The 1,153,433-nt window shown below is 47.4% G+C and overlaps 14 protein-coding genes, 4 long non-coding RNA genes, 2 other non-coding genes and 2 pseudogenes across 76 annotated transcripts; 13 read left to right on the top strand and 9 right to left on the bottom strand.

The window, feature by feature from the left end:
- Positions 1 to 121,447: 121,447 nt before the first annotated feature.
- On the top strand, positions 121,448 to 122,350 carry LOC119848489 (E3 ubiquitin-protein ligase ZNRF4-like). Its single transcript, XM_038384428.1, has one exon. The coding sequence runs from the start codon at positions 121,448 to 121,450 to the stop codon at positions 122,348 to 122,350; it is 903 nt and encodes a 300-aa protein (XP_038240356.1).
- Positions 122,351 to 124,262: 1,912 nt separating this feature from the next.
- LOC119848521 (E3 ubiquitin-protein ligase RNF167-like) lies at positions 124,263 to 125,342 on the top strand. Its single transcript, XM_038384482.1, has one exon. It carries the CDS (start codon positions 124,263 to 124,265, stop codon positions 125,340 to 125,342), a length of 1,080 nt encoding a protein of 359 aa, XP_038240410.1.
- Positions 125,343 to 134,231: 8,889 nt separating this feature from the next.
- Positions 134,232 to 136,088, top strand: LOC119848520 (E3 ubiquitin-protein ligase RNF167-like). Its single transcript, XM_038384481.2, has one exon. It carries the CDS (start codon positions 134,480 to 134,482, stop codon positions 135,506 to 135,508), a length of 1,029 nt encoding a protein of 342 aa, XP_038240409.1. The 5' UTR covers positions 134,232 to 134,479; the 3' UTR covers positions 135,509 to 136,088.
- Positions 136,089 to 303,862: 167,774 nt separating this feature from the next.
- Positions 303,863 to 304,072, bottom strand: LOC119848541 (annotated as a pseudogene).
- An 11,592-nt stretch (positions 304,073 to 315,664) lies between these two features.
- PTPRS (protein tyrosine phosphatase receptor type S) lies at positions 315,665 to 567,358 on the top strand. 32 transcript variants are annotated; one of them, XM_043502564.1, is made up of 38 exons: positions 315,680 to 315,884; positions 426,511 to 426,678; positions 459,991 to 460,136; positions 461,331 to 461,472; positions 477,475 to 477,663; positions 483,090 to 483,098; positions 487,285 to 487,302; positions 489,874 to 489,984; positions 492,579 to 492,590; positions 505,844 to 506,113; positions 508,213 to 508,794; positions 510,712 to 510,845; positions 511,041 to 511,185; positions 516,996 to 517,301; positions 519,011 to 519,204; positions 519,668 to 519,694; positions 522,568 to 522,685; positions 527,789 to 528,379; positions 529,068 to 529,165; positions 530,005 to 530,258; positions 531,817 to 531,910; positions 532,192 to 532,407; positions 535,410 to 535,567; positions 536,654 to 536,677; positions 539,361 to 539,473; positions 542,432 to 542,479; positions 546,531 to 546,628; positions 549,452 to 549,575; positions 553,254 to 553,429; positions 554,054 to 554,173; positions 554,303 to 554,457; positions 558,409 to 558,694; positions 559,745 to 559,923; positions 561,008 to 561,134; positions 561,257 to 561,382; positions 562,962 to 563,116; positions 563,901 to 564,036; positions 565,054 to 567,358. In XM_043502564.1, the coding sequence occupies exons 2-38, from the start codon at positions 426,591 to 426,593 to the stop codon at positions 565,120 to 565,122; spliced, it is 5,838 nt and encodes a 1,945-aa protein (XP_043358499.1). In that variant the 5' UTR covers positions 315,680 to 315,884; positions 426,511 to 426,590; the 3' UTR covers positions 565,123 to 567,358. The 32 variants fall into 32 exon arrangements, with proteins under 32 accessions (XP_043358512.1, XP_038239727.1, XP_043358499.1 ...); XM_038383776.2 differs by having other exon boundaries at positions 315,681 to 315,884; positions 536,666 to 536,677; XM_043502565.1 differs by lacking the exon at positions 315,680 to 315,884 and adding an exon at positions 367,826 to 368,005.
- A 2,586-nt stretch (positions 567,359 to 569,944) lies between these two features.
- On the bottom strand, positions 569,945 to 794,795 carry KDM4B (lysine demethylase 4B). 9 transcript variants are annotated; one of them, XM_038383771.2, is made up of 28 exons: positions 794,409 to 794,703; positions 762,009 to 762,171; positions 751,853 to 752,028; positions 748,988 to 749,102; positions 744,874 to 745,067; positions 710,301 to 710,350; positions 705,106 to 705,209; positions 696,295 to 696,432; positions 669,025 to 669,221; positions 663,852 to 663,890; positions 658,932 to 659,104; positions 650,197 to 650,711; positions 643,318 to 643,438; positions 640,676 to 640,854; positions 637,283 to 637,505; positions 630,470 to 630,546; positions 630,213 to 630,268; positions 629,416 to 629,524; positions 619,776 to 619,961; positions 619,521 to 619,685; positions 617,823 to 617,942; positions 614,789 to 614,881; positions 607,601 to 610,856; positions 601,094 to 601,202; positions 597,907 to 597,985; positions 593,954 to 594,175; positions 571,783 to 571,872; positions 569,945 to 571,707 (listed from the first exon to the last, which is right to left on the bottom strand). In XM_038383771.2, the coding sequence occupies exons 2-23, from the start codon at positions 762,147 to 762,149 to the stop codon at positions 610,671 to 610,673; spliced, it is 3,357 nt and encodes a 1,118-aa protein (XP_038239699.1). In that variant the 5' UTR covers positions 762,150 to 762,171; positions 794,409 to 794,703; the 3' UTR covers positions 569,945 to 571,707; positions 571,783 to 571,872; positions 593,954 to 594,175; positions 597,907 to 597,985; positions 601,094 to 601,202; positions 607,601 to 610,670. The 9 variants fall into 9 exon arrangements, with proteins under 9 accessions (XP_038239699.1, XP_043358518.1, XP_038239700.1 ...); XM_043502583.1 differs by lacking the exon at positions 663,852 to 663,890 and adding an exon at positions 780,149 to 780,370 and having other exon boundaries at positions 794,409 to 794,600; XM_038383772.2 differs by lacking the exon at positions 663,852 to 663,890 and having other exon boundaries at positions 794,409 to 794,584.
- Positions 624,012 to 624,263, top strand: LOC119848241 (annotated as a pseudogene).
- Positions 794,796 to 798,381: 3,586 nt separating the features above from the next.
- On the bottom strand, positions 798,382 to 833,201 carry UHRF1 (ubiquitin like with PHD and ring finger domains 1). 6 transcript variants are annotated; one of them, XM_043502589.1, is made up of 17 exons: positions 833,070 to 833,201; positions 823,026 to 823,194; positions 815,514 to 815,777; positions 814,918 to 815,093; positions 814,073 to 814,288; positions 810,076 to 810,182; positions 809,690 to 809,876; positions 807,235 to 807,358; positions 807,036 to 807,143; positions 805,842 to 805,946; positions 804,367 to 804,473; positions 803,168 to 803,330; positions 802,922 to 803,059; positions 801,237 to 801,351; positions 800,976 to 801,133; positions 800,373 to 800,471; positions 798,382 to 799,608 (listed from the first exon to the last, which is right to left on the bottom strand). In XM_043502589.1, the coding sequence occupies exons 2-17, from the start codon at positions 823,182 to 823,184 to the stop codon at positions 799,462 to 799,464; spliced, it is 2,373 nt and encodes a 790-aa protein (XP_043358524.1). In that variant the 5' UTR covers positions 823,185 to 823,194; positions 833,070 to 833,201; the 3' UTR covers positions 798,382 to 799,461. The 6 variants fall into 6 exon arrangements, with proteins under 6 accessions (XP_043358524.1, XP_043358525.1, XP_038240335.1 ...); XM_043502590.1 differs by lacking the exon at positions 833,070 to 833,201 and adding an exon at positions 828,627 to 828,762; XM_038384407.2 differs by lacking the exon at positions 833,070 to 833,201 and adding an exon at positions 826,426 to 826,675.
- ARRDC5 (arrestin domain containing 5) lies at positions 828,695 to 837,193 on the top strand. The gene is made up of 3 exons (XM_043502597.1): positions 828,695 to 828,947; positions 833,019 to 833,227; positions 836,644 to 837,193. Exons 1-3 carry the CDS (start codon positions 828,695 to 828,697, stop codon positions 837,124 to 837,126), a joined length of 945 nt encoding a protein of 314 aa, XP_043358532.1. The 3' UTR covers positions 837,127 to 837,193.
- A 5,491-nt stretch (positions 837,194 to 842,684) lies between these two features.
- On the top strand, positions 842,685 to 858,471 carry LOC119848468 (perilipin-3-like). Of its 5 annotated transcripts, XM_043502594.1 has the most exons (9): positions 842,702 to 842,795; positions 850,311 to 850,390; positions 851,555 to 851,750; positions 854,029 to 854,111; positions 854,563 to 854,691; positions 854,824 to 855,238; positions 856,081 to 856,418; positions 856,662 to 856,790; positions 856,880 to 858,471. In XM_043502594.1, the coding sequence occupies exons 2-9, from the start codon at positions 850,328 to 850,330 to the stop codon at positions 857,453 to 857,455; spliced, it is 1,929 nt and encodes a 642-aa protein (XP_043358529.1). In that variant the 5' UTR covers positions 842,702 to 842,795; positions 850,311 to 850,327; the 3' UTR covers positions 857,456 to 858,471. The 5 variants fall into 5 exon arrangements, with proteins under 5 accessions (XP_043358530.1, XP_043358529.1, XP_038240296.1 ...); XM_043502595.1 differs by having other exon boundaries at positions 842,685 to 842,795; positions 854,563 to 855,238; positions 856,219 to 856,418; XM_038384368.2 differs by having other exon boundaries at positions 854,563 to 855,238; positions 856,219 to 856,418; positions 856,883 to 858,471.
- A 2,091-nt stretch (positions 858,472 to 860,562) lies between these two features.
- On the top strand, positions 860,563 to 865,723 carry TICAM1 (toll like receptor adaptor molecule 1). The gene is made up of 2 exons (XM_038384366.2): positions 860,563 to 860,799; positions 863,075 to 865,723. Exon 2 carries the CDS (start codon positions 863,313 to 863,315, stop codon positions 865,428 to 865,430), a length of 2,118 nt encoding a protein of 705 aa, XP_038240294.1. The 5' UTR covers positions 860,563 to 860,799; positions 863,075 to 863,312; the 3' UTR covers positions 865,431 to 865,723.
- Positions 865,724 to 869,941: 4,218 nt separating this feature from the next.
- Positions 869,942 to 874,514, bottom strand: LOC122457465. The gene is made up of 3 exons (XR_006276988.1): positions 874,502 to 874,514; positions 871,463 to 871,525; positions 869,942 to 871,380 (listed from the first exon to the last, which is right to left on the bottom strand). It is a non-coding gene; the product is annotated as an uncharacterized LOC122457465 (long non-coding RNA).
- A 3,124-nt stretch (positions 874,515 to 877,638) lies between these two features.
- Positions 877,639 to 881,807, bottom strand: FEM1A (fem-1 homolog A). The gene has a single exon (XM_038384367.2). It carries the CDS (start codon positions 881,626 to 881,628, stop codon positions 879,589 to 879,591), a length of 2,040 nt encoding a protein of 679 aa, XP_038240295.1. The 5' UTR covers positions 881,629 to 881,807; the 3' UTR covers positions 877,639 to 879,588.
- A 9,922-nt stretch (positions 881,808 to 891,729) lies between these two features.
- Positions 891,730 to 902,441, top strand: LOC122457463. The gene is made up of 3 exons (XR_006276986.1): positions 891,730 to 891,742; positions 899,343 to 899,345; positions 902,326 to 902,441. It is a non-coding gene; the product is annotated as an uncharacterized LOC122457463 (long non-coding RNA).
- On the bottom strand, positions 894,461 to 918,239 carry LOC119848475. 2 transcript variants are annotated; one of them, XR_006276985.1, is made up of 4 exons: positions 918,123 to 918,239; positions 916,925 to 917,146; positions 899,617 to 899,748; positions 894,461 to 895,004 (listed from the first exon to the last, which is right to left on the bottom strand). It is a non-coding gene; the product is annotated as an uncharacterized LOC119848475 (long non-coding RNA). The 2 variants fall into 2 exon arrangements; XR_005290265.2 differs by having other exon boundaries at positions 917,030 to 917,146.
- Positions 918,240 to 945,140: 26,901 nt separating this feature from the next.
- On the top strand, positions 945,141 to 945,213 carry TRNAV-CAC. Its single transcript has one exon. It is a non-coding gene; the product is annotated as a tRNA-Val (tRNA).
- Positions 945,214 to 945,346: 133 nt separating this feature from the next.
- TRNAG-UCC lies at positions 945,347 to 945,418 on the bottom strand. The gene has a single exon. It is a non-coding gene; the product is annotated as a tRNA-Gly (tRNA).
- A 259-nt stretch (positions 945,419 to 945,677) lies between these two features.
- On the top strand, positions 945,678 to 970,420 carry DPP9 (dipeptidyl peptidase 9). 4 transcript variants are annotated; one of them, XM_038384365.2, is made up of 21 exons: positions 945,678 to 945,989; positions 947,931 to 948,020; positions 951,793 to 952,046; positions 955,427 to 955,539; positions 956,670 to 956,843; positions 957,069 to 957,237; positions 957,422 to 957,535; positions 957,799 to 957,927; positions 958,431 to 958,492; positions 958,763 to 958,863; positions 960,821 to 960,998; positions 961,874 to 962,039; positions 962,186 to 962,265; positions 963,943 to 964,095; positions 964,577 to 964,712; positions 965,770 to 965,915; positions 966,347 to 966,493; positions 966,663 to 966,815; positions 967,559 to 967,701; positions 968,409 to 968,520; positions 969,085 to 970,420. In XM_038384365.2, exons 2-21 carry the CDS (start codon positions 947,965 to 947,967, stop codon positions 969,175 to 969,177), a joined length of 2,679 nt encoding a protein of 892 aa, XP_038240293.1. In that variant the 5' UTR covers positions 945,678 to 945,989; positions 947,931 to 947,964; the 3' UTR covers positions 969,178 to 970,420. The 4 variants fall into 4 exon arrangements, with proteins under 4 accessions (XP_038240293.1, XP_043358346.1, XP_043358347.1 ...); XM_043502411.1 differs by having other exon boundaries at positions 945,802 to 945,989; positions 962,189 to 962,265; XM_043502412.1 differs by having other exon boundaries at positions 945,810 to 945,989; positions 969,765 to 970,420.
- On the bottom strand, positions 951,811 to 988,180 carry LOC122457444. Of its 2 annotated transcripts, none has more exons than XR_006276962.1 (3): positions 988,048 to 988,180; positions 971,583 to 971,769; positions 951,811 to 953,231 (listed from the first exon to the last, which is right to left on the bottom strand). It is a non-coding gene; the product is annotated as an uncharacterized LOC122457444 (long non-coding RNA). The 2 variants fall into 2 exon arrangements; XR_006276963.1 differs by lacking the exon at positions 988,048 to 988,180 and adding an exon at positions 976,492 to 976,670.
- Positions 971,171 to 984,192, top strand: LOC119848472 (procathepsin L-like). Its single transcript, XM_038384380.2, has 8 exons — positions 971,171 to 971,327; positions 978,076 to 978,208; positions 978,877 to 978,999; positions 979,543 to 979,692; positions 980,621 to 980,845; positions 980,936 to 981,104; positions 982,232 to 982,346; positions 983,767 to 984,192. The coding sequence occupies exons 2-8, from the start codon at positions 978,086 to 978,088 to the stop codon at positions 983,864 to 983,866; spliced, it is 1,005 nt and encodes a 334-aa protein (XP_038240308.1). The 5' UTR covers positions 971,171 to 971,327; positions 978,076 to 978,085; the 3' UTR covers positions 983,867 to 984,192.
- On the top strand, positions 988,120 to 996,287 carry MYDGF (myeloid derived growth factor). The gene is made up of 6 exons (XM_038384385.2): positions 988,120 to 988,306; positions 990,328 to 990,378; positions 991,891 to 991,952; positions 993,164 to 993,245; positions 994,136 to 994,208; positions 995,407 to 996,287. Exons 1-6 carry the CDS (start codon positions 988,157 to 988,159, stop codon positions 995,484 to 995,486), a joined length of 498 nt encoding a protein of 165 aa, XP_038240313.1. The 5' UTR covers positions 988,120 to 988,156; the 3' UTR covers positions 995,487 to 996,287.
- A 2,586-nt stretch (positions 996,288 to 998,873) lies between these two features.
- Positions 998,874 to 1,018,469, bottom strand: TNFAIP8L1 (TNF alpha induced protein 8 like 1). Of its 4 annotated transcripts, none has more exons than XM_038384381.2 (2): positions 1,018,250 to 1,018,469; positions 998,874 to 1,000,985 (listed from the first exon to the last, which is right to left on the bottom strand). In XM_038384381.2, exon 2 carries the CDS (start codon positions 1,000,978 to 1,000,980, stop codon positions 1,000,420 to 1,000,422), a length of 561 nt encoding a protein of 186 aa, XP_038240309.1. In that variant the 5' UTR covers positions 1,000,981 to 1,000,985; positions 1,018,250 to 1,018,469; the 3' UTR covers positions 998,874 to 1,000,419. The 4 variants fall into 4 exon arrangements, with proteins under 4 accessions (XP_038240309.1, XP_043358350.1, XP_038240311.1 ...); XM_043502415.1 differs by lacking the exon at positions 1,018,250 to 1,018,469 and adding an exon at positions 1,012,546 to 1,012,900; XM_038384383.2 differs by lacking the exon at positions 1,018,250 to 1,018,469 and adding an exon at positions 1,010,400 to 1,010,527.
- Positions 1,018,470 to 1,153,433: the final 134,964 nt, after the last annotated feature.

The following is a 1,153,433-nucleotide window of genomic DNA, read 5'->3' as shown; positions in this document are numbered from 1 at the left end:
AGGAGTTTAAGGTGCAAGAGGGGACTCTGTGCTGAGGCTGAGGGATTCGGAGGGCTGGACGGGGCTCAGGGCTGTGGCAGGGGGTTTGGGCATGGGAGGGGTGCAGGGTGTGGGCTCCAGGAGGGAGTTTGGGTGTGGGAGGAGGCTCAGGGTTGGGGCAGGGGGTTGGGGTGCAGGAGGTGGAGAGGAGTGTGGGCTCCGGGTGGCGCTTACCTCAGGTGGCTCCCGGGAAGCGGCCGGCTCCTAGGCGGAGGTATGGCCAGGCGGTTCTGCGCACTGCTCCCGCCCAGAAGTGCCACCCCTCCCAGAAAATGGGAGGTTCCCAGACAATGGGAGCTGTGGAGCCAGTGCTCAGGGTGAGGCAGCCCACAGAGGCCCCGTGACCACCCCTTTGCCTAGGAGCCAGAGGGACATGCTGGCCGCTTCCCAGGAGCCGCGTGGAGCCGGGCAGGGAGCCTGCCAGCCCCACGCCAACCGGACTTTTAATGGCCTGGTCAGTGGTGCTGACTGGAGCCACCAGGGTCCCTTTTCGACTGGGTGTTCAGATCGAAAACTGGACACCTGGTCACCCTCGTCTTGGCTGAGGAGAGAAAGAGAAAGTTGTGGAGTGAGGCCTGCCAGTGTTCAGTTCACCAGTCCCTGCTGCTTTCCCAAGCCTTGATCCCTCCTGCTTATTTAGGGTTTGGGACCCAAGGTACTTTCTGAGACACTGGGGATCTCCAGCTCCATAGCAATTGCCCGACTGGACCAGCCCAGTGGTCCATCTAGCTCAGTATCCTGTCCCCAACAGTGGCTGCTTCAGAGGAAAGGGCAAGAAACCCAACAGCAGGCAGCTATGGGCTAAACTGCCCCCAGGGAAGTTTCCCCTGACCAGATAGTTTACGCCCTGAACCATGAAGGTGCTCCAGTGAAACTACCAGGCCCTCAGTATTTTGCCACAGCAGGATTAAAGGGAATGTCCAACTATTGCATGGAGGACCATCTGTTTTCAAGATGCCCCAACTGGAAATTAAGATGACCTGAAAATGATTGACAGGGGAAGGCCTAACCCTTGCTGGAAAAGAAGAGCCTCTACTAGCTATCGTCTGGATAATGTGAAGCCAAGCCCTGTTCTCTGGAGACTAATGGAGAAATAACAGAGGCATGAGACTTCCTCCTGCTGCTAAATAATAATTAAACATTCCTAAAGAACAAATGACGCCAGCATTGTGGGGGTCAGAGGAGGACGGGAAACTTTTCGCTCTTGCATCTAACATGTTTTCCAGATGAATTTTTCAATGATCCGATTCAATCTACTGTGAAAACTTCTTAGGGAGAGAAACCCTCAGCGCGTGAACCAAAAACAACAATCTGTGAAACATATTAATCTTGGGGGGGCGGGGGAATATGTGGTTTCACCTTTGTCCTCCCACTTTTATTATTTACAAGATATGCAAATTCCTTTGTTTCTCCTCTGTAGCAAGGCGACAGGGCCTTTGTTTGACTCATAGAAGAGCTCTGTACCAGCCAAAGGACTGGGTATTTAAGGTCCTTGACCAACATTGTCTCGTTGTTTTCTTGTATTCCCCCATCTGCCTGTATCCATCTGTTGTCTTTTGTCTTTTTGTAGTTAGGTTAGTCTGTACTTCAAGCAGAGGGGGTGTAATTCCCATCTTGCAGGGATGTAACCACACTAGCTCTGATCAAGTTAGCAAGATAAAAACACAAGTGTAGCCCTGGTGACACAAGCGGTGAGAAAGGCCAGCTGCTGAGACTCCGTACCTAACACCTCGGTCGGGATTATATTTGGGGTATCTAGCCCCTTGCATCGGTGCAGCTGCACTTCTGTTTTCAGTTGCGCTAGCTCGGTCAGCCAATGAATGTCTCCTTGAGCTGGAAATTACTCCTTGTGGTGTAGATATTCTTTTAGACTGTAAGCTTTTTGGGGGCAGGGATCATCTGTTCTGTGTTTGTACAGCACCCAGAACAAGTGGGTTCTCGTCCATGATTGGGGCTCCTAGGCACAAATTTATCTCAAAAATAGACCATCCCTCATAGGAACAATGGAATGGCCAATCTGGATCAGGCCCGAGGTTCATCTAGCTTAGTAGCCCATCTCTGACAGTGACCGGCACCAGATGCTCCAGAGGAAGATGTAAGAACCCACAGTAGCAGATGTGGGATAATCTGTCCTTCACATTAGGTCTCACCCTGATCTGTAATAGTTGGAGATCAGTTTAAGCCCCAAAGCCTGAGTTTTAATATCCCTTACAAAATGTTGATCATCATTAGTTATGAGAAAAGGAGTACTTGTGGCACCTTAGAGACTAACAAATTTATTTGAGCATAAGCTTTCGTGAGCTACAGCTCACTTCGGATGCTGTAGCTCACGAAAGCTTATGCTCAAATAAATTTGTTAGTCTCTAAGGTGCCACAAGTACTCCTTTTCTTTTTGCGAATACAGACTAACACGGCTGCTACTCTGAAACCTGTCATTAGTTATGATAATTCTATTTGTTCCTGTTATCCATACAAACATCCAACTTCTTTTTGAATCTTGTTAAATTCTTGGCCTCAGCAACTTCTTGTGGCAGCAAGTTCACAGTCCAATTACGCATGCTATTCAAAAGTATTGCCTGATATCGTTTTGAAATTCCCACCTTTTAATTTAATTGCACGTCCCCTTGATCTTGTGTTATGAGCCGGGGAGAACAGAAATTCCTGCTCTCCCTTCTCTAGACCAGTCAGAATTTTGTAGATGTTATCATTATATTTGTCTTGTTTCTAAGGTAACTATCCCAATCTTTTCAATCTCTCTTGCTACAAGTTTTCCTAGGCACTCGTTCATCACCTTTCTCTTCACCCCCACTCTAAATCTGTAATATCCTTTTTGAGATGGGGTGGCCAGCATCACACACAGTATTGCAGGTTAGGCTGTAACTTTATATAAAGACATTATGTTATTCCCCATATTATATTCCCGAGCATTCTTGTGGATCCTAACAGCTTCTTCGTTTTTTTGACCGCAGCTGCACTCTGAGCACAGGTTTCATCGAGTTGTCTGCAATGTCACCCAAATTCATCCACTAGCAATGTAACAACACTGGCAGACATTTATATATCACTTTTCATGTGGCAGGACTTTTCAAAGTGCCTTCATTTAGAGATAGCATCACAGCCCTTCTCTCTGATGGCACGTGACAGCTGTTTAACAGAGCATGGAAACGCTATGCAACAGTTTGGGCATGGCTAGGCCCGGTAGTTGCCCTGTTTTACTTGGGTCTGGTCTACATTACAAGGGTAAGTCAACACAAGGCAGCTTACATCGACCTAGCTGTGGATGTGTCTACCCTTAAATTTCACTCCAGCCGATGTAACTGCCCCACTACACTGACTTTATAGCCTCACTTCTCTGAGCAGCATAGAGTCGAAGTCGGATGAAGTTAGGTTGATGTAGTGTCAGCGTAGACACTGGTGTAGAAGCTGCTGCAACGTTATGTGTGGATGCTCTTATATTGTTTTAGCTTGCAAGCTGAACTGATATAAACTGGGTTTAAACCGATATAAGTGTGTCCACACATAAAGCTCCATTGGATTAACTAAACTGCTTCAAATTTCACCTTTCTGATACAATGATATGCAGCACTGATACCAGCAGCCAAGTGTTCAGATGCTCCAGCAACATACAAATGTCGGTGGCTGTAAGCCCAATTAACGCCAATCAACCAAGCTTTGTAGTGTAGATGCAGCCTTAATGAAACCAGATCAACATTGCATGCCGGCCAGGTTAGATCTTCAGCAGTGTAGCTGCCTCGACTGAAATGGAGCTATGCTAGTCACAGTAGCTGAGGATCTGGCCCAGGAAGTGAAGAATATCACTCATTCGCCATGCCTTGTATCCTCTGCAGCCAGTCATACTAGTGCAAAGCGAGGGGGAAATGCTGCCTACTCAGAATGGTGGCATTTTGTCCTCCCTTGGTGCTGTGTGAATGACAGGATAAGGTACCATGTAACAGACAAGGAAGCCCTGTATTCAATTAAAGACCCCACAACAACCTGCATTAGCAGCTGCTCATCTGCAAGATGGAGCCTTCGATGCCTCCTAGTCCCACACTCAGCCATTGGTTCAGCAGTGACCCAGCGGGAAGATCGCGGCTGTCTGAATCACGCAGGCAGTGCTTGGAAGTCACCCATCCAGGTAATGAGACAAGCAGAGTGCTGTTTAGTTTGTGAGAGGTTCATCACTCACTGTAGTACAGGTGCTGAATGTAGAAAGAGCTTCTCAAAGTTTGCGATATAGAACAGAAGATTGGTGTGACTCGTCCTATCAATGGCCTCCAACGCTGTCAGTGTAGGGGACTGGAGGGGGCTGTCCCGTGAATAATGGGCGCCGTGATGTCGGCCTTGAAATTCACATTGCAAGTGTGACCTGCTGGGGTGTGTGTGTAGCAGGTCCACCTTTGTGCCTGGCAGCCCCAGCCAGGGTGCTTTAGCTCCAGAAACCCCTGATTCAGTGCACCAAGCTCCAAAAGTCCTGGCCTTTTGTTATGGTGCAGGTCTGTGTTCCGGTGCCCTCCTGTCTGCTCTAATCCCTCCAGACCCCTTGTTGTTCATTTCAGAACCCGCCTCCCCAAGCTGGGGAAGGGTGTCTCATGCAGCTAAAGGACACACAGCCCTAGCTGTCAAGTGGGATCAGGAGGTCTGTCAGGGGAAGGATCCTGCTGCCCCCAAGGGGGACACTGAGTCAAAGGCAACCTCTACCAGTGACTCAGATGTTCCCAGAGGCAGGGAGCAAGCCTCAGGTGTATCCCCCTGTTTTTGATCCTGCTGTCATTGGAATGGGAACCTCGCTGGAGCGCAGTGTGTACCTTTCTCATCTGCTTTGGTCACACTTATTCATAATCAGGCCTTTGAATGTGATTCCGCGACCAGTGCCCTTTGCTCTTTTCATACCTGGGCACTGACGGGCACTGGCTTGGCTGACTGATGTTTGGGTCTGAGTCATTCTTTCCTCCTCCAGCACTAAAGCAAATTCCGCACTGGCTCCAGAGTCCGAGGAGATGGTTTGGTATTGTGGTGTCGCATAGTTAGCAGCTCGCCCCATGATTGCATAGTCCTGGCCAGGACTCAGGCAGACCCTATGTGTTGAAACCACACAAGGCAGCACAGGCTGGGAGCAAGAGAACCAGAGAGACCCACAAGGTCTGTCTGTGTCCAGCAGCATTAGCACAGAATTCCAATTACAACCGAATCTTGATTCCTCTCTATCACAAGAGATCTGCCATGCCCACACCTGCCTCCTCCTTCATTCTGGATGGGGGGCCTGCCCTGATGCACTAGCATCCTTGGTGGGGCTAATGCTCTCCTCCAGGAACCGCTATATTGGATCCCAAAACATTTCCCTGCACACAGTTTTTAAAAATTCTTTCAGGCTTAGTGATCTCAGGTGTGATTAGTGACCCAAATTAGGTGGATTTCTGTGTATTACAGAAGCACCGGTCACAGCGCTGTGGTTCAGGTCACATTTTGCACTAGATAGATAGTATTATTTTAATCTCCATCATGCCCTTTCAGGTTGCAGCCTCAAGCTCAGAATACAGCTCTGAGTCTTGGATGCACCTTCACAAATACCATCTTTCACGCTGTTTACGTTGGCATTTTCAGTTGCAGTGGCTGGTCCTCTGGAGCTACCGAAATGGCTTTTTTAAAATTGCAGGCACTTGGACTCACCTTGGTTCATGGCTTCTGCGTTTTTCCCCTGCGCCCTCCTGATAATCCCTTAAAGCCACTGGACACCTGCAGTCACTGTTCCTCAAAGTGTCTGTGCCACATTTCGTAGTGTCTGGGAGGTCCTCGGTAAGAGAACAAAGGGCCAGTCAATGGAATGGAAAGGGAACAAACTCAGAGAGCACTTAAGAAGCTGCTTAACTTTAAGCACATGCTGCAACCTGGGACTTAAGCACATGTTTGAAGTTAAGTGCCTGCTTTGTGTTTTGCTGAACTGGAGGCTTAAAACTGGTACAAATACTTTTCATACAATGCACACTTAACCTGTGGAATTCATTGCCACAGGATTTCCTTAACGACTAGAGTTTAGCAGGCTTAGCAGAAAAAGAATTAGACATGTAAATTTTCAGAATGGAGAGGGGTAACTAGTGGTGTTCCCCAAGGGCCAGTCCGAGGACCAAACCTATTCAACTTATTAAATGATCTGGAGAAAGGAGTAAACAGTGAGGTGGCAAAGTTTGCAGACGATACTAAACTGCTCAGTATAGTCAAGACCAAAGCAGACTGTGAAGAACTTCAAAAAGATCTCACCAAACTAAGTGACTGGGCAACAAAATGGCAAATGAACTTAATGTGGATAAACGTAACACACACTGGAAAAAATAACCCCAACTATACATACAATATGATGGGGGGTTAGCTACAACTAATCAGGAAAAAGATCTTGGAGTCATGTGGATAGTTCTCTGAGGACGTCCACGCAGCGTGCAGCGGCAGTCAAAAAAGCAAATGGAATGTTAGGAATCATTAAAAAGGGGATAGAGAATAAGATGGAGAATATCTTATTGCCCTTATACAAATCCATGGTATGCCCACATCTTGAATACTGTGTACAGATGTGGTCCCCTCATCTCAAAAAAGATATACTGGCATTAGAAAAGGTTCAGAAAAGGGCAACTAAAATGCTTAGGGGTTTGGAACGGGTCCCATATGAGGAGAGATTAAAGAGGCTAGGACTTTTCAGCTTGGCAAAGAGGAGACTAAGGGGGGATATGATAGAGGTGCTCAGGGTTTAGCTGATTGCCATATTTGGGGTCGGGAAGGAATTTTCCTCCAGGGCAGATTGGAGAGGCCCTGGAGGTTTTTTTGCCTTCCTCTGTAGCATGGGGCATGGTTGACTGGAGGGAGGCTTCTCTGCTCCTTGAAGTTTTGAACCATGATTTAAGGACTTCAATAGCTCAGACATGGGTGAGGTTTTTCATAGGAGTGGGTGGGTGAGATTCTGTGGCCTGCGCTGTGCAGGAGGTCGGACTAGATGATCAGAATGGTCCCTTCTGACCTTAGTATCTATGAATCTATGAATCTATGAAAATCATGAGAAAGTGAATAAGGAAAAGTTATTTACTTGTTCCCATAATATAAGAACTAGGGGCCACCAAATGAAATTAATGGGCAGCAGGTTTAAAACAAATAAAAGGAAGTTCTTCTTAACACAGCGCATAGTCAACCTGTGGAACTCCTTGCCTGAGGAGGTTGTGAAGGTTAGGACTATAACAGGGTTTAAAAGAGAACTGGATACATTCATGGAGGTTAAGTCCATTAATGGCTATTAGCCAGGATGGGTAAGAAATGGTGTCCCTAGCTTCTGTTTGTCAGAGGGTGGAGCTGGATGGCAGGAGAGAGATCATTGATCATTACCTATTAGGTTCACTCCCTCTGGGGCACCTGGCATTGGCCACTGTCAGCAGACAGGATACTGAGCTGGATGGACCTTTGGTCTGACCCAGTATGGCCGTTCTTATGTTCTTATGTATTTGGGTCGTGAGAGCATCCGGAGTTATATTAATAAGGATGAATAAAAAGTAAAGATGAGTTTTGGCATGGGCAGCGGGTGAACCCCCCCTTTGAGAATGCTAGTCCCCTGGCCCCGCCCCTTCCACCTGAGGCACTGCCCATACCCCACCAATTCCCCCCCCTTGCCCGCTGGAGCCCTGAGCTGCCCCCTGCCCATGACTCCCGGGCCAGCTCAACCCATGGGGCTGAGCCAGCCCTGGCTGCTGGCCAGCCCGAACCACCCACTGGCCTGAGCCAACATGGGCTGCTGGCCAGCCAAGCCCCAATCTCCAGGCTGCCGGCCTGAGCTAAGCCCCTGCTGGCTTCAGGGAACTGAGGGCGGGGCCTCGGGGTGCAGCATGGGCTGGGCCACGGCCTGGGTTAGGGGAGGTTTAGCCTCCCTTGGCCTATTGTACCGGCCACCCATGAATTTTGGGAGAGTTATACACCCTCCTCCTTATCCATTTATGCCTAGGTAAGGCTGGTAGGGAAAATCACCCATTGCAATGTCCTAGGCCTGTTTATATAATATATTCATGATTATTATTATTGATGCTGTAGTAGCACCTAGAGACCACAATGAAGCTCAGATCCCCCACTGTGCCAGGCACTGTGCAGATGTACCCCATACACCTAATGGGTTTGGTGTTTTGTCCCCTCTAGTGGCATTGAGACCCCTTAGCGAGAGAGAGAAAGAGATTAATGAGTCTGCTCAGGCAGTTGGCTTTTAGCTCATGCTGTAGAGGCTCATGCACTAAGCTCCAGAGGTCCCTGGTTCGATCCTGCCCACCAATGACCGGGGTCTGTCGGCGTTATACAGACACATAGCAAAGGACAGCTCCTGCCCTCAAAGAACTTACAACGCCAAAGGTTGGGATGGGACACAAGCACAAACTCGCCCAAGGTCCCGCAGCCAGGAGCAGAACCCGGGACACAAGCACAAACTCATCCAAGGTCCCACAGCTAGGAGCAGAACCTAGGTCAATTGACTTCTAGTCAAGTACGCTAGTCACTGGATCATGTTTCCACTCATAGATTCATAGATACTAAAGTCAGAAGGGACCATTCTGATCATCTAGTCCGACCTCCTGCACAGCGCAGGCCACAGAATCTCACCCACCCACTCCTACGAAAAACCTCACATATGTCTGAGCTATTGAAGTCCTCTAATCGTGGTTTAAAGACTTCAAGGCGTGGAGAATCCTCCCTCAAGTGACCTGTGCCCCATGCTACAGAGGAAGGTGAAAAACCTCCAGGGCCTCTTCCAATCTGCCCTGGAAGAAAATTCCTTCCCGACCCCAAATATGGTGATCAGCTAAACTCTGAGCATAAGGGCAAGATTCACCAGCCAGATACTACAGAAAATTCTTTCCTGGGTAACTCAGATCCCATCCATCTAATATCCCATCTCAGGGGATTAGGCCTATTTACCCTGAATATTTAAAGATCAATTAATTACCAAAATCACATTATCCTATCATACCATCTCCTCCATAAACTCATCCAGTAGAATCTTAAAGCCAGATAGATCTTTTGCCCCCACTGCTTCTCTTGGAAGGCTATTCCAAAACTTCACTCCTCTGATGGTTAGAAACCTTCATCTAATTTCAAGTCTAAACTTCCTGGTTGCCAGTTTATACCCATTTGTTCTTGTGTCCACTCCATGGAAGAGGCAGCCATTCATCTTGGAATTCCCATCTGCCATGGGTCTTTAAAGACATTTTAATGCCGTTTCCCTGTATTTACTCACCTCCCTGAAAGAAAGTGTTTGGTGTTTGTTTAAGTATCTTTATTAGACCTGAAACAAATACTGCATCATTTAACTTTGAGGCTTTTGTTGCTGGTATCAGTCTTGTTCGGCAAATCACAGACTTGAGACTGCCTCTAACCCCTAATAAGCAAGCAAACTGTTATTCGTCCACCTCCCCACTTCCCCACAGCTGCTGTTATCTCTGTGTGAAACTGGGAATTGGAGGAAAGAATGACCTAGTGATTGTCTAAATCAGACTGGCTCTAATTTACAGGAATATGTTTTGAGCAACTAATGTAGCACCTACTGCGAGGGAGATGGAACTATCACCATGACTTCTGTGGGCTAGGAACATTCACTGAAATGGCATTGTCTGGCTGCAGCTCACTGGAGGAGCTGCGGCACCGCAGAGAGCAGTTAACCCTTGGAGTAGGAAATTAGGTCAGAAGAACGAAGCTTTCAACTGCAATTGGAAAACTTTACTTTTTACAGCAAATCGGGCCGCCTGGTTGCCTGTGTCAGTTTCCAGGCTGCCTCACACAATGAACAGCAAAAGCGTTTGTGGAAGGCACACAGAGCTACAATAACAAAGCTTTCCTAAAAATCCCCAAAGCTGGCACACCCTTGTTGCCCACTTCCCTAGTGTAGCACCGGCTCAGGAGTTTGTCGGTTTCACAGGGCTGAATTAAGCAGCTGATTTCTCTCCAGAGAGGAAGGACATTCTTAAGTTTCAAGCACTGGATTAGAAGGTGCCCTGGGCTCAGTTCCTGGATCTACTATAGACTTCCTGTGTGACCTCAGGCGACTCACTTCACCTCCATTCTTCAGTTCCCTGCCCGTAAAATAAAATGTGGGTAATAATTCGGTTTATATTGTAAACTCTTTGAGGCAGAGATTGGCCTTTATTATGTCCTTGTACAGCACCTAGTGCAATGGGGCACCAATATCTGTTGCAGGCTCTGGAGGCTTTTGTAATATAAATAAAAAATGTCAGTAAGGAAGGCCAGTTCAAGGTGTTGTCAACCCTATGCTCACAACAAGTCTTGAGGGGCTGACAGAGAAGAAGGAAATCTTGCCCGTTTTTTCAGGTTTTGATAGAAAATGATTTATTTATAATCACAAACTGTAGCTCTTTTAAAGGCATGTGTCAGCTGAAGCTTTCAAAGCACTTCACGTAGGCGGGTTTGTATCAGCAGCCCCATTTTACAGATGGGGAAACTGAGGCACAGAGCGAGGTGGAAGGAGGGGGCAGTGACTGACAGGAAATCACACAGTGAGTCACAGCTGGGAATAGAACGCTGACCCAAACGGGTCGCCAAAAACCAGCAGCCACTTTTAAAACCATTGGGTTCGATGGGCCTGATATGGCGCTAGGCCAAATCACACCAGTGGAGGATCTGGGCTAGGGTATGTTAACAAGGGGTTTGATGCCATTTAGCAGCTGGAAAAAGTGGGAGAAAAGCCAGAACCATGGACCAGCCAGTTCTCTGAGAACCTTCCACAGGGCTAGCCTAATCTACAGCCCACACGCACAGCATCACTGACTTGTGTATATATATAATAAAGGGCCATGGCTGAGACTCTAAGAAGTGTCCCAGCTATTCAGAGCCGAGCAAGAAAGCCTGATTCTCATCTCACTTGTCCTAACTGGACATCCAGTGCAAGCTGAAGCAGAATGAAGCCCTGAATCATTTCTAATTGTTTTTACCTGCTGTAAAGGTGGTTGCACCTCTTTAGAAAGAAAGGTGCGTGTGTCAACACAAGAGAGATGAAAGGCTTTTAAGAAATGCAGAAAAAATTACTGTCTCTTACAGGGCTGATTCCAATGAAAGGAGACGAAAACTATTTTAGTGGCTATGGCATCCTAAGGCCCTGGCTCCTCAGCCCTGTGAATTTCATGTAGATCCACTGCTGTGATGTGCGTCTGGCTTGCTTTGGGGGGTGAGGCTAGAAAGTGGAGGAGGATGAGGCATGCCCTCTTCCTCTATCCAGGAAATGAAAGGTACCCCTCTGCAGAGTGGTGCTAGTGCATGAGACCCACAAGTGCAAGGGAGATAGTGTAGAGTAATGGTTAAAGCACAGGAGCAAGCATCAGGAGATGTGGGCTTAATTCCCAGCTCTGCCACTGGTTTGCTGGGTGACTTTGGTTGCCCCTCTCTGTGCCTCAGTTTCCCCCTCTGTTATATGCAGATAATCTTTCGTAGTGATTTGAGATCTATTGATGAAATGCGCTAGCTAAGAGCTAGGGATTGAGCACAAACAGACGGGGATACCGATTAAGCCAGCATCATTGTACGAACCAAGGAAAGTGCAAAAAGTCAGTGCTTGTTGTGTGAAGCAGTATAGCCCAGTGGAGAGAACACAGGCGCCTGGGTTCTATAACCACTGATCTGCTGGGTGACCTTGAGCAAGTCATCTCCCCTTCAACCATTTGCCTGTCTTGTCTATTTAGACTAAAGCTCTTTGGGGCAGAGGGTGGTCTCTCAGTTCGTGCATGAACAGCGCCAGCACAATGGGGCCCCTGATCTTGGTTGGAGCCTCTAGGCACTACCATAACGGCTCATTAAAATACTTCAAAACCCTTCCCAGCTTGATAGCTTGAGTTAGTATTAGCAGCATGTCTTTGTCCCTGTAATGACTTTTACTGAGCTGATGGGGAGGAGTCAAGTGTGGTACTTTCTGCTCCCTCTAGCAAGCAGGATCCTCAATGCTTTCCTGAAGTTTTCAACTCAAAAGGGTAATCCAGGTCCCATGGAAGGCAATGGCAGAATTTCTCTTGATTTAAGCAAGGCCAGCATTTGACCCCAGATCCAAATTCAAAAAAGATATAGGCCAAAGGAAGATAGGAATCACCACACTGGATCAGCCCAACAGCCCAGCTGGTCTAGTGTCCTGTCTTTGACAGTAGCCAAAATATTTGAGAGGAAGGTGCAAGAATCCACTTAGAAGGCAGGTACCTGTCCAGGACAGATTCTTTCTGAGCCCCCATCAGTTAGAGTTTGGCTTCTATCTTGAAGGACAAGGGCTTACACCCCAACCCCTAAGAGGGGTTATGTCCATTTCCATAGGTTAAAAGCCGAATAGCCCTGGGACTTGTCTATCTTTTCCCGACAATGATGTAAGTAAATGTACCACTGTACTGTCTGCAAGGCTGCCTTCCCACACAGTGATTTTGTGCGGTAGCTTATTCCTGCTGCTTTCAGGATTTAGCTGCAGGTAATGTTCATGTACCCTCCTTAATGAAGAGCAAATGGCAACACAAGTAACGTCGCACTTGCAACATGAACTTTCATAGTCAGGAAATAGCTGGAGTTTAATCTTCTACAGAGCCAGAGTTCCAGATTAAACTATTTGTAATCCTTTTACCTTGCAATACACCAGGTTATGTGCAGGTACTGTATAACCCTCCAATTTATAGCCTGCCTTCCAGCAAACACATGAGCAGCTCCCACTAGCCTCTGAGGTTTAGGAAAGCATGAGCTCTTAAGAGCAAGTCTACACTGCATACTAAACCCAGGCTCTGACTCAGGTTTGAGCCCAAGTGTCTCTTCTGTCCACACACAAATCAATCTGACTTGGGTCAGCAAGCACTCAGTCAGGTGCTAGGATTCAGCTACAGGGGTGGGTCAGAGACAGTCCCACTGTGACTCAGGTCCAAGCCCTGTCATTTTGCAGTGTGGACACAACTCAAGCCACAGACCTGAGTCAGAAGGGCTGTGTAGTCCAGTGTGGACAAGTTAGCACAGCTGTGAGACCCAGGTCCAGAAGTTGTAAACCAAGGTGTACAATGCAGAGTGGATGTTCAAGCACGGATTTGGAAACATCGAGTCCACAAGCCCAGGTCCCACAAGCAATGCATGAAGCCATATCAATGAAGCGCACTGCTTGTGCTGTCCCAGTTCCCATTTGAGAGTAGTCTCACATCTACATTGCAAAAAAAACACCCTGTGGCAACAAGTCTCAGAGTCTGCTCATAGAGCTCATGCTAGGTGGCTAAAAATAGCAGTGTAGATGTTCTATCACTAGGGATGGAGCCCAGGATCTGAGATCCACTCCCCTTGCTGGGAAGGTCTACACTGCTGTTTTTAGCTCTATAGTGTGAGCCCTGCAAGCCCAAGTCAGCAACTTGGGGTGTAAACTTCACTGCTGTGGGGTCTTTTTTGCAGTGTAGGTGTACTCTCCATTCCCTTTACAGCTCTGATGGGAACATCCATGGGAACATCCAGGAAATTAATCCAAATTTACTAACAGGGTGAATTTGAAGTGGATTAGTTAAACCCCATTAAACCCCTGTGTGAACAACTTCATTCAAAATTAAAGTGGCCTTAATTCGGGTTAGTTTAATTGAAGTGAAGTGAATTAAAATAAGACCAAGTAAGATCACTTTAATTCTGAATAACAGCCCATTGAGGTCAGTGGCAGGAATAGAGGGCCAGATTCTGGCCCATATTAAGTTCCCTTTCCACTGCTTTGTGGCACAAAATGGGACTTACCCTCAACTTGCAATAAGGTTTCATAGTTCACCTCAACTAATGTAAATATTGTTAATAGCTCTCTCACTCTTGTCTGCATCCACTAGGGAAGAATAATCTCTATGCCCTGGTTTACACTAGGAGTTGAGGTCGAATTTAGCAGCGTTAAATCAATTTAACCCTGCACCTGTCCACATGATGAAGCCCTTTTTTTCGACTTAAAGGGCTCTTAAAATTGATTTCCTTACTCCACCCCTGACAAGGGGATTAGTGCTGAAATCGGCCTTGCTGGGTCGAATTTGGGGTACTGTGGATGCAATTAGATGGTATTGGCCTCCAGGAGCTATCCCAGAGTGCTCCACTGTGACTGCTCTGGACAGCACTCTCAACTCAGATGCACTGGCCAGGTAGACAGGAAAAGGCCTGCGAACTTTTGAATTTCAATTTCCTGTTTGGCCAGCATGGCAAGCTGCAGGTGAGTGCAGAGTTCATCAGCAGAGGTGACCATAGTCACCTCATCAGCAGAGGGGACCATGATGGAGTCCCAGAATCGCAAAAGAGCTCCAGCATGGCCTGAACGGAAGGTACGGGATCTGATCGCTGTATGGGGAGAGGAATCCATGCTATCAGAACTCCGTTCCAGTTTTCGAAATGCCAAAACATTTGTCAAAATCTTCCAGGGCATGAAGGACAGAGGCCAGGGACCTGAAGCAGTGCCGCTTGAAACTTAAGGAGCTGAGGCAAGCCTACCAGAAAACCAGAGAGGCAAAGGCCACTCCAGGTCAGAGCCCCAATCATGCCACTTCTGTGATGTGCTGCATGCCATTTTAGGGGGTTCAGCCATCACTATCCCAGCCGTGTTGTTTGACTCCTTCAATGGAGATGGAGGCAACATGGAATCAGGTTTTGGGGATGAGGAAGATGATGATGATGAAGTTGTAGATAGCTCACAGCAAGCAAGTGGAGAAACTGGTTTTCCTGACAGCCAGGAACTGTTTCTCACCCTGGACCTGGAGCCAGTACCCCCTGAATCCACCCAAGGCTGCCTCCCAGACCCGCCAGGTGGAGAAGGGACCTCTGGTGAGTGTACCTTTTAAAATAGTATACATGATTTAAAAGCAAGCATGTTTAATGATTAATTTGCCCTGGCATTTGCGGCTCTCCTGGATGTACTCCCAAAGCCTTTGCAAAAGGTTTCTGGGGAAGGCAGCCTTATTCTGTCCACCATGGTAGGACACTTTACCACACCAGGCCAGTAGCAAGTACTCGGGAATCATTGTAGAACAAAGCATTGCAGTGTATGTTTGCTGGCATTCAAACAACATCCGTTCTTTATCTCTCTGTGTTATCTTCAGGAGAGTGATATCATTCATGGTCACCTGGTTGAAATGGGGTGCTTTTCTTAAGGGGACATTCAGAGGTGCCCGTTCCTGCTGGGCTGTTTGCCTGTGGCTGAACAGAAATGTTCCCCACTGTTAGCCACAGGGAGGGGGGAGGGCAGAGGGGCTAGCCATGCACTGGGGGGGAGGCAAAATGCGATCTTGGAACAAAAGCACATGTGCTATGTATGTAATGTTAACAGCAAGGTTTACCATGAAAGAGTGTACCCATTGTTCTATAAAATGTGACTTTTTAAATACCACTGTCCCTTTTTTTTTCTCCACCAGCAGCATGTGTTTTAAGGATCACAGGATCTTCTCCTTCCCAGAGGCTAGTGAAGATTAGAAGGCGAAAAAAATGCACTCGTGATGAAATGTTCTCTGAACTCATGCTGTCCTCCCACACTGACAGAGCACAGACGAATGCGTGGAGGCAGACAGTGTCAGAGTGCAGGAAAGCACAAAATGACTGGGAGGAGAGGTGGCGGGCTGAGGAGAGTAAGCGGAGAGCTGAAGAGAGGGCTGAAGCTGAAAGGTGGCAGCAGTGTGATGAGAGGAGGCAGGATTCAACGCTGAGGCTGCTGGAGGATCAAACTAATACGCTCCAGCATATGGCTGAGCTGCAGGAAAGGCAGCTGGAGCACAGACCGCCGCTACAGCCCCTGTGTAACCAACTGCCCTCCTCCCCAAGTTCCATAGCCACCTCACCCAGACGCCCAAGAACGTGGTGAGGGGGCCTCCAGACACCCAGCCACTCCACCCCAGAGGATTGCCCAAGCAACAGAAAGCTGGCATTCAATACGTTTTAAAGTTTTAAACTTTTAAAGTACTGTGTGGCCTTGTCCTTCCCTCCTCCACCACCCCTCCCGGTGCTTCTCTCCTCCACCACCCCTCCTGGGCTACCTTGGCAGTTATCCCCCTATTTGTGTGATGAATTAATAAAGAATGCATGAATGTGAAGCAACAATGACTTTATTGCCTCTGCAAGCGGTGATCGAAGGGAGGAGGGGAGGGTGGTTAGCTTACAGGGAAGTAGAGTGAACCAAGAGGCAGGGGTTTCATCAAGGAGAAACAAACAGAACTTTCACACCGTAGCCTGGCCAGTCATGAAACTGGTTTTCAAAGCTTCTCTGATGCGCACTGCACCCTCCTGTGCTCTTCTAACGGTCCTGGTGTCTGGCTGCGCGTAACCAGAGGCCAGGCAATTTGCCTCAACCTCCCACCCCGCCGTAAACGTCTCCCCCTTACTCTCACAGATATTGTGGAGCGCACAGCAAGCAGTAATAACAGTGGGAATATTGGTTTCGCTGAGGTCTAAATGAGTCAGTAAACTGCACCAGCGCGCTTTTAAACATCCAAATGCACATTCTACCACCATTCTGCATTTGCTCAGCCTGTAGTTGAACAACTCCTGTCTACTGTCCAGGCTGACTGTATGTGGCTTCATGAGCCACGGCATTAAGGGGTAGGCTGGGTCCCCAAGGATAACTATAGGCATTTCAACATCCCCAACGGTTATTTTCTGGTCTGGGAATAAAGTCCCTTCCTGCAGCTTTTGAAACAGACAAAAGTTCTTGAAGATGCGAGCGTCATGTACCTTTCCCGACCATCCCATGTTGATGTTGGTGAAATGTTCCTTGTGATCCACCAGTGCTTGCAGCACTATTGAAAAGTACCCCTTGCGGTTTATGTACTTGCCTGCTTGGTGCTCCGGTGCCAACATAGGGATATGGGTTCTGTCTATGGCCCCACCACAGTTAGGGAATCCCATTGCAGCAAAGCCATCCACTATGACCTGCCCATTTCCCAGGGTCACTGCCCTTGATATCAGCAGATCTTTGATTGCGTTGGCTACTTGCATCACAGCAGCCCCCACAGTAGATTTGCCCACTCCAAATTGATTCCCAACTGACCAGTAGCTGTCTGGCGTTGCAAGCTTCCATAGGGCTATTGCCACTCACTTCTCAACTGTGAGGGCTGCTCTCATCTTGGTATTCATGCGCTTCAGGGCAGGGGAAAGCAAGTCACAAAGTTCCATGAAAGTGCCCTTACGCATGTGAAAGTTTCACAGCCACTGGGAATCATCCCAGACCTGCAACACTATGCGGTCCCACCAGTCTGTACTTGTTTCCCAGGCCCAGAATTGGCATTCCACGGCATGAACCTGCCCCATTAGCACCACTTGGCAGGGCCCGTGCTTTGAGAGAAGTCTGTGTCCATGTCCTCATCACTCTCGTCACCGCGCTGCCATCGCCTACTCGCCCGGTTTCACTTTGTCAGGTTCTGGTGCTGCATATACTGCTGGATAATGCACATGGTGTTTAATGTGCTCCTAATTGCCAAAGTCATCTGAGCGGGCTCCATGCTTGCTGTGGTATGGCGTCTGCACAGAAAAAAGGCGAGGTACAATTGTCTGCCGTAGGAAGGGGCGACTGACGACATGGCTTACAGGGTTGGCTTACAGGGAATTAAAATCAACAAAGAGGATGGCTTTACATCAAGGAGAAACAAGAACAACTGTCACACAGAATGGCCCCCTCAAGGATTGAACTCAAAACCCTGGGTTTAGCAGGCCAATGCTCAACCCACTAAGCTATCCCTCCCTCTGATATTTCAGGCAGGACTTCATGGAGGGAGGGAGGAGCAAATGAATACAAAACAAATCTGGTCTATTTCTTCTTTTGATCCACTCCATCTATCTTTTACATCTTTGGCTGGCAGAAGATGGTGCAATAGGACTGTCTGCAGGATTAAATAGAATGACCTGGTCGAGTCACTCCTCATTTAGTCCCTGCACCCATATCTGCCCAGGCGCTCCTGACCTATCTTACCGAGGCGGCCAGGAGCACCTCGGACATGATGAGGATGGTTTTCAGGCCTATTGCACCATCTGCTTCCACAAGGAAATGGGTTGCTGCTGCTGTGTAGCAATGCAGTACCACCTCTGCCAGCACCCAGGAGACATATGGTAACAGTGAGCTGAACAGGCTCCATGCTTGCCGTGGTATGGTGTCTGCACAGGTAACTCAGGAAAAAAGGTGCAAAACGATTGTCTACATTGCTTTCACAGAGGGAGGGAGGGAGGGAGGGCCTGATGACATGTACCCAGAACCACGCGTAAAAATGTTTTTTGCCCCATCAGGCATTGGGATCTCAACCCAGAATTCCAATGGGCAGCGGAGACTGCGGGAACTGTGGGATAGCTACCCACAGTGCAACACTCCAGAAGTCGTCGCTAGCATCAGTACTGTGGAAGCACTCCGCCGAGTTAATCCACTTAATGCACTTAGAGCATTTTGTGTGGGGACACACACAATCGACTATATAAAAATGATTTTTAAAAAACCAACTTCTATAAATTCAACCTAATTTCGTAGTGTAGACATACCCTATGTAAAATAAGGTGCAGTAGTCAAAACACTAGACGTCGACTGCAATTTTGTTTAAGTTACACATACAGTAAGATACGTCTAGATGCTACAGTGATGGCTGTAGAGATGCCATAATAGACCGATAGATGGAGAGAGAGAGGTTTATTGCAGGTGAATGGATTCAAGGTGAAATTTGCAAAAAATGCCTAAGTGACTTAGACGCTAATGGGTACATCTGCACGGCAACGCCCTTGCAGCAACGAATGTAGATGTTTGGGCTCACAGCATGAGCCCCACAAGCCGGAGTCAGCTGACCCCGGCTCTGAGCCTTGCTGCGGTGGGTTGATGTATTGCTGTGTTGATGTACTCTGAGAACAGAGCCTTCACGCTCCTCCAGAACTTCCTTCCACTCTGCATGGTTGGTTTCCTCCTTGCCACACATCCAGTCCCCAGGCACAATGCCCACTAATTGTCAGCTGGATAGCACCTGGCTGGGATTATTTAGTTGGGGATTGGTCCTGCTTTGAGCAGGAGGTTGGACTAGATGACCTCCTGAGGTCCCTTCCAACCCTGATAGTCTATGATTCTATGATCTCCCCTATTGATTCCTGCCCAGTGGGCTGAGACGGTTACCTTGGCATTGAACCAAGGTGGATCTATCATCAGCAGTTGCCCAGCTTCCTCAAAACCCACATGTTACCCCTCTCCTGAAGAAATCCAGCAACCAGGTGTAAATAAGGAAGAATGGGTGATGATGTTAGGTGGGATGTTACTTGAAAAGAAAACAACACACCATACAGCATCCCAGACTGTACGCTAATTCTCCCAGGAAATAATGATTTTCTGTTATTAAATAATGTAAAATGACTGAGGTGATTCACAAAGCATTTCTATTAACACTAATGGATCCGTGATTAATTTTTTCTTTATTTTATTATTATTATAAAACTTGTCTCCAATCTCCCCCCCACCCCCTGCAACCCAATCATGTCTCACTTCTCAGGGGAGCTAATCAAGTCTTCACTTGCATGTTTCATTATTCAAAAGGCTCCGCATCACAATATGATAATGGGACAGTTTCATAATTATGCTTGGAAAAAAATCAGAAAGAGAGAGAGAGAGAAAAAAAGAATGGTGAGAAAGAGAGAGATTTCTAGCAGCTTTTGTCTCTTTCAATCACCCAGCAACTAAGCTATGGTTTAAAAACGGAGAGGACAATTTCCACTTAATATTGTTCAAGGGGCTGCATCTTCATGAAGTTCACTGCAGAAATCTCGTCCTTTCATTTAACCTGCTCTCATTGCCTGTGACAGCTTAGTACTTTCGATTTCACCTCGCCTCTTGACCGCTGTGCATCGTCTTTGGTTTCTCATGCTTCCCCAGCCCCAATCCAGTCAACAGGGTGCTAGGGTTGGATTTAAGAGACAAGCATTCTATTTCTAGCTCTGCCTCTGATCTGCCTTGGGGCAAGTCACTCCACCAATCTGTGCCTCGGTTTCCCCATTTGTAAAACAGGGATAATGCAGGATTCTTAAGCCTTGCTTTGTAAAGCGCTTTAAGCTCTATGAATAAAAAGTGCTAAGCATTATTATTATGGTCTCAAAGGTAGCTGCATAATTGCCTATGGAATCAGCATCCTGAATTCAGTGCCAGTTTTCGGGTGTGAAAGGAAAGCAGAATCAACGCATTCTTTGTTAATATGCGGTGGGATCCTTCAGGATGTAAAGTGCTGTAGTCATGACAATTATGAATGATGGTTAGTATTATTTCTGCTAGAGCCATGCTAAAATATTGCCAGATATTGCTAGAGATGTGGCATATTGGCAAGAAATTACATTTTTGTTGTGTCTAGGAAGAAGCAGGAATTTCTGCCTGGAAATTATCATTCAAATGAAAGGCCTTAGCTGAAGGGTGAAAAGGATGTTGGAGGCAGAAAACAGCTAGAGTGCAGAGAAAAGTATGTTTATCTGCAGGTGACTACTGCATGTTTGAAGGCAAATATAGTTCTCCCTGTCCCAGTCTCAATTCCCCAGGCAGGGCTGTCTAGTGGTTAGACCAGAGACCTAGGAGTTGAGACTCCTGGAGTTTAGGCCCAGATTTGCTAGCAACTCTCTTATGTGATCTTAGGCAACCAGGTTTAACTGCTCATGCCTTAGTTTACCCTCTGCTTCCTCTGCAAAATGGGTGTAATAATATATTTATCTGCCTCACTGGGGGATGGGCTGTGAGGCTTAATTTATGAATGTCTGTAAAGTGCTTTGAGATCCACAGATGACAGGTGCTATGAAGGGCAAAAGCCTAGAGCCTAACACACTGTGGCTGCTGCTTTTTCTCAAGCATGTTGCTAAGGTGCTGTTAATAACCCATAACTAAACAGGGAGCCACTCCATTAAGCATTCCCTTGTGTGGTTCTTGCAAGGAGGGCAATGCATCACAGCCCGGTCTGGCTAGGCCAGGGTTAATGATTGCACAGGTTGCCTGCCCTTTGCTTCATTCCTCAAGACTGAAAAGGAAATTACAGGTCACCCGATACATCACGTGTTCATCCCATCAAACCCAATAATAGGTCTGCCCTCCATGTCTCTGGTCATCTGCCTGCTTGGTCAGGGGCTGCCTTTCCCAGCCCTTGCACCAGTTCCCATTTAGTAGCAAGTGCCCAACTCTGCTTTGTTTCGGTGCCAGGAGACACCTGGGTGTCCCCCTCAGGCTACTCTCCAGTGGCTATTCTCTCCTTGTGGATGAATACACTTCTTGTTGCCGGCAGGCATCTTGGCAGTAAATGGGCTCTAAGGGAAAAAGCAACCTGGTTTTCAGAAGTCCCAGCTGCTTCTCCCTAAATTCCCTTCTGCACCAGGGACGGTTGGTTTCTTGTGAACAGCCAGATTCTTGGCCCTGTACTACCAGGACCATGCAGTAGACACAACTCCTGGGCAAATCCCAGTACTGAGACTCCCACCTCTGGATCCTCCAGCATGATAAGCACTGACCATTGCAAAGTAGAGGTAACCCTAGACCAGAACCACAGATCCAAACCTCAGGGCTGTTTGACCCAGATCCAAATGCTGTGGGCCAGGGCCTGCCTAGTCAGATATTTGTCATACTTTCCCCCTTGTTAGCACCAGGCATTCAAGACTCTGAAAGCATTTTTACCTCAATGGGTCAGTATCATGATCCCCCTTCTGAGGGTGGGGAAATTGAGGCACAGAGGGGCCATGATTTCTCTGAACCCACACAGCCACTTCAGCAGCAGAGCCTGATAACAAGCCCCCTACCTGATCACTAGGCAGACCCAGTTGGAGAACCTGTGGGAGAATAAAAGCGCCTCCCTGGGGTAAGACAGGACAGGGCTAGGAGCAGTTTGGTGCAGGATGGGACCCAGTAAGGGCTTCTAGGAGCTGTCTGTGCTATCACAGGCTCAGATCCTTGAAAGTCATCTTCTTTGTGCTGCAGTAGCTCCTAAAGGCTCTGATAAGCATAGGATCTGGGCTCCAATCCAACCTTTCCCATCCCCCGCGTGTGTGCTTCAATCCTGTTCCATGGTTCAGACACTGGACAGGGACTCAGGAGCCCTGGGTTTAATTCCCTGCTCTGCTACTGACTCCTTGGGTGACCTGGGGGCAAGTCCCTTCACCTCTCTGTGCCTCCATTTCCCATCTGTGAAACCGAGATACAAATCCTGTCTTGCCTATCGTGCTTCTGCTGCTAGGTGTATGTACAGCACCGAGCACAGCAGGGGCCTGGCCGCAGTTAGATGCTGCTGTAATACAAAGAACAATACAATCTAAATAGGGCTGAAGTGAATTCTTGTCTACATTTGAACTAATATTCACAGCAAACTGTTTGCATCATTCACTCAGCTCTTCTCTGTCCCCTGCCTGCTTTTCCGCCCTTCACTTTCACCATCCTTTCCTTCCACCCATCTAGCACTGTCACTCTTTCTCTCCCTCACATTCACTCCACAGGGGCTGCTCTAAGTTATGACCAACTGACCACCTAGAATAGCTACACTTTTGGCTACACCTCCTCCTTCTTCCAACATGCCCATCCTCTGCCCTCACCCCCAGTAAGCCCTGCAGGTGGAGAGGGGAAGATATAGGGCATTTTAATTGGTTCAGCACTACCAGAAAGTGTTCTTTATTCTAGGCACATTCCCCAGGGGCAAGATGTGGTTCGTTTCCAGCTCCTTTGCACCAGAATGTCTCTGTGTAAGAGTACTGAGACATTCAATGATAGTGAAAGGCAGCACATTTAAAACTCATAGTAGGAAAGACTTTTTCATATGCTACACAGTTAGCCTGTGGAACTCACTGCCACAAGATAGCTTATTAAGGCCAAAAGTTTAGTGATTTTAAAAAAGATTAGCTTAGCAGGATTTAAAAAAAAAATTGTCCATTTACATAGAGAACAAGAACACCCAGGGCACTAATAGTGAGGATTTTTAAAAAGCAGGGACCTAATACCCCATTGCCCTGCACCTTGTGCTGTCACTTACACCAGTGCAAAGTGGTTGTAAAATATTACCCAGGCAGCATGATAGTGTTTATCCCATTTTGCACTAATGTCAGCGACTGCACAAGGTGGAGAATCAAGTCCCAAGAGCTTTGGAAGGATTATAAACTCTCATGCTTCAGGACATAAACCAACCTCTAAGTAATAAGGGTCAGGAAGAAATATGCCCCATGAGAAGATTTTCTCATAATGGCCTGTTGCAGGATTTCCTGCACCTTCCTCTTAAGCAGCTGGCATTGGCCACTGTCAGAGACAGGAGAGTGGCCTAGATAGACCACTGAGTCAATGCAGTCTGGCAAGTCCTACAAAGGGGCTGACACAGAACAGAATCAGGGCCTGTGCCTCAGGAGAATGAAACAAAAAGGTTGGCTTGTTGGCTGATGATCAATCCTCCTTGCCCAGACACATTCCTCAGGCTCTGTTTCAGCAGAGGCTAATGTTGTAAAAAGCTGGTGCCCTTTTCCCTGGTGATTTAAATATAGTGAAACAACTACATGATATCCACATAAAGCTGTCTGGAGAATAAACTGACTGTGCATCTCCCCCACAAATACTCCAGGGTAAAATCTGTTTAGATTGAGGTGCGACAAAGGAACAAACCTGTTGCCTGAATGGAACGGCTGCCAGTGCAATAGATACCGCAGCAGGTATCAGCCCTGCTGAACAAAGAAAGCTGTGAAGTGCAGCAAGGCTTTCTGAAGCACACACCACTTGCAAGGTGCCATGATCTTCTTAAGGAATAGCTGATAAAGGAAGAGGCCTGTTCGAGATAACAGGTATCCTAAGGCTATGCTTTAAGAGGAGAGCAGAATTGTACTATGATCTTTACCATAAATGCAGGTGTGCAAATCCCCTCCCCTTGCACTAATACCTGCTCACATTTGCAGGAACAAATCTACCTTCAGGTGTGTGCAGGTCTGCCGGAGGCATTGCAGGAGTGTAACAGAAGTCAGAGGCGGCTGCGTGAGCATCTGCTGCTCCCACCTGAAGTCAAAAGGCACTGCGGGTGCTCAGCACCAAAGCAGTCCCAAGGGGCTAGATTCTTCAAAGCCTGAGCTAAAACCTCCGTTCGCCCGTCTTCTGTCCCCAGTCCCTGCCCGCTTGCTTGGCTCATCTATCTGCTGTTTTGTCTTATAGGTAGGTCTACACAGCAGCGGGGGCGGGTAATTCCCAGCCTGAGTAGACATACCTGTGCTTGCTCAGATCTAGCGAGCATGCTCAAAATAGAAGTGGCAGCACAGACGGTGACTCACCCAGGTACAAACCCAGGGGTCGGACGGGATTGTACTCAGGTGACTAGCCTGAGCTGCTGACTATGTTGCCGTGTCCACACTGCTATCTCTAGCACGCTAATTGGAGCAACGCTCGAGCGGGTCTGTCTGTCCGAGCTGGGAATCTCCCTCCCAGCTGCTGTGTAGCTGTACCCTTAGACCAGGGATCCCAAACTCAAATCATCACGAGGGCCACATGAGGACTGGTACATTGGCCCGAGGGCCGCATCACTGACACCTTTTCAACAAAGATACAAAAGCTCCACCTCCACCCCTCTGTCCCCGCCCCTGCTCCACCCCTTCCATGAGGCCCTGCCCCTGCCCCACCTCTTCTCCGCCTCCTCCCCTGAGGGCGCTGGGTCCCCGCTCCTCCCCCCTCCCTCCAGGAAAGTCCTAAGCTCCGCCAAACAGCTGTTTGGTGGTGGGACGCACTTGGAGGTAGGCGGAGAAGTGGGGACACAGCGCCCTCGGGGAGGCGGACGCAGGAGGTGAGGGGAACTCTGGCGGGCCGCAGAAAATAACTGGCCCACAGACAGCGTGTTTGAGACCCCCGCCTTAGACTGTAAGCAGTTTGCAGCAGGGGCTGTCAGTTCCTGCATGGATGTACAGCACCTAGCACAATGACCCCCTGATCTGGTTGAGGCCTTTAGGTGATGCCACAATAAATAATAATAATAATAATAATAATTAATAAATTGGCTGAATTATTCCCAGTCAAGGTGCAGTCAGCCATGGTTGGCCCAAACACCCGAATGTGTGAACAACCATGTTCTACATTACTAGCTCCTAGCCCACGACTGCTTGGAGGAAGGTGGTCTTATGGTCAAGGTGATAGACTCAGAGTTAGGAGTTCTGGGTTTAATTCCCAGCCCTGTGTGACCATGGGCAAGTCACTTAATTGTTCTGTGCCTCAGTTTCCCCATCTGTAAAGCATGGCTAATAATTCTGCCTTGTCAATTTCAGTTGTAAAATATTGTAGGAACTGTCTCTTACAATCTGTTTGAACAGCACCCAGCACAAATGGGACCTAGACTTTTGTGGGAGGCGGGTTTCTAGGTGCTTTTGTAATACAAATAATTGTAATAACAACTGCAGGCCTGATTCACAACTCATGCTACCTTTACACCAGTGTCACTCCATGGACATCACTGCAGTCCCTCCTGATTTACACCAGTTTGAATGAGAGGCGAAGCAGCTCCCCTTCGCTTTGTTTCTAGCAGCATCACAGGGCACAGTTATTTCACTGCAGTGTTTTCCTGGAGAAAATAACACCATTTGTTTGCCCGCCCATGACAAATAGAATTTCTCATGCTAATGTCAGCCCCAGAGTTCAAACATTCACCTATTGGAAAGATGTCCAGCTCCAGAGGACAGTTAATCTTATTTGAAAAGATATAATTAGAAAAACACACATGCAAAGTCTCATTAGAGATTGAATTCCTCTTCAGCCAGGGAAGGATTTATTTATAAAGCAGCGAAGAGAGAAAGGTTTCTGTGTGTGCGTGTATGGGGGGAGGTTTTGAACTCTTCCAGATCTGTGAAATTTTTGGTCCCGGTTCCATTTCTGGCATCGGATTTTTGATGAGATTTCTCCCTGTCATGGCACAAAAGTGAGCTTTTAATCACCCAATACACAGGCAGCCACAACTGACAACATGTCTCCTTGTTCCAGAAGAAGGAGGGGCGGGGAGGGGAATGAATAATTCAAATGATAATTAGCAGCATAATTATTCCCATTTTTAAAGTAACCTATGGGACAGAACATCAACGAGTGACTCACTGGCAAAGTATAAACAGAACCCGCTTGCACGATGCAGCCCTTCTGCTTAGAAAGGGCTGGTCCCGGTACAATGGAAATGGTCCTCTGGTTTCACATGGCACTGGGAAGCTCTCCCACCAGCTGCCAGTGGGATCGCAATTGACCTGCTGCTTTTGAGCTCGCCTAAGGAAGGAAAGGGAACTCCAGAAAAGAAGAAAGTGGGGGGTGGAGTCGGGGGGCTCCTGGAAAGATTCAGAATTCCTACTATGATTCTCAGGCGATGTCGGTGCAGCAAGCCGAGGTGGGACTGCAGCGTCCATCGACTGACCCAAGCTAGCTTTGATCTAGCTAGCTCGAGTAACAATACAAAGCCGGTGCAGTACAGGCTTCAGCAGAGGCTGTGCAGGACCCTGGGTATGTATTTGAGTGGCTTGCCCTCGCTGCCGGGGTTTCACCCACCACTAGCTAGATCAAAGTTAGCTCAGATATGGCTATACGTCCTGCAGTCAACCTTTTGATTGCAGTGTAGACATACACAGTGTATGAGGCCAGGCCGGGGCACATCAGGGCCTTGCGGCTAGGGAAACTGTTCCTGCTTCTGCTACAGATTTCCTGTGTGACCTTGAGCAAGTCACTTGATGTCTTGGCCTCATCTGAAAAAGAGGGGCTACTAATCCTTCCTTTCTCCGGAGGGTCTATTGAGATTGGAAAGCCTTTGGGGCCAGGAGCTCTCTCTTGCTATGCGTGTGTGCAGAACCTAGCCCAGCTGGAGCTTCAAGGTGCTGCCATCACACAAACAATAATACTCAGAAATGGATCCAAGCTACCCTTGGATAGCAAGGAAATCAGGAGGTGGTTTAGGCAGGTGCATTTTGTGCAGACTGAAGTGGGAGGTGAGATGAGGGTCTGGGGGTGCGGCTACACTACACACTAAGCCTGGTTCTGTGGGACCCGAGCTTGTGGATTCAATTTCCAAGTCTGTGCTTGAGTGTCCACACTGCACTGTAAACCTGGTTTTACACTTGCTGGACCCAGGTCTCACAGTCACGCTAGTGCGCCCAGACGGCACTACTCAGAGCTTCTGATTTGGGTCTGTGAGTAGTGCTGCGTTCACACTGCAAAATGACCGGGCTAGGACCTGAATCGCAGTGGGACTCAGGCTCTGACCCAGGCCCCCTAACAGGCTTCTTGGAACCAGGTCCTGAGTGCTTGCTGATGGGAATCAGACTGATTTGTGGGTGGAGAAAATGGGGGTTTGGGCTCAAACCAGAGTCAGAGCCCATGCTTAGTGTACAATGTAGACATATCTGGGAATCCAAAGAGCAGATCATTCGGGTGCAGGCAAAGAGCTGGCAAATCACCTATGTACTCGGTGGGACGGGGGGAGGAGAGGGCTGTAGTTTTGTCAATTACATACCTGGCCAATAGGGGCTATCAGCCATGTCAGTCTCCCAAACCTGCTGCTTTATGATCAATAGCTTATTTAGGCCAGGTGCATTTTGTGCAGACTGAAGTGGGAGGTGAGATGAGGGTCTGGGGGTGTGGCTACACTACACACTAAGCATACCTAGTCCCTTTATAGCGCCTTTCTTCAGTAGATCTCCAGGTACTTTACAAAGGAGGTCAGTAGCATTATCCCCATTTTACAAAAGGGGAAACTGAGGCACAAAGGGCAGTTACTTGCCCAAGGTCACCCAGCAGACTAGTGGGAGAGTGAGGCATAGCACCCAGGTTTCTTGAATCCAGCCTAGTGCTTTATACATTTGTATAAACCGTTTTGGAGCGGGTTCATCAGCTGATACAACCAATGCTTTACCCTGAGCCCCACTTCAACAACCCTTCCTGCTTTCTCTGCAATGGTCCTAGTCCATTGGTTACAGGACAGTCAGTTCATGGCTGCCACGCAGTGCAGTCACCTCGCCAGCTGTCACCACAGAGCCCCCTCTGTGCCTCAGTTTCCCCTCAGTGATCCAACCCAATTTCACCTGGGTGACCCAACCTGCTCCACTCAGGGCAGATCTCAGGGCAACCGTGTGGAAGAGAACAGCTGGAGGTCTCCAGGTACTTGCACAAGAAGAAAGATGTCTTTAATTTGCCTGGTAATGATCAATATGAAATCAAATCAGACCTTGCATTTTAACGGCGGTGTTCTAATAGAACTCTGCTCACAGCTGAGTGGAGGGTGATCGGAATAATGGGGATTTGGGTGGGGTGAAGTACAGCAGCCAGCAGCCTCTTTTCAGGTCATCAAGCACCAGAATTGTACAGTGTATGCTGAGCTAGGCTCAACTCATCAAAGGAATTTAGGTGCCTAACTCCAATGGGAATTAGACACCTAAATACCTTTGAGGATCCAGGCCCTGCTGCCATGCACTTCTAATGCAATCACAATGGCACGAGGAGGAATCATTATGAGATCACAATGGCTGTTTTGGTATCTAGTCAATGGCACAAGGAACCACCACGCTCATGATCCACTGTATAAGGGCCAAGAACCACAGGAGCTCACTAGTTAACAGCCAGTTTTTCTAACTGCAATTCAGGTCCCACCCTCAGAGATGCCTGTTGATTTCAATAGGCTTTTGCTTAGGCCATACAGTGGGTTTTCAGCCACAGCTTTCAAAGCTTGAGTTAACAGAAGCACTTCCCCCATTGCACAAATGGAGAAACTGAGGCACGATGACTTGCCCAAAGGAACACAGCTGAGGCAGGAACAGAATCCAGGTCTCCTGATTCCACAACCACTGCCCTGCTCACTAGATCTCACCAGCACTTTCGTTGACAGTGATATCATGAATGCTTCAAAATGTGTCGGATGCTGCACAAACACGAGACAATACAGCCCCCGCTCCAAAGAACTGATATGCGTTTCCAGCAGGCAGTGCTCCCTTAAAAAAATAATTAAAGGGGAAAAAAAAAACCTTCCGATGAAATGGACCAATTGAAATTATACAGCAGCTGTTAACATCAACGTCTGTGTTTGCTTCATTTATTGTATTCGGTTTAATCTTGTTCCTGCAACGCTGAAAACATTTGACTCACCTTCTGTTTTTTTATTGGTATAGTATCATTTTGACAGCTATCCTGTTGGCTGTTAATAAATATCTGCTCTTTCTATAATCAATCATAAAACAAATCAAATGGCCGTTTCACTTTTTATTGACTTTAAGCCTAACAAATCTTTTACAGCCTTATTGAATTTCCTCATGTATTAGCAGCAAAGGGAGAGAAAAGCAACCATCACTGGCTATCTCTAGTAAGCACAAAAGGCACAGCCTGGGGGAAAGGGAGGCAAATGTTGCTGTGAGGACACTGGGCTGGGAGTCAGGGGATTTGGAATCTATTCCTGGCTCTGCCACCAACCTGCTGTATCAAAGAATCATAGAAGATTAGGGTTGGAAGAGACCCAGGAGGTATCAAGTCCAATCCCCTGTTGGCAGGACTAACACCAACTAAATTATCCCAGCCAGGGCTTTGTCAAGCTGGGCCTTAAAAACCTCCAAGGATGGAGATTCCACCACCTCCCTAGAGAACCCATTCCAGTGCTTCACCACCCTCCTAGTGAAACAGTGTTTCCTAATATCCAATCGAGACCTCCCCCACTGCAACTTGAGACCATTACTCCTTGTTCTGTCATCTGCCACCACTGAGAACAGCCGAGCTCCCTCCTCTTTGGAACCCCCTTCAGGCAGTTGAAGCCTGCTGTCAAATCCCCCCTCACTCTTCTCTCCTGCAGACTAAATAACCCCAGTTCCCTCAGCCTCTCCTCGTAAGTCACGTGCCACAGCCCCCTGATCATTTTCGTTGCCCTCCACTGGACTCTCTCCAATTTGTCCACATGCCTTCTGTAGTGGGGGGCCCAAAACTGGACACAGTACTCAAGGTGAGGCCTCACCAGTACCGAATAGAGGGGAATCATCACTTCCCTCGGTCTGCTGGCAATGCTCCTACTAATACAGCCCAATATGCCATTGGCCTTCTTGGCAACATGTCACCTGGGGCAGGTCACTTCCTCTCTCTGTTTGTTTCCCCTCCCACTCTTAGTCTGTCTTCTCTAGCCAGAGTGTAAATTCTTTGGGGCAGGGACTCTCTCCGTACAGCGTCTAGCACAATGGGCCCTGATTTCAATTGGGGCTTCTAGGCGCTACTGAAATATATATCATCATTAGGTAGCCTTAAAATGCCTCTTAAGGCCTAGAAATTCTCATGAGACACCTAGGGACATAGATTTGCCAAAGCAGAACAGAGCGAAGATCCTTCTAGGCCAGCCTCCAATATTAGAGATTTCAGAGGAGATTGTAAAGCCCCACGAAACAGAGAGCTAGGTACATATCTAGCCTATGCTAGGGATTTCTGGGTGTCTGGGCCCTGCTCCCTGCTGCCTTTACAGATGAGCCGAGTCTCGTGGGCCACAGCCAACAAAGGTAAAATATGGGGCAGGGGGGCAGTTTGCACCTCGTCTTTTCAGGAGCAGCTGGGAGCTCCAACGTCCTCCTCTGTTTCAGTGGCCCCAGAGGGCGTGCCTACAATGCATTGTGAATCTGGGTCTGTGGGGCCCAGGCTTGTGGGTTCGGTATTTCTGGTGCATCTACACTTGGAGCTGGGGGTGTGATTCCCAGCTTGAAGAGATGTACCCAGGCTAGCTCTGATTGAGCTAGTTCGCTAAAAGTAGAATGTAGCTGTACCAAGACAGGCTAGCCACTCCAAGTGGGTACCCATCCCAGACACTAGACACATGCTTGGGGAAGCTAGCACCTCCTGAGTGCTGCAGCTCAATCGGAGCAAGTGCGGGTGTGTCTTCTCAAGCTGGGAATTACACCTCAGCTCCAAGTATAGACATAGCCTTGGTGGCATTCAAGGCTGCTTCTGATGTGAGACAAGGAAGGGCCCCCTGGGTTCCGCTGGTGAGGGTCAGTGCGGGAGAGGACACAGGAAGGACACAGACTTCAGCGTCTCCTGTGAGGAATCAAGCAGAGACTGTCAGCAGCAGCCCCAGGTGGGCTCCATGCAGGGGACATGCTAAGGTCACACATCAAGTCCAGGACAAGATAGAAATAGGAATAGAACATAGATCTCCTGAGTCCCAGGGCCATGACCCACCCATGGGTTAGGGCCCTAGCCTCAGGAAACATAAATTCAGTTCCTGTCTCTGCCACTGACTCCCTGTGTGCCCTTAAGCAAGTCACTTAGCTGCTCCATCCCTCAATTTCCCCAACTGTAAAATGGGGTGATATCACTGCCCTCCCTTACAGGGATGTGGTGAGGTGCTCAGATACTATGGTGATGGGTGCCAGATCAGTACCATAGATAGACAGACTGCACCATGCTGGCTCTCCAGAGTGAAGGGCCCTCAGTACCTCCCAGGATCAGGCCCATTCTAAGTCAAGAACTACCCTGTAAGCCTCACTCTCTCTATTCCAATGGCTTTGGGGGCTCTCTGGTGCTCCTTGTCATTGCCTGTCACTAACTCCATGGCCCTAGCTCACCCCTCGCCCATCAAGCAGGGCCATTGCCCGCCCCAGCCGTCAGGAGAGGAGCATGTGGAAGAGCGAAGAGGAGTCTGCGAGATGGCTCCTTGGAACACAGAGAGCTGAAAGCACCAGAAATAGCAACACCAGGACATGAATTAAACACGCAGCCGTCTCTTGCCTGTCTCCACAAACGAGTTCAGCTCAGGGCAAATTGCTCTTTTTTCTCCCTGGATGGGGGAAGGAAGGCAGCCAGGGTGAGCGACCAAAGGAAGATGCAATTAACAAGCAAAGCCTACTGTAAACACACAGCAATAGCTCTTTCAGAAGGGGTGTGTGGCAAAGGGAACCACTCCCTTCATGAGGCTCAGCACACTTACACCAAGTTGCTGGACAGGCTGGCAGTTTCTTACCGTGTTTTCATAGGGCCGGACAGATGCAGATCTCCCCGTCTCATCCCCCTAAGGCCAAACAAGCCAGTGGCCCAGTTGGGATTAGAACCCAGGAATCCTGTTCCCTAGTTCTGTTCAGCTAGACTTCAATGGCTGTGGCCTGAGTTTGTGTGATCATACTGACAGGTTTCAGAGTAGCAGCCGTGTTAGTCTGTATTCGCAAAAAGACAAGGAGTACTTGTGGCACCTTAGAGACTAACAAATTTATCCTCTAATAAATTTGTTAGTCTCTAAGGTGCCACAAGTACTCCTTTTCTTTTTGTGATCATACTGTATCTCCTCTTTAAGAGCCGGCTCCAGGAAGGATAAGGCCCTGGGCCCAGATCTTCAAATGTATGTAGGCTCCTAACAGGTGCTACCTTTGAGGACCCTGGGTGCTACCTTTGGGCCCTGCTGCCTACGTCCTAGTACAAGACTGGCCCCATTAGTTCAGATGAGAGTGGCTTGGGTTGACGGTTGCAGCTGCAATCCCGAGTTACCCCAGGGAGGAATTTACCCTGTGACAATTGAGATGAAGTACCCCTTAGGGGCTCAATGCACACTTGGGATTCTCTCGCACTCAGAGGCAATAACAGAAAGCTATTTCAGCCAGGGTACTGTCCTCTCCTACCCGGCCATGCTGGCTTCCCACACACCGAAAGGGGACTGGAAGTATTGGCTGTGTGCAGTACACTCCCCAATTCCTGCGATCCTGCAGTTGTCCATCTCAGGGGGCCTCCTGGTGCAGGGGCTCTGCCAACCAGGGGGAGGCCATGGGGCATGGTATTGACCCCATGCAAACTCACTGGGCTGTCACCCTGCATGATAATGCTGTGAAGACCACATGGAGAGGGATTCTCAAGACACCTACAGTTTAGAGGGGCCCAAACCCCTGCCCAGGTTTTTTTGGGGGCAGGATAAATCCCTCCCATCAACAGGACAATTCAAAGGAAATCTGGCAGTGGGATTTCTCCCCTGTAGGGTCCCTCGAGGTACAGAACAGAACTCAGATGTAGTGACTATCAAGGGCATTCTTCACTGAAGCTGCTGGACATGGACAGACCTTGTGGTTCTCCCTGGATCTCCAGCTTCCAGCCTGCACTGCCTAGTGTCGCCCCATGGGGTCTCCCTCAGGCCCGGCTTGAACTCTGCTGTCACGGAAAGGACGGCAGCTGTCTCTGCCACATCCCTGTTTGCAGGTTCCTCCAGGGAAGGGGGTGACAGCACCCTGTTATTTAGGAAGCTCCTGCCCCTGCAGTCTCACATACTGGGCAAGATCTTAATTGAGACTTGCTGTGATTCTTGCTCTCATGCACAGTACTTCCTGCCCTCTCCTGGGCATCCTGTGAGCTCTGAGCAGGGATCATCCACAGGTGGGTGTACGCCATGTCCTCAGTTTTCCATGGTTACATGAAAGACAGCTGGCCTGGGTGGGGCTCAGTCCCTGCTGCACTGTAGGAGAAGAGATGGAAAGATCTGGATCGGGAAAAATTCAGGGTCTGCTCTCACACCTGTGACACGCCACCCCCAGGTGCCCCTTCCTGCCACATGTAATCTGCTGCCAGCAAATGTCTTGATTCCATTCAAAGACCCGGCGGAATATCAACTTCTCCTGGGAGTTGCCGGACCCGGGTGGATGCCTGGAGAGCCGCGTCTCCTATGCCGAGCTGGGCGGCGGATGATTAGCTTTGCTGACAGTAGTCTTGAGTGGATGTGATGGATAGTGCCTCAATCTGCCTGAAATTCAGAGTCTATCCTTGTCTCGGAAGCTCCACCAGGCAGTAGTGCTCGCTAAGGATTAGCCTGATGCTTGTCTGCAGCTCCAGGGTTCTAGGCAGCTCAGGGAGTGATGGTGGAAATGAAAGAAGTAATTTAACGAGTTAGAGCTTAATGGGGTGGGGGATCCAGGAAAGCATGACTGAGAACTAATGACTCAAGCTGCTGAGAATGGCCTAGATTGGCTCCTGGCTTTGCATTGGACCAGAGGAGCGTCCCCATTGTCTAAAGGGAAATCCATGGGAATTCTCTGCTTGAGCCAGTGTCTCCTCCAATATGTCCAGGCAAGAGACAATTTCTATATCGCTCACATACATACACAGTTAGTAGACAGAATCACAATTATTAGATAAATCACATACATCTACACAATTAGTGTATGGCTCATACACATAATTAGGAGACAGAAGCACAACGATCACATAGATTGCAAATGCCTACACAATTAGTGTGCAGAACACACACAATTAATAGATAGAAACACAATTATACAGCTCACACAAACATACACAATAAATGTGTGGAGCCTATTATTCTATGCATCACACACAAATGCACAATTAGTATATAGATCCCACGCAGTTAGTATATATAGATGTGGTTGTTATCTAGATTACACGCACCATTAGCGTACAGATCACACACAGAATTAGTATATGGAGGCGCACACATGACATAAATTTTACACAAAACCACACACAATAAGTATACAAAGACACCGCTATTATATATGTTGGATATAGACACAATTATATAGACCACACTCACACACTTGGTGAGCTATGGTTAGAACCCCTGCTTCTTCAGCCCTGAAAGACACAGGCCTCTAGACCCTGAGCTAAAGAAGACCATGTGGCATGGATGCCTAATAGCAGGTCCCTTATCTTCTGTGTGGCTCAGGCACTGGAGGGCAACTTTGCGCACAGTCACAAAACTGGCCTGTTACCGAGGCAGGAGGCAGACACGGCTTTGCAGCAGGGCTCAGTGCTTTATTAGCCTCTATTCCATCTCCCTGCCATGGCAAGGAGCTGGTGTAGCTTCAGCCCGACACGCGGGCACATAAGTCAGGAAGGTCATAGAGCCCGTTGTCAGGATGCCTTTTGCCCCCAACAGGCATAGCCAATCAGTCCTCTTTGCCCACTCCCACCCAGACTGGCCACTTGCCTTTGTTTTCTATGAGAGCTGTACTGCAATGGTGTGCAGAGAAGAGAGGGATCCTGCAGGGCGGATGAGGGGGGATGGATGCACAAGGCACTAGGGATTTCCCAGTTCCTAGATGCGCCCGCTGCCTGTTGCTTTTCCCATTCCTGCCACTCACAGGAGCTCCCCTGACCCATGCCATGCCTGGTGCATCCCCCTCCCTTTCCTGCTGCTGCCTTGCCCAGGGAACCCTCACCCTGCTGGGCAGCTCAGAGATTCAGTTAGCGTGCGGCTGAAAGCTAAAGGAAGGGCTTTTCACCCATCACCCTGTAGCTGGGAACAGGGATTCTGCTGCCTCTAATCCAGGACCACCGAACCCCTGTTCTCCACAACAGTGGAGATTTTTGCTCTTTCTGGGAAAAGGTTAAGTTCTGCTGTGGATGGAGGGCTTTGGGTTAGTTGCTGGGCCTTCTCCAAGGAAGCCGAATTTTTCCCCTTTCTTTGAAAGTCCTTCCATTCCTGGGCTCGCCAAGCTGGTTCTGCCCCACTAATGAGGCAGCATTATCCCCCTGTTGCAGGTAGGGAAACTGAGGCATAAAACTGGGAAGTAACTTTCCCATGATCACCCAGCAGGTCAGAACCGGGAATCAAATCCAGGTCTCAGCCCAGTTTCCAGTCCACCAGACTGTACTGTTTTGCTAAATGAAGTGGCTTTCCATTGAATTGTCACAAATTAACAAGGAGCTACTTGGGAAGTCAAATGTGCTTCTTCTTCGGACAGCATGCGAAACCCAGACCAAACTCAGCCCTTCCTGTTACAAAGCCAAAATACAATCCGTCAGCTCTTCCAAAGCCCCTATCGCAGGTTTGGACCACCCTTCCCGCAAATCCCCCTTCTCTAAATCTCATGTCGCTTTCCCCAGAAACTCACAGCAAACATCAGACTAGATGGCTGGAGAAGCTTCTCCAGAGATGCCACAAATCACAGCAGAATATTTCTGATGACTCAGGGTTGCATCTTTGTCGGTTGATTCATCCAGACATGCTCTTTGCATGCATTGTGCCTGGAACTCCCTCCGGCAAACTCCAGGATCTGGTATTTTAGAGGGGGAGAGAATTTTTTTTTTTAAAGCCTCTTGTTTCAGCTCAGCAGTTCACAATCAAACTTTCCCTGAGTGCTGGCAGCAGCCTTGCAAGCCATTTCTGTTTGATAGCTCAAGGTTTTATTCACCTAGATAATGAGTTTGGCAGGAGTTTAGTAAGTGTCAACTGAAAGGGAATTTAGGAGTTGTAAAGATAAATTTGGTGTGGTGTTTTTTTTAAAAAAAATCTCAATATTCACTCAGACAATGCAAGAGGCAGGCTTCTAAGTCCATATTCTATTTATTTGCAGTAGGCTCTTTCAGGCACTGTAAATATTTCAAAGTCCCAGCAAAAATCCCACTGCATGTAAATTCTATTTTTTTTTTCCTTCCTGGATGACATGATTAGATTAACATGGGGGGGAAAGGGAAAAGAAAAAAAGAACAAAGCTTTAGCAACCCAGCTTTTCCTTTCCAGCACAATGCAGTCATGCAAAGAGAGAATTCTTTCGCTGGCAAGACAAAAATACAGGGCCCTTGTGCAAAGTTCTGAGATAAAAAGGGAGACTTAGAAAAGGCTCAGCTGGGTTTAAGCACCTGCTTTTTTTTTTTTCTTCATGCTCCATAATTTTAAAAATCCCCTCTCTTCTTAAAGGTGCCCTGAGCAGAATTCTGCAAAGATGCATCAGGTGCACTGGCTGGCCATGTGGCTCCTTGGGATCTGAGGCCAGGCCCATCAAGAGAAATTCTGGCCCCTGGTACATCATGTTCGCTGGGGCCCCACCCCTCCCATTTCACCCCAGTTCCTGACTATGGCTGAGGGTTCTGCTACCCAAGGGATTTAGATGCCTAGTTCCTCTAGGCAGATTTCAACACTACAGCTTGTGTCTGTTTTCCAGGTAGAATCTCTCTTTAATAATAAAGGGGCATTAAACCTACTCCCAAAGCTCTTGTTTCAATGCAGCCATTTTGTGCAATGTGTGAAAGGTACGTGCAGGGGCTATATTGCCTGGTGTTTTCCTCTGAGCCTTGCAGGCTTTCCCCAGCCTACACAGACAGGTTCCAGGTGCCACGATCTAAGGGACACTAGGAGTCAGATTCAACCATCTCTCTTATCCAGGCATTGCAATACAACTCCCAGCAAAGGTTAGAGCAGCCCTATGGAGCTTTGCAGGGGCTCAGAATTGCCGAGGCTACATCCACCCTGGCTACGTCCTTCCCATCTCCAATCTGTCCCCTCTTCTCTGTCTTTGCTCTGCTCCCTGGGCCCGGGGCTGCTGTACAGATGGTGCAGGCTGGTGGTACCGATTCTGCACCTGAACATAGGAGCGCCGCAAGCTGAGGGAATTCCCTGGGGTCTCCTTAAGCCAACAATGAATAGTGCCCTATCTGATGTCACTCTTGATATACCCCAGCATAACTCCAGGGTCTCCAGCGGAAGGAGAGTAGACACGGACTCCCAGGTCTCCAAAGTACCATCTGACTGGCCAGCTGAGTTTTCCAGGTGATGTCGCAGCCCTGCCCTCGGCTTCCAGGGGCACCTCATCACAGGGGAAAGAAATCCTTAGGCCAGTGATGTGAAATCCCTGGTGCAGACATGGCCTAGGTTCCTTCTGCTCAATGCAGCAGCCCAGAGCATCACATGTCAGTTTTAAACCAGCCCAGGCTGCTTGGAAACATTCTTCCCTGCTAAATGACATCCACGATGTCAGAGATAGTCTGGGCATTTGAGGAGGTGGGGGAGAAAATTAGTGAGAGTTGGGAAATACCCTCTCCCTCTCCCCGAAGTGTCTCTGCTCCAGCAGCAGTTTTAGCAGCTATGGTCTACTGCAAATACCTGAAACTCAGGGCTTGAATCGGGACCTCAACTTTGGGCAGGGCCAGCTCTAGGTTTTTTGCCACACCAAGCGGAATGCTGCCGAAGCAAAAAAAAAAAAAAGGGGGGGGGGGATGTGGAATGCTGCTCCTTGAAAAGCGCTGCTCCAAGCATGGGCTTGGTTTGCTTGTGCCTAGAGCTGGCCCTGACTTCGGGTCAGGAAGGAATTTTCTCTCAGGCGGGAATTTCACCTTCCTGTGAAGCATGGGACAGGACTGATCTATTAGGATCAAGTGGGCATATTCCATAGGATTGATCGTTTCCTGTAGTGGCAGGCATGGGGAGTCGATGCTGGTCTTTCATGCTGAGCTCACGGTAGGGTCTTGCCTACCCACCACCGTCACTGCACCAATGCAGACTCAGCATAGACGGGCGAAGCTGCTTTTGGCACGGGGGCAGTTTATCCTGGTTTCAAGCCCTGGTGCAAATTGTGGTGCAGGACGATTTAGCCCCTGAGCACTAGGTGTTTGCACTACATCTGTACTCGAAATCCCTGCTGCAGACATGACCTAGGTTCCTTCTGCTCAATGTAGCAGCCCAGAGCATCACACATCAGTTTCAAACCAACCCAGGCTGCTTGGAAGCATTCTTCCCTGCTAAATGATGCTTTCTGCCTCTCTGAACACTCTGTTACAGACCCAGCCACCATGTTTTAAACATCAGGATCAATAAAATACGTAGCCAAAGGCATAATGCCATTTACACACGGACAGATACAAACATCCAGGCCCAGAAGGAAATAAGCCATCAGAGCTCAGGGGAATGTTATTGCCATGAAACATCACAAGGGTAGAGGGTTCTTTCCAACAATACAGACTCTCTGCCTGCCTTCCGCTCACTGTGAGTGGCTAATTAGTGCTAAAACACTACGTCGCGGCACCGATTTCATACTCCGTCCCAATCCATTTTCCACCCCCCCCCCAAGCCCTTTAAAGTGGAACATTTTTAAGAAGGATTTGGGGAGAGGTATGGGGGAACCGCGTTTTGAGTCAAGTATCAATATGTTTCTATTCCATAAAACAAACCCCCCTGAAGTTAAAGATTATTTACATTTTAGATACGGGTAACAACCATAATCTATTTGATTAGGCGAGGCTTGAATTAAGTACCAAATTTATCTCTTTACATTGTCAAACTTAATAGTAGCTTAAAGATAAACCTCATTGAAACTCCGGCTTCCCTGCTGGGCTAATTAACACCCATTTAGTCTCTTAAACCTTTGATGGGTGTTGCTGTTCCAGAGCATTGGCAACAGGCAGAGCTGTTCTAATAAATCAGAGCAAAATCTAGGCCAAGCGGCGCAAGCCAAAAAACTCTCCAACCAGGTGCAAAGGGTTTCCAATGCAATTAAGGAGATAAAAGCACGCGGCTGATTAAACACTGCTACTGGTTCAGTGTCTCCGTTTCAGGGCCCGGCACCAATGCAGCTGATAGCATGAAGCATGGCCTGCCTCCTGACTTCCTTGTGTTTCACCTAAAGCTTGAGTGCTGCCGCGACAGGGCCATGTATTGGGTCAGATTCTTCCCTCCTTTGGCCCTTGATCTTCCCCGCTCCAGTGCCGATCAGGAACTCGGTTGAAATCAATGGCGTTACATCAGGCACGAGATGTGGGATCAAGCCCATTGTCTTCACCCCCAGCAGGCGCTAGATTGATTACTTGGACAAAGATGAACAAAGACTCAAGGACTGTAGGAACTGTCCCATCAGAATATACCAAACACCCATCGAATCCGTATGGTGCCTGAGATTGGACTCCTCAGAGGAAGGCGCAAAGCCTGCGCGGTGCATTGCACAGGGCAGAGCAACAGGAGTAATAATTTACCATTCTTCGCACACCTGCACCGCCCCCAGGTAGGGGGAGCACCAGGGCAAGAGTTTGGTGCGAGGGGCCCTGGGCTGCAATCACAACTGTGCCGCTTGCCACCTGCAGCTGCGGGGAAGCATCCTGATTCCAGTGCATCCAGTCGGTGTGTAGGGGACAATGACTGAGCCCAAACCAATTAACCCTTTGAAAGATGAGAATTGGTGGGCAGAATTATCCTTGACCCAGAGGCCGTGATTCTGGGTTGCATTCGGGTCTCTGCGGGATGCTGGAATCTGAGCTCTACCCACTGGGAAATCCTCCTGATGGGTGCGTGTGTTGGGCATCCCTCCTCCACTTCCCTACATTGCACCGGGGTTAGCCTCATAATCTAGAGACCTAAAGGTGGTTTAAACCCACCTCCCTGTCCTGCCTGGGCCGTTCAGCACAGGATCAGGGCCACATTCTTTCCCTTGCACCAATGGATGACAGCGGAGGAGCAGTCGAGGGAGAGTCAAAGCTTGAGATGTGCTGTGCATGCAGGAGGGGGCCGTGGAGAGCGCCAGGCCAGGGAAAGAAGATGCCACATTTAATTAGCTTTCTGTAAAACTAGATTATTTTTAGCATTCATCTCAAAAAGGGAACTCCTCCAAATGAACAAAAGAGAACGCGCAGGGCAAGGAAACCATTAATTGATTCCCTATTAATCAACCTCTGCAAACCACTTGGAAGATCTGAAAACTACTTCCTCTTGAGCAAAGGACTTATCCCTGGGTTTAAAGGAAGCTGCCTTTACCTTGAATCTGCCAGGTCAGAGGAGGGAAAGGACTAAACCGCTCCTTAATTTCTCTTATCAGAGAACCAATTCCTCACCTCACTGCCCTGCTCTTAACACGGTTGCATTCTGACCATTCCAGGCTATTTCTGGAACTGACAGCAGCTTTCCTGACATGAGCAGGAGGAGTCAGTTATTAGACGATTCAGAGTAGCAGCCATGTTAGTCTGTATCCGCAAAAAGAACAGGACGACTTGTGACACCTTAGAGACTAACAAATTTATTAGAGCATAAGCTTTCGTGGCCTACAGCCCACTTCATCGGATGCATAGAATGGAACATATAGTAAGAAGATATATATAATAGATACCATTAACTTGGGTTTGAATAGAGACTGGGAGTGGCTGGGTCATTACACATATTGAATCTATTTCCCTAAGTTAAGTATCCTCACTCCTTCTTGTCAACTGTCTAAATGGGCCATCTTGATTATCACTACAAAAGGTTTTTTCTCCTGCTGATAATAGCTCATCTTAACTGATTAGCATCTCACAGTTTGTATGGCAACTTCCAATTTATCTGTATGTATATATATATCTTCTTACTATATGTTCCATTCTATGCATCCGATGAAGTGGGCTATAGCCCCACGAAAGCTTATGCTCTATTTGTCTCTAAGGTGCCACAAGTACTCCTGTTCTTTTTTCAGTTATTAGAGGTTGTTTCTGGGATTTAATCTATAAACCAACCTACATTCGAGGCCTGGTTCTTCTCCCTCTTCTTCCCGTGACTACCCACACCCGTGATGGTATTGTGAGTCTCATGATTATTTGGTCCCAACTCCTGGAGTCATGGGAATAGGTGAGATTTTCAGTTGTCATTTAAAAACAAAAATAAGTTTCTAGCCCGCCTGGTTGCAAAGACAAGCCTGAAAACATGTCTTGGGTGTGGCCTAAAGGTTCAAAAACAAGAAGGAAAGAAAGTGAATCCAAAATTGTTACTTTTTAAAAAATCTCATGATTTTTTTAGCCAGTCTCATGATTTTGGAACATTTGGGGTTGGCACTGTCCCCAGTGTGAATTGGAAGTAACTCCAGTGCAGTTGATGGAACTCCCCCCATGTAAACACACAATCACATCCACTGCATTCCACGAGAAGCAGACAGCAAGTGATTCTGATCTCATGCTGGCACAGACTCCAGTGAAGTTACCCTTGATTTACACTATTGTAAGTAGAATACTTAGCAGAGTTGGTCAACAATTTTCCATCAAAGTGTTTTTCTCAAATCAGGTTAAGCCAGGAAGAGCTCCAAAATCAAGCGAATGTACAACAGTGTCCTATCCTCCAGACCATATTGCTCCTCGGGCAAAAAGCACCCCAAGAAGTACTTATCTCCCCTACCTTCTGGAGCAACCAAAACAATTTGGGCTCAAGATAGCAGGCGGTGGATAGAAGAGGTTCTGGATTGCTGGCCCCAGAACCAGTCTTTTTTCCATCAAGTCAGCAATATCCTGTAAAAGGAGACTTTAGCCAACAGGCAAGTGAAATGGAATCAACTATCTTTTATGCTGCCCAGGGATGCCAGGGTTTGAAATTGTTGCATGAACCTGGCTTCCATCCATGGTGCAGCTCTTCCAGATACACATGGATATTTCATTCCCCCTATTTGCCCACTGATGATCCCGTGGTAACATGATTTAATAGTAAGCACAGGACTGGGGAACCAGTAGAGGTGGGGTCTATTCCCAGCAATACCACTGACTTGCTGTGCAACCAGGGGCAAACCATTTATCCCCCTTATGCCTCAGTGTCTTCACTCATAAAAAAGAATAACAATTTACACCTCCAGATTTGTCATAACACATTTCCATAATGGACCTGCCATCGGCCACCCTTGGGAATTGAACCAGTGACCTTTCCCACCCTAAGTCCAAAGGAAAGGCATCAGCCTCTTCATTATGAGGAATTGTCAGGCTTTTATCCCAGCCACTAGAGGGCACCATGTCCTCAGGCACTTACTGTGCTACGGTTCCATCCAAACCTGGCAATTTAGCCAACAGAGAGAGTTTCGTTTTCATTCCTCTGCAGTTTCCAAGCACCATCTCACACCTCGTCAGCTCTCTCTTTTCTAAACCGCCTCTGCTCTGCTGCAGTTCTCATCCCTCTCAACAATCCCACCCTTGGAGGCAAAGAAAATATGGCTCTTTATTTCCCTTCCTGGGGGTCATTTGCGATAAAAATTATACATTCAGCCATCAAAATTATCACCCTCAAGGTTTTATATCCTACTTGCTGGCTGAGGAGTTCTGGAATGAGTTCCCTTTGGGCTTCAATCCACATGCCCTATAGAGCAAGCAGAAGACCGAACCAGGGTTCTGAATGGGCCACATCTACCGGCTACGCAGGCCAGACTAACTCAGCCAGCAAAGTCAGCTATCCAACCTTTGTCTCCTCCCACCAGCCCTGCTAAACCTTTCTTTCCTGGGAGCCGGCACTGTTTGATTTCAGCCCAGGCTGTGTTCAAGACCGGACACATTTTCGTGAATGGGTCTGCAAGCTGTGGTGTCAATTTTTCAGAGGAGAGAGAGCGAGACAGGGAAAGAAATGACACGTTTCAGTGCTTCATTCATATGTCTTCCTTGGCTTTGATTAAGCCCATCTCAGGCTCACCAAGTGCGTAGGTGGGAAGACACCGGGGACTGAATTCAAAGCTGACGCACGGGCACCATAAGCTACATGTCAGCGAGTGTCAATCGGCGCCGGTTACATGCTGAGGAGGTGGAAAAGCAGGGTTCTAGCAGGACAAGCATCTCGCAGAAGGGAATTAGATAAAACACAGCATCAACTTCCCTATGCGTCCATATTGGATTCACTTTGTTAACCTGTTCCAATTTCCTTCTAAATTGCAGGGTTCTATTTCCATTCTTAGCTCTTTCTTTCTCATTTATTACTGTTATTAACCATGTTCATTACCGTAAAGCCAAAGGGCCAACCAAAAATGGGGCCCCATCATGCTAGGTTCTATACAAACTCATAGTAGCAGATGGTCACTACCCCAAAGCGCTTGCAATTAGTCTTACTTGTCCATCAAAGACCCTTTAAAATCTTTACCCTTATCCAGTCTTTTTCACTGAGTGTGCCAAGCCTGCACATAGCAAACAGCTAAGGGTGTTTGTTGGGATTATTACTGCAGTATTTTCTTGAGGCCCCAGCCAAGATCATGTGCTAGATGCTGTACGGACGTCAGGAGAGCTTACAATCTCAGTAGCTAAAATGGAGAAAGGAAGGATAGTTCTCCCCTTTTTTCAGATGAGGCACAGAGAGATCAAGGGACTTGCCCGTGGTCACACAGGTAGTCTGTGATAGAGACAAATCAGACCAAGGGAGGAAGAAAGAAAGGATTATCATCCCCATTTTACACATGAGGATCTGACACCCAGAGAGATACATGCCTGGCCCATGATCATACAAGCGGGATGATTCTCTACAACCCTACAGGACCTTGTGTCCTCACACACAGCAGTGCAAAAGGCCTGCAGCACACTAGCAAATCAGAACAGTCAACCACTTTTCATGGGTGTAAAGGAGGACAAGTGATATGCGGCAATGAAGGATCAGTCCCAACATGTGGTAGAGGCAGAATTGAATTGAATTGCAGACCTCCTGCATCCCAGTGCAGGGCGTTAAAGATTGACTCCCAGTGTTGACTCCCAGGGTTCTCTTTGCACTGGTGCAGCTGTACCAGTGTAAACGCTAGTGCAGACCTGATAGTGATGCATATGCTCTGTCTTCCAGAGCATTCTGACCATTGGCCCTTCAATGGTGCTAGTGCAACGGTGGGAGATTTCCCCCAAAATAAGAGTCTGTCATTGTCAACTCAGACACTCTGCAATTTCCTATAGAGCCCCGGTGTGGATCTGAGCAAGCAGATACGAAGCATAACCAACACAGTTTGAAGTTTCAGAGTAGCAGCCGTGTTAGTCTGTATTCGCAAAAAGAAAAGGAGTACTTGTGGCACCTTAGAGACTAACAAATTTATTAGAGCATAAGCTTTCGTGAGCTACAGCTCACTTCATCGGATGCATTTGGTGGAAAAAACAGAGGAGAGATTTATATACACACACACAGAGAACATGAAACAATGGGTTTATCATACACACTGTAAGGAGAGTGATCACTTAAGATAAGCCATCACCAGCAGCGGGGGGGGGGGGGGAAAGGAGGAAAACCTTTTATGGTGACAAGCAAGGTAGGTTTCAGAGTAGAAACCTGTGATTATGCAAGGCACTGAATTTAGCCGTATAGAGTGAAGCAAGGTAGGCTAATTCCAGCAGTTAACAAGAATATCAGAGGAACAGTGGGGGGTGGGGTGGGAGGGAGAAATACCACAGTTTGAAGTGTTGACTCGATTGTCAGTTGTAATTTGTTCTGCATTGGTTAGGGAAGATACCTAAAGTTCTCCAATGAAGGAACAGAAACAATGTTGTGTGACTTACATAACCAATGAGCATTCACACAAGTAAAGTTCAGCACTTGGACTTTTGATGAAAATGAGTGAACCTGGTCAATCCAGAATGAGCTTTGGCATTCAAATGAACATAGGCAGAATAAGAATAATTCTCTGCCCAGCATTGGTGACGGTGCCCTCTCTTTATGCTGCTTTCCCAAAAAGAACACAATAGGAATTGTTCACGAATGAAAGAATTGCCACAGTATAGAATTCGGATTCATGAAAACGCACGAGCTCTGGTTGCCCGTACCAATGAAGAGGGGACGTGGAGGGAGATGAAGGAAGTTTGCAGTAAGGTTCACCTTCCCTGAAGCAGCCAGTTGTCCCAGGATCTGGGCTGAAGCTCGTCAGTTTCCATTTACATGGGGCTTCACTGGAGTGGAGGAGGGCACTTTGATTGGTTTCCTAATTTGCTTTCAGTTTGAGGTTGGACCCCCCCCCCGTAAATTTAACCACTAAATGAAATTCCATTGTTTTTAATATTCTTTATTATTTGCATTACAGGCAGTCATGGACTAGAGCCCCAGTCTAAGTAATTCAACCAAATTCACCCAAATCAAATGAGTTTCACCTGGTTCTAAATGAAACTAGAAATCCCTTCCCACGATACTCAGAGAAGGCTTCAGTCAAACCTCAGCCCTGGTTCATCCTAAAGATTTGTTATGGCAGGGGCTTCAGGCTTTGACAGACCTTGATCCCTCTTGTTCTCTGCCTGGGGCACACAACTGTTTAGTAGCCTGAGGCCATTAATACTTTGGTCTAATTACAGTTGTTGGGTTCAGTGTGTGGGAGGCTGCCTGGCTGGTGTTGGTGGCCTGTGACATACAGAGGTCAGATGATCTGGAGATTCCTTCTGGCCTTAAACTCTATGACCTGAACTCTCGGAAAAAGGCTATTGCAATTCAAAAAAAATCAGACTTTAACTCAGAGAAATATTAGGTCGCATCCCATGCGAGAAAAATCTAAAGGACCAAGGAGTTGAGGAGAGCTGGCAGTTTCTCAAAGAGACAATATTAAAACCACAACAACAAACTATCCCAGTGCGAAGGAAAGATCAGAAGAATAATAAGAGGCCAATATGGCTCCATCAGGAGCTCTGTATTGACCTGAAAATCAAAAAGGAATCCTGAAAAAAGTGGAAACGCGGACAAATTGCTAGGGAGGAGCACAAAAGAACAGCACAAGGATGTAGGGACAAAATCAGAAAGGCTAAGGCACAAAATAAGTTACACCTAGCAAGGGACCTAAAAGGCAGTAAGAAGAGGTTCAATAAAAACATTAGAAGCAAGAAAAAGATAAGCAAAGTGTAGGCCCACTGCTTGGCGAGGTTAATGAGCTAATAACTGATGACACCAGGAAGGTGGAGGTGTTTAATACCTATTTTGCTTCAGTCTTCTCTAAAAAGGTTAATTGTGATGAGACACTTAACACAATTAGTATTAATAACAAGGGGGCAGGAACACAAGTTATAATAGGATAAGAATGGATTAAAGAATATTTAGATACTTAGGATACTTAAGAAACTAGCTGAAGCAATTTTGGAACTGTTAGCAATTATCTTTGAGTATCTTTCTTTAAAAAGAGAAACCAACAGGACCTGGGGAATTATAAACCAGTCAGCCTAATTTTATATATGGAAACGTACTAGAATAAATTATTAAACAACCAATTTGTAAGCACCTAGAGGACAATAGAGTTGTCAGGAATAACCAACGTGGATTTGTCAAGAATGAATCATGCTAAACCAACCTAATTTCCCTTTCCCACAGTGCTGCTAGCCCAGCGGATGGGGGACCTGTAGATGTGATATATCCTGATTTTAGTAAGGCTTTGACACAAGTCCCACATGATATTCTCATAAGCAAACTAGGGAAATATGATCTAGATGAAATTACTATAAGGTGGGTGCAGAACTGGTTGAAAGTCCATACTCAAAGAGTAGTTATCAATGGTTCACTATCATATTGGGGGCATATATCTAGTAGAGTATCTCAGAGGTCAGTTCTTGGTCTGTTACTATTCAATATTTTCATTAATGACTTGGATAATGGAATGGAGAGGATGCCTATAACATTTGCATATGACACCAAGCTGGGGAGGATTGCAAGCAATTTGGAGGACAGATTAGAATTCAAAACGACCTTGACAAATTGGAGAAATGGCCTGAAACCAATGAGATGACATTCAGTAGAGACAAGTGCAAAGTACTACACTTAGGAAGAAAAAAATCAAATGCACAACTACAAAATGAGAAATATCTGGTTTAAATGTGGGTAGTGCTGCTGAAAAGGATCCGGGGGTGAGAGTGGATCACAAATTGAATATGAGTCCACTTTAGGAAATTTATGTACAAACTGGAGAGAGTTCAGAGGAGAGCAACAAAAAATGATCAAAGGTTCAGAAAACCTGACCTGTACAGAATGGTTAAAAAGCTGGGTATGTTTAATCTTGAGGAAAGAAGATGGAGGGGGGACCTGGTAACAGTCTTCAGATATGTTAAGGACTGTTATAAAGAAGACTGTGACCAATTGTCTCCATGTCCAGTGAAGGTAAGACCAGAAGTAATGGGCTTAATCTGCAGCAAGGGAAATTTAGGTTACCTATTAGGAAAAACTTTCTCTCAGGGTGGTTAAACTCTGGAACAGGCTCCCAAGAGAGGTTGTGGAATCCTCATCAATGGAGGTTTTTAAGAACAGGTTGGACAAACACCTGTCAGGGACAGTCTAGGGTTACTTGGTCCTGCTTCAGTGCAGGGGGCTGGACTAGGTGACCTTTCGAGGTCCTTCCAACCCTGCGTTTCTATGATTCTATGACTCTATGGCTTTGGGTTCTATAATGCAAAGATCCTGATGGGGATAAGCCTGGAATGGAGACCAGAGCCAAATCTCTACAGATATTGGGGTAGATCCATTCCTAATCCCGATCCAGGTCTGAGCTTCGCGGCTGGGAAGATAGATTCTGTCAGAACATTGGAGCTAAATCTCCTTGAGCTTAGGGGTAGTTTGGATCCAGAGGCAAACATCATGCCTCCAGTCCTTCTCTTGGGCTGGGAGCAGATTGAGAGAGGAGCCAGGACCCCACTACCCCCTCCACTCTGTTCTGTAGTTCCCAGCTTGGAGGATGTGCTGCACCTTCCCCGCATGTGGTGGGATTACTACGGGCACCAGGTCACCTGGAGCCACATGAAGAATTCTGGCTGAATAAACTGCAATGCAACCCCATCTTGCCCCTCCTAGCATGCCTCCTGGCACAAGCTGCAGCCTTCCCTCTGCACAGCTCCAAACCAAGGGCCAGATGCCTTGTGTAAATACGGACCAGTGTAAATACGGACTAACTCCACCACAGCTGGGGAAGTTGCTCCATTTTTATAGCCATGTGAGCAAGGGCAAAATGTGTCCCCACATCTTCAGCACAGAAATAATTCATGCCCAAAGTCCCTTCTCCCATGAGCCATCATCAGACTTGGGGATGGCTGGTGCCCCTCACCAGTATACATATTGCTTGGTGGCTACTTTGCTGACAAACCCAGCCTCACCCGCCCCCATCCTGGCAAACTCCCAGAGCAGGCCGGTGGAGATGGGCGTTGATCCCAGTGCACGGCCAACTCATGGGAGTTTTTGAATGGGTGGGGGCGTTGATGGCTTCAGTCTTCCCACAGAGAGTAGAGCTTTGCAAGCTGTTTCTGGTGCTAGAATAGACATGGATGGAGGGAGGTAGGGAGCAGAGAAGGCAGGTGATGCAGCGCTTGTGAGGCTGGTGCAGCCTTTGGTTGTTAAAACAAGAGAGAAAGAGAGAGAGTGAAATAGACCAAAAGGGGGAAAATGTCCCCCCGTTCCCCTTAGATTTGCTTTTTTCTTTTTCTTTCTTTCTTTCTTTTTTTTTTTTTAAGCTCTTGGCTCAAATGTATCCAAAAGGGAAGAAAAAAAAATAAATGAAGCAGAAAGCTGTTAGGATTCCCTCTGCCTCTTTTCAACCTCGTTCGTTTCTAGCCACCGCCTGAATGAAGCGGAGCTAATGTCCCAGTGCATTCCAGATTAAGCACAAATGCTTGGTGCAGATAAATTGAAAAACCTCAGCCCTGGAATACAGACTTGTGTACTGGTGCTGTCAGGTTATAAAGAGAGAGAGAGAGAGGCTGTCTACAGAAGAGCAGATAAAAAAGAGAGAGCAGTTTGTTGGATGCTTTTATGTCTTGCCGTAGGCAAGAGATGGCTTTCTAATGGGAAAACATGAAACTATGCAACACAAACACATATATACACACACACACACAGTACAATGTATATACATATGTACATACATATATACACAGAGTACAAGCTATGTACATACTATATCTAAATATATACACAGAGTATACTCTATAAATACTATATAGAAACACAGAGCAGGCAAAATACATACACACAGAGTACAATACACACACAAAGTACACTGTCTCTATATATAACACACACACAGAGTACAGTCTATGTACATGCTCACCACAGAGGTTCCCAAACTGTGGAGTGTACTCCCCTAGGAGGGCACAGAGGAACATTCGGAGTGGGGCGCAGCTTTCTGGAATGTTGCGGTGTGACACCACTTCATTTCTTACATTCCAGAAGCCGAATGCACAAGAACCAAAAACAGAGAGAGAGAAAGCAGACTGTTCCCTAAGGCCAAAAGGCACAACTCCCCCCATCTTGCTCTAACTGGCCCTTTGCAGACTGAACACTGAGGACACAGATTGCACGCTACCCTCTGAACCTCCTACCCTGCAAACAGAACCAGGAAACTCCTTGAAATTTAAAGTGACAGCTGGTCATTTAAACAATTTTTAAGGCACCACAGGTAGTGGCAAGAATGTGTAGTGCACAAATTCCCACCCTATGGGCAGGGATGGCCCTGCCTTTCCCATCTTGCTAGATTCCAGACAGGTGGCTGTCAGAGTATCTGGGGACAGAAGATGAGTCACTGGGTGCAGAGGAAGAGACAAGGAGCCAGTGCTGGGTGGAGGTGTTTGAGCAATGAGCGATTAACTGGAGTAGGTGTCTGAAGAGAGCATGAAGGGCTGTATTGAACTGGAACCAGAGAGGAACAGGGGAAATGGCAGAGCTGCGTGGAGAGGTGGGCACGTTCCACTCCCCGCAGGAGCCCCCCTTGCTAGCAACAGTGAGGGCTGCATTCCTACTTTAACTGCAATTTAATTAACTCTCTGTTTCAATTAACTCCTCCATTTGCCTCATCTCCCTTTGATTGAACTAAACTGGTCCCACAGTCCCCTTTAAAAACTGCTTCTGGGCTGCGTGGTGGGGGTAATAGAAATGACCCATTTCTAGGCTGGCTCGGCCCCCACTGGGCTCAGACCCAAAGAGTGGCCTATTGGATCCCAGGTAGCTGTTCTGAAGAAAGGGGCACGGGTGGGGCTTGGGGGAAGGGTCCCAGTGGGGGCCAGTTTCCCACTTGGAGGGTTGCAAGTTAGCACGTCACGGTGGGGAAAGGTCAGAGGACTGGGGCGCAAATGAAATCATTTCCCATCCTCGGCGCTAACTTCCCCCATATAGAAATAACATCAATCTAGCCCAGGATCTTTAAGTGAAACCGACTTTGATCGTTACCCGTTCGAACTTTCAATCAACATTTCAATTCGTGCCGGAGAAGTATCATGCCGTTCAGCACAGAGAGACAGACAGACAGACAGAGAGACAGAGAGACAGATTGTAAAAAAAACCCACCCTCCCCCCTTACACACAGCCATGAGACAAGACGCTTAAACCATGCAGCTTCTCTCGGTGCATGAGCGAGGCAGACGGGCTTGGAGAACTGATACCTCGCAGGGACTAGGTGTGCAACCCACTGCTGCATTTTTAAGAAAGAGAGAGTGAATCTTGCCTGTGGGGGGTTTCCCCTCCCTAAATACTTTGGGCTGGATTCATCCCCATGTTGTCAGAGAGACTGAGCGCAGGTAGCTTGTGCCTTTCCTAGTCAGGAGTTGTGGCCCCGATTCTGCAAAGGGCAGCCTGCAGCATCTGGTTCAGTGGTTCCTGGGGAATCTTGCAAGGGGGCAGAATCGCTACCCTGGCCACACCGGCTCCCGTCCCTGTTCCACCCCCTCCTCTAATCCATCCCTTAATGCCTCCTGTGCCCAGAGCTGGTTCTATGCCTGGGCATATTCCCCGGAGGGGCCCTTCCACCTCCTGCTTTGTGACAGTCTTAGGACACCGGCCACATGGCAGAGATGGGCTAATCAAAAACATTTATTGAAGCCAGCTTGCACCTTTCCCAGCTCTTCCGAACTGCAGGTGAGAGCCGTTATTGGCGGTAAGGAGCCGCGGAGGCTAACACCACCCAGTTAACCAAATGCAGCAGCAAGAGCGCGCGGGACCAGTTCAATGCCCATTGAGATCAGTGGGAGTTTTTCCATTGTCTTCAGCGGGAATTGGATCAGGCCCCAAATCAACAGTGATGATGCATGGCTTGGACTCCTGGCTGTGGAATACTGTAACATTTTGGTTGCTAAGAGAAATCTGGTCCTGGATTTCCCTTCCCCACACACCCGGGCATCAGGTGTAGCTTGGCCTGCAGGGCCCAAGGTCACCTGGACCCAGCTGAGCTATCATCCTCACCGCCCGAGGAATGGGAGAAGTGAGGGCTTAGGTGGGAGGGAGGGTGGAGGGCGCTTTTAGGAGAAGAATCCATTTGTAATTACTGAAATAAACAAGAGTCAGGAAGAAATGCAAATGGCTTGTGTTGTGAATTACATGACAGAAGAAGTGACAGCTTTTTATTAGTGTGATAACAGCAAGGAGTTTTAAAATAGAATAATCGGTGCAACAAAAGCAATTTTCATTCTGAATTTTCATTTTAAATGGCTGATCTCGTTTTAATCAAGCGAGTCATCATGCTTTTAATTACCAAAAGTCAAGAGCTATATTGTAATTTTAATGTCTACTTTCTGACTGGTGATTAGATTTATACAAAACAGGGTTGTTGGGTTTTTTTGTTTTGTTTTTTGCAGACACACTCAAAGTCTGTGTTTGCCATTAAGAAGAACAGTTGTTTATTATGAAGTGTTCTCACCTCGCCAGCAAATGCAGAATGAGCTTTAAAGCAAAGATATTTTTTAAAAAAAATCTGGGTTTGTTTATTTTTTCTGTATCCTGTGTTTTTTGGAGCAGCCTCGCTGCTAACTTATAGTTTGACTTTTTGTTCTTTTAAAGGCATTCTGGAAAGCTGCAATGAACAGAGGGGTTGGAATATTTCCCATAGGAAAGGAGAGACGGATTTTATTTCACCAGCTACTGTAATGCCAATGAAAAGGCTAATCTCAGGCTGGGTTCCAAGCGTAAGCAGCTCTTTAGAAGGAAATGGCTAAGGCTGTATCTGTTTTTGGGGTTAGAACAAGGACTGGGGAATCAAGGGGCTCTGCCATGAACTCAGTGGACTGTATTGTCCCCTGTCTCGCATTGTCAGTTACACCTGCGCACATCATTACCATTCAGACGTCAAAGTGCTTTACTCACACTCTGCACAGGTGTCAGTGACCACACAAGGTGCAGGTTAATGTAGAATCTGGCCCACCGTGCTCTTGGAGACATCTGCTCGATGGCTCTCTGTCACAAATTGCCCCATCTACAAATGGGAGAGAATAATAATTTCCTACATCAAGGGGTGCAGTGAGGCCAAATCATGAGCAGATAAGACACACCCAGATAAAAAGCACTATAGAGGGATTGTGTGTTCCACTTATTTGACAATTCAGATGTGGGCATGTTGACTGGAAGGGGTCTTTCCTGCTTTGGGGGCTAAAGGGAGGGACACACTCTGTTTGCTGCCCTTCCTTCAAAGCATCCAGGGCCACCAATGTTGTTTTCACCTAGCAGGTCCTTCAAGGCCTCGGCGTAATGAAAAGGGCTTTGTATCTAGTGTAAACCATATGGGTGCTCCTCCACCAGAAACAGGAAGGAGGGAGGTGGTGGCAATTGGTGCTTGCAGACATCAGCTACCAGAGAGATGGCTAGAGATTGCATCAAGGAGGATGAATCTCCCATGCTGCTTAGTCACCCCGAACTGGTCAGGAGCAAGTCCAAGCAGCAAGGGGTGACTCTAGACATGCGTCCAAGAGAAACTGCAGCCCCAGCCGTTGGCTTTTCCTATCCCAGTTCAGATGACCATGTGTCTGAATCAGGGGAGGGGCCTGTCATTTCGGGATGGCAAAGAAGGTCTGATCACCATACCTGCTCTTCAGGGCCAGGTCTTGGCAAGACACAAACGTTCTTTACTTGCAAGCGTTCAGCTAGGCACAGTCATCCCTTCAAAAATGGCACGATGACTTTCACTGAGCTCACTCCCAATACCCTTCACTTATTAAACACTCTGCCTTATTCCAAGCCAGACCCAACCCAAGCAGAAGTGCAGAGTGTCCTTCAGAGGAAAAATACTGGCTCGCAATTGGGAGGGTCCTTTTCTGCCTGGTATGAGCTCACAGCTCTTTATTGTGAAATTCTCTTCCACTGTTCCAAAAGGAAGAATGATCTTGAGGTTAGAGCAGTGGGGCATAAGTCAAGAGACCTGGGGGCTAATCCTCTGTCTGCCAGGGGCTCCATGTGTCACCCCGCTCAAGCGACTTCATAGAAATGTAGGCTTGGCAGGCAGTCATCAAGTCCAGCCCGCTGCACTGAAACAGGAACAAGTAAACTTAGACTAGTCCTGACAGGGGGTTGTTCTTAAAAGCCTCCAATGATGTGGATTCCACAACCTCCCTCGGAAGCCTGTTCCAGAGTTTACCTATCCACACAATCTCCTTTGCTGCAGATTAAACTCATTACTTCTGGTCCTACCTTCACTGGACATGGAGAACAGTTGATCACCGTCCTCTTTATACCAGTCCTTAACATATGTGCAGACTGTTCTCAGGTCCCCTCCACCCCCACCCCCGAGCCTTCTTTTCTCAAGACTAAACACGCCCAGTTTTTGACCCTTTCCTCATCAGTCAGGTTTTCTGAACCTTTGATCATATGGACTGTCTCCAATTTGGCCACATCTTTCCTGACATGTGGTGCCCAGAATTGGACACAGTGCTCCAGCTGAGGCCTCACCTGTGCTGAGTAGAGTGGGACAATTACCTCCCTTGTCTTACATATTAGACTCTTGTTTATACACCCCAAAATGATATTAGCCATTTTTGCAACTACATCACTTTGTTGACTCAAATTCAATTTGTGGGACACTATAAGACCCAACAGTATTATCATCTAGCTAATAATTCCCCATTTTGTAGTTGTGCATTTCATTTGTCCTTCTTAAGTGAAGTACTTTGCACTTTTCTTTACTGAATTTTATCTAATCAAATTCAGACCAATTCTCCAATTTGTCAAGGTCTTTTTGAATTCTAATCCTGCCCTCCAAAGTGCTAGCAACCTCTCCCAGCTTGGTGTCATCTGCAAATGTTATAAGTGCTTGCAACCCCCCTTCTCCACTCCATTATCCAAGTCATTAATGAAACTATTGAATAGGACCAGACCCAGGACTGACCTCTGTGGGACCCCACTAGATACACCCTGCCAATTTCAAAGCAAACCATTCATAACTATTCTTGGAATATGGATCTTTCAAGCAGTTGAGCACCCACTTTTCAGTAATTTCATCTAGACTGCATTTCCCTAGTATTTTTATGAGAATGTCATGTGGGGCTGTGTCAAAAGCCATACTAAAATCAAGATATATCATGTCTACTGCTTCCCCACCATCTACTAGGCCAGTAACCCTGTCAACAAAGGTAATTATGTTTGGTGTGGCATGATTTTTTCTTGACAAATCCATGCTGGCTATTCCTTAAAACACTATTGTCCTCCAGGTGCTTACAAATGGATTGTTTAATGATTTGTTCCAGTATCTTTTCAAGCTGACTGGTCTATAGTTCCCTGGGTCCTCTAAATTCTCTCCTTAAAGACAGGTGTTAGGTTTGCCCTTCTCAGGTCCTCTGGGATCTCACCTGTCCTCCAGGAACTCTCAAATAGCATTGCTAATGGTTCTGAGATTGCTAAATACCTTAGGGTGAATTTCATCAGGCCCTGCCAATTTGAATACTTCCAGTGTATTTAAATATTCTTTAACCTCTTGTTTCCCTATTTTGGCTTGCGTTTCCCCCCACCTTTTTGTTAATATTAATTGAATATATTGAGAACACGGTCACCATCAATCCTGTTAGTGAAGACTGAAACAAAATAGGCATTAAACACCTCCACCTTCTTGATGTCATCAGTTCTTAGCTCTCCTTCCCCGCTAAGTAGAGAACCTCCACTTCTCTTAGTCATTCTTTTGCTCCTAATATATTTTAAGAATTCCTTCTTATTGCCTTTTAGGTCCCTTGCTAGGTCTAACTTATTTTGTGCCTTAGTCTTTCTGATTTTGTCCCTACGTGCTAGTGCTGTTCTTTTGCACTCCTCCTTAGTAATTTGTCCACATTTCCACTTTTTAAAAGATTCCTTTTTGATTTTCAGATCATTGAATTCATGTCACTTGATCTTGCTGCACCTCACTTTCTCTGTCTGTAAAATGTGGACAATTAGCTGCAACATGGGAGAGGAATGTTGTCTAGTGGTTACAGCAGAGGGCTGTGAGTCGGGATTCCTGGTCTCTGTTCCTGGCTCTGCCATGGACTCACTGTGTGCCCTTGGTCAAATTTCTTAATGTCTTCCTCCACTCCAAAACCAAGGGGATAATCCTGGTAAGCTCTTTGGAACACTGACCATTTTTTCATTGTACACCTACAGTGCCAAGCACAAGGCCCCACTCTGGCTTTCTAGGCACTATCAGGTTAGTACTAATACCATTCACCATGCAGGGATGTGGTGAGGCAGAAGGCCTCAGTCCGGCAAGTGTCTCTGTACAGGCTCAGTGCACAATGCCACTTGCAGGACTGGATAGAACCTAGAATCACCAAGGTTTCGAAGGCAGTTTAAACTCTATGCAGGTAGGAAATGCAAGCTATTGTCATGAGTATCCTACGCTGCCAGCCCCAAGATAGGGAAAGCCACACAATACTTCTCTAAACCCCAAACTCAGCGGTGACAGCAATTTAAACACCGGCATCACAAGGTACCTCCAACTTTTTTGCTTTGTGCGCTCCCCCGGTGCAGCTCCTTCTGTTCTTTGCCCTCTGCGATTCAGACCCGGCACAGAAGAGTGAGGAAAGGCGCTTGCAAATATATTTTTGGAAGGGAATCTTATTAAGCCATTCCCAGCGCTGTGCACTGCTTGAAAGCCACATGGAGCAGAGTGACAAGCTGCGCTTCTGAATTCTCCACGGAGGCGGGGACTAGGCTAGCACTGCGACACAATGCAAAGCTCATTAGGTAGGAGAAAACTGGCACCTTTAACCTTGAGTGGGCTGGGGAAGAGAGAACCTGGAGAAACAGCCTGGAATGAAAGCAGCTCGAAGACACACTGCCGTGCCACAGGGCTGGAGCAACAAAATGTCCTTGGGATGGCCTCATTCATTTCAGTGAGGGTGATGGAGGAGAAAGCTGAGTCTGCTAGTCAACATTGGCTCATGAAGGGTTCTTTTCCCCATCCTCCACCCCCTCCAATCGTGAGGGCCTCATTCAGGCTTAGCTCAGGCAAACTCCCATTCCAAGCAATCACCCATCACCTCACCCATCCCACCTGGTCCCTGAGCTTGTATTGAGCCAAGCTAACTCTCCGGATGTCTGTTTGGGGGCTGTGGAGGGAGCAGAGCCCCAAAACCACAGAGAACTCACTCACCATCCTTCCTCCCTCTCAAAAGCGTCTTTAGTTGTGCAGGGGTCCTGATTGGGAAGGAGTCTGCCCTCGCCCCTCTTGCCATATAGGTCCCCCTGCACGGCCTGTCTACTGTAGAGCTTTGGACCTGAGATAAGGGTCTGGATCATTATGCAGCCTCTGCAGTGCACCTAGAACAACCAAGTTTGGACCTGTCTCCAAGCCCCTACAACGTGGCTTGTGCTGCTACTGATTTATTTAGCTGGCCCTAAATGTTCTTCCATGAAATAAGACCTTCCCTTGCTCCATTTGAAGTCATTTCAGTATGTGCAAAATCAAACATTGTCCTCACCCTGCCTTCTCTCTCCTTTCCTCCCATTCCCTCCTATACGTCTCCAAGAGCATTAGAAAGGGATGAATTGCATTAAGGTTTCCAATTTTAAATCAAAATGGGGTGCTTGGGTTGCAAAAGTTTGAGAATCGCTGATCTATGACATACGTGTCAGTAACAGAAGAGTGAAGCCGATGGTGGGGGGAGGCGGTGTATAAGCGGTGATGGTAGGAAGTTATAAGGAGATGCTGTGGGGACTGATGGATCAGCAGTACCCTAAACCCTGGCAGGTTTTGCTGGCAAGTCCATGGAGGAAGCTGATTTGCAAGGATAGAGCATCCAGCCTCACTTAGTCAGAACGACTGTGGAAACTTACCAACCTGACTCAGGTTGACGCTGTAAATGCAGGACACGGTGGCAAGAGCTCAGCCCTGTAGCACAGACGACAGCCTCCTATAGTTTTGTCATGGCAACAAATCTGAAAGATGGACCTCCCACTGGCCATTTCCAGCCACAAACCTTTCATTCAGGGCCTCCCAGGGAGGAGATTGGCCAACTGTGCTGAACTATAGAGATAATTTAGTCTCTGTGACTGGTACTTGACAGGGATTAAATTGAGGTCATTTACCAAGGCTCTGATTTAACCATGGCAAGTGAATGCCCACAAATTTGAAAATACCAGCCTGGCTGGAGCTGCCTGCACCTGGTCCCTTGTTATTCTCCAAATTTTTCCAGGGTACATTTATTCTTGAGTCAAAAAAGAGACACTCCGAGCCCCGGTGTGTCTGGAGAAGTGAGATACCAGCCTATTTGTATTTCGAAACAAAAGGACATTAGGTTCTCTCTGTCTCTCTGGGCCTCGGAGTGCAGAGAAATTAGGCCATTCAACTGCCCAGATAGCAGCCTGTTACCCTTCCTCAACCCGTCAGCCTCTTGATTGGTCTTTTGGCCTCTTCTCTTTAACCTGTGGCTCAGCAATAGATCTTAACTCCAGGACTGGGTTCTGATTGATGCTGCGTGCAATCATTCTTCCAAAAATAATTCCTTCCCCTTCACTGCACCTTAGCAAGGTAGCTGAGGTACAGAGAGGTGTTTGCTCCAGTAGTCTGTGATCAAAGACTCCTAATTTCTTCTCCTGGTTTTAACATTGGCTCTCACTGTGACCCTGGGAAAGTCACTGAAGCCCAAATTGATCATGGATTATAGGCGCCTCTGTTTTTCTGAGAGTAAGTATATGGTTACGCTTGGAACCTGTCTACATGCTGCCTTAGTCCGCACCAGCTGAGGGGTAAATTCATACATGCACCAGCATATTGCACACTAACATGTTGTACCCTAAAAGTTTACTAGAGTGAGTTCATGGAGTCCCAAGTGCTACATTAATGTCCACTAGGGAACTTTTAGTGTGTGCCAGCGGGGTCACAGGGGCCAGTTTGCGTGCAACATACTCGTGCACATTAGAATTTCCACCCCAGCTAATGAGGACTAAGGAAACATGTAGACAAGTTCCAAGTGTAGACATCTACTTCCTGGGTGAATGTCTATGGCCTCTTATTCAGATCATAGGCCTTTTGTCTAGATTAGGCAAATGAGCAGTGTTTTAAAACAAGTTTGTGGACATGTCCAGCTACACTAGGAGGCGAGTGATTAAAAATGTGTTGGCTGGCTGAGGTCAAGTATAAGTTCCTCCATAACGTTGATCATGACTAGCTAACATGTTCTTAAGGGTGTTGAGCGAGCCCAGAGTAGGCCAGTGTTTTAAAGCATGTTATCTGACACAACTGTAAACACAATTTATTTTCCTAGTCTAGAATGGGACCCCCACGACCCTTCTTCCTTGGCGATGGAGCCAAAACTTTCCTGATTACTTTTTAAAAATTCATTCTTCTTTTTTTTTAAATAAAGAAACAAGTATTCAAACAATGCAGAAGCATCAGACATGAAAATTAATTGAGCCTTCAGAGGGCAGATTTCTCCCTCCATTAACACCAATAATAACCATAGAACTTAATTTATATTCCTGGAAGATGAATTTTGGACAGACACTGAAGGTAGAAAAGGGAGAAGTTTTCTGAAATTCAGAACCTCACGTGGGGGGACTGTGTTAGGAGATGGGAGTCGTTGGAATATGACTTCCAACAGTGCTTTGTGTCTCTTTCTATAGGCGTTCCCCATTCCCCCTTAGATGTCCAGTGTTTATATCCCTGAGAAGCAAATCTCTCAATAATGCTTAGAAAGAAACCGGGGCCATTGAGGGCACATTTTCCTTGTGCTTGAGAGCCAGATCTTTGGATATCAGACACAAGTCCCCAAGACGAAGGCACTTATTGTCCTGTTCAAGGCCAAGCAGCAAGTGAATCACTTCTAAAGAACTCAATAGGAGGGTAATGCAGCCTGCAGCCATCAGGCAACCCCGAGCTGGGATCAAATTCTGCCTCACTAGCTAAGTGGACTAGGGCCTAGTCAGGATTTAGGTAGGAAACATCTCTGGGAAAAACTGGAATCAGGCCCAGATTTGGGTTGAGAATGGGAGCAAACGGCAGGAGGAATGTAGATTTGGATTCGACCCCTGGCCATCTCTAGACCTTCAGAAAGTCTCAGAGATTCATTTTGAGGCAAAAGTTTGGGCTGGGTCTTCTATCACCTTGGTTCTTCTGACTCCACTATCCTAGTCCTGGGGCACTTTGACATTTGGACAAGGAAACTCGGGGAGTTCCCCTCGAGCCAACAGCTGGCTTAGTCTGATCAGCAAAGGACTTTCACCTGATGGAAGGAGGGGAGTTCTCCGGCCTGTGTTATGCAGGAGGCCAGACAGATGATCACAACACTCCCTGGAACCTACGAATCCTTTCCACGGTGAGGTCAGATTTATTTCTTTTCAGGAGCTATTGCTTGGGAAGGAGGCAATTCTTGGTGCTTTCCCTCACTGCTTCCATTTTCTTCCCCCAACACTGGGCTCTCCATTGCAATGGAAAACTGCGTCATGCATGCCTGGGCACATGTCTGCCTGTCTCTGTGTGTCTAGGTATTCGTAGGCATGTGTCTTGGTGTCTCTCATTTCTGGAACGATTTCACTCTCCACTTTCCTGATTTCATGCCCAGAATCGAAAAGATCTGGCTTTTTATCTGCTGTGCTGTTTGAATTACTGACTGGGTTTCACTCTCCCTACTCTCTCTGGGAATGGAGAAGACACTACACGTGCTTTTTGAGCCACAATTTATTTTTATGTATTTATTTATTTATTTTGCACAGAAAAAAGCTGGGGCAATTCTTTTTCTCCCCCAAAAAGTGTCAACTTGAGATGTGATGCTCCCCGGGGCTCCCAAAAGCTTTGATATTGTAATGCCAGCTCCATTTGAGCTGGGGCTTTGAACTCTGCATTCTTCTTTTTTATACTGTACTTGTGACTATTTGTCCTCTTTCACCCCACCCGGATCCCTCAGAAACCCTGTTATCAACTTCTTCTCACCAAAGGCCTGATCCAAAACCCAGTGGAGATTTTCTATTGACTCCAATGGACTTTGGATCAAGCCAATAGCTTATGCTCTCCCACCCCCAGACAGACAGACACACACACACACACACACACACACATACACTACAGTTGCATGATCTTATACTGCCTCCTTTGTTATTATTACTGTGATACCTAGAGATCCCATCGGAGAACAGTTGTGCTGGATGCACTGTACAGATAAATGGCGAGAGACAGTCTCTGCCACCAAAGAGTTTACGGATTGAAGAGACAAAAGTTGAAGCACAGGCACTGAGAGACGAAGGGATTTAGTCTGTGGCAAAACTGGGATTATAACCCCTATTTCCTAACTCCCAATCCACATTCCTACCCATTACACCACACTCCTCTCCACTCTATTCACTTTCCTCCACTATATTTGTAAGAACATAAGAACGGCCATAGTAGGTCAGACCAATGGTCCATCTAGCCAGAGGCGGATTAGGGGTTTGTGGGGCTCTGAGCCAGAGCAAGTGGGGACCCTTCCCCACACCTCCACCTTTTCTGCCTGCAGTCCCCCCCGTCCCTGCACCCAGCACTGCTGCCGGGGAGCAGGGTTGGGGCACAGGGGCTCCCCATGCTCCCCGGCAGGAGCGCTGGGTGAGAGGAGCAGGCTGGGGCACAGGCATCCATTTTTCCTGGGGCCCCCCAATTGGCCAGGGCCCCTGGCCACAGGCCCCGTTGGCCCAGTGGCTAATCCGCCACTGGATCTAGCCCAGTATTATCCAACAGTATCCAACAGTGGCCAGATGCTTCAGAGGGAATGAACAGAACACAGCAATTTCAAATAATCCATCCCTTGTAACCCCATCCCAGCTTCTGGCAGTTGGAGGTTTAGGGACACCTGGAGCATGGGGTTGCATCCCAAACCATCTTAGCCAACTGCTGTTGATGAACCCATCCTTCTTGAGCTTATCTGATTCTCATTCAGCTTCTCCCCTTTTTTTACATTGAAATCTTCTCTCCCTCCCTGTCAGGGATGGTCTATATTTACTTGCTCCTGCCTTAGTGACAGTGCTGGACTAGATGGTCTCTGGAGTCCCTTCCAGCCCTTCCTTTCTATGAGTGTGTGAAAGTCAGTCCTTCAGCTCGTGCAATGTCATGGAACGAATGGGAGCCATGAGTACTCTAGGGCTGGCAGCCGTGTGGACATAAAGATTTCGCTTTGGAGGATTAAAATTGAATGAGGTCATTTAGCATTGAAATGATTCAAAACACATTCAGCAAGAGGGAAAAGAAAAGTGTCTGATTTCCCCCCCCCCCCGACTCCAATCGAGCTTTCTGTGCATTGTAAAGGATCAAGGTCATTTCAAGATGAAAAATTTCACGTTGAAAAAGTCTTCCCAGTGTTAAAGATCTGTCTGTTCTTTTGGTGTTATCACAGGAACACCAGCAGTGCCATACCCCATCACACCACGATGGTCCATCTAGCTCAGGTTCCTGCCTCTGATTAGTGGTCACTACCCGAGACTTCAGAATCGAGTTGGTCAGAATCTCCCAGCTGAAAAAAATTCCCACTCAAAAATGGTGTTTCATTAATAAAAAAGCCATTTTCCATAGATCATAAAACCAGAGATGCTCATTGTGATCATGTAGTCTGACATACTGTATGCAATACAAGACATAGGATGTCCCTGATAATTCCTCTTTGATCTAGAGCATATCTTTCAGTAAAGCTTCTAACTGTGATTTTAAAATTTCCAAAGTGATGGAGTACCCACTATAACACTTGGTAACTTGTTCCAGTGGTTAATTACCCTCACTGTTAAAAATCTGTGGGGTTGTTAGACCTTTGGGAAGTTGTTGGACCTTTGACTGCTAAATTGAAGAGCCCTTTATTGTCAAATTTTTGTTTCCCATGTATGTACTTATAGACTATGATCAAGTCACCCCTTAAGATAAACAGATTGAGCTCCTTGAATCTATAATGAAGGGGTTGTCAAACTTCATTGCACCACGACCTCCTTCTGACAACAAAAATTGCTACATGACCCCAGGAACGGGGACCGAAGCCTGAGTCCCACTGCTCCAGGAAGGGGGGCCAGGGCCAAAGCCAAAACTAGAGCTCCACCACTCTGAATCTCTACGGCAGCCCTGCAGGTGGCTCCAGGTAGGATCAGGACATGCACCTCTTTGCACAATCTATCACAGAAGAAGACATCTTAATAGCCAAGCCAAAGTGGAAGGGCTTCAGCCCCAGGAGGGCCTGTAACCTGAGCGCCCCCCCCCCCCCACACACACCCTGGGACTGAAGCCCAAGGGATTCAGCCCCAGGCAGTGGGTCTCGGGCTTTGGCCCTGGGCCCCAGAAAGGCTAATGCCAGCCCTTGGTGACCCCATTAAAACAGGGTTGCGACCCACTTTGGGGTCCTGACCCAATGTTTGGAACCACGGGTCTAAAGGTTATGTCTGTCCTGCAGTCACAGGTGTGACTGCAGCTCAAGTAGTGCAACCCAGCTGCCTATAGGGGTTACTATCTCATGGCAGAGGACCAAGGTCCAGAAACTTGGAGCTGGGCCACCAGAACCCCCAGGTGCAGGTGGGATCGAATATCCTGGAGAGTGCGGAGTTCATCTATCTAGGCTGCAAGCGGAGTTCAAAGAGTCATTGCAAACCAAATGTTCTTCGGTGAATAGGTCTTGCTGCCTCCTACATGAAGTCCATGTCTCATTTATGGGTGCAGAAATGCCTTTGCGCTGAGACAAAGTTCAGGATCTATCAAGCGTGTGAATGACCTGTGTCACTCTACAGGTCAGAAACCCGGACCCTCCGACAGGCAGATTGGAGGAGCTCCTTGCACTCCACATGCACTAGCAGTGCCAAACCCTGAGTATAAAGTAGTTTGATATTGTGCAATGTGTCACGATCCTGATGAAATCCGGCCTTCCTTCAGTCGCCCATCAGATCCTAAAGCAGCATTGCTGGCTCTTCAGCCATATCACTAGGACATCATGCACACCGTGTGTTCAAGCACTCCACTGATGTGCAAAAGGGTGCATGTCCTGATCCTACCTGGAGCTGCCTGCAGGGCTGCCGTAGAGATACGTGGATTCGTAGGATTGAGCCAGATCTGGGCTCTTTGCTACACAACACCTGGTGCGACACCATCATTCATGGTCCCTCTGGCTGGCGCAATGGACCTTAGTAGACTCTGCGTGTGTATGTGTGTGGTGAGAGGTAGATATACATGAGCTAGCTTCAATCTTGGAGCAATGAAGTCGGCAGTATCATCTAGCCCATAGAAGCTGGGAATGAGCGACAGGGGATGGATCACTTGATGATTACCTGTTCTGTTCATTCCCTCTGGGGCACCTGGCACTGGCCGCTGTCAGAAGACAGGTTTCAAAGTAGCAGCCATGTTAGTTTGTATTCGCAAAAAGAAAAGGAGTACTTGTGGCACCTTAGAGACTAACAAATTATTTGAGCATAAGCTTTCGTGAGCTACAGCTCACTTCATCCGATGAAGTGAGCTGTAGCTCACGAAAGCTTATGCTCAAATAAATTTGTTAGTCTCTAAGGTGCCACAAGTACTCCTTTTCTTTTGTCAGAAGACAGGATACTGGGCTAGATGGACCTTTGGTCTGACCCAGTAGGGCCATTCTTATGTTCTTATTTGAATGGTTCAGAGACAGACAAATGTGAGGTTGTCGATCCATTACTGATCCCTGTGCAGAGCTATAAATACAGTAGAAGCCACCCAAGTAACCAATACAGGAGCTCCTGCTTTCAGCCACCACTTAGAAGTACAATCCGTGGTTTTTATTATCATTTTTGTTTGATCTTTTAATTAAAGAGTTGCTCTAACAGGCAGCCATTTTTTAAAATTTCATGACAGGTTTCTTTGCACCATCAATTGTGGGTAATTTGTAAAAGAGAAATCAGGTGGGCAGCTTCCATTCATGGAAAAAAACCTTACAAAGAAGAGTGTAGAAATTACACCAGGAATTCCTCTAATCATTCATTTTCAGCTGCTAAAATGCCTGGAGGGGTTTGCATTTAGAGGAAACCTTTGTAAGTATCAGGTGATGATATCTCATGGGGCCGAAGAAAAAAACAGAGTTGATATTACTCTTTGTGCTGTACCTGAATGGCTGATTATTACTGATAGATTTCTATATAGCATCTTTTGCAAAAAAACAAAACAAAAAAAACCCCATAAAAACCTCAAAGCATTTTGCAGAATAGCAAATTATACACTCAGAGGCATTACTCCATTTTCCCTACCAGTGAAAAATGCAGCCACCTCTGGTGTGGAAGCTCCTGTAGTGTTGCCAACAACACTACAATACAAATTAGGACAGGCAGTGCAGAATGTCTCGTCTGGTTAAAGCAATGGGGAGTTTAAATGGGCAGAGGATCTACCCAAAATGGAAGCAGGCATGCACTATGGCTCCTGCCCAGCAGAGGTGAATTGCTTGGAATCTGAAAAATCTAGCCCTTTAAAAAACAGATTCACAACAGACATCCACAACTGTTCCTTCAAAATGCACGGGTGCGTGGGTGCACACCTGCAGAGGCAGTGCGGTCTAGTGGGCAAGTCAGTCGACGTTGGCATCAGGAGACCTAAGGGACGTCTACACAGCAAAGAAAAACCTGCGGTAGCAAGTTTCAGAGCCTGCGGCAAATTATTCAGGCTCTCGGGCTAAAAATAGCAGTGTAGACATTCCGAGACCCTTCCTGGGTATCAGAGCCCGGACAGGAACATCTACACTGCTTCAAGCAGAAGGCAGCAAGACCTATTCGCCACAGAATGTCCGGTTTGCTACGACTGTTTCAACTCTGCTTGTAGCCTAGGTAGGTGAATTCACCAACGCTCTCCACACTACTCAATCCTCCCTGCATCTGGTGGCCTACCTCCAATGTGGGCATGGAGACATGACATCCCAGGTGGTTTTTTTGCAGTGCAGACATACCTCTGCGTTCTAATCCTGGCTCCGCTCCTTGACCTCAGGCAGGTCGCTTCCCCTTCGTTGCCCTACAGTTTTCAGAACTGACCATTGATTTGAGCGCACGAAGCTCGGGCTGGTTGTCGGAGAGCTGAGCACTGACGTTGAAAGAACCACCAAAAATCAGGCCCCAGCGTGTCTCAGGTTGGGCACTCCAAAATCAGCTCTTCCTTTTGCAAGTTGGGTTTAAGAACAGAACCAAAACTGAAGTGTTGGGGCATCCCTCTCTTCTGTTAGTCATATTAGCTCACAGAGCCATGCTCGGGTTTAATTGAGGATCATTAGTTGAGGATCATTACTACGCTTCAGAGAAGGTAACATGTTTAAGGTAAGGTCTTTTCGACAATTTGTCCTGTGAAAAAGACAAGGACCAGTTGCTGTCCTTCCCCTGGTGACTGTGGCTTGGCTGCAGTCAGATCTGGAAGTCTATAACAGGTTCTGCTCTGTTTTGGGATCCTCTGGTGGCTTACAGCAAAGCAGTTAAAAGACGATTTACTCTGGTAGGGAACTGAACTGTCTTGTTCCTCGACAGATGCTCAGAGTGCACCTGGCTGACATATATTACAATTAGTACAGGCTTGATTGCATGCTACAGTTGGCTCTAATTAGCCTCTAAACACCTTCAGAAAGGTGAGTTTTAGAACCACAGGTTGGCTGGCCCTTAGTAACTACAGAATGACCCTGCTATACAGGCACAAATGATGAGCAGAGGCTTTTGATCATGTGAAAGCAATCTTTATGGCCAACTCATCCTCATCTCTCTGCAGTGATTGCCAATTTTGAATTCCACTGCAATTAACCAGTGAAACTCATTGTTGCAGGAATTGGGGGGGGGCAGTAAAATTCAAAACAGGATTGGGCATTTATAGATAAATCCTGCCCCTTAGGTGCATGTGTACAACAGCCACTCACTTCAATGGGACTAGCCCATGCATATCAAAAGACCTCTAAAGCCTGGGAACAAGAATAGCAGTTGAGTTTATGCTACCAAAGTGCTAGTAAAATTAAAAGGGTTGACAATCCTCATATTTCAGGGCATAAAATGGTCACTAGCCAGGGTCAGGAAGGAAGCTTACTTCATGGTACCCTATTGATTAGGTGCATGACAGGGGACATACACCCTCCTCTGAAGTATCTGGCGTTAGCCACAGGTTATTAGACTAAGTGATATTTAGGCACCTAGAGATGAAAATAGTAGCCTAGTGGGATTTTCAAGAGCACCTATCTTCACCTTTAAGTACCTAAATACCTTTAGAAATCTGGCCCTAATCTCCAATTCGTGGGTTCACTGAAATCACCTGGTATTTCACTTGAAGCTGCCAAATGAAGATTAATGCCCATGAAAGCTGCAGTGTTTAGATCTCACGATAAAGCATTAAAAGGCTGAACCAACCAAATAATTACCCTCAGATGACATGGTGTTAAGCAAGCCCCCCCATGGGCACCGTTTAACCATAACAACGGTCACACCCCGATTCCCAGCAATCAGGTGACAACGGATAGGCAGGACAATGGTTAGTGTGTTAAGGCCACTGCTCACCATGCTGACTACTTTCAGAGTAGCAGCTGTGTTAGTCTGTATTCGCAAGAAGAAAAGGAGTACTTGTGGCACCTTAGAGACTAACAAATTTATTAGAGCATAAGCTTTCGTGAGCTACAGCTCACTTCATCGGATGCACTGAATTTAGCCGTATAGAGTGGAAATCTGTTCTCCTTACAGTGTGTATGATAAACCCATTGTTTCATGTTCTCTGTGTGTGTGTATATAAATCTCTCCTCTGTTTTTTCCACCAAATGCATCCGATGAAGTGAGCTGTAGCTCACGAAAGCTTATGCTCTAATAAATTTGTTAGTCTCTAAGGTGCCACAAGTACTCCTTTTCTTTAGGCAGGAAACAGAATCCACTGGGTCCATTTCCTAAAAGGCTGCCATTCCTAGTGGCAACCGACCAACTGACTGCAAAGGCTTGCATCAGTCCCCACTCAGGAAGCTTAAACAATATGCATCATTTATGCAGCTTGAGGAGCAGGGGGAAAAAAAATCTGAATTGAAAACAGGCTGGTGTTTCTGTCTGCATGAAATATTCAGCACAACTCTGAATCTTGCTGCGTGTCAGGGCTCAGGAGCGCTGCATCGCCTCACTCCACAATCAGACACCGTGACAGCTCACAAAAAATAACAGATGCACAAGGCGAGAGATACCAGTTCAGGTCAACTGCTACGATGAAGAGGTGTTTCTCAGCCTCTTCAATATTTAAACTGGGAATGAGACACAGTGAAACCTGATCGCTAATGGTTTCCTGCCTTGCATCGCTGCAGTGACACTGGTAAATTGGAGGAGCCGCTGTGGTAGCTAAAGACACTCAGTGAGGATCAGGGAAGGAGTGTATTCCACTGCAGCCGCTGGAGGTCCAAATCTGGAGCTTCCCTGCCCTGCCTGGCGCTAAGGCAGCTCAGGAATGGGGAACAAAATGTATGCTGTCTCCCAAGCAATCTGCAGAACTCCAAGGAAAACCCTTCGCTATATGAATAGACTGTATGGGCCAGATTCTGGTGTCAGTTACATTGATGGAAAGCCAAAGCAAGTCGATAGGGGTAACTGAGAGCAAAACCTGGCCCTTTAATGAGTAAGGTCCCTGGGCCAGATCCTCAGGCCCCCTCCCCGAGGGCTGCTCTCAGTTACCCCAGCAGTAACGGTGCTGGAGGGACATTTCTGTTGGCTGAGTGTTGCCAGAGCACAGGGCGTCCTGCTCATGCAGGGTGTGTAGGGAGGGTTCCCCAAGGCAGCTTTCTGGCTTGGTTGTGCACCCTGACCTCCCATTCTGGCTATGTAGGGAGAAAGAACCCGTAGCAGGAACCTGCCCCTGCTACAGCCACGTTAGCAACCACTGTGATCGAAACAACAGCCACCAAGCATGCCCTGCCTGCCAACTGCTTCCTGCCATATTGTTGCTAACACACGTCAAGCTGGAGTGCAGATGCGGTGTCCTGAATTCTAACAGCAATTTAAGACCATTTTATTTTTTCGGATTGAATTCTCCTGGTGCATTTCCTCTTCCCCGTTCCCCCGAGGAAGTGCCACTAATAATGATTTTATCCATATACTCGCATCTACCCCTCCTCCCCGCAAAATCCCTCAGAGTGGATGGGAGAATTAAAAATCACCTGTCAATTTCTCAGTTATTGCAAACAAAATGTCCTTTACGGAAATGGGAAAAGTAAAACCACATATTGTGTGTGCTTATTCCCATAAAATATTTAGAAAGCGCCTAACGCTTTTATGGCTGTAATTAATCTTGTGTCTTGTTGGTGGAGAGCAGAACATAAAAAAAATTACTCCAGGATCTGACAGCTTGCTGGATTTTCCAGAGCTGACATCTCATGGGCCCCACGCTCCCCTGGGACTGAGGAGCGGGGTGCAACTGCACTCTGAGCTTGATCCTGGGAACCTTGGAAGGACGGTTTGGGATTAAAGGGGCCCTTGATTAGGCTTCAATAAGGCCAGAGGTCCATTCCTGGTTGCATTATTGGCTCCCTTTGTGATCTTGGGCAAACGGCTTAGGGTCGGCTTTGTGCTGCTTGAATCCTGGGCTGATTTGGCACCTGAGACAGCCCCTGGTGGAAGTTAGAGCAGCCCCCAGTTGCTCTAACTGATGGCAGTTCATCCTGACTTGCCAAAGGCCCAGCCCAGAATGCTCCTTGCCCTATGCACAGTCCTCAGTCCACACTCTCTTGCCCTCCCGTGCCAGAGATTTTTGAGGGGACAGCATAAGGCCATTTACAGAAGCCCTGCATGGGGGGAGTTCTACCTTGGCCAGTTGTGGCCCCTGCATGGCCCATATGCTTCTGGAGCAGCACATGGGGCTAGAATCTGTGTCAGTCTCCCTGGGTGAAACAGATCCCACCAGATCTATACCCCACTTACGCCCTATACAGAGCTGGCCCTCTGCACAGAGGTCAGTTTCACACGAGATGCCTCAATTCCCCAGGGGGACAATACATCCCTACCTTGCAGAGGGTGTCATGAAGCTCGTTCCATTAATGCATATGAGGCACTCATGCCCGGCAGTGATGAGGCCCCTGGAAAAAAGCCTATAAATAAAAAAAGCAATAATATTTCAAAATTGCTTTTGAAGAAATATTGGTTTATAATAAAGCATGAGAACAATCTCATATGTTCTCTGCATTATCGAGAGAATCACAGAGTTGCTTCAGCATCGACACCAAACAAAGAATTTTATTAGATAAAGGACAAGAAAATAGTGTGGTTAAAACCATGGTGTGGTTAAAACCATAGGGTTGGGAATCAGGACAGCTGGGCTCTCTTCTCTCACCAAGACGGGGAATGCTAATATGATCCATAACTGGCATCATCGGACAGAGCATGGCTTTGGTTCATGGTGTAGATGGACCTATCATGCCAAAGATGCCCTGACCATTACCATTTTACACATTTAATGGAAACATGACCTGAGGAGGAGCTCAGTAAAATCAGGTTTTAACCCCCCACTGAAATGCAGCCACCGCTGGGATGCAGCGTGTTAATAGTTACAGGTCAGTTGCCTCCTAAAGCTCTCATTATTAGCCTAACTTGCCTCCCACTGAAGCCAGTGAGACTTTTTCCATGGACTTGGGGGCGGGAGGAGGAGAGGAGAGGGGGCCAGGCTGAGCTTAGCCATTGCTGATCACTTTGGTAAATTCGACCCCATGACCCCACATTTCAGATCTCCATTCTTCAATCCCCTCGCTCTCCTTCCCTCTTGTAAATGTATCGGATTCTATATGTGTCCATTTGACCCTGCAAATCTGAAAAGCAAAGACTCATGAGCTGCAATCCTCATGTCCCCTCTCGGTGGGAGCGTTGTGAGGGTGAGTTAATGAACATACGGAGAGACAAGGGTGGGTTAGGTCAGATCTTTTATTGGTCCAGCTCCTGTTGGGGAGAGAAAAAAGCTATTGTGTCTCCACAGAGCTCTTCTTCTGGTCAGAGGCCTTCTTCAGTGCTGCGTAGCTCGAAAGTATGTCTCTCTCCAGCAGGAGTTGGTCTTACCTCACCACACCCATCTCTCTAATATCCTGGGACTAATATCCTGTACAGGGCTACAACAACACTGCCTGCATTAATGAATGTTTGTCACAGTCCACGAGAGGGCTCGGCAGGGAGGAGGGGGATGCTGCGCTATGCTATCTGGGACAAAGCTGAGTTGAGCCAACCCCTAGTGCACATTCCAGACCCATGTTTTGGGCCATGCAGGGAGCAGAGAGTGGAGACTGATCAGGAATTAAGGTAGAGCAACATGATCTGTCTCAACAGCTCAATTCCAACTCCCTGCTAGATGGGAGGGTAACCATGGACCGGGGACGGGGGAACACATAACAGACCACAGCGTGGTTTCCAGCCAAGTGCCAGCTTGCAGATTGGTAAATACCGCAAGCACCATGTAAATTTATAGCCTTGTTTATTATTCCAAGACATCTGAGCTTTAATCTTCCTTCCGAACCAAACGAAAGGACTCAGATAACGGCGCAGGGCCCAGGGGGCCGGTTATGAGGCCATCACGCATGTCAGGAATGGCAGATGGGCAGCACGGAAAATAAATGAGGTAAAACAAGAGCAGGTGATGCATTACATAGCCCAGCGAACAGCCCCGGAGGAGGGACCCGGAAGCAAGGGCTGACTTTTCCAAGGGTGGGATGTGGAGCTAGCACTGCAGAAGCCCCTCTAAAGCACAAATCCCTCCTCCTCCACTTGGCTCTCACAGGTTCCCATTGGGTGCGTGTGTTTCTATTTTTTTAATGCAGCTGAACACTGAAGCTGGCTCTCTCGCCTGCAGATGCTCAGCATCAGCTGCCTCCGGGTCCCTTTAAATAGCCACGGCTAAATCACAGCTCTGTCAGGCGATGCTCTATTTAACTGAAACAGAAGCTGCCCGCCTCCTCCTGCAGCACGGCCCAGGGAATCTCTTCCTAAGTCCATTTTCTCAGTGAGTGGCAGCAATAAATAAAATCCATCCACTCAGGCCTTGAAGTGCCATCATCGCCTCCCGCTTGATTACTTCTGCCGAGGCTTTCGCCCAATGCACGGCGGCCCTGCTGCTAGCAGTATGTCCCTCGCCCCCTGTTACAGGCTGGGAAAGAAAGGCAGCAGCAACAGTGACTGAAATGGGAATCAGGCACTGTAGCCGGAAGGGGCTAAGCAGTGATCGGAGCCTGTGGTTTCCTATGGCCCAATAAGGCAGAGGGGGGTCGGAGTTACACCCAGAAGGATATGCCAGTCAGAGCCTCCTGGGTGGTGAGATGCACAGTCAAAGCAAGGTCCTGATCATTAAAGCTCTCACGTGGCTTTTTGCAAGAGCAAGGAATGTCAACCCCCGTCTTGGCCAGATTTCAGCAAGGTTAATGGCATTCCACTTGCCTGATGTTCATTAATTTTGTGGTGTGCGGAGGCGTCGTGAGAAGGTGTATTCTCAAAAAAGTCGCCACATAAAACTGCAGGAGGGAGCAGGGTCTAGGGATTTGCTCGGAGGCCTGGCAGGCAGGACCAGTGGGTTCCACACTTAACTGGGTTGACAACAGGGAAATCCCTGGCTCTTTTGATGCCTGTATTCACCCATCTCTGCCAGTCATAGAATCATAGAAGATTAGGGTTGGAAAAGACCTCAGGAGGTCATCTAGTCCAATCCCCTGCTCAAAGCAGGACTAACACCAACTAAATCATCCCAGCCAGGGCTTTGTCAAGCCGAGCTTTAAAAACCTCTAAGGACGGAGATTCCAGCACCTCCATAGGTAACCCATTCCAGTGCTTCACCACCCTCCTAGTGAAACAGTGTTTCCTAATATCCAGTTGCTGAATCTGGTCCATTAACTCTATCACCAGTTCACGCTCACCACAGAGAAAATTATCAGAACAACAGGAAAACACATTATATTATTTATCATCACTACCAGCCCCAACCAAGAGCTTCGCCAGACATCTCATCTCCCTGAAGAGACAGTGATAATGGTACCTACCTCTTATCTAGCGCTTTTCATCCAGAAATCTCAAAGCACCTTGCAAAGGAGGTCAGTCTCATTATCCTCATTTTACAGATGGGGAAAGTGAGGCACAGGGTAATGAAATGACTTGCCTAAGGTCACCCAGCAAAGCAGTGGCAGAACTCGAAAAAGAGCCCAGCACACTCTATCCATTAGGCCATACCACTCCCACCTATAGTTTTCTGGTTAGGAGGAAGTTGAGCTTTCAGCTAATCCAAGGCCTGGTCAACTCTGACCATGGAGGGATGTGGCCCCTCAGCGCTCTGATGTAAATACAAGATGCCTTATCTCTTAGGCCATGTGGTCGCTTTTTCACTCTGTCCATCCATCCAGGTACTTATATGTCTCCCTCATCACTATTGTATCTGAGCACTTCCCATTATTTAGCAGATGACAATGGTCTCTCTCTCTCTCTCTCTCTCTCATCTTTCTTAGGGGTTTGTCTGCTTGTGATTTTGTTCTTTTAACAAATTAATCTCTGTGTGTGAGGGTGCTATTAGAGGAAGCCAGCTCTGAACATTTCCCATCTGGAAAAGACAGACATTTTCCATGGAAAGAAAAGGAGTACTTGTGTCACCTTAGAGACTAACAAATTTATTTGAGCATAAGCTTTCGTGAGCTACAGCTCAGTTCATCGATGCATTTGATGAAGGGAACTGTAGCTCACGAAAGCTTATGCTCAAATAAATTTGTTAGTCTCTAAGGTGACACAAGTACTCCTTTTCTTTTTGCGGATACAGACTAACAAGGCTGCTACTCTGAAACCTGTCATTTTCCACGGACTTATCCAAAGCTACACAGCGCAAAGTAAAGATTCGCCTAATTTGTTATTTAAACATATGCGTGGCATGAACCGACAGTGAATCCAACTGTGACCCAGAATCCCGGCTCTGAATCCCCTTCCCCTGCACAAAGATCTGGATCTGAGCATCACCACGGGAAACCCAAACGTAGGACTTTCCAGAGCACTCCCTCTGCTCCCATGGAAGCCAACGGGTAGAATTCCCATTGACTTCTGTCACAGCAGAGTCAAGCCAACATCCAGCTCACTGGGAAATCCTGCTCTACATCTGAATGACCCCCACCAAACTCTGGAGCCGTTTGGACTGAGGTCCGGCTCTGGTTCCCAAACCCAGCGGCTCAGCCCCATCCCCGTTTAAAGAATACTTTAAATAACATCAGTGCAATCGTATTTGGAAGAGCGCCACTTCCTTCCCAGGCTATGTATTTTTGGTGGATTGAAGCGGAGTTAATTCTGTAGATGTCACAGGCTCTTCGTACGTAAATGCAGTATATTTAGAGAGCTGTAGTGAGCACTGGTTGAGTAATGTAAGGGTTTCCATCTTCCATTAGGACCCATTTATCACACTTTGTAGAGAAGACACAAGGCTGCAGAGTATAGAACGAGGGTTTATTAATAAGGCTGCTGGACACAGGTTCCCAGACTGACCAAAACAGCATGTGGTGCCCAGACTCACCACTCGGGGTCTCCCTAATGCCTTGCCTGGACCCAGCGGTGCATGACACACTTTCAGATTCTGTCCCCTGCCATGTTCATTTGCACTCCTCCCAGTGCCCCCACTAATTAAAAGCACATGCCCACGAGGGCCTTCTTTCGGTGGCTTTTTGGAAGGCACCTTTGGGAGTGCAAAGCACCCATCCAGCTTTAGCTTTTCTTCTGCCAGTCCCATCTGTCAAAGACATAGAGGTCAAGATGGAAATACCTTCCCTCAGAGTCCTTGAAAGATTGTTACTCTGGTTATACTAACGAGGACATTTCTAGGAGGCCAGGGTCGCAGGGGGAAACCCCAGGCAGTGTCCAATCTGCAAAGAGCCTCATTTGCAGTGGATCCCATGCTCAAATAAATTTGTTAGTCTCTAAGGTGTCACAATACTCCTTTTCTTTTTGCGAATACAGACTAACACGGCTGCTACTCTGAAACATGTAGGAACAGGAAGGATTTCACAGAGGGGGACTCCAGAGGAGGGCAGCCAGTGCAGGCCCATCCCCTCTGTCTAGTAAACCCCCCACAGCCGCAGAGGAGCAAGAGAGCAGAGCAGTGCAAACACCAGAGAGCGGCACCAATGCAGCCAGCTGCCGGGCATGGTTTTGTTTTGAAATCAGTGCTGTGGTGGCAGAGCCCTGGATCATGCAAAGAACAGATGCTGGTTATTTTAAACCCTACTGTAAACTCATTAAAGCAGCTGTCTGCCATCCCCCGAAGATGACTGAATTAGAATTCAACTCATCCAAGAATATCACAAAAATATATGTGACCATTTGGAAGCAAACTTGTTAGCATTTCAACAAGCTACATCTGGGAGCCCAGGGACCAGAGGTTTTTTTGGGGGGGAGGGGATGAGGGGATTGTTTCTCATTGTCAAGTTAGGACACAATTCAGTGGTTTTCAAACAAACCACACCACGACCTACTTCTAATTTAACCTCTCTGGCTCTTTTTGCAGTAATGAGGCCAGATGTTTCTGCATCACTGTGGGAATCTTGAGCACTAGAGAAACTCACTACAGATAACCTGGTGCTCCTCAGAAGGTGTGGACTGGCAGAGGGGAAGCCCTCCTGATCTCCTGGGAATTCCTCTCCGGGGATCAAAGGGTTAAAAAAAATCTCCTTCCAAATCTAGATGTAAACATAATAGCCCCAAGAGGGCAGAGGGGAGCCGCTGCTGGCAGAGAAATGAAAGCATCTCACACACCCACTGGGGTTCTTGGAATACAAGGCAACTTAAATATGTTGGATTTAGACCACACATTCTGGCTACGGATCCCACAGTGCTTTTATTAGGTCTATTACATAGATTACAGTAGCATCTAGTAGCCCCAGCTGAGATCAGACCCCCATTTTGCTAGGGGCTGTACCAGAGATGGACCCTTACAGTGTGAATAGACAAACGTAGACTCTCCCAGCACTCCGCTGAGAAGGGTATCATAGTCCCCATTTTACAGATGAGGAAAAACTGAGTTCCACAAGAAGTCAACCTACAGCCATGGGCTTAGAACCCAAGAGTCCTGACTCCTGGTCCCCCTGGTCTCACAATTCAACAATACTCTCTCCCAGATACAGAACACAGGAGTCCTGACTCTTCCCCTCCCGACCCCACCCCTCCAGCATTCTAACCACTAGGCCCCACTTTCCCAGAGCAAAGACAGTTGGGTAAACTGAGTCACGGAAAGGTGAAATGAGTTGCCCAAAGTCACACATTGTCAGTGGCAAAGGGCGGGATAAAATGAACTAAATGATTGGCATTAATACTATGCCCTTCTCTCGCACCTTGCCTCTGAAGAGTCTGAAGTGCTGTACAAATATTAATGCATTCAGTTCCAGCGCACCCTGAGGAGGTAGGTAGGCGCTGTACAGGGGTGGAAACCAACACAAAGAGAAGTGAAGCGACTTGCTCAGGATCACCCAGGGGATCCACAGCACAAGTCCAGTACTCTGACTGCTTCCTGCCTGTCCTTTTCACAGTGACGTTTTCCTGCTGACCGAGAGGCTGGATCCCATGGTCTGCACAGGGTCATAGGGAAGAACCTTTACTGCACACTGAAAAGATGAAGTGATAGATTTCCAGCTCAGGCTCATGAAAGGAAATCACGATGCCTCTTGATTCCTTGCCCTAGAACCCGGAGCACTGTTTTACACCGGTGCAAAGTGAGTGCCCTTCAGAATGGTAGCATTTTACACCCACTTTGCCCAGCTGTCAATGACAAGGTGATGGTGAATTGGGCCCAACATCTGCAATAGCTAAACTGCCAACTGGTCAGTAAGAGGACCTGTTATATGGTAGCAGGTCATTCATATTCCAGGGCATCCCCTGTAAAGACGCTATGATAAGGAGCCACCCAGGTAACCATGATCTTTTGCATTGTGGTGGTGCCTAGAGGCAAGGGTGACCACCTTTTTAAAAGGCAAAAGTGGGACACCTGCAGGAGCCCTACCCACTCTGTGGCCCCATCCTCCTCTTCTCCCGAGACCCCGTCCCTGCCCCTCTTCATCCCCTGAGCCCCCACCCCTCGCTTCTCCTCTTCATCTCCCCCCCACAAGGCCCTGCTCCCTGCCGAGGCCAGAAGCCAGAGCTGGGCCGTGGTAAGAGCCACCAAAGAAGCCCAGGCTGCTGTGGGGAGCCCCAGACCCCCCGCCTTCTCTGCAGTGAAGATTAATACAAAGAATCCATTTAGCTTCTCTGCAATGGCCTTGTCTTCTTTGAGCGCTCACTGACTGTTTGGCAGGTATTCTGCTTCTGATGTACTTAAAAAATAATTGTTGTTAGTCTTTGTGCCCTTTGCTAGTTGCTCTTCACATCCTTTCTTGGCCTGCCTCATTACACTTGTAGTCTTGACTAGCCAGAGTTTTTGCTCCTGTCTATTTTTTTCAGTAGGATGTGACTTCCATGTTTTGGATGTTTTGATTCTAACCACCCAGGGCCACCCAGAGGATTCAGGGGGCCTGGGGTCTTCGGCAGCGGGGGTTCTTCCGCTCTGAGTCTTCGGTGCACTTCGGCGAAGACATGAAGCGGAAGGACCCACGCTGCCGAATTGCCGCTGAAGACCCAGAGCAAAAGAAGCGGCGGCGGGTCCTTTACTCCAGGTGTGTTCGGTGGCACTGAAAGACACCCCCCCCCCGCCACCGAATTGCCACCAAAACTCTTGTGGGGTCCCATGCGGGGCCCGGGGCAAATTGCCCCACTTTCGGCCCCCCCCCCCGGACGGCCCTGTAACCACCTTTTTTACTCTGCTGTTTAGCCATGGTGGCTTTTTTTGGTCCTCTTACTGTTCTTTTTATTTGGGGTATACCTTTAGTTTGAGCCTCTATTGTGGTGTTTTTAAATAATTTCCATGCAGTTTGCAGGCATTTCACTCTTGTGACTGTTCTTTTTAATTTCCATTTAACTAGCTTCCTCATTTTTGTGTCATTCCCCTTTTTGAAGTTAAATGCTACTGTGATGGGTTTCTTTGGCATTTTCCCCCCTACAAGGGTGTTAATCTAATTACATTACGGTCACTATTACCGAGCAGTTCAGCTATATTCACCCTCAGACCAGATCCTGTGCTCCACTTGGGACTAAATGAAGAAGTGCTTCTTCCCTTGTGGCATCCACGACAAGCTATTCTGAGAATCAATCATTTAGGATGACTATAAATTTTATCTCTGAATCCCATCCTGAGGTGACATATCCTCAATATGAGGATAGTTGAAATTCCCCTTTATTATTGCCTTTGGAGCCTCTCTAATCTCCCTGAACATTTCACAATCACCGTCACCAGCCTGGTCAGGTGGTCGGTAGTAGATTCCCACTGCTGGCCTTGAGCTTTTCCAGGAGGGGAAAAGTCCCTTTGTCTTCACCTTGGAGCTAAGGGCTGTGGGAGGCAGGTGTCAGGAGCAAAAGAATCTAGGAATCTCCATCTCGCCCCTGGCACCAGGGAGGCAGAGCTTTGAGCTGACTCAATTTAGACATCCAAATATTTAAACAGCAGAGAAGCTGTGGGGGAGGGATTAGGTGGGTTTCATTTCAGGATCAGTTAATAGTTAAGGAATCCAAGTAACTGTTTAAAAGCTCCCACAAGTTACAGCAGACGGCTTCTGAGACCTTCCTCTCTCTAACAGAGACGTTAACCTTTCAAAGCAACTCCCAGCCTCCCACCTGGAGCCGTCCAGGGACAGTCTATTGTGCTATTGAACAAAGAGCCCTGGTTATTACTCGCAAGTGAATGACAAGGATGAGCTTTAAATAAAAGAGATCAATAATAATATATCAACAGCTCTCACAGGGCCTTAGAGGGTGGGGGAGGGGAGGAGAGGAGGTCGGGGGAAGGGGGAAGGAAATATCTAATCAGTGGGTCACTGTGATCACAGGAGTTATTAAAGGAGTAGTTAAGAAGACACTGATTGGGCTTTTAATCTCTCCTCATTGCATGTAGGTCCCCAGGGCTGCGCATTCATTTAACTCCAGAATTCAGTTATGGCAAAGCCACACACAGCGATCGGGGGAGAGCCAGGAGACTTCTGTGCAGAAAGCGCCTGCATGATAAATGCCAGGCAGAACGCTCGGAGGAGGGTGGTATCTCCAGCAGGTGTAAACTAGCGTCGCTCCAGCTGGATCCACCTGCTGAGGATCTGGCCCCTAGATTATATTAGCTACCACAAGTCTGCATGCTGAGGCCCCTTGACTCCACTCTGGCAGCATACAGGGGATGGAAACATCCCCCTAGAAATACCCCCCAGGACTTCCCTGGCTAGTTATGGGTCTACACTGGTCATGCGCTGAGTCCCCACTGTGGGGGTGGATCAAAGGCAGGGCTGGAGTGTGCTGCACAGTGATAATTCTCTGCTTGCCAGGCCCCAGAGGGGCCCATGTGATGCAGAGTGTAAGTCGCAGCAGCCCTACGGCTGCTCTAACTTACATCAGGGGGCCAGCAGGTCACATTAAACGCACTCACACCCAGTCCCTGCCCCCGCCCCCCAACACAGAAATGGAAGAGCTGAGACTCAGGCCCCACCGGTCCGGTAGCATGACGATAAACGAAGAAGCTTCCCATACTCGTCTTTTTTCCCACAGTGAAAGCTCAGCGCGATAGTGCCCATGGGTGTAACAAGTTGGATGGATCTCAGCCTGGGCCCCGGTGGGCAAAGTGTCCCACAAAAGCACCACTACCACTGGCCCCCCTCGATGACACTCCTGAGAGAAAGGCCTGACCGGGCCAAAGAAATCAAAGTCTTCTCAACCGCCAAGACGTGATCACTCTGGGTCAGGCCTGCTGCCCACTGGCAGGGTAGTAGAGGAGGATGCTGCAGCTGCCCTTCTGGCACCTGGTCTGTGAATAAACAGGACTCCAGTCTCCGCACCAGCACTGAGCTCACTTTATGCTGCGCAGAGAGTTAAAAACTTTCCTCAGGAGTGACTCAGCATTGGAGCCTGGCCCATATCAGTGTGGAAGGGAGATGAGACAACAATAGGATTTCACCCTTCCCGACAACAGAAAAGCTTCCAAGAGACTGTGTCCTATCTGAAAGTGGATCCGGTGGATGTGAACTGGCAGAGAAGGCAGGCAGCTCTCCTGCGCTGATTTCACCATGTGGGGTTATTATCTAGATCAGATTAGAGAAGCAAAAAGCAGGAAGGGCAACTCCAGCAAACAGCAAAGGCTGCCAGAGCAGAGCAGGAAAAGAAAAAGCTGATAACAACAGGATGGTTCTGTCTCCCTGAGCAGAAGGGGGACGTGGAATGATAAAAGTGGTGCTCAATTTACAGAGCTACTTAAAGAACCCAGACAAATAATAACAATCCCTTGATCTTATATAGTATTTTCCATTTCAAAGCGCTTTTCAAAGCAGGTCAGTGTCATTATCCCATTTTACAGATGGAGAAACTGAGGCACCGAGCAGGACAGGACTTGACCAAGGTCACCCAGCAAAGCAGTGGTAGAGTCAGGGGCTGAATTGAGGCCTTCTGAACCTGAGTTCAGTGCTCTGACCATTTGGCTACAGTGCGTTCCCCATGTGCAGACTAGTTTCTATGTCAATCCATGTGAGCTGGGCTGGAAGCAACTAGGAAGCCACAACAGCCATCCAGAAGGTGGGGCAAATTCTCTTCTCAGTGACACAGCTGCAGCCTCTGGAGGGCTGGGAGTATAATCTGGAGCAGCAGAGAAAGGCTGCAGTGAAATTCCTTTGTGAGGGAGCCGCCCCATGCAGCATGGAGGCACGCAAACACCACAGAAAGTTATGAAAGAAGAGAAGAAGGCTGCAGTGGGAGAGGAAGGGTGGACCAATGGTGATGGAATAAGCCTGGGATTCAGGAGGCCAAGGCTCAGCTTGCCGCTCGGCAAACCGTGACTCCTATGTGACTTCATACCTCAGTTTCCCACCTGTAAAACAGAGATAAAAGCCCTGCCCTTCTCATGGGGATATTGTGAGCTCCTCAGATACTGTAGTAATAGGTGCTGGATAAGTGTCATAGACAGCCACAAGCCTATCACTTGCAGGGAGGCGTTTATTTAAGAGATAAAGTCCACAGGAAGAGAATGTTGTCACAGGATAATAGTCTCCTGCTGCTAGATAAGTGACAAGAGGGGGAAAAAAAAAGCCCAAGACCTCCCAGGGGCCCTGATCTTCTGACAGAGTTCTGCTGGGATGACTATTTTTGCTAAACCGGATAAGGAACGCGGAGAGCATCGCTTACTTTTGTCTGATGATGCTGAAGAATGGCCACGCCTCCTCCCAGCCTGATGGAACAGTAGGCATTCTGATTGGCTCAGAGAGGCCAGCTGGCTCCTCCCATCGACAGCAATGGGATTACTCGGCTGTGGAATGGCACACTTTCTGCTCTGGGTTGAATCGCTTGGTTTCGAGTTCATAAAATAACAACATTTAGGTTCTGTCACAGCTGTCACAATGCTGCACATGGCAGCTGCTTGGAACCTCAGTAGGACTTAGATCCTCCAGCTCAGAAAGCACAGGCCCTGCCATTTGAGATAAAGCAGAATCTCCACTAGTAGCTAACAGTCTAGAACCTATGACAAACACGTCAAGCAGCATTTCCAAAGGAGATATCACTTCTGCAGAAGACTCCGTCTTATTAGAGGAGACCAGCTCAGCCCAGGGATTGATAGGAAGCTGCACAGGGCCTTATACCCATAGGTCACTGGTTTGGATCTGGCTCAAGTCATTAGGAGTTGGAAATCTTTATGGTCTTTGTGGGAAATGATGTGATAGTCTCCCTGCCCATTCCTAGCAGACTGGGGGGGGGGGGGTCCACGTCACAAAACATGGCCTCCTCATTGACAAAGACTGGATGTGGGTGAATCCTGGACTGCTCTCCTAAGCCCCAGTGCTGCAAAGAGAACTATGTGGGAACAGCATTTATTTCAATGGGAGTATGAAGGTAGGCTCTGTTTGAGATCAGGGTCTTATGTGGGAAAATCAGACTGCTTTGTGGGAGAATTCAAACTCTTTCCCTGAACCTGAGCTCATTTCTAGAGCCGATGCACCAGATTCTCAGCTGGTGCAAATTAATGTAGCTCCATTGACTTTAACAGAGTTCAAGCAATTTACATCAGCTATGGACCAAGACTGATTTTTTTTTCATGCCTCTGAAATATTTTGACACAATCCCCGCCCATGTGTGCGCCTAGTTTCCAGCGAGGACCAAAGACTCAGAACATCTGTCTTGTGAGCAAAAATTCACAGCGAAGCGGGGAACCTTGGGCCCAAGTTTCATCTCACACTGGTTCATAGCTCCAGCGCAGGTGCTCCTGATTTACTCTGCCGTGGCAAGGCCTAGGGCTCTTCATTCATGCCTGCAAAAGCCCCTAAAACCTGATTGGCACCATAAACATAGACAAGAAATGATAAAATTCACCCCAGACAAGCGCAGCAAGGAAGTTGCAGATATTAGTAAGGACTGGATTCCTCCTTCCTACCGCAAAGCAGATTCTGAAACAACCTCAGTGGCCCCCACCTGCACCGCCAAAGAGCTCATAAAGTGCAGACATAGGTGCTGACTCTGTGGGTGCTCCAGGGTGGTAGCACCCAGGGGGAAAAAATAGTGGGTGCTCAGCACCCACCAGCGGGCCCCACCGATCAGCTCCTCCCCCTGCCCGCCAGCGCCTCTCACTTGCCAGTGATCAGCTGTTCAGCAGCATGCAGGAGGCGCTGGGGGGGAAGGAGCAGGGGCAGGAAGAGGCAGAGCGGTGATGGGGCACACTCAGGGGAGGGGGCGGAGTGGGGGCAGGAAGAGGTGGGGTGAGGCCTTGGGGGAAGGGGTGTAGTGGGGGTGGGCCCTGGGGTGGAGCAGGGGTCCAGCACCCCTGGGGAAATTAGAAAGTTAGTGCCTCTGAGCGCAGACAAGAGAAGTCCATTGTTCCAGAGCCCAAGGGTCAGGAATCCTGCGAGCAGCAGGCAGAAGTATGCATGATAAGGGGCAGAGTTGGTCGGAGAAACACTAGCCATGGGTCTGTCTCCTTTTTATTATTGGCCTAACCCAGAGATCACCGAGTCCTTTCCACTGACTTCAACGGGCTTCGGCTAGAGCGGCATGTCCCGGCTGCACAAGCTCCCTGAGCAGGCGTGTGCTACTCAGCTGCCGGACCGGCCTGAGCTGTGGGCAGTGCTACAAGAGGAAGCGTGCCAAGTGAGGGTGGCCTGAGCAGTGGTGGTCCCACCTCATCTGCGGCAGACGCACACGCACCATGCTGAGATTTTCTGTATATGCTGCTGCTGACCCAGCAGCAGCCTCAGCTATTTCCTGCAGAGACCCCCTTCTCAGGCCTCCCTGTTGCAGGGATCAGCAGCTATCTGCAGGTTCTAAACAGTGCAACGTCATGGATTCACCTTCCGCGTTGGCTTCACCCATTGTCCTCCTCCTGAGCACGGCCATTTCTTCAGAGCACAACCCATTCATATGGATTTCCCCGGGAGATACTGTATTATATCCTGCAGTGTAGCCCAAAAGGGTGTGTCTACACTGCAAGATAAGTCCATGGTTCAAACTCAGGTCCAAAGCTAACGCAGGGCTCGGACCCAGGACCCCATGGGGGTAGAGGGTCCAAGCCTGAGTCAAGCTATATTGCTTTGCAGTGTAGACATAGCCCCACTGGACTGATTCTCTAGGAGTCCAGCAAAAGTATCCCACAATCCCACAGGACAACTTTCTTAGTCCTCTGGACAGTCAGGTTTGGTGAACAATCAAGTTTTCCCCAAGCGCATCATGAACAAAGGGCCAGAGCGGCCACACTTTGGGAGGGCGCTAGGAAGTTTGTGATATGGGTGGTTCGACTCAGGCCCGCATAATTCAGCATAGATGCTGGTTGGGATCCAATATTCATCAATTCCTAACTTGGGGTTACAAATCTGTGTAGACACTCAAGCCTAGATTAACAAATCCAGAGCCTGCTAACTAGAGTTCATCTAACTCTGGCTTCCATTGCAGTGTAGACATACACAGAGCGACCTCAGTCTCCACAGGGTTCTCTTCTAAGGCTTTACCTTACCCACCATCACCACATGTCCAGAATGCCATTACTCTGCTGCACATGGGGCTACAATTTGACCCCAGAAGTGGCTGCACAAAGATGCCTGAGGAAAGGTCATTCTTGGGAAACTGAGACAAGAACTTTAAGAAGAGCATGCAAACTGCACCTGTGTCCTGGCCCTGATCCTGAGAGCTGTCTGGTAGACAACAATTCTATTCCACGGGTATTTTTGAGGCTCAGAAATTTGGCTTTGTTCCTCATCGGAACAAAAATAAAACATTTCCACTAGCTTCACAGAACAGAATTGTGTTAAAACATCTGTACTTGGATTGAAAAACCTGAGCTTTACGATTTGGGTTTCCCACCCATCCCCGAACAGAAATGACCCAACCCCCCCCCCCTTCCAGACGAAAATTTCATTGAAACCGCTCCATCTCCACAAAAGGTTTTGGCTTTGATGAAATGGCATATTTCCACAACATTTCATGAAGTGGAAACTGTTCCAACCAGCTCTACTGGTTATTCAGGGTACAGCCTAGGAGGAATAAACGTGTACTGGGCGAATTTCACCTCTTTTTCCATTTATGGAGCATCCCTGAAAAGATCATGATTTTCTTTGGTATATTTACTAAGCCAGCCCCCAAGTATACTGGGCTGCAAATGAAACCTAATTAAGGGCCAGCCTGGGACCCCCCTGACTCAGATAGCTCAGCATCTCTTTCTACAAATAGTGCCAGTGAAGTTAACGGGATTAGAAAATGCTTGCCAGTGTGATAAAGGTGTTCTTCCTAACTGAGAGGAGAAGTGATTTTTATTCACTTTTATTTTATAGCCCTCTTTATTTTAATATATATTTAATGGAAACACCTGAGAAACATTCATTGTTAAAGTTTCAACCCTCCCTTTGGTATGTTAGGGATTCTATTTGGGGAAAGAGGAAAAAAGAAAATGCAAAATCACTTGAGATAGAATAGAATTCGTTTGTACATCTGAAATACTATCCGGTACCGGTTCTTATACAGCCCTCATCAACATGGTGTCTGAGTGCCTTCCACTAGTGTATTATGGGTATATATCCTCTGGAGCTGAATGTGTAAATTCCAGCTTGGGCACACATCCCTGTACTAGCTTTGATCAAGTTAGTGAACTAAAAATAGCAACATAGCCGCAGGTGCACGGGTGGCAGGACTGGGAGCTGCCCTGAGTATGCCACTAGGGTTTCAGATGGGCTTGTACTCGGGGTAGCTAGCACATCATGCAGCCATGGCTATACTGTTAATCTTTAGCACTCTAGCCTGATCAGAGCTAGCACTGGTAAGTTGGCTTTTATTAGAGGAGGCAGGTCGGAGCAGTGTGCTGCCGGCTTGGAAAGGAAGATTGGGAGGAATGTGATGCTCCTGTGTTCCTGGGGAGTTCATTCTACGGTCTTGGACTGCAATACAAGAAAAAAAAAAGTCTATGGGCCAGGTCCCCAGCTGGTGTAAATCAGCAGAACTCCATTGACTCAAATGGAGTTACACTCATTTGCACCAACTGAAGATCTAGCTCCATTTCCTCTTTCAGCAAAAGCTTTTTTAAATTTTTCTCTACCCTTTCCCCTCTGCCCCCCAAAAATGAAGAGAAGCTGCATTGTTTTAGATAATGGCACGGGAAGGTCTCCCTGTGGTGGAACGCAATGAGCCGAGCTGCAATGTGAGAGAAGTGGGGATGCTGTTGTGGTTGCGGATAAGTGCACACAAAAAAGGACTTACTCATACCTCCCCCCCCGCAAAAAAACCCAAACTATTGCTTTAGCCAGAGCTTTGAATGAATCACACCCTGCTGAGCAAAGACTCTGGGCTGGAAATTGCATATGGAGCCAAACAGTTCGGGATTCTGTCGGCTTTTAAGAGTGGGAGGGAGGGAGGCAGGAGAACTAGAGTTGTTGGGGGAAAAGATAGCAGGATGGCAGCTGTCAATAACCCATCAGGCAAATTAACATGAGGGGCAGGGGCACGTGGGGAATATAATCCTAATAACATGCATGTGGGTCATCCACGGGAATGGACCCTGGGGCCTACAGTGCTGGGCTAGAGCACTCGCTCCATCAGCAAGGAGCAGCTCCGTCTCGTCTGCAGCGGGGGATACAAGCACGTCTGGCCACACAACAGAACATCTCTCTGCATCTCCGGACAGCTTTCTAATGGCACAAAGCATGAGATTCTATCCTAGGTGGTTCAGGAGACAGCTGTACCCTAACATGGTGGCTGCATCCACGGTCGGTCTTTCATCAGACAGGCCAGAAACCTTTCGCCTATTTCACCCCTAGCTGTGGAGCTTTCCCACAGCAGGGCTGAGTGTTGTTTGGATGCAAAAAGACAGAGATGGGGAAGGAAATAGAGCTGCAGCGGGAGGACAGACGGGGACAGCGTTTTTGCCATGTGGTATCAGAATAATCTCCACTAGACCATCATTGGTTTTATGCGCTCACAAACTGGCAGAGTGGTTTAAGTGGAGCCTGACAGCTGAGCCTTGTGCAGGGAAATTTTTCGCTCCCGTTTTCACTGCCAGGAAGCGTCAGCAAACCAACCTGCGGTGGCGAATCTATTGCTTTGCACTGATTAATGAGATAGGCCCCAGATCAGAACCACCAGAGCCAATCTCTGGATTTCAGGGTGTTTGGATTCCAAAACTGGATCCAGGTGGGATTTTAAACAGCCAAACACAGCTTCTAGAATGGGACATTCCTGTCAGGACCTGGGGACTAGAATTCCCACAGATTCCCACCGGGCGGCCATGCCGAGGCACAGCCAGTGAGCAGTGCGGAGAGTGGGCGCTGCAGGAAGTACCGCCCAAGAGACCCAGGGTGACAGCACGCTGCAGCCCTCTGATTGGCCAAGTGCCCCTACTTAACTCTCGGGGTTGCCCCTGAAAATGACTGGGCAACCACACAGACTTCATCTTGTCTCCTGATCTCCGGTCTCCAACTCCCACCTGGCTCTGACCCCGATTCCTGCCTCTCACTTCTAGCCTGGTACTGCCTCCGGCCTCCAGTCTCCGACCCCGACCTGACTCTCGTTTACAGGAACCAGCCTTGCGATTCCCCCAACTCCTGCCCAGCCACTCCAGTCCCTGGTAGGCAGACCTCAGCCCAGCTGTGACCGCCCTGGTCCCTTACAATTCCTAATTGTAGGTTCAAAATCCTAATCTGGATTCGGAATCACCACAGTGGAGGGCAGGCATGCCACATACACAAACCAGTTCATTACAACATCATGATCCCCATTTTATAGAGAGAGAAACTGAAGCACAGTGGGAAAGTGACTTGTCCCAAAGCCAAAGAGCGACTCGGGGTCAAAGCTGAGATTCGACTCAAAAGCCTCAGCTCCCAGGGCCATGCTCAAACTCTACCATGTATCTCTCTCTCTGTCTCTGTATGTTAATGATCTCTAGTATGAATTCATGTGACAAGATAATAGCCTCGGGTGTTACATCAGCAGATGGCCCATGTAATATCCCCCCTGTATGGTGAACAGCAATGAGATGACAGGCAAATAATTTCTAGGATGGCACAATGCAAGCCCTTGGGGATAGCCCAGCATCGTATTGCTTGTCCTCAGCAATTTTATCAGCTACATTAACAAATCCACAACCCCGTACATTAATAGACAACACTGTCACCAGCTAAACAGCCAAACGTTCATCTTTTACTCTAATCCTAATGCAGTTCCCCAAGAGTGAAATTCACCCCTGTGCAGTGGGTCAGCAAAAGACCTCTGCCCTACCTACCTCAAAGCCATAAGAAGGAGGTAAGTGATGCCTAGATTTTTTGCAGAGGGGTGAACTTTACCCCAGCAACATGTGCCCATTCTACATACTGGCACTCAGGCCATCAGGGTGGGTATCACCAAAGCCCTAATGTCTATTCCTGGCTCTTCCATTGACACCATTGACCTTAGGCAAGTCTCTTCACTGTTCTGTGCCTCTGTTTCCCCCTCTGTAATGGTAGTTACCTTCCTTTGTAAAACACTGTGAGATTTAAGGATCAAGAGTACTAAATTTTTAAATTATATAAAATAATAACAGCTCAATCATATAAATAATATGATGCGAGTACTAAATATTAATTATAATGACAATACATATAAGTAATACATTTATTAATTTATTATTAATAATAATCTTCACCTGATTTACTCGTGCCATCCAAGTAGCTCTGATTCAACTCAGCTGGACCCTAACACGACATATCCAGCCAATGCTGTAGTTTTCAGGAAGTAATCCCTGATTAAAAGTGATCTGCTTATGAAAATTCTCATAAGCAGCAAATCAACTGAGATTAGAGGAATAACACAATGACATTTTTTTATAACATCTCATAGATTATGTAGAGTTTTAGGCCAGAATCGTGTAATTATCTAGTGAAGGGTTTCTCAACCAAAGGGTTTTGATCCTCCTGGGAAGAGTCACAAAATGCAATTGTGGGGAATCACAAGGGAAATATATATTTCATGAAATCTACTGCAAAGAAAATCTGCACCCTCTAGGTCCCAGATTCCTTGACCCTTCAAAGTCAAGTGTTCTGTGCCAAGCTGCCAGTACACACACACACACACACACACATACACACCAATAAATGATAGGCAATAGGCTTAACATTGCTACATATTTTAATCTTAGGCCCAGCCTATGCCTGAAATTTAGGTCAACCTGGCTACCTCGCGGAGGGCTATGACAAATTTCACACCCTATGACTCAACCCCCACCCACTCAACCCTCTCTGCTCCCACTTTTCAAGGGGATGGATTAACAACAGAAAAACCCCTTTCATCACTGCAGTAAGTGTCTACACTACAGCAACTCAAGCTGAACTGCTTGGCATGCAGAGACACACTGAGAATAAAGGGTGGCCAAAGACTGAGATGCACTAATCTAGTGGAACTTCCTTCACCGCACAAACCAGAGAACTTCACATCCTAGCCCAGCAGCTTGTGGCCTGTTCAGTTTAAGTCGCAGGTTCAGTTTAAATCTGTTCGATGAGGCCAAACAAAAACGAGCTCTGGAGGATTGTAATTGTCAAAGCTTTAGCAGAGGAGCGCTTCATTTAAAACCTTTAAAAGATATAGCCCATGTTGCTGCTCCTTACAAGGATCAGTGTTGTGTTCTTTTGAAAAGCAGACATGTTTTAAAGCCTCTGCCAACCTTTATTAAATTAGCCTCAGACTTGCAAATGTACCTTGCCCTTATTGATCCTGGTTATATTTATCTCTTGAATTCTGATATGCACGTAACACACACATGGAGGGGTGGGAAAAAAAATCCTTTTATTGTGAATCGTGTGAACATGTTAGCTCAGCCTGAGCGGTGCAGGGAAATGGTGCTGTAATTAAAATGACTGCCAGGCTATTTCAAACAGGAGAGAATAAATAGACATTTCTCTGTGTGGCCTTTCACTTGAAAACTTCGTGACAGAAGATGATTAAAAGTATCGTATGGTGTGTTGGAAACCTGGGAGCTTTGATGAGAAAAACGGTCTCAGGAATGAAAGGAGATCAAGTGAAGGAGAAACAGACTCTTCTAAGAGAATTCTGTAGAGCCCAATTCATGACTGCAGATGTAGGGGTGGAAAAACATGCTGCTTTTCTTTCCTTTTTTTTTTGTTTTTTGCTACCTAATGGAACATGTCAAATTGTGGCGCCTCCTATGGCGAAAAGGATCTCTTTACTCTGATTCTTGGCTTGCATCGTTTGATACCACAAAGCCAAATGCTCTGGGAAACCATGGCAATATACATGGAGTTCCTGTGCATTTGCCTAGAGATGTCACTCCAGAGTTACAAAGGAAGGCAGGGTTGGAAATATTACACTGTGTAGAATTCACTTGCTGCTGTCTTTGCACAGGGGTGGTGACGGAGAGCAAAACGTTCTCTCCCAGAGACGATCCTCTTGCTGCTGATGGGAATGATGTGTGTATATCAAGAGGGAGATACAGATATTTTTTCCCCAGCCATAGCTATTAAACTAGGATTCCTCCAGCACCATCGCCCCCTGAGCACGGAGCTCCTGCAACGTACCCCAAGTTCTTCTGGGCAAAAAAGAGTGACAGCACCTTCTCTGAGGACCTGTTGAAAGAAGACCAATTTCTGTAAGCCGAAGGGCTGGCAGCTTCTCCCAGCATGAGACCAGCTACTGATCCCAGTGACTGGACTTTTCTGAATGTGGACCATGCAAATCCTCCCTCCCCATTCATACATGTGTGTTTTGGCCACACTAGCCCCATCTCAGTGCTCAAGATCTCCCTCGATGTGCAGTTGAACCCATTCCTTGCTGCAGTGTAGGGCGGATCACAGATCATTGGAGAGGTTAGTCAGCAGAGAAGCCTTAGCTGTCCGGTCCGCTCTCTTCTCCCCCTGGCAGGGCTCACTGGGCAGCTGCTGAGCAGCAGCAACTCTGGCCCATTGCACCACGGGAGACTTTGCACTCCAGTTTGCTGCCAGCATTCCATCTTTGCTCCCATCTGTTCGACAGAGCGAGCCCCCTTCTTCTGTGACACATAGAGGGCTCTGACAGACGGGGCCGAGAAAACTGAAGCCCGCGCAGGTTGGGTTGGTTTGTATGGTCACCTGGCCCCATTTTCATGTTAACAGCAGACACGGGAAGTAACAAACACACCTGGGACAGAGGTGTGGAGATCGGGACTTGCCAGGCTTCTCACATTGGGGTTGGGATTTCTGCAAAACACGCAGCCTTTTCTCCTGCCATTTAAACCCATTGAGACTCCCAGCATGATTGAATTTTTGAGAGCCACACCAACATGCCCTACAAAGGCAGTATTGACAAATCATCCTGCATGAAGAGGAGGATATCTGCATGCAGGTGACCCTGGCCACACCTGGAACCCAAGGGGGTAATCTGGGCTCATGGGATAAATTCCTCTATTTCTGCACACACATGCAGTAAACTGCATTGATAATGCACCATTGGCCATCTCACCTGTACTCTGCCCACAGACCTATCTCACCTGCACTCTGCCCATCAACTCATCTCACCTGTCCTTCGACCTGTCTCACCTGCATTCTAACCTGTCTCACCTGCACTCTGCACAGACCTATCTCACCTGCACTGGGCCCACTGACCCATCTCTGTTAGGACTACTAGTAACATACCAAACAGCCGTTCTTTGTCTTTTTTTTTAATGAGGCTCCCATGAAAATATTCCCTTCTTTCCCTGAAAATGTGGGTTGGGTAAAAGTAGAGATTGAAAAATAGCACTGATCAGCAGCCCCAAACTAGTTATATCCCTCCTGGGCTAATGACATGCTTCAGCTGGATAACGTAACTCGTAACCCCTGCTTTATCCCACTGAAGAACTGGGTTTTCCCCCTGCAGCAACCTGCATGGAACTTGGAGGAAGGAGCACAGGTTGAAGGAGAGAAGAGTTTGGAGGAGGCACCACAAAGTCAGTCTGAAGGTGCTGCACCTCTGCAAATAGTTCTGTTAATAAAGAACCAGTTTAGTTTTAGAAACATGGAGGCCTCTCAGGTTATTACCCAGCACACAGTGCATGAAACACCTTCCACGCTCTTCCAGTGCAAGGATGCAAAGCATCCATCCCTAGCCCCAATAGTCTCAAAGAACTTGACCTTAATACTGAAAACCTGTGACTTGCAGAAAAGTTATTTTAAATAATTTTGTGGAGGCTTTTTTTACTTTTATTTTATTCTATTTTTTTCTGTCACTCAGAGACCTGGACACGGTAACCACGGTAACTCAGCTCCACAGACAGATGGGTTCGAAACATATAGTAGCACTGATAAGTATGGAATCTGAAAATCATTTTTCTTTAAACTACAGCATTAAAAAAACCACACACATGGTGCATGGCTGGGGTAAAAGGGTTTCATTGCTAACAGCTTGGGCAGAACTTTATAAGACATATCTATTAGTATTCCAATAGCACCTAGAAGCCTCAGCTGAACTTGAGGCCCATTATGCTAGGTGCTGAACATACACAGAGTCAGAGAGTATCCCTGACCAGAAGCGTGTACAATCTAACTAGACAAGACAGACCAAAGGTGGGAGAGGTAATGAGACTATCTCAAACAAGTGCCAATGACACCTTTATACTACCAACACTCTATTAATCCAGTTTTACTCCACTAATTCCAGAGTCACACCAGCATCAAATTGGTGTGACGGAGCAGAAAATCAGTCCCCATGCATTCATTTGCACATCCATCTGGTCTCTGCATCTGCGCTGGGTCCCTTTCCAGCGATGCTTAGGTGTCACATCACCCTGCCTCATGGTATAATGGGTGGAAGATTCCTCCATCATGGTAAGGCAGTTAGGTAAAGTCACTGGCCTAAATTTTCATATTTCTGGATGCCCCCATTTTGGGCGCTCAACCTGAGACTAGGGCTGGCTGAAAAACAAGGATTTCGTTTCATGAAAAATGTGGACATTGTGAAATTTATTTTCCTTCCACATCCGTGCAGAGACTCAAAGCTGGGTCTCCCCCTTCCCAGGTAAGGACCCTATCACAAGGGTCTTCTGAAAGCTCTGGCTCACTCTTTCTCTTACATGAAATTCCATCCCAGACCTGAGACTCCTTCCTGCCAAAATTGCCACCTAAACCAATCCTGCAAAATGAAATGACGTTTTTTGTCGGAAAAAAGTTTCGCCAGAACTTTTTTGACCAGCTCTACCTGAGACCCCTGAACCCAGATTTTCAGAGGTGCTGAGCACCAGCAGCTCTTGCTGACTCCAACTCCAACAGCGGCTGATCAGTAATTTAGAAAAATCAGGCCCAAGGTGTCTCAGTTTGGGCCCACAAAATCAGCTGGCCACTTCTGAAAGTTTCCATTCCCTTTCTGGGCAGCTCTTGAAAATACCAATTATGGACCTGCCTGGGTACTAACAAAGGTGAATTGTGTCAGCCACTGTGGGTTGCCTCTAGTATTCAGTAGTGGACATTACACCACAACCAGCTCGACATACCTCAAATAAAACACTGCACTATAGTATCCAACAAGCTTGCACTCTCTGTGTTGGGAGGAAGCCACTAGCCTCGGGTTGGCCCTGGGATTTGTTTGGATGCTACAGAAAACAGCTTTTGACAGGTTTTGTCCAGATAGCATCATGGAAGGGAATGTGGTATACCAGTTAAGTGGGGGTGCTGGGATTGACTGGTTAAACAGTGGGGACCCTGGGTTCTATTTTGGACTCTGGGAGGGCAATGTTGTCTAGTGGGTACACCTTTGTGACTGGGATTCCTGACTCTTCAGTTCTAAGCTTGGCTCAACCCCTGACACACTTTGTGACCTTGCTCAAGTCACTTCTACTTTCTGTTCCTCCATTTCCCCATTTGTTAAAAATAAAAGAAAGGGAGGGAGCCAGGCTAGCTCTCTCAGAGGAGATGGTGTGAGGGTTTAGCTCATTAACGTTGGTAAAGTGCCTTGCGATCTTCGGAGGGAAGGGGCGAGAGTAGTGCAAATTATCACCCTCATCATCACCGTCACCGCTGGGCCCGTGCTGCTTGATACACGGAGCTGAAGGGAAATTGGTAGCATCTGGGCCTGCTGTTTGTTGGCACTGCTGACTGTGCCGCTACTCCGGCTCTTCGGAACCTCGGGATACAAAGCGTCTGCTCCGCCAGTGCATTTCATTTCCAGCTAGCCACATTTCCTTTCGGCTCACATCAAAGTCAACACGGAGCTGGATCATGTCCAAAGTCTTAATTGTTAACCTGCACCCTTCCCCAGCAAATAGGCCCCCCTCTGCACGCATGCGCCCCCCTCTCCCACGGAGATCTGCTGCTCGTCCAGGCAGTCTACAGGCCGGCCCATGATATGAGGCCAGGCAGCAACTCAATCAAGCTATTGATAAAGGCACTCAAGTGTGCAGTGTTCATAACATATTGCAGATTGAGCGGTTGTGTCAGGGACTCCCGCTCCCGGGAAACAGATTCCTGTCTCCCAAATTTAATTGTAATGTTATTGAAAGCTAAACCTTGAAAAAAAGATGCCCAGCCCTCTCAACATCCCTCCCCCCCCATACACACACACCAACACACCTGCTTCCAGCCATGCCCGTGAACATGGCTGGCCCTGCGCTCTGGCTCTAGGGCAGAGAGGAGCAGGCTGAAGGGAGGACCAGGAGAAGAGCAGGGAAGGAAACGGATGAAGAGAATGAGAGGAGACCAGAGAGAAAGTTGGGAGCAGACAGGAATAGAGAGTCAGAGTATGGAGAGGTTGGGCCAGAAAAAGAAGTGAGGGGAGAAAAGAAGAGAAGGGGTGCAGCAGAGATGGCATGAAAGGAGATAAGGCAACCTGCTCCCAATCCCAGCTGTCTAAGCACCGCCCATCTGAATGCCTAGGTGTGTGGGTTGGGGGAGCATCACATGTCCCTGTCCCCCCTGCTACTTGGCACATGCTGGTTTATCCATCTAATTAGGACAGTTTCAGCACAGGCATTGGCCAAGTTTTCTCACAGGCCAGTGGTTCCTGCTTCTTATCCAATCCACACACATGCTGCTCCTGGACCAGGCTCAGCTCGCCTCAATCCCTTGCCTAAAATCCCGGGGGGTGGGGGTGGATGGGACAGCAGCAGCAGAGAGGAAACATTGGCAGTGTTTGCCACTGTCACATTGCAAGCAAGGACACAGCCTGGGAGAGACCGGGGGAGAGGGGCTTGAGAAGCAGAAACGGAGGGAGATGGATGGCAGAGGTGACTTCATCCCACACAACAGAAAGCAGGCTGCTGCCAGAGCCAGGCAAAGGCTAAAGAGACAGGGAGCCCTCTGATCCATTAAGTAGTGTATGCGAGGGGGCCCTGGGTTTGAATTGCAAACTCCACCCCTGACTTTCTCTTGCCAGCGAGAATCCAGAGAGCATGCGGCCATAATTCCGGGAAGGAGGGAGAACTGCTCCTGCTGCAGAGCAACTCCGGCTGCCCATTTGATGCCCAACCAGCTTCCTCCTCCCTGGCTGCTGACTGGCAGCCAGGGGGAGCCAAATATTGCTGTTGTGGGTGGGAGAGCCTTCTCCTCTGCAACTCTGGGGTGTGACTCATCTCTAGGCTCCTGTCATGTTGGTCTTGTATAATCAATTCCTCTTTTCTCCCTTGCCTGGAGCAGTACCTTTTAATTTCACCATCTCCCCCTACCATTGTCTTCATGTCCAAATACTTTAATTGGCATACAATGGGCTAGCATCTGCTCTTGGTCTTAAGTTAGGGGGAAGTCACTCCAGTTTTATAGCAGTGTGAATGAGATCAGACTCCAACTCACTGTCTTTCTACTGCTTCTTTCTATCATGTATACTATGAGCTTGCCTCGTGTGCTTTAATTTTTATGAAATACCTTGAGAGGCAGTCCTCAGAGCAGATATACAACAGGAAGTTCTGGATGGGATGGGAAACCCAGGACAGACCATTTGGAGTCATTAAAGACCCCCTGCCTGCAGGGCACTTGAACACAAGTAATGGTGTAGTCCTGATGCCAGGGCCAAACTCCACTTTGAGTGGCTTCTTGACTTCAGTTCTCCCTTATAATTACAGTGGCCTAGGGGATACGTCTTCACTTCCGGTCCCACAATGCGACGTAGTGTTCTGCGGGTTTACTATTATTTATGACAGCCTATTCTAGAGGCTCTGACCAAGTTTTGGACCCCATTGTGCCAGGTTCTGTCCACACAAAACACAAGGCCAGTCCTTGAAGAAGTTACACTGTAAACAGACAACACAGAGAAAGGATATGTCACAACCTTCATTTTGCAGGTGGGTCACGAAGAGGTGAGATGATAGTCTCAAGAAAATGTATAGCACAGCTGGGAATAGAGCCAAAGTCTTCTCAGCATTAGGCTAGTACCATAACCACAAAACTATCCTTCCTCTCACTGTTAAAACCCCAGAGGTGGCTGACTTTGTAAGTGCTTCCTGTGTTGTGAGAGGAGGAATCACTGATTTGCAATTGAGTCCCATCTCTAACATCCTGCTGCAGAGATTGAGGATGGAGTAGAATATAACAGGATTTTCTTTGCAATACAGGTTTGTACAGCACCTAACACAATGGGATCCAGGACTGCAGCTCCTAGGCACTATGATAATACAAATAAATAATAAGGCAGTGGAGTTAAATGCCTAAATAAACGTAGTTATTGTTTTTCTAACTCCCCGCTGCTCTCTAAACTCCAGGGCAGTACACAGGCCTTCCGTGTACAGCCAGTCCCACCCACTCACCTTAATTTGAAGCAAATATAATCAAAGATAATTAACCCCCTCAAATTCATGCTAACCAATGATACAATTAATCTGTGCACGCACACACACACACACATACACACACACACACACAAAGAAATCATCAGCAATTAGAATTGGGAGCACAGGTTTCTAATGAATCAGGAATAGTGTACCTCTGTTACATGTTTAATTAGCTGATGGAGTTTGTCCCTCCCCAGCTATTTTTTTCATCTCTCGAGAATCTTTTTCAAACTAATTCTGCCTCCAAAAAAAGAAAAACGCATCCATAATTTAAAAACGGATTATGGCTCCTTTTCAGGCTGATGCTGCTCGTTTGTGTGTGTGTGTGTGTGTGTACAAAACTTCAGGAAGCTACTGTTTTCCTTTTTCTTTCTTTTCACATTCTCTTCTGTTTGTTGTATGTGTTTTATTACAGAGCTTGTCTCTTCAGTTCAACATCCTCCTCAGAACTCTGCTGGCCTCCAGATACCCCTGGGATACTCCCATGGCAGAAAGAGAAGCCATGCCTTAATGCACCTTTGGATGCATTCATTTAAGCACTTTCTTTGCAATGGTTCTACATTTGATCCATGCACAATGATGCTGTTTTGCATATCGCTAGCAGTCCTTTATCCAGCGATCTCCGTATACTTTACCAAGGGTTAATTAATTCTCAGACTGCCCTCGTGATGTCAGTAAGTCTTATCATCTTTGTTGGTGAAGGGGTAAACTGAGGCATGGAGCATTTAAATGGAATGCTCAGCCAGTGAGTCGGAGTGATGACTGCAACTCTGGCTCCCAGACCCCTGCTCTAAGTATAAGGGCCCAGATCCACAAAAAGATGCATCCGATGAAGTGAGCTGTAGCTCACAAAAGCTTATGCTTAAATAAATTTGTTAGTCTCTAAGGTGCCACAAGTACTCCTTTTCTTTCTGCGAATACAGACTAATACGGCTGCTACTCTGAAAAAGGACTTAGGCTCCTAGAAAATCACAGAACTAACCCTGTGATCCACAGAGCCTGAGCTAGGTGCGTAGGCTCCTGTGCAGTGAATGGGGATAGAGATACACAGAGATACACACCTTAGAATGAGATCCGCAAAGCCAGCACACTAGGTGGGGAGCCACCTAAGCTAGCCAATGGAAGGTGCCAGCAAGAGTGGGGTGTGCTAAGCCCTGCCCCTTTCTCGGAGTTCAGTGCCTAAATCCAGGCTGGAGGGAGCACCTATCTCTGCCAGCAAATCACAAATCACCTTTCCCTAGACTTTTGTGGGGTTAGGTGGCCTCTTAGCACCCCTACTGGATCAAGCCCCTCTCGTGACTTAGGCAGCCAAACCTGTCTTCCCCCGGTTCATGGATCGTTCTGGGGCTCAGGCAGGAGATGAGCATCTGGACGCCCTAGAGTGAGACAGACGTGCCGATGCCCTGAGGTAGGAACATAGGCTGCAAGGGAAATTTTACTGCAAAAACTGAAGGCCTTGAATGAGTTTAGGTGCCCACAGAGTCAGGCAGAAGCTGAGTGTGAATTTTGTGGATTACACTAGCACCGAAAAATGGGGCTTGGGTGCCTAAAAACAGGATGCAGGCCCCTAAGTACTTTTGTGGGTCCAAGCCTAAATCATTCAAGCCTCCACAGACTTGCCTTCTAAGGCAGAGCAAAGTTAATACATTTAAGGAGCAGCACTGGCTGCCGACCAGAGAAAAGCTGGGCTCCGCATAAATCTGCATCCAAACTTATCCCAAAGTTCGGGCTTGCAGCACTAGCATTTTGGTTCCATCCATCTAAGCATTTATACCACACCCATCACCTTAGTATCTGGACATCACGTATTCTGTGCTGTAGCTCTGGAATTGTAGTGCCTTTGGGGGGGGTTTGGGTAGTGCACTTTTACCTTTCTAAGCAGTCTCCTTGGGCTTGTCTTCACAAGAAATTTAGGTCATTACAGAAGAGGAATCCTGTTAGCTAATGTGATGTTAGGAAGATTTTGCAGTCAGTGGAGACACAGACAAATCATGTTTAACATTATCTCAACTGGTCACTATGAACCCGCATGGGTGCAGTATGGTCAACCGCGGTCAACTGACATTGTGTTAAACATGACTTGTCATTGTCAACCATGTCATATTTATCAGTGTTAGTTAACGTGACGCCTCAAGATCACATTCTGACATGACCTAATTTGAACACATGCCCCCTATGTGCAGAGTTCAGCCTCCATCTTGTCCTCAGAGCTAAGGGCAGACTGCTGGAAGAGGTGCACACTGGGTGCTCTCTCTCAGTTAGGCAGACATTCCTTTTGTCTCCTCTTGTATTGTTGTGTTCTTAATCTAAAATAAAGGCAGGTTTAGATCAAAAGGATCTGATTCTTCACCCACTTACCTGGGTGGTAAATCAGGAGTAACTACACTGAAGTCAAGAGAGTGACAACAGAGCGAGACCAGGCCTAAACTATCTCTCCACTCTTTATGTATCGATAAACACAACAGAGTCTTTCTCTAACACATGCTGAGCATAGTTACTGTGATACAGAAAATATGTTACAGGTGGTATGTAAGGCCCTATCTGCCAATTCCATCAAGGCCAGACATTTCCTAACTCAGCTCCAGGAAGAAAATGACTTGCCAAAATAATATCACTTCAAGCAGAAAGATCCCGTTTACAGGAACTCAACATACTAAATGCCCAAGAGGCTGCTGGAGCAACAAAAAACGGTGGAAAGCAAAGCTGGCAAGAACGAGATTGCAAAGGCAGCTGTTGTCCTTACCTCAACTCTTCAGAATGTGTTCCCTATTTTAATGAACATCATCCACCAATTTGAACGGCCTATGTAGGAAGCCAGCCCTCATGCCACAATCAGAAGCTTTGTGTTGCCTCTCGCATCTCTGACACTTGTGCTGTTTGCAGGAAAAGAAACACCCAAGTGCATCTGAAACCGAAGGAGGAGGCACCTCAACAATTGTGCTGAAGGAAATTTCACCTTCGGACCAGCTCCCGCACCAACCAGTAAGCTGTGTGATTTTGTTTAGTGTTGTAGGACCTGAGTCAAAAGGCATGGAAGTCATTGGGCTTTGGATCAGCCCACGGACCATGTGGCTGGCCGTCTCTTGGGCAGGGCCAGTCCAAGCAAACTTCCATCTCCCTCTCTCTCAACAGAAAACTATTTCTATTAAAATGAAAATCTGGCCCTTATTTAGACTAAATGGGAGCTGAGCTCTTTTGAAAATCTACTGCCAATTGTGCGTGCTGAACACTTTTGAAAATACGGCCATTTGTTCTGCCTTGAAAAGCACTGGGGATAACGATGGATTCACGGCTGCTTCTTAAGGCTCTGCTGCCAACTTTGTTTCTCTCCCAAATTGGATCCACCTCTCAGCCCAACCAAGTCAGGCTCTGTGGAGTGCGTTCTGCAAACAAACAGCTGCGGAACACATACGGCTGTGTCTGCTTTGTACACCAGCAGAGTTGGAGACTTGCCAGGCACTGGTTGGATCGTTAATATTTTTCATCTTGGAGTGTGGGGAAATCGCTTGCAGATATTACACAGACCCAAAGATGGTCTAAGGTGATTAGATGACTCAAGGCATCGTAATGGATTATAAGGCCTGATTTTCAATTGCTCAGCCTCTGCAATCAGGGCCAGATTTTCAAAAGAGCTAAGTAGTCATTTAGGCATCCAAAAGAAAGGGACAAAGTTTCAAAAGTTGACTGCTGAGCTCTTTTGAGAATCTGGTCATTAGTGTTCGCAGGGGAGCTAGATTGGGTGGACCACTTTTGTAAACCTGGGCCTGTCTTCCTCTGTGTTTGACAAATACCTTGTACATGTGGGGAGCTACCGCTATCTGATTCAACAATAATTCTACAGAAGGGAATAAAGCAGAACATAGAAGTGAAGGTGACGGGCCCAAGGATACATGGCAGAGTTGGAAATAGAAACCAGGAGTACAGCTGGCTCAAATTTTTCAGCCGAAACTTTTTGTGGTGAAAAATGCAGATTCAGTGACACCAAAACTCCCTGCGAATTTGCCTCAGTTTCACCAAATTGTTTTAGTTGAACAAACCTTTTAAAAATCCCGCCCCCACATTAAAACATTGTGCTGACCTTTTCTAAATGAAATAAGAAGAAGAGTATTTGTGGCACCTTAGAGACTAACTAATTTATAGATTTCCACTCTATAAGGCTAAATTCAGTGCCTTGCATAATGACAGGTTTCAGAGTAGCAGCCGTGTTAGTCTGTATTCGCAAAAAGAAAAAGAGCACTTGTGGCACCTTAGAGACAAATTTGTTAGTCTCTAAGGTGCCACAAGTACTCTTTTTCTTTTTGCGAATACAGACTAACACGGCTGCTACTCTGAAACCTGTCTAAATGAAATGTTTCACTCTTTCACTGTGAAACAACTTTTTGCTTAAAAAAATGCCTTTAATTTTATTTTAAAAGTAAAAGGGTCAAAATCTAAATGAAACTTGTCAATTCTGTTAAAGCAAAATGTTTTGTTTGACCCAAACCAAATGGGTTTATCTTTACTTTTTGATACACCGAAAATTTTGAAAACCACTGTTTACAGTTCCACCTAAAACTTTTTGTTTGTTTGTTTTTGGCAAATAGCCAGCAAATCAAAAAATCTGTCAGTCACTAGCTCTATCCAGGACCCCTGACTTTCAGCCCTGTGTCCTGTCTACAGGGTCGCACTAATTTCATTTAGAGAAACACACAGCAATTGAGACCCAAAGGTCATCAATCCTGGCTCTGCCTTCTGGTCTATCAAACCCAAAACTCTCCCTTCTCTCCCACCTTCCTGCTCATTCCTCAGTGGAACGAATGGGAGAACAGAGGGGCCTGTTATCAAGCCCTTTCTGTGAGGCCAAGATTTAGGGAGACTCTGTGGTGACGCCAGGCTTCACAAGCTGGAAGCTATACAACAAGAGAGACCCCCCAGGGTCTCTCTGTGTCCAACAGTCCAAGAATCCCCTTTTGATTATTTATAGCCACATCCTGTCTTACGCGCCAACTCTGCTATGGAAAAGCAGTAGAATATTAATTCTTATTAAACTGATGTAAAATGCACCCAGCAGATACAGTGGTGCCGCCTTCAAAGTACTTGCAATAATACTAAATCATCCAGCCTTCCACGCTGGAGCAGCGCTTCCCTGTAGTCCAGTAGCCTTCCCTGGGTAACCACCACGGATACTGCCGAGGATTCATAGAATCATAGAATATCAGGGTTGGAAGGGACCTCAGGAGGTCATCTAGTCCAACTCCCTGCTCAAATCAGGACCAATGCCCAACTAAATCATCCCAGCCAGGGCTTTGTCAAGCCTGACCTTAAAAACCTGTAAGTAAGGAGATTCTACCACCTTCCTAGGTAACCCATTCCAGTGCTTCACCACCCTCCTAGTAAAAAAGTTTTTCCTAATATCCAACCTAGACCTCCACCACTGCAACTTGAGACCATTACTCCTTGTTCTGTCATCTGCCACCACTGAGAACAGTCTAGATCCATCCTCTTTGGAACCCCCTTTCAGGTAGTTAAAAGCAGCTATCAAATCCCCCCTCATTCTTTTCTTCTGCAGACTAAATAATCCCAGTTCCCTCAGCCTCTCCTCATAAGTCATATGCTTCAGCACCCTAACTATTTTTGTTGCCCTCTGCTGGACTCTTTCTAATTTTTCTACATCCTTCTTGTAGTGAGGGGCCCAAAACTGGTCACAGTACTCCAGATGAGGCCTCACCAACACTAAGTACACCTCACCATACTTCATTATACCATAATGCAAGGCTGTGAGATACAAAGTGCTGTGCACAGAGTTACCAGATTGTTCTCTTCCCTTTATGTGTGTACAATGCAGGATGGCAGGCAGAGCTTGGAAAAGCCAATCCTGGACCCTGGCTGGGAGGGATGGGAGTGCTTAGCTCCTCAGCCCTGTTTCCATTTTTAGTAGCTGCCATTCCCAGGTTTCGCCTCCTGGGAGCTTGGACCAGAATCTGTGCTGAGAGCTGCCATGCGGATCTGGAAGCAGAAGTTTGTCTAGAAATAAGAGGCTGAACGCCTCTTGGAAAAATTTTTGTTTTTGATGGAAGACATACTCCCAGTGTAAGGTGACCGTCCCTGCCCTGGCAGTAATGGCAAACAGAGGCTGAGTGCAGGGCCCCGTTGTACTGGGTGCTGTACTACAAATATAGGAGGAGAAAACCTGGCCCTGAAGAGCTTGTGGTCTAATCCAGCAGTTCTCAAACTTCATTGCCCTGTGACCCCCTTCTGACAACAAAAATTACTACACAACCCCAGGAGGGGGGACTGAAGCCCAAGCCCACCCAAACCCCACTGTCTCAGGTAGGGGGACCAAGCTGCCCCAGGGCTCCTGCCCTGGGCCGGGGGCATGTAACCTTAGTCCCCCTGCCTAAGGATGAAGCCCTCGGGCTTCAGCTTCAAGCCTGGGTGGTGGGGCTCAGGCTTCGGTTTCAGCCCCGGGCGGTGGGGCTCCGGCTTCAGCCTTGGGCCCCAGCAAGTCTAAAACTAGCCTTGGTGACCCCATTAAAATGGGGTCATGACCCACAGTTTGAGAACCCCTGGTCTAATCAAACAAAAGGGAGGGACCAAAAAAGGGAAGTGTTTTGCTCAAGGTCACCTAGCGGGTTAGTGGCAGAGCAGAGAATAGAACCCAGGTCTCTTGGAGCTGATCTTTTCTAGAAAATTAGATCAACCCAGCTACGTCACTCAGGGACGTGAAAAATCCAAGCCCCTGAGCGACGCAGTTAAGCCAGCCTAAGTATCCATGTAGACAGCATTAGGCAGATGCAAGAATTCTTCTGTTGAGCCTCTCGGGGAGGTGATAAACTACAACACGGGGAGAATTCCTCCTGTCGCTGTAATAAGTGTCTACACTGAAGTGCCACAGCAACGCTGCCGCTGTAGTATTTTAAGTGTAGACATAGCCTGGGTTTTTAAGCCAACGGCCTGTAAAAATGGACAACATTGCCTCTCAGCTGGGGAGTTTGGCAGTTGAGATTATTAGTGATAAAGCCAGGAAAAAGCCCTTGGTTCGCCTGACTCCTGCCATCATAGGTGACTGGTGAAAATATTATTTGTGGGGGCTGAGCAAAACTTAATAGCTCTTGGCAGGGAGGGTGGCAGGGCTCACTCTCCAGTGTGTGTTGGCGGTTCGCTGTCTCTAACCCAGGCGGTGTGGAGATGAAGCCCTAAGGGGAGTAGGGGGGGTTGGAGAGCGAGCCCGCCCCGTACTCACCCCATAGCAGCAGCTCCTGTCTTGAAGGGCTGGGCCTGGCTCTGCACTTCCCCGCCCCCCCAAGATGCTCCATGCTGCCCCCCTTCCAGATGTGGGGCTTCACCTACTGAGCTGGGCATGGGTGAAAGGTGGCTCAGAGATGCATTTGGGAAGCTGATCCCCCTCTAGCCCTACCCACACGCCACCTATGCTGCACACCATGTAAACCCTTCCCTCCCCCTCACCAAATCCAAGCTGCACAAAGACCAGAACCACTGAAAAAGACCATAGCTGGGCTTGACAGCATCTTTTCAAATGGCTCAATTACATCTAATGCCATATTTCCTGTAATATCTAATTCTCCTTGCTCTTAACTTTCATAGATTTCAGGGCCAGAAGGGACTACCGTGATTCAGAACTATCCTGAATTAATTCCTGTTGGAACTAGAGCATACCTTTTAGAAACCTTTCCAGTCTTGATGTAAAAGTTGCCATCGATGGACACTCTATGACAACCCTTGACAGGTTTTTCCTCACCGTTAATTACCATCACTGTTAAACATTTGCACCTTATTTGAAGTCTAAATTCAACTAGTTTCAACTTCCACTCATTGGATCTTGTTAGACTTTTGTACACTAGATTTAAGAGCCTCCTGTTAAGAAATTTCTCTTCCTCATGCAGGTACTCATAGACTGTGATCAAGTTCCCTCTTAACCTTCTGCTTGTTGGCTAAATAGCTTGAGCTCCTTGAGTATTTTATGGCATGTTTTCCAATTCTGCCATCATTCTCATGGCTCTTCTCTGAATCCTCTCCAATTTATCAACGTCCTCTTGAATTGTGGGCACCAGAATTGGACACTATCCCAGTAGCTGTTGTACCAATACCAAATACAGAGCTAATATAACTTCTCTGCTCCTATTAGATATTTCCCTGTTGATACATCTAAGGATCACATTAGACATTTAGATCGCTTGACAAGAAGTTACATTTGACCATATTGAAATGTGTATTGTTTGATTGTGCCCAGCCTATCAGGCAATTCAGATCACTCTGTGTCAGTGACCCATCCTCTTCATTATTTACCACTTCCACAAGTGTTGTGTAAACTTTGTCAGTGATAATTTTATGTTTCCTTCCATGTCATTCATGGAAATGTTAACGAGCATAGAGCCAGGGACTGATCCATGTGGGATCCCACTGGAAACAAACCTGCTCAATGAAGGTCCCCCATTTCCAATTACATTTTAAGACCTATCAGTTAGCTTTGAGGGCCAGTGAAGTTTGGATCGAGAAACAGACAAACATTTGAAGGAGAACTGGGGGAGTCTTATTTTTTCAGAACGAGCTCACACACATACTTTATTGGCCCCCCCAAACTTTATTATAACAATGGCATATACATCTACGCTCACACTCTCTGTTCTTTATTGTGTTGTACGATCTCCATAAAGCTACATCAATACACACGCACACACCCACTTGTCACTATTATACACTAACCTGCAGGAGCCTCCGGTGAATTTTATGCATACCCACACCCACACCCATACTCCCTGAATTTTATTCTAGCTCTTATTCTATATTCATCTGGGCCCCACCCCCATCTGACACATCTTTAATGCACGTACACACATACACACTTTTGGTCTATGTTACATTCTCCCACATTCTCTTCTGATCTCTGGTTGCACTTTCCCTGCACACATAAGCATACACACACACAGGCACATACAAACACCCTTCTGGTCTTCATTACACTTTCCCTGCAGACACACACACACACACAGAGCCACTCCAGTCGCTCACCAATGTTTCTGTTTCCTGTCCTGCATTTCAGATCCCCAGCGATGTCTTACCCAGCTGTCCAAGAGGATTCTAGATGTTGATTTCTGCTGGTGGCAAGTGGGGCGGAAGAAGGTGGGGAGTATGGAAAAGAGAGGAAGGAAAAAATTGGAAAATACGGTGGTGTTTGCTTCGGGGTTAACCAGATGATGAATTATGACAGGTACACACTGAAGTGAATCATATGAGGAGAGGTCTCTTTTCTCTCTGCCTACTGCTGTGCCAGTCTGGTTGCTCCATCACAATGAAAGCTGTTTCAAGGTTACTTAAGCAATAAATTATGTTATATGCTTAATGTCCCCACCAATAACACCCACCCAGGACTTGCTCACCCTCCATTTATTTTCTCTTTCCAGATGCATGGCTGGGAAAGCTGCTCCTTCCCTCTCACCTCATTAAGGGCAAGAAGGGGCTACAGCCATTAAATAACCCATTGAAAGGCGACCGTTGATTATTCAAAGAGCAGGTGCCAGATCCTCAGTGGGTGTCTATCTGGTGAAGTCAATGGTGCTATTCTGATTTACACCTGCTGGGAGGGTCTGGCCCCAGAAGCAGCGTGGGAGCTGGTGGGGGAATCTGAAGTGAAATCAGACCTGAGGCAGAAATTACAGGGATGTGGCAGAGACGCCAAAGGAGAAGTCATCACAGAGAGTCAAAGCTACTCAGCAGCTCTCTCGTTCATTAGGCCCAATTTTCCATTCCCTGCTCCTCGTGCAGTCACTGAGGGCTGGGCACAGTGGGCGTAAAGCACTGCCAAACCAGAGGGCATCCTCTTTGCACTGGAGTCAGCGCCCACACAAGGTGCAGGGCAAGGTAGAGGCAGACCCAAGATCTCCATGGACCACCCAAGAGTATTCATCTGGGAGAGAGCAGAAATGTTGCCATTGGGCCTGATTCTGCTTTAGTTACACTGGTGTAAATCTGGAGGAACTCGACTCATATCCAGCATAATCAGGAACAGGCATGATGGGCATTTGCTGGGTCTTACTGGCATTTCCTTGAATATCCCTCAGCCAATACAAGCTCCATGCCTCCTCTTTTCTCTTCCTTTTACATCAAACTGCTTTCAGAACAACATCTGCTAGCCCCAGGGAGCCTGACTCCCTACGTCCTAGGTGTGAATGGACTTAGCCCGAAAGAGAAACATTCAATCTGGATTTACCCAGGGATGGAATCTTTTTTTTTTCCCTAACCCTAAACTACTGGGTGAGCTCCAAGCCAGATGTGCAGGGAGCGTAGCCTCAAGATTCTTATGGCACTTCCCATTCACAAAAATGCCCCTCTCCTAACCACAGCAGTATACACAGAAATGGGTTCACAGATTCCAAGGCCACTGTGATCATCTAGTCTCACCTCCTACAACACCAGCCAGAGAACTGCCCCAAATAATTCCCAGAGCAGATCTTTTAGAAAAACCTCCCATCTTGATTTGAAAGCTGTCAGTGATGGAGAATCCACCACGACCCTTGGTAAATTTTTCCGATGGTTAATTACTCTCACCATTAACAATTTATGCCTTATTCTCAGTCTGAATTTGTCTAGCTTCAACTTCCAGCCATTGGATGGTGTTAGACCTTTCTCTCCTCGATGAAAGAGACCATTATTAAATATTTATTCCGCACAAATATATATTGTAGACTGTAATCAAGTCTATAATCCCTTAACCTTCTCTTTGTTAAGATAACTAGATTCAGCTCTTTGAGTCTACCACTATAAGGCAGATTTTCTAATCCTTTAATAATTTTCATGGCTCTTCTCTGAACCTTCTCCAATTTACCAACATCCTTCTTGAATTGGGGCACCAGAACTGGACACAGAATTCCAGCAGCAGTTACACCAGTGTTAAATATAGAGATAAAATAACCTCTCTGCTCCTACTCAGGATTCCCATGTTTATGTATCCCAGGATCACATTAGCTCTTTTGGCCACAGAGTCACCCTGGGAGCTCATGTTCAAGTTATTATCCACCAACCCCCAAATTTTTTGAAGAGTCCCTGTTTCCCAGGATAGAATCCCTCATCCTCTAAGTATGGCCTACATTCTTTGTTCCTTGATGTATACATTTACATTTAGCTGTATTAAATTGCACATTGTTTGCTTGCGCCCAGTTTACCAAGTGATCTAGATCGCTCTGGATCAGTGACCTGTCCTCCCCATTATTTACTATTCCCCCCCACCTCCATTTGCAAACGTTACCAAAAATGATTTTATGCTTCTTTCTAGGTGACTGATGAAAATGTTAAATATTGTAGGGCCAAGAGCCAATCCCTCTGAGACCCCACTAGAAACACATCACTCAATGATGATTCCCTGTTTACAGTTACATTTGGAGACCTGTCAGTTAGCCAGCTGTGGATCCATTTATTGTGTGCCCTGTTAATTGAATATTGTTCTATTTTTTTAATCAAAGTGTCATGCTCTAGCAAGTCAAGTACCTAACAGAAGTCTATTATATCAACACTATTGCCTTTTTCAACCAAACTTGTAATCTCATTAAACAAAGATACCAAGTTAGTTTGACAGGATCTATTTCCCATAAACCCATGATGATTTTCATTAATTACATTACCCTCCTTTAATTCTTTATTAATCGAGTCCTGTATCAGCCACTCCATTATCTTGCCCAGGATCAATGTCAGGTTGACAAGCCTATAATTATCTGGGTCATCCCTTTTTTCCCTTTTTAAAAATTGGCACAACATTAGCTGTCTTCCAGTCTTCTGGAACTTCTCCAGCGTCCCAAGACTTATTGAAAATCAACATTAACGGTCCAGTGAGTGCCTCAGCCAAGAGAATAACTATGGATCCAAGTGAGTATATCTATGAAAAGTTCTGACTCAGGTACAGTCCTCTGCCTCCTGGAGGTGCAGCGAAGAAAGAGGAAGGAAGGATGGAAGACACAGGAAGCTTTAAGCTACATTTTGGTCCTCTGGCTTCTGGGCTGCTCCAGGGGCCTAAATGAACCCTAGTGTGAAACAGACAGTCTGCTTTACAGTCATCTGATGAATGCTGCTTCGCTATCCCGAGTGGCCTCTGTAGTGCTATATGCCTTGGGCCCACCCCCTATTCCTACAAGCTCCGTCCCCAGATGGGTCCCTCAGCCAAGGCTTGCAGTGGAAGTTGTATGGGAGACTGGAGTCTCTGGTGCCCAACTTTCCCATAGAAAGTCTTCTTCAAAAGCTGAAGGGGGCCTGATCCAAAAAAAAAACCTTGCTGCCGAATGGGGAGGCGGAATCCTGCCCACCGAACACGGAGGCGGAGTGATGGTGCGGCCGCTGAATTGCCGCCGGTGACCGAAGAAGAGCCGCGTCCCCACCGCCAAATTGCCGACGAGCACGAAACGCGCTCTGACGGAGCGGCCGCCAAATTCCCGCCGCTGTCGAGGGCAGATTGCCGCCCCAGAGCCCGACGTCCTGCCACCCCTTTACATTGGCTGCCCTAGGCACCTGCTTGGTTCGCTGGTGCCTGGAGGCTGCCCTGGACCTGATGCACTATGGCCTTTGTGCAGCCATTTACATCAGTGCAAAGTGAGTGTAAAGTGCTCCCCTTTGGATTTCCTTTGCACTGGTGTTAATGGATGCACATGGTACAGGCCAATAGGGAATTAGGGCCTTTGATCTATAGCTCACCTATGCAGTGCAGTCAGCAACTTAGGCCATGACTGCTGCTTCCGTGCGGGGACATAGGGAAATCCTGACACTAACCACCACAGGCTGCATTAGCCAGTCTGGGTGATACAGGAAGCGAGAACTACAGAGTCTATCTGTGGGCAGCTGCCTTGATAACAAATCCCCTTTATGTTCATTGCAGCTGAGTCCTATCTCTCCCTTACTGCACATCGCACTGCGGGGCCCTCTGTGACCACACCCAGCTCGCTATGTTCTCAAACCTTTGTGTGCCAGATGCCCTTGTTGTCAGCTGCACACAGAATTGGATGCCACATGCTCAAACCATGTACAATTAAGTGCAACTCTTTCTCCACTCCAGAAAGATGGAGCATCAATGGAGCAGCAGTTACAGTCGTGCACCAGTAATTTTCAAAGGACAATCATGTGTCCATTGTCCATTACGGCCGGAGCAAATGAAGACGAATGAAAACATTGATTAAGTAAGTTTAGATGCTCCATATGCCTCTATTTACTTACTGCAAGGAGGCCAGGATTACGAGAAGCATCAGAAGAGAAAATTTCCACAGGGCAAATTGATACTTAGTCAGATTTTCACTCCATATCCCACAGTCTAACTTATTTCAGAGGCAGATACAAAAATCAGGTCATCTAAGATTTGGGTAAAGATTTTAAAAGTTGAGAAATGGGCCTTGGCCGTCCTCATAAAACAAAAATAAGGACTAACCCTGTCCTCCAATAACATTTCTCTTTCTCTTTTCATCCAAGGAGCTTCATGCACTTTACAAACATCATGTAAGTAATCCTCCCACAAGCTCTGGGAGAAGTGACATTTACAAAAGTGAATTTGGGTTTCCTTCTTGAGAGACTTAGGACCTGGCTTTCAGAGCTGCTGAGCACTCACAGCACCCATTGACTGCAAGTGGATTTGTGGGTGCTCAGCTCCCATGGAAATCAGGCCCTTGGTGTCCCAAACTGGGCACCTAAAAACTAAGGCACAATAAAATGAGCTGTAGCTCATGAAAGTTTATGCTCAAATAAATTTGTTAGTCTCTAAGGTGCCACAAGTATTCCTTTTCTTTAATAAAATGAGTGGCCACTTTTGAAAATTTTTGCCTAACTGACATCTTCAAGGTCACTCATGGCAGAGCTGGGGAGAATACCCAGAAGTCCTGATATTTGTCCCTCGTAGCTCTAATCCATACTGGCTCTCATAACCATCAGAACAATAGGGTTATTTCACAGAGTGACTTATCACTGTTATTCGAAGGAGAGCTAGTCAATATATTTGTTTTTCTGTTGATATACAGTGGCGATAGGAAGCCAGGCATGAACTTTATTAAACCTGGCTAATTTTTTATCAGTTCTGTGAACTACTGATTCCATCCCTATAGTTATGTGGCTCGGCTTCAACCTGAAAAAAAAAATCATTTAAAAATGCCCCAGAAATGCAGCTAATCCAGAAGGCAAATGTCACAGTTTGGATGCACAAGGAGAATCCTTCTGATCTATTGGCCAAAGACAAGCGTGTTATTTAGGAGCCATTTGCAAACAGGCAAATTAAACCAGGATCACTTTTTTAAAAAAGAGAAAACAGCTTGACAATGGATCTGAAGCATCTAAATGGCTTTTCTGAGCACATCTAGGGCTAGATTATGACTGTCTCTTGGACGGATGCACAAGGAAGGGGAGGACAAAAGGATCTTGCTTTCTCTTGTGCCCCCTCTCTACATTCGACTGAGCACAAGGAGCCACTGCACCCCCGCTCCCAGGGAGAAAGAGGGCACAGCTGGCTGGGCATACGCTGCATCGTTCTAAGGGGAGTAGCAATGGGTCACTGCCTGGGATCCCCAAGAGAGACTGTATCTCCTTGAATCCCGATGCCACCTGGGGATCCCTAGGTGCAACTCCATCATGCCTCTCAGTTCTGGGCCACGTCCATCCAGCACAATCTGGCTCATAACATCCACATGTGGGATAATGACACAGTGAGCCTAAACTATATCCCCAGCTCCAAACACCCTGAGCCTTGAGGCAGTCTGGGTTTGAACTGTGTGGCTCAGATCCCCCGTCCAAACGGCACACAGCACCCTGTGGGCCCGTCCCGAGCTCACAAAAGAGCCAGTCAAAGGGCTTTGCTTACAGAACCAGCGAGAGAGCTGGGGGAGGGAATCCGCACCATCAAGACAGAACCTATGTCAGAAACATCCAAGCGACTGGGCTATACCCAACTATTCGTGGGTGTTGGGGAAGGTGGCACCGGCAATTACCTTCCTACACAATGTGGGCCTGTGTCAGTGAAGTCCTTGGCGTGCACACATTCCCCAGGTTTGGCAGAGCGCAGCTCCAGGGAAATGTGCTCAGGAGCAGACATAGGGAGCCGGCTTCCCGCAGTGGGAGAGTTCTGCTACATCTCGGCAGACACCAGCTCCCTTTAGGTACCAAAAGAAGTGAGCGGGTTTTCAAAAGAGCTCAGCCTGTTGGGTGCTGAGTGATTGGGACAATCTGGCCACCAAATGTCCATCTGGCAGCACACCCTGCTGTAAACGATAAGCAATCTGTAAGGCAGCAGGGAACCAGCTCCAACATAGGGGTGCCTGATCAGCTGCATTTGCCTACCAGTGCTGTTTTCACACCCACAAACATGGCTGACACTGGGACTCTGATATACTGGGAAGGGGCACATCTAGCCTTTGATAGTGTGATTGAACAATAGCAGTCTGGGCGGCCTTCTAGTTAACATTCCAAAGTAAACAGCTGATTCTCTTGCTTTCTCAAAGTTTTTGCATTGTAAACTAAAGGTTTTTTCTTTTCGTTTTTTTAATCTTTAAATCTTCATGGTTACACGATACGCTGTACAAACAAACCCTGAGTGTGCCTATCTTGTGACGGGGATGGCAACAAGCATAAAGATGCTTATCTGCAATAATAGGGCAACACGCTTTGCCCCATCAATATCATAGCGCTTACACTTGGATTAGTATGTCAGGGTGGCTTTGATAGACTTCCTTTGGTTTAAACTTAATCCGCTGGTGCTCCTCTGCCATGGGTTGCTTGAGACCAGCTGTGAAGCATCATCGTACAAGACAGAACATATGCCCGAGTAAACAAATTAAGGCTATCTCCAAAACAACAGGCCTGTGGCTTCCTGGAAGAGCAGCAAAGAGAAACTTAATCAACAGCAGCGGGTGAAATGGTAAAGGGGAGGAGACAGACCTCTGCTAATGAAGGTGATGCTTTCTGATTGCAAATGCTCGCTCCCAGAACTCAAGTAGGAAATCCACAGGTTGGCTTCCCAGGGTAATGATGCAGAACAGTACACTGTGCCTGATGGAATTTGACCAGGACTGGCTCCATGTAGTCAGCTTTAGGGGATGTATAAAAGGTATGTCTCCACTGCAATCAGAGGTGTGAATGCAGCAGGTGTAGACACACCCAAGCTAGCTTTTATCTAGCTAGCTCAAATAACGGTAGCAGTGAAGCTGCAGCTGCACAGCCTAGCCACTCAAGTACATACCCAGGCCAGGTCTACTCGAAAAAGTTAGGCCAACCCAGCTACATCACACAGGGGTGTGAAAAATCTGCCAACCTCAAACTTGGTATAACAGAGCTAGGACAAGAATTCTTTCATCAACCGAGCTATCACTTCTCGGGAGGTGAATTAACTACAGCAAGGGGAGAACCCCTCCTGTCACTGTAATAAATCTTTACGCTGAAGGGCTACAGCAGTGTTGCTGTAGTGATTTAAGTGTAAGGCCCTGGCTGGCCTTGTACACTGCTATTGTTATTCACACTAGTTATATCAAAGCTTTGGCAGTCACACCTCTGATTGCAGCGCAGACGCGGCCTCTGAACCCTATCTCGTTTATACCGACTTCTTGCCATCCTGCAGGCCCAAACTGGGCTTCAGGCATCTGTGTTTCTTCCCTTCAGGAATGTATGACCTATGAGATTAACCAACAGCCTTCTTGAAACAAAGTCTATTTATTTAGCAGTTGGAACCAAGCATTGGAGAAAAAAGAATTTTAAAATAACGCACAGCCTACACGCATCTTTAGACTCATCTGAGCTTACTTTTCATGACAAGCTAGGCTTTCCTCCTAAGTTACAGGAGCAGAAAAGATCCAACTTCTAGGCAGCGCAAAGTCTTTTGAATGTCGGTGTGTGACTTATCTGGTTCTCCCAGTCTGACCAACTCTGTTCAAACTGGTGTTGGTGAACCCCATGGGCCACTAGAGGCATAAAAGGTTACTCATTCTGACCTGAAGAAGAACTCTATGTAGCTTGAAAGCTTGTCTCTGTCCCCAACAGAAGTTGGCCCAATGAAAGATATTATCTCCCCCATCTTGTCTCTCTGTTAGAAAGGTTATTAGGTGGCTATGCTCTACTACCTAGTCAGACCACTATACGGTACAAAAATAGCACCCAAGTAACAAATCCAAACATAACATTCATCATTCTTAAGTAACCGTCCAACATTTGTACCTGCACCATAAGCTATTTTGGTGCAAATCTGGGTGGGCACTCTGATTTTGGGCAACATGTGTCCTACTTTGATTGAACTTAAGTAAGTAAAAACAGACTTTGGCCAAGATCAAAAGAGGTTTGAGTTCAAAATGACTTCATGAGTTTGGTTCCAGTTTGGGTGTAGACCAGTCCTAGTGTACAGGTTCAAGCTAAACCGATAGACGGCAAGTTTCAACTGATATTGGGGCATCCATACAACAAATTGTCAGCAGTTTACCTAAATTGGTTTAAAATCACACCTTTAGTTAAATTGGAGCAACCCTGTGTGTAGACCAGAACTTACGTCCTGTAGTCACATGCAAGACTCCTCTGCTGAGTCATTCTAGTTTCAGGTGCTAAAAACCTAAATTAAGATTCAAGCCACTGCTAAGCCACCCTGGTGAATGGGTCCAATCAGCCCCAACCCAGATATGGACGGGGTGAGAGTGTGTCTTTGGGTCCAGAGGAAACTAGGACGGAGGAGACGCTGGGTGGAAAATCCTAGGGACAGTTTGGAACACAGAAATTGCTAGTATCTTGCCTCTGGTATTGGCCAGTGTGAGATGTTTCAGATACGTGTAGGAAATGCCACAATGCCTAATTATGGAATAACTGACCTGCAGTGGAAGTGTCTTCTTTATCCCAGGCTGTTAGTGGTTGGCACCCAACGGGCAGACATACTTACGGATGAGTGTAATGAAGCCAGAGTTGCTGGATGCCAAGTGGACCTTCTACAGAGAGACACATGTTTCAGGCTCGGCCCTGATCAAATGACCGATTGGTACATCTCCCGGGAGAGAAGGCCCAAAGAGTGCAGGCCATGTTTTAAAATCGACAATGATGTGTTATGGCAGGTCAGAGCCCAACACGGCACAGGTGAAAGCCTCTGGCTACTGAAATATTATTGTCTGTGATCTCTTTCCTGTGAGCAAAAGAGCAAAGCAGAGATCCAGCCACATTAATCCTTGGGCAATGGGAGACTGCACACGCGGCCACTTCATCAGCCTGGAAATTCTACACCGCTCCGTGGAGGAGGGCCCTGCCGTTCAGCTATAACTTGCAAGGGCAGGGCCATAACCAGGATGGGGCAAGCAGGGCAGCTGCCCAGGGTGCAAAGACACAGGGGCGGAAAAGGGGTGGAAAACGACTGGGAAAAAAAGGTAGGGGGCGCAAATATGCTTGCTCACCCCGGACACTAAAAAATGCCTAGTTACAGCTCTGTGCAGGAGGTTGCGTCTGTAACCTACAGTGGCACTGTCAATTAAATACGGGGGCACTGAAGACTTTAGCATTCTCTGCTTCTCTCCTACCCAGAAAGGCTTTGGATCCAATACATGCATATGCATTTAAGCAACACTGCTCCCTGGTCCTGTGGAACAATGCTATATATCCTGGTGGCCACTGCCAAGCTCTCTGAGCTGACAGCAGCGCTCCCTCTTCCCAGTCAGGTTCAGAGATGAAGGGGCTCTGCCCCAGGAGATCATGAGTGGCACCAGCACAGTGTGCTATGGCTTTTCTCTGCTTCCCAAGGCCTACAGCAGATGGAAGAAAGATGACCAGCACCTTATATAGCCAGATTGGGCTTAATCTTTGGTTCACTTTGCAGCACCCAGCTATAAGCACTTGCCCTCCAACAGGAAAGACAGTTCGTGGCTTCTGGAGCCACCTAAGGGCTCGGAACATCGCTGAAGTTTTACATCAGAAAATAAATAAACACACACCCACACTGTGTTAGGTCTAAATATGGACCACAGCCATAAAGTACAGATCTGCAGCCTGATAGCTGAGAAACTCAAAGTCTGGGGTTCTCATATCCAAGGTTTTGTCTCTTCTCGTTATCACCCCGATTCAGCAAGGGATTTAAGCACATTTAACTTTCAGCACTTGAGTGGTGTAATTGAAATCAGTGCAATTGCTCACATGCTTCAAGTCAGTCATGTGCTTAAGTACTTTGCTGAACTGGTGTGACTACAAGGAGCATTTGGCATCTGGCAATGCAAAATCTAGATCTGGGTCTCGATTCCGGTATGCACACCCACTTCCCAGATTAGATGATTTTCAGATCCAGGCTTTAGCTCTGGCCTCCTCTCTCATTAGAATTGGATTGTGTGGGCTAAACTCCTTTCAGAAAGTAGCTATTCCATTTTCCTCTGGTCTTAAGCAGCTTCAATCCATCTTACTGCATTACAAAATCTGTGTTGATTGTTCTACTGTACTGAGTAATAACAACTTGTACTTTCCAGATTACCCCAGGGAACTGTATTCACAGTTTAGCTGCACCATGTATTCGGGAGGGCACGCACACAACGGGGTAATTTGATTTGTCACAACAATGCAGAGAGCTTCTCAGAGGGAAGGGAGGGGGATGAGGGAGCAGGAACAAAAGGAGATAGGGAGGGGGATTGGCTGCACAGGGAAGGAGCCATGAAGGCAGAGAAGGAAGAAGGGGACAGGACTTTGGCAAGGAGCAAGGATGGGGGGGGGGAAAGCCAGTGAAAGGATTCTAGGGGCCCAATTCTCCTGCGGCAGAGTGCGAATAACTCCCACATCAGTGGGGAGCACTTGACCCTGTGTGTGGAGAGACAGATGAGGCAGTGGCAAGCGGAGAAGTAGTGGGAGGGGGATGAGAAATGGGGCATCTAGACCAAAGAGGGGAGGGGAAATCAGAGATTGCTAAGGAGATTTATGCTTCCATGCACCCCAAGCTTTCCCATCAGTCAATAAACTCTCCCTCCTGGGAAAGAAAGCCTGCAAGAGGCTGGAATGATAGTCAATGGAATAGCGAGCCATAATATAAACCATTGGTTGGCGCAATGGACTGAAGCAGTTTAAGACTTAGTCAAATTGAATTTCAAAGGTCTGTGATCCCTATCGTGTTTAGTTATTTCTCCCCAAACCCTGAGGCACAGGTGCTGAGATGTGTAGTGGTAGGGAAAGGCAGTGTAAGATGGGGGGGTTGCTGGACTCAGGTTCCTGGAGTTCTACTCCCATCTCTGCCACTGACTCAGTGTGTGAACGTCAGCAGGTCACGTCCCTTCTCCATGCCTCAGTTTCCCATCTGTTAAATGGGGAGGATACTTGCCATCCAAACTGGTCTGAGATCCTGGGATGTATAGCATAAGGGCAAGATATTATTTCTCTCCAGTACAAATATCATCAAGAAAAAAGAACCCCCTCGCTGGCACTCTCTGGTGACACTGGTTACAGAGTACACTGATATCACAGGAGTCCAGTTGCCTGATGTAGGAGCTCAAATTATGCTCAGTGCAACTGACTTCAGCAGAGCTACCTCTGAGTTTGGCCCAGTGGGCTACTCACTTTTTAACTATACCCTTAAGAGACATCTCGGCAGATCAATGGTACATGTGAGCAGGTCCAGAAGTTACCGTCATGTAGAGACAAGATCATTTAGAGACAAGATAATAATGTGTGTAACTCTGTAATAAACTGGAAGGGGGATTTTGTCTCCTCCCATGGGAAATGCAGGCAAGAGCCAGAGGCAGAGGAAATCCCTCTTTGTACATGTGCTGTGGGGAGGGAAGTGAACGGGATTGCTGGGTGTGGGGGGGGGGACCGAGTTAACAGGGACTGTAGCTCACAAGCAAATCTTGCTTTCTTTCTCTGAGCTTGATTCTGGTCTCCTTCCCAACAGGGTAAATCCAATGGTTTCAGTGATGTTATTCCTGATTTACGCTGGTGTATATGAGCCCAGAATCTCTCTCTCTCTCTCTCTCTCCCTCTAATGGATATTTGAGATAGAGGGCCAGATCTTCAGCTGACGTAACGCAACATCGTTTCACTGAAGTCCATCTAGCTACAATGACTTGCACTAGCTGAGAACCTGGCCTGACACCTTTCACCACACTACAGTGAAAGTGAACATCTGTGCAGAAGTGGTCAGGTGAGTTATAGGCTAGTTGACCATAATGGTCCCTTCCTGTCGGAAAATCTATTAATCTATATCAAAGCCTCACTCTTTAGATGGACAAAATAACTCAACCCCTGATCCTACAGTGGTGTCCCTCCATTCAGAACCTTATGTTTCTGCTGAACCCCATAGACCTCAGTGGGGTTCTGCAGGACTCCACCCGGAGAAGCTTGCTACAGGACAGGGAGTAGATTAGTCAGTGTGTCCGCAGGGGTAGTCAATTATTTTTTGTCACAGTCCAGATTTCTTGGTCAAGGTATAATCAAGGTCCAGACTCCAGAGAAAATAATTAAAAACTAATAACAATCATTATAATAATAAGTAAATAAAAAGATTTTGGGGTCTGTTCAAAAGCCTCTGGCAGTGCAGATCTGGCCCGCGGTCTGCCTATTGACTGCCCTGTGGGGTGAGTTACACCGGCTGATCCAACTACTGTTAGCACTATAATGCCACGGATTTCACCAGGAGATCATCAAAAGCTCACCACCCCCCCAGCCCCATACGACAAATCATCATAATCCTAAAAATCATCCTACTGAATAGTAAAAATATATATTTTATCTATGAAATACTACACACACCCCACCTCTTGCTAAAAGAGACCTATATGGAGAGGTGGTCAGGAATTATTTTTGACAAATGTTTTTTCCTCAGAAAATGCCAATTTGTTGAGAAAGTTTCTCAGGTCCAGGATGGAGAGAGAGAGAGAGAGACCCCAGAATAGCCAGAAGCCCACTGTCTGATTTAGAGCAGAGACTTGAATCTGAATCTCTCACATCCCATGTAGGTGCCTTAACCACTTGGCTATACTCTCTGGCCCAATTAACATTTATTTATACAAAGTGAAACAGCATCAACAGGTGAGTTTGAGAGACAGGGCCCCAAATCAGGCACAGCAGGGACTTGAACCAGACTCTCACACGTTCCAGGTAAGCACCCTAAACCAATTAGCTATCCTGAGCTAGGTCTCTTGCTGTTTTTTTTCTTTTTTTGCAAAAATAAAACATTCAAAAGGCCTAGATTTTCTTCCAATGCAGAATGAAAACAAAGGCCCATTACTCAATTTTCATTTTTGTGTGTGTGTGTGTGTGTGTGTGTGTGTGTGTGAAATGGAATTCTTGTTTTCCGGTCAGCCCTAGCTATGAGTCTGCATTGGAAGCTGGCTGTTGGTGGATATAATACATGCAGTGAATTTAGGTTTATGAGCGCAGGGAGTGAGGAATAGGGAAGTCCCCAGAAAGCCAGAAGAATGTCAGTCATTTTATTCCAGTGTATCAGCTCTCGCCATTAGCGTTATGAGCTCAGTATAAACACAGAGAACCAGCGTGGTCCAGAATGTAGGATAATGGACCTAATATATATGCACCCCGCTGGGATGCTAAATACAACCATAATGCAAATAATAAAGAACAATGAGACACATTAGTTATGAACCCACATCACACACCTGGCTGGGCTGCTTTTCTAGTGCTGCAAAAGCCTCTGAATAAAACATCCAGATCTATTTCACCCTTGAAGCAGCTCCAATTGACGTTGGATCTGAGGCCAGAAATACAATCTTTGCTAGAGTTACATTGATGTCCATGTGACAGCGCCAGTCACCTCGATATCTCAGTTGCTGATTGAGTCTTCCTGGCAGGACCAGTCTCCTGTAAACTAGATGCTGGTGGCAATTACACTGGTGTAAATCCAGAGTAACTCCATGGACTTCACAGGAGTCGCTCAGGATTTCCACTGGGATAAGTGAAAGCAATATCTGGTCTTGGGTTTCTGTATCTACAGAGGGTTCCAGCCCAACAATGGATTGTAAGAGAATAGTATAGGAAGTAAAAAGAAAAGGAGTACTTGTGGCACCTTAGAGACTAACAAATTTATTTGAGCATAAGCTTTTGTGAGCTACAGCTCACTTCGTCAGATGCTGTAGCTCATGAAAGCTTATGCTCAAATAAATTTGTTAGTCTCTAAGGTGCCACAAGTACTCCCTTTCTTTTTGCGAATACAGACTAACACGGCTGCTACTCTGAAACCTGTCATTAGTATAGGAAGTGTAAGTGATCGGTTAATAGAGAGGTAAATGGTCTCTTCCTTTCCTCTAGTTTAGATCTTTGTTCGAGTGGTGAAATGGGACCGGTTCCCTGTAATTGCTCTGCTCTCTCACATAACTGCTGCCTCCCATGTGTGGCTTGTTAACATTTAAATAAGTCGCAATTACATTGAGGAAGTAGATTGCACAGACCCCAGAGGATATGGGTAGAGGACACATCCAGGAGTGGCTGTAACATATTTAACACATGAATGCATGACTCACGCAGGTTTGCACTGAATATATCTGGGAGTGCAGGGCAGAAGGGTGGGGGGGAGGAGACACAGTTTATCCTAAATGCTGGTTGTAAGGAATACAGCATGTTCCTCGAGCGGTTTCTCTTGCAAACCATGTGAATTGCATCAGTGAATTTCAATGGGATTTCGGTGCCTAACTCGCTTCAGCTCCATTGAAAATCTCAGCCTCTGTTCCCTTTTCTTGCTCCCCTAGACCCTCCCTTCTCCATACGCTAAGCCTGGCCTCATTTCCCCTCTCTCTCACTCCTGCTCTCCAGCCACTTCTCCTTCGCCTTCCAGAAAGGATCCCTCCTCTCTGACGCTTGTCCCTCCAGTCTTACACTTGCTGCTCCATGCTCTGTGTCCATTTCCCCCAAACGCTGGCCTCCTCTCTGCTTTAGTCCCTTCCCCACTCCCCTTTCTGCTCCCAGGTCCCCTCTTTCCAGTTAGGCTCTAAGCCCACCAGTCTTCTTAGTGCCAAAAACCTTCCTGCTAATGGCACTAGTTACCCAACCTATGATGGCACCCTGGTGTAACAACTTCTCTGTGCAACAGTTGTTGTTGCAACAGGTGTTGTCATAGAAATTAGAAAGATCTATCAGGTTTCCTAACCCAGTTATTCCTATTATAGACCACTCTATAAGGGAGGGCGTACTGGCCAGCACTTAGGGAACGGGACTGGGACTCATGAGACCCGGGATCTATTGCTGGCTCTGCTGCGTGGCCTTGGGAAGGTCACTTCTGATCGACCCGGGCTGGGAGGCTTGCTGTCGCGGGCTGTGTAAACGTACCCGACGTGTTACTCTAATATGAAGCAATAAGAATGATCATTTCTAAAGACAAATCCACTCATGGACCTAATTGTAGCTCAGCCTCCCAGTCTTACATGCATGCCATGGCTGTAACACCTACGGAGCTTGGAGACCTCAAAAAGTAATATCAGGGTAGTATTAAGGAAACCAGAATAAAATAAACTCCTTGAAATCCGATGAGCCATTTGGTCTCTGTGCTGCATGCTTCTCTCCTCGATTGCAGGATTATATGTGGAATGAAGCTTCGCTCCTTGCCTGCAGTTGCATCTGAACTCTCCAGACCCTCTGCCAATCTGATCACAGATGAATTGGAGAATGGGGAAGGCTGCTAGGGACTCTCTCTCTCCGACTGTGTGTCTGTACAGCCTCTGGCATAATGGGGCCTTGACCTTGGTTGGCATTGCAAGGTGCTACTGTAATACAAGTTTCAGAGTAGCAGCAGTGTTAGTCTGTATTTGCAAAAAGAAAAGGAGTACTTGTGGCACCTTAGAGACTAACAAATTTATTTGAGCATAAGCTTTCGTGAGCTACAGCTCACTTCATCGGATGCATTTGGTGGACTTGCCCACTGTATTTTCCACCAAATGCATCTGATGAAGTGAGCTGTAGCTCACAAAAGCTTATGCTCAAATAAATTTGTTAGTCTCTAAGGTGCCACAAATACTCCTTTTCTTACTGTAATACAAGATGATGTCACACAACCTAGCGTCAATATTGCAAAAACACACACCGGAATATGCCTCAAACCCAGCGCAAGCGTGTAAAAATATGCACAAGCGGGCAAATAGTCATATGAGAAATGAAGGAAGGTTCCAGGTTTTAGAATAAACTCACCCAAAACCTTAGAGGCCTATTTAGTCCTTCAGATGTTCCCACAAGACCACCCTGCTGCCTAGGCTCTTTATAAGAGCACCCATCACTACGGTGTCTGTCCAGTCTCACGGGGTCCTCTTCACAACTAGCCCATGCCCTCTAAGAGGCTCCGGTTCCTGCGGCTTTCTGTCGTCGTCTAGAACTAAGGAATGCTGGATTGCTACTACTTTCTTCCACCGTCAGGGCTGGATGACATCTCATCTCAGTCTTCTCGCTTCTCTGCTTTTGGCACTTCCGAAGTTCCCTTCTCTCTCTCTCCCCCCCTCCCTTGCACAAAAGCCTTGACTCTTACTGGGGCCCAGAGACAGGGTCTGGGAAAAGCACAGCAAACAGTGCGTGATGTCACAAAGAGTTGGGCAGCTGCATGCAGCTAATCAGAAAGGGAGGCATCAGCTGGAAGCCACCCAGCTGGACTATGCAGTGAAAGAAGAAGCTGACAGTAGCTCTAAGGGAAGGGACTGGGAGACAATCACCGGCCTCGTCCTGTTGTTGTTATTGCCTTAGAAGGCTTCAGCATGTCTCACTGATGACATCAAAGAAGATGAGCAGAGCTGAGTTCTCCTGCTGTTCCCCATAGAGTCCTCTGAAGCCAGCGGCTGCGATTAGATAGGAACTAGGTCAGCACACTGAGAGACCACCAGCAGCTGCCAGCATGTGGTCTCTGCTGTGGATGCCTCTCTGCCTGATCACTGTATTCCTGCTCTTAGAAGCGCCCATGGCTGAAGTCTTTGTTTACGTGGTCTACAAGCAGAACTCCACCTGCATAGATTTTAGAGCGATATCTGCATGCCTGGGGCCTCCTATCCCGAAAGAGGGCCTGAGGGGTTATCTGATTGAGGCAGCACCTGTAAATGCCTGTCACTCTATCAGAGGTCCACCAGCAGGCAGCAATTCCTCGGCAGCCTTCATCGCACTCATAAGTAGGTATGACTGCCCTCTGGGGGTTAAGATCCTTCATGCTCAGCAAGCAGGCTATCAAGCTGCTATTGTCCACAATGTGAACTCAGAGAAACTGGTGACAATGGTGACTAATGTTGAAGAGATCAGGCAGAAGGTTGGAATTCCTTCCGTCTTCACCGGGGAATCAGCCTCCAAGCAGCTAAGAAGGGTTATGGACTCTGAAAAAGTCATTCATGTTACTCTAGTGGTACCTGAACATTATCATAATCCCTGCTGGGACAATGCAAAGTTCTCCATCGGGGACACTGCTAGGCAGTACTGGGATCTCCAGTTTGGATATTGCTCCAAACACATGATTTCTCTTTTCATCCGGGAGTTTGGCATGGCAATCGGCATGATCGTGTGCACCCTGCTGGTTGTGGGCTGCATGAGATGGTGTTGGAAGAGGCAGAAAATAACCATGAGCATGTTCAAAACGGGAGACAAATATGTTACATGTGTGATCTGCATGGCCGAGTATGAAGAAGGAGACCAGCTGAAGATCCTCCCTTGTTCTCATGTCTATCATGGCACGTGCATAGACTCATGGCTCCTCATCCAGCCCCAATGTAAGACTTGTCCAGTATGCAAACAGCAAGTGACTGTTGCCAAATAGACCTTTGACATGGACATGCATTGAAAAGTCCCTCTGCAAGTGTAAAATGTTTTAGATGAGGGAAAATAAAATGAGTTTGAGATCACAGCTGCTGGAAGTTTCTGGTGTACACACACAAACACACACAGAGAGAGAGAGAGAGAGAGAGAGAGAGATCACTAACATTTCCTGTAGATTTCTCCAGGAGGAAAATATATACAATGAAACCTGTTTTACACAGAGCCCATGGGGCCAGTAACAATCAGTTGCCTAGTACAGGTGAGTCTTTAATTAACTACAGGGCTAACAAAACCATATTGGGCCACTGGGGATACTTTAAAGGGGATAGTTCAGCAAGGGGTTGCCCACTGAAGGTGCAGCTCTTTAGGAGCTGAATGCCAGAGACTCTGAGCATCCACAGCGCCAGCTGAATTCAGTGGGAGACTGAGAACCTCTGGATATCAGGCTCATGTAGGCAGGTATTCCAAAGAGCTCAAAGCCAGAATTTCAAGTGCTCCATTCCCACAGTAGAGCCAGCAGCACTGTTAGCCCTACACTTTCAAAATTCATGTGTCAGAATACATCCAAAAATCATGAGGTTGGCTTACAGATCATGAGACTTTTCTGAATAATAAATGTTTGGGATCTTCTTATTCACCTTCCAGTTTCTGAGCCTTTGGGGACACATTTTAAATCTTTCTCTGCCCCCATGAGGGCTAGAAATTTAAATGAAAGCTGAGATTCTCTTTCAATCCCTTGACTCCAGCAGTTGGAGCTTTGAGGTAAACAACAAATAGCATGAGGCTTGCAATAAAATCACAAGAATTGGCAGCATTGCCAGATCTTTTGGTGGCCAGCAGCTCCCACTGTGACCCCTGAGGCCACAATTTCAGAAAAGTTCAGTCAACACCCAGCATGAATCCAGTGTTCTGCGCACTTGGAAAATTTGACCACTTGTTTTGGTACCTTAAATGGAACCTACGTGCTTTTGCCAATCTCGACAACAGCGTATCGGGTTTTTTCGCTCTGCGTGGATGGAGAGATGGATGTCATTTCAAGTTCTGCTGGTTTTATTTTGAATGATGACTTACTTGTTTAGATTATTTATTTCCATTATCTAATGACAAAAACCTCTGGCCTTGTAGCTGTAGGTGCTTTGACGTCCACTAGATGATCGCACTCGTAGAAAGAAAAAGGTGGGGCTTTTTGTTTTTAAAGCAGAAAGCAAATTCAGCCACCAACCTGGGCTGATATCTCCCCTCCCGCATGGGAGAGGATGATCCTAACAGATCATTCCTTCTGTGCAGTGTTCTCCAGGCATCACGTCCATACCCAAGGTAAAGAATTTCTGTTTGCAGTGGAAGGACTGTCAAGAGAAGGGGCATTTATCCCTCAGAAGGATGTGAGCAACTCCCCTTGAGTGCAGCAGGAGATACTGATAACTTACCAGAGATTAGACTGGGACAGAACTGGGTCCAAGAAAGATGGAAGAGTGGCGGTCAGGAGAGAACTAGGGAAGAGAGGAGGAGGGAAGGATGCAAGGCATATTGGCAGTGATGTTACAGAGACCGAGTCCTGGGGACGTGCAGCAGTCACTGGGTGATGTCACAAAGCCCTGGGGAGGTGGGGAGGAAAGGTTGCCTAGCAGCTGGAGACAAGGAGCATGAGAGAGAGAGGGTGGAGCCCAGGGAACCAGCACACCGGCATGGTGAACTGAAAGAAGTCTTTTGCAGAAGCTTCCAGGGAAGAGGTGGGGTATAGTTATCATCCTGCTGCTGCTGCTGTCTTCTGCAAAGACTCCAGGAGCGTTATGTTGATACCACTCAGACAGACTGATAAGTGTGTATTTGCCTCCTAAGATCCTTCACAGTTACACCTTTCCTCATTGCCCAGCCCCAGCACTTGCACAGAGAGATACCCATCAGCGTTCAGCATGAGGCCCCCGCTCCCTCTCGCTCTCCGTGTGGTCGCTGCACTCCTGCTCGTGGACGTTGCTGTCATGGACGCCTTCGGACATGTGGTTTACAACCACGGCTCCACCTGCGTAGGTTACAATGCACTGCCTGCGTGCTTTGGACCGCCCCTCCCGAGTGAAGGGCTGATGGGGTACTTGATTGAGGCCATGCCTGCAAATGCCTGTGATCCTATAGAAGGCCCGCCGGCATCCTCCAACTCCTCTGAGGCTTTCATCGCACTCATCCGTCGGTCTGACTGCCCCTTTGGTGTCAAGGTCCTTCACGCACAGCAAGCCGGATACCAAGCCGCTGTTGTGCACAACGTAAATGCAGAGCATCTGGTGAACATGGTAACTGACGACAAAGAAATCAGGCAGCAGATTGCGATCCAGTCTGTCTTCACAGGGCAGTCGGCCTACAGGCATCTGAGAAGGGCTTCACGTTATGAAAAAGGGGCTTATGTCACCCTGGTGGCACCCAAAAATCCTCATAACTCTTGCCAGGATGCTGCTACGCCCTCCATGTGGGCTACTGCTAAGCAGCACTGGCCACGCACGTTTAAATATTCCGCATACCATGTCATTCCTTATGTCCTCCAGGAGTTTGGGTTCATGATCAACGTGATCATTTGCAGTATCCCGCTTGTGGTCTGCATGCGATGGTGCACGAAGGGCCGGAAGATAACCCTGTGCACCTTCAAAAGGGGAGACCGGTATGAGATGTGTGTGATCTGCATGGCTGAGTATGAAGAAGGAGATCAGCTTAAGATCCTCCCTTGTTCTCATGCCTATCACTGCGTGTGTATCGATACCTGGCTTCACACCCAGCCCAGGAATAAAATCTGCCCCTTTTGCAAGCAGCAGGTGACAGGTGAAGCTCAGGATGTCAGTCTGCACAGAGGGAGGAACCCACAGGAGCAAGCGGCAGGAGAGGACCACGCAGAGGATGGGGAAGATGAAGATGGTCATGATGACGAGTATATTGAGGGAGAGGAAGAAGACAATCAAAGTGCAGACACTGAGGAAGGGTCTGATGAGCTGGAGAATGACCCCCATTGAGTAATAGACTCAAACCAAACCAATATCAGCCCAAGCCACACAGCCCCCAGCTTTTGCCCATCACTAGCTCCAGCCTGTCTATTGAGAAACGTTTAGCTCAGTTCAGTTTTGGCTCCTTTCTCTCACTCCCCACAATAAAAGGCATAAAATGTCTGCTGCAAATGTAACTCTCCTTAGGCTGGGGGAAATTAAATGCATTTGATACCACTGAGTTCCTGGGAATTTCTGGTCCCCATCCGCTCACATTTCCTATTGCTTTTGTCTAGCTGGAATAGACATACACAAATACATGCAGTGAATCTTAGTTTAAGGAATTGCATTGTGGCAGTGCATAGAGGCCCCTCCTGAGACTGGAGTCCCATTTGCGGGATGCTGTGTAGATATAGCGAGCCATTGCCTGTCATGACAAGCTCCAACCTAAAGAGAACAACAGAGAAACAGAACCTGACTGTTGGCTGAAGTGACTGGCGCAGATCAGTGGGAGAACTGGGATTAGAATGTAGCTCTTCTAGCTTCCAGGCCAGCGTTCTGTCCCCTGAACTATGCTGCCTCACCTGAGCTACCCTTTGGCAGCAACTCAAGAGCCCAGTAACAATTCCTTGCAGAGTACAGGTTAGTCTGTAGCGACAGGTGCAGCCGAACTGTACAGGGGTACTCTGAGGATACTTTAAAATGGTCCCTTAAGACGGGGTGGTGACGACTGGAGGTGAAAATCATTCAAGTAGGATTTACTCCATGCAGGTGGGCAGAGAGAAAAGATACAAAACATTTCCAAGGGCTGCATAATCGGCTGCATTTTGAAGGCTGGCTGATCACTCTATGCACTCAGCAGAGGCAGACATGACAGGTACGTGTAAGCTCCTGCTCTCCAGGGTTTTCCAGGTCATTTTCCAAACATTTCTAAACACCGTAAGAAGGGCAGGATTTATGTACTAACATGCCCCAAATCAAATATTCTTCTCCTCTCTCTCTTGGTTACAGGAAGAGCAATTTGTTCATTTTGGAGAGCCTCTGAGTGCATCTCCTGTTCAGTTTGAAAGAGCCGCAGAGTAGCAAAGGATTCAGTCCACAGTCAATTAACACCCTATGACCAGCTACGCTAGCCGGTCATGTAGAGACAGTCTCCTGATCATCATCAGCCCTCAATCTCACACTAAAAAATAAAGCATAGAAACTCTTTATGCATTAACACCCTTCATGCAAAAGAGTCTGACCTGACATACCAGGACTGAGAGATCAACAGGCACTGTTACACCAGTACCAGAGCCAAGGGCTCTTTACTGGGTGTGAATATCTCTCTACCAATTGTCAGCATTCAGGTCATTGGGCTGTTGAGAGATCTCAATCATCAGGGTCACATGGAGGAATGAAGGTCTATGGCCTTTTCCAAAGAGGCTAGTGACTTTGGGTACCTCTGGTTCTAGGTGTCTATTTTGAGACAAATAAAATGGCTTGATTTTCAGAAAACGCAGTCTGAAAATTAAGCCCATATCTCAAGTTTGGCACTCACAATCACTAAGGACTTTGTAAGATTTTGGCAGGAGTTCAAAGCTAGTCAGAGCCTAGTCCCTGTAGCACTGTATAGATGAGAGCCAACGTCTTGAATTGCACCCAGTACAGGAAAGCAGGAAAATATCCTGCTGTTTTCTACATTGTTTGAAGCTTCAGGGTATCGCAAGGTATGACACATTGCAGTAATCCAGCTGAGTAACGCATGGATAAATGCAGTGAGGTGTTTAGCCGAGTGGAAAAGTCATAACTGGAGCTGAACAAAATTTGGAATTTCCATCCCACTGAAAATTCCCACATTTGTTTTCATCCCAAATAGGATGAAATGTTGAAATGTTGAATTTTTTCATGGAATGGAAGTTCTGAAAAATTTCAATTTGGAAAATGCTGAAAGGTTTAATTTCAACATTTTCGTTTGAAGGGAAACATTCTGACATTCTTGAAATGGAAATGTTTTATTTCGGGGTATTGAACTGGCCCAAAATGCTTCAAGAGAAGTAAGATCTGGACATGAAAGGAAGAGATGGGTTCTCCACTCTGCTTACCATTATCAAAGACTATCATACTGTAAATCTAAAGCATCTGCCACAGATGCCTTGACCTCCTGCACTGTAGCTGTCTGATCTGCCACCCTCCATCAAATATTAATAACTGTCTGCAGAGCCAGGTTGGCTTATTGCTGGGATGGGACGTGCTCCTATTTGCCACAGGTTGATTATTAGTAACTTCTTTAGAGATTGCTTTATCCAAGTTACAATCAGTATGTAGGATAAATTGTAGAGAGGCTGCACAAGGAAATGCACCAGAGAAAAATATGGAGAAGCTAGATCCTCAGCTTGAGTAAATCGGTGAAACTCCATTGTCTGTCTTCAGATTTACCCTGGCTTAGGATCTGGCCAGTGTGACAGTGAAACCAAGTTCAATTAATGTTCTGGTTTAATCATTAATTAGGAGCGAAGTTGGGGAGAGCATGGTTAGAGGAGGGGCTGGAAAAGGAAGGGCAAGGCTTATGTGGAGAGTACAGAAACGCAGGCAGCTATATTACAGCAGCTTCTGGAAGTGCTCTCTCTTTTCCTTGAAATCCATGCAATCTGCTGTCTTGGTATAATTGCTGTTAATTTAAATGTCAGCAAGCCACACAGGGGAGTCAGCAGTTTTAAGAGTGAGCAGAGCACTTACCAGGAAGGAGTCCCCATTTCACCACTTGAACTGAGAACCAAAGTAGAGGCAAGCAAGAGACCATTTTTACCTCTACATTTAACTGACTTCTAACACCTTCCATACCAAAAAGGCCAGAACAACCCGAAAATATTTGAGACAAGGGCCGAAGCAGAACGACAGAGGTGTTCTGCATCCAACTAGAAACAATAGCGAGGGATCCTGTAATCAGCGGGGAGACAGGAAAGATCCCATCAGAAAGCTGGTCCTGAGTTTTTCATCAGAACGGTTATTTTTGTTTTATTTTTGGAAAATGTCAATTGGTTGAAACTGAAACTTTTCATGGGAAATGGGTGGTTTTGACAAATTTTTCTACTGGATAAAATTTTGAGAATTTTTTTTATCAACTCCTGAAATGAAAATATCCAGTTTTCTGGTTCAAAATGATGCTTTGTTTTGAAAACGAAACCAATTACGATAAAAAAAGTTTTTAAAATGATCAACATTGAAACAAAATGTTGCGACTGACCCAAACCATTTCTTTTTCAGATTTTTGGTTCGAGAAAAACGTCAATATTTTGACTTTTTGTCCTGATCTGAGACAGGAACATTTGTCACAATCTCAAAAACTTTTTGTGGGATAGGAAAACCGTTTCCCTCCCAGCTGCAGCTCCAAGGCTCCAATGAGAAGCAGAGCTAAAGAGGAATCCTGTTGGAAATATTCCCAGGCAGAAAGAGATTGGAAGGTGATCAGTTCCAAAAGATCCAGTCAGAGACAGATAGAATCTTGCTAAGTGAGATATAGATGGGATCCAGTCAGGAGGCTCTACAATATTTTCAACTTCCTGTCAAAGAGCCCTTTTGCCCCCTTTGGCATATTCCCTGCTCCCATAAACCAAGCTTCACTGCGCATATTCTATTAAGCAATAACCAGATTCAAGCACAGAACCAAAGAATGATTTATAGATCTCATTGGTGAGAGCTTTATTTTTGTCATTTTTCTCATGCATTTTATTGAAGGGCTTGTGTGTGTGTGTGTGTGCATGCGTAGTTTATTATATTGCTAGGAGTTTTACCAGACCTACAGAAGAAAATGCTGATGACCTGACCCAGTGCAGAGAACTATCGCACTTAGACAACCAGAAAATGTAAGCACTATAGATCACAGGGAGCAATTCAGGCTACATACAGGATAATCAGCCACCTAAATGCAACCTTTCAGTAAGGATGAAACTCATCCCTGTGCAAAGAGCCAACCCTAGGAAAGGAACTACTCTCAGGGTTTAAGGGGGACATAAGTGATGGATAGGTCTTGTGATGGCTGATGCACGGGAGTGAATTTCAGACTGATATATAATATCTACTATAGTTAAAGGGGATGTGCCACATGCCCCACTGGCAGAACTCTAGTGACTTCAGTGGAATTACACCAGCCGAGAATTTTGCCTTGCATCCCTAATAACCACCTGGGGGAGGAGGGATGGGGAAGGAGAGAATCAATTTGGGCCGCAGAACCAGAGACCTCTACTCTTCACCAAGGCTGTATGGAGCTTGGAGTCCCTCCTGCAATATGGGGATTTTCCCTACATTCCCATCCATCATCGTGCAGGGTGGGTTTTAGCTCCTAGAGTCCAATCCTGCACCCGATGACTTCAATGAGAATAGGACCAATGTGATTTCTTCCATGGAAGCAACCCTTCCTGCTCACTGATTATTAGACATGGTCAGAAAACAGAATTTCCATCCCAGGGAACTTTGTAAGATTTCAACCCTTTTTTTTTTTGGTCCTGCATCAATATGGCAAGCCAAAAATTTTGATTTTTTTGGCAAAACAAAATTGCAAAAATAATTTAGATTAGGGTTAATTAAAACATTTAATTTGGCTAAATTTGAAACATTTCATTTTGATTTCAACCCTTTATTTATTTATAAATGAAATACAGACAATTTCAAAGCAAAAAAAATCAAAATTTTTGTTTTGATAACTTCTAAAAACAAGACAGTTTGACATTTTTGAAGCTTTTTTCCATTTTTTCTCCTAAATGAAATTTTGTCAAAATCAATAGTTTCTCAAAAAAAAAACCCCAAAAAACAGTTTTGTCAAAATGGCATTTTCCAACTAGCTCTATTGGTTATAAGTCCACATGAATGGGGAGAGGTGAAATTAAAAGGAAAGACCTTGGAAACTGGAGCAAAATTTAACTACTTGGGGAATGATGCTCGATCAGTCCTCAGTGCCCCTCCCTACTCTCCATTTCATTCTCAGTGGCCTCTCGAGAGATTCTCTCTCTTCCTCGTGACTGGTATAGATTCTCCAAGCATCACCAATTTGAGTCACAATTAAATCCTGTGTGACCTCCCTTCATACAAGCTTACACCTGCATAGACAGATTGGGAAGACAACCCTCAGCCCTGCATACTTTGTACGAACAAAAGAGGTTCAATCTGGGGTCAGTGCGAACCAATCCAGCTTTACCTTCTGGATGCAGTCACCAATTCCCCTTGTCATGATTGGGTTTGGGGCCAGGCATTGCTGGCACTGACAACTCTGATTTCATTGTACTGAGCAGGGCTTCTTTTTTGGGAGTGCAGGGGCAAGAGAAGGGGAGACTTAGACAGATAATTTCACTAACAAAACCCCTGGTTGTCACCTGGACACTTTGTATGTATGAAAACATACAACTTGTCTTTCCCCTGTTCTCCTTAAGGCTTATCTCCTGCTCCATCTCTCTTTGCCCCCATCAAGACCCCATTTCTTTTTCTTTTTTCCTTTCTCCTCCAACTCTGTTCCTGAATTTCCAGAGCCCATTCTTCCACTGTTGAAATTTTTACTGAGTCAGTCCACACCCCTTTCTCCTTTTCTCTCTTTCTCTGCCTCCAAATCCCCCTCTTTCTGACCCACTCCTCTGCCTTTTTACATCCGCACCACTTCTCTCTCTCTCTGCTCTCAGAGAAGTTTTTATGCATTGTGACAAATCAAGGTGTCTTTGCACTCATTAATGTGTGGTACAGCTAAGCCGTGGAAATAGTTCTCTGGGGTAATCTGTAAAGTACAAGTTGTTATTACTCACCACAGTAGAACAATCAACACAGTTTCTGTAATGCAGTAAGATGGATTGAAGCTGCTTAAGAACACAGGAAAATGGAATCAGTGCTTTGGAAAAAAATAGTTTGGCTCACAAAATCCGCTTCGCATAACTCTTGTGTGGTCCTAGATGTCACACTCTGATGTGCTCCAGGGCATTTGCTCATAGCTGGCAGCAGTGTTAATCCTGCTGCATGATCAAAGTCCACTCTATGGGCCAAGTCCTGCTTTCATTTATATGGGTGTAAATCCAGAGTCACTCCACTGAACTCCAGGGTCTGTCCATAAATTAAGTAACACATGTTTGGGTGATTTTCAAGACCCACTCACCCCTTGCCACATTTTGTAACAGTGAAAAAAACATGGAAAATTAAGGACCCTGACATACTTTGTCATTTATGGACAGCCAAAGTTATTTTGGGTTTATGCCAGCGTAACTTGGAGCAGAATTTGGCTATACAATTGCAGCTATACATCCTATTGACCACTTTTCTCCACCGTCCCTAGATAGGACCTTCCTCTTACTTTGTGTCCTACCTTTGCACTGCCTGCTGTTCAGTACTTCAGAGCCACATATATATTCTGAAAGCCAACATCCAAGTATTCCAGTTCTATTTGCAATGGGTGAGCTGAGCCAATAGCAAATCTAACAAGCTTCAAACTATTTATTCTCAATCAGTTAACTACAAGGACTGATTTTACACCCACTGTAAAAGATGAAGATTAGTTACTAAGCCACCTCCTCCCATCCCATCTCCCATGCTAGCCCTGAGCACGTCTCAAATCTTTTTTCATGCATTTATCCTCACAACACCCTGTGAGGTAACTTTCTATTCCTGGCTCCTGCTCCTCCCTTACCCTGCTGCACAATACCAAGCAAGTCACGTGACTCTGTTTCCCCTCCTACTCTTGCCTATTTAGATTGCAAACTTTTCAGGGTAGGGACTGTTTCTCTTGTATGTACAGCACCTGTTGGGATGATGCCGTACTGAATGAATGGTGTGAGCATAACTTGACATGACTTAAACATGGCTGAAGAACTGCAGAGGATCCTGGGAGCAAGGTCCCTTTAAGCAGAAGCAGATTTGATAAAGGATGGACAAATCCTGCATGTGCGATTGATATTGAACCTATTGTTTGGCAACTACGGGCCTGTGCAAAAGTAAATATCACATGCATACAGTTCCAGCATGGAGCGTAGGCGTACCTGGTTATAGTGACCCTACAGCAAGGATACCATGCAGAGAGCCAGAGTGAATGATTGATGAGTGAGTAAACATGGAGTGGTCTTTGTTCGGCACCCCCCACCCCACACACACACACAGCCCCTTCTAAAATACTAATCAGACAAAAGTAATAACCACACGCTCACTGGGCATGCTTTTCAGACATGTGACTCCTCTGAGGAAAAAGAGTGTAAGAATCAAGCAAAGTAAATTGCTATCAGAGAGAGAGCGGGGATTCCTTAATTGATGCTTGAAGAAGCTGCTAGACAGAGTAGCCAAAACTCTGCTCCGTGGGCTCGAGTAGGACTGTGACCAGAGGAGTTTCCAGGTAGCCAAGGCCTGGCCTTGAGGGAATCCAAGACAGACCAGAGAACTGCGGAGACCAGACCTCGAGAGAAGAAGTTGTCCATATAATTGGTAACCACCTTCTCTGTTTGCCAAGCAGGAACTGTGTGAGGCTAGCACAGGGCCTGCTTGTGTATGTTTGTGAAAGAGATGCTCGCTAAGAGGAATGTATAGCTCTTAATGTATAGTTCTTAAATGTCTAACATAGGAGTTATGTGCTTAATGTAACCCTTTACCGCTTGTGTAATTCCTTCTTGAATAAACTGCAGTGTGTGCAAGTTAATTACTGTGGACCTTTTTCACTGGTATGACAGTAATCTGCCCTATTGGGAGCCATTAAAGATCCACTTCAGAGGTAGTACCCCCTGGTGCCAAAAGCACCAAGCACAATGGGACCTGATCTTGGCTGGGGCCCTGTAGGTGCTACTGTTATAAAAATAACTACTAGTCACAAATCATCCCCTATGATTTGCCTTGGAACTGGGTAAGTGGCATAGATGGAAACAATAATAAGAAATGCAGCCCTTCCAAGCCCACAGATGGAGCAGGGAATTACCTCTGCACTATAACATGAGCCGGGATCTGCAATTCTGAGTGGATGGGGATGACTCAACAGATTCCCCCTCTTCCCTCTGCAGGGGATTCCCATTAGAAATGCCTCAAGCCCTGCCAAAGAATGGGAACTTGTAATCAGAGACTTGCAAACAGGATGGGAGGGAAAAATATGGTGTAAGGGCTGGGGTGGACATGAGAAAGAGAGAGAGAGACTGGACAAGGCAGTGAAGCAGTGATGTAATCCAGGCCGGGCGAGAAGTCTATTCTACAGCACTAAGCCACAACAGGTACATGTCGTGCTGCAATATGACCCATGCCACGGTTATGGTGCAGAGGACAAGACCAAAGGGTCTGCCGAGAGCCAGCCCTAACCAGGGAAGAAAAGCTACCATTCATCCAAGCCATTTCTGGCAGAGCTTCATTGGTGGGTTTGATCATTTATATGCCTCTCCTCAGGAAGAGATTGGAAACCAGACAAGGGTGTTGGGGTGGGGCCGGGGAGGGGGCGGAGGGAGAGAGAGGAGGAACCAAGGGCAGATAGAGAGCAGAGGACTCAGGAAAGAGCCAGAGAGGTGACAGGGCAAAGTGGGACCAAAGGAAAAGCCAGGTAAGGGGCAGCCCCTAAATAAGATACAGTGCAGGAGAGAGGGCCAAGGGGTGAGCCATGGAGAGAGACGTGGAGGAGACACGGAAACAAAGGTGGGGTGAAACCAAGAACGGGAAAGAGGAAGTTACTGGGGGAGAGAGGGAAGCTTGAGAGGGGAAGAGGACAGAGGGAGGCAGAGAACGGAAGGATCAGGGAGGCAAGAAGGGATAGCAGGCACAGAGGGCAAAGGTGGAGGTGACTCCAGCCTGCCCAGGAGAAGAGTCACCAGGGAGAGAGAAAGGACAAATGTCTGCAACTGCAGGACAGCTGGGCAGTGAGGTCATAAAGACCTGGGGAGAAGGTTCTGGAAGGTTGCTTGGCAGCTGGAAGCAGAAGCTAAGAATCAGTTGGGAGCAAACAGATCAGCTTGACAAGCAAAGGAAGCTGCAACCAGAAGCTTGAAGGCTTGGGTATAACCCAACACCCACTACATCTTGTCGAGTCCTGCTGCTATCACTGCCCAGCGGGAAGGGTCCAGTCTGTTCTGACACATGGAAGATCCAGTAGTCACCTTCAGTCCACTGTTCCCCATAAAGGCCTCTGAAGCCAGAGCTTCCTCTTAGACAAGACCCAGGCCAGCACCGGTACAGAGAGTTCTCCATTAGCCGCCAGCATGCGGCCACTGCTCCCATCTCCTTTCCACATGGCCACTGTAGTCCTGCTCTTCCTGGTGCCCAATGGCAAAGCCTTTATCCGTGCAATTTACAACCGTAACTCCACCAGCCAAGATTTCACTGCTCTCCCTGCACTCTTTGGGCCTCCGCTCCCCAGCAAGGGACTTACAGGTTATCTGATCGAGGCGATGCCTGCCAACGCCTGTCACCCTATCAAAAGCCCGCCAGCACCTCGCAACTCCTCCATGGACTTCATTGCGCTCATCCGCCGCTACGACTGCACTTTTGGTGCCAAGGTCCGACATGCTCAGCAAGCCGGGTACCGAGCTGCCATCGTGCACAATGTGAACTCACAAGCCCTTGTGGATATGGCAATTGGCATGGAAGAGATTGGGCAGCGGATCGAGATACCTTCTGTCTTCACTGGGGAAGCAACCTCCAAGCTCTTGAGAAAGGTTTGCAGCTCTGAGGAAGGAGCTCACATCATCCTTGTCCCTGAATACTATCACTTTGCCTGGGAGGAGGATGCGGGGAACGGCTGCCCGCGTGATTGCAGGTGCCGGCTGCAGCTGCTGGGACACTGCTCCCATGTCCCGATTCTTCCAGTCTGCAGGGCAATTAGCATCCTGGTGGCCATAGTGACAGGCATCCTGCTCATTGTGAAATACATAATGGGGTACCACATCTGGAGGAAGAGGAGAAACCCGCGAAGAGAGGAGCAGGGGAAGGAGTCCTCCACCAACACGTTTAACAGAGGCGCCAAGTACACAGAATGTGCCATCTGCCTGGAGACATATGAAAAGGGAGACATGCTGAAGATCCTGTCTTGCTCCCATGCCTATCACAGCAAATGCATAGACCAATGGCTCTTAACCCAGACCTGGAATAAGACCTGCCCTCTCTGCATGCAGAGGGTGACTGTGGCAACAGAAAGTCCTGACTTGTACATAGAGGGATGTATAGAGGAGGAGGGGGATGAGGGCAACCAGGAGGAGGAGGAAGATGGACACAACAGGGAATGGCACTAATGGAGCCACTCCCAGGACGGCCAAACCAAAATCTGACTAACATAGTTCTGCCAAACGCAGACTCCCCCATACTCTCAGCTTCCCCTTCCATCCTCCCTCTCCACTCTAGCTCTGGCCTAACTTTATTGGGAATCATTTTAGCTCAGCATGGACCCAGAAAGACATGGAAAGGGAAGAGCAGCAGAGGCAGATGGTGATGAGCAGTGGAACACCTAATGCACTTCCTTTGCTCTGCTTATCTTGGGCAGCAGGTTGAATCCAAGCTGGTTTTAGGACGGTGAGACTCTGCTGAAGTCAACTGGAGTCACACCAGGTCTGGCTACCAGAACCCCCAGCAGTGGCCTGCAATATCAGCTGTCAAACCATGAGGAAGAGTGGCTTGAAGCCACCACCAGATCCTCTGCTTTTCCTCAAGTTCTCCCTAACAACAGTCTTCCTGCACATGCCTCACACTCTTGCAGGTAGTTTATTCCACACAGATTTTTCTGGGTAATTTCTAGCACCAGTTTGGGTTTGGTTAAATGAGATCAGCTGGCAAGATGTAAAAACCCATTAGATTGGGGGAAAATAAAATGCATCAGAAATCACCCCATTCCTGTGAGCATCTCTGTTTAGATGGCCCACCACCATCTCCTACTGCAACTCCTCAAATGGACCAAAAATCTACTAACAACAAACAATGAGGACAATAATAATAATAATAAACAACAAAAGATTTATTATTAATATTAATTATGCTTTGCACTCTCGTGGTAATAATGATAACAATTACTGGGGTCCTTTCCAACCATAGATCTCAAAGGATTTTACCTAGGAAGTTCAGTATCATTATCCCCATTTTAGATGTGGCGAAACAGGCACAGAGATGGGAAGTGACGTGCCCAAGGTTCCCTGTTTATCTGTCTCTCACTGTGCTTCTTTCGCAATCATTCTTCCTTTTGTTTTTCTGCTGAACCAAATTTTCTGCTGTTGTAAATGAGTGTGGCTTCATAGACTTTATTGGAGCCATCTTGGTTTCCACCATCTGAGAACAAGGATCTATGCATCTTTTGTATTTAAATTGTCTCTATCTCTGTCTACATACCACAAGCGTGGGGAAAAGCCAACCCAGTTGGCCCAACTGCCCTGATTAACTGGAGTCCTGCTTGATTTTGATATGTAGCTATGTTACCATCCTTCAACGGAACATTTACATGGATAGGCAGACCGACTCACTGCGTTATCAAGCCAGCTCACCATTAGCAGGCACAGGGCTTGTTTAAAGTGAATTAACAACATGCTTTGAATTCCCACTATGCAAATGCTGCATTTAATATACCTCTTTAAATGATTAAGCTTCATCATCTTTCTGCTTCCATTATATATTTTCCCCTCAAAGATCTTACAAGATCAAAATTCCACCTTCTACAGTAAAATTTATCCCTCAGAGGGTTTGTCCTTATTACACTACAAATTTGCTGCTGCAGCACAATTTGGCTTAATCAAAACAAATTAGAAAGCCATCTTGACAAGGTCCTGATAATTTCAGCCTGTCTCCATGATGGGATTGAAGGAGAACCACTTCCTTCTAGACACATAACGGGGACAGTCTGGGGATCTAAACTGAAGGTCATTACGTAGAATGGAATGGGGAGATTTGAGGCAGATTGCAAATCTTGTTGGAAGGCACAAGATGAAGATCTTGATTAAGGGAAATAAAATCACTTGAAGGAAGATTGGAATTCTCCACTGAGGGCCACTCTAGAAGACTTCAGGTCTGAATGGGAGGGACTCCAATCATTTTCCCCATCAAATTTGAAAAACCTTTTAACTATTAGCTCTGGCTTTGCTCTGCTTTGAATGTCTCCCAAAGCAAAAAATGACCTTAAGTACCCACCACTTTGGCTCTGATAAGGGTTGCCAAGAGAAAGAATGAATATAAAAAGGAGAGACACTGTTGATTTAATTGCCAGCATCCGTCACAGCAGAGGCGCTGGCTGAATGACATGCATTTAATTAGAATAAGAGATGCTTTGGCTTTGGTCAATGAAACATACATAAAAGCCTGTACAAAACCTGACCTCTCTTATGAACATTGCCTTCTAAATAATGTGTTAGTTTGCAGCCAGCTGTCCCTTGCCTCACACCATTCCAAGCAGCTGAACTTCCCCACATTTGCTTCACCAATGTACATCAGCACTGATTCTCTTTCCATTAAGCCTCCATGCTCATCTGATTCTTGACTTCTTACACTCCTGCCTCAAGAATTTCCAACTTTGAGCTGCTTCTTACTATGGGCAGAGACTTCAAGCTTTGTATCCATTCAGTGTTGAGCCTTTTCACCACGCTATGCCTCACCTAGAGGGACCAAGCTGTACTGGGATGATAGTCAACCCCAAAAGCTAGGTTGCAAGTCATATCGAGTGACTGGGGCTGGTCTTGCAAGGTGCTGAATGCCTCCTGCCAGTTGCTAAGCACCCTTAATTCTTGAGCTGGTCAAAACATTTTTGTCCAAATGGCTCTTCAACAGAAAATACCATTTTCATCTATATGTTTTGAAAAAGGTGTCAATTTTGATGAAGTTTCATTTTAAAAAAAACCCTCAAAGTGCTTTGATAATGTAGAAACATCATCCGGTTTTGACTTTTTCAGAATGGAACATTTTGATTTTTCATTTTTTGAAATGACTTTTCAAAACAAAATTCATTGTTTTTTTAATCAAAAATTATTTTAAATATTTTTAAAGATCAAAATCAAAAGGAAATATTTTGATTGACCCGAAACAAACTTTTTTTCAGAGAACTTTCTTTTTCATTTGCTTGCTTTTATTCATTCTGTTTCAGACTGGAAACATTTTTGGAAGGGCAGAATTTGCCACGAAATGGAAAATCTGGTCACTCCCTGGCTCTCCTCCATTCTTGCTGAAGTCAATGAGCTCAGTACATCTTTCCCTTCAACCTTGCAAAATCAAAAGGAGTGGAAAATGCTAACCACTTAGAATGGTAGTGTTTTGCATCCATGCCACACTGGGCTACATGACCACACAAGCGAATGGTGAACTGGTACATATGGGCGTTGAGAATGGTCCATTCCATGCAGGTGGTACTGAGCCTTTTGTAGGAGGAGGAGCACTGGGAATTGCCCAAACCCTGTTCGCTTCCACCCTATGCTGGGTGGGATTTCCAGAAGCATGCACACCGCCCTAACTTTGCTCCCACCCAAACCAGTGGGAGTTTTACAGAGTCAGGCTAATACTAAGCCCTCCTGCTGTCTTTAAATACAAAGGGGAGGAGGCTAATACACAGCTCCATAACCTTCTCCCTAGTAAACGCTTGCAGAGACCATGGGCAGAATTCATTGGTTTCCTCTTCCAAGGGATTTTGTTTCCTGATCAAATATTTCTTAAACTTTCAGGGATTCTCCATGGAAGGAGACACAACTGCAAGAAACCGTTACTGACAAGCTATTCCTTTTAGCCTTCACCCCCTTCCGGAAGAGAGGTATAGCCCAAGTATTTTACTGAACCTTCCTAGCACTCCTTCCCAATGTGGCCTTAAAGATTATTTACCGTCCTGTCCTGGGGGCTTTTGCTGGAAAAGCAGGAGCAGTGTGCAGGAAGTATTGGACGGAAATTAGTTGGAGTCTTGCCTCTGAGAAAGCAACAGGGGCTCCCACGGCAGGAAAATAAAGAGCTCCAGGAAACAAATTGCTTTTAATTAGAGAAGGTGCGCAGTGCCTAAGGAGTGTCATTGTGTAAACATTTATTCAAGTCTTTAAAAGGACTGAAAGGCAAAATGTCATGCCCGCCCCCACTCCTCGCCCAAGGTCCTTGCAGCCCAGAGCACAGGCAATGCAAAACAATTTGTCATAGGCAGTGTCAGAGAAATTTCACTCTCAGACAAAAGCCATGCATTTTTCATGCCTCTCCAAGGGGAAGGATTCCTGATGCCTTGATGATGGCATGTTTCTTTGCTACAAGAGTTCAAACAAACTGTTTCCTGCTTGCCCAAGGATCTGGCTGTAATTCCATTGATTTCGATGGAGGGATTGGATTCCAGGGCTTCTCCTTTCTAGCCCCTTGACAGGGTGTTAAGAACTACATTTGGCAAAACAGATCCACACTTGGAAATCCGGTCTCAGGTCGTTTCATTTCCATTAGCCCTCGTAAGCAGATGACAGGAGCGCATGAACATAGACAGCATGGGATGAGAGCATTCACCCAGCTGCTAGCTCAAAGCCAGGTAATCATTTATTACATTCCCCAGCATTCCAGCTGTCTCCTCCTTGCACTGAGGGGGGAAAAAAGACGATTCCAAGTTCCATTGTTTAGCTTTCTGGGAGATGTTAATACTTTAGCGCCTTCATTTTCTCAGCCACTGTGCTCCCCACTCTTCAAATGTCATCCTCAAACCTCCACAGCTGGGACTACTCTTTTCCCATTCAAGATCCTCCGTACCAGATCAGCTCAATAATCTATCCACGCCAGCATCTTGCCTCCAACCATGGCCAGGGCTAACTAAGGCAAGAAACCCCACCATGGACAATTATGGAACAATCTGTCCCCCCAGACACTTTCTTCCTAACCCCATTACTTAGCACAGGCCTATGTCCTGAAACATGAGGGCATTTCCTCCCTGGATAGGAGGGCTAGAACCCAACATAGAACTTGAGCCAACAGAATTTCTCTAATCCACCACTAACAATGGATATACAATGCATCTAGTACCTCGGACAAGTTAGGTTGATCAGCATTCTTAAGGCCAAGAAGTTACAGCGTTGTTATTATTTATTACGTGTGTTACGGTAACACCTTGGAGACACAATCATGGACCAGAACCCACAGTGCTTGGCACTGTACAAATACAGAGCAAAAAGACAGACCCTTCTCCCAAAGAGCTTACAGTCTAGACAAGAGACAACAGACAGGCAGGGAGCACAAGGAAACGAGGGACCTATATTGGTCAGGTGGATGGCCAGCGATCTCAGCTAACCATTGCCATTTTTTCTTGGCGGCATCACAGAAAAGGGGAGTTTTAAGAAGGGATTTCCAGGAGGACAATGTGGCTTTGTGGATGCTGACTGGGAGCTCTTCCGATGCGTTGACCTGGGGGGGAGGGGTGCAGGGCGAAAGGAAAGCAGAGGGAAAGCACGAAGGTGCTTGTTTGAAAATGTAACAAATGGACGATGTAAGCTGCACCCTGGCTGGATCAGAGGCAGGAGTCAACATCTGGAGAAATGATGGGTAAGGGGAGGGGATAGGCCAGGGTGCCTTTGAAAGTGAAAACAAGTGGCCTATCCCAGAAGATTTCCCTCTGCCTTTTGGACAGTGCATCCCTGCAGTGGTTCTAGGTGAAATGACATGATTCCGTTTCAAGTTCCCAACAGGCTTTGGGTCTGGCCAGCCCCCGCAGGGAGAAAAGACCTCAATTTTAAAAACGCGTCAGGGAGGCTCTTTGCCAGGGCTGGCGCTAGACACTCTGGTGCTTTTGGGAGCTGTTCCCTAAACGTGTGGGGTGGGGGCAGCCTACAAGAGGCCAAAACTGTCCCAGCTGGTGGAGAGGTGACAGTAGCCCATGCAACCCACCCCTATTGGCAGCCCTGAGCTCTCTTCCTCTCTCTTGCTGCAGGCTTCCCCCGAAGCTCTGCCTTTCAGAATCTGCTGTGGTAGGGGAATCTCATTAGGTAAAGTACGTGGTGTGCTGGGCTGGCCAGAATGCTCTTGGACTCTTTCTTCCCCTCCAGCATTCATTCCGCTTGCAGTCCCGCTCAGCTTGCCAGGTCTCCAGAGCAGTCATAGATAAGAGAACCCTCCTTTCCCAGGTACCGGGAAAGAGTTCAAAACCAACATGGAATCCATCCTCTGAAAAGCCTTTTATCTCCATTGGGCTGGCATCTTCCCAGGGTCAGGCAGTGGGCACCTCCCGCATTTAATCAGACGCTTACAAGCAGAGGCAGGTACATCCACTTTGTGAATGAAGTCGGCTCGAGAACATTCCCAGCAGTACATTGGGGAGAGGAAGGGGGAGGAGGACACAGCACTGCTGGGTCATTACCAGGGCCTGTGACATCATTCCCCTTTCTGGGGCTCTGAAGCCATCTGGCAGGCAGCAGAAGAGACAGGAGTCTGCTGCGGCAAATGCAAGGGGAAGTTTCCTTAGGCAGCTGGGCAGACTGAGATCCAGTGCTGTGGGTTTGTGCATCAAGTACATCAGTGCCCTGGGGGCAGTAGTACCAATTCCCTTGGGGTGGGACTTGCTATCCTGATGCTGCTTCCCGGCCACGCCCCAAAAAAAAACCAGCACAGGCAAGGGGGTGCCTCGTGTATAGCCCCAGCCCTGACCCTGCTGATGTCCTGACTGAGTCCATGAGGGGGACTGCTGAGCATTTGTCTCACTCCAAAAAGGGCAAGAGCAACTTCTTCAAAGTCAAGTGAATTTATTTTCATCCCCGAGCCCGGGTGCCACCAACAGCTCGGTCGTCAGGAAGGCAGCCAGCACAATGCACAAAGAGCACTCCTCGAGGGGACCCCATAACAGCAGGGCGACAGAACAGCTTGGCAGCCACAGAAGAGTAAAAAGGGGGATCCACATAGAATTTTCATCTCAACCGCTTCAGGCAGCCTTGGGTGCCCGGCAACATATCCAGGGCCATATTCAGCAGTGCCTCCCAAGATGGATTTAGGGAGACCCTGTGTGGTGACCCCAGGCAGCACAGGTTGGGGGGCTAAAGAGCCAGAGAGACCCCCGGGATTTGTCTGCGTCCAGCAGACAACCTCCGTAACAAATCCCATTTGCATGAAATACAGCCGAGCCCTGTCTCTTCCCTCCTGTGAGGGACATTGTAGCTTGGAGTCCCACAGTCCTGGAAAGGGACTGACCCTTCGTTCAGTCTCCCAGGCCAGGAGTCTGTCCTTTAATGGCCAGTCCTCTGTGCATTTCAGCAGCAGCACGCACTACAGTTCATGCTGCAGCTGGCAGAGGGACTGCTGGGGCCCCCAAGGTATCAGCTCCACAGCTTTCCCATGGCTTTGAGCCATCATGGCTTGGCCCACCTTTGTCCCTGCTCCTGCTGTTTTCAGGGCACAGCGACAGCCTGCCCCAAATCAGACTGACACACAAAAGGAACACAGTGGCCTGCCAATATTTTCCACTGAGCTAACGGCCCCAGGGTGCAGCCACCACCGTTCTGAACGATGTGGGAAACCCTCTCGCCTGGCCAGGGGTTCGGAGCTTTGAAACAGCAGCCTGCCCTCATTAGCAGGTGCCAGAGCTGCCTTCTCCATGCCTGTTTGATGCTGGGCACACCCAAAGCAGCTTTAATGTGTGAAAAATGGGAGAGGGGGTGCATAGAATTTAAGAAAAACGTGTCACATCAATTCCAAGATCCCTGTGAGAATGGAAATGCTTCCAGTTTGTCCTAGCAATAATCATCATTGAGTGTAAGAATTTGCTCATTCATATCCTACCTATCTAGTATGTTAAGCTCAGTTTAGGGTTTTATCTATGAATCTATAAGTAGTGGCGATACCGACTTTTATTCCTTGAAACGCAGGGCCTGACCTTTAGTTCATTGACGTCAATGGAAAGACTATCACTTGGGTTTGGCTCAGGCCTTTAGCAGTCAGTTGTTCTAAGCAAGCCCTTTCAATCTGAGGATCTCAAAGCCTTTGTACAAGGAAATTAAATCTGAGCAGTTCTGAACTAGGTAAATATCCCCATTTTCCAGGTGGAAAAACTGAGGCAGCCAAGAGGTTAAAGCCTAATATTTTCAAACTTGAGACACCAAAGGCCTGATTTTCAAAGGTGCTGAGCGCACTCAACTCCCACCAACTTCTGTCAGGTTTCCTCTGGATTTACAGCCATGTAACCAAGGATTTGGTCCTAAGAAAAAGAGGGTGTCCTACTGGTTAAGGCATTGGACTGGGACTTTGAAGAGCTGCATTTAGTTTCTGGCTCTGCCCTGTGTGACCTTGGGCGAGTTACTGAATCTCTCAGTGTCTCTGTTCCCCATGTGTAAAATGGATAGAACAAATCTTTCCTTTCTCTCACAGTTTGTGGTCTTGCCTGTTTAGACTGCAGGCTCTTTGGGGTGGGGACCTTCACTGTATCTATATACAGCACCTAGCACAAAGGGGTCCTAATCACAGCTGGGACTACCATCATACAAAAAACAATGTCTCACTCCCTCTCCCTCTCCTCCTCATGGAGCAAAATTGTTCCTCTACAAGACTTCAGAAGCATTGGAACCCATGCAAAGGTTAAACGTTTGGGTTTTTCTGAGTTCTCTGCCAACAAGGTTCTATCTCCCCTGATCCAGCCTGATCTTTCAGTCTGTCTCATCCCATCCACCCTCCCCGTGTTTTGCATCTGTGGTTGTCTCACAATCCAGCTGTATTTTCTATTGCACAGATCTTTCAAACTCCATTTTCCACCTTGTCTTTGCAGAGCTAAATAACACAGTTAATATGTTAAAGTAAGCAAGCCAGATTTGGTTCTTGTCTCTGCAAGTGTCTTCCTCTAACCCTGTCACATTTTTACCGGGTGCAGTATTTTTCTACATTAATGTTATCAACCCTGTGACAAACTTAGGACTTCACACGTGTCACTATGCTGCTTGCTGTGGCCTTTCAGAACTCCATAAGAGCAGCAGGGACAGAACTCAGATTTCCTGTGCTTCATAAACCAATTGAACTAAAGGAGAATCTCTGTTCAGTGAGAAGTATGGGATTATGACACACAGTAGATTAGTTCTGGTTCTGTCCAACAGGGGGCAGTGGTGCCATTTACACACTACCCAGTTCATGGCAGTAATAATACCTAGCACTCACATAGTGCTTTACAACTTCAAAGTGCCTTATGCACATTAACTACTCCTCAGAGTACCCCGGAGAGGGGAGTATTATCTACCCCCATTTCACAGCTGGGTGAACCGAGGCTCAGAATATTTGAGTGACTGACCCAAAGCACACACAGCGATCCAATGGAGTAGCCAGAATCAGAACCCAAGCCCCCTGTCCTATTCATTCCATCTGCTATAAAGCCTGCTTAGCTGAGCTCTTCCTCTGTCATAAACCTGCACGGCAGCTGTACCTGCCCTTCCTCCTCCATCTCTGCAGCTCCTACTTATTACAGTAATAACAAGACACAGTTAATGTAGAAATACAACCTTCTGCTAGGCTGTTTCACATAAAAGCACCTGATACTCCGGTAAGCGTGTGTTTAATTAACACTCTCACTTGCCAGAATTCTTCCCACAATCCCCTGACCCCCATGCCTTGGCTGGGAGCTTCTCGCTGAGTTCTAATGAAGAGACACCCCTTGCTGGAGTCTGGTGCTCACTAACCTTTAAGCAGGGTCAGGAAGGTGGGGAGTTATTAGGAGTAAAGCCAAGGAAGTGGTACCCTCTGGTTTATATTTCTTCCAACACCAGAAGGCAATTGGGTCCATGTAGCCTCCTCTCCACTGGAGAATTGCACTGTGTGTAATCAAGATAGGACTGGCGCATGTGTTGTTGGTTTGTGGCACCCAACCAGCAATCTTATTTCAGTTGTGTTGATTCCCTATGGTGATGCACAGCAGGGTAGCAAAGCAGTGCAACTGTATTTGCCCAACACAGTTGTTATACTGGTTTGTGGGAGTTACCAGTGCATTGTGGGACAATGGAAGAATTATTCTTTGTAAGGTACAAACTAGATCATTCCTGCACTAGGCCATTAAAAGCCAGCCTATGCATAGACCTAGGGCTGGCTGGAAAACGAGAATTCCATCTCACAAAAACTTTCAAAGTTTAGATCTTCATTTTCATTCCACATCGGAATGAATATCTTGACCTTTTCAGAAATGTTTCATGACAAAACATGAGAGAGACTGAGATCCTAGAACAGCCAAAAGCCCAGCAGCTGAGGCACTCACCTGAGAGATGGGAAACCCAGGCTCAGGTTGCTGCTCCAAATCAGGTAGAGTAGGGATTTTAACATCGGTCCCTGAATTTCCATGGAAGTACCCTGCCCACTGGGCTATTAACTGTTCTGGGGTTTTCCTGCAGAAATTTGATCCTGGACCTGAAAAACCTTCCTGACAAAATTTTGGTCAAAACCAAAGAGTTTCCATTTCAAGAAATCAGCATGCTTTGCCCAAATAAATGTTTTTACCTAAAAACTCCTAATCATCTCGACTTAGAACAAATGTAACAGATTTACTGGCAGCCGGGCAAGCAGAAAAAGTACACAGCCACCTCTAGACCTGCCCACGGACACTCAGCATGACGGAGCTGAGAATGCTACTTAAAATGCTCCATTTTCGACACAACTTGGTGACATCTTGGCCACACTGGAGTCAATAGTGAATCTCCCATTGACTTAACTGGAGCCAGCATTTCACCCTGGCTATCTCCCAGGAGTAATGCATGGTTCTCTAATTTGATTATAACCTGGGTAGTGTCTGGTTTATTCTGTCCTCGTTGGCAAAACCAAAACGAGTTATGACACTGCCTCGCTGCACGGTCCTATTTAAACATCATTATCTTCAGAGCTGGTTGTAATTTTTCAAATTCAGATCAAATTTGTCAATATTTTTAATCAGGGAAAAAAAAACAAAATAGGAAAATAAATGACCTTTCCCCCCAGTGCCAGTTTTAACTCCAATTCTAGTTATTTTTGTACAGCAGTTGGAGACACAGTTGCAACTTCTGTGAAACAGCTGTCCTGACCATGTTACACAGCTCCTACATGTAGAAACTTAACCACAGTCCCCCTAAATGGGCTAACTGGAATTGGGTTGTAACCAGGCTCTCCTGACTGTTGCAGAGTTGGATCCAAAGTGCCTTTCCTTCTCCCAGCTTGGGGAAGCATTGTGTAATAAATCTAGGGAATCGACAGTGAACTAAGCCAAGAGAGAAGCAACTGGGATGCTGTGTTTTATTCTGGACACCTCCCTAAAAAGAACAATGTAAACAAAGTGGAAGGAGTTGAGGAAAGAGCCCCAAAAATGATTAAGAAGCAAGTAGGAGTGTCTTCTGGGAAAGATGAAGTGTGTAGAGCAAGGCTAAATGATAACTAATGACCTAGGGTGGAAGCAGATTATTTTGAGAGCAACATCAGCATTATGCTTCTTTGACAAAATCTTCCCATGGTTGCTACTAGTAGTTCAACTCACCCAGTGGGAACGCTGGCCCAGGTAGGCCTCCATTTGGCCATTGGTGTTTTTGCCACTGTGCCATCCTACCCTGGAGGTAATAGACTTCGGTACTTTGGCCGGAGCTCCCACCACTGGCGGAGCTGAACAGGTACTTTGCAGCTGGAATTCCCCATTTTAATGCATAGTCCAGACCCTCTCTGTGTATATGTGTGTGTGTAAAAGGTTAGGATTCAAATTCATGTAACACCTGTTGGATGGAGGGCAGGGATTAAGGTAACCTTGCTTGGTGTGCGAAGTGGAGTCCCAGCGACTGTTATTGTTAAATAGTAATAGGCACAATGGCTGTCATCATGGATTGTCACTGGGAATTGAACCCCTGCACTAAAAGGATGAGCCAAAGGAGCAACTCCTTGAGTGGGAAGCTGCCGTAGACTCTGACCTGCTGGGGCCCAGTTACTCCTAGCAGGGATACATAACAAGCACTGAACAGTGGGCTACATTTGCAGAGCGCTTTTTTAGAGAGAAGGCCCCACAGCAGACCCCAGCCAGCTAGGTGGGCCAAGGGTAAATGAACCCCCAGGAGCAGGGCCAGTCGCTGGGGAATCAGAAACTCCACCAGCAACAGCCAGAACTTCTGCACCTGTGGCGCAGGTAGGAGAACAGCCCAGCAGGGCATCCCAGATCCTGCACAAGAAACATTAAGAAGCCCCTGTCAGGTACATCCCAGAGCTGCAAGCAGAGCTTGAGGCCCAATCTCCCTCATAGTTCGGGATGCTGGGATCTATTAAAACCTGTCAGGTTCTGAAAGCCAGCAGCTGGGATGAGGTGGGAGAGATTATTCTGACCAGAGGAATTCCCTCCCACCAGCAGCCACGTAACACAGTTCAAAGCCCTCAAGCTGGGGGCTTGGCCAGGAGCCTGCGGGTCTGGATTGTCTCTCTGCAGGGCATGTTTTTATTTTATTCTGGATTTAGATGAAAAGATCAAAGCAGCTGCACTCTGCGGTTAGACAGGGTTTATTTATTGGGGGAGGGAGGTTGGCTTAAACAGCTTGGTCCCCTTCTCTGTTTCACCCCCACTGGTGGGGAGGAGGGCTAGATTTTGTTTGTTCTTAGCCCATTGCATCGTAATTAGAGAGCAGCCTGTCTGCAAACCGCAGTGGGGGCTAAATATGCCTCCAGCCAGTGGATCATACAAGCCAGGGATGTGGTGCCCAGGCCAGCTCACGAATGGGGTGTACTCCTAACGCTGTCTTGAGTGTTACAGAAGAATTGTACTTTTTTGATTGAAGAGGGTAGAAAAGGTTCCTTACCCTCATCTTCCCCTCTCTCACACACATGCTTGTACCCGGACACAGCACAAGATAGGGTTGAACTGAGCCTTAAAGAAATTGCAGAAAACAAAATAAAACTTAAAAGACAGGAAGAAAGAAAATGACTAAAAAGTGGGTGACTTGAATGGAGAAGCTGGAATCCAAGAATAATTCCTCTGCGCTAGAGAAATTAGCGGCTTCTTTATAATTAGAAATTGGCCCCAACCAAAACAAACTTCAGTCACCTTTGGAGTGCCCCAAAACCTGAATTTAGCTGCTGATCAGAAGTTTGGATCTGGTCCCTATCTTTGTAACTCTGGATCCACAATCTACCCAAACACTGGAGAGTTTTGAAATCCAAATACAAATTGTGTGTCTTGAGCCCATGTTTCAAGACAAAATTAGTCCCAGGACTTGTCTACACTGGAAATCCAGCTACAAGAATAGCTGCACCAGTGCAAATCTCTAGTGAAGACATGACTTACCCTAGTGTAAACCATGCTGCATTGTGTCTAATAATAAATAATAATAATAGTAATAGGGGACCTGATTTCCCATTACTCTGGATCTTAGGCAGCCATTTACATGACTGTAAAGTGGGTGTAAAACACCACCATTCTGATTCCCTTTTGCACAGGCAATGGAGAATCAGGACCAAGGTATCTGCACCAAAAGAGCTATCCCAGGATTGGATTTTGTGGTGCATCTCTAGGAAATGCAACACCCAAGAGAAAGGGGGCAAAGTCACATTGATGCCACTTTTGCACCCTCCTGATACTAGATTATTTCAGCCCCTGGCTACTACAATATGAACCAGCCTGTCCCAGGCTGGCTGCACAAAATTCAGAGTAATGGGGAGTAAGGCCCCCTAGTGTAGATACTATCTGTGTAGTGTGATTTGCACTGGTATAAGCCATGTCTACACTAGAGATCTGCACCAGTGCAGCTCTACAAATGCCTGGATTTCCAGTATAAACAACTCCTAGGACTAGTTTTGTCCCTGCATGCTAGAATCCCTGGAGCTCTGTGTGCTACAGGCCCACACCTTGCATGCCCTCTATGCTGGGTCTTGCAAGGGGAGCATCACAGATAGGGTCAGATGTGTCTCTTCGTAACAGTCTGCACTCAGCTGAACACAAAATGGCTGTCTGTCTCTGTAGACCAAGTCTGAGATTTAAAGGTGCAGTGCACAGTTAAGTAAACTATATAGATCTTTGGCGTTTCATCTACTGCTTGTGTCCAAACAGTGTAAGACAACTAAAGAGAACCCCACACAAGCACACAAGCAAATGGATAATACATGATGGATGATACTGCAGGAGAACTTTCCTGAATTAACATTGGAGAGGACTGTAAGAAGTGTAACGAATCCATGTTATCAAACGCTGATTGCTATGTGGTAGCAGCTCCAGGAATCATCCACGGCATTTGGCCCTCTATATAAAGTGAGGGATGAACTCTTCCTAGAGTGGTGGCAGTTGCATTGTGTCTAATGTAACAACCTCCACGGCAACAAAATTATTAGGGGCTGAAATTTGGGGGAGGCGGTGTTAAGAACAGATGGTCTCACTTTAGTATCGCAACACACTGCCAGTTAATTAATGCTAGCTGTAATTAAACTTTACACAAATTAGCTGTCAGCAATGCTAAAGGGAATCATTTCTCTCAAATGCCACCTTGAATCGCTGAGTTGTGAGACTTTTCTACAACGTAATTAAAGGAAGGAGGGGGCATGGGGAGGAGGGGAGACAGGAGACGGGGGAGGGAATAGTCAGGAGATCAAAGCGCAGGCTGGAAAAGCAGATGTACTGCTCCTCCCTGCATAGGTATATTACAGATGGACTAACTCACCGAGTACCTTTGAACACAAAAGGTGCATGTCCCTCTGTATGCAGGGCATCCCTGTGGATGGGAACTTTGGACTGCACATTGCAACCAGCAGTGAAAGCGTTAAAAGTAAATTTGTCTCTACCACCTTCCACAGGTTACGACAGGCCCACAGTTCTCAGTCTTACTCTCTGAAAGTAGTCCCTTACTTTCTCAACAAGCCAGGTTTTTGGCTTAGCACTTTGGTTCCCACTCACATGGGGCTTACATATAAAGTTCTTCCTGTGATCAGCAAAGGTAGCAAAACACCCTGAGAGGCAGATGAAAGTAGTGCCAGCTGGGAATTTTCCAATTAAATGTTTCTTTGTCAGAAAATGCTAATTAGTCCCAAAACCAAAACTGTTTAACAGAAAGGGTCTGTTTGGAGAGATCTTCCAACTCAAACATTTTTTGGAAGAAAAGAAGTTTAGAACTTGTTGAAACAGGATGTTTTGGCATTCTCTAAATGGAAAGATTCATTTTTCAATTCAAAATGACTTTTTGGTTTGAAATTTTAGTTAATTTACATTACAAAAAAGAGTTCAAACAGAAAAAGAGATCAAATTTGAAACAAAACGTTTCAATTAACTGAATCCCCACACACACAAATTTCAAATTATTGGTTTTCAAATTTTTTTGAGATTTTGACTTTTTGTTAGGTTTCAGAGTAGCAGCCTTGTTAGTCTGTATTCGCAAAAAGAAAAGGAGTACTTGTGGCACCTTAGAGGCTAACAAATTTATTAGAGCATAAGCTTTCGTGAGCTACAGCTCACTTCATCGGATGCCTCCAATGAAGTGAGCTGTAGCTCACGAAAGCTTATGCTCTAATAAATTTGTTAGTCTCTAAGGTGCCACAAGTACTCCTTTTCTTTTGACTTTTTGTTGCAAGTCAAGACAGGAGAAATTTTCAAAATCTCAAAAATTCTCACAGACTGGGAAAATCATTTCATGTCCAGCTCTAGATGATGACAGTTCAGTGAGGTTATGTTTTAAAATCAGATGCATCTGAGAGACAACCTTTGTCACTGAGTATGGAAGAGAAATATTTTATATGCATATGACAGAGAGAGAAAGAGCGAGAGAGAGATGTTTTGGGGCAAGGACCATGTCTGCCCACTCAGATGTGATTGCATCTAACATGCGAGTTTCTAGCTATATCTATAGATATATTATTTTATTTATTTATTTATTTATTTAAACAAGGCCTGGATTCGCTGGTTTGCTAAGGCCACTTTGCACCATGAAAGCAGTACGACACTTAAAGTCGCCGCAGATAGCCAATGGAGAATTCCCCATGAAGGAGGATTCTCTTCCTTTGTTAAATGGACCTGGGATGGAGTGCAGAATTGAGCATTAGTTCTTTACCAGCACTTTACACTTCTAGATCCTCTTTCATCCAAAAATCTCACAGGCTTTACATTAGCAATATATTTATTAAATATTTGTATTACAATAGTGCCCAGGGGCTCCAATCTGGATCAGGCCCAATTAAGCTATGTGCTATACATATATATGAAGACATGCTCCCTCCCTCAAAGAGTTTACAATCTAAGGCTTCATTCCTGCAAAGATTTCCACGTTTGCTTAACTGTAACCAAGCCAATACCCTCATCAGGTCTGAGCTTGCAATCACAACAGAGCAGGCAGACTTCTATACCTGGGCGGAATCCCACTGACTTCAATGGAGCTGTCCAGGGGCAAAAGGGACCACCGACACAGATCCCATAGTTGCCTCGAGGCCTAAGAATACAAGTGGCATATGGGCGGTGGAGGAGAGAGATACAATTATATATGTATGCTATCTGCATCCATACTGACTGCTCAAGTGGATTAATCCAGAGTTGGTAGAAAGGGCTTTTAAAGTGCTAGTCCCATCTCTCCCACTCCAAAGCCAAATGTTATTTACTAGGTAACTATCACTATCCTCATTTTACAGAAGCAGACATTGTGACTCACACTGCAATCCAAAGTGTGAATGGAGCATGCGTAGACATACCTGAGCTAGCTTTGATCCAGCAAGATCTAGACTATCTTGAATGACAATAGCAGCGAAGCAGCAGCAGCATGGGGTGTACAAGTCCACCTGCGACCCTGGACTTGTGTGTGTGCTAGCCCATGCTACCATGGTATCAAATCTAGCTAGAGCAAAGCTAGCTCAGGTATATCTATAGGTGCTGCAGTCACATATCTGATTGCAGTATAGACATAAACTGAGACTCACCCAAGGTCATCTAGTACTAGGATTAGAACCCAGGATTAGTAGCTCATAGTTTGGCATCTAACCCACTAAACCGCCATACCTATCCAGGCAAGTCATCTCACTTGGGCAAAATTAATTTCCCTACTTCATTCTCTCCCCCCCCGCCCCCGCTGCCAATTGCCAAACTGAGGGAAACAGCTGTGCAACTGAGAAGCACAGAAGACTCCTCTCTGCCCCCCTCCCACACTGGCTCAGTGTTTTTAGTCTGCAAACAACAAGGTAGTGTAGCAACAAGACTGAGAGAATTCAGAGTGCATGGTCCCACCTCGTGCATGTCTCATTCCCCCCCCCCACCTCCGCCCAGTTGTAGAAGAGAGATAATGCATGCATCTGTATGTGTAAAGAAAGAGTAGCAAAGCAGCATCTGCTGTTGCAAAGTGAAGAGAAGTTTATTTAATACCATGGCCTTCCAATGGAAGGAGGGCCTCTCACCCTAGAGTACCCATGAAAGCTTATGCCCTAATAAATTTGTTAGTCTCTAAGTTGCCACAAGGACTCCTCGTTTTTTGCTGATACAGACTAACACGGCTACCACTCTGAAACTTCAGTGGGGTTACTCCTGATTTACATCTGTAGAAGCAAGAACAGAATCAGACCTGTAAGATACTCTTCCCCCTTACCCCAAAGCCAACTCCCAAGGAGTGGCTTATAGCTGGCTAGCGAACAAAGACACACTAGAAGCCCCTCTGTGCCCACACATGCCCAGCACATTTGTCACCGCCAGCACTTTGTTCCACATGCCAGTTCCTTTGCTCAGGGTAGATGAAGAGGGTGGGATCTTGTAAAAAAACCCAACCCCCATAGCACAATCAAGAGGCGACTCCTCACACTGCCTAGTATGTGCAGCGCAGGGGGGGAGGCAAAGCCAATATATGCACATATTGTGCATTTGCTCTTGTACTTGCCTATCAATCCATCATTCCTGCATGATAGTCAATGAGAGGCGGCCCCCAAACTCCCCCCTGATGCAGAAAGAGAAAGAGATAGATCCGTCGGAGCTCTCCTAAGCTAAGCGCTGCAGGCTCTGTCATCTGTCTTCCCCCACCACCTCTGGCTCAATTAAGAAACAGCATGTTTTCCTACTCACTGCTTCCATTGCATCTCCAGCTCCTTCTCAGATTTCCATGTTGTTTCTCCCTTTGTGAGATGGCAGTGCTGTTGAATGCTGATCAAACAATATACGGGGCAAACCCAGGCAGGGCTTTTTGTAGCCTCTTCAGAGTATAAGACAAATTAGGGTACCCATTTACCAAGTGGCATTCTGTTGGTGCTAGGAATTGCATGGTTGTGTTTTGATTGTACCCCAGCGGTTGCATTTCAGCCCGGGGCCATCTCTTCACTAGGCTACGATTGGGAAGGTAGATTGCAGGATGTATGAGCATCAGTGTGATTCAATAAAGCATCTTGCAGTAATAGAAAAGGAACATGGGGTTTGTTAGGTCCATGTTTCATAGATTCATAGATATTAAGATCAGAAGGGACCATTATGATCATCTAATCTGACCTCCTGCACACTGCAGGCCACCGAATCTCACCCACCCACTCCTACAATAAACCTCTCACTTATGTTTGAGCTATTGAAGTCCTCAAATCATGATTTAAAGACTTCAGGGAGCAGAGAATCCTCCAGCAAGTGACCCCCATGCTACAGAGGAAGGCAAAAAACCTCCAGGGCCTCTTCCAATCTGCCTTAGAGGAAAATTCCTTCCCGACCCCAAATATGGCGATCAGCTGAACCCTGAGCATATGGGCAAGATTCACCAGCCAGATACCCAGGAAAGTATTCTCTGTTGTAACTCAGATCCCACCCCATCTAACATCCCATCACAGGCCACTGGGCCTATTTACCATGAATATTTAAAGATCAATTAATTGCCAAAATCATGTTATCCTATCAGAGCATCTCCTCCATAAACTTATTGAGTTTAATCTTAAAGCCAGATAGGTCTTTTGCCCCCATGACTGCTTGTGCATGGTGCTGGAGCATGGTGCTGGATTTCACTGGATTCATCCAGGATCATTTCCCAATCAATGCACCGACAAGAAAAAGCACCCGTGAAAATGATCGGCTGTTAGAAATATCCCATTACCTAACAAAAATATAACAAACATATCTACCAGACAGCAGTGCGAATGGGACTTGCACGGTAACATCTACCTTGGCCACACAGCTATGCCAGTTTGAATGATGCACTAGTGTCTGTACGCTCTATAGTAGGAATCCCCATTCTCAGCCACCCAGTCAAACCCTATGCAGCAGCACATGACACACAGGCCATCCAGTGACACTGTCTGAATCCATTCACTGATATTCATGCCCAGCTGACGACAGACACTAAACCCAACCTGCACGGTGATGTATCCATCGTGCTAATCGCAGGGAAAATATTAACCTGGGTTTTGCATGTGAGTGTGATAAGGGAGGGCCTACATATGCAATTGTGCATTGGTGAGCAGGTAAATACTTGTGCCTGGAGAGTAAAATACACCTCTGGGCTGGGCCAATCCCCATTTAAATCTCACTTAAGGGGATTTTGCCGACTTAAAAAGTTCATACACCGTTCACAGAGGGATTTATGCAAGATGTGTCCATCTTGGCCTCTGTCGTCCTTTCTCAAGGCAACAAAAGTTGTACCTGGATACCGAATAAAACCTGAAGTAAAACTCTTCAGCATTTAGTTACCAAAGTGGCAGCTGTCATAGAAACACCACAGAGTAGATGAGATGAAAGGATTTGACCCTCTAGGCAGATTCATAACAATTTGCTAATATCACAATAAAAGATGACAGAGTTGACAGAAAATAACTTAAAGACTTCGCAATAGAGACTAAAACTACCCAAGCGTCATGCATCGGCTGCTCTAATAATGGCTAAATATATTCATAGAGCTTAAGGCCAGAAGGGACCATTAGATCATCTTGTCTGACCTCTTGTATATCATGGGCCCTTACATTTCACCCAGTTACCCCTATATTGAGCCCAATAACTCATGTTTGATTGAAGCATGTCTTCCAGAAGGGAAGATATCCATCAATTTCCTTGGTAGTTCACTCCAATGGCTAATGACCCTCCCTGTTAAAAATTCATAACTTCTTATTCATTTGAATTTGTCTGGCTTCAGCTAGTAGTACCTGGTATTTTCTCCTCGTACTTGTACATATACATATACTTGTCAAGTCACTTTTCAGTCTTCTTTCTGACAAGCTACAAAGATTGACCTTTTTAAGTGTCTCACCGTAAGGTATTTTTTCCAGCCCTTGAATCATTTTTGTGGCTCTTTTCTGCATCCTCTCCAATTTTTCAACATTCTTTTTTAAAACTATCTATGAATATAAGAATGGCTATACTGGGTCTGACAAATGGTCCATCCAGTCCAGTATCCTTCTGATAGTGGTTGGTACCAGATGCTTCAGAGGGAATTAAAAGAACAGGGCAATTATCGAGTGATCCATTCTGGGTCTTCCAATCCCAGCCTCTGGCAGTCAGAGGTTTAGGGATACCATGAGCATGGGTTGCATCCTGACCATCTTGGCCAACAGCCATTGATGGACCTGCCCTCCATGAATTTATCTCATTCTCTTTTGAACACAATTATTCTTTTGGCCTTACAACATCCACTGGGCAATGAGTTCCACAGTTGACTGTGCATTGTATGAAGAAATACTTCCTTTTGTTTTAAAACCTGCTGCATGTTAATTTCATTAGGTGACTCCTGGGTTCTTGTGTTATGTAAAGGAATAAGCAGCATTTACTTTCTTCACATCAGTCATGATTTTATAGACATCTATCATATCCCCCCTTAGTCGTCTCTTTTCCAGGCTGAACAATCCCAGTCTTATTCATCTCTCCTCATATGGAAGTTGTTCCATACCCCTAATAATTTTTGTTGCCCTTTTCTGTATTTTCTGATATATTTATGTATATATCTTTTTTGAGATGGGGTGACCAGAACTGCACACAGTATTTAAGATACCATGAATTTATATATAGCATTATGATATTTTCTATCTTATTATCTATCCCTTTCTTAATGGTTCCTAATATTCTGTTACCTTTTTTGACTGCCTCTGCACATTGAGCAAATGTTTTCAGAGAACTATCCATGATGACTCCAAGACCTCTTTCTTGAGTGGTAACAGCTAATTTAGACCCCATCATTTTGTATGTATTGTTGGAATTATGTTTTCCAATAATGTGCATTACTTTGCACTTATCAAAATTGACTTTCATCTGCCATTTTGTTGCCCAGTCACCCAGTTTTGTGAGATCCCTTTGTAACTTTTCACAGTCTGCTATGGACTTAACTATTTTTAAGTAATTTTGTATCATCTGCAAACTTTGCCACCTTACTGTTTACCACCTTTTTCCAGATCATTTATGTATATGTTGAACAGCACTGGTCCCAGTACAGATCCTTGGCGAACACCACTATTTACCTCTCCACTATGAAAATTGACCATTTATTCCTACCCTTTGTTTCCTATCTTTTAACCAGTTACTGATCCATGAGAAGACCTTCCTTCTTATCCCATGAGAGCTTGCTTTTCTTAAGAGCCTTTGGTGAGGGACCTTGTCAAAGGCTTTCTGGAAATCCAAGTACACCATATCCACTGATATCACACATTTGTTGTCACTCTCAAAGAATTCTAATAGATTGGTGAGGCATGATGTCCCTTAACAAGAGCATGTTGACTCTCCCCTAACATATTGTGTTTATCTATGAGTCTGATAAGTCTGTTCTTTACTATAGTTTCAACCAATTTGCCTGGTACTGAAGTTAGGCTGACTGGCCTGTAATTGCCAGGATCGCCCCTGGAGCCTTTTAACCCATTTAACATGTGCTTCATTGACACTGCATAGTGGTCATAAATCAGAATGTTGTGCGGCACTAAGTCAAATGCCCTACAAAAGTCCATATATATTGCATCTATGCTGCTATCTTTATCAACCAAACTTTTTATTTCTTCAAAGAATGTAATCATGTTTATTTGATAAGACCTATTTACCATAATGTCATGTTGATAGGAATATAATTAAAGCCAATCAATTAATTTTTTATTAATTCTTTATTAATTAAAGCCTATATCAACTTTTCTATTATTTTGCCCAGAACCGATGTCAGGCTAATCAGCCTATAGTTACCTAAGCCATCCCACTTGTCATCTAGAATTTCATGGATATACCAAGTTTTATTAAAATTTAACATCAGGGGGCCGTAAATTTCTTCGGCCAACTCTTTTAGGACTCTTGGATGCAAGTTATTGGGGCTTACTGGTTTAAAAATGTTTATTCCTAGTAGATGTTGTTTAACATCCTCTTTAGTTACTACTGTACAGGAAAGTACTTAATCATTTTCATGTGATATGAGTACACATGAGAATGATGAAGTACTTTCCTCTTTCCAAATACAGAAAATAAATATTTATTTAATACTTCTCCCTTTACTGCATCACTGACATTTTACAATCCCCATCTAGTGATGGGTCTCTACTATTGCTAAAATTTATTTTATTACAAATATAATTTAAAAAACTCCTTCTGATTGTCCATACCTGTGTGAGCTATAGATTTTTCCCTGTTGTCTTTAGCTTCCCTTATCAATTTTCAACACTTCATAACTTCTAATTTACATTGGCTGCAATCTATTTCCTTTTTTCCATTTGATATATTTTGTTATTTTTTATTTCTAATTGCTGCCTTCACATTGCTACTGAACCAGGATAGGCTTTTAACCAATGTTGTTCATCTTCTTGATTGTAGAATCATGGGATTTGGGCCATCTAATAAACTCTTCTTAAAGTACACTCAATTTTCATTCACAATTTTCTGTCTAATGTTTCCTCTCAATCAATGTCACTCATAATTTTCATCCACTTTGGGAAATTAGCTCTTTTGAAGCAACAAGTATATAGATAGATTCCTGCTGGATGATTTGCAACACAGGTCACGCAATGGTTCTAACACCCTACTTGGTACAACTGTCACACTACTACTTAATTGGGGCACTATGGTGCTGTGTCTATACTAAGCCTACTTTTCAAATTTCCCACTGTTGTTTTAGAATTGACGCAGCTCCACCAGTGATAGCAATATTGGGCACACTAGGATATATAAGGGAATGTCTTTTTTTACCACCATGTGGAGATCTGCTCAAAGCAGAGTAGGTAACTTGATTGCATCAAGAGGATGACTGATCTCCTCCAACTCCCTGCCTATGACTACATGGGCTAATGTGCATGGATATAGAACTGCATGCATTTGTTTGTCTAAGGGCTCTGATAAAGATAATGGGCCAAATCTTCAATTGGTGTAAATCAGCATAACTCCTCTGATGCCAGTGGAGTTATGCTAAATTTATACCAGCTGAGTTTCTCACCCATTGCCTAAAACAAGAGAAGAATATTTTGGGAGAGTCACTGAGGTCAAAATCTGATTTTGCTTACAGTGGGTTTATCCCCATGTGACTCTATTGACTTCAAAGGAGTTACTTCTGATTGACACTAGTGTAAGAGATGAATCGGGACCACATGGTCATTCAATGGGATAAATGACTCCATCAATGCCAGAGAAATGAATAACTAGGTTCTTTCCCAACTGCTCATAAAGGAAACAAGGAAGTGGGGTGACTAGGAATCTCACCCCTACTTCTGCCCAATAGAATGACCAAGAATAGGGAAAGCCCCTGAAGCTATAGGGCCAGGTTTTGATCTCAGTTACACCAGTGTAAACCCTGAGAAATTCCACTGACAACAATAGAGTTATTCTGAATTTACACCTATGAAATCCAAGAGCAGAATCAGGGTTGTACACAGAGAGAGCCAAAAAAGGAATAACTGTCAAAGCCCTTCACACTTTGGAGTGTTCTTGGATCTGAACCAAAATGCTCAGTTTGTGTCTTTTTCAGAACCAAAACCCTCCTATATATTTCCCCATCTCCAGTAGCATCTCCACCTGTCTGCTACTGTAGAATGACATAGTTACGTCAGCCCGTTTGGATGTTTGTATTTATGAGAGGTAGTGTGATCTAATGAGTAGGGCAGAGACATGGGTTCTAGTTCCAACTATGCCATTAACTCCTGTGTAAGCCACACCACTTCTCTGTTCTTCGGTGTCTCCATCTATAAAATGGGAATAACAATTTACTGCAATTATGAAAAGGAGTACTTGTGGCATCTTAGAGACTAACAAATTTATTTGAGCATAAGCTTTCGTGAGATGCATCCGATGAAGTGGGCTGTAGCTCACGAAAGCTTATGCTCAAATAAATTTGTTAGTCTCTAAGGTGCCACAAGTATTCCTTTTCTTTTTTGCGAATACAGACTAACACGGCTGCTACTCTGAAACCTACTGCAATTATGTTTACTTGTAGTTATATTATTCAGCCACTAGATTTCTCTGTGTGCAGTATTGAATTCCATACAGGGGCTGGTCGCTGGTAAATAAAGTCATACTGAGTTGGAACTCAAGCTGCGTGGAAACCCATTTGTCTATGTCTGTAGTTGTAGCTGTTTTGTTCAATAAATGCCTCCTGTTTAAGCAAAACTGTGATTCCATGGTTCTATAAATCATGCCGCTTACCTTTCCTTTGTAAAGTGCTTTAAGGTCTATGGATGACAAAATCGATGTTATATTATATATCCGTGTGTGTGCCTGCATACTGGCTCATGTATATATCAGTCAGAACAAATTATGGAGAAACAGGGTGAGGGAATGTTGCTTTTTATAAAAGCACCACTTTTCATTTACAATGGGAGTTTCGCTTGTTAGAAGTCAAACTGCACATCCGACACTTGCTAATTGCACTTTTTTGGCATCAAAGGCCTTAGCCAAAGGGATAAATATATAAAATTGCTAGGAAGGAAACATTTACTTCTTGAATTCCAAGTGAAAACTGAGCTAATACAGACTCTTTTGATAATAAAAGCAGCAGAAACATATATCTGATCCCCTCGGTTAGAGGCAGCTTTTTCAAAAAAGAATTCTCTTATGGGGCCAGGTAGACTGTTCTAGGTGACTGAAATTACATAGGAAAATCATGTCCCTGCCTTCTTCTATAATTGTCTCTTGTTCTCTCAACTTCTTTTCTGGATAACTCATTCACTAGAACTTGTGTGTAGTCTCTGCTCTCTCCTTTTTCTCAGATCATCTTGCCAGAGGGGCCATCAAAACATCAATAAGGCAACCCATTGTACACAAATCCATTCATATTCAACATACATCCCAGTACTAACTCCTAATAGCACCATTCTTCTGTATTGTTAGTTCAGAACCAAGTTCTTCTTCCCAGCAACGTTGGGGCATCTGTATTATTTCATAAATTACATGTCATAGTCCAGGTACCTCCTTTTTAAACAGCAAAACCTCGGTCATTCCTCACTCCTCAGTCCCTCTTGGGTAGGGAGATAGAAGACAGAGTCATGCATTGTTAACCCCCACTTTCCTGTGGCTGCTGGTGATTTATTATGAGCAACCAGGCATGATGACAGCAAGGCAAGGAATAAGACGCATATTCACTCCATCCAGCTCAGGACTGTTTAATAAGCCATTTACAGGGGAAAGGGAGTGGAAAACGGCAAGAAAGTGGATGTTAGATTTCTCTGTGCCTTGGTTTTAAAACAAGAAAAATGTGAGCATAGCAACCCACCAACTTGGAAATGCAGTGCGTCCAGCAAGCACAGAATGCCTCACTTCAGAATCTACAGAACAGATTCTGCTCTCAATTTCAGCAGCGCAATGCAACTCACATTGGAGTAAATTTCAATTACCCCATGATGTTTGCAATAGAATAGATTTACACTGGTAAAAGTAAGAGTAAAATCTGGCCCATAACATGCAAGGAGAATGCCCAGTTGGTTATGAATTTTCACCAGTTTTTCGCCGGTGGTGTTTTGCTTGGCTCTCTTTCACTTGCTTGTTTTCTTTTCATCATGAGAAAAAGTTAGTAGTTGTTTTTTTTAAATTAAAAGTTATAACTACAGGAAACTTTGTAGCATTTTGCAAACACAACTGTGAAATTTATGGAATGAAAACAAAGCTGAATGAGAATAGGAAAGAAAAGGGATTGGAAATTTATATCAAGTTTATCCAAAGCTACCATAATTAAATATAGAGACAAGGTAGGTGAGGTAATATGTTTCATTGGAGCAACTTCTGTTGGTGAGAGAGACACGCTTTCGAGCCACACAGAGCTCTTCTTCAGCTCTAAAATCCTGGGACTGACACAGCTACAACTACACTGCCTACTGTGACAAGGTCAAGCCAGATGGCTATAGGAGAGTAATAGAAGGCAGATATATAAGCCCCAGGCTAAGTAGGTCACTTTTCCCTGGGTAAGGTAACAGGGAAGGTTCCAGAACAATCAGGAACCTTCTGGAGACAATTAAGACAGGCTGATTAGAACAACACCTGCAGCCAATCAAGAAGCTGCTAGAATCAATTAAGGGAGGCTAATCAGGGCACCTGGGTTTTAAAAAGGAGCTCACTTCAGTTTGTGGTGTGCATGTGAAGAGCTGGGAGCAAGAGGCCACTAGGAGCAGAGAGTGAGAATGCGGACTGAGGAGTACAAACATTATCAGACACCAGGAGGAAGGTCCTATGGTGAGAATAAAGAAGATGTTGGGAGGAGGCCATAGGGAAGTAGCTCAGGGAGTTGTAGCTGTTGCACAGCTGTTCCAGGAGGCTCTCTAGACAGCTGCATTCCATGAGGCCCTGGGCTGGAACTCGGAGTGGAGGACGGGCCCGGGTTTTTCCCAAATCCTCCCAACTCCTGGTCAGACACAAGAGGAGTCTACGTGGACTGTGAATTCAGAAAAATGGCCAAGCTGAGGGCTACTATGAAGCTCCAAGGCAAGCAAATCCGCCAATAAGCGCAAGACCCACCAAGGTAGAGCAGGAACTTTGTCACACTACATAATTAATTATAACAAACATATTGTAAGGGATATTCAATCTCAGGCTTCAGGCCTTAAGCCAGTCTCTAACTATTAGAGATCAGGAATCAAATAAGACCTCATGTGAGGGACAGATTATCTCACATCTGCCTCCCATGAGGTTCTTACACACCTTCACCCAAAGCATCTGGTGCTGTCCCCTGTCAGGGACAGGAAAATGGGCTAATGGACCTTGGGTCTGATCCAGGCTGGCAATTCCTGTGCTTCTAGCCAAGACTTTATTTGTTATTGGTTGAAAGGGTTTTTGTGATCTTCCAGTAAGACATGTTACACAGGTACAGAACAGTCATGCTGCGCCACAGAACTTTACATTGGACCCAGCCGTTGTGTTCTGCCTGGCTGTGAAAATCTCACCCAGCTGAATATATTGGTTTATCCAGATCTGAGCCCGACCGATACAAGAAACATTCCCTGTATGTACAGTGGGAAGGCATCTTTGCTGGCCATGGCAGCAGGCACAGCCCTGCTGGGCTAAAATCTAGGCTAGGGGAAGCAGGTGAGACACCTTTGGGAGTCTTTGAAACCAGTTCAGCAGTGGTGTAAATTACCAGGCCCACTGAGCCAGATTCAGCCTTGTGCAGCTTTTGTCTCTCCCCAGCTATTTAGAAGCGGCAGGGGCCAGTATGGGACACTGTAGAGTAGAGAATGGCCAAGAGGCAAGTCTGCCCTCTGCCAGGCCCCCCCGCACCTGACCCATACCCAGTCGTATGAGAGCGATAAATGGGTGCACCTTGCACAAGATGGACATTTGGGGGATGTGCAACATGAACATGTCATTTGCACCATCTCTTGGGCCGTGAGCCTTAATGACTGTTAGAGCTGGTCAGGAAATGGGCTTCCCATCTCATGAGAATTTGAGATTTCCAAAAAAAATGCCCCATCCCAAATTGGGACAAAGAGTCAGAATCTCAAAAATTTTCTCAAACTGTTAATCTGAACAACAATTGGGAATCAGGTCAATCAAAATGTTTCATTTCAATAATTTCTAAACATTTTGGGTTTGATCTCTTTTTTTCTTTTTTTTTTTTTTTAGATTTTTTAGTATAAATTAATTTAAAATTTCAACACAAAGAACCATTTTGAACTGAAAAGCAAAATTTTTCTTTCCGAAAATATAAAAACGGGACATGTCAACAATTTAAAAAAAAATTTCAACTTTGTTTTGAATAGGGAAATTCGTTGAAACTGACTCTTTCCTGCAAACAGTTTCAGTTTAAACTAAATCAGCATTTTCCAACAAAATACATTCTGTTGGAAAATTCCCAACCAGTTCTACTGACTATGACTCATCCTTCCATGAGAGATACACCTAGTAAAGTTTGTCCCATGTGGCCCTAGTACCTATTCCATTTAGAAAACAACCTACTACTGATTCCCCCGCCCCAAAGGAATGACTCCTTTAGCTCACACAGCAGAGGTTTGTGCTGCAGTGCAGAAAGCCCAACACTCAAATCCTGCTGGTAAGCTGTGGTGAGAATGCTATGTTCCCATTTTACTCCAAACTGGATATGGCCCATAGGGCCAAATCCTGCCCTGAATTATGGCACTTTGAAGTCAGTGCAATTCCACAGGGTATAAATTAGGGCAGAATTTGGCCCATAATGGGAATGCACTCTGGTGGATTTGAGTTTTCCATGGTCTAATGCACATCCCCTCCATCAAGGATCTTCAGGCTATTGGCTGAAGTCGAGAGACTGGCATGAATGACTCCAGCTCTACTTGTTAAGATTTAATTAGATACTGACAGCTGTGGATCTGGTCCCACTTGAGCCTGCTGAAGCTGCTACAAGATGTTAACTCCTGACATGTAACAGCCTATGGAAAAGCTTTGCTCTCTCACTGCTGCCTAAATTGGAGAGGGAGGCGGGGGGAGAAAGGGATTTGCAAAGAGAGCCAGAAAAACCAAGCAGAACAGAGAGCTCAGGGTAACTTGGATGGCTGAGAGCTCACTAAAAGAAAATGGCTTCTCAGCACTGAGCAAACCTGACAGGGAATAAGATCTAAATCTCCTTTCCTCCACACTTTAACTACCGTCTAAGCCATGAGAATTACAGAGATGAGGCTGCCTTCCCTTCGACAGGCAACAATATTGACCAAAGCCCAGACTCCACTGTGGATACAGATCGGAACTAAAATTTGCATGTGACCCAGTTAAGATGAGCAGGGTTTTATCAAAGAGGTCCCACCTGGGCTCTTCCCTGTTCTGTTTTACAAATTAGCTGTGGGCTTGTGCGCTCTGAAATCCTGGGTCTGATTTTGCTGCTGAACACAGATCCCTGAATCTACAGATGCTGTCACCCATAGGTGAATGATAATGTCACAGATGGGCAGATAGCCAAGCGTGTTTGTGACCACACCTATGCTTGCGTGGGGCATGCTATCATGTGCACAGATCGTGTTTATATGTTTGTAGGGACATGCCTACCAAAAGCCAGTTGCACAATCAACATTCACACCCATACAGACATTTGCACACACTAGTACTCACTTAAGTACATGGTCACATGCACACTGACCAAGGCAAACTTGCACACACACCCCCAACATGCTCAAGGTATGTTTGTCCACACGTGGAGAAATGCTCACGGGTGTGCACAAACACACACACTAATGCCCATGCACAAGCACAGATGCAGCTGCCGATCAGCACCGGCACACTGTGATGCTCCACAATATTTTGACATTAACATGGCAAGCTTTAAAGGCAGTGCAAGATTTTAAACTCCACTGATATCAGAAAAGCTGCAGCCACTGACCTCAGATCTGGCCCCCAGTGCTTTGCCCATCTGCTTTCACTCAAAGATCTTAGAGCATTTAAACCTCACATCAGTCTTCTGAGGTAGGTTCATGCTACTGTCTCCATCTTGCAGCAGAGACTAGGGGGGAAAGTTTGCCAGTCTTCTGGCACCATACACACAATATACTGTGACAGAATGAAAGGGAAACCCAGCATACTTCAGTCATGGCTCTTCTCTGTTGCAGAACCATGTGGCAATTCCACCACCACTTGAGCTGATGGAGAATCTCTATTAGTAGATCAGGGCTTATGACACACAGCAGAGCAGTTCTGATTCTATTCAACAGAGGGCAGTGATGCCACACAGACACTAGCCAGTTCATTACAGAATTAAAAGCCAAATTATTTTCTCGTTTTCCCTTGTTACCACCCCCCGACCCTTACACTCCAGTTTTTACAGCCATACACATGTCCATGCATGGAACTGTGTTCTGTTTATCTTCCTTCTGCTCCTACCATTTGTGTCTCCCCATACAAGCCCTTTCCTCCAGGGACATGAATTCACATCTCTTCCAGATGAGAAGGGATGTTCTTCTGGGCCGGGACAGTATCTTGCTCTGTGTATGTACAGCACCTTGCACAATGAGGCCCCAGTTCTGATAGGGGCCTCAGAGCTCAAGAGTAGTAAGTCATGACTCCTTCAGGGCCCAGCTCCCCACAGTGTACATGCAGGTCAGGTCAGAACTCCACAGAGCTAATTTTAAACTAGTCCCTTCAGAGGCCGAGTACATGGCTTGGTCACCTGGAGGAATTTTCACCTGAAATGCCCCCTCAGTACCTGCTCCACTGCAGGGCTCGGGCTGCTGCTGCACATGCTGTGAAGGGGACTCAGAGTCAAGTGTGGGCTAGCTGACACCTACCCTGATGCCAGCCTGCCAGATCAAAGCAAGGGAAGGAGCGAGTAGAAGGCTGGTCCTTGGAGCAGGGTCAGGAAGGAAACAGTGAGCAGCTTTGAACCCAGGTTCAGGTGGGGGAAGGAGCTGGATTGAGGGGGAAGGAAGAAGCAGAGAGAGAGAGAGTGTGTCAGTCCTTCTGAGAAGGGAGGACTGGAAAGCAGGCATTGGGCAGGTAGGATTTCAACCCGAATGTTTATTTCTGGTACCTACCAATGTCAGGCAGGAGAGGTCGGAGTAGAGGGGAGACTCACTGGGCCTTCTCTGTCTAATTTCTGTTGAATGCACAGAATATTTATGGGGGAAGTTGAGGGTGGAGGACAGAATAGAAACAGCCCCGGCAGCAGCTGAGCAAGCTTCCCATAGATTCTGGCATCTGCCCACATGCCCCTTTGCACCTGACCCTGGGGGGATTCCCCACTGCTGACAAATGGATTGTTCTGTCTCAGCAGCTGTTTGGTCCTTGGAGAAGTCCGGCAACTTGCCTAAGGTCCATCAGTAGATCAATGGCAGAGCTAGGGAAAGAACCCAGTTCTCCTGGCATCCGACTAAGGCATTTAAGTCCACATGGTATAGCTCTGGATCTTGACTGGGTGATGAACATTTTGGCTGGTGTAATGATGATGTATGGGAGTAGTGGTAAGAGACCAATCTTTATTTTCTGACCCCAGAGCTACAAAGGGTTCAAAGCTTATTTAAAAAAAAAAGTGTGTGTGGGGGGGAAAGAGTCACAAAAACGTGACCGATCTTTTCCTCCTGTGGTTTCCTTTGAAATTTGAACTAAATGGAAAGCTCTACTTTAACCATTGCATGACAACAGGGCAGTAAACACTGGGTACCGATCCACCTGGGAGAACAACAACTGGCAACCAATAAACACCATGCACCCAGGGCGAATCATCCTTCACGGTCAACATCAGGAAACTGTCAAAATTTGTGGAAACGTTGCCACAGACAAACATCGGTCAGGGATGGTCTAGGTGGACTTGGGTTCTGCCTCAGTGCAGGTGGAGGTGGACGACATGATAGAATCACAGAAAATTAGGGTTGGAAGAGACCTCAGAAGGTCATCTAGTCCAACCCCCTGCTCAAAGCAGGACTAACACCAACTAAATCATCCCAGTCAAGGCTTTGTCAAGCCGGGCCTTAAAAACCTCTAAGGATGGAGATTCCACTGCCTCCCTAGGTAACCCATTCTGATGCTTCACCACCCTCCTAGTGAAAGTGTTTCCAATATGATAGATCGCTTTTTGTATCATTACGATGTTTCCATACAGCACCTTGCACAACAGGGCCCTGATCTTGGCGAGGGTCTCTACATGCTACTACAGTGCAGACACCCAATAATCATCCCCCAGAAAGGGAAATGATGTTCTCCCTCTTCTCTGCCTCTCCCTAATGGTTTAACCAGGTCTCCCTCCAACCACTGAAGTAGTCTTAGGGGCCTCTCTCAAAATCCACACTTCGTCCTTGCTGCGTTGCACGGTTTTGCCAGCTGCACAGGGGAGCAAGAGAAACAGAGGAGGATGCAGGGAAGGTCTGATGTTTCCTCATTGCCCCCAGGTTTATGAATGTGTCCCTGAGTTACAGCTATTGATGTCTGAGGGCAGCGAGAGGTTATGATTCACATACACACACACAATCACAAAATCTACTGAGAGAATTAAAAAAAATAATAATACAGGCTTGTTTGTCTCTCTCTCTCTCTCTCACAGTCTCTCATGTTAAGAAGCGTCAAGCTCAATATCTTACCTGGCCGTGCGGCTCTGGGAAATGGGCCCTTTCTCACCTCTGGAAGAAGTCAAAAGCTCAAGGTAAGTCTTGACAATTAGACTCATTTCCAAAGGGTGGCAGAGGCTGGCATCTTGCCCAATGCACAACCCTCGGCTTTCTCCTGAAAGCACTCATTTATTAAAACCTCGGTGGGTTTTTTGATCTATAGATTATTATTTGGGGGCTTGTTTTCATTTTTTTTTAAAGCAAAAGATAAAAAAAAAATCAATGTGTCTGCTTCCTCCAGCACAGCTTCACCCAGGAGAATTACGATGCTGAGCATTAATTAACCCTTGCCCTGCCCACTGCCAGGCTCAGCTCTCCCAGAATGCAAGCTGAACACTTCGGTCACAATAGCGTCTTACATTTCTATACAGCCTTTGATGATAATCACACGGGGATCATCCCATCCATTGCTGAACTGCAGTCCCTGGTTTAGTGAGTAGGGCCAGATTTAGGGGCAGGTGACTCAGACAACAGCTTGGGGTGCTGGGCTTGGGGGATGCTGTTTTTGTTGTACAGACCCTAGCGTGCATATGTGTCGTCTTATATGACAGGGATAAATCATGCATGCAAATTGCACATTAAAGTCATGAAATGGGCTACAAACAATAAAAAGAGCTGGAGTGCTAGGCCATGCTGTATCCATTAGGCCATACTGCCTCTCCTCTGTAAAGAGACAGGATTGTGTTGCAATGACTATAGAGGGGGGAATTCACTCCTGAGACTGCTGGACACAGATAGACCCTGTGGTTCTCTCGAGCTCCTAATGTCATCACACAAGGTCTCCCTAACTCCTGGCCCGGAAAAGGCAGTTGTGGCTATAGAATCAAGGACAGGACTCATTGGCACACCCCATTTCTAAACTGGGACACACTGGCAATACCATAGCCATGTGCTATGCTGACTGTCCCAGTCCCCTAACCTGGACTGAAATTGTGTGCTGGATATTGCTCAGAAGGATGCACAAATTTAGCCAGGCCCTGACCAACAATATTAGAACTTGTAACTAACGTCACTGCTGCTGTCCAGCAACACCCTGTGCTGCAGGGTAGAGCATCCAGGCTAAAGGGGCCAGGTTTACAACGATCTGATCCCCCAGTCTGAGCTCCGGAGGTCTGGTCCTCCCTCTGCTGCAAGGCTTTGCAGCATTGTGCTGCTGTCTTCCTCTGACAACAGCAGTAACACCCTGGTTTCCATGGCACTACTCCAAATGGACTCGCGTCTGGCAGCTGATTGGCTGTTGCCTGCAGGCCTCGACCCGCTGTGCCAGGGAGTAAATCATTAGAACTTTTTCTTTAAAAAAAAAAAAAAAGAGAGAGAGAGAGAGAGAAAAGGGAGAAAGGAAGGGAAAAAAAAATTAAACACACACCTTTCTGCTTCCCAGCCGGAGATGCAGGATGTTAATTATTAGTGCCATGGCAAGGTCATAAACCGCCGAAGAGCAACAATCGACCTCAGCTGCAGTGTGCAAAGGTTCGGCTCTGTGTGTGGATCGCGAATGCCTTTTTTTAATAAAACTGAAATGCAGCTGTGCTGAAACCTACAGGCCTTGGGGCCTTGGCCATTGACAGCATCCTTGTAAGCTCCGCTCATTTGAAGCATTGGATTGGAAAGACCTAGGCTACCTGCCAAATGTAGATTCAAATCCTGCTGGGGTCAAGCCGGCCCTTCATCTTTTCGATAGACAGGGCGGTTTAAAATATACCATGGAGGAGACTTTAAAAATAGAGCCTGTCAAAATAATTGATGGAATAGTTTTCTGTCAGAAAAATTCAATTTCAGCTGAATCAAAACGGTGAGTGGGGAATGTGAGGATTCCAACAACATTTTCTATGGGAAACATTGACACACTGCTTTCACTTTCTCGTTGCATTTCAATGATGTCGGAACATTTCACTTCAGCTGTATATTTTATTTAAATATTCGTATTTATTGTTCTATTTACGATTATATTTTAATATAAAAGCCTAACCAAAAGGTTTCGCAGTTACTAAAACAACCCAAGTTGTTCCAAATCAACATTTTTCGGAACTTTCATCCCGCTGGAAATTGGAAAATTCAGGCTTTTTTGCTCCCGTTTGGAATGGATTTTTTTCTTTTTACTTTCAGAATTTCCCAGGGAACAGAAATTTTGGTTTCTGACCAGCTCTGCTTAAAACCCAAATCTTTTCTGGAATTAAAACTCTTCTGGCAAAACCCTTGAATGGGGCCAGGATTTCACCCCACATTTCCCCAGGGGTGCTCGACCCCTGCTCTGCCCTAGGCCCCACCCCCACTCTACCCCTTCTACCAAAGCCCTGCCTCTTCTCACCCCTGCCCCGCCTCTTCCGGCCCCGTTCCGCCCCCTCCCCCAAGCACGCCCTGCCCGTGCTTGGCCTCTCCTGCCCCTGCTCCTCCTGCTCTCCCCCAGTGCCTACTTCACATGACTGAATAGCTGATCGCTGGTGGGTGGGAGGCGCTGTGGGCAAGAGAAGGAAGAGCTGATCTGAGGGGCCGTAGACAGGTGCTGAACACCCACTGTTTTTTTCCATGGGTGCTCCAGCCCCGGAGCACCCACAGAGTCAGTGCCTATGGAACAGGAACCTTCTCTACAACATGTAGCGGGCCTGACTGTTGACTGGGGCCTCTATGCCTTGTCTGCAGGGTTACAGAGGGGCAGTAGCACCAGTCTAGTTAAGATTCAGACTAGCTTACTATTAACAGCCAGTTTTGTTAAGTGCTCTAGATGCATACTTAGATTGCCTTGAAAACAGCTGTGCATCATCAGGGTGTGGGGAAGGTTTGGTTGTCCAAATTGGGGGTCATTAAAGCAAGGGGTTCCCAAGAAACTGCCCCCCCACCAAACGTGAAATCAACATTTCCTGGTACTTCTAGCTTGCTTCCTTCCCCACCACATCATATATCCGGGGCTCAAACTATTGCACAAGAGCAACAACAGGGTTAACCCAAGCCCCACAACACACTTGGCTCCACAAAGTTGTTGTGGGGTTTGTTTGTTTATTTGTTTTTGGTATGGGGCACTATCGGAAGCTATTTGGAGCTGAGATTTTGATTCAGCCTCATCCCTGGTGTTAAACAGACCTGTACAAAAATGTTTGCATCAGACCTCATAGTAATGTACATTGCTACAAAACTTATGATTTTTCTCTGTACTGCGTCTTTAAATTCCTAAGGAGCCTGTCTGTGTGTCAGCATAAGTCAGCCTGGAGTTGATGCAGCATGTTTCAGAGGAGACACACACACTGCGCTCTCCAATCAAAACTTTGGTCTCTCATTTGCCAATGACAAGCAAAAAGGAAAAATACACATTAGATTCTCATTAGCACAATAACTTTCCCAACATTTAAAGAAAATGAGCCAAGCTACACCAGAACAATCCTAGTGAGAGAGAAAAAAAATACCACATGGAATCAGCCACCTTGATTGACATATGGATGAAATAAAATCTATCCAGGAAAAGCCACATATGCTTTTCTTCATTTGCAAATGATCTTTCAGCTCAACCTTCCTGCACTGATTATGGAACACAAATCTTTTGGTTTCTGTAATCCAGAAATAAAAAAGCAATGGCATAAAATCTAAATATTGGGGGAAGTTATATCTACCGTCCATTAAGACTTTATACAAAATAAAATCTTTCCTATTTATCAGACACTGTCTTACAAACCCCCAAAGTAAAAACAAAAATTAAAATAAATAAACAAACCATGAATCAGGCTTCAAGAAATCACAAAACTGACCCCCAAAATCATGAGATTTTTAAAAAAAAGATGAAATCATGTTTTTGATCTGTCTTCTGATGTTTGAATGCCCCAAATCTGTGTAAGATAATGGCAGCATTGTCAACTCTTATAATTTAATATCATAATGAATTTTAGAATAGAATCCAACTGTCACAAGTCTGATTTGCCAGCTGGTGTAAATCAGTGTCACTCCATTGACTTCATGCAGCGAGGCAGATTTACATCATCTGAGGATCACAACCACATATGTTTTTCTCTTATGCAAAATATTGATGGAGGAGGAAGACAGATTGTCAGAAACTCTGCTATTTCAAATGCATTTAAATTTCCCCCAGCATAAGAAAAATTCCACATGCAACAGACATTTTATACCTTTTGTTTAAGTGAGCAGGGAGTGAACATTAAGCTAAATGCCTCCCCAAGAAGCTTGGCTGGATCTTAATCTGCCCTGATCACATTATCCAAAAAGATCCCAAAAATTGTAGTTCCTCTGCCTCTCTTCCTCCCTATCATCAAACTTCTCTTTAGTCCCATCTCCACCTTCCGCATCCTCAGAGAGACCCTTTTCCTCACTGTTCTTCTTAGTCCATGCCCGTCCTCTGGATTTATCTCTGGTCCTGATCTTCAAGAGGCAACTCCCAGTTAAACAATGGTGTGATACTCTGTACCTCAAAGTAGCATCATGGGGCCCCCATATTCACCATAGTGATACAATAATGATATATTTTTGTGTGGTATCATTTTAAATGGCTTGGTCTGCTGAACATTTATATCCTGTTGGATGTTATGTACTATCATTGTATGTGAAGTTACGAAGTATTGCTATATGTTACTGAAATGTGTTGTGAATTTGGGAACACCCACAACCAGCCTTTCAGTTACAACAATAGCCAGGCAGCATTAAAGGCTCATCAACACCCATCAAGAAATGAATCTGCTATCCCAGAGACTCCTTAGAGAAAGCACATAGACAATAGAGACTGCTTGACCAATGGGGACTGCCTGATCCCCTCGTCACAGCCAGGATCTTTCCAGCAAGCAAGAAGAAAGTATAACGGGAAGTGATATCATCATTGGCCTCCCCCCACCTCAGCTCAACATCTGGAAGAACGTCTGGAGGACAAAGACATTGAACTGGGGAAGTTTGGTCTCAGGCTGGAAGGGAGTCCCAGCCTGTGTATTGAGGAACTGTGACCTGCTTGTACCATCTGTCAGGGTGAGACATTGTTTGATTCAACTCTTGCTCAGACTAAAAGTTTAAGATTTAGAATGCATGTTTACTTTTCATTTTCTTAAGGTTACTAGCACGGACCTTTATGCCTACCACTTATAATCACTTAAAAATCTCTCTTTCTGTAGTTAATAAATCTGTTTTCTAATTTACCTAAAACAGTGTGTTTTGATTGAAGTGCCAGGGAAATCTCAGTTCAGTTTACAAAGGCCAGTGCATGTCCCCTTCACAGCAAGAGAGGGGCGAACTAAGTAATGAACTTACACTGGCCAGGCTTCTGACCAGTGCACGACAGTACAGTTCTGGGGTGCAAGGCTGGGGGGAACTGCCTGGAGTCTCCCTATTGTTGGTTCATGAGCTGCCGGGAGATCATTCATATAACACAGCTGGGTGTGTCCCTGTCTGTAGATGTCTGTGTAAGTGCAGAACCTGTCGGAGGGTTGTAGCTTGACACCAGCATCACAGTGTGAGAGGCAACTCAGCAGTCCCACAGTCCAGACTGCCGCCCGGGGACCCTGTTACAAATGGCCAGTAGGTTCTCTAGCAGACTGGGCATAGAGCCATGTGTCTATGCATAGAGCATAATAGGCATGAGAACAAGGGAGAATCTTTATTTTGCCTTCTCCTTCCTACTGAGCCATGCAGCTCAAGCTGCTATCACAGGTGTTACCTCAGCCAAATATCTCAACAATCCATATTTCAAGACAGGTGGCATGAAGAACGCAGGTTGTGCTTTAAAAATTACCTAGAGTCCAGTGGCAAACTGCATGACTGAAGGCATCTGCTGTGATAACAACAAAGAGGATGAATAGGGTGTCCGACCGTGGGATGCAGGAAGCCTGCAAAGAGGCCAGGTGCTGAGAGCTGCTGGAGACTTCTCTCTACAAAGCTGGGCGGGGCTATGGAGGCTGATGTGGGACAAACACAAACTTATCGGCCCATCGGAATGGAATCAACATGACATTCCTGGAGCCTTTCCAGAGGGTGATAGCAACAGGATGGTGCCTATGCTCAGTCGCTTGGAGCTTTTGTGATAGTTTCCTTCCATCTCTAGACTGGTCTGGTGGCTCCCTGGGTTCCACCTTCTCCCTCTCACTAGTCGTCCCCAGCTGCTAAACAACTTTCCCACACTACTTCCCCAGGTCTATGTAACATCACCCAGTGACTGCTACACTTCTCCAGAACTGAGTCTGCAACATGACCGCTAAACTGCCTTGCAATGTTTTCTCCTTCCCTCTGTTCCATCTTCCTTGGGCTCAGCTCTGCCCAGTGCCCCCCACTGCAGTCGGGGGGGAGTCAGTTGTGTCCTTCAGGGGCACAAACGAGGCTTTTCTATGAACAGTTCTCCCTCTGCAAACCGCAATTCATCTCGCTGTGTGAAGATACCTGGAAAACCCCGCACAGCCCGAATGCCCTGCAAGGCTCATCCTCACCCATCCAGGAGGGGATATACCAGCTCAGATTGTATTATAAGGGTGGATCACTGTGTTGCTACAGGATTGGGGATGGGTCATGGCTATGTTTCTACTGTGTGGCATATTTGCCGTAGAGGGCACTAGGCTGAGAGGAAACTCTGTTCATGTTTAGGGGATACTGTGTCAAAGTATGGCCTGGAAAAGGCATCCCCTCACCTTACTGCTCGAGAGTAGACTACCTTAGAGAGGATATTGCCGCAGGAACAGATGGAGGATGGGCTACCTCTGCAACAGACTTCTTCTGTGACCTTGGGTGAGTCACTTAACCTTTCTGTGTCTCATTTCCCAACCTGGCGGTGGGGGGGGGGGGTGGAATAATATTTCCTCCCCACCACCTTGGTCTAGCTTGACTGTAAGCTCTTCAGGGCATGGATGGTCTCTCTCCATATGTAAGTAAAGCAATTTGCACAATAAGTCCTTAACCTCATTTTTGGGGAGAAGGGGCAGTCTAGGAACCACCGTAATACAAAATGATCAAAAGACTCCCAAGAGATTAGGTATCATAGAATCATAAAATATCAGGGTTGGAAGGGACCTCAGGAGGTCATCTAGTCCAACTCCCTGCTCAAAGCAGGATCAATCCCCAACTAAATCATCCCAGCCAGGGCTTTGTCAAGCCTGACCTTAAAAATGTCTAAGGAATGAGATTCCACCACCTCCTTAGGTAACGCATTCCAGTGTTTCACCACCCTCCTAGTGAAAAAGTTTGTCCTAATATCCAGCCTAAATCTCCCCCACTGCAACTTGAGACCATTACTCCTTGTTGTGTCATCTGCCACCACTGAGAACAGTCTAGATCCATCCTCTTTGGAATCCCCTTTCAGGTAGTTGAAAGCAGCTATCAAATCCCCCCTCATTCTTCTCTTCCACAGACTAAACAATCCCAGTTCCCTCAGCCTCTCCTCAAAAGTCATGTGTTCCAGTCCACTAATCTTTTTTGTTGCCCTCCGCTGGACTGTTTCCAATTTTTCCACATCCTTCTTGTAGTGTGGGGCCCAAAACTGGACACAGTACTCCAGATGAGGCCTCACCAATGTCGAATAGAGGGGAACGATCACGTCCCTCGATCTGCTGGCAATGCCCCTACTTATACATCCCAAAATGCCATTGGCCTTCTTGGCAACAAGGGCACGCTGTTGACTCATATCCAGCTTCTCGTCCACTGTAACCCCTAGGTCCTTTTCTGCAGAACTGCTGCCGAGCCATTCGGTCCCTAGTCTGTAGCGGTGCATAGGATTCTTCCTTCCTAAGTGCAGGACTCTGCACTTGTCCTTGTTGAACCTCATCAGATTTCTTTTGGCCCAATCCTCTAATTTGTTTAGGTCCTTCTATATCCTATCCCTACCCTCCAGCGTATCTACCTCTCCTCCCAGTTTCGTGTCATCTGCAAACTTGGTGAGGGTGCAATCCACACCATCCTCCAGATCATTTATGAAGATATTGAACAAAACCGGCCCGAGGACCAACCCTTGGGGCACTCCACTTGATACCAGCTGCCAACTAGACATGGAGCCACTGATCACTATCCATTGAGCCTGACAATCTAGCCAACTTTCTATCCACCTTATAGTCCATTCATCCAGCCCATACTTCTTTAACTTGCTGGCAAGAATACTGTGGGAGACCGTGTCAAAAGCTTTGCTAAAGTCAAGGAACAACACGTCCGCAGCTTTCCCCTCATCCACAGAGCCAGTTATCTCGTCATAGAAGGCAATTAGATTAGTCAGGCATGACTTGCCCTTGGTGAATCCATACTGACTGTTCTGATGACTTTCCTCTCTTCTAAGTGCTTCAGAATTGATTCCTTGAGGACCTGCTCCATGATTTTTCCAGGGACTGAGGTGAGGCTGACTGGCCTATAGTTCCCAGGATCCTCCTTCTTCCCTTTTTTAAAGATAGGCACTACATTAGCCTTTTTCCAATCGTCCGGGACTTCCCCCAATCGCCATGAGTTTTCAAAGATAATGGCCAATGGCTCTGCAATCACATCCGCCAACTCCTTTCGCATTCTCGGATGCAACGCATCCGGCCCCATGGACTTGTGCTTGTCCAGCTTTTCTAAATAGTCCCGAACCACTTCTTTCTCCACAGAGGGCTGGTCACCTCCTCCCCATCCTGTGCTGCCCAGTGCAGTAGTCTGGGAGCTGACCTTGTTCGTGAAGACAGAGGTTTACATTATAGCACAGGTTTGTGAGTGCCTTCTAATTCATCGCGTATTCTAGTGTAGAGAACAGTTTATTAAAAGACACTTTTGAATTGCGTATGTTTTCTATTATACCGAGGCTATTTCACATGAGTTTCTATGATAGCACCATTGTTAAAACTCCCCTAGCTATGTATCGGAACCTGCACTGTATTTCAGAGCTGTGCCTAATACAATGCACTAGGGAAATTCAGTGTAACTGGAGAAACATCTGCTCCAGCTGAACTTAAACTTACCTTCTTTGCAAAGTCACGTTATTCAAAGGTCCTCACACTTTTCAGTCTTTGGTGGGGTGATGTAATCGGTGAGCTGGAATGCTGCATTAAATAGAAAACAGACCATCACTCTCAAAACACCTAATCAAGGATTGATCTCTATTGTCTCTCCACCTAAAAATTATATTCCTCTGTGCCATGCAAGACAGACACTAGCAGATGTCTCACCCCCAGGGTAAAGTCCTCCCCCCCGGAGAGGATCAGGATGGGCCAATGCATAAATTAAAGTCCCACTTAAACCCTATTTTGAGGACTGAAGTGCTGCACAGGCCTTGTATTGACTCTCCACTCTAGGTCCTTGAAAGCACAAGAACTGAATCTATACGATACAGGTGAACGTTCCAGGTCTGTTATTGCCTCTTAATTTCTATTCCATGGACCACATCTGAGCAGGAATGTCAGGTATCAGAGAGAAACATGATGTTGTGACCTGAGCAAAGGGCTTGGAATTAGGAACTCCCAAGGTCTAATACCAACTCTGGCAATGACTTCCTAACCACTGTGCCTCAAGTTCCCCATATCTAAAATGGAGGCTAATGCCTATTTCATGGGGCGGGGAGGGAAGAGGGAGGAGGGAAGGGAAATGTGAGGAATAATTAATTTTCAGAAGGTGAAACCTCGCTAGAGTCTACACGGATTTATGCTGTGTATATATGCAGATCGATAAGGGGTCAGCGTCAGAGAATTACTGAAAAGGTTCATCCGAGGTACTGGTTTAGATCAGAAAACCATAGTCCAATAGTGTTTCCAAACATGTTGCTTTAAAAAAAAAATCAAAATGCTCTTTTTGACACAGCTCCACACACACACACACACACACACACACCCCATCCCATCAATTTTCTTGGGTGGCATTTGATATTGAAGGGGCAGATTTGGACAGGTACCATTTGTGAACCTCAAAAAATCAGCAGCAGTATATGCCTCCCACTCTGCATTTAAAACTCCAGCCCTTTCCTCCGAGGTGACATCTTTTGCTCAGTCCATGGAGGTTAACAGAGACATCCCTCCCCCACTCTAGGAAACAAATCCATTATGTAAATAGAGAGCTGCCTTTGAGTCATCAGCTTGTACCTTTTATGCATTTTGGCAAAGCAGCGTAATTGACTCATATTATAAATCAAACATGCCTCTGTATGAAGTTCCAGCAGCGGCTGCCTTGGTTTAAACAGTTACATTAGCTCAGTAAGGAACAGAGTTTAGGGACACTAAGTCCTGGTCAGCATGGACTGGGCCAAAATTTTCCTCTCTGAATTGCACGATCAGAGATAAAAAATGGCAGGAGCTTGGTTCAAACATTCGAACACTACGAGCTAAGGCACAAGCTTCTCCCTTAGCACGGTCCATGGCAACTTCCTATTTCAAAGTGACCTCTGCCTTCATTATGGCATCATCTTTGGGAGTATTCAGCTGACAGACCAAAGCGCTGGGACTTGGTAGAACATGCTACAGCAGCCTTCTCCCTCAGACTGCCCCTGAATTCTGATGGTTAAAGACTTCTTAGATTTGGCACCTCTCAGACTCGCATCCTTTAAGGATAGTTAAATTCTGGAATAGATTTCCAAGGGAGGTTGTGAAATCCCTATCACTGGAAGTTTTTAAGAACAAGTTAGACAAGCACTTCTCAGGGAAGGTTTACATTTACTTGGTCCTGCCTGAGTGCAGGGGACTGGACTAGATGACCTCTCGAGGTCCCTTCCAGTCCTACATTTCTATGAGTCTATGAGTCTATGAGCCGGAGAGCGTGGTTAATGATTACAGCAGGAGACTGGGATCCAGGACTCCTGGATTCTACTCAAACACTGCCACCTGTTTGCTGGCTTAATTTTGACAGGGCATTTCATCTCCCCAGGCTCTGTTGATACTTGCCTGCCTCAGAGGCGTATTGTCAAGGGTAATGTTCTCTTCACGGCGTTCAGATGAAAGTCCCCAAACAAGGGCAAAATATTATTGTAATAAAAAGGTTGGGGTCGATTCTTTGCTCCCAAAATGACCTTGCTTCCAGCTGACACGTTCTTTTGGCTGCCGAGCTAGCTCTTTCCCTAGTCCATCAATATTAAAAACCCAGGGCTGGCTTCTACAGACTCCTCAGCCCAGGTGGGCTAAGGAGAAAGGAGCCTGCTGTGCTCAGAACAGCTGCTGCCACCCACATCCCAGCAGCGGCCTTTCATTCTGGGTACTTCCATTGAGAGCGACCAACATTTTCAAACTGGCGTGCCTAAAATTAGGCACCCAAACCCATATTCAGGCACCTAAATAAATAGCTTCTCTCCCCCCAGCCCCGGGGTGGAGGAACCCAATATTAGAAGCTCCTTTAGAAAATTTGAGCCTAAGAATCTGGAAGCAAATTAAACGGGCGGGGGGAATCCCTACGTTTAACAAGAGTGTCACTGGATTCCATGGTGGACAGAAAGCTGTTTTAACTCCCAGCAAACTCCACCCCAGCAGGGGAACTAGTCGCAACACCCCCCACCAATGAAATATGTAGGCAGCAGTACTGTGTCATCAAAATAAACTCTGATTGGACAATCACATCAGCAGCCTCCACCCACCCCTTTCTATTAAAGGGTGAATTTGCAGGATCTTACACATGACAGCCTATTCCCACTTTACCCACACACCTTTCTGAGTTTATCTTGGGACCCCCAGCCTGGAAAAAAGGGCACGACCGCAGAGCTCGAACATGGCAACATTCTGCTCTGCACTGAACTTTCCTAGCCAGAGAAATCCTCTGACGGAGCATAGGTTAAATATCTTATATGACATTCTCTCAGAGCTTTGTTTCTGGAGTGCAATAATCCCAACCTGTGAGTGCATACTGAAGCAAACCTGTTCTAAAGCACTTGACAGTAGCTGTCCCAGAGAGGAGGCGGGCTGGGGGAGATTACTCGTGCTATTCTATGCTCCGTGTGGATCTGTGTCCTAGTTTTACTGCTATTTGAGATGACAAAGGGGGAGGGGGATCTGTAGGTTTTGAACAGTTAGAGAATATTCCCCCATGATTCTGTGCTCTACCTTGGGAGTCCTTTCAATTCCCGGGGGGTGCTTCCTCCATACAGAAGGTGATACATTCAGAACAAATCTGCTGCAAGCCTTCATTCACGTGAAAAGCACCACTTCCCCCAGCGTTGTTTGCACCCTCCGCCGTGTTCATTCTCTGCACAAGCTTCTGGCAAACATGCTGGCTGGCAGGAAGGTTTATGCAAATTTAAAAATGCAAAAATGTCAAGTGACTATTGAATATTCATTCACAAAGAGTGGGACACGGGGACACCTGGGTTCCATTCTCAGCTCTGGCATAGAGTCCACGTGAGGAGAGCCACGCTGCGTTGAGTGAAGTGCAGAGCCCCCACCTATAGCCAGGCTTTGGCTCTGAGACTTGTTGCCAAAGGTTTTAAAATGCAGCGTAGACATGGCCAGGGTGACCCTGGCCCAGTCACTTCACCTTTCTGTGCCTCGTTTTCCCCCTCTGTAAAATCATACTTCATCTGGGTTTTGTGGGGATAAATTCATTAATATTTATGAAGCACCCAGATACTACAGTGATGAGTGCCATATACATAAATAGATTTTCACAGGGAGCCCAATTCTAATAGCTATGCTCCTCCAGTTAGGAAACAGGACTGATACTAGGGGACTTCCAGTTCCAATCAGCAAATAACTGGGAATAAAGAATATATCTGAGACAATCAAAAGCTGCTCATTGGACAATTTGCTCAAGCAGAGAAAGGGGCTACATTTCTTTCTCTCTATCATTCACTTAGTCCCTACCTGTGATTGTAGCTCTTGATTTAGGAGTGTGGCAGTTGAAGGTTGCAGCCACTGATTTAGCAATTCCTGTGGGTAGCCTTCGCAGCAGTAAGGAGATCTCATGTATGAGCAAACTGAGACCCCAAAGGATGCGTGTCCTGTGTGGTCACCAGCTGCCCCATGTCCATATAACCGATGATCTCTTATCTCATCCCAATGCTGTGACGCACTGTCTCTCAGTTCCGAAGTTGGATCCTCTAGGACTATTAAAAAAAAACAAAAAACAAACGAGGAGTCCTTGTGGCACTTTAGAGACTAACAAATTTATTTGGGCATAAGCTTTCATGGGCTAGAACCCACTTCATCAGATGCATGTGATGGTGTCCAGTTTTCAAAAAACAGACTCCAACGTGAAACTGCAGAACTGGAGTTAATTTGCAAACTGCACATTTCGCCCGAATAAAGACTGGCAGTGGTTGGGTCATTACAAACCTAAACCTAATTTCCCCCATACTAATTTCCCCCTACTGTTACTCACACCTTCTTAAAAAGAAAAGGAGTACTTGTGGCACCTTAGAGACTAACAAATTTATTAGAGCATAAGCTTTCGTGAGCTACAGCTCACTTCATCGGATGCATTTGGTGGAAAAAACAGAGGAGAGATTTATATACACACACACAGAGAACATGAAACAATGGGTTTATCATACACACTGTAAGGAGAGTGATCACTTAAGATAAGTCATTATCATATGACTTATCTTAAGTGATCACTCTCCTTACAGTGTGTATGATAAACCCATTGTTTCATGTTCTCTGTGTGTGTGTATATAAATCTCTCCTCTGTTTTTTCCACCAAATGCATCCGATGAAGTGAGCTGTAGCTCACGAAAGCTTATGCTCTAATAAATTTGTTAGTCTCTAAGGTGCCACAAGTACTCCTTTTCTTTTTGCGAATACAGACTAACACGGCTGCTACTCTGAAACCTGTCACACCTTCTTGTCAACTGTTTGAAATGGGCCACTCATTACCACTACAAAAGTTATTTTTCCTCCCTTGGTATCCTACTGTTAATTGAATTGTCTCGTTAGACTGACCTCCCACTTGGAAAGGCAACTCCCATCTTTTCATGTATTTATATCTGCTCCTGTATTTTCCACTCCAGGCATCTGATGAAGTGGGTTCTAGCCCACAAAAGCTTATGCCCAAATAAGTGTGTTAGTCTCTAAGGTGCCACAAGGACTCCTCATTGTTTTTGCTGATACAGACTAACACGGCTACCACTCTGAAACCTAGGACTCTACTAATGATCTGAATTCTTCCCTTTCCAGTTATAAAGCCTGATCCTGCAATCAGATTTTAGCACAGACCCCTGAACCCCTGTGGAGTTCCACTGACTTAGAGCTCCACTCTATTGGATCTGATGGCAGAACTTGGGCCAAAGCCTGCACTGCTTCCCCATGTTCCCACCCAACATCCGTACTTGATTACTAGTTTCCCCGAAGTAGGTACGAGAGCTCATGCACACAGCACTGATTTTCAGAGGGTAGAACAGGAAGCATACAATGAACCTCTCCAACAAGGCTGATGGGAACATACCTGGAAGATGTTTGCCTGACCAACTCTCATTCCCCCGCACTCTTGCCCTTGTTTATGGGGCCCTCCTCCCTGAAAGATCCATCTGGACTCCTCATAGCTGCACTGAACAGGGACTAGCTAGCTGTTACTCCACTGACACTAGCACTTCGCCCTCATCTTTACCCATTCACTCACTCTCCAAACGGGACAGCGTCGTTACCTTGCGCTTTCCCTGATTGACCCGCACCAGCTACAAATAAAAAAATCTATGAAGCAAAGCTGCATTAAATCAATGAGTCAATGTGCTTGCTGCTAAGATAAGTACAGCTACCAGGGTCTCTGGCTTCGTCATTAGTTCTGTAGGTTTCTCAGAGCCAGAAAACCCAGGGAGACTCATTAGGAGAAGCAGCACTTCTGGCTGGATTTACTGAGTCTCTCTCTCTCCAGCCCTGCCGTTCCCCTTTTTCACTGCAGGAAGCCCTGCCCTTGCTCTGATCTGTTATGCAGCGTGTAGAGCCCATAAGGCTTTCAAAAATAACATGCTATTAAAATAGTTTTAATCAGAATTCCTCCAGCCAAGACACAGCAGCCAGAAATCCTGCTGTCTCTGGCAGGAAGGAGCCCAGAGAAATTAAGTGATAATGGGAAAAGAGAATGGCTTCTTCAATCACTTCCTCCCATCCAGATGTAGGTGGAGTTTGAGTCATGGGGTTTAAGCCCAGACATTGAAGAAAGGGTCTTGTTGCAATTAAGCTTCTAGGTTAGGACACTTGGTTTCCATAGCTGCTTCTGCCACAGGCTTCCTCTGTGACCTTGGGCAAGTCACATGATGCCCCCTTTGGGGCAAGGAATCTCCCAGTATATATTTGTACAGCACCCAACACAACAGACTTCTGCTCCTAGTTGTAGCCTCTGGGTGTCCCTGTAATGTTTTTATATTTTTATAACATTACAAGGACACCCAGAGGCTATATCCATCCATCCATCCATCCATCCATCCATCCATCCATCCATCCAAATAAGAAAATACTTCTGTTCCAAAGGTGCTATAAATGTAAATGCTATAAAAACCTGAGGAGGTATTGGAAGCCCTATTGCTTAAAGAATTAAATCTAAACAAAGCCCTTTACATATGCTGTAAGGAACAATCCCACAATGGCTGGGTGTTTGGACCATAGTTTCCCCTCCCCGGCTCCTGGTGGTAGTCAGAGGGGATGTTGTAAGTATGTAGCTACACCATTTGAGGCTGTGATCAGCCCATCTCTCACTAACTACGCAGGGTTAATCCCCAAAGAGAGGAACTTCATTACCTTGGATGGGAGACCTTCAAGGTATACCTAGGCTGCTGCAGGAACTGATGTTGGTGACGCAGGAAGTGGCACTCTTCCGCTGTGCTGGAGACTGTAGAATAAGCAGCAGCCCAAATAAAAGAATCCCCTTTATGGGTCTGGTTCTGCTCCTAGGTCAGTGGAAATCAAAGTAACTGCAATGATGTCAACGGGCCTGATTTTCCATTGCCTTGTGCTGCCCTTTAGAGCTGCACAGAGTGGAGGTAGCATGTGAACAGCTCAGAAAGGGAGCGTTTTACACTAATTTCACAGATGTTAATGACTGTCCAAAGTGCAAGGCAATGGGGAATCAGGCTCAGCGGAGTCATGCCTGTGTAAAGCAAGATCAGAATCACTTTAGAATGAATGACTTTAGGATGAATCATAAACCAAATTTCTGACCACTTGTGATCTCTCACATGAGAATACAGAAGCTTGTCTGTTTCTTGGCTGAAATCCAGTTTTGGTAATTACATTCTGCCTACCTAACTTTCCCTTGTTACTTCAGATGGATAGGATATTCTTCACCAAGCCCCTTTCGTAGCACTGCTGCATGCTGTTCTCTAGCTAACTCATTCTAGCACTGATTGCAGCGATCCCTAGGTATGGGGTGGACAGTGTACATGACAACAGAGGGTAGGGGAACTTTTGGCTAAAGACAATGGAGCTAGGGAATCTTTAAAGTCACAGCAGAGAAGACAGGAGCTCTGTTTTTAAGGGCTCCTTTGAAAGGCACACAAAGCAAACATAATGGACCTCAGTTCATCAGTCAGAGGTTGCAGCAGAGTTGTCACTAGCAGGATTTTAACCTGTAGTCCCAAGGAGTCTCTGCTTCACATACAAGGCTGCAGTGCTAAACCATCCTTCTTTGGCAGGGAAATGAAAAGGAGCTTTCGCCCTCCCAAATACCATAACAGAAAACTCCCACCAGAACAATTCTTTCCTGAAAGTCTCACCTAAGTTTCTCACTTGAGCCATCAACTCCTTCTCAGAATACCTCTAGGCCAACACGTTCAAAAATGGGCACCCTTTGAATGGGTACTTTAGACACCTGGGGCCTTCAATTGGAATTACAAGTGCTCAGCACTTCTCAGAAGTCAGGCCCTAGACTGAGAAGTCACATCCAGCAAAACCACCAAAACAAATACAAATGAATCAATACAAAAATAAAAATAGGGGCACCAAAAATCAGAGGCCACTTTTCAAAAGTTGGGCCCAAGATGTCTGAAGTTGGACTTGAAGCACCCAACATTAGTGCATGTGCATTTGAAGATGTGGGCTTGAATTCCCCCACCATGGGGAGATGTTTGTGTCTTTGAGACAGACACAATTCAGAAATGCGTTGAAAGGTGGATTAGTGGGGCACACTTGTATTAAAAATCTCTAGCTGTTAGAGATTTACTAAAAATCTCCATCAGAAAGGGTTGGATGGAAGATGAACTATCTGGTGCCGTTAGCTGCAGCATGGTCTGACTTATCTACAGCGTCAATGGTAGAAAACATTGACTTCCTCTGCTGGGCATATTAAGAAAATAGCTCTTGAGGAGGGATTTTGAGATTCTGTACTGGTGGGTTTAAAACTTTGTTTCTCCTCTTTGAGGAGAAGAGTGAGATTAGGAAAAACTGCTCCAGCCTGTATTTCCTCTTGGTGAGGGGTGGTGGAAAAGGATAAGGCGGGGAGAAACCTCTACACACCCTCTTCTTCCCTGGGAAGGAAAGATTTAAGGCCTATTCTCTCTTTATCCTTTCAGGAGTGCAGAGAGAAAAACTCAGCCCTGTAAAGGAACCCTTCCCCGCTTGGAGGGAGGATTGGACGGAGAGAAGTCACCCTTGGGCTGCTGCTTCCCTTCTGCCCTCTCCCATTTCATGGATCTGCCGTGGGGAGTTTGCTGTCCATTCCCAGGAGTATATATGCTCTGCTAATACAGTGCCAAGCTGGCCTGTGTGGTCCTAAGTCACACCATGTTATACTGTGCCTCTCAAGTAGGGACCTTAGGAAATCCCTGTATAATGCAAAGACTACACTCAGCTGCCTGTTTCCCCTGAACCATAGCCTTCATTGTCTTTACCATCTCCTTGTGATTCCCTGCTGTCCTGCTTCCTAATCCCCTCCTAGCCCCTTATGATTTGCAGTTTCCCCAGCCTAGTCTCCTCCTAAATGTGTAACCCTCTCTTTTCCTTAGCCTGCTCATAACTCCAGTCTCCCTTACTAAGGACCTCAGACACCTCAATCCCCTTCTCAACTTATTTATTTCCTCCAAACACTCCAGCTTTTCCCTTTGGTCCCAGATATCTTTTTTGTACCACCACTTCCCCGCTAGAATTGTATAGTCTGCTCATCTTCCGTAGACCTGTTGCAAGCCTAGATCCCTATAGGTGACAGGGTCATCATTAACGCAACTAGCCACTAATCTAGAGTCTTTGCTAGTGTTCCCCTTTTGAAAACTGATTGACTAACAGCTGCCAGATTAATGAGTAATTATTTGCGTATCATTTCTTGCAGACGTGGAAAACTAGATTCCCATCCAATTACAATTAAATACTTGATATGACATAACCACAAAGCCCTTTCTTTCCCTACCTCCTGTCCCCCTTGTTTCCTCTGTATGTCACAAGGTTCTCCAGTGTGTCCATTACACTAGAACAGAGGTTCTCAAACTTATTTGATCACATCCACGTTCTTTGTGCCTGCAATTTATCCCCCACCCCCACCCCCACCCCCACCCCCACCCCTTCTGGGCGCCCAGCCTACCGCTCTCCAGCCACCCAGCTCTGAGAGTGGCACCAACAATGCAATCCTTACTTCTCCGCTACTGCTGGCCACAGTACTGCCTTCAGAGCTGGTTGCCCAGCCAGCAGCCACTGGTCTCTGGCCACCCAGCTCTGAATGTGCACAGGAAGGTTTTTTTCCCCTAAAGCTTCTCACACCCCCAGAATACATTACAGTCCCCCCAGTTTGAGAATGTCTGGACTAGAACATCTCTGAGGCAGATACTGTGATTACATTTGCATATTGTCTGATGCCAATCACAAAGTCAGTGCTAAATGAGTGATAGATAATTATCTCCCTTGTGTGGACGGAGCATGGAAAGGATTGACATTAGTAATGGATATTTTCTTCTGCCACAGACCAGGCTGCCTGAAAGGAAAAGCTGTGGGGGAATGTAAACAACCAGAAATAGCGGGAAGACCAACCCTTAGAAGTCCAGATCTAAAAGCAGATTTCCTCAAAGTCCACAGGTGGTTAGAGATAAGGATGGCCAGAAAAAAAACATATTTCAAAAAAACACACCAAAAACACACCTATATTATAACAGCCATCACCACAGACTGCATAACCACAGCCACCAACCACTATTGTCTTTGCTTCGTTAACAGGAAGTTTTAAGGAGATGCTGGTAGCACTGCGTCCTTCTTTGCCCTCTTGAAGAATCCAGTTCATACCCAAACCAGCAATTCCACCGATTTCCAGGCCCTAGAGCAGTGGGTCAGTTCCATTCTAGAGTGGGTAAGTTCCACCAAATCATAACCCAGTGAGAGGAGTGCAACCTCCTCACGAATAAAAGAAAGGGAAAAACCAGAACACATACTGGGAACTAATAATATGCACCAGCTGGCTGGGCCTGCAGCAGTCACATACAAAATAGCCACCTTAATGTTTCAGCCGGCTGCCTCTCCCAGGTTTAAAGACCCAGATAACAGAAGAGCATACTGGGAAATTTCCCCTCGAAGAACTAATGGAAAGCTCAGGGTGATTATTGCAGGTAATCATGGGGGAAATAGCTCTTGTAAAGAGGCCCGGATGCAGAGACTGAACGGGTATTTAGGCTCCTAACTTCCTTTTAAATCAGCTGGCTTAAATCAGCATCGTTCTCTTTGAGTCAATGGAGCTATGGCTACTTGCACCAGCTAAGGATCTGGCCCTATGTTTCTATAATAAATATTCTAAATGAACACACACACACACCCCCCTTCATATCAGTTGTTTAAAGTTTGCCCAGTTACCACCAGAAGCCACTTCAGAAGAGCTCTTTATGGTTTCAAATACCTTCTTGAACTTGTCCCAGCCTGCCTCATGGAACTGGTCTCTCTCAGTCCTCCGCTTCTCCTTCCATGTCTTTGTTTAGAAAAGGTCTCCTTCTCCTCGGTGACCATCTCACCAGTTTCAGTACAAGAGACTTCTCCAGTATAGTACCTGCCTTTGAGACCAGCGCTTGCAGTACTTCTCTGCCTCATCTACACCCCATCTGTCCTCAGGGCTGAGTTCAAAAAAGGTAATTGCTTCCCCCTCCATCCTTAGCCACTCCACCAGACAGCCCTTCTGCAACAGTGTTTAATCGCTGTATCCTATATAAATTCTGATGTTGTCTTGCCAGTTTCAATACTGAAAAAGCAGATTAGGATCTAGGTGCTAGAACTGTCACACCCCATGTCTTGAAGTGGTTTCCATTATATACCGGGTTTACAGTTTGGTTCAATGGCTCTCAGCATCTCCACTATAAAAATTGTTCCAGCACCTTGGGTTAGTATACAGTTTATATGCAATTAAATGCTGAATGTATTATGGCCTGCCAAAAAGGTAGCTTCTTGTAATAACCCTGAGCTCTTTGTGGGCACAGTTGTTTGCATTTGCAAAAGACCATATCTGTGTGGGAAACAGATAATTGTGCTAGGAAGTGCCCATTTACACAACCAACTTGGTATTTGCACGTGCAGCCATCTGATTTGCACATTCAAATGCAGAGGGACATGCAGGTTAGTGTCTAAATCAAGCAGCGCAGGCTCATTCAGGATCCAATTTCTACTGAAGTCACTGGAAACACTCCCAGTGATTTCAACGGGAGTTGGATCCAGCCCTCAGGGAGGCCCGCAGCACACATGCCTGTTGCTGGCCAGGGTATTGTTCTCAAAAGACTGCACCCAGCCCTGTGAACTCATTTCACATCCACCACCCAATTCCACCCCCGTCACGAACAGAGAAGCGGCAGCTCAGTGCTTGATTGCCAAAGCTGCACCAAGAGAGGATTGAAACATCACAGCTGGTGGGAGGAGAAATCTGCTACGCCAAGAGTGCCTGTTAGATCAGCATCGTGATAAGGCAGTGTATCCTTAACTTCCCCATTTATCAATAATGCATCAGGAATATACATACCTGAATTGCCCATCTCTCTGTGCTGCAGCCCTTTTGGCTTGTGAGCTCTTTGGGGGAGAGGAATGAGTGGGATTAGCTACATGCAGAAATATAATTTTTAAATTCCAGTGCTTTAATCATGGTACATTGGGTCCCCAAGGAGCTGAAAGCCACTTTAACTGTCAGCTCCAATCCAATGAATATGAAGACAAACTCATCATTACACAAACATGGCCAAGGAAATGAAAGAATGACCTGTCATTCCAAAGCCGCTTCCCCAGCTGTCAGTCAGCACCTGACAAACACCAAGAGCTGACAGCTCCCTAAGCTTTCAATGGAAATGAGCAGTGACCAGGACTGGCATAGAATGGAACCTATACAGCTGGCAATAGGATTTGAATGCCAGTCTCACAGACTGGGGTAAACAGATGCCAGTTCCCTACAATGCACCAAACATGCAGTGGTTCCAGCATAATAGGGCAAGTCAGAGAAATGCAAGTGGACCTGTCAAACTTAAGGAGGAAAAAAATAAACTTAGGGTGAAATCCTGGGGCCACTGAAGTCAATGGCAAATCTCCCCTTGGCTTCAGTGAGGCCAGAATTTTACCTTTGGTTTTCATTCAGCCCAAGTCTGAATGACTCCGGCTCATAAATTTTAGAGGCATTTCATGAGACTGCTCATCTGGGAGTTCAAGAGCCAGACTTTCACATGTTCAGCACCCACCGCTCGGGCTAGATTTTCAAGTGAGCTCAGCCCCCAATGCACCAAGTTCTTTGCAGAAATCTAGCTCCCAGTTATGGGTGCTGAGTGCTTATGAAAACCTGCCGTGAGCTGTACAGCTCCCATTTGGTCTAACATCACGTTGCACTGTGCAGCCGCATGACCACGCACAGTACATGCATTGGGAAGGAGGAAATGGACGAAGGAGCCAATACCAGTTGTTCGAGAAGCACATCAGCGGGTTATCAGAGTTCTGCACTGGAGTTATCTGCAAGCCTATGGCTCCCCATGCCTGCATTAGATACAGAACCCAAAGTATGCCACGCACAGGAGGAGTTGACTGCAAAATACTGGCTTGTGGGTGTATGTGAAGCACTGCCCTCACAGTATGGAATATGAGCATTTGCTGCAGATTTCAAACAGTTGCATCTGGAAGAGCTCACTTAACTGTCTCCCCAGTGTATCCTTGGTCTTGCTAGGTACAGGCCTGTTTATACTGGAGCAAGTCACAAATTCAGTTCCTAGCAGGTACCATGAATGCTACATGCAGAATGGCTGATAACTATGATCCCAATGTTCAGTTCTGACCAGAATAGGGAGGCAGGACAACGCAGCGGGGAGGGGAAGGGTTGTTTTTACTACATGAAGAATTAATTTGCATCCCTTCCTTTAGGTATGGGTCTCCCAGTCCTGCCCAGAGGGGATGTGTGCAGGCTAGTGGTTAGAGCAGGGAACCAGGATCCCTGTGTTCTACTACTGCCGATCCCGAGAGTTCAAACCTCGTGAGTCAGGCTCCTCAAAAGCCTCATGAGATATATGCGCCAGAAACACCATAACCAGAACAACATTCATACGCTTCCCCTATTTAAAACATACAACAGACAGTTTAAAAGTCACAATTAAATATTCAGACCATAAATGGGATTAAAAAAAAAGCCTAAAATAAAAAATAAAATAAATAAAATAAAAAAAGCCTAAAATTTGAATAACCCCTTCAACCTAGAATTTTTCATTCATAAATCAATTGGCCTCCCTCTTCCCCTTCCACAAACTTGGAGAGCTGGGGCCAGTTCCCACACACGTTCTCATTCGAGGGGGATGAGCCTCTTTCTACCCCCTCTGTTCCTTAGTGGGGGGAAGGGCTCAGCCCTCTCTCCAACTGCATTCCCACTCTCCATACCCTTCCCCAATTAGTGAGGAGTGGCCTGGTCTCTCTCCTTCTTCCTCTCTCCCTGATCAGGGAAGAGTTGGGGCATCTCTCCCCTCCCAGTGGAGAACTTGTTTCCCACCCTCACCACCTGTTCTCACCTCGTGGTGCTGGTGCTGATGTCTGTAACCATCACCAGCCAGGTCCCATTCCTACCAGCCTGGTGGTACCAATCTGGCCAGCCAAGTGCTGGGAACCAAGTCACAGTACCAACCTGGTACCACCACCAGCCATGGCCTAGAAGCACTTTGATGGCTGGTCCAGAGCCTCCAGCAGCACCTCCTGCTAGAGAGGAGGAATGAGGGGAGTAGCTGAGCACAAACACAGAGGTGTCCAACTCCACGAGAAGCCACTGGAAAATGGGACCATCCTGGGAAAAATGGGACATTCGGTCAATAGATCATTTCTGTGTCTGTTTGCTTCTTTCTGGGGGTGCCTTTTTAAGGACTATGGGGCTCCAGGGGAATCTAGTCCCTTTATTATTTCGGTCTCAACTTTAACTTTAAAAAACCTCAACTGATGGTGTCTAATTGTCTTTCAGTGCTGGTGCAATAATTATAAAATAAATTGCACCTTTCATCCAAGGATCTCAAAGTGCTTTACAAGCATTAATTAATTTAGCTTTTAACAACCCTTTCCCTCTGATGTAATTGTGTAGCAGAATCATTTTACAAATGGGCAGATGGTAGCATGGAAAGAGAATGATCTGTTCAAGGTCATGCAGCAGGTGAGTGACAGAGTCAGAAAGAGAACCCAGGAGTCCTGATTCTGCTTTGCCTACTCAAACCAGCAGAACACATTGTCTCTATCTTATTTATGTTGCAGCAGCATCCAGAGGCTTCAGTTAGGATCAGGGTCCCATTGGGCTAGGGGAGGTACAAGCACACAGGAACATGCAGTCCCTGCTGTGAAGAGTTTAAGATGAAAACAAACTGGTCCTTATTTTCAGAGTTGCTGGTCATCCATGCTGCTCATTGACTTAGTCTGGGTGCTGGATGCTCCACATAGTGTGAAAATCAGCCCCTAGTTGTCTCCCTTGGGCCTCCAGAGAATAGAGGGAGCCCAGAACGAGTGGAAACTTGAAATATGTGAACTTAAATGAGTTTTCTAAGGTCGCCCAGCAAGTCAGTGAGAGAGCTGGAAAGAGAACAGAGGAATCCTGGTTTTCAAACCCTTCCTTCAGCCTCGGTACCACACTCCCTACCTCGAGCTGGGAACAGACCCCAAGAATTCTGACTCAGAACCCAAGAATCCTGAGTCAGTTCCCTGCTTCACCCACTTCACCACTTTCAGATGAGCGTGTCATCATGACTGAACAGCATTGGCCTTCATTTTGGATCAAACGTTCTCCCACATTATGTGCTCCTCAACAAAACCAGCTCATCCTCCCCCGCCTGCTGCTGGTCGCTGGCTGAAAACAGGACCGTCTGTTGTTTTGATCTGCAGCTTGGCTTGGAGTTCCCAAAAAGCAAGAGAAATCCTACCTGGAAAGGGGGAAGTCTGGGCTGTGAGTGTCAGGAGCTGTTAAGGCACATGACATATTGAGGGAATTAAAACACGTTTAGGGAAATCTCCAAATAGTTTTTCAGCTTTAAAGAATAACACTGACTGTCTCAAGCTGTGGTAATGTATTCAGGCAACACAACTGAGTCAGAGCTAATTGAATTTAAAAGCAGGTATTACATCTGTGCCTTCGGAGCAAGCACATTCTGAAAATCACTTCAGTGATGAAGTGTTTTACCCAACTACTACTTAATCTTTTTACATAGAAAGAAGAATTAACCCTGCTGTGAAGCCTTCATTAAAGAAACCAAATGAAGTTACCTGGTGAGGTTCAAATTTGCTGGAACTGCAAGTGGTAAAACTTAAGCTGAAGTTTCTTAAATCCGGAGAGACCCACAAAGTGGCTTAAACCAGGTCAGTTATCTAGGTCTCTTTCCTCTATCCTCACTTTAAATTTAAGAGAAAACAAGTATCCCTGTCCCTGTGTATAGCTACATACATACCTGGATATAGAGAAATATAGGTCACTTTCCTACATATCTGCCCAAAACGTAGGTTGCTGCTCTCTTTTCTTTGATGGGTATGCAGATTTCTTACCTACACTTTCTTTCAGTTCTCTTCCCACTTTTTCATTCCCTCTTCTTAAACTGCTCTCTCCCTAGAAAGAAATTAAGAAGTGTTCCCAAAAAGAATTCCAAAAAGATAAGATAAGGGCTTTCTCCAGTGCCTTCCTACAATCTGACCATGGATGGCACAAGAACCTTCTCCTCTTCAGCCACTACTAGCTGGCACAAGCCTTCTTGTATCTTCCTGTGTCTCTTCAAAGCCTCTACTGAAAGCATTCTTTTCTCACCTGCTTAGACAATGATACTCCACAGGTTGCATCATCAATGGGGTGGGGCTTGAATCCCAGGCCTTCAGTGCTAAAGGAAGAAGCCGCAATCACCATAGCAAAGAATGTAAATCCACCAGCTGTAGTAGGCTCTTATCCTCTTATGTGGGCTAGACACGAGAGGGGGACACAGACCCACATTATTCTTGCGTAGGTGACAGTTCCCCTTCTTAATTCCACTCTCCTCTGCTATTAGGGAGGTTACAGAATCTCCATCATTGGGGATTTTTAAGAGTAGGTTGGACAAACATCTGTCAGGGATGGTTTAGATAATACTTGGTCCTGCCTTGAATGCAGGGAACTGGACAAGATGACCTCTCAAGGTCCCATCCAGTTCTATGATTCGGTGATTATTTGACTCTCAAGCGCTATGAGATATCACTAAAAGATACTCTACAAAACTCTACTCTTCTGCAACCTTTACTCATGTTGAGTAGCATTGACTTGTGCTATTGGCTGGCATGAGAAGGCTCACTGAAGTCAGTGCTTCTCAAGGTGAATGAAAGCTGCAGAACGAATGGATCCCTAAAGTTGGACTGAGGAGCTGATTTCAATGGGAATGGTGCAGAATCAAGGAACAAATAACCCTATCTTGATTCAGACTCACTGCAACCGATGCTCAAGACCCGCAGAGGCCCATTTGAGACATTTTCAATAAGAAGCCCTATCATGGGAGCAAAATAAGGAAACGTGTAGACATGGGGAAGTGATCCACAAATCCCAGTACAAGAGCTGGCAGGTGACAACTCAGCGTTGCTACCAAGAGCCGCAGGCACATCAGTTCAGCAGCAGCAGCGAGCAGGTGATGGGAAGCAAACTGGCTCCTGGACAGCAAGTGGAATCTCCAATCAATTAGAAACAGGGGACTTCAGGGCATGTCGTTATCGCTTCTCTCCCCACTTCCTGAGAATACCTCAGGAAGGTTTCAGAGCTTCCTTCTCCAGGCTTCAGAGCAGGGCTGGTTGACGCCACAAAAAAAGCCATTTGCAAATATTCTGGCCAATAAAGTGGAGGGTCACACTATGTTATCTGAGAGTCAGCCAGCCCCGGGGGAGTCACAAAAATCCTTGTAGATGCCCTAAACGGCTAAATTTGTGAATTTTAAGCACAAACAGTTGATTCTTCATCCAGAAATTTGCACTGGAAAATGAGCAGTTCATCATTCATTCATTTTGGCTCGGGGTGGGAGAGAATGTGTCATTCATCCGGTTCAGAAGCAGGAACAATGCCTTGGGATTGGAGGACCTGTAAGACTGCATGGAAAAGAACAGCTAATAACTGGAGAGAGCAATATGAGACTAAATTCCAGCCTGTGGGCTGCTCATAAACTAATTGGCAAATCCTTATGAACAATGAAAACATTCCGAGAAGTCAGGAGGGATTCACAAACAAACAATTTGACCAGCTCAGCTCTGGAATATCAGATTCTCAGCTAGGCTTACCTGACATGGGCTCGTGCCAGTTTATGCTAGCTGAGAATCTGGCCTGATGGAGTTACACCGCAGTAAAACTGGTGTGAGTGAGAGGAGAATCAGGCCTTCTATGTATGGTTAAGAAAACACCCAGGAAAGGTTCACACGCTTCTCCGTTCAGTTTCTCCATTTTCAATTTCAATAACTTTATTAGCAAGGAAAGGCGCTGGGTACAAGCGTTGCCAAAGTCAATAAATCAAGTATATGCTGCAGAGGGCAGGTTTTGAGAGGAGGTGATATGCTGCCCATTTTGCCTTAACATTCATTGCAATCTTCTGACTGAGATGAAAGGGAATCTTATTATTATAATAAAGCATTCTGCACTAAAGCTCTTAAAGCAGTCTATAAACAATAACCGAGCCACACGATAAGAAGGAGGCATCATCCTACCCATTCTATAGATGAGGAAACTGAGGAACACAGAGGCAAGACACCCTCCCCCACCCAACATTTTCAAATGTTTAAAGTTAAGCTCCTAAATCAGTATTTAGGTAACTCAATGTGTGGTTCTGATTTTCCAGAGGTGATGAGCATCCTACATCCTTTACTGGCACCCGTGGGAGTTGTGGATGCTTAGCACGTCCGAAAACATAAATAGGCCACTTATTTAGGGGTCTGAATATTTATTTAGTTGCTGAATTTTAAACCCCCAGGTGTGAAAATCTTGGCCTATTTGACTTTCCCAGGACCACAGAGTGAGTCAGTCACAGAGCTGGAAAGAGAATCCAGGAGTTTTGACTTCTCCGATGACCATTACACCCTGCTGTCTTACAGAGCAGTTGGCTGAAGCATTTGTTAGGTGCACATATGTATGTACATATGGCTTCCATCACTATAATGGTTAAGCACTCCTCGGGTATTTACGGATTTAACTCCACAGCACCCTGTTAGGTAAAGAAGCGTCGTCCCCTTTTTACAGAGACAACTTGGACAAAGATTAAATGACTTGCCCAACATAGTGAATTTGTGACAGACCAAGGAATCAAACCCACATCTCCGGATTCCCAGTCATGCGCCTTAGGAGATGTTGTGACTATCAGCTGGTAGCCACTCAGTCTGCAATAGGTTGATATGAAGCCAGGCCCCAATGAGTTGCCTGCCTCTCCACCAAAAAAAGTCACCCTTTACCCCAGACTGCATTTCTTTGATAGCCCTGCATAAGGACTGATCATTCCAGTAACAGCATCATGGTCTTCTCATCTAAAGATCCTAGTGGAGGGTCAGGATGGAGAAAGCCTTGACACTGGTCACCTTATGTGCAATCTGCTCTTTCCTTTAATGAAAGCCTTTGACACAGGTACATCTCAGGGTGAAGAAACAACTTTAATCAAGGCACAGAAATGCATAATGAAAGTCTGGGGAAAATAAATGCCGGCTGCCAGACCCTCTGTTAGCCCCATTTCCCACCAGTAAAAGTAAGAAGTAAATAAATTTCACTGAGCCTTACGAAAACGCTGTAATTGTCTTTGTGGTCTAATTGCTCTTGGTTTTACAGCCTCATTTCTTGCCATAAAGCGAGTCCCACTTTTTATGTTTTTCCTTTACTGCCAATCTGTGATTATTTTTTTAATTGGTTTTGTATGTTGATCTCCTCCAAATCTCCCTTGAGGGGAGCCCAATCCTGCTGCCCTTCCTCATGTGGGTTGCCCCACTGACTCCAGCAGCATGAATCATACAAGAATGGCCTGCAGGAATGATATAGCAGTTCGCCCCTCTGTTTTTCACATCTGTTTCTTAGTGTTCATGTTGCAGATAGGGGTGGTAATTCCTAACAGAGTTTAGCAGTGGCTGCAAATCAAGAAGCTCTCTGGCATGTCTGTTTGCAACATCTTCCCTCAGTCTTGTCTACCCCCAGTCAACCACTGGCAACCTGAACAACTTCCTTTTATTGCGTTTGTATTTTCCATCTCCTGGGAAATGGCACCAGGATCAAGTATCAAGCACATTTATAATTCTTTCTGCCCATTGCCAACTCTCCTAGTCATCCACCAGCCTTACAGAAAGTGACACATACCCACATTGCATACATACCAGCAGAGTAATGTTCACTCTCACTTACAACCTTGCAAAACAACAAAGTCAATGCACTATACAAAACTACAGGCACCACTATACAAAACTACAGGCACTTAAGTAAGGGTTTAAGTGTTTACCTGGTTTGAAGTTTAAGTGGGAAGCACAAATCCCAATTTGGAAACTCTACCAAGGTGTACCCAGCATATATTTCCTGCAGGGGCCCTGAGCCATACTACGTGAGCTGTGTCTGTCTGTCCTTATCTATCATGGTTACCACCATTAGCAACTTTGTCCCATTGTGGGTCTCTAAATAAGGGAAAGATTTTGTCCATAAAAATGCATGCACTAATCGGAGCAAATCATTCTTGCTGAATAATTTATTCAGTGAATTTCATTTCTTTTCCTACTGAGAAATAATTCACAAGAAATTTACAACTTCCTTGAATGTATTTGTTATTCAATGTTTTTCCCCAATTGATTTCTTCAAATGAAGTTTGACCCCCTTACTCACTTACCCAAACAGTTAATTGGGTGCATTTGATATTCAATATTCAAGCTGAGTAAGTTTGGATTGAATGCATAGGCCACGTGGCATCATTCCTGTTCCCCTACTGGATGAGTCTTATGAGTGTGATTTCCAACTCAGGTAGATGTACGCATATTACCATCAATCTGATTGAGCTAGTGCGCTCAAAATAGAAGTGTAGCCAAAGTGGCATGAGCTAGCCGCCCGGAGTACAATCCTACCCAGGATGCTAGATACTTATTCAGGCGGCTAGCCTGTCCAGCTACCCACACTTCTATGGCTACACTGCTACTTTTAGCATGCTAGCTCAAAAAGAGCTAGTCTGTCTCGGAGATGGAAATTACACCTGCCTCTCCTGTGAAGATGGATCCTTAGATCCTGGTGCCATGACCCACAGGAATGAATACAAAATTGAATTTCCACAAATATTTGCTTTAAAATGTTCCGTTTCTGTCAAATGCTCTTGCCTTGTTCACTGGAATATTTGTGGGCTGCATGCCCCAGTGAAGAGGGAGCCCAGCTGAAGCTAATACAATCTTTAAAATAGTAGGTGAAATTTTCAGAAGCACCTAAGTCACTTGGAGAACAGCTGTCATAGCCTTTCAATGGGACTTGTGCTCCTAAATCACCAAATGCTTTTGAAATGTCCACAAATGGTCACAAAAAATGTTTCACCATATTTTCCTTGCTAAAAAGCACATAAATGGTTATGGATGTATGTAAATACACATGCATATGCCTTCACATATGTATGTTTACATAAACAAGCCAAATTTGGAGAACATAGGTGGAAACCTGGAATAGTTAGATTGAAGTCTATGGTATAATACTCTATGGTGTATGCTCGGTAAGAAGCTGGTAGAGATGTGGATGCAAAATACAGCTTCTGGGTCAAATTCTGCTCACATACACCCATGAAGACTGCATGTTATGGGGCAAATTCTCCTCTCCATTATACTGGTATAAGACTGGAGTAATTCCAGAGATGTTCTTGGAGCTACTCTGTTGTGATAACAGAGCAGAATTTGGTCCACTGTGTGAACAGAGTATATGTATGCAGAGAAAGGCAATAGTGGGCAATACATTAAGTGGGCAAATGGACACCTGGGGACTATAGCAACTCCTATCAGGTCTCTGAAGGCAAAGCTGAGACCAAGACACAAGATATTGATAGTTGGGAACTTAATAAGAGAATATAAGAAAAATAAAACCACAGAAGTCCCCCTTTATCTGAAAAGATAAAACCTGCCTCAACTGTTACCCTTTTAATAGACATCTTATTTCAAACAGCAGCAACTTCCAGGGGCTGGCTCTCCGGGGCAGCATCTATATTTGTTTTCTTTTTGATATACAGCTTCAATAGGGAGCCAAGTGTGAAGTTTATGAAGCCTGGGTAATTTTCTATCAGTTCTGCGAGCTATTGATTTCATCTATACAGTTGCTATAGTCCATCAATTCCATCTATCTGGCACAGCCTGCACCTGAGAAGTCATTTACAAACAAACAAACAAGCATCTAATTCTTCAAAAATGCAGCTATTATGGGATGTAAAGTGTCACCATTTTTGGATGCGTTAACAACAGTCTTAGAACAAATGAGTCAAGATACACATCTTATTAGGGAACCTTTGAAGATTCATAAACCCAAGAGGGTGGAGCAGTTTGAGCTGAACCAGGGCACAGCTCTAGATCTGAACTTCACAGATCAAACGTCTTTCTCTAGGGATGAGCCAGACCACTGGGAGTGAAACCTGCTTCTGTGCTGTCACTCACACCAGTTTTACACTGGGGCTATTCCACTGCCCAGTTTAAGCCTGTGTAAACAAGAATATGATCAGACCTAGTGAATCCAAACAGGGAACTTTGGGGATGCTCCAGCTTGACTTAAGCCCACCATGTGTGTGAACGCCTTGCAGTGTGTCAAAAGTCTTATATTACTTATAGATAGGATCAAGTTCTGAATCCTTCCCTGTCTGCCACAGAGTGGCTGCAAAGGTTCTCTGGGGTCATCATTTTAGCCACGAGTCTTAACATGCTCCTCTGTGGAGTGGGAGAACATTGGATACATGCCGTGTAGGGGCTTTCGACCATCTTTGAGCTCCTGCCTCTCCTATCTTGCACATCATAGAATATCAGGGTTGGAAGAGACCTCAGGAGGTCATCTAGTCCAACCACAATCCCCAATTTTTGCCCCAGATCCCTAACTGGCCCCCTCAAGGATTGAACTCACAACCCTGGGTTTAGCAGGCCAATGCTCAAACCACTGAGCTATCCCTCCCCACCACAGGGACTCTACTGAGAGTAAGGTCGCATATTGGTATCTCAAGGAGGTGGAGCTTATTTTGTGGGTGGAGCTTAGAGTACCACGGCCTCTACCTGGCCAGAGGGGACTGTTAAATCCATGGAGAAGTAACAGAAATTGCCCCGCTGTTAATAGGTGTACACTCTAAAAAAACAGTAATGAAAGAACAACCTAGAGATGGGCTCTAGTCAGGTTTCTTAAGCCAGATCCAAACTTTCCCAGAGTTCCTAGCATACCTAGATGCCAGGTTTCAGGTCAGGGCCATCCCGAATAAATTCACCAGCTACATCATAAAACTTGCACAAACCATCTTGCAATGAATTTAAACCATATTAATTAACTAAGAAATCAAAATGTATTAGTCTAATTTAGAAGGTTCTCCAAACGCAGCTACCTGTCAATCACTGTGACTGACACAAGCTGCCTGTCTCCAATCACAAATATCCAGTATGAGTTTTCCTGGCTGCTCTTCCCACACTCTCTTTCTGCCTTGCCATCACTATATATGCCTCTGTTTCATCAAATCTGTGGCTCTCTCGTGACTCTATATGGCATTTAAAGTCCCTGTTACACCAGTGCAACTCCAGAGAAAACTACTGAATTATGCCAGTGTAAGGGGAGAATTTATCCCAGCTGGGTTCAGAAAGGCAAGGTACAGCTGCAGACTGTAAAATGAGTTACTGGGGTGAGATTGCTTGGTGGGACACAATCCAATTTCTACTAGACAAAAATTCATCATCCCAATTGGCATTTTACTGGCCTCTTTGTTGGCAGGCCCAGCAGAGAAGTCAGGGATAACAGGAAACTTAGAGTCTTTACTCCCCTATAGAAGTCAGGTTAAGATGGAGGCATATTGGTGGGGAAGCATGCCCAGCTCCTATTCTGTGCGTGAAGGGCTACAGTTCCCAGGGCTCTGCAGCCATGGCTAGCTGGGTTTTAAACATACATTGCTCCTATATAGACTTGAAAAGAAAAGAAAAGAAAAGAAAAGAAAAGAAAAGAAAAGAAAAGAAAAGGAGGACTTGTGGCATCTTAGAGACTAACAAATTTATTTGAGCGTAAGCTTTCGTGAGCTACAGCTCACTTCATCGATGCAACATATATAGACTGTGCCTTTCATCCATAGATCTCAAAGTGCTTCACAAAAGTGGTCACTATCATTATCACCCTCATGAAGATGAGGAAAACTAAGGCACGGGAGGGGGAAGTGACTTGTCTACAGTCACCCAGCAAACTAGTGCTGGGAATTGAACCCAGGACTCCTGAATTCTGGTCCAGTGCCCTACTCAGCAGGAAATACTGCCAACCTCATCATAAGTCACTTATAGCTACCCTATGCACATCTTTTTTAAGGGAGAAAAAAAAACAAAATAGTTTTTGTACAACCCTCTTCCAAGGATTTTCTCTGTCACCAGTTTGCATCACATACGGGTCTCCTCTTGGCCCTGCATTTGCTCCATGTTTTGTAAAAAAAAAAAAAAAAAGGGACAAAATAATCCCCACTCAGTAAACACCCCAAATGAACCAGCTGCAGGTTGGGGAGACCTGCAGAATCCTGTGGAGGGAACGACAGGAGCAGCCAGGAACCTCTGTTGCTGCTACACTCCCTCTCCCTCTCCACCTTAGTGGATTCATTGAATAAGTTAGTATTATGGACCTAATTATATTACAAATAGATACACCAGTGCAGAGGGGTGCACTGGGAGCAGGCTATGGGGTGGGTTAACAAAGGGCTTCTGGGTCCACTGGTTCACTCTCCTCCATGCTGCTTGACCCCAGCACCAGCCTATCCATAGAAAATATAAATCATGTAACAAAATGTAATGGATCCACTAGGGCAGTGATTCTCAAACTTTTGTACTGGTGACCCCTTTCACATAGCAAGCCTCTGAGCTGCAAACCCCCTTATAAATTAAACACATTTTTAGAATACTTAACACCATTATAAATGTTGGAGGCAAAGCGGGGTTTGGGATGGAAGCTGACAGCTTGCGACCCCCCACATAATAACCTCACGACCCCCTGAGGGGTCCCAACCCCCAGTTTGAGAACCCCTGCACTAGCATTTCTAGATCAACATTCATGTAGACCCAGGGGGCTAAATTCCCCACACGGGGGTGCAGAAGGACTGCAGGCCCTATTCCAGCCCATAGTCTGGATAAGCACCTGCAGACTGGCTATGTCACAACCAGGGTGCTTCCCTGAGGTTTGGGAGTGGTGGGATCATTCTCCCAACCACACCCAGATCTTCATGGAGCTTCCTGCACTGATTACTCAGTCTTTGTGCTGCAAGAGGAAGGGAAGTAGCAACCTTCATTCTTAATTCTCCACTGAAATCAACCCAAGGCACCCAGTCACTTCCCAAAGGGTGAAGGAGCAGTCCCATGGCTGTGACATTTTCACTGCATTAAGTTTAAACATTTTCAATAAAGAAAAACAATCCATTCAGACCAGCTTTATGATTCATAGTAATTGCAAATAGAAGTAGTTAATATAATTGTCCAGCTGAGACCAGCAGGCTGGGAGCATGCAGCAGTGAGATGTACAATCAGGGAAGGTTAGGAGGGAATTTAAGTGCAAGTTAAGCAAATGAATTACTTTATAACTGCAAGGGCTGTCTCTGTATGTTATTAAAGAGGACAAAATAAAGATTGTACCAGGAATCGACAGAATGGGAGGGTTTATCACTAAGAATTGCCCGCTTGCTATTTACTTTCAATTTAGATTTTCCAAAAGCCGCGCTTGCCATGTTTTCCCTGTACAGAGGAGAAATGACTTGCTCTGAAAAATGACGTTATTTCTCCACCAGTTTTAAAAGGGAGCCTCAGTGTCTCAAAGAAAAATAATCACAGTCACCAGCATTTGTCCTGGGGGGTGGAGAGAGAGAGAGAGATGCTCTTCCCCCACCTCCAGTAAGAGTATAATTCAAAAAGGAGATGGTGCCTCTGCTTCTCTCTGTGTCTCTGGGAAATGGGCCAATTTCTTTGACTTCAAGTCGTCTCCAAATCATGGAGACAGGAGCATGCTGTCTCTCCAGTGGCTTTCCATCGACCCATCTTCTATCAATCTCTCCGCTTCCAATGCAGCCAGAACAGCTAGGCAGGCTGGTGAAGTTCAACCCCGTGCAGAGGGCCAGCACAAGGTCTATGCACCTTTTAAGGCCCTATTCAGCCTCCCTTAAAAGGCCTGCACCTCATTACACACCCCTCAACCTCTCCTAAAAGGTGGAACTGTGGGGTTTTACCCACTCCCCTTTGTCAAACCCTCTCCTAGCAGGGCAAACCCTTCTGACTCCCCATCACAGACATGATCCTTCTCCCCCAGTTGCTAAAAAATAAATCTCTACATCCCCTAATGTGAATTATCCCCACCTGCCAAATCACCAAGCACTCCCACACCAAAGTGTGCGACATAAGTCTGCCGGGAGCAGTGGGAAGCTTACTCTGTACAGAGCCCTGCAAAGAACTGGGGTGCAGAGTGCGACACCTAGCTCCATCCATTCATCCCGAGGAGCGGCCTTCTGGCTCCCTATTACCCTCACTGCACTGGCATTACTCCTGATGTCACCACTGGGAGAGGAGAAACAGTCCAACCATAATTATTTAAACTGCTGGTAGCCCTTATTATGCCAACCCTTAGAGGCCCCAACCAAGAGCAGAGCCCCATCTGTGATGGGTCTTCCCCACCCCCAGGTGCTTCCTGGAACTGGGGTACTACTGAGCCCGCCTGACCCACCAGCCTAGGCTCCCTCTCACACTGTGCTACTGAGACAAGTTGCTATGCCCTCCAAGCTTGTTCTTTCACCAGCGTACACACAAGTAGGGATACACAGCTGCAGCACTACACACACAGATTCTTCAACCAGCCCCTGAATAGGAAGGCACAACTAAGGCACCTCCCAGTTCTTAAGGTATGCAACCCCCTTTGGAGGATAAATCCAAAATTGTACCATTTTGCACTGCACAGGAAACTGTACAGCGTAAGCTCATAAAATTCACCCCCTCCTCAAGCTGGAGAAAGATATGCAATAGCTTTCTGCCCCAAGTTATAATTGCCACACACTGATTTTAGACAAAACAAAAACAAGTTTATTAACTGCTAAAGGTAAATTTTAAGTGATTATAAGTGACAGCAAACAGATCAAAGCAGATAAAACAGTAAACTGAGTTTGTTTATTTACTAAGGTAAACACACTAGATAGGTAGGATATAAATTAGCAAATTCTCACTCTGAATGATAAACAGGCTGGCAGATTCTTAAGGCACAAACTGCCTTGGCCTAGCAGCTTGGCTTTCCCAGGTTTTCATACACAGGCTAGAAATCCCTTAGCCTGGGACCATCACTTTCCCCCTGTTCAGTCTTTGTTCCTCAGGTGTTTCCAAGTGTGTTGTTGTAGGAAGAGTGAGGTACCATCATGATGTCATATTCTCACTTTTATATCTGCTTCCCAGTTGCTGGAAAACTCTTTTGCTGTAACCTGGGTCAAAACAGTTCCCATGGTGTAAAGCTATCTCTGAGAGGTTTCTATTGTACACAGTTCCTGGAGTAATCCTTGTGCTTGTGTGCATTTCCTCAATGAACCATTCACACGGGTTGGCCTTTTTAGTGTTGTAGCTGAAAGGCTGCTTGTGGGGGTTTTCAACCTCACAACGTGTTTCAGTAACACCTACCTAGCCAAACTTCATAACTTCACCTACGCCGATAGCACCTACACTCCAACGAGATGTTAATGTCGAGCAGATCAAGACTTTTAGAATGATAATTCACAAGGCATACTTTGTATAAAACATATCCTAATGACTTGGCAGTGGTGAATACTGGGGTTCCAGGGTGTCACACCATCATTATTAAGCATTTGTATTACTGTAGTGCCTATGAGTCCCAGTCAGGGACCAAGAGCCCATGTTGCCAGGCACTGCACAAAACAGAACAAAGGGACAAATCCTGCCCCACAGAGCTTACACACTCTGGGAAATGGGCCAATTTCTTTGACTTCAAGTCATCAGGGCTTGTCTTCACATACAGCACTACAGCAGCACAGCCACACTAGCTAGGTCGACGGAGACGCTCTTGCATCAAAGCGATGTCTACGTATGGGGGGGGGGGGTTAGTCAGTAAAACTGTGTCACTCAGGGATGTGGATTTTTCACCCTTCTGAGCGATGTAGTTACACCAATATAGGCCTGTAGTATAGACCTGGCCTAAATTGTTTTAGGCGCTGTACAAACATGTAGCAAGGGAGACTAAGCAAGTAGAGCAGGGACTATCTAAATAGATAGACAAAGGGTGAGAGGGGATAAAGAGGGGGAGACAGCAGGTCAGGGGTAGACCAAGAATGAAGCCCAAGTCTCCTGGGTTCTTCTTCATAGTTCTTGTTTCTATTACTCATTGCACTTGTTTTCCACAGCTGTCCAGGGTTATCCATCCTCAAAGGAGGATTGAGAGAGCATTTACACCTCGTTAGCATCCCCTTTAAATAATTAACTCTGGCTGGTTGAGTTTTAAGCATGTCCGGGGGCGGGAGGGGGGAAGGGGGGAAAGAGAAGCTATTGAAAGGCATCATCATTTTACGGCCTAACCAACGCCTGGCTCTCCAGAGAAGAACTCCAATGCTTTTATTTATTAAAAGATATTTCTGAGGGCAACATTACTCTTAAAGTATCTTGTTCACAGCCTCCCAACTTAACAACACACAAACAGCTAAACAAAACAGAACATCGGCTCATTATAACCATTTATAAAATATTAAAGGATTGAAAAATAAATTATTCACAGGCACCTTCCACTAGTTTATATGGGGCATATTAGGATGCAGAGGATGGCATGGGCCACCGACAACTCTGGAAGAGAAATACCATCTCGCAGTGGGGAACTTCTGCTGGTGTTAGCTGGAATCCCCTGATTATTCTGCTGGAAGATGGTGTTATTAGTATTGTTTGTTTGTATTGCAGCACACCTGAAAGGGGACATTCACTCCTGTGCAGAGTACCAGGGCACCAATGAAGGCCTCAAAACAGGGCCCACGGGGAACTTAATTGGTGCAGAGACCTACTACGCTGCTCCTCTGCCCAGGACTGAATTTCACCCCCAGTTCATGTCTACACTGCAGAGTTAACCTCAGCTCTAGCCTTAAACACACTCCTGTCCACAGAAAGGCCTTTTACCTGGGTTTGGAGGTGCTTTAAGCCAAGGATAGCTTACCTGGCTGGAGGTGTGGGTTAGACCTGGGCTCTGTTTTAATTCAGGCTGGCACCTGCTCCCTTTGCAGTGAGGATGCAAGCTAAACTATTCAGTGCCTTCCACAATTCCCCCGAATTCTCCCAGAGCTGACAGGGAAAGAATCCTAGTGCACATGTCCCCAGGCACACACAGAAGGGGCAGGAACAGTGAGGACTCAGTAACCCATCAGATGCTCACCCCCAGGCTAGGCTAACACAGGTACCAATCACACACCTAAGCCATGCAGCCATAGCCAAAGTTCCCAGGACAGGTTCAAGGCCCTGTTGCCACCCATGAACCAAGGACCAGGTTTGGACACCCTAGCCATGTTGGATCTGCATGCAGTCAATGGAAAATCTGTGGAGTAAGCCACCGCACAAATCAGGGTATCACAATCCAGCCCTTAAATCAGCACAAACTGGAGCCTTCATCACCTCATGTGTTAACCAGAGCTAAACACTAGGGTCAAACTCTAGGTCCCACTGCTCAGCCTAAGGAGCCAAATTGTACACGAGGAAGTCCTGCAGGTTACGGATTAAGGATCCTCCTTCCTCCCCACACCAGCCAAGGCTTGGAGTATCAGTGGAGCCATTTCACAGCTGTTTCTCCAGCCTAAGGCCTGGACTTGTCACAGCTTAAGCCAAGGAAGAGAAAAGGGATCCAGATAATGATGTCAACTGGACGCTCTCCTGCCTTTCCCACAAATCCCCATTGCATTGTGGTATATCCAAAGCTGGGTTCTATAGTGCATACAGAGTATACCCCTCCTCTGCAGTCTTCTCCTTCTCCCACACAGACAGTGGAAATGCAGCAAGTCTTGCTCCTTGGCAGCCAGAGAGAAAATTAGAGGGTTTGCTGGGTTCCCGCAGTTCCCAGCTGGCAAACCAAGGGCCCTGATTCTCCTCTCACACATGGTTGAGAAATTGGAGTAACTCAAGTCTCCAAAAGGAGTTGTCACTGGTGTAAAACCCATTGAGAAATTAGCTCATATCTTCCATAACCACCATAGTATGGAAGTCATCTGATGCACCGCAACCTTGTCGTGGTGGAGAGCTTGTATGGGCTAAAGACCCTCAGAGCTATATTGTCCGGAGCTTTTATACTCCTAGTAGGTGAACAGGTCTGAGGCGAGGCTCCGGACTAACCATGGTCCAAACTTCAAAAGACCCCAACGGTGGATTGGGTGCATACAGAGGACTTTCTAGTACTCTGGGACTGTGAAGGCAGATGAGGGCTCCAGCAGAAGGAAGACCCCTGGTTGTCTTGGATCTCCTTGCCACTGGGTCAGGGTTTTTCTCCTGTCAAGTTTCATGTGGTTACCGCCTGTGCACCTGTTTCCCCAGGTTAAAAGATTTCACACGCAGGCCTCTGCCAAAAGGTTCTCACCCGTGCAAAGTCCTGCGGTGACAGATGAGTCACGGGAAAGACAGGAGCAGTGATCTCTGGGAGTCTTCTGTCACAAATCTGCATGCAGGTGGCAGCTGTGTGATGGTCATCTTGTGCTCGGTGAGACAGAAGTGCATTTCAGCAGCAGCGGCTGTGACTGAGTAGGCCTTTTGGGGATCCCCTCTGCTCACCCCAAATGGGGAAGGGTCTAGAAAAGGTGTCCCAAACATAGGTTGTCTCACACTCTTCCAAATGGGATGGCCGTATCCAGTGGGATCACTCAACTCCGCGGCCAAAACAAGAACTATAAGACAACAAATTTCACCACCTGGAATGTCCGCACCCTTATGGACTCTCAGTATGGTGAATGCCCAGAAAGAAGAACTGCCGTAATTGCCAGAGAACTGGCAAGAGTCATCATTGACATTGCAGCTCTTAGTGAGACCTACCTGGCCCATGAGTGTCAATTAAAAGAGGATGGAGGTGGCTACACCTTCTTTTGGAAAGAAAATCCACCCGAAGAGAGACACAGTCACAGGTTTGGCTTTGCCATCAAAAATAAGATCACCAGTCAGCTTTTGGAGCTTCCCGTAGGGATCAAACGAGTGTTTCATGATGCTTCGGCTCAAGCTTATCAACAACCAACATGCCATGGTCATTAGCGCATACGCCCCAATACTCGATGATGAGGAAAACAATAAGGAGCAGTTTTATAGAACTCTTGATGCAGTCCTCACAACCACATGTAAGGCAGACAAATTCATCCTCCTGGGAGATTTCAATGCCAGAGCTGGACGGGATTCCCAACTCTGGAGAGGCACAATCGGCAAGAAGGGGTGGGAAATGTAAACCCCAGTGGTATTCTCCTCCTCAGCAAATGTGTGGAGCATGACTTGCTCACCACAAATACCATCTTTAGGCAGAGTAACAAATTTAAGACTACCTGGAAACATCCTCAGTCCAAACACTGGCACCTCCTTGATTATGTCAGAGGCCAAGACTACACCAACGTCCGTATAACATGAGCTATGAGAGGTACCAATCGCTGTTGGACAGACCATTGATTAGTAAGATGAATCAGGTGCCTGCAGCTTGCTCCACCACACCGCAAACACACAAAGGCTAACCAAAAGCTATATGTCAAAGCACTTCAAGACCAAGCCAGCTGCAAGACATTCCAGCAACATCTGTGGAGAAACTCTCTAGCCTGCCTGACAACATCATTGACATTCAAGAGCACTGGGATCAACTTAAAAATTCTATTCACAATACATGTGCTGAAACCATAGGGTATTCCACTTATCGGAACCAAGACTAGTTTGATGGAAACAACGAGAAAATCCTAGCATTAATTCAACAGAAGAGAAATGCATTTTGTAACCAGCAAAATGATTCCTCTAACAAATGAGAACGAGGCCTATCACCTGCTTAAAGCTAAAGTCAGCTATGTGGCAAGAGAAGGTCTCTGAGATCCAGGGTTTTGTAGACCAGGATGACATGAGAAGCTTTTTTCAAGCAACAAAAGCTTGAGCCAAACTCCAAAGACCCAACCCCCTTATGTTCTCAGGATGGCTTCACCCTCCTCAAGGACAATGCAGCCATTAAACAATGCTAGAAGGAGCACTTTGAGAGCCTACTAAACCGTGAATCCACGGTCTCTGAAGATACCATTGAGTTTATTCCACAACGCTCAGCAATGGAAACCTTGCTGATCCCCCATTTTCTGAGGAAGTCTGGTGTGACATCACTCAGTCAAAAAACAAAAAAAATCACCAAAAGGCACCAGGCCCAGATGGCATCCCAGCTGAGGTTTTTAAAACTGGTGGAACAATGCTCCAGCACAAACTTTGCCAAATACTCGACAAAATCTGGACCTGCAAAGAAATTCCACCTGACTTTAAGAACGCCAACATTGTTACAATATTCAAGAAAGGGAACAAATCTTTGTGTGGGAACTACAGAGGTATTGCTCTCCTCTCCATCACAGGGAAGATTCTTGCCCGGATCCTACTAAACCGCCTCCTCCTCCTTGCCGAGGAACTCCCCCCCACCCCCCGAATCACAGTGTGGCTTCAGGCACAACCAACATGAGTTTTGTGGCACAACAGATTCAGGAGATGTGCAGAGAGCAACACCAGGAACTATTCATGGCATTCATTAACCTAACCAAGGCCTTTGACTCTATCAACCATGACAGAGTTTATAGGTTTGGCTGTCCACAGAAATTCATTTCCATCATCAGACCACTCCATGATGGGATGACTGCCACCATTTTGTGCAACGGCTCAGAGACCGAACTATTCACACCAGTGTCAAGCAGGGCTGTGTCATTGCTCCAACACTCTTCTCCATTTACCTTGCCGAGATTCTGATTCTCAGTCGCGACTGCCTTCTTGACAGAATCGGGATTGAGTATCATATGGCTGGCCAACTCCTTCTATGTCTCCAAACAAAATCTCAGAACATGAGAATTGGCATCACTGATCTTCAGTATGCAGATGACTGTGTCATTGTTGCGCGCACACACACAGGCCGACCTGCAAAGCACCCTAAATCTTTTTGCAGATGCCTATCACAGCCTGGGTCTCTCTCAATATTGGGAAAACCAAGGTACTTTACCAGTCCTCAGCTGCACAAACTACTATTCATACTCCACAAATCACCATCAGTGGAGAACCCCTAGAAAATGTGGACCATTTTCCATACCTTGGCAGCCACCAGCATTGACACAGAAATTGAATACAGGATCTGCTGTGCCAGCACATCTTTTGGAAGACTACTCAAATGAGTCTTCAATGAGAGGGATCTGCAAACAGGTACCAAGATCTTGGTTTACAAGGCAATTGTCATCTCCATCTTTCTCTGTGGATGTGAGACCTGGGTAACCTACAGATAACATATCAAGCAGCTGGAGTGGTTCCAGCAGTAATGCCTCAGCAGGATTCTCAGGATCAGCTGGGAAGACCGATGCACTAACATCAGCGTTCTCTCTGCAGCCAACATCAGCTGTAGAGAAGCGCAGGTCATGAAATGCCAACTCTGCTGAGCTGGCCACTGGGTACATATGCTTGACACTCACCTCCCAAAGTAAGTACTCTTCTCTCAGTTAAGTCAGGGAAGAAGGGCTCATGGAAGGCAACAGAAGCATTTCCAAGACATACTGAAAGTACATCTTAAAAAGGGAGGCATCAACCCAACAAACTGGGAGGACTTGGTGCGGAACAGAACACAGCGGCGCCACACCATACACCAAGCCACAGCTCACTTTGAGGAGGGCAGACGTGCTCATGAGACAGAGAAGCAACAAAGGAGGAAAGAAAGGGCACAACACTCCAGCCAACAACTACGTCTCCTCCAAGATTACACCGGTCACTTCTATGGGAAAATCTGCAGGGCAAGAACTGGGCTCCTCAGGCACCTAAAAACTCACCAATGAACCCCTTTGGCAGACATCATCCTCACTTGCAGGGATCACCGAAGAAGGAGGAGTATGGTGGTGTGCCAGACTCTGCTCTCGGTGACAAAGGTAAATCTGGAGTCACTTCATTCCCTTCTGTGGAGTGATTCCAGATGTACATGAGTGTAAATGAGAGCAGAGTCTGGCACACTCCCATAATACAGTGCTTATTGAAGATCTGAGCTGGTTTCTCAATGGCTTTTACACCAGTGATAGCTCATCAGAGAGTGGAGTTACTGGTATAAATTCAGAATATCAGTGAGAGGAAAATGAGGCTTTATGAATTTGGATCACAGCAAAAAAATGGAGGCACCTACAATAGCCGGTGACTGGCCTCAGTGAGCCAGGAGATCCCTTCCAGTCCTATGTAAAAGTCCAGTCCTACATACATAGTCTGCTCTTACAGGGCACGATCGTGCTGTACATTACAGTGCTGGATTAGAAATCTAGTAAACCTCTGTGAGGAGGGTGCAGCACAAGCAGAGTGGAGAGAGAGAATGCAATTTTAAAGTCACAGATCTGAGCATAAGAAGGTAATGGGACTGCAGAGGCTTTCCAGCAAATGTCACTGCTGTAATTAGGAGAACAATTATTGTCAACCAGCAGAATTCTCCCCTATCTGTCATTTCAGCAAAAACAGCCAGAACGACAATTAACACACATGCAGGTGGGTGGCCTTGTTAAAATGCCTCTAAATGGGATCACCATATAAGAGTACAAGATGAGCACAGCAGCTGTCCAGGCTCCATGAAACCACCCTTGTATTTCAGCATCTTGGACAGGAAGGAAGCCCCCTGCAACACAAGTTAAACCAGGATCTGATTTTCTTTGGCTTACTGTGATTTTACACTGGTGTTGCTCCATTGGCTTAAATGGATGGCTCCTGATTTACACCAGTGTGTGTGAGCAGAATCATGCCCCATCTCTCTGGCTAAACGCAGCAGAGACTCAAATGATGGTGCAAGTCATACACTGAGGTTGATGCTCCACTGAATCATACCCAGTGTCCTCATTTCCATCTATGCAAAGAGGGTGGGAAATGCAAGCACTGGTGTAAGGGAGAACAGAATTCTGATCTGGCAGCTGCTTGCACTCATCTTCCACAGGTGTGTAAACAGTGACACTAAGTGTAAGGCAGAGGAGGATCAGACCTGTCAAGTGCAAGAGAATGGAATGAGGTAGAGTTGTGTAACTTGCACCAATTTTTTACCTAGTGGGATGAATGCAAAATAGTTAGAATTTGATATGCAGTGAGCTCAGATTCAATCCATTGCACAGGAGAATATCATTCCCCTGGAGTTCACTAGGCTTAGGCCAGAACTGCATTTAAAACCAGGAGCGCTGAGGATGATGTGACAGAAGTTAAAGTAGGGAGGAGTCTGCTTTATTATTATTAATTTGGATTGCCATAGTGTGACTTTTGGGGGTCAACCCAGACCACAGAGGGGTTGTGTCATCACCTGCCCTGCAACTCTGGGTGCTTTAGATGCTGTGGTTCACAGCCCAGACACCAACAGCCAGCAGACCTGCACACAGGTCACCCTCTGGTTTTCACTGCCCAGTTCCCATTTGCAGAGTGACTCCAGCACCCACCCTCCCCCAGTCCTGAATTTCCATAATGTAGTTTCCCTGCAGCCCTCCCCTGTAAGTTTTAAAGGAGCAGCACACTTAGAGACAGAAACTGCAGCTTGTTATCTTGACCAGAGTTAACAAACACTTCAATTCCATCAGAGCACTGGGTTGGTTTAGCTAAAAAGTAAAACAAGGCTGTTCAATTAAAAAGAGAGGCTTTAATTGAGTTCAGGTATGAGGGTTAGGGATAGAAAGGGTTACAAACAAACACGAGTAAAAATACCCTTTATAAAGGGGAAGACCTAACTTAACAAGCTGCAGTCTTTGTTCAAAGTAGTTTCCTCACCAGTTGTCCTTTTCCAGCAATGGCTGACTGTTCAGGATCCCGGCAGAGTCCAAGGTGCTGGTGGGGTTTTTTTTTTGGTTCCTCAGGTGATGGATAACATAGGGGTTCTCTGCCCCTCCCTTTATACTTCTGTAAAGCCGTGAAAAAGTCTCTCTCAAAGTCCATTGACTATGCTTCAAGAGGTAAGAAGGCTTCCTGAAGGAGCAGTCATCATGCGCCATTGAGATTAAGTGATTACTTCACACACACACACACACACACACACTTGGGGCTTGTCTACATTTAAAACACTGCAGTGGTACAGCTGTTGTGCTTCAGTGAAAAAGCTCCCTATGCCAACAGGAGGGGTTCTCCCATCGGCATAGGTACTCTCCCGCCACAAGAGGCAGTAGCTCGGTTGACGGGAGCATTCTGTTGACCTAGTGCTGTCTACACCAAGTTGGTTTAACTGTGTCACTCAGGAGCAGTGTTTAATTTGTGCCAGGGATTGCCAGGCCTGAGACCTGGCACCTCTGGGCTTGCTGCATCAGTTAGGAATGTAAAAAAATTGCTTGAGCCCTGGCACCTCTTTCATTACAAAATAAGCACTGCTCAGGGGTGTGGGCACCCTGAGAAACAGTTATATACCGACCTAATTTCCTCATGTAGACCAGGCTTGCTCTCCTGATGGCTGTTTGCGCCTGGCGTACAAATATGCTTCTCTTTAGTCACAGCTTGCTCAATTTACATGGGAGACATATTCGAGCAGGTGGAACCACAGTCCTTTGGGAAAAAAAAGAAACTATGTATGAACTTCCCCTGACATACCTGGTTTAAACATATTTCAGTCACAACTCCAGCATATCTGTATAAACCTTTGTGTACTGAGCATGAATACATCGTGCAAGCATTCAGTGATTGGTGAGTTATTACTTTTCCAAAGACATATTATGGGACACCTTTTAGATACAGACAGGGTGGATTTGATTTAAATCAAATTGATTGATTTAAATCACTAGTCAGGAAGACTCAGTTTAATAATGGATTTCTACATAAAAGTGCATTCTGGAATGTGCTGCTCAAACAGTTTCACTTTTGTTTCTACTGCCTGTCCCTCCCTTCTCACATTTATCTCCAGACTTCTTCTCCTGGTCCAGATCTATTCCGCCCCCAACAATTTTCTATTCACTGAACTTTCTGAAACTTTTAGAGAGAGGTAAAGGATTGATTTTATGTACACAAATTTACAGAGGGACAATAGGGCTGAGGTCTATTATTTCTCACCTCTATATATTGTTTATTTATTTTAAAACATTTATGCTGTTAACAAGCATGTTATCTCTGGAGACACAAATCCACAGTTTGAGAACTGCAAAACTAAACATCTCTGGTATCATGGCATCTTCTAGACTGAGCACTAAGTCCCATTGTGTAGATAGAAAGATTAACCTAAATAATCTATACAGAAGCCCCTGGAACCGCCATAAGATTGGGTTCCTAATCCATGAACTATTGGAACTCGTTTACAAAACTTTTCTTAACCATTAAATAAATATATTGTCTCATACTATAGAATTAATAATCCCTATTCCATGATGAAAAGGAGGACTTGTGGCATCTTAGAGACTAACACATTTATTTGACCATAAGCTTTCGTGAGCTACAGCTCACTTCATCAGATGCATTCAGTGGAAAATACAGTGGGGAGATTTATATACACACACAGAGAACTTGAAACAGTGGGTTTTATCATACACACTGTAAGGAGAGTGATCACTGAAGATGAGCTATTACCAGCGGGGGGATGAGGGGGAGGAGGAAAATCTTTTATGGTGATAATCAAGATGGGCCATTTCCAGCAGTTAACAAGAACGTCTGAGGAACAGTGGGGGGTGGGGTGGGGGGGAGAAATAACATGGGGAAATAGTTTTACTTTGTGTAATGACCCATCCACTCCCAGTCTCTATTCAAGCCTAAAGTTAATTGTATCCAGTTTGCAAATAATTCCAATTCAGCAGTTACTCGTTGGAGTCTGGTTTTTGAAGTTTTTTCGTTGAAGGATAGCCACTCTCAGGTCTGTAATCGAGTGACCGGAGAGATTGAAGTGTTTTCCAACTGGTTTTTGAAAGTTATAATTCTTGATGTCTGATTTGTGTCCATTTATTCTTTTACGTAGAGACTGTCCAGTTTGACCGATGTACCTGGCAGAGAGGCATTGCTGGCACATATCACATTGGTAGATGCGCAGGTGAACGAGCCTCTGATAGTGTGGCTGATGTGATTAGGCCCTATGATGGTGTCCCCTGAATAGATATGTGGACAGAGTTGGCAACGGGCTTTGTTGCAAGGATAGGTTCCTGGGTTAGTGGTTCTGTTGTGTAGTGTGTGGTTGCTGGTGAGTATTTGCTTCAGGTTGGGGGGCTGTCTGTAAGCAAGGACTGGCCTGTCTCCCAAGATCTGTGAGAGTGATGGGTCGTCCTTCAGGATAGGTTGTAGATCCTTGATGATGCGTTGGAGAGGTCTTAGTTGGGGGCTGAAGGTGATGGCTAGTGGTCCTGTAGTAGGTGACTTCTGGGTACTCTTCTGGCTCTGTCAATCTGTTTCTTCACTTCAGCAGGTGGGTATTGTAGTTGTAAGAATGCATGATAGAGATCTTGTAGGTGTTTGTCTCTGTCAGAGGGGTTGGAGCAAATGCAGTTATATCGTAGAGCTTGGCTGTAGACAATGGATCGTGTGGTATGATCTGGATGAAAGCTAGAGGCATGTAGGTAGGAATAGCGGTCAGTAGGTTTCCGATATAGGGTGGTGTTTATGTGACCATCGCTTATTAGCACCGTAGTGTCCAGGAAGTGGATCCCTTGTGTGGACTGGTCCAGGCTGAGGTTGATGGTGGGATGGAAATTGTTGAAATCCTGGTGGAATTCCTCAAGGGCTTCTTTTCCATGGGTCCAGATGATGAAGATGTCATCAATGTAGCGCAAGTAGAGTAAGGGCATTAGGGGACGAGAACTGAGGAAGCGTTGTTCTAAGTCAGCCATAAAAATGTTGGCATACTGTGGGGCCATGTGGGTACCCATCGCAGTGCCGCTGATTTGAAGGTATACATTGTCCCCAAATCATTCAACAAAAAAAACTTCAGAAACAGACTTCAACGAGAGACTGCTGAATTGGAATTAATTTGCAAACTGGATACAATTAATTTAGGCTTAAATAGTGACTGGGAGTGGATGGGTCATTACACAAAGTAAAACTATTTCCACATGTTATTTCTCCCCCCCACCCCCACCCCCCACTGTTCCTCAGACGTTCTTGTTAACTGCTGGAAATGGCTCACCTTGATTATCACCATAAAAGGTTTTCCCTCTTTCCCCCACCCCTTGCTGGTAATAGCTTATCTTAAGTGATCACTCTCCTTACAGTGTGTATGATAAAACCCATTGTTTCACGTTCTCTGTGTGTGTATATAAATCTCCCCACTGTATTTTCCACTGAATGCATCCGATGAAGTGAGCTGTAGCTCACAAAAGCTTATGGTCAAATAAATGTGTTAGTCTCTAAGGTGCCACAAGTACTCCTTTTCTTTTTGCGAATACAGACTAACACGGCTGCTACTCTGAAACCTATTCCATGATGAGATCTCTTTGAGCTATAGTGTATCTTTAGATTGGTTTTTTTCCTCAAAAAGCGTTTTGTCAAAAAAATCCAATTTAAATTAAAAATCCAATTTTTTTTAATTATTGATTTTTATCCACCCTGGATACAGATTATAGTGAGCTGGGGTACAGAGTGGGTCAGGCCAGCTGAAACTCATTTCTGGATATCAGTCCCTTGCCTTCTGGCACAGCGATGCTCTTAGGTGTCACACATGGGACCTAGGAGTTCCAGGCATGAACCAGGACCCCATTGGGCTCGGATTTGCACAAGCACAGTACGAAAAGATGGTCACTGGCCCAAAGAGCGTCCAATCCAAGTATAAGACCAGAGGCGCGTACAGATCAACAGATGGAGAAGCACAAGACCACCATGCTGACCAGTGTTCTCATTCTCAGCATTGGTCCCCATAAGCCTAACCATTGTCAAGGTTTATGTAGGCACCGTGGCAAAGGAGAGTTTTAAAGATGGATTTGAAGGAGCACAATCCAATTAGTTGCTTTTACTGAGACAACCTTCCTCCCCAAACTTCAGTTCCCTCTGCTCCCTTAGCATGTAAATCACACCCGGTTTGCACATTTAGGCCCCATTCAGTAAAGCACAGAAGCATCTTTTTAATGGTTAAAAATGGGGGGGGCACTTAAGTCCTATTGATGGGCTTTGCTAAATTGGGGCCTTGGAGCTAAATTCTGCCTAAACCTACATCAGCACGAACCTGGGAGAGATGCCACAGAAGATCAGACTAGATGATCATAATGGTCCCTTCTGACCTTAGTATCTTTGAAGTCGGTGGTGTTATGCTGGGAACGAATCTGGCCCAGGAACGTGAGTGCTATTTCAAGATTGCCCCCCACCATTTATTTTCCAGCAAGCATGCGGCTTTATTGAACGCAGAGCTGAAACAAAAGGACATCAATGAATAAAAGGAAGCTCTTGCAATACTAAATAAAGAAGGAGGTTGCATCAGTTCGGAGGCTCAGCCTGGAATTAGAAAGGCTCCCGAGAATCCTTTATTCAGGGGCTCATGCCTGCCACTTCCAGGTACATGGGCCTAAGCTCCAGAATCTCTCTCTCCCGCACCATACAACCCGAGATAAACAGCGATGTTGTTTTTCAACTGCCATGCAAATTGGGCTCTGTGTGGCACAGCCCTTCCCTGATTGCATAGAGATGTCATCGCAAGAGAAGTCAATGTAGAAAAAAAAAATCATGCGTTTAAAGATCTCCACCAGGATATAAGAGATTGCCTGCCAAAGGGTGGGGGTGTGGGGGAGATTACATCTGCTAAAAGCAGTTTCAGCATCTCTCCAGCTCACCATGATTAACCATGGCCGGAGTACTATTAGCAGGCTGGCGCAGATGATTAACAGGCTCTGCTAATAGCGGTTTTTAAACCTGCTTAAAAAAAAAGTAGTAATAATGAACGTAGCCGGGGAGGATGAAGTCTCCAAGGAAACCAGAAATGAAATGGGCTTTGGCACATCGCGAAACCAGTCGGGTAATCAAAGATTACAACCGTTTTTAATTTAAGGTTAATTTTTGTTTACTCCCAGGAGATCACCTAATCTTAAACCTGCAGTATGCATGACCTTCACCAACACATGGCATGTTTCTGCCTGCTCTCTCTGGAAGCGAGGGTAGCCCTTAAAGCACATCTCCCAGATAAAGAGAGGGGGGAAAGAACCAGTAGCTGTGAAAGGGGAGATTGCTTTTTTTAACCTCCTTCCCTTCATCAACAGGCACCAAGAGCTGAGAGGAATCCCAAACCAGACGCACAATGAAAAGCTTCATTCAGCTTTATTTAAATGGTCACCTCCATTGCAGACACTGTAACTAATATTGGAGTGCTATTGATTTCCCATTCAGTGAAATCACTCTGACATTTTCTCATGAAAGCATCCCCATTTTTATCAATGAAAATCCCATGTGCATGTGTGGAGGACTCTTCCCCTAAATGAATTACCATATATACCCATGTATAAGAGGAAACGTTTATGCTAGCATGTCTAGGTCAGGGTTAGCGAGGGAGTCCAGTTCAGAGGTGGGGTCAGTTTTGTGGGTTCAATACTATGACTGGGATGAGACGAAAAAGGGGAGGGTGTCGGAGAAACAAGGGAGAATATGAAGCCATGTGACATCTGGAGATGCTCAGGGAAGCAGCGCTGGGAGCCAGAAAAGGACATGAAGCACTGTCTGAGCAGAGGCTTACAGAGGTAGGTCAAAGTCTTAGATCTGCATTATTACTTAAATTACATGACACCTTCACCTGAATCAGGATCTGCTGCACAGACACATACGGCATGTCTGTACTGCAATCCAAGGAGTGAGTGCAGCTTGGATATACACAGCCACACTGGCACTCCTAAAAGAGCAGTGTAGATACAGCACCATGGGCTGCATCAACTCCCCTGCAACCCTGAGTACATATTTCCATTCCTGAAGCCCATGCCACCACATCTACACTGCTATTTTGGAGAGTGTTAGCAGGAATGTGTCTATCCAAGCTACATTCGTTATGCCTATAGTTCAATTCAAGGTGGGAGAGACCCCTACCCCAAAGGGCTCACAATCTGAATAGACAAGACAAAAGGTGAGTGAAAGGATGCATCAAGCCAGATGGGAAACAGTGGCCTGGAGAGATCAAACAGCTTACCAAAAAGTCAAGCAGAGAGTTGGTGGGTCAGCTGGGAACCGACCCCAGATCTCCTGAGCCCCTGTCCAATGCCTTAAATCACCAGACCATCTTTCCTATTCAAAGCTGCATAAATGACAGACTGCGGGGAAGAAAGTGTTTTAGGACAGAGGGCTGGACAATCCTCTTAATTTTTAAGAATAAATGAAGGGAGTCTGCTTATACGGAACTCATGACCGCATCGTCATCATATAGATGAGCACATATAGTACCATAATGCACAGGCGCCGACTTTCTTCTTTCCGGGTGGGTGCTCCACCCACAGTCTGCCGTGAGGCCCCGCCTCCACTCTCCCCCTTCCTCCAAAACCCCACCCTTGCTGCCCTCTTCCCTCCCCTGCTCCTCCCATCCACCGGGCCCCCCAGCTTATTGGCTGTGGGTGCTGAGCATCCACTATTTTCTTCTGGGGGTGCTCCAGCACCAGAGCACCCACAGAGTCGGCACCTATGCCATAATGAACCCGCGGGCAGGTTAATGTGCCAAATCTCCCAGTAGCAGCAGCGAATGGGGGAGAAGCAACCGTCTCTACTGCTTGCCTTTGGTTAGATGGGAGCAGTTTCCAGCACTCCTCGCCTTCTTCTCTCCTCCCCCTCTATCTAGCAGATCAGATGAGGCCATGATCAGAGAACTAACCTGAAACGCACTGAGTTCAAAAGTTGGAATCGGCTTTTAAACCACTCCAGGGAGGTCTGAGAAACATTCTCTTAAAAAAAAAAATTCAAGTGGCGAGACGAAACACCTTGAGAAGTGATGTTTGGGCTTTAATCCTGAACACACACAAACCCACAAAGCTGTTCCTCTTGCCTCAAGATAACGAGCTGAAAGGAAGAAGCTCGAGGACTTCCTAGGGAGGAGAAAAGGGGCTGGCAACCTCTCTATAAAAGTGTCCTTCATTCTTCCCAAAGACAGGCAGTTCCATTCTGTGCACTACGCCAGGCAGGCCGAGCCTCTGCTCGAAACAAAGTGTCCTCCCTAGTTAGACTTGAAACGCTGGCATCCCTGCCTTCCTCCTACCAGCGTAACCTTGCTAGCAAGCACCCGCATAGCACAATAGGCCCCAGCTGGGATATGAGAAGAAACAGCAGCAAATAAAAGGAACTGGGAGTCTTTTGAGGTGTTGGTGAACTTACGCGACATAAAAGGACAGCTCCTTGCCATGCCACTGAATGTCAGCGTTCTGAACCAAACGAGAAGCGACATATTGCTCAGAGCCTCAGGTGCTGGCTCCTCGGAGCCTGGGCTCCGAAGGATGAGCAGTGACCCACGCACAGCTCCTTCTGCTATCTTTGGTTGTCGTTTAAATACTTCCAAGGTAAAACAAAGCATGTTCTTTTAAAAAAAAAACACACACACACGCTTTCCTTGCCTGGGTTAAAATAATGCCTTTTATTATTGTTTTGCAGTAGCGCCTAGAGGCTCCCGCCACGATCTCTGTGCTAGGCGCTGTACATGCATATGGTAAGAGAGAGCACCTGCCTCACTGAGCTTCTACAGGCTAAGCAAAGATGGGTATTGGAAGTATTATCCCCACTTTACAGATGGAGAACCAAGGAACTGAAAGAGAACGTGACTTGCCAAAGGTCACACAGAAAGTCTGTGGTACAGCTGGGAATTGAGCCTAATCTTTCTTAGTGCTAGCCCAGTGCTTTAACCTCAGTCTTGTTTTTCTGCATTCCCAGCCAGTACATTAAGCACAGTCTCTGTAAGGGTAGAGGATTAGACTGTGGTTGTGCCCTGAAAAGTGACCCTAAGTATGACACAGTAGGGTTCCATGTTTATTGCCTCACAATGATTTCTACCTCTGCTGTGCTCACTTTACAAGTAAGATGAAAGGAAGAAGACCTCAGCTTGACTCTCAGATCCCAGGCAGTTTTCTTGATCAGCATCACCAGCAACAAAGGTGCCGCTGCCCAACATATGCAACCTATTACAGGAGGCCTTCTCAAACACCAGTGCCACCCCACTGCTTTGAGGGTGGGGGGAGCAGGGGAAGTTGTACAGGTGAAATTTGACTAGCTCTAAAATTGGATTGTAGTGGCCAATTCTCCTGTGGCACAAGAGGGAACAGATTCCCATTTATCTTCTACTGCAGTAATACCCAAGGACTGTCTACAGGGATCAGAGCCCCTTGATTTACACAGCATAAGGGAGAGAGGAATCAAGCCAATAGTGTGACATAGGGAGATATTCACTCCTGTGCACAGAATTAGCCCCAGGCTTCTGCAGCATATAGCCCTCAAAATAGGTCTATGCACCATTTATGCTTGATCTGCCCAGGAGCAAATTTTGTCCTAAAGGATGGACCTAAATAGCAGAGTTCAGATCTCAAGCCAATCTTTCCCAAAGTTCAAGGTTGTTTGGATCCTGCCTTTTGGTTTGGGTCATTCTAAAGATAAGGGAACAGTTACAGTTTGGATCCAGGTGCAGATTGAAATGTGAACTGGGCAGGGGGGGCGGGAGGCTGTAGTGTCACAGCTGCAGGTTTTATTTTGGGTCTATCTGTATTTCACACTGAAGCTTCCACTACACAGAAGGGATTGAATCCACCATGAGCAGAAACAACATTATCTAACACCAGAGGAAAAGACACACTCCTTGAAATAGAACCAATAAAAGCCAGAGAGGTGAGAGATGGAGAGAGATAAATGAAAACATAAGAAAAGAGATTGAAAAGTGGCCGCACAGAGAGCTAATTGTTTCCCCCCACATCCATTTCCCCTCCTCACCTAAACCTGCACTTTGGACATTAGTAAAGGATTTTTTTCTGTGCACTGAACAGAATGAAGTTATCAAAACCCTTTCACAATTATTTTTTATACCTGTCTTTCTGATGTCCCCAAGTGCTTTCTAGATAAAAAACACAGAGTGAATAAACCACAGAAACTGTCTAAACAAGCCTGAACAGATTGGGAACTCAAATCTCAAAAACTGTATGCGGCTTCACGCTTCAAATCACCTTAAGTATTTGCAGCGCACATTAGGATTCTCCTTTCTGTCATAATTAAATAGGTCTGGCTTTGCACACATAGAGGGGAGCTTAGGGGAAGTTGTCACCATGAGTAATCATAGTGTCGCTGAGAAATGGCAGCTATCTGGAAATCAAGGAAGCACCTGAAAGCAGGGGCCCATTGCACTGGGAGCTGTTCACCCAGCAAAGCAGCCCGTCCCTGAAGAGCTTACAGTCGACGTAAACAAAGGCAAAGGACAGACTGTCGTTCCATTCTACAGATGGGAAAGGTAGGCGGAGTCAAATTTTCAAAAGCCTGTGAGTGATGGAGTCTATGTTCTATGGAAGATGCGAATGCCTCTCTTACGTAGCACTTCTCATCAGTAGATCTCGAAGGGCTTCATTGTCTTGAATATACTGATCGTCACAAAACCCTGTGACCATTATTATCCTCAGTTCACAGATGGGGAACCGAGGCATAGGCAGGGATACACAGGCAGTGCAGGGAATTGAATTCACGTCTCCAGCATCCTAGGACAGGGGCCCAACCCCTGAACCATCCTTCCTTGCCCAGTGGGACTTGGATGCTGATGGGACTTAGGTGCTTTTGAAAATTTTACCCGGAGAAGTTAAGCAGCCTAAGCCCTGGTCTACACTAGGCGTTGAGGTCGAATTTAGCAGCATTAAATCAATGTAACCCTGCACCCGTCCACATGACGAAGCCCTTTTTTTCGACTTAAAGGGCTCTTAAAATCGATTTCCTTACTCCACCCCCGACAAGGGGATTAGCGCTGAAATCGGTTTTGCTGGGTCGAATTTGGGGTACTGTGGACACAATTAGATGGTATTGGCCTTCGGGAGCTATCCCAGAGTGCTCCATTGTGACCACTCTGGACAGCACTCTCAACTCAGATGCACTGACCAGGTAGACAGGAAAAGGCCCGCAAACTTTTGAATTTCAATTTCCTATTTGGCCAGTGTGGCAAGCTGCAGGTGACCATGCAGAGCTCATCAGCAGAGGTGACCATGATGGAGTCCCAGAATCGCAAAAGAGCTCCAGCATGGACCAAACGGGAGGTACGGGATCTGATTGCTATATGGGGAGAGGAATCCATGCTATCAGAACTACGTTCCAGTTTTCGAAATGCCAAAACATTTGTGAAAATCTCCCAGGGCATGAAGGACAGAGGCCATAACAGGGACCTGAAGCAGTGCCGCGTGAAACTTAAGGAGCTGAGGCAAGCCTACCAGAAAACCAGAGAGGCGAACAGCTGCTCCGGGTCAGAGCCCCAAACATGCCGCTTTTATGATGAGCTGCATGTTGTTTTAGGGGGTTCAGCCACCACTACCCCAGCCATGTTGTTTGACTCCTTCAATGGAGATGGAGGCAACACGGAAGCAGGTTTTGGGGATGAGGAAGACGATAATGGGGAGGCTGTAGATAGCTCACAGCAAACAAGCGGAGAAACCGGTTTTCCCGACAGCCAGGAACTGTTTCTCACCCTGGACCTGGAGCCAGTACACCCCGAACCCACCCAAGGCTGCCTCCTGGACCCACCAGGCAGAGAAGGGATCTCTGGTGAGTGTACCTTTTAAAATACTATAAAAGGTTTAAAAGCCAGCATGTTTAATGATTAATTTGCCCTGGCATTTGTGGCTCTCCTGGATATACTCCCAAAGCCTTTGCAAAAGGTTTCTGGGGAGGGCAGCCTTATTCCATCCACCATGGTAGGACACTTTACCACTCCAGGCCAGTAGCACGTACTCAGGAATCATTGTAGAACAAAGCATTGCAGTGTATGTTTGCTGGCATTCAAACAACATCCGTTCTTTATCTCTCTGTATTATCCTCAGGAGAGTGATATCATTCATGGTCACCTGGTTGAAATAGGGTGCTTTTCTTAAGGGAACATTCAGAGGTGCCCGTTCCTGCTGGGCTGTTTGCCTGTGGCTGAACAGAAATGTTCCCCGCTGTTAGCCATGGGGAGGGGGGAGGGGAGAGGGGCTAGCCATGCACTGGGGGGAGGCAAAATGCGATCTTGGAACGAAAGCACATGTGCTATGTATGTAATGTTAACAGCAAGGTTTACTGTGAAAGAGTATACCCATTGTTCTATAAAATGTGTCTTTTCAAATATCACTGTCCCTTTTTTTTCCTCCACCAGCTGCATGTGTTTCAAGGATCACAGGATCTTCTCCTTCCCAGAGGCTAGCGAAAATTAGAAGGCGAAAAAAATGCACTTGCAATGAAATGTTCTCTGAGCTCATGCTGTCCTCCCACACTGACAGAGCACAGACGAATGCATGGAGGCAGACAATGTCAGAGTGCAGGAAAACACAAAATGACCGGGAGGAGAGGTGGCGGGCTGAAGAGAGGGCTGAAGCTGAAAGGTGGCGGCAGTGTGATGAGAGGAGGCAGTCTTCAATGCTGAGGCTGCTGAAGGATCAAACTAATATGCTCCAGCATATGGTTGAGCTGCAGGAAAGGCATCAGGAGCACAGACCGCCGCTACAGCACCTGTGTAACCAACCGCCCTCCTCCCCAAGTTCCATAGCCTCCTCACCCAGATGCCCAAGAACGCGTTGGGGGGCCTCCAGCCACCCAGCCACTCCACCCCAGAGGATTGCCCAAGTAACAGAAGGCTGGCATTCAATAAGTTTTAAACTTTTAAAGTGCTGTGTGGTCTTGTCCTTCCCTCCTCCACCACCCCTCCTGGGCTACCTTGGTAATTATCCCCCTAATTGTGTGATGAATTAATAAAGAATGCATGAATGTGAAGCAACAATGACTTTATTGCCTCTGCAAGCGGTGATCGAAGGGAGGTGGGGAGGGTGGTTAGCTTACAGGGAAGTAGAGTGAACCAAGGGGCGGGGGGTTTCATCAAGGAGAAACAAACAGAACTTTCACACCATAGCCTGGCCAGTCATGAAACTGGTTTTCAAAGCTTCTCTGATGCGCACCGCACCCTCCTGTGCTCTTCTAACCGCCCTGGTGTCTGGCTGTGCGTAACCAGCAGCCAGGCGATTTGCCTCAACCTTCCACCCCGCCATAAACGTCTCCCCCTTACTCTCACAGATATTGTGGAGCGCACAGTAAGCAGTAATAACAGTGGGAATATTGGTTTCGCTGAGGTCTAACCGAGTCAGTAAACTGCACCAGCGCACTTTTAAACGTCCAAATGCACATTCTACCACCATTCTGCACTTGCTCAGTTGCTGTAGTTGAACAGCTCCTGACTACTCTCCAGGCTGCCTATGTATGGCTTCATGAGCCATGGCATTAAGGGGTAGGCTGGGTCCCCAAGGATAACTATAGGCATTTCAACATCCCCAACGGTTATTTTCTGGTCTGGGAAGAAAGTCCCTTCCTGCAGCTTTTGAAACAGACCAGAGTTCCTGAAGATGCGAGCGTCATGTACCTTTCCCGGCCATCCCACATTGATGTTGGTGAAACGTCCCTTGTGATCCACCAATGCTTGCAGCACTATTGAAAAGTACCCCTTGCGGTTTATGTACTCACTGGCTGGGTGCTCTGATGCCAAGATAGGGATATGGGTTCCGTCTATGGCCCCACCACAGTTAGGGAATCCCATTGCAGCAAAGCCATCCACTATGACCTGCCCATTTCCCAGGGTCACTGCCCTTGATATCAGCAGATCTTTGATTGCGTTGGCTACTTGCATCACAGCAGCCCCCACAGTAGATTTGCCCACTCCAAATTGATTCCCAACTGACCAGTAGCTGTCTGGCGTTGCAAGCTTCCATAGGGCTATTGCCACTCACTTCTCAACTGTGAGGGCTGCTCTCATCTTGGTGTTCTTGCGCCTCAGGGCAGGGGAAAGCAAGTCACAAAGTTCCATGAAAGTGCCCTTACGCATGCGAAAGTTTCGCAGCCACTGGGAATCGTCCCAGACCTGCAACACTATGCGGTCCCACCCAAGCCCAGAATCGGCGTTCCACCGCATGAACCTGCCCCATTAGCACCACAATGCCCACATTGGCAGGGCCCGTGCTTTGAGAGAAGTCTGGGTCCATGTCCTCATCACTCTCGTCACCGCGCTGATGTCGCCTACTCGCCCGGTTTCGCTTTGCCAGGTTCTGGTGCTGCATATACTGCTGGATAATGAGTGTGGTGTTTAATGTGCTCCTAATTGCCAAAGTGATCTGAACGGGCTCTATGCTTGCCGTGGTATGGCATCTGCACAGAAAAAAGGTGCGGAACGATTGTCTGCTGTTGCCCTGACGGAGGGAGGGGCAACTGACAACATGGCTTACAGGGTTGGCTTACAGGGAATTAAAATCAACAAAGTGGGTGGCTTTGCGAGAAACTGAATGGCCGCCTCAAGGATAGAACTCAAAACTGGGTTTAGCAGGCTGTCGATTTCACAGAGGGAGGGAGGAGAAAATGAATACAAAACAAATCTGGTCTATTTCTTGATTTGAGCCACTTCATCTATCTGTATACATCATGCTGGAGGCAGACTGTGCAGTACAACCGCTAGCCATCGTCACCTCCTGGGTGCTCGGCAGAAGACGGTGCAGTATGACTACTGGCCATCGTCTTCTGCTGGCTGCAAATTAAAAGACAGTGCACTGCCGGTAGGACTCAATCACCATGAGATGAAACAAGGGAAATGACCTGGCTGAGTCACTCCCATGTTTGCCCAGGCACCCAGTTAAAAGAGCACCTAGGACTATGTCAATGACGGCTACCAGTCATACTGCACTGTCTGCTGCCAAAAGGCAATAAATTGCTGCTGTGTAGCAATGCAGTACCATGTCCGCCAGCACCCAGGAGACGTACGGTGACGGTTAGCTGAGCGGGCTCCATGTTTGCCGTGGTATGGCGTCTGCACAGGTAACTCAAGAAAAAAGGTGCAAAACGATTGTCTGCTCTTGCTTTTACGGAGGGAGGGAGGGAACGGGGACCTGACGATATGTGCCCAGAACCACCCGCGACAATGTCTTAGCCCCATCAGGCACTGGGATTTCTACCCAGAATTCAAATGGGCGGTGGAGACTGCGGGAACTGTGGGATAGCTACCCACAGTGCAAAGCTCCGGAAGTCGACTGTTGCCTCGGTACACAGTCCGCCGACTATATGCACTTAGAGCATTTGTGTGGGGATACACACACTCAACTGTATAAAAACGCTTTCTACAAAACGGACTTCTATAAATTCAACCTAATTTCGTAGTGTAGACATACCCTAAGTACCCACACGGAATCCCCTCAGTCACAGGGCAGCTCTTTAACCGCTTCGCCATCCTTCTAAGATGCTGCCTCTTGCTGCAAATCATTCTGAAGGGGCTTTTTGTCCAGTCTCCTGAGGCAGCTGGTACTGGCTCCTGCCAGAGACAGGATACCAGTTTAGATGGAGCATGGGTCTGGTCTGGTTATGACAATTCCTCTAATAATAAGTCGTAGGTCTGAAGACCAAGGGGAAGCTTCTGACAGTGCATTTTCATAGAGTAACATGCTGCCTATACATTCCACTCCCTTCTACTGGATGGAATCAGAAGTGCTTATCCATGTATCATAGGTCCTATACTGCTGATAGCTAATGGTGATTCTCTGTTGGCTCAAGCATCAGCATCTGAGATTTGTAGCAACAGGGGGATCTGAGCACTGTCCCCATCTTTTCCATGATGTTTCAAAAGGCCACAATGTGCAACATAGCAACCATGGAATCCTGGGTCACCTCTGACTGCAATATACACCCAGTATTGAGAAAATGCTCAGTTGTATGGTAAATATGCTCTGTTATTCCCAAGGAAAAGGGGAACCAATAAGGACAGGTCTAAGCCACAGAGTTTGGATCCCAATTAGACCAGCACACCAAATCCAAACTTCAGTGAAGCTCTAACCCATTAGGAATGTAGCCCTAACCCAGGAAATCTGCATTCAGATCTGAAAGTTTGCAGCAGCTGTTTAGGTCTCTTTCTGCCCCGAGTGAGCTGTGCTAGTGTAACACCAACAGATCCCAGTCATTGGTGGGCAGGATTGAACCTGGGACCTCTGGAGCTAAATACCACATGATTCTTAGCTAAGGCTGTAGCAGACTCATTAATCTCTAAAGTGGTCTTGATGTCACTAGACAGCGACAGGACACCATACCCAGGAGGTGTGTGGGTTACACTAGGAAACCCTGTAATAATCTGAATGGAGAAGCAAAGCCATTCCCCATTATCCCCACGTAGAACATCCTGCAAACCCATGTCCGGCAGCATTTCCCATCCCAAACAGGTTGTTGTCCAGCCATGCAGTTTGCAGGTGGCGTCAGAATGAGGATGCAACCAGTCAATTCATTAGGTGTCTGGCAGCATGGCATGTTAGTACTGAGCTAGCAGAGAGCAACATAGCTGTTTGCTTTGGATCGAGGCGTGAAATGACTGATGGCAGATTTCAGACACAGATAAGAACAGTTTTAGATCCTGTGCTCTGGGAGGCATTGCTAGCATGTGAGAAAATACAATGAATTACTTGTTTCAGAGTAGCAGCCGTGTTAGTCTGTATTCGCAAAAAGAAAAGGAGTACTTGTGGCACCTTAGAGACTAACAAATTTATTAGAGCATAAGCTTTCGTGAGCTACAGCTCACTTCATCGATGCATTTGGTGGAAAAAACAGAGGAGAGATTTATATACACACACACACACAGAGAACATGAAACAATGGGTTTATCATACACACTGTAAGGAGAGTGATCACTTAAGATAAGCCATCACCAACAGCAGGGGGGGGAAGGAGGAAAACCTTTCATGGTGACAAGCAGGTAGGCTAATTCCAGCAGTTAACAAGAATATCAGAGGAACAGTGGGGGGTGGGGTGGGAGGGAGAAATACCATGGGGAAATAGTTTTACTTTGTGTAATGACTCATCCATTCCCAGTCTCTATTCAAGCCTAAGTTAATTGTATCCAGTTTGCAAATTAATTCCAATTCAGCAGTCTCTCGTTGGAGTCTGTTTTTGAAGCTTTTTTGTTGAAGTATAGCCACTCTTAGGTCTGTGATCGAGTGACCAGAGAGATTGAAGTGTTCTCCAACTGGTTTTTGAATGTTATAATTCTTGACGTCTGATTTGTGTCCATTCATTCTTTTACGTAGAGACTGTCCAGTTTGGCCAATGTACATGGCAGAGGGGCATTGCTGGCACATGATGGCATATATCACATTGGTAGATGCACAGGTGAACGAGCCTCTGATGGTGGGGCTGATGTGATTAGGCCCTATGATGGTATCCCCTGAATAGATATGTGGACAGAGTTGGCAACGGGCTTTGTTGCAAGAATAGGTTCCTGGGTTAGTGGTTCTGTTGTGTGGTGTGTGGTTGCTGGTGAGTATTTGCTTCAGATTGGGGGGCTGTCTGTAAGCAAGGACTGGTCTGTCTCCCAAGATCTGAGAGAGCGATGGCTCGTCCTTCAGGATAGGTTGTAGATCCTTGATGATGCGTTGGAGGGGTTTTAGTTGGGGGGCTGAAGGTGATGGCTAGTGGCGTTCTGTTGTTTTCTTTGTTGGGCCTGTCCTGTAGTAGGTGACTTCTGGGTACTCTTCTGGCTCTGTCAATCTGCTTCTTCACTTCAGCAGGTGGGTACTGTAGTTGTAGGAATGCATGATAGAGATCTTGTAGGTGTTTGTCTCTGTCTGAGGGGTTGGAGCAAATGCGGTTACGGCTAACCTGGTGGCAGAACTTTGTGACTTTGTCCTGACCCATAACTATTTCACATTTGGTGACAATGTATACCTTCAAATCAGCGGCACTGCGATGGGTACCCGCATGGCCCCACAGTATGCCAACATTTTTATGGCTGACTTAGAACAACGCTTCCTCAGCTCTCGTTCCCTAATGCCCCTACTCTACTTGCGCTACATTGATGACATCTTCATCATCTGGACCCATGGAAAAGAAGCTCTTGAGGAATTCCACCATGATTTCAACAATTTCCATCCCACCATCAACCTCAGCCTGGACCAGTCCACACAAGAGATCCACTTCCTGGACACTACGGTGCTAATAAGCGATGGTCACATAAACACCACCCTATATCGGAAACCTACTGACCGCTATTCCTACCTACATGCCTCTAGCTTTCATCCAGATCATACCACTCGATCCATTGTCTACAGCCAAGCGCTACGATATAACCGCATTTGCTCCAACCCCTCAGACAGAGACAAACACCTACAAGATCTCTATCATGCATTCCTACAACTACAGTACCCACCTGCTGAAGTGAAGAAGCAGATTGACAGAGCCAGAAGAGTACCCAGAAGTCACCTACTACAGGACAGGCCCAACAAAGAAAACAACAGAACGCCACTAGCCATCACCTTCAGCCCCCAACTAAAACCCCTCCAACGCATCATCAAGGATCTACAACCTATCCTGAAGGACGAGCCATCGCTCTCTCAGATCTTGGGAGACAGACCAGTCCTTGCTTACAGACAGCCCCCCAATCTGAAGCAAATACTCACCAGCAACCACACACCACACAACAGAACCACTAACCCAGGAACCTATTCTTGCAACAAAGCCCGTTGCCAACTCTGTCCACATATCTATTCAGGGGATACCATCATAGGGCCTAATCACATCAGCCACACCATCAGAGGCTCGTTCACCTGTGCATCTACCAATGTGATATATGCCATCATGTGCCAGCAATGCCCCTCTGCCATGTACATTGGCCAAACTGGACAGTCTCTACGTAAAAGAATGAATGGACACAAATCAGACGTCAAGAATTATAACATTCAAAAACCAGTTGGAGAACACTTCAATCTCTCTGGTCACTCGATCACAGACCTAAGAGTGGCTATACTTCAACAAAAAAGCTTCAAAAACAGACTCCAACGAGAGACTGCTGAATTGGAATTAATTTGCAAACTGGATACAATTAACTTAGGCTTGAATAGAGACTGGGAATGGATGAGTCATTACACAAAGTAAAACTATTTCCCCATGGTATTTCTCCCTCCCACCCCACCCCCCACTGTTCCTCTGATATTCTTGTTAACTGCTGGAATTAGCCTACCTGCTTGTCACCATGAAAGGTTTTCCTCCTTCCCCCCCCTGCTGTTGGTGATGGCTTATCTTAAGTGATCACTCTCCTTACAGTGTGTATGATAAACCCATTGTTTCATGTTCTCTGTGTGTGTGTGTGTATATAAATCTCTCCTCTGTTTTTTCCACCAAATGCATCCGATGAAGTGAGCTGTAGCTCACGAAAGCTTATGCTCTAATAAATTTGTTAGTCTCTAAGGTGCCACAAGTACTCCTTTTCTTTTTAATGAATTACTTGCTGGTGTTAAATATTTAACAGGGGGTTCAAATTATTAAACTATAAACACCTCAGAAATGGTCTTTTAGAAAGTCCCTATCTATCATGGGTATTTATCTAGCCCCCCCACGGCCATATCTGAACACTTCACAATCTTTAGTATATTTATCGTTGCAATACCCCTGTGAAGTAGGGCAGTGTTATTTTTCCCTGTTCCCCATCTGTAAAACAGAGGCACAAGAAGGAGAAGTAACTTTCTCAATGTCACAGAAGAAGTCTGTGGTTGAGCAAGGACTTGAACCCAGGGCTCCCAAATCCTAAGCAATTGCCAACCATTGGATAATCCTGCCTGCTCTCCCAACCCTGCAAATATTGACACCCAATTTAGTCCCATATCTGCACCTTCCTCCCCCCGCTCCCTATTCCCAATGCATTCTAGGGGCTATTCAGGAGCCAGCATCAGGCCCAGACACCATTTAAATTCCACGTACACCCTACAAGGCCTAGGCCCAGAGGGCTGAAGTGGGGCTTAATGATATCTTGGCCCATGATGAGCCTCTGCACAGAGAGGCATTTTCACTGCAGTGCCCACCACATCTTTTTCCTCCAAGTCCCCTCACGCTCCTCGAAACTCAATCCTGATCATCTTCAAGAAGTGATTTACTCCATTTAAAAAAAATAAAATCAAACTACTCCAAGTTCTTCCCACTCTGGGCTTTGCAGTGCGTCCGCCCTTGTCTGTGGTGGAGACTGTAAGCTCCTTGGAGCGGGGATGGTCTTTGGTTTGTGCTCTGAACAGCACCGAGAGTGTTGTCTGCATTTACCAAATAATAATCATGATGTCTTGGGAGCAGGCCTCTTTTCCAACCTTCGCTTCAGCAAAGTGAGCACTAGAGTCTAAACTCACCCCCTTCCTGGGGTTTGGCTTTGTTCAATAAAATAATCTGAACTCTTTCTCCCCCAGGCTTGCCTGCTCCTAGGGTTCCTCCTTCAGGACTGCACAGCACACAACCTAAGTCCTCCCTTCCCACCTCCCTCAGATCTAGGCTGGTTAACAAGTCACCTGACTCAGTGGAACCTACATAAGCATGTAACCTTGCATGGCAAGGCGTGGCAAGATCCACACCTGCCACCAGAGTGGGGTGTTTCAGTCAGACACTGCCTGTTACCAAACAATAAGGCCCAAGTGGTTCTCTCGGTTGGGTGATGTAGAAAGGTGCAATAATTACAAGATGGCCCCCCAAAACACATGAGTACCCCCACATGCAGTGCTTATGGGGTGGGCCTCAAAGTCATTAGATGCTATAAAATTGAGGATAACATGCTGAGATGGTCTCGATCCTAAAGAGCTTACCATCTAAATAGACAAAGTAAGGAGTATTATCTTCATTTTACTGATGAGGAAGGGTCCAGAGATTCAGCCATTTGCCCAAGAAGCCTGCAATAGACCCATGCCTCATACAAGGATCTGCTGCATCGCAGTGTAGCAATTTAATCTCAAGCCCATCTTTCCTTTCAGAAAGCACAGAGCTATGAAGTCATGTCCTACTTTGTTGCAATGTTATTTTACCTTCATTTTCAAAGATGCACTCAGTTAACGGCAGGTTCTAAGCAAGTTTTAAGGTATTTAAAAATACTTAATTAAATCTTATAGATCCTCTCAGTATTTCTGTAGACACATTTCCCACAGGGATCTGTTGTGCTTTCCTAGAGAGTAGTGTCTATAGACACCCTATTAAAATTTACCGGATTTCCATTATTTTTTCATACAGACCTGCCATGATTCCTTAGACTAGAGCGTCATTCAGATTGTTTTAATCTCTACTCAATTCTGCAGGAGTTGACCATGACCATGACAGCGGTCCCTGTGTTCTGCAAATTCTAAGCATCAACTAAGGATGGAAGAATATAACCAAGTAGAGATGGGACACCTTGGGCTCCTCCCAATGGAAAAGAGCCAGGCCTTGGTCATAATGAATATGAGATGGATTCCTTAGAGTCAGACAAACTCTGTGGTTCTCTCTAGCTCCCAGGGCGTAGCACTCTGGCCCTGAACCTGTTGGCTTATGTGTAAACAGATGGTTAGTCCCATTGGAGTCTACGTACGTGCTTAACGGTTAAGCATGTGCTCAAGTGCTTTGCTGGATCGGGGCCAGAGTCCTCTGCCCGTTTGCAGGACTGGATGGCCATACTGCAGTGGACGAGGGTTGTCAACAGCCCCTTTTATATGGGACATCCCTTATTTAAATAAAAAACTGTCTGTACTAAATCAGGATGGGACGCCTTTTAGCCCATATTTCTAGGCCCTGTGGAAATCACAGGGAGGAGGAAGCAGGCAGCTGCTTGTGGGGGGTTAGCAGGCCAATTCCATCCCAAAGGGGCAGTGCACCATCATGCTAGGCCTGGGGTTGTCTCACCCGTGGTTGGAGAGATGAACCATGTGGTGCCAGTGGGTTGGGCCCTGCCTGGCCTAGGGCAGGGATTGGGGCCCAACTTGCTCCAGGCTCAGCTCTGCCCCAGGCTGCTGCTGCAGCTGATTCCTGTCCAGTCAGCGGGGAGAGAGGGGCAGTGTTGACCACGTGGCAATTAGGAGCCCTGGCCCCATCAATGTTGGCAACCTTACAGTGGACAGATGCTCTATGTGGTTCCCTTTCAGGACAGTGTATCAAGCTACTGCTTGAAGAGTGGCATTCCCATACATGGAGAGGCAGGGAGGCAGAGAGCCAATGGTCCTAGCACTGCAGAATCTGATCAAGACTAGCATTAAAGACTATAATAAACAGCTATTGACTTTGATTGAACCAGCATTTTAACTCAACTGCAGGTGTTGACTGAGGTGAAGCCAAGACCAATATTTTCCCTGGGGGTGGGGGGAGTAACTCTTAATATTCACAAAATCCAAGAAGTCAATAATGTATTAACAGAGAGATTGGGCTAAATCCTCCCCTCAGATATGCACATGCAGCCTCCATCAAACCCACAGGGGCTTCCCACACAGAACTCCAGCTGAAATCTGAACATTTCTGACGCTAATCCAAAAATCACTGGACAATTGCTCTTCATCACAATGTCACAGGTTTTCCTTCGAAACAAATATTTTGAAAGGACAGCCAGGAAAAGAAATACTGACTACCTAACCCCATGGAAAGTAAATAATTAAGTAGTTAGCTTCAGACATTCAGGAGGCACCATTTGCAGGTGCAATCAGATTGACTAAAATCTCACTCTCAGGTACCTCCACTGAGGACAATAGTATAACATTAGCCAATCAGACTACAGTATTTCTCCTCTCTATGTAACAATCAAATACAGGCAGAATGGAAGTCTTTTAGTTTATAAAGAAAGTTTACATCCATCGGGTTGAAAAAGTAAACTCAGATGTGCAACAAGGTCCCCTCCCTGTAATCTGGATATTATAACCCATTGCTGGTCTCTCATAAGTGTTAGGTATTAAATTACTGTTATTCTCCATTCCACAGAACAATACTTTTCTACTACAGACCTCAACTTCAGTTCATAATATTTATACTCCATACTGTCAGCTATCCAAAAAGGGATGATAGCTGGTAAATCCAACTAGAAGAATAAGAATCATTTACATTTCTATAGCATCTGAGACTCAAAGTATTTTTTCAATATTACCGAATTAAACTTCACCACACTTCGAGATAATATCTATCTGCTCTTTATGGATGGAAAACAGAGACTCAGAGGGTAAGGCCCAAATATTCAACAGTGGCCTCTAAATTTGTGTCTCAGTTTCAGATGCCCACATTTAGACACCCGATTTTCACAAGGGCCGAGCACCCACCCCTCCACCTGAAGGCGATGGGAGCTGCAGGTGCTCAGCTCCTCTGAAACATCAAGCCCCAAGGATCTACGGCTGGGCTCCCAAGAACCGGGAGTCAGCGATATTCATAGAAAGAACCCAGGCATCCTGACTCCGTGTCCTGGGCATTAGCCACAACACCCTGCTTCCCCTCTATGCTGGGTTAGGCAGCTAGTGCCCATCATTTTCACATGCCCAACGGCAGAGGGGTCACTCACCGGCCAGTGCACTCCCTCGTGGCCAGGCATGGTGCTGCAGCCTCTTCCGCTCCCGCGCCCCGCTCGACGGTCCCTCCGAGCCCACGGTGCTTTGCCCTTTCTCACCGCTCAGCCCTCCAGCCAGGCCGCTTACAATCCCCACCCCTTCCGGGGTAACGGAGAGTCCAATGGAGCAGCAGTCTAGTGACCTTGCCCCCGGCCTTCAGCCCCACGCTGGACTCGACAGTCCTTGTCCCTCCTTGCATGGGGGGAAAGGGGTTTACATCCGCTTCCCTGGGGGTCAGCTGGGCACCCCAGGCCTTTCCTCTACTCTGGGCTCTGGTCCAGAGACCCCGTATTGAGAAGCTAAGGGCTGCTTCCTCAGACTCCGTGCTGGTTCCCTGGGCCACTGGCTACCGTCCTCTGCCTCCACGTCTCTTTCACAGAGCGACTCCCGCCAGTGCGCTCTCTGGAGGGTCTGGCTTCTTGTACCTCTTCCTATCAGCTTGTGTCCCCTCAGGTTCCCTAACAGCAGATAGCTCCTTACAGGCTGGGCCTCCTGCAACTATCTAGGCCTCCAGGTGGGCCACAATGGGCTCACTCTCCCTACAGAAGCCTGTGGCAAGTGGACTGAGCCCTAGATCCTCTTAAAGGGGCCTGCCAGCCCATGACACCCCAGAAAATGCATCCCCCCCATATTTGCACAGGCATATACCTGTATGTGCAAGTAACTGCATTGCACCCACACAGAAAGGTCAATATAACTATTTTCTATGCATAAAGCACCTTCCCTCTGATGGACCCCAAAGTACTTTGCACACTACAGGCAGCCTGGTGATTCAGAGGGAATCTGTATGCATAGAAAGGAGGAGTTCTGTCTCTGTGCCATGCTGCAGTCCTCCCCCTCGCCCAAGGAGCCTCTTGTCCCTTAAATCGTTTTAAAACGAGAACACAGAGTGCATCTCTTCTGCAACAAGCTGCAGCCACCCGGAGAACAAAATGGCTGCTGGACACTGCAATTTAAAGGTACAACACATGGACAAGAAACCAGTTGTATAGAGACACCCCCACATACACACACCCACCTAACACGCAGGCTTGGTTGGTTAGCTAGCTGTCTAAGTGACACCAATTATGCCTTCAGTTATTTACACCTACTAAATGAAAGATGAAAAATGAAATCCAGCTTCTTAAAAGTTGGCCCAAAGAGACAGAAAAAGGGGGACGGGGCGGGGGGAGAGGTTGTAGAGGGAGGGACTTCTTTGGTTTTGTTTTTTAAACAGTGGTTGTGCATCTCCTTGTTGTCAACCTGAGCTCTGTTGCCATGGCAGCAACAGAGAGGACAGTACACTGGCAAGTTTCACAGGCTTTTCATAGCAGACAGAGCTGGGTGCTTTGCTAATCAGTGACAGACATCAGACCTAGATCCGGCTGAAGTTTTCTGACTAGACATTTTTTCACTGGAAAATTCCAATTTGTCAAAATCGAAATGGTTTGAGGAAACAGGTTGGACTGTTCTGATTCGAAACAATTTTTCTTAAGAAAATGTTTCTGAATTGTCAAAATGGGACTTTTAGACATTTTCTAAATGAAAAGTTTCATTTTTCAGTTTGACCGTTTTGTTTCAAAATTTTAGTTATTTTATACCAAAAGGTTAAAAAAATAACAAGAGGTCAAAACAGAAATAAAACATTTTGAAATTATCTAAAAGAAATATTTTGATTGACCTGATATGAAATGTTTTTTATGAAAAATTTTGAGATCTCAAAGTCTGATTCTGATTCGAGACAGGAAAACTCTTGCAAGGTTGGAAAACTGCTTCCCACCCTCCTCTATTTAGGACCCCAATCGCTATAGGATCCCACAAGCTGAGACATTTGGATTTCAATTAGAAAACCTGGGATGCCAATTTGAAAAAATTCTAGGCATGAGCTAGACACACCATAGTGGCTCACTCCTGCTGTCAATTACACCAGTGATTCCAAAGTAACACTATTGGTTTCAGTGGAACCAGGATCTGGTTCTTCATGCTTGTGAGGCAGTTTGAGATGCTTAGACAGAAGGCTCAGTTTCAGTGCAAAGTGTTCTTACCCCATATGTATATGTGTATGATTAACACACATCTAACATATGCACAGAAAAGGCCAAGATAGGCAGAGAAAAGGTCAGCCATATGGGGTGTGATAAACCATGCTAGAGATGGTGCTTGCTATTTAAATAATCCTCTTAAAATACTACTGGGTCCAACTTTCCTCCCTACACATTTACACTCCTCTAAGTTCTTCGACCCACATTTAGAAGCAGTGGGTGGAGTAGAATAAAATGTGATCTGATTGCAGAGTTGCAACCCCAAAAAGGGAGAAGTGCCAGAGACACCCTGAAGTCCACCAGACACTTCGCTACTGTTATTGATTTTACATGGAAGGAATTCAGATACGGTGACAGGCAGCAGGATGAACCACAACGGTACACAGAATCCATTGCCCTTTCATATACCCCAGAATAGCAGATGGTCATAAGATACTGGTTGTGCTGTATGACAGCCCCATTTGGGCTGACACACTGGGATTGAACTGGCGAACCTCCCGGTTGAAAAGCCTGAGTTACAGTGGGTTACACATATGTAAGCGGGGGAATAGTCCCGCTATTGTGGGGAACTTTCCTGGCTTCTGCACTACCCCGCTGAAGTGGGCGAGCGAAAGGATCTGAGTCCTCACTCCCACTTCCTTTACCCAGTGGCCTCCCTGCCCTTGAGGACTCCCCTTCCCCTCTCCTGTCTGGCAGAGTCCTCGTAACCCCAAAAAGGCTGGGCCCAGGATTCCTGGGGGGCTTGACCCCCAACCCTGCTGTGGTCACCTAGGACGGGCTAGGGTGTCCCCACTCCAGGATGCTCTCTCTGCACTGGGCACTTCTCTGACCCACTGACCATTACATACAAGTTATTTAATCAACAATTAATTTTAAAAAGAATAAGGAAAAATGGGAAAGGTTAAAGGAAAGACATCAACCCGCTCTGTGGCAGGGAACATCACAAACAGTGTCTCTGGAATGTCAGGGCAGTTCACAGTCTGTTCCTTGTAAGTCTCAGGCCTTCTTCTCAGGCCCTGGCTGGGCTGCAGGGATGCTGTGGCTTGGACACTCGCTCTGGTGGTGGCCACATGCTCTCAGGCTCTAAGTGGTAGGACCCTTCTTCTCAGTGTCGCCCCCGCCCTGTCGGGTTTATGATCCAAGCCTGGCCTGCGGAGCTTCTTGGCTGAGGCGCCTCCCTGTGCTGGGCCTGCTGCCCAAGGTCCCCCTCGGTCTCCCCAGCTGCTCACCGCACCCAGCTCCAGACTGCTCTAGCCCCAGCTGCACCACTCTGTCTCAGCACTGCTGCTGCTGCTGCTCTGCCTCCAGCTCCCTGGGCTGCTTCTCTGGCACCTCTGCCTCTGGTTGCTGCAGCTCTGCTCCCAGGACAGGTCTGCTCTGCAGGCTGCTTCTGTGACTCTGCTCCCAGCACTGACCTGCTTCCTGGGCTGCTTTTCTGGCCCCTCTGGCTCTGGTTGCTGCAGCTCTGCTCCCAGGGCAAGTCTGCTCTCTCTGGGCTGTGCCTCTGGCTGTGGGGCTGCAGCTCTGCTCCCAGCACAGGGGCTGCTCTCTCTGGGCTGCTTTTCTGGTCCCTCTGGATCCGGCACAGCTCTGCTCGGGCCCCTGCTTTCTCCTTAGCTCGGCCCCACTCTGTCTGACCAAGGCAATTCCAGCTCACACAGAGGATGGGACCTCCCTGGCCCCCTGACTCCCTGATTAGCCTGCCCGCCCTATCATTCAGGCTGACCTGGAGCATTGGCCTCTCCCCATTGTTCCTGGGGGCTGTCAGTCTCAGGGTCCTGATTCCCCATCCACCCTTCCCCCTTTTTAGTACGGGGAGCTAGCAACTAAAACACCCCCACTGAATGTAGTAAGGGGGCAACAGTCCCCTTACACATAGGCTGGGTTGGGTGGCCATATTCTAATTTACCCTGATGAGCATCTGGTCCAGGCAGAGCTAAAGGCAACATTCTACCTCACGCCTGCAGTAGGGTGCATTCAGGCCAAGGAGAGGCTCCTGCTACCATTCCCCTGTCCACCCATACAGCACTAGCCCCCACTGAGCTCTGAGTATTACTCTCTGCCTACCTATCCCAAGAGGAAGCATGAAAGAGGTTAGAGGGTCTATTACAGGAGTGGGTGGATGAGATTCTGTGGCCTGCAATGTGCAGGAGGTCAGACAATATCATCATGGGAAATGACTGCCTAGGAAGGAGTACTGCGGAAAGCTTTAAATATGAGTCAACAGTGTAACACTGTTGCAAAAAAAAGGGAATGTCGTTCTGGGATGTATCAGCAGGAGTGCTGTAAGCAAGATATGAGAAGTAATTCTTCCGCTCTACTCCACGCTGATTAGGGCTCAACTGGAGTATTGTGTCCAGTTCTGGGCACCCCATTTCAGGAAAGAGGTGGACAAATTGGAGAAAGTCCAGAAAAGAGCAACAAAAACGATCACAGATCTAGAAAACATGACCTATGAGGGAAGATTGAAAAAAATTGGGCTTGTTTAGTCTGGAAAAGAAAAGACTGAAAGGGGACATAAAAGATTGTTACAAGGAGGAGGGAGAAGAATTGTTCTTCTTAACCTCTGAGGATAGGACAAGAAGTAATGGGCTTAAATTTCAGCAAGGGAAGTTTAGCTTGGGCATTAGGAAAAACTTCCTAACTGTCAGGGTGGTTAAGGACTGGAATAAATTGCCTAGGGAGGTTGTGGAATCTCCATCATTGGAGATTTTTAAAAGCAGGTTAGACAAACACCTGTCAGGGATGGTCTAATCCTGCCATGAGTGCAGGGGATTGGACCAGATGACCTCTCAAGGTCCCTTCCAGTCCTCTGATTCTATGATCATGATAGACCTTTCTGGCCTTAAAGTCTATGGGAAACTATGAGCCGCGGTCCATCACGTGACAGCACCTTTCCGTTCCATCAACCCCTTCCTCCTTCCCTTCATCACCATCGCCAGGTGGCACCAAAGGAGAAGAGATGAGCATGCCACCCTATCAGTGGTTAAGGAATCACATCAGGGAGTGGGTCAGAGCAGGACCCATTCTCCATCCAAGTGGCTGTGCTGAGCTACTACCCGCAGCTAAATCTGTTCCTCTCCATGACACACTAAGCAGAGCTGTCACCGAGAGGATGCTTTGTTTCTATCCGGGCACTATTCTCCTGCCACAAGATGTTACTCTCCACAACACCACACCTGGCTCTTCCCGAGTGATGATTTCCTACTGTCCAGGAGGCTACGCAGGGCTGATTGATGCTCCACTTCCTGTCTTGGGGAAAGGCAGTGACTGGGTCAGATGCTGAGATAGATTTGTCAGCCAGTTATGGATCACAACTGAAAACTTTGACCAGACGTGACTTCACCACTGGGCATTAATCGCCTCTCTCCCTTCTGCCTGCTCATGGCAGAAAGCAGAGACTCAGTGGCCAGATCCTTGAAGTCAAAGAAGCTGCACTGATTGACACCTGCTAAGGATCTGGCCCTCAGATCTTCTTGATGATAATCTGTATTACAATGGCACCTAGAGACTCCAGCAGAAATGAGGGGTCCATTGTGCTATCCAATGTGTATATACAAATAGGAAGAGACAGTCCCTGCCCTATGCAGCTGCAAGCTACACAAATAAGTGACAGGAGGAGGAACAGAGTTTTACTCATGTACCAGAGCGGGGAACAGAACCTAGGTCTCTGGAGTCCCACTCTGGACCATTGGACCACAATGGACCACGTTGATCTCTGAGTAGAGGTCCCCTTCGAGCTGCAAGCTAATTTCCAGATCAGATAGACATACCCACACTAGCCCTGATGGAGCCATTTTGAGCATGCTAGCTCGGCCAGAGCTAGTGTGCATACATCCGTCTACATGAGCTGCAGATTCCACCTCCAGCACAATGTGTTGAAGTACCCTCAGCTGCAAAACCTCTATAACCCCACACCGCCTCGACTTTTCCTTGTAGATATTTACAGCACCTCTACCCTTCCGTATTTATTTATCCCAAATTCTTCCTCTCATTCTCCCCTTTACCTTGAGAGCTTCTCTTTATTGTCCTAAAAGAAAAGGAGTACTTGTAGCACCTTAGAGACTAACAAATTTATTTGAGCATAAGCATGTAGCTCACGAAAGCTTATGCTCAAATAAATTTGTTAGTCTCTAAGGTGCCACAAGTACTCCTTTTCTTTCTGCAAATATAGACTAACATGGCTGCTACTCTGAAACCAGTCTTTATTGTCCTGTTTGTCTCCTCTTCACAACGTAATTTTATCTTGTTAGAGTGACATCTCTCCATGTTTACTCTGTTTTACTTTTGTGGGGCTTTTTATTCTAAAATCTCTTCATCTGGGAAGCGCTTTATCTGTCCGGGGAAGCTATCTTTCATCCTTATCAAGCTCCCTTTCCCTTTCATTATCTCCTACACGGCTTCGGAGTATCAAAAAGGGCATCTTTGTTCTTGCAATCTAATGTAATTTAGAATATAGCAATTCAAGCCTTTTGAGAAAATTATGTACGCAAACACACATCCATTACCGCCTCCCCACAGACACACACACCTCTGTTAGATCCAGCCAAATGTATAAAGGCTACTGCAAACAAATTGGCAAGTGTTTTAATTGAAGACAGGCAAGGTGTGGGTGTTGTCCTGGGATATAGCCACTCCATGGCTGTCATGTTAGGACCCAGGCCAACGGCTGAGCGCTACAACTACCTCATAAGTGCAATGCCCCTCCATGGGATACACACCCTACAGTGTTATACTGGGATCAAGCAGCCCTGAATTAATATCATGAGAAGCAAGAGTTGGCTGCAGCTGAGGGTGGCATCCATCAGGGTAATTGCCAATGATATTACTGTTTTGGGGTCAAGTCGTGCCCCCTAGATCTGTGCACGGCAGGGAGACCCCGTGCAAAAATGGGAGCTCAGCTGCTTCCATAGCACCATCACCTGCGGTGACTTCTCCATATAGCCCGTGCTGAGGGATGGGCAGAGACTCTGTGGGCTGAGTGTAGGAACTGGCAGGATGGGGTAGGGGAAAGGGGACCCACATCTTCCCCTGCAAAAATTAGTCAGCACTGATCATCCAGCCTGGAGCTCTGTTCTCTTTCCTGCATAAGGGGGGAATATCCTGATGTCCTGGCTCAGTCTGAACCTGATAGGAGTTAGCACCAAGTAAGGGCATTGGGGTTTGGCTCATTGGCTTCAGTGAGAGTTTTACTGGACTGAGAATTAGCCAGTTGCTTTGTGAAGCCTCAGCTTCCTAATCTGAACTGTGTTTCACGCGGTAAAGCTCTGATAGATACAATGCTGGGATGCCACAGGCCTGAATCCCTTCCCCCATACACTGGCCTAGATTGGGAGTAGCCCCACTGCAGTGAGAGAAGAGACATCAGCATAAGACTGGGAGAGGGGAATCTATGGGGTCTGATTCTCATTTCCACCACAGCCCTTGTACACCTTTCTGCTTTGCAAAAGGGTCTTAGTGCAACTGAAAAGGCCCTCAGTGTCTGTAGTAGCAAAAGATCCAGCTAGCCCCCTAGTGAGGTTCTATCGGGGACCTTCTTCCAGTAGCAGAACAACTAACCCTGAGAAGGTCCACAGCCGTAATGACCAGAGTTCCCTTCCTGGCAGAAGGAAGAGACATCTTTCAAATATTCAGTTTGTCCCATCACAGGCTTATCCCCGACACGCTTTACTTCTGAAACCTTTATTCTGGTGGGGGCTAGCCCCCACTGGAGTGGCAGGTCTGGAAAAGGCTTAAATTGGCCCAAGCAGATCTTTGTCCCAGATTGGTGATGTCTCCGACACAGATGGAACTGGCTCTGATACAGCGGGGGCCTTCCTGCTGGCAGGCATCTCTAGAAGCAGATTGGCTCTGTGTGACATAGAGGGGGCATTATCGGACCAGGATGATCACAGACAATGTGGCCCATGACCATCCAGGCTCTGGAAAGCCATCCAAGTCAAGCAGAGACTTGTCCAAAGCAATGGAAAATCCAGTCTGACTCCCACCATGATCTATCCAATGCTTAGGGCAGGTGCAGGCTGATGTCAGGCTAGTGGTTTCTGCGGACCACTCAAGGGCATGTGGCTTTGGGAAAGAACAGAGATGAGCCTGCATCAAAACCCAAATGTGGGGGAAGTTTTGATCCGCATCCTGGCCTTGTAACACAGGCCCACCTGGAAAGAAGACACCTGAAGAAGAGCTCTGTGTAGCTCAAAAGCTTGTCTCCTTCACCAACAGAAGTTGGTCCAATAAAAGTTATTGCCTCACCCATCCTGTGTCTCTCACATTTGTTCATGTCCGTCTGGGGCTAAGGCGACAAATGAACATGGACACAAGCTGCAAACTTTGGATGCAAATTTAAACTTCAGCAGTAGCCAGGAGCATTTGGATTCAAGGTGTCAGGCCCCACTCAGATCAGCCAAGCGTGTAATCACATCTCATTTGCTGGATCACAACCTCCGTTTGGGCTCCATCCCTGATTTCAAAGAGATTCCACGGCCAGTAAAACTGAACTCCACTTGCTTTCATGTAAGTGCATTATCTCAGGGTTTCCATTCTCCCCACATACTAAAGGAACCGCAGAACAAAATTACCCGATAAAGCCTTCCATTGGAGGGAAGCCCAAAGCATCCATCCAAAACACATACCAGATTCTTGAGCCCCTCTGCAAAGAGAAACTCACTTCCACCTGGTGGCCGCGGAACCTCATGGAGAGAACAGAGGACACCTTTACAACCCCCTCAACTCCTGATTTGTTCTGATCCTCACATCCAGGACCAAGCAATTGCCTCAATCCAAGCAAGGTCCGCTGGGAGGTACTTGTGGGGACAGCAGATGGCACAAACCAGGAGCTGGCATTGGGCAGTTTTTCTTCCGCTAATGTCACCGCACTCCATTTGAAATGCAGCTCCATGCCAGATGCCTGCAAGATTGCCCAGATGTTTCACCCCCACTACATCTGTGTAGAAGCCTTCTGGAGTAATTGATCTCATTTTGTCTTCAACACTAAGAGAGGCAGCTACGCATGGGCCGAGAGCTGGGGGTAAGGACGGAGAGAGGGCAGAGAAAACAGCTAGTGTTGATCTAATGGAGAAGCAGGGAGAGCCAGCCAGCCTGGCTGGAAGGGGAGCTCCCTTTCAAAGTGTAGCTGCCATTCCCACACTGGCACAGGGACATTCAGATCTTTCGTTGCAGACAGAAAAGGGAGCAAGGCAGGAAGCCAAGAGGAGCTGGAGGAAGCAGAGAAGGACTAGGGTTTCTGACAGTGTTTTCACTGGGAATGTATCCTCGGGGAAAGGATTCGCCAGATCAGACTCATCTGAGGCCGCTTTCCCAGGCCATGGGCTCATGTTGTTCCAGTGTTGTGTCCTTTGACATTATAGGGGCAGGACGCTCTCTGTATGTGCTGGACACCTCACACAGCCCCCAGGACACACGTGTGGCTCTCTGCCACTGCCTCAGATGAAATTCACCCTGGTGCAGCACGGCCAGCACAAGGTTTCTGCAATACTCAAGTCCCACCTCAGCCATATTGTGGGGGGCCAGGGGGAAAGGGGCCGTAACATGGTGTATAGGCCTCATCCTGGTGACTGTCTGCCCCTAGGACTTAATTTTAAGCTCAGTGAAATCACTGGAAAAATTCTCATTGATGTCAAGGAACTTTGGATCAGGCCTCTAGTGAGCAGAAAATACAAACCCCTCTCTCCTACTAGCCAGCACAACACACACCCCAAATCGCACACACACACACACCTCTCTCTCCTACTAGCCAGCACAACACACACTTCAAATTGCACATCCGCACACACTCCTCTCTCCCCTAGACAGCACAACACACACACACACATCCCTCTCTCCCCCCAGCCAGCACAATGCACACCCCAAATTGCTCACACACACGACACCTCTCCCCCAGCCAGCACAATGCAACCCCAATGCATGCACACACACACACACCTGTCTCCCCCTAGCTCACAGAACACACATCCCAATTCACACACACACACACACACACACACACCATGCATCTACCCCAGCATATCTATTCACTTCTATTCCCCTCCATCCAATAGGCCCCCATCCAATAGAAAGTCTCCTATTCACTTCAACAGGGGCTAGATTGGCTCTTACAGTGAAGGCTGAAGTGGTGCACAGATTTTGCCGGCTGGCTGGCTGGCAACCTCTGCTTTGCAGGCCAGCCCCGTGCCACTTACCACCAGTCAATCCAGCAGCCCTGCCACTGGCACAGTGATATCTGTTGGTACCCAGAAGGAATCACAGCTGCTACATCCAGAATGCTTAGCGCCCTTTCCAGCTTATGAAATCATAGAACAAAATTCTGCTCGCCGTGATACCAATGCAGACCCAGAGCAGGGTGACCAGAGAGCAAGTGTGAAAAATTGGGGAACTTTTTTGGGAGGGGAAGAGAGGGGGTACAGTTGCTTATATAAGACAAAGCCCCTAATATCAGGATGGTCCCGATAATATAAGGACATCTGGTCACCCTAACCCAGCGTAAGTACTATTACATCAATGGAGTCACTCCGGATTTATACTTATACATCTCAGAGTGTAATTTGATATTTTCTAGAACTCGGTGAACACTGCAAATGAAAATATCCCCGACTTCATCCAAACACATATGGAGCCCCTCCTGTTTTAATCATTAGACTGCACTCCTTCCTATAAGCAAGCATAGAACCCAGGAGCCTGCTGGCTCTTGTTGTAACTCCTAATCCACATTTCTTCCTAGCACTCGGAATAGAACCCAGGCGTCCTGTTCTAACCACTAGACCACGTGTTTCTAGAGCCAGAAATAGAACCCAAGAGTCCTAACTCCCCAGCTCCTTTTTAGCCACAAGCAAAAACGGAAAGACTTGAAGCAAAATGCCAGTTACAGTTAAAGTCAGAGCAATCCTCTCACTGTGATCTCTGTGGCTCTAATTTTCCTGGAGCAGTGAAACGGGGCTATTCACAGCCTGCCTTTCTGGTGAGTTCTCAAATCTATCCATCCTCTCTCCTGTCTTTTTCTCTCCTCCTCTCCTCTTATGGGGCAATCCGGCCAGGTGCAAAGCACCTTCCACTCCTATCTAAGTCAAGGTTAGCTGCGGGTGCTGACTCAACCATGTCAGAACTGAGAACAACAAAATAACTTGTCTCCTGTTGCTCCACTCCCACCTCCTCCCTGCCCTGTCCACTCCCACCCCAATTCCCAGCCCCTTCAGCTGATCCCAGGCTTTTCCCCCTGACCTCTCTCTTCTCTCTCACATTTCAAAGATAACCCAGTGTGAAGGTAGAAAAGCATTCTAAAGCTCCTGGAATTAAGGAACATGATGGTTTTCGATAGGTTTTGGAGTAAATTGCCCATGAAAGTGCTGGGGAAAACCTATCTGGGGAAAAAAATATGATGATATATCTATGGAATGAAAAAAGAAAGAGAGAGATTAGGAGGCTGACTGGCTGATTGTTCCATAAGCACCTCTTAAAAGCAAACACAATAGACATGAGCAGTTTTTTAAATGACAGACAATACAATGGGAGATAATATATTTAAAACCCATATCAGTTGTTAACAGACCATAAAAACGCTGGTACATTAATCTATGCTGTCTGTCATAGCCTCATGAAGCAGCTGTGTTATTTTATAGTTTCATTCCTGAGGGCTTCTCTGACACTTCCACAAATACATCTCAATTTATTTGGATAAGAACAAATAGAAATATTGAATTCTTCTTTCTCTGCCTTTTTTTCCCCCTTTCCCAAGTCCTAAAAGCAGCAGACGACGCGCTTTATAGGCTTGTGTGTATTTTTATCTGCCAGCTGATTGTTTTAGAGGCAATGCACCAGGCACAGGCTTGCACTGGCATCCCTTATATTTGGACTACGCTGAGATCCTTTCCCATCTTCAAACAACAAAGGCCATCGGTCCTGTTCTCACAGCTTTTTCAGATGCCAAACTTCTGCCCAGGCTGAAATGCTACAGCCAAATGATCAACCCCCTAAGACTAACAGAGGGGAGTGAGTGTGACCAGGCGAAAGCAGGCATAGACTTGACTACTATGGAGGTGCCAATGAGCTGCTATAAATAGGACCTGTGCTATCTTCAAGGTTTTTCCTCATCACTCCTGGAATAGCATCCCCAGTAAAGTACCATTCCCCCTGCCCTGTGAATCTCCCGCTTCCGAGCCATCAGCAAAAGTAACATTTGCCAGGGTGGAGGATTCTCCCTGAGAGAATACAAGCTTCCACTGAGGTTGATGGCAAAGCTCCCGTTGACTTCCATGAGGAGCAGGTGTGAGGGCCAAATTGAAGGGCCAATCCTGAAAGCGGAATGGAAGAAGCAGGATGGTTAAGGCTGGGATTCAGGAAAGCTGGCCTCAATTCCCGGCTCTGCTCTGGTCTGCCTGGGTAGCCTTGGGCAAGTCACTTTATCACAATGGGAGTTAGGCGCCTAATCCCTTTGAGGATCTGGGCCTTAATCCTTCTGTGTCTGAGTTTTCCCATGTGTAAAGTGAGGTTAATGGTACTTCCCTGCCTGATTGGGCTGCTGTGAGAATAAATGCCTTCGTGACTGAGTCACTATGGTGATGGCTTACATACCATCGAGCGACGGCAATAAAGGAATCTGTCAGGAAGTATGAAAAATAACCCATTTAGCACAGGGAGTGGTGCTCGTTGGGTTGCATAGTATCACTGGAATCACTGTGGGTAGGCACAGCTGTTGGCATTACAGCCCCAATCCCGCTGCCCTGGAATTCAGCAGCCAAACTCCCCCTTGATTTCAGTGGAACCAGTATGCAGAGACGACATCAGGCTTGACTCTGCAAAGTGCTCAGCACCCTGATCTCCCAGTGAAACCAGGGGGATTTGAGAGCACTCAGCTCCTCAGAGGATCAGGCCCTTGTTAGGAGTGACTTCTTTGTTAATTTCTTGATAGCACTGGCTCATACAGCTATTTTCCTTTAGAAACACCACAGATATTAATGTAACCTCCTGCCCCCCAGGAGTTTGCCGGCTCCTGGAAAACTGGGCTGAGACTCGAGGGGGTACATCTACATGGCATTTTGGAGCTAATCTCCCAGCCTGAACGGACAGACTCAAACTAGCAGGGCTCAGGCAAATGCTCTAAACACAGCTGTATAGACGGTGCTGTACTTTGATGTCGGGCTCCGAAGACCATTCCCCTCCCAGGTTCGGAGCTCAAGGTCCTGCGTGAGCCACAGCTAACAAGCACGGCCTACACAGCTGTTTTTAGAGCGTTAGCGCTGGTTGAGTGGCTCACACCAACATGCTATTTGGACAAACCCCAGTCCCTTAAGGCCGTGGCTCTCAACCAGGGGTACGTGCACCCCTGCGGATACACAGAGGTCTTTCAGGGGATACATCAACCCATCTAGCTATTTGCCTAGTTGTACAACAGGCGACATAAAAAGCACCAGTGAAGTCAGTACGAACTAAAATGTCTTCCAGACAATAACTTCTTTATACTGAAAATAAGTATGATATTCATGTTCCTATTGATTTATTTTATAATTATATGGTAAAAATGAGAAAGTCAGACATTTTTCAGCACTGTGACACTTTTGTATTTTTAGATCTGATTTTGTAAGAAAGTAGATTTTAGTAGCTGTTTAATTGCACCGTGGACCTACCGTGGGTGACGTTTTAGTGCTGTCTTATAAGTCTGGAGAGACCTTACTAAAGCAGGTCTACCATGCTGTCTTTATGTGTGATAATGCAGAGGGCTCAATTCTCAGTTCCACTGTACTTTGTCTGGTCATGTACGCCAATGCAAGGGATGTGCAAAGCGGGTGGAAGATATTACCAATCCAACTTCCTTTACACTCACTTTGTCCTGGGGTAAAGGCTTGCGTAAGGTACAGGGCCATAGAATTAGGGCTAGAATCTTTTTCAAACTTAAGGAAAGCCGGGGAGGCACTTGCGCCCAAGCAAACTCCCCAGAGAGATATAATCACTAGGCTACCTACCCGCTGCTCGGGTGTGATCTGCATGCTAATCTGCCCACTATCCTCAGTGTACTAACCTGATTTCCCTCATGCCCCTAAGAATCCGAATCAACTGATAAACTAGACACTGTCTGCACGCTAACCATATAATCTGTATTCTGCTATTTGGCTAAATGTATAATCTGCTCGCTGCCAGAGCCTTAGTGACTTGCAATGCCCACTCCCCCTTGCCACCAGTTCTGCAATCCACAGAAAAATTATGATTCTTCTGCTTCCACCCTCCAAGCTGAGGTCACTGCAAAATTCAAGGGCTGTGCAAAAAGGGCATGCAGTGCATGCTGCATTGTGATGTGGCATCAGTTTGTGATGATGTTGTGCCATGACGCAACTGTGCGGCATCCTCGCACACTGATTTAACACATGCTGGGATGACATAAGCATCAGCGGTGGGAAAACTTCTCAGGAACTCACAAAATCCTAATAGTGGTGATGCTAACCAGACCATCTGTCCACTCCACCGTCCATTTGCAGCCCAAGGCTATAAGGCACCTGGCACTCTGGCCCTGCCCAGCAAAACCCTTGATTATTTGCTGAACCTTAAGTGCTTGCGTAGACCTATTCTCTTCAACAGAGCTACTAAGGTGTTTAAAGTTAAGCACATGCTTTAAATTCTTTGCTGGATTGGGCCAGAATGCTCATCATCTTGCAGGATTGAGCCTTTATACAGCACCTTGAATCTATGGATCTCAAACTCTTTCCAGTGGTGGGTCAGTGTCATCATCCCATTTTATGGTAGAGGAAACTGAGGCAGGGTCAGGGAATAGATCCCAGATCTCCTGGGGTTCTGTGCTTGAAAGGCGAGACAAGCTGCCTCTCTTCATGCATTCTCCTGCACACTAATTTGATAACCTGCAAGCAATTTGCACACTGATTTGATGTTGTACATGCTTACCATGTAATTTCTATTGATTTACATTAGAAGCTCCCAGCAAAGATCTCTTGAGCTATTAAAATACCCTTGCATGTGCAGGTTAGGCAGACTACAGAGGACTGCAGGAACAGGGCAGGTCACTCTGTCTGTTCCAAATGGAGAAAGTTGTTGTCAGAAATACTTGGATCTTTAATTTTTAAAAAGATAAATACAGTTATCAGCATTATCATATTGTAATTAACTTGGGGGGAGGGGTATATCACTGCCCCTTACTGCATGAGACCAGAACTGCTCAGCCATGTGCCATAGGCCCCATACTGGTAACTGCAATTCTTTAGCTTCTGTGGCAGAATCCTGGGCTTTTGGAGTCAGAGCATTTGGGTTCTGCTGTTCTGCAGCTGTGTAACAACCTGAAATCCTTGAAAAGAACAGGAGTACTTGTGGCACCTTAGGGACTAACAAATTTATGCTCACATAAATTTGCTAGTCTCTAAGGTGTCACAAGTACTCCTTTTCTTTTTGTGGATACAGACTAACACGGCTGCTACTCTGAAACCTGAAATCCTTGGTGACTGGAATTTGTTACAGTAGGTCCAATTCTCTGCTGTACCTCCAGGAGGCACAACTCTGGGGTTGGGGCAAGTGTGGCTTTACACCCTCCAAATTCTTGCTGGTCATGTGATAACCACATTAGCTACCCACCCAACCATGGGTAAAGGAGGAAGTGGGCTTATTTGCCTTCAAGAAAAAGCAGCGTTTGATGATAATGCACTACTGCTCAAGCATTTGGGAGGTCAATGCCTTGTCTGATACAAGAAGCAAGTCAGTGTTTGTTGAAGTGAGGGCACGCTGCAAGATATGGCGCTCCAGGCCATATTTACCAACAACGGATGCATTCAAGGAATGTGCATGTAGATGAGAGTTTGACCAGAACACCTTCACCCCAGGATACTCACAGTGTGGTGCTAAGGTCGAATCAGCTGTGAAATCAGCTGAGAGATTGTTACATGATGCTGTTTCTTCTGGTTCCAGACCCCTTGTTAGTATTTTTGGCATTCAGAACATCCCATCACAGGGATGCTAAAATAATCCAGCACAGTCACTGATGGGACAAAGGACCAAAAACCTACTGCCCATGCAGGGAGACCTGTTACAGCCAGAAGGACAGAGACACCATCAATAGGAGAAGGTCACCAAGCAAAGAAAGCAGGCACAGAATACAATAGCCAAAAACCTGCCAGTCCTGGAGACAGGCCGTCTTGTGGGGATCCAGCCATTAGAGGGACACCAGAAGGAGCAGGCTGAAGGAGTTGGGCACTGGCACCTGGGTCATACAAAGTGACTGCAGAAGAGGGACAAATGATCTGAAGGAACAGGAGCTGGCAGACAACACCCAGAGAGAGCCTACAGAGATCATCACAGAGCGGAGAGACAGACAACCACCCACAGGCCGACCCAACAGGCCAGGACAAGACTCCACAGACTCAGAGCCAGGTGACGGGAGACAGAGATGCTGCACCAGGAGTGACCTGAGTGTCTGTAGAGGAGACCAGACTATCTCAAAGACTATGTCCCTGGCTGAGTCTGTGGTAAAGACATGACTCCAACTTGGCCATGTGGAGCAACCTCTGGCCGAAAGGAAACAGGGTGGGAGCTGTGGGTGTCAATGATTGCTTTGTAATGTTTCTGTTCAAATATTTGGAAAATAGGGACAATGCATCATGATCTGTGGGACTGAAGCCAGAGGGCCCATGGGGGAGTGTTACTGAGGGGATGCCAGGGAATGCATAGTGTTAGGCTGGAACCAATTCAGGGGACAGAGCAGTGCACCGTGTTTAATAAAATCCCATTTGTTCTGGTTAACCTGAATTCAGCGTCACTCTTTGCAAACAAAACATAAAGCAAGTCACCTTCAGGTACCTATAGCATTAGGTCCCTAATTCTGTCTACGGACCTGCCACTTAAAGGGGTCAGATCCCAGCCAGTGGAGCATCCACAGGTGAGAAAAACTGCTGACTAAAGGAGAAATTCTGTCTTACGTCTTTTTCAAATCCTCATCATAAAAAGTTCCTGATGAAAGCTAAGATTTTGAAAGACACCTAAGGTATATGGATACCCAACTCCCATTAAAACAAATCCTTTGGGTCAGTAGTTCTCACTCTTTACCATACAGGGAACCCCACACCCCCATGTAGCCCTTGTGGTTACCGAGAAAAACTTTAAAACGTGACTTGAGTCCATCCTAAAGGCTCAGAGACCAGAAGGCAAAGTAAAATCCACCCAGATTTATTATTATTTTTAAATCTCATGATTTTAAGACAATCTCATGATTTGGGGCGGACCTGACTCCTTATATTTGAATGCTTGGCAATGCGGCAGCCTCGGAGGGGTAGGCTGATTGCAGCCCCTTGGCTTTTGTTCAGGAAGGTGTTGACCCATCCTAGGCAGCTTTGAAAAACCTCAGCCATCATGATCTGAAGTACCAAAGTGGGATATGATTTCTGCATTTAATAAACATTTCTTTTTCCCCTTTGGTTTTAGAACCTCCCACCCCACCCCTTCCTTTTACTTCTCTTGCACTGTGGAATCAGCGGGTCATTAAACCATGCAATTACAGCCCATTGCATTTCCTGCCTTTTACCTTTTTGCTTTTTAAAAAGGAATGAAATGACCTTTTGTTCCCAGGGAAGAGAGAGAGCCCGGATGATACAGGAGATATTTGTTCGTCACTGCGATTCTGTTTTCCCTTGGAAGCTGGATCCAGCTTTTCTTTATAGATTGATCACTAAAATCTATCTGTGGTTTGTTCTGCCCTGAAGCGAAACACACAACATTATCCAGAGACGCTCTTTGGTGACAGAGTTGTCATTAAAGTAGCAGATCCTCCTGGCCTGGCGTTTACCACCCCCCGTGGGGAGAGTCACTCAGAGCTGTTCACTACTGATGCTGCTCAGAGGGCTTCTGCTCGGAAGCAATACCCCTGCCTGAAGCAAAACGCCTCCGTAAAACCTGCATGGGCTCCATTTTTCACACTGTTTACACCCAGGAGCAGAGAATATGGCTGACCCACGTTCTGTCCTCGGGGTGGGAGAGGAGGCTGCATTCATGGGAAGAACAACAGGCTACAGCAGGGCAAATACATTGTGCTTTCCTGCTCCCAGACAGCTAGCAATGGCCCCCGGCCAGATCTGCTCATGGCCAAATGCTCTCTTATTCTGCATCTGGCAAAACAAATCAGGGGATGTTCTCTCCCTGCTCCTGGTGCCAGAGATGGTCCCTATGTGAGCACATGAAAGCGGCTCCAGGCCCAGCTGAGCAACCTTGGTTCATTTTTGTGGGCTAACAATTCTCAGGCCAGACTGTGGCTGTTTGCAAGGACAAGTTCTAGACCTCAGGGCTGGGCACTGGAGGGAGGGAAAGCAGGCTCAGTGCACCCACCTCTCCCCTGTCCCAACTGTCTGGATGGAGAGGGGCAAGGAGTGGAGAGAGCTTTGGCTGCATCTGCAGCCACCACCCTCTCCCATGTGCCAGCCAGCACAGCTAAAAAGTGCAAAAAATTGCTGGCCAGAACAGTCCTGTGGGAAGAACAGCCACTGGGCTCAAGAGATCTGGGATCAGCCACAGATGCCTTGTGACCCCTTGGGCAAGCCACTTAATCTACCCAGCTTTCTATTCCCAATCTGTAACATGGGATAACACTCCCCCGCCTCCCAGGGGTGTTGGGAGGATAGAATATGAGACTAATGATACAGGGCATTATCAGATTGCTATCCCCAATGAGCCTCAGTGAGCACTGCATTGACAATGCCTGATATTGTGCACATCATCTGACCCGCACTGTGCCTTGGTTTCCCCTATTGTAAAATGGGGATGATGACACCAGCCCTTCCACCGCTTGTCCAAGGGTTGGGCACGCCCAGCTCCTTTGTGCCCTTTTGAAAATCCCAGTCTAACCCCGCAGCCTTCCCCTCATCCTCCTGTATTTTTAAAATGTTTTCTCTCTCGCCTGTCACCATGGGAAAGATCCAGACAAACAGCAGAAGAAACAGACGTCGGACCCGACCCTCCCCAGTATTCACGTGCTTGTAGCAGTGTGGCTATTCGCGAGGTGCCTCTTGGGGCCAGAGGTTTTTTCTGCAGAGCCCTTGCTCTGCTCCATCGCTTCAGGGGCTGTTGGGAGTGGCATATAATCTCTCCCAGGACTATCCCAAGCCCCCCCAGAAGCTGAGTCAGGAACCCTTCCCCATCCATCCCTCCCTGTCCCCTAACCGCCCCCAGACCCCCTGCCCCTGACTGCCCCCCGCCACCCCATCCAACCCCACCGCTCATTCCTGACTGCCCCCCAGGACCCCTGCCCCATCCAACCCATCATCCTCTGACTGCCCCAACTCCTATCCACACCGCCGCCTCCTGACCACCACCCCGAACTCCGCTGCCCCTTATCCAACCCCCCCTGCTCCTTGCCCCCTTACCGCGCTGCCTGGAGGCGCTACAGCCACATCACCCAGAGCGTTGCACCGGCGGTACAGCAAGCTGAGGCTGCGGGGGAGAGGGAACAGCAGGGGAGAGGCTGAGGGCAAGCCTCCTGGACAAGGAGCTCAGGGGCCAGGCAGGAGGGTCCCGCGGGCCGGATGTGGCCTGCAGGCCGTAGTTTGCCCACCTCCGCCATACAGCATGGGAAATAACTATATTGGTATCAGGCACTTTTATACTGGTATGACTGGGTCCACACTTTACTGCTATAATTTATTTAGGTTAAAAATATATATATCACACCCTCACCAACATACTGGGAAAACTCCTAAGTCTAGACCAGGTCCAAGAGAAGGAATTCCCCACCACTTTTTAAAGTACCCTGCCTGAATAATTCTTGTGTCTCTCGCGGTGGGTGTTTGGCTCTGTCTATAGACTTCTGCCAGCACAATACTGTCAGTCAGGAGTGTAAAGAGGTGTGATCCCTGAATGACATAGCAATGCCCACAGCAATCCCTCTTGTAGACGCAGTTGAGTTTTTACCGGTATAGCTTTTTTCAGTCATATTGGCATGGTTTTACCAGACTGGTACAACTTTGCTGGTATAGCTACATCTGCACAAGGAGCAATTTACTGGTACGGTATACAGGTACTGTATTCCTATAGAGATCAAATGCTTCTCGGGTAAACATCGTATTTGTCCCACATGTGAGAAGGGGAGATCTGCAGGGAGTAGAACAGAGTGAAAAAAAGAAATAAAGAAAAAAACCTCTTTTTCCCCTCTAATTTCATTTCCTTTCATTTCCAGTCACTAGAGTTGTTATTTGTAACCGCACTTAAAAACATTTTCAGACACAAGGTCCCTTTTACCTCACTCCTGGGATAATGCAGAATACTTGCCCACCTTTGCAAAGTGCTTTGAGATCTCAGGATAAAAAGCAATTTACATGAGTGCTGAGGATTATTATTATGGACAAAACATAACAACCACCTTTTGCTTTCCCCCGCCAAAGAGGACACAGAAGGAAAACAGAACTTATGTCTTCTAAGTAGTGTCCCTAGCTGCCACAGTCTCTCTAATAGGGACCCAGAGCTCCCGTCTTCTCTGTGCTCCAGGTCCACAATGCACCAAGAAGCCAGGAAAACTCCAGCTCTGTACTGTTTATCAGCAAACTTTTCAACATTAATTATTCTAGGTGACGATGCATTGTAGATTTCAAAGTCGCTGCACATCCTTTGTTGTGGTCCTTTCAAAGAGCAGGCATTTTGCTCTGGTCCCAGCTGAAAGTGGTCGGGGGTAGCTTAAGAAACCGCAAAGCACTGTGCGCACACCTTTAATTAAGGCTAAGAGACAACACTGGCAACCGGCTCTAGGGAAAAGGCCCGAGGAGGGCTGACATGACTAGAAAGTACCTGTAACTGGAGAACAATAGTAAATAGCATCTTCATGTCTTATTTGATGGATGCTTTGCTCTTCCCTCAGATGTGATTTAAACCTGTCTCCTGCTCCTGTCTGCCAACTGAGCGCACGGGGGAGTCACTACCTACACAGCAAAACTGCATTTAGTCCAGTCTGCAAAGCTCAGCATGAAAACTGGTCACAGCATAACCCCCGCTCTCCTCTGCACGGGGGCTGAGTTTGATGCAGCATCCTCTGGGGCGGGGACAAGGGTGACTTGACCTGGATGGTCTGAAGTCCCTTGCTTCTTGGCCACCGTTCTCAGGCCCTGCAGAGCTTCTCCTACAACTGCTTCCTCCCTGCAGGTCCCCGCCCCCATTGCATCCCCTCCTCAGACTCCAGCAGCTTTTGTCAGGGATCTGCCTGCTCCTTCTGGGTGGATCACAGGCAGACAGCTCCTTGGTTCCACATCACCTCCCCAGAGTTCACAGCTCTGTCAGTCGCCCTCCCAGGGATCCCTCTCGCAGCTGGGATCAGTCACTGTAATGAGATCACCATCATACAGGGATAGCTGTCTGGTCACAGGCAAGGCTGAACCCGCTTGCCACAAAGAGCTAGCTAGCCTGGGAGGGGCATAAAACCTTGCTCACCCCCGCCGTAGGCCCCCCATTTTGGCAATGGCCTTGCATTCTTGTCAGGTGTTCTCTTTCTATGAGCAACGGATCCTTTTCATTCAGGGCTTGTAAATAATACATCAAGACAAAAGTGTGAATGATCCTGTATTAATTGACACTTCACGTGGCGTTAGGCATCTCATCTGATGTCACCAAAGCATATAAGTGCAAATTAATGCCCTGTAACTACATTCAAACTGAGGCGTGTCTGAACGCGGCTATAACATTTTCTTTTATATCTGTCTCTGTATGCCTACATATCTCTATATCAGGGGTTCTCAAACTGGGGGTCGGGACCCCTCAGGGAGTCATGAGGTAATTACATGGGGGGGGGTCACGAGCTGTCAACCTCCACCACAAACCCCGCTTGCCTCCAGCATGTATAATGGTGTTAAATATATTAAAAAGCGTGTTTAATTTATTAGGGGGGTCGCACTCAGAGTCTTGCTGTGTGAAAGGGGTCACCAGTAAAAAAGTTTGAGACCCACTGCTCTATATAGAGATACGTGGGGGGGGGATAAACCCCCACTGGCTCTGAAAGGGTAAGGGAGCTGGATAGTTTAATTAATGCACCCGGTTGCTCCTGGAGAATGGGCCAAGCCCAATGGGAAGGAGTTGGGTGCGTACTAGGAAGCCTAGAGTAGGAGTAGGTTGTATGGAGGCAGGGGAAGACTTCTGAAATTCTTCTCTCGTTAATTGTGAGAGGAAGAGAGACAGGGAGAAGCTTCAGGGTGGGGCAAGCTCTGGGGGTGAGCCTTGGACAAAAGGATAGGACCCTAGCCTCCAGGGAGGCACTCAAGTTGGAAGTGGTGCACTGGGGGAATGGAAAAGGGGTGAAAGCTCAAGCCTAAGGAGGACGGAAGTGGTTTCAGTTGATGTTTTTGATTGGGATTTGGGGGATGGGACTCTAGGGCAGCGGTGGGCAAACTTTCTGGCCCAAGGGCCACATCTGGGAATAGAAATTGTACGGCAGGCCGTGGATGCTCACGCAATTGAGGCTGGGGTGTGGGAGGGGGTGAGGGCTTTGGTTGGGGGTGTGGGATCTGGCCAGAAATGAGGAGTTCAGGGTGCAGGAGGGGGCTCTGGGATGGAGGAGAGGGATGAGGGAGAGAGGTGCCGGTTTGGGGGGGGGAGTGAGGGCTCTGGCTGGAGGTGCAGGCACTGAGGTGGGGGTGAGGGGTTTGGAGCGCAGGAGGGTGCTCTGGGCTGGGATTGAGTGGTTCAGAGGGCAGGAGAGGGATCAGGGGGTTGGGGCACAGGGAGAGGCTCAGGGGTGCAGGCTCCGGGGCAGCACTTACCCCAAGTGGCTCCTGGAAGCAATGTCGTGTCCCTTCTCCAGCTCCTATGCAAGGTGCGTTCTGGCGGCTAGAGCAGGGCAAGCCCCGGACTCCGCTCCCCAGCGGGAACTTGAGGGCTGGATTAAAACGGCTGGTGGGCCGTAGTTTGCCTACCCCTGCTCTAGGGGAAGCCCTGTGAAACCCAGCCCCGAACGAAGGGTGAGCCTCCAGCAGCCTGGGAAGGTAGCGGGTTGAGGAGACTAGTGGGTCGCAGCAGGTCTAGGAAGGGGCTGAGAAATCTCTGGGTAGGCTGAGGCAGGAAGAAGCCCAGAGGGGCAGCAGCGGGTTATCTGACTAGACAGGCCCAGCTTACTCGCTACAGGGCTGGAATCTGGAGGCGAGGGAGTGCCTGGGTTCCCCTATCCGCCACTGGGGAAGGTGGTGTGAAGCTGTCATGATATAAGGAGACTGTAGAAAGCCCAGAGACAAGAGGATATAAGGACTATGGGGCTCAGGGTCAGGGGCTGAAGACCTGATGTAAGGACACTGGACTACTGTTGCTGGCACTCTGTTGCCCCAAAAGCGGGGGGAGCTATAAGCGACCTGACCCACAGCTAAGCCATAAGAAGAGGCAGACCACGCGCAGGGCCAGAGTGGCTCTTGGCTGGGGCGCTCGGTGAGGAGAACCAGCTACACCGCACTCGGCCGCCAGCGGTGAGTCAACTCTGACCATATAGACTGCTTATTAGAAATGAGGATGAGGCTAAAAAGTTGCAAACTGTGAATTGTGGTATATGGACTTCCTTGCTCAGTGCTTCAAATTTCTATTCACCACTTGGATGCTTTTGCTTCACCATATAATGATGCTGATAGTTACATTCTGGAAGATAATTCTAGCTGCAGATTTTTAGCTGTGTTTTCACTGGAGGTCAACTCAAGATGAATGAGGTCTTCTGGTCAAATCAGAAGACTGGGATTCAGGGAAGCAATCTTCCTGGAACTTTGAGGGAGGGGCACAGGTTGCAGAAGGGAAGGGTTTAGAGGAGGCACCTGGAAGGCACTGTATGTGCACATGGCTGCAATTGAAATAGCTGTAAATAGCTCTCTTGATAAAGAGCCAATTTAGTTTTACAAGCTTGGAGTCCTTTCATGTTACCCAGCATGTAGGCCATGAAATACTCAGGGCTCCTGGCTTCCTTTCCCAGCCCTGCCACCGACTTGCTGTGATATACCCACTCCCCTGCCCTGAACAAAACACTTAATTGTTCTGTGCCTCAGTTTCCCCATCTGTAAAATGGGGTAGAAATAGCAACTCCAGGGGTGAGCGGTGCAACCATATGCATTTAGACTGGGATGTCCAAAATGGCACAAGGGACTGACGCATCCAATTCCTGTTGAAAGTCAGAGGGAGCTGGGCGTCAAATTCCCTTAGATCGCTTTGGCATTCTCATCCCTTTTAATTCTGGGATCATCAGAGGTAAGCAGTGCTTAATTTGTGCCAGGGCAGGGCTGAGCCCCAGCACCTCTATTCTTGGCAGTTCATAACCCCAGCACCTTTGGGCTTGCCACGTCCATTATGAAAGTTAAAAAAAAAAAAATTCTGGAGCCCTGGCACCTCTTTCATTACAAATTAAGTATGGGGTGTAAGGTACTCTGCCATGGATTAAATTCACCCCCTAGTACTTTTATCCAAGGATCTTAAATAGCTACATTCTCCTACCCAGGCTTTAGTCAAATGCAAGTTATCCTGCTCAATAGAAGGGTATCTGGTGAAATTGAATGGCCTGTGATATACAGGCGGTCAGGCTAGATCTAATGGTCCCTTCTGGCCTTAAATGCTATGAAAACACACATGGACAGCAGTTTATTCCATTAGACTCAATGGATTTATTAGTGGGGCAACGGTACTACTCAACAGGAAAAAGGGGTCAGGATGTGGCTGGGAATTAACTGCTGCCCCAGAGGGTGGCCCATGTGAGCGAGGGGGTGAATCCCATCCCTCCCAACTCTAGGTGGGTCCCCTGCACAAAACCTGGTTGACCCAGACCTTGCTCAGGCAGGTGGAATCTGCCCTCTGTCATATTTGTGTATAAAGTGTTATTCCAAAGCAAAAGAATCAGGAAGGAAATGAGCAAGGCCTCAGCCCGTTTGGCAGCATGGAGTGGACACCAAGTTACAAAGCAGCTGACTCATCTTCCTATGGAATTTCCCAACCCCCTACTCTTATCAGAGTTCATGAGGGGTCTCTTCTAACTGAGCCCAGGGAGGAACAGAAGTGGATGGGAGAGGGGTGGGAGGAGGTAAAGTTAATCCACAATGCCTACAGAAAGCTTGGCAACCGTTAGGCAGCCGAGGTTCTGATCATGCTGACCCGTGTTTTCTTGTGATGCTTCTGTCTTCGCCTGTGGACTCTTTTCCCTTATACAGTAGAACCTCAGAGTTATGAACACCAGCGTTACGAACTGACCAGTCAATCACACACCTCATGTGGAACTGCAAGTACGCAATCAGGCAGCAGCAGAGACAAAAAAAAGCAAATATAGTACTGTGTTAAATGTAAAGTACTAAAAAAAACCAGGAAAGCAGCATTTTTCTTCTGCATAGTAGAGTTTCAAAGCTGTATTCAGTCAATGTTCAGTTGTGACCTTTTGAAAGAACCACGTTTTGTTGAGAGTTACGAACATTTCAGAGTTACAAACAACCTCTATGCCCGAGCTGTTAGCAACTCCAAGGCTCTGCTGTGCTTTGACTGTAAGCCTTTCTGTTCTGTTTTTGTACAGCACCTGGCGCAATGCCCAGCTGGTCTATGCCTGGGGCTCCCCGGCACTACTGTAATATCAATAATAACCCCAGAGACCTAGAAAAGATTGTAGCGAGTGCATATGGTGCAGATAAAGGGTACAACTAGTGCATAATCATACACACTCTTAGGGAACTAGGACTAGAAGCTTCATCACTTGGTTCTATATATACACAGGTCCCTGCCACCAGAGCTAAGGGAAATTGTCTTCAGCTAGAACAGTAGCTAATCAACTGCAGTCACTTCCGGCCCAGCCCTGAGTGGTTAATATCAGTCACCTGCACATGTTACAGGCGTGCTCTAAAGCTGTATATATGTAAATAATTAGTCAAGGGGCCAGTAGATGGTGCTCAAAAACACTTGGCGTAGCTCTTGGGTTTTTGTAGAACCCCTAAAACTTGCTTGTTGCGTGCACTGCAAACGCCTTTCTCTGTGCCGCTCTTTACATGAGCACTTCACAGCGCGCACAAGTGTACGTGCCAGGCCGGTAGGCTACAAAGGAGCAATTGTGTTGGTGCTAGGAGTCTAGCTGTCCGCTGAGTGTCCTTGCTTTTGGAAGCTGTTCTTGTAGCTCGGGCATCATAAAGGGAGTTTCCAAAACTCCCTTTTCCTTGCAGCAGATTGTATCAATTGAGCCAAAGTGCCCACTGGGGTACCATGAGTCCTCCAAACGAAGTCCGAGCCCAAAAGAAGGGCAAATTATTCAAGGTGAGTAGCTCATTATCTGGCACCAGACCCATGGCATTTCCCATTGCCCCTAGGAGAACCCCCTTCACTATTCTCAACTCATTTCCCCCATGGGAAATACTCTCACAGGAGCTTAGAAATAGCAAAGTCCTTTGCAAACACTGATTTCTCTCCTCCCTTCCCTGAAATAAAGTCCATAGGCCTCATATTCCTCTCTTTAGCTCCAGTGTAAATCAGGAGCAATTCCATTGAAGTCAATGGTTTCAGAGTAGTCCACCAAATGCATCCGATGAAGTGAGCTGTAGCTCACGAAAGCTTATGCTCTAATAAATTTGTTAGTCTCTAAGGTGCCACAAGTACTCCTTTTCTTTTTGCGAATACAGACTAACACAGCTGCTAGTCCACCAAATGCATCCGATGAAGTGAGCTGTAGCTCACGAAAGCTTATGCTCTAATAAATTTGTTAGTCTCTAAGGTGCCACAAGTACTCCTTTTTTTTATTGAAGTCAATGGAGTCACACTGATGTAAAAGAAAGGGGGAATTACACCACTAGTTTCCATCCCTGGCAATGATGTACTTCTCAGCATTAGGGCTGTGAATACTATTCCACATTATCTTGGAGTTTGTTGTACTTCTCTGTTGTGGGGTTGGGAGGGACTTAGCAATTCACAGGAGTCAAAATAACATGTGGTGGGGGTTGTTACACTTCTTCCAAAGGATTTCAGTTCCTGGATGATGTAAATACCCCTGAGAAGCGCAGGGGGTCTTAACCCACCCACCCCCAAACACCCCTTTTTGCCACATTTACCAAAAAAAAATCCTCAGGGAACAAGATCTGATGGCTGGAAGTTGAAATCAGCAGAGGTCAAACTGGAAATAGGCACAGAGATTTAACAGTGAAGGTAATCAACCCTTGGGGCAGATTACCATGGGAACTCAAAAGCCTCCAAGTGAAGGAGGCTTCACTAAGACTGGCTATCTTTCCAAGCAATCTGCTCTAACTCAGCCAGAGGCTGTTAAACTAGATGCTTGAGTTAAGGGGGCAGTTCTCTGATCAGACTAGATGATCGGGCTAAATGATCAGAATGGTCCATTCTGAATTTAAAATCTCTGAAAACAAATCCTTGTGAATTGATACGCTGTGCTGCTTTGCGTCTGATGAGGCCCAATTTAACCATCTATTTAAAATTATAGGAACACAGCAGCCACCTTCAGCTTTTCTGCAGAGACAAGCAACTTAATAAAGGAGGCATTTGTTGCTAACCTCCAAGCTGCTGTGTCCTTGTATTGATGAGAGTCTGTTTAGCCCATGCTGCTACAAAGAAATGCATACAGGAAGCTACCGTACAGATGCCAGGACCTGCACATCCTGGTAGCCTGCAGCAGAACCCTTAAGTGGAGCTGTTTGAAAAATAGGATTTTCCTTTTGGAGGAAATTGCACCATTTTGCGATCACTTTCCCTTCTGTGTTGAAACAAGGCATTGAACTTGTGAAAATTTTCACAAATCAAGATAACTGGGAAGAGTTTAAGAATGGCCATACTGGGTCAGAGCAAAGGTCCATCTATCCCAGTCTCCTGTTTTCAAACAGTGGCCAATGCCAGGCACCCCAGAGGGAATGAACAGAACAGGTCATCATCAAGTGATCCATCCCCTGTCGCCCATTCCCAGCTTCTGGCAAACAGGCTAGGGACACCATCCCTGTCCATCCTGGCTAATAGCCATCGATGGCCCTATCCTGCATGAACTTATCTAGTACTTTTTTGAACCCTGTTATAGTCTTGGCCTTCACAACATCCTCTGGCAAGGAGTTCCACAGGTTGACTGCATTGTGTGGAAAAAATACTTTTTCTTTTGTTTGTTTTTAAACCTGTTTTAAAGTTTCAGTTTGGAAGTACCCAACTGAAAAGTGGTGACATTGTTGATTGAAACAAACATATTTCAATATAGACATGTAAAAATGTAGGGCTGGAAGGGCCCTCAAGAGGCTACCTAGCTCATCCCTCCCTCTCCCCCCCCCCACCCTCACCCTCCCCGCTGAGGCAGGGTTACATAGAACCAGGCCCTCCTTGCCGGATTCAAAATGAAATGTTTTGTTTAGATTCTCCTGGTTGTCAGACACATCACATAAGTGAGAGGAGGTGGCTGAATGGTTAAGGGTTGGGCCTGCTAATTGGTTGTGCTCTGTCTGTGACTTCAAATCCCACCTCAGCAAAGTCTTTCTTATTTCAATGAAATTATATGGCCTAGAATCCAATGGTCTCTTCTGGCCTAAATCTCATCCACATCTACGTTTTTCTACAATAATTGATTTTTAACAAAATTATATCTTCTGAGGGGAGAAGGGGGAACTTTCTGGTGGAAAAATTTTGACCAACTCTGTTCTTGGGAATAATGGGCTTGACCTGGCAGCCATGCATAGAGACCATAGAGCTCCAGGGGACGTCACTAATGAGTTCTGTAGGCAATATGGCTACAAGCTAAGGGTCGAAAGGATGTCAGTCAGTGACTGCTGCAGAGCCAACAGGAAGAGCTTGCAACGTGGCACAGGGACTGGAATGGATACTGGGTTATTGTTTTATGTTTAATTACTGTCTGATGGGGTGGGGCAAAATGTTGAGATGGGAGGGGGATGTTACATTTGCACTCAGACTCCCACCCCCGACCAACGAGTAAGAGTCTCAATGGGTGTCATTGACAATCAAAGGCATAGGAAAAGGTGTAACGAATAGCAGGCCACCTACTTTAACCCCCTGCCCCTTCTTACTTACAGGAGGGTGTTCCTTTCTGGGTTACACTACTCACTTCCGACTCTTTGGCGTCAGAATTACCATCTTAACCTCCCTGACACTGTGGTAGCCCCAAGAGGCTGAACTCGGAGTTCACCTGTATGCTGTAGATGTACATTCTATGGGTGTGAGTCTAAGGACCAGATTCTGACACCAATATGCCTATTCTCTGCTTCCCAGCTCCCAGAAGGGTCCATGGGAAGTGGAACGTAAGCTAGAGCAGCCCCCAGGCTGCCCTGATTTGCAGCAGGAATTGACAGGCCTTCAACATGGCCCCAGAATACAGGGAATGGAAAGGTGGCTTAAGCTGCCACTCTGTATCTGCCTTTAGCTCAGGAATGGGGGAGCTGAGAATTGGACACGCAGGGGCTGGTTCTCAGTTCTACATGGGGCTGCTTTACATGGCTCTGACAGTGAGAAGGAGCCTTAAAGTGAGTGTAATTCACACCCCTTTGCATGCCCAGAGCAGTGCAAAGCAGCCTGAATGTAAATAAATGAAGCAAACCTAAACTATCCCCATTGACAGATGTGCCTGTCCCTTTAAAACAGCTGCCCTTTACCCTGCTGAGCCAACACAATTACAATTGCAATTACTTTCTATTTTTTAAAAAAAAAAGATACAAATCAACATCTGTCATGAGCACATAACCTTTTTATTTGTCACTTGAAATACGATCACTGTCCCCAGTGTATTTTTATGCACTAACCCAGCACCATCCCTGCTGGCTCCAGCCCCCGGGACTGCCAGTCTAGTGAAATTTCCTTCTCCTGCCCTCATGGGAAGAGAAACTCTGAACCCTCCAGCGCTGTCCGGACAGCGTTAACCTTTGCTTTGGATTTAAATGGTCTCATCTTGCCGGTTCAAAGCTGCGCAGCCGTTTTCTTCTGGCCTCCTTGGCCTCAGCCCTTTGGAGCCGCAAAAGGTTGTTGGCGCATTGCGTTAACTCTGTCTCATTGCAGCTGTGCATACACAATCACACAGCACCCGAACACACACCCACCAGCTTTGTCACCAGCCTCTGAAATCTCTTCCTTCATTTCTGAGGACAGAAACCCTACCACAGACTGAAAGGGGATTTCCAAAGAGACAAGGCTCCATCCTTTCTCTGTGATGGGTGAAATTCACCCAGAGAAGGACCCAAGTGGTACCTAGATCTATGCTAACTGGCTGCAGAAAACTGAACATCACCCTTATTTCCTTTAAGCTCCTCCTATCTGAATTAGAGGTTGTGCCCACGTCAGCACTCCAGAAAACACACATGGGCTCACGTGGCACTTTGAGAAACCGCAAACCTAGATCCAAACATTGCCGCTGAGCCCCTGGGTCAAAGCCTGAATCAAAACCCCAGATTCAAACACCACAGCCTGGGAAAGTCTAGCTCATGACTCATTTAAGTCAATGCAGCTTTGCCCCATCCCTCACTTCAGCATAATCCGATACTGCTTAAATGTTCCCTTCTTCAGCACCAGCTTTCAGAGAATGTCAATGGTAGTACAGCTTTGGGTGTTTGCTCTGCTTTTCCATACCCAAGGACTAACCATTCGCTTTCAATTTGAATAGATTTTTATTTCAGATTAAGGAAAAAGAAACAAAAGTGAGGCTATCATGGGGGCAGTGCTAGAGGGGAGTGTATGAGGATGGGCAGTCATGAGACTAACCCATTCATGGTTGTGGACTCATGAGTAATGCAGTCATCGCAAACTCTTTAAGTCAATGGAACAAGGCTAACCTACACCCTACGCACACACTTGTACGCTCTGTGACGCTTCACCTACAAAATATATAGTACTGATTTAGTACTTGAAAGTTCATTATATGGTGACAGTCTTGTCAATCCCAACCACCCAAAAATTATGAGATTGTCTTAAAACTCATGAAATTTTATACAAACAATACATTTTGGGTGCTTTTGATTTGCCTTGCTTTTGGGTGCATTTTGGTCAATTTTTCAGCCTTTAGCTGTATCCTGGAGGGGTAGAAATGTCCCTTTTTTCCCCCATGAAAACTGATTCTCAGCTAAACCCATGAATCCAGGAGCTAGGGTTTTAAGAAGTACACCGCCTATCCCAAGAGTCTAAATCTTTACATTCCAAAAGTCAGGTACGTCAAAAGAAGGATGGGAGAGTTACATTCTGCTCTCAGCTACACCCGTAGGTGCCTGATCCTCCATTATGGAAGTGAATGGGAGGTGTGCTATTGACCTCTCTGGGAACAGAGGCAGACCCTAAGGGCTTGATCCTGACAGGCCGAGCATTCTGTTCCCAATACAACACATGCTCAACTCTAAGCCGATGAGTATTTCCATTGAAGTCAACGGGCCAGATTCTCCACTGCCCTGCACTCGTACAGCCTTGCCCACTATTACAAAGCGGGCATGTGATTAGACCACTAGGATTGAGTAGCATTTTGCATCCCCTTTGCACGGGTGTGAGCAACTGCATAAGGTGCAGACAATGGTGACTCAGGCCTTCACGTGCTTTAAGCTGAATATGTGCTGAAGACCTTCCCTTGATCATGGTGAGAATACTCTGGGTCTTGCAGGACTGACCCCTAAACTGCACAATCACTCCACTGAAGCCACTCCACGAACCAGTTCTACCACAAACTGAGAATTTGGCCCAGATGACCTTGGGTAGGGCCCTGAAAGCAAGGAGATTCAAGTTTAAGACCCACATCCTGACCTTCGCGAGTGCTTTTGTGTCTGGAAATTGGTACACAGCTGCTACCGGCCATTCTGTTTCCAGCACTCATGGCAATTTGCAGGCTCAGCTGGGTACATTAAGGACTCAATTTCTGCCTGAGCTCAGAATTGCCTCCCCTTTGTGTGTATAAATTAGACCCTCAGTGCTATCTTTGGTGTGCTTTTTTTTCCCCCCTCTCTCCCCACTTTTATCTTGATTTGTTCTCATTGCCCTGAGCTCCCGATGACAAACCAAGCTGTGGAGGCAACAAATTTCCAAGCCTCCAATTTGTTGTTTTTTCCCCTGACTGCCCCTATTTTTCTCTCTTCCCTACCCCCATCCATATAACTCTTTTAATTACGCAAGTAGTGGCAGCCGAAAGAAGAAATTGACCAGGAGCATGGAAGTAGGACTCAGTTACAAACATTGGCCTTTTCTTCCCATAAATCACTCCTGCATTCCTTAGTGTTTTACCAAGGAACCAGCATCAGGATGCTGGTGACTAGAATTGCAATCGTGCTGCTGTTATTGAAGAGATTGGGGTTTAGCTCTGCCGGTGTCACTGAAGCAGCAGCATCCTGGACCCAAAACCAGGTCCTGGGTGACTCTCCTCTTTCGGTGTCAAAGGAGGCTGGGAGTGTTGCTGGCACAGCCCTACACCAATCAGAGCCGTGGTGGTGAGGGATGAACCCACAACCGTTCAGAGAGCAGCACGCGTCAGGAGAACAACGCTGAGACAGTGGAGAGCTGTCAGAGCAGTTCCCATGGACTTCCAGCAGAGTGGCCGATGCTCAGCACTCCCTGGAAAGCAGACCCAGAGTGATTCAAGTCAGGTGCCCAAAAACAGACGCAGCTAAAATCACTGGCCACTGTCGAAAATGTTGGGCTAAATGATGTGACCATGGTCACAAGGCAACACGAGAAAAGGGAAGGGAACCCAGGAGTCATGACTGTCGCTCACCTAGTCTTGCCATTAGACCGCACCATCTTGTGTTCATTCACGTAGGTTAGGGGCCTTTCTGCTGAACAAGTCCTGTATTTCAACCCTTTCCTCTGGGATTTGGGGGAAATAAGTGTCAAGCTTTAATTTACAAAGCTCGGTTAGGGCTGAGCTAGGGGCATCTCTTTGGAGAATGGGTGGTTGGGTTGCGCTAGGGTAGGCATTAGTCATAGAGTTTATGGCCAGCGGGGTTCATTACAATAATCTAACCTGTTTCAGAGTAGCATCCGTGTTAGTCTGTATTCGCAAAAAAGAAAAGGAGCACTTGTGGCACCTTAGAGACTAACAAATTTATTTGAGCATAAGCATCCGATGAAGTGAGCTGTAGCTCATGAAAGCTTATGCTCAAATAAATTTGATAGTCTCTAAAGTGCCACAAGTACTCCTTTTTTTTTAATAATCTAACCTGACTCCCTGCATGAGACAGGCCAAAGCACCTAACCTACATAGCTTCTGTCTGAGCTAGAGCATCTCTTTGAGAAAAACATCTGAGTCTTGATTGAATTTATAGGAGAGGCTCCATTCTCAATCAGGTTGTGTAAGTTCTTCACCTCTCAGGGTCCCTCTGCAGGTTTAACAGGTGTCGCTGCTAACAAGGAGGGTATCAAGCATGTAAAATGAGTGATTTTTTTCAAAACCCAGGGGGAAGCCTGATTCTCTGCCACCTTTCACACTGTGCAGTCACTTACCCTGGTGCCAAGTGGTTGTAAAATGGCTCTGCTTTGATTTGATAGAGTAACATTGCGCCTCTCGGGGGGGTCAGCAGCAGCAGGGGTTGAATCTGGGACCTGCAGATCTGAATTTCAACTGCTGAGCTAAAACACCCAGCTCAGTTAGCCAAGGCTGCAGCAGGCTCCACAACCACTATCTATTGCCCAGCCACCACTGGTGGGGACCCTGAATGATTGTGGGGTACAGGAGCATTTCACACCCACATTGCACTAGTGTGAATAACAGCACAAGGTGCAGGGCAACTGAGAATCGGGGCCCCTTTCTCTCAGCACCATATAAGGGCATGAGCATCATGCTCGGCCTGCAATCACAGTGAGTTACTCTCCGCAGCAAGCATTTCCTGGCTTTAAAATAGATGTGGCTTGAATGATCCGGAGGGATCAAGATAGGGGGGACCTACTGGAGATGGAATGAGGTCCAAGAGCCTCTATATCAAGCTCCCAAAGACCGTCATTCTCCGAGTCCTTTTTAAAAAAAAAAACAAAAAAACCAACCTTTAGCAGCGATCATATAGTGTTAAACTGCATGTATCAAATCACACTCTGGAGAGCTGGGAGCGATCAGATCTCATGGACAAATTAAAAGGCCAGGCGGCGCATCCATCAGCTTCAGAAATTAATGGGGAGACAACCAGGAAAATGTTGCAAAGGCTGGAGATGTGCCACGGCTTTGCAGTCACTTACACCGGTGCAAAATGGATGTAAAATGACTTTGATTTGGTAGCGTAACACCGCACCTCTGGGCAGGGTCGTCATCAGCAGTCTAGGAGGAATCACACCCATCCTATGGAAAGGGCCAGACTGTGGCAGATCCTTCGGGATCTTGTGTCATTAAAAATCCCCTTGATAATGGTGTTGCTCACCCTGGTGGTCAAGGCTGCTACCAGAGTTCCATTGTATATCGTATTCTCTCCCTCTCTCACATCCACACTCCAACTTGCACAGGACACGTAGGCTCAGCTTGAAAATGATGTGAATGCTGTACGGGTAAGGTTGATTTTTTTTTTCATCCCAGTCAAACACTGATGTGTGTCAGTAACTTTGACCCAGATCCCTGAAGGTATTTAGGCTCCTAACTAGCTTTGAAATCAATGGAAGTTAGGAGCCTAAATACCTTTTGAGGATCTGGGACTTTATGCCCATGAGCTAACGGTTGTGGGGTTCAAGTGGAGAAGGGGGTTCGGCTTTGGCCCATCTCAGATCTCCTTATCATGTGTCCCGTGCACACAGAGAGCTGCCATCTGACAGCAGCTAGACAGTTGTGGTGTGTTGTACTCTCTGTTCCTAAACAGCTAAGAATTGTATACATCCTTTTAATTTTCTTACCTTATTCCCTATCCTCCTCCCTGGCTTGCTTTTTTGTCTTATCTTTTAGACTATAAGCACTTTGGGGCTGGGACTGTCTCCTGCTACATGTATGTACTGCGCCTAGCACAATGGAGCCCTGATCTCAGTTGACGCTCCTAGCCACTACCACTCTCCAGATGTTACATGAGCATAAAATCTAATAAGGAATGAGGGAAGCGGGAGGGGAGGGTGACTAGCAAATCCAGGACAGTAGCCAAACAGTTTGCAGAGAATGTGTTTCTTTGAGTTTTCCCATGAAGCTATCACAGCTCTTTGAGTCTCTGCAATCTTTGGAGGGTCTTTGGTTTTGTTTTTAAACAAAGAAGCGAGATCTGTCGAGCAAAGAATTGTCCTTGCTCATTGGATGCCAAGCAGTTAAGTCAAGAATACACAAGTCTATACAAGTTCCATATTTGCCAAGGTTACAAGTCCCCCAGGAAAAGTAAATGTGACAGTGCCTTGGGAAGAGGAATCCAGGCATTCCCTGGAACTATTTACTGGCCTGCGAGACTCAGGGGGATGTTCAGAACAGATGGAGAATCACGCCCAGTGAACTGCTCCTGATGTCAGCTGCCTTCCCATCTCTACTCCTTCCCCCCCCCCCCCAGGAGTCTGAGGGCTTGTGACTGTTGCTCTACAGATACAGCCAAGCTGCCAGCGACACATTGCTCTGCTCCGTGACATTCAGCATCCTTCGGTATAATCGAATCAAAGAATAATTACATACAGGGGGCGCAATTTCCATGCCTGGCCTTGGCGGTGAAACAGACATTTTGTGTGTTGATTTCCTCTACCAAACACACGTGCACACACACACACATGTGTGTGTGTGTGTGCACAGTGCACCCACAGCATGAAGATCGCAGCTTGGCAAAACAGCCTGGCAGATGAGATGATTTGCAATCAGCTGGGATTTGTTTCTTTAGTATCATCATGTTTCCCGTCCGATAATGGGTGTTTCTGACGCTGGGTAATGTAACCAGGTCCATATGGGCCAGACAGCCTCAGAAGCCTTGGGGACTCAGGCCCTGGGGCTGGATGGAGTTTGGGTACAGCAGAGAGGCAGGATCTGGGCAGCAGGTGGTGGTTCAGCTTACAACTCATTGCAGCCTGCTAGGCTCCTTTGGGAGGCAGGGCAAGGACTGAGGTGCAGGATCAAGATAAGAGTCCGTCCAGGTAAGGGGACAGGGAGGGAGAGTCTATCTAGAAAAGGAGGAGCTAAGCCCAAGAGTGAACCTGTCTGGGGTCTTGATGGAGCTGGGCTCTGTCCAGCCTCAGTGTGATTGGGAGTCCAAAGTAGGGGATGTCCTACACTCCAAGATGATGATGGTTATCAATGGAAGCGTGTCTTTTTCCTGATATTTGCCATCTGTGCAAGCTTCAGAGTCAAAGACAAGGCTAATGTATCTTAATAAGCCAGGATGGGCCATGATCACTGACCCTGGCTCAGCTCCAGTCAAGTCACGGAAACTGTGTCTACACTAGGCTTTTCCTGACCAAAAAAATCCCACGCTTGACACCATCAGTGCAGCTCAAGCAGCAGTAACAAGCGTGGGAGCCCTAATGTAGTCAAGACAGTACTTCAGAAGCCATCACGTTGTCTAGACCTGCTGCATTAGACAACAGTGGTGAAAATGCTGGTGACCACCTCGAGTCCCAGTCCACATTAGCACTTCACCATGGAGCTGACCCAGTAGCTCAAGTATGAGAGAGTCTAGTGCAAACACAGCTGAGACTGCATCCAGGCGGCTGAGAACATAATTTAGCCCAGATAATTTCCTTCCACTTCCATGCATCACACTCAGTAGCAAGGCAGGTGGAACATAAGGATGCTAATGCTGGGGCAGATGATGTGTAACAGGCATTAAGAGTCAGGATGCAGGGTTCATAATAGGTGCCAACCCTAGGGCTGAAGATGCCTAACAGATGTTCAGAGCCAGGATGATGGAGGCACAAGAGCCACTGGGCACCAGTTTGCATGGTACCTGTTAGGTACAAAGCCCCATGGCAGACGGCACAGAAGCAGAACGAAGATGGTGCACCAGAGGCACGAAACACCAAGCTGAATGGTCCATAACAGGTGCAAATGCTGGAGCAAATGGTATATAAAGGGCACTAAAGTTGTCTATGCATAGCAGGCACCAACTGCCTGGGTTGAGCAAGCACTAGTATGCAGAGGGGCAGGCATTTATGCTGCGGGGAGCAGTGCTGAATGGGCGCGGGCATGTATCGCAGAAGGGGAACCAGCACAAATGGCATCAGGGGCTAAGATCTGTGCGGAACATGCATGGCTGGTGCTAAGCACTGGGATCAACGATGCAGAGCGGCACCACTGACAAGGCAGAGGGTACATAACCGTGCTAATGCTGACACAAGTATATAACGGGTATTCATGCCAGAGGTGAGAGGGAAGGGGTGCACAATGGGCGACGGCACAGATGCAGGCAGTGTGTAACTGGCATTTACCCCGGAGGCCGATATGTGTAATGGAGTTGAAGGCAGGCAGTGGTGGCTGAATGGGTGCTACTGCCGCACGATAGGTGCTGACTGCTGATTGCAAATGGCACTTTTCTGGGGGGGGGGGGACAGATGCACATGAATTCCCCCATCTTGGTGGCCAGCTCAGTAGAATTTCAGGCAAGAAATTGCCCAGAAAGCAACCTCCCTGCTAACCCACCCAGTAATCAGAACCAGGGGAGACCATGGGACTGGTCCTCATTGAGGTAGTAGGGCATGGGATGGCTCAGGTGACAGCTGTGTGAACATAAGGGAGAAACAGAGCTAAAAAATATGCCGTCATGCCCTTTAAGGCTGTTTCCAAAACTCCCAGTGTTCATTATTCCCAGTGAAATTTAGTGCATGGCATTTCCCTGCTTGATAAGGGAGCAACTTGACCTTCAATCTATTGCAGACAAAAACCATCTCATAAAGATGCCATGAATTGAAACAGGTAAACAAGCAATAAGCAGGTCCTCCAGCGATGGTTTCAAAGTCTAATAGGCCTGGCCACACAACACATCTGTGATTCTCTTTGAGCTAGGGCACTAAGAATAGAGGATAGCCGAGGAGTTGCAAGCGGCAGGAGGGTTTACCTGTCCTGAGTCCATGCCTAGGACCTTGCACGAGTATGTACTCAGTACCCATCCTACCCCTCTGCTGCCATGGCAACACTATTTTTTATTTCGCTAGATTGGTCAGAGCTAGTGCGAGTATTTCTGCTCAAACTGGGAATCGCTCTCCCAGCTCCAAGTGCAGACATGCCCGACGTCGCCCAGCAAGTCAGCGGAGAAATTGGCGCTTGAATGTAGATCTCCTGAGTCAGTCCAGTCCCTAAATCATTATTCTAATTATAATTTATTAGTTGTACTGCAGTAATGTCTAGGAGCCACAGTCACGGACCAGGATTGTGGCGCTAGGCCCTGCACACACTAGTACTGGATGGGAAAGGGTTTTCCAGTCCCACAAAAATTGCAAAAGTTTAAAAAAAGAAATCCCATCCTAAATCAGGATGAAGAGCAGAAATCTTTAAAGATTTCTGAGAACTGGAGGAGAACCATCCGTTTGGGTCAGCTGAGATGGTTTGTTTCGATAATTTCAAAACATTTTGATTTTCACCATTTCTTAATTTGTTTAAATTCTATTTAGCACACATTTCAAGACAAAAGTTGGTTTGAACTGTGGAAACCTGGAATCTTTCATTTAGAAAAGTCAAAACAAAACATGTTGGCCATTTTGAAACTTTGGTGGGGCTTTTCAAAGTATTTTTTTGAGTCGAGAAACACTGTCAAAGCTGGACCTTTCTTGCGAAAAGTTTCAGTTCCAATGAACTGGCATTTTATGGTGAAGAAACATTTCACTGAAAATTCCCACCCAGCTTTAATACTAACACAGAGCACCTAGAAAAGGAGTACTTGTGGCACCTTAGAGACTAACAAATTTATTGGAGCATAAGCTTTTGTGAGCTACAGCTCACTTCATCGGATGCATCCGATGAAGTGAGCTGTAGCTCACGAAAGCTTATGCTCCAATAAATTTGTTAGTCTCTAAGGTGCCACAAGTACTCCTTTTCTTTTTGCGAATACAGACTAACACAGCTGCTACTCTGAAACCTGTCACAGAGCACCTAGTGAGCATTTGTCCCCTCTTAAGCATGATCAGCGTTTACCCATTTTACTGATGGGAAACCTGACGCATAGTGACATAAGATTACACAGGAAACCAGTGGCAGAGCTGGGAACAGACCCCAGAAGTCTTGACTCTGGGCTTGATTCTCCATTGCCCAACACTGTGTAGTCATTGATCGCAGTGCAACGTGGATGCAAAACATTACCAAGGGGCAGGACAGTGGGGAATCTGGCCCTACATATCTCTGCCCTGGTCCTGCCAAACCCCAGGGACTGAGTCAGGTATTCAGTTGTAGGGGAGGATCGTGTCTCAGATTGAGGTACAAAATAAGATGAAGGAAGGGGAGGATGCGGAATCTCTCTGCCCCATTTTGGAACCACTTTACCCAGAATTGGTCACTGGTGTGAGAGGAGATGGCTAAGGAGGTTGCTTTGCGTTGCTGAGCAATGGAAATTGGACCAGTTAAAATTCCACGTGTGTTTGTGGGACAGAGTTTCTCTGCAGTGTGATCCTCCCAGATTGTTAGAAGAAAACAATTACTATGCAAATCTTAATGAATCATGGACACATCCCGTGACTGGGAGCATAAATATCAAAGCACGGGCTCCAGCTGAAGGAAAACCCCCCCGAAGTTTAATTAATTCCATCAAGAACAGTTATCATCCTCAGACGGAAGGAAGGAGGGTGAGGACACAGCTGGGTGGGGGAGCCAGGTACAGAATCGATCGTGACCCCAGCATGGCATTTTGCAGGCTGTGCTGTGGTGCTACAGGTGTACAGCTGCCAGCCCCCCAAGCCAGGTTAACAGCTACTCACACGTCGGCTCTTGGCTCCCATCTCGGAATTAAAAGGTTATTTGAGACTTTGCCAATTGCTTTTGATCTGCTGATGAAAGACAACGATAAATCTTAAGAGACCAAAATTAACAGAAAGGAAATTGATTTTGTAACGTGTGGCCCTGTTTTATTAGACTCCTGCCATCTGGGTGAGACGGGGAAGCCACCGCAGCAGCATGTGCCAGCTGAGAAAGAGAGGACCAGGTGGATAATGACACCAGAGCCGCACCGCGGTCCTGATTCAGAAAAAGTTTAGCCGACAATGTTACATTAGACATGTGCTCTGAGCCCCCCACTGCCTACACATTTACATAGACAGGGAGAGAAGAACCTTGCCTCTCTGTGCATATCCCCCCGCCCACCCACTGCACCGTGCACACCCTCTGCCGCACTCACCAGAGGCTTTAGCCTCCATGGCCTCACACCCTGTCAAGTTGCACCCCGTGGAACGTGGGTGCAAAAATGCTGGCAAAACTGAACTCTCCAGTTGCACAGAGGGAAGGGTTTGCATGGGGTGTGAGCGGCAGGAAAGAGTGCAAAGCAATGGAGACTCAGAGCCTGTGATGTACGACTCCTCCCCACCATCCCCTTCGGCAATGAACAGGCTACGTTTTCACAACTGACTAGAGATTTTGGGTGCTTCACTGGAGACACCTTTATTAAAGAGGCCTGGTTTGCAAACAGCACGGAGCCCCTCAGAAAATCAGCCCCCTGTAAGGTATTGCAAGTTGGGCACCCAATGTCACACTTCTCTTGAGAAATCCTGGCCTGAGGACCTCTGTCTGAATGGCAGAGGCAGCCCCACAAAGCCATGTAGCTCCAATCCAGCCTCCCCCACAGTTTGGACCAAGCTCATCTCCAGCGATGACTGTCCACCACCCACCCCGGGGAAGAGGAGGAGGATTTTGCCTATCCCAGGATAGGCTGTGGCTTACTTCTGATTTCACCCCGCTCGAAGCACAAGCAGGTGCTCTGTGGAAACTGATCCTGCTGTGACCAAAGGGCAGCCCCCGACCGGCCTTTCCCATCCCTGACCACTCAACAAGGAGTGAAATATTCCACTGCCACCTAGAGACAGGCTGGAGCCAAATCTCTGCCTCTCACTGTAACGACATCCCTGTGGCTGGGACATCAGCAGGGCTTGGACCAAGGACCTCTGAAAGCAGAAGCAGCTCCTGCTGATGCTACAGAACCAGCTCTGGCAGTTCATTGTCTGAAGCAAACTCATCAACCTCTATGTGACCCAGCCGCTTCAGGAGGATAAAGAGCATCACTGGTTCTCCTATGGGTGACAGGGCGCCCCCTGAAAGTTAATTACACAGGTGTGTTTGTGAGTGGACCCTCCCTGTCTCTGATGAAAAGGGCCCGATCCTGCTTCTTGAAGAACACCTTCTGACTTCAATGGAGCAAGATTGGGCCCAAGTCTGTTCTATTCTATATAGCTTCTCAAACCCCCCTCATTACCGTCAGATATAAGCACCTTCCAGTATGTAAAAAGAAAAGGAGAACTTGTGGCACCTTAGAGACTAACAAATTTATTAGAGCATAAGCTTTTGTGAGCTACAGCTCACTTCATACAGACTAACACGGCTGCTACTCTGAAACCTTCCAGTATGTGCGGTTCCGGCATGTGAATTCTTGACTCCTTGGGGCCAGGATTCTGGTGTAAATCCAGAGGAGCCTCCTTCACTTCAGATGAATTACTTCAGATTGATCCCACTGTCCCTGGGAGCAGAATCCAGCCCTGTGCTGGTGAATCTGAGTGTTTGGTGATATTCTCCCAGCTCCAAGTCACATTATGCACTTCAGTAAATGCCCTTTTGATCTTGCCCTGATCATTAGCCGCGAGTATTCTGTGCCAGAGCTTTGTGCTAATGAAAGGCACTGAATGTGGGGATCTCAATTAACTAGAGCAAATGCTCTAGTCTAGAACCTAGGAAAACACTTTGCTCATTTTATATTGTATTAATAATCTGTACATCTATTTACATGGAGTGGAGCGAGCATGCACTGTGTATCTCAGTTTTGCTCCTCTCTCATGTCGTTAGCTTGATACGTAAATCTCTTTCCCGCCCAGTGCACAGAGTCGTTCCTAATTCCTGGGCTCCTCAGCTGTCTCGCAAAACAAAACTGAACCCCAATGCTGCAAGGCCTATCCACGAATTATACTGAGTCATCCTAACCAACAGAAAGGGGGGGCCTGTCACAATGGCTAGGATTCTGCAAGCTGTCATTGTAGCAACCAGGCATCTCTGCACCTTCAGATGCTGTGGTAGCGCCTTTCTGGTCATCTCCTGCCCATTACTCTTGGAGAAAGCATGTGCCGACCCATCCCCAGGTCTGTGCTCCCAGCACATAGCAGACAGGAGATTCCATTACCCCTCCCCAAACACATTTGTTGAACTGACGCTAGACCATGTTGTCGACCCACAAGGCCGGGCTGCCCTATTTGTCTCAGCACGGTGTTAACTCTGAATTCTAATGAGCGCTGCTGGGTGGGTGGCTAAACCAGGGCTTGCAATCTCCAGGTCGAGCACTTTTTGCCAGCACTGAACTGACTCCAAAGAAATTGCAAACCGAAATGAGTCAGATGCTCAGCTGGCATAAATCTCTATAGCCCCATTGACCTGGATTGACATAAACTGAGGATCTGGCCCAATAGCTAAACCCTAATCCCCCCAAGGGCAGGGAGGCTCCAGTGTTTTCCCTGATCGGCAATAAGCACAGTAAAGAAGGCAGCATTTGCAGCGCTGCAGGGATCAGCAGAATTCACCTGTTGTCAGAGAGACAGACACCTGCAGGGCCTGAGCTCAGGTTTTGATTAATGACTGGAGAGCTCTCTTCCTCTGGTTGCACACTGCCGTGGCTCTGCTGACTTTACAGATCTACTCCTGGTTTACAGTGGTGAAACAAAGAGCAGGATTGGGCGCTAGGGAGCTGATTTTCCACTTCCTTGCACCTCAAGGGCCTGATTCCCAGGTGCTTTACACCACATGCAGCCATTTGCACTGGTGCCAAGCAGGTGTGAAATGCTACTGGATCAATTCTGGACACACTTTGCCCTGATTTTGCACAAGCATTAGGGGCCTCAATTGTTTCTGCCCGGCGCCTCGGGGAGCCATTTACTCTCGTGCAATCAAATCAGAGTGTTGATGCTCACCCACATTGCACTGGTGTAAAGGGCTGCCCAAGGTGCAGAATGGGGCCTGATGTGCAGGGCAGTGGAGAACGAGACCTAGATTGTGCAAAGGGCTTTTGAGGCCTTGTGAGCCAAAGAATCCCCCGCGAAATGCAAGCCCTCAATCACTGTGATGTGTCCACCTAGGCTCCTGCCATCCCTCCCATCCTACCTGTGCACAGCAGGCTTCACTTTTCATTAGCAATAAAAATGTCAGAAGTTTCTTCCTGGTTGAACGTGAAGGCAGGAGACGAGTCCTGACTCAGCCGGGGGGCCCATAGCAAGGCTGGAAGCTGAAGAATTTCTCTGGAGTTTTTCTAGGGTTAGCGAGGTGGAAAGTAGACAAGGAGAACACAAAAGCAAAGGCCGTCACTCAAGCTAACTTTATCTCAAATTAATCCTGCCGAAATGTGACAAGGGGGAACGGGCCGAGGGGCAAAAATAAAGCAAGAAGCACTAATAAAAGAAAGGTCATTCTTCCCTTGATAAGCAGGAGTGTCTCACCTGGGTTTTATGGGCCTAGGAGGGGGTCTATCCTTCAGCTTAATTTCAACACTCAAAAATATTCATCCCTCCCTATCCTGGACTCTCCAGCTCCCAGAATGCAGAAGAGCCCAGTTACCGTTTCTTCCAGAATGGGTTTGTAGAGCGCCTAGCACTCTGGGGCCAGGCTTCTGGGTGCTACTGTAATACAAATACTATTGACAAAGGCAAATTTCTTCTTAATCCTAATGAATGACTAATGACAGTATTCAGGGGGGCTGGCGGGTCGGTGATCTATAGGCGGGGGGGGGCACCAGCTGCCCTGCATTCAGGATAAATGTCACAAGCAGTTGAGCTCCTCGTGATGGGGCGTATAAACCCCCCTCGGTAGCAGCCACAAAGGGGTTCCTGGACAGAGCAGTTCCTTGCCTCAACTGGGTGACTGACCAACAGCAGCTGAGATAAATGGCTGCTCCTCGAGAGAAAGCAGAAGGGCTCCCAGGGAACAGAACTTCAGGCAAAGGGACTTCAGGTGAGACCTCCCAGAAAGCTGGAGGAGGCAGTGGCAGCCTGACCCAGCCCATCCCAGCTTCCAAGGGGCTGCCCGCTGTCAGGAAGCCTGAGGGGAGTCTGCATCAGCCTGAAGGTGGGAAGCGGCCCAGGGAAACTCACGTCCATGGAAGCAGACTCAGGTTGCTTAGTACAAGGTCCCTGGTCTGGATCCCAGAAGGGAGGTAGACCCTGGGTTCCCCTACCAACTCCCAAGGAAGGGGAGGCAAAAAACCCAAAAACTCTGTCCCAAAGGAGGACCAGGACTATCAAACCCAGGGTGAGGCTGGAGGCCTGAGTCATTCAATTTCTGCGCCATCTCCCCGGAAGGGGTGGGACCAAACGTGACCCGGCTGGAGGGTTGAGCTGTGAAAAGGAACAAGCCACCGCCAGGCTCAGCATAGCCATTGACTGGGGAGGACGCTATGCTCAGCCATAAGGGGGTGCACCAGCTGGTGAGTGACCCCTCTAGGTTCCTCATGGGGGAAGGTGGCTGAAACAATAGGCGCCACCACCCAAGACACAGGCCACGTGCAAGGCCGGTCAGCTGAGCTCTGTGGACAGAGGGGTTTTACTGGGGGCTGACTGCAAACGCAGGTGGCTGTGGGTCAGGAGCAGGCAGAGAGAAAGGAGCAAGGAAAGCATTGGTAATGCAGCCCTGTGAGAATGCACAGAGAGAGCTTTTAGGGCAGAGTGCTGGCTGGGAAGAGACTCGTGAGCCAAGAAACTGCCTGGCTCCTGTGGTTTGATTCCTTCTGCATTTGGGGAAGCAGGACTTTTGTGCAGATTCTTTGATGCAGTCCTCTTTATTTACAAAGAAATACCTGGGTCTCTCATCAATTTCTCCTCCTAGTGGAAGCAACCTGCCAGAGTCCAAATACAGGCATAATACTCAGGTCAAAAGCCATAAGGATAATAACGGAAGAGACCCTGTAAAATGCCAGCGCAGCCCAGGCTCTGGGATTCCCTGTGCCCTGTTGGGGTAGAATAGAAGTTGGGGAGAACGAGAGGGTGCATTTCTGGGGTGCAGGATTAGGTGGGGGATGAGCATAGCTCTCTCTCTCTCTCTCTGTTGCTCTCTCTCTGGTTCCTTACTCTAACTGCTAAACCTCACTTGCTTCCCTCTTTACTATAGAGGGAAAGGTGGTGGCTGCACAGAAGAAGCAGATCTGATCTCTCTGCACCAGGCTCTATCTGCCCCATGCTACCAGAGACCTGGGTATGTCTCTCCTCGCCAGCTATTCTCTCATTGGGAGCCCTCGAACAAGAGCAAGGCTGGGGCTTAGCTGGGAAAGCAGGTTTGCTATCCCTAACTAGCCCCCTACCCGTCAGCCTTGCCCCCGGCGGAGAAGCCAGGCTTATCGGCTTAGGCGCTCGTCTTTGTAGAACCTTTCAGAAGTTTCTTGCTGGAAGCCTAGATCAGCCTCGGCGTCATTAGAGACCTGGAGAGAGAAACAACAATAAAGAGGCGAGCAGTGCTGGCAACGTTGGGGTGCTCGGGGCGCTGAGATGCAAGTAAAGGAGATATCCCGCCTCTCCTCACCTACTGCCCCAGCCTGTGAGCCTGCACCCCCCACATGGCCACACATGACCAGAGATGGGCCCAGTACTGTAAACTGGATCCAATGGCCCCCCACCCCTTTCAGGGAAGGTCAGCATCCAGAGACCCCAAGCCACATCAGAGACACTTTGTGCTACATGCGGCAGACGCATGGAGGCACTGCCCTGCAAAGGCAATGGTCTGAGTAAGGGAGAGAGACAAACGGTGGGAGGGGAAACCGAGGCACAGAGCTGGGAGATGACTCACAAATGGTCAATGGCAAAGGCAGGTTACATGACTCCAAGGCCCAGGCCCTATACAGCAGCCAAGCTGCCTCTCTGTCCAATGGTACCTGGAGCCAAACTTCAGAGTTCACTGTTATGGGACCCTCTCTCCTCCCTTCCTCCTTCTCCGCTCCCTCCACCACATGCACAATCGCCCTCAGCTCCAGCCTCCAGGGACTCAGCGAAGAAGAGCCATCTCCCAGCGTGGACCCGATGGGAACACATCGCCCTGGCACTATTCGTCATTTATTCTGTATTATTGCAATGCGTAGGAGCCCCAGTCACGGTCCAGGACTCCATGGCGGCCTTGTGTTTTGAATGTCCCCCATTGCATTAGCACCAGCACAGTTCCAGGAGTGGTAGCCGCGGTGGGGAACATAGCCTAGACCTGCTTATGGGGTTTTGGCCCCCCAGCCTTGCTCTAAGCAGGGTGACTTCCAGCAAACTCAGAGAACAGCAGGCCTTGTGCCGTGGAGCTCCAAGAATAAACCGGAGAGCGCTGGAAGAGCCAGCAGTGCACTGTGGGATGGTAGTGGGAGGATGGGGCAGGCTTGGTGCGGTTATACCAGCAGTCCCCATCCACACTAGCCCATCACTGAGGCTCAAGGCAGGGCCACACGTTGGCGAGCGTGTTGCAAAGCACGGTGGTGCAGCTGCTTGAGCGTGTGTGTGGGAGGGTGTGGTTAGCTCCCCACCTTTCTTTAGTAGAGATAGGGCACTAGGGTAACCAGATGTCCTCATTTTATAGGGACAGTCCCAATTTTTGGGGCTTTTTCTTATATAGGCACCTATTCCCCCCCACCCCCTGTCCTCATTTTTTTTCACTTGCTATCTGGTCACCCTACAGGGCACAGATGCCTCTGCTGCTTTGTGGCAGTGCCATGTTCCCTGGACCCGCAGGGGGTCCTCACAGGAGTGCCAGCTAAGATCCCGGAAATGCGATCTGGGCAACAGCATCTAGAAGGGGCCTTCCCCCCCACCCTGCACCACCTGCACTCATTTATACCAGGGCAAAGCGGGTGCATGGTGCCACCAGATCTGAATATTGGAATCTTGCAACCACTTTATACTCCCTTTGCCCTGGTGTACATCACAGCGCGGGGCGATGGCAAACCAAACCCAAGGACTCCACCAAGATGAGCGTCCTTCCCAGAGTATCCTATTAGTGCTCGGCAGGGGTGGGAACGAGTGACATAAGCTTCTTCCCAGCACTGACCCAGTTAGCAGCATCTGGACCTCCTATCCATAGATGTGCTAGCTAAGAGGTACTTTCCCGCAACGGCCAGCTGCATTGGTCTAGGATTATAGGATGCACCTGCCATCGGCTCAGGAATGGAGTCTGTTCTCACTCCCAACCCAGACTGGACTCCTGAGCCATGCAGCTATTATTCAGCAAATGCCCACTGAAGTTAAGTCACCTGATTCTGCCCTGCTTGGTGCCTTGTGCTCTCACTGATAACGATGCACAGTGGGGATAAAATGTTGCTTTGCCAATTTGGAGGCATTTCTATACCTATTTTGCAAGGGGGTGAATGACTTGCACATGGTGCAAGCGAGGATCCAAGCCAAGATGCGAAGCAGAGGAGGATCGGGTGGAGGAAGAGCAAATTGATGCTGCAGATCTGTAGTTGGGGCTCCGGGCTCTGGCACTGTCTTTCCCCATCCCTGTGTCAGAGTGGCTGCGCTTCTGGCATCTGAGAGGCAGCTTGCCGGCAGCCAGGAAATGGAGGCGGCATGAGTTACCGCTATCGAGGGAGCCGTCGTAAATTCACTGGCCGGGTTTTATTTACTAGAGCGAGCGAGGAGCATGAGCCAGGCCCCGTTTCTGATCATTGCTGAGCCACGTTCCTCCTTCTGTCCAGGCTGACGTAACAGCACGGGGGGCCTCCCCAAATGCAAAATAACCTTTTAAATGCATGAAAACCTCCGCTACCAAATGCCAGGGTGTAAACAACAGCTGAGCGGTGCTAAACACAGTGGAGGGGGAAAGGAGAGGCGAGAGCAGAATGTGTGTGAGGAGCTTCCCTCCAACACCCTGGAATCCTCTCTGCTAAACCTCATCTGGCTCCTTCCAGCTCAGTTCCCAAATACTCACCCAACTGGAAGTTGATGGAGAATTATTGTGCCTGGCTTCCTTTTAAGGCCTAAAATGCTGCACAATTAGCTTCTTTAACTAACTCCTGGAAATGTTGCACTATCCCCACCCTTACGAATCAGACAGTCATGCAGCCCTTAGCAGGAGGTGGCCATTTTCATGGTGCTTCCAGCAGCAAACGCAGCCTGAAGACATGAAAACAGGAAGATCAGGGCTATAGTCAGAGACCAGGAGGCAGCAGGAGAATGCAATTAAATTAAGCCTCACAACCACACTGCAAGGTAGTCAGATAACTCTTATAATGACTTCTTCAGGTGGATAAAGTGAGGCACAGAGAACTTGAATGTCTAGGAGCATTCGCGGGTTTGTAGGATCAGGGTCAAGGTTTATTTTAGGGTAGTGAGTTGTGAGGATGTTTCCCCTACTGCTCCCAATGCTGTGCCTATCCTATAAATGGAGGACTCCAGGCTCTGGGGTTGCCACCATGGCCTCTTTCTCCAGTGCTCACAATATAAGTAAAGGGCTGGATTCTCCGATGACTTCCAACATAGGGAGGCAGTGTGGCCTAGCAGATAGAGCACAGGATCAGGACTCAGACCTGGAGTCTATTCCCACCTCTGCCACTGACCCTCTGAGCAACCTTGGGCAAGTCCCTTCACCGCTCTGGGCTTCCCTGTCTCCATCTGTAAAATGGGGATAAAGATACTGGCCTTCTTTGTAACATGCTTTGAGATCTACTGATGTGTGGCACAGGATAGTATTATATTCCACTAGAGCGCAGTGGGTGTAAAGCACTGCTAGCCTGATTCCACACGTAGTGCCACTTTAAAACCCTTTGACTCTGCCAGAGCAGTGTAAAGGGGCCGGAATGTTAGGCAACGTCTACACTGGAACTGGAAGGGGTAATTTCCAGCTCTGCGAATTGTACCCATGCTAGCACTGATCAAGCTAGTGTGCTAAAAATAGAGGTGTGGCCACCATGGCACAAGGGTGGGCAAGGCTAGCTGCCCGAGAACATACCTAGCATCTTGGATGGGATTGATTCCCTGAGGCAATCACAGTGAGACACTGCCCTGCACCAACCTTGCTTCCTCCTGTTTTCCTCCGGCTTGTCATTCTCTCTCCAACTTCTTTCTTTCCTTGTCATTCCTCCATCCCTCCTTTGTTATCACTCTCCTGGCTTCTCTTTCGATTCTCCCTTTTCTGATCTCCAGATGCTTTTATTCCTCCCCCCCTTCTCACCCCCAACTTCCCAGCCTGGTTGCTATAGCACCTCACATATCAGAAGGAGCTTCCTTGCCCTCCAAATCTGTGTGATTACAGTTTAAAGGGTGTTTCTGAAAGACAGGGACACTTGCAGCTTTTTTACATACACTGTCTTGAGGTGTCTGAGGCATTGTACATACTAGGATTTAAAGGGGTGATGTTAGTCTGTGTTAGCTAACACAGGCTAAGGGTCTGTCTATGCTGCAAAAAAGGAGTGTTTTTAATTTGGGTAAATTAACTCAGGTTAAAATAGCAGTGAAGACCAGAACTGAGCAAATAATGGCTTTTTCAGTTCAGCGTCATAAGAACTTAAGAATGGCCATACTGGGTCAGACCAAAGGTCCAGCTAGCCCAGTATCCTGTCTTCCGACAATGGCCAATGCCAGGTGCCCCAGAGGGAATGAACAGAACAGGGAATCATCAAGTGATCCATTCCCTGTCACTCATTCCCAGCTTCTGAGTTCGGCAGCAGTTCTGCGGAAAAGGACCTAGGGGTGACAGTGGACGAGAAGCTGGATATGAGTCAGCAGTGTGCCCTTGTTGCCAAGAAGGCCAATGGCATTTTGGGTTGTATAAGTAGGGGCATAGCGAGCAGATCGAGGGACGTGATCGTTCCCCTCTATTCGACACTGGTGAGGCCTCATCTGGAGTACTGTGTCCAGTTTTGGGCCCCACACTACAGGAAGGATGTGGATAAATTGGAAAGAGTACAACGAAGGGCAACGAAAATGATTAGGGGTCTAGAGCACATGACTTATGAGGAGAGGCTGAGGGAGCTGGGATTGTTTAGTCTGGAGAAGAGAAGAATGAGGGGGGATTTGATAGCTGCTTTCAACTACCTGAAAGGGGGTTTCAAAGAGGATGGCTCTAGACTGTTCTCAATGGTAGCAGATGACAGAACGAGGAGTAATGGTCTCAAGTTGCAATGGGGGAGGTTTAGATTGGATATTAGGAAAAACTTTTTCACTAAGAGGGTGGTGAAACACTGGAATGCGTTACCTAGGGAGGTGGTAGAATCTCCTTCCTTAGAGGTTTTTAAGGTCAGGCTTGACAAAGCCCTAGCTGGGATGATTTAACTGGGACTTGGTCCTGCTTTGAGCAGGGGGTTGGACTAGATGACCTTCTGGGGTCCCTTCCAACCCTGATATTCTATGATTCTATGATTCTATGATTCTATGATTCTGGCAAACAGAAGCTAGGGACACCATCCCTGCCCATCCTGGCTAATAGCCATTGATGGACCTATGCTCCAGGAACTTATCTAGTTCTTTTTTGAACCCTGTTATAGTCTTGGCATTCACAACATCCTCTGGTAAAGAGTTCCACAGGTTGACTGTGTTGTGTGAAGAAATACTTCCTTTTGTTGTTTTTAAACCTCCTGCCTATTAATTTCATTTGGTGACCCCTAGTTCTTGTGTTATGAGAAGGAGTAAATAACACTTCCTTGTTGACTTTCTCCACCCCAGTCATGATTTTATAGACCTCCATCATATCCCCCCTTAGTCGTCTCTTTTCCAAGCTGAAAAGTCCCAGTTTTATTAATCTCTCCTCATACGGAAGCTGTTCCATGCCCCTAATCACTTTTGTTGCCCTTTTCTGAACCATTTCCAATTCCAATATACCTTTTTTGAGACGGGGTGACCACATCTGCCCGCAGTATTAAGATGCGGGCGTACCAGGGATTTATATAGAGGCAATATGATATTTTCTATCTTATTATCTATCCCTTTCCTAATGATTCCCAACATTCTGTTAGCTTTGTTGACTGCCGCTACACATTGAGTCAAACCAACAAATCCCCAAAAATGTGTTTCAATTTGAGTGAAAGGTTTAGTCTGACCTGAAACAATTTTTCATTTTGTTTCGGGTTGGTTTTTGGGTGTGTTTCACCCCTTTTTCACAATGAACTGAATTTTGAAATGAAACACTGATTTGAAATGAAAAGTTCAAACGTTTCATTTCAAGACCATTGAAACAAAATGTTTTCATGTTTCCAAAATAAAATTGCCAGGTTTTTTTGTGTAGCATTTTGGTGCCCTGCAAAATGCATTTTTTGGCAAATGTACTATTTGCTGGGGGAAAAGAATTCACCCAGCTCTAGTGAAGACACAGGAACACGACTTTTAACTTGGGAAACAGCCTGAGCTAAAGCCTGTAGGGAGCCTGGGTTGGATGCAAATTGATAATCCAAGTTAATAGTTTATTTGGCCTGTCTCCATTGCTTATTTTTAACCCAAATTAGCTGGCCCAAATTAAGAACATACCTATTTCTACAGTGTAGATTTGTTTGGAATGCATAGTGTAGACACTCCTTTAACGCATGCTAAACTGATTGGGTTAAAACCGCATGGTGGGGAGGTGTGGGGGGATGTCTTGGCTTTAATTTTACCAGGTTAGCACTTGTTAGAGTATCCATTAGACTCTTCAAATGTGTTAGTTAGCATGTTAGCTAGCATCACACCTTTAAATCTTAGATATGTCTATACTACAAGCACTACAGGGGACACTTGCTACAGCGACAGAAGAGGGTCAGGTTGGCTTAACTATGGTGTGAATTATTCACAGTTCTGAGCAACATAGTGAAGTCAACCTATGCTTTAGTGTAGACCAGGGGTCAGCAACCTTTGAGAAGTGGCATGCCAAGTCTTCATTAATTTAAGTTTTTGCGTGCCAGTAATAAATTTTACATTTACAGGGGCCCCCTGACGGAACCCCAGACTGGCAGCGGGCTGAGCGGTGCAGGCGGCCGGGACCCCGGCTGGCAGGGGCCAGCGGCCGGAACCCCAGACCAGCAGCACAGGCAACAGATGGAACCCCAGATCAGTTGTCGGTGCTGAGCCGCTCAGCCCACTGCCGTTCTGGGGTTCCGTCCGCTGGCCCCTGCCAGCCGGGATCCCGGCCACTGGCCCCGCTCAGCCCACTGCCGGCCCAGGGTTCCATCCATCCAGGCCAGCAGCGGGCTAAGCAGGGCCAGCAGCCGGGACCCTGGCAGCAGAGTACCACTAAAAATCAGCTTGCGTGCCGCCTTTGGCACACATGCAGCAGGTTGCCGACCCCTGGTGTAGACAAAGCCTAGGTGTATGAGAAGGATAGAGGCATACATGTGAGTCTGTGCACCGCAGGCCATGGGAGGGATGTGTGTCCTTCTTAGAACGACAGGGGTGTTGAGAGTATGTGGTACACATGTCAGAATTCAGGTGTGCTTAACTGGGCAGGGAGCGAGCGGGGATTTCTGTAAGCGTTTTCCAGAGAGACGGACAGTATGAGTTAAAGTCCCATTTTCACCACTCCACCTGCAGAAAAGGGCCTTAACATGGGCATAAATTCTGCTTGCGCTGCCAGAGCAGTGTCAAATGGTCTTAGGCCTGGTCCATATGAGACAGGCTGCGTGTCCACTAGGAAACAGAGTGTGATGTTTACAATGAGACAGCAACCTCAAGTTAGCTATTGCTCCAGAGACTCCAACCCCTTGGGTCTCTTTTATCCTCCTAATCTAGCTGGAGCTATCTCAGGTTAGTCATCTCATAAAAACTGGTTCTTTGTGGCTGGTGAAGGCAAGCCCCCTCCTTGCCCTGGTTTAACCAAAAATGCGACTTTTGAACAGGTTTAGTTGAATTGGCACAGACCCCAGCGTGCATGATATTATTTCAGTTTGGCTTAAGTCAATTAAGGAAGACATTTAAGCTAAACTGAAATATCTGTTGCCACATGGGAGTTTAAAAATTGATTTTTAAGTTAAACCAATTCAGCTTTCTCATGTAGACAAGGCCTTGGTGTAAAGGGGAATTGGGCTCTTTGCCTCTTTCTCCTGTTTTCTTCATGTTTTCCTTTGCTTCTCCCCTGTTTATCTTGTCCCTACCCGGTACTCCTCTGTTCCCTTCTCCCCGCATTTCTCTCTTCCACCCACTGTCTGTGCAGCCATACCCTCTGTGTGTGTCCTTGTATTCCTCCATTCCTCTCTATCTCTCTGTCCCCATGTCTCCTGTCTCCTCCAACTGTCCCATTCCCCTGACGTGTGCATATGCCAAGCAGAATCTGTTCACCTGCAGACAGTGGCTCCGGGGATGGCTTGAGCCTGCCCTTGCTGAGACAGGATGCATCCAGCCAAGCCACTTGCGATTAGCCAATCAGCAGAATGAGCAATATCTGCATGGTGTCTGGGGGAGACACAGGGCTCCCCTTCCTGCTTTGCAAGGCTCCTGAGACTCCATCTCTCCAGGTCCCCCCATCTCTAGATGGAGCAATATAACACCAGCAGGAGCCAGGGGATTTGTTCCAGATCGGCTGCCCAGCTCCAGCAACGCCCTGAGCTGCCTTGTGCCTTGACAGGCTGTGGCAGAACTTCAGTTTCAAAGGTTTAAGCATCAAAGTACAGTTCTTAACAGCTCCCAAACAAATGTGCTCAGAAGTCCTGGGCCAGATTTTTCTCCTGTTACACCAGTGCAAGTAAATCCAATGGATTTCATTGCTGTCATCATGGACCTGATTCTCCGCAGCTGGACTCAATTCTCCACTGGGCCGGTGCAGAGCTGATTGCTTATGTGGAGCAATATGAACTGTGCCAAGCAGAGACTCCAGCACCTTGTGCAGTCATTTACACCAATGCAAAGTGGTATCAAACCGCTATCAGAATGGAACAGTAGCTTTTTTTTTACTTTCGCTTTGTGCTGGGGCAAAAGACTGCACATGGTACATGGGAACAAGGTTGGAAAGGGCCATAGAAACACAAAGCGTCTCTAGTATTAGATTCAGTAATTCACAAGGGGTGGGAGGTGGGGGATGAGGTTACCACGAGGAAACCAGGGGCCTAATTTCCTTCTTGCTTAACCCAATCTTACAGAGGGCAGACTTGGGCAGAATCTTTCCTGATTTACGCCCACCCAGCCCCACTAGGGCATGGTTGTCTGTTACCCTAAAGCCCGTTTACACCACTCTGGCCTTAAACTGGGTGAGAATTACAAGCTGCACTGCTAGAGTGGTATAAACGGGGCTTAGTTTAGGTGAGATTCGGCCCCCTAATGCTTAGCTGTTGTTCCTCGCTAAGGACCGTAGCTACGAGTAATGAGCCCAAGTCCCAAGTGCATTGGGGGGCAGGCTCTGAGTGTGGGAGTTGGAGTCATGCCAGAGTCTCCTCCGCTTGCAGTGTGGACGAAGCTCCCTGGAAGACTGGAGGGCCAGGCTCTGCAGCCGATGTGGAATGGCCCTGGTAAGGGCACATGCGGACAGCTTAGTGTGTGTCTGACAGACTCCATCAGGTGCATTCTGTCACAGGGAGCAGACGGGGCATCTCCTCAATGGCAGCAGATGCCCTGCATGCCGAATTAGCCCCATAGGCGCTGGGATCTGGCGAAACAGGTTTTAAAAAAACAAACGACAATGTAGCTCAGTAAATAAGGGACGTGCAGGCAGCGGCATCTTCAGAGCCGCGGATTTGGGCACTGGTTGAGCAGAGACGGCCAAGCTGTGTCAGCCATTCCTTAGGGAGGGCTGTGTGGAGAGATCAGTTCCTTGGGATGTGAGAGTTGGTAGCACCAAGTTAAAAATGAGGTTATTTCCTCTTGGTTTCGTAGCAAATCTCTCCTTGATGCGCCTAATGATGATTTCTAAACAGGGCACGCTCCCCCTCAGGGCAGCAACCAGGACTGATTGGACCCTTTGGAATCGAATTAGCATCCTGCAGTTGCTCAAAGTGCACAAGGGAACTGGAGGCAGGGCAAGGAGTTGCTTTGTCTCCCTGAGCGCCCTTGCTTCTCTATGGCAGCATCAGCCTCAGCTGGGGGCCTTCGCATAGATCATGCAGGAGCATGCAGCGGCGATGTACAGAATCCCAGGGAAGTGAGATCTCGCCACCTCCTGCAAACCCCAGGCAGATGACGGGTCCCCTCAATGCATGGCTTTATGTATGTGGTTTTTTGGATGCATGAAAATGCTACAAAGGGCCCCGGTCCTCGTGCTTTAGGTGCCCAGGGCATCACTTAAAACTTATCCCCAGGGTGATTTAAGATAACCCACCCTCAGTAAGCAACTTAAAAATTCAAGTCCCCCTCCCACGGGACAATCCTCTCCTTCTTCACATGGCTGGGGGGAAAGATGCACCTTGCCACATGGCCCCAAAATGAGCAGGTTCAGGCTGTTTCAGACCAAGGCTGAACTGCAAAGCTGTAGAGCCCGCACATAGAACCTCTGGCTCAGCACTGACATCTGCTACCTACAGCTCAGCAAAGGGTCCACAACATTTGGCTTGCATTATTCACCCAGGAAAGGGGGTGGCGGAGGACTGAAATGCCTGCTGGTCCAGATAAGAGACAGCCCTGCTCAAATTAACCAGCAATCCCATATTTAATAGATTATAAAAAGTGATTAAAGAATCTCTTTGTGGCTATGGGATGCAGCATGTCTGGGGAGGCATATTCTATATAGGTTTTTATACCACGCTCATTAGCATCGTATCAGAGCTCCTCGGATTCTGGGGCTAATGTCCGTTCATCGTGCTGTACTCTTGTTGTCTGTGCTTGCCTGAATGCATTTGCAGTGTTTCCCACATTGAGTCAGGCCCCCAAAATGGTGAAATTGACTTAAAAAGCACGAGTGTTTTAAAAACAGTAATGAATCTCGAATCTTTTTATTTGCTGTCTGCTTTCTGGCTTCATTTGCAAGCTTTTCTCTGCAACCATGAGAGCTAGAGACTTACGATTTATTTTGTAAATGAAAGCTGAGATTCTTATGCAATCTCCTGATTCCAGAACCTGGGACACTAAGAAAAAGGTCAAATATCATGATACAACCGTGAGAGCCGGCAATGCTGCATTATATGGTTGCGTGGGTTAATGCCTCTTTTGGGGGTGAAAGTTTTCATGCTTTGTCTAATCCCAGGGCTTGAGTTATTCTGGAAAGAATGAGTCAAAGACTATCAACTTGTTTATGAAGATGGAGGGCCAGATTTCTCTGAAGTGCCTAGCACCCAGTAAGAAAGGTGAGGATTCATCCCAACCCACTGTCTGCTGAGAACAATGGGAGGTCTTGAATGCTCTGTTTTTTTCAAAATCAGACCATGTTGCAAGCACTCACACATTGGGACCGATACTTGGTCACTTTGCATCACTTTTGAGGTGAAAGCCTGGATCTACTGAAGGGAATGGGAGTTTTGCCGTTGACTTTAATGGGCCGAGCATTTCAACCTGACAGTGTAAAATTGCCTCAAAGTAGGTGTTAGTGTAAGGGTAATTGCCAAAGCAGCATCAAGGAGGCCTAGCATAACGGAGCAGCAGGCTCTCTGCGTTCATTGCAACATACAGATTTAGTTTATTTTTCTTTTAAATAAAGCTTTTTTTTTTTTTTAAATTTCTTTGGAAAACACCTGCATCTCAGGATGTACACTTGCAAGCTGCACGATTTCCACCAAGTGCAGAGCCATAACATTATTTGCAGGACTCAGGAATGACATGAGCACATGCGGGCAGGGCCAGATTCTGCTCTTTGTTATGCCAGGGAGGAATCCTATTGAAGTTAATGGCGTCAATCTGGATTAACGTGAGGATGAACACTGAATGTGGTTTGAATATGTAGGTTACTAGGAGCCTTTAGCTTTTGCACTTCCTGACTTCAGAGCATTTAATTTGTAATCAGAGCATTGTATAACTATACAGGTTAGGGTATGATTCACCTTTACACCACCACTCTAGAAAAGTGGGAGTGAATTAGATTTCTCCCCAACTTTCAGACCCTATTACTTGACTAGAATGGTGTAAACTGGCCTTAGTGTAAAGGAGAATCAGGGCCTTTTGTAGATTTGGGCATCTAACCCCCTTATGTGCTTTTAAAAGAACCAGCAGTGGTGTATTTAAGTGTATGTGTGCATGTAGCCAGAGGGTGCCTGGGTCTATGTATGTTTTGTGTGCATTTGGCATGTGTTTGTGTGTGCACAAGTGTTAGGATCTGCATAAGCATATGTCGTGTATGTGTGATTATGCTAGTCTGGATGTAGATTTTTCAGTGTGCAGGTATGGACCCATTTATGTGTGTGTTTGCACAATTGTGTGTGTATCTGTACATATCTAGTCCTTGAATTTGAGTGCATGATTATGTCTCCATATCCACTCACACACAGGGAAAAAACTTAGAGCTTTCTGAGCTAGTTCAGTTGACGTTGCCAACAGGTCACTTCTCAGCACTGGCAGGGACAAGAGAAGTTGATCTACCCCATGAACAGGTTGAACTTTCTGAGTTGCTTCAGTGCCTGTGACTGAGTATTTCTATTCACTAATTAAGCCCAGAAAATTAGAAACTGCCCTAAATATAGCTGTCCAATCAGACCGCTCTACAGAAGGAAAACATTGTTCAAAAGAGCTCTGCAGTCTTGCCCACTCACTCAGAAAGAAAAACAAAATAGAGAGAGAAATTCAGATGTAAGCTACACTTCCCAAGTGCGTGACTGAGCATTAGGGAACCTAGAGCCTGGGAGAATAAAACATTTGTTTTACAAAGGAGTGAGATATTAGTAAAGTCATTGATCTCCTTTTTCCAGCCACGCCGGGGAGGCCTGATTGACTGCAGGTTAAAGTGCTCAAGATGCTAGGTTTCTCTGATTGAATCCCACTCTCCGCCAGGAGAGAGAAACCTTCACCTCTCTCATTCGGCATTAATATGTGATCTCGATTACCAAATCACGTGCCTGCAGCCTGCTACGGAAGGTCTTTTGGGTACCTTGCTTGAAGTCAGATCACCTGGCTGTGATCTGTGAAAGATTAACAATCTTTCACATCACCTTGGGACAGGACAATAGAAACTGGAGCCAGTCCAAAAACAATGATACGAGAGAAAGATCCTTGATGTCCTATCTAGTTGAGAGATGGCTACTGAAGTGTCATCCACAGCATAGATAGATAGATCAGTCACTGTGGCTCGATACAGTCCATTTGCCCCCAGGCTGGTTTCCTACAGTATATTCTCTAGAACTTTGTACAATCTAACTTTTAATAATTCCAGACAAAGACTTCCATCGTTTCCCCGGGCAGATTATTCCAGGGGATCAGTTACATACTGAAACATCCGCTTGGAAAAATACTTGTCAAAAGCAAATTTCAGATTTGGTTGCAATATTTCCAATTCATGTTGTCAGCCAGCCAATCAGGGAATAGGAAAAATACCTTGTGATTTATAGCATAGATAATTCTCTATGAAATTAAAGGATGCTGTTTAAAAAATCTACTGAAATATGATCCTTTCCTATTAATTTTTATATGATATTTCCTTAAAGGCGTGTCTGATTCAAAACCAATGAAATTACACCAAGGATAGATTTGGCCATTGGGATTGCAGAGGAGTAAGTGGGAGCTGAATCTGCCCCATACCATTGCATGTTTCACACTAGCTGTTCCTTGGTAACAGAATTACAAATTTCAGAGTAGCAGCCGCGTTAGTCTGTATTCGCAAAAAGAAAAGGAGTACTTGTGGCACCTTAGAGACTAATAAATTTATTTGAGCATAAGCTTTCATGAGCTACAGCTCATTTCATCGGATGCATCCGATGAAGTGAGCTGTAGCTCATGAAAGCTTATGCTCAAATAGAATTACAAATGCAGTCTCTGTGGAAGTATGTTTCTGACCTTTTAACCCCGATATAGCTGGAGTTGGTGGGTTTTTGTGCATCACCACTCCACGCTGCACATTAGCCATTGGCCCCTCGGGAGCAAGGCCATTCCCATAAGAGACAGCCACAGCTCTGTTAGAAGCTAAATCACCTGGCTTGTGCTTTGTAGGAGGTGTCAATAGGTTACTGACTCTCTGCAGATGAAGATGGTTCTGCCTCATTATCTGCCCCCTTCAGCAGTTCACATTATGTCAGATCTTTTGTTTTCACCATTGTTTTCTCCTGTTCTGATGGCATCGCATGATCACAGTGGAGGTAAAGGGCCAGATTCTGATCTCAGGGACATTGATCTCAATCTGGAGTCACTCCAGAGTCACTCCATTGACTTCTGTGGAGTGACTCCAGATTTACAATGCTGTATGTGAGAACAACAGGATCTGGCCCAAGATCTTTCCAGTTTTGTTGTCACATATTTCATTGCAGCTTAGTGTGTTTCAATTTATATATAGCCCAAATTCGGCATTGGCTTAAGCAGGTGCAACGCCCCTTGACTTCAATTGTATACACAACCCACCCGTATGACTGGGATGCAGAGAGAGAGACAGAGATTCTGACAGAGCAGCACAGTTTGCACGTTACCTGGATCACAGACTCTGCTCCAGCACTATGGTGGCAGGATTCCTGCAGCCTAATCCAGGAGGCAAGATCGTTCAGCAATACAAGACGGTCCAGGTGGCCACGGTACCCGGATGTCTGCTGGCAACCCCGCAGGCTGAGAACCTATGGCCCGGGCTCTGGTGTTTCAGAGTTGTCCAAGAGGAATATGGGGGCCTTGGAGAGGCCACTCTGGTATCTTGCAAGAGATCTGGAGCTGCTAAACAGGAATAGTTCCTAGGAATAAAAAAACCCTCTGTCTGTCTCTGGTAGCAGGTCACCTGTGTTATAAGATGAGCAATGCTGGCATCAAAGGATTCAACCTGAGAACTGATGTTACTCCTAAGGGAAAGGTCCTCCTAGTGGTTGATGCTTCATAGTTGGACCTCGGTGCAGTGCAACTAGTTGGGGGGAAGTTTGGTCCAGTGGTTAGGGTGCTAGCTCTAGAAGACCTTGGTTTTATTCTCTTCTCTACCACAAATGTAAACTGGGTGACTTTTGCCAGGTCATTTAGGCCCAGACCCACAAAGGTGTTTCTCAGTCAATGGAAATTAGGAGTCTAAATACCTCTGAGGAAGTGGGCCTTAATCTCTCAGTTCACAGACGGCACAATGGCTTTTCCCTACCTCACCTGTGTGCAGGAAGGGTACGTGCATTAATTATTGGGAGCATGCTGGTGCAAGGGTAATGGGAGCCAGAGAAGGACTTAAGACTGATGGGCCACCATTCCCCCCACGGAGGAAAAGCAAAGACGGTTGGATTAACTACTTTCCTTTGGGCCAAATCCTCCATCCTCACTGGGCAAAGTCAACGGGCCCAATTCAAGGAGGTTCTCAGCAGCTCCCTCCTGCTCACTTCACTGGGGTGCCCCCACCTTTGGTCTAACAAGACCAAAATTTCTCTTTCTCTCATGTTTCTCTGGTTCAGCAACCCCCGTTAGTATCTTGCCATGCTGAGATGTTATTGACATGGCCCATTTGGCATCATGAGCCTATCTGTCTCTTCCTCTTTTTTGCTGCCAGGACCCGCGAGAACAAAGACGAGCATGGGGGAACGGATGAGTGACACCCATAAAGACAGGCCTGTTAGCTTTGGGTGCTTAAGTGCTGATGCCAGGAGTGAGTCAGCGACCAGGTGCCAGGAGTATTTTAGTAGCTCAATTAGCAGCCACTCCAGAAGGTGAAATGACTAACGACTAATCTCACCCAGCTATTCCAGCCGGTCTTGTTCTTGTTTCGTTCAGACAATAAGACTCCACTGCTGCCTATGCTGGACAGCGATGCGTGATAATAATAATCATAATAAGAGTCATGCAGAAAACTCCTCATTCCGAGAGCGCTTGGCCCACGTGGCCGAGCGACTTCATTGTTGGTCGTCTCTGCGCAGCACTAGGGGCTCCTGCCCACCTGTCAGCCCCGCACAAAGGAGAGGTGAAGTGCAAATGGTTGATGCTTAATAAGACTTCAGAAAAGAACTGAGGCTGGGGGAATCTTCCGAGGGGCCCGATCCTGCACATAGCTGAGCGCCTCCAGCAACAGAAGCAGAGGGGAGTCTTAGCGCATGGCTGGAGGGGTTACGCACAGCACAGGATCAGGCCCTGGAAATTCATGGGCTCTGAGTGAGGAAAGGAAAGAGAGAGACAGAGGAAGCCGTCACTAAACAATGGGAGAGGGACACCAAAGAAGAAACAGCTAGGGAGAGAAAGTGGTATGGCCATAGAGATAGACAGGAAATGGGCAGAGAGAAGACAGACAGACAGACAAAGGAAAGAGGGAGACATTGGGGAAGATGGATGGATAGATACAAGGCAAATATGAAAAACAGAGAGACTCCTAGCACTGTTTCCACCTCCCTTCCCTGCTAACTTCTGAGATGGTGCTGGTGGCAGGTTCACTGTTCATGGGGTCACAGGCCGGATGGATGTACACAGGATCTGTTTCCAGTTCCAGTGGAAGTCCAGATTACTTCCTTGGGTCCATGGTGCTAAGGCCACACTTCCTGGCTTTTCCTGCCCTAAGGAAGGCTCAGGTTTGGCATGTCAGGCAGCCAATGGCTGCACAGTACAAAGAAGGAGGTGCTTCGGGGCCCTTTTAGTGAGAGTAGTCTGCCATCAAGGGCAGTGGCACCTAGTGGTCAGCTAACACAGCCACCTGGCATGATCTTTAAGAGTTCAGCAAGGTCCAGCAGACACACAGAGAGACCTAAGGATCCTGGAAATGAAGAGCGCTTGGGGAAGCACTGTACATTTAAGGGACCAAAACCTTGCAGAGAGAGGGAGGCCAGGCTCCCCTCTCACCCAACCAAGGAGTTGAGAGAAGGGAATCAGCAAAAAGACTGCCTCCCTCCTCAGAGCTGGCAGATAGTGATGGGAGAAGGCTGGCCTGGTGAACCCTGCATAGAGGAGGCTAATTTGAAAGGGTGTTCAGCTAAAGGGAACTGGCAACAGCCTGACAACTGATGTAAGTCACAACCCCAGCTCCAGAAAAAAGAAAAGGAGTACTTGTGGCACCTTAGAGACTAACAAATTTATGTTTCATTGGATGCATCCAATGAAATGAGCTGTAGCTCACGAAAGCTTATGCTCAAATAAATTTGTTAGTCTCTAAGGTGCCATAAGTACTCCTTTTCTTTTTGCCAATACAGACTAACACGGCTGCTACTCTGAGCTCCAGGAAGAGCTTGGACAGGGAACTCCTGCTCGAAGCAGGATAAGACTGATTAGCCTACAGCAAAGAGGCCGGAGAGAGATCCTAGCTCCAGAGAGAGGGCTGAGGGGAACTCCTGTTTAAAGACAGGATCGGACAGTCTACCCTAACGCAAAAATCAGTCCAGCTCCAGGAAGAAGCCTGAAGAAGGGAAACTCCTTCTCAGCGGAGGGAAAGACTGACTAGTCCCAGAAAAGAGTCACAAGAATCACTCTTACAGCCCAGCTGCCGGGAGCACTTTAAGGAGATACCAGCATTCAGGTTGACAAAGAAGAAGTGGGGAGGAGCCATAGATTCCAGAGACCAGGGGAAAGATGCTGACAAGTTGGACAAAGGAAAGAGCAGCTCATGGAACATGGTGGAGGGATTGAAGGAGCAGTCCCTACCTGCCTACACAGGGTCCCTGGTCTGGAACCCAGAGGAGAGGGCAGGCCTGGGTTTCCTTACCTCTCCCCCAGACCAAGCACGGGCAACAAGAGTAAAAGAAGCCAAAGATGGAAAGTGCCCAATAAAGGTTGGGAGGTAGGTCTGCAGGCCATTAGATTTTGAGTTTCCTATTTTCTGGGTAGTTTTTTTCTGTTAATCCCCTGGAGGGAAATGGACGGAGCAGTGACCTGGCCAGAGGGGTAGGCTATGTACAATGACAGACTGCTGTGGCATCAAACCAACTGAAGGGGGCCCTAGACTGAAAGAACCACAGCCAAGATGCTAGGAGACACACATGCAACAAGTACACCAAAACCCTTGCAACGAAATACACACATACAGCGTAATGTCTTCCTACCTTCTGGCTTTATCTTAAATAACGCAACATTAATGGGCCTACGAGAAAATCTTGTGATGGGGAAGAACACACAGCACTCTTTTACAAGGCAATGTGTCCCCTTTCCCACTGTCCCAGCCCAGCTTCACTGGCTAGCGAAGACTATGTCATGGCCCCACCCGTTCCCTGTTGAGTTTCTAGTGCCACTCCTGGAGCTGCTGTCCCCCCAGTCCTTGCACAGCAAGAACACAGGAAGACAGGTTTGTCAACCACAATGGAGGGGAGATTCTTATTACCATCTTTCCCATGACCTCTGCATACTTGCTAGTCTGGGCACAGTCCTTTCATTCCTAGGCAATTCCTCTGAGCACAGCACATGATACATCTGGCTTAATTTGCCTGAAACACTCCATCCCATTAGCAGGTATGGATCCCACTGAGAAAGAGTTAGTGGGTTTTTGCTCACTCAATGAGGTTAAATGGGAGGTGGTAATGGCTCGTTGGGGAGAGAGGATCTAGGGTGTGGGCTGAGCAGTCTGCAGGGAGGAGCCCTAGGAACAGCTATGATTGGAGAGAAGGCTTGAGCTGGACTTTGCTATGTTATTGTTGTTAAAGAGTTGGACTCTGTTACATACAGTGTGGACTGCATTTGGAGAGCAGTTTGGGAAAGGCACTTGTTCACAGCATCCCACTCAGCTGTTCCATATTTAGAGTGCTCAGTATTTCTCATGTAGGCTCAGCTTCCCCTGCCTAAACTTTCTCAATTTATTCGCTGCATATTAGCAGGTAAACTCCAGTCCCACTGAATGGCTGAGGGAAAAAATCATTCTGATGGCTGCAGATGTAAATGTCCCTCTTGGAAATGAAACTGAAGAGAAATCAGATGATTCATTATTTCCCCAACAAATGTAACAAGTTGCTTTTAGCATCAGGCAAAATAGCACTGCCTAGGTCCAAACCACCTGCATTTCCTCAGAATCTGTGCTAGAGCTTGTGGCACCTTAGAGACTAACAAATTTATCCGATGAAGTGAGCTGTAGCTCACGAAAGCTTATGCTCTAATAAATTTGTTAGTCTCTAAGGTGCCACAAGTACTCCTTTTCCTTTTGCGAATACAGACTAACATGGCTGCTACTCTGAAACCTGTGCTAGAGCTGTATCTGATCACAAATGGCCATTGTCCTGTTTGGAAGCTAAAAACAACCATGGACATTTTGCAGCACGTGCCAAGAGCCAGAAAGTCCCTGCTCTGCTGATATGGAATGGTGATACTGGGCCAAATTTTGCAGTCAATTACACTGATGCAACTCTGTTGACTTCAAGGGAACAATCTTGATGTAACCAAGAGCAGAATTCAGCCCTTTTTTTCCCTCCTAAGGCAGAATTCGGATCATAATGTTTATGATAAGGCAAAGTACCAATGACACAGCTGAAAAACATCAGAGGGGCAGAAAGCTATTCAAGTTTCCCTAGGCTTCCATCATGGCATACCCCCATCTTGAGCAGAGTTGTTGTAGTCTATCCACCTTTAACTGCTTTTTGTGTTAGCTGATGCTGAGAAAATGTTGAGGTGTAAGAATCCAGTGCAGACACTTGGCACTTCTCTGCCGCCAGCAGGATCTGCATTTGTATTCTCCCCAGTCCTGCAACACTTTCCAAATGTTTTGTTAAGTTAATTTGTAGCTGCAGCCACTTGTGAATCTTTTCCCCGATTATTTGATCTGTAATTGAGCTAACATGGAGAGTAACTATTGTTCTTGGACAATGTTCTCCAGGAGCAGAGTGTCTCTCATGTGTTTAATGTGTGCCCACCCTGTAACCCAGAAAGAAGTCCCACAGCTCCCCACAATGATACTGCCCCTCCTCCCCCCCACTCTCCTGCTGGTAATAGCTCATCTTAAGTGATCACTCTCCTTACAGTGTGTATGGTAACACCCATTGTTTCGTGTTCTCTATGTATATAAATCTCCCCACTGTATTTTCCACTGAATGCATCCGATGAAGTGAGCCGTAGCTCATGAAAGCTTATGCTCAAATAAATTTTTAGTCTCTAAGGTGCCACAAGTCCTCCTTTTCTTTTTGCGAATACAGACTAACATGGCTGCTACTCTGAAACCTGTCAAAATACCATGACAATCAAAAGAATTTCCACACCAGCAAAACAATCAAACCAGTCCCCGAGAGACCATTCCAGCTGGGCAGCCTACTGGCAGAGGAATGCTGTTATTGTCAGACAGGATCAGATCAGTAGCCCACATAGACTGGTATCCAGTGAGTATGTCCACACTGCCATCAGAGGTGTGACGGCTGCATGTGTAGACATACCCAAGTTAGCTTTAATCTAGTTTGCTTAAGCCACAATAACAGTGAGGCATTGACTGTACAGATCTGCCTGGAACCCAGGGTATGTGCCCAAGCAGCTAGCCCATGCTGCCACCTGTGCTACTGAGGCTTCATTGCTATTGTTACTCAAGCTAGTTATCCCCGAGCTCGCTATGATCTCTCTCTGGGTGCTGCACTCACACCTCTAATTGCAGCCCAGACACTCCCTGTGTCTGACAGTGCCCAGTGTCAATTGCTTGAGAGGAAGGTGCAAGAAACCTATTCCCCAGTGGACAACTATGGAATAATCTATCCTGAGTTGAAAGTTTCTTCCTAACCCTGTTATTGATGGACTTCTGCCCTGAAGCCAGAGGGTTTATATCCTTCATTTATATTTCACCCTGTCTAATGTAGCTGTGGATGTTATCACTTGCCATTTAGAGCTCCATTCCTTTCTCTAAATCCTCCCAAGCGCCTGGCTTCAATAATATCTTGCAGCAGTGAGTTCCAGGGTTATTTTTGTGGGAGAAGCACGGCCTTTCATCACTTTGAGCTAAGTTGCTGTACCAGACTTCTGCTGTGTTGCACTGTCCCCTTTCCATCAGTGCCCCGAGGTCTGCAGATGGAGGGGACAACACAAATGCAAAGTTTTGTGATCAGGCTTATTCCTGATCCTACAAGTTGCTCCGCTCCTCTTGAAATCAGGGAGACATTCAGCACTCCAGAGGAGGGCATGGGGTCAGCATTATGTCCCCTGGGAATTCCTAGGGAGTTGCTAAAGGGCGATACCAGGAAAAGTTATTGCTTCCCAACCATCTGGCGACACAGCTCCAACCAGCTGCTGGGAGGGATGTTACTTAGGCTATTCTTGCTATTGAAAGACTCTCAGCCTAATCTGGTGTTCGTAAGGTCAATGAGAGACACTCGTTGACTTCAGTAGCCATTGGATCTAGCTCTTAATGCACAGGTTGGTAACCAGTCTAGCAACTTGATCGCATGGGCAGAAAGAAAGGCACATAGGGTGCAACCCCATGGAGTCCCATTGACCTCAGTGAGGCTCTGTACCGGTGCCAGGGTTTAGCCCTGGGAATCAGCTGACAAGATCAGGGCTTTGGCTTGCATTTGCATTCTTATCACCCCCCCTGCACAACCAAGCACTTGAGCAGATGATGTAGCCCCAAGTTAGCAGGAGTGGATTTACCATTAGAATCTATATGAGGCTGAGCTGGTTAGGAAATCTGTGACTCCGCCCATATAAACCAGAACTTTACAACTCAGTGCTTTTTGCACGTACAGAACTATTCAGTATATTAGGTGCTCCATTGATAGAGAAAGGGAGAGATGACATTGGGGCAATTCTTCTCATGTTCTGTTTTATTCTGTGCAACAAATGAAATCCCCTTTTCACTGAATTTTGTATGACTATGGATCTCGTTATGGATTAGGACGCACACTGTATCGGCTGTCTAGTTCTGTTCAGCTACGCAGAGTCCTGTGTGGCCATGCCTTCTGTTCCCACCTATCCTACACAACTTCGCTACAGGGGTTTAAGTCTTTGCATTGGCCCTCCATACCTGTGTATATTGCATCTTAGCATTTTGATAGTGCCACAGGTACAACAGACAAACTATGCTAAGCAAATGATCCCGGGCCCCAGAAAGCTTTCACACTCAATGCACAGGCCAGTCCAATGCACCACAAAACAAACACAGCACTCACTGTGAGAGGAGAGAGGGTCTCATGGTTGAGGCTGGGCTGGACTGGGAGCCAGGCAAGTGGGGTTCAATTTCAGGCTCTGCCAGAGGTGACCCTGGCCCAAGATTTTCAAAAGCGACTAGCAGTTTTGCGTGCCTACCTTAAAACACCTTCAAGGATGCTGATTTTCACAGGGCCAGTGCTAGGCCCCTTCTAAAAAGCAGGCCCTTTCAAGGCAGGGCATCCAAAATCACTCGTTACCTTTGAAAATCTTGGCCTGAGTCTCTGAGCCTCAGTTTCCCATCTGTAAAATGGGTTGCAGTGATCCTGCCTTGGTCTGGCTTGTCTATTTGGACTGTGAACTGGGCAGAGACTCTCACTCTCTCTAGGCCAGGTGCAAAGGGGAATCTAGGTACTGCCGCAATACGAACAGTGGCATGTGCATGAAAGTGCTGGCTGAACAGCCCAGGACACCGAAGGAGCAAGCTGGAGCTATAAGGCTCTAAACCAGCTGAGCATCTGACCTGAGGCCTGTCTGGATCCCTAGAACAGGGATTGCTTGTACTGCTAATTACCCCCCATCTCCCTCCACTTTTGTGCCTCAGTCTTCTTCTAAAGTCTAGGGAATTTTTCAAAGAAGGGTCCGATCCTGGTAGCTAAAATGCTTCACGAAGCCCGAGATTACTTGGAGAGTTTCCCTTCCACAGCCCAACAGAAGTTCTGCAGTGACCCTTTTCAGTGGAAGAGGCAAAACATAACACAGAGGTCCAGGTCTAGTTGCCTTGAGCTTCAGCCTCGGGGTTGTGCTTCGCAGTGTATCCTCGAGGGCTCCGCACAGCCACATTAAACATGAATTAGCCGTTTGTTTGAACATGGCAGCGGTTTTAATTTTTCTTTGTCAATATCAATGTGTCCTTTGCATTCATGCAGCTCTGGGTGGCGGCTGGATTGCAGCCTTCCAATTTCCCATCATTTCCACTGATGCTGTTTTCATTAGAATCTCTATTAACTTTCCCTCCCCCTCCTTCCCCATCAGCATGATTCTAGATGCATTTATTCCTTTACCAGCTTTCCAAAGGGGGGCGGAGAAGGAAAGGTTAAAAGATATAATTTCCTGCTCTTATTTCTCCTCTGTTTAAAGCTGTTTTGTGTGATAGGCCATCTCCTCTCTGCCTTTCTCAGACAGGGTGGTGCACAGTGTGTTTCTTTGTATTATGATGTGTGCTGGTGCCAGGATGGGGATTCACCCCTAGGAGAAACCAAGCACTGATTCTACCTGTGCTATCACCCTCCACTGCTGCTCCCCAACTCAGAGTCAGGCTGAGATGGAACTGAGAATGGAAATGGCTGCAAGAGCCGGAGACCTGTCTACACTAGGATCCCACCTCTACTAACACTGGTGCAGCTGAACCAGTAGTAGCATAAATAAATTTGTTAGTATCTAAGGTGCCACAAGTACTCCTTTTCTTTTTGTGAACCAGTAGTAGCAATGATGGGAATTTAGGGCCTGATTTAACCATTGAGTTCAAAGGGCTCCAGATCAGATCCTTATTAGAAAAATATTCCCTGGGGCTTTAGGGTTGGTCGCCTAAAACAAGACTGAGGCACCATAGAGGAAGGAGATATAGGGACAACAGCACAAGCAAACCCTTTATTATGCATACACAGGGCTTAGGCCAGGTCCTTGGCTGGTACAAATCAGCACAGATCCATGAGAGTCAATGTATGGCAATTTACCCCAGTTGGGTATCTGACCCAGTTTTCAAAAGTAACGAGTGATTTTAACGCTTCTCTGGCTGGGCCCTCAAAAGCTGACATACACACACACACCACACGATCACAAGGTCACTGCTAAAAATATTGGTCCTAAAGTTCCATAATTAAAAATAAATTAAAAACCCACTTATTCCTCTTCTCCCCCCCCCCCCCACAAGCCTATTCTATGTGGATGATGTCTATGTATCCAACAGCTGCCAGGAGAGATAACAGGGAAAATAATCGCAAAAAGAAAAGGAGAACTTGTGGCACCTTAGAGACTAACAAATTTATTTGAGCACAAGCTTTCGTGAACTACAGCTCACTTCATCGGATGCATGTCAAGATTGTCACCTGTTGAAAACACACACACACTAGTCCTCTCCACCTCCACACCCTCCCCCACAAATGATACAGGATTATTTGCAATGCAGGAAAATGCACAAAGCAAAATGTTCAGTTTCCTTCAAGTGTTCCAGAGATTCCCAATGAAACGTGAGACCCCCTTGTTGTAAATGCTCTGGATCAGAGAAATAGACCCTAATTTTTAAGTCTGATATTTGCCTGCCTGTTGTATTTTGCGTTTGGTCTCTGTGCCTCCTGTTGTTGTTTCCACTGGGGCAATCAGATTGCAAGATAGGTGTCAAATGCCTGATCTGGCAGCATTTTACACCTGCGTTTGACAGGTATAAACAACAGCACAACACAGGAGAATGGAGAAGCTGTCCCAGGAATGCTGCATTATCATGGGGATCCACAAGATCCCAGGCCAGGGATTAGCGGTGCAGATAAATGTTTTGTTTTTTGGGGTTTTTTTGGTTTTTTGTTCCTGGAGACACTGCAATACAAGGTCAATGCATGGGGTGGACAAAGCAAGCTCCTATTCCAGCCCCCTGTTTCAAAAATCAATTTAATATACAGTCCTCAAATAAAGGACATATCAGATATTAAACAGATAAGAACAGAGACGACACTTGGATCTTAGCTTGCTTGTGGCTCCCTGTGCTCATGCAGAGGAACAATGCAATGGTGGAATTTAAAAAACTTCCACATGGGGCCCAATTTTGGGGCTGCAGTTGGAAGAGCGAGTAAAGCGTCCTTTCTGCCTGGATTTACAGGAAGCTGGTGATCTGATTGCATCAGCTAAGGAGGGGGAGCTGTGAACAGCGCTGCTTACCCAAGTCAGAGAGATGGAGAGCCATGCTCCCCCCTGCTGCCTCCTTGAATCCCGTCCCCGTCCCATGTTAAACCTCCAGCGCCTGTTCCCTACATCTGGATTCTGCCAAGAACCCTCCACCGAGTATGGGGATCTGGGATGTGTGGCTGGAGAGGACGTGGGGGGCAGGGGGGGCACATCACCCTCCCCCACACCCAACAGAATAGAGCCAAAATGTCAATGCAGCCTAAAATGTATTAACATTTTCCAACCTCCATCCATGCTGGGGAAACACGCTCCCCCCTTAAATGGGGTTGCTGGGACCTCTTGTGCACCATCAGAGAGCCAGAGGCATCAGGGCTGGCAGGAAGGTCCATGCCTCTGTGACTCCCCCAGGATGTGGGAGTTCTGTGCAGAGCTGCTGCCCCTGCAAGGGCGTGGGGACAGTCCAGGCTCGACAAGGAATTTATGGATTGACTCGCGCCCTTTTGACTCCAGAGCGGCGAGGTGCCATCGATCTGGCCCTATGCTTGTTCTTTAACGTGTTGTTTTGCCTAGCTTTAATTTAAGAACTGAATTCAAATATCACAGAGGACAGATCAATGCCTTTTCATAACTCAGCAATGACAACACTCAAGCTTTTCATATGTAAAACTACGGGAAGCAATCTGCCTGGCCCCAAGACATACCAAAGATGGAATTAAGCTGAAAATTCATTTTCACCCTTCCCCCACCCCCCGCCATGAAATCCTGATCACCATTATCTGCTGGGCATGCAACTCACGGCTCTTTGCACAGAAGCATATTTTACCCACCCTTGGGTTCTCTGCAGTAGTTCTCATATGGGTTAATAGCTACAATGACAACAGGTGGGAAAGGAAGCTCAGAACAATGTAGGATTCAGCATGGACCCAGGAACCAAAATTCTAAAGCAAGGGGTTCTCAGGCCCCTCCCACAGGCCCATCCAACAGACCTACCTGTGCCACAACTGTTTTTCTGCATCTCCGGTAGATTAAAAGCCAGGACTGGCATTATTAGGTTGGAGCAAGCAGGGTAATTGCCCAGGGCCCCACACCATAGGGAGCCCCAAGAAGCAGTGGGGATCAGGCTTCAGCTTTCAGCCATAGACCCCAGAGAGTCTAATGCCGACCCAGCTCTCTGGTTTATTTTGGCGGACCCCCTGAAACCTGCTCATGGGCCCCCAGGCGGCCCCGGATCCCTGGTTGAGAACCACTCCCTTATACGATTCCATCACTGTAATATATAAGTACCTGTCGCTTCCATTTTCCTGAGCTAGGTTTTCATATGTAATATCCTGGGGACCTCCCTTCTGTATTCCTGACCAGGACATTGGCTCAACCAGCAAAGAGATTGTCTTAGAGAATCCATTTCAAGTTTTAACCTCAAGTCCAGTGCAGGTTGGGCCAGGACTCAGGGAATTCACTGAGAATGGGATACCTGTGTGGTGCAGATATAGGGTGTGATTTTCACCTGGCTGATTTTCACAATGTGATTGACACACACACACCCCACCACCACCCCGTAAACAGTTTTGTCTCACTTTGGAGGACCCGCAAGACATCGCGGATTGAAACATGTCGTTCTGACAAACCCGAAATGTTTTGTTGTGATTTTGGCTTTTTTTCATTTTATGTTTCAATGCACCATAAAAAAATGAAAATGAAGAGCCACTTCAAAACTGAATATTGAAATATTCCATTCCAAAAAGGTCGGAATTGAATGTTTCAACCTCGTGGAAACGCTTTCTTTCCATTTTCATTTCAAAACGCATTGTTGTCACAGGTTTCAGAGTAGAGCCGTGTTAGTCTGTATTCGCAAAAAGAAAAGGAGTACTTGTGGCACCTTAGAGACTAACAAATTTATTTAAGCATAAGCTTTCATGAGCTACAGCTCACTTCATCGGATGCATTCAGTGGAATGTGTTTTCAGGAAACGTTTCACTTTTGACGAATCGGCATTTTTCAAAGGCAAAAGCATCATGGTGGAAAATTTCCAACCAGCCCTGCATTTTGCATCCACGCTGCACACTGTTGTGCCAGCGAAAATGATTTGCACCAGGTGAAGGGCACCAGAGAATTAGGCCAATAAGATTTTAAACAGCAATATACCACTCATCTATGTACAAGCTTTTACCAGCTCTATTTACTTTACATTTCCCTTCACACATCTCCTTCAGCTGCAAAGTATACAATGATGTGTTGATTGGTCACCAGGGCAAATTCCTTTTCCTTCAAGAATATAGTGCATCAGGATATTTGAGCTTCCTAATTAAAAATATGTTTGAGAATAGAATTGTAAATGAATCAATTTCTCCTTTAACTCCCCTCCCCCCCAAAAAACCTGGTCAAGCAAGACCAAAATGGGTATTGTTAATAATTGCTATTTCTATTTCTCCTATGTCTGATCAAAAGATTTGATTGCATGACAAATGAGCAAATTACTGTAAAATATTATACATCCCTCCAGAACACTGATGCACGAGTTACAGTAACTAGAGTAATGTTTGCCACATGAAAAAGTTTTGAATGGCTATGTAACAAATTCAAGAAATAAGATAGGGCTCTTGGACAGAGGGTGAGGAAACTAGATATAGCAAAGACAGCTATTAGGGACTGGAACAAAATAAGCCAGCCCCATTTTGCAACAGGCACTAATGCATAAGAGCATGCCAGGTTATAGGGATTAGGGAGAGGCTGTGCAGATCCCAGCATGGAATTCTGCATTAGAAGTGGCATTCGCCTCTGGATGTAGGGTCTATGGAAGAGCAGAACTGGGCAGTTTCCAGTGCAGAGAAGGTGAGAGGCTGTGGAGCAAGCACCGCAGGATCTTATACCCTGCCCTCGGGAGAACACTGCATCACCTTTGCATAAATTAACTTGGGAAGGGGCAATTCAGTGACAGGCAGGGGATTTGGACACTGGGTCCGTGATTACTTGGCCACTGACTCCTTGCATACAGGAATGCAATCCAATGAAGTGAGCTGTAACTCACAAAGCTTATGCTCAAATAAATTTGTTAGTCTCTAAGGTGCCACAAGTACTCCTTTTCTTTTTGCGAATACAGACTAACACGGCTGCTACTCTGAAACCTTGCATACAGGGTGCACCTGGGTTGCAGCCACTCATCCGTCCCAGGGACTGGATCCTGGAGCAGCAGCTTGGAATAGCAGCTGTAAAAGGGGCTTTGGAGCCCTGCTGGTGGGTTGGGCTCCATCCACCACAGCCTGAGTTAGGTTCTACACACAAACCCTCTCCTCGGAAAGTTTTGAGCCATATTCAGAAAAGCTCGCCATTCTGCTTCTTCCATCACCATTGGGGAGAAGCTAGGAAGTTACTGTCTTCTGCATACAAGATAATGTCTCTACTGTATCAAACTGAAGCCAGTACTGAAGCCAAGTGCCAGTTATGATGGGCAAAAGTCCCTAGCCAGTCATTTCTCAGACAAACCTACCTTTGGACCAAATCCTGAGAGATGCTGGGAACTTGCAACTTCTGTTGGATCAGTTATTCAGCCTGATGGTGATTGGGTGATTGCAAGCATGAATTTGTCACACAAACAAGAGACACAATGGACCAGGTTCTCTGTTGCCTGGGTCCTTGTGTGGTCAATTACACCACTGCAAAGGGAGTGCAACATACTACCCTGTAGCATCTTACACGGGTGTAACTGACCACACAAATATAGGTCAATGAAGAATCTGACCCAATCACTATATAAATCACAATCACCCACATGGAGAGCTGGCTTTAAATCCCCACTCCTTCATCGCCAAGCGCGCACCCCTCTACCACCTGAATGAAGAAAGAACTTAAGAGTTTGCAGAAGCAGGTCCCTTAGCTGCTCTGTATGCCAGCCACGAGAGGGCAGAGTCACTCATCCACCATGCTAGTACATTGTACTCAATCACTTAGGGTTTTCCCCCTCTCAATAAGGACTTTACGATTTGGCAGGGCTGATGCTCCATTGCCCTGCACCTTTCTGAGTTATATATTTCAGGGCAAAATGCACCATTCTGACTGGCACTGAAATGTGACTAGAACTGGTTTTAGAAATGGTTTTCCTGACCTGTGAGAATTTTTGAGATAGCGAAAAACTTTCCTGCCCCAAAGCAGGATGAAAAGTCAAACTCTTGAACATTTTTGTGAATGGATAATCCCCAAAATGTTTTGGATCAAATAAATCAAAATGATTCATTTAGATATGATGAAACAATTTGTTTTGATTTTGGCCTTTTAAAAATATATTAACCTTATTTGTAGTATAAATTAACTACTTTTTTTTTTTTGAAACAAAGTTGTTTTGTAGTTGAAAAACTAACATTTTCATGTTTAAAATGTCAAAACATCCCATTTTGACAATTAAAACAAATCCAAACTCTTTTAACTGGGAGATTTGTCAAAATTGACCCTTTCCCAAAATCAGTGTCCGTTTTGACAATTTGGCATTTGCCAGCAAACAAATGTTGAGTTAGAAATGTTTCAGCCAGTAATATGTACGACTATACTTGTGCGGTGCAACAATTAGTTGAACCCAGGGTATCTAAGTTCAGACACACATCCTTACACCTCTAATGCTCCTAATCTATTTCCATATCCTCAGAGATAAGAACGTTTAAGTTAAAAACATATTTATAAAGTTCCTCACGCAATTATAAGTACTGTGCAGTGCTAGTACCTCTTTGGAGCTGAAATAAAGCAAGCCGGTGCTTCAAGGTAAACATGCCTACCTAGCTTATTAATCATATCAGTCCCTCCACACTCGCTGACAGCTTTGATGTGTGTTTGTATTTCTTCTGTTGAGAAACCCAGAGCAGATTCAACACCCACAATTTTTTTTCAAGGCTGTAGCAATGGCAACCTCTTGACTGCACAAAAGATATCTATATCTATATCTATATGGCAATGGATGGCATTGAAGTGGCAATGTATTCTGAATCTAGGGCTGCTGCCCTGGCAATTAGTTGTATTTTTGTTGCATATGATCTGTTTGGAGGAGAATAATCAACATATGATCTCATGGATGGAGAACTATCTAGTGAAGTTGGCAGGTGAAAAGAGACCATCAGAAATGCTCTTGCTAAAACTCTCCTCCAGCCCTTTGATAAATAAGGACTGAGATGCTGGATTTATCATTATAGAGTCTTAAAATCAGGCATTGACCCAACCTGCACCTGGATGGACACAGTTTCTGAAATGGGGGATTTTATTTTCACTCAGGTGATTTTGCATCGAAGTCAGTGGAAATTTTCACCCGAGTTAATCAATGAGTAAACACTGAGTAAAGGCCTTGGAATTGATCCCAAATATTATGATGATCATTTATAATTTTTATTATAGTACTGCCTAGGGAGCCTTATTCTTGACAACTCTTGACAGTGGCTAGGCAGCTGGTGTGCTGAGATTGCTGCCTGTCTTGCTGACCAATATTATCTCATTGTTTCCTTGTGCTCCCTCCTCTGTCTGTCTGCATCCACCTGTTATCTCTTGTCTTATACTCAGGGCATGTCTAAACACTGATGTTGTACCATTTTAACTATAGCAGTAGAATTAAAGTGGTACATACAACCCTGCCAGTGCGGATGCACTTATACTGGTATAAATGTGCTTATAACAGCATAGATAGTTCTGATAGGGAAGGGGAATAATCCCCATGAGTATTAGGCAGCTTTATACTAGTTTAATTGATTCCACACTAGGGATCATCCTGGTATAGTTATGTTAAGAAAAAATCACAGTCCTATCCAACATAGTTATACTGTTATGTAAACTGCATGTAAACTTGGACTTAGATGTTAAGCTGTTTGAAGGGAGGAATTTCTCTTTGTTCTGTGTTTGTACATCACCTAGCACAGGGGGTTCTGGTCCATGACTGAGGCTCTCAGTTGCTACTGCAATAGAAATGAATGAATAATAACAGTAATAATTCATTAAGGGATCAGGCCTCTGGTTCCAGGCACTTTAAGTCTGGGAAAAACAGAATTTCTGCCTAATAGAGCCCACAAGCTAGGGAGGGTTATGGCAAGATGACAGGTAGGCAGTCAAACTGAATCATGTTCTTAAGTGGTGGCGTTCTTAGTTGGTGGAACGATTTGTATGTTCTTAAGTGTCACCCAAGTGTCACAAAGTGTGGGGGAGTCAGGGCCCTGCACCCCCCACTTCCTGCGATTCACTGTGACTCTCAGCCAGCCAGTAAAACAGAAGGTTTATTAGACGACAGGAACACAGTCCAAAACAGAGCTTGTAGATACAGGAAACAGGACCCCTCAGTCCGGTCCATCTTGGGGGGGTAGGGAGCCCAGACCCCGGTTTGGCCTCCCTCCATTTCCCCAGCCAGCTCCCAACTGAAAACCCCCTTCAGCCGTCTCACCTAGCCATACCCCCCCCCCCCCGGCTCCTCCTCCAGCCTTTGTCCAGCTTCCTGGGTAGAAGGTGTCACCTGGTCTTGACCCCCTCCTGGGCTCAGGTTACGTGCTCAGGTATCATCCCTCAAGGGAAGTCACAGGCTGATATCCCACCACCATCCAGCACCAATGCGGCCAGTACCAGTAAAACTCCCCCGCAACATTACCAGGTCAATACTCCCCATTCCCTACTCCATCACCCCAAGTCAATTACCTAACTGGGACCAAGCAGTAAGCTCTGAGTAAGAACAAAATAAAGCTGAGTATGGCTGTTGGGATTTGATCTCGTTATGCTATGGTGGAGTGGCTCTGTTTATCTCTCACATATTGCCCAACCTGCTGAGGAGCTAAATAATAATATTTTCCTGTTGGTTTTCACTGAAGCAATTAAAACTCATATATGGACTGACATTTGGTCAGTATCCTAGATGCCCACATCAGGATCAAGCAAAAGTTCAGAGAGCAACAGATGCTTTACAGTGTAATATTTACTCTTCTGACAAGAGTTCCCTGCTTTTTCTCAAAAGAGCAAAATGTTGTGCAATGAAGCAGGAGCCATTCAGTATGCTGAACCTTCTAAGGGCTGTGTTCGAGAGGTTCTGGAAGACAGGAAGTACTTTTATCTCCTTCAAAAATTAAAAGTCAAGGGTCTGATTCACTTATATAGTGCAAATAAGAGGAACTCCAGTTAAGTCAGTGAAGCTACACTTGGGTAAAATGAATGTAAGTGAAAGGAGGATCAGGACTCAAAATCCTTAGTGGAAATGTTTCCCATAAAGATGTATAGTGGTTTGGAAAGGTAGAGGAAAATCATAATGTATATGCACAAGGGGCCCAAATTAAGGTTGCACAGGCAACCTTAATTCTGGTATTCCCTAGCTTTTGAGTGCTTGGCTTTGCAGCTTGAATAGTGTTATTTTAAAGTAGGTTGTTGTCATTGTGGTGTGTGTGTGTAACCTAGATCTATAATGAGTGGGAGGAGCTCTTATGGTTCTACATGAACCACCTCTTTGAGAGTGAGGCTCCCTGTTCCCTAAACTCTTCTCACTCTATTTTAATAAAATACAAATATTTAAAACCAAACATTATCCAAGGTGCATTGAGGTTCAAACAGCACCAGTAATGGCCTGTTGGCTACTACTATGCTAGGACTAGGAATTGTCAAAATCAAGTGAGAAACTTTACACCTCAAAACAGGAGTGATGGCCAGAATGTTCAGAAGAGACTAGTGATTTAGGATGTCTCCATTTATGGGTGCCCAAATTGAGATAACTTAAAGAGGCTTTATTTTCAGAGGTTAGGTGCTGAGCACTTTCTGAAAATCAGGTCAATTGAAGGGGTTTCCAGTTGTGCACCTAAAAACTGAACTACCCAAATCACTAGTCATCTTGGAAAATCTTGACCAATGCTTCTACATGCCAGGTGATTTTATGATCATATCCCTAACTGTCTGTCTGACCTGGAACCCTATAAAGTTAGCATCCACTCCTATTTTTGCAACCCTTCTCAGCATGATTGCTGCCTCAGTCCTTCTGCTGTCCCTTCCAGGTGCTATTGATTCTTCAGTATTTTCAGAACTAACTAAACACAGGCTTCATAATAAAACAGGGGAGGGCGGGGGCTCCTTCTTTTCAAGATGTGCTTCTGTGTTAAAGTGTTTTCTCTTCATTACTTCTCCAGTTTGGGAAATTGAGCCATTCAGTGATCAATATTCTTCTCTTTTGCTGAAGCGTGGCAGGTTGCATCTTTATGACAGGGTTCCTCAGGTGATAAAATGAAAATGCCTCAGGGTCTTGGTACTAGTGCCCCTGTTTCCAACCAGTAAGGGCACAAATGAACTAATGCAGAGGGTGCCGAGAGCCAGCCTAGAGGACACACACAGTCCTCAGAGATCCATAATGCTGCCCCTGACCACTCTTCGGCAGGATTCTCCTTTCATTGGTGTAAATCATAGTCTCTCCACTGAAACCAATGGCGCTTCACCAGATTAAGTCAGATTCAGCCCTGATTTTTCTGACGAGCACTGATTGACAGGTCCTTTCCATTTTGGCTTTAAGTCACAGCATTGGTGTGCAAGGCAGATGTGCTCCAGCATGGTTGTGAGTGGAGGCAAAGGGTGAGTAGAAATAAGGCTGAACACTAGTAATAGCCTCCACACTGAATGGAAATGTAAGACTCAGGGGCACTCCCTTACACACACACAAGTGAAAGGTTCTAAGGGGGCAACGTGCGGATGGAAAATGGACATGCCTGGAGAGATGTGGGCTTAGCATCCTCCTCAGCACTAACAAAGTGCTTCGCTACACACTCATTCCAAACCTCACTCTCCCTACTAGGCAGCTGTAACTTGGCAAGTGCACCTCAGGGTCTCAAAATGTCCCCAATTCAGCAGTCAACCCCTGTTGAGCAAAGCACGGACTGCTTCTTAAGCATCTACTTAAAGTTAAGCATGTGCTTTGGAGAATAAGGATGGACTTGCCTAAAATGCTTTACTGAATTGAGGGCTATGATTGGGTGTAGCAGACATTTGCTGCCCACTGCCAGAGGCCCCACCACTGCCTTGACACACCCTTCCCTAAGAAGGTGTCCTTCTGGAAGGAAAGACTGGCAAGGACAGACCTCCAGGGGTTGCCTAGAGAGGCTTCCCTTTCCCATAATCAGCTGCAGGCAAAATCAGCGAGAGTTGGTCCTCTGGCAGCTAGAAGAGCCAGGAGCAGGTGGAAGCCAATCAGAGCCCAGCAGGTCAGACTGGCTGTTTCTCTTAGGGGTCAGTTCTGGGTAAAGCCAGGGCATGGAAGGAAGGCTCTCCTAGCCCTAATCCAAGTATTGTGGCTCAGTTAGGGGCTTAACTTTGACAACATTGGCCTTGGACCTCTGTGATGGATGACTGTCTGTACTATGAACTTTAAAGCCTGAGGCTATTTTCATTTCAGATTTAATTTGCCTTCTGGTAATGCTGGAATGGGCATTGAGCGCTGACCTGGCTGAAGGGTGAGGCCATGGAAACAGTGGACCATTGTGGAAGTAGGATGTGAAGGGGGCACTAGAGGAAGAACCCCTGCAATGCTGCGTCCTGACACAAAGGGATATGCTGGTGGTGAGTATATGTGATAACAGAGGCCTAATACAGAACCAGGGCCGCCTGTAGGTAGCACTTTTCTTTTCATGTATACACAGTGCATATACACATAGCACTCCATGAGTAACAGGAATGACGATAATGCTTTTATTTGCTTCCCAAAGGTTACATTTAAGGGGCTTGAGACTTAACTTTCATTACAGAGGGCTACACCAAGCACTTAACTTTACATGCCCCTGTGCTAAACCTCCTCTTGCTTGCACTGGAGTTTGTCTGCAGGTTCGAGACTTTAAATACGATGGTGGTAGCATTTGCTTCATTTTATGGAAACGTGATGGGCTCCCTATCTATCTGTTGTCTCTGTCTAGGTACGTATATTGCCCGCATCATCTCCCAACAAGATGGCAATATAAATGGGGAGAATCCAGATACTCCCTGAAATAGAAAATCTAGATCTGGTCACAAAAGTGCTGACATGCCAGAAGGACATAAATGTTTTAGTCTTTGCACTGATGGTGACAGATGTCAAGCCAGCCAGCCAGGGTACAAAATATACTGCAGCAAACAATCCCACATTGGCTGAGGGATGGCCTAGAGGAATTAGCAGGTCGTTTCTGCCTCTGCTTCTAATGATTCTGTGATTAAGTAACCAAAGTCCCTTTGCCCAGACCTCAGCACCCTCAGGAAAGTGGATGATGAGTGCATCTGTAGAGCTCTCAATAAGCCATCCCCGTGTTGCGTTTGATGAAAATAAATATGAACATGGGGATGCAATTATGGGATTGGAAGCCTTGAACTGCAGTGTTTTTTGTTTTCCTGACAGCTGGCATCTCTGGCAGGACTTCAAAACCTGCAATGGGCACCGAGGGCTCTGTCAATATGTGACTATATGAATACGGGAGATTAAAAAAATAATAATGATGGTGATTGATTTAGTTGGGGATTGGTCCTGCTTTGAGCAGGGGGTGGGAGTAGATGACCTCCTGAGGTCCCTTCCAACCCTGATCTTCTATGATGAGAATTCTGAAACGCCTCATTGAAAGGCACATGAGGGGAAATACCTCCAGATCAAAGTGACTATCCTGGGTTGTGGTTTTGTGTTGGCTCCCTCATTATTTTCTTTGAGTGAAATTCACCCCTCTGTGGAGAGCTAGCATAAGGTCTATGTAGCTCTTAAGTCCCTGCAGGGGTTAAAGGGGATGTAAGTGATGCTTAGGGTATGAGCTGTCTTTCCGCACAAGGGTGAGGAGCAGACAGGGAGTTAGCTATTAGTAGATGATCTTGTGCAGGTTACCTATGTGTGATCAATTAAAAGCAATACTACAACCCTGGGTCAAAGCCAAAGCTGAAGTCAGGCAATCTCCCTTGCAAATGAGGGCGTGCAGGCCGCTGCTGCAGGACCACAAGCTTGGCCAACAGGCTGGACCCACTGTGGCCCTCCGCCAGTGAACTGCCTTATTCACACCAGGTGCTCTCCCTGGCTTTAACCCCCTCCCCCGGCCTTTGCCCCCTGTCCTGGCTCTTCCTCCCCCCCCTTTGATCCGGGATCAAACCCCCCCCCGCCTTGAAAAACTTCCTTCTCGCCTCCTCCCCCCTGCTCTTTAACCGCACCCGCCTGCAGCAGGGGGCCCCACCCTCTGCCTTTAAAATCCCCCTCCCGCAATGTGCCCCCGTCCCTTTAAATCCTCTTTGCACCATGAGGTCTCTTCCCCGGCCCTCCCAGCCCCGCCCCTCCTTCGAATCCCCCCTCGCGCCACGTGCTCCCGCGCCCACGTGCGCCGCGTCCGCCTCGCCCTTTAAATCTCCCCCTCCCGCCCCCGCCTCCCGCCCGGCCCGCGTGACGGCGGCGCCGCCCTCCCATTGGCCGGCCTCGCGGCGCCGGCTTCCCTCGCCTCCGCGGTGACGTTGGCCGCCCCGCCCCCTCGCCCGCCCCCGCCTTTGGGCCCCGCCCCCCGGTGACGTCAGGCGGCGGAGGCTCGGGGAATGACATCACCTGTGAGAGTGGCTGGAGCCCGGGAGGGAGCTGGAGCCGCAGTGTCCCCCGCGCGCCCCCTCCTCCGCGCAGCATCCTCAGCCGGGAGCCGAGCGGGTCCGGGGGAGGAGGGGGCTGCCCGGGATTAATGCGCCTCCTCCGGCCGGACGGCGGGCGAGGATGTGAGCGGGCAGCCCAGCCGCCAGGTAAGGGGTGGGGGATGCGCTGGAGCCTTGGGGGGTGTGGGGCAGGTTGCACGGGAGCGGCGGGAGTTGCAGTGGAGCAGCAGCAGCAGCAGCAGCAGCAGCAGCAGGAGGAGGAGGGGTGCACTGGGAGGGGTTTGCAATGGAGCCTTAGGGGCGTGGGGAGGTTGCAATAGAGCAGGAGGAGGGGGTGCACTGGGGGGGTTGCAATGGAGCCTTAGCGGCGTGGGGAGGTTGCAATGGAGCAGGAGGAGGGGGTGCACTGGGGGGGGTTGCAATGGAGCCTTAGAGGCGTGGGGAGGTTGCATTGGAGCAGCAGGGGGATTGCAATGGAGCAGGACAGGGGGTTGCATGGGGGGCAGACTGGGGTGTGGGGAGGTTGCAATGGAGCAGGAGAGGGGGATTACATGGGGGGGCAGATTGCAATGGAGCCCTGAGCGGGTGTTGGGCCAGGGTGGATTGGAGCAGCAGGGCAGGGTGCATTGCGGGGGGAGAGGAAGCAATGGAGCAGAAGTGGGGAGGTTGTAGCGGAGCATCGGGAGTTTAGGGGGAGGGCAGGTTGCAATGGAGAATTGGGGTGGGGCTTCGTTGGGGACAGGGTCAGGCAGCGCCCGAGCTCTGGAGATATGGGGAGTGGGGGAATTGAACTCGGGTCAGATTGCAGTGGGTGGAGGTGAGAATTGCGCTGGGAGAGGGGGAGGGTAGATGTGCTGGGCAGGAGGCAGGTTGGGGTGAGGCTGTACTGAGGAGACAGGAAAATCGCGCTCAAGCATCGGGGGGTTCACTCCAGATAGGACGCAGGAAAGCGCTGGGGAGGGGCTCACCGCGGCTGGAGGCAGGGTGCATCCGAGTCCAGGGGGGATTGCACCGGGCAGGGGAGGTTCCGGAGCGCTCGGCGCTCGCTCTGGCAGGCTCGGGAAGGATACGCTGGGGACAGCCAAGCGCTGGATACAAAGGGACGGGAGAGGGGAAGCTCCGCCGGGGAGCCCTGAGCATTGCACGAGGGATTCGGGAGAGGGGAAGCTCCGCTGGGACCCGGCCGTGGCGGCGGAGGAGGCTGGCTCCGGGCTTGCGCTGAGCTGGGCGCTGAAGATGCGCCGCTGGCGCAACCGGCCATTGCGCTGGCGGGGGTGGGGAGCTGTATCCTTGGCAGGCGTTGCACTTGGGTACCAGGGAGGAGGCTGCTGGCAAGGAGCTCCTCCCAGTGCCCTGACTGCTACAGGCAATGCTGCTGGGAGAGGTTGCAATGCCTGAGGTCTGTGGATAGGTCCCAGGAGGGAAACCCCTCCTCGCCTCCCCACACCCCACCAGTCCTGAGGATCCCCCCAGTGCTTCTCCTCCCTCCCTGCTGCCCCGCTGTCCTCCCTTTCCGCACAGCGAAGCAGCCTCCCACTCTCCAGAAACATCCCTTCTCCAGCCACGATGTGCATAGCCCAGCTTGTCCCCCATGTTCCAGCTTCCACGCACAGCCTCCAGTGCCTGGCTTTGCTCCCCAGCCTGTGGGCATCCTGCCCCCTTCTGTTGACTCAGCGCCTCTTCCCCTGGGCACCAAAAATCCTGCTCAACTCACCTGCTGCCTCGTTAGCTCCATTGCCCGCTGTGCTCTGGTTGTGTTGACGTGTTGCCACATGGTGATGCCTTTCCCATGTCTCATGCCTCTTATGGCATGCGTGTGGCCTGCCTCTACTCCGCAGGCCTGCACCCTTGTGGTGCACCCTGGCTTGTTGTGTCACATTGTTCCCCACATCTCCTTGCAGGCTGTGCCTTATGGGCAGAGGTGATGTTAACCCACTGGAGACTTTAAACAGGAATATTTTGCGGGTCCTGATCCCTTTTATCTTTCACCTGCCCCCTAAAAATATTAATTGCATTATTTCCATGAACTAAAAAATATAACAACCCAGCACATGGAAATACTCTTCTTTAGTCTGCGTTAAAAGAGAGGAACAGTATTTTGGGGGTAATACTAAATTGGGGCTTCCTTGAGCTGCTTGGGGCCCTAAGCAATTGCTTCGTCTGCTTACACCTAGTGCCACCACTGCTTGTGGGTCCTGTTGTGGCATCATGTAGCTCATGCCATCCTGTGCACAAGTAGGTCTCTTTCCCCTATGTGATTTTTCTACCCCCGCCCAAGCATGTATCGTCGCTGCCACAGATCACAGCTTTCCTTTCCGTCACGTAGACACCAAGCCTGGTCTCCATTTCTCCACTCCCCAGAGGCATTGTAAATGGCCTGTCCATTTTGCTGATCAGAAGGTGGCTTCAAAAAATCATGGTACGTGCCCAGGCACTTGCAGCGGGGGTGTGAAAAATCCCTTCTTAGAGGAGATCTTGGGGTGATATTCCTCCCCAATGGGTAGTTTAATACGTGATATCTGGTGTATTTCAAAAGGAGGGGGAATTGTTCCTCTGAAATACCTTTATGAGCCCCAAATGGCTTAGCCGTGTGCAGGAAAAGGGAACGAATCACATAAGAGATGCAGAAATAACCCCGACATCTCACTTTAGTGTAGACGCTGCTTAACTTGGGGCTGGAGCAGTAAACGTTTTGAAAAGCGGAAACTCTTGATGTGTAACCAAGTATCTTGTTCATCTTTTAACAGAAGGGCTGCTGCTGTGTGTCCCCTGCCTTTTACCGCTGTAAGCAGCGTCCAAAGAGCCTCATTTCCTCTGCTTGTTTGGAACGGTTGCTCTCGCTCATCCTTGCTCATCGCAGCTCCGTGTGACTTGTAGGACCCTCCCTAATTGTATCGTCTCTTATCGGCAGGCTTGGTGGAAACAGACACCATCTGTCCTGTTATCTTTTTAGTTACCTTGTGTGGCCACCCCCTAAATCACCATACGGCTCTGCCCAAGGGTGGGGGGTGGGAACATGGATCCCTCCCTCCAGCTTTCCTGAAAACTGCTCCTGCCTGTGTTCACTGTGTGTCTGGGTGTGTTTGGATTGATTGCATTGTTCCCAAGGGGGCGTTCTGGGTCTCCGTTCAGCTTGGTAGCTGTGCCTCTTGCTCTGGCTTTTTTTTTATTCCGTTTGTTCTTGCTGTTTGGTTCATCGTTAAACGACACCTGTGGTTTCTTGAGTTGCACTTCTTAATTTCTCTGTGGTTTGGGTTTTATGTATTTATTTGGCATGGCTTAACTGAACAGGAAATGGGACATGGCACATGCTGAGAGGGACCCTATCTTCCCAAATTGGGATTTGGTTATCTTCAGCCCTGAATAAGAGAGCTTAATCTGCTTCCCACTGACCCCTCCCTCTAGGCTGACTCTCTAGGAGATCCGCGTTCTCTCCTTCTCTCCTTCAATCGGAGAAACAGCCTGCTGTTTGCCTGGTGTATTTTACCTGCTGCTGCACCTGTATATAGGGTCTGAAAAGCCTCTGCCGGCAAGTTGGTTCATTCAGGCTGGCTTTCTGTGTAGCCAGCCTTCGACTGGAATCCTGGATTTCCCTGGCGCTGAGTCGATGTGATTGCTAGACCTTTGTAGTGTTGGGGGGAAGAGGGGGGCAGCTGGTCTTTGATTACCGTATATATTCTACTAAATAGTCCGTTTTATCCAAGCTGCATTCATATTTCCGTTCTGGATCTGAGAGACCTGCGTGTGTGGCTTTTGAATTGTGCGTTTTAATCTCACGGAAATTGGGTGTGACACCAGCATCCCTGGGAGAGGCCTCCAGCTTTAGCCATACACTGTTAAAACACCTGATTGATTTGGGCAGCCCTTTTGAGGGAAAAATGAGGCAAACGGTCAATTCTTTCCCCTGTTAGGCACTTGCTGCTTCAGCCAAGGGGGTTATTAATGGGTTCTGGGAATCCAGGCTCTTTTTATATTCCTGTTTAACAGGTGTGTGATGCTTTGTGTCTGTGCTTGCTCACTGCAAAGCTATTTGAGATTTCATATGACTGTGAATAAAGAGAGTCTACGGTCAAACTGGGAGTCAGAAAAGTGTCACAGGCATTTGCATATGGTCCATTTAAAAAGGTATGGTGCGCTTTGTGTGTGTGCACATACACACAAATCCGAAGCAAGTAAGTGCAACGGGTGACATTCTTGTAGGATTACAGCCACCTGCAAGGTAGGATCTAACAAAATAAAATCAACAAAAGCTCAGAGTTATAGAGATGCCAGAAGCCCAGGTTACAAAACCTGGATTTTACAGTATCACTTATTATCTGGGTTTCCGATACCAACAGTAGTGCAACTGTTCCTCTCCAAAGGAGGGGTGGGTGAAATACCATGATGGAGGGAGACAGGCAACTGATGACAATTGCAATCTCTCAGAGCCAAGTTCCAGAATTGTAGTCTGAAGCTGCCCCCACACCCTTGGTAATAGGATTTCTACCTGCTGTGTCTAATGGTGCTCTAATCTTATGGAGGATTGGCATAATTAGGTGCAATGTGGAGAAAGGGGATGGAGAGGATTGAGAAACCGCCTAGGAAAGTGAGGCACTACGTAGAGAGATGCCATGATCTCAACTCCGCAGCATCACAGAGAAATCATTGCGTCATTGTGGGGAGATGGTTCCACCCTTCTTCCCGCCTCACTTAGTTTGAAAACTAACTTCTTCTTCACCCTTGGACGCCAATTTGTAACGTTTCAGGTTGCTCCTCTTGCAGCTGACTGACAGACAGCAGAGCCAATTCCTCTTTAACTTCTTGTCTTGAAGACTTAAGAGACTTCCCCTACCCCCCTCACTCTCCATCAGCAATGCACTGCATGTAAATTGGCACTTCAGTGGTTCCCCTTTGTTTTTAGGTGCGTGGGGTGGCCGGGTGGGGGAAGCTGCTGGATGCAGCCAGGTGATGAGTAAAACTATCTGTAGTGTTTGAGGGGTTTGAGTGGTAGAATATTGTCAGAACCAAATGGATTTATCACAGGATAAGGTCTCCAGGCCTGCCTCCGGTAGTACCTACTCTGCCAACGGCATTGGTCTGTGGTGTTCAACTGGAAATGCTGATGGATTAAAAAACATCCTCTTCTCTGTCAGTTCCGCACAGAAGGATGGCTCTCAGGTGTGTTGTCTTGCTTTTTGCATGTGACGGTGACTGGCTATGGGGAGGAGGGGAAGAGAGTATTAGGGTAGCTTCTTCTCTTTAAGGGAACCCCCATATCCCTCGTGCTCAAGATCTTTTATTCCTTTGTGTGAGGTTGTTTGCCCACTACGTTATCCCTTGTCAGTCTGTTGTATTGATACATTCTGCGTAGTTCTGGGGCTGAAGAAACCCCGATCTTTAAGGAAATCGACTTTTTGGGGGCAGTGTGGGTGAGGGGGTGGAAGGTAATTGGCCCACCAAGCTTTCTGAGCCGCAAAGATGCCACTCGCTGCTCCCAGCCATGACTTTTGAGCTAATGCCACATCCCAATTCATGGCCATTCTGGATCCTGCCAGTGCAGGGTTTTTACCGGGCTGGGACCTCAGGCGTGTATTGGTGTAGTGAGTGTACGTGCTTTTCTGTCTGTAAGTGTTGGTGGGAAAGGGGAGTGCTGAGAGCTCATCCATCGACGTGCTTCATCCCTTTTTCTTGGAATTGAAACTAAACGCTGTTGAGAGAATGTGCTGGTTTCTGTTGTGTTTGTGGCTTCTTGTGTGGTGGAGCAGCTGGGTGTGAGATGGAAGGTACGGTATATATTGGAGAATCTCTTCTTTCCAAGAAAAGTCTGGGGGCTATGAGTGGGAGCAGTAGCAGTTGATGAGTGACTAGATCTTCTGTTACCTCTGTGCTGCATATTAACTGTCAGCCAAACCCTCATATTTGGTTCCCTTCCTTAATGACAGCCTCATTCTGGGAGGCTCAGTTGTCTCATTAGCCTCTGGACTCCTGGGCTCTGCCGCTGACTCCCGGTGTGATTTTGGGCAAGTTGCTTCTGCCTTGCACCAGATCTGTAAAGTGGGTGTATCCGAGTGATGCTGCCATGGCTAAGAGGGAGTGCTGACAATCAGTCGACGTTTCTGAAGTGCTCTGATCCTTGGATGAGAAGGACAAAGTGAAATTATGGGTCTGCTTTTAGTGGTACTTCTGCTGTCTCGGTTTGGAGGGGAATTGGCTCTGCCCCAGTCCCAGAAGACAGGACTGCACAAAACCTCTGGTTTACTGGGGTGGGGGGGAAATGTAAGTCGTGTTGACTCTTGGATCCCTGAAGCCTATTGTTACATCTGTGATGCCTGTGTCTTACCAATGCAGAGTGGAGGAACATACTAAAGCTGAAGAGAAGTAAACCGAACGTGTTTGGGGGATAATTGACAATTCTTTAATGTTTTCAGCTTGGAGCAATTTTCTCCTGACTGCATTAAAGCACAATTTACAGAATCAATCAAAACCAATTGAAAATATTAGGATGTGGAGTCTGTGTGTTTGGCTTGGATTTTTTTTATTAGGATTTTTTTTTTATTTTTGCAGAGCTATCCAAGTATTCAGGGAGTGTAGCTTCTCCTGCTCTGCAAGAAAATGCTCTTGCTTTTAGTCTTTGGCATTGCTGTTAGAATAATAGTATAAAACATTAACATGCAGCCGTGCTTTGTTCCAAGGGCGATGAGGAACTAGGAACAAATGCTAAGAGAATCGGGGCAAGCATCTCTAAAAGGCAAAGGGTTGATGAAAACCGTGCAGAGATGCTGCCTGCACTGTCTGGCTTCTGATCCTGGTTCTGTGTCCTTCCCTGCCTCCTCCCCCCCCCCCCCCCCCGCCATGTTTGCAGCATGGGCGGTTTACATTTTCCATCCACAGCTGAATCCTTCCCCCTTGGTTTAAAGCGGTTGCATCTGACTTCTGACAGACTTGCAACTGCTGCTTGCCTAACGCTGGGCGCTAAAAGCTTGCGTACCCTCCTCCCCCGGCTTCTGGCTGCTTGCTCTTGCTAAGAGATGCAGCTGGGTTCCCCTCTCTTTCCCTGGGGAAGCTGAGCTCTCCAGGGAAGTGGGGTTGTCAGAGGAGTGCAGCCTGCTGGCTAGCTGAACAGAAACGAACACTGTGTGCTTTCCAAACCCCCATCCCCCAAAAAAAACTTTTCCAAAGGGGAATGATAAAAGGCAGCATCTTCGTGTTGTGTCCCCTATGTCTGAAATTATTGATGGAGCTTCCCAATGCCATTTCTCTTTCTACCCATCGTGTGTGTGTGCGCGCTTTTTAATTTGCACTCAGCTGAAGCAGTGGGCAAGCCCAGCTCCAGCCTGACCCGTTTGCAAGACAAGCAGGGGATGGCTGTGAAAAGTACCTCCAATGTCTTGGTGACGGCGTGCCCATCCCTTTACCCTGAGGGTGATGTGCCCCCTGCAGAGTCTGACCCCAAAAAACCCCATTGACATGGCAACTTCATCTTTCCGAGGAGATGGTACCAGGCACAGCGTTTGGATTTGCATGGGCGGGGTTTGAATCTTAAACACTGAGTCACGTCAAATTGGAATATAGTCCACCCCTGTTTGCAAAAGCCACGTGGCTTGATGGTTGTGTAGGAGACCTCCAGTGAAGCGCTGCTGACGGGATGGGGGTGGTAAAATGCTCTTTAATCTGGAGAAGATGCTGAAGGGGTGGGGAGGAGTTTGATTTCTGAATGAAATACACGATCTTGATCAGTTAAGAGGTGGATTCTGTGTGTGTCACCGGGCCGGAACATGGAACTCTGGGTGTGTCGTGGTGGGACAGCTGCTGCTCCCCCTGGCGTGATGCTGGTTGCTGTGCTGGGAGGCAGATGAATATGGAATGTCTTGGGGGGATAGTGGCTGATACAAGCTGCGGGTCACCATCAAGAATGGGACTGAACATCAGGTAGCCAATCAATCTAACGCTGCAGCAGCTGTGGAACAGTTGCCTAGAAGCCACACAAAGCAAAATGCTCTGGAGACAGAGTTAACGGGATTCTCTTGTTTTTTCATTCAGTGCTCTTGAACCGTGTTTCAGGAACTTCAGGGGAAAACTGTAAAACCAGTCAATTTTTCATTTCTCATAGGGAGCAAATTAACCAGTGACTCACGGTGCAGAACTGTGTCGCACCTCAGATCCCACGTGTGCTTGCTGTGAGTGGAAGGAGCTTGGTCTGAGCAGGAGGTGGAATTCAGTGGCTTGTACACGTCTGCTCCTTCAGCTAAGCCCTCGACAAACTGAGCTCTGACCTGCTTGGATGCTAAAGGTGCCAAGGCCCAGGTGTCGTTGGCCAGACTCTCCCTTTCTTCCTTTCTCTCCTTTTCTCTTTGCTGTGCATAATTACTGCGCTCCACCAGCGAGGTGGCTGCATTTCAGTGCTTCTGTAGGCATGTGCTCTGGATTCTTTGAGCTGGCAGGCACTAAAGAAATTACTGGCCACAAGTATAAGCTTGTGTGTTTAATTCCATTTCCCTCCCCATCACCAAGAGACTGAGACTGTGTGAGAAGCAGATGCTGGGGTCGCTAAGCCTATGGGGGAGAGCTGTGGACTTAGTGACTTTAAAGACAGGAGGTCTCTGGTCCCCCTGGACTGATGGGGAGGCGGAAGGCTCTGGGAAATGAGTGGCTGTTCTGAATCACCAAGGATGGGCCCCTGGAGGAGGAGCCTCCTGGGTTCAGCACTTTTGCAGGCAAGAACATCGGTGTAGGATGTGAAAAAACCTCTGGCTGCAAACGCCTGGGAGGCAGGGGAGCCTTTCCGCTCGGAGCAATGCCAACCAGCAGTGTGTTCCATCTCCTGTGGGGAGCGCTACCCCATCCCAGCCTGCCTCCTTCAGCTTTTCCACTTCCCACCCCCTTGCTTGCTTTCCCATCTCGTCACAGACCCACATCTTTGGGCAAGTGCCCTTATTGGGTGATGTCCTCTTGTATCTGCTCTACTTAATATGCTTCTGTGTGTAGTATCGAGTACCTTGCAGTCTTTAATGCTAGCATCCCTGTGAGGTGGGGCAGTGCTATTAGCCCCACGTTACAGGGGACAGGCAGAAACTTAAGTGACATTCCCACAGTCACCCAGGAAGTCTGTGGCGGAGCTGGGAATCTAGCCTAGGTCTCAAGTCCTAGCTTAGCATCATAACCATCCTTCATCTGCGTTTGGCATGACTCGCTATCGCTTCTCTCTGCGCTGGGTGGGACCATACCGGCCAGCCGCTTCTCTCCTTTTCCTGGGCCCTCTCTTGAGTGGGGGGCAGGTATGCGCATGTCGAGGGGGTAGAGAAGATATTTTTCCATTCTCTTTCCTTCTACCTCAGTGCTCCAATGGCATCCCTCCTCCCCAGCCTTATTGCCTGGAAGGGGGATGAAGGCAGAAAAAGTGGGTGTCCACCTTTTCCTTCCCATGTTCAGATTCTGGATGTCCTCCGAGTACAGTGGATTCCAGTGCTCAGCGTTTGGAGAGGTGCTGGCTCAGGGAGGGAGGGAGGGATCAAGAAGACTTTATAGAAAGGGGTCATTCTGATTACCTTCTTGTGAACCCCATGCAGGCTGCATCGACCCCAAAGGGAGGATTGTTTTGTGCTTGGGGCTGAAATGATTGATTTTCTTGCAGCCTGTCTGCAGTGTGGTTGTGGGAAGCAATTGGTCATTGCCTGCTTGGACCAAAACTACTTCTAGGTGTTTCTGGGCCTAGGACAGTGCATCTTGCTCCCTGCTGAGAGGTCGCTCATGAAGTAGTAGGGTCGAGAAGGAGAATCCTTGTTCTCTGAAGTCCTGCATCCCAAAGAGCAGGATGCATCGCAGAGCTATTTGTTTGCAGGCAACATCCGGTGTTTTGCATGTACTGCTGTCATATGCGCCTGTCGTATGCGGTCTGGTGGCGAAAGCACAGAACCAGGAGTCGTGAGCTCTGGTTTTAATCACAACCTGCCTGTTGACTTACTGCGTGACCGTGGGCATATTGCTTGGTTTACCCCCTGCCTCTGCTTTCCTCGTATGTAAAATGGGTGTAACGTATTTACCCATGAGGTACTGGGAAGCTGACCTTACACTTGTGAAAGGCTTCAAGATCCTCGGATGCAGGCCAGAGAGAAGTACAAAGTACTGCTATGGTTTGCCTGGCTTCCAGGAGTGCCTTGATCCTAAACAGGAGGCTGAATGCCAGTCCCCTGCATTCGTGTCTCCCTTTGCTGTCGAAATATAAGGCCTGGCTTGGGGTCAGGGTGTGACTCGTGAGCAACGACACGCCCCCAGCCTGATTCTCGGTGCATCCAGAGTGGGCTGCCAAGCCTGCAGCCATTAGCTGGCCGTGCACTGTTCTGAAGCACACCCAACTGGCGGTAATTACAAAAGGGGCCATATTTCAGATCAATTGCTGGATGGGAAAGAATTGCTGCTCCTGCCTAATTGATTATTGGAAACTGTTAATTGTTCCCTGCCAGATTGATTGATTAACCAATGAGTTTGCGGGCACTTGCCTTCTTCCTGTATGCAGCGAGGTCCCGTATTTCACAAGGGGAAAGGCATCCACTTTTCTAGTGGAGTAATGGGCGCCTCGAATTGAAATAATACCTCTGCTTTGCTTTGCTAACAGACTCCAGTTAAATGTCCTGGGAAGGAGACGGAGCAGGCCAGATTGCATGTGAAAAATCCTCTTTATAGAACAGTCACATTTTAATCTTCACTACTAGGAGGAGGCAGGCGGAGTAGTGAGCACTGAGAAGCAGTGTGGTCAGTGGGTAGAGCAGGATATGGACAGGACTGGCTCCTGGGTTGAACTCCCTGCTCTGTCAAAGGGGAGCCTGTTCGAGAGACTAGGGCAGGACGACTGGGAGTCAGGATTCCTGTGCGCTGTTCCCGACTGGCTTACTGTGAGAACTTGAGCAAGTCACTCGGCCTCTCTGGGTGTCGGTAAACCCATCTGTAAAAGGGGGCTACTGCTTACCAGCCTTGCAGCAGTAGGGGTAAGTCTTAGCTAATGTTTGTAAACCCCTTCTAAGACAATTCGGTGAGACTGCATTTCCCTAGCATCTATGGATTGATTATTTCTATTATTGGAGCCCCCATCATGGCCCAGGCCCCCATTGCGTGAGGCGCTGTACAAACACAGAACAAAAAGATGGTTCCTGCTCCAAGGGACTTACAATTTAACCATCTCAGTCCGGTATGGAAGAATGGCTGAATGCAGCTTGTATTCTAAAGGAGAAGGGGTCTGGTTTTTCTCTCAATGGCAATGAATAACATTCACATGATTTTTTTTTTTTAATTTTTTAGTGGGAAATATCCCTTTCTTCATGCAGTGTGAATTGTCGCAGTGAAATGCACGCTTAATTCTGTTGTCTTTATCTTCACCTGGGATAAAGAGATCTCAGAGATCCAACTAGGCAGTCATTAGAGCAGCTGATATATTGTTATTGATTCAGGACACTGTCCCAGGTCTCTGTGTTTAAAAGGTATTTATGGAAAGGGATGGTTTAGGATTGATTGCTCCCATCCCAGGTCTGTTCAGGAGGCTTGACACAGACTGACTCAAATATCCCAAATCAGCTGCAAACTGGACATTCTCCAAATCCAGTTTGAGGCCTGACATGCGGAGTTAATCACCTGGTGGTGGTAAGTCCAGTTTTCCTGATTTGGCAGGTAATGATGAAGAAAGGCCTGACTAGTTCACTGCAGCATAACACAGTGTTTGGTCCTACAGCTTACCGGGCTCGTGTGGCGTAACCCAACAGGGACACCCTGAAGCACTTGGCCCAGGTGGCTAAATAAACTAACAATTTGACACCACACAGTGGGCTGAGACCATGATAAGCATGGGGTTAGCTATAGATGGGCATCTGGATGGGAATCCTTTCTGGTGCTAGTTTGCCTTGTGCCCCTGGTAGGTTCAACATTCTGAAAAAAAATCTACCTACCTGATGCAACTGTACAAGTCCCATCTAACTGCTTTGCTTACTATAAAGTAAAGGTATATGACTTCCACAGCTGTTCATCCACTATTCCATGCTGTTTGGGGACTGAGTGGGCAGGGAGATGAAACATAGCTTGTCCACTGGAGTGATCTCCTTTGGCCCACCACAGCATATGGATTGTATCCTGAACCTTAGTTTCTAATTAAAATATAATTTTGTAGCAATTACAAGACTACAGGGTAAGGTACAGTGAAGCCAGCCCTAACCACGTCCGCATTGGCAATCCGGATCTGTGGCAGAGAGAGGTTATTCCGTTGCATTAAATGGGTACTACTGACTTTTGAATTCTGAGTCTAAAGGGTGTTACGAAACCTGATGGAACTTATAAATGTCTGCATGATTTAAAAAACAAAGTATTCCACAAATAACGTTTTTTACCATGAGTTTGTGGAGGGCGAGGGTAGGGAGATCTCAAACGCTCCCAGGCTGCATGGAAAGTCCAAATGCATCATGAGAAATCAAATAGTGAAAGTGATCATGAGCAAATGTGAAATTGACCAGTCTAGTTTCACTGCCTAAACAGTGTGAAAATGTAAAATATTGGTGAAAAGTAAATTTAGTGTCACATCTTCCAGTTTTACTAATGAGCCTTACTCCCTCCCCCACCCCCCGTCTGAAGATCCCAGTGCTTTGACTTTAATCTAGAGATTGTGATCTAATCCTGGGGTCCAGGGCCCCCTATGGGGGCTGTGAACAGCTAGCAGGGCCAGTGTTACACTCGCTGGGGTCCAGGGCAGAAAGCTGAAGCCTCACCATGAGGGCTTGAAGGCCGGGGCCCTGAACTCTGCCACCTGGGGCTGAAGTGGAACTAAGCAACTTAGCTTTGTGGGGCCCCCTGTGATGTGGGGTCTTGGGCAATAGCCTTGCTTGCTGCTCCCTAATGCCGACTCTGGTTTTTATATGTAGAAAAAAGTTGTGGCACAGGTGGGCTGTGGAGTCTTTATAGCATGTTGGGGAGGGGCTCAGAAAGAAAAAGGTTGAGAACCTGTGATCGAATGCATCACACGCAGGTCTAGACATTTGGAAACTTGAGTTCCCTGCCCAGCTTTGACACGGGCCTGCTGTGTGACCCTGGGCAAGTCACTTCTCTGTCTGCTCTTCCCCTGCCACTCTGACTTCTGCTTGGAACGTCAGCTCTGTGAGGCAGGCCCTGTCTCTTGCTGTCTGGGCAGTGCTAGCACAACAGGGCCCTGGTCTTGGTTGGGGTCTCTAGATATTGCGGTAATATACCCACAAACAAGCTGGGTGTGTTCCAAACCAGCTTCCTTTTCCCAACTGAAGTGTAATGTTTTGTGGGGCCCACTACTTCATGCTGATGAGCATGTCCATTTAGATCTGATGGGTTCCTCTGAACTGCCCTGGAAGAGCTCTGCCAAAATCCAATTAATGACCATGTTAGTAACTATTTTCCCTGGCAGCTTGTTTACAGAGAGGAATGGGATGGGTGACAAGGGGTTACTGGAGTCCAGCTGTTGGCTTTCAGAAGAGGGGCCCCTACACTGAAGTGCTGGGATATGTGCCTCTCTTGAGGGCTTGGAAGGCACATCAGTATGTACCTCCCTTCTGGATCCTGACCATACCTTTTGTGGTCCCTCTGCTAGGGATGTAATATCCTGCCTTTCAGCAGAATGCTCCTTGCCAGAACCAGTTTTTCCATCTCTGACTACTGTGGTCTCTCTTGTCCTGCTCCCCCTGTCTGTTGAATCATTTGTCTTACACTTGGATTATGAGCTTTTCAAGGCAGAGACCAACTTTGTTTGTACAGCTCCTAGCACAACAAGGCCGGGGCCTCTGGCTGCTATTATGATGCAAATAACTAATAGTACAGCCTGTTTCAGTTTTCCATGGCAGTGTTTGCAAGTGTAAGGATTGGGGTACATTAGAAAACTTGTCGTGGTTTAACTGAATGGGGTTTTTAATCAATTTAGCTAAACTGGACAAACCACTAATGTAATGTAGATGCACCTAAACTGGCTTAAGCTTTGGTTTAAATCAGTTTAGTTTAATTTGGTGTCTTGCTAAACTGATTTACAGTGAGTGTTAAGATAGTTTAAGGGCATCTGTTACATTACAAGTTTTCATGGGTGTAAATAAACTTACTTTAAATACCTGTTCTGGTAAACCCATGCAAGTCTTCTGATGTAAACCAGTTCTAAATAGTATGTGTGTATCTCTCGCGCGTGCGTGTACACCCACACCCACCCACCAACATTATGGGCATTGTAATATACTCATTTGTGCTGTCTTTGTGTTTAGGTTTTAATAAACTTTCTAAATGATCTGGGTTATCTCCCCTTTTCCCTCCCACCCAGGTGACATTTGTGCTCCTCGGTGCATCCATCAGCAATGGGTTCAAAGGGGCCCGGAATTAAGCAGCATGTGGTGGAGCCTGAATTCAAGAATGTCCTGACTCTTCATGGGCTTCATTTTCTTTTCCGTTTGCAAACAGTAAACGTGTGAGGAGATGTGTGGTTACATGAGTTAACCCCATGCTCTGGGTACATAAGTCCCAAAACTGGAGGCAAAGTGCTCTCCATCTCTGGAGGCAAGTACCTGTGCCTATGTGGTTGTTTACCCTCTCTCAATAAACTCAGCAGTTTCAGCGTTCAAAATAGCTTTAAGGGGCAGGGGAAGGGGCGATAATATTTTGGTACGTGCATGATTCCTCAATGGAATAAACTCTTGTTTAAAATTCAGTATTTGAGATGGTTAAATCTTTACATCTCTTTGAACTAACTGCTCAAAGGGGTACTATAAAGAAGAAAAAATGTATTAAAAATCCTTGTGTTGCTGATAACTTCATAGAGCATTGAAGCTGAGAGACGTTCTTATAAAAATCTAATTTATTGTTCCTCCCTTCCCCCCCCCCGCCACCAACATCTTAGTTTTTCCTGCGTTTCATGCTCACTGCCACAATTAAACTGTATTGATCAGTTTCACTTTTGTGGAAAGTCAGTTTCATTTGCTGGTTTTCCAACGTCACCGTGGTGCTTGTATGTGGATTGCAAACTTTGCAGGGATTGATTGATTTGATTGATTGATTTATTTTAAAAAGCTTCAATAGAGCTTAAATTTTAATCGTGCTCTCCATCTACCACCCTTGTATTTGGTTTCCTTTTTATGCTCATGAGATCTAAATTAAGTGGATGGTGTTTCTTGGAGCCCGCTGATCGGGTTTTCTTCTTCCTGGCTTCTCTCTGTTAACAGCTGCTTGCCTGCTTTACTGTCACTCACGTGAGGAAGGGTTTTCATCCTTTCCTCTCTGGCCGTTGGAAAGGCAGAGGTCATAGGAAACTGGGCAGCAGGTCCCAACTCTCCACGAGATGTTCCTGTTCCACCCCGACAGGAATCGTGGATGCTGAGAAAGCGATGGCAACGGACAGGTCACTGAGTGAATGGAGCAGTGCAGTCAGGCCTTTTTCCACGGGGAATTCTGACATGGGATAAGTGGGTGGGGTGTAGTTCTCCCTCATCTGTTGGGAGTTCAGAATAGAAAAGGGAAATTTTTAATTGAAGATCAAGCAAGAGGAAGAGATGGGGGAGGGGGGGGGGCTTTCCCCCAGGGTTTTCATAGCCATGGATACATTGTAGGGCAACTGGATTACTGCTACTATCACCTCTTCCTTTGTAAAAAGAAAAGGAGTACTTGTGGCACCTTAGAGACTAACAAATTTATTAGAGCATAAGCTTTCGTGAGCTACAGCTCACTTCATCGGATGCTCTAATAAATTTGTTAGTCTTTAAGGTGCCACAAGTACTCCTTTTCTTTTTGTGAATACAGACTAACACGGCTGCTACTCTGAAACTCTTCCTTTGTAGCATTCATATAAATCAGTCTCTTGCTCCCCTGGCTGGCCCTCTTGGACACCTTACTCGTGTTCAGTAACGAATCCCTTTTTTTTTTTTTTTTTTTTTTTTTTTTTTTTTTTTTTTTTTTTTTTTTTTTTGAGACCTTCCTTGTGCCCCAAAATTCTTCCCTGTTCCAGCTGCCTCCCTCAAAGTGCCACAGTGGCTCAGCCGAGGGACTGAGGTACTTTTGTCCCTTGGTGGGGGGGAAGCTCTGTGCTCTGTGGTAAATTAGCCGTTCGTCGTAAACCGGCAGGAATCAGGTGTGCGCAGAACAACCTGTGGCGACAACCCTCATTTGCGGATCAGAAGCGGCGTGGTTCAGCTAAATGCTTGGCAAGAAGAGGCTGCCACCCACCAATTACTGCTGCACGGGGTGACTCTCTTCATGGCAATGGGAGGGCACTAACCTGTGGTGTTATGCTGGACCCCCACATAGGGGAGCAATCTGTAAGGCAAAACAATACCCTAAAATGGAATCTTTCGTCACTCTCCTTAAACTGTGTGTTCCTCGGAGCAGGGACCACAACTCCCCCTCTCTTCATACTGCACTTTCCATGCTGTGATCACAGAACAGGAGAAGCCAGCTAGTTGGATCCTTCCTTTTTCTTCATCCCCAGTTTATTTTATTTTTAAACATTTACATATAACATATACACAAACATTAAAAAATTATTTTAGGACTGCTGCCAAGAAAAATCTCTCCCTCTGCAGGGCCTTCTGGGTAACTCCCTGAAAATTACCATAAAAGCCGTAGTGCTGAGGCTGCTGGTCTGACGTTGCTGCTGTGACAGTTGCTCGAACGCCACTGGTAACGCTCTGTATTTAAAATTCAGTTGAACGTGTAGTGAATTCAACTCCGGATTGCAGCAGCCTGTCACTTTTCTGGCTTCCGTGCCCTGCACTACGGAGTTGAACCCTTGTTGAAAGTTCTGCATTTTGTAACACGCGACCCCACCAAAAAGCAACGGGTAACCCAAATGTAGACTAGGCATGATCAAAAAGAGAGAGATTTCCTATAGCTTCCTCCCAAGAGCAGGGTAACCTGTCTGCCTGCCTCAGACTGGGGAGTGAGTCTTCACTTCAGAGTTATGGAATGGCTTTCCCTCATTTCCCCCTTTCTGCTCCAAATGAGCCTTTGGATATAGGAGATAGTTATCTCCCTGGGGTGTCTGGTGAATCCCATAACCTAGATGGAAAATACTTCAATTAAAACCAGTTTATTAAGAATTCAGGCTTGATAGCCCTGGTCTAGTGTTTAGAACAGGGGAAAGAAATTCTGGACTCCTGGGTTCTGTTTACACCTCTGCTTGTTTTTGGACCTTGGGCAAGTCACTTTCCCTTCTCCATATCTTAATTGTCCCCATCTCTGAAAGGAGGATATTTACATACCAAACAGGTGATGCTGTGAAGCTTGGCTTGATCTTTGTCAAACTCAAGTGAAAAGTGCCGGCTTATGGAGAGATTGTATGTGAGAAACTATTAAATGACTATGAAATATAAGAAGACTGCATTTACCTATCCCTACCTGCTTTCATTGTAAGTAGGAAGCCAAGGTGACTGGCTCATTTGCAGCTCTATACCTGAGAGCCCTTATCCCCAAGCCACTCTGATAATTGGCAGCAGGCATTGCTGATCTATCATTTGGGATGATGGATCATTTCATTTAAATCTTGCTGAAATATAATATTAATCACAGTGTCAGTGTCCCACCTTCATTATAGTTTCCTGATAAACATCTCCTAATCAGGGAGCGATCTCTCTGCTCTGCCAGAAGCCACCCAGGGATAATTAATACATTTTGGAGCTGGAAGAGGGAACTGGCGATGTGTTCCTTGTCTTTCCACCCACATCTCTCACCTTGTAGGTAGAGATTGCTCACTCAACCGATAACTAAAGCAATAAGCAAACCTCATCTTTCCTGGCCAGCTCACTGCATTAGCGTGCATGGTCCCCCTGTTCAGGGTCTTAAGGCCCATTTCTGGGTGATGCCTTTTTCCCTTTTTAAACCTGTTCGGGAGCATTAGAGTTGTGTCTTACCAGCAGGGGCTCCAAAAGGTCACTGAACGCCACCTTGTGCCTTTTTTATCTGAGTGAGCTGTGCGAACACAGCCTCTCCACAGCCCTGCCAGATGCCAAGTGTTCTCCCCAACCTTGCAAATGGGCACCCGAGGGGCAAAAGGACCTGTGACTTTCCCATGATCAGCAGATATTAGAGCTGGGAATAGAGCCCAGGTCTCCAGAGCCCCCACCCTCATGCCACAACCCCACTGCCTGACACAGGTGGTCCGTCAACAGCTCGGCTTTTCCCCTGACTCCCCCGCTTCAAGTGGCTGTGGGAGCTGGGGCTAAGGATTCTGGGGGGCACTCAAGAAAGCAGACTCATGCTAGGAGAAAGGCTGGTCTCTTTCATACCTGTGCATATACAGAGACGTATTGCAGCTACATCATTAGTGTCTCCCTCTTGAAGCAGGGTATTGCTCATGGTAGAGTTAGAGCTAGGGCGTCCGATTGAATGCAGTGTAATAGCCTTTGAAGCCCGTGCTTTCCTGCCGATGGGAGGCTTGCTTCATTCCACTCTTGATTTGGATTTACTATCACGGAAGGTTCTGCTGCTTCACCGGAGACACTGATCACGAGAGCGAGGCATCCGGCTCCGTCAGCCAGCCAGATTGGAGGAGCAGCCGCAGTGAAGTGGGAACGAAGACACCCCTCTGAAAGCAGAGTGGGGTGTGTAAAGCAGGGGACCAGCAGGAGTCAGGATTCCTGGGGGCTATTTCCATCTCTGCCACTGACTCTGCCTCCATCCCCTCCCTCCCCCGGCTCTCTTCTGCAGGTGGTGACGCCTGCCTCCCTGGCAGGATGAAGCACATGGAGTTCCTTGATTTGAAATGCACTGTGGGACTGTAAATGGCTGCTAATATTTGGAGGAGTGACAACATCAGAGTGACAGCATGGTTCTGCTTCACCAGGAGAAACCAGAGCTGGAGAGCAAGCGCGAGGTTGCTTATTAAATATCCCACAGCTCTTCTTTAGAGGAGAGATGGAGCGCTTTCTGCAGCTGGGTCCTGCAGCTTCTCTGTTTGACCTTCAGCATCAGAGTCAACCAGTTAGAAGTCCCCAGAGGGCTCTGGGACAAACTTGACCTCCTCAGTTTTTATTTTATAAAAAAACAAACAAACAAAAACCTTTCCTGTTTCTGCAGCATCTCTTCCTCCTTGGCTGATGCTGGATCGTGTGCAGAATTTCCCTTTTTCAATTGAGATTTCCTGTTGTCTTTTGTACCTCTGGGTTCCGTGTTCTGAAAATTGTCTCTCCCCCCTGCCACAAAGCTCTTTGGACCAGGGAGAGAAATTTCCACAGGTCAGCAGGAGCCTAGACCTGTTTCTAGATTAAAAATCTGTTTATACAGTCTCAGCTGTTAGTTTTGGTTTGCTGGGCCGGACTGTGTTTTTTTTTTTTTTTTTTTTTTTTTTAGCATCTCTGCTCTAATCCATCAGAGAAAATATGGCCAGGGAAATATTGTCCCTGCTGAGCTCTTAATCCTTCTAATCATGGGCTGGAGACCTGTTTGTTAAAGTCCAGGAAGACAAAGGAAAAACGTCAGACCCCTCACGCAATCCTGAGTGGAGGGTTCCTCCAGGTGGCCCAAGCACAAGGGATTCAGTTAGGGGTTTCTGCTCCGTTCTTGGTGGCCTTGGGGCTAATGCTGTGAACTAATAAGGGGAAGGGGCCGCCTGTGGGGTTGGAAATGGCTTTGTCTTTAAAGCCTGGGTGTTTGCTTCCAGCTCAGTGCTCCAATACTGGGTAACTAAATTCTGTTGTGCAGGCTGCACTCCGTAGTGCATCTCGCCCTCTATTTGCTCTTCAACTGTGATGCAGTGGGTATTGTCCGCTTCTGTGCTTGAATATGCAGTGCCTGCCCTGAGGAGCTTACAGACCAATCAAACACACGGGGCTGCAGCTCAGAGGAGAGAGGGCTGGGGAGATGATTGACAAGGTAGGGGACGATTTGCTAGTCGGGCTCTGTGGACCTCTGGAGGAGCCCCGACTGTTCCAGCCCAGCACTGGCTAACCCCAGCAGGGCTGCTATTGCAGAGCTAGAGAGGGAAGACTTGGGCTTGGTCTACATTGGCATGAATTATGTTGGCATGACTACGGGGGGGGGCAGGGAAAAACACATACCCCTGCCCGATATAGCTATGGGGACCAGAGCTTAGACCAGGGGTCTCAAACATGTGGCCCAGGGGGTTACTTTCTGCGGCCCACCAGCTCCCTGCGGAGGGGGGCCCCCCCAGCGTTTACCTAGAGTGGTTCCAGCCTGGCTCACACCGGGGGCAGGGAAAGGGTGGGAAGAGGTGGGGCGGGGCCTCCATGGAAGGGGTGGAATGGGGGCGGGCGGGGGTCAGTGATGCGGCCCTAGGACCAATGTACTAGTCCTCATGGTCATTTGAATTTGAGACCCCTGGCTTAGAAGTTCCTGGCTCCCAGAACCGTGCTTCGACTACTAGACTGTACACCTCTCTTGCCATTGGTTCCTAAGAGGGTGAGATGAAACCCTCATGTGCCCCCAACGTGAGGCAGAGTGGATACCCAGGAGTACCCTTAACGCTGAAGGGAGAATGGCTGGCAGGCTGCCATGGGATCCCTAGGTTTTTATACCTCGAAGAATAGGCAACAGCTCCATTTCCTGGTGGCTTTTATCCTGTATCTCTCCCTCACCCCGCAGCCTAGACCTTGCAACTTCTGGCCTGACCAGCTGCCTAGGTTAACATGAGACGGGTTCCCAATCCTGGCACAGCTGGAGAGGACAGAAGGGATGTTGGTCCAGTCCCCCAGTAAATGAAGGAATTTTGTCTGAGGTGATAAATTCCAAATCCAGGTCTTTTGATGTCCTTGGTCACACAGATTCCTTCCCCAATCCCCCATGCCCACTCGTCTCCAATGGCTCTTAACAAGTGCATGGAGGAAATCTCTCTCGCCATGCTCTCCCCCTGGCTCGGAGGGTGGGAACAGGAGCACAACTTTCCTCGCCTGACCCAAACAGCATTGGATTTCGTTACTGGCCTCGCGTGCCTCCAGCCTTTGGGGCGTGCTAGCATCTGGAGGGCAAGGAGATACTTCCCATCCCAGACACCCTAGAAACAGTAGCAAGTCTTCTCCTTTAAGCAAGCAAGGAAGGGGCGGGGGAGATGTCTGAATATTCAAGATTTTCTCAGAAAATCTGAGGAATAAGAGAGGAAGGTCCATCAAAAATTAAATGGCCCTTGCACATAAGAATTCTCTCCTTTTCCAATCCCAACAGCCTCTTGGAAATCTGGGGGGGAAGGAGGGAGAAGAATGCTGACTCCAACTGCATTTCGATATTTAGTGGGGACAGGGAAGAGTATTGAGTCTGGTTCCAAGGGGGTCGCTGCTCTGATAGGATTCCCAGGCCAGGTTAGAGATGATAATAGCAACTCTTTCATACGGCATTCATCATCCATAGATCTTGAAGTGTTTTACGAAGGAGGGAAGTTTCACTGTCCCCAGGCTGGGGACCTGAGGCTGAGAGAGGGGAAGGGACGTGTCCAAGTGAGAGGCAGAGCTGTCTAACAGGGCTGTGACCTGGAAGATGAGTCCCGGCTCTGCTGACTTACCCAAGGCCACAGAGCAAGTCACTTCACCATTCTGTGCTAGTTTCTCCTCCCACCCTTTGTCTTGTCTCCTTAGAGTATAAACTCCCTCAGGTAGGGGCTGTCTTTTATATGATGTGTACAATACAGTGCTTGGCATAATAGAGACCCCAGCAGAGACCAGGGCCCTAAGTGCTGCTGTAATAAGCATTTACCTGTGCCTTCCACTACAGGTTTTTTCCTAAGAAATGGCATTAAAATGTGCTCATACAGCTAGTATGTAGGGTGATTTGCATAAGGCCACCCAGAATGCTTTGCACAGCTCTTTAATCTTCAGAATCTAATTAAAGCGATGCTATCAACTGGATTTTTTTTCTGATCATTTATTTTAAAAATACCATTGTTGGATAGACCCTTCTAAACAAAATTTCAGTATATTGTCTTTAAATTTAAAAACCCCTCAGTCATTTAAACTTTGTAGAAATACATTTCCCCCCCTCCCCCCGCTCTTACTCTTGGTGGCTCTTATAAAGGTGTTACTGAGAGCAGCAGCAAAAATACCGTTTCCCACCCATTCTTTCTTTCTGTCCACATGCTTACCTGGTGCTTCTTCAGTTCCAGCTTTTTGCTGCTGCTGTTACTGGGGAAAACTCCCACTGGCTGAGTCTGGGGGGGAGCATGCCCGTCAACTCCTGAGACAGGAAGTGCAACGGAGCAGCACGATCATGTAGATTCAGTTGCACAGAGTGCTGTCATTCATCTTTTTTTTTTCTTTGATCTCACCCATTCTTGTCATCGGTCACTAGAGCGGCAACAGAATCTTCGCTCGCGTGACTTTTTGATGATCTAGATTGGCTTGCAGTGGGTATGATGAAGGGCTGGGGGGAGGAGTAGAAAGCTTAGCTGAGGGCCCATCTCCACTTAAAATGCGGCACTGGCGCAGCTGCACCATGGTCATGCTTTAATGCAGACACTCTAGGCCAGTGGCGCTCAAATGTTTGTATTGACCCCTTTTGCACAGCAAGCCTCGGAGTGGAAACCTCCCTTATGAATTGATACCTTTTTGTTATATATGTAACACGGATTCTCAAAGTTCATTGCACCACGGCCTCCTTCTGACAACAAAAATTGCTATATGACCCCAGGAGGTCATGTACCCACTGCCTGAGCCCACCCAAGCCTGCCCCCCAAAGCCTGAGCCCCACCACTCCGGGCAGGGAGCTGTAGGGAGGTGGGGGCTGTAACCTGAGCCCCATCACCCAAGGCTGAAGTCCTTGGGCTTCACCCCCGAGCCCCAGCAAGTCTAAGGCTAGCCCTGGCGACCGCCTTAAAATGGAATCACGCCCCAGTTTGGGGTCCTGACCCACAGTGTGAGAACCACTGCCTAAGCCAGTGGGGGGAGTGTCTCCCATCAGCATCATTAATCCACCTCCCCGAGAGGCAGTAGCCATGTCAGCGATAGAAACCATCCCATTGACAAAGCTCTGTCTATACAGGGCGTTGGGTCAGTATAAATGCGTTGCTCAGGGGAATGGATTTTTCAAACAGAGATGGATTCGGGTCTCGTCTACGCTACTGACCTAAGTGTAGCCCTGGGAGAGAGAGGAAGCCATCGGTGGAGCTGCCTGCCGAATGGGCTCTCGTCACCGAGAATTGGAGGCGAAGAGCCTCCTGTAACTCCCTGAAAGGTCGCAGTGGACTCTCTGAACAGAAGAGTGAGGCTGGGAGTGGTAGGGGAGCCGATGGGGATGCCTGCGTGGGGGAAGCTGTCTGGTGAGAAGCAGGCATAGGGATGAATGCCAGCCGTCCGGAACAGCATGTCCAGAGAGGCAGATGGTGCAGAAGGGAAATACAGATCACTGCCAACCTGCCCTCTACCGCCACACATCCGTCCTCTTCCTTCATTCTTCAGGGGTTCAGGAGCACTGCTTATTCAAGCACAGAGGCTGACAATACCCACAGCATCACAGTTGAAGAGCGTATAGCAGACTTTGTGGCAGGGGGGAGAGACCATTTTCAGAACACGGAACCCAGAAAAGAAAATTCTGCATGATCCAGCATTGGCCAAGGACGAAGAGATGCTGCAGAAACGGGAAAGTGGGTTTTTTTTTTAATATATAAGAAAAAGGGAGGCTGTCAAGTTTGTCCCAGAGCCCTCTAGGGACTTCTAACTGGTTGACTCCCATGCTGTAGGTCAAACAGAGAAGCTGCAGGAGCCAGCCGCAGAAAGCGTTCAGTCCCCCAAAGCCCTTTGGACCAGGGAGAGAAATTTTCAGAGGTCAGCATCACTAGGAGCCTAGACCTGTTTCTCATCACAGTGGAATGGGTTCAGGAGCCAAATTGGCCATCAGCATTGCCCTAAAGAGCCACAGTCATGTGAATTCATTGTTTCATTTACTGTTTATATAGCTATAATAATTTTTCTTGCAGTAAAATGACTGACCAAGTGTTTTATCAACTATGATTGGCTAATAACATAGTAAAAGCACCCTGATTGGCTAATAACTTAGCTTGGTTAATAATTAAATCAGTGTTTTAATATCATGTGCTGCGAAGAGCCATAGGAGACATGTTAAAGAGCCACGTGCGGCCCGTGAGCTGCAGTCTGAGTATTCACTGTGCTAGAGGGAGCAAAGACCAGACCCTAGTTTTGGGGGAGCTGGCGAGTGACTGCAGTGGGTACTTGGCTGCAGAAGCTCTCTGTGCAGACAGCCTCCTCTGCCCACCCTCCCGATCCGGAGCTTGCTATGTGTTTGCCTACAGTTAGGCAATTGCAACCAGGGAGGCCAAGGGGCCCAATCCTCCTTGCATTGAAGTGGATAGCAGTTTTTTTTCCACTGACTTCCGTGGGATCAAGTCAGGGAATGCACAAGGGGAAAAAGGGGCAAGGCTACTTGGGAATCCTCTCTGTAAATTCTCAAGCCTTTATTTTTATTTCCTGGGGGAACTTCCTTACACAGAGGGAAGGAGCGAATAACCCAGCTAGCTGCAGAAACCGGGGCATGATGGGAATTTTGTCAGCTTTCCGTCCAGTGATCTTTTTGGCCTCAGACAAAAGTTTCTGCAGCTCCTTGTCCACGGGGGGCCCGCTGCTGTGGAAGTAAGCGGGCCTCCTGCTGCTTCCTCGGAAGGACTGATTCAGTGTTAACAGCAGCACGGTTTGTTTCGCATCCCTGCCTCTCGTCCTCGGAACAAGCTGGCTGTTTATCATCCTTTTCAAATTTTACATCTTATTTTGAAATGTGGACGTGGAGATGCTGGTACCTGGGCTCCAGTCAGTCCAATAGCGTGGTGCTGACTGGGTCAGCTCTGGCATCTCTGCATTGCCAGGTTAGTTTCCAATTTCCCCTGCTCCATGCACATGCTGCAGATCAAGCATGGAGACCATGAGCCAACAGCAGAGGCCCCTTTGCCTCCTGGGGCGGCATCTGCAGAAGGCTTGTTTACTGAGAGTAACCATGTGGCCCGTGTCGCCCCAATAGAGATCCCCACCGCAGTAAACATCCTGCTGCAGGGGACGTACCGTGTTTAATCTAATCACCAGGCTGCCGTGCCTCCCGAGCCTGGCTCCGCACACTCTGGCCAAAGGGACAAATTGGAACGGAGTGCCTGTCTGTTCCGAGCTGTCACTCCATGCAGCCTCAGCTGTTTCACCGAGGAGAGGCTTACTGGGGCAGACGAAACTGCAGCCATTGGCGGTGGGGACCAGAAATCGTCTGGGCAGAACTGACAGGTCAGCATTGGAAAGACCTTTCAGTCCCCCAGCCTGGGGCCTGCCTCGTTGTGACGCTGGATGCTATAAATTGGGGAAAGTGACCCAGAATATCCCAGCTCTGCTCCCGGTTGTGCACGTTCCTTTGAATGTATGCAGGGCACCCTGACCCTCGGTGCGGTGTGAGGGAGGAGAGAGCGGCTTTGACCTGCCACCTGAAGGAGAATAAACCCTGTGGGACCAGACTTCTGCCATTGACTGCGAACCTGGCCCGTTGGGGCTTGCTTGCCTTCCCCATCCCACGACCACGGTGGTGAGGAACTGCTTAGCTGTAAGGAGGCATAGTGGGTTGAAGTAAAGGAGTTCGGTGCTGTGCCTCTGAGGTACAGCCTGCGGTGTGGATCAAAGGTGGTTTCATCTCTTTCCCCACCCCCTGCTTCACCCTTCTGGGAATCTAGCCAGCATAAATTGGAGCAGCCCTGGGGACTGCTCTAACGTAGGCTGCCTGCCTTGAGCAGCCCAGAATATCCAGAGCGCTTGGGCCACATGTGCGCCTGCCTACATTGAGGGCTGCTGGTGGGGGAAGACCTAGGCCTGGTGCAATGACTCAGGGAGTCCTGTGTGCTCCCTGGTAGCCAATGAACCATCTTTGGGGCCCCTCATTGGAACCTTGGTCAGTATGGGCCTTTCAGCCAAAGCTTCCTGCTGCTGAGAACTATGAGGCAATGGTGGAATGCCTTCTTCAGGAAGATGCGGAAGAGCTAATGCTTGGGTCACTTAAAACCGGAGGGGACAAAGTGCTGGAGAATCATATGGCAGAGAGAGATCGTGCACCGGCTGCTGGGGACTGGTCAAGAGAGAGCAACCAGCTCGCTTGCTCGCTCACTCGTACCTCTCAGGATCATGCCCAAATGGAGATGTTTCAGGCGAGTACCAGTTTGGTGTTCAACGGAAGGCGACACCAGGCGGTGGGTGAAGAACAGAAATCTGGAGCCAGCTAATCCCCCTGCAGTTAAACATCTGACATTGCAGGAATGGTGCATCTGCAATAAACAGTCAATGGGCTTGAAGGATCTGGCCTGGGGACCGGAGGCCCTGTATGGGGAGCTTAGCTAATGCTGCTAGCCAGACAGGAATTATTAGTCACTTCCGGGGCCCTTCATAATTGATGAAGCTGGGACTGCAACTGTGGGATACAAAAATAAAGTGTCAGCTTTGCCAAGCATGGGATAGTCTGTCCCTGGCTGTTGATAAATCCAAGAGAGAGAGCTCCGATTCCCTTCCCCACCCCCAGGAGATCGGTTGCAGTTCTCTGTTGGCTTCATATTAGAAAAGTTCTTAGTGACGAGGTGCTTTGGGACTGGTAATGACTGTTCCCGGGGCCTTTCATCTCTAGGGGGCTGGCCTGAACGTGACCCAAAGTCTTGTGTTGTCTGGTGTGTGCTTGGCCTCTCTGCAATGAGCTTGGTCCCCGTCCCAGCGGACGGGCATACACGTCACAATCCTGCAGCCTCTGCCAAGGATGGAACTTGAGTTCCCACTCACCCAGTGCAGGGTGGGTGGGTGGGTGTGAACCTTGCAAGAGAAATAGAGAACATTTGGGGGGGGGGGAATCGAAAAATCTGTTTTAAAAGCCTTGTTTTTAAACCCCACCATGTAACATTTTCAGTCAGCCTGCTATCTATTGGATAAAAGGCCGACTGTATGTAAAGTTACCGTCGGTGTGTACTTCTGTTCTGAAATCGTCAGGCGAGCTCTGCTTTTATTAACCATTCTCTCTCTCTCTCCCCCAGATTCTCTGTGTGTGTGTGTGGGGGGGGGGGGGGGGATTGACAGGGATCTTCCCCTGTGCGTGGAGGAGGGTAGAGGGGAATTTTTCTCCTTCCCATGGGAGTGGGGATTCCTTCCTTCTCTCTCCTTGCCCTCAAACTCTATGCCTATGTGGGAGGCACACACAGGGTGCCTGACCCCTGTGGGGCTGGCATGCCTTTCACACTGAACCTGCAGCTGGGGATGGAGAATCTCCGGATTTGAGGCCTTTCCCTCTAGGGGGTGCCAGCTCCCATCTGCCCCCCAGAATATTGGCATTAAAGATATACTGGCATTAGAAGAGGTTCAGAGGAGGGCAACTAAAATGATTAGGGGTTTGGAATGGGTCCCATATGAGAAGAGATTAAAGAGGCTAGGATTTTTAAGCTTGGAAAAGAGGAGACTAAGGGGGGGAATATGATAGAGGTATATAAAATCATGAGTGGTGTAGAGAAAGTGAATAAGGAAAAGTAATTTACTTGTTTCCATAATATAAGAATTAGGGGCCACCAAATGAAAGTAATGGGTAGCAGGTTTAGAAGAAATAAAAGGAAGTTCTTCACAGAACGCACAGTCAATCTGTGGAACTCCTTGCCTGAGGAGGTTGTGAAGGCTAGGACTATAACAGGGTCTAAAAGAGAACTGGATAAATTCATGGAGGTTAAGTCCATTAACGACTATTAGCCAAAATGGGTAAGGGAGGGTGTCCCTAGCCTCTGTTTGTCAGAGGGTGGAGATGGATGGTAGGAGAGAGCTCACTTGGTCATTACCTATTAGGTTCATTTTCTCTGGGGCACCTGGCATTGTCCACTGGCGGCAGACAGGATACTGGGCTGGATGGACCTATGGTCTGACCCAGTATGGCCGTTCTTACGTTCTTATTGGTGGGGCCCAGGTCCCACATGTCCATATAACAATCCCGGAAAGTAGCAACACCAAAGACGTTGGGGGTGAGAGTACACAACAAATCAGACAGGAGTTTGTCATGGGATGTGAGCGATCAATGGCGCAGCATTTCAGGGGGAGTTCCATTGCACTGCAGGGCGGCAGTGCTCCATCTCTGCCTGGTGTCATGCATCATCAGGCGGTTGAACCTGGGACCTTTGGATCTGCTTGAGCCACAGAACTGGAATCCTTAACCAAAAGGTGAAGCACAGCCATGAACATCTATGGGTGGACGGTCCACGGGAAGGGAACAGAGTGCCACACGGCTAGTGTGGGTTAAATATAGGTGGCTCCGGTGTGATGGATCTGCTTCATCCAACTCTCAGTACCACCTTACCAGAAAAGTGTGAACCAGCTAGGCAGAGGTTACAGCAATCGAGGTGATGGGCTGAGCAGAGACCAAACAAGTGAAATGCTGAGCAGCTAAAGCCATGACGGGCAGGGAGGGGGTGCTACAAACCGCGTACGACTGCTCGGTAGATGTGAATACCAAGGATCGAGGGAAATTCCGGATGGGGCCATAACTAGGAGAGATAGCATGAAACTAAGGGAAACTTAAGCCAAATAGCCCTCTTTCTGCCAGGAGGGGGAATTCGTCTCCCCAAAAGAAAGTAACGGAAGCCCGATTGCTTGGGACATTTGTACTGGACAGAGCATTGTGGGATGGGCTGCAGAGGGCAGTCCTGCATGGAAAGATGGATTGGATAGGACCTGTTAGGTCCCTGCCTTTTTCTAACCTCTGGTCTAGTTGTAGGCAGGGGGTGGCAGGTACTTGCCTTGGAGCAGGGTACCATGCGCAGGGCAGCTCTTTTCCCCTTCCCTTCCTTTGTTCAATGAGCAGAAACTGTGGGATTGAGTAGAGCTGGAACTGCAGGGTTCAGATAACCAAGTGATGTACCCAGGCTTTGTTTCCATGTCCCCCATCTGATAAGAGCAAGAACATTTGACTGCTTCTGGGGAGCACTGGGATTTGGGATGCATGCTGTAAGGGCCACCCTGCTGCCTTTGCTAGAGAAGATGTGTCTCACCATCTTTTTGCCTTCTCCGGGTGGATGGGTTTGGTGGGTGAGGGGCTGAGTTACTTCTGCCCTAGAAACCAGCACTTCAGAGGCAGCTGAGCTTCTGGCCTTCTTGCCAGGGGTGGTGGGGAGGGACTCAAAATGGACCTTTGCCTACATGTGCCTCAGGATGGTTGGCTTGGTCATGTAGCCACTAGCAGATTGAGTCTCCATTGGATGTCCGGTTATTTTGGATTATTGATTTGTACTGCAGGTGCACCTGGGAACCCCAGTCATGGTCCTAGGACCATGTGGTGCTGGGTGCTGTACAAACAGAAGCAAGCAATGGTCCCTGCCCCATGGAGCCTCCAGTCTTAAGTCTAAGACGAGAGATGACAAATGCCTACAGAAAGGGAAGCACAAGGAAACAATCCTCGTCAGCATGATCTGCGGTTTCAGCACAGTAGCTGCCTGACCATTATGGGTGTGATAGGTATCAAGGCAGAGTGGGGGAAGGAGGACTAGGGGGGAGGTGGCTCTGAGGATGTTTTCTGAACATCCCATGGGCCAGGGCGGGTCCTTTTTATTCAGTGTTTGTACAGCACCTAGCCCAGTGCGGTTCTGGTCAGGGAGAGGGGGATCCTGGGTGCTGCAGATGTACAAATAATTTAATGTGTAAGGGGCCACGGGAGAAAGCAGGCAGGTGCTCGTTTGAAAACATAACAAGCAGGTGCCGAAGGCTGGCATCTTTGGCAGAGAAGAGGTGGGGGTTGATATGAAAGCCTGAGTCGGGGCTTGGCCCCGAAAAAGAGATGCAAAGAATCCAGGCCTCATGCTGTCCAGTGCTCAGTCCCCCACCCAGGCCAGGGGGAGGGGGAGATGCAGTTGAATGCATTTCCCTTCCTTTTTTGCTTTCTACTGCTGTCCCCTGCTCTGCCATGGAGTGACTTGGTGACATGGCACGTTTGAAATGTCTGAGCAATTTCCTCAAGAAAAGAGCCAGCATAAATGAAACGTTTTGCCTCTTGTGTCTGACAAATTGGATTTGTTAACCTGCAGCTTCCGGGGCCTTCTCTGGGCGGCTGATGGGACATAGGATCGGGGGGGGGAAGGGAAGGGGCAGCATGTGTGCAGGGCGTGGGGGGGAATCCAAAGCACCATATAACATGCTGATCTTCTGGAAACGCTCTCTGGGGCTCTTTCCTTCTCTGTGGCTTTGGGGGAAGGCCTGAACTTTGCATTGCTCTGGGTTTTCGCTGTGGCCCTAGTGGGCAGCCGCAGTAGATGCCCTCCTTCATGCTGTTCTTCTCCAGAGGCAAGAGCATCCGTGGATGTCTCTGCCTCTTACAGCCTGGTCAAGAACTCTAGACACCTGCAATCTGTCGGTGTGGATGGGATGGGGAATCCACAGCTGGAGGTGGGGCAAGGCGCCACGGCAAGGGGCTAGTTCCCCATGATAAGGGGAAGGGGATTTACTCCGCTGGTGATATGGGAGAATTGTAGAGTAACTCAGTTTTGCTGCTCGAAGATGGGAAATTCACCAATCTGGGGTTTGAGTTGCCTCTGCTTGAGTGGCCAGGCTGCCTCCTAGCTGTGGATCAGCTGCCGGTGGTGGTGGGGCTCTTTCTCATAGACTTTAAGGTCAGAAGGGACCATCATGATCCTCTAGTGTGACCTGCCCCTTGCAGGCCACAGAACCTCCTCCCCCTTCTGTAATAGACCCTAACCTCTGGCTTAGTTACAAATGTCCTCAAATCATGATTTAAAGACTTCAAGTTACAGAGACTCCACCCTTTACGCTAGTTTAAACTTGCGAGTGACCTATTTCCCATGCTGTAGAGGAAGGCAAAAAAACCCCCAGGCTCTCTGCCAATCTGACCCAGGGGAATATTCCCTCCCAATCCCAAATATGGCAACAAGTTAGCACTGAGCATGTGGACAGGACCCACCAGCCGGACACCTGGCAAAGAACTCTGTAGTAACTCGGAGCCCTCCCCAGCTAGTGTCCCGTCACTGGCATTTGGAGATATTTGTTGATAGCTGTTGCAGATCGTCTACATGCCATTGTAGGGAGTCTCATCATCCCATTCTCTCCATAAACTTACCAGGCTCAGTCTTGAAGCCAGTTAGGTTTTTTGCCCTATGGCTCCCTTCTGATGGTTAGAAGCCTTCATCTAATTTCAAGCATAAAGATGTTGATGGCCAGTTTATATAGAGAGCAATCATATCTTCCCTCTGCCTTTGTTTGGTTAGGCTAAACAAGCCAAGCTCCTTAAGTCTCCTCTCATAAGGTAGGTTTTCCATTCCTTGGATCACCCTAGTAGCCCTTCTCCACCTATTCTAGTTTGCATTCATCTTTATACAGTATTCCAGATGAGGTCTCACTAGTGCCTTGTATAATGGTACTAAAACTTCCCTGTCTCTACTGGAAATACCTTGCCTGGTGCATCCTAGGGCTGCATTAGGCTTTTTCATGGCCGCATCATAGCAGCGGCTCATAATCATCCTGTGATCAACCAATACACCCAGGTCTTTCTCCTCCTCTGTCACTTCAGATTGATACGGCCCCAGTTTATAGCAAAAATTCTTGTTGTTAGTCCCTAAATACATGACTTTGCACTGCACTATTAAATTTCATCCCATTTCTATTGCTCCAGTTTACAAGGTCATTTAAATCTTGTACGATATTCTGGTCCTCCTCTGTATTGGCAATACCTCTCAACTTTGTGTCATGTGCTAATAAAATTTGCAGATCTCCACTTTTTGTGCCAAGGTCAGTAATAAAAATATTAAATAAGATTGGTCCCAACACCAATCCCTGAGCAACTCCACTAGTACACTCCCTCCAGCCTGACTGTTCTCCGCACTCTCCTCCCTTGACTCTATTTGTATTACTGAACTCGCCTCCAAACCCTAACCAGGGAAAGAAGGGGGACCCAGATGGACACATCTTCCATCTCCTCCACATCTATGGCATGGAGATTGATGTTGAACAGTGCCCTAGTTTGGAGACGGCTCCCCTTCTCCACCCAGTCATGAACTTCAGGCCTCCCTCGTACAGTACTCTGTCGCCCTCGGCTGGTCTCCTGGTCCCCTCCCAGGCTCTGGTGTGTACATGCAGGCTGTTAGGTCTCCCTTGTTGACACGGTGAAAGGCCCCATGGGAGAAGACCGAGCAGGCCATGCAGTGTAGGAGCTACCTAGCAGAGGCTCTTTCTCACCCCTAGAGTAAAGGTTTAGTGGGTCCATGAGACTGATGACAGAAGCACTCTGATGTGGCAGGTTGCTATAAAATGCCAGAACTGAGCTAAGAAACGAGCCACCAGAGTGAGGAGCTATGCACCATGCAGGACCCTTGATGGGGTTATAAATTGGTTCTTGTCACACAGACAGAAAGCGGAAGACCAGGAGTCCAAAATGCAGGCAATGCAATGTTTATTGGGGTTAGTTTCCAGCAAGCATGTATACCATAACTGTTACGCCGCAGAGCCTTATTTCCCAGTGTCCCATCTCTCCCCCCCCCCCCCCCCCCGTCATCAGCAGACATAATTATACCTGAAATGCACACCCACAGTCCCACCCCTTATAATTTATGGTCATGTTCCATTTTGGGTCTTGGGTCTTTGTCCCACCTTCTTTGGACCCCGTGGAAGGATAAGGAGTGAGGTTGTGCTACAGTCAGGGGCAGGCATTTCTCTGGCCTTTTTAGTGTTTTACCTCCCCCACCCTTGCCCCTCCTGACTAGTTGCTTGACTTGCCTTGAGATAGGAGTTGAGGCAGTCTTCAAGTGTGCGCTCATATGATATTCCCACCATGCCCAGTAATACTTTAACTGCTCTTTTCTGTTCCCATTATACTAACAAACCCATCTGGCTTAAGCAAAAGCAACATACACAGTGTCTTTATTTACACATATTAGTAAGAATGTGTACGTACCAAAAAATCAAACAGGCAAGCAAAACCCAAAATACTATCTCGGGCAAAAATATAGGCCTGGATCCTACATGGGCACTAGCATTCCTAATGCTCAGCATACATGCTGGACTCATTGGCAGCTGTGTCCCCATATTTCTCCAGTCTGGGGTGCCTCTTGCACTGCTTCACTATGAGAGCAACCCCTCCTGGTCTGCTCACATACAACTTCCAGCATGTAAATCACTCTCCGCTATGTTGTTTGAGTGCTATAGCCAGCCATTCATTAATTACACTGTGTGGTAACACCAGCAAACACCCAGTCCCAGCGTTTTCCCCCAGAAATGGGCATGTAGTACTTCCCAGCACCCTCCTGGACAATACAAGCTCGTATAAAGTCTGTCGTTTCATTAATAGAAAATGATATGCACAAATCTTGTTATCTCGAATGGAATTTCCCAAACACTGGTTTAGATAAAACAATAAAATAAGTTCATTAACAACAGAAAGATTTTAAGTGATTATAAGTAATGAGGCATGGAAATCAGAATTGGTTACAAAGAAATAAAAGGTAAAATGCAACTAACTCCTAATTTAACAAGCTGAATGAATTCAAAGCAAAGGTTTCTCTCACCATATGCTATCAGCAGTCTTACTGGCTGGATTCCTTTCGGCCAGGATCCCTCCCCCACATCAGTGTTAATTTCCCTGTCCTTCAGGTGGGGTTAATGCCGTGGGCGGAGACAAAGGGAGGAGTATTTTGGGGCATCCGTTTCTCTTTCTTACAGTTGGTGTTTTTGTGTTTTGGGTTTTTTTTTCTTTGAGAATCATCTCCAGCTGAAGTTCAGGAGACAGAAAGTCTGTGGCAACGGGAAACTCCAGCTGCTTCTTTGCCAAAATGTAGATTTTTTTTTTTTTTCACTCACACCCTTTTTATCCTACAAAAGCATTGCCCCTTAACCAGGTGGTGATGGTCCATTTGATTTTGCTGATACCAGGCTGAGGCATCAGTTCACCTTTTGTCTCTGATGAACTGTTTTGTAGCTGCTTTTCTAAACTTGGAACATGTCTCAGGAATGTCATATAATAGAATCTTATAACTTTATTTACAATGTTGCCACACATATTTTATTGGGACAATAATGATCAGAAAATTATGAGTTTTCAAGTGATACCTCACAAGGCATATTTTGTACAAAACACATTGTAGCTTTGTAAAGGGAGTGAACATAGGGATACAGACTGTTTATAGCATGTATTTACCTAGCACATTACAAAGCCCGAGTAAAACTCTCTTTGTCCTGGACAGCTCATGCGTTGGGATGCGTATTGTATACTGCATAGTATTTAAACACAGCATAAGCTCAGATGTATTTAACAGGGAAACAGCAGGTTTCCAGTTGCATTGGCTGGCAGGAGCTGCACTCAGAATGTATAGCCCCGGGCCTGAGCGTGTTGTGTTTGCATGGAGGAGAGAGCTTGCAGTACAGCTGGAAGAGTTGGAGTGGGGGAAGGGAGAAATCCACAGTTGCCGCAATTGGTGGAGTTGGCACAATACTAAGCTTTGAGCTCTGACACGCCGCTCTTGGAGTGCGGCTATTTCAGGGAGAGGGAGAGTGCAGTCGCCCAAGCACTTTCTCTTACAGTATGTTACGTATCACATTATTTATAGTGTGTGTGTGTGTGTGTGTGTGTGTGTGTGTGAGATATTCAGTTACAAGATATCAAACCCCTGAGGGTCAGTGGAGAGCGCGGGAGGAGGGGGAGGTCACTTCCTCTGGTGTGGCACTCTTGGGAGAGCGCCGTTTTGGCTCTCACTTGGTGTGACCCCTGTTGCAGGATTTGCACAGAGAGACTTGTGCCACCAGGAGAAACTGCAGCAGTTTCTTTTATTTAAAAAGAAAAATGCAAACAAACACAAACGGATGCTTTAAAAGCGCAAGAGACGAGTTTCCCAAAGCTGCTTCCCGGCCGAATTCTTGCAGGAGGCTGCTGCTGCCCCAGTGTGTTCAGGTCTTCCTGGTGAGATGCTTGGCTAAGCAGAACTTCACTGCTCCACCTAATGCAGGGAATGGGGGCAATGTCCTGGTGAGAAGTTCGGCTTCTGAGAAGAGACAGGCCTGTGGGAATGCGGGAGGGAGGGAGTTCTTGAAGACTATCCTAACCTGTCACAGGCGTTTCTGGCTTACGTCACTCTGGGATCGCTGCACGTTGGAGGCTCTGAAACGCAGCCTGGCTCTCTGAGCATGGCTGAAGGCGAAGACTATGCAAGGAACTTATTTCTGGGAACGCTTGAAGAGGGTAGGGGGTGCAGGATATTACTGTTTTTCTCTCCCCCCCCATAACCTCTCCACCTGTGTAAAGGGCTTTGGGGAGGCTTGTACTGTGTGTGTGTGGTTTTCAGTGTGCTGCTAGATGGAGCTTAACATTTACCAGACTCCTCCCGGTCAAGGCACTGTGACCTCAGTACCAGCCACCGGTAGATACCAAAGCCAGGGCAGGGAGGGGCTCCAGCAAGAGCAACATCCTGGCGAGAAGCTCGGCTTCCGAGAAGGGAAGGGGGTAGTGCTTGGCTATCTAGGAAAGGGCTGTCCCTGTTTCCATCATCTGTATTACTCTGACTTGCAGGGGTCTGGCAAATCTGCAGCTCCACCCCCTCTAGCTGCAGATGGGCTCTGCTCCCTCCCTCCAACATCTCCAGACCCTTGCAAGGGGTGGGAACAGCCTCCCCATCTCCGTTCCCCCCGTCTCTGTGCGTGGAGGTCTGCTCACTGGTGAACAATGCCTGGGGCTAACTCAGCTGTTGCCCAGAGCTTTCCCAAGCAGGGAGGCTGATGTGATCCTTGACCGATTCACTGCTCCCCACGAGGTTCTGAACAGCTGGGAAGCTGCATTGAGTCTTGTTAGCATCGCTCCGTGGCTGCACAGCAAATCTTTAAGCAGCTGCTGAGGTGCTGGAATGAGCTGACTGCAGATTCTGGAAATCTGCACCGCTCTGCATTCGCTGCACATATGAAAGGCACTCTGTCTGCAACCGGAAAGGCTGGAAAATAGAATACATCTAAACATAAACTTAAATCTGCACAGCTGTAGCTGTAGGGTCTCCTGCTTGCTGGGGAAGGCTCAGTGGGGAATCTGGGAATGGGCATGTCTTATCCTGATTGTTAATTTCTGCTGGGTTCCTGCATTCTCTGAGCTACTGCTGTCCCGAGCAAGCAGGACAAGGGTTAGATATACGCAAAAAGAAAAGGAGTACTTGTGGCACCTTAGAGACTAACAAATTTATTAGAGCATAAGCTTTCGTGAGCTACAGCTCACTTCATCGGATGCATTTGGTGGAAAAAAAGTTTTTTTCCACCAAATGCATCCGATGAAGTGAGCTGTAGCTCACGAAAGCTTATGCTCTAATAAATTTGTTAGTCTCTAAGGTGCCACAAGTACTCCTTTTCTTTTTGCGAATACAGACTAACACGGCTGCTACTCTGAAACCAAGGGTTAGATATGTCATTCTGTGCACACTGCAGCCAGGACCACATGCTTCCTCTTCCAGGACCGCTCTGTCTGTGATAGCGCTCTAAAGCTACCACGTGCGGGATCCTAATTTGGGACTCTAAGGATTGCCCCTCCTGAGGACTAATTAATCCTGTTTTTCAATAGCCTGCCTCCTGGAGGATCAGCCGTTGCATCAGATATGCCACCGGGCCTCCAGATGCTACGTTTCTTACCACAGGGGGAACTGCTCATGGAAATGCTGCAGGAGGCAAAACGCTAATCATCCTGCTCCACCACCTTTAGAGAGGCTAGCAGCTGCGGGGGGCTGGGAGGAGGAGAGAAGAGTCCCACCCGCGGATGGAAACAAAATGCAACAGGCAGCTCCCATTCCTGCGTGCTGAATGAGTCTCTCAGGAAGAGTCTGGGTCATGATGGTGAGCGCTAGCAGCACCATGGCTCCAGCCTAGCACCTCCTTCCTCTTCATCCTACTTTCCTCCTGGGTGTATGTAGCCAGGAGAGCCATGTCCCTGGGTGAGGCCAGCCCCTTCTCCAGGGTCCGAGGCTCTAGCACCTCCCCTCCTGCTGCAATTGCTGGAGAAGCCCACTGCCTTCTGAGGGGAGGGGGAACGGCAGCAGCTCCTCTGCTGTAGAAGCTCCGTCCTACCCCTGCCGCTTTAGCTTCTCTTCTATAAGAACAGGCATCCTGGGTCAGGCTAAAGGTCCATCTAGCCCAGTATCCAGTCGTGCCAGGTGCCCCAGAGGCAATGAACAGAACAGGGAATCATCGAGTCATCCATCCATCCCCCGTCGCCCATTCACAGCTTCTGGCAAACAGAAGCTAGGGACACCGTCCCTGCCCATCCTGGCTAATAGCCATTGATGGACCTATGCTCCATGAACTTATCTAGTTTCTTTTTGAACCCTGTTACAGTCTTGGCCTTCACAACATTCTCTAGCAAGGCGTTCCACAGGTTGGCTCATGTTGTGTGAAGAAATACTCCCTTTTGTTTGTTTTAAACCTGCTGCCTATTAATTTCATTGGGTGACTCCCTAGTTCTTGTGTTCTGAGAAGGAGTAAATAACGCTTCCTTGTTGACTTTCTCCACACCAGTCATGATTTTATAGCCCTCAATCATATGCCCCCCTTAGTCGTCTCTTTTCCAAGATGAAAAGTCCCAGTCCCTTTAATCTCCTCTAATTATTTCACTTGTCCCAGCAAGTGAAAGGTGACGGTGCTGTGGACAGCAGAGGAAAGGATTAGAGATGATTTCACTGGGGCAGGGGGAATTTCTCTCTCTCACTCGCTCTCTCACTCTCTCAATAAAGAGGCTTTGAAGGGATTTGGAGAAATCTGTTAAAACCTTAAATCCCCCCCCACTTGCCCAGCCCCCAACACTGTTCTCCAAGGTGCTGCTCAGAGCCATTCCCTTTCCCTGTATGTTATGGTGTCTCCAAAGCCGCACCCTTCGCCGATTACGGAGACTGGCACACAACCTGCCCTTCGTGTTCCCTCCTGCCCTAGCATCACCTGGAAACGTGCAGGAAGCTGCGTAAGGAGTATCGTCCCTGGGGGAAACCGGCGTAAATGCTCTAACCCCAGCTGCTGTCCCTGGGAACCCCTGCTCTTGCAGGGGAGGGAGGGTAGAAAGCCATCAGTGGTGTCATTCCATGAATGGAGAAAAACCTGGTGTGGTAGCATTTTGGGGTGAGTCCATGACACCTTGCACTCCTTTGAAAAATCCCAGTCTCCCTCCTTCCTATGTCGGGTGGGGATACTTGGACCCAAACTCCCCTTGAGATGGGAGGTAGATGGAAGTGTCTGAATGCCTGCGTCTTGGAGACTGACTTCACATGGATGTTTTGAATGTGGCCAAGACCTGTCCCCGGGAACTCCCCAGTCCTTCTGACTCTGTAGTTCAGATTTTGAGACCTTAACGCATCCTGCAGTTTACAAAGAAGTAGCTCGTTGCTTTGGGCTGGGGAGGCAAACGAATCAACAAGCCAGCGATTTCTTCAACCATCCTGCTCATTACACAGGGGAAAAATTAATACAGTGCCTGCCATCCCCAGAAGCTATTTGTTAAAGCCAAAGATAATGATGGGCAAAATTGAGCCTGGCTCAGCTGCATGTTGTCTTTTAAGAATCCTTCCAAGAAAGAGGCTCTGTTTTTTGTGAGCTCCAAAATCTGTATACAAGCCTTTCAGCCCCATAGGGGATAAGCCACTTTGGGCGGGGGGAGGGGAAGAGGAGGGAGCAGGACTTCCAAAAAAAAAAAAAAAAACCAACAAAAAATCCAAATCCTATTTGAATGTCCAACTTAAGACACCGACTAAGGCCCTTTTAAAGAAAAATGCCAAGTAACCGTGCCCTGAAAATTGGGCCCCTTAAGGCGTCTCAAAAATCTTGAAAATTATGGACTAGCACTGTCAATCAATCACAGTTAATGCATGTGATTAATGCAAAACAAATTAACTTCATTAAAAAAAAGCTGTGGTTCATCGCAGTTTTAATTGCACCGTTAACAATAGAATACCAATTTAAATGTATTTTAAATATTATTGGAAGTTTTTTCTACATGTTTCAAATATATTGATTTCAGTTACAGCACAGAATACTAAAACAACGGAGGAGTCCTTGTGGCACCTCCAGAGACTAACCCATTTATTTGGGCATAATTCAATTAAGGTGGAAGTGGCCTGTTCTCAACAGTTGACAAGAAGGGTTGAATGTCAAAGAAGGAAAATTACTTTTGTAGTGCTAATGAGGCCATTGCAATCAAGGTCGCCCATTTAAAGTCTCTAAGGTGCCCCAAGGACTCCTCGTTGTTTTTGCTGATTCAGACTAACATGGCTACCCATCTGAAACAGACTACTAAGTGCACCATGCTCACTTTATTTTATTTTTTATTACAAATATTTGCAGTGTAAAAAAGGTAAACAAAAGAAATAGTATTTTTCAATTCACCTCATACAAGTCCAATTGCCAAGACAAACAAGTTTGTTTACATATAGGAGATAATGCGCCTGCTTCTTTCTTACAGTGTCACCTGAAAGTGAGAACAGGCGTTCTTATGGCCTTATTGTAGCCGGCACTGCGAGGTATTTACGTGCCAGAGATGCTAAACATTTGTATGCCCCTTCATGGTTCGACTTCTAGGCTTTAAAGTGTTCCAGGTTTTGTTTTTAAGTGCAATTATGTTTAAAATAAATAAATAAATAAAAATTCTGCATTTGTAAGTTGCACTTTCACGTTCAAGGTTGCACTCCAATACTTGTATTGCGGTTCATAGACCTGAAGTGTCATGTGAACGTTAACCAAGAAATCCTGCTGTGACTTCCAGAGTTAACTTCCTGGTTTTTCAGGACTTCAGAACAACCAGTGCCCACCATCTGGCTGGCACAAGAAGTGGGACCACATCATCCCATCCTCCGGCACCTTTACTGGCTACCTGTTCCCTGTCAGCTCTTTCTGAAATCATTCTCTATCCTACCTCGCAGAATGTCTCTTTCACAGTTTCTGCTCATATCTCTTCTTCCATGCGGTCTAGCCAGTTGAGTGAGTGCCACCTTCTTTGCAGCTCCTGCCGTTTGGAACAACCTTCATAAGTCAGTCTCTCTCTCTCTCTCTCTCTCTCGCTTCAAATCTCAGCTGGAAAAAACATCTCTTCTCACTACCCAGCCCTCTGCTGTTTGGTCTCACGAATGGATGCTTTAATTTTCACTGCACAAACTGCTTTAACCCTAATTTACGTTAGGCGTTTGAGTCTCTTATGCCGCCGCAGACTCTCTGGCGATTGGAGAACTAGTGGAATTCTTAACTTGCAAGAGGCCCGGTGGGCTTTTCTAAATACAAAGTTTCACTGTTTAACTAAAAGAGTGATATTGTACCACTTAAACTGGTGCATAGACCCTGTCTATAAACTTGGCTTATGTTATTTTAGCTTGTTTCTAGTTAAATAACCAGCCTAACGACATCAATGCAATATCCCACCTTTTAGTTAAACTGGTGCAACTTTGGGTATAGCCCAGACCTGTAAACTTTGGGAGTGGGCAGGGGGAGCTATGAGCTAATGAACACTTAGGCTGTCTTTGCAGATTCATCATTCTTGCCCCATTTGCCTTAAGGCTGAGAGCTCTGAGTGCATTTCCACCCCTTTCCCCCAGAATCACTCCAGCAAAACCAAGGACAACTGGAGCTGATATTTCTGGTATTTTAAAGGTATGATGCAGAAAATAAATCTTTACAGGCCGTCTTTATATCAGAAGAGAGAGAGGCAGAGTCTCCCTTTAGATAAAACCAGTTGCAGAGCACTTCTACTGGTGAGTGGAAGAGAAGAGGGTCTTGATGTAGCACAGGGTTCTGGCAATGCGGCTCTTCTACCACTAGAAAGAGCAAAGATGGTCCCTTCTAGTTCACTGTTGCTGTAGGAGACCTTCTCTGCTGTGACTCACAGAGGAATATCGCTGACCGTTCTTACAAAATAACCTTTCAGCGGAAGATAGCAGAGGTGGCTGTAAGCCCTGTTTTATTATTTGGCCTATGCAATCCGGTCAAGCCAAGCCACGGAGTTCTTATCAGTGATGTTCAAAGGTGCAAAAACTTCCAGGAAGTTGAGTCATTTTGCAGCCCTCGAGAATATGTGTCACGGTTTGTGGCTGCCCATATTGACGTAGCGGATGGTCTCTCAGACGCCACCGAAATTCTGCTGCAGCACAAATTCCGTGTCTGGTACGAAACCGGTTCAGCAGGCTCCATTGCCTTCGCAGCAAATCAAACCCTGTTGACATTGAGTGGAGTCCAAGACAAGATAATTATTTGTCACTTTCTCTGCGGACCATGAAGCTGTGCCTCCTCTACTGTAAATCCCTCACTCGATTAAACTTACCCACAGCAGGCAACGTGAGGACAAACGGCCACGTGGTGGATTAAGCAAGTCTTTAATTGACGGTAGATGTGACCTATCACACAAGTTCGTCACGAGCTTTGCTTTGCTTTAGCCCCACGTTGCAGCGAGACAATCCTTCCCATCCATTAATCAATGGGCGATCAGTTCCCATAGAGGCTACCATAAATATTGAGCCGAGAGTTAATTGGTGTTCAAAGCATTTTTAAATGGATTTTGTGTGTGTGTTACCGCTTTTTAAACTAGGGTCTACAAGTCTGTGTAACTTGCAGAGGGACAGTGGAAAACTGTGTGGTAAAAAACATTGATCGCCTCTTCAAGGCAGCAGTGTTTCTGTTCTCCTTGCTGGGCCTCTTAGCTTTGCCAGGGCATGTGTTGGTTCCTCTGAACATCATCGGCAGCCCATTGGGATTGAACAGGGAGTAGACTCCACAAATATATGCAAGCACTCCCGTGCCGAGGCTGAGCCTATGGGCAAATAGCGCACCGCTTTTTCTGTCCTTGGACACTGGGGTATTTACTGGCTATAACTGTACTAAGCCATCACCCTTTATAGAGAGGAAATTGAGGCGAAGAGAAGGGAATTCATGTGCACCACAGCATGTTGTGAATGACAAAGCTGCTGATTGAACCCAGGAGATCTGACTCTAATGCCCAGCACAGCAGTCCCATCTCTCCCCTGGGGCTGCGGGGATTGGTGCCCTGTTTCATCTTAACCCCACCCCTGTCAGTTTCTATTAGGACAGCCTAGACCCTCAGTGAATGTTTCCTCCTCTTCCATACTGTCCCCTCGCTGCTTCCATTTTGTAACAGACCAGGGAAGTAGCCATGTATACACGTGATAATGCCATGTGGCAGTCACTCCAAGCAGCGGTGGGCCTTTTCTGGCCTAAAAAGGACAAATTAAATAAACATGCGTGATTGCTTAAACATTTGTTTTTTAAATTAGCAGCATCTTTTTCTTTTTCTTTTTTTTTTTTTTTTAATTAAAGTATTTGGATATGCGGCTATGGAACATTTTGAACAATCTTTTTCTCTGACACAATTTTTCCAGAATCATTGCTGATTTTTAAAAAGCAGATGCAAAAGTGGGGCCAGGTTTTCGGCTTAATCCTGTCAGAGCCATGGAGGGGAAGAAACGGCCCCGTTTGGAGCTGGAGGGGTCCGGGCAAGTGTCCAGCAGGTTAGCATTGGCTGGAGGCAGGGGTACCGGTGCTAAGACGATGCAAAAAGCTGAGATGAGGCACATCTGTGTCTCGTGGGAGAGTCAGGAAAGCCCAGAGCTTACTTCTAATGGTGAGAGCTGGCCCTGGGGTTCCCTCCGTCCTCAAGACATAAGGGAAGGGTGAGGGAAAACTAGATTGAGCTTGCAGTGCGGCCTAGCGGATTGGAGACTGGCTACAGACTCAGGAGAACCAGCTTCTATTCCTTGTTCTGCCACTGATCTTCTGGGTGACCCTTTCCCTTTCATGCCTTTGTCTTTTTCTTGTCTGCATAGATGGTAAGAGACGGTTGCTGGCCAAAGAGCTTGCAATGTGTATGTACAACGCCTAGCATAATAGGATCCTAAATCTAGGTAGGACCTTTGATGCTACTGGAATATGACCAAGGATCTCTAAGCGGACTATCTCAGCAGTGTGGGCTGCTAGACTAATACAGCTGACGAGTTAGGGTTGTTAATGACTTTTTTGGGCGCCTTTTACCTCATTTGATTTGAATGCAAAAATTATACCTCACCCCAGCTATAGGTTCCCTGTCCTTTAAAATGACATTCCATGCAAGGAGGAACCACCGTCTGGCTAACAGGGATGCCTACGTGCCGCTCCGCTACCGTGAACTGCAGTTTAAATAGCAAAAGGTTATCTGAGCCCACCCAAACTCTCAGCACTTCCCAAAAGTCCTATCAAAACAAAGCGGGTCCTCGCAGCTTGCTCTGACGGTCCACAGGCCTGGGTTATTTTGGCTCTAAGGTGTCTTTGAAAGTTTCAGCTCATTTAAAGGTGGGAAGGCGCAGAGGAGCCCAACATAAGGCTGGAGCTTTTGGGGAAATCAGTGGTGGCCCTAACATTCTATAACCGCATCTGCCAGCACTGGAACACTTGGCTAGACCAGGCTGGCTAGCGAGAGGTTCCTTTCAAACTTGGAGGATTCAGGTGCAGGAGAGAGCCTCAGCTACTCCCGATTAAACTCCTATAGTTAAGAGTTCAGGTGGGAAAGGTGGAAAGAGAACTGGGAGCAGGTCAGGGAGGCCTGTGGGTACTGAATCTATAGACGAGCATGCAGTTAAATTCATGGGCTCCCAGGGCATGTCACTGCTGCAGTGGTGAGTACATGTTTTGTGGGAGGGTAGGGCTGGTGCTCTATTGCACACCGATAGGTGTGCGAGAACAAAGATGGGCCTTTCCTGGAAGAGTTCATAAGAACGGCCACACTGGGTCCATCTAGTCCAGTGTCTTGTCTTCCGACAGTGCCCAGTGCCAGATGCTTCAGAGGGAATGAATTTATCGACTGATTCATCCCCTCTCATGTAGTCCCAGCTACTGGCAGTCAGAGGTTTAGGGATACTCAGAGCATGGGGTTGCTTCCCTGACCATCTTGGCCAATAGCCAGTGATGGACCTATCCTCCAGGAACTTATCTAGTTCTTTTTTGAACTCCGTTATACTTCTGGCCTTCACAACATCCCCTTGCAGTGAGTTTCACTGGTTGACTCTACGTTGTGTGAAGTAGTAGCTCACATACCCAGGCCCTGATCCTTCAATTGGATCCATGCAGAGGAATCCTTGCTCCTGACTTTGAGCTCTCCATTGCAGTCGGCTGGGTCCATGTGGATCCAATTGCAGGATCAGGACCTTTGCATGGACAAAATGCAACCAGTGGAAAGTAGATGGGTGTGGATGGTTATGCAATAGGAGTGCAGTTTCCCAGTCTTGCTCTGCATACTTCCCTGGAGGTTTCAGGGAGTATTTTTTTTAATAATAAAAACTTAATAAATCAGTTAAATCCAGTGAAACTTGAAGTAATTAACTGTTGTAAGAGGGGATGGGAGTTTGTAGAGCATCCTCTCCCAGAAACTAATAGACCCTGTGCCTCCTTATCTTGATGATTTTCATAATTTAACTGAATGCTGAGGTAATGGATCTGATGAACTTTTATGGAGCTAATTTTAGATTTAATGGACTTCTTGGGTTGTTTTTATAAAGGTACTGTTTTTAAAATGTTGATGCACTCGGAAGGTAAGATAAGAGCAATAGAAGCTGAAATAAATCTCTGAAGAATCTTCCAGGGTTTTTGGCTAGCAGCAGGTCCACTCTAAGTGCACCGACCTTGCCACCTGAAACTGCCATCTTAAGAATCCAGGTGCTTTTCCCCCTGGGCAGTGAGCTGAGCACATGAAAGGAAAGAAGCCGTGACCCTGCCTTCATGCCAGAGCATCACTGCCAGTGTTTTTTGCCTTTCTTGAATAACCGTTGACCCCCTGCCACCACCCCCCTCCACCCCCCACCCCCCCGGAATGAGAGAGCTGCAAAGCCGGGATCATCTATGTTAATCTGGTCTCATTGAGGCAGGATCAGTGAAACCACCTCACAGATTCACTGTATTATGGAGCAGATTGAGGGACTTAGAGAGCAAATTTAATAAATATCATTTCGATATGACTTGATGGAAAAAAATCCTTGGAGCAGCTGATGTCGGAAGCGCTGTGGTGAACGCTGAGGGAACGGGGGCTGATTATGATGGGGTCTGTGTTGGGGATAAGGGTGGAAACGCCACCAGCATCTCTCTCCCTCTCCTCCCCCCATCCCATGCCTTTAGAAATGGGGCTTGGGGGTGAGGTTCACTTGGGTCAGAGGGAGAGGATGAGCCGACAGAGCAGATGGCACGTGTTTGAGCTAGGAGCCAGGGCCGAGTGGTGTGCGCCTAATGGTGGGGCAGGGCTGTATGGGTGCTGGGCAAGGCCTGGGTGGAGACATGTCTTTCAAATGAATTGGAAGTGATACGGGATTTGGTGATGTTCTCTGGCAATGTGAGGACATGGGCGAGGGGGGCTGTTTGAAGGATGCACTGTCCCTTTAAAAAAAAAAGTTTATGCCCTAATCCTGCTGCAAGGTGCTCTGCATAGTTTGACCCCCTCTACCCACTCAGAGTCCCCCAGAGGCTCCAGCAATGCTCCGCACAAGAGTACGGATCTGTCCGTCTGAGGCAGCTTGCAGGATCAGGGCCCTTGGAAGTGCTAGAGCTGGAGGTATTGTTTTTCAGTATTAAAAGGACACGTTGAGCCAGATCATTGGCGGGTGGGAATCTGTGTATCTCCATTAAAGCTATGTCCGTTTACACTAGCCGCTGAAGTCAGTGGAGCGACATGGATTTACACTGGCAGGGGCGTGGGATTTCCCCAAGAGTGGGGAAGGGTTACGGATCTCTTTGGTAGCAGGAGAGAGGTTATTTTTTCCCTGCTCTGTCCTTTGTCTTATAAGGTTCCTTGTAGTTCCTGGTAGAGTCTTTGAGTTGTGCTCTAACATGCCTGAAATGTCTTTGTTGAGCTTTCCAGTGGAAAAATCAGTGTTGCCTTGACAGGCTCTAGGGGCAGGGGAATGGAAGGGAGGGGCTCAAACACTCATCACATTCAGATATAGCTTTTAAGCTATACACTTCAGCTCCATGGTGGGTGTCTGAGGCAGGTAGACGTATTTATCTTTCTGTGGGAGGAGGTTTGGAGGAGAAGGAAGCAGGTTTGTGTCTGTTACGATAACAAGAGCATTGATTTAGCCAGAGTCTGTTCTCTGCATTAATCATAGCTCATCGCTAGACTGGGTGTTGTTGACGATGCCCAGGGAAAGTGCCAGTTGCAAAGGGTGGACAGCTGTAAGAAACCTCTCTTCTGAGACCAGCTTGGTTCACTCCACTATACAGAGAGAGATGGAGGCAGCAACTCATCTGGGGTGCTGATTGTAGCTTCTCTTGCAGATGCCCTGTTCTGGAAGCGATCTTTTACCCTGTGTAAACTAGTTTGCTGAGATGCACTGCAAATCTCAGCTCCAGCCTCTGGAAGCCCTTGAGTGGAAGGTGTAGTGCTTGCAGGCAGAGAAATTGACTGACCGCTTTGTCTTTGTCTCTTGCAGGACCCCCCGCCTGCTGGAAAAACACTTGGTTTAGAATAAATATTTGACCTCTTGCTAACCCCTCTTTCCTCCCAATCTTATTCAGTGAAGAGTGAAAAAGGCTGCGGCCAATCCAAGAAGGGCAAGAGCTGGGGACCGTATCATTAAAATGCTAAAAATGAATGTGCTGAAAACGGACACAATTGGGTATTTAAATCCCTGAATGAAAAGAGTGTGTGTTACAGGGCTTGCAGGGAGCTGGTCTCCCAGAGCCCCTGGAAAGTATGCGGTCAGGCCTGCGCTATTAATTTTTTGTTTCTGGTTTTCAAAGGAACTGCAAAACCCACGAGGGAGGCAGATGCCCTCACCTCAGCCATGGGCTGAAAAACCGGAGAGGGAGTTTTCACTTGTCCCTGGTGGTGTCAACTGGGTCGGGGGAGAGGATAATTGCCAATCACTAGATGTGTGCAAGGATTGTGTATACATGCTCTGTCTACGAGTGTTCCCATGCTCAGGCTTCAGCTGTTTCACCCTCACTCCTTCATGGTTGAACACTTGTCCTCTTTGTCCTGGCATATGCAGACTTTGGGCACACGGGCCCCCGGATTCCCTCTTGAGCCATCAGCTCTCTCTGTTTGTCACTCCAGCTATCGTGCTTGTACCTTGATTACCTTGGTCATCACAACTAATGTGCATTGGCAAAACCCTCTTTGGGCTTTGTAGGCGCTTGTGTGCCACTCTTAATTGTGCTCCTTGCACTTTTTAGTGCAAGACAGTAGCAGTCAGGGCTAGAAAAAACAGCTAGGCCTCGTTAACCCACCCTGCTGTCTCTTGCCTTATTCTTCCTCCTTCAAAATCCTGCCACCCCTTTGGCAAGCCCCTGGATGCAACTACATTGTCACCCCTTCCTGTAAAATCACCCATTTGCATTTAGCATTTGCTTTACTCAGTATTCTTTTGGGGGTGGGATGCGTGTGGTTTAAAAAAAAAAACACAGCTTTCCCTCACTTCTCTTTGCATGTGTGTAAGGACCTTTTGTGGGACCTGAATGCCCATGGAGCTGCCCCTAAGTCAAGTATTAACTGGCTGGCTGGGCTTTGGGCCAGCAGCATGGAGCAGATCCATTGGCTGTTGGATACTTAATGATCAAATAAAACATTTCAAAGTTTTAAAAACAACACCATCAAACTGCAGGCCCGTCTGCTGCCAGAAACGCTGCTTCCCATCAACCCCAGGCAGTGAGAGAGAGTGGGGATTTTAAACCAAACAATTTCCCCCCCCCCCCGACGGTGGATTGGCTGCCAAGGTTCTCTGAACGGGAAGTTCTGACCCGCCTCTCTCTGTATCGGATGTCAGGTTGGCATGGAAAATCCCATCTGTTTTCAATCTGGATCCCCCTTCGCATCTCTTAAGCATCTTCTCCCTGCTCCCGCTCCTCCATTCCCTCCTCCACATCCGCTGGGGCACACACATCAAGGGAGTCTGCTTGGGTGACTTTTTTTTTTTTCCCCCCTCCTAAAAATTAATGTGACCTCCCTTATGCCCTGCTCCTCCCTTTCCCTAAATACTCAATGCTAAGGCACATGCAGCCCTTCCACATATGACTGCCTTGTATATATACACACAGGCTTGCCAAGAGAACCTCTAAGCCCTGGGACTACTCCAGTCTTCGGCTTGCAGAATTTCCAAATGACCAAGATTTTTAAACTTGGATCCATCAAGAAATAGTAAAATCAAGGACTGGGATGGAGGGGGATCCAGGATGTTACTTTTTCAGGGCTGGAAGGGACCTCAAGTGGCTATCAAGTCCAGCCCCCTGCACTGAGGCAGGGCCAAGTAAACCTTGATCAGTCCTGACAGAGGTTTGTCAACTGGTCTTGAAAACCTCCAGTGATGGGGATTCCACAGCCTCCCTTGGGAGCCTGTTACAGTATTTAACTATCCTTAAAGTCTGAATGTTGCTCATTTGCTACAGATTAAGCCAATTACTATTTGTCCTACCTTCAGTGGACATGGAGAACAATTAGAGAGACAAAGGTGGGGGAGGTAATTTTTTTTATTGGACCAATTTCTGTTGGGGTGAGAGAGAAGCTTTTGAGCTTACACAGTTCTTTTTCAGGCCTGGGAAACCAACTCAGAGTACCACAGAACAATTGACCGCTGTCCTCTTAATAACAGTCCTTAATGTGTTTGAAGACTGTTACCAGGACCCCTTTTGTCTTCTTTTCTAAAGACTAAACATGCCTGTTTTTTTAACTTTCCTCATAGGTCGGATTTTCCAAACCTTTTTATCATTTTTGTTGCTCTCTTCTGGAATCTCTCTCCAATTTATCCACATCTTTCTTAGAGTGGCAACCAGAATTGGACACACTACTCCAGCTGAGACTCACCAGTACTGAGTAGAGCAGGACAGTTACCTCCTGTGTCATGCATAAGACACTCCTGTTAATACACCCCAGAATATTAGCCTTTTTCACAACTGCATCACAGTGTTGGCTCATATTCAGTTTGTGATCTGTTGTAACCCCAGATCCCTTCCCGCGGTACTATCACCTAGCCAGTTATTCCTAATTTTGTAGTTGTGTGTTTGATTTTTACTTCCTAAATGTGGTACTTTGCACTTGTCTTTATTGAATATCCTCTTGTTGATTTCAGACCAATTCCCTGATTTGTCAAGGTTGTTTTAATTCTAATCCTGTCCTCCAAAGTGCTTGTCACCCCTCCCAGCTTGCTGTCATCCACAGATTTTATAAGCATACTCTCCATTATGCAAGTCGTGAATGAAGAGATTGAATAGTACTGGACCCAGGACTGGATCCTGCAAGATCCCCTGAGAAACATCTCTGCCAGTTTGATAGTGAACCACTGAGAACTGTTCTTTGAGAACAATCTTTTATCCAGTTGTTCACCCACCTGATAGTAATTTTATCTAGATCACATTTCCCTAGTTTCCTTGTGAGAATAGTATGTGATGCTGTGTCAAAGCCTTACTGAAATAAAGAGATATCATGTCTACTGCTTCACACCATCCACTTGGTCCTGCTTTGAGCAGGGGGTTGGACTAGATGACCTTCTGGGGTCCCTTCCAACCCTGATATTCTATGATTCTATGATTCTATGATAGGCCAGGAACCCTGTCAACAAAGGAAATTGGGTTAGTTTGGTTATTCTTGACAAATACAAGTTGGCTATTCCTTATAACCCTGTTATCCTCTAGGGGCTTACAAATTGGTTTGTTTAATAACTTTCCCCAGTGTCTTTCCAGATCTCGAGGGCAGGCAGGCTGGTCTAGAATTCCCCAGGTCCTCTTTGTTCCCTGTTTTTAAAGTCTGGTACTATTTTTGTGCCCTTTTCTAGTCCTCTGGGACCTCACGCGCCCTTGATGATGATGGCTAATGGCTCCGAGATTGCTTCAGCTAGTTCCTTAAGTACCATCGGATGAATTTCATCAGGCTCTGCTGCCTCGACTACGTCCAGTTTATATCAATATTCTTTAATCTGTTCTTTCCGGGTTTTGGGTTGCGTCCCCTCCCCCATGTTATCAATATTAATTTTGTCGAGTATCTGATGGCCATCAACCTTCTTAGTAAACACTGAAACAAAATAGGCATGAAGCGCTTCTGCCTTCTTGATGTCATCTGTCATTAGCTTTCTTTCCCTGCTAAGTAGAGAACCTACCCTTTCCTTCGTCTTTCTCTTGCTCCTATTTAAATAATCTCTCCCTGCTGCCTTTTATGCCCCTTGCAAGGGGTAACTCATTTTGTCCCTAGGCCTTTCTGATTTTGTCCCTACGTGCTTGTGCTACTCTTTTGTGCTCCTCCGTAGCCATTTGTCCACATGTCTGCTTTCTGTAGGATTCCTTTTTTGATTTTCTAGTCATTAAAACAGGGAATACACAATGATTTGCTTCCACCCCGAAGCAAAGCATAGCATCTCTATGGGATTTCAGATTAACTTGAACACACATAGGTAACAATAAGTGTATCATGGTCTTTCTCTGCAGAAGCCCTCTTTTGTCCCAGATCCCCTTCTGTAATCTTTTGTTTGTCATCCCATGGTGTGTTATGTCTTATTTAGACTATAAAGTCCTCAGGCCAGGGATTATCATCACTTTTTTTTTATGCCTGTAAAGAGCCATGCACACCTATGGTGCTTCATAAATAACAAATGGGTTTTAAAAAAATCTCCAGGCTTTTTAGTCCAATAAAGTTTGCCTCCACAGTACCAAAAAATTGATGTTTAGTTTGTTTGTTTCGCCTTGTCGAAATGTGTAGCGGCGATTATTCTGTAGCCATTCCCCTTTCACCCTTCCTAGGCCATGGTTGTCATGACGTGTGTCTGAAGTAGGCTTTTGTACCAAGGTTTCTCATTGTTGCTATTGCCAGTGCTAGTGCAGAGAAGATACCGGCAGCTTAACTGTGATGGTGTCTAACCAAGCTCGGAGCAAATCTGTGTGACGCTCGTAGACTGCAGTTAAAGCACCAGTGACTGCCTGCTGCCCTGTTGGTTTGTCTGGTCTCTGCTTGGATTGCAACAGTATTGGCTAACCTGTATTGAAAGACGCACCTTCTTTCTCTAGCGGGGACCAGGCCTGAACGAAGGGAGATCTGAATTCTAGTGCTGGCTGCTCTGTTAACTGTGCGCCCTTGGAAGGTTAGTCCATCTTTGTACCTCAGTTTCCCTTCAGTATAAGAGGTAAATAATTAACTGCCCTGCAGAGGGGGCATGTGAGGCTCAGCTGTTTGCCCGTGGCTTGGAGATTCTCCAGCTGGCAGTAGCCAAGATAGGGAAGCAACAAATAAAAAAGGGAGCTGGAAGACTTTCTTAAATAATAATAATAATAATAATAATTAATAATAATAAGCCCCTAGAAACAATAACACAGTGTATGTCTTGCTCTCCTTGCCCTGGTTCTCGCCTTTTGGGGCATGAGGCTAGCAGCCAGTTTGGAACGGGAAATGTGTGAGCTGTCTCTATTTGCTATGTTGCAGCTGGACCAGGCTGGGGCCCAGGTATATGTCACCCCCTCCCTCAAAAACAAAATCCCAACCTTCTCTGCTGCTTCAAACTCATGGATGGAAGGGATATTTAGCCTGGGGAGCTAAAGGTGTTACTGGCTGCTACGCCCTGGGGGCGGGTGGGAGGGGCTTCCTGCCCCCCTCCCACCAAGGCAGCACATCTCTGTGGGGCTTCCCCCAAATCCATCCCTATCCCTCACACCATCATCCCTTACAGGGCCATGCCAGCTCCAGTCCCCCTCCATCCCACCTTCCCCAAGGGCTCTCCCTTCCCTCTCTCACACCCATTCCCCTATGGAGCTCCTCCTCTTCTTCCCGAAGACCTTCCACTATGGATTTTCTTCCTCCCTCCATCCCACACATGTTCCCCTATAGATCTCCCCACTCCATGGATCAGCTCTCCCTCCCCCAGGGGGGCTGGAACAATGTGTGCAGTGGGGGTACTGAGAGCCATTGAACCAAACTGTAAACCCTGTATATGCAGGGAGTGTTGCAGCAGCCCCAGTTCCAGCACCCATGCCCTGCCCTAGGGATCTCTTCCCCCCCGGATCTGCTCCCCCCCTGCCCTTCCCACACCCTGTCCCCTATGGAACTCCCCCACCTATGGATCTGTGCCCCCCTCCTCCCCTGTCCCTGATGGATTTTCCCCTACAGACTTTGTCCTGCTTCCCCTCCTCCCCCCCCCACCCACACCTCTGTCTCACTCTGTATGCTCCCTGCCCCTCCCCTGGCTCCTCCCAGCCTTTGCCCCCCCTTCCCCTCCCGGTCCCATCTCGTGTCTTGCTCCAGACCCTGCAGGAAGTGTCACCCCCTACCCCCTTCCGAACCCAGGTTGGATTAACGGGGACCAGGCGCCTCATGGATCCCTAGCCGCTGCCTCTTGGCCACCAGTGCTGCAGCCGGGGGCCCCTCTCGGGGGCTCCGATGGGAAGGCTCCAGCCCACACGGTGAGTCCTGCAGCCCGACTGGGTCTGAAGTGTGTGTGGGGTGGCTCCTGGCACCCTGGGGCTTGGGTTCTGCATGGGGCTGTTCTCCGTCCTCTGCTCCCCCCATTTCACCCCTTTGCCCCTGCTCTGTGTCCTCTTCTTGCCCCATCACCCGCTTCCCATCCTCTGCTCCCCCATTCCTTCCCCCTCTCCAAGTTCTCTCCCCACCGCTTCCTTTCCTTCCCCGTCCCTGCCCCCTTTCCCCTCTCCACATTCTTTGCTGTCGCCTCATTCCCCCTCTCCTTTTAACCCTTCTGGTGCTCAGCTCAGTAACTGCCACTTTAGGAGCTAGCCCCCATTGCTTTCCTGGTGCAGGATAAATAGAGACCCCCTTTCGCCTCTGCCCCCCCACTCGAGATGTTCCCAAGAGCTCCTCCACACCCCAGTCCACCAGGACCCCTAGGGCTGCTCCCCTGGCTCTGTGCTAGATTAGACCCAGAGCAGATTTTACTGTTACTTTACTTTCTGGTGGCTGAGTTTAAAACATCAGTCCAGAGTTTCCTTTTTAAGGGAATAATTCCCTTCTCCAGTTTGGGAACATCCAGAGCCAGTTACAGTTCAGAGAGCTTCCCTTGGGCTGCTTGTTAATCCATCTCTTGCCTTCTTTAATTTTGTGGTTGATCCTGCCTGTCTGCATGTGTCTCTCTCTTTTAAACTGGAGATGAAGGGGTTTTTTTCACCCCCATTTATTTTCTGTGTGTTGATTGTGTTTCAGCAAAGATCCCTTCCTTCCCCCTCCCCCCATGTCTGTAAATACCCCTTGGTCTGTGTCTGGCATGTTGCATCTGGTATCAAAATATAAGGTTTAAAAATAAAGTTAAAGAATCCTCCTTGAGCCAGCTGCTCCCAGACTTTAGGGGAAAGGTGGATTTGTTTTGTGTGGGGTCAGACTGGGAACTGGCTTGCTGCTGCTTGTAGATTTCAATGGAATCCAAATTATAACATAGAGGTTTCCTCACTTTTTGTTTTAGGGCTTTGGGGGATTGATAACGTTTTTTAATTGAAAGGGGGGAATTCTGTGCAGTAAAGATTGTGTAGGTCAGCATTATTTTGAAATCATTAAAGGCACATTGATTCTCCCCCAATCCTACCCCCACCGCTTTTAAATCTGCCCAATCATTTATTGGTGCGTTTATTTGCAAAACAAGGGACAAATAAATGACTAACTGTGTCAAGCTTCCCCAATTTGTGCAAAACTCCTCTCTTTCCTTTATAAAAGTGTACAAAGGACTGGCTTCTTCTGTTTAAAGAGCAACATTTTCCAAATCATCCTTTTGATTACTTATTTTTCCAATCTCTCCAGCTCCTCCATGAGATTTCCTCTTTTTTTTTTTTTTCCCCTGACAAAGGGCGGGCTAGATGAAGGCACGATACACAGTTAACACATGCATAACACTGGAACTTGATTGATACTGTCTCTTTTATGTACGGGGCTAATGTGGATATTTACAAGGTGTAATTTTTGTACAGTTTCTGTATCCTGCTGCAATAAAATGTAACTGTTTTTTTGCTGCTTATAGAGCTGCGTGGATGCAATATCTATTACACCACTATTTCCATTGCAAAAATGTAATCCTTTTTTTCGATCAAGAGGTAGAATAGACTAAAACCCTTCACTTTAGAAATGTGAAGTTGAACGGGAGCAGCTTTGTTGGAAAATTTCAGAGAGAAGTGACCATTTTCCATCCTTTTCTGATTTATATCTTCTCTCCTCCCTCCCCCCACCTTGAAACCCCCTGGAGTTCCCACTCCAGCAAGGATTAATACCCTTCTGTTAGAAGGAAGTTTTCACAGCAAAACTCCAACTGGAGTTCTCAGCAGCTGGGCCGTTAGAGGAACACTTCAAATTTAAATTTAAATTTATGTTGTTTGCTGTCTGAGAACTCTCCTGCAGTTAAAGAGGAAAATGTAAAGATTAAGCAGATCTTTGCTATTTATGAAAAGCACTTTCAAACATTAACATTTTATGGTACTTTTTTAAAAAAAGAATTCTCTAGACTGTATTTTGCCAAGTAACGTCTGTGCTTACTTTCCATTCCTCTTCTGAAAATACCAGCTAGAAGCAGGCAAATCACAAATTCAGCTGCACTGAGATCACCACATGTGATAGAGAATAAAATCCCTAATAATATCATAGTAGCATGCTAAAAAAGAGACTTTCCCTAAATAGCCCTCCACCTGTATTGTGTGATCTTTCTTCTTTTTTAACTGGTTTGATGTACATCAGGCATGCTTTTGTTCACCCACTGACAATCAGTTATGCAGTCTGTGAAGGTGCTTGTCAGTTCCAGAATTTTACAAAATGGATATTTATAACTGATGCTGTTTGGTTTGTTCCCCGAAGGGGGGGAATCTTTACTTAACTGCTGATTTTCTTGTTTAAAATGTGTCGTCTTGATAGTTTTTTCCTTAGATTCATTTTAGTATAGGATGCCTAGTATTTGAGCATTTAAAATAGACCTCACACGTGTTGGGTGTTAGTGTGTAGGTCTCTGGGGGAGGTGAATGGGGTTCTGTTTACCCCACAGTGGTTCCGGTTAAATCTGTGCTGGATTGAACTGTGATGTATCAGAAACTGCGCAGGGGATCACCATTTTGAGGGTGTCTTGTCCCTTTCTCCTGTCTATCCCCCCCCACCGCCCCAGGAATAAAATCAGTTCCACTCACAATTCTTTCACGTTGACCATCCAGGAATGGCAAGGAACTTCACAAATATTAACAAAAATATCTTTGTCAGGTAGGAAATGTGTCATAATCCCCATTTTATAGACAGGCAAACTCGGGCACAGAACAGTGAAGTTACTTGCTTGGGCTCACACTGCCAGACAGAGGTGTAGAAATGAATCAGGGAGTCCTGATTCCCAGCCCCTGGGTGTAACCCCTAGACATCCTCCTTTCACAGCAGAGACACAAGGCAATGATGGTTGTAGTAGTTAATAGGATTGCCAACTTTCCAGTCGCACAAAACTGAACACCTTGCCCCGCCCCTTCCCTGAGGCCCTGCCCCCGCTCACTACGTTCCCCCTCCCTTGGTGGCTCGCTCTCCGCACCCTCACGTTCACTGAACCGGGGCAAGAGGTTGGGGTGAGGGCTCTAACTGGGGTGTGGGGTTCAGGGTGTGGGAGGGGGCTCTGGGCTGGGGCAGGGAGTTGGGGTGCAGGAGGGGGTGAGGGCTCCAGATGAGGGTGCGGTCTCTGGGGTGGGGCTGGAGATGAGGGGTTTAAGGTGCAGGAAAGGGCCCCAGGCTGGGGTTGGGGCCGAGGGATTTAGAGTGTGGGAGGGGGTTGCAGGTTAAAGCAGGGGATTGGGGTTCAGGCTGTGGGGGGAAGCTCTGGGCTGGGGTAGGGGGTTGGGGTGCAGGGGAGTGAGGGCTCTGGGCTGGGGCCAGGGATGAGGAGTTTGGGTGCAGGAGGGTGCTCCGGGTTTTGCGCGGGAGGGGTTGGCGCCCGGTCAGCGGTGCAGCGGGAGGGCTAAGGCAGGCTGCCTGTCCTGCGCGTGCCCTGGAAGCTGCCAGCAGGTCTGGGTCCTAGATGGAGGGGCCAGGAGGCTTCACACGGTGCTCTCGCCCCTAGCCCCCCCCCCAGCTCCCATTGGCTAGTTCCCAGCCAATGGGAGTGTGGAGCTGGTGCTTGGGGAGGGGCGCAGCGCGTGGAGCCCTGTGGTCCCCCCCGCCTAGGAGCCAGACCTGCTGGCCGCTTCCCGGGTGCAGCGCGGTGCCAGGACAGGTAGGGACTAGCCTGCCTTAGCACCGCCAACTGGGCTTTTAACGGCCCGGTCGGTGGTGTTGACCGGCGCCTCCAGGGTCCCTTTTCGACTGGATGTTCTGATCGAAAATTGGACACCTGGTCATCCTAGTACTTAAACCTATTGACCCTCAGACCAGAGAAGACGGAATTGTGTATTCATCTGGGGAAAGAAGTGCCTGATTTGGGTGTTCCAAAACTCAGAAGAGACACTTGGAGAGTTCAGAGTGGGGATGGGTTAAATACAGTTGGAGTTGCCTGCTCATTTCCTGGAAAGGCGATAGTTACATTATATACTTAAATCCCTCCTTATCACATAATATGTTATCCTGTTTCTTAACCTCAGTCCTGGAGAGTTCCAATCCTCTTCTTTTCCTAGTCTGTTTGGTAGAGGCCATCCCAGAATTCTGCCTATAGTTACCTCTTCTTCCTAAGGTATGGCTATTTAGTCCTGGAGAAATGTGCCAGAATAACAGCCTGGGAAATTGAAACCTATCTTAGGGTGAGATCAGAGCATCAAAAGTGTCCCTGCCCCAAAGGTAGTGTGCTGTATAATAGCAGAGAGTATTGTTACGGATAAACCACAGATACGGACTGAGGAATGGGGTTATGTTCCTGGTTCTGCCACTGGTTTGCTGGGTGACCTTGGGCAAGTCGCTTACTCTTTCAGTGCCTCACTTTCTCCATCTGTTAAATGGGTATGATGATGCTGGCCTTCTTTGTAAAGTGCTTTGAGATCTCATGGAAAGCACTGTATGAGAGCTAGGTATTATAAAACAGCCAAGACGAAAGGTGGGCACAGATGGATAAAATGACTTGCTGAAGCTTGCAGAAGGTTGGTGGCAGGGTCAGGTATAGAACCCAGGTCTTCTGATTTCTAGTCCAGTGCTTCTGGCATCTTGCCTCAGTCTGTAGAGTGGGTGCAGGCCAGCAGTGCGTCTTGTCCATGCTACCTTGCCATCCAAAGGACTCCCCTGTAGCATAAGAATAGAAAATTTGAGCTGCATAGCCAGTCAGGTCTTGGCACTTCTGCTGAGACTGCCTAAGAGGATGCCAAGCGCAAGAGTGGGGGTTTTTTGTGTGTGTGACACCTGTCCATTAGAAACTAGATTGAAGCCATCCGTGCATTTAACATTGGTCTTTGTATAGCCATCTCGTTGTAGCCGTTACTCACTTAGGATGGATTTTAACCAGTGACCCAGAGATGAAAGGCTCTGTCATTACCTGCTTCCCCTGAGCCATCCTGTGCCCCTGTATCTGAAGAGATTTTTGTACATGCCAGGTACGTTTTATTTCTGCGCAGGGCTTTGCTATTGGACTGAGCAGAGAGATTGCACCAGGTCCTTTGGCAGCAAGCGAGTGTAATCTTGTTACATTTGAATTTGTTTCATTCTGCGTTTGTGGGTGTGAAAAATGAACTAGTAAAATTAGGGACTCTGGAGAGTGTAAGACATTGTGTTTGTTCAAATGCTGACTGTAGGAAAACATCTGTCAAAAGCTCTCTTTGAAGGAGTATCTGCCCTTCCAGAAGTATTTTGTAGGAGTAATAATAACTGTTTCAATATATGAAACCACCTGAATCAAGAGGCACCGGGGAGATGTTACAGCAGTAAATGCAGCCTGGCTGATGTAGGTATGGAGATGTATCAAACAGAACCATGCAACACCATTACTTTCACTAAGCCCACACATCCTGTGACATTTGCATCGTGACTCACTGCTTAGCTTGGTACAAGCTCACTTGCTGGGACATGTATAAACAGTCATGGCAAGAAGGGTTTAAGGAATACTATTTGGAACTGACTTTTTCTTTACAAAGCACTTCAGGCATGCTTATGAGGGGTGCATGAGTTTCCTTGCGTGCTGATTGGTGTTCAGATTACTATGGTAATGGCAGCATTTAAAAACCAAGGACCGGATTCTGCAACCTTCACACACAGGAATAGCCCGTACTCAAATAAGTCGTACAAGTTAGGGTTTCAGGATCAGTGCCTGAGTCTGTAGGGTGACTTTCCTACTGTTTCTGATCTGTTAAATGTCCTTAACTGTCTGACCTGATAGATGGGCTGTTTGCTTCTCTGTAACTGTAGCCAAAGAATCGGAGCCAGCCCCTGTTTTGATCATTTTTCAATAGTTCATTTGGGTTTAATGCCTCTCTTACAATTGATTCTCTATTACAAACAGATTCTCTGATAATGGCACCTGTGCCATTCTGATGGGACCATTAGTATAATAGCAAAGAGTATTGTTACGGAATCAGGATATGGAATTTATATAGAATCATTATACTGACAGAAGTCATACCATAAATAAAACGATGCTGTAACACAAGCACTAAACTCGCATGTAATAGAGAAAACGACAGTAGATGCTTCCCCCAAGCCTGGCACTTTGAGATTTCGTCGTCGAATGGTGACAGAGGACTTTCACGTGTGACCGCTGCCCCGGAGAGTGGAAAGGTTATTCCCCACTGCCAATGCAGGGCTAATGAAGATCTGCTTTTTCCAGGGATCTGTTCCAGTATGGTTGTGATGCTGTTGGAAGTGGGAGGGGAAAGCGCTTGCAATGTGATGCATTGCCCATACAAATCAGGAAAACCGTCACTGGAGCCTTTTCAAAACCCAGCCTAGGAGATTGTTACAAATAATGAGTGGTATAAATGGGCTGTCGCTTTTCTCCTGCAGGCCATTCAGTTTTGCTCTTGGGCTGGCTGTGTAGCCCCGTAATGTTCCAGGACTAATTTGCGACGGGACTTCTGTACACATGCTCTTCTTGGGTTGTGGGCAAACAATATACATCTGCATCGGTGCTCCTGCCTTTGTGCTGTGAATGGGGGAGAAAGCTAGCAATTACGTTTGTGGAATTCTCAGAACAGGGGGGAAATAAACCACCCAGAAGTCTTGACATTGCAGGCTGATAAACCTGTCATGCCCTGATGCAGCAAACGAGAATGTAAAAGACTACCCCGTTCCCCCCCGCCTCAAAAAAAAATTTGAGTGAAGGGGAGAGTGAAAATAGATGTATTTGGGGGAAATTATTACATGTTCGGGGGGGAGGGGGAATTTTCTTTTCGCTTCCCTCCCTACAAATAAATCCCTGGAGAAAGGCATGTGGCAGGCCAGTCTTCAGACTTTTTTTTTTTTTTTAAATATAGATAATCCAGATGACTAATCCTGTGTCTTCATTTGGCTAGCAAGACCCTCTTGGGGAGGGCACAGGAAGATTCTGGGAAGCAGTGCTTGCAACAGCAGTGTTTAAACAAAGTAACTGCTAAGGCTATTTCATGTGGACAGAGCATAGAGGTCTTGGGGGGGTTTTTTTGTTTTTTTTTTTTTAATTCTTTTTTAAATGGTGACTCCTGCCTTCTGTACATCCTATCCTCCCCGCCCCTTGGGCTGGGATATTTTAGCAAAGAGTAAAACAGGGGACACTCTCTCAGATGTGGTTTTGGTTTTGTTGGCGTGTCCTCTGGCAAGAGACACAGCCCCTTTATGGCAAGACCATACATCTTGCTGAGATTGGCTAGGGCATTTTAGCTGTGGGGTTGGGAGCAGAGGGAAGGTTAGTTGATCGGACGGTAGCCGGGTCCAGTGTGTGCTTTGAATTTCTCTTGCCAGAGGCTCCAGTTGGGATACGAAAGGTGGAGGGGTTAATTTTTTTTTTTTATAGCTCATTCTCCCTTTGTCAGTGAACATCTGGTGGCTGGAGGGGGGAGGGTGGCCTTTGACTCTAGAGAATTTGATGGAGGGGGGCAGTTTGGGAGGTGGGTGGAGGGGGAGTGATGGCAGTAAGTCAGGGCTTCTTGCAGGTATAAAGAATGCTGGGATTCAGGTAGCCTTGAGATTAACTGTGAAGGAGAGGGAAGGGAGGAAGAAAAAGCGAAAACGTCCCAATAAGTGATTTCCCCCCCTCCTCTTTAAAAAAAAATCACTTTTTTCACTGTGTGCATGGGGTGAGACCGACCATCAAAACAAATCTGTTGTCAGTGTCCTCCTCTTCTGGCTGCCCCTCCCCACCGACTCAGGCTTGGAACCAGCCCTTTGTAATCTCAGTTAGTTCTCCCCAGTTTTAGGACCTCTTGTTCTTCGTTTGCTCCATGCAGCCGCACACGCTCCAGATTCAGTAACCTCCTCCCTTCCCCGAGATGAGCTCTAATTAAAACTTCATCCTCTTACTTAAATAAGAAAGAAGAAAGCCTCCAAATCTTTGGTCATCGGATCTGGGTAGTTTTGTGCATCATCTTCCCTTCTGCTGACAGATGGATGGGGGATTCCAGACAGGGAAACAGCCTGACTGCAAGCAGGAGGGGGTGAATCGATGCTAGGTTCCTACTGCCCCTACTTCATTTGGTAGAGGAGTGGGTGAGCAGATTTTTTTTTTTTTGAGCCTTCCTCCAAGGGTAGATCTTTCAGTACACTTTCTCCTCTGCCTCCTGTTCGGTGATTTCGGGTTGGTGTGGGAGACTTGCACCAAGTCCCTGGCAATAAAAGTGGACTCTCCCATTTCATTGCTTTTAACCCCTTCCACTAGAAACTCCCCCCAATCCACCATTATGGTCTGTGTGCGCAAAAGGGAATGTTTATGTAGCAGTGGGAGCTACTTAAAATGGGGCCTCTAGGAAGAGTCCTGGTGAAATCCAATATCCTGCCACCACTCTCAGTGGAAGGATCAAACCTTTGTGTAAAAACTGCTTGCAAGATTTAACGTCTATTAGACCTGTCTTTTGGAAACTCTACCCCTGGGGAGTTGAGCACTCTGGGGTGCTGTTGGGGCTTTGATTCATGGGGTTTTTTGGGGAGGGGATATAGATCATAGCCTGAAATCGTACACCCCCAGAAAGCATTGATCATGTACTGAAAGGCATATGTTTACTTTATACAGTGAAACATACACAGCTGTACTCTGGACTCTTCCTCTCTACCTGCTGTGTGTGATAAAGACCCAAAAAAGGAGGTAGACAAATTATTCACGCTGGAAACTTAAAATGCCTTGGGAGTCTCTCCCATTTGTGTAAATAGTTTTTTCTGTAAGACCAGCTTCATTATTGTTTCTGCTGGGGGAAAAAGTCCACTAATAACAAGGGTGGGGGGCAGAGTATAAAATTTGTGCAGGAAACTGGGATGAAAACGAATGATGTATCTTAAAACATGAGGGACAGTTGAGAGGCATGTGCTGTACAAGGGTAAATGTACTAGTCTGAGATGCCAGCAGCTGAAATTTGCATTCATGATTGTATAGTGAATAAGATACTATGCATATTAAAGGTGATTTTCACTAATTTTTTAAAAAGTGTGGTTTTAGTAGAGCTGATCAAAATTTTTAATTCACAACTTTGAATGACCTTTTCTGAAACCGATCCGCTTTCATGAGCAGCTTTTAGTTTATTTAATTTTTGTTTAGTTTTTCATTTTAAAACAATTTTTAAATTTGTGAGGTTTTCTTTGCTCGTTTTTTGGGAGGGGGAGTTTTCCCTCATTGCCACTGAATGAAACAGAATGATGTCGAGATTATTTTACTTTTTTCTTTTTTCCTTTTGCCACTTTGACTTTTTAGACTTCCTGTATTTGAGATTTGCAAAGAATTATAGAATGTGTTAGTTACAGAATAACAGAAGGAGAAACAAAAATCTGTAATTCTGCCATTCTATATATTTTTAAAAAGTTGGCAAAGGTTTGAAATGTTCGGGTAGCAAAGGGAAAAGTTTAAAAGTGGGGTTAATTTATTTGAGCTCAGTGACCAAAAAAAAAAAAGAGGATAATACAAAAGTTAAAAAAATAGATTTTTATTTTTTTAAAAAATGGTTTTACAAGATTAAAAATGAAACAACATAGAAAATTTGATTATTTTGGAAAATTTATTTATTTTCATTTTTTTTAACCAGCTCTGATTATCTTGTGTGTGGGAAAGGTGCAGTCGTGGAAACTGAGCAAATTCAGACTAGGCCAGATGCCGGTGGTAACAGCAGGATGGACTACCCTGTGCTGCATTATTCGTACGCTTTAACCCTACACTGGAGGGTCCTCCATTGTTTGGGAGGGGAGTTCAGTCTCCAAAGCCCATCAGCCTTTGAGCTCGGCTACGACTGCCGATGATGGCTTGAGCTTTCCCCCCACCTCGTTAGGAATGGCTCTGAAGTCACCAATTCATTGCATATAGGCCACCAAACAGCTATCTCATTTGAATGACTTGTTACCATGGAATGAATTTGAACTGGTGTCTTGGGCCCTGAATGGTGCAGGGTGCCTGAGAACCAGAACTCCCTTGATTCCCAGTGAAGACAGGGCTCAGTCCTTTGCAGAATTGAGCCCCTCCTGCTTCAGGGTTTCAGATAAGCATTAGCTGTTTGGAGTTAGAAAGAAACTTCTCTATGGACAGATCATTCCAACAGGGTTTCTTGCCCCTTTTTGTGAAGCCTCTTTCCTCTGCCTCGTGGAGAAAGGCTTCTGGACTTGATGGACCATTTGTCAGATCTGGCCTGGTATGTTTGATGGGTGTAGTACAAGGCTCTCCGTGAGGGAGGGCTCATATTGCATTGCCACTAGTCCATTTCTTTGTTTACAGAAAGAGGAGCGTGGCTCGATGAGTGTGCCAGTGCTAATCCCTGAATGTGCATAGATCCATAGAGCCAAACTGCTTGTGTGGATTGAAATGCTTATTTCATAAGAGGTGCCTGAGCTATGTACTGATATGGATCATATGGACTAGAAATTGGAAGTTCTCAAACTCTGGGTCGGGACCCCATTTTAATGGGCTCGCCAGGGATGGTGTTAGATTTGCTGGGGCCCAGGGCCGAAGCCTCAGCCCCACCACTCGGGGCTGAAGCCAAAGCACTCGGGCTTCGGCTTTGCCACACACCCCTCCCCCCATGTCGTACAGGTCGGTGGGCTTGAGCTTTGGTCCCCCCGTCTGGGGTGGTGGAGCTCAGACGGGCTCCGGCTTTGGTCCCCCCTCCTGGAGTTGTGTCATAATTTTTGTTGTCAGAAGGGAGTTGCGGTGTAGTGAAGTTTGAGAACGGCTGGAGATTGTGCATTAGGCACAGTTGTGGGCAAGAGATGGTTTGTAAACTGCACCGCCTAAAGGAGTAGCTCCAGGAGCTATTGACTCTGAGGGCATGCAGGGTGGATAAAAATCAATTATTTAAAAAAATAAATAATAAAAAAATCAGGTTTTTTTTAAATTTAAATTGGATTTTTGAGGGAAAAAACCTATCTAAAGATAGTTTTAATTAAGATACATTATAGCTCAAAGATATCTCATCATGGAATAGGGATTATAAATTCTAATTCTATAGTATGAGACAATATATGCATGTAACATTTAAAGAAAGTTTTGTTAATGAGTTCCAGTAGTTCATGGATTAGCGACCCAATCTTTTGGGGTTCCAGGGGCTTCTGTATACATTATTTAGGTTAATCTTTCTATCTACCCAATGGGACTCAGTGCTCAGGCTAGAAGATATCATCAGAGATGCTGAGTTTTGCAGTTCTCAAACTGGTTTTGTGTCTCCAGAGGTAACATGCTTGTTAACAGCAAAAATGTTTTAAATAAATAATATATAGAGGTGAGAAATAGTTAAATAAAACAATTTGAATGTCTGTCTGGTGATGTTCTCCTCCTAATACAGCATGGCAAGAAAATCCTCCAAATATTAATGATTAACCCGTTGAATTGGAGATAGTTCACCTCCCAATGACTTCATAATATCTGCTTCAATTACTTTTGATAAATGAAATAACCAAACAATAATTCATTTTCTGATATAGCTGTAAAACTAATCTGAAAAGTTTTCAAAATCACTGTTTAAAAATCTATAGTGTGTACCTTCTAAAAATGAAACCCACATCTATCTCTGAGCTGTGAAGAATATGTATTAAGGTTATAACAACCAACAAGAATGCACTTTTATGTAGAAATCCATGATTAAATAGAGTCTTCCTGACTAGTGATTTAAATCATGATTTAAATCAAATTCACCCTGAGGGCATGTCTACGCTGCAGTCAAAACCCATGGCTAGCCCTTGTCAGCTGATTCGGGCTTGCGGGTCTCGGCCTAGGGACTGTTTAATTGGGGTGTAAACGTTCAGGCTCAGGCTGCAAGCTCTGGGATCCTCTCCCCTTGCAGGGTCCTAGATCCCGGCCTCTAGGCTGAGCCCGAATGTCTACCCCGCAATTAAACAGCCCCTTAGCCCGAGTCCAGTGAGCCCGAGTCAGCTGGTTCAGGCCAGCCACGGGTTTTCAATTGTAGCATAGGCCTCCCCTGAGACACAATTCCCTCCCTGCTCCCCCCTTACTCCAGCAATGTAGTAACTTGCTATTTGTGCAGACTTCAGTGGGAGTTAGGTGCCTAAGTACCTTTGAAGATCTGAGCGATTTTAGGTACTTTTTGAAAAGTTTACCCTTGATGTCATTGAACATTGAGCTTCTAAGTCATCTAGGGAAACATTTTCAAATGCACCCATGTGTCTAAACTAGAGTTGGTTGGGAATTTTGTGATTGGGCTGTGTGTGTGTGTGTGTGTGTGAGTGAGTGAGTGAGAAATTACTTTTCCATGAAATGTTTCAATTTCAATGAATTATCATCCGGTCCAATGAAAACCTTATTGGAAGGTTTCTCAGGTCCAGGCTGGAATTTCTGGTAGGGAAGTAGAGAGAGAGAGAGAGAGAGAGAGAGAGAGAGAGAGAGAGAGAGAGAGAACACCCCACCCCAGAACAGACAATGGTCCAGTTCCGGGCAGAGCAGGGACTTGAACCTCGGACTCCCAGGTGTGGAAAGAAAACAAATGTCACAACTTCACTTTTTTGCTAACTGAAATTCTTGTTTCCTGGTCAGCGCTAGTCTCAACCTCCTAAACTACTTTGAAAGTCTCATCCCATATGATTCTACTAAAAGGCACAACACATGGATTCCACTGCCTCCTGCTTTCTGAAAGTCCTCTGTTGTAGATGTGTATGCTTCTCATGGCAGCAGCCTTCTGAAATATGTATATGTTTTGTTTGTGTTTTGAAGAGCTCCATAGTGCTGCCTGACATTCTAGATTCAAGTGCTTTTAAACGTAGAGGTCATAGATATTCTTGAAAAAAAATCAGGCTAAACAAAACAAAAAGTATCCTCAGAGTGTGTGGACCTCTCCATTTAATGTAGAAGAGGATGTGATCTTCCCCCGAGAGTTCTTAAATCCACCTCTATGACTGATTTCACTGTTTTGATTAATGAGGACTATAGCAATTAAAACATGGCTGTAGTTTCTGCAGACAAATGGGAGATTGACTGCTCTCTCCCTGTTACGAAGTACCATTCTGTAGCTGGTTGAATAAAATTCTCAGTTCAATATATTTCTGTAATGCACTAAAGTTTATGGAGCATTGAACAAACTTTTTTTTGTGTGTGTGTGTGTGTGTAATAGTTTACAGTACCAGCAAACAGCAAGGTAAGAACCCAAGCTTCACACTATGGCATCAGGTTATTTTCACTACACACCAAACACACCACACTGGTATCTTCAGTTTATCTTGGGTGTATTTTTAATGCTCAGCCGAATACGCAAATGTGTACTTAAAAGCTAGAAGGCGCATTGTGAATGGCTGAATTTTTGAGAATGTATTCGGTGAGCTACTTATACGTATCTCTAGATTTAAGCATGTGAGTAATCTCATTGACTTCAGTGGGGGCTATAACTTGCTTAAGCACTATACTGACCTGGGGTACAAATACAATCCCATCTGAAACCCTAAGTACATGCTTGTGTCAGCTAGTCTGTCTCGTGGCTGCATTGCTGATTTTAGCATGCTAGTTTTGAACAGAGCTAGTCTGGGTATGCCTACCTGAGCTGGCAATAACACCTCCAGTTGCAGTGCAGCCTTAGGGTGAGATCCTGGCTCTGTTGAAGTCAGTGGTTTTGCCCTGGACTTCTTTGTGGCCACAATTTGCCCTTAATGCACAAATTTGTGTGAGGGCCCCCCAGCTTTGGGGTTTGCTCTGGTCTTGGACTGAAACAGCCTGGATCCGATGAGCTCCAGGGAATGTTGCAAGGTCTCAACATGGTCTCCCCACAGCATTTGAAAATGGGTGTGGGGGGGGGGTGATGGGGATTGTAAATTAGAGAACAGGGGAATTTGTGCTAGGTTGTCTTAATTTAAACATCCAAGTTTAGCAGTTTGTCAGGGGTGCCTAGACTGTGTGTCTATTCCTTGTATACAGTCAAAATAGATAGGTGCAGAAACTCAATAACACAGCCACAATAATGCGTCACAAAATGTGCTTTATTCATTTATTTTAGGTTTAAATTTATTATGATGCTATTTCAGGGTTAATGTACTTTTTGTATGTGCATGCATATATAGTGTGTGTAAATAGCATATGTTCTTAAAAAATGAAACCTTAGTTGAACTGAGTCCTCACTGTGACATACACTATCATATCTTGGCTGACAAGTGGAAGGGCGTATCTTTTGTGCAGATTATGAAGTGTACAGATTATTGAGGTTCAGCTATTATAAGGGATTTGGTACGTGGTTCAGGATGTGAATTTCATCACGCCGCGTGCATTCACTCTGTTTGCTTCTGAAATTTCCTGTGGAGCAGGAGACAGCATAAAATGTTATTAATGTTGATGTGATCTGTCATCAGCGCTAACCAGTGATTTGGTATATGACCGTGGCATGTAAACAAATTTGAAGCAGAAATAATCTGACTTTATATTAAAAACAAAACTAATATGCAGCAATATAATACGAGGAAATTCCATTTTGAGGTTCTAACGGCAAATCTTTCTAGCTCCCTCTCTTGATTAATATAATTGCCAGATTACTCTGATGGTTTGATGGAATTATGGCCCTGTATTACATGATGGATAATCATTCACAATAGAGTGGGTTTACCCTTTTGCTATAGCATGTGTATGAAACAGATACATTATAGCGTGAAACATTCTTTAATGCTGGTATTCTCATTCAGTGGTGTATGTGATTTCGGGCTCTGATAGTTGCGTGAACCTGACCTCACCGTGTAGACTTTAGAATCTTGCAGGTTTTGGAAGCTGCTTAGTAACTTGCTGCTTCTATCGAGAACCCAGGAGCATTTGTGCTTAAATATGCAGTATGCATGTTTGTATAAATATCACAATAAAATCGCAGCAGCAGTGAAATGAAAGCTGCCAACCCCAGAGCGCTTCATAAGCATTAGCTAAGACTTGTGGATAGTATTTTTGCCTCACTAGTCAAGGTTAGAGTTTAAACATTTGATACTTGATAGGATGTTCCCAGCCTCATTTGGTGCACAAGTTATTCCATTTTTAGTCAATGGGTCTAGAGTAATTCCTTGCTTAATTGCCGGATGCTTTGCTGTGACATTTTCTTACACTAGAGTTCAGTCTAAGAGGAGTTCTAATGGTTTCTGGATTAAAAAAAAAATCTTCCTAATGAACGGTGTCAATTATGATAAATTGTGTCTGGCATATATATTTTTTAATAGGCTGAATTGGAATTTGGGGGAAACTATCTGATTTCTTATAGCAAAAGACAAGGATCAAGAGTATGTGTTTCCATGGTCTCTTAGCGTTTTTTTCCAACCCTCATTGTTTTCCTAATTACGCTGCAGGATTTTTGCACAATTTGTTTGATGAGGTTAAGCTTTGCTTATTCAAATGGCATCCTCAGTTTTCTGTCTCCTGTATGCACAGAAACCCTCCACTTTCTCTTATCTGTGTATAAAAACCTTTCAAATCTGTATGAAGGGGGAATAAAATGGATTAGACTTTTGGTTTTCTGCCGAGGGTCTGTACCCTTTGCCTAAGCTGCAAGAATGGTACTCCCCATCTCTTTATCGTATTATTCTCTGGGTGGGGTTTAGTTTTGGTCTAACGGGATTCTTTCTCTGGCAGGCAGATGGATCTCCTGGTTCCTTTCCCCTGGAGAATCCCCCCTGGTGCTGTAACGGGATCACAGCTGTTGAGTAAATGTTAAGATAATAGTGTTATTACGGAGTAATTATACAGCAAGTTATTGAATTAACGGTGATGAAGATGACCCATAATTCTGAATGATAGGGGTGGGAGGAAGAGGAGAGTTGGGAAGATGAAGAGAGTCTACAGCACCTAATAAATTTCCCCTTGTTGAGAGCCCCTCACTGCTGGGAGTCAGACTGAAAATAAATGAAAGAGAAGCTCAAAGAGCTAATAAATAAACAATTTCCCTGAGAATAGAGGGGATAATTAGAAACCGTGGCCCCGTGGTTTTGTGTCTGCCCTGGGGTGGAATCTGTTCAGAGCTGTACCGTGGTGATAAAACAGGGAGACAATACAGAGATGATGTTGTGCTGTTGTTAACATTTGAGGGGAAAGGTGTATTGCTCTTCCTTTTCGTTGTTTTGTTTTTTCTTTTTAAAGTTTCATGTTGCAAAACTTTAACAGGCTGCACACTGGAGCCTCTGCCTTGATCAATAACCTTGGTGGAGCCTAAATTTTTATTTTTAAATCATTGGGTTTTTGTTTCCTCTGGGGTTTCCTTTTGTTTAATAAACCCAACAAAACTTTTCTCCCATCTTGGGCTGGTATTTAACTACAAATGCAGCCTCCTTGATTCCTTTTAACCTCTTGGCATCGCCTTATTTCTCAGGGTAGCCTCACCGTGTACAGCACAATTTCCCCTTAGTCGGTTTAGTTTTAGTTTTTCCCTGCTGCATCTGCCTGCCCGTCCTTTTAGACAAGGATGGGCAGTGCCTACAGGCAATTGATTAGATGAGCTCTGGCTCAGAGCTGGCTTTTTGTGCATCTGCCCTTGGAGGGAATCTACCATGTTGTTACGATGCCACCATCTTGGGTGGCACACTGGGGATTGAACCAGGGACTTCTAGAGCTCAAACTGTGAGGTGCTGCAGGTTGAGCTAAAAGGGGAGGCACAGTCCAGTGGCTATGGTGTTAGTCTGGGACGCGAGAGACTCAGGCCAGGTCTACGCTATAGAATTAGGTTGACTGAACTCTGTAACTGTCTATGCTACCGCATTGCTCCCGGCGATGTAAGTCCACTACACCGACCTAATAATGCCACCTCCACGAGAGAAGTAGCACTCAGGTCGATGTAGTTAAGGCGACGCAGTGTCTGTGTAGAGACCACGTTACTTACATCGCCTGTCAGCTCTGCATCGAGCTCCCAGCTGGACACCCCGCTGCCTGGTGCTGACAGCCTGGGCTGTAAGCTAGCCATTGCAAGTGCTCCTGGGGAGGATGTGCACCACTGGCAGAAGGAGGGTAGCATGGACATGAAAAACCACAGTAATTACTACAGCGGCTGTACGTCGACTGTAATTGCGTTGGTGGACAAGGCCTCTGGTTCAGTTCTGTGCTCCAACACAAACTTCCTCTGTGATTTTGGGAAAATTACCTGGCCTCAGTTGTTCACCAGTAAAATGGGGATAATAGAACTGCCCTAGCTCATAGAGGTCTTGGGTGTTGAAGATTGCGAGGTGCTCACATACTACAGTAATGGAGGGGAGAGAGAAGGAGGACTTGTGGCACCTAGTCTCTAAGGTACCACAAGTCCTCCTTTTCTTTTGGCGGACTAACTTTTTGCAGACTTTTTGCAGATTAACACGGCTGCTACTCTGAAACCTGTCATTATGGCAGGGAGAGAGGGGCAGATAAGTATCACAGATATCTAGAGAGATAGTCAGGCTCGCAATAGACTTACAAGCTTGCTGGAGCGGATGTAGGAGGAGAATGCACAATGTACACTATCGAGTTGGTTTAATTCTCTCAGCCTGAACATAGCTTTATTCTTTAGCTGGGGGGTTACTAGGAGGATTGTGCACAAGGCATCATTACTCCCAACCCCCAAGTAATGAAGTTGCATCATCTTCCCTTCCATGGTTGGCTTCTCTGATGTGAATCCCTTGTGTGGTCTGGTCTGAGACGGGGGTCAGGAGTTGGCACCCACCTTGCTCATCGCAGGAAGGTAAGTGGCATTTTTTATTTTGTATTGTAGTAAGCTGTCTTTCTGAGCCTCCAGCCCCAAGCGGTGGCTAGGACACTTGCTGTTTGGCAGCCCACTGAGAAAATATTTTCTTTCTGCTGTTAATAATCACAGGACCTTTTAGGAGGGCAGGCATTGTCTGGTATGGAAAGCACAGGACAGGGAGTCAGGAGATCTGGGCTCTGTTCCTGGCTTAAGCCCAAGATTGCCTGTGCGACTCAAAGCAGGTTACTTAACCTCTCCTCTGTGTTCCGCCATCTGTTTAAAAAAAAAAAAAAAAAAGGGGGGGGATAATACTTTCTTCACAGGGGCTTAGATTGTCTTTTCTGTGAAGCGCTTTGGAATCCTCCGATGGACAGGACTGAAGAAGTGCAGCTTTTAAAATAAATAACAAGAGTATTAACAATGAAGCTATCTTGGGGATTGTTGAATCATTATAAAAGCAGGGAAGCGATTCTATCTGACGCGGAGTTCCTAGACTGCCAGGTTTTTAATAAATAGGAATAATAATATGCCTATAGCGGCCCCTTCCAAGGCTCTCAGATCACTTTACAAACTTGAACAAATTAAGCCTCTCAGTATCTCAGTTCAGTAGAACTTTTTTGTTGCCTCCATTCTGCAGCTGGGAAAACTGAAGCAAAGTGACTTGCTCGAGGTCAAATGGGGAGTGAGTGGTGGAGTTGGGATTAGAACTCGGGAGCCTGGATTGCTAGGTCGGTGTTTTAACTACTGGGCCATGCTGCTGCTTACCACTACATTTGTTGGGGGGAGGAGGAGATGCTGTTAAACTAATATGAAAGCAAGAGTAATGTCCTGATATTTTTTTCTAATCGATTCTCGCTCTGCTGATGTCCCACGCTCCATTTTAGCCACAAGGCTGCTGCCAATAGCTGGCCTAGAATTTCCAGTTGTCAGTGTATTTACTGGTCAGTGTGAAAACACGTGCCCATCGCGCTGTATCTGATTCAGAAACTGCTGAGCAAACCGGATTCCCTGCCTGGGCTACTGGATGCAAACCCGCCCCCATCCTCCTGGTGTGGCAAAAGTTAAATAAGGAAGTGTTATTTACTCCTTCTCATAACAAAAGAACTAGGGGTCACCAAATTAAATTAATAGGCAACAGGTTAAAGCAAACAAAAGGAAGTATTTTTTCACACCACGCACAGTCAACCTGTGGAACTCCTTGCCAGAGGATGTTATGAAGGCTAAGACTACAACAGGGTTCAAAAAAGAACTAGATAAATTCATGGAGGATATGTCCATTAATGGTTATTAGCCAGGATGGGCAGGAATGGTGTCCTTAGCCTCTGTTTGCCAGGAGCTGGGAATGGGCGACTGGATGGATCTCTTGATGATTACCTGTTCTGTTCAATCCCTCTGAAGCATCTGGCATTGGCCACTGTCAGAAGACTGGATACTAGGCTAGATGGACCTTTGGTCTGACCCAGTATGGCCGTTCTTATGTTGCTAACAGCCTGAACCAACAGGTGAGCCTTAACCTTTGGGACTTGGTGCAACGCATTCAGGTTCCGTCAGACCAGCAGAGGCAGCGCCTTCCATCTGCCTGTTGTCCATGTTCTGCATTTGGACGTTTAACACCCTCCTCCCTCCATAAATTGCCAAGTGCGGCTGAGTCCCCATTTTGAAAGGAGCCGCTGAATTTTGAGGCTAGAGGGAGCGCTGTCCAATTCTGCTGGAAAGCTGCCGTGCCTCAGGACTGGCATGCCCTGCAGCTATGGCCTGTGTCCGTTTGTAGCTCGTGCCATGGAAGAGACAAGTGGGGTGGTGCTCTGAGTGCCGCTGGAAAGCAGTCACTTGTGGGGCTGCTCTGTGGTCCATGACAGCCTTGTGGACTCATGAACCCTCCTGCATCCTGATGCTGTTTTCCGCGTTGGAATTTTGTGGCTCTCCCTTTCTGGAGGAGTTGGGTGACTTCATTTGCCTTTTCCTGGCTGGCTGCCCCTCTCGTGCCTTCCCCGGTCCCTAGCTCTTGGTTAATGGTATTTGTAACCTTCTCAGCTGCTTTGGTGCCAGCCTTCCTAGCTGTCCTCCACAGTCTGCAACTGCAGTCAACCAGGTTGGTCCATTCCTGCTTTCTTGGTGCTTTCACTCATGGCATGTGGGCCTATTGCTGTATAGAACAGACAGATGGATGAGGTAATATCTTGTATTGGACCAACTTCTGTTGGTGAGAGACAAGCTTTTGTGTTACACAGAGCTCTTCTTCAGGTCTAACCCACCTTGTCTTTCTAATATCCTGGGACCAACACGACCACAACAAGCTGTGTAGAATGGACATTTTGTTACACCAGTTCTAAAGGCATCACTACTGGCTTTCTACCAAGCTGAGACCTCTTGTTTCCTCCCTTTTGCTTTGCAGGAAACGCTTGAATTTGGGAAGTAGGATGGGATTCCCGAAGGGGTCACAGGGGTTAACCACCCAAATCCCACTGAAAATTAATAGCTGGACTCCAGCTCCCTGAGGTTCCTCCTGAAAATCTCAGCCTGAGTATAACTAGGTTTGGAAGAGTTAGATTTTTATTGGCAAATGTTGATTTCACCGTACTTAAACTCACAAACAAATTTTTCCTTTGATAATAATCAAAATGTACAGATAGGCAAGGTTAGAAAAATGCTGCTTAAGAACTTGTTAAATTCCAAATCCAGTGATTTAGATTTTGAATTGGGCTTGTTACAAATGGGCTAGCGACTTACTAGTAAAAACAGGTATAATTTGTTGATTGAGGCATTTGTCCATTTTGGCATGTGATGTTGACAATTTGTGTTTTAACAGTTATAAAGTGCTAACTTTTTTGGAATCTGAGCATCTGCTGTCATTGGATAATTGTTTGAGCCCCACACACATTAATTTCCTACAACGGTGAACGTTCAAATCAATAAAAATAAAAAAATGCATAGAAATTAACATTGATATTAGCCATCAGTTTTTTTTAAATCGAATTCTGCCAAACTTAAATATATAATATAATACTACTACTTCATCACCACCTTCCAGTTTACAGGACATAACCCCCTTCGTCAGGGAGGGAGGAGGCTATGTGGAAAAGGCCAGTTCCTATTCAGTCCTGCGCCTCTCTCTGTTTAAAGGACACCTGGCTTGCTGTCTGTCCCCGAAAGGTCCCCCCACTCTCTCGATCACCACCAACACAGCCTTGCGCAGATTCTACGGCTATGGAGGAAGGAGGGATGAGTCGGATTGATTTGTCAGGCAGACTTGATGTCTCCTTATGACTCAGCCCTCATCGATTTCCATGAAGGCTCATTGGCCTCAGAGGAATAGCTTAGCCTAGCCTTCCCTACATAGCTCAGGTCTGAGTCTACGCTGAGTTGGGTCAGTTCTGAAGGTTGGTCAGTTGGGTCAGTGAAGGTTTTGGGCCTGGTTCCAGCTGAGGTAGAATATTCTGGGTGCCCGACCTGCCCTCTCTAGCCTTTGGTGGGGCAGTGAGTTCTGGTGAGCAGTGGAGTGAGTGGTGCTGGTACAGAAGAGGTCTAGACAGAGCACTCTCCAAACTCGCTTGATCTGATTCCCCTTTAGCCCCAGTTTTTCTCCCTGATGCTGAGAGGGCTCCCTGGATAGCCAGACTCTGGAGAAGCCAAGCAGTGCACTGTGGGTCTCCATCCTTCTGCCGAGCGTTAATCAGCTGGCCCATCCTTGGGACAGGGAGGTCGAGGATCAGCTGACGCTGGGTCAGAGAACAGCTCTGCCAGCACTAATTGGAACCTCTGGGGATTAGCCTTGCCATGTGCTCTAGCGTCTTCTCTCTTGGATGCTTCCCCCACCCCCACCCCTCTAAATGGGGAAATAATAATAATCCAGATGGCAGCCAAAAACCCCAAAGGAAAATGTCCCTCCAGTGAGCTGGAGGAGGGAAGGGCCAGAGAGCATCCTTTTACTTTATGCAGTCTCTGCTAAATACTGCATGATGGTTGGCAGGATCTCATCTGGGAGCAGAGGTCAGGATCACCCAATGTTCACTCTGGCTAATAAATTTATTTGCCGCTATATGTGTTTAAACTGCAGGGAATTGTCCTTGTAAAACAGGGCTGTTATGAATATTTCTGTCCTAATATCATGCAATAGCTGGTCATCATTAACTAGTAACTGTCTCAGACCAGGCCAGGGCACTTTGGGGATAACACAGATCTTCACAGTTGTTGTCCAACATAATACATTTGCCCCATTTGACTTTTCAGCCCTGTGCAATTAGCTAGTTGCACCATTCTCAAGGTGCAGTACTGGTGTAAATCAGAACGGGGCAAGCCCCACTTTGCACCATCCCAGTGCATTTATATTAGGAGTTTGCACCATTGTCAGTGCAGTTGCACACATGCTGACTTTATTACATAGACAGGCTGTGGGATGCCCTGGCTGAGTGAAGCTAGAGGTGGAATTTAGCAGTGTGGGGTAAAAAGAAAAGGAGTACTTGTGGCACCTTAGAGATTAACAAATTTATTTGAGCGTAAGCTTTCGTGAGCTACAGCTCACTGCATCGGATGCATTCAGTGGAAAATACCGTGGGGAGATCTCTGTGTATATAAATCTCCCCACTGTATTTTCCACTGAATGCATCCGATGAAGTGAGCTGTAGCTCACGAAAGCTTATGCTCAAATAAATTTGTTAGTCTCTGAGGTGCCACAAGTATTCCTTTTCTTTTTGCGGATACAGACTAACACAGCTGCTACTCTGAAACCAGTATGGGGTAGTGCATCGGTAACCCTTCCACTTCTGGTGTCTGGTAGGATATGGCTGCAAATGGAGATGGGAAGCCATTTGAGTCTAGTTGGATGTGCTGGCTGGTTCAGGCTTGATCCAAAAGTCCATTGAGGTCAGTGGAAAGATTCCAAATAATGTCGGTAGGTTTTGAATCTGGCCCTAAGTGCACCCAGGATTTAGGTGCAGGCCAAGAGCTCCTTTGACATAGTGAGCATTTGAAATTTCACTGGGACCGTTGATTGCTTTGGGATTCCAGACAATACCATTATTTCCCCCTTAGTGGCTCCCATCTCCTCCTCCTTCCCAGATGGGAGCCATATGGTGATTGCCATGAAACTCTTTACAGTTCTGTCTTTTGCCTCATTAACACTGCCACAGTGTTTATGATGCTGCCTTTACTCAGCACAGAGAAGGCGATAAACACTAGTACTAATGTTATTTACTTGCAAAAGGCCACTTGTAACGATCTGGCTGTTTGGCATGTCCACCCATTTCCACGGGGTCTCTTTCCATTGCTGTTCATTTCTCTCGCCTCTCTCTTCCTTTCAGTTGTACGCTGGGAGTCGGTGGTCCCTGGGGTGTTTCCGAGGCCATTCGGAACGGTAGAGGTATTCTGCAAAGCTGATGCTGCCAAAGTGGCCCCAGTTTGATGCCTTGATGGGAGAGGGGTCAGGCTGTGATGTCAGATGGGGCATCTGAATCCTGGACTTTGATATGCTGTCAAGGGCCGAAGGAGGGGAATGGAGCTTCTCAGAGTCAGCTGGGGGTTGGTTGTTTAAAGGTGAAGCTTTTTTCCTTCCCTTTCTATTTGGATGGAATATCCCTATGAAAGGGAAGTATTGGGTTAGTAGGATCCATGCTGGAGCGGGAGAGTTAAAGGACCCCTTGCAGCTCTTAATGCCAGCACACGGGAATATCTGAGTGTAAGGATAAGACTGGGGGAGCGGGGACAGCATTGATATGCTGTTGTGGCAACTTTCTGGTGATGGCAGGGACCATATGTGTTGGTGGGCAGAAGGAGGCAGAGTTCTCTTGTTCTGTTGAGGGTGATGGGGGAGGAGTTGATGTGCTTTCCAGGATTGGGAAAGCGGCATTGGAGCAGGGGTTGTTTTCAATACAGGTTTTTTGGACAGCAGCGGGAAAGCAACCGTGCCTTTTTCTTTCCCTTGCCGCGCTTCTTGGTCTGGCCACGAGGGGTATGTCTGCCCTGCAGCTGGGAGCATGCCTCGCAGCCCAAGTAGACAGATTCATGTTAGTTTGAGCAGAGCTAGTGCGCTTAAAAATAGCTATGTGGCACAGGCTAGCCATCGACGTATGGACCCTGGGGGCCAGGAGAGGTTGGGCTCGGGTAGCTAACCAGTGCAGCTGCGTTTGCACTGCTATTTTTAGTGTACTTGCTGGAGCAGAGCTAGCACGTATGTGTCTACCCCAGCTGAGAGGTACGCACCAATTGCAGTGTAGATGTACTTATGTGATTTACCCAAGACCCTGCCTCAGTCTGTGAGACTGCAAAGCCCACCCATGATCCAATGGCCCTTGGCCCTCATTTGGCTTCGTATCTTCCCTGCTCTATATAAACATTCTCTTTTCTCTTCCCCTCTTCTTGTCTCAGGCTAGCTAAGGGAGGGGGGCTGGAGCTGCAGAGTCCCGATCTGAACTGGCCTGGAATCCAGGTTGGTTTCGATGGGGGGTTTTAACATGGGCCTATCTCAAGTTATTAATGCGGGGAATTGCGACATTGGAGGGGATCCTGCATTAGCTACAGATCGTGGGAGCAGGTTCCAGGCACGCCGTCTGGCGTGGTCACTGATATCTGTCTTGGTTTTGCCTGTTCATTTGTAATGAGAAAGTTATCAGTAAGCTGCTGTCTTCCTGATCCCTATGGGAGCACCGTACTGGGAGGTGGGGGTGAGAGACGACGACGATGATGTCTTGATCAGCAGTTTAATCAGCCAATCAAGATAGGTGGTTTGCATCCCGAATCCCAGATGATAGAGGAGTTCATTAGAGACTGAGTCATTTTGAGTGTGTTGCTGTTATGTCTACACTACATATGCCATAGCTACGGCGTGTCGGAAGGGGTTTTTGCTACAGTGTCAGAAAGGGTTTTTCCAACTGAGAGGTGGTAGCTAGGTTGACAGACGCTTCTGTGGACCTAGCAGTGTCTACGACCAGGCTCAGATTGACTTAACTCAGCGGTTCTCAAACTGTGGGTCGGGACTCCATTTTAATGGTGTCACCGTTAACCAAAGGGCTTCAGCCCCAGGCGAGGGGCTTGTAACCTGAGCCTCACTGCCCAGGGCTGGCATTAGACTTGCTAGGGCCCTGGGCCGAAGCCTGAGCCCCACTGCCCAAAGCCCGAGGGCTTCAGCCCTGGTTGGCGGGGCTCCGGTTACAGGCTCCTTGCCCGGGGCTGAAGCCCTTTGGTTTTGGCCTTCCCACCTTGGGTTGCGGGGCTCAGGCAGGCTCAGCCCCCCTACTCCTGAGCTCATGTAGTAATTTTTGTTGTCAGAAGGAGGTCAATTTTTTTCACACTCCTCAGCTATATAGCTAGGTTAACCTAGGGGTTAGGTATAGACCTGGCCTTCGTCCCAGATCTCTGCTGGTACTGGAGAGATCCAGCCATCCAGAATGCAGCCTTGGGGCAATTTGGATCCCTAATATCAGGCTTCCTGCTGGAATTACCCCAGCCCTGAGTGACCTGTGCCACCCGGTCCTGGAGTGCTGGGATGTCTCCTTTCTATGATCTGTCTCGCAGTCAGACTTGTGGATGGTGCGCTGGTAGATTATGGCTTGCAGAAGGGGTGTTATGCACTCGCAGCTATTTTGGCTAAGCAAGGCCAGGATGTATCTGGCTGCATCAAAGGATGCAGTGGCGGCTCTTTGGCCAGGTTGGCCGTGGCATTTGGCAGTTAAGGTGGAGCCGTTTGCTTTGTGCCTGAATTTTCTCAGTCTTGTGTGTGTAAATTCTCCTCCTGAAATTTGAGTGACTCACGTTTTCGTTGGAGAAATGTCCTAGGTTCAATGACACGCATTGTTTTGTTCTTCTGGGGTGTGTGTGTTTTGTTTTAAAGGGGTGGTTCCCCACTGGATTCTTGCTTGGCAGCTGGCTTTTGGTTTGGGGTCTGTTCCTGTGTTGCATTGTTAATTTATGGTGCCTCCAGCAATGGGGAGGCATCCAATAACTCCAGCATTGATAAATAACAGAGATCATTGTGGAAGGGTTTCTGGTCATCCACTCAAGCTACACTTGCTTAAATGCCTTGTGGCTGTGGAGGTGGAGAGGACTGAAAATATAATTTTTATTATTCTCGTGGTTCCAGTCAGGAAAAGGGCTCTGTTCTGCTATGTGGTGTACATATACATTGTGAGAGATTATCTGTGCCCCGAAACACTTGCTATCTACATGAAATGGAGACATGAAGTGTCTTGCCCAGGACAGTCAGTAGCAGAGCTGGGAGTAGACCCCCAGGTCTCCTGAGTCCCATTCCAGTGCCATAGTCACTACTAGAAAACACTGCCTCTGGCTCATTCTGCAAGAGAGATGGCCAGAAAAGCATAGGTCCCAAACATGGACATCGGAAATTCTTGTCATGGTGGCTGCTGACAACATGTGACCCAGGGGCATTCTCTCCTAGAAACACTTAAGAGAAGAACTTCTAAATGATAGAGTCTTTTGATTCTTTGAGGAACATAGGGTAGATATTTTAAAAAATAAAATCAAATAGAAAAACAGTTGCATGACAGTCTTTGAAAACTGTTCAAAGGGAGGTTGTCAACTTGAAACTTCTATTTCATGGTTTGTTTTTCTAAGCTTCTGTTACTATCACCTTGGGTGGCTGGGGGGGAATATGATTTACAAAACTGCACCCATAGTAAAATGTCTTAGTTGGAAATTTTTTGTCTTATTCGTTGTGTACATGGGCAAACTGACAAATACAGAAACCAGCTCCTTGACCCTCCAAAAAAAAAAACCTTTTGCACTAATCAATGAAGAACAAAAGGACTTGAAAACCTAATTGGAATTTCTGGCATGCTGTACTTTACAGACAGAGGATATGCACTCACAGCGCATAGGTTTGCACTTTCAAATGTGTCTGGATGATTTTTGGGGTGCCCAATCTGAGATGCTTTGAAGGGGCCCGATTTTCAGAGGATGGATGCTCAGCACTTTCTGTTTAAAATCATGCCACTTTGGCTATGTCTACACTGCAGCTAGGGGTGTGACTGCAGTACCTGTAGGCATGCTTGAGCTAGCTAGCGTGAGTAACAATAGCAGCAAAGCTGCTACAACATGGGTTAGCCACCCGCGTGTGTACTTTGGCTCCCGGGCAGGCTTGTACTCCAGCAGTTAGCCTGTTCTGCGTCAGCTTCGCTGCTATCAGTACCCGGAGTAGTTAGAGTCATAGATATCAAGGTCAGAAGGGACCACTATGATCATCTAGTCTGACCTCCTGCACAATGCAGGCCACAGAATCTCACCTACCCGATCTCAAAGCTCGCTTCGGTTTGTCTACACGTGCTGCAATCAATCTGACTGCAACACAGACAGGCACTTTGAGGCGTCTCCAGTTGGGCACTCCACTGTTTAGAAATCACTAGCCGCTTTTGGAAATGTAGGCCATTAGCCCTGCCCAGGTGAGCTTCCGGTCTGCTTCAGACTGACACATGCAATCCATCGGGTTAAAAATGCAAATGCAAGACAGTGAGGGGTAATGTTGGTGCAGTGCCAGTGTAAGGAGGGTTGTACAGAAGGGTCTCAGGGGGAAGAACTACACAAGAGAAACTTTTTAAAAACTCCCCTTCCCCACCCCCGGTTAATTTAATTTCCTGGGCAATAGCAATATTGAGGGAGTCCTGGTAGTAGATGGGCCGGTGGCACTTTCAGCTTCCACAGTTGACTTATTCAGGGGAGCGCCGAGTGCATTTGAAAATTTCATGTCGAGTTGCACCAGTTTGAAAATCACACAGTTAAACTCACTTGCTTAAATTGGTGCATAAGACCATGTGAATGCCCTTATTTTGGTTTGAGTGGCTAATCGCGGCTTAGCTAGAGGATGTCTCGTCACTGGGGGAAATGTGGGCTCTTAACTCGAGTGAACATCCTAGGCTATGTCTGCACTACGAGTCAAGGGTGTGATTCTTGAAACCAGCAGATATGGACTTCGCACAGTTCAGCTGCTCCAGCAGGAGAATCACACCCTGGCTCATAGCGTAGAAGAGGTTCTAGTAGAGACAAGGCAGTTTGTAGTTTTCACACAAATTAGCAGGCCGAGTAAAAGATTAGGCTTCTCCCTAGGCTTTATCTCGACCTGCTAACTCATGTGAAAACGACAAACTGCCTTGTCTTCACTGGGATATTACCTCGAGGTAGCTAACCCAAGTTAAGAATACACCTCTTTCCCTGGTGAAGAGGAGACTTAAACTGATTAGAAACAGGTTTAACCTGACCCAAATAAACCACTCTCAAGCTGAAATAAGTGTGTCTGCATAGGGCTTTTTACTGTTTTTAGTAAACTAGTACAGATTTGTGTGTAGACAAGATCGTGGCTGTCTAACGCTGCAATGAGCTGGTCTAACCAACATAGTGTTTAATGGCCATGGCAGCAGCAGCTGACAGCCATCAGTTCTGGGACCTCCGATGTCGCCAACATCAGTGAAGCTGAACAGGCTTTAGCAAAAGAAAAGGAATTGCAAAATATCCCTTGTGTGGCCCAGAGCTACGTGGATCGGCCATGGGCGGGTGGTCCACATAGCATGTGAAAGCTGAGAGTGGGAGAGACAGCTGAATGGGAGCAAGTAGTGGGAAGGATGTGGAAACTGAGGCATGAAAGGTGAAATGAGATGCCCAAGGACACAAAGGGAGCTGGTGGCACGGCTGGCATTAGAACAAAGGAGTCCTTGGTTCTTTGTCCTGTGCTTAACTCATCAGTCCATGTTGGTTGTTGCATGGGGAAACAGTCCTGCATTACACCCTTCTCCCTGAAGAGCTCAAGTTCAGATGACTGGTCTGAGTGGCCCTGGGAGCTATGGAAAACACTTGCCATCCTGTTTGAACTTGTTGTTTGAGAAGTTGGAAAGGTTGTTTTGACGCTGCAGGGTAGATCTTTACCCTCCACCCCCTGTTTTTTACGGGAAGGCAGAGCTGAGAATTTTGTATTTGGAAGCAGGCTTATAATTACAGCAAGTCCAGGCGAGTGCCTGATCCTCTCCAGTGGTGGTTGCGTAGCCAGGCTCTTCCCCCTTTCTGTCTTCCCCCGGTTGGTGCCACAGCATCTGTGTCACCGCTACTCCCACCAGGCCCATATGGGAGCAGTCAGGGGTTTAGTCGGAGACGTGGCCACAGGAAGCACAAGGGCTTGGGGAAGCAGCTTAGGCAAACTAGGAGCTGGAAAGGAGCAGCCGTGAGTGGGGTCTACAGCCAATCTACCCCGAACCAGATTAGAGGATTGGCTGGCCTGGACCCAGCGCAGCTGCTCTGACCGGTGGATCTCTGGCCAGCTTTCACTCAGCACGTCTGTGCAGAATTGAACAGGACTGTAATCTCTGTTTCCCTGGTAGTTAGCCATTAATGAAGCAGATCCAAGATCTCTGAGCTCAATGGAGAACTGAACACCGACCCACAGTCAGACCTGTGGGGTGGGTGTGATGGGGTGCGTTCTGCCTCCTTTCTCTTGCCCCCCAGGACATTGTTGTTACCCCTGCAGTCTCAGCTGCCTGCTTGCTTCCCCCCTCTGCCTGTGGCAGTGTGTTGGTTGCTTTGATTATTTAAATTGTATGTTCCTGATGGGGATTTTAAATTTTTTTTTTGGTTCCCTGTCGTGTCTTTGCAAATGTTTAATTCCCATGGAGATTGTGCTGTCTTGACATCTGTTGTCCTGAGGATCCTTGAACATATCAGCATCTCCCCTCTGTAGGCAAACACCTTTGTTAGGCAAGAAGACTACTTGCACAATCAGACTTGGGGAACATTCACTATTTCCCTTGCCTGTAGTGTTCTCTTCCTGTCCGACACAGCTGTGCAGTGTTGCTACATGACTGTTGAACATCCACCATAATCCACCCCAGAAGTGGCTGCATTTTCAATGCCAGAAAGAAGTGATCTCTCTCTCTCTCTCTCTCTCTCTCTCTCTCTCTCTCTCTCTCTCTCCTGTCTTGGAAGATTGTTGTGTGACTGACTTGATGTTTACAAAGCATTTCCAGATTCTTGGAAAAGAGCAAAGTAACAATATGAACTATTGGGACTTAAAAAACCAGGAGGCTATTCTCAGCTCTGCCACTTCCATGTTGTGTGTCCTTGGTCAAGTTGTTTAGTCTCTGTGCCTCAGTTTCCCATCTGTAACATAAGGATAATAGCCTTGTCTTGCTTTACATCTCAGTGGTGATGTGAAAATAAATCAATTTAAAGATTGTGAGGTGCTCAGATACTATGGTGATAGGGGACATATAAGTACCTAAATTAGATTGCTCAGTGAGCTACATTTCCTCATGAAGACACAGCCCATAAGGACTTGTGTACATGGAGAGTGGCATCACTTTAACGTAACTTGTGACTTTTTTAAAACCAGTTCAGCTAAATTGGTGCAAAAAACCAGTTTGGATGCACTTATTTCAGTATAAGTACCTCATTCTAGTTTAGCTTAAAGCAGAGGTTTTCAACCTATTTTCATTTGTGGAGCTCTAAAAATTTTCGAATGGTGGAGCAGACTCTTTTGGAACTAGAAAAGGAGGACTTGTGGCACCTTAGAAACTAACAAATTTATTTGAGCATAAGCTTTCGTGAGCTACAGAAACCTGTCTTCTGGAACTGTTAATAGTCTGCGGGTGCCCAAGTGTCTGCAGACCACAGGTTGGAAACCATTGTTCTGTGGTAACGACAACCTTTCATGGACCCCTTAGAACCTGGAAATGCTTTGTAAACATCAAGTCAGTCACACAATAATCTTCCAAGACAGGTTGAAAACCACTGGTTTAAAGAGTTCAGGACCGGGCTTAACATAAAAGAAAGTAAGTCACTTTTAAACTAAAATAAAAGAGCATACGGGGGTTTACACTGGTTTAACTGAACTGATGCCGGGGTATGGAGACCAGGTCCCATTCGGCAGCTAGACATTGTTTTCCCCATATTTTAGCTGGGGAAAGTGAGGCACAACTAGGTGAAATTACTTGCCCCAAAGTTGCAGAGCAAGGAAAGGAACCCTGATTTCCAAACCCTGCTCCCTCCACACGAGAGTGATCCCGTGCGAGTCTTTCCAGTGGCTTGAGTGGGGGCTAGCTTGGGCCCTGAGACAGTAGGGAAGACATATTAGGAATGCTGGGGAAAGAAATCCAAAATGCTCTGGCTCTTCTACAGAGATGGGACAGGCCAGCAATGGAAGCCCTGCAGCGACCCTACCATGCTGTAGTTTGCCCATGACTGTAGCTATGGGGTACGAGAGATCTTGTCATCCAGGTGTCAAAGCATCTTCAGTTCCCATTTTCAGGCTGGTGAATCCAGCGTACAGTGAGACAGGATGGCTGAATGTCAGTCTGGAGCTTTCTGGGTTTGCAGAGCTGAGGTTCTCTAGACTCTTCTCCCTACCCCTTTACGCCCGTATCCGGCCATCTCTGATGTCCACGCAACCCCTTCTGCTGGCTCAGGAGAGTGGGATTGGTTTGCCTGTTCGTCCTTTGAGTGTTGGCCAGTAACAAGGTGACTGGAAAGGCAGGGATGTCTGAACCCAGTGGACATACTTTTGTGTCTTGGTACAGCCTGCAAATCCCCTTAGACTAAACACACAGGGCAGGCTTAGATCTCCACCATTTCCTGAGATCTGGACATGTATTGACCTCTTTACTTGCAGGCACGGGTCAGATACAGCATCCCAGGAGCCTTGCTGTGATTTCCCAGCTCACGGGTGATGGCTCTAAGCACAGAGGACTGTCCCTCCCCCGGCCTAGGCTTCAGTGAGGGGCTGCGGGATGCAGCTACAATCCTAGGGGTCCCTTGATCCTCATGGGCCCCTGGGTGTGGTTGGGGAAAGGGAACAGGCAGGGCTCTCTACAGAAGGCTCCCACGTCAGTGCCTTCCAGCCTGGCTGCCAATTCTAAATACCCTGTATTAGGTCTTGTCTACCTGGGCGAACTTGATTGGCTTAGCTATTCCAGAGTGACTCCCCAGTGTGGACACTCCATTCTGGAATAACCACTGTGCTCACAGAGTGGAGTAATTATTCCAGCGTAAATCACTTTTATTTCAGAGTAGTGGGTCCACATGGGTGAGTTCTTACAGAATAACTGAAATGTATCGGGATAGTTATTCCAGAACAGCTATGCCGGTCGGTTTCTCCCCATGTAGACAAGGCTTTACAGCCTCCTCCCTCCTCCCAACCTAACTGGAAACAAAGAGGAGCTCATCAAGGGGCAGTGTGCCCCCCCCTTCTGATCATTCCCTGCCCTTCTCCAGAACTGAACCAAAGGCTCTGGGGCAATGTTCCCTCTAATTTTTGACAGGCCGTGTGCGCAAAAATTTTCTTCTGTGCAAATTGTTGTGCTTCTGTGCAAATTTTTGTGTGCGCGGTGATTCGCCATGTGCGCGAGGTTTAGGATCTCTGTGCGCATGCACACGTGCACAGCTTAGAGGGAACAGTGCTCTCGGGTCTATTCCTAGTCCAAGCTGAGTTGTTGCATCAGGGCTGCTCCTTCCCTGTGGACCCAGCCCCCTCCTTGAGCTGGCCCTTGGCGTGAAGAGGGCTGGCTGGGGTATATTTTTAGCAAAGATAGGAGGGAGATGGCAGGGCAGAGGGCTCCGTTCCAGGAAGCTCTGGCTCTTTAATTATGTTTCTGGTCTAGAAAATTATATGGTTCCTCGAGCGTAAATAGAGAATGTATGGAAGGTAATTGTACCTCTGGGTGCAGATTAGCCAATGTCAGGGAGAGGCAGTGTTTGTTTGGAGCCTGGGATCAGGAGGGGCAGGGCTGGCGGAGAGAGGAGAGTAGCCGCCCTCCAGAAGAGGAGTCAGAAATCTCTGAGGCTTGGTGTGGCCATGCATGGCCTTTGCTTTTCTCCTTGTATTCGGTTTTCCTGTCCCCACGCTTGTTAAGCTCGCTATGGGGCCATAGGAAGGTAAGGGTTGAGGGGTGGTGGGGCCCGGCTGCGAGCCAGAGGACTCGTTGTTGAACCCCCCTCTGGCTGGGTTAAGGGTGCAACATTCAACAGAGCTGGGGCTGATACCCATACCGTGACCCCTTGTTGCAATGGGAAAGAAGTTTTGGGAACCATCCCCTCCCATCGAAGGCGCCCAGGGCCCTCGAAACATGTCTGGGATTCCCCCCCCCCACATTGAGAACCTGTGAAACAGACATTTTATCCTAAGCTGCTGTGTCTTTGTCTCGGCTGTGCAGATGAAAGCGAGGCACCCAAAGGGGAGGAGATGACTTTCCTGAGGTCACACAGTAAGTCGGTGGCAAAGACAGAACAGAACCTAGGAATCCTGCCTCCCAGCCTGGGTTTCTATCCGCTGAGCCCCGCTGCCTCGGGGTTTTGCTCTGCAGGTTCCGTCATCAGTGGTCTTCTCGGGGAAGCATTGGAAATGGAGCTTCAAGGTGGGAGGTGTCTCTGTGCTCCCCCAGCTCATGGGCTGGAGGATGTGTGTGTGATGGCTCTGAGCACAAAAGACAGTCTCTCCCCCTGCCAAGGCTGCAGTGAGGGGCTCTCTCCTGCCCTCCCCCAACTGTGCCGTACAGCACCCCTTAACCCAGGTGTGCACCTGGCATCTCATGGCTCCACATAGCAAGAAGGAGGTTTGGAAGAAGTGTTGTTATGCTTCTGGGTTTTGCCCACATAGCATCTCTGGGAGGGGGATGCATGCGGGAGATGGGGTCCTTGTATTTCTTTGCCTCTTCCCATCTCCCCTTGACCTGGCAGTGGCTCTGATCAGTGCATATGTCCGTAATCTTGGGGAGTTGCCGGGGCCCTTTGTAGCAGTTGCTCCGTGCCTCCCCCTTGGTGCCTAGTGGGGCTCTGAATGCAGGCACTTACTCACAGACCTGCTAGCATCTCTTACTGTTAAAGACCATCTTTATTATCAGTTCTTCAGCCGAAAGGTCAAGAGCAGGAGATTTTGTTTGAAGTGTCTTTTTATTCAAGCAACGCTTTAATTCTGGTGTGTTCACAAAAATCCATTACATTTAAAAAAAAAAATCCTGTTTTTTTCTGCCCTCCCCCCCCCCCATAAATTGCAAATGGTTTGGCTAAAGCAGGGATTTTCAACCTTTTTTTTCATTTGCAGACCCCTAAAAATTTTTGAATAGAGGTGCAGATCCCTTTGGAAATCTTAGACATAGTCTGTGGACCCCCAGGGCTCCACGGAGCACAGGTTGAAAACCACTGTTCTATGGTAATGACAGTCTTTCGCAGACCCCCTTAGACATCATCTGCGGGCCCCCAGGGATCTGTGGAGCACAGGTTGAAAACCACTGGGTTAGAGCATTCAGCAGACAAGGAGAAAAGGGTGGGTTGGAACTCAGAGTCAGCAGTGATGTGAACGTAGCAGCATAACTTGAGCGAGGTTTTCAAAGCACCTCAGTCCTGCAAATCTGGCCTTTATTTAGGTGTTTCCAGGGGAGCTGAGCTGCTTGGGGAAATCTAACCCCTCGGGGGAACAAGTCTTCTCTTTATCAGGGCAAGGAGGCTTCCCCCCTTCAGAGAACGCTTGTGGTGAGACTGGCATGAGTCTCTTCTTCAGGGGCAGATTCCCAAATTTCTTGGGATCCTGAGTCTACATTCAGTGAGAGCCCAGATGTCTGAGCAGTGCGTTGGTGCACGGCAGAGTTTGGAGGGTATAGGTTGGGCTGCAGGCTGCTTTGCTTGAGAGGAAAACTCAAGGTCTTGTGAGTAGAAGGAAGACTATAGCTAATCTTGTGGAGGGTGGGGGGGTATCTATCCTAGGAGGATCAGGAAGAGAGAACGGAATTCAGCTCTCTGCTTGAGTCCATCCCTAGCTGTGATTCACGGGCTGATTAAAGATAATAGCCAGTCCAATGCTGCAGCAGCCCGCAGCCCTCCATGTGGCCAACGAGAAAGTGGTAGAGATTTGTGCAATTTTTTTCCCCTTCCTCCCCATGGTTCCTGGTATAAATAAAAGGAGCAAAGCGGCCAGCTCTGTTTATTGAACACAAACAGAAGATAAAATAGTGGAAAACTAATTTTTTCGTGCTCATTGGTGGGAGAGATTAAAATTATGCAAATCCTTGGCAGCGAGCTTGGTGCAGAGATAAGGGGATGTTCAAGTTGGCTGGCTGCCTGCTAATTCAGTCATTGAAAAAGAAATGAGCAGGAAAGCGGTGATCAGCGGCGCTGGCCTCTCCCAGTGCTCACGGGGCTAGAACTGCTGCACTCTGGTGGGAGGAAACCAAACAAAGGAAACCCTTTCCAAGGAGCGTAGGTCTCTGCACTGAGATGCAACCTGATTTCTCCATGCTCAACAGCATCTGTGCTGCGGCCCCCAGGGCATCACCAGGGCTTGGTGGCCTGTGAAGCCCGCTGCCAGTGAGCAGAGCAGCAAGGGGTTTTCAAAAAAAACACTGCACTATCAGCACAATTCTGCCCCTGGAAACAGGGCGAGGGAGAAAGAACCACCTGTGACTGATGTTAATCATGGTACTTAATTCACGACTGGAAGGAGCTCGGATGCTCCAGTGATGAGGCTGGGATAAGAATCTCTCTAGAACAAAATCTGCTTCAATGGTAGCGGAGTAAGGCTAGTTCCCCGGCTGCTTCTGAAAATCCCCACTCTCTAAGTCCAAGGCAGGCTGTTGTATCTTCCTCTTTGCCTTCCCTCTGCTGATGCCTAGTATGGATGCTTCCCGTGCCTTCGTGAAGACAGAACCCACTGTCCCTCTAATGGCTGTGATGACTTCTGTTGACAAGTGAACACTGAAAGCTCAGGGGTTTTTCCAAGCTGGATCTGAACTCTTATGGTACAAGATTATTTTAGGGATGGTGGTTAAAATTTGCCATAGAGGTGGGTGTTCATGTTAGATTTCACAAGTTTGGCTGGGCTGGGCTGGGTCAGAACTGGGAAGTGGTAAGACCTTTAAGGAAAAGGCAAGTGGGGAATGGTTTCATCCGTTGGCGGTCTTCGCCGAGTCAGTACTGAGCCATTTCCCCAGCGTGTGGCTGGAGGTGGCATTTTGTGGATGAGAGAGAACTGAGGGTCCTGCTAGCTTGTTGTTAAAGATCCTGTGGCATGGCTTTAAACAGCTGAGGTGTCCTAGCCATATTCTAGCCTCTGCCTAAATGAATTCTCTCTGCAGCTTCAGCTGAGTAAGGTCTTTACTTCCTGTCTTAAAGTGCATTGTTGCTGTGTGCTTTTAAACATTTGCTGCACCCCACCTCAGAGGCAGCTGCCTTGCAGTAGTGGGTGAAATAGAAATCCCTGATAGTGAGTGTATCATTTGTGAAGCATTTTTGGGCGGGGAAGGGGAGTACCTTCCAGTGTGCTGTAGTCAGAAAATTGCATTGCTGTGTCCAGGGCTGGCCTTAGACCAAAATGGTACCCCAGGCGCGGAGTGTCTTCGGCACCCCCACCCCCATTTGTTAAACTTTTGAATATCTTATTTGTATTGCATTTGTAGCCCCTTTCATAACTTGGATGCACAATTTGCATGCATGATTTCTCCCTGTCTTATAAGACAATAAGTTTGCCCGCTAGGATCTGTAAATCTGTATTTGTTTGTGCCGTATATAAGCAAATAAAAACATTTGTTTCCTCTAAGCTTATAGAAACTTTTAAATTTTAAGAATAACTGAAACGTACTAGCATCAAGAAATTGAACTGTGCACCAACACTGGGTAGACCTGTATTGAATAGTGTTAGAGTAGGTGACAGCCTCAGAATGTTCATCCGAGTCCTTCAGTTCGAAAGGCCGCTTTTCTAGCCTTTGCCCTCGCCAACTGACGCACAGCGTTGGAGAGATCCAAATGGCCAATGGCATTTTCAAGCCATAAAATAGCAAGCGATGTCGGCCTCTCCTCAGCCATCGTCGACCGGAGATGCATTTTAATGAGCCTGAGCTTCAAAAAGCTGCACTTACCCCTCGCGACTGTAATCAGCAGACTCCCCAGAACTATCCACACTTCGACTGACTGGTGGTGCCCCACCCTTTATACACCTGCGAGGGCAAGGCTGACACCAGTCTAGGAGGTTGGAGGAGAACGTAGCTCTCAGAAAGTCTGGAAGGTTCCACGAAATTCTGCAAAGGTCCAGAACATTCTAGGTGGTTGGTGAAAAATGAATCCACCTAAGGAATACCTGGAACATTTTTACGTCAAACGTTCTATTTTCCCTTTTGTCGCTAACAACAAAAACAGCACCCCGAGCCCGGTGCCCCCCAAGCCTGGCACCCCAGGCGAGTCATCGCCTGAGTCACCTGCCCCTAAATCCGACCCTGACCGTGTCCCGTCCCCTGCTCCCTATGTGTCTCCAGCTCAAAGGTGCTGACTTGATGGAGGGAACCAATGTTTTAACTCCAGCATAGCCCCGCATAGCCCAAACAGAGCCTGGAGGAAGCGGAGTTATCTGGCCACCTCCTGCCTCTGCGGTGCTGAGCAGGGAGAGAGTAGAAGGCTCCCAGTCTCCATCCTCTCCTTTCAAGAAAACTCTTTAGGACGGGCACCGTTGTTTTTGTTCTGTGTGTGTACAGCACCTGGCACAATGGGGTCCTGGGCCATGGCTGGCTCCTAGGTGCTACCACAATAGAAACAAATAATTACCATTTGACCAGCCAGCCCCTGTCAAAGTGTATATGCTGTCCTGTCTACAGTAGTCTTCTAGAACGTGTTAGCTAATGGTTTCTAACACACCTTGAAATCCTCATCAAGACAAAGCCTGAACCACCTCTGGAAATCCCAGCCTAAATTTTTTCCAAAGTGACTAGTGATTTGGGAGGCCCAAGTTGGAGACCCCTTAAAGGGGCCTGCTTTTCAGAAAGCGCTGAGTGCCCGCCCTATGAAAACCGGGCCCCCTCTAAGGGAGCTCAAGTTGGGTGCTCCGAAAATCAGTCGTCACTTGGAATATACGTCAGCCCTGGGTCTTTTGGGGAGAGCAAGACACTTGCCAATACATGTTACTCATTTTGGATGGGTTTCTCTGACTTCCTGTCAAATCAATATTTATTCACAAATCTATCTGCTTGCTTTTGTCCCGGAAAACTCTTGTGTTTTTTTGTTGTTGTTGTTCCCCTGGTGTATTTTTGGCTGCTTGTTGTTGGCGTGAGGTACCAGCTCGAGATTTTGCTGGCTTCAGTCATTCCAGCTGCTTTCTTGAGGCTGGTAATTTTGTCCCCACTTTGTTTTGGCTTTTTGGAGGGGAGGGATTGGCCGAGAACTTTTTCCCCCAAAGGGTGTCTTTCCCTCCTGCTTCCCCCAGGAGGCTTGGTGGATGCTGTTCTGGATGGGAAGGATGTGCATGGCAGTTCTCATCAGGGTGTCACTGCATTAGTCCAGTGAGCAAGGATGGGATTGGGAAAGGGGATTGATTAGACACCCAACTCCCATTGAAATCCAGTGGGCATCTAACTCCATTAGGGTCCTTTGAAAACCCCTAGCCTGCGTATTCAAACTCCCCAGCCTCGATCAGCTGTACCCCTCCCACCTTCCATACCAGAACCAAAGCCTCGGTTGGTTTTCTGGGAAATTACTGTGCAGAATTGAGTACACCACTTGCCCCCCGGGTTCCTTGTGAGAGCAAAAGTGACGGACACTCCCAAACATCCACTCAAGCTGACCGATTGAATGGCTGCAATCAAGAGCTGCTTTAATTCCAGCTTTCCGTGCTGACATGCAGCCAGCTAGAGGTCTGTACACTCGAGCAATCTCTCCTGACGTGCGTAGGAGAGGGAGTACCCTTCCCAACCTTATAATTGCACTTAAATTCTGCTGTCACCACCAGTCTTCCCTCTAATTTTTGTTTTCTTGTGACTGGAATGAAAAAAGGCCCAAGCTCGAGTTTAAAAATCAGTGAGTGCATCTTCTCCCCTCTCTCTCCTTCCATCGGCCCCTGCATTCACGCGTTCCCTCTTCCACCTCTTGTGTCCTCGATTCCCTCACCAGCCCTAGGCACTTACGCCAGATCCCTCTTTGCTGTCGCGCCGTCTGTTCCCCCTCCCCCAACGTATGTGCTCCCACTTTTATTATCAGCACTGTGGTTGCACCTGGGAGCCATGGGCATGGCCCAGGACCCCACTGTGCTGGGCACAGCACAAGCCCTGAACCTCTCTCCCCTTTCACCGTTTGCCTTTTGACCCTCATGCATCCGTTCGCCTCCCATGTGTTGCATCACGCTTGCTTTCCTGCTGATTCACTCATTTGCAGAGCCCCGTACGCGGTTCCGACCCTTATTTGCCCTTAGAAAAGTGACTGCTCCATGTTGACTTTGGTGGCCGTTATGGAATGAGGCTGCTGACCCCATTCCAATGCCAGGTGGATGTGTGCAAAACCCACCATTCAGAATAGCCTCATTGCCAGGCAGTCTCAGTGGAAGAGCCAGGGATTGAATGGACCGTGCAAGATGAGCGGCTCTCTTGCTCCAGGGTAGATCTTTACTACTGGCTTCACCTGGGCTCTTACCTAGGTTTCAGCCTGAATCCCCTTACCATCTACATACACAACCCAGAAACACAGGTTTATACGTGCTTTTAACCTGAGCTTGCTTCCCCGCCAGCGGGTAACATTAGAGCCTAGGTTTCAAAGTAAGCTTTGCAGTGTGGATGCAGGCGAAACCCGGGTGCAGAGCTCAGGTTTTGATATCCTCCAGTGCCATCCCACAATTTCCTGGGCTCGTATTTTCCAGCTTTTCTACCTACTCACTTCCCATTAATTAATTAATTAATTAATTTAATTAATGCACCGGAAGCTACCTGCAGCTTTATAGGCACCTGGTCGGCATTTAACCCCTTGTTCCACACGGCCTGCACCATTGCTGCACTGCTCAGCTGAATGGCAGGAGAGGAGAACACCAATGCTGGCTGGCCAGAGGATCGCACCGGTGTTCCGGTCGCCCTCTGCTGTGAGGATAGCAAAGAAGATGATTTTGGGAGGCTGCTGGGGAAGGGCTGAGAAGCAGCGTAGGGGAGGTGGCCTGGCAGCTGCTCCTTTTCAGAGAGGCTTCCGTCTTCCAAGGTGGAAGTTTTCTCTCTTTTTTATGCAAACCATTTCCCCTGTCTCTAGATGGCTTGTACAAAGGGGCAAAGCTCTCTGCATGCAGCCCGGTTCCAAACAGCGACTGATCAGAGGGGTCCAGCGTTGTGATAACTCTGGAGGGTGGGTGGGTCGGCAAACTGGGATTTGGCAACTAAGTGAGGGAGTTTGTGTGACGGTGAGGCATTGTAAACAAGCTAGACTCCCTTCGGGAAAAATTGCCTGCCGTGATTGCGGGCTACCAGCTGTCTCTCCCCCCATCCCTGCTTCCTTTAGCTAGTAAAAAAGCAGCACAGTCCCCACCTATGCAATGGTGGAAGCGATGGACACTAGGGGCTGTGAATGGGATGGAAGGGAGAAGAGTTCAATTCAGTGGGGGCTGTACTGTGGCCATTCTCCTTGGGGTGAGAGGAGTGTCCCAGACCCAGGCTGACTCAGAAGCTGGGCTGCGGCTAAGGGCTCTCCAGAGTTCCGAGTCCCCATGGCTGTGTAAAAACGGCAAAGCTGGGGCCGCTGCTCCCCCTACCCCCGAATCCTCCAAAGCTACGTGGAGCTGTGGCAGCCGAAAGCATGGCCTGTTCTCGGGGAAAGGGGAGCGCTTGCGCCACAGCGGCTGCTGCTGCTGGTAATTAATGTTTGAGGAGTTTCAGATCTTCATTAGGAGAACCATTCGATTAACGAGAGAGCCAAAGCTGAGACTGTGGTGGAAATAAAAATCATGCTGGCGTCCTGCCCTGGCCTGAGAGGCACGCTGGCGCTCTTCAAGGCTGAGCGGGGCAGAATGGAGATGGCGGGGTGGGGGGAGAGATGGGGTCAGCTGGGCCTTCACAGTGACAGGCTCGTTAATGGAAGGGAGCCATGGGGATTACAGCAGGGCAGGGAGGGGGATAATTATTGAGGGGAAGAGGCAACGGAAGTTTATCATAAATATTCAAAGCAACCAAACTCCCATCATTCTGCGGCGGCACCTGGTTGTTAGCGTTGGGAGGAGACCGCTGAGGCTGAGCAAGGTCCTGGACTTGCATCGTTAAAAGCTTTAATTGGGCTCCTCATGGCAGGAGCCGCAACCCCCTGCCTCCTAAAAGCATCCCTCTTGTGAAAGCACATTGGTCCCCTTCTCATTTCCCCGCCAGGTTATTCCCTGCCCCTGCTTCAGTCGCTCCCCACGAAGCCGAGAGAGGGGCTCCCTCGATACCTTCTGTTATTGAGCCAAGATGGAAGCCAGCTCCATCCGCCTCTCTCCCAGTGCGAGCTGTGCTCAACTGTGACGTTAACCTAGCTCTGGGTGCCAGGCATCTTCGCTGGCAGCAGCTTGCTCCAGGGGTCTGCTCAGAGGAGTTGAGCAGAGCGGCTGCACTGCTGTCTGAGGGTCCGTCGGTCTCCCTAAGGATTGCCTTGCTGCATTCTCCGTCTAGGATGGGTGTCCGAATAACATTCGGTTCATGGGAGGGGTGGGTTTTCCTGCCTCTAATAATGACTAAGCTGCCATGCCTCAGAGGTGCTAAAGTACTGCTGTCCCGCTTGTTTGTGGCCTGCCTCCCCCCCCCGCTGAAGAATAAGCATGACTGAGACCGAAGGTTTGCAGCGATTCGGGTTTGATGTATGTAGAGCAGCAATGATTGGACCCATCAATTGGGCCTTCCCATGTCAAGGCAGTTCACTTGTGTATGTGCAGAGCCACTGAAATCCAGCCATCTTGAGGATCAGCAGGCTGTCAGCATGCTGCATGCCGCTGGGGATGAAAGAAGGGGAAATTTTACACCCACGCCTCCTGAGTAAACCTCTGCATTTTCGAGAAAAGTGCCCCCCTGGGGTCTTTAGTTTCCATGCTGCATGGAGTAGGCTTCTGTTTTCTGAGAGCCTCTTATGAAAGCCATGATACCAAACTAAACTGCGTGGGATTTCTTCTTTCTGCCGAACAAAGATAAAGGGCAGGGCCAGGCCTGCTAAGATAACAACGGGGGTGTTTACAGGGAGTTCAGGTACTCAAGGGAAAGGGGTAGCTTTGTGGTAAGGGCAGCAGATGGCAATGCTGCTCAGTTCCCAGCTCTGCTACACACTTCCTGTGCGACCTTGGTTGAGTTGCTTAACCTCTTTCTGCCTTAGCTCATCATCAGTAAGCTGGGGAGAGGGATTGTGGGGATAAACTTCCCAACGCACTGAGGTGTTGTGAGGATTGGTTTGCAAGGCTTTGGTACTGTGGGGATGGGAGATCGCTGCTTGCAGATAAACCCCTGAGCCCGGTCTGGGGAAAGCAGAGTCTCAGTGTTCTCCGTATAACTGGAGTAGCAGGGTCAGGCACTAGCTTATAATGCCACGGGATGGAATGTATTTGGACATGGGGGGTGGCTGGCAGCGGATGGGTCAGGGATACTGCCTGATGATTCAGTGCATTGCGCTTTGCTCTGATTTCTGTCCTGCCTCCTCTTGGGTTCCTCTTCATGCACCGTCAGCCACTAAGCTCATCTCCTCGCTGCGGGTGCTGCAGCAGCATGGGTACAGCTATGCTGTTGACACGCCATAGTGTAGACACTTCTTACAGCACCGGAAGTGTGTTTTCCATCTTTGTAGGGGTAATCGACCCAGAGCGGCGGTAGCTAGGTCAAACCTAGTGGCATCTACGCTGGGGGTTAGGTTGGCAAAGCTGGGCTTCTCAGGGGTGTGAATTTTTTGACTTAACTTTAAGTTTACACCAGGCCTATCTGGGGCAAGCTTGTCTTCCCAGTGCTTGCAAGGTGCTTCACAAGTGCTGATTAATACAGTGCAGTGAGACCTCACCCGCCATATCCCCAGGACACATGTGCTGGTAGAAAACCGTGCACTCTTGTGAAATGGAGGAGAGCTACAATTCTTCTTCTTCTTTGAGTACGTGCTCATGTCGATTACATTGTAGGTATGCACACACCCATGTGTGCGGTCGTCAGAGATTTTTTTGCCTTAGCTGTATCTGTAGGGTCAGCTGTGGTGCCCCCTTGAGTGCTGCGTTCATGCGTTGGTATATCAGGCACCACCAGCCCTACGCCCTCACAGTTCCTTCTTACCGCTCGTGGTGGTTAGTCGGAGTGCCTTTCCTTGCATAGCAAGGGCTAGTGGTATCATCTCTTCTGACTTCGAGCCTTAGGGCTGCCTGCAGTTGTTGTGCCACGTGGCCACGTGCGCACATGTGGTCAGTCATGCAGGTTGCATTTTCAGCCTCTGCAAGCGTGGCTGATGTTGGTCTACATCCCCAACAGGCACAACCTAGACCAGGTAGTCAGGGTGCCGGATCACATCCGGTTGTCCCTGGATTTGTAGTTGGATCCTGGGTCAGTGTCAGAGGGAGTTCCCTTTGCGGCCCTGGCCCCGTCACTGACCCTGCTCTCTGATGCTTCGGACCTGGGGTGGGAGCCCACCTGGGCGAGCTGAGCAGCCAGAGCCCTGGTTGTGGGATGGTCTGGCCCTCCACATCAGCGTCAGGGAGCTCAGGGCAGTTCACCTGGCCAGCCAGGTTTTTTTGCCTGCCTGAAGGGAAAGGTGGTGCAGATCCTGATGTACAATACTGCTGCGATGTATTACATCAACAGGCAGGGCAGAGCCGGGTTGTCGGCCCTTTGCCAAAAAGCTCTCAACCTTTGGCAATTCTGTGTGTGGCATGCCATTCATCTGGTAGCTGCGCACCTGCCCAGAGCCAGGAACGTCTTAACAGATCTCCTCAGCAGGACCTTCTCATCTCCCCACGAGTGGTCACTCCATCCGGAAGCGGACAGCATAATCATCCAGAGATGGGGGACTCCCCAGGTGGACCCGTTCACGTCCAGGCAGAACAGAAAATGCCATGTGTTGTGTTCATTCTGGGGCATGGACCAGGGCTCTCTATCAGATGTGTTTCTCACCCCGTGGTCGGGGGCTCTGATGTACGCCTTCCCGCCAGTTCCTTGATTCATAGGGTCCTTGTAAAGATGAAGCAAGGCAGGGCGAGAATTATCCTAATAGCCCCTACATGGCCTTGCCAGCACTGGTTTGGCACATTGCTGAACCTTTTGGTAGCCACCCTGCTGCAGCTGCCCCTCTGGCCAGACCTGCTGTCCCAGAACCACGGCAGCCTTCTGCACCCAAACCTGGTGGCGCTGCACTTGACATCATGGCTACTGTGTGGCTAAATGTAGCCGAACAGGAATGCTTGGCCCATGTTCAGCAGGTCTTGCTGGGTAGTGGGAAACCCTCCACCAGAGCGAGTTATCTGGCCAAATGGAGAAGGTTCACATGCCGGACCTCGGAACGGTGTATCCGGGCTGAGCTGGCCTCGCTGCAGGAGATCCTGGGTTACCTGCTGCACCTCAAACTCCAAGGCTTGTCCCTGTGATCGATTAAGGTCCACTTGGCTGCTTTCCACCCTCCGTTTCAAGGCGGTTTGATCTTCGCTCACGACATGACAAACCAGTTTTTGAAAGGTCTAAAGCGTCTCTACCCACATGTCCCGGATCCCATCCCTCCCTGGGATCTGAATCTTGTAATGTTGAGGCACATGGGGCCTCCGTTTGAGCCTCTGGCTTTCTGCTCTCTCCTGGAAGGTTTCGTTACTGGTTGCGATAACTTCGGCCCGCAGGGTGTCAGATCAGGGTGCTTACTTTGGAGCCGCCCTATATGGTCTTTTACAAAGATAAGGTCTAGCCGCAACCTCACCCGGTGTTTCTGCCCAAGGTTGTTTCCCAGTTTCATACTGGCCAGGGCATATACTTACCTGCCTTCTTTCCAAAGCCTTGTGAGTCAGATGAGAAGTGCAGGCTACACATCCTGGACGTCAGGAGGGTGCTGGCCTTCTACATAGGTAGAACAAAGCCATTCTGTAAATCCACAACAATTGTTTGTTGCAGTGGCAGACGGAATGAAAGGTCGCCCAGTGTCTGCTGAGAGGATTTCATCCTGGGTCATGGCCTTTATCTGCTACTGCTATGAGCTAGCAAAGGTGCCTCCGCTGGCAACCATGATGGCACACTTGACTCGGGCACAAGTGTCAGCGGCGGCCTTGCTGGCTCAGGTGCTGATTCAAGAGATTTGTAGGGCCGCTACCTGGCCATCTGTCCACACGTTCACGTTGCACTACGCACTGACTCAGCAGGCTCGAGATGACGCTGGCTTTGGCAGAGCAGTGCTGCAAGTTGCAAGACTGGGAACTCCAAGCCCACCTCCAGGGACACTGCTTGAGAGTCACCTAGAATGGAATCGACATGAGCAAGCACTCGAAGAAGAAAAGAACGGTTACCTACCTTCTGTAACTTGTTCTTCGAGATGTGTTGCTCATGTCCGTTGCATTTCCCGCTTTCCTGCTCCTCTGTCGGAGTTACCGGCAAGAAGGAACTGAGAGGACGCTGGGGGTGCCTGATACACCAACACATGAGTGCGGCACTCAAGGAGGTGCCACAGTTGGCTCTACGGATACTGCTAAGGCAAAAATCTCTGACCATGCACATGGCATGCACACACCTCGAATCGAATGGACGTGAGCAACACATCTCAAAGAGCAACAATTATGAAAGGAAGGTAACCATTTTTTGCCTCCTGCTAGCCCTGGTTGATTTAATTGCAGGGAGCTTCTCCTCTGAGGAAGTGGGACTGTCCGAACTGTCCAATCCGTTCTGAGCTGGGGGAGGGAGGAGCCAGTCAAAGGTTTTCTGAAAAGCCAGGCTTGGTGCAGAGACCAGGGAGGGATGAGAATAAATGGAGTGCGTGTCCCAAAGAAACCAAAATCAGCACAACGCCCTCTCCTTTTGACCCATTGCAGGTCACCTTTAGCACTTGTAGCATAGAGGCCTTTCCCTTTAAGATGATTGCAGATCCTTGCCCTTCAGTACTTGATGGGGACAAGAAAGTAACATTTCCCTGCAACTCCAGATGGTGCAGGGAGAATAAACGCATTTCTGCAATATGGCGGCTTGTGCATGTCCTAAGGAGAGATTTGCCGTTGGCCTTGTTCCTGTTTGGCTGGGTGCCTCTGAAGATGGACAAGTGATGACTAAATGCTCCTCTCTCTAGCTGGGCAGGGGAAGGGGTCTGCACAGGCACTTAAGGTCTGAAAAGCTTCCTGTAATATTTCTTATTTACTGCAGAGTCTCTCCTTTTTATGAGACAGTGCTCTTCCTGCCCTGGTGAAAACAGAGGAGAAAAACAATGGTCTCCCCTCTGTACTGGCTTGTTTCACTGCATACCAAACCTATTAAACTGCAGAGCAAATACTGTTAACTTTTAATTCCTCGTGTGTGTGTGTGTGTGTGTGTATCTACACAGCCTTGCCAATTCACCGTGAAAATGTAGCCAGCCCAGGCACAAAATCTGCTTGCTTGCTCTTTACCATGATGGCTGAGTGGTGGTGATAGAAATCTAATGAACTTAGTTGCTTCTTAAAAAATCACTTGCCTTCGGCAGGTAGAGTTTTGCAAAGCTGATGTAGTCGTGTGTGTGTGTCCCAGTGCCCTCTCATTCTTTTCTATCTTAAAAGGTGCTATCGAGGAAGTATTAAAGATCTCATGGTTTTGTACATATTTTGTGAACCCCTCTGATGTTGCTATAGTGTGGATGTCTGGATTGCTTCGCTTAACAATGAAATGCAGCTACCCCTGGGTGGGACATGGCAGCTGTTTTAATAGTGCATAGCAAGACTGCCATAGTGAAGAAAACCATATGTAATACAACTGAAAGGCAAAGTGAGTTGAGGCTGTCCAGTGGCAGTTGTCTGCATTGGAATATGGCTAGGATGTGGAGATTAACATCCTTAACCCTACTTAATAGGTGGGCAGGCTCTCAGTTTTGCATGTCAGTTTTGCATTTCATGGACAATGAAACGTTCATCAGAAAGGCGCCCCTCTTCAGCGAGGCGTGCCCCGTCACTTCTTGCACTGCTTAGAACGTCTTTCATTATGTGCATTACAGCAGTGCCTAGAAGCCCCAGCTAAAATCAGGGCCCCACTATGACAGGTGCCGCACGTACGCATAGGAAAGACTGTATGGTAGCTGGAGCATAAATCGGTAAGTCAGGATGGAAGGAAGAGAGATGAAGTGATTTGCTCGAGTCTCTCAGAAAGTCAGAGGCAGGGCTGGGAATAGAATTCTGGTTTCCCAGCTGCCAGTCCAGTACCCTACGTACTCGACCGCACTGCCTTCCGCTGACCCAGCCAGAGCCCTGCTTAGCTTTTAAATTCAGAATGGATCACAAGGGGTGCGGGGGTGGGAGGGGTGTGTGTGTGAGAGATGTTTTCTCTCCTCCTCATTTAATCTCCCCCTGGCCAGTGAGACACGGGATTCCAGCCAGGGCAAGAGAGGGATTTGTCCATCCTTGGGGAGGCTTGGAACCAAATCCTCTTTATGGAATTTAATCCCGTGGCAGAAGCTGCGTGCATGGTCTGGAAGGAGCGTGGCAAGTAGGGAAGAAATTGAGGGAGCCGAAGGAGGAGAGGGCAGGGGCTGGCACTTGGTGAGAGCAGGGCAGAGGATAATGGGTGTAATTCCCAGACCAGCCCGCAGCCTGGAGGGATCAGATTGCATTTGAAGCCCCACGTGTCACAAAGGGTGAAGTCAGGGCAGAGGATCGAGGGGCAGGGGGTACAGCTTCCACTTGGAGAACTGACAACAGCACCTTGTGTCTGCGTCAGGACAGGGCTGGGGGAGGTGCTGGGGGGCTGCTGGCTGCAGGTGCCTGATCAACACAGGCAAGGGATGGGGGTGCCAGGATCCCTGGCTGGGTGGGATAAAAGTGATGCAGGGGAATTATCACCCTGCAGGGAAGCTTGGGAGGGCGAGCAGGGAGGCTCCCAAATGGCTGGTGCGGAGCTGTGCCCAGTTCGATGAAACTCCATGCAGGAGCAGCGCTGACTCCTGCCCTGCTTAGTTCCTTTGTTTGTTCGTTGGTCACCTGTTGGCAACCCACATGGTGATGGACAAGGCCTAAGTGCCAGAGAGCCTGTAATGTCGGATGCAGACCTGGAAGGACCAGACTCTCTCACCCTTTCCACCCCAACCTAGCCCTCTCTTACTCCTGCAACCTTTGCTGTGGGCTCTGCAGAGACAGCGGGCCTTGATGTGGGATTTGACTGGTGTGGAGTGATGGTTAGCTCTGTTTGGGCTCTCCTCCTTCCCCCAATGCAGTGACTGTAGCAGTCAGGGTTCCCATCCCCCTCCATCCACATGGAAGACAAGCCATTTGTGGAGATGTATTTGGTGCTGTTGATTTCAGCACTCAGCCCTTGGGTTCCCCCTGGCTGGACTTGATCACTCCATCCCCACCAGCATTGTTGCCCCTCGCTGGGCCGGGAAGAAAGGACAGAGAAAGGCAGCTTCTAGGGACCCTCAGAGTGTTAAGCGCAGAGCCAAATTCTGCTCTCTTTCCCCAGTGTCAATTCAGAGTAACTCCATCATCATTTGTGGGGTACCTCAGAGCAGGATCTTGTCTGTAGAGTTTGCAGAGGTTCTCCGTGCTGGTGTTTTTTTTGCACCATGGCTTGCTGTGCCTGCAGCTTTGTCTAGGCTTGGGTAAAAGGTGTGATGTTAGCACACGCGTGATAACATCACATGTTTTGAATCCTAGTGTAGACAAGGCGAGAGATCTTTTTACGGATCCGCTCCCCTCTGTGTTCACGCTTCTTGGGGGCATGCCCTTTCCTTCCCGCACTCGATATCTCCTTTTGTTCAGTTTAATCAGGGCCAGTGGCTTTTGCTTAGATCTCCTCCTGGAAATACAGGCGTATTCCCTCCCTCCGGCCATTCCGGTGTGGCCAACAAACAAGCAGACGTCTCTCTCTGTTGATGGAGCTCTGTTCATCGGTACACGGCTTCCAGTTAAGAGCTCCAAGGAGCCCTAGTTCAAATGAAGATAACGAAGGGAGGCCATCCGTCGGCCGGCGTGTGTCATGAGAAGGCCGTTCTAGCGAGAGGGGCTAGTGACGTCCTAAACCAGTGCAGAGCCCTGAGCTGGAATTGAGAAAGCACCCGAATGCCCCTAATTAACTCGGTTGTTTGCATTTTACTTGTTTTGCATGGATGTAGGGCAGGTAAGAGAAGCTGCCTTGGCAGGCCTGGAGATGTTGTCTGTGGTACAGCAGTAGCTGCACAAGCAACCCAGTTCTGCCTGACAGCCTGTCGCAGCCCCACCTTGGAGTGACGGATCTCTAGGGAGTGAGAGGAGAGTTGGTCTCTGGGTCCTCAGCGCTTGGCCCGTCTGCTGGGGCTGGCTTGGGTGATACGGACACTTTGACCAAGACTTTTCAGTCATTGCTACTGATTTTTGGGGTGCCCAAGGAGTTCAGCACTTCCTGAAAATCAGACTCCTTGAAGGCCTCTCACATGAAGCACCCCAAAACCTCTAGTCATCCTGGAAAGGTCACCCGGAAGTGGGGTGATGCCCATTTCATGCCGAACAGCTGTCCAATCGTAAAAACTTTGCCACCTCCAGCCTGAGCTAGTTTCAAACCAATGACCTAGCGCATGGGCTCTCAGCTAGGAGGTCACAAACACGTTTCGGAGGAGCACAACTGCTCCTGCTCTTCCCATGTTGCTAAGTGGGAGGGGAATCCCAACTTGGTCCTGGCTAGATGGAAGGGGAGTTCTGGAGGAAAGTATCCTAATATGGAAGAGATTGACAGCCACCAACCTAAAGGACTTGGATGCTGTAGTATGTATCTACTATACAGTACTGTCTAGAAGATAGCCAGTAAAGGAATAAGGGGCCTATGACCAGACCCCTGAGCCATCCAGCCTACCCTCCAACCCAGTGTGTTCTTTGCCGAAGTCATAAGGTAGCACACAAAGATGTGAACAGTATTGAAAGCTTGCCTGCCAGCAGTCACAAATCATTAGTTCTTCATGGCTCATCTGTCCATCAGAAAATATTTTATATATGAGCTTATTTTGATTTGTGTTTCAAACAGGCACACTAAGCATATGCAGTCTCTTTCTAGAGAGCCGGCATAACACTCCTCCCTTGCTTTAGGTTTCATTTGAGGGGACTGTCGGGAGAAGTGCTTTCCCTTTGCAGGGCTCTGGGAATCAGGAAGGTTATTGCCGATTTTTCTCCTTTGGGGCACTTGATACCAAGAGTTTGTGGCTCTGCTGATCATTGTGACTAAATTCTCTGAGGTAAAAACAGCATGGCTAGGAGGGAGAGTGTGTTGATCTTAGCACCAGAGGGTCCCAGTCAACTCTGGGGAACTCCTAAAGAGTGACCAAAAGACACAGCCCGTAGCAGCCTTCTCCCTGTAACTTAGCATGCTGGACTGCAATGCTGGTGAACTTGGCCACTAGCAATTTCTAGACTCTTATGAAGGATGCTGCATACATGCAATTACCACGGACAGGTGCATTTACTGTGGATTAAAAATGGATCTATTGCTGTCTTTAGATTTGTGTTGCACCTGTTGCATGCTCTAGGCCTGTTCCACACATGCTTTGGGCAGAAGAAACAGATTTTATTTTAAATAATTTGTTCATTGTCCTCAGTTGTTTGAATGCATCACGTACACTAGTGTCTTGCACGAGACTGGGATCCCGCAGGACCCACGGCCATAATAGTGGGATCGGGACGGGAGGGGGATTAAAAACAATCCCATGCAGGGCTCTCATGTAAACCAATCCCAGCCCCCAAACTGTTTACGAGTATTAATTTGGTATCTGCTGTCCACACAGTAATTGGTGAAATCCCCTGGTGCAGTGTGCATGCTCTTCAACTGGATGAAGGTAGCTTCCCTCCATCCCTCCACTAGTTTCAGTTGTGATTATGCATTCTTCTATGAACATGCATGTTTATAGCAGCGTATTTACACAAGTATGCAGAATAGTGGTGTTTCTGCACAGTGAATAAGGTACATGGGGGAATGGCTGCTGTTGCATCTGGCTATATTCTTGGGGAAGCTCGCACGTATCCTGTTGGTTGTTTTTTTGCAGTATTCCTCCAGTTCTGTCTGGTCTGTTTCTCCTTTGGGGGTTTTGGCTGATGCGCTGGGCTGATGACACTGTGAGGTAATGATGATGGATGGTTATTTACATAGCGCCATGGGTATTTGCGTGGCAGGCTTCAAGAGAAGGCTCGGGCTGTGCCCCACAGAGCACCCAAGCTGAGGATCTAATGATGCTCAGCTTTTAAAAACAAAAACAAAAAAACAGAACCTGAAAAAGAAATGCGAGGTATTAACCTGGAGAGGAAGCAAATGTTAGCTCTGATGCTGTCAGCTGCTGGGTGCTGTCTGGAGTGATCTGCTGGTAAATGCTGAAGGGTTGTGAAGGAGGGGTGGGGAAGGAAGGGAGGGAGGTTTTGGGCCTGATTCTCTGTTACCCATTATCCTGCACCATGTGCAATTACATCCGTGCAAAATACTCTACTTGTGCTTTGCACCCACTTCACACTGGTATGAATGACCACACAGGGTGCAGGGCAGTGGAGAATCAGGGCCTTTGTATTCTAGACAAAAGACTGCAACTCCAGCCCTTTCTGTTATAGACAGAGCTCGGCTCACTCTGGAGAATGGGATTCTGGGGGCGCTCGTTGTTCAGAGGCTGCATAATGGAGCGGCTGGAGAGCCCCTCTTTCAGGAGTGGGACATGGTGGTGGGGGCTTGTCTTTAAAGCCTTTGCTTTGTTCAGCCCCTGATTCTCTGCCCCTTTTCCCGGGATCCCAGAGGAGAGATCTGCAGTTGTACTACAGGCATGATTTCAGGGTGTCTGTGTCTTTGTTGCAACAGCTGGGGTCACTCGGTGCGTCTCCACTGCAGCTGGGAGCAAGCCTCCCAGCCCGGGTAGACGGCCTTGCATCAGGGCCTTGAGGTAGTGGGCTAAGAGTGGCAGTGTGGAGGTCCCGGCTCTCAAGCCTAGGGAGTTGGGCGGGCTCTGAGCTTTGTCCCAAGCCGGAGCGTCCACACCACTATTTTCAGTGTGCTGGCGCGAGCCTGTCTACCTAGACTGTGAGTCTTGCTCCCAGCTGCAACGCTGACCTGCCCTTCAGGGGTCTCCCTGCCTTTGTGCGTGCAGCCACCTAGGAGCTAGGAGTTGCTGGTGTCTGTGTGTTTTAAAGGACAGGTGCATTCCAGCCTGGTGAGTTGAACCCGTTCCTGCCCTTTGCTGTGGGCTCCTGATCTCTCGGTTCTGCGAATCCCCTTTGGCCACAGCTGCCATTTCCTCTGCCCCCTGTCCATGCTATGCTGCACCCGCTAAACACTTACTGACACAACAAATTCATCACTGCTTGTCAGAGCTGCCACTGTTGGAAAAAGGGGTGGGGGTAGGGAATTCATTTCTCCTGATGATTTAAACACAATTCAGATCTTGCCTGCCTGCCTCCTGCCCCCACACCATCCCTATGGTTTAACCCTTTGTATGCCAGAATGCCCTGTTGCAGCTGTTAGAGAACAAACTGCTCCTCACCCAAAATGGATTCACCCATTCCCCACTCCCTTGGAGCCTATCACTCAGAGCTGGGTTTACAAGTGCATGAAGAGATCTTGCGGGGAGGATGTCAGAGATAGAGAGAGCTCCAAGGTCTTTGCACTCTGACTCAGTTTCCCTATAGAGGGTAATGACGCTCGGGTTCTTTTTTGTGAATCTTTTAGATCTAGGGATGAGACGCACCTATATTAGAGCCTAGCATAAGGCAGAATAGCCCAGTGGATAGGGCACTGGACTGGGACTCAGGAGACCTGGATTCTAATCCTGGCTCTGCTGCTGGCTGGCTGGATGACCTTGGGCAACTCATTTTCCCTCGGTGTGCCTCAGTTTCCCCATTTGTAAAATGGGTATAATGATGTTAATTTGCTTCATAAATCACTTTGAGATCTAAAGATGAAAAGCACTAGTTAAGAGCTAGATGATATTTACCATCTAATAAGGGTCTTGACTGAATGATCCAGGGCTATATCCACCATGGCAGAGGTGCTGAAACCTGTATCCTACATTCTCAAAAGGGGCTAGTGATTTTGAGTGCCTCAATTTCTTGGGTGCCTTTAAAAAGGCCTAATTTTCAGAAACTGCTGATAACCTGCCATATGAAAATCAGGGCCTCTGCCCTCACTCAGTACAATGTCTCAAGTTGGGCACTCAAAACAATTAGTTACTTTTGAAAATTTAGGCTGGTTAGTGCTTTTTGGTAGCACACAAGGCTTTGGCACTTCCCCTTTATTAAAATGTGTATGATAACCCTTTGTCTCTGAGGAACCTAGGTCCCAGCTGGGGTCGTGTTGCCGGTCACACGGAGAAGGAAGCTGTGCACATCTGCGCTGGGTTTGGAACATTGGCAAGCAAAAAGTTTCCCGCCTCAGGACTTTGATGCTGAGATTAAACTGGCCTGGAAAACAGAACCATCTCCTGTTACCCAGAATGGGCCAGTTAGCTTGATTCATTCGGAGCAGGGAGGTTTGGGAACACCCCTATTGTAAGGAGGGGAATCGGGTGTGTAAATTAATGCTGTCAGTGCATGGTAGGGGGAGTGGGTCTCTCTGGTGCTTTTGCTCATTCTTTAAAAAAAAAAAAAAAAAAAAAAGTGACTGTAGCATGGACAATAAATGCTGCATGGAGAACCCTGGATATTAACACCTAGTTACAGAATTGCAAGCTGGCCTCGAACATGGTGCTTGAGTCTCCTTGCCGGGCCCTGCCTAGAGGAACACCTGGAGAAGTCACCTACTGAGATCCATTCGGTCCCAAGTCTCTGCCGGAACTATCAGCAGGGCTGACTGGGAGGTGGTTGGCTGAGTTCTGAGCGGGCAGCTGCCCATATCACACAAACCTCTCACTCGGGTCTCTGTTCAGGTGGTTGGTTGGGCAGATCAATGAGAGCCGATTCATAATGAAGCAGCGAGGTAGAGGTGCATGCTTGTTTGTTTAGATGTCAGATTTCTTTTTTTGGAGAGAAGATGGCAGACTGCTTGGTGATTGATTGTGCTTTAAAAGCTTTTTTTTTTTTTTTTTAAACACACTCATTGGGGCAGGAAATGAGGTGACCCATTGACCTTTATTAATGTCCAGTACAAACTGAACTGGCAACTCAGAGAATGCATTAGCATGTGGAATACAGCCTCTTCTCTGTAGGGTTCCTAAGGTAATAGACTGTTGTGGCTTGGTGGGGTGCAGGGGAATCGTCCCACCACACTCTATGAGAAGATGAGATGCAAAAGCTAATCATGGATGATGAGAGCTGGGTGAAAGTTTTTTAAATGATTTTGCATGGGAAAATTGTAATTTTTTTCATGTTTCACCAAAAAAAACCAACCCCCAAACTAATCCAAATTGTAAATTTAAAATGTCATTGAAATTATTATTGAACTTTTGGGTTTGATTTTTTTAAATTTCAGCAGTTTTTTTTCCCAAAAACCATAAAAAGGGGGTTCTTTTCAGATCCTTCAAAATGAAAACCACTTAGAATTTTTTCCACCAAATTAGGTGGTGGGGGGTGGGGAAGAAGGTTGTGGTGGTTTTTTGCATTTCAGGGAGGAAATGGGGAGGAGAAGCTGTATCTTGTGTGGCAGCTTTTCACCCAAGTGCCTCAACAAGAGGTCCACATCCCACGCCAGTAGACCTACCTTTGCTGGATTCAGGACCATGCTAGCGATGGCTGTTTAAACACAGTTGTTGCTAGTAGGGTTGGGGAGAGGTTCGCTCACGAAATAGCAGAGATTTTCGTTCTCTCTGGGAATCACACTGGCTAAGATGTTCTCTGGATAAATCCCCACTGTGACTGGAGGGCTTAATGGAGTTAGGTGTCCAGCTCCCATTAAGATTGGAGTCAAATATTCAAAAGGGCCTAAGTGATCTAGCCTAAGATCCCCTGACTTTCAATGAAACTTACGCTCCTAAATCACATAGGTGCTTTTGAAAATTTTATCCTGGGTGCCTAGCTTCTGTAGACCTCTGAATAGTCCCCGTCTCTCTTGTGAGAGAAGCCAGGCTATAGGGCTACTAGCAGCAAAGCGCTTCCTGTTTTATTATTCTTTAAAAGCTGACCATGTGCATGGCTCCGTACGAGCCACCGAAGAGCTTGCAGTTGGAGAATGGGAGAGGATTAGATGCACTAGGAAGCCCCAGAGACTGTAAGAATTCATCTAGTTTCTGAAACATGGCTATATCTAGCTCAGTCCTGACCTCAGCTCTTCACTTAGCTGCATCCTCTAATAAGGATTGAGGCCCGTAGGCCCTGTCTGTGCCGCAGAAGATCCTGTGTCAGGGAACCCGGTAAGACTTCTTGCATTGTTCTACTGCCCTGAGAACAGCTGCTGTTGCGCTTACTTGTACAGTGCCAATAGCTTGCTGGGGCATCGGGGCAGGTGTCTCCTCATCATGCCTGTCTGTAAAGGGCTTACTGTCTAGGCAGACCGTGTACAGACACAGGAAGGGAGACCAGAAGTGATGAAATCCGTGTGATTTGAGCATAGATCAAGGTAATTGGCACCCGCCCTTAACTATGCTGGAGAATGGGAGAGGCCTGCCTGTCTGTAGCCGGGTCTCCCAGCGGTGTGTATTTTGCAGCATATATAGGAATACTGCTGTGAATACAAATAACACGGATGATTATTATAAGGATCAGCCGGTCTTCATGTTTCAGGGTGTCAGCTATCACCTGCTAGAGGCCAGGAAGAAATTTCCTTCCAGGAAGCTAAATATGCTTAGGTGCCTTCTGGGGGACTTGTGCCTTTCCTCAAGAATCCAACAGGCAGACTAGGTGAACCATTGGTCTGTTCTGGGGTGACAGTCATGGGGTAGGTGAGAAAATTAAAGGCTAAGGGGACTTCTGGTGGATGCATATGTGACTCCGTCCATATCCAGTGCTTTCATTGACACCGTTCAAGCGTTACTAAGACAATGGAGCAGCCTCCTCTCTTCCCTTTCCCTCCCTGCCTTCTCCCCCATCGCTCCCTCATTTACGCAGCAGAGCCAGGTGGGAGCCCGTCTTGCCATCCCTGCAATCCTGAGGCTGGTGAGTCCAGGCGGAGACAGCCAGGTGACGTACCTGCTCTGAAAGATGAATTGCTGGATTGAGGTTGACATGTCCTAATGTCTCTACCAGTGCTTTCAGTCTCTATCAAGGGCTTTGGGAAGCACATTAGCACCAGAGCAGAAGTGTCACCCTCTGGCATCTCTTTTTCTTTCTGCCGGAAACTGGTGCAGTTGCCCCTCTCACCAGACCTTTTCTATCCCAACCATTTATGCGGCGTAAAAGTCCTGGTGGAATGGGGCGGGGAGTGGTGTTGTCAGTTCAGATCCAGCAGAATGTTCCACATGACTTGTCCGCATTAATCGGTGCTTTTTGTGAGGCGGCGAGGGGGGTATCATTGCCTCTTGCCTGCTTGCGGAGCTCAGAGCCAAAGCAGGTCGCTGGCAATGCATTTAGAAAGCAGTGGAGACACGGAGACATTTAACAGCGTTTATTGTGACCACAAGGGGATTTCATTTAGATAAATAGGTGCTGACCTCCTCGGTGCTCTGGGTGCCGGCTGAACAAGGTTTGAAATGTTAAGTGCCTAAAAACATCATAGTGAGGAGGATTTTGTCCCACCAATGGGACTCAGAAGCCACTCGTTTGCAGGTAGCAGGAAAATAATCCCAGCTGTAACCAACTTGATTCAAGAAAAGGAGTACTTGTGGCACCTTAGAGACTAACAAGACTAACACGGCTGCTACTCTGCAACTTGATTCAGTTTCCTTTGTGCACAGTCCTCCTTTAATTAACAGTTGCCATCACAATGATTCCTGATGCCTTCGGACCCTGCCTTCCTCTGTTAAAATAAAAACAACACCCTATTGTTCTTAGTTGCAGTCTGTTGGTAGCCTCCGTGTGCTTTTCTAACAGTGTCTTGAATAAGCGTTTCAGGATCGCCTGGCTTACAGAACCCTGCTTTCTTGTGCCACCTGCACACGTTTTTAAATAGCTGGCCATGAGATGTTAAAGAGCTAGCCTCACATCTTGCATGCTTCAGGCGGCTTAGAATCCGTGAAGTACGAGTCCAAAGCTGCTGGCTGAGAGGATGCTGCATGGGGATGAATATTACAAGCTGTAATATCTGAGGGCCTTTCTTATTTATCCTGGATTCTTTCCCGCTACAAAGCGGCTGTCTTGATAAGTTATTAGGACAGAGAAAGATCAAGACGCTCATTCAGATTGCATCTCCGGGTGGCTTCATGTTCTGATACGTATCGGAAGATCTAGGCAGCCTCTCCTGCCCCCTTAGCCCATCCTATTAAAATGTGTCCTGTGTTGCTTTTTTCAAAAGGCAGCAAATCCCGATTTTTGTATTTATTGTAAGTAACATACAGCAGATAAGAACCTACCTAGATCTAAGGGGATCCCCCAGAGACCGAGAATCGTTCCCCATTATTCTAGTGTCTCGTGTCGGTTTATCGCCAGATCATTGGCATGTCTCTGTCAACATCGATGGTATGAGGTGGGCAGTGCTCTTCATTCTGTCTCCCTTTTCAGCTCTTCTGGGACAAAGTCTGCTGTTTCTGCTGGCAAAAGTGTTCAGGGCAATTGAGATGGGGGCCAGAGTCACTACTGAGAAGACGACCCTTGGGTGCTACTCGGGCAGCTCAGAGGGGCGGGGATCTGTCTCCCTGGAACTCCCTGCTGCTTTAAAGCTGGAGGAGGTGACTCTTGCCTCCCAGACTCCCCCAGCTCCAGCCGGGGCACTTGGGGGGGGGCAGGGGGGAATCAGGATGATGGAGCCATAGCCAGCTCCTTGGCGCCCCCTTCTGTCCTGCCCCAAGTAGGCTCAACCACAGGCCCTAAATCTTTTTGGTGTCGTCTTCTTTTGGGGCCTGGCTGCTAAACAACTAAAACTGTGCTTCAGCAAGGATTCGTTCCCACCCCTGGGCTTCCAGCTGCCCATTCAGTCCCGCAGTAATAAAAAACATTTCGTGCTTCTATCACATTCGTCTTGATCAAAGCACGTTATAAATGTGACTCCTCCCAAGCCCTGTGAGCTGGGAAAGGATCATTATTGACGGGGGGGGGGACTGAGACACAGTGCAGGGAGAGCCCCTTGCCCCAAGCACGCAGAGGGTAGCTGGCGTCGGGGCTGGGATTAGAACTCACGGGAGGTGGTCAGAGTACTCAAGTTTAAGGCCAGAAGGGACCATCCTCCCACCTAGTGTGACCTGACTGTCACAGGCCGCTCAACATCATCAAGCCCGACAATGGGAATAGATCAAAGTATTACAGCCCTCAGGAGTCTAAACTATTGTCTGCGCTGAAGTCGCACCGGTGACTCTGCGGCACCTCCGCTTGTGCACATCCAGGTGATTGCTTTGCTGTCCCCAGAGCTTGGCTGAGCAGGGAGCAAAGCCATCCCCCAGACACAGATATCTTCAGGGGGCACACGGGAAACGCCCCCCCACCCCACCCCCAGCTTGTCTCTTTTGGTGGATTTTTTCCCCCCCTCCCCTGTTTTTTCCATTCACTCCAGCGCGTGGAAAATCTCTTTCAGAGGATCTCTGCGCCCATCAGGTCAGATCACTTCACGCCTCATCGCCCAGCCCGTGTGGTCGTTCCGGGGAGGGAGAGGGATTGGGGAGGGAGCGCGTGGTGGTGAGGGTTAAACTGTAAACACAGGCTCTGCCGAGGTCTCCTGCCCATTCTTCTCTTCCCTGGCGTGATCCCTTTTGAGTGTGCAAGTGGCTTGTCGTTATCTGCCAAAGCTGTAAATCTGGGGCAGGCCAGCCTGATGATGGAGTCAGCTTCAGGGCCATTTTAGTCCTCTGATGTTTCCACATGGGACTGTTGTCTTCCCGTGTACTGCTCACCACCTGCTCCGATGTGCTTTCAGTTCCCTCTCCCCCTTGGATAACAGCTGCCCCCCACGCTCTCGTCTAACTGTTTGCCGGTTCCTTTTGTCTCTCTGCAGGTGCTGACGTCCCTTTGGAGGCTCTGTGAGTTTCGCTGAACTGGGGCCTTCCTGGCTGGGTTGGGAGGTCATTGCCAAGAATGAGGATTCTTTGCAGCCCGGGAATGTCTTCGCTGGTCCCGCTCGTGAACCTCCTCTCCTTGCTTCTGACTGGCTGCATGTCTGAAAGTAAGTGACCTCCCACCCCTTAGCTTCTTGGCTCTTATCTGGCATCTCCACCACTCGCAACCCTTTGCGGAGGAATAGCGGCTCGGTCCTTGGAGAAGGGATACAGGCCTGATGGAGCGTCTTTTTAAAGGGCCGGTTAGCACATCCCCTCCCCAACCCCTTAATAAATGTTGATTGTGAATTTGGTGCAGGGGAAGGGTTTGGTGCCTCGAAGGCCTCTGCTTATCTCCAACCCAGGCATCTCAAGCTTCCCATGTGCTCCCCAGCTATTGTTCCCAACTCTGCCTTCAAGGGATCTTGTATGGAGAGGAGGGGGGGCAGCATGGTCTCTGTTGCCCATTTTGGTCTCCGTGGAGATTGCCAAATTGGCATGGGGATGTCTAGCACTGTGGGACTTTTACTGATGTCACCGCTTGCTTGTTGGGAATGGGACTGAGACCCGGCAAACTCATTTCACGTGGTCCTGTCCAGTTCTCCTCTTCCCATCTGTCAGATGCTAACCACCCTTGGCCTGCTGCTCACCAGAGTTGGATTCAAACCAGCAGCTGAAGCACAAGTTGTCTGTTCCCCGTCTCGTGAGCCAACCGGTCCCAGTTTAACACTGTTTTTATCTTCTCTGCCTTGCAAGTACTGCTGTAAAAACCTCAGCTACTTGAATGTAATGTTCCTTCAGCACGAAGGCCAATCGCGGGGATCAGCAGAATGGGCTGATTGAATTATGACTTTTTCTTCTCCCCCAGCAAAGCTTCTCGAAGCTGGCGAAAGAGCCGTTCTGGTCAGCACAGCCCTCGACAGCTTTGCACGTAATTGCTTTGTTATCGGGGTTTATTAAGATGATGTGTTCGGGGATTAAGTGGGGAAGGAGACCCTTTGTTGCTGGGATTTTTTTGGTTTTGTTTGATAGCGCTCTGTCTTCTCTGCAGAAGATGGGGCAGGTGTTTGCCATTCCCTAGTATATCACTCATTTTTGTACAAGTTCCGTTTAGTCCCTGTGTGTGTGGGAGGATTGTACATGTATGGGAAGATATGGTACTTCCTCATTTATTAAGAGAGGGAAGGGAATTGATGCCCAAGAGGTTCAGAGCTGGCTCATTTCCCTGGTGTGAATCTCAGCATTTCTAATGTACCGTTCTTTGTACATGCGTGTGTATTGTCATAGTGGTGGCAGTGTGGCCTAGTGGCTAAAACAGGAGGCTGAGAACGTGAGGCAGGACTCCTGGGTTCTGTTGTTGCCACTGACTCATGGTGTGACCTTGCACAAGTCACTTGGGCCCCTGTTGTGAAGCGTGCGTACAGTTTTGCATGCACAAAACCCCAGTGTATGTTCGTGCCCAAGGGTTTGCATGTGTATGCATCTTGGCCTGCACACAGCCCTGACTTGTGTATGTCCCGAGCAGCTAGGAGAATTGGGCCCCATAATTTTTTTTTTTTTTTTAAAGATGTGTGCATCTGAATGGAGCGTTCACAATCCCTATTGATGCCTGTTGGAGCTTTGGGGGTCCAGCACTTCTGAAAAGCAGGCCCATAAGCCTTAACCTCCTTGCAGTCTTGGTTTTCCCTGTCTGTATCATGGGAGGGGGAATCTGTGTACCTAGCTCCAGTGGGGTGGGGCTTAGTTACGGGACATTTGTGAAATGGTTTGAGATCCCCCAAGGCTGCTACACAACTGCTCAGTATCTTTGCTGTGTTTGAGAGAAACCAGGCTGTGCTTTAGGAAGTGCAGCTGTTTGGGAAAGAGAGATTGTGGCTGACAGTACCTGTTGCATGGCCCAAGCTGTGTCGGTGACTGGCATCACTAAACACCTTGTTGCTGGCTGCCAGGAAGCTGCCTGGCTTTTCTTCACGGTAACTCTGCAGTATCCTCCAGCCCAAGACAATAAAAGCTGTGTGTGTGCATGCGTGCATGTGTGTGTGGCCCCCTCAAGTACCTGACAATAAAGCTCTGTATGTGTATGTGTTATATCTTGCTTTCTCTGGGTTTATTTTGTCCCTGTGTGCAGATTTACCCCCCCGGCTCTTCCCACATCTCCAGTACAAGACCTAAAAAGACCCAGGCTGTTTTGCCCTGACCTGCAGGCTGCTGTTTGTCATGGGCAGATGAGTGAGTGCAAGATGATTAGGGGGTTCCTCCCACTCTATCCGGCCGGCTCCTATCCTGTGCTGGGGGTAGGTGGGCAGGGTTTCCCTTCTATCCTGCAGGGTTCTCCCTTGCCTCGGGGGATGGGGATGCTAAGAGGATGGGGAGCAGAATTTCTCTTTGTCCCTATCCTGCAGAATTGTGTCCCCTTGGCAGAAGGGCACGGAAATGTCATGGTTTCTCTTCCTCTGTATTTCAGGGTAGCTTGTGGTCTGACAGGCAGGGCTGTGTGTGTGTGGCTGTGGCTGCAAGGAATTCTCTCCCAATCTATTCCTAGGGGTCTGATGCTGCTGGAGCCCTCGTTGGGCTGTACCTATGAAGAAACGAACAGTGATAATGAGTTGGTTTGGGCACTGGTGCACCTCGGTCCCTCCTGTGCTCCACCTGCAGCACATGCTAGTCAAGTCTCCTGTGGGCTGGAGTACTGGGCTTTGATTTTGGTCGCTGGGTTTGGGTGGTGCTGGTGGCTTGTGATGTTGAGATGAGACCAGATCCTTCAGGCCTTAACATCTATGACACCCCCCCCACACACACACGTGCGCGCGCGCGCTCCAAGAGCCGTTGATTTGGAAGAGATGGCTGGGGGCCATCTGGGATGCCCTAACCTCCATCCATCTGGTCTGTAGAGCTGGAGCCAGTCTGTGCCATTTGCCGGGGAGGTATCTCAACAGCAAACAGCTTTGCCTGTCACAACCGTTGAGGCAGCGTGAGGAGCTGCCACTCTGTTCTGACAATGTCGTCTCCCGTTGTGTGGCCTTGGGCTCTCTCGCGTAATCCCTTGGCTGGTTTCCATTTGGCTGGTGCTCACCACAGCACTGACTCATTCCTGTCCTCATTCCCCATGAGACACCATTCCCCATGAGACACCACGGCTTTGCAGCCACCAAGGCTGTGTCAAGGTAGTGGTTTTGTCCCTTGCCTGTTAGGAGTCCCAGCTCAGAGATTACAAACTCCTTGCTCCTGAGTGGTGGCTTCTTCCCAGCTCCAGAGGGTGGGCTTGTAGCAAAAACGTAGAGCCAAGAGCCAGGACTCCTGCGATCTACTCCCACCTTAGACATCTTTCTATGCGACTCTGGGTAAACCACTGCTGCTTCTGTGCCTCAGTTTACCCCCTATAAAAAGGCTCTTCAAACACTTCCCCCTGTTTCGCAGGTGCGTTGGCAGATTTAAATCATTGTCTGAGACTTTTGACGAGAACGCAGTATGGAAAGGACAGCCGTGGTATTAAAAAATCATACTTTATTTTTAACCTACTGCTCTTACTAGATACCTTTAAGGTGAGTTTAAGTGAAAGGAGATAAAGAAATACATTTTATCTGTTTGTTTGGTTTTTTTCCTTTCAGCCTTTTCCCTGCATAGTTGGGGGCAGGCACAGAATTTGAAATGGTTAACTTTGGTTGTGTGGGGTTTTTTTCTTTGTTTTTGTTTTAAGTTCCTTAAAGGGTAAGTGCTATCATTGTTTGTTCAAGCAACCCTCAGCAATAATAGTGCTTAACATAAGAACAGCCACACTGGGTCAGACCTGTGGTCCATCTAGCCCAGTATCCTGTCTGCCTAGAGTGGCCAGGAAAAGATGCTTCAAAAACAATGAACAGAACAGGGAAGTCATCAAGTGATCCATCCCCTGTCGCCCAGTGCCAGCTTCTGGCAGTCAAAGGTTTTAGGGACACCCAGAGCATGGGGTTGCATCTCTACCCATCCTGGCTAATAGCCTTTGATGGACCTATTAATGAAATTCTCATTCATTTTTGAATCTAGTTATAGTTTTGGCCATCGCAACGTCCCCTGGCAAGTTCTACAGGTTGACTGTCTGTAGTGTGAAGAAGTGCTTCCTTTTGGGTGTTTTAAACCTGCTGCCTAATGCTTGTACTACAGTTGCACCTAGAGGCCTTTGCAGAGATCCTGTTATGCTAGGCACTGTACATATGTCAACACACACAGTGAGAGACAGTCCCTGCCCCAAAGACCTTACAATCTAACTCAATAAGAGAAATAGGCATGGACCCGGGAAATGACTTGCCCGAGATCAGTGGGGCACCAGATTTCTTGATTCCCAGTACAGACCTTGCTGGCTCTGCAGCTAGAACCTTGGAGCCTCTTACTTGCGCATGTGAATATACAGAATAAGGTTTGTCTCAGGGGATGGAACACTAAAGAAGCCACAGGATCTTTCCTGGCCCCTTCTCTATGACATACAAATCCATTTGATGCAGTAGTGTGTGATAGGCCATATAGATTTGGCCTCCTATCCCCATCTCTGACCTGAAGGAGCTATATGCATTTTTAAGTGCTCCTCAATCACAGATCAAGCCACTTACCATGTAGAAATGTTTTATTCTTATGGGCAAAATTAGCATGTTTGCTCTTACAGTGCATTTCGCTCATTGATTAAACCTTTGCATTTTAGGGTAGAAGCTTGCTAATTGGTACTTCGTTCAGCCCCGCACAGAGAGCTGGTAGCCTCCGTCCCCCACCCTAGCAAAGATTTAATAGCAGGTGTTGTAGTGAGCATGACTTATTACTGATGTTTCCTTCTTTTTACACGTTCTAGAACGATTCCTAGCATGCTCCCAAGTATTACTGCAAATAATTACAGCTCAATTGTAATTGACAAAACAAAAGGATAAAGCCCATTTTATAATTCATTACTTGGGCATCTTTCCTTCAGTTGCGCTTGCTCTGTCCTTGATTTGCAGAATGCCGTAACTCTCAGTGGGCTCACCGTTCTCCGGCACTTTCAAACTATGCTGCTGCCCTGATGTAATGCTGTTGTGGAAGCTGGCTGTAGGTGGCCGCATGGGTGGCTTGCTGTTTAAGGAGGGGACTTTGGTTGGGTATGTGCCCTATGCCAGCATGAAAAGAGTTAACTAGCGCTAGAGAGCTCCGTGAAGGCACCCTGCCACATCTGGTGAGTGCCCCAGCCTCCGCTTAGTGATGAATTCTAACTGAGGGATACTTTGAAGAGAGGAAGTCTGCAGTGGGTTGTGGCAGGGCTGGAGTCAGGGACTCTGCAGTCAGTCTCTGGGATTAGAGAGTGCAAGGATCCCCAGGAGGGCAGAAGGGTATTGAAGTTTGTACATATATGCAGGACTTGATTGGGAGGTTCTAGAGGAGAGCCCTACAAATCCTAGCCCTGCCCGAAGGCTAACCTTAGAGAGGCCTAAGAAAGGCTGGGTAGGAAGAGAAGCCCAGTGAAACAGCAGCTAGGAGATGAACTGAGCAGATCTTAGTTGCTGGTTATAGGATCTCTGGGCCAGAACTTGGTGTAGGGGAAGAACTTGGGTTCCCCTGCCAGCCACTGGCCAGGTGGCATGAGTCCAGAAAGGGGACAGGGATGGCAGAGAGCCCTGAGGGGAGGGGTGAGAACAGTGGCGCCTGGAGTTGGGGCTGAAGACTTTATTGGACTGTTAATTGGTGGGCCTTTGATACATCAGAAAGGGCGAGAATTTAAAGGGACCCGTCTGGAAGGCCACGTCACAAGAAGAGAGAGAGAGCGCGCTGCAGGGCTGGAGCAGCTGTTGGCAAGGGTGCTAGGCAGTGAACAAGCTGCTATGCCAATCCCAGCCTTTAGGGGCACATCTGTGATAGGGTCACTCTCTTTTACAGGGAGTACATCTTGCACGCCCAGGAGTCTAGTCTAGATACATCTAGTATGTCTACATGGGAAGCCGGATGCTGTGGCAGCAAGTCTCAGAGTCTGGGTCTGCAGCTTCAGGCTCACAGGACTCATGCTATGGTGCTAAAAACAACTGTATAGTTATTTGGGCTTGGGCTGGAGTTCCGCTCTTTCTGAGTCTTCAGAGCCCACGGTCCAGCCCGAACCCAAACATCTACACAGCTATTATCAGTGCCCATAGCAGAGTCTGAGCTTTGACACTCACCGCTGTGGGACCCTGCCTGCTGTGTCAATGTACCCTAGGAGATGATGTGGTGGTGGTGGGTGGGTGGGGAATATGCCTGTCTAGATCATCGTTACAGCTAGACTCTGTACACACCGTGTTATAAATATAAAGGGAAGGGTAAACACCTTTAAATCCCGCCTGGCCGAAGAAAAACCCTTTCACCTGTAAAGGGTTAAGAAGCTAGGATAACCTCGCTGGCACCTGACCAAAATGACCAATGAGGAGACAAGATACTTTCAAAGCGGGGGGGGGGGGAGACAAATGTTCTCTCTGTCTGTGTGTTGGTTTTGCTGGGATCAGAGCAGGAATGCAGGTCAGAACTCCTGTAAAGGTCTAATAAGCAATCTAGTTAGATTCTGTTTTGTTTAAATGGCTGATAAAATAAGTTGTGCTGAATGGAATGTAGATTCCTGTTTTTGTGTCTTTTTGTAGCTTAAGATTTTGCCTAGAGGGATTCTCTATATTTTGAATCTGATTACCCTGTAAGGTATTTACCGTCCTGATTTTACAGAGGTGATTCTTTTACTTTTTCTTCAATTAAAATTCTTCTTTTAAGAACCCGATTGCTTTTTCATTGTTCTTAAGATCCAAGTGTTTGGGTCTGTGTTCACCTATGCAAATTGGTGAGGATTTTTATCAAGCCTTCCCCAGGAAAGGGGGTGTAGGGTTTGGGAGGATTTTGGGGGGAAAGATGTTTCCAAGCGGGTTCTTTCCCTGTTGTATATTCGTTAGATGCTTTGTGGTGGCAGCAATAAAGTCCAGGGGCAAATGGTAAAATAGTTTGCACCTTGGGGAAGTTTTAATCTAAGCTGGTAAAAATAAGTTTAGGGGGTTTTTCATGGAGGTCCTCACATCTGTACCCTAGAGTTCAGAGTGGGGAAGGAACCTTGACACACCATGTCAGTGTAATCCACTAGTCAGTGTGTGTCCATATATCTCCTTTTGTGCCCAGTACACAGAGGATGCGAATCGGTTACCATTGCAACTCCGGAACCTGGCTCTTTAGCTTAAGCTGTAGGAGCTTGTGCTTTTAGCTCTGGAGGTCTTTGGTTCAATCCTTGGGGTTGGCCAAGATGGCAGCTGTAGTGAAACCAGAAAGGAGGTGCTGCTCTCCATCTTAGGCCTCTATGGACTTTTTAAGATGGCCCCCACTCTACATGGATCTTTCTCAGGGAGCAGAGGATGTGTTGGGAGACTGATGTCCTCTCTGCAAATACGCGCACCCTGGGAGCAACTCGTGATGGCGCAGTGACACTGTGATGTGATGGAATTTATGTCAGCCCCAAAAGGGCTCCTGGATGCATTTGTGTCCTGCAAGCGTAAAGTACTTCATGGGGGAATCCTCCTGCAGAAATCAAGAGGCTGAACTGGAGAACTATTGCCTGCATCTCTCCCTGGTGCATGTCTAGGGAGCAGCCGATCTTGCGAGAGGGACACCCAGCAGCAAGAATGCTTGGGGGACGATAGTGGTTGGATTGCTAATTGGTGGGGAGCATGTCTGCAGTCGCTCCTCACACTCTCTGCCAGCACTGTCTCAAGTGGATCGAGAGAGGAAGAGGAGCCCTGATTGCACCAACCAAGGCCGTGGGGCCTGTGTGGGAGGGAGTGCTGCTTACCCAAGCCAAGGAGAGGATGAGAGGTCTCATCTGCTTCTAGTGCAGCGAAGCGGGGAGCTTGCTCCCGTCACACACCTGCTTACTTTACCGTCTGCCATGCTTCTCCATAGGTGGGAGACACCTTGCTCACCCTTGTTCCTTCTGAGCCCCCTTCCTGTCCTGTCTCTCAGCTACTCTCCAGTCTGCCTTTGCCAAGGGCTGTGGACCAGACATCTTCCCACTCAAGGATGCCGAATTAAGCCTGTATGTCACCTTGCTTCACTGCCTAATTAAATTAAACCTTGTCTACACGGATCGAGTGATGTCACTTGGTTTTTCTATTATTGTTATTATTAATTATTTAAATCAAATAGAAAATCCCAACTTTTCAGTCAGAACGAGAGAATCCTCTTTGGAAAGCCTCCATGACGGGGAAAGAGCTGCAGCCACCTGCCAGATTAATGCGTGTTGGGATTGCCGCAGCCGGGGGGCGTTAGACACCCTCCTTTGGGTTTCTGCAGGAGCGAGGCATCCATCATTGGAACAGCTGGCCTCCTACCATAGATTCTTGCTTTTGGGTGTAGTTGGATCACTAGGAATAATCCAGCTCTCCAGTGTGGGATTGACAAAGGGGAGAAAATGGTGGCAGGAGGGAGGGTGGGGGCATCTGAGAGTTAGGATCCCTGGGTTTCTCTTGCACTCCTAAATCATGTGGGTGCTTCGGAAAAAGCCCCCTCAGCAGACGAGATGGTCCCATGCTGCTGCTTTTGCCTTTCATCCAACAGGCTCCTGAGGGGTTTTACAAACTAGAGTGTTGACTCTGCAGACATACATAGGGATTTATTTATCTGCCGTTGAAATTACAGCCGCTTCTGAGCTGAATCCCAGCGATCGTGCTTAGAAGAATCACTTACCTCATTGAAACTACCAAGAGAATATTTTATTTATTTTAAGTGCATCCGGCCAGTGATCTAGGCATAGGCATGATAAAAACATCGACAAATCCTACCAAACTCCTCCCGTCCTAATAGTCTATTTTAAGTTTAACATAAATCAAACCTCGTAGCCCTTTTTTTAGGCACGAGGAATGGAATGATTTAAATTGCAGCTTGACCAGGACCCTGGCAGGAATATATGGAAAAAGTGCAGTGGATTTTTGTAATGACCAACTGCTCTGCTTGTTCTTAAAACAGCATCTCCTAGCCCGGTTCTGGGGCATTATGTACAGCACAGATTCGGGGAGGTGGGGGGGATGACCCCTACTTAGTCATCAACACCGCTCCCAGCAGCACAGCACGGCACCCCCTAGTGCTGCTTTGGAATCCATACTGACTCGGAGGAAAGCACCCTCGACTCCACCACTGAGTCACTTGTACCATTTACTGCCTCACCCTGGATTTTCCTAGTGGTTCCCCATGCAAGGGCTGACCTAGCCTTACGAAACTTGACTCTGAAGACCATGTCTTCTGAAGCAGCTGTTTGGCTGCATAAGTACCGGTATCTCAGGATTTGAATTTTAGATTGACTTTAACCTTTAAAAACTTACGTGCCCTGATTTCCTTAACTTGCCTCTTGTGACTTGCTGAGAAGATTCCAGCCTCTGTCTCCCAGAGCCAAGGATCTGGTCTGAAAGTTGCTCCTTATAAAGACACCGATTGCTTCTGGCATCTCCACTTCCTACTTCTGGCTTTGGAGTGATGTGGCCTGGAATCGTTTGATGCTAGCCGTGCACTTTATCGCATGGCTGTTACCTGGCTGGAGCAGGATGGCTCCTTCTCACTGCTTTGGAGATCGTTCCACTTGGGGTTTGGAGTCTTCCAAGAGAAATGCCCCACTCCTCACCTCGGGGGAACATCTTTCATTTGCTGGCTTGGATGTTGGAGACAGTGGAGCTGTGGCCAAGTCATGTCTATGGAGCTGCCTTCCTATATCCTGTACCAAGGCCCTGAAAAGAACGGAGGTTGAATGTACCAGCTTTAAGGTTTTGACTTTTGATTGTAGGGAAAGGAGCAGCCATTTGCTGGGTTCCAGAGTCTGGGTCAACCGGTGGGGTTGTATTGAAATGATGTGCATGTTACTTACTGTCTCTGTTGCAATCTTCATGCAGCACATTATGTGAGTTTATCTGGGCGTCTAGACCCACGTCTTCGCCATGTGCTCATGAAAAAACTGTGGCTCTTTCCCCATGTTATGTTATCCCATTTACCCATAAGCCATTAGTTTCCCTTTACACCTTGCTTTTGATGGACCTTTATCCCAGCAAGATCCTGTATGTGTTGGCTGGAGTTGTGAGAATCTTATTTTCCTTCTGGCTGAATAGGCCCTCCTTTGGGGCCCAACCCTATATGGAGGGGAGCAGTCATTGCCGTGTATCTGCAAGGACGTCTCTGCCCCTTGCTGGCTGGGAGAGCACAAGAGTCAGATCCTAGATGCCAAAGCCAGGCATCATGCAGGGCCACCAGACCAGCCCTGATTTGGTATCTCTTGTCCTGCCACAGGAGCATGAAACGCATTCTCTGATGCATCTGCCCAGAACAGAGCTCTCTGCACTTCTGATTTCCTGTCTTACAGGCCATTTTTATTCACTGTACCCACTGGGCAAGACCCCTTCCCTGCAGTCTAATCAGTGCATCCCTTGGTAACAGTGTCCCAGCTCCCACCTTGGAGGAAGCCATCCTATCTTCTTTGCATGGACTGCTGCCTTGAACTTTTTGGATTGTTCACATTTGGAAACAGGCACAAATTAAAAAATCCCAACCAACCACAGAATCCATCATCTGACTGACTGATGTGCTGGCTCCAAATTCTGGGTTGCGTGATTGCATTGTTAAACTTAGTGCTTAATTCGTGCTAGGGCTGATCCCCGACACCTCTAGGCTTGGCAGTTCATCGGCCTGGCACCTCTGGGCTTGCCATGTCAGTTAATGAAGTTAAAAAAAAATTGCTGGAGCCCTAGCAGCTCTTTCATTACAAATTTAAGTGCTGGTTAAACTCTTCCAGCATATAATGAAGTGGGAGTGGCACTCTTCGCCTCTGCCAGCTGGAGGTGCTGCAGGGAATGGTGGAACAATCCCCGTGGACAGGCTATGTGGGCTGATGGATAGGGCACTGGGGTGGGAGTGAGGAGCTCTACTGCTGACCTGCTGTGTGTCTTCAGGCAAGTCATTTAATCTCCCTGTATTTCTTTCTCCTCCCAACATTTCTCTTGTAAGTGTGGACTGCAAGCTCTTTGGGGCAAGGCCTCGTAGGCGCTGACTCCGTGGGCACTCCAGGGCTGGTGCGAAGATCACAGCTAATCTACGTCTTATTCTTCCCGGGAGAAAGTGCTACGGGGTGCTGTTAGAGTTGCAGGTATTCCTGCGAAAGGTGACGCTGCAATGAATTATTTGGATGGTTGGGATGGAGAATATGGGTTGGTCTCTTCCCAAGTGGAGTTTAGCAAGACTCATCCTGCTGTTATTGATGAGAAAGTGTCAGAGATTCGATGGGCAGGGGTGAGGCTGGTGCTAGGTCTGACATTTTCTTTCAGGGGCCAAGGGGAAAAGAAAAGCTTATATTTAAACAAAACCAAAAAAGCTCCCCCCCCACCAACTAGTTTATCGTTCTAGAAAGTTTCTCTAACGTCCTCCAAATCTTTAATTGATTCAGGAGCATAAAATCAAGAAGGGGGGAGAGAGCACGAGAGAGGAATGGTGTGAGCAATTTGAATAATTTATTGTCCTTTGAAGTTGCAAGAGAAATTTCAGCTGCCTTAGGGAGTAATTTCTCCCCGTTCTGAAAGGGTTTTCTCCTCATTTTAAACTCATCCAGAAGATGCTGATTGTTTTTGCATTTTCTGCATAATTAATGAAAGTGTTTCCCCCTTTCTCCCCCCCCCCCTTAGAACCTCTGAAGTGGGGAGATTTGGAGGGGTTGTGAAATGTGATTGGCGTTTTTTAATCAAGAAAATCAAATTGATTTGACGGTCTCCCCTCTGCCCCCCTTCTAATTTATAACTTTATTTACAAATTAGTCTTTGCTTTTGGTAAAGAGTGTGGACACATCCAAATACTCAGCCTGGCCTTTGATAGGTGTGCCTGGAATTTTTTAAAGGCATGTATTGTCCTGTTCTTAATGGTTTTCCACCTATTAAAGGTCACCTTGAGACCAGCCCTCGCCCCCACCCAGAGAGTCCCAAACTGTGAGATATCTGGTACCTTCAACTTTCATTGACCTGAGTGGGAGCTGAGGATGGTCGGTATCTCACAGCATCAGATGCATCCGAAATGCATCCGATGAAGTGAGCTGTAGCTCACGAAAGCTTATGCTCTAATAAATTTGTTAGTCTCTAAGGTGCCACAAGTCCTCCTTTTCTTTTTGCGAATACAGACTAACACGGCTGCTACTCTGAAAAAAGCATCAGATACATGACTCTTTCATTCCAGTATCCACTTCTTCAGATGAATGAAAGACGCACTTTACCCCAGATCTCTGGAGAGGAGTTATTAACCCTCCACCAGGACACAGAGCCTCCGGCTCTTGGCAGGTTTAGATCCTTTATGGAAACCTTGCCTGCAATGAGAGAACCTCTGTCCTCCCCAGGGTGGAGATTGGGGAAGAGGGAGTTCTAGGCTAATTTGGTGCTGCTTCTCTCTGGATTGAAAGACAGTACATCAGTTTCTTCCATGTTGTGACCAGGCTCACTTTCCTGTCTAAACATGCATGGTGAAGATTTTCTCCTTCTCATTAGGTTGCCTGATCAGGAGAAAGCCCTCTAGTTTTTCCTCTCTTATGTTTAGCATGAACTTAACCACTGGACCTCAGTGGTGCATTTAGCCTGTAGCTGTCCTGAGGCTGACTTCCTGTTTCCCATCTCCCTGCCAGCGCTGTTATCTGGATACTTCCTTTTCCTCCATTATGCACAAGCAGGTAGTAAAAGTCTGAACACCAGAGGATTGTGGGTGGGAGATAGGCCTGGTCTACACTCAACCTTTAGGTTGCCCTAGCTACAGCTCTCGGGGATGTGAAAAATTCCCACCCCGGAGGGCTGTAGCTATGCCAACCTAATCCTAGGTGTAGACGCAGCTAGGTTGGCAGAAGAATGCTTCTGTTGACCAAGCTGCTGCTGTCTCTTGGCTGACTCTGGCCATAGGGGTGTCCTGGCCCTCTGGCCAGACTACTTTGCAGAGGCCTGCCTTTTCTGGGCAAAGCCAAAAAACAAATGTAAATGAAACCAAACCTTCAGCCCGACTGTGCTCAGCTGGTAGCTTGACACAATACACTGGCCCCACTGGGCCTGAACAGCTCGATAGCATTCAGCCACCTTGTTGCAGGCTGCTCTAGGCTGCCCTCCTGTCTAATCACAGGCTCTTGGGCCTTGATCAAGCTCACAGCCCAGGGGCTGGCACATTCCTCCCCTCATTCAGGGATTCAGACAGGCTACTGCTCCTCAGGGGCCCTGCTTCTACTCAGGGCGCTGGAGTACCCTGTCTCCTCACCCAGCCCTCTCTGGCCACAAGCCCTGCTCTTCCCCAGCTAGGCTTTGCTTCAAGTCAGTCCTGTCCAGCCTCCATGCATGAGCAGCCAGTTTAATTCATCTCTCAGGCCCATATTAACACTTCCCTGGCGTGTGTGGGGTAAACGCTCCATCGCAGGCCCACATTCTTAAAGCGCTGACTGACTCTGGGGGGTGTTTCCATTTTCGTGTTCCCAGCCAGAAGCAGCTTAAGCCAGATTGTCATGCATGCGGAGCTGCTCCCACAACTCTGGTTGAAGTTGACCTAAAGACAATCCAGATCCGTTGTGTCAAAGTTTGGGTATCTAAAATGGAGGTACCTCAAAAATCAATGGAAAATGCTGACCTGAGTGACTTGTCTGTGGTGATATGGCAGTGATGCAACAGACTTGGGAGCAGACCCAGGATCCTATGCCTTATCCCTGGCTTTCTCCCTGGGTAGCGAGGTGGTGGTGAAATTTCTTGCCTGTCTGCAACCAAAGAAATGCTGCTTAGTTTTGTGGGGATGTAACAGGCATGCAGGTGTGTTGGAACTGTGTGGCTGTGTGGGAGGGAATTGGAAATAAGAGAATGGAGACCCTTTTTCCTAGGGGAGCTCAAATAGCTTATTTACAGGAGTGAAAGAATAGAGTTATAAGAAATAATCTTGCATTTATCCAGTGTCTCTTTCATCCCAGAGGGTCCCCAGACACACTTATCCATCTAATCTAATTGGGATCATTCACCTACCACTGTGATGCAGCCACTTTGGGATGGGATGGGCGGGGAGTGGAAGGTATCCAGGCTTCTACATTTACAAAAATTTGCATGTTATCATTAAGTGACTGATCAGAATGGGCCTGTCTGGTCGTATTCTTTCAACACTGTTTCCTGTGCGGAAGGACAAGAAAATCTGGTAGCACCGTCAAAGCTTACTACACTGTCACTTTACAGTGCTCGGGACTTTGGCTGGGCTATATTAGGATGGCATGGACCCTATGGGGGGTCTGGAATCCTCTCTTGTTAAGCGTTCAGGCTTGTCCCACGGAAGATTGGTTTTGTGCTCTGGTGTCTTGTGTAGACTCCTGTTCTTTTAATGACTCAAAGAGAGCAGCAGATGCTGACCAAAGGGCTAGGTCCTTTCTGATCGCATCTTGCCTGGCTTGTGGGCAGATTGAACCTTTTTAGGCAGCCAAGGCTAAGTGGAGGCTGTTCGAACAAGTTGGCTCTTGAGGAAGCTAGGGCAGGGATGGGGGAAGAGAGCTTCCCGCCTTAAGGCCGCCACTGAAATCCATAAGCCAGTTGGTTTCAATTACAAATGGACCACGAGAGTTGTTGTGACGGTGATGGACAAGGAGGCATCATTAGGTGGCCAGATAGCTCCTCTGGTGCCTACCTGTTCCTCTGCCCTGGTTCGTTACGCCTTGTTATCGGGCTGGTGGACAAATGTCGGATGTGATGTTGTTATAGCTGATTGAAAGCACTTGCACACCACGGGGCCCTGGGCTGCCACGCCGCTCCAGCAACATGTGCCCCCATGCTCCCTTTGGCGCATGGCTCCAGGGCTGACATCTTACATGACAGCATTGCTTATCTGCTTCGACTACTGGGCACCAGAAGGTGCTTCCTGGCTGCCTGTCTCCAAATCTCCTCAAGAGCAGAGTGAGGAGAGCACGAGCGAGGCAACTTCCCGGGGAGCTGCCATCTTCAGTGCCGACTCCTTTGCTCTTATAGCTTTATTTATTTATTCGTATTTACTGTAGCATGTAGAGGCCCCAACTGAAGCTGGGACTCCAGTATGCTAGGTGCTGTACATGAGCATAGGGAAGAGACAGTCCCGGTCCCTGAAGAGCTCTCAATCAAAATAGACAAAACAGAGGGTGGGAGGAGAAACTGGGGCACAGCAAGGGGAAGTGACTTAGCCAAGGTCACCTGGCTAGTCTAGACTAGAACCCAGGTCACCTGACTCCTGTTGCTCTATCTGCTAGACGCCGATTCTCCCCATTCGCTCCATATTTGTCCTGCCCCTCTCCTCCTCCTCAACCATAGGTGCTTTCTTCCACGCTGCCCCCAATGCCTAGAACTCCACCTCTTATCAGCGTGGGTCAGGTGCCCCACCTCCCTGTCACACCGTTAAAGTACAGTCCCATCAGCATTAATCGGTGTCATTAAAAATGCTGTCACTAGCCCATTTTCCCTGGCTAGCCCAGTTGATTTGAGTCCAGTCTGTGTTGTCCATTTAGATTGTAAGGTGACCTGCTGGAAGGGATCATGTTTTGTTAGGGAGGGAGGACAAGGGGAGATAGTGTGATCCAGGTGAGTAGAGGACCACATCAGGAGTCTGGAGACATGGGACCTATTTACCCCTTACACCAGTTTTACATCAGCATAAAATAGAGTTGCACTGGATTTACACTGGCATGAGCAGGGCATCAGAGTTTCCTTACCAGCCTGCTGTGTGACCTTGGGCCAGTGCCCTTTCTGTGCATCATCTTTCCTGGCTGTAGCATGGGACAATCCCCCAGGCAACATCCTCTGCCCTGTTAACCCCGCTGAGATCTATGGATATAAAGTTATACGAGTGCTGAGTGTTTGTTGTTAGGAAAACTGTATCCCTGTGAGCCCAGCCATGCCACCTAAATAATAATCTGTAGGCCCAATGGCCGTACTGGATCTGAGCATCAGCTCCCCAAGGCTGGGATGCTGCCTCTGTCGGTGCCTGATACTTGATGTTTCAGAGGAGGGTTGAACCCCTTCCAGGCCCATAAATGTATCCAGTCTAAGCCTTTTTATACCATACCAATATAAATATTTTCATGGCAGTAGTACAGACTGGCCGTGACTGAGGCCACTGTGCTAGGTGCTGTACAATGGCCCCTTTCCCCAAAAGCTTGCTCTCTAAATAGACAAGGAAAGATTATTGTCCCCATTTTGCAGATGGGTAAACTGAGGCACAGACTTACCCAAAGTGTGGGGCAGAGCAAGGAACTGAGTTTTCCTATTTCCTATTTTCCTGAGTCCTTAGGCCCGTAGTTAAAGCACTGGACTATCTTTCCACTTCTGAAGTATCAGGTCTGAGTGCCTTGCAAAGATTATCCCAGTGACAATACATGAGAGGTGGGCAAACTACGGCCTGCGGACCACATCCGGCCCGTGGGACCATGCCTGGCCCCTAAGCTCCTGGCCGGGAAGACTGTCCCCCAGCCCCTCCCCCGCTGTTCCCCTTCCCCCGCAGCCATGCCACTGCATGGGCAGCGCTCTGGGCAACGGGGCTGCGCGCTCATGCAGGGCAGCGCTTCTGGCTCTGGCCAGGCGGCGGGGATCCAAACATGCTGCTCTGAGCATCATGGTAAGGGGGCCAGGGCCGGGGGGTCGGATAGGGGGCAATCAGGGAACAGGGAGCGGTTGGATAGGGCAGAGGTTCGGGGCGGGGTACAGGGGGGATTGCATAAGGGGTGGGGTCCTGGGGGGCTTGTCAGGGGGTGGGGGTGTGGATAGGGGTCGGGGAAGTCGGGACAGTGAGCAGGGGGGGTTAGATATGGGGTGGGCTCCCGAGGGGGGCAGTTAGGGGTGGGGGTCCCGGGAGCGGGTGGTCAGGGGACAAGGAGAAGGGGGTGTTGGATGGGTTGAGGGTTCTGAGGGGGGCAGTCGAGTGGCGGGAAGTGGGAGGGGTTGGATAGGGAGCGGGACCCAGGCTGTTTCGGGGGCATAGCCTTCCCTACCTGGCCCTCCATACAGTTTTGCACCCCGATGTGGCCCTCGGGCTAAAAAGTTTGCCCACCCCTGCAATATATGTATTACAGCCCCCGAAAGTGTGCTAGGTAAACTCGTGGCAAAAGTTAAAGTGGTGCAATGCCTGTCCTGCTACGCGGGGTCAGGATGAACAGCACAGGAGCAAGGATGGACATGGCTGACAGTAGCCAGATCCTGTGGTGACTCAGCGATGGCTAGCACATGGCATGGTGAGGCAAGAAACATTTATTGACTGGCCTGTCTTTTCCTCCTTCCTCTCATGCTCTGTGTATGGGGGCAAAACCCCCTTCCTCTGACCCACTGCTGTGTCATCATCTGCAGTTCAACCTGTGGGGAACGGAGGCTTGCAGGGGGAGAGAAGGGAGCTCTTCAAATGACGCGTTTCCTTGTGGAAGGACAGGCCAGTGGCTGTGTGAGCCAAAGTAATTAACCGGCCCAGGAGGGCTGGGCTAAGGGCAAGTGGAACAGCTGTCTGGGCTTGTTGGGCCAGTGCCAGTACATAGCAAAGGAAAAAGGTTACCTCTAACAAAATGTCTCTGCTCGCTCGCTCTCTCACCCTGCCAGTCCCATCTCCCTGAAGGGAGCCAAGAAGCAATGGCAGTCAGAGGAAATCTCTGCCTACAGCCTATAATTATCCTGTCTGCCTTCCCAGAAAAGGCCAGTTGGTGAGCGAGCCCGCTTGTGTTTCACATAGCGGCCCCGCGTCCTGCTGCTTCCCCAATTACTGCTAATGGACTTTTTATGATGATAAGACGACTAGGTTGGGGAGAAGGTATTGACGGGGAAATGGAATATAATTCACTCCCTGTTCGTTTGTTCTGTCAGAAAGCTCTCATTTTAATTTTATTTGCGAGGCACTGAGAAGCAGACCTGAAAAAATAAAGGATCTGTCACTAAACTGTGGATTTCAAGGCAACACAAGTCTCAGCAGGAGCTCTCTGAGGGGTGTTTTCAGTCTCATTGAGCATCTCCATAGAGACACCCCCCTGCACCAGTCTTGCTCCAGTCTGCGGTTCTCATTTCTCTGATGTAGAGAAATGTAAATTATGGATACAGCTTTCTTGTCTCCACCCCAACCTAGGCTCCCTTATGCTGGTGCTTTGAACAGTCTCCCTATCGAACGTCACAGTCTCTCTTTCCCCCACTCTCCATCTGTCTTAAATCTGCTCCTCTCTCCTGTGTTAATCTCTCCTTAGCTTTCCTCCTTTGTCTGCTCTCTTTCTCTGCTCTTCCCTTGCTGTCCCTATGCAGGTCCCTTTGCTGGTCCCTTTAAATTCTCCCGATTCGTCTTTCCCCCACTAGTCCTGTTTTTCTTTGTCATCCTCTATCCTCACCCTTTGCCTCTCTAGCTCTCCTTTCTCTTTGTTTTTACCCAACTCCTGTCTACCTTCCCATATAGTTCTCTTCTCTCTCCCACTCCCACCATCCATTACTCTCCCTGTCACTCTGCCCTAGCACTTCAGCTCTGTCTTTGCCCTTTCTCCCTCAAACCCTGGGTGTATGTATCTAGCGCACACACCCAAAACAGGCTGTGGGTGTGGGTGCCGTTGCCTAAATCAGCAAACATCCATGCAATATTTAGTGGCGCCTGGATTACAAACTCAGAGAGAGATGTTAAAAGTGGAGATTAAAGCTGCCGCTCGGCGATCTAGCTACTGGGGGCTGGTGGGGGGTGGCAAAGCTCCTTTTCTAATCATAAAACTGTTGGCAGCTGTGAAAATGGAGAGAGTGTTTCACTAAATCAGCAGAAAGTTTCAGCCCAAAAAGAACAAAGGGAAAGGAGCATGTTTTTTCTTCTCTGCTGTCTGGAGTGAACTCTTCCTGGTTCAGCCTGGCTCCTTCCTTATCAGGCCTGCAGTGAGAGAGTACCAGCTTGTCAAGGGAGATGCTCCGGTTAGAATTACAAGCCATGGTGGGAAAAGCCAGAACTTCCTTCTGTTTTTGTGAAGTTGTTTGACCTTGGTGAGAGACCCTGCATTGCTGCCTCTAGTGACTGTAGTTGACTATTATTCATTATTCTTTGCATCATGATTGTGCGTGAGGGCCTAGCCAAGGTTGGGACCCCCTTTGTGCTGGGTACTGTGCACACTAATTGAGGCAGGAACTCTCGCTCACAAAGAGCTTAGAGTCTAACAGACAATGGGTGGGAGAAATGAAGGATTATTATTTCCATTTTACAGTTGGGAACTGAAGCACAGAGAGAGACTGTGACAGAGCCAGGAAATGAATCCAGGTTTCCCAAGTCTGTCCAGGGCCTTACCCACAAAACTGGGCTTCTACATCACCTTTTCCCTAGCATTCCAGCACCTGCTACCCCCCTGGAGCTGGTTGAGGTGTACGAGAACGAAGTCCACTGTACACCTTGTCCCTCTCAATGCCTCCACAGTAGGAAGAAGATAAGAGTTTGCTAACACACCCCAACCTCACCTCACCATTTTTCTAGTGGAGACGTACTTTGTATGGCAACCGATACAAGAAAATGGAGAAGGAAATATCCAAATGGTTTGCTGGCACAGCTGACCCATTGCAAAATGCCCAGAGAAGTGGGGTCTGTGGGTGCCCCCCCAAGTTATTTTAAGGACCTCAATTGAGGGGAGACTTTTTTGATCAATTGGTTATGCCTTAGCTGCTCGGATTGCATGTCTGTTCCTTCCTGTGCTCTTGCTTTCTTCCCGGGCTGTCTCAGGTGCAGTCTAGTTTCTCTCTCTCTCAGTTCTTCATGCTGGGGGATAATTGAGTGGTCTTTCACCAGCATGGGTAGGAGTTGAAATGTGATGTCCCCACATGCAGGCTCCTTGGGTCATCACGATTGGAGCGTGGGCCTCCATCACAATGCTGACTGCAGAGACCGGGGGCCTTGGAAAGTGGAAGCAAAACCTTTTTAAATATACGTTTTGTAACTGGCTTTCTTTTGTCTCCATTGATTTTTTTTGCTGCCGTGGGCGAGGGGCCCCTTTCAGCCAGGCTCATGTTGCTCTCTGCCCCCGGGGCCGGCTGAAAGAATAAATTGTTTGTCTTGACTTGTTGTCCTTTGTTGTGGCATTTTTCTGGAGGTGGAGGGGTATGGAGGGAGCTGACGCTGGATGCAAAGATGAATTCTCCAGCCTACCGTCAGCCAGTCGAAGCTGCCCACCTCACCTCAGGGCTAGGGAAGAGATAAGAAAACCATGGGGACAGTAAACAGCAACAACAGGGAGCTGGGCGTTTTGAAAAGTCCCTTGTTAGGCTCGGACAGTGCATGGCCAGATCTCCCTGCTGGTAACCATCTTAGAGCGGTTGGTTGCACTACCCCCTTCCTCACCAGCCTCATTGCCTCTCCTCGCCAGCCCAGTACCAGGGCAGTGAGCCAGAAGGGAAGGCACCCTGAGGAGCTGGGTAAGGGGAAAGATGGAGCAGCATGTAGGGAGCGAGTTTGCCAGCCAAGGGGCCTGCCTGGGGAATCTGCCTTGATGCCATCAGGGGTTTTCCCCGGGAGCGGGGAGCTGGCTGCAGGGTGAGGCGCCGTCCTCCCCTCAGCGGCACTGGAAAGATTCGCACTCCCCCCGCTTTGCACCTGAGGAGGAGAGGAAATAAGCCAGGCCTGTGTAAAGAGAAGAGACGTGGGTCAGTTACTATAGCGACGGAGCGGTCCAGACCTTCCTTTTACTTCTGTTTTCCTGACAGCTCCAGCCTTTTCCTTGAGACAGTTTTCAGCCGGCATCCGCGGGCTGGGTGGCTGGAGGGGACTCTCTCTGCCAGGAGAAGGAAAGGGGGACGGGCGACTATCAGAGAAGAGCATCAGGTCCCATGTGTGTCCCCCCCCCCCAAAGAGGGCTCTCCATACAAGACATCCATAATGGTTTGGGGGCATAGTTCGCTCCAGGGTGGGGTAAAATCAGGGCATGGGTTTCCTCTCCCTCCTGTCCTTTGGCCATAGAAGAGGTGGTGGTGGGGTGGGGACTTGTTTCTTTCCCTTCCATTCTCCATTGAGAGGGAGGTTGCAAGAAGATATGGGTCCCCTTAAAGCTTGGGCTCTTCAGCTTCTGGCCAGTCCTATTTCCCTGGGGAGTGGGGCTGAATCATAGAATCATAGAATATCAGGGTTGGAAGGGACCCCAGAAGGTCATCTAGTCCAACCCCCTGCTCAAAGCAGGACCAAGTCCCAGTTAAATCATCCTAGCCAGGGCTTTGTCAAGCCTGACCTTAAAAACCTCTAAGGAAGGAGATTCTACCACCTCCCTAGGTAACGCATTCCAGTGTTTCACCACCCTCTTAGTGAAAAAGTTTTTCCTAATATCCAATCTAAACCTCCCCCATTGCAACTTGAGACCATTACTCCTCGTTCTGTCATCTGCTACCATTGAGAACAGTCTAGAGCCATCCTCTTTGAAACCCCCTTTCAGGTAGTTGAAAGCAGCTATCAAATCCCCCCTCATTCTTCTCTTCTGCAGACTAAACAATCCCAGCTCCCTCAGCCTCTCCTCATAAGTCATGTGCTCTAGACCCCTAATCATTTTTGTTGCCCTTCGCTGTACTCTTTCCAATTTATCCACATCCTTCTTGTAGTGTGGGGCCCAAAACTGGACACAGTACTCCAGATGAGGCCTCACCAGTGTCGAATAGAGGGGAACGATCACGTCCCTCGATCTGCTCGCTATGCCCCTACTTATACATCCCAAAATGCCATTGGCCTTCTTGGCAACAAGGGCACACTGCTGACTCATATCCAGCTTCTCGTCCACTGTCACCCCTAGGTCCTTTTCCGCAGAACTGCTGCCGAGCCATTCGGTCCCTAGTCTGTAGCGGTGCATTGGATTCTTCCATCCTAAGTGCAGGACCCTGCACTTATCCTTATTGAACCTCATTAGATTTCTTTTGGCCCAATCTTCCAATTTGTCTAGGTCCTTCTGTATCCTATCCCTCCCCTCCAGCGTATCTACCACTCCTCCCAGTTTAGTATCATCCGCAAATTTGCTGAGAGTGCAATCCACACCATCCTCCAGATCATTTATGAAGATATTGAACAAAACGGGCCCCAGGACCGACCCCTGGGGCACTCCACTTGACACCGGCTGCCAACTAGATATGGAGCCATTGATCACTACCCGTTGAGCCCGACAATCTAGCCAGCTTTCTACCCACCTTATAGTGCATTCATCCAGCCCATACTTCCTTAACTTGCTGACAAGAATGCTGTGGGAGACCGTGTCAAAAGCTTTGCTAAAGTCAAGAAACAATACATCCACTGCTTTCCCTTCATCCACAGAACCAGTAATCTCATCATAAAAGGCGATTAGATTAGTCAGGCATGACCTTCCCTTGGTGAATCCATGCTGACTGTTCCTGATCACTTTCCTCTCCTCTAAGTGCTTCAGGATTGATTCTTTGAGGACCTGCTCCATGATTTTTCCAGGGACTGAGGTGAGGCTGACCGGCCTGTAGTTCCCAGGATCCTCCTTCTTCCCTTTTTTAAAGATGGGCACTACATTAGCCTTTTTCCAGTCATCCGGGACTTCCCCCGTTCGCCACGAGTTTTCAAAGATAATGGCCAAGGGCTCTGCAATCACAGCCGCCAATTCCCTCAGCACTCTCGGATGCAATTCGTCCGGCCCCATGGACTTGTGCACGTCCAGCTTTTCTAAATAGTCCCTAACCACCTCTATCTCTACAGAGGGCTGGCCATCTCTTCCCCATTTTGTGATGCCCAGCACAGCAGTCTGGGAGCTGACCTTGTTAGTGAAAACAGAGGCAAAAAAAGCATTGAGTACATTAGCTTTTTCCACATCCTCTGTCACTAGCTTGCCTCCCTCATTCAGTAAGGGGCCCACACTTTCCTTGGCTTTCTTCTTGTTGCCAACATACCTGAAGAAACCCTTCTTGTTACTCTTGACATCTCTTGCTAGCTGCAGCTCCAGGTGCGATTTGGCCCTCCTGATATCTTTCCTACATGCCCGAGCAATATTTTTATACTCTTCCCTGGTCATATGTCCAACCTTCCACTTCTTGTAAGCTTCTTTTTTATGTTTAAGATCCGCTAGGATTTCACCATTAAGCCAAGCTGGTCGCCTGCCATATTTACTATTCTTTTGACTCATCGGGATGGTTTGTCCCTGTAACCTCAACAGGGATTCCTTGAAATACAGCCAGCTCTCCTGGACTCCCTTCCCTTTCATGTTAGTCCCCCAGGGGATCCTGGCCATCTGTTCCCTGAGGGAGTCAAAGTCTGCTTTCCTGAAGTCCAGGGTCCGTATCCTGCTGCTTACCTTTCTTCCCTGCGTCAGGATCCTGAACTCAACCAACTCATGGTCACTGCCTCCCAGATTCCCATCCACTTTTGCTTCCCCCACTAATTCTACCCGGTTTGTGAGCAGCAGGTCAAGAAAAGCGCTCCCCCTAGTTGGCTCCCCTAGCACTTGCACCAGGAAATTGTCCCCTACGCTTTCCAAAAACTTCCTGGATTGTCTATGCACCGCTGTATTGCTCTCCCAGCAGATATCAGGAAAATTAAAGTCACCCATGAGAATCAGGGCATGCGATCTAGTAGCTTCCGTGAGTTGCCGGAAGAAAGCCTCATCCACCTCATCCCCCTGGTCCGGTGGTCTATAGCAGACTCCCACCATGACATCACTCTTGTTGCACACACTTCTAAACTTAATCCAGAGACACTCAGGTTTTTCCACAGTTTCGTACCGGAGCTCTGAGCAGTCATACTGCTCCCTTACATACAGTGCTACTCCCCCACCTTTTCTGCCCTGCCTGTCCTTCCTGAACAGTTTATAACCATCCATGACTGTACTCCAGTCATGTGAGTTATCCCACCAAGTCTCTGTTATTCCAATCACGTCATAATTCCTTGACATCACCAGGACCTCCAGTTCTCCCTGCTTGTTTCCAAGGCTTTGTGCATTTGTATATAAGCACTTGAGATAACCTGTTGATCGCCCCTCATTCCCAGTATGAGGCAGGAGCCCTCCCCTCACAGACATTCCTGCCTGTGCTTCCTCCCGGTATCCCGCTTTCCCACTTACGTCAGGGCTTTGGTCTCCTTCCCCCGGTGAACCTAGTTTAAAGCCCTCCTCACTAGGTTAGCCAGCCTGCTGGCAAAGATGTTCTTCCCTCTCTTCGTAAGATGGAGCCCGTCTCTGCCCAGCACTCCTCCTTCATGGAACACCATCCCATGGTCAAAGAATCCAAAGCCTTCTCTCCGACACCACCTGCGTAGCCATTCGTTGACCTCCACGATTCGACGGTCCCTACCCAGGCCTTTTCCTTCCACGGGGAGGATGGACGAGAACACCACTTGCGCCTCCAACTCCTTTATCCTTCTTCCCAGAGCCACGTAGTCCGCAGTGATCCGCTCAAGGTCATTCTTGGCAGTATCATTGGTGCCCACGTGGAGAAGCAGGAAGGGGTAGCGATCCGAGGGCTTGATGAGTCTCGGCAGTCTCTCCGTCACATCACGAATCTTAGCCCCTGGCAAGCAGCAGACTTCTCAGTTTTCCTGGTCAGGGCGGCAGATAGATGACTCAGTCCCCCGGAGGAGAGAGTCCCCGACCACCACCACCCGCCTTCTCCTCTTGGGAGTGGTGGTCGTGGAACCCCCAACCTCAGGACATCGCATCTCATACCTCCCAACCAGCGGAGTCTCCTTCTGCTTTCTCCCCCCAGACATATCATCTGGTCCACTCTCCGCATTGGTACCTGTGGAGAGAACATGAAAGCGGTTAGTTACCTGTGTCTGAATGCTCAAACATCCTCAGCATAGGGCAGGTTCTGGTCTGGAGAGTGTGAAATGTTGGTCGCGTGGCATAGATAGGAGAGAGAGAGAGAATGCCTTTGTTTTCTATCTCCTGACCCATCTACACGTCTCCCAAACTGTCTTCTTCCTAAATAATCCAGCACTAAGGGAGTTTTAGCCTGGGTCATCCGGAGTATCTCAAAGAATTGATCTGGAAGGTTGGCATGATTTTCTTAGAGAATCAGTCTAGTCTGAGGGGCAGGTCTACATTTAAAAAGCCGTGCTACGGTAGCATTTTAGTGAAGATGCTACTCCACCGATGGGAGAGCTGCTCCCGTCAGCGCGGTTAATCCACGTCCGCGACAGGTGGCAGCTATGTTGAAGCTCTCCCGTTGAAGAGCTTCTCCCCTTAAAAACCTCTCCCATTGAAGCTCTCCTGCCGACATAGCACTGTCTACAACGATTGGTACGATGTGTGTAACTTAAGGCTTTTCAGCTCTAGGTCACTGGTTCAGATCCAGCCTATGCTGGTAGTGACCAAAGGATGTTGGTGACCTTTATGAACAGAGTTGGTAGTTCCCATCCAATTCCTAGCGAGCAGGCTAGATGCTAACATCCCTGAAAACCCTCATCACAGTCTGGCACTTTTGTTTGCTGCCTCGGCAGAGTGGAGGCGACCAAACTTCCCTCTCAACCCTGGATTCATGTACAACCAGCTCATGACTGTATTATGTTGGTGAGACGATGTGGAGGAAGTACATGCTGCATCCATTATATTTATAAACAAAAGACTGCACTCTTGGGCTAAATATTTCTCTTGTCCTCTATACCCCTTGAAGATCTCAGCTGCAGGGCTGCTGTGTCCATCTGGGGACCAACTTTGACAGGAAAGAGGAAGGCAAGATTTGGAGGAGTGATTTAGGAACTAAATTCTATTCCTTCAGCTGCCAGTTCCAATATGTTAATCCCGCCTGCCTTGTTAAACCAGCTCTGAGTTTTCAATCTCTCTCACTCTTTCTTCAGTTTCTGATGTTTCAGACAAGCATATCCTGGCCTGTCCTCTTCCCCCATTCATCGCTTACTGTGCCCCATGACAGCACCTCCTGTGGGGTATTGGGATTTACAGGGTTAGATAGCCTCCCCCCAGTTCCTCTTTGATACAGAGTTCCCCAGATTCTCTAAGCTTGCATGTGTCATAAGGAGATGGCTTGTTCTTGCAAGGGCTTTGCAAAAGATGAGCTAAGAGCTTTTCCTTTAAGGTTCCTCATGAAAGAACTGGGCAAGGAGAGAGAAGTCGGTGGTGCTCCCACCATTAACTCATTTAACTCTGTAAGGCCACAAGAAGTGACATCTTATCATGCCTCTCCAGTGAGATGTCCCCTAAACCCATGTGTGCCTGGGAGATGAGCTGACGATCCCAAACCCGTTTCTTCCTAAAGGACCCAGTGCATGCTCAAAAATGGTGATGCTGCATGTGGGTCAGCTCCCTTCTCAACAGGGGCCTGAAGAGTCCACCTACCAAGTGCTAGAGCAGGTCAAGCTAGACAGAGAGTCACCATTCTGGTGATGGGAAGAATGTCCTTGCCAGGCATCTGGGTGCTGTTGGCCAAGGCAGTGATCCTGAATCGAGAGGCAAGAACAGAACATGCTTGGGGGCAGGGTGGGGACAAGGTCAGAGGGATGGCATCCTGCTCCAAAAGAGGGGGAGGAGGCAAGCTGCTTGCCTCCACCTGAACGCAAACAGAGCAGGAAAGAAAGGGTTTTGTTGCTGTCTGCTGTCAACATCTAGTGCTTTGGTTGCCCCTGGCTGTTCATTTTGGGAAGTGAGTAGGAGGTGGGCGGGCCCTCATTGGAATGGAAGGTTCTGTTTAGGTTGATGGGCTTTCCATTAAGCTGTGCAAAAAAAAAAAAAAATCACAAGTGCATGGCAGGCATGTTTTCAGCCTCATCTCTCTGGCAACAAACCCCACAGGCAGCCTCTCCTAATAGGAAGGTTCTTTGAATCGAAGCATCTTCCCCTCCTGTTTGATTCAGGCTCTCCTAGAAAGAGCTGGGGTTTTTTAATCAGAAAACAGAGGACAAAATAAAATCCCTCATGCATTGCTCGCAAGAAGCATCAGGCTGAGGGTAAGATTCACTGTGGCTTTCCAGAACCAAGTCAGTGAGGGGACAGCTTTTCTGTTTCCATCCACTCACCTGTGACCACCTGGGAGGATTGGTGAAATGTAACACCTCCTCGAATGTAACAGTGATGTCTGGAAAAATGAGTCTCAGAATGACTACCAAAAAAAAAATCAAGAAACTACAGTCCTGTTATTAAGGAAGAAATACACAGACCCTCTGATTGCCTGTACTAATATCTTTTTACTTTCTTGTAGCACCTGTGTGTTATGAAGGTTCCCAGAGTCATTTACATAATATATCAGGGATTCTAACCAAGACCTTGCATATTCCGGTGCAGGCTGGATCTGAATTCTGCACCAAAGCCCCTGCATTCTCTGACTGTCTTGGGCAGCATGTGGGAATTCTGTAGCCACCTCATTTCTACTTCATATGACAAGGGGAGAACACTTTCATGCGCTTGATTGGGATTCATAGATTCATAGATTCATAGATACTAAGGTCAGAAGGGACCACTCTGATCATCTAGTCCGACCTCCTGCACAGCGCAGGCCACAGAATGTCACCCACCACTCCTATGAAAAACCTCACCCATGTCTGAGCTATTGAAGTCCTCAAATCATGGTTCAAAACTTCAAGGAGCAGAGAAGCCTCCCTCCAGTCAACCATGCCCCATGCTACAGAGGAAGGCGAAAAACCTCCAGGGCCTCTCCAATCTGCCCTGGAGGAAAATTCCTTCCCGACCCCAAATATGGCAATCAGCTAAACCCTGAGCATATGGGCAAGATTCACCAGCCAGATACCCAGGAAAGAATTTTCTATAGTAACTCAGATCCCATCCATCTAATATCCCATCTCAGGGGATTTGGCCTATTTACCCTGAATATTTAAAGATCAGTTACTTACCAAAATCCCATTATCCCATCATACCATCTCCTCCATAAACTTATCGAGTAGAATCTTAAAACCAGATAGATCTTTTGCCCCCACTGCTTCCCTTGGAAGGTTATTCCAAAACTTCACTCCTCTGATGGTTAAAAACCTTCGTCTGATTTCAAGTCTAAACTTCCTGGTGGCCAGTTTATACCCATTTGTTCTTGTGTCCACATTGGTGCTGAGCTTAAATAATTCCTCTCCCTCTCCTCTATTTATCCCTCTGATATATTTATAGAGAGCAATCATATCTCCCCTCAACCTTCTTTTAGTTAGGCTAAACAAGCCAAGCTCCTTAAGTCTCCTTTCATAAGACAAGTTTTCCATTCCTCGGATCATCCTAGTAGCCCTTCTCTGTACCTGCTCCAGTTTGAATTCATCCTTTTTAAACATGGGAGACCAGAACTGCACACAGTATTCTAGGTGAGGTCTCACCAGTGCCTTGTATAACGGTACTAAAACCTCCTTATCCCTACTGGAAATGCCTCTCCTGATGCATCCCAAAACCGCATTAGCTTTTTTCACAGCCATATCACATTGGCAGCTCATAGTCATCCTATGATCAACCAATACTCCAAGGTCCTTCTCTTCTTCCGTTACTTCTAATTGATGCGTCCCCAGCTTATAACTAAAATTCTTGTTATTAATCCCTAAATGCATAACCTTACACTTCTCACTATTAAATTTCATCCTATTACTATTACTCCAGTTTACAAGGTCATCCAGATCCTCCTGTATAATATCCCGATCCTTCTCCGAATTGGCAATACCTCCCAGCTTTGTATCATCTGCAAACTTTATTAGCACACTCCCACTTTTTGTGCCAAGGTCAGTAACAAAAAGATTAAATAAGATTGGTCCCAAAACCGATCCCTGAGGAACTCCACTGGTAACCTCCCTCCAACCTGACAGTTCGCCTTTCAGTAGGACCCGTTGCAGTCTCCCCTTTAACAAATTCCTTATCCACCTTCTGATGTTCATATTGATCCCCATCTTCTCCAATTTAACTAATAATTCCCCATGTGGCACGGTATCAAATGCCTTACTGAAATCTAGGTAAATTAGATCCACTGCATTTCCTTTATCTAAAAAATCTGTTACTTTTTCAAAAAAGGAGATTAGGTTGGTTTGGCACGATCTACCTTTTGTAAAACCATGTTGTATTTTGTCCCATTTACCATTGACTTCAATGTCCTTAACTAATTTCTCCTTCAAAATTTTTTCCAGGACCTTGCATACTACAGATGTCAAACTAACTGGCCTGTAGTTACCTGGATCACTTTTTTTTCCTTTCTTAAAAATAGGAACTATATTAGCAATTCTCCAATCATTCGGTACTACTCCTGAGTTTACAGATTCATTAAAAATTCTTGCTAATGGGCTTGCAATTTCAGGTGCCAATTCCTTTAATATTCTTGGATGAAGATTATCTGGGCCCCCCGATTTAGTCCCATTAAGCTGTTTCAGTTTCGCTTCTACCTCTGATATGGTAATATCTACCTCTATATCCTCCTTCCCATTTGTCATGCTACCATTATCCCCAAGATCCTCTTTAGCCTTATTAAAGACTGAGGCAAAGTATTTGTTTAGATATTGGGCCATGCCTAGATTATCTTTAACCTCCGCTCCATCCTCAGTGTTAAGCGGCCCCACTTCTTCCTTCTTAGTTTTCTTCTTATTTATATGGCTATAGAACCTTTTACTATTGGTTTTAATTCCCTTTGCAAGGTCCAACTCTACTCGACTTTTAGCCTCTCTGACTTTATCCCTACATCTTCTGACCTCAATTAGATAGGTTTCCTTGCTGATCCCTCCCATCTTCCACTCCCTGTATGCTTTCTGCTTCTTCATAATCACCTCTCTAAGATGCTTGCTCATCCAGCTTGGTCTACAACTCCTTCCTATGAATTTTTTCCCCTTTCTTGGGATACAGGCTTCCGATAGCTTCTGCAGTTTTGATTTAAAGTAATCCCAGGCCTCAACTGCCTTTAGATCCATAAGTTCTTCAGTCCAATCCACTTCCCTAACTAATTGCCTTAATTTTTGAAAGTCAGCCCTTTTGAAATCAAAAACCCTAGTTGCAGATTTATTTTTGTTAATCCTTCCATTTAGTTTGAACTGAATTAGCTCATGATCACTTGAGCCAAGATTGTCCCCTACAACCATTTCTTCTATGAGGTCCTCGCTACTCACCAAAATTAAATCTAAAATGGCATCCCCTCTAGTCGGTTCAGCAACTACTTGTTGAAGGAATCCATCAGCTATCGCATCTAGGAAAATCTGAGCCCTATTATTATTACTAGCACTGGTCCTCCAGTCTATATCTGGGAAGTTAAAGTCTCCCATGATCACGCAGTTTCCATTAGTATTTACTTTATTAAAGACATCAAAAAGGGCTCTATCCATAACCAAATTAGATCCCGGAGGTCTATAGCACACCCCAAGCACTATCATAGGAGAGGCTTTACTAGTTTTCTTCCCCAATGTAATTTTTGCCCAGACAGACTCTGTCTTATCCATTGCATCGCTTCTTATTTCTTTACATTCTAACTCATCATTGATATACAATGCTATGGGATTGGGGTGGGTGGCTCCTTTGTGACCAGTGTGGGAATCAGCGTGGGTGCTGTGGTTAGCAGAGATTAGAGGCAGATGCTGGATCTGAGGGACCCAGAGTTTTGGAAACAGTAACTCCTCTTGAATTGATTTTCTTTCCATTTGTAGGGAATGCTTTATGTGCAATTTAGCAGCACAACCGCCATGCAAGACAGGTAACTGTTGTTCCCAGATTACAGATGGGGGTAACTGAGCCACAGATGAAGCGATTTGCTCATGAGCATACAATGAGTCAATGATGGAGCCAGAAATGCAGCCTAGGAGTGCAGGTTCTCAGTCTCTTGCTGTAACCATTAGATCATACTCCCCTCCCAGAGCCAGAAGTAGAACCCCAGAGTCCTAGCTCCCAGTAGTTTGCTCTAATAACTAGATCACCTTGCCTTCTACAATAATTGTCGATATTATGGATGATTAGTCACAGGCTAGATTTTTAATTTTAGTAAAGAATCTGATTTCTAAGACTAATGTGTAATTTTGATGTCTTTAAGAAGCCCTTGACCTTTTCAGCTGCACTGGTACAGCTCAAAAATTGACCTGTGTGGACTTTTCAGATTTTAACTCAGGAGGCAGGGGGGACAGGGGAGAGAGAAGGCCTTGGGCAGAGACTGTGCATTTATGTTTTAGCCCAGAGCAGATTTTTACAAGCAAATGACAAATTCTTGAATGCAGGAGTTTCCAACAGGACTTTCTGGCAACCTTGAGCTGTAAAAGTGCAAGAGCAACTCTGTGACCTCTCTAAATATAGATTTCGATATTTATAAATCTAATGCTTGTGCGCACAACATTCAGCAGGACACAAACAGCTCCAACAAATTGTATTTACCTCCAGCATGGAAACAAACACTTGATTCCATCACACACCAGCTTTTATTTATATACCAGTTACCCAGCAAGGAGATGGAGCTGGGAAGGAGAAGAGGGCACTTCCTCTTCACATTAGATCACTGCAATTCACCGGGGACTTTTCCTGGGCTCCCATTCAACCTCTTCTGAAGCGCTCTTTTTAGTAGGCTGTCTGCATCTTGCTTTATAGACCCTGAATATATACATATAAATATGCACATTTTGCAGTCGTGTGGTCTACTTCCACAAGAATAACAGGCGGCAACTTTATGATCTGAGTGATTTTATTTGAACACAGCTGTGGCCTTGTGATTTAAATATTTCAGTCAATTTTAAACTAACTAGAGTAGAGGAAACTGTGCTGGCAGAGCAGGTTAGAGCTGGAACAGACATGGAAGGAAGGCCTCTTTGGGAGATTCTAGAACAGTGGTTCTCAACCTGCAGCCCAGCTGTGTGCTAAAGGGCAATGCGGTCCAGAGACTGAGTCACTGCCCAGCCCTCTACAGCAGGGTCCGGAGTTGGGGTCGGGCTGCCGCCCAGCCCCCTGCAGCAGCGTCCGGGGTCAGGGCTGCTGCTTGGCCACGCGTGGCGGGGGTCGGGCTTAGTGGTGGGGCGGGGCAGGGGTGCCGCCCGACCCCCTGCAGCAGGGTCCAGGATCCGGATCGGGGCTGCCACCTGGCCCTACACAGCAGAGGTCAGGATTGGCGCCCAGCTCCACACAACAGGGTCCAGGATCCCTGCTGCCCAACCCCACAGGCCACCTGGGCACTCCATTCCTGGCCCCACTCTGTGGAGGGGTCTCTGGGCTGGGGGTGCTGGGCATAGCGATGTGGGTAGGATGTGTGTGAGGGGTGCTGTAGTTTTCAACCTGTGGCACAGGTAACACTGCAGCCCACAATGATTAATAGGTTGAGAACCACTGTTCTAGATAGATTCCTCCTTGTCTAGCCCTCCTCCTGCCAGAAGCCCCTTGACTCTTTCTTTCCTTGCTTGTAATGTTTACCCAGTCTTCCCCTCTCCCTCTTCCTTCAGAGGTGCTCTTGAAGGCTGTCAGGCTTGGAGGGGAGTCACTGTCTAGGGAAGGATAAAACCCAGCCACAGCTGTGAATGGGTTTTTTTTTTAATCAGGCATCCCTGCATCTCTGAGCAGCTGGATGTGAGAGGCGTTTGAGGGGCTTTTGGATTCCTCTCTGAGCTGTGCAGATCCCCTGGTTTTGGGTTTAAAAGCCTGCAGAGTCTCCTTGGGGGAAAGCTGCAGGAGCAGTCCACAAACTCTGGCGCTGCACTCAGTTTTGACAGCTTGATTGTTTCAAGGGGTGATGAATTTGGTTTGTTGCTCTACATTGTCAGCTCGCTTTTCCAACGTACGGGGATGTGTGTGTGTATAAAAATACACATGCGCGCACACACACAAAAATGGGTCACATACTTCCTAGCTTCTGTAGGCTAAGCATGTGGCACATACCAGGGGCTCCTTGCATCCCTCTGTTCCCCCACAAGCTCCACCCTCCCATCCCTCTCTCTTTCAGGGACTCACTGCACCTCATCCCCACTCTCTCCCTGATGCCAGGGGCTCTGTGTGTCCCCCCCCATTCCTCCTGCCACATGCCATGTCCCCCTCCCTCCCCATACCATTGTCTTACATTCTCTGACTCTATGGCACGGGCTCTGTGTGCCCCCCATTCCCTCCATAGCAGTGTCCCTCATGCCCAAGCCATGTGGGTGAACCCCTATTTGCCCGCTGTTTTCGCCCATGCTCACCTAGATTCTCTTTATTCACCTCTGTGTGCCCCCTCTCCCATGCCAATGTCCTCCATTCTCCCCCTTTGCCAGAGGCTCTGGGTGCACCCCTGTTCTCCCATGCCTCCTAGGGGCTTCCCCTACTCCAGGGGCTTTGTGTTCCCCCACCAATTATAGCATTGCATATAGAGATACACCAATGGGTTGGTGTAAAGTTTCACGGGACATTTGAGTTCTGTTTTCTAAGTCACCAGAAAGAGACTTAGAACAAAGAAACAGGTGCCCCGTTTGTAAAACTGAGGGGCAGGGCAGCACCACAAAGGTGTCTCCTTGGAAACTAGTGCTTGATAGGCTCCATGGTAACTCCCCAGCTCTGCTAGATAGCCGTAATAGTATAAGCAATGGTGGATTTTTATTAACTACGACAGCTTCTTATAAGGGCTTGTCTACTGTTTGTTTGTTTGTTTGTTTGTTTTTTAAAGGTCCCCCTGAGTTCATTAAAAAACCAGTGGACCAAATTGGCGTGTCAGGAGGTGTGGCTTCTTTTGTATGCCAAGCAACGGGGGATCCCAAGCCCCGGGTCACCTGGAACAAGAAGGGGAAGAAAGTGAACTCACAGAGATTTGAGGTAAGAGACAGACTGGAACTATGTGAGTCCACGCGGCTGCCGTCAGAGTTGTGACTGAAGCAGGTATAGACATACCTGAGCTAGCTTTGATCTAGCCGCAGCAGCATGGTCTTTACAAGCCCAGCTGGGACCCTAGGTATGTACTTGAGCAACTAGTCCATGCTGCTGCAGCTTCACTGCTGTTGTTACTGGAACTAGCTAGTTCAGAGTTAGCTCAGGTACATCGACACATGCTGTCATCGTCACATCGCTGATTGACGTGTCGACATTAGTGTGTGTGTAAGTAGTAAAAAGAGCAAAGCAGACATAAAGCAGCTTTGTTACATGAATTCCCTAAGGTGTCAATAAAAGTGTGTGTGTGGGGGCGGGGGAGTTGTGAGTTCTCAGCCTTTAACAGCTGGGAGGCTTAAGCTGTGTGATTTTTGCAAAATGAGAGGATACTAGGCACATTTGTTGCCTCTTTTTAAGTGTCTATTATAAAGCTGCTTCTTCCTCTCCACCAAGAAACACAAGATGGACTGGCCCTTTTAATCTGACGTTTTTCCAGCTCAGCCAACTCTTTAAATACACCTTCCCTACCCCGTCCATTTTTATTTATTTTTTTTTAATGTTTACCACAGCCCAGGGTGAACATTACTGGCATTCCAGGCCAGACCCAATTTATTTGTAATATCTAAATAAGAGTGTGTGGCAGGGCAAGGAGAGGGCAATAGTCATATTTTGACACCCTTAGCCTTGACCCACAATGGGACCTCTACCCTGCTAGCCGGCTGTGGGTTGGGAGGGACATTCTGACGTCTGCTCTTTGGGCAGATCGGGTAAAGAGGGGGCTCAAATATTTCATTCTGTTTTTGCGCTCCTGTCTCTGCATCCCCATACTCCTGCAAAGGCTCATCATTTCACTGGTGTTCCAGGGCTTTTGGCTGAGTAGGGGAGCTTTCGTTGAATGAAAAGGGCAGAGGGGTCAGGTGCGATTCAATCCTGTAATCACAGGTCTTGATGCAGAGCCTGTTGAAGCGAGTGCAAAGACTGTCATTGTCTTCCGTGAGCATTGCGGCAGGTCTTGAGGGAGAAATGCAGAACTGATGGGCAGGAAGGGGGGGCTGCTGTAGCCGGATCGATGTGTGGGCAAGACCAAGCATGCCCAGGGCCCGGGCCTTGTACTCAATCCCTCTGTCTCCCTTTCTGTCTCAGACCATTGAATTTGACGAGAGTGCGGGTGCTGTCCTGAGGATCCAGCCCCTCCGGACTCCCAGGGATGAGAATGTCTACGAGTGCGTCGCCCAGAATGCTCATGGGGAGATTACCGTCCATGCTAAGCTCACCGTTCTCCGAGGTAAAGAGCACGCTGCCATGTCGGTGCAGGGCTGCTGGCAGGGTGAAGGATACCCGCTCTCTGGGTGATGAGGTCTTCCTGCTGCAGTTCCCCCTTCCTGACCCCTTTTCTCCCCATCCGTTCTGCATTAAGACAGAAAATATCATCTTGCTTCTATATAAATCCATGGTACTCCCACACCTTGAATACTGCATGCAGATGTGGTCACCCCATCTCAAAAGATACATTGGTGTTGGGAAAGGTTCAGAAAACGGCAACAAATGTGATGAAGGGTATGGAATGGCTTTCATATGAGGAGAGATTAATAAGACTGGGACTTCTCAGCTTGGAAAAGAGTTGACTAAGGGGGGATATGAAGGAGGTCTATAAAATTATGATGGGTGTGGAGAAAGTAAATAAGCAAGTGTTATTTACTCCTCATAATACAAGAACTAGGGGCCACCACATGAAATTAATAGGCAACAGGTTTAAAACAAACAAAAAGAAGTATTTTTTTTTACACTACGCATAGTCAACCTGTGGAACTCCTTGCCAGAGGATTCTGTGAAAGCCAGGATATAACAGGGTTCAAAAAAAAAAAAGATAAATTCCTGGAGGATAGGCCCATCAGTGGCTGTTTGCCAGGAGCTGGGAATGAGCGACAGGGGATGGATCCCTTGATGATTCTCTGTTCTGTTCATTCCCTCTGGGGCACCTGGCATTAGCCACTGTTGGAAGACAGGATACTGGGCTAGATGGATCTTTGGACAGACCCAGTATGGCCATTCTTTTGTTCTTACAAAGTTGCCATACGAATAGTGGGGCTGAGGCACAAATGCCCACCTTTGCCTGTTCCCAAAGCATCACTGATTCTGGGGAGCAGCAGTGGGAGTGCACCTCACCTGTCTGGGGTAGTATATTAAGGGCAGCTCGCTGGGAGTGGCTCTGTTTGCAGCTGGGTGGGAGAAGCTCCCCACTTTGTGACTACGTTCCCCAGCACCTGTGGCAATGTTTCTCCTCAGTTTCGCAGGAACTGTGCCCAGCCATCTCTGCATAGATGGGGCTGTGCTGGGACATTCTCGCTCTTGCTCGCTCCTTTCCTCCCTCAAATGCTTCAGGTGGCCTTTCTGTCTCAGCCCTGCTCTGTCCTGTCCCATGGAAACTCCCTTCTCAGGACGTTTATGGACAGCTCAGGAAGACTCCATCGTTCTCTGAAGTCTAATCCCTGTCATCCAGGGTCCCAAGAGAGCACCTATCGTTTGATGTAGTGAGGCTGAGCTCCTGCGTGACAGGCTGCTATCCAATTCCCTTTCCTTGTCCAGGTCCCTTCCTCCCCTGTTCTCCCTTGGGCTCCTTCTGGCCTTTGCCTATACCGGTGGTTCTCAGCTGGGGATCCAGGCCCCCAGGGGGGCTATGAGCAGGTTTCAGGGGGTTTATATACAGAAAAACAGTTATGGCAGCCCATGTGGGCCGTTGAGTTTCCATAGCATGTTGGGGAGGGTGGGGTGGGGGGAGCTCAGAAAGAAAAAGGATGAGAACCCCCAGCTTATGCCACATTCTCCCTCAAGACCCTGTCTGCCGTTTGTCCTCTCATACCAGTCCCCACTGTAAGGGATATATCTACAGACTCTTGTTATGTTTCATCCGTTTGAAACATTCTCTGTGAGCACAGTGTGTGTTTTGGGGCCTGGCGGGGGAGTAAGGGTGTGTGTGTGCAGGGCCCGCTGTCGTTATTCTCCTGCTTTTCATGCCTCCAGATGTTTCCTGCCTACTGGGTGGTTATTTATTAGTCCCAGAAATCTAAAACCACTACAACATGGAACAAAGCCAACCTGCTAACAGAAATGAACCCACTTTTGGGGAGGAGATGCTAGAGTTTCTTGGTTCAGACAAGAAGAGCTTGTATATCATCCTGATGGGAAGGCCCTATAGGGAATGGTGTGTACACTGGCTGGGAGGGTGTTCCCAGCAGGTGTTGCCATAGGGAACGGTGTGGGAGCCCTGCTTGGGTGGGGAGCTCCCAAGAGGAAATGCTGTAGGAATGTATTGGATGTATGGGTCCTTCCAGTAGGAGCACTGGTTGTGCAGCTGCTTCTACATCTTTAGTGATAGATTTAGGAGTTCCCAGCCAGCCTCATGGCAGAGCATGGAATACGAGCTCCCAGCCCAGAAGGCTGTAGGGATCTCTGTCAGTTGCAAAGTATTCCTCCCGGTAGCTTTTAAAGTACTTTTGCTGAATGGCCCATGAGCAAGTTCCTAATTCATAGATGCGTAGGCCAGAAGGGACCATTGTGATCATCTAGTCCAGTGGTTCTCAAACTTTTTGGATCGCATGCCCCTTGTTTGTGTCTGTAGTAATTTACACCCCCACCCCTTCCACCACACAGGTACATCTACTGCTAGATGTGGTGGGATGCTTCACTTGAATCTGTTTCGACATCTTTGTTTTTTCACTCGAGTTATTTTTTTTTTCTTGTGGCATGAATGGTCCGTGCTTACAATTAAACGGGCACAATGCGTTGTAGCAAATGGATTCAGGTTCAGATGGCAATGACTTTGCATAATGCTAGGCAAGCTTCACAGAAATCCATCAAAATGCCCAGCGCCATCTAAAGACAAATGCACAACTCCATCGGAGGGCCTGATATGTCTGGATGAATCAGCGTTGCTAGTTTTTGCTGCGAATAAAATGTGCACAGTCAGAGCAAGGGAGGGCAAGCAGGGGCACGCACCCCTCCCCCATCCATGGGGGCAACGCACTTCTCTGGTGTTGGGCTGGGGCAGGAGATGACTGCTCCTCCAGCCGTGGGGCCGCAGATGGAGAGTCAGCTCTTCTGGCCACCAGGGGAGAGCAAGCTCCTCCAGCCTCAGGGGTGTAGAAAGTGCCCCTCCAAAAGCAGCCAGATTTATATTGCTGTGCATGTCCCTGTGCATAGTAAGGTGGATGTTCGTTTTTTTTTTCCTCCTGAAGTTTCTCATGCCCTCCCCTCTGAATAAATTCCACACACCCCACTTTGAGAACCTCTGATCTAGTCTGACTTCCTGTATACACAGGCTGGAGAACTGCCCCTGCATAATTCCTAGAACAGATCTTTTAGAAAAACATCCGATCTTGATGTAAAAATTGCCAGTGAGGGAAAATACACTAAGACCCTTGGTAAATTGTTCCAAATGTTAATGACCTTCACTGTTAAAAGTGTACCTCTTATTTCCTGTCTGAATTTGTCTAGCTTCAGCTTCCTGCTATTGGATTGTTTTATACCTTTCTCTGCTACACTGAAGAGCCCGTTATCAAATATTTGTTCCTCATGTATGTACTTATAGACTAATCAAGTCACCCCGAATCTTCTCTTTGTTAAGCTAAATAGATTGAGCTCCTTGAATCTATCACTATAAGGTAGGTTTTCTAATCCTTTAATCATTTTCTTGGCTCTTCCGTGAACTCTCTCCAATTTATCAGCATCCTTCTTGAATTATGCATGCCGGAACTGGACACAGTATTCCAGCAGTGGCTGTACCGGTGCCAAATACAGAGGCAAAATAATCTCTCCAATCATACTTGAGATTCTCCATTTATGCATTACCTGTTTTGGCCACGGTGCCATACTTGGAGGTCATATTCAGCTGATTATCCACCACCACCCGCAAATCTTTTGAAGAATCACTGTTTCCCAGGATAGAATCCTCTATCCTGAAAGTTTTTTTACATTCTTTGTTCCTAGGTATATACATTTACATTTAGCCATATTAAAACGCACATAATTTGTTTGCATCCAGTTTATCAAACAATCCAAGTTGCTCTATATCAGTGATCCATCCTTTTCTTTATTTGCCACTCCCCCAATTTTTGTGTCATTTGCAAACCATATCAGGGATAATTTTATGTTTCCTTCCAGGTCATTTATAATAGTGCTAAATAGTGTAGGGCCAAGAAGCAATCCTTCTGAGACCTGACTAGAAACACACCACTCAGTGATGATTCCCTGTTTACAATTGCTTTTTGAGACCTATTAGTTAGCCATCTTTTAATCCATTTAATGTGTGTCTTGTTAATTGTATATTGTTCTAGTTTTTTAATCAAAATATCATGTGCTGCTAAGTCAAATGCCTTACAGAAGTCTAAATATGTTACATCAACACTATTATCTTTATCAACCAAATTTGTAGTCTCATTAAAATAAATCAGTTTAGTTTGACAGGCTCTATTTTCCATAAAACCATGTTGATTGACATTAATTACATTACCATCTTTTAATTCTTTATTAATTTAGTCCCAAATCAGCTATTCCGTTATCTTGCTTGGGATCAATGTCAGATTGACAGGCCTATAATTACTCGGATCATCCCGTTTCCCTTGTTAAACATTGGCACAATGTTAGCTTTGTTCCAGTTTTCTGGAATTTTGCCAGTGTTCCAAGACTTATTGAAAAGCAACATTAATGGTCCAGTGAGCTCCTCAGCCAACTCTTTTAAAACTCTTGGATGCAAGTTATTTTTAAAATGTCTAACTTTAGTAGCTGCTGTTTAGTAGCTGTTGTATCCTCCAGAGATACAAGTGGAATGGAAAGAGTGTTCTCATCATCAAATGATGACTACATCATGTATTTTTCCCAAATACAGAACAGAAATATTTATGGAACATGTCTTTCTTTTCTGCATTATTATTGATAATTTTATCATTTCCATCTAGTAATGGACCAATGCCATTGTTAGGATTCTTTTTGCTCCTAATATATTTTAAAAACTTATTATTATCATCCTTAACTCTGCTGACCATAAATTTCTCCTTGTGTCCCTTTGCTTCCCTTGTCAGTTTTCTATAATTCCTAGCATCTGATTTATATTAATTGCTATCAACTTCCTCATCCTTCCATTTATTATGGGGTGTTTTTTTAAAAAAAAAATTTGTAGCTGCCTTCACTTCCCCTCTAAGTCTCTAAGTTTTTTAACCAGTACTGCCTTCTTCCTCAGTTATGGCTTTTGGGGCATCTAGTAAGGTGTTCTTAAACAATTCCCAATTACCATGCACAATGTTCTGATTAAATTCTTCTTCCTAGCTGATTCAGCCATAATTGTTTTCAGCTTTTATTGTTTTCAGCTATTATTGTTCTGGACTTTTTTTGTTTGCATATTATAAATGTAATCAAGTCATGATTATCTAAGCTGCCATTAATTTTTAGATCTGCGGTCAGATCCTCTTTATCTATCAAGACAAGGTCTAATATAGAATTCCCTTGTGTTGAGTGCAACACTTTTTGAGTTAGGAACTTGACATGTATAGTATTTACATAGTCCAAGGATGTTTTAGTACTGGCAGCATGAGACTTCCAGCATATGTCCCTCAAATTAAAGTCTCCCAAGATCACACAGCTTTTTTCCTGTACTTTATAGTTATGTGTGTAAGGAGCCAGTCATCCTGTTCTCTAGTGTGACTTGGTGAGCTGAATTTATGCGCAGGTTCCCAATTTACTGTGGTGAACAAAGACCTAACACAAAGTTCACGTAGCAAAGCACCTCCACCTGTGATAGGGAGCACCCTCCTGCTGTCCAGCTGGTGGCCTTCTGTTGTCAAAATGCCAGCTGTCTTTGAAATAGACAGATCCATGGCCCAATCACAACTGGCCCCCTTCGTGCAGGTGTCTCCTTGCTACTCTCCTGACGCCATTCATGCAGCCCTGTTTGTCTCTGTCACCCGCCTAGCACCCTTCATGCAGGTGTCTCTGAGTCTCAATGTCACTCCTACATTTCTTCACCACGTGGCACTTAGTACTATCAGCAGCATGTGGCAGGTTGTTGCTCCCTGTAGAATCTGTGGCATCACGGCTTAGGAAGGCCACTCTCTGACAAGATGGCACCTGTCTCTGAGTGCCACTGAGCGGTCTGGAGCTGCATTCAGTAGGGTGCCACTAATTTCTGAGGAGCTGTGAAGGTTCCTGAGGAAGGTGCCTTTGTAATAGTTCCTGAGGAGGAGGTTTCCAATACTTGAGATTAAGAGGAAGCAGCAGAGTGAGCATTTGTCCTGCAGTCCTGGTCCTAGCGAAGACTCTGGATTGCCCTGGCAATGGGAACATGCTGTTTCCGACAGAGGAGCTGCATCATTCAGGTAATGAGGAGCTGTGCTTGGCAGCGGGGCTCCTTGCATGCACCGTGTGACAATGGCTCCTCAGGTACCGGCATCAGATAAGTGTCAGCGAAACAGACAACAAAACAGGAGCTTGCCTCTCCTGGTTGCCTGACTCATTATGCGTGTAGCCAGGCCCAGCGGAGCCCCATTACTGCCGGCACCTCTCCAGCATACCTGTGGCATGCTGCTCAGAAAGCTCTAGCTCTCTGCGCCCACCAGGACCTTGTTAGGTGCCTGTATTAGCTGGCTGGTGGGAGGGCAGCTTGGATCCCCACATAATGAAATCTGAGTGGCGGAGAGAAAGAGCGAGTGAGGTGATGAGCGGGAAGCTTGGGAGGCAGACGGGGCTGCAGATTCTTTATAGATTTCTCTGCCCTCCCCCCCCCCCCCCGCCCACTCCTCTCTCCTCCTCAGTTGAAGTTATTCTTCTCCTGACCTTTCCTTGGCTTTCAGACAGCAGAGATTGACTTCTCTTTACCCTGTGCTGGACCCATTTGTAAGTGCTGGGAGAGTTAAAAGGACAAAGCATGAATCCATTAACCTCTACAATCACAGAGAGAATCTGAAAGATAGCATGCTGGCATCTATTTCTCCTTTCCTCCGCCTCCCTCTCCTCCTCTTTCCTTGTGTCCCTCATTCCTGTCTTTCTCACCCATAGAACAGGCCCCCAGTAGCCTAATGCTTAACATAAGGCCAGAGGCTGCCGTGCAGACGGGAGGCATACGTGACCTGTCACTTGCAGAAGCTGCTACTCTAGCGCACCGTTGACTGTGGAAACATGGGACCCAGCATTGACTGGCCATGCGGGAATGGGATAGCAGTCATTCTGCAGTGTGCCAGCTCCCTTGCGGTGGGCATGCTCAGATACACATGTGCACGTTCATGTCATGCACAGGTCTGAGCAGTTACAGGGTTCCCAGGGCACCTGTGCAGACAGTCAGAGGAACAGAAAGAGAGGGCACCCTCCCCATTTGATGCTTCAGGGGTTAGAGGTAGCCCCCTTTGCCTGTACACTGGGGAATCAGCTGCCCCAGGATCAGACCCCTGACACGCCTGATGTCTTGGAGGCTGCGCCCAGCAGATAAGAGGTTGTGTCCTTTTGGTCAAAAGCAGGAAGCAAAGGTATGTCAGGAGCAGAAGCACTCAACAGCTCCTCACTGAACAGACCCCATGGTGGCTACCATTCAACTTCCAGTAGTGTCTTTCTGACTCCAGCCAGGCTGGCTGGTTTGTCTTTCCTGCTCCATTTCCCAAGGGATCTGAGCCTTGGGAGAACTCTAGGTAGGACCCTTGCGGTCCCTTCTAACTCTGTGATTCTAAAGAGTGACTGCTTTTTCCCACGTGGCCAGAGTTTGTGCCTGCAAAGCTGGCCCTGCTGGGTGTGGAGAATGCAATAGAAACTGGGGAGGTTTTGAAAGTGTTTTTCAGTTGTTGTTGACTCTAGCTGTTGACATTCTCCATGGAAGCCTACAGAGAAGGAAAGGTGGTTGGCACAAGCACCCCACTTCCAGGCTGTGGAGTTTCTCCAGGCTCCACATACATGGGAGGGTTTTTTTTCCCCCGGCATAAGCAGATTGTATTTTTCCATCCCCTTCTTCAGACAGCACAGGAGGAGCAGCCAGGGACAGACGTTTGCTACAGCAGGCTGGGCAAATGCACAGCACACCCAGACTGCCCTCATGCCATCATGTCCAGGAACAGCCTAGGGTGAGTGACTGCTCTGTACCTGATGCAACTGTCTGTCTAAATGCCCTTCAGCATCAGGAGGCAGCAGGCTTCATGGCTGTGTTGAGGACAGACTGTGAAATTGAGGGAGAGAGAGAGAAGCTGGTGTTGGAGGAGCAGAAGAGGTTTAAGGAAGAATATGTGCAGGGTGAGAGGTAGCTGAGGAAGATAATTAGGAAGGAACAAGGAAAAGCAGTGGGGAAGGATCTGGGGTTAGCTTTGAGATGGGGCTTAAATTCAGGCAGAGCTGTCCAGAGTGGAGCTCTGGTAAATGTTTTCAAACCTGCGGGGCAGAAGTCCTGGGAAATACTCTCTGAGAATTTGAGCCACAGAGAGAAAGGAGCTGGGTCTAGAGAGGGAGGCTGGTTAAAAGGGAAGGAAGTAGCTGGGCAAAGATGTTAGCTCTCCAGCGAAGGATGCTGTGGGCAGAGAGTCATGCATGCAAACACACAAAGAAGTTGGAACTGATGGCCAGAGAGCAAGATCAAGGGGAAGGCAATTCTCTGTCGAGTGACTGTGTCCTCTCCCAGACACACATGGGCCTGGTATACATGACTTCTGAAAGCTGGAATTGGACTGTACTTTTCATAGCCATTCATTCCAGCATCCACTCTGGCTGTCTGCTCAAGGATTTTCTTTATGCCTCTACAGGATGGAGGGGAATTGGCTTGGTAGTGTAAACCCAGACTCCTAGGAACCAAGGGATTAAATCCGAACAGGGTCAATTTCATCCTTCACCCTGCAGGAGTTGATACATTGAGTTCCATGCAGTTCACCCTTTTGTGTGTAGCTTTTAGATGCAACTTGAAAAAACAAACTTCTATCACCTCCACATGGATCTTGTAAGAGTAGATGTTTGGCCCAGTAAGTGTCAGAGGATAAAATTCCCCTGTCCCCACAACTTGTACAACACTGTGTACTGGCTACAATCATCGCTCCCTAAAATGGGCTGTACTTTGGAAAACTCTGAGATGAAAGTGTCTATATAAATCTGAGCTCTCTTATAACTATTAGGGAAACTTGGCAGAACCTGCTATAGGCAAGGTTGCAAAACTCTCTCCATTGCAACACCTTGTTTTTTTGCAGGTGCTCGTAATTTTCCTAAACAGTCAAATTTTGTGTTGAAGTTTTCTACACATGATCCCTACCCAAAGGTAATGCCCGTGTGGGCATGTGGAAAGCTCAAGCAAAACCCCATCTGCCGTTTTTTGAGATCAACGAAGCAGTGACTGGTGAAGCTGGGAGTGGAAATTTGGGTGGGACCAAATTTAAGTGGATGGGCAATGACCAAAGATCGGACATTGTAGCAAATCTCTGGGGGGCAGGATTGTAGGGGGATGACTGGGTTCAGAGAAGGGATATGAGTGCATGGAGCCTGGGTGCTGGGCTGGCCAGTGAAGAGGAGTGATCCCCATTGGGCAGGCATGGATTAAGCCAGGGCAGCAGAGGCAGGTTGGCACCTATGCAGGGCCCAGCTATCACCAGATTTGTCCAGGGCTGGGAGAAGTTTACAGCTCTGGGCAGAGGCAGCAACGGGGCAGGCTAGGCTGGTTCTCTGCTCCCTGCCACCCATGGCATTCCACAGATCGTCTGAGAGCCCACTCTTCAGCTAGGTGTTCCTGATCCACAACCTGATGGAAGTTGGCTTCTGCATTCACACAGGCTCAGATTTGGGTGGGCCTGGTTATTATCGGGGTGAGCCATGGCCCAACTATGTCTATGCCCATGCAGTGGAAATAAATAAAATAATACTTTTTCAGTTTTGAATGCACAATCGAAAATGTTGAGTCCAAAAGGGGCATACTTTAAAAGAGTGACGTTTGCATTTTTTTAAAAATTGCTTCACTAACTTTTTAAAAGCTCTCACCAGATTTTCTTCAAAATTGACTTGTTTGGTAGATCTTGCTTTGACCTAAAAATTAAGCCAAGTCGGAAGAAAATTAGTTCATAGATGGAGGTTAGAAGGGACCACTGTGGTCATCTAGCCTGACCTCTGGTATAACATAGGCCATAGAACTTCCCCGGGATAATTCCTTCTTGAAATAAAGCATATCTTTTAGAAAAACATCCAATCTTTATTTTAAAAAATGATGCATAGGTATAGAAAGGCATGCTTAGCCTGCAATGCTGCAATAGCAGATTCAAGTAATCAGACTGGTGCCCTTTGCCTACAAGCGTGCAAGTTTCTAATGGCGTTGCTAGGCACCAGTTGGCTTTTGCTGGCTGGTCTTGTCAGTTATAAGATTGTGTGGTCGCCTGTTTTTTTTTTTCTTTCTCTTAAAAAGGCCAAAAACCTAGGAAACGAAGCGCCAAAAAAAGAATATAGTGTAATGAAGCGTTATGGTTCTGTAGCTAAACTCTTAAGTCAGAATATATGAAATGGAAGGTTGGACACACAACTGTGCCTTAAGATAGTCTTCAGTTATATAATTACAGGGACCCTCTCATTCTGCGGAGTCCTAGAGCCTGGACTGCAGCCTGAATGCAGAAGTCTACACAGCAATGAAACAGCCCCACGTCCTGAGCCCCACAAGCCCAAGTCGGCTAGCATGGGCCAGGCGTGGGTGTCTAGTTGCTGTCTAGACATAATCAGTGTCACAGCTAAATACAAGAGTGGAACAGATAAGGAGATAACACATGTTGCAAGAGACCATTCAAGCTGAAGTGGGCAGGTAACATCTCTACAGTTGTGAGACAAAGGAGGGTTAGTGTGTTACAGATTGTAGTAATGAGCTATATATCCAGTGTCTTATTAAATCCATTAATGTTGGTGTCAAGCAGAGTTATGAATTTCAATCTCCCAGGCTCATCTTCTGAAGGTGTTGGGCAGTTTTGCTTTGAGGATGAGGACTGAGAGGTCAGACATGGAGGGATCGTTCTGTGAAGGTGTTCGTCTGTGGGGGATAGGGTGTTTTTGCCTTATATCATTTTTCTGTGTGAGCTCATTGTGGAGCACAGTGATTGTCTCATTTCTCCCTCGTGGTGGTTGTTGGGGCATCTAATGCACTGGATGAGATACAAAGTGAAATAGTATGTGATCAGCATCTCAAAGGCATATCACGCACACACATGCAGGGGATGAGAGCTAGCTCTGGGTGCTCGTGGCCTTATGAGCAAGGTGCAGGAATGGGACTTGACAGACTTGGGTTCTTCTCTTCCTGGCTTTGCTGCAGACTTTTGGTGTGATTTTGGGCAAGTCGCTTCTGCTTTCTGCGCCTGCTTCTGCAGTGGTGATAATTGGGGGGGGGGCGATGTGAGGCTTACTTTATTAACATACATCAAATGCTATGAGATCCGGGTGTCTGCAGAGAAGGGCAAAGTGTTACTCTCACTTCTAAAAAGAAAAGGAGGACTTGTGGCACCTTAAAGACTAACAAATTTATTTGAGCATAAGCTTTCGTGAGCTACAGCTCACTCACGAAAGCTTACGCTCAAATAAATTTGTTAGTCTCTAAGGTGCCACAAGTACTCCTTTTCTTTTCGCGAACACAGACTAACACGGCTGCTACTCTGAAACTCTCACTTCTGCATTTCCTGACTTCCAGGTGCTTGACTATGCATCCTTCAAGTTGCTTCAGCATAGCATTTAATACATAGCGCACGCACCTTTTAAATGATTAAACAACCATGCTGACCCCGGGGAAAAGAGCAGCAGCAAACCCCCGCTTTATCTCTCTTCCTCATCCTCATTTCCAGCACAGTTAATTATCTGAACACAGAGCTGCCACCTTCCAGAGCGACAAGGAGATGGAGACTATGAGTGCTTTTGCTTGCTAGTCCGTGATCTCGGCGTTATTTGTATGATTGTGTGCGTGTGAGCGCATGCGCCCTAGACGGTCTGATGCATTTTTTTCCCCCAGTGCAGAGCATGTCCTCTGGTAGGATTTATTATAAATGAATACTGAAGTACCCTCTCCTTTCCCCTGCACTTTCTCATGCTACTTTGTTCAGTGGCCTTGAGGTAATTCACCAGCTTTTCCCCAGGGGAGGCCTTTTAAACCATTAAATCCAAGAGCAGGTATGAACAAGGTGCTTGGGAGAGACTAATCATACAGCAAGCACAACACCTGAAAATGTTTTCCTACAAAGCCAGCGTGAGTCAGCTGCAGATATTTGCCCAGAAGTGTCCTCCAGGTTTCTTCATCTTGCATCATGAGTCCTCTGTTCTCGGAGACACTTGGACTACTTTTAGAAATAGAACTCGCAGTCCAAGCCAGGCAGTTTGTAGCAGGTGTGGTTTGGTGTCTGGCGACTGGGAAGAGGGGTGTGTTCATGTCTTTGTGGGGATTGAGCTGATTGCATTATTGCATGGAATCCAGTTGTTAAGGGATGAAGAACAGTCTCACTTTCCTGGCAGGAAGGAAATCCTAGCACTTGAATCAGGGGAATATGCTGTGTTCGGAGATGCTTCCTCTGCTGATCTGATCCTCAAATCTGATCACGCCTCTATCCGTGGTTGTTTTAATTAAACTCAGAGGAGTTCTGCACAGTGTGCTGCAAGATTAACATTTTTGTTTAATTAGAAACACTCAGTAATAATAGTTGTACCAGGCCTCCCCCAACGCGTGCACACTCTTACACTCACACACGCACCCTGCCAGTCAAGAGGGCTATTCTCTCTGCGGATTAATTGGTTTGTGAAATTAACAGATTCGGGTTTGAGCCCGGTGGAGTAGCATCTCCAGGAAACAGAATGCGAGCGGTAATCAATAATGATGTCATCTTCAGCCAATCAGACATCGGCTACTTTAACAACATGCAACAGCCTGTTTAAAAAATGGAAGGGAATACATTAAAAGCCTGGCTGAAGTGGGCGTAGGCAAAGCAGTTCCCAGGCTGCATCTTTGTCCTGAACTCACTCTTGGATGGGCCTGCATAGCGCAGCAGATATGAGCTGCAGGAATGCATGCTGTTCAGAGACTGCTGTAATACCCAGCCACAGCTCGGTGAGCTAAGGACACGGTCTCTTGGTTTAGCTCAGTCCCTTAAATTTGTTTCTATATTCCAATACAGAAAGCAAATTAAGACCTTCCCTTGACTTTCTTTTGAGAGACTGTTTGGGGCTCCAGTCCTGCAAGTTGCCAAGTCTCTCTCACCTGGGAGTGGAGGGCTCCCAGCAGCATGCAGGATAGGGCCGGTAATCTGTGGCGTGTCCCAGCTGCTTTTATTATTATTAACCTTTTATTCAGGTAGCACCCAAAATCCCTAGCAATGGTTGGGGGACCCCTTGTGTTAGGAGCCACACAAAGATGTAGCGAGAGACAATCCCTGCCTGCTTGTGGAGTGGAAACAGGATAATACCGAGCCACTAAAAAAGCCCCTGTCAGCTAAGTATCCTAAAACACGTCACACACATGAAATCGCAAAACAATCTTGAGAGGGACCAGAAAAGGCTTATTAATATCCCCATTTTACCAGGTGGAGGGAAGAAATGGGGCACAGAAAGAGGACTTCTCCGAGGTCACAAAACAGATCTATAGCAGAGCCAGGGACAGAACCCAGCAGCCAATCTCACAGACCCCTAACCAGACTTTGAAACAGTGAGAGAAGTTCTTCTTTCTTCTGCCCCATGGGTGGATTTGATGCTATAAATGTGGGCTGGTGTGTTAAACTGTGGCAAGCTGCAACTGCAGTGCCATCCCTTAGGCCTTGTCTGCTCGCAGTGCTTGTGTGCTATAACGGTATCTGTTAGGAATGTGTGGTTTGTTTGTTTGTTTGTTTTAACTGAGATAGTTATAATCAGTACAGCTCCTAGTGTGGATGCAGTTGTATTGGTATAAAGGTGGCTAGTACACCAATATAACTTATTCCCCTTCCTGGATGGGAATGATAAAGCAGCTTTATACTGATAGACCAGCACCCACACTAGGGGATCTGTACCGCTTTAGCTACACTGCTAAGAAGTGATACAGTTTTTGTGTGCAAACAAGCCCTTCGCTTGTACGTTAACCTGATTTCTGCTTAGTGCTTCTCCCTCTTGACGGGTCAGTAGCTGTGAATGGACACAGCAGGCCCCCATTGCTCACTGGCATGCTCAGAGCAAGGAGGCTGCCTTTGAAAATTCAGACAGTCTAGGCATTTATACTGTTCATCACTGCGGTATCCGAGCACCTTTAATAATGACGTTTGTTAGGGCTTGCATAGTGCTCCACTGCTTCCAAGCACTGTACAAACCTTGACTCCATGCCCCAGTGATGTCCCCAGTTTTATAGATGCGGAAACTGCGGAACAGCAAAATGAAATAACTCACCTAAAACCAAACGCAGTTAGCAGAGCCAGCATTAGGACCTGGGAGTTGTGGCTGCCTCTCATCTAAAAGAGAGGGGGGGTAGGGGAAGAAGCAACAAGTCTAGGCTTCCAGTTCCTCTCTTTTGTCCCATTGTCCCTTGGGTTCAGCCGTATGTGTAGTACACAGCTTGGCCTGTGACCTGGGAACACAGCTGGGTGCGAGAAGGATGCAACCTCACCATTGCATTTGAAATTGTCTGCGATGTTTCACAACCCTGGGCATTGTAGGCTGGGATTTCAAAAGCATCCAGCGTCAGCGTATCTCTGCTGCCACCGCCAATGAAAACGCCCATTGTCTTCAGTGCAAGCAGATTTAGACCAACACTGCAGGCTTTGGAAAAATCCCATTCTTAAATTTTTGTGCTGTGCTCCCCCCCCCCCGGACTTGAACCCGAGGATCCCTGGACTCCTAATGCATCCACGTTGGAGTTAAAGGAGAATCTCTGTAAGCTGTCCCATGTTGCTTCTAGCCTCTTTGCAGGCTGTCAGGCATGAGGGGTGGCCCTCACTAGAAAAAATGGTGTGTCCTTAACTTGTGTTAGCCAACACATAGTACCTAACACAAGGTAAAATCCTAGGGAATGCAAGGCAGTCTGTAGTATTTAACCAGAGCTGGATGACAAAATTTAGCCAAAACAGTTGACGTTTCAGCTAAAAACAAAAATTGGGGGGGGGCGGCAAATTGTATCTATTTCAACAAAATGTCATTGGGAAAAACATTTTTTTAAAATGTCTGAGGCCTTCTTTTGACATTTTTTGAACGGAAATTTCAGTACATTTATTTTGAAATGCCATTTTGTTTTGAAATTTACTTATCATGTATATTAAAAATGGTTAAAATTGAAACAAAATGTTTTGACTGATCTACAATGACATTTTTCCCCCAGAATTTCATTTTATGGAAAATTTCAAAATTTTGAATTTTCGTTCTAATTTGAGATTTTTAATTCCTTCCCCCCCCCCAAAAAAAATCTCCACATTTTTTGTGGGATGGAAAATCCATTTTCCAAGTCACTCTAGGTTTTAACATGAGTTAGCATAGTGAAGACTATGGGGCAGCCTATCCAATGTTCGTTTTTACGAGTTAGCTAACTCGAGTTACGACTACACATTTTTCCCTAGGAAAGACCAGGTCTGGAGCAATACTCTAGACTAGGGACTGGCTTGCTGTGTTCCTAAACTGTGTCAGGGAAATCTCAGGGACAGGCAAGGAAGCTGCCACGGTCTGGCGCCGGTCCATGGGCCGGTCATTGAGAAACACTGGCCTAGAGGACAAGAGGGTAACAGCTTTTTTGTAGTTGTTGATGTGTCTCTCTTTTGTCCTAGAGTTGCAACAATTGAAATTAATAACCTTAAAAATCATGCTCTATCTGAAAGAGTTTTGCTTCCTGTTGTTACAAGTGTCCCATAAGGTAACTATAGCTGAAAGATATTTCTCGGCTAATTTCCACTGTTCGTTTGACATGACTTCACATATAGTCACTTTCACTCTTGTGCAGCTGGCCGATTTCTGAGGCTCTGTGGGCAGCGAGGGGAAGAAGAAATTAAAAAAAAAACAAAAAACAGGAAAACGTGACCTGTTCAGATTGTAATGTCTTTGACTCAGGGATTGTCTTTCTGCGTGTGCAGTGCCCTGCACAACAAGGCCTCGATCGCTGTTTGGAGCCGCTTGGCTGTAATACAAATAATTGTAAAGCCACAACAATTGGGATGGGGATTCCAGGGCCATATCTGAAAATATTTTGAACTTGCTCTTTGAAACGGATTGGGTTTCTTGCCGACAGTCTCTCTTTAGAGTATTTTGTTGAATTAAGCCTCCCCGCTACCACCCCTGATCTTGAAAGGGCACTAAACCAAGCCCCTCCTCCTTTGCTTTCCTTCCGCAGAAGACCAGCTGCCTTCTGGCTTCCCAAACATTGACATGGGACCCCAGCTGAAGGTGGTCGAGCGCACACGGACGGCCACCATGCTGTGCGCAGCCAGCGGGAACCCAGATCCGGAGATTACATGGTTCAAAGATTTCCTGCCTGTCGACCCAAGCGCCAGCAATGGAAGGATAAAGCAGCTGAGATCAGGTAAGATCTCCTTGCAAGCCCAGTAGGGAATGAACCCTAGGAGTGGCCCAAAAGAGAGTGCTCAAGCAGAGCTTTCTGGGCAGAATGGTGGCTGGTGTGAGCCAACCCTGCTGGCCTGTGGATTAGAACATAAGCAGTTCTACAGAAGATCTGGTAAAACAGCTCTGAGCTCCCCTAAGGTGGTTGAGTTGGAGGTGGTTTCCTTCATTTTCTTCATCATCTTCTGCACCCATCCCCCAAGTTGACTGAGAGGAAACCAAACCCCCCTGAGAACATGGTTCCCATCCCAGGAAAGCTGGTAATTTGGCAACTCTCTTGGAACGGTGCCCTGCCTAACCAGGGGGACCTAAAAGAGAGAAAGGAAGATACGGGTAACGGGGGGCAGGGAGAGGGTCATGCTCAGACATTGAGCTGTATAAATGAAGGAAGGAGGGTGACAGTTCAAGCGTGGCACTTTCTGTCCTATCCACATCGGAATCAGGACCACGGCCATGACAGCTGTGTATTGTCACAGCTGGGACAGTCCCATCCATGGTGTGGACGGGACCTTCCGCAGCCTGTGACAGAACCAGGGCTCTCATAGGATACCTTTGGTATCTAATCACTTTGGTCTGTCGCCTTCTCGAAGCCATCGCTGGAGAGCAGTTCTGTGCATTCTCACGTCAACCTTAGGTAGTGAGCGGCAATGCCTGATGGAGTGGTACTCCATGAACAGATGTACCCCAGCTCTGTGGCTGTTGTCAGTTCTGTCTTCCCCCATCTGTTCGTCCATGTGTCCTCTTTTGGTTTTGTGAACGTTAGTGTGGCATCTTTCATTGTTCACATTTCAGGAGCTGTTTGGACGCTTTGTGTGTGTGTGTGTGTGTGTGTGTGTGTGCATGTAAGTAAAATAACATGCATGTCTGTGCATGTGGTTTCATTTTTGAAAGCTACAGATAAAGCACTGTCAAATTGTCCAGTTGAAAAATATTCATCTTTTCTCTCTGGGAAGCACGAAGTCACCTTTGGGAGCGTCACCTCTCAATGGAAACTAAAACAAAAGCAACCTTTTAGATTTTTTACCACAATTCAGACTTGCCCCTTTAAGCCAGTCTGGAGAGTACACGGCTATCTGATTAGGCTTAGCTAGACCTAGTCTCACTTTAGTTGCCCAGAGGAGCATAACCCTTGTTTGGCTAAGAGATGGAGCATTTGTAAGAGCTTTTCCTGGCACAGGAACAGGGGAGGGCAGGGGGCAGAGCTTTATCGTGAGAACTGGGGTTACTTTGTGGGAGCCGCTTTCGAGGCTCAGCCATTTTACAAGTCAGTCAGTGGGGCATCAGCCAGTTAGTTCTACCCAGGTCGCCCCTGGCTCCAAAATCTTCAGATCTGATTCTTGTAATGCAAGATTTGAAGTCAGAAAACATGACAACCTAACTGCTCTTTTGTCCTGTTTGGTGTAGGGTCATTTTTAAGGTTTTTGGTGCTGGAGGGCCAGCAATGACTGGTTTAAAGGTTAATTTCCTTGTTTACCTCCCCATTCCAATTATATACTGTTTCCTCCCCATCAGATATTTTGCATTCCTATTGCCCAGAAAAATTAATTTCCTAATTGCTTTGATTCCTAGAACTTTATAATAGCAATGGTTTGGCACAAGAGAACACTGTCTCCTAAATGTAAGGCCGTAAATTTGTAAAATTTAATGACTACAATTTGAAAAAACACCTAAGCAATTTAGGATCTTAAATCCCCTCCAGGAGACTTTAGGCTCCCTAGTCATTGAGGCACTTCTAAACATTTTGTCCAAGATGAACGGAAGCATTTTGGCGGCAGTTACATATTTAGGCTGAAATTTTCAAAAGTGCCTGTGTTTTTTAGAATCATCAGGTTTTGGGTGCCCAACTTGAGATATCTTAAACGGGTCAGATCTTCTGGCCTCTGAAAATCAGGCCCCATTAAGATGACATAAGCTGGGCACTCATAAACTAAAGCACCCAAAATCACAAGGCACTTTTGAAAACACAAATGCATCCGATGAAGTGAGCTGTAGCTCACGAAAGCTTATGCTCTAATAAATTTGTTAGTCTCTAAGGTGCCACAAGTACTCCTTTTCTTTTTTTGAAAACACAGTCCAACTTTGTGTATTATGTCAGTGACAAGGATTGTTTTACTTATACATTCTGTTGCATCACTGGAAACTCAGATGCAACTTTATTGGGCTGGTCCATAAGACCCACAAATTAATTTAATTGTGGCCCCCATTCAGCATAGCTCTTACGCACGTGCTTGACTCCATCCCTGTTCAGCAAAATACTTAAGCGCTTGCTGAATCAGGATGGATTCTAGATTTGAGAGCCTTCAAACACAAATGAAACTGATCTCCCTTAATTTCATTGCCTACCTGCTGAGTGAAATGCAAATAAAGTTAACCAGTATGAACAGTGAAAGATAAATTAGGATATTAAAATACTGCGTGTCCATAACAGGAGGTATTACTAACACATTTTCAGATTATTTTTAATACAATTATGATGGTGACAATATCCCTTTATATTTCCTAGCTGGGCTCGATTTGGTATTTCACTTAGAGCCACCCACTAAATTCACTGTTAGACAGTCATCCCAATAAATCGTTTAGCTTCAGTATAGGATGTTTGTTCCTCTGGATAAATCTGCTTTTTAGGGACCTATGTGGAACTGACCTCATTTACAGCTGTTTAGAAATTTAGTCTTCTCGAAGCAGTAAACTCACAAAACACTGAAAGTGACAGACCTGTCACTTCTTTCTCCGCTTCAGGAGGGAGTTTGTTCTATTGGTTAGAGCAGGAGATTGGCTATCAGAACTCCTAGGTTCTATTCCTGCTTTGATTCCCTTCATGGCCTGATTTTCAGAGAAGTTGAAGTCGCTGGAAGCTCCATATGCTCAGCACCTTTGGGGAAACAAGACTACTGATTTCTGTCTCTCCATTCACCCATTTGCCAAATGGGGATGGTGAGATGGTACCAGGCTGTTGCCAGGCTTTTTTAATTATTGTTTCTGAAGAGCTTGTCTATTCTTAGATGAAAAGTCCTATAGAAATTCAGCATAGTATATTCGTCTTGTAAAGATGGAAATAAGGGACTCCAGGCAGACCTGCCAGGCATCATGCATCTTGCAGGGCTCATGCATTCCTGCACAACTGATAGAATGTCACTCATTTACCCAGTGCCCTGTAGCCTAGGGGAAGGTGCATTGAGCTATAAGACAAGAGCCCATGAATTCTAATCAGAGCTCTTTCACTGACTGTTCTTAATATTTCTGTGCACTTCACAAGCCCTTATTAAGCAATGCAGTATACCTACCTTATAGGGGACAACTATCATTCATCGATTTTACAGATAGAATAACTGAGAGGTTGGATAAGGTCATTGCAGTCAAGAATCCAGTCTCTAGTATGACAGACCCAAATCTCATCCACTTTGCCACACTACCTTTCAGAAGAAATAGGCCAAACTATGTGCTTGTGTAACCCACACTAACACAGGGTGGATCTTTGTTCCTGTCTAGTGGCTAGACAGCAGAGAAGTTTGAACCTGCTACTGCCCAGTGCTAATCTAGTTATCTCAAATAGTGGAGCTTATGCTTTTCATTCTAGAGATCGCAAGTTTAAACCCAGGAAATAAACCAAACTAAGACTTCTTTACCCTTGGCTGTGCTGTCTCTAACTCTAACCATTAGACCATACTCTACTCCCGGAAACAGGAATCATGGAATCCTGTTCTCCAGCATTCTAAATGCTAGTTCATAAATAGTTGTTTCCCACTCGGTCAGCTGCTCCTCACAGAGAAGGGTATGCCTTCCTCCTCCAATAGCTGAAGTAAAGGAGGGCTGTGTTGTAGATCTGATGGTTTTGGGGTCAGATCTGGCTGGTGACCCATGTGGAGTGAAATCAATGTTAGCATGAGGATGCTGGAATAATTATCTAAATTATTTCACATTGCAGGACGTTGTATGGGGATGTGAATTTAGAGGTTACAGTAGTAAATTTTTCTCCCCTTAGGGTTGCACATCTCATGCTTGTATTTTGGTGAATGGGAGCTGTCACTTTAAGAACTGGATGTGGCTGACTGAGCGTGTGTTTGTGAGGAATGTAATGTGTGGGAGATGTTGCCTGGGGGTGTGGAGAAGGGTAGAGAAAACCCTGCCTATGTGAGCTCCATGAATGTCCAAACTCAATTTGATACATTTATCTTTCCAGAAAGCAAATCTCGCTCTTGAGGGTGTAGCACTTGCTCATACTGGGGTGCAGGATGCCTCAAGATATATCTAATGTGCTCCAGAGCCTTCTGCCTGAAGGCCATCAGTAGGAAGCCTGCTCAGCTCAATCGGGATTAAAAATCATTGCCCGTTAATGGGTATTTGGTGGCCCCTATACAAGATGAGTTTAGTGGGTTTCCATTACAGATCCCACATCACAAGCTCACCACCACTCTTGGCACTACTTGGCAGGCTCACCAGAAAGGCCAAGAACCTCATGGGCCATAGAGACTCAAATGCCCATTACCTGAAGAGGAGCTCTCCCCAGATTGGGACTGAGACATGCTGGCAGTGCAGTGTGTATGGGATGCTTCTCATGTTGCTGCTCTGTATAGGAACTGATTCAGTAGGAAGAAATGCACCCATTGAATTAGACTGAGTTTATTGCTGTATGCAAACTAGTTGCAACCATGAAAATGAGCTCATTACTTGATTTGCATAAAATATCACACATGGAGCTGCCCAAAATTAGAAGTTCTGTCTGTACCTGATTCTCTTTTATGCTAAAGCCTTTACATTTCTCTAGCTGTGCAAAGGGGCTTTACAGTGGGCGTACATTCCATTTGCACTCGCTTTGAGGTCCCTTTATTCTGCTGGAGCAGGGCAGCGAGGCTTCAGTGTTGCTAAGGATCAGGAAATCTGAATTTAGGGACATTATCCATAGAAGCCTTTTTCCACTTAGGATCCATTCCTCCCTAACACTATCCAGGTTATTGGAAATAATTTACCTCTGACAGACTTTGGGCCAACTTACCCTGAGGGTCCCTGAAGGAATTAAAAGCTGGGATTTTTCAAAGGAGCATGAAGAAAACATCCAAATTTGGGTACCCAACTCCCTGAGGCCTTTTTGAAAATCTCAGCCCAAGGATGGTCTAATTGTTACATGAACAAAAAGTGTTCCATCTTTATGTTGTTGAGAGAGAAATTTACACTTCATGACTACACAATGGAATTGGGTCAAGCCAGTGTCTGGTGCCTGCCTGTGTTACCTAGAGGGGAAAAGGAAATACTCTGCAGCCAACTTCTTAAACCTTACGAGCACTGAACCCTTTTGTATCTTGTGTGTCGTCTTCTGCTTTTGAAATAACTGGCTATAACAAACTTTTATTTTTCTTTTCCTTTCTGTTTTTCATTATTTTTAACACTCAGAGACCTTTGGTAAGTTTTGTTCGATTTAAAAAAAGAAAACCGAAACAAACCTGCAAATGTCCAGGTTTGTAACCCTCGCCCTTTAAACTAATTCCTTCTTAACAGCTTTTTTGAGAGGCATGTTGTGCATTTCTTATACTAACTCCTTCAGTAGGGATATTCTGCCCTCTTAATGAACTTCCGCAGGGGTATTGCAGGTTACAAAAATAACCGTCACCATAATAATTAAAATATATCTATATGAGGAAATATAACTAAACACAAACCTCCTAACGTTGGATAGATTTTTTTTGTAACTTAGCAACAGTTGTCCTGGAATTCCCCAATTAGACCGTAGCTTTTACCCTGGAACTGTGGTAATTGTGTTCACACCTGCAGGAGGTCTTGGAGTTTCACATCTAATGGGGTTATTGGCATTGTCTGAAGTGAGAACTTATGGGGGGGCATCAGGCACTGAATTTTAAAATGGAAGCTATCTATTGCAGGGGGTTGGGGGAGGTTGTGCAGGGAGTGATTAGACAGAAATGTCCCTTCTAGATTGTTCCTGTTCCTTGAGGTGCCAGGACCCTGATGGGAATCTGCCAGCAACACTCGCATCACGTTTTCCTCCCTGTGCCAAGTCCCAGCTTGTTCTCAGACAGGATCAGGCATTAAAATTGCAGCCGGTCCTTCATGCTAGCTTGTTTGTTGAGGGTTTAGAAAACTGCTCGCCACCCCCGGGAGAGAGCAAGGCACACGCTCACATATGGCCTGGTAGGCTGTGGTGGTACGTTTCCTGTGGTTGCCATGGTGATGGCACCTCCACGTCTCCCATTTTCAGGGCTCAGTTTCGCCCCATAGCTTGTTGTATAGAAAAGACGGAGGGGGAGGTGGTGTCAGAACAGGCCCCACGTGCCCATGGCAGGGGGATGAGGCTTGGATGGTAACCTGAGAATGGAACCGTGCCTGGAGTGCAGCGTCTTTGTCTTGCGTCGCTGAACTCCAGCGAGCAGCCTGACCTCCTGGGTTGATGCAGACTCCACGAGTTGCCTCTTGGTGATCAGATTCCATGCCCTGAGAGGCTGGGGAAGACACCGTGGGTATGGTGGGTATCTGTTGCCCATGCCACTTGAGCCCTGGTAGCTCCACTATTCCAGAGGCTCACCCTCTGCTTGCATGGCCTCTAGCACCCAGGGCTATCTCTAGATTTTACACTGTTCTAGATGAACTGGGAGATTCCACCTTGCTGACGCTAAGGACCATGTTTCCAAAAGGGCTAATTTAGGGGCACCTTTATCTACCTTGAGCCTGATTTTTCAGAAGCGCTGAGCATCCACAACCCCAGTTGCAATCAGCAAAAGCTGCATGGGCCTATCACCTTTGAAAAAGCAGACTCAAGGTGGACTTCATCCAAAATCAGAGGCCACTTCTGAAAATTTGATCTTATGCGTTTAGCTGCCCCTGCTATTCTGGTGTTCTGTGCAACCACCAGCCCTGTCCTGTCCAGCAGAATCAGTCCTGCGCTCTTGCACTCATTCAGGCACTGTCAGCCTGCGGTGTAAATAGGATTGCCAACCCTCCAGGATTGTCTTGGAGTCTCCAGGAATTAAAGGTGAATCTTTAATGAAAGATTACGTCGTGTGATGAAACCTCCAGGAATACATCCTACCAAAATTGGCAACCCTATGTGTTAACCCGCTATGGACCAGAGTTGCTGTCCCCAAGCAATCTCAGGGGGATGCATTTGGCCACTGGAGAATAGATTTGTTTGTTGCAATCCCCTTCCAGCACTGTCCAGCTGCCACTAAATTGAATATGAAGCTAGTTAGATGTGAAACTCCAACAGTGAAAATCTACCATCTGTGTCCCAGAAACCATTCAGACTATTGCTTTTCCTCCCCACAATCAGTCACTTCCATTTTGGTCCAGATTTCATCTCCTGTCTTCGAGATGTGGGTCCCATCAGAAATCTCCCTTTGCCATTCCCAGATCTGTTTCCCATACACCTGGCTGAAATTGGGAAGACAAGAGCTCTCCGCAAGCACTGGAGCTGCTGTCACCTGTTCCCATGGGCTCCACTGGGAGCGAATGTTTAACGTCAAGCCATAAACTGATAATTCAGGAAGGTGATGGGTCCTGCCTTCCATCCATACGTGGCCATGATTTCCAGTGCATTTCCTCGCAGTCAGAGCGTGTCTCCACTGAAAGCTGCTGTGTCCAGGGCAGTCAGATGCGCTGTAACAGCCAGTCCCCAGCAGGGGATGATGCACGGTTCTTCTGGTCTCTGCCACCCCCATCCTTTAGTCTTGCTCCCCATTTGCATCACAGATGGTAGATTTTCACTCTGATTTTGAGACAAAAGGGTGTATTAGAGGCTGTTTGTATTTCCACTGAATCTATCTATAACCCTCTGCTGCTTTCTCTGTCTCTCGCTCTCTTTAAAACCTGCCCGTCCGCTCCTGTGTGGAGATAGTCCAAGTAAACGCTCCTCCCACCTCTTTCTTTCTCACCCGCGCTCTCTGATCTTTGTCCTGACAGCTAACCAACCTGCTTTATTAACCTTAGCGAGTTCCTAACCCTAACTAGATGCTAACATTTCTCCAGCAAACTGTCTAACCTTTTAACTAGAAGTTGAGTCTAACTAGAATCTAATAGCCTAACAATATAACACTTCTCTTCCCTTAACCCCTTTGGAAATAATTCAAATAAATTAACTGTAACCAGTGATACATATTTCTTTTTACCTTCTATCCTGAAAATGGTGCACTGAAGTGCAAAGAAAGGAGGATGAGCAGGGCTGAAGGATAAGGAGGAAAGGATGGCCTTACGGTTAAGGCAAAGGATTGGCAAGCAGATGTCCTGCTCTTGCCTTTGCTTCAAGCTTCCCTCTGTGACCTTGGCCAAGTCACTTCACCCTCGGTGCCTCAATTGCCCCATTGTAAAGTGAGGATAAGAGTACTTCTCTACCTCCCGGGGGGAATGAGAGGCTGATATTTGTCAAGCACTGTAAGATCCTTGGATGGAAGGTGCTGCCGAATGTCAGAGTATTATTACCACCGAGGAGCTGTTACGCTCCTATATGGTAGGAAGAGTTTGGAGTGGGGATTTGCCAAGTCTGCCCTGTTTTCAGGATTGGGGTAAAAACATTTCTTGAATGAGTTGTGCAGCAAATCTGAATGCCCGTGGGAAAAAGGACCCTCCGTGTTTTCAAAGGAAGGTGGTTTCCAGGCTCTTGTGATCTCAGGAGTGTGACAGGAAATCAGAGGGAGGGGCAGTGACGTCACTTGCCAGCCATGATGTCATTCTCTCTTGCCCACGAGATGTCACATGCGTGGGCAGAAAGCTCATGATGGGCACTGCCAGTGGAGGCAACTGGAGGGGGTTTGGCTGAAGGGAGCCCTGGAGTGTGGGAGGTGGCCAACCACAACAAGGCTCTTCCTCCTCTCCCCAAATGCAGGGAATCCTGAGAGTTAGTTAACCCCCTCTACAGTTTATTAGGGTGGCTTCCAGAGCAGCTGCACCAGGCAGTCCCCTTTGCATGTTTCCCAGGTACAAAGGCAGTGGCATGCCCTTGTATCGCACCTACAGCTCTTTCCTCGCACGTGGCTACATCCAGTGATGTTCTGCAGAGCCAGTCGTTCTCAGTGTAACTAGGGACCACAGGCCCAAGGGCAGTATATGAAACGCTGTGCCCCAGATGCATCACTAACATGGGTGTGGAATTGGAAACCAGGAACTCTTGGTATCTAGTGTCAGCTTTGTCATGCAACTTTGGGCAAGGTTCTGGGTCTCCATTTCCGTGTCTGGGGTAACAGGTTAATAATGCTGACCACACTCCCCATGGGCTGGGAGGATGGAAGCAAGTTTGCCCAGTGCTCCCAAGGGGTACGTATTAATACTAGCTTACATGGACTGAGAGTTCAGAGACTCCCTTTCCTTTGTGACCGATGGAGGGAGTGTTTATTTGGCCAGCCTCCTCCTTTTCAAGTTTAGTATCATGAGTAAGCATCCCCCAGTCTGAACTGGAGTGTGCTGCCAGGAGTCCTTTTCCCCCAACCCCCTCCAGTCTGTCCGTGGAATTAAAGATGAAACCAGGTAGTGTAGGAATTTTCCTGCCAGGAATGATCTTCCTTGATCTGGGTCCTTTTCCCACCGGCAGTCCAAGCGTTTTTGGTTTTTTCACTCCTTTCACTTCTTTCCTTTGCTTCCCTTGCAGAAGGTACTCCAATCCGAGGTAAGAGACCCCCCTGCTCCACTCACTCAGTCACTCACCCACCCGCTCCTCACCAAACAACTCCTCTCCAACTCAGTTCCTGTTTCATGTGATCTCTGCTCAACCCAAAGTCTCGTTGTTTGTTGTGGTTTCTGCTCCTGCCTCACCTTTGGATATTTATTTCTGTTTGTGTCTGTCTTTATTTTAAATACTGTTCCAGCGTCTCTTTCTGTTTGCTGGGGGAACTTGGTGAAATCTTGTATTATTCTAAAACAAGGCTCAGGTGCTGCTGTCTGAAATTTATGGTGGAGGTTTAAGAGCTAATCTCTCCAGGGCTGTGAAGGACCCAGGTATAGGTCTGGCATTAAGCACTGTCAGAGCTTGGTAACCACTCAGGGGCCGCCTCATGATTGGTGCTGAGTCCCCTGGAGCCCTTGATGTCCATGGCAGTGGAGGGTGCCCAGCGCCTTGCTGGAGCAGGTCCTCAGCATGCTCATTCCCAACCCCCGAAAGAGCTTTCTTTCTTTCTTTTCTTTCTCTAACCTCAGATACTTCTTGGTAAGTAACTTTCATACCCAGCCTACCTTGCTGGGTCTTTCACCTGAAGGGAGTGAGTCCCTCTGCTACCATTGGAAGTGAATGGGATTTGGATGCATGACTCCCATTGGCCCCTTTGAACATCCCAGGTATAACTTCTAGGCTCTTCTCGCTCTGGGAGCCTCTACATGGGCAAAATTCAAGCCCCAAATTCTCCACTACGGATAGCAATGGCAGAGGATGAAGGCATGTCTTACCACTGTGTCTACACCTGCTCTCAGCAGGTAGTGAACACACACTGACCTGTCTACAATACAGCTTCCCTCATTGCTATCACCGGCAAAGCTCCCTTGAGGAAAATAAAGTGGTCCTGATTTCCTTAGTGTAGACAAGACCCTGGCGTGCTTTCCCACCTGCAGCCACGTCATTCTGTTCCTGCCTCTGAGTTCGGTTTAACATCTCCTCTGGCACTCCCCATTCAGACGAGCACCATTGTGAGCTAAATAAAACCTTGGCTGGGATTAGGGGAGCTGACCCACATAAACAAAAGCTTCACAGAGCCCCCACCTGACACAGCCTTCTCCTAGCTGAAGCTTTTGGACAACGGAGAGTGCTGTGGCTTCAATCCTGTAAGAAATCTGTTCAGCTGAAGTCTCAGTGGGAAGATACTGATCTGCTCGAGTTCAGGGGCCCTTTGGTTTTCAAGTCACTTTGCTGGATTGAAACGTCCGTGGGTTCTTTTGTTGAGAATTTGGCTTTTTTTTTTTTTTTAATTCTATCCAGTCTGCACTTGGGAACTGCCATCCACAGGAGTAACACACTCACTCTCTCTCTCTTTTACTCATACTAACCCCCTCCCGTTTTCACATATAACAGTCTTCTCCCCTGCCCTGCAATGAATCTGAAACTACAATCATCAGTGGTACCTTTTGCACCCCTCTCCCTCGGTACTCTTCTACCAAGCTGCAATTTTTCACACAGTCAGGGAATCTTAAGGGCTCTGATCTCCACCCTTGTCATGTGCACATATATATAATATAAGAAATATTTGATATGTTGGTTTATTATAGGATATATACTTTAAGTGGAGTTTGGCAGACCTGATGCTTTCTAGGGTAAAAAACAGAGGTGATTTTCATCTGTGTAGTTATGTGCTGCATATTTGTGCAGGACTCTTTTGAACTAGTTGGTGGTAGGAGTGCTTAGTCTGGACTTGGGTATATTTTCATCAGCTGAAATAGTGTACAGGTATAGAAGAAGCCCTGATTCTCATTGGTCTGGTCAGGGGTACTCACCATTCAGATGGGATAGAAACCCATGTGCAGTTTAGACATTTCAGTTTGTTTTTTACGCTATTTTCCTTTAAGCACGTACATTGGTGGAAATGCACTTTTCAAGTATTCTCTCAGCTCCTGTGAGTCTAGCGTTTGCACACAATGAACCCAGCAGTGACAGGGATGGCTCAGGGGACTGGTAGTGGGTTACAGAGCCTTTCATCTTGAAGGCTGGTTCAGTTCCAACCTAGATCAGGAGCGACAGCAAGTCATGGCCACCAATGGCTGTTCGGTGGCCTGTGTGAGATGAGTTGTTGGTATTAGTTCCTAGAGGAAAATGTCCATATTGCAGAAGCCGCCAGAGTTGGTGTTTTTGATGGTCTTCTCAGACAGAAGGGAAGACCTGTGTGCTGAGCTGTCCTCTCCACGTTAGAAGTGAACCCCAAGGTCAGGGTTGACGCAGACTGGTAGGACAGCATGGGGCAGCTCGTACTGCTTCTACCCACTTTGTAGATCAGGATTTTGGGGTGGGGGTGGGGGCTGGGTTGGGCAACTAGTCCTGCAGTGGCAATGATCATTCTGATCCAGGTTTGGTACCAGCAATGCCCAAAGCAGTGAAGTTCTAGCATGTTAGCGAAAAGCCCCACACCCTGGGCCACCATTGGGATCTGCATTGACACTGGGGGAAAACGGCAGGGGAGGGTGTTGGTGCCAGCCCCCTCTTAAAAAAAAATAATAATAATAATAATTTCTTTGCTGCCGTCTTCTTCTCTCCTGCCAGGTGGCCTGCAGATTGAGAGCAGTGAAGAGACTGATCAGGGGAAGTATGAATGTGTGGCCAGCAACAGCGCCGGGGTGCGCTACTCTTCACCTGCTAACCTTTACGTGAGAGGTAGGGAGCACCTCGGCTCAGAACGCTGGCAAATGCATGGGCTCCCTCTGCCCCTGCTGTTCGATTTGTTTCCTTCTCGGAGCCAGGGGGAGGTGTTGCTGTTAAAACAGATCATCATGGGGGAGGGAGTGGAAAAGAGGATCCGAGGGCACCTCTGGGAATGAGTGGTGGAGCATGCGCAGCAGCAATATAGAGGCCTGACCCCCCCCATTGTGAGGTCAGCTCTGATACCCAGGATGCCCCTGGAAGCTGGCCCAAGAACATTAAAGCTCTTGGGTCAATGTGGGGTCCCATCTTGCGGAAGGGAGCGCATGTCTCTGCTGCAGAGAGGCTGTGGCCACTTGTGGGGTTACCACTTTTCCCATGGAAGTTGCAGGAATTGGTACGGTCTGCTCAGCTGGTGTGAGCTTTAGAGGAGGCGGGGCATGGTCAGTTCCCTTGGATTAGCCCACCCACCCCTGAGTCTCACCAGAATGGAGCACTGGGACTGAGGGACAATCGGGTGTCCAGAGCAGCAGGCGAATCTCACCTTGCCACTCAAGGGCAGGGGAGGGGTGACTGATCCTGCAGGGCAGCAGAAGGGGGATTTCAGCTAGCCCATTCCCTTTGGGGACGTTGCTCTCCAGCTGACCTGGCGGGGAGCGGTACGGTCTGGCACTATTCAGTGTGGAGCTTTCCCAACATGGGACTGAGACTGCACTGGACTCATGTTCAGCTGGCTTTTCCTTCCTGAACTCCCTGACCACAGGGTCTGCCTAGCCCTGGCTCCCTCTGGAGACACCACTGGCCTGGGTATATGTGCATAGTGAGAAGCAAGCTCCACCAGCACGATCCTGGGATAACCAGTGGGAAGTCCCCTTACCCACACAGCTGGGGGGGGGCAGGTGAAATAGGAATATGAATTCCTCCTATGTTTTTTAGCACTTGCTGGCTCAGTGACCCCCCTGCATTTTCTTTGTCGTTCACCTGGTTTAAGTTCTCGGACAGGTCATATTTTCCTACAGACTAATATTTTTCCACAGCAAAACCCTCTGATTACGAGAGAGCAAGGGCCAGCCCCTCTCACTGTAAAACCACCATTCAAAGAACAGGTTTCAGAATAGCAGCCGTGTTAGTCTGTATTCGCAAAAAGAAAAGAAGTACTTGTGGCACCTTAGAGACTTACAAATTTATTTGAGCATAAGCTTTCGTTGCATCCCAGTCAACTGTTGCCATGTCCATCCCATTTGGCCAAGGAAGCGTTCCCCTCACCTGCATTGACACTGCAGTTAGATGCAGACCCATGCTCTTGTGTGCACTCCTCTCTCTGTGTCTCATGCTCACTGAATCACATGCACATGGAGACAAGGCTTTTAATTATTTAAAAGCTACGTTTTTAAAGAGCTTTTTGTGGCCAGCTGGAAAATCGCTTCTGAAATTTGCCTTGTCATCTGGGCTCTGAAAATCCACGGGTGGGAACATAATAAATCCAGGATCTGACACCACACAAGGGCTAAATGAATTGCAAGCAGCTTTTAGCTGGAATGGGCTTTTAAAAAAATGTTAGGTTTTTTTTTTTTTAATGTTGTTTTTAAATCTCCCTGGCCTTTCTGGTCAGTTGAAAATTGGCCAAAGGTTCTGGTTGCCCAGAGCTTCTTGTCTCAGCCCCTGGATGAGTCTCCGCTCCAGGTGGATGGCCCTCTATACCAAAACGTAGCCTGCGTGTGCACCTGAAGCCTCTGTGATCCAGCATTAGCTGCTGGCTGAGAAGGTGTAGAGAATACCATGGAGGCTAGCTCGTGCTGTGTTTGGGGTGCTTTTCATGCTAATTCTTTGTTTCTTGTGTGTCAATTTCACTGAAAGGTAACCGAAGTTCTGAAATGCAGTCATTTGGGGAGGAAGTGGAGGGGAAAATTCACACACATATTTTTCTTCCATTTTTGTTTTTTAAAGAGTCTTGAACATGCTTGTGTTTCCAATTGACTTGTTTCTCCCATAACATGCTTGTCTCTATAGAATACCAGGGATAGGTGTTGTAAGTTTTAACTTTGCAAGCAAATGTCTTTTCTTTTCTTCTTTTTTATTTATTTATTTATTTTTAAAGTAAGTCTTCTTTTGAAGTTAGCACAAGTGCAGTTGGATGTGAGGGGAAAGGGGTGTGGAGCCAAGGTTTTCAATTAGGGGATCTTCTTTGCTCCAGGTCCACTCTGCCTGGAATAATCTCTATCCCCTCTCCTTCTGTAAAACATCAGACAAGCTTGTGAAGGTGAGAACTCCCTGCTGGGGCTCTGCCCCTCTGTTGGGTGCTAATTCTGAATTTGGATTGTTCCCACCCTGACCTCTTCACAGAGCTTGGATGCTCTTAAACACAAGCACGGGAGGGGGTGGGGATGGAAGGAAAGAAGGAAGGAAAGGAGAAAATAAAAAGGGTCGTTACTATCTTTCTTTTTTTTCTTTTTTTCCTTTTTTTTTTTGTTTAAAAGAGAAAAGAAAAAAAATCAATTTGCAGCTGACAGCCTTGAGAAGGCCTTTTTTTACTCTCTCTGTGTTTCCCCTATTTTTCTCTTCTCCTCATGTCATTGTGTTCCGCATCAAACCCCCTTAACATCCCTCAGAGCTACGAGAAGGTTGGTGTGGTTTTTTTCTTTTTTACTTTCTTTACCCACATTTTTACATTCTTAAGAGAAAAAAAATAACGAAATAAAAAATAAATAAAAAAGAGAAAAAGCAAGAAATCTTTAAGATGAGCGAGACCTGCCCGTTCCTGGGTCTCGCAGAGATGAGTTGAGTTGCATTGTGGGCCTCTCTATGCATCCTTTGGTAATGTTGCTGAGTTCTTGCACTTTTTTGTCGTCATGGTTACCTTGCCGTTTGGACATTGGGCCTGATGCATGATAGGAGAATGTAACGATCGTCTTTGCATGCCACTCTTTTAAATTAATTATTACTATTATTTTTCCTATATATATTATATATATAATTTATTTTTAAATTCTGATTTATTTGAAGTGGATTTATTCTTTTCTTGTTTCCTTTTGGGTTTTTTGCTTTCTCTTGGTTTTCTCTTTCGGTTTGGATTGGTTATGCTGTGCTGTAGTTTATTCCAAACGCATTGTGAGAAGCCAGTGTTCCTGCCCCCAATGGTAACTGAACCTCCCCAGCCCCCCAAAGAAGAAAGGAGTCACACAGCTCTAACACCTGTCGTGGAAGTGCTGCTATTCAGGACAAGCCTTGTTTCAGGGAGGGAGAGAAACTGGGGGTTGGAAATCCTGGGTGCTTTTAACAAGGGATCGGCCCATTACCCCAGTTCACCAGCAAACCTTGGAATAGTACCTGGGGTGTGTGGCACTGGACATGTCCTGTACCCAAACTAAGACCCGCTCCCTGCTCCAAGGAGTTTGCCATCACATACATGGAGAAGCCAGTCTGCTTGCAGGCCAGGATGGGGAGAGATGGGGAACTCGCTCTTGTGCTACTGAATCCAACTCAGTGATCCCCATCCTCCTGTCTCCTTTGACACGTGCATATATGTATGCACAGGCCCCAGTTACCAGGCACTGGATCTTCTCACCACCAGACCATAGCAAGTCCGCTCTAAAAAGAGGTGACTTGTCAAGATCCCAGCTGCTCCAAAGCCAACTGTGCACCTTCTACCTGCAGCCAGCTGGAGGCTGGCCAGGTCTCAGGGCTATACCTCTCTCCATTCCCCCCACCCCCCCCAACACACACACTCCCAACCACGGCTTGTTCAACTAGCTGCTGGGCACAGATGCACGTCAGCAAAGCCAGCTCCAGAAACCCTCCTTTCTGAAGGAATGAAAGGTGGGTGAAAGGTGGTGAAAGCGCAGAGGCAGGAAACTCAGGAGAAGCTGGCTTGTTGCCTCTGGCAGCTGAATCCTTATTGTGAACGACAACAAGAAATATGACCAGCTGAATCCTTGTGGTAAATTTGGTTTGTCTTTGGGGATTCTCTCCCACACATCCCTTTTAGTCCCATCCACTCCCCATTGTCTCTTACTCTCTCTCATGGACTCCGCGGTAGTGACTCCCCAGAAAGGAGCAGGCTGGTGGATTTTTACAGGGTACTAATCAACTTCTGGGCTTTGCCTTTGGAAAATGGACTGCCCTCCCCTCCCTTGTGTGTAGCTTTTACCCCTTGCCAACCAGGCCTCCTTACGCAATACAAGACCAGACAGGTGGCTTTCCCAGCGTACAGGTATTAAAGCTGTGTGATTTTTTGAGAAATCCAGTGCAGTATTGACACAGTATCTCTGTCTGTCTCTCTTTCTCTCTCTCTCTCTTTCTCACTGTCTGTCTTTCTCTTTCTCTTAAGAAGCTGAGATTTCAGTGCTTGGACCCTCAGTGCTGGTATTTCCCCTTCCCCTCCAAATCTCCCCGTTTCCCCTGGTTGTAAGGTACAAGGGTACCACTCAGAAATGCTGCATTATTGACAGTGTCTTTCTGAAGTGGCCAATAGTGGCTCTTCTGACTCCATCTCAAAGTGAGACAAAAAACCCTCAATAAAAACATCTATTTAAAACCAGCAGAGAGAGTAGAGCCTGAAACGAGATTTCCCCAGGACCAATGGTCCCAGTTACAATTGTCACTGATTACAGGACTAGCCTTCATGAATAGGAATTTGAGTTTAAAGATTCAGGTAAAATAAAAAGGGATTTATACACATTTTTAGAAAAAGGTTTTGGTCTTTATAAAACATTTCTAATGTGTCCGAACTGCCCTGCCAAGGGTAGATTGCCCCTCTGCTCTTCAGTGCAGTGGATTCTGCAGACGAATGGTGATCTGAGAAGCTCCTAGGGTTAAATCCAGGTTTTTTCAAGTTCCAATAATAACAAGTATAAAATAAAACTAAAAAAGTCAGTCGAGATCGGATGCCTCATTAAACAAGATGTTGTCGCTCAAATGGAAGTTCTGGATGTGGGGCAGAGAGTAGGAGGGTCTTTCGCGTGTGCTGCGCAGGAGGTCAGGCTAGATGAACCCAGGAAAAATACGTAATGGTGGAAAGGAGATGCCCTCGCTGGGCTTATGTGGATAAAGCAGAATTCCCTTCTGATGGGAACTCCTTGAGGGACCTAGAGAAGCAGTGGTCCAGAAGGGCTTGATATCACTGAAGAATATTTGGATATTCTGAGATTTAGGGCCAAACTGTCAAAGGTATTTAGGCACTTAAAGATGTAGCTAAAGGAGCCTGTTGTGGTTTACGAACACACCTAAGAAGATTAGGTGCCTAACTCCCATTGGTTTTGATACCCTGAATACCTTTGTAAATCTGAGCCTTAGGGTATGTTTATACTGCAGTTAGACCTCCACTGCTGGCCCGTACCAGCTGATTCGGGCTCACGAGCTATGTGGCCATTTGGGCTTGGGGCTGCAATCTGAGCTCTGGGACCGTCTCCCCTCATAGGGCCCTAGAGCCAGGGCTCCAGCCCAAGCCTGAACATCTACATCACAATTAAACAACTCCATAGCCCGAGCCCATGATTCTGAATCAGCTGGCATGAGCCAGCCATAGATGTCTAATTGCAGTGTAGACATATCCTTCATGACTATAACTAAGGACTTGATCCAAAGCCCACTGAAGTCAGTGGGGATCTCTCCGTTGATGTTGGTGGGCTTTGCACCAGCCCTACATAATGTGAAATTGGGATGTTAGTGTGGGTGGCCAGCTTTATTTAAAGATTAGCACCTTTTCTAGCTAGCAGAGGACCCATTGCTCTGGAGTGTCTCTCAGGGCAGGACGGTTCAGAAGGGTTTCGGCAAGCTGAGGCAAGGCAGGAAAGCAGCAGCTTGTCAGAGCCTCCTTGATGATTTTTTGACTCTTGCCCATGTGGGCTGAGGTGCTCACTCCACTTTGGGGGCCAATGGCGGGATCAAATCTCTGCGTGTCTGACCGTCACGTAATGTCACTGAGCTGAACCAAAGAGGCCCAAATGTTGCCCAGCAGAGGTGCAACTTTGGCAGTTTACCAGGAGCCTAAATAATTCTTACAATGCAGCCATCCTCTTCTTGAAGAGGGAGGCTACAGGCCCCAGAATGTAGTCAGCCATCTCAATTTGAGCTGCCTACTGCTTGGCTCAGGAAGGAGCATAACACACCAGGACTTGAAGTCTCTCTAGGTCCTCTCCCATGTTAATGATGAGGGAACCTGCACAGTGTACCTCAAAACTCTGTGGGCTATGCTTTAGCAACCTCGAAGCATGCAGGGTTGCTGCTGCTGGACTTCCTTACCTTAGGAGAAGTAAATTGGTTGGGTTTAAGCATCTCCCAAAACATGCATGGAATGTGGCATCTGGTGCTTTATCAAGTATTTCAGAAACGCAACAGTTGTGTTGCTGTAGGTGTGACCCCATCCCTCTCTCTTTGCCAGCCCAGGAGGGTTAAGATAATCCAGTATGTGTTTAAATAGCTGCACCGTCTCTGTATCAGGCATACGTATAGCAGATCATTCTTACCTGTACTGCATCTGTGCCTTTTCCATTATAGTCTAGCCTTTGCAGTCCAGTTCTTGCTGAGAATGTTCCAAATATTCTTCAGGGTTCTAGGAAAAATGCAACTTGATATGGTTTCACAGGTGAAATCAGGTGGGGGTAAATAGCTAATAGAAGAATACATTAAAATCAATTAAAATATATCTCAGTGGGGGTTGGAGACGTGGTTTTGGAGCTGAGTTGGGTCATCTAGCGTTACAGTGAACTCAGCAAGTATAACTTAACAAATCCATTAAAAATATGGATCATTTCAAAAATAATCTCATTTAGGCACCTGACTCTGATTGAAATCAATGGGAGTTAAGCACCTAAATACTTTTGAAGACCTGAGTCCCAGCCCCCTATCCTAGAGAGCTGGGCAAGTTTGGGTCACTCAGGACTGTTAATCCAGAGCAGTCTGTTGCTCCAAATGCCCCTTAAGAGGCATGTGGAGTAGTGTCTTGTTGCTAAATCCGTGCACTTCCAATGCCTGGTAGAGGCTAGAGAGATGGAATTGCAGGACCATTCTAGAACGCAGAGAATAGCAGGGGAGTATCATTCTGCTGCAGGATGCTCACAGGTTCTAAAACCCTGGGATGGGATTTTTGCGAGGGAGTTTTAATACTAATCCATAATAGTGTTCATATATTTTAGAATGCAGCAAAGGTTGGGGGATGTAATGCCACTCTTGATCCCTACCACCTCATTCTAGATCCCCTGTAAGTCCATTTTCTAGCATACTGTTAACATGTTCTGGAATTCAGGGAGGGGGAGTGACTGTAATACATTTCAGAGCACCACCCCTGCCCGAAAGTATTGTCATAGCACCTTTAAAGAAAGTCACTCCAAGCAAGGGGGGACGCCCTGTACAAGTTTGGGGTGTCCTTAGCTCTGAAATTCGAGTTTAAATATATGTATACACAAAGCAAACAAACAACTTTGCTGTGTTTCTGCAGAAGGATTTCTCACCAGGAAAAGCAACTGGAAACTAAAATATATATGTGTATCTATAAAGGGCACTTTGCAGGAACACTGTGCTGTACTGATCTTGAAATCTCTGCCTGACTGTGTCTCTTACACCTTTTGCATCGCTGTTCTCTTTGTTTTAGGGGAAAAAAATTAGATTACACCTTGTCAAATTTAAAAAAAAAAATCCTGTGTCTAATATTACAGCAGCTACAATGGAGCTGCTTGGAAATCAATTGGGCTTAGATTATTTTGTATTCACTCATGCAAAAGCAAGAAAAAAAATTTTTTTTAAAGACCAGAGATGTTCAGCCAGCCTGTCGCTCAACTGATGTGTTTAAATGGCAAAATAATAACCATATTTGGGAAGGTACTGACAGCAAAATTTCCTCCGGGCCAAATCCAGATCTTGGTCTGATTTTTATCTTTGTAGGATTAATGAAATTAAGAAAGAGTTGGGCAGGAGGAGGAAAAACTTCTTGTCCTCTGGTGGGATGGAAGTGGGAAATCTGAACAGCATCTTGCCCCAGTGGAGCGAACTGCAATTTGAATGGGAGACGAGGGAGCAGGGCAGAAGAGGGAGAGGCGGCTGTCTGGAGAACGGAGGGGGCAGAGAGAAGGCTACCTTTTGGGAGGGGAGGACAGGTGTAATCTAAACTTCACTAATAATATAGAGGCTGCACATTATTTTGGCACCCTTTCCCCTACCCCCCGTCCTCATTTTGGAGTAAGACGGAATGACTCCTGTCTCGCCAAAATGGCCGATAATGTCCGCCTTCTCACCTCATTCGGAGCAGCAGCTTGCTGAATGTCAAAACGTTAACACCATTTGGTTTTGTTTGGTGCTTTCAACCAGTCACTTCACTTTTATTCCTTCAGTCTTAATTTTCTCTTTCTTTTATTTATTTATTTTCCTTCTTTTTTGAGTTGGTTTAATGTGAATCGGGGTTTGAAGTGACGGGTTCTTGTCAGGCATCCCCTCCCTTTCCCCCATCCCAATATCTCTTTTTCCTGAGCTAATCCAAAAGGGGGTTAGAATGTGGAGTCAGTGGGTTTTGTCAGCACAAACTGATTGATCAGTCCTCAGATTTCTCTCACCAGCTGCGTCCTGGGAACACGATTTAAGGACGGATTCTGGTTTTGCAAAACCCAAACCTGGATCTTCCAGTGTCTCTTCCAATCAGGTCTGTAAATCTGCCCCTTAGAACATTGGTATCTCTCGTCACGTGGATCTTCTGGCTACCTTTTTATCTGGGGAGAAAAAAAAAACCTTGGCAATGTTAATGAGTATCGTCTTGTTGGTCATGACTAATTAAAAATGCCACTCACAGAACACAACCTGTGTTAACTTCCCTGCATTAGGAGGAAGCGGCAGTAAAACCAATGGGCTTTACCTGGTCTGTTGGAAGATAAAAACCACAGCCCTTCTTTAATCTGTTCAGTTGCTAATGAATTGGATGTTAAATATAGTTTAACTCAGGGCACAGATATTTGCTTGTGTCGACAAGACACTTGGCCGCTTCCAATCAACCTAATATCATGGGTCTTACTATGCATCACGTGTATAGTGAGCCTCTCTTCAGAATGTGGGTTGAAGTAATTTACTAGAACCACAAGCCTGTAGCATTTACTTCTTAAAACCATGTCTGTTGATGACGAGCAGTATCCCTATTTAAAAAGTGCTTCCAAGAGTCTGGTGGCCACTGAAAAAGTGTGTGTGTGAGAATGAGTGACTGACTGTGTACAGCAGATCTGGGCTTCTAGAAAATTGGGGAGAAGACATCCAATCCAGATGTCTTCAGAGCACAGGGAGGGCTGGATCCTGAATCTCGGATCGGGCCCATTTCCACATAAACTGGTAAAAGTTTGAGGTTCCGGTGTGAAGGTGGAAGGGGAAAATGAGAGGCATGGGGTGGTGGTTGTTTGCTTTTGTATTATGTAGCATCAAGGAGTTCCAGTTATGGGTCAGGATCCCGTTGTATTAGGTGCATGCAAACCATGGACAAAGAGATCTCCCCTGCCCTGAAGAACTTATAATCGAAGGACAGCAGATACAAATCCCAACCTAGCTGTTTCCATTTTTCACATCTCCCCAACCTCCAAATTCTGCTTTTTATCCTGATGCTGCACATGGGGAGAGGCTGTCAAAGAGAGCTGGAGAGCCACCCAGAAATGTCATGATTAGGGTCCTGCTTCGCAGCAGTTAAAGGGAAATGAAGTCAGAATCCAATAGCTATAGCAGATAGTTCCTTCTCTGTTGTCGTTCACAGCTGGCACGGTTTTAAGGTGGAGGGTTGTAGTCAGCAAGGTGGCTGTGGGAAGTGCCTAGGATGAGGCTGTATTCGTTTTCTGTCTGGATCACCTACCAGCGTGGTTGTGGGAGGAGGAGAGATGGCATGCGTCATCCCCCACACAGCCCCTCCCAACGCCTGGGACTGTGGGGTAGCTAGATGGTGCTGCAGAGTCACCAGAAATCTAGCCCTCAAAAACCACTGGAAAGGGTGGCAATCTGGCCCTTTAGCTGCACTTTTGGTGTCAGGGTCCTCCGCGATGGATCTCAGCCCCTGGTGACTGAGGTCCAGAACCCTGGCTCCTCTCCTTTCTGGTGAGTTTCAGTCTGGCGAAGTAAGGGATGGCAGCTGTATGCCTTTAACGCCGCCCTCTCCAACCGAGCCCGTTTTAAAATTGGTCTGTCTAGCTCTAGGTTTCGAACAGGACTAAGCCCCAGGGGGTGATGGTTCTTTTGCCATAGCTGCAATTTAGCGGTATTGGAAATGACACCTGAACTGCGTGGTGACTTGTGTTATCAGTGGGATTCCACAGGGTGTCTGGGCTGCATGGAGTGAGATTTTGTCCTCTCCCTCTGCCCACTGGGAGATCACTTGCAAAGTGACTGACACCCTCATTCCTTCCACTGCCACCAGCACAGACCATTCCTGTGGCAGAAAGCACTGAGCATCTGTAGAGGACATTCAGTGCCATCTAATGGTGAAAACAAGGGCAGGGAGTCAGGACTCCTGGGTTCTGTTGTGGGCCCTGCCGATGACGACTCGTTGACCTTGGGCACATCACTTCCCTGTGCTTTAGTTTCCCCATCCGTACAAGGGGGATAATAAATAATACGAACATCTGAAAAGCTCAGTGAGATCCTGGGATGAAAAATAATATAGCAGGGCAAGGCTGTTGTTGTATTTTGGTGCTGGCAATTACCTGTCCCAGAATGAGAATCCCAGAGGTGGCTCAGCTCTGGGAAAGAAGGGAGGTAGGGGTTACAAGACAGCTATTGCAACCCAAAATGAATTATATCTAGAAGCAGAACCCCCACTACCCCTCCGCTCTTCTTGGGGTTTCCTCCCAGTCGTTCCAGTTGTCCAGCATCAGGGGCTCCTCTGGTTGCATTTTGCATTTGATTTTGCTCATCCGGCTGCTGCTTATGAAACCCAGCCTGGGTGTGAGCAGCCAGAGCTCTCTGCTCAGTCTCTAACTGCTGCTCAAACCTCCTCGCCCCAAGGCTCTGACCTAGACACTGACCCAGAGCATCTCAGCTTGTGAAATCTCATGTCAACCGTCAAATAGGAGTGGTACAACTATTAAAATAAATATCAGCAGTGATGGCTTCTAGTCTGTCTCACTTGCTACCCAGACCGTACCGGACCTCCAGCGAGGCGCCCTCTGGGTGTTTCCTGTTACAGTGAGTGCTGTTGTCACGGCCCTGAGCCCTGCCTTGCCTGCATTCATGTGCTCTCTGCATGTCTCCTGCGCTAATGCAGGAGTTGCTGTCATTTCCTGTGTGTGTGTGTGTGTGTGTGTATATGTGTGTGTGTATATGTGTGTGTGTGTGTGTGTGTGTGTGTGTGTGTGTGTGTGTGTGTGTGTGTGTGTGTGAAAGAGAGTGAAGCTTCTTTAAACCAGGATACTGCCCACAGAGATACTGTACCTTACCAATGCTTTCTGCGCTTGCATTGCTGTGTAGCCAATCATATTCCAAATTCTCACCCTTCACGGGATTCCCAGGTTCTCGGTCTGGGATCAGGACCTGCCATTTGCTTCCCACTTGCTATATGTGCTAACTGCCATTAAAGCAGCCAAGCTATAATGCTGCACTGAGGTCCTGAAAACCTGAGCGCCTCCACGTCTGTGTGGAGTGCTGCAAATCGGCACATCACTGAGCAGCTCTCAGTTTGTGTTTTGTGAGTGGACCCCGTCCTCTACCCCCGCCAGACATGGTCAGGCAACACTGGTTTGTTCCCTTCAGACTCCGATTCTCAGCGCTCCGCCCCCATTGAACGATGCTTTTCAGTTAAGAAATTGTGATTTCTTCTTTCTTTTTTTTCTTTCTTTTTTTTTAATTAACCTCAGTTTGAATTTAACTGTCTTGTTCTGTTTCCATGACAACTCGGTGTTTGCATCCCACCCGCCATTGTTTGTTGCTGTCAGTGCTGTTTGCTCACTGGATCTTGTCCGTCAGTGTGTGTCTCCCCATTTCTCCTCAACCTCCCCCACCCCACCTCCCCCAGGAAGTGATATATCAGCCCCTCTTTGGAAGACTCATTCCCACCCCCCGATCTGTCTGCATGTGACCCCCACTTGTTTCTTTTCAAGTAGTCTCCATCTTGTCTCCAATGTGACTGGCGCAGTCTTTGCGTGGCTCCATTTTCTGAAATGCCACCAGCTCCAGGGAAGTAGCCAGGACTCTCTGCTCTTGCCAACGCCGAGCGACCCAGTCATTCTTGATCCCAGTGGAAGGAAGGAGGGGAACAGCAGCTGGGACACCTCCAGCCCTTTTTGCTAGGGCTAAGAACTTCCCTGCGTGGGGTGCCTCCTGCCCATTTGCCCCAGCCAATGCCAATGGCCAAGTGTGTTTTAAACCCTGTCCCTCAGCCATTGCTGGTGTCTAGGCACTGCTCCTCAGCCAGGCTTCAGGGGAGGAGATGCCTCCCCATTCTCCTGAACCAGTAGGTCCTGCCAAACCCTCCCCAGCCAGGATGTAAGTGAAGTTACCACCCGCCCCCACACCTTCCTTTCCCAAGCCAATGACAACCTCTAGGTGAGGTTATACACCCTCCCAACTCTGTGCCTCTCCCCAGCTCAGGTCAAGGTGGGGATGCATTCATGCCCCTTTCTCTTGGGATCTCTCTGGTGTGCCGAGTCTCCATGCTCTTCATTGCCTGAAATCCTTGACTCTCCTTGTCTTCCCCCCCAAGCCCTGCCCCACAGGTGCTGCTGCCCTCTCTGGCTGACTGCACAGAAGCAGGTCTGGTAGCCAAGTGGGGAGAGCTCCCCTTGAGATGGAGACATCTGAGGAAGGAGGCAGGGGCTAATTTTTCCATCGAGGGAAGCAGGGAAGCAGCTTCTGGCCTGTTGGTAACAGGGAGAGGGATACTATCATTAATCGACTGATAGGCCTCCAGTGGAGGTGCCCCTTCCAGAGAAGCTGGTTGGTGCTATTCTAATAACGCTCTGTGGTTCTTCCCCTCTGAATGATCTGGGCTCCGACACCTCGTGAACAACTCATGCAGCTGCCAAGCGGCTCAAATTCTTCTCCTTCCTCCAAACAGAGAAGAAGATCATGAGCAGGGGTTAGATGGGCAGGCAGCTGGGCTGGATGGGTGAAGCTAAGGCAAATATGGAGAGCAAAGGCTTTGCAACTAGCTTGGGCTGTGACCATGTGCCCCCAGCCCCCATGCAGGAGGGGGCGGCATTTCCAGCCCCTCCGCAGGCTGGGTGTTAAAACTTGAATAATGGAGGTTTTGGTTCACTGGCAACTCCCAAAAGTGGGGGGATTGGAGGGAGGGGAGAATTGTTTTGAATCGAACAAAACATTTTGTAGGATCTGTAATTGGATGTTTTGGGTCAGTGATGAGCATTTTTAATTTTTTTATTTTTAAAAAATAGAATGGAAGGAAATGTCAGAACCAAAAGGCATTTTGAACCCAAAATTTTAAGCATCTGAACTTATATAGGGATTTATTTTTTTGCAGGGGGAGGGGAGTTTCAGCTGTAAAATTTCACCCGCTGCTAATGAAAACTCCATCCTTCCCCCACAGCAGCTTCAGGCCTTGTTTCTCCAACTGCTCCACTCTGTGGGAAAGAACCCCCTCTCATGGGCCATCTCCTCTCCCAGCAGTACAACGCCCTGCCCTCCTTCCCCCATCTTCATTTCCAGAATACTTCATTCTGCAGGCCACCATTTGAGAACCATTGTTAAGGAGCAACCTGAAGCTGGGTTGGTGCTGTTCGCTAGAGGCTGATCCAGGCCACCAGGTCTAAGGAGATCTGAAGCCACCATGACCCAGTGGGAAGAGCTTCTGGGCCTGATTCTCTTTGGCACCAGTTTTATATGGGTTCAGCTCCCAATGACTTTAGTGGAGTTGCTCTGGATTTACCGTGGTGTAGGAGTGAGGAGAATCAGGGCTCTAGCCTGCGGTACTCATCACAACCACTGGTGTCCTTACTCGCTGAGTAAATGCAGGAATTATACAGGTATCTCTGAAGCCTGCAGGGACTCATCCTCACACGGCTCTTTCCCCTGTTGCTACAATTATATCTGCAGCCTCCCCAACCTTTGTCCCTTTGCCCTCACTCCGAACTACATCTCTCTAGATCACCTGTTGTGTTCCCATGATCCCTCTTGGACTCTTTGGGATGTTATCCCCCCCATCATACACAGACTCAATGGAATAAATAGTAGGGGGGTCATCCAGAGACAGATGGGGGGCTCATGGAGATTCCCTGCCCAAGGGCTGGCCCTAGGGGAGTGGGGAGGTTTCCGTGTCCCTTGGGCAGCCAGGTGCAAAGTTGGTCTCTGGGTTGGGTTTTTATGATTAAACTTCACTCTGGTTCCCTTCTCCTGCTTTGACATGTGAGGAAACCACCCAGCTGGTCTCTCTGTCCATCCGTCCCAGTCACTTCAGAAAATGGAGCCACGGAAACTGCGCTCTCTCCTTTGCGTCCATGTTCTTCCCGTGTAAGGTCTGGAAGCTGCATCCACTTCTCTGCTAAGGAGATGCACAGAACATGTCACTGTTTTCTCAACGTTAAAGTTTCATTACCTTGTTTTTCTTATTATTATTAATTCTATTCTATTTATTATTCCGCCAGGGCTGAGATGTGACAATGTGAGCCACCACATTGGGTCACATCAGCTAGAAAAAGTATGCAGCATTAAAGTCGGTTTCCCCCTCCCCTTCCCCGTCTCTCTCTCTCTCTCTCCACTCTCCTCTTCTTCCTTCTCTCTTTCTGTCTGTCTATCTGTCTGTCTCTCTCTCTCTCTCTTCAGTATCCATGTGGGCATTTGCTAGTGGCCCATAAGTTATACTCCTCTGCATTTTCTTCTCTCTCTGTCTCTTGTCTCTCTCTTTTTTTTAACCTATTTTGCATGATGTTTGTGACTCTGAGAGCTGCATCTATCGATGGAACCGTGTCAGATCTTAAAGAGGCTTCGTTAGGGTTTCTATACCCGAAAACCACAAAAATTTCATTAGAGTTTCTCATCTTTCCCACTCTCTCACATTCCAGGTGGGGGGGGGGGGGGGCTCCTTCTTCCTGGATGGTTCTCACACACACACATACGCACCCTAAATTCTAGCCTGCTCTGGGGGCGCCCCCCTGTCTTTTTACCTCTCAGGTTGCTTCTCTGGAATTTGGGGCAGGAGACCTCTTTCTCCTACTTGATTTCTCCTTGGATTCTCCCCCCCCACCCCCCAGGGTCTCAACAAGCTGAAGGCCTTTTCAATAAGAACAGAGCCCTGAGAGGAAGCTTTCCTTACCCCCTCGCCACCCCAGCTCCTCCCCGTCTTCCTCCGTTCCCCTTGACACTGGCCAGAAATGAGAGCTCGCTGGTGTGAGATTGGTCCTTTCCATGGGGCATGAATCTGCTACTCTGGAGAGGACCAGTTCACAACATGGCAGTGGACTTGATCCAGATTTCCATGGGAGAAGGAGGTGGAGGAGGAAGAATTAGATCCTACTAACAAAGGGGAGGGGCAGGGGCTCTGGGGAAACGGGGTGGGGAGCCGGGGTCCCAGCAGCTGTGGAGGAGATTGTTCGACGCGTGCAATGCCGGCACTTGTCAAGTAAAGATGAGAAATTGCTAATAAATTTTTGTGTATTTATCTGTGCTGTGATGGGTCTAATCTTGATCAATGGAACCCTGTTGCTATGAAATATCGCTTTATGTCTATATTCTATATCTTGTTTGTGAAGTAAAATTTATTTGAAGTTTAATTTTTTTGGTTTTGGTTTTTTGAATTTTTTTATTATTATTTTTTAAATAAAGGAAAAAAAGATGAGCCCCATTTATATTTAAATTATCTTCTCCCCTTTTCTTTCTTTTTTCTTTTTTTCCCCTTTTTTTCTTTTTCTTTTTTCTTTTCTTTTCTTTTTTTTTTTTTTTTTTTTTGTTTCACCTCTGTGCGTCTCATCCGCAGTTCGCCGGGTGGCACCTCGCTTCTCCATCCTGCCCGTCAGCCATGAGATCATGCCCGGGGGTAACATCAACATCACCTGCGTGGCAGTGGGTTCGCCCATGCCATATGTCAAGTGGATGCAGGGGGCAGAAGACCTGACACCCGAGGATGACATGCCGGTGGGCCGCAACGTCCTGGAGCTCACTGATGTCAAAGACTCTGCCAACTACACCTGCGTGGCCATGTCTAGCCTGGGGGTCATAGAAGCCGTGGCTCAGATCACAGTGAAATGTAAGAGAATGAGCATGTGGGGGCGTGACCCTGCATGTGAGCGTGCACATGTGTGCAAGTGTGAGCGACCATGCAGGTGCATGGCCATATGTATGAGCATGCACATGTGTGCAAGCATGAGCAACCATGTAGGTGGTGCATGGCCATGTGTATGAGCATGCACGAGCAACCATGCGGGTGAGCATGCACGAATGAATGTGTGGTTGCATGACCATGCTTGTGATCATGTGGCTGTGTGTGGAAATGTACAGATGCATGCGAGCATGTAGTTGTATGAGCATGTGAGAGTATGGGGTCATGCTCATGCACGTAGGCACATGGTGGTGTGTGTGTGCGTGTTTGTGATCGGGGATGAGCATGGTTGTGTGAGCATATGGGTACATGACTATATGCGATCATGTAGGTGTAAGTGCACACAAGTATGGACAAATACACATGTGCGTGCATGAGCTTGCAGAGGCATTGCTGTGCATGTATGCATGTGCAGATGAGTGTGAGTGTGCACATGAGGATGGCATGCTACTGAGTGGATTCTCAGTGTGCTCGTGGAACAAAAAAATCCCCAACCGATTGGAAGCCACCAGCTTCCATCACTGGCTTGGGGCCTTTCCCAGCTTTAGCAGCTGTTACTTATCAGGGGAACTAAGATTCAAAACTTGTACGTTTGTTTTCATCCTGGGTCGCGAGGCTGGCTGGCTGATGTGTGGGGAGCCTTGAACCGTCAGGGGACTGGGGCTTGCATCTCACTCTTGTTCCAGTGTTGGAGGGGTCAGAACCTGCCCCTCTCCGGCATGCAGTTCCTTGTACCACATTATCTCATCTTGGTGTCTTTCGGGAGCCTTCTCTGTTGCCTCACCACATGGGAAACCCCAGCTTGAAGCTTATTATTCCCAAGAGGAGCATAGATGTATGGCTGGAAGACTTCCCTCCTCAGCTGGGGAGCATGAACAACAGATCCCCTTGGCTGGGAGAGGTGCAGAGTTGATGTCTGCTCTGTGCACTGACCCTGTCCATAAAAGAATTAAGAGAGGGGGGAAAAGGGATGCCTTCATAAGGACCTGAAAGAGGAGAGTAAATGGGAACTAGATCTCACTTGGTCAGAGCATATGGGAAAGGGAGCTCTGGCAACAGTCGGGAACAGGGACCCCTTGGAATCATTGCACAAAACTCCGCCTGAGTTGTATGCGCAGGGAGCAGGTTGAGACGCTGGCAAAAGGATGCCCGGGGTTGGATTGAAACACTCCTTTGCTTTTCTGTTTTTCTTGTCCCATAATATTAACCTTAAAAGCTCATGGCTATGATGCATTGTCTGAATATTTCACCTCCCCAGATACGGAATCTATGTCCCGCTGGCACGTTCTGCCTTTTGTCTTTATCTTTGTGTTCCTTTATGAAAGTAACTGCAATATGTTCCAGCAAGAAAGTTGAACAGGGAGGTAGATCTAGAAAGGCCTGGGTCTACAGCAGGTGCTTGTAGGGATTTAGAGTGTGTGCTTCAGGGGATGGTCTAGAATTAGATCATGCGTTTGGGAAGCCCCAGGTGCAGAGCATGTACTTGGGAAGTCTTGAGTACGTGCTTAGGGGGAGCCCAGATCTAGAGTGCAGACTTGGGGGAGAAGGTGGGTCTAGAGGGCACATTTGGAGGGGTCTGGGGGTGGGGATCCAAAGCAACCTTGTTCATTTTGTAGCTTTCTAGTCCGAGAACTGCGTAGTTCTAGAGAAAGCTGTCTTATGACTGCATACTATAGGTACAGAGAGAGCCAGAAATGCCCAGGTCTAGGAACAGCTAGTGATATTTCAGGAGATATTTTTCCATATTCTAAAGGAGTTGGGAGTGAAAACAGTTTTCCTCAGCACATTGGGATGTTCAGTTGAAGTCTATGTTAATGATTCCAGATGTTTTGTTGAATGCTTCCTTTTGGTGGAGCAGTTTAAGAAGGTAATAAAGAGCGTAACTAGGTTCATAATATTTCAGTAGCATTTTACTGAACAGCCGCGCTGCGATCTGTACGGTGCTGCCAGCTCTCAGAGCCCTAACTTGCCAATTAGACACCGTTTTAACATATGGTTCTAAAGTGTTTATTCTTCCCCATCCTCAGCGCTGCCCAAGGCTCCCGGGACCCCTGTGGTAACAGAAACCACAGCAACCAGCATCACCATTACCTGGGACTCGGGGAACCCCGACCCTGTGTCTTACTACGTCATCGAGTACAAGTCCAAGAGTCAGGATGGCCCTTACCAGATCAAAGAGGACATCACTACCACGCGTTACAGCATTGGAGGGCTCAGCCCCAACTCGGAGTACGAGATCTGGGTGTCTGCCGTCAACACCATCGGGCAGGGTCCTCCCAGCGAGTCTGTGGTGACCCGCACCGGGGAGCAGGCGCCAGCTAGCGCTCCTCGCAGCGTCCAGGGGCGGATGCTGAGTGGCACCACCATGATCATCCAATGGGAGGAGCCGGTGGAGCCCAACGGGCAGATCCGCGGCTACAGGGTGTATTACACCATGGAGCCAGACCAGCCGGTGAGCAACTGGCAGAAACACAATGTAGACGACAGCCTCCTGACCACAGTCGGCAGCCTCTTGGAGGACGAAACCTACACCGTCCGGGTCCTGGCCTTCACTTCCGTGGGAGATGGGCCCCTCTCTGACCCCATCCAGGTCAAAACACAGCAAGGAGGTGAGTTCTGGGCCCATGTAGATATGGACAGACTGAGCTGCTGCAGGCGGATTCTGTCGGGAGAGACAGTTAGCTGGCTCACAGCGCAATGATAACGCTGGGCCCAGGGCGCTCTCCAGAGCACCTTCTATTTACTGGTCATCTTTATAGAATCATAGAATATCAGGGTTGGAAAGACATCAGGAGGTATCTAGTCCAACCCCCTGCTCAAAGCAGGACCAACCCCAACTAAATCATCCCAGCCAGGTCTTTGTCAAGCCGGGCCTTAAAAACCTCTAAGGATAGAGATTCCACCACCTCCCTAGGGAACCCATTCCAGTGCTTCACCACCCTCCTAGTGAAATATCCAACCTAGACCTCCAACTTGAGACCATTGCTCCTTGTTCTGTCATCTGCCACCGCTATGAACAGCTGATCATGGAACCTCCATCCTCTTTGGAACCCCCCTTCAGGTAGTTGAAGGCTGCTATCGAATTCCCCCCCGCCCACTCTTCTGCAGACTACACAATCACAGTTCCCTTAACCTCTCCTCATAAGTCATGTGTCCCAACCCCCTAATCATTTTCATTGCCCTCCGCTGGACTTTCTCCTATTTTTCCACATCCTTTCTGTAGTGGAAGGCCCCAAACCTGGACGCAATACTCCAGATGTGGCCTCACCAGTGCCAAATAGAGGGGAATAATCACTTTTGTCAATCTGCTGGAAACTGTTGACTCGTATCCAGTTTCTCATCCACTGTCATCCCCAGGTCCTTTTCTGCAGAACTGCCGTTTAGCCAGTCAGACCCCAGCCTGTAGCAGTTCATGGGATTCTTCTGTCCTAAGTGCAGGACTCTGCACTTGTCCTTGTTGAACCTCATCAGATTTCTTTTGGCCCAATCCTCCAATTTGTCTAGGTCACTCTGGACCCTATCCCTACCTTCCAGCGTTTCTACCTCTCCCCCCAGCTTAGTGTCATCTGCTTATGTATCTTCAGCTTAAGTAGAAATAGCTATTTGGGGAGGAAGCACTGTCCAGTGGCTGGAGCAGAGGACCTGGAAGTTAGGACTCCTGGGTTTTATTTCTAGTGGTTACAGCAGGCAGCTAGGAGACAGGAGTCCTCTGCTCTATCCTTGCCTCTCTCTGTGTGACAGTGAGCACGTCACGGTAAAACAGTGCCTCAGTTTCCCCACCTCTAGAGTAGGTTGACTAATACCCCTACCTCCCAAGGTGTGGTGTCTCTAAAGGATGCTGAGTGCCTCTGATCAAAGGAACTGTAGGAGGGCAGAGCCATATTCGGTCTGTATCTAGTGCTACCTGTCATGGCAGGCACGTGAGAGAGGGTTTTAGAAGTCAAGTGGGATATGCTGGCTGTACTCATCTGCATGTCGTTGCCCAGAATGCTCTGTGAATGAACAGAGAGTTTGACCTCGCTTCTGGCTGAGTTCCTCTGAGTGCCCTTCTCTGTCAGAAATGCATACCCCTTCTTTCCCTGGTAATCAGGAGCCCCATTCTGGCTGCAGGCCCGGGAAATCCGCTTTCTCTACACTACAGTTCCCGGAACCGTCCAAGCTATGGAGAGGCTTAGAATGTCGCTCAAGGGATGGGGGGCTGTGTCCTTTACTGCGTAGGATGATGGACACTGTGATCCAGGACTGGCTTGTCTCCAGCGACTATAGATGGTTTACTGTCCTGGCCCTGCAGGGTGACAGACACTGGGCTCCTGTAAAGAAAAGCCCCTGCCTTCCTGCAGGAGCGATGGGAAAGAGTCAGGACCACGCACCCATATGCTGCTTATGGACAAGCCTGGGGTGGAGGTGGGGGTGAGGGGAGAGTCTTCTAAATAGCCCAATAACCTGGGCCCTGTCCCTCTCTCTCCCTCCTCCTCTGTGCTGGCTGTCCAAACCCACCCCGTGGATTCCTCCTCGGTCTATGTTAGTTCCTGGGCAGCCGATGAACTTTCAAGCGGAAGCCAAGACGGAGACCAGCATCAGAGTGTCGTGGAGCCCTCCCCGGCAGGAGATTATCGTGAAGTACGAACTCGGCTACAGGGAAGGAGATCGCGGCAGGGAGGTGAGTGCCACGAGGGAGGCGTGGGGGATGATGGTTCTGCCCCTTTCGCCTGCAGGATGGCGGGACCCTCCCTTAGCTGGGGTAGCTGGGAGGTGTGGGAAGCAGGGCAGGTTTTTTGTGGGGATGTTCGTTTCTGCTCCCTGTTTTTATTTTTTCTTCCCTCCCCTTCTCTCCCCCCCCTCCGCCCACCTCCAGGTGTTGAAGACCTTTGACCCGGCGACCTCGTTCACAGTGGAAGGTCTGAAGCCCAACACTGAGTATGTCTTCCGGCTGGCTGCCCGCTCGGCTCTGGGCCTGGGGGCCTACACCCCGGAGGTCAGGGAGCGGACCCTGCAGTCTAGTAGGTGTCTCTCCTTTCCCAGCCTTGTCTGAGGGGAAGACAGGGAGCCACAGATGGCAGGCACAGGGGTATGGAACCGTGGGGAGTTCACGGCACCGTCCTCACAGGAGAGGATTGCGCGGCTAGGGCACTCTGTGGGGAGGGGGTTATCCGGTACTTATGGACCCCACTGCTTCCTCCCTCGCGGACCTATATAGCCAAGGTTTGGGTGGGCTGGGGATCAGGACGCGAGTTAGCACCACCCGTCCAAGAGGAGCGGCTTAATGAGCAGGGCGGCTTAATGAGCTTGACGCTGTCCCCCTCGGCCCTTCATGCTGAGCATGCTCAGTGAGGACGGCTTCCCGCCTCCCGCTTTGAGGCTATGGGTCGTTAACAAGCAGAAACTGAGCAGGAGCTCCCGGGGAGGGACACACGAGGGGTTTAAGAGAGCTCTCTGCAAAAGGTTTGTGAGCCGGGGGGTAGATGGTGATTAATAAAACTAACATTGTCATCGTTCTAAGGGAAAGCAGCCCCTACCTCATTGTTCATAAGTGACTTCATAGCCTGCGGAGACAGGCCACTGGGGCTTGACAGAGCTGGGGGCGGGGAATGCGGCGGGGATGTTAACGATACCAGAATGGAGTGTATGTAACCCAACTGTGCTGGTTTTAGTTTAATGGATTGTCTCCCTTCGCTGTTGCCCTGGGGATGACTAGCCCTGGATGGCAATATTTCAACCGGGGCTTTTCACAGATCTTTGCTTTTAAATGAGGTGTTTTTTCACTGCATGAGTGGCTGTGGCAGCTGTTCTTTGTGTTTTCTGTCTCCTCTCATCTCTACTAAATCCCTCGGCCGCAGTTTGGAGTAGCCACGAGCAGAACTAGCTCAGAAATGGCTCTGGTCAGCGCGTGAGAGCGCAAGCGAGCTCCCATCGCTCACAACCCTTAACAAGTGGGAGCAGCAGGCTCTCAGCTGGGCGGCCCCCCTCGTCTTTCCATTTTAATTGTCCGCTCCCCTTCCCTCTCTCGCCCAGGAGTGAGAAGAAAGGGGAGTTTCTCTTTCTACTTCAGGCAGAATTTCTTACCGGGGCTTTCTCAAGCCTCCAGTCCATTCAGAGATTTGCTTGCTTGTCTGTTTGCTTCCTTCCTTGAAATGTTTTTTTTTCCATAAAAGTTGGTATCTATATAAAAAGAAAGTTGTTTCCTGGCTTTGCTGAAACACCGCTGGTTCCAGTTCTGACCCAGTTCGGTACTAGTAGAAAGAACCAGATGTCCTTGATCAGCACCAAGAAATAAAAGAATGAATCGAAAGGATCAAGTATAGGTGTCAAAAGTTTCCCACACTCTGCTTCTGTTTTACTAGGGTTTTTTGTTCTGGGAGTCATGGGACTGGTTGGGGGGGAGGATTTGGGAACTGGGCTTTCTGGTTGGATACAAGCATTTCAGAGGGGTGGGTGTCATGGGGTGGAAAATGGCCGTAGGGCCTAGCGACACTGGAGGTTTTCCCCAAAAAAGGAGATGGCAGGTGGGGGGTTTCTTTGGGGATCTTTCTATCCTGGCATTTGCCCAGGAGATGTGGTTTGTTCCGTTGGTCTGCAGCTCAGCTGTAGAGGGATGGCCATCAGTTTCACAAATTTAACGCTCTTAAGAACCTCAGCTGGGGAGCTGTCAACATTTTGTAACGTGGTGAAACATTTTTTCCTGGCTGGCTGCTGGATGAACGAGTCAATTCTCCCCGGTCCTGGTGGCATCCTTCGGCTCAAAGACCTTCTGGCTCGGGCAGGCTTTTGTGTCTTTCCTCTGCAGCCCCTTTTCCGTTCAGCTCCTTCCTGGTCTGCTCCCTGGCTCTCTTTTTCTCCCCATCCATCTGCCTGCCTGCCTGTCTCTCTGCATGCCCTCACAACCCAGTGAAGCCAGCTCCCCGCACTGTCTGTCTCTCTTGCTGCCTGAGCAGTTTCCCACCTTGTCTCTGCAACACCAAAGCTTTCCCCACCCCAGCCACCTGTTGTGGTGTTCTGTGTGGTTCCCCCCCACCCCCACCAGTCTCAGCTGTCACACACATGCATGCCTGGCCCGCAGCCCCTCCCTGCATGCACCCCCTTGCACAGCCCCCTCCACATCTCTTGTCAGGGTGGCTCTCCCGAGCATCATAACCAAAGTAAAATCCATTAAACTAAAGGTAAAGTATCTTTTTCTTCTTGAAGTAGCTGGGTTTTAACTCTTCAAGTACCAGAGACGTAGATTGGAAAACAATGAATCAGATGCTTGGAGGCCTAAGGCAATGTCGCCCTTTCTAACCTAGCTATGAAGCCCTTAGAGTTTTTTAATACCCTCCTCATTTGAACATTTCTCCTGGTACAGGAAGCAGGTGTCACCTGATAGGAGCGGCAGCGGGGACGTGTGGGGTGGGTTATAGAGGAACCAGAGGGATTTTCACCTCTCTCCTCCTTCCTAAGAGGGATGTTCCCCCATCCAGTTGCTCTGATCCTTTTCCACCCCAAATAGGCTCTGAGTGAAATTACAATGATCTAAAGTCTGTGGTACCTAAAGGGTTAAACGCATTGTATTGTATGAGGTCAGTAAGGGTCATTCTTGTGGCTTGGACAGTCAACTTAAAGCCCGTAAAAGATGCAGCTCAGGTGAGTACTGGCTGGTCTCAAGCTGATTCACAAATACAGTCCACCCTGTCACTGTGCAGTCTCCTACACACCCTGGGTATCCTGCAGCCCCTGGGGGAGGAATGGGCGGGGCAGGGGTGTCTCAAAAAGCTGTCTGCTTGAGGAAGAGAGATCTGTGGGCACAGAAAGTTACATTCTTTGCAGTGGGCTCTCTGCTGTGTGGCAGTCCCCTGTGTAGCCAAGACATTTGGTGGAGAGGTGGAGCCCAGATCTGCAGAGCTTCTTTGTCTACTGCACACAGCTCCCTGGAATAAGTGAAGCATATCACCTGTTCTGCACGTGCACCACAACCCCCCCAATCCCCGGTTCCATGCAGGTTGGGCTGGATTGTGAAGGAAACTCACTGTACCATGAACTCCCAAGAGTCTCTCTCCAACATGGCCAGCACTTGGTGCGTGTTCTCGTCCAGGCGTTGTGGTCAGTTGAGAGCGGCGTGGGGCATAGGTGCCCCCCCCCCGCCTCCCTTTTAACCAGGGAAAGTGCTACAAATGATCCCGAAAGGAGGTCTCGCTCCAGGGACATGCAGCAGGTCCTCATGCTGGAGCTTAGAGGGTGAGTGAGAAAGTGCCAGGCATAGCCGCCGCTGATGGAAGCAGCTCTCCCAAGTGCAGGCCGGAGCACCATGCTCTGCCTACTGGGGCTTTCATTATGAGTGTCAGGAGCCTTAGGCTCAGGATGGAAAGGGTAGGTCAGGTCAGACCCTCTCCGCAGTGGGTTTCGCAGCCCTTGTGGCTTCAGCTGGGTTCAGAGGAGTGGAGGCAGTTTTTGACCCCACCCACAGGGCTGAGCGTTGGGTGCCGAGGACAGGTACCTGGAGGCACCTTGGGGCTGTTTCGTCTTCCAGCTCAGTATGAAAAAGGCATAGATGCCTCTAAGATGCAAAAGGGGACAGCACACCATCCTGTTTTGCTTCATCGCCCTTTATGGTCAGGCCAGGTGGAGAAAATTGTCTGTTACGGGGAATCTGGCCACGCTGTCGCCAGTCTGAGTGCTGGTATCTGTCAGAAATAGGATAGATCAGAGACTGATCGTCTATCAATACTGCAATATCTAGGTAACCAGGGGAGGGGGAGACTAGCCAGCATAGAGGAGTTGTCAGGGAAGGGCAATATCCTAAAAGCAAATAGTTTTCAGAAACCCACCAGGAGCTTGGTCTGGCCTCATAGCTCAGTTTCTCTTGTTCTCACGTAAGAAAGTCTTATAAGTTAGCAGTTTGAAGTTTGGAAGGTAGGTAAACAGACTGGGAACGTTCTGGAAGGATTTGATTTATATATCGATATTATTTTATTATTATGATTTCCTTTTTGAGAGATCTTTCATTTTGAAATTAATGGATTGATTTATTTTTTGTTTCAAGTTTGTTTCTTTGTTTGTTTGACATGTTTTCTATTATTTGGCGTGGCTAGCCAGCTGCAGGGAGCAGAACTTTGCCTGGTCACTACATAGAAATCCCCTTTTCTTGATGGGAAGGAGTGAATTGGGGAAAGCTTTAACTGATTTGTTAAAGGAGCCCTGTGAAGGCAGTTTAGGCCCAAAACTTAAGGTTTTGGGTGCAGGGAGAGAGAGAAGATCTGACAAAAACTAATCTTAGTAGAAGAGTTTGTGTTCCATTAATAAAGAAATCAGTGAAAATCAGTTTTTTTAAAAAATCCCATATGATGTAAAGTTTGCTACCCAAACACAACAGGGCATGAAAGCCAGAAAGGGAAACTGACTATGTAAACTGAAGTGAAAGTGATTAATCTGTTTTCACTGGCCAAACAGAGTAAAGGGAAGGCACAGCACAAATGGTGAAAAGTCGGTTAGATTTTTTAAAGCAGATGGGGAGATTGTTAAACACCCCAGCAGGGTGTCGGTAATACAAACTGAAGGGATTCTGACCCTGTAGTCCTGGGGGCGAGTCTCCCTTTGGTCATGCTCATTATAGACCAGTGTAACTCCATTGACTTCAGTGAATTTAGCCCTGATTTCCCTACTGTCAGACCACAGTTGAGCCCTTTATGGTCAGCTAAAACCCTGATTGATTTCAGTGGGACTTTGCGTTAGACTCCAGGATTTGGCCCAGGAATAATCTTTAAATAACCTTTCTGTATTCCTCCTGACGGACATCTTGGGTTTTTCAAGCACGCTCCAAGCATCTGCCCGCCCACCCCTGCAAGGGCTGAAAAGCTATCTACTGGGGCTGCAGTTTATTAATTTAGAGCACATCAGCAAACTTGCCTTGAAAATCTACCAGCCCAGACACACATGTGCTTCTCCTGGCCCTTATCAGGCTTACGGATGATGATAACACATGGGGGTGGGGAACTTAAGGTCAACATTGTTGAATTTAGGTGCCTAATCATGGACTTAAAGCCAGGATTTTCCAAAATGGCTACTGAGTTTAGGTCCCTAACCTGAGACACATTTCTGCTTTTCAGAAAATGCCAAGCAGCTGCCCTCTGAGAATTAATGCATCCAAAATCACCTAGGGTCAGATTTTCAAAGGTATTTAGGCACCTAAAGATGCGGATAAGTGCCTAATGGGATTTTCGAACACATCTGAGTGGCTTAGACACCTCACTCCAATGAGAGTTAGGCAGTTTTAGGTGCTTTTGACAATCCTGCTAGGCACACACCTGCATCTTTAGACACCTAAATACCTTTGAAAATCAGATCCTTAGTTTAGTCCCTTTTGCAAATCTTGGTGTTACGAAGCCTAGTTTAAAAACTTTGGCTTAATGCAACTTTACCAGTTCATCTTGCCTTTGGTTGTACCAAAGTTTGCAAGGCTGCTTTAAAAACGGGACTAAAAGCTGCCCGTCCCAGGAAGGAAAGGTTGGCTGCTCAGTTGTGGTCCAGTCACCCGTAGCTGAAAATGAAGGTCACTTTGGGCTAGCCCGCTCTGTGTTTTATTCCTTTGCTTTGTAACGTTTATGTTCCGATGCCCCCGTTTCGTTTCTCTTGCCTTTATTTATTTATTCATTTAGTTTGTTTGTTTTTAAAAAACCAAACCCGACCCCCTCTCTTTTTTATTTAATTTATCTTCCTAACTCAAATTTTTTGTACGTTTTATTTTAGATTTTTTTGTTATCATTTTCTTTTTTTTTATCTTTCCCATCTTTTGTTTTTTTTCCCCTTCTTCCCTTCCCCCCTGAATTTTCCCCCCTCATAGAACCGTCTGCCCCCCCTCAAGACATAAAATGCGTCAGCACCAGATCCACTGCCATTCTGGTAAGTTGGCGGCCTCCGCCGGCCGAGAGCCAAAATGGTGTCCTGGCTGAATACAGCGTCCGCTATCGAGCGCTGGACTCTGAGGACACGGAACTTAAGGAGGTGAATGATATCCCCCCAACCACCAATCAGATCCTCCTGGAACAGCTGGAAAAGTGGACAGAATATCGCATCACTGTGGTGGCGCACACGGAGGTGGGGCCAGGCCCGGAGAGCTCGCCAGTCGTCGTCCGAACAGACGAAGATGGTAATTCCGTCACCTTTCGGTTTCCTTTCCTCCCGAGTCCCCCACAAATATGTGACTGAGGAGACTTCCCTGCAAAGGAAAAGACATTGGATTTTTGGGTCCCTTTTTTTGCTGCTTTTTATGCCGGAAGAAGGCCTGAAGGTTCCCCCCACACACCCCGACCCCAGATTTCCTCATCCCAAAAACCTGCAGCTGCTATGGACATCAGCCCCTCTGAGAATCAGGCCCTTTATGGCTTTCTTTTCCTACTTGATTTTTTTTTTTTTTAAACATCCAGGCATTCAAGTCTTGTCCCCACTGCTTGCCCGAGGAAATTCTGTGGCAGGCTGGAGAGCTAGTTAGATTATGACTTCACAGCTATCAAGGATGTAGAATCTGGACCATTGAGAGGGGACAGGATTTGTAGTCAGAATTATTTAAAAATATGTGAGGGTTCCTTCCTTCCCATCTTTGTTGTTAAGGCATATTTAACTCAACAAACAGAGAAACAGGAGAAGGGATCTCTTTGTTAAAGTAGTAGCACCCCAGCCCCTTCATGAAAGAACTGAGAGCTCTTGTAGTTCTCTGGTTCTCCTAAGGAGACCTCAAGCAAGAACAGGGAAGACTTGCTTTAACGGATGTTTCTTGGGTAAAATAAAGCAAGCGAAAAAGGGGAAACAATTTAAAAAATAAACACAACCTTTCTGGGCTCTCTTCCTCCATCACAAACTAGCAGAAAAGGACCCAAGTCCAATTTTCTTTTCCGTTGCAGGTCACCCTTAACACTCTCCCATTTGCCTGCCCCTCTGCCTGTATCCTAACACGATACCCAGTAATGGAGGTAATAACTTGCTCAGAGTAATAGGAGACAGCAGGAGCTGCAGAAGCACCCTAAAAGCGGGGGGGCTACAGGCGCCCGAACCATGGCCCCACCCCATCTCCTGAGGCCTCACCCCCGTACCGCCCCTTCTTCCTGAGGCCCTGCCCTCCAGCCACCCATTGTCTCAAGAGGCTGCCCCCACACTGTCCTTTTCCCCCAACCCCCCACCCCTGGCTTGCTCCTCTCTGCCCCTCCCCCCATCACTCATCTTTATGGCCAGTAAAAAGTGGGAGGGTCATGGCCCCCTGGCCAACTCTATTCCGATGCCCTTGGGAGACAGAGATGCAGTGTTGTCCTGGCCAGGCTCCCATACACTGCTCCAAATCCCTTTTTCATCCCAATTCTTTCCAGGGTGTCTCTTCCCATTTCATGCCCTGAGGTCAGACCACTGCTGCTGAGTACTAGATGCATTTAAATGCCTTGAAAGGGCTGGCTCAGTCCCATCTCCCTTGCTTCAAGCATCGTCCCAGACAGTGTCCTTCAAGCACAGCCAGAGCTTTCCTTGGCTAGCTCCTCAGAAATCAGGTTTGCCTGTGGGTTTGATCCAGAATTATACAGCTCCTTCTGGGCAGGCAGCTCTGAGGAAGGGGCTCATGGAAGGAAGGTTGAGCAGAGAGAGAAGACGTGAGCTCACCTTCGTGCATCCAGATTGGCAAGCCATGCTGTGGCCATCCAGACGCTGCCCATGACAGCGTGCAATGGCAGATGTGGTGGCCTTCCACAAGTCTGGCTGACTCTCAGCCCACTTGCAAGGCTCTAGATGCAGTATGTGCCTGCCCCATGCAACCTGGACGGGCATCCAGTGCTAAGCCTTAACGCCTGTACCCTCTTTTCTCTCCCTTCCCCACAGTGCCCAGCGCCCCACCTCGTAAAGTGGAGGTGGAGGTTCTGAACTCAACGGCCATCCAAGTGTTCTGGCGCTCTCCAGTCCAGAACCGCCAGCACGGGCAGATCCGTGGCTATCAGGTCCACTATGTGCGCATGGAGAATGGAGAGGCCAAGGGGTTGCCCCAGATCAAGGATGTCATGCTGGCTGATGCCCAGGTGAGGACTTTCTTGCCCCCTTTCCTCTCCCATGGCGGCTTGTGGGGAGGACACCCTGACCATCTGTTTGGGTTATGGCCCCAAGTGACCCAAAATACTGATAAGTGGCACAGCATCTCTCCGACAAACAAGTCCCTTGTCATTTTCAGTTAATTCGCGCTTCCAGACTGTAGCTGTTGAGGAAGACCATGAGCCATTCTCCCAACACCGGGATAAGTAGGCTCCATCCTTCCCTTTTCTGGGAGGCCCCAGGGTGGGTACCCATTCCTTTTAATCAAGCCAAGGTCACTACAAAATCTACTAACCTCTCCCATTCTACTTCTTCCTTCACCTTAGCCTGATAACCTCTGACCTCCAGTTGCCACTTGCCCGGGGATTTCTTCCTCATGCTTTGTGTGTGTCTCTCTTCCCTCTTCTCCCCCTTGTGTTCTCACTTGCAAATCCTCTCTTGTTCTCTGCTCAGTGGGAAACAGATGACACTGCTGAATATGTAAGTAAAATGCTTCCTGCCTGGTCCTGGTTCTGTCCTCTCCCTTCCACCCTCTTCATTTGTGGTGTGACATTTGTCTCTTCTTTCTTTATTTTTTCAGTGCTAGTTTGTCTATTTTCAAGCCTGTTATGGTGTTTCTATGCATTATTCTGCGCCCCACCCTGTACGATTCACAATGCCATCCTGACTGCTCCTTTAGTCAGCACATGGCAATACCGCAGGGTTTTCCCCCAAGCTCTTAGAGAAGGTCGAGTCAGCTGCTTCTCGATAGTGGAAGCAATCCAGACATCAGAGTGGGACTAAACTAACTAAGCTCCATATTTAAAGATGGGCTGGTGGGAGCAAGGTCTGCGACTATATCAGAGACCTGGTCCACTGTTGAAAAAACATTGCTGGGTTAGAGACGTAAGAGCTCAGTAGCTTCTAAACCATCGGGGCTTGAATGTGAACACTTTGTGCCATTAGAAAGCTGAGGTTCCCAGCTGTTCGCTGATACAAAGCACTCCCTGCTAGCCCTAGCAACTCACAAGGAGCTGGACCTTAAAATCAACTTTGTGGTTCTAGGGTGTGTCTACACTGCAGCTGGGAGGATTCCTTACAGCATGGGTAGAATATCGCCCACCTGATCCCCTGGGTCCACGCTGGGTGTCTAGCCCAGGCCGCAATGTCCAGACAGTTATTTTTAGTGCACTAGTCCAAGCTGTGCTAGTGCAAGTCTGTGTTTCTGAGTTGGGGCGCTTGCTCCCAGCTGCAGTGTTTACTGCTTCCACTTGAATGCTGGCATGGTTTTAAGGATGATGGTAGCCACAAAGCAATGGGGGAAGGCATTCCTCCCTTGGGCTAGCAGATACTGAGGCTTAGGCTGCTAGAATAAAAATACTGAGGCTGAGATCTTGATTTCCTGCTAAGAATGATGCTCGGCTCTCGTGCAGTGCTTTTCAGGAGATCTCAAAGAGCATCGCAATCTTGAATGCAGTTATCCTCATCACATCCCTGTGATGCAGGGCAGCGTGCTTATTCTCCTTGTACAGATGGGGAGCAGAGGGTATGTCTACACTTCAATTAAAAACCTATGGCTGGCTTGTGCCAGCTGACTTGGGCTGGGGCTAAGGGGCTGTGTAATTGTGGTGTAGACATTTGGACTCGGGCTCTAGAACTCTGCGAGGCGGGAGGGTCCCAGAGCTTGGGCTGCACCCCCAGCCCAAACATCTACACTGCAAACCCCTTAGCCTGAGCCCCGTGAGCCCAGGTCAGCTGGCAAGGACCAGCTACAGGTTTTTAACTGCAGTGTAGACATACCAGCAAGGCTAAGGGGATGTCTACATTACAGGTGGGAGGGTGCCTCCCAGCATGAATAGACAGACAAGCTAGCTGTGCTCGAGTTAGCATGCTGAAGATAGCAGTGTAGCTAGGGGTAGCATGGGCTCGCCTCCTAAGAATGCCTCCCAGGGGTCCGGGCAGGAATGTATTCGGACAGCCAGCCTAAGCTGCTGCCTGTGCTAACCCTGGCTCCATCGCTGTTTTTAGCATGAGCGCGCAAGCAGAGCTACCGTGTGTCTGTCTCCCTGACCTGGGAAGCGCACTCCCAGCTGCAGCGTAGGTAGACCCTGGAGGTACATCTACGCTACAATAAGAAACCTGCGGCGCTGAGTATCAGAGCCCGGGTCAGTTGACTGGGGTTCGGGCTGCAGGGATAAACGTTGTGGTGTCGATGTTCAGGCTCAGGCTGGAGCCTGGGCACTGAGACCCATCCCCATCACCGGGGCTCCAGCCCAAACATTGACACTGCAATGTTTAGCCCTGCAGCCCGAGCCCCACAAGCCCATGTCAGCTGTGGCCAGGCTGCGAGTCTTTGGTTGTCGCAGTCTAAGTGACTTGCCCAGGGTCACACAGAAAGTTTATGTCAGAGCAGGGAATTGAAGGCCACTTTTGTAGGTCTGAGGCTTGGGCTCTAACCACTAGACCATCCCTTCTCCTCAGCAGCATGTTGTTTTTAAGGTCCACTCTCTCACTGCCTGCCCCACTTTGGGCAAGACAGATGTTCTCAGGAGCAGAAAATTTTTCCCAAGTGCTAGCCTGGGGCCTAGACTTTGTAGAGGGAAGGGAGATCAAACAAACGCAAGGTTCCCTTCACCCTCCCACCCAGGGCTCTGGGGAAAACCCTGCTGTGCATGCCCCCATCCTGCTTGGTTTAACTTGGGCGTTCTTGTTATAACAGTCTTTGAAGGGCAGAATACCGCACTGCCAAGGGCCAGGCTAGAGTCCTGCTTCATAACAGAAGCTCTTTAGGAGCCAGCTTTGGTGAGAGTGATAGAGAATGGGGGGGGAGGGGGGATGTAGTGAAAGTAACACAGAGCCCTAGTATGCAGGCAGCAAATCTCACCTTGCAGTTTGCATTAAAGCAATCCCTTTAATATTACAGATGGTGGGGGTTTTTTTTGTTTGTTGTTTTTGTTTTTTTAAAAGTCTCTCACTGGCGCGTGTTGGGGAGAGAGTTTAATCTCCTTGAAGCCACGGAGCCCTCCTCTGAGACCGTGTGGGAGAGCGGGAAGCTTTGAAGAGCATGGCTGCGTTTTGATGGCTGAACCGGTTGGCGTTGAGATAGGGGCTGTGTTTGAGGTGGATTCGAGGGAGCATGCGTTTCATCCCAGTCCCTGCAGACGCTCGGTCTGTTCACGGCTGGGATGGTTGTGTTTCATAGCGTGCGTGCCCCCCCCAAACCTCTCCATGTTTTCCTAGAACTGCCTTGTGTTTTCAGTGTCGGTGAACGTTCCTGCATGCTGGAGAGGGCTAAGGTTCTTGCAAGGAAACAAGCTTTTGTTTTAAAAAACAAAAATCTCTCTCTCTCTCTCTCTTTGGGAACTTGCAAATAGGAAATGATCATTGCTGGGCTCCAGCCCGAGACCTCATACTCCATCACAGTGGCGGCTTACACCATGAAAGGGGACGGCGCCCGCAGCAAACCTAAACTGGTCACGACCAAGGGTGCAGGTGAGAGGCTCTCCCCCTCCCTGCCCTTTGGAACTCGTCTCACTCCCCCCAGCCCAGAATTGGAGAAACTCTTCCCTCTCTATGCAGCTCATCACATCTCGCAACCTTGTTATGCAGAGGAACAATTTCCCCAATCCAGCACTGAAGGCCTGATTCTCCCTAAAAACAGCCTCCTACCATAGTACCGCAGAGAACCCTCAGCTCACCACGCCCCCAGTCCTGTACCCCAGGGAACCTCCCACCTTAATACAGCCAAGCAGAGCATTCCCAATGCATAACCCCTCCCCCCAATCCTCTAAACCAGAGAACTCCCAGTTCTCCCTTGAAGAGAACATCCTCTCCCACCCAATACAGCAGAGAACCAACTCATTACACCTCCCGATCGCCTATACTAGATATGCTCCATCCCCAATACAGCTAAGGATTCCCTCCTCCTCAAACCACCCTGCTGATAAAGGGAAACTCGAACCTGGTCCAGTTTGTGCCGTGCAGGAGGTGTGGTGTAGACTTCTGGGCAGGGAACAGGGCTGCATACATCAGCAGGGGTTGTGAGTACTTGAGTAAGGTTTACCTGGAGGAAAGGCTGGAACCAGAGAGGTATCTATCACCTTTCCATGCTGCCTACGAGATCAGCGGCTCTGGCCCAGCGGAGAATTGGCCAGAGGGCTCAGCAAACCTGTCAGCGGCATGGAAGCCGGTGAGGTTGGAAGGAGATGGCTCCATGGCCCTACCAGAGTTCAGAGCAGCTCCTCCCGCTGGGGACCTCACAGACCAGGCACATGGACCTGAGAGGCAAAGGCCAGGAAATTCTCAGGCTGCGAGTGCAGTAGGATGGAAACTCTAGTGTCAGCTGACAAGAAAACCAGAGGTTGGAGCTCCCCAGTCAGGAGGTAGGGGTGAGGTGGGGGGAGGGATCAGCAGACGTAGGGCACTGAGATGGAAAGGAAAAGTCAGATCCTCTCTCACACAGGATCAACTGGTGTTGATCTAAAAGTCCCCAAATCCTCTCCTGGCACGGCCCTGGAATGAGGCATGTGCTCACTAGGAGGCCAGTAGTCCTCAGAGTCCTGATGATAATCTCCGCTTAGCGCTCCCCTCGAGCCATCCTTCCAGCTTGAAGGGGGTCGGCCACGCTCTGTCCAGAGCGATCACCAGCACTACAGATCCAGTGAAGGGGGTTTCTGCGCACTGGGCTGGCCTGGCCCTGCTCCCCCAGCACTGAGGACGCAGTGTCTGAAGTGCTCCCACTCCTAGGGAAATAGACTCCAACTGGGACCCTCAGCAGAGTCGTGCAGCGAACAGTTGCTGCGCCCCTGGGCCAGGCAGAGCACGCAGTGAATGTAGACCGGCAAACAGCAGAGGTATAGAACAGACATGGGGATATCTGAGGCCACCCGCTTTTCCACCCCCATCGCATTGTCTCTGACGGCTGTACTAGCAGCTCCAGGGTCAGTGCGGAGAGGAAAAACAGACAGCATTGACCTTTGCTAGACTGATCTCCTGGAGCCAGGCTCCGGCTGCCACGCAGCTGCCCTCCCAAGCCCCGATTCTTTCATCCCTTTGACTTATTCCTTGTGGCAGGGCTGCTCCCGGTCTGAGCACAAAGAAACGGGGTCGCGGCGAGGAGGCAGGGACAGAGCAGAGGAACGACAAAAGCCACCGAGGGATGTGTCTGTCTCTCGTTCCCCTGAACCTTTCTGCTGCACTGGGAAATGGGTCCCCTCGCCTCCTTTCATCCCTGGGGTCAGTGATGCTGCAATTCCTCCTCCACTATTGCAGCTCAGCTCAGCTCTGCAGCACTTGAAAGGTTTTATGGGGAAAGGAGAGGAGACCTGCTGGGCCTAAACCTGCAATTGGCCCTCTGAAACCTTCCCCTTATGTCTCAAGGCATTGCTATGGAATCGTATTTTCCCCCCTCCCTCTCCGCTCGTAGTGTTCCCTGCCCATCATGTTCTCACAGGCACTCCTCTCAGGCAACAGCTTTCTCCCCTTTTCATTCCCTTCCTGTATCTCTCTCTCTCTCTCTCTCTCTCTCCTTGCTGGTTTTTCTTCTCAGCTCAGGGGTTCTCTGCCTCCCTCTGCACAGGGCAGCTGCATCAGCTGACATCAGTCACTCCTGGAAATGTTTCAGAGTAGCAGCCGTGTTAGTCTGTATTCGCAAAAAGAAAAGGAATACCGTCTCTAAGGTGCCACCGGTACTCCTTTTCTTCCTGGAAATGTTGTGAGCTGCCACTCCAGTGATCAAAGGCCCTTGGTCAAATGTGGCGTAATTAACCTGGGCACCCCTAAGGCTACAAAGCCAACACAAAGCCGCAACTGAGGGAGCGAAGCAGCCAGGAATCTGGCGTCCTGGCCTAGAATGGGAAGGGCAGAAACCAGCATTGTGGCTCCCTTTCCATGTATCCTTTCTCCAGTGAGCGTTGGGGTTGGAGCATTGGAGCCTTTCCCCTTTAATGTGGCCTTTCCTGCCCAGTTGGAGGGGGTCCCGGTACTGAAGAGGACAAACCGTCGCGCCACAAATCCTCCAGACACTGAAGGAAACTTCATTCAGAGGCCAACAGCAAACCACCCACACATCTGCACCTCGCTCTTTTCAGTGCCACTTTAGTTCAGCCTGGCATACTGCCTCCTAACATCTCCCTGCTCCTTATCCTCTTGCTCTTCCTAGATTTCTCTCTTTCACTTCTTTCCCTCCTCTGTCTTTCTCCCTCTCTCACTTCTTCACTGGTCTCTCTTCCGTAGCCCTCCCCCCCCCCCCCGGTCCTTTGTCACTCATTCCCTCTGCCTTGTCGTCCTTTCTCATCTCTCATGTTAGAATGTGCAGCAGAGGTGCATCAGTCACCCAGATATGTTTTCTCCAGCAGAGCAGCTATTTCCCAAGACTCAATTTCCCCAAACTTGAAATAGCGTTCCCCCCTCCCACCTCCGCAAAAAATCTTTCAAATGGCTCTGAAACATTATCATCTCCTTTCCACTGTTGAGTCAATACACCTTCCAAGAGGAGAGATTTCTTTCTTTATCATTCAGGGCTAGGGGCTCAATTTAAATACTATAATACATCCAATTTTCTCCTTTAGCATCCAACCCAATTGCAAAATAAAACACTTTTTTCCCCTTCCTTTCCCCCTTCCCTCCAAATTATATTTGTGGTGCAAATGTAATATTTCCAGGCCTGGCTGATTATAGTAATGTTTGTGATAAAACCTGAGACATAAAGATAATGGCATTGTTTTTCTCTGTAATAACACTGTGTTTCTTAAGTGTTTCCAAAGGAGGTTTTCCCAGCAGCATTCACCAGCCATTCTCCAGTTGTTTGAAATGAATAAAACATTAGTTCCAGGCAGCCCATGCCTGGGTGTTCACATGTCTGGGCTGTTGCTTCCAACCAAGCAGGCTTCCCTGGCATCCCCTGGTGCTGCCAGGGTCTCTGAGTGTGTCACACACACACACTTGCCTTTCTGCCCAATGATGCCTTGCGTCAGCCAGGCCCAAAGCACCTTTCACGTCCTCACCTGCATGCCCCCAGCCAGATTAACTTCAGAGCTGGTTTGTGTTTCTCTGAAACCCATTTCCTTCCCTTCTACCCTCTCCTCCCCCGCTTCCTCAACTGGGAGAGAGAAGGAAATTAGATCTTTAATAGAGTGGAGTGAGTGTAAACCACACATGAGCTGCCGGAATTAATGCCCTCTCCACTCTGGCTCTGGTAACCCCGGGCCTGCATATGTAATCAAACCCTGGCCATTAGCTCATTTAGCATTCAGGCAGGGACGGGGCTCATTAGGCAGAGGCATCACCAAACTCCCACAATATCCCATAAACTCAGTAGAATTGACAGGTTGCGGAGGGCTGAGAACAATGTCCCTGTGATGTCCAGGAGGGGAGAAGCTGAACTGAGTAGACAGAGACGTGACTCTCCTCCACTTCACCCATATCCTGGGGTCTGTTTCCAGTCCCCGTTTGCCCCCATCTGTCTCTTCCCAGCTGGGTGATCGGACGGCTGCCAAACTTGCTTCGTGCCTGCTGCTCAGGACCCCAGGCTGCCCAGAAACTCGGCTTTCCCATTCTTCATTACTTCACCTTCAGCAACTCTGCGCTTTCCAGCTTGCCCCAACCTATTTCTGCCCTGTTTTGCTGCCTGAGTTGTGTTGTCCAGTGGCTATAACAGAAGGCTGGGAGACAGGACTCCTGGGTTCTCTCTTCCCAGCTCTGGGAGGCAAGTCTAGTTAGTACAACTGGAAGCTGGCCTCCTGGGATCTGTCACTGAGTCACCGTGGACCCTTCCTGCAGAACATTTTGGAGGGAGGGGGTTAAAGCATCAAAACTATATGTCTAAACCTGACTCTGGAGTAGTACTTAGCACTTCGATACTATGTTTCCTTTCCTAAATTGAAGCCTGGCAAATTAAAAACGGAAACAAGTGTCAGTTTTAAGTGAGAATAATTAACCGTTGGAATAATTTACCAAGAGGTGGGGGTGGATTCTCCATCCCTGACCGCTTTCAAATCAAGATGGGATGTTTTCCAAAGAGGCCGGTTCTAGGAATTATTCTGGGGAAGTTCTCTGGCCGGTGTTATTGAGTCGGATTGCCTGTGTGATCACAGTGGTCTGTCCTGGTCTTGGAATCTATGGCTCTAAATGCTTTCCAAACATTAATCCATTCATCATCACAAAGCTTCCTGTGAGATGTGCAAATGTTAACATTCCCGTTTCAGACAGTGAGTCACAGTGAAGTCAAGGTAAATGCTTCCGAAAGTGGCCACTAATTTTGGGAGCCTGACTTGAGACACCCAGGGCCTGATTTTCAGGGCAACCGGCAGTCAGTGGCAGCTGGGGGTGCCTGGCCCTGCTGAATTCAGGCCTGAAGATGTCTTGAATTGGGCACCCAAAATTCAGCAGCCACTCAAAAGTGTTGGTCCACGTGGCCTTGGGCAAGTCACTCCGCAAGCGAGTAGTGGAGCCAACAAGAGAAGCCAGGATTTCCTTGTGCCCACTTTTTGAGATAGCTCTGCCCTCTGACCCCTTCACCCAGCTTCTCCATCCCCTGTGTGAGGAGGAGAGCTGGCACGAGACTGAGCTTGTCTCTTCTCTTCTTTTCTCTCCCAGTTCCAGGGAAGCCCATCCTGTCCGTGCATCAGACTCAGGAGAATTCTCTCCTGGTGAAATGGGAGCCTCCCTTGGATGCCGAGGGCCAGGTCTTGGGTTACCGGCTCCAATTCGGTCGACAGGACATCGACCCCCTATTCACCTTGGAGTTCATGGCCCAGGAGGATAAGTACACCGCCACCAACATCCACAAGGGCGCCACGTACGTTTTCAAGTTGGCCGTGAAAAGCCGGGCTGGCTTTGGGGAAGAGGCCGTGCAGGAGCTGACCATCCCCGAAGACATCCCCAAAGGTTACCCCCAAATCCTTGAGGCGAGCAACATCACCTCCATGTCGGTCCAGTTCGGCTGGTTGCCCCCTGTGCTGGCTGAGAGGAATGGAGCCATTGTCAAGTACACCGTGGCCTACCGGGAAGCCGGTTCCCCCGGCAACCCCTTGGAAAAAGACCTGTCCCCCTCCCCTGAGAACTCATACACGCTCAACGGCCTCAAACCCAACACCGCCTATGATGTTAAAATCCGGGCTCACACGAGTAAAGGGCCTGGGCCATACAGCCCGACCGTCCAGTATCGGACGTTCCTACTGGACCAAGGTAGGACTTACCGGTTTCTCCTCTCTCTCCTTGTAACCGGGGCTGGCACCGGGAGGCAGAGAGCTGGGGCGGTCCAGCCAGCCTAGGACGGGCTGGTGAGTAAATGCAAAGCACTTGGTCTCACGCACAGGCCCCGCGCTCCTCTCTGCCTTCGCCAGGTAAGTCCCTTTTACTGCTTCCTTCCAAGTTAAGTCCAGACGCCCTCCTGACTGGCCACCGGGGCAAGCCAGCCTCTCTCACAGGTGGGACGAGCCTTTTCTTCCGCTTTCACAAGCCGCCATGCAGCCAGATGCCAAACACAAACCCGGCAGAGGCTTGTCCTCAGCTGAGCCTGCTTAGACATCCACAGCAGCTGAGCCTGCTGATTCTCCACAGCAGCTGCTCGGGCACCCAGCGTTTCATGGGGGGTTTTGGCTGGGTGGGGTGGGGGGAGGCGGGATGTCTTTGGGCAGAGATCCTCCCCCACCCCGCCCCTGGATTAGGCTAGGGTTTGGCGTGGGAAGGGGTGTCGGGGATGGGACTCTTGCAAAACCCAAGCAGAGTGTGGAAGAGGGAACAGGTCCTTTTGTTCCCTGTGTCAGTGCAGCCAGCCCCCTGCTGTCGGTATCTGATAGCCCTCCGCTCTCTCTTTCCCCTACCCCATTCTTTCCCTTTCCCGCCCCCCTCTCTTTGCACTTTCTTCCAGCAGTTTTGCCCAAAAACTTCAAGGTGAAGATGGTGATGAAGACATCCGTCCTCTTAAGCTGGGAGTTCCCCGAGAACTACAACTCTCCCATCCCCTACAAGGCAAGTGGGACTGGGGACCCTGTCCCCGTGGCCCACCTCTCGGGGGCTGTAGGGCAGCAGGGGGTAGAATTCAGAGATGGTATATTCAGGGTTAAACCCTCCTCCTCCCCTGAACCCAGCTCCCACGGGCACTCCTGGAGAGACGCTTATCTCCTGCTCGGGGTCCAGCAGTTCCCATGGGGAGTCTGACTGCGGGAAGCTCGTCTCCATTACCTCTACGTCAACCCACCAGGGGCTTTTTGTAGTGTTTTGGAACACAGCCTCTTCTCCCTGCCCCCAAAAACTTTTCTGAGCAGCAATGAAGTATAGAGTTGGGGACTGAGATTTGGGATTCTTAGATTCTGTTCCTGGTTATGGAGGATGGAGGAGGAATATGGTCTAGTGGGTAGAGCTTGGAGCTTAAGAGACAGGACTCCTGAGTTGTGTTCCCAGCCACAGGTGGGGAGTGGTGTCTCATAGATGTGACTGGTGCATTTGAGAATTGGTTTCATTCTCAGCTCTGCTATTGATTCCCTCTCACCTTGGGCAACTCGCTTCAGTGGTCCGTGCCTCAGTTTCTCCATGTCTAAAATCAGAATACTGCTTCCCAGGGAAGTCATGAGGCTTCATCCCATGCCTGTAAAGTGCTGCAAGACCCTACAGATGAGGGTGCTATAGAAAGCCAAAGGAGTTTTGTGGTTGCTCCCCACCCAGACACTCGTTCCCATGTACGCGGCAGTTGCGTGGCGGGGTTAGCGGCTGAGCTGCAGGGGCAGTGCTGCTGGGGAGGGCAGGAGGGCTCTGCGGTGTGGTGTTGCATAGAGGAGGCTGACTCCTATGGGTGCTCTGGCCTTGCTCAGATCCAGTACAATGAGCTGAACATCGACGTAGACGGCCGCACCACCAAAAAGCTTATCACCAATCTGAAACCCCGCACTTTCTACAACTTTGTCCTGACGAACCGGGGGAACAGCATGGGCGGCCTGCAGCAGAACGTGGCAGCCTGGACAACCGCTGACATGCTGACCAAGAAGCCGGAGGTGACTCACAAGGCCGACGTGGATGGCAACGTGGTGGTGATCCTGCCGGACGTGAAGAGCTCAGTGCCTGTCCAGTAGGTTCCTATTATTGCAGTGAACGTAGCGGCGGTAGATCATAACGCACAGGGCCGTGCAGGCAGCCGCAGTACCCACAGAACGAGCACAGGCAGGGCAGAGCAAATGTCTCCCCACTAGCTGTCCTGCAAGTGTGCCTCAATCGTGGTGTGGAGGAGCAGCCTCCCTGGGCTGAGAAATGTTCATCTTCTGTGGCCCATTCAGTCCTTGGCTTGTCCACTGAGGCTACCAGCAAAGTTACCCACTAGCAGCAGGCGGGCACCACTGGCTCATTCCCCCATGGACCAGCAAACAGCCCCCAGAGAGTCGGTTGCTGCTGGCCCAGATTCAAGCTGGTGACGTAGACGGGGAAGGATTGGTGTCCTTATTATGCGGCCTCCTTCATCTGCCAGGGGGTCACTGTCCCATTTGCTTCATCTTGCGGCACCACAAGACCTTGTATGCTCAGAGGAAGGGGGCACTGGGTTGGGAATCACGAGACCCAGGTTTGATTCCTGGCCCCGGCAGACAGATGCCCTGTGTGACCTTGGGCAAGTCTCTGCTCGGGGCCTCATCTGACCAAGCCTTTGTTGGGGGTGCGGGGAGGGGCTGACGGCCATCAGTGCTTTGGGAAACCTCCCCCTTGGCTTGTAAACTGTCTGGGGACAAGGCCCCTCTGGTACAGCGCAGCCCTATAGGGCCTTGATACCAGTGAGGATACCAATATTAAATAGCAGGGATACACAAGATGATACTAACGAGGCAGAGATGCCTAGAACAATTGATAGGAACTGCAAATTCCCCTGCAGCCCAGGGCCCGAGAGTGGGACGTGCCAGCTTCCGTGAGTCTGCTCCACTGCCTTTGCCCCTGCTCGGAAGCCACGAGAGAGGACGAATGATGGTTTCAAAGGCAGGCCTGCCAGGGAAGGAAGGACCCGTGGAGCAAAAATAAAAGGGCCCCCGGTGCCAGGGTGGAAACTAGCTAGTGTTCTACACCAAGCTAGGAGCTAAAAGTGAATGACTGGATTTGGCTCTCCCTCCGCCATCCACAATGCCATGAGGGGCCTGGTGACTTGGGAACGTTGGATCCCAAGGCTTCTGCTGTAGCACAAACTGTGAGACAGCTGCCCATGGAAAAATGATTCGATGCAGTCGTGGGGGGGGGGCTGGTTTCTTTGCTACAAGGTGCTCGCTCAGATCCTGCGGGGCTGCATAGAGGGTGGGTAGGCAGCCATGAGGGCGTGGTCCTTGGAGAGGAGGAAACGACTGACCTCTACTCCACCAATGATGGTGTAAGTCAGGGATGCAGGTGTCAGCCAGCAATCGGCCTCCACCGGCAGCCAGCGAGTGGGGGTGCGGATAGGGAGAGGTGATGTGAGACCAACGTTATTTTATAACCCCTGTCGTCATTGTGTTGCTCAGGGGCTTTCCCATCAGCAGCATGCCAGGGGTTCCTTCCATAACGAATGGTAATGCCAGGTAGAAAAAATAATATCCTAGGAATTATCAGTTCTGGGGGCTGTGTGAGATTCCGACCGGCAGCTTCATCCGTCTTGTCTTTTCCTTCCCAACTCTCAGGGCTTACTACATCGTGGTGGTGCCTTTAAAGAAATCAAGGGGGGGCCAGTTCGTGAACCCCGTGAGCAGCCCCGAGGAAATGGACCTGGAAGAGGTGAGCACTCGGTCAGCTCTGCTCCAATCACAGGGAGAGGCACCTCTGCAGATGAGCAAATGGCTATAACCGACTGGGTGACGTGTGACGCACCATTGGCCCCTTTCCTGGAAAGATCAGCCCCAAAGCAAAGAGAGTGGGGCAGGGCAAATCCCGCAGAGCTTGTAGAACAAGCGGAGCTAATGTGTTCACATTGAACAGTTCAATTCTCCCTCCCTTCCTCCTGGTCCTGGTGCACCGGAGCATTTGGGTCTCAAGCGTTGCATTCTTTTCTTTTCCAGCTGATTCAGGACATCTCCAGGCTTCAGCGCCGGAGCCTCCGTCATTCCCGGCAGCTGGATTTCCCCAAGCCATACATCGCTGCCCATTTCCACACGCTACCCTCCCACTTTATCCTGGGGGACATGAAACACTACGACAACTTTGAAAACAAAGCCCTGGAGCCGGGACACAAATACGTTATCTTCATCCTGGCGGTGCTGCAGGACTTGGAAGCTGTAAGTGTCGCTCGTTCCTCTGCTGTCCGTTTTTCTCAGAAGCTAGGGATCCTGCTGTCCCCTTACAGACTAGAATCAGCTGCTGCAGGTGAAATTACTTTGCAAGCCAGCCTGGGACCTGGCATGTACCATTTGTATGGCGCTTGGGAACCATATTCCTCTAAGAACATTTTAAAATGGCTTTTGGGATGGTAGGGGCTACGTTTTGAAAAGGTTTCCAAAAATCCACCTGGAAAATTTGTGAGCAGGGCTGTTTGCAGGTGCACATACCCTTGACTGTAAACAGGCACTCACATGCAGGGCCAGGTAGCCAGGTGGCTCTGAGTGGGAAAGCAGTGGGTGAGTGCAATGCCCTTCAGTTTTACAGACGTGCTTCGGGAGGTGGTTTTTCACACTTGGGGAGAGCCCTGCAAACCTGCAGGGATCTGTGGACCAAGTTTGCGGATCGGATGCAGATACAAATTTGGTATCCGTGCAGGGTTCTACACTTGGGCTCTCTGAGCTGATATTTCAGTATCTTTCAGTTCTAGACTCACATCTGGAGTCCAACGACTGACTTTGTTGCAAAAAGTGTCCCTCCCCCGAGCAGAGCAATAAACTCAGGCAGGCGTCCTGCTTTCAGAGCAATGTGTCCTATGCGTGGGAAGTGTGAGCGGGGAGTGCCTTACCGAGAGAATCAGTTTAGCATGCTCTGGGTCCTGTTCTAATCTTTAGCAATCCTGTGAATTTCAGTGGCGCTGCACAAGCCTGAATTTGACCCTCTGAAAGCAATTGCTTTAATATTCACCTGCCTTTTTTCCTGCTGCGAAATAGGAAACAGTCTAATACTTCATCACATTAAATCCCACTGCGGAATTGTAGCGAGAAGTTATTACAGTCGTGTTTTTAAAATGGGGGTGGCTGGAAATAAATATTTAGTTGTCTATTTAATATTAAAGGATTAGGCTGACATGCCTGGGAACGGATTTCCCAATCGGATTACTCCTGTTTGTGGTAATTTCTGCTTTAAGGACGAGGTCCTGCACAGTCACTAGCAATGGGCTGAAATAACAGCAGCCATCCTTGGTGTCTGTGGACAGGAACAACCCCACAAAGCTGCGTGCCACCCACCTGTGAGTGGTCATCCTGCCCCGGCTACCGACTCAGTTATGTCACTGCTCTGTGCCTCAGTTTCCCCATCTGTACAATGGGGGTGATAACACCTCTTTTGTGGTGGGTGGGTGTCATAACATTTGTAAAGCCTTGACAAGGGAAAGTGCTAAGTAAGTGTTTGATATTCTTCTGATCTCTTGAGTTGCGTGCCAGGAGGGTATTTTCATGGAATTGGGGCCTGTCTGGAGAACACTTCAATCTCTTTGGTCACTCGATTACAGACCTAAAAGTGGCAATTCTTCAACAAAAAAACTTCAAAAACAGACTCCAACGAGAGACTGCTGAATTGAAATTAATTTGCAAACTGGATACAATTAACTTAGGCTTGAATAAAGACAGGGAGTGGATGGGTCATTACACAAAGTAATCAGAGTAGCAGCCGTGTTAGTCTGTATTCGCAAAAAGAAAAGGAGTACTTGTGGCACCTTAGAGACTAACAAATTTATTATTATTATTATTATTATTATTGATTATGCAAGGCACTGAATTTAGCCGTATAGAGTGGAAATCTGTCAACTTCATGAAAAAACTCGCACAGAAAATTTGTTAGTCTCTAAGGTGCCACAAGTACTCCTTTTCTTTTTACACAAAGTAAAACCATTTCCCCATGTTTATTCCCCCTTACCCCACACACACACTGTTCCTCAGACGTTCTTGTCAACTGCAGGAAATGGCTCACCTTGATTATCACTACAAAAGGTTTTTTTTCTCTCCTGTTGGTAATAGCTCACCTTAAGGATCACTCTTGTTACAGTGTGTATGGTAACACCCATGGTTTCATGCTCTCTGTGTATATAAATCTCCCCACTGTATTTTCCACTGCATGCATCTGATGAAGTGAGCTGTAGCTCATGAAAGCTTATGCTCAAATAAATTTGTTAGTCTCTAAGGTGCCACAAGGACTCCTTTTCTTTTTGCTGGAGACATGAGAAGCTTTTGGCTAAGAGGGCTCTGCTGTAATGGACAATGTGTGGTAGCGTTTTCCATCCAGCCGGACCCCTAATAGAGTGAACGTACAATGCTCCTCTAGAAGGCAGGCAGCCTCCCCTGGGGTGGAGCGTGTCAGTGGTTCTGCACTGGGAGTACAGCCTAGACTGAGGAGAGGGAAGGGGAGAAAAATTCTGTTTATTAATTTGTACTTAGTGGCGGGGGGGGGAGGGGGGAAGTCGCCATGTCATTCTGTGTCTGAGTATTAATCCTATCTTTACTCCTTTCCCCCTCTCCCGTTTCAATGTAATCCTGGCTGAGCGCCAAATCCAGAGGGTGAGGTGAGGAATTGGAGGTAGATTGGGGAGAGGCCGCTGGGTTAGTGTGAAATGGAGGCCTGCACAACCGGTTCTGAAGCAGCTGGTGTGCTGATTGCATTGGAGTCAGGATATGGGACTAGATCCTTGGTTCTCAGCCTATTTACCATTGTGGGCCGCATCCAATATTATCTGTATGGCCCTGAGGATGTTACATGGGCCGAAGCTATGTGCTGATTGGGCCGCAAGCAGCCCACGGGCCGCAGGTTAGGAACCACTGGACTAGATGGATCTTGGGCTAAGCCAGTCTGGCCGTTCATGGGAACATGGGGTCTCCTTGGTCCATCTAATCTAGCATCCCATCGGATAGTGTCTAGATCAGTTCCTTCAGATGCAGGTGCAAGAACCCCCCTACTGGACAGCTGTGGGGAAAGTTGCTCATAGAGGAAGTTTCTTCTTAACCCCATGTGTTAGTGGTTGGTGTCTGCCCCAAAGCTTATGGGCCTATCTCCCTTATAAGGGTTTCTCTTCTGGAATGAAGCTGGGGCTGTTCCCAGGCCCACACCCCTTTCTGAATGCTGTTTTATTATGTTTTGTGTTTTCCAGACATTCGCAGCTAGTCCTTTCTCCGACCCGATCCAGCTGGACAACCCCGACCCGCAGCCAATCATTGATGGAGAGGAGGGCTTGATATGGGTCATCGGGCCAGTCCTTGCCGTGGTCTTCATCATCTGCATCGTCATCGCCATCCTGCTCTACAAAAAGTAAGGCTCGTCTCTGTGCCCACTCCCAGGAGCTCAAGAGCACTGCACGCTCTGTCTCAGAGTCGCTGGGCTGAGGGTCTGGCCCCTGGTCAGAGCTACAGAGCGCTGGGGAAAGGAGATGCTGGGGGAATAGGGAGGGACTGGGCGGCTCAGGGGACTGGTAATGGGATCACCTGGTTCAAATCCAGCTCAGGTCCATGGTCAATAAAGCCATGTCCATGTAGTGGTAGTTCAGTGGCCTTGAAAGAAATGGGTTTGGCAGATCTCAGCCCAGTTCCTAGAGGACAGAGGTTCACATTGGGTGATTCCCCTCTGGTTCAGCACGGGGGGGATGTGGAGGAATGTTCTGCTGATGCCCACAGCCTCTCCAATGTGTGGGTAAACAGAGACCTCCAGGGCTCTCGGTCTGGTGCTCTTCACACAAGCCCACGGATCAGAGCATTAGGCTGCTTCTCCAGCTAGGGGCGGGAGGGGGGACGCAAAAGAGATTAGAAGAGGAGCAGTGGGGGTGCAACATGCTTTTGTGGGAGGCTCCTTGAAAGCCCCCCGCCTTCCCTCGTGCAGCCAGCCACCAGGGCAGCTCATGAACACAAAGAGCAGCAAGTTCCGGCAGCAGCTTGCTAGCCTGACCTTCGCGTATCAGCTCCCAGGGCCCTTGGCTCAGCTACAGGAGCACCCAGGCCCAGCCCGACCATGTGTAGAGTGCTGGGTTGGGGGGGGAAGGGAGGGGGAATGGCTAGAGGAAAAGGACTGGGCCGGGGAGGGGGAAGCCAAGGAAGGGGGGATGACAGTGACTGTGCCAACTCAAGTCACAGAGTGACACTGGTAGCAGGGGCACCCAGCATACGGGCTCTACCAGTCAGGCTTTGCCATGCTCTCTCTTTCATCTGCCTGGAGATTTCTGCCCATGCTCTTGGGGGATGTTTTTAGGCACCCGCCTTTGCTTTATCCCCAATGGGTTTGAAATGTCTGAATACCGTCCGTTGGTGCCGCTCCGAGCTGGGGATCTCGCCTTTCCATGTGTGTTATGGGGGTTCGCACTCCGTTCTAACCCCAACGTTTGTCTTTTCTTCCTTCCACTTACTGCTCCCCGGACAGCAAGCCAGACAGGTAAGAGCACCAGGTTTGGCATCTCTGTAGATCCCCACCGCACCGGATTGGCTGTGCCTTGGGGCAGAGATCTCTGCCCACATGCTGACTCATCTCCTGTCCTGGGCACTCCCACTCCCACTGTCCCTAAAGGACAGCAGATACCAAGATCTCACAGGCGCGTTTGTGTCAGCGGAAAGGCAGAGGGGGCAACGGGAAGCCCAGCTGCCTGTTCATGATAGGATGGCCCCTCTTCAAGCCAAAGCCAAATCCTGCTTGGAGGAGGGTGAGGGTGGCTGTAAATGTTGGGTTAATGGAGCAGAGACGCACCTAGTCATGTTGCGGTCCAAGCCAAGTGCAGGGCCAGGGGATGTCTCCTCTCCCTGTCCAGTGGCTCTGCGCTGACTTTCCCTGGAACTCTGGGAGTCTTTCCAGCAATTTCCAAGGCTGTGAGATTTTTTTGCTAGAAATAACTCACACGCTTGGCCATGAGTATTCTGGCTCCAGTCAGAAGCAGCAGTGAATGAAAGTGCCTGCGCAGTGCTGCGATTCCCGCGCAGTGCTCCTTGTAGAGCAGGCTGGGCTTATCACACTGCCTCCAGCTAGTAGGGCTTTAAAAGACAACTAAAAATACATTTAACACTCTGCACCTCTGTGTAGGTAATGGCATCTCTGTAGCTGCAGCAGGCATGGGAGACGGGGGGGTTTCTGTGCCGTGCAGACTGGGAAAGGGAGTGGCCATGAAGTGACCTGGGCTACAACAGTACATGAGATTCTCAGTCTGCAACTAGGCGAAGAAAGTTCCTAAATAGACCGAGAAGCAAACCTTATTTCTTTCTGCCTCGGAGCCGTGGGTAGAACAGCCTGTGCTTTGCAGATGCCTCTGTAGACTCCAGCTCCTGGAGCTTAAAATCCCCTGGCCGAGACCAGAACTTGTCTACACACACAGTTGCACTGGTGTGACTTGAAACCAGTATAGTTAAAGGTGTGCAAAAGGCTGGGTGGACACATTTTATTTCGGTTTAAACCTGATTTATTTTGGTTTATCTTAAATCCGTTAGGCTTGGTCTACGCCCACAGCTCCACTGGTTTAACTAAAGATGGGATTTTTAAACTGATTTAGTTAAATTGGTGCAACTTTGGGCTGGGGTACACTAACAGATTAGGTCGGTTTAACTACATCAGTCAGGTGTGAAAAATCCACATTCTGGAGTGGTGCAGGTAAGTTAAAGCGACCTAAGTCCTTGTGTAGACAGTGCTAGTGAGTGGAAGAATTCTTCCGTCGATCTGGCTACCACCTCTTGGGAAGGTGGATTGCCTACACCAGCGGGAGAATCTCTCCCGTCAGCATAGGTAGTGTCTACACTTAAGTACTACAGCCATGAAGCTGCAGTAGCCCAGCTGTGCCCACTGTAGCATTTTAAGTGAAGACAAGCCCTTTGTGTGTTGACGCTCTTAAATCAATTGAACCCTGGTTTCTGTTGGCCTAGTTTGCCCCTGTAAATTTGCTAAACCAATGTAAATAGTTTTAAACCTATATGAGTGTCCATTTAGGCATTTGCACTGGTTTAACTAAATCAGGGCAAGTTTATGTGTAGACAAGTTCAAACAGGAGTAGGAACAAGTTAAGCTAAACTAAAATAAGGTACTTAAGCTGAAGTAGGCTTTGTTAAGACTAGAATGTTACACGTGTTTAACTTCTATCAGCTTTTAAACTAACATATCTAAACTGGTGCCAAAGCCTATGTGGACATGCATATTCCGATTTAAGAGTGTCTTATTTCAGTTTGACTTAAACCAATTTCTGTTCAATCTAAACTAAACCAAATTAAGCATGTCCACACAGCCTTTGGTACCAACAAAACTAAATCAGTTTAAAACACACCTTTAGCAGGGCAACTCTTTCATATAGACAAGACCTTGGAGCGTCCACCCAGGGATTAGCTTTGGTTTAATTAAAACAGTGTACGTTTGTGTGTAGATAAGGCTCGGTAAATGACCAGTGCTGTAAATGAAGTTGCCAGTGTACGTTAAGCTGCAGCTGCGCCATTGTAAGGTGCACTGTTTAGCAACTCTTTATCACCAAGATAGAGCTCTCCTGGCGACAAAATAAAATCAATTCCAGCGAGGGGCGGTAGCTTCATCACCGGGAGCGCTGCTCCCGCCAACGAAATGCTGTCCACACCAGTGCTTTTCCTTGTTCAAACTTTTATCCTTCAGGGATAGGGTGTTCTTTCACACCCCTGAGCAACAAAAGTTTTAACGACGAAAGTGCCAGTGTAGACACAGCCTAGGTTGAGTGTGTGCAACTTGCAAACCGAGAAGATGATAAGAGGCTTTAGCGGAAAAGCCGCTCATGTGGGGTTTAAGGTAAAGCCCCCTGACATACAAAAGCCTGTCAGGTGCCTTTGCGGCCGTATCCCTCGAAGTATGATGGAGTAGCTTCCAGGACGTTGCTATTGGCTTAAAGGGTCATTGGGAGAACGCCACTGAGTGCCACATGAGTGAAAGTTGCATTCTTTGTGCCTTGCACCCATTTTCTGAGCCAGTAGGTCATTCAGGACATAGCTACATTTGGCTCAGCCTCGCTTGAGAGTGGCACCCACTTACACCAGGTCCGTACTCGGTTGCTGGCCTGCCCGAGTCAGTTGGAAATGCAGAAAGGGCCCCAAACCAACAGGCTTTCTACTTTGGTTTTTAAAAGCAAACGGAAAGACTCCGAGCCGCGGACCAAATGTCTCCTGAACAACGCTGAGATCACTCCTCACCACCCCAAGGACCCGGTGGAGATGAGACGCATCAACTTCCAGACTCCAGGTAACTGGCTGCAAACCAGCCTCTCTCCCTAGGAAAGAGAAAAGGAGTGACTGCTCTTCCCCCAGTCCCTTCCTGCCTGCATTAAGGCTGTTGCAATGCTGTCTCTGCTGCAATCCAACTCTAGCCAAATACATAATGGAGAAATCTCTTGAGCCCTGTCTACGCTAAGCGAGAGTGCTGCAAGAAATCCATGCTTGGAGCCCTCTGAGGTGGCAGCATCTTGTGTCTCCGCACAACAGCCACTCCAGCCATTGTGAATGGGTTGTACCAGAAGGCTGCAATGGCTAGAACTACTGTAGCTGTGGTCCAACTGGACTGGTGCAGCCTGGGTTAGATAGGCAGCCATAAGCATTGGAGCTGCCCCGACTCAGCCAGTCCTCCTGACTCAATCTCATAGTGCGGTTCCTCAGATTTGGAAATTACCCAAGGGCCTCAGGGATGGGAGCTACAGGATTCCCAGAATGCACTGGTGCAAGGACATCTGTAACGGGCACTGTGTGCTGATGCCCCAAAATAGTTCTTCCGAAACAGCTCTGTCGTGCGGACACATGAATCCGTCACAAGGAGAAGCAAGACAAGCAGTTGTTCGTGCAAGCAAATGCCCAGACAGCATTTTCTCGCTTAGTGTAGACACCCTCTTAGGCAGTCCTGCTGGTCTTCTTCCCCAGCTAGTAAAACACTTACCCACTTTGCAGAGAGGCACCAGGCACTCTCCTTTCTACACCTATGGGCCTCCGTACACGTGCATGGGTCAGCTGCCTGCATGGCAACTCTGCAAGCCTCCACCAACATGCATCCAGCACGGGCACTTCCCCACATAGAGGGACACCTGCACTGCTGCACAGAGCGATGCCTACAGGCTGGCCCGCTGCGCGGCTGGTGGGTCCCCAGAGCAGGAGGAGTTGGAAAGGAATTTGTTGTGCTATTGGGGCTGGTTGTCGTTTTTGCTGTTTTGTGCTCGTTAGTAATGTTTCTGCAGCTCCCCCCTGCCCATCTCTGTCCTTGGGATTGCTTCAGCTTTCTTGGGGGTTGGGGGGAGCTGGGAAGTTGGTAGCTAATCAGAGGTCAAGGATTGCTGCTGAGCACTAGGGCAATGCTCAGTTCAGATTCCCACAGCGAGGAGATGGGAGCCACCTTCCCCAGGGTCAGTCCCAGCAGCCCAAGCTTTATGGCTGGGTAAGGGCTGAATCTCCTTAGGTAGCAAAGGCAACGGGTTCAAAGCAGCCCCTGAGGACTGAACACACAGGAAGATTCAGCAGCAGCCAGAGTTGTCATGAACTCTGGTCCATACTCTGCTCTGTTCCACTAGTGTCAATCCAAAGTAACTGGAACGGAATCAGTGGAGTTACTCTGGATTTACAGGTTTCAGAGGTGTTAGTCTGTATTTGCAAAAAGAAAAGGAGTACTTGTGGCTTAAAGACTTAAAGACTAACAAATTTATTTGAGCATAAGCTTTTGTGAGCTACAGCTTATGCTCAAATAAATTTGTTAGTTTCTAAGGTGCCACAAGTACTCCTTTTCTTTCTGGATTTACAGCAGTTCAGCTGAGAGCACAATGGGTCCCAGGCTGGTACTGCTCCTTACTGCTGCCTCTCTGCTGGTTCATGGAGTCCAGCGTACCCTTGCAGTCCTCCTGCAGCCTGAATCCCAGAGGTGGGGATGGTGCCCAGTGTTGCTTGGAGAGCTTGGGTTATTGCAGCTCTGTCTGACCTTCCACCCTTCATAGAAGCAGTTTCCCAGAGGAGCTCCAGCTGCAACTGGCAGCAATTCACGTTACGTTAAAGGAACCGTTTCCAAGTGCCCACTGGGGAAACGTGCTTTATGACGGGTGCAAATGGGATGCTCCACAGAGCAGCTCCTGTTTTGCAGGGAGGGCGAATTCATCCCTGGTGTAACTCCATTCATACCAGTGCCTCTACCCCAGGGAAGAATGAAGCTGAAGCAAAAGGGGGCTGGAGTTTGCACATCTGGGCATTGAGCTTAGGGTGCCCACTTCCCCAGGCATTCTGGCACCTAGGTATCGATTGGCGCATCCACAGCTAGGCTCCATCTGCCAGCAGAGGCCAGCACGTGAGAGAAGTACTCCAGATGGGAGTCATTTCCATCTCAGCCCTAGCCAGCAAGCTCAGAAGAAGCTAGTCAGTCTCAGTGTAATAGCTGATGTATTCTTTATTGGGAGACTCTTTCCTGCCCTTGCAGAGGGATGGCTTGATCAGAAAGCCGCTTTCCATCTCGGACTGTTGTAGGCCAGCAAATCAGTTCCCTGTTGGCCAGTGCAGGATTGGTCTCTAGTGTGTCCTTCAGGGAAGTGTGCAATGTAGTTTTAAATGGCCCTGGCCATAGAATCGTAGGACTGGAAGGATCTCAGTAGGTCATCTAGTCTAGTTCCCTGCACTCAGGGCCGGTGATGCTTCCAGCTTCCCTTGGGGAACCATTGCACAAAGAGAGTTCGGCGGTGGTGACTTTATCTTAATACTTACCTGATAATCCAGGCGGGGATTTTCAAAGAAGCCTAAATGAGTCACGCACCCAGCTCCCACTGAATTTCCGTGGGAGGTGGGTTCCCCTTTGAATATGCCAGCCTGCAGTGTGTCGATGGTGAGGAGAGATCCATGGCTCAGGTTGCAGGTGGGAGACTCTCTGGGTACATGTAGCCACTAAAATAAAATCTAGTCTGGCACAAAGACCGGCTCTTGCCCTGTTCTCTGTAAAGGCTCCCTGTGATCCAGAGAATCTTCATTCTGTCCCCAGTAGCAAATGAGGGGATGGGGGGTACACACACGGGGTTGGGGGAAATAAAGCACTTTTCAGTGGCCCTGCCCCTTCCGAATCAGCACAAAAAATTAACTTTTCATTTCCTCTTAAATTTATGTTGCTTTTTCCGTTTGATTAGCATGAAATTTAAAAAAAAGAAAAAAAGTGTATTTTTATTTATTTATTTTTTACTGTTTTCTGCAGATTCTGGTCTGAGCAGCCCTCTCAGTGACCCTGAGTTTGACTTTGAAAGTTAGTTCCTGTGTGTTTTTGTTCCTGTTGGTTTACATTTTTTTCCCCTTTTGTTGGTTTGTTTCTTTTGTCGTTTTTTCTTTTGTTTTTTGTTTTGTTTTTTTTCCCTGTTTTTCACTGAACTCTGTGTGTTCCTGTGGCGCTCGCCATCTCATCCCTCTCCTGTGCCATTTGTTTGTCTGACCGCGCTTCCAGTTTTACAGTACCAAATGCAGGCCTTGTCAAAGTGACAGTAGTGGCGACAGTAACATAGGGACGGAGTTCCTAGTGGTTAACTTAAGAGACACTGTCCGTCCCTCTGTCTGTCTCATTCTCTTTCAGGAGAAAAATCTGGGTTTCAAGGCTCCCATGTTAAAGGTGTTTCAAGTCTGAACTTAGAACAGTCCTCAAAAGCTTGGCTAAATGTGCATCATTCTGATCTGTGGGAGAAAGCAGCTCTATGTACACTGGTCTGCGTGTGTGTTTGTTGCTCCGTTGTATGGGTAAAGGGAAGACTGTAGCCAAAGACCATACTCCTCCGCTCTCCTTTTTCACAAAAAGCACCATCCAACTGCAGGGAGTTTGCTAAGATAAACAAGCTGTGGCCTGCACCAGATGTTCGGGTGATATTTCTGCGGAGTTGGCTGGTACACAGAGAGTAGAGTGATAAGATTAGAGAAGCTCAAATGATTGAAATGCGAGATGAGACCTGCTCTAAGACTTTGACCAGGTAGAAGCTGGGATCCAGGCTCCTAAGTCCTTTTGGCATGTTAAGTGGTTATTTACCCCTTGGCTAGGTGCTTCCAACACACACTGACTTCAGTAGGAGCTGCAGATGCAGCTCTAAAGCCTTTGCTTGGATGATGGGGTTGGAACAGGGCTCTAGACAATTTAGTCCATTGTTGGCACTGAGCTGAAAGGACCCTCTCCTCTCCGTACAGGGGTGGTCCCAGATGAACCCATCTGTGCTCCTCTGCGAAATGACATTACCAGCTGCTTGCTTAATCCAAACCCATATCTTACCTCTCCCCCTCGACACAGTGCATTTCAGGATCTTACGGGAAACCCTGATGTGCCTGGCAGCCTGGCCAGGAAAGTGTTTACTCATTTCAGAGAATTCCAGCCTATTTTCCTTATAAAGAACCCTCGGAATTGATCTGACATGGGGATGTCTGTCCTAAGAGACCAGGAGAGAAGCCAGTTCCCAGGCTCTCTCAGCTGTTGGTTTACGAATGTGGGGGGTGGGCAGGGACACGCTGATGCAGGGAGCCTGAGATGTCTGAGGTTGGATAAAGGCTGAGGCTTTTCGCTGGAACTCTGACAAAGGAAACATCTCCTGAAATCCATTAAAGGAGAATGTGACTTCCGTGGTGCAGATCTTCGATGGGGCCTTTCCCATCATCCTCTGTGTGATGGGATGGACAGAGACCTCGTACTGGGACTAACTAGCCTGTGACCCTCTGGTTTTCTTGCTTTTTTTTTTTTTTGCTCCTGTTATTTTTTTTTAACCTGTATATTTATTGTTTGGGATTTAATTTACGACTCTGTTTCTAATTGCACTTCAGCTAATAATCTGTAGCTCCTCCCAGCAGAGTCAGATTCAGATGGTGGCAGCTGGCCCATATGCTGGCTGCCTGCCTTGCTGCCTTCCGCCGCAGGTGGGAGGAAGTCAGCGGGAGGAGTAATGTGTACAGATCTGGAAACAATTTATTATGTTGCCAATGATGGTTCTGAATAGGGCTCAATTTGCTCTAATGATCAAGGGAAGTTTCTGGCCCTCTGCAGCACCTACCTCTTACTCTCAGATAGGGCAGAAGGAGAAAGTGAGGGTTCTGCGCTGAATGTTTATTATAATGTTAGCATAGTGAGTCACTTCTTCTATGCATGGAGAGGCCGACACTTGGCCAAAAGGGTCCCAAAGCTCTTTATGAGCTAGATGTAGATGAATGAAACACTTCACTTCCATCACTGAAACACAGCTGTCTCTGGGGTGGAACGCGGGAGACTCTCGTCTGAGGTCAGCAAGAGGTGTGTAGAGAATCAGGCAAACTAGAAACCCACTGGCTATGACCCCTTCCTTCCACGAGCCGGGAGAAACGTTCTAACCTGACCCGGTTGGGCCTGACTGGTCCAGCTTACCTTCTATTATATCTTTTGCCTCCTGGTTTTATTTATGTTTTTTATCCTGCGTGTCTCCATTTTCTGCCTGGGTGTCCAATTCCGGAAGGGATGATTAGTTAGTTTGGGAATAAAGGCGTCTGACTCGGGACACCGATCTTGGGCCAAGCCTTCTTCTGTCTGTGGTGAGCCCAATCTGTGGCCTTGGGAGTGAAAAACACACTGTAAAACTGAGGATTGTCATGCTTGCTTTGCCATCTCTGTGCTGAGTTTTCAGAGTAACTGACCATGCTGCTGCCGCCGCTACTTACTTTGTCACACACGCCACCAACGGGGCTCGAAATTCTCCATGGCTCCCACCTCTCCTACTCCCCTTTCCATTCGGGGCGGGGGGCAATGCGGTGGCTTCTCAAAAGGTTGCCCGTGTCTTGGCTGGCAGGCAGCGGAGTGGAGATGCTGCTGGAACGAGGGCCCAGATCTTCTCAGGTGTTTATTTGCCTCATTCCCATTGCAATCAGTGGAAGTTAGGTGCCTCAATACCTTTGTTGTGTCTCAGCCAGGGTGATTTGATACAGATGAGCAGAGCATGAAAAGCTTTTCCACGCAGGTTTCTATTTGAGCGCTTGAGAGTAAGGGATGGGTGGTGGGAGGCCCCATTGCGTGAACTTGACTTCACACGCCCCCAACCACCTTTTCCGCTGTCCCTTCTCCAGTCATCCTAGCTACAAATCTTAAAGCAGGATGCACAGATTAGTATGATTTTCAGTCCAGTTCCTGACCAAGCCCTGCCATCAATCTCATTAGTCCGCTGTGACAACCTCCTTCAGACCCAAACGTCATAGAAAAGGTGCAGCGTGATCCCTTTTCATGGCTCTTGCCAGACACATCCATGTTGACGCAGAGGGAGCTCCCTTTGCATTCAGAGACCCATGCCATCCAGAACTCAGCGCAGTGGGGCTTAGGGATGCTCTGGCAAACCGCTGATGAGGTGCCAAGTTTGGAGAGGGCAAGGGGCATCCTCCTTTTGTCCTGGAAGGTGAAACGCGCCCCTTTCTGGTGCCACTTCGATCAGAGTGTGGCATCACCGGAACAGGCCCATGGAGTCTGTCTACAGTGGTGGCCTTTGTCCCTGCAGGATCGTTCAAGGGCTGGTCAAGGGACCCAGAGGAAAGAGCAGTGGGAAGAGTTGGCCACTGGCCAGGCATGCTGTGGAATGAGCCTCTTCACAGTGATGCGCTGAACATGTGCTTGGCATTTTGGTGGGGAGAGGAGCGGCGTTCCCAGAATGATGTAACATTTCCTTTATGCTGGACAGGAAGGCTCCGGATTAAGGGCATTTGACCCAGCCCTGGGGTGTTTGCGTGGAGCCCTAGGCCAATATGCTCCCCAGTGAGCTTTAGAGGGGTTTATTATCACACGCAGAGCCACAACAACAACTTTGAAAAGCCTCCTCAACTCTCTCCCATCTGCACTCCCCTCCCCACCCACCCATTATCATCGGTCAGCAAGAATTCTGCCCCGTCCCTGTCTTTGAGTCAGTGTTTGTTTACGACCATGCTGAGTGCTGTGACATTTGCTGCGTAGGTTTCCTTTGGCAGAGTTTGCTCGTTTCAAGTCCACTCCTGGAATCGCTAACAAGCATCTGCTCTTTGGATTTGTTTTTTCCCTTTTTATTTTCTTTTGGTAAATGTTGAGAATGGGGCCATCACTGGGGAAAGCTCTCATTTTCCTTTTTACTTCCAAGGACACAATTTCGAGCCCTGAATCGTCTCTCTTCTAACCTCCCTCCTTTCATTGCAGATCTCACATTGTAATTTTTTTCTTGTTTTTATTTTTTCCCCTATAAAATATGCAACATTGACAATTGGTGGTGGGTGGTTTTTTTTGTTTTGTTTTTTGTTTTGTTTTTTTTAATTAAATGAGATTTCTTTTCTCCCGCTGTCTTTTCTGCTAGGTATGCTCAACCACCCACCAATCCCCATCTCCGAGCTGGCAGAACACACGGAGCATCTCAAAGCCAACGACAACTTGAAATTATCCCAAGAGTATGAGGTACGGGCAACAAAGGGCACGCTGGGTGGGCCCTCAGAAGCATGGGCCGAGGAAATCCACCCAGACCCCAATCCAGCAATGCAATTAGGCACAGGCTTAATTTTGTGGACATATGTATTCAAGTTGCAGTCAGTGACCTGCTCAAGTGCTCTGCTGGACTGGGCTGCAGAGAGCAAACCGTGTAATGTAGACAAATTCATGTGCAGTATTTGGATTGCAAGATCTTTGGGGCAGGGAGCAACATTTTCGTCTGTGTTTGAACAGTGCCTTGCACAATTGGTCTTGGTCTGTAACTGGGGCTCCCAAGAGCGCATCCTGAGGAGTTTTCAAATACCTATGGAGACCTACAGGTTGTAGGAAAATCTGTGAGCCTCAGCCAGCTCTCCTGAAGCAAGGGGAATTAGGCGTCCATTGCTAATAGCACAGAGGACTGTCTATTGCTCTCCTTCATATCACTGATAGCTCTGTGTCCCAGTATGGGCAGTTACTAACAGGGCCCTTGGAGAGAATAGGATAAATAAAACCCCAGACCTCAGTCACTACTCCAGTTTGCATTTTGATTCGCCCACATCCAAGAAGCTCCCATTTCCGTTCTCTGCAAAAATGCTCTGGCGCCGTGCACTCAAGTGTTAGCCAAAGCCAATTGGTAGCTCGAATGTCACTGGAAGCAAGTTTCAGAGGTGTGTGTTTGCCCATAAAACTAGGTTCGCGCAGTGTTGGTTAGTGAGTTAAATCCCGGCACCAAGTGCAGATGTCACAATCGATTGTCCCAGCTTACTCCAGGACTGAAGTTACATAAATTGCAAACTGACCAGACGATTAAATTATTTGTTCATAATACGTGCTGGTCGTTGCTAGGCAAATGATTAAATTCTAGACTGTCTGGCTCATAAACAGAAAGGAAGGGGTGATTGGTTGTGAGTTTTATCACTTAGCTCTTCTGACGCATATCAGTGATGCTCTATAGACAGCTCCCCGCCGTAGGAGGTGTGTTGGGGGAAGATCCTTTGGCTCTATTGGGGTCTTTCACCCCCATCTCAGAGTTTGGGGGGTGCATGGAAGCCAGAAGCCCGTTAATATGCTCTATTCAGATTTCAAAGTCTAATTTGCATAATGTAATCTCCCAAGTGCCCTGGCTTAGTTCCAGCAAAACCTCCCCTAGTTGGGGAGCCAGCACTAAACAAACAACACTAATGAAATGAAAGCGAGGCAAGATTAGAGGGATCGAGAGCAAACAGACACATTACAACAGTATAAATACCCATTAGTTAGAAATGCTCTGCAGCAAGAGAGTGAGAGGATGTTAGTGTCTTGCGGTTTTGTACCAGCTTTTCCACCACCTCTCAGCTGCATGGCTTATAACATACATGCCAAGAGCACCAGATCTAAGCCATGCCAGAGGAGAATGGAAACCGTGGAGGTTAGGGTGCCAAGTGGAGAGCAAGGGAACTCGCAATTGCCTGTGGGTGCACAGCAAGGGTCCAGAGCCCATGCTCGTGGGAACTGGAGGCTACTGGTCCAAACAGCGCATGCATGATGTATGCCTGTCCCCACAAAATCCTGACCCCCTAGGAGGGGCACAGGCAGGCTGTGAAGTGAACAGCAGGGAGTACTGTGGAATGTGCCACTGCCAAGCTCCAACTGGAGGACACCCCCACCCAACCTCAGACTCCAAAATGATGGTGGAATTAAGTCCGAATTTTATTTAATTCTCTGGGTGAGGATTTAGAGGTAAACATAATTAACCTAATTTCCATATCTGGGACAGCTGGACTTAAAAAACCACCAACCTTGGCATAAATCATTGGGACAGGCGGGGAGAAGATTTATCTCTCCAATGTATTCCACTGTTCCCCCCTTTATCCTTCCAGAAAAGAGCTGCTGTTGATTCAGTGTCTTAGGACCAGATTCCTTAAACCTTGTCTGACCTGGGAGAGGCACCACTTCTTCTCTTGCCAAATGAGCACATGCCAACTGTTACAGGGTCAAGCCCTCCCAGGTCTTCTTGTCCATTACTTTGCTCATGCAAAAATGTTCCCTGCTCTTCAATGCGCCGTCCAGTTTTCAAATATCCCAAACAATGCTGCTTCCACCACTTTTCTTGGAACAGGACAGTTCCCTTCCCACTGTCGAATACCCCTCACTGATAAGGAAGGGTTTCCCTGATATTTACCTTAATTTTTCCCTCTCTTACTTTTATTCCATTATGCTTTGTTATAATCCCTTGTCCCATCCCATCTGGTACTGGTAGAGTTAAGTCTCTCTTTTTAATAATTTCTTAGCTAAAATATATAGATTTTGCTTTTCCGTTTATTCCTCATAAATCCATCCCTTTGGTGTCCCCCCCGGTTATATCTGTTGCTCTTGTCCCAGCTCTTTCCCAGTTGTCAATCTATTTTTGGTAATACGGTGCCCATAAGGGAAAGCCAGAATAATAATTCTAGGCACTGTTGTACCACAGCGGCATGGAGAGGAAGTGTTTTTGCCTACCTGCTCCTTGACTTGATGCCTCTATATGTGCAGTCTCAAATTGCATTGGGCTTGTGTTTTGTTTGCATTGTAATGGAAAATATCCCAAGTGCCCCTGGGGCATGTTACAGAAAAGGAGATGGGGGGCAGTCCCACTGTGTCACCGTGATGATACTGAAAGCAGTGAGGGGAGGGTCAGTTACTGTTCCTGGGGGTGAAGGATGGAGAGCAGCATTCCATTCTTTGGCTAGAGCTGCAGAGCCCAGACTCAACCCGCAGCAGCAGGATGCGCAGAGCTGACCCCCCACGGCTCCTCCTTTCTGACGACATTTTTCTCTTTCCTGATTCTTCCAGTCCATTGACCCTGGCCAGCAATTCACATGGGAGCACTCAAACCTTGAAGTGAACAAGCCCAAAAACCGCTACGCTAATGTGATCGCCTATGACCATTCCCGCGTCATCCTGCTGCCCATTGAAGGTAACTGTGGTGATCTCTACTCCTGGGTGTTACTGGTAGCCTGTGGTTTTTTCAGGGGAACGCAGGGCACTGTGGTCCACAGTGTCCCATGATACTGCTCTCTGCTCTGTGTCCTCTCACCAGGTCCCTGGCAGGGTCCTGTCATGAGAATACATTCTGATCTTGGTCACACTCCCTGCATCCTTAGTTTCAAAGGAGCATTTATTTAGAAGCTGTGTTTCCTTTACTTGAAGGTTAGCCTGATCTAGCTCCCAGCTGGATGTACTCCCAAGTAACGGGAAGAATCCAGACCATATACTGGTTGGGGGAAACCCGAGGATGGGTGGTGGTGGTGCTTTCAGAATCAGTGGCAGGCTTGGAGTGACCTTTTGACACTAGCGGTGCTGGGTCTGCTCCTCGTCGAATATTCAAGGCAAAACTGGAAGCCTCCCTCAAAAAACCCTTTCCACTAAAGTGCTAATTAGCAGTAACATGTGGCTTCATGTCCTCCAGGCCCTTTCCTAAGCAGTTCCCTGAATTGACATGTGGACTGAGGTAGTCAGAAGACTTGCAATAAACTGTGCAGCTCCTGGCTCTCAACACAACCACCAATTTGCAAACTGGGATGAGAGATGCTCTTGTGGAGAAAAAAGCTGTTGCTCTAATAGAGTCCCTGCAGTTGGGCTCCCTTGGATGGCTGCCACTGATGTGACGTTCTGCTCTAAAGCCTCTCACCCTCGTGTCTTGTCAGGGGATGTGCCGTTCATGGTTGGCCTTCTTCAGTCAAGAACTGTCCATCTAGGCACCAAGAGCAGGCCTGGGACAAGTTCTAGTGACCCCCCCTCCCCCCCAGCTGGTGTTAAAAGTTAGTGGAGAAATTCTAGGGATAAGGTGAATGGCTAGAATCAGTCCCTTTCCAAAAATAATTCCAGGGGAGTGGCATTTCCATTTCTGAGGGAACCATGATAATGGAGATCTGCCAAGAAACCAGCATCGATTTGGATCAGCCCTGGCTGTTGCTGAAGGAGGATTTCTAGCATTTCTCATTACGAAGATGACTGTGTCTCAGCTTGTTTTCCGTCTGAAACTAATATTGCATGAGCCATTTAAATTGTAGAGTTAGGCTTTCAAAAGTCACATTGTCGTATTCACTGGAAGAGAGAGAGAGAATTCCTGATATTTTCAGCCAACACCTGGCTTGCAGCAGGGAACAGTCTGACTCTGCCCAAAGCCCAGGGAGCGTCTGATGCCAGCACAGGTGCAGGCTTTAGTTATGTTTAGTGTTCAAACTGCTAAAAGGTGCTGCCTTGACAGCCCTATGGTCTAGACCAACCTGTTTATCGCTGTGGGCCAGTATACAGCCCACAGTGTGTTATCTGGGCTGCAGGTTGAGAACAACAGAGCCCTCCCCCCCCACCCTACAGACTCCTATGCCCATCCACAGAGTGGTGCCAGGAGTGGACCCCAGGTGCGGGGCTGTGGGGCAGCCCCTACCCTGACCCCACCACACGGCAGCCCCGAGCCTGGACCCCACTGGGCAGCGGGGCCTCCGGACCCTGCCACACCAGGCGATGGGGCAGCTCGCACCCCCGACCCCGCGGGCCCAGCGGCCTTTGGGCCACGGATTGAGTACCATGGGTCTAGGCACTTCTGTCTATCTCCAGAACAGATACAGCACCGGCAGTGGTGGAGCAAGCTTCTCTCCTGCTCAGCCAACATGCTGCAACCCTGGCAAGATGGGGCGTTCTGTCTTCATGGCTCCGTTGGGGCTTGGCACCTCTGCCAACGAAGTGGTGTGGGGTTGTGCATGCTACGAATGGGACTAGGTCCCAAGTTGTCTTACACAGGCACTGAAGAGCCACCAGATGGTAACTGTTTCCAGTCATGTGCTTCCCCTAGTAATCCAGACACTGCACTCCCAGCAAGGCCATCCAGTGAGCGGCTGGAGAATGTTAAGCTCTGTGCTTGAGTGTTGCGTGTTCTTCTTCTTCTTCCATTCCACCCTCCACCCAGACAGCTCTGCGTTAGGCTGTGCATAGAAATGAGCCTGCAGCTGTGTCACACTGGGCAGTACCCAAAAGCACTGGGAGAGGAGGCATGTTTTGTTCCACCAGTTCCCAGTCAGCAGTTTTCTTCCTGTCTCATGCACCCATCATCCAGCTGTTTTCATGCCCTTAACTCAGGCTGGGCGGTAGAACAGAGGAGGAACTGGCAAGGCAGACAGGAGCAGATTTGCAACCCCACTTGAAGAATGGTCTGCACAGAGACTTACTGAAGCCAAAGTCCTTTCCTCTGCACTAGCTGGCAGGTTCCCTCCCAGCAGCCTGGAGTTGGGTGTTTGTTTTTTTTTAAAGTTCTTTAAATTCTGCTTTTGTCAAGTCTGCAGTGTGTCAGCTGTGCCCAGTGAAGAGGAGGCGGTAGTTTTCGTTCAACGACTTCTCTGCAACAAAGCCTGTTACGCAGCAAAACATCGCCCGAGCTCCCAGCCACCATTTCAAATGACACAGCCGGCCCAAGGGGGCAGCGGGAGATTAATTCCAGAAGCTCAGCCTTTGTTGACGCTCCTGCTGCTGCTACGCAACTGCTCTTCCACTTGGAATTTTTAAATTTTGGAGGAGGGAGGCCTCCAGAAATTCAATCAAAGGCTGTTTCCCCAAGCACCTGAAATTACCCACTGCCTTTGAAGACTGGCAGGCAATTCTGAGTGGGTTTAACGTCGCACATAAACCAGGCTAACCCTGTTGGCAGCAGCGGAAAAGAGGACGAGAAACCCATTCCCCACCCCCCCAAACTTGAATTCAGCATTTCCCTACCCTGGCAAATCTTAGGTTAACAAAAACCTGCTGATACTGCCAGCAGCTGTGTTTAAGGAGTTACGGGACAAATCTCCACACAGCAGTAGTCCTCTTTGCCGATCACAAGTGGATCTCTAACTCTGACCTGTAAGACAGACATGTGGCATGGTCCATTTTAAGTAAAATGTGGCTCTCTTCCTGCGGTGCATCCTGCTTTTCACCACCCACCTAAAAACGCTTCACCAAAGACTCAGGCAGGCAGCTATAAATCGGTGTGAACGAAAAAACATCCCCAAAATCACAGCTCATGCTTTACAGCAAGTTACTGTCTGTAATTTCCAAGCCACCTACTTCCTCTGCAGACCCCAGCCCTGTTTTGCATGCCTCATCCAGTCACTGTGGAGATGGGCTCATCCACAAATGATCCAGGGAGTCCTGACTCTCTGCTTCAGAAACCCATGCCGTAGAAGCATGTATGCGGCGTCAACCCAACCCGCTGGGGTGGGACTCTTCTATGAACTGTGCGTCTCATTAACCAGATGCATATTTGGCCCCAGAAGATTGTAAGCCCTTAGTGCAGGGACTATCTTTTTGTTTGTGTTTGTGCAGCGCCTAGCACCATGACTCTGGTCCATGACTTCAGCTCCTAGGTGCTAGTGCAGTATAAATAAGATACGCCAGGCTTAGTATTTGATATCCCCCCTCCCAGCCTCCTCCAAAAGTAGCTGTCTAGTGGAGATGTCCTTTGCCAGATCCTCAGCTGAGGTAACTTGGTTGCTGATTTACCCCAGCTGGAGAACTCACCCGCTATCTCCGATAAGGAATTCAAGCTGCTTCAAAACTCCCCCCCCCCCCCCGCCCCGTAAGGTGAAATCAACTGACTCTCTTTGCCACTTCAATGCAGGGATTGTGGGCAGTGACTACATTAACGCCAACTACATCGATGGCTACCGAAAGCAGAATGCCTACATTGCCACCCAGGGCCCTCTGCCGGAGACCTTTGGAGACTTCTGGCGGATGGTGTGGGAGCAGCGCTCAGCTACTGTTGTGATGATGACAAAGCTTGAGGAGAAATCTCGGGTGAGAAACTTTGGCAAGATGGCTGGCTAGTCGTGATCTGGGGAGGTGCTGTGGAGGGGGAGAGGTGGAGACCCCAAGGGAGGTGCATGTGGAGAGGTGGGGAGCAGCAATCTCTCTGATCTGCAGCCCTCATCTGCTCCTTTGGGAGATTTCTACCTGCCTTGCTGGCCCCCTGCAAGAACTGGTTCGTTGTGAAAATACTGTCCACCTGGGAAGTCTTAGATCCTTTCACTGCTCTAAGGGAAGAGGGAACATGCTCTGAGCCTGGCCCCATGTTAGATCCAGTGGCAAGGTTAGAGTCCTTTTATCTTGTGTAATATTCTTCCGAGTGTTCTGCCATTCAGAATCATTCTAATTCATCAGGCATCAGACCACCAATGTGCCTCAACGCTCCAGCTCTGTGAGCAGAAGCAGCGCTTGATGCACAAAGGACATAGAACTGAATCTGTGGGGTCTCTCCCTATTCTGACGCGTCAGCAAGCAGTACTTCTTACTGTTTCGCTCTCCCTTGCCAGGGGCCCATCTTTAATTTCCGTGGCTTGAAGGCTGTAGTGAGCATCCCATGCTACATACTGTGCTCTTTGGACTGTGTTCCCAAACTCATCGGTGACTTTTGTTTTCTAGATCAAGTGTGACCAATACTGGCCAGGCCGGGGCACGGAGACCTATGGGATGATCCAAGTGACCTTACTAGACACTATTGAATTGGCCACGTTCTGTGTTCGGACATTCTCCCTTCACAAGGTGACATTTCTCTCCGATGCCACGTCTCTCTCTCTGTTGTCCCATTCCTACGTTCTGTAACTTGCCATGTGCGTCTCATGGCCCTTGCTTAGCTCACACGTTATTCTTGATTCCTCTGCCACTCTGCAGAATGGCTCCAGTGAGAAGAGAGAGGTGCGCCAATTCCAGTTCACAGCATGGCCTGATCATGGCGTCCCTGAGTACCCCACCCCATTCCTGGCTTTCCTGAGACGGGTCAAAACCTGCAACCCTCCTGATGCTGGCCCGATTGTAGTGCACTGCAGGTACTGACCCACTTATTACCAGAACCACAGCCTTCCCCTACATGGAGCCCCTGCTTGAGGGGGGAAACACATTGCCAAGCGAATCCCTTTTTCAGTGGGGCATGCAAACACCTTCCTGTCACAGCTTCCAGCACGCAGGAGCTGTCTCTTCTCAGGCTCCTGTGCAGCATGAGGAGGATTCTCCCGTTTGGTTTCTATTCAGAGCAGCATTTTCTGAACTGAGTGGGGCTGGAGTTGGCATGATTTAGTTGGCATCTTTGATAAGGCCTCATTGCCAGAGTGCTATCCAGTAATGTGTGGCCTTTGAGGAGCTTGCAGCTCGTTTCGGTCACGGTGGGGATGGACGAAAGATGAAATGGGGCTTAGGAAGCAGCATCACCATGTGAAGGACGAGAGGCAGAGTTGTCCAAGGGAGAGAGAGCTAACAGCATCTTGAAAGAGCTTTGAGAGCTGTAGGCTTTCTGAGAGCAGAGCGGTGAAATCCCCCTGGGCAGGTAGCATTCCCTAATTGAATTTACCATCCAATGAGGAACGCTTGCAGACTCAGCTCAGACAAATCTCTCTTCTCCCTCAGGAGAAATCTGGAGGGGCCTGCAGGTCACTCAGTGCTGGGGAAAGTAACGTGAATTTTACAGGCAATTGGGGACTCTAATCCTGCCTCTCCTGGAGGATACAGTTTAAACAGTCTTTGTAACTGGGCAACTTATCACTAACCCTGAAGATGACAATTATCATGTGCCTCTCGAAAAATGAATAAAAAGGGCCATCAGCGGGCGACTTACCTTGACCAGATCTCTGATTGGCTGCTCCCTTCTTGCCAAAGCTCCAGCAACCTGCTTGGTTCAGGTGGTATGCAGTCTAATTAATGGAGATCCATGAGTTTTTTTATGAAAAGAGGGACCGCCTTTGAATAGGAGGAGGAAACCCTTTATTTCTAGCTGCAAGTGTTTAGACCTGCAGGGCCCTGCTGATTCATAAATGCCTTCGCATGCAAGTCTGATGTTCCCCAAATGTTTTTGTGCATTGAGGTAAAAGGGTGACGCATGTTGTTCATTACAGCATCAGTCGTTTCCAAGCTTCCTAAAGATCTGAGTGATTAAACATGCTTTTGAAGCCCTTAGATCATGCCAGCTCTTTGTTCAGGCCTGGAACCCCCTACCAAGAATGATCATAATTGTGTCTGACGGGAGATCTCCTGTCATGGTGATGTTGCAAATGAAGAGGCATAAGAAACGAGGCTGATCAGTATCTGGGAAGGACACACGCATTGGCAGACACGACTTTTCATCTTGTGCCCTCAAGTGACATAGGATCTAACTTTCTGAAGTTCTTGCTAAATTGGGCTCAGACTCGGAGCAGATCTCTTCAGAGTGGGAGCTCTCTGGGGCAGGGACTGTGTATTTTTTTGTGGACTGGATTGCGCTGAACTTGCTGTTGGGGCCAGTAAAGAGGTGAAGTGACCTTTCTGTTTTTCAGTTCTTAGCTGTGGCCACCTCTTTCTCTAATACACTGACAGACTGTTAGCACACACCTGTAGCTCAAAGAAACACCTTTCTGGGTTTCGAGACTCTCTATTTTAATGGAATTTCCCCACCTCTTTGATAGGGTTTAATTCTTGTGTTCTCTTTCTTCCTAACCTTTCTCCTTCATGTTTCAGAACCGGTGCCTACAAAAACCAGTGTGTATGTTGCGTCTGTAAAACATGGTCATGCTCTGTACTGTTCTAGGGCCTTTCACTGGATAATCCCAAATCTCTTTATAAAGATTAAGGCTGCACCTTCAGTGCTGTAAATTGGTGTCACTTCATTGACTTCAGCAGAGCTACATTGATTTATAGCAGCTGAGGGTCTGTCCCTAAAACACCCTGGTGACGCAGGGAGGTGGTGTTTTCCCTTGTTTGCAAAAAAAAAAAAAAAAAAAAAAGAGGGAAAGTGGCTGGATCAAGTTTCTCTCCCCTGCCAGTGCCAGACATTTTTCTAGTGCTTTGTCCTATCTAGTTTTAAGTGAATGAAACAATAGGCCTTCCACCACTCTTGTGGAAGGCTATTTCACTGCCTGATAGACTCAACATAAGAAAGCTTTTCTGGAGATTTTACACCTAGATCCTTTTTTTTAATTCATCCTGTTACTTGTAGTTCTAGCCCTTTGTTCCACTTCAAATAATTCTCTCCTCTACGTATTCTTACCATTCAGATATTTATGACTAGCATCAGGTCCCCTTCACAGCCCACAGCTTCCACATAACCCAACTGTAAACCCCCATCCTTCCTGCCAGCCCCTTTCTCATTTTGCTTGCTTTACTCTGAATTCTTTGCTATTGTGAGGCCTAGAATTAAACGTAACATTACAGGTGTGTTCTTGCAGGGGTTACTGTTCCCCAGTTTCTCATGGATGGGACATCTAGGTGTATGTAGCCCAATATCTTACTGGGTTTCATGCTACCATGCCACAACTGGAAATTGGTGTCAAGTTTGCCATCCACTGTCACCCCTAGGTCACTCTTGGCATTACTGCTTTCCAATATCTCCCAGGGTTGAAGCTGGGGCTGAGATTATTTCCTACTAGGTCTATTAACTTGAGTGTTTGCCAAGTTGAGCTTCATTTGGTTACTTTTCTGCCCATAGTTCTAACCTGTCCACAGGTAGGTCCTTTGTGTATTTGTCCTCACTGGTGTTTGCAACGCCTTCTGAATCAGTCTCATCTGTGAATTTATTGACAATGGTGTTTGCCCTGCCCCTCTGATCATTAATGAAAATGATACTAAGAGCTTGTCTTCACTGGCAATTTACAGCGCTGCAACTTTCTCACTCAAGAGGTGTGAAAAAACACCCCCATGAGCGCAGCAAGTTGCAGCGCTGTAAAGCACCAATGTAGACAGTGCCCCAGTGCTGGGAGCCGTGCCTCTCGTGGAGGCGGGTTTTTTAGAGCGCTGGGAGAGCTCTCCCCCAGCGCTCTGCCGCGACCACACAAGTCACGTTAAAGCGCTGCCTTGGCAGTGCTTTAGCGTTGCCAGTGTAGACTAGCCCTAAAGAAAATCTAACTTCACACCAGTTTCTGGAGCACCCCACTAGGCACCTCCCAGCAGCTCGATACATTGTGATTTACCATTATCTGGTGTTTGCAGTCCTTTTAGCCATGGGAATGTTTGCCTCCAAGACAATCTGAATCAATTCTGAGTATGGTTTTGTGAGTCTTTGTCTCATGCTTTACTAAAATCAGGATATTACATCTCCAGTGCTTCTATTCATCCATTCATTTTGTAACTGTCAACAAATCATGCCAGGCAAACTTGATTACTTTTTATTCATAAAGCCATACTGCTTATGGCTCAGAATTCCATTATCCTAGATGGCTACAAATCATTTCCTCTCAATACCTGCTCAGTTAATGTACCAGAGTTGCAATTAAACTTAGCAGATAAGTGCCAATCCTTTTTTTGGAAACCAATGACACCTTTTACTTTTTTCCCCCATCACCGTTACACCACCAAATTGTCAGATGCTGCATTCTCAGCTGCTATGGCAATGGGTGATAGAAAAAATCCTGAGATTAAAAAACACTAAATTCTCCATATGTGGCTAAATCCTCTAACTAGCTTTTAAAATATCACCCAACTCCCATTGACATGAATGGGAGTTGTGTGGCCAGTCATTCAGCAAGTTCCCTTAATGCAACATAATGCATGAAATATCTAGCCCTGCTGATCTATGTTCTAGTCTGCCAGTAATTCATCCACCCTATATTCTTTGTCTGTATCTATATTTATAAGGTCTCTATTGCTTCCTACTTCTCTTTCATGCTCTTCACATATTGTCCCGTTGTCATTCATTGTTTACATCTGCTCACGATTGCTCGCTCCCACTAAGGAGCGGCCATCAAGGTAAATTTCTCAAGAGAAAGGCGGCACTGGGGTTTGGATTATGTTGCTTATTTTCCCACCTCTCCTTCCAGCGCGGGAGTTGGACGGACAGGCTGTTTCATCGTGATTGATGCCATGCTGGAGAGGATAAAGCATGAAAAGACAGTGGACATTTATGGGCACGTCACCCTCATGAGATCACAGCGGAACTACATGGTCCAGACAGAAGACCAGTACAGCTTTATACATGATGCCTTGCTGGAGGCCGTCGCTTGTGGTAACACAGAGGTCCCAGCCAGGAATCTCTACACTTACATCCAGAAACTGGCGCAGATAGAGGTGGGCGAGCACGTGACAGGCATGGAGCTGGAGTTCAAGGTAATGGCAGAACACTGAGATCTAGGCGTGCAGCGGGGGGGAGAACGGGGATAGGAAAGGTGCTGTTGGGCTCCCATCTGAACGGGGCCGTGCAGGAGACAGCCGGGCAATGCCATGGGCCCCGTCAATGTTGGGATCAGTGTTCGCATCGTGCTGATCAGCATGGTTCTACCTCGTTCAGTGTGATGGGGATGTTTCTGAGAACCATGTTGTAGTCACTTCCCTGAGGCGATCTGCAGCATAGACTATCACCAAGCATTATAACGCTGCTCTAACATGGGGGTTCCAGGGAGGGCAGAGCCCAGACAGCAGCCTGCCGTGTACCTGAAGTTGCTCTTTTAAGCGGGAGGATAATGGGGATAAACCAAAAACACTGGCACCTAAGGAACTTAATCGTAATAACCTTCTTCCATTGGAGAGTAAAGGCAGGGCAGGAAGGGAAGGTCTGTGCTTCTGACAGGAACTTTCTGCAGCTTAGACTCCAAGGATGACAGACGACTGGCCCTTTCGAGGGGGGGGAGGAATATTTTTGTGTTTCTACATTAAAGAAGTAATTACATTTCTGACTCCAGGGCTGCTGCAGTGGCTCCCAGGGGAAAGGCCAGCTGCTGCGGCGGCAAGACTTTAGTCCAGCTCTCTGAAATCCAGGTTGAATTTCCTCCCCGCCTCACATTTGGTTTTAATACTGTATTTCCAATGTGAAACAGTCAACAAATCACAACAAGGCTTTGCAATGGGGAAGGCCCTGATATCTCCGACACTTGGCTTCTGGAGTTGCCCCCCCTCACCCCCCCCAGTAATAAATGAAAGCCAGAACCACGCAGGGGAACTTGGAGGGGGAAAGAAATTCACCTGCCTTGGGGCTGCCTCAGTGGGTTGGCGTGAAGATGCTGCTGAACCATTTGTCTAAGATCAGACCCAGACCAATGGAAACTTTTGTCCTGCCCACCTAAATAAGCCAGGTAGTCCCAGGCATCTGAGCAATTCTCACCCTTTTCCGGGAGCTGAAATAACACCTGTTAGAACAAGTGTGTGTGTTTGTTCCTTCAGCGACTTGCCAACTCCAAAGCCCACACTTCCAGGTTCATAAGCGCCAACCTCCCGTGCAACAAATTCAAGAATCGCCTTGTCAACATCATGCCATACGAGACCACCCGCGTCTGTCTTCAGCCCATCAGGGGAGTGGAGGGGTCAGACTATATCAATGCCAGTTTTATCGATGGATACAGGTAAATGACAACACGTTGCAGCCTGCTGTTTTAACAGAGAGTAATTCAAGCTGATTTCCCTTTTTTGCAAGGTGCTCAGAGAAGTACAGTTTAAAGAGGTAGTGACAGAAAAGGGGAAGGAAGGCTGAATGGATTGATTTGCCAGCCTGGGTCAGAACATTGATTTATCGTTGGTCTGTTCTAATCCACACCTGATGCTTCAAAGGGACTTGAATCCCATCCACCCCCACACTGCCTCTTGTGCAATGCTGAACGTTTTACGGGGCAGATTCCTTCCTGACACTATGCTTGTGATCTGTTCGCAGATTGAAATACGGGGTAGGATTATCTTTTCCCCAGAGTATAACCTCAGCTGTTAATGGTCAGAACATTCTCTCTCCCTTTTTAAAAAACAACAACATCCAGCTGCCATGTTAGACTCAGAGTATCTTGGCTGGATGGATTTCACTATGGGGAATGTTTATGGAAGATCATTCCTGTCTCAGCCTCTCTTTAGCTGTTGGGACGTTGGGAAACAATCAGTGTTTTGCTGTTTTGGAGCCAGCGAGCAAAGCTGTAGTAGGACCCAAGCAGCAATGCTCGGAGACCTTCTGGCTGTGCAGGCCTGCCAGAGGCTGAATGCGGAGGAAGGGAGGGCACTGAGCCGCACCGGATGCAGTCAGGACTCTCCCTCCTTCGTGCCTCTGGGTGCACAGAGCAGGCATTGCACTGCCACGTGGACACTGGCCCTCCCCGGTTTTGCTCGGATAGCCCAAGCAGCAGACTGCCCTCTGGGTCCTGCACAGACGTGCAGGGGAGGGTGGCAAGTGTCATGCTGCAACCTCCTCCTGCATGACTAGTCAGGATTTAGCCCATAGTCACAGTCATTAGGGAAATCCCAGCCCAAGGCCTTTGAGTCACGGACCCCTATCCCAAGCCTGGGAGCTCTCCAAGGAGCTGCATTCCCATCTAGCTTATAAGGCCTTCCAAGTATCCGGACCCTTGTATCAGTTCTCATGCTGTCCCCCCAGTTGCTAAGCCCATCACCCCAGACCCTGGGCTAATAACTCATCACCTTGGGTGTGGGGTTTGTGCTTTTTTTCAGACAACAGAAAGCCTACATTGCCACTCAAGGGCCGCTGGCAGAGACCACTGAGGATTTCTGGCGGATGCTCTGGGAGAACAACTCCACCATCGTGGTGATGTTGACCAAGCTGCGAGAGATGGGTCGGGTAAGCATGGACCCATCGAAAGGGTGATTGAGGGCAAGGAGGGCAACACAGTTCAAAGCCCTACAGCAGCGAAAGGGGTTAACTGTGTTATCCTAACCTGGTGTCTTTTCTCCCCTCGGCAGGAAAAGTGCCATCAGTATTGGCCTGCTGAGCGGTCAGCACGGTACCAGTACTTCGTGGTGGATCCCATGGCTGAATACAACATGCCTCAGTATATCCTTCGAGAATTCAAGGTTACTGATGCCAGGGTGAGTGCTCGGTCTTCTCTCTTTTCTGGGCTTGGAAGTGTGAATTCTATATTCATGCCTTGACCATACAGTTCTCGCTTGGAGTCCGCACACAGAGACTATCCAGAGAACAGTCCCAGCACCGGATTTCCTATCTGGCAGAAATGGAGATTGGAAAACAGGCCATTGGGGTTCCATTCCCCTGCTATGAGGTCAGAATGTTAAATGAACAGAGAGGTTTTCAGAAGCTGTTGAAATCAGATGACTCTCTAGCTCCTATCTTCTGGGGCTCAGCATTGGTCATATTATATAGCTGTTCGCAAAGCTTCTCCTAAACCCCTGAGTCCACCAACATGTTAGCTCACACTGGGTCATTTCTTTGAATTCTTTTCTGAAGATTATTAAATTCTAGGGAGGCTTTGTAGCAACAACTTCAGCAGTGCCCGTTTGGATGCTTCAACAGATTTTATACAAGTTGCTGAGGCCAGGGAGGTCTATTGACAAAATGCAACAAAGCACATGTTGCTGTCTTTGGTGTCTCTGAGGCACTGTGAGGAATGATCAGGAACTAGACTCTTCAGGACAGGCGCAAGGATGTGGACTGCAGTACCTGGGGATGAAGCGCCTTCCGTTTGGTTTCATTAATCACAAATGAATGAGGAGGTTGGGTGACCTTGCTGATCGCAAAAGCTGTACTTTGTCGTGTCTTTCATACACACTGAACACCAACAGCAGCAACGCCCTTAGCATCCAACAGGAGAGGCATTAGATGAGATGCTTTTGGTTAAGATGTGCAGAGAGCTGAGGAGCTGCTGAGGGCATAGTGTGGTACACTAATGCTGTTGCGGAGAGGACTGGTGAGGCTGCATGAAGGGACAGAGAGGGAAAGAAGCAGCAAGGAAAGGAGGCGCACAGGTGTTGTGATGGGATTTTAAAAGAAGGGAGGGATATTTTGAGCTGGGTCTTGAAATGAATGGGGGACCTGCCCTAGGTTAGAACAGATGGGATTGTGCTGCTTTGCTCTGCTGCTGGAGGCTCCTGGGTTTGTGAAAGGCAGGGCTTGGGACTAGCTTCACAGTTGCAATTTTATACTAGTACATGCCCTTTTAGCTCCTGGCACATACAGGAACTGAGCCTCAGTCTTTCCTGGGCAGCAGACTTAAGGTAGCATCTTTCCAGTTTTGCTTTCCAGAGCTGCTCAAAACTCAGAATTTCCATTCCAGGAAACTTCTGACATTTCCTTTCATCCTGACCTGGTACAAAACCACATATTTTGGCATTCCCCACTAAACCCCCATTTATTTATTTAGAAAAATTGTTTGATCAGAGCGTTTTGAGCCCTTTAATATAAAAGTCTAAACAAAGTCCACTTCGCTCCTTTGTCAACACTTCACAAAAAGGGACCCCTTCCCACAAAACATGTCAGTTTCATCAGATCAGATCGCTTTGGTGATATCTGATCCCTGTGCAGTGTGCTTCAATGTTCCATTCCCCTCCTTCGCTAACGGGGCATCTGGGAGATTTGGCATTAGTATTATTAATGGCATGAATATACCACGTTTTAACTGCAACTTTTGTTTTTTCTGTTGCTCTTCCCCAGGATGGTCAGTCCCGAACTGTTCGTCAGTTCCAGTTCACTGACTGGCCCGAACAAGGTGTGCCAAAATCAGGAGAGGGTTTTATCGATTTCATTGGACAGGTGCATAAGACAAAGGAACAGTTCGGTCAGGATGGGCCAATTTCTGTCCACTGCAGGTAGGCAAATGAGCACGTAAAAACATCCTTCAACAGGGAGTAGAAAAGTGGCCATCTTTGCCTCAGCGCAAATTCCCTAACAGAGCATGTGACCTAGTATTTTGTAATTACTGTAAGCCCAGCTCCTTGGACGCATAGGGGGGCTGTGCATTCCTTCATTCCCCTCCACTAGGTCCTTGGGGGTCCCTCTCTCCTCCTCCCCACTCCCAGACAAAACAGAATTAATGTGATCGTGTTATGTACAGACAGAGAAATGCCGTCACGTTGAGCGTAGGGCCTCCTTTTTCTCCCCTAACAAATCCGAATGAAAAACACACTGGAGCAAGACCTATTCTTGCACCCTGACTGGCTGAAGCAGATAATAGAGGACATTACCTCAGCAGATACTTGTGAACTTTGTTCATTAACTCAAATAATGTTGCTTCTGAATCATGGAGGATGTTTTTTCAAGTTTATTTTTATTACCATTAGAAAATATTTCCAAATTGAATATTCATCTACGGCTGGAGCTTTTGACATTTGTGGATCAGTGACTGGTATTTCCATTGCCGGGAGAGGATATTGGGCGGGAACTCTGACACTGGACAAACAAGGATTGATAGGCAGGGGATTTCTGCCTCTGATTTTGTTATGTTCATTGGACATGGATGCCAATTTATTGCTTTCAGAAAGATCACAACATAAACAAAGCAGTCAGCCTTTACAACTGCTATGCTGCCTGCTGCTTCCTTACTAAAATACACACAGGTGTGTAACACAGTGTTTGTTGTTCTCTTGTCTGTAGCGCTGGAGTGGGCAGAACTGGGGTGTTCATCACACTGAGTATCGTCCTGGAGAGAATGCGTTATGAGGGTGTTGTAGATATTTTCCAGACAGTTAAGATGTTGCGAACACAACGACCAGCAATGGTGCAGACAGAGGTAAAGAACATTGTAGCAATTAACTAGCATACGTGGGTGTTTGTGAATGGAATAGAGAGCAGGAAAACACTGAATTGCCTCTTTCTCTCATACCTAGAGGATGAATGAGCTTTTGCCTTTCTAACTCCATGAACTGCTTAAGAACAAGGGCCATGATCCTCAGCGCTATTAGGCTCCTAATATCCATTTATTTCAATTGAAATTAGGAGCCTAAATAGTGTTGAGGATCTGGGCCCATGGGGCCTAGGGTGCACTGCTGAGCTACTGTCATGTAGCAGAAGTATAAGGTACAGTGGTAAATGCACATTGATACATGTTCTCTTCAAGGGCAGCTGTTGTCTGACTCCCAGCCCCATACTCCGTCCACTAACACAGTGGTTCTCAACCTTTCCAGACTATTCAGGAGTCTGATTCGTCTTGCATACCTCAAGTTTCACCTCACTTAAGCAATTTTTCTGTAATAGTGTGCTGACACAATTATATGGTAAAAATAAAAGACAAAGTACGTACAATATTCATATTCCACTTGATTTATTTTACATTTCCATGTATAGTACATAGAGCAGTATAAACAAGTCATTATCTGTATGAAATTTGAGTTTGTACTGACTTCACTAGTGCTTTTTATGTACCCTGTTGTAAAACTAAGCAAATCTCTAGATGCATTGATGTACCCCTAGTTGAGAACCACTCACTAGCAGATTCTCACCTCACCCTGCCTGTCAGTTAGCCATGGTTGTCACAGTTTTACATCCATGGTTATGCTTACAAGTGCATTTATCATCCTGTGGGTCTCTGTGATCCATACGAGTGTTTGCTCTGCTCTGTGGCTTTCTGAGAAAGCTTCTTCATTTCCAATATATCCAGTGTTCCTCCAGCAGTTGCTGAGTCAGCTTTTATGCTATTGGGGGACAAGAACAAGTTGTGAAGGGGTTAATTGGAATGTCTGGGTAGGAGTTTGCAACAGGTGTTCCACAACCACTAACACATTGATTGTCTCCTCTTGACCACATCTAGGATGAATATCAGTTCTGTTACCAGGCAGCTCTGGAGTATCTGGGAAGTTTTGATCACTATGCAACATAAAAGCCATCCGTCTTGCAGACTCTACCACCCACTTAAGTCCTGGAAGGCCTCTTCTGACCCAGGAGGAGTGCTTGAACTTATAAAACTGACTCCGAAGAAGTACCTTTTCATTTGGACCATGCAGTAGGGAGCAGGGGAAGGATTTGAAAGGAATGCCCCTTCAGGAACTCCATGTTGTAACCTGCAATGTGAAGAGGCAGCTCAGCAGGGTGCTGAAGGATGATTTTAAGTGGTGAACTGCTCCTGTTACCTCAAGTGGTGTTGGCTGTGTGGACATCATCGAACGGATCCAAAAGTTAAACACACCCCTTGTGAAACGTTACCACTGAAGAGAGCAGAGAGGGCTGAAGAAGAGCAGGACACCAGCTTTGGTTACATCATTAGAGTTCAGTTTATTTACTAATCTAGTTGGCAGTCTTTAAAGGAAGTCACTTGCAGAGTTGAAGGTGCTGTGTAAAAATAAAAAAAAAAAATCTCAAGAGTTAGGCAAAATTAAGGTCAGGAATACTTCTAGGTGGAGTCTTAATAAACCTCAGTCTCATCATTGGGCTGATTCAGGGCTCATCAGCCCCTTGCCAACACCATTCCCTCAATGCCTCTGCCTGGGCCCCCCAATCTTTTGAATACTTGGAACATTCCTCCTAATCCCCACCTTTATTTTTTTAGGCTATTTAAAGGGGAAAAGTGGCTGTGCTCTAGGGGTCCCCCACCTGTGGACACAGACCTGATGGGCAGAGCAGAGGTGTGGTTAGGTAGAGATGGGCTCTTCCCCAGCTGGGTACAATGACTGTTGGTTCTCTTCTCCCCCAGACACACACACAGGTGCTGCTTTGAATGAGACATGTTAGAAGACTGAGCTGTACAGAAATAGGACTTTCCATATTAAACCACCCCCTCCTTCTGCACGCAGCTGTTTGGCTTTCCCTTGGAAGGGAAAAAGGGAGTGTTTTTGAACGGAGCCCTTACAGAGGCTTCTTTAGCATCAACCCTGTAAGAGATTCATTCCCAATAAGCTATTGCTTCTTGCTGCCAGCACACCACCTCCAATACAACGGATCTCAGAGACACTCTTGTGTTGGTCCTTGTCACCCCAGGTTCATAGGCACAGCTATGAACGTGCCCTCGCTGTATAATAATTTGGAAAGATCAAGCAAGATGCAGTCAGTGGCATATGCTGTGAGTGGCTTTCTTTAAAGTATCAATGTAACTGTAACAAGTGACATTACCTTTTTTTTTAAATAGTGTATTTTTTTCCTTTTTTAAAAAAACAAAGAATATCAATGAATTTAAAAGAAAAATTTGCTTATTTGTTCATATTATGTTCAAAGACAGTCTATTTTTTCACTGTAGAAATGTTCCGTGTAATGGCTGTGATTATAAAAATGCAGTGCAAATTGCTACTTCTACATATTGCTTTTCTACCATTTAAGAGGTTTAACTTGCTCATGTAAGAACAAAATGTCTCCCTATTTTAAATCTCAGACATATCAAGTGTCTCTGGAAGGGCATGAGGTTAGTGGGCTGGCTTAGATGTGGTTTTAGTCCCAACTCACTCCCCCTCCTCCTATGGCCATGTTGCCTGCTCTTCCCAGGGCTAGTGGTGAATTGGGAGATTAAATAGTACCAGGGTCTTATGACTGAAGTAGAGAGAGAGAGGAATGTCAGAGCCATGGCGGGCAGGTGCCCACAGACACACATGTACAGTTTTTAAACATCACATCAACAAAACAATGGGTATTGTAATAAGTCCAAGGCTCTTCATGCAGGCGGCCACGTGTCAAATACTCCAGCAGTTGTACATGAAAAGGAATTGTGTTGCCAAAGTACAGTGAGGAGAGAAACACTGCCCCAAGAACTGCTCTCCCTTGATTATGATTTTTTAATTATTTTCTAGAGAGGTAAACATGGCCACAAGCTGGTACTGTTTGGATGAACTAAATGCAACCGAACTGCTACTCTCCCCTCCCCCCCACTCAACCTCTGTCCCATCTTGAAGGGGGGAAAAAAGGCTTCTTTGAGATTTTATTTCCTACTTGTGTGAAAGTTTCCCAAATTTCTAAGTATGTTGCAGCAAAATCTTATTGGGAGAGTTTTTGGGGGGGATAAGTTTTTTCTTTGTATGAGAGCAAAGTGCTGTTGCTTTCACACTGTTATTTCAAACTGAATCAGTAAGTGGTTTTCAGACCACTGAGTATGTAGATATATTGACTTTGTATTAAAGGAAGATTGTCTGAAAGGCCTGCCTGCAGAGCTGTTTGTTGTTAGAATTATGGGATGCATGCAGAACAGAACCAACCAGCACAGCTACTTTATCGAATATATTTTGCACAACTCCAGCTGCCAGTTGGAGGACCTTGGAACCCTGGTGGAAGCACTCAAATACATCTGTTTTCTAGAGAGCACCGTGAAAGGGTGCAGCCAGCCCTGCATGAACAGCTGCCTGCTACAGACAGAGTGGGGTTTGTCCTGCTTTTGTTGAAGTAACTCTAGATGATAGATTTGAGAATGAGCCCTTGAACCGCTCAGTACAGTTAGACAAGGAGATGGTTCTTAAAGGAGCATCTCCAGTTCTCACAGCCTGCCAAGGCTTTTCCTGGCTCAGAGAGGCCTTGGACTCTGAAATCTAACCACTAGCATATGCTGCTCATTATTCCAGCTGCCAGCACACCTGTGCTATTCCACCTTTTTTAAGGGCCTGCATTCACACTGGGCCAGTAGGAAGAAGCTTGTCCTTGGAAGACCAAGCCTCAATAAGAAAGGAGAAAATACTCTGCTTTCTTCCTATTCAAAAGGACAATGCAAGCATCATGACACAGCAAAACAAAAAGCGCTGGCAGCAAGTCTCAGGCTTGCAGGGTTAAGGTGAGCAGTGTAGCTGTTCGAGCCTGCGTGGGAGCCCAGGCTCTGATACCCTCCCATCTCCACTGCTATTTTTAGCCCCGAGTCAAGTGATTTGGAGCCTGAGACTCTCTGCTGCACGTTTTGTTGTGTGGATGTAGCCTTAGAGAGAAAACCTGCTAGAGCGAGAAGGGAAAGAAAGAGGCACCTGCCACAAACGTGTAGGACAGGGAGAGCACCGAGGCAGAAGGGAAGCTTCCCTCTCCAATCATTTACCCAAGGGAGGCTGCCTAAGATCACCAGCGCCCCACACTCATGGGCAGCTGGCACCCTGTGCCCATCAAGCCTAGTGCACAATATCTAACCAACGGACAGAGCAGCTTCACTGTAAGCCAAAGTGAAAGGCATGGGTTGGGGGAGACAGAGAGGACATGGGAGCAGAGAAAGAGCTCCAGGCAGCTGAGGGCAGTGCTGTAAAAGAATGCCCGTCCCACTGCAAGGGCAGCATGGGGATGATACAGCAGGCCTTGCAATGGATCTGGTGATGAATATGGGGTGACAGAAAGGATGCAGGTGTTACTTATTATTTACATTACAAGCCCCAATCAAGAATCAGAGCCCCTGTGGGCTGGTACTGTACAGCCATGATCTAGTATGCAGGGATGATTTAGTTACCCTTCCTGGAGTGAAAGTTAATAGTTCACATCAATGCACTGGTGTTTCATGTTCGAACAACATCCCCTTAGGTGTACTCAATCAGGTTTTTACATGCCCAGCAAGAAGCAACTCAGAGTAGGAAAGAACAGTCATTCTCAGGGAGAAGTGACCAAGGGGCTGGGAAGGAATTAAAATGCACTTGCAATCATCTGCTCTCAGGCCAGTTCAGCAGATGGAGGTTTGTTCTCTCATTAGCGAGCACAATTTCTAGAACAAATGCAAAGCAGTGGATTCTCAAGCACTTAGCTAGAGGAGGACGTTCCAGAGGGATGGCAGCCTGGCACAGCTACTCCACTTGGAGAAAAGGCAGGCGTCCCAGATGGAGATAACCTGCGTCTCATGGATAAAACCATGAGGCGATACTGACAGCTGAGAACAGGAAGAGGGAGATGAGAAGCTGCTGCCTACTTTTCATAGGCAAGTTCCTGGCCCCAGAGAAGAGCCCTGTAATTTGGACACCTTGAACATTTTTGTCTGCACCAGGTACAGTATTATCAAAGGACAAAGCACTTTTAAAGAGGAGCTAGGACTGAGCCTACCTGTGCAGCCTCTTCAGGGTCAAGCCTGACACATGGCCAAATGTCCGGGACCTCTCGCCAGTCAGTACTTTGCCTGCCTCTGTTTTTTTTCTTGTAATAAAAGAAATGGAGAGAGGAGAAAGAGGGACTATCATTAAACTTGTAACAGCCCTGAATACCAGTAGCGCTTACTGGGGCTCTGAACAGCTGTCATAGCAAAACAGACCAGCGGTCCATCTAGTCTAATAATTGGGTTGAGCCAGTAGCAGATGCTTCATAGACAATTGCCAGCATCCTCATTATGGACAATTTTGGAATAACCTGACCATGGGGGAATTTTCCTCCCAACTCCCCATATTTGGGGCATAATCCCTGAAGCAAGAGTTTATCTCTTCGATCCCCTCTGCCATTCCAGGTGCTTGGATGTAGTTCTTCCCTGCCAGCAGACAGACAGGGAAGTGATGCGAGATCCCCTCCAGCTAGAAGGGATGCATCTGCTGGCTCACTGAGTTGTTACTGTTTCCAGCAGGAGCGGGGAACAGCACCTTTTCCAAACAGCAGTGTGGAAGTCCAGACCTTGGTAGATGCAGTGCCCAGAGGAACATCCTGCAGCCCATTGTGGGAGGCTAGCCTCACCAAGAGGTGCACAGAAGCCTACTTTGACCCTCCTCCCCATTCAGACTAGCCTCATTCTGCATATTGGTTCAGATTAAGTTTACAGGGGGAAAAGGTAGCAAGTTATTACAGACCTGCTTTCCAAGTATCTGGCTGACAAACTCCTCCCAGACAGGGAATAACACTGTATAGTCTCCAGCTGCTGGCGGAGATTTACCATAAACCTCTGAACTAGCACAGAGGATCTGGAGGGGGGGGAAAAAAAAAAAAAGACATAAGGAAAATCTCCCCCATTTTGAATCCTGTCTATTGTACCTGGATATCCTCAGACATGTTTATGGCTCATAATCCTTTGACTCCTAGTGAGCTCTTGGACTCTAATAAAACCAACCTTTGGAACTCAAGGCTACAAGCTAGGCATTGTGTAAAAGGAAAGTGTTTCTTTTCATCAATTATAAATTTGTGTACTTCAAATGTCCCTTTACTGTATTATCAGAAGGCAAAAAGGAATCTCCAATTTTCCTTCTCTGCACTAAAACGGTCCCTTTTTTTCCTCCACTATTACTGAAGTCTCTCTATGCCTCTAATCGTTTTCATCATCAGTCTTCAGCCTGCTATTTCTGCTCCATCTTTTCAGAGATGGCATGACCATCTCCCATATTGCGAAATGTAAAAATTCCTATTGAACGCAGAATAAGTAGGTACCAAACAAACTACCGTAAAGTGAATGTTACAGAGAATTGGAACAGCAGCTGGGAAATAAGTAAACCTTTCCAAAAAACAATCGCTACCAAAGGAAGCCATTTAGAAAAGCAAATGTAAAATGAAATCTCTTCATTATAAGAGCAAAGCCCATAAAAGCAGGAAAGTCTTGTACTAAACTGATTCCACACATACAAAATACAGCAGAGGTGATATTCCCAATTGCAGCACTTCAACACCCATCTTCATTCCAAATGTTACATTGTAATAACAAGAAACAAAAGCATTATGACAACAGCTGGGCAGCATTTTTCAATCAATTACTGAAAAATGCACTTTCAGGGAGACCAAAACTATTCACAAATTCAGCCCAAATTTAGCATGAATTTTTTTTTTTTTTGAAAAACTCAAAACAGTTTGGATGTTTTCTAAATGAAATGTTTCAACTTTTCATTTCAAAATGATGTTTTGTTTAGAAATTTAGTTAGATTTGTTTACAAATATTTTAAAAGGGTAAAACATGGAAACATAACGAAACAATAACCCAAAAAAAGTTTTGGGTCAAACAAACCATTTAATTCATTCCAAAACAACAATAATTTTTTTTGAAAGAGTCTTTTTCATTCAGTGACTGAATGAAAAAATCAATTATTCACTCAGTGAAAAATTCTGACCAGGACTATCCCTTTCCCATCTTGCAGTCCTGCTTACACTAGACTCATCCACGCCAAACCAATGGGGCCATAGAACTTTTAGGAAAGGCCAGTTGAGAGGAAATCTACGTGAAGGGTGTACGTTCTCCAATGGTAGAGATGATGTCAACCCAAATTCCTGTCTATAGTGTAACCCACATACCAGGAGCACCAAGCATAAGTGAAAAGAAGAAAGATGTAAAGAAGGCCATTGTGACCCAGAGAATTATCAATTGCGAGAATGGCCTAGCAGACACTGGTGTTCTAGTGTGGAATCTATGCAAATCCCTTCTCCACTTAAACAAAATGAAGAGGAAAAAGGAACTGAGATTTGAAAGGAGATATGAGAGATTCTGCCTGGTCATGGACATTCTCTCCGATCCTCAGATGTAGCAGGTGGTCCCTGGTTTCCACTATCAATTTTGTCACCATTGCCAGTAAGTTTCACTCTGCCATCTCTTTGCAATTAAACTAGTAGCATGACTGATCACTTGGATCCATGCCTGGAAACCCAAACAATATAGATCAGTATTTCTTCCCTCCCCAGAAGGACTGGGAGAAATCACAAAGCTCCATACCATTTTGGGACAGGTGGAAGACACTGTGATCCTTCAGAGCTGACCTATGCCGTCCCTATTTTAGAAACATATTCAGGATCCCATTCAGAGCTGCAAAAACAAAGGAGAGCAATACATGAAGAGAAGATGCCAAATACGAATTCGCAGGGGAGGAAAACAGGGGTAATGGAGGACCCTCCAAGACATACTCTCAGCCCTCGAAAAACTTCCTGTCTGGAAAACTTGACTTCACCAGGCATAACTTGTATTGATGCACACTGCAAATCTTTCCATGGATTCATTTTATGATGCAAGATAACCAGCATAGATTTTATACTCTCTCTGTTGAGCCCAGGCTGCTCTGGACCTCTGGGAAGCAAAGACTAAATGAATACATGCAGAAATCTGCCTTTAATAGCCTAACTGAAGTAACATTTTACTTGGGTTCATGAGCTTCTGAAATTACATTCTAATGCATTGACTCTGAATACAACAGATTGACATTCTTCAGGTTTGATTGAGCGTAAATTATTCTAGAGTATGAGACATGCATAATGCACTATCTATGGTGTTACAGTGGTACTTGTTGCTGGAATGATCGAGGTGGAATTTGAGTCTTCATTACAAACCCAAGTTTTCAGGATTTACTGTCAGACTGCAGTAGCCTGAAACTTGCTAGCTCACATTCGTATTTTTATAAACAAAATCCTAGTTTTAGGGCCATTAAAATCAGCTTTCAGCAAGGCACTCAGGGAGGTTTTGGCTAGCCACTTACTATTGATCCCCAGGAAGAGGGTTGTGCATCACTTTTTAATGTCAGCTTTGACAGTGAGTTGATTAACTATCTTAGCACATATATGAATAAAGTAAATAATTGCCAGCAATATTTGTACCCCAAAGCAGCATCTCAACACAGTCGCTAGTGATCTACACTGGCATAATTCCTTATGCCAGGAGAAGGGTTATTAAATATACTGGCTTTACAGGGGGGGATCTTGGTGGCAGGATCTTATTAAAGGCAGACTGGCCAGCCAAGAAAAAGCAGGAGAATGGGGATGTGACCAGCGTGGAAATCAAAACCACCTCCAGCCGAGCAGGCTAAGCTGCAAATTTATTTCTTGAAGAAAAGGCCATGGCACATTTCAGTCCCTAACCCTGAAGGATTCACTCCACATCACTCCAGTTAATATGGCCGCAGCCCCCAAAGCACCCATCTGAAATACTTTGCTACACTAAACCCCAGGCCCTTCCATATATCCAGGGCATCGGCATGGAAATCACGGTCCTCATCTTTGAGAAGCTAAGATTATTCCAACAGCTACTGAGACTTGTTTTCCAAACCACACATGGTCTTGTTCTGAGGTGGGAGCTTTGCTCAGCCGCCAGTGGACTTTAAGACATTTTCTGCAGCAACAATTATGTAACCATTTATATGCAAATCCTGAAGAGACACTTTCCCTCGTTTAATAAATGAGTCTCTAAACCATCTCTATTGCCTGTCTCTTCTCCTTTAAACATAATGATCTATTTATGTTGCTTCCAAAGGTCAATTCCGAATTCTTCTTCCTTAACTCCAATCTAGCTGGTGAAGCATCACCAGCACTTGAGAACAGCTCATAGACACGGCCACCTGGAGATGCAAGTTTAACATTACAGCATTCCATCACATGCTGACTGAATGCACCCTCATGCATGGACTACCCACCAAAGCAATCTTTCAGTTGCACCCCCAAAAGATGCTGCCGGCCAGTTAAGGGTCACCTATTGGAGAGAAAAAAAAAGGAGTACTTGTGGCACCTTAGAGACTAACAAATTTATTAGAGCATAAGCTTTCGTGAGCTACAGCTCACTTCATCGGATGCATTTGGTGGAAAAAACAGAGGGGAGACTGATATACACACATAGAGAACATGAAACAATGGGTTTATCATACACACCGTAAGGAGAGTGATCACTTAAGATAAGCCATCACCAGCAGCGGGGGGGGGGGGGGGGAAAGGAGGAAAACCTTTCATGGTGACAAGCAAGGTAGGATATTTCCAGCAGTTAACAAGAATATCTGAGGAACAGTGGGGGGTGGGGTGGGAGGGAGAAATACCATGGGGAAATAGTTTTACTTTGTGTAATGACTCATCCATTCCCAGTCTCTATTCAAGCCTAAGTTAATTGTATCCAGTTTGCAAATTAATTCCAATTCAGCAGTCTCTCGTTGGAGTCTGTTTTTGAAGCTTTTTTGTTGAAGGATAGTCACTCTTAGGTCTGTCTGTAGGACAGTGGAAATCTGTCAACTTCATGAAAAAACTCGTACCGATACAGACAGACATCTTCCTCTCCAAATGCAAACAGATGGACATCATACCGAAAGGACTGAAGGTAAAAAATCCATTACAATCTACATACCACACAGACTATGCTGACAGCTTGTGCCACACACTCTCAAAGAAACTGCGGAACCACCTGATTAACATCCTCTACAGCAAACAGGGAAAGATTAAGAATGAGCTCTCAAAACTGGATACTCTCATAAAGAACCAACCTTCCACACAAACTTCCTCGTGGCTGGACTTTACAAAAACTAGACAAGCCATTTACAACGCACACTTTGCTTCTCTACAAAAGAAAAAGGACACTAAGCTATCTAAACTACTACATACCACAAGGGGCCACAACAGTGGTTCCCGTAACCCACCCAGCAATATTGTTAATCTATCCAACTATACTCTTAGCCCAGCAGAAGAATCTGTCCTATCTCGGGGCCTCTCCTTTTGCCCCTCCACCCCCACGAACATGACACAGTTCTGTGGTGACCTAGAATCCTATTTTCGACGTCTCCGACTCAAGAAATATTTCCAACATACCTCTGACCAACATATTAACGCACAGAGACCTTCCTACCAACACTACAAAAAGAAGGATTCTGGGGGTACTCCTCCTGAAGGTCGAAACAGCAGCCGGGATTTCTACATAGAGTGCTTCCGCCGACGTGCACGAGCTGAAATTGTGGAAAAGCAGCATTGCTTGCCCCATAACCTCAGCCATGCAGAACACAATGCCATCCACAGCCTCAGAAACAACTCTGACATCATAATCAAAAAGGCTGACAAAGGAGGTGCTGTCATCATCATGAATAGGTCGGAGTATGAACAAGAGGCTACTAGGCAGCTCTCCAACACCACTTTCTACAAGCCATTACCCTCTGATCCCACTGAGAGTTACCAAAAGAAACTACAGCATTTGATCAAGAAACTCCCTGAAAAAGCATAAGAACAAATCTGCACAGACACACCCCTAGAACCCCGACCTGGGGTATTCTATCTGCTACCCAAGATCCATAAACCTGGAAATCCTGGACGCCCCATCATCTCAGGCATTGGCACCCTTACAGCAGGATTGTCTGGCTATGTAGACTCCCTCCTCAGGCCCTACATTACCAGCACTCCCAGCTATCTTCGAGACACCACTGACTTCCTGAGGAAACTACAGTCCATTGGTGATCTTCCTAAAAACACCATCCTAGCCACTATGGATGTAGAAGCCTCTACACCAACATTCCACACAAAGATGGACTACAAGCCGTCAGGAACAGTATCCCCGATAATGTCACAGCTAACCTGGTGGCTGAACTTTGTGACTTTGTCCTCACCCATAACTATTTCACATTTGGGGACAATGTATACCTTCAAATCAGCGGCACTGCGATGGGTACCCGCATGGCCCCACAGTATGCCAACATTTTTATGGCTGACTTAGAACAATGCTTCCTCAGCTCTCCTCTCCTAATGCCCCTACTCTACTTGCGCTACATTGATGACATCTTCATCATCCGGACCCATGGAAAAGAAGCCCTTGAGGAATTCCACCAGGATTTCAACAATTTCCATCCGACCATCAACCTCAGCCTGGACCAGTCCACACAAGAGATCCACTTCCTGGACACTACGGTGCTAATAAGCGATGGTCACACAAACACCACCCTAAATCGGAAACCTACTGACCGCTATTCCTACCTACATGCCTCTAGCTTTCATCCAGATCATACCACACGATCCATTGTCTACAGCCAAGCTCTACGATATAACTGCATTTGCTCCAACCCCTCAGACAGAGACAAACACCTACAAGATCTCTATCATGCATTCCTACAACTACAATACCCACCTGCTGAAGTGAAGAAACAGATTGACAGAGCCAGAAGAGTACCCAGAAGTCACCTACTACAGGACAGGCCCAACAAAGAAAATAACAGAACGCCACTAGCCATCACCTTCAGCCCCCAACTAAAACCTCTCCAACGCATCATCAAGGATCACAACCTATCCTGAAGGACGACCCATCACTCTCACAGATCTTGGGAGACAGGCCAGTCCTGCTTACAGACAGCCCCCCAATCTGAAGCAAACACTCACAGCAACCACACACCAGACAACAGAACCACTAACCCAAGAACCTATCCTTGCAACAAAGCCCGTTGCCAACTCTGTCCACATATCTATTCAGGGGACACCATCATAGGGCCTAATCACATCAGCCACACTATCAGAGGCTCGTTCACCTGCGCATCTACCAATGTGATATATGCCATCATGTGGGAGCAATGCCCCTCTGCCATGTACATTGGCAAACTGGACAGTCTCTACGTAAAAGAATGAATGGACACAAATCAGACGTCAAGAATTATAACATTCAAAAACCAGTTGGAGAACACTTCAATCTCTCCGGTCACTCGATTACAGACCTAAGAGTGGCTATCCTTCAACAAAAAAGCTTCAAAAACAGACTCCAACGAGAGACTGCTGAATTGCAATTAATTTGCAAACTGGATACAATTAACTTAGGCTTGAATAGAGACTGGGAATGGATGAGTCATTACACAAAGTAAAACTATTTCCCCATGTTATTTCTCCCCCCCACCCCACCCCCTACTGTTCCTCTGATATTCTTGTTAACTGCTGGAAATAGCCTACCTTGCTTGTCACCATGAAAGGTTTTCCTCCTTTCCCCCCCCTGCTGCTGGTGATGGCTTATCTTAAGTGATCACTCTCCTTACAGTGTGTATGATAAACCCATTGTTTCATGTTCTCTGTGTGCGTATATCAATCTCCCCCCTGTTTTTTCCACCAAATGCATCCGATGAAGTGAGCTGTAGCTCACGAAAGCTTATGCTCTAATAAATTTGTTAGTCTCTAAGGTGCCACAAGTACTCCTTTTCTTTTTGCGAATACAGACTAACACGGCTGCTACTCTGAAACCTGCGTGTAACAGTGCTCTTTAATTATACTGAGAAAAGTAGGCAGAGTAAGGGAAACAAATAGCTTTTTCCTAAACGAATTTAGTAATGGCTACTACCCCCAAATCAGAAATCAAATAGGTGTAGAACTAAAATAGAAAAAGTAAATATATTCAAGTCAGAGAAGTTTGTTTTCTTAACTCATCTAACCCATGCCCTGGGGAGAGGACGAGGCAAGACTGTTCCTAAATTCACTAATGAGGTCGCCAGAATGAGCAGCAGACTCTTTTCCTGGAGAGTCATAAAATGCAGCCTGAACAGGGGGTCTAACTGTAGCACTAGAATTTCTGTGGTTCTACATCTGCAGGTATGCCATGGACTCAGCGTAACCAAAATAAGTGTCACTTCTCCCTCCCCCGAAGCACAACCAAACAAGAGCAGGATGAAACAACCCAAGCACTGCAACCCACTGAGGACCACCCTCACAGGCTAGCTGCAAAACCATTTCACTGCACTCAGCAGAAGCTGCAGGAAGTGGGTGAAAAGGAGGCCATACGGGACATGTGGCAGTCAGTAGCACAGCTGTGGAATAAGAATCCAGGAGTCCAGACTGGACAGGGCAGGAACCAGTTTCCTCATCCCACACATTTTTTGAGAAATCATTTTTTCCTGTCCTGAATGAGGACCAAAAGAAGGTCAAAAAAACTCAAATTTTCACAAACCAAAAATTCAAAACAAATTTCTGTTTGGGTCAAGGCAAAATGTTTCGTTTGGACTTCAACCATTTTTGTTTTGTTTTTTCCTACTCTAATCTGCTTAAATTTCTAAACAAAAAAAAAGTCATTTCAGACCAGAAAATTTTCATTTTAAGAGATGCCAAAACTAAATATTTCGACAACTTAAAAACCTTTTCTTCAACTTTTTTTTGAGTCAAGAAAACCCTCCTAACTGACCCTTTCCCACAAAGAGATTAAGTTTCAACAAACTGGCATTTTTTTCAATGAAAACTTGTCTAATAAAAAACCCAACCAGCTCTAGTACAGTCCCATGATCCAACCACTAAACCACTAGCCCACCCTTACTCTGTATAGGACAAAAAGAAAAGGAGTACTTGTGGCACCTTAGAGACTAACCAATTTATTTGAGCATAAACTTTCGTGAGCTACAGCTCACTTCATCGGATGCATCCGATGAAGTGAGCTGTAGCTCACGAAAGCTTATGCTCAAATAAATTTGTTAGTCTCTAAGGTGCCACAAGTACCTTTTTGCGATTACAGACTAACACAGCTGCTACTCTGAAATCTGTATAGGACAGTGGTTCTCAGACCTCATTGCACCATGACCCCCTTCTGACAACAAGTCTACACAACTCCAGGAGGGGAACCAAAGCCCAAGCCCTGCTGCCCTGGGCAGGGGGAAAAGGGGGGCAGAAAGCAAAACTGAAGCCCAAAGGCTTCTGCCCTGGGCCGGGGGACACGGAACCGTAGCCCCCCTGCCCAGGGCTGAAGCCCTTGGGCTTTGGCTTCGGCCCTGGGCGGTGGGGCTCGGGCTTCGGCTTTGGCCCTGGGCCCCAACAAGTCTAACACCAGCCTTGGTGACCCTTTTAAAATGGGTTCGGGACCCCAAAGTGGGTCCCAACCCACAGTTTGAGAACCCCTGGTATAGGGCCTTCAACTGCTCCAAGGCAAACTTAGAAGCCAGAACTCCAGCTGCCTTCAGGATCCTTGCCATTACTTGTCACTAATCCTGTAAAGCACAGAGCAACCCGGAAGTTGTGCTTGTCTGCCCTAGCAGAAGCATAGATGCCTTTATTACCTGCTTCACTGCTACCAAAGTGAATAGTCACAACCAACTGTTGACTTCACTGGAAAAGCCGTATAAACTGACAGCATGTTAGAAGCTCAGCTGCTGAGCTGACATGGGCAAATTGACCAGCCTCTTGAAACCATCTGGCAGCACCTGCACTTGGCCCTGGAAACTGTTAGCACGTTTCTAATATGGATGGCCCTGAAACAAAATCCCAAATCCAGATCTGGACCTAGCTCTACAACGGGTTGAATCCAGTCACTGGATTTGCATACACCAAACCATCTGGGAACTTAAGATATTGATCCGCATTTCATGCACCCCTGGCTTAGCATTCAGATCCAGGGGACTGGCCATAGCAGACATCGTAAATCCCAAATCCAAGTTTGAATCCCGAATTCCGGTTTAGGCCCACCTTTAATTTCTAGTAAGAACTAGTGCTGTAATAGAGATTATTTAAATGTGGTGCTAGGAAAGCTGCTACTTATGTATACAGATGGAGGGCAGAGGGGACAACAGACCTAAGATGAAAAGAGGAGGGCATGTCAGGTCTGTCTTTGCTGTTCTTCAGCACCGCTTTCTGGTGGGAAATAGAAGGACGATATGCCCTATTTCGATGGACAGGGTCCCAAAGATACAGAATAAAAAAGGAAACTCGAGAAGCAGCGGCAGGGGCTAATGGAGAGAGGTTTTTGTTGCTCATGCACTCACGGATGTGTATACATTTCCTAAGCATGCAGCCACAAGCATCTTATAAACTAGTTCCAAACAACAAGCTGCATCTACTTCTAGGAACGGGGTGAATGTTTTGAATATCACTCAGGTATACACACTGGTCTTGATCTTTAGCTTATGTGAACCGTCCACAGTGATAATAAATCACTAGATCCTTTCAAAACTAGCAAAGGGCTGGAGGCTTGACCAACAGCTATGTATCTCCATTTATTAATAGCGCTCTCTCTAGCCATCTCTCTAATCTGTTCATTCCAGTCCATTTTTAATCTGCCTATTTTTCTAATCTATTTATCCAGCCAGCCATACCATAAATAGCTAACTCTAGATCCCTTTACAACTTGTACAGAGATTAAATCCTTATGTTGCTATCTAATCACTATCTCTGGAAAGACACTCAGACTTTCTTAGTTATTAAAGACAGATATTTGAGTAGAAAACTAGTATCTATCCATCTGTGTATGCAGACAGTGTATACATACTGCACATGAACATACACTCCTATATACGCAGATGGCCATCTTAGATTAATAGGCTACACAAGGGTTGAATCTATCCTGGGTTTACTCAGAACAATAAATCCTCTTCCAGGAAAAATACAACATACCCAAATGATCAAAAATCCCTATTCTATTCCCTGTTACATAAGTCTATGTAATTAATTTCTGAACGTTTGGACACAGCTGCCTGGCTGCATGTGAAGATGATGTCATTCCTACTAAGGCCAACACAACAAACTTGGTAAAACATTTCACATCCAGGGCAGAATTACTAATAGGATAATTGATAACACCTAAACCGAGGACACAATCCTCCATGGACATGGAATCGCTTTCACTAGGAGCAGGAGCGGGCTTTACATGTTCACTGTATTGTGACTGCCTTTTCAAGGGCAACGATCAAATGCAAAGTAAAAGCCTCGAAAGAGACACATTCAGCTGCTAGGGAGGAGAAGGTGGGAACGCCTCTCCTCCTGCTCCAGCGGGGGTAACAGGCTGCAGAAGGTGGGGCTTCTCCTCTGTAATCAGTAGCACTGGGCAAGAAGATGTCGGGCGCAAAGGAGAAGAAATACATCAAGAAATGTTCATTGGTTTGGGACGGTCCTAGGCACAGAGGGGAGGAGAGACCAACTCCAAGCAATCATCATTCTCTCTATGGAAAAACACATTTTCTTATTCAGGGGAAAAACAACTGTAAGGTCCTCAGGCGACCTCTGAACCTCCATTCACAGCCTTTTTGGACTAAAGCCCCTCACAAGAGGTCTCAGGCGATCTTCAGACCAGATAACCCATGTATCAGTGTCACTAAAGACACAACAGCTACCGCCCTATTTCTGGCAGAAAATGCTGGGGGGGGGCAGGGCCACGATAGGGGAGAGGAGGGGAACAAAAGTGCCGCCCCACTGCTTTCTGCCCTGGAAGACAGACCCACCTGTAGCTAGCTTAGGGAAACAAAAAAACGTGATTCTGTAAAGTGAAAACCATCTATTGAAGTGGACAAGATTGTTACGTACAACCTGAAGGAACAGGTCATCAGCTGTTTGAGCACAAACCAAGACCCCTGGGGGCCTGGGTGAGAGAAGGAGCGACTCCTGTCCCTGTGGGGGCAGTAACTTCCCACCCCTTCACCAGTGGGTAACATGGAGCTTTCCTCCTTCTCCCAACCTGTTCCTTGCACCCTCCCTTCCCCCTCATCTCCTGAGCTGGTGCAGCTGCCAGCTGGTTGAGTCAAGCCCCACTCCCCCCATTTGTGGTGGTGCCAGGGCTGTCAAGAGAGCTGGCTAGGCTCAGCTTCTGCCAGCCTGGGTGGTACCAGAGCTGCTGCTCCTGCAGCCACCACTGGCTGTATCCTCCATCCTGCCAGGTAAGGTGATGCTAGTACCATCAGCCTGCGTCTGGGAGCACTGCTGCAGCTGCCCTCCCCAGCAGTGGGTACCAGAGCTGCTGCTGCAGCCGCCACTAGCTGTATCCCCCATCCTGCCAGGTAAGGTGATGCTAGTACCATCAGCCTGCGTCTGGGAGCACTGCTGCAGTTGCCCTCCCCAGCAGCGGGTGCCAGAGAGAACTGATTCCCATTGCTTACAATAGCAGCGGAGGGGAGCTGGAGAACATGAGAGAGACACAGCAGTGTTCTGCTTTAAGGCTTCACATTTCCAGGAGAGAGGATTTAAACACGTGACAGTCCTGGAAAAAGCAGGACGTTTGCTCTCTTGTACAGAGGCTGGTAAAGAAAGTTTTATGAACGCTGCAGTAACATGAACTGGATTGATTTCATATTTGTTTGCTTGTAATTTCATTACAATGCTCTCTGTTTGGATTCAACCGTTCCGCTTACTCACAGCGCGTTCAAAAACCAGAAACCAAAGTAGAACTATTTCGTTTTCACTGGCCAAGCCCTGAAACACAAGACACCTGCACAGCATACATGGTGAAAAGTACGTTTGCTGGTTAGGGTTTTTTTTTTTTTTTTTTTTTTTTTTTTTTACATTCAGCCATTTTTAACAATCGAAAGGGTTTTGAGCATGAAAATTTGTCTTTATTAGAACTGGCCTCAGTTCTCAAAAGCAACTAGTGGTTTTTGGAAGCTTCCATTTTGGGTTCCTTTCCCATTTCGTTTCGAGACAGAGAGGGCATGTACAGATCCCTACACTGTGTTCTGTCACGTTTGGTAAATGTAGCAGTGGAAAATGGTACATTTTAAATGATTTCATGGCCCATTTGGGTTGTTAATCCATAAAATCATTTTTAAAAGTATCATTTCCCACTGCTACATTTACCTAACGTAACAGAACACAGTGTAGGGATCTATACATGTCTTCTCCCAAAACAAAGTGGGAAAGGAACAGACTGTGAAAAATCAGTCTACTGCTAATGTCTGTTTCTCAAACTGCACTTAACTAGTAAAAAAGGCACATTAAAGTAAAATAAAACTAGCAAAGCATTTGCCTCAGGGGAACAAACCATTCATACAGATTGGTCCATAGACGACCATCAAGGTGTAAAGCATCTCGTGGAATTAGGAAAGTTACAAATACTGCTCAGCACCTCGGGTCCCTGTAAACATCCAGGGGAAGTGGAGAGGCTAGAGGGGGCCAGGAAGCAGGGTGGGAGGCTGAAATTGAAGAAAGACCTTAGGGACAGAGGAACTCTGCAAACATCAACTCCAAAACCAAAACAACCTCCAGTGATTTTGCAATAATGTTGAAAAGCCCATTACAATTTCCATGAGCCATCTTGCATTCAGGGGTTCAAACCTATAGGGAAGATGATACCTAGGAAGGAAACGGGGTTAATTCCCATTGGCATCAGGATGGTAGTGCAACCAGCAATAGTCAAAAGCTATGGGAGGAAAAATTTAGTCCAGACAAACAGGAAAGGACCTGGACCCTGGATTATACTCCCAAGGGATGAAGTTGATACAATGTCAGATTAAAAGCGACAGCATTGCCACCATGTTTTGTGACATATATTAGGCTAATCTACTCCATCCAGGTTTATTCTGCCCATAGGCACAGCCACTGAGTAAGAATAGGGAGACAGATGTCCCAATTCCCCAACTTTTTCCATGGGGTTGCATCAATTGACTCTCTCTCGGGGGAGCACTTTCTGGTGAAAGTACTGAAGAGCAGACCAAATAAAACAGCTGTGGGATTGATGCAGGGAGCAGAGTCCTGAAAAATGAATGGGGGGGGGAGAGTAAGAAAACAAGCGGAGTAATTCAGAGTTAAAATCTAGTCAGCTCTGCTGTCCTGTTACTTCCAAACAACGTGTCACTGACTCATTCCCGCTAAGTGAACCTGGCCTAACTCTGTGGGGTGACATTAAGGCCTCAGAAGAGAATTTTGGCACATTTTCTTTACTGTACCTGTCTTTGAACACTCCGCACCTGTGAATAGCAGCAGACGCTGTTCTCAGCTCCCCACATGCCCAGGAGACACCGAGCAAGGACAGGCAGCAGCGCACTCTGCAAACACGCAGTAAAAGTTTTCCCACCTGGAGGTGAAAAATCTAGATGACTAACAAGACATGGCCCCCATTATGATCCCTCTGCAAATCAAGCACAGAGCGCAAGGAGTTGCAAGGTAACCAACCAACAGCATGGAGCTTACACGGAACTTGTGCTGCACGTGGCCTAGGTGTTTCCTCCACCTTTAAACTGCTCCAAGCCTCAAGCCCAGTTCCTGATCATCAGTCTAAACTACCCTAAAGCTTCTTCTCCTGCAAAAACAAATCTTCCCAGAGAGAACTAAGTGCTGCTGCAGCCATTACCCCAGGAGGCAGAGTTAACATGAACAACCACACCCATAACGATTCTTGCTGTTTTAGGACCACAGCTCCCATCATGCAACAGTCAAATCTGGCTGTTAACTCTTTCCTCGCCGTCGAATTTGGAGAGAAATAACCCACAAAAGACAACGCTGAGATGAGAGCGATGAACAATAGCTATAGAAATAGCTCTCTGGGCAGTGGGGGTTTTCTTGCGCTGCTCCTGGTTGGCGGTGGAGGGGAGCACACTGTCAGGAAAGTACCCAGGAGCCAAGCAAATGAAATACAGGAAGGAATGAGAGGACGACTCATGTCTACTAAAAGGCAGGCAGGCAGGAGGGATGGTCTAAATTTCCTGTTCTGCCCCTGCTCTCTGTGAAGACGATGAAGACCACCTAGCTTTGCTAAAGTGCCTTTTATCAGTAGATTTCAATCAGGGTGTTAAAACCGAGTCACTAGATTTACCCATTAGTTGCAAGCTGCATTTGTAGCCAAACTAAGAAAAGGTCTGGTGACCAAATCCATGCCTCGGGGTGACTGTAAATCAGACGTCTATTAGGAGTATGCAAGGCGGGAATCCTCCCTGACGGAATGATATAATTAGCCAAGTAAATTATGAGGGACGTGATAATGGCCACTGTCTGCATGGAAGCCCCAAGTGATTTGATCCACTACGGCAAATTCCATGTTTGGATATACAAAATAAAACTCCAACCAGCTGGAGATCAGTAACAAAATCTCTCTTCATTCGAAGCACCCAGACAGAATAGGTCTGCTCCTCTTAGGATTTTTAAAGTATTACTTCATTCTGCGCAAAAGCCATGCAGAATATCTACATAACACCTGCAAAGATTTGGTCTTATATTCTCACTTCAGTAAGGGCAGTTTAACATTTCTATTGGGAGGCAGCAATGTCTGGAAACTGTACGTATCTGATATTTTTCCATTTATTGTACAGGTCAGACTTCATCCATTTCCCACTGTTTTCCATACAGATTGTTCCTTCAGGGACCAATCTGATGTTAAAATAAGACTTTTTTCCTCTACAAGTGAAGCAGAAAAAATGTCTTTTGTTGGTATACATGGACTATTCTCCAGTGAAATGGGATCAGCTGAACTGGGGACCAAGAGGACTAGAGTTACTGAACAATGTTTTTAAAGCTCTGTTCTCTCATTAGACAGACAGACATGTAAATAGACACCGAAACAAAGGCACTATGAACAACATATTGGCATGCTTTTAGGAACAGCAGAATGCAGTTTAATATTGACTTATGTATGCATTTTTAATAACTACAATTAAGGTAAATAGGCAATATATCCTGGATGATTAATTGCACAGACTGATGGACTTTTCTGTTTCTTCACAAATGATTAGGCAACTAGACACAAATTTTAAACAGGTTTCAGAGTAGCAGCCGTGTTAGTCTGTATTCACAAAAAGAAAAGGAGGACTTGTGGCACCTTACAGACTAACAAATTTAAACAATCTATTAATACTATTGCTATTATTAATTTGTATTATGGTAACTCAGAGGCCCAACCAAGATCGGGACATCTTTGGGGTGGGGTAGGGCTGATCAAAATTCTGAATTTCTGTCCAGTAGGACACTCCAAGATTTTGAAAATTTGGTTTCGTCCTGAATCAGGATGAAAAATTGAAATTGCAGAATTTTTTGAATTATTCAGAAAATGTTTTGTTTTAATAAACTGAAAACTTTTACTAATACAATCATATCATCATCTATCAAAATGATAAAGTCAAACAAAGTTCTTCCACCTTATCAAAATGGGGCCATTTCAGTCATTTCCCATGAAAATTTAAATGAAATCTATACGTTCTCCCAAAATGTTCGCATTTCCTAGAATCAGCCTTTTCCAACAGAAAACTGCTGTACAAAACACACAGCAAGAGAAAATCCCTTCCCCAAACAGCTGACAATCAGAGTAAACAAGACAGGCATGGGATGAGAGAAAGGAAATATCCCCATTTTACAGATGGGAAACTGAGGCACATCTGGATTCAGTGACTTGCCCAAAATCACGCAGGAAGTCTATGGCAGAGCCAGGAATTGAACTTGAATCTTTTGAGCGCTAGCCCAGTGCCTTGGCAGTTCTTTGGGGGAAGGGACTATCGTTTATTATATGTTTGGACAATGCTACAGCAACAGAGCTCCAGCCAAGCTGATCTCTTGTAGCTACTGCAATACAAATATTAAATAATAATAAACCAGTCAACCATCTCTCAAACAAGTTGCTGGTTATTTATTGGTTATTCTCATTCATTTGTTGGACCAATATAAAAATCTCTTCTCTACATTAACTTTTTCTTTATTGAGCTTTGACTCTGAGTTAATATGCAGCGTTCTTGTAGCAATGTCAGTCCCAGATTTTGGAGAAACAAGGTAGGTGAGGTTATATCTTTTATAGGGCCAACTTCTGTTAGTGAGACAAGCTTTCGAGAGGATACAGCCCTGAAGAAGAGCTCTGTGTAGTTTGAAAGCTTGTCTCTCACCAACAGAAGTTGGTCCAGTAAAAGATATTGCCTCACCCACTTTATCTCTCTCTGAGTCAATATGTGAAGAACATCCCCACAATTTTAATTTGGAAGGGGGTGGGCAGGAAAACACAGGAAGGCTGAGGGAAGTAGTAATGGGATAAGGATCTTGGATCTCAATCCAGTAATAGCAACTGAAAGTTGTTACCATTTGGCAGATGTTCAAGGGGCTGTGAGAAATGAGCTCCAATTCTTAGCAGAGGAAGGTCTGTTCCACAAGAACCATGTCGCCTATTGGCTTCCTTGTTAGACGTCTCAGCAGAGACATCAAGAACTAAATCAATCTTGGAGACTTCATACCCCTCTGGCTCCAGAACTGGATAATTCCAATCACAATTAAAGCACATTGGCAGGAGCTTTGCATCGCCTCTGTTGTACCTGCTCTGTGACTTTCCGTCTCTGGGACAATCAAGCCAGCACCTTGAACTAATATTACATTAATTTATCACAAATTTTAAATTAAAAAAAGTCTCATTTTTTAAAAAGCAGCAGGGAGAAATCCTGTCAGGCACTTAGCTCGCTGTCTGAGTGACCACGAAAGTACTGGGACTTTTTGTGGTCACAGCCATCTGAGAACGGGCAGGATGGTCATATAGATTTCCAGTAAATGAGACCAAGAGATTTCAGTGCTGACGTGGTTACAAAGAGGTAATCCCAACACACAAGAACAGTAATTATAGGGACAAAGGATAGTCCAGTGTCTAGGAAACTAGTTTAGTGGCTGGAGCCCGGGGTTCAATTCCTTCCTCTGCCACAGACTCCCTGGTGACTTTAGGCAAGTCACTTACTCTCTCTATACCTCGGTTCCCATCTGTACAATGGGGAGAACAGCCTCACAGGGGTGCCCACATGAGGATAAAGCGCTTTGAGAGTTACTGATGTAAAGCACTACGTAAGTGCTGTTATACTTCCCGATGACCACCACATGGGCTGCCTCCCATACTGCACTCCACTCCCTGGCCTCGTCTGCAACCCCGCTGCTCTTTATCTCCGGGTCTAACTCCTGAAGGCTGCTCTAATTGACAGCGGTTTTGGGTGCTTGACGTTAGATGCCTTTGGCCTGATGTCTGAAATTGGACATCTCCAAAAATTAGAGGCTTCCAGAAAAAGTGGCTGAATATTTGTAATTTTAGACACAGCCTTCCTTACTGGAGATACTGAGACAGCAACAGGCAAGTCCAAAACCTGCTTCTCTTTACAGCGTTACAGAACTATTTGCCGAACCACATACAGTATCATAACAAATAAAGTAGATTAGCTTTTTTCCCTTAAGGTGGCATTGCATCATCCCACAGGTCTCACTTGAGAGTGTTAAAACTCCATCTTAACAGATACAATATTCTGTCAATTCCTCGGTGCTAAAGATCTCCCCCTTCCTCCCTCCGACACACACAAACTATCTGTCTCTCTCAATTCTTATCACCTACAGTTTATGCACCTCTGACTCTCTTTACCCATCCACAGACCTTAGCTATCTCGGTCTGCCTGATGCACTCTTTCCAGATGGGTTCCATTCGCCTTACAATCACAGCTGCCTTGTGTGGTCCACAAATCTGTCACTTGGTCAGTTACCCTATGTGTATCATGCCTGATTTATATTTTGGAGTATCAGCTCTTGGCCACAGGGCAGTTGTGTTGTCTTTGTTTGGCTGTGGAGTTTTAAAAAAAGTAAAAATAAATTACTATTCCACCAGGAAAAACAGACTTAAATTGCTACACCATTTTTTATCTAAATAATGTTTCAATTTAAAAATGGGGGAATGGGAACTAATTACATCTTTGTGTGGAAGATCATAAATCACAATTACAATGGGAACCTCTGCATCTCCCCGACAGACTAAAAGCAGACGACACAAGTTCTTATCTCATTACAGTTTAATTAAGAATTATGTTTGAGCATCTTCTTTTTAATTATCACAGGGCCCCAATGACTTCTAATCTTTTTTTACCTGGAGTGACAGAGGGTGCGGTCCAAGATGGGCACTAATGAATTTACAATTCGATCTTTTGGGAAGTTTAATAAAATTAGTCCACATAGAAGATTAACACTGGTAAAGTGAACTTCCAAAGAGAACATTTGGTTCCTATCAATTTGTGTCCTACAAGCGCCAGGAGCATGGGGAGGGGAGGCTGAAGCGTTACTATGTCTTGGGGCGAGGGTGGGGGTTTCAAGGTGGGAGAGAAGATGGTAAATACTCTCTTCCCTGGTTTCACCTGCCTGCACACAACCACCTGCTGCTTCACATGCAGAAATGCGAAGACCCAGAGGAAGATGAGTGTTAATTGTTTTACTCAGAGCCCACAGAGCTAGAACAGCAGCATCAGGGTCTTTTCCTGAAACACTCCCACTGGCCGCGGGAGGAGTTCTTTGCACAGAATGGCTACAGTATCCGGCTACACCTGTCACTTTACATGGGTTCATCCAAATCTGGATTTCGCATTCCAGCATGGGCCAGCCTCTGCAGGTGTTCAATTTCCTTTGATACCAACAACACAGCTGGAGAGACTGGCTTTGAGGAACTACAAGGTCCCCATATCATAACGTTCTAAGATGTATGGCCCTGTGCTGACAAACTACTGGGCTACCTGACACATGCTCTGTGCGGGCAGGCACCAGCAGCACTGCGTTTCAGAAGGGCCGTCCTGTAAGTGCTAGGCCAACTTTAGGAATAAGCGGCATAGGCGATTTCTGCACTACCGAGCCTGTGCCAGCATAGCTCCCTCCTAGTCTAGTTGTAGTGCACGCCAACAGAAGGAGCTCTGCCGGAAGAGGAACTCCCCGAACGCTAACCAAGCTGCGTCTACACTGCGGGGGTTGTCAGCGCCACTCTGTTGCTAGAGGCCGAGTGACACATTCAGCTGGTGTACATTTTAAGTGCAGATAGGGCCACAGGCTGCCTCCTACAGCTCTACTTGTTACGACCAGGGCTGTTTCAGGCTGATCAGCCGTATTGCTATGTTCCCTGTTGTGGGCCTTAGCAGCAGGCTCTTTTGAGCACAATGAGGGGAAGGGAAAAGGAGCCAGGAGGGGAGGAGAAGATGCTCTAGAGATACTTTGCCTGGGGGGCTGATTACATGGAGGCTCACTCTTGAAACAGATTTGGACAGCGAGAAGGGGCACTCTGCGGCTGTCTGGCCTCTTACCCTCTGATCAGTCTAGTACCCGCTATTCCATATCTCATGTGTAGACAGAGTTACTGCAAGAGTGAAAGATGAAACGCTGAAGTCGCAAGGCCCTGCCACTAACTGTTCGCCATGGTACAGAAACTCGTGGCAAAGAGACAGAAGAGGGGGGAAAGAGACTGAAATGCGGGAGAGGAAAGTATAATGATGTAATGAGAACCGACAGGTGGCAGCATTGATGCACATTGCCCTTTGCTTGACCAACAACAACCGCAGTGCTGAAGATGTCAGTTGCTTGTTAGCATCCACATATGCTGTGAATATCTTAGCAAACAACACCCCCCTCCAGCTCCCACGGACCTAATTCATTTTAGGGTGAGCATAATCATTATTCCTCCATTACTGGCTAGTCTTATTCCTTTAGTACCTTCTGGAGAAGATGAACGCTGATGAACACACAGAGTGGCGGCCCAATAGTTAGCTCTTTGGTACCTGGAGTTGAGATTTCCCCATGCTGAAACACACATGCATTTTGTATTGATGCTTAGCAACGAGGGGAAGATCAACAGTAAAAATAATAATTTTGTATGTACTACACACACGCACTCCCAAGCTTAGCCACCATGTTTCACTTAAAATAAGTTAATCACAAGCCCACACCTAAGACAAAGGGGTATGTGGGCCCACCCAGAAACTATCACCACACGGGCAGAGGGTTCCATTCAGTATTATTTGACCAGAGATGTGTCTGAGAGAGAGGATGACTGAGATGAGACACACACAGAACAAGCGGCTGGCACCTCAACCTGGAAAAAGCTGAGAGCGTGCGAGCTTTTGGGGTACTGGCTGAGAAGAGTGTTGTGGGTGCTGTGAACAAGGACATGGTCCTTTGTTTGGTTCCTTCTGTCTCCAAGGAAACAGGACTTTGCCTATTTCTTATAAATAAACACACCTGTATCAAAGTAAATACCAAACTCCATAGTCAATTTCTATTCCCAAATGAATCACCCGCAGGGTCCAAACTTTGACTAGCACTCAGGTAAAAAGGAGCAACAATACACACACACACACAACTTAATCCTACCTCAGCAAGGGCGGGGAGGACTAGATGATCTCGATCTCCAGGCCCTACACATGTCACATCGTGTATGTGTATTTCAACGTCATTGCTGCTCCAAGTTAGCTTTACACAGAAGGTGGGGCAGGTTTCATAATGGAGTCTCTTGGTGCTACTATGCTATAAATAACAACAGGAGTCCAGAGGTTTAAATACCAGTAAGCATCTGTTGTTACTGGCTTCAGGATGCTACACAATAGCCAGAATGCCATAGCTGTGTTTGCATTATCTCCCTTTCATCCCAGCTTGTAACCCAAGGCCCAGAACCTGAATGGCAGGGGGCCTATCACTGCTTGAGTTCTGGGATACAGCATCCAGATTTTGTGTGGCATGTTTTTACCACATGAAAACACTTAGAACATGGATGTCATGGCCAGGACATCAACAGATTCAATAGCCTGCATTGTTAAACCACATTGCTTGTGAAACTCAGCACTCTGACTTTGTTTACGCTTCTCACCAGCTATCTGCAGAGGCCTGACAAGGTGGCAGACATCAATTAGTTTGCAGCTAGCAAATGGACATGATCAGCTTTCTGAGCCTTGGCCTCTCACATCCACGATTTGTTAATTTCCATCTCTCGCACCAAGATGGTTTCAGGTTTCTTCACTGGAAGCACAACAAAATCTATCAAGAAAATCTCTGTAAATGTAAATGGATTTTGTGAGATAGAGGACAGCGGGACAGATCAGCTGCCACTCACGGGGGCACAAACTCTCCCCTGGGTTGTCACTGCTTAGGAGGCTCCAGAAAATATTCTATTAACAGTCAATTTAGACACTTCGAAAGCCCAGCAAAGCCCAATGCCAACTGGCAGAATGGAGGTCAGAGTTCTCCCGCGTTTACTTCTAATGCTGCTCCTGAAGGCATACAGCAGACATCAATTCCCAATTTAATTTCTCCTAGAAAGAAGAATTGTCTTGTCACAACTGATACCCCTGAAATCCTGATTCAAAGGGACTTGCAAACTGCACACTGCATTTCATTTGTGCCTTTTCTCCTCCATTCTTATAATGTAACCGTGTGAAATCCTACACCCGGGCGGTGGGGGAGAAGAGAAAGAAAGGTTGTGGGAAAATTATAAATATCGGGCCTTGCCTTTCCTGTTTCTGTAGGAGGACTCTATGGATGACTAGAAAATAAAAACAAAAAGGAGTCCGGTGGCACCTTAAAGACTAACCGATTTATTTGAGCATAAGCTTTCTTGGGTAAAAACCCCACTTCTTCAGATGCATGGACTCCATGGGGTTTTTACCCATGAAAGCTTATGCTCAAATAAATCTGTTAGTCTTTAGGGTGCCACCGGACTCCTTGTTGTTTTTGTGGATACAGACGAACACGGCTATCCCCTGATACTTGACACCATGCTAGAGAATAAAGGGGACTGTGACATCAGAAATGAAAAAGGGATGAAACACAACCAACTGAGAGGGGAAGGGATTTGAGATCAGACTATTTAAAAAAACCTCTTTTTTTGCTTCTGCCAGGAGCTGTTTAACTCAAATATCGGTACAAAAGCTTTTCTGGTGGTTCCAGATCCCAGCCCTCCAGCAAAAACATGGAAGACCAGGTTCTTTGTGGGCCAGATTTTCAGAAGCACTGCATACCCACAAGTGGGATAAGATCTTCAGAAGTGCTCAGCTCCCATTGAAGCATCTAAATGAAGTGGGCAGATTTCTGAAAGCACATTGTGCTCAGCAGCTTCCACTGAGCACAAGACCTGCTGGGTCTTGAGCTATTCATTTAGGTGCTGCTGGGTGCAGATGCTCTTTGGAAAGATCTTGACAGACACATTCCTGGATATTTCTCAGTTAAATACAACAAACCTTCCCAGGACCTTCTTTATAACTCACAAACCAGCAAAGGAAGGGAATACACATTATTTTCTCCTTTCCAGGTCACTTTTAAAACACTGAAAGGACTGTGACTGTTCAAAACCTTCTGTCCTTTCATTAGGGAAATCCAGAATCAGAGGCAGAGCCTGGGGTGAAGGGTATAGACCTAGTGAAAGCCCAGGTTGGCTATGAGAGAATCTACACACGTTATCTGCTAGTGGCTTTTTGGAGCATTCTGCAAGCACTCCGTAAGGGAAAAGCAAGACAGGGAGGTAGCTGTGGTGATAACCCACACAAGACTGAAGCTTTCAGACAGAGCTGGGAACCACCGGGAGGCTTCTCTCACTTCCGCCTGCCACCCCCTAGCTGGAGGGACTGGGAAAAACAACCACTGCAGGCTGCTTGTATGCAATCTCAGCTCCGTTCAAGCTGCGGACTTGTGAGCGGCTTGCTGTCAGCGGGATAAAATATTCAGCATCTGTAGATTCTAGACAATGTTTCATGCCTCATTGACTGCAAAAGTTTTTAGATTTAGTCAACATGTGAAGAGGAAATCCCAGGGTAGTTGTATCTTTTTTTTCCCCCTCCCATGGGTGAAGTCCACATTTGTATAGGTTTTTTGGCGGTTTCTTTTTTTTTATTTAAAGTTTGTGAGTATTTTATTTAAAATTAAACTAGAGGCATTATTTACAGCCCTTCACTGAGGGAACAATAAACAACAGTTGCTATTGTTGAGGCCTGTTAATATTGTTAGTTTCCAAGGGCAATGTCTCTAAAAAGATACAAGCAATCTAAAAAGACTGCAAGGCAGTTCAAACACATCCATCTTCCAGGGGACTCCCCTTCGTTCAGCTGTGCTGACTGAACAAAGCTCATCTGCAATCACCTCAACCTATCATTATTCTTTAACATTTATACTGCAGTAACACCTAAAGGCCATACATTGTACTGGGCACTGTACAAAAATATAGTCAACCAGTCTCTGCCCCAAAGGGCTCACAGTCTGAAAGACAAGATGTAATGGATGGATGAGCCACAAGAGTGCGTTGGCACAGGGGAGGCAAGGTAACAAATATAATAGGACATGCCGATTCCTGCCCACTCAGGATTAGAATTAATATCATTTTAAAAGGCGCTGATCAGATCTCCTCTGGAATATGGCACACAGTTCTGGTCACCCTCGTTCAAGAAAGATGAATTCAGACTGGAACAGGTGCAGAGAAGGGCTGTTAGGATGATCAGGGGAATGGAGAGCCTGTCTTGCGAGAGGAAACTAAGAGGCTTTAAAGAGCTGGCTGAGGAGCTGGCTGAAATGTTAATGTTGATTTTCAATGACCCTTGGAACACGGGGGGACATTCCAGAAGAATGGAAGACAGCTAATATCGTGCCCATATTTAAAAAGGATAAATGGGATGACCTGGGTAATTATAGGCCAGGCTTATTCTGAAAGGAACCCAAAGTGCTTTACAAGCCCCCTCCACCCACCTGGTGGAAAAATTGAAATCCAAAATATTTAAATTCTGAAGTACCTCTACAGTGCCTTATGGGTGTTGTAGGTTAGGTGCCACATACTCCCATTTCCCTCTGTTCAGGAGTACAGGTGGAAGACCATTGCTCCTCCAGCTGGGCTATCAAGCTGTCTAGTTATGGTATTTGTAATGACATCCTGTTGAGAGGGGAGGAAATTGCTTTCCTCATCAAACCGCTTTTCACTGACAGATTGTTTATTTTCCACCCCTCTGGATCATCACCTGAGGTAAGAAGTTGCACAGAACATGGATTTAAAAAAAAAAAAAATACAAACCTCACACACCAAACACCTTTTAATTCAACTGGTTGAATCGACACAGGGAGATTATTAGTTTTTTGTGCGATTTGATTCAATTAATTAGCTTGAGAATATCAGCACAGCCAGGCAAGCAAAGAAAAACAGAGATAAATCCTTGCCATAACACAGCTTCATCTTTTAAAGTCAATTAACTTAGTTATTAGCTTTTAATTAGGGAATAATAATGACACCATTAATACACTTTATTATACTTGTCAGCAGACAGCTGTTCTAAACAGATTTTATTATCAGATCTTGGCGGCTTTTGTCTGCTGTGATCCCATATTTCTACGCATATTGACGTGACTCCCCCCTGCCCCTAACCCATGGGGTACAGCAGTTAAGCCTCAGTTCCCAAATGTGCAACTCGTCACACAGAAAGCACAAGGGCCTCTAATCTAAAGTGGATCTGTATCATCTCCCCACTGCAGCAGGAGTTGGCTCCAAACCGGAACTCTTGGCCAGATTCCAAGGAAAAACAAGAGGAGGGAGGAATGAGAATGAACGTCTCTTCAGTTCCTTCCAAAACTTCAAAGGAATTTAGGCCTTACATAATACATGGGCGCTTGTGTTTATTTTAAATAATCTAAACTGGGTTCTCTGTCCCAAAGAATTCCAACGGCAGTGGGATCTGGTCTTGACTGCACATTTGATGTCTCTCTCACAGGTAATTCACATTCCTTTCTTCGCTCTTTTCCTGGGGCGGGGGGGGGATGTTGGATATATGCCAAATGCCAGTCTTACACCTCAGCTCCTAACATCTGAGCTTGTGTCATGATAAGATGCCAACAATCTCACTGGTTTTCTTCAGAGTAAGCCATGTGGCTTTTCTAGCTCCCAAAGAGTTCCAGGTAATTTTACAGCACTGTAGAAATGTTTGGGAGTCTTTTTTTTTTTTTAAAAAATCAAGAATCTCAAATAAATTTATCCAATTGAAGTATCATTTCTGCCAACCCACCTGGTACCCCCTGTATTACTACAAATAACTGACAATGGTAAAGTCTATGGAAATCCCACACAGAGTATTCTCTTGTCCAAAACTGGTCCAGAAATTCTCACTTCAAATCCTGCTCTTAAGACCCTCCACTACCAGACACCCACAGCAAACTGCCTAAGGGTAATGACCAGGCTGGCAGGGATGGTGTCCCTAGCCTCTGTTTGCTTGATTACCTCTTCTGTTCATTCCCTCTGAAGCACCTGGCACTGGCTGCTGTCAGAAGACAAGATAATGGGCTTTGGTCTGACCCAGTATGGGCATTTTTATGTTCTTTCATTAAGATCGCATTGTCCACTGTATTATCAAATCAAATACTTTGAGGGCTCTGAGTTGTTCACTCTGCTAATACCTATAACTGCAAGTTCCTGGCATTATCACACCCTCATCCTTCCCCTTCCTTACCACCACTGTGTTCCACACCCACCTTCTCCCTAGGTAGATTTGTAAGCTCTTAGGGACCTTCATTTATTGTGTGGGTCACAGTACCCAGCACAGTAATGTCACAAGTCTGACTAGGTCTCTGGGTGCTATTGGGTGAGATAAATATGTACAAATGCAATAAATTCCCCTTGATTGTGGCCTTTTTCAGGTTCATATTAAAATACGAAACAATGACAAGATTCTTCTGGATAATCGGTTTACAGTAATGCAGTGGCTTCTCCCCAGTAAGATTTTCTAGACAACTTCTTCTCCATTTGGGCCACAATTAAAGATGCCAGACTATCAGGACTGCACCTGTTCATGTTGATGCAGAGATCACATACTCCCTGAAAGTGAAGAAATCTGTTCATTAGAGAGACAAGGGGGTGAGGTAATCTCTTTTATTGGACCAGCTTCTGCTGGGGAGAGAGACAAGCTTTTGAGTTTACACAGAGCTCTTCTTCAGGTCTGGGAAATGTACTTGGAGTGTCACAGCTAAATACAGGGTGGAACAGGCTGTTTAGCGTAAGTAGTTCACCTTGAAGGGTCCCTTGAAACGTGTGAAGTGGACCAGTCAGAGGGGGGGAAAGAAGTGGGTGGGGAAGGCAGCTATGACTGGAGGGGTGTTAACTGCCACTTAACCTTGAATATCCCTTGTAACATGTGTGAACTACTTATGCTAAACAATCTGTTCCACCTTGTATTTAGCGGTGATGCTCCGAGTACATTTTACCGAACTGAAGAAGAGCTCTGTGTACCTCAGAAGCTTGTCTCTCTCACCAACAGAAGTTGATCCAATAAAAGAGGTTATCTCACCCACCTTGCCTCTTTAATATCCTTGGATCAATGCAGCTATAACACTGCATACACAGTTACAGTGTGTATGGTAACACCCATTGTTTCATATTCTCTATGTATATAAATCTCCCCACTGTATTTTCCACTGAATGCATCCGATGAAGTGAGCTGTAGCTCATGAAAGCTTATGCTCAAATAAATTTGTTAGTCTCTAAGGTGCCACAAGTACTCCTTTTCTTTTTGCAAATACAGACTAACATGGCTGCTACTCTGAAACCATACAGAAATGTGTTCATGGCAGGCATTCTCCTTGCACCAAGCACTTGGCAGTCAAAGCCCTTTGAAATAAATCAGCCTGACACGGGAGTAAACCAGCTGCAAGAATCCACTTGCAGTTATCCAAAGAAAACATACAATTATTATAATAAAAGCAAGACTGTTAAAGGCAGATACTAAATGGAGAAACTTTCTTGCATCGTGGATCAAAATAAAAATAGACTAGACAAGACAAAGGAGGGGAGAAAGAAAGGATTATATCATCTCCATTTTACAGACAGGAAAACTGTGGCGCGGAGGTGGAATGACATCCAAATTCCAGGTCAGTGGCAGAAACTGGAATAGAACCCAGGTCTTCCGACTGCTACTCTAGCACCTTATTCAGTCAACCCACTGCCGCTCACTAGAGCTGGACTTATTGCAGCACTCTCTTGGCCCTTCATGGCCTAATTCTGTACTTATTTTCATCCTGTGGACTGCCAAAGATTTTGATGCAATAGCAGATAGTGTAGCATCAGCCCAGAATTTGGCCTTAAGAATTCATTTCCCTGTGCAATGCTGCAGGTGTTTTGCATGTTGTAGCGGTGCAATACACCATCTCAAAGTCTTCAAATATCATTGTTTGTTTGCACAGGTGACAAAAGCTGGGGATAGTCTCAGGTTGTTAAAGAAAGCAAGTTTGAAATTCTCAGTGCAATTAAAACCTCTTCACCAGTGAGGCACTTTTTTGTGCGTTTGGCTGCATCACAGAAAATCCCCCCAAAATGACCAAATTAAGTTTCACCAAATGTTGTCCCCAAATACATTTTGAGGCCAAGATCATACATGAGACACTTCAGCCCTGATGGTAACTTCTATTTAAAAAAAAAAGTAGCGATAAAACTGCATTGAACAGAAGCTTACAAAGGGAATGCCTTCTCAGCCATAATGAGCACCACTTACATTACTTCCAGCTAATGGCAATTCTCCTTTAGCTCAGGTGCTACCATTTGAGATCATACGCTCATGCAGGAAGTGAGGAGCCTCAATTTTAGTCCCAGCAGAGGGACTGATTCCTTGTGTTTCTTAATGAGACATGTCAATGCAAAACAATCAAACACCAACGCAGGGATCCCACACAGGCAATTACCAGAGTTTTGTGGCAGGTGACAGAATCAACGTACCTGTACACTGGAGTTCTGCAAATAGATCCAAACTCCCATACCCCTCATTCCCCGTGTGGTTCCATGGCTTGCCAGTGGCCTGGAAGCGACAACAAAAGGAGGGTGGGTTCACATACAACAACGGTGAGGACTGCCTGTGTGCTGGAGTGCACAGCTCCTCTGGGTTTCCCCCAGCTCCAGGTGGCAGAGAGCTATCTTCAAAGAGAGGCTATCTGCAGAGGGGCGTGAACGATAGAGTGGTCAGTGCTTTGCATCTCTTCATTCAAATGGGGGCAACAAAATAAAGCTCGCTGGAAGCTGGGAAGGTGAAGAGTGGTTTGCCCTCCACTTAATAACCCTTCAGCATGGCGAGAGCGGGGTTCGGCAGGTGCCCTGACTGAGTTGTTAGTGCCAATCCAGTGATCGCCATGTCATTCTCTTTCCAGGGGATTAATTTCTGATTTTACTGCTGCTCTTTATCACAGAGACAGCTTTGAAAGGCACAAATTTTCCAACCCACAATGGACCTGTCACAATGACAATTATATTTAGCAGCAGCAGTTCGGTCTTGCCTTTGAAGGGCTCTGATTACTGCAGTAAATAGAAGCATATTAGAGAGGTGTTGGGAGTGACAAGACACTGACAGGTGGTACTCCTATCACATCACAGCCCTTCAAGGGGCCAGGAGCACACTGTGGCCTTGACAAAGTAGCTCCCAGCAGGGCATTCTTTTCACTGGGCTTTGGGTGCAGCAGAGGAGAGGCAGAAGAGCGACTAGAGATTTAAAAACACACTCCTGGTACATTACTACAGTTAAGAGAATGCATGGTGCAAATAAAGTTATTTCAGAAAAATGCAGCACCAAGGGAGGTTTACTCCCCTCTTTCCAAGTCAGCCGCCCTGCAAGCAGAGGAGTAAGTAGATGTACAAAGTTTGGGCTTTGAGATCAGTGAAGGCACTGGGCAATTGCTTCGGGTACCAAGCAGCTCAAGGGGTCCCCGATTTAATATTACCCCCAAAAGACCATTCATCATATTTAACGTGGACTTATTTAATGTGGACTTTTAAACAAGTGTATTAATATGTTTGTGTTGGTATATTTTTTGGTTCATGGAAATAATGCAATTAGTAGTTTTAGGGAGTGGGTGAGGAGTAATGGGTTCCCCCCACCAAAAAAATATTCCTGTTTAGGAATCTCACTGGGCTAGCACTGCCTCTGTCTGAGATGCAATATTTTAAAGATATAGAGGTAACTGAATAGCTAAGGAGGAGTCTACTGTTTAGAGTAGAGGACCAGTAGTCAGGATTTCTAAATTCAATTCCCAGCCCCTCCCAGTGATTTGCCAGGTGACATTGGGAAAGTCACTTGTCGATTTCCAAATTTGGGTGCCTAAACAAACAGTGGCCTGATTTTCAGAGGGGCTAAAGTCAATGGGATCTGCAGATGCTCAGCCCCTCTGAAAATGGTTGAAGATTTAGGTCTTAACCCACAGTGATAAGATAGATACCGCCTTTTCCCATCCCAGGCTGGATTGTGAGAACCTATTAACATGTACAGAGTGGTTTGGGGTCCTTAGTTTAAGAGCACTATAGAAGGTAAAAGTATTAGGATTCATCATTAAATAGGGAGATTTTAGTGCAAAAAAGTCCAAATCAGTGGAGCTGAACAGAGAAGGTACAAGCCTATAAAGTGGTTTCATCTCCTGAATAATGACAAAGCTTTGGATTGCCATCCTTTTCAGATTTGTATTTGAACATCTGAAGACAAGCCTGTCCCTAGTTTATACTCCTGGGGGAATTCTGCGTCAAAAAATTAAAAATTCTGTGCAAAATGTTTTAAAATTCTGCATATTTTCTTTGTCAAAATAACATAATATAATCACATCAGTTTCAATTATTTTTGGTCATTTATTTGAAAATACCTGTCAGCAAGTAAGTCTAACAATACAGACAATAAAAAAGATTCAGGAAATGTTTTTTGTCAAAAAGATTCCTTACTAGGCATATTAATACAGTACTCTTAGTAATAATTCATTTAAACTACAGCCACCCCATCCCCATGTGTCTCTGTGCCCCTGTACCTCCTCCCCATGTGTCTCTGTGCCCCCCCTCAGCCACGCCCTGTCCCTATGTAGCTCTGCACCCCCTCCCCCATCACCATGTGGTCCTGAACCTACCCCCTGTGCCCCCACTCCCATTCAGCCCCTGCCCCAGTCTGTCCTCCCCAACTAGCCCTTATGAGCCTGTCTGACCCCTGCAGCATCCCATGCTGTCTCCCGACCTGGCCTTCAGGTCCTGCGAAGAAGACAGGCTCTTTCTCTTCCCTAGCTGGCCAGGAGCTGCTGTTGTGTTCTAGCGCCACAGCGCCCTCTGGTGGGCAAAAGGCGGAACTGTTGCAACATTTTGGCAGTTTTTTTCTGTGCAAAACATTAAAATATGCATGGCTCATTAATTATGCATGCAGTAGTGCAGAATTCCCCCAGAAGTAAACAGTTTTGGTTCCAAGTGGAATCCAAACCCAGAAACAGCCTATTTTCCCAACCCAGCTACACTAAAGGAGTCTAATCTAGCAGAAAAAGACATAAGAACCAGTGGCTGGTAACGAAAGCCAGACAAAATTCAAATTAGAAATTAGGCCCAAGTTTATAACAGTGAGGGTGAGTAACCATTGGAACAAACTACCAAAGCGGTGGATTCTCCATCTCTGGATGTCTTCTGATTAGGACCAGATGCCTTCCTGGAAGACACACTTTATCTAAACAAGATATTGGGCTTAATGGAGGGGTAACCGTGAAATTCAGTGGTCAGTGTTGTACAGGTCAGACAAGATGATCTAGAGTCTTTGTGGCCTTAAAAATCTATGAAAAGTCTCAACTGCTGTTCTTATCAAACTTCAGCCAAAATGATGGGAAACGCATGGGAACAGCTGCGCTCATGACCCACTACTTGGGGTCTGAAATCTCATGTGAATGATTTATGGTAGTTCACGGCACCTCTAAATCCCAGCCTCAAATTGAGTTTTACGCCTGAACCCCAGATTATGCTGGACCCAGACGAATCACTTCCTCGGCCTAGTTACACTCCAAAAGCTCCAAGCTGATTAAATGGTAAGAGAGGCCCAAGGAAGAAGAGAGAGACAGCCCTTATCCACAGGCAGAGAGTGAGGAGATCTTAGGCTGTTTGGAGAATTTAAGCACAGCTTTCTTACCACCATTATCTCTTCAAAATATCTGTGAATTCTCCTGTATCTAGGATCAAGTCAGGGTCATTCTTTGCTGGCAGTTGTCTAGTGGGTGAATCTGTGCCTCTCTGCTGCACTAATTGAGAAAGAACAAACAATTGCAGGACCCCGACTTGTATCAAAGTAACCAACCATTCTCCTCCAACCCATGCAGATCTGCTTTGTGGTCTAGAGCCAGCTTGGCCACATGAGGAGGGCCTATGTCCATTCATTGATTTTCAAACCACGAGGACGAGGTCACTCCTGCTATAGAAACAGCCTGGCCAGGAGCCTGTTTGCTGGAGAGAGGCTGCAGCTCTGATATTCCAATATTAGCTGCAGGCATCTGAAATGCCAAGCCTAGAGCTGAAAGATAAGCCAAAGTCAGTGGCACATTGCCATGCCCTGCCACTTCAAGCTCTCATACAGTCTTCTACTGTGATCTAGGGCAATTTGCTTGCCCTTTTTGCCTCTGTTCTCCTATTTGTAAAGCAGGCATGAAATCTCTCACAGGGGTGTTGGGAGGAGTCATATTTCTGCAGTGCTTTGAGGTGGAAAGTGTTAAGTATCATTCAAATCTCAGTGCTAGGCCCAATTGGATTTAAGCACAGGTCCTCTGCTTAGGCTCCTGGCACTCTGCCCCATGTGCTATGAGGAAAGAACTGTCAATTTATTCCAAGCACCACGTTAAATGAGAACAATGGCATCTACAAAAAGTGCCTGGTAGATAGGTAGGTATCAGCCACCTGGGTCCTCCAGGCATTCTACAGATGAACATGACTGGTGCTCTTGCAGGCCTGGAAGTGTGAAAACAGGCTTCCCAGGAGGTGGCAGTTGATAAAGGGCAGTGAGATCGGAGACTGTACTTGCCCCAGAACCCTGACTGCAGCAGGTGCACCTTGCTGGGCCTTCTTGAGAGTCCGTGAAATCAGTGTTCTCCACCTCCCTTTTGTCACAAACATGGAGAGCCTCCCCAACTCACTGTCATCTTAGCTGCGGGAGGACTACAGTAGCTTCTACTTTGACCCCACCATTGCCGATACTACCCTAGATCACACATCTGTGCCTCCTCTCTTCTCCAGCTTCATTTGTTTGGGGCTCAGCCAAAATAGTCCTTCAGACATTTTATTACAGAGTAGTTTTGATTCTCCATTTGCCCTTCACCTTGCCAGTCATTTAAACCATTGCAAAAACCAGGCCACTTTCCCTCGGTATCAATGACTGCAAGAGGTGCAGGGCAATGGGATTAGGGGATTTTCTCATAGGAGTAGAGTGGAGTGGGAAAGACTCAGCTGCCTCAGATCCAGTAAAAGAACCTGCTGGAGAAAGTCTTCATACTTGCTTCCTCTCCCCCCAAATTACCAAGCCATAGAAGAGGAGAGGTCTAAAGCAACACCCTGATGTGACACCATCACCTTCAATCCTCAATGGAATTATCCCCAGCATCGAGCAAACAGAAAAACTTCATATTCCCTTGCCCCAAAATGAATAACTTTATCACTCTGTTTTAAAAACCACAATCTTATTGTAAGCAGAGCTACAGATTCCACATTCACGAAAGGGAGAAGGAGAGGGGAGGGGTGGAAGTCTCTGAAGACCTGAATACACGGAAAAGTTGCACCAGTTTAACATAAATCACTTATTAAACCTGTGCGAATGCTATTTCAGAGTGGCTTCCTGAGGTTTACCCTTAACCTGATCAATTTAACCTAAATTGAAACAAGTCACTCAAACCAAAATAAGTGCATCCCTATGCGGGGGATGTACTGGCTAAAAAGTAAAAAAAAAACAAAAAAAAACAAAAAACAAAAACAAAAACTACCCACACCTTTATACACCAGTACAACTTTCTCAGGTAGACAAGCCCCGAGATTCAATCCACAGGAGTATGGTTCTGTATTCTTTTTATTCATTCATTTATTTAGTGCTGGTGAAAGGTGCAGGATTGACAGCCCTGGAGACTGAAATCCTATTAACTCAAGAGAAGAGGTAAAAACCCAGGCAAGAGCAGGGCAAGCTTTGCCTACAGATAAGCCTCAACCCTGCTATAGAGGGGACCAAATGAAAGAGTGGAGTTGAGTGACAATATCTCATTCAGTCTTTTGCCTCTCTGTTAAGATCAGCAGCAAGAGGGAGAGCCTCGTGGCAATGGTTCTGAGTTGTGGACATTTGTCCTTGGGCAGCTGGAGTCCATCTCATTTCATACAGGCTATGGCATATCAGTGAGCTTTCTATCCCTACAGATCTGGGTGGGATCTGAACTAGTGGTTTAGACAGTTTTTCAGATCTATCTTTCATTACTTAACCATGAAGCCTTCCAGTCCCCATTCTTAGGCCACCCTCAGATAGGAAAGAAAAAATGAAGTATTCTCTTGATTTTCATTTTTAATTGGATTCACTGTATTCTTCTCCAAATACCTGGAGAGCTGAATAGGGAAAAAAAACAGCTAGGAAGAGAGTGCATTGGAAATTTTTCAAGAAACACTGAATTTTTTAGTGAAATTGTCTATTTGGATGAAAAATTCCACAAATTTGTGTCAAACTGTTTCACAACACGAACAGGTGACATCCTGATCTAGAAAATAAGATAAGAAGTTTCAATCTGTACTAAGTAGCAGCTCCCTTTAAATTTTTTAAAAATCGATTATATCATTACTATTAGCATAATATGACATGGCTTGACATACAGCGTGTTTAAACACAGTTTTAAAGAGTGATTTAAGTTAAACTAGTAGTGCAACATTTCAGCAAGCAGCTGGATCTCTAGCACAATTAGTGTTTGGCTGTTAACTGACAGGCTGATGGTCCAAGCTCACTCAGGGACATGACTACATCTTTAGAAGATTAGTTAAGCGCTGGATTAGGCTTCCAAGGGAGATTGTGGAATCCCATCACTGGAGGTTTAAGAACAGATTGGACAAATACCTGTCCCGGTTGTTCTAGGTTTACTTGGTCGTGCCTCAGCACAGGGGACTGGACTTGATGACTTATCCAGGTCTCTTCCAGCCCTACATTTTTAGGATTGTATCTCATCCCATTTTATGCACTATTACTACTGACATGTCATGAAATGTAAAAATGAAAAATGAAAAAAAATCAAAATATTTTGTTCTGGAATGAAATTTGAAATTTTTCATCATAAATGAAGTTTTCAAAATGGATTTTATTTTATTTTTAATTTCCATTTGGCAGCAAATTTCAAAAACTTGCTTCGTTGTAATCTGGAATGAAAACAAATTTCAAAAACGTCAACTTTCCGCAAAATATAAATGCCAAGTTCCGACCCGCTCTAGTTAGGAAAGGTTTCAGTGCATCCTTTGAAGCAGCAGCATTGATGCAGAACACATACCAATGGCTGGAAAAGAGAAATGTCAAAACAAAATAACCCCAACTGATACACATGCTATGAGAGAGCTGAAACATGGATTCCAGGAGCATCTGACGCGGCCCTTTTATAGATTCAGAGATTCCAATGCCATAAGGGACCATTGCGATCATCTTGTCTGACCACCTGTATAACAGGCCATAAAACTTCCCCAAAAGAATTCCTAAAGCAGAATGTTTAAAATTGCCAGTGAGAGAATCCACCACGACCCTTGGTAGATTGTTCCCAGTCTGAATTTGTCTAGCTTTCAACTTCCAGCCATTGGACCATGCTGTACCTTTCTCTGCTAGACTGAAGAGCTCATTATTAAATATTTGTTCCCCATGTAATCAAGTCACCTCTCACTCTTCTCTTTGTTTTCATCTACTCATCTCTTAAAAGGAGTGTGATCATGGAACTACAGCCAAGTGAAAAGGAAAGTACAAAGGGCACTGGAGAGAGCATAGAAGCTGTATTGAAAATTCCTGGCCCTCTGAGTTCAAAGATCCCAGTGCTATAAGGCTGCAGGATGATGGGAGAAATGGTGAGCAAGCTTCAAAATAATGCAGATAAGCACCCAGACCGCTATGCTGGAGACTTGCGAGAACACACCCGTAAGAGTCACTGTTTCAACTGGATCCGAAATACGATGAGATCACTCATCTCACGGCACTTCCACATCTGGATCAGGTGAAACAAAAAAGGGAAGAGCTGACCAATGTGGTTAGAAGTTGGGGCCATTTATCATCTTGATCAGAGAACTAGTCCATATATCCCTAGTAAAGGCCATAACATTTTGATCTTGAGCATCAAGAGGCAATGCATGTAAAGTATGTAGCAACGCATAGCCCCAACGGCACTATTATTTTAACATGATGTTCCAAATTACTCCTCACCTGCAAGAAAAGAATCCTCCTCTCATCCTTACTGAGCTGCTGTGTCTTCCATCAGACAGAAAAACTGAAGAGTTAAACATCTCTCTTCCTTCACTATTCCACCCTCAGGGCTTAGGGCTAAATTCCATCTGGCAGTGTTGCAGCAAGAATAAGCAGCCTGTTCATTCCTGTCTTTTCAATGCTGCCAGCAATGATCACAGAACAGGTTTATTGTGTGTATGACGATTTGTGACACGGACTCACAAAGGGAACTCCACCAGCTTTTACACTACAGGATTTAAGATGTTCGCTCATGAATACATCCCGCTAATCACAAGCCCCAAAGCCTGAGCTGTACTTCTCTGAAACTACAATAGCAAATATGTTCTTCTTTAGGGCTTCAGAGCTGGGAGGGAGCATAACAGATGGTTATCTGGCCAAAGACCCATGTAATCTGGGCCCATCACTGACTGCAGCTATATGGGCTTGTCTACACTACCCGCTGAATTGGCAGACAGCGATCGATCCAGTGGGGGGCGGGGGTCGATTTATCGCGTCTAGTATAGACACGATAAATCAATTGCTGAGTGCTCTCCCGTCGTCAACTCCGGTACTCCACCAGAACGAGGAGCGCAAGCGGAGTCAACGGGAGAGCGTCAGCTGTCGACTTACCGTAGTGAAGACACCGCGGTAAGTAGATCTAAGTACATCGACTTCAGCTACGCTATTCACGTAGCTGAAGTTATGTATGTTAGATTGACACTGTGCGGTAGTGTAGACATGCCCTATGACAAGAACTCCACAGGGCAGGCCAGGGAAAGGCTTTGCAGTCTGTTCATCACACTGGTCCACACAAGAACCTGCAGAATACACAGTAACTCCTGCAAACAGATTATACCTGACTCAAGATGAGAGGGGAAGGAGTGGGAATTCCAGAGATTAGAGGAAATAGGATTGAGGCAAATCGAGGAGATGGAAAGGTGTGAGCACAGGGGGGAAAACAAAAAAAGGACAGAGGAACATTCTCCAGCTACCACTGCAATTCAGGTGCATGGGTAAGAAACATCCCAAATCCCCAGGGATATAACAGAGATTTGAAGAAGAGACTAATGAGAGGCATTCAACAGAAGACTCTCCACCCCACCCCAAATGGTGCTCAGAGTATGGGGATGAAGGAATAGTGAATGAGACTAAGCTAGCTAAGCAGTATTCACACCTGATCCTCATGGTGTTCACATTGTGAGATGACATGGGATAGCAATTTTCTATTCAGCCCTGCAGAATCTACCTCAGCGGTAGATTGAATAGGGAAAGGGCCTACAAGTTCCTAGACCCACAGAGTTTCAAGACTTGGGAAGGTTAGTGTGAAAATATCTACTCCATCCCAGCTCTATGACGCTCTGATAGGAAATGTTGATCTTTGTCTTTCTGATATTGGTCCAAGGCCTCTGCTTGGAAACATTTTATTGGTCCTTAACATGGCTTTATTGGCCCTTCACAAAGGGTTGTTGGTTATGGCAGGTCACAAGATAGTGGACCTTAAAATCACAGCACAAATTCTCTGCTAGTGACTGCAATGGAATTACACCTGCAGAGACTTTGGCTCTCACATCCTTCTCATGCATCTGGATCAAATAATATGGTTTTATCAGACTACCTTGAGTAAAGCTAGGAGGCAGGTATTGGTGAGCTGAAATCTAAGGGATATAGCTTTCAAGTGATTCAAAGCATTAGTCACTAACTGTAGCAGTTTGTGAGATGTCTCTACAAAACAATGTCAGAACTCAAGTGAAGGAAAAAAGGGTGGTGACAATCAGAAGGATGATTTTAAAAGGTTCATTATCTGTGTGACCTGCAAGGGCTAGACAGGCATGCTGAACCACTACTGGGATGGCTAAAAGACAGATTCCCAGTAATACATATCCACTGGTGGTTTACAGAATCACAGAAATGTAGGATTGGAAGGGACCTCGATAGGTCAACTCATCCAGTCCCCTGCTTGAAAGCAGGACTAAATATTATCTAGACCATCCCTGTCAGGTGTTTGTCTAACCTCTTCTTAAAACCTCTGACAGAGCCTTAAAAACCTCTCACTGGTCAGTAACTAACCAGTGCTTCTATGGAACTGATGCAGCTATACCAAGTCCTGGACCTTGGATCATTGCAATTTCAATTCTGAACTGTTGGGGGTGCAAGAACAGAGCTCTTGTCCTGCTCTTAGGAGAGAAGGGACAGACCACATTCCAATTCACCAACCTTAGCTTCTCATGACCGAATTACTGGTCAGCTTTCACCAACCACTCTGACTTGGGAGATTTCTTCCCCTTCAGCACAATAGCTTTTATATAGAAATGAAGAGACTTCAACCTCCTAAAAACTAATTCTGAAGTGCTCAACAGCCTTTAATTCATTATGAACCTAGAGGCAGAGAAAAAAAATGCAAAAAAAATACATCACATTCTTAATCTAAGAGGAAAAAAATCAATAATTTTATAGCACATAATCAGACACTTACAAATATATTTCACTGGGGGGGTGGGGTGGGGAAGAAGTGTGCATTTCCTATTTCCTTTTCCATAGTCTGATGCACAGAAACCTTCAACGTGGTCATTATAGATAAACTGCACAAGTCATTCCTGAACCAAAAGAGGGATTTAAGAACAAACAAAACAGGAAAAACCCAGCAACAAAGAAGGGCATTCTACAGTTCCAGATTCACGGTTAAACATAACTCACCATCTGAATATGGGGGTCAGGGAAACACTTTTTTTTTGTTTGTTTTTACAATATAAATAGTATTTAAAAAAGGTACTACATATGAATACAGTAATGATGCTACTTCAGTCAGGACTTTTAACATGCAGAGGAAATCCGCCCACTGCTCACAACCCCCCAGCCCATCCCACCCTACCTCCCCCTTCCCCCTCCCAAAAAAAATCCTCTGCTGTTTAAATTCTCTTTCAATTGTTTTAAATATTTCTCTGTGGCCTGGCAACCATTAAAACATCCATTTTTTTCTTTTATACAAGCAAATTATCTTTTAAATCATGTTCTAGCCAACAGGAGACAGCTATGCAGGAGTAATCGCTATACAGGGTGCGGCAGAAAATAAAGGAAAGAGACTTTAACTAGGTTCTAATTAGTCTTCTATCCAAAATGACACAAAACGAGGCTTTTAAGAACAGTGTCCTTTTTTCCTTTAAAGAAAAAACAAACCAAAAAAAGTACATTCTTTTTTTATAAATTCAGTCTAATGCTTTTTTGGAGACAGATTCATTTGGAGAAATTGAAAACTTAAAATATAGAAGAAAAAAATAAGAATAAAACTTCCTAAAAGGATTTCACACTGTGTTATAACACACACTTAAAAAAAGAAAAAAGAAAAAAAAGTAAAACACCTCTCAGCAGAGGCAGCAAGAAACGAAGGGAATTCTAATTCCCCCAAGAAAGAACACTTCACTCCATTTCCATTCTCTGACTGGGACAGCTGAATATCTGTCCAGTCTCTTAAGATGCTAATAATTACCATGTTATCCCCCAAATGCTTCCCACGTTCCCCTGAAGATATCTAAACAGTCACTTAAAAAAAAATATTGACTGTATTACAAGGGGGCTTAAAAAGAGAGTATTGTTCCTCCCTGCTCAGAAATTTCTGGGACTCAAGTGAAAAAGATTGCAGAGGATGCGTTTCCTGGATAGCTTTGTCAACTCACAGGGAAAGACACAAAGGTGGGATTGAATATGTGTTGTATAAGTACCATATCCCCATCCCCATGCACACACACTGCAGCAGCCTCATCTCCCTGGAGTTCTTCACAAAGTCTACTTATTTCTCTTCACTTCAAACCTGATTCAAAGCCCTCTGAAGTCAGTGGGAGTCTCTTTCCACCAACTTTGATGGGCTTTGGATCAGGCCTTTTATGCAACACTGTTCCCTAACAGTTCTACAGGAGGCGGTGCTTACACAGAGTTCAGGTGGGAGCTGCCTACTCAGTATTTCAAGATTTGTTTCTGACTTTAACACTCATTTTAATACTCAATGAACTGAGCCCAAACAAATGCAGGCTTTCATCCCGCTTCACCAGGAGCATCTCAAAGGCTCACTCCTTACCTAAGGAAAGGATGTCACAACAATTGAAGGCATTTGGGGAATTTCTTCTTTAATGGGGGGGAGGGGGAAGAAGAGAATATACACACACCTCCAAGGCTTCTGTCATGGAATGATTCACGCAACTGTAAGCTACACAGCTCAAAACCAAAGAAAAAGGAAAAAGTTCCTCTGGGAGCTATGCCTAATAGAGAGCCAGAACAATCCCCTTGCATGCCACTCTCGATAGGAAGGTGGGGGTGGCAGCTCTTAAAGGGTATGGCAGCAACAGAACAATGCCTGCCAGATCGGTGAGGGGAAGAATCAAGTGGCATATCTGAATCGAAAGGCATACACACTTGAGGCTGCAGAGTCTCAGTGACTGCAAAGATGGGGAAGGAAAAAGGCAAGGAAGAGGAGTAGAAGGAGCAAATACTAATGTCCAGCCATTTCCCCATTGGTTGCCCTTTGCTGATGACAGGGCAGAAATGCACACACCCACCATCTAATTCATCAGCTGCAACAACATTCGGGTTATGAGACATTTCTTTCCCCGCTTCCCAGGTTACAAAGAAAACATTGCTTTAAAAAACAACCTACGATGTCTGCTCTTGTTCTCTCTCCCCACTGCAGTGTTAAATTACATTTCAGTGGTGGGGAGGAGGGAGTAATGATTTTATTTTTTTTTTCTGTTTTAAAGCCATGATCTAGAAAAAATTATTTGTGGAAATTGTTGCTTTCCTATTTTTGTTTGTGTTTTTTTTCTTAATAATGCTCATTTATAGAAAACGTCACAAAGGTGATTTATATGTACAGAAATCAGGATTCCAAAGGCTGCTTCAGTAGTCAGTGAAATAGCACCTTTTAAAGACAAAAGAGTTTGATGTGGTTTAAAAATCTGAGTCATTTCATTTTTCATTAATTTTAACCCTTTCCAAACCTTAAAAAAAAAAAGGAGCCAGTCACAAAGCTCCACTAGTACAAACTCTTCCGAAGTCTTCATGTGAAATGCTGTCTGAAGGGGTTTTGAGCTCCCTATTCTATTAGTCAGCAATGCAGCTGACAGAGTAGAGGTAGCCTGTAGCCAGACAGGATTTTCTTGCAGTCCAAACCAAGAGCCGAAGAAAGGAATTCACAGCAGGCTATTGCACGGGGCTGGCCTTTTGTTCCACAGTTTCCTGGTTATTTTTCCTCAGGGTTGAAAAGGGTTAATTTTTTAATTATTATTATTAATCCTGGTTAAAAGATGTTGCTCTGTGGTCCTGGTTGGTACTGCGTCTGCAGCAGGGTCTCCATGAAGGCCAAATAATCTGGGTTCTGTCCATAGTCCTCAGGATTCCTGGAATTCCCCACTCGGGGGCGCTTGGCGGCTTTCACTTCGTCTCCGGAAAACACTCCTTCCTGAGGGGCCCCAGTGCTGAGGGACTACAGGAGACAGGAAAGTACAATCATTAGAGGGGGAAGATGCACGAGAGAGAAGCACACCTATTTAACATAACTGCTTGGACAGGAGAAAGTGAACATTGTGTTACATACATGCTAGAGAACCACTGAAGGCTGGAGAGTGCAGGGACTAGCTCTGAGGAACACACGTGGCTTGTAGGACCAAACTCAAAAACAACTTCAAATCTGCTTCATTTCTGTAGCAGGTTCTCTTCCATTCTCTAACTCCTATCCACAAATCTTCTGCCACTGGAGCCCTTCTCTGTCTGCTCAGGTTATTCATTCATCATAAAAAGCACCCTGGTAAAGGAAGCTTCTCTCACTTCCTTAGTCATGGGGGGGTCTGTTTGTTGTAAGAAGACATGACATAGCTTATACACTGCCTCTCACTCTCAAAGCAGAGAGAAGGTTCCTGGTAAGCGTGGTTACTTCCTGTTGCTTCCTTCCTTTATCCAGCTGCTCTTTATTAGAGTATCTTGTATGTCACTCACACTAAAAATCTTTGGGAACAGGAGATATGCAGAAATAATTAAGAGTTTCAGGTCAGATGTGAGTTATTCACCTTTCATCAGAGTGTGCACGAAGGGGAGTGGATGTGTGTGTCAGTCACCCTGGAAATGTTACAATGCCTGAAGGTCAGGATCCATCAAAAGTGACATCCCCACCCACACTACCTCACCACTCAAATTCATCAGCTTTGCTGAAAGGCAGAACTGCAGCCAGATACTAACAAAAATATTGTCTAAAGAAAGACTGACGATCTCTGTTCACCTGATAAAAGCAAACGCAAACAGCTCCTCTGCCCCCAGAATCCACTTGAAAAAAGTACAAAAGTAAATTACACACAGCATAGTTAATCTGTGGAATTCATTGCCACAAAATGTCTGAGACCAGAGGATTCAAAAGAGGATGAGATATCTATTTGGATAATGACAACATCTAGAGTTACATTAGAGATGATCAAAGCATTTTATAAGGGACTAAAAAACCCTTTCATATTTCATGGCATAAACTAACGTATAACCAGTTGGAGAAGTTTCTTCATAATTCCCACAGGTAGTTTATTCCACATAAATGTCCATTACAGGGGTTTATTTTTTATTTTATGTGCAACTTCAAGCCTCTGTTAGTGGCCACAGACAGCGTTAGTGGTCAGACAGACCATGGACTCTGGTGATTACCGGTGGAACTTGGTATGGCAGTTCCTAAAATCCTTTTGCCTTTATCATGCAACAGTTGATATCACAGGCATCTAGAACAAAGCAAGAAGCTGTATGTGTTTCATTGCTCTGAGCATCTGATCTCATGTTCTTGCTAGAGGGGATGACTTCAAAAGTCAAGCATCAGGTTTTGGGGAAAAAACTCGAGCCACAAATTCCAAGCTTAGTAATATCAACTCAGTCCCTCCTATTTTCTAGGCCAACTAAATTCAGCCACAGTTAACTGCATGGAACTATGCCTACACTATGGGGTGCGATTCCCCCACTTGTGTACACACCCCCACACTAGCTCTCATCCAGATAGCTCGAGTGTAAATACAGGAACTCTTCACTTAAAGTTGCCCCGGTTAATGTTGTTTCGTTGCTGATCAATTAGGGAACATGCTCGTTTAAAGCTGAGCAATGCTCCACTCTTACGTTGTTTGGCTGCGGGCTTTCTCCACAGCAGGCAGCCTCCCTACTCTCCCCTCCCCACAGCGTCCCCACCTAGCAAACGCTGCAGATCAGCACCTTTCCCCTCCTCCCCCCCCCCGCCTCCTGCCCATGGCAATCAGCTGGCTTGCCACATTTAGGAGGGAAGGGGGTAGGAGTGAGGACTCGGCACGCAGGCTCCCCCTCCCTCCCCTGCCTCCTAGGAGGTAGGGGGTATGATCGAGGAAGCAGCCTGCAAAGTAAAGGGGGATGAGGTTGGGGGGGGAGAGAAGAGGTGGGTCAAGGGTGGGGGCTTGGGGGAAGGGGTGGAGTGGGTGGGCTGAGGGTTGAGCCCCCTGCCCCTGGTGCTTGCAGAGTAAGGGAAGCTGCCGCTGCTGGTGCGCAACATGTTTCTCCTAGCCTACAGCACCTTCAGCCTCCTTGCCTGCCTTATTGTCTCCAGTGACTTAATAGGATTTAAAGATGTTGTCCCCGCTATGAAGTCTTTGCCAGGAAAGCAGGTTTTGATGAGGTGGAAGAAGCCAACGTTACACAACTTCTGCAATCACACGGAGAAGAGCTAACCAATGAAGTTCTGATGCAACTAGAGGCGACAAGAGCAATGGAAGAAGAGGGCCAAGAAATAGAAGAACCACCAGCCCATCGAAATTTGACTGCCAAACATCTTTCTGAAGCTTTCCAAATGATTGAAGCTGGCTTGCAAATCCTGAGTGATGACGATCCTGACAGGGAACGCAGCTCCAAAGTGATTAGGGGAGTTGGTCATCTAATGACTTGCTATAAAGAAATTTACCAAGAAAAAAAGGAAAGCAAAACGACAATCTCTAGGTGTGTTTTTTGAGTTCAGAAAGTTCAGCAAGAGGAGCAGCAGGACAATCCACCCTCTTCCACTCTGACTCCACCACCTCAACCAAGCTTCATACTCAGGAACGACTGTAGTATTCAATTGTTTTTTTAAAATTGTTTAAAATGTGTAGAATGTCTTTTGTCTGGCAAAAAAAAATTTCCCTGGAACCTACCCCCCCATTTACATTAATTCTTATGGGGAAACTGGATTTGCTTAACATTGTTTCACTTAAAGTCACGTTTTTCAGGAACATAACTACAATGTTAAGTGAGGAGCTCCTGTAGTTGTGTAGCTATAGTAGCACAGGTAATATGTAGTGCAAGTATATATACACATAAGCAGGGCGAATCACACCACTAGCTCATAGTGTAGACAGACTATATGATGGTCTTTAAGAGGAAGCTTAAAAAAGTAGGGTCCTCTGTGTTCCATGGGATTTTTAATGTCTGTTTGGAAGTTTTTTATTTCAGTATCGTTGGCCAACATTTCCAAGACACCACTGGGATGCAGGTCAGTTGACCTGACCATTATCTTCTCACCCTGCAGGTGGCAACATTTCAGTGGTGGAGTCTGTAACTGGTATCCTCCAGGCAGTGGTGAGCTGGAGCCAGTTCACACCGGTTCGCTAGAACCGACTGTTAAATTTAGAAGCCCTTTTAGAACCAGCTGTTCCGTGAGGGACAACCAGTTCTAAAAGGGCTTCTAAATTTAACTGGGCAAAAGTGGCGCCTTTGGCGCCGACTCCATGGGGTGCTCCAGGGCTGGAGCGCCCAAGGGGAAAATTTGGTGGGTGCAGAGCACCCACCAGCAGCTCCTCGCCCCACACCAGGCCCCAGCTCACCTCCGCTCTGCCTCCGCTTCCTCCCCGAATGTGCTGCCCCGCCCTGCTTCGCCACCCCCCAGCTTCCCACAAATCAGCTGTTCACGCGGGAAGCCAGGGTGGGCTGGGAAGCAGGTGGCGGCTTCCCGCTCAGGCCCAGGGAGGCAGAGGTGAGCTGGGGCGGGGGGTTAGGGGGGAGCTGCCCGTGCCACCGCAGGTAACTGGGGGGGGGGGCAGGGGAACTGCTCCCCTCCAACTCCCTGGGCCTGAGAAGGAAGCCGCCGCCTGACTTCCCAGCCCTCCCAGGCTTCCCACCGAACAGCTGATTCATGGGAAGCCGGGGGGGGGGGGGCGTAGAAGCAGAGAGTTCAGGGGCGGAGGTGAGGTGAGCAGGGGCCAGGCATAGGGCGAGGGAGCTGCTGGTGGGTGCTCTGCAACCACCAAATTTTCCTGTGGGTGCTCCAGCCCCGGAGCTCTAGTTCTAGAAGGTAGAGGGAGCTTTTTAGGTCACTTTCAAACAGCCTTTAAAAGAAAATCTAATGAGCACATGTGAGAAGCTGCTCTTCATGTTTTCTCCTGAGGAGCTGATACCCACCAGGCGAGATTTCACTCTCTTAGGAAGCTCCTCCTCCAATGTGTAAATATCACCACGTTTTACCATCAGCTGGGAGCCATCTTCAAACTCTACCTGCAGAGAGCATAGTAGTAATCAGGTGACTGGCTTCTCCATTTACACCTAACAAGTCTCTCCTCACCTCCTTTTATCAGCCTAAAAAGTTCCCAGGATTCTCTGATGGACACAGAAAAAACACCCATCCCCTGTCATAGCATTGGTATTACACTCACATTAATAAGCCCTTCTTCCTTCTTAAATTAAAATTTTCTTCAAACAAGTCAAAATACATTTGTGTTTTAACAAGGAATAATAATCAGTCAGGTGTAAAAAGTGGTGATGTTAACTCCTCATTTCAAACCTCTCTGATTACATCCGATGAAGCGAGCTGTAGCTCACGAAAGCTTACGCTCAAATAAATTTGCTAGTCTTTAAGGTGCCACAAGTACTCCTTTTCTTTTTGCGGATACAGACTGACATGGCTGCTACTCTGAAACCTATCATGAATTATGTAACAGGAGATGTTACAGGGATGTTTATTCATGAAAATGAGCACATGAAATTTTAAACCATAAAATAAATATTCTCAGAGCCTCTTGCTTGCTTTGTTGAAGACTTACAATAGCCTCCTGGATAATGCAGAAAACAAACAATACGGTTTAAAAGAAAGGTAGGGTCTGATTTAAAATTGAGGAAATTCAGAGGGACCAAAAAAAAAAAAAAAAATCTATGGGCAGGTCTACATTACTGCTTATGTTGCTCAGGGGTGTGAAAAAGCCTTCCCCCTGCCCAGCCCGAGTGATGCAAGTTACACCAACCTAAGCGCCAATGTGGACAGCGCTATGTTGGCAGGAGATGCTCTCCCACAGACATAGCTACTCTCTCTCACTGAGATAGAGCAATTATGCCGAGAGAAGAGCTCTCTCCTGTCAGCATAGAGCATCTTCACCAGACACACTACAGCAGCACAGCTGCACTGGTGTGGCTGGACCGATGTAGCACTTCTAGTGTAAATCAGCCCTATGTCTGAACTTGCCCCTCCTGTTGAACCCAGGTATTGTGGTTTATCAGCTATGCAAGGTCAACACCACTTACTGTAGTCTCTTAACTAAGAGCTATACATCAGCTGTAACAACTAGGCACAAGGGAATAAGTTATCGGTAGTTTAAGTCTCCATTCTGAATACACACACGAATGAGGTTTAAAGACAAACCACTGGAGTTAAATTTTCAAAAGATATGCACCTAACCTGAATGTGCAAAACATGGAACAAGTAACTGCATGAGTTGCAAAATGTACAAATGCCCTCGTGCCTGCATATTTTGTTCTAATTTAGTGCTGGTAACATAGATGTTTCTTTACATATTATTAGCTTTTAATGCTATTTTAATCAATATGTGAATTTCCTATATTGTAACTAAATCAGAAAGAAAACGGAACAGATTTTCAATGGAACCGTACAAAAGTTAAAATTTATGTTAAAAATCAGACTGCCTTTTCTTTGGAGCATCATGCCAAAGAGATATTTAGGATACAAATCTGTGGATTATGATGCTCTTCAAGACCTTAGGCTATTTTTGCGAAAAGACTAAACGGTATAGTAAGTGCCTCTTAGACAAGTGTCCTGGGAAATTTCTCCCACCACACTTTTCAAGATTACTTAGGAACGCGAATCTACACTGCACAAAATAGTTTGTAAGTTTCAGTGTGTGTGTTTGGTTAAACTGAGGTGCGCAGGGTGCACTTGAAACCTCCCAGAATCCTGGTAATTTTGAAACTTCTTGTGGCCCATTTAACCTAGATGTAGTCAAATGACAATGTTGAATTTTGTGGAACTTCATATTGAAATGCTGATTCTTTCAGATTTCTGATTGCTAGCCTTCTGTAAACAGAAATCCCACATGTGGTACAAAACACAAGAAAAAACTGCTTCAGCACTCAGACTTGTGGGCTACAAAATTGGCTGCTTCTGTTCTCTGCTAGAAAAGGTAGTTGGTGATATGACTGACAGGACTGGAGGCTTCTAATTATTCACAGAATAGGTAAAGGAGATATAGCAGCAGGACACTGTTCCCACATACTGCTCTGCCATGTACCTTCCCATGACTCTCCAGGGCAGCAAGTGTCAAGTCTCCAAGCCCATTCTATTCCTGATCTCCACTTTTATTACCAAGAGGGTTTTAATTACCTAAATACCTGTTTGTTAAGGAAGCGGAGGTCATAAAGCTCATTTCACACAGGCCATTGAACAGCCAACAGACAGTGATGATATCAAGTCACTTTTGACCTGGGTCACATGATGTCCTAGTAATCCATTATCAAACCCAAATCATCCAGTCCCCAACAGGTATCCCCCTAGTGGATCTGAAAGGCCCCCTCTTCAGCAAGTTCTCTGTGTTTAGGTAACTCCTCTCTCTCTCTCTCAAACTCCTCATCATAAGCAAAAGCTCTGCCAGAAACACTTGTAAAAGGGGCAAGGGAAGACTTAGATTTCCAATCAAAGCATCTTCCAGAGATCAGAGACCTCTTTAGATCAACGATTTTTTTTTCTTTCTTTTTTTAAATCAAACGATTTATCTTTGAGAGAGAAAATTTACTTTGGGCGAGAAATTGTATATTAAATTTAACAAATCCTTTAAGCATTCACTAACCACTCCCACTTTTCTATATAGTTGCTTATCCACTGCACAGCTACATATACCAACTCAAGCATCCTTTTTCATCACAGAGAAAAGGTGTAAATGAAAAGAACCCATTGTGAATTTCTAAAAGCAGGTATGTGTAAATATAGAGAGGCATACGTGTGTGTACGTGCATCCAAAATCTGCCACTGAAGACACTTTTCCTGACTCTCTTCATTAGGAGCATTACAGTTCCTATAAGAATCCAGGAAATATTAACTCTGGAGGTCACATTACGTTTTCATAAATACAACAAGCCTTCTGTACCTGCGAGGAATAAAGCTTGTGTAACACACAGGTGCTGTGGTAGAATTTTTAGACCCCTCCCTATTTACCTGATAAATCTGACTGATCTGGGCTGCAATGAACTTGGCCTTATAGATGATTCCATCAGTCCACTGCAGCTGAACCAACTCGCCTTCTGGAGGGGGTCCCATCTGAATGCAGTCTCTGCTCTAAAGACAGAAGAAAGTCAGGAAAACAACAGATGAATAAAATTTGGGAACAAGTTGACCACCTTTATCAGAGTGACCACTCATGGAAGATATCACAATTACATGATGCTTTAACGCAAGAACCCAGGAGGCTACCACACCATAAGCAAATTTGCATCTGTTCAAAAACTCACTAAGCATAGGCAGGTTACAACCCATTGCTCAAGTACTGAACCAACTGTTTGCACCAGCTGCCGGTGATAATACTTTGCAATTCTGTGGAACTCATCCAAGGTGGTCAAAGTAGCTCAGACCATCCTGTGATGTATTACCCTCATTTTACAAGCACAGGGGAAGAGGTGTTAATTGACACCTGGCACTGGTTTAGTTTATGGAGGAGATGGTATGATGGGATAATGGGATTTTGGTAAGTAACTGATCTTTAAATATTCAGGGTAAATAGGACTAATCCCCTGAGATGGGATATTAGATGGATGGGATCTGAGTTACTATAGAAAATTCTTTCCTGGGTATCTGGCTGGTGAATCTTGCCCATATGCTCAGGGTTTAGCTGATTGCCATATTTGGGGTCGGGAAGGAATTTTCCTCCAGGGCAGATTGGAGAGGCCCTGGAGGTTTTTCGCCTTCCTCTGTAGCATGGGGCATGGTTGACTGGAGGGAGGCTTCTCTGCTCCTTGAAGTTTTGAACCATGATTTGAGGACTTCAATAGCTCAGACATGGGTGAGGTTTTTCATAGGAGTGGTGGGTGACATTCTGTGGCCTGCGCTGTGCAGGAGGTCGGACTAGATGATCAGAGTGGTCCCTTCTGACCTTAGTATCTATGAATCTATGACTTGCCCACAGTATTACATAGGAGGTCAGTGGCAGAACTGGGAATAGAACCCAAGAATCTTGACTCTTAGTACCCTGCTCAAGTTCCTCAATACACTCCCCGCCCACTCTAATATATTTACAATATTAAAACATACTTACACATTGTCCTGTATTTACCCAAAACAGGACTTCGGAGGGAAAAAATGAGACTTTAAAAATGTAATTAGTGTGCAAGACAGAACAAACTATGTTCTCTTACGTCAGCGACCAACACTGCCAGCAGCTGTTGGTTAAGGAAGAAAAGATAGGAAACCAGGTAATAATCAGTAAAGCCATATATAAGGAGATGCATGAAGATCACTTTATCCATCAGCTATGCGGCTAGCAATTTTTTAACCCATTGTAAAAAGATTTCTCAGGGTATGCTCTGTTGTTCCTTCCCACAAAGTAGGCAAGGATTCAACATTGCATCATATAGATTGGGGTGGCCAAACTGCAGCTCGCGAGCTGCATGTGACTCTTTTACACTTAAAGCGCAGCTCGTAGAGCTCATCACCCCCTCCCCTCATTCTCTGCCCACCAGACTCGGGAAGAGGGGAGCTTGGTGCTTCAGCCCTGCGAGGCGTGCCTGCAGGGGGTCGGGCCTTCAGCCCCAGCAGGCATCTCCTGAAGATTATTGTATGTGGCTCGGAGGGTCAGTAAGTTTGGCCACTCCTGCTACAGATTCTACCTGCAGTTACAGAGGAATCTAAAGAGCTTCTTACAGTAATGCTTTCCGGGTAAACGTTGTCGCTGTAAGAGCCATCGTCAAAGTTCACTTCATAGAAGGTTTGCGTTGTCATGCCAATTACTTTACACCTGTAGTAGAGTCCATTGCGGTTCTTTGTAATCACAGTCTGCCCCAGCGATATCTCCCTCCGCAACTGGATCTATGGAACAGAGGAAAGGGACCAATTAGGGATCAAGAGAGACATGAAAGAAACAATACATAGGAGGGATTTTAAATAGAAGACACTTACATTGTGGTTGGCTGCTTTATGTTTGAAGCAAGTGATGGACACAACATATGGCCAATCATCCGGCTCCATGGGTACCCCAGCGGCATGTGCACAGGTCACATGGAAGGAAGTGGAGCAGTGCTCGTAGGAGCATTGAATGCAGGCACCAGACACCTTCTTCATCCGTTTCCGGCAATACACACATTTCTGAAGTGAAACACAGGTTCACATTATGCAATGGAGACAAAGTCAGCAGCAGTTTTTAATCAACATATTTGAGGCTGGAGGCCAGAGTTAGACATCCAGTTACCAGACGTGGCACAAAACTCCTTGTTATCAACAGTTACACTGAAGTAGAGCTCAGAGGCCCCAATCAGCATCGAGGATGTCTCATGCAGTGCACTATAGAGACAGGGGTAGTCAAATTCCTTTCGATCTGCCTGTTCAACCATATGCACTCATCTAGAGCCCATCCTGAGCCAAAACACACACATCCTAAATATAGCAGACACACAGAACTATTGTTCCCCTGAACAGCAGCAAGATGACATTTTAATCTTTCAAACAGCTGTCAATGACACAATCCATCAGACACACAGTCAATGAAGTCCTCACAAAAACAATTTGGGGGACAATGTTCTCTGGAGTGTAATGTATCAGCATTACCTACAAGCATTATGGTAAAACTTATACTTCCATTATACACCCATTCTCCAGAGATTTTTAAATGTACCCATTTTAATTCACATTGTAGCTGAAACTTGGGAAACAAGTTTCATAGATTCATAGATACTAAGGTTAGAAGGGACCATTCTGATCATCTAGTCCGACCTCCTGCACAGCGCAGGCCACAGAATCTCACCCACCCACTCCTACCAAAAACCTCACCTATGTCTGAGCTATTGAAGTCCTCAAATCATGGTTTAAAGACTTCAAGGAGCAGAGAAGCCTCCCTCAAGTCAACCATGCCCCATGCAACAGAGGAAGGCAAAAAACCTCCAGAGCCTCTCCAATCTGCCCTGGAGGAAAATTCCTTCCCAACCCCAAATATGGCAATCAGCTAAACCCTGAGCATATGGGCAAGATTCACCAGCCAGATACTACGAGAAAATTCTTTCCTGGGTAACTCAGATCCCATCCATCTAATATCTCATCTCAGGGGATTAGTCCTATTTACCCTGAATATTTAAAGATCAATTACTTACCAAAATCACATTATCCCATCATACCATCTCCTCCATAAACTTATTGAGTAGAATCTTAAAACTAGATAGATCTTTTGCCCCCACTGCTTCCCCTGGAAGGCTATTCCAAAACTTCACTCCTCTGATGGTTAGAAACCTTCGTCTAATTTCAAGTCTAAACTTCCTGGTGGCCAGTTTATACCCATTTGTTCTTGTGTCCACATTGGTGCTGAGCCGAAATAATTCCTCTTCTTCTCCTGTATTTATCCCTCTGATATATTTATAGAGAGCAACCATATCTCCCCTCAACCTTCTTTTAGTTAGGCTAAACAAGCCAAGCTCCTTAAGTCTCCTTTCATAAGACAAGTTTTCCATTCCTCGATCATCCTAGTAGCCCTTCTCTGTACCTGCTCCAGTTTGAATTCATCCTTTTTAAACATGGGAGACCAGAACTGCACACAGTATTCTAGGTGAGGTCTCACCAGTGCCTTGTATAATGGTACTAAATCCTCCTTATCCCTACTGGAAATGCCTCTCCTGATGCATCCCAAAACCGCATTAGCTTTTTTCACAGCCATATCACATTGGCAGCTCATAGTCATCCTATGATCAACCAATATTCCAAGGTCCTTCTCCTCTTCTATTACTTCTAATTGATGCGTCCCCAGCTTATAACTAAAATTCTTGTTATTAATCCCTAAATGCATAACCTTACACTTCTCACTATTAAATTTCATCCTATTACTATTACTCCAGTTTACAAGGTCATCCAGATCCTCCTGTATAATATCCTGATCCTTCTCTGAATTGGCAATACCTCCCAGCTTTGTATCTGCAAACTTTATTAGCACACTCCCACTTTTTGTGCCAAGGTCAGTAATAAAAAGATTAAATAAGACTGGTCCCAAAACCGATCCCTGAGGAACTCCACTGGTAACCTTCCTCCAACCTGACAGTTCGCCTTTCAGTAGGACCCGTTGCAGTCTCCCCTTTAACCAATTCCTTATCCACCTTTTGATGTTCATATTGATCCCCATCTTCTCCAATTTAACTAATAATTCCCCATGTGGCACGGTATCAAATGCCTTACTGAAATCTAGGTAAATTAGATCCACTGCGTTTCCTTTATCTAAAAAAATCTGTTACTTTTTCAAAAAAGGAGATCAGGTTGGTTTGGCATGATCTACCTTTTGAAAACCATGTTGTATTTTGTCCCATTTACTATTGACTTCAATGTCCTTAACTAATTTCTCATTCAAAATTTTTTCCAGGACCTTGCATACTACAGATGTCAAACTAACTGGCCTGTAGTTACCCGGATCACTTTTTTTTCCTTTCTTAAAAATAGGAACTATATTAGCAATTCTCCAATCATTCGGTACAACTCCTGAGTTTACAGATTCATTAAAAATTCTTGCTAATGGGCTTGCAATTTCAGGTGCCAATTCCTTTAATATTCTTGGATGAAGATTATCTGGGCCCCCCGATTTAGTCCCATTAAGCTGTTTCAGTTTCGCTCCTACTTCAGATATGGTAATATCTGCCTCCATATCCTCATTCCCATTTGTCATGCTACCGTTATCCCCAAGATCCTCTTTAGCCTTATTAAAGACTGAGGCAAAGTATTTGTTTAGATATTGGGCCATGCCTAGATTATCCGTAACCTCTACTCCATCCTCAGTGTTTAGCAGCCCCACTTCTTCTTTCTTAGTTTTCTTCTTATTTATATGGCTATAGAACCTTTTACTATTGGTTTTAATTCCCTTTGCAAGGTCCAACTCTACTCGACTTTTAGCCTGTCTCACTTTATCCCTACATGTTCTGACCTCAATTAGGTAGCTTTCCTTGCTGATCCCTCCCATCGTCCACTCCCTGTATGCTTTCTGTTTCTTCTTAATCATCTCTCTAAGATGCTTGCTCATCCAGCTTGGTCTACAACTCCTTCCTATGAATTTTTTCCCCTTTCTTGGGATACAGGCTTCCGATAGCTTCTGCAGCTTTGATTTAAAGTAATCCCAGGCCTCCTCTACCTTTAGATCCATAAATTCTTCAATCCAATCCACTTCCCTAACTAATTTCCTTAATTTTTGAAAGTCAGCCCTTTTGAAATCAAACTCTAGTTGCAGATTTATTTTTGTTAATCCTTCCATTTAGTTTGAACTGAATTAGCTCATGATCACTTGAGCCAAGATTGTCCCCTACAACTATATCTTCTATGAGGTCCTCGCTACTCACCAAAATTAAATCTAAAATGGCATCCCCTCTAGTCGGTTCAGCAACTACTTGATGAAGGAATCCATCAGCTATCGCATCTAGGAAAATCTGAGCCCTGTTATTATTACTAGCACTGGTCCTCCAGTCTATATCTGGGAAGTTAAAGTCTCCCATGATCACGCAGAATAGAATAATTGCTAGAATAGACAATTTTGGACACAACAGCACAACACAGAACAACAGATTAATATCTTATTTTTAATTAGGCCCTTTTTATTATTACACATATACACACGGAATACATGATGACATGGTATAATGGTTTGATTGGCATCTATGTGGGATTATCTGAAGTTGTAACTCACTCACTGCTTTACCACTCTTGGGTAAATAAAACATTCACACTATACCATTCATTTTGAATAAGCCACAGATGTTACAAAAAAGGTTTTAAAATGCTTTAAAGTCCCACCCGCCTCCCTATAAATCATCTCCTGATATATTGTGGGTGGGAATAGGGATAGGTGGTAATTTTTTAGTCACCTGAAAATTGGTACTATGCTCCCGAAGAAAACACTGTATTGGGCCTCCCCTCTGCTCATCTAAATATCAATATCCCATCTCTCCACTGGGAGTGAGACTCTTCCTCCCTCTGTAGCTCCTGCCATCAGGCATAGCCTTCCTTCCCTACTCCCTTCCTTGCATCAACTGTACTAGGTGCTGTAACAAAGACTGACCCTGCCCCAAAGAGGGACAGATATTTCCCTCTCCCCACCCTCTCTCAGATTCCAGCGGGCACACGTGCAGCCCTGTGGGTAATTTTTGTTTTTACTGCTGCCTTGTGCCAGGCTGCGTTATCATGAGCTTGCCCCTGAATCCCAAGCCCTTGCTGAATGGGTTGACGGGGAAGCTGGTGATGGTGAAGCTGAAGTAGGGAATGGAGTACAAGGGCTACCTGGTGTCTGTCGACAGCTACATGAACATGCAGCTTGCAACCACAGAAGAATTCATAAATGGTATATTGTCAGAACACCTATGCAAAGTTTTGATAAGATGTAACACTGTCCTGTACATCAGAGAAGTAGAAGAAGAAGAAGAAATGAGAGAATAAGTTTGTATATTTCTGGAAAATAAAGATCAGTTTTTCAACCACACACACAAACACAGGAAACCACTCTGCCTCATACGTTCCCGCCACTCCCAAACACGTCCAGATACACCAGTAATGCTCCTGTACGTAGATGCAATAAGCCAAGTTCATTTCTCTTGTAAGTATCAAAATCAGTGGAGAGAGATGAATTTGGTCCTGTGCTTTCACTCTGAATTCCTAGCTTTTGTTAGTCAAAGTCAGGCCCTTCGCATTGCCTGAGTGTAGTTTTTAGTATTTAATAAGCTATGCCCTTATCGCACTGTAAGCCATGTTCAAAAGGTAGATAAGCACCACAGCAAAGTGCACAGCAGGAATACGGCCCTGAGAGCAAGTCAATAGCAATGAGATCTCATTATTAAACTGTCAATACCTAACTCTCTCCCTAGCAGGGACAAGCGCTGATATACGAAGCGCTCAATACAGCCTCTCAAGGGAGTATTAACCCTTGAGTACAGGGAGTCTGATTTTATTGCTGTAAAGCCTGCTTCCAAGCCTGAGGGATTAACATGAATCTAATGGCACCCCAGTGGCAGAGACACACTGTTGTGCAGAAGAGCCAGACCAAAAGGAATGATTAGACAGATCAAATATGATCGGAGGAGAAAGGAAAATTTAAGTTACAGGGACCTTGAGATGTGGAGTATGGTGAAAGCAGAGCAAGTGGAAGACCTGGAGGTGTGGGACATGTGACTAATGGCTCATGTAAGTCCTGAGTATTGTGGGGAAGATGCTCTGACAGATATGAATTAATGAACAAGGGGAGGTGGGAAGAGAAAGAATGTCTAAGGTACGGGAGAAAAATACTCCGAATAAATGCACACACAAAAAAATCAGATCATAGCTAAGAGTAAGGAATGGGCTGTCTATAGCATGATGAACACTACAATTCATTTACTCCAGTGAGGGATGACAGCTAATTATTCTGAATTTCCATGTCATACATAATTTACACATACAGGCCTGTAATACACCATTAATCAGAAGCCATGCAAACTGCATTCTTTATAACGATGCAGCATGCCCAAATGAACTGAGAGGTCTGTGCTTTCAAAGGGGGCCCTGGCCTCAGCACCTAATGCACATTTTCAGATCAACTGGACACTGTTTTCAAACAAGTCACCCCAAGTCCTCATCCTGCACCTACATCAGAGAGTGCTGCCCCACCACCCCCACATTGCTAAGGAAAAGAGATGTGAACAGTAACAAAATGCACTTGAATCTACTGGAGAGGCATCTCCCGCCACCTCCCTTCTTTACTCTAGTTCGTTTACTTCAGCTACCTACGACCTTCCTATCATTCTTCACCCTCCTTTCCCAGTTCCTGTTCATGGGTCTGTTCATCCCAGCTCCACACTCTCACCAACATCTGCCTCAACTCAAACACTACTGAAATCTCCAGCCTTACCTCCTCTTCTGCTCACCTTGATTTCAACTCCCTTCTCCATGTTCACCACAAGCCTCACCACATACAGGATACCTCTACCCACCTCTAACACACAAAAGAAAGGTTATCACAATCCTCCTGTCCTCCTCTTCAAAAAACTCCACTGGTTCCCCCATTTGTATCAGGATGCACTTGCCAAAAGCCTCATGGACTTGCTCCATGGTATCTCACAATCCATATTTCTCTGTACTCCCCCATGCTCATCCAGGGCTGCTAGTTCAAAGACTTTCTCCTTTACATCCTACCATCAAGAACAAAGCCTCCTTGTATCTCTGACTCATTGACTTTACATCTCATTTCAAATTTCAGATCAAAATGTAATTTATCTTCCCTTAGTTATGACACCTATAAAAGTAAAGTAGCATTATATATGGTAACACTGCAACACATTGTTGTTTCCAGCACGGGTATGTGCATATATCTTATAATGGCACCCACAAGTAAAAAGCCAAAAAGGGATCTTAGCAAGCAGACAGTAAACAAACAACAGACATTCTGGTGGTGTGGGATAAAGGGGCTCAGAGTCAGTCTACTTCCTACATCCTAAACTAGTCCCAACTGCAGGGGTAGTAGAAACTTTCTACAAGGGTCACACTGGCATCTTGCCAGAAGCTTCAGAGCTGAACGTGTGTCCAAGCAGATATCCGAGCTCCTCCATGTTGCCTGCTAGCAGAGTAATGTGTGATCTTGGCATAAACTGCACACAACTTAAAATATTTAAGACTCCAGACGACAACGGGAAAGGCTGCTCTGATTAAGATGGAGCAGTGCATAGTGGGTCATACAGACTAACATTTTCAAAATCAGGTGCCTAATGCTAGGCTTTTCAGGGGGTGCTTAGCACTTGCAGCTCTTACTGACTTCCAGTGGGAGTTATGGGTGCTTAGAACAATAGACAGTTAACTAAGTGTCCTGATTTCCAACCTGAGGCATCAAATGTGAAAATTCTACATCTCCCATGAAATAGGAAGGAAACCACAAGGGACAATTTTGGCCCCATGCCCTAGCGGATGTTCATTCATAGAAGAAAAGCCACTGTACAATTCAGCAAGACTGTCCATCTATTCAGGACTGAAACAGCAGGAGTTGTGTTAACAGATCTGAGCGGGGTCCCAGGCTGAGAATAGCAGGGACTGCTTCAGGTTGGGTATGACTAATCTGAGGTATACTGGTAGCGTTGTATAGGAGAAGCTCACAGCTGCTGCCCATACTCTACTTACCTTTAGACCATGCTATCAGTCAGTCACTCTTACTCCCACACTGTCCTTCACTCACCCTGCCGTGCCCAAGTAATTTAGAAAATCTGACAAGCCTTAGCAATCTCAAACCCTGTAATGCCTTAGGCATGAAACTCAACCCGCCTACTTCTTGCGCATACATGTCAAGCGTGTGCATGAACCTCTCTATAGGCACTTATGAAAATCTGGTTCTTTTCATTTCTTAACATTGCAATGTGTGAGAAAAAGACACCATTGATGTGGGTATGCGTACAAGGGTATGTTTGGGCACACCTGTGTATAAAGCAGAGCTGGCTGGGATGCCATATGAAGGAAGGATGCTATTTTAATATTCTGTCCTCTCCAATATTACTTCCTGTGCCCTACATAGCAAAACCCACCAGCTTATCCAACAAATCCCCACACGCTCTGCCTGGTAAGAGTCAAGCACATGTCACACCTAGAAAAGTAGTAAAAAGAAAAGGAGTACTTGTGGCACCTTAGAGACTAAAATTTTTAGAGCATAAGCTTTCGTGAGCTACAGCTCACTTCATCGGATGCATTAGATCAAATTAGATCGAAATGCATCCGATGAAGTGAGCTGTAGCTCACGAAAGCTTATGCTCTAAAAATTTGTTAGTCTCTAAGGTGCCACAAGTACTCCTTTTCTTTTTGCGAATACAGACTAACACGGCTGCTACTCTGAAACCTAGAAAAGTAGTGTTTCTCTTCCTCCCAAAAACAGCAGCAGCTGAGTCCAGCTGTTCTCAGTGAGACCCGCAACACAGGTAAGCTACTACAAAGAATGCTTTTCTTAAAATGTCTACTGCAGCTAAAGGAGGAACATGGAATTTACCAGGATACTGGATTGGACTGTTGGTCCATGCAGGGTACCATGGAGGATGAGGTACAGCTCAAAGGCCCTAATCAGGATCATGGGCCAATTGATTCAGGTGTTGTACAAATAAATGTTTCAGATGAAGGCCTATTAAATCCATGATGCCCTTGGACACCTGCAAAATGCTGCACAGTGGACAGAAATCCATGGAAACTTGTTACTGAATCAAGCAGCATCACACCAAAGGCTTCCCAATGCTCACCTTCACTTTCCTGTCCCCACAATTTGTAGTTCTCTCTACACACCCCCAATACACACGCCATACCCCTCTAATTATCATCTTCTGCCTGTAAAGTCTTCCCCTTTAATCACAGAGTCCTCCCACACAGACCCATGCCAAGCAGTCTGGAGTTCACTTTGACAAAGTGATGCTGCATAGACTCAGTGACGGATGCTGTGCAGTTGCAGGGCAGTCATACAGGAGTTAACAGGTTTTTTTGTGAGGCCCCATTAAGCAATACAAGCGACTTCTGTGTAAAAGGATTTTTAATTCATCGTTACAAGTGGTGGTAATGAAGAGGATGCATGCTGGAAATGTCAGACGATCCATAAAGAGCTGGTGCTTCAAGATTTATCACTCTCGCATCACATTGCTCCATCATGCAACCTGAATAATGAATGCTTTTTACATTCACATTTGTGTACAAAACCCATTTGCACAACAGAAGAATAACTCTAGAAGCATACACAGATTCTTCCTAACCTCTCATCCAGGAAGGGCTGGGCTGCCTACACTGAATAGCTGCGCAGTTAACAAATACATCAGCACTAACTACCGAATACATCAATACTAATGACATCTTCCCTCACCATATCCCACTCTTGCTGTCCAAAACTGACTCCCACACACAAAAAAAGCAAAAAGCACAATTTATCTTACCAAATGTACCCATAGCACAGGGGTATTCAGAACCAACTGGGAGAACATAGCACCCTAGGCCAAGCCAAGACTCATTGATTCCATCTAATCATTAATCCCCTGGGATGAAGCTATTGCAACCACCACAGAAAGGAATTAGGTTACATGCCAGGAGCTGAATTTCTATTGATATATCTTCTCCCGATTCCCTCCTTATCGAGATGACCACAAGGAGGCATTTGTTAATTTCTGCACAGACAATGGAGATGGGAAAGATTTCCTGATTAAGAAAGGTTTCAGAGTAGCAGCCATGTTAGTCTGTATTCGCAAAAAGAAAAGGAGTACTTGTGGCACCTTAGAGGCTAACAAATTTATTTGAGCATAAGCTTTCATGATGCATCCGATGACGTGAGCTGTAGCTCATGAAAGCTTATACTCAAATAAATTTGTTAGCCTCTAAGGTGCCACAAGTACTCCTTTTCTTTTTTCTGATGAAGAAAGTGAAGCATTTTAAGGGAAAGCAGACCCTCTCAGACATTTCCAAAGGGTACTGCTTCCTGAGGCATTTCTGGTGATAAGTAGGAGAACATCCTCCAGCCCTTGCAGCCTGAGACTCCTACAAAACATTTAATGTTTTTCCTCCCTAGCTAAGCCAAGCCCTGCTATTACTCAAACAATCCCCAGGAATTACCTACCAGTTTCCACCGCTGCTCTGGAATAGCACTGATGTCCACAGGATGGCGCTCTATTACGTTGAGGAAACGGGCCTCTGGGACAGCAATAGCACAGATTATATGGATCCACCTGGAAATCAGAGAAATTAGAAGCTGCCATTTTTTTAAATTTTTTTGGCACATTTATGGGATGAATCAACTCTAGAGGGCTGTTAACATTTCTCCCGGTTTCCCTTCTATAGTATCTGGACACATTTATGATAGTTGGCAGCACTGGTAATATTAGCATCTGGTTATTAATCATGCACTTCACTAGATAAAGGTCTCTGGAACAACTGGGATCAACTTTTTCCAATAGGGAACTGAGCACTGTCTGAAAGGTGCTGCCTTTGAAGTCAATGACATTAAAGGTGATCAGTGCCACACAGAATCAGACCCTCAAGAGCAGAGAAAGAGTAGGACAGCACAGCCATCTCAGTTCACCCATCCACTCTAAGAGAGCAGCAACTATGCATGTGAGGCAAAATTTCGCTCCCACATTGGAGCACCATGACCAGTGTTTACAACATAAACAAAATTACTTGCACTAGTGCTTGGATGAAACTGCTGGTATACGTGCAATGCAGTGTAGTGGTAGCTGTGCTGGTCCAGGATATTAGAGACACAAGGTGGGTGAGGTGATATGTTTTAGTGGATCAATAAATCTTTTATTTATTCTGTTGGTGAGAGCTTTCCAAAGAAGCTGGTCCAATAAAAGATATTATCTCACTTACCTTGCCTCTCTAGTATACATGCAAGACATTTGAAATGCTACCTACCTTCCATCAGTGGTCATTTGAAGAGCTCCTCCCCTGAGATTACACAGGCAGCAGTCCTACAGTAAAAAACCATCATAAAGATTAATTGGAAAGGCAACCAAGGCAATCCCAAACCAAACCTCCACAGAGATTTATTAAGATGGGGCAACAGCATGCAGGGAAATACTTTGTCTCCCCACCTTCCCTCAGTGTTGAAGCATCCAGTTAATTCTCCCCAAAACCTTTCCTTTCCAGTCTCCACTACAGTAGATGCTTACCGCTGCCCATGCATTGGCTGAGCACCGTGAACAAGACCAGCCTTCATTCACCAGATCAGGACGTATTCCATAGCAACCTGAAAGAAACCAAAGTATTCTTCTCACACTCTTGGCAACACATATGCAAAGCCCACTGCTGATCGTTCAGGTTAGATGCATCTTGGAAATTAGACACAGCATTTGGAATAACCAGATTCAAAACCCGAGACACCACAATACATACATGATAAGGAAGAGGAGTCACCTAGGGGTAAGGCAGCTAGGATTGATGTCACATACTAATGAAATAGAATGTGAAACCCCAACGCCTTCCTAGGGCCAAAGGTCAGGAGGAGATGTCTGGCACTACATTCAAGAGATTGGTCTCAGAAGATATGCCCCTATTGCTACACTAAATGGACACATCAAAAGGGGTAAAAATGATGAGCTGATTTAAATCCAGCTGTTGCAGCCATCTTTGCAGAAAGATTGAGTAGGACTTTACTTTATTCTACCCCTTTTCCCCCCCTTCAAATAATCTAGCAGTGGGGAATTAAACACTCCATGTGCTTACTGTTGCACATCACACAGGAAGTCAGCGGTGGAGTACGGAATTGAACCTGGGGGAATCCCAGGCTAACCAGTGGGCCATCCTTCCTTCCAAGCACCTCATGAGAAATTTTAAGCTTAACACACTAAAAGCTGGAAATCAAGGTGCTACCATCTCTGTTGAACAGGCAAAAAGGGTCTCTAGTATACAAAGCACTGCAATACTTAGTGTTAATAACTTGGGTAAACTAAAGGTAAATATTCAGCTATCAGTGAGGGCGACACAGGACCCACCTCCGTAACAAGCAGCTATCTAACCCAGACAGACAACCTCAGAAAAGAGTCAATAATATACACCCATGGTTGCCTCCTGCATATGAAGTTCCTTTCCATCACGCGACAGGTCATGAAAGCAGATCCAATCCAGACATGGCAAAAGAGGCGGGGTGATGGAGTTTGGAAAACTGATTAGGAAGCTGACATGAGTTTCTATTTTAAGCCCTTAAGTGAAATATCTGTGGCACCCAAACCTGTGTGGAACAGACTGTGAAATATCAGCACTGATTTCTTGTTTCAAGACCACAGGTCAGGGGGTCTCTGGACTTGAGGGGGGAATCTTCTGAAGGAACACAGCTCTCAGATGAGAGAGGGAGAGAGACAAACTAAAGAATGAAAGAAAAAAGGAGCCTAAAGGAGAAACTACGATGAGAAACATATTTGATATTCATGTTTGTTTTCAGAAAATAAATTAAATCTTGCTTATTAAGAGCAAATCAGCCAGACTAGAACTGCTCAGACTAAATTTTAACCTTTGAGTGCTGCTGTCTGTTTCCTCAGGAGCCACGGTGCTTCTGAATGTAGCCAAGAGGCAAAATCTCATTCTTTTAAATAAATACGAGGCTTTTAGCTCCCAGAAATAGCTATGCAAGAGAGAGGGGAAGAAGTGTGTGCTGAGTGGAATGAGAGTGATTGAAGCCCAGAATCAGTAGTTAATGCAACGAGGCTAAAAAACAAGCGAAATAACTACTCTCTCCCCTCAACAGAGTGTGTCAGCACCTCAAGGGCCTAGAAACCTTGGACAAGGTTTCCTGGCATCCCTCCCATTGTCACAGCCTAACACAGCTGGGTGAGACTCCTCCAAATCGGACTGCAATAAGTGGCCTGCTCAGCAGTTTTACAGCCCCCAGCCAGCCCAGCTTCAATAAGCCCTGATGCTATAGTGCCATTCTACAGAGTGAGAAAACTGGTCTCACCACACCAAAGTCAAATGGATACTGGAGTCTACAAGTGCAGACAGACAGTGACAAGGAGACAGGGAGGCACCTGCAACCTGAAGCAGCTAAACCCAAGCCTCATGGGTCGAGCATAGTTAAACCTGATTAGCAGAATGCACCAGGCTCAGTCTATGACTGCAGATTAACTTTGCTTTATTCATATACACAACACTCTCTCCAAATCAGAATTTGGCTTGCTAACATTGTTCTTGCATGCCTTTCTACTGGAGATGTATGCATGTCCTGGATAAAGAGACTCAACTCTCCAGTGACTACTATCTCCCGAAAGCCATCTCTATCATGGGTGCACTCACCCTATGTCAACATACTACACACCATGAGCCGGAAGCGACCATCTTGTGGATGCAAGAGAAGTTCATCCTTTATTCTAATTCTCCACAACAGACATTTGTGCTCAACTGCTCTTGTCTATAAAGCTGAGACCATAAAAGCAAATTTTGCGGATACAAGTCAAATAATTCTTTCCATCTGCCAAGGTCAAAGAGCAGAATAGTAATCTACCACACCTCTTAATACTAGTGCAAATCTTAACTAGATGCTGTAGAATCTACAATACTCATGACGAAGGCCAGCACCTTCAACCAGCTGCCATCAGAAGTCCTCTCTTGGGCATAATAATTAAAAGCATAGTGGTTTGTAGTGTTGTTGTAGCTGTGTTGGTCCCAGGATATTAGAGAACATGGGTGAGGTAATATTTTTTAATGAACCAACTTCTGTTGGTGAAAGAGATAAGCTTTCAAGTTACCCTGAGCTCTTCTTCAGGTCTGGGGCCTTTCCGATAGAAGATATTACGTCACCCATCTTGCCTCTCTAAAGAAACAGACATATATGTCTTCGGTGATAAACTGTCACAAACAGCAACACAGACACTATGAAAATGCATCTCAGAAACTATTCCATAACTCCAGGTGCTCCCAAGAACAACAGAGGCTCACAGAAATCATGGTGTTAACTACCCTCTCTCATAAAGCCTTGGTAACTGGTTCACCTAGTAGGTCAACATTTGAACAAGTGAGAGGATTGAGAAGGTTAGTTAAACAGAAATTAAAAGGTACAGTGACTAGAGTGAAATCCTTGCAAGCTGCATGGACACTTTTCAAAGACATCATAATAGAGGCTCAACTTAAATGTATACCCCAAATTAAAAAACACAGTAAAAGAACTAAAAAAGAGCCACCTTGGCTGAACCACCATGTAAAAGAAGCAGTGAGAGATAAAAAGACATCTTTTAAAAAGTGGAAGTCAAATCCTAGTGAGGTAAATAGAAAGGAGCATAAACACTGCCAAAGTAACTGTAAAAACCTAGTAAGAAAAGCCAAAAAGGAGTTTGAAGAACAGCTAGCCAAAAACTCAAAAGGTAATAATAATAATAAAAAAAATGTAAGTACATCAGAAGCAGGAAGCCTGCTAAACAACCAGTGGGGCCTCTGGATGATCGAGATACAAAAAAAGCACTTCAAGACAATAAAGTCATTGTGGTGAAACTAAATGAATTCTTTGCTTCAGTCTTCATGACTGAGGATGTTAGGGAGATTCCCAAACCAGAGCCATCTTTTGTAGGAGACAAATCTGAGGAATTGTCACAGATTGAAGTGTAACTAGAGGAGATTTTGGAATTAATTGAGAAACTTAACTGTAACAAGTCATCGGGACCAGATGGCATTCACCCAAGAGTTCTGAAAGAACTCAAATGTGAAATTGCAGAACTATTAACTATGGTTTGTAACCTCTCCTTTAAATCAGCTTCTGTACCCAGTGACTGGAAGATAGCTAATGTAACACCACTATTTAAAAAGGGCTGTAGAAGTGATTGTGGCAATTACAGACCGGTAAGTCTAATGTCAGTACCGGGCAAATTAGTTGAAACAATAGTAAAGAATAAAATTATCAAGACACATATAAGAACATAAATTGTTGGGCAAAAGTCAACATGGTTTCTGTAAAGGGGAATCATGTCTTACTAATGTATTAGTAGGTCAACAAACATGTGGACAAGGGGGAATCCAGTGGACAGAGTGTACTTAGATTTCCAGAAAGCCTTTGACAAAGTCCCTCACCAAAGGCTCTTATGTAAATTAAGTTGTCATGGAATAAGAGGGAAGATCCTTTCATGGATTGAGAACTGGTTAAAAAACAGGGAACAAAGGGTAGGAATAAATGGTAAATTTTCAGAATGGAGAGAGGTAACTAGCGGTGTTCCCCAAGGGTCAGTCCTAGGACCAATCCTATTCAACTTATTCATAAATGATCTGGAGAAAGTGCTAAACAGTGAGGTGGCAAAGTTTGCAGATGATACTAAACTGCTCAAGATAGTCAAGACCAAAGCAGACTGTGAAGAACTTCAAAAAGATCTCACAAAACTAAGCGATTGGGCAACAAAATGGCAAATGAACTTAATGTGGATAAATGTAAAGTAACACACATTGGAAAAAAACAACCCCAACTACACCTACAATATGATGGGGGCTAATTTAGCTACAACAAGTCAGGAGGAAGATCTTGGAGTCATCGTGGATAGTTCTCTGAAGACATCCACGCAGCGTGCAGCGGCAGTCAAAAAAGCAAACGGGTTGTTAGGAATCATTAAAAAAGGGATAGAGAATAAGACTGAGAATATCTTATTGCCCTTATATAAATTCATGGTACGCCCACATCTTGAATACTGCATACAGATGTGGTCTCCTCATCTCAAAAAAGATATACTGGCATTAGAAAAGATTCAGAGAAGGGCAATTAAAATGATTAGGGGTTTGGAACGGGTCCCATATGAGGAGAGATGAAAGAGGCTAGGACTTTTAAGCTTGGAAAAGAGGAGACTAAAGCGGGGGGAATATGATTGAGGTATATAAAATCATGAGTAGTGTGGAGAAAGTGAATAAGGAAAAAGTTATTAATTGTTCCCATAATATAAGAACTAGGGGCCACCAAATGAAATTAATGGGCAGCAGATTTAAAAGAAATAAAAGTAAGTTCTTCACACAGTGCACAGTCAACCTGTGGACTCCATGCCTGAGGAGGTTGTGAAGGCTAGGACTATAACAGGGTTTAAAAGAGAACTGGATAAATTCATGGAGGCTAAGCCCATTAATGGCTATTAGCCAGGATGGGTAAGGAATGGTGTCCCTAGCCTCTGTTTGTCAGACAGTGGAGATGGATGGCAGGAGAGAGATCACTGATCATTACCTATTAGGTTCACTCCCTCTGAGGCACCTGGCATTGGCCACTGTCAGTAGAAGGATACTGAGCTGGATGGACCTTTGGTCTGACCCAGTATGACCATTCTTATGTTCTTAGGATTGTAAGTGGCTTACTTGGCAATTTCTGGTTTCCAAGGTATGACGTACATAAATGGTAATTTACATGCCCATAGGGTAAGACTCCTTGCACTGACAAAGGCCAAAACAGGTAAAACAGCAGGCAGAAAGAAACTAAGATACCTCCAGAAACAGGATCTGCTCAAAAGATATCTGCTCTGGAGTTTCCTCATTTCTAACAGGGCATCATCACCGATAACCACATGTAAGTGCAAAACTAGTTAGAAGTAGTTTCAACCTGAATCCCCATGAATATGAAGTACAGTTGGTATATTCATGCTGCACTCTCTCTGTAGTAATAGCATGAGAGATAGAATTCTAAACCAACTTTTTATTCCCTTTTCTTCCATTTTGCTCCCCATGTAATTCACCTGGAACTGCTGGCACCAGTACTCTTTTTAACCCTAGCAAAAGGCTCATTGTCTGACCCAGCTGTGCAATCGTTCAACAAAGATGGCCATTTCTCTCGGAGGATTCTCTTATGGAAGTGCAAGTGTAAAACTGGCCAGGAATCATTATATTACATGGTGCAAATGAGAAAGGAGGAGGTATGTAATGAGCCATGGTTCCACTCGCTGCTGCTTCAAAGAGGTGGTTTTATACTTTTCATTTCAAAAGATCTCCAAAAATGATGCTCTGTCGTCTTAATTGCGGAAGGGAGATTTCAGGATTCTATTTCCCACCACAGCAAAAGGATGCAATATCCTGTTTCATTAATGCAGACGGGGGGGCGGGGGGTGGCCAGCAGCAGGACTTTAGACACAGGTTATCCTTTAAAAGCTCCAGTCAGTTCTCCATAGTGGCCTGGGAAGAGAGTATGTCAATGGCACAAGTTTTGGGAGAGAAATTTAAGAATTTCTTTGTCCTCATGAGACCCTCCAGAACCCAAATTACCATTCTGTTAATGCAGGCTTTGAGAAAGCCAGTCTGTAATAGATGTGTCAAAAGGAGAAAAGTGCCCAATAAAATAATGGACTTTCCTCTAAAAGATAGTATCTATAGCTGAAAACATTGTAGAGGCTGATCTGCTGTAGTTTCAGCTGCTATTGAACACTGCCCTTGGGTTTGTAACAGGGGACATTCCCAATCCACTCTAGAAATGGAGACTGACGCACTGAAGTGAATGTACCGGTTTTCATTTCCTCAGTTGTTTCCCTGTGAGCAGCTTTTAATCAGTACCATGGCTGATCACACAAGTTAACGATTTCTACTTAGTGTCCATCACCTGACTTACATGTCTACGGTGGCATTGCTATATTTGCCTGGCTTCCATATCCCCCAGACTCACCAGCGTGGCTTAGGGAGAGAGCCTGCACATTGAGTGTTTATACGGAAGATGCCTCATAAGAAGGGAGCTTCCATCAGGCAGGACCTGATCTCTCACTTATTCGCCCTCCCTCCTTCCCTCTGACCAGAAAAAATAATTCCAGCGGGAGCAAAAGAGGAACAGAAAACAGATGTACAGAAATATGCAAGGATGGTCATAGCTACAACAGACCTGAGAACACAACGAAGAGGAAATGTATAGGCATATTAGTATAGGACCTGAAGAAAGGCAATGTGGCAGGAACCGCAGGCATGTCCAGAAAGTGTCCAAATGCAGAAAGCATAGGTGCAAAGGAGCTTACAAGTGTCTGAATGCCCAGAGCCCTTAGTGGAGAAGGAGGAACACTCACTAGCATGAACCTGCAGGCAGCACTTGGCGCAGGATATCAGGAGGCTGGTTCCATCTTCTCCAATGTATGAGTTTGAAGGAAGGGGCTCTGTGTTTTCACCACCTGAGGTAAAGCACATCTCAGGGATCAGAGGCTTTGTCTTCTGTCCACACTTAGAAAGCTGGAGCAAGGAGGAGCTCTCCCCTGTGGAGACCTGGACAGACTCTTTATCCATCTGTAAGGACTTAAGAATGAAAAGGAAACAGTGGTACACAGACACTCCACTTTGCCCATCCACCAACTGTTCTAAAATTCAAAGAATATTGCCCTTGTGAAAAATCGATCCTCACTAGCTCATGTTGTTTGCAACCATGCAACAAGTGCTCTTATCCCAACTCCTAGCTCACATGACAAGAATCTTGTCACTCCCCTCCGTTCCAACAGGACGCCCTGGGATTTGTTGTTTGGTTTGGAAGCTCAGGGAGGCATTAGAATAATGAGCAGCATTCACTATTTTTGTGTTTATACTTTTACAAAATAAGATCAAATCCCCAAATGCTGCAGAAGCAGAATATTTCATCAGAATAAGCAAGATCTACCCTCCCCTTTGGCAGCCTCTCCTGTTCTTTCAGCAAGAATTTCTTCAGAAGGACATTTAAAGGTTTCTGGTAGTAAACCAGAGTTAAAAACAACAGATTAAACAGCCCAGTTGCACCCAAGTCTCCTCACAATCCATTATACAGCAGCATCATGCAGTCCTGGAGAGAGACTTTATTTCCTGTCTGCAGAAAAAAAATCAGGAATTTTTTTTTAAAACACGCATGCCCCAAGTGAACACAGAGCTGTTTCTGGCTCCATGTCCCTACTTATGCAGGGACAAACGGGGGCAGAGTTGAGCAAACAACATATCTAACAAATTTTGCCTTCAGGCTCATGAAATATCTGGAAGCAAATTGAAAATTCCTTCAAGCTGATGTTCAAATTCAGTGGATGAATTTTTACTCTAATCTTACTTCTTGTTTGTGAATATTCAGACGCCTGGATGCAGTGCTTCGATGCAAGTGGTCAGATGAATAGCATTGTATGTTTCTGTTCCCTGACTGGATGAGTGTGCTAGGATTTCTGGTGCAAAGATTTGCACATGTGATTTTAAATACCAGTTTTCAAAACACTGCTTGAACTCTGAGGGAAAGCAACACACAGATGTGAATGGGGCTAAAGCACATTTGAACAAAAATACTGCACTAATCATATATATTTAAAAAAAAAAAAGTCACCCATATCTTCTGGGACAGCAAGAGCCCACTAGGATTTTTATTCCCAGTGTTTTAAAATAAAGGGGGAAGAGATTCAATACATCTCTGAAAAGCGATACCTTAGTGGAACTGGATGCGAGAAAACAGAAGGCCAGCAAAATAGTAACTGGGGGATAGGATGTTGGAACAAGCATATTTAAACTGATAAACGCTGCTTTTTGCCCTGTGATTCTGTCTCTACACCTATAGGGGGTGTGAGGGTAATTACACATGGCTGCATACAAATATATTCATACATATTTATACACACACACACACACACACACACACACACACAGTACCCTATTACTACAGGGCTACAAGGCTAACTCACGCCAAGTATCAATTTGATGCACACGCAAGTGCAGCAGCACTGTATGTATTAATGTCTGCTCCTGTAAATCACTACAGGACCCAAATGTGTCAGTGTGTTACTTCTTATTTTTTCCAACCCCCTTGAAACGTGCAGCTTTGGTGTTTACGCCAGACACAGCTAAGTTATCAGCACTGTTTATGCCATGCACAGAAGAATTTAACATCTTGAGAGGCTTTACAAATTTTGGATGCCTCTCATCCTGTGTGGTCTGATTTATAATATACATTTGATAGGTGGGGCAGGGTTAGATTTGGTTCCGAATGTTTTGCTTGGCAACGACTGCCAAGAAAATCTGCATCTTAAACCGAAGTTCCCAGAACTTTAAATCCCAGCAGCCTCTTATGGTAAGTGAGGAAGACTGGACGTGCCCAGAAAACCTTTCTGGGTATTATCTCTGATTTACTCAAATGATTAGAAAATGAAAACAAATGAGACACCACAAAGATTTACATATGCATATCTCCTTTCTGCTGCCTTGTACAGTACCTCCTGCATTACATTAAGCTCAGGCTCCAATCATTAAATTTTTAAAACCGAGAACACCACCACTGCTCTTGCTTGTGTAACTGAAATGTTACAGCTGCCTGTATTAGCCTGGGAAAAGAGGGATACTGTAGTGTATGTTCAATTCAGTAGCACTGAGATTGGCCTCTCCGAGGTAGGGACAAAACCACAGAAGGACCTGACATTACTCTCAGTCAGCATTTTGCAAATCCACCCTCAAATTTCAAACAACCTGATGAGCGTAAAAACAGATCCAGGTAGATTCCTCTTTCTATCAGGCAGTGTCTCAGGGTACATCTACACTGCAAAACACAAAAAACCTGCAGCAGCAAGTCTTGGAGCCTGGGTTAACTGACGCAGGCTCATGCTATGGGGCTAAAAATATTAGTGTAGACATTCCTGCTTGGGCAAGAGCTTAGGCTTAGAAACCCAGTAAGGAGGGTTCTCTCAGAGAAATGTCTACACTGCTCTTTTTAACACTGCTGTGCAAGTCCCTCAAGCCCAAGTCAGTTCACACAGGCTATGAGATTCTCTGTTGTGGGTTGGGTTTTTTTGGTTTGTTGCAATATAGATGTACCCACAGAGAGCAGAGACTGCTTTCTCTTTAGAGACTCCTGAGCTGCACCTACTCAGCTTGAGAAGTTGTCACGCTCTGAGTGTTGGTTGAGGAAGAAGAGAAAAAGCATGTGGTCCACCAGTTTTTAGGAGAAGGGCAAGTTTTGCATAGTCCTGGTGGCCTTGTGTAGACAACATTAATGATAATAATAATAATTTGCACTTATCGTGTTCCCCATCAGAGGATCTCAAAGAGCTTTGCACATCAGTTCTCACACCATCCCTCTGAGGTGGGCAGTATTCCCATTTGCAGATAAGGTAACTGAGGCAGAGAGATTAAGTGAGGTACTGAAGGTCGCACAAGAATTCTGTGGCAGAGCTCAACACAAGACAATCTGAGGTTAACGGCATACTCCCTTGCCATCGAATATCCGTTTTACTTAAGTAAAATTAAAAATTAATGCAAGGAAAGATGAAAAGCCAATAGGCTTTTCCCACTGTCTCTGCTATTTCCAGATACATCTCTATGGCATACAAACCTGGGGTTCTGACTTATCAATTTACTATAAAAGCCTAGATCACCACACCGACACCATGAAAACAAACCCACACTAATCTGACTAAAATACCCACTATGCGATACCCTCCACTGACCCACCCATCCGCAGCAGTATCCGAAATTACCTGGTTATAAGGGTAGAAGAGGGTACAGACAGCACAGAAGGGCTCACTCAGGGCAGCAGCTGCATTGAATTTTCGCTCAGCTGGGAAGTTATGCGCTTTATTCTTCCACTGCAGGGAAAGTAAAGACTTCAAAGCCTCTGGGTCACTCACATCCTCCTCCCCGGAAAATGGAAACGTTTCTAGAGTAAAATGAGCAATGGAAAGTGTCTTCAGTATGGACGAAATGCAGCAAGAGGGTGTAAAATAAACACTCCAATGACACTTCGGAGAAGTTAAAGAACAAACACCATCAGTTAGCTCTTCTATAGCACTTTTCATCCATAGGTGCCAAAGCACTTTACAAAACCAGCTATCATCTCCATTTTACAGATGGGGAAACAAACTCAGAGGGAGAGTGACTGGGCCATGCTCGCATGACAGGTCAGTGGGAGAGAAGAGAACCCAAGTTTCCTGACCTCCTGACTCCCAGTCCCAGTGTCCATGCATTAGACCATGCAGCCTCTCCTAATTAAACCAAGTTCAAGGTGTGCAATACATATCTATAGTAATCCCCTGGCCTCCAGGCAGTAGTTTCATCTTTCAGGAAACTATATGATTTGTTTGGTCAAGCCAGCTCCCAAGAGGGGTCTGGGTATCACCCAGTCTCCACCTGTGAATGGCAACTCTGTTCTCAACTACCATCACAGGGTGCACTCCTTACCCACCTACAGATTTAAATCTTGCTCAAGAGGCAAGCTCAGCCAGGGTTCTAGTCTACACTTTTCTGCAACTATTCCCCCAACCCCCTTTCATCGACTGCAATCTACTGAGCAACCTTCATCTGCTTCTGGCACAGGTCTGACAGGCAGCTGTTTGTGATTAGCTTCTGTCAATTCTTTGCTTTCACAAACTTTTGACTGGGACCCCAGGCATTCTGTGATTTTACTCCTGTGGAATCCAATCCTTGCCTCAGTTTTGTGGTCCAGTTTCTAAGCATACATTTTAAAATAGTTTTCAGAGGAGCAGCCGTGTTAGTCTGTATTCGCAAAAAGAAAAGGAGTACTTGTGGTACGTTAGAGACTAACAAATTTATTTGAGCACAAGCTTTCATGAGCTACAGCTCACAAAATGCATCCGATGAAGTGAGCTGTAGCTCACGAAAGCTTATGCTCTAATAAATTTGTTAGTCTCTAAGGTGCCACAAAGTACTCCTTTTCATTTTAAAATAGTGTTAGTCTCTACAAGTGCAATGAAAACTTTCCATGCATGCACTAAGTATAAACTAATGTAGTGTTGCCCAAGTCTGCAAACAGCCCAAAGCAATAGCTCTGAGCATTGGGGAGTCTCCCATACATCTCAGTGCTATGTTAACTCTGAAGCCTAGTAACATACAAGGATTGCTCACTACTTTTCTGCTGACGGTTTTAGCAGAAACATCCAGCTAGTTTGCTTCTCCCACAACTCTAAAGTTCTTCCCTATTTCCCCCCTACCTAGCTGACAAAGCTTCCCCATGACAACTTCTACATATTCAAGTACATGGGGCATGCGGAAAAACAATCAGAGGCAGAGTAAAATATTAATTTAACATTACAATTATCACAAGGCATAGTATACAGATTGTATTATTCATCTTCTGATTTAATTCAGTGGAGACCACCCTTAAAAAAAAAAACCTTCTGAATCTGCTGCAAGATTTCCAGCCTGCTGCACTGCAGGACCACAGGAACCAAGGAGCCCCACAGTAAAGTCTAGGTCTCGGTTTGTTAACGAGGATCTCGGCCTTTGACTGTCTCCCCACCTAATTCCATTAATTCTATATGAGGATTATGGAGAGCATAGGTTCGTGACAGGAGCACTACACCCAAATGCAGTATTTTCCCGTGGCTACAGATATGTCTACACTAGGAGCGAGGGGTGTGGTTTCCCTGCTTGCATACACATACATGCACTAGCTCTCATCCACCTAGCATGAGTATAAATACCAGTGTAGCTGCAGTAGCACTGATAGCAGCAGCGGACGCATGGCTTAGTTGTGCCAAATACACACCCAAGAGCCAGCGCAAGTGTGTGTACATGGGCAAGGGAATTACACCCTAGCTTGTAGTGTTCACATAGCCTAAGACTCCAAACTGCATTACCTGTGCTTAGTAGTGCAGCTATGACAGATGTGAACAGAAGACACTTCCAGGGAGCATAGAAACCTCCTTTGGACGGAAGTGTCAAGTACAGCTTGGCCATCTCAAAGTGATTTTGTAGGCAGGTATTTTGAAGTCCTCATCTGCCAACTGATGTAGCCATTTGAGTAAGATCACAGAACTTGCCCTCCCTCCCTCTCCACTGCACCCACGGCCTATCTCCAAACAGGAATTTAATCACTCGTTGCCCAGAACATTCTCCCAAATTTCCCCATGATGTTTTCCCCCACATTTCCTGTAGTTAACAGGAAAGTCAGAAAAACAAACTAGAGGCGGGTTTAGCATTCAGCAACACTTCCTTCCGAGTGTACAGGGGCCTCCACCGATTAAGCAAAATGCAGAAGAATCTCATGCTATGGTTTTCCATTAAAGATCATCCCAGCAATTTTTCTGGGCTTGACAAGCCACTGGCTGTCTAAGCAAGTAGCCCCGGCATATCAGTATTCTGGACAGCCATTTGCACTCACCCTCATCACTTGAGGCCTCCTGTTTAACCACAGACAATGGGGAGCGGGTTGGTGGCTTGCCCAGTGGGTGACGGCGACTTTTCTTTATCTCCATCTTCATTTTTGAAAAAGCAGAAGTGGCCTGAAACAAACCAGAGCATGTTCCATGGGAATCCCAGAATTCAGGAGAGTGGGGGAACAATAGAGGCCAACTCAAGCTAATTCCCCAGGATGGGGCCTTTAACCACACAAGAAAATCATCATTGCCTTTGGGTAGGATCACCAAGGACCTCCCCACAGGTAATTTTGGTAGATAAGGCCAACACCTTCCCATAAGATCATGCCAGGTAAAGGTAAATGACAACATTTTCCTCTTCCCAGAATAGCCTCAAAGTCAGATGGAGTTTGCTAGTTTCACTAGCCTCTGAAAGGTCTGATCAGTCATGTCACATGTTGCCTGCATTTCAGCTGGAAACCTCAGGGTAAAAATTCTTCCCTTGGGTGAAATTCTTATCTTGCTAGGGAGTTTCATTGTGCCCTTCACCACAATATCAAGGCAAATGAAGTCTGAAGGTATAGATCCTTGAAATCTACAAAGGAATTTTCTGCTCTTCTCCACTCCCTGGACAAGGTAGCTTTGCAAACACACCCACACCCCATCATCATCATGCTGGATGTAATAAAAGTGCTTTGTCAAAGAGTACGGTCTTGCAGTGAGCCTTTGAAGTGGTTACACTCCAGATGGCCTTGTTGTGGCCCACTCCATTGAGGAGCTAGAGAGCTGCATTCTGCACAAACTGGGACATCTGGATTTTATGCACATTCAATCCCAGATATAGTGAGTTTCAGTCACCTATTCCGGAGGTGACCAAGGCCTTGTCTACACTAGAGCAAAATGAGATTGCAATGCCTTTCAATTGGTGGAACGTGCCCTTGCATCTACACAAAAATTTGCTGTAATGGATTGTTTGCTGGGCATCGATGATAGTTACCCTAAAAAAATTTTGTAGCAAGTCTCAATCAATGCTAACTCAACTGATTAAGCACCCAAGTGGACCCATTCCACTACAGCAGGTGTCTCACTGCTGTCCCTTAGTGCATCAGCCACTGCAAAACTGGCCTCTCTGGTCATTTTTCTGCACACCATGGTTCAAGGATCAGCTTCACAAGAAACCACCTACCCATACACATAGCATTGCCTGGAATTTGATTACAAGTCATTTTCAGAGCAAGCGACTTCTGGAACAGTATTTCAGCTCTAACTGATTGCAATTATTGTTGTTGACATCGTCTTGTGCCACGGTAACAACAACAGGCCATGAAGTTCAAGAATGAATTCAACAACTTGCACAGGGTCGTTTGGTAAGAGCTTGAGTCAAGGCGTCCAATCCAAAACAAAATTTCACTTTCTTACATTATACTCAAAATTGTGAGCAGGTGTTAAAGCTGACATCTTGGTCCCATCTCCATTGATTTCCACTCATGCAATGTAGTAAATACCCTCCAGTAAAGACAATCCCATCATCATACTTGGGTGTTCCCAGAGAAACTCTGGCTAACAGGGCTCTGACAACCATATTCCCACTACAAAGTTGAGGAAGAGAATTCAGAAATATGATGCCTTGATATTCTATTGCCTGATCCCTGGAAAACCTTTACACTATCTCCTCACAGTGAGGCAATCAACATGCCCCTTCCCAGCTGGGAAAATATCACAGGAATGCCACAGTCTGTATGAGCAGCTAGCCACACTGGCATCAAGCACTCAAAATGCTCAATGGCAGGACAAAGGCAAGGATTTGAGACACAAGGTCTGGAAAACTAAGAACAGAAGTCACTCTGATGTTGCCCACATACAGTGGTTTAAAAAAAAAAAAAAAGTTCCAGATCTCCAGCCAAAGACTGACCACCACAACTTTGCTGTGGACAGCAGTGGAACTCTGGAGGATGGATCAGCTAGGATGAAAATGGCAGGCAGGAAAACCCAAACGCAGGGAGGGGATAGATGAGTTGAACCTTGTCAGACAGGACCCCTTGGCAGTGAAGGCCATACAGAGTAATGCTGGCATTGCCCGATTACAACTCTAGCTTCTAAGCAGCTTAAAATCAAAGAACATGTTTGGGGTTCACATAGCTGCTACCATTAGCATTTGTGGAAAGGTAGATATAGCTACACAAGAACGTGAACATCCACTGCTCCATCATCCCCACCTCATTATACACTCCTTTTTTCCCCTACAGTCCCACCTCTACCATACCAACTCCCCCTATAATCTTCCTGCTCCTGCCAGATGCACCAGGCCAGGGGAAAATAGCAGGTTAAGTGGCAGAGCTATGCCATGCAGCCACGCCCAAAAGAGGACAAGCAGCAAAAAATAAAACCAAATTAAAAAAGGTACAAAGAGACCACGAAGTAAGCAGCATAAAAACAGAAGCATTTTATTTTGCCAGCACAAACCACACAGGCTGTGGCCAAAGCATTTACATCCTATTGTATCTGCCAGCCCACTTGCCACCCAGCAGCAGCTACACAGCGTGCACTGGTAATCACAGTATCGACGGCTTTTTTGGTATAAGGCACATACATTAGAGCACAAATTGGCCTGCTTTGAAATTTACAGCACAGGGGGTTAGCGGTTCAAAGGCAGCATCATTGTCCTTAGTACGGCATTCAGAATGAAAGCGAAGTGCATTCCATGCTACACAGCAGTCAGAAGTACAGGCACCACGTGCAGCCAATCACAGCTCCAGCAACTTGTCAATTTTAGCCCTGATCTTCCTCCGGGCTGCAGCCACTATATCTGAGAAACGCTTATACAAAAGGTGTTTTAATCGGGCCACCACATTGCATGGCAAAGCATATTTCCCGCTGCCACTACGATAGCTAACAGTGCCTTGCCATTCCCTCAGCTTATCAGGGGGAACCATACGGGAAAATAAAGCTGCAGCGTATCTCTCCGGTTTGCCGCTAACTCTCTTGAATATTTCCCTTCGCTGCCTTTTGGGAATCCTCCTCAAGGTGATATCATCCAGGGCAGCCTGTAATAGGTTAAGGTTGTTACTGTATTTGTCATTGAAAAGTTACCCCCGCCTCCCCATCTGCCTCCCCAAACTGTTCCTGGACAGGGTTACACAGCTGCCCAATACTGGGGGGCAACAGGCAATTTGCTCACCATTTGGGACAGCCTGTACAATTGATCGTACTTTATAACTGGAAGCAAGGGCGACTTCAACATTCTGTTGCACTGCAAGGCCTCTGTGTAGGGTTATTATGGTTACTAGCTGTCTCACCATTTTACCCTTTGACAGCAGTTGACTATTGGCAGTGATTACCAATAGACAAGCAGTCCACCAACCTGGGCAATGACACAAAACTACCACAATCCCAACCTAAGACAGAAAGCCAAAGACCAAGGACATGTCTGCTGAACTGACAGAGTCGCAGAAAGTTTACCAGCTGCAAGGGGAAAAGTTGTGACTCATGGGCCTTGCTCTGTTTCTCCAGCATGATGATGATCCACACATGGACACGTATATGAGGCAGGAATTTGTCTCCTGTAATTCCCTATCCTTCTCTCACCATTCACAGATATGGGAATTTATACAGGGGCATACCAGGCTTATGGAAGGGATGTGTCCTCCAGGACTTCTTGCTATAGAACTCCCTGTTCCTGCCCAATATCCTGCATTTTAAAACGCTGAAAATATCCCATATCGGGAGGCTCCCTTCTTCCCACCTCATGATCCCAGCTGTATCAGAGACTTTTCACTCAAGACAAGGAGAACATCTGCGAACAGTATTACATACAACTATGAAAAAAAACTTGTCAGGTTTACTTCATGAAGCATTCTAAGTTTGGATGTTTATATGTGTGTGTCTTGGGGCATCAGATCTGCTCTAGTTAATACACTATTACATTTCAGAATATACATTAAGGCCATTTTAGAATTTGTCTACGCAGCAATGCCTTTGGAAGGCAATGTATATTACTAGCATAACAGATTTCACTTCACTTAAGGACTTCAGTAACTCAGCCAGAGGTTACAGGCCTATTACAGGAGTGGCTAGGCAAGATTCTGTGGCCTGTGATGTGCAGGAGGTCAGACTAGATGATCATGATGGTCCCTTCTGGCCTTAAAATCTGTGAGGCTATAAAAATAACCTACCCCATCCACGCTGGGCACACACACATTCCCTTCCTCATTATCTTCATACAGCAAATGAATACAGAGGTCACGACATACTGACAATGAAATTTAGTCCTTTGCCCTGTTTTCAGAATAGGTGCACAGAGCATCCCTGACCAAGTAGCTCTCCTGTTGGTGACTCTGCTAACAGTAACTCTTGCCTCCACATCTGCATGGCCTAATGCAAGTGTCTAGGACAGTATTCCAGTCATCTTTAAATACCTTTCAGGTATATTGTGTAAAACACAACAACAACAAGCAGAGATAATAGGGAAGTTTATTCAGACAGTTCTTGCAATGTGGCCTTCAGTCTATCACTGACTCCACTGATATCCTCCATTTCCTCAGGGAGTAGTTGAGTCTTCCACTCCCTTGAGGATGTGTTTTCGTAAACCAGGGAAGCACATATGCAGAATAGCATTAGAGACAGCCATTTCACTAATGTCAATGCAACTGCAGGGAACAGAGGTCTAATTTTTGATCTTTGTGAAAAATGGATGAATTTGAGACTCATTAGAATCCTCCCAGGCCAGCCAACACAGATATGCATGAACTGACTACAATGATATACCGTGACCTGCATCACAAAGGAGTGCTACCTCTTGTTAAAGCACTAAGGCTTTGCTGAGATAGCAATTGTGTTTCATCAATGCACTGGTACAACTGAGGAAATAACAGTTCAAAGCTTGCTATAACGTCCTGCACACTGATCACATGTACCTCTGTCACAACAGTGCCTACAGTGGACTTATGGACCCCAAACTGATTCCTAACTGACTGATAGCTGACTGGGATAGCTAGCTTGCACACTGCTATCACTGAATCCTACCTCAGCCTGGAGAAATGAGCATTCTAGTGTTATAATGTCAGGGTGACCTCAGCACAGAGGTCCAGGAAAATCTTTCTTCCCGAAATTCTGCAGTCGCCGCTGGACATCCCAGATCACAAGCACATTCTGGTCCCACCAATGTGCTCATGCACATGGCCCAAAGCATCTCTCCCCACCATTAGAAACTCATTCAGGAATAAATCAGAGAAACGTACTCTGAAAGTCCAAGGTGACAGGGGACTCCAGGTACCCTTCTTTTGGTCTCCAACACTCAGCATGAGGTCTTGAAAAACAATCCACTGCATCTCAGCAGCTGCCTCATGGTAGCTTTTCCTAAACTCAAGCACAAACCTTTCTTCATAGGTGAGGGACACACTTGAGAGTGTTTGCGCTAGCCTATATGTTCCAAAAACAGTTTGGAAATAATACCAGCAACAAGGTAAATACTGGAATACCCCACAGCCAATTACTGGAGTTTCCTAAAGACTATGGGAGTTTAACCCCTCCCTCCCACAACTGTCCTCGGACCTCAGTGGCATCCCACAATACCTAGCAAACATTACCCAATATGGCACGATGACAGACAGCAGTACTGGGAACTCAGATACATTCCTAGTGGGCATGGCACCTCAACCAGCACAGCCACAAAACTGTAGGGGTCTAACTTGCTGCAATATTACCAATGTGGAAATACTCACATGAGCAGCTGAACAACTGGAGATAAAACCAACTATTGAAATACTACTGATTGGTTTCTCTAGTGTAGACAAGGCCTGTAGCATTGTTCATTGTGGCAAGCTCCTCATCCCGGGGGGGGGGGGGGGGGGGGAAGAGGCAGAGTTTCCTTGCAAGCTGAAGGTGAAAGGTGGTGGCTTTTGTGCCACTGATAGCTCCTGTTCAGACAAGACTCGGTATTGAGCCAAACAGGATCCCAGGGCTTAGCATCTCTTTGAAAAATGGGGAGGAGGGGCAGAGGACAGAGTCTCAGCAAATTCTTAAAAACATTCCTTCTTCCAACCAGCATCACAAAAGCCTTTTCCTAGATTTAGGTTCAGCGCACCACTTTCCACCACACAACAGGCCATCGCAAAGCTGAATCAAAACCTTGCGAGGGTAAAGTTCTATAGAACCAATCCATCTTCCAAAGGATCTAGATACTTCAATTCTTGCGGTTATCCCAAGTGCAAGGCAAGTCCCCATAAGTGTATGAGGTTCTGCACAAGATGCAAATCCCTCACTGAAAAGCTTACACTCTAAAGGCACAAGTGGGGCACAGTATATTGCGTAGCTATATAAGAGAACAAGATACAATGCTGCACAACAGAACACAGTGTCTTGTTCCACTGTATAACATGAGGAAAGGTCCTTAAAAGCTCAAATAGACTCAGCAGAGTCAGATTTGGGGGAGAAAAAGAGGGAGAACCCACATGGCCGGAAGTAAGTCCTCCAAAGCAGTGGCTCTCAACCTTTCCAAACTATTGTACCCTTTCGGGAGTCTGATTTGTCCTATTACTCCCAAGTTCAACATCACTTAAGAACTAGTTGCTTACAAAAATCACAGACTTAAAAATACAAAGAGGAGTCACAGTTCACTATTACTGAAAAATTGCTGACTCATTTTTACCATATAATTATAAAATCAATTGGAATACAAATTAGCCTGATGTACACCTCCTGGAAGACCTCTGTGTAACACTAGGGGTACATGTACCCCTGGTTGAGAACCACTGCTCCAAAGCATTACAGAACTCTAGCTCAGATCCCACGATGCACACTACTGTCCCACCAGACTTTCCCTGGAAGCAATATTTATTGGTCTCCTGATAGTCAATGGTTACTTACATCAGCAGCAGGTGCTACCAAGCCCTCCTTCCGACACATACCTGTAAGTCACTGACCTCAGTGGCAACATCCGCATTTTCTGCTTCTCTGCTCTCCTCCTCCTTCACAGTGAGCTCCAAAGGGACCACCTGCTCCCGCCAAACCTGGCCTTTTTGCGTGGCAAACTGCTCAAAGGCCTGCTGGCAGGATATGCGCTCCTTTTCAAAGACCACCTTTTTGGTCCGTGGAACCACATAAAGCATGGGAATGATGGGGCGGGGCTTAAAGTCATCCTCCTCGCTTGGCACCTCTGAGGGCAGGACGATATTGAGGGGAGCAGTGGGTAAGCTCTTCTCTGCCGTGGCTGGTGCTGCTGCAGGAATCCGCGGCCGTGCTGCCGGTGCCTCTTCCTCTGCTGGTTGCTGCTGTGGCTGTGGAGGCGGCAGTGGCAGCAGCTGCTGCTGCAAAGGAGGCTGAGGTGGCTGCAGGTGATGACTGTGATGGTGATGATGGTGAGGGTGCTTCTTCTTTCTCTCACCTTTGACTTTTGGGGGACGGCCCTTCACCTTGCTGTCTCCTGTTAAAGAAATGGGCAAGAATCAACTTCACATGCTGAAATATCAGGACATTCTTTTATTTCACCTTCCCCCACGTACAAATGTTGGTCAAAAAGCTCTGGATTAACAGGACAGGCAACAGAAACCCCCTCATCTTTGGAACAGGTGCAGCACGGGCATTGGCCACGCAGGATATACCATGCTGACCCTCAGCTCTGACGCCGAAGGACTGGCTCTAGAAATCAGAAGCTCACTTTGTGCCAGTGGTCGATTCGATCTTTGACCTGCCTGCCAAGACTGCCAATGCAAACATCAATTGGGTCAGAAGACGCCTGTCCACCAGAGACTAGACTGAGAGCTTCAAGGTTCACATGAACATTGTATTAACATAATACCAGTCATTGGCGTAGGCAGAAATAGTGATGTCAAGGTCACTGGAATTCTGATCCTAGAATCCAGCTTGACTGGGTTACAGCACTGGAATAGACTAAGCGAAGGAAAGTTCTACCTAAAGTAACTCCTCACTTAATGTTACATTGCTGATCAATTAGGGAACACACTCGTTTAAAGTTGCACAAATGCTCCCTTATAATGTGGTTTGGCAGCCACCTGCTTTGTTCACTGCTGGCAGGAAGAGCAGCCCGTTGGAGCTAGCCGGTGGGGGCTTGGAACTAGAGTGGACCAGCAGCCCCCCACTCCCCCAAGTTCCCTGTGCGGCAGCCGCCCAGCAGGCTATTAATTGCCAGCAGTTCAGCTGTCCCTCCCCCCATGGCCCTGTGCTGCTCCTGCCCTCTGCCTTGGAGCTGCTCCCCAAGCCTCCTGATTGCTGCACAGGGGGCGCGTGCTAATATCAGGGTGTCCCCTTACCCCCTGCTCCTGCTCACCCCTTCTCCATATAGAGCAGGGCAGGGACACGATAGGGCTCAGGACAGAGAGAGCTTGCTGGCCGCAGCTGCTGTCTCAACTTCCTGATGTACTTAAAAAGGCAGTGTATTTAGAGTGGTGTCAGCATACTTAAAGAGGCAATGCGAATCTCTCTCCCACAGACAGGGTGTGTGTCTCTGTCTGCCATGCTGTCTCCCCTCCCTCCATTTGTTTTGCCTTGTAGAGTATGAGGCTACATTAACAACAAATGTGTTAACTCTTGAGGGCTCAGCCAAATGCTAGTTCATCATTTAGCAGTAAGGCATTCCCTGGGAAATATCCCACCCTCTATGTTCACCACCTCAACCAAGCTTCAAAATCATCATTGCTGTGTACAGTATTAAACTGTTTGTTTAAAACTTTATTTATCTCTCTCTCTCTCTCTCACACACACACACACACACACACACACACACACACACACACACACTTTTGTGTCTGGTGAAAAAAATTTCCCTGGAACCTAACCCCCCGCCCCCATTTATCTTCATTCTTATGGGGAAATTGGATTTGCTTAATATTGTTTCACTTAAAGTCGCATTTTTCAGGAACAGAACTACAACGTTAAGCAAGAAATTACTGTACTTCCCTCACTAGCTATTTCACATGGTTTCTCATTTGCCTTATTGTTCAGTGGGGCAAGTGATAGTTAGCAGAAGCCAATATACCAATGTCAGAAAATCCTTCCTACTTAAGGAAGTGTATGAATCAAGGCACTAAACATCTGAGCATCTCACTTACTTCTTGGCACCTTGACAAAACCTAAGCTGGAAAACATGACCATTTGTCCCCAAAATCCCACAATTAAGTCACATGTAACTAAGCCTCTTTATTTTAGGATTCTGGTTTGATAGGGTCATAGTCCAGAGGTGGAAGGACAGTTCTGCCTTTGACAAACTCTGAGCAGAATAATATGCATTTGGAGGACTTCCATATCCCATTTCATGCCCCCCCCCCTCAAAACCATCCCCAATTACTGTCCCCTCCATGAAAAAGCATTGCTGGCATGTGAGTATTACGGTATATCCATTGCAGTCAACAATCCTGGGAAATGAAGCCACCTAAATCACTTTACTGAAAGGCTTCTCGTGCCAGGTCCTTTAAACCATGAATCAAACACAGCATTGAACCAGATCTATTACCAACACCATCTCAGTACTGGCTACTGTCCTGGGCACTTTCAATGCTTGCTTTCATCTCTCCCTCCTGACGCACCGCCATTCATTTTATCTGCATACTGTCACATCTCTCTTACAAAGCGGTGACAGCACACAAATTCCTTGGGCAGATAGATGCCCCAATATTTTTCTAAAGAGACGGGGACCACCCATAAAACAGAGACCTTCTCTCCTCTCTCCCCGCCATCCCTCCCAATATAACCCTGTAAAATGATTGGGGCAATTTGATTTCAGAGCATTCCAGAACAGCCATGATTAAAATGCCTCCTGGGCCTTGGTGAGCATCTCTGGGTCAGGATGGAAGATGTCTTGACTGTTTCCCTTATTGCATCTGCAATGAATTATGTTCCCTATGCTCACCCCTCCCCACATTTCATGAATAAAGTTATCAGTCCACACAAAGGAAAGTAAATAATAGATGTTCCACAGACAATGCCAGCCCGCAATTTGTTTAATAAAAGATTGTTTTTCCAACTACAGCTGCTAGGACTGGATGACTCTGTTGCAAAAGGTCACTCTCCCTATTAATAGGATGGGGAGGGAAGGGGGAAAACCACAACCTAGAATTGGGAGCAGAGAGACAGAGAACGTTACTCTAATAATGAAGGTTATCAACCAACTCCCAAGCTCAGAATCTGCCATTGAAAAGAGTGTAGCAAAACCAACTGGCCAGACTTAGCTCACTGCAGAAAATCAGATAAGCTGCCACTGAATAATGTGATACTGTGTAAAAATGATTAAACGCAGAGTAAGATGAAGCTGTAAGAATCCCTGCTGAAGTCTTTTAGATGGACATCTAAATCTGGACATTTCCCAGGAGTGTGTGTTCTGAGGGTCTTATTTACACTAATTTATAAAAATGGCTACAAGGCCAGCCCAAATAGTTATTGTTGTATTTGTGTAAGTAGCACTTCAGATAAACTGGTTGTAGTATCACACAGACAGCAATACGGAATTTCCTTCGAGAGAAAAACACATTGAATGAAAGTCAAATTGGATTTCTCCTCAGTCACACAAGAACAGATCATATTTACTCTATACACTCAGAGAATTCTCTACCCAAGCAACAAAATGAAAGTCATTCACTGGCTTTGTTGACTTCTAAACAGGCTAATTTGATAGGCCTGGATACCGGCTGCTATTTTAAAAGCTTACATGTTAAGAAGACAAAAGATGTCATTTACAGGTATATCTGAAAGATGTAGCAGAATCCAGGAATAACAGAGTGAGAGTCGAAGGGGAAGTCTGTTAATCAGGAATGCTTACAGATGTAGAAGAGGTCTTTATTTTTAAATCACTACCTTTTCATTACGATGGATTAGTGTAGGAACCCTGGGTAGCTATTCATTCACTGAAAATGGATCCAAATAGCACAGCAAGTAGACATGAAAACTTTAAAAATGCAATAGTTTCATTTTTGGAGGAGAAGAAGGGGAGCTGGCTGGGGCGGAAGCAGGTAGAAAATGTATGCCAATTTCAATGGACATTACAGATGCTCAATACTTCTGAAAAATCAGGCTACTTATGTAGGAGTCTAACTTTAGGCATCCACATTTGAAAACTTTGCGGAGTACTGACTTCATCTGCTACTAAGAAATACCTATAAGCCCAAATATCTGCACTGGCACAGAAGACTGGAGACGGACATTAACAGCAGCAATTCAGGCCCAGCTGTAGTTGAATGCTTTTCAAGTTGTCAACAATACAATTTAAGGAACTATAAAGATAGATGCTGTGGAGATAAAGGAAGAAGGAGGCACGCCTTGGAGCCCTATTTTACCCCGTGGCGTTTGCTACTTCCCACTACCCAACACAGATGTAATGAGCTTAAGTAGTGTTTGTGTAAAATAAGTAAGAACTACTAATTATTTTTTAAGAAAGGCTTTTAATGATTTACTATAACAGCATAAACAAAACAAAAAAAGGAAAACCAAAGACCAGCACTGAATAAGAATACAAAAGGCAGATTATATTGAGCAACCAGACTTTTTTTTACTCCATAGACTTTCCCTGCATTCTTTCGAAAATGCATTACCCTTCAGTCGGCTGCTTTCCACACTGGCCAGGTACAGACAGTTGAGAAGTGCACGTCCCTTCGGTTTAGGGGGTGTGGGTCAGGTTTTCCTTATGACCGAAAACACACACACAGTCCCGTGCCTTCGTCTTTTTTATCTGGTTTGACGGTTTGATGGTTTGACGTGTTTTAGAACAGACCAAACAATCAGGATGGGCCACATTGTTTATGTGGTTGCCCTAGTTGCATAATAGATGTGTATTTAATTTTCATGTCCAACTGTTAGTTGTTCATATAACTTGGGCCTATTTATTTTCTGGAGCCAATTAGATCTTAAATGTGGGTAATTTGGGGTTGATAAGTACATAGAAGTCAGCACAAATTGTTATCTGGTTGCAGCGAGTCCTGACCACATGCTTAAACTTTATTTTTTGCAAGGCTTGCATTTTAAAGTATACAAAAGTTTGAGGCCTAACAATTGCAATACTTCTATTTCGTTCGAGCTTAACAAAACAGTTCAATTTACTCACAGGTGCGTCAATCTAGCAGCACAGCAATCATAGAACCACAAGAGGAATTAGAGATGGGAGAAACCTCGCAAGTCTTTCTCCACGGCATCCCTCTAGTAACGCTGTATTGCGCCATGAAGTGATTTCTAGTGTTTTGTCCAAATCATTTTACGTGTTCCAAATGATTGGACTTTCACCTGTCCACTTTGGAGACTATCCCACAGTGAGAGAGACTCTCTAAGAGTCAGACATTTCCTTGTCTCTTCCCAGTAACAGTCACTTTCATTTTCACTTTCTTAACTTCATTTCATTACCTCTTGGTCTGGACTCCATACCCTAAAACATTCCTCTCCATCTTTTATGTTTACACCCTTCAAATTATTTGTGGGGGAACCCAACTGGTCTCAAACTTGCAAGCAAACAGAAGCTGGAAGCAATACAAGAGTAGCACACTCAACCCTAGGGGAAGGAAGCACCTTCCAGTAGCCATGTGTGGTCAAATGAAGTAGCACTGCTGACTCTCTATGGAGCAGGTGGTAGCTAGCATGAAATTTGACTTTTAAAGAAGAGTTTTCATTCTAACAGGGGTGTCTGTCCCAAAGGATGCTAGGAAGTGATCTGAAGTATCTTGCTGGTCCACACTACCTTAACACATTTTGATGTGGTGTCAAGACATGATTTTGCATCACATGACAAGACTACTGTATCCCAGGAACTTTATTTACCCCTCCCCAAACAAAGCTGGAAGAAAACAGGGTGACACTCAGCGATGTCCTACTTGACAATAAAATAATGCAAGGTGACATGTCTACTGTGCTCTTGACTGAACTGTAGTGTTCAGGTATTGCAGGGTTGTCTAATCAGTTATTTTATAAACATATATAAAAAATGTATTACAGGCACCAGATAACATGGCAATTACAAATCATTGGCATAAATTTGAATTTTTTGCCTTTGGTCTGTGTGCATGCTAAAACATTACACTCTCTCTCTCTCTCTGTGCGTGTGTGTGTGTTGGTTGCACAATATACATATACAATCACTTCACAGTTAGCTGTCTCGTTGCTTCTTTTCACATCAAAAGACAGAGTCCTCCTGTGAAGCACAGGCATCTACATCCCAGCCCTGAAGCACTGATAACACGTACAGCATGGCACACAGCACCTGTTGGTCCATGCATTACGTTCTTTCTAACTCACTCAGAGAGGAGCAGAGCTGTAATGCTCTCTCCTTAACTTCTAGTCACAAGGAAATCTGCTAAGAAATTCTGAAAGCATTGATACTGAAATGATAAATTACTAACAAAGCTTAGTCATAAAAGCCAAAGAGAAAACACTGTCAAGTTTCTGGGTGAGAAACCCTTAAAACCATAGCTATTAATATTCAAGAAGTCCAAAAAACAACAACACGAAACAGACTTATTTCTTGAAAGCTGCCAGTGATCTCTGAAGAATCCCACCTCTTCCTCCTCCCCCTCCCAACCTGCTTTGCTCCTCTTTTCTGGAATAAGTGGAAAATCCCTTAACAACCAGACTAAAAATCAAAGCAAACTGAGGAAGCCGGGATGGGGGAGGAGATAAGGAAAATAGGGGAGGAAAATATGCAACTATTTGCTCAGGTCAGCCAGGTGCTCTCTTCTGCACTCTGTACAGTAAACAGTTTGTTTCAACAGTAAACAAAGGAAAATCAAATTATTTAGTTGAAATCTGTATGAAGGTTCAGGATGAGAATGCAGACCATGGCATGCAAGAAGATGGGCAAAATCAAGTGTATTTAGCTTTTCAAAAGTCCTAAGAAACTGCACTAAGAAACTGACCCATTGCTGACAACGGTTATCAGCACAGTGGCCCCCTGAAACTGCACTGAAAACAGACTAGCTGCTTGTCAAATTTTCTGCAATGGTGCTGAAAATGCCGTTTGTCCCTTCTAAGCTAGCAGTTTTCAACACCAGAGCTAAGTGTGTGATTTAAAAATCTGCTCATCTAGAACACAGCCATTCTTCTCTCCTCTCCAAGTCTAAGGATCTCAGATCTGTCCCTGCCACTTGTATCTAGTCTCCCATGAGACATCAGCTTTTTCAGGCCATTTATTACAGGCAATAAGTGTTAAACTTGTACATGAGCCAAGTGTATAGTTTAATGCACTGCTGGCATTTTCAGGATGGAGTGACAAGAAGTATCTTCTCATGCTGTACTGCTCTTTCTCCATATCTAATATTCCACATCATCTTATCTTCCTTGGAGCAGAAGGGAGAACTGTCTAGCTGACAGATCATGGAACTACATTAGGAAGCTGGGTTCTAGTCCCAGGTCTTCTGCAGACTTCCTGTGTGACATTGTCACCAAGACATTTAAATCTCTGCTGCCTTAGTTTCCCCCAAATTTAACTGGGAATAATAAGGGGGTATACATTATATGAAGATGAATCCATTAATGTTTGTTAAGTGCTTTAGAGTTTCTCAAAAGTCAGGTTTCAGAGTAGCAGCCGTGTTAGTCTGTATTTGCAAAAAAGAAAAGGAGTACTTGTGGCACCTTGGAGACTAACAAATTTATTTGAGCATAAGCTTTCGTGAGCTACAGCTCACGCTTACCTGCAGCATGAACTGCCACAATCAATACAGCACTGAAACAGACTGCTTTAGTGGTAACAGAAAGGGCCCCTAGTGGGAAGAGCTACAGATTTTTAAGAAAAGACTTGGTTTTTCAACAGTGAGCATCAACACATATCATGTGATCTAGAGAGAAACATATCACTCACCATCCGCAAGCCAGGACACACACTGTGCCAAACTTTCAATATACTTTCTCCTTGACATGGTGCCTCTGAAACAAGGCTTTTAAAGCACTTTACAAAAACACTTCTCACAACAATCCTGCAAGGTTAATAAATATCACATCCACTGAATAAATGTATGAAAAGCAGCCAGCGTGATGTTAAGTGACTTGCCAAAACACTCTTAGAGATTCAGTGGCAGAGCTGGGGAAAGCAGCCTTTGTCTCAACTCCCAGTTCCCTGATCAGACTAAACAACACTTCCTCTCCTGAAGCAAAGTTTGGAACCTGTGCTGGTTCTGTGGGGATCCCAGGGACTTGTGCTAGCTCAGCCACTCACCCCTCCACCAGATGGATTGGAGGAAAAAAAGCTCAGTCAAATTTCTGCCCTCGCACCTGTGGATCTCACACATCTTAAGATCAGCTTTATTTGCAGCCTCCCATGGGGTGAGGGTAGGTAGGGGGGGGAATCTAATGCCCATAAGAATGCACAAAGCATTCCTTCTCACAGGAGGGGACAAAAAGTGTATCAAGTCATTCCTTTATGCAATATTTAAAAAAAATACTCCTCTTGTAATTATATTTTTACAAAACTAATAGCTTTGGCAAAACTTCCAGGCTCTGCCAAGAAAGCTATTTGGACTGCATTCTTAGAGGGAAAAATTAATTGTACTGTAAATGATGGTGTACCTCAGAAAGTACAGATTTAATACAGGGAAAGACTCCACTGATTTTTTCAGGAGGAATAAACTCTAGATAACTTATTTACAAATGCATTTTGGAGAAACAGTTTGCTCCACTTCTGTTTAAAGACAATGTGCCCATCAGTGAGCATGACCCTTACCTTCTCCCCCCTCGGTCACTTTACTTCTCTCCTCTTCATCTAGGTCTGGCCCTCTTTTCAGCTCCTCCTTCATTTTGACTTCTTCCAGGGCAGTCTCCATAGCTATGACTTCCCCAAGAGACTTCTGATCCTCTGTTTTATGCCTTCTGGGTTGACTTCTTTTTCTGTGAGACCTGGAGAGGCAGAAATAATGTTTCACATAAAGAAACAGCCTTCAGTTCATAAATGATTACTTTCTTGCAAAGAAAGGGCTCAGTACAGAAACCAAACAACCTTCCTGGGAGAGAGAACACAGGCTGGTTAACAATGGCCTAGGACAGCCGCAGGGACAGAGCAGACATCTAAAATTGAACAGGTAAGCCTGAACAACACAAGATCTAAGATCCATTCACAAGAGCTATTAATTCGAGGCATCCCTAAGGTTCCCCAAGAAAGTTTTCACCATTAATATAAACTGATGTTATCTAGTTACAGTAATTTTAAACTATATTTTTAATCTAAGCTCCTTTTGCCCACTTTCTGCAAACTTTCTACAGAAGTAAGGGTCATATTTTGTTCTCTGCCTGCACTCCACCTTTTTGTCTCTTTCTAGATGTCTGTCTGCCTCCCTACAGAAATCTGAAGGTACTCTGCAAAGGAACACAATCCAGCTATCAGACACTACCAAGTGCCACCAATTTTTAAAAAGCAAGGCATGCACTGCTTAGGGCACTAAGTCAATATAGATAGTCTATGGCTTTTTGAAAAACTTGAAACAGAAGCGGTACAATTAACAGGGCTCACAGGTGATGGGGAAGGCTAACTAAAGAAGCACATTAGATATCAAGCATCAATTTGACACTAAAGGCCTAGTGGAGACAACAGCCTTAATGAGAGTGAAATGGCCTGTTGGTGAAGTCCAAGAGGGGGAAGATAGCTGCTCAGGGTCACTATCTGCAAAGGGGACATGAAACCAGGGAGTCTCTCCAGTTTAGGAGCCACACTTCATTTAGTTTTTAAATAGTATATCAAACAGATCTCAGAACCCTGGGTCTGAGCCTAACAAAACCCTTTATCAGAAGAGACTGATTCAGAGAGCTGTGACTTTCATCATCATTTTAGCATGCAGAGATTTTCGAAAGTAGCAGCTTCCATATGGTGTCCCCATTCCATGCCATTGCATCTGCCACCACATTATAGAGGAACGCAATGCCATCTATGACAATTCATCTGCCCAAGACTCTACAGGAGCTGGAATCCAGCTCCACATCCTCAGAGCCTGTCCATAAACTCAGCTGCTAATTAGATTTGGAGTAGAATGAAGTTAACAGAGCTCTTTATGAGGCAACAAATCATATAAGAAAAAAACAACCTGAGAAATAATGAATGATTAATACAGAAGAAAGTTGATCCACGCGCACAGTAATTTATAATTGCTAGACTCTAACCATATGGTCGCCCTCTAAGTATAGATGTTAACTTCACGCTTGCAAGACATTCTTTAGCTCGAACATGCAGCTGAACCCAGAAGGATCACAGCTTTTCTCTTCATTAAGATCCTGAAAACATACCATCTCCTCAGAAGAGAGAGAAATGGACAAAACTGTTAGTTAGAAGTTAAATCTTCTGTAGTTGGTTAAGCAGAATCAAGTTTTGGAGGCTATTTGTGGTAAAGAATGTCTTTTACCCCTATTATTCACAAGTATGGCACAAAGGTTGCAACAAGTTGTAAAGCTTTAACCTCATATTGGATGCAATAAAGGTTTCACAGTGCTCTTCTCCCTCCTGAAGCTGCAGGGATATAAGCAGAAGGGGGAAAAAGAGCACTCTCATCTGAAGAAATTGTATTTCTGGAGTTACAAGTAGGTGGGTTGACATTACTAGAAGAAAGATGATGTTACCTACTTGGACACATTTCCGATATCGGAAACAGACTGTGAATCTGGTTAAAAGGAACCCTGGGGCAGATAATCTTCACAACTACATGAAATTAGGGTGATCTTTCCATGAGAACATTACTGCTTTGGAGAGCTCACACTATGGTGTACTTAGCTGTTTATGGGGTTTGAAAACTATTTGGAAAGAATGAAAAAGCCAGAAAGGTGGCATTTGCCTCTTTTGAAAAGAGATTTATTTCAATATGACTTGAGGAGTAGTTTAAACTAAAGAGTTTGGACAAACTCACAGAACAAGATAAACTTCACCCTGGTGAGGGTGTTCAGGCAGAATTCTTTCAATCCAGGAGTTGCAAACATATGGAGAACATGGCTACATGAGGTCACTGGACCAACAGCTTGAAAAGTGCATCACAGCGATTTTGGAATAATCTGGGAAGTTATGAGCAGAGTGGACAAAAGGTAGGTGGACCTTTTACAACAGCCCAGGTAAACTGAGCGGCTTCACTGCTACGTAGTAGGCTCACACAGAGAAAGAAGGGTGTGGGGAGCAAAGAGAGAAAGGAACAACACTTAACATTCATAAAGTGCTCTAAGCCGATATTAACATTCACAACACACCTGGGAAGCAAGTATCATTTCCAACGTACACACAGAGGTTAAGTGACCCTGCTGAAGGTCAGTAACTCAGTCACAGTCCAGAGAAAAGAACCTAAGAGTTCTGACTACCAGACCATGCTGACTTTCCTGAAGCTTATTTGGGAGAAAGAAGAGACTGAAATTGTTTTAGGAAGATCGGCTCTGAGAGGGAGCAGTATTTAAGAGGCCAACTACCTGTAAAATTATCCTAATTGAAGTATTTTAGGACTCTCATATAAAATGAGCATTCAGAGAATTTCCCCACACCACTCAGTTTTCTCTAAAGTAACAGGCCAATTATTATACGCGGGAAAGCTGGGGGCAGGAATGACACAAAGCAACGAAAGGGAATGGAAGAGTCCTGGAGGACAACACAGGGCTACACTAAACAAAGATAAGATCCAATTAATACAAGCAATCTGTTTCTTGTCTAGGTGTTAGTAATACCTGGATTTAAGATAATGGACACATTTATTAGGTCTGCAAGTTTTTAAAACAGTCACTCATCAGGCTTCCTAGTGAAAACGGTCTCAGATACTGATTTTTAAAATGAACCTAACTCTTCATTCTAGGGGTTTAAAAAAAGTTATAGGTCTGTTGTGATTAATGTTCTGCTGGTGTTATCAATTTAAATACATGCCAGATGAAGTGGAGCCATCTCTGGAAATGTTCTACCATTGCACAATACTAGATGAGGGGACAGAACTAGTCTGCACAGTGCAGAGCAAGAATTGTGGGGAAAGGAGAGGGAAAGCAGGAAAGCGTGTGGAGGAGAACACACACGCTGGTTCTTTTGGCTTCTATTGTAATTCAATTTCCTCTTTATAAAGATTTTCCCTCTTAAAGAAAGCATGACCAAGGGAGAAACCATTCTCCTTCCAGTTCCTATTTGCTTCTCCTATTGGCAGCCCATTTATAAAACCTTCTAATCCAATTAAACTTTTTGGAATGCAGCTGCTGTTTATTGGCAACCCGCTCTGTTGACCAATTAGCTTTAGCCACAATCAATTTACCATTATGCAAATACCATGTCAGGGCAGCATTTTCGCTAGCCTAGGTTTATTCAGTACATCAGCTGCACATTCAAGAATGACAGACCAGAACTAGAATGGGACAAACAGAGCTCCCAGAAAACCTCTCCTGACAGAAGGAGATGCACACCATTAGGAAATCAAACAAACGTAAAATAAAGGAGGCCTCAGAGACAGTACCCGAATATCCTCCATGCCACTGGGATCAGACATGACTCAACTGCTGATTTTACAGCTACAGGTGTTCAAGATTAAGATTGGTATTACTGAAACAACAGAGACCTAGCCAACCCAGGATAACATCTTCAGATTTAATAAAAACGGGAGACTGTTTACCAAAGAGGGAAAATAAAATAGGAGTAGGGTTACTTGTGAGGGCAGATTAATGGCAGTAGATGGCAATTAGTTTGCAGAGAGAAATGATGTAAACATGGGTGATGCAGCAGAGATAGTTTGGACAAAAGGACAGAGAAAGTCATTCAAGGGATTCTGGGATGTGGCTCTATGCTACAGCTACAGGGCAGAGTCAGAAAACAGAACAGGAAAAGCTTCTTCCAATAAAGCAGCCTTAATTACAGCATTCCAATTGCTCATCTATTCAAGTGACAAGCAAAGCTGGCAAAACTGAAAAAAGGTAATCATGGTCCTAGGGGGTAGTGCAGGATTGCTTTCTTGCACAGGTTGTTGAAAAACCTTCACAGTTGTAAGCTATTTTAAACTGAATCCTGAATATAAATCCAGTGTGGCAAATACAGTTGACATTGACAACCATCTAAAATCCAGTATCACAATGAGCTCAGTTGAGTCGGACATGTTGGCATTAAATGACCTGACAGGGACATTCAAAATTATGAAGGGATTTGATAGAGTGAAATGAGAAGCTGTTCCCATACTAGGAAAAAGGTTTAAAAACCCAGGGACACATTCAAAAGTATGAAGTTAGGAGTATGTTTGGAATTCAAGCCATGCTATTTCTCTTCTAGAGAAGAGAACATGGAGATAATACAGTCTAGTTGAGGCTAGAATTGGATTATATGAGCATAGCATAAATGCCTATCACCAGGGTTAGAGAATGGAGAATCGGAAGAAATGGCTAATCATCAGCTAATCTCCTCCCACCAAAGAAATTATGGAGCAGAACAAGGAGGTGTGGTTCAAACATCCCTAAGGAAGTCAGACCCATTTTCTTGCTCTACGTATTTATGCTGTGGCTCATACCCACAGTAACAGAACCTTGGGATTGGGTTCTGTTCCGTCCAGCAGTCCATTACTGAAGAGTTCAGTATTACTTTATAGCAGCGACAGAAGGAATGTTATTCCTTTTTCATAATGGGGACCTCAGGAAAACAGGAAAGGGGAAAAGGGAAATTACATACCGGTAATTTTGTTTGTTGTCCTCTTCTTCATCTCCCATCCTACAAAACAAGATTCCAGTAGAGCAAAAATTAGAGCGCCTCCTGCTACGAAGCTAAGTCAAAAAGACTGTAAAGCACAGGAGATTTATACAGCCACGTTCCACTCCTTTTCCCGCAAATCATTTAAAAAGCACTCGAAAAACAAACAGAATTAGGAGACACATACATGTGTATACAAGAGCAATGGAGTGTAAGTGATGGGAGGATGTGAAGATGGGAGAAAGGGAGGACTACAAACAACAATTACTGGTATGTAATTTTTCCCTTGTAGTATGCCCACTCTTCTCCCATCCTACAAAACAAGATTCCATACAGCAAGCAGAAGTGATAAGTAGTGAGAACAAAATTTAGGCTTTATGTGAAAACCAAAATCAACCTTATAAAGTAAGGAAAGATCTAACTGCTGAGAAGTGATGGTGGTCTCAGATATAGTGAATCCACCTAAAACAGCAGCCCTGTATACTCACTAACAAGTTGGACCTAAATTCTGAGGCAAGGTCTCCTAGATTTTGCAGAAAACTGAAAATTCTGAACCTACTTCATTTACGTTAAGGACAGAGGGTTTTATTAAATTAAATAGGAAAATATTTAGTGGAATCAGTATAGGAACCCAAGTGTTACTTATTTTGACTTTAGGGGCAGAGTGAAAGTGAAGTTTGGGATTGTGGAGTAAGCACTCTAGCTGATGTTTATGCTAAAATAATCAGTAGTACATAGCTGAAAATGAAATGTAAGTGACCATATCTTTAGGTTTCAGAGATAACACCCAATTGAGATGAACAGAGCAGCTTACCCCTTGCAGAGCTATTGTTTCAGGCTGTCTGTAGACTCATGCAGACATCACCTCACTGGTTTGCATTCAGCTCACATTTTTAAGGTTATTTTTAAAACCATGAGAGAGAGAACCTTTTTTTAAATGAAATCTTAGATTCTGGAGTACAATACTCTGCCAAAGGGTGGGTTCCACACCTGCAGAATCACAGCCTTCCGTAAATCAAGTCAACCATATCAGATGCATCTGCCCAAGTGGTAGCAATGGCTCTAGAAATTCGTTCATGAACAGACAAAAGGGAGGCTGAATTAAGTCTTGGAATCAAGTAATGATTCTTTTAGAAGCTATTAAACTCTTGTTTTGCCAACAGAAGCAGGCAAGATTAAGACAGTTTCTAGGCTACATATAATGTCACAATACACTTCATCCCAACTACAATACAAAGCTCCATATGCAGGAGTTGCTGAGGCAAGGAACTAAATTTACATAAAAATTCTGGAAACTAGGGATAATTTATATTTTAGGTGCTTAAAGATGCAGATACCTAGCAGAATTTTTTTTTAAAAAGGCCTAAGCTGATTAGGCACCTAGCTCCCATTGAGAGTCAAAGTTAGAGAAATTTGAGAGCCTTAACTGGCCAAATGAAGCAAGGTCTTATGCTCAACTTAATGGCATTTCAAATATTGGCTTTTGCCCCTGTGGAACCTTACATTGCAGAGTTCCACTAGAAATGCACCTCATGCTCTATTTCTGACAGCAGACTTTTACCATACTGTTCATTGTTATGAACTGAACTTCGCCATTCATAAAAAGTGTAAGCTGGGAAAAAAACTCCTCAAAGCTCATGGGCAGAAAATACCCTGATGAGGAAGCGATCCATGTCTTTCTGGAAAAGGAGCAGTACCAGGACCTCAACAAACAACCTGGGGGACTGGGACAAAGCCAGCCAACAAGCAACTGAGTGACGCATGAAAAGGGACAGGGTTGTTGAACTGGAGGTCAGAAACAGAGACTAGATCTTTGCTAACTAGGTACACTTTCCACAAACGTAATAACCACCATTTAGGGAACAGGCGAGTCTTCTGTTGCTGGTGAAACCCACAGCTAGAGCTGAAAGTTACTCTTTTTTGTAGGCTGGGGGAAGGAAAAAAAAAAAAAGATAAAAAGGACAAAAAAAAGACTTAGGGCTGGTCTCGACAACTGGGAGATAAATTTAGCAGGTCTGGTGCAGACCCACTAAATCGACTGCAGAGTGCTCTCCGGTCGACCCCAGTACTCCAGCTCTCCAAGAAGAGTAAGCAAAGTCGACCAGAGCGCGTCTCCTGTTAATGCAGCGCAGTGAGGACACCGGGGTAAGTCGACCTAAGCTACGTCGACTCCAGCTACGTTATTCACGTTGCTGGAATAGCATAACTTAGGTCGATTTACCTCGGTAGTGAAGACAAGCACTTAAAGGTAGTTAGCAATGAGTGAAAGGGCAGTAGGAAAGGAATCGAGGACCCCTGGAGATCTCCAGGGTGCTGCAATAAAGGCAACCACACAAACATGGCAGCTAAAAGAGAAGCACAGTAGTAAGCAGGCCCCTTGAGAGCTCACCAGCAAGCCCACAGATACATGTGACTGAGCAGCAGAGAGCAGGAAAATACAGAAGGAAAAGTGAAAGCAAGGACTTAGGGGCAGCACAGAGATATGGAACTCAGTTGCCTGAAAGAATAGGGCTGAAGCCTCCATTCAAAGATTCCCTGAACATAGTACTTTCCCTCTGGAAAGATAAAAGGGAAGCGTGAAGGTTACAGCCGTGTCCAAGAAAAAAAACCTTATAATTACCCAAAGAAAATGAGAGGAGTCATGGCTCCTGAGGGCCCTTAGTCCCTGGGAGGGAAAGCTAAGGACTCGTCTATACATGGAATTGTTCCTGATTAACTCCATGTGTAGACATGCCCTGAGAAATCAAGACCCAAGATCCAGTAATGGCTTGCTTGGAGGAGAGTTTGAGTCCAGAACTGCACCCTGAGGATCTGGAGGCATCTAAGCCTTCCAGAGCTGTCCACTGGCTGCTCAAGCTGTATCAGAGGTTCAGCAACTCATTCATTTTAACCATATCCCACAGAAGAGACCAGACTGTGCCCTGAGGGGGCCAGGGTAGGGAAGGGGGAAAGAAGGGGAGTCATCCACCTGTGGACTGGGAGCCTGCAACATTCATAGGGAATGCAGTGTCAAAACAATTCTCCATAAATTCTTTAAAGGTCACTTTCCTCTCTCCAATTCCTCTACTACTTTCTTTTGATAAATACAGAAACCAAACTAGACATAAAAGCAGCAAAAGGCAGAGGACTCCATGCTTCAGGGTGGAGGGAGGGGGGGAAAGACTGAAGAAAATATGAAGGAGCCTAGCTAGATATACTTTGTGTTGCTGCCAGTCTTTTTTCCTCCTGCTCCCTGGTAGATGGAGCTATCGTACTTACTGTATGGAATCTTGTTTTTCAGGATGGGGGCCACACAAGTTTATATTTACAAAGAATACATGTTTCCATAATATTTAAAAACTGTAAAGGAGTTATGCAACCAAAAGATATGGAATAGTTCTGACTATTTTTTTCAAGTTACTTTAGATCAGTATTTACAAGGTTTAAAATCTGGGTACTAATTTTAAAACGACAATTTTATATGGTCAGTTTCATCAACTGGGAGTGTGAAATCCAGGACAATATTTCTGTCACCAAAAAGGTCTCAGATGGCAAAGGCAGTCTCTTATTGCTAAAAATTACTCCATATGCTAGGGAAGACATTTTTGCATTGCATTAATTTAGTTTTGGTTAAAAAAAGTGTCAGATTGTGTTTGGAGGATTTCAGTCAAAGTAGGTACTGCATGGACAGATACAGCATATATTTCATCACACACATGCCAATGAGCTTCAATCCTTACAGAGAGGGTTGGACTCTTGGACTAAGAACAGCAGCTCAGTTCTCCTGACCTGCTCAATCCTTGACCCTTCTGATAAAACTATAAGAGGGCCAGTGGAGATGTGGGCATCTGTCCAAAGGGAAAAGACTAAGCAAAACTAAGAATCAGGGTCGTATTGAGGAAAGGATTTTTATATATGCACCCGGCAGAATTTTTTTTTAAATAATTTTGAGAAATAATATCAATGTTCATTTTAAAGCATTTTTTCTATTTTATCAATTTAAATGTTCAGTTGTGAGAGATATTGGTGGGTTCAGGATACTATTTAATGATCGTAGGCATAGAGGTTCAAAAAGTTAAAGCTTTATAACCATTAACACACAAATTGCCAACATATGATGTCAAAATATATAACGTAAATATCCTTAAATCAAACTTAAGCCACATTCTTCTTACTTTGCCTATCTGTAGGTTTTGATAGTCATCAGTGGAAATATTTTTTGTTGGTTTGTGTGTGCACGGTGAAATCGAGGGTTACCAATATTCACCAATGAAAGTCGAATCCTTCAAAGCCTATCTATATGTGCCAATGTTAATACTAACAGTTCTCTGAATTTCTCTAGTGTCCTTCAACTAAGGCCCTTCACAAACATTAAGCCTCATCCTGGGATGTAAAGTAGCATTACACCATTTCACATGTGTAAAAGCAAGCACAGAGGTTAAGTAACTTGCCCAAAATGTCACAGTGAAATAGAAACAGAACCCAGGAGTCCCGACTCCTGAGCCCTGGATGTACATACTAGAATACAATCTCTCTCAAGTTTAGAGAAGCTAAAATAAGGTAATCAAATCTCATGCTTCAGAGCTCAAGTTGCCTGCAAAAGTCAGGAAGCAATTTCTCCCCATGTCTGTCTATGTTTGTATTCATACCGTACCAATCACTGAGACAGGCTATATGCACGACGGCAGAGTGGACCAGGGGAATTATGGGTTTAATATGGCTTTGTCTAAGAGATGCCAGGTACTGGCTACCACTGGAGGACAAGATACTGGACTCTGGGCTGTTAGAGGAGTGTAAACCTTTCTTCTCACTTGCCTGTAAACTCCTCCCTGGAAATATCAATTCACTGAGCCATCACACATTCCCAGCAGGACCTTTTTGACAACACTTGCCCTACACACAAGCCAGCTGCTTTAGGGCTCTTATATCACAGCGACTAATGCAGTACAAATGCCTAGATAAAGGGGAACCCACGAGCCCTAGGAATTTTGAGCTCCATATGCACTTTTCTTGTTAGAGATGGGCAACTGAAATTTTAACCCCAGCACCAGAGCCTGTACCGCCAAGATTGCACAGCAGCTCCTCAGGCATTCTTCAGGCAGGGGTTGATAGCTACCCCTCAGACAGAGAAGCCCCTACAACTATGAAAGTCTAGTGGATACCATCCCCTCCTTACCTGCGGAGCAGCTTAGCTTTCAGCTCAGGCTTTGTCTCATTCCAGGCTTCCAGCTCTGGGCTGGTCAGAGCTGTGGGTTTCATGTGGTCCAGAATAGCACCATCTTTCCCTTGTTTCCACAAGTCATAACGTTCCGGTTGTAGAACCCTCACGAAAACATCCATGGAAATCTTCACCATGTCTTTGCGGCACGTGCACTGCAAGAGAATTCCAAACACCATGATCAGTCCAGTGCTTCGGCCAGTGTGCCCAGCTCAGAGGAACTTTCCCCTTCCAACTCCTCCAGACTTTCCCCCTCCCAAAGCAGATTAATACTTTGCATATCTACTTTATAACTCCCACAGCTGATAGCAAGGGTGTATTGATGCGTGAAAGTATTTGGTGAAAACCTTGGAGAATGAATTACTTCATCTGCCCTTAGAATAGATAAGGCAAAGGCAGAGACTGTGCCAGCTCCCCAGGCAGCCCTGCCAGTATCCCTCATCCTTGATCTGGTGAAATCTGAAGAGGGCATTTGAGACCTCAGCTCCCAAAGTAATCCTTTTCCTGTCTTCTGAGGCTGCCAACAAATTTACCAATTAGTGGGAACTAAGGTAATGGGATGCTGCTCTACTGAAATTGATTGAGGCCAACAGTCAGATGGTATGAAACTTTGGTTACTATAGACCCAGGCAGGGTTTGACCTGAAAGCTTGGAGATGAAAGATTCTAGATCACTTATCCATTCGCCTGTAAGCATGTAACTAATACAAATAACCCCTCAGGACAACATTTCCTAATTGAAAAAGGCCTCAAAGGTACAAAAGCCTATCCTGGTGCCATACTGTACCTGTTAAATCTTACATTCCTAAATCAAGATGTCTGGTTTGGAAATGATTGTGCACAGCAAGTGGTAGAATCCAGAATCAAGGCCTGTTCTCTGCTGGCACAGGAGCACAGCTCTGATGTGAGGAGGAGCATTGTCCAGCTGTCCCCATCTACCAAAAGTTAACTGACTAGTTGGCAGGAGTTTGCGGGGAGGAGGAAAGGAGCATGCACTGACCCCTCTGGATGCAGCTAGTAACCAAAAGGCCTGCTTGGCAATCAGGTCATTGAAGTAGCTGTACCCACACAAAACAGACTAGAATAAAAATACAGATGTGTATCAAGTAGAGTGGTCAACCAACAGCCTGCAAGGAAAACCTGACTGATATTAATTTTGTCTGAGTTTCACTACAGTTCAACCAAGAGAATAATTTTATCCACATGTTAAGGAAATGATTTTCAAAAGATGCTTAAAAAGTTACTTATTACTCCTAAACAGTTGTCACAATAATTATTAGATTCCCAGGAGTGGGACTGTAACAGTTAAATTGTTAGAACTGAACATCAGAGAAAGAAGCTTGGCTGTGTCCACACACAGCCTCTGGTGACTAAAGACTGGAGGTCTACAGCACTGAAAAAGAAAAGGAGTACTTGTGGCACCTTAGAGACTAACAAATTTATTTGAGCATAAGCTTTCGTGAGCTACAGCTCACTTCATCGGATGCATTTCCACTGAAAAATGATCTGTGCTACTGCAGCTTCAGAAGAGAGTGGTACATGTAATTGCAGGGGATGCAGAGGTGGAAAGAGATGAGCAGATGGGAAGTAAGGAAGAGGCTAAACAGCAATAACTGTTTTACATTTAGAGGAAGCATCTCTAGATTAGGGAAAAATCTGTACCATTTTTGGGGCTACCAAAATAGCATTAAAATTGACCTATGGAACTACAAATACACATTTATTACTGAATGTAGCTGTGCAAGAGACTAGATAGAAATGTATTTTAGGTGGATAGATTTTCACCATGCCAAACTGTACGAGTCACGTATGAGACTATCCATACCCCTTACAGAGAACAATCTGCCCCCAGCACTGAAGCATGTATGCCTCTCTGTAAATTGCTAGCAAATCAGGGAAATGCAGAGCTTCACAAAAAACAATTTATCACCCCAAGTGAGTTGTGTTTACTCCTTTTCTGGTGCTCAGAAGCAGGTGGCACTCTACTAGCTGGGCTCTCAGATAACCACAAACTCTTGTCTTGTTTTGCACTCACACTGGATTTCCACTCTGCTTTGTAGTCAGAGGATGATGTAATTAGAATCATTTTCCAGGACTATATTTTTAAAGCTGTTTCACACCCACACCAACACATACACTTTCCAAGCCATCCGCTTACATTTCTATCACTTTCTCAGCAGTAATGCACAAAATTAGACCGTGTATGGCTGTGCTCCTCCCTTTTCTTCTCTCATTTGTTACTAACAGCATTAAAATATTTATAGCCCTGAATGTGAAGCAGCAGAGAGAAGAAAGGTTCTCTGCAAAGCTCCCTGCTGCCCCAATTCCTCAGCCAGAGGATTCCCCCCCATTCTTGTTTTTCACTTCATGAGGAGTGCTGGCCACCTTCTGCTCTGCAACGAAGCACTGACTTGGGGAGCAGTAGTAACCTGACTGTACTGAGCGGGAGGGAATATTTATGACCAGACAATTTCCAGCAATCTCAATTCATTTAATGAAAAACAGTGCAGGAAAGAAAGGCTTGGAATGTAATTTGGCCAAGGAGCTGCCAGAACCCAGATGGTGCCCCATGCTTCAGATTCCGGGCTGGGCAGAAGCTTTCCCCAGTGTCTCCATCAATAGTGGCTTAAGGGATTTGTATCGAGCGGCTTTTCAACTGATTTCCCTTAAGTAATTAAAAAAGGACCTGTGTGGTCCTATGAGGAGGAACTTGAAGCTGCACCCTGCAGAGCGGATCACCAGTTGGTCCTAGAGATTAGCCCCTTTTCCCCTTTGCAAAGGGCTAATCCAGACAAAAAGCTGTATAGACAAGTAATATCTCCTTTCCTGCATCTACCCTGGTATCAGCATGTGTTCAGCACACTAAGGTCATCTCTCTTCAGGGAATACAGGGCAAATATCCAGCCAGTTGGGGCTAAGTATCCTGAATGCAACCATGAAAGCCAAAACAGGTAACACTAACTCCCACAAGGCAGGGGCTACAGGCCCCAAAGGCTCAATGTACAAAGACTGCCAGGAATTCATACACTGGGCTATTTCAGGTCCAATTGTTATTCTGGGAAGTGACACTCCAGGCTGCAGTCTCCCTGGCTTAACCTCCACAATCCCCTACAATGCCACAAGTCTGCAGCAGCCAAGCTCCCGCCTTCTGCACAAACGTAACATGATGTATGTTTATATTTCAATTTTAATTTTATTTTATTGCTTTCACACTAGTGAGCATGAATAATTTACACAGAGCCTCTCTCCTCTGGGGCCTCCTCCAGTCTGTGCAATGATATTTCCTCAGCCACGGCAATTGTGTCATATTCGTGGTCCCACAATGGCCAAACAATTCTTTCCCCCACCCACTTCTCTCTGCCACAGCAGCGTAATCCTGCTTCAAAGCAGCAAGTACTCTCAATGCAACTGTAAACAGGGGGGTGGGGTGTTGTGGAGGTGTAGAAGATTGGCTTTATATGCATCCGCTGTTTTTGCGGTTGAAACAGGACAAAGAAAAACATGTATTCTTCAGCTTTCCTGTTTAGATAACTCACCCAGTTCTCAATATTTTGCCCCACCTCCGCACCTTCTTAGCAATATTTGCAAAAATGGAGTGATGGGTAAGTATCTAAATGTGGCTACAAATGCTAGAATTTTTGAAGGTGAATCACACACACACAGTCCCTCCCCACCTCCATTTATCCTTCTTCTGCCAATTTACAAATAGGGACAGAAAGCTCTCTGAAAGGGAGTTTAGCTGTGCCCTTAGTTTCTAATGGAAAAATTAGGAACAAAGGGGGGGGGGAGGCAATTCAAGGAGGTTTGAAAGGTTCTCTCAAGTACTGAGAACTCTGGGGACCTATTGTGTTCCAACCATTGTATAAAATGGTAAGAGACCATGACAAAGGAGTAATTGGTGCCCCCTGAATGACTTGTACTGCAGGAGCACTGATTCTGCTCTATTGTATAGAAACGGTAACTACATTAAGGAGCCAGGCCTCTTCTGCTTATAATCTAGCTATGAATAAAGGAGACCAACTCTTTTTGCAGGATGTTCAGAAAAGGGGGAGCAGAAGACGAGGACATTCAGAATGGAGAGGAAACAACACTTACAGTTCCTCAGTTTCAGCTCTCAGGTAAGCATGAACCCAGATGAGGGATGCTGAGCAGCCTCCTCACAACTCCAAGAATAGAAGAGCCACCATTTGGATACAAGGAGCTGACACTATCTTAAGACATTAAACCTTCCTCACAATCAGTCCAGGCCACACATCATGCACAGAAGCCATGTGGCTGCCCTCCTCTCTTCTGCCCCTTGTTTACTGTTATACACTCTGGTGACAGTGACATTCCCTTCAGCTGTGCCTCGCATGTGGAGATACTGGACACCTTGATGAGCCGCACTTCAAGAAACCCCTCTCCGTACAGCTGTTTGTGAAAATTTAATCAATTCTCTGAATGTCTGTAATGGATTTCTGTGACTGTTGCAGAAAACACAGATCAACAGGCATGCGCAAATCAACAACCCTGCTCATGTCTACTCTGCCTCTCCCAATTCTCCTTTCTGGAGGGTTAGGATAGGATAAGTAGCACTTCCTAATAAGCTGTCAGTCATTAGAGCTGGAACACTGACAGTTCACCAGAGATTGTAGAGAGAACATGCAACATAGGTGGTAGCTCTCAATATTTATGATGTACCTTCAAATTATAAAGTATAAATAGGATAGAAAATAAAATAAGAAGAGTCTGCACATAAAGCGTGGTAAAATAGTCCAAAGCAGAACTAATCACATTTAAATTAAAGTTACACAGACTTCTGAGATTTAGTACCTCATTACAGAGTTCAATTTGCTTTCCAAAAATCTGTGCTTTCAAATTAAAACATGTCTAGGTCTTTTAGTTCCAATGTTATAAAACGAGCAAGTCTATACCCAAACGATAGCGTTAAGGAGAGGTATGAAATATTGTTTCCTTTATGTAAGCCCCTAAATGCTAATACCTTTAGACAAGATGGCATGCCTTTGGCTAGTTCTGGACCAGATTTTAAAAGATCTGCACAAGGAAAAAAAAATCTGCTCGGAAAACGCTGCCCCAGTTCTTGTCAGTGGCACAAGTTTAATCATTTCTACCCTTTTGCCTGGATTTAATAGGTACAGGATTTGATTTGCTGTGCAGCTTAACCAGCATGCATCATATGAATCACTTTTATAAACAAATGTCTTTCTTCAAAAAAAAAAATGGTGCTGGATGGACATATTTGGTGCTGGTTGGACTATAGAAACCCTGATGTGAAGTCCCAATCTTCACAGCACAACAGCCCCAACTCCCCTTTACATCCCCGACCCATCGACAGGGCCAGCTCCAGCTTTTTTGCCGCCCCAAGTGGTGAAGGGGAAAAAAAAAAGGAAAAAGAAAAACCCAATTGAGCTGCCGCCGAAGAGGAAGGGAGGGAATGAAGGACCTGCCGCCGAATTGCCGCCGAAGACCCGGACGTGCCGCCTCAATAACGCACAGACTGCCGCCCTTCTATTGGCCGCCCCAGGCACCTGCTTCCTTTGCTGGTGCCTGGAGCCAGCCCTGCCCATCGATACATGCTACAAGTGAAATGCTGTTAAAAAAAAAAATCCCATTCAAGTAGCCCAAGGAATCTTTATGACAGGATTCCTTCTCCGCTCTCTCAGTGGAATTCATCCCTGCTTTAGACCCACAGAAGGACTTAGTGACAAGGTCACCAAAAGCATAGACCATGACTAAATGGCAACATGAAGGCCATACACTTGTCAAGTCGAAATGACAGATGAAAAAATTTACAGCTATGGAGTTAAGGGACTCTGGGATCTAATCAAGCATCTTTGAGTCTCTTCTCCTCTCATTTGGTACCCAGATTGCCATACCAAACTGCTGGGAAACAGCGTGGCTGTCACCATGCATGCCGAGAAAGTGACAGATCAAACAGCAGAATATTCATAACCAGGGTCTCCTAGGACCTGCTGGCAAGTTCAGAGGAAAATGAAAGTATGTTGTAGGGTTTGCTGTTTTCCTTCAGTTACAGGGAATCAGAGACCCAAAGCAGCAACAAATTGACTTCTGAAAAACAAAATAATGACAGCTCAGTAAAAAAGCTTCACCCGGTGAACCCCTCACTGGCCTATTGATAAAATCCTGCACCCCTGTGTGAATGCCTACCATTTTTAACACAACAAGCTCTCTCTCATCCTGCCTGCACTCTAGACAGAACACAGGACTGCCTACATGAAGCATGAGGGTGCAGAAGGCTGGTGCCCATGTGAATCATGATTCTCAGACTCAAAGGGCCCATTTAGTGAAATAACTGAAAAATATATATTTAGTTTTAGTGTTTCTCTTGAGCTAAGTATTTAACAAAAAGCCTACCGTCCTCATAGCCCAGAAGGGCTTTTTAGGAATTCACCAAATCCACATATTTTCTATCGAGGCTTCCTCTGCCCCCATCTTATCTCTCATTTCAGAATCTAGCGACTTCACCGACCGCCTCCCCAAGGAGCAATAGGGATCTGGTTATCAAAAGATAGGTTATGAAGATAAAAGCATGGCAGGGACTACTTATGGTCAAAGCAAATGCAAAAGAACCATAAACAAATCTGTTTAGATAAGCTGAGGATCCCAGATTGGAGGACAGTCAATATTGAACAGATTTCCCTCTCTTCGCACTATCACAGAACACAGACTTCAGGCTAGTCTACTGTAGTATACAGGCAGAGCTTAATAAAATGTAAAAAAAAGACCAAAGTAAATAAAATCCCCACCTTGAGTCCTGCAACTTATCCCATCGCAGCAGATCTGATCAATTCAGAACTGGGACAGCAGGCCCCTTTGAGAGCCTGAGACTGCATGAACATAATAACGCATTTTTCCTAAAGAGGCAAACAGTGTTTTAGCCCTCCAAGGGCTAAAAACTCATTTCATTGCCACGTTCCCACAGTCTAAATGGGAGAACTGATTATTTAGTTAAGCCAAGGACCTCCTTCCCATTATCTCTTACCATCTTTTTACCGTTCCCAGTAGGTGGGAGTAGGGAAACTGCTAAGTCTCACCAACCTTTTATTATGTCTTTCAGATTTGTCAAATTATCTTCTATGACCACAAATAATCCTTTGTAAAAGGACACAAATTAAGTCAAATCACTCATTTGATGAACAGTAATAAAAATAAAATAGAAATATACAGAAAGCTGGATCTCATTTTATCACTTTTCTCCCCAACAATTGACTTCCCAGCTACTAAAAGAAAACAGAATCCAATCTGCTCAGTAGCATATGGAAAGTTAATGTGAAGGAACATTTCTCCCCATGCAGAAATAGAAGCTTAGGTGAAATAAATCAGTTTTTAAAAAATGGCACTTCTGGGCCTCCTGCTGAACTCAGGCCTGTTTTGAATATTTTGCTGAACTCAGACCTGGCAATATGCAAGATCAACCAAGACTGAACTAAATTCCATTTTGCTTTAATGCTGGTTTAAACACAAGAAAAATGTACACTTTCAAAGATGAAGTTCTTCTCCTTGTTAAGCCAGTTTTAAAAGCAGAACAGAAGCTTTGGCTTGATGCATCTAACTCTGGATTGCCCGTGATGTTGGGGTCATAGAGGAGGTTGCTTAAAAGCAAAATGACTGCTTCCAAGAGGAAGCTAAAATTCTTATCCACTAATTCACTTATATTGGGGGGAAAACATATTGCTAATTCATTTCACACTGCCTCTTTCCACCTAAAATTTCAGATTATTAACTGAACAGGAAGGTTACAGGTTTCTGTTAACTACTCAGAGATGCAGGTGTCTCCAAAAGGCTCCCTTCCCAGTATAATACCCTAATTGGCAGGTTTATGTCTTCGACCTAATTCAGGCAGACTAGGGTTCAGCTAAATTACTACCCACCTACACTTATAGCAACGGAAACAGTCATGTGCCCTCTCTCTAAATTTTCCTTCCGCTGAACTCCACATTCTGTGGCTTCAAATGGACACCCATTTAGATGCCCAAGTTTTGTAAACTGGCTGAGGCACCATAAGTTGCAGGAAGATGCCTAAGCAAGATGGGAAAGGTGGATGAGGACTACCTGTCCTCAGGTTAATGAAAAGTTAAATTTGAAACAAAACAAAACAGGAAGAGCTAAAAAAGTGCATTTGCATGTTTACTCGCTGGTAGTTGAAAGCTTGTGGGAAGGAATGAGCCTTGACCCCCCGTTTCTGGTGTAATTACTAGCATTGCAGTAAGTCTCAAAACAAACCAGTTCATTAGGAAATCCACTGGAAACACACTGTAGAGTTTCATAAACAAAACAATTAGGCAAAAATTTCCAAGGACTCCCCCTGGTCCTTGGCTGCAGGGCATGCTGCCTCTCTGCTTGCTTCTGTAATGCTCTGTGCATGTTTTTGTGGGTAGAATGACAGTAGATAGGTGGCAAATGGTGTCAGATAAGGGCAAGATTTACCCCACTCTGTCCATAAACAAGATCAAACAGAGAATTCTGGTTCAGAAAACAGAATGGTAGACAGTGCTGAGAAGCCTCTCTCATGTTGGGCAAAATTTAATAGCTTCAAACAAAGCTGCTCCTAATATTTTAAGCTAAAAATAACAATTCCCCAAAACTACTGTGCGCCTTCCCTCAGAGTCTTCATTACGTAGGCTGAAAACCAGACGAATGTTTCTAACCATCAGGGGAATGAGATTCTGGAACAGCCTTCCAGTAGGAGTAGTGGGGGCAAGCAACCTAGCTAGTTTTAAGATGCAGCTTGATAAGTTTATGAACAGTATTGTATGACTGGGTTACCAGCAACGAATGGGACTCCATGACCCTAGCGGTCTCTTTCAGTCCCAAGTTCCTGTCTCTGTAGATCTATATCATGTGGTTACTCTGCAACTTCGAAGCTCTCAAGGCATTAGTCTGGGATCTATCTTGAACACATACAGGCAGTTCCTCTATACAGCAAACAGAATTACAGTACAAAACAAATTCCAAATCAGTGAGATCCAGAGTTTGAGCCCAACAGGACTGTCAGAATCCTCTCAGAAGCATTACAAATAGGGATTCAATAAAATATCAACTCCTTTCTTTCTTGACAGCCTCATTCCAGTTTGTGGGCTAAATAAAATGATTACCTATGTAGTAAGCATTTTATAAATTTGTATCGAACACCACCTGCTGAGTGTCTCGAGAAAGCAGGAAAAAGTTCAATTCTCTCCACTGTTGTACAAGATTTACAGCTTTGTGAAAGAAGGCTTCTCACTTGTACTTCTTGTTCTCAAAGTATGTAATTACAATAATCCACCGACAGTTGCGATGCTATGGAAACACAGAATATTCAAACACTATTGTATCAACTTTATAAATGTTTATGTAACTTTACCTGCAAGCTAGTGATTGTATACCTGGCTCAATGGGTGAGCTGAAAGATGTTTCCTGTAGGAACTAAAAATCCATGTTGAAACAAAGCAGGTAACAGGTCTGCAGTGGACCTGAAGTACTTTAAATCCTACCAGACTCTCCCTGTGGAAGATGAGTGACCAGTTGGTAAACTAGATATGTATTTAAGCTGTTTTCCATTATAATTTGTTTTCTCTAATGTTTTTGTTCTAAATAAATAGTACTTTGCTCTGAGAAAGCTGGTTGGCCACTGATTAACCCTGTCATTGCCCCTGAGAGAACAGGCTTGCAGGTGCTGCGGTAAAGCTAAGTATGCTGAGAAAATCACAGTGAATTGCAGGAGTCTGCAGCCTAAAGCCCAGGTCTAGAGAGAAAAATCATGGGACTCTGCCCCAAGAAAGATGGCGGCTAGAGGCTGAGACTTCAGTGGAATGGCCTTGAGGAGGGCACAAGGAGGTCAGAGGCGCAGTTAACTCAGGAACTAAGACGGGTTATGCTTTAAGTGAGCAGATAGCAGCACCCACACAACTTCAAAATTTCGAAGCTGCTATGCCATAGCAATCCTAGACTACCCCGCTGAGGGGGTAAAGCAGTCTCTATGTATACTCTGCTTTCCATGTTTTTTTTAACCTTTTGTGCTAAAGAAACCAAGGATCTGTCATTTTACACCACATGCAACCAAGTTATGGAGAGAAGGCATCCATCACTGTCACAGTTTTGCAGAAATGAAAAGGAGTACTTGTGGCACCTTAGAGACTAACACATTTATTTGAGCATAAGCTTTCGTGAGCTACAGCTCACTTCACTGGAGGCATCCAATGAAGTGAGCTGTAGCTCATGAAAGCTTATGCTCAAATAAATGTGTTAGTCTCTAAGGTGCCACAAGTACTCCTTTTCTTTTTTACGAATACAGACTAAACACGGCTGCTACTCTGAAACCTGTTATTTTGCAGAAATGTAACTGCTCAGTGGAACATAAAACATCCATGTCTAAAGTGCCACATTTAAGATTTAGGGACCGTTTATGAAGGCGTATTATCAACTGGCTAAGATGGTCTGTAATCACTTTCTCCTTTTGTCCCAGGAATGGCTTGGGGGATCACAGTCCAGTCCCACAGCCTGTAGGAAATAGCACACTGGCTTATGTGCAGCACAAGGCCCTGATACTTTGAAATGAAGCCATCTTTTTGGTGACCAGGTCCAAAAGACAGAAAACACAAAGGCCCTGCCTACAGAACACCTCTTTGTGGGTTTCCCATCCCAGGATGATACTTCCATCATTACTATAACTTAGGGGGAAGAATTTGGAAGTACTTTCCTAATTGCAAATCAGGCTTTTTCATAGGATACCACAAATCATTGTATACCAGAGGAACACAACCACATTGTTGTGGGGTTTGACCTGTGACCACAGGTACCTTATGGAACAGGATTGCCTCACATGGAGTTGTAGATCATTGGTATCACAAATACCACTGCAGCCCATCAGGACAACCCTTCATAAAGGTGGCCCCAACTTTTCCAGTGATGTAGGCCTCATGAGTAGCACCTCCATGCATCACATACAGAAACAAAATGGCATGCTCCATGTGGCATGTCGTTACATGTACACTGCATATAAAGTCATGCTGCGCAGAGGACACAATTTTGTACAGCAGGTCTGGTGCATGGGCGGATGTGTTCGAGGCCAGAAGGAATCTTCCTGTGAGCCATCAGTTGGACCAGACTCAAATCTGCCAATGGTAACCAAAGTATGTGACAAATAACCAGCCTGTGGAAAACCTGTGTTTTGCTGGGTATCATGCCAAAAACTATTATAATCAGTCAATTATAATTATAAAATCTGTGTAGGATGTTTTTTCATTATGTGAATTATATAAACCAGGAAGAAAATTGGAAAAAAAACTAATTCCATCATTAGCAACTATGAAAACCTTCCGACTCTGGCTGTCAACAGGGCTTGAACCTTGGACCTTCACGATCCCCAGGGCAGACCTCTAACTGAAGTTAAGAGCATTTTATCATCTATAATCACCAAATTGTTCAGATGGGGGAAACGAACTCTTGTTCTGAGCAGGTATGCAGCTTTGACAGCTCAATACCACCTTGCCTCACTGCTCCCCCTCACACACAGGCATACACATACTTGTCTAGAAAACAGTCTTGGAAGCAAACTCTACCAAGCCTGACATGCTTTTCAGTTTAGGGTGTATACTGGCACCTCTTCCAATAGAAAAAAACAAACCTCTCTTACGGTGTACACAGAATGCTCATTTACGATACAATGAATTGGCCACAGTATCTTCTGGCATTACTAGCATCTAGTATATACTTTGGATTAACCTCTTTTCAGAGGTTAAGAAGGTAAAATTCACTTGGTGTACCTTCAACTGCAAGAATTTGGCAGAGAGAGAGAGAGAGAGAGAGAGAGTTTGTGCATAAATAAGGCAGGCAGTAGACTAGATACATATCTGAAAAAGGCAAAAGATAACAGACAACCAAAGCTCTTTTGAACACCATGCAATAAATGAAGCACTCCAAATTCTTTCAGTCAGAATCTACATCCACTTGCAGATATTTTCAAAGCAGCATGAGGGACTGGTGAGTTACCGAAAACACACAAGATCCGAATCCTTATTCATAATTCTCCTCTCTGAGCCAACCAGTGAACCTTGCACCTGTCACCACGGAACCAAGCTGAAAGAAAATGAGGAGCACTTCTGTCAGGAAAGACAAATGATTAAATGAACTGGAGCCAAAAATCAGGACAGACAGTTTGGAAGGAGTATGCTCCAACTACACTGTCACAAATAGCGGCCTTCATTTTAAAATGTTGCTTGTACACATAGCCAAGGATTGGGGGGAGAGGAGAGAGAAGAGAGAGAGGAAGTAATGAATACTAATGTTTAGAAGGTATTTAAAAAGGCATTGGGGGGAGGGCAGTCAAAGGGAAGGGCATTGAGAGGGGAAAAAGCCATTCCTCTCCCAGCACTGCCAAGGGAATTTGCTCCTGGAATAGATGGCATTAATATATTACCCAGGCATCAATATCATCAAGCAGGTAGCACTCCTCTCCGATTTCCCCTGCTATGAGGCCATCTACCATACAGAGAGACAAAATAGCAGACTAGCTGAAGATGAATCATCTCCAACTCGACCACTAGAAAAGCAGCAGGAAAAAAAAAGGGGGGGTTATTTCTAAGGGCCTTGGGGAGGGGAGCAAAGTGGGCAGGAAAATTGGGGCCCTGCTCAGTGAGCAAATGATTTAACCAAGGTAGACAGGAGTGCTGCAAGTAGAGAGAACAAGCATCTCAGCTGTAGTGACATCAGTTTAATGTGAACATTCATCATTTCCAAGGAGCCATGAGCACAAGGTTGTTCAATATGGACTCATTGTCACCCTGAAGGCAAGGGAAAAAACTCTCAGCCTGTGCTCACCCACCCATCCCTCTTACTTGCCTGACCACCACACCATCCTTTTCCCACACACACCCCTCAAGCACATCCACTGCATGCACACTCCTAGGGAAGATGAACAGGACAGAGACATGAGATGACTCATTTCCCCCGAAGCACATTTACTGTGAAAGAATAAAGATGCATTTAAATTACACTTGTAATCGTTTTCTAGGATTCCCACGGAGTTTGAGTTAGATTCCTGTCACCAGCAGGAAAAAGCCACAGGAATAGAGATGTTTGGAACTATGAATTTCTTTTACAACAACAGGCAGCCAAGTACTCTCATTCTTTGAATGGTTAAAGCTGCTCACTTGCTAAAAGAAGGGGGAACAGGGAACCACAAAGAGTGCTAGTTTTAAATCGAGCATTCAACATTCATTCAGAGTTACACGACAGATGCACTGGCCCAGATTCCAGCACAAAGAGCACCTGCAGCCAGACCCACCGATCAGGAGCATGAAAATGCTTTTCAATCTCAAAGCACATCTGATCTCAGTAACTTAGGTAAGTTACTATCCAGAAGGTAACTTGTTTCCCAAACCAGCTGCTCTATTTTAATTGGCATACTCATCGAGGATACTAGCTTTGTATTTGGGCTTTCAACAGGCTCAAAACAATGGGGATTTGAGTTCTGAGGAAGTAGGAGGCCTATGAAAAGACAGCCTGTAACTTACCTTCTCTCCCCCCCTGGCCAAGTGGAAGTTAAGAGACAAGCAGTATTAATAATACTCAGAACATACCTAGCATTCAGGGTATAACTACACTGCACAGTTAGCCCAGGCACTCAGTTAGCCTCGCTCAAGTACAAGCATTCTCATAGCAGAACCATAGTCATGTTATTATTTCTGTACTTGCACATGTGTCTGTGGGCATATCCCATGGTTCTTTGGGCTGAGGCACTGTAGGGTTTTTTCCCAGTCAACCTTGTCAACTACAGAAAAATCTGCCTGTCTCTCAGGAGGATTTGTGGGAAGGGCACTGGAGAACTACCAGCACCTGAGTGATCTTGCCTGCACCCTCACTGAAAAGTGAGTGGGTTGAAGCCCAAGCTAAAGCATGGCTCGGCCTTCAACCCACTCTGACATACCAGAGTATGCTCCAGACTAATGAGTAGCTATGTCACTCCTGCCCTGTAACCTAGGGTGCCTTTTACAATGCCTTGCTTCTGACGCCTCCAACTTGGACTGCTCACAAACAGCCTCCAGCATGTAAGTTGCTCCCAGCTATGTATGTGTTTGTGCAGCAGCCAGCCAGCCAGACCTTGGATCTCACCAGCCTTAACAATTACCACAAAGTGACCCCAACACACTCCCAGTCCCAGATTTTCCCCTAGAAATGTATGTCCTATACTGCCCAGCCCTCTCCTGGACTGTACAAATATATTAAGTCTATTATTCCTTTAAGGGAATAATATGCACACAGCTTGCTACCCAGACACTTCAATTTGAACACACTGGATTGGATAAAACAATAAAACAAATGTATTAACTGCAAAGAGATAGATTTCAAGTGAGTATAAGTAATGATGAGATATAAAACTCAGAAATCATTGCAAGAAAAATAAAGATAAAACACTTACTGGTGCCTAATATCAGGGGGTAGCTGTGAAGAGAAGGGAGCTACCTCACAAGTGGAGAACCAGTGCTGACAGGACTAACATTATACTGGCCCTGTCTACAACATTGTACTGGCCCTGTCTACACTGGTTCTCCACTTGTGAGGTAACTCCCTTCTCTTCACGGCTACCCCTTGATATTAGGCACCAGTAAGTGTTTTATCTTTATTTTTCTTGCAATGCCTGCATCTGTAATTTTCACTCTATGCATCTGAAAAAGTGGGGAGTTTTTTACCCAGGAAAGCTTATCCCAAATAAAACTGGTGTCTAACAAACTATATTAGATTAAAAATAAATTTAAAATAAATTAAAAATAAATTTCTCTCACCACATGCTTTCAGCAACCTTCCTGACCAAACTCTTTAGGTCAGGATCCATCCGCCAGAATCCAATGGCTGCTTCCTTTCTCCCTTCAGGTGCCGTGCATCCGATCGGCAGGGGGAACAAAGAGGTTGTCTTGGGGTATTTGCACCTGCTTTTTATAGTTTCAGTCCATCTCTTGAAAAACACTTCCATTTGGGAGCAAGGCAACAAGCAGTCTGTGTGCCAGGAGACCCCATGTTATTTCTTTGCTAAGATGTAGATTTTTGCCCCTGGCCCCTTTCCTGTCAAAAAAATGGCCACTTAGCAGATAATGGTCCATCAGCCTTGTTTACACCGGGCTGAGGAGTCAGCTTGCCCTTTGTCTCTGAGGAACTGGTTTGGCCACTCCCCAGACTTATCCGGAAAACACTTTTAGTCATGATTTCTGCTTGTGTTTATAACTTCATATATAACTCTGCTATGTGCATTTTGCCATGACACTACTGATAAACAAATTGTGAGTTTTTAAATGATACATTACAAGGCATATTTTGTACAAAGATCACCACAATAGCGCATAGGGTGTAAACACAGGGGTATATTCTGTCATACCCCTACTTCCAGCTACACAAGCAAACATGGATTCAAAGAGCAAATAAGCATATCCTTGAGCACTGTGTGTGGATATAAGACGACACTGGGTGTCTTCTACATGTGGGACTATGGATTAAGATTACATTGTAAACATCTCAGATCTGGAAGGAGCTGTACCAACATTAATTTTTAGTTTTAACAACTGAAAATAAAACTGTATCTGGTTCCACTGCCTTCTAAGCCCCACACATCCATAACTTTCATTTGCAATGGGTAATTTTACTATGTCTCCCACACCAAATGATTGTCTTCCCCACTCCTTATCCTCTTCACAACTCTGCAGTATCTAACACAATGGTACCGCACTCAGTGAATTACACTAAGACTAACAAGAAGTTCAACTAACACACAACTTAACTTCTAAGGGCCAGATTCCAAAGTCCATACGCAGTATCTAACAAGGCAAGTTTTCTGCTGACTTTAATGAGAGTTTTGACTGAGCAAGGAGGTACATTTTTATTCCTGATCAACTATCACAGTTTCAGGGTAACTGCACCTGTATTCCCCCTCTGGAGCCCCTTGAAGGTCACCCATTTAAGGTTTCCAGCTCCCAGCAGTCACCTCTCTTGGGCAGAGACCCTCATCTCTCCTGCTCCTGACTGTGGTTTCAAGGCCGCACAAAAGTTCTTTAGTAACGATGGAAATCTCCATTTCTCATGAGTATTTTGCCATTGAAACTCCATGAACTTCACGTCTACATTGCTACATACTGCTCTAGCCAGAGAGGCAGACTTTACAAAAGGAAAAGTTCTGATCCATCCCAGACTTGCTTAAGACATATGCAGTCCTTCCATGAATGTCTGGGAAACATGAATGATTGAGAACACTAGGGTTTTTCCTCCTAACTCTCACCAACTGGAACACAATCTTTGTAAATAATGCTCCAAGAAAGAGCTACTCCCACTGAAGCCATCAGCAAGGAACCACCTATCCAGCTGAAGTGTCCACAATTTATGTGCTCCTTGAACTGAGAAGACCAAGGTTTTGTTTGGTGACAGGCATCTTAGGAACTGTTCTTTTTGCTTTGTGTCCACGCTCATTGGCTGACCCTCCAGGATCACCTTCTGAGGCAATTCCAATGGAGTGACACAACTGTAAGGCAGATCTGTGAAAGGATTTTTGATAGTCTTGTAATGTTAAGTCTCCACTCTGCCACATGAACTACTGGATCTGGTGGACTCCTGTGTAACAGAGAAGCAAAGAATAAGCTGCAGAGAGCCCATTCTTCACGTAGCTATTTACTGCAACCAGAAAGCACCTTCAACACTATAAATCAGAGGGTTAGTGAGACAGAGAAAGACCAGGAGATCATGACAACCTAGATATCTCAGGAATCAAGTGAGTCAGGGGCAGCTTTCCATTCCAGAAGGCCTGCCCATCTCCTCTGGGCCCTTCAGTAATCACTCAGAGCAACTTCATTACCAAACAGAAGAACAAAGTCTTCAAAAGCACCAAAACGAATTTGGTTGACACAAAGTTTGAAGTAAACCAGGCTAAGTATTAAAAAAGGCCTCTCCTTTTAAAAACTGAGTGCTGAATTGAGAAATCTCAAATGGGCTGCAATCTTCACTGATCCCCCTCAGAATGGTGTAAGAAAAAGTCACCATCATTCTGCTTTAAAAAGGTAAATATCCTTCCTCTAATAACAGAAGGCTCGCAAAGCAATCTCAACAGCTCTGTAACAGGGTGGCTTGACCTTAAGGGCCGGAAGGCCAGCAGCAAGCCTGCCTTGATTACGAAGGAGCCATACCTGGGAGAGATGAGGTGTCTTCTCTGTAAAGATCAGCAGGAAACTGCAATGAAGGGGGGAAATGCTCAGGGATCAGAGACTGCTAGGCATGAGCAGGCTTCAGCAGAGTCCTGGGAGTTAGGACTGAGGGCACATCTTCACTAGCAACATTAGGCAGCGCTTTAACGTGGCTGTGTACTCGCGGCACATGCCACTGGTGCACTGTCTAGACTGGCACTTTACAGTGCCGAAACTTGCTCCACTCAGGGAGATGTTTTTTCACACCCCCAAGCGAGAAAGTTGCAGCGCTGTACAGTGTCAGTATAGACAAGCGCTGAGACACCAGCCAGGTAGGGCCTGACAAAGCAGAAAAGCCCCAGGCGGGAAGCCTTGGGAGGAGGAAGAGAAACTTTTGTTGTGTGTGGACTTTCGGAAGGACTTCGTTCTGAGATTTTGAGTTTTGTTTGGCGTTTATTTCATATTAATAAACCCATCCCCAAGGAGGGAACAAGCCTGAGTGAAGTTTTATTTGAACAGTCCAAGAGCGAAACTGAGGCAGGCTGCCTACAACGTGACCCCAGACCACACTTTCAAATTATTCCTGGCAACTCCTCAGGAATTATATTAACACGAAACTAAACCCACCTTCTTCAATAAAATCCACTGACACCAATGTGCCAAATAAGCAATGTTTCAGCTGGCATATCCCTAACTTGTTGCCCTGCTTTATTTCACATTGCACTTTATAGACAAGATCACTAATATCCAGGCACTTAAAATCTAAATTAGACATATCAATGACAAATGGCAAGCCATGGTGGAAAAGGTTCAAGAGCAGTAAACTATGGGAAAGAAATACTGCTCCAAAAAGAGCACCTTTTCCAAAGAAAGGCAGGCTATATATATTTTTGTATGTAGTTTTGACTATATTTTTTAAAAAAGGAAACAAGCAAGCAGGAGAGCTGGAGTGGAGATCTGTGATGGAAAGCTAACCAGGAGGAGATGAAGGCTACTTGTACCAGGACATAAAAGTAGAACTCAGACAGTCAGAGCAGCTTGACCCCATTTTATATTGAGACAGATAATTCTAAGACTGTCTTTGGAGTAAATGGGAGATGAAATGAAGCTATGAAAATTCCATGCTGCCGTAACATAGATGTTATCAGCCTCTAGTGTCTGCTATTAATATAATAAGGAACATAAGAAATTGTTCCCATCCACCTATATCCAGTCAGGTTTACAAAAGAAATAGAAAAGCTGACCTGTGATACGCACATGAATTTCTTGAGTAACTGCAGATTCAGAAGTGCCTTCCTGAATAAGGGAAGGCTATAGTTATAGGCTGTTTAAGGGGTTCTAGCTGGACAATGTAAAAATGCAGGCTATAAGAAGGGTCATTAGTAGTGTACTTGATTAAACCATATCTTCTTATAAGCTATACTGATTGACAGAGGCCTTGTACAGACGACAACCAAAAGCAAAGCCAACTAAAGCAGAAATGCAGAATGAGACTGCAGCCTTACGTAGCAAAACTACACATTACTAGGAAGAGAAAATTAGTTGATTTCAGCCATAAGACCTCCTGGACAGTATTAAACAGAGAAACCAAACAAAACAGAATTAACTGGAGACCACTACCTCAAGGGCAAGGGTTCATGAGAAGATGCTGGAGGGGGCAAAAACGTGTGAGGGTATGAAGCTTTTCCTCTTATCTCAGTTTCTAACAGTCTTCCTGCAAACACTGACTACTAGCATACAAAGAACAAACAGTCACACTCAAATAAAAAGGCAATACCATTATTAAGTTATGGATCTAAACAAGAGAATTCAGAATGCAAGCTGACACCTGAAACGTTGTGCCCCCGCTCAAACAAAACCCTTCAATATTATCCCTTTAGCAATCTTTCCACACAGTAAATACGGACTGATTAATACAGCCTAGCTCCAAAAACATTAAAATCTTGAAAAGTAACACTTCCTGCAGGAGTTAGATTTCTCCACACGACATACCAAGGAATCTAGAAGTGGTTCGGAAGGCCTGGTGATAGTGCTCCATGCTGATATACATGAGTAAAGATTGATGTTGGATTTCTACCCCACTTCATAGGCCAGTAGAGCCACTGGTTCCACAAAGACAGCCAGAAACAACTTGCAATGCTCAACTTCAGCTCCCCGTGTTGAAATGGCATTGGCAGGCTCTGGTAGGTTCCATTCAAGCCTTCTTGACTGGAAGGATGATGGCTGCAACACAGTCTCTTGAGGACAGGTTGAGGCATTTACAGGAATAATGTGATGATTTGGAGATCTATGTACATCTTATGGATTCTGACTGATTTTATGAACTCTATGTCTAATTCCAACCCCAGTGTGTAATAAGCAAGCCATGGGCTGATAAGGACCACATCACATATCACACCCCTTGTCCGAAAGAACAAAAGTAGTCATTAACAGTTTAATAACTGCTCTGGCAGGACAATGGGTGTACTAAAGAGGGTGCTTAACCTGGGAGAATCCAGTTATTCTTGGTGGTATATGGGGAGGGGGTTTGGAGCAGGAATTTTGCCCAGAAGAGGCAACAAAGAAACCTGGTGTTAATGCTAGTATCTCAAGACTCAGACAAATTACACTTGGGACAGCAGAGATGAACAAAGAGGCATGCTTTCATAGCACAGGGGATCTTTTTGGAGTACTAGACCACCCAGGAGCTGGAGGACACTGATTGCAGAGGTCAGACCGAGACTCTCTATTCCAGAAGAGAAGCCATATGCAGAAATGGGATCCTGGACTCCTCAGACTCCCAAACAACACTGCAGACTGGTGAGGAAACTGAGGCAGAGATTTGCATGCAGGTGATCTTTACTTAGTACAAGAGAGAAACAGATTGAGACAAAATAAAGAGTAATTTTGTTAGAAACCTTTGCAAAGACTGTGGTAGCTGAAGCAGACATGTCCCTGAAGAGGTAAACCCTAAGCTAGAGTGCCCGCAAGATTGGAACTCTGGAAAGGAAGTTATTAAGCAACTGGGGAGTCTGGGGGCACTGGCACTAGCTTCATGACTAAGCAGTTAGACCCCAAGTATCCTCTCCAGGAAGGGAGTGCTGGAAAGAGAATAAGGGTACATCTACTTTGCAGCTGGAGATATAATTTCCAGCTTAGTTAGACATACATGCACTAGCTTTGATCGAGCTAGCACACAAAAATAGCCTAGCCACAGCAGCACAATGAGTTAGCCTCCCAAGTACATACCTTGGTTCTCAGACAAGCCTATACTCTGCAGCAACGACACTGCTACTTTTAGCACATTCGCTCAGTCAACACTAGCACATGTACATCTACTTCCAGCAGCAGCATAGACGTACCCTGAGAGTGTGCCAAGAATCCCAGAGCCAGAGGCAGTGACTGAACTGAGTTCAGACTCAGAAAAGCTTAAAAGCACAAACTAATCACTCCGTAAACTGGGTTACTGGCTTGGAATCATCCTCTGCTGCAGAAGGCAATCGAGATATGCATGATGGGAACAATTTCCCTACTTTGAGAGAAGTAGTATGTTTAAAATAGTCTGTTAAGAGGTTTCAGATACTACTTTAACTATGTCAAGGAAACAAAGCATCTCTCTAGATGTCTGTGAACCAAGGTCACTGACCCCCCCTCATTTTAATTCCTTTAATTGTCATGTTCATGTTAACCGACTAGGACGGCAAAATCCTAGTTACTCAATCCATGGTTTTCTCTCACCTACATTTCTGATTTTAATCATCATGCTTTTTAGCCAGGTCAAAAGACAGACATTTTGTAACTGAGTGCCCCCAGACACCATGATGTTGGGGACACGTACATCTCTACCAGCAGACAGACAGACAGACAGATAGACAGACAGAGTGTAAATGGTCCCAAAGGCAAGAATCACAACAAAAGAATGGAGAGAGAATGATTCCAGAAGATGTAAGCAAGTCAGGAAAACTGATCAAAAAGAAAGATCTGGAGGAGAGGTGGTGGGAATTGTCAGTAACATCACAACACTGGCATCACTTCTATGCAAGAGAGACAGCAAACAACTGGGAACAGCAACAAAGTCTGAAATACTTTTGGTAACGCAAAAGAAAATGTACACAACAACAACGGGCTTTTGCACTCATGATTTCATCAGCATGTTATGAGGCAGAATTTTGAAGTCTTTCCTGTTGTTTTATATGCAAAAAAGGCCAGAAATTATTCCAGTAGGTCAGTGGGTAACAGCCATCAAGTAATCACCCTCGATAGAAATTGGTCTTGAGGATTTATACACCTCTTGAGACAGAAAGGTGTTTGCCAGGTATTGGTTTGCGATAAGTGAAAGAGGCAGAAAACAATTACTTGACAGATTACTTCCTTCAGGTCAGGTCGACTGAACACCTACTCTGATCAAAGAACTGGGAAGAAAAAAAACAAAACAAATAGGCCAGGCCTGAAGCAGAAACTACAGAATTCAGCTGACCATCCATGGAATCCTATCTGCCAAGAACCAGGACCTGAGTCTGGGACACAGTAAGCAGATACAGGAGACACATTCAATATGGACCAACACACAAAGCTGACTTGATAATCGTACCATGCACTGACCATTAGCTTAGTTAAGGCAAGGATTTCTTGGACAAATTGCTAATATGGTAATGGGCTGTCTATCAATGACTAGCTGACAGATAACAGTTCACATCTCTAACACTAAATATTCCTGTTCATCTAAAATTATACACCCGCTCTAGTCATTTTGACTATTTCCCAGGTTCATCTCAGAAACATTTAATTTCCACTGGGTTCTTTAAAAAAATTCATGCTGTTGCAGCAAACTAACCACTTAAATGCCCTTCAGACCAACTTCTAATTGAATCTTTAAAAAAAAACCCAACAACAAGTGTTTCCTAGCCCTAGCTACAAGTTTACATAGATGTAAGGTACGCGTATCTATAATTAGTTGCCTATGCAATTTTACAGCCACTGCTGAAGTGTTGATTTTCTGTGAACGTTGATGCTTGTCCTACAATTACAGCAGAACTAGTTTCTAGTAAGCCGATCATTAAACTCTGGTTATAATGCATTTTTGCAGTCTAAACAGGTTTTCCTATAGTTAGCAGTACTTTCCATCTACCTGGCAGGTAATTAATGCTACTCTATGTAGGTTTTTCTAAGGTCACCCATCACTGCAGTATATGATCACCTTCTTATTGTATGTCATTAACATCTTTCCTTCCATCCATAGTTCTAAGCAGAGCAAAATCTATGCTCTGAGTCCCCAATGTCAAACCATATGGAAAAAAAGAGCACTGTCCATCTGGCTAGTTGCGAAAGGCCTGTTATTGACTTCCTGTGTTGTGGTAAGGACAGGAGTCGGCCCTGCTTGTTGCAACCTGGAGAGAGGAGAGATGGAACTAGGTTGACTTTTTTTAAATGAAATAATATTCTGTACTTCCACAGTGTCATTTCTAAGCACTTTAAGAACTATGATAGTGACTTCGGGAAAAATCACTCTAGTATAAGCAAATATAATCCAGTTTTGTCTGGCAGCAAAAAACAAAACAAACGAACAAAATCAGAATAGCTGCTTTAGTCAACTCTTTTAAAAAACCTGTGCTATTTAATCAGAAAAACAGCGTCCAGGATTTTTCTATCATCACGAAAAGCACAGGCAATCTGAGTTTACACATAACGCAACCATCTGATATTTCATTAAATCCTTGTTTAACTTAAAAAGGAGATGTCAATGAACTTATTGCCCACATACCATAACAGAGCTCACACCTCATCTGGAATCCCCTACCATGGTAACAAATGGTTCACACACACATATGCAACTCATAATTTTGGAAATATTAAATGGAATCCTGTAAACAGAGAAGTGTCACCTGGTGCAATGGAAATAAATTGGGCATCTCCTTCCACTCTCCAACTTTTTCCCCAGATCTGCTCAGAGCTCTCTATGCTGTTTGTTCAGTAATTTCACGCTATGCCGCTTAACAATGTGAGCATGGAGGCTCAATCTAAAACTGCACTTCCCAAATGTCACTTGTTTGTGAACACATGGCTGAGCTCAAAATTGCTTTTAATATTAGAGCAGTGCCCGGTGGCGCCACTGTAGTTAAGGGTTTGTCAAAATTCCATGATTAAACCCTCATTTTTCTGGGAACATTTGCTACAGACTGAAACTTAGTACACTGGGTTACAGCAGACCTAAACACTATTTTTAAAATTTCAAATCAAATTTACTTAGCTGTTTGTTTATTTATTTTAAGTCTGATGTATACAAAACTATTTAAGACCTCTTGTGGATTTTAGGCTTTTCTTATTGCTCCTTTAACTCCAAAACTCAATCTCAGAGTTATGGCTTCCATTCCACCCTTCCTTACCCCGCAGAGCCCAGATATAAATAGAATATGGCTTAGTCTACAACCTCAATAAATAATCTGACATCTAACAGGGTGCAAACAACCTAGGGTAGGGTTCAGCTATTTGAGTGGGGAAAGAGGAGAGCGGAGGTAACTACACAAGATCTCCATAATCCCATAGTAGCTGGATGTTTCTGATGTAAAGATCTGCATTTGATTAAATATCAGCATTGACCAAATTGTTATTGTTAAAATTTGGAATTTATACCCCATGGAGATTTATCTATAAGAAGTTTTTTCTTTAAGTTTCATAGCATTACACTAACACTGGTGCTAGCTATGGTAAAAACACTGGCACTGGCAGGCAGCTGGCTTTTATTACCACTTTATGTCTCCTAACTCTGTTCAAAGATGGCCTAGATAACACAATGATAAAAATGCAATGGATGTTCTATACTAGCGCTCCCACCATTCCCAACTACAGCTAGTCCGATAGCGGGAATTTTAAGAAAGCTCAGCATATGTAATATTTGAAATGAGATCACTCATTTCAGCTATCTTGCCACCTTGTTGATTCAGACAGAGCACTGCACTGGATCCTACGAGAAAGTTTTTGCCATAGCCATGAGGGCGGTTAAGTTTTTTTTAAAAATTTAAGCTTAATTTTTTAACTGATGCACCCTCCTCCAGAGAAGAGTTTATGACATACTGGCCAATCTCTACTCCATCTGTGCCCAGACAGAAAGGAGCTGTTTAAAGCTGGGTCAATACTATTATGAATTTCATGGCTTTTGTAGCTTTAAGACAGCCCGTTATCTTACTTTGCACTGAAAGAGGTTTGCTGGGTATTATTTCAGTATAGGTTTGGTTTAATTACATCTAAAAGATTAAAAAATGAAATTAAAGTATATTAAGGGGCTAGCTACTGTCCAGTCAACACTGCCAGAACCTCCTTCTAACATTCCTCCCAGAGCAATAGCAAACTGGCAACTATAACTGTTTCATGACCTCGCCCATCTGGTAGCAAAAGAGCAAGCTCTGCAACTCTTTGGCATGTATTTTTGTGAATTTAGAATAATCACTCCTTGGAAAATTAATGGTAGTGTCTCAAAAACAGAGTTTAGGATTCATGCTTCAGGTCATAAAACTAGTTGGAGGTTAGGAATAAGTTTTGTCCCATGGCATATGATTGCTCACTTAAACATAGTCTGAAGGTTTAAATCTCTTCCTGAAGAAGCTAGTATTGGCCACCGCTAGAGACACGACACCAAACTAAAACTGATCTGTTCTGATGTGGCACTCATTCTTAAGAATGATAATTACCCCTTTCCCCTTGGATAATGACTATTTTCTAGTGTTTATTACATTAGTGTCTAATCCCAGTCTAATCTGAATGAGTGTGCCTACATCTATGGCTCTCATTCACCACCACCCGACTACAAGACTAAAAGCAGAGTCAAACTGATAGAGGGAAACAAGCACTGATCACAATGTGACAAGACAAGAAAGCACTGGCTGATGAATTCTCTTCATGCCCTGAGCCATATCAGCGCTCAGTGGCATTCCCATCAAGTGGCCTCACATCTCCTCCAAACTGTCAATAAAAAAAAACCCGCTAACATGTATGTTTGTGGAGTTAAGGGAAATTTATTTTAGGACAAGCACAGAGTTCAGATGTCAAATGTGTCCGCTAATAATAGATCCCCTGAGACCATGGGCTGAAAATTACTGGAAAAATAAACGAGACAGGCGTTTCACCTTTCAGTAGCTTAGAGGGATGGGCATACTTTCTGCAGGATGAGCTGCTCAGACACTGAAGATTATGGAATTTGATAGTCACAGCCAGTCTGCCTGTGCCTGCTTAGGCAAATTCACAGAACACCGAAGAGGGAGGGGAAGGCGATGTAGCAGAGAAAAGTGCTTCTTCAGGATGAAGTTAGTCACAAGCAGCTTTGGTTTCTATTTGGGTAGATGGTATAAATTCAGTAAAGAACAACAACTTGAAAGAAAAAAGGAGAGAAGATAAATAGTAACATTTCTTAAAGCTATCATGGTTTCTGTGATTCCACAAGTTCCTTGACAGCCTGGTATTGGAGTTATGGAGAGATATCATATTCAGCCTCTAGAGAGAAAGCAGTGCCTCCCATCACTCAAGAAGCAGCCACTCATGGTAATAAATGAGCAGCATTGATTAGTTCTGAATAGAACCCTGTCTAGAAGTCCTGACTTGGTTGAGAGGAAGATGGTTGAAGGAACTATGCCTTGAAGATGGGGATGTTAAAGTGAGAGAGCTGTCAAACATACTAATGTCCCAGGGGAGATAAAAAAGGGTAAAAAAACTTCTATGACTAACCATACACCTCCTCTTACTCACAAAACACAAGTCATTTCTTAAGGAAAATTGGACACTATTACCTTTTCTGGACCAAACTGAACCTTCACTATAAATAAGCTACACACATTTCAGGGTCCCAGTCCATGGAACAAAATATTATTTTGATCATTATGAACATTAGTGTTCAGATATCTCCTCCCGAGTCTGAACTATGCTTTTCCTGAAGGATATGCTTGTAGTAAGCTACCCTAGGGCAGAGATTGTATTTTCCTCTGTGTTTGGAAAGGAACATGGCACATTTTGGGCAATAGCTCCAAACTAAACCACCATCAGCACCTGTGTAATCATTCATCGTTTTTCATAGCCTGTGGGAATGTGATCCTTAAAAGGACCAGAAACAAAAGACACCTATTCATACTTTGTACATGGCACCACCACATCCGAGCACATCACATCACATGATCTAACTACATTAAAAACACTACCCACTTAGGGCAAGATGTTGAAACACTTCTGCCATACACTAGCTCCATTCATTAGCTTGGAAGGTATTTCCTTTCTGCCATTACTAAACACTCAGATAAATGAGTATCAAAACAAATGCTCCATATACTGTACCCTGAAGGCCACCAGCTCTAATTCTGGTGAGCTGTCAAAGGGAACAAGTTACACAGGAAAAGACCTTCCATTGAAGATACCCTGCAGCTTTCCCTACAGAGTTTTGTCCCAGGAACCAACAGCTGCAGCACTTCAGTTGATTCTAAATGAGATAAAAAAAGTGAGTAAAGGGTGTTTTCAAGTATTCGGCAGTGAAAGCAAACTGCACACATTACAGAAATTGAATTGTTTTCAGAAGGTCACTTGTCCATTTTTGTTAAGGGTTAACAAAAAATGGCTACATAAAACTTTCCCTTTTTATTTATTATGCATTTGGATACATAGCATTAGAATACAGCAGTCATGGGCTATTCTGGGATAATTTGTTCCCTGTGGAACTTGGTTGGGGTGCAGCAGAAATCTACCAAACCTATTAAAATGTCTCTTATCAACCTCCCATAAAGACCCATATACCAACGCACCATTCTCCACAGAATGTAACACACATCTCGCATTCAAGAACTAGGACTTTGGGATTAATTAAAACCCCTCTCACCCTACCCCCCTATTCTGCAAGTCTTTTCTTCCTCTTCCTAGTTACTGAACTATTCAACTACAGCAGAGGACAATCAAAGGCAACAACAAGAACAGAACATTTAACTGGTATGTGGAGAATATATGTTCTCAGCTGGATATTTTCATTCTTGTGCGTATCTTAATGGGCATTTCCACATTCGTTTGTATTTAAATCAGCTAAAAGGTAGAAAGAACCCACTCATCCAAACAAAGACACTCACTTGCGTAGCCATTTTGCCATAGTCAATCCACCGCAGTGTGGCAAAGTTGGTGGACTCAGCGCAGTTGAAGCCGTGGTTGAATCCCGCGTGGTAGCCGTAAGGAAACGTGATCATAAACTCTCCAGCCTCTTGGGTGATCTGAGAAAAAATAAAGGAGAAAGAGATAAAACTGTGATCCCTTGGGGGATATCTGGTGGCCCCGTGGTTTGAGAACAGGGTTATAAACTTAAGGAAATCTGTGAAAAGTCAACTTTGTCTCTATCCAGCTTCTATGGAGTATTTGTTTTTGTGACAAACAAAAACCAAAACTTTAGACTAAAAGTAGAGAACAGAGAACTGAAAGGGCAGCGGGTGTTCCTGCTGAAGATACATACAGGCATCGGTAGACTAATGGAAGAAGAAAGGAAGTTTGCACAGAGCCCAGCCACACTAACTAGCTTCCTACACACAGTGTCATCATCCATGCTTATAAACAGTTAATCCTGGTGGATGGAGGAGCAGACTCTTGGATAAAATATAGAACTAACCCCACTTTTACAGAGATTAAAATACTTCCATAGAAAAGGATGTTAAAATGGATAGTAGCTGTCAGGGAGATCTGAATCCATGTCACTTTAAACCATTCAGTTTAAACACCATCACCTGACTCTCAGGGTAGAGTTTAAAATTATAAAATTGGTCCCAGGGTCTAGCATTCCCAATGCCCTAGAGATTTCTAGACACTGAGTAGTTTGGCTAATCGTAGCACTAAGTCTACGTTAGTGCATAATCTCCAGTTGTCTAGCCATGTTAGGCGGATTAGGCAAAACTGTATTTTCCTCCCAAACATGCCCATAATGTTACTGCTTCCACTTGGAAATGAACCTACCTTTCATGTAGTTTAGCTTTAAACTAATTCATGACATCATTCACCCAGCCCAACACATTAGCCTCATTCCTACCTATACATGCATAACAAGGCAAACAATAGAAAAAAAAATATTCTATTATTTGCCTACTTATTAATGTGTATTTTGTTTTTAATTTCATCTATGTACACTATTGACTTAAGGAACTGAAGGGAGCTTAAAGGTCACAGGAAAAAAGCTTTAGAGATGGCAGCTGTAGTCAGAAAACACTCAAAATTATGTGGTTCCCACAAAAACTAGTGATTTAAAATTACTGGGGAGTAGAAAAGTGTTGAAAAATATCTGGCTGATCAGATTTATATTATAAAGATACTTGGCACTGATATAGTGCTTTTACATTAATACAACATCTCAGGAAGGTCGGTGGTGGCATCTCCATCTTTAGAGTTGAGAAAGAGGCAAAATTTGATCTGACTGTCTTTTTAATACAAAAAGTGTTGGCTGATCCTTTACTATAAGAGTAGTTATGTGCTATCATTTATACTCAAGATCCTTCCTACAGGAGGAACTCATTAGTTCACAGCCTAAAAAAGGATGCCCCGATAGTAAAAGGTAGCAAGTCAAAAAAAATTCAACCTTTTGAGGCTTGATTGTATTGAACCTCGTATGATGAAATATCAAAATCAAACAGGAAAAAGAAGCGATGGGGGAGGGGATGCCAACGTCCACCAGGTTCTACAAAACCCACTTATGTTTGAAAAGCTGGACAAAAAAGATTCCCTCTGTTGCAGGTTCCCAATTCATCCCTTTCTCTAAGACTTACTTAGCAACATCCTACTAAAAAGAGTCTTTCTGGCTGTCTCAATGAACAATAAGAAAAGGAGTACTTGTGGCACCTTAGAGACTAACAAATTTATTAGAGCATAAGCTTTCGTGAGCTACAGCTCACTTCATCGGATGCATTTGGTGGAAAAAACAGAGGAGAGATTTATATACACACACACAGAGAACATGAAACAATGGGTTTATCATACACACTGTAAGGAGAAAAGGAGTACTTGTGGCACCTTAGAGACTAACAAATTGTAAGGAGAGTGATCACTTAAGATAAGCCATCACCCACAGCAGGGGGGGGAAAGGAGGAAAACCTTCCATGGTGACAAGCAGGTAGGCTAATTCCAGCAGTTAACAAGAATATCAGAGGAACAGTGGGGGGTGGGGTGGGGGGAGAAATACCATGGGGAAATAGTTTTACTTTGTGTAATGACTCATCCATTCCCAGTCTCTATTCAAGCCTAAGTTAATTGTATCCAGTTTGCAAATTAATTCCAATTCAGCAGTCTCTCGTTGGAGTCTGTTTTTGAAGCTTTTTTGTTGAAGTATAGCCACTCTTAGGTCTGTGATCGAGTGACCAGAGAGATTGAAGTGTTCTCCAACTGGTTTTTGAATGTTATAATTCTTGACGTCTGATTTGTGTCCATTCATTCTTTTACGTAGAGACTGTCCAGTTTGGCCAATGTACATGGCAGAGGGGCATTGCTGGCACATGATGGCATATATCACATTGGTAGATGCGCAGGTGAACGAGCCCTCTGATAGTGTGGCTGATGTGATTAGGCCCTATGATGGTATCCCCTGAATAGATATGTGGACAGAGTTGGCAACGGGCTTTGTTGCAAGGATAGGTTCCTGGGTTAGTGGTTCTGTTGTGTGGTGTGTGGTTGCTGGTGAGTATTTGCTTCAGATTGGGGGGCTGTCTGTAAGCAAGGACTGGTCTATCTCCCAAGATCTGAGAGCGCGATGGCTCGTCCTTCAGGATAGGTTGTAGATCCTTGATGATGCGTTGGAGAGGTTTTAGTTGGGGGCTGAAGGTGATGGCTAGTGGCGTTCTGTTGTTTTCTTTGTTGGGCCTGTCCTGTAGTAGGTGACTTCTGGGTACTCTTCTGGCTCTGTCAATCTGTTTCTTCACTTCAGCAGGTGGGTATTGTAGTTGTAGGAATGCATGATAGAGATCTTGTAGGTGTTTGTCTCTGTCTGAGGGGTTGGAGCAAATGCGTTATATCGTAGCGCTTGGCTGTAGACAATGGATCGAGTGGTATGATCTGGATGAAAGCTAGAGGCATGTAGGTAGGAATAGCGGTCAGTAGGTTTCCGATATAGGGTGGTGTTTATGTGACCATCGCTTATTAGCACCGTAGTGTCCAGGAAGTGGATCTCTTGTGTGGACTGGTCCAGGCTGAGGTTGATGGTGAGATGGAAATTGTTGAAATCATGGTGGAATTCCTCAAGAGCTTCTTTTCCATGGGTCCAGATGATAAAGATGTCATCAATGTAGCGCAAGTAGAGTAGGGGCATTAGGGGACGAGAGCTGAGGAAGCGTTGTTCTAAGTCAGCCATAAAAATGTTGGCATACTGTGGGGCCATGCGGGTACCCATCGCAGTGCCGCTGATTTGAAGGTATACATTGTCCCCAAATGTGAAATAGTTATGGGTCAGGACAAAGTCACAAAGTTCTGCCACCAGGTTAGCCGTGACAGTATCGGGGATACTGTTCCTGACGGCTTGTAGTCCATCTTTGTGTGGAATGTTGGTGTAGAGGCTTCTACATCCATAGTGGCTAGGATGGTGTTTTTAGGAAGATCACCAATGGACTGTAGTTTCCTCAGGAAATCGGTGGTGTCTCGAAGATAGCTGGGAGTGCTGGTAACGAAGGGCCTGAGGAGGGAGTCTACATAGCCAGACAATCCTGCTGTCAGGGTGCCAATGCCTGAGATGATGGGGCGTCCAGGATTTCCAGGTTTATGGATCTTGGGTAGCAGATAGAATACCCCAGGTCGGGGCTCCAGGGGTGTGTCTGTGCGGATTTGTTCTTGTGCTTTTTCAGGGAGTTGCTTGAGCAAATGCTGTAGTTTCTTTTGGTAACTCTCAGTGGGATCAGAGGGTAATGGCTTGTAGAAAGTGGTGTTGGAGAGCTGCCTCGTAGCCTCTTGTTCATACTCCGACCTATTCATGATGACGACAGCACCTCCTTTGTCAGCCTTTTTGATTATGATGTCAGAGTTGTTTCTGAGGCTGTGGATGGCACTGTGTTCTGCATGGCTGAGGTTATGGGGTAAGCGATGCTGCTTTTCCACAATTTCAGCTCGTGCACGTCGGCGGAAGCAGTCTATGTAGAAATCCAGGCTGCTGTTTCGACCTTCAGGAGGAGTCCACCCAGAATCCTTCTTTTTGTAGTGTTGGCAGGAAGGTCTCTGTGGGTTAATATGTTGGTCAGAGGTGTGTTGGAAATATTCCTTGAGTCTGAGACGTCGAAAATAGGATTCTAGGTCACCACAGAACTGTATCAGTTCTGGACCAGTCCACACAAGAGATCCACTTCCTGGACACTACGGTGCTAATAAGCGATGGTCACATAAACACCACCCTATATCGGAAACCTACTGACCGCTATTCCTACCTACATGCCTCTAGCTTTCATCCAGATCATACCACTCGATCCATTGTCTACAGCCAAGCGCTACGATATAACGCATTTGCTCCAACCCCTCAGACAGAGACAAACACCTACAAGATCTCTATCATGCATTCTTACAACTACAATACCCACCTGCTGAAGTGAAGAAACAGATTGACAGAGCCAGAAGAGTACCCAGAAGTCACCTACTACAGGACAGGCCCAACAAAGAAAACAACAGAACGCCACTAGCCATCACCTTCAGCCCCCAACTAAAACCTCTCCAACGCATCATCAAGGATCTACAACCTATCCTGAAGGACGAGCCATCGCGCTCTCAGATCTTGGGAGATAGACCAGTCCTTGCTTACAGACAGCCCCCCAATCTGAAGCAAATACTCACCAGCAACCACACACCACACAACAGAACCACTAACCCAGGAACCTATCCTTGCAACAAAGCCCGTTGCCAACTCTGTCCACATATCTATTCAGGGGATACCATCATAGGGCCTAATCACATCAGCCACACTATCAGAGGCTCGTTCACCTGCGCATCTACCAATGTGATATATGCCATCATGTGCCAGCAATGCCCCTCTGCCATGTACATTGGCCAAACTGGACAGTCTCTACGTAAAAGAATGAATGGACACAAATCAGACGTCAAGAATTATAACATTCAAAAACCAGTTGGAGAACACTTCAATCTCTCTGGTCACTCGATCACAGACCTAAGAGTGGCTATACTTCAACAAAAAAGCTTCAAAAACAGACTCCAACGAGAGACTGCTGAATTGGAATTAATTTGCAAACTGGATACAATTAACTTAGGCTTGAATAGAGACTGGGAATGGATGAGTCATTACACAAAGTAAAACTATTTCCCCATGGTATTTCTCCCCCCACCCCACCCCCCACTGTTCCTCTGATATTCTTGTTAACTGCTGGAATTAGCCTACCTGCTTGTCACCATGGAAGGTTTTCCTCCTTTCCCCCCCCCTGCTGTGGGTGATGGCTTATCTTAAGTGATCACTCTCCTTACAGTGTGTATGATAAACCCATTGTTTCATGTTCTCTGTGTGTGTGTATATAAATCTCTCCTCTGTTTTTTCCACCAAATGCATCCGATGAAGTGAGCTGTAGCTCACGAAAGCTTATGCTCTAATAAATTTGTTAGTCTCTAAGGTGCCACAAGTACTCCTTTTCTTTTTGCGAATACAGACTAACACGGCTGCTACTCTGAAACCTGGTACTTAATGGCAGTCATTTGAATAGGATCCTCACCACACAAAGAAAGAGCTGTATGCTGCACATACAATATTGCTTACAATATGAATGTCTCTTCTTGTATATTTTATGTAATAATTTTTATTCCTCTCAGCTCACTCGTTGTAGGACACAAACAATGCATAGGAGAGAACTAAATTAGAGAAGCATCAGAGAGGGACAGACATGGATCAATATCTGTGGAAGGATTCAAAAAGATATTTTGAAGAAAGTTCCCCACTTCTAATAATGTAGCAATGCTGAGTTTGCACAGAATTGAAACCCTAACCCCTTGTCTTTTCAATACTGTTAACTGTATCAGAAGAAAGACAGACTATTACGACAAAAGCTGTTCCAAGAGGCTTCTGTGGGTTTTCTGGGTGAAAGAAACTCAAGTCCGGTCTCTATCCAGCTTCATGGAGCATCCTCCCAACCAGCCCCTTCATAAATCAAGGCAAAACTGGAGATTTCTAAATTAAGAAGGCAGAAAGATTATGTTCCTGTCAGAAAAATCTACATCCTGGTGTCTTCATTTCAAGCCCACAGTGTATGTCCTCCATGTCACCGCTGTCAACATTATCCCAACAATAAATTAGAAAACACTCAAGATGATGGATAGGGCATGTAGAAAAGTAATAACTATTGAGGGAAAGCCAGCACAAACTGCCACTCATGGAGAAAGCCCTGAATTTACTGACTTCTCCAAGAGCTTGCAGAATAAATGAGAGAAATCAATAGGGGATTACAGAAATACACATTTTTAATTATTAAAAAGCTCTGCTATTGATCTGCTTTTTTTCCAGAAGTAAATACCATTAGAGAGATTTATAAATGTGTGTGCATTCACTTGTTTGAAGTCTGCCAGGAATTCAGATGAAGGGATCCTTTCTGGGGTTTTTTTTGGTTTGTTAAGAGGAAGAGAAAAAACATGCATCTTTCCCTGTACAATACTGTACTTGAAACTGCTACATCTGGTTAGGATTCATCCAGAGGTGGGCTGCTCAAACTAAAAAAGATTCCCCCCTCCCTTCCCCACACACACCCTTCACTGTTAAAGGCCTTTCAGTGAGTGCCTCAGTCACAGGAGGAGAAGGGAAGCTGTTACAAAAGCATGTCCCTACCCCTTTCTGCAGGTCAGGCTTCTGAGATTTTAGACTGTTAAAAATCCCCCCCTCCTTTAAAGGGAGAGTTCAGTCTCTGTCTCGAAACGGTGGTATTCTTTATGCTGGTCTCTCTTGGCTTTTAATAAAATTCAGTGACAGACTGACTCTGCTAACACTGGCACAAGACAGACTGCCCTCATATTTCACTGGTTTTTATATATACACTCAGTAGAAAGCCTGGTCTGTCGGACACTTGCACATTTGCTTTTCTTCACAAATCAAATCATCTGGGGGAGGGGAACAGGAGATAACAGCTAGGAAGATGGAAAAGCCCTTTCACCAAACAGTGAATTGGAAATCACTTTCCATATTATCCCTATGATCATATTGTTCAATACACCCTTCTTGGGATCAGTTTAGAGAGAGAGAGATCCTTCTTTTATAAACTCTCTTGCAAGAACACCACTAGATATTGGCTTAATTATTGATCAGAAACCATTCACTTAGGATGTTCCTTAGCCATCACAGTGACTTTTGCACCAACCAGTAAGTAAACTGAAAAGCAAGCATATTGCAACTGCTTTGCGATGCAGAAGGCACCATAACCTGGAAAATGCAACAAACAAATTTTGTGGGATGTTTTTTATATTTACTTCAAGTTTTGGACTTTGACAGAGATAAAAACAATGCCCTAGCAGGCTGCTTGAATGAAACATCAGAAACTAATTTCCCCATTTGCTGCTCCATCTCTGCAGCAAGTCAGCATGAAACTGGAGGGACATGGTGGCAAATTCCTCTTACTAGAAGACAGTCAAAAAGGTGCAAGAGGTTCCTGATTTTTTACTTTCATCACCATTCTGAGATGCAGCAATGACCAATCTTTAGGCTCAATTCAGCTGATTATGTTCACTGGGGCCTGAGTTTCTAAACTCAAAGATATCAGTACAACGTGAGAAGCAAGAACTAGAGTTCAATCAATACAAGCATGCAAAGGAGAAATCCCTAAAACTTAATCAGATTTTCAAAGCTCAGCTGCCATTTAGGCTCCAAAATAAGCAACCAGGTGCTCTTTTAAAAGATCTCTGGACCCACATTTCAAGGTAAGCAGTGGGGACAGTGAATTTCCGAAATCCTTTATCAAAAGGAATAAATAATTCCCCAAAACGTCCACTTATGCATTACCCTTGGACACGCCCCATATTCCCCACACATTGCTCCAGACCATCCATCTATTTTCTCAAGACAGTGAATTTACACTGTGGGTATTTTAAGAGGATATTCAAATCCCATGTTTGGGTGCTCCCACTGGAGTTTAGCTGTGTAAAACAAGCATTTATGTGCTTCCATTTGAAAGTTGGGCTCCACAAGTGAAAGTATGAAAACACATTAAGGATTCAGTTTGCTGACCTCTTATGAACAGCAATTTAATATGGACCAGTGTGTGAAAACTGGGCCCCAGTCAAATGTCTGATGCTGAACCACAAGAGCCACATTGCATCTCACAAGCTTCCACTGCACTGACTGCAAGTCCATTTGAGAAGTCAGATGACTGCACTTAAATTTCATTCATCACAACCTTTTGCTAGGAAAAATGAAGCAGCTTCTGGAGCAGTAAATTGAATGAATTCAGAGTCTTGACGCTGTACAAGAGCCAGGATCTTTTATTTCCAAACGGATATTAATTCTATCTCAAAGCATCATGGGGCCTTTCAACTCAGTTCTGTACTCTGTCTCAGACACTAACTCTAGCAAAATCGTTACTTTACTTAGAAGAAAGCATGGTGACAATATTCTCATTCAGAAATGGGGACATAAAAGGAATGGAAAAGACACACACCATCACCTCCACCCTTATGTTTATGTTGGCAGAATGCTTTGGAATGCTCAGATGAAAGACGGTACTCAAATACTAGAAGTACTTTACAAAAAATTGTTTCAGCCAAGCCCTGAATGCTAATTTTTGAACAGCCACCTGGCTTTAACTGATAGTATATATTTTACATAACAATGCATTGAGAAATGAAGTATTCTATTCCCCAGACTGCCTGCCCTGAAACGGTTTTCTTTAAGCAGAGGAGAGCAGCCCCAGGCTGTCAACAAACCGACAGACTTATCTTAAAACAGCCTCTGTACATACCCGGTCAAACGGGATGCCATATTTCTTCAAGATGGAGGGTGAAATGAGGGTCATCTTGTGGCGAAGGAAGGCATCACATCCCTGAGAGCTTCCTGGGAAAAATCCTGCAGAGGGATTCAGAGGAAAAACAAATCACCACCACAGGCAGATTTGTCCAGCAAGATACACACATTAACCAGCAAACAGACAGCAAAATGTTAATCTGCCCAAACGTTTTGTAGACGGTTAAAACAACAGGGATACAATTGCAGGTTGTGGCAGGATAAGTAGCAATGCCCTCATTGCCTAAAAAATAGCGACTGGGACAAGAGTGATCTTAAAATAGCAGGTTTCAGAGTAGCAGCCGTGTTAGTCTGTATTCGCAAAAAGAAAAGGAGTACTTGTGGCACCTTAGAGACTAACAAATTTATTAGAGCATAAGCTTTCGTGAGCTACAGCTCACAAATAGCAGTCTAACAAGTATTATCCTTTCACAAGAGAAGACCAGCCTCCTGAACGCTACCAAAAACTAGAGAGGAAGGGGCTCAAGACACCTCTTTTTGCGCCATACTGATGCTTTATCCGTGCTCCCCAGAAATACATGATCGGGGCCTCAAAATTCCAGTGTCAGCCATCTGCCCTGCAAACTATGGTTTTCCTGGCCTGAGACCTTATGTTCTTCCAACCTGCTGCAGGCTATCCACAAAGCACTGCCACTTTGGTTTGCAGCTCAAATATTGTACACTGAGCCCTAGGAAAGTGATTAATAACTAGGATCTCTAACAAATACTGTCTGGTCAATGCCTACACATACTCCCATTTCTAATAATATGGTGTCTGAAATTTATGAACAAAATGTTCATCCTCACTCTGAGAGGTTGTCTACCTTATATGGTCCCCCAATCACCGTGGTATCGGAGTCCCTCACAATCTTTAATGGATTTAACTTCACAGCACCCCTGTGGGGTAGGAAAGGGCTATAATCTCTATTTTACAAATGGGGAATTGAGGCACAGAGGTGAAGTGACTTGCCCAAGGTCACATACAGCAATAACTGCTGTACTTCAGAATGATGCCTAGGGCAGGGGTAAAAAGAGAAAACCCCACACATTAAGAACCGTCCAGTATATTTTATTACTGTTACCTTCATCCTCCCTCCTAGTGCTTGTCACGTACATTTGTCTTAAACTGTCTTAAGGGCAGGGACCATATCTCCTAATATTTTTAAAGCACCTAGCACAATGGGAGCCCCCAATCCTCACTGATGCCTTCAGGCAGTAACAATATAAAAAATAACAAGCCTACTTAAACCTTAGAGACTAACAATTGTTAGTCTCTAAGGTGCCACAAGTACTCCTTTTCTTTTTGCGAATACAGACTAACACGGCTGCTACTCTGAAACCTACTTAAACCTTGTCACCCTCCTTGGTCTTCTACTGATGTGCCTGCCCTTTACCCGCCTGGACTTGCAACACTACTGCATTGTTCTCAAACTTATTTGATCACGCCCCCCACTTCTTTGCACCTGTAGTAGTTTATGCCCTCACCCGTCCTGCCACACAAGTACATACAACAATTTAAAAAAAAAATCAACATACAACTCTCACTAAATATTAAAAACAGTAAAGCATTGGTTCAAACAGAACCAACAATTCATTGTAATAAAAGCATAAGCAGAACTGTGATTGTGGTCGGCGCTTACAATGAAATGCACACCACGTTGTAGCAAATGGATTAACACACACATAGCAACGACTTTGCATAATGCTAGGTAAGCTTAATGCCCAGCACCATCCACAGTCAAATGCCCAGCGCCATCCGAGGACCTTTGTTAGTCTCTAAGGTGCCACAAGTACTCCTTTTCTTTTTGCGAATACAGACTAACACGGCTGCTACTCTGAAACCTGTTCTAGACAATGTTTCCTATTGCAGATGGCTGATAAAACCAATCCAAATTAGGTGTGGAAGGGGAAAAAACATACCGGGGGGGGGGGGAATATAACCCGAGCCCTGGAAACAAAACTAAATTGATGGCACGTAACGGAGGTGGTTTTAGAAAGTACAAAGGATTACTGGATTCCAGCAACATTTTTTTTTAAAAAACACTAAAAGCATTGCAATTAGAGTTATGACTACCTGCCACCCAGTTTGTCGTCCCTCTCTGCAGTTCCTCTTTTTAATGCACAGTTTAAGTGGCTCTCATTAAAGCTACTAATAAAGGAGCCCATTTTGCATGATTAGCACCAATAACGTGGCAACACATTAACGTTCTCTCCGCGGGCACCACAACTCTCCCAGAGAGCCCATTTATAGCTCAGCTATTCATTTTCCATATTAATCGCAAACTCATTTCACTGTACCAAATATCTCCGTAACACAGTCCATTGACACACCAGGGGACGGGTGGAAAGGGAGTTTAAAAAGTGTCATTTTCTTTTCTGAACTAAAGGGATGGTGTGGGTGGGGAATGGGGGAGTCCAAAATGAAAAACCGGGCCATTAGCAATATATCATTGGTTTTTGTCTCACTGTCAGTAAAAAGTATATTACAAAAGAGAAGTTGAAAATATCCCTTGACTTTTTTTTTTAGTCTGGTATAAAATTCCATTTCTATATGTCATCTGCATGTATGGGGGGTTTTTTGGTGGGTGAAATGCAGGGCTTTGGAGCGAACCCTGCACAGCAGCTCCAGAGCATTGGAGTTGCAGGTTTTTGCCTGGAGCTGAAGCGGAGCCGGAAAGCCCTGCTGAAATGGTAGTTTCTAGGAAATCTGACATATGACCACAAACAAAAATTGTATGATCCATAATTGCTTTGAAGCCCTAATTTCTCAGGTAGTAGTTTTCAACATGTTATCTCTATTTATATAGAGTCATTGGTGTACATGTCTTTTAAAAGCAAAGAGAACAAGACTCCCTTCCCCTGGGAAGCCCATAAACATTTAGACTAGTCTTGACCCATGATTGATTTTTCTGGTATGATATAATTAGTTAAATGTTAAGACTATCAGTGAGAAATGTTGTTATAAGTGTATTTTGGTGGTTAGCACCGGATTAAAAACTGAATAGAAAACAGTTTTCCAGACTATTTTCCCACCCTCTTTTGCATAATGACCGAACAAGGGAGAGACTTCTATATGATAATGACTGCTTGAAATCTATAGCTGAAAGCTTGCCTCACTAAATGGGAAATTTGGTTTTTAGTTAGTAATGCCAGAGCAAGGACTTTCGTTGGTACCGACTCCCTACTTTACAGAGCCAGGTGTGCCAATAATATTTGTAAGTACAAAGAGATAGAACTCCATGAAAAAAAAGTATAAATATCCTTTCTGGAGCCAATCACCAAAACAGAGGATCTTCCCATGCTAGTCTTCTCCCATTTAAAATCTACACCACTATTACCTCCCAAAATGGTGATGCTATGCTTTATCCACACCAATGAGGCGCTGGTGCCATAATACACTGGAAGTGGATAGCTGCACATGGGCCGACCTTGGTGGTATCGGGCAGGTGTGCATAGATAAAAATGTTTTAGCAGCTGAGGATGGGAGGCTCTCTGGGAGGCCAGCAAAGTACAAGAGGCCTGGCTGGAAATGGTCCTTGGATATGCATATGCACCCAGTCAGCTGGTTGTCAATTTCACTGGCTCAGTTGGCAGGCAGCTCTTTAGATGTCGGAAGTCTGCAGGGGGTTATGGAATCTAACAAGACAAGACACCTATTCCTGTAAAACACAGGAATTCCAGAGCAAGCCCTGTAAACAGGGTAATTCCTGGTTTGGAGGGATATAGAGACGATTTGGGTTAAACCTATAAACAACTGTATCTGAATCAGTGGAGCTCAGGAGAGATGGGAAGATGCTTTTGTGATCCAGTGACCATGTGACGGATGTCAGATTTGACCTGCTGATTCTGTTACGGGGCTATTCCTAGTTTCAGTGAGTACAGGCTCTCATGATCACAGGAAAGGAACACAAGTCTCTCACAGGAACTCTTCAAGGTTATATAGCAGGAGGCCGTAGAAGAAGTAGGGGATCCCATCAGCAAAGGCCTTTCAGATCCAAGTCATACAGAATAAATGTAATAGGGTGCTACCCTTTATGAATTCTGTGACCATGTTGCAGAAGTCACTGTTACTTGTCCTGTGCTTTTTCTTTACATATTAAGAAGCTGTCCAACATTTCTTGTCTGTTCTACCTTCCTCTTTTAAGTGGTTCTAAAAAGAGTGGAAAACTGGATGAACTGTCACTGTTAAGACTAGAGTCACATTTAAGAGCAGACACAAAGGGAACTCTTTTCATGGTATTAAGCATAAGGTTACTACATGGTACTTGGCTGGGAAAGACCTATTAAATTGAAAGGATGCAGTGCTTAGTTAGTGGGACCCAGTTCTGTCGATGTATGAGCTCTGACTCCACAATGCACTGGAGAAAACTTACACTTGAATATCACTTAGCTATATTAAACTCTATTCCGTGCTACTCTTCCCGCCTTCTGTCCCCTTATTTTTAATCAGATGAAAATAACTGGCTCTAAAATATAGCATACAGAGCAAGAGTGCGCCCCATTGTTGCAGTTATCCTTGGCTGTGTCCCCGCACCTTTTTATTTTTTAACATGAAGATTATTATAAGGAGAGGTACAATCTGTCCAGTAAACAGCCCTCTAGTAATAAGCATGCCACCAAAAAGGGTATGCATGTCATTACATACATCATGAAGAGAGAACTCCAATAATTATAGCCCCTGTATCCACCATTACTGAGTTTATAAGCACTTTTTAAAAATTAAAAATGCTCAGCAACAATCAATACAAATGCAGTTTGTATTTAACAGACTTATGAGGGTAGCAAAAAAAAAAATACTACAATACTCTCCTTCAAAGAGTTTCTCCTTGCAGTAGGGGAAGGGAAGCTGCCACAGCAGCTCTAGTGATGGCCCTCCACATAAAGGCATCATAGAGCTCTCATCTCACTAAGGCAGGCTTTAATATGGCATCAGTTGCACATTGAGATGCAAGATGGGTTTCTGATTGAAATTCATGCCCAGGACAACAGAGTGGTTTGGTCTCAAAAGCTCAAAATGAAAGGTTTTTCCATCAGTTTTAGTCTGGCCAGCAATGACTCTGGGTCTAGTACAGCCAATGCAAATTCGTTGCGCAGCTCTAGACTACATTCAGTCCCAGCAACAGCAACATTAAGAAAGTGGCAGCTAAAGCTTACCTTTTGCCAGGCGTTCCAATCGCTTGCCATGCTCTGGTGGTATGGCATACCTAAAAAAAAAAAAAAAAAACACTCATCAGGAAAATAAATGCCACATCTCAAATCAAGAATACAGTCTCAGAATGGAAACAGGTGGGGGCAAATGTCATCACTACTATAGTTCAGCCCCAATCTGCAAATGAAAGGAGGAAGTACAACCAAAAAAGTGTAGAAGTGTGAAAGGTATTGACAAAAACATGAATACAATTCTAGGAGGAAAGCCAGATTGTAACTGAAGGAGCTGAAGTTCTTGGCAACTTCATACAATGAGTTCTTTTTTTCTGCAGTATTTTTATTATGTAGCATCACAAGATGTCAGAGTGACTCATAAGCTAGAAGAGAAAGGTTTTAAATGAGATTTAATGAGGTAAAATGGTGATACAAAGCAGGATCAAACAAGTATGGAGAATGAATTAAATTTTCTTTAGTAGAAAAGTTGCATAGAAGATAAAACTGAACTTAACAGATAAGGTGGTCTAGGCTAAATATCTATTTTATGAATTTATATGGCCTTTATCAAAAGTAGCATCTAGGCACTCAACATAGGAAAAAGTTCAGCAGAACATATGGGACAGGAGCACAGTAATTTAGATGCTTATTTTTGATCTAAGAGATTGTCCCGAGGGTTACGAAATCCTCTATTTAAACAGAAGAGAGGATGCTTCAGTTCAAAGTACCTGTTCCTTAGCAAATATCATTAATGGCTACACAGAACTAGAAATGGACCTCTGCTCTCATTACAATGATGCAGAATCTATCTTATCTCTTGGGAAAGGGGCAGAGAGGGCCATGATACTTAATATCTGCACTACCACCAAAAACAATAAAAGAAGGTCACAAAGTCAATCATTTAGAAGTTATGAAGTCCCAGAATTTCGGTTGCTGGTTATAGTTTGGCAAAATTATAGCCAACTGAAAACTGTGTTTCCTTTCAGAAAAAGGAAGAGCTGGGCAATCCTAATAAGCAGTGCTACCAGTCCTACCTATTATGGGGACTCAAGTACATTAGAAAGTCTACATTTCTTCTATAGGCCAGTCCCCTTCATATTATTCCTCAGTTCTAGAGAAGAGTCATTTATCCAGACTGTAAAGAGTAATAGGGGGAAAGTCATATCCCAAACTCTCTTTGTATGAAACCAAAGTGAATTTCCGCTTATAGCGATCTGGAGGCGCATGATCTAATGGAGAGAGGATGACAGGGGGTGCTTCAAGATTTAGCCTCTAAGCTGATTTAAACTGGCATCTTTAAAAAAAAAATTCCAAGAAACACACCATGTAGCATTTAATATTACAGAAGATATTAATGTGCTCCCAGTAGCTTTTGACAGCACTTTAAATTGTATAATTATCAAACAATTTCATTTGTCTTGCACAAAGCTAGTAGCTTTTCTTTTTAAATGGCCATTTATCACTTACATAAAAGTGATAAAAATAATCCCAATCCAAAACTCCTTTGTGGGATTAATGTCCCTTAAATATGGGAAGTGAAACATTCCATTCCTTCTGGGAAAATATTGAAGGATTGGGAAATAACTAATTTATGTCTACAAGGCTGCTGCTGATTAATGTAATATCCCCAGTCTACAATGCTACTTTCACTTAATTAGTGCCTGTAATTGGGAGTTGTAAAGATAAGATTAATTGAATCTGGAAGATGTTAAAAGTTTAATACATTGAAACATGGTCATTGTGTTATCTGAAACTGCAGACTGCAAGAAGCTGAGCTGTGTCAATGGAGAGCCTGAATGAGAGTTGCTTGGAACACAGCAGAACTGAATTTCCAGTGGGCTCACAAAAACTACAGTGTAAAAATCTATAGGTCAACATCGCCGCCACCACCACAAAGCTTGCAGGAGCACACAGGGCAACAATTGGTTCAAAATGTATAAAACTTTTTACTCTTATCAGACTACTGCAAAGAAGAGGTGCTGTGCCATTTTATATAGATTTACTCTTGGCAAGTAGCAAAATCTGTCAGAGAGTGGAATTAAAAGCAGGCCAAATTCTGCCTTCAGTTACACCCACACAATTCCACTGAATTTAGTGGGGTTGCATTGATGTGTTTGTAGCAGGAATTTGGCCAACTATGTTTTAAGACCAAAAGGTCTTCCTTTCCACTGTAAGTACTGTGCAGATTTGAGTTAACAAAGCCTATATGATCAGACATGAAATCATCAATCAAAAGGCAGAAGATAAAGGAGGTGACAGAAAGATTAGAAATTGCCACAATCAAAAGAATTACTGTAATTATATCAGTGAAAGGTCTGGCTATCATACATGGCCTAATAATGACATTATCCTCCTGCATTCACTTAGCTAGCACTATGAAAAATGGCAATTGCTTTAGGGATAAAATCTTTGACAGAGATAGCTGGAAAAAACACTACCATTCAATAGCAGCTGCCGTAACCTCATTCAGGTACCCATAGCTTGGACTCTGGTCAACAGGGAACATTTTTAATTTCCAAGACAGATACTTTACTATACACCATCTCTGCAGGTACAACAGGATTACTTTTTGTACATGATCCTCTTCTTCATGGCACATGCATCACTTTAACACTTAGAGATTTCTACCTAGTGCTAAACAGTAATTTAATTTCACATTTAAAGCACTCTAGTTCTCATGCTGAGAGACAGATAACTTTGATGTTTGTTCTCAGGGAAAACATCAAAATGTCATGGAAAATCAAAATACTAATTCATTAACCTCAGGATAAGGTGTCAAAACAAAAGAATATGTTCAATTGCCCAGAAACATAAGGCTGGTCTACACTGAAAAGTTACATCGGCATAGCTGCGTCTCTCAGAGGTGTGAAAAATCCATCCCTAAGAGACGAAGTTAAGATAACCTAACCCCCGCTGTAGACAGAACTAGGTCAATGGAAGAATTTTTCCATCAACCTAGCTACAGCCTCTCAGGGAGGTAGATTACCTACAGTGATGGGAGAACCTCTCCCATTGCTGTAAAAAGGCTATGTCTACAGTACCGCGGTAAGTCGACCTACGCTACGCAACTCCAGCCACGTGAATAACGTAGCTGGAGCTGACATACCTTAGATCAAGTTGCCGCAGGTCTACATGGCTGGTGGTTGATGGGAGAAACTCTCCCATCGACTTACCTTACTCTTCTTGTGGGGGGTAGAGTACAGGGGTTGACTGGAGAGCGATCTGCTGTCAAGTTGGCAGGTCTTCACTAGACCCTCTAAATCGACCACCGATGGATCGATCTCAGAGCATCGATCCCGGCTGTAATGTAGACATAGCCTTAAGTGTCTACACTTTAGTGCTACAGCAGTGCAGCTACATTGCTGTCGCTGTAGTGTTTTAAGTGTGGACATAGCCATAGCTTCTGCTAGCTGCTCCAAAACCCCTTCAGCACTGCAGGATTTATTCATCCGACCAATAAGTGGCCACAGCAAATTTTGAGAGATAATTCTCTTACACCTCTATCATCTCTCTAGTTTTCTGTCTTGGTGGACCAGTTGCCTCCACTTCTCTAGAGAAGCATCCTGTAGGGCACACAGGTTAACAGTAAGAGATGGCCACTTATTTTAGAGCAAAAAGGGTCTGTTTTTTTTTTTATGTTGGCTACTTGTGGGTCCTAAAGCAACTCTCACTGAAGGTATGAAGACAAGTAAGTGTATTTAGCATGTCTTTATTTGGGCATAAGCTTTTGTGGGTTTTAGCCCATGAAGCTTATGCCCAAATAAATTTGTTAGTCTCTAAGGTGCCACAAGGACTCTCTGTTGTTTTTGCTCATACAGACTAACACGGCTACCACTCTAAAACCTGTCATAATGTCTTTGTGTCTGGCACTCTATAAAGATCTTATTAGACCTTTCCCAGAACCGGGACAATTCCATTCCCCTAATGAAATGGAGGGCAACTTATGTCTTCCTTTGCAAGCCACACGTACCAATCGTGAGTTAAAATTACATGTCTCTTCTGGCCATTGAACTAGCCAATTCTAGTATGGGCAATGCAGACAGCAAGAGAGCTTCTTAAAAGACAGACAGGAAGGGTCTCTCATAAAACCCTCTAATCAAAAAGTAACACCAAATAAATGTGCTGGAGCTCTGAGTATGTGCTTCTTTCACAAATAAGATTTGTCAACAGATAGAGAGTCCTGCATTGACAATTAAGGGAATTGGTCCCCTCAAAAGTAGTGTGCAATTTAACAGAATCATAGAAATGTAGGGCCAGAAGAGATCTTGAAAAATGATCTAGTCCAGCCCCATGCACAGAGGCAGGACCCAAGTATACCTAGACCATCCCTGACAGGTGTCCGACTAACCTGTTCTTAAAAACCTCTAATGACGGGGTTTCCACAACCTCTCTTGGAAGCATATTCCATTGCTTCACTATCCATATAGTTAGAAAAATTTTCTTAATGTCTAATTTAAATCTCCCTTGCTGCAAAGTAAGCGTATCATTTCTTGTCCTATCTTCAGTGGACATGATCACCATCATCTTTATAACAGCCCTTAACATATTTGAAGACTTTTTTCAGATCACAATTCATTCGTCTTTTCTCAAGACTAAATGTACAGTTTCTTAAATCTTTTCTCATAGGGCAGATTTTCTAAACCTTTTATCATTTGTGTTGCTCTCCTGTGGACAAACCGGACAGACTCTAGATCTTTCTTAAAGAGTAGTACAATGCTCCAGCTGAGCCCTCAACATTGCTGAGTACAGCAAGTCAATTACCTCCTGTGGTCTTACATACAACAATCCTATTAATACACTCCAGAATAATAACAGACTTCACAACTGCATCACATTTTTGGCTCATATTCTATTTGTGATCCACTATAACTTCCAGATCCCCCTTCAGCAGTACTACCACCTAGCTAGTTATTCCCAATTTTATAGTTGTTTGTTTGATTTTTCCTTCCTAAATGTAGTATTTTGTTTTCATTTGCATTTCATCTTGTTCATATCAAACCATGTTCCAATTTGTCATGGTCATTTTGGATTCTAATCCTGTCCTGCAAAGTCCTAGCACCCCCTCCTAGTTTGGTGTCATCTGCACATTTTATGAGGATACGCTCTACTCCTTTTATCCAAGTCATTAATGAAAATACAGAATAGTACTGGACTCAGAACAGACCCCTGTGGGACCCCATTAGATATATCCCCCAGTTTGACAGCAAACCATTGATAACTCCTCTGACTACACTCTTTCAATCAGTTCTGCAGTAATTTCATCTAGGTCACATTTCACAAGTTTGTTATAAGACTGTTGTGAGACAACGTTTAAAGTCTTATTAAAAAATAAAGATATATTGTGTCTAGAGGTCCCCCCCAGCCAGTAACCCTGTCAAAGGAGGAAATTAGGTTGGTTTGGCATGATTTATTCTTAACAAATCAATGCTGGCTATTACTTATAACCCTGTTGCTCTCAAGGCGCTTACAAATCGATTGTTTAAAAACTTGTTCCAGTATATTTCAAGGTATCAAAGTCAGGCTGACTGGACTATAATTCTCTGGATCCTCTTTGTTCCCTTTTTAAAGGCAGGTACTATGTATGCCCTTCTTCAGTCAATTGGGACCCCTTCCATCCTCCATGGAATTCTGAAAGATAATTGCTAACAGTTTTGAGATTGCTTCAGCTAAGTTCCTTATGTACTCAAGGATGAACTTCATCAGGCCCTTCTGACTTGAATACATCTAACTAAATGTTCTTTAACCTGTTCTTTCCCTACTTTGGCACGTGGTCCTTCTCCTTTGTTGTTAATATTGTGTTAAGTATCTGGTCACAATTAAGCTTTTAGTGAAGACTGAAGCAAAACAGGCACCAAATCTCTTAGCCTTCTTGATATGATCAGTTAATTAGCTCTCCTTCCCTGCTAAGTAGTGGACCTACACTTTCCTTTGTCTTTCTCTTGCTCCTAACATATTTATACAACTTCCTCTTATTGCCTTTTAGGTCCCTTTTTAGGTGTAACTCATTTCATACTTTCACCTTTCTAATCTTGTCCCTACATGCTTGTGCTATTCTTTTGTACCCAATCCTTAGCAATTTGTCCATGTTTCCACTTTTTATAGCATTCCTTTTTGATTTTCAGGTCATTAAAGAGCATCTGATGCAGACATATTGACTCCTATTCCTAACTGTCCTTAACATTGGAATAGTTTGCTGTTGTGCCATTAATATGGTCTCTGAGAAACTGCCAGCTCTCCTGAACTCCCTTCCCCCCCCCATAGGACCTTACCTAGCAGTTCTCTGAAATGATTAAAGTCTGCATTTTTGAAGTCCATTCTCCTTATTCTGCAGCTCTCGCTCCTTCCTTAGAATCATGAAGTTTATCAGCGGATGCTCACTTTCACCCAAATGGCCATCAACCTTTGAACTCATAACTAATTCCACCATTAATCAGAATCAAGTCTAAAAAGGTTGTCCCTCTGAAACATGAAGTTTTTCCCATGGACATTTTGTGTTTTGCTGTATTACTTTACTACAGATATCTGGGTAGTTAAAATCCTCCATTACGATCCATCTTTTTTTATATATATTTCTGTTATTTGTTCTAGAAATGCCTCATTCTCCACCTCCTCCTGATTTGGTTGTCTATAGTAGAAACTTACCATGACATTGCTCCTGGGTCCGTCCCCCGCCTCTTCAAGTTGTCTGCCTCACCTTGTTCTGGACCTCAGAACAAATATTCTTGATGTATAATGCAAACCTCCTCCCTTTTTTCTCTGCCTGTCCTTCCTGAACAAGCTATACCCCTCTGAACCAATATTCCAGTCATGAGATTTATCCCATTATCAGTGATGCCAATTAAGTCATAATTTAGTTTATGCACCAATACTTCCAGTTCTTCCTGTTTATTCCCCATACTCCTTGCATTTGTGCATAGACATCTGCGACGTTGAACAGATTCCCCCATTTTCCCTCTTGTTGCTCTTATGTCCCTAATGTAATTTTCCATTCCACAGCCCATCCCCCAACATCTAGCCCTCTGTTAAGGTTGCATTTTTGTTACCTATCTGTGGGCCTTCTCTGATTTGCCCCCTTTTGTCCGCTCAATCAACCCATCAGTCTAAGGCTTCAGAGCTGTTTCACCTAGATTCTATTCTTTCAGAGGTGAAATTTTTGCACTCTGCGTCAGATAGCAGCAGGATATATGTTCCTTCATCTTTTGCAAAGTTGTAAGCCAAGATAGATGCATCTTGAAAAAAAGTTGCTATTTAAAATTAAGTAGTAGTACTGGGATTGTGTTTGGGTAGCTAGAACAGAGTTCTTGAAAGGAGAAAATGAAAGAAAAAAGTTCTCTCTTTCAGTAATTCTTTAAAGGCCCAGAGAAGGGGCATTCTCCAAGATATACACAACTGGAGTGAAAAGCTGTGAGAAGGAAAAAACTGGAAGAAAATCCAGAATGAGCGTGGAAACGTGAAGGAGCTGGTTTGCTCAGTTCTTTAAAGTATTAAGGACACATCTCTGTTTCAGTATTTTGACTGTCTAAATGTATTGTTTCCAAAAGGTCCCACACCTTTGTGGTTATGTCCTTTGTTTATTGTACAGGTATGACACAGAAAGGAGAAGTGCAACCTTCTTCACACTGTTCCATCAATGTGCTTCAATTCTGATTTGCCAGAGCCTGTTTTTAGGGACGAAAGAGGAACTCAGTTTCTATGTCTATTCAGTTGTTGGGCCTTTTGTTGAGGCTGTCAGCAAGATTAGTGCCAGTTAGTCCTCACCTATCCACTACCAACTCCACTGAAATCCAAACTTTAGTCACACAGGCCATTAAAATCTGCAACTTGGTAACTTTCAGCCAAATTCAACATTGGTGAGCAGTGAAATGCTCACCCTGAGATAAAAGATTCTATCCATTACCATTCCTCTGAACAGTCTAGTCTCTGAAGTTTTGATACAAATTTTACTACTTTTCTTGTATATATAGGTTCCTTTTTATGTAAATATCTCTGGAGTAGTAGTTATTCCCTATTCTTCCTTAGGGCTTATTATTTATATTGCTATAATACCTACAGGCCCCATTAGGGACCAGGACCCATTTTAGTAGGTCTTGAACACACAAGAGACGTATTTCCTTGCCCCAAGTACCTTAAGTTTCACCTTACCTTTTTGACTTATTATGCTTCTCACAATCCCACATCTTCCTCTAACAACTGTAGTGCCAAGTTACAGGAAAAATTAAAAATAGCGCACAGCATTAACTAAACAAGATCAAAATAAACCTGCTTTAATGCAATGGTTATAACTGCTTGGTGAAAATTCCACTATTTTGTATCTGTACTGTTTATTTTCCCTCAATGATAAGTATTTACAGTTGTTAGTAGTGAATCTTTCCTTGTTGTCTGCAGCTCTCACTGTTCGGATCTCTCCAGTTCACTATGCAGTGTAATTCTCTCCTCCTGAGTATCTTTTCTACCCCTTCAATTATGAACATGGTTGAATTTATTTTAAAAAATCAGACAAATAGACAAAAGGCAGATTTACAAGACAGACAGATACTGGGATTTTTAGTTTATTTGACCAAAAGAACCTCCTGAAAGGATCCTGAGCTGAGCTATAATCAGCAGGAAGTATTATTCTTGACAATTATCAGATGCTTCACTATTGACAGATTTCAGATTTCAGCAGCCGTGTTAGTCTGTATCCGTAAAAAGAAAAGGAGTACTTGTGGCACCTTAGAGACTCTCTCTTTTCTTTTTACTATTGACAGAAGCAGCTTTGTGAATAGCCCACACTTTGAGTACAACCAAGTTAAGGGATTAATCAGCCTAACTTTGATATGATGCTACACTGAACCATTACAGATTAGGGAGCAGGGATTTTACCCTCCGCACTGAACAGCTTCAACACTAAACAGAAGAGATGGTGGCAGCATAAACTATTTTAATAATCCTCAATCAGAATAATCCCTTTTTATAGACTGATTCTGCTATTGAGAAGACATCTGAGGGGACTCAAAAGGGATCACTGAAATGGTCTCAGTTTCAGTGTAGCAAGATGAGAGAGATCTCCTCTCAACCACTGCTTCAGGATTCCAGAATATCTTATTAAAACTCTTTCTAATGTGGTCTTCAGAGTCATAGGGTCTCTCCAAAAACTGATTCTGGCCTCATTTATTGACAAAAAATTCAGGATCTCAGGTTCAGGAGGTGCTCAATCAAATGCTGAAGTTGTGTTAGACTGTCATTTCCATACAGAGGTGGGTTTTTCCCCCTTTAGAGAGTGTGTGTTTAACTGGACAATCCTCTTTCTATCCTTAAGATGAAAGCATGAAAAAGATCCCACATATTTGCGATGGAGGATGCTATTAATAGTGTAATTTTCTTAGTTTTTGTTTATTCCCCTGGAATGGCTTGATGGATGTGAATAATTATCATACTATAAAAGCCAGCAAATGTGCTGTTTTCTATCACTCTAAATCATCAAACAAATAAAGTGTGAAACAGCATTTTTTAATACAATTTTCCCCTCTAATGGCTTAGAATTATTATCAGGAACAATGAAAATAAATAAGCAAATGCCTTGCAAATTAAAAATTAAATGCATGTGTCAGGAAAGAGGCACAGACCAACCATCTTGGGGTACAAGGACCAGTTCAGAAGCCATTAAAAGATAACAGCAGGAGATTCACTTTTACTTCTAGCATCAGGTGTTGCTAAAGGAACTTTCCAATCTAGCCTATATTCTACCCTCAAGGCTTCTGCTTAGGGACCAGGGGAAAAGGAGGACATTTTACTTTTTTCTTATTCCCAGTCAATGCAAGCTATTAAAAACTTCTCCACATCAGAACGTAGCTGCCTCAGGCACTCAGCCTGTTCATGCCCTCTCCACTAGGGTCTCCATCTTTAAACTTAACAGCTTCCCCTTGAAGCAATTCCCTACCTTCTACTGAGCACCTGGCCATCTCTTCCCCCCATCCAAACTTCTTTTGAAGCTTCCAGACCTTTTCTTGATACTGCTGTACCTCTTATATATGCGAAGTATCAGATAGATTAGATACCATACCTCATCTACCCCTGCAGCACATCGAACTTCCAGTCTCCCTTCAACAACAAAGCAATTAAGCAGCAACTTCCTTACTAAATCTTCATTCACCCTTCTTCAACAGAATGACCACCACAGGTGGGAGGTTCAACTGCAAGGCTTTTGAAAGTGTCACTTCAGTCTAACTCACGTTGGAGGGTAAGAAAGTTAATTTCACAGCGTCTGCACAAGGTCTGGACAAATAGGCCCCACACAGTTTAACAAGATATAATTATTGAAATAAGGAACGATAACAAAATAGAACAGCACATTTAAGATGCCTAAGACCACACATCAAGCTGAGGGTTAGTTATCTGTCTTCAAAGCAGATTTACTCACGCCAAGAATTATGACCCTTAGCAGATTCAAATGCCAACCTATCCCGCCCTGGTGACAGGCAGAATGGAAAAGTCATTATTTCAATCTCCATAAAACATAAGTGTGTCCACAGATGCATAAGCTGAACCCTAACCTTCATGCCTATAGCCCTGATAGCAACAACAATGACCCTAAGAAGATCCTTTTGGATCCATCAAGAACATTTATATACAGTAGCAGCCACAATTGGGTAGGGCCCTACCAAATTCACGGCCATGAAAAACATGTCACGGACCATGAAATCTGGTCTCACCCTGTGAAATCTGGTCTTTTGTGTGCTTTTACCCTATACCACACAGATTTCATGGGGGAGACCAGTGATTCTCAAATTGGGGGTCCTGATCCAAAAGGGAGTTGCAGGAGCATTGCAACATTATTTTATCGGGGTGAAGTGGTGGTATTGCCACCCTTACTTCTGCACTGACTTCAGAGCTGGGCGGCCGGAGCATGGCTGCTGTTGGCCAGGCACCCAGCTCTGAAGGCAGCACCCCACCAGCCACAGTGCAGAAGTAAGGGTGGCAATGCTATACCATGCCACCCTTACTTCTGTGCTGCTGCCTTTACAGCTGGGCAGCTGGAGAGTGGTGGCTGCTGACTGAGGGCTGAGCTGTGCAGGCAGCAGTGCAGAAGTAAGGGTGGCAATACCATACCAGGCCATCCTTCCTTCTGTGCTGCTGCTGGCAGCAGCTCTGCCTTCAGAGCTGGCCTCCCAGCCAGCAGCTGCCCAGCTCTGAATGCAGTGCTGTTGCCAGCAGCAGCACAGAAGGAAAGGTAGCAGTACTGCAAACCCCCCTACAATAAATTTGTGACCCCTACTCCACAATTCCTTTTTGGTCAGGACCCCTACAATTACAAAACCATGAAATTTCAGATTTAAATAGCTGAAATCATGAAGTTTACAATTTTTTAAATCCTATGACTGTAAAATTGGCCAAAATCAACCTTGAATTTGGTAGGGTGCTACCAATGGATTACTGAGCTATTTACAAACCAGTTTCCCAACTGCTCCCTACCCCCACAAATCTAAGCTCATGCTCTAGCTTGAAGATTGAGTAGCTTTTTAAGTGAAGCATTTATTATACTGATAGAAGATAGCATATGTCAAGGCATCATAGAGCAAGAACAGAAACCTCTTTTGTTCATTACTTTTGAATAGTTTGCAACCTTTGCCTAGTCATTTACATAAAATAAATTAATTGCTCCTTCATCTAAGGTACACACATTATCCCTGCTCCCTCCAAAATGGTTCAAGTCTCTAATTTCCTCCTCCTCAAAATTATATGGTTAGTCCTATTTTTTCCAGTCCAGGAAAATAGACCCAAATTTGCTTTCAAAATTAGCCAAAACCACCTCTAATAAAACAATGAAGGTGGTGAGACATTAGATATGCCCACCATCTGCCTCTCCATAAGCCACACTCTCCACCTGTAACACTCTCAGTACTTCCAAACTCAGAAGGATGACCAGGATGGGGCAGAAACAGGTCTGTGCTCTTTTTGCTTCTTTATAATTAAAAAGGTTGCCCGTCAAGGTTTTGGGGGACATTTATTGGGTTGCTTGTTTTTTGGGGGGAGGGTTAACATTAGAAGTCTGAGGAATGTCAAGCCACTTCTTCCCTTACTTTTTCTGAAAAGCTCCTTGGTGGAAAAGATCACAAAGATCACATACTACATATCCTCCAACACCTAAAATGAACGGGAAGGAGCTCTGAATCTTTAACAAAGATGTCCTTTCTCCAAAATGTTTAAGCATTGCATTAAATTGGTTTTAAAACACAAAAACAGGATCTCAAGTAGGAGTGGAGAGGTCATTTTATCTCTGTATTTGACACTGGTGCGACTTCACTTAGAATACACTGTCCAGTTCTGGTGCCCACAATTCAAGAAGGATGTTGATAAATTGGAGAGGGTTCAGATAATTGTACATGAGAATGATTAAAGGATTTAAACATACGCCTTATAATAGTGAGACTCAGAGAGCTCAATCTATTTAGCTTAATAAAGAGAAAGTTAAGGGGTGACTTGATTACAGTCTATAAGTAGAGACCTGGGGAACAAATATTTAATAATGGGCTCTTCCATCAAGCGGAGAAATGTATTACATGATCCAAGGGCTCGAAGTTAAGCTAGACAAATTCAGGATGGAAATAAGGTGTCAATTTTTGACAGTGAGGGTAACTAATCATTGGAATAATTACCAAGGGTCATGGTGGAGTCTCCATCACTTACCATTTTTAAATCAAGATTCTATGTTTTTCTAAAAGATCTGCTCTAGGAATTATTTTGGGGAAATTCAATGGCACATGTTACACAGGAGATCAAAGTAGATGATCACAATGGTCCCTTCTGGTCTTGGAATCTGAAGTTTTAAACACAACTAAAAATCCTTTATTTTCTCAATTGCTCATCTTTCACTATTGACTCTGGTGTTGTTTTCTTAGGTCTTCAGTCAAAAGTGTCTTTCAGAGCAGAAAATCTTGAATTTCTACCAGCTTGGGGTGGTAGGGTAATCCTTAAACAATTGAGAGAAGAAGGAACTTTTAGCCAGATTTTTAATGCATGTTTTTCTTAACTCCTACAACTACCTAACATACTGGGAAACGGGTGTCTTTGTTGAAAATTCATATCTCCACGTTCACAGATGCCGCCCCCCCCCCCCCCGTAATCCATGAAAACCAAACGTCACACTCCTGTTTCTAATGGTAGAGAGTGGAGGAATAAATAGAAAATAACTTCACAAAAACAAATCCACTTTTCTGGCCTTTATCCATAAAGAAAAGAGGCGGGAGGAGATAGGAGGAGGGAGAGCACAAGCCTAATATTTTTAAAATCCTTTGTTGGTCACCTTTATTTTTAAATAAAAAAATAAAAATAAAAAAAGCTAACCTGAGTGGGTCTCGCAAAGCGCAAACAGTATTTTTGCCCTTACAAGGAAGGATGGGGGAATATTTACAATAGTTGTCCAATCAGTGTCATCATTTGCTCAGCAAGTTAAGGCCAACATAAAGATGTATTAGAAACACTGTAACTGCTACAGGTTTTCCCACTAATTCACAGTCCTTCACCACCCAAGGAATAAATTCAGTCACCAAAGGCAGAACCCAAATTCACTTCTTCTCCTCACTTATGTCTGAAATGGTCTGACACTGAACAATCATCTGCTTTAAGCAACCATCTTTTAATGTCAGAGAATCACCATCTGGAAAGGAAAACCTCTCCCTCCCTGTCTGTCCCCTTCTGTTGTGAATCTTTTACATTATGAATACACACACTTGCTCTGTAGATAAGATCTCACACGGATCAGAGAGTTCCTTGTTCCTAGGAAAGAACCTTATCAAGTCTCTGCAGTTTTATCTTTAATGGATCATTTTATGGAACAATAGATGATGGAATTTAGTATCTTTAAGCAGCAGTGTCAATGATTTCAAATAATGACATTTTTATTGAAACACACACAAGTGCACAAGATAAACACAGACTAGGGAGTATCTGCTCAGAAAGCCATAATAAAGAGTAAATAAGTAATGACAGAACAAGATTACAGATACACAGACACCAAATAAACCGACATTATAAAGGCAAAGGAAAAATAAGCTCTGCAGACAGGTGGTCAAATACAATCTTCTGGGAGCCATCATGGGAGGAAGATCAGGACAAGTGAATGCAGTACAGGCTGTACAGTCACCGTGAAGCTCTCTGCAGATTGCTCTGCAAGCTGCACACACAGACCTTAATAAAATTAATATGTGCGCAGCATGAACAGATCAAATGTTCCCTGATTCACCATGGATCATAAGAAAGTAGCACAGAACAAGAAGGAAGCCTTTTCCTGTTTAACATGGTATTTACTCACAGCCATCCCCAGCTGTTCAATGGAGGTCCAAAATGAGTGAGGCCTTAAGCATGTGCGCGGGGGGAGGGGAGGGACTTGTCTGCAAGTGGAATAAGCATAAGTAACACTAAAGATTCCAGATGAATTCCTTTATTTATAATAATAATTGGTGGAATAGAGATTAGAGGGTGCCTTGCTATAGGAACAAGTGCAAAAAGTGAATCAAGAAAGGTGTCCTGTGTGGAAAAAGTTATGTGACCGAAGAGCATCGAGACAAATTTAAGATGTTTTTAAGAGTACATTTGATTTCTCTGGCCTGCAACTACATGAAATCCTCCTTTGTCTTATTATGCTCTGTTTAACAAATGGAAGAACTTTATTGTTGCAGTGACAGGCAGCTACATTGTCAAAAGCCGGCCCTCTAGATTAAACAGGAGCTTTCATCTCCACTTCAACAGTACCATAATTTTACAAGGCATTTTATAAATGCAAAGACAATGGACCACAATCTGCTTTGTTACATCCGTAGTCACAGAAGTTATTTCCAATTACATCAGTCTAACAGTAGAATTTGTTCCACCTTCTTGCCATCCAAACCAGCCACTTCACAGATTTCATGACAATAGGCGTGTTTGGAGGAGGAGCCAACAGTAATTCTGATGCAGGATTCAGGTTGCCACTGAATAAGCCTTTACAGTGGAAGCAATCTGGCCTCAAGGTACAGGTTACTGACGACTCAGTCCACCACCCACCAATGGAGTTTGCACCCTTGTGAACTCCACATTGGCTAACACTGTGCTGTAATTTAGAATTAGGAAATCCCAACTCAGGACATGCAAGTTCTGCCTGCCTGTGCTCTCCTCAGCTGTATCTTATTATATCCAGATGGAAGTTTTGTCTGTTCATGAAGGAAAGAGGTAGATAGAGTATCCATCACTGAAAACCATAGGCACAGACTCTGTGGGTGCTCTGGGGCTGGAGCACCCATGGGGAAAAAAAGTGGGTATCCAGCATCCACTAGTCACAACTGTGGGGGGGCCCCTGCCAATCAGCTGTATGGTGCCCCCCCCCGATCATCTGTGTGGCTGCTGGGGGAGGGCAGAGAACAGTGAGTGGCGGGGGCCTCCAGGCAGGAGCGGAGCAGGGACTAGAAGAGGCAGAGCACGGGTGGTGCTTCAGGGAAGGGGCAGGAGTGGCACCCCCAGGGAAAATAAAAGTCAGGGCCTATGCTGAAAACTGATCACCTTCATGCAGGTGCGGAGCAGCATGGCCATAGTTTGGGGGGTAGGGGGTGTTACACCCACCCCCAAACTGCAAACCTCGGGACAGAGGCGACCGGAAGAGCAGTGTCGCACATGGTTGTTGCCTTAGGCACAGAGCCCAGGCAGCAGTGCCTGCCTTTGAAAGTCCGGTCGGTGGCGCAGTGGGGCTAAGGCAAGCTTCCTGCCTGCCCTGGCTCCACGCAGCTCCTCGAAACGGCCAGCATGTCCCTGCAGCCCCCTAGGCGCAGGGGCAATCTGAGAAGTTCCAGGGGCTGCCCCCGCGCCCAGCACCTGCTCCGCAGCTCCCACTGGCCCCAGCCCAGTGAAAGTGAGTGAGGGTGGGGGAGAGCGAGACTGGGGGAGGGGGAGAACTCGGGGAATGGGAAAGGTAGCGGCAGGAGAAGGGCGTTCGATTCTGTGCAATTAGAAAGTTGGCAACCTTAGCCTGGCTCCTTGCTGCCTGTGACCTTCCCGGGGCTCCTCCCAGGCCAGGGCAGGGCCTCCTCTCCCCACAGAGCATGTCTGCAGGCCCCAGGAAGGGGGCAAGAGGCTGGACCAGAGCCCCTGCCCCTGGGTCCCACTGGCAGCGCTGTGACCCACAGGGTCAGGACTCGACTAGGGGCTGCTCTCGGGCACCCCAGTCCCCACCCAGGGCAGGTGGAGGGTCCAGAGCTCCCCGCAGCAGCCCGGGCTCCCTGGGTGGCTCTTACCACTACCCAGCTCTGGCTTCTGGCCTAGCCAGGGCCTCGGGGGGAAAAACTACAGTTCTGGTGCCAGTGGCTCCCCACACGTCTACCCAGGTTTCAGCGCTCCTACAGGGGGCCCCAAAATTGGACTGGCATTATTCCACCACTGAGTCTAGACAACATAAAAACACAGTGGCCAGTCTATAGGAGCCCTCTTATTATTGATAGTACTGTTGGAGCATCACAGGTGTTAGAGCAGCCATGGGACATTTTCCGTAAACCATCAGTGTGGATAAGGCCATTGTCACCAATGCTATATGCACAGTTGCCCAATTCTCAACTCCATTGCGACACCATTAACATGAAGAAACAGAGAAATTCTATTCTCCAAAGAATCAGAATCAAGATACAAAATGCTCCACCCCCACCTACCAGTCTGACTTCTCCTCTCATCCTTTCCACAAAACTGAGACTTGTGAAAGTGTAATATGCTTGTATTTATTTAAGTTTTTTTGTAATAGACAAATTATTGATTTGTTGTCCAGCAATGCTGGGCTCAATTGTTTAAAGTTCTTCTGAGAGTATGGCTAGAGCTAGTCTTCTATCAGTGGGGCTAAAAGTGCCCCATCCCAACCTGTACATAGCACACATTGCTGATAAACTCTTAATCCTAGAATCATAGACTAAGGTCAGAAGGGACCATTATGATCATCTAGTCTGACCTCCTGCAGAAGGCAGGCCACAGGAATCTAACCCACCCACTCCTGTAACAAACCCCTAACTTATGTCTGAGCTACTGAAGTACTCAAATCGTGGTTTAAAGACTTCAAGGTGCAGAGAATCCTCCAGCAAGTGACCCGTGCCCAACGCTGCAGAGGAAGGCGAAAAGCCCCCAGGGCCTCTGCCCATCTGCCCTGGAGGAAAATTCCTTCCCGACCCCAAATATGGCAATCAGCTAAACCCTGAGCATGTAGGTAAGACTCACCAGCCAGACACCCAGGAAAGAATTCTCTGTAGTAACTCAGATCCCACCCCATCTAACATCCCATCACAGGCAATTGGGCATATCTTCCGCTAACAGTCGAAGATCAATTAATTGCCAAAATTAGGCTATCCCATCATATCATCTCCTCCATAAGCTTATCGAGTTTAGTCTTGAAGCCAGATATGTCTTTTGCCCCCATTGCACCCCTTGGAAGGCTGTTCCAGAACTCCACTCCTCCAATGGTTAGAAACCTTTGTCTAATTTCAAGTCTAAACTTCCTGATGGCCAGTTTATATCCATTTGTTCTTGTGTCCACATTGGCACTGAGCTTAAATAATTCTTCTCCCTCTGATATATTTAGAGAAAACAATCATATCTCCTCTTACTCTTCTTTTGGTTAGGCTAAACAAGCCAAGCTCTTTGAGTCTCCTTTCATAAAACATGTTTTCCATTCCTCGAATCATCTTAGTAGCCCTTCTCTGTACCTGTTCCAGTTTGAATTTATCCTTCTTAAACATGGGAGACCAGAACTGCACACAATATTCCAGATGAGGTCTCACCAGTGCCGTGTATAACGGTACTAACACCTCCTTATCTCTACTGGAAATACGCCTGATGCATCCCAAGACCACGTTAGCTTTTTTCTCGGCCATATGACATTAGCAGCTCATAGTCATCCCGTGATCAACCAATACTCCAAGGTCCTTCTCCTCCTCTGTTACTTCCAAGTGATGCGTTCCCAGTTTATAACAGAAATTCTTGTTATTAATCCCTAAATGCATGACCTTGCACTTTTCACTGTTAAATTTCATCCTATTACTCCAGTTTACAAGATCCAGTTACAAACTCCAGATATTCCTGTATGATATCCCGGTCCTTCTCTGAATTGGCAATACCTCCCACCTTTATGTCATCCGCAAACTTTATTAGCACATTCCCGCTTTTTGTGCCAAGGTCAGTAATAAAAAGATTAAATACGATTGGTCCCAAAACTGATCCCTGAGGAACTCCTAAAGTAACCTCCTTCCAGCCTGACAGTTCACATTTCAGTGTGACCTGCTGTAGTCTCCCCTTTAACCAGTTCCTTATCCACCTCTCAATTTTCATATTGATTCCCATCTTTTCCAATTTAGCTAATAATTCTTCATGTGGAACCGTATCAAATGCCTTACTGAAATTGAGGTAAATTAGATCCACTGCATTCCCTTTGTCTAAAAAATCTGTTACCTTCTCAAAGAAGGAGATCAAGTTGGTTTGACACGATCTACCTTTTGTAAAGCCATGTTGTATTCTGTCCCAATCATCACTGACCTCAATGTCCTTAACTACTTTCTCTTTCAAAATTTTTTCCAAGACCATGCATACTACAGATGTCAAACTAACAGGCCTGTAGTTACCCAAATCACTTTTTTTACCTTTCTTAAAAATAGGAACTATGTTAGCAATTCTCCAGTCATACAATACACCCCTGATTTACAGATTGATTAAAAATTCTTGCTAATGGGCTGCAATTTCATGTGCCAGTTCCTTTAATATTCTTGGATGAAGATTATCTGGGCCCCCTGATTTAGTCCCATTAAACTGTTCAAGTTTGGCTTCTACCTCGGATGTGGTAATATCTACCTCCATATCCTCATTCCCATTTATCATCCTACCATTATCCTTAAGATCCTCATTAGCCTCATTAAAGACTGCAGCAAAGTATTTGTTCGGATATTGGGCCATGCCTAGATTATCCTTAACCTCCACTCCATACTCAGTGGAAAGTGGTCCCACTTCTTCTTTCTTTGTTTTCTTCTTATTTATATGGCTATAGAACCTTTTACTATTGCTTTTAATTCCCTTTGCAAGGTCCAACTCTACATGGCTTTTGGCCTTTCTCACTTTATCCCTACATGTTCTGACCTCAGTAAGGTAGCTTTGCTTGCTAAACCCTCCCATCTTCCACTTCTTGTAGGCTTTCCGCTTTTTCTTAATCACCTCTCTGAGATGCTTGCTCATCCAGCTTGGTCTACAACTCCTGCCTATGAATTTTTTCCCCGTTCTTGGGATGCAGGCTTCTGATAGTTTCTGCAACTTTGACTTGAAGTAATTCCAGGCCTCTCCACCTTTAGATCCACAAGTTTTTCAGTCTAATCCACTTCCCTAACTAATTTCCTTAATTTTTTAAAGTTAGCCTTTTTGAAATCAAAAACTCTAGTCACAGATCTATTTTTTGTTTATCCTTCCATTTAGTTTGAATTGAATTAGTTCTGATCGCTCGAACCAAGGTTGTCCCCTACAACCATTTCTTCTATGAGGTCCTCAATGCTCACCAAACCAAATCTAAAATGGCATCCCCTCTTGCCGGTTCAGCAACTACTTGGTGAAGGAATCCATCAGCTATCGTATCAAGGAAAATCTGAGCCCTATTATTATTACTAGCACTTGTCTTCCAGTCTATATCTGGGAAGTTAAAGTCTTTCATGATCACACAATTCCCATTAGTATTTACTTCTTTAAAAACATTAAAGAGGTCTCTATGCATATCCAAATCGGATCCCGGCAGTCTATAGCACACCCCAAGCGAGGCTCTAGTAGCTTTCTTCCCCAATCTGATTTTTACCCATCCATTCCATCACTTATTTCTTTACAGTCTATCTCATCAATGATATACAGTGCTACTCCACCACCTTTGCCTTTATTTCTGTCTTTCCTAAACAGCACATACCCTTCAATACCCATACTCCAGTCATGACTACTTATACCACCATGTTTCTATTATCCCTATATCATCTGGTTTCACTTCCTGCACCAGTAGCTCTAGTTCCTCCATTCTGTTACCTAGGCTCTTCACATTACATCTTAATTTTTGCTGTTTGGCTTCGCTCACATTCTTTACCCAATTGGGCACAGACATTCTACCGCCAATATTACCTATTAGATTGGTATGTACACTGCCCTTCTGCCTTATGTCCATTCTCCTACCCACATCTGTATCCTTTCCTACTTCGTTTTCTTCCCTCTCAAAGAGGAAATCTGGCGTGGAGATTACCTGGACATCTCCCAACCATCTCCCCACAATTTCTAGTTTAAAGCTCTCTTGATCAGTTGTGCCATCCTCTATTCTAGAAGTCTATTTCCCTCCTTACTCAGGTGAAGTCCTAATGCCATCCTCAGCAAAAAGTATTACCTGAAGGTATTAATCCCCAGCAACGACACTGCAAAAAGCAGAATTATTATTTTTTGAAGGGGTGCAGTGCACAGGGTTTTCCAGATGGGTCATGCCAGCTAGTAAGCACCAAATATAATCCATCCAAAAGACAACTAAGCAATGAGAAAATTATCTTCTGGATTCTGCATCAGTGACTTACTAAAGAAAGTCTCTAACAAAAACCGCAATATAATTTTTAAGTATTACTTTAAACAAGGGGGCTCAGCATGAATGACCATCAGTAAACTTAATGACAACACATACAAGACAGAAACCATAGACAATTAAAAATCAGGAAGGAGGTTACCAACAGAAGCAGCTCTGTCCACAGTGATATCATAATCAAAAAGGCTGACAAAGGAGGTGCTGTCGTCATCATGAATAGGTCGGAGTATGAACAAGAAGCTACTAGGCAGCTCTCCAACACCACTTTCTACAAGCCATTACCCTCTGATCCCACTGAGAGTTACCAAAAGAAACTACAGCATTTGCTCAAGAAACTCCCTGAAAAAGCATAAGAACAAATCCGCACAGACACACCCCTAGAACCCCGACATGGGATATTCCATCTGCTACCCAAGATCCACAAACCCGGAAATCCTGGACGCCCCATCATATCAGGCATTGGCACCCTGACAGCAGGATTGTCTGGCTATGTAGACTCCCTCCTCAGGCCCTACGTTACCAGCACTCCCAGCTATCTTCGAGACACCACTGACTTCCTGAGGAAACTACAATCCATTCCTAAAAACACCATCCTAGCCACTATGGATGTAGAAGCCCTCTACACCAACATTCCACACAAAGATGGGCTAAAAGCCGTCAGGAACAGTATCCCCGATAATGTCACGGCTAACCTGGTGGCTGAACTTTGTGACTTTGTCCTGACCCATAACTATTTCACATTTGGGGACAATGTATACCTTCAAATCAGCGGCACTGCGATGGGTACCCGCATGGCCCCACAGTATGCCAACATTGTTATGGCTGACTTAGAACAACGCTTCCTCAGCTCTCCTCTCCTAATGCCCCTACTCTACTTGTGCTACATTGATGACATCTTCATCATCTGGACCCATGGAAAAGAAGCCCTTGAGGAATTCCACCAGGATTTCAACAAGTTCCATCCCACCATCAACCTCAGCCTGGACCAGTCCACACAAGAGATCCACTTCCTGGACACTACGGTGCTAATAAGCGATGGTCACAAACACCACCCTATATCGGAAACCTACTGACCGCTATTCCTACCTACATGCCTCTAGCTTTCATCCAGATCATACCACTCGATCCATTGTCTACAGCCAAGCTCTACAATATAACCGCATTTGCTCCAACCCCTCAGACAGAGACAAACACCTACAAGATCTCTATCATGCATTCCTACAACTGCAATACCCACGTGCTGAAGTGAAGAAACAGATTGACAGAGCCAGAAGAGTACCCAGAAGTCACCTACTACAGGACAGGCCCAACAAAGAAAATAACAGAACGCCACTAGCCATCACCTTCAGCCCCCAACTAAAACCTCTTCAACGCATCATCAAGGATCTACAACCTATCCTGAAGGACGACCCATCACTCTCACAGATCTTGGGAGACAGGCCAGTCCTTGCTTACAGACAGCCCCCCAATCTGAAGCAAATACTCACCAGCAACCACACAACAGAACCACTAACCCAGGAACCTATCCTTGCAACAAAGCCCATTGCCAACTCTGTCCACATATCTATTCAGGGGACACCATCATAGGGCCTAATCACATCAGCCACACCATCAGATGCTCGTTCACCTGCACATCTATCAATGTGATATATGCCATCATGTGCCAGCAATGCCCCTCTGCCATGTACATTGGTCAAACTGGACAGTCTCTACGTAAAAGAATAAATGGACACAAATCAGATGTCAAGAATTGTAACATTCAAAAACCAGTTGGAGAACACTTCAATCTCTCCGGTCTCTCGATTACAGACCTGAGGGTTGCTATCCTTCAACAAAAAAGCTTCGAAAACAGACTCCAACGAGAGACTGCTGAATTGGAATTAATTTGCAAACTGGATACAGTTAACTTAGGCTTGAATAGAGACTGGGAATGGATGAGTCATTACACAAAGTAAAACTATTTCCCCATGTTATTTCTCCCCCCCACCCCACCCCCCACTGTTCCTCAGATGTTCTTGTTAACTGCTGGAAATAGCCTACCTTGCTTGTCACCATGAAAGGTTTTCCTCCTTTCCCCCCCCCTGCTGCTGGTGATGGCTCATCTTAAGTGATCACTTTCCTTACAGTGTGTATGATAAAACCCATTGTTTCATGTTCTCTGTGTGTGTATATCAATCTCCCCACTGTATTTTCCATCAAATGCATCCAATGAAGTGAGCTGTAGCTCACGAAAGCTTACACTCAAATTTGTTAGTATCTAAGGTGCCACAAGTACTCCTTTTCTTTTAGTGAAGGAAATAATCCTACATTCAGGTTCTGCATTCGGTGTGTGAATGAGTGAGTGTGAAGGATGTATTTTACTAAGGAAAAAGGTGTTTTTTGGGGAAAAAAATTCTGAAATGGCTTACTCTTCCATTTTGACCAGGAAGATAATTACGACATACTTCAACAGATAATATTCATCTCCCCTGCCATTCTCCATCATCTCAGTTTACAGCACTCATTTATGAAGCATATATTTCCATGAACTGTTAATTATTCCTTATTGGCCGCTTCCAGCAGACACTGTACAATCAATTAAAAAAAGAGGCACAGATGATGCTCCATAAAGCTCACCCCAAAAAAGGTCAGAGGCGCAGGAACTACACACAAAGAGAAAGCAAGACAGTCAGGTGGTTATTGATATTAACCAGCTAATGCAAAACTTTACCACCATGTTTAATTTATATCACACACACAAATTATAAACTGTCCAACAACCATCATCAGCCAGCTGGTTACTTGTAGGCATCATGGCAGAGATGGCTCTGCAGGACAGATTTTTATGAGAGTGACATGTTCCTCCACAGAAGCCTGACCTTCTCAGCCAGGGAAATTAAGATCCTTCCATTATTCACAAGGGATAGAAGACTACCTTGGTGCTCCTGCTAACATAAACGGCATTTCATACAGCAACATGCTAACTGTTCTTTACCAGAAGTTAACTCAGATAAAGAAGAAAAATGCCAAAATAACTCTTCTTTCACTGTCAGGCTAGCTATACAACAGAGGTTGACAAACTATGGTCCACGGGCCACATCAGGCCCGCGGGACCATAGTGCCCGGCCCCTGAGCTCCAGGCCGGGGAGACGAGCTCCCGGCCCCTACCCTGCAGCCACACCACCGCATGGGCAGCTCTCTAGGCGGTGGGACTGCGCACTCCTACAGGGCAGAGCAGCAGCGTGTCTAGCTCTGGCCGGGCTGCTCAGCTGCCAGACATGCTGCTCTGAGCAGTATGGTAAGGGGGCTGGGAGGTTGGATAAGGGGCAAGGGATCCCAGGGGGCAGCTGGATGGGGCGGAGCTGTCAGGGGACAAGGGGCAGTTGGATGGGGCAGAGGTTCGGGGGGGGCAAGGGGTTGGATGGCTGGGGGATTCTGAGGGGGGCAGTCGGGGGCAGGGCCAGGCTTCCCTACTCGGCCCTCCATACAGTTTTGCAGCCTGATGTGGCCCTCGGGCCAAAAAGTTTGCCCATCCCTGCTATACAATCCTGTCTATCCTACATGTACAAGATCCTACCCCGTAGCCCTTGCTATCTGAGACAACAGAGTGATCTGGACAAGGTGGACAGCTTGAGGGTGAAGTCCCTGTGAGGGGAGAGCCAAAGAGTGCTGCCTATGCTGTACACTTTCTACAGCTTCCTGGCTATGCTGGCCCCTTTAGTCACAGCATTAAACCACTTATCTAAGTGAGAAGTTAACAGAGACCTCCATCCATTGTCCCAGGAAATTTAATAAACTCTTACGGATGAAAATGAAAAACCTCAACCTGTGTTATCAGCAGTTCAGTGTGTTAGATTACAGTGCACTCACATTCCACGTATTTCCAATTCTTCTATCTTCTGGACGAAGTCCTAGTTTTAAGGACTACAAGGTCAGATTCACCGTTACAACCTATCAGTACTAACCGCAGCCTCCTTCTTACCAGTAAGGCACTTTAAAATGCCTATAAAACCTACCCAAAAAACCCTCCACAACACTATCCTATACTTCCAACAGCCATTTCATGGGGTAGAACAGCGTTGAAGTGCAGCACAGAGAGAAACAGTGCAATGTTTATTGGCAGAAAGTCTAGAAAGATTAAGAGATCTATTTCACCTTTAATGAGCATATGCAACTCTTATTAAAGTTAACCAGAATTATGCACATGCACTGTGGGGGGAGACCACTAAGTGCCTGGCACTATGTTAACAGATGTTCTTATCCTGTACCAACTGGCCTGCAAGAGTTGTCCCCTTTATTGGGCAGTGAAAAACGCATGCTCTCCCGTTGTTGCTCTTGGAGTGGAGATAGAATAAATGCCTGTACCAGAACGACACAAATCTGTCCATTTGCCATGGTGGCCTTATCTGAAAGCCTTCTGTCTCTCTCTCAAATGAATCTGAACAGGAGAAGCAGCCCATTCTAGCAGGAACTTCACAGATCAGAAGGTTTTGCTGTGACAAACTATCCTTTCACATGACAATAGCACCTTCCAGTCTGGAGTCAATATCCCTGCTCTAGCGACCCACTGCACTGAAAAGTAAAACAGAGGTATTCCAAACAACCACCCCCCACGTCCAGTGAAGTCCATTTTTAATAATCTTCCTCACACAGGAAGAGGATTAAATGGTCGATTTTTACGTAGACCTTTGTTGGTGTAGAACACTATAAATATCAGACACTGTAGGAATTCCGCTATTTTAAATTACTCTTTACTGCACTTGTGCCATGCTAGATCAATATCCTCTTCTGAGTAAAGAGAAAAAAATTTTGACTCATGCCCAGATATTAAGAAGCCATGAATTAAAACAGTCCTCCACTGCCACTGATGGGTCCTTTCAGTCTTAGCCAGCCCATGTGCCATTGCCACATGAAGCCATAGATCTTCATTTCAAATGAGGTTTGAGCTTTGAGCAGGCACTGGCAAAACAGAAGATTGAGTTTCAGCAAGAGCCTTCTCTCTCATCAAATATGGGCCTCTCTCTATCCAGACTGGGACTATATAGCTGTGATGAATTATTAGTACTGGGGGAGAAGGCAGTTCATGCATTATGCACTAAGCCAGCAGAACAGGAACGCATTGAGACATACCACTGTTGAAAAAGAAATGAAATCATTAATTATTATTATTAATTACGTTTATTACAGTAGTGCCTTAGGACTAACCAAGAATGGAGGGCCCCACTGTGCTAGGCACTGTACAAACACAGCAGTAGACAGTCCTCGCCATGAAGAGCTTACAACCTAAATAGAGAAGTTAGGTACAGGGTCAGGGAAAGGAGTATAACAAGACAAATGAACAACGCAATGACAGGAAATGTCGTATTAGCTCCATTATTTTTGAAGGACGGGGGGGTAGTTATGAGATGATCAGCTAAATGAAAAGAAAAGCAAGGGCAAAGGGGACACTGAAGGGAAGTGGGATGAGGGGAACAGAGCAGAGGGTAAGAGAGCAGGTGTGGAATGAAGCTGAAGTGAAGCAACTGAAGGAAGAGAAATTAGAGCAAACAGCTAATCAACTTTGGGAACAAGATGCCTAGTCAAAACTGTAAGTAACTCTTTCAATGTCTCAAGGCCCCTGGTTTGGCTCCTTCTACAGTTGCTCTGAACAGCTGGAACCTCTGGTTGATTCCTCTCTCTGCACTGTTTCCTCAAGGCTACATTGTGGGGGAAGGGAGGTACCACCTGCGCACAGTGTGTGATGGAGATCTCCCCTGCACAGTTTTAGGGATGTGGGGATGCTGGGGGAGGGGTAGCCCAGCAGGACCCCCTTTTACGTCCTCCCCTGCAGGGCAACACTCTCTGCTTTGGCTGCTCCTACCGGCTGGAGTCTCTCTCTGAAGGTTTTGCCCCAAAAACACCTGGGGGGCACCACCTGGGTCCTAGTGCACAGTACTTGTTGGGACAACTGTCAGTTTCCAAAATGTCCACAGCAACGTAACACAATTATTTAAACGTTTATCTGCGTAAAGAGAATTTCCCATTGTTTCAACTGTTGACTCCTGCTCTGGGGAAAGAAACAAGGGTGACAGTTCAGGAACTGAGTAACGATTCCTCATAGGTAACTCTTTGGTTCCCTAATGGCATTAAAACCATTCAACTCATCCAATCTTCAACGTCCCTATTATACACCAATTCTCTGGGTCCTAAGAACAAACTGTAAACGCAGTGATGCTCCTGCCTCACATGATTACTGTGTCCTTCACCACAGCACCACCTGCAGGCCACACTGTGTCTGCTCAGACATCATGGGGGAGCCTGCAAGAAGGTCTGTTTGAATATTAGCAGTATGGTGTGGTTTGTATTGATTAACTAATGACTGCGGTATATGAAGCCTGAAAGCCTGTATTAATAACTCTCTGCTGCATTCCTCCCATCTATCACTGAATTACACGGGGATGCAACTCTGCATCTCAATACATCATTCCTTTCATGAATCCCAGAGTGATCAACATGCACAAACAGATTCTTAATGCAGAAGCCTCATTCCAGAGCAGCTTTAACCAAACACAGTTGGGTGACTGCAATGGGTGGGGGAGGGGGAAGGAGAAGCTGCTCTGCCTCTTAATATCCCACATTGAAAGAAATAAAGGAAATATGCATTACCCAACCCTTCCCCGTCCCCCACAATCAACTGAAAAAAGCCTTGCTTTGGCAAATCACCCCAAGCGCAAATGGTGCTTCAGCTAATCCATAAATCAACCACCACCATAAATTCTACCCTCCCTCCATCCAAAACTGCAGAACCATAAAACAGATTATATGGAGAAACAGAGGCTGGATGGCTCCCTGCAGCTCACAAATTTCCTGTCGCTGCATGAATGGCCTTCCCCCTACTTCTCCACATCCATAAATCTCTCCTGCCAGAATGGAACATGCAAACAATGCAAGTGCGCAGTGCACAAATACTAAAACAAGCCAGCCCTACATGCTTCCTGTGTGAGGCTGCTGAAGGTGTCACTGGGGAAAAAAAATTTCTCGTGAAAATCTCCCAAAGCAAAAAGAGTGAAGAAAATAAACATAGCAGAGAAATATCTACATGAAGCTGAATCAAAAGGAAAAAATTCTCCGTGCAATGTATTTAAAGTGCTCTCAGTTTCCTAAAGGTCAATAGGCACAGTCAAGCTTCTAGCTAATCTACCCTTAAGAGACTCGCATGTTCTCCAGAGTGTACGGGGTTAGAGGGATCCCACTAATCAAGTCTGATCATCACAAATGATTGATTTAACATTTGAACATCCTTGTGCTATGGCCCCCTTGAAAGAGTAATAATCAGAAGGCAATAATGGGGTGAGGGACAAATACCCCTCCCAACTCGCCCCTGTTGCCAGACAATTTAACCCAGCAGTCTTAAATGAGATTGCACCAAGCTCAAAGGAAATTGCAACATATGTGAGGGTGTGTTAATGTGCATGGGGGGTAAAGAACATCACATAGGGGAAATGGGGATAAGCAAGGATAAAATGTCCTGCCTATACATTTAGAACAGGGAAGGAAAGAAGCTGGCATAGCTGAGCTTCACAACAGCATTAGGCAGGTCATTTTCTTTATCCAAGATCACTCCTGAGGGATTAACATTTTCTATCCTGGAGGACAGGGAGGGCAAGGGTTCTGGCAAAGACAGCTGCAATGCACCCTGAGACAATAATGAAAAAAAAAATCTGCAGTAAAACCATCAGCTCTTTTCCATTTGCAGCTGCTACAGTATATGCCATTGGTCAGGAAAGAAGGAAGGAGGGTTCTCAAATGCATTCCATTTCCAGATAAACAATATTTTAGCATAGAATCAACCATGTGTCAAATGTATCTTCCGATTTCATCTCCACTGAAAAATATGGGGATTCAGGCCCTAACAATGCTGGGATCAGAAACAGGCTAGTTAGAACCAACCTTGCCTAAACACGGCTGAGGCAAGCAAGTTTCTCATACGGTTTTCCTGACCATTGTGGACAGAGATTTATCCTATGCAGGGAAGCGTCCTCCCCCATTGTTTTGACTCAAGCTGTGTTTTTGGAGAGAAAGTTTTCAAGAATGTTATTCCACTGGTGTTTGGAAGAAAGGAAAAGATCAAATAGTGCAACTATTCATACGTGGGGATGCTCTCAGAACATCTAAGACACACCCTTATCACACACAGATCTGAGGCTGCCTAATAGCATGAGACTTACTGTCTCATGTACATAGCCAACTAAACCCATAGTATCAAACTCATTCACAATTTAAGGACTTGTTTAGATACTGAAGAATTCTTCATACTAGGGAAGGGACATATTTCAAATGTAACTCATTATATGTACACTTCAGGACAAGGGTAGAACAACAACTATATTAGCTTTAACCTCAATGGCCAGCTCTTCTAAAGCCCAGAACGCAATTCAAAATTGTTCGACTGTAATTAACCGCACCCTCTAAGTGAGGAATTAATTCTCTAACTATCTCAGCAGACTAAACAAGATGCATAAAGGGAACCAACATAGCAGTTCTGCTACTAACTTGCTCTGTGAAATGGATACATATTAACACTCACCTACTTCAGAAGGCTGTTTCGAGGCAATGTCTGGAAAGCACTTGGAAATCTTCAGATGGCAACAGACAGTGCAAAGCAGTGTTATCCCCTCAAGGGCTGATTCAGGTACCTTAAATGTGCATGACTGCTACTGCAGTTTTGAGTGGATATAGTGACCAAGCTTCAACATAGGATATAGGAGAGCTTATATAAACTCAGTATATATAACCTTGTAGCATTGCTATTGTCACTCTTCAACACAAACTTTTGAGTTCACAAAGGCTGAGACAAAAGACATCCCTCAGCAGAGCGTGATGAGCAGAGAACATTGGTCTTGGCATTCAATTTAGTTGCTTTTGTCATTATAAAGTCAAGTCTCCTGTTAACGTCATTTGATAATTTGCTGCATTTTAAAGCTCCACATATGGGTATATAAGGTAATTATACATAATACGTATAATTGATACAGTAAAAACTCCTACCACAAGAGGTTTAATACAGGCTGTAAACTGGAATAAATTCGAACTAGAAAATGAAGACAGACTATGAAAAGGTTGTAATTAAGCTACTAATGTAAGAGGAACAGTATATTATAATTGGGAAGAGACATGCAAGCAAGAGACTCAATCTGGCAGCTCCATGACGGTGAAGCTTAAAATGAAATTACTCAACAGCTCAAAGTTTCCTGAAATGTGTGTTTGAGGCCAGGTGCCCCCTTCCTACCTCACGTCTCAAAGCATGGCCTCTGCTGGGCTTGAGACAGCCACATGGTCATCACAACACGCTACAGATTAATCTGAACATTGGGGCATCAAAGGAGACATGATCAAGCTTCTCTGACAAGAGGCAAGCAAACACACTTCCCCGTTTGGGTTGATCTCTACAGCAGGAACAGCACCAGCTGAGGAAAGACACTGTTACCCGCCTTTTCTCTCAGGGTGTGTGTGTTACGATGACCTAGAAGAGGGGTAAGTCAATACGTGGACCGCGGGTCAAATCTGGACCGCCAGACACTTTTGAATGTACCCCAAAATCTTTTTATTTAGTCATCATCTTCGCTGTTGCTTTATTATTATGTTCTCTGGAGTCTATCCTTGATTATACCTTAACCAAGAAATTTGGATCTTGACAAAAAAATAATTGACTAACCCTGATCTAGAAGCTGAGGGACTCAGGGAATTGTTTAGTGAGAGTTTGGAAGCATAGAGAAAGCTGCCCTTCTTGATGCCTTCTCTCTCTCTCTCTCATCACTGGATGACCTTCCACTGTCTGCGCACTTCACTTTACTCTGAACATTTCTCATTTGCTTCCCTTGGAAACGAGACTGGAGAAGGAACTGATTTTGCGACAGTTTGTTCTGCTCAGTCTATCAAAGTGAAGTAACACAAGGAGGTGTTGGCACCAGGGCTTCTACACAATGAAATAGATACACAACAAGCAGCTGTACAACCAAACAGCTTATACTCAGGGTACTAAGAAGTCATCTTTATCCGCTAAAATGCAAACATTCATTGCAACTCCCATACACATACACAATCCATGCTTTGTGAGAGGCTGACTTACCCCAGAATCTCTGGGGACAGGAATGGAGAGGCTACGCCACAGTGACTTCTTCTAGGCACACTCCCCTCTGAGATTTATCCACACAAAATCTCTCTCCCATGTCACATCACATACCTCCCTCTCCTGTGAGACCCTTACCATTTTCACTTAATCTTCACTGGAAAGAGTCCTGAGGTGACTTTCCACAGTCCAAATTTTCCTCACCCTCCCTGAGGAGAGTTGAAGGGTTTCTTCCCTTTACCAAGTCCACTGAAAAGTAAAACTTGGAGGGGGATAATTCCAGCAGAACCACTAGGGCCAGAGTCTGGGAGGCAAACTCATTCAGCCTGATTTCTGCCCCCTTCCCGGCAGGAGGAGGAGAAGCAGCCTCTTAGGCTAGGCAAGATCCCCTCCATTGCAAAGCAGGACTATTCACTAGAGACCTGACAGCCTCACTCTGGATTAAACTAAAGAAACCTAAAAAAAATGACATGGATAAGAAAAATATTGATATAGATTGGGGGGGATATTTATTTATTTGATGGACTATTTCGAGCAGGTGGAAGACTACCAATATAGAAGGGATCATTCAGTTTCAGTGTAGAAACATCTTTAGCTGACAACCTAACAATAGCCCTCCCTCTATTATTGCAAGACACAGGGACAAACTGGTAGAGTTTGTAACTCTCTGCACTCCTGCTATTCCCTGAGGTGCCTCTAAAATGATCATTGCCAGGGTCGAATAGTCTATAAAAAGGATGAAGGAAGCTGGGAAATTTCCAAAGAGGTGCGGCCAGAAAAACAGAACCATCATTACAGACATCTCTGAGGCCAGCCCGCTGAGCAGGAGTCTCTGCTCTGAAGTTCAGGAGCTCCCCCGACCGACTTGTAGCAGCACTGCAACCATAGCTGGGAGATGAGAATTGGCTAGTATGCCTGAAAGTTCTCAGGTCTGCTCAGAGCAGTTTGCAGACTCCAGACTATCAGACAATGTGCTTTCATAGAAGAGCTTCAGAAATCATTAATTGGAGCTGTCAGAGTGAAGAGCAAGGAGGAAAAGACTTGGGTGAGTGACATGCTCTAGCCTTATGCTTAAGGGAACAGCAGAAGTCCTGCCAAACCAGCAATGGCATCTTGTCACAACACATCTACCTTTGTGTTAGAGACTGTCATCTATATAACAAGCTCAGCCCAACAGAAAAATGTTTTGCCCAACCCATGACCTGACCTCAACATCCTTATTTTTCATAATATTTACTTTATGTAACTGGTTACAATTCAAAACCTGCCCAGCTACTGAATGGCAGGGTTACTCTAAAATCTTATCCACCCTCCATCACTAAACATGGCACAATCAGCTCTCCACCACTTGCAGAGTACTCTCCTGTGATTTTAATGGGCAAAAACAAAAAACAAACACACGCAACATCTCATAAGTCCCTTTAAAGGCAGGTTTTAGCATTTCTCTTCCCCACCCCACACACAAATGTCTGGTGATTGCTCTCTCCAACATCTGTGTTTCCTCTTTACTTCTCCACTAGGAACTGGGATTCAGTTTTTGCAGGTCTCCTCTTGCTTCACCTGCCCCCACCCCCAACTCCTGAGCAAGATGAGAGAAACAAAAGCAGATTAAACCCTCTAAGCAGTTCGGCAGCTGCTGGTTCTACTACACAGGTTGAGCTTTCAGTTCTCTGTTTTGCCTCCTTTAGATAACTGTGCAACATACACACAGTCATCTTTAGCTAAAAGCTCTACTTCTCCCACAGAAACAGGGGCTAGCTTGTGGGAATCCCACTGTTTAATGCAGAACTGGTCTTGAGGGAAGCCACAACAGCTTTACAGGAAGAGCTGGTTGTCCTGATACGCATTACTGCTCATTACTTGTATTACTACAAGAAGAATTTGTGAAACTGGAAAAATGCAGGGTAGAAGGGCAACATTTCAAGTCAGGCCCAATACACAGAGTGCCAGTTAAAAATGGCTTTTCTCTGGACTCTATTGTTAAACCTTCACCCACAAAATCCAAATGCTGCTGCGTAGGGTCTTTGTATACAAAAACAGCAGCTACTATTTTGGTGCTGGGCTTATGTTTTTCTCAGAAATAAACTGGTCTCATTCCTGTTTTCCGAAGGCAACACTCCTCTTCTGGGTACAGAATGAAAAACTCAAGGAAACTAAGGAAAAGGGGCTGACTATGCACAAATGTGTAAAGGAGTGACTGGGTATCATTAAAACCATATGTCCCCAATGCAAACCCTGTTTTCATTAAATATGGGTTCTGCACATAGCATTTTAGAGCACGCATTTTACAGCAACTTACATCTACATACTCATGTGTGGCTTTAGACTACCAGAACCAAGACCTTCCGCTTTACCTTTCCTCATGTTCAGTGCTGTAGTTAAAGGATAGTAAAAATTTCTGATGCATCTCTGGCACCACCTAGTGGAGACCAGGGACCAAATAAAGAGGATTTTGGATGTGCTGCTTCCAAAGACAAAGACAATTTGATGGTATCTAAAATGAAAGTTTGTCACATTTTATTCAGAGCCCAGAGATCCACTTCTCCTCAAGTCACACTAGTTTATCACAGAGTGCATAACTGCTCCTGTATGTCCTTTCACCTCTGCCTGAATAAGAGAAACTGTGAAGCCAGGTGAGCCAGAAAAATAGTTTGCATCACCCAATGGCAGATATTAAAGATATGCATCAAGACGACGGCTGAATGTGTCATAGACCAGCCCCTCCTCCCCATTCCCTCTGCATAGTAAAGGACTGCCATATTTATTCATTACAGGCTCCTTCCTCCTGGTAGCTCTCATACACCCACAGGCTCTATCAGCCTGGAGATAAGTGGCATCACTGGGGACTCATTGTTGAGAGATGAGAAGATCTTGTCTGCCAGTGCCAGAGCACAGTGACAATAGCTTTACTGTGACATTTAAGCTTGAATTTGCATGCAAATGTCAATATTTATTAGTCACATCAAGATGCCCAGCAAATCATTCTTTTGGGTCGCCAAGTCTCTCTGGTTATACTTTTAAACAGAAGGAGCCCTGTGGAAACCAAATATACAGACTTTTTGTAAGCTATTCAATTCCATCTTCCCTGACTCCCCCATTTCACCTCATTTACTGATCATTTTCATAGAAAGTTAGTTCTAACCAAGCGATGCATAAACAACTCCAAAAAATACTTAATATGCTGATTCAAGAATCAGCCAGGAAGAAGCAACTCCCTCAATTGCCTCCAGAGATTGGGAATATCTTACAGATTGAACCACAGAAGCTTAAGGGAACAGATGCCTTCTGCCCCACAGCAAAATGTGAGTACTGCAGTGTTTCAGTACTGAAGTGCTTCAGCAGTGCTCATGTTTCACTATCACTGTTTGTTTATGTCTCTCAACTTCAATCCTGCGCATTCATTACAAAAAGTCTCAACTGCTGAAATACAGTTCTCACTGTTTTTAGCCCTTTCCCTCCTCAAGAGCGCTGTTTTCTTATGGACACCCTTAAAGAATGATGTCAGAGCCAGGACTTGCACTTCAAAGTGAGAAAGAAAGACAGAAAAGCAAAGGAAAGATAATGTATTCAAATGGCAAGTAGGAGAGAAAGTGGGGAAAGAGAGCTTGTGTAGACCTCTGTTGGAATAGCCTACAAAGGAATGCTAGTGTAAGACTGGGTTTTCAGGAGTTTTTTGTTTAATGAAAGCAGCAAGCTGTTTATGTCAGTATAACTAATCTGAAGTCTAAGGGGTACTAACTTACAGTGATGTCAACTTTATGACCAAATATATTCACTTTCATTTTATGGTCAATTACCAGCAGTTGGCTTCCTATCAAGGTTATGTACTGGGGTGATACACAAGACCTTACACAGAGATAGAAAATTAGGTTAGGGTAGTGTCTGAGCAGAGACAAAGGTTCACGATTATTTCTCTCATAGGCATTCTACCCACTTACCAGGATTTCGGCTCCCCAAAATGCAGGTAGTTGATGCTGTAGAGATCCATGTCCTCAGTATGCCATGCAAATGTTGTTTTCCACATGCCAAAATAAAGGTAGGGGGTGTTCACACCTTCTATGATAATCCCACACTCATGCTCCACCATGTCCAACAGGGTGTTCAGATTCCCAATATTCCATTCTTCTACGTCCTACAAGACAAGAGGACTCCATTCAGCATAGTCAAAGTAGAAACATATCAGGAGCTGCTTTAGCACAACAGACTGATAATCCTTGATCTGCTCCAGTATCCTGTCTCCAAAATTTGATGAAGTCAGGTACGTCCTAGGTACAATACTACACATCATAAAGAAAGGACAGCTAACTTCCTGAGCCCAAAAGAGGGATCAGTGCATGCTCTGAAATACAACAGTGATAGACCTTGCAATTTTTTTTTATCTTGGTTAATATGAAGTTAGATGCTACTCATTCATATAAATAGATGAATCTTTTTTAAAAAATACATATATTTTACACAGTGCAGTTTATGCCCTACATCTCCTCCCATCCAAGTGATTACAAAAGCTACAAGATACACAAAAAGGTTAAAAGGCTCACATCCAAAATTTTACCTTTCTTTAAAGCCTAAAATTTGGATATACATTTATTCTAGCATCTTGTGTTTTCCAAGCAGGCTTCTGTGTCTGCACTAATTCAATCCCTTTAAGTTCCAATCACTCCAATATATTTGCTTTTTTAAAATAAATGTTCACCATACACTAAGGAAAGATTTTGCTACTTTTTTTTGGCAAGGCTTCAAGACAGTGTTTAATTAGAAGCTGCATTATCTCCAGAGTAGGCGTGTGTGTTCTGTGGGGGCTCCACCACTGGGAAACTCAATCCGAAAAATAAAAATGAGTAACTGTAAAGTAAACTTACATGCTCTTTTCAAATAACTTTCAAGTGAAGGATCCACTTTGGGAACACAGATCAAGTGCACTGGACTGTATAGTGCCTATACCAGTAGATGGCTCTAAAGCAGCAGCAGTCCTTCACTGAACAGACTGTTAGATGCAATGCTTTCAAAAGTGCCCTTAATTAATGTGAATACATGCAAAACCAAAGTAAATTACAGTCTCCTACCTCAAATGCTGGCATAGAGAAGTCAGAAAGACAAAATGGGGATGTGGAATTTTTCCATTTTCAAGATAAGAGAATTAACAGTGGGGAGAAAAAAGTTTAACAGTTCCTGTTAGTTGTTTTTCTCCATCTCAGTAAAGCCTGGTAAGACCACAGATGAGCACAAGCTGGTAGCGTAAAAGTTTACCAAGTATAGAATTTCCAAAAGCAAGCTAACAGTACCCTTTCTTTCCCCCCGCCCCCTGAGTGCCCAATATGTATTCAAAATTGTTCTTGAAATACCTGCTGCAGCTTGCTTGCAGCACCTATAGGATTAGTAGAGATTCAAATTGCATCCACACTCTTGCTTTTGAAAAGCAATTTAACTTAACAATTTAAATGGCTGTTAAATTAACCCTTTTTCACAACCACGTTAAAGTAGCTTTACTGTTATGTCAAGGACCAATTCAAATGCACTTTGCAATACATGGAAACATGGAACACGTTAAAGTAAGTGTCCCTTGATTCCACTTTTACATCAACCTGCACAGCACCACAGAAAGCATCGCAGTAAAAAACATGAAAGGAAGTAGCACAACAGCTGTAACGTAACTACATATTTGAGCATTCCAATACCTCAGTGATGGGAGCAACATAAATACTGTGACAAAGTTCTTCCTCTACCTTGGTGGGTCTTGCACTTATTGGCGGATTTGCTTGCCTTGGAGCTTCATGGCGGCCCTCAGCTTGGCCATTTTTCTGAACCCACAGTCCAGTTTGACTCCTCCTGTGTCTGACCAGGAATTGGGAAGTTTGGGGGGAACCCAGGCCCGCCCTCTACTCCAGGTTCCAGTCCAGGGCCCTGTGGAATGCAGCTGTCTAGAGAGCCTCCTGGAACAGCTGTGCAACAGCTACAACTCCCTGAGCTACTTCCCTATGGCCTCCTCCCAACACTTTCTTTATTCTCACCACAGGACCTGGTGTCTGATATTGCTTGTACTCCTCAGTCCTCCAACAGTCTACATTCTCACTCAGCTCCTAGTGCCTCTTGCTCCCAGCTCCTCACACACCCACCACAAATTGAAGGAAGCTCCTTTTTAAACCCAGGTGCCCTGATTAGCCTGCCTTAATTGATTCTAACAGCTTCTTGATTGGCTGCAGTTGTTCTACCTGTCTTAATTATCTCCAGAAGGCTCCTGATTGTTCTGGAACCTTCCCTGTTATCTAACCCCGTACTTAACCTGGGGCTAATATATCTGCCTTCTATTACTCTCCTGTAGCCATCTGGCCCAACCCTGTCACAATACTTAGACAAAGCCAGTTACCAAGAGTATGTGCATACATTTAAATGTCTGGTAAACCAATTACATGTTATCTGTTTATTTGAAGTAAATAACCACTACTTATAAGGTTCAAATACAGGTGCAAAAATCAATTTTGAAAAGTCTTTTTAAAAAAATCAGCTTTATATTTGGCCCAGGTTATCATCACTGGAAAATGCCACAGGCATGCAAGAGATACTAATATTAATGTATCTAAGTCAACGAACATTTTGAGTAACCACTGCTGTGGAAGGCCTCAATAACGTGCATTTATTCCAAGTCAGATTTTGCGGGGAGGGGAGGGCGGGGTTTAGAGAGAAAATGGATTTTTCTTTATACAGTCAAGAAGCTCGAGTGTAAAATGTTTGTTCTCAATGTTTGCTCTGTTGTGTACACAGAAGCACTACACGTTTGACAGTGTGATCTCATTTTAACTGTCTAAATATTACAACCAGTCAGTCAACACTCCAGAGATGCAGTTTTCTACTCAAAAGGAAATAAGCATGAGGGGACCATTGTATATATTTCTTCTCTTCAAAGAGAACCTTAGTCTGATTTTTAGAAGTTCTTTATAACCACTATCTAGTTACTTTCCCCAGTGAACACACAAAAGTAGTACACTCGCAACCAATAAAAACAGTGTCCACTCCTCGGAGATATTACAGTTACCTAAATAATTCCTGTAGTTCTAACTGGATATTGGGGTCTAGCCCGTGAAACGTGTTCACTTTTTATTCCAGCTCAGTGTAGGCAGGTGTACAGGACAATTATAACCAAAATGAAGAATTAGAAATCCAAATAAATTTTCCTACTCATCCATGAAGCTAAAATGGTTTATATACGAACATCCAGCATGGGATTTTCAAAAGCTTTCAGCATTGGTTTAACTCTGCTTCCACTGATGTTTTCACCATTGACTTCAACAGGAGCAGAGTTAGACCAACGCAGAGTTTTTCTTAAAATCCCACTTCAGTGTACAAAAAAATATAGATATTTAATAACAAATATTTTATAGATTTGTGTCTGGTTTAGAAGTTATTTTAAAATATTTTATATAAATCTGCATTTACGTATTTAAAGAGAAAAAATGAGTATCCCTTTATTAAGTGTGGCAGATTGAATTACAGTTTAGGTAGTTTACAAATAGGTGAAGACTGTAAAAATCAGATATTAAGGATAGAAAAGACCCTTCACTGGTCAAATCTAGCTTTATATTTAATATAATGTAGCATCTGTTTATTTGCCATGATACTTGGATTCTAAAATACTAGCCTATAAACAAAGCTCTCCAGATTAACCAAACATTTTAGACGTATTAAAATAAGAGATTTATCAGTTTATATAAATGAGCATTATTTTCAGTTAAAAGGTTGTATTTACAGATAGTGAAGATCATTTTTTATTATGAGCACAAGACCTGAAGTGTTGTGTTTCCGGATCGCCACAGCACTTCAGCAGAAAGCTATTTCACTCTTTGGCTGCTTTTCCAAAAGGAAAAAAAAACCACCCGAAAAGGGAAGGTGGCAGGTGTGCTTGTTTTTCCTAATCCATCTGGTTGGACATTCAATTCTAACTGAGTGGCCTTTTTTTGAATGGTGTTGCAAATGACGTATTATTGCTATTTATTCAGTAGGCACTAAATGTTATGGTCCATCTAACAAGCAGCTGAAAACTATGTACATAGCACTTACTGCATCATATAGTGAGCCACTGATATCTGCCCCATAAATTGGTGAGACGAACGTCAGATTCTTCCAGTATTTGCGTTCCAGGTCTTCAAAATCTTGGTGGCGAGGAGTACAGTACCTGACCAGCAAAGGGAAAAGCTAAGAGTTTAGGAAAAGTCACAGACCTTAGCAATTTATGTTCATCAGAGACTACATAAATGAATAAACTGCTCAGCTTTGAGGTTAGCATAGGAATAGCTGGAAGCTATGGTTTGGACAGCAGACTCTCCATAGCAGTAGGTAATGGAGAGGAAAGGTGCAGTGGTGATATAATCAGTCCCAGAGTGAACTGCTATACCAGCTTATAGAGCCATTAAAATACTATCTCAGACTAGACATGCCTTACAACCAGAATAGATGCCTTGGTACCGAAGATGATATTTAGATGTTAAGCAAGTACAGTTAGGGTCTTCTATACTTTGAGCTACATAGCAGACCCAGAGAAACCTCTATCAGAACACCTAGTTAATCACTCTGTTCTGCCTACTGTAACTGATTGGCTGCAACTAGTGTTCCCTCTAATTTTTCCCATCCATGGGCGGAATGAATTTTGTTATGTGCACCAGTATGGAGGTGATGTGTGACATCACCTCCACATTGATGCACATAACAAAATTAATGTGGCAGGGTGGGGGCAAGGGGTTTGGAGTGTAGGAGGGGGCTCAGGACTGGGGCAGAGGGCTCCAGCTGGGGGTGCAGGCTCTGGGATGCAGTGGGGCTCCCCAAGGCTACGGTGGGGAGAGAGAGGTTTCCCTCCCCCAGATCTCTCTTCCTGCAGCAGCACCTGGGCTGGGGGAAGAGACGCCTTTCCCACAGACATGGCAGGTTCAGGACCGGGCTGGGTCAGGCGCCTGTCCCCCAGCTGTGGCAGGTTCAGGGCCAGGGAAGGGGCACCTGTCCCCAAGCTGCATCAGGTCCGGGGCTGGGCTGGGGGAAGGGCACCGTGGCAGCGTCGGGGAGAGGCATCTCTCCCTGCCACAGCCCTGAGCGCCTGCGCGGCGCTTAATAGGCAGCTGCGTGGCCATGCACCTTAGACGGAACTTAGACTGCAACTGGTTTATAGGTTTTAGAGTGGGCATGTACTTTGGCTTATTTCAGTGTAGCAGCTGTGTTAGTCTGTATCCGTAAAAAGAAAAGGAGTACTTGTGGCACCTTAGAGACTAACAAATTTATTTGAGCATAAGCTTTGGCTTAGTTCCCTCTCTGCTTTTTTACAATACTGCTAATGCATTTTTATAGCAGCTTCTATACACTGATCTCAGAACACATTGTAAACATCAGTGAATTAAGCCTTACGATGCTCCTGGAAGATACATAACAGTGGTCCCCAAATCGTGGAGCGTGCCCCGAAGCAACATTTGGAGGGACGCAGTAGGGCCCAGGCCAGCCCCCACTGGGGGCAGGCAGAGAGCACCACCCAGCCCTGCTCTGCCCAAAACTCAGCTCCGGCCTCGGCCCCAGCCCCAGCTGAGGCCCCAACTTCAGCTCCTGGTCCTGACCTGGCCCCCCAATGCAGCCCTGCTCCCGGCCCTCACGAGGGGCGGGGAGGGAGCACCACCCAGATCCACTCTGGCTCCAACCTCAGCCTCACCCGTAGCCAAGGCCCCATCCCTTGGCCCTCCCTCTGCAGCCTGGCCCGCCCCCAGTCCCACTCCCAGCCACAGCCCCCAGATAGAGTACATTACGGGTAAAGGGGGTGCAACATAAAAAGTTTGAGGACCACTAATATAGAAGTATTATCCCCATTTCTTGTGACAGACAGAGGTGAAGTGAATTGCCCATGATCACATAGTAAGTCAATGAGAAAGCTAGGAACAAAACCCAGTTCTTTTTGCTCCTAATCCTGTAGCTTAAACACAACAGCCTTCTCTTTTACACTCGTCATTTTCCAATGCTGATATTTCTGAAGAAGTTTTTTTAAATGGACTAAACTTAAAAAAAAAATAAGACATGCTCAGGTTATTCAATATGCATGTTGCTTTTAATTCTTAGCTACATAAAACTTACTGCCTATGAACTCTGTGTACATAAGCACCTCTCATATATTGAAAAATATATATTTTCACAATACTTATGTGAAGTATGGAAATATCAGTTTCCTATCTGTAAAATGGGGATAAGGCATAGAGGTTAAGTGATTTGCCAAAAGGAGCCTGTTAGCAGTGGGGAATTAAACCAAATCAAGGATACAAGTTACACATACATTTTTTTACTAGGTATATTTTTATGTTGATCCTACTGTTATCGAAGTTCCCAGAACCAAAGAACAAGATACTCCACAGCTCTGGATGTGCAAATTTAGAAGGAGGATATAGCTGGTGAGTTGGGCGAGATTAAGTGATTGCCACACAGTGTCCTGAAACATCCCCACATATTTAGAGAGGCACGCATGCCACAATCACTAGCATACACACTTCCAAGACCATCGGCATTGTATGTAGGCACTAAAACACATGTGGCACATTCTCCATGTGGCTACCAGTTTGGCAAGCCACCGTGCCAAGATAAATGGCTCCAGAGCCTCAGAAGCAATTGTCCTTCTATGGATCCCATACCCATTTTCTCAGTGAGATGTATATCCATTGAGAAGACAGCCATCAAATAGAGCCTTCAGACACGGATTTGGCAGAATATATAAGGATGCTCCAGCATAACCTCCTCCAATTATGAATCGGAAACACTACAAGTACAAGCCATTCCCAACAGAATGTTTACAATTTAACAAGGTTGGCTGCAATTCCTTCCCAGCTTGTAAAGAAAAAAGGCTTTCCATTTGCCCCTCCCAATCCATAATACCGCACCAGATTGTCACTCAAAACAAATACATACTTCTCACTGTTGGCCAGACGCCGGTACTCTCCCACCGTCATGGGTTTCTTCTGTATATTATACTGGGTGAATAACCCCGACTGCCCAGTCACCACCTGCTGGATAGGCGCTGGGATGACCATATCATCGATGTCATCGTAAGTCTTTCGGGGCTTCCATTCCTTGGGAGGAATCACCTGGAAGAGGAGGAAAGAAAAACAAAAGTCACATCTATGCCACGCAGACACTTAACTTTTGCTAAGACAAATGCTAGTGTAGCCATATTTCACACTGCTGCAGTCCTCCAGCTACTACAGACCAGCCACATGCATTTTAACCATCATGTCATCTAATCCTGCTCAGAGCAGGCCTAGGTGACAGTAGTTAAAACGCTGCAGCCCGTCTACTACAAGCCCTCCCACTGATGGAGCTGCACCAGACGAAGATCAATGGTGAGAAATATTTTTTGAAGTTAGTTTAGTCTTCCACTGTACATCAAAATAGTTTATATCCTCCTTTCCTGGAAGGTGGCATTTTTTTTTCTCTCCTGCCACCCAAAGAAATTGTAATAAATCCACTATCAGCCCTATTACAAGACAGTACCCACACCTACTGATTTCAGAGCCTTTTAGAGATTTCTAGTGACATGAACCTCTCCCTGGGGGAAAAACAATTAAAAGTGGGGAGATTCACAAGGCTGACATTGTTTGGTATAGCTCAGTTAGTAACTTGCTTCTTTTCTGGTTATAATTATGTAAGTTCCACATGAGGACTCTGATTTTACCCCAAAATGGAAAATAGGAGATAAAACCTGGTAAAAATCACAAGGAATTTCCCCATTTAGCAGTATGTTGTGCCTCAGCGTAGGACCCATTCCAACTCAAGACTCCCACTGCCATCACTAGGAGTTAGAATAGGCCCATACCGCGGAACTTCTTTTCCATTGGATACCTGCAATACCCCTCTATTTTTAATTTGCTTCATGGAATGATTTTGGGACCAATAGTAATGTGCAGAAGGCTGGCAAACCCTGCTGAGATTGTCACACTAAAGTCTACAGATTATTATACCCTTCTGAGCTTTCAAGCTCTCCCTACACTAAACAGGAGCAGAATTAGCCTGATGATTTTTTATACATTATTCTTGATAGAGAAATGCTAAAGTACTTTCCCTGGAACAGTAGATCAGGACTGGGTTAGAAAGACTGTTTTAGAATGGGTTTCATAGATTCATAGATACTAAGGTCAGAAGGGACCACTCTGATCATCTAGTCCGACCTCCTGCACAGCGCAGGCCACAGAATGTCACCCACCACTCCTATGAAAAACCTCACCCATGTCTGAGCTATTGAAGTCCTCAAATCATGGTTTAAAGACTTCAAGGAGCAGAGAAGCCTCCCTCCAGTCAACCATGCCCCATGCTACAGAGGAAGGCGAAAAACCTCCAGGGCCTCTCCAATCTGCCCTGGAGGAAAATTCCTTCCCGACCCCAAATATGGCAATCAGCTAAACCCTGAGCATATGGGCAAGATTCACCAGCCAGATACCCAGGATAGAATTTTCTATAGTAACTCAGATCCCATCCATCTAATATCCCATCTCAGGGGATTTGGCCTATTTACCCTGAATATTTAAAGATCAGTTACTTACCAAAATCCCATTATCCCATCATACCATCTCCTCCATAAACTTATCGAGTAGAATCTTAAAACCAGATAGATCTTTTGCCCCCACTGCTTCCCTTGGAAGGTTATTCCAAAACTTCACTCCTCTGATGGTTAAAAACCTTCGTCTGATTTCAAGTCTAAACTTCCTGGTGGCCAGTTTATACCCATTTGTTCTTGTGTCCACATTGGTGCTGAGCTTAAATAATTCCTCTCCCTCTCCTATATTTATCCCTCTGATATATTTATAGAGAGCAATCATATCTCCCCTCAACCTTCTTTTAGTTAGGCTAAACAAGCCAAGCTCCTTAAGTCTCCTTTCATAAGACAAGTTTTCCATTCCTCGGATCATCTTAGTAGCCCTTCTCTGTACCTGCTCCGGTTTGAATTCATCCTTTTTAAACATGGGAGACCAGAACTGCACACAGTATTCTAGGTGAGGTCTCACCAGTGCCTTGTATAACGGTACTAAAACCTCCTTATCCCTACTGGAAATGCCTCTCCTGATGCATCCCAAAACCACATTAGCTTTTTTCACAGCCATATCACATTGGCAGCTCATAGTCATCCTATGATCAACCAATACTCTAAGGTCCTTCTCCTCTTCCGTTACTTCTAATTGATGCGTCCCCAGCTTATAACTAAAATTCTTGTTATTAATCCCTAAATGCATAACCTTACACTTCTCACTATTAAATTTCATCCTATTACTATTACTCCAGTTTACAAGGTCATCCAGATCCTCCTGTATAATATCCCGATCCTTCTCCGAATTGGCAATACCTCCCAGCTTTGTATCATCTGCAAACTTTATTAGCACACTCCCACTTTTTGTGCCAAGGTCAGTAACAAAAAGATTAAATAAGATTGGTCCCAAAACCGATCCCTGAGGAACTCCACTGGTAACCTCCCTCCAACCTGACAGTTCGCCTTTCAGTAGGACCCGTTGCAGTCTCCCCTTTAACCAATTCCTTATCCACCTTCTGATGTTCATATTGATCCCCATCTTCTCCAATTTAACTAATAATTCCCCATGTGGCACGGTATCAAATGCCTTACTGAAATCTAGGTAAATTAGATCCACTGCATTTCCTTTATCTAAAAAATCTGTTACTTTTTCAAAAAAGGAGATTAGGTTGGTTTGGCACGATCTACCTTTTGTAAAACCATGTTGTATTTTGTCCCATTTACCATTGACTTCAATGTCCTTAACTAATTTCTCCTTCAAAATTTTTTCCAGGACCTTGCATACTACAGATGTCAAACTAACTGGCCTGTAGTTACCTGGATCACTTTTTTTTCCTTTCTTAAAAATAGGAACTATATTAGCAATTCTCCAATCATTCGGTACTATTCCTGAGTTTACAGATTCATTAAAAATTCTTGCTAATGGGCTTGCAATTTCAGGTGCCAATTCCTTTAATATTCTTGGATGAAGATTATCTGGGCCCCCCGATTTAGTCCCATTAAGCTGTTTCAGTTTCGCTTCTACCTCTGATATGGTAATATCTACCTCTATATCCTCCTTCCCATTTGTCATGCTACCATTATGACGTGATTGGAATAACAGAGACTTGGTGGGATAACTCACATGACTGGAGTACAGTCATGGATGGTTATAAACTGTTCAGGAAGGACAGGCAGGGCAGAAAAGGTGGGGGAGTAGCACTGTATGTAAGGGAGCAGTATGACTGCTCAGAGCTCCGGTACGAAACTGTGGAAAAACCTGAGTGTCTCTGGATTAAGTTTAGAAGTGTGTGCAACAAGAGTGATGTCATGGTGGGAGTCTGCTATAGACCACCGGACCAGGGGGATGAGGTGGATGAGGCTTTCTTCCGGCAACTCACGGAAGCTACTAGATCGCATGCCCTGATTCTCATGGGTGACTTTAATTTTCCTGATATCTGCTGGGAGAGCAATACAGCGGTGCATAGACAATCCAGGAAGTTTTTGGAAAGCGTAGGGGACAATTTCCTGGTGCAAGTGCTAGGGGAGCCAACTAGGGGGAGCGCTTTTCTTGACCTGCTGCTCACAAACCGGGTAGAATTAGTGGGGGAAGCAAAAGTGGATGGGAATCTGGGAGGCAGTGACCATGAGTTGGTTGAGTTCAGGATCCTGACGCAGGGAAGAAAGGTAAGCAGCAGGATACGGACCCTGGACTTCAGGAAAGCAGACTTTGACTCCCTCAGGGAACAGATGGCCAGGATCCCCTGGGGGACTAACATGAAAGGGAAGGGAGTCCAGGAGAGCTGGCTGTATTTCAAGGAATCCCTGTTGAGGTTACAGGGACAAACCATCCCGATGAGTCGAAAGAATAGTAAATATGGCAGGCGACCAGCTTGGCTTAATGGTGAAATCCTAGCGGATCTTAAACATAAAAAAGAAGCTTACAAGAAGTGGAAGGTTGGACATATGACCAGGGAAGAGTATAAAAATATTGCTCGGGCATGTAGGAAAGATATCAGGAGGGCCAAATCGCACCTGGAGCTGCAGCTAGCAAGAGATGTCAAGAGTAACAAGAAGGGTTTCTTCAGGTATGTTGGCAACAAGAAGAAAGCCAAGGAAAGTGTGGGCCCCTTACTGAATGAGGGAGGCAAGCTAGTGACAGAGGATGTGGAAAAAGCTAATGTACTCAATGCTTTTTTTGCCTCTGTTTTCACTAACAAGGTCAGCTCCCAGACTGCTGTGCTGGGCAACACAAAATGGGGAAGAGATGGCCAGCCCTCTGTAGAGATAGAGGTGGTTAGGGACTATTTAGAAAAGCTGGACGTGCACAAGTCCATGGGGCCGGACGAATTGCATCCGAGAGTGCTGAAGGAATTGGCGGCTGTGATTGCAGAGCCCTTAGCCATTATCTTTGAAAACTCGTGGCGAACGGGGGAAGTCCCGGATGACTGGAAAAAGGCTAATGTAGTGCCCATCTTTAAAAAAGGGAAGAAGGAGGATCCTGGGAACTACAGGCCGGTCAGCCTCACCTCAGTCCCTGGAAAAATCATGGAGCAGGTCCTCAAAGAATCAATCCTGAAGCACTTAGAGGAGAGGAAAGTGATCAGGAACAGTCAGCATGGATTCACCAAGGGAAGGTCATGCCTGACTAATCTAATCGCCTTTTATGATGAGATTACTGGTTCTGTGGATGAAGGGAAAGCAGTGGATGTATTGTTTCTTGACTTTAGCAAAGCTTTTGACACGGTCTCCCACAGCATTCTTGTCAGCAAGTTAAGGAAGTATGGGCTGGATGAATGCACTATAAGGTGGGTAGAAAGCTGGCTAGATTGTCGGGCTCAACGGGTAGTGATCAATGGCTCCATGTCTAGTTGGCAGCCGGTGTCAAGTGGAGTGCCCCAGGGGTCGGTCCTGGGGCCCGTTTTGTTCAATATCTTCATAAATGATCTGGAGGATGGTGTGGATTGCACTCTCAGCAAATTTGCGGATGATACTAAACTGGGAGGAGTGGTAGATACGCTGGAGGGGAGGGATAGGATACAGAAGGACCTAGACAAATTGGAGGATTGGGCCAAAAGAAATCTAATGAGGTTCAATAAGGATAAATGCAGGGTCCTGCACTTAGGATGGAAGAATCCAATGCACCGCTACAGACTAGGGACCGAATGGCTCGGCAGCAGTTCTGCGGAAAAGGACCTAGGGGTGACAGTGGACGAGAAGCTGGATATGAGTCAGCAGTGTGCCCTTGTTGCCAAGAAGGCCAATGGCATTTTGGGTTGTATAAGTAGGGGCATAGCGAGCAGATCGAGGGACGTGATCGTTCCCCTCTATTCGACACTGGTGAGGCCTCATCTGGAGTACTGTGTCCAGTTTTGGGCCCCACACTACAGGAAGGATGTGGATAAATTGGAAAGAGTACAACGAAGGGCAACGAAAATGATTAGGGGTCTAGAGCACATGACTTATGAGGAGAGGCTGAGGGAGCTGGGATTGTTTAGTCTGGAGAAGAGAAGAATGAGGGGGGATTTGATAGCTGCTTTCAACTACCTGAAAGGGGGTTTCAAAGAGGATGGCTCTAGACTGTTCTCAATGGTAGCAGATGACAGAACGAGGAGTAATGGTCTCAAGTTGCAATGGGGGAGGTTTAGATTGGATATTAGGAAAAACTTTTTCACTAAGAGGGTGGTGAAACACTGGAATGCGTTACCTAGGGAGGTGGTAGAATCTCCTTCCTTAGAGGTTTTTAAGGTCAGGCTTGACAAAGCCCTAGCTGGGATGATTTAACTGGGACTTGGTCCTGCTTTGAGCAGGGGGTTGGACTAGATGACCTTCTGGGGTCCCTTCCAACCCTGATATTCTATGATTCTATGATTCATTGTCCCCAAGATCCTCTTTAGCCTTATTAAAGACTGAGGCAAAGTATTTGTTTAGATATTGGGCCATGCCTAGATTATCTTTAACCTCCGCTCCATCCTCAGTGTTAAGCGGCCCCACTTCTTCCTTCTTAGTTTTCTTCTTATTTATATGGCTATAGAACCTTTTACTATTGGTTTTAATTCCCTTTGCAAGGTCCAACTCTACTCGACTTTTAGCCTCTCTGACTTTATCCCTACATCTTCTGACCTCAATTAGGTAGGTTTCCTTGCTGATCCCTCCCATCTTCCACTCCCTGTATGCTTTCTGCTTCTTCATAATCACCTCTCTAAGATGCTTGCTCATCCAGCTTGGTCTACAACTCCTTCCTATGAATTTTTTCCCCTTTCTTGGGTTCTAAGAGCACTCCCACATAGGGTTGCCAACCCTCCACGATTGTTCTGGCATTTCCAGGAATTAAAGATTAATCTTGAATTAAAGATGTCATGTGATGAAACCTACAGGAATACGTCCAACCAAAATTGGCCACCCTAGTTCCACACAAAAGAGTCGGGAGACCTAATGAACAGAGAATGGACACAAACTATGTTTTGAACATGTTAGGAAAGCTGGTTACAATATTACTGTCCCAAACCTGGTTAGAAAGCAATTCTGTCACAAAGCACAGACAGGAGCTTAACCATTTTTAAACCTCTCTCTAAACCATGCTAAAACCTTGCGTAGCACAATTCAAGAACACTATTAAGCCACAGTTAGATTCCACCATCAGCGAAACAAAATTTTTAGCCATGTCTGGGAAACCTACTTACAACACTGTTAAATTTCAATATCTAGGCAGGATTTCAACTCATCTGTCCTACTGACAAGACACTGCTACAAGAAGAGGCTGATAGACTGGGACACAAAGGGAGTAAGCAAACTTCAGTCCTCTTCAAACTCAGGCAATGTGGCAGGATAGTCATGTAAAATAGATAGGGAAAAAAACAAAAAAAAAAAACAAACTACCACACGAGAAGAACTGTGTTCTAGGCCTTTCTGCCCATCTGGAAAATCAAAATATTCAGCTTCTTCACAGGGGCATTGAGAAGCTTAATTAGGTAGCTAGTGGTTTATAAAGTGCTTGGAAAACAAAGCTCTAAGTACTCAGTATGATTATTTCAAACCAACTGCCTTTACTCCAGTGCAATATTTCTTGTTACTTTGCTTAATAAAAGGCCATAAATAGACATTACAGCTAGCACTTAGCTGAAGTAAATAAAGGGGCACAAATTTAGAGTTCATATGCTTATTAGAGGCCATTAGCTGCAAAGCTGGATTGAAAAGGAATCCTTTCTATTTTAAGCAATGAAAACCATTAGAAGAGGCTTATCATAAAGAAAATCAAAATTTGATGAAAAGACAGTGGTCCTGTTCATAGTATGGCTGTAGCCCTACCAGAAACATCCATGTCTAAATAGTTTTTGCCAGCACAGTTTCCCTGGCTGGCACAGATGGGGATTTTTGTCTGAGAACTGTGCTAAAAGCAGTGTTATAAAACTACACTAGATGCCACCTGGGGGTCTGCTGTGCTGTAAAGCACAGGTCTTCCCCACCCCCGCAAAAAAAGTGTGTCCACACTGGTCAGGGAAATCTGCTGGGGAAACTCCTAGGTAGAGATAATAGTCTTAGACTCAGCCACAAAGGTCTAGAAAGGGAAAAGGCAAGACAAAAATTCAAAGACAACGGACAGAGTGCTCGTTTTAAGATGTGAGCCACAAAAGATATAAGCACTGGCTCTCCTTAAGGATAGATATCCCACGGTTTCCCTGCTCTTTCAGGCAAATGCTGAAGGTATGAAAAGGCGCTGCAGAGCCGTGCAGAGTTTGGAAGGTGAAAGTGTCAGTTTAAACAGAATAATTCTAGGCCTAAATGCTGAGGAGATTCCTTTGTGCATGGAAAGTGCATGTCGAAGGACAATGAGGAAACCTATTTCAAACTTGAAGAATAAAACATGAATTTAAACAAAAAAAAAGAGATTAATTATGATTGATAGATATGGAAGGTTAGATTTGATTGTCAGGGAAATGGGTTCTCCAGAGTAAGGTGGGCTTTTCTGCCAATTAGAAGGCCCTGTCTGGATAAAGCTGTCAAGGCACAAAACCAATATTCTGCAAAGCTGAAGACACAGTACTGTTGGAAAAGCTACCTCTTTCTGAGATTTGAGTTCACCAACAGCTTTTAGACTAGTTACAATAATCTACTCCAGAAGACTCAGAGAGAATTAAATCATTAGTATACTTGAGTGAGAGAGGAAACATTGCATGGAGAGCTTTTTATCAATACCAGGCTCCATTTTGCAATTGTAATAAAAGCAGTAATTGACCTATGTTTTAACAAGGAGCTATTTGCTCATGCCTAACAGCTACTTTTCTATGTGTGTGCTCTATTTTGTTCCATTAAATGCCAAGTGTATATCTGCCTTGTTAGGACAAATTAGTCAATCTGTGATACCACAAGATATGCTCACAAAAGGATTCATCCTTGTTAATTTGCCCTGATTTTCTCAAACATTTGTGTTTATAGTATTTAAACTTAGAAATCAGATATGACCATCTCACAATGGCCCATTCCTTAGTTTCATTTTGTTTTCAACTCTGAGACATTAGACAAAAATTGGAATAGATATTTTTTAAACTAGGAATGGTTTTATTTTTATAATCAACTGAGTGTCTTTCACAAAATTTACCCCATTTTCCTCTTCCCCTAAAGGAGGACAAACTGAAGACGTCTACTTCTCTGACTAATCACCAGCCATGTTTATTCAATACATTTATTACAAGGATTAACACTAAATGTTATACAAGGATTATTTGATCATTAAAAATAAAAATAAATTTTAAAAACACTGCAGAATCAGAAATCTTTTCTGACTGAACGTCCAGGGTTTTAGCTCATACACGCCTGCCAGCTTGACATCAGCAAACAGAGACATTTGGGAAGAAAAATAGGGATATCTTTGAACTACACTGAACTAAGGGTGCTTTTTAAAGGGCAGGGATAGTTGGCACATATGCTGCATGGGAATGTAGTAATAATTTACACCAAACAGCACTTTTCAAACTATTTCAAAGCACTTCACAATAAACCCACTCATCTCCCTATCAGGGGGAATACTGACTACTTCTTACAGATGGACAAACAGGCTCAAAGAACATAAGAATGGCCATAGTGGGTCAGACCAAAGGTCTATCTAGCCCACTACACGATCTTTCAACAGTGGCCAATGTCAGGTGCCCCAGAAGGAATGAACAGAACAGGTAATCATCAAGTGATCCATCCCAGCTTCTGGCAAACAGAGGCTAGGGACACCATCCCTGCCCATCCTGGCTAATAGCCGTTGATGGACCTATCCTCCATGAACTAACCTTGTTCTTTTTTGAACCCAGTTATAGTCCTGGCCTTCACACATCCTCTGGCAAGGAGTTCTACAGGTTGACTGTGCACTGTGTGAAAAAATACTTCCTTTTGTTTTAAAAAAAAAAAATTACAGGTATGATTTTCAAAGGTGCCGAAGGGAATGAGGTCCATTGGGATTTGGGCATCAGCTGCCTTTGGTATTTTAAAAGCTGCATCCTATGTAAAATTACTTGAGGTCAGAGCATGTTCACAGCAGAACCAGAAGCAAAACTCAGAGTTCTGACTCCCAGAACACATTCTAACTATAGGTCATGCTGCTTCAGTGCAAAGGGGAATGTGCTATTAGATAGTCTTTCAGACATTACATTAACACAAGTCAGTGTCTAGCTCTCCAGACGGAAATGAAAGATCAGCTATCATGTTTGAAGAATAGGGAATAATCCCAATGGTCTGGCCATTATGCCTCCTCATTAACAAAAATGTTCTAGTTCCAAACAACATACGAATTACAGCCAGACACACACAGGCGGCTATTTTTGCCTCGATTATCCATGCACGTTACATGTGGACAACTTCAATAACACTCAAAAAGAGCAACACTAAATAAGAGGAAACTATTTCTCGCTAGTACTGTTTTGTAGACACCTGTCCCCAGACACCTTTCTTGCAACATAATGGGTACTTCTCAACTGAGATACTGTATCCAGTACAACTGTTCATAAACCCAGTGCTGACGTTTCCACCTACGAGGTTTTCAATTTCTCTAAAACGAATCCAGTACGTCGAGATCAAGCTCACCTTGGCAAGCCCTGCCCTATGAGCTCCCTGTGATTCGATGTAGGCAACGTATTTCCCAAAGTCCCGAAACTCCTCTAGGGTGGGACGGAAGGTCATGATCTTACAGCCAGGGTTCTGTGGACTTGGGTTTTCAGACCCCATGTTTCCAGTGAGTTTTCAGCACCTGAAAAATGAAAAGGCAAAGGGTTGGGGAAGTGGCAGAGAGAGAGAGAAAGAAAGCAAACAAGTTAAAAGGGAAAAAACATTCCTTTCTTCACATTCTCTTGCACAAATCTCAAGATAAACATATGCAAGTTTCTCCATTTTCCCCACTGATCAAACATTTCAGAGCCCCATTGGTAAGGAGATGGGGAGCTTTTTGCCAGAAACAATTTTAACACTATATTTTTATAATCAGTGCCCATGTACACTATGCAGAGCCACAACAACTGTAAACAAAAATTGTAAGCAAGGTCTGAACACGCTTTTCCCTGACATTTAGCGATGAGATGGGGGGGGGGAGAGAGAAAGATTTCATGGCCAGACTGTATTTACATGAACACACCTATTACGCCTAGGTATCCAGCAGACAGAGCTGTGTTGCCCAAGAGATCAATTTTGGCTGGTGTTGGGTTACAAATCACTTTAGTATTGAATGCAGAAGTAATGAAATGTTGCTATCCTTACTGTAAGAGTAAAGACCAGCAGGATTGTACTAAGGCTCTGTCTACACGAACACTTTTGTCAGTAAAACTTTTGTTGGTCCAGGTGTGAAAAAAACACCCCCCCCCGCTAACGTAAGTTTCACCCACAAAAGTGCTGGTGTGGACACGCTGTGTCAGTGGGAGAGGCTCTCCTGCCAGCATAGCTAATGCCGCTCATTGGGGTGGTTTAGTTATGCCGACAGGAGAGAGCTCTCTCACCAACAAAGAGCAGCTATACAGGAGACCTTACAGTGACACAGCTGTGCCGCTGAAAGGTCCATAGGGTACGCAGAGCTGAAGTCTCTGTCCTGATTGAGGGGGTCACCTTCAACTGAACTAAACTCACTGACATGAGGTTCAGATGCCAAATCGCAGTGGAGGGAGAGAGGGTGGGGACAGGTGTTTCCGCCTGGCGGTGTGGGCTTCTCAGAATCAGGCACCATTTGACCGGCTCCTCTCCACTGTTTAAAAACAGAGCTGATTAGGCTCCATCGAGTCTCTTTTGTTGTGTTAAGCGATCACTATCAGTGATTTCAGCTCTAATCAAATATAAGTGATGAGCCACAGGCCATATCTACACTAGCATGCTTACAGCAGCACAGCTGTACCGATGCAGATATGCCATTATAAGATCGCTTGTGTAGCCACTCTATGCCGACGGGAGAGAGGTCTCCCGTAGACATAAGTAATTAAACCACCTCCAATGAGCAACAGCAGCTATGTCGGTGGGAGAGAGTCTCCCACCGACACAGCAATGTTCACATCGGTGCTTCTGATGGTGTAACTTATGAGACTCAAAGGGGTGTTTTTTCACCCCCCTGAGAAACAAAAGTTATATTGACAAAAGTGCTAGCATAGACGTAGCCTTAGACCTGCTGCAGGACAGCATTTCTGTGGAAGAGACTGCTCAGCCTGCAGTAGCAGTGAGGTTCCCTCACTAGCTGCTAAAATCACAGAGCTGGATGGAACCTCAACAGACCAACTCGCAGAGGTCACAGTAAAGAGGCAGGTGGCAGCAGAAGGTGATGGCACAGGGCCATCGGCGGCGAAGCAGATGATGGAAAAGTGAAGTGAATGGTGGCACAACAAACAAAAGCATGCAGCCACACAGAGTGAACAGTGGTAACTGAGCAGTTGTAGCAGCAGCAACCAAGGAATTGCTTGACGTCCCTCTCCCCCACCTCCCCATGGCAGGTGAACTCACATGAATGCAATTCTGAACTCTGAGTCTCCGGTGACCAAGGACAGCCGCTGTAAATGGGGTGGGGTGGAGGGAGCAGGGAGTGGCATGTTAAAGGGACATTTGTTGGACTTTCACCCTGCAAGGTGAGAAACGGAGGCAAAGGCCATTGGCCAATGTACCCTGGGCTCATGGTCAGATGTGTGCGAATCAGGATGTTTTCCCAAATTAACGCCAGGCTCCTTTCCCTGTTTATTAGAAGTTTTCTCGGCTATACTCAGACTCGGGGCTTGCAAGTCAGAATGTATTGCCTCTTAGAGGCACCCGCGGTGGTGTTTAATTTTCCCAGATTACTGGGCCGGGCTCAAGCTGGTTCTGCGCCGTATTGTTAAGAGGAACCTGTGGATTTTGAACCCGGTCCTTGTTGCTGCTGTCTCCACCTGGCAGAAGGGTTACACTAGATTTTAGATGTTTTGTTCCAACAAACACACACTAATGTGGATTAAAACAGTACAGCCCTCTTTTTCATTTTAATACAGTTTATTTCCTTTATGGATGCTTATGACATATGCACATTCCACTCTTTTCAGTGCTGGTGTAGTGTACAGACCAGATATACAGTTTTTGTATGGATATAACTATTGGTTAGGGTGTGATTTTTCTCTACAGGTATAGTTATTCTGGAACAATCCCTTTTGTGGTCACAGCGTAGAGGTGCCCTGGATGTAGACGAGCCGGGACCAGGCAAGACTAGAACAATGCTGGTCAGAAAGGGGAAACGCTTCACAGAGCTAGATAAGATAGTCTTCACGCTCCATTAAAGGTGCACACTCCCAATTAGTGAAAGTGGTGAAAACCTCCGTTTGATTCCTCGCTAAATCTGTTGACCAAGTAGCATCAATTTCTTTCTTTTGCCTCCAGCTTGCCAGAAAACTTTGCCTTCCTCATGGATCAGGACCAAACCACAGTAATCCATGCATGTCACCAGCTGTAATTCATCCTCCTGGGGGAATTCTGCACTGCTACACAATGCAGAATTTGCAGAGAATTAATGGTTTTGTGCTAGGGTAACCACCCATCCCAAATTGGGCAGGACAGGCCTGAAATGCAGAGTTCAAGTCCCAGTCTGAATGACTCCGGTACAGGAACTGTCCCAGATTCCCTGTGGCCCTGCTCCGTGCCGTCCAATGCTCAGGGGCAGTGCCAGCCTCTTCCTTGAGGTGGGCCTTAGTCCCCACTTGCCATGAGGCCCCACTCCTGGCCAGGCCAGAAGCCAGAGCTGGGAAGTAGTAAGAGCCGCTCAGGGAGCCCCAGACCTTCCACCTGCCTTGGGCCGCATACCCCGGGGAGTGGGGACACTGGCCGGGGATTGCTCTCAGGCCCTCCAGCCCCCCATCCAGAGCAGGTGGAGTGGCCTGGGCTCCCTGGAGCCCAGGTCTGACTTCTGACCTTGCCAGGGGGCGGGGCCTTAAGGGGAAGAGGAGAGGCTGGGAGTGCGGCTCCTGCACGTGCCCTGCTTTTGCCTTTTGAGAAGTGGTCATCCTATTCTGCACAGAATTTCATTTTTTCCTGGCAGAATTGGCATTGCAGAGCTCCTGGCTGACACTAGGGGCCACTGGACCCAGCAGAATCTGGCTCCCCAGCTTGCAAATAGAGGACACTGCCGGTGGGAGGGGAGGGGGTTCCCAGAAGCTGCAGTTCCCAGCACATCCTGAAGGAAGGAGACGGCATGCAGTGAGCAGAGCGTCCAGTCCAGTGGGAACGGAGGCTCTGTGCCTGCACAGTCCAACACTGAATTCACCAGAGGAAACTCCATATAAATCCAATCTGACCAGCGTCAGGCTGTTTCACCCTCTGGATTCCTGGGCTCTGGGGGGAATGGGGTGGTGCAGGTGTCTAGTTCCACGCTGGGCTCGGGGGTCAGGGGGCCCCAGAACCCCTCTCCAGCACCCCCCAACTGTACACACACCCCTCCAGCTCTCCCTCCCCCCACAGTGTCCTCTATTTGGGTACTTATATATGATAACCCCACAGTGGCAGGATGAAAAAACAAGAATTGACCAAAAGACCAGAGGGGCAGAGATTTCCCCTCAAGATGTGCCCAGCTGGCACGTGACACACCAGACTCAGTCATGCAACAAAAGCATAACAGAAAACAGGAACTGGGTTGTCACAGTGGTTTCTTTAACTCTCTACTCTTCGGGGAATCTTTTTCATTGTTTGTATTGTTACAGACATACTTGCTGACAGGTATTTTGAAGTAAGTTACTAAAATAATTGAAACCGGCATGATTATATTGTGTTATTTTGACAAATAAAATATGCAGAATTTTAAAATACTGAGCACAGAATTTTTAATGTTTTGGCTCAGAATTCCCCCAGGAGTAAATTCATTGTATCTGATGCGAAATAAGACGACTATGCACAGGTTTCAGCTGGTACAGAATGTGGCTATCCATCTTCTCCCTAGTTCAGGCTGCCATGATATCAGGTCTGTGCTCACTTCCCTCCACTGGCTCTCAGTCAGCTTCTTATGCTTTTTTAAGGCCTTGATCCTAGTTTTTAAAGCAATTAATTTGTCAAGCTACAGCAAAGACCAAATGTCAATCTACGAACCCCTCCGCTGCAGCTATGCATACCACAAAGTCCAGGATGATGCAAGTAAGAGATGGGGACAAAGCATTTTCTGTCAAGGAGATCTAGCTATGAACAATTATCCAGATGAGATCACGCAAATCCAGGGTCTGACCATCTTTTGGGAATTTAGCAAAGCCAGCGCACGTGCACCTCCCCTTCCCCCACACCCGCGCTCTCAGAAAGCCTTTCCACCATAAGTGACACTCACAAACCAAATGCCCCTTTTATTCCAGAACCCCTCCCAACCTCACCCCACCTAATCAAAAAAAAAAAAGAAAAGGCAAGCAGAACTGACACCATAAAGAGAGGAATGTCAGAAACTCTGAAGTCCACCAGGGACTTTGCTATTGATTTTATATGGAAGGCTCTCAGATAGTCAGTGATAGGCAGCAAACTAAGATAGATAATGCCAGTATAGTTTATTCCCTTTCCCTTATAGGAATGAACTATACCAGAATAAGTACGCTTATACCAGAATAACTGTCCATGTGGGGGTAGGAGTTGTACAACTTGTACTACCTGTGTGGTTAGCACAATGCCCAATGATAGCTGATGGCTTATCCACAACCTTCAGCTTCCTCCATTCATTATGTGCAAGTGGTTGGCCCTGAATGAATACGACAGCTAAGCTTTTTCCACCAACTTCCGCCCCCTCTAATCAGTATGTATATGGAAGTAAGTGGCTGTCATTTAAAATTGTGGCAGCATGCTCTTTTCTTTTCCTCCATCTGTTTCAATGACAGCAACTCATGCATTAGGTTGGGAATAAAGACAGTTTTTTGCTCGAGTACTAGTTTCTCAAGGTAATGATAGAAGCTATTTGGTATGTGAACCCTGCATCATCATTTGATTAAATCTGCTGTGCGTATGGAGACAAAGAAGCATCAGACACTTTATAAAAATGCAGATAAATCATTTTTTAAATCTCCATCAACTCAAATAGCAATTGTATAACTTCCTTCAAATTTGCAGTAAAAATTTTATTTCACCATGAGCCATATTAACTTCATAATAGTAAATTTTCAAGTATTAATTTATCAAGTTACAGAGATGGCAAAAAAAAAAGTCCTGATGGAACTTTAACTGCAAACTTAACTATGGAGAGACACTAAATATTTTAAATTGTGTGTGTCTATTCACTATACCCATGGAATATCACTAGAGGGCAGTAAAGGATTTTTAAGGATTAAAGAATGCAAAATGGGTTACTACAACTTTGCAGCAATGCCACTTGGGCTGTGACTGTCAGATCTCACAAAGTAAAGCATGGTTGGACTGGGCCAGGTCAATACTGGGATGGGAAACCACCAAGAAAAAAAATCCAGGTGCTGCAGTAAGTGATGCTGGCAACACATTTCTGTGTCTGTTAACACTGAACTAACGCTCAGCATTGTGCTGGGAAGAATTATGTTTTTGCAAAAGACAACATAGGCATTTGTCACCTATGATTAAAAAATCTCAGCCTATTCTTCTAAAGTAGGGGGTTACGCCTGGCCACAGTGATAGAAAATTCCCCCTATGATTTCAGTGGGGTATAATATTTATGTCTAATATTAATGAGAACTTTGAGGGGGTGTTTCTGATAAAGCACCCTTTTAAATAATTTTTTTTTTAATACAAGTTAAGGCTTTACACATTCCACTGCTGTGCTTTTAAGGTGTTCTTTATTGCAGGACCAAAACCAACACCACCAAAAAAGTTTGGGCCCATCTCTTCTCATACCATCCTTCTTCTGTGTACACATCTGCCTTGAGCCTCTTCAGTTTCAGCTTTGTTAATGCTGCTACCAGCTACCAGAGCCTGAAGGGCAGACAGGAGAGCTCATCACCCAGAGCAGAATATGAGAGGTGCAAGTGCTCATCAGCAAGACAGTGAAACCAACTATTCAAAGTGTTGTCAAATGCCACAAAATTAACAAACTGGAAAAAAAAATAGACTGCATCCCCCTCTAAGTCCTCTCTACTCTAGTAGTGTTATGGGTTATAATTTACTTGCAATAGCTATATAATTCTCAGAAATATAATCTTCAAATTGATAATCCAGTTCACCATAGAGTAAGCTGCATTTCAGTAGTGAATGAAGATATTCTTATATATAGTAATTAACATGTTTTGGGATGCTTCTACATTAAGCCTGCAAGTTCCTGGGCAGGAAATACGTTTCATCTCCATTTACATGTACTGTAATATACAAGTGTTTTACAATACTGGAGAGTGAATACTATCTCCTGTTGCCAGAGACTGACCAGTGGAACTGATTAGCATCTGATGCCGGTGCAATCAACCAGTAATTTTCTCACTAGTTATTCAGGAAAATAATAGGTCGGACTAGATGATCAGAATGGTCCCTTCTGACCTTAGTATCTATGAAAATGCCATTTACCAGGAAAGCACAGCAAGCTGCGCTGAATTCAAACCAGGGATGACGAGTCAACATTCAAGAATAAATTTCAAGATGAGATTTACAAAAGCACAAGCATTCTCACCCAAATTCTCACCCAAAAGGCTGCACAAACTGAATCAGGAAAATGCACAGAAATCCTTTGCACAAGCAGCAGAATCAAATTTAAGTCCAGTGCTAGCATTGTTTAAAAACTGACTTAAAAGATTCTGGCACAGGGCATGGACTCAGGAGTGCCTTCTTGAGGAGAATCCATGCTAATGCTGTTGAGGCCACCTGTTCCAGGGATGCCTCCCCATTTTTGGCAGCTTTACTATAGTTCCCTGACTGCAATATAAGTATTCATCGCCCACTCTTATCACATCTTCTCTCAAAACTCCTTCCCATCATTCTGCTTTCCGCTCGATCTGCTAGGAGAGGATTACTAACAGAGTATGCTAAATTGTAACAATGGGAATATAGTCTCATGCATGGAAGGTTATTTCATCTATCACAGTTGTGAATTCAGGTGTCTACTATTCCCCAGAAAAAGCAAGACAATGATGTGTATTTCAGTGCCCAAGAGCTTCACATGAAAGGAATGACCAAAGCACCTTGGATTTTTTTCATAATGTTTAATCTGATGTCATTTTTCTAATCAGAATCTTAACAGACACTTCAGACAATACTTGATGTTCAGCTAGTTAACCTAATCAAACTCTTACAACAGCTAACTACAGAACGCATGAGGGCCAAGGGAGTCAGTTCTCTCATTTCTCTTCATTTTTGATTATAAAAGGATCAGTAGAGGGACACCTGTATGTAAACAACATCCTGTTACAACCAAGGCCATGTGCTGTTCTACATGAGTAGAAGCATGGACGCTCCGATGGAGCACTCAGACACCTGGCTTTTGAGGTGGAGAGAACAGTGTTTTTTCTTTACGACTGGTTTGAAAATTGCTGTTGTGTTGTGCACCACCCTTCACTGTAAAGTACTGAACCACTGGCTGCTCACCATCTACCAATCACACTGGACGATCAAGAAAGCAGCTGAAGCAACAAGCCATGCCATGATAAGTTTTGCAGTTTCAAGGAGGAAACATGCTAGCACAAACAGTTTTTTTTTTTAAATGGGCTTAAAACCTTTTTGTTTATGTTAAGACTGCAGAATTTGATTTTTTATAATTTTGACATATCAAATCTTTGAGCATTTTTATAATGTATTTAAATGTTCACAGCTGCATAAAAAAGTGTGTTTTAATTGGTTTTATTTTTATCTATTTACATTTTCACAATGCAAGAAATTATGGGAGGGTCAGATAATTATTTAATGATACTAGATGCTGAGATTCAAGCCGTTACAGCTTTATAATGGTTAAAACACAGTCAACATCCTATGTCAAAGTAAATAATCTTAAATCAAACTAAGTTTTTAAGCAGCATTTTTCTTGCTTTGCATATCAGTACATTTCACTTATTATTAATGGAAGTATTTTTTGCATTGTTTGAGTGTGTACCATGAAGTCAATGATTATTAATGTTTACCAATAAAAATTGAATCCTTCAAAGCCTATTTATGTTGTATGAAGGTCTGGAAAGTTGTTTGCAAAAAATCGGACTCTCTTTTTTCTCTTAACTTAGAAATAGCAGGTCTGATCTGCACAGGGAAAGAAGAATGTCAACAGAGGAGTAACAACACTGGTAGATTTCCCCATATAGACAAGCCCTTAGGACTGTCAGGTCTGGTCTTCTCAGTCTGCTGAAGGACCTCTTGGGAGTTTCAGAGCATGTGTACTGTGAGCTCTCAGGCCATAATTCAAGGGGTGGAAGGTAAGAGGCTGTTGCACCTTTAGAAAAAACATCCTTTTCCAAATTGCTCATTAGTCATCAAGTTAAATTTGCACCAAAAATAAAAACTACTGAACCTTCTGCCCTTCCCTCATTTACTCTTTGTTTCTCTCCTGTGAGGTCATAATTTCATTACTTCTGCAGCCACAATAGAACAGTTTCCCAAATTTGACCATAACATGGCCCACTTCTTGAGAGACTGGGTCACAATTTGTGCTACAACTTTTAACCAAGTCTGTAACCATTTATTGGCATTGTGTGGTAGGACATCCCCAGAATGCATTGTTTTCACGTGCTGATGATGTTCCTGTGTGTATGTCCTGCAGGGATTTTATCCCTATGGGTTTAAAGTTTGCTATGGGATAGCTAACCCAGATACATAAATGATTAGGTATACATTAGGTATGTATGTGCCCATGAACTCACAGTGCCCAAAAACTGCTGCTTGGACACAAACTAAACCAGTTATACTCAGACCTCAGTGGTTCAGGAGCCAAATTAACCTTCAACATTACCCAAAAGAGCCACAGTAGTGTGAATTCATGGTTTCATTTACTACAGTACTATATATTCACATTTAAACAAACAGTGTAACTAGTGAAATGTTTAGTACAGGGATCGGCAACCTCTGCATGCGGCCCACCAGGGTCAGCCTGGTGGTCTGGGTCGGATTGTTTACCTGCTGCATCTGCAGGTTCCGCCAATCACAGCTCCCACTGATCGTGGTTCGCCACTCCAGGCCAATGGGGGCTGCAGGGAGTGGCATGGACCGAGGGATGTGCTGGCTGCTGCTTCCCACAGCCCCCATTGCCTTGGAGCAGTGAACTGCGGCCAGTGGGAGATGCAATCGGCCAAACCTGTGGACGCGGCAGGCAAACAAACTGGCCTGGCCTGCCAGGGAGTTTACCCTGGTAGGCCGCAGGTTGCCGATCCCTGGTTTACTGTATATACATTTCTCAAAATGACTGACCAAGTATTATATCAACTACAACTGGTTAATAACTAGTAAAAGCATGCTTATTAGTTAATAATTAAATCACATGGTGTTTTAATATCACGTGCTGCAAAGAGCTGCAGGAGACACATTAATGAGCCACTTGAAGCTGATGGGCCTCAGTCTGAGTATCGCTGAGCTCAACTAAATTACTTATAAGCAGTAATGGTGAGTGACCATGTCTCTGATCTGTTATAAAAACATCAGATCTAGTTGTAGTATGGCTGGACCTTTCTAGGGACTGATTAGAGTGAAGAAAGTGCAGCTGGGGAGAGAGGAGAAAAAACAAAACCAAAGCAGTTCTACAATTTATTTTATTTTAAAAAACCAAACATGTGAACTCTGGACATTCTGCTAGCTGACTTGCTGTTTGTCCCAGCTTCCTCCAATCCTTGTCTCTCAGTCCTATCATTGCCACCCTTACTCTCCCAGCCCTTCCATACATTTCTATCCCTATCCTCCTCCACCCTTATTCCTATGTGATAATGGAGTCTCATGCAACATCAACATATGAAGATTCAGCAAACATTACAGTTGAACACATATGCAAGGCAGACCAACGCAAGAACCTCAAACAGCTACATGTGGGACAGACAAAATTGTCCAAGACCACGGCAGGCTGTTGTACTCTTGTTTGTGCTCTTCATGTATTGCACATCAGATGTTAATGCTCCTTGATATTGCTTGCATTGGCCACCATGAGACTTGGTGGCTGGTTTTAGCTGACCACTGGGCTGTTTGAGTCAAATGAGATCGCTCAGTCAACACAGCTAAACTTTTATGAGCATAATTTGTACGTCAAATATGCAACAACAATTAAGTATTTTGATATTCGGAATCTTGTCCCACCCATCTGATCCTGCAAATAGACCAGACCTAAGACAATGCATATAGAACTGATCAAGTTTCCTAATGTGGCAGTGACCTGCTGTCCATGTCTCACAACCATACAGAAGCATTTGTAAGCACAACTGCCCTAAATACATTTAGTTTAGTGAAAAACAAAGTGGGTATCTCTTTCACCAACAGAAGCTGGTCCAATAAAAGATTACCTCATCCACCTTGTGTGTCTCATATCCTGGAACCGACACTACTACTACTACTACTACTACTACTACAACAACACTGCCAACATCTAGTTTGGTGCTTATTTTGACAACTCCATTTTTCTAATTCCAAATGCAGACCTTGCTTTGGCTATATGATGAGTAATATCAATAGTACCGTTCGGTGACAGCATACTCTCTAGATAGCAAAACTTGTCCACAGACTTACGAGGTGCATTACTGATCTTAATAATTGGGTAGACATGCACATCCCCAGGTTGGTACAGTATTTCAGTTTTCTTTAAGCTGACTGCTAAGCCAAAATGACTGACTGCACAAGCAAAGTGATTAGTTATAAATTAAATGTCATCAATTGATTATACACTGGCTGCTCACTCAGCAAATAAAAACCCCTTAAATGAGTAAATCTGCCACTTTTGTGCAAACACAGAAGCACCGTGGATTGAAAAACTTCTCATCAGTGTGGAAATAGATAAATACTCTATCACTGCCATGAAATTAATCCATAAGCATAGCCAAAAAAAGGATGTAAAAGTGTGAAAGCCAGCCTGCAAACTTCCTTAGAGCCACTGGTGACTGAAGAGGGGTCCAATATCTCACCAGTTTCCACCACTGTGACCATCATCCTCATTATGGAAGGGCCAAATGACATAAAAACTTTGCAAGGCATCCAAATAGGAACAGAAGTTTCCAGAGTCCCTCACGATTTACAAAGTAAAAAGCTTTAGCTATGTCAAACACCATACAAAGACCACGGTTTTGCTCCCAGCTCTTTTCCTGAACCTGGGGGGCTGTGATGATTATGTCTATATAGTGCCCCATCCACACTGAGTCCTGGAGGATGGTTTTCACAAGATAAGCCGTTAAGTATATTCAGTATAACCCCTACAAGAATTTTCTGAGCAATAGGGAAGAGCTGCAGGGATTAGCAGTTTGCCCCATCACCCTTACATTTATAGAGAGGGACAATGCTAGCATCCTTGAAATCCTGTGGCACCAATTCTAGTTCCCAGATAACATGGGAGAGCCATGTGAGGTGCCTTACACTGTGGTAGGCACCCTGCTTGTAGATCTCTGCTAAAAAGCCATCTGGTCTAGGTGGTTTCATTTGTGACATCTTCATGATTATTATGGTCTCCCATAAGGTGGGGGACAAGCGCAAGTTCTTTTAATAGGTGTTGTGGAAGAGCATTGCTTGATTCCTCAGAAGCACTGGGAGGGTGATGGAGAAGCTAACTAAAACATTCCATCCTTCAGTCAAGTTTTCTTTGTCAACTAAGAGCTGGTCTACACCAACACAGCTTATGCCAACAGGAAGGGTTCTCCCATCAGTGTAGATAATCCATCTCCTCCATCTACCCAAATTTAGGTCGGCTCAGCTATGGCTTTGAGGGGTATGGATTTCTTCCACACCCCTTAGCAACATACCTGGGTCGATCAAGTTTTCTAGCGCAGACCAGCCCTAAGTCTATTGCAGTCCACAGTTCGTATGAGGGTTATCCCATTGCACCTAGGGCCATACACAGCATTAAGGCCAGCAAAAATGTTTTTGGTGTCTTCGTTGTCTGCTGCCAGTTTTAATTCCATTGCTTTCTTTTCACACCATGGGCTTTTCACTTGCCAAAGTCTGGTCTAACCATCTGTTTTGCTTGATGATATGCAGCCTTCCTGGATGCTGAATCTGTCTGCTTTGTGTTTAATGGATAACATGCAGTGAATTCAAGAGCAGGCATATATTGGGATCATCCTCGTCAAACCAGTCCTGATGTTTCCTCTTCATGAGATCAAGAACCTCACCAGCCATATAATATGTAGTGTCCCAAAAAAGTTTCCAGGATGCCTCAACATCCATTGAGGGAAATGTTTCCATGATTTTCTCTTGGAATTCAAATGTTTGTCAGTTTTCCAGGCTTGAAATATTGATTTTCTTCACTGGCTTGAGTTGCTATGTTGCTTGAGAGCAGTACTGAAGGATATTTGACTTCTTATAAATCTCTGGTCTGACCAGCAGTTGAAGCCTCTCATGACACGAGTGAGTCTGACTTCGTAGATCTCTTCACCAAACAATAATGTAACTGACCACATCAGTGTTTTAAACAAGGATGCATCCAAGTCATCTTATGCTTGTTGGCCTGTTGAAACACTGTTGGCGATAACAAGGTTGTATTCGGGGCATTTGGAAAGTAGTTGCAAGCTGTTATAGCTTGTGTTACTAACTTCATGATTACCTGTCACATTGCCCCATGATATATAGTCATTGATGGCCTATCACATTGCCCTATGATGTATAGTCATGACCAGTCCTGCCATTAAAATCACCCTAAAGAGATTACATGGGACCACCCGATGCTACCAGGGTTTGGCAGAAATCCTCCTTATCCTCATCTGGATGGATCACTGTTGGTGCAATATGCTGATGACAGAAGCATAACAACCTTTAGCAAGGCCAATATGGAGGAGCCCAAGTCTGTCGTTAACATCTTTCAACAGCGACCAAAGTTTGCGGACAACCAAAGAGCATATGGCAAACCTCACACCAGAGCATCTGCATCCCTCCTCAGATTTGCACATCCAGTGCCAGTCCTCACTCATCAGGTTTTTCATCCCAGTCCCAGACTCCTTGCCCACTCAGTATCAGTTCCCCTCTCCTGGTTCCTTATCCTAGCTGTTTGCCTCTCCCCCACACTTGCTCTCAGTCCCAGTCTCCTTTCTTGGGGTCTTCATCCAATCTCAGTCTCCCACACCTCACCTGCACATTGTCCCAGTTCTCCCCCATCCCAACTCCTTATCAGAACTGTCTCTCCCTGTGCCCATTTCCCTCGGCAACTAGAAATCAGTGAGTCTCCCCCCACACCCCGTCAAGAGATCGCAGCGTTCTCTCCACCCTCCTAACTCCCAGTCCCATCTTCCCCCCCACAGCTCCCATTTCCTTTACTGGTTCCTGGAACCACCCCCCACAGCTCCCAGTCTCCTTGCCCAACGAGTTCATCTCCCCTTCTCAGCTCGCAGTCCCAGTCTGTCATTCTCCCCAGATCCCAGTCTCCTTGCCCAGCCAGTCCCAGTCCCACCGGAATCCTGGTCTCAATCCACTCCTTTCCCAAACCCTAGTCTGCCTTCTGTCCCCACTCTGCTTTCAGTTCAATTTCCTCCTCAATGCCATTTGAGTGACAGCAAGTTGGGGGTGGTCACAGAGCACAGAAGACAAACTCCATGCTCTCATTTCCAATTGCTGCTCTGCGCCAGGAAGGGGCAGATATTACAGGGAAAGTCATTCTCAGCTCTGCAGCCCTGTGCTGGAGCATGCTCAGTCACTCTGCCCGGATGGCACATACACAGTCCAGTCACAAATAGGATTTGGGAGATGCCAGAGTATGCTCAATGCAGATGTATTCCCTGGAGATTTTAGTTGTTAAACTTCAAGACGACTCTACTGAGCATGTGCAAGCTGTGAGTTTACAAAGTTTTTCCAGTGGTATTGATCCATTACTAGATTGAAATGGTAGAATTATTAACACCACAGACAAGGCAGAAGTGTTCAATAAATATTTCTGTTCTGTATTTTGGGAAATACAGATTATATAGTCTCATCATGTGGAGAGGATAACACTTTCCATTCCACTAGTGTCTCTGGAGGAGACAGAATCTTTTGAAGTCAGACATTTTTAAATCATCTGGTCCAGATAGCCAGCTCTTTTATAATTCTTGGATGCAAGTTGAGGATATTGTTGGACCATTAGTGCTGATTTTCAAAAAGTCTTGGAGAACTAGGGAAATTCAAGAAGTGGGAAAAAAGCTAATACTGTGCGAATTTTTAAAAATAATAAATGGGATGACCCAGGTAATTATAGGCCAGTCAGTCTGGCATCAATTCCGGGCAAGATAATAGAGTGGCTGATATAGGACTCAATTAATAAAGAATAAAAGGAGTAATGTAATTAATGCAAATCAACATGGGTTTATGGAAAATAGATCCTATCACATTAACTTGATTTTTTTTTTTAAATGAGAATACAAGTTTCGTTGATAAAGGTAACAGTGTTAATGTAACATTTAGATTTCTGTAAGGCATTTGCCTTGGTACCACACAACATTAATTAAAAAATTTGAACAATGTAAAGTTAACATGGCACACATTAAACGGATAAAAAAAACTGGCCAATAAGTCTCAAGGTGTAATTGTAAATGTGGTGTCATTATCAAGCAGGTATGCTTCCAGTAGGTCTGGCAGGTTCTTGGCCCTACACTTTTTAACATTTGGAGGAGTAGTAAATAACGAGGACGACAGGTTGGTGATTCAGAGTGATCTGCATCACTTGGTAAACTGAATACAAGCAAACAATGTGTGTTTTAATACAGCTAAATGTAAAGATCTAGGAACAAAGAACACAGGCCATACTCAACAGGGGACTCTATGGGGAAGCAGTGACTGAAAAAGATTTGGGGGTTGTGATGGATAATCAGCTGAACGCGAGCTCCCAGCCAGCCGTGACTAGTAGCAAAGGGTCAACTTCTCAGCATCAAGTTTCTCCATCCCATAATGTCATCCATATTCCATAGTTTTCATGCCTTTTCAAAAATCCCATGGACCCTTATGGGCCTCCTCACTGTCCATCTCATCTAACTGAAGCCTGCACAGCTCTGCACTACTGTCATGACTGCTGCAAGCACAGAATGCACAATCCTCCAGTATTTGCAGACCCACAAGAATCAAATCAGTGGGGAAACATAACAATTTTGTGGAGTCCAGACTGCTGTGGGACACAGCAACATCCAATTCATGGCTGTTTGTGTACACAGAACAGTTGCAAATGGTGGAGTGCTGATTCTAAAACCAAGAAACAAGCACTGACTGGTAGGATCACATTGTAATGCAGGCTTGCAATAATGAGCAGCGGCTGCAGGATTTTCTTATGTACAAGGCCACATTCCTGGATCTGTGCGTCAAGCTTGCCCCAGCCCACCAGCACAGGGAGACCAGAATGAGAGTTACACTGACAGTGGAAAAGTGAGCAATGATCACACTGTGGAAACTTGCAATGCTGGATTGCTACAGGTCAGTGGAAAATTATTTTGGAATTAGAAAATCCACTGTGAAGGCAATTTCCAAGCAAATGTGCAGGGCCATTAATTGTCTTCTGCTATGCAGGACTGTGACTCTAGGCAACGTTCAGAACATAAAGGATGAATTTGCAGCAGTGGGGTTCCCAAACTGCAGTGAAGTGATAGATGGCACTAGACCACCTTGTCACAGAGTACATACACAGAAAGGGCTACTTTTCTATACTTATGCAAGCATTGATGGATCATCAGGGATGCTTCACCACCATCAGTGCTGGCGGGTCAGGGAAGGTGCATGCCGCCCACACCTCTAAGACCATGGAACTGTTCAGAAAGCTACAAGCAGGGACTTTCTGTCCCGACCAGCAATTTACCATTGGTGATGTTGAAATGCCAGTAGTGATCCTGAGGGCCTAGACTACCCCCTTGCTCATGAAGCCATACATCGGCCACCTTGAAAGCACCAAGGAAAGATTCAGCTACCAGCTCAGCAGGAGCAGAGTGACAATTTAACATGCTTTTGGTAGACTGTTGGGCCACTGGCATTATTTACTCACAAAAGTGGACCTCAGTGGGGGAAAAAAAAACAGCCTCCCAATGGTTATAGCTGCCTGTTGTACCCTCCTGCATATCTGTGAAGCAAAGATGGAAAAGTTGCCACAGGGTGAAGGTGCAGAGGCTGTCTTCTGACAGGCACAAGAGCTAACCAGGCACAAGGGCTATTAGAAGAGCTCAGTGATGAAATACATGGTTCAGGGAAGCCTCTGAACAAATACTAACAGTGAGTCACAGTAGTGCACTGTGGTGTACTATGCCCTACCTGGTCCTAGGCCCTGCTGTTTTGGGGCCTGTTTGGAATTGCATGGTACTTGGTGTACATCTATGAATGTAACATTGACAATGCATCTATTAATCATAACCATACAGCAAGTACCACAAAACTGTTTTTGTCACTAATGCTATGAGTTGCGTATCACTGTAAAAAGAAATAAATGGGTGCTTTCAGTACCTCTAGGCATTCTGTACCATGTGGGAACTAATAAAGATGAATTATTTTCCAAACAATAGAATTTTATTGAGTAACAATACATTTATGGAACACAGCTTAAGAAGGGAAAAAACATGACATGTCAAGTTTAGCTACACATACAGCAACTGCAGCTTTCACAAGTCAGCACACATTAAGCTGTGGTTGTCCTGAATGTTCCCTGGCATGGAGCGGGAGGGGAAGAGATGTAGCTCCTGATGCCACATGGAATATGGAGGAGGGTGTAGGGAGGTGCTATAATGGAGTTATCAATGGACTGCAGAGAGAGGCAGGCCTGTGATTGTTGAACCTTGTGTTTGCTGCTCGAAAAGCCCCATTATGTCCTGATGCATCTCCCTCTTCTTCTCCCGATAGGTCACCTGGGCCTTTCTCCGCACAATCTGCAATATTCACCCTCCAAACCCTCTGTTTATGGTCTGATGCAGCACTGCTTGCAGGATCTCACTGAACAGGTCATCTCAAGTCCTCTTCTTTCTCTTCCTTATCTGGTTCAGACACTCCGCAGGTGTGGAAGGGCAATCCCTCAAGGCCGCAACAGCAGCAGCTACAGGTCAAACGCAGAGGTACCAATGTCAGGAGAGTCACAACAGAAAGTAAAAGTTAAGACACAGAACTCCCTTCCCTCAATCACCTAAAATTTTAAAAAAGAAATGCTTTTGATACTTCTGCTTTGGAGTGCTTGCCAGGAGTGAGGGAAATAAGGAGGCTGTTGCACGAACACAGGAGTATAAGGCATTTGCACTGAAAACTGACACCATTTTCCACAGGCAGTGGTGATGTTAGTTGGCATCTCACTCCGAGTATGACAAAGGCGCAAAGAGCACAGCTGTTGCTGGCATACCAGAGCTGCCCAGACCCATATTCAACTGGCCTCTTTATTGCAATGGTGTCTGCCAAAGTTATCACTGAGTGAGTGGCATAGGAAAGTGTCCTATCATGGAGGAAGAAATAAGGCTGACATCCCTATAAACCTTTGGAAGATTTTAGAGTAATTCAATGAAAGTTTAGTTGAAATCTCTCAGGATTCAAGGGTCATCCTTGTGTACATAAACTGCTCCACATGGCCATACAGCAAGCCATCCACCCAACTCTACAGGGGAACATGAAGCAGATAATTTTACCATTTGTTTCACCACTACCTCTTCCAACGTGAGTAAATTAACAAAAAGTTGATAGCTGTGTCTTGTTAAGTTGGGGGCACCATCAGTACATTACTCTAACAGGAAATAGATTTACACACTTACCCAGGGTTCCTTCTCCTGCATCAGGCACACTCGCTCAAATACTGGGACTGACTAGTCAGCGGTGGAGTTTCAAACAGATCCTGGTTCATGGCATAGCTGGGTGTCCCCAGTTGCATCTCCCCCATCTTCCTCCTCCCCAATGATCATGGCAGGAGCCTGTGACTCAGGTTCCTCAGACACATCCATAGTGGAACTCAGGGTGGTGATGCAGTTATTGCGTTGCTGTAACAGAGCACTTCCATTCGTGGGAGAAATTTAAGTTAAAATTTAGACACACGCACAACTAGGTTGACAGAAGGCAGCTTACATAGACCTAACTTTGTAGCATAGTCCAGGCCTTAGCAGCATCAGCTGCGAAGAAACATTATACCTTTTCTCCAGAGATGAGTCCCAACGCAATGCAAGATATTAAGGCCTTAGAGGAGATTATCTGTTCCTCCCATCAAAGAAAGTCCCTAACAGCCTCTAACTGTAGTTTGTACTCACTTAGAGCACAGCTACACTCGAAACTTCAAAGCGCTGCTGCGGGAGAGCTCCTGCAGCAGCACTTTGAAATGCAAGTGTGGTCACGTGCCAGTGCTGGGAGAGAGCTCTCCCAACGCTCCTGGTAATCCACCTCCTCGAGGGGCACTGTTTACACTGGCGCTCTACAGCGCTGAAACTTGCTGCGCTCAGGGGGATGTTTTTTCACACCCCTGAGCGAGAAAGTTGCAGCGCTGTAAAGTACCAGTGTAGCCATAGCCTGAAGAATAGATACAAGACTATTAGTGTTCTTCAGTATAACTGCCCTTTTATTACTGAACCTACTAACCACTTAATCTAATCAATGCAGACAACAAACATCACTGCACTTGTCTAAGTCTGGTGAAAGTGTCGTTAACAATTAAGAAAATTAACTTTCACAAATCATTACATTACCCAAAGAATCTGAAAACAGTGAATTATATACCTTTAAAGGAGACAGGCATATCTAGTCCAAGAACAATTTGCTCTAGAGTGAAATAAAGAACACAAGGAGCCCCAATTACTGAAAAACAGATAAGAAGGTGATTGGATATAACAATGCCAAGTCTAAATATCTCATATAATTGAAAATTTAAGATTTCTCTCATACAAGAAGTGTGCGTGCACACAAAAAAAAAATCAATAAACTACAGAATATGTATTAGTTCTAAGGTTAAAAAAATTTACATTGCACTCAGACCATCTTCCTCGAGGTATGTCTTGTACTCTTCAGCAATGGAGGTTACCACCATGTACACTCACCTTATTGATCTGTTATTAGTTAACAAATAAATACTAATATGTAGGCTCAACTTTTGAAAAAAGCTTAACAGAGCTTTGCACCAACAAAAACCATGAAACTGAACAGATATTTAAAGCATTCAATTTAATTTTGCCATCTAGGTTGCTGGATGAGTAAGTTCACTCCTTACCTGACAGTTTTGTTTTTCATGAGAATTAGTATGCACCAATCCAAACAGATCTATCAAAGTTTTTATATCTCACTAATCACTGCAATATCTGAACTGGGCTGAAGTCCTTTCAACATAGTGACTTGAAAAAATTAAGTTGCTTGACTTCACATTTGGAAAGGTATCTCTGAAACTATGAACAATCTGACAGGTTTCAGAGTAGCAGCCGTGTTAGTCTGTATTCGCAAAAAGAAAAGGAGTACTTGTGGCACCTTAGAGACTAACAAATTTATTAGAGCATAAGCTTTCGTGAGCTACAGCTCACTTCATCGGATGTGAGCTGTAGCTCACGAAAGCTTATGCTCTAATAAATTTGTTAGTCTCTAAGGTGCCACAAGTACTCCTTTTCTTTTTATGAACAATCTGGTAAGCTCTGTAGTGTTGTCTTCCCTAGTCTGCAGACAATCAGTTCTGTGACTGCTCCAGCTGATAGTTTTTCCAAGCAGCAGCAGTGCAGACTAAACAAGCCTGGTCAATTTCCCTGCTGCTACTCCAAACCTGCTGGCATTAGTGAAACTGTCAATCATGTCAGTTTCATGTTACTTCTTCAGAAGGTGCCTTAGTGACAAACCAATTAAGAAAAAGGCACTCTTATTCTATAAGTGTGTCCACATAGGGAATTACACCAGTATTAATACAGCAATATTATTATGCCTATATATTTCCCTGTTTTAACAAGGCATCACTTGGGAGCCTTGTTAAAAGGTGTGGGAGCAATAGCATACACTGGCTGTTAGCATTTTTACCATGTGTCATCTAACCCGGATTTGAGCATGTCTAGATGACAGTCAGTGGCAGTATGACCTAATGCTAAGACATTGCACTGGGAATCCGGAGACCTCCCTCTAATCTCACCTACCACTAACCTTCTACAGTACCTTGGGCAAGTCACTTCCCCTTTCTGTGCCTCTGTTTTACAATTTAAATAGACAAATACAGGAGGCAAACTTTGTAGAGGAGGGACTGCCTTGCAACGTTTCTACAATGCAGTTCTAATCTTAGTTAAGGCCTCTAGATGCTATTGTAATACAAATAATAAATAGTAATAAGTTATTAAAATGTCAGCAGCTGCAGAAGCTCCACTTATAATAATACCCCACCATCAATATTATAGGTGAACCTCCACAACTGCTAATGCAATGGCAGGGAAAATTTCAGAGTGTTCAGGGTATACAGGTTTCAGAGTAGCAGCCGTGTTAGTCTGTATTCGCAAAAAGAAAAGGAGTACTTGTGGCACCTTAGAGACTAACAAATTTATTAGAGCATAAGCTTTCGTGAGCTACAGCTCACTTCATACTAAACGTAAACCAAGTCTCAGTTAACATGCTTAAGAAAACTTTTACTGGCATAACACTGATTTTAGTTACACTGATGCAAACTAATAATGTACCTGCACTTGGTTTATGTTAGCTCAATAACTAAATCAGTTTAAGCATGATTTATATCTATTTAGTTACATAGGTCCAAGTCCCATCCCCCCCGCCCACCTTTTTTTTTTTTTATTTAATATAGACAAGCAACTAAAGTTTAAGATTTTCAATTAAAGGTTAGGTTACCAATTAAGTGACCATAACCAGACTTTAAAGTTAGTTGTCCACTAAGATAAACAAATGAAGTTTTCACCTCTTAGTACTATTAAGTATCTGCCTAGGGCACAAGTTTTTTTTGTTTGTTTCTTGTTTTTTTTTTTTTTTGCCGGGGCAGGGTTACACTTTTTATGAAGGCAAAGTTACAATAAAATGTTAACTTACTACATCATATGTTACTTATTCAGGATCAGGTTAATATTCGAAGAACCTGGCTAAAGATTCTGGGAGCCCTCCTTCTGTGAATACACTAAAAAGGGTGACCAAATTTCTAAATACCTATTCCCTTTTTTGGTGCTTGTCTGGTGTACGTACTTGGTGTGAAATGCAAAACAGTTCTTTAGATTTATTTCACTTTAGCTAGGTTTTTTATTTTTTCCTTTTAAGAAAGTCCTAAATTGCATAAAATACAGCAACAGAGAAACCCATGAGGAAGCCTCAGAAATTGTGGATTCTACCATACCTGAAACTGAGCAAGGAATGAGATACGAGTAAAATAATGCAATGGTGCATTAATAGCTGCAATTCCCTCAACAACTTCCTTCTGAGTATGGCAAAAACAATGCACAGTTTTTTAAACATTACTTCAACATGAAGTAAAAACACAAAGTTTAAACCACAAACAAAGCAGCTGTTTAAAAGCAAAAAGTACTTCATACATTTTAATTTAACAGTGACAGCAATGTAACCTATAGTAAAATAAATAAATAAATTACTAAATACTATCTTTTCAATATAAGAAACAGGACTGTAGAGTTTATTTCAACTCAATTCATACCCAGATCCCAGAAGAATGAATATCTATTACTCTCCCCTAAAATTACAGGAAATATGCGAAAGCCTAAGGAGGTTTCACAGAAGAGGAACAGAGAATAAAGAGAAGCAGCAGCCTCATAAATAGACCGAATATAGGACCATATATATTCCCAACCGCAGGCAACTGCATACTGCAATAGTCCCATTAGCTCACTCCATAGCCAAGACATTTCCCCGAGGGGAGGGGTGGTTGGGTTTCAACTGAGCCAACTCAGCTCGATTGGTATTAACTGGGGTTTTCAACTGAGGTAAACAAATTGTTGAAATAGGAATCCCACCCAGTTTACCTCAGAATAACCTTGGATAGATCCCACACACATCTTAACTATCTGAGGAAAACTGCAACTAAGGTGAGATCACATAACCTTCTAAGCAAATTGGCCTTCATTTCATGAGTAAATGTTCAAACTCTGCAATCATCCAATTTAGCCCTGTTATTTTGCAGCAGAATCCTATGCTCCAGTCTGACTCCATTTGTCTCACAACAAGTTGGCTAACTGTAACTCAACTATGAGCATCATAACTGGGACAATTTGACCCACACCACTACCATGGCTCCATGTGTTATGCAACATCACTCATCCATTGTGAGGATACTACAGCCAGAATGTTTGAGAAGATCAGGGCAAACCCAAGTCTACGACTATACACAAGACCTCTTCGACCACCCAAGAGTGTGCTTGTCATCAAGGTACCCATTGTGGACCCACTTTCCATGGCCAGATTTCTCTATGATGCTGACATGGCATGAAGAATGGTCTGCAGCTGATGTCAAAAATCAGTATCTTATAACTGACCTGATCATGCATGTAGCCGGCTTTCATTTGCCACACCACTAATATGCTCTTCTGAAACAAATTTCAAATAGGCCAGGATCAACATGCAGCCAGCTGTTACCCCAGGACCAATGAAAGGATCCCACATGTGGCTGTGATCAACAACAGACAATGTCTCACATCACTGCAACTACATTCAGACCAGATTTGGTGGTCGTCCCAGAGCTCTGCACATCACTGATGAGGCTGCTGTAAATTGGCTTGGCAAGCTCCAAATCCAACAAGAAGAATTGAGTTAAAGTAGTTCAACTAAGCTAATTCAACTGAAAGAAGCACCTTTCCTCCTAATGTAGATGACACCCAAGAGTTAGGATTCAGAACATAAATATATACAAGTTAACTGCCTTTGTGCAAGGCATGGCATTAATTTGCATATATCTACTTATACAGAATAAAGTAGTTTGCAGGTCTCAGAATTGCCTTCTGGGGTGACAGCAATTGCACATGGATAAACACAGAGCAGTGTTCACAAGCTCAAAGTAGTCCAAGATCAGAGAAAGTCAATTTGCTTCAAAATGCCCAAATTTTTGCCATTAAAAAAAAATCACCGAGGTTTGCAAAATGGTGCAGCAGCCACCACTCTACTGATTCACATGAGAGCCACTTCCAGGTTTATACCCCACCTCTGCCTTCCTATTGGCTGCTTCCCTGCCCAACGGGATACAACCCACAGCCAGTTAGAAGCTCTGTTTTGCTGTGGCTAAAGGGGCTCTGTTCCCTACAGCACATATACCACATGGCTTTTGCTGATTGCAAGAGATGTATTTGGTCCAGCTGTGAATGTGCCCCAGTGGCTGTTCATTTAAAAAGCCATCAGATGGCCTCAGAACTGGGGAGCAGCAGGGCTCTAAGTAAAATTGCCCAAATAATTTTCGAGACAGTAATTTGTAGCCCCAAATGTCAGCTGTTGCCGATTCAAAATCTTTTTTTTTTTTTCCAGAGTAGCAGCCATGTTAGGCTGTATTCGCAAAAAGAAAAGGAGTACTTGTGGCACCTTAGCGGCTAACAAATTTATTTGAGCATAAGCTTTCGTGAGCTACAGCTCACTTCATCGGATGCATCCGATGAAGTGAGCTGTAGCTCACGAAAGCATAAATTTGTTAGTCTCTAAGGTGCCACAAGTACTCCTTTTCTCAATATCTTTTGTTAGCAAAGGGCCTTTGAAAAGTAGCCCAAATGGGCAAAATAATCACTAATGTTAGCAACATTGAAACAGAGTAAAGGAAGGTGTCACAAAACCTAAACTAACACTACTGTGCATTGCTGTCCTGGGTGCTATACTTTAACACTGGTCCTAGCTTCTTCCTAAAGCAAGCAGTTCAGATAATGCACTTAGCCAGGATACAAACCCCACAACATGAAGGAATGTCTACACTAGGAACACTACAGTGTTCCCTGTCCAGACACGGCTGTGTAGATGCTACAACGACAGAAAGGGTTCTTTCATCATTGTAGTAAATACACCTCTCTGAGATGCAGTTATCCTAGATGCTTGGAAGAACTTTTATGTTGACCTAGCAGTGTCCACACTGAGGTTTAGGTCATCTTAATTACACCGCATAGAGAGTGAATTTTTTCACAGCCCCACGCAACAGTTAATCTGACCTAACTTTGTAGTGTCAACCAGCCCTCAGGATTTTCCACTTCAAATGCCAAGGCTGTGGTGACGGGCAGCTTCTTCCCCTTGGCATGGTAACTTGAAAAGTCTAGTCTTACACTTCTACTTAGGCAATAATTTTAAGATCTTTCCGCAACAATTGATTCAGAATCTAGAGTGCTGCAAACTTGAGAAGTTATCTACAGTCTATTTTTACTGTTTGCCTATCAGAGCATCTGAAATAATTTTACACTATTATAACCTAATTACTCCACCACTCAGTGCAACTCCTATAGCAGATCAATAGCTTCATAAAGATTAACTCCCAATAGCCCAATAGTCTTCAGCAACTCTACCATGATTACCAAAATTCAAATTGAGCAAATTGCTGAAAATGTTATTGCAGGATTGTAGTCTATGGTGTTGTAATTTCAGATATTTACTGTTCGTTTGCATGAGATTTTAATAAATGCTTTTACTGTCCTATGAATTCAAGTTCTTATTAGCACTCTCATATACAAGATGCTCATAGGCCCTGCCTACAGTGGGTGTGACACACTGACCTAGATTTCAAGCTTTAAGGCAGCTGCACTGCCAGAAAATGACCAGCTCAGGAAAAGACTGAGCACAAGTACAAGACAGTAGAGAGAAAGACAGGACCTAGAAGCAGAGTGTATTCTACTTTCCTCTAGAAATATACCTCAGTAAAATGCTATTCTGGAAGAAAGCTTTAAAGCATGAAAAAGCATTTGAATTTGTATGAATTAAGATAGTTTTTACACATATTAGCTTTGCAGCCAGGAAAAATGTAAAACAGTTTTCAAATGTACATTATACAAATCTGTTTCCTGAATTTCGAATACATGTTTAAAAAGTTATGGTTGTAGAAAGAGTTGCAAATCAAACCCAAAGTTAAAACAAAATCTGGAACAAAGAAAGCTAGTTTCACAGGAAACAATATTGAAAAAGGTGCCTTGGATACAGAAGGAAAAAAACAAAAGCAAAGACACTAATATATGAAGCATAAATGTCACACAGGAGACAGCAAGATAGCATCCCTGTTCACTTAATCTCTTATGAAGATAAAGTTCTCCAATTCAGCTTTAATAAGCAGCTCTGTTCTCTCGAGTCTACAGCCTCAAACCCTAATATATGCATTACCGACACAAGAAAATGCTGGTTGTTAGGCCAACAATGAACTTTTGCCATATTTGTTCGATATTACAATATTTCTTAAAATATCATAGGAAGGCATAAGACCTCTGAGTCCTACTGAGCTCTCTCTAGTGCCCTACATTATCTTGCAGATTCTGAGCAGCATGAGTTCTCAAACATTTCAAGGCAGGCTCTTGATGAACTCTGAACTGCAAACAAGATCACCTTTTCACCAAACTGCAGCTTCAAATACAGTGACTCTGAAATCAAGTTTAAAAATAAAATCTGTGAACCTGCCCTGTCCCTTTGGGGATAGGGAAAATGAGTCTACTAGCCACCCAAAGTAATTGGTGTGACAGTCCAGAGGAAATGTTACAAACCATCACCATGGCCAAAGCACAGAAAGACCAAAGGTCTTATTATACCAAAACAGCACAATAAAGCACAGGTGTGTTTTCTAGTGCCTTCAGCCATCTAACAAGTACATAATTATGGAGTTGCACAACTTATATGATGAAATATGATTATTAAACCATGCAAATATAAATTCAAATACTTCTCCTACCATCATATGCTATTTGTTAACTAATCTCACGGCCATATTCATAAGTTGAGCAAACAACAGGTAATATTTGGTCCAAGAATAAGAAAAAACTTATAGCGAGTAGCAAACAGAATTAGTTCAGTAGAGCAAATCCCTCAACAATGGTTTACTATAGACCAGGGGTTCTTAACCAGGGATATGCATACCCTCCAGACGTCTTCCAGGGGGTACATCAACTCATATAGATATTTGCCTGGTTTTACAATAGGCTACATAAAAAACACTAGTGAGGTCAGTACAAACTAAAATTTCATACAATGACTTGTTTATACTGCTGTTTATACTATACATTGAAATGTAAGTACAATATTTATATTCCAATTTATTTATTTTATAATTATATGGTAAAAATGAGAAAGTGAGCAAATTTTCAGTAATAGTGTGCTGTGACACTTTCATATTTTTATGTCTGATTTTGTACGTAAGTAGTGTTTAAGTGAGGTGAAACTTGGGCTATGTAAGACAAACCCTGAAAGGGGTACAGTAGTCTGGAAAGGTTGAGGTACGCTGCTATTGAGGAATAGTGTGTTACCTTCTTTATAGCATCCTCACTGTAGTTAGTTACTACAGCTATTCCCTTCGCTCTGAAATCCTGTGAAGTCAGTCCAAGAGTGGTGTAAACTTTTGTTTCATCCAACAAATTTTTTTTAAAAATACCCTAGATTTACAGCTAAGGCCAGAAAGGCTCATTAGATCAGCTAGTCTGGCCTCCTGTATATGTTACCAGTGACAGAAAATATTTGCCAAGAAAACTAGTGATCGAGGATTTTGTACTTAGCCCATGATAAAGATAAATCATTACTGTGCGTTTTAAAACTGACTAACATCTGAGATTTAGATTATACATGCAATAATTTTTAAATCAAGATTTAGTACATAATGCAGCACATGGATTATAAACCTGTTATTCAAACACCACCATCCTGCTTTGCCACACCAACCATAATGGCTTCTAACAGTATTAAATGAGTCTCTCACTTAAACAGCCAAATTCGATTTGGAACATGGGTGACAACTAATGGACATTATATTGCATGTAATGCTGCCCATAGATGGAAGAAGGTAACCAATGGAGAAAAAAGAAAAGGAGTACTTGTGGCACCTTAGAGACTAACAAATTTATTAGAGCATAAGCTTTCGTGAGCTACAGCTCACTTCATCGGATGCATTTGGTGGAAAAAAAAAAACTGGAGATACAGTGGTCAACTACCACAATGCACTTTCTATATTTCAACCCAAAACATTGAAAAGTTAGGGGAGCAAGGGGTGGAAAACTTATTCATTGTCTCCCAGATTCTTCTATGTTCCTGATGTTTCAATGTAATTTAAAAAAATTAGAAAGTTCCTAGCCCTTATGGTTGTAAAGACGCTTTTCAATGTGTTAACAGATGCATGGTTGTCTCAGCCTGCAGGAAGACAGACTGAAACAACATCACCAAGTGTGAATTTCCCTGTTCATCTTAATGAGGTGTAAACTTTGTAACCTAATTATGGCCACTTAAATGCCAAGACATTGTTTATCATAACACAGTTTTCAGAAAAAAGAAAAGGAGTACTTGTGGCACCTTAGAGACTACCAAATTTATTTGAGCATAAGCTTTTGTGAGCTACAGCTCACTTCATCGGATCACAGTTGATTATCCTACCAGAAAACTTAACTATATAATTGCTAATAAATTCCCCCCACCCCGCAAAAGAAAATCACACAGGCAATATGTTTACCCACTATGGCTGGATATACAAGTTTCTCCCAGTCATTAAAATTCCTCTGAAAGGTTATTCCACAAGAACAGTCCAAGTTTTGAATATGCAAGATACCTGAATTTCTTTTTGATCACTAAAGGTGCCTGCTACAATCTGTAAATCAGTAAGTAACCCACACTTCTAACCTATCTGTTAAGGCAGTGGTTCTCAACCAGGGGCATGCATAACCCTGGAGGGGTACACAGAGGTCTTCTGGGGGTACATCAACTCATCTAGATATTTTCCTAGTTTTACAACAGTCTACATAAAAAGCACTAGCGGAATCAGTACAAACTAAACTTTCATACAGACAATGACTTGTTTATACTGCTCTATATACGATATACTGAAAGGTAATAAAATATTTATATTGCACTTGATTTATTTTATAATTATATGGTAAAAATGAGAAAAGCTATTTTTCAGTAATAGTGTGATACTTTTGTATTTTTGTCTGATTTTGTAAGCAAATCATTTTTAAGTGATGTGGAACTTGGGGGTATGCAAGACAAATCAAACTCCTGAAAGGGGTACAGTAGTCTGGAAAGTTTGAGAACTACTGTGGTAAAGGGTGAGACCCTGGTGTGGGCTTCAGGCTATAATATGTTTCCATTACATGTGATCCAACAGCAGTTCAGTTCAAGACAAAAACAGAATCATATAGCTGAAAGAGACCTCAACAGGCCACTTAGTCCAGCATCCCCCATGCAGATGTAGGACCAAGTATACTTACAGGTTAGACAAACACCCGTCAGGGATGCTTTACAACCTAAACCATCCCTGACAGGTGTTTTGTCTAACCAGTTCTTAAAAACCTCCAATGACAGGGATTCCACAACCTCTCCTGGAAATCTATTCCAGTACTTGACTATCCTTAAAAGTATGAACATTTTCTGTTAATATCTTGCCTAAATTTCTCTTGTGCAAATTACTTTTTGTCCTACCTTCAGTGGACATGAAGATCAATCAATCAATCATCATCTTTATAATAGCCCTTAACCTATCTGAAGAGTTATCCGATCCCCCCTCAGTCTTCTTTTCTCAAGTCAAAAAAAAAGGTAACAGTGTTAGCAGCTGTTAGGAAAGGGCTAGATAAAAAAAATCAGAAAATATCATAATGCCACTATATAAATCCACGATATACTCACACTGCATACAGTTCTGGCTACCCTATCTGAAATAAGATATTTTAGAATTGGGAAAAGTACAGAGAAGAGCAGCAAAACTGATTAGGGGTATGGAACAGCTTCCACATGGAGAGATTAAAAAGTCTGGGACAGTACAGATTGGCGAAGAGATGACTAAGAAGGGATGTGATAGAGGTCTATAAAACCATGACTGGTGTGGAGAAAGTAACTAAAGGAAGTGTTATTTACCCTTTCACACAACACAAGAACCAGGGGTCACCTGATGAAATTAATGGGAAGCAGGGCTAAAACGAACATAAGGTAGTACTTCTTCACACAACACACAGTTACCCTCTGGAACTCCTTGCCAGGGGATGTTGTGAAGGCCAAATATTATAACTGGGTTCAAAAAAGAATTGGATAACTTTGAAGAGGACGGTTCCATCAATGGCCATTAGCCAAGATGGTCAGGGATACAACTCAGTGTTCTGGGTGTCCCTAAGCCTCTGACTGCTAGAAACTGGGACTGAATGACAGGGGATGCAATGGATGGATGGAAGACTTAACATGGTCAGTTTGTTTGTTTTTTTTAATCTTTCCTCATGTGTCAGGTTTTCTAAACATTTTATCTTTTTTGTTGCTCTTCTCTGGACTTTCTCCAATTTGGACACATCTTTCGTAAAGCATGGTGCCCCAAACCAGACACAATATTCAGCTAAGCCCTCATCAGTGCCAAGTACAGTGGGACAACTACCTCCTGCATCTTCCATATGACATTCTCATTAATACGCACAGCAGTAGGGCACAAATATTTAAAACAGCTAACTGGGAACATAAAGCTACAAAGAGTAGAAGGGAATATCAGAGGTTGAAGTAGATCCTCCAACCTTTAACACCAAAAAAACAGGTTGGATTTTAAATTGTCAGAGCTTCTTTAATGAGGTTTTGATCCTCATTTTGGGAAACAGGTTGCTAACTGAATTTTATGAGGTCTGAATTTTACACCGAGGTAATATCCATATGTATAACATATTTGTTCATTACAAGAGATATAAAATGCCACAGAAAAAAAAACATTCTAAAACCAAGTTTTTGCCCAATTTTAAACACTTTAAATTGGATTATAGATACGCTTTTAGTATTACTTTTCACAGTTTATATTGTCCCTCCATCTCCATGCAACACTTTCATCTTGAAGAATGCAAGTTCTCCAATTCAGGGGCTACCAATCTTTTTGACAAGCTAGATCACAGTTTAATTAACAGACTGTCCACAAGACACTCATACGCATTCATACTCAATCATAGAGATTACCAATAGGAGGGGAGTGGGCAATCACATACTACCACTGAGAAAAGTATTTCATATATTTCTAGCTATTTTTAAAACACAATTTCTCAGCTAGAAACAAGAAGAGGACAGGTTTCAGAGTAGCAGCCGTGTTAGTCTGTATTCGCAAAAAGAAAAGGAGTACTTGTGGCACCTTAGAGACTAACAAATTTATCAGAGCATAAGCTTTCGTGAGCTACAGCTCACTTCATCGGATGCATTTGAAGTGAGCTGTAGCTCACGAAAGCTTATGCTCTAATAAATTTGTTAGTCTCTAAGGTGCCACAAGTACTCCTTTTCTTTTTAAGAAGAGGACAGCGTTATATGACCAGCCAACTAGTCCTCTGCAGACCACTCCCAGCTCAGGATCACAGTATGGAAACTACCCAGCTAATCATTTTCACTTTCTCATTCAGCAGCACAGAGCTGCAATGTTTGTGCTGCAAACATTTCAGGGCAAAAATGTCTAAATATAAACAAGGACATTTCCATTAACACTGGGATTATATTTTAGAGCCTAAAAGCCTAAATTCAGATCCTAGACGGTGCCAATTCTAGTACCACAACAGTACTACCCACGTTTCCACTAAATATGAGCTTTTTGTGAACTAGTGAGATACTAAAAGTACACCACTGACCTATCTGCAGCTACCAAAAACAAACCCCCCCCCACAAAGACACAAACATGAACATCTCCTTTCACAGAGAAAAATCCTGCTGTAAATCGCTTACCAGCTCATTTACTATTCACCGCATAAATAAATCCTCCATCATGTAACAACTGTTCACAAGCCCACTGACACTCCCCCCCCCCCCAAGAGCCAGTGCTTGCACAGGCCCGTCGAGACACATTTGGGGCCTTGGCACATCATGTTCACCCACCACCCACCCAGTTTGCTTTATTTTCACAAGACATTAACAGACATTTTTAAGGGGGGGCTTACAACTGTGCCCCCCCACACACAACCCCATGCTTGCCATCCCTCCTTCTCCAATAGCCCCCCCCGCTCTCCCAGCCTTCCCCCCCACAAACACCCCCATGCTTGCCATCCCTTCTCCTCCAATAGCCCCCTCCCACTGCTTTCCCAGCCTAACCCCCCCACACACACACCCATGTTTGCCATCCCTCCTCTTCCAACAGCCCCCCCACTGCTCTCCAAGCTTTACCCCCCACACACCCCCACCCCCACGCTTGCCATCCCTCCTCCTCCAACAGCCCCCCCACTGCTCTCCAAACTTTACCCCCCACACACCCCCACCCCCACGCTTGCCATCCCTCCTCCTCCAACAGCCCCCCCACTGCTCTCCAAACTTTACCCCCCACACACCCCCACCCCCACGCTTGCCATCCCTCCTCCTCCAACAGCCCCCACACACACGCACACCCGGGGCAGGTCTAGGGACTATCAGCTCCGCTCTCTCGGGGGCTGGACGCTTCTCCCCGGGAAGCCTGGGGCAGCGACCCCCCCCCCTCCGGCCCAGGAGAAGGGCGGCCGGGGAAGGGGGGGCTCCGAGCAGCCAGCGCAGTTAACGGTACTAAAACAGCAGCAGCGGCGAGGCACCCCCGAGACAAAGCGGGGAGGGAGACGGGGGCCGAGGGAGGAGACGCGTCCCCCACGAACGGGCCCCCCCCAGCCCGGGGCGGGGGGGGGGGGGTAGCGCCTGAGGGCAGGACGCAGGCTGGAGGGCCCCGGCCCCGAGCAGGGGGCGGGGGGAAGGGACGGGTCCCGGGCAGGGAGAAGCCCCAGCGCCGGGGGGGGGGGTGTCCGGGAGCGAGCGAGGCCGGGCCCAGTCGCTCCGCAGAACAGCTGCTCCGAGGCAGCGGACGGCGGGGACGGGCCGGGTCCCGTGAGGGGGGAGGCAGAACGGGGCGGGGTGAGAGCGTCGGCCCCGGCCGCGGGGGGGGGGGGGGGTGCCCGAGCCCCAGGCCGCTGAGGCCCGGCCCGGCCCGGCCGCTGAGGTGAATCCCCCGTCCCCGAGGCGGGGCCCTACCTGAGCCTGCGGCCGGTCTCCCGTCCCCGCACCGCCTCCTCGGCGGCCACCCCGCAGCTCCCAGCCAGCACGGCGCGGCGCGGCCCGGGGGCGGGAGGCGGGGGGGGGGGGAGTAAAGCGGAAAGGGGGCCGAGGGTGGATATTGGCAATATCCCACCGCCAGCACCTGCCGCCCGCCCCCTTCCCTCCCTCATTGGCCCAGGCCGCCCCTACCTCCGCGCCCAGTGGTGGACTGGCTCGTGACGGGCAGCGGCGTCCCCCACTCCCCGGCCGCTCTGCCGAACAACAAGCCCACAGTGGAAGAGGCAGCTCAGAGAGGGCCCGCCCACCCCTGGAGCCGAATCAGGCAGGCCCCTTGCCCGCGCTCACGCCACTCAACGTCCTTCTGCCAACCCGCTGGAGGAACGAGAAAGCCCCGCCCCTGCGACGTCGCTATTGGGTGAGAGAGGGTGAAGCGTGCTGGGAGGGGCTGGTGGAGGTGCCAGTCACTCCGCCCCCGACCCTGCTGTCAGGCTCCGTTGCAGGGAAGTGAGTACGTGAGGAGCGGCACAGCTGCAAGCAGGGGGGTTTGCAGGGCTCTGTGCACCAATAGGGCAGGGGCCCAAGGGCTGTTCTCCAGGGAGAGGAGGGGCTCAGACAGGGCTACACCTTCCTTCCCCAGCCCGTCGAGCAAGAGATGACCGCGTTGGGCTCTCAGGGCCTGCCCTGGAAGACATTCCCAGCGGGCAAAGGGTAAGGTAGAGCGCCAGCCTGCACCCTGTGCACACAGCTGCAGGCCATTCTGCTGCAGAGCTCTGCACCGTGCCCCTGTAAAGCCACCTACCCTTGGCCACAACCCGCTTCTCTACCAACCCTGCCTACACTAAAAATGCTGTCGCCGGGGTAAGCACAGGTCCCAGCTGCAAGTTTCCACAATCATGACAAATACTTCCTTCGTGCAATGGCGCTTTTCCTCTATGTTAACCCAGCAGGGAAAGAAAGTACTTTTTAATTAAGATAAAAAGCTGCCTAGGCTAGCTTTTCTAAGAGATCTTTCCCATTCCCATCTAGTTGTATTTCAGGGAAGAACAGGCAGTAGCACCTAAGTATTCTTTCTGGCAAGGGTTGAAGAACTCACTCCCAGCACCTGTCCTCCCTGCCACAGTATCCTTTGCATCCAGGTTTAGTCTAGTCTACAAGAAGAACAGTTTTGACATCTAAATTGCAGCAACACCTGGGGTACAACTAGCAGGATATTCTTCCCTCCCCCATGAATTTAAACATTTATAATGCAATTCAAAGAAGTTTGTGAAAACCTCAATTTATTTTCTGTCATACAACACTGATACAAATGCCCCACAGCAGTTTCCTCTTTCCCACAACTGATAAACCAGGTAACTAACTGTCTAGATACTGCATGCTGTAAGTATGCTTTTAACACTTCCCTTACCTGTACAGCACTTACAGTAGCACCAATAATTGGTCTAGTGTCAGGCTGCTCAAAAGCCTGCACCTTTCCATCTGGTAATAGCATTTCCCCCTTAGCCTTGCAGATATTATGCAATACACAGCATGCAGCAACAGGAATTTTTTTTTTTGCTGAGATCAAGCATGGTCAGTTTTCTCTTCAATTTTCCAAACATACTCCACACCTTGCACCTGTTCAGGCAATACTTAAATCTTTCTTCTGTCCAGATACCCAGTGAATGACTTCATAAGCCAGAAAGGCCATGGGAAGTTGAGTTCCAGAGAATCACAATTGGCATTGCAATCTCATTATAGCATCAATAGGCTGGGCTGGGGAAAATGTCCCTGCTTTCAGCTTGTCAAATGAAGGCCTATATTCCTACAAAAAAGAGCAGCCTTCTCTAACCAGCCAACTTTCATGTCAGTAGGTTACCCATGGGGAGACAGTGATTGCATATTCATGGAGAAGTCAGTCTTCAGTTTATAGAGAAGCAATGGGGTGTGTGAAGAGTTGGGGGGAGAAGACAGACACCTGGAAGAAAATAGGGATATGTATTCCATGTATCACCTTACCAGCTCTTTTAATTGAATCAATTTCCTGCATGTTGCACAACATGAAAATACTATGCAGCAGGATATACTTAGTCACCTTGCACACCTGCATGAGTGACTCCCCCGCCCCTCGCCTCCATTGCAGATTTTCCAACACCAAACTGATTGTCCATAGCGCAACAGCAATTGCCACCCACTTCTCTACTGGCAGAGCCGCTTTCATCTTGGTGTCTGGACACTGCAGGGCTGGGGTGAGCTTGGTACAGAACTCCAGAGCATGGCCTTGTGCATCCAAAAGTTCTGGAACCACTGCTGGGGTCATTCCAGATTTGGATCATGATCTAGTCCCACCCCTCTCCTCATTGTATAGACCCAAAGCCACCACTCCACTGTGCGCTCTCGGTCTGTGAATACCTGCAGCAGCTAGTCAGCTTCATTCGCTGTCTATCATTCATTCATCCTCAGTATCCCTGCTACAAGTCCAACTACTGTAGTTCCACAAATAGAAGAGAATTACTGGCCCGGTCCCAAGATTTGTGCTGAATATATGTTTAAGCAGCAAGATGGAAAAAATGTTGTGAAAAAGAATAGTACATTACTGGATCGAACAGACTTCAAAGTCTCAACTCCCTGAAAGTGATGGTAGCCCACAGTAGACAGCAGCACAATACACTGCAAAAATTTCCCACAAGATAAAGTGCCAGAGGGCAGTGCAGGGACACGAGGATGTCTATCCACAGTGCTACAAAAAAGTCTGTAGGTGATACAATCAGCTGCTGTGAGGACACTGCAGTAGCAAAGGCAGCCAGATATGAACACACTGCCAAGATAGCTGTCAGTAGCAGTATGCCAGCAAAGCTTTCTAGTCAAAACATTTGTTCTTCAAGATCCTTCTGCCCCTTGCAGGAACATCTGTACTGCTATTTTTAGCCCCACGGCCCAAGGCCCATGAGCCTCAGTCAATTGACCTGGGCTCAGAGACTCTGTCTACACCACAAAGAAAAATCCACAGTACAAACTATGATTTCCAGCTGATTGGTGGTGCTCTGGCAATAAAGCACAGTTCAGGAATTGTGCCAGAGCTCCCTGAAGTTTTCCCCCAGTGTCTTCAGAGGCCACAGCAGCCTCCCTCCCATCTACCACCACATAGGTTTTTGTTGTGTTTTGAGGGGGGGGGCGCGGCGTGCGGGGGAGAAAAGAGGAGAAGGAAAGTGTTAAATGAAGGTAGGAGCCTTAGGGAAGCTTCTCAAAGGCCAATGAATGGTGTCTAACAGATTACATGAAGCACTCTTCTGCACATTTCAACAGCCCTAAACTGCAGAATGTTCATTTTATGCTTTAATGTAAGAGGAAGAGTTTTTCACGATTACCAAGATCCTTCATATAAAGGAGTGTACATCTGCAGGAATAGGGTTTTTCAATTATATAATCCTTTCTTGCTGATTTAACGCAACAGCTTTCAAAGATATCAGTATTATTTTCCACAGTCTATTCTGTTACCTGACAAAAATTGTGACAGAAGTAGAATTCTTAATGAAATCTGTATAATGAACCACCAATACAATCCTCCAGAACTAGATGCGTCTGAAAATCCATTTCCTTGTTCCCTTTAACAAAAAAAAAAAAAAAAAAAAAAAAAAAAAAGTGTTGAGAGTACAAAGTTTTCTAAATTCAAATTAAATTTCTACCTTGTTCCTGCATTTATGCTATAGATCTAGGGGTGGGATTTTCAAAGGAATCCCAATCTAGATTTTAATAATCTCAATATTGAAATATTTTCACAATCTCAAAACCTAAAGAGAGAGACAAAGGCAAACATTTTAATCTGAAAAGATATTTATTTTGAGAACTTCAACTTGCACATTGTACAAAAATTGACAAATTCAGCAAAAATCTATTAAAAAGTTTTTCCCTAACATATTAACATTATAATTTTAAAAGGGTAAAAGTTAAAAAAACAGGCATATTTGTTCCAGTCTGTGTGCAGTAAAGTGTAATTAAAAAAAGTCCCTGGTATGTTGAGGTATTAAACTGCTAACTTTGGTACTGTTAGGAAAAGACATTCTGTTCACAAAATTAAGGTTTCCTGGTCTCATGTACAATCATCATAAGATGTTTAATTACAATTATTCAAAAACTTATTCTTCATTTCCAGATAGAAATGCAGTGAAAAAGTAAATGCATGTTACGATAATACATCTAGCATCAGGAAAAAAACCTTAAAATTTGCAACTCCACACTAATGACATACAGCTACAGTGTTACTTTTACCCAAAAGAAATCCGGCTGGCAATTTAAACATTACAGTGCTTTAAAAAAATTGGCAATTCAGACCCCTGTCTTTCCCATAAAGGACCAAAGGCACTTAAAAATGGCTTTAGTATGTTCTACTATGGCATTCTGGATAGAAGACAGCACCTGGCTGAACAAATAGTTCCCTAAGTAAGAGACAAGTCCAACTGAGGTAGTAGTTCTTATTGCCCCAACTACTTGGCTAATGCATGAAGGCTTTTTGTGGACAAAACTGGTGGGGAATGGCTTTTAATAAAATTTGATACAAGCACAAGGGGGAAAAAAGGTTACCACAAAACAACCTGGGTCACAGGTCATATGCCAGGAACCATCTTGTACAACTGGAGCATCAAAATGCTGCCTTGGAGATACCCAGATCTACTTTTATGGCCAAATCCATAGACTTCATAAAGATTGTTCTAAGCAAATAAGCCATTTTCTGAATAAAAGAAAAATAAAGGGAACATTGAGAACTGTGTCATGAACTTTAGCAGCCTTACCGGAAGCAGTTTGTAATCCATTTAAAAAAAAAAAACCTGTGCTGATGAACGGCAGGTTTCAGGGGGAAAAGGAACGCAAAATCCAACATTTAAACAAAAATAAAATACCCACAAACATACAAAAGATTTCGCAAAGTTTATAGATTTTATAACAAGGAAGACTTAAAACTTTTTTCAGGAAGGGAGACTATTTCTTTAAATTAAGCCCACTGAAAACCCAATAACAAGTTTAAACAAAAGGAAGTTAGAAGTGCTTTACAGAATCACCGTCCATTGCCATAACCAGGGAAGAGCTGAGTTAGGAGGGCCTGCAGCGTTTCGTTCACCTGCATAGTATAGTTTTTGCCAAGATCATAGCGACAAGCTGGACAACTATACACGTCTGCTCTGAAGGATCGATCCAAACAATCCTGGGAGAGGAAAGAAACAGAAAAGACATTAAGAGATTAAGTTGCAGAGCTTCGCTCATTTTACACAGCCCCTATTGGGCAGAGAAGAAGGTATGTGCAAAGTCCATTCACTTGACAAAAACCCAGATTGGATGAGGACAACTCAGGAGTGGCCATGTGAGACAGTGGAAGCATTTGCATGTTTTCTTCTGTAAAGAGATTTGGTCAGGCACAAGGTTTAAATATACGATATGGATTTTTTAAATGTATGATTACACTATTAAAAAGAGCAAGAACTGCACAGTTGCTAAGAACAGCCACTGTCTCTGCAGGAAATAATTCACAACAGTTCTCACAATCATTTACAAGTCTGTCAATAGTTAAAGTGGGGGGCACAAGGTAGGTGAGGCAGTATCTTTTATTGCCTGACCCCTATCTTGTTCCGCTAATATCCTGGTACCAACAACAATGCAAACAATAGTTAAGTGGGCTAGCAGGCTTACTCAACCAACAGTGATTAATCTTTTGAGGTCTCTTAATTGGATGCTGGCAGGACAGAACAGTGGATAGTCCATTACAGGCACTTCTGTGTCACAGAACATTCAAGTCACCATTATTCACGTGACCTTAACCAAGATAGACACCTTGATTTGCCTTTCTACGAGAAGAACTATTACATAATTGTCAAGCCATAATACAATTCTTAAAGGCTGTAGAGAAGTTTTATTTTGGATAGGGAAATTCACAGCTTTCTTAATGAGCAACAAGATATCCTGGCTACTCACCTTGCACACGTTATGCTGGCACACTGTTGTGACTGGCCGAAATACCACCTCCTGACAGCAAATACACAGGAAGGTTTCTTCCACTTTATTCAGGAATTTCTGCCAGAGAAAATAGAGAGAGTCATTCTATTGCTACTGCTCTTCAAACATGCAGCACAATCCAAATGACTGAACACACCATTCATAAAACTGCAAAATGCTAGAGACTTTTTTTAATTGAATATGAAAGCAGAATATTCTGTAGAATTCCAAAAAAGAACCTAAATTACAACAGATTACTAAATATTCTGATTGGAGTATTCAATTTGAGTCCTACTGTGGATTTCCAGGTAGCAAAACAGCAGTTGACATAACTGAACGGAATTAGTTTCTGGAAGTTATTCTTGTCTGAAGAGCTTAGAACATCTGAGGAAGCCAGAAACAGGATTCGATGCACAGCTGCAGCATTCTGAATGAAGATAGTCATCCCGTCAGCCTTGCTGACTCAGAGGAATGTTTCCCATGGAATTCAGCAAGTAAGTAGTGAGGCCAAAAGGCACATGTCTGAAGACAAACAGGTAGCTGTTGCTACTACAGTTCTGGGATGAGGAGTATCTGACATACCGGTCCATCCTTGAGAGCTTCTAGTACTTCATTCCATAGTTTTTCGTTGGATTCATCATCTTTAATAAGGGCCTTTTGCTGGGATGTCAGCTTGTACGGCTCAACTTTAGTCTTCTTTGGAGTCCCTCTAGGAGAGGTGGGGAGCTTTATCTCATCACCTAAAAAGCATGTGGACCTTTTTAGAGACAAAATATTCAGCTTGCTAAAGCACTAAAAGAACTACAGAAAGAGTTTGCCACCTTCACTTGCTATTATACCAACCTGCTGATTTCCTTTTCCTCTTTCCCTTCCCTGGTGTTTCACACTCTTCATCACCTCTCTTATTTTCTTTCTCCTTATCTTTGTTTGCAACAGCTTCCAAATACCCTTCAGGATACTATGGGTGGGGAGAAAAAATTCTAAAATATCAGATGCAAACATACCACTCTTTGGTAGGACCTCTCAGATTAGGTTAAATCAAAATGATCTAAAGCCAGTTTAGAAAGATCTTCAAGTTTTCAACCCCCTGTCCCTCCTCCTTTGGAAAACAAGTCAGGCACAGGCTACAGAAAATGAGAAACGTCAAGCTTTCTGTCTTCCTATTCCATAACTTTACAGAAGTGTAAAGTTACCTTTCAAGACAGTCCCTTACCACTCTGGAAGAAAGGGGGCTGGAACACTCACGCCAATCTAGTCACAGGCCTACCTTATACCAGGCACCACTGGACCAGAAGGATCCATAAAAACAAAAAGCTGGCAAGGCTAGTTTCATGGGGATCTCTGAATAAAGAATTCTACCCCAAACATACAAATGGTAGGGAAAGTCTATGTAAACAAATGGAGCAACAAAATACCATGCTACAATTATGTCTTTTAAGAACTTCAAGTTTAGTAATGGTACTCATCAGTAGATTACAATAAACACATTGCAAGGATTTCAGGCAACAGCTTCACCTATAAAACCCAAGACAAAGAATAAAATTGGCCATCATTTGCTTGTAACCTGGGATTCTGTGAACCAGTCTCAAAAGAGATCCATTAAGTAGCAGCTTCCTGGCTCCAAGAGTTCAATTCTCCTACTGATAAATACATTGCTGACAAGTGATACTGGAAACTACTGCTATATTATATATATTTCATTTATATAAAAAAATAAAAATTGAAGTTCTACTCCAAAAAGTGACTAAAATTGGTACTGCGAGGTTCCATGTTTATTATACCTCAGTGACCCCAGATCAAGTTCGCTTTACTAACTACCTGTTCAACAAGCTCAAACTGGCCTCTGGAAGTTAAGATTTATTCCTAATTTGTACATCACCACCCATAAGATTTCATGGGCCAAATTTTGCCCTGAGTTACATACCTAAACAATCCCAGAATTTCGCCCTGCTATTAGAAATTAATTACCTTAAACTGTGCTGGTTCTGCAGCAATAGGAGTAAAAATGTAATGTAGTAAGGTGAACAGACAGAACTCTCAGCACTCAGATCACACTTGTGATTAAGAAGGTGCCAATTTCCACTGACCATAACCGCTCACTATGACCAGTTCTGAGAGAAACAGGAAGGGGTGGCACTTTTGAGAGTTAGGAAGAGAAGATCTTCAGAGATTCATTTACTAGCAGAGTACAAGCAGCAAAACTCTCTATTTCACAGAACACCAGTTTGGGATAGAAGAGTTCCAATAGGACTAAGTACATTTTGCCTGTATTTTGGAGTAAACAGTGAATATATTCCGCTAAACTAAGTTTAATTTTCAGATACGCTAATAGACTAGTAACAAACAATTCACAGTAATAAAGGTGCAGTGCCCCTCAATTGAGGAAGTACTATACTAATTCTTAAGTTCCTCCTTCAAACAGACAAAGCAGAGAATCCTAACATCTGCCAAGGTAAAAGGACAATATAACAATCCTTGCTCTCCTCCTAGTTCTTTCAGCAGTTAGTTACTCAAGAAGAAACACATACCTGCATTGTTAGGCCAAGCTTTTTCATCCTGTCCTTCCCTTCCTTGGTCCAGGGGGCAGGCTCCTCATCATCTCTCCTAAGTAGGTAACGCCACACTAAAAAGCCAGATTTCCCCGTCTCGGGCCAATATTTCACAACCTAAAAGGAAGGACATATGGCCTTTAGAAGCTACGGAAACATTTCTGCCATAACCAAACATCAATCTTCATCATCCTCTTCTCCCAATTCATTCCAAGGCCTGCTTACCTTGTATATTCCATCATATCTGTTTCCCTCTCGAGGAGCATATTTGCTGTGTTTGCCTCCCTTTACATTCCTCACCACCCTGACTGGCTTCCCAGCTCTCCAATCCTTGGCCTCTGCTCCATCTTTATCATTGATAGGGGCACTGCAGTTCAGAGCCAGAGCTCTGCAAGAATAAACCAATTTAATGTATTTACTAGGGAAGAACTATCCAGAAGCAGACATGACATAAGAAAAGCCTGGTAATAAGCCTATTAGAATATGAATATGAAATACAGTAAGGTAGTATTAATGTTCAATACCTCTCTGAGCAGTACATATATCAAAGCCAAAGTAGGAAATACAACATGGAGTGGTATGAAGCAGAACAGAGATATACAGCCAAGAATCAACCAGTGCTAGTAGTTTCTCAGTCACTGTTACCATGCAGCCTGACATTACCAGTTTCGCTCAGACACTATTCCCTTTTCAGTAGTGGGATGTACTTATGATTGCCAATCTATGCTTTTACTACTCTCTTCAGTAAGGAAGGTATTCAAACTATGTTCTTCCAAAATTCCAGGTAACAGTGTGGAATCTTGCCCACCCATTTTGTTTGTTTATTCCTTTGCCCAGACAAAAAGTGAGAAATATTAACTTTCAGGGAAGGCCAAGCAATCAATCACCAAATTTCCTTAGTGCGGACTATATTTTAATACAGAGTATTACATGAATTACCTCCCATTCACAAACATCTTCTTGCCAACAACAGTACCTGATTATTTGGAAGAGTTCTAACATAAGAGGATTTTAAAGATGTTTTTAGTTGTTTTAATGTAATTTAGCAGCTAAAAATAAGGTGGGAAAGAATAGTCCCATGTGATCTGCCATCTCCGCAGACCAGTAGCAAGTGCTATATGGATCATGAATGTACTGGAGATTATAGTTTGAAACCTTGTGTTCTAATTCATCCCTCTGTTCTTGGAGGTTGCAGCAAATATTAAATCTGGGGTCTAATCCCATTTCCAGTGTCCTACTGGAAATTTTCCCATTACACATTGGATGTATAACCATCATGCACAGCGAAGCCATAACTTTGAAGATCTGTCTTATTTTTGGTTTTCTGTGACAGACTTAACAGGAGAAATAGCTTTTATCAATCTGTTATATTGCCAGCCCACTAAGCAGAAAGTTTCATGAGGCACAGCGTGAATGTTTCCAACCTGTTCATGTTGGTTAGTTTTTGATCACAAGATTGTTCCGCCGTACGTTTGTTTCCAGAAAGATCACGACCTCCACTCCCCGTGTAAGTGAAAGAATTTCCATGATCCTGAAATATACATTGATTGTTTAGTCATTCATATTCACAAAAAATAGCTGAAACAAAGCAGCACAGATCTAGTGCAACAGCACAGAGCAATACACTGATCTAGTGGAGAGAACAATGGATTCCGATTCCTAATCCCAGCTCTGCCAGATTCAGTTGTCCTGTGGGTCCTTGTGCAGGGGTAGCCAGTAAAAAAGGAGCCACAGGACAGATGCAAGGCGACTCCTGGTGTACAGCACCAGTAAAAGGGACTTGTAAAGGTGTTGGCAGTCCCTGTGCGCCCACTTGTGACCAGCTCTAGCACTGCAGGGGAGCCTCAACCTTACTTTTCCAAATGGGCATCAATAATTCACTTTAACAGATCGGGGAAGAGAGAAGAAGCCAACACATACTAACAAAACAGCATAACCACTTTCCATAGATTTCAGGAAAGAAGCAATTACAACAAACATGCCATATGACTCTGACCTCAGGACTCAGAGCTCCAAAACTTAAAACTCTCAAAAGAAAGTCAAGTTTGGTCAGGCTAGTTTCCTGCTGCCAGAGAGAAACCACTTCCCACTACACAGCTTCTGCTCCCCTCTCCCTTTTTCTATTTAAATAGCCCAGGGCAGTGCCAACAGCACAAGTTACAAGGGCTCTCCACTAGCCTGCATCAGGAACTCAAACCAGCCCTTGCAGACTTGGAATTAGGCGGGTACAGTTTGCCTCCCCCCTTGGTCCTTGCAACGGTAAATCTAAATCTGCCAAAGTCTGACCTTGTGGCAAGAAAAGTTAAGCCTTAGGCCATTGGGAAGTCCAGATATATTTTATGTTTTCAGCTGACTATTTCATGGATTGTGGAAGCACCCATTGGGAGAAATAAGGCTGGGAAGAGGTAGAAGAAAGCCAATGGGCAAAGCCAGTGCCAGTTAAATCTATCCACCCCACAAAGCCAACAGGCAAATACTTAACAGTAGTGGTTCAATTGTACTTCCTAACTCTATGCTGGACACGGTTGACACAGGGAGATATGGCAAGAGGGAAAGAGGAGCTTCTCTGTGCACTTTTTGGAGTTGGAAATGGGTTTCCTAGGAAGAGGACAGTGTTTCCTGGAGCAGGGATAGGCTGCACAAGTGTCATATAAAGCTTACTTAAACTTGTCCCTAACCCTCATTCCAAGCAAAAATAGCCTACTATTCAGGGTTATGTTTTTTCTTTGCCTGGTTCTCCCTGTCTGAACTGGTGTTAAGTTCTTCAGATGAGAGATGTGATGTAGAATGCAGAGTATCAGATGACCAAGTTTTTGTTTTAAATACAAAAGTGTAATTCAGTACTCTGGGATCTTTTAGAGAGAAGATCAGTGAGTAAACAGTTCCAAGATTCACTTACTATATCGTCTTCATAACCTCCTGCCAGGACGAGGGAGTAAGCACCATCATTGCTCCTGCCATGTATACCTGCTACATGGGGCCTGTGAACACCAGATTCACTCACCTAGAAGAGATCAGTAGAGTTTACTGGACAGCTGTTCCAACAGGCCACAAACAGCAGCAATTATTTAGCACCAACATGAAATCAATGCATGTGCACAACTGAGTTGCTGATGGCCCACACAAAACTTCTTTGGTTTTTGTTTTCCTTATCCCTTTGAGATATTTGTTTGCATGTACAAAAATAGAATCTTTTCATGTGTTCCTATTTACCTGTATCAAGAAATGTCTATTACTACACATCTTCCAACAGATAAGGGTCCTGACTTGTTGCCCTGCACAATGTACAGTCATTTACACCAGTGCAAAGTGAGGGTAAAATACCATCAAATCAAAACAGTCGCATTTTAAGCTTATGCTTAAATAAATGTGTTAGTGTCTAAGGTGCCACAAGTACTCCTTTTCTTTTTGCTTTCCCAAAGTGTACAGAAAAAACAAATTGGGCCCTATAACTTCAGGTTGAAGAGAGGAGGAACAGATGAAGTCTTAAGAGTAACATATAAAGGACAAATCCATTTTTCTTCCCCTCTAACAATAGCTTGACTATGTGAGGGTAACCATCAGAAATTCAGGTTATACCTTAATGTTTGTGCTGGAAGACTGCCAACTAAACAACTAGTAGATATATTACATTACAGATACCAAGGAAGTGAAACTGTTGAGAGGGAAAGTAATTTTATTTCAACTGTTCATAACACAAAACGGGGGAGGGGGGCGCACAAGAAAGCATTCTGGTTAATTCAGTTCCTACTCCTCACTCCCTTCAATTATGGGGTGAAAGAAAAAAACCCTCGTAATATATCTAGGGCTCAAGGGAAGTCTCCAGCAAGACGGCAGAAGATTGTTTTTTCTGTCTACTTGTGTTTGTATTTTTAAAACGTTCCATGTTGTTATCTTTTTACATCAAAGAGTAAGACAAAACAATTCCCCACACTTTATACTCACAACAGACAACGCCAGTATTTTCTTCTCTGCACGTTGAAATCCTGTGGCAAGTGTGCCAACATAGTCTCTGTTTCAAATTCCTTGGGCAAGAGTTACATCGTTCCCATTTCCCCCTCTGGAGGTTCACTCCAGCACTGCTATTTCATACCTGGACTCTGAATTTCCACATGGTGCCAACTGGAACCCCAGGAATTGGTCCATAGTGGTTAGAGGGGACAATGGTACATTCCCTCGTGCGACCCACACATGCCATACCCTGTTTCAATGAGAAAGCCAGATCTAAGAACTGCCATCAACTATCATGCTTTACATATTAAGATACAAGACAAAACAAGCTTTACACCAACCTTGCCCCAGTCTCTCTGAGAGGATGAATTAGCAGATGCCATCTTTGCCTTCTTTTTACTTTCTTTTAACTTCTCTCCCGCTAAAACCACTTCACTTGCATCATTCCGACATTCAGGGCAATACCTAGAATTGCCAGTCAATCAAAATTAGCTTGTGGTAGCCCCTCAAGTTACAAATGGTTTTTTTTTCTTAGAGTGTATTTGTGGATTATAAAGTAGAAACTTGGGAAGTTTATTTGAAGTTGTGTACACCCCTATACTGACAGCGTCTCAACAACAGAATTAAAATTGTACTAACTACAGCTGTTCAGACAGGGTTCTTGCACAGCTTTCCTGACCACCAAAGACAGGGCTGTGTCTGAGAAATATTATAAACCCAAGTTATGGACTACTGGAACAGAGCATGTGGAAGAGAAAAGAATGTTAACATACAGCATGTTTTAACTGACATGTTTCTCAAAAAAGGCCTGTTCATGATGGGTAAAGTAAGACATACACAAACTGAAATAACTGTTCTACTAGCTGGCATCATTCGGACTCCACTACGGATAGGATATGCAAGTGATTGCAACCTGTACTGAAACAAATTGCCTCATTCCCATTCTGCTAAAGGGCTACATTCTTTATCAATGAAGGCTACAAGTCAGATTAGCAACGTAAACATCACATTGACAAGAGAGCATTTATCAGATAAGATATCTATTTGCCCTAGTTTTAAAAAGTACATAAGCTATCACCTCCACAACAATGCAGCACAGAGAGAGGATAGTCTACTACCCTGCCCCACCCCAAAACTAGTTATTTGGCTTGCCCAAGTGGAGATGCCTTGAAAGGGGCTTGATTCTCAGAGTACTGAAGACCCCTTTAAGGAGTCATCTTAGGCAATCCCCCCCCCCCCCCCCCCAATCACTAATCACTCTAGAAAATTTAGTCCAAGGAGACCAAGACAAACTTTGAAATATATGTGCTGCATATTTTCAAACTGGATTGGCTAGTGTTAACAGCAGCAAAGTGGCTGCTTATTTTGCTTTCCACAAATCAGCACTGTTTATAGAACTACCATTCAACAAACTTGCTTATAAGAAGAGTAATAATCTGGCCGAAGAGTAGACTTTGCTTTGTTACTAAATGTATTTTAGATTTTTAACTGAATCATAGACTTGGTTTTCATATACGTTTCTGTAAGAAGCCCAGCATATTTTTAGTACTATAAACAAACATATGTTTCAGCATGTGATCCAAAGCTCAGAACAGTTTTAGGGCTGGTCTACACTTACTGGGGGATCAACGAGCAGTGATTGATGCAGCAGTCGATTTGGAGCCACCAAATCGACTGCAGATCACTCTGCAGTCGACTCCTGTACTCCACCGAATCGAGAGAAGAGTAGGGGGAGTCTATGGGAGAGCAACTCCAGTCGACATTGCATAGTCTGGACCCCACGGTAAGTAGATCTAAGCTACGTCAATTTGAGTTATGCTATTCATGTAACTCAAATTGCACAACTTAGATAGAATTTCCCCTGTAGTGTAGGCAAGGCCTCATTCCCAGAGATCCATCCCAATTTAGAGAAGGCATAGCATAATAGGGCTGGTAAAGTCTTACTCAGCTACATCCCAATAGCCTCCATCAAAACAAATTTACATTTAGGCCTTGACTATACACAAAAAAGCCTGTCTACGCTACAGCTGCTATAGTAGTGTGACGTTGTAACGCCATAGTGTAAACCAGTGGGTCTCAACATGTGGCCCAATCAGCATACAGCTGCAGCCCATGTGACATCCTCAAGGCCATATGTCTAGAATATATAGTGTATGGATGCGGTTCACATAACAGAGCTGCATGCGTGTCCCACAATGGTAAATAGGTTGAGAACCACTGGTATAGACGCTTTCTACATTGACAAAGGCTTTTTCCATCAATGTAGTTAAATCACTCTCTCCAACAGGCGCTGCTAGGTCAACAGAAAAATTCTGTAGACCTAGCCACATCTACACTGGGTGTTTGGATGACCTAAGCACAGTGCTCAGAATGTGAAATTTTTCATAGCCTTAAGTAACATAGTTAAATCAGTCTAATTTTTGAGCACAGACAGGCCCAAGTTGCAGAAATGTCTCTGAAGGTGTGTTTTTAAATAAATTTTGTTAAACATGAACAAAACCTCTTGGAATCAATTTAAAAAAAATAAACTTAAACCTGAATTATAGTTATTAAATAAGGAAAAGAATTGACTTGAGCTAAAACTAAATAGCTACAATTCAGCTTTAAATTGATCTTAATATCATTCATAGGGTCTTGCTCCGATATAACAAAATTGGTTTAAAAAGCCACAACCTTCAGAGACACCTGTTCAAGTGTGTGCGCACACACACACGCATGAACACAAGGCCTTACACTTTTTACCACCTAAAGCCTACATACAAATTACAATACTAAACAAGCATTTTCATGACTTACCAGTCCTCATCATCTGGTATGCTACTGAGGGGAGGGTTGAGGCAATAGATGTGGAAAGCCATGTCACACTCATCACACATTAGCTGTTTATCTGGATCCTGTTTACCTCCACACACATGACAAGCACACATCCTGCAGGTCTTGTTTGGGTTGTCTTTACAATGTTTACATACTGGTCCACTCTGCCCTATGAACATACAGAAACCACAATTACTGCTGCTTCAGATTTCAGAAAATACTAGTTACACTAAAATGGACAAAAAGCACCAACCACAAACACATTAAAAAGGTTAATTTTCTTGGGTATCCAATACAAACATAACAATAGGATGTAGTGTAAAGTTTAAGGGCTACATAAAAAAAAAAAAAAAAACCACAACTCTCACTTTTTAATGGGCTGGTGCTAGCTGGACTAACACTACCAGGTTCTTCAATTTTGTAAATTTCATCCACAAAAATAATTCTGCAGTCATTCAAGGAATCACCAGCATCCCTAAGGGGAGAAATTCATTAAAAAAGTCAACAAAAAAATCAGCCCTTAAACAAACCAAAACAAAAACTCAAACCTCTGCTGCACAGGCATACCTTGTAATGCAGACTGGGAGGCAGGTACAATATATCCTGGATCACAAGCAATTTTAACGAAGCATTCTGGATCACGTACAAGATGATCAATTAACAGTTTTATAATAGTCAATGAGGCAACCACGCTGTAGCTACGTTGTTACAGTGCCCTTAGTATAGATATGGCCTTAGTCTGCAGCTGGAGAGGAGCAACAGTACTAAGTGCTGGTCTATACCCTATTTTTGGGCAGCTATACTGATGTAGAAACAGATATTAGTTAAAAGCAATATTAAAAAAAAACCCTAGTATAGATGCAGTTATTCCTGTATAAAAGTGCTTTATAGTTATAGTGGTGCAAAACCTTTGTGTAGAAAAGTCTTAAAAAGATATGTTAAGTTCCCCAAGTCTTTGCAATGGAGCGTGAAATGGTGATTGGGTTCTGAGTGAAGTGCTAACTATACTGTTTTGTTTCTTTAAACAAACATGCTAGTAATGCCTATTTTTACAAAAAAAGACAGGAGCTTTAATCAATTCATTCCAAGAAGCTATTTTAGTCAAGTTAGGGCTATTGGGTAATACAAAAGCTTTGTTTACCCAGGTGGTCATTTCTTCCCAGACTCTTCCACTACAGCATATCCACCCTCCCCAACTGTCTTCTTCACACCTTCCTGGAACATGCCTGCCCTATGCCACTGCCCCTCTGCCATTGGCCAACGAACGCCTCTTTAATCCAGTTCCACAGCAAATTCCTCTTCTATGAACAGCCTCTTTATTCCAGCTTTCAGAGTAGCAGCCGTGTTAGTCTCTATTCGCAAAAAGAAAAGGAGTACTTGTGGCACCTTAGAGACTAACAAATTTATCTGAGCATAAGCTTTCGTGAGCTACAGCTCACTTCATCGGATGCTCACGAAAGCTTATGCTCTAATAAATTGTTAGTCTCTAAGGTGCCACAAGTACTCCTTTTCTTTTATTCCAGCTGTACTTTGACTACTCTACACCCATCAATTCACAGCTGTTTCCAGCACCTCTAGCCTGGTTTCCACCCTGTCCCACCATATTGTTCTTTGTTTTGAGGTAACATCCAGGAGCTCTAGTCATGGACCAGGACCCCACATAGATTCCATACAGAGAACAAAAGGCAGCCTCTGGCTGAAAGAGTTTACAATCTTTACCACCAACCTGAATTCCTTTTCACATTAAATAAATTCACCCATGAAGGGTTTAATATCTCTTAACATAGCAGACAAGATTGGTTGAAGTCAACACTGCCTCAGGTAGATTTAAGGGCTGAGATGAACTTTGCAGCTCAAAAAGAGTTTATCAGCAAAACGATGCTTAAATTATTAAGATATCCTGTAAAGGTTGCAGACTTTTATTATGGAAACTGAGCACCTTGTGCACCACCCTCCATCCCCCCCCCCTCCTTTTTCAGGAACTCCCTGCATTTCCTCTCAATCTCTTCTGTGCCAAGGTCTTTATGTGCTCCCCATTCCACCCTCCTCCCATACCAAAGTCCCCTATTCTGCCCTCACACCAATGGCTCTGTGCCATTCCTATTTCCCCCCATGGCATGGGTTGTGTGTTCCCCATTCCCCCATAACAGGGATAGAGTGTATCCCCATTGCTCCCACACCTTCCATTCCCCCTTACCAGGATCTTCCAATCTCTCATCACCTACTAGGGATTCTGTGTGCCCCCCTGTAACACAAAGGCCTGTTGGTGATTCACTGTTCTGTGTCAGTAACTCGTCAGGCCTGACATACTCACTACACCTAACAGTGTTGTCAAGATATATACCCAAAGGTGGCACGTAACATCTCACTGGAAACAACTAGTAGCTTACTGATCATTAATATTATTGAGTGATATGTGTGTCGGTCATGTACAAAAGATAAGTATGCACTAGAATTATATTCTTAAAGTGTGTTTGGCAAGGAATGCATAAGGGCCTTAGTTAAGGGAACATGTATTTGCCTGTTCATCAGACAGAAACAAAGATACGTTAACACAAAGTAAACAAACCTATCAAGCTAACAAGCAGGAGAGAGAGAAGATTAGTCTGGACTTACTTTTCAAAGAATACATTTTAAAGGTTGCCTGGACTATAGAAAAGGAGAGAAAACTACAGTGATCCATTACTTGGGGACCAGAGCTCTTGATATCACAGAACATTGGGTCCTTCAACCAAGGCAGTTGAAGTCTCTAGGGACTGAATATAGGGGAGAAACCTGCTCAGCAAAGATTGTAACTTGCTGAAGTTACATTTTCATATTAAAAATGTATTTTAACTTATTTTTAACCCTTTCTATCTTTACTCCTTATAGTTGGCATCAGTCAAGCCTCTGACTTTTAGTTTAACAAGTGTTTTACATTTACTCTAAACCAATTCCATGCTGTGATTGAAATAAGAGTGTTTGTCAAACTCATTAAATTAATGAGCTGCAGTATATTGACTCTTTAAAGGAGCAACAAATTAATAATGTCTGTGAATGTTCCAGGAGAGGATTGGACGCTTCAAAGGCAGACTGTTTGGGGAAAATTCAAGAGGAAGCGGGTGTTGGGGGTCACTCTTCAAAAAGTAACTGGGTGGTGGAAGCCAAGGTGTGACTTGCACGTGGTCTGTTACTGTCAGGGCTTTGAGCCATAACAGCATTAGCATTTAAGGCAACCAGAGTTGCAGAGCAAGTCCTGACAACCCCTTATTGACCATGGTTAAATCAGTCACTCCCTACCCCCATTCCAGCATGCTCCATTCTTCCCTCCCCATGACAGAGCTCAGTATGAACCCTCATTACCCTCTTCCCTCACATGTAAGGGGCTGTGTGAGCCCACCTTTCCCCCTTCCCTGACACCAGGGTCCCTTATTCTCCCTTCACATTCCAGGGACTGTGTGCACTTCCTCCTGCGCCATTCTTTTTTCTGTCTGGGAGAAAAGTCAGTTTGTCAATATATTAAAACTATTGATGTGATGAGCAAGGTTTATTATGCTAGAAGGTGTTAATGGATACCATCAAGCAGTTTTGATCTGTAGATAAATGCAGAGATTCTAGAAGTTATGGTTATGCTAAAGAGCTGGCAGAGACTCCATTTGTCCCCCATTTTCAGTTTTCCGAATTCCTAAAAATCAATAGGGACCATTGATGCCTAGAAAATTCCCTGAAATGTTGGCATTGATTGAATGTGGCATTCAAAAAAAAAAAAAAAAAGAAAACCCACAAACAATATTTCATTACACATGAACAAAAATGCCACTGGATTGAGTATAAGGCCTTTGAAAAAAGTTTAACATTTAAATGTAACAAACAAAATAGATGATATCATGTATGCACAGAACACGGTCTCTGTTCTAGGTCAGGACTTGGTACACACAAAGGGATTTTTCTACACTGCATTTGTAAAATGAAAACAATGAATTCACTTTCTCTTTTTTTTTTTTTAAATAAAGTTATTGAGAAAGATTTTTACCTGACTGTAGTCCTTTCCCAGCAACGTTCATAATCAAATCTGGGGCTAGTCAATTTAAACTAGCAAGTGGAACGCATTAGTCTAATATATCTGTTGTCCAAATCAAAATGATCCACAAAAGTAAAATAAATGGCTAAGAGTTAGAATTTGATATTCCATTCAGTTTGCTAGTCTTATTAGCACCATAACCAAGTTTGCTTTTTTAAGAGTTGAAAGTAACTGGTCTCTTTATTGAAGGTAATGATGACAAGCAAAACCTATTAAAGAAGAGCAATACTTGCAAACAGAACATTTTAAAGTAATTTTGGGACTCTACATCTCATTTTCATTCTTTTAGGATCAGGATTACTTACCCAAGCAGTATCTTTGCATACATCTCCTTGTTCATTCTGGTTTCTCGTTTTCGCAGAATCTCTGCATCATACCAAAAACCTCTCTCTTTTGGTTCATCAGGATTATAGTTGACCATCACCACTTGCCCTACTTCTAGTTGGTGCCACTCCAAAACAGTCCGTGCACGAGTACGTACATCTTTTGAACTCAGCTCTACAACTCCATTCTCTGGGTAGCTTTTTTTTTTTTTTTGGGGGGGGGGGGGAGGAGGGAAAGAGTTAACACAAATTTAATATAATCTGATTTTCACATTTAACCAACTGTTTTTAAGGACTGTCTATGCCAGCATGACATAAAATTGTTCAAAAGTTGATTCTCTTCTCTCCCCGCAGCACATCCATTGCTAAAATGGGGCACACCAAAATTCTCAGTGCTGCATCCCATTTAATATTTTGGACATTTATTTAGTCTTCAACAAAAGTGACACTTATCCTCCACTCTAGTCCATTTATCCTCCAGTTTTAAAGTGCATACAAGCTGGCAGTGTTACATCCTGTCTGCACTTAAAATAGTTTAGTACTATAGATGGTAGAGCTATATTGGCAAAATACCCATAGTGGAGAAGCAGCTTTATTAAAAAATTCTCCAAATGGAAGGCACTATACCAGTAAAAGGGCTTTTTTGCCAGTATAGCTTTGTTATTTAGAGGTGTGAATTTTTTTTCCATACGCCTACCAATATAGCTATGCTGATAAAGCTTTCTAGTGCAAACCAGGCCAAAAATCTTGCTTCTCTACATGACCAAATTCTCCATCACCACCAGGAACGTCTCTCATTCAAACGACCTTCATTAGCTACAACTCACTCTTCATATTTCACATGATATAGGATATCTTCTTCAGCAGCAGTTGATTGCAGTTCAGACTCTGTATCACTATCACTTGATTCATTTGTTGCCTTCTCTTTCCTGGTCACATTTACAATCTGGGCTTCAAACCATGCTCCCATGTTCATATCCCGAGCATCTACAAACTCGTTGATCTAAACAAAGCAAGACATGTAACTCTCCAAAATAAAATTTCAGAGTAAGCTTGAAAACGCAATTAAACTACTCTCTACGGGGCTTAGTTTGTTGGGAAATATAACTGGCCACTTAACCTACGTTTGGACTCTTGATGGTCTCACAGCACATCCTGACTTCTCCCTTTCTCTCTCTCTCTCAGGGTCAGGAATTGTCTTAACATTTGTCTTGTGCATCATCAAGCACATGATGGTGTTATTAAATAATTTAGGACAGCCTTACAAGATGGTCAGAGTCTGTACTGGGTAGGTAAAAAACACTCATACCTTAAATTCCACTGTAAAAAGGTACTTGTTCTGAGCAATCTGTTTCTCAAAGGTTTTACGGTTCATTTCAGTATAGTACTCTGTACCTGAAAAAGAAATCTAGGGTACACTCACCTTATAGAGTCCAAATCCCGGATCAACCCAGTCAGCCTGTGCTACTGTACTAGGCTGACACTCCAACTCTATTGCACCCTCTCCATTGTTGGAGTTCTTATCAGACTCACTCTGGCCTGAGCCGCAGCCAGAGTCTGTATCTGAGAGTTCCAAGTCCTTCTCTTTATTAACAGTAGGAAGCATAGCAGGGCTCTGTCTTACAAGTAGCTGAACAATATCATTCAATCCAACATTGTAGTCAAAGAGGGAGTGCCCATCTTCCATCTACAGGATAAATTCAGAAAACAATCTCGTTAATTCCATTTATATTTTAAAGCCAACTCAAAACTACCTGTGCTTACATTTGCAGGTACATATAAAAATATACTTGAAAAGCAGTAACAAGAATTAAGCGATATTTGTAATTTTCAAACATTTATGAGTGTCTAGATTTTTATTGTTACTGTTTGGAAATTTTTGTTCATAGAACAAACTCAGATGCAAATACTGGAGAAAAAAGTGTGTCTATGCTATGGCAGAACTGCTTCTCTGGCCAAGTCACTCCACTTATCTCACTAGGTTCTGAATGGCAGTGTGAAACAGACCAGACTTAATTTCACTTTGCAGCTGTTCAGCAAAGCCAGCAGCAGTTGTAGTCACTGGAATCAGTCTACAGACTCAGAAGACTGAACTGTCAGATCACATTTTTAAAGATAAAGCTTACTTGAAGTTAAATTAAAATTTGGAAAAGTTGCACTGCACAATGGCAGAACTGTGACCTTTGACTACATAAATAATAATACCACCAATAATAATAATAATAAAGATATGGATGACCAAATAAATCTGTATCTTTTAAAGTTTTGAAGTTACTGAAGTACTACTATTCCAGATTTAAGGCACAAGACTTGATGCTGCAGCAAGTTTAGCAGTTTAGACAAGCTTCACCACATATTTAAGGTCTGACTAATAGAAATTCTACAGGAAATCATCCCTCCTAGCCCAAACCACCAAAAAAAAAAAAAGTGATCCTCAGATCTTTGTTCTCTATCAGCGGGAAACAAGTTAACCACAAAAACTTGCACTTCAGAAGAATCACTGAGAATTAATTATGATTTATGGTATAAAATAATTGTGGGGCTACTACTGGAAATAAGGATAAGAACAGCAAAGGTCAAGTTATTTCTTGTGCAGAGATGAAGAATCACAGCACTAATCAAATCCATAAATTGAGAATCAGGTGAATCTTTTTCTACTTACTACCAGAGTAATGGTATCACAAAAATCAGGTTCCCACTAGCAATTAGTTTCAGAACAGCATAGAGAACATCAAAAGGATGAGGTCAAGAAAAGAGCAGCACTGGATGAGAGAACATGCACAAGGAGCAGCCACAGGAGTGTAGAGTACCAGATGACATGCTGAAAGCAGCAGTATCAACTACAAGTGTTTTATTATTGGAGGTTTTCCCCCTTCCATCATTTTGCAATATGAATCAGATCACAAACTTGATAGACTTCAAATCAGGAAAGGCACTACACTGGGGAAAAAATCTCACCCTAAACTCTACCCTCAAGCTTTCTCTCCATCATAGTCCATTATTCCCTCTCTGTGCCCTGAATGAGTCTTTTGTGGTCCAGTCCCTCCGATATCATACTAGATAATACTCTATTAAACACATAGCAAGCCAGTACTAGTATTACACTTCATAGCTCTCTTAAGTCTGTATTTTTTCAAGTCTTCTTTGATTCCCTCATGCATTTGAGGCTGCTAAAGTCTGTGCAAGCTATATTCCCCGCCTCACCCTAAACAAGGTGAAACAAAATAAGATACCTTGGGGATTTAAATAGCAGCACTAGTTTCCTCATAGCCAACAGTAACAATATGCTGCTTTATCTATGCTTTGCCAAAAGCACTGCAATTTGCAGTGGGAATTTTAATACCTGTTAATAATGGTTCCCAACGCTCTTATTAGTTCAAGGCCCCCAGTGTATCAATGTCCAAGAGTCACTTATTTCAATAGGTTTCAGAGTAGCAGCCGTGTTAGTCTCTATTCGCAAAAAGAAAAGGAGTACTTGTGGCACCTTAGAGACTAACAAATTTATCTGAGCATAAGCTTTCGTGAGCTACAGCTCAGTTCATCAGATGCATTCTGTAGCTCACTAAAGCTTATGCTCAAATAAATTTGTTAGTCTCTAAAGTGCCAAAAGTACTCCTTTTTTTATTTAAATAGGAGTATTTTGAGACACTTCACCTTTGGAAGAATTTTTAACCGTCCCAACTATACTACTATCTTTTGCTCCAGTTAATATGTGGGTAATCTTGTATTTTACAAAAATCCTGCTTTGTTAAAGATCAGCTCTTCAGGAAGCAAAATACCAGCCAGTTTCCCTAACAGACCATGCAGAAATGAGCTAAAGCAAGGAGGTAGGGAGCTAAAGAGGGAGGAAAGAACCACCACCACTCCAGCCCAGAAAGCAGTGATGTTAATAATGGTACTCCTGTGAGAGCCACTCAAGTTCTCTTTTTCAAGGATGATAGCAACCAAAGCTCAGACTCGCAAAGCCCCACCTACACTGGGAAAACTTACCAAAATATCCCTACTGGGTCAGGTATTAAAACCAGAGGGGATCCATAGCTCTGGTACACATTTGATTAGGCTTGCTTTTTAGCAGGGTAAAGTTACATTAGTGGTTAAAACTGCTCTGAGTGCGGGAACCTGGCCTGCATTTGGTATTTGATCAGTAGCATTTTTTTTTTTTTTTTTTTTTTTTAAAAAGCAAGTTACTCTGAACAGCATCCACAATGGAGAAGAGAATGTTACAACTTCTTTAGCAATCAACGCTTACTAAAAAAGCAAGGCTGGCCTGAAGCACAAGCAAACAGCTGACTGAGCCCCAGGACCAACTCTGCAGCTCATCTTAATCTTCCTACTCTAGCAATAACATTAAAAAGGGAAGAAACAAACAGCCTGATTCCACCTACTACCCTGAAAGCTTGATTCCAAGATAAGGTTGACCCCAGTTTCTGAAATAGGACCCCAAATATTTTAGAACCACCATTATTTCTGTTAGTGTCTGTACATATTCAAATTACTTATAAAGGCACCGTGGTATTTAAGCACCGAATGAGAGCTAAAGTTCTGCATGTGTTTCAAATTTGTTCCAAAATATCTCCATCCTCTTGACTCCTTCAAAAGGAGAATCCTTCTTCATATGCTAAATATGTAGACAAAACTTATAATCTCTGCAGAATCTCACTCAGACATGCTTCTGGCAGCTCACAAGGCATACAACTTGGCATATAGTTCTGCCTGAACACAAGAAAATAACCTAACCTTTCAGCTTTTCAATGGCACCCCAATACATCAGCACTGCACTCAGAGTGCTCCACCAGACACATTCTGAGAATTTAGCAGCCAGCCAGCATGACAGGAGAAGTTCATATTGAACAAACCAAGCTATTTCCCTCAGACAAGCGGTAAGTGTTCGCTTTACAACTGTGGGGTTTTTGTTTGTTAGAACAATTAACAGAAGGCAGTAACCATAATTGAGGGGAAAATTGTTTATACGTGCTGCTAAAGCAAAAACATCAAATAAAATAAATGGGATTTCCTTCTAATTACCAAGCTGAAGTTTGCATGAAGCTTTAGAATGTAATTTAATGATGCAAAGCAGTGTAGGATGAGCCCTGTATTTAAGAGCCTTTTAAGCTTATTTTACTACAAATTCAACTAGTCATAGAAGTAGTAACTTCTTGTGGAAGGAAACACATTCTTGTTACACAAATGTAATATCCTACACAAGGTAAGGAATGTAATATTACTGAATCACTCGAGACTGCCAAGCCAAAGTTTAACTTGATACCAGCTACCCATGATTTTTAAAAAGCTCTGTTATCAGGTTTTATGGAGACAAACTACTTCCTGTGAATCAAGATCTTTATAACCCCTCAAAGCAGTAAAACTTCCAGAACTTGAAAAACTTAGTACTAAACCTAACAGTCTGAGATCACACAGATCCTAGTAAAAATCTGATTTTCATAGATACCATGTGATTTTACAAACTTAGTAACTGTCTTTTTCTTACAAGTACCCTTTGACCAACTAAAATGGAGCCATCCTACTTTGGATAAACACCAAGATGTTGGTTTTTAGACAGCAGACAACTCCTAGATTTAATTTATTTATTAAGTCATCTACTTCACAGCAGCAGTCTAGCTGTTTTCAGCTATTTACACAAAGTACTTACACGCAACTTGTGTGCACACTGCAGACATTAAAACATGTATGTGACTCAGTAGACAGAGGTAGATATGAAAAATGAAAGATGACAGCCCCACTAGCGAAGTCCAGGAATGATGTCCTAGTGAGAAGCCCAGTTTCTAGAAGAGGTATTAGAATGTCTCCTAGGGCGCTCTCACTGAACGATGTTCAGGGGGCTCCATCCTTTTTATTTAAAATGTTAAGTTCTTACCACCATCATAGTAGTCTGGGGAGAGCTGAGATTCTCCACACTCCCACAGCCTCTGTTTTATATTTACCACTCAACGAATTGAACACCACCACCTGACTTGCCCATACATGAACAATATTCCAGAATAAGATAAGGCGTGAATTTAAAACGGAGCATCTATTTCTGAATAACTCCATGTCTGGACACTTATTCTAGAATAAGAAACTAAACCAGAAGAGGGCACTCTTATGCAGATAGAGTGTCCACACACTGAGCTGTTTCTGAATAGCTCAATATGTTGACAAGCCCTTGGATCAGTCTGTAAATCACATGTCACCATCATACCTATGCAGTTAAACTGATTGAAGATTAAGTTTAGGGGAGTTAAGACAAGTCATGCTCTAGTTGGATAACAGTTCACATTGAGCAGATCACAACTATGTTCCCTACACTCTTTGACCATGTGTGTACACATTATATAGATATAGCTGAACTAAAATTGAAAAAACAGCTTGTGAAAATGACTATTAAAACCAACAATGACTGTACATGGAAGTATCCCTTACGTTTTGAGCAAGTACAGCCAAGCACCATCCCAAACAAAGTATAGTAATGTATAATTAAAAAAAAAAATCACTAGATGGCAGCATAATCCATAGTTTTAAAAACAAAATGATTCCAGCTGACATCAGACAAAACTTGCCACTGTACTTCTCCAGTTTGAATCACTACATTCTATTCAAATGTGCTGTTTAACCAGCCCCTTTGTCTTTACACTAATTCCTTGGTTTACTCTATTAACAGACATACCACCAAAACTAGTCACTTCTGCTAAGCCAAAAACCCACCCTGTTAACACCCAATATCATGCGGTTCTCACTCAAGAGAGTGAAAGAAAGGTAAATTCTTCCCTGCACACAACCACCATCTCTTCAGTAGATCTTTGCCAGCACTGCATTCGAGCCACGAAGATAGTAAACAACGGGCACGGGTGGGGACCATACCCCTAATAGCAGGGAGGCTCTCTCATATACTAAGATATACTATTCCCTTACATTTTAATGCTCAAGGCTCACATAGGCTACGTCTTCGCCACATAAAAGCTGTGTTTGATTTACCCAGGGTACAATCTGGACCGATTAACAGCTTTATCCCCTCAGTTCTCCAAACTGGGGTGCGTTTTACATGGCTTCCCTGTGACAGTTACCACTCCTGGTCTCCTCACACACAGCCTCCAGCATGTAAGTTACTCCCAATTATATTGTATGAGTGCTATAGCTAGCCACTTGTGAATTACACTGCAGAGCAACACCAGCAGACTCCCAGTCCCAGATTTTCCCCCAGCTCTCTCCTGGACAATACAAGCTCATATAAGTCCATAATTTTATTAATAGAAAATGATATGCACAAATCATGTTATCCCAACACTTCAATCCAAACACACTGGTTTAGATAAAACAAAACAAGTTTATTAACTACAAAAGATAGGTTTTAAGTGACAAGTAATGAAGCACAAAAGTCAGAATTGATTACAAGAAAATAGAAGTAAAACGCAACTAATGCCTAACTTAACAAGCTAAGTGAATTCAAAGCAAAGGTCTTTCTCGCTACATGTTCTAGCAGTCTTACGAGCTGAATTCTTTCAGTCAGGATCCCTTCCCCAGTCCAAAACTGTTTCCTTTGTTCTTCAGGTGTTGTGGATGCCACAGCTAGAGAAAGGGAGGAATAATTTGGGGCATCTCCTCTCTCCTCTTATAACTCTCTCTCTTCTTCGAAAAAGATCTCCAGCTGAGGTTCAGGAGACAAAGTCTATCTGGACAGGAACCCTCAACTGTTTTGTAAAGATTTAGATTTTTGCCCACATCCTCTTCTCTGCCAAAGAATGGCCATATAACCATGTGATGGTCCATTTGACTTCATTGGCACCTGATTTGTGGCTGCTCCTCTCAGACATGGAATATGTCTTAGTAACGCCATACAGAGGAATCCTACAACTTTACGTGCAATGTTGCCACAAGTTTTAAACAGGGCAACAATAATAATCAGCAAATTGTGGGTTTTCAAATGATACCTCATGAGGTATACTTTGTACAAAATTTATCATAGTTCCATAAAAGGATGAATATGGGGTACAGGCTGTCACAATGTTAACACTATTTTTTCAGGTTTCAGAGTAGCAGCCGTGTTAGTCTGTATCCGCAAAAAGAAAAGGAGTACTTGTGGCACCTTAGAGACTAACAAATTTATTTGAGCATAAGCTTTCATGCATCCGATGAAGTGAGCTGTAGCTCACGAAAGCTTATGCTCAAATACATTTTTTAGTCTCCAGGGTGCCACAAGTACTGCTTTTCTTTTTACTATTTTTTCAGTGAATTCAAAGCCACAGTACTTTGCCAACAAACATCAGGAGAGCAAGATGAGATGTGAATGAATGTTAAAGTAATGACTTGTATTGTACTGTTTGGTCACTCCAGTGGGGTGGGAACATCTAATTAATACTACCCTTAGACTTGTTACTTTCTTTGATGACAATTTATGGCTGATTCCTTGTCTGATATCATGCAGCCCAGGGGGCAGAGAAGGTGGGAGTTCACCCCCACTCGCTATGGGGAGGGAAATGTGAGGGGGGGTTTTGGAGGGTGCCGATTCATAGATACTAAGGTCAGAAGGGACCATTCTGATCATCTAGTCTGACCTCCTGCACAGCGCAGGCCACAGAATCTCACCCACCCACTCCTACAAAAAAACCTCACCTATGTCTGAGCTATTGAAGAATTCCCCATCTGTAAAATGGGTTTAATACTTCCTTTGTCTATTTAGACTGTAAACTGTTAGAGGCCAGGACTGTGTCTTACAATATGTTTGTACAGTACTTAGGCAGAATGGACCCCTAATATCAGCTAGGAGACACAAATAGTACCTTGGATGTTATGTCTGGTCTGTGATGCTTTAATTGATACTTGGGGATGATAATACTTCCCCACCTCAAAGGGGGTTTAATTCATTAATGAAACTTGATAATGTGATTGTTCAATGCTCATCTCTGATTCATTACATTAATAAAGGGAACAGACCATATACCTGTTTGCCCCGGTAGAAGAGCCTTTGCCTGTCGGGTTCCACGCCGTCGCCGAACACCTCATGTATCCTCAGCCGCAGTTCTTCCACCTTGGTGAGTTTGGAGAGCGAGTCCACCCGGTGGGTCTCCTTGCCATCCATGGTGCGCACCTGGATCCACATGGCGGCGGCTCTGCCAAGGAAGAAGGGGGAGCGGGTGTCACACCTAGCAACAGGGGTGTCCCGGGGATGGGAGGGGGCACGCGCGAGGGCTGGTTCCACACCCAGAGCCTGCAGGCAGAGCCCCCTGGCACCGGGCCCCCCCCAGCTAGGGTGACCAGAGAGCAAGTGCGGAAAAACCGGGACAGGGGGTGGGGGGTAATAGGCGCCTATATAAGAAAAAGCCCCCCAACACCGGGACATCTGGTCACCCTACCCCCTGCCCATCCCAGGGGGCAGGTCCCTGCGAGACCCCGCTCCAGGGAGACGTTTAACTGCCCCCCCTCCGCCCCGCTTAGGGACCATCCCGCCTCAGCCCTTCCCACCTCGGCCGGCCGGGCACCCCCAGCGCCGGAAACAGCCCAGGACCAGCCCCCCGCCCCCGAGATCTCCCCAAGGCGGACATCCCCCTACCCCAGCCCTCGCCCCGGGGCCATCCTCCCCCCCCCCGGCCCCGTCCCCCGGCCGCCCGCTACGTTCCCAAACGCCCACCTCAGCCACAAGTTGGGGCCGAGCCAGCGGGGGCGACGCTCGGTCTTCAGCCACCGAATCAATGAGACCTCTCACCCTAACACTCCCTCCGCTCCGACCGGCCCGCCCTCTCCTCCCAAATTATTGGCTCGCAGCCGGCCGGCCTCAACGCCGATTGGCCCATGCCCTAAACGCCCGCCCCTCCCCACACCCTAGCCGGTTAGGCTGCGCCAGGCCGTCCCGTCTCCCCCCTCGCGGGCAGGCGCCGCGCGCCAACTGTATCTCGCGCCACAATTGAAACGCTCTCTTCAGTCTCGCGGAGTTTCCTCCCCCCCCCCTTACGAACATCTCGCGTGGTTATGTAAATAACAGGAGACAGCTGCCAGGCTTTTTAAAGAGGCAGTTCTACAGGGTCAGAGAGAAGGGGGAGCAAGGGCCCAGCCCGTGGAATAGGCAACCAGAGCTGCCACTGAAGATGCAAAATCTGGCTCCCCCACTCTCCCTTTATATTTTGCAACGTTCCTTAGCCTTTATAGCGGGGCACATTCTTAGGGTGCATTTTATAGCCTGACAGGCAGAAGGACAGGTCACTCACCCACTCTTACTGCACTGCCTGCTGCCCCTGGAGGAAGGAGTCCCTTTTTTGGGCATTAGCTACAGCATATCACAAATGAGAACTACCAGGTACTAGCACAGACCAAGCCATTGTAAAGTAGCAGCACCCTTCTGCCAGGCTCTGAAATGCAAACCAGTCCTCTTACGTTTTGGAGTTGGGGGTTTCCAAATTGCCATAGGCTGACAATCAGTGTGTCTTGCACAAATCCAATTTCCTTCTCCCCCCCCCCAAAAAAAGCACCACCACCCCGAACTACATAGTTTAAGAATAAACAAATGCAAGATTCAGATGGCCAGTTCCCACGTTTCCATCTCAGGGATCAGGGTGAGTGTATAGGAACTCTGTGTCCGATTGTTGCTTGCACTTAGAATAAGGGGCAACTTGTCTCCATATTCAGTGGCAGCATATGGTGAATGTGATCAGCAGATGGGTCTCCCACTCCTCCAAGTGCATGCAGAGACCAAGTTACTACAAAAGCTGTGCTCCTGCCAGCCTCTATAATTCTGTTTCTTGCTGCAAGGGTGGCCTTTTAAAACAAACACCTGCAAACTTTCAGGGAGTCCTTGCGGGGGTGGGGACATGGGAATCCAAACTGCACATTTGATGGTAGTCTATGGCAGTTTGCAAATACTCTTCAAGGAAGTAAGTAGGGAGGGAGAAAGAGGTGATTTGTACGGTTTAAATTTTTGAACTTGAGAACAGCAGGACTTTTTTTTTGACAGTGAATTGGTCTCTGCCTGAACTTGGGAGGGAGCTCCTCGTTTGTCATACGCTGCCAATGAACATGTAGACAGAGGGCTCTCTCCAAGTACAACCAGAGCTCAAATCACAGGTAAGCTCTCAATGCCACCTAGGGAATAGGACATTTTAAACTTTCAATTTGTTTTAGCTTTATTTCTTTTTTCTCAGGGAGAGGTGTTTCCAAGTTGTGCATGCAATGGCAACCCAATAAAAGCTGCAAACCCACCCTCCCCACCAGCCCCTAAAATTAATTTCACATACAACTGCAAGATTTCTAGTTTCCACCTCAGCACCCAGCAGCAGGAATGGAGCGCTCACTTTCTGAAAGGGCCTGCTCCCTGCTGGCAACTGTGAGGGATTCAGGCGAAGACTCTGCCAGCTGATTACCCAAACCTATTATCCTCTCTAAAAATAGGCTTTAAATATAAAAACCGAATGCAGTCTCCAGACTGCCTTCCCATTGCATTTCAGGACTCGAGGCACAGAGAACTTTGTCTCTGCTTGTACTTGGAGATGGGGAAAGGTAGAATCCGTTTATTATGCCATACCTGGTAAATGTTGCACTCTATAAATAGGGGCACACAATTTACTCTACTGATATACAATGAACTAGTTAAGAGTTTGCGGGTAAGGGACAAAGCTGGAAAAAAGACAGACTGCTTAAAGACGGAGACAGTCGCTCCTCGGAGAGACAGTGTTTGTATCCCACGTTTGCAAAGCCCACAGCAGATGCTCCTTGTACGACCAAGATCCCATCTTCTAAACATCGACATTATAAACACTCTGCGAGACTCAAAATGTCTCCCTCCCGTTGGCATTTGCTCCTATAGCAAGACACTTTTTTGGCAGAGCCTTGCCCTCTCTCTGTTTGCACTTGGGAGGCGGGCTCAGGGGATCCCCTGCTTCCTAGCTGCTGTCAGTGAAGAAGCAATCTGCAAATCGCTCCTCCCCACTTTCTACTATAAACTTTAAAAAAAAAATGCAGAAAAACTTAAGTTGCTCCGTTCCGCGTTGGTATTTCATAAGGGGCAGGGGCACCAGGGCTTTTGCAGGGACTTGATCTCCCACTTGAGCAACTTCCCTAGAGGATACCGCTTTGACGAGATAACCTCCCCCCTCCATCGCTATAAATAAACCCTTTACAAACAAATGTAACAGTCCCCCTACATCATCTGCCGGTTGCATCCCAGCTGGGACAGTTACGGGAGCTGCGATGTTTGCAGCGACTTGGTTTCTGCTGGGGGAGGGAGGAGGCAAAGAGTCTCCCATTTGCCACAGGGGCTGCTCCCCGCTCACGCTGCAAACCCCTTTCCTGCAAATAAACCATTGCAATATTCACCATCACCCCCCCCCCCGTCCCCCATGGGAGACACTCACCTTTCGCAATCCCTGCAGCGGGACCGGAGCTCGGGGCAGGGCCGGCGCGTGTGCAAGCGACGCTCCCTCCGCTGCTGGGGTCGGGGTCACGGCCCCGGCCCCGGGAGCTCTTTCCAAGTGCTGCGAAGCAAGCGCCCGCAGCCCCGAGCCGCTGGCGCAGGTGGCAACGGCCGCCCCAGCTTCCCCCCGCCGCGACTGCTGCCGCCCGCGAACCCCGCGGCTGGCTTTGGAGTTTGGCGCGGGAAAGCCCGGGGTGGGGCGGGCTGCTGCCGATTGGTGGCTGGTGGCGGGAAGGAGGAAGACGGGGTGGAGCCCACGCCCGGCCCCGGGATGCCGGCGTTGGGGGGGGGGGGCTTGCGGCCGCCCCCCCCCCACCCGCCTGCAGGGAGGGGTGCCCCCTGCATGCATGGGTGCGCTGGGAGGGTCCCGAAGCATTGCAGGGTGGGAGGTGCCGCGGCATCCCGCCTGGGGCTTGCTCCGTTCCCACCCTGGCCAGTCCCCTGGAAGAAGAATGAGCTCCCGGTTGTTGGGGGGCTAATGCCAGCCTGGCTTGGGAAGTGGGGAGCGCTCTCCAGCAGAGGGTAAAATGCCTACAGCTCCTTCCACCTCAGCCCTGCTCAGCGCCACCTCCCGAGAGAAGAAAAGGAGGACTTGTGGCACCTTGGAGACTAACCACTTTATTTGAGCATAAGCTTTCGTGAGCTACATGGTGAGCATCCGATGAAGTGGGCTGTAGCTCACGAAAGCTTATGCTCAAATAAATTGGTTAGTCTCTAAGGTGCCACAAGTCCTCCTTTTCTTTACAGAATACAGACTAACACGGCTGCTACTCTGAAACCTCCCGAGAGAAATCAGTCAGAAAATGCGGCCCTCTCCGGGGTGGAACGGGGATGAAGTTTAACAGCGCACAGCCACGGGGCAGGGGGTTTCTAGGAACTAAACCCCAGGACCGGAGCGGGCTCGAGTTCACCGTCAGAAGGGCCATCCGAGGTAATGGCCTCTTGTTGCCCTCCATTCAACTTTCAACTCCCTCCCCCGTGCTTGCAATGTATTGTGATGACAAATGCTGACCTGTCACCTCTGCCCTAAGCTACTGGTCTACTCTCCTGGGGAAAACAGCGGATTGATTCCCTTTCCCCATTTCCGGTCTCCTCTGCAAGGACAGCCCGTCAGAGCTGCTGCCCCAGCAAGCAGAACTGTCCACTTCCCCTCATTCATCCGATGAAGTGAGCTGTAGCTCACGAAAGCTTATGCTCAAATAAATTTGTTAGTCTCTAAGATGCCACAAGTCCTCCTTTTCTATTTGCCAATACAGACTAACAGGGCTGCTACTCTGAAACACTTCCCCTCAGGCACCACAGGAGATTTGAGGCAAGGGGTGTAATGAGGCAAGGAGCTGCTGGACACATCATTTCCACAAAAAGGGGAAGGAGAAGCAAAAGCCCAGCAGTTCAGAGTGGGCTCTGTTCCTTCCATCCATGAAGATATCTCTGAAGCCACACCTTTGATATCACGCACTCTTTCCTTTACTCAACTCATCTCCCTGGATTAATAATTTAGCAAAAGAAATCAAGGCATCAAAAGCACTTAAACACGTGCCGATCTTGAAGCACATGCTTCATTGCTTTCCTGAATCAGGGCCAGTGCCTGCAAGAAAAGTTGGTCTGCAGGCAAAAGCCCGGCACTTCCCCTGTGGCTCATAAAAAGCGTGAGAAATATGGAGCATTACTCAGTCTGAAACAAATGGTGACAGAACAATGGACCTCTTACCAGACAGATTCCTCATGACGCCTCATAAGACACTTGCTGACAAAAAGTAGTGCATGCAAACTCCAAGGAAACTTGGCAAAGATGAGCAAGTGTCCTCCCCTGATGGCCATGACCACTCAAACTGTGTTCCTGAAGTGTCCCCTCTCTTTAATCCCTAAAAGAGTCTCAGGAATCACAAGACTGGAGTTCTATTCTCTGTTTTCCCGCCCAGACTTTGTCTGTCTTGTCTATTTAGAATGTATATTCGGCCCCAGCACAATGGGTCACTGATCTCAGTTGGGCTTTGAGGCACTACCATAATAAAAGTACTAAATAATAAGGACTTCAAAAACATCATTACTGGGGCAAATTCTGAAAGCTGGCCCTGCTATCGAAGCCGAACAGAACCACAGATGCTTAGCACTCACTGTAAGTGCAGTGATGTCACAAACCTTTGACATCACAGACACACACAGATCCTTAGGAAGCACAGACAACAGCCGGCTTCTGTTCTTCCCTGATGTCGGTGGTGAAATCGATTAACCTGGTGCTGCCTGAAGATACGGTGTATTTGGCAGGCTCCAGCATAGATGGCCAAGTGATTCTGAGCCTTAACAAATCTTTGATCAACCCCATAGTGAAGGTAGAGCTCGTGGGAAGAGGCTATCTGGAGTGGAATGAAGAGATTAATGCTGACAAGGATTACAGCAGAGACATTGTCTGCAATAACAAGGCTGACTACATCAATAAAACAAAGACATTCAAAATAGCGGGTAAGGAATTGGAACCACAGAGTTCAAAGAACACAGAGTAAAACCTCACTAATTTTGCACTAGTGAACACAGAAATTGCCATATTGGATCAGATCAGTGATCAGTCTAGCCCTTTATCCTGTCATTACCCCAACCACTTAAGAGGAAAATGCAAGAAACACTACATTAGATGGTTATGCGATAACCTGCCCACAGGAAGTATTTCTTCCTAACCTTATTGATTAGAGGTTGGCTTAAGCCCTGAAGCAAGAGGCTAAACTTTGGGCACTTTTAAAAAAATATTTATTTTTAAACTCTGGATGATCTCCTTATCCATGTAATAGTCCAGTCCCTTTTATTTCCTCTGACCTCTTGGCTTCCATGAGATCTTTATTTATATGGATTTATATTTTTTTAAAAGTGTAAATGAAAAATGGTGGCAATGGATGTACCAAGGTTAATTCTGTGTTTGTGCAGAAAAAGCATTTCCTTGTATCAGTTTTAAATGTGCCCCCTTTCAATTTCCGGGAATGTCCCCTTGTCCTTGTATTAGGAGAAAAGGAAACCAGGAGATCGTATTTTGCACATCAGAGCCAGTTTGAGATACACTTACTCTCACTTAGTAGTAGTTTACACCATGCATAGTCCCATTGAAATCTAAGGGTTTATTTGTGGAGTAAGATACCACTCAATGTGAATAAAGGGATCACAATCTGGCCCATAGTAAATGTGTGTACATGTGTACACATATAGTCACAGTAATGCATCACTAAGACCTTGTCTAAACTAGGAGGGGTTTTCTGGTATAGTTATATCAGTATAGCTAGATCAGGAAAATCCTTTAGAGTGAACACATTTATATTGGGATAAAAGTGATTATACCAGTATAACATATGCAAATTATCCCAGTCAGCATAATCTGTAATAGCATAAGCACAGCTATACCAGTATAACTCCATCTACTCTAGGACTTTTACTGGCATAGCTATGTAGGTAAAGAATCACACCCCTAAATGACATATAGCTATGCCAATAAAACCTCTAAGGCCTGGTCTACACTAGAAAATTAAGTCAACATAACTACATTGCTCAGGGCTGTGAAAAATCCACAGCCCTGAGTGACGTAGTTAAACCAACGAACCTAAATCCCCATGTAAACACTGCTAGGTCAGAAGAATTCTTCCACTGACCTACTACCACCTCTCTGGAACGTGGATTACCTATTTACCACTGAGCTGCATATGGCACTCTCTATGTGTTATGTGGGCCGCATCCACACAATATATATACACCTGTATGGTCCTGAGGATGTCACATGGGCCACAGCTGTGCACTGATTGGGTTGCAAGCAGCCCCCAGGCCAGGGGTTGAGAACCACTGGTCTACACTGAAGAACTATGATGCAGCTGTACCACTGTAGCATTTTAAGTGCAGACAAGTCCTAAGTATAGACCAGGTATCAATGTACTTTGTTCATTTATTTTGTCAACTGTCATTTTTAATTTTTTTATGTGGTAGTAAGTGTACCAAAGTATATTTTGTAAAAATAATGAAATCTTGATAATATGAGACCTCGCTATGGCTTATGCTGTTATAGCCTTGCTGAGTGGCAGGGAGGTTATAAGTTACACAGAGGAGGTAAATGAAAATTAGTCAGGGTCTTACTGTGTTTTTACATACAGAATTAGATAATCCCTGATGTTCACAGGAATATAAAAGCAGTGTATTGTGAACTCCTCCTAGGTAGTTAAGAGTTGAAGGTTAGGCTGCATGTCAATGCATTAAATCTTGGATTTGACCTATGACCTCCAATGGTCAGACTGCAACTCCTCCTAGACTATTAGGATTTAAAGGCTATGCCCCACAAGAAAGGTCATTTTTCCTACATGTGCAATCAAGTCTTGGATTTAACCTATTATCTCTCACCGTGGCAAGTAAATTCCTCCTACAAGTTCAAAGTTGTGCCAGGTGTTATTGTAAATCTAGGGTGAAATTATCTTTCTGATATTTAGCATAATAATAACAACAAGCCGTGCTTCTATGACACTTTTCAACTCTAGATCTTAAAGGCCAAATGTTTCAAAATTGGGTGCCTAAAGGCAGGCACGTAAATCCATATTTAGTCTCCTAAATAAACAGCCTGATTTTCAGAGATACTAAGAAACCACAACTCTCAAGGTTTCTTTCACAAAATTTACCAGCAGTCCTATACCAGTATAATTATACTACTTTAGCTATGTAGTATAACTCCCTATGTGCACATTCTCTTTTGGAATTTAGAGTGCCTTTTTCAGTTTAGCTTATGTCTCTTTAGAAGTGGTTTAAACTAAACTGAAAAAAAAAAGGCATTCTAAATCCCAAAAGAGTACATGTATGTGGGGAATTATATCAGAAAGATGGTCTTATCAGTTCAAAGTGAGACAAGGCCAACTTTAGCTTGGTGCGAGCAGGAAACCTCTCCATTAAATTCAATGATTTCAGAGTAGCAGCCGTGTTAGTCTGTATTCGCAAAAAGAAAAGGAGGACTTGTGGCACCTTAGAGACTAACAAATTTATTTGAGCATAAGCTTTCGTGAGCTACAGCTCACTTCATCGGATGCATTCAGTGGAAAATACAGTGGGGAGATTTATATACGTAGAGAACATGAAACAATGGGTGTTACTATACATACTGTAACCAGAGTGATCACTTAAGGTGAGCTATTACCGGCAGGAGAGCGGGCAGGGCCGGGGGGGGGGGAACCTTTTGTAGTGATAATCAAGGACGGCCATTTCCAGCCGTTGACAAGAACGTCTGAGGAATAGTGGGGCGTGGGGGGGAGAAATAACATGGGGAAATAGTTTTACTTTGTGTAATGACCAATCCACTCCCAGTCTCTATTCAAGCCTAAGTTAATTGTATCCAGTTTGCAAATTAATTCCAATTCAGCAGTCTCTCATTGGAGTCTGTTTTTGGAGTTTTTTTGTTGAAGTATTGCCACTTTTAGGTCTGTAATCGAGTGACCAGAGAGATTGAAGTGTTCTCCAACTGGTTTTGAATGTTATAATTCTTGACATCTGATTTGTGTCCATTTATTCTTTTACATAGAGACTGTCCAGTTTGACCAATGTACATGGCAGAGGGGCATTGCTGGCATATGATGTCATATATCACATTGGTAGATGTGCAGGTAAATGAGCCTCTCATGGTGTGGCTGATGTGATTAGGCCCTATGATGGTGTCCCCTGAATAGATATGTGGACACAGTTGGCAACAGGCTTTGTTGCAAGGATAGGTTCCTGGGTTAGTTTTTCTGTTGTGTGGTGTGTGGTTGCTGGTGAGTATTTGCTTCAGGTTGGGGGGCTGTCTGTAAGCAAGGACTGGCCTGTCTCCCAAGATCTGTGAGAGTGATGGGTCGTCCTTCAGGATAGGTTGTAGATCCTTGATGATGCGTTGAAGAGGTTTTAGTTGGGGGCTGAAGGTGATGGCTAGTGGCGTTCTGTTATTTTCTTTGTTGGGCAGGTCCTGTAGTAGGTGACTTCTGGGTACTCTTCTGGCTCTGTCAATCTGTTTCTTTACTTCAGCAGGTGGGTATTAAATTAAATTCAATGTAATTGCACCTGCTTACACTACAAACTGAATTTAAGAAAGAGGCAGAAGCAGAACACTGAAATGATTTTCCATGGCCTTGCATCTTGTGTCATTCACATTAATGCAAAGCGAAAGTAAAATATTATCACTGGTGTAAGTGATCTGATAGCAATTTTACCCCTACTTTGCACGGGTGTAACTGAAAACACAAAAAGCCAGGCTGTGGAGACTTAGGCTCTCTGAGGGTTTGTTGCGTCCAGTGACACCAATAAAGGAGAAGTAGGTATTCCATTGCCTGACTTCTGTAGGGCTTGAGAGCTGTTGAGCACCCTTCATGCCTAGTGACCACATTAAAAGTTGAGGGCGCTCAGCATTCGGCAGGAACAGACCCCTAAAAATAATTTGCAAGCAGTTGAAGGTTGCTATCCTCATTAAAAAATTCCATCAAGAACGCAAGGCAGCCCATAAATAAGAGGTTATCTTTTAGCTCGGTAAGTGAGGGAGTGTCGTTTGGCTTTCAGATAACTGGCTAGGTTCGGGCACCCACACCTTTGACTTCCATTTCAACTTACCTGACAGACTTCCATCGACATTCACTAGCAACATAGCTCGTGTCTCCTACTTCGTCAAAGCCTCCTGCGCCAGCCGAGAGCTCATCTTAGCCAAGCAGAAGAAATATTTACTGGTGCAAGGGACCTCTGGCATCCTTAAAGATAAAATACAATCCCAGGTAAAGTAAACAGAGAATATCTTCCTGTGACAGGAGGAGAGAAAAAGAGTGTAAGGGTCCAGTGCTGCTCCCAATGAGGTCTAACTAGCTATTTGTGCCAGGCCCATCCCCGTGGTATTAGAGCATCCTTACAAAACTACATAAGTCCAGACAGGTGGTCGGTCCACACACAGAACCTAGAATTGTCTCCTTGCTCCCCTTTTCCAAAGACATTTAGTTTGGCCTACGAGACACTTTGGAGATCAAGACCAGGACTTGAGAGCTGGTTCAAGCAAAGATGGGGACCCACAGTAAAGCCACCTGAATCGGGGCTGCGCACGCTAAGGGCATGGCTACATGCAAAAGTTGTACCATGTGCATTTTAAGTACACCGGTATACTTAAAGCGGTACACTCCAGCCCCATCCAACCCCACCCCAAAGTGGATGCAGTTATACTGGTATAAAGATGCTTGTACCGGTAACAATAAAATAAAAGTCACACCCCTGATAGACATTGTTATCCTGGTACAAAAGCGGTGTGCAGGCCAAGCCTAAGAGTCAGTGCATGACCTTCTCCCACCTAATTGCTCGGCCTTGTCAGCTAAGGGGATGCAATTCCATGTAAGGTAAAGGGTAGCAATAGGATAGCATGTATGTTTGTGGAGGGCAGTTGGGGAATTAGTGGCTGGAGGTTTCCTATTAAAGAGGAGAATGGGGGAAATAGGAGATGTGCCCCAACAGGGCCATGGTGAAAGGAGGAGACACCTCAATTCCTCCTGGCTCCATGTCAAGTGACACTGTAAGAGGACGTCAACCTCACATTTCAGTCTGTCCCACAAGGACCCCCATGACTCTAGGCTTGGTAGCATCATCTGCCTCAGCCCCATCAGGGCTTTCTAGCCCAATCTGATATTCAACTGGCAGCCACTGAAGAGATGGAACACTGGAGTAACGTGGTCTCATTAGCCCACATTGGTCAACAGATGTTCTCCATGGCTTCTTTCTCAAGCATACAGGCTGAACTTTCCTGATATTTATAGGGAGGTTTAAAAAAAGAACAGGCACTGGAGGAAAAGAACTTCCAGGACTTCTCTCTATATCATAAAGCAGAAAAAATTTCATACAACCATTATCTGTTTCCTTTGAAGATCATTGTTAAAATTACTACTTAAACAATGCAGCAGGTACAAGCAAAACAATATGTGTTTTAATATAGCTAAATGTAATTGTATACATCTAGGAACAAAGAATACAGACCATACTTACAGGCTGAGGGACTTTATGTTGGGAAGTAGTGACTCTGAAAAAGATTTGGCGGCCCTGGTGGATAATCAGCTGAACACGAGCTCCTGGGTGCAATGCTGTGGCCAAAATAGCTAATGCAATTCTTGGATACATAAACAGGAGAATCTTAAGGGTTAGGGTTATTTTACTCCTGACAATGGTGCAATTGCCACTAGAATACGCTGTCCAGGTCTGGTGTCCACAATTCAAGAAGGATGTTGATAAACTGGAGAGAGTTCAGACAAGAGCCACGAGAATGAGCAAAGGATTAGGAAACATGCCTTCTAATGATAAGTAGATTGAGCTGCTTGAGCCTATCTTAACAAAGAGGAGTTTAAGGGGTGACTTGATTACACTTTATAAGTATCTACATGGGGAACAAATGCATGAGAATGGGATCTTCAATACAGCAGAGAAAGGTCTAACATGATCCAAGGGCTGGAAGTTGAAGCTAGACAAATTCAGACTGGAAATGAGGCATACATTTTTACCAGTGATGGTCATTATCCCTTGCAACAATTTACTAATGGTCGTGGTGGATCCTCCATCACTGGCAAATTGTAAATAAAGATGGGACGTTTTTCTAAAATATGTTCTCTAAGAATTATTCTGGGGAAGTTCTATGGCCTGTGTTCTACAGGAGGTCAGAGTAGGTGATCACAATGGTCCCTTCTGGCCTTGAAATCCATGCTCCATGCAGAGTCAGGAGAAATCTCCCCCTCAGCAACACTGGTTCCTGGGGCAGCCAGAATCTGCAGAGCCACTTGAGCCTCGTAGGATGAAACAGCTCCTTTTCAGGAGTGTCAAGTATCCCTAAGGATGTGGAGTAACGGCAGAAACTGGATTTAACACTAAAGAAGAGAAGAGAGTTGATAGTGAATTGAGCCCTAAAAGGTGCAGGGAACATTAATATCCCAGCCAAAATGGTACAGGAAAAAAAGGGACCCTGAATCATTCAGCATCTTGAGGCTTCCAATACACAGCCTCCTCATACATCATTTTCCTTGAACAATAATTATGCATATTCTTATTTCATGGCTACATTGTTATATATTCCCAGAGATCAGTCTTGAAAATATTACTCACATGAGTAGTTCTATTGAACTCAATGGGTAAGTAGAGCTACTCACATGCATCAGGATTAGCCCCTTTGACTGCAAATTCATTAGGGTAGAGACACGGGGCCTGATTCCCATTTATGCTAAGGCCCCTTTGCACTGCCAGAGTGGTGTAAAAGGGCCTGAGCATAAATGAGAATCTGGACCGTAGAGCCAAACTCTGCTCTCTCTCAGGTGTAAATCAGGATTAACTCTGTTGAAGTCAATGGAATTATGATAGTGTAAGTGAGCTCTGATTCACGCCTATGGCCTTTTATTACTTGACTTGTATTATTGACAGCACTCAGCCCCATACACATTTATGGTGTGGTGTAAATAATACAGTGATTCCTAATCTTATTACTATCTTTAGTATTTTGTTTTAAATGGCACTGTCAGCAAATTCTGCCATCTCCCTTCCTGACACATGCACCAGGAGATAACTCTTCTCTACCCTACAGGGTGGATAACGAGGCTTCATTCATTCTTGTTTGTAACATGCTCTGAGGTACATGGATGGAAGGAGCTAGAGAAGTGTGACTATTAATGTTATTCTTTTGTTTTGGGGTCTGAGCCCTTGAGTGAACTTTGCACAGCATACAATCTGCCTGCGTTACCGAAATCACCTACACTGAGACCTAATGCTAATCATTGCATCAAGATGGTGAGAAAATGCTAGTTTTAATGGCCTGTTTGTGGTCTTCCCCTGAATTTGGTGTAGATACATATTGTGTTCATTTCCCTTGCTCTCTATTGGATGGAATCAGGACTGCTAAACTGTGTGTCATATGCCCTGGACTTCTAACAAAAATTCTCCTTTAGCTCAAGTGACAGGGGCCTGTGGAGAAGGATGTGAGGTCTATTCTCACTGCTTCTATGAAGTACAAAGGGCCACACATGCAGCATGAAGTTTTGGGTGTCTGCAGATTTCTTTCAGTGTGAAGCAGCCTCTGCTCCTGCATCTGCAGTTCCATGTGTGTAAGGAACCAAGGCAATCATATTGTATCTTGTGAAAGGCACTCACCATACTCTACCTTTCCCCCTTCCCCATGCAGTACCCTTTGGTGGTGGAAGTCAACAAGCACATAGCTTATCATTGCTGCTTCAAACACGGCCTCGTCATCCTCCGGATTTCCCTGGTGAAAAACACATTCACCCCCGGTGAACACATCATCTTCACAACAGAGATCGACAACCAGACAAGCAGGTCCATCAAGAAGGTGATTTTTGCCTTGTACTCCATCATCCTCTACCTGGGCTACACCGTCAGGGCAGAACGGCACTTCTTGGAAGATCGAAACGAAGTGATGAGGCTGGAGTCCAAGACCAAGGCAGCCCCCTTTGAGGTCACAAAGATCATCAGCATGTTCCCCCTGCCCAAGTTACTGTCTGTCAGCAGCATGTCCATAGCTAACGATATCATGGAAGTCCGGTATGAGCTGATAGGGACTGTTTACCTTCCCTGGTCCATGACCACAGTTGTGGCCAAAGTGCCTATCATCATAAGAACTACAGCTGTAGGCATTCCTGAGGACTAGCAGAGGGGTACAGATCTGCACCAGATGCAAAGTGACTATGTGGATGCACCCAGGCTTTTCAGACGAATCTCTATACAGTGATCCAGGAACAAGTTTGCTGAGGTCCAGATAATAAAGGTTTGCTGTGAAACGTGTGTGCAAGCTGCCTGATTTCACAACAGGGCTTTGCACAAGAGGGTTCTGGATTGGGCTAAGGTGCCAGAATGAGTCAAAAAATGAGAGAGGGTGGGGCTAGCTTGGACCCAAGAGCAGGGTGAGAATACAAAGAGACGCTGCATGCCTCCTAACTCAGGGCTGCAGTATGCTCTAGTTAGATCAGAGGAATGGTCATCAAGACACCTGAGTTCTAACCCCAACTCCGCTGCTGACTTGCTGGGTTAGTGACTTTGCTTCTCTGTGCTTCGTGTTCCCTTCCCTCCCTGTAGAATGGGGATGATACTAGAGCAGATCCACAGATTCATTCCCCACCCACCCAAGTGTCTTGTATCATGGTTTGTCTGGATGCGAGAAGGAAGTCGCAGGTCAGTGGCCTGGACTCAGGAGGACAAATACCCTTTAAATAGCTGGCCCCAGAGACACACACACACACACTGGGAACAGACACAACATTAGGAAAGTCTCTCCACCTAAAGGTGTGGAGCTGGCAAGTCCAGGGAAGAATGGAGGAGCAAGTCTGGGTGGAGAACTGGCAGGTGGAAAGCCAGCAGCAGAGAGAGCCAGAAGGCTGGGAAAGCAGGCAGGAACAAGCCAGCCTGCCTGCTGATTGGGCGGCATCAGGGGAGGCTGGGGAAAGAAACCAGGCTGCTGTGGGATTGCATATGGAGCCTGGGGAGGGGCAGAGGCTGGGAAGGCATTAACTCAGCCACCAGCGTGGGAGGGGGAACAGGCAGCAGGTATACAGGGAGCAAAAGATACATGAGACCCCTCTGTGTCTTCTAGTACAGAAAGGAAGCTGTCAGGCACTGTAGCAATCCACTAACCAGGAATACAATATAGGGCCTAGCTGGAGAGACTGGAGTTGGGCAAGGAGGGAATCTCAGAATTACAGCCAGGTGCTTGACTGGAGTATCCCTACGGCCCTTTGTTTTCATTTTTTAACAATTTTTACCGACAAGTTCCCACGTTTTACAAAAGCTATTATTGGGGTATTCCTGCTTTTCACCCAAATTTTGAACCAGTCAAGTACATGAAAAGACAGAGTAAGTTCAGAACATCCAATCCATTACAATAGGTAGATGTGTTTCTGTTAATAATACATTAGTCTTGGTGTAAATGTGACGCTGTCTGTTAAAGTCAGACAATGCAGTGGGGAAGATGCACACATACAGACACGTGCCTCCATGTGTACATACTGTTAACGTACAGTTCATGAAACGAACCAGAGCATTAAACTGCTTTTACTTTAAATATTCTTATTTTTCTCTATTTGTTGCTTTTTTTCCTATCCCCCCGTCTCCAAATATTAACCCCGATATTTACCCAGAAAACTGTGAAGATAATTTTTTCCACCAGTTTTCACCCATTTTTTTTTAATTTTTCTAATAAAAACTCATCAATTACCAGGAAATTTTAACCAAAATAATACTTGAAAATTAAGACCCTTGCGTATCCCCCAGGCTTCTTAAGGGGCAATAGCACCTTTCTCCCTCAGGCAAAGAGAGCTTGCTGAGACTAAGGCCACATGGTAGCAAGCCCCCCCACCCCCCACCTGACTTAATACGACTACATCAAAAAAAGACTCCAGCAGCATAACTTACGCCAGTTCTTAGGGTGCACAGGCAGCTATGGAGTGGAACTGCTACTTCTCTGGAACCTGGAGAGGAGGATTCCTCCCCACCGTGCCCCTGAGGATTCCCAGCAGCGCCCAGCACAGGGCTGGGAACTAGAAAGTACAGATGTAACCAGTGCCAAGTACAGTTTGTTCTCTTCACCAGGCCAGGCGGGCTGACAAGCCCATTGCAGCTCCAGCAGTATGTTTAAAGACTACTGCTCCAGCAAAAATCTCCACCTACACCTCTTCCTTTGCTCTGCTCAAGGGTCTGCATACCCGACATGCTGGGGCTATCGGTCCGTTTTGGCACAAGGATACGTCACGCTTCTTCTCCCACAGATGATGGCCTCGGCCTGTAGTCCCCAAAGGAGCGAAGATGCTGCGGAGAGGGTGGGGAATGTTTTTAATCAAGGCTATCAGCTGAAAATATTTCTACAACCTTAGAACCTTTCTACAAAGGTGCCTCTGCAGGGGAGTGGAGGGGAGAGAAGCATCAGGAAGTGGATTCTCAAGGCAGCAGGGGAAAGAAGGGTGCAGTGTTTTATTAACCCTTCGCCACCTGCAGGGGCTGGCAAAGACCTTGTGGGCTGCACCCACCACCCATGGGTATTAAATAACGTCATTCCTCAGCTCCTGGGGGACGGGCACCTGGGCTCTGTGGCACCCAGAGCCCCATGAGTAACCTGCTGGGAGCCTGAGGGCTATGTTTGATTTATATGCCATTTAGAAACCAAAGCTAAGTGCTGCCCTCACAAATACTCTTTGCTCCTCCTTGCATCTGCCTTGATAGACAGCTGGGAATGGCTGGTTGGCAGAGGTTGCCAGCACAACAAACCTGCGGTGGATCAGTGACGGCTTCCCCACTGTGGTTACGCTGCGCTTGCCACCTTTTAAGACATTCTGGGTCACATGTGACCCTTAGGCTGCAGCACTTCAGGGACCCTGGTCCCCAGGCAGAAGATGCTGGGCTACAAGGGTCCACACAGGGGAGGGAGGTGGAGAGAAAGTTGGGGGAGCATATTGCCTCAGGGCCTGATCCTGCAAACATTTTTGCATGGCCAGACCCAGGCACCTGAATGGAGTCCCACTAACTGGGGCAAATGTGAGTGGGGAACAGGAGGCTGTCACTCCAGGGTGGGGGCTCCAGCTATGAGCCCAGTGCCTGGCTCAATTTCACAGCACAGATCCTACCAGCAGTTAAATTGACATTCTTGTCAGTTTCATGGCTCCAGCTGTGAACCCAGCAGTGCTGCTCTAAGCCAGAGGCAGCAATGAAACTGATCAGAATGACAGCCAAGAACTGATGTAAATAATGCAATGTGTACATGGACACTGCGGCTCCCTAACTACACCATCATAAGTGCTGTGCCTCTCATAGAGGTGGAGTTGTTATTATTTCGGCATAGCAGGCCACTCACTTTGGTGAAAGCAGCATTCTAGGGCAGACACTGACATAATGAGGTTGATGTAAACTTCCTTATGTTGACTTAATTCTGTAGCATAGACAAAGCCTAAATGTTGGACTTAGGTGCCTAATGTAGCAACTAGACACCTAAGCCCCTTGCAGACCTCACCCTTAGCCTCTCTGTACCTTATCTCCCCATCCATAAAGTGGGGATAATAGCAGGGGTGCTTTGCGGATAAATACATTAGATTGTGAGGCTTGGATCACCCACACTTAAGGCAATATATATATATATATATATATATATATATATATATATATATATAATTAATCATCATCATTGGGATATGCAAACCCATTCCACCTGCCACTTAGATAGCCAGTAGCCATTCAAACCCAGCCAATCAACTGCTGTGCCACATTACAGTCCCACGTGCAGCACATTTAAATTGCTTCCAAGTTGCTCTGCCTGTTTACACACCTTGAATGGCGTAACAGACACATGTCTGAAAAGGCTTTCACCACCATTTCCAAAACTGGCCTACTTAACCTCCCTTTTACCCACTGACAGTGAACTTACATCATTTACCACCTCACCTATGAATGTGACAAGTCACATCCAGTCCAATTTTGAAAAGTGGCAACTGACTCTGGATGCCAACATTTTTGGCTACCTAACTTCAGATTTCCACAATTGCCAGACACTCACAGATCCTCGTCATTTCAGTGCATCCTGTGGATCACATGAAAAATCAGACCTTAACTTCTCACCCAAAAACTACAATACTCAGAATGATGGAGCCACTTTAGAAAATTTTGGCCTTAACTCCTTGTTGTGACCCAGTTTTCCCCTCTGTGAAATGGGGATAATAATGAGTACTGTGGAGGTCAGCTAACATTTGTTTGAAACAAGCTTCGAAATCTCAGGACAAAAGAGGCTACAGCAGAGAAAAGTATTCATTATTTTATTATTTATTATTTCTATCACAGAAGCACCTAGACACCCCAATCAGGATCAGGGACCCATTATGCTGGACACTGTACAAACAAAAGTCCATGCCCCAAAGAGCTTACACTCCACCTGAGGCTCATGTCATTTCATCATTATGCAGTCACATGTATCAGCCCACTGCTGCTTGTGCCAATTAGGGTGACCAGATGTCCCTATTTTATAGGGACAGTCCCGATTTTTGGGTCTTTTTCTTATATAAGCTCCTATTACTCCTCACCCCATGTCCCGGTTTTTCACACTTGTTGTCTGGTCACCCTAGTGCCAATCTGTAGCCAGCTAAGATTTTAGAACAGGAGGGACCAGACAACTCCCGTGTTAGCAATGGGACCTGCCCTCAGGGCAGGAGAGGACTGGAAGGTAAATATTCCGGCTTATTCAGACGATGCACCCCAGTTCTTTGAGGCACTTTGCACACATTGGTTTGCTTTCATGTCTCTTTATTTATGGGGTACCACATAACATTTGGGGTCTCTGGCTAATTTACCAGATTCTCTGAAGGAGCCAGGGTGCCCTCCTTCACACAGAGCAGCAAAGATGGGCATTGGGGTGGCATGGAAATGAGCTGCAGGGTTTGGTAAGCAATGGCAGTACATGAGGGTAGAGAAGGCAGCATTTGGGGGATTGTAGACAGGGTATGTTTCATGGGGATTAAGCTAATTCTGGTAGCTCAGCAACAGACAGAGGAAACAGAGAGGGTGAGTTGGGAATTGCACCAATACCACCCCATGCCAGTCAATTGGGGGAAGGGGGAGAAAAGGATTCAGAAGCCCAGAAGCAACTCCTAAGACTCAGAAATACATAAAAGCACTGTGAAAATGAACACTGAATTGCCACAGTGCCCCAATGCCTGGTGAACGAACCTCAACATGCCGTACTGTCCCCAGGAATTCACCCCCCAGCTCCCATGATGCATGAAAAATGTGCCCCCCTGAGACGAGGCAGTTCCTGCTGCCAAATCACCCCTCAATCCCGTGCTATCATGGGGGCTTGCACCTAGAATCCCCACCATACTTTGTGGGTGCTCTTCCTGACTAGCTCCTTCAGGACATGCCAATAGCAGCCCACCACCCCTGTCCACCAGAGAGATGCTAAGAAGAATCAAAACAGTTAACTTTTGCAACTCCCCACCTTTGTTCAGACAGGCAGGGACTGGGAGCCCTTTGAATCACTGGGCTGAGCTGGGCCTCTCCTACCTCCCCGCTTCTGGAGAGCTGGAGAAATCTCCCCTCTCCTCCTGGCCCAGGGACCCCTTTGGAATCTTGCGTTGCCACTTCCCTCGCCCCCAGTTCACAACATTCTAGCCCCACCTACCTCCCACTTCTGATTGGCCAGGGTGGAGAATACCGCTCCTGGATTGGCTTTCTTCAGCTGTCTGTCCTGTGCTTGACAGGACCTACCCAGAAGCCGAACAGACCTTTGCCATTTGCACAGTAGGACAAAGGTATCTCAGGCGCCGGAGCGAGCAGAAGACGAAAGAGCAGGTAAGGCCAGGCTGCAATTGTAGTATATTGTAGCCTTGGATATACTTGGTTAGTTTGCATGTAAAATTTCAGGCTAACTCTCTACCCCCAAGTCCCTGCTTGGCTGGGATCTTTGCAACTAACCATTTCCACAGCAACCAGGAGGGAGATCAGACAGCTCTCTTCAAGAGGGGGTCACACTGTCGCCTGCCCTACAATCTCTGCTCTGGGGGTCGTTGCTGCTGCTTTGGAGGGGAGGATCTGGAGATTTGGGGCCTGTCAGGTTTGCCCTGCCCCTAGTGTAGTTATTTACACCAGTAGTACAATGTGGTGTGAAACGCTACCAAGTCAGGTTTCCGAGTAGCAGCCGTGTTAGTCTGTATTCGCAAAAAGAAAAGGAGTATTTGTGGCACCTTAGAGACTAACAAATTTATTTGAGCATAAGCTTTCGTGAGCTACAGCTCACTTCATCAGATGCATTCGACGAAGTGAGCTGTAGCTCACGAAAGCTTATGCTCAAATAAATTTGTTAGTCTCTAAGGTGCCGCAAGTACTCCTTTTCTTTTTGCTACCAAGTCAGAATGTCTGTCTTTTGCACTAGTGTAAAAACTACACAAACTGCAGGGGAAAGGAAGAATCGGGCCCCTGCTTTTGACCGTTTATCCCTGGTCTCTCCAAGACCATCTCCAAACTAAGAGGGCAGCAAGGCTGAAAAGTACCCTGTTAAGGCTTCCCTTTTCTCATCCCTTCCCTGTGTGTCTGTGTGTGTGAGAGAGACTTTTTAAGACCTGTTGGAAGACCAGTGCTAACAAGACCTGCAATCACACACACAGACACCAATTACTTTGCTTTGTGTATATTATTTTTGATCCCTACGTTCTGTGCATTTTTTTTTCTTCCTACCCTGTAAGTTCTTCCCGGGCAGACACATCTTCCTATGTCTGTACAGTGCCTACTATATTTTGGATGCGACCATAATAGAAATTAGAAGAAGGGACATGTGCTTTGCAGAAGCCTGCTACTGGAGTGAAGATGCTCCTGGAAATTCAATTAATTCTTGGTATGATTGATTAGTGCTGCAGTTCTTGAACTGTGGCCCATGGGCCACTAGCAGCCTACAGAAGAAAACATTTTGAGAACCAAGTAACGGGGAACTGGGAGGCAATCCATGGGAGAGTTGATCTCTTATGAAGTGGGGCTATAGACAAAGAACTGACTTATTGAGTTCTGTTTACCTCTAATGTTAACACAGACTTTGTGGCTATCCAAGGGAGCTCAGCAATCCAATGACTAAGAGAAACTGATGAGTTAAACCTGAGGGTCTCTCTCCAGTTTCCAGGACCTTGAGACCTGCCTGTAACTTTTCTATAGTGGTGACCATTTGGCAGAGGCATGATGAAGACATTCAGTATTTCTGCAGTAGGATAATAGTAGGACCTGAAAAATGGTGGGAGCTGTATATGCCTAGAGTTGGTGCTTTAGGCACGACCTTCCAAGGGAAGAAAAAGCAACTAATAATAAAAGGCTCTGCTAGAAGCCTTACAGGGAATCCAACTATACTAATTATTAAGCACTGACAACATGCTCTGTGCTGCACAAGATACAGATAGAGTCCCTGACCTAAAAGATTACAGAGTAAACAAGATAGACACTAGAATGAGAAGCCCAGAGCACAGTCTGACTATCAATTCAACCCATATGGGTAGTTTATCCGAGGCCCCCTGGGGAGCCGTGAGCAGGTTTCAGGGGGTCCAAATGAAACCAGAAAGCAGGGCTGGCATTAGAGTCACTGGAGCCCAGGGAAGAACGCCAAAGCCTGAGCCCCACTGCATAGAGCCAAAGTTGAAGACTGAACCCTGCCGCATGGGGATGAAGCCAACTTAGCTTTGCGGAGCCCCCTGTGGCGTGGGGCCTTGGACATTTGCCCTACTTGCTATCCCCTAATGCTGGCCCTGGCTTTTAATCTACTGAATATGCAGAAAAACACTTTTTGTGGCACAGGTGGGAAAGGGAGTTTGTATAGCATGGGGGGTGGGGGGACTCAGAAAGGAAAAGGTTGAGAACCCCTGGTTCACATCATGCACAGCCTCACACCATGTTACCAAACTCCTTGGACCAACGGTTTCAAAGGCAGGCAGTGACTTTATGTTTTGTGGGTGCATCAATCTTGGGGGGGGGCCTCTTGGGTCTGATTGTCAGAGAAGCTGTGGAGCCCCCATCCCCCAGCAATTTTGAGACTTAGGGCCCAAGGTGTCTCAAGCTGGGAATCACTGGGCCACCCCGGAAAGCATTTGGCCTCTTCTTCTGATCACAACGCACTTGACAACCCAACTCCCCCAGGTGTGAAGTGCTGTCCGCCCCGTGTTCCACAGAGGGAGTCTGAGGCACAGTGTTGCTTAGTCGCCCAGCAAGTCAGTGGTAGAACTGGGATGGGAACCCAGGACACCTGACCAAATCAGGTGCTTTAACCACAAGACCACACATCCATTCGCATTCTTTCTAGTGTTCCTTCCTCCCGTCCAAACTATTAACGCTAGCTGCCTCTCGTAAAAGAGTCACTAGCTACCCAGGTTTCAGAGGAGCAGCCGTGTTAGTCTGTATTCGCAAAAAGGAAAGGAGGACTTGTGGCACCTTAGAGACTAACAAATTTATGTGAGCATAAGCTTTAGTGAGATATAGCTCACTTCATCGGATGCATGCAGTGGAAAATACAGTGGGGAGATTTATATACATAGAGAACATGAAACAATGGGTGTTACCATACACATTGTAACCAGAGTGATCACTTAAGGTGAGCTATTACCAGAAGGAGAGCAGGGGGGTGGGGGTGGGAGGGGAACCTTTTGTAATGATAACACCCAGTGTTTCATGTTCTCTATGTATATTAATCTCCACACTGTATTTTCTACTGAATGCATCCGATGAAGTGAGCTGTAGCTCACGAACACTTATGCTCAAATAAATTTGTTAGTCTCTAAGGTGCCACAAGTCCTCCTTTTCTATTAGCTATCCAGTCTGCCTAGTTTCCTAGTTCCTATTGATCAATCCTTGCCTGTTGGAGAAGAGAGGCTGGACTTCAAAGATTACTTGAATGCGGGAAGCAGATTTCCAGATGGATGAGATCCCAGGTTCCTATTTGCATAAGTATGTAGCAAATAAAGCTGACTTAACCAACAGCAAATATGAGCAGAGCCTGTTTCCACATGTAGGTGAAAACTACTTTGCACTCAAGCCATCTCCTGGCTCACACAAGCAATTCCCAGGCAGGCGAATAAAGCAATGGTCCGTACCTTGATAAGCAGAACCTCCTGTGCTCTTGAGCAAACATCTGGCCGATCCTCTGCAGCCAGCAATGTCCAGAATGTGCTGAACTGGGAAAGCATGCTGGGGTATTCCACAAGGGCAGACTGGCCTGTCTGAAAGAGGCCCTCCTCCAGCTAGGATCAAACACTTTTGTTGCAACAGTAAGTCATTCCAAAGGGGTGAACCGGCTGCTGGTCTCCGCAGCCAGATGGAAGTTTCAATCACTGAGCACTATTGAGCTATACAAGCAAAAAAAAAAAAAAAGGTCTTGAGATACCAGTGGCCTGTTTTTTTTTCCTCCCTAGCGGTGCTGAGCACCTGCAACATCCACCGATGTCAATGAGAGTGTGGGGCTGCTCAGCACCTCTGAAAAATCAGGCCTCAGGATTACAAGGGCCTGCCTGCACTGCAGATACTGGCGCTGTAGCAAGGGCTGGTCCCACCTACGGAGGCACGTCAAACTGTGTTTTAACACGCTCATGCCCTAAGCACTGTGTCACTCACATATTGAAAACTATACCAAAAACAGGCCTGTAGTGTCTAGTTTAACACCAGCAGATCTCCTTTAGTTACAAAGGAGCTGATCCTGATTTCCACCAGCGAGAGTGAGAGGAAACTCAGGCCCTTGGTTTTTCTCAGGCTGCCCAAGGAGTGAGGTGTTCTGTCCTGGCTTGTTGACATGCTAATTGGGAGACAATCTTACGGTGCAAGATTTTAACTCTAGATTAACCCGGACTCCAAGGCCAGTGAGATATAGTGCAAAAACAAAGTGCATTTTCAGACTGGAAATGAAAACTGTGGGCAGGAGCTGCCCTACATGGTGTTGCATCATGTGTGTGTGTGTGGGTAGTGGGGGGTCCACAAATGTTGCAGGCTGACTCAGCCTAGCCTTTGACAACAAACCAGTCTCCTGAAAGTGTAAGAGGAACAACCACTAATTGCTAGTGCGTCCTGTGAGCAGCCTGTTGATTCTGGATACTGGGCCTCCACCACTCCCAGGCCCTGCCTACATTAGGGAAACTTTCTACAAATTTCCCAGGCTGGCTAACACTGAGGTTTGTCTTCACAGCAACGTTAGCCCGGGCCCTCACGCAGGTGTTGCCCCTAACCCCACTCCCGTCCACACACAATCTTCTCATCCCGGTGTGGTGTTATTTTCAACCCAGGCAAGCTGGCCTGCCTGGGTGGTGGTGGGTTAGAGCCTGGGTGCTGCTTTCCCTAGGGCTGTTAACTAGCCACTTTGCAGTGAGGATGCGGGATAAACTGCATGAGTGCCGACAGTCCTCTGGCACCTTCCCACCATTCCCCCCCTCCGTGTGCCCAGAAGGACAGACAAGTTCTCCCACAATTCACTGGGAAAGCATCTTAGAGCGGCTCAGCTCAGTGGGGCACAAAGACCCATGCACACGGGGCAGCACAGCTCCAGCGAGGAGGACACAGGAACAGGACTGGGCTTTTCTATGGTGCTGGGTTAGTGCCAATCACCAGGGCCAGCTCAGAGGTGCAGGCAGACCCTGATGCCGTTTCCCCAGGGTAGGTGTTGTTTAGATTGTGGCAGTGCCTAGCGGGCCCCCTATTCAGGCACCCTCTTGCACAAGGTGCTGTACCCACATAAACGGAAAGCCCCACAGGGCTTACCAAGCAGCACTGGCTGGGGCGGGTGGAGACAGCTCGCCAGATGCTGCCACCAGTGTTAACACTCTTATTATATGTATGGCGGTGATGCCGAACCAGGCCCCGTTCAGGATCAAGGCCCCGATGGTGTCAGGTGTTGTACATACACAAAACACAGTCTCTAGCCCAATGACCTCACCGTGCCATGTAACTTGGCTCAGAGCTGGTCTAACTGGTGCAGAGTTAAAAATGCCAGAAGTCCATCCACACTATATATGTTAGACTTAAATACCACAGCCCAGGGGCATGCACGGGGGGGGAGGGGCAAGCAGGGGCACAGGCCCCCCCAATCAGCGGGGGGCACAGAACTCCTCTGACCCCAGGGCCGCTGGAGAAGGTAGGGAGAGCCAGCTCTTCCAGCCACGGTGGGGGCAGGAAGACAGCTTCACCAGCCACAGGGGGCACAGAAAGTATCCCTCCAAAAGCAGCCAAATTGTTATTCCTGTGCCTGCCGCTGCCACAGCCCACGTCCCCCCAAGAGCCCAGTCCACAAGCTCCAGGGTCCCAGTTCAGGGCAGCACTTAAGCACACTTGAGTCACCTTGACTTCAGTGAGACTTAAGGATGAGTCTAATTTGACAGTGTGCCCTTAAGTACTCTCCGGAACTGGGGCCTTGGTGCTCTGACAGTTGGTTAGACACTGCTGCAATGGTTGCCATAAAACATCAACCAATAACAAGCAGGTAGCTGACTGGTAAGGACTGCTGATAGCGACATCGTGCATTTTCTTCAATCTCCCCTAGCTATGTGTGCATAGCTAGCCTATCCGAACACACGCTGTCTTCAAGGATTCCCTTGTCCTTCTTTCCTCAGTTTCTTTCTACTGCTTACATCCAGTGATGCATCTTGCCCTGAATTTGATTGTAAGCTCTTCAGGGAAGGGATCATCTGTCTACCCTGTAGGGTAGGTGCTACAGCAACAGAACAACACATCGCCCCCCCACACACACTATTGCTGGTGGAGCTGAACTGGTGTTAGCAGTGATGGGAAATGTGAAAAAGCATCCCTAGTGTAGGCAGAGCTGCAGCGAGAGAGACTCCAAGATCAGAGGACTGTGTTGAATGAGCCCTGACACAAAGATGGCCGTCACCGTTACTAGTTCATAAAATTGTTGATGGTGGAAGTGCCTGCCACTGAGTCAGCATCTCTGTTTGGCAAGTGGCCCTTGTGTCTCTCTCTCATGGGAGTTAAGGTTTTGCCAGGGTGCTCTGAGATGCTACATCCTGTTGGGAAATAAACCAAGACATGGGGAAACCCATCTTAATGTCAGAGTTAGTGGGGGAAATCTGAGCTTTTCAAAGCTGTTGTTAAGCAAGTTCAGTTGTCTTAAAAATAGAACTTAAAATACCATTGTCATAATGTGACAATGAGCTAACCAGGGTTCCAAAATTAGAACTCTGAAAACCTGCCTTCCCCACTCATTCCACAGTTACAATGGAACTTCTCTCTTGCAACAGTCACTATCAAGATGGCATATTGGATTGTTAACTCTCGTCTTTGGAAGGATTCTATTTTTATCGGTAAATGTCGATAAACATCAATTCCTCCGTACACACCCGTACATGAAAACATATTTCCATCGAGGATGATCACAATTTACACATTGGCAAAATAAGAAAAATGCCACTTGAGAATGTATGAGTTTGATTTAAGGCTATTGACTTTGTATAGCTTGACATGTGATGTTGCCAGGGTGCATTTTAATGGTATAAGGCTTTAACTTTTTGAATCTCAGTGTCTGCTGTCATTAAATAATTATTGTCTGAACCCCCCTAATTTCCCACAACTGTGAAAATTTAAATTGGTAAAAATAAAAAAGGCTTAAAAATAAAAATCTATATTACCCATCAAAATTCTAAAAAAAAAATATACCTCAAATTCTGGCAAGCTTAATTATAGTAAGATGAGGGACAACATGCTGTGACACAAGCCATCACCTTCTGCAGGGTGCAGGCTTTTATTCAGGTTTCAGAGTAGCAGCCATGTTAATCTGTATCCGCAAAAAGAACAGGAGTTCTTGTGTTGTTAGTCTCTAAGGTGCCACAAGTAGCTTTTATTCAAGCATCCTAGAATTTATAGCTGCAGAGAGGACATTCAAAACATGCAGCTGATGCCTGAGTGTCTCTGTCTTCTAGACAGATATAGCAGGCCTAATATGAATAAGAACTGTGCCAGTTCATCTCAATGGGGTGCTAACTCTGATATCTAAGAAATTAATGTATCCACGCAATTTCAGTGCTGCTTATTTTAGAAGGAACATCCAGCTGACTTGGGATGGTGGAAGGAGGCTGGGTAGATTGATATTACTTCCCTCCTACATGCACATTCTGATCCCTGGTAAAGATTTGCATTAACACATGAAATCTCTATGACTAGATGGAGATATTAGAATATCTTCACATTCTTCTTGTAAGGAATAGGAAGAGGAGCTCTGAAGTTCCTAAAATATGCTGGACAATAATCCAAGTGCATGTGGCATTATACTGTCCACCAGCTGTTACTGGTAATATCAGAAGCCTAACTCATAATATTGTAACTGTTCTTTTTCTCTCCTTTCAGTTGCATCCAACTTCACAATGGCATCTGAAAACAAGACCACGAATACTGGCCCTCCAAAGGCTGAAGAAGAGCAGCAAGCGGTAGGTAAATCACGGGAAGGTATTATTATAAAGTGTAATCCTCAGTTCACCTGCCAACAAGTGCTTCAGCGCGCTAACTTATGCCAGCATCCCAACATCCAGGCAAGAGAGGAGTCCAGCCACACAGACTGCTTTGAGGCTCTAGTTTAATATGGAGAATGCAGTTTTCTCTTGCTCGGGAGAGGGCAGTAACTTCATGTGTGGGGAGAGTTCCATAAGGCTGAAATTTGGGAGAACGATCTGCCTTGGGTTCCAGTGCTAAATCCAGGGAGGGTGATGTTAAATCAGTATGTGATTGACAAGAAGCATGGTCTTGAGTGCTAATCCCCGCTCTGTCACTGACTCCTGATGTGGCGCTGAGAATCATAGAATATTAGGGTTGGAAGAGACCTCAGGAGGTCATCTAGTCCAATCCCCGGCTCAAAGTAGTACCAACACCAACTAAATCATCCCAGCCAGGGCTTTGTCAAGCCGGGCCTTTAAAACCTCTAAGGATGGAGATTCCACCACCTCCCTAGGGAACCCATTCCAGTGCTTCACCACCCTCTTAGTGAAATAGTGTTTCCTAATATCCAACCTAGACCTCCCACACTGCAACTTGAGACCATTGCTTCTTGTTCTGTCATCTGCCACCACTGAGAACAGCCTTGCTCCATCCTCTTTGGAACCCCCCTTCAGGTAGTTGAAGGCTGCTATCAAATCCACCCTCATTCTTCTCTTTTGCAGACTAAATAAGCTGAGTTCCCTCAGCCTCTCCTCATAAGTCATGTGCCCCAGCCCCCTAATCATTTTTGTTGCCCTCCGCTGGACTCTCTCCAATTTGTGCACATCCCTTCTGTAGTGGGGGGACCAAAACTGGATGTAATACTCCAGGTGTGGCCTCACCAGTGCCGAATAGAGGGGAATAATCACTTTCCTCGATCTGCTGGCAATGCTCTTACTAATACAACCCAATATGCCATTGGCCTTCTTGGCAACAAAGGCACACTGCTGACTCATATCCAGGTCCTTTCACCTCTCTGTCACTGCACTTGAGCAGAAAGAGGACAGAGTGGTTTCCATAAAGAGCCTCTCTGGGAATATGCATGGCTCAGACTACAGTTTATATTCACCCACCAGCCACAGGATCTGCCACTAATGTCACTTCTTCTTTCCCTTGCTCAGAACATAGTGAACAGGGTGGCCAGCTTGCCCTTTGTCAGCTCTGCCTACAACCTGGTCTCCTCTGCTTACAGCTACACCAAGGGGACACATCCATACGTCAGCAACGTCTGCAGCGTGGCAGAGATCGTGGCTGCCATGGCAGTGGGCAGCACAGTTGGTGGTGTGCAGCCAATTCTCAGCCACCTGGAACCTCAGAGTGAGTAAACACCGAGACAGGTGATTCCTGCCTTGTGTGGGGGTGTGAGAACCCTCATGGGACATCTCAGACTACACTGCATGGCAGCAGAGCAAGGGGGCTCAGGACACAGACCATCAGGGAAGACTTGTTTAACAGGAGAGCAGCATTAGGTAGCTTTCTCATTCTCCCATCCCAGCACTTTAGTCCCATGGTGTGAACGCCCCAGCTGCTGAGAGTATTAGCAATGTGGTTACAGTCTGTTTGTGATGCCCAATATGAGGCATGAAAAGAAAAAACAGCTTCGGGTTTAACACCTTCCTACTGTAAGTGCTCCTAAATTAGCATCTGAGTTATTTTCAAATCATACAGAGATATTATAAAGAATAGCCAACAAGGATTTGTGAAGAACAAATCATGCCAAGGCAACCTTATTTCCTTCTTTGATGGGGTTACTGGCCTAGTGGATGGGGAGAAGCTGTAGGACAGATATATTGTGATTTTTAGTAAGGCTTTTAACACAATCCCACATGACGTTCCTGTAAGCAAAGTAGGGAACTGTGGACTAAGTGAAATTATTACAAGGTGGGTGCAGAACTTGTTGAAAGATCATACTCAAAGAGTAGTTATCAATGGTCAAACTGGGAGGGCGTATCTAGTGGTCAGTCCTGGGTCCCGTACTATTCAATATTGTCATTAATGATGTGGAGAATGGAAATTACGCTTATAAAATTTGTGGATGACACCAAGCTGGGAGGGGTTGCGAGCAATTTGGAGGACAGGAATAGAATTTAAAACCACTGTGACAAATTAGAGAATTGCTCTGAAATCAACAAGATGAAATTCAATAAAGAGAAGTGCAAAATACTACACTTAAGAAGGAAATTCAAATGCAAAACTACAAAATGGGGGATAACAGGCTAGACAGTATCACTGCTGAAAGGGATCTGAGGGTTATAGTGGATCACAAATTGAATGTGAATTGACATTGTGATGCAGTTGCAAAAATGTCTAATATTGTTCTGGGGTGTATTAATAGGAGTGTCATAGGTTAGACATGGGAAATAATTGTCCTGCCGTACCCTGCACTGGTGTAGCCTCAGGTGGATATTGTGTCCAATTCTGAGTGTCACACTTTAGGAAAGATGTGGACAAATTGGAGAGAATCCAGAGGGGAGCAAAAACAAGTGATCAAAGGCTTAGAAAACCTGACCTCTGAAGAAAGGTTAACAAAACTGGCCATGTTTAGTCTTGAGAAAAGAAGACTGAGGGAGAACATAATAAGTCTTCTGTTCTAAAGAGGATGGTGATCAATTGTTCTCCATGTCCACTGAAGGCAGGACAAGAAGTCATGAGTTTAATCTGTAGCAAGGGAGAATTAGGTTACATATTAGGAAAAACTTTTGAACTATACGAGTAGTTAAGCTCTGGAACAGGCTCCCAAGGGACGTTGTGAAATCCCCATCACTGGAGGTTTTAAGAACAGGTTGGACAAACCCCTGTCAGGGTTGGTCAAGGTTTACTAGGTCCTGCCTCAGCGCAGGGGACAAGACTTGATGACCTCTCGAGGTCCCTTCCAGCCTGACATTTCTATGATTCTGTCTTCTCTCACAGCTGTATTTCCCATCCACCTTAGCTAACTCTTTCCAACAATAGCTGGGCTTGCTTGGCACAGACCCCAAGGAACCAACAGCTCCTCCATTTAACTTCTTTGCTTAACCATAGCACTGCTGACTCCTCCACCCTGCTGCCCCATGTATTCAGCCAGATCCTGAGCCTAGTGAAATTAATGGAAGATTTTGCCATTTACTCCAGTGAGACTGGAATCTAGCCCTTTGCAGCCACTCTGTTCTCTAACCTGCTTGACATATTTGCCCTCCAGATCTTGGGAAGCCGTGTATTTCACCCAGGGGAGTACTGGAGCCTGGTATTAAATGGGAGTCCGGGCTGCCTACTGCCCACTATTCCATTCTTGGGCAAGAGGGGCTGTTTAGTCTTTTCTGCCCATATCTTGAGGCTTTCTTCCTACCCTCCAACCTTCTGGAGGAGGACCAAACCTTCCTCCCAGTTAATATGGCTCCCAAGTGGCTGCAACTGATACCCCCTCTGATGGAGAAGTGTGCTACTTCCTGCCATTACAGGGAGTCGGGTTCCCAAAGGGCATGACAGTAAGGCTGCTCGAATCAGGCCGGCTCTGTTGCCTTTGTGCTGGCTCCCTCTGTCTGGCCTTGCTGCTGCGAGCAGGAGTCAAACTGAAATAGATTCAGAGAACTAAGTCTGTGCATCTCCCGCTCTCTAGTCGCATCGGTAAACAAGTACGCCTGCAAGGGACTGGACAAACTGGAGGAGAGCCTGCCCTTCCTTCACCAACCAACGGAGAAGGTATCCAGCATCCTCCCCCAGGAGGGGAAGTTACAACTTGCTCAAGGGCCAATGCTATGGAGAGGGAGGCATAGGCCTGCCCTAGGGAAACAGATGGGTTGCAGCGCTTAGTCGAGAGGGAGCGACGGCGCAATGTGAACCCTGATTGAAGAGACATTTGCTTTGCAGATGTTTGGGCTAGAAAAGGAGCTGCCCGCTGACAGAGAGGCTAAGGACCAGATTCTTGACAGGTGTAAATGGCGCTGATGTCATGGAGCTACACAAATTCATGATGCCTGTTGGCCCTACAGCTGTGGGAACTAATGGATGACATTACTGAGCCATGCCACTATTTATCTAGAGAAGGGCCATTTGGGAAGAAAGGGGTATCTGGTGTCTCCCCACTGGAAAAAAAATAACCTCAGTCTTTGAGTGAGTGGAAAATAATCTTTCCTCTGGCTGTCCCCTCTAGGTCATTTCAGACATCAAGCAGATGATGTCTACTAAAGTGATGAGTGCTGTGGATGCTGCCTATGGCACAAAAGATGCGGTGGCCAGCAGAGTGGCCGGAGCTGTAGATGTAACCAAAGATGTTGTCCAGGATAGCGTTGAGCTGACCAAATCAGTGATGTCCTCCACTGTCAATACTGCCAAGGAAGCTGCCTATGGTGCCAAGGACATTGTGACCAACAGGGTCATCGAAGCAGTGGACCTGACCAGAGGGACTGTCCAGGACAGCGTTGAGCTGACCAAATCAGTGGTGTCCTCCACCGTCAATACTGCCAAGGAAGCTGCCTGTGGTGCCAAGGACATTGTGACCAACAGGGTGACCGAAGCAGTGGACCTGACCAGAGGGACTGTTCAGGACAGCGTTGAGCTGACCAAATCAGTGGTGTCCTCCACTGTCAATACTGCCAAGGAAGCTGCTTGTGGTGCAAAGGACATTGTGATCAGCAAAGTGAATACAGTTGTAGGACGGAGCAGAGAGGCTGTCCAGGACAGCGTGGAGATGACCAGTTTCGTGGTGACCAACAGCCTGAATAAAGCCAAGGCAGCGGGCCAGCTGGTAACAAGTGGAGTGGATGCTGTTCTGGAGAAATCAGAGGTGCTGGTGGATCATTACCTCCCCATGACAAACGAGGAACTGGGTGAGAAAGTGCTTAGACGTTCTACAGCAGTGGTTCTCAACCAGGGGTACACGTACCCCTAGGGGTACACAGAGATCTTCCAGGGGGTACATCAACTCATCTAGCTATTTGCCTAGTTTTACAATAGGCTACATAAAAAGCATTGGCGAAGTCAGCACAAACTAAAATTTCATACAGACAATGACTTGTTTATACTGCTCTATATACTATACATTGAAATGTAAATACAAGATTTATATTTCGATTGATTTATTTTATAATTATATGGTAAAAATGAGAAAGTGAGCAAATTTTCAGTAATAGTGTGCTGTGACACTTTTGTATTTTTATGTCTGATTTTGTCAGCAAGTAGTTTTTAAGTGAAGTGAAACTAGGGGGTACGCAAGACAAATCAGACTCCCAAATCAGTAGTCTGGGAAGGTTGAGAGCCACTGCTGCACAGCATGTGCTATCAATAGAAAATGCAGTCCCCTCTCCTCCATCCAAGCTCAGACACTATTGCTTCTGCTAGATGGCAGAGGCCTTCTCCTGTCTTGGACAGGTAAGTTGCTTTAGACTTGTCACCCCAATGACTTTCTCTCAACATTAGGAGCTGGCATGCGACACAGGGAAGAGGTTTTGATGTTCGCTAACTACTGTTTTGTCTTAGTTGCCTTGAAACTGGTGGGTAAAAGCTGGTGAGATCTGTGGGGAAAAAAAATCAGTGCATTCTTCATCCCTTCAGGCAGCTGCTGTCCTCTCAAAACCTATGTCTCAGCACTAATAATAACCATTAGTTCTTTCTTCAGTTGATCTCAAAGTGCTTTACAAAGGCGGTCAGTATCATTATCCCCATTTTACAGTTAGGGAAACAGAGGCACAGAGACAAGGAGTGGGGCCGTTAGTGTGTCGACGACCTTGTGCAATGGGCCCAAGAGGACCATCACTGGGGGTGGGCATTCCTGCTGATAACTTGACCCTTATACAATTGTTCCCTTCAGTTAAACTTGCCATAGCCGTCGAGGGCTTCAACATGGCCTCCGTGGAAGAGCAGAAACAGCAGCAGAGTTACTTCATGCGCCTGGGTTCCCTCTCAAACAAAGTCCGCCACCGAGCCTACCAGCACTCCCTGAACAAGCTGCGGCTTGTCAAGCAAAACACCCAGGATAGTCTTTCCCAACTCCAGCTGGCAATAAACCTAGTAAGAACATCCCCTTTCCCACCCTGGTGATGCAAAGCATTCCACCGCAGTGCTAAATCACTCTGTTCCTCTGAGTCGCACGTCTACCTATGTTCCCATCTCTGCTTGATGTGCAGCAGCTTCCTTGGTGTGGTACTGCCTGCTTCCTGTTCTCGGGACCCACTGTGTAAGAGGGACTTGGGCATTGCAGAGCTTCTTGCTGGTCACAGGTATCTGCAATGATCATTTTTGTCTCCCTGCCAGATCGAATACATAAAACAGAGCGTTGGTCAGAAGCTTCAGGATAGCCTGGAGAAGCTTCAACAGCTGGGGATGGAGTGGAGCCAGACCCAGCCAAGAGAAAACCCAGCTAACGATGCTTCCCAGCCAGAGGTATCTCTAGTGGGAAGTACTTACAGGGACGGCTGGTGCACTAAATGCTGGTTTCACATTGTATGTCTTACCCACTACTCTCCTCTCAGCAGGTTGAGTCTCGTACTCTAGCCATGGTGAGTATCATCATCCAGCAGCTGCACCCTGCCTACGTGAATCTGGTATCCAGCATCCAAGGCCTCCCCAGCAGCATCCAGGAAACGGTGCAGCAGGCCGTTAATAACATACAGCAGCTCCACACTTCCTTTTCCAGAGCGGATTCCTTCCAGGACCTCTCCAGCAGCTCCCTGACCCAGAGCCGGGAGAAACTGACAAAGGCCCAGGAGTCTCTGGATGCTCTACTGGAGTATGTCGCACACAACACTTCCCTCAACTGGCTCGTGGGCCCTTTCGCTCCATCAGTCAGAGTGACCCAAGAAGCAGCAGAGGAGCCGAAAGAAATTATGACAGAGATGCTATCACCTGCACGGCAAGAGTTGGCTTCAGCACAGAAGAAGGTGGCTGAGATCCCCAAGGCACCAGAGAAGGAGATAGCTGTGGCACTGAAGGAGGAGAAGATACCTAATGCACCCAAGGAGGCAATGAAAGCACTGAAGAAGGCAGTAGAGGAGTTGACCAGGACATCAGAGAAGATGGTGGCTGAAAAAAAAAAGGAAGATCCCTGAAATGTTCCAGCCATTGCAGCCAGCTTCCTTGGAAAGAACAGAACTTCCCTGTAGGTTTTAGTCACTCCTATACCTGCCAGACCCATCAAAGGGAGGGTGATTGCCTCTCTGCACCTACCCCTGACACACTATCCCATGCTCAGAGCTAACATACAGTCAGCTCATCTAGCTGTATCTTGCAGGAAACTCACTAACCAAAGTGGCTTGACTGTTTGCACCTACCGCTCTTGCCTTATTTCTGAAGAACACTGTACTGAGGTGGGGGAGGGGGAATTCTCCGTGTTGGCTGTAAGAGCTGCACGTCTGTGGCAGTCCCTGCGTGGATTGCTACACTTCGCTGAGGACAGATGTAGAGGAAAGCAGCAGTCTTGCAAAAAGTCAAGCATCAAAACTAAATGCGTCCAAACTGTGGACAGCTTAACACAACAAAATGATGCCGTTAACTTTTGATACTGTTTCCTCCTCTTACTTGTTATAGCTGTCCATCATGTACACTACAATATACTACCTCTTTTCTGATTGTTCTGCTCCCTGCAGGGCTGAGACCATCCAAGCAGGACAGTCGGCAGCAGCTGTGGATGTCTCCAAACTTTTCTTTTGCACATAAACAGTATCAAGGGGGGGATGTGTTGTTTTTTTTTAAGTGCCAGTGTTCAATGGGACTTGTGCTCGCAACTTATTCAGTACTTTTAAAAATTCCACTCAGAAAACTAACTCTGTGCATATCAGATTCACCCAGGTCCCAAGCACTCTGCAGCCACTGAAAACAATGGCTAACAGCAGCTTTTCCAGGAGTTGCTCAGGTGGATCCAACATTGCCATTGTGGTGGGATTAATTGAGTTATAAAGTGGAAGGATTGGTGCTGGTGTGTCTTGGTGATCAACTCCTAGTGACTCCTTTACTGCTGATGCTTATTCTAATAGTCCTTCCAGAAACAAAATGCTGAGCTTGAATTTATGGAGAAATGGCAACATGGTCTTCAAAATAAATCTCAGTTGCTTTCAAACCACGAAAACTGTTTGCAGTGTGTGTGTCTCTCTCTCTCTCGGCATATTTAAATCTGAAGGTGAAGCACTTCTGATTAGAAAAACAGAGAGCAACCCAGAGCATCCTCTTCTCACCCTAGCAAGAGTCTAGAGGAGCACTGCTTTCAGTTCTTTCGAAGGAATCAAGCCATCTTCTCTAGGTAATGCTGAACTTACTTTTGGTCTTTCATGACTGGTTCCTTCCTGAAACTCTTTCCCAAAAGCTGCTCTATCACTCTCTGCCCTTCAGTGCCCCAGGCACATCTCAAATTCTACCTCCAACTTCTAGTGAAAGCATCCTCTCCTCCACTGCTCCTGTGTGTTTTGCCCTGGCCACTCTGCCCAGGGGACCCTCACGGTCACTTCCAGCTCTGCACATGACATTAACGTCACCTTCATCTCTTAGCCCTAGTTCCCATGCCTGTCAGCTGCAAACCACACCACAGTGTATTTCTTACTCTAACAATACACCTCAGTCCCTTCAGTTCTCTGTTTGTGGCACATAATAGTTTAGTCCCCTGAGGGCTGCACTATTTTGGGCTAATTCTGGTTGTTGGGCTTGATGGGCAGGTGCTGGTTGGGGGTTGATGGACTGGGAGATATGGGTCAGTAATTTGAAGGTCCCTTCTAGCCTTAAACTCTACGACTAATGTCTTAAAGACTGAAGTCCACCTCTTGATTAAATATATATATAGTAGAACCTCAGAATTATGAACACCAAGAGTTACCACAAACCCTCATTTGGAAACGGAAGTACACACTCAGGCAGCAGAGACACCAAAAAAAGCAAATGCAGGACAGTGCAGTGTTAAACGGAAACTACTAACAAAAATTAAGGGAACGTTTAAAAAAAGATTTGAGAAGGTGAGGAAACTGTATCTGTGCTCATTACATTTAAATTAAGATGGTTAAAAGCAGCGGTTTTTGTCTGCATAGTCAAGTTTCAAAGCTGTATTAAGTCAAGGTTCAGTTGTCAACTTTTGAAAGAACAACCCTAATGTTTTGTTCAGAGTTAGGAACGGTGTTCGTAACTCTGGGGTTCTACTGTACCCATACATCCTGTTTGGAACAGGCGAGGTACACCATCTCCTGCAGGGTACCTGGTGCCCTGGCAGCATGGAGCCCGCAGGGTAGCAGACTGATGCTGAGAAGGGGAGTGAAGCAGGTTCTGTGGTCCCCTCCTGAGAGCCTTGGCCCAGGAAAAGTGCAGGCTGCATGTTACCTTAACCCTTCTCTGCGGTTGGCACAGAAATCGCCACAACTGCTGCCCAAAACCTCAGCTGGCCCGAGACAAACCTGGACCCCGGGAGAAGGTGAGAGTTACTCGTGGCAAGCGCGCCCTCTGCCTTTGGCTGGTGGGAACAGTGGGGCCCCCACCTTGGACTTGAAGGCGCATCAGCCCAGCCTCTGGCTGGTGCGGGGGGGAGAGGGGGGATCCCCAATCGGAGCGCATGAGCCCCTTCCCCGAGGGTGCACGTGGAAGGGCTCTGGATTGAATTCCCTTGAGCAGCCCTGGCCTGCTTAGGAGGGGGGGCATGGGAGGGGGAGAGTCCTCTGAAGAACTTCTCCAGCTTCCCTCTCCTGCTGGGGAGCCAGTTTCCCGCATAGCTTCCCCCCCCCCCTCCCGCTGGGGCAGGGATTCCCCCAGAGTTCCCCCCTCCTCTAGCAGGCGCAGGGATTCCCCCAGAGCTCTCCCCGCTGGGAGTGGGATTTCCCCACTGCCCCACCCCCGGGGGGGGGCGAGATCCCCCTCTCCTTCAGTGGAGGCGACACCCCCCATCAAGCCCCCCTTCTGCGGGGGGGGTGAGAGCCCCATAGCCCCCGCTGGTGGAGTCCCCATGGGGCTCTCCACACTCCGGCGGGGCGGGGCGGGGCGGGGCGGACACCCCCCCCCCCCATCTCCTTCCTGCTGGGAGGCGAGATCCCGGCCTCCTCCTCCAGGGGCTGAGCCCGCCCCACACTCCAGCAGAGGCCGCCACCCCACCCCGGGCGGGGGGGGGGAGTATCCCCCCGCCGGCGCCCCGCCCCCCCCTTTGGAACGCGCTGTAGCCAGCCAGCGACATGTAGCCATTTCCCCGTGTTACGTCACCGCCCCCCCGCCCCCGGGCTCCGGCTGCTGCTGCCGCCGCGGGCGGCGACGGGGCAACCCCGGGGCCGCGGCTCCTCCTCCGCGTGGGCCCATGTGAAACGGGGCCAGGCTACTTCCGCCTCCCCGCGGGCAGCTCGGAGCCGGGGGCCAGCGCGGCTCGGGACCTGGCTTTGGAAAGGGGCGCAGAGCGGCTGAGGACTCGCACGCTCAGTGCACCCGCGCGACCCAGGTACTCGCCCTTCACGCCCCTGGGAAGGGCCCCGCTCCCTCCTGCGCCCGCCGCTGCTGGAGGAGGAAAGTGACAGGTGGAGCCAGCCAGCCATGCCCTTCCCAGCGGCTAAGCAGATCCAGGCAGCCAGGACTGCCCTGCCAGCCGATTTTGGGGTGCAGCTAAAGCTGGATCCAGCGAGCCCATGTTTCATTCATCCCGTGGCTGCTGGCAGCCGGGGCAACAAATTCCAGTTTGGCCTGCTCGGAAGGAGGCGCGCGCAATCCTGTTTTGTCTCCTAAATACAAGTTAATCAGATGCCCCAACTTTAGCCAGCAAAGTTGGAAACAAAGTCGGGCCGTGGTACTTTTCCAGGCCTGGTAAAGAACAGCAGCAGAGAGATCGTGGTTCCAAATACCCTGGGAAGGAATTGGTAAACTGGTAGGGAGCAGATCCTCAGCTGGTGTAAATTGGCATGACCCCAGTGATGTCAATGAACCGGTGTCGATTTACACCACAGGTTAGTTGCAGGGTAGGGGAGGATGGCAGGCAAGGGACTCCTAGGAGAAGCAGGATTTTACATTCCTTAACTTCCGGGCAGGTTTCCTGGCTCTGAACTTTATTTCCCAGTTCTAAAAGCTTCCACTGGAGAATGTTTAAAAATGCAAACAAAAAAATTGGAAGGAGGGGGGAGAAATCCCAATTTTATATAAATCTGAAAGAGTGAATGAGGAAAAGATTAGCACCAGAGGCCTGCTCGCACACGTCTTCTTTGCTTAAAGTGACATTTTTATTGAAGAATCCCCTCCCCCCATGACAGAACAAAAAACCAACAGAAGAATAGAAAGGTAAAGTAAAGTAATGGGTGTAGAGGAAGGGGGGTACGGAGTGGAAGGAGACGGACATCTCCAGTTTCCACCTGCAGGAAGTAATCAAAGGTTTCTAAAAAGTGAGACCAAATCTTTTAAAATTTGACTGAGGTCCCTCTTCTCCAAAACGTCACCTGCTCTTCAGCTGCTAGCTCAGCCACTGTTACTTGCCAAGCTTCTATCCCGGGAGGCAAATGATTATTTTTTAAAAAGTCATTTCATAGAGCACCATGAACATATTCAAAGTGTCAATTCTCCCTTGCAAAAAGATAGTTTCAACTGGTGCCAAGTGTATAAACAGAGCAAACAGAACCTTGGATGACGAATGCAACATCAATCTGACTCACAAAGGAAAAGGGTTATAGAGATTCATGTCAAAGTTCTGGACATTTGTTGGACCTGTTTTGAAAGGGAAGTATTCTGTTTTGTTTGTTTTTGTTTTTCAAGAAGTTTCTGTGAACCAAAATATTTCATGGAAGGGGAGGAAAACTTCCTTAGATAGATGTCTGATCTCACACATTAAGCAATTGGAGGGTTTCTGTGACATAGAAAGTAGTAGCTAAAAACAGAGTGAAATTGTAAATTTCCCCCCAAAAGCTAGATTGTTGTGGAGTTTTTGTTTTGAAGTTTTTTAAAGGCACTCTTTTCAGATGCTCCTTTAAATACTGGAAGATTTTTCCAGAGGGTCAAATATTCTGTTGGTCCTCTATAGCCAGTATTCCTCCTGACTGACAGACACATCAACCTTCTGCTTCTGGTCTGGCCTTCTCCACCCTACTAGAGTGAGTTCTGATATTACATTAAACTTGCTGCCAGAAGACACTGGTAAGTCCCAAGATCTTAACAAGATTCAAAAGAGGGATTAGATATGGATAATGTGAACATCCACAATTATATGAGATTGTATCTATGTAAGGGATATAAACCTTCATGCTTAAGGGCATAAACTAACTGAAAGGACATAAGCCTGGAGTTAGGAAGATGCTTTCCCTATGGACGACTTATTCCATAACTGCCCATTAAGAGGATTTGTGCACTTTCCATCTGGAATAGGCGACGGTTGGAGACTGGACGTTGGATGAGATGGACCATTGTTCTGATCCACTCTGGCGTTCTTTATGTTTCTAAATATGTCAGTAACTTAGCACTGATTGTACATTTACAATGCACACTTTAAAGTATAGTAAGTGTGTATAGCTTTCCTGTTTGCTTAGAGTTATATATACTTGCAATAATGTGTGTAGTAAAGATGCATAATACCAAGCAAATGGCAAAGACTATCTTCATACCAAAAAGGAGTGACGTTCTTTAAAAAGGTTTGGTGTAGACACAATGCCGACAACACAGTGACCTTGGGCCAACCTAGCACGGAGCGCCCAGACTCTGCCTCGCACGTTTCTGTAACTTCCCATTCTATTTGATTGCAGATCCAGCTGGTGAGCTTTAAAGAGGATGAGGATGGCAGCACTACCCCCCGATCCTGAGAATATTTGGGAGAAGAGCCACTGAACACAAGAGGATTTATGTATTACCAAAGTGTGCCAGGTGCTTTACAGAACACAGAAGGGATACAGTCCTTTGCTCCGTCCCTGCATCCAGAGGCTGTAATATGCTCTTTTCATCACCTGCTTCTTCAGCAAACTGTCTGGATAACCAGTTGAAGAGATGGCAGAGGCTGGTGGGGCCCAGCCACACTTTGAGGGGGTCTTCAGCATTTTATCTAGGATCCCAAAAGAGAGACTTGTTAGCCTCAAACATAAGCTGAAGCACATGAGATCCTGCACGAGCAGCTGCAAGCTATTGCAAGCCATGGTCCTGCTGACTTTGGGACGAGAGGTAGATGCAAGGATATGCCTGGACGCTCTGGGTGATGAGGAAGGAGCCCTCTGTATCTGGAAGAGCAAATGGGGTACTGCAGGCAGCGAGAACCCGCTGACTCCCCAGCAGGAGGCAGGTGCCCTCCTGGCCCTGGCACGGATCTACTCGCTGCTGGTAGAGGAAAATCTGTGCACTTACCTGGCCAGGGACAATGCCTACAAGGCTGCCCTTGCGGCCTTCAGAGCCAGCGAGGATCCTAGGAGAGACAGACAGAACAGCATCTTGGCCGAGGCTCAGGAAAAGTGTGGGATCGACTTCAGCCTCTCAGAGACGGGTAATGAATTTAAGACACTGAGGTCCGACCCTGGGCATTTCCTGACTGCCAGCCTGGCTCCAGTGGTGAGGAGCCCCCCAGTACAGATCAGGAGCAGATCGGTTCCCTTGGGACCACAGACTTTGCGTTCCCCTGGCAGCCCAGCCTCCTTCATCAGCCACTTTGAGATCAGCCCGTCCCCCACAATGGAGTTGCACACCTGCTCAACTCACCATAAGCACATCCCGCAGCCCAGCAAGCTTTGTGGGGGTGCCATGAGCTGCACCGTGCAGCCTGGTGGAGGGAGAGTTGGCCCCGGCCCACGGGACACCGGCCAGTTCAGCAGCTCCACTGCACCCCCTCTGCAAAGCCAAGTAAGAAGCCACCCATCTGAGAATCCCCTGGCTGGTAGCTTTGTTCCCCCATCTCTTCCAGTTCCCAAAACCCCACTTCTGCATCAGAGTGCTGTGCACTGTCCTGTGGAATGCACTGACCCGCCCACCATGGTGACAGCAGAACTGCAGGAACCAGGAGAGCGCATGGTCCAAAAGCCAGAACAAGAGTCACCTACTGAGCTCCCTCGCTTGCGTACCCCAGGGCCAGCCGCTGATTCCATCCAAGTGCCAGTAGAGGATTCCTATGTCCTAACAGAGAAAGCACACACGGCATCTTTCTCCTCTTCAAAGGACCGCCCTCCTCCCCAGGCAGCAGCCGCCCCCACATTGGAGCTGGACTGTGGCGAGAAAAGGTTCTTCAGTTTTGTTGTCCTGCACGCCAGCGAAGATGTGGCCATTGCTTGCCGGGTTAAGGAGATGCTGGAGAGCATGGGGGTGCCCGACGGTGCCACATTCTGTGAGGAGTTCCTCATCCCTGGCCAATGCCAGCTGACTTGCTTCCAGGATGCCATAGACAACTCTGCCTTCACCCTCCTGCTGCTGACCCAAAACTTCCAGTCCCGCTTCTGCGTACACCAGATGAACACGGCCCTGATGGATTCCCTCCAGCGGCGGCCCAAGTACAACTCAGTCATCCCTTTCGTGCCCAAGGAGAACTCGAAGAAGTATCCGATCCCCAGCATGCTGGTGGGGGTGGTGCCTCTGGACGAGAGATCCCCTGTGTTCTCCAGGACGGTGAAGAACACCTTCCACCTCAGGAGAATCAGTGAGCAGAAGGCAATGTGGAGCCAGTTACAGCACATCCAGGAGCACCGCAGGAAACAGCAGCAATATCAGGAACACCTCCAGATGCTGCAACAGAACTTAGCTGGTCTGAACTTGGGGTCCCAGCCTGGCTATCCACCCCAAATGCCTTTGCCAGGACTGTTGCCATATCCTGCAGGAATTCAGCAACTTCTGCAGCTTGTGTCTAATCTCCAACTCCAGATATCCTCTCTTCCAACGTTTGCCCCCCCTGCCATGTACCAGCCTCACCCAGCTAGTCAGTTCGTGCCCACCCAGTCGGCTCCCTCCCCTTCCCAGAACTTCATCCTCCCACCAAGCCACCAAAACATGATGCAGGGGCCAGGAGGCCCCCAGCCCCTCATCATTCAGAATGCTCAAATGGTGCAGATTGGGGACCACAATCAGATGCAGGTGGAGAGGACCAGGCTGGTGGCCGAGAGCTCAGATGAAGAGACCAGCGAGAGTCACTGATTGGAGGGGATGAAATTCAACACGGTCTGAAGAAAGTAGCACTTAGTTTCATAGCTAAATTGCAAGCTGTCTCGGGCAGGGGCTGTGGTCTTTGTTACTTGCCTGCCCAGTGGGGACAGGTCCCCCTCCTCGCCTCCGCTTGGAGCATGGAGAGCGTGGAAGGAAGTGACCATCTCTTCTGCTGGAGGAAAGAGAATGAGAACGAGGAAAAGAAAGACTCAAATTCCTGGGAAAATATTTCCCACAACTCTTGAGGGATTCAAAGTTTTTTGAAATAAATTTTAGTTAATTTATTCCTCTTCCTCTACGTTCTCTCCTTCTTGCCAGGGTGGGAAGGGCAGTCACTGGTCTTATTCTTAATGCTACCTCTCTAGGACCTGTCCTATGTGCCAACAGCTATGGGGAGACAGTGTGGCCCAATGGATAGGGCCAGGGGTTGGGACTCTTGGGTTCTATTCCTGGCTCTGCCACTGATTTGCTGCATCACCTTGGGTGAGTTACTTAGGCCAAAGTTTTTCAAAAATGGTTAGCCTGAGATGGCTAGAGCCTGACTCTCGGAGGTGCTGAGCACCCACAGCTCCCATTGCCTTCAGTGGGAGTGGTGGGTACTCAGGGGGCTGCAGGGTGTCACCTTAAAAAAAAATCAGTGGCCACTCCTTTAAGTTTAGGCCTCCCCCACTCCGTGCCTCAGTTTCCCCCTCTGAGAAATGGGGTAGTGGTGCTTATATGCCTTTGTGAAGTGCTTGGAGAGCTACAGGGCAAGGGCTAAGTATTATTAATCCCCAAACAAGCACAGAGTGATGCACCCCTTTATCCCCGCTCCAACTGAGATGCATGGTGATCCCTGCACTTCAATACCCAGCACCTTACCTACTGCCAAGAGCTTGTCCAGCACCCTCTGGTGAGAAACAAGCATAAAATGCTGAAGTACCACTCACTCTGTGGCTGTATTATCCCTGAGGCAAGGAGGGGAGCGGGTTATCAGAAGCGCCTGAATCTGGGAAGAGGTCCTCCCCCTGTGATAATGGTCAGTAGAAAACTTAGATAGGAGGTCTCCGTGTTTGTGTGCACGCCTGCGTGTGTGCGTGCAGAAGTGGCTGTCGATGTGCAACTTCAGATGGAAAAAATCAAATCCCTGACTTGTCTACATCAACCCCACAACACAGGGCTGCGGAGCCCTTGGCGGGAAGGTAACAGAACAAGTCCAGGTGTGTGACAGCACTGGGCCCAGCACAAAGTCAAAGGGCAAGTGTTTTTTCTCCCCCTTGGAAGTATGAACATCCAGGCGTTGCCTATACATGATCCAAAGCAGCATAACGTGTCAGCACTGTTGACAAAACTGATACTGCGCTACCGCTTGCATTTAGAAACAGGTATTAATCTCCCATTGTGCACTTGACTCCAGCTGTTACACCAGATTCTTTGTAGGGGTCTTAATCTGCAGTCAGCTACTATGGTGATTAGGCACATCCAAGGGCCAGGGTCTGTCCTCAGTGAGACACACTTCTCGCACTGAAGTCAGTGGGAGTGACACCTGTTTAGACGCGGGCTGATTTGGCCCCAAGAAAATAGCAGGCATGAGGTCTGCATTTCTGGACGAAAGGCAATTTAGCTGAAGTGCCTAAGTCCTGTGGAACTGGCTGTCCGTAGGTAAGCCAGCCAACTGCCCAACCAGCTAGCAGGCTTTGAAAGACCTTCGTCTTGAAAATGTACCGGCCAAGGCACAAAACCTCTTAGCTCCAGATTCCAAACAGTGCTCACTCCCCAGCAAACAACACTTTGCACAGCTACAGGCACTCAGGAGCTCCAGGGAGCCTGATCATTAAAATCCCCAGAGCTTGTACCCTTCAATATCCAAAGATATGGGGTGTCCCAACAACCTTTGGGAAACTGAGATTGTACCATATTTTTAAAGCACTCTGTGAAAGCTCAGACCAACCTACAGCACAAGAGTCCAGATAAATTTACAGTTGTATTAAGCAACATCTGCTGTATGTGTCCAAGGAATTAATCAATGTGTGTTAAACGGGGACTGATATGCCACAGGGATGAATGCTTTAGAAACGCCGAGATAAAGGGCCATTCACAACACCTGTGATGTAAATGTCTGTTAATTAAGACGGGATTTATCAATTTCCCTATTTGCCGAGGACATGTCTATCCTCCACTATGCATATAGCAATAAACGCTCCCAACAGGACAAGCTAGGATTGTCATTGCACCCTTAAATTTTGGATTCAACCTTCAAATTACAGTCAATGTAGTTTTTATACATGTTCATTTCCCTTCATCCTCCCTGCAGCGTTAGGAGAAACAAACCTGCAGCATCATCCCTCTGCAATCAAACATTATGAATCAGCCCCCCCCCCCCCCAAAAAAAAGTTATTAGATTGGCTTAAAAGTCATGAGACTTGAATAAGTGTTGGGTTCTTTTTATCTCCCTTCTGGGCTTGAGTCTTGGAGGGTGGGGTTCGCTGCAACCATGAGGGCTAGAAACCTAATTTTTTTTAAAGGAAAGCTGAGATTCTTATGTAATCACTTGACTCCAGGCGCTGGGATTTTAAGGCCAAATATTGCAAAGACCCCATGATTGTCCCAAAAACTGGCCAATACACACAATGGTGGAGGCCATAAGGGAAATCTCCCATGTATGGCTCTATTCTGAAAAGCAACTTTATGAAAATGGCTGATTGCGGGGGGGGGGGGGGGAGGGAATTGCCCATTTATTATTACATCTCTTATAGTCATGTTTAAAGGCCCTAAAGTGAGAACAGGGCCCCACTAGCTGCTGTACACACACAGATGCTCTTTGCCTATTGTGGCCCACCCAACTGCCAGGGCAAATTTTGCCCTAAGAAAGAATGGGAATGGTGGTCATGGTGCAGTGTGTATGCAGGGGGGGGAGGCTGTTCCATCTACCAGTACTGCAAACTCATCGGGCTCAGCGAGAGACAGAGAAAATTGCCCCGGGGCGGCAGACTGTTAGAGAGCTGATACTAAAAGGCTGTCTCGTCTCATTGAAGCTACATGCAAAGCCCAAGGGGGAAAGATGGAACTGGAGAACGCAGTTGCAGAGCTGGCTTTGTTCTTCCTCCTTGAGTTACAAAAAAGGAGAGACCCAGACGCTTCCTTAGGGGAACAGCTCTTTACCTGGCCGGAGCTTCCTGTACACCCAGGTGAAGCCACCACTACGTCCTTCCCAGTGGACCACTCCGTTGTCAAGTGGCTCCTGTGAGCGCTGCTCTTTATACCCTCTCCCAGCACTGCCTGGGACTCAGACTGCACCACTACAACTTCCTGTGAGGGGGTGGGAAAGTGCCCAGTGTTCGGCAATGGTTTGTTCTCATTCATTCCGTTGGGAGACCCTCCCTGACACATTTCTGGCTGCGGGGAGCTAAAGGGGAAAACTGGTTTCATAATTCAACTAAAACCAAAAACACACAGTAAATAGAAAGAAGGTGGAAAGGGCTGATTGGTTGAAACTAAAAAGGGGTGAAGCCGGGGGACTGTAAATTTGCCCTCCAGGAGCTGGAAGGTCAAATCCAGGTCAGGACTCAGTGCTGGTGAGGGCGACAGGTTAGAACGGAGCATGAGGCATGCACACGCCTATAACTGGCCTTTGTAAAAAGGTGACTGTTACCTGGTGTTAGGATACAGATATTCAGGCCTGTCTGTAAAGGCCTGTACTTTAAGAATGTAGGTATATGTTTATCATTTAGCTAGTTACAGAGGTACAAAAGAAAGAATCAAAATCACAGTCTGCCTGTGCAAGGGCCTTCTCTCACTGTGACAGTCTGAGGCCCTGTTCTTAGGCTAAGGACTTTGGCTAAACAGCAGGGGCAGCCATAAGCTGGGAAGCGAACGGTCACCAGTCACACTGACATAAGGCAGTTTGAGGCTGTTAAAAAGGTGATCCAATCTATCACCTCCAGAGAAAGGGAAGAGCCTAGAAGATTTAAAGAAAACTTATGCCCTAATAAATTTGATAGTCTCTAAGGTGCCACAAGTTCTCCTTTTCTTTTTAAAGAAAACTTAAGTTTGATAGCATCCTGTCTGGCAAGAACTCACTTATCAATAGCTGGGGTGTGAAATCACTATTTCTGTGTTGTTCTATCACTGTAGTCCCCATTTCCCTATCGTTTGTCTGTATAATCTGTCTGGTTCTGTGATTGTTTCTGTCTGCAGTATAATTAATTTTGTTGGGTGTAAACCAATTAAGGTGGTGGGATATAATTGGTTAGATAATCATGTTACAATATGTTAGGATTGGTTAGTTAAATTTAAGTAAAATGATTGGTTAAGGTATAGCTGAGAATATTACTATATAAATAGGGGCAAACAGGAAGTAAGCTGGGATTCAAAAAAAGGAACTTGGATTTAAGCTTGCTGGAAGTTCACCCCATAAACATTGAATTGTTTGCACCTTCGGACTTCAGGTATTGTTGCTCTCTGATCATGCGAGAAGGACCAGGGAAGTGGGAGGGTGAAGGAATAAGCCCTCTAGCACCTGAGACTTTCAAAATTCAATTTTTTTTTTACTGCTGCTCCAAATCAAAGTCCCCCGACTTCTGAAATGTACAGCAGGTTCCTGATTTCTTTCACTAACTTTGCATGTCTGGGATTTGCATCTTCCATACTACAGCTGTCATGCAGCAGAGTTGAGCTGGTTTCTGTCTGGCTCATGTCTTATCACCATGACTGGCTTCTGCTGGCCGAGGTCTGCTATGCCATGAAGTTGTGTGTGTGTCATTTGAATAGAGTGGGGTTGAACAGGTGGCCTTACCACTAGAACTTGGCCAACAATTCTGCAGATGATGCACGAGTCTGAAGAGACTCCAGCTCATTCCACCAGAGCCTCAGGGTGGAGAGCAGTAAGCAGTGTCTGAAGCCAGCAGCTCTGGTTCTCCCTGTGCACAGTTCTGCCGAGTAACATTCTCTCAGTCGGAAAACCCTGCTTTGCCCACCGTCCATGCTTTCAAAGCTACCTGCTGGCTATTGAGAAAATAGTGCCAGTACTGCGTGAGGCCTTTTGGGAACAACCAGAATGGATTTATCAAGGTCTGACACTGTAAGATCTAATTGCTGCCTGGGCCAGGCTGGTGGACTCACTGGGCCACAATCACAAGCAAGGTTCATAAAAAAAACAGCGCCAGGATTGGTGCCTGGGTGGAGTTTCTATGGCTCTCTTGTCTCCCATCATTACCAGAGCTGCTGCATCATGTGAATTATGTGCACAGTCATCAAGCCTTTTTCCGGGTGTGAAATAGCAAGAGCTGTCCAAGGAGCCGACGTGCCCAGTGTTCACCATGTCACATCTCTGGATGCAAGCAGGAGAGCAAAATGAGAAGTAGCTGTGGCAGAGCCTCAGTGGGGGCCACTCAGCTCCATTAGCTTCTCCCAGGAAGAGCTGCCGGGCTGAGTCACAGCCAGAGAAACATTCAGTATTTAGGGGAAATACTCAGCAGAAAGGAAGTTCCTGGCTGTGATGTAAAATATTTCAAAACGCTTGATACTTTGCTGTAGCTTCCCTAGAGCTTCCACCTCCTCCAAGAGGGGCTTTTGGGCCAAGCAGAACTGTTAGTTGCACAAACAGATCCCGACACTCACCTTCCCCCCATCAAGTTTTTTTACTTCCAAGGCTGGATTTTCAGAGGAGCGCCACACCACCCCCAGCTCAAAAGACAATGAGAACTGCGGGGAGAGGGGGGGTTAGCATCTTTGGAAGCCAGCTATTCAGCTATTTTGTGGTTAAGACGCTGGGAGGGGACTCGGGAGAACTGGGTTCAGTTCCTGTCGTCGCGACAAGCCACCTCTGGGACCTTGGGCAAGTCACTTTCGCCCAGATCCTCAAATGTATTTCATCTCCTACCTCCCCCTGATGGGGGTTAGGAGGCTAAATATCCTGGAGGCTCTGGGCTTTCATCTCTTGGGGTGGGTCTCAATTCCACACCTGTAAAAGAGAGAGAACACTTCCTTTTGTCCGTCATTTCTATTTAGATCGCAAGCTCTTTGGGGCATGGTCTGTCTCTTACTATATGTTTGTAAAGCAATCAGAGCCATGTGGTCTGGACCTCAGTTGGAACCCCTTGGTGCTACTGTAATACAAATAATAACGTGATTGAAGAAGGCTTTCTCCCAGCCCAGTTTCTCTGCTTTGATCTTGCAGTGCTCAAATGGTGACAGTAGAATCATCGCCAGGGCAAGAGTTAGCACAGCATCAAATGAAAGTAACTGCACTGCAGGATGCAGGGGGTGGTCTGGGAGGGAGCACGACTTTCCTAAGTGTCTTCGGTAATAGCAAAGGGAACACAGTCAGGCATGGGCGGGCTAGGGCCATTTCTGTCCAGTCCAGGCCCCGCCTGGAAAGAGGTTTAAATCAGTGTTGTTACCAGAAAGCGGAGCTAGAACCAGCCTGCACCCATGCTTGGCCCTGGTAAATTGTGTTAGTCCATGACAGGGTTTAGGCTAACCCACTTGGGGGGAAAAATACCCTGTGCCCTCTGCTCCCGTCAACTGTCAGGGAGTCATGTGAATACCACTAGCCCTGGGGGTTGGAGGATGCAGCCCAAGCCAGACCCCCTGTGGATGGACAAAGCACTTTTCCTGGTCCCTCCTCTTTGGTTCCCAAACCCAGGGGCTGCAGAGTGCTGGCTAGCGCTCCATCCTTGCCCTCACAAGGCCCCGAGCACGCCTAGGCTCAGCAAGAGCAGTGAGAGTTAAGGATGCAGTGGGAGGATTTCCATTGGTGGGCCTGTGGGTGCTGGAATCAGACCTTCACCTTAAGGGGGATTTACAATAGCACAGATATAGATACTTTGAGTAAAATGACAGGTTTCAGAGTAGAAGCCGTGTTAGTCTGTATTCGCAAAAAGAAAAGGAGTACTTGTGGCACCTTAGAGACTAACAAATTTATTAGAGCATAAGCTTTCGTGAGCTACAGCTCACTTCATCGGATCTCCCCTGTTTTTTCCACCAAATGCATCCGATGAAGTGAGCTGTAGCTCACGAAAGCTTATGCTCTAATAAATTTGTTAGTCTCTAAGGTGCCACAAGTACTCCTTTTCTTTTTGAGTAAAATATCCACCACCTCCCTGGTCATTCGTCTCTTGACATTACCTCAAGCTGCAGCCGTTCAGCAGGTCTGGCAGTAGGGGGCTCTCTCATGCCATGAAGCCATGGAATAATTAGATGGCTCACAACACGGACAAGGGAGCCAAGGAACAACCCAGTAGGGCAGGCCCTTGCCTCTGTCCATCAAGCCACATGGCAGCACCTTGCCTGTCTTCAGAGGGGTCATGGGTATCCTGCAAGGGGACAGGGATCGAGAGAGCCGCTGAATCCCCGTTCAGATAAGGCTGCAGAGACCAACTATCTGATATGTAAGTGAAGGAACTGCCCTTAACGTGAGAGTCACAGCTCAGGGGGAGAAACATCTCTGTTTGCGGCAACCCGCCAGCTCCTTCTCACTGCATCACGCAGCCCCTTGCACTGTCATAGACACATGGCAGCAGGTGGTGCCTGCTGAGTTAGTCCAAGCCTGTATCAGACTAAGGGTGCATCCACACTTTGGGTTGGAGGTGTAATTTCAAGCTCAGGTAGGTGTACAATCCCTTCACGGGGTTTCTAAAACAGCTTGTGACCGGGTCCAGCTGGAACACAAGCTGGGTTATAGAGTCTGGGGTTTGGTGCAGTGTTGTTTGAGAATTCTCGGTGGGGCCTGGACAGCGCTGGACGTGGCCTTGGCTTTGATCAAGCGAAGGTGCTAAAAACCAAAGCCTAGCAGCCTGCAGAGGCGGCAGGATGGGCTAGCCGACCTCAGTTCAATCCCACCCAGCCCCACGGGACATATTTAGGCAGCAAACCCATCCCACCGCAGCTACACATCTACGTTTAGTGCACTAGCTCAATCAGAGCTAGCGCAGGTATGTCCACCCGTCCTGGGAATCACCTCCAGCCCCATGCAAATACCCCCTAAGAATGCATGGTCTAGTAGTTAAAGCACAGGACTGGGAGGCAGTAGCACTGAGCTCTGTCCATCACACTGTGAGCTTGGATTAGGCACTTGCCCTCTTTGTCCCTGTTCGTGGAGGTAATTCCCTTCCCCTGAGGGATGGCAGGAGGCTTAGCTCACCTAGGAGCTCCTTGGATGAAAAAGGACAGGTGAGCCAGCGAGTGCCAGATCACACACTCTGACCCCCTACACAACCTGCCCCTCCCAGCCAGACCAGGGCCTGCACCCCACTGCTCCTTTATAACCAACCCCACAGACTGTGGCTTCCACCGTCAGAACAGCTCAGCTTTTATTTTTAGCTGCGTAGCAGGGCTCGGTAGTGGCAAGTGTGACTTGCTTTTTATAGCGCTTGCTCAGGGCTTCCAAAGGGAATGACAGGACCCAGGGGCCTGGAACCAAAGAGAATTTCCTTCTCAGCATTTCCCCTCCCCTTACATAACCTTCCTTTGCCTAGGCATTGCGTTACCACTCCAGGCACACAGCAGTGGTGCCTGTTTTGATACCCAGGACCACCTTTTCCTAGGGAACAGAATATGTAACACCTCCCCCCATGTTTTACAGGACACATTTATGGAGAAGCAGAATGGACTGCTCAGGTGAAGGGGCTGACAACTCAACAACAGAGTGCAACTGATGCAGTTTGTGCAGATGGGACCCTCTTACTGGGCTAGTTCAAATTGTTGGGATGAGCCACATTGCGAGGGGAGGTCTGGCCTATATATTTGATTGTGTTTTTTACACTTTAGATGTACCAGGAATGTCAAGTCTTACCCATTTCTGCCAGAGGTCTCTGGGCAAGACCAGAGAAATGGGGGAGCAGCTTTCTCAGCTCTCACGTGAAAGACAGGGGAGGAACAGAACCTTTTACAAGGCGCTTTTTCCTTCCCGACACTTTTGGCTTTGAAGCCAATGGGCAATATTGTCAAGCAACACCCACAGCATTTTAATGAGAATGACTCAAAATCCCTTCACCCCATCAACCGCTCAGCTTTCACTTGGTACCAGTGAGATCCTCATGTCCCTACCTCTTCAGCCAATGAAAGACACAGCCAGAAAAAACAGGGCAGAGAAAGGGTAAAAATTACAGATAGGTGACTTTTGATAATGGGATTTAGGTGCCTAACAACCACAGGTGCTTTTGACATTTATTTCCAAGTCCTGAATTTCTGGTGTAAAAACCAAGCATTTGTTTTTTAAACGCACACACACAACCCACCCATCAGGAAAGCAAAAAGAGACTACAGCCATTTTTGTCTTTTATAGTTCACTTTTAACACCTTTTGCCTGAGACTCCCACACTGAAATCATGCACTCTCCCTTTGGGGTGGCAGATTTCCGTAACTAGGGAGCACACAGGCTGGTTGTGGGGGGCAGTCAGGACAGAGCTGCGTGTGTGTATTTCAATGCACACTCTTAAGGGGAGGTACTAGTTTTGTTTTAAGACCCTCCTTAAAATTTATCTATAAAACTCTCAACCATGGCATGCTAGGACACTGCTTATTACCAGGCTCTAACAGTCTGTTACCTTGTACTCCTCTACTCTGTTCTATCTATATGTTTTCCTAGCTTATCCAGCTCTTTGTTGGGTGTTTGCTACAGTGCCTAAGTCAAGGGGCCTCACTCTCCTTGAGGCACTACCACCATACATAAAACAAACAGTGACAACGGGGTCTGTAAGCTTGTGGCCAAGCTACAGAACTGATCCTGCAAATGCTCTTTGTGCAAATAACCATGCTCACAGGAGTGGTCCCACTGGATTCAATGGGACTCATGCCACAAAGGGGACGGGAGACGGATTGCTGAGGAGAGAGAGGAAAGGATTTACTGTGTGAAGGGATTAGGAGTCAGGGAGAAGAATTCTGCTGTGTTCTCCTCTCCCCCAACCCCCCAGGAACAGAGAGGACTTTGCTGGGACATTTACAGTCTCACCCAGGCTTGTTGAGCTCTAGCAGGGCTAGTTTTAAACAGGGGGTTTTCTCCATCATTTCGGCACCTGAGCAGTCTGTGTCGTAACTCTCTAGTGCGATATACAGTACAATTCCAGTGATCCAAATGCCATTTATCGAAAAATCCAACTTGACTGAATCCACGGTGCATCCCCCCCGCCCCCGTTAATTAACAGCACTTCCATTTCTCTGCACACCAGCTTCTCTGAAAGTTTTGGCTGTCCCCCAGGCCCATCGAGTGTGCAGTAGTAGGAAACCTCAATGTGAGTTGTGCCCTGTGACTGCCCAAGAGGAAGCGCATAACACTATCTCTGACACCCCCAAGGATTTCCACACAGGTCCTGTCTTCACCAGAGATACTTTTGAGCATCTGTGACCCCCTAAGTGCTCCTGCTATGCTCTGGGATCCAGGGAAATGCTGATGCTATCCCTATCTTTAAACTCCAGGCTCTGCACTTTGTAAACCCTGATCATATAACATGAGCATGGGATGATCCAGGGAGCCTAAAAGATCTCCATAGAAGGGCACTAGCAATTGGCCCCAGCAAAGCCTCAGGTGAATCTTTCCCTCTTTGCATTTCTACAGAGACCTGCACAGTAGCCATTTATTGGCCCGGGGAGCTGAGTGTGGGAATCAGAGCTGGCATTTAAAAAATAAAGTGAGAAGCAAAAAGAAAGAAATCTGTGGAGGGAGACTCTCCAGGATTGTTTCAGGAAAACGACATAAGTCAGGATTTGACTGCCCTCGTAAAAGATCTCTACCCTCCGCCCCAGCTAATCGTCCAGTTAGTAAAACAGTCCCTAAACATTTCACTGCGCCAGGCAACTGCCTGTTCTACCCTGCATCGCAGAGTCAGCCCAGCCAACACCTAGAGTAAATAATGGCTGTTACGTGGTAATTATACTTCAATTCACACAGTGATTTCATTTACCCAGTAATTACCATCAGCATGTAATTGCAAGGTGCAAAATAAATATGGCCTTTCTGCCATGTTAAGCTTCCCCTTTCATGAGGCTCCAATCAATGGCCAGATTCCACAGTTACCTGATCACATGGGCAGAGCTTCAGATTTCTTACTGCCCTTTAAGGGCTCTCTTTATGACTAGTCTCATGACTGCTCTAGGTACAAGAGGGGAGCTAATCAAAGGATGTCCTGAAGGGGCCCATGGCAGCTATAATGTCTCAGTATGAATGAGTCCCTTTCAAAAACAAAAACACACACCACATCCAAGATTTCCAAGTGGCTAGTAATTTGGATATCCAACCTGAGACACCTTAAAGCAGCCTGACTTTCAGAATGCACAGAGCACCCGACCTATGAAAGTCAGGGCTCCTTTAAGGTCACTGAAGTTGGCCATCCAGCAACCGAAGCATCCAAGATCTGTAGGCACTTAGGACAATCTTCCCAGAGCCTATATTTTTAAAATCAGTACCCATAGCTCCACTGACACTGATGGAGTTACACTGATTTACACCAGCTGAGGATCTGACCCAAAAGCTGTGACCAACTGACAAACTCCATAAATTCAGGGTTCAGGGACAATCAGCTAGTTTAGGCCTGAAGTTTACGTCTTATTGAAATACACTTAAGAAATTTTACAAAATCTCCCAACAGCGAATGTTTTCGTTCATTTTAAATGCTGATTAAAATAATGCATTTGCGTTTAAACCTTCCCCGGCAATTTTTCCATCCCAATGACAACAGCATGGTGCTAATGCAGGAGAGCCAGAAAGTGAGCCTCACTAGAAACAGAAGGGAAACTATTTTCACTGACAGAGAAATGTAGGTAGAAGTGTAAACAGACAACGTAGGCAGGTAATCTGTTTTTTGCTAAACTAAGATCCCTAAATCCAGCAACACACAATGCTAGCATGGCCCATTGCGCTCTTGTGGAGATCCACTGACTTCATGGAGGATAGGCCCACCAATCGCTATTAGCCAGGATGGGCAAGGATGGTGTCCCTAGTCTCTGTTTGCCAGAAGATGGGAATGGGAGACAGGGGATGGATCACTTGATGATTACCTGTTCTGTTCATTCTCTCTGGGGCACCTGGGATTGGCCACTGTCAAAAGACAGGATACGGGGCTAGATGGACCTTTGGTCTGACCCAGTATGGCCATTCTTATGAGCAATTCCTCCCATTTATTGCTCAAAGAATTTCACTCTCTCCTCCTCTGCCCCCCGACCCCAATGAAACAGAGATCCTAAAAACACAGTTCTAGCATCAAAGAATTCCAAGGCATTGGCATTCCATCAGCATTTGTTTTGTTTTATTATTTAAAGTTAGGAGCACTCATCAGCTCACAAAGTCAAGTCATTTGTGCAGTTTATTCCGTATCAGCCACAAGGAGGAAAACATTGTACCTAAATTAACCCTGCACTTTACACCTTGATAAGAGTTAAACCTTCTTGCCTCATAAATAAAACATTTAATAGTTAACACTGCAAAACTAAATGGCGGCTCTACAATATCCTTAACGGGCAGAGAACACTGGATTATTGAGGTTTATGGTTCAGCTGGCCTGTAAATACTAGTAGAGCAGCTTCGTTAGATCACAGTGCATTGGCATTTATCAAGAGTTCTGCTCTTCTGATCATCCTGACTTTTCCTGAAAGCTCAGAGGGGCAGCTGCTTCACCCTCAGCTATGCATTTCACTCCGACTGCTAAAGCAGTCATTCCTGCTGAAACAAAATAAAATGCAGGGACTACATCATGTTTGCCAGCACCAACTGCTCAACACAAAGCAGGTTTCTGCTGAGGTGGACAAATATCTGCCCTGAGGCATTGGGTAACAAACTTCTGTCCAGGTCCTAATTAAACAAAACCAGCTCACCCCAAGAGAAGCCAGATGAAGTCAGATTTTTATTTCAATCTTTAAACTAGCACCATACCTAGTATAGCTGCAGAAAGAACCAAAAGCCAAGAACAGCAAGAGTCAGTGGCCCTTTCAAAGGAGGTTCGCAGAACAGGACACTTCAAAGCCCAGTGGATCAGTGCCATTCAACTTTTAAAAATAAAATAAGAATTATCCTTCATTAACACTACTTGCCTGCTCTTTCCTCCAACCACGGGCCACCCCACACTGCAACAAATGCTCACCTGCTTTAAAGAAATCTCCAAGCTCTGTCCACCCTGCAAACATTCTCTGATCCTGGAATGGCTTGAAAGAGGGGATCTCAAGCACCAGCTCAAGTAACGTGGTTTTGGCCTGCAGACCATTCTAGATGGACCAACCCCCACTGAATCCATGAAGAGCTAAGTCTACCTAGGCACAGGGGCTGGCCCGTGCAAAACTGGTAAGATTGAGGCTCTTGCCAGCCACAAAGCCATACTGATTTAAAAAAAACAAAACAAAACAAAAACAGAAGTCCCCTCCTTCATATAAGCCAGTGTTTGCTGACAAAACCATGTTACTAAGGTTGGCCTTGAAATGGAAGTACAGGATTGGAGAAACCATGCAGAGCGACCAGGGCCTGGCTCTGGCGGATGAAAAGAAAACCCAGCTTTGCAAACAACCGTCAAAAATCTCACAATTTTGCACCACTTGTTACATGGCTATTTGGGGAGGGAAATCACCACACCCAGCTGGGAAGTTGTGCAAATGGCAACTAGCCCTGCTGGGCACTAGCCATCCAGCTTTTAGGCTCATGTGCCAGCTGTAGGTAGGAAAAAGGGACTAGATTACATTGAAGATGTGGATATTTTATTCCTTTGCTTGCATTACTATTGGCCCAGTCCTTTGGGGTAGGGTGCACAGAAAAGATGCACATATGTGAATCTGTAGCAACCCTAAAGCATAACGACCGAATTAATTCAGCACTTATAGGAAAAGGACAGGTGGGAGGATACAGGGGAATCTCCTGCAAAATCTCCCAATTGCCTTCTCCCTTGAGGAAGAGATGGTTAGCGAAGGGGAAAGGCAACAGCTGCAGCCTCCTCTTGGTTCGATTCAGTGAAGGCTTCAGGCACCTGGGGATAAAGAGGAAGCAAGACAGCCACAGCGACAAGCTCTTGAGTTTCCTTTCCCTGTAGGATAAGCTCATTGATGGGAAAGGACAATAGCTGCAGCCTGCCTCAATGCAACAAAGGCTTCCAGCACCCAGGGAAAGGATCTGCCCCTAGACCTTGGATTTCCCTCCCTCTTAGGGACGATAAGCGGGTTTGTGGGAAAGGCTGCTGACTTCAGTCCTCCCACCCTAATGAAGTTCAATGAAGGCCTCCAGCTCCTCAGGGATGAAGCCCTTGTAAGGGATCTTGTGCTTGTCCAGGGCACGGGCAGCAAGGCACTGGAGGGTGATGTAGTTAAAGGGCTGCATCATGCTCTTGGTAAGCAGCTTCTCATCCAGCAGCTCGTAAGCTGTCTGCTTGAAGGCATTGGTAGCATCCATGTGGGCCCCGGCCTCCATCAGGGCACTCATGATCAGTGGGCAGTTGTTCTGGGCAGCAATGTGCAGCGGGGTGTTGTTGTCATAGTCACGGCTGTCTGGGTCAGCCCCACATTCCAGCAGCAGGTTCACGACATGGAGAGACGGGAACTTGCCCACTGGGTAGCGCCCCACTGTGGTGGTGTCCTTGTCCACAGCCATGTGCAAGGGAGTGAACCCGTTCTTGGCCCTGGGACTGCACTTGAGCAAGCAGTAGATGGTCTGGCGCTTCTGGTGCTCCTGCTCAGGGGTGCATTCCACCTTCTCCAGCAGGAAGACCAGATGGAGGATGATGGCTAGTGCCTTGGTGAACTGTGCAGAGTCAGCCACTGGGTCCTTGTGAAGCAGAAGCGCCCGCTCTACCTCCCGGACCCCTTTGCTCAGCACTCCCATGAGGTCGGAGAAGCCCAGCTGAGTAGCTAAGGTGCCCTTGGAGCGGTCCTGAAGCACATAGGAGAAGAGCTCAGCAAAAGAAAGGAAGCTGCTGGCAGTCATGGGGCTGAGGGGCTCCAGGTTGCCTTGCTGCATGTCCAGAGCATACTTCCATAGGTTAATACAGCGTTCAAAGTTGCCCGAGTCAGCATAGACTGCCCCCCGGTAACGGATGTAATAAGAGGTGTCTGGATGAGAGGGGCCCAGGATGCGCTCTCGGATCAGAAGTGCCTGCATGCGCATCTCATCCGGGTCAGTGATCAGGGCTTCTAGTTCCTCCAGGGTGCTCACCTCCCGGGAGTAGTCATAAGCCAGCACCAGCTGCTGGGGCTCAGGCTTGGTCAGGTACTGCCCCCCCTGGTGCCGAAGCTCCATGGCTCTTCGCCAGTACTTGAGAGCCCCCAGCAAGTCACGCTTCTTATCCACAAAGGTGGCTCCTAGCAGCTCCAGGGCTTCTACAGCAGCCCCTCGACTGCAGCACTCATAAGGGCCCTGCTGCTCATCCTGGCGAGTGGCACAGCATCCGTTCTGGCCCTCTTGCTGCCCTTCCTCGGGGCAGCACTGATGTGTTTCCTGGCCAGTCCCACAACCCCTCTGCTGCCGCCCCCTCGCCGGGCAGTCCCCGTCCTCGTTCCCCAACATCTCATCCCCCTCCTCGTTTTGCAGCCCTCCTTGGATGAGGTACTCCACGATGTTGGTGTGCCCGGTGACGCTGGCAGCCAGCAGCGGGGTCATGCCGTAACCATCCCGCTCCATGCGGGCCTTGGCGCGGAGCAGCAGCTGCAGGATCTCCAGGCTCCCGGACTCGGCGCAGTCGTGCAGGGCGGTGTTGCCCTTCACGCTGCGGCGGTTGACGTCCGCCCCCTTCTCCAGCAGGTAGCCGGCGATCTCGCGGTGCCCCTTGTAGCAGGAGATCATCAGGCAGGTGTGCCCGTGGCGGTTGGCCACCTCCAGGTCGGCCCCCCGCTCCCCCACCAGGTAGCGCACGATCTCCAGGTGGCCGTCGAAGCAGGCGGCCCGCAGCGGGGTGGAGTTGGTCAGCGTGGTCTGGTTCACCGAGGCCCCCCGCTCCAGCAGGCAGCGCACCACCGCCAGGTGGCCGGCGGCCGAGGCGGCCCACAGCGGCGGGGCCCCCTCGATGGTCTCGCCGTCGAAGCTGACCGAGCCCCCCTCCTCCACCCGGGCGCCGCAGTGGTCCAGCAGGTACTCCACCACCTCCCGGTGCCCGTGGCGGGCGGCGATGAGCAGCGGGGTCCCCCCTCCGCCCGGCCCGGCCGTCAGGGCCTCCAGCTCCTCCCGGCTCCGGCTGCCCAGCACCTTCTGCAGCAGCTTGAGCTTCCCGTCGCGGGCCGCGTTGTAGACGGCCGTGCGCAGGTCCATGGCCACGGCGAGCGGCCCGGGCCCGCCCTGGCCATGGGGCGGCTGCTCCGCCGGGCCCGGGGCAGGGGGCGCGAGAGAGGGCCGGGGAGCGCCCAACGGAGAGCCCGGCCTCGGGCAGCGGCAACCACCCTCAGCGCCGCTCCCCCGCCGCCATCTTAGGGTCTTAATGCAAAACAAAATGGCGCCCCCCCCCCCGAGCGTCTGAGGGGAGCGCGGGGAATTCTGGGACACGTAGTGTATCCAGCGCCCCTCTTCCGTGGCCTGCAAGGAGGAGCCGGGCGGCCAGGAGACCGCCTTTCCCAGCAGGCAACGGGAGGGAGCTTCCGCGGGCGGAGCCCGCGGGCGACGCCGGCCGCGTGCGAGGAGGAGTTCGGGAAATGGAGTTCTGCCCTCGTGGCCCTGTCGCAGCCAGCATCGGGGCGCCTGGCCCGCGGGAGACTACATTTCCCAGCAGTGCAATGGGGAACGTCGCCTCTTCGGGAGCCGGCCGGGCCGCTCGTGGGCGTAGGGGGGTTCTGGGAAATGTAGTTGTCTAACCTCAGCGTGGGACGAGCGTCTACAGAGGTCACAGTTCATCCCTCCGGCTCCCGGGTGGGATCCCAGCGTTTAGGGCACGTGAACACCTGCCAGAGGGTTTGTGGCTTGGGGACTGCAGTGCTCGTTTGGGTTGCCAACCCTCCAGGATTGTCCTGGAGTCTCCAGGAATGAAAGATTAACCTTCCATGAAAGATTATGAAACCTCCAGGAATTCCGCCAACCAAAGATGGCAACCGCATCCAGCCTGGGACGGGCACTGGTCAATGGATATAACTGTGCGACCTCCCCCTCTTTCTCCATCACCCATTCACCCCAGTCCATAGGCGCTGGTCCTAGGGGTGCTGCCGTATCCGCTGGCTTGAAGTGGTTTCCATCATAGACAGGGTTTGTAGTTGGGTTAAATGGCTCACTGCACCCCTGCACCATTTCCTCTCCTGCACTATCCATCCAGCAACACCTGCCCCTTTTACGGCGTGAGGCATACCCTGGCACATGTATACCTGGAGTGTGCCAGGCTGCAGCCCCTATTCCGGCTCCTCACCAATATTTTATTACGTTTTTGGTTGCACTTCTCCCCTCACCTTCTTATTTATGCGCTCCCTATCCGTGGCCCCACAAAGTCACGGGACCTCCTGGTCAACCTCCTCCTGGCCATAGCTAAAATGGCCATCTACAAAACCAGAGTGAGGAGGCTGGCCAGTGGAGTCTGCTGTGACTGTGGGGCCTATTTCCGATCCTCGGTCCGTTCACACATCCGGGCAGAGTTCCTCTGGGCGGCGTCCTCTGACTCCCTTGATGCCTTTGAAGAGCAGTGGGCGCTGTCCGGGGTCCTCTGCTCCGTGTCCCCGTTCAGTTCCCTTCGTTTGACCCTTTGACCACACTTCTGTCCCTGTTATTTCATTAGTTGTCCCCCAGAATTTTTTGGGTATCTAGGTCCTGTGGATCCCCCTTTTAGGCTGGGGGGGATCCTTTAGCGGTGGACGGGCTTCGCCCGCCCCCTTCCCGGATCCCAATAAGACTATCCATCCAGCATCCACTCTCTACCCATCCCACTATCTCTCCATCCATCTCTCCTTCTAGCTTAGATGTTCATATACCACCTATCACTTTGTGTAGTGACATCAAACAGGACTCTGTGGAAGGAAATGCAGCCACTTCGGGTCAGTCAACTGGTCCCAACACACATCAGGGTAGAGAAGGCAAATGTTTTCCCAAAGACACGGTGGCTTTCCACGAGCCTTGCAAAAAGTGTTTTGTATCTTCATTCAAAGCAGACAGGACCTTGGCTTTTTGAGATTTCCGCTGTGACTTCATCATAATATGTATAAATTGAATCTGAAACCTTTATTTTTAAAAATGTCTTGAATTGGTTAAACTCCAAATACAGTAGTTACAAGGATCAACATCACAAAAACACAGCTGTGCCATGCACTGTGCTTTGCACAGCCCTAACTTGGTATATTTTACAAATGTAAATGCAGCAGCTGTAATATATCTATGACGCTTTTTTGTTTTTCAGGAGGGTCCCATGAACTCCTGGCTGGGACAATGTGGTCTAGAGATAATAAACATCAGAATGTGTGTAACAGTAGCCACTAGGACCAGTGTGTGCTGACTCCTGCCACATGACAAGGAGCATAATCTTTTGTAACCCTGACTTATATTGTGTGACTGGAGTCAGGAAATACATAATTCAGCCCTTGGTGAAAGTAGCCACAACTGCACTGACTTCAACGTAGCTGCACCTGCTTGCACCAGGGTTGAATTGGGCACTGTGAGCTTGGCCTCTGAAGATCTTCTCAGTCTCTGGTGAACAGAGAAGCACATGGGTGAGAGCGAAGATCATCCCCAACTTGTATTTTTTTGTGCAGAGGCACAATTCCCTGCTTGTAAAGTTCTGTTAAAGTGTTTCATTAATAAAAAAGAAAAGGAGTACTTGTGGCACCTTAGAGACTAACAAATTTAGGTGCCACAAGTACTCCTTTTCTTTTTGCGAATACAGACTAACACGGCTGCTACTCTGAAACCTGTTTCATTAATGTTATAAAAGCAGGCTGGCCTTCCTCAACTGAACCGTTCATTTCCACGACTTTGTCCTGGCTGCATTGCTGATGAGTGGCAGGATCACAAGTAGGTAACCAGCTGCCACCCCAGTGGACTGGGCAATTAAGGAGATTGGCCAAAGGGCGTTTCATCCGCAGAAGTTGAAGTTCAAGGCATTTAAGTTCAGCCCAGGTGCACAGTGACCTCAGCTCCCTACTCTCTGACGGCCTCTCTGAAGTGAGTTGCTGGGTCTCAATCCTAATGGACAAGTGTCCACAACTCAGAAACCACCATCTTAATTGGCCCAGTTGAAATCAATGGGAGTTAGGTGCTTAAATAACTTTGAGGATCAGGGTCAAAAATACTGTCAAACCAAATGAGAGCAAATCCATTAAATATCTGCAGGATGCTCATGTATGGGTGAGATTCAGCCCTGCTCAGAGGGCAACACAGTTAATGAGACCTATTTTGAGGGCACAGGGGTGAATTTTACCCTTTATGTTTTATTTATAGCTGCTCACATTAGCTTGATTTTGTTTTGTCTTGTCTGGAATTACCTGTGCTCCGCGTCTCTGAGAATCAGGGCTGGGGGGGGGTCTGTGCCTTAACTCCCTTGTGAGGTGGTGATTGCGCATGTGAGACAGCAGGATTTGTGTGTGGCAGGTGCCAAAGTTCTGAGTGGCTTCGTGCGCAAAAGCACATGGATGTTTGTAAGTGAGCACAAGTGTCCACGCATCCTTGGCATGGGTTTGCATGCAAAAGTTCTGTTCTTGAACGTGGGTGTGCAGAAGGATACAGTGGCTGTGGAGGGGTGTTTGTGTGAGTGTTCCCATGTCTCTTGTGCACACAGGAGAGAATGCATGTGCCTGTACACCTGTGTTTGTATATGTATGAGAACAGTGGGTGTGCATTAGCGTCTGTGTGTGCACGAGTGAATACATGCCAGAAGTCAGTGGGCGCAGTTGTGGGATGGGGTCACTGTATTCCCGTAAGGTTTGGTGAGTCTCCATCTGCGTGCATGTCAGTACGTACACGAGCAGATGTGTGACAGCATGGTCTGTGTGGGCATGCCTGGATGCGTGTGCATACATGTGAGAATATTCTGTGTGAACATGTGTCCTTGTGTGTGAGCATCCACACGGGAAAGCTGGGGTACTTAAAAGCCTGGATGAACTGCAATTTCAAGGTAAAGACATTGGGGGAAACATTTCCTCTCCTCCCTGCCTCTTCATGTTGCTATAGTGATCAGATGCACTGACACTTTAATCTGAAGTGTCCATTAATTTATACTCCGTCATAACGCCCTTCCGATGAGAGGCAGGTGGCATCTAGGGGAGCACTCTACAGGCTCCTTCGGGCCCACAACTGGGTACTTACACCAAAGCCTTACTCCAGCTGTTCCACCAAAGGCGTCTGGCACCTTCCATTCATCATCTTAGGGCAGCCGCAGCCTCTAGAAACATCTGTGCTATGAATAAAGAAATTGGCTTAGTGGCGATGCTGAGAACATGCGAAGATATAACGAGAGACCAACACTGGAGGTGCTCCAACTTCTTTCCATCCAAATCCCTCCATGTCCTCACTCCTTGCTCTCAGAAGCTCCTTCCACTGACAGCATCAGAAGTGCAACAATCTGCCCAATGCAAAGACAATAAAGTTGCTCCCTGCAGGCATCACATGTGGGAAGCGTGTACAGTTCCTGCCTCCTTTAACTGACTGACTGTAGAGAGATGCCATTGAGGGCATCCCCTTGTGGCCCAAGGGTCCTGCTTGCACCCTGCCTCAATTTTCTTCTGAGCCCCAAAAGAATTCACATATACTCAGAGTCTTTAAAACAATATTCCCCTTCCCTAGGGGAGGGTGGGGTATAATTATTCAAATTACTCACTTCCCCTTTTATTTTTAAGGTTTCACAGCCCACCCCCATGGGGCCTGTGCGTTCTCAGTCCATGCCTTCCTAGCCTGTACACTCTTCCCTCAGGGGCAGGGGTTTCACAGCTCTCCTCACTGGGATCTGTATGTTCTGCTTTCGGTCTTGCCTCCCCATCCTGTGGCTCAACCCCTCACATCTAGGGTGCCACAGTTCTGATTCCTGGGACCATGGCTTTAAATTCTGGCCTCACTGGACTGTTGCTGAACCCCTCAAAATCAGGGGTTGTTTGCACAGTCTTCCTTCCTGGCGCTGTTTCTTCCGCTCCCCGCATCTCCCTACGTGCAGGCTTGGAGCTCCCATGCCTACTCATCTAATCAGTCTCTTAATCCTTCCCAGGTGGGTCTAATAATCCCAAACACGTATCTGTGCTTGACTGGGAGAGAGGGGAGACTTGCCCTGCTCACGCCTAGATTCCTAGACCTTAAAGGACCATCATGATAATCTAGTCTGACCTCCTGCATGCTGCAGGCCACAGAACTGTGCTCACCCACTCCTGTAACCTCTGGCTGAGCTACTGAAGTCTACAGGGTTCCTGGTTCTGGGCCCTTGAAGGAACAGTGATCTGGGGTTTTCCTACATCTTTCCTCTGCCAGACACTGACTCATCCCCAGGACCAACTTCCTCTCTCCAAATGACTGCTGTGAGGCCATCATCCACTTTCCCTGGACCCAGGAACAGGGTGATTCCTCTGGCCATAAGAGGCCACTAGCTTGTTACACTGACAAAGGGCATTTCTGCCCTCTGGTCATTGGAGAAGATTCTGAATGCCGCAGCTTCCACTTCTGGAAGCTGGAACCCTGCAATGAGGGAAGGGGACAGCCAGTGAATAGCACCTGGCCCAGGAAAGTGTGAGCAAATTTCCTCGGGAAAGGCACAGGGAGCCACTTCCGTGGCTTCTGATTCCAGGACCAGCAGCCAAGGGTCAAATTTGGCTGTGGTGTAAGCAGGTGCAATGCCTTTGGCTCTCGGAGATGAGCCGCCTCTTTAGCCTAGCTATGGTTCAAGGCAGAGGGCTTTCTTGGTGGGCGTACTTCGTGTTGTGGAGGTCTATTGTCAATGAACTCTGTACCTCCTGGATAACTTGGACAAGCACCCCTCCTTCAAAGAGATCTGGTACAAATAAGTGCTGACCTTGCCCATGTCTCAGTGGCCAAGGTCACAGGAAGTAACCAGATTTGCTGGATGTGATGGAAAAGCTTCAAGTGCTGGGACTTGTTCCATGAGGAGGAGTCACTGCCTTTACAGAGGAGGGGTATGTGTGCCTGTCCTCCACTTGGATGTGATCAACTCATATATAGGGCAAACTGCTCTCTTATCTCAGCTGTGTGGGCAGTGCTTCATTTGTAATGAAACAGGTCCTGGGGCTCAAGCAATTTTTTTACTTTCATACAGAGGTGCCAGGGCTATGAACTGCCAAGCCCAGAGGTCCCGGGGCTCAGCCCTGGCACAAATTAAGCGGTGTATGTGGGCTGAAGCTTTACGTACAGTTTGTAACTTCCTAGGACGGGTCTGTTGCCTGATCATCTCATTTCTGCCAGGCTACCAAACAGCCTTCAGAAGCAACTTTTGTCCATGGCTGGCAAGGGGCGGATTCGAACCACTGACTTAACAGAAGGCTCTGAGGTCTGAGCTGTCATGCCCCTGGCAGGTAGGACACTCGCAAAGTGCTACCTAAGAGATGGTCACTATGGTGCAGATAAAACCCTCTGCAGTGCTCTGCAAATATCCCGGGAACTCAAATACCAGAGGGGATGAAGAGAAGGTGAAAATGAGACATTTCGACAGGGCTGTGTGCCCGGGGTGGGTTGTGTGTGTTACTTTTTCTCTATATTGCCATTCCATGTTTCCTTTCAGACAAGCTGAATTACACAATACCGACTGCGGGAATGGTTATGCAAGCGCCTTCATTGGAATAAAGACAGTGCTCTGAAAAGCAAATGGAGGGCTGTCCTTGTGGTTAAGGCACTGAAGTGGCATTTAGGAGGTCTGTGCTCAGTTCCCATCTTTGCTGTAGAGTCCGTGTGCAATCTTGGGAACATCACTTAATCCCGCTGGGCATCGGTTCCCCACCTGTAAAATGGGGATATTAATCTATGCCTTAAAAAGAAAAGGAGTACTTGTGGCACCTTAGAGACTAACAAATGTATTTGAGCATAAGCTTTCATGAGCTACAGCTCACTTCAAGTGAGCTGTAGCTCACGAAAGCTTATGCTCAAATACATTTGTTAGTCTCTAAGGTGCCACAAGTACTCCTTTTCTTTTTTGCGAATACAGACTAACACAGCTGCTACTCTGAAATCTATGCCTTGTCTATTAAAACTTCCAGCTCTCTGGGGGTACAGCCTGTGTCTCACTCTTTGTCTGTCTGTAGAACAGACAAAGAGTATGCTGGGGTCTGGATCCATGGTGGGGCCTCTGGTGCTACCATAAATAGATAATAAAAGGGGTTGGATGTCTGATTCAGAACCACGGTGACATGGTGTGATCATGGGTCTGGAACCACTCATTTCTACTCCACTTTCCCCAAAGTGTGGAAGGGTTTGGATCTGGAGTCAAATTTCTAAAAGCTTCTAAATGATTTAGGCACCTCAGTCCTTTGGAAAAAAGAAAAGGCGTACTTGTGGCACCTTAGAGACTAACAAATTTAAGGTGCCACAAGTACTCCTTTTCTTTTTGCGAATATAGACTAACACGGCTGCTACTCTGAAATAAGTCCTTTGGCTTTCAGTTAAGCTTCTTAAGTGCCTAAATCACTTTTGAAAAGGGACTCCTATGTCACTTGGACACATTTGGCAATTTTATCCCAAGTCTTTGTATTCAGCTGGTTCTAGTGTGAACGGTTGAGGCTGATGACTGGGTCTGGCTGAGAACTTTCCTGCAGTTTGGCTCTGGGGTTGCAGTCAGGTTTCTCTTTAGTTCATAATCTCAGTCTCCAAGCAGCTTTCATGGCCATGGCCAGTTTCCAGGAGCCAGTGGAAGCCAGCCTGTTGCTACTAGGCTGTTAGAGGACAACATCCCCTGTGCTCTTAAGCAGCTGAAGAATAAATTTGCTCTACAAAGGGGAGAATTCTAAAAATACCAAGAAATGGCAGTGTGACATTAGCAGGGAGAGTGACCCAATATCCAGCTCACCGCAGGGGCTTTTGTCCTATAACTACTTTAATCATTAAGGCTTGCGATGACATTATTTCCTCTGCTTAAATAGGGCACTGAGGCCACAGCTACCTGTGAAGAAGGGTTTTTGATCAGCCAGTGGCAGACAAGGGAGATGGAGAGGCACGATGGCTAATGCTAAATGAATGTTGTTTCCTTTCCATTAGGCACAAGCCTGGCAATTTTGAACATTAGCAGCTGAATTTTTGCAGACTTAATTTCTCACGACTGGAGTGAGAGTTGCACGCGGCGGGTGGGCATGGGGGAACAGGCCTGTCCTTTGGTGCATCATCACAGGCTGCTGTGTTGTGGAGCTGTTGAATTTCTTTGGCACTGGGTTTCCTGGTGTAAACGTTGCTTCAGCTTCCCTCTCACTGCCCATCCAGGACAATAACAGCAATGGGTAAGAAGCCTTCCAGATGAGGATCAGAGAACCCAACCCTCCACAAACAGGAAGGACCAATTAGTGGGTGGAAGGAAGAATGGTGTTGTGGACAGTGTACCAGACTTCAGAGTAGCAGCCGTGTTAGTCTGTATTCGCAAAAAGAAAAGGAGTACTTGTGGCACCTTAGAGACTAACAAATTTATTAGAGCATAAGCTTTCGTGAGCTACAGCTCACTTCATCGGATGCATTTGGTGTGTGTATATAAATCTGTCCTCTGTTTTTTCCACCAAATGCATCCGATGAAGTGAGCTGTAGCTCACGAAAGCTTATGCTCTAATAAATTTGTTAGTCTCTAAGGTGCCACAAGTACTCCTTTTCTTTTTGTACCAGACTGAGATGCAAGGAGTCTCTGGTTCAGCTACCTTCTTCCTGTGTCTCCTTAGGCAAAGAACTCAGTCTACCCTGTGCTGTTATCTGTCTGTAGATACCACTCCCACGGCTGTGAGGATCAATATATTAATGATTGTGAGGTGCTCAGGTACTACAGTGATGGGGGACAGAGACGTATTTAGCTAGATAGCAGCATATGTGACATCATTACTGTAAGAGGTGGAAATCGTTATCTTCAGTTTACAGACAGGGAAACAGAGACACAGGCAAGGAGAGAGACTTTCTCTCCAAGGTCACACAGCAAATCAGTGTCAGAACTGGAAATAGAACCCAGGAGTCCTGAGTTCCAATCTTGTGTTCTAAGGGCTAGCAAATGCTTTCCATTCAGTACCAACCGCAAACAAAGAAACATGGGACCCCCGGACAGCCTGGAGTTATGGACTATGTGGCTGCTGGGAGTGCAGTCTATGTTTGTAACATTAAAGACAGGGATTAGGAGATCAATGGACTTCTTTTGTCCTTTCATACATGCTGTATCGGTTCCCTATAAAGTCTGCATAGGTATCTATATTTGCAGGGTAACATTTTCAGTAGCCCCTAAGTCTCAACGAAAGTCAATGGGACTCAGACTCCTAAGTCACTTAGGTGCTATTAAAATTCTTACCCTCTATCTTTTAGGTTTTCAAAACCCCAATAAAAATTAAGGGGCAGCGTAACGGGGTCTGCTAGGCCTTCTCTGCCCATGACTGGAGGAGTCAGTGCCTGGCATTAGCAAGCAGAGAGAGACCCTATTACAGCCAGAGCTCCGTGTCCAGTCAGGCACCTAGATAAGACCCAGATTTTCTAAAGACTTCAGCACCCAGAAGCTCTTATTGTTCTTAGGGGATCTAGTCCAAGCTGTGCCACTGTCTTGCTATGGGGCCTTGGCCAAATCACTTTGCCTTTCTCTATCTGCAAGTGGGGATGAGGATCCTGTCCTTCCTTTTCAAAATGCTGTGAATGGTAGGGATGGAAAGTGAGAGCGAAATGTTATTAGCAATAACAGGAACAGAACTCCTTAGTGCAGGGAAGTAAATGTACACGGCGCTTTACCAAGATACTCCTGCTGCCATTGGCAAAACTCCCACTGACTTCCCAGGGAACAGGAGTGGGGTCTTAGAACAACTCACAATGCCTGCCCTGGAGAGTTTACAGTCTAAAGCCCAGATCCACTGAAGCACGTAAGCCTAAGGTTAATTTTCAGCACAAGAGTTAACATGGGATTCGGACTGTACAGCGGTGTGTCCTGCTGATGGGTGGTTGGGGTCTGGTCCGTATGGTGGCTAGAGTTTGGGCAGTACAGTGGTGTGTCCTGTCGGTGGGCAGCTGGAGTCTGGGCCGTATGGTGGCTAGGTTTGTGCTGTATGGCGGCGTGTCCTGTCGGTGGATGGCTGTGGTCCGTGCTGTTTGGCAGGCTATGATTTGTTGTCACTTTTATAAGTCAGAACAACAAAATCACTAGTCTTCCACACAGAGCCAGACCTTGAGTGTCAGCGCTTCTTCCTAACGCCTTAGGAAAAGCTCTTTAGTTTTTTAGTCTGTCACCTTTCCCCACCTCATCCACCTCCTGCAGGTCCTTGCTTATCATTCTGGTGACAGATCCTGCCCCCAGTGGGCCAATACCCTCTCCACAGTGCCCTCCGTGGGTCAGTCCCACAACTCATTGTAACCTTCTGTCCTACGTCAGGGGATTGTTCACTGAGACATCCCGCTCCATTCTCGCAGCGAGGGGCCCACACATCCTAGGAGGATGCAGATCACATTGTTTCAAGCACACGAGGACTATGCAGGACCTCCTGCTCACCCCCAGCTTCTCCTGGTCCTGCGCTGTTGTGCAAAGCACTGTCAACTTTCCCAGCTCCCGGTTGTGTCCCAGGCTGACCGAAGTGAGTCAATGCAATACGTATTTGGGAACGCTAGAAGGAAGCAGTCACGTAGAGAAGAGAAAAACAAGATAATGGGACCACTGGAGTTTCTTGGTGTCTCCTTGAATCCAGCCTAAGCCTACTGAGTGAGTGAAATTATTGTGGTTTGCTTACTAGTGATGCTCTTTCCTCTCCCTCATCTTCCCTGGATCTTCTGGGCGCGACTGTAATTTCTCTCCTGGTTCAGCTTCGCTTCCACCTTCCAGCTCTCTTCTCTTAATGTCTTGCACATCTCTTGGACAGCATATGATGGGGCAGTGGCAACTCATAAGGTAAGGCCTACAGCTATTCTGTGCCAGCTCTGCCCTAGGGTGAGGCTGAGGCAGACGTACCTGAGCCATGGAAAGCTCAGGTGGGGGCATCTTCCCTTAGGTCTGATCTTCGACTGTCCCTGTGTGAACACAGTTAACAAGAGCAGGTTCACATTTTTTGTCATCTCCCCTCATCCAGCAAACCCAGGCTGCTCTGGCCTTAGCTTTGCAAAGCCGTGTCTGTTACAAACTCTCCCCGGGGGAGGAGGAAATGTTCTCTCAGTGAAGAGTCAGTTTGCTGGTGATGAGAAAGGTCACGCCCTTAAACAAGCAAACAACCCAGGCACTGGACTCGGTTTTTCCCGGTGCGCTCTCTATGGACTTTTGAGTCTGACTCCAGATGGACATTTTAATCTGGGAGTTTGTGCTGCTTAGGAGATAAGTCCATTGTGCTAGCCCGGGTGGTGCAAGTGTTTGCAATGGCTAGAGCTGATAAAGATATCAGGCAATGCCCAGGTGGTCTTATTTAATAGTGAGAATATTCCTGCCTGCATTGTCCAGGTGACAGCTGCATTGTCCAGGTGTTACTCGACACCAGGTTGATGTAAGGACCTCACCATATGCTGGTTATTACCTGGATTTTGCGACTGAAACAGCCTCCTTTCTTTGTTTCATATGCTGCTGCTGAAGACTGGGAAATAGGCTCAATTCTGCCCTGACATACGCAAGTGACTTCAGAGGGAGTAGCTGGCTAGTGCCTGAGAGACAGACATGAACTAGACAGCAGGGAGTGCATGGCTGGGTGCCTATTCTATGGCTGAAAAGGCCAATTTCTCTCAACCGCCCAAAGTCCCTTGGGAGGCGGCAGTCAATGAACACTACACTAGTGTGAAATGGAGCATTGAGGCAAAGCCAGAGGGCTTCCTTAAGGCCAGAGCAACCACCCACACTCACATCACATAGCACCTTCCTCTGCAAAATGCTCCATCAATTTCATATCCAGTTGTTGTCTTTTGTCTTACACAAAGGGTATGTTTATGGTGCGATCTCCGGGTGTGGCTGCAGCTCAGGCAGGCATCCTGAGCTAGCTTTAAGCATGCCAGCTCGGGCCCCAGGGCAGTGAAGCCCAGGAGCGTGTCCTTCAGTGAGAGCTGTACAAATCCAGCTGCCGTGGCTTCGTTGCTTGGGTACCCAAACTAGCTCGACGAAAGCTAGCTTGGCTGTATCTATGTGAGCTGTAACCACACCCTGTGATGACAGGATAGGCAGGCCCTTAGATTGTGAGCTCTTTGGGGCATCTTTTTGTTCGGTGTTTGTACAGTGCCTAGCACAATGGGATCCGGGTCCATGACTGGAGTTTCCTAGACACTGGAGCAATACAGATAAAAATAATCATTGTGAATGAGTAAAGTACTATTCACAGAACATAAGAATGGTCATACTGGGTTAGATCAAAGGTCCGTCTAGCCCAGTGTCCTGTCTTCTGACAGTGGCCAATGCCAGGTGCCCCAGAGGGAATGATCAGAACAGGTAATCACCAAGTGATCCTTTCCCTGTTGTTCATTTCCAGCTTCTGGCAAACAGAGGCTAGAGACACCCTCCCTGCCCCTGGTGGCTAATAGCCATTCAGCATAAGATCATCAGAATCTGGCCTTTTTTTTTTTTTTTAAACACAAATTCCCTTTTAAATTAATTGGGTGTTTGACAGAATAAGGACAAAACACACAGCCATGTGTGCTAGGCTTGTGCCTAACTTTCAAGCCAAGTGACTTGAAGAGGGGAAGAGAAAACTTTTCGAAGACGCTCTCAAACTTCAGGGCTGTGCTTTCCAACTGGCTGGGGGGTGGCGCGGGGATAGGAAGGGGGCTCCATAATTAAAGCTGGTCAGGAATCTTTTGACCAAAAGTGTTCTTGTTAAAAAAAAAATGCAGATTTGTCAAAACGGAAACTGTTTATGAAATAGGGTCAGTTTTAAGACTCTTCCAACTTCCAAAAACAATGGAATTTAATTTTTTTTTATCAGGATGCTTTGTTTTGGCATTTTCAAAACAAAAAATGTCCAGTTTGTGCATTCCAAACTGCCATTGTTTGGAAAGTTAATCTAATTACATTTTAAAAAGTTGAACAAAAGTCAAAAATCAAAACAAAACATTTCAATGGCCATAAAACAATTTTTTCCCCAGTTCACAAAAAAAAAAAAATTGAGATTTCCACCTTGCACTCTGATTTGGGATGTTTTCAGACTCTTGAAAATATTGGCAAAAATCAGGAAAACCTCCTGAGGCAGGGAAATCCCCCTTCAAGTCAGAGACTGGGAACCAATCAGAAATCCCACCTTAATTCGATCCCCAAAGGAATCAGTGCCGGCCTATCAGGTTGCTGAATTCGTGCACATGTTTAGGGGAAAAAAAGGTCAAATTGCAAGCAGTCAGAAGCCAGCTGATTCAGAATTTAATAGGGTGGGGGGAAATCAGAGTGCAGTAAGTAAATAATTTAAGAACAATTGCCTCTCTACAGATTGCACCTGTTGCAAGCAATGGCGCTGGAGTCCACTATAGCTTCCCTTGAAACTTGCCGCAGATATAGACAGGATCTAAACTGGGCTGCGAGCACACTGGAAACGGCCCAGTTAGAGAGAATGGGGATTGAGGCGCTTAGCTGCAAGCGATCATGGAAGAGGCTGGCTTTTCCTGGAGAAATCCCCAGCTGTGCTTCCAGGCTGTAAATTAAACAAACCATATTTCCTATATAGCAGACCACGGGGGTGGTGGAACGAACAGCATGGCCTTATCGCTGTTATTTCTTCTGAGTTAACTCTCCCCCCCACTTCAGACTGATGGTGCCCACTTCACCTGATTTGTTATTTATTAAAATGATTTGAGGAGAGACGGGGGGGGGGAGAATGCTCAGTGCAAATTATATTTTTAGCTGTTGTGCTTCTCCAGTGTGACGGAAAATAAATCTCTCTGGCACCGCGCCTCCGTACGGGAGATGTCATTAAATGCAATTAAACAGACCCTGCAGGTGTCCTGGGTCAGGCCTGTAGCAGCCCATTCACTGCGGCAATGTTATTATCATCCTGACAGCAAAACACCAGATATTTCCTGAGCTGTTGTAATTGATGAGATTTGCCTGATTTGGAGCTGGGTGGTGGGGAGCGGGGAGACCAGCCTGGTTCAAACCTGCTCTTTAGAGTTACTGATGGAAAAGTCAAAGAGCTGCTCGGCTGCCAGGAGGATGGAGGGACATGGGATCTGGGGGGAGGGGAAGAGAGGGATGTTTGGGGAACAAAGGAAGGGGGAGAAATGGAGGGGATACAACATCATTTCACATGGTCTCAGGGAACCTTAAAGCAGAAGGCTGGGCTTGAGGACCAGGCACTGCCCTAGTACTCGGGAGATGGGGGTTTGATTCTGCCACGGACTCCCTGTGTGTCCTCAGGCAAGTCCCATAGGGTCAGAGTTTTCATAAAAGCTTAGTTCCCTTTTAGGCACTAAAATAAGCAGCCTGATATCTGAAGGAACTGCACATTGGATGCGGAGATATTTTACAATCTGACCCTTGTTTCCTTCCCACCTCTTTGTCTGTCTCATCTATTTAGCCCAGAAGCCCCCAAAGGGTGGGGTGCACCCCCTTAGAGGGGCACAGCAGGAACTTCAGAAGGGTGCAATGGGTCTGGACCAGCCCCATGGGGGGTGGGGAGGGAGCACCAGCCAGCCCCCCCCCCCGCACCAAACTCTGCTCCAGCCCCAGCCACAGGCCCAGCTGCCAGCTCCCACCACAGCCCGGTTACAACTCCACTCCTGACCCCATCTCCATCCCTGAGGTCCCAGCCTCGGCCCCTTACCCCATCTGCATCCCCCCCAAAGCCGTGCCCTGCTCCCAGCTCCAGGGGTGTGGGGGGGTGCACAGATGGAGTAAGGGGGGATGCAGCCCTAAGAAGTTTGGGGGCCACTGATGTAACCTATGAACACGTTGATCTGGATCTGTCTCTCACTGTGTGTCTGTGCAGCACCCAGCACAATGGAGCCCTGACTTCAGCTCGGGATTCTGGACACTGTAATTACTACAACTAATAAACTGGAGTGACTCCTGATTTATACCAGTATAAATGAAGAATCAGGACCCAATTCCCCTATTGAAAAAATAATCATACTATAGCAAGCTCTCTACTACTATGGTGTCCATTCACAGACTGATCCTGCAACCATCGAAACCCCCAAAGCACTCCAGTATCAGACCCTAACTAGCATAGTTACTCGACTGACTCTGGTTCCATGGTGGCCACACTTCTTATTCCCCTTCTCCACCCCCACTGCTAATTGCAAACCCTGGGTCAAAGTCCACCAGCTCTTGCTCTCACACCAACATGAATCCAGAGTGAGTGCACTTTTAGTCAGTGAAGTCATCCTGGGGTGAAAACCATGTAGGATCAGAATCAGGCTCCTAGGGAACTACCTGCTGGGCCAGACTCACTTTCATTTACACCACTGTCAATCCAGAGCAACTCCACTTGAATCAATGGAGCGGCTTTTGTTTTTCATGGGTTTAATGGAAAGCAGAGGTTCATTCAATGGGTATTTCAGCCTCTATTCTCCCTTTCAGATCCTTCTCCCTTCTGTGCTCCCTTCTAAGGCCCAGGAGCATTGGAGGGTAGAGAGGCACAGCAGATCTGTGCCTATGTCTCTAGCCCCTGACTTTCTCCTGTGATTATGGTGCAGTTTTTAGGGGAAGGTATACACCCCACAACTCCCTTCTGGAGCAGCTAAAGGACAGAAATCTTGGAGAGAAAGGAGAAGTCTATGAGAATTAGAGTTGAGTGAATAATAGGTTTTTCGGTTCAGGGCCCGAACCAAAATATCCCCCCCAACTTCCGGTTTGATTTGAACCAAAATGACTTCAAAATTTGTCAACAAATTGAAAAACACAAAAAGGATTTCCTTTTGAATTGACCAACATGCATTGAATTGACTTGATATGAGGGGAGGTGTGTGTGTGGGGGGTGTTTCATTTCAATGCAGATTTTTGGGGTGTTTTCACCCTGTTTTTTTTTAAACCTGGCCAAATATGACATTGAAATTGAAATGCCATTTTGAATAAAAAAGTCTACACAAAACATTTTGAGTTTTTCAAAAAAAAGGTATTTTCAACCAACGCTATTTGCTGAATATGACCCAACTTCAATTAATAGCTTCTCAATTCATTTTTCAATGAAAAATGATTTGCCAAAAAAAAATATCCCCCAGCTCTAATGGGAATCCTATTTCCATAGTGGTGATGTCTCTGCCCACAGCTGGGTAAACTCCAGCAAATATCCACCCACATTCTTAAAGGACTTTGTTTCAGCTACACTCAACTCTCTAGCGCTCAACTCCCATGAACATACATAGGGCCAAGAGTCCTGGCACGGACGTTGGTGGGGAGCAGGATTCAGAAGCACAGGGGCCAGCATTTGCAGAAAAAAATGTGACAACATTCACACCAGGTTCACTTGCATGCTCTGACAACCAGGGATCAGGAACAATATCACGTGGCTTAACTCACGGATCCAAGCCAGCCGCCCCTGTAAGAAGGTTGGGTACTCGCAGCAGGCTCTTTGCTATCAAAACCACTGAGACAGAAACATTTGCAAGAACTATTTGAATTATTGGCTCAGCTCAGCCTCGGGCTGCTAGGAGAATGAATCACTCCAGTCCCAGGGAATCCCAGTCTGTAGCACAGTGTGGTTTCCAACCCGTGGTCCGCAGTCCCCTGGGGGTTCACAGACTGTCTTTAAGATTTCCAAAGAAATCTGCACCTCCATTTGAAATTTAGAAGGGTCTGCAAACAAAAAAAGGCTGAAAGCCCCTGCTGTAGCACATGGAGGATTGCAGTGCTAATAGCTTACACTTCTAGAGCGCTTTTTACATATATACACACGCAGCCCCACTGACATGCAGCCACCTCTGGGGTGGAAGGCGGTAGCCAGTTGGGCATGCATCAGTAGCGCATGGGGGGTGGGGAGTCAATTGTTGGCAAAACACACAGAGAACCATCATCCCCCTCCCCATTGTTACAAGAAATATCAGGAGTGTCTGTAATCTCCATATGGAGCCGACAGGAGTTCTTGTCTGAAACACCCACACAGAGCAGACTGCATGGCCCTCTGTTTATCAATGTCCGGGGATGAAGGGCAGACTTGACCCTATGACAATGGGACTCAGGATTTCTAGACCTCCCCTACTCCTGCCTCCATTTCTTGATGCCTCTCAGGAAGGCAAATCCACTTGAGCATGGACCTGGCTAACTATCCAGTGCTGTTCCTTGCCCTTGGGGTGGCGGGGCCAGTCCTGAATTCTACACTGAAGGGGCTCTTCTCTCTCTTGCCCTCCTACCCCACTCAGAGGTCTGGAGATCTCTCACTGTCATCTAGGGTATCCTTCTGCTGTTCTGTCTGATGATCGAATTCTGCCCTTACCCTGTTCTCCACTGGCGTAAGCAGCACAGGTCTATTGGCATCCGTAGAACGGCCACCAGTTTATACAGTGCAGAATTTGGTCGTAAAGGCCTTGGTATTCTCAGCTGGCTAAGGAACATCTAGTTCCTAGGCAAAAGTTTTTATCAAAATACAGATCTCTTTTTGGTTTGTAGGGTCAGATTCTACTCTCACTAAAGTGGGTGTAAATCCAGAATAACTCTGTCTTCAACTTAGATGCTCTGGATTTTCAGTGGTGTAAGTAACAGAGGAGAATGTGCCCCTTTGTGTCTGTTTCACAGACAGACAAACCAGAGGACAAGAAACTGCACGTTACAGCTGCAAGTGTGAAGAGCCCAGCGGCTGATAATAAGTGTCATGGAGACAGATCCTCAATGGATGTAAATTGGCATAGCTCAGTGTAGCACCACATGGACTTTAACAAAGCAATGCCAATTTATACCAGCTGAGCACCTGATCCCGTGTCTGGAGTGCTTAGGGACACCCCCTGGAGTTTCCATCAGTGGGTGTGAGGTGCAGGAGCGACTGGCCACATGTGAGCACCGGGGTCAGGAGAGGAGATAGAACAGATCCAACAGGAAGCACGTTTCCCAATTTTCCCCTTGCCTACTTTCTGTTTCTCGTAGGAGTGCCTCTCTCTTTTCCCTCTTTCTCTTTCCCTTCTTCCCTCCTCCCCACTCACTACTTCTTTCTTTCTCTGCTGCCTCATCCCTCTTTGCTCCCTGCCCCTGAAACGTATCAGTAAGACTTACCAGCATACTCCCTTCTAAACAGATGCAGTTGCCACTCAATGCATTTTAATTACCCCTTCAAGGGCCCTCGTCACAGTGCGTTAGGAGTTCCAAGATGAATTTACCTGAGGTTTATGCGTGCGTCTGAGCTCTAGTTAGTCAGATTGTAGCATCCTGAACGGTCAGTTTATCTGTCTCTTTGGAGCAGCTATCTCGTTCGCTTCCCATCTCTCTGCTTGTGCTAACAGAAAACAAATCTGCCGATAAAGAAAACATGGCCATTAGGTAGCTTGGCTGTCGGGCGGAAGAAAAAAAATGAAGGCCAAGATTTTCAATCAAAGGAGACTAAAGTTAGGCTCCTAAATCATGATTTCAGTTCCTAAATCAGAGGCCCAAATTTCAGAAGTGCAGAGAACCCAGCAATGCCAATTGACTTCCCTGGGAGGTGCTGGGAGTGGGATTTTCAAAAGATACGTAAGTGACTTAGGTGCAAAAATTCCACAGGGACTTGTGCTTCCAAATCATTTAGGCACTTTTGAAAATCCTGCCTTATGTGCTCACTGCTTGTGAAAATCAGGTCACCTATTTAGGAGCTGAAATGTGGACCTAGTAGTCTAACTTTTAGACTCTTATTTTTGAAATCCGTGGCCTAAGAGAGAGATTTTCAAAAGGCATACATGGCAGGTGCCTAGTTCCCATTGCAAGTCAACAGGAGTTGGACTCCAAACTTACCTGAATGCATCCGATGAAGTGAGCTGGAGCTCAAGAAAGCTTATGCTGAAAGAAATTTGTTAGTTTTAAGGTGCCACAAGTCCTCCTTTTCTTTTAATTTACCATTGTGTCACTGCAAATCTCCCCATAATGGGGGAAATATCTGTGTCCACGTCTGGAAAGCACCTTCGTGCCGCCAGCTGGCTGGAAAACAAATCTCCATAGTCACAAAACAGCTCAAACATTTTTTTACCATTTTTCCCCTCAAAAAATATTTTTCTGTCAACAGTTTCTGACCAGCTGCACTCAACAGGCTGGAGCCCAGTGCGGTCCATGTAGACCTACTGGCTTCACTGGGTGGTGGATCTGCCTCTGTGTGCAGTTATAGAGGATGAGAAAGCTGCTTTTAGCCATTTTGCCTTCTATTTTGCATTGTGTGCCTCCTGTCACATCTCAAATGCCCCGTTAACAAATCCTTCTGGTCCTGCAGGGGATTCCTCAGAAGGTTCATTGATCCATCTCTTCAGACCTGCTTGCCGGGTTATTCCCGATGTTTAGCTCATCAAATTGTTTTTATTATAAATATTCTTTTCAAGAGACTCTGCAGTCACCAGGGTTTAGGGCTCTCGGATTGTTTTGCAAAGCACGTGTGGATACATGTCTGCGTACCCACCCACAAACCTGTGAAACATAAGAATAACATGTAGCTCCGTGTTAAGGGTTTAAAAGCATTGCACTGTCTCTCAGGGCCAAAGCTCGGGTCGCCACATAGCTTTGAATGGTTATCCTTGCATGGCTCTAAACAGAGCTGGGTCTGAGCATATTCACCCTCTGTGTGCGTTACAGCTCTGTGCCTGTGTGCTTCCATTAATGTTCACGTGGGTTGGGCACGCTCTTTGGCATGGATCCTTGTGGCTACCTTAGCTCCATGCCCCAGGACCCGCCCTCTGCAGTGGACCCTTGCATTTCGTGTGCATGCAACCAGGCCCAGTGTGCACGGCGCCCTGGCACATGCATTCATGTCCTTGCAGTGTGGCACAGTCTACACTGGGTCCTTGCATGTCAGGTGTTAGTGTCCCTTTCAGCACTAGACCCTCTTCCATGCATTACTGTCCATGAGGGCACTCTCCCTGTCCCAAAGTACCTCCTCACTGTGAGACCCAGCACTGCAGGCCCTCTGCTTCTCCCTCCTCCAGACTTCAGGGGCCTGTATAGTGACTTGGCCCTGCAACCAGGCCACATGTCAGTGTCTCAGCCCTTTCAGGGTAACAGTGTCCAAGCTGACAGGAACCAAAACTCCCCCAGAGCACTTCCAGGGCTCAGTCCCCCACAGACTCTCCATCCCTCTCGCCAGTTCTGGTGAATTTCTCCTCACTCTGTTACAGAGCGCTCCCACCCAGGGCATTCTCCCTGCTCCCCCAGCTCCTTCTGAGCCACTGACCTACAGGGCTTCTTCCCTAGAGTCTCTCTTCTCCTTAGGAATCTCCTGCCCTTTCCCTTCAGGCATAGTCCCAAGGTACAAGCTCCCTCCAGCAGGCTGTCGGGAACCAGAGAGAAGAAATTCCCATCTCCCTCTCTCCTAGGTCTCTTCCCCCTCTTGTCCTTCCTTTATAGGAACCACCCAGTCTGCTTCTCCCCAGCTGGGTTTAATTCTTAATTACCCACCCCTCCTCCAGGTACCACAGAATAGGCTAATTGGTCTCTCTGCTTCCCCAGGACCCTGTCACTGCCAGTGTGGGGTTTATACATGATCACAGGCACACACTCAGCGCTGGACTTGTATAAGCATGTAGCCAATGATTTTAGTTTATTATTTATTGATTGTGTGATGTTATAATTAATTAATATGTTATAGGATGTATATTTATTGTATGTTAATTAAAGTTAATTTGTAGGATTATAAAAGTATAAGATTGATCAGTATTTAAAGGAACCAAGTAATAGACATAAGTAAGAGAAGCTGAAATGTAAGAACCTGTAGGTTGAGGTCTGCAAGACTTTAGCTTAGCTATTTTAGGCCTTGGAGACAAGAAATGATGACTTAAGTAACCGGAAAATAACCCGATACCCTAAAAGTATGGGAAAAGAGGTACCAAATGGTAATATTGTGCAAAATTGCCCAGAAGATTAATATTAGATCATAAAAATACCGTAAAGGTGCATCTGTCTCCGACATGTGTCTTAACCACAGGATACAGGTTGTGTGTGAATGCTAATGAAAATAAAGGGAACTTACACAGCTTGTAGAAAGTTGAGGTCCTTAAGTTTCCAGGGGACACAGACCAATCAGAGAAAAGAGGGTTGACACTTTTATGGACATGCGCAGAATGTAGCTATAGACAGAATCACAATATAAAAAGGGGGTGCCCAGAATGGGAAAATGGAGACTCCAGCATAAACCATCCCTCTACAGATGATCAAACCATGAGAGACCCATCAGACCCTAACCCTGCTGTTAAGGATGTGAGTGGAACTATATTTGTAACTTGTGAATAGGTCTGAAGAGAATTTCAATATGCTTGGGTACTTATAACTTTAATTGTAACTTTAATAAAACTTGTAAAGCAGATGAGACCTTGTACTGGTGAGAGTCTGTGTGGTCACTACCCTTGATCTGTCTGTGTTCCTAGAGACTCTAACTCTAAAACAAGTAGCAGGGGTGACTTTCACTCTGCTAAGATTGAAACTGTAGCCACCAGAGCCGAACCCAGGGTGGTGTAATACCACATTCCAAAATTCACTTTAAATAAACTAAAAAGGCTACAAGCGTCTATGGGATGGAGACGCCACACAGATAGCAAGGGTGACAGGGAGGGGAGCCGCCCTGATAAGACAAGCAGGTAAAAGGCAAGCTAGCCTTATTTCAGGCTCCAAGTGGGATCGTCATAATCTTCCCTTTCTCCTGGGCTGTTTCAAAGTGATTGCAATCCAGGATTATCTTGTGAGGTAGTGCCATCCACTGATATTTTGTCAGCCCAGGGAAAGAGAGAGACAAGGTGAAATGCCACCAGTATAGACTCCTGTCCATGCAAACCCCACAAATGTATCCCAGCTTCCCTGGGTTGGCGAGCAGGAAGTGCTCGGGTGGATGTCCCACTCCTGCGGACAGATACACATGTCTGCATGCAGACAAACATGCATTTCCATCCACATGTACATGCACATGCACATGATTTCATTGTAAGGGAATTTCTAGCATGTGTTTCGGAACTAGATATTGATTATTATTATTATTATTATCATAATGACCATGATTTATCAGTTAGGGCTGATTGAAATGTTTTCTCAAAAAATTTTTAAATTGAAAAATGGCACATTTTCCCCATGGGAAATTAATGATTTGATCAAAAATTCCTCTTTTTTTTTTGGACAAAAAACTGAAATCCACAAAATTTTTACATTTATCTGCCCGCCCCCCGCTTCTGTCCATTAAAAGGGAAAAAAGGGAAGAGGCATTTAGGATAAAACTGAAAAACAAAATGTTCATTTTTTGTTTAGTTGAAAAACTGAAAACTTCAGAGAAGGTTTTAAACAAAATGAAAATGTGTTGTTTCATTTGATTTTTTTTGCAGAAAATATGTAACATTTATAATCTGCTCTTCTCTCACTAGTGATCAGTCATCACTTATTAATTAGAGTCCAATTCCTTAAGGAAGGGGCAATTGACTAGGATTTTCCTGCTCTCTCACTGTTACTGACTTATTCATTCAAGAGAAGTTATCAATTATTTGCTGCCAAACTGGGGGATATACCTAGCAGGGCCATTCAATATTTTCATTAATGACTTGGATAATGGAGTGGAGAGGACGCCTATAAAATTTGCAGATGAAACCAAGCTAGGAGGGGTTGCAAGCTCTTTGGAGGGCAGGATTAGAATTCAAAATGACCTTGACAAATTGGAGAATTGGTCTGAATTCAACATGATGAAATTCAGTAAAGTCAAGTGCAAAGTACCACACATAGGAAGGAAAAATCAAAGGCTCACCTACAACATGGGAATTACTGGCTAGTGGTCGTACTGCTGAAAAGGATCTGGGAGTTACACTGTATCACAAATTGAATGTGAGCCAACAATGTGATGCAGTTGCAAAAAAGGCTATTATCATTCTAGGGTGTATTAACAGGAGTGTCGTATGTAAGACACGGGAGGTAATTGTCCTGCTCTACTCAGCCCTGGAGAGGCTTCAGCTGGAGCATTGTGTCCAATTCAGAGTGCCCCACTTTAGGAAAGATGTGGACAAGCTGGAGAGAGTCCAGAGAAGAGACACAAAAATGATAACAGGTTTAGAAAACCTGACCTCCGAGGAAAGGTTAAAAACACTAGACATGTTTAGTCTTGAGAAAAGAAGACTGAGGGGGGAACCAATAACAGTCTTCAAATTTGTTAAGGGCCATTATAAAGAAGACAGGGATCAGTTGTTCTCCATGTCTACTGAAGGTAGGACAAGAAGTAATGGGCTTAATCTGAAGCAAGAGAGATTTAGGTTAGATATTAGGAAAAGCTTTCGAACTACATTTCTATGATTATATGGTAACACAGGACTGCACAAAGGTGAAAGGGGAGTGCAGGTGAAAAAGGCATCCGGGGAAGTCCTGGCTCCTTTGAAGTAAATGGCTAAATTCCCATTAATTTTAGTGGGGTCAGGATTTCACCCACTGAATTTACCAAGCCATTGACAAGCAACAAAGATGAGGAAGAGACTGGAGGCAATAAGGGTTTTTCTAGGTGAGGGAAATTTGCACCCATGAAAATCTCTAACAGACCCACTTCTCTGGCGCAAAACAGGGCTTACACTGGTGCAGTTTACCCTGGTAACTTACACACTGACACTGGTGTAGGCCCCATCTTACCCCAATGCAGGGTGTCTACCCTGGGACTCACACTCGTATAAGTACAGTGATGCGACAGGCCCAGTATACACAAGGCCTTAGAAGGAGAGATTAGAACTGAAGATGTACGTGAATGGTGGAGCAGGACAACAGTCCCCAAGTACATAAGAAAATAAGAATGGCCATACTAGATCAGACCAAAAGTCCATCAAGCCCAGTAGCCTGTCCTCTGACAGTGGCCAATGGCAGGTGCCCCAGAGGGAATGAACAGTGAGGTTATCATTAAGTGATCCATCCCCTGTCACCCAATCCCAGCTTCTGGCAAACAGAGGCTAGGGACACCATCCCTGCCCATCCTGGCTAATAGCCATTGATGGACCTATCTTCCATGAGTCTAGCTAGCTCCCTTTTGAACCCCGTCATGGCCTTCACAATTCCCTCTGGCAAAGAGTTCCAGAGGCTGACAGTACATTGCATGAAAAAATACTTTCTTGTGTTTGTTTTAAGACTGCTGCCTGTTAGTTTCATTTGGTGGCCCCTTGTTCTTGTGTTATGAGAAGGAGTAAATAACACTTCCTGATTTCCTTTCTCCACACCACTCATGATTTTATAGACCTCTATCATGTCCCTCCTTCACCGTCTCTTTTCCAAGCTGAAAAGTCCCAGTTTTATTAATCTCTCCTCATACGGCAGCTGTTCCAGACCCCTCATCATTTTTGTTGCCCTTTTCTGAACCTTTTCTAATTCCAATATATCTCTTTTGAGATGGGGCGACCACATCTGCACGAAGTATTCAAGATGTAGGCATACCATGGATTTATATCGAGGAGGGAGAGCAATTGTGTTAGATGGAGGAATCTGGGTGCAATTAGGGCAGAATCTGAGGAGCTGCTCCCTGACAGTGAGAGGTGAGGGCTGTGGGGTGCCTCCCAGGGGAATCAGAGGAAGTTTCATCACTAGCGGAGACATTTACAGTCAGACTGGACAAAACACTGGCTATTATTCTGTAGGGATTGATACTATTTTAGCTGGGGGAAATGAGCCAAGTCACCTCATGAGTCCTTTCTTTTGCTGAGTCTTTTGACTTCCAGTAATGTCCAGTCACCCAGGAATTTGCCCCAGGGTGATGTTTAAGATAGAGAAGGGCCTGGAGCAGGACACCAAGTCTAAGCACCTCAATGTGTCGGGGGGTTCAAAATCTGGAGGTGACTCAGAGCCAGCTGGGGGCTTATTGAAACCACAATGTACGTCTGCACCTGCAGTAAGAAAAGGAGGGCTTGTGGCACCTTAGAGACTAACAAATTTATTTGAGCATAAGCTTTCGTGAGCTACAGCTCACTTAAGTCATCAGCCAAGATTACTTCCTCTGGGCAAGGGGGAGGTAAGGCCTCTCTTTCTTCAAACCTGGGCAGTGCGTCAATGTTAGGTGGGAGGTACCCATTTCCAAGCATGGAAACAAAACAGCCAGGGGCACCTATGAGTGGTAAGGAAGCAAGAATGGGCATTCAAAGCTGGAGCTGGGCGGGAAATGGTTGTCCCATCCTGTGATCATCGAAAAATGTTCCTGTCCCAAATAGGAGGAAAAGTCGAAGAGGTGAACATTTTCCCAGAACAAAAATTTGAAAATCATTTTCCGTTTGGATCAATTGAAACATTTTGTGTAGCTCATTTTGAAACATTTCATGCCCACCTCTTGTCTTTAAAAAAAAACCCAAACATTTTTAGTCCAAATTTACTAAAATTTCAAAACAAAAATCTGAGTCAACTTGAAAAATCAAAACTTACCAGTTCAATAATGTCAACACTTGATGTTTTGACAATTCCAAACCCTTTCCCCCGTTCTCCCCACAACATTTCCGAGTCGGGAGATTGGTCAGCATCAACCCTGTTTTGCAAACAGTTTCAGTTTCAGCAATTCAGTATTTTCCATCAGAAACAGGTTGACTGAAAAATTCCTGACCAGCTTTGTTCGGCGCGTCTGATGAGAATCAGGACAACAGAGCAGCGCTGGAGAACTATGTTAATTTAGGGTGCAGGGGATCAGAGAGATGGAATCCATGCCCTAGCCTGGGATCAGTGCACAGGTCTGCAATGCAAACATACGACTCGCCCACTGGCACGTCCCCTGCTCTGTGTACAGGTTGGAGTAGCAGCTATAGTCCCTCCGCACCATTTTGCAGTGTGTTGGGGGCCATGCTTCTGCAGCTGATCCAGATAAAGCTGGGTGTTGTCAAGTCCCCATTACCTGACTCAGACGGCCGTTTGGATGTTGAATTGCTGCCTGGTTAAAGGACCCGCAGCCCCATTGAGCCTGTACTATTCTCCAGGCATAGGTTTTCCTATCCAGTCCACCTCCCCTTGTAATCTCCCTGTGGAACATCTCTCTCTGTTCTGCAGTTGCCCTGAAAATAAACGTACCTCGGTCACTTTTAGGGACATGCTCATAAGTAGCGTACAAAGGGCGCCTACATGATTGCAAGTTCTTGTCATCAATGAATAATCAATTGTTATAGAATCCAGCAGGTCAAAAGGATGCTTATAACTCTCTCTGACACCTGCTACTGATGTACAGAGCCATCTTGAAGCATCCTGTCCGCAACATGCTTATAACGTTGTTCAATCCTTCGGTCATTGCTTATGAACTCATTATAGGTGGGCCCTTCATATAAAGTCTGACCAGCTCCCTCTTCTCCCCAGTCCCTCCTGGGCCCCCCTCAGTGACTCAGGGGTGGGTCAAAGGGTTTCTCCCCAATACATTGTTCGGGGAGTGTGTGTCTTTACTAGAGGGCTGAGAATACAATTTGCTTTATTGCCCCCGGGCTCTGATTTATAAAAATGGAAAGTCTCCCCTCCCTGATACCTTTCATCCCCACTTGAGATCTGCCCTAGGGATCCTCCAGCCGGCCCCTCCCCTGCCCTCAGGAAATCTCCAGTCCCCCAATCTGCCCCTCCCACTCCCTCAGGGATCCACCATTCCCCTGATTTCCCCCACCCTCCCGGGATCTTCCAACCCTCCAATCAGCCCCTTCCTCTCCCTTAGGGATCTTCCAATCCCCGAATCTGGCCTCCCCGCAGGATCCTCCATTCCCCTCCCTAATGGATTATCCGACTCCAACCCCCCCCCCAACTTTTCCCTGCCCTCTTGAGATCTGCTAGCCTCCTGATCAGCCACTCCCATTCCAGTCCTCCCAGATAGTCTCCTCCAGTAACTGATGACTTTCTGAGCCTGTTTCCTTAGGCCTCTCCTTTGCTTGTTTTTTGCAATCCTCATCCTTGTTCCCTCCCCTCCTCCTCTCTTCTTTCCTCTCCTCCTGAGCATCTCTCCCCTGGCCCATCTGCAGCCTGCAGTCCTGCCACTCTTATGCAGACCTGGACTGTATGTCGCTCTCAGTCATCTCAGGGCTCCCGCTTTCCCAAGGAGCCAGTGGAAATGTCACCGGTGGGATAATCAGCATGTTGCTCACGTCCCTTAATTGCTCTCCAAGTGCCCAGCAGCGGCTGCGACGCCTGTTTGAAAGGCAGGTTTTGGCCTTTGGCACATTATTGATGGGCTGCTGATAGGCCCCTTTGTTGACGAGCAATTTTATCCCCTTTTGCTGTGCAATTTTCTTTTTTAAGACAGCCCTTTTGGAGACAGTCGATTTTAAAAATGGAGCTGAGCTAGGTGAATAAACAGACTCCAGGCTTAATCCTCAGAGGCATGCGTGGTGGGCTAAGAGTGAGCAGCATTTTTCATTACATTTAACAAGACTACACACAAGAAACAAAAGCTTGTGGGATGAATGGGTTGGAGTTGGGGGATGGGGTTGGGGGGAGTCCTTTTGTTGCCCTTATTCCTTGTCTCACCAATGAGATGTTGACTTGCAGTACATTAATCAGCCACTAAGCATCTCTGTGTATGATGTAGAGCTCCAGACAAAGTGTGGTCCCTGGTTAACAAGTAAGAGAAAGCTGGGACTCAAGCTGTGTGGAAGTCTGCTTGTATCTATCATTTGTAGTTCTTTTATTTAATAAGTAACTCCTATTTGAAATGGACTATGATTTCCTGCATCGTAGCAGCCCCCATTCACCATCTCAAAGGCAATACAATAATAAAATGTGGTTGCTTCTTGCTGTCCTGTGTGCCAGCTGAAAGGAATGTCTAAGAAGAGAGTGAAGCACTTCCTTGCTGCCCACCACTGCCAGGGGTAGAGATTCTTAGAGCCCTGCGTGGATACAAAATTTATATCTGCATCCAATGTGCAAAAATGGTGCCCGGATATCCATGGATTTGCAGGGCTCTAGAGATTCTCCATGAACAATATAGGGCCTCTGATGCACAGATGAGCAGTTTTCACTCCATCCAGGAGAGGGCAGTGGCGCAAATGCACACGGAGTCAGATCCCTAAAACAGAATTGAGACCTGTACGGTCTAATTATTTATATTATGGTAGTGTCTTGAGGCTTCAACCACATTGGGCCAGGTACTACACATACACATAGTAAGAGATCATTCCTACCCCAAAGAACCTGCAATACAAATCTGACTTGTTTTTGACAAAAATAGCTGGGTTTCTATACTCTGGTGTCAAAATATAACCAAGCCTTCAATCGAACCCTATCCAAATCCTCAATCTCTCTATGACTAATGACCAAGCATGCTGCTGAAAAGGAATGAATTTCTTTCCTCTCTGAAACAGTGTCCCCTGGAATGGTTTTGTGATTTAATGAAGCCCAGCCAAGCTTCTTTGCTCAGGAGCTGGGGGCGTGCATTTTAACAAGGTGCTCTTTCCTTGTGGGTAGGTGGGCACCAATATAGCTGGCTAGCCCCCCTAATGGACGCCCGTTCAGCATTGTAACTCCTGCATTAGGCAGAGGCTGCACCTGTGAGAGCCCAAGGAAGTTCTGCTGCAACTGTCTCAATGTAATGATCTCCGCCAGGCTCCTAGTCAGCCCTAGGTGAGGATGGTTTGCAAATCTGTGTTGGGGGGCTGCTCTGAGGAGCACAGAGAAAAGCTTAGACTCTGAACTTAAGGGGGAGGGATAGCTCAGTGGTTTGAGCATTGGCCTGCTAAACCCAGGATTGTGAGCTCAATCCTTGAGGGGGCCATCTAGGGATCTGGGGCAAAAATTGGGGACTGGTCCTGCTTTGAGCAGGGGGTTGGACTTGATGACCTCCTGAGGTCCCTTCCAACGCTGATATTCTATGATTCTATGATGCGTTCACCAGCACTGAAGGGGAAAACGGACGCAGTTTGATCGCAGAGGAAAAGTAAAAATCAAGGGGGGGACTGATCTACAGAATACTCCCAACCTCCAGTGATTGATTGTTTGGCTCTGCAAAGGGGGCTTGGGGAGGGAGGTCCTCAAATTTCATAGTGTTCTCTGAGCCAGTACTGCAAAACCATAAGCCTCACTTGAAAAAGCTAATCACAGGTTTCAGAGTAGCAGCCGTGTTAGTCTGTATTCGCAAAAAGAAAAGGAGTACTTGTGGCACCTTAGAGACTAACAAATTTATTAGAGCATAAGCTTTCGTGAGCTACAGCTCACTTCATGCATCCGATGAAGTGAGCTGTAGCTCACGAAAGCTTATGCTCTAATAAATTTGTTAGTCTCTAAGGTGCCACAAGTACTCCTTTTCTTTTTGAAAAAGCTACTACACTTGTTATATTCATTATCACAGTGACCTGCAGGATCACAACTATGCAACTAGGTCTGTCACACCATTGAAACTTATTACATACATTGCATCCACGTAACTCCCTGGAGCTGTGTGTCACATACCCGCATTCCTCATGGGGTGGAGTGCACTATATAGATCAATGCATGTTACACACACTGGGGTCCATTCTCTCACTGACAGCAGGACTCTGATGCACTACAATTCTCATAAAAGGTAACAGGAGTTGTATCCAAAGCCTTCCTTCACTTATGTATTGGCAGAGGAATAAACGCCCCTGGTACGTACAAGAGTTAGGTGAGTGGAGGCGGGAAAATCATATAATTTATTTTTATAAGTCATGAAATTAATCAAATAAATTATTCAACAAATATTATCCAATCAGTTCCAATGTGAACTATCCTAGGTGGCATGAAAAAAACCATGTGAATAAATATGCCTATATCTGAAATCTAATCAGCATGTCATGGTAAGGAGTGCGATAAAAAAAAATTCCTAGCTAGATGAGATTGAATATATTAGGAAGATAAAATAAGATAATAAATAGATCAGGTAAGATAGAGATAGATAGAAAGATAGATAGATAGATAGATGTGTAGGGGGATGATAGATTGATAGATAGATAGATAATCTTCCTTTCAAACCAGACATGACAAGATAATAACAGTTTGAACTTCTCTGGTCCCATTCACCCCAGGATTTCAAGAGCTTTACAAGTGTCAGCTAATTAAGTCTCCCAATCCCCCGGGGTCTGGGAACCGGATAATTTAGCTATGCCCATTTGACGGTAGGGAACGGAGGAACAGAGATATGATCCATTGCCAGGATTAAGATTAAAAACAACATTGGAAAACTCTAGCAAGCAGTTCTGCTTTCTTGGATTAGTTTTCTGCTGCCCTGCATTTGGGCCATAATTTACACCAGCGAAAAACTCTGATAAAATCTAAAGAGCCACAACCTTATGCTCCTTCAAATCCCTTCTCAGGGCGCATCTCTGCTGTGATACCGTCATAACCCAGCCTGATGATCATGTCTCAGAAACTGGCAAACTGCAGCTCTCCCTTTTCTTCTTTTCTTTTCGTACTCTCTACCTCCATCCCCAGTGGAATAAAACAAATAAACTGCAATACATGTAACTAACAAAGCTGGGCCAATTCTTTCCAGGCTAGTATGGTGTATTCCCATCCCCCACACCCTTCCTTATGTCTTTATATCATAATCCCTTTGGGTGGGGGGGGGGCAGCATTTCTGTTTTCTGTTTATGCAGTGCCTGGCACAATAGAACCCCAATGTTCAGGATTACAATACGTCCCCCTGAATTCAGGGTATTTTTCTGGTTGGAACTCTGTGGTCCTCAGGAAAACTTCCCATTGATTTCCTTGAATTCAATGGGAGTTCTGAGTGCAAATGCAGAACTGGACCCCTAACTGGGATTTTTACTTCCCAGGTCTCAGGATTATACTGAACAGGGGGCTCTTAAATAAAGCTTGGTCCCTGGGTTTATATTGCTTTGTGTCACTGATTCTCAACCTACCATTAGCTGGCAATACAGAGTGATGGAATAGTTGATTAGCTAGAATTACAGACCACAGCATTCATAATTTTGGGTGTTTAACTGAAAAGCCTTGGAATTGCCCTCCCAAAGGACTGTGCAATTTTATCCTTTCTTTTAAGGGGAGCTCTCTAGTTTAATGGCAGTATGCATTGTCACCTCTGGGTAGCAGGGGAGAGCTGATGCTGCATACTGCTTCTGGCTTGGAAAGTCAGAATCCATGCAATGTTGATTTGTGTTGGGTTCTTGCAAGTGAGCCGTAAACCATGCCTCAAGATTTTCAAAAGAGGTTCGTAATTTGGGGTGCCTTAGATTTGTGGTACCACCCCTGATTTTCAGAGGGGTGGGTGCTCAGCACTTTCTGAAAATCAAGGCCCTTTAAGGTGTCATGTTGGAGACCCAAAATCACAAGTCACTTTTGAAAATCAGGGTCCATATTTCTTATATGAATGGCCATACTGTACTGCCTGGAGAAATGCTTGATAAGAGAGAGGGGCTTCTGCAAAGCATTATGGGACAAATCCAGCCTGCAGCCCTGATTCAGGAAAGCACCCAGCTGCATGTTTAACTTTAAACACTTACTTAGCTCCCACTAAAGTCACTGAGTACAGGCTTAAAGTTATGCACATGCTTAACTGCTCTTCTGAATCAGGGCCCTAATGCAGCATGGGGAATAGGATTTAGGTCTCATGTGAAACCTCCAGGGTCCATTAAAAAAAAAAAGAGAGAGAAAGGAAGGAATGAAAGTTATTTATGGCATAAATTTGCCTCTTTGCCAAGGGCCCTGTGCTGTGTTCAAGTCCTGCTAATAAGGGGTTAAGTGGTGCATGGGGTTAGTGCTGGCTTTCTGAGCAGGAATAAGTTTCACCCTCTGAGAGCCAACCAGTGTCATTAGTTGTTATTATTTGTTTTGCCGTAGCAGCTAAGAGCCCCAGTGATGGGCCTGGACCCCATCATGTCAGGTGCTGTACAAACACAGAACAAAGAGTCTCCAAAGAGCCTGCCATCTCCCACTGCCAGGCTACCCGCAGTGATGACATGGAGACCACAGAGTGGAAATCAGGGCAGAATTTAGGTAGCAGAACATATACTCCATTTTTTCAAAAAGCAAAAAACCCAAAAGATCATTAATTAAACAATCCACTCTAAAAATTCTTGTTCAGCAGCATTATTTTGGCCCTCCTGAATGAAAAGATATTAAAGGGGACAATCCCTTTTTTGCTATACCTTTTATTTATGAACATCCCATGCGGTCCCACACAATGATATACCAACTGGTGAGAACATCAACGGTCTCTATTCGTTTTATACAGGCTGTTTCCTGAGTGGGGATGGAGCTTGAGACTATGATCAAGACTCACGGGACACCTTTCTTTGCCAGTAATGTCAGGGTCCAATCCTGCAAAGACTCAAGCGTGTGGATAGCGCTGCTTGTCTCATAGGAGCAAAATTACTCCCATGCTTAAGTCTTTGCTAGCTTAGGCCCTGAGTGAGACTGCTTGCGTGAATAAGGATTGCCCCTGTGACTAAAGGCTGTAGAATCACGTCCATGGCTGCGGGGCTGAGATTCATTTATTTTTCCTTTTCTTTTGTGTTTGTCCAGCATCCATCATCATAAGGTCTCCATCCTGCTCAGGCTTTTAGGTACTTTGGCGACAATTTTTAGACCTGCCTGGATACTGATTCCCATTCATTTTAATGGCAGCCGAGCCTCCAGATCTCCTCTGCAGCTTTGAAAATCTTAGTCATTAAAGTGAATACTTAATAATGTATTCTCTGTTCTTTAGTTGTTGTTTTTTTCTTTTACTCTTTTTTCCTATGTGCTTAGATTAGCCCAAGTTATACATCAAAAGAAAGAATCTGTGTGGCACCCAAAATTACTAAGGGTCAGATTTACAAAGGAATTTCAGCAGGTAAAGATGCAATAGGCACCTAGCGTAATTTACACAAGTGCCTGAATGAATTAGGTGCCTAACTCCCATTGACTTTAATGGGAGGTTGGCACCTAACCCATGTAAGCACTTTTGAGAATCCCACTAGGTGCCAATCTGGATCTTTTGGCTCTGAAGACATTTGTAAATTTGGCCCCAAATTCATTCAGTTTTAAGGACAGGACTTAAATAATGCTTCACCTGCAGATTTCACTACTAGATAATCAAAACAAGTTGAAAATCACTCCGGGGAAGGTAAAGCTAACTCCCACGACATTTTCACTACTTGCCTTTTAGCAAGATCCTAGCATTGCAAGGATCTGTGCCTTTTAGCAAGATCCTAGCATAATTCAACAAGATTATTATTATTATTATTATTTTTGCTTCCTTAGCAACAGAGTTCTCTGGAAAGGCCTGATTTACCTGTCTGAACTCAGAGCAAACTCCCATTGATGTCGGTGAATAGGAAAGCAAGAGAGGGCTCTTTCTTTATTCAGTATTATTCCTCCAGCCCATAAGGATCTAATTCTGGCCCTGATTCAGCAAAGCACTTAAGCATGTGCTTAAGTCCCATTGAAATTCTTTGCAGAACAGGGGTGGACTTACTCACATGCTTAAAGTGAAGTGTGCAGTTAAGTGCTTTGCTGAGAATGGGGAGAATCGGGGTGCCTAGGGCTGTTTCGCAGTGCAGCATGTGCATTCTGTGGTCCACCACGTGTGTCTAGTGATGTGAATGCAGATATTGGAGAGGCACCTGGATTTAAAACAGGGCCCTGTTGATCTCTTGCATGTGAATGCAGGTGTCTGTAGCAAGGTTGGTGCCCAGGTCTGCATGTCAAGTTCAGGTGTCTGGGGTTGAACAAGCCTGCGTAAAGGGGAGAGGATCATAGACCTTTTTATCCATGACATCGAAACTGTTGCAGACCTGGTGTCTGCAATCTACTCCCTCTTTCCTGCTGAGATTCCCAGCCACCTACCAGTTACCTGGCTACACACAGCCTGAAACCCCTCCAGATGCCATGATTGCAGTGGAAAAGAAGCAACGCACAGACAAATATTTGTGCAACGCACACAGAGATTGGTACAAGCTGTCTCTCTGGTGTGTGTAGATCTTGTCTGTAACAAAATTAAATAGCATAAAGGCATAGAATGATTCTCCTCCTAATGAAACTTACGTGAATTCTCTCCCTTGAAGGCTATATTGTAATATCACAGCTGGGCTTGAATTTCAGCTTACACCTTTTGCTAAATATTTTAGGGGAAGAAATCAGGACACATTCAAATTCAGATCTTACCCTGGATCCCCTGCTCTTCAGAGAGCTCTCTGCCTGAGCTTCTTCAGAAGAGAGGCAGGACTGAATCCCTCTATGAGATGCATTTGGTTTGAGAACTAAAGAAAATTGCTTGTAAAGAAATAGCTGAAGGAAAAATGTTCCAAATGAATTGTAAGTCCACTTTGGTTTAACAATTCACTGCATACAATAAAATATATAGTTGAGCAGTGGGGTGTTATAGCATCTCTCCTTATAGTTTTCACATTAAATCTCAGATTTGCTTAGACACTTATGCAGAGGATAAGAAAACAATCCCCAAAAATGCAGAAAAGGGGATTTGATGCAATATAATTTTCTAACTTCCTTCTTCTTGACTGTGTGTGTGTTTGCACGCGCACACACTCACTCATGCTTGTGGTTGGCTGGGGGGGGATTGGTGAACAGATTTCTTTCCCCTGTTTATGTAGCTGGGCTTCTGCTGCAGGAAGAGAAACTGCAATCATGTGATAGACTAAATGGCTCATTAGGATAAATGAACCCCAAGACTGTGCCATATCAAAGCAAGAACACTCAGAGGATCCAGGCACTATGTGAAAGTGGAACTGATGGGGAACAGCACTGATGAGATGCTAAAGGGCTTTAGCAAGGAGACATTTCCCTATTCATGTTCTAGAGAAAGAAATCCCTGCAATCGTTTGTTCAAAGTGCACATATAGCTGCACTTACAGGAAGGCTGCAAGGCCATAACTGAAGTGCCATTCATTTTCTTTTCCAGATGATATTGTTGTTTTCAGGTATGTCATTCAGAAATAGAAATGTCCCAGCAATAGAGGCTAGTGAGTTGGTTTCTTAGTAAAGGTGCCCTGTCCCCCCTTTAAGAAACAATATTAAAAAGAATACACTGGGGGTCTAGATGTGATGATTCAACATAGTGACATGCTGAGCCTTGGGTTATTCTGCTGGTTAACCCTCTGTTCAGCAAGGTATTTAAGCATGTGCTTAAATCCTTCCCTAATCAACAAAATCCTTAAGCACATTAAGCACTGAAGACAATGGGACTTAAGCCCAAGCTTAAATATAAGCACGATCTTAAGGGCTTAGCTGAATAGGGATGAGCTACTGAATATATGTTTTAGATCGGGGCCAGTGAGGAATTCATTCTCCGCACCAGCTCAGAAGTGACAAATTCCTGAAATATACAACATCCCCAATGGATGGCAAGCACAGATCAGCTTTAAAAGCAACTTCACATATAGAAATTGACATCAAAACACCCCAGACCCCATGCAAGCTACATTTTAAAAAAGAATTATTTTGACTAACTCAGTATAAAGTTTTCAGCTCCGGGAATTTGGATGCGTTAGGTGAAGATCACAGGAAGCAATGCTTCTCTTTCAGCTTCATAACATGCTTTAATATTTCCTGCACCAGTCCAGATCACACTGAGAAGACCCAATAACTGGGAACACTTCTTACCTTGGCTGGTTAGGCATATTCAGCAAAATACAGCTCACATTTTCAATCTCTCCTTGCACCGGGCGAGCCCCTGAGACCCAGCCAGAGACCAATTCAACTAATTACCTTCTACTTCTCCAGCGTCCCTTCTAGTTTCGGTTCGATCATTTTCTCACCACTTCCTCTATTTACTTTTTGTAAAGACTGTTGCTGGACCTCGAAATGTTCATGGCAGCTGCATTTCTGAGCCCAGAAAGGGTGCAAAAACATGTAGAAGAAAAGAAATAAAGAAATAAAGAAATAAAGAAAGAAAGAAAGAAAGAAAGAAAGAAAGGCACACTTTGGTATCACTTGCACTGGGAGGTGCTGTATAAAGAATTATTGCTAACGAATCATCATTTCCCTTATTAACACACCCTCCCCACCCCATCCCGGAGCTAGACCTCCAGCCCCAGGGGTTAGTCCACAGCCCCTCTCTAGTGTCCCCTCTGGGAAGGGACCCATTCAGACCAATCCGTGTCAGCCCCAGACCGGGAGCTCCAGCTCTGACCTCCCCGCATCCCAGGGCCCTCCCCGAGGACACTCCCCGCCCGACACTCGCTCCAGCTCCCTCCCGGAGTCGCAGGGAAGAACCGGGTCGCTCGAGGAACTTTCCCCCGTCCCGCGGGGAGCGAGCAAATCCGCCCCACCGGCCCGGGACCGGCCTTCGCCCCCACCGGCGCTGCCAGGAGCTGTCCAGCCCCGCTGGTGCTGCCTCGGGGGATCTGTCCAGGGTGCTGATCGGCCCCCAGCGCCTTCTTGGGGCTGCCCGCCCCCGACGGCTGAAGGAGGAGAGCAGCCCCCCGCCCCCCACTTCTCGCCCCCCGGGGAAGGTAAGTCCCAGCGGCGCCCTTTACCCCAAGAAAAAGGAAACAGGATTTGGCCAGTGTCTCTGCCCCACAGCGAACCCAGCAGAGTCCCTCCTTCCTTCCTTCCTTCCTTCCTTCCTTCCTTCCTTCCAATTGTCTAACGTTAGTGGACTTCATCTCCCCTTCTCCCCCCCTCACTGGGGGCGGGGGGAAGGAGTCAGCGACAGAACTACACGCTACAGGTGGCTGGGGCTGCCCCCCCCCGCCCCCATGGCTTCCCTAGCCTGGCCCTACAGACGACTCGCCCAGCAGCTCCCACCCCTGCCCCGGGCTCTCCCAGGAGGGCGTTAGAAGCCCCTGGAAGCACTCACCTGTCCCTTAGGTCACCTGGGCAAGCCCGGGGTCCAGGAAAGCTGCCCTGGGTCTGGCTGTGGGCTTTTATAGCCCGTTGGGAAGGCAGCTGCGCGGAGTGCCCGGGTGGGGGGCTCTTTATTCTGGCCAATGAGATCTTGCTTTTTATTGCAAATGCACAGATTACATCATAGATAGTAGCCTCTGGCTTCAGCATAATAGTCTCCTCCCAGGGGGAGGGGCGGGGAGGTTGGAATGATTGCAGATAGCAACAGGTCTGTCTGTCTCTCAGGGAGGCTGAGTCTGGACCCTCTTGCCATTGGTACAGGCTGGGATGTGATCAGGAGCAATCTCCTCTCCAGGAAACTCGGGTGTGTGTATGTGCAGGGAAAGATACACATGCATGTAGTGCCAGGGAAGTCACTGAGACTGTCCCTTGTTTCAATTAAAGCAAGTGCTAAAGTGTTTTGCTGGATTGGACCAAAGTGCTCAGCACCTGGCAGGATCAAGCCATAGACAGCTAGATGAATAGCTAATCCCTGTCTCTTCCACTGGGCCACCACGCTTCCCAGACATGTGCCCTTTCTCCCCCCAGCATCGCCGAGTCTGTGCTCCCCCCCCATTCATCACTGTGGCCTACTCTCATTCTAACACCCTAATCTGTAGACATAACACTGCCTGTGCTTATAAATGTATCCATCCCTCCATCTCCTCCCAGAGCCACTGGGCAGGCTTGCAAAATCAAAGCTGAGGGTATCTAATCCGTTTGGTTCTCTTATAAACCTAGTGCAAAAAGGCAAGACAGCTGTTTCCTAGAGTCTAGCTGCAGGACAAATCACCCCTCCAGACAAAATCCTTCCAACATGTAGCACGCACACCTCTCAGATGTTGCCTATCCATGTTGTTCTGTATTAAGAATAATAATTAATAGTAAAAATAAATGGTAATTAATCAAGACGGTCCTAAGCCAAAGCCCCAGGTTTGGTCAACCCCAAACGTTTGGAGGCATTTGAAATCCAAATCCAGATCTGAATTTTGCAAATGGCCCCCTTGCTAATAATGGACTGAATGAAACTCCTGGAGTAAAAATTGTGCTCTTCTGATCTGGGACTAGTGCAATGAGCTCATTTCTGAGTAGCAATGAATGCTATTAATCCTGATTAGAATAAAGCCAGCCACTCTGTCTCCTGCTTCTCTGTTCTGGCCTTCAGTGCAATCAAGGACTAAGGGCCAAAGCCTCAGGCTGATTTTACACCTCAGAATGTGGTTTTTGTTGTTCCCTGAAATAACAGATGGCTTTGTGAAGCGCGTACCCTTGCTCAGACATGATGCAGTGGATGCCCTAAGAGGCACAGACACTGATTTTCTGAAAGAAGACACAGAGGCTGAGCAGTAACTGGTCCCTGGCTATGCATTAGTCATAGCACAAAGAGTGGAGACTGGTGTGCTGGGTGAAGAAGATGTCACAGCCTTGTCCCTGTGTGTGTCTGGGAGTGATTCCCATTCAGAGGAAGCTGAATCCTGAGGGCCATAACCAGCCTTTACCCAGGCAAAACATTTCAGGGGAAGCTGTTCAAGCTGGGATTTTCAAAGGCACCTACAGAGTTAGGGAGCATTTCCAAAAGCACCTAAATGATTTAGGAGCATAAGTCCATTTCCTTAGGTGGCTATGCAGATCCCAACCTGAGTATAATATGGAGTAAGAATCTCAGGATTTGGTCCAGAGCCCATGGCTATTGCTAGCCTAGCTGGACCTTTTTATCCTTCCCTTTGTTCCTCTTGTTGCACTCCTACTCACCAGCACCTCCTGACATCCCTGCGTGGTATCGGCCTTCACACTAATTCTGAGCTGTAGCTAAGAGTTCTGCTCTGATTCCCCTCCAGCTTCTGGCATGCAGTGTTCTGCTCCTGACTCAGCAGGAGAAGGATGCTGCTGTGGGTGGTGTGAAGAAATGGACCATTAGGAAGCACTAGGAATAAACCCACCAGCTCTGTGTCTGTGAATGATGGCTATAGCACTCAAGTGGCTGGGCCCACAGAATGAATAAGGGATGCGGTAGCGTAGCAGGTGCTTCCTGCCGGCTCATTTGGTAGAAACCTGAGCTGTTGGATCAGGGTTCTAGTTGTGGGTCCCCAGCAAGCAATTTAATTAGTGATTCTGTCCAGTGATTCTGGGTGCTAAACCTGAGATAGCAGGGGCCTGATTTTCAAGGGGGCTGATTCATGGGTGCTCGATATCTCTGAAAATCGAGACCAAGGTGTCTCAAGCCAGGTAACAAAAACCTGAGGATGACAAATCAGAGGCCACTTTTGAAAACGTTGACCTATGTTTTGCAACAGGCAGGACTTGTTGCAAACAGAGACCTAGAAACTCATTGCATCAGTGGCTTGAATTAAGTTCCTCTGGGCTTTCTTGCTTCTCACCCAATGTTTGCTCTGGGTGAAGTTTTCTTGGCTCATTTGCATTCAGGATCCGTCTCCAGGGCGGTGAGGGTGAGGATGGGACAGATTTGGTTTCTGAAGGGAAAGTGTGGCATGGACTAGAAAGCCATAACAGGAAAGGTCACTGTTTTACTGAATTATTTCAAGTTGTTTTCCACTCCCCATTCAGAACAGCCGTGGAGGTTCAGGTAATTAGCAACCAAAACTGGGGGTGGGGGGGGGGATGGGGAGAGAGAGCAAGCTGGACTTTGGCCCCAGCTGACCTGATTCATACAACATGTCTGATTAATGCACCTGGTCACATGGCAGCTGCCAGCGACTTGTTGCTGGGCATCCAGAGGTTTCCAAGGGAACCACTGCTTCTCCTGCAGAAGCTCCTCAACAAGTGAGGGAGAGCAGCAGTTCAGAGGGCCCTGTAAATCCAGCCACGTGGGAGAGCGGGGAGCAAAGGAGACATTCCCTACTACACGGAGATACCCCCAATGGAGAGACTCTGTGCATGGAGGTCCCCGATGCAGGGAGACTCTGACACACAGAGACCCTGGACACAGAGAAGCTCCCAGACACACACAGACATCCCTACACATATACACGGACCTCCCACCCCTTCCCTGTACACTCACAGAATCTTTCCCTGCACACACACACAAATATAAGAACAGTCATACTGGGTCAGATCAATGGTCCATCTCGCCCAATATCCTGTCTTCTGACAGTAGCCCGTGCCAGATGCTTCCAAGTGAGTGAACACAATACGGCAATTTATCGAGTGATCCATCCCCTGTCATCCTGTCAGCTTCTGGAAGTCAGAGGTTTAGGGAAACCCAGAGCATGGGGTTACATCTCTGACCATCCTGGCTAATAGCCATTGATGGACCTACCCTCCAGGAACTTATCTAATTTGTTTTCGAACACAGTTATTCTTTTGGTCTTCACAGCCTCTTCTGGCAATGAGTTCCACAGGTTGACTGTGTGTTGTGCGAAGTAGCACTTCCTTATGTTTCTTTTAAATCTGCTACCTATTAATTTCATTGGGCGACCCGTGGTTCTTTTGTGTTATATGAAGGGGTAAATATCACTTCCCTATTCACTTGCTCTACACACCATTCATGATTTTATACCTCCATCATATCCCCCCCTTAGACGTTCCTTTTCAAGTTGAACAGTCCCACTCTTTTTAATCTCTCCTCATATGCAAGTTGTTCCATCCTCCTCCTCATTTTTGTTGCCCTTCTCTGGACTTTTTCCAATTCTAATATATCCTTTTTGTGATGGGGCAAGCAGAACTGCATGCAGTATTCAAGGTGTGGGAATACCATTCACACACACACACACACACACACACACACACCCCTTCCCTGCATGTGCTCACAGGTCTCCCCTACCCCAGACCCTACACACAGAGAGACCCACAGAGACAGAGACACACAGAAACCCCACAAGCTTCATCCATTCACAGAGGCCATCTCCTACTCCCTCACACACATGCTCAGAAACCCCCCTCCCTGCACTCACACACTCAGAGCCCCCTCCATTGCATGCCCACACACAAACACATACGCAGAGATGCCCCTCTGTACACGCACACCTGGAGACTTCACTCAATGCGCGTGCACGCGCACACACACATACACACACACACTTGAGATCCCCTTCCCTGACATACAGGTAAAGACTCGCTATCTTCCCCACAGACCCTCCCCTCCAGAGAACTCTGCCCTCCTTCACAAACACAGAGTCTCCCTCCTACACAAACTGGCACAGAGAGCTCCCCCACAGACACATACCCTGGCCACCCACAGGCCCTCTTCCCTCCCCCCACATGCTGATACTGAGATTTCCACATCACAGCCATCCTCCCGTACAACTGTGCACTCTTGCAGGACACCCTTGACTTGCCCATCCCCCACACAGACCCTCCCATAGAGAGACCTCCCCCCACTGTATACACACACACACACACACACACAATCCTGTGCTCTGAGACCTCCATTGCACACATGTACACACATGTGTATACACTAGGGCTGTCAAGCAATTAAAAAAATTAATCGGGATTAATTGCATGATTCATTGCACAGTTAAACAATAATGGAATACCATTTATTTAAATATTTTTGGATGTTTTCTACATTTTCAAAATATTGATTTCAATTACAACACAGAATACAAAGTGCACAGTGCGCACTTTATATTTATTTTTGATTACAAGTATTTGCACTGTAAAAAACAAAATAAATAGTATTTTTCAATTCACCTAATACAAATACTGTAGTGCAATCTCTTTATCATGAAAGTTGAACTTACAAATGTAGAATTATGTACAAAAAATAACTGCATTCAAAAATAAAACAATGTAAAACTTTAGGGCCTACAAGTCCACTCAGTCCTACTTCAGCCAATCGCTCAGACAAACAAGTTTGATTATAATTTGCAGGAGATAATGCTGCCTGCTTCTTGTTTACAATGTCACCTGAAAGTGAAAACAGGCGTTCGCATGGCACTGTTGTAGCTGGCGTTGCAAAATATTTACGTGCCAGATGCGCTAAAGATTAATATGTCCCTTCATGCTTCAACACACCATTCCAGAGGACATTCATCCATGCTGATGACGGGTTCTGCTTAATAACGATCCAAAGCAGTGCGGACTGACGCATGTTAATTTTCATCATCTGAGTCAGAAGTCACCAACAGAAGGTTGATTTTCTTTTTTGGTGGTTTGGGTTTTGTAGTTTCCGCATCTGAGTGTTGCTTTTTTAAGACTTCTGAAAGCATGCTTCACACCTCGTCCCTTTCAGATTTTGGACGGCATTTCAGATTCTTAAACCTTGAATCGAGGGTGTGGTTATTTTTAGAAATCTCACATTGGTACCTTCTTTGCGTTTTGTCAAATCTGCAGTGGAAGTGTTCTTAAAACAAACATGTGCTGGGTCATCATCTGAGACTGCTGTAACATGAAATATATGGCAGAATGCAGGTAAAACAGAACAGGAGACATACAGTTCTCCCCCAAGGAGTTCAGTCACAAATTTAATTAACACGCATCATCATCATGAAAGCATGTCCTCTGGAATGGTGGCCGAAGCATGAAAGGGCATACGAATATTTAGCATATCTGGCATGTAAATAACTTGCAACACCGGCCACAAAAGTGCCATGCAAACACCTGTTCTCACTTTCAGGTGACATTGTAAATAAGAAGCAGGCAGCATTATCTTCTGTAACTGTAAACAAACTTGTTTTTTTTAGCGATTGGCTGAACAAGAAATAGGACTGAGTGGACTTGTAGCCTCTAAAGTTTTACATTGTTTTGTTTCTGAGTGCAGTCATGTAACAAAAAAAATCTACATCTGTAAGTTACATTTTCACGATAAAGAGATTGTACTATATTACTTGTATGAGGTGAATTGAAAAAATACTATTTCTTTTTGTTTATCATTTTACAGTGCAAATATTTGTAATAAAAATAATAATATAAAGTGAGCCCTGTACACTTTGTATTCTGTGTTATAATACATATCAAAATATTTGAAAATGTAGAAAAACATCCAAAAATATTTAATACATTTCAGTTGGTATTCTATGGTTTAACAGTGCGATTAATCATGATTCATTTTTTTAATCGCAGTAAATTTTTTTGAATTAATTGCGTGAGTTAACTGCAATTAATCGACAGCCCTAGTATATATACACACACACATACACACACTCAGATTCCATGCCTGGTACTCACACACTCAGAGCCCCCCCCCGTTGTATGCACACACACAAACATATACGCAGAGACCCCTCCATATACAGATACATGTGGAGACTTCTCCCAACACCCACACGCACTCTCCCTGCACAAGCACATAGGGACCTCTCCCAGCTCATACAGCGTGGCACTCTCACCCATTCACCTGTCACCCTGACACTCTCAGCACCAGTGCATCACAAGCCTATCGCACGCTACACTGTGTCAGCAGGCCAACAGGCTCTTGACGGTAATAATAAAGTTCCTGAACTGGCAAACCCAGCTAGGCTGGTAAACAGAAAGCACTGAATCTTTCATAAGATGAGCAGAGATTATTTGGCTACGCTACACAATCTAACAACGGACTCTCTCTCCTCCCTTCCCTCGCTCCTGACAGAGGCCCCAGAAGGGTTTGTGTGTCTGCAATAGACGTTGTTGCCAATAATTCCCCATGGTTGTTCCCACTGGCTCAGTTCCACCAGTGCTAGCCGTGGGGTAAACATTAGAATAGACAGGGATGCAGATGTTATGGCCATTGTGCCATGAAACTCTGTATCACCTATGCTTGCACCATCGCTAGCATGGGACAGATGGAAACTGCATACTATGGGCCAGATCCTCAGCTGGAGTAAATCAATGTCGCTCAATTGATTTCAACAGAACTACACTGATTAATGCCAGCTGAGGATCTAACACAAACTGTTCTAGGCCGCAGACACACCCAGAACTAGGCACTTCTCTCTTGCACCAGTTACCTTGCAGGCTTTCCTGTTATAGCCTGCTATTCCTTCCCTGTCCCGGCAAGGAGGCAGGCGCTTAGCACCTTGCCAGATCAGGCCTTCAAACGGCTTTCAGGGGATCTTCTCTCCATGACCCACAGCCTGGTTTAGAATTGGGTGAATAGGGGCAGCCCCTGTGCACCTGCAAGAATCTAAGAGATGAAGTAACTTCCGTTGGTTTCAATGGAGGCTCATTGTATCCCACAGGTGGGAGGACAGAGCTGGACCCCAGGGGTCTGGTTCTCCTGCTGCTTAGACCAGTTTTACACCAGATCAGATCTGTGGATGTCAGTGGAGTTACTTCTGAGTTACACCAGAGGGGAGAATCAGGGCTGAGAGCTCTACGTGGTGCAAAGAAACAAACAAATATGAACTGGATTGAGCCTCTCATTTTAAAGGGCTGTGTGTGTGTGTGTGTCCGCATGAAGGCACATGTGGGAGGGGCACACCTAAGGCACCTCAGACTGGACACCCTAAAAACCCAGGCACCCAAAATCTCTAATTGCTTTTGAAAGTTTGGCTGCCAATGTGTGTAATGTTTCCTGGACAAATATCAAAAGGTTCCTGCCCCAAGGAGCTTACAGCCTAGATGGTATTGTATACATATCGGTGCAGGGCTATGTGTGTGTGAGAGAGAAGCGCAGTTTTGGGGAGGGATGTGCAAAAGGCAAGCAGCAGGGTATGTGTCTGTGCCCGGGCAGTGCATGAGGCAGGCTATTTCTGTTCAGCTTTGTCTCAATACTGTATTAAACTCTGTATGGATGTGCTTGAATGTGTGACATTAAGAGCATGAGAGAGACAAGGACTAGGAGCAGTCATTCAGCCAAGCGCGCCTGTCCTTGGTTAAACTTGTGTTATCTCTGCAGTGCCAGACTCTCACGGTTGCTGAGGCACTTAAAGAAAGTTAAATAAACAAGATCGGTGAATTAGAACAGTGCGGACAACACTTTCCAAGGCACCTAAGTGATTTAGGAGTCCTGTCCATTTTTATAAGTGACTTAGGAGCCAAAACCCCATTGACTTTCAGTGTGACATAGACTCTTAAAGCATGGAGAATATTTTGGAGATTTTACCCTAAATTATGCGGTAGGATTTTCATCTGAGGCTAACTCCTTGAGCTTCTTTTTGAACATCCCAGCATCAGGAATGCTCATTTACACTGGTGTAAATCAGGATTAACTCAACAGGACCCAGTTGTGTAAAATGAGTGTAATCAGTGAGAGGTGAATCAAGCCCCAGACAGTTAACTTAGGCTTTGCCTACACTGGGTTTGCTCCCATTAAACCCAGCTGTTCAGAGGTTCCAGCACAAAGCCCTACTGTAGACAGGCAAAGCTAGTTTGAATCAGTGATAAGCTGCACCAATGCAAATGGCGTGTTCTGTCTACACTAGGTGCAGGATTTTTCAGAAGCGCTCAGCCTTGACCTCTCTCTTCTCCCATTGAATCAATGGCAGGTCAGTAAGTGTCTGTTGAATAACTGGTGTGTGTGCGGGGCACAAAGGTCTCTGAGACCACATCACAGCTGCCACCATGCTATCAACAATCCCTAGCCTCCTCTGCAGTGAGGGCTGGGCTAAGAGTTGTTGCTGGTATGACTGGAGCTGTAATATGGGGACAGCCTGTGGCGTACGTGTGTGTGAGTGTATGGAGGTGATTGTGTCTGTGGTGCAGAATTGTCTCCAGGACTGACGCAGCCATGACTGCTCCTCCAGCATTTTATTTAGTACTGACAGTGTATTGGCTTTACTGCAGAAAAGGCTAAATTCATTCCCACAGAGTCCTGGGAGCAAACGCAGAAAACTTTCCGTCACAGGGTTTCCAAGAAATTTTTCTGACGGGGCTGCTCTCTGAGTCCTCTTCCCCAGCTGAAAAGCAAACTGTACAGAGAAAGGGGCCAGGGGGTCCCAGCACCACTGGGGTCAGTGTGGAGACACTCTTGGTTTACGTTGGGACAACTGAATGCAGAAACTGGCCGACTGTGAACGAATCTGCTACAAGCAGAGAAATTGGTGGTGATGAGGGCCACTGTCTGGTAGACGAGGCCGGGTCTAAACCACAGCCTGTATCATCTGTTATTAGCCATTAGGGCTAGACAAATAATAATTGCTATTGATATGACAATATTACCTAGAGGGCCAGTGTTCCCTCTAATTTTTCCCACCCATGTGCGGAATGAATTTTGTTATGTGCACCAATATGGAGGTGAGGTGTGTGACACATGACCTCCATATGGGTGCACATAACAAAATTCATGTGGTGGGGGTGGGGCCGAGGGGTTCGAAGTGTGGGAGGGGGCTCAGGGCTGGGGCAGAGGGTTAGGGTGTGTGTGTATGGGGGTGAGGGCTCCAGCTGGGGGTGCAGGCTCTGGGGTGGGGCCAGGGATGAGGGGATTGGGCTGCGGGAGGGGGCTCAGGGCTGGGGAAGAGGATTGGGGGGTGAGGGCTCCAGCTGGGGGTGCAGGCTCTGGGGTGTGGCTGGGGATGTGGGATTTGGGGTGCAGGCTGCCCCAGAGCTACTGCGGGGAGAGAGGACTCCCTCCCAGCTCTCTCTCCCCATAGCAGCACCTGGGCTGGCGGGAGGAGTGCCTCTCCCCACTCCTGGCTCCGGGGCTGCGGGATAGGCACCTCTCCCACAGCCAGGACAGGTCCATAGCTGGGCTGGGTTGGGGCCGGGGGAGGGGTGCGTCTCGTGGCTGGGCTGGGTTGGGACCGGGGCCGGGGGAGAGGCATCTCACCCCACCACAGCCCTGCGCACCTGCGTGGCGCTTAATAGGCTGCTGCGTGGCCATGCACCTTAGAGGGACCTTAGGGCCCCAGCCAAGAACAGTGACCCGTTGTGCTAGGTATTGTATGTACATAGTAAAAGACAGTCCCAGCCCCTAAGAGATCACAATCTAAATAGGCAAAAAGAAAAGGAGTACTTGTGGCACCTTAGAGACTAACAAATTTAAAGAATCAGTTACAGGCCCTATTTTCACATGGGGAGCCAAGGCGCAGAGAGATCCCGGGGCAAAGAGGACAGGGTCAGACAAAGCGTCTGAGGGAGAAGCAGGAACTGAAAATAGATCCTAGGCCAGTGCTGTAACCACAAGACAAACCTTCAGCTGCAAATACAGCAGCCAGGTGTCCATCAAGATGTATTTGGAGTTTCTAACAGCATTTGCTTTGGCCATGTTTGTGCTTCTTTGGCCTTCGCTTCCCCTGAGCAGTCAAGTCACTGAGTTTAGCTGGGACAAATGGTCCTGGAACTCAGGCAGGCGTCACTGCAGAACGAAAGCATCTGAGGAAACCGCAACCTCAATGGCAGACATTTCATGAACAGCCAAAGTGGCTAAATTCATCAGCTAGATGATTTGTTGCAAATTATTCCCTTGGCTCTATGAGGGATAAATTATGATCTGTTTGCTTGGGGGATTAGTGACCTTTGTGAGGTGTGCTCATTGGATCTGGGTGTTCACAGAGGGGATTATCGGACATGCTACATGCCTGGATAAGATCTGGAAGGTAGAGCAGACACACATGTGCACAGGCTCGATAAAAGCTGGTGCAAACACGTGCCCCTGCATAACTGACTCTTTCCGTATCATGCAAGAGACAGGTGGAGTCATGATAAGGCCAGATGCTGACCTCAGTTACGCTGGTGTAAATCCAGAGAAACTCCATTATAGTCAGTGGAGTTACCCCAGACTGACACCCCTATAGCTGCCATCAGGGCCTGGCGCGCTGTTGCTGATTCCTGTGCAACATTGCTGTGGACACATGTGATCCACTGTGCGATGCCGCGTGTGCACATGTGCGTGATCCACTGTGCAATGTTGTGGCGTGTGTGTATGTTGTGTGTGTGTGTGGAAATCCCACAGGAATCAGCTGCTGGTGATCAGAATGGCCCAGGGCATGGCCTAGAGCCCCCCTTATTTAATTCTGGTTCTTTCTTCACGCCTCTTTCTTCCCCGTTCTCATTCCCTCCCTTTTTTCCATACTCTTTTTCTCCCTCCACCTCTCCCTTTGCTCCACTCACATTCATATACCAAAGCCTTTTTTTTGGGTGGTGGGGGGGAATAGAATTATGAAAAATAAAGCCCTTGTTCTGAGCTGCAGTGTGTCTGCTGCCAGACAGGGGTCTTATTCATTGAGGTAATGGTCTCATATACATTTGGGTCTGTTATCAGCAACACTCTGAAGGGAAACAGGCTACTTAAACCTATTATATCACTTCTTTATTCACCATGTGCTGCCATTTACTCCTACATGACACTGGGCTCTAATAACCCCAGTTCTGAGAAACCCTTTGCATTAGCCACAAGCAGCTCAGTAATTCACTGTTTTTATTCTTGGGAACATAGACTCCGACTGCACGAAAGCTCAGACACCGAGCGCTCGGCCGAAAAAGAAAGGCTTTCTTGTGCCAGCATCCCTGGTGCAACCCTCTTCCCTCCCCATGCCCCGCATGCAGCTCCACACACGACACCCTCTGCTGGAGGGCGCTGAGACAGAATGAAAGACATTTGGGGTGAGTTAGAAGAGCAAGAGAGAGACAGACAGACACACTGCCAATTACTGAGATTCTGGTCATGCTTAGGACCCAGGGCCATGGACCAGGACCCCCACAGTGCTAGGCCCTGTACAAACACAGAACAAATAGAAGGCACATTTCCTGGCTCACTGGAAGCAGCTAGGGCAGATGTATTGGAGACCTGGGGGTTAGAATAGGTCCCACCAAAAGAGGAACAAACCTATCCTGGCCATGCTAAGGCCCAGCTGTGGGGAAGATCACGTGGATGGATTCCCTGTTGGTACTGGCAGAGCACTGCTAAGAAGAGGTTTACAAGTTCAACAGGTGGAGAACAGTGTGGTTCTCAGGGTTTCCCTGAGAAATTCTACTGTAGCTGCAGTTTGAAGGAAGACAGGAGCCCAGGCCATCTGCAGTCTGCTGGGGTGGCAGCTCCTGAGAAGGGGGGTATGTTGCTTGGCACAAAAGTTGCCAGCCCCCTGAGTGTGTGTGTGTGTGTGTGTGTGTGTGTGTCCCAGAAGCTTCAGGCCTTGCTCTCCCCAAGTCTGAGAAAGGTCACATACCTCACACCCTTGAGGATGCTGCTTCTCTGCTTCCTAAGCCAGAGAGGAGACCCTGCTGGTTGCAAAGATGTTCCTTCTCCTGAGTCCTGCTCTGCTCTGGGCTTCACAGTTGTAAACCAGGAGCCAATCGGCCAAATCATCAGCTGGTTAAATCAACCTAGCTCGACTGGAGTCAATGGAACTATGTGGATTTACACCTGCTGAGGATCTGGCCTGGTAAAGTGACTCCAGTGAAACCTAGATTAGGCACTGGCCATGGCTGTTTGATGCAAGCCCTTGCCTGGCCACACTTTAATCCCAAGGCACAAATAGTCCCAGGTGGAGCCCTTCCCTCCCCCTTTCTTCCTTGGGCTCCTACTCTGGGGGTTGCGAGCATTTGATCAAACAGAGAATTGAATGTTTAGATGATGGCAGAATTAATTCCAGGCAGGTACAATGAGACCTTCCTCGAGAGCCCTTGAAGGAAATGAAAGGCCCCTCATCCCAGCGCCGAGCGGCAAATCCATACGCTCTGCCACTTCTTTTCAAACACACGCAGCCACTCCTGCCTGAAGAAGCAGGCGCATCTGCTTCATAAAAGACCAAGGACTCCACTGAGAGCCCTGCCTCCCTCCTCTGTCTTTCTCCTGCCTGGGCCGTGCCAAGTCGGCACGATGCCGCCATTCTCCTGGCTCGTTGGTCTCCTGGCTCATTGGATGTGGCAGGCTCTGGTGAGCGGTGTGTGTGCCGGCTGTGTTCTGCGCTGATATTTCCAATTCCAGCAAACGAGGCCTTCTGGTCACCCTAGGGGGCTGGGCTCCTGTGGGGGAAACCCACCTGAATTCTGCTGCTCGCCTGCAGCAAATAGCCATCCTGGAAAAGAACAGGAAGAACATTACACCCATCTCCTCCAAAAAGGCACCAACATGAGATGAGCAGCAGCATGGTCTAGCAAGGGAGGGCGCTAGCCTGGCCATTAGGAGAGCTGAAGGCTAGTCTTGACTCTGCCACTGATGTGGGTGTATGGCCTTGAGACAGTCACTTACCCTCCTGCCCTTTGCGCTTATCTGTTTGGATTAGGAGCTGTTTCAGACAATGATGCCTCTGACCATGCCTCTGTGCAGCGCCTGGCACAATGGGGCTCGGTTAGGACCTCTAGCTACTACTGTAATGCATGTGATAATACGGAGATGTGGCTAAGCCAGGACCCCAGATCTGGTCCTCCTCAAACTTTGGGATGGTTCCTCTCCAGATCTGGAAACTGGGTTAATGGCTCCTACGTCTCAAGGCTCAGAGATATGCAGCAAAGCTAGGCCTGACCTCCATGATGTCACCGATTCTCTTCTACAATGTCAAATGCCACAGTAGAATCCCCCATCCCTAAAGAGCAGCCAGGTTTCAGAACAACCTAGGGGGATCATATTTCCCAAAGGGACATCATGTGGGGCTGGCCCAAGCCCCCTGCCTGCCTCCTGTGTGGGGCTGGCCCAAGCCACTCACCGCTAACCCTGCCTGTCCCACGTGCGAGGCTGTGGTCACTGCTTGCCCTGCCTGCCCTGCCTGCCCCCCGCACGAAGTGTTGCTGCTTGCTCGAGCCCTGCCTCCCCCCATGCGTGGGGCTGGCATCACCGCTCAGCCCCCCGCACTTTCCTCCGCACCACTCCCCACTTTTTTGACAAAAGTGGGCACGGGTCCCATTTGCTCTTGCCAACTGATTGTCAGCATGCCCACTTTTGCCAAAAAAGTCAGGACAGGGCTTAAAAAAAAAGGCCAAAACAGGATGGGGGGGGTCCCCCTAGGTTCTACATTCTGTTTTGCAGTTGAGGCGAACCCCTTCCACTCAATGCACTTTACCCATGTTCGTTCATTAGGCGTCACACGACCATTGGGCAGTAGGTCAATATCATGATCCCTTCTTCTGGAGACATGGAGAGGGCAAAGGGACTGGACTGTGGTCCCACAGCAGGCTGGCTGCAGAACGCGGGAGCCATTATAACGCTCAGCAACCCTGCCTCTGGGGCCTTTGTGCTAACCGCTAATGTTCCCTCTGCTAGCGCTGCCACTGAACATTATCACCAGCATCTAAACTCCAGCTGTCGTTTCCCCTTCCTCCACTTAATGGAAAGCTGTGTAGAGATAACAACCCGCTGCAGGTGTTTGCCAGGGGGGCCTGGAGAGTCTTGTTACCACCTGTGCCTATCTCCCAGCGAAGGCAATCCCCTTCCCTCCTGGAAAGGAGGGCAGAGACGCTGATAGACAGGAGGGGAAGCTGGTTCCAGGATCCTTCCAGGATTAACCCCAAGAGACTTCCATTTCTGTCTCTGTGAGCAATTTCTCCCTCTCCTTTCCACCCGGCTCCTGGCTGGTGCATCTGGCTAGCAAGCAAATACACCATCAAATACCTGCCTGCCAGATGTGCACAGCTGTACACGTGCCACGAGTGAGCCATCTGTGGCCCATCCAGCAGTGCGTGCCAGTTGCGTTATCTGGGGTGGCGTAAAGAGAAAGTCTTAGCATGCGTTAGAGGAGGGGAGCGGGGCTCAGGAGACATGCAACCGAATTCTCTGCAGCGGGGTTAGAGCTTGATGCAAAGAGGATGAGGTGATGGGAGGCCACAGAGGTGCCTTAGTCAGACGGACCCATTTATCTCCAAGCGGGAAATTGCATCTCTGCTTTTAAAAGAAAAGATGCAACGACATTGCAACGGGGTAAAAAAAAAAAATCCACGCTGATGAGGTTAAAAGCTCTGGAGTGCAGAGCTGGGCAGACGTACAGCACAAGCTGCCCAGAGAGACCAGGGCTGATAAAGAACTTGCTGCAGAAAGGAAATGCGATTACCGGCCTGATCCTGCTTCCAGCCTGTTCTTTTGTGTCTAAACAAAGCAGGTCATGGTGGGTGCATGGCCGAAGGCTTGGGTTTAACTCCAACCGCGGGTACGTTCTCACCTGGGACCTGCAGCCAGCTCCTTTGCCAGTGTGACACCGATGAGATCAAGAGATTATTACTACAGGAGGGAATTTTGCCCTTGCTTTTTCACCCCGGCACACTGTCATGTTCTCTCTCTGGAACACATCATGCAGAGTGTGTGTTTGTGTGTGTGTGTGTGTGTGTGTGAGCGACATAAAGGTTTTTATCAGCACTCCCCTGGGACAGGCTGTAGGATTCCCTCGTGGCTGTGCCCGCTTCAAGCCTTGAGGCCAATCAAGCCATCCTGCCCCATCCCAGCATCTTCTGTTTTCTTCCCCCTCACAGGAGCCCAAACTTACCCAGAGACCTGTATGGAAAGCAGTGGTGTCAGGGCTGCTCTCCATAGCGTCTACTTTCACTGCCCCACCTGAGGCTTGTTTTCTCTCTTGATGCCTCTAATGAAGCTAAGTGGCTGCCACTTGAAAGTTTCCACTTCCTGCCTCAGGGCTGATTACTGCTGAACTGGTAGCAGCAGCATCCCAAGGCCTAGCCTCAGTAGATGGTGACCCCCAGGGAAGGGGACAAGGTAGTGATCCGTGCCCTCTGTTTACCAAGGGCCATTAGAGCACTGCCTGCCTGACCTAGGGGCCTAGGAGAAAGGGGGCTCAGAAGCCCGGCGTCTGGGACCAGGGCATATAGGAAACATGCACTAACGCACGGATGCATGATCTCCTTTGACACCCTGCTCGGCTCATCTGCTGCGCGTTGATGTTACAGGCTGGAACAAAGAATAAGCAGGGCGGCTTTACTGGCCAAGGAAGAGCAGCAATTCTCTACCGGCGCTTGGCAGAGGGGAGACTGGTTTCTCTGCTGTTTGTGTGTACGTGTAGCACAGCCGAGAGACACTGGATGTGGTTCTCTGTTTATCCAGTGAACTGGTGCAGAAGAGGCCACTGCAGGGTAAGAGCTTCCCCCTTCCCTCCACACACACCCCCAACCGCCCTGCTAACATGCAACTTGGCCTGGAAGGACCCACTGCTAAGGGTAAGAGAAGAGTGAATGAAGTGAGAAGGGAAAGAGCAACCTGATGCCAGGAATATAATATATTCAACTAGTCGTAACACCTAGACCATCATGGGGGTGCTTTTCAAACAGCCCCTTCCTGAGGTAGGTCATTGTACAGTGCAGTTAGCAAGTGACAGAGCCAAGAGAGGAACCCAGGAGTCCTGGCTCTGAGTGCCTGGCTGTCACCATAAGACAGCCCTGCCTCTCAATTCTCTTTAGACCCAACTCTACTCTCCTTAAGCTAGCGAGGTTGAGGGGAGGATGCACTAGAGCTCTCTGCTTAATTAGTAGCAATAGCTGAAGCACTTGAGAGACAAAGGCTCATCTCTGTCTGCCCCACTTTCACCAGCTCTTGGGAGCCAAGGGTAGGGAGCAAACCGCCAGAAAGCGCCCTGGATTCTGTCACCATGGCTGCACAAACACAGCTTCCGTTATCTACAGAGAGGAACAAAACCCTCCTCCCGCCCCCTTCCTGTCTCAGCTGCAGCTGATAAAAGAAGGAAAAATAAACTAAAACATCAGGAAACAAACAGGCAGGGAATAAATCAGCCTCCTTCAACACATGAAGGGGCCTTGGAACCACTGGTCTTGCTTGATGCAGGGACTTATATTTCAATCCAGCCTTGCCGATCAACAGTCTGCAGCCAAGTCCCGCAAAATAATGAGGGTTTTAAAAAAATAATACATATATGGAGTCCCTTTTATTTGACTTCTGGTTTTGGAACCTTTAGGGTCTGCATTTGTCTCCACAACCCCAAGGGACAGAAATGAGATTTTGGTGTATTCACATGACACCAGGGTTTTAAGAAAAGCGTCAAATATTGCACGGCTTGCGATAAACCCATGAAAATTGGCAACACTGTAATCACCACAGATTCATAGAATTGAGGCCAGAAAGGACCATTATGATAATCTAATCACACAAGCCAGAAAGTTGCATCCAGTGACTCATGCATCAAGTTTAACTTCTGGTTGAACTCCAGCATGGCTTTTAGAAAGTCGCCCAGTCTCAGGTTAAAGGATTCAAGTGACGCAGGAGCCACCAAATCCCAACGTAAATTGTTCCAATGGTTAATTATCCTTGTATGGCCCGGCTCCACAAAGATATTTAGACTCCTAACTTCCATTGCCTGGCTTCAGCTTCTAACCATGGGAACGTTGCATGTATATGAAAGGCTTTGTCTGTGTTAAATGTCTGGATCTGTTTTTCCTTTGGTGGGAAGTGCCCTGCCTCTGCACACACATTTCCGCTAGTTAATGTTTCTTTGGTCCTCTAGCAATGCAACTTCGCCTCTGTTGTTCCAATCTGGGGCAGGAGAGATGTCATTGGGAGATTTATTAAGAGAGGCCTCACAGGAGTGAGCCCTTGCTCTTAAAACTCCCCGCGAGAAAGCAGACTCATCTACATGAACTTTTTTCAGAGTAGCAGCCGTGTTAGTCTGTATTTGCAAAAAGAAAAGGAGGACTTGTGGCACCTTAAAGACTAGCAAATTTATTTGAGCATAAGCTTTCGTGAGCTACAGCTCACTTCATCGGATGCATTCAGTGGAAGTGAGCTGTAGCTCACGAAAACTTACGTTCAAATAAATGTGTTAGTCTCTAAGGTGCCACAAGTCCTCCTTTTCTTTCTACTTGAACTTGTTTAGTTTGCAGATTTCAGATCGTAACAACAACTCACCAGGCCAGGCAGCCTTCAAAGATCAGGTTCTTGTAAATATCTCTGGCTGCCCTGATATCGCCACAGAAACGGCCCTATTCTCCACTGCCAGATAAACAGTCACAAACGTATATAACCCCTATTGTAATAATACTAATTATCTGATAGCCTGGTCCAGGGCTGGAACCAAATTTCGAAGGCCCAAGAGCTGGACCCATGAGGCTATTTTCACTAGGTTGCTGATTCTCTCCAAGGTCCATCCATCAGCCCAGAGCTAAGAACAAGACTTCATAGAACCTCAAACATACAACACGGGAATAGATTTATTAGGTCACCCTAAATAGGAAGGAGTGGTATCCAAGGGGTTAATTCTGGGTACTGTAAACCAAGCTGGGTTCTAAACCAGCTTTGCCACTGACTTGCTGTGTGATCTTGTGCAGTGTCTCTATACCTCCGTTGCCTCTGGTGTACAATGGGGATAACAGGCTGGAGCTTCACAGCCGGGTTGTGAGGTGCAAGGAACAAAAGAAAGCTGGCTGGACAATTTGAGATCTTCAGATGGGGTGGAATCCATCCCCGTGCAGAGGGACCAGAACAAGATCTATGCACCCGTAAACTCTGCAGCCCAGATTCTCAAAGGTGTTTAGGAGCCTAACTCCCACAGATTTCCTAACTACTTCTGAGGATCAGCCTACCTGATGCATGGGAGAATTTGCTCTGCAAAGGAGTGAATTTCTCCCCGCTCTCCCCATCACCTACCGGTCAAGGCTGCAGACTGTGTTGCCAACTCTATTGATTCAGTAGTCCCTGGCTAAGCCTGGGAAGGAGTGGGGTTGGCTTATCTTGGAGCAGGGTGTATTTTTGACCAGCCTGTTTTGTGCAGTCCATTCAGCCCCTTTTCTTCTTGTTAGAATAATTTTTTATTGCAATATGTCCCCCGCTGCACCCGCCCTCTGTGCCACTTGCCTGGTCGGTCTTCTTTCCTTTGTCTACCCCCTCCTTGGTCGTGTGACTGCTATTGTACAGCCCCTGCAACTCAAAAGCCAGCCTGACCTAATTTGAATCAGTGCTATTGAATCCTTTCTTGTTTTATCTCCCGGCACAAGGGATGTGCTCCCAGTTCTATGGGCGGCCCAAATGAATGACTAATTGGGGGTATTGTGAAGGCAGCTTTGTCTTTCAGCCCCAGTTGTCAACTTCCCTGCTTGATGGGGCTCTGAGCTCCCCTGAATGTTTCTCCATTCTCATGTAACAAATCATGCTGACTGTTGGGGGGGGACTTTGGAGTCATTATGGTTTGTCACCTAAACAAAGCAGAGCATGACACCACTCATTACAACAGTGAAAAAGCCAATTTAGAAGGGGGTAATTCTGCCAGTGCAGTGACTGGAGCAATACCCAGGGTCATTTACCCCTCACATCTAAATTAGCCCTTGCGTGCTCTTTTACTGTTGTTTATACAACATTGAGAGGCTTGCAATTTAAACAGACAAAAGGCAGGAGGGGAAACCACCTGTCCTTGGTCTCACAGCAGAATGGGAATAGATTCTAGGTGTCCTGATTTCCAGGCTAATAGCCTACCCACTGGGCAGCACCACCCCTCTTTGTTTTACTCTTTCTCATTGAGCCATCTAGATTATGAAATTGATCAGAGTTAAGCCTGTTTATTGAACGTGGCTAGAGTGACTGCAATGGGGTGTTGGTCCTTGTGGTCCCTTCATGCCTCTCTGGGATTTTTTTTGGGCCTGCTTCTGCTCCTATGACTGCTGCAAGGATTGGATCCACTTGTGCCCTGCCGTCACCTGGGCTGTGCTGTCTGTGTGAGGCGCAACACAGACTCTGCTCTGTCCTTTCTCCAAAGTGTTCACTTATTCTTGGAGTTAAATAGGTCTTCGCGGTGTGGCTTGAAACCATTTGGCTTTGTCCAGGCTGATATTCTCCCACCAGTGATCTAGTGCCACTGCAGTTCTGCTGGTGCATGCAAAGGTGGGAACACTCCTCCGACCTCTGTTTCTTTCATCATTGGGGCAGCTAGATGGGCTATGCTATTGCTTTCATGGCTGTTAGCCCCACAGGAGCTATGCTGGCAGTAGTGGAATGCTGGGAGACATTAACAAAAATGTGAATGCAGACACGGTGCCACAGCTTCAGTGTGGCTATGGAACATAATTTAAGATCCAGACCCTACCGCAATCTGAAACCATGTTTACAATATTGCTAATCCCCAGACTCATGAGCCAGGTCCTCAAAACATCACAAGATTAGCTTAAAAATCACGAGATTTTAAAATAAATACATATTTGTGGGGTTCTTTTGATTCGCCTTTTGGAATCTGAGCCTTTGGGATGCATTTGCATCACATTTGCAAGCTTTTCTCTGCAGCCACCAGGGCGAGAAACTTACTTTTTTTAAAACATGGAAGCCAGGATGACTGCAGGAGCTGGGGCTCATGACTGTAGGAGCTGGGGCTTTCAGAAAAACTCCAAATAGTGTGAGACTCACCATGAAATCATGAGATGATATGCAGATGATACAACACTACTCAGGATAGTTAAGTCCAAAGCAGACTGAGAAGAGCTACAAAGGGATCTCATACAACTGGGTGACTGGGCAACAAAATGGCAGATGAAATTCAGTGTTGATAAATGCAACGTGATGCACATTGGAAAACATCATCCCAGCTGTATATATAAAATGAGGGGGTCTAAATTAACTGTTACCACTGAAGAGAGAGATCTTGGAGTCATTGTGGGTAGTTCTCTGAAAACATCCCCTCAATGTGCAGCAGCAATCAAAAAAGCAAACCGAACGTTGGGAATCATTAAGAAAGTGATAGATAACAAGACAGAAAATATCATATTGCCTCTCTATAAATCCATGGTATGCCCACAGCTTCAATATTGCGTGCAGATGTGGTCGCCCCATCTTAAAAAAGGTATATTGGAATTGGAAAAGGTTCAGAAAAGGGCAACAAAAATGATTAGGGGTATGGAACGGCTTCCGTATGAGGAGAGATTAATAAGACTGGGACTTTTCAGCTTGGAAAAGAGACGGCTCAGGGGAGATATGGTTGAGGTCTATAAAACCATGACTGGTGTGCAGAAAATAAACAAGGAAGTGTTATTTACTCCTTCTCATAACACAAGAACTAGGAGTCACCAAATGAAATTAATAGGCAGCAGGTTTAAAACAAACAAAAGGAAGTATTTCTTCACACAACGCAGTCAACCTGTGGAACTCCTTGCCAGAGGATGTTGTGAAGGCCAAGACTGTAATAGGGTTCAAAAAAGAACCAGATAAATTCATGGAGGATAGGTCCATCATTGGCTATTAGTCAGGATGGGCAGGGATGGTGTCCCTAGCCTCTGTTTGCCAGAAGCTGGGAATGGGTGACAGGGGATGGATCACTTGCTGATTCCCTGTTCTGTTCATTCCCTCTGGGGCACCTGGCATTGGCTGCTATCAGAGGACAGAATAATGGGCTAGATGGAACTTTGGTTTGACCCAGTGTGGCCATTCTTATGTTCATATGAGAGTTGGTAACACTGTGTTTGTCACTGGCTCAGGGATCAAACTAGGTGACTGAACTCCCAGACAAAGTCACATTTATTGATAGGTCCTTAGTGAATGGAGCCTTCTTCAGAAAAAGATATTCAGGACAATGTTCGGGAGGGCAGCCCTGATGGTGGCAAAAGGCTTTGGTTTATTCTGTCCCTTCGCTGGCAGACCTAGTCATTCGGCATCAGATCCAGCCAGGAGCATAAGTAAGTTTAAACCCATAACTTAGCCCCTCTGAAGCCTACAGTGAAGTCAAAGGGACTGCTCATGCATTTAGAGTCACTTGTGTTTAAGTGCCTTCCTGGATCATGGCCAAGGACTGATGTAATTGTGTATGGAACCCAGGTACCATGGTGCCAGGTGAGGCAGAAAAGCCTAGATCGAGAGAGAGATTCATTCAGTTCACATGTGAGTCTCTCTGATGAGTCACTCTCCAGCATACGGTTTTCTTTTCTAAAATTGCGCTGGCAGTAAATTTCTACAGGCAGTGAAACATGTCCTTGAGGAGCATAAAGCCATAGACACGGCCTCAGCTCCAATCTCACCAAGACCTATCTGAATAGATGTCCCTGAAGCCGGGTTCACGTTGACATACACTGGCAGGTGTTCAAACAGTCTCCTTCATCTCGTGGCTATTCCCCAGCAAAAGCTGCACTCACATACAGAGACACAAGCACAAACATTCCAGTCTTACAGGAAGAGCTGGCTTCCTCCTCTTGCCTACCGTAACCGTGTCCACCTATGGACTTTGCGTGTATGTCCCGATTGGGGAAGAGGTGGTTAGAGGAGATCGGTGCTGGGGTATGTTGATTTCCAACAGGAGGGATTTTTCTTGTGATGAGTGGCAGTTCCTTTTTGCTCTTCTTCAGGACTTATAGTCCAGTAGGGATTAAACTGGTGCAAGGAAGCACAGCTCTTACTGACATTGATGGGATTGCATCTACTTATACCCAGCACTGAGGCTGGTCCTTAGAACTATCCATGCCTTTTGGTGCAGAGGACAGATTGGGCTGGTTTACAGCAGTTCAGTGAGCTATTACTTTTCCTGGGATGGGGTTTATTATTTATTAACATAATAAAAATAATTAATATTAACTCATCAACCCTTATGGTAGCAACGAAAACCTTCAAAATGTAAACTGATGCAGTGACATCTGCCTGAGTCTGTCAGCTGCCTGAAACAAGATCTCTGAAACCGGTGTGAACTATCCCTACTGTTTGCAATGAGGTATTAACACAGAAGTCTACTGTCAGCATTAACTAGTTCACTGCTGACCAAAGCATGTAAGAAAGGTGAGGGATGACCGTGTTATGGAGAGCTGAGTGGCCTCAAGTTGAGTGGGCAGAGTAGAGCTGTGGGCAGGGTGTGGGCTATGGGCAGGGCGTGGGCTGTGGGCAGAGCTTGGGAGAACACCTCCAATCATGTTTGTTCCATTCTCAGTATTGCCAAGCCCTTTCAACGCTGATCCATGGTTAAAAATCCTGAGTCAGCCCCTCTCCCCCAAAAGCATGAGATTGGCTTGAAAATAAATCATGAGGTTAAAAAACTAAAATAACATAAAAGTTTGGGGTCTTAAAATTTCTCTTCAGATTTCTGAGCCTTTAGTTTACACAAGGGTAGTGTTTTCATGGTTAAGTGGCTCGCACACTGGACTGGGATGCAGGAAATGTGGGTTCTTTTCTTGGCTCTACCACTGGCCTGTGGGGTGACCTTGGGCAATTCATTTCCCCTCTCTGCCTCAGTTTCCCCATCTCTAAAATGTGGCTAATGATGCTGACCTCCTTTGTACAACTTTGAGCTCTGCTGATGAAAGCTGCTATAGAAGGGCAATCTGGTGTTACTATTATTCATGCTTCTCTGCAGCCATGAGGGCTAGGAACATAATTTTGTTTAAAAAAATATATGGAATCTGAGCATCTCATACAGTTGTATGATTTCCAGCAGCTGGGGCTTTAATGGAAACATCAATTATAATGAAACCCGGTAGAGCTGGCAACATTGCATGGTGAGCCCTGGTTGTGCAAATAACCTGTTGGGTGACCTTGGGCACCTCTCAGAGTCTCAGTTTCCCCATCTGTAAAATGGGGTTAGTGGAGCTGACTTCCTAAGTAAAGGATCCTTTGAGATCAATTGAAAAAGAGGTAGGGTTATTATTATATTGTGCCCAGTCCTGCTCAGGGTTACCCTGGTAGTGCTGCGTGATGGCCACGGAGAGCAACATTTGGCCCACAGTGTACTGGAGCAGCTCTGCTTGCAGGCAGGGCTTCTGCCCAAGAGTGTTGGAGCAGGCAAGAGAGTTGGCCCAGGCCGGAGTGGGCTGCTCAAGCCCTCTGAATCTCAGTCAGGGCTCCAGTGCCTCCCTGCTGGCTGGCTGGCTCCATGACTCTGACATTGCCCCGCAGAGCTGTTGCCCAACACCAGCAGAACTGCAGCCAGCTTCCATGCGGCTGCAACGGAGGCTGATTTACTCCCCACACGGAGCTCCCCTTCTCTTCCCCCTTCTCCAGCAGCAGGTCCCTCACTCCTTCAACCCACCCCCAGAACTCCTCCAAGCTCCCTCCACATCTGTAGGATCTTGCATTACTGCCTTCCCTACAGGCCCCTCCCAAAGTCTTGCTCAGAAGGCCAAGGACAGACCTCTTGTTGCTGCTGTCAGTTGCTTGGAACTCTCTTTCCTGAGCTATGGGATCCCTGCTCTGCAAGGAGGGGAAGAAAAACCTGTCCTGTATTTCTACTCTTCTGCCGACACCTGGTGGCAGCTGCATCCACACTAGCAGCAGCTTGGAGGCGGGTGGGTTGCTCAGGGATAGCACACATGAGCCATACAGAATGCAAATCAATCCAAGGAAAATGCAAAGCTGAGACTCTCTGCCAGGCTGTCAGACAAATGAATCAAGCTGCTGGAACATGAGGTTGTGAATGTATCAGCTCAGGCTAGTCATTTCTTCCGTGGATGCCCTCTACTCCGCATGGGTTGGAATGGCTCAGTGGGCTGCTTACAGGCCTGAAGGCGAGGGGCTGGGGCTGGTAATGGAATGGAGGATATGAATGGAAGAAGCCCAATTTACAAAGTGGCCACTTATCCTAATTTTTAGAGGAGCCCAGCAAGATGCAGTGCCCAGTTGCTTCCTTTGGAGCTTGTGGGTTCTCAGCAGTTGTGAAAATCAGGGGTCTCAGGCTGGACACCACAAATGTGGAGGCACACAAAATCGTTAGCCTCTGTCATTCTGAGCTGGGCTTGTCACAAAGGGCCATGAGGGAGATACGCGGCCCTTGGTCTGTGCATGGATCTGCAGATGATACCACGGGATGGATCCCGCAAGACGGCAAACACCCTCATTTCCCATTGATGTCATCAGGAGCAGAGTCAACTTTTCACAGGATCACGCACATATTGTTCTTTGTAGTTATTACTAACAATATATTATACTACTCATTAATTACAATGGCCCATATTCAGCCAAAGACTTGCCCATGTAGTTAACTTTAAGCACGTGATGTGTTGCCAACCATCATGATTTCACAGTATTTGGTGGTGCTTATTTTTAAACCCTCAGCTCCTGAAATCAACATGAGCCTCTCAGTTTTCATTTTAAAAATATAAGTTTCTAGCTCTTCTGGTTGCAAAGAAAACCTGGAAATGTGAAGCAAGTGCACCCATAATGTTCTGAAATCAGAAGACAAATAAAAAAACCCAAAATTTCTTTTTTTTTTAATCTCATGATTTTGGGGGCCTACCTCATAATTTTTCAGTGCTTGGGGTTGGCCAACAAGTGACAGATGTCAGTCACGTGGGTTAATGCATGACTTAGCATTTAGACTGCACTTTATAATATGTTCAAAGTGCTTTACCTACGCTGACTTACAACCAACTAATAATGTTGCTTAGTTATTATTAATAATCAACATTTATTTTAATAATCAGTAATGAATTAATAGTACTGAACATTTAGGATCCCTGTGAGTTCATTGCAGGGCTGAGGTGTTGTATTGCTGTTTGTATCTCCAAAGTGATTTATGAATTTTTACTTACTCTATTCACAGATTCACAGTATTTATAATTTATATTATTAATAATCCAAATATTTGTGAATCAGTCATAAATTTTATATTTAGCGTTGATATTACACCCTAGTTTTTCAGCTTGTTTTAGAGTAGCAGCCATGTTAGTCTGTATTCGCAAAAAAGAAAAGGAGTACTTGTGGCACCTTAGAGACTAACAAATTTATTTGAGCATAAGCTTTCGTGAGCTACAGCTCACTTCATCGGATGCATTCAGTGGAAAATACAGTTGGGAGATTTATATACACACACAGAGAACATGAAACAATGGGTTTATCATACACACTGTAAGGAGAGTGATCACTTAACATGAGCTATTACCAGCAGGAAGGGGGGGGTAGGAAAACCTTTTGTGGTGATAATCAAGGTGGGCCATTTCCAGCAGTTAACAAGAACATCTGAGGAACAGTGGGGGATGGGTGGCCACAAGTACTCCTTTTCTTTTTTTCAGCTTGTTTTGTGAACTTTAACTACATTATTATTATGTGTTGTTAATTAATAATAAACCACCCCGTAATTAATAAATTAAGAATAATTAGGGCTTACATTGCACTTTATATTGCTAAATTACAGGTTTCAGAGTAGCAGCCCCATTAGTCTGTATCCGCAAAAAGAACAGGAGTACTTGTGGCACCTTAGAGACTAACACATTTATTAGAGCATAAGCTTTCGTGAGCTACAGCTCACTTCATCGGATGCATAGAATGGAACATATAGCAAGAAGAAATATATGTACAGATAGAGAACATGAAAAAGGGAAATAAGAGGCTAATTAATTAAGATGAGCTATACTCTGTCCACATATATATTCAAGTGACACCATCATAGGACCTAATCACATCAGCCACGCCATCAGGGTCTCGTTCACCTGCACATCTACCAATGTGATATCTGCCAGCAATGCCCCTCTGCCATGTACATTGGTCAAACTGGACAGTCTCTACCCAAAAGAATAAATGGACACAATTCTGACATCAGGAATCATAAAACTGATAGGAGAAAACTTCATCCTCTCTGGCCACTCCGTAACAGACTTAAAGGTGGCAATTTTGCAACAGAAAAGCTTCAAAAACAGACTCCAACGAGAAACTGCTGAGCTTGAGTTAATATGTAAACTAGACACCATTAAGTTGGGTTTGAATAGAGACTGGGAGTGGCTGGGTCATTCCACACATTGACTCTATTTCCCCTTGTTAAGGAGCCTCACGCCTTCTTGTCAACTGCCTAAATGGGCCACCTTGATTATCACTACAAAAGTTTTTTTCTCCTGCTGATAATAGCTCATCTTAATTAATTAACTTCTTACTCCACTTTTTCATGTGCTCTATATGTATATATCTTTCTTCTTACTATAAGTGCCATTATATGCATCCGATGAAGCCCACGAAAGCTGATGCTCTAATAAATGTTTCAGAGTAGCAGCCGTATTAATCTGTATTCGCAAAAAAGAAAAGGAGGACTTGTGGCACCTTAGAGACTGACAAATTTATTATGCTCAAATAAATGTGTTGTCTCTAAGGTGCCACAAGTCCTCCTTTTCTTTTTTTCTAATAAATGTGTTAGTCTCCAAAGTGCCACAAGTCCTCCTGCTCTTTTTTACATTGCTAAAGTGCTCCTTGGCTTGTTCATCTGTGTTTGCCCTGAGCGTGACTGCAAAATAAATATCAAATAACCTCTAGAGTCTAACATTAATTAATGACTCAGTCATTCCAGCAGTAGCCCAGAACACACAGCTTGTTAAGAGACATCAGGACTTAGGAGAAAGTTTTTCTGTATGGGTTTCCGTAGTGTAGCGGTTATCACGTTCGCCTCACACGCGAAAGGTCCCCGGTTCGATCCCGGGCGGGAACAGGCTTCGTTCTTTTTTACATCTGTTTCCTCGGTTTCATGCTCATTGAACATCAAGCTTTATTAATCAATAAAAAAAGTGTTTACATTTAATTTTTGAATGAATTTAAAAAAAAAAAAAGCTATCCCACGGAGCTGCGTTGGCCGGGAATCGAACCCGGGTCAACTGCTTGGAAGGCAGCTATGCTAACCACTATACCACCAACGCGCTTCTGAAGAAGGTTTCTCCCAGACCCGTACAGGAGAAGAGCACAACTCTAGGGCTGTACCACTTGCCAAGTCTTGGAAGGGGGCCGTGCTACGATAGACTAAACCAACGCCCGCGTGGGAAAGAGGGAGGGCTGGGCGAGAGAGCGCCCAGGCTCCAGGAGGGGGACAGAAGCTTCTTTCTCTGTGTGCCCTCCTCCCATTAGTTTTAGTTCCCTCCATGGACCCTCAAATTCCCGGTTGAATGGGTCCATCCCCCTTCTGGAATGTTGGCTTCCCCTCCCCACCCTGCAATGGTTGCTCCCACGCTCCCCTATCCTCGGGAGTGGCTCCTCCCAAGCGCTTCTCCCCGGTGCACCGCCCAGGGGCAGACGCCCCTCCCCGAGGCCGGCGCGCTTCCGCCTCCGGGTTAAAGGTCGCGCCTGAGCAGGCCGCCCCTCCCCCCCCACCCCTCCCCGTTTCCGGGGCCGCTGTCTGAGTGTCCGGGACATGGAGCGGGAGTGAAGGAGCCACCGCCCCCCCCCTCCCCGCTGAGGAGCCGCCCCGGCCGGGGGAGGACGCCGAGCCCCGGGGTGAGTTCGGGGGGGGACCCCGCTCCCCATCGGGGCTCCGACTCCCCCTTCCCCAGCCTGAGGGAGGGGCGCGGTCCCCCCCCACATGAGGGGCGGGGTCACTGCCCTCCTCCCGCAGGGGCCTGTGGCTCTGCCCCGGGGGGGGGGTGTCTCTGGCTGGGCCTCCGTCCCCACTGCCCGGGAGCGTGGGGAGCCCTCCCCAGTGCCTTGGTGGGTGGGGGGGGGGCTGTCACTGGCTCCCCCTCCCCAGATTTCCCGGGAGGAATGGGGAGCCTTGCCCCATTGCCCTGGGGGTCGGGGAATGTCACTGCCCCGCCCCCCCCAGTCTCTTCGAGGGTGGGGGCGTCTGCTCCCCGGGCTGCCTCCTGGGGGTGTGGGTGGAGTGGGGGGGCGGGGTGAGGAATGCGCTCGCTCCTTATTTTCACAGGCAAGCGTCGACTCACGCTTTTGGCAGCTGGGACAGAGGTTACAGTGACACAGAGTCCAGCTGCCCTCTTTGCCTGGCATTGCCTTGGCAGCCGGCTCCCTCCTACAGAGAAATAACTGCTCCTCTGGCCTTGCCTGCGACAGGAGCTTGGGCAGGGCTTCTCCGCCTCGCCATTAACGCCAGTGGCTCTTGGCGGCTGCTTCACGCCAAACCCCGTTCCTCTCTGTGCAACTTCTTATTGATTTGCCTGTTCTGGGGTAGGTAGGTCTCGGACAACACAGGGAAATTTTTAAGGCTGTTGGGCCTGGAGGTGACAGAATCTTTGTGGGGCTTGCAGACGCAGCAGCAGTCCAGGGTCTTGCTGATGAGATTATAATTGCCCGTGTCCTCAGCCTCTCTGACAGATTTCTGATTCTTTAGGTCCCATTAGTTTGCGCCATCTTCAGTTGGGATCCATGGGCACTGCTGTGGCTCTTCTGCATAGAATTTGATCCTCTAAGGGATTGTAAAAGGGTATCCCTTGTGTCATTATCCAATCCCAGTCCTGATGTGGTTCATACGCACATCTAAAACTGTCCCCAAAATACTGGATGTATCTGCCTAGCCCCACTTTGAGCTTTCCTGAGTCAGGGAACATCACTGCCGGGAGCTCTCCCTGATGGAGCAGGCAAGTGAAATAGCCTTCGTACCTAGCCTCCCCTGGTGTACTGTTGGGTGGATGAGAGCTGGTTGTTGTTTGGACAGGCCCAGGGGTCTGTTAGTGAAGGCTGTTAGTGCTGCAGATCGGGGGTGTAGCTACAATCCAAAGGTCTGCTAGGGATGGGTGATGAGGTGGTGGTCTCATTGAACTTTCAGGATTTTCTTGGCTAGGATTTTGGGTGAGGAAAGAGTTGTGTGTTAAAGACACATTCCTCGTTATGATTTTAAGGAGCAATAACATCTTGTAAATACCAGTGACCCTGGCCGTTCTGTCACAGTCATCCGGCTGTTGCTGAGACAGAATTGCCAGCTCTGTAAACAAGTGGGGGTTATATTCTTGATGGAGCTGTGATGTTGACAGTAGTGGGCCTGCTGACCCTCTCTCTGGCTCCTGGAGGTGCCTCTCTGTTTGGCACCTGCCTGAAATGTATGCACCAGATTTGAGTACTCTCTCTAATCTAGGGCCTTACAGAAATCTGGGCATTAAAGATTGAGATCCCTCAGAAGATTTTAACTGGGAATTTTTGCAGAAGAAAAAAGCTGCTAACTACCTGCATGGGTCACTGCATTCACTGAGCTTCAGTGCTGAGGAGCTAGGAAATGCTCCTCTTAAAACATCTGGGTATTAATATCCCCTATGTATTAATTGGGATGGAATTGGACTACAAAGCAAAGATATCCTCAGGAAACTGCTCAGTAGGCCCCAAGCTGTGCTGGCAACATGATTGATGGAGGGCTCTTTTTATAGTGTTTCATTCCCATGCCAGGGAGAATTGCGGTTACATGAGATCTGTTCTTTCTCTCTCCTCATCTAGTTTCCTGTCTTGCCCAAGGCTCGCTGAGTAGTTAATGCAGAAGATAAAGAGGGTTCGTCTGGAAAACGAGACTGCAGGAAGTTGGAGAAGGTAAATTTCCTGGTCTCTATCAGGACCTTTGTGGTCTTTGGGACCAAGTGGTCAGAGGGCTACAATCAACATTCTGAATGAGTGATAAACCACCACCTGTTAATTCTGCCCATCATATCCTGTGTCCAACAGTATCCAGAGTGCCTGAAATGCTTGAGAAAAATTACCTCTTTCCTACTGAATTTAGGTTCCAGGCTTTAAAAGGTCTTTGTCTGCATTTTTCTACTCTAATGCTCCTTGCTCCCCTACCTTTGCTGTTTCTGTTCAGCCTAACTTTATTAAATTTCCCCCCTCCCCAAAACCTGCAGCCACATAACCTTGTCAGATGTGGCAGACTAAGCAGAATGTTAAAACAGTATATTTGGACATCTTCAGATTCTTTTGTGATGTGGTTGAGGAATACTGAATGTAGGATTAAAGGCTGACTGCTCCGTTTCCGCTGAGATCATCTTGGATCTTGGGCCATGTCTATGCTGCAGCATCTCTATGGTGCCGTAGCTGTGCCAGTTTAACCCCATCGTGTAGACGCACTCTGCAGCGATGGAAGGGTTTTTTCCGTTGCTGTGGCTGTTCCGAGTGACTGTAGCTAGGTCAACAGAAGCATTCTTCCATTGACCTAGCTGCATCTACACCAGGAGTTAGGTCTGCGTAGCTGTGGTGCTCAGGAGTGTGGATTTTTCTCACCCCTGAGTGCTATAGCTATGTCAACCTAAATTTTAAGTGTAGACTAGGCCTCAATCACAGTGTGTTCTACAGACAAAATTCATCAGGGAGGGGGATAACCCCAGGATCTTTTAGAGTGCCTTTTTCTACCATCTAACTGTTAGCAGTGGGGTTAGTCACTGTGGAGTAGGTGGTTGCAAGTATGTATAATCTGGGTGTGAATGGACTGTCCTGAATTTAGGTCACTGAAACCTGATCTGGCCTTGAAAGCCCTTCTTGTGAGGAGCAGTATTGTTTGAATGATCATGTCACTAACCTTCAAGAGGCTTCACCAACTGGATGGGAATTAGCTGTAGGGTGGAATGTATGCAGTTGCATGAAAGCTATTTTGTTTTACCAGCTGAGTGGACTTTTAAGATCCAAGCTGGTGTGGGATTTGGGAAGAGAGGCGTGTTCCCCAAATCACTGCTCTATCCTTTTTTATATCCTTGTGTTCTCTGTGATGTATTTTTGATAGGTAGCAGTTTGCCTTGAAACACAGTTTTAGTTCCTTTGAAGGAGAAGGACATTAGACTGAATTTAATGCCCTCTGCATGGTCCTGCATGCACACTGGAGAGACTCAACACCATTGACGCTCTGCAAAGTCTTGGAAGAAAGTTCCTCAAAGCTTGTTCCAATGTTTCATCATGTTGTCCGCTGTCTCTGCCACTTTGGCTTTACTTGTGCTGCCTGCCGTGGTCTGATTGGAAAGTACTTTTCTTTGTTTAATTTTCAAGCTGTGATTTGTTTTGTTGTTTGGCCACAGATATTAGGAGTAGTGGGGGGAGGTTTATTTTGAGAGCCCCTTTCTGTAGCTTCCACATTGTATTTTATATTCTCTGCACCACTGAGAGTCTCAGGAATTGGAAGCTGCCATTATACTCTGTAGCTGTAATTTAAGGGAGTCAAGCTGTATTTTAGTTCAGGTTTTCTGGCCTGGTGTACTGTGGTGTGGAGTGCTGGTTATGCAGAGCCCACTCCATTCACTGGGTCTCGGGCAGCAGATTCTGTGTGTAGTTTGGATTGCTACTTGCCTAATCTCAGGTTAGTCTCTGAGAATGAAGTCAGGAAAGTAACAGATTGGAGGAGGAACTGTAAAGACTTTCCTTTTCCCTCTTGGTTAAAGGAAAAGAGGTTTGTGTGTTTGACATCACAAGAGGTATTTATTCATTAAGAGGGAAATCGAGTTATCGATTGTGCTTGAACATTGAAAGGCATAATTCTGTAGGACAGAATACATGTCTAACTGACAGTCAAATGAGATCAAGATGTAGGGAAGGAAACTTTATTCTGAAAAGGCTTTATTGGAAGGTTGTGGGGAGTCCTCTAGGAGTGCTGAGAGATTTCCTGGCAGAATCATTTGTGAGATAAAGTGGATTGAGATGAAATGATCTAACACTGGTTTATAAATTAACCACTCACCCCCAACTCCTGCCAGAATCAAACTGGGAGAGGGCCTGCGTGGTGCTGAAGCTGCACTTTCAGAGATTTGATGTATATTTCATGCAAATTAAATACTCAAGTCTGACAGGCACATGGTAGGATGTTCTCCCTTCAGAATGCAGACAAATCTCTTAAGGGGCAAGATGCATTCACTCATTTAAGAAATGTGACTTTAAAATGGAAGTCTTGGTTAACTCGGCTGTTTAGAACAGGGGGTCTCTTTTTTTGTTTTTTTTTTTTTAAACTCCTATAGACCTTATTTACTATATTAGATTGCTGCAGCCTCTAAGATGGTGATTCTGAAAAAGTGATGTGACTGCTCTGGTTTCTTTTATTTTCCAGCACACTGAAATCTTCAGATACCCACAAATAGCTAAATGTCCCAGAGTAGGAGCCTTGACCCCATAAGATGACCATGAAGAAAGATGGTCCAGCGGTTAGGATGTTAGCCTGAGACCATGAAGAAAGATGGTCCAGCGTTTAGAGTGTCAATTTCCTGCTCCAGCACAGGTTTCCCTCAGTGTGTCAATTCCCATTTGTAAAGTAGCACTTGCTAACAGCATTGGCTTACCTCACGTGGTGCTGTGAGGCTAAATACATGCAAGATTGAGGTGCTCAGATGCCATGCTAATAGGTAGGAATAGGAAATAATAAAGGGACTAGTGCTGTGGTGACTTGAGGGTGCCGTTACAGAAATGTCACTTCTTTTTTTTAAGAAGAAAACGAGTCTTGCCAATTAGCTTGCTACTAGTTACCTAGGTCTATGCTCCCTGGGCCCCAGTTCCACTGAGAATAAGGTCCCTACTCTGACTTGTGGGCCCTTGCCTCATCTGGAATAAGGTTGATCAAGGGTAGTGTATCCTGCTTCATATACAAATGTTGGACTATGCAGATCCCAGAAGTGACTAATGGCTGGAGGGGCTGGACTAGAAGGTTTTATGACTGTGGGAGTTGGGTTATGGGTTTTATATAATGTGATGCTTTGGAAATCAATGAGGGATTCCTGCTGATTATATAATAAGAGTCCAGGATATGCATTATTCCTGCGCCACTTTCCATTAGCCAACTCAGTTGCACTGGTTTCTTATTTTGTCATTTGTGCCACTTCACTCCTGGTTGCAGCAGCACTTCAAGTAGGGCAGGTGTCATGCCTTCGCTAAACTTATTTGAGATGTGTATCTGATCTCTCTGCAGGACAGGAAAGGGACTTTACACAGGTCAGAAGTTTCTCTATGTGCTCACCTATACATTGATGGTATCTTCCAATCGGGGCCTATCCCATCTCAATGCCTGGAGTATGTTTCACTTATGTCAAATGATTAAGCACTTGCTACACCAGATGTTTTCCTGCCCTGACGGATTTAACAGTTGACTTTTTTTCTGGAAGAAGTCCTGCAAATGAGTCTTGGGCTCAGTTAGCATCCTTTACCAAGTTGGGTGTGGGAGATGGAGTATTCCTTTCCATCTGGTACTGTTTATGTGTAACTGGTAACCTTTATGAACGTGTCGGTAACTTTAGGATCTGTTCTTAGAAGTTAGCTGAATGTTCAGAGCTCCCAGCTCTCGGATGGAATGTGCATCATCTGATCCCCCACATTAATTCGTCTCCCACACCTTCTTTCTCAGTTTCTTGACCAGTTCCAAGGAGAAAGAGAGGATGACCGCAGTGGATGCGCTGTCAGACAACACTGAAGTGGTTGAGATGGAGGACGTGCCTTCCCAGTTCCTGGTGGAGAAGCATTCGTGGGATGGGCTGCGTGACATTATTCACAGCAGCAGGAAGTATTCAGGCATGATAGTGAACAAGGCGCCCCATGATTTCCAATTTGTCCAGAAAACAGAAGAATCCAGCCCACATTCTCATCGCCTTTACTATCTGGGTAAGCCTTGCTTCAGCTAGCCACCTTAGTAGGTCACCTCGATAGTCCCTTGGCAGAGTCAGACCTGTCTCTGTGTCCGCAGGGTAAGCTTTGTTGGCTGATGTCTTCATTCAGCAGCCCAGTGACAGAGAGGAAGGGGAAAAGAAAGGATGGTCTTGTGGTTAAAGCACTGGATTGGGACTCGGAAGATATGGGTTCAGTTCCTGGCTCTGGTGTAGGCTTCTTATATGATCTTGGGCTAGTCACTTAATCTCTCCATGCCTCAGTTTCCCCAGTGTTAAATGGAGATAAGCCTGCCTCTCTCCTACCCTTTGTTTAGACTGGCCACTCTTCAGGGCAAGGCCTATCTGACCATTTACCTATCGTGGCTGACCCAAACAGGGCCCCAGCTGGGGACCTCTGATTGCTGCTGCCTCTCCATTTCTCATGTGGACTTGGTTTGGTCAGTTCTCTGATCTATGGAGTATTTCCTCAAAAAAATAGGGATAATCGGTTCTTTAAGCAGGTTGGCTATCTAGGGACCTGAGAACTCTCCCTGTCGTTCTTGTATCCTTGCAAGCCCAGTGCAGTTCATTGATTGGCTAGGTGATATCAGGTTTTTTCATAGAGACAGCCCATCAGTCAGTCTTGTTGCTGTTTTCCCCAATAAACTGGAAGAGTCTGACCTCGCTGTGGGTGTTGAGGATAAATCAGTGTTTATAAATGCTTTGACAAGAGGAAAAATAACTAGATAAGTGTCGGGTATTAATGATGTTTCCTAGAGAGAAATTCTCTTCCTTACCGGAGACTTGAGAGAAGACAGATCTTTGTGCTGTACCAGTGTATAGTTATAGGCAGAACCATGATGTAACTAATAAGCAACAGCTAAATACAGAGGCGGGATTTTATAAGGGCTGGATAATTTTATGGTCAGTAATTAGTTTTACAGGCTGTGAAAAGGAAATATTTCCTGCTCCAGGGCAAAAGCTAATCGTTACAGGGCTCAGTAAAGAACTTTCTCCATGTGCGACACTTCACACAACTGACCATGTTTTCCTGCAGTGGCCCCATTTTTCTTTGAAGCCTTGGATACTGGATTTGATGAACCAATGGTATGACCCATTCTGGTTACTCGTGTGTGCCTGTGACTGTTACTTATTGTAGTCCTCAGTACGTTTTCATAGAGAAATTAGTGGAATGGGCACCCTGCAAACAAGTTAAACAGATGTGTTAAGAGTGGGGAATAAAGCATGTGGGTCCTTAGTGAGAGAGCATGGAAAATAATGGCTCTTCATTAATAAGTTTGTTCATATGTCAGAGCAGAATAGACCCGTTAGACCCCTTTGGTGCGGGTTCTTTGGCTACCTTTTGTCACTTATACCAGATATTTTAATCACAGTAGAACCTCAGAGTTATGAACACAAGAGTTACAAACTGACCGGTCAACAACAACACCTCATTTGGAACTGGAAGTACACAATCAGGCAGCAGTAGAGATGGCGGGGGGTGGGGGGGAAAAAGAGCAAATACAGCACAGTACTGTATTAAACGTTAACTACTTAAAAAAAAAATGGGGGGGAGTTTACTTTTTTTGATTAGTTAAGGAAACTGTTTCTGTACTTGTTTCATTTAAATTAAGATGATTAAAAACAGCGTTTTTCTTCTGCATAGTAAAGTGTCAATAAGTCCAATGTTCAGTTGTAAACTTTTGAAAGAAAAACCATAATGTTTTGTTCAGAGATTACGAACATTTCATAGTTATGAACAACCTCTGTTCCCGAGGTGTTTGTGACTGAGATTCTACTGTAGTTAGCTTATGAGTCTCATTTGATGTTAGTAATTTTTCTCCATAGTGTCAGGAGTTTCTAATTCATCTTCCTAGCTGAAGTTGTACAGTAGAATGACCATGACAATTCCAGTACCCAGTGTTAAATGATGTATCCATATGTTTGATGTTTAATTTTCATTGCTCCCCAAGAAGATATATGGAACACAGAGATTAGATGTTGGCTGACTATTTCAAAGCAGTGTCTAGTAATTAGATTTCAAAATGTCTTGACTTCAAGGCATTCCCACAATATTGATAAAACCTTCCTACTCTATTACACCCTCATTAAGTTGGGGTTGAGTTGCCCGTTCTATTTGATCTGTACTGCATTAGGTAGGTATTGTGAAGAATCTGGTTCCGAGTTAAGAGATGTGCCTATTGACGTTTCACCATACCAGTATATTCCCAAGTTTAGCATAAGTATTGCTTTCCAGGCATCAGCGTGGATCTTATTGGCGAGAGTAGAGTCATCATCGACAATATTAGTGGAGTACGAGAATATGCATAGATGGATATGGAGATTCACAGGTTGTTGTAGTCATGGCCTTGAGAATGCATCTGTAATAGTATCTGTCCCTGACTACAGCCTGTTCTGTTTGAACATGTTAGATCTTTCCTGAGCTGTTCCCATAGACTCTGATGTTGTATCATGGCAGATGCTGCTTATATTAAACACCACATGCTCAGCGTTTCAGTGTTTCTGCATCTCTGAAGATTGTATGTTCATAAGTTGCTTTGCTTCCTGAGTACAAATATATTTAAATGTTAATTGTTGTAAAGTGAATTTAGTAACAGGTTAACAAGCTTGGAAACTGCAGGCTTCCTTTCCTGCACAGAATAGATGCCACAGGGACAGTAGCATGGCAAGCTTCCCCTACATGTCATCCTATCAGCGTACTACAGCCTTGATCTAAAGTGTCACCACCAGTAAGGGTGAAAGGAAACATTGTCTTTGGTGCGTCTGCTGAAACTGCTAACATAGTTGCCAGCTGTGTTAGGATTTTGATGTTGGAAATTGGACCAGCACAAATAACTTCATTTGACCAGGCCACTGAACAGCCAGCATATAGCAATGCCTTTTGGCCACTGTTAAACAAAGCCACATTTGAACCTGGTTCCCAGGACCTAAAGGTTTATATTCCTGTAACAAGCTGGCTGTGTTTGTTGAAACACTCTTTCCTGTTAGCAGATCTTTGTGGTGCTGAGGAATGCTAAGAGGGTTCTGCTGTCTCAGACACACACAGCTACAGGGGTCAGCTCTCTAAAGTGAGGATCTAGGGTGGTGGCTGAGCAGCCTGTAGAGAGGAACCCTAGAAGCAGCCAAAGCTTGGAGAAGGTTTGAGTAAACTTAGTCCTGTTGAAAAATTTGTATGTTGGTAAAACTAAAGCGTTTGGACCCTATGCAGTGAGTGGACTGTGTAAGAGCAGGTTGAGAAAGTCCTCTCTTAAAAAGCCCCTGAGCCATCTTGGATTCCTGAATATTTAAGAAAATGGCCTTGTTTATCTGCCTCTCCTAGGTTAGTCCTGGCTGACTTCTCTGAAATTGCCACGATTATTTTGTTGTTCCATACAGGGATGCCATATGGCAGCCGGGAGAATTCCCTTCTTTACTCAGAGATTCCCAAAAAGATACGGAAAGAGGCCCTGCTACTCTTGTCATGGAAACAGATGCTGGATCACTTTCAGGTGAGGAGATGCAACATACTCTTTGCTATGGTGGTGCACAGGGACCAAGGCTGACGGTAGGATGTTGGAGTGGTAGCTGGTATGTTGGGTACTATTCTGCTGGACCGCTGGAGTTCAGTGAAGTGGCATGTAAGGCAGGAACAAGGGCAGGGGTTGGTGCTGTGGGCATGGCCCTGATAGAGTGCTGTGTAGGAAGATGTCTTCTCAAGTAATAGGGGAGAGTGGCTGGTGTGCCAGACATGGGGCTGGCAGTGAGAGCATGGAACAGCAGCTGGCAGGCCAAGGACAGGTTTAACACTGTACCTAAAACTCCTGTTGCCTGCAGTCTGCCTGCAGTTATAAACCAATAAAATAAACTGGTGGGAGAATAGACCAGAGCTCTGGCTGTCTTGGCCAGACTCCCCACATGTGCCCTCCCTCCATTTGCACATTGATTATCATGTTGTTTTTGATAACTTTGTGCTTTTATCAAATGTGTGGAATAAGGTTCAATCTGCTGCCTGCATTAGAATCATAGAAGATCAGGGTTGGAAAGGACCTCAGGAGGTCATCTAGTCCAACCCCCTGCTCAAAGAAAGACGAGTCCCCAATTTTTGCCCCAGATCCCTCAAAGATTGAACTCACAAGCCTGGGTTTAGCAGGCCAATGCTCAAACCACTGAGCTATCTGACCCCCCCCCCCCCCCCCCCCCGCTGATTCTAAACATACAATGCCAATTAGATTCTCATAAACCAGATTGAATTGGATCTTCTCAGAGTCCCCTTGAAACTAACTCAAGATTCCTGGAAGCTGTATATGAGAGGACATGGATAATATCATTAGGTTAATTGGCTGCTCCTAATTTGCATAAGGCAGCAGCTCTTCCTCAGTTTTAAGGTGGAGGTGCCATTCGTGGACTACAGGTCCAAGTCTTTGGCTCAGATCTAGATGGGGACATTGCAATTGGAAGGTCATGGGGCCTTCATGGGCCACACTTTCACGCTAAAGATGATAGTGGCCATGCTGTCAGACTGCTGGCTGCATTTGGCTAGTGAGTTACAGTCTGGCCACTCCTGGATTAGATGGTCTCATTAATAAAGCATTGACATTCCTTCAGACCTGCATATTGTCTCTCTGTCGTTCACAACCAGGCAACCCCTCACCATGGGATGTACTCTAGGGAAGAAGAACTCCTGAGGGAACGCAAGCGTCTCGGGGTATTTGGAATCACTTCCTACGATTTCCACAGCAAGAGTGGCCTCTTTCTTTTCCAGGCCAGCAACAGCCTCTTCCACTGTCGAGATGGGGGCCAGAATGGCTTTATGGTGGGTCCACTAATGGCTCTCTGGGAGGTTTGAGGGATTCTGCAGCTCAGCATGGTGTTCCCATAGTGAATGCCTCTTGCGTTGGACCTTGGCTCTGGTCTGCCATCAGGTCTTGTTTTCTTGGTCTTGGTTCCCTTGTGGGTGGGTTGGATCTATCAAGAAGTTTGTGCCTTTGTTTGAAGCTGAAAGAAGAATAGGGGCACATCATGTGCTTTATTTCCCCAGGTGTCTCCAATGAAGCCCCTGGAGATCAAGACCCAGTGCACGGGACCTCGAATGGATCCCAAGATCTGCCCGGCCGACCCCTCCGTCTTTTCATTCATCAATAACAATGACCTGTGGGTAGCAAATATCGAGACGGGAGAGGAGAGACGGATGACTTATTGCCATAAAGGTAACCAGAACTGCTCCTCCACACCTGGAGGAGAATCGCCTCTTAGAGCAAGAGACTGACTAGAAGGATTTACTCCTGTTGCTCCCTTTTTTTTCTTTTTTTTTTTTTTTCATGCGAGTCCTGTTCCCTTCTGGATCAGTCTTTCCATTAACTTCAGCCGCTCTCTGCTCTCTTTCCTTTGCAGGTTTATCCAATGTGTTAGATGACCCCAAATCGGCAGGTGTAGCCACATTTGTCATTCAGGAAGAGTTTGATCGGTTCACAGGGTACTGGTGGTGCCCCACAGCCACCCTAGAAGGTCAGTGTTTTGCTTAGCCCTGGAGAGACCAAGCTGCATTTGTAATATAATTATTGGGCCCCTTTAAGGTGCTGAGTTCCAGGTCATTCGTTAGGGGTTGTGTGCTGGTAAATATTTGTGTGAATAGTTAGTAGGTGCTGCATGATCCTAAGGGAGATGTGGAAAACCAGTAGGCCCAGTATGTGCTGCTGTGGTGGTCCTGGCAAGTCGACACAGTTGGGAAACTGCGTCACGGCAAACGGGCCTACCTTGTTTTGTCTTAGGTTCAGAGGGTTGGAAAACGCTGCGGATCTTGTATGAGGAAGTGGACGAGTCAGAGGTGGAGATAATTCATGTTCCTTCACCTGCCCTGGAGGAGAGAAAAACAGATTCCTATCGGTACCCCAGGACAGGTCAGTGAGGTGCAAGAGGGTGACTAATGCAGCTACTGCCTGATGCGGGCTGAAGCATCATCTGTGCTATCGACTTTGCATTATTAATCTAGATACTTACCAGGATTTAGGAGAAGGTCCATAAATATTCAGGACAGTCTCCAAATCTCTCGGCACAAAGTTCATTGCAGGAAGGACAGCTAAAGTCCAATTTAAATAAAGGGATTGCTCTTACAAGATGGAGGGTATTGCTTTGCCACACTGCTGAATACACTTGGAATCCCACCTTCTCCATGCTGGGAATGCTTGCTCATGCATTCATTCACATAGGCAGGCATACTTCTCCACACATTGCTGGTGTGGAGGTAAGAGCAGTTCAATCTCAGCATTGTCATTCCACAGGTGTATATCCACACACAGCCAGATAGCATCAGGCTCAGATTTTTGTTCTCCTCAAGCATGGGATGCTCAGACCGCTTGCAGTCTGATAATGGTATTCTCTCTCCTTGCTTCTTCCTCTGCAGGTAGCAAAAATCCCAAGATCTCATTAAAACTGGCAGAGCTTAAAATGGACAGCCAGGGGAAGGTACGTAGTGATTACTGCAACAGGAGGGTTCTCCCGTCAGCATAGGTAACCTGACGGGCAGTAGCTAGGTTGACAGAATTCTTCTTCCATTGACCTAGCACTGTCTAAACCTGGTGCTAGTTTGGCTGAGCTACATTTCTCAGGGATGTTGGTTTTTCACACCCCTCAGACATAGTTAGGCTGATGTAAGTTTTCATTGTTGAGCAGCCCACAGTGTTGGAACATCATGGTGTGGTTTTTTTTTAATACTCTTTTGGTCTCTTGTTGCAGATGGTGTGCGCCCAAGACAAGGAGCTGGTACAGCCTTTTTCCACGTTGTTCCCTACGGTGGAGTACATCGCACGGGCTGGATGGACCAGAGATGGCAAATAGTACATAGGTTTTTCTACCATACATTACCCCCACCCAGCCCACCAGTTTACTGAGCTATTACAGTCACTCAGTGAAGAAATTTGCTTCTCGTCTTTTGCCATAAAGGCCTGGTTTTAAACCTACAAAAGCCAGAAGTCTTGGCTGCACTTGACTTAACCCCTGCAATAATATGATCTTGTATAGCACATGTGCTAACTTACCAAGTGGAGTACAGAGTGAAGGGCTTCATGTTTTTTAGCTTTTGTGGGTTTTAAGCCAGAACTGTAACACTGCCACAAGTGTAAATGACATTGATGTATTAAGTGTGACCCTCCCTCAGGGGATTCAATTAAAACTCCATGACTAGGACAGTTAACCCATAGGCACATGGACAAAACACTCCTGCTAGGAAATGAGGACTTTTTATAAAGAGTCACATCATTAAATAGAACAATGATTTGTCCAGCCTCTGTCTGTGACCAGGCCAGATGCATTAGAGGAAGGTGAAAAATTCCCACAATGCACCTAGTCTTTTGTGCATTCTGTATACTGGGAGAACTCCTTTGTCTCTGCAGGGGCCTAGCTTATGCTTTTGGAACGTTAGTCTCTTAGCTTGCATAGCTGTAGAAGTTGTTAATGGTCATAACATCCAGCCCTGAAGGACTGAGTTAATCTGTATTGGGGAACTTCTTGTTTGGCTAGGTGGAAGGGGGTCTTGTGTTAGAAAATACATCCACCCTAAGGGGTGCCTGGCAGATTTAGCTACATGGCTCCAGACATGCTTTCCTTTGACCGTATATCTTTGGACTATTCTTCTGCCGTACTTGGAAACGGAGACCTTGGAGGTGAAAGTCCCAGCTCAGGGATTTGCTTTTCCAAGTACAAGAACCACGTCATGTTCATTTCCCCCTCCCCCCACGCAAACCTGGATGATTCTCGGACCTTGTGTGGCTCTTTTTTTTCTTTAAAAGTGTTACAGGACCCCATAATAGCATCGAGGGGAGGGGGAATCTTTCCTACTAAAATCTCTTTAATTTTGCTTAAAAAGCTTGCTAAGGTTTTGGCAGGCTTCAGGCCACATCATGCTTGTTTTGGCTGTTTATAAATTGTGTTCAGAAGATGTAATTTCTGTGGCTGATCAGTAACTGGAGCATGATGCTGCACTTTCCTTTGGACCCGTTCTTGATTATTCCACCATGCCCTAGCGCTAGGTTTACCCAGCCTTGCATAGGAACCACAAGGAAGCTTTCTACTTCATGATACAACTGCCATGCACTAGGGCTCATCTAGGTAGGCAGGATTAATTAGTTTAACAAGCATGAAATCGGGTCATGGTCAGCAGGGTATCATTCATGGGGGAACCTGCTTCTTCAGGAAGGCTTCATTTTTCCCAGGTTTATAACCCTCTTCTGCTGTGGTCACAGGCCTGAGGAATGTCCAAACCAAGCAATGATGACCTGCCTCCTCTAGCCAGGAGAACAGCAGTAGAGCACCACTCCTGATTAAGCAGCTCTCTCCCTTGAGAGACTCGAAGCTGAGACTGGAGCAACTCCTTCAGTTTGCACTGCTCTTTGGTGTGTTCCTTTTCCCATTCGCATAGCCAGGCAGCAAGGAAGCTGCAAAGTGGTTTAGTTTCTCATTTTGTTTTAGGATCTCATGATAAAACAAGTGGCCCTTGCTACCCAAGGAGAGGGACTGCCCACTGAAAAGTTAAATTCTAAACATGCAGCGCAGCTAATTGAGTTTCTTTGTAAATGGCCATTCTAGCAAATCTGCCTGTATGTTATCCATGTACAATACCATGGATGCCTTGGGATACATATTTGTTGGAAAGACTCGTACAAATTTGAAAGGGTGGAATGAGGGGGAGCTTAAATCCCCTCCTCAGTAGAGGGAAAGCTAGTGTGTTCTTGGCATCAGAGATCTCTGTTCTGCAATGCAGTCAATTTCACCTTTGCTAACTTCTTTCTTTCCCAGCGCCTGGGCCATGTTCCTAGACAGACCTCAGCAACGGCTCCAGCTAGTCCTCCTGCCTCCAGCGCTCTTTATCCCAGTACCAGAAAATGAGGAGCAGCGCATCGAATTTGCCAAAGCCGTGCCAGAATATGTCCAGCCATATGTGATCTATGAAGAAGTCACAGATGTGTGGATAAATGTAAGGGCATGGGGCTGTCCCAAATTAGAAACAGGCCTTTGGGTTTTTCCCCATTCTCTTGAGTGTGGGATGTGCATCCAGCTTGGCCTATGCCGAAGCAGGTTGCCCTAGGAGACTGATAATGTCCATGGCCCATGTCAAATTCTGATTGTTAAAAGGACTGGTAGTGGGATAATAAAGAACTATCACCTCTGGGTTACTGGTTCAAGCCTAGGTTGGAAAAGACAGTTCATGGCAGTTGAGTGGCCAGAGTGAAATGAGTTAGTGAGTCTGACTCTTAGTAGAGAGCTGTCCACCTTGCAGACATCGTTAGCTGTGGTGCTAATTGACTTCTTTGTGAGGGTTCTGGCAGAGGGGTCAAGGAGTGAAGGGATCTTGAAGAATGAACTATCCTCAGTCCTAGAATTGGTTCCTCTGTCAGGGTTGAGGTAATTGATGGACGCAGGACGAGGGGACAGAGTTTGCGTTCTCTGGACTATCCTTTTTCTGTGGATAAACAGGACTTCAGTCTGTGGGGCTGTAAGTCTGATGCGTCTTGGTTTTACAAAATTCCCCAGGGGCGGGGGGGGTTCTGTTGGACATAGCCATTCAAAAGACTGCGTGGGCTCACTTATGTCCTGGCCTCTGGGGTCAGATGGAAAGGCTGATGTACCTGGTTTTTTGAGCACACAGGGCTTTCCTTTGGTGAGACCGGTATGTGAGGATCGGGCTTTCCCCACTATCATTCTGATTTCCCATTAAGTCATTTTGATTTCCCATTAAATTGCATGGGTTAGCATTGGATCCCTAAGCTGTGCGTTGGCTGTGTTGTTCCAGCTTCGATTAGCATAGGGGCTGCCTGGCTCATGGTGCTTTTTCCATCTCTCATCTGCTAGGTTCACGATATCTTTTATCCTTTTGTCCAACTGGAGGGTGAGGAAGAAGAGCTCTGCTTCATCCGAGCCAATGAATGCAAGACCGGCTTCTGTCACTTGTACAGAGTCACAGCCATCCTAAAGCAGAGCAGCTGCGACTGGACTCAACCATATGTCCTTAGCGAAGGTGAGAGCAAATCCCCTCCTAACTCAGAGGAATATTCCCTCTCCTTTCTGCCTCACCCTCGTCAGGAGGGCATTTCTGAAGGTACTCGGCTCTTATGCTCTGTCGGTGGGGATCTAGGTCTCATCCTTGCACTCCCTCTTTTCTAGAAGACTTCAAGTGTCCTATCAAAGAGGAGGTTGCCCTGACCAGTGGGGAATGGGAGGTGTTGGCGAGGCATGGATCCAAGGTACCGGTTATCTATCTTTTCTCTTGCAGTGCTCTGCTTCTGTGCTCACTGCCCACAATCCTGGCACGTACCTTGTGCTACAGGCTCTTGGGACCAGCTACAACCATTTAGGCTTCATTTTGTTTCTAGTTTCCTTTTTTATTGCTGCCTTCACTTCCCCCAGGAGCACTGTAGCCGGGTGCACAGAAAGCTGATTGCCTTTAATCAGGTCTCTTATTGCTTCTTCTGGAAAACCACGTGGGTCAGGCCATAAAAAGGAGTAGTCTCAGGTTCAATAGCCACAAAAAGACATTCTGTGCAAACCCATCTTGGGGCTGGATTGCAGCATTTTAACCCCAAAAGGCATTTGGGAATTGGGAACGTTACCTGGTGCTTGAAATTATCTGCTTCCATCTAGCTGATCCCTCTGCAGAGCGTTTCGAGAAACAGGCTGGGGAATTTAGTGTGATGGGGGTGGAGTGGGGTGCAGAGGAGGGAACTGTGTATCTACAGAATAGCCAGATAAGTGTTTTGTTAGCCTGCTACTGACTTATGGAAGGCTCAGTTTCTTTCTGCTTTAAGAATGAGGTGGCCCTCAGCCTAATCGCTTTGACCCAGTCGGTTTCAACTGAAATAACGAGCCTGTTTGCTCAGCCCCAATTAACTTGGATTTTCACTCAATTCACACTCTTGAGGGCATGCAGCTACTCTCTGCAGCTTTTCCCCACTCTGGAATTAATCTTCTGTCTCCCACACAGAGAATCCATGTGGGATGTGCTGTTCGTTTTGGCCACAGTATTGTTCTGTGCACATGATGGCTGAAATTGTACTGGCAGCAATTATTTCAATGCATTTGTTGCTCTGCAGGGTTCTATCCCTGTCTTCTTGGCTAATGTAGATGGATTCCTCTCCTCCTCCTCCCCCCCCCCTCGGGGGAGAGCCATGCTGGCCAAACTCTGCTGCAGATCCCAGCTAGGCTGGGCTAGGAATAGCATTCAGGATTCAGAAACCTCAAGTTCCATGTGAAGTTTCTAAAACAGGCCGGCTAGCTATTGTGGATGGAGCTAAGCTCTGCTAGAACTGTGTAAAAGCCATATTCTAGTCTAGCGTTAATGCAGTGTGAACTCATCCAGGCTGGCTGGCCAGCCAGATCGTTTTAGAAACTGCTTGATCTGGAACTATGCTTAAACAGAGACATGGAGTTGAATTGGGTTTGGGACTCGGTCATGGGGTAGTGGCTATTCCCCCCCCTCCCCCCCGCAAGGAGTGTAGAGCACGAATATATAGGATGATTGTTAGAAATGTGTTAGGTCCACGTTGGTCAGGGAAGCAATGCTGGAACACTGGGTAGATGCATCTGTGCTTAAACATAAATTCAGTCATAATGAACAGAGCCAGAATATCCTTTTTCCTGGCTTTGTTCCTTAGCACATAGGCACAGCGAGGCTTCCCCTGGACAGCTGGCTGCCTTCTCCGGTACAAAGGACTGGGCGTTACACAGTGCTTCTAGAGAACAGGATATGTTCTGTAACTTACCAGATGAACAGACCCTGTGCACTAAACATTAATACCACAAGCACTTTGTACCGCTGTGATGTTTTTGATCGAAGCTGACTTTGCCTGGTGACAGATCGTTGCAGTGGGGCAGGAGCAGTCAGTGGCTCTCCTTTGACACTGAGCCCTCTGTTCTCTTGCCAGATCTGGGTGAATGAGGAGACGAAGCTGGTGTACTTCCAAGGCACGAAGGACACCCCATTGGAGCACCACCTCTATGTGGTCAATTACGAGTCCCCAGGCGAGATTGTACGGCTCACCACACTGGGCTTCTCTCACAGCTGCTCTATGAGCCAGGTCTGTTTGCCCTGTCCATAGGATACCATGTAGGCTCCCTATCTTCTGGCTAGTATGAGTCCTGGCTCGTAATGATCAATGAGGGCTCCCTTAGATGCCATGGCTGCTTGTGACTGCTCTGCTGAACTCTGAGAGCCCTGATGGGAGTGATCCAGTGTCTACCATGATCTGCTGATGGGACTTCATAGATGCCATCATGGGAAGTAGAGGTCCATGCTGGTGCTCCTTTGGAAGGCTTCCTGATGGACTTACTCCTCTGGAGGAGTAGTGTGATGTTAATAGGCCCCAGAGAGAGGAGTCCTGTCTAGCTCATGTGGCAGGATGGTGACTGAGCCATGAAGGCATGGGGGGTTGGGGCGAGGGTGGGGAAATGAACATTGGCTAGTTCTCAAGGCGCTGATAGGGATACAGACCCCCACTGAAGTGGCCTGAGGGAATAACCATCTTCGCTTCACCCCCATCAACTGTTTCTTGCTTGTAGAACTTCGACATGTTTATCAGCCACTACAGCAGTGTCGGCACCCCGCCCTGCGTGCACGTCTACAAACTGAACGGCTCCGATGACGACCCACTCCACAAACAGCCCAAGTTCTGGGCCAGCATGATGGAGGCAGCCAGTAAGTCTTCCCCAATCCCCTCTGTGCTAGGCCATCTAGCCAGGAGCGCATGACTGATATCAGTAGCCGACCGTGATGGAAGGGGAGAGGTAAAGACCATCAGATGGCAAATGACCTGGCTAATTTCCACCCTGCCATGATGAAGTCGTGAAATCCTTGGGGAGGGATCTCTTAAGTGCATTGCTGGGCATGCACAGCCTGGGCATGGCTGGGGGCCAGAGGGCCCTAATGCTATACATTGGTGCTACCCACTCCTGGCAGAAGTTGTCACACTCCTTGCAGGATGCCAGGTTAATGGCTGCCTGTTTTAATGGGGGTTCTTTACTGCGATGGTCTGCAGAGGGGGATCCACTAACTGCTTCATCCAAGGAATGTGTGTGTATAGCTGCTGGTTCCTCCTGGACTCCTGCTTTTGGTGCCCATAAAGAATTATTTTCAGCTCACAGCAGCTGTTGCACCCTGCTGGGAAGGCTTTCTCCCTCCACCCCATCCTCCTCTCCCCTTAAAGGGTCACACTGGAGTTACTGTGGGCTGTGCATGGTACAAGGGGCTCGGTGCCCAACTTGGTGGGGTTTGTAATGGGTTGTCCCTGTGCTGCGGGTGGTCCGTTCCCACGTGCAGGTGGACAGGGCCATGTATCTTATGAGAAAGCGGCAGAGTGTCCTGTGGCACCTTATAGACTGAGACGTATTGGAGCATGAGCTTTTGTGGGTGAATATCCACTTCGTCAGATGCATCCGACGAAGTGAGTATTCACCCACGAAAGCTCATGGTCCAATACGTCTTAGTCTGTAAGATGCCACAGGACTCTTTGCTGCTTTTACAGATCCAGACTAACACGGCTACTCCTCTGAAGCTATTTTATGAGAGGGGCTCTTGTAAAGGAGGTTTTGCTAAGATCTGGGACGGTCTGTTCCACCTGAAAAGGAAGGTGGGGAAGGACCCCTGGTCTGAGGCACATTGGGCAAAGGTTGAACTCAGCTGGTTTGGGCTGGGGAGGATGATGAAAGCATGTTGTCCTTAACCTGGTAGCTAGCATCTGAACTGTTTCCCTCAGGCTGTCCTGCAGATTACATCCCCCCCGAAATCTTTCACTTCCATACCCAGTCGGATGTAGAGCTCTACGGGATGGTCTACAAACCTCATAATGTCCAGCCTGGAAAGAAGCACCCCACGGTGCTGTTTGTCTATGGAGGCCCTCAGGTAATGACCCAGCCATGGCCAGGACCAACAGCTGACCTTGGCTCTCCTCCATGAGCCTGGTGGTGCCATCCAGGACAGAGCTTTCGGTAGCTCAGCTCTGCATAGGGGGGTAGCACTCTGAGTGATTGGAATTAGACAGCTTTGCTTGGAGTATTGTAAACCCCCTTTAGCGAACTGCAGATGGCTTCTCCTATTTAATCCATAACCACATAACTTCCCAAATTAATGGTTTTTGTCAATCCGTCAAGATTGGTTGCCTAGCTCAGAACCTGATGGGATTTGGGAATGGCCAAGACTAGCTTTGTGCTAGTACAGAGCCCAGCCTCACTCAGTTGCTACTGTTGGTGGCCTCTAGTGATGTGCGTAGGGCTGAAAGGCTAAAGATTTCACTGAGGGACGTTCCATGTGACTTGTCCTATCTCCTGCTCTAGGTGCAGTTAGTGAATAACTCCTTCAAAGGTATTAAGTACCTACGGCTCAACACGCTAGCGTCTCTAGGCTACGCTGTGGTGGTGATTGATGGAAGGGGCTCTTGCCAGCGAGGACTCAAATTTGAAGGGGCCCTTAAAAACCAGATGGTAATACCCTGTTTTACGGTGTCTCCTTCTGCTTCCTTCCCTCTTCCCAGCTTGTCAAGCTGTGTGTGTGTGTGTGTGTGTGTGTGTGTTTCCTCACTGCCTTGTTCGGTGTCTTCAGTTACAAGGGAGGAGACAAACTGACTTACACCTTTCCATTACCTCCTCCTAGGGTCAGGTAGAGATAGAGGACCAGGTGGAAGGTTTACATTACGTAGCAGAAAAATACGGGTTCATCGACCTGAGTCGGGTAGCCATACATGGCTGGTCTTACGGGGGCTTCCTCTCCCTCATGGGCCTTATCTGTAAGCCCCATGTATTCAAGGTGAGTCTGGCTAGGGCCGGGTGTCCTTCTCTAAGTCCCTGCTGTGTCTGGGAGGAATAATACTGGGCAGGGAAGACTAGGACTCGGCACCTGTCAGTGGCCTTTACTCTTTGCTGCCCTTGGTGGCTTGTGGACCCAGACTGTAGTGAACTGTGAAAAGTTTCCTCCCCTCAGTCTGCTGCTCGCATGCCAGAGCTCCTCCCCAGAATCAGGCAGGTCAGCATGCATCACACTTACCCTCTGGGTTAGAGACCAGGCGTGGCGTGTGGGGACTCAAGCAAGTGGGGTTTGGGCACTGTGCAGAGGGAGACACTACAGTGTTCTGAGCCAGCAGACATTATAGGTTAAAGGATTATTTGTTTGTTCATAGCACCGAAGAGCCCCAGTCCTGGGCCAGGACCCCATTTTTCCGGGTGCTGTACAAAGACAGTCCCTGCCCCAAAGAGGTTTAATGACTCTGCATTCCCCAGCGACTGGCTGTAGCATAGCTTCCCATGAGACTGTTACTGCCAGTACTGCGATAGTCATTTTAAGTCTTGAATGGGAAGGAAAATAGCAAATGGGGGGGGAAAAATTCACCAACCATCCAGACCTCTAAGTCCCTGACTCCCTGGTTGTGGGATACTCTGGTGCCAAATGACCCAGGATTGGCAGGGGAGAATCACCACGTGCAGAAACAGATAGGCTTCCCCCCCAAATGTTCTAGAAAAGGAAAAATGAACCCCCCCATACCTGTTTGGCAGGTTGCTATAGCAGGTGCCCCTGTCACTGTTTGGATGGCGTACGATACTGGATACACCGAGCGGTACATGGATGTCCCAGAGAACAACCAGACAGGTTATGAGGCCGGCTCTGTGGCACTGCATGTAGAAAAACTCCCCAATGAGTGAGTACCGTGGGGTTGGATGCTTATAATTGGAAATCCACCCTCTGGGCACTTGTACTGTGAGGAGTGGTAGAGAATCTGTAATGCTTTCTGGTGTGTGGGGGGGAGGGAGGGGGGGGCGTGTTGACGTTATTAAAAAGCTCACAGGAATAGACCTTCCTGGTTTGTTGATTGTGCCTTGGGTTTTCCTCCCTGGTTCTTGAAACTCAGCTCAGCCAGCATGGGCCAGAGTACAGCATGTCAGGTTGCTGGCCACCAGTTAGCACCAGTGGGGTGCAAGTCCAGGGAGAAGAGCCCTAGCCAGAGCAGGGCACATCTGATTGCTGCCAGTCACCTTCCGGCTGGGCTGGGCTGAGCTGCTTCACTTGGAAGGAAGATCAAGGTGCAGGAAGATGATGACTAGGGAGTCTAGCTAGAGGAGCTGGTTGGGGAAGAGTCTCTTCAGCTTGGAGAACATCTGTCTGGAGGGCCCTGAAGGTTTGTTTGGGTGGTTCCAGGCCCCATTTAGCCTTATTTCTGCTCAGCTCATCACTGCCTTCTTCAGCGAGCCAGAGTGGCATTGTGCTCACCCACCATCCTCTTCTGCCTGGGAAGAGTCAGGGCTCCAAGCCTGTGGCACTGCGCCATGCCAAGTGGGGTAGTGCTGGCTAGCATCTCACTGCTCAGGGCTCCGCTCTGATTCTCTTCTCATCCCATCCCATCTCCAGGCCAAACCGCTTGCTGATCCTCCATGGGTTTCTGGATGAAAATGTGCACTTTTTTCACACCAACTTCCTGGTCTCCCAGCTAATCCGGGCTGGAAAGCCTTACCAGCTGCAGGTAGGAGGCACTGGAGTGAGGTGGGAAGGTCTCTTTAGCCTGGAGGCAGTGGAAAACTCTTCCCCCTCTCCCCCCATCCCTCCAAGGGGAAATATGAGTGGAGCGTGGATGCTCCTACACCTGGAGAAGCAGAGAGGTCTCTCCTATGACTTCCTGTGGGAAGGACTGGCTTGTTGGCAGCTGACTGCACAGGCCTGGCCAGTAGGTGGCACTGTCGCTACTTGATCCACTGCGTGTTCCAATACTGAGTAGTAGTTTGGAATCTGGACTCTCGCCCTCTTGGCTGGTGTTTGTCCCCCTTCCCCTGCACTCCGCGGCTGGGAATCTCATTTCCCCAGGTGGCCTCTGACCTCTGGCAGTAGATGCTGCTGCTGCCACTGAGTGGGCTTTTCAGGCCTCTGGCGTGCAGATAGCCTGCCACCGTAATGGAGTGCCGGCGTCGCCGTCTCTCCGAACCGTCATTTGCTCCCCTAAAATGGACTCCTCCTGCCTCTCGGTTCAGAAGGCAAACGGGAGGGAATGACTTATTCCTAGTTAACGGCCATCCCTTTTGCTTCTGCGCAGATCTACCCCAACGAGAGACACAGTATTCGGTGCCCCGAGTCCGGAGAGCATTATGAAATCACACTGCTGCACTTTCTACAAGAATACCTCTGAGCACACAGGCCTCTGCCAACTGTTGGACACTGACAGCTCAACTCTGCCTCCTGCTGCTGCCCCCCCAACCCCGAAAGCCTCCTCATCCAGTGCACAAATCACTGTGTGCCCATCCCCAACTGGGGGTGCTGCCTCCAGTGAGGGGGAGGGTGGAAGTCGCCCCTCCTGTTTCCTCTGGATGGTGCCACCTTCCTTCACTTTCCAAGCTGGAGCTCTGCCCTGCTCAGCTGCTCACCTCTCTGGCCTGGCTGTTAATGCTTTTTTTTTTTTTTTTTTTTTTTTTGCTGCTACTTCCTCTACGCAGGGAAATCAGTGGACTGTCTCCAGAGGCTGAGGTCCACCTCTCTCCTTTTTTCTTTCCACTGCACCTCCATGCACCTTCCTATGCTGGAGATGGATGAGCTGAATCAGCAAGCTGCCTTAAGCCAGGAGGGAGAGGATGATCCACTGCTGCATCCTGTGGGGTTTGATCACTGCTGCTGCTTCCTGGCCCATACATGACAAACATCTGAGCCCTGGGATCTGAAAAGAGCTCTGGAGAAGCATGCAACACTAATATCTTTTTTTTTTTTAAATTAATTTTGCAGAGCAGGTTGGGGGAAGCAGCTGGGGTTGGTGACAGTTAGCCTCTTCAGGCACCTTTCTCCGATCGCCGCTTGTGGGCAGAATCGTTCCAGCAGGGAGCATGGCAGCTGCAGCATCTGGCTACAGCCAGAGCAGCACTCGCCTATACAGAAACCGCAGTTGCAGCATCTGGATTTTGCCACACACGATGGATATTTATGCAACTACTTACCCCCCCTTCTGTCGCCTTCCCTCCCCTCTACCCTTCTTCGTGCTGTGTCCCGACCCTGCCTTTCTCTCCTCACCCGTGCCCTGAGCTTTCAGACATGCACTGAAATTGGCTGTGCTTCAGTTCTCTGCGGGTCAGTGACTGTTTCCCTCGCGCATCTATTTGGTGAACACTCTCTCTTCTGGTTTTTATTTTCCTACTCAACAGGAACTGCAGTTCCAGGGAGGGTGGGGTCGAGCAATTGCACCTCAGGGGAGCACCCACCCCCCAAGCCAAGGGTTCTGCAAGGGGCAAAGAAAAAAAAAAAAGAAACCCACCCTAATGAACCACATCAACTTGCCCTCGAGTATTTTAAGTGCGTATTATGAAAAGAAAATATTTTTATGGATTCTTATTCTTTTATAATTATGAGTGTACGATGTAGCGCCTCATTAAAATATTGGAAGCAGACCCAGCAGTGCTCTGTGGTCTTCAAACTGCCCGGGAACCCTGGGGAGGGAGGCAGTGGCCAAAGTGGCTGGTATGGGGAGTGCAAAAGGTTCTGATGCTGAGCACTGGGAATGGACCACGCCCTTACAGCACTTGGGAAGCATGAGTGCGTGGTTGAAATTGAAATTGCAGGCAGCTGGGACTTTTGGATTGTAGGCCTGTCACCGGCTGAATGTGTCCTTGGGGGAAGACGTGTTTTTAAAAAGGTTGGCCTCCAATCTGTATTTCGGTCCCTTAATAAGTGTCTTGACTCTTCAAGAGGAGCTGAGCCACCACCAGCAGCTCCCACTGGTCGCTGTGGGAGCTGGATATGCTTGCAACTCTGGACATCAGGCCACGTAGGTACGGAACATTTGACATCTAAGGGTCTGACCCCCACAGTGAAATGCGGGCAGGTGGCTCCCTGGGCAGAGTCCCTCTGTGTGGCTGCTCAGGCCTGCCTGTGCTCCTCTCATGGCATAATTGGGGTGGGAAGTTTGAAAAAATCAGCCTTAATTTGACCCTCTGTGTAAGGGGGTAATGCATTAATTAAGCCTGGGAGAGATGGAGCTGGAGGTCCTGTTCAAGTGCAGAGTATTATCTCACAGCCAAGGCATCTACCTGATCTTTGAAGACCTGAACCTAGAAGATCCACCAGCCTGGTGGCTACTCACAAATTGCCCCCCCCTTTCTCTTCTATCTTGGTCTGACTCTAGTTACCCAACAGGATTTCCTGAAGCAAGACTGAGCAGCAGGGCTGGGGGAGGGAGGGGGAGGAAATTGCACATATCTGCAGTTCCCTGAGTGAAGGTACTGGTGGCCCCATGTTGCAGTGAGAAAGAGAGAGATTGGAGTTGCTTGCGCTTTCTCCTGGCCTTTGGAGATCCAGGTAAGTAAGTGCTAGTCAACAACAAAGCCTTTGTGTGTTTCCGGGATTGTTTCTCTTCTGTCTTCCTTAATCTTCTGTCTTCCTAACAGCTTCCTCACCGCTGTTGTTTTTTCTGTGTGGGGGATCGAGAGCTTGAAAGATAGTAGCTGGGAAATCAACCTACTCCAATCTGGCACTGCCTATTGGGCACTGGGGACAAATTATGTAAAGAGCCTCCACCTTATTTCTTTCAGCTGCCCCTTACCTTATACTTACCTCTGTATCGCTGAAGCCAGGTTCAATGCTGATTACTGCATCTGTATCTCAGAAAGGTAGCTGCTGACAGATGTTGGATGACTTGCACCTGGAAGTGAATGGTATTTGGGGATTTGGTGTGAGTGTTGATAATACTCCATTAGAATGGGACTGATCACCTGAGCTGGCTTGGAAAGGAATTCTTTCCCTGTGGAAAAATTGGAAAACAAATTATTTGTCCATTGTTTCTGGGTTTTCTGCAATGTGGAAAATGTTCTTGTTTTAGGGGCCAGACCATTGTTTTTAAATTCACAATTTTTTCAGTTTTTGGTTTTGACAAATACCTGGGTTTTTTTTCCAGAAAAATCAGTTTAATCAAAAATCACTTTCTGCCCCCCCCCAAATGTTTTGATAGAAAACATTCTAGCATTTCCCTTGATTGCTGCACAGTGTAATATTAGTGTCAAGTAGTGGTGCAACTGTGTGGGTCCCAGGATATTCGAGACACAGGGTGCATGAGGTAGTGAAATCTTGAAAGATTACAGCCCCCACCTTGTCTCTCTGTTTAGTGTCAAGGTAACTATGGGTCTTCGAAAGCCATTACACAATGCTTAGTTAATGGGAGTCCTGTGTGTTCAGGGGTAGAAGCTTTGAGCCCTTTGATCACTTTTTTACCACTGCTGAAACTGTATTGCCACATGCTGGAGTGTTGTTGCTCTGAGAGGCAGAACCCGCAGCTCTGCATTATTTACAACACTGCAGTGGTTTATAAGGTGGTGGCTGGAAGACAAACACATTCCTGGGGCAAGGGGCGGGGGGGCCTGCAGCCCTGGTAGGGGTAGGATTCTTGTTACACAGCTGGAAAAATAAAGTATAAAATACACCAGAAAATTCTCCTGAAGGGATTTCACTGAAAACATCATCTTTACCAGCTTCTAACCTTCTGTGAGCCCCCTTCCCGTGATGGTGCTGGCAGCTATGTCTAGCACTCACGTTCTCCATTAACACTGTGTAGCATTGCAGTGCCTTAAACAGCCCCTCTTTTCCACCCTAGAGCTAGCTGCATTTTTGAGGTAGAAAAGGGGATTCCTGGGCAGTAGCCCTTCAACTATTTCTAGGCTGTCAGGCAGGATGCCATTCTCTAATACACTTAACATTTTGTAGAAATTCTACCTCCGCTCTAACTTTAAGGCTGATCTGACTCACGCAGTTGCTTGACAGCCAACACTTGGCTTCAGACACCCCTTGCAACCTTAACTATAGAATGACTGGCCTCGCTCTGCAACAGCGAGGTGAAACTGTTTCGGATCTTTCTGGCTGAGGTGCACTGATTCCATTGATTTTTTTGGACTGGCTAATCCAGCCCCCTATGCCATATCCACACTTAACCCTGGGGTAAATGACTGTATCAACACCACCATTCGTTCATTTTACACCTGCTTGGCCTTGGAGTAAATGATTGCACATGGGGCAGGGTAATGGAGAATCTGGTCCACTATTTAGAACCTTACCAAAGGGTGAGCTAAGGCATAGTGCATGCTGTTTCTGCCCTCCTGCGGCAACGCTTACACAGAACAAGGGCTCGAAACAATTTAGCAAGTGCTAGCTTCCTGAAGTGACAGATCTAGCTGAATCCCTGACCTGACCGGCCCAACCCTGTATGCTCTCTGAGAGGAAAGGGAAGAGGAAATCAACTTGTTCCTGTGAAGCTGACACAGGAGTAAAGGGATCTTTGGGGATGGTCTTCCAGCCGCAGTCACAGCGGGATTCTGAGCTGTCACAGCCTTCCCAGTGCAAGCCTTCCCTGCCTCAATTTCCCCTCTGTAAAATGGGGTTTACTGATATTGCAACAAAGTCTAGAGGACCCAGTTAGGGAACTGTGTGGAGAATGGTTTTGCAGCTCCTTTGCCTGCTTAAGTGCTTGGAGGGAGGAGACTGTCAGATCTACCTCCCCTTAACCCTAGGTATTAGACACCTTTCCTATAGTCCTCCTGAGCTAAGTCCCAGGGGGTAGGGCCCTGAGCTTAGAACCCAAGGCTCAGTCTATCACACGCAGCTCTGTGTTCACCCACACCTTGGAATAAGCCTTGATGCAAAGCAACAGCCTTCTCTCTTCCCTCTCTCGGTTTCTCTGACCTTATCCATCACACGTTGTATTTCTGCCTCTCATCATACTGCTCACAAATGTTTCTACTTGTCAGCGCTGCGGGAGGATGTGTGATTGTTTTCAGCAGCCCAGGAAGGGAGGGGAAGCTCTCTACCGTTTAAAAATATTGTAGACACATTTTCTCCCAGCAGTAATTTTCAACCGGGTCTTTGGGCTGGGCTGGACTCAGGCTTTCTGGCCTATAGGAAAACCAGCTTCCTAGAGATATTTGTGCATGATGCTTCTAGTCTCTTGCTCATGAGGAGGTTTGGATTTTTTTTCAAATTGGTAAATGTCAGTGATCGTAGATTTCATCACACAGGTGCAAACTGACCAAAAAAATCCCACTGATGATGATTGAAACTGACAGGCAAAGTAGCTTGATAACTTAGAGTTTGATTTAAGGCTCTTGACTTTTTGTATAATTTGACAGGTGATGTTGCCAGCGGGTGTTTTAATGGTTTATGAAGCTTTCGCTTGTTGAATGTCCGCACCTACTGGTGTAAAATAAATATTGCCTGACCCTCCCCCAACCACAATTTTCTGCAAAAATAAAAGAGAAAAATAGGGAGGAAATGCTTAAAACCAATCATTCTGCACAACCACAAAAACTTAAATTGATTAAAAAAAACCTTAAAAATTATCTGTTGAAATTATAAAAAAATGCAAATTGAGTTGTACCACTCACCTTGTGACTTTTGCCAGTTAGCAGCATCAAGCCTTGAGCTAAATACCTAGGGAACACATACTGAACTCCCAACCTCTTTGTAACCAACCAAGCCGCAGGCAGAGGGCTAGAGGCAGGGTCTCTGCCCCAAGAAGCGTAGGGAGCATCTAGTCACTGCAGGGGGGAGATTCGTGTTAGCTTAAATTGGGGGCCCAGATAATCTCTATCCAAGAACATTAAAGGAACTGGCACATGGAATTACAAGTCCAATAGCAAGGATTTTTAATGAATCTGTAAACACAGTGGTCATACCATATGACTTTGACTTTAAGAAAAGTGGGGGGGGGAGGAAGTGATTTTGGAAACTACAGTCCTGTTCCTTTGACCTCAATTGCAAGGTCTTGGAACAAATTTTGAAAGAGACAGTAGTTAAGGACATAGAGCTGAATGGTAATGGAGATAAAATACAATGTGGTTTTATAAAAGGTAGATCTTGCCAGACCAGTCTGATCTCCTTCTTTGAGAAGATAACTGACGTCTTAGACAAAGGAAATGCAGTAGATCTAATCTACCTAGATTTCAGTAAGGCATTTGATATAGTTCCACATGGGAAATTATTAGTTACATTGGAGAAGATGTGGATTAATGTGAGAATTGAAAGGTGGATAAGGAACTGGTTAAAAGGGAGACAACAATGGGTCATACTGACTAGTGGAGTTCCTCAGGGATTGGTTTTGGGACCAATCTTATGTAACATTTTTATTACTGCCTTTGGCACAAAAATGGAGAGTGTGCTAATAAAATTTGCGGATGACACAAAGTTGGGCGCTATTGCCAATACTGAGGAGGACCGGAATATCATACACAATGATCTGGACAAGCTTGTAAACTGGAGTAACGGAAATGGGATGATATTTAGTAGTGCAAAGTGCAAGGTCATGCATTTAGGGACTAAAAAGAAGAATTTTTGCTATAAGCTGGGGACATATCAGTTGGAAGTGACAGAGGAGGAGAAAGAACTGGGGGTATTGGTTGATCCCAGGAGGACTATGAGCCGTCAATGTGATGCGGCTGTGAAAAAGGCTAATGCAGCGCTAGGATGCACCAGGCGAGGTATTTCCAGTAGCGACAGGTACGTGTTAGTACCATTATACAAGGCACTGGTGAGACCGCATCTGGAATAGTGTGTGCAATTCTGGTCTCCCATGGTTAAGATGAATTCAAACTGGAACAGGTGCAGAGAAGGGCTCCTGAGATGATCCGAGGAATGGAAAACTGACCTTATGAGAGGAGACTCAAAGAGCTTGGCTTGTTTAGCCTAACCAAACGAAGGCTGAGGGGAGATGTGATTGCTCTCTCCAAATACATCAGAGGGAGAAATACCAGGGAGGGAGAGGAGTTATTTAAGTCAAGCGCCCATGTGGACACAAGAACAAATGGCTATAAACTGGTCATCAACAAGTTTAGTCTTGAAATTAGACTGTTTCTAGCCATCAGAGTGAAGTTCTGGAACAGCTTCCTAAGGGGAGTACTGGGAGCAAAAGCCTGATTGAGTTTGATAAGCTGATGGAAGGGATGGGATGGTGGGGCAGCCCATGATGGCATGTAGCTGATCTGCAACTGCTAGCAGCAAATATCTCCAATGGCCAGTGATGGGACACTAACTGGGGAGAGCTCCGAGTTACGACAGAGAATTCTTTCCCTGGTGTTTGGCTGGTGGGCCTTGCCCACAAGCTAAGGGTCCAACTGATCACCATATTTGGAGTTGGGAAGGAATTTTCTCCCAGGTCAAATTGGCAGAGACCCTGTTTTTTTTTGCCTTCCTCTGCAGCGTGGGGTGCTGGTCACTTGCAGGTTTAAACTAGTGTAAATGATGGATTCTCTGTAACTCTAAGTCTTTAAACCATGATTTGAGGACTTCAGTGACTCAGCCAGAGATTAGAGGGTCTATTTCAGGAGTGGGTGGGTGAGGTTCTGTGGCCTGCGATGGGAAGGAGGTCAGAGTAGAGAATCATGATGGTTCCTTCTGATATTAGAGTCTATGGGGGCAGTTAGGAAAGAGCAGAGGGGGGCAGAACTCCCTGTGAGTGGGGAAAGAGGGTCCCAGAGGTTCCTACCTGCTCCCAGCCTGTTCCAGCTCCTCTGGGTCTCAGCCCTTGCTCCCTGCGGCTGCTCCAACTTCTCTGGGTCCCACTGTTGCCTCTGCACCCCTCTCCCCAGGTGTGCCCAAGTTTAGAATATTTCCATTGCTGGTGTGCTCACCCTCTGCCCCAAGTGCTTCCATCGCCCCTGGGCAGCAGCAACCCTGCCTGGCCGGTGCCTCACTTGGGGAGAATCCTATTTCCTGTTGATCTCAGGCATTGAGGAGGTGCCCATCAATGGGCTGTCCTGGTGCTGCGGTGTTCGTGCAAATGGGGTGAGCCTGGGGGAGAACTGCCAGATGTAGTGGCATTGCCAGGCTGGGTCAGACCCATGGGCCAGCCGGTCCCATCTCCCAGCTCTGACCATGGCCAGCATCAGATACTTCAAGGGAAGGTGCAAAAAAACTCTGCTGTAGGCTGATGTGAAATAATCTGCCCCACCCTGGCTATCTCATTCTCATCCCTAATACAGAGCAGTTTGAGCCCTGAAGCCTGAGGGTTTCTCTCCCTTCCGGTTAGCATTAACTAGAGCCACTGGTTCTTCTGGTTACACACAGAAAAGGCCAAGCCCTCCTTGAACCTTGCTAAATTCTTGGCTGCAAAATGATGACAACCCTCTGGGGCGCAGAGCAGACCAACGGCAGGTGTATGGCCGCCGGCAGCATGTTGCAATAGCCCCGCACTGCTGGCAGGGAGGAAGCTGCAGGCTGTCATTTCCAAGCAGCAAAGGTTGGGGGTTCTGTCCTCACACAGAGATGCTGACGCATCCATCAGATTGATCAGAGTTATGATAGGATCCGTTAGAGCCGGCCGTGCGCTCGGTTCTGAAGAAAGCCAAGGTGCAAATGCAGTCCCTGAGCCAGGGAGCCTAGAGTGCAAATGGCACACTGGCAGTGCGGGCGACACCCAGGGCTGTACAGAGACACAGGGCCCAGGAAGCAGAGCCGGAAAACCAGATCTTCAGACTGCTGCTGTGTTTTATTTTCTAAATCTCTGTTGAATACAGTGGGAGGAAGGAGGAGGGTGGCCGGTGTGCAACCAGCGACCTTGCAGCTGGTGGGAGGAAAAAGGGCCCAGCCGACAGCTCTGAGCCTGGATTTGTGTATGCAATACAGGGCTCAGCAGGACCAGCTGACACAGCCCCAGGCCAGACCTGGAGCTTGGGCCCTGTCCTCGCCCCCCCCCCCCCAGCTGAGCTGAGAATGAGGAGATCACGGGCAATGGCTGATCTTTGAGGTGTTAGCAGCTAGAAACTGGACTGAGAGCCACCCACTGATTCCTGGTAGCCACTCAGCAGCTGTTCAGATGATGGCATGTTTCAGCTCTGGGCTGGATTGGAGCTGCCAGGCACAGCGGGGTCTTTTACATGAATTTCCTAGGTCTCTATGTTTGGAGGTTTCCTCATCAAGTTGCCGGCAATGGTGAGAAGGGGATGTCATAGCCTGAGTTACAATTGGGAACTGAAGGCAAGCTGCTCCTCTTGGCTCCTGTGCCCCTCCGTGCCCTGGCTCAGTGAGATGCCAGGATTAAACTCTAACAGGTGTGTTTTAACCCACCCAGCCTGAGAGAGATGCAGTGGCCAATGCTGGTGGGGTCCCTTGTGGTCCTGCTGGGTGTGTCCGGGGCACTAGACCCTGCCCTGGAGGAAGGCTGGCGAGGATGGAAGGCCTTCCATGCTAAGGAGTATCCTGAAGTAAGTACTCCATCTCCTTCACTTCCTGGGCGTGGGATTTCCACGCTCAGCTGCATTTGAACCAAACCGAGTGGCTAGAGCCCGAGCTTTCAGGATTTGGGGGTAAGGGAGAGGGAAGTGGCGAGCAAGGCCTTCTTGTAATCCAGCGCTTCCAGACTCAGCTGCCCGAGAGCGAGCAACACCTACCAGGCCCGGCGAAGAGTTCCTGGAGAGTCGGGGTGGCTTGGCTGGGAGGTTGTAGAATCGGGATGTCAGTTGCCCCTGTAAGGGAGCTCTTGCTTCCTTCCTGGGTTGTAATGGGGGATGGAGCGAACCTCAATGGCTGTAGGGGTTTGGCTTCTCCTCCTACCCTCTTGGAAGCCTCGTGGCTCCCCCAGCTTGTGTGGGGTTTCAGTTGCTTAGGAGGGGTCCAGCCTCTTAGGCTGGATTTTGGCACATCTGCTCCCAGCTGGAAATAGTGAGATTCAGGGACTAATGGAGCTGGGAAAAGAAGGGGTAGTCTCAGGGGGTGCCTTACTTAGTCAGGCGTGGGAGAGGAGGGGAACATGTGCTCTCCCCCCAGACTTCTGCCCCTGCAAGCAGCTGTGGTGCATGGAGAACAACGTTTGCTTACAGGACATGGGGGCCGCGGCCAAGCATAACCAAGCTGTTGCTCCGTCCCCTGGCAGGAGGCGGAAGCTTTCCGCAGGGCGGTCTGGGAGAAGAACCTGCAGCGGATCGAGCGCCACAACCTGGAGGAGTCTCTGGGGAAGCACAGCTACCGCCTGGAAATGAACCACTTCGGGGACCTGGTAACCTGCCCGCCAGCGCAGATCCTGGAACTTTAGGGTGACCCGACAGCAAATGTGAAAAATTGGGATGGGGTCGGGGGATAATAGGAGCCTATATAAGAGAAAGATCCAAAAATTGGGACCCTCCCTATAAAATTGGGACATATGGACACCCCATGGCACTTAGTTGTGGGGTGAGGCACCGTCGGACCAAACCCGAAGCCGCCTCCTTCATTTCTCCCCCTGCCTCACATGACCCCCCACTTCTCGCTGGGCCCGGCAGATCCAAGCCTTCCTCCTTCCCAGGATGCCCACCCGTGACTCCGCTCCCCTCGTCCCATCCCCCTCCATACCCATTGCTGTGGTGCAAGAGCCTCCTCCTATGCAGCTCTCCCTGCCCGCCCCATGGGCCTGCCTCCCCCTCTCTCAGCAGCATCAGCTGTCTGCTCCATCTGTACCCAAGGGGGTTGGGTGCCAGGGGCAGGGCTGAGAACGCAGCTCCTCTGTTGGCCGGGAGTTCCCTGTTGCGTGGTCTCCAGATTTAAAATTTTCCTTCCCCTCCAGACGGATGAGGAGTTTAACCAGCTTCTGAACGGTTTCCTAGCTGAGCAGCGCGGCGGGAAGGGGCCTCTCTTCCAGGAATCGGCTGCTCGGGAGACTCCCAAGGAGGTGGACTGGCGCGCAAAGGGCTACGTTACACCCGTGAAAAACCAGGTGGGTGCCGGAGCAGAGAGCTCCCTGCTCGGGGCCTAGCTCCTCAGCCAGCCATGGAAACCTCCTGGCCCCAGAGCCTGGGACAAGGCAACCCGCAGGCGGGCCTGGCTGCCCATCAGAACAGCGTCACTGCCTGTGGTTTCCTGGGCTGATGGATGGAGGCACCGGGCGCCCTTTGCTGCCCCTCTGGAATGTGTGCTCAGCCCGGGCTCCTAGAGGACAGCCTGGCAGGTGGGGTGGCAGTAGCTAACCTGCGTGGAAGTGGTAGGCCCGTGGCCTATCCTGGTTTTCATGAAGCTCCATGGAATGGCCCTTTGCCCCCCTGGAGCCCTGCCTCTGCTTCCCCCAAGTGCCTTTGCCTGGAGCTTGAGTCTGATCCAGACTTGCAGGAGTTGGGTTCAGTTGTTTCACGTCGGCCACATGCCCCGCCGGGTTGGGATGGGAGCTGGGACCGCTAAAAGCAGGTGGTGGTGGGAATCTCTTCCCCTGTCTGTCTAACAGCAACCGCCAGAAGGAACAAGTCCCAGAAGTGAGGGTCCCCATTGCACATCCCAAACCCCCAGTTCTGCAACAGGATGGATGGGCAGCCAGAGCACCCCAGCAGCTCTTTGCTAGTGATGCTGCTGCTCCAGTTCCCCGGCCTTGCGTTGAGGCTCAGACTCCCTCTCCTGCTGCTTTCCAGCAAGCAGGAGCTTGTAAGGCCCTGACGATTATCTAAGATGATGGCCTGCATCACATAGCCCAGAGAACGTCCAGCTGGGATTCTTGCACTGAGCCCAGCAGCTCCCAGTTGAACTAGAACAGTGGTTCTCAACATGCAGCCCCATCAGCACTCAGCTGCATGGGATCCTCAGGGCCATACGAGTAAACAGGTTGAGAACGTCTGAGCTAGAACCTACACTCCACCTACCCGCCTTGCTTTCTGCAGGGCCAGTGCGGGTCATGCTGGGCTTTCAGTGCCACAGGAGCCCTGGAGGGCTTGGTCTTCAAGAAGACGGGCAAACTGGTGTCGCTGAGCGAGCAGAACCTCATGGACTGCTCGAGGAGTCTGGGGAACAACGGGTGCCACGGGGGCTACATGACTCGGGCCTTCCAGTACGTACGGGACAACAAGGGCATCAACTCGGAGCTCAACTACCCCTACTTGGAGAGGGTAACGTAGGCGAGCATGGCCTTTGGGGGCAGGTGGCGGCTTCTCCAGGGAGTGCTGCCCGAGCTCCCATTCCATCTCCTTTCTCTGCAGGACGAATTCAGTTGCCATTACAACCCCCAGGACAACGCTGCCAACTGCACCTCTCTCATGCAGATCCAGCCGGGCAACGAGACAGCTCTGGAGCAGGCTGTGGCCACTGTCGGCCCGGTCTCCATTGCCGTGGATGCCAGGACTTTCCACTTCCGCTTCTACAAGTCAGGTATCAAGTGTCCTAGAGCATCTCTGGCCAGAAGAGATCACTGGGATAATCTAGCCCAGTAGGTTCCAACCTTTCTTCCATTTGCGGACCCCTAAACTTTTGAATGGAGGGGCGGACCCCTTTGGAAATTGTAGGTATAGTCGGCAGACTCCCAGGGGTCCACTGACCACAGGTTGGAAGCTACCGATCTCGTCTGATGTCCTGCATAATGCAGGCCTTAGGACTTGCCTGAATTAATTGCTAGAGACAGCAGATCTTTTAGGAAACCTTGATTTAAAAATTGCCCACAAGGGAGAATCCACCGTGAGGCTTGATAACATTGTTCCAGTAGTTAATTACCTTTGCTGTGAAAAGTCTGCCCTTATTTCCAGTCTGAATTTGTTTAGCTTCAACTTCCAGCCATTAGATCACATTCGACCTTTTGTCTGCTAGACTAAAGAGCCCATTCTCAAATATTTATGCCCCATGGAGGTACTTAGAGACTGATAAGTCACTCCTTAGCCTTCATTTGAACCTAAATAGATTGAACTCCTCAAGTCAATCACTATGGGGCATGTTTTCTGAGCGATGTTGTTATATCAACCTTAAACCCCCCCCCACCCCCTGTTTATTCAGCAGTACCTCGAGGTACTGCTTCTCAGGGAGGTGGAGCACCTACCCTGACGGGAGAAACTCTCCCACTGACATAGGGAGCATCTTCGCTAAGCGCTACGGTGGCACAGCTGGAGACGAGTCCAGATTCTTTTATCGTCGTGATGGCTCTGCTCTGAGCCCTCTCCAATTTATCGACGTCCTTCTGTGCAGACCAGAACAGGGCACGGGGATTCCAGCACTTCGGCTTGGAAAGAGCTGTCCGGGCTCCCATCTGGAATTACCGGGTCTGTCACAGCTCACCTCCCCTGGAGGCACTTTATTACCCTGTTCCACAGCGGAGCCTGCTCCTGGGGCCTGCTATCTTACAGCCAGCAGGGACAAAGGACAGCTCTGTGCTGCTCTAGGGGCTTCAATCCAATGCCCTGGGGGAGCTTTTCCTTCCGATCCACTGGGACCTCCCCGCAGGGTCTGCTTCTGCTCCGAGAGGGAGAGACCCCTGACAGCTCATCTCACTCCGGCTTTGCTCTCCCCAGGTGTCTTCGCTGACAGCGAGTGCAGCCACACCGTGAACCATGGGATGCTGGTTGTGGGCTATGGCATATCCCAGGAGAATGGGACGAGCACTGCCTACTGGCTCCTAAAGAACAGGTGAGGGGGAGTAGCCAGGCGAGAGACTCGCCCCAAGCACACTCATGTCTGTCGCTGCATCCAAAGCTGCCTCCGACCCATGCCCACTGTGAAAATGCACCCCCCCCACACTTCCTCCCCAGTCCCCAACAGTATCTGTACACACATCAAAACATCCCCTCCCCGCCCCCAAGATGTGCCACTCCCCTCAGAATGCATGTGCACACACACGTAAACTCCCCCCCGCAGACACTCTATGCCAACTCAATCCTACCCCCCAGCATGCAGGTGCACACATGGGAACTTGCAACCCTGCTCCCGAACCACATGCATTCCCATGGCCTCGGGATGGGCACTCATGCACCCTCCACCCCAGAGATCTGTCTCGCTCTGGGCCTGTCTTCGGATTTTTGCTGTCTCAAAATGAAAGATCTAAGCAGGAGCCAGGCATACATGGAGGAGCCATCCAGCCCTGCCTCAGTGCCACGTGGCTACTTTCCCCACCCTCTCCCTGGCGGCTCCTAAAATGAGAAAGCCAAGCTTGCTTGCTGACGGAGTAGTATTCTGGAGAAACGGCTCCACTGAGGCTGCTAGGGTTACTCCATTTGTGATCTAAGACAGAGAGGATGAGCCAGTGGACAGCACCCCACTGCAGCGTTTGGTCTCTTCAGTGGATGGTCTGGAGAACCTGGGATCAGCCAATGTACAGCTGGGTTAGGCAGATGCTCAAAGCATCCTTGAAGCTGGCACAGAGGTTTTCAAACTTTTTTTTCTGGCGAAAATTGTTTATGCTCGTGACCCAACGGAGCTGGGGATGACGGTTCAGGATGTAGGAGCGGGCTCTGGGTTTGGGTGTGGCCAGGGATGATAGGTTTGGGGTGCAGGAGGGGTGCTCGAGTTGGGGGGGCTCAGGGCTGGGGGTCGGAGTGCAGGAGGGGATCGGGGCTCTGGGTGCCGGCTCTGGGGTGGAGCTGGGGATGAGGGGTTTGGGGTGAGGCTTAGGGCTGGGGCAGGGGGTTTACCTCAGGTGGCTCCCGGGCAGCGGCACAGCAGGGTGCAAAGGCAGGCTTCTCGGACGATGGGAGCGTGGAACCAGCACTCGGGCAGTGCACGGAGCCCTGTGGGACCCCCAGCCTGGGAGCCAGACCTGCTGCTGACTGCTTCCAGGGTGCAGCGCGTTGTCAGAACAGGTAGTGACTAGCCTGCCTTAGCTGGGCAGCACCGCCAACGGGACTTTTAACGGCCCGGTCGGTGGTGCTGACCGGAGCCGCCGTGACCCAGTGCCTTCCATTCCGCAACCCAGTACTGGGTCGCCACCCGCAGTTTGAAAACCACTGCTCTAGCATATTGGGACAACTTTTTCTTTCTCATTACAATGTTCAAACGTCCTTCAGCTCCCACAGAGATTTTCTCACGCTCTCTTCACTTTATCTTCCCGCAGCTGGTCTGAGCTATGGGGCGAAAAAGGTTACATCCGGCTGGCGAAAGGAGCCGACAATCACTGTGGTGTGGCCAATCAAGCAAGCTATCCCATCTTGTAACCCGAACTGGGTTTTCCTCCTGCCCTGGGCCTGCATGGCAGAAGGCCTCACATACTGCATGGGGTTGTTTTTTTTCTTCCCACAGTCTAAATGACTTGATCTTCGTCTTCAGCAGGGAGATTCTTTTTGCTCCCAGCAGTGATTTCTGGGCTGTTTCTTAGCTGCGATTTACATAGCTTTAGAAGCGATTAAAAGTTGTGCAGCAAATTGCTCTTGCAAGCCCAGGTAAGTCATGTTCTGGTCACGCCACAGCATTGCTGAACGAGGCTTCGTGTACTGTCCAGCGGAGTCATAAAATAAAGAATGTTTTCCTCTCAGTGTGAAAACCAGTCTCCTTGTGGGTTTGAAAGATGATTAAAGATGCTTCTCCACAGGAGCTTTCTATGCACCTTACATGTTCCCTTAGCCGTTCAATCCCATTTTCCTCTTTAGCTAAAGCCCAAAAGCCCGTGGAGACCATGCCAAACTGGCTGCCAACAAAACCACAAAGAACATGACAGGAAAGTGTAGAAGTTCCTGTAACCTGAGTCTGTATTATCTAAGGTTTCAGAGTAGCAGCCGTGTTAGTCTGTATTCACAAAAAGAAAAGGAGTACTGGTGGCACCTTAGAGACTAACAAATTTATTTGAGCATAAGCTTTCGTGAGCTACAGCTCACTTCACTAAATGCATCTGATGAAGTGAGCTGTAGCTCACGAAAGCTTATGCTCAAATAAATTTGTTAGTCTCTAAGGTGCCACCAGTACTCCTTTTCTTTGTATTATCTAAGCACTGGCTATGTGCAGGCACTGTCCAGGACCGCAGAACTTACTGTCCTGAAGAGATGTATTTACATAACAGCCAAACAGGAACAACAAGGCAAAAAGCAATATAAATAGCTCCCATTACATTTGCTCTTCAGGCCCTCTTTATTCAGATATGATGATGCCAGGGAGAAGGAAATTGATTAGAACCCCCTCAAATTCTCTATATAATTTTTCATTTATTTTTATGGGGAATTTTGTGTTGTTTCATTTTCTCCAGCCGGAGGAGGGTCAGGTCCTGGCCCCAGTGGAGTAGGAAGCTGGGGGTGGAGAAGGGGGTTTGCAATGCAAGCCCACCCTATGCTCTTTGGCCCTGTGTGCCAGCTTGCAACGCTACTCACTTCAATTTGGGCCAGCCATCTCCCACCATCATGACAGAGGGGTAGCCGGGCCAAACCCAAGTGCCGCTGCCACCCCATGCACTAGGTCCCCGGCCTCAACCTCACAGGCTGTAGCTGCCATTGCAGGGGAGTTTTGGTTTTATTTTACACCTTGTTTTTCATTTTATTTGGTATTTGCAAAAAAAACCCACGCAGCTATCAAAATGACCATTACCCAACAATGGTAGTTTGAGTAAGCAAAAGGGGAGTACTTCCCAGTGTTTAGAACTGGGAAGCATGAGAAAAGAGCACTATTGGGGCTGGTCACGTCCCATTTCTGTGCCTCAGTTTCCCCATCTGTAAAGGGTTAAGAAGCTAGGACAACCTTGCTGGCCCCTGAGCAAAATGACCAATGAGGAGACAAGATACCTTCAAAGCTGGAGGGGGGGGGAGAAACAAAGGTTCTCTCTGTCTGTGTGATGCTTTTGCCGGGGACAGAACAGGAATGGAGTCTTAGAACTTAGTAAGTAATCTAGTTAGATATGTGTTAGATTCCGTTTTCTTTAAATGGCTGAGAAAATAAGTTGTGCTGAATGGAATGTAGATTCCTGTTTTTGTGTCTTCTTGTAACTTAATGTTTTGCCTAGAGGGATTCTCTATGTTTTGAATCTAATTACCCTGTAAGGTACCTACCATCCTGATTTTACAGAGGTGATTCTTTTACTTTTTCTTTTCTTTTAAGAACCTGATTGTTCTTGAGATCCAAGGGTTTGGGTTTGTGTTCACCTATGCAAATTGGTGATTTTTATCAAGCCTTCCACAGGAAAGGGGTGTAGGGTTTGGGGAGGATTTGGGGGGGGGGAAGACGTTTCTAAGCGGGCTCTTTCCCGATTATATATCTGTTAAACGTTTGGTGGTGGCAGTAATAAAGCACAAGGGCAAAAGGTAAAATAGTTTGTACCTTCGGGAAGTTTTAATCTAAGCTGGTAAAAATAAGTTTAGGGGGTTTTTCATGGAGGTCCTCACATCTGTACCCTAGAGTTCAGAGTGGGGAAGGAACCTGGACACCATCCATGGTAGGTGGATGATAATACCAACCAAATAGCCTCCTACCATGGCAGGGTTTCTGTTTGTAAAGCCCTTTGAGCCCCCACCGTGAGGTCTCATGTGCTTGGATCCCTTTCCCATCACTCCCGCCCTTCTAGGCTGTATTCCTTGCTTGTTACCGAGGCAGCAGGTGTGTGTGAGGACTAAAGCTCTCAGCTGAAAGCTAGAGTCTGGGAGGGAGGCTCCCAGGGGAGGCCCATGCCAGAGAAGCCAGCAAGCGTGTGTGTGTGTGTGTGTGTGTGTGTGTGTGTGTGTGTGTGTGTGTGTGTGTGTGTGTGTGTGTGTGTGTGTGTGTGTGTGTGTGTGTCCAGAATTCTGCTCAATGAGCCTTGTTACTGCTGTAGCTATTCTAGCCTATTCTCAGGACGCTGCGCCGAAGCTGCCCTGGGCCTTGGAAGCCTCGTTTGACAATTTGCTTTGCAGCACACAACACTCAACCCAGCTGGTGTCCTTCATGCTAAGCCTCCTGAGATTTATGAGAGAATTAGCAGCTCCTTCAGCTTTATTTGCCCCTCGCTCTATGAAATCGCAAGCTGTACTTATGGTATAAATCAAGCATTTCACAGCCAGCTTCAGGAACAGTTAGACTGATTTCTCCGCTCACAGGCACTAGAGCTGGCTCTCCGCAGCACCTCTATCAAAGAGCAGCCAGTCCTGCGTTTTTAGGAGGGGCCTGGCCTGCTTAAGGTCGTTGCATGAGCATATGAGCCAGACCCAATGGAGGCTGACCTGAAAGAGATGGAGGGGTGGGGTGACCAGACGTCCCGATTTTATAGGGACAGTCCCGATATTCGGGGCATTTTCTTATATGGGCACCTATTACCCCCCACACTCTGTCCCGATTTTTATACTTGCTGTCTGGTCATCCTACGGAGGGAAGAGGAGATTTTTTATTTTATGGTATGGGGCTGGGGTCGCTAATTTAGTGCTGGTCTATTTGACAGCCCTGGAGAATGAAATCCTCTCTTTATAAAACATGGGCAGCGAGCAGCAGTGCAAGCTTCTCCTATGGGGTGCGGGCAACATACTGACCGGTAGGGGGTGAAAAGGATGCATTCAATCCAGTGTTGTTGTAGCCGTATTGGTCCCAGGATATTAGAAAGACAAGGTGGGGGAGGTAACATCTATTATTGGATGTCTGTTTGTCCAGTAGAAGATATTATCTCACCCATTCAATCCTCAACTACTCTGCAGGCCCCTTGCCACATTGCTACTGCTCCAGAAGGATACCGTGGCAATGGTGATGCACATGCCATTCCTATGAGAAAAGGAGGACTTGTAGCCCCTTAGAGACTAACAAATTTATTTGAGCATAAGCTTTTGTGAGCAACAGCTCACTTCATCGGATGCATTCAGTAGTAGCATTCCTAGATTAAGGTCACCATTGATCACCTCGTCACTGCCCCGTGCCACAGTTGGGTTGCTCTGTGAACCCGCTCCCGGCAGCACCAGCAGAGAAAGCCATCCCTGCTGTGCAAATGGTGCCACAGCTCTACAGTGGCACAAACATCTGCGAAGAGAAGCTGCCGCAGTGTCACTGCCGGACGCCTGGCAAACGTCGTCCCCAGGAGCCCTTCACGGTGCCGCTAAGCAGGCGGCACCCCCACCGTGCTGCTCCTTCCAATGTGCTGCTACAAAAGGCCACTGCTGCTGCAGAACTGCACCTGCACGCCCCTGTGCAAACACCCCCGTGCAAAGCCACCCACCTGCCCCACTTTGCAAACAGTGCGCTGGGCCTCCATTGTGCAAACACCACCACTCTTGGGCAAGCGCCCTCGTGCACGCACTGGGCCATTGCCTTTGTGCAAGTGAAGTGCCCTCGTGCACGCACTATCCCCCACACCACGCTAGCTCATGGCAAGGTGGGGGCCCTGTCTCCCCCCTTGCTGCCCTGAGGGCTCTAGGGAGTAAAATGGGAATGTCCCCAAAGGGTTAATCTACCAGCCAGGTACCTCTGCCCACATCCAAGATGGCCGCCTGGGGATGCTCCTCACGTGGGCCGGCTCGGCCTCGTTCTGAATTGACCCCTCCGGCTCGCCATACGGAGGCTTCTCTTCCAAGATGGCGGCGCCCAGCGGAGCAGGCGCCAGCTGGCTCTGGGCCGGGCTAGTCCCCGTTCTCCTCCTGTTCGCCGCGGCCGAAGAGGGGCCCAGCACGGCCGAGTTCGACGTGCGGCCCGGCGGGATGGTCCATTCCTTCTCCCGGAGCCTGGTGAGGGCGCAGTATCCCCCTCCCGGATTGGCTGAGCCGCACGTCGCTCAAACGTCCCGCCACTTTGATTGGCTGAGAGCCAGGGCGGGAGGGGTGATGACGTGGCACTGGGAAACAGGGCGGGTCTCCATGTGGCCGGGGCCGGGCCAGGCGTTGCGGGTTGGGCGGGGCAGTCCTGAGCCGGGGGGAGGGGCATCGGGCCTGTAGCCCCGCCCCCACGGTGCAGTCTGGAGCCCCTCCCCGAGTTACTGGCGGGGGAGGGTCGCTCCATGGGCCCCTCCCCAGTGGGTTTTTGGGGGTGGGGCCCTAGTCACCTGTATCCCTTTCAATAGGAAGAGGTAACCCCCCATCCCCCCCCCAAGGCCTGTCCTGTGGCCCCCCCAGGTTTTTCAGGACAGAGGATTCCTATGAGTTGCCCCCCGCCCGCCGCGTGTCCCCAGGAGGGCGCTGCGGTGTCTGTGACTGGACCCCTGCCAGCCCCCAATGACCCACGAGAGTCCTGCATCTGGGCCCTGCAGAGACCGGCCCCCGGTCGCCAGGCTGCCCTGGAGGCTGTCTGAGGGAAGGACCGCGCCAATCAAGTGCGGCCTCCAGGCTAAGGGTTCCCAGGGGTCAGGTTTTCGACTGGAACGCCCGGTCGAGAAAGGACCCTGGCGCACAGGCGCCAACTTTCCTTGGCGCCGGTGGGCGCTTGCGCCCCCACTGCTCCGCCCCCTCCCTGTCGGACCCCTCCCCAAATCCCCACCCCGGCCCCGCCTCTTCCCTGAGCACACCACGTTCCTCCTCCTCCCCCCTCCCTCCCAGCGCTTGCCGCGCAAAACAGCTGTTTCACGGCGCAAGCGCTGGGAGGGAGGGGGAGAAGCAGGATGCGGCAGTGTGGTCAGGGGAGGAGGAAGAGGCAGAGATGAGCTGGGGCAGGGAGCTGCTGGTGGGTGCAGAGCACCCACCAATTTTTCCCCGTGGGTGCTTCAGCCGGTTGGTGGTGCAGCAGGGGCCCGGGGCTAAGGCAGGCTTCCTACCTGCCCTGGCTCTGCGTTGCTCCCAGAAGCAGTCACCAGGTCCCTGCATCCCCTAGGTACTGGGGCACGCAGAGAGGCTCCTCATGCTGCCCCAGGGCCGGCTCCGCAGCTCCCACTGGCCAGGAACTACGACCAATGGGAGCAGCAGGGGGTGGCGCCTGTGGGCATGAAGGCACCTGGGGTGGTTGCCCATGCACCTAGAGGTGACAAGGACCTGGTGGCCACTTCCTCGGAGCTGCAGTAAGTGCCGCTGGGACACCACACCCCAACCCCCTGGCCAAGCCAGGAGCCCCCTCCTGCACCCCAAACCCCTCATCGTTGTCCCCACCCCCAGCCAGAACCTTCACCACCCTGCATCCCAACCCCCTGGCCCAGCCTGCACCCCAAATGCCTCATTCTTAGCCTAGAGCTCACACCCCCTCCCACACTCCAAACCCCTCGGCCCCAGCATGGAGCCCCCTCCTGCACCCCAAACCCCTCATCCCTGGCCCCACGCAAGAGCCTTTATCCCTAGCCGGAGCCCTCACCCTCTTCCCACCCCATAAATGCCCGCCCACCGTAGTGAAGTGAGTGAGGGTTGGGAAGAGTGAGCAATGGAGGGAGGGGGGGATGGAATGAGCGGGGGGGGGCCAGAGCCTCAGAGAAGGAGTAGGGTGGGTTTGTTCAGTTTTGTGTGATTAGAAAGTTGGCAACCCTACTCCAGGCAGCTTGCAGCAAGGTCCCTGCTTGGGTACGAACCCAAATAAACTTGATCCTGTGCATATAGGAAACAAGATATTTAGCCACGTTCTGGGGGAATTGTGAGTACTTCACCACTTCCTCATGCTTGGAGAGAAAATTTAAGGGCTTTTAGCAAATCAGAACCTAAATTCCCCCTAGTTTTTTCCAGGTTCATATGTTCTGTGCAATGCAAGCAAATTGCTTTATGCTCAACAAATAGCTAGTAACATAGCATATCCTGCTTTAGAAGATACTTACTGACTTTTCTCTGCTGTTTTCAAGGGGGATTACACCTGCACATTTACATACGCTTCTCAGGGAGGGACTAATGAGGTGAGTTATTTGAGCACGTCGCTTAAGAAACACAGGTGCAGAGGCTCCAAAAACGTAGAATAAGAAACCTCTCAAAGAGGTCTGTATGTAGAATGATTGTAGCTAATTACCTTTGTTCACCATTTTTCTGGGTCTCTGGAGAACATTAGTGTATTTAGATTCCTAGATCTTGCAGTGTAAGAATAAGGAACAATTGCATCTCTTTCTGTGCATAGAAATGATCTTATAAAGACCTCTGTTTCTATCATAGCAACAAAGTGTTTAATCGTCTTGAGATCCCCCCTGCAAAAATAATTAATGACTTAAATTAATAAGTGTTAGGTCTTTTCCATTGCCTTCTGATTGTTGTGTCTTTAGGATTCGTGTATTCAATCTTTTCTCCACCAACCATCAGGGCTAGAAATTTGCTTTTTTTTTAAAAAAAGCCAAGAGTCTCTTGTATCCCCTGACTCAAGGAGCTGGGGCTTTAACAAATCAAACAATATCATGAGAGTTGGAAACACTGCATGTCTGCAAAAGAGAATCACCTGTCTCAACCTCACCTGTGGATGAAGTCTGTGTGTGCTACAATAAGGCCTGTGTTTAGCAAGTCCTGGATAACTGTAAAGCGTTATTGCTTTGTGGTTTAGTTTTGCTTTTGTGTGGGAGGAACAGTTGGTGTCTCTCTAGAAGAGCGTGGCATTTTCGACCCCTTACTGGTGCTGGGAAAATCTGTGTGCAAACAACCAGCAGGATTTCTGTTCTTAAAGGTGCTTGAAGACTTTATTATTACTTGTATTGCAATAGTACATAGGAGGCCCAGGCGTGGATCATGGCCCTATTGTGCTAGGGGCTGTACAAACACAGAACAAAATGACTTTAGATTCTTGTGGCAGTTTCTTCTAGAGAAGGGTCAGCCCCTGACCCTCTTCCTGTAGCATGAATGGGATTATGGGTTTTCTAAGGTGGGGCATGGGGGGGCTGCTGCTGCTCCACTCTTTTATTGGTACTGGCAAGAAGTGGAGCTAGAGGAAAGGGGTCCCCTGTGATCCACCCACTAGAGTGAGTATTAAAAAGAGCCACAGGTAGTTAAGTTGCAAATGGTGTTTAATTGTGTGTGTGTGGTTTTAACAAAACACCCTTTGTCAATGCAAAATTTGTAATGAACGAGGTGCAGGGGCTCAAGTGATTTTTTTACTTTCATAACTGATGAGCCAATCCCAGAGGTGCCAGGGCTCTGAACTGCCAAGCCTAGAAGCCCCTGGACTCAAGCAAGCCCTGGCACAAATTAGGCACTACCCTTCGTTTGAGAATCGTATTTTGCCCTTCTCAAGCTTTCCCTCCTCATGCAATAAAGCCACAATATGAAGAATGTGACTTTAAGTTTCCAGTCTTGGTCTTTCTCATGAGATCTCTCCCCAGGAGTGTCAGTTGTATCTGGGGAGGCTCATGATGTGCGTAGCTAGCATCATTGCATTGGGCATGACTGTAGATGCTACCAAGATATACCGTTCAGACCTTTTCTCTCCACAGCAATGGCAGATGAGCATTGGAGTCAGTGAAGATGACAAGCTCTTTTCCTGTTCAGTGTGGAGGTGTGTTGAGTCATTTAAGAATATGCCCTGTTCTCTGTACCTGATCCTTTGAATCCCCTCTGCTCTCAGTATTCAGTTCTCCAGAGAGCCTCTCTGTTTGGTAGACTCTGCCCCACTTTGCACTCTCCTGCAGAGGTCTGAGGCTTTTGGGTCGTTTGGGAATATTTTTGGATCTGTTAGGGGTCAGTTTTAACTCCAAATTGCTGCCTCTTTCCTTCGTTCGGTAGTGTGTCCTTCCTCATGCTGCAGCTGGGATCTTCTACGCTGGGGCCTGGTCTCCACTAAAAAGCTAGGTTGACCCAGCTACATCGCTCAGGGGTGTGAAAAATCTTAGCTATGCTGACCTAACCCTCAGTGCAGACAGCGCTAGGCCGACGGAAGAATTCTTTTGTCGACCTAGCTCTCGGAGGAGTGGGTTACCTTTGCCAGTAGGAGAACCCCTTCCATCGGCATAGGTCGTGTCTACGCTGAAGCGCTCAAGTGTAGACAAGCCCTCAGACTTAGTTGGCAGCCAGGATTCTGGATGTAGATAAACCATCACACACTTTCATGCTAGGTGGTCTTTCCCCTTCACAGTCCCTCCCTAGTCCCTGGAGAGCAATGTCCCAATTAAATGAATACAGTGATAACTGGTTTGCAGAATCACCAGACTTGGAGTCCCTGGTCACAGATTAGCCTAGCTGGATTCAGGCTAGACCCTTGTGCACATTATTAGGGGGCTTTTGCCCCCAGAGGAATCTTCAGGCTTCCGGCAGTCTCCTTAGCCTGGCAGCAGTTTGTAAACCCTGCTGTCTCCCAGCCTTTCCTCACTAGGCGGAAGTACAGGAGAAAGGTGAGGTACGTTCCTGAAGGAACAGTACACCCTGTGATCACTACGCGTGCTCTCCCTGCACCTCTGTCTTGTCTTGGGCCGGGCCAATTCACAACAGGGACGTCCAGCCCCCAGCAGAGACCTGCTTCCTTTCAGAGCATTTCTTCCGACCCCTGTTGGCCAGTAAGAGAGATACATTTCATCTCCTCCCTTGGCTGAGCACAATGTCTGTAATGCTTCCACCCACTAGCTGGGGAAGCCAGGGGACAAAATTCAGATCCCGATTTCCCTGAGTGGCCGTGATGTTTTAATTGCTGGGACGGTAGCACGCTCCTGTTCTGTGCCTTCTGGATAACCTTTTCCCTCTTTCAAAGTCAAAGATTTTGCTCTTCCTTTTCAGGCCTCAGGGAAAGTCTTATCTCTTCTTTACCCAGTTTAAAGCTGAAGTGAAAGGAGCAAAGATAGAGTATGGCATGGCTTATGTAAGTCCCACCTGATTACTTTGAATGGGCATATGGGAGACGGGCTATAAATCGGAATGATCAGACAGCTGTACTATTAAATGCGTACAATGAAATCATTGCTCAGTTGTGCACTGAATTAAATCCTGGTTCTGGTCAGAAACGTGGCTACAAAGGGACCCTCGTGCAGCATAGAGTACCTGCTCCCTGAAAGTTTTTGACTAGCTGCTGGCTTTAAGGACACCAGGTGCTACTCTTGTCAGTAGTTTAGAAGCAATGCTGCTATGGGATGCTTGGCGGGGGGGGGGGGGGGCAGCAGAAAAGAGGAGAGTTTTGGCCCAATCCATCCAACATTCATTGTGCAGTGGGTAAAGCATCTGTTGGACCCGTTAAAAGATACAAAAGGTTTCTAGAGAACCACAGAAATGAGAGAGAAAAGACTTTTTACTTCTGTGTTTCACAGCTTCTTCTATACTGCAACCCCATGTTCCAACAGAAACCTTTTCTCCTCCTCCCCCACATTTTATGTAACCATTTAAAAAAGGAAGGCTGCATATAACCCCTGTTTTATGACCCCCATGGTCCAGTCCATTCCTCACACCGTACTCCTGGTCAGTGCAGAATTGTCCCCTGCCCACTATTCTGCAATGCTTTGCCCTATTCAGTTCTAAATGTCTCAAATGATGAGCCTTCCCAGCACCTCCCCAGGGAAATAAACTCAATAGGAACTAGGACAAATTCCCAGAGATTGGCCTTTAAATTTCCTTTGCTGATTTAATCCCTTGACCCTGGCTGTTACAAGCTACAGGAGCCAAAGCAATCTTTGGCAGTGAAGCCAGTTGATTATTTTGTTTAACATGGAAGCTCTCTGGATTAGTTCCTATGGTAAAAATTATTTGTTCCCGTTTCAGTCCCAAGCTGCAACGGGTGGACAGAGCGACATCCCCTTAAAGGCGGAGGAATTTAAAATCACCGAAACCACAGGTATGTAGCTATCTAAAGAGCAGAGTGTCAGAGGGACTTGTGAGGGCGATTAGGTCACTTATCCAACATGAGAGATCTCTGTATATTCTGGGGAAAAGGGCATTCTGTTGCAAATGGGCCACAGAAGTATGGAAAAACTACATACACTACCTAGGTGATGGTTAAGATATATTTTAATCTACTGCTGGAGTTTGGCAGTCCAATAGGAGACTGATAGGAAAAGGCACCTGTGCCCTGGATGATTCCGAATCACAGGTGGTGTATTAATGGTAACAATGGATCCTGAGCTCTTTGGGGTAGGAACTGTCTTTTTGGTGCTTGGCTGTACAGCACGTAACAAAATGGGGCCCTGATCCCTTCCTGGATCCCATAGGTGTTACCACGCTATGTAAGTGCAGGGGGGACAATGACTTTATTAATAAGCCTCTAATGCAGGGGTTCTCAGGACAAGTTTTTTGGTGGCCTCAGTGTGTGGCCACCAACTCTTCCTGGTGGCTGCTCTCACACTTTCCCCTAAAATACTTAATTAGCTTTAGGAAAAAACAAATAAATATGCCCATAGACACATCCAAATCATTGTAATTTATTTATTTATTGCTAGCTAGTAAGTCTGTTGTGAAAAGTGATATTAACAAGCATACAAGTATTGCTTTTCACAGCAGACTTACTTAAGCCCTGGATGGAAGGGTCGGGGGAGGTAGTGGGGGCCAGGGGCAGTGGGGGAGCCCGAAGCCCTGTGGCCAGAGCCTGCTGCCTCTCTGTCCCGCCACCCCAGAGCTGAAGCCTAAAATTCTGAACCCCATCACCCCTGAGAAGGTGGGGAACTCTCCAACTGCCTGGTCCTCCAGCATTATGCCCCAGATGTCTCCACAGGGGGAGCAGGGCCTAACCCCTGCTGGTGGCCCCAGCAACCAACACCAAGGTGGTTCATCTTGGAGCAACAGGGAGGGGTCTCTACTTCCCCACCCTCCAACAACAGTCCAGGAGGCTGTGGCTGCAAGAAAAGTCCTTGGTGGCCGCATGCGCCCACAGTGGCTGCATTTCAGAAACGCTGCAAATGCACTCCATGTTGTAGAAGGTGATCAGTGCCGTTCAGTTCTTGATTTGCCCTCTCGATCTCTTGGAAGGAAGCGGGGGTTTTAATAGTTGATGCTTCATCGTCCATTTACTCCCTGTTGTGTGTTTTCTCTCATTCCAGTGGCTCACAAAGAAGGCAAGTTCCGTTCCGAACTGTCCAAACTAGTGATTGTAGCGAAAACGCCCCATGACGAGTTGTGATCCGGGGACCTAGGGAAGGGGCTTGTGTCTCAGCTGGACAAGCTTGGTGGATAAAGGGGACTTGTTCTTAATTACTGGTTGTCTAGGGTGTTCTTTCCTGTTTCCCACATTGAAGTATATCAGGGTCTGCTCTGAACTGGACTTGGAGGTGTTAAGTGAGACACCCTCTGTCTTGTGTCAGAGTAACCATGTGCCTGAGGTGGTAGAAGCCTTTGCAGCTGGAGACTTCTTCTGAGATTCTTGATCTGTAGCCAGCCATTCTGTTGCCTGCTTTCTGCTTCAGTGATCAGCTGAATAGGGTAAAACTCTCCTCTAGCTGTGTCTCCTTATCTTCCTTGCTAAGCAGAGCAATGCAGAAAGATAAGGAGCAGGGTTTGCTAAAGGAAAGTAGTTAACTCTCTCGTCTCTGGAGAGGGAATAAGATTTCTGCCGAGAAGCGTGACAGGAAGAACAGATTCAATGGGGGGGGGGGGTACAGAACCGGCCAAACCCATTCACTTTACTATCTGGTGGGTGATCACCAAAGAACAGCATTTGGTGAGCTGAGGAGGAAAAACTCTGCTCTGTTGCCCAGATCAGAATTTGGTACCTTGCCATAAGAAAAGCAAAGCGGTGGGGTTCACACAGGCCTCGTTTATTCCGATAGAACACAGAAATCCATCCAATGAGGCATCCATTATTCAATACAATTCTGCGACTATTTTCGTATATACTGAAGTGATTTTCTTATTTAGACTAATAACTGTGAAGGAATCCAGAATTCCCTTCATAGGTATATAAAAAATAAAATAAAGTAAAGCATCATGTCTCCAAGTTCACTTAGATTGGTCACTCTTGCTGTTCCAGTTTCTTACTGTGTCTGTGATTGGAAGCCCAGAGCGTGGAATAGCCTTTGCTCATCAGTTTGACATCCAGTCAGGAGACACCTGCAACTCCTCATACTGGGTCTCCTTGGTTGGGAGGTTGACATGTCACAAGACAAAGGCCACACTGAAGGTCAGGGAGATAACCCACGATCTGTGCCTGAGAAACCTAGAATGCAAAGGGTCAATTACAACATTGAATCTATCCTCCTGTGAGAAGCTGTATCAGACATATCATCTATTGTAGGCCCCAGCCATGGTGCAAAGACAACACTAGCTCTATGAGTTTGTCCCATTCTCCCAGTAGCTGTCACTTGTCTCTTGGACAGTAGTTAAGGACATTCTGTAGAGTCCATGTGTTCTTTGGAAGTCGGTTGCTCCCTTGTATTGTGGTTTTTAGAAGCCTACCTGATTTCTGGAAATGCTGAGAACTCATAGCTCACATAAAGACAGAGAAGGGAAGATGGGGTGGGGGGGTGGTCAATGGGGGAAAAAAAGGAAGTTCCAGGCAAGGCCCATGTCTGAGGGATCCTCCTTGAATAGCTGCAATAGAGACGCGTTCCTGGTGAGTTTGGAGGTATGCCACATCATGCACAGTCATATCAGTGACTCATGATTGAGGACTCTTGCTGAGTCCAGAGAACTTTTCACCACAGAGACATTCCACTTAAATGATGCTGAGAACAGAGCAGTAAAGCATTTTTCTGTCTGTGCTCCAGCCCTTTGCTACTGCATCAATCAGACCGGTTCCACTTCAGTTTCTCTCTGCACATCTGCCAATATGCCAGCTACCTATCGACAGACTGTTCCAGGCCTGGGCCTCTCGTCAGCACAGACTGACAGGTGTAGGATGGTAAAGTAATAGGGATTAAACCTCTGCTTGCAAACTTTTATAACTGAGAGCCCCAGAGCTGAAGAGCTGCTGTACACAGCATGCCACTGGGCTCTTATATTCATGCACCTGTAGCCACTCCTTTCCCCTGCATCCCCAGCTGCTTTGCACAATTACATTAGCTGCAATAGTTCAGAATAAGCCAAATTAAACACAGGAGGCTGGGGCTTTGCAATTTTAAAAGCCTGAAATTTATCAGTGCCTTGACCCAGCAGCAGAAAAGGAGCTGTGTATGAGAGGGGCACAGCTGCTCACTGCTCTAAATCTACCGGGTTAGCATGAGCAAGCTCCTGAAGGCCAGAGCTGCTGTGCCTGGAGACCTTTGGAACAGGAGGTCACCCAAGATAAGGCAAGGCTGCCTTTGTGAAGCAGCTGCTCTACTTAAAGGACCATTTTCAAAGCACAATGCAGAGATCAGAATGCTGAAGACAGGACCTGGATGGTGGCATCTGGTTCAGACCATGCTGTTGGCGAGAAAGGTGCTTTCACCCCCTGCCTTTAGTTTGTTCTTAAAAGAGCGAGAAGCCAAACAGAGGATTTATCGGGGGTTGCCCTATAGCGTGGCAACAGAACTGTGGTAACACTGCTGCAGAACTCAGCACTCGGGTTTGTGTGCCAAAGGGGAACGACCACCCCGCAGCCCCTCGGCTTTGAAGTCTGGCCCCTGGTTGAATGGTGGCAGTATAGTAAAGCTGTCAAACTTTATTTAAAAGAAAGGTGGTTGGATGACTCGAATGGCTGGCCAATGGGATTATGGAATCACCTAATTGACGGTGGTGCAACTAGTCTCCGGCCTAATTCCCACTGAATAGGTGGCCACCACAATTGACCCCTCCTGGCACCAAGTTAGCAGGGGGTGATGACCTAACTACCTTCTCGCCCTCTAGAAACAGCCCCTCCCCCTTAGGGCTGTTGGGGGGGGGGGGAAGGGGAAGAGGGACGCTTGCCCAGCCACTGCCTACCTTGTACCTGCTCTGTGGATAAAAGTGGATGGTTAAGGGCTGGAGCACCATAGTCCTTTACTGGAGGCAGTGTGACTTAGTGAACAGAGCACTTGCCTGGGACTCAGGAAAGCTGGGTTCTATTCTCAGCTCTCTTGGTGACCTTGGGCAATTCACCTCCCAGTTGTGTGCCTCAGTTTCCCTATGAATGTAATAGAGACAATGCTACTGATGTCCTCTGTAAAGCACTTTGAGATCCACAGATGAAACACGCTAGGTAAAAGATTGGGATTAGTGGTTCAGAGTCGCACACATTCTGAAGAGCGGGGGCTGTCCGAGGTGACGCACAATGCCTAATTTGAGCTCCTGCTTCCCAGCGGCCCAACCCTGCAAGGGGTTAAATGCCCTCCACTCACATGAATGTGGGTAGATCCCTGGGTGCCTCAGGGAACCTCAGGCTTTGCTGCTGCGCCTAGAGGTACACAGTGCTGCACCTCTGCTTTCTTGGGCAGAATCCTGGTGCAAAAAAGGAAAAGGTCTTAGGCTAGTACTTCTGTTTAAAAAGCAAAAGCACTGCGAGCACCTGCCAGCGATGCACCCTGCTTACTTACAGCATTTGTAGCCAAACCCTGTACTGCGCTCAGGTGGAAGATACAACTTTATTTCAGTAATGCACCAGGGCTACGTAGTTGGGTTTTTTTTTTTTTTTAAATTATTGGACTCTAAGATGTCTCCAACCTACAACATACTAGGGAAAGCCCCCGAGGACCAAATCTAAACAGTTACATTGATATAATCGGCCAGAGGGGCTGACAACAGAGAAATTCAGTTTGGCTTTCAGAGGAGGAGGAAAGTGCACATTTGCTATTTGGTTTGAAAATTCAGTCCCCTCTTTCCCCCTATAGGAAAGGAACATGGACAGAAAATAATGCTCCACCATTCTCAGTTAGAAGGAAGAGGCTGCCTTTGTAACTAGCCCAAAGTACTCATTAGGCAACAGTCAGGGGGGCAAGTGGTACCTGGAGCATGGCCACTTCTTGCTGTGTCCCCTAGTTTAGGCCTGACCTGTGTTAAGCTTTGAATCACACCAGCAGTGTCTAAACCTGACCACCCTCACTGCAGCCTCTCCCTCATTCAAGGGTCCCTCCCCATCCTGGGACCCTGTGGGTAGGGCCCTGCAAACCTGCAGATATCCACGGACCATATTTGCGGATGCAGATACCAATTTTGTATCCGTGTAGGGTTCTACTTGTGGGGTGATCCATCCAAGCTGGGTCCATCCCTATGTGAAATCCTCCCACTATCCATAACTTGCCCCCCTGGGAGACAATAGTAAGGTAAACACCACAACCCAATTCTTGCTTGCAAGATGCTAATACACTTTCCCTGGCCAAGGGGTGCTAGACCATAGCATGGATTTGTAAAGAATTTTAGAATATGGCTCATCCTTTTCTATGCTGGCCAGGGAAACCCAGCCAGCATGATTTGAACTCCAGGACAGACAGCCTTACGTCTTGGCAGTGGCAGGGGCATCTGAACCACTCCTCCATGCTCTCTGCTTGAATTAATCTTAACCAAAAAAAAAAAAAAAAAGTTACACACGAGACAAAGTGGGTTCCCCTCCCTCACCAGAATTAAAATAGATTTAGAAGTGAGAGAGATTTTGCTACAGCAGGACTCCTTGGACTCTGAATTGTGGGTTTAAGAGCACTTGGTGGATAAACATATATACAGTGAGACCAAGGACCTTTAACCAGAGAGCTCATGTACTGAGGGGCTTGGCCTCTGATGGGTTAGAGACACTGGGTTGGGTTCCAAAGCGGATATCAAGCCAGTGCAAAGAAGAGCATTTTCTCCAGTCTCTCTCAGACAAACAACCCCGCCTTTGGTGTGGTTGTGCCCCAGGGGGTAGAGACGGAAGCTGCTTTGTCTCATTTTAATTTCATTAGGGAACTAAAGTGAGGTGAAGAGATTCCAGCTACCAAGACAAGTAGCAGATTGTAACCTCATTTAGACAGACATCCTTGGTCTTCATGAGGGAAAAAAAAAAAAAAAAAGGAAAGAGCAAGACGTTTAGCACTGTGGAGAAAGAGTGTGCGAGAAGGCCTGACCCCACTGAAAACAACAGACATCTTGCCGTTGAATTCACGGACACCAGAATGCAGCCTGGAGAGTCCAGGTGGCAGAGAGCCAGGCAAAGAGCCAAACAGTTGCTCTCAGGCCTTGTCTTTGCTGGTTCATATGTTGTCCTCATCCAGCATTTTGTTGACCCCTTCACAGATCCTCTGCAGATGGGTGCGGTAGGGTTCGGAAGGTCCGTACAGTGCCGACAGGAACTCGTAGTCTGCAAAGTGGTTGAAGACGTGATTGATCCTGGAGTGGGACTTGGCCGTCAGGTGGGTGTTGACGGCCTGGTGGAGCAGGTCGCGGCACTCGTTCAGCACACCAGACATGACCCTGCGGTCAAAGGTGAAGTCTATCTGGTAGAAGCTGACGGCGGTCATGGCCAGGGTGTGCACTTTCTTGCGAAAGTGCTCCATCAGCCGCAGCTCGTCGGCGCTGAACTGCCGGTTGCGGTACAGCACCCCCAGCTTCATGACGATCTTGATCAGGTTCTTGATGATCTTCTGGGCCTCCTTGCGGTTGTGGGTGAACTCCTTGGTGACCCGGTACAGCTCGTCCAGAACCTCGCTGCTGGTGTCATCAATGAAGATGTTCGCCATGGTCTTGGAGGCCATCTTGCTCAGGAGCTTTTTCTGAGCCTGCAGAACCAAGTTCTTGGTGCTGAAGGTGTCCATCTTCTCTGGAAGGGGGAAAAAGAGAACAGAACCGTGTGATTGAGGCCTTGCCCTGGAGTAATAAGCCCTCCCCTCCCGGCACAGGTGCGCGCGCACATAAAAGCATCTTGGTCTAATAGTTAGAGCAGAGGGAGCTGGGAATCTGGCCTCCTGCAGTCTATTCCCAGCTTTGGGATAGGAGGATGGTCTAGTGGTCAGAACAGGGAGGGACAGAGCATCAGGATGCCTGGGGTCCGTACCCAGCTTTAGGAGTGTGCATGGTTTACAGAGTAGGAGACTAGGAGCCAAGACTCCTGGGTTCTTTCCCCTTTCTGGGAACAGGTGTAATCTAGTGGTTAGGTATTACATTGGGATAAAATCCCCTAAACATCAAAGAAAGGTCAACGCACTGCGTACATTGGAAAGGCCCATTAGACCTAGATTGCTCTCTTCCCACCTGGGATCTGTATTGCTACCTATGCAGAATGGGATTTATTACTCAGTCGTTTTAACATGCCCTCCTTAAAATCTGACTAATTTCCTTGAGGGGGAGACCCATGTGACACTTGTTGGTCAACGTGTGGCTGGTGAGCAGCCCTTTAGCACAGCAGAGCTCACACCCCGAGAGTGGGTAACATTATAAGCCACGTTTGCTGATACAATTTTGTTCAGTCCCTGCAAGCTGCCGGAGAGCAGCACTGCTGCTGGTTTCCTTTTGTGTTTGTCAAACTACATCAAAGCACTTGATTTCTCTGGCTCCCTACTATGCCAGAGTTTGGATTCTGGAACCGATTCAGTTTCCTGGCCAGATGATAACCTGTGCTCACCATTACTCAGGGACCGAATCTCCTGCGTGCCCCACCGGCGCTGCGTGAGGGAATTTGATTCTTGCAAGCCAACCAAGGAAGAGAGAAAGTTATCAGCTTAGCTGACGGCTGCACACAGATGAATGCAGCAATTCAGGCAAGAGAAAGACCTAGAGACAGGTTACAAGACCTGCCTAGGACTCACAAACACAAACCAAGCCACCTAGCCAGTGATTGTGTTAGAGACTGAAAAAAGCGAATGAAGCAACACAGGGGCTGGGATTCATCCTGCCTGGAACAGCAACACACTACAGACCATCATAACTACAGGCTCTCATGTTAGGACAGATGGGAAAGAGAAGCAGGTCGGTGATGCAGCTGTTTGCATACGGTGGGACCGGTTTACGCTGAATTTGAACAAATTTGGTTTGGTGCTTTCATTGGCTCAAGCAATCTGAGTTTAAGTCCCAGCTCTGCCACAGGCTCCCTGTGTGACTGTGGGAAAGTCACTGACTTGCCGTGCCTCAGTTTCCCCATTGGCAAAATATGGGTAACAATCCTTCCTTTTGCCCGCCCCTTGTCTGTCATGTCTGTTTATAGCACCTATCACAGAGGTGGGCAAACTATAGCCTGTGGGCCACATCCGGCCCATGGGACCATCCTGCCCGGCCCTTGAGGTCCCAGCCCCTCCCCTGCTGTCCTCCCTCCCCCTCAGCTCACCGTGCCAGCAGCAGGGCACGGGGGGAGTGGTTGGATAGGCGTGGGAGTACCGGGGGGCCTGTCAGGAGGCGGGGATAGAGGTCAGGGCAGCCAGGGGACAGGGAGCAGGTGGGGGTTGGATGGGGGTAGGGTCCTGGGGCAGGGGGTGTCAGGGAACAAGGGGGATTGGATGGGTCGAGGGTTCCAACAGAGGCAGTCAGGGGGCAGCGGCCAGGCTGTTTGGAGAGGCACAGAGTTCCCTACCTGGGGAATACAGTTTTAGGACCTCAATGTGGCCCTCAGGCCAAAAAGTTTGCCCAGCCCTGACCTAGCACAACGGGGCCTTGATCTTGGTTGGAGGGTCTAGCTGCTGTTGTAACACAATAAATAAAAATATATGTTTCAATGAGTTGACCTGATGGGCAAAAATGACAGCGCTGGCTTCGGGGAAGCTCTGCTTAGAGGGAAGTTATTCTGGGACTTTGGCCTCCACCATTGCGTGTATATGAGGAAAAACATACAAGAGGCTATCCATCTTTGTACAGCTCTGAGCACAAATGGGTCCTGGGCAATGACAAGCGCTCACCAGGCTCTACGATAATACAGATCATACAGTATGGGGAGGTAATCCAGGCCACTGGGGTGAAGCCATTCATAAATCAATTGCTTTGAAGCATTTTCAGTGTCTCCTTTTCCTAAATAATCCAGTTTCAAACATTTACCCTCCAGAATTGTGCACTTTAATATTTGTACTTTAAGCTTTCGGCACTTGCTCTCTGAAAGTCAGGCCTCTTTAAGGTGTCTCCAGGTGGCCCCCAGCATCACTAGCCCTTGCTGAAAATGTACATCTCAAACGTTTTGAGTAACAGCAAAACTGGGGTTGAGATGGCTTTACTGGTCAGCGGAAATGGAGTCATTCAAACAGGGGCAGGGAATGAGGCCATAGGTGCTATGAATTATAAATCCTAACTCTTAGCTGTGGACTGCCAAACACTTTACAAAGGAGGGCAGTATCATTATCCCAATTTTACAGATGGGGAAACTGAGGCACAGTGTGGCACAAGGTGCGTGGCAGGAATTGAAACCAGGTCTCCTGCATCCTAGTCCTCTCCACTAGGGCACACTGCTGTTTGTAGCAAAATGACAGATTGTGATTAACCACTAGACTATGCTCCTTCCTTTAAAGCACTGAATTTGGAGTTAGGGGACCTTGATTCCATTCCTAGCTCTGCCGTACATTCCTTGGCAGTCACTTCACTTCAATGTGCCTCAGTTTCTTCATCTGAGAATGGGGACTAATAATACTTACTGTAACAGGGTCCTCTGCCCACCCCCTCTTCCTGGGGCCCGCTGACTGCCCCAATAAAGTTCAGAGAGGCTTCCTGGTATGCAGCACCCGTGGCTTTACACACACAGCTCAACAATGGTGGTGGGAGAACTATGTACAAGGCTTACAGGGTTAGTTCCCTCCTTCCCAAGCAGTCAGCCCACAGTCAGGAGACTGCCCGTTCTCCTGGCAGCCCCCCCTTCATACTGGCTCCCAGCCCTTTAACTGCTGGCTTGTCAGGCCCACAGGTGGAGCCAGTCCCCAGGACAGGCATCATGCCTGTTACACCAGCCCCAATCTATTTCTCTTGATTGGATCTGGCTGAGCAGGGGCTAATTCGGTGCTTTTGCAACAGCACCCTGCTACACTTACCTACTTGACATGGGGGGGGGGGGGAGAAGAGATAGTGAGCTCATGTTTATAAAGTGCTTTGAGATCATCCAGTGGAAGGTGGTTTAGAGTAGACCATCACACAAGATCATTGTCATCCTAGGATTTACATGGGAACAATAGTTCAGCTAATAGAACGGGTGACTCTGAATCAGTTCCTCATACAGCTAAGGAGAACTGCCCCAGGCCGGATGACAAAGGTGCCTGTGGAAGCCAGTGCAGTGAGCCCCAGCCTGCCAGGAATTTTCCATTGCAAGTTCTAAACCCCTGCAAATTGGGGGCATTTATGGAAAGGCTGGCCCAGGCTTAAGGAGGGTATAAATTAAGCCAGCAGTAATAGAGCAGTCAAAAACTGTACTATTGCACGATGTTCCACGCAGCGTTATTTACAGCCCTTTGGAAAACACAAAGTATTTCCTTTTATGTGAAACCATTGATTTTAAGAGCGTGAGGCTGGAGCTGGAGCTGCAGGCATCCTCCTAACAGGACAGGCTCGTTTTCCGCCAGACAGACATACGAGAGAGAAGTTGGTGCCGAGAGAGGAGAGAGAAGGCAAGGGAGAGAGAAACAGAGCTGCTCAATCAGGGGTGTGGATGGCAGTAGAGGGGCTATGATTTAGCACCTGCATTTCAGAAAGTTAACTTCCCCTGCTCATGGGAGGCTGCAGCTAGCTCTGCTGTCTGCCAGTGTCTTTTCATCCAGAGATCTTTCCAAAGACAGGCAACCCAAGTTGGGTGAGCAAGTGTAGTGACATGACTGCTCTGAGCCTCCCTTAGGAGAGATGGCAGTGGGGAGAAGGTTGGCTAGGCATCTATTTCTTTATGGTGGAAGCCTTCTTACACTGGCCTGATCCCCATTTCACAGATGGCAGGACTGAGACCCTGAAACCATACGGATGGTTTCCCTAATTTCCCTCAGTTTTGGAGAGGAATCATTTGAAGCACCCTGGGCATCCCCAGCTCCCACTGACTTTCTCTGGACCTGGAAGTGCTCAGAACTTTGGAAAAATCAGGCCCCTTTATGGTGTCTCAAATCGAGCACCCCCAAAAAGCTGGAGCTTCCAAATCCTTGGTCACAGCTCAAGGCCTTGGCCTAAAAGATGTGGGCTGACTTACCCTTTCAGAGCAAAACGAAGCTGGGCTCTTAAAGGGACCATTTTGAGAATCTAGCTTCACTTCCTGCAGAGCTCAGGCTGCAGAACAGAAGGTGCTCCAGAAGAGAAAATGAAATCGGGCACGTTTTTGAGCATGTGACCTTACCAGCAGTGATCCTCTCTGCTCTGCACAGACATTACACTTCCCAGGGTGTTTTCTGGGAGAGTAAGGGTTTGCCTCCCTGTTCTTGCCCAAAATGTCTGCTCTTTCCAACCTGCTGATGCCTTATCCATCCTGCCGGTGGCTTCACCCCAGAGGTGGCTGCATGTCAGTGCTGCTGTGTGCCTGCAGTTTGCAAAGTGCCTTGGGATCGTGAAAGGCACCCATATAAATAGAAATTCCCACACCAAAACCTTTGTCAGCTGAGGTTGGCTAAGTACAACCTCCACTCACACAATCCTTTAAAAACAAGGAAATGCCCAGCAAAGGGAACCGTCTCTAAAGAGCTTGCAACACACAGACATCCCTGCCAGCAACCATGGTAACAGGCACCACACAACACTCCCTCACACTATTAATTTAACAATGCCTGGCTCTTACATAGCACTGTTCAGCCACAGATCTCAAAGCGCTGTAGAAGGCAAGTATCATTGAGATGGGGAGAAATGGAATCGTTGCAATGGAGGGCTGGAAGGGCCCTTGAGAAGTCAATTAGTCCAGCCCCCCCCGCGCGCTGAGCCAGGACCAAGTAACCCTAGACCATCCCTGACAGGGGTTAGTCCATCCTCTTCTTAAATACCTCCAGCGATGGGGATTCCACGACCTCTCTAGGTCACCAGTTCCAGAGCTTAACGACCCTCTGAGTTAGAAAGTCTACCTTAATATCCAACCTCAGTCTCTCCTGCTTCGAACTAAGGTGACATCCTCTCGTCCTACCCTCGGTGGACACAGAACAACTGGTCACCGTCCTCTCTACAGCAACCTTTTACATATTTATCACATCCCCCCGCCTCGGCCTTCTCTTCCCTAGAGCGAACAGGCCCAGCGTTTCAACCTTTCTTTACAGGTCACGTTTTCCAAACCTCGTCTCACTTCCGCTGCTCATTTCCCTTGCGTCTCAGGGAGCAATCAGCCTCAGGTCACCCCACCGGCCAACTACAGAGCCAGGAACTCAGGTCTCTCCAGCGCCAGTCTAATCTCCTCTCCAGAGAGCCATGGTTCATCAGGATCGCTCCATGCCGGGGGGCTCTAAACAGGACTTGGCAGCATCACCCCGGACTTGGGGAACGAATGAATTAATTCATACTCCTTTCCTCATGCCAAACCTCTCTCTCCTGCTAATCTGTTACTATCCTCTCAACGTGCTCCCCTGCCATCCCCAGCAACATGGCTCACTTCCCGTTGGGCAGATGCTACCATTTAACGAGTGATTGGAGATTTCCCTCGAATGAGACTTTTCCTGCTCAGATGAGCCCGTCACGCAGAGCCTCCTACTCGTTCCATTGTTCACTGCGGCGCTGCTTTATCAGCCGACGGAGGGAGAGGCAGTTTTGCCCCAGCACAAGTTAGAGACGGAAATAAACCAGCAGATTTCCTTCCTGTCACTCACGCTTCCAGCTCTGCTGGAGTTTGAAAACACCTCTAAAAAAAACCACAACAGCCTTGGAAAGTGCCATTCGGTCTGTGAGAAATGGAGCAAGGCTCTGCTTCTGTCCAGAGGAAGGATGGGGCGATGGTCATGGGGCTGAGGATTCAGCATCCAAGACCGCAGACTTCTCCGCTTTTCCTTCTCTTCCAGACACCTGAAGTTCTCTCAGATCTCTCTCCTGCAGTTGGGAGCCTTGACACCCCATTGTGACCCTGAGGAAGGATAGCTCAGTGGTTTGGTTGCATTCCTAGGATGCAGGAAACCAAAGCTCAATTCTCTGCTCGCCCAAGGTCACACAAAAAATCTGCGGCCAAGAGTTGCTTTCCAAGCAGCGGGTCACGACTCACCAAGGGGTTGCAGGAAGGTTGTAGATGGGTCACAGGCCTGGTAAAGAAGGATCATAGCCAGGTTGCAATCTGCAGAGCAGGGAGCCAGCCCCGTGGGACAATACTTAGGGTCCTGGGTGGGACTGTACTTGGGCAACTACACTACTATCTTTAGCCAGTTAGCGCAACCGGCCTACCCATGTTGCAATTGCATCCCCTTAGTCATGCTGTGCCTCAGTTTCTCCATATGCACAATGGGAAATGGCAATTCCCTACCTCTCAGGGGTGTTGTGAGGATAAATAAAGATTGTGAGGTGCTCAACTACAGTGATGAGGACCAGGCAAGTACCTTAATATACAGACAGACCTTCCAAGGCAAGATGGGTGCATGTTTTAATCTGCCATGCTCAAATTCAGGATTCGGTTTCTCTCCCACATCAAGGATTCAGCCACTGCTACCTACAGCAGAGTAGTGAGCTGCTTTCCTTGCCTCGCTGGATGGCATGAACCATGTTAGCTGTTCACTGATGTTGATCTGGCAGCATGGCTCTGCATTGAAGCATGTCTTTGGCTTTGATTCAGTGGGGTTCACTGCCAGAAGTGAGCGCTGATGGACCTGGTGATAGGAGGGATTGGAACGAGGAAGAGCCAGGCACTTGGAGCAATTCATGCCTCACGTGTGGGCATGGAAGGAGGCACAAAGACCAGGGTGGAGGAAGGGATGGTAAGGCGGATTCATCATCAGAGCACTGGGGAGCAGCAAGAGACCACAGAAGAGATATAAGCAGAAGCGGCTTCATGCAAAGCCTTAAAGAGAAGAACAAGAAGCTTGAACTAGACATGAAGAGTAGGGGGAAGCCAGCGGATACACCCCGCTGTGGGCAAAGATAAATCCAATTAACACCGTTCATCCACAGGATCCTTTCTGTACCTGTTTCCGCGGTTTGGGGCCGAGAGGTAGTCCCTTCCCAGCTATCATGAAGGGATTCTGAACACAAGGCAGTTACAAACGGGTTCATTTGCAAATGCGAAGTTGGCACCCAGCGCAGAGTGAGTTTTGCAGCTCTGCAGCAAGGGCAACTCGCAGGGAGGGGAAAAAAACAAAAACAAACAAACAGACTTTTAGTAAGAGCTTAATTGAAGGGCATGCAGTGGAGAGAGCATCACCAAATGCCACCCCCAGATATCAAGTGACAGCAGTGACCTGACCAAGCTAGAAACCACACAGCATTAGAATCAGATTTCCCTGCTGATCAAACACAGAGGACTTGGCATAGAGACAAATGCAGCCCTGGACTAAGTCTCCCTTGACCTCAGCAGTGTTGCAGCTACTTAGACCAGCTCCGAGCTTTTACCCTTTCATCGGGGATGACGCGCACCCCAGGACTGCAATGGCAGATGAGCATTTCAGTTCACCCATAAACAACATGGCACATCTGGCGACAGCTTCACGGTTTCCTCAGCCCCGCCTGCTCCTCAGATGCTGACACAAGCCTTCCTCCGTGGGTACTTGTAACTGAGATAAAGCCTGATCCCCCCAGCCCCCTATCCCCAAGAGCGGTGTACATCAGGAATGACTCCCGCAGCTACCAGCAGAAGCAAGGGCCGAATCAGGCCTGATCATTTAAAAGCATCCACCTGTGACGAATCAGAAAACGGGCGCTTCATGAATCTGAAAACACTGTCATCCTGCCAGCACCCAACGGAGTCTGGTGACGTTTGAAAAGGATTAGGCAAAACTGAAACATACAGGTGTGTGCAGGAAGCCAATTTGCAGCGCCACATCCAACTCCAGCAACACTGTCCTCCCAAGGGCCTCTGCTATCATCACGGCTCCGCGGGGAGTGGGCTTCAGAGCCTGAGCCCAGCCCCCTCCCATTCCACAAGCTGGGAAGGGAGCAGAGGTGATGATTTATTATTTCCCACTCTGCCCCCGCTTCTCTCCGCTCCCTCCCCCTGCATTTCTTCCAGACGCTGCACACCTGCACTGCTTCCACTCCTGACGCTGCTGGTCTCAATTACTGGAGCAACTGTCAGTCGTTCCCCTTCTTCCGCCGAACACCCACCCACCATTCCCTTGATGGCAGGATGAATATTTCATAGAGCAGCACAAAGGCACTTTAATAATTTATGGGTCAGCATAGAGAGAGAGCGTACAGCATGTGGAAAGAGGAGAGGAGAGCAGGCAGGCACCTCCTCCTCCTGGCGCTTGTTAGGGCCACGTTCACATACCCATAGAAACCGCCCCCCTCCCCCTTTTCCTGGATTTATAACTTTCCGTCAAAAGTTTCCTCTGGTGCAAAAGCTCAGAGGGCATGTTAAACAGTGGGAGTGGCATCTGTCCAGCTGGTTGGGAAACCAGAGATGAATGCGGAGTGGGTCAAGATGCTCCCTGGCTGCCCTGGAACTCAGCTCTTCCACTATTTCCCTGCCAGCACGGCAGAAAGCAAGCATGGCAGGAATGCCTTGCTGCCCGAGGGCCTAACCTGGGTCTGCTGGAGAATGGCCTTTCATGCCAGAGCCGGATAGGAGCAAAGCAATCCGGTGTGCAGTGCTTCACTGTGCCATTATTTTGTCTACCCTGGGGCAAGGCACCCTGCTTGGGTCTGGTTCTTAGTCACACAGAGGCCCCTTTATGCCTCCCTGGCAGCATAAAGGGACCTTGAAGTAAGCGGAAAATCCCCTGTGCAGAGGGCATCCCAAAGGGGTGCAGAGCTGCACAAGGGCTATCCCTTATACACACACATTTAAACTTCTGCCCGAGTTTGGGGGAAGCCAGCCAGGCTGTGTAAAGGGATGAAGGAATTTCAACTGTCGTCCTTCTCTTTCGCTTCTCTTCGTGTGGCTCTGCCCTGCTGTACCACCCAGCAGTTCTCAGAGCCGCTAACGGACACCAATTTAATTAAGCTTCACTGCCACCCCAGGGAAGCGTTAATACGACCATTAAAGAATAGGAAAGAGAAGAGTGAAGTGACGTAACCACACACAGCAAGCCCATGGAGTCACTGGCTCTAACCATTAGGTAACACCCCCTACATCAGCCAACTCCAGATGCCCTTGGCAGCACTGTTATGACGGGCGTCAGGATCTCACCCTCCCAGGCCTGATTTTTAGTGGCGTTTGGGGGTGGGGGAATAAATAAAGAGGTACCTCATCTCCTGCAGCCTGTTATTACCCATTGCCATGGGCGCCAATGGCCTTGATAGCTACACCTTCCCCAGCAGCCCCATCGCCAACATCTACCAGCTGCTGGAGAAACAAGTCAGGCACTTTGCAGGAGTTCTCCTGAAGTGGCCAAACATAAGAGTTGATCAGTAGCCAAGCAACCTCCGTCCTGGGAGGCAAACTGTGTGCACAGCGGGCGGGTCCAAGGAGGAGGAGAAGGAGACGGAAGCGACTGTGTAAAGCCCCCTCCCTGCCGAGGGAAGCAGGAATCCGGTGAGCCACGCAGGCCCATCCATGTGTACACACAGCGGTGGCCTATCCCATTCGTAGCACCATGCCGGCCCAGCGTCAGTTATTACCGGCTGCGTGGTGGTGGCACAGAGGCGCCGGAGTCGTAGACCAGGGTCCCCAGTGGTGCTCGGCGTTGTTCAGACACGGAACACAGAGACAGCCCCTTCCCCAAAGAGCTTACAGGGAAAGAGTCCTTGTCGGGCTGGGTCCGGGGGAGAAGACGTGGGACTCTACTCCGGGAACATGGGCGGTTTTGCCTCTTGGTGCAAGCTGGGCCCATCGCTGCTGCAAGGCCCACAGGGGCTGAGAAACACTGTTCAATGGATGCTGTGAAACGAGTTGGCGAGGCCTCAGTCCAGGCCCCAAAAGCATAGGACTAGGACGGGGGGAAACTGGCTTGACTCAGGGCTGCCTTGGCCAGGCTTCCTGCTGCTCACCCCTACCGTTGTTCTGGCCCCCAACGTCCCATGTGCAGGCCCCAGCCAGGCAGCGGTGAGTTGATTAGGGGGCAGGTGGCTACGCAGCATAAAGGGAAGTGCTAATGAGTTATTGTAAAAGGCCTTTGGGGTTCCTGACCCTTTGCCGCACAGAGAGCCCTGAGCATCTTTAATTAGCCATCCAGCAGTGGCAATGGAAGGTCCCCCTGCCACCAGCATGGTTTGGGGCATACTCCGGGATTTCAGATGGCTAGGATGTTCTTTGGTTTTTCTTGCTGAGGCCCATCAGCTGTGACTGCTGTAAGCTGGACACCAGCATGTTCAGAGCCGGACTGAGAACTTGCCAACTCATTTCACAGAATCCCCCAAACAGCATTTCTCAGCACTCCTGCCACTCCTGCTATTGGCACTCCAGCCCTCGTGTCAGCCCCTTGCTTCTCCCAAGCGTGGAACTGATTAGGAGTGGCAGGAAGCCAACAGACATAGCAGGGTGGAAACCAGAAGCCGCCTGAAATAGTTCTTAGGGTTTCTTCTTTGTAACAGGCCACAGTCACTAATAACTCTGCTCCAACTGGGAAATAGCCAACTCAGTGCAAAAACCAGAGATGAGCCTGAACCAGAACCCTGGATCCGGCTCTGGACTCACAGCTCAAACGTATCCCTGTAAGGAGACAATCCACCTATCGGAGTCACTCAGATACTTGTGAGGACATGGGATAAGAATGCTCAACAGATCTGAGCTATTCATGTAGCTCCCAGGTGACAGAGTGCTGGGACCGGCCTCGTGAGCCAGCACTCTGATCACTGGGGCTCCAATCAGCTCCCCCCGGAAAAGGCTGAGGGATATAAGGAGGAGGACACAAGGAGGAAGTCCTGGAGGTGGCAGTAATGGTGATCTGAGCTAGCTGAGCCTGGTGTATGCAGAGACCGCCCCTTCCCGCGCTCTGGAATATTATGGCAATGATGCCCGGGACTGGGAACGGATCACACGACGTTGCCCCTCAGAGGGAGTCAGAGGTTCCTGGGGCATCCGAGGACAGGGACAGAACATGTCCTGTTGTAGCCTGAGCCTCAGTTACTCCGTTCCTGCGCTGGAGATAGGGATGCTTTATGTCACCCTTGCATGCCCTGTATTCTGAAACATACAGGATCCTGCCCGGTCCCAGTAGAGAAGCCCTGGGCTTGCTGTGACTTACACTCCCCTTCCCACAGCCCTCAGCAGGCCCTGAAAAAGAGAGACTACCTGTGATACAGGGCACTTGGCTGTGCCCCCAACCTGCTCCTACATCAGGGCCAGGTAGCAGGACCAGCATAGGCCAGTTCGACGTTGGCTGGGAAAGCTCCCTGAATACAGGGAGGGGAGATTCTTGGAGGGAAGGGGTGCTTCCATCCACCTTAAGTACCTTTCCACTGGTCCTCAGTGCGCTTGCTCCCATCACAGCACCATCCTTCCAGCTTTGGACATAATTCCCTGAGAGAGGCAGGAAGCAGGACCGGATGGATCATGCTCTGTCCCAGAATGGAGCAAGGATAAGGAAGGGCGAGTTATTTTGAGACCTCTCTTGCTTTCGGCTCCCTCCCTTCCTTGTTGAGCTCAGCTCAGCAGTTCTCTCTTTTGGAGCAACTTCCTCCCTCCCTTGCTCAGGAGGGTGGTGATTAAGGAGGCTCATTAGGAAGAAAGCTTTCAAGCCCCCACACCCCATGCGGAGAAGTCTCAGCTGACTGGCACGCTGAATGCTCCAAGCTGACAGGGTCTGTGCCTCTGAAAGGATCATTGCAAATATTAAGCCACTTTCGAAGCAAAAAGATTCTCATGAGGTGGGGGGGAAGCTTGTGGTAGATGCACCCCAAGTTGGGTCTAATGGGGTGGCTGGCTGGGCAGGTGGCGAGCAGTCATAGTGCAACTCTTGCCGGTTTCACTGTTACCCCTTTGTCCACGCTGTTCTGTTGAAAGAAGAAAAGGAGGACTTGTGGCACCTTAGAGACTAATAAATTTATTTGAGCACAAGCTTTCGTGAGCTACAGCTCACTTCATCGGATGCTTATGCTCAAATAAATTTCCTAGTCTCTAAGGTGCCACAAGTACTCCTTTTCTTTTTGCGAATACAGACTAACACGGCTGCTACTCTGAAAGCTGTTCTGTTGGTCTCATTCTCCATCTCGTTTTTTGACATAAAATTGAACACAAGCCAGGACTGCGTAACTTACCACTGGACTATGCTAAGGGCCATGGGTCCCTTTCTAGGGGTGACTGTATTGCAAATAATGAACAACAACATTTACAGGCTGTGTTCTAAGCTTGCTGCATTTATAAGTTTGCTTTTAAGACAACTGACGGTCCAGTGGTTATTAGACTCTGGAGCCCTGGGGTCTATTCCCAGCTCTGCCACTAACCTGCTGGGTGACCTCAGGCAAGTCACTGCCCCTCTCTGTGCCTCAGTTTCCCTATCTGTAAAATGGGGTGATGCTGCTCAGAGGGACTAAGAGGGTTAGTTCTTTGTAAAGAGCGATAAAGTCTTTGAATGGAAGGCGCTAGAGACATACATTATGTTACTCATGAGATCAGGAACACAGAAACTGACAGACAGGGAAAGACCTAAAGTCCATCTCACCCAGCATCCTGTCTCTCACAGTGTGAAGGTGCAAGAACCCACAGTAGCAGCTGTCAGGTAATCTGCCTCTCACCATAGATCTCACCTTGATCTCTAATAGTTAGTGATTGGCTTAAACCCTGAAATTTAATATCCCTTCCAAAAGTATCGGCAATAACTATGACATATACTTGTTATCTCTTTCTGAATCTTGCAAAGTTCTTGGTCTCCGTGACGTATTGTGGCAATGAGTTCCACAGTCTAATTATGCCTGGTGTGAAAAAGTAGTTCCGTCCATCTGTTTTGAATTTACCACCTTTTAATTTCAGTGAACATCCCCCAAGTCTTGTGTTACAAAGACCGGGAGGAATAGATGTTCCTAATCTATTGTTTCTAGACCATTCATTATATTATAGAATCTTATAACATCCCCTTTTATTTGCCTCCTCTCTAAGGTGGTCGTAATAATAATCCACAGCTTTTATAGAGCTATGTACAGCAGTAGATCTCCACGGGCTTTATAAAGGAGGTCAGCATCATTATCCCCATTTTACAGATGGGGAAACGGAGGTACAGAGAGAGGGGGAAGTAGTGTGCCTAAGGTCACCCCGCAGGCCAGTGGCAGGGCTGGGAATAGAGCCCAGGTCTCCTCAGGCCCAGTCCAATACTCTCTCAACCAAACAGCTCCAATCTCTTTCTCCGAGTCCCTTCTAAACCTGCAATATCCTTTTAGAGAGGAGTTAAACGGCTCCTTTCCCTTCCTACTGAGCTGCTTTTTTAAACTGGTGGATGGGGCTTTAGAAGACAAATCATGCTACACTGTCACCTGTTCCAGCAGAAACCACCACTGATTTTAGATAAGAACGCAAGAATGGCCACACTGGGTCAGGCCAAAGGTCCATCTAGCCCAGTGTCCTGTCTTCCAACAGTGGCCAATGCCAGGTACCCCAGAAGGAATGAACAGAACAGGGAATCATCAACTGATCCATCCCCTGTCGCCCATTCCCAGCTTCTGGCAAAAAGAAGCAAGGGACACCTTCCCTGCCCACCCTGGCTAATAGCCATTGATAAACCTATCCTCCGTGAATTTATCTAGTTCTTTTTTGAACCCTGTTATAGTCTTGGCCTTCACAACATCCTCTGGCAAGGAGTTCTACAGGTTGTGTGAAGAAATACTTCCTTTTGTTTGTTTTGAACCTGCTGTCTATTCATTTCATTTGGTGGCCCCTAGTCCTTGTGTTACAAGAGGTAAATAACGTTTCCTTATTTACTTTCTCCAGACCAGTCATGATTTTACAGACCTCCATCATATCCCCCCTAGTTGTCTCTTTTCCAAGCTGAAAAGTCCCAGTCTTATTAACCTTGTCTCATACAGCAGCTGTTCCATACACCTAAACATTTTTGTTGCCCTTTTCTGAACCTTTTCCAATTCCAATAGATCTTTTTTGAGATGGGGCAACCACATCTGTCCGCAGTATTCAAGATGTGGCTGTACCATGGATTTATATAGAGGCAATATGATATTTTCTGTCTTATTATCTATCCCTTTCCTAACGATTCCCAACATTCTGTTCGCTTTTTTGACGGCCGCTGCACATTGAGTGGATGTTTTCAGAGAACTATCCACAATGACGCCAAGATCTCTTTCTTGAGTGGCAAGAGACCACAAGGAACAAGCTTGGAACAAGCTTTGTTCTCCGATCCTATCAAGCCATTCAGGGCACGGGGCAATAAGTTAAAACGGATTCTGAGCAATCACTGCCTCCTCAAATCCCAGCGACAGGCTGGTGGCCTCTTGGACTGGAGTCGCACTTCAGTGCTCTTGCTTGGCACCAGCACAGTTTACTCCCCTGGAACCAGATCTTCAATAGAGCTCCACTCCCACTTAGATGCCCAGGTAAGCAGCCAGGTGCTCAGAAGAGTGCAGCCTGTTGGGTGGAAACCTGACCCCAAGAAGAGCTGCTGAGTGCTGAGGCCTTGGGCAAATCCTGCCCCCACTCATGGATGCTGAGCCCTTGAAAAATCTGGGCAGGAGAATGGAGTAGGTGGGTGCCATGTTGAAAGGGCTGCAGGAACACTGGGACCTGAAGTGGCATCAACATCCCTCCTACCCCTTTAGTTACCCCAGGCCAGGAAAATATTAGTAGATTGGGTCATAAATCGGGAACAAGGCAGCATCCCACAACATCCTCCCTGACCCATACAGTCTGTAGCATTCGGAGTGGGCATCTAACCATTACTGCCGATATTCAGACACTACACCGGGGAGCAGCGTGCAATGGCTCCTGATTCCGAGGAGGTGGGAGATGGGCCTTCCTAGAACCCGCTGGCATGGGGACAGGGGGCGAAATCGCCATTGCCCACCCCAGAGATTAGCCAGCATTAAGGACAGGGGAGAGGTGCCTCTGGATCCAGAGAGAAAGCAGAGAGCATTGGCATGAAGGTGAGATATGGGCCAACCAGGACCACTGGCAGAGAGAGGAGATGCCCACTGCCACCGAGCGACAAGGGAGAGATACCAGGACAGGCTGGTGCTGCAGGAATGAAGAGATGCCCATTACAGTCTTGTGCCACGCGGGGAGAGAGAAAGAAAGTCGAGTTGGGGGGCAAGCCCTGGTGGCGGGGGACAGGTGGGAGGATGATGCCCAGTGAGGCAGGCCCTGGACCGGATGTGTGTGTGATGCCTGATGGAGGGGGGGATGCCTGTCAAGGGATAGGGGAGGGGGGTGATGCCCTGCAGGGCAAGCCTTGTAAGGGAAGAGGCAATGCACAGCGAGGGGGAGCAAGCCCTGCCCAGGGGGGAGGGGCAGATGAGAGGGTGATGCCCAGATGAGGGGGATGGGGAAGGACAGGCCTGGGGTGGGGGGGGAGGGACAGACGGGAGGGTGATGGCCAGCTGGGGGGGGGGGGGACAAGCCCGGGGTGGGGGGGAGGGACAGACGGGAGGGTGATGGCCAGCTGGGGGGGAGGACAGGCCCGGTGTGGGGAGGAGGGACAGACGGGAGGGTGATGGCCAGCTGGGGGGGGAGGACAGGCCCGGGGGGGGTAGGGCAGACGGGAGGGTGATGGCCAGCTGGGGGGGGGAGGACAGGCCCGGGGGGGGGAGGAACAGACGGGAGGGTGATGGCCAGCTGGGGGAGGGAAAGACAAGCCCGGGGTGGGGGGGAGGGACAGACGGGAGGGTGATGCCCAGCTGAGGGGGATGGGGAAGGACAGGCCCGGGGGGGGGGGGGAGGGACAGACGGGAGGGTGATGGCCAGCTGGGGGGGGAGGACAGGCCCGGGGGGGGTAGGGCAGACGGGAGGGTGATGGCCAGCTGGGGGGGGAGGACAGGCCCGGGGGGGGTAGGGCAGACGGGAGGGTGATGGCCAGCTGGGGGGGAGGACAGGCCTGGGGTGGGGGGGGGGGAGGAACAGACAGGAGGGTGATGGCCAGCTGGGGGAGGGAAAGACAAGCCCGGGGTGGGGGGGGAGGGACAGACAGGAGGGTGATGCCCAGCTGAGGGGGATGGGGAAGGACAGGCCTGGGGTGGGGGGGGAGGGACAGACGGGAGGGTGATGGCCAGCTGGGGGGGGACAAGCCCGGGGTGGGGGGGAGGGACAGACGGGAGGGTGATGGCCAGCTGGGGGAGAGGACAGGCCCGGGGGGGGTAGGGCAGACGGGAGGGTGATGGCCAGCTGGGGGGGAGGACAGGCCCGGGGTGGGGGGGAGGGACAGACAGGAGGGTGATGGCCAGCTAGGGGGGAGGACAGGCCCAGGTTGGGGGGGAGGGACAGACAGGAGGGTGATGGCCAGCTAGGGGGGAGGACAGGCCCGGGGGGGGTAGGGCAAATGGGAGGGTGATGGCCAGCTGGGGGAGGGAGAGGACAGGCCCGGGGGGGAGTAGGGCAGACGGGAGGGTGATGGCCAGCTGGGGGAGGGGGAGGACAGGCCCGGGGGGGGTAGGGCAGACGGGAGGGTGATGGCCAGCTAGGGAGGGGGAGGACAGGCCCGGGGGGGGGTAGGGCAGACGGGAGGGTGATGGCCAGCTAGGGAGGGGGAGGAACAGACAGGAGGGTGATGGCCAGCTGGGGGAGGGAAAGACAAGCCCGGGGGGGGTAGGGCAGACAGGAGGGTGATGGCCAGCTGGGGGGGAGGGAGGACAGGCCTGGGGGGGGGTAGGGCAGACGGGAGGGTGATGGCCAGCTAGGGAGGGGGAGGACAGGCCCGGGGGGGGGTAGGGCAGACGGGAGGGTGATGGCCAGCTGGGGGAGGGAAAGACAAGCCCGGGGGGGGGGTAGGGCAGACAGGAGGGTGATGGCCAGCTGGGGGGGAGGGAGGACAGGCCTGGGGTGGGGGGGAGGGACAGACGGGAGGGTGATGGCCAGCTCGGGGCGGGGGGGGGGGGGAGGGAAAATGTCCCAGACTCCCGCCGCGTGGCCCGGGGGCTCTTTTACCCCCGGGGGCTCGATTCTCCAGCCCGACCCCTCCCGGGCCGCCCCCCGTCCCGTCCCTCCCGCGGCAGCCCCGCACTTACCCGCCTCCTGCGGGCACCGGCCCGGCGGGGATGCGCCCCCCTCTCCCGCGGCCCGACGGCGGAGCTCGCGCGTGTCCCGCTGCCCGGGTCCGGGTCCGGGTCCGGTCCGCCGCGCCCCCCCCGGGCGGAGCCGGGTCACGGGCCAGCGGCAGCTCGGCGAGCCCGAGGCAGCGTCCCGCGTCCCCCCGCGGTGAAACCCGAGCCCGGCGCTGCCCGAAGTTTCAAATTCAAGGCGAAGTCGGGGGAGGGAGGGGGGGGGACGGATCCGCCAGCCAATGGCAGCGCTGGGCGAGCTACAAAGTAGCCAATGGGGCCGGCTCGCAGGGGCGGGCTGCGGCTGGGGTTTGATTAGGGGGAAGCCCCCCCCCCCCCCGAACAGGCTCCTCGGTTCCCTGCCTAGCCAGGGGAGTCTCTGGCCGGGCGCTGGCCCCTGCCCCGGCCGGATCCGCTCCGCAGACCTACGTGCTGGAGCTGGGGGAGCAGCGTGAAGCGGGTTCCCATCACTGGGTTTGCGGTTTGGTGCAATGACTCGCAGCCTCCCCCCACTAGGCAAATGGTCCCAATCTTGCACCCCGGGCCGCAGATGCAGCCGGGGGGCAGGTCCCCCTGCCAAGGCCTTGGCCTCTTTTGTCTCCCAGGCTTTCCCTCGCTTTTTTCCTCTGGCTTTATTGCCCTGTTTTGCTTCTGCCAGCCACTCCGGAGGCTCTTGGCAGCTCCCCGGCCCACCCCGGATCCTACCCTCCCCCGGGAAGCGGCGCAGGCTGCAATAATAATAGTAATTACCAGCCCTGAGCCTGCTCAGCCCCACCGTGGCTCAATGGGACGCCAGCCGCAGCTCTTAGCCGGAGAGAGAAGGGTCATTATCCCTGTTTCACAGATGGGGAAACCGAGAGACAGAAAGTCACCTGCCTTGCCGTGAGTCAGTGGCAGGAGCCGCACCCAGGAGTCTTAATTGTTACTCGCCCTCTCCAACCACTCGATTACATTGGGAGGGTTCGGTCATGGAGACCCCCTTGGGACTGTCACCTGATGGGCTGCGATTACCTCTGAGCCTGTTTTCTCTGCCAGTTTTGGACTCCAGACCCCTGCCTTGTTGAGCCAGCCGGCTGCAATACAGAGCCAGGGTCCAAACCAGGACCCCCAAGCTGCAGCCTTAACTGAAAACAGCTCAGCAAGTACTCTTGTCTCCAGCACCCAGACACCCAGCTTCCAATAGGATCCAAACCCCAAATAAATCCATTTTCTTCTGTATAAAATTTACAGGGTAAACGCATAAATTATCCACCCTCTATAACACTGATACAGAGATATGCACATCTGTTTGCGCCCCCAGGTATTAATCACTTACTCTGGGGCAATTAATAAACAAAATTGATTTTATTAAGTATAAAAAGTAGGATTTAAGTGGTTCCAAGTAATAACAGACAGAACAAAGTACATTACCAAGCAAAATAAAACAAAACATGCAAATCTAAGCCTAATACATCAAGAAACTGAATACAAATAAAATCTCACTCTCAGAGATGTTTCAATAAGCTTCTTTCACAGACTAGATTCCTTCCTAGTCTTGGCCCAATCCTTTCCCCTTCAGTCTTGTTAGTTCCAGCTCAGGTGATAATTAGAGGATGTCTCATGACTGGCATCCACCTTTGTTCTGTTCCACCCCCTTTTATATCTTTGGCACAAGGCGGGAATCCTTTGTCTCGCTCTGGGTTCCCACCCCTCCTTTTAAATGGAAAAGCATCAGGTTTAAGATGTATTCCAGTATCATGTGACATGTTCATATGTCCTGTGAGACTTCATTACCCACTGGCCAGCACACACATATACAGGAAGGCTACAAGTAAACAGAGCCATCTACAGTCAATTGTCCTGGTTAATGGGAGCCATCAAGATTCTAAACCGCCATGAATGGCCCATACTTTGCATAATTACAGTAGGACCTCAGAGTTATGCTAGGTTTCAGAGTAGCAGCCGTGTTAGTCTGTATTCGCAAAAAGAAAAGGAGTACTTGTGGCACCTTAGAGACTAACAAATTTATTAGAGCATAAGCTTTCGTGAGCTACAGCTCACTTCATCGGATGCATTTGGTGGAAAAAACCATTTGGTTTTTTCCACCAAATGCATCCGATGAAGTGAGCTGTAGCTCACGAAAGCTTATGCTCTAATAAATTTGTTAGTCTCTAAGGTGCCACAAGTACTCCTTTTCTTTTTACTCATAAACATATTTTTATAAAGCATATGGAGTGCAACATCACAGAGCTGGGAATAGGACCCAGGAGTCCTGATGCCCATTCCCCTCCCCGCTCTAACCACTGGGTGCTCTAGCTTGCACTTTATTTCAAACAGCCACCTATCAGCCCTGGGATACAGACAATAGCCATCAGGCAGTATACTTGGCCATACCCTGATCCCTCCAATCCATCCACCAGTGCCAGGGGCTGGAAGCAGGGTAGGGCCCTTATGCCAGTTCTGTGCCAAGGAGGCCCTGTGCACAGGGGGCCATTTTTTCCCCCTTTAAGGCCACTTTATACTGCCAAGGGGTTAAAAGCATGAGTTGCTACAGCTAACAGTTGCTAAATGACCCAGCCTTAGGGGATGTCTACACTGCAATAATCGGGCACAGGTGCTGGAACCCCCTGGCTTGAAGTAGTTTCCATTTTATACAGGGTTTACAGTTTGCTTCAATGGCTCACAACACCCCTGTCATGGGGCATGCTTGCATTTCAAGCAGATGTGTCCAAGCTAGTGTGGGTCCTGGGTCTGTGAAAATGGCAGCTGCATGGCAAAGGTTGGACAAGCCCACCCAGAGCCCTGGGGTCTTGCTCTGGCTGTTAGCCCGTGCTGAAGCCAGCACTGCTGCGGCTTCACTGCTCTGGAACCTGATCTAGTTAGATTTGAAAGCTAGCTCGGGTATGTCAGCTCAAGCGGCAGTCACCCTGCAATTGCAATGTAGTCAGACCCTCAGCTGGGTGAAGCAGCAGTCTTCTGTAGACTGGCCACTACAGGGAGACAAACACCCACATTCTGGTAGGAGTTACACCAGCACCTCTGAAAACCAGGATCTAAAGTTCCCTGATCCCTCATCCAGCACATCATCTCCTAGCAACATACCTGCCTTGTGTCTGGGAGCAGCCTTTCTCATGTCACCCTATAGCCCTAATGCAATCATGCCCTTGTATCACCCCAGAGTGTCACCTTAGACATGGACTCAGAGACTTTAAGATCAGAAGGGACCATCGTGATCAACTAGCCTGACCTCCTGCCCATTGCAGGCCACAGAACTTCACCCACCCACTCCTGTGATAGTCCCCTAGCCTCTGGCTGAGTTACTGACATCCTCAAATCATGATTTAAAGACTTCAAGTTACAGACAATCCACCATTGACACTAGTTTAAACCTGCAAGTGACCCAGGCCCGATGCTGCAGAGGAAGACAAAAAACCCCAGAGTCTCTGCCAATCTGATCCAGGAGAAAATTCCTTCCCAACCCCAAATATTGGGATTGGTTAGACTCTGAGGATGTGGTGGGCAAGACCCAGCAACCAGACACCTGGGAGAGAATTCTCTGTAGTAACAGTTTTGTCCTGTCTAGATTTTGATTGCAGCTTTTTTCTGCATCAGCCAGGTCCCCTGAACAGACCTTCCCTGCATTAACCATTCCATGCCTGAAGTTGAATCGCCTCTTTCTTTGCTAGTAAGTTCAAAGGTTTATTCAACTTCCATCTTTTATTTTAATTGCTCAGATTAACATCATCAAAGCGGCTGCTCCCTGGAAGCTAGGGCTGAAGCCAGAGAAAAGAGCTTTGTTACTTTGTGGTAGTTTGGCCAGAGAGAGGATGCAGCTGGAATATTTAGAATCACAGCTGTCGACAATGTTCTGTCCACTCCTGGTGCCTAGAGGAACAACAGTATTCCCTGGACAGGCCGTGTACATCCAGTACTGGACAAGTTACCCCATGGAGCAAGAGACTTTCCATTGACTTTAGTGCACAATGAATGCATGTGTTTGAGGATATCTTATATGCGCATATATTTTTATATGTGTAGGTGTGTGCGTGTATGTATATGTGTGTATATTTACATATGTGTGTGACTGTATTTATGTGTGTGCATGTGCAGGGATATCTGTAAAAGGGTATATATTTATATGGGTGTAGATGTGTAGGAACCAATGTAGGTGTGAGTATGTGTTGATATGTGTCCGCGGGGGGTGTGTAGTCATGTGATTATGTTTAGGGGTGTATACAGGAGGGATGTGTGTGTATGGAGGTATTTACAAGTGTGCAGATGGATAGATTTGTTTGTGTGTGCTTTTCAGTGTGTGTGTGCGTGTATGTGGAAAGGGTATTTAGATATTTCTAAAATTGTGTGTCAGTGTGTGTTTGTAGGGGTCTGTGTATGTATAAATCTGTTTGTGTGCAGTGGACAGTGTATACATATTATGCGCACACAGATATTTATGTCTATGTGAGTAGGGGGGTATGATTGGTGAGTGGGGGGTATGATTGCCTTTATATGTGTGACTGTAAATGTGTGAATTGTGTATACACTTAGATGTGTGTGTGCTTTAGGGGGTGTATGTTTATGCATATGTGTGTGTTTTTATATGAGTGTGTATGTGAATAGGGGCCTGTGTGTGTGTTTACATGCATGAGTGTATGGAAATGTCTATACTGCAGCTGGGAGCAAACTTCCTAGCTCAAGTAAATGGATATATGCTAGCTTGGCTTGAGCCAGCAAGTTAGCTGTGTAGCCAGAAGTAGCACTGGGCTGGCTTGGGCTAGTCGCCTGAGAACAAACCTACCCAGACCCTGTGGGTTGGACTCAAGCTCGCGTGGGACCCTGGCCAGCTAGCTGGAGCTGTTGCCAGTGCTACCGTGAGCTACACGACTATTTTTACGATGCTTGCTCCCAGATGCAGAGTAGACATACCCTATGTGTGCACTGGAGTGCGTGTGTGTGTGTGTGCGCATGCGTTGGGAGGCGTATGTTTACATGTATGAGTTTGTTTGCATATAGGGGTGTGAGCGTGTATGTTTACATATGTGTACATGTGCATAGAGAGGTGTGTGTATATTTATACATATGAGTGTGGGTGTGTTTACATATGTGAATGTATGTGTGCGTTGAGGGGTTTGTGTGTGTGTATTTATATGTATGTATGTGTGTGCATATAGCGGTGTTTTGAGCTCTGGAGTGGGGACGATGGCTGTGGACCGGTGCGCCTTTTGGCCTGATTTTCCCAGGATGGCACTAGGGGTCTGCAGCCTGTCAGGCTAACCTGGGCTCCCTCCCTGATCCGGGCCCCTTTCCGGCCGGCTCACACACATTGCACACAGAGATCCATTCAGTCAGCCAGCACTGTGAGGAACGGCATGCTGGGACCCCAGTCAGCTTTGCACACCTCCTATGTTTTTGTAGGAATGTCAGAGGCACACAGAGGACAAGTCTCCAGGGTGCAGATAACCTGGCAGCATCTCTCTAGGGTGCAGATAACCTGGTCTCAAAGGTATGTATATCAAAGTTGTAAATGTCGTCGCTGCAAAGGGCGCGATATGCAGGCCAGCCCCAGTTCATGTCTCCTGCTCAGTGGCAAGTGATAAAAGAGAGATGATCTTGCATTACAAAGCTGGCTTGAAACCTCAGCACTGGCCTCAGAGACTCTGGTGCCCTAAGCAAGATTAGATCACAGAACTCCACATGGGGTCAGAGACAGGAGAGATTTTAGATGGAATATCTTAAAGGATGGTTTTATGAATTCACCTAACTTCAGAGGAAAGAGGCCAATAACAGCAGATCACTGTCTTCTTGTGCTGTGCTCTACAGAGACACCCGCCTCCTGCCTGTCTGCTTATAGCCCATTCTAAGTTCCTTGTCTTTTTATTTACCACTCAGAGTTCCTGTCCTGCAGATCTATCCATCTCTCTGTTCCAAAGACAAGACACCAAAATATTTCATTAAAAAACCCAACCCGGTTGCTAGGCGACTGCCAATGTACTTACCCTTCACATCACTTATAAAACTCGAGCAAATAAATGAATCACTGAGGACATCATAAACCTCATGCTGCTCACATGATAAACACAAACACCCTGACATCAGACACTCAGCCGATGTAAATCTCTCTAAGTCCACTGAGCTTAATAATAATGCCACCTCGCTCTTTACATTGATAGATCTCAAAGCACTTTGCAAATTAGGCCAGCATTACTATCTCCATTTTACAGCTGGGGATACTGAGTCAGAAGGCGGGGAAGTGACTTGCCCAAGATCACCCAGCAGGCCAGTGGGAGGGCCAGAAACAGAACCCAGGTATCCTGAGTCCCAGCCTAGCGCTCTAGCCGCTAGGCAGTACTGCTGGAGCTGGGCTGATTAATGCCAGCTGAGGAGCTGTCCCCTCTCAAGTACAAGGAAATGCTTATCCTACCATACATGCAAGGCCTAAGGCCTGGCAGATCAAGAAGGAGCCTGTATCTCTTCCAGCGGACGTTGGACTGGACAAGAAGTGGATACCTCTCGTTCTGGCAGGTGAGTTCCATTTGTGGTTGTCGCTCCTTGGCCCCCACGTGTTCCTCTCCTGAGGGGGAGGGAGGCTGCTGCTGTCCCCTGGTTTCATTACAGTGGAGCAGAACCAGAGACTGAAAAACCCTGTTAGGCTCCTCTAGTTGATCCTCTCCAAGGCAGGATAGTCCCCTGCAGGGCCCTCTCCAGTGCTTTGCCACGCTGCGGTTTCCCATCTGTGGGGCCCCATCGCTCACCTGGGGAGACTATCCCGGGGCCTAACCAGTCTCAGCAGCAGAAGACACATTCCTGCTGTTTCACCCACATTTTCCCTTTTCTTACCTGCGCCCTACCGCCCCACTCGGAGTCACCTTCAACATCCCCCGGCGTGGCGCTCTCGCATTCCAGCCCACGGTCGCCACGGCCCTCCTCTCCCCGTCCCGGCCTGTGCAGGTCCTGGAGCACCAGCTAATGTACCATCCATCTCAAGCCTGCCCCAGGGCCATTGTTAGCAGAGGTGGAGGTGAGCCAGTCTCGGGGGGGACAACAGGCACTATGCTGCTCAGTTGTCATCCATGGCCATGGCACAGGGGAGAGCCCGGTCCAGCCCTTGGGCTGGCCAAAAAAAGAGAAGAAATCTTTCCAGGAGGTTTCAGGAGGCTGGCAAGTCTCTGCCAGGAGAGAGAGCGATTGCTGCGAGCTGGATTGTGCTGGCTGGCCTGTCCCCTACATCAATAGGCAGCTTTTGCTTCCCAGGCTGGTAACCTTCATCCCCAAAGACCGGCCTGGGCTATGCTGTCACCAAGTCGCAGGATCTGCCCTTGCCAGCGCAGTGAGCCGGGTTTCCCTGGGAGTGGGCATCTCTCTGGGCCGTGCCAGTGCTGTGCGTGGTTACCCAGGGTTGCTGCCGGGAATACAGCCGCTCGGAAGCAGGTTAACCCAATCCAGTCACCCTGCAATTGGCCTGCGTGATTTTGCTGATTCTCAAATGACTGAACCCCTCCTGTACCCACCCCTAAACATAAGCAGTTCCTGGTGCTTTGCTGAATGCTGATTGCTCACCAGCCGCTGAGCTGAACTGCGGGGAGGACGCTTTGCCATATAGCCCCTGCTCCCGCTCAGCTTAAACAGCCTCTTTCCTCCCCGTCTGTCTGCAGTGAGCCCAAGAGGCCCATGAGCAACTCATCAAGGCCCTACGAGGAGGTGAACCCAAGCCCGGTTCTAACCTCCTTGACTCACCTGCCTGGGAGATTTTTAAAGCAGGTTCTTTGCGCAGGGGAATGTTTCCCTCCCCTCTTCCCACCACCTAGCCCAAGCCTCTGAGCCCGTGTAGCTCGGTGTCCCAGCTTTGTGCTGGCAGGAAAGAAGAGATGGGTAAATCGAGGAGAAGGATGGATGTGCGAGCACCTCGGGCAGGCTAGTCTGGAAAAAGAGCCCTCCTTGAAGAGACAAGCAGGGCTACTAGGGGAGGTAGGAGAGACAGGGGCTCCAACTGATTGTGGATCTGGTCCATCTTTTCCCAACCCCTCTTCCCCCACTCACTGCTGAGACTATAAACCTGCAGGCCTGCGAGATCCCTCACCTGGCAGAGGGGAGAAGCTGGTGGAGTTCCTAAGAGATCCTCCCTGTTGCAGCTGGGACTAGGGTGTGCTTCTGCAGCCATTCGGGTACGTTAGGATCACTGGGCATCAAAGATGGAGGTGTGGCGGCTCTGTGCTACTGTCTTGACCCCCCTGCTGCTGGTTGCCTGGCTATAACGGCCCCCCTCTGCTGAGCCAGGAAGGAAAGTGTGCGGCCCCGGCAAACGCACTGAGCAGCCGGAAAGTCAGCTCCAATCCCTGCCAGAATCTCCTGGGGTTTGGAGACGGAATAATCCCAAAGAGAGAGTTCAGTCCTGCCCCTGGCTCAGATCAACCCCAACCCCTCCCACAGCTGCATTCACTGAGCCTCAGCCTCTGGGGGGGGGTGGGTATGGTTATTAAAGCGATGGGTGTTTTATCAGCCCTAGGGATAAGCAGGTGGGTGAGCAGATTAGACTAAGGGGAGTGGCGTTTGTAGGGTTTGTGGAATGTGCCGGGACACCCCTTGGGTCCCTCTCTGCCTCTTTTACGCTCGCTTTTCGTTCCTCCCGTGCAAAGAGGAAGGAGCAGAGGCTCTGCTCCATGGCTAGACCAGCAGCAGGGTTTGCATCCTGCCCCACTGTGTATCACTCATCCATGTGGAGTTCTTCTGGGATCACCCAATTTCACTCCTGGCTCTGCCACTGACCTGCAGTGTGACCTTGGGCAAGTCCCTGCCCCGCTCTGTGCCTCAGTTTCCCCTCCCACCATCTATCCTGTCGCTTTAGGCTGTAAGTCCTTCCAGGCAGGGGCCATCTCTCATTGTGTGTGTGTATGGTGCCCAGCACACCAGATTCCTCATCTTGCTTGGGGCCTTGAAGTGCTAAGGTAATACCTCCAACAATCCTCTCGTGGCCCTGATGCGGGGTTTTTTGTGATATCATCACATGGCCCTGCAGTAGGGCCTCCGCCATCCTGGAAGAAGTGTTTCTCCATCACTTGTGGCTGGGAGGAAATGCCTTTGCAAAGCAGGAGGTGAGCCAGACCTGCCAGCAGCAGGGCCTGGAAGAACGCTCCTGGCACCGTGTTTCCATCAATACCCATCGGGGGGCTATTCCAGGGTAATGGATTGTTGTCTGGTGTCTTCTCAGCTCCCGCCATGGGCGGTTCAGTAGCTGGTTTTTTTCTGCTGGGCCTTACTCCAAAGGCTTCTGCGTTCCAGGTAATGTGGAAGAGGAACAACTTTGCAGCTGATGCCTGTGAGCAGCAGGGCTTCCTGTCCGGAACGTAACACCGAGGGCATTGCCAGGCCCCGCACAGGGTTGCTTTAGGCTCTGGCTGCACTACCTGGGGTTTGCATCCAAAGCCTGAGAATATGCATGGAGGATCCAGCCTCCAGGAAAGCCACAGAGCTTCTTAGTGGGTGAAATTCTCTAGCCTGTGTTACGCAGGTGCCGAGAATAGATGATCAGTGTGGTCCAATCAATGGGTCAGATCCTCAGCGGGCAGACATCAGCATCACTCGATGAATTTCAGGGGGGCTACATTGATCTAAGCCAGAGAAAGCTCTGGACCTGTGAATCCAGAAAAGTTATCCTTGAATACATTAACCCTTAGCACCATAATGTGCTTGTCTTTAAGAGATTTCAGCGGAGGGTGGGTATCATTATACAGCTGGGGAAACTGAGTCATGTAACAGGAAAGTGATTTGCCCAAGGTCACCTAGAGAGGTAGTAGCAGAGATGGGAATTGAACCCAGCTCACCTGGCTTCCACGCACTGGCGCTCTCCTCTGAAGCGCCTTGTCTGTGTTGCTATTTATTGCAATGCACTGCTGGCTACACAGCCTCTAGGAAATTATATATCCCTACTCTGGAAACAGCTTGGAATGACGCTGAGGGCTGTTACGCTTGACCTCAGCACTGGTGCAATAACACACCACTTGCAAAGCACCTATCCCCCTTCCAAGGCTCCTCTTTTTGCCTTGGCACCTCAAGAGGGTGGCAGCAGATGGGGGTGGGGCATTGTTTGTGAGAGCCAGAGGGTTGGCGGAGAGACTCCTGCCTATTGGACGGGGGCTGGGGGTGGAGTTTTGCTGGGGCTGGGGGTTGATTGGATTGTTATTTTAAACCAATGCAGGGGTGCCCTGAGTAGCAGAGGTAACATCCCTGTCAATCAAAAGAATGAGTCATGAGGCCACCGGCGAGATCAGAGCCTCTCTGTGCTAGGTGCTGTACAAACCCAGGCATTGCTAGACCGGAGCAGACCACCGGCGCATCTAGTGCGCTTCCTGCCTTAGACTAGGGCAGCAGGAAACCTGGGGGTCTCCAGACACGGACGCCAGCAGGGAAGAGCCTGCCTGGGACTTGATAAAGGAGGGCTGGCTGGCGTGTACAGAGCGAGGAACAGTCTCCCCTGATATTGGTCCATCCACCACACTGACATGTGCACAGGTCACCCGCCACGGCTAAGTCCTTTCAAGGGAAGGATGTGGATGCTGCCTTACGACCTCCCGGCCAGGACACCGCGCAGAGCACTGGCTCTGCTGTTCCTCACAGTGCCGGGAAAGCATGTGCCAGCGCAGATCCACTCCGTCCATTCCGGCTGGCCTGGAGGACGGTGCCGGGCTGGCCTCGCCCCTGAATGCAGCTGAGTGGTGGATGGATCCTCTGCTGTCTCATGCCCACTGTTTTGTTTTCCGGGACTGGCCCAAGGGTGGGAAAGGGGAGGCGTTAAAGGCCCCCTGGGGGCTTCTCTTCAGCCAGGTGCAGAGTTTCTGGCATCAGGACACAGGCGCAGCCGAGGTGCGATGCAGGGTCCTGGGCTCCCCATCCCCTTGATCCACAGCTGGGCTTTGCTGTCTGGCCCATCTCTCATCATGGCACCGCTCCACTGTGGGGCCATGTTGCAGCTTCCCTGAAGCTAGGCTGACGGACCATTGAAAGCCTCTACCTCTTCCGGGTAGCGAAGGTTGGGGTGTGGCCGGGCGGATGGAAGGGCATGTCAGCTCCAGAGGTAACACTGGCTGGCCTGCTTGATCCTCCACTGGGCTGCTGTTGCACCTGTTAGCCAGGGGAAATCTAGCACACGCTCCTCCCACCCATTCGGTCCATGCTCACTGGAGACCCAGCCACGAGGCTGTGAGAGCCGTGAGGCCCGACTCACCCCCTGCTATTTCCCTGCAAGCTGTTTGTTTGTGCATGTGAATGTGGGGCCAGAGCCAGGACATGGACAGGTGCAAGGTAATCTTCCCCCTCACCTCTTGGAGCCAGTGTGTGTCCCACTTGACCCCAAGGGGCCAGTCTCTGCAGCTCTTTCTGTCCTTGGCCTCTCTGCTGGGCATGCTGGCAAGGGGGCCTTGCACGGCCAGTGTGATGGTGGTTTTGTGACGTGGAGACCAAGCCACTGTGCCCCAGCAAGCTCATTGCACCATCATACAGTCGTAGGACCAGAAGGGACCTCATGAGGGAGATTCCACAGCCTCCCTAGGCAATTTATTCCAGTGCTTAATCACCCTGACTGCTGGAAGTTTTTCCTAATGTCCAACCTCAACCTCCCTTGCTGCAATTTAAGCCCATTGCTTCTTATTCTCTCCTCAGACGTTAAGAAGAACAATTTTTCTCCCTTCTCCTTGTAACAACTTTTACGTGCTTGAATCCGTTTTGCTCGCACACAGTGATCGCCCAAGCAGCCCCACAGCTGAGAACACAGAAGCCTTCCCTGTCGCCAGCCTGCAGGAAAGTGCTGTCCTGCAGGATCCTAATTCTGAAGTGTGGCATTAAAGGGATTACAAATCGGGATTTAAAGCAGATTAAAGCCAAGATTAAGAGGACCCGTGAATGGAACCTCAGCGTCACGCTGTCGTTGGGAAGCATGCAAGCTCCTCGGGTGAGTTGTCTCTGCAGCTTTCCTTTCTGTGCTGCAGAGTTCAACCGCCAACCCCGGGCACAGATACAGGGGGCATTAGCCCACCGCCTTGTCTTTGCCATGTGCATTTTTGATTTGCATTCGTGCTTTATCTCCAGCAGAGGGCATCCTTCCCCTGTGGTTAGGCCATAAGCTACAGGAACAAAGAGGCAAGTTCTGGAGAGAAGATGATCATTCTATGTATTTGCGATGCTGAAAAAAACACCCCAGCGTCCTTTTGCTCCGTTGTTGCTGTCTCTTTGCTGTCAGTTTAATACAGGCATTTCCCCCGCCTGCGTGCCCTCGACTTGCCTGCCTGTCTCTTCGAGATCACTTTACATCTGCAAACGTGTCTATAATTCAGGGGGAGGCAGGGAAAGAGGCACAAATCAGAGTGACGGATTGGTTAGGGGGATAAAAGCAACCAACCCAAGCCGGGGGGAGGTGGTACACCTGCTTTGGCAGCCCTACAGCTGTATTGCAGGTGCTATCCCCAAGGTTATGCTGGGCTAGCACGCGGATAGGAGACTGCTGTGTTCCCTCTGAGTCAGCACTGCGCCAGCGCGCCAGCCTCGGGAGGGGAGATGCTGCTGTTTCCTGGGATGCAGGATGGAGAACCGGGGCTCTTGCAGTCACTAAAGATCCCCAGGTATTCTTGGAAGTCAGGATATGAGCTCCAGTACTTGGCCTGGACGCTAATTAGGGTTTCGGTTCACAGAGTTTAAGGTCAGAGATCAGTCCCATTTGATCATCTAGTCTGACCTCTTGTAGATCACAGGCCATTCAGTTTCTCCAGTTACACCTTTATGGAGCCCAGTAACTTGGGTTTGGCTAAGGCATGGGCTTCCAGTCCTGATCGGAGGACATGCAGAGCTGGAGAATCCACCTCCTGCTGGGAGAGTTTGTTGTCATGGTTAATTATGTTCTGCCCTCGCCCTCCCATTTGCTCCTGCAAGTGGACACGCTCAGCATGACCCATGGCCGCCCTGCGCCCCACGTGGTCGTTTGCGCCAGTGCAGTACGCTACCTTTCCCATCGGGTAGCCTTTGACGCTCACTTTGCACGACCATGAGTCACTGCCCAAGGGGCAGGGCCCAACGAGTCAGGCCCAGCTCCTGGCCAGACTGATTGGGTGTTGTTGCTGTGTGCTGCTATGCACCCCAGAGACAGATGCTTTCCTCTGGCGGATGCGGCGTTCTTCGTGCCGAGGCTGTCGGTGTCGTGTTTTAACCCAGGGCTGCTAAAAAGACCAGAAGCTAGTCTACATAGTGTGACCACTAGGGGATGCTGCACCAGAACCGTGGTGGGGGTGCAGAAGAAACATACCGGAGTAGATGAGGCCTAGGTGCCCAGCATCTCAGGGGAAGGTTGTGCAGCCAGGCAGCGCCAGCGGAGGGGAGTTAAGAGTGAGAAAAGAGCAGGGAGGGCCTGGGGTGTGGGGGCTGGAACCTCTGGGGGCGTCCCATCCCTTGTCCTGCCCAGCCAGGAGAGCGGGCTGCCTGCAGCCCTTCCCAGCCCCATGAGGCTCCTTATCCAGCCATGGTTCTCGCCCCTGCAATTTACGAGCTCCCTTCCCTCCTCGTCCCCCTCTCACCTTAAGACCCCCTCCCCCTGCTCTGATCCCAGATCTGAAACCCTGACCAGCCCCCGGAGGCCAGCACAGAGCCTGATGGGGCCGGTCCGACGGAAGAATTTGCTCCCACCAAACACATTGCACGGTAACAGGAGAAACAGCTGCCACCCGGCTCCTGAACAGTTGCGGCGCCAACCTGTGCAGCATAAATCACCATCACGGGCTCATCTGTTGCTTTTGGCCACTCACAGCGATCAGAAACAAAACATGCACTTGAGACAGATCGGCACAAACGGGGAGCCCAACGAGACGGTGATAGATGGCGTTGGAGCCGATAGCGGGGCCCAAGAAGTGCCAGCGAAATGCAGCTTCTTCCCTCCAACAAAGGCGACTTTTGTCTGGGCTCTGCTGAGGCTCAGCTGCATTGTTAGCCCGACTTCACCTCCCTGTTATTCTCCGCGTGTTGCTGTGGAGGTTACAGGGTTTCTTGTGATGTAGGGACAGCGCGGCAATGACTCCCAGCCTATTAGTGCATATGTGAGCCACTTTCCCACTGCCAGCCAGTGCAGCCAGCATGTGGGGCAGTGTTCCCACTCACATCCAGTGCAGCCAGTATGTGGGGCAGTGTTCCCACTCACACCCAGTGCAGTCAGCATATGGGGCAGTGTTTCCACTGCCGACCAGTGCAGCCAGTATGTGGGGCAGTGTTCCCACTCACACCCAGTGCAGTCAGCATGTGGGGCAGTGTTCCCACTGCCAGCCAGTGCAGCCAGTATGTGGGGCAGTGTTCCCACTGCCAGCCAGTGCAGCCAGCATGTGGGGCAGTGTTCCCACTCACACCCAGTGCAGTCAGCATGTGGGGCAGTGTTCCCACTGCCAGCCAGTGCAGTCAGCATGTGGGGCAGTGTTCCCACTGCCAGCCAGTGCAGCCAGTATGTGGGGCAGTGTTCTCACTGCCAGCCAGTGCAGCCAGTATGTGGGGCAGTGTTCCCACTGCCAGCCAGTGCAGCCAGTATGTGGGGCAGCGTTCCCACTCACACCCAGTGCAGTCAGGATATGGGGCAGCGTTCCCACTGCCAGCCAGTGCAGCCAGCATGTGGGGCAGTGTTCCCACTCACACCCAGTGCAGCCAGCATGCTAGGGGAGCATTCCCACTGCCAGCTGGTGCAGCCTGTATGCTAGGGGCAGGATAACCATGCAGTCCCACACCCAGTGCAGCCAGCATGCTACAGGCAGCACTTTCACTGCCAAACTGTGCAGCCAGAAGCTGAACACTGGAGTCCCATTAAGCTCCTGTGAGTGCAGCAGGATCCAGATATCAAATCCAGGTAGTAGCCAAACCTGTGGACTCTGAGCGGGGGCCCTCTCTCTTCCCTCTCCCTGGTACCTTTTGTCCTCCATCAACAGCACATCCACATCTTCATGCACACCCAGTCTTGAGGGGCCAGATCCTGCCATCATTACACCGGTTTGATGCCAAGGAGGGTGTAACTCAGATCAGCAGTTGGCCCATACATCAGCAGAAGGGCCCTCTTCCCCTTCCCCTCAAATTCGGGGGCGGGGAGGGGGGAGAGTGTCCCACGGCCCCCTCTTTGTGTAAAGGAAATTGAATCCCTTCAGAAGCAAGTGCTCCTGGTCTTTGAGGAGGAAGCCTGCCTCGCAGACACTGCCAGTCAATATTAAATGAAAGCCTGTGTTGCATGAAAAGGGAGAAAAGAAAAGTCAAATGGCATCTGGGCCAAACAGACTTTCCCTTTTTCTTTCTTTCTTTCTTTCTTTCTTTCTTTCTTTCTTTCTTTCTTTCTTTCTTTCTTTCTTTCTTTCTCAAAAGCAGCCCCTTTGGACTAGCTAATATTTGGTGCCTCATGCAATTTCCCAGCACTCCGGTCCCCCGTGGAAGAAGGTCAGGGTTCGGAGCCTGTCTTGCCATCTCTCACAGTTTGTTTGAACACTGTTATTTTTAATCTATAAAAAATTCCTTCCCTGCCTCTGAAGACCTGGGCTCGGTCCCTGATTAACTAGGCTCTGCTAGTGCAGGAGACCAGCTGATGCCCATTAATGCACAGCTCAAGGCTTGCAGCGCTTCTTGCTAAGGGCAAAGAAAGGATGAGACACCCTGGGCAGCCAGATAGTTTAGAGTGAGGGAAAGGCAGGGCCAGGAGAGGGCAATGGGAACGGGATGGACTCAGAGCACAAGGCTCTTGGGTTTATTCTCAGTAACACTCCCGAGCCGGTGCTCCCGAAACGCCTTCACCGGCAGCTGGCCTAAGCACTTTGCAAACCTGAACAGAATCCTCTGCCATGACACCTCCTGCCACCGGTGAGCTGCGGGATGGAGGGCAGAACCTGCTTCCCAGCTGCCCTTGGCTGTCAGTGGCAGCCCTTGGGGTTAACCCAGTTTGCATCCAGGTCAAGCTGACCTGGTGCCTTTTCCCCTTTGGTCACTGACACCTGAAATGCTGAGTCAGGAGACTGGCACGGTGGGGTGGGGTGGTTTCTTCATGAGCATTAGCAATAGGTAGATAGATAGATAATATTGTCTCTGCTAAAGAAAGTCATCCAACACCCTTTTAAGCCCACATGCTCTTGTTTCTCTGCTGGCTGCTTGTTACCCTCCAGAGAGCAGTGCAGGCCAGTGGTCTGAACACTGGGCTTGGTCCCAGGCACTTCTGAGCTCTCATCTTGTCTCTGCCATCAGCTTGTCTCCAGGCCTCAGGCACGTCCCTTAACCCCTCTGGCTGGGTTTCCCCATGGGGCATGATGCAATCCGCCCGGTTGCCTTGGAGAAAGCCCCTTCTCTTTGCTGATACAGGGAGGCCTATGGCCAATGGCGGGGATTCAGGTTACACTGGCCACCACCAGGACAGGATGGCTTGGAGCTGTAGGGCCTCAGGCGCACCACAGCTAGCCCCCTCCCCGGTGGAACCAGACCGTCAAAGCCTGGGCATCTTGATTCAGCCCTTCACCCCGTGGCAACAGAGAAATAGAAGCCAGGCTCTGGTCGGCTCTCCGGGACTGTGGGCGCTGACGATTCCCATGACACATTCCATAAGGGCAGGGGTGTCTTGTCCCCTCATTGGCGGGAAGGTGAGTCTGTGCCAGCTGCCAGCCCACTGCAGAGGTGGCTGCATTTCAGTGAGGGGTCAAGGGCTTCTGGAGTGTGACTTAGTAAAGCTCTTTGGGCTCCTTCAAGGTGACTCTGGCATGTGGCTGCGCTCGTCACACATCTACCCACAGTGAGCCATCAAGCTGGTGGACAGGTGCCTTCACCTCCCCAGCAGCCCTACGGCTCTACCGCTTAAGCTAAAGAAGTAACTCCCTTTGCGGCTAGCAGTAGTAGGGCTGTTATCCTCCAGGAGCCCAGCCACTAAAGAAGGATGCTGCACCCTCTTTGCCTACAGGTTGTGCATCCGCCCCTGGACTAAGGACCCCCCCCAGTCCTGCATTGACTTCACATGTAGAACAACTGCCAGCTGAGGCCAAATGTTTTCCATCCAGTTGGCTAATGAGTCCCTCCAGCACCATTCTCTCGGAGCCCGACTCAGCCAGAGCCTCCCTCCCGCAGAGAAAGCCGCCTCACTCATCTCACAATCTCCCTGTTGTAACCATATGGAGCGTGTGGCTGGGAGGTATTAATACACATGCCCTTGGGGGAGTTGCTTGTACTTTCGCTTGGGTTTTGTCAGGATTTTGTTTCACATTTTTCTGGGCCTTCCCAGCGTTTTCCCTCACCAAGCAAAACAAACAAAGCTTCTCCCCCCAGCCCATCGCGCAGCTGTGAGGCGGCCTCACAATGGGGCCTTCTTGCTGGAGTTATGAATATCGGCAGGGGGAGGTCACAGAATTCCCCCAGCGACTGCTTTTCCCGTTCTTGCCAGGCCTTGGAAGGCCCCCGCCCTTCCCCGGCCGGAGAGCTGGCAGGAAAATTCATTCTTGTGACCACTTCAGGAAGCCGTCAGCTCTGGAGAACAACAGGCATCCAAATAACGGCGTCCAGTAGCAGTCAGCGCTGGAATTACTCCATCCCACCGGCTGGAGCCGGTAGGCGTTAGAGAGCGGGGATCAGACCCAGAAGACCCTGTACTCCCTAGGCGTCAGAAACGAGGCTCTGGCATAACTCTCCAGCAAGTCTGGAATCGCTTCCCAGGTGTCAGCTGTGGCATAACTCATTCCAGCCAGTGTCAGATGCGAACTAACTGTAGCCAGTAGGGGCCAGATACGGGATAGCTGGACCCAAAAGCCATTCGATTACTATGAGAGAGCCTCAGCCAGACTGGACCTCCCTCCCGCCCCCGCCATGGTACATACACTGAGTTCCTGCCCTGAGGCCAAGCGTGGGAGAAAGGAACGATCATTAATCCCATTTTACAGATGACGGACTGAGGCCCTGGGAGATAACGTGGGCCTGCCGGCTGTCCGTGGGAAAGCAGGGACCTCCACTCAGTTCTCTGCAGTCCCAGTCCATCCTTCCCCACTCTCTAGCCAGCTATGGACTGACGGTATCTAACAGGCAGCAAGCCTAGAGCACCTGCATCTTCATTCCATTACCCCAGACAACCGGCTCCAATGAAGCCACACATACAGGACACAGAACTGGGGTTACAGGAGGGAGACTCAGCCGGAGAAGCAGCTGGGTGTGGGGTGCGCGCCAACAGCGGCAGAGATGGCATGTCCAATCCGGGCGGTCTAGGTGACCACTGCACCTACCAGGTGTGGGACACCCAGCAAACGGAGCTGATTCTGAGCTCCCTTGCGCTAGGTTCACCCGTGTTCTACCCTGCTGGCCTTCGTGTCAGCGAGGAGCCCCGTGTAGCCATGGGCCGCCAGGGGCCGAGTGAGAACAAGGCCGTTTCTAGCAGGCGTCGCTCACAGAGCAACTTTTCCATGGGCGCCACTTGGAGCAGGTGTCAGGCAGAGGCGAAGGGGAAGGAGGGAGACCCGGCGGGAACATCTGCTAGCCCTGCCTGGCATTGCAAAGGCTATGACCGGGACTGGGCGGTTTGGAGAGTGCCACAGCCAATGCAACCCTCCCACCCCTCCAAGATCATAACCTGGCCTGGCCACACTCCTGGGATCCAAGACCCCTCGTCCACGGTGCACTGAACGTGAGCTGGCATCTTTGAGTGGGTCTGGGGTTGCTCTGTGCATGTCATCTGGGGTGGGCGGAGTAGGTGGCCACCAAGAGCCACCAGGGGCACATCGGTCAACGAACGGCTGGCCCAGCTCTAGCTGGGGGACAGGAGTGGGGAAGCCTTCTCCCTCTGGGAATGACTGAGAGCCCTAACCCTAACCCCAGCCCCTCCCCCCGCAGGCCCCTTAATCCCTGCAGCCGCTGGCGGAGATTTATGAGGCAGTTTTTGGCTCACTTGCTCTTTCCCTGATGCCTCTCGACACAGCAGTCTGCGGCAGGGCTCTGTGTGCCGCATACAGCCAGGGCCTCCCAGGGCAGCCCCCAGAAGGAAGCTTGCGGATCTCAGTCAGTTGTGGCTATGAAAACCCCCTGGGGACGGACGCGGACCAGCAAAGTTTGTCAACGGGGAAACAAAACTAGTTTCTTCTCTTGCACTCGCTACGGGGGCTGCGGTCCCCTGGGGAAGGCGGCTGTGTTAGGAAGAAGCCGCCACTCCAGCCACCCACAGACACTTGTCTGTAAAACACAGAACTCAGTGTTCCTGTCCCAAAGAGCACGTTGAGGTGGGGATCCAGGGATTATTAGCCCTGAGGTTAGCCTGATCTGCCCCCTGTGATTCCTTTGGGTAGAAGCCATGGACTGGGGTAGATCCTTTGCAATTCCCTAGGAAATGCCCCTTTCAGATTGAGCTATATAGCTTTCAATAGGAAATATCCATTAGTGTGTCAGTGAGGTGCAATTAGCTGCCCAACTCCCATTGAATGCTAAGAAGGATCTGGATGCCTAACTCCCTTAGGAAGCCCCAGAGTGCAATAACTCCCCTAGGAAGCCCTAGAGAACCCTGATCATCTTAGAATATAACAGAGACCGGACACAGCCCAGGGTGACCGCCCAGCGAGATGAGAGAGGATGGGTGAGGAGGCCAGTCTAGGAAGGATGGAGTTGAAAGGAGGAGAGAAACAGCTCCGAGGGTTGGCAGTTGGATGACAGCACAAAGCTGAGAGTAGCAGGAGGAGGATGAAGTGGTGGGAGGAAAGACCTGGGAGGAATCCAACAGTTGAAAGGCATCTCTAACAGACTTCCCACCACGTGGCTCATTAGCAGGGATTGAGACTCCCCAGCCTTCAGCGTGGCAGCCCTACATCTCTACCCCTTAAGTGAAAGAAGCAACTCCCTTAGCTGCTAGCAGTAGTAGGCTGTTATCCTCCAGGAGCCCAGCCACTAGAGCAGGACGCGGCACCCTCTCTGCCAACACGTTGCACATCCACTCTGGGATCAATTCTCCAGACACCAGCCTTAAATAGGGTCTGGAATATACTCCCTATGTCCTCCACCTCTGGGATTGGTCCATGTGCCTCCCAGCCATCCATACCCACGATCACCATAAAGCTGTACCACGGGGCATGTGGCTCAGATTTCCATCTGTTAGCAATGGAAAGCTCTGGCGCTCCCCTTCTGCTGAGAGCAACCCTGCAGAATAAAGTCCCCAGAGCCCTGCTGCACTGGGTCCCATAATGTTGTCCACAGAGACACCCTGCCATGCAGACTCAATTTCCGACCGGATTTGTTTACTGTGGCAAAGCTCTCAGTGGCTTTACATTGCTTTCTCTCTTCCTTCTTCTTCCCCGTGGCTCTCGCCCGCTCCCCTTCCGACACATCTGGCTCCCCGCCCCATCCTCCGAGCCTTCTGTCTTTGTTTGTTTGTTCACAGTGCAGCGGTTTCAAATGTTGGGAATCATTAGGCAATTAAAGCTCTGTCGAGGCTGTCATCGGGAAGTGCCGCTCTTCGAAACCCTCTGAGATGCCGCGAGCTGGTCTCCTGCCTGCTTGGGAGGGGGAGGGGGTGATTGCCAGGGGCTAGGGCAGGGGCAGCTGTCCAGCATCCACACCTCTACAACACAGATCCCAGGAAAACCGCTCTGGAAAAGTGGCTGCGGGAAGGTCCCTTGTGAGTAGTGACTTTTGTGGCACCGTTTACAAGTCAGAAAGGGCCTGTGGCCCATCTTGTTGCCCCTCCTGCAGCCCTTTACCCCAGTGCAAAGGGAGCACGAAACGCCGCCATTTTGATCCGGTAGCAGTTTACACCCAATTCACGCTCGTGCAAACGGTGGCACGAGGGGCAGGGCAAAGGCAAAATCAGCCCCAAGAGGCAAACTCCGCCTGGCATCTGCAGGCGTGTCTCTGCTGCAGTCACAGGCTCAAGATGGTTTACCTGAGCTAGCTTGAATCTCGCTAGTGCGAGTCCGGGAGCAGCAAAGCTTCGGCGCGGGCTAGCCCACAAATAATTACCCAGGGTTCCCGGCGGCTTTGCACGGCCTCACTGCTCCGGAACCCGAGCGAGCTAGATTACCGCGATCGCAGGTACGTCGGCTCAAACAGCAAGCACCCTCCAGTGATTGCAATGTAGACGGACCCTGAGAGTCGAGCTGGGGTCTTTCCACATATCACCCCCTTGATCCCTGAGCAGCCACCAAAGGGCAGGGGGGTAAGCGAGAGGCCCCGTCATTGGATTTTAAGCCCAGCTCATCCCTCTCTGATGCCCAGAGGGGACCCTCTGTGTGTGAATCTCAACTCCCCCATGGGTGCCGTTACGGCCCCATCCCCATGCTGCTTCAGGGAGCCCTCTGCACTGCCCACTGGGGAGCAGCGGGTGGGTTTTGCCCGGAAATATGTTCTCCAGAGGGGGCTCCGACCGCTGTCCCACTTTAGAGCAAATGCCAAATGATTCAGGCCCGTTCCCCAAAACCCTCTTCTGAAGTCTGCCAATGGTTGCTAGTGGCAGAGTGCCTCATATCCCCACGCTTGGGTTCCCGTGCTTTCTGCAGAGAGGCTGCACTGCGCTGTTACAGGAGACCACGGGGGACCATTTGGGGCAGCGTCACCTGAGCACGGATGGGCATTTACGCCGGCCAAGAGCAAGTAAATCATACACTCCGGAGGCTCCGCTTCTCATGGCAGCCATCACAGCTGCCCAAACTCATAGGAATCAGGGCAGATCGAAGGGTGCAAAACAGGGAACAGAAATCCCAGAGGAAAGAGTGGGGGATCTTCCCTTCAGTATTAACTCCAAATGACCTCTCCTCCACCCACATCCCCGAAGTTAGGGGGAGCAGCCTGTGTCCACACACCAGCTCTGTGGCTCATGGCAGCTCGGCCTGTTCTCAAGTACAATGGCTTTGGCTTGGCTGAAGTTTTAGGAGTCAGTTGGATGCAGGTAGGAAACCTGATCTCACATCCCACCTTTGGGAGTGCGGCCTCACTGGGACAAAGGCAGGGGATGGGGGTCTCACCTTAGGGTCACTACCATGAGCTAAAACCCTCCTGAAGAAGGGGGCTGTTTGTCACTTGCACACAAGTTAGCAGGCTACGTTAAACCCTACACTCCCTGGTTGTCTTTACCTCAACCGCCTAGCTGCAAATGGCCTTTTTCTTCACTCGGATTTTACCTCACGGTAGTCACCACATGTTAGCGACCGTGAGTTTAGCAGGCACCAGTGTCGTAGTGAAGACATGCCCTAAGCCTGGATTAGACACGGCCAACGTGCATGTGTCTGAAGAAGGTTCTGGGTGTGTATCAGGTCACATGCATGTGTGGTAAGAGGTGTGCATGTGTTTCAGGGATATGGAGGGGGTGGGTAGATGGGGGTGACCCACAGAGCCCTTAATGCCAATTGGCAGAGGACATAAGGGGTGCATAGGGGTTTACAGGGATCCCCTGTAAGAGTGTGCCAAAGGGTGGCATGCGAGGTCTCTACCAACGGCCAGGAAGGCACTGGTCACCCTAATCACTGCACGATATAGGTGTTATGACATTTAAGGAGTTACGGATCTATACTGATTGCTATGTTCTTAAGATCTGTACGTTACAACAGGGCCCCAGAAGGTGATAACTAGGGGGTAGGAGACGCTTATTTCCTTGGCTCCCCATTGTGTATTGTCTGGCAAGGTGAGTCTATTTGCCTTCAGAGCCGCCAGCTAATCGACGTTTGCAACATCAACAAGAAGCCTATAAAAAAAAACAACCAGGAGGGGCATTCCATTTGCAAGTGACAACAGTGGGTTGTTGGAATCACATCTCCAGGCACACCGGGTGCCTGGTCTCCTTCACCTGGGAGACAGACTGCCAGCATTTCATAGTAGCAGCTGTGTTAGTCTGTATTCGCAAAAAGAAAAGGAGTACTTGTGGCACCTTAGAGACTAACAAATTTATTAGAGTATAAGCTTTCGTGAGCTACAGCTCACTTCATCGGCTGCATGTCTTATGAACAGAGGGGTCACAGCCAGCCTGGCTGTTAAATGATGGGAGAAAGACTTGGGGTGAGACAGGAAAATGGCTGGTTAGTTAAGTCTAGACTCTAGAAGGGGTGATACGCTTTCCCTTTACATGTAACCAACACCTTGCAATACTTCTTCCTACGTGCGCTCACTGGAATTTCTCTTTGTGAAATAGATTTCCGCTTGTTTTCGCTAGCCACAAATCTAGGGGGTGCGTGCTAAGCCGAGCTGCAAGCTAAGCGGTCCTGGGTCAGCAGAGACACACTCTCTGGCAGCAGAGGAGCCGGGAATCCCGTGTGCGTTCAGTGGCCCGGGGCTGGCCGCTGCAGGGGGACGCCCGGGGGGCTCGAGGGTTGGAGTCAGCCTATCGCTAACCCGCGGGCCAGCAGAGCCTGCGTGGGCTGACGGGGAGTGCTTGGAGGGGTGATGAACTCAGGGGTTCATGCTATTCTCTCTTGCTCATCTCTGCACCGAGGAGACACCCATTTGCCGCGTGCGGTAGGGGAATCGGCTGTAACACTATCTGGAGGTGGCGGGGGGGGGTTGTTATCCTCCTGGCAGCTGCTGCCCTGACAGCTCTGACCTGGCCTGCATTCCGAGGGGGTGGATGTCACTCCAGTATCTCTCACCCCGGCAGCATGGGTCTCTCCGCTCCTCCCCGGCCCCTCCGGCAGCACTTGAGTCAAAGCCAGGCATGCCCTGTTCCGCAGGTGGAGTAGGACCCGGGGCCAGGCGTGGCGCACTGAGAGGCTGGGGACTGATGAGTTCCTGCCAGCTGAAGCTGGAGAGCAGGAGCAGCTGTCTCGGCGCACCCTCACGAGCCACCTACAAAGAGGCAGCAGGAAACGAGATTTGACCTCTGAATCGTCGGGAAACGTGGGCTCTGAATTGCTGGCCTGCGTTCCCTGGGCTTGTCTACACTCTCTTCCTCCCGCTCCAGGCACCCCCCCCCCTCGCATCCTGCTCACAGCGGCAAAGCTTCTTTGCAGGATGAGGTCCGCGTGGATGCACAGGGGAATGGGTGTCCCTGGGCTTTGCCCCCGAGGATGATCCAGCAACGGGCCCCTGCTGAGAGGGTCACCCTTTCCTGGACTGGCCTCCAGCTGCACTCAGTACCAGGCTTCTCCCCATCCATCTCAACCCTGTCCTGGCAGAGCCACCCAGCTCTGCGTGGAGCAAAGTATCAGGTCTCTGTGTTCCCGTAGTCCTGGGTTTTCCCCATCAATGGATTCCTGCCTTGGAGAGTCAGACTCCCCTAGGGTGACAGGCCTGTGCTCTCCCAATGGACGTCCGCTGTGCCCTGTCGGGGGCACCCTCTCTTGCGAGATTTCAGTTCCTGTGCCCAAGCAGCTCCCCCCCACACACACACACGAGCTCCCACCCAGAGAGACAAGACTATTACAAAGGAACCTTTCTGCAAAAGCCACCCGTCATGCTCACTCATGCGCTGGAGACACAGATGTGCGAGGAACCTCTCGGCCCCTTCGGTGGTGAAGGACAAAGGATTTTGGATGGACACACAAGCAACCTAGGAAGAATGCAAGAGACAGAAGCCCCCCCTAAGGAAACATGCAGGCAGACGATGGTCCCCTTCTTAGTGTTTACGGAGCAGACCTTTTGCATGGGTATGAATCAGTTTGACTGCGTGCCTTCCCAGAGGGATTCTCCCCTCATTCGCAGGGCTGGGCTTCTGGCTCGTTTTCAAATCCAGAGCCCTCAACTTCCACCCGGTCGAGATGACTGGGGAGGACGATGTATTTCAGCTGCAGCCTCTCCTGACAAATGAAAACTTGGTTTTCTCCCAGTCTGTTGTAAATTCTCCAGGTTGCTGATCCCTTGTTGGCCGGGGAAGCAGGGAGGCTGGGGGAATACGAGTCTAAGAGTCAAAGGGCAAGTTTAGATGAGGTATCTGGAGAAACTTTCTAATGGCAAGAAGACACATTCAACAGCGGAATGAAAGCCAAGGCAGCTCAGTGGGGCACGCATCCAGGAGGAAGCCGAGAGCCCAGCTGGGTAAATCACAGCATCTTGGCTCATTGTGTTGGTTTCCTAAGTAAGGAAACATGGCTGGGTCTGATCAGGGCTTGGAGGGGAGACCTCAAAAGAAAACTCAGATGCAGTGTTTGTAGCTCAGTAGGTGGCGCTCTGTCCCTCCCAAGTCCCAAGGTCAATACTTAATCAGCATGGTGCCAGGGGTAGCAACGCTGCTTCTCCAGTGCCATCTTTGGGATGAGGCGTACAACGGAAGCCCTGCCTGCTTGCAATCATTAAATGTCCCCTGGCACTTTTCGGAGGAGTAGACGTGATAGCATCCTGGACAAATTCCAACAGGGATAATTACTCTCCAGCTACCTAAAACTCCCCCTGCAGTTTCAATCACAGAAGTTATTCTTTACTTCCCCTTCTAAGAACAGCCAAGTGTTGCCAGCGCAGAGCCTGTGTCATGTTCCATCACAGTGGATAGAGTGAGCTTTTTGCCATGATTTGGAGGGAAAGCACTGTGTAAATGTAAGGGATTTGTGAGAGCTAGGCCATACCAGAGCCCCAGTTCAGAATGCTGCCCTGCCTTTAGGGAAGTTTAGGTTCTGATCTGATTCTGGATCAGAACTTTGAGGCTTGGGCCTTCCTCTGTAATGGGCCCCAATGAAGATGCCAGATCCAAACACACCAAACTTTATGAAAGTTTTCGAGCCAGATCTAGAAAACCTTGGATCGAAATTGCCCGTTGCCAATTCTGTCCACATATCTATTCAGGGGACACCATCATAGGGCCTAATCACATCAGCCACACTATCAGAGGCTCATTCACCTGTGCATCTATCAATGTGATATATGCCATCATGTGCCAGCAATGCCCCTCTGCCATGTACATTGATCAAACTGGACAGTCTCTACAAAAAGAATAAATGGACACAAATCAAACATCAAGAATTATAACATTCAAAAACCAGTCAGAGAACACTTCAATCTCTCTGGTCACTCGATTACAGACCTGAGGGTGGCTATCCTTTAACAAAAAAACTTCAAAAACAGACTCCAACGAGAGACTGCTGAATTGGAATTAATTTGCAAACTGGATACAATTAATTTAGGCTTGAATAGAGACTGGGAATGGATGAGTCATTACACAAAGTAAAACTATTTCCCCATGTTATTTCTCCCCCCACCCCACCCCCCATTGTTCCTCAGATGTTCTTGTTAACTGCTGGAAATAGCCTACCTTGCTTGTCACCATGAAAGGTTTTCCTCCCCCCCCCCCCTCTCCCGCTGCTGGTGATGGCTCATCTTAAGTGATCACTCTCCTTACAGTGTGTATGATAAAACCCATTGTTTCATGTTCTCTGTGTGTGTATATAAATCTCCCCACTGTATTTTCCACCAAATGCATCCTATGAAGTGAGCTGTAGCTCGTGAGAGCTTATGCTCAAATAAATTTGTTAGTCTCTAAGGTGCCACAAGTACTCCTTTTCTTTTTTGATCGAATTGTGGATCTGAGCGTCAGGATACCCATCTTTGATATTTGTGACTGATGGAAAAGCCTCAGCCTGGTCGAAGTTTGGCTCGCTTTGAAGACCCACTCAAGAATTCAGAGCTTTGTCACAACTAATTGGGTTGGAAACACAACCAAGCGCAGCCTTTTCATGAGCAACTTGGTCATTCTCTTTCTAGTCCGAGATGTAGCAAGCTGTGTGGAACTTGGAGGAAGGAGCACAGGATGCAGGAGGGAAGAATGTGGAGAAGGCACCAGAAAGTCAGTCTGTGTGCACATGACTAGAATGCCAGCTGCAATCGCATCATCTCTGTAAATAGTTATCTTAACAAAGAGCCAGTTTACATTTAGAAACCTGGGGTCCTCTTATATTATCTCCCAGCATGTGATACTTAAGGCACCAGACACACCCAAGAAGTGCAGGGCATCATTCCTGGATGGAAAATGTTCCATTTGGGTCTGGTTCATATTTTGGGTGAAGGTTCAGGTCAATTCATTTTGTGTCTTCACGGGTTCACTCAGCCACAGTATTTGGCCCACTGCACAAGTTTTCTTTGACCCCTAGCATCTATGATTCTGTGTCCTTTATGGATGGAATCAGAACTGCTTATCCGTGTGTCATAAACCCACTACTGCTAGCAACTAGCTAGATCTAAGCTAGCTTGAGTAATAATAGCCATGAAGCTGCAGGAGGGGGCACATCCTAGCCCCACTTGCCCAGGATCCTGGGTACGTACTCAAGGATCTAGCCCGTGCCAACAACACCCATGCTGTTGTTCCTTCTCTGCTGTTGTTACTCAAGCTAGCTAGATCAAAGCTAGTGCAGGTATGTCTACACATGCTGCAATCACACATCCTGGAGACATACCATCAAGATCTGTGTCTCTGTGTGTGGAGTGCCCATGGAGCTGGAGCCGTCTTGGTTAGATCCATTTCTATGGAATTTGGTTTCTATAACCCTTGGAAAAAGCCAGAGCAATCAGTACAAGCAAGAAACCCCCAAAAAGAGAGATGGTGAGAGTGGCTCCAGCACTGGCCTTGATAAATCATTTTCTTCGTGGACTTGCATACCTGAGACCCCGTAGATCGGGCTGATATATAACCCCAGCCTCGGAGTTCATTTATCAAAGCAAAAGAGAGGAGGCGGGAGGACGGCAGCGTCCGTGGCAGTCCATGAGTGTCACCATAAAGCAGGGGACATGGGACACACCAAAGCATGCAGTTTATTTGCTCTTTCCCGACTTACACTCCTCCCATGTCAGGGTTCCCTCCCCACTCTGAACTCTAGGGAACAGATGTGGGGACCCACATGAAAGTCCCCCTAAACCTATTTCTACCAGCTTAGGTTAAAAACTTCCCCAAGGCACACATTTTTCCTTGTCCTTGGAACGTTATCGCTACCACCACCAAGTTAATTAGACAAAGATTTAGGAAAAGGATCACTTGGAGTTCCTGTTTCACCAAAATATCCCCCCAAACCCCTTCACCCCCTTTCCTGGGGAGGCTTGAGAATAAACAAGGCGAGTACAGAGCAGACCCTTGGGTTTTAGGACACTAAAAACCAATCAGATTCTTAAAAATAGAACTTTATTATAAAGAAAAAAGTAAAAGAAGCACCTCTGTAAAATAAGGATGGAAGGTAATTTTACAGGGGAATAAGATTTAAAACACAGAGGATTTCCCCCTAGGCAAAACTTTAAAGTTACAAAAAACAGGTATAATCCTTCCTCTTAGCATAGGGAAAATTCACAAGCTAAAACAAAAGATACGCTAACGCATTTCCTTGCTATTACTTACTATTTCTGTAATTTTAGATGCATCATTCAGTAGGAGCTGGATTACTTGCTTGGTCTCTTGTAATTTCACTTCCTGGCCTCCTTTATCTCCTCAGTCCCCCTCCTACCACATTCTCTTTGGTCTAAGCCCTAAGCCCTCCCCACCGGCTTCCTGCTCACTCTGCAACCTGCTAACTTTTGTTTCCCATGCTCCCTGGGTCCTTGCCCCTTCATCTTATTCCCCATCTCTCCTCCTGCGTCTTTCTTCCACCATCACCCACTATTGTTATTATTTATCCTTTGCATTAGGGTAGCTACTAGCGTTCCGACGGAGATCAGGCCTGCATTGTGCCAGGCACTGTACAGACATATGGTGAGAGACAGTCCTGGCCCCAATTTTCTATTTGAGGCATCTAATCTTCATCTTTATCCCCATTTTGAGCCCCTGGAAATTAGAGCTGACCAAACACCGGAGAACCTCTTCCCCAAATAGTCGCTCCAGTCAAAACTGGCATTCGCCTTTCACAGCACTCACTCCCTGCTGCCACCCCAGGCAATCAGTAACCAGCAAGAACAGACCTGGCTACCGTGAGTTTTAAGGAGAGAGAATTTTGAACTTGTACCCCGGAGTATTTGCAACAGACACTTGATTCAAAGAGCTCACTCGTCCAATCAGGGAGCAGAAATAATCTCATGTGACCCACAGAGCTTGGATTTTGAACAGCTGTTTTCCTGGCAGTGAACCACCCAGCAGCAAGCAATGGGCCAAGAATGATTCACGGATGGGGTTTAGCAAGAGAGAACAATTTTGTCAGCTGTTAGCAGGTGAGTTCAAACAGGAAATGAGTAATGGATGATTCATGATGAATGTACTAGAAAAGGCAGCACGGCCCAGTGGCTAGGGATCAGCAGACCTGGCTTCTGTTCCGGTTCTGCCACTGGCCTGCTGGGTGAGCTTGGCCAAATCACTTCCCCTCCCTGTGCCTCAGTTTCTCCATCTGTAACATTGGGGATAATAATATCAGAGGGGTAGCTGTGTTAGTCTGGATCTGTAAAAGTGGCAAAGGACTCTTTGCTGCTTTTATTGGGGATAATGATACTTGATTTCCCATGTAAAGTGCTTTGAGACCTATAGGTGAAAAACACCTTCTAGCTATGCCAAGTGTCGTTATTCTGTACCCCTTTCCATCCAAGCATCTTAAAGCACTTTAATTACAAATATTAATGAAGACTCTTGACCGCCGAAGCCCCAGCCCTGTGATTCATGGAGGAAGCCGTTTGCAGCTAGGGAAATGAAGCATAGAGTGCACACAACAGGCCCAAGTGCACCAGCAGAGCGAAGGGCTGGACCCAGGAGTCCTGACTCTTGGTCCCGTGAGCTATTCAGTTCTGCTGCAGAGCCTGGAGTAGAGCCCAGGAGTCTGGATTTCTAGTCCCACGGGCTATTCAAAGGGCCACGCTGCCTCCACGCACCTGGTGGGAAAAGCCATTCTCTTCTGAGCCAGCCTCTGGGCCAGCCAGCCGGGCAGGCATAATCCAGCAGAAACCTAGGGGCACCGTGCGTGAACCACTGCCCTGCCCCCATCCCGAGTGCTTCCTTCCCTGGGGGTGGGCCGGGTGGCTGTGCATCATCTTGTACAGCGAGGCAGGTTGTTCAGGGCGGACACGGCTCCGATTAGAGGCAGAACGAGGAAGGAAACTCTGGCTGAGGACAACCTTGCAATGTCACCTGCTTCCCTGGGCCTATTCTTAACGAAAGAACCAGCCTTTAAATCCCAGAGCCATGGCTGGGGCGCTGCGCCTCTCCCAACCCGGCCCACTTTGCTCTGGACAGCTTGAATAACATGAGCGCTGCTGCAGTGTTCCCTCTGCTGCCACGCTGCATCCCTCCTCGCCCTGTGGGCCCTTTGCCAGCCCCACCTGGGGTGGCTGCCGCAGGTAATTTGGACATAGCAACATGTCGCTGGGTGTGCTGACAGACCAGCAGCCTCATTACACCTCCGCAGAGTGCAGACTTGTTGATAAGAGCAGGTCAGACACAGTCAGGCCTAGGGCCCAGGAGTCCTGACTCACAATACTCAGCTCTAACCACTAGAGGACACTCCCCTCCCTGAGGTGGGACTAGAACTCAAGTCCTGGCTCCCAGCCCCCATGCTCTAACCGTTAGACAACACTCCCCTCTCCCAGAGCTGGGAATAGAACCCAGGAGTCCTGGCTCCTAGCCCGCCTGCTCTAACCATTAGACCCCACTCTCCACCCAGAGTTGGGAATAGAACCTAGGAGTCCTGATGCCCAGTCCACCCGCTCTAACCACTGAACCCCACTCTCCACCCAGAGCTGGGAATAGAACCCAGGAGTCCAGACCACCCGCCCTGTTCTAACCACTAGACGACATTAAGCAGTGGAGCATCCATCCTCTCAGTTCCAAAATCCGGCAGCTGATGGGAAGCAGGATGCCATGCTGGCTGCTCCGTCCTGCGGTGATTCCCGGCCCATCCCTCGCTTTGCTCCCTTGGCTTCTGCTCTTTGCTTCTTCCAGCCCCAGTGGATTCGTTCTGACCCCGCTGGAGGCAGAGAAGGCAGAGGACTCCCCCACTGCAATGCTCTTGCCTGCGTGCCCAGCACAGGTCCTCAGCTGCGAAAGGGGGGGCCCGGGGCACTCTCTGGCCTAACAGGGGAAGGACAAAAGGGAATGTAGGTTAAACCCCAGCAGTCCGGCCCCAGTCTGCGGGCACCCCGTGGCTGTGGGAGCTCGGCGAGTTGAGTTCTTGAACAGGAAACCCGCAGCCTGGGGTCTGATCCCGGCGGTGACCTCCTGCCGCAATGAGATAATTGTGTGTGTCTCTCTGGGTGTGTGCAGGAGCCAAGAGCCGCCGGGGAAGGGCGGAGAGGAGAGAGGGAGTTATTAGCTCTCACTACAGAGCCCTGACATCTGCAGGGAGTGCACTGCTGTGCTCTTTCGCTGTTCCAGTGCCCACGGGTACTAATCTGTAACAAAGCCACGTCTGGAGGCAGCGGGCAGGTGGCAAACCGGGACTAGACCCCCCTCGCCCTTGGCTCCAAAATCCACGCCTTTCCCAGGGGGGCACAGCAGTAGCAGACCCTTTGGCCTCTACCACCGACGGGCAACATCGCCAGCCCTCCAGTCTGGTGTGTTTGGCCTCCCGGGCCCACGAGCCCCGCGCTGCAGCGCCTCTCTCTGGAGGGAGGAGACAGCACACGGTGGTGTAGAGAGTGGGAGTCTTCACCGCAGCTGCTGTACTCAGCCCAGGGGCTGGGCAGCCCCAGAAGGGAGCATTCGGGACGCGCGCCAGCGCTTTGCAAACGGTGCTGCTGATTCATCACTCGCTGGTGGGCTGAGGGAAACAGCGCCCTTTTTGTACAGGTGGGGAAACTGGGGCACAGAGGCCAGGCTGTAGGCGAGGAGATGGGAATAGAACCCAGGAGTCCTGGCTCCTAGTCCCTCCTTTCTGGCCCGCTTGGATCCCTACTGGTGCTGCTAGTCTGGTTCTTTGGCCCCTGGGAAGAGAGCAGGGGGTCAGCCTCAGCATCACTAAATTACCTCCTATCTGTATGGGCAGCGGGCTGGAAAATCCCTTCTCCCCAGGTGAGGAATGATTTATTTCTCTCTCCTTTTATTCTGATTTTTCTCTCTTTGCACATGAGCCACAGCCATGGGCAGTTTCACTCGCTGAGGGATGCCGGGCCCTGCTCGGGGCACAGCCGGGGTTTTTCCTCCATCTTGTAGCAGCTGCTGGCTGCTTGCTCTGTCCCCGTGCCTCGCCTGCTGAGCAAGAGGCCCTTGGGCAGGGGGGCGAGTGTGCAGTTGAGACACTCTGCTCTGCTGGTGGAACAAGGCCAAGCTCCCGGGAGGGTGTGAGGAGAGGAGCCCTCTCCATACGCATCCACGTTAAAGCCCCATGAAAGATCAGACAAGACCCCACCCTGCTTCTCACCTCCTCAGGTCCCACGATCCATGCAGGGGACACAGTGGGGCAAGTGTGGGGTTGTTCGCCCATGAGGGGGGCAGCAGCTCTGGTGATTGGCACCTTGCGTGGCCCAGTGCGTCCTGCCCCACTCGGCTTCTGTTGAACAAGGAACTCCAGATGTGCTCAGTGGGAGGTCGGAGAGGGATACAGGGGCAAGGCACTAGGTCATTCCCCTCTCGCTCAGACTGGTGTCACTCCGGAGTGACCTCAGTGGATCAGTGCTGGTAGGATGCAGGCCCCCATGGCTACACCTGGGGTGGATCTGGCCCAGGAGTTCCTAGAAGTAAAGGGCAAATGCTCCTCCTGCATGTGTCAGTCTTTCTGTCTCTCCATCTCCGCCTCCACCATCTGTATCTCATTCAGTGTTTGCACTGGTGTACCTGGAAACGGGAAGCTTTTTTCTTAGCCCAGTCACATGATGGATATCTGCCACTGTCAGCTCGCTGGGCTCTGGGCTAGTACCCCCTCTCCCCACCACAAACCTCCTTCCCACAATCCGACCTTGCCGTGGGATCCTCGCCAGCAGCCAGGCCATGGGGCTGGCGTTCTCTGACAGCCTACCCAGGGGAGAGTGGAACAAACGGGGTAGGGGCATGGCACTGCCACGAGGAAGTTTGCAACACCAAGAAGCCACATCATACCTGCAAGGGGCACGGAGGTGGAATCCTAGCTGGGCCTAACACAGGGCACTGCTGTGCTGAAGCTCACAGCCCTGGCTGCCTGCTGAGGTGAGGAAGGTCACGCTGCTGGGATCCTGGCTGGAACGAACAGGTGCCACGTGAAGATGTCCCCAACACTAGACAGCTCATGCTCACGGGGGGCAGTGCTCTGAGGAAGCTCACAACACTAGATGCCCACAGCTCTTTCTGTCCACGGGGGCACTGCTGCAGGGACACGCTCCTTGCTGGCTGTGCAGTGGGAGGGTTTACTCTTCAGCATGGCAGGGCTGCATCCCAGTGTCCACGTGCTGACCTCTCAGGAGCTGCTGGGGAGGAGGATATCTGCCATGCCCAGAGCCCTGCACTTTCCTAGCACAAATCATGGACTCCCAAGACAGGTGGCATCCCCCCTCCCCCATCTCCGGATGAGTGTCGCTGGCCCAGGGGGATGGTGGCACTCAGGGAAGTAGCTGGCACTTGCTCCCCACAGAGTAAATAGCCCAGCTCAGAGGCCATGGGACAGGTGTTTGTGAGCGTGTGTGAATGTGTGCGTGTGTATGTGTGTGTGTGTGTGAGTGTGTTTGGGTCTGTGGTGTGTGTTTGTGAGCGTGTGAGTGAGTGCGTGTGTGTGTATGGGGGGAGTGCGTTTGGATCTGTGGGGTGTATTTGTGAGTGTGTGTGGGTGTGAATGCATTTGGGTCTGTGGTGTGTGTGAGTGAGTGAGTATGTATGGGTGTGTATGTGAATGCATTTGGGTTTGTGGTGTGTGTTTGTGAGCATGTGTGAGTGTGTGTGGTTGTGTCTCCGTGGACGCCACACGGACATTTTCTGCAGTTTTCTCAGTTCCAGCCCTGCCGAGCAATGCCGGTGTGACGTTCCGGCCGCCATGCCACCAACCAAGCAGCTGGGAGGTGCACTGGGCCCCGTTTCTCCTCCTTGGAACCAGCACCTAGCAGGAGGCGAGAGGTGAAGCCGACCTCCTCTGAGCCGTCGGCGCATGTCTGTGGGATACCCTTCCCATCCGCCCTGGGGCTGTTGGATCCGCAGAGACACCCCAGAGAGTGAGCCCCAGCTGCTGTCTCACTGCCATAGCGCAGAAGACAATTAGCTCGTGCCCTTCTCTCTCTTCTCACGCTGCACTTGGCTTCTCTGGGCTGAGGGTGGCAAATTCCACCCCAAGGGCACCATGCCCCACCTTCCCTATCAGAAATTCCAGCTGAAAACATCCCCCTGGGTTCTGCGGACGCCGTTCAGTCACTAGGTCCTGGGCAAAAAGCTAGTGGCCTGCCAGTCCATTTGGCCCAGACAGGCACTGAACTCCCATTGGTTGCAACTGGAGTTAGGCTCCTAAATACCTGAGGAGCTGGTTGCTTCATCTCCTGGCGTTACTCGTTTCGGGGGTTGGGGGAAGGAGCCAGCAGAGATGAGCTGAACAGTCTAATGGGGTTTAGTGGGGTTTCCGCAGGAGACGGGATTTCCATATGCATCTCTAGGGCGGGGATGCTGCCAGTCGGTCTCCTACAGTTCGGCATGCCCTCGCTGTTGGGGTGCCAATGCCGAGGTCACAGGGTGGCTGCACCTGGAAGGAGACACGTGCTGTTTATGGGGCAGCGCCCCCCCCCCGAACAGTGCCCTAGCTGGAGCCGGATCAGAGAGTTCTCTGCACCGTGGAGGTTGTGACCTTGAGGCGAGGGCGCTGCTGCCAAACAAAGACAAGATGTAATTAAGAAGTGAGCTCTAATTCTTCTCCGAGCTTTGATAAACCAGGCCTGTCATGTGCAGCAAATTGATGGCCTCGGTTCTAATCTGCAGGGACCACGGCATGCTTCAGCACCAGTTTCGAGGCTGGGTTACTCTCCCTCATCGGGGGCTGGAGGGCTGGGGGTGGGCAGGGGACAGCGCAGAGAGGGGGCCAGAGAAAATTAGCCAATTAATGACAACAGTTACGGAGCCTCGTGAGAGAAACACTGGATTTGGCAACAGGATGAAATGGGGCCGAGTGCTGTGACATCATCGTCGTGGGCCTCCAGTGTCATTAGCGATGAGTGAGGTCATCCAAGACACTGGTGCCCTGTGAGATCATCACTGTGAGCAGGAAGCATGGCTGGTTGCCTGCGGCAACACCCCTTGGGATGGAGGCAGTGACTGCTGTGTTGTGACCTCACTGGCATGCGTGGGAAGAGTGCCTATGATGCTGATGACATCATCAGGCTGACCAGTGAGAGTGGCTTATGCGCTGTGACATCATCACTGCGAGCAGGGAGAGGGACTCCCTGCGCTCTGAGCAGCGAAATTCGCCGATGCGCTGGCTGTGACATCAGCGCTGGACGCAGAGGGAGTGGCTGATGGGCTGTGAGGTCATCGCTGCAGGCAGAAGGAGTGGCTGATGGGCTGTGACATCACCACTGGGCCTGGGAAAGAGAACTGGATCCTGCGCCCCGTGTGGTTTCCCGGCAGCACTCCCGGGTGGTTTCTTCTCTCAGTTAAGCCGAAGCAGCTGCACTGAAGTCAGTGGGTCTGCATCTTGGCGCGGAGCCGGCCTAGAGGATGACAGCAGCAGCAGCCCCTGGAGCTGCTTCCCGATCAGTCATCTGTAGGCGTCACCGCGGCTCACACCTGTTGTGCCAGCCCAGGAAGATCACAGCCCGCATTAGAGCCCACCAGAGACTGGCAAAGGGCTGGGCCCAAGGACTGGGGCCGCTGCAGGTGGCATGGAAAGCGACATTCTCCATAAGGACGGGGATGAGTCTCTGAGCCGTCTTCGAAGCCCCCAGAGCCTTGGATGCATCTTCCCGCCTCTTGGCACTCCGGCATGCCTCCATCCCTGGCTGGAATGATCAGGCTAGACCTGGAGATGCTCCGAGGATGCCCTGGGTTTGAGTCTGACTGGGCGTTCTCTGTTGGCTTTTGCTAGCCCTAAACCTTGGGCTGGCTCTTTTGTCTCTGAACAGCCCAAGCCTGGAAAATTCCAGCTAAAAGCTTGCAATTTCCGGGCCTGTCTTTTGTTGCAACATCACCCATGCCATCCCTGCACCCTTCCAGCTCTCGTCAGGATCGGGGGAACAGCTGACACCTTGTGATCTCTCCCACATGGCGGGATGTGCCGTTGATTCTTGTGTCATCACATTGTCCAGCCCCAGGTGGGTGGGGGTGGTGTTACCCACACCATCTAGGGCACCCCACCTTTACCCTTCCAAGGGCTCAAGGTGTAACCCGGTTAATTCAGGCACTCAGTTCCTAGGGCTCTGGGTGAAAGGCACCTACCCTTACCCCATTCCTAGGGCGAAATCTTCGGCAGGTTTGTGGGGTCTTTTACTGGTGAAAGAGCCTTACACAGTAACATCCTTAGCCTCTATTTATTAACAGTTACCAAAACAGAGTACAAACGCCAAGCATACAATGCTCACCGCTCCCAATAAGGCAGACAGATTTTTCCTAGTGGCCAGTCAGGATTAGGTCATCTGGGGCTCCAGCTTCTGCACAATATGGCTGGCAGGGCGTTGAGGTCTGGCAGCTCTGATCTTGGGCTGTGTCCTGGAGTTAGGTTCCAAAGAACTTCCGTTTGGACCCCAGTTTATATTGTTCAACTTGCAACCGGCTTAGCTCTACCTTAACCAATCATTTTAAACTAGAGTCCTACCAAACCAATCCTAGCCCATTACAAAAAATTCTGTAACCAATCGTATGTCACCACCTTAGTTGATTTAAATCTTGCAAAATTAGTAATGCAACAGACAGAACCAATTAAAGAATCAGAGAGAGACCCTACAGATAAACAACAGGGAAGGGGGGACCATAAAGGCACAACAATAAAAATATAGATTTCACAATCACCGCTGTTGATACGTGGTTTCTTGCCAGACAGAATGCAGTCAGCCAAAGTTTTCTTTAAAGATCTTAAGCTCTGTTTCTTTCTCTGGTGTTGGCAGGTGCTATTAGGGCAGGAGCCTTCTTAACAGCCGGATATTTCATTATTTTGATGCAATTTAGATAGAACGTGAGGATGTGACTTTCTGATTCTTAGCTCATGGCTGCTGCTGTCCTAATGTGGCTGCAGAAAAAACCCTCAGACCTTACAGGAGAGAGCGGGGGTGCTGGCTGAGGGTTCTTACATGAGAGCAGCAGCTGATGATGGGGAACCTTGACCAGGGCTAAACTCACTGCACATTGGCACGTGGCCGTTGCCTGTAGGCCTGGTTCTGAGCGAAGGCATCCCTGCTCCCTAGCTGGTAATGTCTTGACTAGCAATTCTTAATCAAGTGGATTATTAATTAGAGGAGAAAGCTGGCTCTGTGATTCTCCGTATCCTTAGCCGGGTTCAGAGATGGTACTTTATGCTAATGGGGCTTGTTATCACACTCACGTCGCTATCTGTGGCCGGGGATGACAAGAGAAAGCCCCAGCGATGAGATATGTAATTGCAAATTTAATCCGATGGTAATGTTTGTTTAAGATGATCGCACATTTGTGTGCAAAACACAGTGGTTCTCCCACAGGGCCCTGCGGCCCAGCTATTAGGAGGAGACAGAGGTGTAAATACAAGGGGAGCGTTCCACCTTCGACTGGCCGGTTAAATATCGACCAGGCTGGGTGCATTGGTCTGGGATGAAAGATGCTGATCCAGCACTGCGGACAAGAGCAAGCCACACACTATCAGGGGGAGCCCTGTGCAGGTCAAGGGTGTTGGAGAAGAGGTTGTCCACAGTATGCATGTGTGTTTGCGTGTGTTATGTGTGTATGTGGTGCGTATGTGTTTGCATGCAGACATGTGGTGTGTGGCAGTGGGAGTATGTACGCCTCAGCATGTGTGTGCACGTGTGTGTGTGTGAGGCCATGTGAACGTGCAGGTGTAAAAGTGTGGGTGTTTGCCTGGGGGTGTGTTTGCTGTCAGCTAGCAGCATAGGGCACAGATGTGTGCCTGGACCGAGTAGGGGTGTTGTGTTCTCTGTATATTTCTTGGGCCGGCTCGTTACTTGGATGGGACTCCAGGGTGCAGGGTGGGGAGGGACAAGCAGGCTCCAGCTCTGTGGCAAGGAGCCAGGCTTAGATGAACCCGCTGCTCCTTTCCCAGGGCATCCCAGCAGAGGAATGGCTCCCTCCCAGGAAAGCATGGATACTCTGCCCCTGTGGGAATGGAGCGGGTGGAAGTGAGTCATGGCACCTCCTGGGGACTCACGCCTCTTCCCTAGTGCCCGGTGGGGCTAAGTGAGTCATGTGTGACCCCCCAATGCTCAGTAGAGGGGAATGAGTTATGCAGGCCCTCTCTGTGCCATTCCCCACCCCCTGCTATTGCGGAGGGCTGAATCCTGGAGACCCTCTGCTTCCGCTGGGCAAGCACTGACTCCCAGAACCCCTGCTTGATGCCAGGGGCTCCCTGACCTCTTGCTCAGCCAGGTCTCTTGCCTCCAGTTTCACGCTGGGACCAGTACAGGCTCTGCAATGGGCCAGCTCAAGCTGTCCTCCACTCTGGTGCTTTGGACCAGATCCGTCTCCTAGCTGAAATTCTTTCCAGGGCTCCCACACTGTTAATACCGAGCTGCGCGGTTCTTTGTTCATTGTGGCCTGGGGAGCGCACTGCCCCAGCATTGCTGAAGTCACCCTGCTGAGTAGGCACTGCTCATGCCCCACGCCCCAGTAAACTCCAGTCATCTCAGGCTGGGCTTCCCTGGAACAGCACACTGGCTGTCAGCTTCCTGGCCGCGGTGCCCTCTTACTGGCAGGCAGCTACTATCCCAGTGGTGCCCTGCAGTGCCAGCAAGCAGTGCCCTATAAATGCCTGCTGGAGACTGGCAACAGACTGGATCTCATCCTTGCACTGGGCACGTGTGCTCAGCCCTGGACTCTCAATCCATTCGGGGAGTGTCTCTTCCCCAGAAGCAGGAGGACAGGAGACCCACTTGCATGCAGCTGGAGCAAAGTTCGGATGCAAAGCCCAGGAATCCATGGGATTGGGGTCACACCCTCCTTGGCATCCGATCCGGCTCCAGCTCTGGCTCTTGGTCTCCTTGGGCCAGTGTGTGTGTGGCTGGGGGGGAGGGGGCTCCTTTCTCCTAGCAGAGGGAGTCTATCATCACAACACAGTGCTGCTTTAGCTCATGGCAGGGGACAAGAAATGGTTTTCATAACAGCTCCTCCCTCCCTCTGGCTCAAATCAGAAAGGTCAGCTTTTTCCAGCGACATCTCCTTATAAATGAGCCGCTCCTGCTCCCCGGATGGCTCTTTTAAGGACGATGCTGTTCCTCGGTCATTCGCACCAGGGTTCTTTTAAATTATTATTAAAGTCACCACTAAAATTCATTTATTAGAGCATAAACTTTCGTGAGCTACAGCTCACTTCATCGGATGCATTTAGTGGAAAAAAACGATGAAGTGAGCTGTAGCTCACGAAAGCTTATGCTCTAATAAATTTGTTAGTCTCTAAGGTGCCACAAGTCCTCCTTTTCTTTTTGTGAATACAGACTAACACGGCTGCTACTCTGCAACCTGTCACTAAAATTCACACTCTCCTACCTTCCTGGGGGTGATTTGATTCTTCAGACCGCAGATTCCCTAGTTACTTTCCAGGGAGATTGAACCTGATCTCTGCTTTGGAAATGAAAGGCTCCCCCAGCCCAGAGATCAGACCCAGGCCCCTTGTTTGCTATTCAGAAGTCCTATCAACTGGGAAGAGTTGTATTTAGTTGTCCAGCTGGGTGCATAGGGATTGTCCCGAGGCCCTGGGCTGATGTTACAGGCTCAGAGAGATTAGACCTCTCTGCCCAGCTGCCTGCCAGGGCAGGATCGATCCCTTCGGTCCCTTTCTAAGGGCTTTAGCCAATCTAGATTTAAAAAATCCCAAACCAAGTGGGTTCCACCTCCAGGTTTTCCACCATTCACAGGAGAGAATCCTGAGCTGCTCCTGGTTGTTCTGCTGGCTGGGGCCGCTGGTGGTTTGAATGCAGATGCCCTGGTTGTTGTGAAGATGCTCTACCCACTAGGCACCAAGGCCATTGCTTTCCCTTGCCACAGCAGTTAGCCTGCTGTGGGAGTGAGATAAGGCAGTGGGACCCATTCAGGGAAGAGCCAGCCTGCTTTTGTGTCCCCGGTTCATTGGGACTGCAGGCAGTGAAACCAGTGCCTGGAGCATATGGTAAGGAGTGTGGCCTAGTGCAAGGCTGGGGACCAGGACTCTTGGGTTCTAGTTGCAGCTCCGGGAGGGGAGAGTCATCTAATGGTTAGAGCAAAGCTCTGGGAGCCAGGACCCTGGGTTCTAATCCCAGCTCTGGAAGGGAGTGTTTAGGGCTTAAAGTATACAGCAACATGCTTAGAGAGCTGGCTTCTCTCCTTGGCTCTACTGCTGACTTGCTTGGGCAGAGCACTGCCCCTTTGTGCCTCAGTTTCCCCCTGGGGGGTGACAATACAGGTTGAGGGTTGCTGTGGTTAATTGCGCTGGCAAAGTGCTCTGAGAGATGGAAAGCCTCCGTGTTCGTTAGTGGCGCTGTCTGTACAAAACTCCAGGAGATCCCGCCATACCAAACCTGCCAGGGGTGCAGGCCTGGCTGGGCAAGCTGCCCTTCCGTTCGCTGGCCTGGAGACGTCTCCTTGCCCCTTAAAAACAGTGCCGTGTGGGACTCTGCTGCCCCGCTGACCTGCCTGGCGGCATTACTTTTTTCTGCTGACTAAAACTTCTTCCCAAACCAGGGATTATGAATATTGCACATAATCCCAACCGCAGTACGTTTTTTACAGACAGATCTGGGTAATATAGGTCCTGGTCACCGTATCTCAGTGCTGTGAGCAGGAGCAGGGGGGAGAGGCCGGCGCGTGCTGCAGGTCTCAGCTGCGCTGTTTGAAGTCCACGTGCCAAATTGGTTGCTAGAGCGTGACCAAGGTGCTCCCTGGGGCTGCAGCGCGATGGGGGCTGTTTGGAAAAATGAACTGATGGGGGGGGGGGGGATCTGGGGAAGGAATCACCGGGGAATCACCGGGGAAAAGCTGCCAGAGGACCCAGCCTGAGATGGAAAAGGGCCAATTCTCTGCGGCTGCTGAGATCAGCTGGGCCCAGCGGGCAAGGAAGGGGACATAAGAGAGTTGGTTACGGATCCCTCATTCGCTGCACACCGCTGCCCTGTCTCTGGCTGCAGCATGAGATAGAGCAGCCTTGGGACTGCTCTAACCTAAGCCAACTGGTTATGGGCCCCAAGAGATCAGCTTCCTATGGCTCCCTGCCCCTTTTGCTGTGGCTGTGGCCATGAGCTCTGCCAGTTCTTGGCCAGCAGGGGGCACTCTCATGTGCAGGGAGATTCCCAGCTGGGGTGATACAGGTGGTTTCCACTCCCATTGAGCTGTCTGAGCAACGCAAGGGGACCAGAGCGGGACTGTCCATCTGCCCCGTATGTGTCTCCATGAGTGTATTACCATGTTTCTGCATGTTTCTAGCATTGGCATTGGCGCTGATTCAGTTCTCACTCCCACTGGGGCAAACGAGGAGAAATTCCATCAGAGTCAATGGAGGTTTCCCCTTGAGCCTGGAATGGAGCCCTGTGCATGTGTGTATGTGTTCTGTGTGTGTGGTGTGTGTGCATGTCTGTACATGTCTGTTGTGTGTGTCTGTGCAGGTATCTTGCATTTGTGCACACGGGATGTGTGTGGGTGCATATGTGCAAATGACAACCCAGATACATACAGGACGGTGGCTACACACAAAAGAAGATTTTCCCTTCCCACCTCCACAGAGCCGCGTGCTCTGAATGCCGCTGCCCACCTGCTCACACCTACAATGAAGGGCAGCAAAATCACCCCAACCTCAGATCACGCCATTGGCTCCCCGTTCACATCAGGATCCGTTTCTAAGCCTTCCTTGGGCTCGCTCCAGTCCAGGCACTCAGGGCCTGATTCTTCGCTCTCTTATATTGGTATAAATCTGGAGTAGTCCCACTGAAAGCAATCCGACTAGAGTAGTATAAATCCAGTGTAAGTTAGAAGCAGACTCAGGCCCTCAGATACCATGGGATGAATGAATGGACTCCCTCTGCTCATCCAGCCCTAGATTCTTCTCTCTCATTTTGCACAGTCTCAATGCTGTTGGTGCAAGAACCTTCTTCTCTGCAGCTGTTGCTGTCTGGTACTGCCTCTGTGTATCTCCCTGCCTCATCGGCTCTCCATCTGTTTTCAAATCTCACCTGTTTTGGGTTTGACCCTCTAAGAGCTATTTATGGCCTCTGTGAGATCCCTGGGGTGCAGATCCACTCTCCGGGGCAGGCTGGAGATGAGGATCCAGGCTCCCCTCTTGGCTGGGTGGAGGACTGGAGGCTCTAACCTCCCCTTCTTCCATGATGGAGTAATAAGGCCAGATTCTGAGCTTCTGTAAATCAGCGTAACCCCACTGGCGATGGCGAATGACACCAGCTGAGGATCTGGCCCTTGGATTTTAAAGCCGAAAGGGCCCGTTATGATCATCTTGTCTGAGATGCTGCATAGCACCAGCCAGGAAATCTCACCCAGCGAGTCATGTGTGTCACCCAAGACCCTGTCTGGGATCTTGGTAAGTTTCAATTGCCCGACTGCTCTAGGCATTTTTGCTCCAGTTTTTTTTTTTTTTTTTGCAGGGAGCCAGCAATTTAATTTTTGTCCTAATCATTTCCAGTGTTGGGTTCACTTAACATCACTGTTGTCGGAGGAAATTTCACATGCCTAATTAAAGCTTAGCGCATGCAGTGTTGATTCCCTGGAGACACCCCTGGGCTTTCTACTTCCTGTCAAGATCAAGAGGATAAAACAATGTTACAGTTAAAGTTAACAACAACAGCAACAAAGGAAAAGCGTGACGAGCCCAGAATTGGCAGCCGTCTCCTGTCCAGAAGGAAATCTACCTGCCAACCGCACAAGTCCTCGTCAGGGTGCGCACCCCAGCTCCCCTCCCTGGGGCAATGTGGCGCCGTGTGGAGGAAGGTCCTGTTGCGTAAGGGGGTGGGGGGTTCGTACATGCATGGGTCCCACCGTTAATGGGGTTGCACGACACGCTCGCCACTGGTTGTGGCACCCAGCACCATTGGGGGTGGGCTGTATCATCTCCGCTCCTTAGGCGAGAGAGAGGATTTACAGGCAGGAAGCTGGCAGGCAGTGTGGCCCAGTGGGATGAGCACGACCCTGGGTGTTCTAATTTAGGCTCTGCCACTGCCCTGCTGGATGACCTTGTGTGAGTCACTTCAGCTATCCGGTACCTTCCTGCCCTGGGTCCCTGTTCTCTGGTTAGTTTGCAGGCTCTGTGTGTGTCCAGTGCCTCGTGCGCTGGGGAGCTGGCCGGGGCTGGCGCTGGTGGAACTTGAATAATTCATCATCCGACACAAGGGCAGGTGGCCTCATCCTGATTTCATGCTGCTATTGGTGGAGTTAATCTGAATTTAAACCAGTGTAAATGCAAAAGGAGAGGCAGGCCCCTGGGCTTTGACTGAAGCAGCCATTAAAATCCATGGGGGATAAGCAGAGTGGGCTTGATTTCCCTCTTCTTCCTGACTCGCCCCTCGGGCTCATTCCATGACATCAATGGTCAGTTTCCCCAGTGTGAGTGCAGAGCAGAGCCGGTGAGGTGGGTGAGCTGGAGGGGAGATGGGGGATATTCTGGGGCAGGCCCAGTTGGGTCGGGCTGTGCCTGATTGCGGGCAAGGCAGGTTTCGAACCCCTCGGGGGGAAGCTGCTCGCAAGCCACGGTGCTGGGTGAGTCACTAGGGTGCGATTCAGCAGCAAGGGAAAGGCAGTGCGGGAGGAGGAGCGTCTCCGGGAGAAGGGCTGGCTAGTGCCAGGATGGGGGCCAGTGTTTTCCCCAGGAATTGAAATTGGGGGGTGGTGGTGTTCAAATGTACAGGGTGGGGGGTGTCAGGGCCGATGAGGGGTGAGACCGTGAGGGTGAAGGTGGCTCTTTGGCACCATAGTAAAAACTGAAAAATGTTTCATGACCATTTAATTAGATTTAACTCACGTTTTAAAATCATCACAAAAATTAAAGTTGGCTACTCAAGCCTTCTGTGAAGCACGATGTCTTCATCCTTCTTGGTTTCTTGTTATAATTTTGCACAACTCTGTTAATGAACTTCTTGAATGCAATGCGTTCATCTTTGGTGGCTTCTTGTGGGTCCGGTACTTCCATTTCTTCCATTGATATGCTCATGAGTTCATTCACAGGATCAGGCAGAAGGCGACTTCTTTCAGAACACAAAATTCTATTCAATGAGGCTAAAGAACGCTCAGCTGTAGCTGTTTGTGTCTGGAAGTAACAAGAGATGAATTCCTACTTCTTTCAGCCCAGGAAACAGAGCACAAAGATTGGGTCAAGCCGCTAGTGATGATAAAAAAGAAGTTGAAGTCAAATCTTCATTCATTCTTCCTCTGATATTCCACTGTGTGTTCAAATTCTCTATTCTGTCCTGAGCACATGGCAGCCCCATTGCTGGTAGTGCCTCACTCCACTCAACTGTCGGTGTTTTATAGGACAGGGATCTGTAAAAGCTACGTAGAGGTTGAGTAGAATCTATAAGTTGCTGTTGTAGATTTTTAAGAATCAAGTCTGTACTTTTTCACTTGTCTTAACAAACACTTCTTGTCCTCTTCACTTAAGGATTCAATATAAATGCCTTCATTACTCAACTTCTGGACTAAAGTCTTTGCTTCTTCCAGTACTTTTTCAATGGATAGCTCTCTGATTGATCCAAATGTAGCTTCTATTGCTGGACAAAGATCTACTACTATTGTAGCAGATGCCTGGATGGCATTGTTTAATGACCCAAGTGGTTTCAACAGTAGACTTACAAGGGAGAGAATGGCAATAGTCTTCTCTGAATGTAGTAGCAAAAGTAATCCACCAGCCTCACTACTTAGATCCATCCCATCTTGGTAGATACTTTCCAAAGCCAGTAATAATGGCTGGAGTAATTTTAAGACAACAGTCAAGGATCATTCATGAGAAAGCCAGAGGGTTTTCCCAGGTTGGACTAATCTGAACTTCAGTCCCAGTGTATCTTCTATATTTTCCAAGATATTCAGTCTTTTTGGACTCTTGCTGAAAAAAGAATATAATGAAGACATTAAATTTATAGCTTTTTTAATGTCTTTTGAAGAGTCTGCAGCTCGTACTAGTGCTAGTTGGAGTAGGTGGCCTCTGCAGTGTGCATAGGAGAGACTAGAGTTACACTTTTCTCTGAACAAAGCTTGTACCCCACCATGTTTCTAAGTTTTCAGCTCCATCAAATGCACAAGCAGCCATCTGTTTGGGGTCCAACTGACAACATTTAACTCTTCTAAGATGTGGGTTGTCACAGATGCAGCCGATGTGTCTTCTATAACTTGAACATCTAGAAATGCATCTACTGGCCTACCCCTGACATCAAGGTAACGAACACAGTGACTTAATACTTGACGCCCATTTGCATCGGTACATTCATCAGCCATGTATGCACATTTTTTGTGTGGTGAGAGAGTTCTTCACTTTTTCAATTGTTGAGTCTTTCACTGTTGCACCACATGCATCTAGCCAGTCAGTTGAGTTTCTTGCAGAAAGAGAGTGAGCATTTGCTGGTCTTGTTCAGAACCAGTGTTCTGCTTCAGGATGAACAAGTGAGAATGCACTTAACACTGGCCTCCAGTTTGCAGTGTGTGGTATCTCTTGCTTAAATAGAAAGTATGATGCCACAGCCATCATGGGTGCAGCAAGGGGACAGGGCTCTTCCCCTCCAGGTGGCCAATTGAAATCAGACATCACCGGCATCTGCCCTTTGGCAGGGGACATGCCGCAAGTCGGGCAGGTTTCAGCCCAGTTCCAAGGGGCTGGCTCCGCAAAACCCCCTCCCCGGGTTGCAGGCCTGGCTGAGAAGCTGAATGGAGCATGGGGACTCCCCACTGCCCCCTAGAGGTGATGCCCCTGGAGGAGGGAAGTACATGGGAAAACTGCTAAAGGGATAACAAAATAGCTTTGCTCTCCACGGCCACTGACCTGGCGCTAAGAACAATCCCCTGGAGACGTGAGGTCCAGCTACTCCTCCCTCCCTCTTAGGCAGAGGCCGGTGCTTGCCACCTGCTTTGATCCGCCTTGCTGACAGCAGGTGGACAGGAAGGGGCTCATTTCCTCACCCCCCCTCCCAGGGCAGGACGTTCCCCTCCATCCTCCCAGCGCCAAGGAGATGTTCCTGCAGCCAGGCTCCCCTGCCACCGGGTGCTCTAATGAAGCAGTCACTTGTCAGCCATCTATTGATCGGCCCAGCGGGAGTGGTAGTGTGATGATCACACGCCGCAGCGGAGAGGCCGGTGGGAAGCTATGTAGTTAATCTGTGTCTGTGCAGGCTGGCAAAGGGATAAGGAAAGGCGAGGAGCTGCATTGTCCCACGGGACACACGGGGAGGGCAGCTCAGCCCAGCCCAGCCCAGCCCAGCCAAGCTCAGCCTGCAAAAAGCCAAGCATTCAACCCGCCAGGCCCTGATGCCTGCAGTTCAGTCCCCACCGCTGCTGGTTACCAGTTTATGATCAGCCACTTGACAGGGGAAGGTTTGCAGGCAAAACTAGTCAGAGTGAAGCATGGCCTAAGGAATCATGCTACTGTCCCCTCCCTAAGACAGTGCTCAGCAAAGTAGCTCCTGGGACTGGCGCCATCCAGGGATCTGGGGTTAAGGGTGGGGCTGTGATTTTAGCTGGGGGAGGAAGATGTCTTGCCTAGACGCTGCCTGCTTAATTATCCATGAAACACAACAGATGGTGAAATGGCTTCAAGATGTTCTTTTGGAAACATTTAGGTGCTACTGGGCCCTCTCCCTCCCTCAGGCTCCCTCGTTTTCGCTTTTGCAGAATAACTTAATAAAGTGTAAAAGGAATTAGGAGGAAGCGGGGAGGGGGGAGGAGGCAGGGTTAAGAATGAAAAACGCAGCCAGGATTGGCAGGCAGAGCTGGTGGGAGATAGTGGTGTCAGGATTATTAAATGCCCTGGGGCAACTGGAATCCTCAGCTCCAAGGGGCTCAGTTAACGTCGCTGAATGTAAATCCAGCGGAGGTGTCTGAATGCTGCCCCAAGTGGAATACATTATCCCTCGCCTTCCTTGCTTATTGCTGGTGCTCTCTTGGAGCAGGGGGGGATGACCTGGGGATGTGTACGCATGTGAGTGTATATCCATATGTTCCCTTGCTTGTGCTGTACAATAATCTGCATGACATGGCTCGGTTTAAATCCCTCATCAGATACCACGTGTGCTTCTTCCCTGGGGGAGACTTTCAATTCTCAGTAGAAAGCAGGAATCTTTTCATGGATCACGGTCTAGTCTAGTGGTTAGAGCACAGGGCTGGGAGTCAGGATTTACGGGCGCTTGGTTCCCAGCACTGGGAGGGGAGCATTGTTTGGCTGGGGGCCTGAGTCTCAGGCCTTGTGTGTGCTGTTCTGGGCGGGCGGGCTAGTGGACAGGCGCGTCACTGCTTCCTGCTGGACAGAATCAGAACTGCTCACCTCTATGTCCTGGGCCCTATTCTGCAACAGGGGAAAGGAGATTCGCCGTGAGCTCAGGTGGAGTCTGGGGAGCAGGAGGATCGACGTTCTAGCCCTGCTCCTGCCGGGGAATTTTGAGCAGCCATAAAAGTCAAGTTACCAATCTGGCCTGCTTTTGGTGACAAATACAAATCGTGCTAGCCCCCCAGGATGGCAGGAGACCTGATGTGTTATGATGTTCCATCAGACCCGAATTAAAAGAGCAACCTTGCCTGCCACCCTGGTGCCAGGAATGCGCTTCTTGCTGGTAAGATCTTGGTCCAGCACATGTAAAAAAACAGTCCTTGCATCTAGCTCATGAGCTGAGAGGGTATGGCTGCCACCCATGCCCCTGTTCCTCTCTCCCATCCCCACTTTCTCATGGTTCTGCACTGCTGCAGGGCAAGCCCGCGCCCCCATCTCTACCACTGCTGCTGGTCCTGCATTCAGCTTTCCCAGGATTCTCACTGGCCAGCCCTTTTCCTGGCATCTTTTTGAATAAATTACCTTCCTCCCAGTGCCAGGGTTACAACTGCAGAGCTGGTAGGGAGCTGGCTTGGAATACCCCACCTCTTGATGCCCACTTCTCCCAGCCCCACTTCCAAAGTGAAATTGGCCAAGGGTGGAGGAAAGCTAAGAGAAAGAGGCTCCAGTTGGACCTTGCAGGGCTCCTCTGACGTGTGTCTCCAGCATGAGGGCTGGCCATCATCACAGTCCTTGGCGTCTCCTGAGCACAGGGAATTTCCAGGCTAGTGGCTTCTGGGCCACCAGCCATTGCAGTTGGATGGGAAGTGACAGCAATGCACAAAGATAATTCATCTCTCGCTGGCCATCATCCCCAGATCCTAGCGTGTGGCTCTCTCTCTCTGTCATCACACACAGCTTCTCTCTAGCTGACCCCTGTTACTGGAGTGATTGGGTCCCCCCGGCAAGGGGATAGGGGCTGCCCTGGCCTAGTTTCCCTTGCAGAGAAACTCAAATGCCTGGTTTTCTCTGTGTTTTCCCCTTGGGTCAGCTCCTGCGGCCTTTCCCAGCTGCGACCGCAAGGCCTCGGTCACATCTGTTCCGCTCCAGTAAGGAGCATCAGGATTTGGGTTTCTGGGTGCAAGCCCCCGCTAAGCGTCTGTTTGAACTCAGCAGCCAGAGCCGAATGTTTCTATAGATGTTTGCCTTGTGCTCATGGAAACCGAATTTCTCTGGCTGGCAGCAGCTGCCTCGGGGCCCTGATATTCCCCACCGTGGTTATTGGGGCTCTGCGTTCATTGCTAGGCCTGTTAGCGCTTATGCGTCACAATGGCCACGTTCAAGGCAGCAGGGCGGGACGGTGACCTAGGCTGGCTCAGGGCTCCCGCAAAGGCCAGAACGGGATCCAGAAAGGGAGCCAAGTCTGCATCGTGTTGGCTGGGGTCTGGTTCACGTCCACCACAGCTTATCTCCCTTTCATCTCTGACGGGGCTGGTGTGAATGGTCAGGGTCAGATCTTTCCCCCAATGGGTGTTTTCCCACAGAGGGGATGGGATGGAAACTACATGAATTTCTCCTTGCTGAGATTCTGTCTGATCCTGGAGCCCCAGGGCAGGCTGAATGCTAGGGGGCTGGCGAATGTGAACTGCAAGTGTGAACTGGCTGGGAGCTCTGGAGTGCTAGTAACTAGGACCCCCACCCTGGGTGCTCGCACCCTGTTATCAAAGCCCCGATTTAGCCCCTTTGTTTAACAGGAAACCTCCAACACAATCACATGCACCCACTCGGCAAACAACACCGGACCTGGCTAGACTGGCTACAGGCCGGTCAGCCTCACCTCAGTCCCTGGAAAAATCATGGAGCAGGTCCTCAAAGAATCAATCCTGAAGCACTTAGAGGAGAGGAAAGTGATCAGGAACAGTCAGCATGGATTCACCAAGGGAAGGTCATGCCTGACTAATCTAATCGCCTTTTATGATGAGATTACTGGTTCTGTGGATGAAGGGAAAGCAGTGGATGTATTGTTTCTTGACTTTAGCAAAGCTTTTGACACGGTCTCCCACAGCATTCTTGTCAGCAAGTTAAGGAAGTATGGGCTGGATGAATGCACTATAAGGTGGGTAGAAAGCTGGCTAGATTGTCGGGCTCAACGGGTAGTGATCAATGGCTCCATGTCTAGTTGGCAGCCGGTGTCAAGTGGAGTGCCCCAGGGGTCGGTCCTGGGGCCCGTTTTGTTCAATATCTTCATAAATGATCTGGAGGATGGTGTGGATTGCACTCTCAGCAAATTTGCGGATGATACTAAACTGGGAGGAGTGGTAGATACGCTGGAGGGGAGGGATAGGATACAGAAGGACCTAGACAAATTGGAGGATTGGGCCAAAAGAAATCTAATGAGGTTCAATAAGGATAAGTGCAGGGTCCTGCACTTAGGATGGAAGAATCCAATGCACCGCTACAGACTAGGGACCGAATGGCTCGGCAGCAGTTCTGCGGAAAAGGACCTAGGGGTGACAGTGGACGAGAAGCTGGATATGAGTCAGCAGTGTGCCCTTGTTGCCAAGAAGGCCAATGGCATTTTGGGATGTATAAGTAGGGGCATAGCGAGCAGATCGAGGGACGTGATCGTTCCCCTCTATTCGACACTGGTGAGGCCTCATCTGGAGTACTGTGTCCAGTTTTGGGCCCCACACTACAGGAAGGATGTGGATAAATTGGAAAGAGTACAACGAAGGGCAACGAAAATGATTAGGGGTCTAGAGCACATGACTTATGAGGAGAGGCTGAGGGAGCTGGGATTGTTTAGTCTGCAGAAGAGAAGAATGAGGGGGGATTTGATAGCTGCTTTCAACTACCTGAAAGGGGGTTTCAAAGAGGATGGCTCTAGACTGTTCTCAATGGTAGCAGATGACAGAACGAGGAGTAATGGTCTCAAGTTGCAATGGGGGAGGTTTAGATTGGATATTAGGAAAAACTTTTTCACTAAGAGGGTGGTGAAACACTGGAATGCGTTACCTAGGGAGGTGGTAGAATCTCCTTCCTTAGAGGTTTTTAAGGTCAGGCTTGACAAAGCCCTGGCTGGGATGATTTAACTGGGACTTGGTCCTGCTTTGAGCAGGGGGTTGGACTAGATGACCTTCTGGGGTCCCTTCCAACCCTGATATTCTATGATTCTATGATTCTATGATTCTATGACTCCCCACCCCCATGGTCTAGCAGGGATGGGCAAGGTGGGGACAAGGTTGCAGGTTGGAAATGGCCAGGCGGGTAACCAGTCCACAGCCTCAGACGAGTGGCCCCCAGATTTGCCTGAGCTGTCTCTGCTAAGCCCAGGCCTGCTGGGACCCAGCAAGTGGCTGGAGTCACCTTTGGCTAATGAAGAGACACCGAGCCGGCTCTGATCAAATGGGAACACAGAGTCCTTCTTTGCCTCCTCAGACAGGGACAAAGGGTGCATCTATCACCCCATCCATCCATCCGTCCCCCCATCCCCAAACTCATCCATCTAATCCAATCTATCTATTATCCCCATACACACCCATCATCTATCTATCTCTCCCCATCCACCCCATCCATCTATCTCTCCCCATCCACCCCCTCTATCTATCTATCTCTCCCCATCCACCCCATCTATCTCTCTCTCCCCATCCACCCCCTCATCTATCTATCTCTTCCCATCCACCCCCTCTATCTATCTATCTCTCCCCATCCACCCCATCTATCTATCTCTCCCCATCCACCCCATCCATCTATCTCTCCCCATCCACCCCATCCACCCCATCTATCTCTCTCTCCCCATCCACCCCCTCATCTATCTATCTCTTCCCATCCACCCCCTCTATCTATCTATCTCTCCCCATCCACCCCATCTATCTCTCTCTCCCCATCCAGCCTCTCTATCTATCTATGTTTCCCCATCCACCCCATCTATCTCTCTCTCCCCATCCACCCCCTCTATCTATCTCTCTCTCCCCATCCACCCCATCCACCCCATCTCTCTCTCCCCATCCACCCCCTCTGTCTATCTCTCTCTCCCCATCCACCCCCTCTATCTATCTCTCCCCATCCACCCCATCTATCTATCTATCTCTCCCCAAACAGTCCCTCTATCTATCTATGTTTCCCCATCCACCCCATCTATCTCTCTCTCCCCATCCACCCCCTCTATCTATCTCTCTCCCCATCCACCCCCTCTATCTATCTCTCTCTCCCCATCCACCCCCTCTATCTATTTCTCTCTCCCCATCCACCCCATCCACCCCACCTATCTCTCTCTCCCCATCCACCCCCTCTATCTCTCTCTCCCCATCCACCCCCTCTATCTATCTCTCCCCATCCACCCCATCTATCTATCTATCTCTCCCCATCCACCCCATCTACCTATCTATCCCCATACACCCCCTCTATCTATCTATCTATCTATCTATCCATCCCCATACACACTCATCATCTATCTATCTCTCCCCATCCATCCCATCTATCTATCTCATCCCATCCACCCCATCTATCTATCTCTCCCCATCCACCCTCTCTATCTAATCTAATCTATCTATCCCCATCCACCCCCTCATCTATCTATCTATCTATCTATCTATCTATCTATCTATCTATCTATCTATCTCTCCCCATCCACCCATCTATCTATCCCCATCCACCCCCTCTATCTAATCTAATCTATCTATCTATCTACCTATCTATCTATCCATCCCCATCCACCCCATCTATCTAATCTATCTATCTATCTATCTATCTATGTTTTATTCCCATCCACACCCATCCACCCCCTCTATCTGTCTATGGCATTCCTCACAGGCTCATCACCACAGTATCCAGGCATTTGATCCAGGACACAAGGTCACCGCTCCCCAGTGCCCAGCGGGACCGAAATCCATCTGACAGCAGGGACAAGGCTGAGAAGTGGAAAGCAGCCCCAGGCTCTGAGCAGGAGACGTAGCACCAGCCTCTGCCACGGGGCGGCAGTTGGTTGTGCCACCTGTACGGGGACAGGGTGATGGCCAGGCCATCGGCAGAGACAAACAGATGGTGCAGCTGGTTCCCAGCCACTAGCAGAGCGTGGGGCAGGCACACGTGTGTGATCTGATTGTACGTGATACTGGGGAACCAGCACTTGCCCTGATTCCCCTTCTTCCCGGTGGTGCTGCTGCAAATCAGGGAGGAAGTAACAGCCACCCAGTGGCTCTGAGGCATCAGCTCGCGAGCTCTCTGGCTCGAAATGCCCAGCCTGATCAGGCAGGAGGCGAGCGACCCAGCGGCTGCAGAGAGGCCCCGGCACCGGCTGCCTGTGAGCAAGCCCCCTGCAGTTGTGTGGCCCGTCAGCCACAAGCTTACCCAGCTGGGGAATTAAACCATTTGCCGGCCCTCCCCAGCCCCAACACTGGAGCCCTTTCTTCCCCCTCTAAGCTCCATCCTGTTGCCCAGCTGCTGGCTGGTCAGCCTGCACGCCTGGGTCCTGCCCCCCTCCCAGCCCCCGGCTGCTGTTGCATTTGATTCTCAGGCCTCAGGCGTGCAGGAGAACAAAACTGCCCATTGAAGGGATAACCTGACACTGGTTAACATGTGTGGTTAACAACTGGTGGCAGGGTCCGTAGTTGGGGAGGGAATGGTGGGGGCATCTGGCATAGCCTGTGGGGACACGTGTTGGATCTAATTGTCTCTATTGCAGAAACGGGTACAGATGGAGCCAGGCTGCCAAGTTCACATCCATCCTGGGACAGTATCCGTGCCCGTCCCTGGGGCAGTATCCATGTCCGGTGCCCATCCCTGGGTCAGTATCCGTGTCTGGTGCCCGTCCCTCGGGCAGTATCTGTGTCTGGTGCCCGTTTGGTGAATCTACCTCTAAGTCTGTGAAGCAATGTACTTAATAGACGGAAATCACCAGGCTCCTTGAGTCAGCTCCTATCCCAACACAGTAACCGACTCCAGGTGCTAAAAACACCAGGAGCCAGCCCTTCCCCCACCCTGAACATGAGATTTGCTTAAAAATCATGGGATTTAAAAAAACAACAGAACTATAAGCATATTTTAATTTGCCTCTGGTTTCTGAGCCTATAGGTCACTGTAAGGTCAGATTTTCCAACTTTTCTTAATCACAAGGGGGTTAAACAAAAGGTGAGATTCTCATGGAATCACTGGAGTCCAGGAGCTGGCGCTTTAAGAAAAAAGACCAAATATCTTTCCATAAAATCACACCAGCTGGCTACATTGCAGCATGATCATAACAACAAATCCCTCCTTTGGGCCTCTGTCCTGCAACGCTCTTTTTGCGGGGGGGGTGCATCTTGCTCACGCTGGGCCGTTACCCTGCGGCAGCACGGTGTGACAAGGCTGCGCGCTTCCTGCATATTGTGTTCGCTTCCCCCTCCCGGGCGCTACCATGTTAAGAGATACACAGGGGGCCTATTTGTCTGGGGAAGCCTGTGCGTGTAATAAGGTAAGTCTGGACCGCAGCCATTGGAGACTTTCCTGGGTCAGCTCCTTTGCTTTAAATGAGGTTTGTGTGCTGCTAGCTTCGATTCACACCCATTTATAATCCCTTTATTACCAACCTGGGGGCCTCGCACTTAATAAGAAATACTACAGATCTCTTCAATTAGATACAGAGTCTAGAGAACCTCAAAGCACTTTCCAGTGCTACCTGCTTAGGGGGATGATACGCCCCTTGATGAAATGCAGCCACCTCTGGGGTGGGCCCCGCTCAGTCGTTTGCAGCAGGCAGAGTGACGTGTGACTTCTCCAGTAGAAGTGGGATTTATAAAGCAGAATGGAATTATCCTGCACTGGGCTTCGCCTGCAGTAGATGCTTGATTCTTTATGAAAGGTGACAGGGATCTTTAGTGACCGATTGCAAGGGGGCAAAGCCTAGGATTTATGTTGCATCCAAAAAGGCAACACCTCTAGCAGCACAATGCCCCGCTAGCACTACACGTGGGCATTGGGGTCAGCACGGACTCAGAGGGGAGAGCACCCCCCTATTGAGCCCATTCCCAGAAGCAGAGCGCCCCCTATCATCGCACTGGGGCACTGGGGCAGCTCTGACTCAGAGGGGAGAGCACCCCCTATTGAGTCCCATGTCCCATTCCCAGAAGCAGAGCACCCCCTATCATCACACTGGGGCATTGGGGTCAGCACAGACTCAGAGGGGAGAGCGCCCCCTATTGAGCCCCATGTCCCATTCCCAGAAGCAGAGCACCCCCTATCATCACACTGGGGCATTGGGGGTCAGCACAGACTCAGAGGGGAGAGTGCCCCCTATTGAGCCCCATGTCCCATTCCCAGAAGCAGAGTGCCCCCTATCATCACACTGGGGCATTGGGATCAGCACAGATTCAGAAGGGAGAGCGCCCCCCCTATTGAGCCCATTCCCAGAAGCAGAGCACCCCCTATCATCACACTGGGGCACTGGGGCAGCTCTGACTCAGAGGGGAGAGCGCCCCCTATTGAGCCCCATGTCCCATTCCCAGAAGCAGAGCACCCCCTATCATCACATTGGGGCACTGGGGTCAGCACAGACTCAGAGGGGAGAGCGCCCCCTATTGAGCCCCATTCCCAGAAGCAGAGCACCCCCTATCATCACACTGGGGCACTGGGGTCAGCACAGACTCAGAGGGGAGAGCGCCCCCTATTGAGCCCCATGTCCCATTCCCAGAAGCAGAGCACCCCCTATCATCACACTGGGGCATTGGGGTCAGCACAGACTCAGAGGGGAGAGCGCCCCCCTATTGAGCCCATTCCCAGAAGCAGAGCACCCCCTATCATCACACTGGGGCATTGGGGTCAGCACAGACTCAGAGGGGAGAGCGCCCCCCTATTGAGCCCATTCCCAGAAGCAGAGCACCCCCTATCATCACACTGGGGCATTGGGGTCAGCACAGACTCAGAGGGGAGAGCGCCCCCCTATTGAGCCCATTCCCAGAAGCAGAGCGCCCCCTATCATCACACTGGGGCACTGGGGCAGCTCTGACTCAGAGGGGAGAGCGCCCCCTGCTGCGTCACTCGTTCCACTCCCTAAAGCAACCCCTCCCGCTGGAGGACTGCCCTCCAAGTACTGACCAGTCCTGCTTACTTTACATTCGGGATACACCCGGAGCAGAACATGGGATCCAAACTGTGGCAAGGTCAGACCCAGACTCACATTGCCAGCCTAGCCCAGACCCCTGAAGCCGAGCCAGAGGCAACTTCGGCTGAAGATCGCCAGCCAGTACATGGCTCAGCCCCTCTCTTGGGCTACGGGCTGTGAGGAGATCCCAGCCAAGACAAGGGGAGCGGCTGGGAACACCCCCAAGGCCAGGGTTCTGGGGGCCATCATGGGAGCTGGCTGCCCCCGAAGGGCCCTTTTCCTCTTTGCAGCAAAGGCCTGGTGGGTGTCTCTTCCTCGGTGCCTCACTCCCCTGAGAGGGTTTCATTTGGGTCAAGCCACACGGCCCGCGCTGCCATGGGAAGCCTGGATCTCTTCTCAGGCCTCAGGGGAGATGCCACTGGGATCTATAGAGCATGGAGGCCCCAAGACTGGAGCAAACCTATTGAGTGGGTCCCTTTCATCGCCCCAAGCCCCCCCGCAGGATCTGACTGGGAGAGGGGGAAGGTGTTGGCTGCTTCTGGAAGCACCGGGGGAACCATGAGGGGGTTTCACTCGAGGCTGGGAGGCAGGGACTGGCCTGGGATTTTAGCGTCCCTCAAAGATTGAGATCCTTCCCCATGCTCAGGGGTTTGACTGGAAGCTCTTTGGGGCTTTTTGTTCTGGTTTTGTTGCAATACACATTGTTATGAGATTCTTAACAGCGTCTGCAACATGGGCAGCATTTAATGTGCCAAGAATTCCTTTCTTTCTTTCTTTCTTTCTTTCTTTCTTTCTTTCTTTCTTTCTTTCTTTCTTTCCCTGTTCTCTGTCCCCCATCCTCACATCGTTTCTGTCCGGAGACAGCAGCAGCCTCCCAGCCAGATGTTGCTGGCAAATCAGACGTTGTTGCATGTGGTTGCCCAGCCATCTCCCTTTGCCCGCGTTGAGGCAGCTTGCAGGGAGAGGCTCTTTCTCTCGACCATCAGCGTTTTCCATGCCCACATATACCCACCCCCGGGCGCCAGCCCACGGCCTCGCGATCATGGCCCAAAGAACTAGGCACAGCCGGGGTAGGGAGAGAGGACGGAAGCAGAGGGCAGAATCCTGCATGACAAGGTGCTGTTGGAGGGGAGGGTTTCTGCTTGGCTGGCAGGAGCATTGCCTCAGCAAACATTCAGCGTGGCTCTGTGCAGGAGGCATTTGGGAGGGTCAGGCCTGGGTCTCCTCCAAGCGGGCACTGTTAAGAGACTTTATTATCTCCTCCAGCAGCTGGGCAGAGGCAGGCCAGGGCTCCTCGGCGCACCTGCCTGCAGGAAGGCCCCAGATATAAAGCCAGAGGAGTTATTTTCCAAAGGTAATTGCAGCCGTGAAGTCTGGGCTGTGAATGCGACCTGTTCCCCAAGACCTCACCAGAGCCCAGCCAGAGGAGTGGGAGTTGGAGCCGTACCCCTGTAGCAGCTCCCCAGTGCACATCCCCAGGGCTCACTAGGACCATTCTGATCTCGCGTGTGACACGGATCTGAGCCCAGAGAGCACGTCCACCCCCCTGACCCCTGAGCATGAATGATACTAATTAAGTGCCTGGCTGGCACGCTCAGGTCTGCTGGGCCGTGAAGCCTGAGTTCCCCCCTTAGATGGGATCATGGTGCTGTAGCTTGCCCCGTCTCTGGTCTAGGGCCAATCAGTCCCCAGGGCTGTTACTCAGCTCCTCCAAATTACCGGCAAAGCTCTGTCTAACCAAATCCCCCGCTGGGTCATCTAGCGCCTCCTGCTGGTGGAGAGCGGGGCTGCTGTTGTGCTTGCCCCATGTGTTGCCATGCTCCAGGAGACTGCTCTGTTCCAGACAGAAAATTGGAGTGCTCCACCCCAGAACTGAACTTAACCCTAGCCAGAAACTGGAATCCCACCCAGTACCCTCCCAGTCAGGCAGGACCTTAGCACACCCCATCACTCCTATCCCTTTCTCTCTCTCTCCATCTTTCACTTTGTCTCCCACCGACAGGCACGTGGGGGAAATATGTATTTACACGCATGTTTTGATGAATTATTTATAAAGCAGGTGACCTCATTCATTCAGATTGATTTTCCTGTGTGTCACTCCAATTACATTGTGTTCCTTTAACAGGAGGTTAGACAGTAAGTTAGTTATCGTGACTTCAGCTCGCTTGGCACTTTTGAGGATTAGACTCTGCGGTGCAGGGACGGATGCTTTGCTCCGCTCGCTTAATCATTAAACAGACTTTTGCAGGGCTTAAGAATTTGTTCATGTTCTTTTTACATTATTTAATTAGCTGTCCTGGAGCCAGAGAGAGTTCACACATGCTGGCACTCTTGCACACACACATGGATACCCCTGCACTATCACACACACACACATTGATACAAACACACTCACTGACAACCATACACACTTTATACAGCCACACACAGACATTAACACACAAACACCATTATACACGTACACATCCCTTTATAAGCATATATATTCACACACACGGTGATAGTCACACACCACAACACATCTACTTTGACACACACCTTCACACAGACACACGCTGACACAATCACATACGTGTCGCATGCTGTGTATTTGTAGCTGTGGCAGTCCCAGGATATCAGCGAGAAGCTGTGTGAGATACAAGATATTGCCTCACCTTCCTTGTCGCTCCACAGTCACATATTCTCACACACAATGACACATACCTTTATTCAGATGCACACACACACACACACTCAAAATCAAGCACACACATAGACACAATCACACACTGCCACATACATGTATACACACACAAACATACACACGTACAGACAACTCACAAACACACACTGGCACAATAATGCACAAACATCTGCATTTCCACCTACTGTCACACACTGACACAATCACATACACACAGGGTTAGGTGGGCCATTGTTACTGGGAGATACCTTGACTCGGTCAATGAAGCTGACCGGGAGGGAGGGATAACTCAGTAGTATGAGCGTTGGCCTGCTAAACCCAGGCTTGTGAGCTCAATCCTTGAGGGGGCCATTTAGGGATCCAGGGCAAAAATTGAGGATTGGTCTTGCTTTGAGCAGGGGGTGAGACTAGATGACCTCCTGAGGTCCCTTCCAACCCTGAGATTCTATGATGATTCTACTTCTCCGTTAGTAACAGATTTATATGCAGTCTTATAGCTGTGTCTATCCCAGGATATTAGAGGGATAATATCTTTTATTGGACCAACTTCTGTTGGTGAGAGAGAGACAAGCTTTCCAGCCACACAGATCTCTTCTTCAGGTCTGGAAAAGGAACTCCCAGCTCAAGGTGGAACAGATTGTTTAGCATAATTAATTAGCACATATTGTAAGAGGCCATTCCAGGTAGAGTGGCCAGTTCACACCTCTGCAGTATGCACTGGTGTACCTCATCCAGCACACTACGTGGCCCAGTAACAAAGATGTGGGTGAAACCGGATAATCATGATGCTCTTGAATGAACTGACACAGGAAAATGCTAAAAGACAAACACACCCTTGAACATGAACATTTTCACAAGGTGATCACTCTATAGATGACCTCTCACTCCTCATCCGCAAAGGAAACCTGCACAACACTTTCAAAAGATGAACCTGGGAGCTTAAATTCATTACTCTGCTAGACACTTAAAATCATGGCCTGAACAGACACCCTGGATTTATGGCTAATTACAACAATCTGTAACCCACCCACCCCGTCTTTTTGGTCTATGATTGCAGAGGTATTAACAGACCAAGATTGTCAAAAGAGACTAGTGGCTTTGGGTTGCCCAATTTTTGGGTGCTCATCTTGAGACACCACGAAGGGGCCTGAGCTTCAGAATGTGCTGAAAATCCTGCTGAAATCCAGAGCCAAACAAAAAGACATGTCCTTTTGGAAGGTTTAGCCTAAGGGACTTGGTCCAGGTCGTACTGGGAGCCAGGAATGGGTCCACCAGGTATCACAATTGCTTCGTGCAGTTTTGGGTCTCATTGCAAAGCCACACCACAAGCTGGGGTTGCTGAAGGGAATGAATGTGGGGTTCCCTTGGGCACACCGAGGCTGGGGCCACGCTTTGAACTGGCAGCTGATTTATGCTGCTTGGATGACAACCAAGCCTCAGTAGCATGGCATGTTTTAAAGTGGCCATCAACACCCTGAGGCTTGGGGGATGGTATGATGAGGTTGTCTGCAATGGCATATGGCCCACCTGCAACTGCAATTAGCAAATATCTTCAACAGCTGGAGATGGGACACTAGCTGGGGAGGGCTCTGAGTTATTGTAGAGAATTCTTTCCCAGGTGTCTCCCTAGTGGGTCTCACCCACATGCTCAGGGGTTAACTCACCATATTTGGGGCCAGGAAGGAATTTTCCCCAAAGTCAGATTGGCAGAGACCCTGGGGGGTTTCCGCCTTCCTCTGCAGCGTGGGGCATGGGTCACTTGCTGGTTTGAACCCATCAGGAATCAGGACTTGCAGCCCAGCTGATCTCCTGGTAGCCTGATCAGCACAGCTGGCCTGCAGCAGGCTGCCTGACTGTCCAGGCCACCAGATAGGCTGCAAGGGCCAGCAGGTCATCTCTTAAGCCAACAGCAGCTTGCGGGCTGCTCAGTGGTGATACCCACCATTGTGCCGGCTCCTGCCATGAACCCCTCCCTCCTTGCCTGCTACCCTGTTTGCTCTGGTTACTGCCCTCCGGTTTGACCCTTGGCTTCCCGCTACTGACTCTGTCCCAGTCTTGTTTTCTGGTGCCCAGTCTGACCACTAGGCTACACTGCCCTTATCCCAGTCAGCTGACAGAGCTAGAGGAAATGGTGGATTCTCTGTAACTTCAGTAACTCAGCCCATGGTGAGGTCCTGCGGCCTTCTCTGAGTCTGTGTCTTGGCCCAAAGTCTGGTGTTTTGGGCTGAATTTTGCCTCGACTTTTTGGGTTAATTTGAATTGGAAACTCAAAGTGAAACCCAAACAGCCTTCTAGGTCAGTGGTTCTCAAAGTTTTTCTACTGGCAACCCCTCTCACCCAGCAAGCCTCGGAGTGCAACCCTCCCCGCACCTTATAAATAAAAAAACCATTTATATTTAACACTATTTTAAAGTGATATTTATATGTTTGTTAATATCACTTTTCCCAGCAGACTTACTAGGGCACACTTCACAGCAGACTTGTTAGCGCCGGGAGTCTGTGAAAAGTAATCTTTGTAAAATTTGTAGTATCCCTTTTCACAGCAGATTTAGTGTCCCATGCCCCCCTCAATTCTTTGCCGCTACTGGCAGCCACCCTGCCTTCAGAGCTGGGCGTCTCTGCAAGCAGCGTGGCTGCCAGCTGCAGTGCAGAAGAAAGGGTGGCAATGGGGTGCTAACTCTGCTGTGAAAAGTGGTATTTGTATGTGTGTTAATATCACTTTTCACAACTGGTGAAGACTTCACAGCAGACCTAGCTAGCTGGGGGGCATGTACTCGCAACCCCCATGTAATAACCTCACGGCCCCCTGTTTGAAAACCTCTGTTCTAGGTACTGATCACCCTGGCATCTGCTCTCCCCATAGCCATCAGTGAACGCACTCCTCCCCACGCAGCAGCCAGGGAAGGATCATTATCCCTGCTTTACAGATGGGAACTGACACACCAAGAGGGTAAGGCCAGGATTTTAAAAATAGCTCCACAGCCCCTGCTGTGGGGGCTGGCTCTCCAGAAGAGCTCAGCCCCCAGTGAGGTCCCTGAAAAAGTGGCCAGGTTTTCCCAAGAGCTCAGCACTTCGGCTGCATTGCTCTAGCGGCAATCGATCCGCGAGGGCCACACCGGGAACTGCTGGAAAATCTGGCTCTTGTTTCAAGTGTCTCAAGGGGAGCCGAGCAGGTCTGAAAAATCTGGGACCATTTGTGGGTGCTGAGTTCTGGGGCAAAGCCTGGCACTTGCCCCCGGTATGCAAGGAGTCCAGGGCAGGGCTGGGAATCAAACCAAGATCTCCCGTCTAATGCCTGCACCAGAATCTTGCTGCTGCATTTCATGTCTTTGGTTGACCTGAAACTGATGGATTCACGTAAGCAGATGGCAGAAGACCTCCCCCCTGGGAAATGAAATGGCCAAGTTTGTCCCAGGCCCTTCCCCTGGTGCAATTCAAAGAGGAGGCAGATCTGCTCATTCATGCCCCCCCCCCCAGCATAGCTATTGCTGACAAGGGCTTTGTGCCTATCCCCTTACCAGTCTCACTAGCTCATCCCCATGCTGGCACGCTTAGGCCCCTGCATTTCCCCTTCTCTCAGATGCCTGGAGATTCCCTCCCCTCCATTGCAGCCCTGGGCTGAAAGTGTGTGAAGAGAAATAGCTTTCCCCTGGATAAAAACACACGCAGTATTGCCAGGTCTCTCCCCAGACAGAATAAGTGTGATCTGCACTTGTATGAGACAGAATAATTTGTAATGTTTACGAACAGCTGTCTAAAAACCACTTAAGTTTACGAGGTGTGCGCTGTAAAATCGCTGGCAGTCACCACGGGGGCTGCTCTTTCTCAGCTTCCCCTCACAGCCCAGCAGGGGGAAAGTCTGGAAAACATCGTAGGTTAGAGGATGGGAGGTGGGCGAAACAGACCGAAGGAATTTGGGGTGGGGGGTGGTAGCTGCATGTTTTTAACACCTGTAACACATCACGCGGGCATGGCATCCACTCCCTATAGGGTCAAAATCATCTCTGTATTGTGGGATTTTATCCTGCTGCACATCCCCACAGCATCCAGGCCCCTTCCCCGGAAAATCAATAGCAACGGTGGAGGCCCGCTCTGCTCCCAACACAGCTCCAGCTGGAGAGGTCCCTGTCTATGCCCTTCCCAGTCCCTCTACCTCATCCCCACACGGGCATGCTTAGACTCCTGTGTCTCCCCTTCTCTCAGATACATGGAGATACTCCAGCCCTGGAGCTGCAAGGTGTGCACGGGAATCGATTTCCCTGGAATCAGGCCGCATACATTCTTGCCAGCTCTCCCCCAGAGAGGAGTCTCTGGCACTTCTCCATTTCAAGGGCAAAATTCTGCTTGGGGTAACGTTTGGGGTCTTTGTTTCCAGGTTTTTGACAGCTCAGTTCCCACAATTGATCTCTCTGGGCCTCATTTTCCCTACTGGTAAAACATAGTCGTAATCCTTCCATTGCCTCGTGAGACTGTAAAGGCTTTAGGGCAGGGACTGCCTGCCTCACACTCCATGTGTGCGCAGCACCCAGCACCTGAGACCCTGCTCTCCCCTGGGACTATCCTCTTCTAGCTGCCGGGGGCTCTCAACGCACGTCACAACCAGGCACTGACATGTGAAATGACTTTACCGCAGGCCAACAACAGAGTGAGGGAGAGAACCCAGGAGTCCGGTGGCTTCCCAGTCCTCAGGGGAGGGGGGAATGTAATTTGGATTTAGACTATTTTTTTGTAGTAATGGTGTGACCAAGCCCCAGGCCAAACTGGCTACACTGGATGCAAATGACGTTCTACAGGCAGTTAGCAGAGAAGATTCGTGCTGGGAAATGTACTGCTGGCGGAGGTTGATTTCCCCGGCCTGCAGGAGATGGGAGAGTTCTGGGCACCAGGCGCCGTCCAGCAGTCCAGCCTGTCTGTGAGGCAGTCACACCGGATATGTCTACACTGCAAAGAAAAACCCCACCGAGTCAAGTCTTAGAGCCCAGATTTATGGATGTAGGCTTGGGCTGAGGAGCTAAAAATAGCAGTGTAGACGTGCCGCCTCTGGCAGGAATCCGGGCTCCGAGACGCTCCCCCGTCCCTGGATTTCAGAGGCCAGGCTCCAGCCCGAGTGGGAACGTCTACACTACTGTTTTTGCCCCACAGCTGGAGCCTCGTGAACCCAAGTCAAATGGCCGGGACTCTGAGACTCTTTGCAGGGTAGGCATATCCCCCCAGGCCTGGGACTCCAGCGATCGGCTCTTCCCGCCTAGACTCCCTGTATGTCTGCGAGAAAGTCGAGGGGGGGGGCTCATGTCTACCTTGAAATCTTAAACTTCTACCGCTCACACTCCCTGCTGGTCCAGCTGGAAAGGGGGACTCCACTGACCAGCTCCAGCCTGCAGCTTGTCTAGAAGACACCACACAGAGCAGGGCAATGGTGAATCAGTCCCATCTCGTGCAAAGTCACATCCGCATGCTAGAGACCTATGCAACGCCCCATCCAGGTGTACTAGTGCAAGAGCCCTGTGCAAAGTCACACCTAGGTGCAATAGTGCAAGAGACTAGTGAAGTCCCATCCAGGTGCAATAGTGCAAGAGGCCAATGCAAAGTCCCATCCAGGTGCAATAGTGCAAGAGCCCCCTGCAAAATCATACCTGGGGCAATAGTGCAAGAGACCTGTGCAGTCACACCCACATGCAATAGTGCAAAAGACCTGTGCAAAATGCTGCAAGAGACTTGGGCAAAGTCTTCTCAGTGTAATAGAAGAAGAGACCTGTGCAAAGTCACCTGTGGGGGACAGACTGATCAGAGCGCTGCTATTAAATTACAACTAAATCCTCTTGTTTAATTCCCCCCCACCACCACTTTTCCCATCTTTCTACCCAGCTAGGACAAGCAGAGAAAAGGAGCTGCAGAGGGAGAGCTGGAAAGGACAAGAGCAAGAAAGAGACGGATAGACAGAAAGAGTAAAATGGGGGAGGAAAATGGAGTTCCTCCCGCCGGTCCCTTCCCCTCCCAAATCTCCGCCGCCCCCCCGCCATGTGATCTCCTGCTGCATTCTCTCTCCTGTAGTTTATGAACATACCTTATAAACTGTCATGAATTCCCTGGAGGGACCATTTGCAGGGGAGGAGCTGGGGCTGAGAGCATGGGCTGAGGGGGGGCACTGGGATATGGGGAGAGACAGCATGTGAGTGGGAGAGAGACAGAGCTTGTGGGCAGAGCAGGGAGGGAAGGGGGGATTTGGATGGTGGAGGAAGGAGAGAGCATGGAGGTGGGGGTGTGGAGGGCTGAGAGCGCAGCGGGTCATGGCGGTGAGTGGCTCTATTGCACTGGGGCCTGGGTTCTACCACTGAGCTGCTGTTTGACCCTGGGCACGTCCCTTCCCATCTCCGCTGCCCCTCCCACCCATTGTCTATTGAGCTCCTTGGGGGCAGGGGCTGTCTCTCACTAGATGCACTTACAGCACCTAGTGTAACGGGGCCCCAGTCTCGGCTGGGACCTCCAGGTGCTACGGTGATGCTAACCCCCCCTCTGCTCCAACAGAGGTAGCCAGTGCTGCTTGCAGAGCAGACACCGGCGCCGGGAGACCCGGCATCTCTCCTGCACGTCCCGCCCCTGCCAGTGGCGAGGAGCCCTGGGCTGTGAGCTCCGTTACAGAGAGTGGCCCCTCAGCAAGTGGCCCCTCAGCAAGTCCCTTAATGAACCCGCTAACGCCTGCCGTTGCCACGATAATGGGCCTCTCGAATGAAGCCCGGGATGAAGGTGATCAGCCGGAGATCGCGATTGTCATCACACAATGGCAAGCGCCTGGCCCACCCCAGCTGGAGCGCGATTAGCCTAAATATTTGCTTCCCATCTCCAGGGTGAGTGGGCTGCCAGCTCTCACCCACATGCCTCCTTAGGTTGCTTTGATCTTGATCTTCACAACGCAAAGTTTCCCGTTCTCCTGGCAGCTCTGCAGCTCAGCGCCAGGGAGCGGGCAGGCGGGGGACGGGGTGACTGACAGCATCAGCCCTGGCGCTTGGGAGAGGCTCGGCAGAGAGATGTGACAGGCCGGCATGCCATGGGGCTGGGAGAGCAGGGGATGCTGCTGGGTTGGGGTGCTTTAGCACAGCTGGGTGGGGGAAAGAGGGTTATCCAGGGCTGCGTCAGGATTTTGGGAGCACAGTGGGGAGGGAGGGGGGTAGGGCGGGGATAGCAGGAGCTGCGGTAGGTTCATTGGCAGAGTTCTGGGGGGTCCCCCAGGCCTCGAATAGCAGTGGGGCTAGCGGGTCAGGTCAGGACTGAGCGGCATTGGCAGAGCTGGGTGTGGGAAATCTGTGCTGGTGTCCCAGGCACTAGCAATCCAGCACTTGCCTGGGCGTCCCCGCAACGCACTCCTGGGTGCCCTGGGCTGCCGCTGGCATGTGCAGCAATTTAGGGAGTTTGTGGGGAGGGTTGGTTGCCCTGCTCAGCATTCGCCTGCCCAAAGGCAGCTCTGAAGGGAAGGAGCAAGTGTCTTTCCCAGAAAACCCCTGCCCGTTAAAATGGCTCCTGTTGGGCCCCTGAAAGGCTCCAGGGATGGGGCGAGGGATGGGGCCGGGGGGGAGGGGGCCCTGTGCGAGCCAGTGGCACTGTGCCGGGACTCAGGAGAGCTGGGCTCTACTTCTGGCTCTGCTGGTGACATTAGGCAACTCACTTCCCCTGCCCCCCCATGCCTCAGTTTCCCTCACCTCCTTTGGCTGTCTTGGCTGTGTAGATTGTAAACTCTTTGGAACAGGGCCTGCCTCTTGCTATTGGTCTGTGCTGCACCCAGCGCACTGGGGCTCTGATCTTGGCAGGCCGCTCCCAGGCCTCTCAATGCTCTTCTTCTCCTGGATCTGCCCCCACACAGGAACCAGAGCTGCTGCCCCATCTGTCCCTGTCCCTGGCTAAGGCTGTCAGTCCAGGAATGCTAACAGCCTCCTGTGTTTCTGGTTGCATTGCCGCCCCCCCCCAGGTGCTGCTCATCCCCATGAAAGGGGAAGCGCCAGCCTAGCTGGCTGGGCTTTGTACACTCGCTCTATTTACTGTACTTTTCATCCTGGTCACCGAGTTTAAAAGTCTCGCTCTTTACAAACCACTTATTGGGCTGTGGCTTTTGAGGCACAACCGGCCGGTGATAGATTAACACAAACAGGAGGAGAGATGTGCATCGCAGAGAGCACACGCTGTCTCTGCCAATCCCGAGAGCACTTCCCGGGGGATGAGAGTCAATATTCTGCAGCGGCCCTTTGCCTAACGGCCACTAAACCAGATGCAGCTAGAAGCTCAAGGCACCGTTCAATGCCTCCAACAATCCCTGCCTCGAACAGGCTTCTTCCACATTCCAGAACACACCAACTTTGAAAAGCTTCTACACTCCCAAAGCCGGGGGGGGGGAGGGGAAGGGGTTCCTAAAAAGTGCTAGATTCTAAGCATACAGGATTCTACAAGTTCTAAAAGGTTCTTGATTCAGGAGCCCATGGGGTTCTAAAAGGTTCTCCATTCAAGAGCACGTGGGGCTCTCAAAGGGGTCTGAATTACAGCGCACACCTGGTTCTGGTGTCTAGAATGCACCGGGTTCTAAACTCCGGAACACACAGCCCCTAAAAGGCTCTGAATTCTAGAACCCAGAGGGTTCTATGTTCTAGAACAAATGGATTCTAACTCCCAGAACACATGGGCTTCTACAAGGGTTTAAATTCCAGCAAACATCTGGTTCTCAAAGAGTCTAGAGTCTGCCAGCCCAGCCACCTGCAGGGTTCTAAAATGTTCTCAGTTCTGGGCTGGCGTTCCTTCCCCTTCTGCCCCGGTTGATTGCCATGTGCTGCTCTTTAGAGTGTGGCGGAACATGTGCTCCTGCAGGAAGTTGATGGATGGTAGAGATCTGAGGTGTCTAATTGTGCATGGATTCCTACTGAGCCCAGAAATATAAGGCCCACATGTGTAATTCTATAGTATTACTTAGTTCAGTGAAGTAAGTAATAATATTAGTCCTGGAGTTACTCGGTGAGCTCATTTAGCTGTGTGGGTCTCTTCCCTTTCGCCGCTCTTACAGTGTCATTAATTACCGCTGGGTAACGGCCCTGAACTTTTCTGCCCTTTTATGCTGCCGAAGACCATGTGCTGTCTGTAACTATCGGAAAGTCTCATTGTATTGACTACACTGTTACACAGTTCAGGAAGCATGGACACAGGAATCTGTTACCCCTGGGAGAGGAGAAGGGAACAGCTGGGGAAACCACGAGCTGTGAGCCCTTAGAGCTGTGTAACCCCAGCTGCACTCACCTGACACCATCCCGTCTGACCACAAATAGGGAGGGTGGGCCAGGGTAGCTCCTGCCTTGTTGGGAGTGAGATACGCAATGGTCTGATTCGCAGTCACTCCACCCCTGCACTTGGGGCATGGAAAGGGGGTTGAGGGTTTCTTTAAGACCCTTTTGTGCACTAGTTGTTCAGGGCCATGTACCACCTTGGCTGTAAGTTAGAGCAGCCTCAAGGCTGCTGTAAATTATGTGCTGCTTCCCGTGGCCCCCTATGCACTCTGGCCACATGCCCAATCTGCCCCCTGCACCACGAGTTGGAAGCAGGGCCTGCGCACACCCAGTATGGTCTGTTTGCGTATTTTCAGGGGGTCACTTGATTTCCCCCCATGCAGACTGGCATAAAGAGGCCTTGGAATCAGACCTTGTGATTGTTCCTCGCTGCTCTGGGCAGTGCCTTTGTGTGTCAGTTTCACCCACCTGCTTGCCCATGGCCGCAGCCTCCACTGGGGAAAGGCCAGTGGCTGCCAGCCAGTTTGGACAGAGAAACCCCCCGACATCCCCAGACCGAGCCGTGAGTATGGTCTGTGCTGAAGCCCAGCTACCTTTGTGCAGGAGGAATATCTGTGGGAGTGCAGGCAGAGTGACCAGATGGCAAGTGTGAAAAGTCAGGACTGGGGTGGGGGGTAATAGGCACCTATGTAAGACAAAGCTCCAAATACTGGAACTGTCCCTATAAAATGGGGACATCTGGTCACCCTAAGTGCTGGGTGAGATTACTGCAGCAGCGAGAAATGCCATGTCAGGAGCAGTCTCCTGGGAACAGCAGCAAGATTTTGGTGCTGCTGCATTGGAAACCGACTGTTAGCTGGATCTGGCACCCAAACTACAGCTGGGAATGAATCTGGAGCCAAACAGCCCTGCCCCAGTTGAAGGGGGATGACAAACCTATAGACATGGCATAGTTGTCTTTACACCACATTACCTGGTCACCTAGACCTTCACAGCAGCAGTGGGGCTAGTACTCAGAGTCTCCTGCTCCAAAACATAGACCCTTTTGCTTGAACTAAAGGAGAATCTCTCCCAGCTGCTTGCAGTATAAGGCATATGACACACAGCCGTGCTGTTCCAATGCATTCCAGCAGGAAGCAGGAGTGCACACCCTCACTCAAAAAACATTTAATGAGCCAAAAAACCTTAGTGGGTTTGAATTGAAATCAGCTCATGGCGCTCTCACCTTCCTAGCTCTGACCAGGCCCCACAGGGGGCAAAGCGTATCAGCCAGCGCAGGAGTGATATGTTCACGGTGTGTTTTTAACCACCACTCCGGATTATGTGACACTGCGCCATATGGCTCTGGCGTGCCATGTGCCATGAACGTTCCCCACACCCTCCCTGGCACCGGCAGAGTTAATGTACTCCAGGTGAGCCCAGCACCACAACCCAACTTTCCAATTATTGGATTAGCCTTGGTTAGTTTGGCGCAGCCCCAGCTCCTGGCTCCCTTGCTGGGACCCGAGGCCGGATAGCCAAGCAGCAGTAATCTCAGCAGCGACAGAGCGGAGCCTAATGCAAGGCGGCGTTCTCAGACAGGAACTCTGAACGGGGGAATACACCGATGGGAGCAAGCTTTGCAGAGCCCGATCAGGGAGCAGGGTTCTCCAGGCTGCGGGGCTCAGTGCCGGGTCCTGTGGACAGGACAGACCCTGGTCAGCATGACAGACAGCTGTAGGGTTAGGAGCTCACTCGGGGTCCTCTACAAGCCCAGCGCTGTTGGTTCATTTCTAGGCCAAGGCTCAAAGGGCTTTGCAGAATTCATGCCTGTGGGCATCATTTCTGCCATCAAAGAGCCGTGTGTGTGTGTCTGCATGGAAATAGGTAGCTCTCCACTGACTTAGTGTGGGCCTGATCCTGCTACCCTGGCTTCCACCTTTCTCCCAGAGGAGTCCCGCCGACTTCAAATGGAGGCCAGTACTCACTAGCATGTGTTGGGGGCGCTCTAGCCCTATATAAATAATCGTCCCTGAGGCCATCATGCGGCTCCTCCGCTGAGAGGGAACCGAGATGGAGGCCCAGCAGGTTGGCTTCCTGTGGGAGGAGAAATTGGTGATGCCCAGTCTGGGTCTATTCTTGTGTTTTATTTACACACCAGCCCGGGAACAGAGATGGCCACAAACGTCACACAGGCAAATCCCCCCTTTCAGAACGCCCAATGCCTGGCTGCCCGGAAGCACCCCTGACCTTAGATCTGACTCTTGGCTGGACAGGTTAAAGGAGAAAGCGAATGCTATTGCTCTTTGCAACAGTTCCCCTCAAACTAACCGAGACACCATTGCTCCAAGACTGAGCGGTGTGTGTCTGCTAAGAAACAGAGCTGGCAAGACAGTGTGTAACAGGGCCACCTGCCCTAACAACATAAAGCATCCACTATCTAAACTCATATGACCACTGCTCCCCCATATAGCTATGTAAATACGCAGGTCCTGATTCTCAGCTATTTCCTTCCCACTCCTGAAGGCAGGATGGAGGGGATAGGGGTGAAGGTGCATTTAAGCCATCTTTGCACTTCCTGTATTCTGGGCCTATGCAGGGTGGAAGTCAGGGCAGCCCCAAGGCTGCTATAACTTCGACTCTGCATCCCATGTCTCTGTATGTGCTCTGACCACCCCACCCACCATGCTTCTGATCCAGCAGGAACAAGGCTGCCCTGGAACTTTTTTGCCACTGCTACATTGGGGCTAACCTTAGGGATTGTCACCCTGACTTTAACTGAGAATCAGGCCTAGCATCTTCCATGTAACCGTCTAGTCCTCTATGCAGGCTATAGAGAGAAATATTCGTCACTGTAGCGCTAGAGAAAATCCTGCCTCTGTAAAAAGACAGGCCACTGCAGAATTGCATGCAGCCGGCCCAGCATCTCTCCAGTCAAGCACCACACCCTGGGATCTCCGAGGGACTCTGAGAAGCATTTATTTATTTCCCTCCCCCAGACTGACAGTCCCTTGCAGTGGGATCTGCGGCCGCCTTTAGCATAATTAAACAAACATTAAAAAAAGAGAAACGGTGTCTGGAGGAGAAAATTCCTTCCCCCCTCCCCAGTCAATTTCATTTTGATTTAATGGTCAGGGGAGCTGCTTTTTAAATTGTAATCACCACAGAAAAATTGAACTCCGGCGGAACCAGGGCTGCCCGGTGAGCTGTGATTTAAGAGACAGGTTCAGGAGCAGCTGGAAGCGGCTGGCGCAGCATGGATGGAACAATTTGCCACACCAAACACCAGAGCATCACATGCCCTGTTTACCAGGGCCAGGCTTGGGGAGAGAAATCGCAGCCGGGAGCTGTTCGATAAGACAGCATTTCAATCTGCTGGCACTTTGCATGTATAGTGATGCTGATGCTGTCACTGTTTGTAGCCTGTTCTAAACAGTTGACTCTGTGTTAAGTGTGGCCGGAAACAGGGCTCTTTTTGTAGGTGGATGTGCTGGTTTTGGTCTGAGTGTTACACACACACAATCACCCCTGAACACAGCCACAAAAATCACACCCATAGTCAGTCACCATCACGCACACACACCAAATCACGCCCAAATCTAGCATTGGCACCCCCACACCAACTCATGCCCACATTCACAAGCACAGGTGTAACACACCCACAATCAGTCGCAGGCTCTCTCCGACACACACCAAATCATGGTCACATGCCTACACGTCGCTGCCTAAAACACACTCCTGCACAATGACACATGCAAACCCAAACTGCTGTGCACCTAGGACCACATGTGCACATCACACACAACCCCGAATACACCTGCAGAAGCACAGCCACACACAGTCACGACACACCTTCTCACAACCACTTTCACACACCCTCAGTCACACACATATACCCAGAAGCTTAGACACACACCCACCCACATGATCTCTTGCACACACATACATACAAATCAAAAACTCAAGGTACCATTCTTGACATTAGTCTAAATATGTCAGCACTAAATCCCAGACTGCTTGCATTTCTCCCGGGGGCGGGGAGGGGGAAATCAGATCCTTTGGTCAAATGCTTATGCTGGCACATCTGTAAGTTGCAGGGCAATCCCCTGCCACCAGTCCGCCATCATTGAGTTATAGGGTCTCCCCCACAGACTCTGGCTCCTCATGGATGCACTTCTCAGTTCTCCAAACAGCTCCTCTGCAGCATGCTGACACTTGCTCCTCTGCTGCACAGAGGAAGGTACGCAAATCTTCTTGTCAAGCGGGACCGAGGGGTTTGGAGGGCGGGAGGGGGAGGGGGCTGGGGCACAGGGGGAAGAGGATCAAGGGTGCAGGCTTCAGGTGGAATTTACCTCAAGCAGCTCCCGGAAGCAGCGGCATGTCCCCCCTCCGGCTCCTAGGCAGAGGCGCGGCCAGGCAGCTTTGCACATTGCCCCATCTTCAGGCGCCGTCCCGCAGCTCCCATTGGCTGTGGTTTCTGGCCAATGGGTGCTGCAGAGCTGATGCTTTGGGCAGGGGCAGCGTGCAGACCCCCTGGCTGCTTCTATGGGTAGGAGCCGGAGGGGGGGACATGCTGCTGCTTCCGGGTCCGTGCAGAGCCACGACAGGCAAGAAGCCTGCCTTAGCCCCACCTTTAACGGCTCGGTCGGCAGTGCTGACTGCAGCCGTGAGGGTCCCTTCTCGAGCAGGCGTTCCATTCGAAAACCGGACACCTGGTAACACTGCTATCCTACCTGCCAGTCACAGGGCCTTGGGCTGGAACCTGGTGGAGCAGGGATGGCTCAGCTTCCTCTACTGTGGTCTCCTCTGTCTCTTGCCAGTGGGTGACATGGCTGGACTCGGATCCCAACCCCCTCAACAACCCCTATACGTTTGGGGCGAGGGCTCTGCACTGTCCAAGCTGGGCTAAGCTCCCTATGGGTGCAGGCCTCCCCTCCCTGAAATCTTTGCAGCTGTCTTTGGCCTACACCTTGGATTAGCTCCCCTCCTTAGTCACCCCAAATGCCTGCAAAGCTCCTGGACCCCTTGATCCTGCAGGCACCAACCTCCTCCTCCCCAGTGCCGGAGCAGTGCGAGGTCCTGTGGCTGGTCGGGTGGGCTCCTGGGCAGGGGCCAGGGCTATGAACGGAGCAGCTTGGGAGGCAGGGCTGGGGCAGCCTGCCACTTGGAACTACTGCTTAGCAGCTGTGAATGGGACAGCCTGATTGATCCCTTTCCTCCTCATTTAAGAAGCATTTAGAGGAGAAGGTGAGGGATGGGGGGGGAGCGGGGGCAGCTGGGCCGAGAGCGCCTGCCTTCCTCCCGCTGCAGGGAATGGATGCAGCCTTTGTCTGTGTCACCCCGCGTCTGCCAGCCCCAGCCCCCTGCGAGTGGATGGGGCTCCATGGACGCTGACTTCCCTGGCATACGGGCACGTGAAGCTGCTGAAACTGCTCCTTGCCAATCATATGAGCATTAACTCAGCACGAGTGTTGGATGGATGGATGCCTGTGTGCAGCATCGACGTGCTTGTGTGTAGCTTGAGTGTGGGTTGCATGGGGTGTATTTGTTGTATGGATGCGTAGGTTGCATGGCACAGCATGGGTGTGTGTTGCATGCGGCGTATTTGTTGTATGGATGTGTAGATTGCATGGCACGGTGTGAGTGTGTGTTGCACGGGGTGTATTTGTTGTATGGTGGCGTAGGTTGCATGGCACAGTGTGAGTGTGTGTTGCATGTGTGCGTGTGCATGGTGTAAATGTGTATCGTAAGTGTGCATTACATGCATGTGCATGCATGCTGTTTGGGGTGCAAGTGCTGTATAGGCGAGCACGCAGCATTTCACAATGTGGATGTGAAATGTGGATGGGGTTTGTCCGCAGCCCACCTATCATGTACAATCTCCACCTACCGTTTTCCGTTTCCCAGGGGCAGGGTTTCTGATGGAGACTCCCATGTTTTGGCTCCCACACAAGCCGGTTATTAAGACCCTGTTTGATTCCCCTGCACCTGCTGTGCTGACAATCATTTGGGGCAGTGGCCTACCTGGCTTGGCAGACTGTGGCAAGGGGGGCAACGGACTGGCCAGCTTGTGTGCGAATGTCGTGTCTGTGTGTGCAAGTGGCGTGGGAAGAGCTAGTTACAATGGACGTCAGTGATGCTAGAGAGCACAGGGCCTGCTATGTGGGAACGCTGCCAGACTGGCCCAGAGCCATGCTCCATGCCTCCCAGGATCCTGTCTCCAGCAGTGACCTGAGGAAAGTGCACGAATCCCCAAAGCGGATGACCAGGGAATGCCCTGCCCAGGAAGGAAGCTTCTTCCTCCAGACCGGCTGCACTTAGAACCAGGCACCTGCCCTGCAGCTGGAGCAGAGCACGTGGGGCCCTCTGCTGATGAGGTACCGGGGGCCATACCATGCCTGGTGGTGTCTGCACATGGAGATCGGCCCCCCGCTCCCTGGAGCGCGCTTTCAGCATTGCCAGCCAATGAGAAAATGCGCGGACAGATCCCCTCCACTGGGGCCAGGGGCTTCCAAAATGGGGAGGAGGTTGCAAAGGCCAAAAATCAACCTGCCTCCTCCCGTGTCCCATCCTGCCTGGTTATTTCTCCCTCGCACGCGCCCTCCTATCCCTCTTTCTAACGTTCACAGGGACGTGGCCCTTTTGAAATCTGCTCCAGGGCGGACCCATCCACCTGCCAACAGGGTGGAGACGACTACGGTTTGGGAGAGGAGCCTCTGCGGGACTGGGGAGTGGGTGCAAGACGTACGGCTGGGCATCGTGTGTGCGCACGCGGATGTATGTGTCTTCACACGTGCATGTGCTTGTGTGTGTGTTCCTATGTGCACATGCCTCTGTGTGTGTGTGCGTGTGCGTGCGCACGTGGGTGTTTTTCCAGCCGTGCAAGAAAAGGAGATCTACAGAAGGAGCTGCGGGAGGGAGCTGGGCGTGAAAGGCTTAAATCAGCAAGTAAATGAGCGAGGGGGCCCTGCAATGACCCAGTCCAGAGCCTGACCCACTGAAACCTGGGGGAGTCTCCCTCAGCCCTGATCTGCTGCGGGAGCAGCCCCGGAGGTGCCTGGGGAGAGGCAGGGAATCGAGTCACACGAGTCTCCCAGTGTCTCAGCTCCTGACTCACTAGCGAGGCGCATTTGAAAATCCCACCCTCTAGCTGCTTCTTATTTTCATGTCGGCTGTTGGGTTCCCCCACATCCCTGCCCCGCCCCCCGCCTCTGAGCATTGATCTCCACCCACCGCCCCCTTCGCATGGCACTGCCCACGGGCAAGTCACCAAGGGCTGTGAGGTCTGAGCTACGCCTGGCCTGGGTCTCCAGGAGGCTGAGCTCCCAGCATGGATGGCAATGGGGGTTTAGCTTGTGTCGGGGCTGGGCACAAGTCGGGTAAGAGCCTTGGGCTCTGGTCCCTTCATGAGCCACGAGCCATTCCCCAGCCACCATCCGTAACAACAGTCAAATAATTCATGCTGCTACTGCTGATGATTAAAAGGGCACTGGCGGGTTTCCTTTGTCTCCCCACCCAGTTCCTTCCCACCTCGGAGCGCCTGTCACCTCTCAGCCTGCCACCCCCCACCCCCAGACAGGAGCACTGGGTTCTCTGCCCCCCACCCCCTTTTGGTCCCAGCGAGGAAGTTCCCAAGGTGACCCCTCGGCCTCACATCTCCCTCCCCAGGGCCAGAACTGGGGGTGGGGGGGAGAGAGGTGGGGGGTGGGGGGAGCAGCTAGTTCCCCAGGGTGTTTCCTGCCTTCTGCCAGTGTTTCACCATCGCCCCCAACCCCTCCCCACCAGCATCAGGAGCAAGTGTGAGTGCATGGCTGCGTATCTGGGGTTGACTCGGTGAGGGTGAGTGCCTGTGACTGAGGAGGGGCGTGCATGTCCGTGAGTGTGCACGAGAGTGTGCGTGCGTGTGTGTCTCTGTGTGCCGTGGCCAAGGTGCAGCCGTCCTGCTGTCATTTCCATCCCCCTCGCGGACGCTCTTTGGGACCCCCGTGTCCCACCCTGTCTCCGTGACTCCCCTCCCCGGCTGTCCAAGGTGCAGGGACGGAGGGGAATGAGCCCCTGGTTCCCCCCCACAGCCTCTCTTCTCCTTGCTCCAGGTCCAGCCCTGGCTCCCCCGTGGGCCCGGACAGCCGTTCTATGGGACGCCCGGGTGCGGGCGTGCAGGCGGGGGCTTCGTCTCAATGTCGCAGGCCCCTCTGCCCAGCAGCTGCCCCCCCGGTGTCCGCTGGACGCGGCTCTACACCCCTCCCCCTTTGGAGACCAGCCCAAGGAGCTCCAGCCCCTCTGGAAGGCTCCTGACGGGCCCAGGGGGTGCTGGACAGAGCGTCTGGAACCGGTGCAGCCCCCTGTCAAAGCCTCAGTCGAGCCCCCCCAGCCCGGCTCCGCCCGCGGAAGGCAGCGAGCACAGAGCCTTGGCCCAGCTCCCCGGGATTCTTCTGTTATTGTTTTTGCTCCATCGCTTCCCTCTTCCCGTCTCACTTGCCAAGAATCTGGTGTTGCTGCCGGCTCCAGATGCTCCCAGGGCTGGGCGCTAAGTGTGGGGGGCGGCGGGGGGTGAAGGGGGCCAGAGACAGGCCCCATCTGCATGGCCAGCCGGGGGCCAGGGGCTGCAGCCACAATCGCAGCAGGGTGCTCCTGCCTTCACAGAGACCACACGGGCACACACTGCCCCACGCGCGCGCACACACACCCACTGCCCCGACAAACACACCCCCACCCACTGCCCCTCACATTGACGCACACACACACACTGCCCCGACAAACACACCCCCACCCACTGCCCCTTACATTGACGCACACACACACACTGCCCCGACAAATACACCCCCACCCACTGCCCCTCACATTCACGCACACACACACACTGCCCCGACAAACACACCCCCACCCACTGCCCCTCACATTCACACACACACACACACACACACTGCCCCGACAAATACACGCCCACCCACTGCCCCTCACATTCACGCACACACACACACACTGCCCCGACAAACACACCCCCACACACTGCCCCTCACACTCACACACACACACACTGCCCCTGACAAACACACCCCCACCCACTACCCCTCACACTCACACACACACACACACTGCCCCGACACATACACACACACACACAGAGCCCCTGACAAACACCCACCCACTGCCCCTTACATTCACACACACACACTGCCCTGACAAACACACCCCACCCACTACCCCTCACACTCACACACACACTGCCCCGACACACACACACACACAGAGCCCCTGACAAACACCCACCCACTGCCCCTTACATTCACACACACACACTGCCCCAACAAACACACCCCCACCCACTGCCCCTCACACACACACACACACACACACACACACTGCCCCAACACACATACACACACACACACTGCCCCTGACAAACACCCACCCACTGCCCCAACATACATACACACACACACACTGCCCCTGACAAACACCCACCCACTGCCCCTCACACTCACACACATGTGCACACACACTGCCCCTGATAAACACCCCCCCATCACCTACTGCCCCCACACTTACACATACACCCACCCACCGCCCCTCACACACACATTGCCCCTGACAAACACCCCCCACCCAACCACTGCCCCCCCACTGCCCCTGACAAACACCCACCCACCCACCACCCCTGACACACACACACACACTCATGCACTGCCACTGACAAAGGCACACTGCCCCTCACACACACACATAGATACACACACAGCCCTGACAAACACCCACCCACACAATCCATTATTGCTGTAGTCACTCATCAGTGCCATTAATGAATGTAATTCATTAACCTTTTAGCCCAGTCTTGTCTGAACAGTGAGCTAGGTGGGAATGTTTTGTCAGAACGTTTTTTCATTGGAAAGTGCCAGTGCGTCGAAACCAAAAATGACTGTGGCAAAGGGCCGGTTTCGATACATTTTTCAACCTGGAAATTTTTTTTTTGGGGGGGGGGGGAGTTTCAAAACTGGCAAAGCCGTTCATTGAGCCATTTTCAAAACGAAACATTCCAGTTTTCCTCTTCGGAACAACCTGAAACTTCAGCTCAACAAAAAAAATTTAAAATAAAAAATGATTGCAAGCAAAACATTTTGAAATGATCAAAATAAAACATTTCATTGGACTGGAAGCAAAAAAAAATGGATTTTTAAATTTTTCACTTGGTGAACATTTTTGAGTGGTCACATGTTCATCGAATTTGGGAGGGGAAACTTTTTGGCTCTCTCGTAAGTTTCTACTGGACAGAAACATCGGTTCCCGGCCAGCTCTGTTTGAAAGACGCTCTGGGGACAGAGACTGGAAAGTACACTGTGCCCACGCGCCCACACATGCTCGTTTCGGCTGGCCTGATCCGGCCATTGCAGGCGGTGGGGTCGTGCCCAGGGACGCTCCCCAAGGAACACAAACTGCAGCTGAAAAATTATTGAATGCCCTTGATCAGTTGCAGGGACAGGCGAGCAGCTGCTTCCCCCTTGTCTCCTGTCTGCACAGGCATGACCCACCAGGGGCCCCGATCCTGGGAGCTGCAGAGTGCCCCTCCTCCCCCCAACAAAGACATGAACTGGAACTCTCAGGATGGGGGGCTCCTGGGTGTTTCCTTTTCTTCCCTGGGGAAATGATCAAACCACCTTGATCAATTGCAAAGAGAAGATGAGAGCTGCTCCCCTCCCTTCTGAATCTGCAAGGGCCCAATCCTGCCAGGGACCTGGTCCCTGCTACCCGCAAAAACATCCCAGGATTGGACCCGCATCCCTAGCTTTCCAGTAGGCTGCAGCTTTGGTTAGCTTCCTGCCCCCCTCTGGCCTGGGCCGTTTCTCCTTCTCAGGAGCTGGGCCCAGCCTGCTTTGACACACTAGGAACACGGCAAGCCAGGCTCTTGTCAGGGGGCGTGATGCAGATTTCTCATCCCCCCGCCCACTGCCTGATCCCGAGCCAGCTGTGAAGTTGCTAGGCGTGTTGCTAGGCGAGCGGTCGTCAAAGTGTGGGCAGTGTCCAAGCGGCAAGAAATCCGGGCCATGCTTGGCTGCCTGTTCCAGCTGCAGCCGGGGTGGAGGGGGTGGAGGTAGCAGGCCAGGTGTTCTCCCTCTTCTAATCACAGCCCCAGCCCGGTTCTATAATGTGCCCGTCCCCTGCTGTATCTGGGCACCCATATTTTGCCCCTCTTTACCACCTTTTTCCCACTCAAAATCTCTATGCACAATCATTTACCTTCAAACACCCCTAGTGGGGCAGAGCAGTATGGTTATCCCCAGGTTACGGGTGGGGAAACTGAGGCACGGCAAGGGAGAGAGCCTCACTCCAAGCCAGTCAGTGGCACAGCTGGGAATAGAACCTCAGAGTCCTGGAGCCTAGCTCTGTACGTGGCCACCTTTGTTGAGGAGGGGGCGTAAAGAAAGATCTGAGTTCAGTTCTAGCCTGGGTTATGATCTGAGGCTCAGACCCCGTGTGAATGAAGCCCTGGATGCCCGTGAGCCCCGGATCAACCTCCGAGCTGGCTGCTGTCAGAGGGGCTGTGTGGCCACGTGCAGCTGCAGCACGGACGGAGACTGGGGAGCAGGAACAGGTGGGGCTCCAGCAGTTTGAAGTGTTCACTTAATGAAGTGACTTTCCCCTCGGTCTTTTCTCTCCAGAGCGGTTCCCTGAGCAGACCCACTCCCCGCGGGCTGGGGGCAAAGAGCACGTTTCACAAACGCTCGCTGCTATTTTTAATCCAGCTTCTGGGGGGAAGAAGAAGGAGAAACAAGAATCCAGGATCCTTTGAATTTTATGGGTTTAACAGCAGCCTGAGCCATGACGAGCCAGCGCAGCCCTGATTCCTTAGTCCAACTGATAGCATGCTGGGGGTGAAGCCCACCTATGGCACCACTGCTCCCTGGCTTCAGGACTGTGCCCGCCAGATGCATACACACCCATGTGCGTGCATAGCTACATAAAAAGAAAAGGAGTACTTGTGGCACCTTAGAGACTAACAAATTTATTAGAGCATAAGCTTTCGTGAGCTACAGCTCACTTCATCGGATGCATTTGGTGGAAAAAGCAGAGGAGAGATTTATATACACACACACACACACACAGAGAGAACATGAAACAATGGGTTTATCATACACACTGTAAGGAGAGTGATCACTTAAGATAAGCCATCACCAACAGCAGGGGGGGGGAAAGGAGGAAAACCTTTCATGGTGACAAGCAGGTAGGCTAATTCCAGCAGTTAACAAGAATATCAGAGGAACAGTGGGGGGTGGGGTGGGAGGGAGAAATACCATGGGGAAATAGTTTTACTTTGTGTAATGACTCATCCATTCCCAGTCTCTATTCAAGCCTAAGTTAATTGTATCCAGTTTGCAAATTAATTCCAATTCAGCAGTCTCTCGTTGGAGTCTGTTTTTGAAGCTTTTTTGTTGAAGTATAGCCACTCTTAGGTCTGTGATCAAGTGACCAGAGAGATTGAAGTGTTCTCCAACTGGTTTTTGAATGTTATAATTCTTGACGTCTGATTTGTGTCCATTCATTCTTTTACGTAGAGACTGTCCAGTTTGGCCAATGTACATGGCAGAGGGGCATTGCTGGCACATGATGGCATATATCACATTGGTAGATGCGCAGGTGAACGAGCCTCTGATAGTGTGGCTGATGTGATTAGGCCCTATGATGGTATCCCCTGAATAGATATGTGGACAGAGTTGGCAACGGGCTTTGTTGCAAGGATAGGTTCCTGGGTTAGTGGTTCTGTTGTGTGGTGTGTGGTTGCTGGTGAGTATTTGCTTCAGATTGGGGGGCTGTCTGTAAGCAAGGACTGGTCTGTCTCCCAAGATCTGAGAGAGCGATGGCTCGTCCTTCAGGATAGGTTGTAGATCCTTGATGATGCGTTGGAGAGGTTTTAGTTGGGGGCTGAAGGTGATGGCTAGTGGCGTTCTGTTGTTTTCTTTGTTGGGCCTGTCCTGTAGTAGGTGACTTCTGGGTACTCTTCTGGCTCTGTCAATCTGTTTCTTCACTTCAGCAGGTGGGTATTGTAGTTGTAGGAATGCATGATAGAGATCTTGTAGGTGTTTGTCTCTGTCTGAGGGGTTGGAGCAAATGCGGTTATATCGTAGCGCTTGGCTGTAGACAATGGATCGAGTGGTATGATCTGGATGAAAGCTAGAGGCATGTAGGTAGGAATAGCGGTCAGTAGGTTTCCGATATAGGGTGGTGTTTATGTGACCATCGCTTATTAGCACCGTAGTGTCCAGGAAGTGGATCTCTTGTGTGGACTGGTCCAGGCTGAGGTTGATGGTGGGATGGAAATTGTTGAAATCATGGTGGAATTCCTCAAGAGCTTCTTTTCCATGGGTCCAGATGATGAAGATGTCATCAATGTAGCGCAAGTAGAGTAGGGGCATTAGGGGACGAGAGCTGAGGAAGCGTTATTCTAAGTCAGCCATAAAAATGTTGGCATACTGTGGGGCCATGCGGGTACCCATCGCAGTGCCGCTGATTTGAAGGTATACATTGTCACCAAATGTGAAATAGTTATGGGTCAGGACAAAGTCACAAAGTTCTGCCACCAGGTTAGCCGTGACAGTATCGGGGATACTGTTCCTGACGGCTTGTAGTCCATCTTTGTGTGGAATGTTGGTGTAGAGGCTTCTACATCCATAGTGGCTAGGATGGTGTTTTTAGGAAGATTACCAATGGACTGTAGTTTCCTCAGGAAATCGGTGGTGTCTCGAAGATAGCTGGGAGTGCTGGTAACGAAGGGCCTGAGGAGGGAATCTACATAGCCAGACAATCCTGCTGTCAGGTGTACCTGTATGCACACATAAACAAACCACCCTGCTCTTCCACTCCCTTACCAGCACGTCAGCTCCAAAATCACCAGATAACAGGGCTGGTGGCAAATGAGTGTGTGACTGGAGAACAGGCCTTTTGCTGGGAGGGAATCAGCCAGAGGGTTCAGGGGCTCAGTTCAGAGAAGCCCCCCAAAATTGGAATGCCCTCTTAGAACCTTAAGCCTGAACCCCGTGAGTCTTCAAAACTACCTCCCCACCCATATACACACGGTGAGAGAACAGGTTGTTTCACAAGAGCTTCAGCCTTTCTCGCTCCCCTAGGGATATATATTTATCCAGCTATGAAAAGGTTAATGGCCCGGGTGTCTGTTGCACCAGGACTAATCGGAACTGCAGGAGCCCGCTGAGGCTAGAAGCATCTGGGCACCATCAACAGGTTGTGGCAATGAACTGGCCCCACTTTTCTGAGGGGCTGGGCAGTCACGATCCTCAAAGGTATTTTGGTGCCTAACTCCCCTTGGCTCAGTACAGGGATCCTATGGTGATGATGGACATATAGATGGGTTTGAAGATGATCCAACGCAGGGTGAAATCATCACCCAAGCAGCGTGGAATGTGTTTACATCGGTGAAGAAACCTTTAGAAGCCAGAGCTGTCATTCAGCTGCTTCTTAGGAAAAACCCCCTTACTATCCAGCCCCCATATCCTTCCCCCCTGCCCCTTTGCATCTGCTCCCCTGCCTGGAATTAAAATTCAGAATATTCACTGTCCCGGATGGAGTGTCACCAATTCCAAGCAGGTATTTTCCAACTGAGCGACTCTCTCTGACAGCCTGATATGGATTTATACTCACCAAAGACGAAGAGTGAGATAATACACTGACCTTTCAGACCTGCAAGCAGCTGCCAAATCTGTATCATCTGCCCTGAAAAATGTCATGTGCGCTGAGAATGGATGGAGCCAGCTGCTGAGACATGAGAAAGAGGTTGGATTTCGGAGCCGGGGGGCGGCCCTGGCTCTGCATCTCCCTTGCAGTTCTGGGGAGCGTCTCTCTAGTAGGGATACAGCCACGGGCAGCGCCAGTGGAAGAAGCTTCCTCCGCTTTGCCTGCCCCTCCTCTGAGCTGGCTGGATCACAGAATCATCGAACCATAAAACCAGAAGGCTGGATGGGACCTTGAGGGGGTCAACTAGTCCAGCCCCTTGTGCTGAGGCAGGACCAAGTAAACCTAGACCATCCCTGGCAGGTATTTGTCCAACCTGTTCGCAAAAACCTCCAGTGACGGGGATCCCAAAACCTCCCAGGGAAGCCTGGTCCTAAACTTCACTCCCCTGAGAGTTAGAAAGCTTTTCCCTCTCCCTTGCTGCAGATTAGCCCCATTGCTTCTTGTCCTGCCCGCCATTCAGTCCTTGGACCAGTCCACACAAGAGATCCACTTCCTGGACACTACAGTGCTAATAAGCGATGGTCACATAAACACCACCCTATATCGGAAACCTACTGACCACTATTCCTACCTACATGCCTCTAGCTTTCATCCAGATCACACCACACAATCCATTGTCTACAGCCAAGCTCTATGATATAACCGCATTTGCTCCAGCTCCTCAGACAGAGACAAACACCTACAAGATCTCTATCATGCATTCTTACAACTAAAATACCCACCTGCTGAAGTGAAGAAACAGATTGACAGAGCCAGAAGAGTACCCAGAAGTCACCTATTACAGGACAGGCCCAACAAAGAAAATAACAGAACGCCACTAGCCATCACCTTCAGCCCCCAACTAAAACCTCTCCAACGCATCATCAAGGATCTACAACGTATCCTGAAGGACGACCCATCACTCTCACAGATCTTGGGAGACAGACCAGTCCTTGCTTACAGACAGCCCCCCAACCTGAAGCAAATACTCACCAGCAACCACACACCACACAACAGAACCACTAACCCAGGAACCTATCCTTGCAACAAAGCCCATTGCCAACTCTGTCCACATATCTATTCAGGGGATACCATCATAGGGCCTAATCACATCAGCCACACCATGAGAGGCTCATTCACCTGCACATCTACCAATGTGATATATGACATCATATGCCAGCAATGCCCCTCTGCCATGTACATTGGTCAAACTGGACAGTCTCTACGTAAAAGAATAAATGGACACAAATCAGACGTCAAGAATTATAACATTCAAAAACCAGTCGGACAACACTTCAATCTCTCCGGTCACACGATTACAGACCTGAGAGTGGCTATCCTTCAACAAAAAAACTTCAAACACAGACTCCAACGAGAGACTGCTGAATTGGAATTAATTTGCAAACTGGATACAATTAACTTAGGCTTGAATAGAGACTGGGAGTGGATGAGTCATTACATAAAGTAAGGTTTCAGAGTAGCAGCCATGTTAGTCTGTATTTGCAAAAAGAAAAGGAGTACTTGTGGCACCTTAGAGACTAACAAATTTTATTTGAGCATAAGCTTTCGTGAGCTACAGCTCACTTCTTCGGATGCATTCGAGCTGTAGCTCACGAAAGCTTATGCTCAAATAAATTTGTTAGTCTCTAAAGTGCCACAAGTACTCCTTTTCTTTTTACATAAAGTAAAACCATTTCCCCATGTTATTTCTCCCCCCACCCCACCCCCCACTGTTCCTCAGACATTCTTGTTAACTGCTGGAAATGGCCCAACTTGATTATCACCACAAAAGGTTTTTCTCCTTCCTCCCCTCCTTCCTGCTGATAATAGCTCATCTTAAATGATCACTCTCCTTACGGTTTTCAGAGTAGCAGCCCTGTTAGTCTGTATTCGCAAAAAGAAAAGGAGTACTTGTGGCACCTTAGAGACTAACAAATTTATTTGAGCATAAGCTTTTGTGAGCTACAGCTCACTTCATGTCCAAATGCATCCGATGAAGTGAGCTGTAGCTCACAAAAGCTTATGCTCAAATAAATTTGTTAGTCTCTAAGGTGCCACAAGTCCTCCTTTTCTTTTTGCGACTACAGACTAACATGGCTGCTACTCTGAAACCTGTCTGGGACTGCTCACAAGGCTGCCAGTGGTGGTGCTGAAGACCCACTGTGGACTAGCAGGAATCCAGTGTTTCACCCTGCAGTCAGCAGGCGCTGGTGACTTTCAAGCACTAGCTTTGAGCTGTTGATCTCCAGGTGAAAGACTCTGCGGGCCCCCCAAGCCTCCAGAAACACCGATTGCTGACACTGAAATCTCCGACAATGTCATTCAAGCTCAGTGACACATCTCATGGCACAAGTCCTGCTTTCCTAATGGCTGGGACTGTGGGTGCCAGGAAAAGACCTTGACTCAAATGCCGGGGCTAGGGCAACACTCGAGGGAGCGAGGTGGGCTCCAGCCATGAAGCTGAGACCCAGATTCACATTTCCACATCACCAAACTTTGGTGTTTTGGTTTAGTCCTAAAATAGGGGGCCATTTGCAGAACTGACCCTCTGAAGGGATTCCATTCCAGGGGGTTAGATCTGAAGGCGAGTTTGGGTATTAAGCACCTGGGGGTCAGATCCAGGGTTTTCGCCCGGAGCCTCTCTGAGTTTTCACCACTGACGGGCATGGCTCGTTTTCCTCATTTTCCAAATCTATTTTCATGCATTGCAACTAGGTGGAGCTCAGACCCCGCCCTGAGCGGTGAGTTGTTGGATGTTCTCCTGTGTCTTGGGTGGACTAGAGCTAACTGTGATGGTTTTACTGACTCATGAGTCGTCCGGGATTAGGGAGTGTGTGTGTGTGTGTGTGTGATATGTGAGCGCAGCTATGTGCGTCTGCGATGAGCTGCAATGCGTGTGTTGCTCTGTGTGTGTATCTGGGATTAGTTGCAATGTGTTTGTTAGTGTGTGCTTCTGGGATTAGCTATGATGTGTGTGTCCAGAATTAGCTGTGGTGTGTATGTGCGTGTGGGATTAGCCTGTGATGTGGGTGCGGCTGTGTGCGGCTGCGATGAGCTGCAATGCGTGTGTTGCTCTGTGTGTGTATCTGGGATTAGTTGCGATCTGTTTGTTGCTGTGTGTGTCTGGGATTAGCTGCGGTGCGTGTGTTGTGTTTTCTAAGGTGCTGAAAAACAGCCCCAACCTTACAGCCCAGGGGGCCCCTCCCAGCAGGAGACACTGGCCAGCCAGTATCTGTTGTAGATTTGTGTAGCGGAGTCAGGGCAGGAGCCAGCTGCTGTGTGTTTATGAGCTATTGTCTCTGTTGCAGCAGAATATTCTTCCCCCACACCGGGTGCCCTTCAAGGGCCTTCAACATGTTCGAGTGACAGTGATTGATTGGCGAGGCTCCGGGTGCTGACGCTGAGGGCAGAACGGCTGGAAATGGGACGGGGCAGGAAGCTAGGACAGAGTTCGTGGAGCGTGGCGGAAGGAGCCAAGGCTGACATCAAAGCTCGTACCTGGGGGGACGTGATGGGAGGCAGGGGAGAGGCTGGGGGCCACGCCACACACAACTAATCAGTGTCAGTCTGGCCCTCCTGAGAGGTGAAGGCCCCTGTATTAATAGGGATAAAAGCCATCCCATGGTCTCCATCCTGCTGCCCAGCACCAGCCCACCCTGCGCAGGGGGTGGGGGAACTCCTGCTTCCTCGTTGGCTGCTCCGCTTCTGGCCCCGTGTATCTGAAAGCGGATCGAATCTGGAATCACATCTTGCCTCCGCAGCGCCGTTCCCCTCTCCCTCTGCGCTGGTTGCTGATTTAGCTCTCCCCGCCGGCTGGGCTTGGTGCCTGGATTTGGAGTTGGAGCGTGCTGCATTAGCTATAAGCCACGCGGCGGGTGGATGGAGCAGAGATCTTTCCCGAGCGTGTGGAGAGGCCAGGTTGTGTGCCTGGCTTGCAGGCCCGACGCCCGAACCAGAGAACCTCCGCAGTGAAAAGCACCCGCCACGACCACTCCGCTAAAGCCGTGGTTGACTCGCGGCATCGGGGTGGGGTGCGGGGCGGAAGGGGTCACACGCACCGGGCTGTGGGTTAGGCGGACTGGCTCGCTTCCCAGCTTCCCATGCTAGGTGGGAGCACTTCGGCCTCTCCGCGATGGAGTTTCGGCTCTGCCACCAAAGCTGGGTGCTCCTGGCCTGCCATCGAGTGGTGGGATACAGCCACCGGTGACAGCCTGTAGCTAAGACCGGTGGTCTTAGCTACTACAATGTCCCCTCTTCCCATATGGAGCCAGGCTGACATACAGACCGGCCAGCACTGAAGCGAACAAACCCTCAAGGGGCCAAAGCCATCCCAGGGGTAACTCCACTGACCTCGGCAGACTTACAGCCTGGACACGCCAGGCACAGGACGTCAGTGTTCTCGGGGAGGTGGCAATCACGGCCCGGGAGATGCGTAGGCTGTGTGGGTCCGGATGGAGTAAGCAAGGCTCAGGCACCGGCCACAGGGGCAGCTGGGTGTTATTATTATAATTGTGGGTAGTGGGGAGGAAGGGATGGTGGGGGGAAAGCTGTGGGGTGTACTGGAGCTGGGGACTATTGGGGGTTCAGAGTGGGGGGTGCTCTGGGAATGCATCTGTGGAGTGAGGGGTTGTGTGGGTGCATGTACTGGCTGGGGGGGTGGTGGCTAAGCTATGCGGGTTTATACTGGGTGTGAGGTGCCACCTCCTCTCTGTCTCCCTTTCCCTCCTGCCTTCCCCCTAGCCAGGCACTTCGAGAGACCGGTGGGGGCATGAGCCGGGCTCTTTGCTGCCCTCCGATGGAATCCAACCCCGGGTCCCTTCCCCTCCCCGTCCCCCAGCACATTTGCCATCACAGGGCCCGTGTCTTACAAGCAAACCATATGACTTAAAGGATAATTACCACTGGCAATGATCAAAGTTCATTATGCAAATGCAGGAGGCAAATTAACTGCTGGATGAAACCTCCTCCACGTCCTCCATGGCCCTGCCACCCCTTCGCCTGCCCCAGCCCCTTATCTCAGGTGGAAATAAACTGCCTTGTGCTCCAGTCTTGTTAGTAAGGGATTTTACAGGCCTTTATCTGATGAGCTCTGTGGCTCAGGAGATCTGGCTCTTCGTGTTTCCAGCCTCTGCTTCCTCCAGCCGCTGGTGTGGAAGGCAGGGCTCCAGCATGTGGCTCAGATAAGGAGATGCCTTCTTTTCATTCCTTCTATCTCTTCCTTCCCTGGCTGGCTCAGCAGTCTGAGCATCAGCATGAAGCTAGGTAGCCGCCCCGCAAACACAGATTCAAATCACCTCCCCACCCCCCGGGTCTCATCAGCCTTTCGTCTGTCCGGGACAGATCAACCGAGCTGTGTGCGGTTTGCTGAGCGTGGGTCTTTTAAAGGCAGCCCCCCACCCCGGCTCTGCATGGGCAGCCCAGCAGAATAGGATGTCAGGGCAAAATTGCCTACCTTGTTGGATGTTGTGCTTCACCCCAGAGGAGGCTGCGTTTGTCTGGCATCACACGTGCATGCAGAGAGTCGATTCGTGGATTCCAAGGCCAGAAGGGACCACTGTGTTTGTCTCGTCTGACCTCCAGTTTAACTTCCCCAGAAAATAAAGTGCTGTGGGATCAATGGTGCTGAGCCGTGCAAATATGGTCACCTCCCATCCTCCCAGCAGCGATTGCAGTTCTGCTTCACCTGGCAGCCCGAGGGGCTCTTTCTAGTCCACTGGTGGTGCCACTATCTGAGTGATATCCCCTTATCTCTGCGCTGGGAAACACTCGCTTGTCTCCTCCATGCTTCCAAAACAGCTTCTTCTTCCCATGCTGAAGGAAAAGGAGACTTGTGGCACCTTAGAGACTAACGAATTTATTTGAGCATAAGCTTTCGTGAGCTACAGCTCACTTCATCGGATGCTTATGCTCAAATAAATTTGTTAGTCTCTAAGGTGCCACAAGTCCTCCTTTTCTTTTTGTGGATACAGACTAACACGGATGCTACTCTGAAATCTTCCCTAGCTGTTTATCTCACCAAAGGACTGAGTTAGCAGTTAGCAGCCTGCTGGCCGGTCTCCTCTGCAGACCTGCAAACAAATACGGTTGCAAGTGACAGGAGAGTCCCACTGAGCCTGTGTCCCACAATGCAAACCACCCGCCAGGGGGTCGTGATTTACGGTCTACTGAGGCGAGGCTCAGAATTGTACTAGAAGGGGGGAAAGTTGGGGGGAGCAGAAGGGCCGTGATGCAGAGATAGTGGCAAGGCTGAGGGGGCAGGATTGGAATAACTGGAAGTTTTGCAGCGCAGGATTGAGGGGCATCGGCTGAGCTGTTGGGGAAGGAGGAGATTGCAGAGCCAGACTGAGGTGTGGGGGCCTAGGCCTGGAAAAGCTGGAGGAGCAGTGAGGATGTAGCAGCTCCATGGCTCTTTCCTTGAGCATGCGCATAAGAGCCTGGGTGCGTGCAAGGGTGTGCATGGCTGAGGATGTGATTGGGAGTGAGAGGTCATGGGAGCGCATGTGCACACTCGAGGAAGGAGTGTGCGGGACCATATGTGCGGGACTGTGTGTTGTGGGAGCGTGTGTGCATGTGTGAGTACGTGTGTGTATATTTGGGTGTGTGACTGTGTGTGTCGGGGGGGTGAATTAGTATGTGTGGGTGTGTTCACATGTGCGCGCAGGTCGGGGCCAATGTTCTCAGGACCACGACAGGCTGTAAGATGGAGATGGGCTGGCTACTCCTTGCAAAGTGTCACAGACCTGCCTGGCAGTGAAGGTCTGGAACGTTTCCCTGTAAGCCAGGCTTCTCCTTGTGCCCCCACGCGGCAGCTGGGAGCCCGGCCTCCGCGGCCCTGCCAACAAACGCCACTAGAAGCCAGAGGGGGAAATGAACGATGCCATCGGCTGGGCTGTGTGTCGCTTGCAGCTGGCTCCTGGAGACTGCTAGGGCCTGTCCTGACTGCCAGGGAGGAGGAATTGCGCATGGAAGGCTGATAAACAGGGTGTCCACATGGGTGACACGTGAACCTCCCCCCCTTCAGGGAGGCTAGCTGCCGGGCTCCGGCCTTTCTGTCCGAGGTCCTGCCCCTACCCCGCTCCTTTCACCCCCCCACCAGACGCGCCCCCCCCCGCCCCACCGTGGCCAGAGGAGCAGCAGCCAAACTGCCCCGAGCACCGGCCTGCCTGCTCCACCTGCCCAGAGCCCCGGGCTGCTGGCCGGCCTGCCCTAGCCACAAAGGCCGGCCCGAGCATCGGCCCTCCCCACCCAGCTGCACCGAGACCCAAGCTCCAAGCTGCTGGCCCAGTCTGAGCCCCTGCTAGCTTCAAGGCAGAGCGAGGGCAGGACCTCAGCCAGGGTTTGGGGGGGGCTTAGCCTCCCTTGGCCTAGTATTGTGCCCCTCCACATAACTCTTGGGTTCATAAGAAACAAGGGGGCGAGGTTAGGATAGCATCAATCCCCAGCCTCTCCCAGCAGGAGGTGCTGTAAGGCAGGAGGGCGGGTTAATGGGGAGCTCACAGCTGTTCCACTGCCAACCTCTCCTAGCTGGGGCCTCTGCAGTCCACAGCCAAGCGCCCCGGCAGCCAGATCCCTTCATGCCCAGCCTCTCAGCAGAAAGCCGGGAATCATGCTGTCTTCATCCGTTGACTTGGAGGCAGTTTGAAGCACTAGGAAACCCCCCCGCCAATCCATACCTGAATTGCCAAGGCAATTGCCGGCGACATGCCGCTGTTACCGCCTTCTGCTGGGTGAGCGCTCAGCACCGGCCGCTGCCCACCCCTGTCAGAGATAGCTCCTCTCCCTCCTGCCCCATCGATCTTCTTTAATAAGAGGAAGCCTTCAAAAGGGGCCTTTAATAGTCTGAAGAAAACAATGTGATTTGGCTGCAGTGTATGATGATTTATTATCGTTAACATGGAAGCAGTTGCAGAAGAGCAAGCTTCAAATGGATTAAATAACATCGGAACAAGCTCCAGCCGACAAGATGCATCTGGAATTGTATTTTATCTCGCCCAGCCAGCCTGAATTATTATTAACTTAAAGGGGGATCCCCTAGGACTTTGTTCCTCTGTAGTAATGAAAAGCCTCCCTGAAAATTGAGGCAGGGTTTGGCAGCTGGGGACGGTTCGCGGGCGGCAGGAGGCACCGTGTGGCGGGTTGGGTGGGTTTGGTTCTGCCATGGCAGTTTGCCTGAGCCGGCAAGTGGAGTAAGGCAGAATCTAGCCCCTTTAGAGGGAGTGGGCCTGCGTGCAGTGCCCAGAGACAAGGAAAGTGTTGGTTACATAGCCTGTGTCAGAAGGGAGATCAGGGACTCAGGAGTGGAAGGAAAACAGCAGGAATCCAGCTGGCTGGGTTGGGTGGGGTTGAGGAGAATACGCTGTGAATTGGGAGAGGGCTGGGCTGGGATCAAACTCCTCCCACTGGAGAAGCATCGGATCTGGGTTCTTTTAACTTACGAGGAAAACTCAGGAACCTGGAGAGCGAGCTCCCTTCTCTTCCCAGGGCTGGGATGTGCTGGGAAGGTGCACAGCTACCCAGTCTGCCACAATTCAATGTAGAAAGGTAGTGTGGACCAATGGGAAGAGCTCCGGACTGGAAGCCAGGAGATCTGATTTTTATTCCCAGCTCTGCTGTGTGACTTTGGACACGTCACTTCCCTTCTTTACAATGACTCAGAAAAATGTTCACCAGCAACTACTAACGTCCGATATTTTAAAATCAGAAAGTCCGGACGACTTGCATCCAAGAGTATTGAAAGAGCCAGCTAAAGAACTCTCCAGACTCTTAACTGCTGATTTTTAATCACAGAATCATAGAAATACAGGGCTGGAAGGGCCCTCGAGAGGTTGTCTAGTCCAGCCCTAGGCACTGAGGCAGGACCGAGTAAACCTAGACCATCCCTGACAGGTGTTTGTCCAACCTCTTCTTAAAAACCTCCCATGATGGAGTGGAGGGTCTCCACCTCCCAGTAACCTGTTTAACTCTCCTGACAGTCAGAAATCACATGTGGAACCCTGGGGAAGTTCCAGAGGAAAGCTAATGTGCTAATATTTTAAAAGGGCAAACAACATTGATCCTAGGAAAGATAATGGAGCAGCTGATACCTGACTTGATTAATAAAGAATTAAAAGAGGGTAATGTAATCAACATGGGCTTATGGAAAACAGAGCTTGTCAAGCTAACTTGATATCATTTTTTAGTGAGAATACAAGTTTGCTTGACAAAGGGCATAGTGTGGTATACTTAGACGCGTGTGAAGCATGGTACCGCATGACATTCTGATTAAGAAACTAGAAGGATACAAAATCAAAATGGCACATGTTAAATGGATTACAAACTGGCTAACTGATAGATCACACAATGTAATTATAAACAGGGAATGCTTATGGAATAGGTGTGTTTCTAGTGGGGTTCTGCGGGGATCGCTTCTTGGCCCAGGAAGAATGACCTGTAAGAAAACATAAAAACATCACTGATCAAGTCTGCAGATGACACAAAGATTGAGGGAGTGGTGAAAGAGGACAGGTCACTGATACAGAGCGATTTGGATCGCTTGCTAAACTGGGTGCAAGCAAATGATATGCGTTTCAATATGGCTAAATGTAAGGTCATACATCTAGGAACAAAGAATGCTGGCAATACTTACAGGATGGGGGACTCTATCCTGGGAAGCAGGGACTCTGAAAAAGATCTGGGGGGTCTTGGTGCATAATATGCTCCCAGGGTGACGCTGTGGCTAAAAGAACTAATGTGATCCTTGGATGCATAAACAGGGGAATCTCAAGTAGGAGTTGAGAGGTTATTTTACCTTGTGGGGGGAGGAGGGGGGTTAGTGCAACCAGTGCTTGAACACTGTGTCCAGTTCTGGTGTCCACACTTCAGCAAGGATATTGCAAATTTGGAGAAGGTTCAGAGAAGAGCCACAAGAATGATTAAAGGATTAGAAAGCCTGCCTTATAGTGAGAGACTGGAGGAGCTCAATCCATTTAGCTTTACACTGAAAAGATTAAGGAGTGACTTGATCACAGTCAACAAGTATCTACACGGGAAAGAAAAATGTGATGAGAAAAGCCTCTTTAATCTAGCGAACAACAGGGTCCAGTGGCTGGAAGTTGAAGCTAGACAAATGCAGAATAGAAATAAGGTGAAAATTTTTACGTGAGAGTAATTAACCATTGGAACAACCTATCGAGGGCAAGAATTCTCTGTAGTAACTCAGAGCTCTCCCCACCTGGTGCCCCATCACCGCAATAGCTACGTTCCCCTTGACTTCTATGGGAGCGGGATTACCAACTAGACTGACTGATAATAACACTTCCATATCTGCTTTCACTCCAGGCCTCTCAAAGTACGTGCCAGCCCCACTGTGTAGAGGGGGATCGGAGGGGGCGTCTACGCTGCAGTTAGACACTCGTGGCTGGCCCATGCCAGTTGTCTCAGTTTGCGGAGCTGTTTAATTGCGGCATAACCATTCGGACTCAGGCTGCCCGAGATCTAGGACCCTTCTCAAGGGCCTGGAGCCCGGGCTGCAGCCTGCACCCAGATGTCTACACCCAGCTGTGGGTTTTTAACTGCGGTGTAGACATATGCTCAGAGGCCCAAAGAGAAGAGAAGTGACTTGTCCGAAATCACACAGCGCAGCCAGGATTAGAACCCCCGTCTCCCACCCACTGGGCCACGCTGGCTGTACATTAGAACACCCAGCTGCTCTAGGTCCGAGGGGCAGTGGAGGAAGCTCTTCGGGTCTGTAGGGGAAACTCATCCCTCTGCAGATGGCCAGCACGCAGGCTTAGACACCTGAGTCAGCTTAAGTGGGATTCAAGGTGTGGGAAGCTGGCCTAGCTGCTGGATCTTCGCCTGGGGGGGAATTTCCTTCGGCAGGAGGTGGGGAGCAAGCTGAAAAGGCAGCCAGCGACCACCAGGGTGGAGAATTTAATTCTGTTAATGGGGGGAAAAAAAAAAGCAGCAATTGGCCATTAAAATTCATGAAACCCGTTAACAGAAAACATAAACACAGGTTTCAGAGTAGCAGCCGTGTTAGTCTGTATTCTCAAAAAGAAAAGGAGTACTTGTGGCACCTTAGAGACTAACAAATTTATTAGAGCATAAGCTTTCGTGAGCTACAGCTCACTTCGCATCCGATGAAGTGAGCTGTAGCTCACGAAAGCTTATGCTCTAATAAATTTGTTAGTCTCTAAGGTGCCACAAGTACTCCTTTTCTTTTTGAGAAAACATAAAGTAATGCGGAGCTCCTTCCGGCTGATGACAAAGCTGTGGAATTAGGTATTCATTACAGCTCAGGACATTTGCAAACTTTGTGTTTAAATCACCATTATCAGCCTGATGCTCCATCTGGGTGACATGGTAATGAAGGGCCCCTGGTTAACTCCCGCCGTGCCGGACAGGTCACTCTGATGGGGAATGGAGGAGCCTGACGGTTGGATCCAGGAGGATCCGTTCTGTGGGTGGCTAAGAAGGGCAGAACCATCTCTCCTTGATGTCAAGGGCAAGCTAGCAGCTAGCATCAGTGGGAGTTGGTTTGGGCCTGACGGCCACATCAGCTGTTGCAAACCAGCCACGCCGCCTTCCCTATGGCTCAGAGGGCCCCTGTGGCTGCTGCTGGGCATTGCAGAGGGGTAGGAGGGTGTGTACCTGGGGTCAGCTGCTGCAAGGAAGCTTGTGTTAGTGTATTATTATGTATTAGTTGTATTGCAGTAGCACTGAGGAAGACATCATGGAGCAGGGCCCTGTGGTACAGACATAGAACAGACAGTCCCTGCCCCATGGGGCCTCCGATCTGCCTGTGCTGGGGCAGAGCCCCCGCCTCAGCTCCCAGGAGAGAGGAGGCGCAAGCCCCTTCTGCTCTGTCCCTGCCTGCACCGGAGGAATTCAGGGACTAGAGAGAGAATCACTAGGGCAGCCCTCAAACTCTGACTTCTCCCTGCCATCCCCCCCCCCACTCTCATGGTCCATGTGCCCCTGCGAAGGTCTGCAGTAGAGCAGGCCAGGCATGACATCCCTTCCCTCCCCTGAACGGAGGACGAAACAGGTTCCAGGAAGAGGCACCCTTTGGGAAGGGGCAGGGGGTCAGTGCCTCACTTATGCACTCTGTGCCCTGTGTGAAGCCACCCGCTGGGTCCTCCAGACCCTGAGCTCCTTTCCGTGCAGCTTGGAACCAAAGTCGATTGCCTTAGCAGCCAGCTTGTGCCTTGGCTCAGCTATGGCCTTGCCCAGTGACTAGAGGGAGAGGGCTGGTGTGGGATCAGGATCTGAGGACTCGTGGGCTGCTGGCGTAATGGCAGAGAGACCAGGCGCCCCGTGCTTCAGCACAGAGCTGGGTACCAAGGTCCAGCAGGGGCTGCACGGGGTGGGGATCAGAAGAGCTGTGTTCTGGGAGGTGACCGCGGGCAAGTCGTTTGGACCGGGAGCTCTTTGGGGCAAAGGCTGTCTGTGCAGCACCTGGCACGATGCGGCCTGGAGGTCAGGTTAGGAGCTATTAAAAATGACTGCCAGGGCCGAGGTCGTTCTGTGCGGAAGCACGGGGTGTTTGTTGCTCTCTGCTCCCACCCGAACCGCTGAATGGCGCCCCGGAAGCACCGAATCTAGAAATCGGCTGCCTCAGGCCTGTCGCACGCGCTCAGCGTTCTGCCTCCTGCTGGGCGCGGAGTCAGCACTGAGACCTTTGAGCCGTGCAGAGCGATGTGTTTTTCTTTCCTTTTTCATATATTTTTTAAAGATAAAAATCCACATTTCCCCCACCCCATCCCGCCTTGCTGCCTGGGAACGAATTTCACAAATCTCACAAGCTGCGGTGCGTTTCCTTCTCTGTAATTAGCAGCGTTTCTGCAGGCAAATGGCTGTCTGGAGTGGAAGTGGCATTTCCTTAATTAAAACAATTCATTAAGGTGGGGTGAGACGGAAGATAAAACGCTTCCTTCCAGGAATGGCTGTTACAGCTGAAAACCCCGACAGGGGCAACTTCTATTTTAAACAGCACTAATTCGATCCACAACAACAGAAGCAGTGAGCTTCCCCGCAGCAGTGCCCTGGCCGTGACAGCGCAGACTGCAGCAGTGAGCTTCCCCGCAGCAGTGCCCTGGCCGTGACAGCGCAGACTGCAGCAGTGAGCTTCCCCGCAGCAGTGCCCTGGCCGTGACAGCACAGACTGCAGCAGTGAGCTTCCCCTCAGCAGTGCCCTGGCCGTGACAGCGCAGACTGCAGCAGTGAGCTTCCCCGCAGCAGTGACATGGCCGTGACAGCACAGACTACAGCAGCACCCTAACTAACTCAGGATGCCCTGTGAGTGCCCTAGACAATTCCAGCTGCAACTTCTGGCAGCCTGAGCTCTCTCAGACCAGTGCCCCTGCCAATGACAAATCAGAGACACGGGGCTGGTGCAAATATGCTCCCCGGCAGACCGTCCTGCCGGCGCGCTGCTAATCCGACGTTCCTTTTGTTCTGCTGTCCCTCTCCCCCCCGAAACTGCGGCTAAACGGGACTCGCCGTGGTCTCCGGAGGGCCCTGGCCTAGGGCAGCTGCACAGTGAGCGTGGCGGGCCTTTCATGTCCCGCTGGGGACTCTTTAGCTCTGCTGAAGGCAGAGACTGTTCCATTAGAAACCTGGCTCTCCCCACGCCCCACAACATTGCTCCCTTCCCCCTGCAGCTCCCATAGGCAGGTACTTGCCTGGCTCCTGCCCTCTGGGAGAAGATGAAGGAGCCATTCAGGACGGAGAGAGGGAGAAGGGGACTTTTCTCCATTGTGCTATTCCCTGGGTGCCCAGCTTCAAGGGCATGTGGGCTCCTTAGAAGTTCTCCTTCCCCCCTCCCCACCAGTGCATTCTGGGCGGAAGGTTTCCCCCTTATCTTTCTCCCAAGCTTGCGGGGCCTGATTCAGTGAGACAGGGTGGTGCAGCCCCGGGGAGGGTGGGCTGGGTTAGTGTGTGAGTGTGTGTGCATGCGAGTGCAGGTGTGAGTGTACGGATGCGTGTGCGCACGTGCAAGTGAGGGCGTGCATGCATGAGTGGGGTGTGTGTGTGCAAATGAGTGTGTGCGTGCATGCCTAGTGAACAGCCTCGCCGAGAGAGCAGTCTCCTCTCTGCGGTGCCGTGGACGGCAGCTTTCAACCCACGCCACCAGGGCCCTGGTGAAACACAAAAGCGCCATGGACTCCCGCGGGGTTAAGCCTGCATCACACCGGGGCTGAACTTAGCCCGGGAGTCTGTCTGCGGCTGTGGGCCTTGCGCCTCGCTAGGCAGGTCTCAGGCATTTACAGAGCCAGCCAGGTCCCCGGGGAACGGGCCAGATCAGCCTTTGATCCAGTGGGGGGGAGGTTTGGGGAGCCAGAGAGGCACATCAGCACCTTGCTTGAAACAAGTGGAGGGGGGGCTCTCCAGAGCTGGGAAGGGGAACTTGATCTCAAGCACCCTCCCATCCAGCCGTGGTCCTTCATGGGGCTCCTAGCCCTGCTCCAGCCCCTCATGATGCCCCCCACACAACCACTTAGGTGAGCCAGAAAAGCCAGGGTCGGCCCGCCCTGCCTTTGGCCGAGAGCTTGGGATCTGGGGCAGCCTGGCCGCGTGCGGAGTGAACTGCAGCCCCCAGAGCAGCTGCTGTCCAGGCATGTTCTGCTGGGATTGGGGTCGGTGCTGGCTCCTGTTAGCGGGCCCGATCCTGTTCCCGTTGGCATCCCCCACTCCATTGCATCCAGTAACGGGCAGCGCCCCATCCTGTCAAATGCCAGCAAACTCTTATCCTACCAAAGGGCAGCAAATCACAGAACCTACAGACCATAGCCCCCACCCAGGCTGCCCCAGATCCCGAGCTCTCGGCCAAAGGCAGGGCGGGCCGACCCTGGCTTTTCTGGCTCACCTAAGTGGTTGAGCAGCATCCCCATAGCCCATGGCTAGGCAGCACTCCCCCCATTTCTAGGCACACCCCGTATCCTTGGCTAAGCATGGGTGTGCAGTGCCCCCATATCCCATGACTGGACAGTGTCCTGTTGCCTCCTGGCTAAACAGCACCCCCACACCTCTGGCTGGGGCAGTGCCCCCACTGATGGGCAGGATCTGTAGGGCAGCACTTCCTCCCACAAGGGCACCTTCCCTTCCCTGCCAGGAACAGCATCGGCAGGCTAAGCCCAGAGAGAGGAAGCTCAAGAGGGAAACAAACCTGATGCAATCCCCTAGCATAACCCCACCCCCGATGGGGGTGGCTTGAGGCACCAGCTGGGCAGGACCCTGACACCTGCCCCCATGTAGCCAGTGAGGCCACTCCAAGGAGCTGGGCTACTGCCACCGGGGAGGACAGGAGCCCCGGACTGGTCGGGGCGTTCCAGTGTAAATATCCATGTGTTACTTAGCGACTAATTGCACAGAGGTTGATGACAAAACCTGGTTTCCCAGCCTTATTGAGTATCTTTAATCAGAAAGACGTTAATTACTCCCATCTTGAGCTGCTGCTTGTCCAATCCCATTGTCAATCTTGGAGAAGATTCCTGCCCCCCCCCTCCGCACTTCCCCCTGCTGACCCCGATCCAGCCCGGTCCCCCTTCGTTCCACCTTCATTCTTGTATCGAAAAGAGACAACAGAACCCCATCGCCCCACCCCTTCCCAAACGCCCAGGGAAACTGCCCGCCTTGCCAGCACCTGCTCCGGAATGCGGCCCTGACCTTCCTTCTTGAGAGGCGAGAAATGGATGGATTTCCAGCAAGAACCGGGCGGGAGGCAGAAAACCCGAGCCAAGGCTCTTCCTCTGTTTACAGTCCCAGCTCTGGCCAGCCCTTCCCAGCCCAGGCGCTGGAGCTGTGGACCCTGTTAGGTTATATTGGGCCAAAAAGGAGAATAGCACAAACGATCCTAGCCGAGGAGGAGGGTGGGGAGAGGGAAGGAAAAGGAAATGCCATCCTAGATCCACCCTGCCTCTTGCTAGCTGAGGTTTCACTGGCCTCAACTGTATCGTCCGGAGAGATGGGGCTGGTGCAAAAAGCCACATCCCAGCTGCGTCCCACAGCTCTGCAGTGGTTGGGATCTAGGGCTGGAAGTTACAGCCGCCCCTCTGGCATTGCCCAGGTTGTTTAGCTGGTAGCCTCCCCAGGGCAGGGAATGTGTCTCCCCTTCATCTCCCAGTGGACAGGAATCAGGAAAACTGGGGTCTGTTCCCAGCTCTGAAATTGACTTGCTTGTGTGACCTTGGGCAAGTCACTTAGGTCAACACTTTGGAGCCTGAAGTGAGGCCAAGCCCATCTTTAGACATGTAAATAAGAATGGCCCGAATCTCGGAGGCTATGCGGATCCCATTGGCCTCCATGGAGTCACTCCGTCTTGATACCGTTGTAACTGAGAGCAGAATTTAGCCCGTGGAATCGACATTGGTCCATTCAGCAGTAGTCGGTCGCCACGAAAAAGGTGGCATTTCTCAACAGCTACCCCACAGTTCCAGTTCTACTGATGGCACTGGGGGAAACTGGCAGGTCTCAGAGTCTCCCCTGTGGGAAAGGTTGACAAATGCTTCATTTTTAACAGCTGCCGCTAGACGTGCAAAACCTACTGCCCTGCTGTGTCTGGGTATTGGGCAGTGCCCAAGGAACCGGGCACCTAAGGGCACAGCATCTTGAACAGAAGAGTGAGCATGTGTGTGTGTGTGTATCCATGCAAGTGTGCGCACTGTGTTTGCGTACCAGGTGTCTGTGCGCACAGAGAGTCTCTGTAATCGTGGGTGCACACAGGCACACATCGCAGGGAGCAATTTAAAGAAGCTTCCCTGCTGTGTTCAATAACTTTCCAGCCCTACAGAGATGTTCCCCAGACCAGCTTTTCACATTCCTCGCCAGTCATTTATCACCTCCTTTTAAAGAGAGCCTTTTAGTTAAACCAAGAACTGCCAATACTAATTGATTTTCTTTCAGTCCCTGGAGGACTCAAGCTCCAGATGTTCACAGCTGGACGGGCTATCTGTAAGGACCGTCTCTGTTACCAATGACCCCAGAAGGAGGCTGAGCGCTACGTACAGGATTAACCTTTGCTTGAACCAGACCAACCAGACCATATTACCTGGTTAGTTACCAGCTCTGCAAACAGGGGCTGATTCCCTAAGGCCAGTTCTCCAGCTGCCTCCTTTCAAAATGAAGCAAGAGGCAATTATGAACTGATTGGCTGTCAATCCAACCAGACGGGGCATCCGTTTAAAACGCTCCAAGCAGAGACGCTGATGAAACTGGCTAGAGACCAATCTAGGTAAGCAGAGGGCGGGGGGAATCTGGAGAAAGTTCCTATCTTGGAGTGGTATCTTAGAAATTGGATGGGGAGGAGGAAAGTCTAGTGGAAAAGAGCAATCGTTGCCTCAGCTGTGTCTCTGCGTTGATTTTGAAAGCCCTGAGATTCAATGTGGTTATGGGCTGAAATGAAACATACACCCACAGCTGATCAGAAAAGCTTTGTCAAACACAGAGCAGTTAGACAACAGGGCGGGGGGAGTGAAACACCCTGGCTGGCTCACTGAAAATCACTCAAATTCAACTGCCAAATAAATCTGAGCTGTTAACCGCAGTGGGAATGGAGAGTTTTCTTCTGCAACAAGAAGTCACTTGAGATCGGGGTCCTGCTGTGCCAGGCGCTGTACAATAATAATCCGCAGTGCTTCATCAGTAGACTGCAAAGTGCTTTAGGAAAGCGGTCAGCACAGGTTATCTCCATTTTGCAGATAAGGGAAACTGAGACACAGACAGGGGGAAGACCCATATGCACAAAAAGACTTTGGCGCCTAAACCCCAGCTTAGGCCAAAGCCTGTGTGTGGATCAAGGCTGAAATGACTGACCCCAGGTCACGTAAGTGGCAGAAGCAGGAACACAGCTTAAGTCTCCTGAGTCCCAGCCTGCTGCTTGATCCACTAGGCCACACAGCCTCCCAAGTGCATAGCCAGAGGCGCCTTCTGCCCCCAATTGCTCATATTCTAAAGAGGCCGGCCATACAGAGGGAGCATTACTGTTCCATTTTACAGATGGGAAACTGAGGCAGAGAGGGGGATAAAAGCAGGGTTCTGCTAAGTCTTAGCAGATGCGTTCGTACAAGTCGGGCTGGTGGCTGGCAGCTACTCTAGGGCTTAATGAGAAGTAAGGGGTGAATTCACCTGCATGAGCTTTTGCCCTGGAGAACACGGCTTGAAGGGAACTGTTGCTGTGATCTATCCAGCAGCACAGATCCCAGCTGAGACCGGGCACCCCATTGGGCTGGATGCTGCCTGCAGGGAGGGACAGCCCCTGTCCTGAAGAGCTCACAGGGGTAGTCTACCCCAGAGTGGAGGGGTAATTTCCTGTTCCAGTCGATATACCCAAGCGAACTAGCATGCTATAAGTAGGAGTGCAGTTGCAGATATCTGGGCTAGCCAGCCAGTACAGTCCCATCCCAAACCTCAGGTGTGTACTTGGGGGATTGGCTGAGACGCTGCCCACACCACCTCAGAGCACTGCTATTCTTAGCACGCTCGCTCAGCCAGAGCTGGAAATTGGAGGTACCCCAGCCTACACACAGTTAGGAAGGATTGTTATTCCCCCTCCCCTTTTACAAGTGGGGAAACCGAGGCACGGAAGGACGGCAGTGATGTTACTTATGCGCTCAGAATTCACCAGCTTCAGCTGTTTGCAGGGGCACTGAGAGCCCCAATGGAGCCTAGTGCCACGCACAGCACAAGTGTGGTCTCGGCACCAGAAGGGTTAACATAAAGAAACCCAGTTGGTTGGTTGAACGCCCCCTCCCCCCCCCGACCCTCCGCTTCCCCTATGCCCCTACCAGTGGCCCAGAATAAAAGAACGTCTCTTCCCACAATCCCATGGGGTGCCCGCATTCGGAGCGGCTCCGGCTCAGGGCCCTTCAGGTGGCCTGGGGAATTCAGTGCTGAGGTCGCTGACACTGCAAACATCAAACGTCCCCAGCCGCTCTGCTGATTGTTGGGGTCGGTGTAGGGGGCATTGCTAGATTGGGGCCAGGAGGGTCCAAGCTGTTTCTCTGGCTCCAGTGGCCCAACAAAGGCTGCTTTTCTTGTTCCCCCGCTCCCCACCCGCTTGCTTTCCCACAGAGAGGCGGGCTCTTAAAGGGGCCTTGATTATTGTGTGTGCCTCTCTAAAGTGCCAATCAGTCAGAGTAGCTGAACAGAAGAGGCAGCATGTCCTAGTGGTTCACACAGCAATCTGGGACACCAGAGTTGTGGGTTCTGTTCCCGGCTATGCTGCAAGGTGCCCTGGGCAAGTCATGTCCCCTGGCCGTGCTTCAGTTTCCCCATCTGTAGACTGGGGCTAGTGCTACTGATGTGCTTGGTAAAGCGCTTTGAGATCCGTAGACAAAAAGTGCTTATGAAGGAGGGTTGTTTCCAGCCATGGCAGCTGAGGAGTGGAATCTCCACGGCAGGGTCCCTTTGGCTTGAGAAGATGCTTGTGGGGGAATCTGTCTCATGGTCATGCCCAAGGAATTGCCCTAGGACAGGTCTCCACAGAATTGCCCCCATCTTGGGGGGGGGAGCACACACCAGGGCAGGGGCTTTGCTGCTGCAGGTCTCCTCTCTCTGGCTGCCAGCGCTTCCCTGGGCATTTTATCTCGGCAGAATCAAAGCATCTGGCTCCTCTCCAAGCAGACCCCGCCCCGAGCTCTGTTTAGGCTCCGACTGCAGGCCCCTTTCTCCGTTTCAATGGAACTCCCTTTTCCTTATTAACGTCCCCTGATTACGGACTCACAGACTCATCTAGTCTGATGTCCTGCCCATTGCAGGGTACAGAACCTCACCCACCCACTCCTGTAACTGGCCCCTAGCCTCTGGCTGAGTGATTGACATCCTCAGATCATGATTTAAAGACTTCAGGGTACAGAGACTCCACCATTGATACTAGGAAACCTACAAGTGACCCGTGCCCCATGCTGCAGAAGAAGGCAAAAAACCCACATCTGACCTAGGGGAAAATTCCTTCTTGACCCCAAATATGGCAATGAGTTAACCCCTGAGCATGAGGGCAAGACCCACCAGCCAGACACCTGGAAGACAATTCTCTGCAGCAACTTGGAGCCCTCCCCAGCTCGCGTCCTATCACAAGCCGTTGGAGATATTGGCCGTTAGCAGTTGCAGATCAGCTATGTGCCACCGTCAGCAGTCCCACCATCCCATCCCCTCCATCAACGTATCAGCCTCAGTCTTGAAGCCAGTTTGCGTTTTTTGCCCCTACTGCTCCCCTTGGGAGGCTGCTCCAGAACTTCACTCCTCTGATGGTTAGAAACCTTTGCCTGATTGTGTGACTGTTCTTATGCCCAGCCTGAGTGGACGGCGACTGGGGTGGAAAGGAGGCAGGTGGCTGGGGAGCTCTGGGCTCAGGATTTCATAAGAGCCTGTGGCCATGTCCCAGAGGTGAGCGCAGCCCCCGTGGGCCTCGGGCCAGATCATCCCAGGGAGGGAAGGGTTTAGCCCGAATATCACCCTCTCCCCAGGGGACAGAACCAGGCCTCAGCATGCCCCTGGCTAAACGCTCAGCTTGCACCCGCAGGGAGTTAAAGAGGCGCCTCCATTCTCCCTCAGCAGTAGCAGGGCTTTTATCATTTCTTGGCTCCTGCCGCTAGTAGGCGGGATGATCGCACACACCAGAGCCGGTGCATTCCCAGCGCAGCCGCAAAGGACGACCCCTTGGCAAGGGGAAGACCCACAGGCTGAGGGTGCAGGGCAGAGGCCCCTGGCTGCTAGAAGGATCGGGGGTGAAGGGGGCAGGGTATGGTGATGAAGGGGGCAGGGTATGTGGGCGTGAGGGGGCAGAGTAGGGTGGTGAAGGGGGCAGGGTATGTGGGTGTGAGGGGGCAGGGTAGGGGAGGTGAAGGGGGCAGGATATGGCAGTGAGGGCCCAGGATAGGGTGTGAAGGGGGCAGGGTATGTGGGTGTGAGGGAGCAGGGTAGGGGAGGTGAAGGGGGCAGAGTATGGCAGTGAGGGGGCAGGGTAGGGGAGTGAAGGGGCAGGATATGTGGGTGTGAGGGGGCAGGGTAGGGGGTGAGGGGGCAGAGTATGGGGGTGAAGGGCGCAGGGTAGGGCAGTGAAGGGGGCAGGCTATGGCAGTGAGGGGGCAGGGTATGTGGAGGTGAGGGGGCAGGGTAGGGGGGTAAAGGGGCAGGATATGTGGGCATGAGGGGACAGGATAGGGGTGAGGGGGCAGAGTATGGTGGTGAAGGGCGCAGGGTAGGGCGGTGAAGGGGGCAGGGTATGTGGGCATGAGGGGGCAGGATACGGCAGTGAGGGGGCAGGGTATGGGGGCATCAGGGGGCAGGGTATGTGGAGGTGAGGGGGCAGGGTAGGGGGTGAGGGGGCAGAGTATGGGGGTGAAGGGCACAGGGTAGGGCGGTGAAGGGGGCAGGATATGGCAGTGAGGGGGCAGGGTATGTGGAGGTGAGGGGGCAGGCTATGGGGCTGAAGGGGGCAGGGTATGGGGGGTGAAGGGGGCAGGGGATGTGGGGGTGAAGGGGGCAGGGGTGTCTCCGTCCTGAGGTGCAGCGAGAACATGGGAGCTCACCCCAGGGAGGGAAGCCAGGGCCCTGCTCCCATGAAGAGACCCATGGCCTCTTGGTGCTTTAGGTGGGCTGGAGTCGGGGGGTGAGAAGCCCCCAGTTCCTGCCTTTGATGTCCCCCCTCCCTCGGCTCACTCAGCTTGTTACTCTGAAGCCTGAACCCCTCTGGTCTGTCTTCAGGGCCATTTCCAGTTAGCTCGTGAATCTGCTGCTCAGTATGGAGATTGCAGCCATCCGGGAGAGGAGGGAAAGGGGGTGAGCGGCGGGCGGCGGGGGGGGGAGAAAGAGGGACAGAGACAGAAAAGCGAGGGGAAGGCAGAGCATGGAAGAGGTGTCGATGCTGACTTGGGGTTTGGGGCTAAAGCCGTCTGTGGGCTCCTTTGTGTATAACCCAGCAGGTCAATATGGCGCGGGCCTGATGGATAATGAGTAATGCTCGTCATTGTTGGTATTCAAGGGCATGCCTGCACCACGACCCTCTATACAGATGGTCTCCCGCACCATGCATGCTCAGACACCAACACATGCAGAGCTTACACCTACGCTCACACGCCTAATCACAGTTACACAAATCAATGCACATATACCACACACACTGTTGAACTCACCCACATAACCACACTTACACAAGTCAATGCACGAGTACCACACACACACACACACACACAGCATACAGCTGAACTCACACACAAGTGAATGCACAGGTACCACACACACGCACACACCCCCATACAGCTGAACTCGCACACATCATCACATACAAGTCAATGCACCAGTAACACACACACACACCGAGCTGAACTCACATGCAGAACCACATACAAGTCTATCCACATATCTCTCTCTCACACACAGAATACAGCTGAACTCAGAAACATAATCATACTTACACCAGTCAATGCACAGGTACCACACACACACAGCATACAACCAACTCACACACGACACAAATCAACATGCATTTCCCACATAGGGTGACCAGATGTCCTGATTTTATAGGGACAGTCCCAATATTCGGGGCTTCGTCTTATATAGGTGCCTATTACCCCCATCTCGATTTTTTGCTCTTGCTATCTGGTCGCCCTATTCCCACACCTGCATACATCCACAGAGCACACACCTGCAACCAAAGAAATGCACACATACCACACACAAGCATGCCCTTCCCATGCTCTCCCACCCTGACAGAAGCACATAACACACACACAATACACAAACACATCACTGCATATATACATACAAACCACACTAACACAAAGCCTGCCCTTACAGAAACCACCCATGCAGCTCACACTCGAAACACACACACATTCTATCCCCTTCCTTCCCCCATCCCCCTGCACACACAATCCCTGAAGTGAACCAGAAAACAAAATCACCAAAGTGATGCACACGCCCCCGCCCCATGAGCACAGGGCTTGACTTCTCTGCAGTGAAACTTTAATCTTTGGTGCTGGGTAACCTGTTTATTTATAGGCTTTGCTCACTGTGTGACAGAAGGCAGGTCCTAAGTAAATATCTCTCAGTAGGCCCTTGCAGTGATACTATCTTCACAGGATTTACAGCTTCAAAGAGTTCTGCCTCAAAGCTTCCAAATATCTTTTCATCATTTCAGCCTAGATCTAATTATCCATCCATAGATACAAGACACTTTTTCTATTCTTGCTGCTGCTAACCAAAAAAAAAAAAAAAGAGCATGCTTTATTTTTTTTTCATTTGGAGCTGTTTGTTTGCATTCTGATTCTAGTTTCAGTCCATAACTTTTCTCCTAATGCTTTTAGCTCTGAGGATGTGTAGTCATTCAGGGTGGTCAGTTAAGAAATACTCATGCATAGCTGCACTAGTGCAAAGGGATCACGCCGGTGTTACACACTCAGAGGCGTACTGGTGAATAGCTGCCCTAGTACAAAGGGATTACACTGGGTTACACATTCAAGGAAGCACGGAAGTACTGGTGAACAGATGCACAAATGCAAAAGGATCACACTGGTGTTACATACATACAGAAGTACTGGTGAATAAATGCAGCAGTAAAAAGGGATCACACCAGTGTTACACACATGGGGAAGTACTGGTGAATAGGTGCACCAGCAAGAAGAAGTCACCATGGAACAAAGGTGTTCTGCAATCAAGGAAGTAGTGGTGAACAATTGCACTAGTGGAAAATGAACACCAATGGTGGGTAGGGATAATGGTGCCTGGGAGAACAGGGAGGCTGGTGATCAGGGGGAATGGTGCACGGGAGGGCAAGGAGGCTGGTGGTCTGGGGTACTAGTGGATGGATGAGCACCGTTTGCAGGCTGACTTACAGAGGCGAGCTGGGTTCGCCGGGAAGGAAAATGTCTTATCCCTTATTGTTCTGCCCTATGGGAGACAGCTAGTAATTAAGGTGAAGGTACAGCACACGGTGTTCTTGCCATCAGAGAAGGAGCATGCAGGGTGCTTTTAACTGCACCTAGTTATTAATTAAATGTAAGGTATATTTCCCACTTCATCTTGTGTGTAATTATATTGCAGGTAGACCAAACGCTTTACTTGTTAACATTTGCCTGAGAGGCGGCTGGTAGTGCAGGCCGGCCTCTGCTCTGAGCCTGGCTGGGATGTTACATTTCCCTGCACACTCGCTAGATCACAGCAGGCCATCTGGGCTGGAGCGTGGATGTGACTTAAGAAAGTAAATGGGGACTGCAAGGCCAAGCATTTGCCAGCAGCATGGGATCAATTAAAGCGGCTTGCAGCGCTGAGAGGGAGGCCATTGCTGCCATTGACACGGCCAGTTCCGGTCTTTGGGATATTAGGGGTCTGGTTTAATATATATATATATACTTAAATCTGATTGCATCCCTAATTAGCATGTACAGTGCCAGGGCTCATGCACGGAAATGGCGAGTTAGGGTTGAACGGCTAATTGCAGCCATGGCAAATGGCTCGTTCTGCTCATTTGCACCCAGGATTTACTGCTGTCTGCACAAGTGCGATGCTTGCACTTTGCACGTGTGCTTCCCTGGCTCCAGTCCTCAGCGAGCAGCATGGGTCCAGCTCCTGGGTGCAGAGGCTGGACGGTAGGTGGGGGAGGTTAAAGGTGTCTTTACGCCAACTTTATTCCTTTGCCCCAAAATAGGGTCGATGAGCCGACTCCATTTGTGACATGTTTTGAGATCTAGGGGTGAGAAGTGCAATAGAAGAGTGGGGCAGCTCATTGATGCTGATAGCCAGATTTGTTCTTGAACTGGCAGCGGGAAAGGGGAAGTAGTTCTCTCTGCTTCTGCTTACCCTTCCTGCCTTTGTCTGTCTGATCTATGCAGTCTGTAGGCTCTTCGTGACAGGGACTGTCTCCCAATATGTGTATGTACAGCACCTTACACAATGGGGCCCTGACAGTTATTGGGGCCTCTGAGGGTTGCTATCATACAGTTACTATAGTGATGACCAAGGAACAAATGTGTCCTTCCCTAATGATATAAAAACCTGGGATTCCCGAGAGTCTTCCAGACAGGAGTCATTCTGAGCCATGTAGACACAACCCATGTTGAAAAGAAATGGGGTGTCAGGGTGAATCCTAACTGGTCAATGTACAAGATTGCACCCCTAATTTGCATGTGCAGTGCCGGGGATCATGCATAGAAATGGTGAGATTTTGATTCACAGGAAAAGATCCAATCTCTCCAGTCCATCTGCGGCTTGTTTCCTTGATGAATGTAGAGAGCAAACCCCTGTCTGCAGCTTGCAATGCCCCTTAGCTGAGAAAGGCCTTTCTTGTTAATTATTCAGTCTGGATTTATGAGGAATTGCTGATCCCACTAATAGTGTCCACAGACTACTCAATTAAATTTATTGGCCTGAAATCTAAGGAGACTAAAATTATAGCGACAGAGGTGGCGATAGCATTTGACTTGGTGCACAGGTCCCATGGCTCGTGATTTCTCTCTCTTAAGAGCAGCTGATATTCCCAGGAACTATATCAGCTGGGGAGAGGATTATTCATTATTAATTATTCTTATTAAGGCTTTAGTACACTGCTGAACTGGGCCTTGTGATCTCTCCGGGACACCAAGGCTAACATCCCTGCTTTTGAGAAAAGTGCCCCAGAGCCTTGAATAATCGTGAAGGGCCATGGCCAGGCATTCCCCAAATGGTTAGCTGCCTTCTTAAAGGCATGCCCTCCTCTGCAATAGGGTCACTTTGCTCATGTGTCTCTTGCAGCTCATCATGTCATCTCAGTCTCCTCTCCTCCAGCCAAGAAACCTCCCAGTCTGATGATGATGTTATGCAGACTGCACCACAGCAGGGTCATCATGGAAGGGTCAGAGAGCCATGTGCCACCAGGCTTCGAAAACACTCTTTCAAGATGCCAGCTGTCCTGTTGGTGATCAAGCCGGTAAGTCTTAAATGGCCTCATGCTAATTCAAGGCCGACGGAGTGGAGCAAGAGTGAAGGGGAAAGTAAAAACTAAATTAAAGCGAGGGAAGATTTTATCCTCCAAAGCTCACGCAGACTGCTAGGGAGTGAAATGTCTGAGACGCTGCCTGTCTCTTGAGCGGACTTGGAGATGAGAGGTGACGGATATTGCAGGAGAATCTCTATAGACCGGTTTCAGAGATGCGCCAGATCTCAGTGTCTAAGGGGGAGATAGACAAAGGGGGCTGGGCGCCCAGCTGCTCTGTGTGCCTCTGATACAAGCAACAACGTAAGAGGAAGTCTGGTCCTGTGGGTCAGGCACAGGCTGCAAGAGAGCTCAGTTCAATTGCAGCCCTGCCACAGATTCCTGGTATAACCTTAGCCACATCATGTTGCCACCCAGCGCTCCATCCCCTCACCTGTACTATGGGGATAATAACACATCCTAGCGGCCTCCCTCTGGCCTGTTTAGATGATAAGCTCTTTGGGGCAGAGACCCTCGCACAACGGGGATTGGCTTTGCTGTCAGTCATTTCCCTGCAGTCACCCAAATGAACAAACAAAGTGCTAATGGGAGTTTTGCCCTTGACTTCAGTGGAGACAGGATTTTACCCCTCGGGCCTGACTAGTGGGCTACCCTGGGGTTTCCTGTACCTTCTGCCTCCTCCCCTTTGCAGGAGCCCCGAGCTTCGAAGCCCCACTGGCTTCTCAGACAGCAGCAAGGCCTCGACAGACCCAGCTTGTAGAACATCATGTTCCAAGCCCCTACCCGCGGCCTCCACTCTGAAGCGGTATACTTCCAAACGGCACCTTTATTCAAAGCGCCAGCCTTCGGAATGGAAATATGGTGTCTATTCACAGCCGCATCCAGACCTGCACATGTAACTACAGTTACCTTCCCTGGGTCTTCCCGGGTTTATGTGAGCTCAGCGATATATGAAATTGATTGTTTACATGGGAGTGAATTTTTGTAGAGCTGCATTTTAGGGTTTTTTGATTTGATCACGTTCGGCTCCATTCGGTCTATTCATCCGTCCGATTCCCTTCTGACTTGTGAATCCTCCGGTTGCTTCCTGCCATTTATTATTAGTTAAAAGACTGAAAATCTAGTTAAAGGAGGGGAGAATGGGCTGGAGTGGAGGACAGAAGAAAGGTAGGCTAATAATAGGGGAAAAGAGCGAGAGACGATCCAGAGAAAGGAGGGAGAAAACAGAAAGGAGGAACAAGAATGTGGTAGAAGAGAAGGAAAGTGGCAGAGAGAAGGGGAGAGAAGAGGGAAATGTTAGGAAGGGGGGACAAACTAGAGATAAAGAGGCAGCGTGGTCTAGTGGATTGGAACAGCCTGGGAATCAGGAGACCTGGATTCTCTCTGCCACTGCCATGCTGTGCGGGGTTGACTGAGTCACAATCCCTGGACTGCCCCAGAGGTCCAGATGTGGGACTTTGATGTTCGTGCATTCGGGTGCTTCCTGGTCTTATACATGGCCACATGATTGAGCAGGGGTAGTGGGCAACCCCAGAGGGATCTATGCACAGTGCATCCAGAGATGATTACAAGTTGTGGGCTAGTGGGAGAGAAAAGATGACCTAGTCGATGTTCTGATGCTTCTGTAATGGGAGCGGTATATAAATACCACAGACAACTTTGGTTATAAGACTCTCCTGTGATTGGGCCATATTTCTTTAAGGAAATATATATCCATCAATGATTGGCCCAGCCTACGGAGTTCAGATCAGGAGCCAAACTCTCCCAAATGAGAGCAGACCTGGGAATCTGGCTCCATCTTAGCCCATCCTCCTGGGAATAGCACCAAGGCTGTGATCCAGCAAGCACACGCTTAAGTTTAAGCACTTGATCAGTCTCCCGTGGCTAAAGCTATGTTGGACGTGCTTTGCTGGATGGGAGCCTCAGTAACCGATCGATGCTGTGGGAGGTAGCTAGAGTGGCTCCAATGATGATCTGGAAGGATCACACTGCCCATGGAGCAGCGGTTGCGACAAGCAAACCTGGATCCATGTCCCTGGGGGATAAAGATGTTTGCTCAGTCCACCGCCAACCTCCTGGGAAGCCCAGGGAAGATGAGGCAGTCACCAGCCTCCTTTGACAGGGCCGAGAGTGGCAGCTGCACCTTTGAAGATCAACACGTGTTTTGGGGGCCTGGTCCAACACCCAGCGGCCAGCAGAAAGTCTCCAGTAAGCTTTGAGTCCGGCTCCAAGCCTCTGAGCTCCTTGGAGCGAAGCAGAAGAGTCTGGGTTGTCAAACCTGTCTCTGCAGCTCCCTTGATCCTCTGAGATGTTTCTGAGAGTATCAGATCTGTCCTCAGGGGGCTCGCGTCTTTTCTCCCCTCATTCCCATTCATCTTCCCGGCTCCAGAGTCATTTCAATCACTCCCTCTCATAGTCAAAAATGGGGCTTTGTTCTTCTTTTCTAATTAACAATCACCCAGGGGAGGTGTCACCTTGATAGGCTCCGTGCGAAGAAATTCACCAGCCTCTGCTGCTCTCTGCATCACCAGCCCCGGGGCTCCCTGCTGGGAAATACAATGCCCTGTCATTAAACTGGCAACCCCCTTGTGAGAGAGAGACACCAGCCCTACTCTGAATGGAGACGCTGTTTTGATGTGTATCTTCATAGCCAGTAAATATTTATTCAGCTCTGCCCAGAGCCTCCCAACACTGCTTGAACTCAACGAGAGACGAGGGTGCTCAGCGGAGGACATTTTCCACCGGGCGCCTTGGGACGCCAAGATCCCATCATGACCTGGGGTTTCGATGCTTTCCTGTGGCAGGGCGGAGAGAGCCCACCAGGGCAGAAATGCTGTCGTCTCTACCCTTCTCCCGTACACCCAATAGCCTTGTCTACATTAGGGTTCGCTTGGGGCTGCCACAGCCCTATATAGGCTGGGATTTGCAAAGGGGCCTAAGGGAGTTAGGCACTCAACTCTTGAAATCTGATGGGTCCCTATGGAAATCCCAGCCGAGGGGCGGAGCTCTCTCTATGCAGCCTTCTTGCCTTTGCTACCCACAGGGAGATTCCTCTCTGGTCTCCACTGGTTTCTACTGGCAGCCGGCAGACCAGGTTTGTTGCCAACTGGGACCAGCAGGAACCAACTGGAATTCCCACCTTGAAGAGGCACGGCAGCGAGGCCTGCCTTGCACAGGGCTAGGTGAGATGGGGCATTCCTAGTGTAGACAGAGCTAAGGAGGGTTGGAGAGAGCCTTGCTGGTCTGGATTCTCCAGGCAGGGGTTTGATTTGACCATGGGGACTGACTTGCCCGGGAGCCAGGAATAGAACCCAGGAGTCCAGACTCCCAGTAGCGTCCTGGCCGACACTTCCACCCACACTTACAGGAAGTGGCAACTGGAGCAGCCTTTTCCAGCCAGTCTGATTGCTTCAGCATGCAGCTCCCACCCACCCCACAACACCCAAGGTGCGCCCCCCACTCTCAGGGAGAGAGCGACAGTTGGGCCATGCAAGGGTTCCATTAGCGTCTGTTGCTTGATTATGGCATCCCACGCTGCCTCCTTCGAGCGAACTCTGTGTCTGAAAAGGCAAGCGTGCAGAGACGCGCGGGCTGGGGAAGCGATCAAAGCCATGCCGGGGAATGAGCCCTCAGGCATGCAGGGCAGGACTTTGGGCGTATGGCCGGCGCTGTGCCCGTGGCCAGGCAGTGCCGTTGTGACCAATCAAGCTCTTTTGTAACTCCCTCTGGCAACTCAGTGCCTTGATTTAAGTCACCAGTGACCTGACGAATGACCACACACCTTTTCCTGGTCTGGTTTCCCACAGGGTCAAGTATCAAGGGTTCTTCTTGAACTGGTAGCAGCTCTGCCTTGGGGAACCCTGGCTTAGCTCCTGCAGCTGGTGATACGCGAGAAGAACGTTCTCCTGGTCGATAAACCAGTCATCAGGAGCGGGCACTGACTGCAGGAGACCTGGGTTCGAATCCCAGCTCAGATGCTCTGTGTGACCTCCAGCGAGACATTTAATTCACTCTCTCCCTCAGCAAAGAACAAGGATAATGCTCCCCGACATGAGTGCATGCACCTTGCACATGAGATGCTGGGTTGCTACGGAGATGGGATCCAGATGCAGAGATCCTTGAACAGCTGGTGGGAAAACGTGCCTTCACAGTTGGGATCTCCTGGAAGAGCTAGACTTGAGGGCTCCCACGCAACGAGCTTCCACCGTGGAGAGGGTTAACAGAGGCTGTTTGGGACAGGAAACATGATTCAGCAGCAGCGATGGTGGGTTATGCAGGTTAGCCATAGGAAGCAGCTTCCCTTTGGTGCATTCAATTCCCAGCCTTGTCCATCGACTTCAGCTGAGCTGCTGCTGCTGTATTAAAAGAGGTTGGAAGGAATCAATCCCTCTGCAATCTTCACGGGGGAAGGAAACACTTGCTGCTCACAGCCAGGCAGCAAAGCGCGGTGGGAGCTGGCTGAACGCAAATGAGGCTCAGCTCCCCGAAGGTGCCGATGGGTAGCCGGCACGGTAAGTCGCCGGCACAATCTGCTTTAAGGTCACATGCAGCCTTGCCTAAGTGTGTCCCACTTCCACCAGATGAGAGGCAAACAGCCAGCGGGAAATTACCATCTGTGTCTGGAAATCTTTGAAAAACGTGGGTCTGTCTCCCTATCCCAGCAATGCTTGGCATCTCCTCTTTACAAAGGATAGGAACTGGGATGGCCAGCCTGGACCAGGCCCAAGCTCCGTGTGGCCCAGTAGCCTGTCTCCAGCAGTTGCCAGCACCGGCGATTTCAGGGGAAGATGCAGGGCCTCCTGCCGGAGGCATCTACGGGGTCACCTGTCCACTGGGTAAGTTTGCCCCGACCCCCATTGTCCAGGCTGGCACAGGAGGGTTAAAACCCTTTCTCCAGTTCTTGTTTGGTCTTTAGTCTTTTCTCTTCTAACCCTGGAGGCTCCCGATCGCCACGGAAATGTCCAATCCTTTTCTGAGCCCTACGAAGCTCCTGTCGCTGGATCTCCCCCAGGGCAGAGAGCGCAGCAAGGCTGAGAGAGGAGCCCCAGCTCCATGGTGGGTAGCGTCTCTGACTGATCGGTTCCCCGGAAGTTCTGGGTGTGCTCTACGTACCCAGGGCTCAAGGCCTCCTACGGCATGTCCAGAAACAGGTCAAGGAAAAGCCCCAGCTGCCTTGAAACCACCCTAGCTGCCTTATTTCTCTCTCTCTCCCCGCTCCAGGAGGGCAATTGAGGCTGAAGGTGGCAAGGTCCCTGTCCGGCCAGCCTCCTTAGCGGGGCTTCCCTGCCCGCAGGCCTCAGGGAACGGGAGCCTGTCGCTCCCCACTTCCAGCTGACATCCGTCACCGCCAGTGACGCGTTCCTGGGGCTCTGAGCACAGGGCTGGCAGCTGGCGACTCCTGGGTCCTAACTCCAGCCCTGATGACGCCCTCCCGGCCAGTCCCTTCACCTCCCTGGGACCCCGCCAGCATGATCTGAGGGTCTGGAAACAAGAGGGGCTCAAATAGGGCCCTGCCACTAGCTGCACCTTTTAAAAGGAACAGCCTGGACAGGACCATGTGTCCATCCAGCTGACACCCCTCCGGATGATAAGAATTGCTGCTGTGGCTAGACACCCCCCCGTACCCCCGACTGCATGGACTCCCCAGTGGGGGAGGGGCTCCCTGCACCCCTATTTCTCCCTTCCCCCCATTAGCACATCTGCACACAGCCAGCCATAGGTCAGCTGTATCTGTAAGAGGCGCACGGGGTGCCAGACCTAGCTTAGAACCTTCCAAGATCCACAAGGTTCTAGTTTCTAAGGACCTCGGAAGGGATATTAGCTTTCTAGGTCTCCTCCCGAATCCATCCTCTCTTCCCAGCTGCTTTCCAGTCCCACAAAGAAGGGCTTTTCCGTAACCCCAACTCGGTGGCCTCAACGGGCAGGAAGCAGCCTCCAGTATTCTGCAGCCTCCTTCCAGGGCACTACAAGCTGCAAAGCCATGTTGTGTTGTCATGTAGATTTCCTCTCATTCCTCGCAGCCTCCGCAAATCCTTCACGCTGATGTCTGGGTGTCTCCCATGGCAGCCTTCAGGGAGGCAGGCTGGCAGGATCTGAAAGCTCGACTTGTGCCTTTTTATTTTTTGCTCTTCAAGACGTTTTTTCCACCCCTGCTTATTTCTTCCCTTAAAAATAGCACGTCTGCTTTTGCCGGAGAATTTGTAGGAGGTCTCAGGGAAGTCTATGGTGAGCCTGCTCACCTGAAATGAGTGTGCGGGAGGTGGAGTCCTTTTGGATCTGTAGCAAAGCGTTCTTCTCTGGTGATTAGCCAGTGGAGCTGCAAAAACAAAACATAGCTCGACCCGTCCTCTGACCATTGCTTCCGCTTCCTCTTGCCTTGCAATGCTGACATTTACCTGCATCGACTCATATAACGATAGAACCAGCTGAGAGAGGGGTCCCGCTGTGCCAGGTGCTGTACATGCTCATAGGGAGCAACAGCCCAAAGAGTTTATAGTCTAAACAGAATTATTAGCCCTGTCACGGAGTCCCCGGGCAATGCTCTGGAACGGCTCCCTATGAAGCCATTCAGGACTCTGGTGAAGTCTTCTCTCTGTGAGCAGCCTGTCTTCAGGGCAAGAAGCTCACACGGCTTCCACCTTCCTGGATCTGACCTTGGAGCATTCAGCATCCTCTGCCCCCCTGTGCGCTTCCCATAGCCAGTCCGCCCAGGTGGGGTTCTGGGGAAGCCAGAGGGTCCTGCACCCCAACTCCGCAGTCGGATGTGACTCTTAGCCAGCCAGTAAAACACAAGATTTATTAGATGACAGGAACACGGTCTAAAACAGAGCTTGTAGGTACAGAGAACAGGACCCCTCAGCTGGGTCCATTCTGGGGGGCAGACAACCACGTCTGCACTTCACTCCTCGTCCCCAGCCAGCCCCCAACTGACTCATCCTCCACCCCCTACTCCTCTGGGCTTTGTCCCTTTGGGCCAGGAGGTCACCTGATTCCTTTGTTCTCCAACACTTTTAGCTATCACCTTTGCAGAGGGGCCCAGGCCATCAGTTGCCAGGACACAGGGTGTCGACCATTCTCTGCCTAGACAGCCTCACACTGTCCTCTAAAAGAAAAGGAGTACTTGTGGCACCTTAGAGACTAACAAATTTATTAGAGCATAAGCTTTCGTGAGCTACAGCTCACTTCATCGGATGCGATGAAGTGAGCTGTAGCTCACGAAAGCTTATGCTCTAATAAATTTGTTAGTCTCTAAGGTGCCACAAGTACTCCTTTTCTTTTTGCGAATACAGACTAACACGGCTGCTACTCTGAAAACTGTCCTCTAAGGCTCTGCAACAGTCACACAGCTTACCCCACCACCTAGATACTTAAAAAATGCATAGGGGAAACTGAGGCACTCACACAGCATTCAGAGAGAACATTAAGAACAGTCCCACTTTGTCACAATCCCCACTTTACAAGCAAGCTCCAAAGACATGAAATGAGATCAGGGCCGCCCAGGGTGTCTGCTGCAGGTAGGGGAACTCAACCCACTGCCAGGAAACCATCTTTCCTCTCCAGTCAGCTGCAGAGTGTTCCTGCATAGATGAGATTTGGCTTTGTTTCTACTGTTCCAAACAAGCAGGAAAGAAACCACTGACCGCCGCAGGCTGTCTTTATCCAGCAGGAAACAAAAGCAATCCAGGGCAGGGGTCACCTTTAATAACGATGAGGAGAGGGGTTAGAGAGACTCCCCGGTTGCACTGGAGAGCATGAGATTGCTCTAGTTTCATTGGCATCTGTTCAAGGAAAAGTCATGCGGTTCATCAGCAAAGCCAGGAGATGAGTCAAGCAGTTTTGGGGGACGGAAAGGGCCAGTGAGACCGTGGCAGACAAGCCATGAGGATCCGCTCGTTTTGCTGGCTGCGGCACGACTGGCTTTGCAAAGAGCAAGCTGCTGGAGAGGCTCTGGATAAATAAGCCAGAATTTCCAATGCACAGGTGGGTGGGAGGGCAGGAGGCAGGTGGGACTTTCTGCACAGATCTATGTGTGTGTCCTGAAGGCAGTGAGTCAAGGGCTGCATCGCTCCGGGTATAAATCCACTGACCGCTGAGGCTTGGCAGCCAAAGAAAATGAGCAATTGTGCACCATCCTTGCGCCAGCTCAGAGATGACACATCCTGGGGTAAGATGACTGGCGGGTGCCAGGCCCGGAGCAGTCGGAGGCCTGCTTCCCTTCTGATTTACACCCCCTTACAGCAGGCGTATCTGTATGGAAGACATTGGAGTTACACCAGTGGAAAGCTGGCTAGGTGGGAAGAGAGGCAGGCCCTCCCGGGTTCCCTACGATCCGCCGTCAGATTCGCTGCACTGACTCCTGCTGGCCGCTGCTAGCACAACAAGCATTTTGCCCCATGTGCTCCAGGCCACAATTGCAAAGAGGTGCGAGGGTGCACATGTGTTGACGGCACCCAATTGATGTCCCCATAGAAAATGCACCGGACGAGAAACCTAGCTGTCAGGGCGGTCAGAATTGCTGGTTGTTTCAAAATGGTGTCGCTGGAGGAGGGCTGCATGGCTCAGTGGACAGATAATTGCACTAGGACTCGGGAGACCTGTGTTCTACTCCTGGCTCTGCCACTGACCTCTGCATGATGCCGGGCAAGTCACCTTGCCTGTATTTGGACCAGAGATCCCCAAACTGTGGGGTGTCCCCCCTGGGGGGCACAGAGGCACCTTATGGGGGGCCTGGTGGGGCCTGGTCCAGCCCCCACTGGGGGCAGGGAGGGAGTGCCACCCAGCCCCCCCATGCCCCCAGCTCCGTTCCAGTCCTGCCCACAGCCGCGTCCCTGGCTCCTGGCCCCATCCCCACCCTTGATGCGGCTCTACTACTGGCCCCACCCCCAGCCTCAGCCCCTGTCCGTGGCTCCGTCCCCAGCCCCACTCTTGGCCCCAGACCCACTCACAGCTGCTGCCCCAGCCTCAGCCCCCTTACACCTGTCTGTGGCCCCAAAGTTTGGAGACGGCTGATTTAGACTGTAAGCGGCTTGGGACAGGGACTGCCTCTTGCTCTGTGTATGTCCAGCACCTAGCACGATGGGGCCCAAAGCTCAGCTGGGGCCAGTAGGTGCTACTGTATGACTCCTGGAGAAAAAGGCTGAGGTAGCACCCCACTTTCCCCCGTGCTCTCCTCCCATTCGCTACCATGATGCTGCGTGAGTCAGAGGACTAGGTTTGCTATGTTCTCACCGCAGAGCCAGCACACCGGGCTCCTTGCCTACAGCAGCTGAGATGGACGAGTCTCTCCAGCCAGCAATGCAATTCCAACCGGAGCCATTGGTGTGAGCACGCGCGCAGAGCCTATGGGCTGAGAACAGTTTTTCCCCCAAACAGACAGCGTTAAACTATCTCAGAGTGGATTTAATCTTCACCCCGCCTTGTGGTTAACTGAAAGCTGGGGAGATCCCAACCGAGCCTCTGCCCGTGTCTTAGCTGACGTCTCCTGGGGCGTATGAAAAGGGGAAGCCAAGAGGAACTCAGCAGAAAAAGAGAAGGAATCACAAGCTGTAATGACATCTGTAAAGATAGTTGCTTATTTCCAGCACAGAGGGCTCCAGGATACTGGGGCCAGTGGGAACTAACTGGAATGGTCAATGGGAGTTGGGTGCTGGGAGCCTAACTCCTTTAGGTCCCTTCGAAAATCCTGCCCCAATCCTGCAAACACACAAATCCTTAACAGGTTTCAGAGTAGCAGCCATGTTAGTCTGTATTCGCAAAAAGAAAAGGAGTACTTGTGGCACCTTAGAGACTAACAAATTTATTTGAGCATAAGCTTTCGTGAGCTACAGCTCACTTCATCTACTCTTGTGCTTCAAGTTACTCAAGGATCAGACACTGATGGCACACCAGGGCTGGAGCAAGCCCATTTGTGCATCTCCTGCCTCCTCACTTTGATTTTATGATACCTAAAATTCTGTGATTGACTACTTCTGATTCTCATAACGAGTTACAGGCTTTATTGCTACACATAAAATGTGCCTTGTGTATCGTATTCCCTGTGACATGCCATCAGACTACACAGAAGCCTACTCTCCCTTTACTGCGTCACTTCACTACTCCCTGTGTTTGTTACAAATAACAAGTCAATAAAGGGGATAACGTTTCCTGAAAAGAATAAAAGAAAGAGGAGGGTTAAAGACAAAACAGTCTTTACTTGGCCTGACAGCCAGAGCTAAAGGGACACCAAGGTTAAAAACGATATAGTTATGGGGCGAAGGAATTGCTCCTGAATTCAGCACCTTAGAGTATTTTGAAACTCTCATGTGTTTTTAACCATTTATGCTCTTTGTTTACTTTGTGCATTTCTTTCGGTCTTGATCCGTTTTTTACTGTTTCTTGAGGGCATTTCTTAAAGCCCCAGCTACTGGAGTCACGGGGTTCCATGCTGGGGTACGTCTGCACTGCAGTCAGAGATGTGATTGCAGCAGGTGTAGACAGAGTTGGCGAGCCTGCCCAGGGTGCGGGTGAGTACCTGAGTGGCTAGCCCCTGCTGCTTCGGCTTCATGGCTGTTGTTCCTCGAGCTAGCTCCATTCAGGCGGGCTCAGGTACATCTACAGATACCGGCGAAGCTTTCAGCACCAACCCCGGCAGCTTCCTCAGACTGCCATTCGAATCCTCCGTGTGTGTTACCCTGCGCAGCCCAGGGTAATTAACTTGCACCCTCATTAGCACTAACAGCACCGGGGGCCCAAACAAGCCAGACCCTTTTAGATGCAGTTTTACCCATTGTCTTCCCTTGCGCCAGCCTCCCCCACTCCATGGCCTTCTGGGTACCGGGCCTAGAGCTTAGTGATGCACTGGCCTGGGGGAGATTTTGAAAAATCTGGGGAGCCCAGGGGAGCGTGGGAGAAGAGGCCAAGCTCCCACAACTCCCCGGGAAACTCAAGAGGCAGCATTGTTTTGAAGTCGTTCTGGAGCCGGGGTGGCTCCGTTCTCTGTTACCGAGGCCCTGGGGCAGTCGTTTAAGCCAGCGATCTGCTGGTGTCTTACACCCACAGGAATAGTGGGGCTGTTGCAGGAGGGAGGGGAGGAGGCGGGAAGCATCCCAGGGGCGTGAGTGCAAATGCGGGTTTCATTTGTGTCGTTTAAAATCAGCTCTGATTGATTTATTTTTAATGCCTTTGACTTAGAGCCAAGCATCATCATTGCAGGCAACTGCTGTGTGAGCCGCTTTCTCCCGTGCACCTCTGCCGGTGCCCAGCTTGCTGTTTCATCTTGGGCTCCCCCCACAGTTCAGCTGCTGCCCCTCAATCCCAACCCACAGCCTCCCCTGCCCTGCTAGTCCAATCCCGGGCTCCCTGCCCCACAGCCTGTGGTACCCATTCTGCCCCCCCACCAACGCAGCTCAGTTCTGACCTGCAACCCCTCTCTGCCATTCCAGTCTCCCACCCCATGCCTCTACCGCTGCCCCGCAGTCCCCTCTCCTGGCCCCCAGGCCCCTCTTCTGAACAGACCCACTGCGCTGAACTGTGGGGCGGTTTTGTGGGACAGGGCAGCAAAAAAATCATGCAGGAAGCCAGGACGCGGACTGTGAGCCTGCCACAAAGCCACCGGCGGGCGTGTTTGAAGGCTTCTGGTCTGCAGAAAGCAGAAAGAGGCCACAACCGGTAATGATCCACTGCCCCCGAAATCTATTGATTAGTAGTTTTTAAAATAGGCTCTTCCTGCCAAGTTCCAGCAAACACACACACACACACCTCCTCCCTCCCTGTATTTTAAACTGCTGAGCTATCTCTGAAACCAGGAGATTTATAATGGAGACGCTGCAGGATCTTTAACGAGGGAAAGGCTGTGATATTTATTGCTTAGCTTAAAAAGGGATTTGAAGTGCCCCGGCTTTGAGATTTCTATATAGTTGTGTCACGACCACCCCCTCTCACCCCCCACAACAAAAAATATTCAAATAAAGTCTCTGAAGGGGGTTTTTCCCCAGACAATCCCGTCGGGGGGGGCAGGACAGCAGCAGGGGTGCGTCGCTGTCGTTGAAATTCAGGCTGCATTCGCCTGCAAACCGGGGTGGGGTGGCAAATGCCACCACGCGTTTGATTGCAGGAGAGAGCGTGAGGCCTTGGCACCTTTCCCCGGGTTTAGAAAGGGGCTTTTCATGCTGCTCACTTTTGTCCCCCCTGGCATCCGCAGCTCGGTTCCCCCCCGCCCGCGGCAGGCCAAGATGGCCAAGGCTGGTGTGGGAAGCGGGTATCGCGTCGTTTCAAGTGGGAGCCAAGCTGCTCGCCTCTGATCCTCAATAGAAGGAGCCTGACCCGAGCTCGGAGCTCAGCCAGCTGGGAAAGGGGCCGGGGGGGAGTGGGAAATGGAGCCAAATGCTGGTCTGCTCCGGGTGCTGGAGAGGAGCGAATTGTGCCGGCTTTGGGGGGCAGGGGTTGGCTCCTGAACAGAGCAAAAGGGCTGTCTCTGAGGGGTGGGGCAGAGTCTTGTCTAAATCACCCTGGGTATGCAGATGCACGAGTGTGAACACACATGTGCACAAACCTGCATATGCACATATACCCTGTTCACACACGCACACTCACCCCGCGTATGCATACATTCTGTGTGCACACACTCACCCACATATGCACATACCCTGTGTGCACACACTCACCCTGCATAGGCACATGTGCACAAGCACTTACTCTGCATATGCATATGCATATGTGCACACACCCCTGCATATGCACACACGTGTACAAACCCTGTGTGCACACACTCACCCCACCAGCGCGTATTGTTGTCTGGAGTTTGAAGTTGGATGGCGGGGCCTGGGGAAAAGCCCTGAGACCTGCTACCATGCAAAAGATGAGTATGATTCTGATAAGTCCCATTTGGTTTGGAAGGACTTTGCTGTCAGGCCAGAGGGCTGGTGGATGAAGCGACTCTGGCGAAGCCAGCTAGGGGACCGATCAGTTACGGCTGGACTTTGGTGACCCTGCTAGGGAACTGGCCATCAAAAGGGGGCGCTAGCATGGGAAGAATCCCTGCAAGGCTGTGCTCTGGCCAGAGGGACGTGCCGATGGTTAGTCTCCCCCATGGCAGCTCAACTCCCAGCCTGATCTGGAAGGCCTCAGAGATTCAGCGAGGCGGCCAAACTCTGGACTCGTGCAGCCCCTGACATCTGTGATCTTTGCCCGGCATCCATGACGTGCCACTGTACGTGCTGCCCCCGGTGTCATTTCTCTTGTTGCCCTCGCCCTTTGTGCAACCAGTAACACCAGTGCTAAAAGGCTAATCCAGCTGGTGATGTTTTGCACTCACTTTGCACAGATGTTAGTGGCTGCACAAGGGGCAGGGGCAATGCAGAATCAGACCAAGTGGTGAAAATGAAGTGACGGGAGCATGAATGCTGGGTACAGACCGGCTCCCCCTCAGGCACTCAGCCCTTAAAGGCCCAGCCCCCTCATTGCCCCAACCAGAAGGTTGGAAATATTCCGAATTTTCAGTGGAAAAAATGGACACATTTTGTGCGACAGATTGTCCCAGTTTTCTGCCAGCTCTAATGATCACTAATAAGTTGTGTGACTGCAGCACCCAAACCCTGCCCACTATCAGGGCCCCGTCATGGTGCTGTATAAACACAAGCATTTGGCGAAGCTAGGGGAAAAAGATGTGTCTTAAAAAACCAGATGTGTTAGCGGGCAGGTTTGAATCCAGCACTGTTTCAGGATGGGTTAGCAACTCGGGACCCCTTTCAAAGTGCGTGAGCTAGGCCTGGTTGAGCCGGGAGTGGGAGCATCTGTTTGATCGCAGCCAGCCAGCGTGATTTTAAAGGTGTAGCTGTCGCGAGGCGGGGCGGCCCAACCCTTCGGGGCCATGCCTGGCAGTCAGGGCTGGCTGACGCTAGCAAGGGGTAGCTCAGTGCCACTTGTTAATCTGGGGCAGCGGAGGGCCGCCACGCTCAGCTGCTTGTGCCAGGGCACTGCATCTGCCCAGCACCCACTAACCAGCCTGTATGACCGTGGGCAAGTTACTTTCCCTCTGTTCTCCCTGGCCCGCCCGTGACCCTTTGTCTGACTCTTCCCCTTCAGAGAGGGCCTCTCTCTGGCTGTACGTACCGCGCCTAGCGCAGAGGGGGCCCTTATTTCATTTGGGACCTTGAGATGTCACTGTAACACCCAGGGAGGTTCACGCTCTGAAGGTCCCAGGTTCAACCCTTAGTAGCGGCCAACACGATGCTGCAATAGAGACACAGAGAAATCAAGCAAGATTAAATTCAACGTGTAGGATCCCTGTTCTGTCTGTGCCAGCTCAGTTCCCGTGGGTGCTGGCTCCTACCCCCCATCCCGGTATCCCCCATCGGGCTCTGCATATGGCATGGCACAGCCAGGAGCAACCGAGAGGCCTTGGGTCATGACTGTTTATGGCACCTCATCCCCCGTCCCCGTCACACACACACTAAAAATGATCTAAAAGATTCATGGGGCAGAGGAGGCTCCGGTGCATGACTGATGCTGCAAGGTGTTTAAACAGCTCTTGTTCTGATGAGAAATTAATTATTCACCACCCCCGGGGGTTGGATGTGATTTTTGGGGGGGGGCTGAGAAATCCTTAGGGGTCACCTGCTCTTGTCCTTGCAGAAATTCAGAGCAGGGGAGAGGTGCAGCCAAGTTTTCAGAGCTCTGAAGATGGGGCTGGTCTCTGGGGAGGCTCCCAGACTAGCGGGGAAGGAAGGGGGCGAAGGCAGAGGTTGGTAGCCGGAGAAGCATGGCCCTGTTGGAGATGCTTGTCCCACAGAGGGAAGGGTTTGATCAGCTAGGAATGGCGCAGCAGGGTGCTTGAGACTAAGGAGGTGGGGGTTGAGTTGGACTGGGGGGCTGCATGCTGGAGCATCAGATTGGGGGGCTTGTTGCTTAGGAGGATCCCTGGACTGGAGGGCGTCTCATTGGTTAGGTTTGGAGCAGCCTCTGCCCAAGTGTGTCTTTCCAGGTGCACTGGGATGTCAGAGCAGGCGGGAGCAGCCCGAGTATGTGGAGCGCCGGGAATGCTGGTCGAGCAAGGCCCCGACCCCCAGGATCATGGCCACTGAGGGAGAATGTATCACCTGGCTGGAGAAAGCCAGCCCAGGTCCCCGTGCCCAGGACACGCCCCAGAATCATAATTGCACTCAGATGTATGGGCTATCGAAATGCCCCCTCTCCCGCGCCAGGAGGTGTGATGGCAGCATTCGCCACACTTCCAGATGGAGAAACCGAGGCAGGAAGGGACTTGCCCCAAGCTCACACAGCAAGTCAGGGCAGAGCTGGGGATGGGCCCAAGGAGCCCTGGCACCTGCTTCCCCTGCTGCAACTACTAGCACACACTCCCTTGCAGATAAAGGAATCAAACCCAGGAGTCCTGTCTCCCATCTCCCCACATCTGCCCCTCTCGATCCCACTAGGCCCCACTTTGCTCCCTGAGCCAAGAATAGAACCCAGGCGTCCTGACTCCTACTCTGCCTTGCTCTAATTATTTCCCTTTCCAGAGCCCAGAATAGACCTCAGCCATTCTGGATAACTAACCCCATGCTCCGTCCACTAGGCTGCACATCCCCCTGAACACTGTATCACACCTGGTCTCTCAAGGAAGTTGGAGGGTTGGCTGGGAGGCACCTGGCTACGGGGATGTGGGTGGGAAGGGGCCCATATGGGGATGAATCTGGGCCAGGTACCCATTGATCCAGCCAGCACCTGTGGAAGCAGGGGCCCGGTGCGTTCCAGAACCTGCCACGGCCACGCCGCAGCCACGGGTTAATTACGCTGGCCACGAAGCTGCCAGGCTCCACAGCTGAAAAACGCCACTCCTGGCCCTGCTCCCTCAGCTGGTGGGGGGGGCGCCCCCGCCGCCACAAGGGACGTGCTTTCGGCTCCAGAGGGACGCAGCGCTAATCGGGCCATGACTAAGGAGGCCGAGAAGGGTTGGCAGGGCCTAGGGTTGGGGCCAGCCTCGGCTGAGCTATTTCTCCCTGTACAAGTAACTGGGCATCCTGCTCCCTCTCCCTTTCAGGTGCAAATCATCCCAGCTGTTCTGATTTGGAACAGCTGAAGAGAGTGAGCCGGGAGCAATGCCTCTCATTGCCTGGAGAGAGAAAGAAAGAGGGGTGGGAAATCCCCCAGCCAAGCACGTCATTAACTCGCTTGTATTTTCATTTTCTCATCCCCAAAAGAAGGGGGCCCGGCTCCCTGGTGCAGTTGTACCAGCAGGCAGCTCTAATTATCCCTCGCTGAAGAATACCCGTCATCAGCAGCGTTCAGAGGGTCGCAGGCGCCCGGGCTGCCTCCAGCCCTGATGGGAGAGGGAAACAGGGGCCACTAGGATGGGTGAAAATAATAAAAACAAGCACGTTCTTTGTCCCTTGCTGGCTCGTTAGTATCCCCCGGGGACTAATCCTGCATGGCGCTGAGCACCTCCTGCTGGTGATGAGGATGCTCAAGCCCTGCAATGACAGCATTTGTTATTATTATTAACATTACCATAGCACCCCCATTGTGCCAGGCACTGCACAGACACACAGAGCCAGGCCCTGGCCCAAAGAGCTTGTAAACGAAATAGACAAAGGGTAGGAGGGGAAACTGAGGCATGGAGCAGGGACGTGACTTGCCCAAGTGCACCAGCAGAGCCAGGAATAGAACCCAGGGCTCCCGACTCCTAGTTTAGAAGTTCATGCTGCCTTGGAACAGGAACACAGTAGCAGCAATGGCACTGTGTGCTTTGTATATGGAGAGCAAATTGAATGATGTTACTGTAAGGAGGAACTTCACTGGTATCACTAGGCTGTGCACCAGGGCCACTTGGAACCTCACGGTAAGACTAGAATCCAGATCCTCTTGCTCCAGAAGCACAGACCATCTGCCATTTGAACTAGCAGAGAATCTCCCTCAGCTGCTAGCAGTATAGGTCCTATGACACATAGGGGAAACAGATCTGCGTCCATCTAGCAGAGAGCAGCTGTGCTCACGTACACACCCCGAAGCCATGGGGTCCAGTATGACAGGCATGAGGTTGGGCTTATTACCCCGTGAATGACTTGCAAGAAGCTCCAGCTGCAGCTGTCTCAGCCGCTAAAGTCAAAGAAACTTTCCCAACTCATGACATAGCAAGGCCCTCAAGAAAGCTCACCATAGGGTGAGCCGGTGCCCCAGGGCTTGGGGATGAGCGGCAGAGCTGCTGACTGTGGCTGTCCTGGGCTGCCGGTGGCAGGCGGGTCTCTGCCCCAGTCCCTGATGGGCAGATGCCCTCAGCACAGCAGAGGTGCCAAGATCTGAATGGGCAACGGAGGCTAAACTACCCTTCTCCACCTGGAGGTGGGTCCGTCTGGATGTGTGGGGAGCAGGCGCTGGCTGTTCTGCGCGTCGGCAGGGCTCCTCGGTCTCTAGGGCTCCCTGCCTGGTACCCCACTTGCATAGAAAAAGAATGGAAAACACCCCGCAATGTGTGAAAGGGGCCCCCATCCCACCTGTGTTGGCTCAGCTGGTGGAGCTGGTGAGGGGACTGCACTCTAGGCTGCTGTCCCATGTGAAACTACAGGGGGGCCGAACCCTTTGCCCAGCTTAGTAACCAGGCTGTGCTGGGGGGAAATACGCAGAGATCTGGGCCCCATACATAACCACAGCTGACCCATGGAAGCAGCTTGGCCCAGGATGGCTCCCAAACCGTCGGGCACCGTGAGCCTCTGGAAAGCCCAGTTCTGGGACGGGGACCCTGGCTAGCTTGTGCCTGAGCTGGGAAGGTGCTTCCCCAGGGGAGTTAGGCGCCTAAATACCTTTGAAGATCTAGGCCACAGTCCTGCCCATTCAGCAGTGTGGTGGGGGGGGGGCTTAGCCCTGCCTGGCCTTAGCCCTGGCCTTTGGTGGGACTCTTTATTTCCCCATGGACACAGCACCCAAATTCCCAGCATCCTCATCTCCCCACCTAGCATAGCTCCCCCCTTCCTGCCCAGCCCCCCAACCCACATTCATTTTTCTTCCCACCCCCATCTCAGTGCTTTTCCTCCTCTCATTAGCGACTCTGCTGGTTTCCCTTCGACCGAACAAAGCCCCTGTGGCCCGTTCCCTAATCCATCGGTAGAGATGTGGGTCCCCATCGTGCCCACTGGATGGAGACCAGCGCGCTCTGTGCCAGCTCGAAAGCCCTGGACAATCTTTTCCCTCTGGCCGGTGTTGCCCGAGATACATTGGGGGAAAAATGCACTCTCCCCGGCTCCCCTTTCCAATAAACCTCGGGCGTTAGCCACGCTTGACGAGAAAACCACAATCGATGTTCCCGTCGCGGGCAGGCTCACAGGGCCTCCGCCCTGACTCATGAGCACATGTTGCTCAGAGCCTGGGAATTGGAGGCTCTTTCCAGGGAAACCGCGCCGTGACCGCGGGTGACAAACAGGAGCAGAGACCGTGCCGCCTGTCGTACCGGAGATCAGTGTGCTAAATTCAGTGGGCCAAATTTGCTCGCTGGTGTAAACTTGGTTACCCCAGGGGGAGAATCTGGTCGAGGCCCCGTAATAACAGGCAGCCGGGCTCACGCAGCTCTCAAAGCACTGCACAGAGGAAGGACAGTCGCCGTATCTCTCTGGGGAAACAGAGGCACGGGATGGCGACATGACTTTCCCATGCTAGTCCATGGCAGGAACAGAGGGGAGATCTCCTCACACCGAGCATGGGGCCCAATTTACTCGACTGTGTTGCTTCCTATAGTTTCTCCTCCCCACCTTCCCCACCCCACCACCGAAGAGGCCCTCAGAGGGTGGGAGATCTGAGGTGCACGTGGCACACGGCGGTGGGGAGGGGTCACTTGCATCACACAGTAGCAACCCTGTTTGCTAATGAAAGGGGGGTGCTGATGGAGTCCAACAGGAACCCCAATCCAACAGACAGGATAACTGCCCTGCTACAAGTACTAGCGAGAAGTGACTTGCCTCATCTTAGCTGCAGAAGCAGGTTTCCGGTCTCTACTCCCCTGAACATGGGTGATTTATGCCAGGCATTGTGGGGATTTATTACTCTGCTAATGGAAGATGTTTGAAATGGGCAGCTCCCGCTGGGGATCCCGAGCGCAGATAGAAATGCCAGCCGATGTTTGCTTATTCTCCACTCCCGCCAAATCCCCCTAATCCTCTCCCTCTCCAGCCTTCTCCCTTTCTCCCCATGCCAAAGCTCAGGAGCGGGGCCTCACAGCCTCTAGCTCTACAGTGCCAGCACCTTTGGAGAGGAATCACTCAGTGTTCCTGGCCAGGATTCCAGTTCCCTGGGTCCCACTGCAGTCACCAAGATTTCCAGTTGGAAATGATCGATCTGTGAGACTTTAACTGCAGAAAACCAGGGAGCAGGAAGGTAGGGGCTGCAGACCAAGCTCCTTCTGGGCTTTCAAATGCAACAGAAGAGGGTGACCCATGGCTCTGGCTCAGCCACCTGGTCTATTTGACTTGCAGTGCCCAACCTTAAAGAGGATCTAAAGCCCTCCAGGCAGGGATTCATGTTCCTTTGCAATATAAATAAATCCGAGGGACTTGCCGCCCTCCTGCAGAAAAGGGAAAAGGCCACAGCCATGCGTATGAGCAAAAAGGGACATAAGGACTTCCAACGAAAGGTAATTGTAGCAAGCATGCCAGCGGGCACCTAGCTAAATGTCCACCTCCTTCACAGCACGGCATTACAGAGCCCCCGGCGTCCTTTCATCGCACAGAGAAACCAGAGGAACAGGAGGAGAAAAGAAAGTCTCCAGGAAAAAAAAAGCTATCTAAAGTCTCAAACATTGCACAGAAGGGCAGAGGGCAGGAAATGGTCTGTGAGAGTAAATATAGCCTTAGCTGGTATCAGACAGATGGGCCCAAGCCAGGCAAGCTGGGCTGGGGAGAGAGAGAAAAGGAGTGTGCTGGAATGGACCCTCTGGGGTTGGGGAGAAGGTGGGAGCTGGGATGGACCCTCTGGTGATGGGGAGAAGGTGGGAGCTGGGATAGACCCTCGGGGGATGGGAAGAAGGTGGGAGCTGGGATGGACCCTTGGGGGATGGGGAGAAGGTGGGAGCTGGAATGGACCCTCAGATGATGGGGAGAAGGTGGGAGCTGGACTGTTCCTTTGGATACAAGGCCTGATTCTCCCCTCATTCACACCAGTGTAAACCAGGAGTAGCTTGAGTGATGGCAGTGGAGTTACACCTGTGTCAGGGAGAGGAGAATCAGGTGTACTGGCCAGGGGAGACTCCCTGGAGAAAAGGGGAGGCTAGAAGAACTGGGCTGAGATCAGCCTTTGGAGCTGGGCAGAGGTGGGGGTAGGTGGAAGTGCTGGACTGCAATAGTTCTGGGGAGATGGGGAGACAAGGCTGAGGCTGGGACAGCCCTCTGGAGACACAAAGAGATGAATGTGGGCAAGATGAGCTGGAATGGGGGGGACCCCCACTCCCAGGCATGGCAAGAACAACTGGATGTGGATCCCCCCACCCACGGAACCTGGCAAGAACAGCTGAACAGGGATCCCTCCTATGCATGGAACATGGTGAGAACAGCTGGATGGGGATCCACCCTACCACAGAACATGGCGAGAACAGCTGGATGGGGATCCCCCCACCCTAGGGACATAGGGAGACAATCTGGGGATAACTAAAAGCTTTCAGCATTGAGAAATTCAAACTCGCATCATTCGCCATCGCTCTCCAGCGCTGTTTTTCCCAATGGAACCGAGCTGCCAGGCTGGCCAGTGATGTTACAAATCGCTGGCTCCACGTCATAGACTCCCTGAGGCCAACACTATGGAGATCACAGGCACCCCCTGAAAGCCAATGATCTGGTAGTACCCTGAGGCTGTGGGCAATACCCCGGATCCTCAGCGGCATTTTGGCACCTAACTCTCAAGCCCTTTGTCACTGGAACTTTGAAACACCTGATTCTGCCTCTGGATGGCACAGGTAGAGCCATGCAGGGACTGTTAGAAGAGACTCTAGTTTTTCTAATGGGAGTGGGGGGACCCAGGAGATCTGAGCACAGACTCTGTGCATGGCCTTGGGGAAATCACTTGAACTGGGCTTTTCCAACGGGCTCAGTTCCCATTTGTGCACCGCAAGAAGTGCCCTGGTGGCCAAATGGTTCCGAGCTCGTTGGAGAGCCTGGCCCCTCTTCAGGAACCGGATCCTTTTGGAAAACCCCTCCCAGCTGTGAGTGCTGGGCCCTTGGAAATCTGGCCTGGAGCTGTTTTGCATTTGTCTTCGTTGATGCCTCTGAGCCGCCAAGGCTATACAATGGGGGTAATCCTTCCCGACCTGTCTGGCGCTCAGAATTCCAGCTGTGTTGGCTAGTTTCTGATTGGATGCATATGTCACATGGTATTGCTTATCTCCTCTGATTGTATGAGTGTAACTCTTGGAAGCCAATGTCTGGTGAGAACGCTTGTTCACGGTGAATAGTCCTTCCTGGGAACTCGAGTGCTGGGGGGGTTCCAGGTACACGACCACGAGCAAGGCACAAATGCAGCCAGAGAGAATTCACTGTTGTGACTCGAGTGAACAGGTGGAGAAAAGCCTATTGCATTATTCACCCTGTCCCGTGTACATGCAGCTCTGCCAGCGCACCTCAGTCCCGATCTGAAGCCCCCTGCACTTTTCCAGGGACCCTTTGATACCCCAAAAAACAATGAGGAGTCTGGTGGCACCTTAAAGACTAACCGATTTATTTGGGCATAAGCTTTTGTGGGTAAAAAACCCACTTCTTCAGATGCAACTGTGGATACAGACTAACACGGTTACCCCTCTGATGCTTAATACCCAACGCAACCAATACACCTCAGTCCAGACCAGAGCATCCTCTACTCTGCCAATGCACCTCAAGCGTATCCTGAAGATCCGGCACTCCCCATTCCACTCTTCCAATCCTGCCTGAAAGTCTTCACAAACCTCTTCCATCTGGCATTGCCAGCTCCTTCAATGCCCCCTGACATCCCTGCCATGGTCCTCTCCTAAGTCTGCCAGCTGTGCCAAGCAATGATGCTGGATCTATCAGCCTCCGGTAGCTAGACAGAGACACTTACCTCGTTTCACTCAAGACTGAAGCCAGATCCTCGCAGACTAAGGGGCTCATGTATTATCAATCCCTGGCAGCAGCACCCTGCCTCCCCGCTTAACCCTCCATCACCAAATGCAGAAAGAACATGAAATCAGCTTTGCTTTGGTGATTAAATGTGAGCCGCTGTCTTCAGCTTTCCCCCTGGGGGAGCAGGAGTGCAAATCCCAGCACCTGTAAGATTATAACTCTGGGTTGTGTTAAATGCAGCCCACGTCTCCGGCTGTGAATCTGGGCCCTATTCCCCAGCTTCTCAGATCTCTACCTGCGGCAGGGGAAGAGAAAGGAGGCTGCCAATGACCCATCTCCTCCCCTGGCTCCCGGAGCTGAGGTGCCAGCCTGCTGCGTTCCCCAGGGAAAGGGGAGCTGTCAAATTAGCAGAGAGCAAGGTCCATGCTAGATGATCGATCAGAGACTAGCAATGATTGCAGCTTTCCATCAGCACCGGGTGTGCTGCAACTCTCAATCAGACGCTGGAACTGGGGACAGCTCTGGCGCTGTCTGGACAATGGGGCCAAGTGGGGCCAGGGGAGACTGACTTTATAACAACCAATAAAGTGGTCACCCTCCGTATGTCTGATGCGGATTTTCACCCTGAGATCTCAAACCATCATATGAAGGCAGGGAAAGAGTATTATCCCCACAATGGGGAAACTGAGGCACTGTGGGCGGCAAAGTGACTGGCCTGAGGTCACAGACTGAGTCGGGGAAGAGCTGCGAATAGGACCCTGGAGTCCTGATTGCCAAGACAAGAGCTTAACCATCATTCTGTCCTTCACTCCTGCGACAATAGGCTCTCGCTCTGAACGTTTCAGGTACAGCTGGGTGGAACGCACCTGCAGTACTACAGTCTAGTCCAGGAGCATCCTAAGGAGACGCGTCCGCTGTGCCAGTCAGTGCTCCACGTGTGTTGTGCCGAGGAAGGTCCTAGGTACGACACAGCCAAGCATTGCACCTGCGGTTCTGCGCCAGGTGATAGGATTCTGCTCTGCTAGGATCTAGCCCAGGTGTAACACATCCAGGTGACCCGCTCTGCTGGAGGGGTTGATCCCCACCGGATCTCTGAAAGCGGTTGTTGCCTTCCGGCCCACATCTCCCTCCTATACAGAGATGCCTGAGCTTACCTCAAAGGCGGATCAAGCCCTCGCCCTAACACGTGCCCGCCGAGGGGGCTGTGGCACCCTGCAGCTCTGAGCCAGCCCCCCATGCTCCACGCTCCCTCCCACACTGCCAGTCACCTGCCTTCATTCAGAACAGAATGACTCAGACAGGTGGGGGAAGGGGACTGGGAGCTGACAGGGATGGGGAGGGGATCGAAGTGGGGGTGGGTGGGGTGAGATTAGTCCCCCTTCCAGGCCACTGCCTGCATTCTGCACCTCTGAGTAATGGAACTTTCTCCAGGGCAGCTGGCCCGAGTTAACGCTTTCAAGGCTACTCTGGGCTTTAATGGGCCATATGTCCCAGGACAGAGTAGCAGAATGCGGCTTTGGCCACTGATCAAAACCAGCGGTGCCCAGCGGGGGCACTGGCTGTCCACCGCGAGGAGAGCCCCTCCACATGCCACGCGAGGGACTCACTCACATCCAGGAAGCTGGGGCTCCCCTCTTGAACTCGGCACCACGTGGTCCGGTGCCGAGGGCAGGCGTTTATCCCCGGGCAGCGCAAGGGGTCAGACATTGCCAGCTGAGTCCATTGGTGTTTTACATTCCCCTTGCCCCCATAAAAATACCATTACACAAGGTGCAGGGTGGTGGAGAATCGGGTGCCGGGGGCCAAATGCCCAGGATATTAGGAGGGGTTAGAACCCCTGGTTTGCAAATGACCCAGAATTTCATAAAGGACTGAACCAAACCCTTGTTCCCTCAGGTCTGGACATTCCTCTCCCCACACCTTCCAAAATCTAGAAACTCTCATCCCTTCCCCCACAAATTCTAGAAACTCTCATACCCCTCCCCCCAAAAATCTAGACACTCATCCCCTCCCCTTCAAATTCTAGACACTCAACCCCCTTCCCCCCCAAAATCTAGAAACTCTCATCCCCCTCCCCTCCAAATTCTAGAAACTCTCATCCGTCTCCCCTCCAAAACCTAGACATTCTCATGCCCCTTCCCCAAAATCTAGAAACTCTCATCCCCCTCCCCTCCAAAATCTAGAAACTCTCATCCCCTCCCCCCAAATCTACAAACTCTCATCCCCCTCCTCCCGAGATCTGGAAACTCCGCCATTCCTTCAACTCCGTAGTCCAGGCTGTGGGGAGTCTAGATCCACACACAGCCTCCCCCACACTGTGTAGTTTCCCCCAATTTTCACCAGGAAAGTAGGAGTCCCGGGGCTGAGAAGGGAGCAGGCGATAGGACACGGTGGGGGGGGCCTCTGGGGTAGCGTTGCCAACAGTCCCTTCTGACAAGGGGACGTCCCTTATTATTTCTCTGTACAAGATCGGGAGTTGCTGAGTGCTGCAAAAAGCAGCCAGAAATCCACCGGGCGAACGTAGGTGAGCCCTGCTTAGTATTATTATCAATCATCACGATGGTGATGGCATCGGGAGGAGAGGTGGGGAGGGAGAAAACACAGGCCCTGACTTTCAAAGTACATGGGCCCTACCTCCGGGGGGAGCACGTGGGGCTCAGGCCGGCTCGTTGCTTTCTAAGAACACTGAGTCCCCACCACCAAACGGGTGGCCCGTTTCCGTGTGATGAGTTTTCAGCCTCCTGCAGGGAAAGGTCTCAGCTCTGCTCAAGGCCTTGGTCCCGTCCAGCCCCGACAGCAGCCTGGGGAGGCAAACACCCTGCCAAGCTTGTGCCTCTCAATGGGTCGGCACCTTCCCAGCCACTCTAGAGACCTCATCCCACCCGGATGGGATTCAATCCCCATGTCCCAGTTCCCCATTGCTCTTCCCCTCGCCCCCCAAAGTCTCTCCCTCTCCCGAAATCCAGAGGCCCCGAAAGGCAAGACAACGTCTGACAGGATCTCCCCCTCCCTCCCAGATGCGCCCAGCATCCCGGTTTCTTTCCACGTCTCAGGACCATGCCGTGGGAGACTTCATCAGCGGTTTTAGCAAAGCAGGTTTGATGCTGGTGTCAGAAATTAACAGCAGCAGGCTTTGCTCCTGCCGGAGCCTTGATTGAATTGAGTGTCACATGGTAATCGATGGCCAGAGCAGCAGCAATTTACATCGGCCTACCATGGGGCAGCCTGTAACAGAGAGAGAAAGAGAGTGAGAGAGAAATTCAAAGAGAAAAGAAGCAGGGCTGAGAGGCGGTGGAGAGCCCCACCTCGGCAGGGGGAGAGGGATAGAGGGCGCGTCCCAGGGTAACTGCTTCCCAGCTGGGAGAGCAAAGGGGTTTCAACTCCATGGAGAGTCTGTTTTAAACTGGAAGAAGAGAGAGAGGGAAGGCGGGGAGGGAAGGGCTGGACTGAAGAAAGGACTGAAATAGATAGATAGATAGATAGATAGATAGATAGATAGATAGATAGATAGATAGATAGATGGGGTGGATGGGGTGGATGGGGATAGATAGATAGAAGGATAAATAGATAGAGTGGGTGGATGGGGATAGATAGATAAATAGATAGATAGATGTGTGTATGGGGATAGATAAATAAATAGAGGGGGTGTATGGGGATAGATAGATAGATAGATAGATAGATAGATAGAGGGGGTGTATGGGGATAGATGGATGATGGGGTGTATGGGGATAGATAGATGGATAGATGGATGATGGGGTGTATGGGGATAGATGGATGGATAGATAGATAGGTAGATGGATGATGGGGTGTATGGGGATAGATGGATAGATGGATGATGGGGTGTATGGGGATAGATGGATGGATAGATAGATAAATGGATGATGGGGTGTATGGGGATAGATAGATACATAGATGGATGTTGGGGTGTATGGGGATAGATGGATAGATGGATGATGGGGTGTATGAGGATAGATAGATAGATAGATAGATAGATAGATAGATAGATAGATAGATAGATAGATAGATAGATAGATGATGGGGTGTATGGGGACAGATGGATAGATGGACGATGGGGTGTATGCACAGGAGCAGATGTTGCATCCCTGTGGCTGGAGCTTGGCCGCACAGCACACGATGAATGGACCCTGGGCGGAAAACACTCCATTGTCTGAGATGAAAGAGCAGCGCCCGCACCAGCAGTCAATGGCTTGGATTCTACCAGCCTCAGCAGCCTGTCCAGGCACAAGCCGTGCCTGGCGCTGGCTCCGCACGGGATTCGGGCTCACTCAGTACATCTTGCTCTCCTGGCTGCTCCCTTTTGTTGCAGGGAGCAGGAGAAATCCCAGCAGCTGGGAAGTGCCCTGCCGCAAAGAAACTAAATCAGCCCGGCTTCTGCAATGCATGTGCATAGCTCGACTGGGCCAGGCTGCTCCAGCCCTAAGCACAGGGTGGCGCAGAGATGCCTGGCCCCTGGGGGAGCAGGGAGCTCCAGGAGGGATGGCATCTCAAGGGGCACAATGCTTCCCTGGCATCACTGTCCTTTTGCATGGCACAGCCTGTTCCCTGGTGCCTGCGCCTCACCCCTCTCCACCTCCACTGGAGGATGCACAGAAGAAGCAGCCCCTCTGCTAATCCCAAGCACAAGAGCCTAGCTTTTGTGTGGGGCAAATGATGCATGGAGGCCCTCCCCAGCCCACGGCCTGGGCTCACCAGCTTTGCAGGATTCTCCGGATGGGGAGAAGGAAACAGGCTGAGGTGTCAGGGATGGTCGTACAGGGCCCTGAGCATGAAGTCATCAGCCCAGCTGGGCTTGGTTTAGTGGCCCAGGGTTGGGTGGGAGTGATTTCGTGGTGAGGCTCAATGTGCCCCATGCTCTGGATATGAGGAGCAGGGGGTCAGCAGCAGGTCAACGCTCTGCCATGTCACAGGTATGTGCCTGGAAGGAGTGAGCATGGTCCTAATGGGAGAGAGCAGGATCAAACCCAAACACGCTGCTCACTGCGGAGACCTGTGCATCAGCATTCGGCTGTGATGTCATCTCTATGGAGCCAATAGATCAGCATTCGGCTGTGATGTCATTTCTATGGAGCCAATAGATCAGCATTCTGATATGATGTCATCTCTATGGAGCCAATAGATCAGCATTCCGATGTGATGTCATCACTGTGGAGCCAATAGATCAGCATTCTGATGTGATGTCATCTCTATGGAGCCAATAGATCAGCATTCCGACGTGATGTCATCTCTGTGGAGCCAA

The sequence above is a fragment of the Dermochelys coriacea genome, chromosome 25 (assembly GCF_009764565.3).
Source record: "Dermochelys coriacea isolate rDerCor1 chromosome 25, rDerCor1.pri.v4, whole genome shotgun sequence".
Classification (NCBI taxonomy): domain Eukaryota; kingdom Metazoa; phylum Chordata; order Testudines; family Dermochelyidae; genus Dermochelys; species Dermochelys coriacea.
This window is presented reverse-complemented; position numbering and strand designations above follow the sequence as displayed.

What these genes read in the sequence shown, in the direction of transcription:
- LOC119848489 (XM_038384428.1), top strand. Translation starts at nt 121,448, where the DNA reads ATGTGGTCTCTGCTGTGGATGCCTCTCTGCCTGATCACTGTATTCCTG.
- LOC119848521 (XM_038384482.1), top strand. Translation starts at nt 124,263, where the DNA reads ATGAGGCCCCCGCTCCCTCTCGCTCTCCGTGTGGTCGCTGCACTCCTG.
- LOC119848520 (XM_038384481.2), top strand. Translation starts at nt 134,480, where the DNA reads ATGCGGCCACTGCTCCCATCTCCTTTCCACATGGCCACTGTAGTCCTG.
- PTPRS (XM_043502564.1), top strand. Translation starts at nt 426,591, where the DNA reads ATGAGGATTCTTTGCAGCCCGGGAATGTCTTCGCTGGTCCCGCTCGTG. An exon ending in CCGATTGTAGTGCACTGCAG is followed by an intron (nt 554,458 to 558,408) that starts GTACTGACCCAC and finishes CTCTCCTTCCAG; the next exon opens with CGCGGGAGTTGGACGGACAG. An exon ending in AGTTTTATCGATGGATACAG is followed by an intron (nt 559,924 to 561,007) that starts GTAAATGACAAC and finishes GCTTTTTTTCAG; the next exon opens with ACAACAGAAAGCCTACATTG.
- KDM4B (XM_038383771.2), bottom strand. Translation starts at nt 762,149, where the DNA reads ATGGGGTCTGAAAACCCAAGTCCACAGAACCCTGGCTGTAAGATCATG. An exon ending in TCTTCTACCCTTATAACCAG is followed by an intron (nt 637,506 to 640,675) that starts GTAATTTCGGAT and finishes TTCATTCTTAAG; the next exon opens with TCCTTACAGATGGATAAAGA. An exon ending in CAGAGCAGCGGTGGAAACTG is followed by an intron (nt 619,962 to 629,415) that starts GTAGGTAATTCC and finishes GTTTCACTTCAG; the next exon opens with AAATGTGTGTATTGCCGGAA.
- UHRF1 (XM_043502589.1), bottom strand. Translation starts at nt 823,184, where the DNA reads ATGTGGATCCAGGTGCGCACCATGGATGGCAAGGAGACCCACCGGGTG. An exon ending in TCTTCTACCGGGGCAAACAG is followed by an intron (nt 815,778 to 823,025) that starts GTATATGGTCTG and finishes TTTATCCTGTAG; the next exon opens with ATGGAAGATGGGCACTCCCT. An exon ending in AAACTAACCAACATGAACAG is followed by an intron (nt 803,331 to 804,366) that starts GTTGGAAACATT and finishes TTATTCTTGCAG; the next exon opens with AGCTCTGGCTCTGAACTGCA.
- ARRDC5 (XM_043502597.1), top strand. Translation starts at nt 828,695, where the DNA reads ATGTCGGTGGTGAAATCGATTAACCTGGTGCTGCCTGAAGATACGGTG. An exon ending in AAAGACATTCAAAATAGCGG is followed by an intron (nt 828,948 to 833,018) that starts GTAAGGAATTGG and finishes TTTGGCTTTCAG; the next exon opens with ATAACTGGCTAGGTTCGGGC. An exon ending in AAGATAAAATACAATCCCAG is followed by an intron (nt 833,228 to 836,643) that starts GTAAAGTAAACA and finishes TTCCCCATGCAG; the next exon opens with TACCCTTTGGTGGTGGAAGT.
- LOC119848468 (XM_043502592.1), top strand. Translation starts at nt 850,328, where the DNA reads ATGGCATCTGAAAACAAGACCACGAATACTGGCCCTCCAAAGGCTGAA. An exon ending in TTCACCAACCAACGGAGAAG is followed by an intron (nt 854,112 to 854,562) that starts GTATCCAGCATC and finishes TGTCCCCTCTAG; the next exon opens with GTCATTTCAGACATCAAGCA. An exon ending in CATGACAAACGAGGAACTGG is followed by an intron (nt 855,239 to 856,080) that starts GTGAGAAAGTGC and finishes CCCATTTTACAG; the next exon opens with TTAGGGAAACAGAGGCACAG.
- TICAM1 (XM_038384366.2), top strand. Translation starts at nt 863,313, where the DNA reads ATGGCAGAGGCTGGTGGGGCCCAGCCACACTTTGAGGGGGTCTTCAGC.
- FEM1A (XM_038384367.2), bottom strand. Translation starts at nt 881,628, where the DNA reads ATGGACCTGCGCACGGCCGTCTACAACGCGGCCCGCGACGGGAAGCTC.
- DPP9 (XM_038384365.2), top strand. Translation starts at nt 947,965, where the DNA reads ATGCAGAAGATAAAGAGGGTTCGTCTGGAAAACGAGACTGCAGGAAGT. An exon ending in TCATCGCCTTTACTATCTGG is followed by an intron (nt 952,047 to 955,426) that starts GTAAGCCTTGCT and finishes TGTTCCATACAG; the next exon opens with GGATGCCATATGGCAGCCGG. An exon ending in AAATGGACAGCCAGGGGAAG is followed by an intron (nt 958,493 to 958,762) that starts GTACGTAGTGAT and finishes CTCTTGTTGCAG; the next exon opens with ATGGTGTGCGCCCAAGACAA.
- LOC119848472 (XM_038384380.2), top strand. Translation starts at nt 978,086, where the DNA reads ATGCAGTGGCCAATGCTGGTGGGGTCCCTTGTGGTCCTGCTGGGTGTG. An exon ending in TGAACCACTTCGGGGACCTG is followed by an intron (nt 979,000 to 979,542) that starts GTAACCTGCCCG and finishes CTTCCCCTCCAG; the next exon opens with ACGGATGAGGAGTTTAACCA. An exon ending in TTACACCCGTGAAAAACCAG is followed by an intron (nt 979,693 to 980,620) that starts GTGGGTGCCGGA and finishes TGCTTTCTGCAG; the next exon opens with GGCCAGTGCGGGTCATGCTG.
- MYDGF (XM_038384385.2), top strand. Translation starts at nt 988,157, where the DNA reads ATGGCGGCGCCCAGCGGAGCAGGCGCCAGCTGGCTCTGGGCCGGGCTA. An exon ending in TTTTCCTGTTCAGTGTGGAG is followed by an intron (nt 991,953 to 993,163) that starts GTGTGTTGAGTC and finishes CTTCCTTTTCAG; the next exon opens with GCCTCAGGGAAAGTCTTATC. An exon ending in TAGAGTATGGCATGGCTTAT is followed by an intron (nt 993,246 to 994,135) that starts GTAAGTCCCACC and finishes TTCCCGTTTCAG; the next exon opens with TCCCAAGCTGCAACGGGTGG.
- TNFAIP8L1 (XM_043502415.1), bottom strand. Translation starts at nt 1,012,648, where the DNA reads ATGATCCATCCGGTCCTGCTTCCTGCCTCTCTCAGGGAATTATGTCCA. An exon ending in CACTGAGGACCAGTGGAAAG is followed by an intron (nt 1,000,986 to 1,012,545) that starts GTACTTAAGGTG and finishes TCCCCCTTCCAG; the next exon opens with AGAAGATGGACACCTTCAGC.